A 1,153,433-nucleotide genomic window follows, 5' to 3' on the forward strand; every position below is an offset into this window, starting at 1 on the left:
CACTGGGTTAACACCCAAGCTACAATACATCCCGTAGTTGTCTATCTTCGGAAGGCGCAAAGCGACCCTGGAGAGGTTTCTGCGTGGTGTTTCGCTGTTGTTTCTGACTGCCTGGAGCATGATACAGTCGCAGTACACACATTTCAGAGTGCAGTGCTCGAGGTAGTAAAAGAATATCTGCCTGAAGTAAGAAAAATTCATTAATTCTCTGATGGAGCTTCATCACAATATAAGAACAAAAAGAACTTTTTGAATATTTGCTACCATGAACAGGACTTTAATCTATCGGCAGAATAGAATTTCTTCGCCACTTCACATGGCAAAAGTGCATGCGATGGTGTCGGCGGCACACTCAAACGTCTGAGCAAGAGCAAGCTTGCAGCGGCCATTTCACAGCCAGATTCAATCTCCAGAGGATCAGCTTGACTGGACGAAAACTAATATCAAGGGAATTACAGTAATGTGGGTACCTAATTGCAAAATACAAGGAAAAAGAACAGAGCTTGGTTTGAGATTCAGCACAGGAACCGGTGTTAAAGGAACGCGATTATTCCACCACTTCAAACCAGTGACGGTTTCAACTCTTCGGGTTGGTATCACCTCATACTCAAATACCGAAGAAGTTGAAGTAAAGAAGCAGGCATGAATACTATGGAGTCTTTCATTTGCCTGTAAAGGTTCATCTGTGAAGAGTTGAACATGAATGAACGAAAAAACGGAAGGCAACCGACAAGTTGAATCAGGCTCTAATCTCCAGCTGTGAGCGGCGGTGGCCCGGTCAACAGCCGTCTTCATTCTGGTGCGGAACAGCAGAGAAGAAGCGGCCATGTTGCCTCCCACTCTGCAGGAGGCAAAGTTAGCCATTAACTATTATTGCAAGACACCCACATCGATGCCGTGTTCGCCAACCTGACAGCCCCGAGCCACAAAAATGACAAGAGGTGAACTGACAAAAACAGGCCATTTGCGATGTGTTTAGACTGACGTCAAGCGACATAGCCGACACAGTCAACGTTCGCTCGGTAAAGAGCCGGAGTGCATATGTAAGCCCAAAACCTCTCTGGTGGCTCTTACGCATCGTGCAGTGAGGCCGAGCTCAAATTTTTTTTTTCGCTTCAAACAAAATTTACTCGAATGAAACTTTCTATATAACAAGCTAAGAGGCCGATGCGTATATTGACCTATCCGACATATTTTTATTTGGAGGGCCTTAATGCTGCAATGTGGCCTGAATCTCGCAAAAAAGTCATTTTTTCCAACTTCGGAGGTATTTTTCTCAAAAAAGATATTTCTTAATAATTAAGAATTATTTTTAACATATAACATAGCAAAAGGCAAAAAGTCAGAAAAATTATTGCAGCTGAAAAGTCAACGCGGTTTATGCAAGAAATGTCTGAAAACGCAACTTTTTTTGCTTTTTTACTGAGCCAAATAAATTCGGAAAATTCTAAAATTCATTCAATTATAACGTAATATGAAAGAAGGATGCCAGTACAATGTTCTAAAATAAGGTTTACTATTGTACCTACTTTCAGACTTGAATAAACAAATATTACCTCCAACCAACTTTTGCTTCTTCCCGGAAATTTCAAAGAGCGATCACATGATCACAAATTTTTTTTCGACGAAAATACTTTGACGAAACCTTATTCACACAAAAGTCATCTAGCCGAAATTTTTTCAGGAACTTCAGCGATGGTCACTTTTGGGGTCGGGACGTTTGGCATGGAATGACCCATATTAGAAAGCGGTTATTGGAGGCTTTGTGACCGAAAAGTAGGGAGACCACAAGGAATATAGGCGTGCAAAATCAATGTTCCAAATAGTGGTTCAGAAAGTTTGGTGCAAGCAATTCTTTGTCTGTATTTTTTTCTCAAAAAGTAAGGTAGCATGATAGATATTATAAGACCAGGAGTATGGTGGCGCAACCCACCTCCCCGTCTCAAAGTTGACGCTTATAGCGTCTATCTATCCAATCATCCATCGTGAAAAGGCGATTCCATAGTTGAAACTCGTTTGGTTTCTCTCGCGAGTTTAATAAATGCGAACTACAGATATTCAACATTGCCAAAAAAACATTTTTTATTGTCTCACATGAAATAGTTCATATTACTAATGCCACGTGCAAGCCCTTGTAAAAGTGTTTTTTGGTCGTTTGTAAGCCGGTCCATCCGTCTGGAAGGCTCAAGTCATGGTTTAAGTGATTCCCTTGAGAACCAGAATGCGGGTAGTTTGCTATTGATAACTGTGAACAGGCTGTCTGCACGTGTAGCTGTTGCGAAATATGCTGTGCTAAGCCGCACGTGGTTCTGTGAGCGTATTCTATTATTTCAGGTGGAGCTTACAAATTTGAGCGTACTGATATGAAACACTTATCAGGCTTGCAAAAGAAGTCAGCAAACCGTACATACATACATACATGCATACACACACACACAAACACACACACACACACAAACACACACATATATATATATATATATATATATATATATATATATATATATATATATATATATATATATATATATATATATTTATTTATTTATTTATTTAAAATACCTTACAGGCCCTATGGGGGCATTGTGTAAGGGAGGTTACAGAGTAAGCAGCCTTCTAAAGTGGTATAAAGTGGTATACAAAAGATACACCTCAATACAGGACTCACCAACATTACTATCTAGATTGAAACTTGAAACAGAAACAATTGAAGTAATGGAAGGCCACAAAGGTACACTTAAGGAAATAACTTGAGTAAAACTTAACGTAAGGCATTAATACTAGAAAGTCAAATACACAAAAAATGAACATATCAGGGAGCACAATTCTTGAAGTGATATTCACGGAAAAAGACGCAAAAAAACAATAATATATACAGGGCATACAAGTGAACACACGACACAGCATAACATAGCAATTCACAAGAGCGAGATAGCAATGCATCAAAAAAAAATTATCACAAGAAGTTCGAAGCAGATTGTCAAGTGTTAGAAACAAGATAAAGTCATTTGTAAGTGCTGTTATGAAAAATGCTCGTGTAGGAGATGACGAAATTTGTCTTGATCTGACTCGGAAGCAATGTGATCAGGCAGATTGTTCCACAAGCGAATGGCCGTAGGGAGTGCGGAAAAGTTAAAAGCATGTGTCGTACCGTACATGCGCGCAAAACTTAAGTGGTTATTTAATCGACGAGACGTGCTCGAGGCGGTCTGGATATGTAGTGTGGATTGTGTGGCATTATAAACATATTTGTGAAACAAGGATAACAAAGCGATATTACGGCGAAGAACTAAAGGCTGTATGGAATGATCGAGTTTCATTTGCGTTACGCTGGAGTGATGGCTATAATTACGTGAAATGAAACGGGCAGCTCGGTTCTGGACTGATTCAAGCATGTCGATTAAGTATGTAGGATGTGGGGACCAAATGGATGATGCATACTCGAGCTGTGGACGAACAAATGTCCGATAGGCCAATTCGCGGATATATATATATATATATATATATATATATATATGTGTGTATGTGTGTGTTTGGGGAAGGGGGAGGGGGCTTCTTGAGCGTTCGGCACGTAGGACCCGACGCCGCATATGCAGGAGAGGGACGACGAACCTTTTGGCAGCCGTATTTATTTTACATTTTCGGCTGGTGCACCAGCCTTCGCCCGAGTAGATTACTGGTTAAGGTTACTGTACTCTGACGAAGGCTGGTCCACCAGCCGAAAACGTTAATAAGGCTTTCAAAACGTTTGTCGTCTCTTTCCTGCATATATATATATATATATATATATATATATATATATATATATATATATATATATATATATATATATATATATATATATATATATATATATATGTATATATATAAGGAGAAAGGGAGCTGAAGAGACAAAAGCTGAATTGCTTTTCATGCCAGATGCTTTGTACCGTGAAATTCGATAAATATACGCAAGGGTTCTGGCATTTGCAATGCGTTGTACAGAAGTGAATTATGATATGTTTTTCATTGTATCATGCTTTAGAGAAGCTAGGACCTTGAGTTGGCGCCGGCTACTGTTTTTCGCATAGAAGTGCTCAACTAATGAAGTCCCCAGAAATGCAAATAAACCACTTAAATTTATTAATACTGAAAGATAGCACACTAACAAAAACACAAGCTACATAAGTGCAATAAAGCCACGCTAAAACTGAAAGCCACTCAGAAAGACAGCCACTCGGAAAGCAGCCACGTAAATAGACGAAGGTCAGGGCACATGGGAAAACACCAAGGTTCACAAGAATGCACATATCCGGGGCATTGAAGGGGCCAAAGTCGGACAAGACTAACTTCATAGCGTGACCGTTTCACATATACATACCCTACTCCATATATTCCGGGTATATTTCTCGCCTCTAGAAGTTTTTGGAATATCATTACCACTTGTGTTTTTCAACAGAAATGTTGGTGAGCTGGGATCTTTCCAGTGTCGAACGTTGTCTCTGCACGTCGTGTCGCATACATTTTAGAAGAAGATTTTGTGCATCCTGATCCCCGTGGCCACATGTGCATTGCGGACTATAAGCTCTTGCAATTTTATTGAGAAAGTACCTTGAAAACAGATACCAAGCCGCAGAGGGTGAGTCAGCGTTTCAAATGACCTGCTTGTAGTCAATGTGTACACAATGCTAAATTGAAGTAAGCAGTCAATGTAAAATGAGTCGCAAAATTTTGAATTCTTATCGAGCCATGTCGCTCTGCAACCACGGGTTCAGATCTATCTGAATCTATGCCACAATTAGACTTGTGCAGCTGCGTCGTCCACTGCAACATTCCCAGGGATATAGCAGTGGCCAGCTATCCATTGGAACATACTGTGCGATTCACTTCACTTGCTTTTATGAGTGCCTTTAGAGTCTCGTGAACTAAAGCCACGTTTTACGAAATGCTCATGTCACTATGAAGTTAACAAACAGTGGTCGGCTAGTTACGAAAGATGACCCATGGTATTTTTTTTTGCATTTAATTTATGCGTCGTGTCAAAAACAATAAAGGAGAATCACTGTTGCAATAGATGATGTCGTGTGAGGAGGCTTAAACGTCAGTTTTATGTTCCGTCTTGAATCGCACAGGCGGCAGTAGAAGAATCTGTTTGAACACAGCCATCGGCGTACGCTTAAATATAACCAGGGTGTCGAAGTATATGTGGTTGAACACTAGTTGTGTTGTTAGCGCAAAAGTCACTCATTTGGGAATATTTTCTTCAAATGAAAGTTCAGTTTTCGGGGTAATGGGTGGCCCCGTAAGGTAACAGATATACAAGTTCGAAAAGTGGCAATAGATTTTTGTGCACCTGCAAATACTGTAATGATGTAAGCCCCATCTATTTGAATAAGTGCAGTTGCAAGTGGGTGCCTTTTGTGCTGCACTTAAACGCGAATGCAGCGCAGACATGTTCCAACCGTCCTAATGACAGAACATGGCAGATTACGTGCCTCCGCAATTACTAAGGAGCTCGAGGTTCATCGAGGCGTAAACATTTCTTAAGTCTCTCAGCTATTTATTGTAGAAGTTGCTCTTCAGGTGAACAGACCATCCAATCCAGAATACTTGAAGAATATTGTATTTCTTGCTTTAGAAGAGCATAATGTGCTCTAACTTGCCTGATGTCCTACCCCTAGCCTGGTGAAGAACGTTAATTATCAAGTTTACTTGTTCTTTAAGAGAATAAATGTGAGGATTCAAAGAAAGTCATTTGTCTAGTGTAACACCAAGAAACATGTGTTGTTTTCCCTTCACCAAACATTGTCCCTCAAGGCACAGCTGAAAGTCTCTTAAATATCTCCTGGTAAAGGCTAGCATGACGTCTTACTGTAAGACAGTTCCATACCTCTTTCCTTTGCGAATCTGTCTAAAATGTTTAAACCTACATGCTATGTAGATTGAACAACTTTGGCACTTGAACCAGAGGCCCAAATACAGACATCATCCGCATGTAGAGGGTATTATAGTGTAGGAGGAATTATCCGCAGTAAATGCACCATCACACAAACAGCAAAATACTTAAGAGACTTCCAGCGACTCATTTCTAATAGGTCACGCAATCCATTGGCATCGCTGACAGTGTAGAAAACTAACTTAATGTCTAAAAATACCATTGTTGTGATATTTCCCATAGATCGTTCATGTTCAACTTGGGCAACGATATCCAAAATTGCGTCCATGGTGCAATGCCGCCTTCCAAATCCTGTAATGTAATCGGGAAGTACTTCTGTGTGCTAACACCCCCGATGCAGCCTAATGTCAATCATTTTCTCTATGATTTTGCATAAACAGCTCGTGAAACTCACAGGGGTCAAAGACTCACAGGGTGAAAAGACACGGGCTGTTTTCGAATGGACAAGCACACAATAATTTTTCTACAAACCATTAGGTCCAGAAATGCCAATCAACCACTAGATAACATATTTTCCAACGTAACGTACGCTATAAAATCTTAACCTGTAGCAGTCTTTGTTTTACAAGAAGTAAGGGCAGATGTTCACTCATAGAGAACTTGCCCCTGATTGTACAATGTGCGAATGGAAACACGGCAGAACATTTCGGTTTCCCAAGTTAACTGAGTATTCAAACTCAGCACAATTGATAGAAACGCTGGTTCTCGGTAAAGGTTCGCAAACTTTGCCAGTATTCAATAATTATGAAGTACCCGTGGCTATTGAGCGAGCACAAAATGCTAGTGCTAGAACAACAGGGCCACTTAAAGCGCGAAGTCTTCCCTAGTCGAGGAATTGGTTGTCACAGGAGACAAAATATCGCAGAAGTCACGCCATCTGTATTTCCCTAATTCTGCACTAGTCTAGGGATGACCAAGTGGATTCGCTGTGAATTTCTATGTGCTTTTATATTACCGCTTTGTTGATAAGCTCTTTCTGCTCTTCTTCTAACAACTCTCAAATCTTTATATTCTCCATAACTTCTGCGTGTACTCATCAGGAATGGCCACTTATTTCGTACACATTTTCATTGTTTCATGCATCACTAATGTGAGTTTCTTTACGTCATCTTCGTAATCCACTCAATTGGAGAAGTATTGGCAAATGAGCCGTCAGTTTGTTATATCCGCGTATCTTCTTTTCGTATAACTTTTCAATCGTGGTTAAATAAAATTTTGGAAGTGATCCCTTCCACGTGTTTTTGCGTGAGTTGTCTACCCAGTGTCGGCAACAAAATCATGAGAGCACAGCGTTACGTCCTTGTAAACGGCATAGCGTTATCCATACATAGCTGTCACAAATCCATCATCCAATACTCACAGATTGCGTCTTTTCCCGGCGAAATAAAGAATATTTCCGCGGGCATTTCAATAATCACTTCCCCAATGTTTCGTTGTGTACCTTAAACTCCCCATATCTGATACCATTTGAGCCCGGACAGACCGCCATTGGAATCTGAACCTGGCAACGTTTAACGTTAGAATGTTATCTAGTGAGGCGAGTCTAGCAGTGTTATTGGAGGAATTAGAGGGTAGTAAATGGGATATAATAGGGCTCAGTAAGGTTAGGAGGACAAAAGAATCATATACAGTGCTAAAAAGCGGGCACGTACTCTGCTACCGGGGCTTAGCGGAGAGACGAGAACCAGGAGTCGGATTCCTGATTAATAAGGAAATAGCTGGTAACATACAGGAATTCTATAGCATTAACGCGAGGGTGGCAGGTCTTGTTGTGAAACTTAATAAGAGGTACAAATTGAAGGTGGCACAAGTCTATGGCCCTACATGCAGTCATGATGACCAGGAAGTCGAAAGCTTTTATGAAGACGTGGAATCGGCGATGGGTAAAGTCAAAACAAGATACACTATACTGATGGGCGACTTCAATGCCAGGGTAGGCAAGAAGCAGGCTGGAGACGAGTCAGTGGGGGAATATGGCATAGGCTCTAGGAATAGCAGAGGAGAGTTATTAGTAGAGTCTGCAGAACAGAATAGTATGCGGATAATGAATACCTTTTTCCGCAAGCGGGTTAGTGAAAGTGGACGCGGAGGAGCCCGAATGGTGAGACTAGAAATGAAATCGACTTCATACTCTGCGCGAACCCTGGCATCATACAAGATGTAGACGTGCTCGGCAAGGTACGCTGCAGTGACCATAGGATGGTAAGAACTCGAATTTGCCTAGACTTAAGGAGGGAACGAAAGAAACTGGTACACAAGAAGACAATCAATGAGTTAGCGGTAAGAGGGAAACTAGAGGAATTCCGGATCAAGCTACAGAACAGGTATTCGGCTTTAACTCAGGAAGAGGACCTTAGTGTTGAAGCAATGAACGACAATCTCATGGGCATCATTAAGGAGTGCGCAATAGAAGTCGGTGGTAAGGCCGTTAGACAGGAAACCAGTAAGCTATCGCAGGAGACAAAAGATCTGATCAAGAAACGCCAATGTATGAAAGCCTGTAACCCTACAGTTAGAGCAGAACTGGCAGAACTTTCTAAGTTAATCAACAAGCGTAAGACAGCGGACATCAGGAACTATAATATGGATAGAATTGAACAGGCTCTCAGGAACGGAGGAAGCCTAAAAACAGTGAAGAAGAAACTAGGAATAGGCAAGAATCAGATGTGTGCGTTGAGAGACAAAGCCGGCAATATCGTTACTAATATGGATGAGATAGTTCAAGTGGCTGAGGAGTTCTACAGAGATTTATATAGTACCAGTGGCACCCACGACGATCGTGGAAGAGAGAATAGCCTAGAGGAATTCGAAATCCCGCAGGTAACGCCAGAAGAAGTAAAGAAAGCCTTAGGAGCTATGCAAAGGGGGAAGGTAGCTGGAGAGGATCAGGTAACAGCAGATTTGTTGAAGGATGGTGGTCAGCTTGTTCTAGAGAAACTGGCCACCCTGTATACGCAATGCCTCATAACCTCGAGCGTCCTGGAATCTTGGAAAAACGCTAACATAATCCTAATCCATAAGAAAGGGGACGCCAAAGACTTGAAAAATTATAGACCGATCAGCTTACTGTCCGTTGCCTACAAAGTATTTACTAAGGTAATCGCAAATAGAATCAGGAACACCTAAGACTTCTGTCAAGCAAAGGACCAGGCAGGATTCCGTAAAGGCTACTCAACAATAGACCATATTCACGCTATCACTCAGTGATAGAAAAATGTGCAGAATATAATCAACCCTTATATATAGCTTTCATTGATTACGAGAAAGCGTTTGATTCAGTCGAAACCTCAGCAGTCATGGAGGCATTACGGAATCAGGGTGTAGATGATCGAACCATATGTAAAAATACTGGAAGATATCTATAGCGGCTCGACAGCCACCGTAGTCCTCCACAAAGAAAGCAACAAAATCCCAATAAACAAAGGCGTCAGACAGGGAGATACGATCTCTCCAATGCTATTCACCGCATGTTTACAGGAGGTATTCAGAGACCTGGATTGGGAAGAATGGGGGATAAAGGTTGATGGAGAATACCTTAGCAACTTGCGATTCGCTGATGATATTGCCTTGCTTAGTAAATCAGGAGACCAATTGCAATGCATGCTCACTGACCTGGAGAGGCAAAGCAGAAGGGTGGGTCTGAAAATTAATCTGCAGGAAACTAAAGTAATGTTTAACAGTCTCGGAAGAGAATAGCAGTTTACGATAGGTAGCGAGGCACCTGAAGTGGGAAGGGAATACATCTACTTAGGGCAGGTAGTGACCACGGATCCGGATCATGAGACTGAAATAACCAGAAGAATAAGAATGGGCTGGGGTGCGTTTGGCAGGCATTCTCAAATCATGAACAGCAGGTTGCCACTATCCCTCAAAAGGAAAGTGTATAACAGCTGTGTGTTGCCAGTACTCACATATGGGGCAGAAACCTGGAGGCTTACGAAAAGGGTTCTGCTGAAATTGAGGACGACGCAACGAGCTATGGAAAGAATAATGATCGGTGTAACGTTAACGGATAAGAAAAGAGCAGATTGGGTGAGGCAACAAACGCGGGTAAATGACATCTTAGTTGAAATCAAGGAAAAGAAATGGGCATGGGCCGGACATGTAATGAGGAGGGAAGATAACCGATAGTCATTAAGGGTTACGGACTGGATTCCAAGGGAGGGGAAGCGTAGCAGGGGGCGGCAGAAGGTAGGTGGGCGGATGACATTAAGACGTTTGCAGGGACAACATGGCCACAATTAGTGCATGACCGGGGTAACTGGAGAAGTATGGGAGAGGCCTTTGCCCTGCAGTGGGCGTAACTAGGCTGATGATGATGATGAGCCCGTGATGCTAAATATATTTACCAAATTTTCAGTCGTAATAGGTATCGATGCTTGCACGTATATGTTTATGACTGTTACTTATATTTTATCACGATTTACTTTGCAGGCTACATGTTGAGGGAAACTTGAACAGCTTGAGTGGATAAGGGGAGAGGGCAAATCTTATTGAATTCTGCAAATCTTATTGAATTATATTGAATTAGAAAGACTAAAGTCATCACGTACTCTACTGTATGCACAGCACGGGAAAGCTGTATGGCGCAGCTAATTTGTAAAAATCCGCAGATTTTAATTGAAGGCTATTACCTTTCAACTAAAATATTACGACATTTTCGTAACGGCTATTCAAGATTCCCCATCGGTAGCGCAGACGCGGACCCCTGACCCATTAGTAGCTCCTCAGCAACAGTGCATTTACCTCTGAAAGCTTGCTCGACTGAGGTAGAGCTGTGACAAATGCTAAAACAGCAGCAAACAGCATGAGTAGAATCATCTGGCCAACCTCGAGGGGCGCGATGTCCTCCTGAAAAGCCGTTGTTCCAGCTGGTGTCTGCAGTGATTAATGAAGGGTGTTCTGACAGGATCGCTGAGGTTGTAGATCAGGTCACTGATATTGCGATGTGTGGCCTTTAGTGGTCGTAGCAGACTGCTGATTGCGCTGACTCTGGAACCCTTGCCGATTTTGTTGTTGCAGTACCGATGAATATGATGATTCTTTTGCTTCTTTTTGAGTTGCTGCTGTGAACTGGCGATTTTTTTATCGACTTTCTTCAAGAAGGTTCGGAAGACGCGTTTTGCGTCGTGCTTACGTCCGAAGAATTATGTCGGGCTTCCGTAGCATGGATGCGGCCTTTTTGTGTGGACAGCCTGAGAAGGAAGGAGGACGAAGACGAAGTGACTGCGAGCCAGGACGCTATTCTCCTAGACCAGCTATTTTCGCCTGATTTCTTTGTATATCATGTGGGAGCCGCCATGGGTTGTGGCATGGATGCAACTTGACGTCCCCGCGCTTCTGCTGGGGATGGTGACTTCAGTGGTGGCTGCGTCTAGGAAGCGGACTGGCCTCCAGAGTGACACCGACCGCGACAATACCAATGTCTACTCGCTCAGCAGTGTGGAATTCTCCAACGATGACTTTCAGCTTGTGAGGAGCCGCAAGACGAAACGAAGAAACACCAGGGCCTACCTGTGTTCAAGCACGTCGACTGTGGGACCAACTCCGAATACTTCAGTCAGTACGATTCCATTTGTACCAGAACTCGCTACCGACAACCTGAGGCGACTCAGCAGACAGTCTGTCTCGGTGCTTCTTGAAGCAGTGACGCCAAATCAAGTCGCAAACGTCAGAGTCCACAAACGAAAACACGTCTTAGCTATTGCTGTTGTACTTGAGACTGCACTGCGAACTTTGAGCAAACCTATGGAACTTGGTGGCATGGAGGTCGGCTCGTATATTCCTCTGGACAGTGACACCACTACTGGTGTCATCTATGACGTGGTCGTCTCTATCTCCAGCGCTGACATGCCTATTCAAGTGAAGTAAGCCTTTGATGGCTTCACCATAACTCAGGTGTCCCGATTTGGCAACTCCTGCTGTGTGAAGCTAATTTTCAAGGCCGAATCTCTTCCCTCACATCAAGGTAGGCCACTTTAGACACCACGCGCGACCATTTGTCCGAAGGCCACTCCAATGCCGCAATTGCATGAAGCTGGTACATGTGAGCGCTGTGTGCGGGAACACGAGAGTTTGCTCGCACTGCACAGAGTCCCACGCTGCAGACTCATGTGTAGCCACGGTTCTGAAATGTCCCAGTTGCATTGGGTCACATGATGCTACCTCAAAAGGCTGTCCGAAAATGAAGTAGGAAAGGGCGGTCTTGAAGCAACTGGCGAGAGACCACTCGTCTCATCGGGAAGCTGTTGCTGCCCTTAGAAAGCGACGCTCCCGACGCCGTCGGACTTCAAGGAACACAGATGCCTCCGTGAACAGCGCGCCACATCCGACAACTCCTCCTCATCTGCCCCCTAGGTCTGGCGGAGTAGAGTCTAAGCTCGTGCAGCACTACACCAACACTGAAGCTTGGCTCGCGCTACCAAAGCGACAGTCCCCGCCACAGCTGAAACCACAGCCGAAGAGACCGCCCGGGCCACAGCCGATGGCACAGCTGAAGCCACAGTTGAAGCCGCAGCCGATGCCGCGACCAGTGCCACTGCCGGTGCCACTGCCGGTGCCACAGCCAGTGCCACAGCCGGAGCCACAGTTCCATCAAAGCATACAGCGCACCGCGGTAGAGTCCACAGCACCGACTCCCGATAAATTGTCCGAAGAAGACCAGCAAGTGGTTGTGATGCTTCCATCCCTCATAAATACCTTTCGTGTACTTTTCAGCAAGTTGCATACTCCGTCAGCACGAATTGCAGTGTAAGTACAGGATGCTTTTAATCCAGTTCTTACAAGTCTCGATAAGCCCCACAGCTCACCCGCAGCCTCCTACTGGCACAACGACCACTAGCTCTCTGGTCATCCCAGATGTGATCAATGCAGATAACCAGCTATGGAACTGCACTCTGGTGTCACGGTGCTTCGCTGCGCACACAGTCATCACTTCCTTCCTCTTCTTTCTAGTCACCCTTTCCCTCACCACCAGTGTAGTGTGGCAAACTGGACGCTCGTCTGGTTGACCTCCCTGCCTTTCCTAGCTTTAATTTCTCTCTCTCTCTCTGAGAAGGAAGCCTTACGGTTAACTGTAAAATTTGCACATTTAGGCTGTCGCACTGACTTTCATTTGGTGCGGCAATGGTTCTGGAAGCACATTTAATATTGGCCCCATCTACAACAGTTTTTCGGCAGTTCTCCAAAGCTCTGACAGTTATAAAACATCAAGGCAGGAACAAGGTTTTTCTCACAGGGTGGTTGGTGAAGCCAATGTGGATTCTCTTAGATATTGGTTTGTCATCTGTGAAGTGAACCATTACATTGTACAAAGGATAGGATTCAACCAATTCCCCTACGTGGAGGCGCCCTACTATGACTCCAAAATCGTTTAAGAACTCAAGCCGCTGTCCTTCAGTGTGCTGAAAGGACGAGTTATAAGTATTTACGACATTTAGTGTGTATGAACCTGGTATGTAACGTTTAACTTTTAGTCTCCTGCTTCAGTAGTGAAAGCAGGTTTTTCCCAGCTGCCACTGAGGTAACACTCCCTGAAAAACTGCTATCAATGTTTAGTGAGGAACGCTTAAGTTTCCCTTTGCCGCCAAGACAATTGCTGAGGCAGAATAATTCGGATTCCCTTGTGAAAAACTGCGCGCCTCTTCTGTCGGCGGAAACACCGCCAGGATTCCTTCACTTTTCTTTTAGTAAGCCAGGAAAGTGAAAGGTGCTTTTCACTAAGCAGCTTCATAATCATAATCCGTAAAGAGTTCTTGTCCGAGGAACCACATAAATGGGATGTCTCCGCAAAGCAACACTTTTATGGACAGGTTCTCGGAAAGCATTGCTTCAGAAAGAACTCTTCACAATTGTCGAACGAAACAAATACTCGAAATCGGGCATTTATTATTATTATTATTATTATTATTATTATTATTATTATTATTATTATTATTATTATTATTATTATTATTATTATTATTATTATTATTATTATTATTATTATTATTATTATTATTATTATTGGCCAATTTCTATATTGGCAGTTATTGCTCAGGTCTTGGAAAAATTTCTTTTCCACAGTATGTCTTCTTTTCTTAACAACTTTTCTATCCTGACCGATCGACAGTTTGGCTCTGTTTCAGGGCGTGGTACTGTGGCACTGCTTGAGGAATTTTCAGATGAACGGTTCTCGGCATTCAATCAGAATATTTTCCCATATGCGCTGTTCTTAGATGCAGCGAAAGCATTTGACACCCTGAATCATCAAATCTTCTTAAGTAAACTGCATTTTTGGGGATTTCGTGGGCCTTTTTACAAAGTTCTCGAAAATTACTTGAACAACAGATTGCAGGTGGTCTCTACCGATGATAAGGGCGTTTTTAGTTCTAAGCTGTCAGTGAAAGCTGGAGTTCCTCAGCGGTCCATTTTATCGCCGTTGTTGTTTAATTCTCTTCATTAACGACTTCCCTTTGGCAATTTCGAAATGTTCAGTATTCCAGTATGCTGAAGACACTGTATTATTGGCGAAACACCGTTCTTATAGAACGTCCAATTAAATCTTGCAACAGACGTGTACAAGGCAATGCTTTGGTTCTATAATAATGTAATTGTTGTAAATGACAAAAAACACAACTTGTTTGTTTTCGCTCCCCACTCAAGACTACTGTTATTAAGATGCCTCTCTACTTACATGAGTCGGACTGTGTTTATTGTAAATGTGTGCCTATTCCATATACGTGGATTGTGCAAAATATCTCGGAATATATTTTTATAGTAATTTATTGTGGCAACATTCCTTATCAATTATTTGTTCCAAACTGAGCTCAGTAGCTTGGCTGTGTTTAGTATCAAAAGCATTGCACCCTTGTCTGTAAAAAAGATTATAGCACATTCAATAGGTTACAGTGTGTTGAGATAAGGCATTACAGGCTTTGGCTTCTGTTTGGATCGTTGGAGGTGCCGGGTAGACCGGACTATAAAAAACACTATCAAAAATCTTGCATACAATTCTCCAATAGTAACATCTGCAAATGTCTTCCTTGAACTTATGTATCGAATTTTCATTCATTACCTATAGGAACAGTTGACGTTAAACATTTCTGGAATTCCGCTTTCAAACAAAAAAAGTACCGCTGCAAGAGAACGTAGAAAAAATGTCCGTTATGTAGTTCCCCGTTCAGCCACAGGGTGTGCCGCGGCCAGACGCTGTGCTTATGTGCGTGACATATTTAACAAATTACCAGACAAAATTTTCAACGTGGCATCAAAATCCTGCTCAAACACTTCTTAAAGCACCTAAAGTAAAAGTAACATCTTGAACATTTTTGCATCGCAATATTTACCTCTGCAACTTTTGGTATAAATAGATAACCAAATGTTATGTTGTTCTTTTCAATTTTTTGCCATTTGTTTTATTTTTTTCTACATGTCTCATCAATTTATGTGTATTTTTTGCCTTGTCTATCATATTCATAGGCAAGGTTCTACAAGCCAACTGATGCTTAGACCGGCCTGCTTGTGTTGTTTTGCATATTTTGGGGCAGTCATATTGGGACTCGGTTTTCAAACTTGAGCATAAACCTGTGCGCATGCTCCGTTTGGGCTTGCGCTTCACTGTGCTTCGTTCCGTAACGAGATATGGTGAGGCATGGCGATGTGTGTACGTTCCGAATCTGTTTAACAATCTACCAGAGGTCATCTTCACAGCAACTTCGAAAATATCACTGAAAAAGATGATCCGTGCTCTGTAAGTTAAACATGTTCCATATTCACATTCGCTTTGCCTTCTTATCTCATGTAACATTTATGTGCAAATTGTTTCAAACATTCCAATTCTTGCATTTTGTGTTGTCTGTTTTGTTCGTTTTATGTAAGCTTCAACTCTAGGTAGTGCTGTAATAAATTTGCGCAGCCAAATGTAATGTCGCGCGGTTTACGTAACAGCATTATTTTTCTTTGATGTCTGATTGTTTTCCTATTTCAATGTATTGCCTTGCCAATTCTGCAGGGCCATGTCCCACAAGCCCTTGTAGGCTTAGACAGGCCTGATTATAACTCTGTATATGTGTTATGGCAATAAAGTTGTTATTATTATTATTATTATTATTATTATTATTATTATTATTATTATTATTATTATTATTATTATTATTATTATTATTATCATTATTATCATTATTATTATTATTATTATTATTATTATTATTATTATTATTATTATTATTATTATTATTATTATTATTATTATTATTGTTGTTGTTGTTGTTGTTGTTACTGTTATTGTTGTTATTGTTGTTATTGTTATTGTTGTTGTTATTGTTATTGTTGTTGTTATTGTTATTGTTGTTGTTGTTGTTGTTGTTGTTGTTGTTGTTGTTGTTGTTGTTGTTGTTGTTGTTGTTGTTGTTGTTGTTGTTGTTGTTGTTGTTGTTGTTGTTGTTGTTATACACAATCATGTGGCAGTTACAAATGCAGCCCGCATAAGCAACATTGAGTATATATTGGGTATTATAAGCGGTGTATCGAGATTACGGGCCCAGAACATTAGGGGATCGTTTACAGGTAGTGTCCATAGATTGCAGGCTAGTTTTATGCATCTAGTCATCCATCGAAGAAGTTAAGGACAATGTGTAGCGAGCGATGGAACTAAAACGGTTCAGAGTAAAGAAAGAGCAGGGGTAGCCAGTGTACTAGCTGAAATTATGAGCAGGAAATGGAGTTGGGCCGAGAAATGGAAGGTACGTAACGGATCCCACAGAAGGACAACTTAGTAGGGGATGGCAAAGAACAAGGTGGTGTTGCGAAATCCCGGAATTTTCAAGCATAAGATTGTGCCATCTGGCATAAAAGTGAGTAATTGTACATCATTGAGAGGGGCGTTCTTCCTGCAGTGGAAATAGATATATGCTAATACTACTTCTGCTACTACTCTCCCGCTACTTCTACTAACTACTACTACTACTAATACTACGATGACGATGACGGTTACATACATACGCGCTACATACATACATACATACATACATACATACATACATACATACATACATACATACATACATACATACATACATACATACATACATACATACATACATACACACACACATACATACATACATACATACATACATACATACATACATACATACATACATACATACATACATACATACATACATACATACATACATACATACATACATACATACATACATACATACATACATACATACATACATACATACATACATACATACATACATACATACATACATACATACATACATACATACATACATACATACATACATACATACATACATACATACATACATACATACATACATACATACATACATACATACATACATACATACATACATACATACATACATACATACATACATACATACATACATACATACATACATACATACATACATACATACATGCGTATGCTTACCTCACAATTCCCCGTTCAAGAAACATAAAAGCGCGCATTCTGAAAGGTGAGAAAGTTTCGTAAGATACCCGCATATTTGGTTTCCCCGAGCTCACGCTTCCAAAATTATTCACAACTGCTCGATGGATATTCACGCACGTGTGTTCTGCTATTTATTGTGTCGTGGTCATTCGCGCTGTATCTGCAGCTGTTCCCACGTGCGGAAAACACATACACACACGCACACGCACACGCGCGTGCGCACGCACACACACACACACGTATGCCACGTCCGCGCACAAACATCATGTCATGACTCAATAAGTATGGAATTCACAATCCCCGTCTAGGAAACATAAAACCACGCACTGTTATCGTGAAGCTGTTTTTATAAGACACCCGCGTATGCAATTTTTCCGAGCTCTCACTTCAAAGAACAAAGGCATGACTTCTCGATAGATATTCGCGCACGTGTGTTCTGGTTTTTATAGTTTCTTCGTCCTTTGTCGTTTATGCCAACTTGTGCACACGTGCGTAGCGTATAAGGGCTTGTTGGTAAGGTCGACGCTCTTCGCGTTCGTTATGCACACCAACTCAAAGAAAACAACTTTCGCAGTCTCTCCAGCAGAATCTTTTTTTTTGTGCTGACCGATGAACAACATACGTATGACCTCCAAACATGAAATAACAGCTGTCGGTGGTATGCGAAAATATTTCTATGGTTGACTGTGCCGGCAAAGAAAAAGTTATTGCGCGAGCATTCTTATATCCATCGAAGCCACTGATTCGCCCTGCATTTGGTATCACTGGCAATATTATTCCCAATGCTAATAAGGCTATGATACCTATCGTGGCTCCTTAAAGTGGGCAATATTGTAACGGAGATTGAAGACGGAGTCTAACAAAATAGGCGCTGCTCTTTAATGGCGGGCCAGAAGAAGAACGTGCAGCTCACGCGCTTCATCATCTTTCATGGCGCCGATCTTTGCTCGCGCCGTCCCGCGGTGCGGGAGCCCCACATCACTGTGTCAATTGCCCCCCATGCAAAAAGCGACATTCTCGGTCATGTGAAAAAGTTCTTTCAGTGGCAAGAAATGGACCTCCTCATGTACATCTCGGCGTTCACATCCGCGCATAGTTGGGTTTCATGCGCACTACATGAACAACTTCAGCGCGAGGACGACGACGGAGCGAACCGGGGTCAGAACTGCAGGGGACGACTTCATAGGTCACGTCACTGAGGCGTCGTGTAACCTTGTAGGGACCAAAATACCGGCGGAGCAACTTTTCCGAGAGTCCACGGCGACGGATGGGCGTCCAGACCCACACGAAGTCGCCAGTATTGTAATGGACGTCGCGTCGACCCTGGTTGTAGCGGAGGGTGTCGGTATGCTGTTGTCTCCGGATACGATGCCGAGCAAGCTGGCGTGCTTCTTCGGCTCTTTGTGCGAACTCTTCCGTGTGTTCGCTGGTCGGGCTATTATCAACCAGAGCTAGCATGGCGTCAAGTGTTGACGTGACGTGGCGCCCGTATACAACTTCGAACGGCGTAAACTGTGTAGTCTCCTGTACAGCAGCGTTATACGCGAAGGTTACATAGGGTAAGATCTCTTCCCACGTCTTGTGCTCTACATCGATGTACATGGAGAGCATATAAGCCAGAGTTCTGTTCAGACGTTCAGTTAACGCTTTGGTTTGAGGGTGATACACAGTGCTCTTGCGGTGAGAGCAATGCGTCAGCTGGAGAACGTCCTGCATAAATTCGGCTGTAAATGCTGCACCGCGGATGATGATGAGAACAGACGGTGCACCATGTCGTAGGACGATGTGGCGTACAAAGAAATTGGCCACTTCATACGAGTTTGCTTGCGGAATAGCTTCGGTTTCGGCGTACCGGGTTAAGTAGTCGGTAGCAACGACTACCCATTTGGTGCGCGAAGAGGTCACTGGGAATGGCCCAAGTAGATCCATTCCTATTGGTTGGAACGGTGCTTGAGGAGGGACCACAGGGTGGAGAAAGCCAGCAGGTTTAACTGGTGGTTTCTTGCGGCGCTGACAATCACGGCAGGTCTTTATGTACCGCTGCACAGAATAAAAAAGCTGGGGCCAGTATTACTTCTGGCGTAGCCTTGCTAATGTGCGAATCCCAGGTGTCCCGCGCATGGCTCATCATGGCAGGCTTGCAAAATGTCTTGGCGCAGCGCCAACGGCACGACAAGCAGGTACGCATTTGGACCGCTTCCGCAGTTTTTCCTGTAAAGGACGTTGTTGTGCAAAGAGTACGATGATAAGCCGCGCACGAGTGAGCGGGTATAAGACACCTTCAACTCCTTGAAGGTGCTCGATCAGCGGCAGCAGCTGAGGGTCAGCGCACTGGTGCTCAGCCATCTTTACGGCGTCGATAACGCCGACCAACGGTAAGTCATGGTCAGGATCTTAGGACGTCGTGGGGAGTGGTGCGCGTGACAAACAGTCAGCGTCACTGTGCTTCCTTCCAGATCGGACGACAACTGCAATGTCGTACTCTTTTAACATCAGGCTCCAACGGGCTAGTCTGCCTGGCGGATCCTTGAGGTTGGCGAGCCAGCACAGGGCGTGGTGATCGCTGACAGCCTAAAAGGGTCTACCGTACAAGTAAGGTCGGAATTTACTAATTGCCCACACAACCGCTAAGCATTGTTTTTCAGTGGTTGAGTAGTTTTTCTCAGCCTTGGTGAGACTGCGGCGTTCCACACCAGCTTGCCACTGCACAAGAACTGCAGCGAGACCCTTATTGCTGGCGTCAGTATGAATTTCAGTGTCAGCGTTTTCGTCGAAATAAGCAAGTATTGGGGCCGCTTGCAAGCGCTTGCGCAATTAATTGAACGACTGCTGCTGCTCGTCCGCCCAAATGAAAGGCGCATCGTCGCCTGTGAGCCTTGTCAGAGGTTTAGCAATTCTCGTGAATTCCTCGACGAAGCGCCTATAATATGCGCTCAAACCAAGGAAGCGTTGGACAGCCTTCTTGTCTGTGGGTGGCGAAAACTCGGCTACGGCAGCTAACTTGTCGGGATCTGGTCGGACGCCTTTAGGACCAACGGCATGGCCAAGAAACTTGAGCTCTTGGAACCCGAAGTAGAATTTTTCTGGCTTGATCGTGAGGCCGACAGCACGGATCGCCGCGAGGACACTCTCGAGTCGTGCGAGATGTTCGTCTAACGTGCTCGTGAACACGACGACGTCGTCCAAGTATACGAGGCAGGTTTGCCATTTGAGTTCAGCAAGCACGGTATCCATCATCCGCTGAAAGGTGGCAGATGCGGAACAGAGACCGAAGGGGAGAACTTTGAACTCATAAAGCCCGTCAGGTGTCACAAACGCTGTTTTTCACGGTCCTGTACATCAACTTCAATTTGCCAATACCCTGACTTAAGATCCAACGAATAAAAGAACGTGGCACGTTGTAGACGATCCAATGCGTCGTTGATGCGGGGCAATGGATAAACATCGCGCATGGAGACACGGTTCAACTTTCTATAATCTACACAGAAGCGTAGTGTGTTGTCTTTCTTTCTGACTAACACTACAGGGGAGGCCCACGGGCTTGTGGACGGCTGTATCAAATCGTCTTGGAGCATCTCTTTCACTTGATGCTTGATCGCTTCCCTTTCCACTGGCGACACTCTGTAAGGATGCTGACGAACAGGGCGTGCGGACACGTCCGTTATAATGCGGCGTTTTGTGATGGACGTGCGCGGTACTTTGGATGACGTTGAAAAACAGTCTGCCAATTCATTCACGAGACTCAGTAGACGGTCTTTATGATGATCTGGCAGAGCAGCGTTAACGTGAATCCGTTCTTTCAGGCTGGGTAACTTAGATTGTTGAGACGATGCGATTTCTAATGTGGCAGTTTCCGTAACATCAATGATTTCGCGAAGAAATGCGATTGTCGTTCCTCGCGGTACATGCGATATTCTTTGCTAAAATTTGTTAGCAAGACGACCGAACATTTGTTTCGCAGCTGAAGAAGCTCTCTGGCTATGCAGATGTGGCGCTCAAGAAGCAGGGGGATGTTTGCCTCAGCAATTCCTTCGGCGTCGTCCTCCATGTCGCATCGGACAATGGTAAGCACGCTGATCTTGGGTGTCAACATGACGTGATCGACAGCTACGCGAAGCGCGATGTAACGGTCGTTGTCATTGCTGTTTGCTATGGCTTGCGTAGTATCGACGCTGACTCTAGACTCTTGCAATTCGATGATGGCACCGTTCGCCTGAAGGAAATCCATGCCGAGTATAAGGTCCTTTGAACATTCAGGAAGAATGATGAAGTGGCCGATGTACGTGAAGGCTCGAATGTTGACTCGTGCCGTGCATCTGCCCATTGGAGTTATGAGGTGCCCTCCTGCAGTACGAATTTGAGTTCCGGTCCATTGCGTCGAAACTTTGTTCAGTGTACGCGCGAGATTCTGGCTCAAAACAGACGTGTTCCCACCCGTGTCGATTAACGCCGCGACTTCGTGGTCATGTATGGTAACTGGTACGTTGCAAGATACTGACATCCAACTACACTGTTTTGTCTGCGTCTCAATTGCATCATATCGCGGTCGTCGTAGTGGAGGATCTTCAGCGTTCGTAACGTCAGCGACATCACCTCCGCAGGTCGCTGGACTCAGTTTTCCCGGTAGGCAGGGCTGGGTGAGGGATGCCTTGTTGCACTCGGCGTGAAGACGGGGCTGGAAGACCTGTTTCGTGTGGGTGACGGTGACCGGGGGACACAGAATCGTGGGGCGAACGAGGTCCGGGCGTCCGCGAGCTGGGCTTCAATCTCCAGGGGGCGTTCAGCATTGCGCGGCCACGGCGCATTCAGTGAAAACCCACGCAGGCCAGCTCGGCGGTAAGGACACGCCCTGTAGAGGTGATCGGCTTCACCGCAATGGAAACACAAGGGCCTCCGGTCTGCAGTGCGCCACGTCACTTTTGCGGGGTGGTCGTGTTTCAGCCATGAATGGCGTGCGGTGAGGCCTGAAGTCGCGAGTTGCTTGTTCAACGGCGCGCACACCATGAAAGTCCGGGACGTCGCACACATCGTAAAAAGTCGGGCACAGTGAACTCCGCGCAGCTTCCGCATACGAAATGTGAGGCTGTGGCTGCCGTACCTCCTGCTGTGGCGTCTCACGTCGCTCTGGCACTTGGACTGCCTGCCTGATTTCCTCCCGGACGACCTCAGCCAGAGCGAGTCGCGGTACCGATACCGGAGGCACCTGAGGCTTTTGAAGCTCTTCCCGCACGACAAGCCTGATGAGCTCCCGCAAGGCGTCGGTATTGTCCAAGGGCACCGCGAGAGGGTCACGTGATAGGCTCGACACGTCGCGGTTGTACTGCCTTGTTCGCTGCTGCAGTACCTTCTCCATTGATATGGCTTCCGCGAGAAACTCTGCAACGGTCTTCGGTGGGTTGCGCATTAGGCCACCGAATAACTTCAAGTTCCTGAGCTTCTTTTCTTCCGGCATGGATGGATCCGCGTGTCGGAAAAGTCGGCACATATCTTCGAAAACATTGCGACGCTTTCGTTCGGCTGCTGCACTGTCGCCTGAATTGCAGATTCAGCTCGCTCCTGGCGATCGAGGCTGGCGTACGTGCTGATTATCTGCCGTCGGAATTCGTCCCATTTCGATAGGGCTACCTCACGGTTTTCAAACCAGGTCCGCGCATAGTCCTCGAGGGCAAAGTAGGCGTTGCGTAGCTTGCGCTCTGGAGTCCAGCCGTTGAATTCTGCGACACGCTCAAAGTGATCGAGTCAGTCCTCTACATCCTCGAAGGTGTCCCCGTGGAAGGACACGGGGAGTCGCGGCTGGTTGAGGACGACCTCGGTCGGCGCGGTCGAGGACGAAGATGGAACCGATGTATTCATCCTTCTGACTTGATTGGACAGAGGCTCGTGCTCAGGTGACAGTCCTTGAAGCCGACGGCATATCCGTACGTGAACTGGAGTCAGCTCGACCGGACTTCGTACTGGGCTTGTAGGCGGTGTTCGATCTGGGAGTGGTAGCATGTACCCAGCACCTCCACAAGAAAAATGTAACGGAGATTGAAGATGGCGTCTTACAAAATAGACGCTGCTCTTTAATAGCGAGCCAGAAGAAGAACGTGCAGCTCATGCGCTTCATCGTCTTTCATGGCGCCGACCTTTGCGCGCGCCGTCCCGCGGTGCGGGAGCCCCACATCACTGTGTCAATACTATAGAAGCATATCTGCTGAAAAGGTCAAGTCAACATCATGGCGTAGCTTTTCTAGGATCAACAATGGCGCTGGGACAGCCGTATGCATAATAGATCAAAAGCGCGTGGACGATAATAGAGTTGATAATTTGAATAAGTGAATTTTAATGGTAAAGTATTGTCTAGTAAGGTTGCCTGCTCATAAACTACAGCAGCAGAATGGTTTCCAAAGGAAAGGGAAGGACATAGATTGAAAACGGCGAAAAAATTAAATGAGCAAATTTTCCCAAGTAAAATTCGGTGAACGGGCGTAAACATGGACCAAAAACCCGGGAAAAGCCTTCATTCTGCAGTTTGATGAAATAGGTTGAAAACGTCAACGGTGGTTAAAATCACTAATAAGGGTCGACTGCAAATGTCTCGAGCAGTTGGTATCATTGCTTGTAAAACGGAAGAACACTATTTCAAATCATGCTCAGCATCACACAGATACTCATAGTTGGAATGCATGGAAAATCAAAGTTTCATTGGGAAAAAATTTTTTGCGAACTTCATGGGGCCCTGAATCTATCTATCTATCTATCTATCTATCTATCTATCTATCTATCTATCTATCTATCTATCTATCTATCTATCTATCTATCTATCTATCTATCTATCTATCTATCTATCTATCTATCTATCTATCTATCTATCTATCTGTCTATCTATCTGTCTGTCTGTCTGTCTGTCTGTCTGTCTGTCTGTCTGTCTGTCTGTCTGTCTGTCTGTCTGTCTGTCTGTCTGTCTGTCTGTCTGTCTGTCTGTCTGTCTGTCTGTCTGTCTGTCTGTCTGTCTGTCTATCTAGCTATCTGTCTAAGACCCGTCCGGATGCTGTCGTGCTAATTTCTTCAACTTGACACAGAAACCTTTCATACGGGTACTGCCATATCGGCTAAGCAATGGCGCCATCTATGTGCAGTCGGCATGCTTCCATGAGCGAGTGCTCCGTGTTCTTTTCCAGGTATACGCCATGTGCAGCGGGTGTAGAGGCGCCACTGAAAGCCACTTAGCGGCGCCCATTCGAACCGCAGGCGGGCCTCGTGCCGGAGACGCCTTCTTCCATTGCAAGCATGACTGAAGTGTGTGCGACCGCTTGTGCGCCACCCATATAGTTACTTCTGCGGCGTCAGTGTGCGCGAGAAAATCGCACTGTAGAATAGTGAACACGTGTCCGACTTTACGACTGTCTGTCTTTGCGTGTCCGACTGTCTGGGACGACATTATCTCCTCACGTGCAAGTATTTGCCGCGCATGAACACCAACAAGCTCACCTACCAATTGGAGTTCATCGCCAGTATGCCGCTTTCGTTATGACGCCCCGGCTGCTAACGGCTTCATTTGTAGGCCCGCGAACCGATCTTCTTTACGCAAACGCTGTTTTGTTTACGTACCGTGTTTTTGTTTTTTTATAGTAGGCTGAGGGATCGCCGTCGCGCCGGCAAATGGTTCATACAGGTGCGGCGACGTGAGAAGCCAGCGAAGGTAAAGCTTCCAAACTAGCACGATGAGCTAGAGAAAAATAGCAGATATAAGACTCCGGCGGTAATTAAGGGTTTATTGTTGTTATGCTTGCGTCTTACCATTGTCTGCACAGCATGGATTTCACACGTTCCCTTGTTAAGCAAGCACAGCGTGTCGATGATTTCACGGGAGCACGCGAGTGACATATCGCAAGACGCGCTGAAAATTTGCCTGCCTGGTCGGTCAAGAGCATATTCCTGTTATATTTTATGTTATTTTTTAGTGTCGCCACCTGTATTACTACCATCACCCTCACACCCAAATGCAGAATTAGAACGCACGTTGTATCGCCTATTGCAGTGCCCCGAGTGTGAATAGCCAATGCAGCGCTTTTTCATTAGTTATAAAAGAGTATGTTGACACAATAATAGCAGTTTGAAAGCAAATAAAAAGCATGGCAGTAAATAATTATTGTAAACCCCTGCTACATTGAAATCATATTGAAAGCAGAGACAACTACAGTGAACTAACATGAATATATATCATCCCATTTCATGCAAAAGAAGAAAAAGAGAACATGCACTCGCTACCACCACTAGCAAGAAAAAAAAAGGAATATGAAGGTTTCAGAACTGAACACAACGCATGACACAGCTGTGGTAATGTGAAGATGCATCAGTTGCAGACCTCAGGACTTCCAAGTTCAGGCGTTTCCCACTGCCGCGAAGTGATATTAAGAGGCATTCAAAACGAGGTTGAATGCCCCGTTAAAAGCCTTTTATCTTCACAGACGCCAGGCTGTGCAGTCAACGTGCAGATAGCTGAGGCGAGCGTACACCGAACGTTATACGACGCAGGGTGCATTTCAGTGCCATCGATAGGTAGAGCAATAGCCGGTACTGTGCAAAGCATAGGTGATTGTGTGACGTATTTTGGATGGCGCCGTCACCTGCTTATAAACTCGGAGCTCTTTGTTCAAAGTGTCTGAACACAATGAGCGCTTCACAGCTTCGCTCCGCATTCTCTGGCTTAGCTTTTCGCATCATTTCTTTTTTTTCTCTCATCAGTAACATCTCATCATAGCGTGTCATCAGTAACAATAACCTAATGTTTATCGTATCTTCTGGACTGTAGATGAGGCGACCGAGTTTTAACTATTGGCCGCGGTTGCTTAATGCCTATGGTGTTGGGCTGCTTAGCTCGAGGTCGCGGGATCAAATTCCGGCCACGGCAGCCACATTTCGATCGGGGCGAAATGGGAAAATACCCGTGTACGTAGATGTAGGTGCACGTTAAAGAAACCGAGGTAGTCAGAATTTCCGGAGTCGACCACTACGGCGTGCCTCACAATCAGATGGTGGTTTTGGCATGTAAAACTATAATCTATCAATCTCATCTAAGTTTAAGCGTGGAAGCACTCACTAAAGGCTCAGGAACATTGATCAAAACATAGAAAAATGCAGTCATCACTCTAAAACTGCGCTAAACAAAGCTCGATTGCTTATTTTCTAGTCGAACAGCGGAACCTGTGTGTGTGCTTGACGAATTTTCGCACGTATTGAAGCGCCCGCCTACGCAACAGTTGCTTCAAAACATCACTGAAGGTTGGCAGAAGCGTTAAATTACGACCAAAAACCAAACATGACAGCACGCGCACGGGCGCTGACAGGAACAGTGCTCGCCTGAGCCCATCTACGCTTTGCATCCTTGGCGAAAGGTGGCGTTGTCGGCGTTTTGCGCATGGCGTATAGGCTTGGAGGCTGTTTTCGGTGTTTGTTTTCACGCTCGTGTGATCTATTAGACGTAGTGCCTTCTACGTGGGCAACTGTTTTGTGAGACGTAGAAGTGGTTTAAGTTTGCATGGCCGGAGTTTCTGCTGCCGCCCATGCGGACGAATCGCCCAACGCGATGTGTGCGCGTGTGTTAATTTCAGCCTACAATTAGCCTCGGAGATCAGTTGCCATATTCTGTAGCGGTTCGCTTTGGAACCGGTTTGGTATGGCTGTTGCCATTGGTCGGTGCTTCGTTGTCGTCATCCCTAGTGGGCGGGACGACAAATTTTGTTAACGTCACACAGGTTGCCAATCATCTGGAAAGGAACCGGTTCCCTGCTACGAGAGGAACCGCGGAGAAGTGGTTCGCTCGAGGGTCGCGCGCGGTGGCGAGCATGATGTCGAGGGTTGCTAGGGCAACCGTGGCTGCCGGCTAGTCTCGCGCCAGCTGACGAGCCGGCACCTAGACGAGGCGAGACAGAGACGGCAATGGTGGCTCCTTTGGTTGTGCTGCTGGCGAGCGCCGAAAGATAACGACGCGACGAGATGCAATGACGCGACGGGTTCGGCATGGCCGAAGAAGAGTTTCGAAGGCATTTTAGGCTCTCCAAAGACATAGAGCGACGTCTTTGCGATGAGCTGGAAGAACATCTCGGGCCTCAAAGATTTCGTGGTGTTGACACTACGATGAAAGGGCTGTGTGCGCGGCGGTTTTTCGCTACCGGGAGCTTTCCAGTGCGTCGGGAATGAAGAAGTGATTGCACTGTCGCAGCCTTCGGTCACTTATCGTCAATACTTATCGTCACTTTGAACGTTTGCGTGTTATAACCGATGAATACAAACATAACATAAAAATTGCTAAGGCGTGCTACCTTGAAAAACTCGGCAGGGGAATGAAAACGAATGCCAAGGCATTCAGGCAATACATGAAAGGCTACTGAGCAGATCCAGCGCGCATCACCGAAATTGTTTTAATATTGAGAAGCTTTTAGATGACATTGAGAAAGCTACTTGTCTAAATAATTACTTTCGTTCGGTATATTTGCCAAAACACAGCTTTAGTCCTTCACCATGCAGAAGTTCCGTTCCGACTATGAAAACAGTACAGCTAAGTTTAGTGAATGGATTCAAAGCATTACTAAATAAAATTAGGGATAATAAGGCAAATTGACCGGACGGCATTTCTTTTCGAATTCTAAAGTAATGTGCTGAACCAATTTTCCTTTACCTCTATGAACTACACACCAGGTTTTTGTCTTCGGCTGCCCTCCCGGATGATTCAAAAATTTCACATGTCGTCCCCCTTCATAAAGACGGGTCAAAAAAAAGGAGTAAAGAACTATGGGCCTATTTCACTGACGTCCATACCACGTAAATTATTAGAACACAATTTATACAAAGAGATAATGACACATTTACTGACAAACAACATACTGGCTTCACAACAACATGGGTTCCTAAGGGCTTATCTTGCGCAACACAACTGATTCAATTTTATCATAACTTTGTATGTCATGTCCACACTGGCGGACAAATTGATTGCCTTTCCCTGGAATTTCAAAAGACATTTTATGCGGTTTCACACCATTTGCTTTTAGAAAAACGAGCGCCACTAAATATTGACCATACAGGTCTAGCTTGAATAGAACACTATCTGTCGTTCCACCGACAATGCGTAGTATTAAACCATAAGAAATTCAGTTTCATAGATATCACATCGGGTGTTCCACAGGGCTCAGTTTTGGGGACACTTTTATATTTAATATATATAAATGACATTTGTTCAGGAATTAGTTCTAGTATACGATCGTTTGCCGATGACTGAGTCTTGTATAGGAAAATTAGAAAAGAAGATGACATTGCCCTGCTACAAGGTGACTTATCCTGTGTTCTTGAATGGTGTTCAATATGAAAATGAACTTAAATACTAAAAGATGCGTTCATGTTACTTTTACACGTAAAAAAACAGACTAACTTCTGAGTATGTCATCAGCAATAACACAGTGAAGCAACACTTAAGGCCACCAGGATCCTAAGCATTATACAGCGAAATCGGAGACACGTGCCGCCCTGTTTGAAATGAGCGGCTTACCTAACAAATGTTAGACCAATGCTCAAATATGCATGTGGCGTGTGGGACCCTTGGCAAGAAACACTAGGTGATAAAGTTGAAGAAATCCAGAATGAAGCAGCAAGGTTTGTCTTATGCCGGTACTCGAGAACCGGTAGGAGAAATTCTTTCCTCTCACCAAAAAAAAAAAATTGAGACTGAAAATGCTCTATCAAATATTTCATGGTAAAACCGGCATAGGAAAGGAAATATATTTACACAGGCCGCATCATGTCTCTGCATGTACTGATCATCCACACAAGATTTCAGAATACCACACTAGAACAAATATTTATGGTAATTCATTTTTTTTCGTTCTATTAGCGAATGGAATCACCTATCAAGTCAGTAAGTGTACTGTGTCAATGAAGATGTGTTTTATCGGCATTGCAACCCCCTTGCTTAGAGCCTTCGGGCTAAGCGGGGTAGTAATCGAATAAGCAATAAATAATAAAGAACTATGAATGACATGGCGTGAACTGTCATAAGGGCGTTGCAGGGCTTTCCGTACGAGTCACGGCGGACGGAAACATGACAGGATGACAGCAGATCTTTGGGAATGTGAAGCGCTACGGAGCTGGCAGCATGGTTCAGGAGCCCTAAGTGTTCGGAATGAAGCTCGCAGCCTGATGATGTGGTCAGTAAGGTCAGCGTGCGGCAATGAAACGATTGGGGGAAGAAATCCCCCTGGAAGGCGTAGTGCTGCTCCAAAAACATTCTTGGCAGGCGTACAGTGCAGATCCTGCTTCAGTGTATCCTGAAGACTCAGCATAACCAGTGGTAATGATGGTGACCAGTGAGGGACGTCAGGTTGCCCTCTGATCGACGTCTTGATGGAGTGCTGAAAATGTTCAACAAGACCATTGGCGAATAGGGTGATATGCCGTAATGCGTATGCGAGAAGCGCCTAGGAGGGTCCGCAGGTTATTGAACAGTGCCGATTTAAACGGGCGTCCTTTATCAGTTGTCAGCATATGGTACGCCGTATCGCGAAACCGCGCCCGCGACGAACGCGTTTGCGATAGTTTCAGCACAATGTCGGGTAGAGGGAAAGCTTCTGGCCATCAAGTAAAGCGATCTATGCTTATTAGGATGTAGGCGTTCCTGTTTGATGCAGCCTTGGCTCTAAAATGTGAATGTGTACCTTGTGGAACTGTTCAGATGCTGGAGTAAATAAGCCGAACAGTGTCTTTTGTGTCGGTGAACCTTCCTTTGTTGGCATACCAGACAACCATGCGCCTATGCAAGGACTTCCTTGTTGATATCCAGCCAGACGGAACGTTGTGTCACTAGATGTTGCATGGCCCGGGTTCTAGCACGGGATATGTTATGAAGGGCATCGAAAATGGTTCGCCGGAAATTGAGTAGAATGACAGGATCTAGGGTGTACGTGGAGACATCACAAATAATAGGGAAGGCACAAGACGGAAAGTGGACATCACGCAGATGTAAGGTGCCAGGTTTTCCATGAAGTGCTATTATCTCTGTGTCGTCTTGTTGATGGGCAGCAAATGCGATGAACTCGATGCTAGCCGGCTTGTTGTCCGTAGTGATGGAAGAGGCACACTGCGAGAGCACGTCCGCTGCGGCATTGTCGTTTCCGTGCACGTGTCTTATGTCCATTGCGAATTCCGCGATGAAGGCGAGATGGCGTATTTGCCGTAGTGAAAATTTGGTAGAATTCAACCAGATGGCCCAGCTCAAATGTATGTTTTAATATGGAACTCTCAATCCTCTAGGAAGTGTCTGAAGTGACGTACAGCCATCTACATTCCGAGGAGTTCTCTCTGTAGAGAACTCCTCATAGCGGGTACTGTAGCGGGTCTCCGGGGATAAGAGCGTCCGAGAAAAACGGCGAGGGGCTACCAGACATTATCCGCGAACTGTTGAAGCACCGCTCCCACTGCAGCATAGGACGCATTGGTCATGAGGCAAAGTGGAGCTCCTGATCTCGCATGGACGAGAAGGGTTGCCTGAGACAGCTTGATCTGCATGGTACCAAAGCGGTTAGTGCTTGTGGGGACCAGGTGAGTTCAGTTGGTTCGTATTTGTTGCAATGGAACCAGTCCATTAGGGGCCGAAGAAAAGCACGCAGAAGCGGTTGTAGAAGTTCACTAGGCCAAGAAATTCGCGCAGTTTGCGGAGGGAAGATGGCTGAGGAAAATCTTGCATGGCATGGGACGAATGCGATCCTTGTCGACACTGACCGATGAAGTCCAGCTCGAGCTCGCCGAATTCGCACTTCGCCCTATCGATGCTAAGCCCATATTCAGTGAGGCAATGAAAGAGTTGGCCCAGATGTTGGATGTGGTGTTCTGTGCCCGGACTTAAGTCAGGCAAATCGTCCATGCACGCGAAACAGGAAGGCAATCCACTTGTCACTGTGTCGATGAATCGTTCAAAAGTTTGCGCAGCATTGCGAAGGACGAAAGCATGCGCACGTACTCGAAGAGTCCAAATGGCATGATGATTGCCGTCTTGGGAACATCCACTGGTTCCGAACAAATTTGATCGTAAGCCTTCACCCGGTTGATCTTGGAGAATAGCATTGCTCCCTGCAGTGGCGCAGAAAAATCTTCAATGTGTAGAAGTGGGTAATGGTCTGGCACAGTAGCATTGTTGAGCATGCGGTAGTCCGAGCACGGCCGCCAGTCTCCGCAGAAGCCTTAGGCACAATATCCAGTGGAGATGCGTATAGGGCTTGAGGAAGCCTGCACGATCGCGAGTTCAAGCATTCGTTAAAATTCGCTGCGTGCGATCTTGCGGCCATCAGGTGGTAAACGTCGTGCTTGAGCGTGAATCGGTGGAGTGGTTGTTTAGATATGGTCAGTGACGTCACGCTTGACCTGCAAATGGAAGTTGGCCGCTCGTAGAAAAGGTGGAAATTACTCAAGAAGTTTTGTGTAGACTGACTTCGGCAATCCGTTGTCGACCGTCGGAAGCTGCACTTGCGAGGCTATGCGGAGCACAGAAAGGTGTGTCGTAGCATCAACGAGGTGTTTGCGGTGCATGTCAACTAAAAGATTGCAGTGGCGCAGCAAATCAGCACTCAAGATGGGGTAGGCAAGATCAGCAATTAGAAAAATTTATCGGAATGTCCTGCGGAGGCCGATGTTAAAGGACAGTGCTTGTTTCCAATAGTTAAATCTGGAGGTCTTATTGGCAGCTTGTAGCCTCGACTGGACTTGCTGGTGCTTGCGAATCACAGCCGAGGATTGCAGGAGTCTTACCTCCGCACCAGTACCCACGAGAGAACGCTGGCCTGTGGTTGTGTCAATCACGAAGCGGCTGACTTTAGCACGAGCACTACCACTCGCCGCTTCTAGTGCTGCTGCGAGGAGTTTTCCTTAAAACAACAGGGTGCCGTGCACTTACACGCTGCGTTATCGAAGGTGTGATGGTACCAGCACTTGCCTTGTCTTGATGAGGATGGCGAGCGGCTGTGCGAGAAAAGGGGCCGCGCGTTGAAGAGCGCTGGCGTGGAGTAGATAGAGCGGCGATCGGGTCTGATAGCTTGCAGATTTGCTCGCGAAATTCATCACTCAGCCTTTGCAGGGAGGGTGAGCGTGGCACAGTGGATGCATGTGAAAACTCCACGAGTAAAACCATGGGCGTGATGCGTCCATGGCACCGTTCACAAGTTGGGCTAGCTGGGACACGGGCAAACTGTTAGCGGTCGCCCGAAGTACGCGGATAGAGGTGGAGAAACGTAGGAACAATCCTTGAAGTAAATCTTGATCGAAGGTGGTTGCCTTGTCTCCAAGGAGCTGTTCAAAACGACGCTGGAGCCCAAAGGTCTGCGATGTCCGAGCTCTTCTGTTTGGAGAAACTGCTGCATCTGTCGCTGTTCCGACAATGTCGTGCGCTTGACGAGTTCACTCGTGAGGATGTCGACAGGGTCTGTAGCCGGGCGTTGCAGGATCAAGTGTTGAGGCTCGGTGGACACCTCGGGTGGCAGGGAGGATACGAGATGGTTGAATTTTTGAGTCTGTGACGCTACTCGCGCGACGGCGAACTGGCTGTTTTTTACTTGAGCGATCCAGACTTGGTGGTCCGCTGACCAGTACTGGCGTAACCTCAACGAGAGAGTAGCCATGTCGCGCTGTGGTGCAGGGGTTGTTTGATCGCTCTCATTCGTGACGGTGGTTGCGAGCTGATGATAGCAAGCGTCGCGGTTGTCGTCAGCCATGTCCGCTCTCCGTGGTCACCAATCTTATCGCGTGAAAAATCAGTGATGACGATGATCCACAGTAAGCTGGAGAACATTTTTTACTGAGCAGAAGGTCCTAGCTGACGGTCATTCCTCGGTGGATAAATCTCCCGGCCTTCTCGCGCCGGACGCTCGTCATCTGAGCCACGTGCCCGCTTCGCTTCCTAGGCAATGGGCAGTCCATAGCCAGCCGCCGTTCTCATCATCTTCCTTGACCTCGATGCTGCTACACCTGCATGTACGGCGTGACATTATTATTCTGAAAAGAAGTTATGCCGGCCCGTGGACCAAGTTTTCTACTAACTTGTACCGGTGGCTATGTGCTCGTGTTCGTCCTGCCTTTAAGGTCGTCGCATCTTCGTTCGAGCTTCGTAATCCGAATCTCACCTGTGATTCGTGCGTGCTGCCTGCGCTCGAGCCAGGTGGCACGCATGAGAAGATCCAAGCACATTGGCAGCAGAACGCCCGGTGGTTGTTGCATCCGTTCAAAGCGCGATTAGAAAGGAAGTTTCTTACGAGTGTTGATTTCCGAACACCAGCTAGCAACGCACCACGTCCTCCTTCCTCTCTAAGCTCGGAGCGGACTTTCATTACCATTTTAGTCTTACCCGACTGCACAATCGGACATCGAGGCCTCTTCCTTGCTCAGGCATATAACGTCTGGTATAACAACGCTGCAGCGAATTCCACTATGGCATAGACAACAAGGCTTTGCCAAGGTGAGCAGTGGACCACGCCACTCGTTCTAATGGCTATAAAAGGACAGAGATTACAGGGTGTGTTACGGCTTGGCCGTTCAGTCGCCTGTTTGTGTGCCCCTAGTGATATCACGTGCTGCCATCCATGAGCATTTAGTTTCGGCGCTTACCTCTCTCACCCCTGCCCGTGACTCGCTCATATGAATTCCAAAGTTTGTAGAAATTATGCTCTCGTCATTACCATCGTCATTCTCCTCTTGGACCTGTCGTCACACACACGCATCTCGCGCTGATTCTACTTCACTGTACGTGCGTCACACACAAAAACAGTGGACATATCAAGCACATGGGTCAACTTGATACCGCTTGCGGAACCCCAAGCAATGCGGCATAACCATCTCCTTTGAAAATGCTTTGAATAACGTCGATTTTCACAGCAGGTTTGATCTACACATTTCTTTTTCTGCTCCTTCAAAACGCACTGTTAGGCCAATCAAGGCCGCAGAACAACTACCCTGGAATTTGGAGGTACCTCCGCCAGTGGCTACGACCTAATGTGGCGTACACAAACGCATTAAAAAAGTTCCTTCTACGGCCATGTGTAAATCGCAAACTCCTGTAGCTACGAGACTCCTCGGCGCCTCAAAATTAGTTTTCTGGCCCTCCCCATAAACCCAACGCCAAGCACTAGAATTCTTGCTTGATTAATTTGAATCGACTGGCTGTTCCTCAGAACCATGTGATGTTCGGACTTGACTGTGCACCATATAGAAATCCCGCAATGAAGTCGACATCAATCAATCGAGTGTTCGGGTAAGTTGGACTCAAAAGTGGAATCAAGATAGCAAGTTATGTTCGCTTATTTTCATTATTTCACTTTCTTCTGCTCTCGTCCTTTTGAGGCCTTTCCTCTCTCTCTTGCACAGTAGCATGTAGGCGAATACTTCTACGCCGGCAAACCTTCAAGCTGTGATAGTGTCTACTAAGCTCTCCAGGTTTTTGTAGAATAATACGTCGTTTGTTATAACAGTACAGGCTGCGAATAAGGATTTCAGGCGGCCTTCCGTGGCTGCAGCAAACTTCTCTTTCTCATATCCTCTGCTCCATAAACTTTTGTGGTTGGCTGTACACTTATGAGAAGCACTCTACTGCTGCCCCGAGCCCTTCATATCAATAGACGCTTCTGAAAGTTTCCTTGGCTTTAAGATTTCGCGTGTGCCCAAAACTTTTCGGGAATATATAATTGTTTAGAACTCCAGGCATCGAATTGAGTGTCATTATATTATCTGGTCATGCCTCATGGGGCTCTCCACCTAAGATACCGCAGGATCCTCGCAGCCTCGTATGTTTTGTTGCTGTGTAAGCTGTTCGACATGAAAGGAAGACGTAATAATGGGAACTTATAGCACCACCAAGAGACCCGCACACCAGTTTCACTACTTCGTTACCTGCAACTCTGATCCTAGACATCAAATCCTTTTCCATTCGCTTTCTTATTCGCTTCAACGAAAAATGAAGTTTCCAGAGTGGAAGTGCCTGTGAAAAAAAAGAATAATACGTGCGTTTTCGAACATATGAACAGCCATACAGGAAAGATGAAAGGACGGGAGCTATAGACCTTTTCATCGGGTCAGGGGAATAGTGCGCGCGGAAAGCCTTTCCTCCCCTCTGGCTTGGGCAATCCGGCGTGGTGCTGCTTGAACATATTGCTGCCTCGTGCTGCGGAACGATTTCGAGATATTTTAAATCGTACTTTGTGAAATTTACGCCATGTGCGTTCATATAATGTGGTCAGCGAACCCTTTCGGTGCATCGGTAACTATAGTAGGCGGAAATATGTCTTGGGGGCGCAAAAATGTGACGTGCTTCATCAGCCGCGGCGTACGTACATTATTAGTCGCTGTGTGTTTACGTGTTGTGAACTATTTTGCTTTTATCGGTTTTAATTCAACATATAAAACCGGTTTCTCTGTATTACCAGCATTAAATGATAAATCAGCTCACTGTCTGATCGCTTGGCGTAGGGAGTAAAACAAAGCATAAGAGCGCGTGCTCGTGCACGGCCAACCAAAGGCTACCACGAAACATCTAAGCGGCAGGCACTATCAAATGTTGGTGACGCACCGGCATCGTTCTCGCGCATTTCAAGTCTAGTAGGCGTGAAATTACTATATGTCTACGCTAGCCTTACTGCATGAGGTCGATGGCGCTGCTCAACACAGCAATCACTGCAGTTGGTGAACCAGCACGATACAAATGTAACCTTTGCGCTTCGGCATTCCTTTTTGGCCTGTATACAGTCATAATATATAAGAGGGGTCGCATAAAAAGAATTCGATGGCTATTTTTGAGGACAAACTTTCGTAATACGTGTGTGTGCGCAGCAGAGAACGGAACAAACACAACCAAAAAAATATTCGGTTATTATCGTCTTTCTCATAAAAGCAAGAGAAAACGGACTAACACCGCAATACGACCTCGCATAGTCACGCCGCACAACGTTTATAAATATATAACCACTGATGCCGCATGCTTCGACCATACACTGTAAAATAATTTACACCCCTAAGGGTTTTTTTCGGTGTCTATAACTAACCCCCTAGCACCCTTGAAAAAGCTGGGTTTTATAGGGAATTACACCCTTATGATGGTTATTTTATATTTCAATAACACCCTATCCCTTGAGGGTGTTTTGAACAACATATTACCCTTCGACCCATGGGGTGTGAGGGTGTGATCAGGAATATATTACCCCTTCACCTATCGGGTGTAATGAGCAATATAATAGCCCTTGAAGTACGGCATGTGGAAGCGGGTACATATGCACTTCATTGTTTGTTTCTAAGTCTACAGTTAGGCTAGCACACAGAAATGTTATGTATGGTGTGCATACAATAGGTAATGTGTTTACAAACGCACTGCATAGCAACTTTGAGAGAAAACACATTATCACTTGTGAGTGTTCTGCGTGAAATGGTCCCATTTATCACAGATACAGAGTGACTGCATGGAGGGTCATTTATTCTAGCCTCCTGTACAATATTTTGAGCTTGCACTATGCCTTGTGGGGACAAGTCTTGCGGCCGTTCTACATTGAAGAACAGTCTCATTCAAACCAAAGTTCCAGGACACAGGCGAGGATGATGATGCCTTTTTGTAGCTCCATTCCAATGTCCTAAGGCGAGCCATCATAGATGAAGCCATTTCTTCATTGATCACTGTAGCCATCTGCTTCTTTTCTCCCTGCAAAATGATTTGCTGCAATTTAATGTCAGGAAAAGTACACGAAACATGACTAGCAGCACTTCCCTGCATCATTCACTTTAATATTTCAAGATCACATGAAGAGCAGGTTAAAGAAAACAAGCACAGATAGTGCTTACTTCCAGGAAATCGTTATTTCGAAAGAATAAGGCATTTAATCTGCCACATCATGAATGTAGGAGAGACAGGCTACACAACTGTATGAGGCAATTCAGAAATTATTGCCTCCAAGCCCACTACTTTGCCAATATTACAGCAAACATTTTGAACTTTTTATCATTGATGCACTTATGCTTAAGCTATCGAATGTCACTTGCCTCGCCTTCCTATCTCTTCTCGTTCCAGAGTAATCGAGCAATTCATGGCATCCAGTGGTGACGTCCAGCTGAAACAACAGGCTGTAATTGAATTTCTGACTGTGGAAGGTTGTGCGCATATCAACATTCATGGCCATTTGACTGCAGTTTACAGGAATGCCTGTGTTGACGTCAGCACTGTGCAGAGGTGGGCAAGGACTGTGAAAGACCAAAATCCTACCACATCAAATCTCCCGGATCAGCACCGAAATGGATGGCCCACAATGGCTTCTGATGAGGGTCATGAACATCAGCAGATGAGTTGACTCGGTGCAATCGCAGGATCAAGCAACACCAGATTGCAACACTCGCCATTTCCATTGCCTCAGTGAACCACATCATTAAAGACCTGCGTTACAAGAAGAAATGCGCTTGTTGGGTGTCACGGTAACTGACGACTGACATGAAAAAGTCGAAGCATAGCCAACAAGTTCAATTCTTGTAACCCAAGAGGTTTTTAATTATGTGGTTCACTGAACCAATGGAAATAGCGAGTGTTGCTGCAATCTGGTGTTGCTTGATCTTACGATTGATCCGATTCAACTCGTCTGCCTGATGTTGATGATCCTCATAAGAAGCCATTGTGGGCTGTCCAGTTCGGTGCTGATCCTGGACATTTGATGCGGCTGGATTTTGATGTTTCTCAGTACTTGCCCACCTACGCACAGTGCTGATTTCAACACAGGCATCCCCGTAAACTGCTTTCAGATGGCAATGAATGTTGAAGGGCGCAGAACCATCCGCAGTGAGAAATTCAATTACAGCCCACTGTTTCAACCGGACATCACCACTCGATGCCATGCATTGCTCGATTACTTTGGAACGTGAAGAGGAAGGAAGATGGGGCAAGTGACATTCTATAGCTTAAACATCAGTGCATTAAAGATAAAGAGCCAAAATGTTTTCAGTACTACTGGTAAAGTAGTGGGTTGTGCATCAGTGCACAACCCACTTTTGTGCCTCAGTGCATAAAAGAACATTTTGTTAAAAAAGTAAGTGGAACAACAGTGCATTTTTCCTGCAAGTTTGATGGTGCATATCTCCAAACTGACGCCATTCTGGAAATCAATTCCAAGTAGATACACCTTGTAATCTCACTGGCTATGATTCGTAAATTACAATATGTGCCCCAGATATGTGGTGGCGCTGGCAAACACTCCCAGCGTTCTACTAGGAAGTATAAATACCCAAGAAAGTGATGGGGAAACGGCGCCCGCAGTAGCTCAATTGGTAAAGCATCTAACGCGTAATGCAAAGACGTGGGTTCGTTCCCCACCTGCAGCAAGCTGTTTTTTCATCCACTTTCATTTCCATTAATTTATCATTTCTTTATTGCATTTGTTAATCACAAGTAATTTACCCTAACTTGTCCTTGGTGTCAGTGTTTGCTGGCTTCTTAGGATATGATTAATAAACATCGGGTTTCTTGGTTAAGCCCCTTTCTTTTCGGTTATATTAGCTATAATGTAATTCATTCGAAAGATAATAAATTGTTTTAATTAGTTTAATATGTTTCGATTTCTTGTGCTAGATATATCTGCGTGTTTGAATATTCCTGCTCAAGGACTAGAATTATGCTATATGCAACAGGACTATATTTAAAAATTCCACGAGACTGAAAATCATCGCCCTGCATAAAAACAGTGTGAATTTAAAAACAAGCTTCAGTGAACCTTATTGAATCAGCAAATGGCCAGTGTAACTAGTCTGATCATCCTGGAAATCTTTTGTAGCTTATAAGCATAGTGAATTTCAATTCCACATTTAGGAGTGCAAATTTTTCTAGAAGTCAGCTTTTTCTTTTTAACAGCTAGCATCCCTGCCAGTTTGCTTAAACATAATGTTGCATGACTTCAACAGTACTGCACAATCACTTTTTTCTGCTCACAGTGTCTAGTGATGTGTCTTTAGCAGCTGAGATAATTAATGTTCATGCAGATAAACATCAGAAAACATTGCAATAACTGCCAAGGAAATGCAATCATGCGTTTTGTTTACAAAAGAGCATGTGCTCTACCTTCTGCCAGGTTTGTTTTCCGTGTCAGGCTAGAACGGAACTTGCACAAGAGGCACCTTTTGCATCCATGAAGATATTTTATGAGGTTATGGTGGTGTCGAAACATGACATCAACCATAACACTTTAAACTATTTTATGAAACAGGTATTTGTACAAAGATAGAAAAGGCACCAATTTTGAATTTATCACATTTGGTTTAGAGTACCATAGTATAAATGGCTCAACTAGTACAGGTGCGCAAACGGGCTAGTTGGTATTGGTCGATGACGTTAGACAATGTGAACTCGACAAAGGATGGAGAAAGAGGCGATAGCATTTGTTCCATTTCTCGCCACTTTTGACGTCCCTTGTACAAGTCTGCGCTGTCTGTCGAACATCATGGATCAACTAGTGCAGCCTGGAAAAAGTATGTCATGAAAGAAAACTTGACTTTCAACCTCGACAATTCTGCCTGTTAGGTATTATGGTTTCTTTAGAACTTACTTCTTTATACAAAGTCAGACCCATCAAGTAAAGCTTACTGAGAAAGAAATGAAGAACAACGTCAACACCTCTCAAGGCACATGCATCAAAGGAGTCAGAGCATCATACACATTACCTTTAGGTGCAAGAGTATTCTCTTTCTTAGGCAAACTGCATTTCTAGTTTCTTAAAGCCTATATATTTATTTGCCACAGCTATGGGAAAATCACAAGGTGGAAAAGATGTGTTGGTGCAATTTCAACTATTATGTACAACAGCAAAAGGTAAAGCACAGGAAGTCTCACTGCTCCTCTGTCTAAATGACATTCAGTTTCATTTGTCATGTCCACTCCTATCCTGATGGCAGCAGAAACAGTAAGACAGCAGCGTGGTTCAGAAAGTAGATGAAGGAGCTGATATCCTAGCTGACATAAAGAGTAAAAAAAGGGAGCTGGTCAGGCCATGTAGTGCAGACGTGAGACATCATTAACTAGTGCGAAAAAGACAACGGACGACAGCTAGAAGCACACAGGACAGAACTCTAGGCTTCAACTGAAATTTTGGCTACACAGAAACATAGGATTCAGGGGATGCGACCTCAACACATGGAAGCAACATTTATCTTTCCTTTTCCCTGCCTGACACAGGAGGTATTGCAGCCAATCGATGGGCAGGTTCATTTCGAGATACGAACACTCTTTTTTGGCGAGAGCAAGGGAGGGGTGCTTACACACTTATCACCCGCTTTTCGATGCAAAGTGCTTCGAATATTTTCTTGTCGACCTGCCTCTAGAGCCGCGTGGGCAGATGAGTGCTTTGAAACTGCTCAGTGCATGAGCACTTACAGCAATGATTGGCCAGATGGCCACCAGCCATGACAGATGCCCTATCTTTGTTCCCCCAAGCGGTCGTTTAAACACCGACCTGTTTGGCTTGAGGGCACATAGGGCAGCTTTGAGTGCCTTGGTGGCTGGTGGCCACATGGCCAATCATCGCCATACGTGCTCATGCACCGAGCAGTTTCAAAGCAATCTTGTGCTCAGGCAGCTCCAGAAGCAGGTACATAGGGAAATATACGAACCACTTTGCATCATAAAAGTGGGGAATAGGTGTGTAAGCACCTGTCTCTGGCTCTTACCAAGAATGTTGGTAAGTGAAATTAACCTGTTCATAAATTTGTTCCGATAGCTCCTGTGTTGTTTCTGTCCGTCGACATTCTGTGCATTCCATGTTTCTGTGTAGCAAAAATTTCAGTTGAAGTCTAGGCTTCTTTCTTATGTGCTTCTTGATGTTGTCTTTTTCACGCTAGTTATTGATGTCTCAAGTCTGCAATGAGCACCAACTAGCCCAAGTGCCTTCTTCAACCATGTAATGCATAGGGCAGATAACCGGTGGCACATTTGAGTTACAGAATGGATGCCAAGAGAAGAGAACGGTAGTCAAGGACGGTAGAGAAGTAGACTACGGTGAAGTCCAAAAATTTTGCAGGCTTCACTTCGAATCAGCTAGCGCAAGACAGGGGTAATTGGAGCTCACTGGGGGAGGTCATCATCCTCCGGTGAAAAAAATATGTAGGCCAATTGTGATGAAAAAAGTATACCTGTCGGGTCAGACGTCTTCACTGTCTTTTCAGCAATGTGTAGGCCCAAGACAGCCAGTCGGTTCCCATGCAATTGCTTCATGCTGACTGCAACTGCATGGGCACAAGAAAACAACCCACCATTAATACCATTCGAGATTGACGACTCAATAAAAGAACCTCTCAAAACTGCAAATACAATTAAGCATTTACCAGCTTAATAAATACATATATAAAGGCCAAGAATAGTTACAATAACCATACACTCTATAACTAGACATTAAAATAAGGTAGTGAAGCGTACAATAACCGTAGGACGCTAAGTGCAATTCATTTCAGAAATACTGTTGACAACTGACAGGACGCCTTAGGCAGGGTTCCGTCACACAACAAGAAAACAAATAGTAGTAATAATAAGCACGCCTGCGTGAAACCAAGAAACGAGTACAAGGACGAGAAAAAAATTGATTAGGCTCGGTGTGCTTATTTATACAAAAAGATAAATTTATAAACAAATAGCGCAACCACGCATTCATCCGCAACAGCACGACAGCTTCTATAACAAACGAGCATAGCTTAAAGCGATTGATAAGTACATAGCCGTGACGGTCGTGGTTCTTTTGTTTTGCATTAGTTCTAGTCATGAAACCACAAGCATTGCAAGCTACCTGCGCCATTACCTACCACGGGACCTCCGACAAAAAAAAAATAATAAATGATAACAATTGAGTGAAAGTACACAAGCGACATTTAATACGGTTGTCACACTGCACACTGTTGGCCGCGATCGATCCTGACTGGAATCGAATTTCTGGACGCGTTTGGCCTCGTTGCACAATCGGTGGACGGGAGCCAATCGCGGTCGAAAATTTCGATCCAGAACGCGCTCAATCGTGCTCGAAAGTGGCCGTGTGACACCGGTATAAGTCTGCGCCCATCTTTGGTAACAGAAGGAACCAATTAGTCAAACCAAAGTATTACTTTCCTGCCTGCGCCGAATACTGACGCGTAGCAGTACTTAATTCTCTACAACTCTAGTTGAGGACATGTGAACAATGAAACATTCATTTTTTTTTTCTGTTTCACATTCGGTGCCCATAGGCTACGCCTGGAGTACATATACTACACTCGCATCCAACACACCTTGCGCTGTCCTTTAAATAAATTATGCGAAAATTACTACGACAATGACGCACCATAAAAAAAGCGACGCTGAACGTGGCTACGTACGTACCTTTTATATGAGCAGTTCATGCGCCTTGCAAAAGGCCCTCGGTTTGAAGGCGGAGCGCTGTCACGATCTGTACTCTGGGCACGCCGTTTCGTTTACGTAGTGGATGGACCATGTTGACGATGCATTCCGCCGAAAAACAAAACGTCCACTTCATCACTGTTGAGGCCGAATTGAAGATGTTTTCTCCTTCGCCACGAATGACGGCCGTCGTAGGCGTAGTAAACACACTGTCACAAAGAAACACCGATGTCGTAGGCCGCTGGTGCCCTTCTTTCTCACGCATAATCGCGTCGCCTTCACTCCGGACGCTCACTTCGCGTCGATGAGCACAAAAGTACACGAAAACAACGAGGTGGTACAACCTAAACGCAGCAAAAACAATCTAATTACTCACAACTTCAAGAATGTCACGGAGAACACACACATGTGCTCCCGGCGGCCCGCCGCGAGACGCAGGAAATGACGTAGCGGCGATAGCGGCGACACCCGTCGGGGGAAGTTATTTCAATTTCGGTTTCGTTTTCAAGGCATAAAAACAAATATTTTTCTAAACTATGTGTGTGTATTACTTTCAAAGCTATTTATTTTACGCTACCTCTTAGCCATTTTCTGTGTTTACGGGTAGTTTCAATAGAAATTTATTTCCAGAAACATGAGCTGATATCAAATCAAATGGGACAAAGGTGGGCTGGTGACTGCGTGTAAGTGAATTTATTTGTCGATGCTTTCTTTTTTGTCTGTTTGCTTGGACGTTCATTTGTAAAGAGACGTGGCCCTTCCTGATTGTATAAGATACAGAGGTACTTGCGAGTCTGTCTTTTCTTTTATGCACAGAGAAACAGAGAGAGAAAAAAAGCTTTAATTGGCATTTTCAAGAAGTTCACAATGCTCATATTTCTGAACTGGAGTGCTCACTCAAATTTTAAATAGCTTGGATTAACGGCAGATATAAAAGTACTTGCATAATAGCTTTCTAAACGTATAGGCGACACCACAAAATTTCACATGTGCAGAATTACACGAAAACCTTAAGTTTCCAAGTACGAAAAGTCTTTCTTTGCCTGCTGTCGTGAAAGTGCAACCGAAGCGAATCCAGATCTCGGGGTTTTTTTTTCTTTGTTTTTATGAGCGGGTGAGCCAGTGGGGCCTATGACCGCTCAAAAGAAAGAACAAATATAACAACGATTCCCCTCTGGTGGACAGCACCGTGAGTTGTCGTTGTCATAATCTGATGTCGGTCTTTGTCTTACTGCAGTTGCTTATAATAGCAGTTTGACGGGTAATGAGGAAGATATATTCAAAATCGAGGTATTTTGTGCATGCGGTAGACAAGTCATTTTCGACCCAACTACGCTCGCCCTCAAACTACCACGAGCAGAGCAATTTAGTATTGTTCCCATTCAATAGCTGTGCCTATACCATCGCCGAACCCCTTTGCTCGGCGAGGGTGCAGCTGTGGTAAAGGCTATTGAATGACAACAATTTCCTGGCAAAGTGTGGGAACTGTGATGACATTTCGTCTGGGTGTTGGCTTTAAGCATTCTCTTGTCTCCCCTTAGTACCATACTGTCTCTCCTCTGCGCTGTTTCATGTGAGTACAAAAAAGTAAGTGCTGCACCTTCTGCACTACTTTTGCGGTGGGTGGGGGTGGGCAGAAGGGGGCTAACGCGTAATTAGTCTTCCAGAGGGCATTGTGTCGATGGCCAGGGTGTTTCAGTGGGCATTGTGACGGCCAAAGAGGTACAAAGAGTATTGTAGCGATGCCTACGAAGTTCTCGCTAAAAGGACTCGCACACGCCTTCCCCGCGTCCCTCTCATGTTCATTATGCACGCCCTCAAACCACCCACCGACGCGGCTGGCAAGCCAGTGACAGCTGCTGCAGCAGAATTTGAAAAAGTGAGGGAGGAGGCATAGAAAGCTTCGCTTTAAAATCTGGCAGAGCGCCCCTGTGCACGCTGTAACCTGCAATCCAGAGCTCTGGTGTTTTGACAAAATTCAATTTCATTCTGCAAAGTATTTCTTTCCCGTATTCAGTATGTGCACCTGTCCTACCCGTCTCGCGAGGGAAGACGGGCGAGTCTCGCGCAGGTCTACATATGCCAAGACATCGCGAACGTACTTGGCAGGTGGGCAGTAGCGCGCACACTTGAAAAATGCCTCACCACTGTTCCGTGAACAAAGATTGGTCTGCAAATGCCCCGCCAATTTCTGGAATCTCGTTATATCTACAATGATTGGCTTGATATCCTATTCATGCATGCAATAATACTGTCTCCAATTTGGGAGGGGAAATATTTCAGTAAATACTATTGTTAGTCGGTGTTGTAAATACTTTATGCATCGCAAGTTGTACGTTGGTTCTCTATACTTTCTTAGATTATTCTCCCTTTCTTTTTGAGCACTCCGTTCAGGCAGCTGTTTGTAAGCCAGTAGAACGTTCCTTTACTATACAACTACAAACTTAATAGTTTCTTTTTGTACAGCCAGCTTCGTAAATTGACGCAGACGCGAAGCCATGAGCGTTTTGCACGGCTCTTTCTGCAGATGCTGCTTGAGCAAAGCATTGTGGTGGGTGAGAAGGCTCAAGTTTGCCAACGAACCTACCTTGTTTATAAACTTGAGAGAAGCAGAACGAATTGGGGTTATTGATTCGGCGAAAGAAGGTCAGGTGGGGTCAAAGCTTCTCGAATCGGCGTATCTTTTGTCCGCGTATGGTTCGTCGCACCCTTTTCTGCCTGTTTTGTCATGCTTGAAAGAAACCTAGACGACCGCATTGCTTTAGAGCAATTGTGGCGCGTCCAGCTGCATGCTGTCACGTGGCCTATTCATTTTGCTAGATTCCTGGCGTCCCAAAAGCAAGAGCTGCACTAGTTCTGCCTTGCTGAAAACATTTTGAACATTTTTCTTTTGGTTAAGTATTCAATACTAAAAAAAGTAGGTGCGTGCTTTTGGATTCCGCGGAATTTGTGCGTGACGACATTTAGGAACTGTGTGCCACCTAGAACACTGTGACATAATAGATAGTTGTGCTTCAGCAACAGGTTTTTCCCAGGACATATTTAAAATGGCTTATCAAAACAGACAGTGAAACGGAGGGGGACTCTCTTCAGGAGTTTTGTCGGCTTTGAAAGCCCGACATGGGGGGGGGGGGGGAGGGCTTGGGGTAAGGCAGGGCCCATTTCTGGATCCGCCACTGGTTTTTAGTGCCGTGGGACACGCCGTCTCTTCGTACAATTGTATGTTTGTGAATGTGATAAAAACAAACAAAAACACCCTTGCACCCACCCCCAATATTCTTAGTCAGTGCACCCTTTCGGTGGGTAAAAGGGTGTTATGGCATCTAGAACTGCCCTATGCTTCGCAAAAAGTCATGATGATGGGATGTTTCTTGAATGAAAACACCCTTCAAGGGTGTTATGATTCGCAATTCTCACCATCAAGGGTGTAAATTATTTTACTGTGTACGGGGTATAGAACAAGCATATATGTAATCAAGCGCCTATCACTGCTTAGGACGCGCGCGCAGTTCCTAAACAGTACCTTTGCTGGAGAAGCTTAATTCAGACTGTAAGCTATGCTGCTATTGCTTGCCAAAACTACTTGCCAAAACTGCTTGCCAAAACTGGCTCTGCCAGCAATTCCAATATAAAAGAGACAGTCTCCTGAAGAATCTGCAAAACAGGTATCTTTCGCATGCGCGCCTGCAACACCTTATATTTCCCGAGGGATCAGTTATAGCCCGCAAAGAAACTTCACGTCTCGTCATCGAATTCTTAAGAGACTGGTTTGATGCACATATGGTGAAACTCTTCAGCGGTATTGTGCCAGACGCTCGGGCGGGGCAATCGTCGGCGTTGATCGCCAGGCTAAACCCGCCTGTTGCAACAATTCACCACCACCACCACCACCACCAAAACTATTTTATTCAGAGGCGGGAACCTCATTCATCGAACGAAGTAGTCACGCTATGTAACTGCAGCAAACAGTTTGAACGCTTGTCAAAGTATAACATCACAGCTCCTATCGTAGTAGAACGGTACCCACGCTGTTACGATCATGTCGCGTATGTTTCATGGCTCCTAAACCGTAGCTTAGAAATAGAGGATAATGCTGCAATCGCAGCTTAGAGATAGCGAATAATACTGGAATAAGGTCACATTAGTGAATAGAGCATTCAGAAATACGCAGTTGATCTCCGAGGCTGATTGTAGGTTCAAATAAGAGCGAGCACATCACGCTGCGTGCTCCGTCCACCTCAACGCCAACAGAAACTCCGGCCATGACGCCTTAAACCACACCATCACGTGTCACAGAGCCGTTTACCACGTAGAAGACACACGTTATACTAAACAGACTGTACGACCACGAAAACAAAGGCCAGAACCTACCGCCGAGCGTATACCTGCCATGCAAAACACCGCTTTCACCCACGCCAATATCGCACTGCTCATAGGCGGCGCCACTGCGTTCACAATATGGCGGTGCCTATGAAAAAACGTTGTATAGTCCCTTGATTCTCCCATAGTGTTTATCTGTGCTCTCTAGTCATTTATTGGTAGCGGTCTCAGTTAGCGCTTTTCCCCATACTATGTTCTCTCTCAGTGTGGGGTTTTCATCAATAGAAAGCATTATTTTATTGACCCATTATAACAAAAGTCCTAGACTCGCCCGAAAGGAGAAGCTCTGATTGCGATAGCAAATTAGTAGATAGTTATACGAAGTAAGGATAGTAGTTTTAACGGCGGTATATGCTTGTAGACATTCGCTTACTAACTAAATTAACAATAATATAGTGTGTATGCGCGACGGAACAAGGACGTAGAAGGAAACGGACACGCAGAAACATCAGTCTTTATGGGTTCTTTCTACATATTCGTTCAATCGCACAAACACGTGATCTCATGGATTCAAACCAACTAGCCCGCCAACGTGTTTTACCTACACACTAAGAAAAAAAAGAGTATCCCTTACTCTTTTCGAAGAGTCTGGACTCGTCACGTATATGACACACTTTGTGGGAGACACCCGAACTCTCTTTTGGCAGAGAGTCCCGAGACTATCTGTGCTCCATACAAGGTGTTTGCGTGATTCCACACACAATAGTCATGCATACTCTGTTGAAGTAGTCGCCTATACTCTCTCAAGAGGGTTACAAGACTAGTGCTGAGGGAGTCGGTTAACAATTCTAGATGAGTCAGACGACTCAAGATAAAGTGTCACATGAACGCTGCAAGAATGATTCCGGTAACTATTCTAGATGAGTCTGATGACTCCAGCAGTGTGTCAAGTTACCCTTAGTGCGTGGTGCCGGTCTCTTGCAAATAAAGTAAAGCAACTGATCCATGTAAGTCGTTTCACTCTTGGATGGCAGTATCGAGCCGCTTTTCAAAATGTGTCAACAACTCTTGCTGTAAGTATACACGACTACGGCTAGTTCTCAAGAAGACTACTGTGAAAAGACAACATAGGATAACAAAGAATCCACAGTAAACGTGCCAAAAAGCACATGGCAGGCTAGCAAGAAAAAGTTAATATTTCATCAATCTTTATTGTCTTCTGGAAAATTCAAATGTATCAGTCAGTACAGAATCACTATGAAAGCAAGACAGTTCTCATTACTATTAAACTGGAATCAATAGCCAACCAAGCAAAATGTAGCAAAAGCAAAATCCAATATACAGCCTACAGCTGCATATGCATGACACTGCAATGCCACTCAGAACCTTGATGAGACCCCAAAATATTATGTAACTCATGTAGAAGTTTAATTCACCACCGCACAAGTCTCTTATAATATGTCAAAAGATTTATAAGTTCAACCTATTTCCCTGTTCTAAACTTACGACTTAACATTCTAAGCAAGTAAGCTACACATAACAAATAAGAAAGGCTGCACTTATGTGCAAATGAGACCCATATAATGAAGTGCAATAAAAACAACATTCCAACTTAGATTACAATATCTATGCATTATACTATGCTTGTCAAAAACAACTGGTTGGCAATTGATAATCCAATCTAACAGTAAAAACAGCTGTCTTACCTTATGGTACTCTTGTTGGCACTTTTTCCCACACAATTTGTGCATGTTAGCGTGAGATGAAAATTGATCTGAAAAACACATCTGAAAACATCTGATCTGAAAAAGTTGTGCATCAATTTTATTGTCATACAACATGCAACAGTGTATAAAAACTTCATAACTGACAAAATTACAAAAATAAGTACAGCAACACTTATACTGATCATTTATTTATGTTAAGAAACATACTTTTGCAAGACTAAGTATAATAGCTGACACAGACAATTTCACAGGTAGAAATAACCGCTTTCCATAATGCAAACACATTGACAAAATAAGTAGCACAGGTAGCTGTATTTTGTTACAGCAAAGATGGCGCATGAATTATGAGGACAAGGAAGGAAGCAGAACACATAAACTATACCCAGCTACATGCACGCAGCTGTAACAATACACATAGTGCACAAAGATCCAGAAGAAACAAAGAGGAAGATGTGAGGAAGGCTTCTTTTACTCATCACAAGTCATCCTGTAAGAGCACATTATGCACTGGCTGTAATCTATCCTCAGCCCATACATGAATAAGTTACATTAGGTGCCACATTTACAAATCACTCATACAATGTTCTTCTGATTTCCCTTATTCCAATCTTTAACTAAGCAAGCCTGACTGAGTTACATAAAGCCTCCCTACGGCTTGGCACATATACAGAATGAAGTGTTTCTATAAACACTGGAGGTCACGGACGGATGATTGACACATACCTCTTTTAATTCTTTTGTCTTTGTCATTATGATTATCTATCACAGTAGTTTGTAGAGTGAAACACTTCCAGATAATACACTATGTGCAACCAAGTGTGAATACCTGTTCTCGATTTTATTTATTTCTACCTTTCTCTGGTGTCCCGCTAAGGTAACAATGGCGCAAAGGATTGTCTTCCCAATGTATGCGTTCCCATACAACATGAGCAGATGATAAGCCACATTAATGGGGCGTGAAATAAAACATCTGTGTTTAACTTTCCGCTGCCGCTCCAATCTTGAGTGATTTTTTTTTTTGCTTTCTGTACACTAGCACAGGTGCTACGTAGTCCCCTTGGTGCCCAAAGCAACTCTCACACCCGAGCAGGATGTCCATTATTTTTTTAATTCTAAGCAAAACTCTGGTTATGGGGGACAATTGCGAACTTATATTTTTGCTTTGTATCTTAATTATGTTGTTGACCTTTAACTTTAGCCACTTCACTACTTTTCTGCAGGTGCAGACAAGCCATTGCACCAGTGCTAGGTTTTGAAAACACCAGAGCAGGGTAGAAAGCAAGAACAGATATTTATAATTTGGGTGCCCACTCTGCATTGCATGGATATGTTTCAATGAACAATAAAACTACTTGGTAGATAAACATATGAAAGATAAGGAAATTAAGCTCGAAGCCTACCATATCACTAACTGGGAATTTCATGTGTAAATGAAATTTTGCGATTCCCAGTGATGAAGAAACAGTTTTGACAATATGTGCCAAGGTCACCAACTCACTCATGCTCACAAAGGAAACAAAATAAAAACAAGCAAGATTAAAAGAAGTTCGAACTTGCAACATAAAGTGAGACACCTCGCATGGCTGATTTATGTATTTACTGAGCATAAATTACATCTGGCGCATAATCTGCTTGTACAAGATGATAAACAACGAGTTCTGTAAGCCTTGTGGGACAATTCTGTGTGAAAGAGAAATTTATTTGATCATTACCTTTTGGGTATGTGTATCTCAGAACTGGGGCTAGTCTGAGTTCTTACAAAGTAGACGTCATTGAGTACTGTAATTCTAATGCCTGCCACTGCTATAAATTTCTGTTAGTCGCACTGTCATGAAGCAGTTATTTTCAATAATTAGTGGCAGTCACCGCTGAAACACTCAGTACAAAACACGAAATAAATATATGCAGTTGGAATGTAAATGTCGAACAAAGTTATAATCAAGTCTACATTTCACAGAACTGTCTTTTTTTCTGTTAGTGTGCCAATACCATTTCTACATTCACAAACGTTTTTGTATTGCTCTCCTGACAAATGCAGGAAAATGCAGTCTTTAACTGAAGCCCTTGGAAAGACAGCCCAGAGTCGCTTTGACAAGAGGACTTCCCTTAAACTTTTGTCGCTATGTTGTAGGTCACTGTAGCAAGGGGAACATTTTGCTGATTGAATTTTACTCGAAATATTTTTATTATTTGTACTAGTGGTTTGAAAAGAGAGCCAATTGTAGAGTTCTTCATGCAGATTTTATATATTCCATTAGTTTTTGTTTAGCTGCTTCTCGAGTTATGTCCTACACAACAGCAAAATACATAGTCATATTTGCAGGCACTTTCTTGTGTATTAAATTTTCACAAAAAGCAGTGTGCTGCAGCTAACTCAGCTCTTTGTAGACTGCAAAGTGCCAATGTCTATTCAAACAGCATGTAAAGTTACTAGAAGTATGCAAGATTAGTAGGCAGGCAGACAGGCCTGCCTACTAATCTTGCATACTTCTCATGCTATTGTGAAAAAAAATTAGAATATACTTCAAAAACTTTTTCTCACAATAGCATGACAATAACCTTATGCACTTATAATTGTCCTATACTAACGAAATTTGGCATACATACTATTCAAGATATGCAGAATGCTGATATCTAATTGAAATTGCAATCTGTAAAATTATTTAATGTGGCCTAATATTTTTTGCATAGTTCCAGTAATTGTACAAGCCGTTTCGATAGGTGTCATCACTTTGCAGTATATACCTAGCTAAATAAGATACAGCATGAAGCTATTTCTGAAAATTTTATACACAGGAAAGTGCCCACAAGACTATTTTGCCACTGTGTAGGGCCATAACTAAAGAACAGCAGCTACACAAAAATCAATGACAATTCAAATCTAATAAAACACTTTATGAATGACAGTATATTCAAATCTCTAGTACAAATATATAAAAAAGTTGTTTTGAGGAGTATTTCCCCTTAATAAGTAGGTGTAAGTGTTTTCTACCAAAGTGTTAGAAAATGCCTTCAGGCATACCATGGGGAGCTTTATAGATAGCACACGCACGCATCTGCCTAAAAAGCCCCACACCCTGCTTGCATTCATTAGTCATTTTTGTTTCTGTTGTATGTCACCATTTGCATCCCTTAACATTGAGTGCGCAAAACCAAAAACAACCTAATACCGTATTTACTCGCATAATGATCGCACTCGCGTAATGATTGCACCCCTAAATTCTGATGTCAAAATTCAATTTTTGTATTTCTCGTGTAAGATTGCACCCCAAACTTGCCGCAGCGATATGTCATGTGCCAAGTCTAGATAATAATGATCGCGCTTACCATCTGTCAACTGCTATGCGAACAACTCTTCAAGGCAAACCAAGCAGTCTGCACGCACCAAACATTCTTAAGCAGATGCCCCATTTCATTCCTTCCATCACTTTCCGCACTTATATAACAAAAAAAAGCTACAACCAAACTTGCCTTTATTATGTGTAGGCTTTGTAATGGTTGTGGTCAACAAAAACAACAAAAAAGGCATCTTTCGTTTCTTCTCGTCTGCACTTGTGGGCATGCAACAAATCGCGAGTGGCAATGATAGCAGCCACGTTTACAGCGATACGTTAGAAGTGTACCCTATTCATTCGCCGACGTTTGTAACGCAGCTAAGATATTCGCCCACCCTTAGCGGAAACGTGCCATATTAGGATAGTGGTCAAGACAAATGCCGCAGTTTACGCAGCATGCCCGCCATGTGTTCCTATGTCACAGGCAGCTAACGCGCCCATCTGTTTCTGTCCCCTCAAAGTGGACATGGCTATGTAATTGCCGCAAACGTGCCGATATTATTCATTACTGATACGGAAGAAACTGTTTGAATGCACGTAATGTGCTCACGAAAAGAAAAAAAAATCGTGTTCGGCGTGTTCGGCTTGCTCTGCCGGCCACCATTCTTGTTTTGGTCTCCCACACTATTACAGCGCCATTCTACAGCGGCAGCCGCCTGCTTGACCTGTTGTCATCCCGTAACAAATGCGGGACGGAAAAAAAATTCTTTTCGCCAGAAATTTCACCAGCGTATTGATCGCACCCCTGAATTTGCATCATTTTTTTTCTCAGAAAAGTGCAATAATTATGCGAGTAAATACGGTATTCCACGTTCCATTCGTCTCGTTTTTTTTATTCAATTCGATTTGAAATTTACCATTCGGTATTCACACAGCCCTACTTTATAGATAAGCTGCAGAGTGTAGTGACAGCCAATCATTTTAATGAGTGCTCAAGAGGGCTCATACAGAAGCAGCCACCTCTTTGTTGACCTGTTGTCATCCCGTAGCAAATGCCAGAGGATATATTTTTGTTCTTTTTGTGGGAAATTTACCCAGCGTAATGATCGCATCTCTGAATTTGAGTCAATTTTTTTACAATAAAGTGCGATTATTATGCGAGTAAATAGGGTAACACACTGAATTTTTAGCCTGTAAAGGGGTTGTATACAAATGGGGGCAGCCAACTCTAGTGTGACAATAAATAAATATTTGTTCTCACAATGAAACCAGTCATAAAATATATCCTACAAATTTGGAAATGAATGCCCAAAGAACCTTGCTGATTGTCACATTAATTTCCTAAACAAGATCTTTTGATGTTTATAATTCCTAGTTTAATTCACTTTCTCTAGTAAATGGGCTCTGACCTAGACTATTCAGTGTAGGAGACTAACCCAAACCTGGAAGCCAATATTTAAATCTGAAATAAAGTCATTCATCCCACGACCACGTCACTGCTATGTCATCAGAAGCGTGCATCCATGGACATATAGTCTGTAAAATAATTTTTACATGATCTGTACTGTTCCTCTTGCACTAATAAATTAGGAAATGCGTTTGCTATTTAAAGCACTGCTGTAAACCTTTGTGTTTGAGAAATGCAATACTCAAAAGTGTAACACAACCAATGTGTACATGAAACCTACGATGCCTTTGACATTCGTCAGTGTGACAAATAGGCACTGAGAAATGCCAAGGGCATCATAGCTTTCTTGTTTCAAACCTTGTATGCGAGTATATTACTGGTATCTTTGGAGTGAAGGGAAGTCACATTATTATCAGACTTATGAGGGGAACTCGTGTTTCTCTAGTTTAATATTTTCTTTTTTGTGCTCCTATATTCTTTACTTTTCCAAAAATAATGGGTGTTTGAAATAAGTACTCTATATTGCTCCTAAATTTTCCCTGCACCAGAGCCCACGTTGGGTTACATTTCTTGAACACTTTGCAGCGCTGTATATTATCAAAAGGAAGAAAAACATGCCGTAAGTTTGCATTGTAGCTTTCTGTATAACAAGAAGTATGAACCTATCAATTACATAGACAAGTACAAAAGAACTATGAAAAACTGTGCATAAAGGCAGACATACATTATAATAGCAGGAATCGATGGCGAGAATTCTAATAGAAAGGAACCATTAAAAACTAGACACTAAAGACACATAATAATTATAATAACACAAGTATTTGCTAAGGATTTGAAGAGACAAAAAGAATGTCTCTTCAAATCACTCCACCCCAACATTCATCCATGGTTCGATGAGTGACCACAGCTGATGATGCGGTTTGGATAGGTGGAAGCTGAGTGCAGCTGTGAAATAGGTGGAACATGTTGAGGGTCACCAAAGGTTGCACGCTGGTTGCACAGCAGGTTGCCTCGATCTCCGGACTCACTCGACATCATGCGTTGAGCCTGGTTATAAGTTGTTTGCAAGAGGCCTGGCCCAAGTGTGTGGCACGGCTTGGGTAAAATTACGAGGCAACCTGAAAAACACAGATCCATATCTATAAGCAACAAAATATTCTCCATCATAGGGCAAACCTGAAGTTTACCATCGGCACATAGCAGATAATGAAAACAGACACAGGTCACCAAACTTGAGGTATACAGATGTGCAAAAGTGTAAATGAATGTGAAGAGCTGCTTATAGGACGGAATGTTCCATTCCATCTTTTGTAGATCAATAATAGTATCCTAACATAAATTCAAGTGTACTGGGCCCCCCCTAAAAAAAATAATGGGGTTTTACGTGCCAAAACCACTTTCTGATTATGAGGCACGCCGTAGTGGAGGACACCGGAAAGTTCGACCCCCTGAGGTTCTTTAATGTGCACCTTAATCTAAATACACGGGTGTTTTTGCATTTCACCCCCCTCGAAATGCGGCGGCCGTGGCCGGGGTTCAATCCTGCGACCTCGTGCTCAGCAGCCCAACACCATCGCCACTGAGCAACCACGGCGGGTATGGCCCTCCCTATTTCTGTAAGTAGGCTATTTCATGCGAGCTGTCCCGACCTGGCACACGACCACTTGAAATTTCTTCTCGAAAAACTGGAGGCCCTTCAATATAGGACAAATGTTAATTTCAAGAAATACTTGTGTAACGCACAAAACTATGCATCATAAAAGGCATAGCCAAAAAATTGGTTCCTTCATTAAGGGGGCCAAATTTTTCAGGACATTAAAGAGAGGCCTTACACCAAAAATTGAACTGCTTATTAGCCACTGCTCAGTTTATTATGGGTCATTAAAAATGGACAAAATGGCCTATTAACTTTATTTTCATAGAACTCGCTTACAGCAAAAGCTGCAAATTTATGTAATCCACATATTTAGGACTTGTGCTGCATGCAAAAACTGGTTTCAGGAAGATAAATTATGCAGCAGTGCACAGAGATGAGGATGAACTAGCAAAAAAAGTCAGTTTTGGTGTAAGTTTATCGGCATAATTACTATTGAGGCAGTCCTAGTAAATTTATGCCCAATAACATGTATGAAAGTAAACTGTATTGCTTTTAAATTGCCAAAGCTTTATCAAAGCAGTTTTGTGTCAAGCAAGAAAAAAAATTGTACAAGTGGTCTCCTACTAGTTTCAAAATTTGCATCGCATTTCGTCTAATCCACATAGCCTCTTGGCGGCTAAGGCAAAATGGATGGACTTGAGCATTCCTACACCGACAGCAGGGAGTCTAAAGTGCTTCGAAGTTAATTCTTTCATTGCTGAGTGGCTACAAGCAACTTCACTCATAAATTTGCCACTTAATTACATGTATTTACCTCGATCTTTCTGTCAGCTTCCAGCCTGCTTGGCATCATCACGAAGGCTAGTGGACCTAGTGGACGTAGTCAGGACACGGTGGTGGCAGGACGCAGTGGCAGGAGCCGCCAAAGGCTTCGCACTCCCTAGTGAACATAGTGAGGACACGGTGGTCGTAGGATGCAGGGGCGGGAGCCACCAGAGTGTACCTGCAGCAAATTTGCACAAACGCTCTTAGTCCTACCATGTCACAGTTTACAAGAACAATTCAGCTGTCTGTGTAACATGGATACCAATACAAATAAATGTAAACAGTTAGGTCCTACAACACAACTAGAACATCGACAAAGAAGAAATGGTACTTATGTTTATGAAAATCCAAGCAATGAAAAAAAATGTGCATCCGATTTGTGCGTGGAAGCTCAATGGTAACCTGAGCACATACCATCAAGTGATTTGCTAGTCAACTGCAAGCCTCTTAAAATGTCATTGTATATTTGTTTACATGCACTATGTTAAGCTGCAATAAAACAAGTTCAATATCTCTGAATATAAGTAAATCACGAAGTAATTCAATTATTGAATTCCAGTGGTCATTAATGCAACAAAGTGCAAGCTCTGAATGAAGCTGGCCAAACTGGGTAGTGACAAATAACAATGTGGTTCTCTACATCTTGTTTTTCTGGCTTTCGCTGTAGCTATAAAATACACAAGAAATTTCACATTCCTGACATTTAACCCTGCAAATTTTTATTCCATAATGCATAATACTTCAGCAACAGCACTAATGCTGTCTTTCAATCGTAAATAGTGATAGAACAAGAAATTTTACTGGAGCCAATGTTTGGCAAGAAAACTTATCTCCTTCTCTTTGTCGAAACATTGGCTCCAGCGATGCTCCTTGTTCTACGGCTCTTATCATTTCAAGTCTCTGTCTTCCTGTGAACCTCTGTACTTTCAATGTTGTATCAATTAAATTGTAATAACGGAGAATTAGTAAATGTAGCTGATGAAGAATTTGTGCTTGTTGGTAGATAATGACAGAGTAACTGCGCAACATAGAGATACGAACAAAGGAGGGTTATGTGTGTCGTCTCCTACAGCCATGTTTCTCTCTTTTGGACGATTACTCTATCTAGATGTAAAAGTATTACCCTTTGCACAATAATGCTGAAATGAAAAAGGCCAGGAAAGTGGACACAAAAATTAAAACAAATAGCATCATATGCTAATGAGATATGCAAAAGTGCCTGCTACGATCTGTCTCACCCATAACGTGCTGGATAAGATGGCGTCTTCTTCTGGATGTTGCCATTTCTTGAATACCTAAAATAAACTACATTTCAACATTACAAAGATACAAAGAACAACAGCAGTAGCAGTGGAGATAATGCATTGTTTAATAAAAGAAAGTAAACTAATCACTGATGCACCGCAGACGAAATTTCCTTTATTAAATTAGTAGAAAAATACACCACACCTCATTTCATTCAATGATGTGAGCGTTTCTTGGTACAAGAAAAAAAGGTATTTCTGCATGAAAACCGTAAAATAATCATAGCATTCTACTTTTACAAAATACGCTACAGTGACAAAGCCAACTACGGCTGTATATACTTAAAATTGTTACAGTGAAAGCTCGTTAATTCGAACTTCAATAATTCGAATTTATGGATAATTCGAACTGTACGATTTGGTCCGGCCAAGCTCCACAAAAGTCTATGTATAAAAAAGTCCGTTAATTCGAACGCGAGAAGGTTCCCTCACGGATAATTCGAACTACGCTCACCTGGCACACGGCCAGAGAAAAGCGCCTACTGCCTACACACAAGGCTGTATTGCCTCCGAAACGGAGTGAACGGCGACAGAAGGCAAAATCGGGAAAAAATCTAACCGACGCGGTGTCAGCCAGAAGGCAGTGGCGGCTGCCGCCTCTCCGTTCTACGTAACCTCCAAGACTTCTTGCCCGTTGCGAATCTCGGAGGCTTTGCAAATCTTGTACAGCTGCTAATGTTGAACGGAGATGGCACGGCAAGCGCCAAAACACAGCGAATCAAGTACGTCGCAGCTGCGCTTGCAATCAAGAACCAACGAATCAGGGCCTTCGCCACCTTCACATGTTCAGCGTCTTTGTCTCGGCAGTCTTCATCGGTTGTGCACCTCTGTTTTCAGCTTAGGAGGTATCGGCCGTCGCGAATCATTGTGATAGTGTTAAGCCGCGGCTAACGTTCGTTTCGGTGGACATCGGTGGAGTGGCACAGTCGGACCCAGAGCTTCGACTTGAAGATGGCGTGCGCCAGCGGCACACGCCATCACTTTCTGACACGCCAAATTTCTGACATGCCTTACTGCTTCCAAATCGCATTGTACTGTTGCTCTCCTTCACTTTCGTTAGTTCGAACTTTCGTTAATTCGAACTGAAGCGGCTTCCCCTTGCGGTTCGAATTAACGAGCTTTTACTGTATATGCACCTTACAATAGCCAAGACAGGATAAACTTGGATTCATGTGCAGCTCACCGGGAGATACAACTTTGCAATCAACTCATTTCTGCTTGCCAAATATCTGCACTAACCTAAGACTACAAATAAAAAGATCCTCTTTTTCATAAAACACCGGACTCAAAATAGAAAATCCAATAGGAATAGCACAAATTCTCTACACAACACAGCCAGGTTTTGTGCGCCTAGTAGGATTTCCTATATAAAGGTTGCAGCAAATTCATGCTTTTAAATATTTACAACCGTGAAAATAAAGATGACATAAAAAATAATAGCATTATACATCGGCTTATACTGTAAGCCAATGTGTTTCCGACTTGACGCCAAATGCACGTTTAATTTGTTCTGTTTCAGCGCTTTTAAAGGGTTGTGTCTGTTCGCTCGTGCATGCAGCCGCCTTACTGCTACGAAAATATCTGTGGTGCCACATCGCCTGACACTGCCATACAGCGTGGTAGCGTTTTTATTATTCGCGGTAATATATCTAAAGCGCTAGTAAATCTTCAGAATAGACTACTGTTTTTTCGACAACCTGTCTTCGCCAGCGAAAGTCACACTGGTCACACTACACTTCCAAGTTACGCAGTACTTGGTATTCTACGGATTTTTCGATGCGACAGGCCACTCGTCATTGGAGTCGTTAAGAAAGGTTTTTATCTATGGCAGTACAGCTTTGCTATAATTCCATATGCTATCCTGAGGCTTCCGTCTGTCAGTAGTATTGTCGCATACATACGCCCACGCATGCCTAAGAAACGTCTGTGAACTGCCAAGAGAAACGTGGCGCAAAATGTAGCCGTGCCGGAAGGGCCGATTACGCGCCGTTTGTAAATTCGGAACAAAAGCTGATGTGCTTACCTGAGAGGTTAAGAGAATTATGGCACAGGTCACTCTCCGCTGGTAGTCTTTCGTATGCATCTGGTCGTCTCTGCGTTGCGATCTCCCATATCACAAGGAAAATGCAGTGCAAAACGCAACACTTCCGGCGAGCTGCGCTTGCTCGATGTCGGCAAAGACGAAATCGGCGACACGCCGCTGCTGGCGGCAGTCGTCCTCGTCGCAATCACACAGCACGGACAGAAGTTCCCACCGTAACTTGCCACAACGCCTGGTTGCAGTCGCCCCTAACGCAGCGCTTTCAGAACCACTCCATAGAATAAAGAACCACCACTCGACGACAACGTACTCGCGCGAGATGCAACACAACTGAAAAATGGCGTCATACTATTGACGGCTTCGGCTTTGGATCATTTGAATCCGCACAACTAGTTTCGGTTTTTTTTCCTTGCGTTGAAACAAAAACTGTTTTGCTCACTGATAATTTTACGTCACGTAAGTAGTGCTCTCGAATGAAACAGCCGTGAATTTAACGTGCGTCTTGAAATACCCGCTACGTTCAGTTCGCAGAAGCAAAATTTGCTCGTCCGAGTGCGGTTACGTTTGAAATATCTATCGTTGGGCTGTCGGAGCGTGCTCGAAGTGGGAAGACTCGGCGTAATTGTTCTTAATTTGCTTAGCTATAACGGTGCGGCTGCCCTTGATCTCTGTCGAGTGCAGTTTGCTCTGATGTAAGGTATAACTACAAAGCCGCCGACGTTACTGAATAATCTAGTGCACCTGAAGCTGCCAGAACTCCGGTATTTTCTCCACAATTTCTTGCGACTGCGTTCCGCTGTCACCGAATGCGAGCGTAGTGTTTGACGGAGATTTAGCAACACATTTTCCCGAAATGTCGTTCACTGTATCACGACGTGGAGAAGCAGCGTTGTTGGTCCTCAGTAAAATTTTCTGTTCATTGCGAATTTTACGATAGCAGTTATATGGGCACAACCGTTGAAATATATCTGTCGGTTTTACTGCGAGCTTACGTATAAAGTCAAGTGCGATAAGATCCCATCCCGCGCTGTTGACAAGTGGCTAAGGAGGTCACGTGATAAAGCGCGCGCAAGCCGGGAGAGGGAGGCGCTAGTTTAGCGCGCTTCTCCCCCTCTAGCCGTTGCTCTAGCCCGGTCTTGCGCCACCCTCGCTCTGTTTTGGAGATAATTTCCTATGGATGCAAAGCTGGGGGGGGGGGAAGGTAAGGGGGGGCTTAGAAAGCGCAAATTTTCGGAGACGCTTTGAAGGAAGAGGCAGCAGAAGCGTTCGGTCCGCTCTGCTCGCGCCCTTCATCACGCCAACGCTGTGACAGCGAGTGTTCGCCGTCATTGAGTGAGATCTGTTGATGTTTGCACGTGCGCGCGTGACCCAGTGCTTGCTAATTTCAGGAGTAAGCGAATGTTTACTGCAGTTTATTCAGCCGATGAAACTACGAACCTTGGTTCGTGCAATAGTTCGTGCAGTGGTTGATGCAGCATTGGGCTGAAACTGCTGTGTTATTGTTTTTTATATTTCTAGGGGGTTCCAAAGCAGTGTTGCGTACACTAATATTTGTTTCTGGTCGCGGAATGCAACGCACTGCGGTAGCCCAGTGGCTTTGGTGTTGCGCTGCTGAGCTCGAGGTGACGGGTCCAACCACAACCGCGGCAGGCACATTCCAACGGGGTCAGAATGCGAAAATACGCGTATACCGTGTATTCCGTACACGTTAAATAACCCGAGCTGCTGAAAATAAATCTGCAGCTTTCCATTACCGTGCGCCTCCTAACAAGATCTTGATTTTTGAACTTAAATTTTCAAAATTTAATTTTAAGCCGCGGAATTACACTTACAATCGACACTGTTGAGGGCGCCTACTGAACTTGTTATCTCGTTGCTGTGCTCTCTTTAGTAGCCAATACTTTTTTTTAGATTTACTTATGGTCAGACTCCAGTGTGGCAAATCCAGGTCTTCCTTAGCATAGGAAACCAGCTATCGCTTAAGCGTGCGAGGTATCAACAAACATGGTCAAGGAAAATCAATATATAGAGTTCGAAGTAATTGCAGAACATGACAAGGATGAAAGAATGATACACCGCATTACAACCAGGACAGGAACCTGAGGGCCTGCCTAAAACAGAAGAGTTTATCTGGTATTTCTTCTCCTTCATTAAAATCTTTCTCTCGCCAGACTCATCTCAAATATCAGAGGAATGGCGATCTTCCACGACGACTCTTCGCGTGCTATTGAGAGTCAAACGACCCATGCGCAAATGTTGACTCTTGTTTTCTGACTCTACTCGCGTAAAAGTGGGTCTTCGGAAGAAAAAAGAGAGTCAAGTTGCCGTGACTCACTTTTTACTCTCTTTTTTCTTAGAGTGTATATTAACAAGCAGGATGTCGGGCACGCGCAGGTAGCCATGAACACATCTCACTCGATGAGCGCAGAAGCTCGTTGTCAAAATGCTGGAGTAAGGAATCGTGGCAGCAGCAGCGATCGAACTGACCTTCCTGTATCTCTCGCTTCAGCGCGAACGAAACGTCGAAAGCACAGCGCATACGAAACTACTGGCACTACGCGTACTCTGCAAACATCGCATATCGCTTTCCTGATACGGTACCCGCACGGCCATGCCATAAGCAGCAGCCGCCGGCCGGAACAGAACATGTCCCTCCTTCGCCTCACCCCAGTGCCTCGCGTGCGACAGGACACGGCGCACTTCCGGCCCACCTTCCTCACTCGCACTCGTGATATTTAGCCCTTTTCGCTGGCTCACGCACGCAAGCTTTCACTCGCACACGCTGCATACGGCGGGCGGCGACGATTTCATCGCCCTTGGACTTTATACGGAACCTCACGGCAACGGCGACTGCAGAAATGGAAGAAACTGCCTAATTCAATGGCACTGACCGGGCCATAACATAAATTTTCAAACAGGTGTCCCAATAGAGAGAAGCGGGACAGGGACACCATGTCACAGTGAATATCAAATTCTTGAGGCGTAGGGCCCTGCGCCTAACGTCACCTGAAGTATCTCTCAAAGAGGACAAAAGTAGAGTGTATAATAACCCCTTTTTTACGATAGCGAGCTTGAAATTTACCTCCTCCAGTGCACAACATCTGCAGGCTTGGAGTGGCGCCTGTGACCGGCAAAAGATGCCCAGAGAGAGCGGGGCTATACTAATCCAGGTACAACCAAATTCGGAAACCCCACTAAGCTTCAACAAGACAATACCTCAACAGAACAGAAATTGGCCTCCCTGGTGCAGTATTCGGCCACTCATTCCCAAATGACACACTCAATTACCGAACGCCCCTCAGTTCCAAGCAGCTGCGGAGCACCTGGCCAAGGCGGTGGCCGACCTGTAACGCAGCAGAGGGTGCTAAGAATCTCTTGGTCCGGACAGGCCGCCAATGAAAACTGTCCCTTGCAAATTTAAATCCAAACCCTCTCCAGTGAGGCCAGCTTAGCAGGACTCTTTGAGGCACAATCAGACATTGTTTGGGGATATCACCGGCCTTAGTGAGTTTACAACTGGTGAGACTTACACATTGCTGAATAACGGACATGTCGTCTGCTATAGAGGTCTTCTTGGCAAGAAGCAATACAGGGCAGTATTCCTAATTCATAAGTAAATAGCGGGCAACATTGAGGAATTCTGCAGCATGAATGAGAGGGTAGCGGTAGTCGTAATCAAACTTAATATGATGTATAGATTAAAGGTAGTACAAGACTACACTCCAACATCCAGTCACGAAGATGAGGAAGTAGATCAGTTCTATGAAGATGTTGAAACAGTGATGATAAAAGTGCATACTCAGTATACTTTAGTAATGGGCAACTTCAATGCAAAAGTGGGAAAAAAGCAAGCTGGTGAACAAGCAATTGGCAACTACGGCGTCGATTCTAGGAACGCTAGAAGGAAGGTGCTGGTAGAATTTGCAGAAAGAATAAGCTTCGAATAATGAGCACCTTTTTCAGGAAGCGTAGCAACAAAAAGTGGACCTGGAAAAACCTTAATGGTGAAACAAGAAATGATATTGATTTCATAGTTTCCGTTGTTCCCAGCATAGTTCGGTATGTAGAAGTGAAAGGTAGCGTAAAAGGCATTGATCATAGGTTAGTGAGCGCTAGGATTCACGTCAATTTGAAGACAGAAAGAGTGAATTGGACAAGAAGAAACAGGTCAACGTAGAAGTAGTAAGGGCAAAAGCAAACGAATTCAGGCTTGTGCTTGCCAACAAATATGCAACCTTAGAACAGAGAGATGAAGATGACATAAAGATAAGGAATGAAACCGTAACTAGGCTGGCTACAGAGGCAGCAATTGAAGTGGTGGGCACGGCACCAAGGCAAGCAGTAGGCAAGCTCTCCCAAGCAACAACGGACCTAATAAAGAGATGACAAGAAGGAAAGTGTCCAACGCAAGAGATAAGATAGAATTTGAGCGACTGTCAAAACTGATCAATAATGCGGAAATAAGTGATATTAGAAATTCTAACGTGAGAAAGACTGAAGAAGCTGTAAGAAATGGACGGAGCCTGAAATTATTGGGAAAGAAACTTGGCACAGAAAAAACGAAGATGTATGCACTGAAAGATAAGCAGGGTAATATCATCAACAATCTCGAAGATGCAGTAAAAGAAGCGGAAGAATTCTATGCTGAACTGTGCAATACTCAGAGGAGTCAGGATACCTCCATTAGAAACAGTATACTGATAAGGATACAGAAACTCCCCCCATAACTAGCGATGAGGTGAGAAGGGCCTTGCAAGACATGAAATGAGGAAGAACGGCAGGAGGAGATGGAATAACAGCCGATTTAATCAAAGGTGGAGGAGACATAACGCTTGGAAAACTGTCGGCTCGTTATACGAGGTGTCTATCGACTGCAAGGGTCCCAGAAGACTGGAAAAATGCAAGCATTATACTAATCCTTAAAAAGGGAGACGTTAAAGAATTGACAAATTCTAGGCCCATTTGCTTACTCTCAGTACTATATATATTATTTACCAAAATAATCTCCAATAGAATAAAGGCAACACAGGACTTCAGTCAACGAAAAGAACAGACTGGCTTCAGGAAGGGATGATCTACAGTGGATCACATCCATGTCATTAATCAGGTTATCGAGAAATACGCATTGTACAATAAACTTCTCTATATGGGTATCATAGATTACGAAAAGGGAATTGACTCAGTAGAGATACCAGCAGTCATAGAAGCATTACGTTATCAAGGAGTACAGAACGCTTCCGTAAATAGCTTGGAAAATATCTACAGAGATTCTACAGCTGCCTTAATTCTACTCAAGAAAGGCAAGAAGATGCCTGTAAACAAAGGGGTCAGACATGGAGACACGATATCTCCAATGGTATTCACTGCGTGCTATTCAAGCTATTAAGCTGGGAAGGGTCGACGGCGAATATGTCAGCAACCTTCGGTTTTCCGATGACATTGTTCTATTCAGCAACAATGCAGACGAGCTAGAACAAATGATTCAGGACCTTAACAGAGAGAGCGTAAGAGTGGGGTTGATGGTTAGACAATGATAATGATTAATAGTCGGGCAAAGGAACAAGAGTTTAGGAGCGCTAGTCAGTGTCGACAGTTTCTGAAGGAGTGTACGTTTACCTAGATCAATTAATCACAGGGAACCCTGATCAGGAGAAGGACATTTTTAGAAGAAGGTCAACTTTCCGTTGACAAAGAAAAGCGCTGGGCAGATGCCACTGACGTCATTGTTTAAATAAGTTGAAAGGAAGCAACATCTCAGGGCATAGCCAGAAGACGACGTAGCGTAGCGAGCGCAGTATCACCATCAGGCGAGAGAACTGAAAAAATGTCTCGAACTGTAAAGGATTTCGTACTGAAACGGGTCTCAAATGAAAAGAGAGGTTTAAGTGAAGTTATCGAGGTAAACAACCACTGCACAAACTCAGTAAGCTCACCCGACCAGATGTGAAACGCATTGCTCATTTTTCCCTAGTGCACGATCCACATGCAGTTCAAGAGCATGCCCACTCGCACGAAAGGCCCGCAGAACTTGCGACCTTTAAGCAGAGTGCGGTCGCCCACGCGAAAACATTGTGAGCAGCCAGCAGCAACAGTAAGTAGTCTCGAATAGTTTACCGTTCCGTACTCCTCGCATAAGGACGTATTCGCTTTTTCGCGGGTTGTAGGATGTGTTTCTTAAAAGTCCGGTATCAAAGACAAGCTGCCAAACATTTGTGCTATATTGAATCGCGACACAGATCCCTTCACATAATTTCACAGGAACTACATGGATAATTAAAGTATGGCTGAAGCGGCTGACGAAAGGTCACGAAGCGTATGCTTCTTAGTGGCTCAGAAGCTATCTTGCAAAATTGTTTTCCGCTATAGGTTGCGGGCTCCAGTTGCGGGTAGTATTGAATTCTTTAGTAGTCTCTACTCTTCGCGAAAGGACGCATCAAGTCTACGATTGTTCGCGAGTTGAAGGATACGTGCATTAAACTACGATATAAAACACGGTGGCAAACATTTGTTTCATTCTGAATCAGGATACTGGTACCGTCCCCTCTGTTCACACCATCGAAATGGATAAATAAAATATTCCTCAAAGCCAATGACAAAAGGTCACGAAGCCCATGCTTCTAAATCGCTAAGAATCGATCGCGCAATTTTTTTAAACCTTTTCTCGCTACAAACCGGGACATCGCCTAGCAGATTCATTTAATAATTGACTTCCTGCACAGAAAAGGGGAATGCGTGGGCATTTGAAGGGAGGATATCTTCTTACCAAGCTACAATTGTGCAATAAATTAACCTGATATGCAAATAAGACAAGCTTGCAAAATGTAAGAAAATAAGTGCATTTCTTTTTGTTCTTCTTTTTTTGAAGCCCAAATCTTGTTGGCGTAGCAACAAATTAAACGTACGGTGACTCCGAGACGAAATCCGCTGCTTCGACGTGAGACATGGTGGGCATAAGTTTGCTGGGGTAGAGAGAAAAAGAATGGCGATGTCAACATTTTCTTGTTATCCTGAGATATTATTTTTGTTTTCTTTTCAATGGTCTTAGACTGTGTTCTTATTGGATTATCTTGTTTACTGCATAAGGCCCGCCTTCTTTGTACTCGCACTACACATATATTAAATAAGATCAATCAAAAGCAATAAGATCACATTCTACAAATTTCCCTACGATGAGACCTCGCTCTTTTTTTGTGGGAATTGCAGCCTTCGAAGTGTGGTGTTTACGTCGCATTTATTATTTCAGATAGCGAGCGGCATGTAGGCGTGGGTAATGAAACCTATTATGCGCCCTCTTTTCTTCATATTTTTTTTTATTGTGTGTGAGCAAAGACTTGGTTTGCACATAGAGCCCGCTTTCATGCCATCCATATTCTTCTCTCCTAGTCGTTACCAAAGGAAAGGAAGATGTCAGGATGTTTGGTTAGGTGAGTTTCCAGTATATCTTTCTTTTACTTTGTGCGAATGCTGGCTAACAAGTGTTTCCTAGAAAAAACATCGCAGGTATTGCCAAAGGAACTTCATCAGTTTTTCTCTCATACGCCACTGAACTAAGAGCACACGGACAGGAAAATAAAAGCACCGAAGACGGGTGCGTGGTACTGACAGCTTTTAAAGGACAACAGTACTTCACAGCTCTTCGGAACTGCGAATTTAATCGAACAGTCGGCAAAAATAGCTCAGTGAAGTGGGAACAAGGGTCCGGATCTGAGCTAGTTGATACGCCATCCTTTTCTTTAAGGCAGGTCAAGAGCACAAAGACAGGGACGGCGAAAAGAAGACAAACAATACAAACAAGTGCCTTTCTTGCCTTTTTTCTTTCGCCGTCAGTGTCTTTGTGGGCTTGACCTGCCCTAAAGAAAATGAGCTGTGAAAGCATGACTGAGTCAGTATTTGAAAGCGCAAGAACATGGCCAAGAGGTAGAAGGAAGAAGGTGTGTAAGTGAAGAGGCAGAGGGAGCAAAGCCAGCGAAACAAGAAGAAATGTTTCCAATTTCATTCGTACATTGTTTCGGATGAACGTGTGCCAAAACTGTGAAGCCGGAATGGACCAACAACAAGTTATAACATAACCAGAAAGCTCACCAACAATGCCTTACGCCTCTAGCATGTTTCGCGCTTTGTGACTCAGTTATGGTTACCTTCACTGTCTTTCTGTTTTACTCGTTCGCTAACAAAGTGATGTTATAGTGGATAGCGTTGCGGTGATGAAACATTTTTTTTTTAACTTACATTGAAGCCATTATCTGAGACAGACATTATCCGACAAATAAAGGCTCACGTTCTGGCCCGCACGGAGCTGCGACTACACGTATAATGCCATTTTCATTAGCCTAGCACCCACAAAGCTTACCTGCGAAATCTGTCACCATATTTACAAAGATGATTCGGCGCGAATGCGATTCGTATGGCATGTGGTCAATCATGAAAGCTGACAAATAACAGGCGTCCCTCCAGTAATAAGGTTTATTCAAGAGCCAGTTTTTCTGCTCGTAGAGAAGGAAAATGATCGCTCAAAGATCCCTCATTGCTTCTAAAGGCAAAACGAATGAATAACTTAAGCAGGAGATGTAAGCATGAAATTCTTCTTTTTGCATTGTTGTTTACTTTGATAACATAATCACCCCATTTTTATTGTCATATTTCCAGTACATGACAGTCACTAGAGAAATGGCACTTATTTATTAGGAAGGAACACTCAGTTGAACGGCATTCGGGTTTCAATGATTATGCTTAACTAAATTGTGTTCGCTTGGGGCTCTAGCAAATAGCGTCCATTGTGAGTGAAAAGCAGCTGAAAGAACTAATCACTCGATTTTGTTAACAGCTCAGTAATATTTCTAGCGTGCAGTATAGTGAATGTTGCTCACTTCGTTGACGTCAAAACAAGCACATCAGGTTGTTCTCGCCATCTGTCATTCCAGAAGACACTTGCTTTTTAAGTTGACAACGATTGATTAGTCTAAAAGAACAAAACCTGAGCACTGTTGAACGGAAAATTTGAGTAATACAGTTTATAATGATCAGTCCTCAATCATAGGCTCCATGTTATATGACTTCACGTGCTTCCAGCGATAGTGTTCTCTTATTTTTCGTTTCTTTTGTGTCAGGATGCATTACAAGATGTCAGTCTATATACGTTAGTTTTCATGTCTGATAGGTTCAGCCAACGCCACCTGTATAAAGCAGAGTTTCGAGGGTCCGGCTCTGACCGCATAAAAGATAAATTCCGCTGGTGTTCGAACCTACGCAGCCCACAAAAAGAAAAAGAAAAGTAGTTCACGGTGTTTATTGGCCTCTTTCTTGCAGTTTGTGGGCTCTATGTTTTCCTGCGTGAAATAACAGCTCCAAGTGTGATGGCCCGTTGATTCGGAGGTGTTCCAAGAGAACCTTCGAGGGTTGCTTTAACTTAAATAGCATCACGCATTGTACATTGTTAAATGCCAAATTAAATTATGAAGTGCTCTGTATAGAGATCGATTGAGCTTACGTGTGATTGCGGAAGTAAGCTCTATCAATGCCTCTGCAGGGTACTTGAAAATTTACCTACGCATTTAAAACGCGCAGTAAGTGTTGGCCAAAAGAAAACAGAGCAACAACTGCACCGTAGGCTATAACTTGAGAAATGAATTAAATAAGCAAAATAGTTACCATATCATTGTCGCGTGCGGAAATAAATGCCTTCCTACCCATTCTTCCATTTAGAAATTGTCTTCGTGCTTCTTTCGTAGACTCCTATGTCGTTAAGTGAAAATAGTTGTTGCACACTCGCTGCATTTAATTTGGGCTATCGCTCACACATTACTTCAGAAATTAGTAATGCACAAGTGGTACGATGAGAAAGCATGCGGAGATCGAGGATAGAGCAACGAGTAGATGCAGTTGTGTTAGGTTGGTCGCGCAATATGGTGTATGAGACGTGACGCATTGCAGTGTAACTTCTTGATTGTTTGCCGTTTTTATTGCGATAGACATTATATGGACACTGAAAACGTATTTCTGCCGTCGGTGTCGCCGTCGCCGTGAGATTCTGCATAAAATCTTCGGGCGATTACTACGTCACCTCGCGCCCTACGCTGTATGTGCGAGGGAAGCCGACGATTGCGGGTCAATCTCGCCCACGCGGGAAGTATGAATGCAAAGAGGAAGCGCGCCGGCCTTCTCTCGCGCGCGAGGAAGGTAACGTTGCGAGTCGCCGGGGTGACGGAGGGATGGAAGGGCACGGTATGTCTCTGGTTGCAACTGCGCATGTGGCGGCTGCTCACGGTCTTTAGGTCGTATCTTGAAAGTGATCTGTGTTAGGGTTAGAGTCTCGGCACGTCGGCGGCTCGTAGTTATTCTGCGTGCGGTGTGTCCTCGGCGCTGGCTTTGCGTTGAAGCGATACACATTGTGAACGTTACTTCGCTCGGTCCTGCTGCCGCGTTTCCTCGTGTCAGCGTTTTGACAGTGAGCGTGTACAGTCATCGAGTGTGCCGTGTTCATGTTTGCTGAGCACGCAGACACCATGCTTAATAATTTAGTTACAAAGCGAAAGTTCAGCAGTTGGCACGGCCTATAAAAGTACCATCCTTACTTCGTACTGCTGTATGCTAATTTGCTATTGCAATCCACACTTCAAGTGAGACTGCATCTTTTGTTTTCTCATTTCTATTTTCTGCCCCTTTTGTCATTCTTTCAGGTAGATGGACGTACTGTTGCTTTCGGGAAATAATTAGTTCGAGCTTTCTTTTATGTATATGCGTAGTAGCTATACAGGATGTTTTTAAGGCGATACAGGTCTAACACAAAAGGTCAACAGCGTACCGAACGTTCGTGATTGCATAGAAGTTGTTAGCCGAGGTGGCCATACTTTGCTGCCAATAAAGTAACTTTCGGAAGAATATCAAACAAAGATTGGTCATTCCTTTCGTTCATTAGAACCTGGGGGACAATACTACGTCGAGAGTGAAGCTCTCCGCACAGCATTGAACGAGCTGGACTCTAGACCATTTCCAGTAATGAAGATCCTTCGACCATGGCCGTACGCATTCATAGTAGAGGAAGTCACGAAAGCGCTGTTGAAATACCTCAAGTCGATAGGTCTTGGCAACCGTGTATAGACGCGGTACGAACCTACAAGTGTGCGCAAAACTGTGCCCACAATTTCTTCGATCCCCATACCCTTTCCCCAGCATAGGGTAGCAAAGCGGACACGTGTCAGCCTAACCTCCCTGCGTTTTCTGTCTTCTCTCTCTCTCTCTGGGACAATGTTTGTGCGTGAGATTTGGAGGCAGTAAACGTTATTGCAGCCCCATTTTGTCTTTTGAATCTTGAAACTCCCACCTAATCAGAGATATCCAACATCGAATTTCAATGTTTATAAAAGGCAATAGTGAGGCCGAGCGCGCCAGAAGCGCAGAAAAAGCAGTCTCGTTATCGTGGATAAGACGGAAACGACCCTTCGCACAGCTGTCTGCAGCCATTTCTTGAAAAAAGCACCTTGTGCTTCCGGGAGACCTTACAGCGAGAAACTGGTTACAAAACCGAGGCGTACTAAGCATAACAGCTTGACGCTTCTCAGTTAGCTGAAGTGCTTTGTTCTGAAGGGACAGAATAGACGGGGGGAGGGAGAAATGAATGTAAGAACGAGGGGCAAGCGTGACTTTAAAGTAGCGCCTATTTAATTTGTGTGGCACGCATTTGCGACGTCTGTTCTAATTCACTAGGATACAAATAAAAAAAAAGGAGCAGGAAAATATTGCGGAAGAACCCGTCTCCCGCTTACTGCCAATGGTAATGAGATTAGCATTCAAGCAATGTAACAAAACGCCGTTTTTCTGAAGTTACGTTTATTAACAAATCTATCAGTCATTCTGAGATTTCCATTGCTTCCGATATGTGCTCATATTCCAGTATCGCCCCACTTTGCTTGCTCCACTCATTTGCCAAGGTTGGCCTTGAGCATGATGGCATGGCGACGATTGCACGGCGTAGACGCTGTGACGATGATTGACTGACGAAGAAATGACGTCGATGGAACGAAAAAGATGATATGATGACGACGACACGACGACACTGATATGACGAAACTTGAATGATGACAATGGTATAACGACGACCGTGTCACAACAACATGAGGACAATAGGAGAAAGATTAGTTATCAGGGCGATAGCGTAACTACAGCCAGTGATGAAGGTGGAATAACGATGACGGCACGATGGCATGAAGACAGCGGTATGACGATGGATGCATGATAACATCCGTGTGACAAGGACGCAATGATGGTGATGAGAGTAAAATGGCGCCATAATTGCAATTTTATGACGACAGGAAGATCACCATACACTGACGAGGACCAGATGACGTAGATGTAGAGACGAAGGTAGTATAGCGACAACATGACAACCATGGGATGAAAGTACGTTATTGATCATGATGCTCAAACGACAGAGTGATGACGACGAATAACAACAGTGTACTACGATTACCGTGTGGACACAATGGCGTGATGACGACAGCATGGCGAGAGTCAGACGTCGAAGTTAGAATGATGATGATAACAAAGTTATGGTATCACGAAGATGGTAGGGCAACAAATGCACAATGATGACTGTGTTACGATGACAGCATGATAAAGGTATGAGGACAATGAGATGACAAGTGTATGATGACATATATGTGACGACGGGTATGTCATGCAGCCTTTATGATGAGAATGACACGAGGAGATTCGCATGACGAAGCTGGACAGACGAATATGCCACGACCACGACGACATAAACATGGTGGCCTGACAATGGCGGCATATTCTCAACTTAAGCAAGGTGCATAATTACGACAGAATGACGAGCATTGACCTCGACGGAATGACGGATGCCGTACGACGATCATGGCATGATGGCGATGCAATGACATCTGAGGCGATGAAGATGGTAAAACTACAGTAAGATGACGACGGAATGAGGATAACTGCCCCCTAGTGGACATGTACAGTCACGTGCAATATGACGTGCAACACCGGTGCCCGTGGTTGGAGGGGCTAAAAAGACTGTACGGCTGCGCAGACACAGGGTAAGTTCCATACCTAAACACAGCTCCAATTAGCGGTATTTACTGAACCGCTATTTCACCTATCAGAGCCACCGCGTGTCCCTGGAGCACCTTCGACCACGAACAAGGGTGATGCAAGTCATATTGCACGCGACTGTACATTTCGTCTTCTGCTAACGTGCTGGTTGGCTGCGGCGCCTCACTGCGGCCGACGCGAAGCCCAGCCTAACCCATCAGAACCTCAACAGCAGATGCTGGACAAGTCCATTAGGTGGACTGTTACTGAATACCTCCCTTGATTGCCCATTATATGACAACGTCGGCCTCTTCGTTTGCGTAGAAAGCTTGAAGACGACGGCATGACGAGAACCGAATAACAAAACTGCTATGACGACGCAATGACCACGACGGCATCACGACCACGAGCTTAGGCCTAGTGTGTCAACAGAAAGCTTAGGCATCGGAATCGTGTAGAAGGAGCTACGACGGCGTGATGGCTGTCAGATCACAAAGCAAGAATGACGACGTTGGAGCGACCACCGTGGCATTATGGCTACCAGCACATACCTTCTGGCCCAAGCTGGTTGAACACTTGGGCCACAGGGTTGACGTTTCCACAGACAGACAGACAGACAGACAGACAGACAGACAGACAGACAGACAGACAGACAGACAGACAGACAGACAGACAGACAGACAGACAGACAGACAGACAGACAGACAGACAGACAGACAGACAGACAGACAGACAGACAGACAGACAGACAGACAGACAGACAGACAGACAGACAGACAGACAGACAGACAGACAGACAGACAGACAGACAGACAGACAGACAGACAGACAGACAGACAGACAGACAGACAGACAGACAGACAGACAGACAGACAGACAGACAGACAGACAGACAGACAGACAGACAGACAGACAGACAGACAGACAGACAGACAGACAGACAGACAGACAGACAGACAGACAGACAGACAGACAGACAGACAGACAGACAGACAGACAGACAGACAGACAGACAGACAGACAGACAGACAGACAGACAGACAGACAGACAGACAGACAGACAGACAGACAGACAGACAGACAGACAGACAGACAGACAGACAGACAGACAGACAGACAGACAGACAGACAGACAGACAGACAGACAGACAGACAGACAGACAGACAGACAGACAGACAGACAGACAGACAGACAGACAGACAGACAGACAGACAGACAGACAGACAGACAGACAGACAGACAGACAGACAGACAGACAGACAGACAGACAGACAGACAGACAGACAGACAGACAGACAGACAGACAGACAGACAGACAGACAGACAGACAGACAGACAGACAGACAGACAGACAGACAGACAGACAGACAGACAGACAGACAGACAGACAGACAGACAGACAGACAGACAGACAGACAGACAGACAGACAGACAGACAGACAGACAGACAGACAGACAGACAGACAGACAGACAGACAGACAGACAGACAGACAGACAGACAGACAGACAGACAGACAGACAGACAGACAGACAGACAGACAGACAGACAGACAGACAGACAGACAGACAGACAGACAGACAGACAGACAGACAGACAGACAGACAGACAGACAGACAGACAGGCAGACAGACAGACAGACAGACAGACAGACAGACAGACAGACAGACAGACAGACAGACAGACAGACAGACAGACAGACAGACAGACAGACAGACAGACAGACAGACAGACAGACAGACAGACAGACAGACAGACAGACAGACAGACAGACAGACAGACAGACAGACAGACAGACAGACAGACAGACAGACAGACAGACAGACAGACAGACAGACAGACAGACAGACAGACAGACAGACAGACAGACAAGACAGACAGACAGACAGACAGACAGACAGACAGACAGACAGACAGACAGACAGACAGACAGACAGACAGACAGACAGACAGACAGACAGACAGGCAGACAGGCAGGCAGACATCATTATCATGAGTAGCCAATTTTAATGACACTGCAGGACGAAAGCTTCTTCCAGCGACCTCATATTACACCTGTCATGTGCTAGCTGATTTCCACATGGGCATGCAAGTTCCCTAATTTCCTTGGCCTATTGAAGTTTCAGCTGGTATCGACTGCGCTTCCCTTCTCATGGCACCCATTCGTTAACTATATAGGTCCACCGGTTATTTGCCCAACGCATGACCAAAGCCTGCCGTGCTATTTTTCTTCTTGTTATTGTCAACTGGAATATTGGCTAACTCCTGTTTTCGCTCTGATGCACAGCACTCTCTCCCAGTCTTTTAAAGTTGCCCGTAAAATTTTTCGTTCCGTTGCCCTTTCCGTGGTCCTTAACTTATTCTTTGGTACCTTGTCAACATTCAAATTTATTTCCGATATGTTAGCATCGGTGGAATGCAAGGTTTGTACAATTTTCTTTTCAACGACAGTGCTAAGCGCTCAGTCAGTATTTGGTAATTCCTGTCATGTGCACTCCAGTCCATTTTTATTCTTCTTTAAGTTTCCATTCTTATGACCAGGTCACCTGTGAATAAAAGACCTATAAAAATGCAGATCTTCACACACTCTAGAGGCTGACTGGAGATCAGGTATCCTTATTCCTTTGCCAGGTTATTATACATTATATTTGTCATCTGTGTATTTCAGCGGTACTTCTAATTCTTTTCGGTTAGGGTCCTGCATCATTTGTTGCAATTCATTCCCAGTGTTGCTGAACCGGAGAGCATCGGCAAATCCAAGGTTGCTGTGATATTCGCCGTTGATTCTCACTCATAGCCTTGCCTGTCAAATATCTTTAATTCTTCTTCTAAATAGACAGTGGATTTCGTTGGTGAGATTTTGTCTCCTTGCCTGGCCCCTTTCTTGATAGGTAATTTGTCACATTCCTTGGGGAGAACCAAGGTAGGTGTGGAATCTTTGTACATGTTTTCGAAGATGTTCACGTATGCCTTTTGCACTCCTTGATCGCGCAATGCCTTCATGACTGCTCATGTGTCTACGGAATGAAATGGCTTTTCATTATCTGTGAAAGCCATATAGATAGGTTGCTTGTACTGTCTCCATTGCCTGACTGATGGCATGGATGTGATCCATTGTAGAATATCCCTTTCTGAAGCCAGCCTGTTCTTTCGTTTGATTGAAGTGACGTGTCGCCCTGATTGTATAGGAAATTATCATGGTGAATATCTTATAAAATACTGAAAGCAATGTATTGGGCCTATAATTCTTCAGTCTTTTAACGTTTCCCGTCTTGTGCACTAGTAAAATGTTGGCGTTCTTCCAGCTTTCTGGCATACTTGAAATCGTGAGGCATTGCTTATAGAGAGCCGCAAGCTTTTGAAGCATAATATCTCCTCCATATTTGATTAAATCGACTCTTATTCCATCTTCTCCTGCCTCATTTTCCCTGGGCAACCCACATAAATGCAAATAAAGCGTTGGTATTGGCAACTCAAAAACCACACCTCTTTTCTCGCTTCTCGGCGCCTTTCCTTTCTCTTTTCTTCTTTTTTTTCCCTTTTTGTCCGTGGAGAAGTGGCGCCCTAAAGGTTATTTACCTTGCACCAAAGTATAGAGCGCACGTATGCAGGCTTCTACGTCTGGGCATGTGGGGCACCCAGCAAGGCAATCAATCTGTGGACACGTTCCCGGCAGTGAAAGACCGCCTGCGAGGCTCAAGTCAGCCACTGGGCTTTTCATGCATATCATTGCCTGACTTGCTGCACACCATACCAAGGTCGTGACTTCTGAAGTCCGCTTCTTTACTCGACATAATCTATGACTGCTTCAACCTGCTGCACCTTTCACTTGAACTTGCGCCCTCATTAAGTAGGTTATTTAATTTGAAAGTCTGCGTGCAAGGTTAGTGCTTCGATGCGGGTTCTTACACCTAGTGGATGGCTAGCGCCATCAAGCGCTCACATTTGTACCACAAGAAAATCAATTTGTGGCCTCCAAGACCAGCAATTGCACGTTTTGCTGATCACCAAGCGCTTCGTTCAGCTTGCGTATGGCTCCGACAGGCGGCGTCACTAGTAACTTATGAAATGAAGATTTAGTAAAGCAATGAAGGGGGATAGTTGGTGAACGTTTATGGTTATATTGCGCTTAGTTTTACAGTGACTTAGTATCGTCAGTGTAAAACTAAGCGCAATATAACCATGAATGAAATGACGACTTAGTCAAAATTCACCAGCACACGCTGCCAAAGAAAACCCTGTGCGCGAGCGTACAGTTTAGTCCGATACCATTAAGGCATAAATGTCGATATTTCACAGATCTTTGTAGAAAATTGTTTTTAGCAAACATGTCAATTACATGATTCCCTGTGCCATCGGGGGATTAGGAAATTGCCGGCGTGAATGCTTGGCTTATGAACCACGAAAGGAGTGTATCGTACGGCGAAATAATTTATTGTGTTAAAAAAAAATGTGCGGATTCTGCGCGCCGTGGGAATGGGTTCATGCAAAGATGTCATTTCTGTTCGCGAAGAAAACTATTCTTGCGGGTTTAGCGACCATTTCTAAGTATACAACACATGCTCACGTTAGACAAATTTTCACCAGTAACAACCTGGTTCAAGATGGACGTGTGGTTCTCGACCACATGCTTCGCACGCGTGGCAACGATGGAATGATCCCAACGGTGCGACGATGATGGCATCAAGACAATGGGATCAGGGAGGTGTAACGGCGACAACAGGAAGACAAGTTTGGAATCATTAGGACAGAGCGAAGACGATGAAACGTCGACAAAGGCGTGACTTCGACTGTGCGATGACAACGCAAGATGACTATGGCTTGACGTGATGACATTGTCAGAACACAGTCACGGCCACAGAACAATAACGTCAGAAGAATGACTAGGACATCCAAACCAAAGAATAATAACGATAGCAGAAAGGCAATATCAATTCTGACGACGGCATGACGAAGGCGTGGGGCCAATCCTACAAGAACAGCAGCTATCGTCCGAAACATGAAGGGAAAGGTAAAGGAAAGAAAGCTTGGGTTTAAAGTCATGTTCAAGCGTTCTGAGCGCGCGAAGTGGCCACTTATGCGTGCAGACCAGATTAGTGTCGTTTTACTTTGCAAAGGGTGACCACACTCTAAAAAACAGATGTGTAAAAACAAGGAAAACAAGGAATTCGTGATTTTAAGGCATAAAACTTGTTCCCTAGAGGAAACAGACTCATTTATATTTTTTGAAGTTACTTGTTTCTGTTTATGGTCAAACTGAGAATTTTTCCTGTGAATGAAATGAAATGTTTTCACCTCTTCACTATCCTCAGTAGGCTCGTATACAAGGAAAGACCGAGCTTTACCTTCTCCTTCCTCCCTTAAAGGAAACACTTCGTCCATTTTCGCAAGCACAAGAGTAAAACAATGATGCTCTAATTTCTCTCGCGCAAGATATAGGCGCCTGCTCGCGTGCAAAAAAACTAATTTCCGTAGCATAATGCTCATAGGCAAGCATAAACAATGTCGTTAAGGATGTCGTTGCGACTTGGGCAGAAAAGTCTATAAGATCAGTCTGGCGATTTCTTTTCCCCCTCGATTAAAAGCAGGGGAATGCGACCGGTTTTGGAACCACACAGAGGGACTCAGGTAAAAGTGGACTGCGAAGTGCGATGAGTGCACGGCCAGCACTAAAAAATATCGGGTCAATTATTCTTTTAGTTCTGTAGCGCTGCGCTATAGGTGAGCCTCATACATTCCCTATATCGACGATCTCGAGCGCGGCTCTGTAAGACACGAGATACCGAACAACGACGATACACCGCGCTTGCAAGGTGTCCTAAGGCACGTCCCTCGGTCCAGGCACGTCCGGACTGAAGAATGTCCGGGTAACCTCTAGTCCGCGCAGCCCGCTATGTAATTTTACGTCGAAGATATGGAAATGACCCACGTCCCTGCGCTAAAAGCGGAGTTAGAGATCTGGAAGGCAAAATGGCACACCATGAAAGTAGAAGAGCTCCCATGCTACGCGAAGGACGATATCTGTCAGAAACCTGCTGCTAAAAGTTCGGACACTCCTGAAGCTATTGGCAATGGTCGACACTCGAGGGAGTAAAACCCTATCATCGGAACTTCACTGCTGATGGGTGGTTTTATCAGGTATACCTAATGCCTATTCACTGGGTTCCAGCTGTCGTCAACCGATTATGTCCGTGTTTACAGAGAAGCTTCAGCGTATGGAAATGCGGTGTGAAGCAAATATTCCAACTGGGCACAGAACGACATCGACTAACATAAAATGGAACTGTAATGGAGGCAGTACCATTATTACTGTCATACTGTTGGAAACAAGTATAGGTAGGAGAGGACTTCACGTAGTAGAATCATCGTGCTATCTTCTGAATGAATAATTTTACGCCTTCTAGGTCTTCAAGATTAGATATTATCGCAGTGCTTAATGAAATAATATAGCCAGTAACTATGGTTGAACTTGAACCCTCATGTATGGCTGCTGTTTAGCCCTGTTTTGGAATTTTTCGCAAACATGTTAGACATTGCGAGTTTCACTGGTGCACTAAACCCGAAGCTTTCCCCCAGGAAGAAGGACCAAAACAGGAAATTATTTGATGCTACGTGATAAATTTACTCGCCTATATATAACCAGCTATACGCCGTTCCTGTCATAATATATAAAAGCTCACCCAACATGCAAGAAGGCGCAAGTGTGAAGCGTTTGTTAATGAGTGTAATTACGACCAGCAAATAGTGTCTAACGACAGGACGAAGAGAGGGACACAGACTATAGCAGTGGCAATCAAGTAAGTGTATTTATTTAATTCAGGCAGTATATATATATATATATATATATATATATATATATATATATATATATATATATATATATATATATATATATATATATATATATATATACACTCTACCGCAATCTCGAGGTACAAAGAACCGAACAAAAACAAATAAGGTTCAAAACGAACTAGAGATCGTCAATTGTCACTCCAGTGCAATGAATTCGGCTGCAAGCTGTCTTTTTGACCTGCTTGTCAAACTACCACGATGACTGCGCATGTCTTTTTTCTGAATCCTTTCACATCCATAATAGTGGCGATGTGTGTATAAGCGTCCCCGCCATTTCGCTCCTTCTGAAGGAGATAGCCTTCCTGTCTCATTTATTAAAATTTATTGCCCCTGCGGATGCTGAATTTCCGTTGTGTTTTTTTTTAATTTCTGCTTCGCTATAGTGGTGGAGTATATATATCTATGCTGATTGAAAGAATAAAGACACTCCAGCGATGTAGTTTGTGTTCCTTTCTTCGCCCTCTCGTTTAGCGCTGTTTTCTGCTCGTAATTATGAACCCACCAAGTATAATTAATAGCGCTCCACCATGAGGGGCACAGAACATTGTGCCACCTCGAACTTGAATCGGCTTGAATTACATGGGTGTTAGGTGCTTGCAAATAATTTTGATTTTAGATGAGCTGGTTCTTGTCGAGCGTGTAGTGTGTCCCAGGTCCGATTCACTCGCCGATTTCGGTAACAGGTGTAGCAGTTGGGAAAACAGCAGATAAGAAGGACCATGGAAGCCAGTACTGACCCGCCGTGGTTGCTTAGTTGCTATGGTGTTGGACTGATAAGCATGAGGTCGCGGATTCAAATCCCGGCCATGGCGGCCGGGACTTGATGAGTAAAAATATATGCCATAAGGTTTGTCCTTTTTTTCTCCTTTAAAGGTGTCATATGTATATATATAGTACAGGCTTGGGCGCTCTCCGAAAAAAAAAAAAGAACTTCGGCCGCATAGCTCAGCTTAAGCGCGAGAACGCCATCCTGCGCGATCTCCTAACTAAACTCTCACAGGAGGTTAGAAACCTCAAACAGTCCCAAACACCAGCCCCTACACCTATCGCACAGAACGTCCCTGCCCCTAGTCAGGAGGCCCCCTCGACTCCCGCCCCCAAGAAGAGAGCCCTGCAAGATGGAGCCACGGGCCAGGTCCGCTCTGAAGTTAAAGACATGCACATTTCACTTCAAACAACTATTAGCACTTTCCAACATGCACTGGACTCCATCCAGCAAGCCTTCATTGGTATTGTCCAACGCGTGACCAACCTGGAAATTCATATTCTCACGCATCCTAGCCATGCCGCCTCCATCTGCGACCCTTCCGGGACGCCGATGGCAACATCCACCATCTCCCATCATGGCTCACACTAACCAAGACGCCCTCATTTGGCAGTGGAACTGCCGAGGCTTTCACCATAAACAACCGGTACTCAATCAATACCTACGCCAACATACCCGCCGCCCGGATACTATCCTATTTCAAGAAACCAAGAACGCCCCGACCACGCTCCCCGGTTATCAAACCTTCCATACCACCCACCCTCTTCACCGGGTCTCCACCCTAGTACGGCGTCGTATTCCTGTTATTGAACATGATCTCAATAGTCCTCACATCGAACATCTATTCCTCGAATTAATTCCCAATCGTAAACGGAAAGAATGCATCTTCCTTCTGAACATTTACAATAGCCCCAAGGATAAAGGAAGGTGTCGCTTCCTCACCCTCTTTAAGAAGGCTCTTCACCTAGCTGGAACGCACCCCCTACTCATCGGCGGTGATTTCAACCTCGCCCATACAGGCTGGGGTACGTTCGCACGGAAGCTGCAGCTCGCAACTTCTGGCAAGATTACCATGACTTAGGCCTTACGCTCATCACGGATCCCTCCTTTCCTACACGCCTCGGTACTTCCACTACCCGGGACTCTACCCCCGACCTCACCTTCATCAAACATATCAACAATGCACACTGGACCAATACCCAGCAAGACCTGGGCAGCGACCATTATATCCTTGCTCTCTCTTTACCCCAACTCGCTGCCGCCCCTGCCCCCACTAAAGAATTCACCATTACCGACTGGGACGTTTTTCGAAAAATACGCATAGGTTCTACCTCAGAAGGAGGCATTACCGACATTAACACCTGGATGCAAGCGCTACGCACTGATGTTCAAACGGCCACTCGGGTGGTAACTACGGATGCCTCAGTTGAACGCATGGATAGCCGCCTCGCCCATCTTCTGGAGGCTAAAGCCTCTATCCTAGCTCGATGGAAGGGGCAGCGCCTAAACTGTCGCCTCAGAACTAAGATCTCCAAACTGAACGGAGCCAACGAGGAGCATTGTCAAACCCTCAGCCGGCAACAATGGACTGAGCTGTGTAACACGGTGGATAGACAACTTCATCGCCCTTCCTCGTGGAAACTCCTCAAACATCTGCTTGATAATACCACCACCCGCACCACCCAACAGGATCGGCTACAGAAGCTCCATTATACGGAGACCCTTAAGCAAGGTCCACAACAGGTGATTGACTACCTCTACACCAGATATATCTCCAGGGGACAGGTAAGTCCACACAGCAATTACATCGGTAGCCCCAACCCTACACTAGACGCCGATTTCAGCGTATCTGAAATACATGCCGCTCTACGCAAGCTTAACGGTCGTTCTGCTCCAGGGCCAGACGGGGTCACTAACAAAAGCCTTCGCAATCTCGATGACGAGTCCGTGTCCCATCTGACTGACTACATCAAAGATCGCTGGCGCAGTGGTGCCCTTCCAGCCGCCTGGAAGACTGCCAACGTTATTCTAATCCCAAAGCCTGGCAAACCATCTAGCCTCAATAACTTAAGGCCCATCTCCCTCACTTCATGCGTAGGCAAGGTGATGGAACACGCCTTCTTGGCGCGCATCAACAGTCACCTCGAGGACAACTCTCTCTATCCCCACACCATCATTGGATTTCGCTCTCACCTTTCTACTCAAGACGCTATGTTGCAGCTCAAACATCAAGTGCTAAACGATCGTTCCCGTAACATGAAAGCCATCCTCGGACTCGACCTCACTCAAGCCTCTGATAACATTTCCCATGCAGCTATCCTTGACCAGGTCTCCAACCTCCACCTGGGAGAGCGAGCCTACAATTACATCCGTGACTTTCTCTCCAATCGCACGGCTACCCTCTCGGCCGGGGATTTACGGTCAGACCAGCTTCCCCTTGGCAGCAAAGGCACCCCGCAAGGTTCAGTTATCTCTCCCATGCTCTTTAACTTAGTCATGATTGGCCTTGCCCAGCAACTACAGCAAGTCGACAATATCAACCATACCATCTACGCCGACGACATCACCATCTGGTCGTACCGAGGCAGTGATGGCCAAGTGGAATCAGCCCTCCAAACGGCGATTGACACGGTTGAAGCCTATCTCCAAGGGACCAGACTGCGCTGTTCGCCGGCTAAATCGGAGCTTCTGTTATACAAGCCCATTCAGCGGGGTCGCCCTCCCAAACACCAATCTGATCACCGACCCTGTGACGCCATCACCCTACGCCTTCAAGATGGCAGTCCTATCCCACACCTCCCTAGTATCCGGGTTCTCGGTCTCACCATCTCTACCAACGGCTGTAACGCCTTGGCTCTCAACAAGATCTGTGCCCAATCGCAAAACACCCTACGACTTCTTAAACGTATATCTAACGGACGAGGAGGACTCAAAGAAGAAAGCCTTCTCCGACTCGTCCAATCCTTTGTCATATGCCACATTACGTACGTTGCTGCGTACCTCAACTGGTACCGGGCTGAGCAAAACAAGCTCGACACCCTCATACGAGGGGTCTACAAGCAAGCACTTGGGCTCCCGCATTGCACCAGCACTGAACTCTTCAACCAACTGGGAGTTCACAACAACCTTTCCGAACTCATTGAAGCCCAACAACGCTCTCAGCTTGAACAGCTCACCCTTACTGAAACGGGGCGCTTTATTCTGTCCACGCTTGGCTTCACCTACCATCAGCAGCAGGGCCCCAAACAACCGATCCCGACCGACATCCGTAGCTGGATCTACATAGACCATATCGCTAGAAATATGCACCCTGAATATAACAGGGCCCGGCGCCAAGCTCGGGCCGCAGCTATCATAAAAGCCCTTGCCCACGTACCTGGCGTCACATGTGTTGATGCAGCCCAATACTCCCATGGCACACGATGTGTGGCCGTCGCCACGCGCGATGTAGCCCTACACCACGCCTGCAGCGTCACTACCCCCACTTCCGAGACGGCTGAAGAAGTGGCCATCGCCCTGGCCACTTTAGATCCCACCTGTCACACCATAGTGTGTGACTCTCGCTCAGCCGTTACTAACTTCAGCAAAGGCCGTATTTCTCCCCAAGCTCTTCGCATCCTCTTCCAGGCATCACACTCTAAAGACAGCATAATCTCCCAAACATGGATCCCGGCCCATGCGGGCCCTGTCCACCCACGCCTCCCCAATCTCAAGGAGGTCACCCACTCCATTGCGCGAGGTCTAGTCAACCCCGCCGGAGTCACTGGAGATGAGTTGGACACCAGGGACAGTCTGACAACTTATAACGATCTCGATAAGGCCTTTCACCTCAGTCGCCGAATCTTCCCCCGCCTCGCCCAAAGTTCAGCCGGGCGCTGGCTACCACCCTGCGCCTACTACAAACAAACGCGTACCCTTCACCCGCCCGCCTCCACCTTATATTTCCGGACGTCTACACTACCCCCAACTGCCGGTGCTGTGGAATTCACCCGGCTACGCTTCCGCATATGCTAAGAGAGTGCCCAGCACAGTACACCCAGACTAACACCACGACTCTCTCGTCGAGGTTGCATGAGGCTCTGCGGAGCTCCGCCCTCGACGACCAAACCTGGGCGACCCAGCACGCCCTCGAGGCGGCGGCGAGGCAAGCCCTCGACGTCCCTTCGTGAGAGGCTTAGGCCCGGCCATCATAAAGTGCTGGTTCTACAATAAAAGTTTATTCCTCCTCCTCCTCGGCCGCATGTTGCACTCTTGTAAAGCGTGAACGTGAGAGCCTGTTTCTCACTTGGTAACGCGTGGTCTCGCATCGTCGCGTTGCTGCTTTCACAGTTCGGCTTCGGCTCGTTTTCGACGCTTAGCTGCGGCTTCGCGCGCCCATATAGCTGGGTCATACTCGCGCCGACTACGTTTCTCTTCGGTTTCACGTTGCATCCTCTTAGCAGGGGATTGAAACGTATGATATTCTGTGTGTTGCATGGCTGATTTCAATTAATATATCCACTGTTCCCTTCACTTTGCTGAGTGCTTTTAGCCTCAGCCTTACGGGGACATGAGATAGAGTAGGTCACGTGTTTTTTTCTACCTACTCGACTAGATGCCGCGTTTCTGTACGTTGCCTCCCCGATTCGAATGAATGCAGGCACTGTACGCTTCACTTTGCCGAGTGCTTGTAGCCACTGGATTGTACCTGCGCTTGTAGCCTCTGGATTAACCATTGTATTTTTTCTTGCTTAGGCAGGTATGCATCATTGCTGAGAATAATAATTTTCGTACCGCTGGACTCTAGGACGCGTTTTTTTTTCAAGGCCATCGGGGGTATAGCCACTGAAGGCTTTCGCCTAAAGATTCTGCCTACGTGCCTGATCCCCAGTCAAAATTGCTGTGCGAAAAAAAATTATATATCTGGCCATACCGTAGCGAGGCATTTTAGATTAACGTAGAACATCTGGGGCTTTTTAACGTGCTCCCAGTGCATGGTACACGGGCACATTTGTGTGCAGATTTACCAGCCACGTAGGTATAGACAGATAGATCTCGCATGCGCGAGCGTCTTAGTTTCTGAATAAGACACAGTTGCAGCGAGGACGAATCACGCGGCTCAGAGCATGGCTGTACACTTTTTAAAGCGAGCAGCCTGCGCTACGCGCAGCAGGGACCACTATCGGTGTGCCGAAATTGAACACATTAGGTATCGGGAGCGAGAGGACGTCAGCTCCCGCCAACCCCTCCAGCAGCATTCCACCGAGAGGCCGGGAATCGATTAGTACTTTATGCATTTAAAATGTAGAAGAACTGTGGGAAGACGTGATCTATCGTCAATTGCAACATCTGCTACAGAGACTTGAACGGATGGAATCAGACTGCGCGCGAATTTCGTCTGCCCCAGCGTTACAAAGAGCGCACGATCTTTCGCGACCATTCATCTTGCACACCTTTCTGCAAGGCCAGCAGAACAAGTCCTAAGGCCAGCGCTAGATAGCCCAATGCCGGCAACCGGTTGCGGGCAATGACTTCCAGGATAACAGCTCCTACAGCAACAAGACAGCGTTAGCGCCACCGCTTGTACGAAGTGCAACGGGATGTTGAACGTCGATAACTACGCAAGTTAGCCCTACGCAACTGCGACTGCCACACTGTTAGTTCACGCCAGTGCGACTGCCACACTCGACAAACTACAATTTCCCTAGCAGCGAACGTAATCGGGGAATAATAGGCGGTAGCCAAGAGTTTGTTGTCCGCGCAGTCACACGTCCCATTGACGTGGTGAGTTTTCGGGGTTTTGTGACGTCACTTGACCGACAGGCGAAGTGCGCCCAGCGCTAAATTTGTTTTTACTTATAGCATAGGGCTGCTTGTAGAAATGGAATAGAAACAGTTTGGAATAGTTTTAAACTGTAGCGGCGCGTACTGGACTAGCTTTACTGTACGGGGTCCCTGTGTGTACACACCAGTGGAAAGAAAGAGAGCAGAACCGAGCGTCTATTATCTAAATGGAACTGTAATTTTTATGCACGTGTCCATGATTGCTTCGAAACCTGGCTGGACACTTAGAACCTCGTTGAGAACATCACAATAACTTTCAATGTGTGTCGAAGGGTTATCTGGGCATTTACTGCCGTAGGTGTGGTTTTGCACCTTGTTTTAATCATTACAACAAAATTTCAAAGCATAGAACCCAGACAATATGTGCAATTGTGGAGGCGGAAACCATGAGTTATCTTTATCACATCACTTTTTATGGTTGTCTCTAGACCTGTAATAAAATATCGTGCTATGCTTTGAGGTAATTGTGGGCATGTTTTTAAAAAATGGCAATTGATTTATCATATTACTCTCTCTCGTCTGCCATGTTTTTTTTTTTATAAGCGTACATAACAAGCTCTGAAAGGATCGATCCATAGCATGGAGAGCTGGGCTGGAAATTGCATTATAAGCTTCCAAATTACGTATTATAAACAAAGCGCACACATGCACAGACGACTGGTAATGATTTTGGTGCACAAAATTCACACAGGAAAGGCAAACTTTCTTGCAACTTGACCACTCAGCCGGGAATTTACATAAATAAATGTGGTCGTGTGGGGGCCACTTTAGGAGTCGAAGGAGGACAAATTTTCCAAAACCAAATTTTCTTTTTTTCTTTGTTTATTTGCTACGAGACGTTTTGCATCTTAGAGTACAGTCTTGACCCGTGAGCAACTTAATTGAATTTTGAGTTGGTGAGTTTGTTCCAGTGTGCATAATTACACTTGGAAAACCAGGACAAAAGGCAGCCATGCCAAACGGGACCGTCACACCTGGAACGACTGTTGCGCACAAGTGCTAGGAGATGTACAGAAATTTTATTCTAGCATATTTACAATAAACCTACACAAATAGAAAATGAAGAACAGAACAGACTGCATGCACGCATACACAATGTAAAAACTTACAGGCAATATATACAGAAAGTAGCCGTCTAAATCGTTGCATATATGTTGCATTAAATAAAACAAAGCTACTAAACGCGGCAGCTGAGTCAAGCAAGGAAGGTGGTTCTCCAGTAGATTTGATGGGTGAGAAATTAAGCGAGAAGTACTGAACCTATTTCCCGCTTCAGTATATTTATAGATTGATGATTAATTATAATTCTTGTATTTTTTTATTGGTTCTTAAGAAACTTTTCATCGGGTGATGCAGTGTTTGTGAGCCATACTTCGCCCTCACTTTGTTAGTGATATAAGCAACAGGCCCAAAGCCGTAGATCAGTGAACATAGTTCTGAGATATAATTAGTTGAATGGCAGGAGGCAGAATCACGAATAAGTAAATGACTTGCCTTAACTGCTAATCTTAGAATCTTTACTTTATGTATACACATACTACACAAAGTTATTCCCCATTCTTCTGTGCTGACCTGACATATAATATTACTGCACTGTTGGGCTACACTGGACTAGAAGGATACACTGTGTCTCCTTCTTGACCTATGCCCACTGTGCGTTATGGGCGGAATGGAAAGGCTGAAAAAGAAACGTGTACAGCTGCATTCAAGCTAATTCATTTTGCTAAACACGCAGCACCTATCACGCGGAATCCGTAATTCGCAAATATATCTCAGCATAGGCAAAACATTATTTGACAACTGAAAGAAACATTGACGCTACAATATCGGTGCATCGCTATCATTTGTAGGGAAGTATAAAAATGCTGTTGTGCAGTTCTGCCCAAGGGCCTCAAATTATCTATATGTTCCCGAAAAATATACCACTAGTCTCATTCACGAGTTACTAGCTTGTGCAGGAAATGGAATGTATTCTGTAGAATAAAAAGCCAAAAATTCATTTTTCAATTTCGCATTGCACGCGTATAAGCACTCAAGCACGCTCACGCAAGCACACATACACGAAGACAGTGAGAGAGAGAGAATAGTAGAAGTAGCAGGCTGCCATGGAGCTAACGTAGCCAAGCTCTTCTACTTCCTGCTAATTAGAACCTATCTATTTTAAACGCAAAGCACTCACACTGTACATCCCTGTTAGACCTCTACTTTGCTTATTATGTGACTATTTATGTGCAAAAAATTTGGATTTAATGAAAACTGAATTGCCGTTTTTCTCTTTTCGCGCCGCGGGCTGAAGTGCACTTACTAAACAAGAGATGGCTCCCGACTTCACAATGTGAAGGCATTAGTTTCCACGAAGCGAACAGAGAGGACGCTAGTGAAGCGCAGTGAGCAACGTTTACCCTGTAGAACCTGACGCTAGATGGGGCTAGTTCCCAAATTACTGTCTTATTCTAGCGCGCTTAGCCTTCAGAATTAAGAGGCAAGGAAACGCGATAGTTTGACATTAGCAGTGCGTACAAACCTTTAGTACCGAAGTGCCACAGGCGTTATTTTACGTCTAAAAACTCAGGAGAAAAGCGACACTAAGTCGACATCGGAAGAAAAAAAAAAGGCCAGAAAGGAAACTTGACTGCGTTGGTTTAAATGAGAGGGTAAATGTCAAGCAAACTAGCCTGCAGTGGAGTAAGCCAGAACGTAAGGGGGTATGCACTTGTGCGCTTCTGCAACTTGCTGCGCCTCCTGGCCTAGCTATATCTTATTACTGAAGCTCCTGAATAACTTTGTTATGTAATCACATTAGACTAACCATTCTTTTCGGTTATGCGGCTGTATTACCTGGTCCTTAAATTTGGGGGGGCGCAAAGATTTTGCCAATAATTCTAAACGGTGTTTACTCGTAAGGTTCAGACAGGACAGGATCCGATGAAAGCAAATTACTTCGTAAGCATACGAAGAATAAAAAGAATCTTATTGCAACAAGACAACCTACTCTTGATAGCAATTATAGATAACTACTTTTTCCAAAGCCACCAGTTCTTCTAACCTGACTAAAATTTGTGTATTTATGTTAGAAGTGGCTGCTCGAGTAGGAGGTAGCGAGAAAATGCCGTAAGAGAAGCACCGGCACATTTTCAGGTCAGTTTTGCCAGGTTTGAATCCTATTAGTGTTGCAAGCCGAGAGTCTGTTCAATGGACATCTTTAAAGAAGGCTTGGGATTGGTGGAATAAAAAAAACGGGACCTACAACTATAAATTTGGAATCGTGTAGGGCTGTTCTTGCACAATCCATAAAACGTAAATTACAGCGGGTACAATTAAAACAATTAGGAAAATATGAAAAAAAAATTCTTAAAGCTCGATAGTTGGCCGAAAAATTCGATAAAGAAAGAATAAAGTTTTACTCCTGCACCCGTGTCGGTACTTATGAAGTCACATAAAACGATTAGATGTACAGTCGCCTGCTCCTGTGGAATCACTCGGAAAACAGTGAGCATAGTTCAGTTGCGGCTTACAGTGAAGCGCTCCAGTATTTTCTACTTTACCTTCATCACTAGAACACATCCACAGTCTGTTCCTCCATAGGCAAATACCACACACCAGAACATGAAAACTGTACAACTTTAAGAGCTACTCGCCGTAAAGATGTGCGATGGTACCAATAAGGACAGCGGGGTAAGTGCTCTTGATGTCAACATCAAGACAGTGAAAACAATTATTACGAAACTGTTATAATAACTGATTTTAGATTTTCCGGAAGAGGGAGTGCCATCGAAATTAGCGCAATGACAAGCATACATAAATCCCTTAGTATAGCAAGTCTCTTCCGCAGAACCAGAGAAAAGGAGGACGCTTCTCCGAAAGGAAAATTATCATCATCCCAACAGTAGCAGGAAACTACGCGTGCTGTTCGTGTAGCTATTCTTCTTTAGCTTCGTGTTCTGTTGCAGTTGGAAATTATTTATTTGGACAAATCACTGGAGTGCAACGATAGTGCTGCGCACACCCTTTATTATAACAGCGCGAATTCATCAGATTACATCCTTATAATGGTGAGCGTGAATGTTCTGTGTCCAAAGGGGCATTACAAGGATGAAGTTTTTTTTTATTATTTATTTATTTATTTATGAATACTGCGATCTTGTACACAAGATCATAGCAGGTGGGAAACATTTTGTGAGATACAAAATTACAGACACAAAGAAAACAACATTGCACATAGAGATTCAACAAGAGAATACAGCGACAAGGTCAATTAACAGCAATCAATTCAAATGCTCTTGAAATGAATGTAATGATCTCTGTCTGACAACGTCATCCGTGAGGTTATTCCAATCAGTGATGGTCCTTCGAAAAAAAACAATAGCTTTGACAATAGCTGTGACAATAGTCTGTGACACTAGCTGAGAACAAGGACATTAGTTATGTCTATGAAAAGAAACGCAACAGTCGACACACGAGGGTGATGAAGGGTCCATTAAGCGATCGCGGTGTGTTTTCATTCAGAGCACGTAGAGCTAGTTCGCCTTCAAGATTGTTTGCGTTTTCGTAGCTTCAGAACAAGCCAAGCCACAAAACACTAAAAGAATTTTGCGAAGAAAGGAATTTCTTGGACAGGCACAATAAAATAGGGGTGCTTATGTTCAGTGACAAGCGCGATGAAACATGCACACAGGAGGTAAAAGGTTGTGCAGCTATGTCCTCGGAAGACAGAAGTGCAAGGAGAGAGAGAAAAAATGCCGACCACTTCCTGCGCTTGTAGTCTACCAATGTGACCATGCCACATTTAAGAGGAAGTTTGGTGTAGGGTCTGCTATCTAAATGCATGGGAATGGAGAAATTATTTCCTCTCACCCTATGGATCGAACTTAAGGATATTTGATACATTCGAAGCAAAAAGCTTATATATATTTAGTGTAGCAAGGGGAAGTTTGTATTTCAGCAGTCTATACTTTTGTAAGAAAAGTTGAAAACCACGAAATTTACAGAAACAGCAGAACCCATCGCACTGATGACTATCGACGGTGATGCATTTAGCATTGAATTATTATAGAGGCACAATGTATTGCCACTGTGGAAATCAATTATGTATGAGGCCTGTACTGCAGCATGAACTCTTTTGCGTGGCCCTAAGGACACTCGGCGCCCTCCAGCGGTGCCGCCGGGAAGCCTGTGTACGGCCTCCGAAATATATGGTGCACTGGTGCGTGGAAACACAAAGAAACGCGTCATGAGGCAACCGGGCTCCTCCCTTGCGAATATTTCTAGACAGACTGCGCCATTTAATGGCACTGCAGAGAACTCCGGGCGTGGCTTCCGAGACGCGAAGCTGGGCGCGCCGGTACGTGCGGACGCTGAGAATTGCTCCCCGAATTTTGACACACCCAGCTGCACGTATTGAGTGACCCAAGTTGGCGAGAGGTTCATTGCATAACGGCACACATTCAGTGGATTCATGGCGCAGCTCGTTAAGCCGTTGGCGGGAAGGAATTTCATTGAAAGGCGTCACATACACGGTGCACCTGTGGGAGAACCCGCCAAAGCGTCGGGTTGCTGCCCTTGAGGAACGCTTGAGACGTATGCTCAATTCCGCTCAGCATCAATCAATTGAAATGTGTTTTTTTGTCATTGTAGAGCGGCACATTCTAGTGGTACATACCCAGTTACCCTAGATGACGTTAGCGACGTTTATTGAATAGCGGCACACACCTACTGGCGCATACTCAGGGACCCAAATATGCATCAAAGAGGTTCATGGAGGGCCAAAACAGAGTGAGGGTAACATATCCAGTGCTCTAAGTCGGCGTCAAAGTGTTTCGTTGAACAGCGGTAACTATCCAGTCCCATGTCTAAAGCCTAGGCTACATGGCACCGAGTGTTCTTTCGGTAGCGCGAAAGACGGGTTCCCGCTGCGGTACACGCGTTATACATCACTTGTTTCGGCAGTGGCTCCAGAAGTGAAATCAAGAATACCACAATGTCTACCACGGCATCTCGAGGCCCTCTATCATCGGTTTTGATGGAGCGTTGCATACGGGAACAATCTTCTTTTCCACAATGGCCAGACCGCAAATCCATCTTGTGACAACTGTGGCGTGATAGAATTTCTAGAGCAGATCTTGCTCGCGTACCCAGCTTGCAGAGACGAGCAACATCAATATAAGATGGACATGGAAAAGCTCGATCAAGGCCTCTTGACATTGACACGGATGGTGGGTCCCTGGCCTTGTCCATAGAAACAGCGCAAGGTCCTGCATTTCTTGTTCTTATATATTGGGTCAATTGGTTTGCTGTCTAAATTATGTCTCACGCACGTCGTCTCATCCAGACTGTGATTTTCTTTTTTTCTTTTTCATTTACCGTCTACATGAGTCGCATCGGACACTTACCATACTACTGATAACATACCACGACTTGCGTTTTCCTTTTCTTTTTTTTTTCTGTCCACCTTCTTCTAGGGCCTTTCTTCTCCTTTGTCCCATTCCCTGCAGAGTAGCATGTAGACGAAAATACACTGGATAAAAACTTTGCATCTTCAATAAAGAGCGCTCTCTCACTCTCATTCTTTCGACGGTGGCAATACGATTTCGCTATGTTGATTCATTGCTCAGCACATTACCGTCGACATGCAGTTATCGGGAGATATGTTCTCCTTGAATTCGATTGGTTGCTTAAAAAAATATCCGTACCCATGCATTTAGACAGAAGCCGCCGAGCTCAAGCTTTCTCTTAAGTTTGGCACGGTCTGATTGGTGGACTCGAGGCAGTGAAGTACTGCGCTTACACTCCGCTTCCGTCCTTATTGCGGGGGCGGGATTGAGCCGCGATTGTCATCTCCCATCGCACGCTTTGGCTCGCACGTATACAGCGTAGCGCTCGCGGTGGCGGTGTTACCGCCCTTGGACTTTATATGGAACCTCACGGTGACGCCGACGATGACCGCAAAAATAGGCTTGGAATGTCCATATATTTGCTATCGCAATAAAAAAATGATCAAGCACGGAAATACATGGCTGTGCGCCGCAACTGCAATTTCTCGCTCCCCGTCACGAACGCGCGCGCGTCCAGTTTTGTAAAAAATCACTATTCGCACACCCATGGTCCTAATTTTCACCATCATGACAACGTCACGATCGCCTTAACATAACAGCAAACACTAAAAAACAACGTGACCGACGCAAGAAAGTCGCCATGAGGTAAGAGTGGGTTAAAAATAAACACCAAATCACATATAATGTAACTGACGTGTGAGCTCATAATTACGGTCGAATAAGACAAAAACGAAATAACTGCATACACATGAGCTCCTCAAGAGCTGAAATTTCGATTGTCTGTTGTTTTGGAGCACGCCGCCATGTCGCGTTTATGGCCGCGTGCCAGGAGTTTTCTTTGCTTCAAGAGCGGCCCCCAAGCTAGCGAACTGCAAGCCGTGAAGCGTGCAGTTATCCGCAAGCTGCACTCATGCATGTTGCAATGCAGGCTGCCGGTGGTCAGCCATCTTTATCACGTTTCATCAAAAGCCGCTGCAAGCATGATAGGGCACGCAATCGCAAGGAAAAAGACAATGTAAAGTGCAACATTGCTTTGTCGGCTGTGGCTGCTGTCATTCGCACATGAAAACTTTGACTTTCGCTTGAGGACTTTACGAGGCTGCTTCAGAACCCGACGCAGATTTTTCCTTAAATGCTTCAGCGAATTTAGTGTCGCATGGATGCGCATGGCGTAACTGGAGCATGCAAGTGTAAAAATATATGACACCTGTCAGTTAGGTGCGCCCCTTTTTAAAAGGCACTCCTCGAACAACAGTACGTGCCTTTGTGAACTAAGGCATGCGGGTTTCTTATGTATATACGAAACTGTATATATTTTTATATTATATAGGTAACCACAAGTTTAGACGGCACATTCATTAAGCGTTATACTGAAGTCTGCGATACATATATATTGAAAATAAAGAAAATCAGTTTTCGACTGAAGTGATCCACGCAAAGCAAACGATTTAGCAACGCCTTTGGGCGTTACTGATTCTTCACCTGGACCACGCTAGAGAAACGTCACGAAAGACTGCATCCCCTACAGCAGATGTGACAGGCTTCAAACCGGAGGTATTGTGTGCGTGAGCATATTAGGATCCCGAAACCAACATTTACCAGCAGCCACTGGTGCTAAAACCTTAGTGTTTGGCCGAGGCGACGTTTAAGACGTCTCGAGCGAGGCTAAAAATTATCTCATACAAGAACCGAAAGCAGAGATGATCGCATAAAATATTCACAGCGTCGAGAAGACAATGCGAATAATAGCATTGACACTTTCCATGGAAGATTACGGGCTTTATATAGTAAAAAAAAGCAGTGATCGAACACTAGATTTCATTAGCACTTGACCTGCAAATCAGCAGTGTATTCGGAACTTCAGTATGCGTACTGAACGCGCTGGGCATTAGCTATAGGTTTCATAAGTAGGCGCGATATTGTTTGACAATTTGCGTCATCTCTCCCTCGCGCAAGGTTTTGCAGGGCTGTGGATGTCTGTGTACACCCGCAGCATGGGAGTCGTTCGGCAACAACCAGCGCGTGGCATGAACTGGGACACCTTTTATTTTTTGCAACGTTTTAAAGAAATCAGAGTGCGACGGCAAATGGATGTCTACCAGGATGTGCTTCTCGTCAAAGTTGACTTGAAATAAATATCCCCATTACCTGGCTGATAGTGCGTTCCATGAACCAATGAGTCTGAATCAATAAGTCCGAATCAGACACTTCCTTCTTTGTTTGAATGCTTCATTTAGACAATACATTGTCTGGGATGTAGGGGCTAACGGCAGATACAACTGCCTGACAAAGGCCCCCCTGCCCACTAACTCTACCTAACTGCCTAACTAACTACCTAACTGCCCACTACCTAACTTGTGACCTCTCTCTTAAATATAAAATCTACGGACGCTATTCGTGCTGTGTGACGGCAGAACGAAAACAGCGTGTGCACTGCTTCATTGCGTCGCACAAGCGTACTAATCAGTTGGACTAGCCATCTACGATTACATAATTCAATATATCTTCAAGCTCCGCATGCAGCTGCACCACTTGCAACTGTTACGACGTTTCAATGTACGTTTGTCGTGCAAAAATACTTGTCATCGGGAAACAACGTTACTTCACTTGGAAAGCTACGGCTACCACTTCTTCTTGGTCATTTGGAACCCGCAAGGAAGCTTCACGTCTTGTTTTCGCATATTTGTAAGATACATTCTTTTGAGAGACGTATGGTACACACCCCAGTGAAATTGCAAAAGACGTCCAGGCGGAGCAATTGCTGACCGCAATGGCAACGCTAAACCCACGTGTTCATCCAGGTGTATTCTGTTATGGCTACCCACCTTATTATTTCTGACTGGCTGCTTTATTTTTTATTTATTTATTGCACTACCTTCGGAATAGCCAGATACGTTACAGAAACTGTGTTCACACGGACAAGAAGGCTTCACATAAAAAAAAAGAAGAAGAAGAAACCCGCAGTTTGAACCGGAGGCTGAGCTGTGAAAGCGACAGAAAGGTTCGGTAATGTGCTTGAGCTCCTCGCATGGTGTTCTAGCAATGCGCGGAGGCGACATGTCGTGACGCCGCACTCCAGACGAACTGCTGCGGCCCAGCGTAAACGGCGCTCTTGACTTATAACAGGCGTTTCACAGCGCTGGTGCTGTGAGAAACACTGACAGCGAAGTTACAGGTGTCGCACTTCGGTGGTACGTACACGATATTAGAACAACCGAAAGCCGTCGGTGTTCGTCAGCGCTCACTGAAAGGGATAGATAGTTTTAGTTTGATGTTTTCCGTCCGTTCCTCTGGCACAAGTGCATGCGCCGCGATGTGGTATAGGCAAACAACAGATCAGCAGGAACTGTAACGTTTGCGCGCATTGGTCATATCGGTAACGGAAGTCCGATCGCTGCACGAATTACACCAGAGCGCGATTGAGCAAAGTGCAGGGGCACGTCCCTTTGGCAGCCTCGCTTTCGCACTCGAATGCAGTGCGCGTCTCGGGAAACCTTCCGACTCTTCACGCATGCGCATCGGCACCATGTCAGCGTGACGGTGGCACGAACATGCTTCCAGCCGCCGTGTAATTGCTTTTTCCTTAAAGGTAAAACAATTGTGCCTCAATGTTGCTATGATAAATGAGAGAGGAGTAAAGGAGAAGGCAAGGCGGTTAAACAGAAGGCATGAGGTCGAGGGTACGCTGTAAAACCCTTTCCAACCAAATATTTGGAAATCTGTACAAAACGCCCTTAACACACTCTTAATTTGGCGGTCTTTAAATTGACAATAACACCTAAAAAATCAATCTGATGAAATTAGGACAGTTCAGAAAGCGAACCGACCGATTAGTTTGAGGTGAACAAAGCAGCGAGCTTTATTTCGACAGGGATGGCCGTTGCAGAGCGCCGTTGACGAAAAGAATGAGGCTAAAGTCGGCGGTTTCTTCACACCCAAACAGTACAATTATAGGGCATTGAATGTTGCACGAAGAGCTTTTATCGATGGTTATGCTTCATGGCGGTATAACCCTATACCTACGTTTTGCTTTGGCAACCCAGCAACAGTTATGGTGGTAATGCAAAATATTTGTGCATATAACTTTTGTCAGATACTGCTCAATGAACACTTACATTTCGCTCAGAGACCCACGAAAGCACACAAAGTAGCTATACCACGTAATTTTTGCATATCATATTGACCGCAAATAAAGACGGGGACAGAGGGAGAGAACACATAATCAGCATGGGCGGTACTAGTACAATGTGTTCTCTTCCTCTGTCCTCGTCTTTATTTGCGGTCAATATGATATGCAGTAAATACCAACTAGGCCAAAGTGAAGTTCTTCTGAAGCACGTAATTTTTGTAACGCCAAAAATTCCGGAAATGAAAGTAAAAAAGAAATCAGCGAAAGGAAAGGGCAGCAATTTAAAGAGATGCTACAATTACAAGTCAGGCCTGTCTTACTCTCTGCTCTGTCCTTTCACTGTTTTTTTTTCCTATTTCCGAATGCTCACGCTACAAAAAATTATGTCGTATAACAAACATAATCTCGCACAAGAAGTTATTCAGCAGACAACACGTTCCGCTACTGTCCTCCAGTTGGCGGGGCAATTGTTCAAAAGAACACAAGCGCACACCGTTCCAATTGGCGGCCTCGAATGCGTGCGTGTAATTTCCGATTAGACAGCTTTTAATACGTATAGCGAATTGGCCTCACATCAAACAGTGATGGGTTCGCTTTTGCGTAAAGTACTAATAACCTGTTTATGTAATAATAATTGGTGATTCTCAAGCAAAGATTGCGCGAAGATGTAAAATTTGGTCACTTGGTATAGTATTCTATTTGTTTGGTTGTAGATATTCTTTACGAAGACTTTATTCCTGGAGTGAGGATAAATAACTTACTTAGGCGTTTTCGAATAAAAATTTTATTGCAGCCTGAAAGGATGCAATTTCACAATGCCTTTTTTTAAAATCTGTGACATTGATTAGGCTCGATAAAGGCGTTTGTCCTTGCAAGACACCGACATCTCCAGGCGCGTGAGGGTGTGAGTTATAAGCACATAAGAACGACCATGTAACTGAACTGGTCTACAGCGGGCTACACCACCAGGGTTCGCAGAACAAAGGGGTGAAATCAAAAACACTGTTGAAATGTATAGTCATTCACTATAACGTAAGCGTTCTCAGTTTGTACAGGGATAGGCCTTTTCCAAGAGGCCCATACAGGCAGTGAAATCACCATAAATACACACTATACGATGCTAATGCTATAAAACGTTGTGCAGGGATTCTGGTTGCACAATGTCCTGACACGCCATCAATACGTTATAATCTGAACTGCAGATAATACGCATAACGCCATAAACGTCATCTTTTATTTTTTTACCAGAAGTATTGGTCGCCTTAATGTAAAACGTGTGAATAAACACAGGCACTGTTAGCTAAATTATTATCTACGAGCATTATTCCGGCCCATAAATGTTCCGAGCTAATAATTTATCTTCTTAAGCCATTACGACATTAGGCGCAAACAAATACTGCCTTATATGGCTTCTTCGGATTGAATATAAGGATCTTCGCCCAACAAGACAAGAAACATTCAGGCAAGTCTTTGCGTTTTCGCAAGCGCTGTCTCGTTTATTGGCGAATGTAACGAGAGTATAAACAAGACAGTGTGAATAATACAAGCAAAAATTCAAAGCTTTAAGAAAAATTCTATCACAAAGAAAAGCCTACGTGTTGAAGTACGGCATGAAACATAATCTGGCAAATTCAATTTACCGTCGATCTGGATAAATAGTGTTTTCCAGCCATGGGTGGATTTATTAAATATTCTTTCTTAGAAATCGAGAACTACGTGGTGATTTTCTTTTGTGGACTTTTTCATGTGTCTTCTTAAGTGCTCGTATTTATGATAGCTCTCATATTTGTCATAACCGGTTTATTCTGGTTAATTCCGAGAAGCAGAAAAAAGCATACGCGTACACTCCTCATGTCTTGGCGGGGTTTGTTTTCTTTTCCGTATTTTTTTGTCAGTTTCGCACGATGACGAGGCACCCTCTTCAATTTTTCGCGTTGGCTCAACAGTTTACTCAGTGTGAGCGCACTTATTACAATCCAACGGCAGGACTTGGCTTCTCATCGTAACTTCATTTAGTACGTGACCGTGGGTAGGCAGGCGATATTCTTGAAACTGGCAGCAGGAAAAAACACACACTTCGTCAGAACGGTCTCCTGTCTTAGCGTTTGTGACAGTGCCGTTTCCTGATAATAAACTTGCAACCACAACAGAAGAACGAAAAAAGAAGAAGCAATTATTATTCCGCCTCAAGGCAGATCTTTTGTCGTGGTAGAACACGGCCAAACAGGATTTGGATGCCTCTCGGAGTAGAACATACCGGTTTGTTGGGCCAATTTATCCTTCCTTACGCGGTATTTGTGTCATTTGATCTGTCTTTTATGTATTCCAGGTAGCTCCGCAGGCCAAACTCATGTAGAGAGTCAAAACTACGTGCATGATAAAGCAAAACTGTGCACCCGCAGAGCCTTTTTGCACCAACATAGATTTGCGATTCTGCTGTTTTTGTATACGCCCTGTCTCTGGTTAGCAGAAGGGAAAAGGGGTTGCTGGAACGAGCCACGCTTTGCGCTTAGCGGTGCGTCTGTCTAGATGAGCTTAGATAAGTTAGAACAGCAACTACGAGAAGCTTCCCAGATGTCTGCTTTTCCTGCTGAAATAGACATTGGTAAATTTTTCAACAGTATTGAGCTGCACTGATTGAAAATTTCGAGGAAGCGTAACATACTTCACGAATTATGAATGCGACCACGTTAGTACACCGCCTGATTTCCCCAACCACTGCGCCGGCTTAAGAGATGTTGTTGCCCATTGTGTAGTCACTTCAACTAAGCAGCTTTCACGGTGTCCTGTCCAAGGAAGACCTAAGCCTTTCCTTTAGGCATTCGAAAACTACCCCCTGAGGGCTCTATTCAGCGCCGTAATACAAGTCGCGACTCCTAGAATGAATGACAGCCAAAACACGGAGCCCAGTGTAAGCGCATTACGAAGGTGAAATAAGCTCCACAAAAAAAAAGCATCCCGTAGCACTTCGCTTCGCAACGTAAGAAATAACGATATTCGGCAGGACACTCCAGCTCTCATCCCCCACCCTGTGTCTCCTCCTTTCCTGGCCACCTCACAGGGCGGAGGGAGTTGCAGAGGCTACAGGTTGGCCCTTACGCCATCTGTCACCTGTACTTGGAACTTGCCATGCTTTCTACTTAGGGAAAAGTATTGTTTCCTTCCTGTGCCGGAAGCCGATACCTACCATTTATGGGGCCGTTGCCCAGGCTTATGCACACAACGTTACCTTTTCCTGTACTGCAAAATTGGCCTCCATTAAAGTAGGATCGCTATGTATGGCACACATGGTAAGACAAAACACTTCTAGAATTCATGCATAACACAGGTCCCGCAGTGCACAAATAGTACACACCAAACTTTATGTCTTAAGATAAGTTGTTATCAAAAAAGAAAAGAAAAGAAAACGATAAACTGTAGCATCAGGAGTGGTTTCTGATAAAAAAACAATGTACGTAGGCTAACAAGTGCTTTCTCTTCGAATGCGTTCCTTTCGAGTAGTGAAATTGAAAAGCAATGCGCAATAACTGCAATAACTGCAATAACTCATAAGGCTATGTTGGAAAAATATGTGCACATGCAGATGACAGAACCATGCTTGTTTTCTCACAGTGTCCTGAGCCAAGCACTACACCGAAATTCGTGGAACTACAGTGCTTACTTCATTTTTGCCATCTGTACGAGATGCACATTATGATACTTTTTATGTTTCATCTTCCTCGTGTCGATCACTGGCGTGTATATTCAGACAATACATTCGACAACTGGATCCATTGAACCTTCTAAGTGCAGACACACACATATATGGGAGAACAGTGTCGCGACAGCTCATATGGTGAGAGAATCGCACGCGTAATGGGAAGACAAGTGCTTTCATTCCTCCTGCGACCAGTTATTTTGTCCGCTTTCAGTTATTTTTATTTTCTACATTTCAAATAAATAACCAAGTTTGTCCCTAGGCTGTCCTGTGTGTGATTGTCTACTGGAGGTTATGGTGTGTGTGCATATATATATATATATATATATATATATATATATATATATATATGTAAGAGATAGAAACAAATGCGTTGCATATATAACAGCATGCACATGAGGGTAATAATAATGCTAAGCCAGGCCAATGAAAAATTAAGGGCTGTCAATAAAGCGATAGCTTTCTCTGGCTCTACCACACATTTGCGGTTTTTCAGTTTCTGGCTTCTTACTGCCAGCTTAAGACACTGGATATTACTAACGAAAATACGGAGAATGCGGGAGATGGAAATTCAAGACGATGATGAAAACGAGAACAAGGTAAAAGCAGGAGCCAACGTTTCGACAAGTGGACTTGTCTTGTTCAAGGCGACGTATGCTTTCCTCGCCACAGTATATATAGGGGGGGGGGGGGTTCTTCTAAAGGGGAAAGTGGTGTAAGGCGGGTGGGTGCCGCAGCGAGGGAAGGTGTGTTAGCGTGTCGAATTGAGAATAAAGGAATGCTGTCCACAAGGCCAAGGCCAGAGCAAACGGCGTCTGACACGCCGGCTGAAAAAAAAAGGAGGAAAGGAAAGGACAAAAAAGGATACGCCAAGAAACCGAACTAAGTGTTGCTGCCTGTAGCTTGAAGTTTAGCATAGCGAATAGAAGAAGACGAGTCCACTTGTCGAAACGTTGACTCCTACTTTCACCTTGTTTTGGTTTTGGTCATCGTCTTGGATATCACTAGGTGATATTAGGCAACGAAAGAAAGTACCAGCGAACACGCCCGCATAACCCTTGTATATTGACCAAGTATACCAAAATCTCTTATGCATAACAAAAAATTACCTTCCTTCATATGCAACACACAATGTCGGCTCACAGGCGCACCGCTATGCACACCGATATGTTAATAGGAGTGTGAATACTATGTAATGTATTCCTTGATTTAGGCACTCAGCTTGTGCCATTGTCTGTGCGCCCTTTCTTGGCGAAACCTCCAGAATGGGCATGTCCTATGGCAATTAATACACATAGTCATCATCATGATCATTATCATCACCAGCAGCAGCAGCAATTTGCAGGGCAAAGGCCTCTCCCATACTTCTCCATCTACCACGGTCATCTGCTAATTGTGGCCATGTTGTCCCTCCAAACTTCTTAGTCTCGTCCGCCCACCTAACTTTCTGCCGCCCCCTGCTACGCTTCCCTTCTTTTGAAATCCAGTCCGTAACTCTTAATGACCATCGGTTACCTTCCCTCCTCATTACATGTCCTGTCCATGTTCATTTGTTTTTCTTGATTTCAACTAAGATGTCGTTACCTCGCGTTTGTTCCCCCACCGAATCTGGTCTCTTCTTATCCCTTAACCTTACACCCACCATGCTTATTTCCATTGCTTGTTGCGTCATCCTCAATTTATGTAGAAACCTTTTCGTAAGCCTCCAGGTTTCTGCCTCGTTGGTGAGTACTTGTAAGACACAGCTGTTATACACTTTTCTCTTGAGGGATAATGAAAACCTGCTGTTCATGATTTGAGAATGCCTGCCAAATGCATCCCAGCCCATTCTTATTCTTCTGATTATTTCAGTCCCATGATCCGGATCAGCGGTCACTACTTGCCCTAAGTATGTGTATTCCCTTACCACTTCCAGTACCTCGCTACCTATCGTAAACTGCTGTTCTCTTCCGAGACTGTTAAACATTACTTTAGTTTTCTGCAGATAAATTTTTAGACCTACCTTTCTGCTTTGCCTCTCCAGGTCAGTGAGCATGCATTGCAATTGGTCCCCTGAATTACTAAGCAAGGCAATATCATCAGCGAATCGCAACTTACTAAGGTATTCTCCACTAACTCTTATCCCCAATTCTTACGAATGCAGGTCTTTGAATACTTCCTGTAAACACGCTCTGAATAGCATTGAAGAAATTGTATCTCCCTTCCTGACGCCTTACTTTGTTGAGATTTCGTTGCTTTCTTTATGGAGGACTACGCTGGCTGTGGATCCGCTATAGATATCTTTCAGTATTTTTACATACGGCTCGTCTACACCCTGATTCCGTAATGCCTCCATGACTGCTGAGGTTTCAACTGAATCAAACGCTTTCGCGTAACCAATGAAAGCTATATATAACTGTATATATACTCCGCACGTTTCTCCATAACCTGATTGATAGCGTGAATATGGTCTATTGTTGAGTAGCCTTTACGAAATCCTGCCTGGTTATTTGGTTGACAGAAGTCTTAGGTGTTCCTTATTCTATTTGCGATTACCTTAGTAAATACTTTGTAGGCAACGTACACTAAGGTGATCCGTCTATCATTTTTCAAGTCTTTGACGTCCCCTTTCTTATGGATTAAGATTATGTTGGCATTCTTCCAAGATTCCTGTGCGCTCGAGGTCATGAGGCATTGCGTATAAAGCGTGGCGAGTTTTTCTAGAACAGTCTGCCCACCATCCTTCAACAAATCTTTTGTTACCTGATCCTTCCCAGCTGTCTTCGCCCTTTTCATAGCTCCCAAGTCTTTCTTTACTTCTTCCGGCGTTACTCGTGGGATGTCAAATTCCTCTAGACTATTCTCTCTTCTATTATGGTCGTGGGTGCCACTGGTACTCTATAAACCTTTATAGGGCTCCTCAGCCACTTGAACTTTCTTATCCATATTAGTAATGATATGGCCGGCTTTCTCTCTTAAGGCATACATCTCATTCTTACCTATTCCTAGTTTCTTCTTCACTGCCTTTAGGCTTTCTCCTAAAAGTGTAAAATATTATACATAACTCATCAAACTCAACCAAAGAAGACCAGTCTTCGTAGAGCATCACATAGGCAGCATCAATAAGCAGTGCTTTGCTTCACAATGATCCAAGCACGCGCACCGGCCTGCGTGCAATACAAAGAGTTCCACTTTGAAGAGGAATCAGAGGGAAATTCAGCGAAAAAAAAAAAACAAGGCATGCAGATTTCATGAATTTCGTCTTGAAAAACAATAAGCATGTGCATACACAAATATTTAATGCGTGAGTCTGCTTTTGTGCAGACTCACGCGTGTCTCACACGCGTGAGAAACGCGCGTGAGACACGTGAGTCTCACGCGACTCACGCGTTTAATGCGTGTCTGCTTTTGTGCGTTTCCACATAATATGATATGCTGAGAGACGCTTACAATGGTATCAACCCAGCGTTGGTGCTACCGATTATTTGTTTTGTTTTTCTGCAAGCAGAATATTGTTAGTAAATATAGTTTTGAAGTTGATCGAAAAATAAGAAATTAAGCAAAAGCCAAAATGGGTTCTGAGTTGGAGGCGAATTAATGACCTTCGCTTCACGCTTATGGTGCTCTATCGACCAAGTTACGACAACCGCAGTCCCTTTCTTAACCTTCTTCATTGGGCATTAGTTTACACGGAAGCAGCAGCTAGCACTGATAGTTTTAACAAACGCAAATCAAAAAGCACCTACTGACATAGCCCTTTGTGAAGCTTTGCGGCGATAAATTTCATAAAGCTACACTTTCTTACTAAACTTTTTTTAACTGTGACGTAATAAGAGAACGCGTTTCGCTTCAAGCCTAAACCAACATCCATTGGTTCCGCTCACTGTCACTACGTGACAACCGATAACGCGGGATCGTAAATGCATGTACTGATTACTGTTTCTGTTGTTTACACAGGCAACGGAATAATAAATGCTACCTGAATGCCCGATGTGCAACAAATATACGCCTTCAGATGCATGGAATATTTAATAACGCCAATACCTCTCTAAAAGCGTTAGGCTTTTGCTTTCATTAACAATTTATTGTGAATGGTTTCTGCAGATTCCATTTTGTGTGGGTTTGTGCGTGTGTAGGGGCCATTATCTTCAGCAGGTTGTCTATAGTGGGCTACACTCAGCAAAAGTTGCTAAACATTTGATTACGACAGTGATAAGTACAAGAAAAGCATTTAACAAGAACCACATAGCAAATACTACTATCTATGTTCAGAGTCAGTCATCGCAAGTGACAAAAGGGTGGCAGGTTGGGCAAGTTGGTATGTCATTACTTTTTTGGGCTTGTAGCGCAGCTCGGAACGAGCAAAAATGGAATGTAATAGCACTCACCATGTTCTACGTTCCTTTTCATTACCCCATCCACTTTCCTTTTTTGCTCATTCTGAGCCGCGCTACAAGCCTAAGAAAGTCTTAGCAAGTGAGTCATCGCATTTCATTATCAATTGAAGCTCCAGCAAATGATTTCACCAACTGCTTGAACATGGTGCTGATGACAGCACTCCCCCTACATGCTTTTGTTATGTTCATTTGTGTTGTTTAATTTCGCAAAGGCCAAATAAGACCAAAAAGGGCGATGACTCGTGAAGAATATGTTATTTCGTGGTGTTTGCTATAAATAAGATAATGCGGCAGAATGACTCGCAGATTTGGTTTAGAGAAATCTATACCCAGGTAATACAAAAGAATTGCGCTGGAAAATGAAGAAAGATTGAAAAGAACGCCTTTTACAGAATAAAACCCTCCTTTTCTCGGTGCGCAAATGGAATCCAGCGATACGCTGACACGTACGCGATCATACAATTATATACGTGCGCAGAATATACGCTCATGGTTAGGCTTTCGCGAGAAAGGTTGCAATAATTAGTCCTTTATTGTTCCTTCAATTACTTTCATCGATGCGCGGCTTCCTAAGTGTAAGTATCTGTATCATAATGTTTATTATTCGCAATTTTCTAAGTATATGTCACCTAAAATAATCGCAATCCGACGCTTTTGTATTTCATACCGATCGCACCAAATGGAAGCGTGTCACTAATATCAAACAGCACGTTGACAAATCCCTTCATTTTGAAGTAGACACACATGCTATCCGTTGTCTGCGTCTGGGTCGGCTCGCCAGTCAAGCGCAAACGTCAATTTTTTTGTTAGCATTTTTTTTGGGGGGGGGGGGGGGTGTTGCGCGCTTTCACGGTAGACCACAAAACCACAGCGCCGAGATAGCAAGAGAGACCCTTCGTGTCGGCCGTAGAAAACTCCTCCCGCGCGCTCTGGCGGCGCACAGCGAGTCACGAGCTCCGGCGGCAACAACAACCGAAACACCGAGAGCTGCCACTTCCCACACTTAAGCACATTACGAAAGCGAAAGGTGCCGCAGCGAAAAACCGCAGACGCGGGAGCGCTTCTACGGTCGAGGCGCAGCGATCACAGCCTCGTGGGAAATTACCGCAAAACTCGCGCTACGGAACTGTAGCTTTCCTTAGTCTATCGTATTCCAAGTCCCACAACCATAGCGCGCTCGCTCGCTCCGCCGCTTCTGTTACCCTTGCACACGGCGCGCAGCGCTCTTACGGCTAAAGCGCACTAGTGGCGCACCAGCGCAGAGCTAACTCGTACTCTGCCCTGCTCGCAGCGAAGATGTATAGACCGGTCATCCTATGGAGAGAAGTGGGAGGGAAGGGCGGGCCGTACGGGCCCTGGCTGCCGCAGGGCGTGCTATGGCTCGCCTCATTTGCACCGAATGAGCCTTCCTCGGCTGAATACCGCTGCAGCCGCGGTTCCCAGTATGCCTCTAGCTGCGTTTGCCTTCTCGCAGAGCTTCGCCGCTCTGCCGTGAAGCTAACAGCCTTCCTGCATTGTCCCCTTCCTCTAGGCGGGCCGCTTTCGAACGCTTTCTCTCTGGCCTTTCGCCGTCAATAAGCTCTTGCCTGCTCCCCAACTCTCCCTTTTTTTCCAAGTCTCTGCTACCTTCGCTCGTTTGCCGTCAGATAAAAAGAAGAGAACGGGAGCACCATTTGTTTGCGTGTCCGCCGTCCTGAAAAGACCAACCGTTACGCGGAAACATTCCCAAGGAGATGTGTGAACCTGAGGCGGGTAGCGCGCCTTTCTTTGTTGTGTTTCTTTAATCAAGTAAGGGCAAATGAATTTAGTTCCCAAGAATGCTGATTTCTCTGAGCTTCCATCGAGGGCCCTTCTGAATGGTAGTAGTTTGGACGACTAGACACTGCTTCTTGGCTGTATACCAGCGCAGCAAACTGCGTAGAACAAACACAAGTTAGCGTGTGTGTTTGCGCCACCGTAAATTTCGCTCTGGTACAGAGGTTTTACGAAGTTTCGAAGGAAACCTAACATGTCTGGTACATCGGGGTGTCTTGCACAGAAAAACAATTTATACGGTTATACTTGACACTTGTGCTTCGCAGGTCGCGAAGAAAGATAGACGGCCGTCAGCTATTGAAAGTAACACCACTTAGCAGTACAGGCAATGTGCAGTTATGAGTTAATAACGTTCGGTGTGTTGTAAGGGTTCTTTTTGTCCCATCAGATTCCTTTCTTGTCATTCACCACTTACAAGAAGCCGATCCCTGAAATAACGTGTTTTGAGCGTCGGTCCGTCTACTGACGAAGCACAAAGAGGAATAGTATTGCAACAAAATCGTTACATTATTTCTGCTAATCTTTGAAGGGCAAGAACATCATGTATGAGGGACGATGCGGATGTCTATTTTAAGAACAAAAGCAAGTTTTCATTTGATATGCTCTGTACGGTGTTTGCCAATCCGGTAAAAAACACCACTTGATTATGTTTTACTTGTTTATCTTGAGGCCTGTTGCTATTTTTTGTATTTCCCTCAAGAGACGGTTTTCCGTAGCTCTTTCGTATTATCTCTAAGTTCTTCACGTCCTACATTGGTACATCGTCGCAGCTTGCTGTTAACACCCAATATTATAACCAGCTACTCCACCTCCTATACAGCATCATACTGCAGCATAAAAACTGCTGGAATGTGTTATTGCTCTGTTTGGCATTATATAAAGTCGTCTTTTGTAATCACTTACCTTTTTTTTGCTTCTACTCAGCAGTTGCATAGCCAGTCGGGGAGCACGCAGTTGACCGAGGACGTCGAGGGAGAGAGGTGGGTGAGCAAGCCAGGCTGCTTAGTAACACGCATAATTCGTTATGATTTGAGGGGGGGGGAGAGGAGGGGGAGGAGGGGCACGTGCACGGCGTGCCACCACCTGGCTACGCCACTGATACTCAGCGACATGTAAGGGCATAATCATTGCTGTGCCAAAAAGCATCATTGACGCCCTCCTATACTCACTTTTGGTTGACAAACTTTTTCCTCCTTTCTGACACAATGCGGCACTACCAGCTTTGCTCGGACAACTGACCTTCTCGCAAAACACGTCACCTAAGCTCGGACATTGCTTTTATACGCTTCCTTATATGTAGTTTTTCGTTCGCAAAAATAAAAAGTGCTTTTCACCCCCGCTGGTGGCCCAAACAAACTGAGCCGATGCCAGCAACATATACACGCACACAAAACGAAATTCGCACGGTGCAACCCATTCGAACATGTGAACAAGTATTCTCTGCCAAGTCGTCTTTCCGACCATGCATGCTTCTAACAACGCATCAGATTCGAAAACAATGGGATGGTTGTCAGCGAATCGTGCTACTTTGTTTTCCTTTCCTGACGACATCGAGATGACGCGCCAGGATAACCAATAAGTAAAAAGGATTCCACGCGAAAATGAAAGAAAGAGAGAGCAGAGAACGAAGTGCGGGAGCAACCAAGTTGCGATTGGGGCAATACTGCGCCGAACATCTTTGTTTTTCTTCGCAATCCTCATCGTTCCATACCGGCCCCCTCCTTCTCCACCTCTTCCCACCACCAGCCCAACGGCTGCAGCCGCCCTTTTCCACGTTTAGTCACCATAGATATTTTCTTGCGACGGAGACACTCTACGCAGTTACGGCTGAAGAAAGCCAGTGTGCCGAAGTGTACATCAACTCATCTTCGTCACACCAGGCGTGTAGAATGTTGGTGCAATGCTCGCTCGAGAGTATAGTCACCGAAAAGAAGAATGCACGACAAATATCCTTAGACGAGAATCTAGCCTTGCCTGCTGCCAGCACATGTCCTCGCGGCATTTGCTTCTGCATCCTGCCCTCGCTCGCAACACCCAAGTGTCTCCCGAAAGGGCGAGCATCCGTCCCAAGCCGTGGGGCACTCCTAAAGAGCAGTGGTGCACTCTTGTGTTTTAGGAAATCTCTGCTGCATTGGCTCGGCAATATTCGCAGCATTCGGAGTCCCATGTTGGCGTGTTTGTTTCGTTCGTAAAAAAAAAGGCGTACGAGAATAGAGTGCAAGGCGATCACAGCATACTGCGTGCGCGTGTAACGGCTGGTGAAAGGAGGCGGCGGGGTCGGTTCTTGAACAGCTCTTTCTGTATGAATTGCTTCTTGCCAACCATGCTTTTCTAATGCAAATGCCTCGAGTGAAATTCCTGCGAGGCCCATTTTTTGTGCTTCAGTGGAAGCACGAGATGCTGCAGTTTTTCCACTCGGGCGCGCGTTAGCTAACGGCACTGGAAACATTACTATTGTTGCGTTCATTCGCAATTTTATCTTATTTTGTTTAAGGAGACAAGCACGAACTCTTGGCCGAGTTGCCTTAAGCAGCATTGTGGACACTAAGACAAAGCTTTCAGCCGTAATAGCGTGGTGACGGGGAATGTGAGCAGCGCGAATGTTATGACCAGCATATCGTGCAGTCGAGTAGTGACGTACTTTCCAGCCTAAACGACAAGAAAGGGGGTTAACCGAGGGACCCGATTTCTATTAGTCATATCATAAGATATCAACGACGTTCGCGAAATGCGAAGGTTGTGGAATCGTTCGCAACCTGCGGCAAGTTGCTTTTTCATCCACTTTCATATCCAAGAATTTATTCTGCATTTCATTTATTAAGCACGAGTAATATCCCCTATGTTGTCATTGGTGTCAGTGCTCGTTGGCTTCTTATGACAGTACTTTCCAGTTTCTTATAAAACTACGCACATGATGCCTTTACCTTCCACGTTGGCTTCTCTTTCTCTGTTGAAGGACAGAAGAAAGCTGCACAGGTCATGTAGTGCTACAGCCGCGTGCAGATGCTTCTTTAAATACCTAAGCTTTTCTATGCGTACCCAACGAGACAGCCCGTTCCTCCGTCCATCAGGTAACACGATCACTGTCAAGATAGCACCCGTGGCAGCGAGCGAATTCCCCTCTGTGACGCTTCTCGCTTCAACGCGTACTAAGCGGCGAGATCACAGCGCGCACGAAGCTATCAGCACTTGGTGAACGCTGACCACATCGAAGATCGCTTTCAAGATAGGGCCCGTGCGGCAGTGCCAAACGCAGCCACCGCCGGAGTACGGTCGATCACGGTTGATAATGGTTAGCATCGAGAGGAGCCAGCGTGATTGACCCCGTCTATGTACGAGGTCTACCAAACATGACACTCTTAACTACGTCACGTGCTACAGCACGCATCGAACAGTGCTCATCTTCCATGAAGCAGCGGCATCACGCTAACGCACCATCATATAACATGAGTGAACGTTCGTACTACTTGCCTCTTCTTCGTCGTCTCATGCTAGTCTCAGATAACACTTCGGTGTTGCAACCACGCTTCTCCGTTTCCCGCTTCTTTAGCGGTGTTTACCGCAAATATACCAAACACAGCAGCATACGATAACGAAGCAGTATATGTGATTAGTTGCATGTGCTTACGCGTCATTTAGATAACTCCCACTGAAATTCTGTGTGTAATTTTTTTCTCATTTCTCAACTGTCTAGCAAATTAAAACTTGAATACTGCTATGATCACAGTCAAGAAAGCTATAGTAGATTACGTATAATAATCCCCATCCATGAGACAGTTCTGCTGTGTAAGAGATATTTCGACGGTTTGCAGTGGCCTGACGGCGCCGATGTGCGAATAAAAGGCTGAAATAGTCAGTTCGCCTATACCAAATATAAACAGGAAATAAAGTGCGGGGCCATAGAAATTCACACTGGAACCTACAGTTTCAGAGCCCGCATTCGAAAAACATGTTTCGTTGATGCCATCGGCGAGTGACCTTCGCCGGGTCCATCGTTTCATTACCACGCCTATCATGCGCTGCGAATGCTCGACCGAAGGATGACGAGGAAGCAAGCACGCCGAAACAAACAAAAAAGAAAGGTTTATGGGAGTACTGGCCCAAAATAGTATTGCCCCACCCTCTAGGCCACATCACTTAACTGACCGACTCCGAAAGTTTTATATGTCCTTGCCGATCATGAAACTCCTTGCAGTCGGTTGAAAAATCTAAAGGTTATCACAAGCAAATGCTTTGCTTTAAAATAAACTATATTCCCAGCTGCAGTGAAATTTCTTAGGCCAAAATACGTGTGCCTTAACTCGTAATTTTCTCGCAACTTCTCCGTGGCTTACTATTGAGTCTTAATTTAACTTAAAGTATGGGGTTTCACGTCCCAAAACCACTTTTTGATTATGAGGAACGCAGTAGTGGAGGACTCCGGAAATTTCGACTACCTGAGATTCTTTAACGTGCACCTAAATCTAAGTACACGGGTGTTTTCGCATTTCGGCCCCATCGAAATGCGGCCGCCGTGGCTGGGAAGTAATGATTCTAATGTGCATTGTGGAACTTGAAATACAGCGACATACTTAAGAATGTTTTCCACACCTAATGCCACGTAGCTGGACAGAACCAATGTAATGTTGTTTCCGCTTGCTTGGAGATACTCAAATTATTTTTTTTTCATTCCGCCTAATTAGGTAATACGTTTTAATTAATTAGTTACCTTGTCAAATATTATAGTTGGATGAAAATTGTCAATGAAGAAACTGTAGAGCGACACGAAAAATGCCCGGTACAGCTTTCTGTTGCTGAATACATGGTACATAAAAGGGTTTTTCTGAGCTCGAAAGGATCCCGCAAATACACACAAAATTATTGCGCGACTCGCCACTTGAGACACTTTGAGTGTACTCGTGGGCACCTTCCACGCTCTGAAAAATACTTTTATGTAACGTATTGAGCAATAGAAAGATCTATCGCGACCTTTGATGTTACTCTACAATATTATTATTGAAACTTTATTTTAAATTTATTATTTGAGAAACTGAATACTAATTTAAGACTAATAATGCAATTAGGCGCCATGCGAGATATAGTTCCAATATTTTCCAACCGATGGCAAATAACCTTAGCTATGTTCTGTCCACCTACGTGGCATTTGCATATTTTTAAACTCTGGCTAAACTTAGTTGGAACACCCTGTATAGTGTAATTCGCACAAGGACGAGGCCAAGGTCAGCTTTCAAAGAGCCCTGTTCACATGCAGCAGAGAAAAGCTGCGAGTATAATGCAATGAGACTGCTTTAGGTAAGGCCTATGCGACTGTATATTGACCCTGCTTCCTGCGATGCTAGGACAGGGCCTGCTCCCGGTTTTCTGATGGCCGAGGCGGCGCCTCGGCCGGAGGCTAATCTGCTATACAGGAGTCAATGAAGGGCCCATACTTGCAATGCAGCTATGCGAAAACCATAACGTTTTCATGGGACGTTCAAGCGCTCAGTTCCACATATTCTATACTGCCGCAGGTGACGCGTTTCCTTCGACATTACAGCAATCTTTATGTATGCATTTTTGCAAGCGCAAGTTGCCTGGCTTGGAATTTTATACAAAGTCCCGCAGGAGTTATTCTTTTACCTTCGGTGACATTGGAGTTTATTTCAGGATCAACTCTATTAGGCGCATTTGCAGATAACGCTCCGAGCTGCCTAAATTGTTTTCGTGGTACAAAACATTGATCTTGTTTTCTCGCAAAGTGACTACTGGAAGAATCGCAAGCGCGTTTTTGTCTATTCCGTAGATTCTTCAAAAAAAAAAAAGATTAGCTGCACATTTACTGGATGGACTTTGGCCTATAGCTTCGAAGATTTCGCAACATTATTATTCTTGGCTTGAGGTAGTGCCATGTGAAACTTCCTACTCCTACTTTATCAAAAGATGGCGAAAACTGTGATTCCTAAGAAGCTGGGAGCTGTTGTAGCGAAACCCAATGACCTGTGCTTTCTTGGTACCTGTGCTGTGCAGTTCTTGGTATGTAGACTCCATCGGAAAAATTACTAGTTATTGTGACTCATCTTTCTACCTTAAGCTCACAGCAGTTAAGCTTCAATTGGCTTAATAAACAGAAGCTTTTTATATAAGAAAATTAAAGTAAAGCAAATGCTTCTTATTGCGTCTAAGTTGTGAACGTTCTTTGTTATTTTAATTTCTTTTGTTTTGCGACAGTTCTATGCATCTGCCCAAACATTGTGAGCCGAAGTATTGGACATTTCTTAGGAAAGCCTTATTCTGTATTTTTTGCTTGTCAACACACCATTACCGCCCATTTCAGGGCTCCAGGTGCACCTGCGGAGCAACGATAAGCCATCACGTGCCTCTGAAACTGCAACACCAAAGTTTGAGTCTACCCGCCGTGGTTGCTTAGTGGTTATGGCGTTGGACTGCAAAGCACGACGTCGCAGGATCGAATGCCGGCCATGGGGGCCGCATTTCGATGGGGGCCAAATGCTAAAACGCCCGTGTACATAGATTTAGGTGCACGTTAAAGAACCCCAGCTGGCCGAAATTTCCGTCTTGCGTCAAAATTTCCATTTTGACCTGCGTCATAATGAGATCGTGGTTTTGGCACGTGAAACCTCGTTATTATTTTAAAGTGTGAGTCATCTCTAGCTTCTGCTCTACATGTGCAGGTTAAGGTTGAGTTCACTGGGGTGGTAGATAATGAAAAGAAGGTAAAAAAACTCTAATTCGTGGTTTTAAAATCACACTTCTAACTACTGTTCTTTTGAAGACCCCTGCAAGCTGACAGCTGCGTCACGCACGGAAAGGATTATCTAGCGTGTTGTTACTATGGCCATTATGTGATCGATAAGGCTTGTCCTCCCCCTCCCCCCAAATCCCCTCCCCCTTGCATAGGTGATAACGGTAACGTTACATGTCAACGTCCTTAGAAATCACCATAACTGAACGTCGACTTGCTACCGCATATTACCGCGAGTAAGAGAGCATTAAAGTAGAACGCTTGGTTTTATCCATTCTTAGAAAAGGTATACGTGTACCGTCTAGTCTTTCTCATGCATATATATATATATATATATATATATATATATATATATATATATATATATATATATATATATATATATATATATATATATATATATATATATATATACCTCTGCCACATGACCCTACCTTTTGCATCAGAATCTAGAGAGAGAAAGAGAGACAGAAACGATTGATTCAAGGGTGTATTAAGGCAGAAACACAATACAGAAACTCATAAACATACAAAAGTAGACACGAGTGGTAGGTTAAGCAAAGATAGTACAGTGCATACAAAGAAAACAAAGGAATGAATACTCCAGCACTGAATCTTTAAGTTGACCAGTATTGTTAGCAGCCAGACAAGGAACAGCATGCAAAGGTGAGGGAAGATGCAGAAAGGGAAGGCTACGTGTACGCGCATGGACGACGCCACGCACTTAAAGGAATTAGCACAGATTAATCGCCCTTAGCAACACTACAGGTGCCGTCACTGCCTTGTGTGTCGACGAATCAATGGGGACGGTGTTGACTGCAATGGAGCCCTCGTTGCGATTCGTTGTTCAGCCATGGCGTTTTGTAAGTGAGATCATGGACAGTAGCACTATAAATGATCGATGATCTACTATCAATGGCAGCAGCACGGGCAGCACTGGCAGCCATTCCAATTATTGGGTGCATGGGCGTACGGGTGCGCCATCTACCGGCAGCGCCCCCACTGACGTGACGTGAGAGATAATGCGCTGACGCCGCGGTGTAAGCTAAATGCTGACATATGTGCGCAGTTTACACAGGGGTTTATTGTTCGTAATAAAGAAGACAAATGCTCCGGGAGCGCAGGCAGTGGTCTCACTACGTTGCTTCAATGTTCTTGCATCGGTTAAAATTTCGAGGCTGATCTGCCCTTTTCGCAGCAATTACCTCTAGAATTGAAAGCCCTTCTACACGCTCAAACACGTTCTGCATTCCGGAAAAATAAAAAGACAACATTTCTGGTGAATGTGTTGTGTTCAGTGTGCAAAGCAGTGAAAAACATGGATCGCGTTTTGCCTAAGCGGAACGCTGTGCTATAGGAACTTGCGACTGTTGGCCACCATGTAGCTTGCAGTGACGACACCGTTAAGGCTGAGCTATAGCTACAAGGGTAAAGGACGAGACCGCAATACAGCATTCTAGTTAACGCCAGCCATGACTTTTCCGCAGATCCAATTCTCTACTGCGATGTTCTGGATACTGTGAGCAAAATTCTAAGGCGCTGAAGGACCAGCCCTAATTAAAGCCAGACACAAAGCGCCTAGCTCGGGACCCCGCTGGAACAGCTGGGCCACTGCGGCACGCGCGGGTCGAGGCTCGCGCTCAAAATAGACGCGCCATGGGTGCGAGCCCTCGGACACTCTCGCACGCATGCACTCTCGACGCCGAGGCGGCAAGTTGCTCGGTGCTTTTTTATTCCCGTTTGTCGCCCTCTCCCCGCTACCCCCTTAGTTGTCATTTAAAAGCCCCCTTCACCTCGCGCTTCCGGCGGCCCAAGCGTTGCCCCCTTTCTTTCACTCTCTCAAGCGCCTTCGAGAAAGAGACATCCGGCGTTTCTGTAGCGCCAGGTCCGAAAACGTAACGCTCCGTTCGAGCGGCGTCTGTGGACGAAATAGCAACAGACAGCCGCTGTCTTGCTTCACGATGCTTCCTCGTTGAGAAGGCCGAGAGCAGTGCCAGTTAGGCCTAGCGATAGCGAAAGGAGCTAGAACTCCGACCCCTGTAAACCAGTGTGGCGCCTGGCAAACGGGCATCCGGCTCGGGAGCATACGTAAGGCACCAGCGGTGCTTCGTAAATTGATCTTCCGTGACGTGGGCAAGGAAATACCTGGCGAAAAAATCGTGTCTTGCGAGTTACACAAATTCGAGCTTGGGGGGCCCAATTGCGCAAGGCCATCGTCATCTGTGATGCAGCCTAGGCAATCGAGACACAACGTGCGGTGACGGTAGTGGGAAACTTGAATGCTCTACCAGTCTGTCCTGTCTCCGTGTACAGATGAAGTGGTGGTGAACTGACGAGTGCGTAATATGGCGTGCTTACGTGGACGAGGTGCTGTGCTAGCGATCGCAGTGTTTGTGCTTTCGTGGGTCGCAGCTCTCGTCCATGGCCTCCCGGACGTCGTACGTATAGGTAAGACTTCGCCAACCTTTGCTCGTACTGCGGCATCCGAACTTCGTGCGATTCGCCTCGCGTGCTTGTCCTGTTACACGCTGCGTATACCAACTTAAGAATTCTGACGCTGTTACAAAAAAGGGGGGAAAAAGGATCAAAGTTGACATACGAAGGTTGATATATCCTGATGTTTTTATATCGACATATTGCGAGAGACCTGATAGCACTGGACGACGGGAATGTGCAGGTACACCACTTGTTCTGCTTTAAAAAAAAACAGTTATGCGAAGTTTTGGTAATTAGTCGATGTGGGGGTGCTTAAGGTGCTTCCTGCAAATAATCTCCGCCCCTTCAGGCAAAGCAACTGAGGGAGTATAATTGAGGTATCTGGAACAGCAAGTTCTACAAATTCTGTTTACTGTAAAAAAGGGGAAATAAAACACAAACATCTTATATACAGTGCACCATGGTATACCACCAGCTAGCCACGTTTATCTGTCCATATTGTGGTGCGGGCTGCGTACCTTCTTGCTTTTGCGTTCTGACTTTTCAGTTCACGCTTGGTTTGACTTGGTTATCTGAACAGTATCATAGAGCGCTTTAAGTCAAAATGAAGAAACAACCACAAAAAAAAGAAACGACAAATGACAGGTGCAACTAACTTGTTACACATAAGCAACCATTCATCATCAGCGAAAGGGGTCGGCCGCTTGTTATCTCGATATGACCATTACGTTTTGTGAATTTTAGTGTGCTCGTGTCACGTGCACCTATTTTTGCATGACTCTGTCGGAAACGCTACTGGAAGACCACGAGGAATGTTTATAGTTTGCCATCTGCGGTTTATTTACAGAGGCGCCCGCGGTGAAAGCGCCTGTGAGACTTCCATTACGCCGCTTTGTGGCTTTCGCTTATCTAAGAACGTTAAAAACTGCTAGCTGGACACGAGACGAAGAAAAGCGCATATAGAAACCCACACAGGTGCTTTTAAATGTTTTGATGGATTACCAACATGCCCCAAACTGCCGCTCTTGTTCGCTTACCTCTCAGTCCTCTCACCATATTCAATTATTGATTATTAAATTGGAATACTAATAATTGTTTTTCTATTAATGTTAATTTATTCCCTCTTCTTATATGCACCGATGCTCGAGACACACATCCAAGCAACAGTCAATAGGTAACAATACTGACCTAGCCATAGATGTCATGTATTGAGCATGCGAAAAGGTATGCAAGAAGACAGGAAAAAGACAATGAAATAATTCGGTATTTCAAGGAAATTTTCTCAGATTCCTTTCGAGCTTCGCTGACGTAGCTCACGAAAGAGGACCACTATTTGTATGCCAGTCAATGTGCGTATTTGCACATTTCATGTGCAACTACGGCGGAGCGATTATCGCGCAACCTTTATTACCGCTTCTACCGTGGCAGCTTGAAGTTAGGAATTGTAGTCGAGAATATGATATGGACATTGTGCTCGGGTATGGGACCCTTAAAAGTTTAATGCCATTAAATGTTGAACGTTCGCACCTTCAGCTTGGAGTAATATATTTCAGAGAGAGAGAGGGGGGTTTCCCGAGAAAGTTCCGAATCTAATTTTTTTTTTACTTTTCAAACGCCATCCACTCAGAAGGTTTATCTTGCCGACAGACATCAAAAGTGATGCACCATGTCATTGCTTATACACGTACTCCGATGCAAGGCATATAAGCTTCTAGCTAGGTAACTCCCCCGGCGCAGGTCTACCGGGCCTATCGCTGCTTTTAAGCTTTCTCCATCTTCTCATCTATAGCATCTTTTATGTGACGCTAGCCTTCTGTCCAAGGCGCCGTGCTAAAAAAAAATCTCCGAAACCAACAATATCTAAGGAACATCTTGCTCGTTGCCGATTGCGGTAATTGAAAGCTTACGCGTAGCATGCAAATCTGTATGAAGAATGAGAAGCGTCAATCACCTAAGAGGTGGAGGAATATTATTTAAGCAGAATTAAAATAAAATACAGGTGATGATATTCCACTAAACGTGCGCAATCAAGGACTGCCTTATGCTGTATAGAGGCACCTGTAGTGAGCGACTCACATCACAACTGCCTTCAGCGCCGGGGTGGTGCAGCCACAGCTATTGTCAGCTGGTATACGCCCCCCGGTAAATGGTAATTACGTCACGAGAGCCAGCTTATCTCCTGGTTCCCGGCAAGCCATGCTTCTAAGAACAAGAAAAACCGTTTAAGGCTCCTATTATACAGCGGTTTCGTTGAAGCGCGAGCGGGTGACGCCATCCCGCTCTCGTCATCGACTATGCGCTCAACGAGCGCGCTGTTTTCTCGGCAGACGCAAGAGACAACGAGAACGAGTAGTGTCTGCTGCTGCAGTCTGCGTCTTGCTTCAACAGCCGTGATTTTCAACCTCTTTCTTCTTGTAGTGACAATTTCTCTTTGTGTACGTGGTTGTTCACGTATTAATTAGGTGCCAGCAGCACAACCATGCTACTAATAAATAGAATTTGTCCCATTGCGTTCAAGTTACGAGAGCCAGCAAGCCACAGCTTGTCGTTATTTATTTTCTTTCGGCAGGACATTAACCGGCAGCAAAATGTGACACATTTATATTAGCAAATTTTGCACCAGCAGGAGATACAATGGCCAAAGAAATCTTACACAGCTGAGTACAACTCGTATATACAGTACGAACTGCACATTCTATAGGCTCATCAGCACATGAGAAAGCTTCTTACAATTTCTGAAAAGCAAAAGTCATCTTCTTTTGCTCTACCCGTGACAGTCGCACCAAGGCAACTCGTTTATCACAACATTTATTTGAGATTTGTTATGCAAAAAAGTATCAGTAAGCAAGACCGGTGAAAAGATATAAAGGCATCACATTTCGCATACTCAGACGAGGTTCTGTGGAGGTGGGATAGTTCGCGCTGGGGTGGTTGTATGGAGAAAAAGTGAAGGTCTAATAAGGTTATACACAACACAAATGCTGAAGAAATTTCAGCACTGTTTTGGCGAAACAGTGATCTAAATTCACGTAGGTCAGCTTTTATTATGCTTTGTAGCGGAATCTATGCTAAAATCTGGCACAGAAAGTGAACAGGCCACATTCTTATTTTAACTGCTACTATGTTGAAGTAACCGGTTTGGCATGCTCCTTTCTGAGCAGCTGCATGAAAATACTGATCAGTTTCTGGCAGCTAAATTATTTTGATCCATGATTTTCTTATTCACTTCTAAATAAGGCACTGAAAGAGTAGTTGGTTCAAACTTTCATTTACTCCCTGTCTTCCGTGCTGTTCCGAATGCTTATTAGAGGAAGACCAGCCCGCAAATTCTGTAAGCCACCGGTCAATTTTCTGTGAGTATGCGCTACTGTAGAAGAAATTTCGTTACACAGGGGGGAAGAAAACTTTGCGGGAACGCCGGAGTGCGTGACTCGCATATCACGGTCTTGAGCACCTTCCTACCAAATGCATGCCAGCGCAACTTGCTGCGAAGTTAAATCCGCTCGTCTTCAGCAAACTCTGCTCGGCTGCTTCGTTCCCATTTTACAACTGCTAACACAGCATATCTCACATGAATATCCGATAAAGAACAGACAAGCAGGCGGTTTTTTGGTGATGCATAAAAATCTTCGCTACGTATGTAGTAAAAAGTGCCCTGTGCCGCAGCAGACAACGCTGGCAAACCAGCGCTTGCAGGGCTTTTTACACCTGTGCAGTGCTCCCTCAACTGATTTCCGCAACTCGCGAAGCTCCACGAAACATGCAATGCCTAGCCAACAACAAGCAAGCACAGTGTCCTCTAACCTAGCAACCCCGTCTGCGCAGCACGCATTCAGATATCTTGAGTAGAGTTTTATCACCTTCTTATTCCTCCACAAAACAGACAGCAGTCGCCGAGATGTAGCGAAGCAAAATTTCCGTCACCGAGGTCGCTAGCACTCGCTTGACTCAGCAGTTGATGTCGATACGTATAGCTTCAATGAATTTATGCACCACAGGCAAATGTGCCACATACCGGAGACCTTTCCTTTCCTCTCGTAACCGTTTTGATTAGGTCAGCGGCTACTCACTACCTAACGGCTGCATGGAAAGCGCGCTTACCTTTCATTTTCTTAGAAGCGCAACAAAGTGTCTCTACTGTCTGCCGGTGTTGGCCCCACACAGAGCTGCGTGGGACACATTGTGGCCTTTCTTCTGTTTTCCTTACATTGTTGGACCACTGACCGATACGGAAACAAAGACTTGCAGCACACAGTATACGGCAAAGGCTTGCACGTCTACAGAGAGCATCAGGAGCAGACGAACAAAATGGCTGCCAAGCCGGCAGCCGCAATAGCGACGCCCGTAGACGCAACATATCATGCGGTGAAATACAAAAAAAAGTCCTGCAAAACCAGAAAATTAATTGTAAGAAATTCTTCTTACAATTAGTTCAATAGTACAACAAGTTCTTTAACACTTAATTACACGATTTTACTTTAATTATTTCTAGGTTCCGAAGGCCAAGCCCAAAATGCAAAACGCATTTGATTTCCCGTTGGCCGCCAGGAACATGGCGACGTTATTTGCCAGATGCCGAAACTGGCCCAGCTATCCAGACAGTGCAGCAGTTTTATGCACGCACGAAATTTGTACCGGTGTCGCCGCAGGTTGGAGAGTGGCGTTGTTTTTTATCTTACACTTAGCTTGAGATGAAAAATCTACAGATACTCACCGAGGTCGATTCAAATCGGTCGCGAAGCTTCGGGCGAAAAGCGGTTCAGTACAAATTGTCCACGACATCAGCAAGGGGGATTATGGGAGCAGCTATTGAAGCGCGACTATGTTTGGAGGGAACAAACATTGAGAAACAAAAAAGCGTTTTCTTTTTATTCAAGCCAGACACAGTTAGATTCATTCAACGAAAATAAAATTCATGGTGAATCTTATATATTCGTACCGAGTTAAGAAAATACAAGTTTATTGAATTTATTATTATTAATAAATACATCTCTTTCCAGAGCCCATCGTTACAGGGGGCGTTGACGCAACTATCACTCGCAATGCAATGCAGCTCTTGAAATGTGCAGAAAGGCGCGCTCGTAAACTTCACCTGTTGAAATACGCCCCTCTCACAGGTTGAGCTTTTTTGCTTGTCGAAGTTTGTCTGAATTTGCTGACGCGGGTAGCTTCATCGCTTCTTAACCTGTTCAGTCAGAAGTAGGAAGTTACGACCGCCAGATTATTTTGTGGTTGTTCTCGTGCGAATGCGCTGGCCGACGGGCTTGGCATCCGACGATAGGAACAGAACTCTACACCTAAAGCTTTCGTCGGCCTCCAAGGAAAGTATGTTCTGTGCAGGGATGCAAGTTCGACAACCCTACAGCTGGCCTTTTCCTGCATCGCTTTCCGCGCTGAAAGCTCGAAACGCCCATCAAGTCTAATAGCGGGGCATTCGAATATATAGCTTCAAAGGCAGGCGAACAAAACAAATTTCGCGCCTTCGAAAGCAAAATGACGTCACTTTTGCTTTTAACGAATATGGCGTCACATTATTTTTTCTTCTGCCGGAAGGGTTCCCACCACATACAGATGGCGTTAAGCCCCATGAACCGCCGATGAACCGCCATGTTTTGAACGTATGGGCTCCTATGGAAGCTTCGCTACTATGTATATTTACCTTGCACTCACGCTTCTCGCCTTCGAAAATTGCAGTGGGCATTCGCGCACGTGAGAATGTAACAGACCACTTTCATTTACCGCATCGCCGTAGTATAAGTTGCCTTGACGCACTGGGCTGGGCACTTATATGGTGGTCTTTACCAAACCAGTGAAACAAACAGCGGTGACTTACCGATGGGCAACGCATGCTCAGATGCACATCGCATTTATTTATTTTTATTTATTTAAGATACTTTCAGGGCCCGAAGGCATTACAGAAAGGAGTGGGTGAACATAACAAAACATTTGTGCAATATACAAAGACAGATTCAATGTGGCGTTTCATGAATGCTGGTTTTGAAGGTGTCGGTATCCAGGATGGCTGCAACGGTGGCGGGAAGGTGGTTCCAATCTTTGCTTGTGCTAGGGATGAATGCACTACTGCAAAGTTTAGTACGTGAAGACGGCACACCAACTTTGAAACTATGGTCAGAGCGAGATGATATGTATGACGGTTGGGTGATGAGCTGTTCTTTCAACAAAGGGTTGTGGTGGTATATTTTATGGAATAGCGAAAGGCGGAAGCATCTACGACGGAAAGAAAGTTCTGGCAAGTTAAGTGTTATCTTCATTGAGGTAACGCTAGCATGTCGGGAGTAGTTTGATAAGATGAAACGTGCTGCACGATTTTGAATGGCTTCTATGCTGTTTATGAGTGTAATGTTATCTCTAGAGCCAGCGTATTTTCCACCGTGTGGATGATACTGTTACCCAGCTAAGCGCCCCCGTCTTGTTGACATCAGCGACAGCCGTGCTGCCCAATACAAAGTGAAGTTTTCTACCCGAATAATAAACTGGGGCCATTTGAGCACGGCTTCTAGTTCGAAATTTCTATTTGCCATTGGCCGACCATCTTCGCTAATTTATCTGAGGCATCAGGATTGTCTGGAATGTTGTCGTACGAGAAATTTTAGTGTAAGAAGGTTTTATGAACACGGCCCCTGTTTATCAAGCGCAGTGTAAAGGTGAGCGCACGCGGCCAAGTGCCAAATGCAGCTACTGCGCCTTCAACTCTGTAACAGCGAGATTTTGGAGTTATACATCTTCACAAGCCGGTAAAGCTTGAAATCACCGTGGAGTTTGTATTAAGCAGTCCTGTAATGCACTGTGTCTTAAGGGAACCTAAGGGCTTCCCTATGTTGAAATTTACTGGAATATACAATCGGTCGTGTTTGAGGTACGGACATTCTGCATAACCTGGAAGTGTCGGAGGGTACACTGCACCCTCCTTGGTAAAAGAACCGCAGGTTGGATTTCGACCAACACTGGCTACAGCAGGCCCAAGGAATATTGTTGCGCAGTAAACACGGGCACTTGCAACCCACTGAACCGCCACAACTGCACCAATTGCACCGAACGTGCCGAAAACGGGTGGACCACCTTTTCTGGCACGTGCTAAATTTTGGAAGAAACTGTACTGCACCCTATTTTAGCCCAAGTGCGGCCCCGCCTCAATGATGACGGATGTTTAGTATCGCAGGAAATCTGTCTTGGCATTTGCTGTTTGTTTTGGTAAGTGCTTCATCGTGATTTCACGTGTGTATACACGCGAGGAGTGGTTCAAGCCGTCGTTCATCCGCACGTGTAGACCAACGGCTTCAAGTTTTCTAAACACATCTCAAAACCACAACCTAACTGAAATTCTCCACGAGGTGCCATTTTACTGCACCGGTGCGCCGATTTCCTGTTGCTCAGTGACCTAGCTCTAACGCAAACTGATTTGTATTCTGGCTAGTGAGCGCCTACCTTGTCCAGGCTTCGCCTTCCTTTCTTCGTAATTTGTTCCCAGCTTTACTATAGCCCTTGTATGAACGGTGTTCTTTAAGCAAGCACATTCAGGGACAATGAAAGCAAGGATTGTCACTGACTTCAGGCCTCATTTACTTGAATGTATTCTGGTTTCTTTCGTGTATGATAACAGCCTTGCAACGTCGTCGGACGCAATCTAGCCGGTGCCCATTGTTTGGAGCCAGAATGTCTCCCACCATACTCGTCTCAGCAACAATGAAAGATGACCGAGGCGAGAAAAAAAGAAGCGCGCCAAACGAAACCTGAGTAGCACGCACGCACAATAAGCGGCACTTGAGATAGCCTACATCATAGTTTCCGACCGCCTCCCTAAATGTACCCGGTTTACTGTGCTCTCCCTAGACATGCCGTACAGCCAACCACAGAACACGGAAGGCCTGTAAGTGCGGGTTCCAATGTCTACGTCTGAAGAGATTATCTGCCACGAAGTGTGACGGGCAGGTTGCACCACCTCATGGTTGCCACATTTTGGCCTCTCGTGAGCGATGGACAGACGTGGGTCGGAAATCGGAAGCATTACTTTGATTACCGCTGCGGTTCTGCCTCGCGTACATATCCTCTCGGACGGTTCCACAGCAGCTGACTCGTAGACTGAGAGCCTCCGTATCAACGTGAAATTGGATAGGCGAGCAATGCCCGTGCCAGTTTGGATTCATGCTCGCGACAACCTTGTAGTTTCCGCCTCCAAAAATTACCCACAACTGACGGCAATGAATTACTTCCTATTGGTTGCGCGAGCACAGAGAGAATTGAAAGGGACACTGTGAGCAGCAACGCATTTTATTTGACTTACACATTTTATTTGACTTACACATTGGCGACCGCCCCCCCCCCCCCCCCTCCATATGCACTGGCTTCCTGGAGCTCTTCGTAATTGTATTGCTATGGTGTTTCAGTGAGTGTATGTATGTGGACATTTAACAAGGGAGTAGCAATGCCAACGTCGTCGTACAATGTTTTACGGGTTTGTGGTGACAGCTGTTCTTACGATTGTGGCGCCAATCTTGCCATATTGTGACGCTTGTTTGAAATGGACAGCAAATATCCTTCGTATTTTGATTCCTTCGAAAAAAAAACTACAAAATAAACACTTGACATGCTTTATATTGGGCTTGTGGTGCAGGCACCAAGCCGTACACGAGTTTTTCACTGGCTTGGAGCGTCCCAAACATAGCAATAAACGTTAAAGACAATCCGAATTTTCGTTGAACTTTAAGCAGTCGTACTTAGGAACTCATCGAAAGAGTTCCACAAAAAAGAAACCAGAACAGTCGCTAGACATTTCACAAGATATTACAAGCTGCTCGCATTAGTCGGTGCTTGTGTGAGTGGATTTTGAATGTGGAATTAGGTATGGGACGTGTTGCTACAATGTTTGCCCCGCCGTCTTACACAGGACGAAAAAAAAAAAAACGAAGCAAGGAACACTTGTTCGACTTTAAGGTAGGACTTGGTAAATCCCACCGAAACTGACTAAGACCTTATTTCGAAGATTATCACGCGTGTCAACACTGGTACAATGGGCATGACTCCGAATCAAAGGAAGTTTTCAGCCAGTTGACACATTCTTCCCAGAGATAAAAAAAGAGCTTGGCAAGTGCACTCGCGTGATTTCACCACTTCTTTCTTTTTTCTCTCTCGTTTGACGTTGGGGGATACGTGCCACGCGAAGTTGTTCCTGCTAGAAAGGCGGTAAATCAGCAATTTTGCTTGAGGTCATTATTTAGGCGACATTTAAAAAAGTATCTTCGAAAAAAGCGCAAAAAAAGAATGGAATGCGGGTAATAATTTTCTACGTTACAACTGCTGCGCAACACCGCAGCACAAAGTGTTTTCGCTATGCCGTAGTATATATAATAATTAGCCTCTGACGAATGGGAAGGCGTTCCCTACGCATTCTATTTATCTGGCAGCACACTCTGATTTTTCTTCATTTTCAAAGAAAAGTCCATGAAGTAAGGATACTTACTACTGTGCACAAGGTAAAAACGTCTTCGCAGAGGTTACAGAAGTGTTTATTACTGGGTTAATTCTGACGGTTCATCAAAGGACGGCTTGGTAGGCTGCGGGATCTTCGGTACCCAGTTGCTGCTTGCGCTCGGCTACGCGGGCCTGTTCTTGTGCCCGGGTTGCAGCATCAGCCCGGCGTAGACGAGCTCGTTCCTGGTTCTGCTCGCAGCGTTGGTGATCAAAAGCTGCCTGCTCCTCAGGCAGCTTTCAGTGGTATGACAGTACGTGGCCAACTCTTTTCGGAGCCTGAGGGAAACTGCTGCGCGCACGCTCGGCTGTGACGGAGAGAAACGATGGCACTACGGGCGCAGCCAATCTCGCGCCTATCTTTCTCTTTATTTCGCGCATGCCCGTGGGGTTCCACCGGAGGAGTTTTCGGCGTACAAGGAACCGACGAACGGACGGCCGAAGCGGCTATTCATGTAGAGCTTCGCTGTAATAAGCATTCTCTATCAGTTCACAATTACACATTACACGTAAAACCAATACTTACAAAGTAAGAAGTAATGGGCGACAGCCAACACTGCATCTGGCATAATGTATGTGAAGCGAAGTGGTTAATTAAATCCTGCACGACTAATAGCGATGCATACAACTGTTTACTTTTATACTATGAAGCGTGCAATCTCACGCGATGTTTATGTTTGCCTAACACAACGCTCATATCTTCAATATCATGCAGACTTTATGTTTATGCAACACACTGCTCAGAAGTCCAGCCGAACAAGAAACACCAAATCAGGCGGATGCAGCGTTAGACGTGTACGTTGCGACGCCATGAAGACAAAGGCGGTGTATGACAGTTGTTGAGGGAAAAACGGGGATTACAGGTGTATGCACCCAAAAGTACGACACATATTTTGCTACATTTAGGCATTCTGTACTTTTTGTGCGGTGGTGGCACATACACATTCTGGAGGATTGGCCAGAAATGAAGACACACCCAGTGCCATTGTGAAAAAGGCACTGTATTCAGCCATACCTTCTATATCCAATAATATCATGTGGCATATGGGAAAGGCATTTTTTCATATTGCATCTTATATATTTCTGTAGGGTTTTTATACGGCAGTTAAGGGGCACGTGTATTTTTCAATATGGTGGCCACATATCGAATAAATAAACAAATAAATAAATAAATAAATAAATAAATAAATAAATAAATAAATCAAAAACATCTAAATCATAAAACCCATTGAGATTAATGCGCTTTCCATTAACAGGTGGGTCTGCCTTAGAGTTGACTGCGCGCCGACATTATTGGTACGTTTTATATAGACATTTTTGCTTGGTTTCGGAGAACATAGGTTTACTTGCAAGCACTATTTTTGTGGTCAGCCATACACAGGCTATGTAACCCCGTTCGTTAGTACTAGTAATCGGAGCGCACGTCATCTTCGTTATATATATCTACACACATATCCGCCGAGACATTGACCGCCCCAGCACGCAGCAGTCACGCCAAACTGGAGAAATTCGGCAAGCAAAGCTTCAGTTCAAAACACTTGTGCCATTTGGGCACGCCATATTTAAAATGCTTGTGCACGAAGGGCCTCTCTAGAACACGTAATCGTCCACTGTTTCCGCTCTGTTTTTCCCTGAAACACCTGAGGGTCAGCACTCACCGACTTGTAGTGAACGATTTTTAATCCTTCTGAACCTAGTTTGGGTCGCTATGTTCGCTGAAATAGCCTCTGGAAAACGAAGAAACTTACCCAGTCACAGCAAGGAGATCGAATCCAGACCGACTTATGCTGCACAGACAAATAAATACCACTCAAGGAATCTTCAGCACTGAATGTGTCTACGGAAAAGAAGTCCTTACAATGTTGTTCATGCCGGAGGATTCTACCGGCAGTTTACAAATCAGGATTAAGCAAGCTCTATAATTGACTAAAATTTTAAAAAAAATCACACTGAATGAAATTTAGGTTGTAAGACATAATTGCAGAAAGAACATCCTGGTCCTCTCCCCTGGGTCCTCTGCGCTAATTATGTCGTCTGGTTACCATGAAGATCGGATGTCTCATGTGTGAGGAAGATGGGACCACAGCCGGCGTCATCTAAGATATTTATATGGTTGTTCCGAACGTGGACCTCCTGATACTTACAAAGCCTCCTACGAAAGGTGTGGCCGCCGTCGCCATCAATCGCTGCTGGCACATGCGCTGTGTGAAGATCATGTTCAAAGGTGACCACACTGCCACTCATGTCAATGTCGACCACTTCCTATATGCGGTCGACCAGTTCATTCTGATATTAGTTCAATCCCAGAAGTATCTGACCATCACACATGGGATTGTCGCGTGTACGAGCTCAACAATGTATTATTATGGGCGGGATCGCGAAATGACGACACCTACGGTGCAGCCGTTATCAAGTACTTTAACTGCTATGGTTCTGACGCCACTTCTATATACTGTTCCAAATTCCAGACGAATTCACTGTCAGGAAAAAAAATACAATAAAAAATTACAACCATTCCACTCCAAGCAGATGGAATGACAGCGAAAGCTGACGACAGACAAAGCTCTCAAATGAAAAGCAAAGTGCTTTCGCTGCCATTCCATCTTCGCAGGTTGCAATGGTTGCCCGGACTCGCGATTGTCGTTTTCATTCAGCATCGCGGTAGCGTTCTTCGTCGGTGGTCGTTTCGCAGCGCGCCGTTTACATTTTCATTGCTGTTCCCTTCAGCGCTCCTCGTACGAACGTTGTTCGTCGGGAGCACGAACTATACGTGTCTGCCCCATCGATAACGCAGCTGTTTTTTAGCACCTCTACCTCTCCTGCTTATATACTGGGATAACCGTGACATCACGCTATTTTTCACGGCGAGCGTTCCAATCTGTTCCCCATTTTGACATCTGCGCCGCCGCACTGCATTCGTACGGGATCGCACTCAAAGCAAACAATGAAACCCATTGTTCCTGCCATGTTAACGCCAGAATTGAAGACATGCTAGCAGAGCCTTCCTAAGTTATTTTCGCGTTGTTTAATCAGCTACAACGTTGTCTGAGATATCAAAGCCACCAGATATTCATGTTAAACTAGATGTAGCACAAACACCGCATGAAACATGCGGAATTACTAGGATACCTGCATAGTACGAAAAAATTCTACACTGCCAGCTAACTGTGGAAGTGCACCACTGGAAGCAAAGTGGTCGCCCAAAGCTCCCTCCCGCTGCAAGTTCATCGCTGGCAGGCAATTCTTTGTCCTCAGCTTTGGAGAAACTGAACATCTCCTCTTGAACACAATTTACTTAACCACGAGCTGACTTTCGGAGGTGTCCTAGCCTCCGCGTGAGCAGCCAAGCAAAAACTAGCAGTTCCAGCAGCATCGGATTCTGTGAGCAATACGTGTTCGCGCAAAAGCCCACATCAGCCCACGCGCTGAGCCCGTGAAATATTGAGCGCATATGGAAGTCGGTGTCGAAGTGCTCAGCGGGGAAACACGAGCGCCGCTACCCTACGCCCGTGTCGACCGCGGGATTCAGCAGCAAAAGAGAGTGCGCAGCGAGGCTCATCTTTCATTTTTGCAGCCGCACGCGGAAGTAAGGCTACTTGACAGGTTTTAGATGCGGCACTTCTTTATGCGGTGAACTGGGTGGTCGACAAAGAGATCAATCACCACGTGGCCCAAAGTGGCCGCGGTGTAAGCAGCCCCTCCTGGCATGGATTTACTGCTAGACCCGATCTGTGCGCGAATGCGCTTTTTCACCGCAGTGAAGACGCTCGAGGGTAAGAGGGAGGCGAAAACGCTCCAGAGGTTCCATTTCGCCTCATGCAGTTGTGTTCTTTGTTCTTCTTTGAGACGTAGCATTCGTGCTAAAAGAAGCTGGGAAGTGTCATATTGGCTACGTTATTTCCCATAAATACGGCATGAGGCAGATGTAGTACCCTCGTACGTACTGGAAGAGTCAGTCGAGGAGGCAATCATGCATACTGCTGAATATCTGAAGACTTTCATCTGTGTCTGGATTACATCAAGTGGTAGGTATTAGATGAAGTTTAGAAATGCAAGTCCGTATCGTGCTGGAAATATGTCTGCTCTTCTTAACCCTCTAATTTGTTTTGAATGCATTGGCATTGTAAGTGTCGGAGAGGAAAATTTGTACTTTTGAATTGTGGGATTCTTGTCACGTGGTAGAGGTGGAAAAGGGAGGGGAGAGCATGGAAGAGTTATTTGTGCATTTGTATGTATGTATGTATGTATGTATGTATGTATGTATGTATGTATGTATGTATGTATGTATGTATGTATGTATGTATGTATGTATGTATGTATGTATGTATGTATGTATGTATGTATGTATGTATGTATGTATGTATGTATGTATGAATGTATGTATGTATGTATGTGTGTGTATGTATGTGTGTATGTATGTATGTGTATGTATGTATGTATGTATGTATGTATGTATGTATGTATGTATGTATGTATGTATGTATGTATGTATGTATGTATGTATGTATGTATGTATGTATGTATGTATGTATGTATGTATGTATGGCGCAACTAAGGGTCGTATATTCCGAACCACCATCAGCTGAATTTCGCTCCTAGAAGAGGCAGAACGTGTGCCAATTGTGCTCCTTAATAACACTTAGCAATGTCGTCAACGCGGTTTAAATCATGGATCCGGGACCTCAAAGAGCTACGACCTAATGCTAAGGTAATTTGCTCGCGTCTGTCGCGAATACTCTGGTAATTTCATTTACAAACATAATTTCGTTCGTTCCGCTGAACTGCAGTCAAACTTAATCTTCACGTGCTATGGGACATCTACGAAAATTTTACTGCGCAGTGACTTTCATCAACCATGCGCGCAAAGTACAGCTGCGTTTCCAGTAAGTTTGACGTCAGGGTAACTCTGAATACCCCAGTGACGCCTCAAGTATTCTCTACAAACATAAAGAGGCAACGGCTCAAAGTATACCGGCTAATTGCCGTCGCTATCAGACAGAGTTGAGCCCTTTGTCCGCAAACAAAGCGGGTGGGAGACGCATTTCTCAATGTGTCTCAGCTATGCCTAACACCAGATCACGAGCCACTTAGTGACACCGCAGAAGGAGGCTCTGAGGCCTTAGCCGTAATTCCGGAAGGAGCAAATTGATGGACGGTCGGCGCAGGAGTTGTCGCCGTCCGGATGCCGCACAGCGCGCACAAAGCTCCGCTACGTTTGTCTCGATCGCGACGCCCGAGCTCAGAGTCATTTGTTCCGCGTGGCGCCTCGCTTCCAAATTTCCGGAGCACCAACTTGATTATCGGCGCCCCGTTCGGCTCAGCTCGACTGCAAGCGCGGCAACCAGATCAAGCTTGCATTGACTCGACTCGGCTTGACTCGAAGGCACCATCACTCGCCCCTCCTGGTGTTGGTTCACTTTTGTCTTGTTCTTCTCTCGGGCAGCCTCCATCGCGTGCGCGTATTTTCGCAGCAGCGACCAACCACAGAGTGGCGCAGAAAGCAAGCACACGAAGTTTCACGCCAGAACTCGGCCCTCCCTGACACTGCCTTTGAGGTTTCCTGAGGTCGCTCTTTTTTCTTAGTTCATGTGTCTTTTCTTTTTTTGTCTTTTGCGAGTGTTCCTAGATTCGCACACGCGATACGTGCTCGCAGAAGGTTTCGTACAAACATGGTAGTACATGCGGCAGGAAGTGTGTATCATCTGGCGGAGCGTAGTAAGGGTCTGGGGCTTGATTTATGGCTACAGCGAAATGCGGCGCAGGCTCATTGTCTGAGGCGCTGAACAGCACTGAGGAACTTCCCTTCCCCCGTTGCCACTCACACTAAGCCTTGGCCCCGAACATTTCTATCGCCTGCTGGCTTGAAGCTTGATATAGCACTACTGTGCTGCTCTTGGCTTGTGTCAAGACTAGAAAACATCACTAAAGTTTGGCTTTCCCTCCATGTTCGATCGTAGAGTGCACCTTTTAGAGAAAGCGTAGCATGGAATGCGATAGTTGTCAGGCCGAGTTCGTGCACTGCATCCTTCATTGCATGGCTGCCCCCGCAGGTCAATAGTGGACGCACAGTGGTTTAATCATACCACGTTTGGTTCATGTCTCACCCACGGCTTGCATGTTTCGCTTCACGAATGTGTTCCACGGCGAACACCCAAATTGATTTAGTACCATGTTATAAATATATAGGAGTAACCTTGGCTTAAGATTTATCATGGAGTACCCACATTAATACCATAATTTCAGCATCAAATAAAATGCTCGGTTTTCTAAAGCGCCATCTCCGCCTTGCCCCCCCCCCCCCGCCCCCCTCGTATGTAAAACTGCTCGCGTATAAGTCACTCACCAAACCAAAATTAGTATATTCATCTGCTATCTAGAGCCCACACCAAGCGTATTTAATAAATACATTAGAAGCAGTTCAAAATCGCGCCGTTACATTCATTCACTCTTCATACCCGTATGATATCAGCATTTATTCTTTGATAGCTAAATCTGAATTACAGCCCCTTTCGTTGCGTCGCCGCATTGCCAGTCTCGCCCGTAATCATAAAATATTTAATTCTTCACTAACCAGCCATCTTATATAACAGCTGCAACACGCATATCTGACCGCACTAGTTATCCATTTCAGGTCGCCGACCCATCATCGCGTACTACTTTTTCCGCCTCGTTCTTTCATCGAGCAGTTACAGACCCGAGGGGCCTTCCCCGGTACATCGCCATCATCGCTCCAACATCTACTTTTCAAGAATATGTTAGTGATCATCTTAAACGTTACTTAATCTTCCTTACTTGTTCGTTATATAAATAAAAAACAACCCTTATGTAATGCCCCCCCCCCAAAAAAAAAAAAAACAGGTCCTTTAAAGTAATAAAACTTAACTGAACTGAAACCGATACGGGTTTCTTTCTGAGAAACCCGTATTGGTTTTTCTGTGTAGCTTCGTGTTACGATTCGGGTGCATACCAATTTTTCGATTCCATGTACTTTCCTCCACCTTGCGGGCTTCCGCAGAACTGATTTGCTGAATTTTCTCGGGTTTACAGTAGTTTATCAGTTTCTCTAGACAGTTCTATATTGCTTTAAAATGTACCATTTCATAATTGATCCTTTCTTGGTCATACTTAGTCCTTACTTCATTGTTTATATAGGTAGAATGTCGAAGCATATAAGGGAAAGTTGCAGATAGTTTCAGAGCTAGTGTCAGTACTATGGAGGATCAATGTTGGAATCATGTGGAATTTGTGGTGATGACTAGTACAAGCGTTCGTGAGTGTTAGAAGCATGATCCACGTGGTTTAATATTGTATCCAACAATTATGACAGCCGTGGGTATGAAAACTAATTTATTCTGTGCGAACCTGTGCCCGTCAACAAAAACCGACTGCACACTCGACAAAAACGCTCCTCAAGCTCCGCTTCTTCGAACGTCGTTCTCCTCTTTGTCGTCTCCTGTCGCGTGCCAGTCGTCCGACTCTCGCGCACGAGCCGCCGGTCTACGAACCTGATGTCTGATTTTCCCTTCATTAATTACTTCTCTCCACCTTGCGGGTTTCCGCAGAACTATTACGTCAAACTCTTGCCTTTGCTTCGAGTTGTTGACAAACTCGACTTCGCTCTGCCATCTGCTAGCCGCCTGGTTAGCTCAGATGGTAGAGAGGCTGCCCCGGAAAGGCGGTAGTCCCGGGTTCGAGTCCCGGACCCGGACAAATTTTTCTTCAACTGTGAGGCTCTTCTTTCCACGAACCCGTATGGGTTTCCTTTGAAGCAATTGCTAGGAACGACTGGATGTCTGATTTTGCCTTCATTAATATTCTTGGTTTGTAATGCGAAGTAACACACACGCAGGCAAGAAGTCTGTGTGTATGTCACTTCGCGCTACAAACCAAGAACGTGAGGGCATATTCATGCGCTTTGGAAATATTACCCGATGATGGTTTTCTCACGCATTCCACACGTATGATGAGCCAGGGGGAATAGCAATTGGCAAAGCATCGCTGGAGGACTAAAACGTATGAGCTTCAAAATAGCTTTAAAAAGTGCCCGACCATTTTCGTTCTGATTGTTATTTTGCGCGACTCCTAATATCTCTCGAAATGCTTTCATCCAGCTTTCCAAAAGTAAAGAAAACTGCAGCGTATGGCCAGGCCTAAGTGTCACCACACATGTTATTAGAAAGAATAATAAACTGCATGGGTCGGCACCTGTTGCATCGGGTTGAACTGTTTACAGTTATTGCTTGTTTTTGCGTTCTTTTACATGTTTGTATAGCACAACGAGTAGGACTTAATCTCTGATCAATTAGCTTAAAGAAATTGCTTTGTGCAGTAGCTGGTGGCAGTGATCAATAAGTTCAATCGAAAATCAATGCTTTGTGTAAGCACTCTCGTCGTCCGCCTTCGTTGCGAGTCGCACTGAAGCGTATGTATTTTTACACTTGTACATTTGCAAATTCAGAATTTGTATCAATGCTTTCAATATTCTCTGCAGGCTTGTCAAGGCTAAGCTCCTTCCTGTGGTTTCCTTTCATGGGGTTTCCTAAAGCAGCTGCATGCACCCTTTTACCCTTATGCCCACTCTCTTTATCTATTCTGTGAAAAGATAGAAGTCAAGATTATTATTATTATTATTATTATTATTATTATTATTATTATTATTATTATTATTATTATTATTATTATTATTATTATTATTATTATTATTATTATTATTATTATTATTATTGGGTTGATAAATAGCTTCATTGCTCAGCTGAAACGCAAAAGGTTTAACTCAAGCTCAATATGGACAAATTGAAGAGAATGCCTGATAAGTGGTACAAAAAGGCATTGATCTTGTTTTGTTTTGTTTATTTTTCACAGATATACAATAAGCAGCGGCTCATTATGTTAAAAATTGAGAATGAGATACGTTGCCTGCATCATGCACCTGCTTCCAGTACTAGACCAGCAGTAAACTGGACATGGGTGATTAAGGAGGATTACGCAGAAAAAGCTTCTGCGTCGTTCTCGAAAACAATAGCTACGTGCATGCAAAACTTCACCACTTACACTAGTGTGACAAAGTGGATTCGTCCACCCAGAAATCCATGGTTTACTAACTAAATGCTGAAGTCCATTAATAGAAAGAATAACCTGCATAAGAAATTGAAGTGCAAGCCCTTTAATCTTACCATAAGATGCCGCTTTCAGAAATATTCTGCAACGTTATCTTCTTTGTTAAAACGTGCTAAGCGCAATTATTAGCAGTACTTATTGTAAAAAACAGAAGCAACACGACCCGCTGCTGTAAAATTATTAAAGAGATGAACAAACATGAATGCTCAGAGGCCACAATAAAAAGAAAAGAAAGCGACAAAATTTATACTGATCCTCTTAGAATAACTAACGCATTCACTGAACATTTTTACGTATCTACGGATACGCAGAAGCGGGCGGGTCGTCTACCTGATATACCTCGGTGTAGTCATTCTTTTTATCTGCATTCGACGACTTCAGATGAAGTTCACCAAGTCTTCACATCATTGAAGACAACCTGCACTGGCTAAGACCATATTGATGCTTGTAAAGTAAAACTAATGTCGCTTGAAATATTGTCAGTATTGGCACTAATCATTAACAAGCTGTTCTCAGCAGGTATGTTTCCGAGCTGTCTTATTAAAGCTGGTAGAATCGTTCCTGCGTTCAAGAAAGTTGATCAGACTTCAGTTGCGAAATACAGGTGAATTTGTGTCTTTCCTTTCTTTTTTGGTAAAGTGATTGAAAAGCTACTCCACACTCGATTAGTGTGCTTCTTAAAGAAATTAAACCTTTTGTCTCCTTAGAAATTCGGATTTCGCCAAGGACATTCAGCCGAACTGGCACTTAATACCTTAACTGAAGAAATCAACCAAGCTATTGACAGATGTCTAATTGTGGGTTCTGTATTCGTCGATCTGACAAAGGCTTTCGACACGATAAACCATCGCATACTACTTGTTAAAGTCAAATCCTATGGAATATGTGGTCCTACACTAAACTTTATTAGAGACTACTTGAGTAACATGTCTTAAAGGGTTCACGTTAATGGCCATCACTAATCATCCAGGATGATTAACGCAGGGGTCCCACAGGGATCAATTTCAGCTAGGCCCACTTATATTTTTTATGTTTATTAATGACCTACCCACTATTATTGCTAGGACCAAGTGCATACTTTAAGCTGACGACACGACCATCTTTACATCCTCTAAACCAATTGCCAAACTCAAGTCTAACCTTAGCACACACCTAACCAATATTACTTTATGGTGCCAAAGTAATCACCTCTACATTAACCCCACTGAAACCACATTTCTTGTTTTCCACTCCCAGAGAAATTCAATCCACGTCCCGCCCTCTGTTCACATCGGTGATTACGTCATACAGGTTTCGAACGAAGCGCGCTTCCTCGGCATCACCTTAGACACTGAATTAAAATTTCATGGACACGCCAGACCACTTGTGAAAAAGATTGCATTTGGCACCCACATTATCGTAAAGACAAGAACTTATTTTCCACCTCACATTGTGCGATTTTTGTATTTTGCTTATATTCATAACCATGCATGTTTCGTATTCTGTTTCGTCATGGGCAAATACGGATTCCACACATATTGAACATCTGCGGCGACTTCAGAACCAAGCTATGAGACTAATGAGCTTCAGCCGATTTGATTTGTCCTGCAGGTCACGGTTTCCTAAACTTAATGTTCTCCTGCTACGACAATTCTCCCGTCAGACACTATCCATAATTGCATATAGGCTCATCATACACGACATCTTCCTTGAATGTATTGATACTGAACACATTACTAACAACCACAATACACGGCTTCGCCTGCGCAATAATCTTATTTTGCCTGTCGTAAGGATGAAATAAAGCAAGGTCACAACCTTCTTCTCTCGCGTAGCAATATGGAATGCATTCGCTTTCGAAATAAAATCATGACACAACGTTCATATGTTCTCCGCGCGCACCAAGAAATATTTCATTTAGGAATTAATCGAATCACCTTAATTTCTTGCTTAACTATACATATGTATGTCATTTTTCTGTATATTATTGTTTTCTACAAGTAATAAATATTACTGATAGCGAAATGACTTTTGTCACTCATGTCGGATTGATTATTCTTGCTGATATTCATTGGTATTCTACTTCTTCACATGCTTTCGATTATTGTTCCCATTTTTTAATGATTAGCATTACCATTAACCTATGTATCTAATTTTCTGTTACAGATAATTAACTTGCGTAATTATCATTTCAATTGATCACATGACCTTACTTCTTTGCTATGTTTGTATAATAACCCTATTTATGTAATCATAGGAGGTGCCCGGGGCAGTTTTTTTTTTTCAAAACTGTGGGACCTCCTGCTGCAATACTATTACCACGTAACTCCAGCATAACTGTTGCAACAGACTTCACTTGTTAGCTAAAACTACTGGGTGGTGTTAATGTTATCGCAGTCTGTACAGCAGATTATCACGTGAAAACAAGAAAAAAAAACGAGAATAATATATTCGCAGTGTCACCGTTCCACCATGCAGGCCTAATTACCCAAACACGTAAATAATACCCGACGCATCATTTATGTAGCGCCCGGTTCGCCAGCGTAGCTCCAGAGCCGCTTGCATGTAACTCAGCCTGCTAATTACACAGCTCTCCGTGTTTAGCTTAACGCTTCGCAGACTAAAATCCCAATCTGCTTTAATGCACTTCGCGCTGCATCTAACGCTATGCTTTTTCCTACGTGCATTAATTACGAACCAAAACGGATGAATAGAGCTCGGGGGAAAATATTCAGTGCGTCATGATCAATATGCCAGACTGATTACATTACAGTGGTTGTTCATTACGCTGCTAAGCTTAAGATTACGGCCTCATGGTACATATACTTTATAATCGTAGTACGCGACCAAACCTTTGAAAACATGAACCAGAAATTTAACCTGTTACGGGATGCGTTTACTTTTGCGCACTGCAACGCCCAGCACGCTGACTGAGTGATAATAAAGTTGTTTCACTCACTCACTCACTCACTCACTCACTCACTCACTCACTCACTCACTCACTCACTCACTCACTCACTCACTCACTCACTCACTCACTCACTCACTCACTCACTCACTCACTCACTCACTCACTCACTCACTCACTCACTCACTCACTCACTCACTCACTCACTCACTCACTCACTCACTCACTCACTCACTCACTCACTCACTCACTCACTCACTCACTCACTCACTCACTCACTCACTCACTCACTCACAAGTAAATTAACAATTTGTAGCTCTTACTCGGTGTTTCTTGTTCTCTTCTGTTTTGTGGAAGACGCAGCAAAATGCATCTCGCAGTTTCTCGTGTACTTCAGATACGTACTTGTATGTATTTTGCCGTCCGACGTTATGGCATCAAAATTCAATGGCACCAAAATTGCGGTTCCAACCCTCGACCTTTGGTGGAAGTCATACCCACGACCTTTGGTGTTAATTAAGGCAAAGTTAACTAATGCGCAGGTAATTAAGGTATAATTAATTAGGGTACTCGCACCCACGACGTTTGTTGGGAGTCAAGCCTTCGACCTTTGGAAGGAGTCGAACCCACTTTGACATATGTGCGAACTGGCGATATCTCCAAGTCGGATTCTAATGGACATCGCGAAGATCGAGAGTCGAACGCACGACTTTGGTGGGAGTTGAACTCACGACTTTTTGCCTTAATTAAGGTGAAGTTCATTAACACACGGTTAATTAAGACAGTTGAGGAATCGAACCCACCTTTTGTGGGAAGCGAATCCATGGCCTGTGGCGTTAATTAAGGCGAAGTTATGTAAGGCACAGTAAAATAAGGTACAGTTCAATAAGTCACTCGAAGCCACGACATTTTGTAGGAGAAAACAATTAAAAGGAAGTAACAACGCGTTAGAATGAAAATGTCAAGTACTGTATTGAATATCTCGTGAGTGGGAAGGCTTTCGCTTTCATCCTCTCTAGCATGCTCCAAAGTGACTGTCAACTTTCTATTTTATTATTCTCTAAATGCTGAAATCTATATTCGTGAAATGAAGAGTAGGAAATGATATTACGAACCAGAACATACAAGCGCAAAGTACAAACAGATAATCAGCGCTTAGTCTTGAGACGCTTCAATGAATGGCAAATGCGTAGTGGCATTAAGTTTATTATTCCCACCTACGTTGTGTCTCACCCGCCGTGGTTGCTCAGTGGCTATGGTGTTGGGCTGCTGAGCACGAGGCCGCGGGATCGTATCCCGGCCACGGCGGCCGCATTTCGATGGGGGCGAAATGCGAAAACACCCGTGTGCTTAGATTTAGGTGCACGTTAAAGAACCCCAGGTGGTCCAAATTTCCGGAGTCCTCCACTACGGCGTGCCTCATAATCAGAAAGTGGTTTTGGCACGTAAAACCTCAAATATTATTATTACGTTGTGTCTCCTACTCTGTTTTTTATACTCATGTTTGTATTAGCAAACCTAGCCAGCACTTGCTCGTCTTTTCTACGATGTGTACCTTTAATACTTCTTTCAAATCAATAATATTAATAATGATGTACTTGTTCGTTTAGCACGCGTATATCTTGCTGGCTTTCTTTAACTTTTCAATTATACGTGCACAAAAGAACAGCAAACATGGACGGGAAGCTCACGTGTTAATATAGGAAAGATCGGAGGAAGCCATAGAGCCACGAAATATATATCGCACTAAAAACATATTTATACTTAGGAGAAATGACTGACAGACAGAAACGAGACTATCTGAACGAATTGAAATAGAAGCGCTTCGTTGCGACTGTACAACAATTTCGGGATAAGTCTTTGCACTTGGCAAACGTGTCATACGTCCTCATTTTTTTTATTTTTACCTTTTGCGACTTGCCATTTTTACAATTTTCAGTATCACATAAGGAAACTTTAAGCACGATTATGCTGTTCCGTTAACGAGGTGACCACTTCCATCTAATATTCAATAAACCTTCATTTCAGCGTAGTCTGGATGCGGAGCAAACATGCGGCATTACAAAAACTGAGGTGTGGAATGCCAGAAAGACAAGTAAAATAAAATGATTTTCATTGCTTCATTGCCTGAAACTACGGTACAGCTCCATAAGACGTCTATGGACTATAGATGTCTATAGGCTTTTGTTGTACAATATTTCTCCGAATTGAATATACGCGAGAATGTGCGATAGCACTAAATACAATAGCAATTCAAGCTTGATATTTTCTCTCTCATATGCACGGCTGCTAAAAAAACAGTCAGATAAAGCCAGAAAAAGCATTCGTATTAAACCTTATTCGATTTTGCACTTCTCCTTAAATGATACTTCCTTTATGCACTTGGCATGACAAAGTAAAGCCAGAAGTATGCCTTCTTTCGAACAATTTTGCGATTTTCGCCTTCAAATCTCGCACAGATGTTTTTTCTCTTGGTTGGGCATGTACACGCGGTTATTCACGTCTCTTCGTGTCATTTTCAGGAGGCATATTCGAAAGCGACAACCACCAGGCGCAGCTGAGCTTCCGCCACGCCCTAGACAAGATCAACAAGGACATCACCATTTTGCCAAGGACCGAGCTTATGCCAGTCATACACGAGGTGAAGCCCAAGGACAGCTTCTCCGCTTCCAAAGCTAGTAAGCTTCACCACTGCATGTTTGACGGCAGACGACAACGGGCGGTTCCTTTATTTATTTTTTTTACCGCTGGAGCGCTTCAAAAAAGGTCACAGTTCGCCTAACGCCTTCGCCAAAAGGTAACAGTTCACCTAACGCGAGGAGCAAGATTGATTATTGAACCAGGCCTATGAAGGACAGCAATCCAGAAAAGACTACCGCAATAAGCTAGGTTACAGTTTAAATGACAGTAGCAGAAATAAAAACTCGGTATTGCAAAAGTGCCGTTGCCTGTCTGTGCGCAGGATGGCATGACGCAGCTTACTTTAGGGATCTGTTTTCTAAAAGAAATTACTATTGTACGCCTTAAAAAAACACTAGACTCGGAAGCCGTCACACTTATTTAATCGCGGTAATGATGCACGACGATGAGAAAACAAGCACAGGGCAAATAGAAGAGCAAGATGATTATTAAGGCAGTGCCTGCCAACTATTTTTTATTACTTGGGGACTCTCTCTTATTACTTGCACACCGCATATAGCTCTACTGATCGCTATTGCAACGCAACGCTTTCCACACGTCACCGAGACCATTGTGACCTCTACTAGTGGCCAGCTAAGAGAAAAGGCATCCTGTTCTCCTCAGTAATTACCGGCCCTCCATGGAATTATGAAGAATGCGCCTTTTTTGTTTGGTAATTGAGGCAGGAGTACGTCGACAAAATTAAACGTGCAGCCCCGTCGCATAGATATTCGCCCAGCAGTAAAGCGGGGAGGAATAGGAGAAGCGAGTGCATACTTTTTAGTTGGAACGCCCACGTCGTTTATGCTAAATGACACTTGAACCTGAATTTGGAGAATTTCTCGGTGTATCTGAGTCCGCAAAGTGACCGAATATAGAAGAAACGATCTATCATTCCCTTTATGTGCGGGCAGGCGCAAAAGGTAGGAAGGCACCATAAAGTAATAGGAATCCAATTTTTCTTGATTAAAAATAGTTTCAGATCCCACAGGAGACATTAATCGAAATTCCTTATTGTCCATGTAAGAAGACTTCAATGAGCGGGAGGGGACGGTCCACCTGTAAAGGAAAATCAGTAAATGACTCCTGTCTCCAATTATTTGGGACTGTTTTATCATGTCTCCTTTGTGCTCGAATGTTAACAATACAGTTCGTACCATGTTTCTTCCAGTTTGCACTTCTTTCAAGCAGAGGGTTTCTTCAATCGTGGGCCCCACGTCACCAGTTGTGACGTCGTTCGCCATGTCGGCGTGCACAAACTTGAATGTGCCGCACCTACAGACCACTTGGCACCCGACGTCCAATCGCAATCCCTACACCCTGAACTTGTTCCCAGACCCCGACCTTTTTGGCAAAGCGTTCCTGGACCTCATACTCAACAAGAAGTGGAAGACGTTCACAATACTATACGAGGACCAGCAGAGTGAGTCTTCCTCCACAAGTCTGAATGATTCTTGCGATTCTCATGATAGAGAACTTAATTAAAATATTACTTGTTTGATTAGGCAATAGCTCGTGTATTGCTCATGTATTACACATGTATAGATCATGTATGTGCCCTTCATGAAATCATTTCTGTGGTGATTGGCGAATGAATAATTGGCGAATGAATAAATAAGTAAATAAATAAATCGGCACTGGGGCTATATGAGAGACAACTTTGTGGAAGGGTACGGATTAATCTTGACCTCCTGGAGTTCTTTAACGTTCACATAAAAAAGACGCATTTTCATCCGACACGCGAAGCATCGATTGCGATAACAAATTAGTACACAGCTATACTTAGTAAGGACACTACTTTCATCGACCGTGTAGACTTGGAAAGAGTCCTTTACTAACTGAATTAACAAGCATGGTGTCAGCGAGCACAAGCAAACATGAACACATCACACTCGATGAGCGCGGACACTCGCTGTGAGACGTCGGACGCTGGTGTGAGCAAGCGCGGCAGCAGCAGCGAGCGAAATCATGTTCGTGCGGTCTATCGGCTTCAACGCAAGAGCGGCTAGAAGACATATTACAAAAAGGTATGAGCCGTCTGCGGAACGCTTTCAAGATGATGTGCGTGCGACCGTGCAATGTACGCACGTGCTGTCGGAGTCGAAGCCGCCCCCTCTCCCTTCCGCGCTGCTTAGCAACGTTCCTCCATATATGGCACGCGAGAGTGATCCGCGATCGCCAGTTCCCCTTCCGCCCGGTGGCGAAATGCGCAGTTGCTGCCGGAGCACAACGCCGTCTCTCTCCCTCCCTACCCTCCTCCAACGGCCTTTCGCGCGACCTGATGACAGCGGGTTCGCTCTCCGTTTGCAACGTCGCGCGCCAGACTGAACCGCGATCGTCGGCTTCCCTTGCGTGCTTTCACTCGCTCATATAGCGTATGACGGGCGACCACGGTGTTATCGCCCTGTGAATTTATGCGGAACGTCACGGCGACGGCGACGGCAAAAATGAGCCTGGAGTGTCCCTATAATTACTACCGCAATAAAACTGAAGCGGAAGACCGTTTCCCTAGTTTAAACACATGAAAATCAGGTCATTGTGGCCGGGAACCGAAGCCGTGACTTCCTTCTCAGACGCAGAATGCAGTTAGCACTATATATGCAGTACCCACTATACAATACTGTACTATACTGTACAGTACCCACTATACCCATGGAGCCAAAATGACAGAAGAGTCCACTATTCCACTTCACTATGACAGTAAAATATTTATCTCACGTGTCACCATCAGCGTACCGCTTTAAGCACTGGAAGCATTCGCGTGATAAAATACCCATTGACTCTGCTGCAAGAAAACCAATGACTTTATTATGAAATACAAGTCACAGATAGCTTTTGTTGACGAAATCTTGTGATATTACGAAAACACTACGGATAGTTCGTGCAGAACAACTTGCGAGTTCGAAACAAATAATATATTCTCGCTTTTTCGCCGTGGCTATCTCATGATGCATAGGCATATTTTAGGTAACCTATGGTGCATTTCCTTCTCTAGCAAAAGCTTCATACGTATATTTAATTTTTTTTTTCGTTTACGAAGTAACGCAAGTTTTCTCCCCGGTTGCCTGCCTTTTCCCATTGCATGAGTTTTCTGATGAACAGAGTACCACTCAGTGTTATTGCTCACTATTAAAGCTGTAAAGCTTGTTGCATGTTTCCTGTGGTGATAAAAACACCTAAATTTCTCAAATACGTGTTGTTTTTTTTTTCCACACACGCAAAAACACAGGCTTGATATTGCTAAAAGACGTGCTGAACAGCTCATTCGCCCAAGATCATATGGTTTCCCTGGTCCAACTGAATCCGAAATTGTCCTTCAAGAAGATTATGAAAGATATCGGCGTCACTAAACAGTACAACATCATCTTAGACATCAAGACATCGTCTCTACCAGCGCTTATACGAGAGGTAATATGCGCTAGTTACTAGTGGTTCTGTGCCGTCTGTTCAACTCGTTCTTTTCCCTTTGCCGCCTGAGCAACTACATATTTAGATTCCATTGTAGTAATGTAGTATATCTGAGGAACTACACAATAATTAGCCCAATATGTTTCTATACCTGGCTCTAATGGCTATAACCTGGCTACTATCTGATTGCAAACAGGCTATTACGTCACTACTACCTGTAGATTATTTATATACCTGGCCTTAATGACTCAATGTGTTGGTGACTGTGTCTGTCCTCGCGAAAAACAGCTGTCACTTTCACGCATGAAGCTCTGATGCTGCAGCGAATACAGCCAGCCCTTATCGCTCTTTGGAGATAAAGTGTCAGGGTGGCACTTGGTGCGACATTCAACAACTTTTTTTCCAACATACTACCTTAAGTTTCAGTGCGAGCTTTACTACTTTGGTTGTGTTTACGCGCAATTATGGCATGAGACAACGCCTGACTGATAATATGCATCAGCCCACAATTCTTGTTTTCTGCCAAGTTGGCTTCATCCCGAGGCTTTCCTGGTTTGGCTACCGTTTATCACTTAAGTTCCCTTTTACTGCGTTAGCATTTGGAGTATAAAAGTCTGAAGAAATGTATGTGAAGTGTACGAAGATAGTGATATAAATATATACACCTATCCCAGCTGTAGCACTTCCCTCCTCGAAGAGGCAAGATGTGAATCGAGTGATCTTTTGGACAACACTTTGTAATGTGCCGAGCGCGGTTTAAATCGTGGGTCCGTGACCTCAAAAAAAAATTACATGTCATTTTAACGCATTTTTTCGCATTTACCAATAAATAGCCGCACACTTCTTTCTCCTCTGAAGACTGCCTTGTTTTTTTTTCTTTCAGGCTCAAGACGTCAATATGATGACATACTACCATAACTACATCATCACTTCGTTGGTGAGTGGAGTGCGTGAGCGCTGGTCCGCGAGGCCCCAGTGTGGTGTATATGTGTTGTGTACATAGGCTGTTTAACCTAACCAGTCCCAAGCTTTAAAAAAATATGCACGAGAGTCACGAAAATGCCCCCAACTTGGTATTTTTAACTCTCCTCTCGAGCAACTGATAGTATACTTTACTGTGAGCTTAAGTTCTTATTGACAATAATCAACTCAACAACTTTTAAAAGCTTGAAATCGTGAAACCATCTCGGAGCTCAAGAAAAGTATGGTATGTGGAGCAATATGAGAAATTACTGAAAGCATATAAACCATATAATCTCAAACAGCTTGGCAGTGGCTATGCATAACGGTGAGCTGCACGATACAAGTAATAAGGTCACAGAATATAATGCTGCCCTAAGTTCATGACTAGACGACGTCGAAGACTACTCTAGTCGACATAAGTTGTTTTTAAGCAGTATACCAGAGGTAGCCACGGATACCGCTAATAAATTGGAAGAAAATATAATAAATCACTTAAGAATACAGCAACACTCCGCACATTGAGTGAAAGCATAGCCCGGGTGCCTCGGCTCGCGAAGTCCACTGCTGGAGAATGGCAGCCACTGATTCGTAATATCAAAATAGCGACGTTATCTTTGGTTTTTACTATTAAATCCGCTTACAGTATGCCCGACATTTTACCGTACACTGATATCCACACGAATAACATTACCTTTGACCCGCCTGGCATTGCTGAATTAATTGATTCATTTAAAAAACTCACCGTCCACCGGCATTGATGGCATCGATGTTAAGGTACTGAAAAACACTAATAATTGTCGTAGAATTATTCTTTCCCAAATTTTCCAGCAATCTCTTAATGCGGGTACTAACTCTTCTCCCAAATACTGTCGCCCTATTTCAATCACAAGCGTCTGCTGCAAATTAATAGAACAAGTCCGTTTCTATAGTGCAGCTAAATTTCAGCCGTCCAACTTTTTTCATCCTAACGAACACGCTTTCCGCGAAGGCCATTCCTGCGAGAGACAGCTCGCTTTTTTCTTGCACGACATTCACTCAACCCTTGATGGTAACATGCCTGTCCATGCATATGGCCTTGACTTCGAAAAGGCGTTCGATAAAGTACATCATGCTCGTTTACTACAACTCTGACAATTAAATTTACACCAATTAATTGTTATTTGGATTCAAGCGTTTTTAACGGACCGTCATCAGTTCGTCTACATTCATACATATTCGTCATCGTTCTGACAAGTCCTATCTAGCGTCCCCCAGGGCACGATCCTCGGGCCATTTCTGGTGTAGATACATATTAACAACTTGCCCCATCATATGTCATCGAAAATGCGCGTCTTCGCCGATTACTATTCTATGCAGTCCTATAACAGACTCATCCGATATATCTAACGTCTAGAACGATCTTTATCATACAGAAGAGTGCTGTAAAGTTTGGTTGATGTCGCTCCACGTTAACAAAACTGTACTAATTTCATTTCACCGTCGTCGCAACTTTTCAACTGCTGCATACACCATTAACAGCTACCTGCCCTATAAATCGCGGTGACTCGTTCAAATACCTGGGTGTTCACATCTCCCACGACCTAACTTGGACCAGTCATGTTAATCATGTTGCCAACTATGGAAACCTTGTCTTGCGCTACATCCGTCGCAATCTCTACCTAGCACCTTCCTCTGTAAAGCTCCTGGTATACAACACATTCGTCCGTCCCAAACTTGAGTTTGCAAGAGCAATATATGACCCTTTCGAATTAAACCTAACTGAAACACTCAAAGCAGTCCAGAAACAAGCTACTAGATTCATCTTTAGTGTTTATTCTTACAAGCCTAGCATCACAGCTCTAAAATCATAACTTGATCTACCCGCCTTGGCTCATCGCCGCAGAAATTCTCAGCTAAATTTTTACCAAAAGTCCTTTCACCGTTTGCCGCCTAAAAACGATTTCACCGTTTCTGTCCATCGCATGTCACGCAACACCCATACAAACATTGTCAATCCTGCACGTGCCCACACCACAACTCATCAATCACTTTTTGTTCGTACCGCGCATGGCTGGAATCACCTTCCCGGCCATATCGTTAATAACACCGACCTTGTTGAATTCAAATCCGCCGTTGAAAAAATCAGACCCATCGACATTAACCCACAGGATTATCGTGTGTACTGTTCTGCATCATTATTATTTTATTTATCATGCCTTGCATTGACTGACTTACTTCCATTCATTTGACCTGTTTCCACCAATTTTTAATGTAATTATGCTGTATCCCCTGTACCCACCCTTCATGTCCCTCACGGGACCCTTGAGGTGTAACAAAAGTAAAAATAAAAATAAATCCAAATGCAAAGAACATGTTTTGTTCATACATGCAATGCTCAAAGAAAAACAAGTCATAGTGAGGGATGAGCTCAACACAGCAACATATCACGCTAGAAAAGCTTCTCTCGAGCATGGTAAACAGCTCAACTACTAATAGGTGGTAGATGCCGCGGGTATAGCGGCAATGAAGTGTACGAAGTTCGACTGTCACGCAGTGTGACAGTTTCCAGTTGGACATCCACTCAGGCTTTGATATAAAGTCCTAATAATTCAGCAGCTACGGGAAACCGAGAGGGGTAGGGCTACTAAGCCTAAAATACCTGACATTCCCTTGCTGCTTGCGAATAACCGTAGTCTTCTGCCCTTCAAAGATGATCTGTGAAGCTTTATTAACGATCTTGACAATGACATCGCTGCCCCAACAGAAACATGGTAAACCAATAAGGTCTCAAGCCTTTAGTTGTTTCGCTGCAGTAAACAATTAACCAGATCCAACGCACAAGTTAGAATCTATGTGAAGAAAATCTTTGTGAACTGATTAACAAAATTTGATAAATTTGTCCATTTCCTTTATTTCCTTTTTTTGTCCATTTCCTTTCACGTAAAGGAAACTGACGCACTCATGTGCTCTCGTGAACCCGTGCTATGCAATGGAACAAATCGACATTGGTTTGTATTTCTTAAATTCTTATTTATTTAAATGTAACGAACACTTATCGGCCAAGAGCCCGTGGTGGGTAACCACCACAGCGCGGAAATTTTAATAATAATCAGCGCTGGCGATGCTATGGTGTGTACTGGCCACTTCATCACCATTTCATAACGTTCGGTTGATCACGTTCACGTCATTCATTGAAACAGCCCCTTGTAACGTTCTCATCTAGTTTGAGTGATCACTCCGTTTTGCATTGAAGTGATTAGCATTCTTTGTCTACTTCAAACGTTTTGAGCTTGCCTACGTGCCTGCTTCCTATCTATCTTGTTACGAAGAGGAATTACTCTGGAAAGTGCCATAGCGTTTCTCGGTTTCATCCATCCATTTGGATTTCAATTGAGATCAATTCATCCAGCCCAAGTTATCTACTAGCTTGGTAAACTAAATAATGTACTCATGCAGAACTCATCTTAACATGGCCGTCAATGGCAATGCAATTAGTATTCGAGCAATGTATGGGCACACCGTATTTCAGAGGTTACATTTAATTAACATCAGTTCTGGTCATTCTTAGACTTCCGTTCTTTCAGCTATATGCGGCAGACTTCGGTATCGGCAGACTTCGGTATCGCCCGACATTACTATGCCACTGGCTTGCCAAGGGCGCCCATAAGCACGACAGCATGACGACAACTGCCGCTGATGCCATGGAAGGTTCATCAAAAAAAAGCGCGAAAATGTGGCTTTCGTTCGCGTATTGACGTGCAGAATTTAGCTTTGGCGTCTGTTACAATGACCATCGTGCTGCCACTTTTGAGTTGCCTGTTTTGTCCCCAGTGGGCAACCAAGATGAGGACACCAAAAAAGAAGCATTGCCGCGATAAGAAAATGCATCACCAGGTTAGCGAACTCATATCAAATCAAAAATTGTTAGATCGCATATGGCAAGCAGGCGTATCTTACGATTCTGCCTTAGATACGAAGTGAAGAGTAACCGAAGGAACCGGGGAAGTTAGTGCTCTGACATTATTACCGTCATTCTATTGATGATACGTACGACACTCTGGTTCGCGTTGTCGACTGCTTCTAGGCATCCCCTAATTTTCTCCGAAGAGTGCCTCCTGGGAACCAGCTGCAGAGAATAATCAGGTGGACTTTATTGCTTTCTAATAGCGGTGAAATATGTGAGCAAGACTTTCTCTCGATGGCCTAACAAATGCGTATGGCGTTATGAGGCCGAACTGAAACATGATCTATTCTATTGTAGTTTTCTTGTTTGGCGATACTTTCATTAAATAATATACTTCTATATTGGATTGTAATACACTGAGTTTCCTAGGCATTACGGTTTTTACTTACCTGTACTACAACTTTATCTCATTTGTTTACGAAATATAACTTGACTTTTTTCCATGGATTGGCTCAAGCATGCGTAACTATGTGGTACACAAAGTAAGAAATGAAACTTGAAAGCGCGGAGTTGAAGCTGAGTTTACAAAAAGTAAAAGAAAATCATTGTCCAGTAGCACACAATAGTGTCATGTTAATACAATGGCTACAGGAATACAAGTTTTATGTAAAAAAAACATGACTCACATTGTTGTGTTATACGTGCAGCAAGGATTGAAGGGTGGCTGACACAAAACTACCGGTTCCTCCTGATATGGAATGCCTCGATGATTATGAATGTTCTCTCTCTAGACACAGCTACTGCGTTCATGAATCATGACTCGCACCCACATTGTCGACATTCTGCTCACAAGTGTAATGTCGACGTTCCCGAAGCAGATCACTCGCGCTCTTTTAAGATGAACTTAACACATCTCCAGCTTTCACCATCTGTCCCCTTTCTTACGTTTCGTCCCCTGTTCTAGCGCAGTCAGTAATAATTCATACACCCGTATGAAACGTATAGATATCAACCCTTACGAATGCATATCCTTCCCGTATATTATGACTGAGTCACAAAAAGGAATAACGGGTGTAATTCTGTGATGTCCGTGCTGTTGAGCACAAGTTGCATAGCTGAGTGCGCTGAAGTGAGCGTGTTGTGCTGCACTGCATGCCGCACACATCTCATTATAGCACTGTCAGCTACGCTGAAGATACATTCGAGCGCTTATAGTTCTGACGTTGACTGTTTTTGCTGTTCTTTTCGTGCAGGACCTGCACACGCTGGACCTCAGCGAATTCTCTGGCATTCAAGCCAACATTACCGCATTCCGTCTGGTTGATCCGCAGCGACCAGAAGTCATAAACGTTGTCCGAGACCTGAAGATCGGCAGGGCTCTTTGGCGATATGGAGCCAGTAACCATTCCGAGATTATTTCTGTCGATGTACGGGAAGTCACCCTTCGTACTAGATACAATGAATGCGTGTCTTTCAATTCTGTTACCTTCCATTGCAAACTGATGAACATTCTGATGAATAGGCTGTGAATGTTAATAGATACTAAAACCTTCTAGCTAATCTGCATTGAGGTGTGGTAGATTTATATTCGTTTTTTAAATTGACTACCGTGAGAATTGTAAATTTTAGAAAGCTGATATTTGCTTAGAAAAATGTCTGAACAACAGTAAGTACTTTCGTTTGAGCGTTAGAAGGGAACAATATAAACCTTCAGTCTTATAGGCATCGGTGCGTAAAAGGTAGCGATTTAGACTTTATAGCCTCTTTTTTGTACAATTAAGCCCAGTGCACCTTAATTCTCCGTCAACTGAACTTTCAGAAATACTTATCAAGATGTAGTTTTGCCAAGTATTTCCTCAGGTACGGCTTTCTCGAGAACGCTGCCCTGGCTGAAATACCTGCGACCCACAAATTACATTGTTTGTTCGCAGACAGACACAGCACTCATGTACGACGCAGTGACGCTACTCGCCACTGGACTTCACAACGCCGATCGCGTCATGCACAACCTGGACCTGCAGTCACTTAACTGCGAGCAACCCAAACCTTGGAAACACGGATCGTCCTTACTGGAGTCCATGAAAATGGTAAACACGCATGGACATGTTGATACGTATAGACTCACACATTAGCAGCATACTACCAGAACGAAAGCTTCGCTCTTAAAACGGAAGTTCCGTGCAAGTAAAATTGCAGCCCTGTGGTTAGGGAATGTGGAAATGTCACATCTTTTATAGAAATAAAACCTCCAACACATCTACGTACAGCAGCCTTTATGCACTATACGCATGCTAGTAGTTTATCCTGTGGTGCGGTGAACCCCTGGTTCCTAAATAAAGGAGTTTCGAAATAGCTTTCACCACTGATAGACGAGGGCAAAGGAAGACACGTATAGTGTCAAGTCAAGTCAAGTCAATTTATTTCAGCATTTCTTTTGTACAAACAGAAGAATGCTAGGACAAGCACAAAAAGCTGCTAAGCTGCAGCTTGACTGGGTGCTTGCCCCATCACTTGGCAGAAACAAGAGACAGTAAATACATTTGTGTGAAAAAAAAATATTTACAGATTTCAAATGGTCATGTAAAATCATGGGAAAAAAACACAAAGTACATCATATAAAATACTCAAAAATCTGTAGCGACTGCTCTGTTATAGTATGTCACTGAAAAATATATATTAAACAGTAGCGCACAGAACAGCAAAAAACAGAAAATGCTAAACACATGACGTAATATAATTAGAAACCTTTCTACAAGAAAATTGAACAGAAGTACAACATAAATATTCCAATTTGATGTAGTAGTAATCTAATCATACAGTCAACGAACGGTCTATATCTTTTAAGAGCACCAGCGATTTAGTAAAAAAGTTTTCCATTTTTTGCGGGTTAAGTTATCTATGTCAATATTGTCTTTTTCCAGGTCACCTAAAAGGGTAGCTATGCGCGATTTTAACCTGTTTGTGCCATGACATGTTCTTGAAAAGGGAGTCAGCCAAGTGCTTCGATTTCTGAGCGTATAGGGTATGTCGGATGGTTTTGTTAACGTGCATAAAGTAAGAAAGGCGGTTTCGTTTTGCTTAAGACTGTTTTTGTATTTTGATAGTAGAGTAAAGTCATACAATAGCTGAAATGGAAGTATGCCATATTTTAGAAACAGGTGTCCCAGAAATCCCGTGTTCGATCGACCCAAATTATTCCCAGAAACACAAGTGTTCAACGCTAACTTTCGAATTGAACTATTGCAAACATAGTGGAGGGAGGTGACTATATATATATGCATTGTTTCAAAGTCAGTGTAATGCGGCCACACGCGGTGTTTGTTCCTTTAATTGGTTGGATTTGCGCGAGACGTACACAAATATTATAAAGTTAGTGAGACGCCCCAAATAATTGCATGCAACTCTGTTTGAGGCAGTTACTTCAGCAACAAATTCTATTCTTCTTGTCCCTTATCAAACAGATAAATTCATCTGGGGCATTTGACTTAAGTGTGACCTCCCTAAGCGTAATGCGCTTAATGTTCTTAGTGTCAGGACACAACCTAAGAGAAGACAACGGCACACCGCGGACACAGCTGCTGGACACTTTGTACACATAGTAGTTCGTCTGCTAAATACGCACTTACAAATGAGTACGTATGATCATCATCATCATCAGCTTATTTTTGGATGAAGGCCTCTCCCTGCTATCTCCAAGTACCCCTGCGTTGTGCAAGCTGTTCCAAACTTGCGCCTGCAAATTTCCTAATTTCCTCACCCAGACCTAACTTTCTGCTATCATCAACTGCGTTTCCCTGCCCTTTGCACCCATTCCATAACTATAATTATTCACCGGTTATCTGCCTGCCCAGCTTCATTTTTTTTCTTAATGTCAACAAGAATACCGGCTACGCCGCTTGCTCGGTCATCCACACCATCCTTCCTGTCCCGTAACGTTACCCCTAACGCTTTTCACTCCGCCACTCTTTGTGGGTTCCCGAACTAACTTGATCTCTAGCTTCTTTGTTAACCTCATAGTTTCTGCTCCGGGAGAATGCAATGATTGTGCGCTTTCCGACGGCAGTGGTAAGCTACGAGCCAAGATTTGGTAATGACTGCCGTATGCACTCCAACCCAGTTTTATTCTTCTGTAAATTGCGTTCTCATGATCAGGGTCCCCTAACTAAACTAGCTCCTGTAAACATTTCAGAGGCTGACTGCAGATCCTGATTCTCGTGCCCTTCCCAGCCTCTTGAACATTATCTTTGTCTTCTGAACATTATTCTGCAACCCCGCCCTTACATTGTATCGGTTAAAGTGCTTGTTCATTTGTTATTCGTCCCCAGTGTTACTGAACAAGACAATATCATCTGGAAACCGAAGGTTGCCGAGAGATTCGCCATTGACCCTTACTCCTAAACCTTCCCAGTATAGTAGTTTGAATACTTCTAAGCATGCAGTGGACAAGATCGGCTGACTGACCACCCTGAAGAAGCGTTATTGGTGTTGAATACGCTCTTCGATTGCTAATAATGAACATCTGAATGCATGAATACATTTCAGTGAACGCGTTAGAAAAGCGCTCGGGAAGGGAAGCTTTAAGAGAGCTTAGTGTAATGCACTGATAGAATCTCATTTACTGTTATTGCGTATATCTTATGAAGAGAAAACTGCGTATGTAGCTATAACCTTAGGAGCGCAAAAGACAAGGGCAACACAAAACGGCAGCGCAAGCATGGACTTTTTTTTGAGGGTGTACTAGGTCATTACTCAAATGTACATTTTTTCTCGCATAAGCAAGTATTCTACGTCTTCAGTATAAAACAACTGTATTCGTTAAATAAACAGCGTGGACTCTTTTTAGCGGACGGTCAATCAATCTTAACAAGCAGCTTGACGTAAAATTTTGCAAGCATTCCCAATATTCAGGCAAAAGTTTCAAATACGAACTGAAGAAGCCATTTTGGTATCGCATCACCGCCAACAAAGAAGCTCGGATTTGTTAACCTTGTCGGCGTCTTTATTAATGACAGCATGTGAACGTCGCTGTGCTCATAAGTACTTGAACGCTAGTGCATGAATTAGCTAGTGGTTACTCAACTCAAGGAGGTCTCCAATGAATTCATTAGCTTTGATTAACGAATAGGTTCCCTGATCCGACTGCAGGTAAGACTACGCAGATTATACACGTGCACTAAAGAACAATTCCCCTGCTATGAGTCTCGAGTCTTGAAACATAACCCGTAGTTATCTGCATATGCTCTTCTGGAGATGATTAGATGAATATAGAACTGATATTACGGAAACTTATCAACACAACGATGCTTTCTCTAGTTTTATTAGCCCGTAGCGTCTGTTCTTTCGTCTAATACAGAAAATTTTATAAGAGATATTCGGCGAAATATAAGAGGCCAACGTTACATTTCGCAGAGCCATTGATAGCGGATTTACTAGTCAAGACCATTAATTTATAATAAAGGCGCTAATTACCAGCTACCCATTTTTTTCCTTCATAATATTGTACTTCGTGCACTGACTTCTTACGACTGCACTATGGTTATCAATTTTTGTTTTTTGAAACTGGGAGCAATTCCTTTCACATTTCTTTATTGTGCGGTTTAATGTCCTAAGACTGGCACAAGCGGTTTACGAAAAACGTCGTTGTTCGAATGCTCCACATTAACATTGGCTGCCTAGTTTTCTGCAAATTTTATACATGCCAATGTGCACGACCTTTATTATTATTATTATTTTTCCCAAACCCCCTCATAATGTGGAAACCATGGCCGGTAATCGGCGACTTGACCTCGCGCTGAGCGTATAAACACCACAGCCACTGATCCGCCACAGCGAGTAATAATTTTAGGGTGCGTCCAGATTATTGTACAACCGTCGAGCTCCGCCAAGAAAGCCATGGACTGCCACAGTTGCACGCAACATTTTCAGTACTGTCCAGGGCGCATACCCTACTCAGACTAAGTAGAGGCCATTTAGAGGCAATGGTAAATACAGGTAAAATTAATCACCACAAAGGGGGGTGGGGGGGCTACCCTTATCAAAGAACTGTACATATATAAGAAGAGGGAAACCATAAAAGGGCAGGAGGTCAGCTAATATAGAGTCCGGTGTGTTACCCCAAATGGGGGAAAGGGACAAGAAACTTAATACGCATACGAGTGGAGAAAAATTAAAAGCGAAGCTCAAATTAGTGCACAATATTCTAGGGTGGCATATATTACTACAACAGTCTATATCGCAGGGCCTTAGACAGTAGAAAGCAAACCAGCTCTCTTGCTGCTTTTAACGCATACATCCGTTGTCAACACTGTCCTAGAATCCGTTGGTCTTGCCGGCTGTACCGCGTCGGTAACTTAGTGTGCGGCACGTAGCACTGTAGATTAGGTTTCTACACAACCTTCGTGAAAGCGCTCCTGCCATCCTCCTCTATTGCAATGGTTTTTGTTTTTTGGTTGTTATTACGACAATTAAGCGGATGAAATAGCATTTACTTGGCGCGTTCCAGTTAAAAGCCAGGCTTAATGGACACATATTTGTGTCTTGTTTTCATGGATGAAAGCTTCATTGAATATAGACATCTAGATAATCATCGCTGAAACGTCCGTAGCCCTGAAGGCCGCATTGAAACAGAGCAATTTTAAGCCCTCTCTTCTTTGAACCCTCCCGTATTTTTAACAATATCGCGCGAGCACACTTTAACATGGGCGTGCGTTGTCCTGAAGGAAAGAACGTAGAAGACGACGCTTGCACTGGAGAGCGCTTTGCGCGCCTTTGTCTACATCTGCCAATCTCGGTGATAATCGCAGTTGCAAGGCCAAAAAAATGGCACTTGATCGACGCTTGCACGATACAGTTAAAAATGCAGGAGGATGTACATTAGCATGAGAATTTGGGAGATTGCGAGTCCCACGAAAAAAAGATCACAGCCTAAACATTCAACCCAGTGTATAGGGTGGTATAACGCCGATGTTCCCGTTTGACTATAATGATACAATGAATTTACCGATTATAGACTTCACGGCCACGTTAGAAAACTGAAAACTTCAGCTTTTGCAGTGCTCATCAAATTATCCCTCGCGATGGCACAGTATGCCGATTTAAAGCGAGATGTATTCGCAAATAATCCCAAGGCGTTCACTCCCTCTTCCGTTATTTTTTTTTTTTTTACTGCAGACGACTATCAAGGGATTGACAGGCGATGTACGCATAGAACCGCGGGGAATTCGTGAAGACTTCTACATGGACGTGATTGAGCTGAAGTCAAAAGGGATGATAAAGGTGAGTTGTGTTTTTCAGGTAGGGTTAATGCACTCAAGGACAGTGCATTACTCGCTCAAGAACATTGCATTTACGTCCTTATTCCTTTCACTTCGACGTCTACACAATTGATGGACGTAGATTGATCATTTCTACTGAGCAGCGCAGATTCAGTTTATTTTTTGAAGTCATTATAATAACAACTTCCGTCAAGTTAAAGAAATACTGCACATATTTTCCTCGCTTACTTTTCAGAGGATGAAACAAAACATAAATAAAGACGGCAATGGTATTGTTTGGGTGTGCATTTCAGAGCTTGATAGCGCAGCTGGTGCATTTTTCGCTGACAGTCAACTACAGAAATGGCGGAACCTTCCACTACGAGACATTGCAGCGGAATGCTGCGCATTAATTTTGTCCAAGTCAGTGCTCACCTAAAAAAAAAACTCGACAGACAGAAAGTTGTTGCATAGAACCGATATTTGAATGAGGATGCCAGTGGCCGGGATTTAAAACAGCAATAACTAAAATTTTATGCTTGTAACTGCCAAAACAACAATCTGATTAAGAAGCAGGCCGCAGTGGGGGACAGGGGAGGGGGTCTTCGGAATAGTGTTCACCAGCCGTAGTTCCTTAACGTGCGCCTAAATCTAAGTACGCGAGCGATTTTTTCGCCATAATCACGCATGCGGCAGCCGCGGCTGATTTCAAACCCATCAACTCGAGCCGTGCATGCGGAGCTCCATAACCACTGCGCTATCGTAGCAGATCAAACTGCCATCATCACGCTCATCAGCACAACGCCATTGCCACTCAACGACGCTGGTGAGGCGAACTACCTTGCGTTAAGACACAGATTACGCCGGAAAAGCACGGAATTCGTCAATAGTTGAGAAAATTCTGAATGATCTGGTTACCAGGCACGCCGTAGTAACGGATCACGGGTCGATACTGACTACTGGAGTTCTTTGTCGTGCATTCACTGTACACGCCTTTATAGTTGTATAGGTCCCCTCAGGTAATTATTGAAAGATGGGTGCACAAAGTCCACAGACGGCGTTACTACTTAATTCTTTTGTGTGTCATTTTATCAAAAGAATCTCTTGGGTCATCGTATCAAGATAACAAACCATGTGATCTTCTCTAAACATAGCAACTTTGTTTTGCTTTCGTTTGTAGTTAGATCCATTTGCTACAATAAAGGGCGACATTTTATCGCGTCACCATCGCCGCTTGTAAGCGCAACGCAAGAGAAGCACAATATTACAACAAACTTCTTAGAAAGCTTCCATCGCGATATTGTGCTTACGTTGCCCCTAGAGCAAGCCAGCCAAGCATGGTGCACTCGATGTTGCCAGCGCAAAAATGAATGATATTCAACTGTAGCTGCATCACTCATTGTAAAGTTTAGTGCATGCCGTACACTCCCGTTAAGACGATCTTGAACGAGCCGGAAAAAATTAATTCTTCTTATTAGAAGTTCGTCTTAGCAGAAGTAATTTAAAAATCTCGAAGTTTATTATTGCAGATGCTTCAAAAAATCTTACGACTCAAAACAACAAATGGAACATCATCCGAACGAAAATGCAGATGTAAAGTAGCGACATCTATTGATGTGCATTGTGCAAACCACTTCTTTGCGCACTCCTAAGCCTTTGAGTAATAGTTGCTCGTCAATGCTCTGCGAAGCTGTGTGCTGTCATGAAAGGTAAGATTGCAACTAGCGAGCTATGAACTTTTCAGCAGCATCATGTCATTGAAAATGAAAATTCGGAAAAGGATTCGGGGCATTATGATCTGCATCGTGCAAGAAGACCACTGGTTCTTATGGCTGCTGGCCCGAAATAGTGTCTTAATCGAATTACCGGTTCGCGGTGAGCGGATTTCATTCACACTGTTCCTATCAAAAATCAACCTAACGCTCACGTTGTGTTCGTCAAATCCGATAATTTCGCTAGGCAGAATTCGCCTGATTGATATTCCTCTCTTGTCAAACTTTATAGGGCTTAGCTCAACCTTTCGTCTCACTACACATTTTCACGCTATTAAAGATACCGTACACTGAAATAGGAAGTTAACCTGTACTGGTCCATCACACTTTCACGAAACGACAAAATAAAAAGGCACCATAGTGGCACTCTAAGGTGTAATGAATTTTGCAGCGTTTACTGGGAGCTGAACAAATATTTATCACTAAACGACGTTTACATACCCTTCCAGAGGTACCCAGAAATAAGCAATTCAAGTTTTGGAAACATTCCTTGTGCAGAAATTGAGCAAACGAGCGAAAATAGCGTCAGATCTATGACGCCTGTCAGGATTGGGGGCTCAATCCCATCGCCCGTGGTCCTTTCCCAAGATTGGAGTACGGCATGAATTCGAAGGTAGCTGCCCCATGCCGTCGTCCAACTTATTTACGCTGAGGACGTTGATGAAGTGAAGAACTGCTTCTCATCGAGAACGAGGAATATGGTTTTATTTACAGAAATTGAATCAGTCTAACATGACTGCTTGAGAGAAAGAGTGTCAGCCCAACATGACTGCACGAGAGAATTGTGTCCAGCATTCGCACAACAACAGTTTTTATGCACTCGGTCCGCCGGCTATACGAGGCGGCGACTGTTCGTTTACTCATCGCCAACTTGCCGCCGCTCCGCAGAACAGTTTACGTACACAAAGGTACACACATTCCGATGCCCGACGACGGCGTTGGAGGGGTGCCGTTCCGGGAAGTATCGGTGCCAATCGTGGGTAGCCCGTTGTCTTGCGTCTGGCCGAGGCATGGGAAGCACCAAAAAACGGCTTTCCCGCGGCAGCTTGTTCATGCGTATCAGATCAGGTCCGCGCTGGAGAACTCCGGCACCATTGTTCGTCCACCGAACTCGTTCCGTCACATTGGCGATGGGGCTGGTGGATGGAGGCGGTTTTGAGCACAAAGCCCGCTTCTTCGAACGCCTCCTAGCTGCAGCGACGGAGAGTGGGGGATGCGCGTCTTGTGCCCTAGTCGTAATTGGGTGCCAATTTTGCCTTGCAGCTCGCCATTCTTAACACGCCACAATGGCGTACCGTTGCCACAGCTTGCACGCTATAGTCGAAAATACAAGTTGAAACATCAATATCTCGGCTGATGACGAACATTCTGAGGGAAAAAAAACGAAACTAGAACTCTGAAAGTGCGCTTGTATATTGTATACTAATCTACCGTTTCTCTTCAGTGTCTCTTTACCATGTCGTACCATCGCGCTTTTGACCACAGCTAGAATAAGTTATTCCGTGATGAAATTAGGAACTTATGTTTGACAGAAAACAATAAAAATGTAGTGCGATATACGTGAGTATTCTTAAAGAAAGTACAATAAAGATTCATATATATATATATATATATATATATATATATATATATATATATATATATATATATATATGTGCGTAGTCCGTCGTAAGGTACACTCACTTCGCTTCGAAAAGACAGGAAGTGTGTCGAGTGAGCTTCTGAACAACCCGATGCGATATGGTGAGTGCGGCTTCAATCATAAATCCACAACCGCATAGAACTGCGATGTAATGTTATTGCGTTTCTCTCGTATTTACCATTAAACTTGCACTGCATATCTTTCATTTCAAGGTAGCCACATGGCATCCTGCTAAAGGCCTGGCATACTTCGGCAATTACACGCTACTGGCCGAAAAAGAATTCACGGACAAGCTCGAAGGCTTGACCCTGCGAGTCACCACGGTTGAGGTAAGCACGAAAGGTTTTAAGGCTTATGCTATTGCAAGCTACCATAAGCTAGCGGTTCCTCAGCCATGGCCGCTGCAATAAGTGGCAGTGATTGTTTTGCACAACATATCCACAGACTACTTGTAGCTAGCCTACTACAACACGCAGGTGGTCTTTGTCAATATACGAATTCACATAGAGTTATCGGCGGCGCCTCTGGTCTTGAATATGTGAGTGCATGAAGAAAAGATCCAGGACGACTTTTATTTCTTACAGTTATGCAATGCATCAACAATTGTAGTGGAGATAGGTGGCCTTCCCCTTGTGTGTTCCTGTTGTCTTCCGCCTGCTATTTAATATGCAATAGCGTTAATAAAGGTAGTAGCTGTACTTCGTTTGTAATGGGTGTTTAGTAACTGTAATAATAGTACTTTTTCAACTGAAGCCTTCCTTGCCTCTTCCTTCGACTTTCGCACTGCTGCTGCTGCTTCCTTCTGCTTGCTTGCCGCTTGTTTGTTGCTAGCTTGTTGCGGCCTGCTGCTGCTTGGTGCTGCTTGCTTGTTGCTTGCTGCTACTTGCCTGCCGCTTGCTTGTTGCTTGCTTGCTGCTACTTGCTGCTGCTTGCTGCTGCTTGCTGCTACTTGCTGCTACTTGCTGCTGCTTGCTTGCTGCTGCTTGCTGCTGCTTGCTTGCTGCTGCTTGCTTGCTGCTGCTTGCTGCTGGTTTCTGCGGCTGCTTGCTGCTGCTTGCTTGCTGCTTGCTTGTTGCGTGCTTGCCGCTTGCTTGTTGCTTGTTTGCTGCTGCTTGCTGCTGCTTGCCTGTTGCTTGGATGTTGCTTGCTTGCTGCTTGCTTGCTGCCGCTGCTGCTTGCTTGCTGCTGCTTTCTGCTTTCTTGATTGCTGCTTGCTTGCTTGCTGCTTGATTTCTGCTTGCTGCTGCTGATGTCTGGCAGAGGCCTTTGCACCGCATCAAATGTGCATAATGCTCTGTGGCGCTCCCTGACCATCGCCACATTTACCTCTTGACAGCTGTAACTATCCGCGAGCACCTGCAATAGCGCTGCGAAAATTGCACCGCCTACCTTTTTACTAAGATGCAAGTCCAGACGGCTGCTAGATGAAATGGTAGAGAAGAGGGAGGGGAGGAGGCCGAGAATGGGTAGATTTGACTGAGTCGCGAAACCAGTGAATAACAGCCCTGCCACTGTTTGCTCGCAGTTCCCATAAAAATGGGGGGAGGGGTTGCATAGGAAAAACCTGAGGCGGGAAGGTAAGGTAAAGCTTATATAGGTAGGTAAGTACTTATATAGGTAGGAAAGCTAGTGGCTGTGGGCAGATGGGATAACTTTAAGTTCAAGGCACGAAACTGTACTTCATTAAAGCTTCTTTCTGGCTGGGTTGGTGCATACTTGACTTAAAAATTGTAACAGCGCAAACACATGCATCCACAAAAGCATTGACTGCGGGCACGTTCGTTCATCGATGCGAAATGTCATTTTTTCCCGGTTGTATCACTCCCTTCCCCCTTTACTTCTGCCTTTCCCCTTATATAAGGTATCCGTCTTCTGTCAATAAAATGTAGTTGACATTCCGCGCTTGTATCTCGTCCTTGTTACTTTGTGGATACATGTGTTTGCGCTGTTATAATTTTTAAGTCAAGATACGGTGCGTTTCTGCTATTTCTAAAAAAATGGCTGTGGCTTAGGTAAGGTTAAGCCCAGGATGCGAAGCACACTAGCCTTTATTTTAGTTGTTGAACCACTGTTTAGCCTGGTGAACTGCTGTTGCTTGGCTATATTTGGTTCGGCTAGACGAAGAAACAACTCATGCATTACTTCTTCGCCTTCAAGAGTGGAACGCGACAGCGTTCCCGTCGACCCGCCAAGGGGTGTAAGACAATGGGCTACAGGGCAGCGACTACGCGTCCCGCATTGGACGCGGTGAGCGTCGAGCAAAGCAGCGTTCGGCGCGGCAACGAAATGTGCGCCTGAGCAAGAGACGCACGCCTTAGAAACAGCGCGTTTCTAAGGGAACACCGCATTCACTAGAGGCGCTTTTGTACCGCTTTGAAGCGTTGTACTCGTGGCTCAGTGGTAGCGTCTCCGTCCCACACTCCGGAGACCCTGGTTCGATTCCCACCCAGCCCGTCTTGCAAGAGTTGAGCCAAAGCCACTTCTCCTCTGTCGTGACGTCACGGTGTCATGTGATTTCATGGTCACCGCCGCGCCTGAGGAGCTGGGTTGAGCCCTCGTAATATGCTTCGCATAAAAAAAAACACTGCGCATTTTTGTCAACCGGAGAACTTACGCAAGGCGTGCAGAAGCGGATCCACATTAAATCACACTGTTAGGTCTTGCCGACACTACGGAAGCGGTCACACATCAAATGGTATTGGTCGAGATCACGGGTTTGATCCTGACCGTGGCAGCCACATTTTGACGGGGGCGAAATAAAAAAAAAAACGCTCGTGCACTTTGATTTAGGAACACGCCAACGAACACCATGGTGTCAAAATTTATCCGGAGTCCGTCAACACGGCATGCCTCGTAATCCGATCACCTACAGCCCCGGAATTCAATTAAAGTTTAACGCTTCTGCCATGATGCGATGTACCATGTGAGGCAATTGACATGCTCAACCCTCTGAGAGGTCACGATTTATGGCTCACTACAACGCCTCAATCAAACACCCCCACCTTTGTGTTCTGTGTACTATGCGGACAAACAACAGTGGTCCACGCAAGATGACGTTTAACGTGAACTCACCACTCTTGTGCTAGACTAACCACTGAAGAAATTAAACATTCGCCGTCCCCATCACCGCTAATCATCGTCAAAGCAAACAGTACGGAAAACTTCGCTTGCATCAATTCCTACAGTGCGTGGAATAAGCATATCTTTGTCGGAACGAAGACATATTGACTTCTTTATATACAATGTTAAGCATTGTGTCTCAAGAAGTTTCAAAAGGCACTATTGTGAATGTCCTTCTAGTGCCTCAAAAAAAAAGAGGAAAACAACAGCCAGGCAGGTAATCAACAACTTCATAAGAAACGTGGACTTTGCCACGCACCAGATTCTCGCGCGACTGCGGAACAGCTTTGCTTCTGCTTTCTCACGTTGGGCGGGTACATTTATGCTTGTTCAGTCGGAAAGTCGCAACACAAAGGCGGTTGCTTCCCAAAAGGCCCCCAGGGATGTCGTTAGTTTCTTTGCTACAAGTCTGTCGTCGCTTAATTCTCCTTTTTATCCCCCGCCACTCGGGAGATCGTTGCGCAAACTTCCATAGTTTATTTCTCTAAGGATTCAGTGCTCCTCAAAGCGAACACAAAAGCTGGCAATTGATGGCTGTCGCTGCCATTTTCCCCAGAGAAGGCGAATTACTTTCCAGAACGCTCCGCGATTTGCCAGTGCATCAGAGAAATACAGGTTCCTATACCAGACGATGGCGAAAGATTTGCGGAGAATAATGGCTGCTCAAGAACAACAGGAGCGCCAGTGCCCATAGAAATTACGCAAGACAGCTCCCTTTCGTCCGTTCCATCGTACCTCGCTTTTCCCACGTACACGGATAAAAAGCTGTATAGCCTTGAGTAGCAAGTCCTCTTATGCAGTTCTGCACGCTAGCGTATATACACGTATATACAGAAGGCTTGAACGGGCCCGTATCCAAGCGCTGCCGTCGGGGCGTTTCTGCTCCCCAGGAGCGCTAACACGTTCCTTTGTGCTAGAAGAAGAATTAGGATGCTGGGTGCTGCAGGAAATCTTTTTGCGCATTGCGGGATTGTTGTAGACACGTGCACGATTAGGTCGGGGCCAGTATCCACTGGGAGCGAGCTTGACGCGAGTGTATTCTTTTTTTGGTCTCCACAGAGCCGGCCGTACACAATGCTGCACCCTGAAGGAAGCAATATGACGGGGAACGACCGCTTCTACGGCTACTGCATCGACCTGATCAAGATGCTAGCAAGGGAGATAGGATTCAAGTACGAGTTCTACCTCACGGCGGATGGCGCCTATGGAAAGCCCCAGGCCAACAATGAGTGGAACGGAATGATCAGGGAACTACTAGACAGGGTATGCCAGTGTTAGCACGGAGCGAATGACCATATAAAAGCGAATGCCATAATCTAACAGTCAACTTAGCTTGACGTTGAGATCATCCGTCACGGGAGAGGGAAGGCGCTTCAAAGCCGCATGAGAGTGCCACTTTTTACGTGCGCTAGCCGTCGCTTGGAGTCCGCAATAAAAGGTTTCGTGTCGGAATGTTTCACAGCAGTTATCGTACAAGTTCACAAGGGATTCTTTTCTGCTTATTTGTCTTGTTAGCTTACGTTATTTTCCACTGATCCACATACTGCAGTAGGGGCAATAAAATCCCCCACTTGGCCACAAAGTAACAAGGCGGCCTCTTTATGTACTGTGCCATCATCGTGCTATAACTTCACAATCTTAATACATTGTTCATCTTTAGACCCCAGCGTCTGTTTACAATGAGCAGCAAAAGCATAAAGGTGGTCACTCGCTACTCCGTAAATTGTCCGCTCCTGCGAGAGAAAGAGATAGAGAAGAAAATGCAGGAAGGATAGCCCAAGTTATAACGCGTTTGGGTACCCTCTCTCGAAGGGAAGGAAGAAAGAAGTTGAAGAAGGGAGTCATTGTGAGAGCACTCACGGATAATTACTCCTTCACGTACATGTTCACCCATTGTTAATATTCACTTACCCGCACTTCTATAGTCCGGTTGTCTTCAAAACGCACGTTAGCACGGTGGTGGCCTTGCTTACACTGCAGGTCTGTGGCCAAGGTTCTAGCATCATAGCTGCCAACAACAGTGTGCCATATAACTGGCTAAGACTCATGCGCAGACCATGTCATTTGCGAAATGTCACTACGTTTATTGCCGCTCAACTGCATCCATAGCAACATTCAGTCTTGGTGCCAGCAAATTTCAGCTATAACATAGCTGCGACGTATACATGTACAGACTGGTAAACTTGGGTGACGGGAGTGGCAGTCCGATGAAGTGTGTATTCACGCACTAATGGATGTTCTACCTTCTGGAGTCGCCTGTGTTTCTGGGTGCCTGCCGCTGGCCTACGGCAAGTATCTCTGACAGCACGCTGCGCAAACCCACCGTGGTTGCTCAGTGGCTACGTTGTCGGGCTACTGAGCACGAGATCGCGGGATCGAATCACGGCCACGGCGGCCGCATTCGATGGAGGCGAAATGCGAAAGCGCCCGTGTACTTACATTTAGGTGCACCTTATAATCCCCCAGGTGGTCGAAATTTCCGGAGTCCTCCAATACGGTGTGCCTCATAATCAGAAAGTGGTTTTGACACGTAAAACTCCATAATTTATTTTTGGGGGGGCACGCTGTGCAAACGTCGGCTAGCATGATATTCTCTGGAAGGACACGTGATCTGCACCTTATCAAGGGCGCGACGCCATCCTGTGACTACATAACCAACCAGCGGCGTTCAACGCATTGCAGTCAGACTAAGTGTGGTCTCCAGCACTAACGCATGTTCTCCCTCATGGACTCGCCTGTTCGTCTTCTAGAGCAAGGAATTGTGGCTGTGGTCTGCCGGGTTACAGAATGTATGTTGGACCGCTGGCTGTGTAAGTGTCGGCTTGGACGACATTCTCTGGAAGGACACTTGATCTGACCCTTATCTAAAGCGCAATGCCAACCGATGACTACATAAGCAGCCATAGCTGATTGAGGCATCGCATTCCCGCCATATGTATGCTCCCTCACTAGCGCGTGTTCAACCTTCTAGGTAAGCGACCTGGCACTGGTGTTATCTTGTTATTTGATGCTATTCTCGCTTTGTATTTCATCAGGCTAGAACCTTTTCTTGTGTACTTTTTTTGGTGCACAGTCGAGCAATGCTTTCATTTTGTTATCATTTCACCTACATCTGTGGATGGCAGTTGTCTGATATGCTTAAAGCCCGTGAAGAAAGACAGCGACAGTTTGAATTTGGCTTTATGCAATTTCCTTTTGCATATCGTAAAATGCTCTGGTCCTTCAAAGCAGGCCTTGAAGACGCTAGATAATGTGCGAATTTTAGGTGGAAGCATGTCTCTGAACCTGAAAGCTATAGTGACGGTGACACAAGGCAACCAATAATGCTAAATATAATCAAGGTCATCGGCGCACATGATCACAACGCGTGTCACATTAGTTCACGTGAGGACAACCTTGAAGAACGTCATTCAGACACAATCTTTGAAGAACAGCTCCGTACTACAAAAAATTGAAAAACCATCCAAGGTAATTGAAGGCATAGAAGCGTCAATAAAATTGCTTTCATTGAAGCATGATGAAATGAAAACACCGCTGGACACATTCAGCACGGAGGTAACTGGCATAAGGAAGCGTCCAGATAAACTGGGCGAGTGCGTAGCCTTGAATGACAAAAAGTGAGCCGAGCTTAACGGTGAATAACCTTTAGCCTACTTGGCACAGAAATTACATTGTAATTCATGGTCTTAAGAAACCGCAAAACGAGAATCTTGCGGCCACAATGAAATCTCTCACCAGTAAGATCGACTTCCCGAAAGAGAGAGAATACACAGTACGAACAGTACATAGGCTTCCAGCTAGAGAAGAAAACATTCCAGTTATTATTCCTACTTTCAAGTCATAACTAGAAAGAGGTAAATGGTTTCAGAAGCGTTACGCAATCAGACAGGATCAAAATATACGTAAACGAGAATCTGATGCCCCAGACCAAGAAAGTTGTTACGGAGAACGAAAGAGCAGACAATGGACAAGAACTGCAAGTTCGTCTGAGTTAGAAACGGAGTGGTTTTGTAGGAAAGCAGCAAGGCTTCGCTGCTATGAGAATTTTTGAGAAAGTTTACATTGAAAGACCGGTAGAATGAACGAAGAGCTTCTTTAATGTACTGAGTCGAACAGTCGCAGGAATAGTTGAATTCTCGTGCTATATCTGTACCGGAACTTGTGCATGCGAATGTGAGAAGTGTTAGGAAGCATTAACTATTAAACAAACAAATAATAAGCAAACAAATATTAATGCAAACGCGCAAAGTGTCCTAAAGCTACCGGGTTTTAATTCCTTTTCGCATTGTCGCAAGCTAGCTAAGCACGATGGCATTTTTCCCATTTGTAAAGGGACAGAGGTTTACTGAGCAGATATCTTGTGTTTTTACAGCCACAGAGGTGGTTGCCCTTTGCGTATGAAATAAAAAAAAAACTTTAGTTATAGCCACAACACACAGACCCCTAACTCAGTCTTGCAGACATTCTTGTTAGAACTGTTAAAGTTAATAAATGAATTTTGCAACAGCAATGTCATTTTCGCTGGTGATTTCTATTTCCATATTTCCGAAATGAGAAACACAGGAGTTGCGGATTACTTCGACTTGATTGCTGCAAATGGTATCGAACATATAATTCTGTTTTACTTGTGAATATTACTCGTACCTGGTACTAGGATCTCAGTCATGCGTTGACCATACAGTCATCAGGTGCGGAGCATTTAAATCAGCAGCATCGGTGGTCCGCAAAATGTTGCGGATCATTATTTTATGTCTACGTGACAACCATGGAGAAAGCTAAAGATTAGAAATCGGGATACATAGCGTATCACTATAGATATTTCGCAACTGTCTTCTGAAAAATATAAACTATTGAATGTCTGTAAATCTAATCTTTCTAACCTTCCTCTGAAGGAACATGCTGACTAACAACTAACGAGATCACGGCAGTGTTACGACTGATGAAAAAATAATTATTTTTTTCTGTCGAGTTTAACAAGTGTATCGCAATATGATAAACTTGAGCGAACTAATGGGAAGGCCCAAAAGAAGTAATCTAGATGATCAGATATTATCGGCATTTGCATGTGAAAGTTCCTTGCCTCCAGCCAATTCAGTTAAAATGATTATTTTCATTATTTGAAGATATAAAACAGCTTTCTCGTGTTGGTCCGGTAACGTATCATGAAGAGCGCTTGCCAAATAATTATTCTAAACTAAAAAAAAACTATTTCTGCACATTTTCAAAGGCTGCTTAGAAACAGATAACTTACCCCGGGGATTAACAGTATCTAAAATTAGGATAATCTGTAAGTATGGGGAGGAGTGGTATCTAAAGGACTATCGTCCCATATCAATATTACCGTCTCTGAGTAATATAATGGAGAAGATCGTTTATAAACACATTATATTCTGTTGGGACATATTCTCGATTGTAACTGATAGTCGGTATGGCTTCCGGTGGTATTTTCAAACGGTTGACCTCCCAGAGCATTGCTGTGGCCTGATCTATAAGTATATAGATAAAAATCAGGTAGTACTTGGCCTATTCACAGATGTGAAAGAAGCTTTTGATATTGTTGGTCGTGTTATTGTACTACAAAGATGACCAAGTTTTGGGTTTAGGTGATTGTATCAGCAGTTTATTTTGTTCTCTTATTTTACTGGTCAACTCCAAATTGGGCAAATAAAAGACCACTTCAGTGGCTTCAAGCGCATTACGTGTGGTGTTCCGCAAGGTTCCGCATTATATCTACGTGAACTACTTGGTTGGTCTGAAGTTAAATGCAGGCTTTTTGATTACGTCGATGATACAGCATTACTTATATCTCATGAGTAGCACACTCAAGCTGTGACGTTATAACAGGCTGACGTCGAGGCACTTTTTGACTGGCTATCGGATCACAAAATACATGTAACTAAAGCAAAAAACACGCTAGTATGTTTTAGAAATCTCCACGACAGAGTTCAGTTCAGAGAATCTGCTGTACTTCATTACAGCTTATGTACAGCGTGTCAATGCTCACCGGTACACTTTTAACCCACCTTTAGATATTTGGGATAGTACTTCGATGAGGAAATGTCCTTGTATGATCACGTAGGACACGTAGCTAAGTATATTCGACTCCTTTCTGCGCAATCATATTTAATCAAGCACAACAGTTTTGTTCAGCTGCACAAAACTGCATTCAAAGCCATGGGCGAATCTATATTCTCGTACGTTACTATTTTGTGTGGTTCTTTCTCTCATTCATGAGGTCAGCAAATTGCTAAACCTTAACATAGGCTGTTGGTTAACATAATGTATGGTATAAACTGGGATGGATTACACACCATTTTTAAAATGATGGCGATACAAGATAATTCTTTTTGCTGTCTGTTTATATGAGTAGCGGTTATAAAAAATCTTTCTTTAAATTCAGCCATTTAATAAGCAAACGGCGGACTTTAAGAAGTGTGAACCGTTACGAACTTCCTAAATATATGCACATTATGGAAAGAGACGCCGGGTATTTGTCTCCTTGTATTTTAACCAGTTGCCGCGGAAATGTGCTTTGTGTCTGTAAAACAATTGAAATCCACTCTGAGAGGTTGGGGACCTATTAGTGTATATTACTTGCGCTCTACTACTACTCGGTTTTGTAACAACGCTTTATGAATGTTACTGGTTTGTGTGTTTATTTTGATTTTTTACATTTCCTTCAGACAATTTTGATTTTATTAATGTCTTATATTTAACCATGTGTTAGTTGAGCCACGTATGTGCAGGTATTGTTACTGTACTTCATTTTTTTCATTAATTTTTTGTACCTTTCTTCTCTCTCTTAACTTCTATATGCTGAGAAACCACTGCGGCGACTGCCATGCCCCGGCCAACAAGCTTACAAGTATTCATAGCCGCTTTCCGCGGGCACGAATACTATATTGCATTTGGTGGTATAAAGTGTGTATGTATGTATGTATGTATGTATGTATGTATGTATGTATGTATGTATGTATGTATGTATGTATGTATGTATGTATGTATGTATGTATGTATGTATGTATGTATGTATGTATGTATGTATGTATGTATGTATGTATGTATGTATGTATGTATGTATGTATGTATGTATGTATGTATGTATGTATGTATGTATGTAGCACATGCTGTTTCGTGAGGGACTATAGCACCATTCACTAATACAATACCAGGTGTAATTGACATATCAATGGTCTTTCAGCGAACACTTTCGAAAATTCCTAATTGTTTCCCGTGGCAGATGGCATCATTCTACTTTGTGAGCTGGTCTACTCGAAAGGCGGACATTACCTGTGCAAAAATTGAAATGCATAATCGACGAATTCAGAAAAACCCACTAATTAAGTTTAAGCTAATTGCCTTGAGGCTCATATTGCAATTTCCACATTCTAACCGTGGTGTACGCAAGGCGGATCCATAGGATGACACCACTTTCTAGATATAAGTTCCGAACTTTGTACCGAAAGGCATTGGCGTTCCAGTTAATTTCGTGCTTGCATGCACAAAACGACGTTTTGTTAAGAAAGTTCAATTTCCTTTGTATACAACTGTTGTGTTTTCGCTGAATAAAACGTAGTTGAAGGTAAGTAAATGTAGATGTTTTATGGTGAAGGGATACAGCCGAGCCAACCATAAGGCACCAGAAACAGGTTAATTGGCATTTGTGCATGCTCCAGCTCCTGTAAGCGACATTTCAGACATAGATACCTAAATATAGTTCCTAGCAATTTTAGGTGTTCACCTGAGATGGAAATTGCTAGATATAGGGCTACTGGGGGTAAATAAAACATTTTAAAAATGTCTTCTTTCATTTTCATTCTTCAGGCGGGTTACCGAAGTATATGTTGTAGTTCGTGGTTTTTCAGAGTTATGATGTGCACTCTCATTAGCTCACAAAGAGGAACTTCTGTGTAAATTTTGGAGTCTGCAGAGTATACCTATACTCTGCAGTGTTTTCATTTCTTAGCAGGTCTTCACTAAGTAAAACGTATTTTGTAATTAGTGCTCACCTCTGTGGTTCGCGTTAACAGTGACAGTATTTAACGCGCCATGCGCAGAAAGCGGATGCGGCCATCGTGGACCTGACCATTACGTATGAGCGCGAGTCCGTGGTCGACTTCACCATCCCTTTCATGAGCACGGGCATCAGCATCCTCTTCAGGAAGGCGGAGAAGAGCGAGCCATCGCTGTTCTCCTTCCTGCACCCGTTCTCCATCGACGTGTGGCTGTACATGCTGACCGCCTACCTGGGCGTCTCGCTGCTCATATTCATCATGGGCCGCTTCACGCCCTACGAGTGGGTGTCACCCCACCCGTGCGTGCCCGAGGAAGGCGACCTGCAGAACCAGTTCAACCTGCCGAACAGCTTCTGGTTCACGACTGGAGCTATCATGCAGCAGGGATCGGAGATCACGCCCATGTAAGGGCAACCGAGCAACATGGAAAGATCGCCGACTTGGAGCACAGCCGTGTTTATTATGAAGGAGGGCTAGCGCACTGAAGTACGAGTAACGGAAACATTGCAGACAGCGGCTCTTAAGTCGACAAAGCTTGCAGTGAGGTTTCGGAGCGGCAGAGCTGCCTACAACTACGTCTAAACTAATGTGGCAGTAGCGCGTCGAACTTTTTCGTGCCTAGCGCTAATTACGCTACGCGATGGCGTTTGCAGCCGGTGAATACCCCTTCGTTCGAAACTAGCTGGAAGCTTTTTCCAGCAATTCGCGTTGAGCCGGTGTGTGGGGCAGAGCACAACACTGTGGCTGCCGGCTCTCTTCCTAAACGAATTCGCCAGCGTTTCCATGCAACGCGCGGGATGACTTACGCCGTCTCGGACTAACCTCTCCCGTCGCATCAATACGAATAGAATTCCTAGCTCATTAGTCATTACTGCCGTTTACATGAACATGACGCGCTAGATACGCGGTGCGACATGTCACTACTCGCATTTATCTAAAAGCGCCCTAGAACGCTCGTGTCTTGTAGCCGCCAAGTTGCGCGCGTGGATCCACGGCCCACCTATTCCAACGAGAGATGCGGCTATCTTTCTACAGCATGCTTTGCATGGGAAACCCTAGCCCACACTGTTAAAAACTAGCGTCACTCTAATGGCCTTACTTTTATGAACTTCCACAAGCCGTCGGCTTGTCAAACCGGTACCGGTATATCATGCTGCCATCGCTGTGAACATGGGATAGAGAAGATGCTGACGAGGGAGCGAAAAAAAAAAACATTTTGCTCGGGACGTCCTTCGATAGGCTGCCTTCATGGGGTACGCATACACAAACCGTGGAACCGGTCTGCGAAGAACCAGGGATGAGATACCAGAGCCGCCGCATCGGCATCTTTTGCCGTGATCTTGGTAATATGCTAGGAAATAGTGTAGCAAAAATATTTCCTTCATTTTGACTCGTATATTTACAGCGAGTACCTAGACCACGACCCAATGAGACCTCGATACATGTTTTTGCTCTCTGTGAGCTCTTATGATGTGCAGCTATTTAGTAACGCCCCTTGAAAAGGTTTCACTTCACAAGTGTCTCCACCAAGGCCCTCCGGTGGCTTTATTATTTTAGTTTGGTACGTGAATGATCCCCAAATATTTTGTTATTATTAGGACCTGTAGTAATCGTTCTCAATTCACTCATCTTTTCGCAGCGCCACGTCAACTCGCATTGCCTCGAGCATGTGGTGGTTCTTCTCACTCATCATGATCTCGTCGTACACGGCCAACTTGGCTGCCTTCTTGACCGCGCAGCGCATGACAGCTCCAATTGAAAACGCCAACGACCTCGCCAAGCAGACGAAGATCTCTTACGGATGCCTCGACGGTGGATCGACATATCGCTTCTTCGAGGCGAGTGTATAGGGTGTGCGGATGAGGTTGCGTTTCTGTTTAATTGGCCGACTACCTTCTCCGACTTCGAACTAGCTATAACGATTGTCCTACACTGCTCTTACGAGTTGCTCAAGCTTAACAAAGTCGACAGTCCGACAAAACCTCGTCACGTAGGGATGAATCGTGAAGAAAGGAGAACAGAAGCCGACGAATATTAAGAAACTATTACCATCTTAACGCTTTTAAATAATGAAAGATGTTAAAAATTTATACCTCGAACTTGTGGTACCTTCGCAGGGCGTACGGTCAACCCATAATAAAGTTTTGAGCGATGCTCCCGTGAACTTGCTGAAACGTCCAGATTTTATTAATTTCTTCATCATACTTGGCACCTGTTTTCAGTAATAATTAATGCATTGAATTTCAACGTTTCAAAGAGACACTGCGCTATGAAATAAACCCTAATCCTCCAGTTACCGAGGAAACTTGAAAACTTAAGCAATTGGTTTGTCAACAGAGTATTCAAACGAGCTTATATATTTTTTTAAACGAGTACTTTGTGTTTCTACCCAATCTCGAAGCGGTCGCTCGGGACAGCAATCAATTCAGTAACCTAGTGCTATGCGGCAGACAGCCATGGTCTGTGAGCTACAATGGCGCGTACGTTTTTCTTCGCCCTGCTTCCTTTCTTTCTTTTTTTCTTTGTGGGCATGTTGCCATCATAGTCGCGTGTACTGATAAAGAGGTACTTTCTCGAAAGCTACGTGAACTATAGGGTGTCAGTTGTTATAACAAGAAAAATAAAAGGGAAACTAGCGAAAAACTACAAATTTCGAGATTCTGATATCTTGGTTATCTCTTCACAAAGCAAGGCCCGATTTCGGAATGCAAATCCTTGAAGGAACGGCCGCCAGCCAAGATTCAAAGTGAGCAACCTTTTGCAAAAAGCAGCTAGCGAACGTCGAGCATGCTATACCAATACTTCTCGATAGCGCAGCTCACTTCTTCTAGCGAAAGCATGACAGCTCGACGAAAAATACGAATTTATGAGAAAGAAACGGAAGGTCTAACACGCATGGTTGTGTTCTCATTCTACGGCAATCTGAGTTTGATGAAACCCACCTTCTTTACAATGACAAAGTTTTCATTAACGGAAGATTCATCAATCTGGCTCACGATTCGGCAATAAACTTGCATAGAATAAACAAGGGAAAGTGATGGCATAAGCACTTTGCATGCCACGTCCTAATTGGGTGTTGTAAAAAAAGAAACTGCCGAGTTAAAAAAGCATGTGCATAATATAAAAATTTTCTATCGTCTCACCTTGCTCCCATCTTGGTTCAGGTGCAATGCAGATATTTAAGCAATTCGCGCATCAGTTTTCTATATACGTACTTCAGACACCATCAGTCGGCTTTTTTGTGAGCCCGGTACGTTCACGTAGTTTGGAGTATATATCCCTTTATACAGGACGATCATTTTCAAGTTTTACGAAGTGTTGAAAAATAACCTGTTGCAGACAACATAATTCTAGTCCTTGAGTCGGATTATTCAGAGAGGCGGACATTACTAGTAGGAGAATCCGAAAAAACACATTCAACGAATTAACAGAAATTTACTAATTATCTTCTGAATTTATTACTTTACGGCATTTACTGCAACTTACGAAGTGTAGGTGGTGAGCTTGCAAGGTATATCCACTTGGAATAAATTTCCAGATTGACGCCAAATTGAGATTTATGCTCCATCACACTCGCCGTAAAAATAGACTGTCGTTCAGCTTACTTCTTTAGCAAAACGCTCTTTTATGCATTGAAGCAGAAAAGTAAATGCAACGCCATGTACCTCGTCCCACACCTTGGGCAATTATATCTAAAAATTTGTGTCATCCTGGAAAATTATTTCAAGTAGATACATCCTGCAAGCTTACCGGCTACAATTCGTAAATCGTAATATCTGTATAAAGTCAGTAGTTAAGCTCATTAGCGAACTTTTGTTAATTAGTTCAATAGGTGCTTCGATGTCTCGTGCTAGAATTGTCCAGCTCTTTGAGTAATCCAGCTCAATGACACGAAATATGCTATCTACCACAGGCAACCTTCAAAAATTCCGTAAAACTTAAGCATCATCGCCCTCTTATAATATAAACACATGAATTGACCACATCTTCTCTTAGCTTAAAAATTTCCAGCTCTTTTTTAATAATAAAATAATACCAAGAAAAATTAAACGCGGAAGCTTGGATTGAGGCCACTTGCCCATGAACAGCTTAACAACCATAAAGTATCATATCTCACTCTCAATCTCTTTGCATTTTGCTCCAGTGATTACTAAAGCATCAGCCATATAAGCGAGTCATAGTAAGTACGAATGGTGATAACTATTCAAACTCATTACACCAAGAGTTGGCAAACAAAGGAAGCCACCGCCTGGAGTTGAACATTTCTTCAGTGAGACTTGTCTTCCCCAGGGCTTGTTGAGACGTTGGTTCCATAACTAGGCTTCCTAATTTCTGCCTCTATTGATTATTTCAAGTATCCATATTACAGCAACCACCCTATTTTCTTTGAAGATCAGTAAATGCCATTCATAGAAAAGCAGACGATAGATCAAGAGCTTCACACTGGCACAAGTTAACCTGGCAATATTCTCTATCCCTGCATGCTTCTCACGTGAACCTCGTCTCACGTGGCGTAGAACTCGGACAATGCTCTGATCAAGCGGATGTGGACGACGATGAAAGCGACCAGGCCGTCCGCGTTCACCAAGAGCAACAAGAAGGGCGTGGAGAGGGTGAAGCGGGGTGACTACGCCTACCTCATGGAGGCCTCTTCCATCGAGTACGAGGTGGAACGTGACTGCAACCTAACGGCTATAGGAGGCCTGCTCGACAACAAGGGATACGGCATTGCCACACCACCCGGTATATACTGTGTTCAGTCTATGTCGCACTCTTTTTGTGATTAAAGATATAGAACAATAAGGTAACAGAGGTACTTTACAGCAACAGCAGAGGGCGACGAAGGCACTGTTACATGTTTCAATTAGGCACAACAAACTTGCAGGAACAGCTGTAGCTTGAAGTGGTGTGCATTGTTACGTACGTGATGACGTGACGGGATATTTGACTCGCTACATCTCTTTATCTATTCTCTTACCTTGCTACCTCCACATTCTGGTTAACCTCTCCCTTCATTTCTTTCTTCTTTCAGTACTTGCGTAACTTAATTCCACAGCATTGCCTGTCAAACATAAAACTAAGTACTTAAACATGTTCTGGGTTCACCGCAGCATCGCTCTGACTGCGCGTATGCGAGTCTTCCAGGCTGGCACGTGTATCAACGAATTAACATCAGATTGAGTTGCATAAAACCTCGCGCACCTTTTTTTTTGTACCTGACGGCGTATAAAAAAGTGCTTGTAGACAATGTCCTATTGTTTGCTCAGCATGCGCCCTTTGAGCTGAAGCCAGACAGACTGCTCCAAAGCTCTGCTATTTTAGAATAACGTGCAGTTGCGTTAGTGGTTCACGCGTTCAAGTTGAACAGAACAAGCGCCCACTTTTAACTTTATCGCTTGTCCTATACGGAACTGGGATCTGCATCTTCTCTAAGCGGTATGGCGAGATTTTAAAGCAGGTAAAGCGCAAATAAAACACGAACTGGGGAAAAATAGAGGACACGCAGAGCGCTTGATGGATGAGCGATGAACACCAAGAAGAGCCAAGGTGAACGCGTTTTCAACATGTAGCATTGCTACCGTGAATCGACGCCGCATTGCGCTGGGACCGTAGCTTTACAGAGTTCGCGAAATCTGGTGGGGCCAATATTTCAGTTGGTTCGCTCAGGTCTAGTGCCAGATTTCACCCAATTTACGAGAACAAACATGAAATGTTATTGAAAGGTAATTAGTTCCAGTTGACTTTGTTTTCCTAAAACCCAAGCCTAGCAAGTGCGTATACTTAATCTTGACTCCAGAAACCATTTGTCAGCGTAACCTGGGCAGGAATGGGGAGTTTGATGTGGAAGCTGACGACAAAGCCACTGCGAGCCAACAATGATAACAAGCATAAAAAAAGGAAAATGCTAAGGGTTATTTCGTCCGTTCGTTTTGCCTATTCACGCAGTCCCCGGCGAAAGATGGCTGCCACTTAAAGGTAAATTCATTTCTTATCCGCCGCGTGGAGTAGGTGATTACATAGATGACGATGCTGTGGCGTCAAGCGAGTCAGTTACGAAGCCTGAGAGAATGAAAAAGAGAGGTATTATGAGAGAATATGGCGCCAGTAAACTAAAGTGTAGCTCTATACGTCAAAGCATCTTCCTTTTTTTTCTAATTTGGTTATCGCCTTATCAAGCAAACATTGTGACCGGCACGAGACCAACTGATTTAACATTCGGGCGGACAAATTAAAAATAGGTTGCAATACAATATAATACCCCCCAGTGTGTTCTATGAATCGGCTCTTCCAGAGACTGTAAGAACGCATCGGGTCATATATAGCATAATTACGATCCGAATTGTGTGGTGTGTGTCGATGTAGGTTTAAAACTTGAGATGCAGTCAAGCTTGCAACGAAATTACCGTATTCGTGGTTGTGAAGCAAATGTCAGCAAATGAACTTCCACTGCATAGAGGCCGCGGTCTTAATACTATTGAAGATAACGAAACAACTTTAATATAACTCCGAAAGTCCTTATGGCAGCCTTTGTTAAACGATGAGGGAAATATTTCGTTAAAGCATGCGACGCCAGAAGGCGTCGGTTTGATAACGAGGCGTACCAGCTGATGTTCGCACATTATATAGCATATACATAAAACAGAGCACTTCTTTGTATCTTTATACTTCTGAGTGCGTAAGCACTAATTGGCTCATTGGGCGTTTTGCAGGTGTCCGGCGGTGTTGGTACATTTAATGGCATGAATGCTACCATTGGAGTATAGTTGGAATGAAATCGATGTAGAGTACAAAAAAGTCATAATGTATGGAAAGTGATTATGTAGACATTTGGAGGAAATTCGGAATGCATTTGTCCGCACGTGGATTGGAAACCATGGCACATCGAGGAAGTTTTGCAGTGCCAGCCAGAGGCGTTACCTTTATTACACACGAATAGGTGTTATCGGCGAGACGAAGGAGCGCCTAGTTCGCGTGGAGCGCTTAGCGGTTTGTGACGTCGAGTGAAAGGGCTCAGCACTTATATACGAAAGGATGCGCGCATTGGCTTGCCTCCATTGCATGTTGCCAAATGTATCCAGAAGCATCTACCTCGGCGGCACCTACATTAGAAAACAAAAGTGAATCATAATAGTTTCCCAATGTATACCCCTGTGTAGTCCCCCAAAGTATTCCCTTTAGTGTTTCCGCAGTAGACCTCAGAAGTTTTGTGGACTCCCTAACTTTTCACAGCGATCTCTACCATCTAAGAAAATTTTCGTGTCAACATGGTAAGCAAAAAAACTCCCTATATGTGGGCCGGTCCTCGAGATAATGCAATGCCTGGCCGATCAGCGGCAGAGGTGAAGCAGGCGTAAAGCACTCCCAATACGTGGGCCGATCACACACACAGTTTCACTGGCCATCCTTCATCACAGACTGGAAGGGCACTGAGATTTTTTATTTGTATACTAGACCCCATTTTATTAACGCAAAAAAAACATTATTCAATGAGTCCATTCGTGCAAGTCACCATGTTTTCGTTTAACTTGCTATTTAGAAAGCATTTTCATGTATCAGTGTTGTCCTGCAGTGAAGACTTGTAGGTAGCTAGGCAGTGGCGTATAAAAGTTCCGCGCCAATCTTTTTTGGGGGGGTTTGTGATTCATTTTGAGAAGCACACAAGGACTAAATCTGCATGTTCATTAGGCTTGCTGTTCAACTGTTTGTGCAGTCGTAGCGTTAATGATTCACTACTGCCCTAATAACGAATTTTAACGCGTGGAAGTCGGACATCAAAACCTTTGTCAAAATATCATCCAGAGATATTTCACGTATAAAAACGACACACACTATTACATTTATTGGATAGCGTTAGCCGCACATCATCGAGTATTGCAATCTTCCCTAGAGACCGCTTTTAGGCAAGAAATATTATGACAAAAACGCACAGATGAATATAAAACACCCCACCAACGATGTCACATCATGCCTGTGATCTATACGTCCGCTTTTATTGTGGCACATAAAACAACTTTTTAGCGCTCTTTGTTTGAGTTATCCATTCATATGTCTCTTGAACAATGTCGTTACTACACTGCTGCAGAGTATACATCATTTGATATATTTGAGTAAAAGCAATGTCGGTCCGGTAGTCTTTGGAAAAGAGATGTTAGCCCAGATGCTAATGCCAAGAACCCAAGGACAAACCCAGCACGTAAACGGAGTGTGCAATCGATGGCTGAACCACATTTTCGAGTATGAGCGGCAGCAGTGCGTAAAACATGGCATGCGCGAACGTCATTTGCGGTGGTCGTGCTATATGTTTTTGACCGCTTCCTCATCAGTGGCTCAGGCGAAGGAGCAGTTCTTCCAACGTCGACGTAAGGGAAAGCTGCTGAGTCTGCCGCAACTATTTATGAGTGGCATGCAAGCAGCTCTCGCCAAAACCGTTTGCTTGATAAACGCATGGCACCTGCCTACCGCCTGCCTGCACGGCGCCTGCCGATGTTTGTTTCGTTGGAAACGCGACTATTACCGTAGTGGCAATGCCGCTGTTTCCGTCAAGGGCACGAAAATAAATTGTTTCTCCGAGCGCATAAAGGTTCCCCTAGCGTCGACCGCTGGAACGAGCACTCCTTCGGCTGAGCCATTAATCTGGCAGGATTTAAAAGCATACAGAAAGACACCGCACAGATTTCCTGTGCGTATGCTACGTAGCTCGTACTGCTAGCACCGGGAGATGCAGATCGGCCAGCGCTCCCGTGCTCCGTTTACTTTCTGGGGCACCTGTACCTAATGGTGCGAGGTGGAGGAAACACGTAAAAAAAGACACTTTCTTGAGACCCCTATTTTGAAGGGACACTAAAGGTTACTATTAAGTCAACGTGGACTTTTGAAATACCATCACAGAAACCTCGAAACGCTTGTTTCGTGCCAAGGAGAGATTTATTTTCAGAGAAAATGCATTCTGAAGCGTTCGCGTACCTCTAGCGCAGTTCATATCGCCCACCCTCCGATCGAGGAGTACTGACATCATGGTCTCATAGTGATGTTGCGCCATCGGTGAGTAGAACGGCGTCCGCCGACGGCGCTACAACTTTTCTGCGCAAAACGCAAACGCGCGGCCAGAAACAGTGCCAAGACAGAGCCGACAGTAGTGCGAAAGCGGGAGTATGGTGGCTAGCGGAAGGAGAAACGAATTACGTCCCACTGCACACGGAGAGTCCGTTTTCGTTAAACTATAGGCTGCGGCGAGCTCGCGACGCGGTCGGCGTTGTCTGTGAGTATTTTCGCACTCGCAACAGGGCACAAAAAAGTGCGAATCGACGCAAAACTCGGCCTAGAAACGTGCTTCGCCACAGCCAAGCTGGCATGACCCAGATGTCGTTTCCCGCACCGCCACCAGGCGCCGCTACTATACCTCAAACTCCAGCGCCATACGCCCATAAGCTGGTACTTCATTCTATGACGCAAACTTCGACGCTCGTGGCAATGGACCCTGACACCGACAGAGTGGCTCGCGATGGTGGGCTCAACTTCAGCGATTTAAGCACCGACGAGCGCGACCTGCTGCTGAGGGCTCGCACTGCCGGCGTCGTTGCGTACTACGACGGCGGCCTCGACACCGGCTCTCTGGAGCGGGAAAGCAACGAGGGCTTCCCACGACATCACATGGACGTGGCATTCTCGCTGCTTGTTCCAAATGAAAGTTTCGCGAGCCAGCAGAACCCTCACAGCACGACGCGATAACGAAAGTACTGAAACTCCAAAGCGTGCGCGGCGCAGAGTCGAGCGCGCAGAGTCGAGCGAAAACGAAACCTTTCGAACACCCATATTACTGAAGGGCAACTTCAAAATGTTATTTTTTCTTAGAATTGAATAGACGTAGACAAGTAGCATTTTTTTCCATCTTATAATCGAATGAAATGATATATTTAATACGAGTAGTTGAGTATTAGTAACACAAATTATGAGGAGTCCTTTGGTCATCGGGCTAGTACCGGAATGTCGCTGGGGGGTCTCAAATCGTGTCATGCATTTACCTCAATTTCTCGGTTACTAAAGCTCTGTTCGCGATTAAATTGACGCCTTAGACGTTCTAGAACATTGCTCTACCACTTTAACTTGAGTTTCTGGTAACATTTAGTGTCCCTTTAAGAGCACAAGCTGAAGCGAAAAAAATAAAATATTTATACATTCCTTTCATAAAACGAATGGCAGCCTCTTTCTGTAATAACGAGATAGCATTTAAAATAATCGTGCGACAATCTCTGTTGCGTCTTCACGTTGTGAAGTCTTAAAATACGGTAAGGATATATCCCGCATTGAGCACAAATACAGCGGAGATAGGTGCCACGGCAAACTGAAGGAACGCTAAAGAGAAGCAGTAGCTCATTTCAGATCAGGGGTCTAACACGCTGCCCGTGGGTTGCATTTAGCACGCGGAACCCTCGGGTGCAGCCCGTGAAGCACCAATGAGTACTTTTGGGGCAAGTATATGAAGGATTCACTGGCAGCTTTCGCAACCAGTCCTTGCGCCACTTTACATAAGCCCTTGACAATAACAATGGTTCTTCCACATAACAACCACGAACAGCGAATACATAGTGCTAACAAATTTTGCTATTTCCTAGTAGATAGCAAAAACCTTCTATTTACTGAGGTTCTGTCTTCATAACGAAGCGCCTGCTACAAGTATCAGATGCCATTTGTGCCAGCATGAAGACAATATTTCAGAATTTGCGGTTGAGACCAGCGCGGATCTTTAAATAGGCGTCCACTCAACAAGTTGCGCCACGGTTTCTTCGCGTTTTTAGTCGCAGTGGGCGAGGCGTTTGGTGTGCCATTTTCATCGGAGGTGTTGACGAAAGTCGTGAAGAAGAGGTATAACCACTGCTGTCAAGATTTCTGAATGCCTGAAAAATTGATCGACTGGACAGAATCGCCATGGTAGAAGCTTCTGTACATCGCAAGGGGCCCCATCCCAAAAACGGTTTAGGCAAGAACGGGCTCGTCGGGTACCTACGGCTAAGCTTTGCTACATTCAACGCAATATTCGTTGCAGTCCATCGCATCTGTGCCAAGACACTGTGTTGCAAGCCGTGTCACAAGATAGCGTATTTATCACTGTATCCAGCAAAGTGAGCTTTAAACGCTCGAAAGCGGGAACCATCGTCAGTTTCTTTTGTATTTTTGTTAGAGACAGGCGGTACTCGACATAATGCGCATTGCGTACCACACCAAAGTGCGATGACTGAGTCGGTCGAAAGTGCTTTAACTATTTTTTTTAACTTGTTCAATGAAATCAACTAATTCATGAAAATCGAGGGACATGAAGACACCAAGCTTGGGAGTAGTGCAGTAGTGCCCTCGAATATCAATCCGACATCACAGGGCACCTGAAGAGCCTTAACAGTATGCTTTAAAGCAATCAACAATGTAATTATTGCATTTATCGAGGGCATCCCTGAATTCAAGGCAAAACTGCAGCATTGGCAGCGTATAGGTAAGGCAGGAAACGATCAGTGATTTTCCGATGATGAAGTCACTCGGAAGTTTATATGAGACTTCCGGGATGCCTAATCGTGCGATGCTCAACGATCTCTAAGAGAAATTTGAACACCGATTGCAGGACATGGCTGGCCACTTTAAGGATTTCATTCGCTCCCATTCAAGCTGCAGAAAGAAGTGGTTAGCTCTTTGACGAACGTGAACAAGCCGTCGCTACGCTCAAGGAATACTGACGCTTATCGGCGGTCCGTCATGGGGATCGCGGCAGCAAAGGATTTAGCGGCGGGCATTCCAGTCGTGGCCACAGCGAGGCGCTTGCAGGCATCCAGCGACCGTCTGTGAAGGTAGTGGTCAGAGAGTCGGTCTATGGGAATAAAGCTTTCTTCGTTTTCTTTTTAATGCGGAGCATTTTTTCCCTTACTATTGAAAATTTGAGACAGGTAGCTAGGAAGCTAGGTTCCTGCCTCGCCTCACCATTAAGAAAAAAAAATAATGTGTAATTTATGGTGAAATCGAAGCTCGGCCGTCGTTCATAGCAGCCTGGTGCTCGAACAATGCGGCCACAATTTTTTTTCTTTCGTCAATAAACAGCACAAGCAGAGAAAAAGATACATTTGGGGTAAAAGTCCCTAGTAACTGGCTTTGCACGATCCCGTCAATATTTACGCATGCTAAACTGAGCCTTGAAGTTGTAAAGGCAAAGCTCAGAAGACCAGGACTCAAGAAGAAGAACACAAATGACAGGGCCGGCGGCGGTCCTGTCGTTTGTGCTCTTCTTCTTGAATCCTGGTCTTCTGCGCCTTGCTTTTACTACTTCAAGCATGAACCAACTATCCCAAGCAACACTTTTTCTTAACTGAGCCGCAAATCTTGGGGGCCACAGTTTCACGCATATTTATTTATTTTCAAAGCCAGCCAGCACATTGAAACACTCGGCGAATACGCTCACTGCCACTTCCTCGGCTTCTTTCTTAGTGAAATCTGGCGCTCTGAGGCACTGTGTTACACTGCAGCACATGCGGGTCCGGCTTACTTACCTGAGTGCTTTCCTCGTAACACGCTAACGTACCAATTGTCTGGTGCTGTGCTGACTTTGTGATCACCTAAAATTAACCAGGTTTTAAGATTTCTTCGCCAGAGTGTCATACGTACGTACAAGTGCATAACAGGTAGTCACTTACGACGTCTCACTCCATGTTACATTCACTTACGCTCGTGCGCTGCCTGGGTAGAAACCAACATTTGCCATGTCGTACGCTCCTGCCGAGGGGACGGCGTATAAATCGCGCCATGCACCACCATACGATCGACTTGAATGTGGTCGTCGTTGTGCTGCTCTCGTCACTGACACGTAGCTCGCGTACCACACGAGTAACTACGCAAAACGCGTTGGTCCGCCTGGTATCGCTTTGCGGAACGACGAGCAATGCCAGGTTACCTGCAAAATGCTGCGCATAACATTGATTCTCGCTGTGCGGATGACGTGCACGTTTTTGTGCGTGTGTGTGCGTACAAATATATATATATATATATATATATATATATATATATATATATATATATATATATATATGTATAAAACAAGGATGCCACAGGGACAAGCAGGAATACGGGACGAGCGCTGCTGGTGAGCATATATATACTCACTGGGACGGTACTGCAACAGACACACTGAAGGAGGAAAAGCAGACATGTCGCTACTATGCCCTCTAATTCAAGCTCTTTCTTTAATAAAAGAACAGACGGCGTGCTAACGCAATCGTCACCGGCTCTGGCTATCTCAGCTGCTTCGATAATTTCCCTCGTAATCTTGTTCCTGTGGCAATCGACAACAGTTTGTTTTAAAAGAGGGAAGCATAGTGCCTTCGCGTCACATTTCCTACAAGGGGCAGCCAGATGCCCATCTATTGCGATGCTCTCCACTTTATTACTATGCTCCGCCACACGCACATTTAAACATCTGCCCCTCTAGCCCACGTAGTACTTCCCACACTAAAGTTGAATCTCATACACCACGTCATACACCATGTAACAAAATGAACTTTATGCGCGGTAGCGCAACCAGGCTTTCGTTTCCTCCTGGGACAGCTCAACACACTCAACCTCAAGAGTTTGTTAGGTGCTGTAATAACAACGTTTGTACCAGAACGTTGCCCAACCTTTTTTAGGTCATGGGAAACCTTATGAAAGAAGAGAATTACAGCCGCCTTTCGTTTGTCCCTTTTTTCTTTCCTCTCTCGTCATCCGCTCCCTGCTCATCGCTCATGCGTGAAGTTAGCTTCCTTCGACGATGCAGGCCTTCAGCAACCGAAATAATGATATATCTCGGATAGTTCGCTGCTTCCAGAGGAGCCACCTACTTACTAAGGCCTTCATCTAGCAAGTGAGCACATGACTCAGAGAGAGTGCATGACAAGAAAGAACGTACAATGATTTTTGAGTGCGCAGAACTGTACCTCAAGGGCTGCTTATTAGCTCTGGGCTCATATACCCAACACACGTATTCAGCTTTGAAATGGAAACGCAAGTCTAAAAACTTGATATTGCCCTGCGCAGGAAATTCAGTGGTGAACGTAAGTGGCTTATAATACTCATTGAATGAAGCAAGGATACTGTCAACAGCAGGGTTTGAACATTCAAAACAGCAATCTACATGAGAACTGGTGGCCGGATCAAGTAGTGATCTATCTAAAAATACCAAAAAATCATCTACATATCTAAATACCTTTACAACGCCCAAGTCGCCCAACCACCCCCCAAAGAGCTTTGTTACATTGAGCTAAAAACAGGTCACTTAATACGGACGCTATGCATGAGCATATGCAAACAACCTGCGGTTGCAGGTAAATGTTATTGTCAAATTCAACAAAAGCGGACCTCAAATAAAATGATAAAAGCTCTAAAACTTTGCCCGACTAACAACACAAGCGTTCGAAAAAAGGACAACGCCATGCTCATCTATTGCCGCCTCAACACTGGACAGCAAACCCTCATGTGGCAAAAAATAATACAAATCTTTTATGTCGAAAGCGAATGCAGTTTAACACTCGCCATCGGCTCCATTTAAAAAGTTGGTCACGGCTAAAGAATCTTTGGTAAGGGACGGACCCACCACATTCAGGAGTCTCAGGTTATTTTGCAGGAATTCTGCGACGCACTTCTGCCACGTCCCGGATTCAGAAGCAATGACACGAAAATGACAATCATCTTTATGGGTTTTGGCGGTGAAAAACATTTCTAGGCAGTCATCGTCAGCGCCATCAATTTTCTTAGCAACGTTTGCCAAATTAAGATCTTTACACATCTGCTTAGCTCGCAACATTTCCTTCTTTTGCGAAACGCGTCGAATAGGATTAAAGACAGCACGTACCACAGCACAGGATTTATCACAGAACCCAACCTGCGAAAGCACTGCGAAAGCACTGCGAAACCCCCTTTCTTGCCCGCAGGCAGGACACATAGCCTGCGTTCCCGAAGTGTAGCCGCCACTCGACTGATCCACTCACGCGTGCGCTCATGTCCGCCAGAGAGCGGAAAGAACAAAGAGAGAGGAAAAGGGAAAGCGACAAACGAGAGGTGGCTGTAATTCCCTACTTCCATAATGTTTCCCACAATCTAAAAAAGGTTGGGCAACGTTCTGGTGTAAACGTTGTTTTTACAGCACCTAACAAACTCTTGAGGTTGAGTGGGTTGAGCTGTCTCATGAGGAAACGAAAGCCTGGTTGCGCTACCGCGCACAAAGATTCGTTTGTTACATGCACTCGCAACGTGGTGTATAAGATTCCACTTTCGTGTGGGATGTACTATGTGGGCCAGACGGGCAGATGTTTAAACGTGCGTCTGGCGGAGCATAGTAATAAATTGGAGAGCATCGCAATAGATGAGCACCTTGCTGCTTATTGTAGAAAATGTGACACGAAGGCACCATGCTTCCCTATCTTAAAACAAACTGTTGTCTATGGCCACAGGAATAAGATTACGAGGTAAATTGTCGAAGAAGCTGAGATAGCCAGAGCAATTGACGATTGCGTTAGCACGCCATCTATTCTGTTATCAAAGAAAGAGCTTGAATTTATTGGCATAGAAGTCGCATGAGTGCTTTTCCTCCTTCCCTTCAGTGTGTCCGTTGCAGTGACATCCCAGTGAGTGTATATATGCTCGCCAGCTGCAATAACTCAATTGTTGAAAGTTAGCGCTCGTCCCGTGTTCCTGCTTGTCCCTGTGTCATTCTTGCGCTATGTATCCCAGTTTAGATGTATCCCACCAACACACCCAAACTTCTTCCCTGCTGAAGTTTCTCTTGTTAGGTCTCAAGGTGTTCGAAATGAGAACTGATCTTGAAAACGCCATGGAGCAGCCCATTATTCCTTCGTTGAAGCGGCACCAGAATAAACGAAGGTCATTTTACACGTTATTTCGATACAAACCAAGTCAATTCCATGACAGCAACGTAAAATTCAGTTCGCCGCGGGTGGCCAGGACTACCACTATAGTAAGTTCCCACTCTACTCACGTAAAGCACACACAGCCGATAACGCCTAATTTGCGAAACAGCGTGTGGACGCTACACGTAATGCGTCGCTTAGCGTTCTGCGCGTGCGCATTTTGAGCCCTCTAATACTCGAAAGCAGACGAACTGAATCTGTGCATTATTTGACGTCGTCTGACCACATCACACCCTGGTCGCAGGCTCTCCCGTGCGCTCGGTGCTCTCCTCGTACATAATCCGGCTGCAAGAGAGCGGAGAGCTGGAGATGCTCAAGCGTCGCTGGTGGCGCGTCGAGGGAAAGTACTCCTGCCCCATCGACGCGGCCGCTTCGGCCACCAACGAGATGGGCCTGTCGAACGTGGGCGGCGTCTTCCTGGCGCTGATTTTTGGCTGCGCGGGCGCCATTTGCATCGTGACACTCGAGTTCTTCTGGAAGATCAAGAAAGTGCCCTACGGAGAGAGGGTGAGCGCGGACGACCCGATTCGGCGTTGCGCGTGCAATGGGCGCAATGTGACGTGCGTTGATATACGTGTTGTCAGTATTATTAGGGTTATTATGACGGACCGAATAATTTTCGTGGATGAGCCAAGTGTTCAGCTCATTCTTTTTTTTTTCTGGGGGGGGGGGGGGGGGGGCATGCCGCCAGTCTCTGGCCGAGACCTGAGCAGGTGCGCAATACACTCCTCAGGTTCTGACAGCCATAGCATCATTGTTCACAGCAGCTCTGCACAGACAATAATTACCAAAACAGTGCTACAGTAATAAAAGGTGAAAAACAACAAATTAGTAAAACAAGTTTCAAAAAGCACATACAGGTTCAAATGGAAATCACGATTCGACTATAATGTCTACTGTTTAGAGCCGACAGAATGACCACATCACTAGTGTTTAAAACGCATCTAGTTGGGAACAAGAAATTGGAAATGAGTCAACGTTAGTGATGGATAAGTCCAGGCAGTTCTATTCTCGTGTTACAAGCGGGAAGGAAGAGTGTTTAAAGGTGTCACTGTGATACAAATACTCAGTTAGTGTGTACGCCTGCTGGTTGCTATGTGCGCGTTAGTGTGTCAGTGAAACATACTTCGATGAGTCGATCTTAAATGCGTTATGAAGTAGCTGATAGAGGAATTTCAGTCAGGCGGGCTTTGCCCTTGTCGATAGTGTTTCAAGCCCGGGGATTGCACCTAGTTCAGCTGGAGAGTCAATTTGTTTATACTTATTGTGAATGAACCTGACTGCTTTACACTGTATTCGTTCAAGTCGCGAAAGGTTAGTTATAGATAGAGGAAACCAAACTCTGTTAGCATATTCTAGTACAGGTCTAATGAACGTCTCTATTATGTTGAGTACAGGACTTATGTTGAGTGCTTGTAATAACCGTAATACCCTTTAAACTTTCTTTATTTATATTAAACCAGCGGATGATGTAGGCAATGAAGGCAATTCATTGGCAATTAAGGGAAAAGCACGCGGATGGAGCTCTTGCACCTGGGTTATTGTGCCAATGTTGCGGCAGAGTTTGACAGCTCCGTCGGTTTCTTGGAATGGATACATGGGGAAATAAGCGCAGGTTCCACGCGCGACGGTTTCACAAGTTCTCCAATGCGGAAGGGAAAAGAAGAAAAATGAGCAAAATTTAACTCTACGCTGTATTAAATTGCCTTATTTTCCTGTTGCTTAAATTGAGAGGGGTGAGAATACGGAATGTTTTTCAGGAGCTGTTTTACTTGCGCTTGCTTTGCTTTCGCAGTTTGCCCGTCATTGGCATAGGAAGTCGTACGAGAGTAGAGTATTTTTATAAGATTATGCGTTATTATTTTTCTTTTATATTTCTCCTTTAAAGCTGTGGTCTATCACTATTAGTTTTCTTGGAAAGCTATTTATAGATCTTAGATAAGTAAATTTGTGTACCTTTCTCGAAATAAGAATTTTGCAAGCCATACGTTACCATCTCCCCACTCTCGTTTCCTAGACCCATCCCACTCAACCTATGTTCCAAGCTCTAGAACCTGTGAGATAACACTATGTATAAATAGGTTAAAAGGAACCCAACAGAGCGAACAGAGAGGCAGAGGGAATATTTTAATTGTGTAGACCTGGAGAGGATAATTACAGTACTTTGCACATACGTTTTACTAAGTGAAACATTTTGCGAAACCGTTCCACTTATTCTGTGGAAACTAAGTAAACGGAGAATAAGTTTATGTACAGGCTTTGCATGTTACTTAAGGTGATATGGTCAGGAATGAGAGAAAGCGAATGAGAAAAAAAGTCCCTGTTTCGCCAGCAAGGTGAATAATCGATTGCGATAGCAAATTAGTAGGTATCTGTAGGAAGTAAGGAGAGTAATTTTATCGGCCGTGTAAACTTGGAACGATTCGCTGCTTACTGAATTAACAAGCATGGTGTCAGCGTATGCCCGTCTTTTTACTAGCTTCATATGACGTTCTTTTTTTATTCTCAAATTCTTCGCTGACGTTTTTACTCGTGTTTCGCCGTTCCCACTTAAGCAAAAAAGAACAAAAAATACAAGATAATGTTCAAAGTAATTTTGATAATCTCGTGTTCCGCTTGTGATTAAGAAGCGTTGTCCGTACACAACCTAATAATGTGGCATGCAATCACTATAGATCCAGAACATGTTAAGTGTAAATCAGAGACGCGTAGTTTAGTAATAATAATATTGCAACAAGATTTTAATAATGTGAGCAATAATTATGTCATATTTGACTCATTCAATTACAAAACCCTCATTTTCTTCGTTTCTACTTTCAGGAAGCTGTTTGGATAGAGCTTTGGAAGGAACTAAAGGTGGTCCTGTCCTGCAAGGGTTCCAAAGAGAATCCCCAGAAAACACCAGAAGATTCCTTGTCAAATAGCATAGGACTTAGCTCGTTGCATCACATCAACTACAGCACCACCAGCATAAATCCAGCCGCGAACGCTCTTCTGACCAAAGCGGCTCTGCGCGGCGACAATAAGAGCGTAGAAAAATTTTGAACATTTCCCTGAAACTTATAAAACTAGTGCCTTATACCCGACATTCCTGCATATAAAGGGCCGATTTGAATCTTGGAGCCTGCATAACTGGCGTTGAAATCGTAACCAGTACAAAATTCAGTTTCTACTAAAGGGTAAGCGATGCGGAAGACATCCTCTTATTTCCCCCCTTTGGTAAAAGAAAATTAGAGTTTCAGCAGGAAACAGTGCCTTCTGTCTTTGTTAGAAAAGTACTTATCCCCCAAAAAGAGTGTTTAAAGAAAGACGCGACCAACCAAGCATACACGAAATTTATCGGGTGCTTCATCCCTTGTGCAGAAGGTACAAAACATACTTTCTTCAAAACCAACTTTCCGGAGTCGGGAATCCATAACTGTGTTAAAACTGTGTGATATGGAGGGCAGTACCTGGAAGTGGTTCCGTCGATCACACACGCCTCACAGCCCCACTGACTCGCGCATTCGCGCAAACTATCCTTTCTTTTTTATTATCAGCTCAACGTCAACAGCCAGCCTGAAAGTGCCATGGGACCTGAGTGGAGACAGTGAAATGCACGCACCTGTGGCATTTGTGCTCGAATAAAAAAAAAAAATATATTGAGATGCTTTGGGTGCACGCTTACTCTGATTTGTGATACGTGGTGCAGAAAACTGTTTGCATTGAGCCATACACTGTTTTCGTTTCAAAATAAAAACAAACAGCAGGTTTGGCGCGAAACTTTTTTGCTCACAGAAGAGAGAGAAAGAGGAGAGGAGCAAATCATAATTTTCCATTTTCTTTGTTGGTGCTGAAACTAACTATACAGAAAGTTTTGGCGAGTCCGGTATTGTGTGAAGTGATTTTAGGAAAGGAAACGGAAGAGATGAGTGCTGCGCCGTAACTGTCTCTCACAGGAGGACACCTCAACAGCACTACACGGGGAAGGGGGAATGGGAAGAAAAAGATGAAGGAGAGAAAGGCGGACGAACCTGGTAAGAGGGGAAAAAAATGTGAGAGCGGGGCTCAGAGCCGCGCTCTCCTGGCACGCGCAATGGCGTTTGTGGATTTACGAGAAAGACAACGCTTAAATGCGAGCAGCCTGGCCAGTGGCGCCATGTCGTGGTGCGGATCTCAATCAGAGAATCTTCGAGCTAATATTGAAGTAAGCAAATGTATTCTAGTTCACTGATGGCGCAAATTTTCGGCAGCGGCAAAATCATGGACACGTTACCTTATTAAGTGTGTGCAGTTTTTTTCGCGAGTACACTATAGGCTAGCCAGAAAACGTATCTATAAGGCATTGTGGCTAGACGAAGCTTCACAAGATGTCACTACTAGCGTCAGGTAACCCGGAAATATGCGAACGTCATGGCGTATACCGGAATATCGGCACGCTCAAACCCTCCAGTCACTTGACGCTCCGTGGTGGTAGGAGGAATACGAAGGGGTGGGAAGAGGGGAAGGGGCCGGGGAGAGCACTAGTGGGTCGCTTTCTCCCGCCTCGCCCACCTTGAGAGCCTCCTCGGCAGCGCAGTGATTTATGACGGACGATGAAGGGGGCGTAGAGCTTCGTCTCAATTTCTGCTGCCTGGTCTTCTTTGAAGTCTGTGTACAGCACGGGACATGAGCGTTCTTGCAAAGTAGTATTCCCAACCGTAATCTCTGAAGATCTCATGTTATTCCAAATGTAAGAGGGAAGATGCACTGATGCACATTGTGAGCAAAAAGCAACCAAACAGCCCGAAATCGCACGCTAAGGCATGAAAGATTAATGCCAATTACCGTAAGCTTCCACGCCTTGAGATAAGGCAAAGTTAGCAGAGTGGCACATCTTAATCAGAGAGAAGGAAATCAATGGCAGGTCCAATTTGGCGGCGAAAAGATTGATGACGCCGTAGAGTACAGCCGAAACAAAAGCGCAACAAGCGGCAAACTAACCGGGAACTCCCTGTAAGCATACAAATGTGAATCGAAGGTAGCAGTGTGATCATAAATTTCGGTATGATACGTACGAAGATCGTGAGGATGGTTCAGTGCATTTCGTGTCCCAAAGCAATACAAGGGCTCTGAGAAAGAAGCAGGCACCAGAATAATTTCGAATATATTACAGAACCACACTGTACCTGGGACTAGCGTGCAACCACCCTACATATACTATGGTAGCCGCAATAATGGGGTGCCAAGGTATGAATAAATGATGATGAGAAAACTTCACGGTAAGTTATTGCGAAAGGTAGCAACACACGATGTAAGCATAATGGACGTGGCGAAATAGGCTTGATACATTGCAACAGAAAATGTTGCACAAGTGTCTACTTAGTTACGCATTTTGTTTTAAAGAACACAAAAATTTGAATGTTAGGAAAAGTATTCCTTAAGACTGCCATGCGTTGAGGGTTATCTATGCAACGCGAGTGAAGACACCGAACAAGAAATGCGGGTAAAGAATTGCGAGGAAAAGCAAAGACCTTCTTTATGAGAAAATATGAAGAGGCTCAGCCTTCAACACCAACTGACGGCGAATGTTCTGACACTTCAAGAGCGTGGATGAGTAAAAGAAAAACAAAGTCTTAGTATGCGGGGCGAACGCATGGCAAGTGACGTTATCTCGGGAGTCTCGGTGTGGTTTCCTTTCGTTATTCGGAGCGACGTCGTCCCCTTCGAAACACATTCTTACATTCCGTGACCGGTTCAAGGCGGCGCTAATGGTACGCCCGACATTTGAGATTAACGACGAAGATGAGTCGCTGCACGCGACAGTAACTACTCCGGAAAGAAGACACCAGCACTCCAGCAGAATACCAGGAGAGCATAAAACAAATCTTAAGCGCTAGCAGGAAGTTAACGAGCAAAAAAATACTTGAGTGAGTAGTGCTAAATTTGTTCAAGTACGAACCGCGAACCGAGCACTGCATGTGGGGCGCGGGTCCTCACTTCTTCGTGCGCTGCTGTAAAAATCGAGAAAGAAAAATTTCTGCATAGCGTGTGCCTGGAAACAAAATTATTCGCGGCGCTGTCATATAAGCACGTGAAATCGCTACAAGTTATGACGGCGTGTCTTCGTTCTGTAGACTGGCGTAGCAAGTGTAAACCCTAGTGCATGTAACCATTAAACAGACCTGTAATATTGCCAAGGAGGACACAATTGTGTCGAAACAAACACGAAAAGTGGAAATAACCATACGAGACGTATGCGACATCAAGCACAAGATTGCGAGAGCAAACCAGCAACATTTTACGCCAGTGTCGTTCCAGCCGTTCTTGAGAGTACTATGTACTTCTCACGTGACATAAAGGAGAATACGATGTCACTAAGAGTTTTGCTCAACTGCGTCTTATTAGGCCAAATATTTTCATCTACATCAGCATTTACGGTGCATAATCCAATAGAAACAATCGCACACGCACACTCACTGAACTGAATTTTCTTCGGAATAGCCGCAGGCTACCCGTTCCCGAAGGAATAAAAGATGGCTGTCGCCGATCGCTCAGGCACTAGCTACTCGCACTTGCCAAAATGCATGGGTTTATTTGCGTATAATAAAATTCTCTGCGTGTCCATGTAAGGTTTTCGAGCACTTTCGGCGCGTTTATGATCTCATTTCGCCAACTCTTCTTTGCTGAGGATCTGTTTTAGCGCCGTTCTTAAGTTTCCGTTGTATTGCGCCGTGATTTTCGAACAGCAACTCGAAGGTAAGTAAGGGAAAGCAAGCCAATCGCAGACGCCGCCGCCACCCTCTTCATCCGGTTATCGTTTTTTGGTGCAGTGGCTCGGCCCCATCGAATCCTACTCCATTCGAGCTTCCTCCTCGCCTCTTGTCAGCCAATTAGATAAGACAAGCCGCTCAATGTAGGCAACGTTATTCGTTTTTCAAGCAAACAAAAGTTACCTCCTATGAAGGAGTGGAGCGTTCGATTGGTCTGTTCAGACAACCCTGCGGGCAACCGCCTGATACTTGCGTCGGCACTTACGCAAATTTGACGTCAGGAGATTTGATTAAAAACATATTGGAATAGATTTACGTTACGGGGTCCTATAGTATTAGGCGGCGGGTACCGCCACTGGAACAAGAGCACCAATGCCGTTGTCTACAACAATATGCGGGTTTGTATATTGCGGTAAGGTTACATTTTAGAAAGCCATAAAGACGCCATATATTGATGAACGCCAAACCACATTGTTGGAAACGCACGATAAAACAATTAGATAATAGCAAGGAACCTGGTTCCTGCTTCTAACCACTCGAGGGCGGTAGAGGCAGAACAGCTGAAGCTGATCGTTCTCAAGGGCTCCTAATAACAGCTGCAATAATTAAAACATCAGTCACGTGCTCCTCCTCTGGGTTTACCCGGTCTTTTCATCTCATGCCATGACTCCAACAAGATTTTATGCGCGACGTAAAATTGGTGAAAGTCGTCGATTGGTCCATGCACGAGAATTGTCAATTCTGGTTCATCCGCTCACACGCCTTTGCCATGCAGTCGTACGCCCGCTTTAGCTTGTCGTTTTGCTTTGCATGTCGTGCGCAACTACGTGATGCCACCACGTGTAGTGCGTGTTGCATTGCGCGTGAGTGGTCAGTCAGTGGTCATGAGACGGGCCCTCTGGACAGCCATGGACTGGAGCTTGAGTTGCGTGCTAGATATAGCCTCGTCCCAGTCCCGTTCGCTGGTGAGGGACGTATCCCTTAACGCAGGACACTGCCAGAGCATATGAGGTAGAGTGCTAACCTCCCCAAAATCCGGGCACTGTGGGTCAATTTCTGGATAAATCCTGCTTGAGAAACCTCGCGAGGGATATGACCTCGCCTGAAGCATCCTAAGCGTGGTCGATTGTGATCTGCATAGATTTGGATGTGGAGGCGGGAAGCGCCTGCATTCCTCTTTATAATGGGAGACGATCTCGTGAAAGGTTAATAAGGGGTCGCTGTGGCCGAGCTCCTCCGGATCCAATGTAGCCCCATCGCCATCGCGGCGCGTTAATTCTCGCGCACGTCGGTGAGCAATTTCATTGGGGTTCGGGCGGTCCGGCAGCACGTTGTCGCCCATGTGACCTGGGAACCATATAATATAATGCACGGGGTCACAATTAGTTCTGGACATGCTTTTCAGAATCACCTCCACCTGTCTCGCAACCATTCCCGAAGCGAAAGCCCTGACGGCCGCGCGTGAGTCAGTGTAGATATACGGCCTTTTTGAATCCTGCATCACCAGCGCCACCGCCACCTGTTCTGCCACGTCGGCCGTCACAGCGCCTACCGAGGCCGCAGATAGGAGCTCGCCCTTTTCGCTCACCGCCGTGACCGTGAATTTACCGGAGCGCCCATATTGAGCTGCGTCCACGAAGGCTTCCATGCAGACCGTTTTCTTCAATATCGCCCTGGCACGAGCTGCTCGCCTGCCCGCATTATGTTCCGGGTGAACGTTTCTAGGGAAGGGACTGACGACGTAGGTCCCTCTGCAGTTCTCGTCCAGCTGAACCACCTCGCTGTGATTGCAACGTGGCTGCAAGCCCGCAGCCTCCAAGAGGCGCCTACCGGCGCTGGAGCCCGAAAGCCTCGTGATCTGCGCCGCTCGTTGCGCCTCTATGAGTTCGAGGGTCGTGTTATGAACGCCGAGCTGCATTAGCCTGTCCGTGCTCGCCGTGATCGGAATACCCAGTACCTTCTTGACGCTTTTCCGCATCAACGTGTCAAGCTTGTCCCTTTCAGTCTTTGTCCACTGCAGGGCCGAGACCACATAATTGATGTGGCTCATAAGAAAAGCGTGATTCACCCTAAGTAGGTTGTCCTCGCCTAGGCCCCGCCTTCTTATTGGAGACTCTCATAATTATTCTGAGAATATTCTCGATTTTGGCGGTCAGATGCGCAATGGTTTTGGCATTACAGCCCCTGGCATCGAGCAACAATCCTAGAACTCTAATCGAATTCACCCTGGGGATTTTCTGGCCGTCCCGCGTGTATACATCTATGGGGATTTGCTCGAGCGGCACGTGAATAGAAATATCGCAGTTTCACCCTGAGAGCGAAGCAATGAATGTGGTAGCAACGTGTTCGAATATTGGCGCTCTTTGGCTATCATTGGCCCTTGCGCCATAAAATCCCATATGTCTTAAGAGGAAGCTTAGGTAGGGTATTCCTATATAAATACATGTAAAGGAGAATTCGTTTTTGTCGGCAACCACTCGACCAAATTTGGCGAGCTTTGTTGTATTTGAAAGAAAACTTAAAGTATAGTGGCTGTTCGTATCAAATTTTTAAAATATGTCCTCTATTTTTTATTAAAAATTGGCAAAACTCGCAAATTTCCAGAGAAGGAAACTATCAAGTTCAACAATCTGGTAACTCAGCAATCACAAATAATATCACAATTATGTGAATTGTATTTAAGAGTCCATCTAAAGCGGACAAAATTGATATGTTACAGGTCAATGTAAAAAAAGTTTGTAATATGAATATAAAGCTTTTGTAGAACCCTTGCACACGACGTAACGAATTCACGTAAGATATGAATTGACAGATCAAATTTGTCCGCTTTGAATTATCTAATGGATGCCATTTACAGAACCGCGATATCTGTTTTGATGCAATGCAATTAATTTGTAAACTTTTTGGATCTACGTTTTTCAAAGTATCAAATTTTCGAAAATGTTTGTAACGAAATTCGGGCCCTATATGGAAATTTCGCTTCCAATTGTCACAAGAATTTACCTTTCTCTCTCAAACGCAGTAATTTTCATTAGGATCAGTCTATGGTTTATCTCAGAAAACGTTTTTGCATTTTACATGTATTTGAATAGGCCGCATCAGTGTTCGGCCCGAGCTAAAGCTTCCTCTTAAGACTGTCTGCATATGTGTGACGTGGGTTCGATTGCGCCCAACACCGGATAAATATTAAAGGGACATTTTGTCAATTAAGAGTGGCACATAGTAGGTGGGCCACACCCTGTCACCCAACTTGGTGTCACAGAGGTTCATTGAAGAGCATTACATAACCAGGCACACATATTCCCACAGGCGCCATGCAGATATTTTGTTGCAGCGGCGCTAGGTAGCGCAGCGTGGGCAGAGGGAAGCGCAAGAATGCAGCCCGGCGTCATAGATGCCTCATAAATGATGCGTTTCGACGGTTTCGTTATTGTGTTTCAATACGTTGCCTCCGTGCTAATGGCACTGATGTCCAAATTCCCCGTGAAGCGGGATCTGCAGGATCATCAGTCTCAGCATACTGGACGCACTTTCCAAGGTCTCACTGCCTGTCTACTTGTCAATCTAATACCTGTTTATTTGTGTCTCTAACCGTTCTCCTACCAAGTTGGGTCTCATGGTCTAATGGGTAGGTCATGATATAAAGGGTAGAACATCGAGCTATTGTGCTGAAGGGACAGCATGTGGCGCTGTGTATGCACCACTTTTCAAGGCAGATCTTCGACGGCAACTTTCATAACTTGATATGTGCCGCTGCTTATGCTCCCCTCTTCAAAAAGAAAAAAAGACCCTTCTAAATTTCTTCGAAGCTTGGCGAAATGGAACCCGTGCCACGCGCGGACTTCGTGGTGGCGCCATTGGATGGCACAGCAGGTGCACTGGGAAGGATGAGACAGCGGGGCGGGTTGGTAAGGTAGTAAAGGAGCTCAAGACCAAACTTAAGCACACGAAGGTAGTAGAGAATAAGCTAGGCAACGTAAAAATGTAGCTGAGTGCCGCCATTTCGTAAGGCGATGGTGAACGCTTCAATGCGAGCACGGCGAACGGGTCCGGCTCCGCAGCGAGAGCAGGTAGGGAAACCGATACAACCACGCCGGGAAGCAGTGGCGTACACGTCAACAATGGTCAAGAAGTGGCTACCACTGTCGTGCCGGCCGCGGCAGACAACAAAGCGAAGGGGGAGATGAAACAGGGGCATGGCTACCCAGGCGCAGCTTTCGGCGGAGGGCAGGAGGAAAAGCGTCGAGTTGTCTTTGGTGGGGATTTAAGCATGCGTATGGTAGAACTGGTGATAATAGGGAGGGTGCAAGTACGCGAGCGAGTCCAGATTAGTGCGCTTCCGGAGATGCCAATCAAGAAAGTGGTAGCGAAAGCCAAGCAACACATGTGAGACACAATAGAGGAGTGGCACCTAGTGGTGATAATGGGCGGAGTAATTGACTTACTGCAAGGACGTGGGACAGGGATCGCGAAGCAAATATAGCCAAAGGGGATGCCGATCTGCGGGATGTTTCAAAGGAAGTGCAGATCGTATTGTGCACAGTTCAGAGGTTAAAAGACAACTGAAAAGTATTCAACGGTAAGGGCAGTGCGTGTGGTACAGGGAAATTCGGACGCTAGCTAACGCAATTAATTTTACGATCTCTGACTTGAACCGAGAAGTAGAATGAGAATACCGCGAAGGCGCTTTCGTGCGTGACGGGATAAATTTGAGCGATAGTGTAGCAACACCGGTGGGATATGGATTCACGGCTTCGGCAGTAGCTCTTCTGGGTGGGCCCCAGGCAATCAGGAATAACGACTGAGCATTTGACGTAGCGACACACTAGCAAGGGACAGAATTAGAACACAAGGAGTTAAGCAAATAGGAACAAAAGATAAAAACAGAGATGGAAAAATTTGTTACGTAAACGTACAGGGTGGTAGCAAGCAGCAAAAAATGGCTCGAAATCAAAACCTAGTTGAATGACGAAGCTGTTAGCGTGTACGCCTTGACCGAAACGCATCTACAAGATTAGGAGTAGCCGCCTGTAATTATTGTAAATTTTGTAAGGGAGGGGTGCAACAGAATGATTGGGTCAACGAAAGGCGGAGGCCGAGGCATGCTAATTATGCGAGGTATAAAGTGGCAAAGGGTAAAATAAATATTTCAGAGGCATTTGGAGATTTGAAGGCAAAAAGACGGGGCTTAGGAGTAGGTTACCTCTGGACAGGTAGTGATAGTACATATAAATATACAGAACTGATTGACAGCATTAGATGCGGTATTAATGAGATCAAGAAATCAGTCCAGGCGATATCATGGGGAAATATGATTGTGCGAAGGAAAAATTTAAACAGTTATGCTGGTTACAACGGTTCTCTAGTAACGGATATGCACAATGAACAGAACCTTAAGCTAGTTAACAGGGAGAATAAGTGCATGGACAGGCCACGCGGCAATGCGGAAATAGGCAGTCATGTATCAATTACACCTTAGTCTCAGAAACAGTCAAAGAAAGACTAGGCCAAAAGATGATAGAACTCGATAATAATAAAGGCTTGACCTTGAAACTTGGGAGAGATAGTAACCCAAATTATGAACAAATAGTATCAGGATTTCTCATAATTGATGAAAGGCAAATAATAGAGATCGCAAAAAAGAAAGCAAAGAAAAAAAAACTGGAGGACGCTTAAGCTTCGCCTTCAAGAGTGGAACACGATAGCATTGTCGCACCCCGTTCGCACTGCCCATTCATTCGCTCGGCATGCTCTTAAGTCACAAAAAGACGAAACGTGCGCCTGAGCAAGTGGAACGAACCAAAGAACTCGGTGTCTCAGAGGGAGAAACGATCTATGCGAGCCAAATGTCGTGATCGGCACGAACAGCTGGGCCGCGACCCGCCATGAAGGCGTACGCGATCACGGGGTAGACGACTAGATGGGATCATCCTCTAGAAGCGGGCGAGTGGCGCGCCAGCTGTCGAGGCAGCGCCGCGCATTGCGAGGAGGGGTTCTTCTGTGTTTGCCGCAAGATAGCTCTGCGTGCGCGACAAGCGCAGAAGAAATGTAGCGGAAACGTACTTCGCTACGCGTTTAACTGCGACTTCTGTAATTTACATGCTCCTAATTACCGATACACACCGCAGCATAACTTTCTACGGCGCGTTTCTAAGGCAACACCGCATTCACTAGCGGCGCTTTTGTCCCACTTTGAAGCATCGAACTCATGGCTGAGTAGTAGCGTCTCCATCTCACACTGCGGAGACCCTGACTCGATTCCCACCCAGCCCATCTTGAAAGTAGTTTTTATTTATGAATTGCCTTCCGGGATTTTTCGCTCATGGCCAACGCCGCCGACACCGACGCCAATGACACTGGCTTTTCTGCGACACGAGCTCCTCAACGCTATCGCGCTAAAATGGAGGCGTTTCCAACAACAGTCTGTGAGTATAAGGAACTGGTAGACACTATGCAGCAGGAGATAAAGACAGACATGGCAAAAAATTGTTTGATTGGAAAGAGGAAACGGCATAAGTGGTCAAAGAAGGAAATAAAGCAAGCTATAGAAGAGCTTAAGCAGGCGCCTAAGGAGCATCGGGAAGCCCAAAGTTGGGATTACACGATGAAGAGGTGTTCCTTCGATCGAAAAAAAATACCGAGGAAAGTAAAAGGTGGCGAGTGAGCTCTTGCGCAGCGGCGACCTAGCGGTGGAGAATCCGCCACCTATGCGGGACGTACCGGTGCCGCCGGAAACCATCCGGTTTTATTGAATGGTTAGACATGTTCTCTGACCTGGTGCTTGACTTCTCGGGGGAGTTCACATCTCGAGAGAGGGCTAAATAGAGGTTTGCGAGTTGTCTCTGCGCGCCTCCTATTCAGTCACAGAAGGCCGTGTTGAAGAGCATCCAACGCGGCTGTGGGAGGCAAGCGCTGCCGCCGGCTACCCACCGGTAGAATATATACAAGCGCGCTCCCGACCTGGTGCTCGGCCGCGTTGGGACCTCAACGCTTGGAAAGGAGTGTTTCTGCGGAACCCGAAGGCGTCCCCACGCCAATAGGTGAATTTTCGGCACTACATGGGCAATGGCCGCCATGGGAGCGGCCCAAACATCACTTTACTTTTTGTGTGCTCAAGAGGCTTTCGACAAGAATTTAGGGCGCAAGCGTCTTTCCCAAGCGTTTCACTTATGAAGAAAGCCGAACGCCAGGTACACTCTTTCTCATTGGAACCAGTGGGTGCCCGGTGGTGGTGTGAATCGAACCCACAACCTCCCGCAGCCGAAGCGCGCGCACTACAACTAGGCCACGTCTTCGTTACAAAAGAAAGCGTGGTTGACACTCAGGCAGATACAACAAAGTAGCCGGAGAGATTGCGATTTCGCTTATAAATATGTATTGCAAAGTAGAAGAAAATGTCTCTAATAACATGACACAGGAGTTGACGAAATCCCAATAAAGCGAATCGAAAACCTTGGTCCAAAGTTCAAGCATGGTTGACTAATGCCATTGAGCAAGGGATTAAAACGATGAAAAGTCCGGTTGGATGACATGAAAGCACGATGAACCTTATCTACAAAGGATGCTAAGGATGCAAGGATGCTAAGGATAGGACGAGTTCGTACAAGTAAGCTAGAGTAACCGGTGGGAAACAATATAGCAATGCAAGCCTTAAAATTACAACTGTCGAAATGAATGGAGAAAGATAATGTACTGGGAGAACTATACAATAGGTTCAGAGGAACCAGACGCTTAGGGGATATGTTTGTACTAACTCAGTGCATAGATAATTCAGTAGCTCAGAATAGGCCTTTCTGGACAACATTTCTAGATATTAATTTAGCCAAGGACAACATAGACAGGGAATTGTTATGACATATTCTCAAACATGAAGGCACAGATGACGTTATCGTCGAGCCGCTGAAGGAGATACATAGAGACAACCGAGAAAAGATTGTATTGGCAGGCTGGAAATGTGATGACGTAGTGGAAATTCTCCAAGGACATAAATAAGGTTGTCATCAGTCTCCATTTATGTTCACGTTTTAGGTAGAGGACATAAAAACACGACTGAAAAACAGACATATGCTCTGATTTATCATACATGCGTAATGGATGAATGGTGCAACAGAAGGTCCCCAGACTGATGTGTGGGGATGAGCTACTAGCATACAATGCAAGAGATTTGCAGACACTTGCAAATATCTGTGGCAACGTGGTGTCAAATGAACAGCAAGTCATACTCGTTGCCGAGGAATATAAATACGTCGGCGTATACGTAAACGAAGGAAAGACGTACTCAAGCACTCATCAAGATAAGGTGAAAATAAAAGGGAAGCGGAATGCAGCAATACTTTAACGTAAGTCACTCTGGGGCGGCAATAAATTCGAGGTGGCGCGTGGAATCTGGAAAGGAGTCATGGCACCAGCGCTAACATTCGGAAATGCCATTACGTGCGTCAAATCGGATATCTTGTCGTGTTTGAAAGTTAACCAAAGATCGGTATGCCGGTTGGCTTCGGGAGCTCACAGAAAAATGACAAATGACGTCGTGCAGGATAAGATGGACTTCCCCTCATTTGAACCCAGGGAAGCACATAGCAATATTGTAACCCAGAGAAGCGCATAGCAGTATTGTGTTTGAAGAAAGACCCACGAACATGCATCGAAATAAGTGGGCGGCTAAAAGGCACAAGTGTCGGTATTCGAAAAGCGTGGACACAGAATGGAGGAAGAACGTTGTTGGGAATGTTGGCGACCAAGCAGAGGGTGATTCAGAGTATAAATAGATAATCATCAGTCATCAGAGAGAGAAAAAGACAGTCAACTGAATGCAAAGAATGCAAAGAAAAAAGACCACGGAGATTTCCGAGAATGAGAAGAAAGAAATTAGATGCAAAATCTATACAACAAGAAGGGAGGTGCCTTGCTATTTGAGGCTGCAGCGTGTTGCTGAAGGTCAAAAAGATATCGAGCAAATTCGCAATAAGAGGAGGCATGCCTATGCTGCCACAAGAATCTGGAGACTATTTAGCACATCCTAGGAGTCCTACCCAGTGGGACCCGTACATATTCCAGAAGCGCTAGGATTTAAGGCGGACGTAATCATCATCTGGTAAGCTGTTGAGATAAGCAACAAGCATTTAGAGTATTGGTGATTAAAAAAAAAACATGGAAGAGATTGGTATCACCCGATCCGCTACAGGCACAGGTAGCGATACGAGGAAGGTGGAGATATTTTGAACAGAAAAAAGTATTAAAGAAGTGCATACAAAACTCAATCAGGATAGCCGACTATTTGGCACCCTTGCCTCTCCCGTTTTTAAGTGGATGCCGATAAATCATCACCGACCATCATAATCGAAACGCGAGAGTGGAACCCGTCGGCACAGACGTTTCGGCATTGGCTATACGTTGTGTCGTTAGATTGCTTCATTGCAAATCGCGATAATGTCGACATTCACCCCGAGATAGGTTCTTGCGGAATATAAATGCATTCATTGGAAATTTCACGCACTACCACATCTTACCATTTTTCCCCAACTTAGGACCTCTGAGTTGTCAATCGTCGAATGGGTACAGCTTCGCGCACTCATGGAGAGCATAGATGGGTGTGTTCCAAATACAGTATATACAATGTTTCCTAAAATTAAGATGTGACCTATGTGCTTCCATTACGCGCGTGATTGTACATACGCGCGCCGCAGAGTTTGGCTGAGGATGGCATTATATAATAACAAAAATTTCGGTGCACAAGCAGAGAAAAGAGCCTAAAATAGAAAACAAAAATTAGAATCTTGAAACATGCTTTTTTGCTATTGGAGGCTGTCAATTTGCAGGAAATTTGGTCAGAATACAAGACTAGTTTCCACATAAGCAGTATGAAACTTCAGAATTCCCCTGCTGCGTAGATGGGGTGTAGGCCCGAGCTTCCTCGTTCTGACAAGTTTTCTTTTCTTTTTTTTTTACTTCAGTGTGACGATTGGATTTAAGTTCGGCTGTCTGTTTACCAGACATTTGTCTGATTCTTCTACGGTTTGCCTAAATGAAAATACACTTCCCATTCGCAAAGCTCCCATAGAAGTCCCAGGAAGCTTTGTAGACTTTACTGATCCGCAGAAATGCTATAAATGCGGCGTTCTCCAAAAGAGTGCATGAGTTTGACTGATCAAAATTCGAGCATCATGTGGTGCTGGCTCACAAAAACCTAATGGTAGCTTTCTTTACACTTACAGAGCTCACCATCTAGGCAAAACGTCCGTTTGTTACCTCTCAGTGCAGCAGAAATAGAAAAGTGAGGTCCCTACGTCACTGGAATCAATTTTCGCAGTCTTCCTTATAGAGAGACGCCTTGAAATTTTTACGTATAAAATTAGATTACTAAGTGCTGTTTCGCAAAGAAAATCTAAATGACAAAAACAAAAGGTAAACACGACTTTACGACTCGGATATCGCCTTAAGGGAGTGCGAAGTTAGGTACCCGAAAGGTCACCGAAGGTTACCCGTGTAAACCATAGGTACCTGTTCCTAAAGTAGATCTTGTTGCTCATATAGGAAGGGAATCAATAAAGTGTAAGGTGGATCTTTAAGTGCCTTCAACATTATCGCTAGTAACGACCACAGGCGTTATAATTTCCACTTGATAAATCAAGTAGGGGAGTTAAGACAGTAGGCCGGCGTGCCAAGGGGATCGGCCATTGCAACAAGGTTAGTTGATGCAAAGACTACCAGTGACCAGATGCTCTGTTTTATTTTTTAGTGCTTCCATAGCTTATACACACTCGTGACAGCGTAAGCTATTTAGCCACCGAATAATCATGCTTTTTGATGACTTACTTTCATCGCATTCATTTCGTTATTCAGAATGATAGAAAGTGTATAGCTGTAGCACATATTAAGTATTTTACATTCTTTAAAGGGTTTTGTCAAGTTTACGGAATGTGGATGCCACGTGAAAACTCCCTACTGGAACTTCAGATATGACGGCATAAAGTATTTCATGTCTAGTAGGCTTGAAAAGCGCCCATCCCTCGATTTGAAAATTATGCCTGGTACAAAACATTGTGAAAAACAATGAATCAAGTTAACCCACTACATATACTGACACACTGACATATAACAAAAACACCCAGCCGGTTAATGTATCACTTGCTTTACTAATGCGATTCGCGCATATTATTCAGACATGGAGCACAAATTCAATAAGTAGTGTTTACAGGCTTATGCGGCCCAATCTGTATAACATCACTTCCATCAATGCTTCTGTTGTTCATGCAGTATCGTGGAGTACAGCTTTCTGTACACAGTGCCATCAAAGAGTTAATCTATGAGAAAGTTAGTGTTGCCAGTAGAAAGGGCTTTATTATAAGCTAATGGAAAATTCATGTTTAAGAGCGGGAAATTACCCGGGGCGTTCGTATGTTAAATATTCAGTATCCATAACACTTTCGAAACAGCTTATATTGAATTTTTTATGATACAGATTTCGAGAAAAATTGTTCACGAACGTAATCAGACATGCTCGGTGTAAAAGAGCTTTCCATTACCGGAGTTCGAGCGATTGGGGAGATGACGAAACGATCACCCCCGGGATAGCTACTTGCCGAAGGCACTTACTATTTTTTTTTTTCAATGCAGGATCTATAGATTCCAAAGTTGAAAAAAAAAACATATCGCATGCGCTCTGGAAATCGGTTTAGGCGAAGCTTTCGATGCTGTTTGTAAGGAAAACTGCTGTAGCAGAGTAAGAAATGGTTACTGAGGCGTTATTTTGAAACGCGACATCCAGAACAGACATTCAAGCACAGATGGGTAGCAAGTCTCAACTGACCGTGGAACCCATTCTCTCATATTCGCAATGTGCATCGCTACTTAAATGCTTTCATACAACTACAACTGAATATTTATTTTCCACATAATTTTCTGCTGTATTGAGAAATTGATCTAGAAAACGAATTAAGAAGACAGAAAAAAAATATACCCGATAACGTAGAAAACACGTTGCAGACGTAGTTTTCTTCCGTTTTGTGTGCCCAATTGACAAATAATTATGGTTACGGAAGCATGCCAAAGTGAAGCTCTGCTAGATGAGCCCACCTACTGCGCAATGACTATTGGGGCTTCAGTGGCACGACGCTACGTAGGCACGTACGCACCATGACGTGGCCGTGAAGACAGCGCTAATACGGCGTTTCTACAAATTGTCTGATGCTATTGTCACGAGGAGGGAGCAAATTGCACATCGTCAAATCAATCGGTTAGAGATGCCGTCTGCTTGGGCCCGTATGGAGAGATTATTCATCGCGCACTCAAAATGAACTGACATATACGCATACCGCGAGAATTCTGACGGAACCGTGTTCAAGGAAATGATTGCGCTTTGTATCGCTTGGGTCCCTGAAAGGCCTTTCACGAAGAAGCGATACTGATCAGACGCATGAAGAATCTAATGCATCGGATGCGTCTTAACTCACTGTGACGTGTACGGCGCAGATAACATGCTAAGGAGGCAAGACAGACAGACAAAGAACTTTAATAGCAAGGTCCTGAGACGCTTTGCCCTAGGGCAGAGCTGCGGGCCGCTCCCACGTGGGGACTGGTAGGCCGAGCCTAACCGCCGCATCGTGGGCTCTCTGGACAGCCCAAGTTTGATGTGCATATTCTGAGCGCCGGATGGCAGAGCCCCATTCTTGTTCTGTGATGCGATTGGGTCCCTGTAACGAGGGGTATCGCCAGAGCATGTGTGCGAGATTGCTAACAGCCCCACAGTCGGGGCAAGTAGAGCTGAAAGCCTCTGGAGTGATCATGTGGAAAAGGGCCAGGTTCTGATAGCACTGCGTCTGAAGCATGCGTAAAGGCAAGATCGCGAGCGTAATATACGAAGTGACTATGGTGCAATAGCAGACACGGGGCAGAAAAGGGCGACAAGGACAAGCGCGAGTCGGTGTATACTTTAGCGATCAACTTGGTCTCATTAATAGCCTCTTCGTTTCAGGTTCAATACGCTGGCAGGAATATGAAAGCTGTGGTGATACGAGCCAAAAACAGACATTCAATTGAAGTGGGACACGCCTGCCGACTGCTGGCTCCACCACTCCCGCTTTCAAAACTGGATTCTTGGAGCGAGCTTTTCGAAACTGTCGCAAAAACCAAACCGGCTTTCATGGGCGCTTCTATGTGGCTGAACATAAGCTGACGACTCTCGAGCAATGTTGTGTCGAGCGTTAGCTCGAGTGCGTGCTCTTGAGTTACGCTTCCCACCTCTTGCACAGCCTTGCAAGACTTACGTTGATATATAGGGCTTGTTGGCGAAACGTTGGAGCTTCAAAGCGGCAAAGTGAGAGAAAGAAAGAGACGAGAATGAGGCAAATCCCCAGCGGGTCGATTTCTGTGTTCATTGGTTCATGTCGCAGACGCGCTGTTTTCTGCTGTATAACGACCTGCCATTAAACCATATTTTCACGCCTTAAATTATTTCTACCCGTCGTTAGTGTGAGCTGCACGATTCCACTAAAAGCCATCATACAGCGAGCCTCCGGGATAACTTCTGCAGAAAAGACCTTCGATGAAAGTGACCCACATGTTAACGCGCAGAATTCTCTACCTTTGTACTTGGCGATCAAACGCATCACTAAGTGCGGCCTTGACTACTTAGCAACAGGATGGCACACCTAAAACTGTCACATGGATACATTGGCCCAATTACTGCGCAATGGTTGATTGAAACAGCACTTACCTTTGGTTGCGTTCTGCTGCACCGCCAAGCTAGAGATGGTTAACTCAGCCTAAGGTAGGTAATAGATGCTCCAGACCAAGAAGCTCGGAAGACGCGTTTGCTTGGTCTAATCATTGCAGACGACACCAGTTCATGCGAAATACTAAACGTCTTCGGAAAATAGAGCACTGAAATGGCATATTCTCTTTGAAAGCGATGCTGCGCAGTAGTCATAGTGAAAGCTCTGCGGCTGTACACTGGAGGGTGAGCAAGAACGAAAACTTCGGAAGAACAGTCGGGCCGTTATTGCGTAAAGATTATTTGTACTGATTGTATTTTTATCTTGGCATTCACGGCCTATGACGGTCACGGTGATAATGCTCGCGTAGCGCTATTGCGACGGCGCAGAGATGGTCCTTCGCAATCACGCTAGGCATGCCTTGAGGACCGGCCACTTTCAGAGCAGACGATGCTGAATAATCGGCTATACCATTGCAACACCAGAAGGTGAAGAATGTGCTGCGGAAATTTATACGTGCAAGTTACGAGTCCCGCATCGCTTGAGCATGCGTGCGCGTTTCACTTTCTTTTCCATTAATGCACTTCCCTTGTCCCCTCTTCAGAAAATAGCCCCTCTTACTTCCAACAATGACTAAATCTCACTTTCATCTGCGTTATTTAGTCCAATCCTAAACATTTTCCCGTCTAAAGTATCAAACCGCACACTTGACCTCGGTTAATTTGCCTACTTTCCACGGCTGATTTAATTATCTCCCAAGGCGCAGCGCAGCTAGGACTGTAGCTGTAGAGCGAAAACGAAAACAACAGGAATATATTTTGTTGCATTCGATTGCGACCCTGGCATAGACTCGCAGAAACTGTCAACGCTCGTCTTGAGTAGAGCGCGGCGGTAGTTTGTAACTTTCTCAGTCAGACATTATACGAACCCCCCCCCCCCCTCCCCCCGAAAACTCTGATGGCGTCAACTGAAAGTCCAGCTACCTCTAAACAACAAAGAAAGACAAATAATTAAAGTGTTCACGCTCCCCTTGATGATGCGACCATATAGTGTTTGCCCCTTCTCTTACAATTCTTCAAATGGCGACAGGTGGTGCCACGACAGAGGGTCCCTTGAAGCCGTGGTAGCGGTGACGTGCTGCGGGATCGTGCGTTGCCACCGCTTGTACTTGCACATTTTTACCTTCGGAAAGTGACAGAATTATTTCAGCTGCCGTCGACACCGGATGGCCTCAGTACGTTATCTGTCTCACTGGGACTGCATGAATGGGCAAACGGGCAAGGAGGACGCGGCCTACTGCGGCATACAATCTAATTATCGGAGCGCAGCTCATTGCAAGCTTTTCTTCTTTTTTTTTCAGAGCCAAAAACCTTTCATGCGCGTTCTAAAGGTAGATGCAGGGGAAAGCTTCTTAGGTCTAGTATCCAGGATTATTATTCGAAAGGAAGCACATTTTGCCCATTCTCGATAGAAGTCAGTTCTTGGGCCCGGCTGACCTTCTTTGGTTTTTCCGAAACTACAATCAGCACGCAGTAGCCATCAGGCGCATAGGCGTTGACAACCACCCATAGGCTCGAGCCACGTCATCACTGAATCTTGTGTAGTGAACACCGCAGCGAACACCAAACCGATCGTGGGAATTGAACTAGGGCGCCCCAGCACAAGCGCTCCACGCACTACTCACTGTACTGCATCTGACTGACTGCGTTCGGAGCCACCAAACTTAAGATGCTCATCAGCCACTCACCATCGCGCTTTTATTTTATTTTATTTTTTTGCTGTACAGTTATGTTGGAACTAAATTACGTTCGGAGCTTGCACATAGTACCTCATCACATGCACAGGAATGTGGAGAACATCTCGACCAAAGTATAATTAAACACTGTACAGTGCGTCAAAGTGTCAGGTAGTATGTGTATTACCTGACAGGTAATATAAGTATAGCTACATGTTCCAGTAGCGTCTGCTTTATATATCGCTTGTGTTTATCTTTTCTTTTTCTTGGAAATTAAAAAAAAGGAATGGACCTGCTGGGATGCTTTACTATCTCGACGTCTTTCCAATAATACAACGGCGACACCATGGATTGTTTCCGGCACCAAAAAATACACGAGACATATTACAGCGTCGGAAACGCCTTTATTTTTCGTGAAAAGGACGTTGAGTAACCATACATGTTCTTGAGATACACTTACACTCCTCTGAAACAACTGTTCCACGTAAGACGCGTGCTTCAAGGCACAGTGCACAACCGTATCCGGAGTAGTACTACTCGTGAGCAGAAAAGGTGATTTCACGCTGTGCTTTTTTGTTACATCGAAGAAGGTGTGGAACAAACACGTTGCCATGGACAAAATGTAGACAGGAAACACGAAAGTGATACTCCCAAAACTCCTTCAGATCGGATGATGAATTCCACGGGCAGATCCTGAGCAAGATTCTTTGGCCCGCTGCGACGAGCCCGTTTTAACTGGTAGATCAGGGATTCTGCTCAGGACATCACATCAAATTCTGCAACATTCTCAAATTTACAAACTTCTCAGCTTTGATTGGCCCAGATGGCTGTTACGGCCTATCTGATTGGTTCAAAGAGTCGCCATTAAAGAAATTGACTATATGGCTGAATTTGACGACATTTGGAACAGCATCCCACGAAGCCAGTTCCCATGTTCCACAGCTTGTTCCGAATCAAGTCGCTCCGTGGCAAAGCACCCCGTCTTGTTCCCCCATCGGGAAAGGGGTTTAACCGCAACTGCAAGGGCCTGTAGCCAGTCACACCCGCCTTCTAAGGGTGACGAAAGGTGCACTATGACTTAAAGGAATGTGAATGCCAGCAGTGTTGGTACGAATCCATCGGTGAAAAACAGCGCGAAATAAACACAGACAGTGGAGCAACACAGGACAAGTTGGCAGTCGGCGCTTGTGCCGCGCTCTTCCCTTGTCCGTGCTTATTTCGCGCCGTTTTTCAACTGTGCAAGATGGGTTTTGTTTTGATGGCACATGATGGCTTTGCGGGCGGATGCGGTTTGTAGTTGCAAACATCGCCCTGCCGTACCAATATTCTGCTGTCACAAAGGTCGAACACACAAGAGACAATTCACGCCCTAAGCTGATTAGAACGGACCGAACGGAAGTGAGACCCCATTTCCGGAAGCCGTTGCGCGCGACAGCGTTTGCTTCGATCGTGTGCGGAGCAAGTTGCTTCCTGCAACTTGCTCCGTTCGTTGTCTCTCGTTAGTAATAAACGCCTCGTTGTCTCTCGGCGTTTTCCTCGGAAGGGCTTTTGGCCAACCTCGCCATCATGAAAACTGACGAATTCATGCTCTCCACGGTTATTTTGCTACGCGCGATGAAAGCTTTCATCGCAACACAGTATCCGCGCTGCAAAGACTGTCACGCGGTGGCTTTCTTTCGAGGTTTATCGTTTCTGGTTTTAGGTTCATACCAAGTCCTACTCTGTAACTGCCTTTAGATGAAATATTAAAGGCGAAACAGATAGTAGTACAAAATAAACCACGGAAAAATAACGTGACAGCAAGACAGAGGAGATGATGGCAGTAAACGCTGACAGCGTGTGTGAGCTATGACACGTGCACAGTAGTTACTCGCAATAATTAATTTCTTCCCATTAGTAAGCAGCTAGCACATATTGGATGTCATGCGCATGTAACACGCAAGTGAAGTCTTAAACCATTATCAAAAATCCACCGCATAAAATTTTGCATTTTGTCAGGCAAGTTAACTCAACGCGCACGTCGTCTGGCGACTGAGCAAGGGAAAGCAAACAGCGTGGCTCACTGCGAACTTTAAATCCAGATTTTACCCATGCGATCATACAATTCAATCCAGGTGTTACCATTGGCACAAATTGTGCGGATTCCCGTGCTTGGGCTCCACACAGGCAGGGACTGTTCAGAGCAGTCGTACAGATAAGCATGGGATCTTTATATTACTAGCATAGTGCTTTTTCGAAACATTGAGTGGTCCTGCGGTGGAGGGAAGTGACTCAGCACCGAATAAAATCTACACATGAAGGCTTGACGCGTGCAAGCAGCATTGGTGATGACATCGTTGAGTGATGTCCCAGACATCATGGTAGTCAGCAGCTGTGCCCTAGATTCGGACAAACTAGCGCAAATTAATCAGACAGAAAGTGATAAGTGTGCTATATCACAGTGCCTGAAGTAGCTCTTGCTTTCAAGTAATTGAAGCCGTTTGATGCCAATCAGCATTCACAAAACAAACGCACAAAGGGCGTTGTAGTAGCCCGTAGCCCGTAGTTGCTTTACTTAACTCTTCAAGCTAGCCACTGGTGTCACTCATTATTGCTCTTACAGGCTGTGGTTGTTGGCGTAGCAGAGTAAAAGCATGCCCTTGGCGCTGAACCTTGCTGCAATACTCCGGAAGCAAATATTTCTATCCCAAGGTATATTAAGCGTAGAGAAGCTTCCATTTTTTGCCGTAATCAATCGTTTTATTTTTTTCAGGGACGCTGATGCTATGCTAAAGAAAGACGTGGTGTCCAAAAGGTTTCATGTCCTGCGTTCTTTGTTATATCAAAGCAATAACTCACGCGAAACACTGATTTGTACATGCCCTCTTAATATTCTTCCTTTCAGGCTTGACATATAAATTGAATATTTATGCAAATATTTCCTACTTACCCAAATGGCACAGAGTTTAGCAAAAAATTGCCCAATATATAGAATGGCGTTGCATATATTAATTTGCTTTATTTTTTAAGTAGAGTATAAATGGTCGGTTATGTGTGCAGGTAATGTATGCACTGTTATATAGAACACAGTTCGACATGTTAGTTACTTCCAGACTGAAAATTACTTCACACACCTCTATTTGGAGCCATGCTTAGGTAACTGGGATGACGTCCCACTTATTTATACATGATTCTGGGCTGAGCTGTGCGACAATACTTCGACTACTGAATGCAACGATTTGGCACAATGTTACAGGAACATACAAATATGGGGTTTTACGTGCCAAAACCACGATCTGATTATGAGGCACGCCGTGGCGGGAACTGCAGAGTAAATTTTACCACTTGGGGTTCTTTGACGTGCACCTAAATCACGGGTGTTATTGCATTCCGCCACCATCGAAATGCGGCCGCCGTGGCCGCGATTGTATTTTGTGACCTCATGCTGACCAGCCAATAGGGGCCAATTAACTAGAATATAATTCAATATGTTGTCTGTTCTCAAAATATACGTAATTTCAAAGTAAAGCTTCTCAATATATTGAGTACCGCTTCATATATATATATATATATATATATATATATATAGTCATATAATGTGAAGCCAACAAACACTGACACCAAGTACAACATAGTGGAAATTGCATGTGCTTAATAAATGAAATAAAGTAATGATAAATTAATGGAAATTAAAGTGGACGAAAAAACAACTTGCCGCAGGTGGGAACCGAACCCACAACCTTCGCATGTCGCGTGCGATGCTCTACCAATTGAGCTACCGCGGCGGCGTTTCCCCATCCACTTTCTTGGGTATTTAAGTGTACTAGTAGAACCCTGGGAGTGTTAGCCAGCGCCCCCACGCACAGACCTTGGCGGCGGACGTGGAACGTCTTTTTTGCCGCAGGCGTCACGAGAACGTGATCTTTTCGGGTGAAGGCAACTGGTCAATAAAGCCACATATGCTACCTGAAGGCATCAATGTTGCCGGAGTCGAGACCCTCGTTATGTAATAAACGAGAAGAAAGGGGGTTAACCGAGGGACCCGATAATTATTAGTCATATAATGAGAAGCCAACAAACACTGACACCAAGTACAACATAGTGGAAATTGCATGTGCTTAATAAATGAAATAAAGTAATGATAAATTAATGGAAATTAAAGTGGATGAAAAAACAACTTGCCGCAGGTGGGAACCGTTTTGTTTTTTCATCCACTTTAGTTTCCATTAATTTATCATTACTTTATTTCATTTATTAAGCACATGCAATTTCCACTATGTTGTACTTGGTGTCAGTGTTTGTTGGCTTCTCATTATATGACTAATAATTATCGGGTCCCTCGGTTAACCCCCTTTCTTCTCGTTTATTACATAACGAGGGTATCGACTCCGGCAACATTGATGCCTTCAGGTAGCATATGTGGGTTTATTGACCAGTTGCCTTCACCCGAAAAGATCACGTTCTCGTGACGCCTGCGGCAAAAAAGACGTTCCACGTCCGCCGCCAAGGTCTGTGAGTGGGGGCGCTGGCTAACACTCCCAGGGTTCTACTAGTACACATAAATACCCAAGAAAGTGGATGGGGAAACGCCGCCGCGGTAGCTCAATTGGTAGAGCATCGCACGCGACATGCGAAGGTTGTGGGTTCGGTTCCCACCTGCGGCAAGTTGTTTTTTCATCCACTTTAATTTCCATTAATTTATCATTACTTTATTTCATTTATTAAGCACATGCGATTTCCACTATGTTGTACTTGGTGTCAGTGTTTGTTGGCTTCTCATTATATGACTAATAATTATCGGGTCCCTCGGTTAACCCCCTTTCTTCTCGTTTATTACATAACGAGAGTCTCGACTCCGGCAACATTGATGCCTTCAGGTAGCATATGTGGGTTGATTGACCAGTTGCCTTCACCCGAAAAGATCACGTTCTCGTGACGCCTGCGGCAAAAAAGACGTTCCACGTCCGCCGCCAAGGTCTGTGAGTGGGGGCGCTGGCTAACACTCCCAGGGTTCTACTAGTACACATAAATACCCAAGAAAGTGGATGGGGAAACGCCGCCGCGGTAGCTCAATTGGTAGAGCATCGCACGCGACATGCGAAGGTTGTGGGTTCGGTTCCCACCTGCGGCAAGTTGTTTTTTCATCCACTTTAGTTTCCATTAATTTATCATTACTTTATTTCATTTATTAAGCACATGCAATTTCCACTAAGTTGTACTTGGTGTCAGTGTTTGTTGGCTTCTCATTATATGACTAATAATTATCGGGTCCCTCGGTTAACCCCCTTTCTTCTCGTTTATATATATATATATATATATATATATATATATATATATACAATATTTTATATTCTATGCCGTATCAATTAGGTAAGTAGAAAATACTTGCTAATATGATTCACTTATAGCTCTAGTCTAGGTGGAACGAGAATATGAAGCAATGGAGAGAGTGCTGTCACTCTTGAATAGTGGTTTTTCTGGAAATGAACTAAAATAGATGACTTACCATTACGTGCCTAGAATGCATATTAAGCCTTCCTAGTGAACGTTGGTGTGGGCTTGTGCTTGTAGGTATTGCAGCTGCCAAAAATTTGATCGCCTTTATAACCACTCCACAGGTAACTATTGAAAAAAAAACGCTTTTTGTGCTATTTGGTCACACCTCGCCTTCGCGTCAATAAAAACTAAAGCATAATTATGAATGTAGTCACTGCGTGCACTCGACTCCCGAAGATTAACTGGCGATAACACATCCTCTGGGCCTACACCTCTTTTTTTCTATGGTTTTTTTTCATCGTGCCAACTTTCTCATCGCGCACTTGCTCAGAAACCAGCAGTTGTTTTCATCGTTTCTCAGCGTCCCTGACTGTGTGCCATAGAGCTGGTTTAGTTTTGGCCTTCAAGTGACTAAGACGTGTGCGTCTTTCCTCAATGGAAGCCAACGTTCTCGCGTGTAATGAACGAGACGTAAAAGTTCAATTTTTAAGGATAGCAAAAACAAGAATATTGAAATAATTCGTAGCAGATATGACGACGCAATACTACTAGACTCTGCGGGTTTCTCCTTGCATGCTACGACATTTGGGGAAAAGCATCTGTCACTGTAATCGCTTTCGTGTTGTACCACTAAACTTCTTTCCGAGCCAAATTCCCTGCCGACCGGAACCTTCCCGTCGAAGTCAATCTTCAGTTGACTAAATGAAGTACCAAGAACAAGCTTACAATATGTTTTGTACTAGCCTGCAAGATTTCGATTTACTTCTAAATTATAAAATCTAATCTAAGTACGTAGAAGGAACTCACAACTGATATTAACATCGAAAATTCGACTCAAGTTACTTGAATACTGTGTTCGATTTGCTGCCTTGTAGCGTTATAGTGAAACTTTATAGTACCATAAAGAAAATATCCTTTATACAGACTTGATGCAGAGGAGATTTAAGATTCATTACCACAATTATAAAATCTGTGTTGAAGATTCCTTGGCTGTTGCTATTTTTTCATTAAGTTCTACAAAAAACTTGGAATGAACTGTAACCAAGGTAAATTTTCTTTAAGAGAGACTGTACCTCAGAAAAACCAACCTTTGAATTTGGACGGCAGCATTAGGTTGATCACAAAGCGAGCTGCCCACTCTGGCCTTAGCGACGATGCGCTACTTTTCGGAATCCTCAATGTTTCGGCAAATGGTCGTAATATTCTACAATAACAAGTGCAGAGGCACCTCCTGTGTGGAATGTTTGGTGTGCCAAAGTTACTGTCCATTGTCAAAGGCGTACAGCAAGCGGAAAGTTCACTGTGCTCCGCATATAAAAATAACTACACTACAAGAGAGTTATGTGCAATGTCCCAGGCGGTGACGTTGGCAAAATAGTTAGTGCAAACAATAACCGCAAGAACCAATATGGAACACGTACTACACTCACGGAATAAAACGTGCTCATTTAGCATAAACTGTTGCGCACCATTTCGTTTCCACCATTTGCAGTTCGTGTGGCATTGGCGCAATTTTAACTCTTACCCCCAGTTGACATCACCTTCAGGGACAAGAATCGCAACTTCATCACATGACACACTCAAGCAGTAGCATAAACGACGCGTTCATTGAATCTTGCCTGCCGCGTTTCCTCCCGTAAGTATAGTAATTCGTGCTATTGCTCGTGGAGGTACGCACTTGCCCCGTACGAACACACGAAATATACAACTTGCTCGTTACAATATCTTCTCCAAAGACGAAGATATCCCTTTCAGTGCACTGTGGACTCACTGTTTGAAACCAACGATGTAAATCTCTCGCACCAGAAAGCACCACACCTTCGGCCGTCGGCGAATAAATAAAATGATCGCGATATACGCACACCAAACGGGAAACATGAGCACCAGTGTCACTTCGAGGCCACTCGGGCTGAATTCAAGTCGACTGAAAATAACGAGGCCCAAACGGACTCCCTCTACCATTCCCCTTTTCCAGTAGCACCCTTATCAAATGGCTCGCCCCGTGGCACAGATGCGGCGCAATTATACCCTAACAAATTCCACGCTGCATATCGTGCCTACCACGTCGTTTCTGCTATTTCAGACTAGTCAATTCATGGGTATCGATAAAAATATCATACTCACATGGCCACAAACTATTCCGGTGGGCCCCAATTATGTGGGAAATAAACTGGGGTCCATTACGCATGTTTAAATTGGCAACTTTCTTAAACCTATACCAGCTGTGTAAATGCGGTTTTTGCTTCAATTTGTAGCTCATATACGGCAAACAAACCATCCGTGCCACATCCTGTTGCCAAAATCGCATGAAGTACTCGATTATAGTAAAATGGGTCTTTCCGTTTGTTTTATGATACAATAGGCCTGCAGTAGAATCACCAGCGTTGAATGCTGAGTTGAAAAGTCTTATGATAGCATAATCTGCTAACGGAGGCCATATTTACAGATCCCTCATTCTGTCACACTTCACAATTTTGCATGCATCCACACATATCGATGTCATTTTTACATTAAGATTCAACGAAACAGAGCACATATTAATTCAACAACACTCGCGCACAGGTTTTGAAAAATGCCAGTCTGTTAAGCTGGTCTGCTGCTACGTGAGCGTTTCGCATTTGTACGATGTCATGGGGCAGCTTTCTTGATCATCTTGAAACTCCTTGGGAGGATCCAGGATGATGAGGCTTGATTCCTGTAAAGATAGGCTCGCTGGTATGCGTTGCCGTGCTTTCCTCCATCTGGGACCCTGTGAAAAAAAAAAGAAAAGCACAACGGCCACGCCAATGAGAAAAGATAACGAAGGAGTTGGTAACAAAAAATAACCGGGGAGAGTTGTGGTGATTAGAGGAACACTGTGCGGTAAATTATTGTAACAAGCAGTTTTTATATGTCCGAAAGCGTGCTACCATTTGCCAAATATCGGATTTTCCGAACAGTGGAGGGCAGGTGATGATGACGTTTATGATAATTCTTGGCCTCCCCTTTGAGCCGGCGCGGTGACACATAGTTGAGCTAGCGTGCTTGATTTAATCAGGCTTTATTATATATATCACTATCTAGCCTTCGGCCTATTCGATCTCAATCGTACTTTTGCTTATTTAAAGCCTATTTTACTGTATTGTATCGTTATTGACGTTTGCAATTATTCCGGCTCCAGCAATATTTTCCTTGGTTCTTTTCACCAATAATGTATTCGTCCCTTACTTATCTAGACTGTTGACGAGTTAACCCTTCCATATTCTTTGAATCCGAACGCTTCTGGGGGGTGGACGCAGCCTACGGGTCTTGCTGGGCGAAATCTTGCCATTCCGTTATAATGGGCCGAATCCTCTTTAGGCTGTTTTAGCTTTCCTTAAACCCCTTCCCCTGTGAAGGGTAGCATACCGTACGTGTGTCTGGTTGACCTCCCTACCTTTCCTTCCTTCCTTTTCATCCTCCTCCTTCTTCATTTAGCGGCCCACACATGCCTCATCCTGCTGCACACATTTGCTTTGGTACGCTTTTACCCTCAAGGAGCCCACTCGAGTCTCAAATAGTATGGCACTGCGCTTCGTGTTCATACACAGATTACCCCCCTCCCCCTGATTTCAATCAGTTGAAATGCTTTTCTAACTACAATGAATTAGAAATGTTTCTTTGGCGTTCTAGTCGAAGGAAAAGAAATTGCAACAGCACTCGTCTCACGATGACTGTCGACGGTAATGAAAATTAGAATCGCGAAAAGTAGTCACATACCACATCTATGAGTCACTTTTTTTACCACGTGTAGTGTTAACGCTGAGACTATCGCTGCTTCAGCTATAGGCCACACATTATGATGTGCCACTTTGTTATAGTATTCGTTTGCGCAGGTCGCCCTTAGGCATGGAGCCATGCTGACTACGGTATGACGCCAACGCGGTGGCGATGGAGACAAAGTCCTATAGTGACGGCGCGTGGAGAGAATGAGATCCCAATTCTTAAATTATGACAAAGGTATAAAGACAACATGAAGACAATGAGGTGACGACTGTATGACGACAATTGGATGTAGAAGCGGGAATAATGATGATCGCACGGTCAAGATGGCATGATGACGAAACTGTGACAGCGGATGCAGAATAGCGTCTGTTGGACAACAACGCAATGAAAACGATGGCATGCCAACGTGGCATGTTCGCGACTGAATGACTACAGCATGATTACGATAGCACGATGAACAAGAAATGACGTAGATGGAACGATGAAGGAGGTGTGACGACAATAGGATAACAATATTGAAGTGATTACCATAGTAGAATGACAACGTGACGCCTTAATCAAGAGAATGGTATGATCACGACTGTGTAACGGGGACTCTAGACGACGACGCCATGACTACCATGGCATGCCAAAGGAATGAGGGAAGTGGGATAAACACGAATCCGGGACGACGATGGCATAATGACTACTGTATCACAAAGTCTGTATGATGACGGCGATGTGACGACGACACATCGACGAGCGTCGGATGAGGAAGCTAGAGTGACGGCGACGACAAACAACCATGATGTCATCGCGACGATAGGAGGGCAAGAAAGGCTCGGTGATCTATGATAAAGATGGCGTGACGACAACGTGTTGCAAATAGACGGATGTCAAACCTAAAATGACGATAATGCAACGATCATGACAGGATCCTAACCATCCCAAAAACCTAGTGGCACAAGCTATAAGACTTGTTGGGCCACTTCGTCGCAGTAGGAGGTGTGAAGACGACAGCATCACGATAATTGCAGGATAACGACTGTTTTACAACGATGGTGTGATCCAGATAACGTGACTACGTTTCACTGACCATAATATAAGGACCTCGATGGCACCAAGACGACTGTATGACGAGGGCATGTAGACGACGCAATAGCGATGGCAGTATGAAGAGAGTCGGATAAGGAAGCTTGGGGGAATAACGACCACGACGCCATCACATCCACGCTCCGACAACGAATGCATGACGAATTCCTGACGATGGTGAAATGAGAGCCCGACAGCGATGGCATGGCGACAACGGTTTGCCGACGACGTGATGAGGAGAGTCAGATATCACAGTCACGGGATGACGATGCAACGACTGTGGCGGCATCCTGACAACAGTATGACACCGAATGCATGACAACGACTGCATGACAATGATGCAGTGAGAACGACGGCATAAGGACAATGACAAGAGCGGCATAGTCCCGATTGAATGACATCTTGATTACAATATAACGACGAAGATAGATTCACGTCGATGAAATGATGAAGGCGGTATGACGAAGACGGCCTGTTGAAAATGGGCTGACTTTACTAGAAGTGATAAGAGTGATAAAATGACAGTGTAACAAGGACGTAATGGCGATGACTGTGTGACGACGATGGCGTGGTGATGACATGGTGAGAGTGAGATGACAAAGGTGGAATGACGACGATGAAACAACCATGACAGCATCACGGCCCCGGACACATAACTAGTGACCCAAGAAATTAGACATCTTGGACCACTTTGTCGGGGTAGAAGGCGTGACGAAGGCAGAATGGTGAGACCGATCCCGAAGCTGGAATGAGGACGATTAACGAGCACGATGACATCACTGTAGCGGCGCGACAACGAATGTATGATGCATGTACGATGACAATGGCGTGACGACGACAGAATGACGAGATTAACATGAAGCTGAAACGACGACCATGGAGAGAGAGCATAGGCCAAGCAGGCCAACAGCAGGCCAATAGCAGGCCAATAGGCCAAGCAGGCAGACAACTTGGGCCACTCATTCGCCGTAAATGTCTGTCTATCTATCTATCTATCTATCTATCTATCTATCTATCTATCTATCTATCTATCTATCTATCTATCTATCTATCTATCTATCTATCTATCTATCTATCTATCTATCTATCTATCTATCTATCTATCTATCTATCTATCTATCTATCTATCTATCTATCTATCTATCTATCTATCTATCTATCTATCTATCTATCTATCTATCTATCTATCTATCTATCTATCTATCTATCTATCTATCTATCTATCTATCTATCTATCTATCTATCTATCTATCTATCTATGCAAAACTAGGCAGAAAGTGCTATTCAAATTAAAAAAAGACATACTGCAGGTTAATGACTAAGACGCTTCCGAGTCTTTACCCGAGTATATAAGCACATTATGGTTGGTCTAGTGCAATAGCTCTCGGTCCTCCATAGGTATACATAGGTAAACCAAAGTGACCACACACGGCAATGTCTCTGAATGATCGGTAATTTGTGATGCGCAATACGTTTACGAACGCGCCACAACTATGTAATCAGTCCCTTTTGTTTACACTTTGAGTTATAACTCTTTTCCGAGGAGCATAATCCAACGCATCCGGTAGTATTCTTGCGCTTCACATGCTTAGAACGATTCCGTCGTTATAACTTCTAAACCAATGAATCACTGCATACGACGGGATTGAGTGAATGAAAGGACATTATTGGAGGTCCGAATACGACATGAAGTCGTCGCGTACCCGGCTAGTCCCACGTCGAGACCAGCATGTCTAGTCCACGTGGTGATTCCGTAATGCGCCGTACATTCGGGAGCTCAAAGCAAAGCTACAACTATTGTAGGGCATTAGGTGTTTTTCCATAAAATCAATTGAATCACTGCAACCTAAAGAGTACGGAAAACTTAGCTTTGAACGCAAGCTGACGCATAAAGAGTGAGTTGTGTAGAAATGGAATCGTTTTATAAATGATGCTTAAATTTCGGTCATTTAGCCTACTATTCTGTCGTATGTGACATTGAGCATTTACGTGCATTTATCTCACTAAGAGAGAATAGGATAGGACGTATTTAACGTAGGGAATAGGGTCGGTGCAAGCTAACGCACAATATCCTGACGTACTTTGCACTGGGGGATGTAAATGGTGACGTGCAGCCTTGATTTCGGAAGATGATGATATAAAACGGTGATGCACAAAGATATAGGCCAGATTAGTGTTGTGCTATTTATCCAAAAAAGCCCCTAAAATTTTAGGGTTTAGATCGAAGGCGGATCTTTTAAAGCAATACCAAATTACAGCATGATGTTCTGAGAATATGGGGAGACGAGACGGCACGACGTTGAAATCCCGAGAACCGCTTTGCGCAGCATGGAACATTGCCCTAGCAGATGCCCGGCTTGGCACGACGCTAGCGGGATGATGTACGCCGGTGATGAACGCCGGCAATGAATGCCGGAAGGGACGTAATAAGCATCGCACCTTGATGGTGTACGACATGAGAACGAGGGAAAAGAGTCGACGTTTTTTAGTACTCAATCGAATCAGTACATCGATTTAGCTTGACATTTACTGTCTGCTCAGCTGAGACCAGTCTATACACCAGCATGGTGTGGTATGCACATAGCTGTTCAGGAATATGTGTGTGCGCAACACTCATACAATAGAGGAAGGAAGAACGCTGCCCTAGCTCCGGCCTGGCCAATTGAGTGGAGTGTGACTATGAATTCACTTGGCTTCGTCATTTCCTTCAGCCAAACCTACTGCGTTCCTCTAGAGTCCTTCTAACCCGTCACGCCTCGCACATGTGCTCGATATCAGGAAAGCACGACAACACAGACCACGGGGCGACTGCTCCCCGATCGTCCCTATAGTAACGACCTCACAAACATAATTCAAAATGAATGATCACCAAAGAAGCCACAAGGCTCCAAATCTTTGCTGAGAATGGCGATTCAAATAAAACTATCTTTAGCCTATTTTGTTGTAACACTAGAGCATTTCTGGTGAGTCCAGACTGCATATTGAGCAAAAGTTGGTAGTACAGTCATGAGTTCACCGGCTTTGCATAACTGAAGCGAACGCAGCGCTATCAAGAATTGAAGAACAACGCAACGCCTCCCACTGGCGATACCTGCTCTTTGTGTTCCGCCTCTTATGACCTCTAACGGCTTTCGTAATTACTAACCTGGTTTCTCCTCTTCGAGGAGCATCTAAATCTCCAGAGGCACTCGGCGACCACCACCACGAGGGAGACGAGGCAACCAATGCCCAGGACTAGCACGAGGCCCCGGATGCCCACGGGGTCTTTGCTGCCGCCGTTGCTCCCGCTTGCACTTCCCGCTACGGAACCGCTGTCGTCGACAGCGCGGTTGCAGCGCTGGACAGCGCTTTGGTCGGTGACTGTCATGGATGACCACCACCGCTGACGCAAGGCGCTCAAGGTGCCGTTCTCCTGGAGCTGCAGGATCTTGTTGGTGAACAGGTGCCTTAGCGGGGAACCTGTGGGCATGAAAACGCTGGAACTGTCATGAGGGGTTAGCATTCAGCGTGCACTGTAGTATACAGATCGTGATGAATTCATTGTATCATAAGGACGAATGAATAAACGAACGCGGGTGAAATACATCGGCAGACGGGAAGAATGTACGTTGCAGGCAGCGCATTATGCAGCGGAAGGGTGCGTGCATCTGTACGATTCTGCAGCCATACGTGAAAGCGCAGAAGGTGACAGAGGAAACAAGACAGAGAATAGATTTGATTTGTTAAGATACCCTTATTATATCTCCTGGGAGCGGCGCCGCAGAGGTGTGATCCATATACTATGGTGCAACTTTTAAAACTTGTGAAATGGAACGAACTGGAGGGGTTAAGATGTTGTCTTTCGGTCCCACTGACTTTCCCTCGCATTCGCTGTTGTCGATTTCCGCCTTCATCAAGAAATACTTCGAATAAAATTGCTGCGCAAGTACTTCTCTTGTGTACAAAGTTATTTCAGTGCGAGCAACAAGGCGGGTGTTAAGTGCCTTCGCAGTAACGTTTTAGCATGTCTTCTTTTATTGCAGTCTTGCGGAACCCCACCTTCCAACACCATTAAAGAAACCAAAAAGAGAAACAGAAAATTTGCTTACACTGATTAGGCATTCTTTCTGAATTCTGTTTTAGCGGATTTATTGGTAAAAGGTTAAATATTGTATGAAAAAAAGGATTCCAGGTTTATATTTTTAAATTTCGCACCCAAACTCAAATGCATGTATACGTCAGTTAGACATTGCAAAATTTAAAGTACCGTTTTTTTTTTTGCTTTTGGGTCCGGACTCATTAAATGTCCTCGAAACTTGATAAGGTCAGTATGTGGCTCCTTTACAATACAATGTAATTCACTTTTAGCAACAGAAATGAAGATGGCTCGAGCAGACGCCATTCAAATTATTTATGCTTAGTGTCGCAGTAAAATTATTTTGCAAATAAGATTCATACTCCGTAAAGTGTGACGTCATGTTTGTAATACCGCTCAACGAGCTCAAATCCGTAAACATCCCAACAAATTCGGGATAGTTGCAAGTATTCTCTACAGATGAAAATTAAAGAGAAGCGGAATGCAGCAATAATGAAACATAGAGCACGTTCGGGCCACAATAAGCATGAGGTGGTGCGTGGAATCTATGAATGAGCAATGCTTCCAGCGTTAACGCTCGCAAATGCGATTATATGCTTCAAATTGGATATTTTGTTGGGGTGGGAAGCTAACCAAACTTCGGTAAGCCGGTTGGCTTCGGGAGTCCACGGTAGAACGACAAATGAGGCAGTGCAGGATGGCATGGTTTTGGCCTTTCTTCAAGTCGCAGAAGCGCATAGTAAAATTAGTTTTGAAGGAAGACTAAGCAACATGGAAGAAAATTAATAGCTCCTAAACTGCACAAGTATTTGCACCTGAAAACTGTGCACACACAATGGAGAAAGAGATCAGGAAAGTTAGTAACTAGGTACATGGTAATTGCAAAGTGTAAACAGACAACCAGGAGCCATCAAAAACAATCTGAGAGGACCAGAGATGGAGAATTGAATGCAAAGAGTGGAAACGAAAATGACCAGGGAGAGTTAAAAGAACGGGGAGAAAGAAATTTGAAGGACAAAATCTGTAAAATAACACGAAGGGCAGTGCCTTCCTATTTGAGGCTTCAGCTTGTTGCCGAAGGACAGAAACATACCGGAGCAAATATTCGCAACAATATGACGAACGTGTATGCTGCAGAAAAAATTTGTAGACCACTCAGCACATCCTTATGGAATGGGAAGGGACTGAGCCAGTGAGACCCATATTTAACATATAACTACCAGAAGTGCTGGGATTTAAAGAGGACGAAGCATCGACCGGTAAGCAGCCGAAATAAACAAGAGACGTTTAGATTATTGGTGTAAAAAATGCATGGGCTGACACAGATAGGACCAGATCTATTACAGACATAGGTCGCGTTATAAGGTGGATAGAGAAGTTTTGAGGAAAAAGAAGATTAAAGAGATGTATGCGAAAATGTTAGAATGAAAAAACGTGTATAAGCAAACGAATAAATCAAGCAGGCTAGCTGACTATTTGTCATCGTCCCGTTTCAAAGGGGAGGCGAATAATGCATCATCGTCATTATTACGACCCGCACTTCGTTTACTTTTCGAAGGGAGATTACTTGCTCGCACGCTGCGAATGTTCACTTCAACAAATACCGCAGGACGCAGTCTAAGGATTGCCGCGCGTTTTACTTCGCTTGTTAACGCATGACAGCATCGCTTTGCGGCCGAAGGTAACTTTCGCTCGGCGAAAGGAGACAGCGTTGTCTGAAATTCGATCACATACTCCCATTGCATTCATCAGTACTAATGCGTTGATTTTTTCACGTTTGCCAATTGTTTAGACAACGGCGTGCATATTTAATATACGCTCTCTATATAATAGTAAACATAGAAATGAAACACACACACATGTACATATATATATATATATATATATATATATATATATATATATATAGTGGCAATCAGTAGGCCTCAAAAGACAAAAATCAACTGAAATGCGTTCAAGATATTCCGGTCCAGAGGCACAAGTACAATGTGCAAATCAAATGTGTGCCCTTCCGTTTTGTGAAGAGGGATAACTAGCAAAGCTGTATAGGGACGAATATATTCAAAACTATATTGATTTATATGGTTATTGCTATATTAAATGAAGAAAACACATACATGTAACTTCTTGGTTGTTGTCGTCTTTATTTTGTCTCATTCGTTACCACAGTGACGATAGCTTTGTGGTCGCTGTGGTACACCCCGATCGGTTTCTATGCTGTAGACATGTTCTTGCCAACGGTTAAATCTATACATGACCGGTGACGTTTGGTAGGCACACTGACGTCCATGTAGTACTCAATTCCAAACCATTTCAACGGGAAGGATGCAATCCAATTGCCATCGGGGCTCGCTAGGTCGACGTTAAGTACGACAATAGGCGGGTACACCATCGCGTTTTAATATACTTTTCGGCCCTCCAATGGGGGCGAAGGAGCGCCGCCATCACGCGTTATAAATATGGCCACGAAGGCCATGCGTCATAACATGGTTGATAACATGATGACATTCAGAGCGACCACCACGACAGATAACATCAAGCGGTAACAGCTGGACGACTACATATGTATTTTTTCCCCTTCTACACGGCTTTTGCCCACGGACACATTTCTCACCAGAAGCTAGGCATATGCAGCTTCGCTGTAGAACACGTCAAAGTTCTCCGAAGAATACTATTGTCACTGGTTACTTCGACAGCTACAAAATCACGTGGAAGAAGCGCGTATATGCATTTGCCCAGCCACTCCTACTTGGGTGGGTTGATACACACCATGTAATTTCAGAATGATGCATTCTGTACTGCATGGCGCAGAAGCCAATTACCAGCACGAAATCATGAAACGTACGGAGAATTACCAATTTCGTAATGTGCTAAATGACGTCCAATGTCAGCGACAAATCACGAATAGATAGGAGAATTCGCGGCAATAAAAGCGTTATGAGCATGCCTCCTCGTATTACTGCGCTTCATGAAGCAGTTAACTTGCAAATATCCCCTGCACGTGAAAGATGTGCCCTGGTTTGTTAGCAAATAGTCGACATGATTCAATCACGCACCTATGGTCCGAACACTCAAGTTAACAATATGTAACGAGGGCACCTCACAAAGGGGACTGCTTATATGAAAAGTAATTCGCAGGTTGCTTTCCCTAACATCCTTTCCAATAAACTTCCTCTCAAACAGACCTACCTATCTCTGTGTAGGTGCCGCCACCACCGTAAAGATGCATGACGTAATGACGAATGGCGAAGCAGCCACTTCGTAGACATGAGTAGTACCCGCAGCTGACGAACAAAAACTCGCCAATCAGGGTGAACAGTTACCTGATAAGGCAGCGCTTGAGCGAGGCCATGGGGCGGGGTTAAGGAAGGCAAGGTTGAGTAAAGAAAGGGACATTGACACGTGGTAATTCGCTGGTGCATGTGTGCATATTGCACTCTATTCCCTGTCCGGTATGTCCTAAGTTGCTGTTGTCATTGCTGATCTAACAAGAGAACTGATATCAGAAGACGCAGTTAATAATGTAACGCTCCTTGTAAAACAAAGAGGACATTCTTAGACATTAGTTCAGTTTCTTCCTCACTCATAGCGGCTGTATTGTTTACAATAAGAAATTCCTGCGGGGGCTACTACTGAGGAGAGGATGAATTCAGAACGCTTTTCGTAAGCAATTGCTTTTTTCCATTGGTTGATTGCCTTCTATAACAAAATTTCCAGCGTTAGGATTGGCTGAAATTTTCTTTTATGCGAACAGTTCTGGCGTAAGATGTTTTTGTGAACACGGTCCAAGCTGGGGCACCGGTTCTTTCACTTAGCCCCGCATTCACAACATACCGGAGCTTCCTGGTTTCGATATTGCTTACGATGATGATTTTTAGTTTTATTCTTAGGTTGCCATGGCAGACTGTTACTATTTTTGTTTGTTTGTTTTAATTATTTCTTTGCTTTTGTTCAAATGCTTACTTTTACGCCCCTTCTAACCACACCGCGATTCCCTCGTTATATTTCTCCAGCCATGGCTGGAGAAATATAACGTAAACGGCTGAATGCCCTCGAACGAAGTCACGTCGAATTCTGTCTTCCCCCATTGCTCGATGCATTCACCTCAGCCACCTTGAGCCTGCAGTTTCGCTCAGCGGTGCTGCTGGGGATGGAGGCCAGGCCTCCCAACCTCGGCCATCAGAGAATGGGACGCGCTGACCACAGTGCTATTGCCCAATTTGGGCACCTAATACCCTGCTTATAGTTTTCGCAAGACGTAAAGCAGCACACCCTTTAGCCTTGTGTCCCATAACATTCACGAAATAAGTAGAACCTGCGAGGAACAAGAATGGTATGTGTACACGCGACTCAGCTTCTGAGAGTGACACAATTTCGGCGTGTATTTCACTTGAAACACTAAATAAATAAATAAACAATAAATAAATAAATAGCACACGTGGTCACAGCCGGTGCTGACAAAAACTCGTTTTACTGTCGAAGTGGGCTGCCAGCAATAATATTTCGAAAAGAATACAAAAGTGAAGTTGCGTGACTGCTGCAAACCACACCCCGAGTGGCACGACATTAAAAAGATGGATGTCGGTGGTTCTAGTTGAGGTTAAACAGACGAAAACGAGAGCAGACGTTGCTTCCGGTATTTTGTCTCAGATAAACGAAGAAAGTCAGGCGAATCGAGAACGAAGCGAGGAAATGATAACCGGTGGCACTGCGCGCACCGGCACTATCGTTGGGAGCGAAGACGGCACCTACACCCAGCGAGGTGGCTGGGTGGCCATGGCGTTGCACTGCTGGTCCCGGTCATACCATACCCGGTCGCGTCGGCTGCGTTTTCATATGGGCGGAATGCAAAAATGCTCCTCGTGTACGGTACTTTGGGTGCACGTCTAAGTACTCCAGGTGGTCAAACGTAATGCGTAGTCCACGGACTACTGCGTATCTCAGAACATACTTTGCAGTCTCGAAACGTTAAACCCCACAATTTAAGCCAGCATACCCCGTAGCAACCCGAATATCTATCCATCTCCGCAAGCGGAAGTGCGGCGGAGAAAACGACGCGACGAAAACTATACGGTGGACAGAACAGCAGAGCAACTCGTAAATTTAAGCTGAGCTCAGATGTGTTAATGACACGGCCTGCCTAGGCTGCCACCGAGTTCCCAGACGCCAACAAGACACAGAACGCAAGCCACTATGACCTGGACAAAAGTACGCAGTTAAAGCATCATGAATATCTGAGAAATCCTAACTCCTGTAAGCGGAAGAACAGCATACTACGAGGGCTGCAAGCAATATTATAGGTGACACGACTGTGGCTTGCAGAGGTCGACAGAAGCTTACCGCATTTCAAGTAGCGATGGCATGGATTACAAGGAACAGACGTTATTCATGTCATTATCTTCTGACACTCCGGACCGATTATAGCTTCATGTCCGAAAGAAAAGCGCTATGCAAGAAAGAGACACGCTGCTGACTGGCTGGCTCCACGACATTGATTTAAGTTTGCAAGGCCTAAGTTGTGATGCAAATATTTCTTCAGTTGGGCAGCCTTCACTGGAAGCGGACGAGAATTATGTAGCTGGAGACTTATTCATTCTGCCCATATTTTCTTGGTCGTTGTTCAGCTTTTTTTTCATGTTTCGTAAAAAAAATTTTAATTATAGGGTTCTAGGTGTCAAAAACCACTCAGTAGTATGGCACTGTGAAATAATTTTCACCACGTGGGGCTCTTTAGGCTTCTACCGCCACCGCAATTCGCCTGCCGCAGCCGGGATCGAATCAGTGACCTGGTACTGAACAGCGCAATACCAAAGTCACTATTTTTTTTTGTCGTAAACTGTAAACCTAACTAAATGGAATTGATCTGTGTTTGGGGTCAAGTCAACGTAATATGTATTGTAGGCTTCTGGGCTTCGTACCTGAGATTAAGGCTTCCCTTTAAACTTATCTATTAATCCTCTCCTTGCTACACATTCAGCTTAGGGCTCAGCGCCGCATCTTCCGAGCCTCTGAACCTTGGTCAAGCTGCACGCTTTTGATTTATTGTGAAAAGTTCTTCAAATACTTTGTGAACGTTCTATAACCGCTCATGATGGACAATTTACATGCTCGAAGTAGCATAAGGGTCGTCTCAAAAGGCTGGGGTGCACATGAAGGGCACCAGTAGAAAATTATTTTGTCAATTTCTATTTCTATACCGTTTCTTGTTCAGATACACATAATACAAACTTGCTGTTTCAATAACAGAAGTTGGCACGTAGAATTGCGCAAGAAGCATTGCTGCGGTGAATAGTTACGAGTTCTTACATGTAAGGCGAGAAGGGTCTTATGCAAAATCATTCAAAATACTCTGGAATGCGGAACACATAGCGAGAAGGCGAGCAGCTATAAAGTTTATTGCAGTAAAAATCCATAACTGTTATCTTTTCGTCAGCTGCTTTCCTCGTGACAATATTTTCATTCTGAACGAAAGAACAAAACAACGTGGGCGTGCTACGATCCCCAGAAACATGGGCCTCAAACTCAGAAACATCAGTTAGTCCGAACGATCGCATTTGGGAATGCGTCCATTGCTTAAAAACGTGTCGTTTAAACGTCTGCGGGCAAAATAATGGTCACGTGTCAGGTATTAGATTCGCTGTAGTTTTTTGCGAGCACACTATGGAACTATACTCACCGTTATGGTTTCTCGCACACAAGAACGTCTGCTGCGTGCACTGCCAATATTCCCCGTTGTGCTCCTGAAGAAAGCTCACAGAAAAAGCTGGCATTTCCTGCGCTGTACTCAAAAGCTTCGAGAAAATACGAACGAACCTTAGGAATAAAACTGGAGGAGGGGAAAGGAAGCAGGTAATAGTTTGTTACTGGATCTTTGTCAAGAAGAAAGTTACGCAAGAACCGTATACACCCACGTAAACTATCCACAGGCGTAGCCTAAAGCTTTCCAATGTTTTGTACACCACTGTCTGGAGCAGTCAGTCACGTATGAAATTCAGGTCTCGTTGAATTTTACCGACAGTGGACATCCTAGAAACGATTTCGTGCGAGAAAAAGAAGATGAGGATGTGGTACTGCTATGTGAAAAAACCCCTTCTTTGTATAAGACCGGATGCGGCCCTGTGTAAACTGCCATTTCGCAGTCCCTGGTTTTCCAGTATTTACGCTCGTTTCATCTCGAGCAGCTTGCCACCATTTCACCTATCTAGGCGGTATTTTAGAGCGGCGGAATAACATGCAAAAAGGATGGGAATAACGACCGCTTATTTTTAGAGCCGCTTCCCGTACACGCGCGCAATGGGTATCCGCGAGGCAACATTTATGGCCGCTATTCGCCGCACGTCATGGAAGCCTGCGCCGACTGCTTTCGACGCCTCCGGGAATATCCGGCGTCGCTCGCGGGATCCCATGCAAAGGCATTATTACGCAATAGCCAGATGCACTGGGTGCACTCTTCGGGAAACTCTATTTGACGGAGCCATAGAACGAGTCGGGCCGATGACCCCGAGACGAGTTGGAAGCTTGAGTGCGCTGTAGGCGGTCAGCTCACGCTTCTCCTCCTTCCTTTTTTATTGAGACGTATTGTTTCGTAATCGTGAGAGAGAGCGATAAAGAAAGCAAGAAACTAACAAAAAAGAGCAGAATCTGTTATGGCGGCTCAACTTTTAGTGTCTTTGGTCATACTCGCATTTCAATGCAAGCCGAACAAAAACCTGCCCTTTCTCCCACGCATTTATGCGCGCTAGATAATGCCGGCTGATCGAAGAATACAGAGCCTTCTCACGTGCGCACGTTGGCGAGTTCGACGTCAGCTGCTCGCGGTGTCTATTGTTCAAACGGTGTCATTTCTGCCCTATAGCACATGATCTCTCGCACGACAGTGGGACAGTATAAACACGAGACAAGGTGAAGTTTCCATTCGTGATATTATATCGCCGATAGCTCCGCTCGCGGGCAGTTTAAAACTTTAAGGGTCGCTTCCTGTCGCGTCGGGACGACCACGTATTCGCGTTGCAGCGCGTGCCACTGGTGCTTTGTTTTCATGATCGCAGGCATGGCCAGTTCAGTTCAAAAGCCTGGTACGCAGTACCGCTGCACCATTCAGTGACACAACATCCTCAATAATACGACCCAATCGCAACCTCCCGGTAAATTCGGCATATTTCAGGGAAACCTGCCGGCGAGGCAAGCGCCTAGCTTCAGCGAAGCTGTTAAGCGGAGTTGCGCAGCGGTGTCCGCGCTTTATTTTTTCTTTAATGCCAGTTTTTCGTGGACAGGAAACGCACAATACCTGTGCATACTAAGATACCGTGCGGCGGCAGTGAAGCGCAGTGTGCGGTGGCGCGGACAGCATTCAAATGTCGACCAAAAAGCAGCCATCAAGGCACCCTGCGTTGGAATCACAAATTTGCTTTGATACCTGATCGTAAACAGCTCAACAATAAAAGCTAACTTGTGCGTGCACTTCGCCAATAGACAACAGCTTCTCTGTTCAGTTGATCTTAGCCAATAATCCACCATTTCTTGTTCGTCGCATCGCGCTTCACGGGCTCCACGATGGAGGTCAGCTAGGAGAAGCCATAGTTGACAAACACGTTTGCGGCCATTGCGCCTGGGCCTTTGGCTAAAATAAGTTTTAACATAATTGTATATATTGTGAGAGTTGGATTACGCATGAGTGTGTGTTTTGGTCGGTATATGTGGGAATAAGTTAATGTTGCCATGTGGACTCTGTCGTTTCTGCGAAAACGTGCAGTATATACAATGCTCGGGACTTTTTATGCTATTGGCCTTGTTTTATTGTGCCGGTCACTCCGATTCAGTGTTCGTATTTTCTTTTGTTGAAATAAACGCTTTCTGGACGTACAACTATGTGCGTATTTAATTCTGTTTAATATAACTTATTTACTTCCATAGAATGATACAAAATATAATATCCTGGGCGAGCCGGTATGGAAGGTGAAGACAGCTGTTTGTTTTACCTGCAAGTATTAGCGCGTACTGTTTTCCAAATTATGGTTCTATTGTGCCGTTGTTCTATATCCAATAAACTTCCCTTAGTAGTACCTGGTCTTAGACATCTGAGAACGTTCGCACCATATTAGTTCTTTCACTTACGATTTTAAAGGAAAATGCTTTCTCACCAAGTGTGACATTTCTTGCGCACAAGGAATGATAAATATTTCTGTTCAATCCATACTTAACTAGTGCGGGCTCCCGACAATGCATTTCGTGCTTGTAAGATTCTTTTTTTTTCAGTCTTCCCCGCATCATGCAACGCTGACAAAAGTTCTGAACAGGTAATAAGTTATCATGATTAAGGCGCCAAAGCAATTACCTGGTTATGCTAGAAGCCGTAGTTGGCGAAGGAGGGCCATATTTTTATTTTATTTATTTATTTATTTATTTATTTATTTATACATACTGCAGCCTCGGTGAGGCTATTGCAGGAGTGGGTAGAAAAAAAAGGAAAGCAAGAAAACGAGATACAGGCCCAAAAATAAATATGAATATCAAGTATATGTAATTGCTTTCAAAAATTCTTGCATAGGTAAAGAGCGGATGCTTCCAGGCAGTGCATTCCAGAGTTCAATGGCCAGTGGAAAAAAGCTGTGCTTGAACATCTCCGTTCGGCAAAAGAAAGGGATAAGGTTGAGATTATGAGAACTCCTAGTGATAGAAGGTGGACTAAAGTTCAAATAATTATTTAGTGTATCAAGGCGCTCAGAATGAATAAGCGTGTGTAAAAATTTCATGCATTCTAAGCGGCGGCGAGATGAAAGAACTGTAAGACCTGTAGCTGTATAATGCGAAGAAGGGGAAAAATCTCGGCTATAGTTGCGAAAAATGAAGCGCACAGATTTCTTTTGGACTGATTCTATCTTTTTAATATCGGATTTCTTATGAGGATTCCATATGATGCAGCCATAATCAAGAATAGGTCGGATAAGTGTTTTATACGTCATCAGTTTGGTATCCTTTGGAGCCTTACGCAGTGAACGATGGAGGTAACCGAGACGTCTAAAAGCTTTGTTACATGTGATGTCAATGTGTTTCGACCATGACATGTCATGGGAGAAATGAAGACCAAGGTATTTAAATTTGGTTACTCTTTTTAAATCTTGACCATGGAAAGTGTACGTGAAAAGTGATGGAGATGGGCGTCTGGAGAAGGACATGGAAACAGTTTTAGAGAAATTAATGTTCATTTGCCATTCCTTGCACCACCTACAAAATTTTGCAAAGGAGTCATTAAGTAAATCATGATCCATTGGTGTGTTAATACTATGATAGAGGACGCAATCATCAGCGTAAAGACGAATACTAACGGACACGCAATGCGGCAAGTCATTAATATATAATAAGAAAAGAAGCGGGCCTAAAACGGAACCTTGTGGGACGCCGGATGAAACACTAACAGGAGAGGAAATAGAGCCGTTAAATTGCACAGACTGAGAACGGTGGGTTAGGAAGCTATGTATCCAACCAACCAGAGAAGGGTTATTTAGAATGGAGTTAAGCTTGTAGAGGAGTTTTGGGTGTGGGACGGTGTCGAAAGCTTTGGATAAGTCAACAAAAATGCCGTCAATCTGTCCGCCTAAATCTAATGACTGACAAATATCGTGCGTGAATTCGATCAGTTGGGTAGTGGTGCTATATCCGCGACGGAAACCATGTTGGTAATTGGATAGGATATTATGGCTTTCAAGAAATTCCGTGATGTGTTTGAAAATTATATGTTCGAGTAGCTTGCATGAGTGGGCAGTTAATGAAATGGGTCTGTAGTTCTGCAGAAGTTGAGCGTTACCGGATTTGTATATCGGAATGACCGTAGCAAGCTTCCAGGATTGGGGAACAGTGGAGGTTGATAATGATTTACGGAAGATAACGGAGAGGTATCTGCTTGTCCAAAGGGAGTAGCGAACGAGGAAAGAATTGGGTATGTCATCTGGGCCGCAGCTCTTTTTAGTATCTAAATGGAGGATCATGTTCAGAACACCTGAGCTAGATACGACGATGTCTTCAATAGGAGGGTATGAGTCACAGCTAAAAGGTGGAAGTGAAGAGTTAACCTGTGTGAACACGGAATGAAAATACGTAATGAGTTGGGAAAAAATTATGAGTTGCGAAAATATGAGTTGGGAAAAAATTTCTACCACCAGGGTTTGCTGAATTAAGACACACACAGAGCGTGATCTCGAAGCGGCACGATATGGAGCCAGATGTAGCGTGTAGTCCGGATTTATTGTGGCTAGCTAGCTGAGATAAATGCACTTGTGCGCCCAGAGGCTGGCTATACCAGACCACCATAATAACCCTTCAAGCTGGCGAGGGTAATGTTAGTCGAACTCCGGCGGCAAGCAGCCTCGGAAGATAGGTTGTTGGTACCAAAGACTCTGCCATTGCCCTCGCCTGGTTAAGCGCTCTAGTTTGGGCTATTAACTGTTGACGTTCAAGCTTGTATTGAGACCCTATGTTCTTTGTCAATCATTTCCACAGCACTCAGTTCATCATCATCATCATCATCATCATCAGCCTGGTTGCGCCCACTGCAGGGCAAAGGCCTCTCCCATGCTTCTCCAACAACCCCGGTCATGTACTAATTGTGGCCATGCCGTGCCTGCAAACTTCTTAATCTCATCCGCCAACCTAACTTTCTGCCGCCCCCTGCTACGCTTCCCTTCCCTTGGGATCCAGTCCGTAACCCTTAATGACCATCGGTTATCTTCCCTCCTCATTGCATGTCCTGCCCATGCCCATTTCTTTTTCTTGATTTCAACTAAGATGTCATTAACTCGCGTTTGTTCCCTCACCCAATCTGCTCTTTTCTTATACCTTAACGTTACACCCATCATTCTTCTTTCCATAGCTCGTTGTGTCGTCCTCAATTTGAGTAGAACCCTTTTCGTAAGCCTCCAGGTTTCGGCCCCGTGGGTGAGTACTGGTAAGACACAGCTATTATATACTTTTCTCTTGAGGGATAATGGCAACCTGCTGTTCATGATTTGGGAATGCCTGCCAAACGCACCCCAGCCCATTCTTATTCTTCTGATTATTTCCGTCTCATGATCCGGATCCGACGTCACTACCTGCCCTAAGTAGATGTATTCCCTTACGACTTCAGTGCCTCGCTGCCTATTATAAATTGCTGTTCTCTCCCGAGACTCTTAAGCATTACTTTAGTTTTCTGCAGATTAATTTTTAGACCCACTCTTCTGCTTTGCCTCTCCAGGTCAGTGAGCATGCATTGCAATTGGTCCCCTGAGTTACTAAGCAAGGCAATATCATCAGCGAATCGCAAGTTACTAAGGTATTCTCCATTAACTTTTATCCCCACTTCTTCCCAATCCAGGTCTCTGAATACCTCCCTGTAAACATGCTGTGAATAGCATTGGAGATATCGTATCTCCCTGCCTGACGCCTTTCTTTATTGGGATTTGTTGCTTGCTTTATGGAGGACTACGGTGGCTATGGAGCCGCTACAGATATCTTCCAGTATTTTTACGTATGGCTCATCTACACCCTGATTCCTTAATGCCTCCATGACTGCTGAGGTTTCGACTGAATCAAACGCTTTCTCGTAATCAATGAAAGCTATATATAAGGGTTGGTTATATTCTGCACATTTCTCTATCACTTGATTGATAGTGTGAATATGGTCTATTGTTGAGTAGCCTTTACGGAATCTTGCCTGGTCCTTTGGTTGACAGAAGCCTAAGGTGTTCCTGATTCTATTTGCAATTACCTTAGTAAATACTTTGTAGGCAACGACAGTAAGCTGATCGGTCTATAATTTTTCAAGTCTTTGGCGTCCCCTTTCTTATGGATTAGGATTATGTTAGCGTTCTCCCATGATTCCGGTAGGCTCGAGGTCATGAGGCATTGCGTATACAGGGTGGCCAGTTTCTCTAGAACAATCTGTCCACCATCCATCAACAAATCTGCTGTTACTTGATCCTCCCCAGCTGCCTTCCCCCTTTGCATATCTCCTAAGGCTTTCTTTACTTCTTCGGCGTTACCTTCGGTATTTCGAATTCCTCTAGACTATTTTCTCTTCCATTATCGTCGTGGGTGCCACTGGTACTGTATAACATCTCTATAGAACTCCTCAGCCACTTGAACTATCTCATCCATATTCGTAATGGTATTGCCGGCTTTGTCTCTTAACGCATGCATCTGATTCTTGCCAATTCCTAGTTTCTTCTTCACTGTTTTTAGGCTTCCTCCATTCCTGAGAGCATGTTCAATTCTATCCATACTATACTTCCTTATGTCAGCTGTCTTACGCTTGTTGATTAACTTCGAAAGTTCTGCCAGTTCTATTCTAGCTGTAGGGTTAGATGCTTTCATACATTGGCGTTTCTTGATCAGATCTTTCGTCTCCTGCGATAGTTTGCTGGTATCCTACCTAACGGAGTTACCACCGACTTCCATTGCACACTCCTTAATGATGCCCACAAGATTGTCGTTCATTGCTTCAACACTAAAGTCCTCTTCCTGAGTTAAAGCTGAATACCTGTTCTGTAGCTTGATCTGGAGTTCCTCTATTTTCCCTCTTACCGCTAACTCATTAATCGGCTTCTTATGTACCAGTTTCTTCCGTTCCCTCCTCAGGTCTAGGCTAATTCGAGTTCTTACCATCCTGTGGTCACTGCAGCGCACCTTGCCGAGTTAGACACTGAGTTAGCACTGAGTTAAACGTGACCAAATCATGCACAGGATTGGTGGTTGTCCTGTGCAGAAGTTCTTGCCTGGCCTTCTGTAGCATCGTTAAGATGTTTCCCAATGTCAGCAACACTACGCCCTTTCTTATTTGCGTTGAGACTGCAAAGTTTAGTAGTTGTATATAGCACTTTTCTTCGTTTTTTTCCCCGTGGTTCAAAGACGTAGCACGTAGTTTTGGTTCTACACCATTACATACTCTCTTCGATATCTCTCGTTCGTTGGTATTCTTTCCGAGTTGGTGCAGCTCTTTTAGTCTCTCGGAAACAATTCAGTATCTTCCAGTGCCAAGCGAAAAATAACTAACGTTGATGCATGGTCGTAAGAAAGGGTATAGTCGCATGGAAACATCATGATCGAAAAAGTTCCCCAAAATCCACAGTCTAAACCTCATTTACGAAGAGAGCCTATTTGGCGAAGAAGGCTCATCCCTCACTCCTTCGCTGTTACTTGCTTTCTATGCTAGCAGAATCCCGTGGAACTAGTGGGTAAAGGCAAGTAAAGCCTAGATACTTTGTTGTTCCCCTCATACCTTGCACGGACATCCCCTTTGCGTAGAGAAAGACAAAGCCCCACCTAAATTGATTTCTCGCTCAAACTCGACCACTCGTTTCTCCGAAACATTGTTCATGTACTAATTCTTGCAATTGTGTACACTCACGTAGAGACATTTTGATTGCTGAAGAACGCTGTTTTGCCCCTGCTGTCAAAAAGACATGCTCGAAGGTACTCGTATCTCGAGGGCCAACTATGTCGGAAAAGGCGATGCAAGCGTAGAGGTGAAGACGAAAAAATCGCCACATAAGCTACGACCACCCGTCACTTGTTTATTTGTTTGCAAGGCATGTAGTGTGACTTCAGGCTGCTCAGAAGTTCTGTGCGCGTAACGTCCACACAGTCGGAGTCAAAAGTTTACAGAACCGCGGCACCTCAGTAAAAGCCGAGTACAGTTGAAAGCCTCTACAATTAACGAAGGCATCTACAACGAAAGATTCCGTATGTCCGAGACGAATTTGTATCTTTCGTATGTATTGGGAATGCATGTACACCGACAACAACTACAATGAATTCGCCTTTACAATGAAAGAATTTAGGTGGCCTCGTCGACGGAGTTGTCGATTTAAATTGCAGGCACGTCGCTCTGGCGCCAGTTTTCTCATCAGTTTCCACTGCAGCGCGCTACGCATAAGGACCGCCTGTCGATACCACCACGAAGACCACGTGGGAAGCGTCTGGGCTTTAATGTCTTTATGGTAGAGCCCCCTTCCCACCACCCCCTTTTCTTCCTCAACGACACATACGCGCATATGCACCTGGTGATCTCCCTGGAACTGATGAATGACATTGGCGGAATCATCAAAAATAGGAAGGATGTGCGAAGGCTGGCGAAGGCTACAGGAATAAATTGCCTGGAGGAAAACAAAACAAAACAATTGACAAAGACAGGCAATAGTGGTATTCAACGTTTGGCAGCTGTACCTCTCGTTTCTCCTAGATTTTGCCGAGAAGCTAGCCGTGAATCTCTATGCTAATTACATTGACTGCAGTCGTACAGTTCTTTCGGAGGAAGTGTACAGGACAGGAAATTTGCGTCTGTTTATCCCTGAATTCAGTCTTAAATAAATGTTTACTTTCGCTGAACGTGCTTAACTTGAAAGAAAGTGCATGTGGGCATGTTGGTAATCTATGATCGAAGGTAGGCCGCACACAGAAGAAATACCACTGAAGAAGGGAGTCCGGAAGAAGCGTTGTTTAGACGATTCTGTTGCAAACAGTATAATATGCCACTTTTACAACGAATTGACCTATACAAAGAAGGAGTTTCATGGTCGCGAGCGCTTCGTTATAAAGGCGTCTGACTAGGTATATTTCATTACTCTCGGGAGGCAAGTCTCCCATTCGGGTTTCCAGCCTGCCAAGATTACCCTATACAGTACAGTGGTGGTATGGTAGGTTCTGCCTGAAAACGCTCACGAACGCTCCCGAAGTTCAACCTTCCCTAAGATAACGAGCTCAGCAAAATTTCGGCAACAATTTCACAGTCGCGCCCAAAAGTAGAAAACAATAGAGAGCAAAGAAAAAAAGAAAAAAGAACGCTGAAGAAAGCTTCTTTCTTTTTTTTTTTTTCTTGTGCATTCTAGAGCTGCTGCGAAAACTCGGCTCGTAGAATGCACGTAAGGAAAGTTCGACCAATGCAATGGGCGTCCTACTTCTAGGCTGCACAGCGCTGACACAAGAGAACTTTTCTAAGTTTTTGCTGGTGCAGCTGTGATTTCACAAATTGAGACTAGTACCTCACACCATCAACGTGATGGCGCCACCTTCATAAGATATGTATGTAATATGTTGTGGCTCTAGCCTTAATGTTGAACATTTGCTTACGTCAGAAACACTGTTCCGTGATGTGGAATAAAAACAATAAAGAAGAAGGGGACAAAAAAGAAACAGTATCTGTGGCAACACAGATATTCCTACAATAATTATTACAAGGTACTGTGGTGCTAGCGCTTATGGGAGCGGCAAGCAGGGCCGTTCAGCCAGCATCGGAAAGATGGTTAGCACAAGTATTTTCCAAAACTTCGTCCTTCTGGCTTTAAACATTTTGATTATGTTCAGCAATGTACTGCGTTATAAAAAAAAATGAGTAAACAATGAAAACATCATGCAGCCAGATTCAAATAGAGGACCTCTAGGAAATGGTCGACATTGAAACTATTGAAAGAATATTGAAACAATAATTCCTTTGTGGCTGCTGAACCACAGCCCCAAAGTTCCCTCAATTGATTATTAGTAATTATTGCAGAAAACTATGCCTGCTGTCAGTACCATAGATATTGTGTCCAAGCTAACTTTAGCCAAGGTTTAAACATATGCCCACGCACTGTAGGACCGCACCGTGTTGTCAGTTTTTGTATGGACCAACTACAACACTTTTGTATTCTGCCTAATTGCATAAATACTTAAGACTAATAAACGAAGTTCTAAAGTGTAACCGTAAGCGCAAAACTTAAGAGAAAGTTGTGTAATGTTTTAAAAGACATCTATTTCAGCGGCTTGTAACATCCCACTTGCAAAGTAATCGTTTTTCCTTGGAAATGGGGTATTAAACGATTCCGCGAAATATGAAAAATGGCACGTGACATGTTTGACGCGTTTGCACGCCGCGAATGAACGGACAACACGTTTAGCCTGGTGCGCTGTCACTAAAACTTAGCTTTCAGTGCCGCGGTGCGGACGCTAGCTCCGCAGCTTACGCAAGTGATGTGCTACACTCGCGGTAGTGCAGGATAGTGATTAGCACACAAGACAGCACGCCAGACTAATTGCGCGGTTACTTCATACGCGGCGCGTTTCAGAGCACGGCCAGAACGGCGCGCAAGCAATCATGTCACGTTATTCTTATTGTATTTTGCAGGCTTTATTTCGAACACATAATAAATGATGGCAGGACACGTGGGAATTTAAAAGCTATTGAACTTGATTTTTTCAATGAGGTTGTGCAACTTTCTCACTAGCATATTTAGACTAAATTGAATGTCTGCGAAGTTGACAAATTCATCTCGACTAACCGTGCAATTAAACAGATTAGAAAAACTGTGTGGCTGGTTCCATACACTAGGAAACAACACGCATTCGGTGGCGTGTTTAGACAGTTTGTGGGGGCACTTTTAAACGCTGGCTAAAGTTAGCTAAGTTCTGGCATTCGTTCCTAGCTATACAATACGCCTCAGCTACTATCTCGCCAAGCCACGACAGTAGGTACATTTTCCGTTTGCATGGTGCCGCCATGTTGTATTAAGCGTAGTTAGGATGTTGGCGCCTCGAAGAGGCACCCACTACATTTCTGGTATTTTATTTAATTAATTCTATAAAGAGAATTCTTTAAAAAATACAAACATAGGAATATTGGAAACATTTGAGAACATAGTGGAAGGCTACTATGGAAGGCTGAGGAAAACAAAATGAGGAAGACAAAGGAGGCACACAAAGTAGACAGGCATAGCACTGACTTTCAATAAAAATGAATTTTTCGCCGGTGTGCAGCTAGCCTAAAAGTAAACACTAGGCAAAAAATAAAAAAAAGAACAAGAAGATTACACATGCGCACAGAACCTGCCCGTACCGCTATAGCACCCTGGCATTCGAATCAAGGTAGGTCAACTCTTTTTCACACAAGGCTATCGAGGAACAAGAGACACAGTTATTTCCGCTCGTGCAATTAACACAGCCTCAATAATTTTGCATTTGTCGACGACAGGTTTCCACCAACAGTCACAACAGCGCACGCCTAGAAGACCTTGACTAGTGTTGTTAATATTGTTGCGGTGTTCCCTAAGCCGATCGTTAATGCATCGGCCGGGTTTGCCCTGTGTAGACTTCACCACATCAGATAGATATCTCGCATACGACGCACTGGGCACGGTGTGTGCAGCGCTGTCTGTGATTAGTTTCATACTGGGCCTTCTGTTGGAAGACAGCGCAAGTTTGCTTGCTCAGTGACACCAGTTTTCAAAGTGCTTGTTCAAACCAACAAGCGCAACTAGTTACTCTCCTCAACTTCAAGAACAAGTTCTTGCAATCAGTTCGCAAGTTTTGAAACAGCTAGTGCGCCAGAACTCAAGTTCAGAGCTCTCAGTCGCAAAAATAGAGAGCACTGCAGAGAATGCAGAGAACACAAAGCATCAAGGACTCTGTAATTAATTTTGGAGGAGCCCGTGATAACGAGTGGACGTTGCCCGAGTGCATGCCATCGCAGCATACATTGCTGCTGGTGCACTGAGGGCACACATTGGGCCACTGAGTGGGCTTCCCTCAGGCTATCTTGCTTGTCTTCCAGCGATGAGGATGAATTCAACGTTCTCCCAAATGCAAAACGTCAGGCGCATGCTCACCACCAGAATGAGCACCTGCTACCGGAATGTCAATATTCAAATTCAATCTCTTTATTTGTGCCTTGTACAATGTGGTAACTGCACCAGCATCGGGTACTATTAACCGATATTAAGAAAGCGTGTTGTCGCTGCAAGATTTAAAGCGAGCAACTTCACATTATCTTAGTGCGTAGAAATTTATGGATAGTGTGTAGAAAAATTTGATGTGAAGCCAGACAACCGTTTTTCCAATCCAGGTCGACAATGCGCCGTTTAGACCCATTGTGGGCGCGGTTGATTGCTACCACTGCAGCACAATGACAACCAACCTGTTGTCCGCAATAACAATAGGAGCACCGGAGTAAAGCATTCTACGAGCCCGTCCGCTTTCGCCGTTGGCCACATGCCATATGTAGAAAGGAAGCGCTAAACCTAGGCCAGAAATGCCTAAGCCTAGACTAAATGGGGGATAGCAAGCAGTATGAGGTGCCCTGGTTAACAGCCGACTAGTGAGTGTGGAAGGGGACTAAAAGTGGACTCAGAACAAGAGCATAAATTACACATGCACGCGCAGCCGACACCCTCCTATTGCCTATGACGGCATTAACACATTCGTTATGCCTCATCGGGCTTCACGCAAACCAGTTAGGTGGAAACTTCCTGTACGAGAACTGCGTCGTAGGATGTGCGTAGCGTTAATGGTGGTTCACGGTGTGCGGAATGCATATATGTTCTGTAATATAAATATGTGTATCATCCTACTCGTACTACTCAGCCTTACATAAGTAACCAACGCATACTACATCAGCATACACTCTCTCCCCCCACGTATACACACACATCATTACCACGTATACAACATTCCGCAGCACGCCGACCGCCATACAATGATGCGCATATCTTGGAGAGTTCTCGTTCTGGGATGTTCCCCTTAATTTAATTTTTCCTACATGCACAGGACCCAGAAACATGCTCAGATTTTTCGGAGAAGCTCAACATGTGTGCATATGCATCCAACATCCTAGCAACATCTATAGAAATCACGTAGTGTACACCTTACGCGACCGCAAAGTATGGTTACAGAACTTGCTGCACTCTGTGCTGCACTTGAATTTTTGGCAACGTGCAACCGCGTATACCGGTGTAGTCTCGGTTTTCCGAGACAGAGAGCAAACCGACATGACCCATCTCTTAGCGCAGCATTTTTAACGGCGAAGCTGTATATATGGCGAGGTTCTTGAAAAAATGGCGTGCGTCTATCGAGCCGTGTAGGTCCAGAATTTCTCCCAATTTATGGGTCGATCGCGAAGATAGGGCAATGCTGGGCCGACCCGCGGAGTAGGTTGAGTTCGCCATTTAGAGGAAGCGTTAGCTCGGGTGCACCTATATAAATACATGGAAAAAGAGAATTCGTTTTTTCTCGGCAACCACTGCACCAAGATTGACGAGGTTTGTTGCAGTTAACAGAAAAAAGGTAAAATCTAGTGTCTGTTGGTTTCGAATGTTTTGATATAGGCCGTCAATTTTTTTCATTGAAAATTGGCAAACAATCATCTAAGAATTCTCGAAAAACAAAACTATGAAGTTTACAACTTTGTAACTCAGCAACGAAAAAATGTTAATACAATTCTGCGAATTGCATCTCATAGTAGATCTAAAGTGTACAAAACTGATATGTCACACAAGAATCTAAAAAAATACAATCATATGGAAATGCAGCTTTCGCTGAACACTTGTAAACAGCGTAACAAGATCACATAACCTGTAAAATGACATATCGAATTTGTCCGCTTTGCGTGATCTAATGGATGCCGTTTACAGAACCGCGATATACGTTCTTGATGCAGAGCTATGAATTTGTAAAATTAGTGCTTCCATATTTTTTCAAACTGCGAAATATTTGAAATGATTTCTAACGAAATTCAGGCCCTAAATCAACATTCCGTTTGCAACAGTCACTAGAATTTAACTTTCTCTTTTAATACAACAAATTTCAGTAAAATCAATTCAGGGGGTATCTCAGAGAAACATTTTGGTGTTTTACATGTATATGAATAGGCCACGTTGGAGTTTGGCCCGAGCTTTTTTTAAGAAACTTTTTAAGAAACATAAACGACTTTTTAAGAAACAAAAAAAATTTTCGCAACGCGGCCGCTTTAAAAAGTTTTTACCAGAACCACCCCATGCAGTGCATCACCGTTGCAGTAATTTACCGGAATATGCTTAATCCTTCGAAAATTAAAAGTCGTTGTGTTTTGGCACGCTTGTCATCCATGTCACAAACACCAATGCAAGCTGTGCATTCAAATGATGATTACTGTGGCTAAGAATATCGCGAGTGCTTTGAGCTCAAAAATTCTGGGTAATTTGACCTGTGACGTGGAGAACATAATGCGTGAGGCATTCCTTCGCGAGTTACCCAACCCTGTCACGCGAGAAGTGTAGTGTCTTGTGTCCATCCAAAAATGCCTAATTTGCAAAGTTATCTCAATAAATAGTTGTGGTAGTGTAAGTATAGATGGTTGGTTACCTTTAAGTGATAAGGAAGAATTCAAAGCTAAAAAATATATATAAGAAGAGGATACATATAGAGATACTTAGAGATCCTTAGAATATGCATGGGGAAGCTTACTGTATGAATGGGCCAACTGAAATTTGGGTATGGGCCAGCTTAAATTAGGGGGTGGGGGCAACGTGAAATTCGAACGTGGGCCAACATGGAATTTCGGAATGGGTCCATATAAATTTGGGGGTGGGCCAAAGTAAAATCTGGATGTGGGCCAACTTGAAATTTAGGGCTGGCCAACTTACATTTGGGGATAGGCAAACTTCAAATATAGGGCTTGGACAACTTAATGTGAGGGTGGGCCAAATTGGAAGTTGAGAGTGGGCGGACCTAAATTTAGCGGCGGGTCAAGTTGAGATTTGAGTGTGGGCCGTCCTGACATTTCAGGGTGGCCCAATGTCCAATTGAATGATGCTGAGCGTCCTTCGAGCTATGAATACCTCGCGGACCGGCGAGCAGGTTTTTATTGGGCCTTACCAAAGCGCAGTCAGAACGCAGGCGAGAGTTTGCGTAGATAAGGAACGCGCGCATAAAACAGGCTTGCGAGAGCGACAGCAAGTGTGACATGGCTTCGCGGCGACGTACTCACCCCTCACGCAACACCTCACGGGCCACTGCGGCCAGCTGGTGTTCCCTTTGGACCACTCTGCACCATCGAGGCGCGTTCGTGCCCGGCGTTTTGCATGTGACTTAAGCAAAAGCCAGGTAAAAACTTGACAGTATGTTACCATAGTACAACGTGTTGTTGATTTTGCATGTTTATTAACACTACCCCATTGTATGGATTATGCATGCACCCTAGCTATGCTACTAAAAAATTGTTAATGTTTTTTTCCTGTATGTTTTCGTGCTTCTCCATACAACCTGCCAGTGACCCGGTTTATCGGCGATGTGATATTAATGGTTCATGCGCACATTTTAGAGTGTTTGTCAGGTCTTCCAATGATGCGATATTAATAATGCTCAGGGCTGCTGCGTACACGCCCGCCAGCGTGCAGCAGCGCGCGTAACTAATACTATATACCCACGTACCCTGTTCACCCTGACAAAGCTGGCCCAGGCTGACACGGCCGTACACGAGACTTCTCGTACGTGTCTACTTTTCTACACTATATATATATATATATATATATATATATATATATATATATATATATATATATATATATATATATATCTATATATATATCTATATATATATATATATATATATATATATATATATATATATATCTATATATATATATATATATATATATATATATATATATATACGCGTAACTGGCACTTATATTTAGAAATTGGCAAGTCCTACTTCGCGGGTTAGGACCACGGTAAAGTTTACCGTCGCTGGAGCAAGTCAGACTATATTTTTTTTATTTGGCGTGATTCCATAACTACTTATGACTCAATAATCAACTATTCCAACATTACACTCAGAGCAAGAGTGTACGTGAACTAATTTTAGAGCACCTGAAAAGTTTCCGAACCAGTAGCTTTTTGCTCCTCGATACAAACTATATAAAACTTTTGTCCAAGCCTGACAGACAGCCAGAAAAACACAAAGAAGTGCCATACGACTACCTGCGTGACATCATTAATAGGAAATTAATTATTAAGCGAAACACCGAAAGTATTCTGGCTTTCTGAGTAACGGCAAGCAACGGTGCCTTAGTTCTGTCAAGCTACGTGAGACTTGCATACTTTAATACTTTGCCACATGTAACGTGGGACATGCTATAGACATTCCTGCGTATACATACATCGGCGCCCGCCAAGGTTACTTTCAAGGTCACGTAAATGGTCAGAAACACACAAACTGGAAAGTGGTGGCTGGAACCAAAAGAAAGCTGTCGCATTAAAGGTGTACACACACCCAGACATATTTACGAGTGCACGCGCACGGGTTTTACCAGCACACACGTCATTTGCAGTCTCAGTTCCCGCAGAAACTCTGTAAGCGCCTAGTAGGGCGCAAGTCACAACCAGGACGCCGCCATGGTCCAACAATATTCTGCAGCTCAAGTCACTCGTCTTAGGCAGCGCTTCTCGAGGCAAACATCGACATTTAAAGCCTCTCCAAATGCCAGTTAAGTGGTGTAAGTTTACGGCAACACTGCAGGTGGAATACGGCACGCCTACATCACGATAACTCGAATCACGCTCACACGAGACACTATACAGAAATAAAAAATTTATTTGTACCGAAAGTTACACCGCTAATCAATGGACGTACGCCTAATGGAAAGCAAATTGGCACGTCTGCTCCTTTTCAGTCTAGACGAACGGTCACTACACACGGATACGCTATAACGAAGCTTTGTAGCAGCCCTGTTATTTTTATTAGCTGCACGTGCCGCGATTGGCCGCCATCACATGCGCGTAACGGTGGCTGCTCTCACCCTGAGGCATGGCGAAGCCAAATCCTCCGGTCTCAAGGTGACCCGGCAGTTGCGCGAGGCTGCAGTCATGAGAGACCAGGTACTCGATGGTCTGCGAGTCCATGAGCACTGCCAGGCCCTCGTCGCGTACCTTGACTACAGCGGTAGACAGCGAGTCGAAAAAAGCGTGCGGCCCGGACATTTCCATCGTTGACCAGAGCCTCTGCAAGTGTGGGTCAGTAGACTCCTGCGAAAAACGAAGAAAGGAAATACCAGCATCTAATTTTCCCGTAACGTTATTCAGCCTCAAGACTACTGATTAATCGCGCGTGCATAATGAGGAAAAAGCGGGCTCTACATTGTTTGTTTCTTTGATTAGGAGGCTCGATAAGCATCGTCACCGCTGGCCAACATTACGTCGTCTCTGCGTCCTCCTGATTTGCCTGTATCTTTTCAGCACACAATGTAAGTGACTGCCTCATGCGGCGAGCTCCATTTGCACAACATTTGCATTTTATGTCCTCGAGATCCCCTACGGAATGAACCAGCTTCGACCGTGCATCGAAGCAACGGCAAACGCATGTTCAGAAGGAAGTTTTTTTTTTTTTTCTTGTAAAGAGGGGGGGGGGCAAAATAAGGGACAAGCAAATGACAAATACGCGCACTGAACGCTGACTGCCAACTCCGCGTTCGAAATCAGTGCTATTGGACGCGGTTCCCTCCGAAAGATGTTGCTTCGCAAACTAGCTCGGCTTCGCACCTTACTGAAGTTCTTTGGTTCGGTCTGCATTGCGAGTCTTTAGCAAATCAACATGAAGCATTCACATAAAGAATATTATCTCACAATATTCTTACTACCGCGAAATCTGGTGCTATGGTATCTGTTTTATTGACACACATGGCTGGTAAGCCAGCATATCGGTGATTCTGGTGGTAGATTGATTCGTCCCAAATTTTTCCGCCTATCTTGGAACGACCGGCTTGTTTCACCCTTGAAGATTCATGAAAAGTGCTCAACAGGTAAGTCCATGCTCTTCAGCGGTTAGCCATATTTAACCTCTCCCAAAACGGAAGCACTCAAATGCCTTCAAAGCATAAAAAGAGCACTTTACGGCAGAATCGAAAAGTTGCAGTTTACCCTATAATTCGAAGCAAGAAGGCGACAGCGGACGCAACTTGAACTCTTTCATGTGGTATCTCTTGGAGTAAACATCGGCCTATACGAGTGAAATATGTTATCTACACAAAAAGAAAAAAAGTAGAGATGCTGGGCGTTCCTTCTCCAATATAAATGTTTACTTTATGAGCGCTGCGTAAACAAGGGAAGTCTTATCACGGAGTTTCCATGAGGAAGGTTTCTACAGAGAGAGAGAGAGACAGAAAGAAACGTTTATTATCCGAAACAGTGTCCCGAGTGAGGCCCGGTGTCACCCTTAGGTGGGAAAATGTGTACAAATTTCATTTTTTTTTCTTCAACTCTGCTCCTTTGTTTTCTTGTTTTAGAATGTTCACAAACCGCCTGCAATCACCACTAAAGACGCTCGCGAAGAACTTGCAGCAAACGCACGCAGTCTCATTATCCCAAACGACACCATAATGCTCGACACTACAACCTCCCTTACCCAGCCTTCGGCTTGCCTTTACTCACTTAGGCTGCTCCCTTTGGAGGAGAGGAAGCTATGTGAAATTCTGTCCCAGAAAGCCGAATTTATCTTGAAGAAGCTAAGTCGCCTTGCCGAAGCATTGCGCCCGGTCTGAGTCCTCCCTTGTTAGTTCACTTTTCATCAATTCAAGTCTCTGCTGTCCTGTGAACTCAGTGCGAGTTTCCCTAAGCCCCCATCCATGCATGCATAAATTTACGGGTACCGCAGAACATGGGATGCAAGGCTGACTCTCAGTTTTATTATTTTTTTAGTTTAAGTAATAACAAAAAAGGACTACCCGGTACCGTCTTTTGTTTATACATTAATAATTAGGAGCTAGAGCGAATCGTTTGCAAAGTTAGAATAAGCAGACTTACTCTTTAAAAAAAAGAAACTTATGAGACAAGCGTTTCAAAAGAGTGAACCACAAATAAAAGTGTGAAACAAATACCAATCTCTTGACTTGCTTCAGTCTCCTGGCCGGCATGTACCTGCCTTAACGAATTTCGTTGGTCGAACAAGGTGCACGTATTGGCCTGTACCACTTGAATTTAGTTGATTTAGTGTTGATTTTAGGTGACATCGTCTTTCGGCCTTTAAATTATAATCTTACCACCCACAACGCCCCACAGCTCACTGAGTACAGAATTAATGATGACTGTAATACGGCCTTCTTGGGAGTGCGGCTTTCGTTTTACCAGTGCACAGTGATAATGTCCTCTGTTTTTCACTTTCCCGAGTTAGAAAATCTGCAATTCTAAACAGCAACCGTGTTGAGCGGCCGCCATTTTTAAAAACCTGCCGCGACCCCCTTGCAAATTCATTGACGTTGCTTAGTTAGCGGAACCAAGCTCGTTCACCCGGTTATCGTTTCTTGCATGAGCAAAAGTTACTAATTCCGCTTTGAAGATTAATTTCGTCAACACAGATGTAATGAAACATAGAAAAAAACAATCAAACAAAGAATGTATAAAATGGCAGGGTGATATTTATATATTTCCGTTCGTATACGTTTCAAGGTAGCTCTGGCTAATTATTATTACATTGCATGCACCTCAGTTAGCTGCCGGCTAGAACCAACGTTGGGTATGACACATGTCGATCCTGAAGTTAGCAGCTAAAGCTGAAGATATAGTATAAAAATGAATGATGAAACAGCAAATCGCGATACCATGAATAACTGAACAGTTTTTGCCGTTTCTTTCTTTCTTCACCCACAAATTGCGAATAAATTAATTTTATTTGGAAGTTAGTCTTTGCAACACCTATGCACGACCTAATTATTTGAACTCCGAGATTCTAGGTTTCAAAACCACGATCTCTTCTTGAGGTACGCCGCATTCGGGGACTGCTGAATAGTTTTGACCATCTGGTGTACTTTAACGTGCACCTAAACCTAAGTACAAGAACTTCCTGAATTTGATTTCAATCGAAATGCAGCCGTCACGGCCTCACTATTACTCTTTGCGGGGTTATTTCAAATATTCAATGTCTCGTTTTAACGTTCGGTTTTGAAAGAAAGAGAACAGCGAAATATCTTAAAGATAAACTGATCAAGAACAGTAGAGTAAACCGCAGTAATAATGTGAAAACGACTTATTTTACAGGGATTATCTGGAGGTCTATGGAAACTGCATTAGGGAATTATGCTTCTGCAATAATAAAGAGGTCCCTGCTACTGCGAGCGCTGGCATTGTAAGCTAGTAAATACAGAATACTGAACTGCAGGTTGCTGACCGAGATCTGAAATTCTCGCACGAGCCCGTGGTGATGTAAATTTTGGCAGCGGGATACCCAGTTCTAGTTGTTTGTTTATCGGTAAACAAGGAACACATCTTGTTCTGAAAGAACTAGAGGATCCAACAGCCGAGCTTAAACACCTTCTTATACCCCCAAACCAACGCAAATAGGAAAAAAAAATGCGTGACATTGCAGTCATGTACAGGCGCCGATGTTTCATGAAAGTATGGCTCCGGTAACTCCGGCAATAACTTCTTTTTCTTTCCGCCAATGAAAAAAAGAAGTGTTTTCAAATCAAGGCATAAATTATGGCATTTAATGCAGCAAGTAGTAAGGGCTATAATAGATGCCACAGTGGCGGAGTCCGGATCAATTCTAACCACCTGAGATTGCAGCTAAATCTTATTACAGGAGCGTCTCTGCTCTTTACACCTCATTAAAATGCGACCGCTACAGCCGGGATCAAAGCCGCGGGCTAAATCTATAACCCCTATATACTATGCCGGCTTAGAAGTCAGAAGGCGAAAACGGCAAGCTGCTTCGTAAACAGTGTGCGTGCACCAGCTAGCTCACTAATTTTGCTTAACGGTCATTCATGACAGGACATTATGATTGCCTGTCAAATTTGCATCACCCATGACAGACAAACACTTCGCCTGTTAACGTACCTTTAGGAGTCCTCTCGTCACGCTTTTGGAGACGCACCCGTAGTTGATCTTGGACTGCTTGGCGAGGTCTCCTATGCTCTGTATGAGAGGCGCCTGCAAGTGCTGGGCGATTAACTGCGACGCAAGGCTGGCAGTGTAGGACGAGATGAGGACCAGTGCGAAGAGCCACCAGACGACAGCCATTATTCGTGTTGCGAGCGCCCTGGAATGTTAAAAATAATTACGTTGCTCACAAAGTACGCAAACAATTCTATCTTTTGTCGATTGGACATATCACATAAGCGAAAAATATATAAAGTCATTCAGCGGCAGCATCCTCTTTTCTGTTCGTATGCTCGTTCGTGTTTGTATTCAGCCATAAAAAAAAGGTTGGTTTTGCAACAAACCAATGAAAGAACTGCCGCGTAAGCGGAGATAAAAAAATATTGACTAAAGCGTGTGCGTGTGTGTGTGTGTGTGTGCGTGCGTGCGTGCGTGTATGTGTGTGTGTGCGTGCGTGCGTGCGTGTGTGTGCGTGTGTGCGTGTGTGTGTGTGTGTGTGTGCGTGCGTGCGTGTGTGTGTGTGCGTGCGTGCGTGCGTGCGTGTGTGTGTGTGTGTGCGTGCGTGCGTGTGTGTGTGCGTGCGTGCGTGCGTGCGTGTGTGTGTGTGTGTGTGTGTGTGTGTGTGTGTGTGTGTGTGTGTGTGTGTGTGCTTGCGCGCACTTCGAGTAATTATCTTCTATTCTCTTGGGAACAGGGCCATCTCTGGATATTCACACGCACACGAAAAAAAAATCAACTTTGTTCGGCATATTAATGCGCCTTTAACGACGCCTTTGTCGTCATTAGCCAAAATGCGTCGAATCAGTTTTTTTGCTTTCCTTACGTCTATTCATGCGTAATCGGTCTGCACACATAATATCAGATTGGGCCATTTCGCGGTTTTGCTGACGTTGCGCGAAAGACAGGCGCCGTCGACCAATCGTCGAAGGCTCGTTCCACTATTGCACTATGGAAGTTTGCAGTAGTTTCACGCTATGGCGCCCATGCTTTGTGATCCTAGCTCTAGATACCGACAGCGTGCAAGTAAAAACATTGAGAAAAAAAAACGCTTTGTAACCAAATCTGCGACACTTATTATCTGCTGTGGTCAATAAAGTATTTGTAGCCTTTCAAGGGAGCATCTTGTTTAGCATTGTGCGCAGTCTCTTGGGAAATCACACTTTGTCATGATATTCCTACTCAATTACTCTAATGTTCGTACTTTATTGTGTATTTCAATATAGAATTATTCTTGATTATTTCTGTGTAATCTTCAACTACAAGATGCTTGATTAATTCTAAAATGTTGACTTGTATCTTCCAACTGATCTTACCTTCGTTGCTAAGCGTATATTCTACATCTTTATACATGTTATAACAGGAGGTCCCCCTGACAGATTTTACTTTGGCACCTCCTTCTGTGTGACATTTCCTTCGTAATTGTAATAACCTCTATTAGCAAGAAATATATTAATTAATTTATTGTTTAATTATTATTCAATTAATTAATTAATTAATTAATTAATTGAACTATGACTCCTGGGAAACGGACCTTGTGCAGATTCCCTGAGGTTTCGTTTAGTGAGTGTGCACTGTATTTGTCTACAAGAGCCAATGCCTCCTCTCCACAAACCGAAGATGTCATGCAAGGTTTTTCTTTATGTGGTTAATAAAAAGATCCTACAGGAGTACTACTTCATCGGTCAGTTGGTAAAACATAGCACTAAGAGGACAGTTATTTTCCTTGCTGAATTAGGAATGTAGCTGGTATACGAGGAACTGTGTGTATATATGTGCATACATGTAGTAAGAGTAAGTAGGCATGCATCTGTGTTATATAATGTGCTCTGTGGATGTTGCCTAGGGTATAATTTGTCGACCGCCCGGTGGTGTATATATAGCGTGATCATTTTTAATATTCATGCCACTAAAAAAGAACGCCTAGTATCGATGCCATAAATCTAGTCCTTGAGCTGGATTGTTCAGAGAAGCGGGCATTGATTACACGAGAAATACGTAACACACGTTCAACTAATTAACAAACAATCCATAAATAACCTTCGGATTAATTACATTACGGAGTATACTGCAACTTACGGATTGTAGCCGGTGAGTTCATCAGGCTTATCCATTTGGGATAAATTTCTAGAATGAAGTCAGTTTGGAGATATGCGTCATCAAACTCGCCGTAAATTATGCACTATAGGCCCACTTACTTTTTAACGAAACGCTCTTTTACACACTAAGGCTCAAAATTAACTACAATGTCCATGGAAGACAGGAGAAATGCAGGAGATGGAAATTCCAAACGATGAGCAAAACGAGACCAAGGTTAAAGCAGTAGCCAATGTTTCGTCAAGTGGACGTCTCCTTTTCAAGGCGACATATGCTCTCCTCGGCACAGCATATATATGTACGGTTGTTTCAAAAAAGGGAAGATGGGGGTAAGGTGACACCAGAATTTGAGAGGTAGCCAGCTGTTTGTAACAAAATATTCTAACGCCATCCCAAACATAAACAACATCCTACGAAAAATACCACCCAATGTTATCAAGTAACGACCGTCTGGGAAAAGCATTCCCCGATGTACCAAGGGCTACCTTTCGCGGCAACAGAAACCTTAAAGACACGTTAGTGCATGCAAATGTTAGCCCACATTCACGAGAATTGTGCCCCCGTAATAAATGCATGTTATCGCCCCAGGTGCAAAGCGAGCAAGCACCTTTAGAGTCACAATAAAATTTCAAAAATAACACCGCAAATAGCTATACACACGGAGTGAAAAGTAGCTTTACTTGCACTACTACCAATGTAATTTATTTGCTTGAGTGCTATTTGTCTAAGAAACAATATGTCGGTGAAACGGGACAATCAGTGAACGTCGGGTTAAACGGACATAGCACGGACACAGTTAAAAGGCTTCCTAAAGCCGTCGCCGAGCATTTCAACCAACCAGTTCATAATTTTGTTCAAAGGGAGCTTTTATTTTAGGACCTATTCCTTACAATAAATTTCTAACTAAAAGCGATAGCACACGGTTATGTTGCATTAGCTTGCATAGTTCTTTATTTGTATTTATTTATTTATTTATTTATTTATTTATTTATTTATTTATTTATTTATTTATTTATTTATTTTTGTTATTGGGTTGTTGGTGGCGCTGCGGTCGCCGTGGTGTGCGGGCATGCTCGTATCGGCTTCGCCGTATTCAATGTCCTGCAGCAGTTTTTGGGTACCAATCAACGAACTTATGTCATCGCCGTATCTACCTAGTCACCGTGGCCACGTGGATCCACCTTTTAGAGGTGGGCGCCCTCTTTTCATCATATTTGGAGGACGTTTCTTCCAGATGATGTATGGGGTTTTTATGGCACAAGGGCCAAGTATGGCCAAGGAGCGCCATGTCGGTGGTAATGAGTTTGCAGTGTAATTATGATTACTATGAGGTTGGTGTGACTTGGCTGTAAAGGGGCCTTAAAAATATACGCTTAAAGTGCGTAAAATCTATATAATAAAATTACGGCGATGACGTATGACTTGTACTATGAACATTTAGATGCATTTAAAAAGAATGATACGATAGGTAAAATAGAGCAGACTATAAGAAATACTAGAGCACTACTGCCTCCTTAGAGCCCTTGAAAAACAAGGGCCTGACTTTTCTGCCAGCGTCGAGCGGTTACCGACCTAAGCCTGGGTGCTCGCACCTACTACCCAGTGCAGGCGTTCGCAACAGCAGCGGAGACGCACGGCGCGTTCCTCCATTTCGCCGTCGTGCAGATGCGTGTGCCATGTATATGCCAGTTCCGGAGACGGAGAGGATGTCTCTCCTGAGGAACTTCAATGTCCTGCTTGGACCACGGCTGTGAATCAACGGAAAGTCAGAACAGTGAACGGTGGCACGGGCGCGGCGCCGAGCCCAAAGTCCGGCGTGGCGACGCTGTCGGAGCCTCGTCGGTCACTCACGAAGATGAAGAAGCAAGTCAAAGCTGCATCAAGATCGCCACAACTGCCGAAAGATCATCTCTGGCTGATTGTCCGCCCACGCAATGGCCTCGACATGAGGTGTGTTAGCCAAGTCAAGTTCGCCTTCGTCCTGACCAGGGCGGTGGGTCTGGGTGAGGAAGGCATCGTTGAGGACGTAGTTTGTCCTAACGTCATGCAGAACATTGCGGTGGTGAGCACCCCAGCGGTGAAAAAGGCCAGAGCGTATGCCAGGATATCCAGTATTGTCATGGGCAGTGTGCAGTACGAAGTCAACGCATATATGGCTGCACCAGAAGACACGTGAAAGGGAGTCGTACTAAGGGTAAACCTCGACATCGGTCCAGTGAGACTTCAGGCACTTGCTGTTGATGGCAGGAACCCAACAGCTCTTCAAGCAAGGTGAATCAACAACTCGACAATGGTGGTGATTCTTTTCGACGTCCTCAAGGTTCGAAATCATGTTATTTGCCGCGCGTCCATGTTTCGCTGCACACTATTCAGTAGGCAGACACATGTTTGCTACGCTTTCGGTAAGGTAGGAGATTGCGCTGATGTATGCCCTACGCCAGATGACGTCATGTGCAGGAAATGAGGCAAGCAGTCCCCATCAGAGGAGCAGGATTACGAGCCGACATGCAAGCTGTGCGGCGGCGCACACGTCACAGCAGACAGGAACTGCAAGCAGCGCTTCCAGGTCCCGTATGCGGGGCGTCACAGGAGAAAGAAGAGGCAAAAGCAAGACTCTAATGCGGCATTTCAACGAGGCCACGACGAGGAAGAAGATTTCCCACCACTGCACACGGTCAAGCCAGGGGGTACCAGCGTGAGCCAGTGCGGACGCTCCCGATCCAGGGGCTGCTAATCGCGATGCAGGGGGAGATCAGTCTCCATAGCAAGATCCTGTGGCTCGCATCGCAACGTAAGGGGTTGACCAAGGAACGTGGGCAACCAAGGTCAAACAAATGGCACAGTTACAGGTAAAGGCGGGTGCCGCTTCAGAGCATGTTAGCTTTAAGCTAGTTAGTCGAATTCAAAAGGGGAACGCTACTCTTAGAGGCATCGTTGAACAGTCCAGGACTGAGATAGCAGAAATGAAGGGGGATAAGGTAGCGAAGGTTATTCCTCCACCGCGGCCGAACAGGCTCGCAGAGAATTTAGGGCCGTCGCCAACAGCTGCGGTTCCAATGGATAGCCATTCTGAGCTTAGGCCGGAAAAGATAAATGCAACAACTGGGCAAATCGGGAACGACGAGCTCGATTTTCGGGTGCAAATCACGGATTCCTTGGCAGAGATTAAGGAAGGCAAATGGCGGAGGCGGTGGCCTCTCTTAACGCAAGGACTTCCAAGCTTGAGGCAGAGGTAGGCAAACTGTGAGCCTAGAAGGCTGTCAAGCCGCTGGTTGAAAATACGGCTGCTTTCTCAAGGGAGCCCCATGGTAGTACACAGGCTCAATTAGCCGATACCTCCAATGATAGCTGCGAGTAACGGTGCATTGAACTTCTTCTTCATCTTCTTCTGCTTCTTCATCATCATCATCATCATCATCATCATCATCATCATCATCATCATCATCATCGGCCTGGTTACGCCCACTGCAGGGCAAAGGCCTCTCCCATACTTCTCCAACAACCCTGGTCATGTACTAATTGTGGCCATGTCGTCCCTGCAAACTTCTTAATCTCATCCGCCCACCTAACTTTCTGCCACCCCTTCCTACGCTTCCCTGCCCTTGGAATCCAGTCCGTAACCCTTAATGACCATCGGTTATCTTCCCTTCTCAGTACATGTGCTGCCCATGCCCATTTCTTTTTCTTGATTTAAACTAAGATGTCATTAACTCGCGTTTGTTCCCTCACCCAATCTGCTCTTTTCTTATCCCTTAACGTTAGACCCATCATTCTTCTTTCCATAGCTCATTGCGCCATCCTCAAATTAAGTAGAACCCTTTTCGTAAGCCTCCAGGTATTATACACTTTTCTCTTGAGGGATAATGGTAACCTGCTGTTCGTGATCTGAGAATGCCTGCCAAATGCACCCCAGCCCATTCTTCTACTTCTGATTATTTCCGTCTCACGATCCGGATCCGCCGTCACTACCTGCCCTAAGTAGGTGTATTCCCTTACCACTTCCAGTGCCTCGCTGCCTATTGTAAATTGCTATTCTCTTCTGAGACTGTTAATTATTCCTTTAGTGTTCTGCAGATTAATTTTTAGACCAACTCTTCTGCTTTTCCCCTCCAGGTCAGTGAGCATGCATTGCAATTGGTCCCCTGGGTTACTAAGCAAGGCAATATCATCAGCGAATCGCAAGTTACTATGGTATTCTCCATTACCTTTTATCCCCAATTCTTCCCAATCCAGGTCTCTGAATACCTCCAGTAAACACGCTGTGAATAGCATTGGAGAGATCATATCTCCCTGCCTGACGCATTTCTTTATTGGTATTTTGTTGCTTTCTTTATGGAGGACTATGGTGGCTGTGGAGCCGCTATAGATACCTTTCAGTATTTTTACATATGGCTCGTCTACACCCTGACTCCGTAATGCCTCCATGACTGCTGAGGTTTCGACAGATTCAAACGCTTTCTCGTAATCAATGAAAGCTATATATAAGGGCTGGTTATATTCCGCACATTTCTCTATCACCTGAATGATAGTGTGAATATGGTCTATTGTTGAGTAGCCTTTACGGAATCCTACCTTGTCCTTTGCTTGACAGAATTGTAAGGTGTTCCTGGTTCTATTTGTGATTACCTTAGCAAATAGTTTGTAGGTAACTGACAGTAAGCTGATCGGTCTATAATTTTTCAAGTCTTTGGCGTCCCCTTTCTTATGGATTAGGATTATCTTAGAACAATCTGCCCACAATCCTTCAACAAATCTGCTGTTGCCTGATCTTTCCCAGCTGCCTTCCCCCTTTGCATAGCTCCCAAAGTTTTCTTTACTTTCTTGAACTTCACGATCTCGCAATGGAGCTGTTGGGGCTTCTGTCACAAGAAAAGGGCAGCGCTTCAGCAGTTTCTCAGATCGAGAGATTCGAGACCGCCGATTATCTTATTACGAGATGTATTGGTGGATAGCGTTTCTTTGTCAGGCTATTTAGTATAGAAAGGGGCAGAGGGTAGGGGGGTGAAGTATGGGCAAGGTCGGCAACGCTCGGCCAGCAGCATGCATTTGCACCGTCATGACATAAGAGCCGCATGCCCAGATCCCTGCACCAGGCATAACGCCCTGTCATGGGTCCTCTCACTGCAGACCATCTTGTTCATCCATTACACGCTTGAGAGCAGCACTATAAGATTTCGCAAGCGCCCCATCACGTTGTGCGTTTTCATATTTTGATGGCTTCCTTTGGCACGCGGACAAAAGGGCCATGTAAGCTATATCGTGTTGGAAACAATTTATAGAGAGGTTTCTCAAGGTGCTCTACAGCTTTGCGTATCACACTTGAGGTCTGCAACCAATACTTAGAGTTTATTAATTAAACATAACTTATCTCTTAGTTAGGGCGGAAATAAGGATTAGTCTGAATAACTCTATGCCAGTGCCAACATTACGCATTCACTTCAAGAAGCGTCCGGGGTGCCTTTTATTTTGAAAACGTAAGGCGCAAGTTATGTTGGACAACCTGTGTGCTCCTATATATATATATATATATATATATATATATATATATATATATATATATATATATATATATATATATATATATATATATATATATATATATATTGACACGTGCACTGGTTTATCCTTCTCGGGTGAGCATTTTTCTCCGGGTAATAATTGTTAAACATCGGAAGTGTCTCCAACGTTACCGATGGGTCTATCCGTTGTCACCGGACTTTGCGTCATCAGAGTGTATGCGCATGCACCAGCGATTACCTTCGCGGGAACCTTCGCTGGCTCATGTATAAAAGTCCATGCACTTGACCCCGCAGATCATATTTCAACGATGGCTCACTGTGTTGGCCATATCGTTGTACTTTGAGTGTAGCCTGTTTTTGTACGTACACCTTTGCCAAATAAAGAGTTAGTTTCGTGGCTAACAGTTTTACTAGTGAGTTCTTCACCGCCACTATATATATACATAAATATATATATATATATATCATTAAAGAAACCTAGGAAATAATACACAGGAAAGCAGTCCGGTTTATTTAGACGAATTTCTCACGAACTGACGCGTCGGCAACAGTTCCGAATCGACTTCCTTTCACTGCTTCCTAACCACAAACTTGCAATGGATCCATCACTGTATTTATCGCCCTTACTAACCAGACCCACAAGGCACCACCAGCCTAACTCTTCAACACCTTATTTTGCTAGAACTGACACTTATAAGTATTCCCATTTTCCAAATACGGTCTTCTATTGGAACGAATTATTCCAGACACCTTGTTAGTCTCTCCTACCACACCGAAGTATCACTGCTGTACCATTTCACATCTGTTATCGTAGCAATATTATTGCACTAATCCAGAAACATATTTTGTTGCTGTTTTGCACTCAGTCGTATTATGTCTTATTACACTAATCTTGAAACAGATTCTATTCTTGATATATTCTCTTTTATAATCTATGTTATTTCTTCAAACAGTTTGTATTGTTGTTTTTTGTATTATGACTGTTTTTTTTAAAGCTACCCACCTGCTTGGACCCAAGGTTATGCAGTATGTAATAAATAAATATGATACCCTACCCTCCTGTAAGTTCTGTGCCAAATGAAGCAACGCATATTTTATTATTGACGTGATAAAAGATGCAGACAGGTTCACCAATGCCCTACCGGCTACTCCTTGTCCTATGAAGATTTACTGCTTTTTCACGTATGGTTCTCTACACTGTGATGCTCTTGTACGCGTAAGAGGCCTTGAGGCCACCTGGTCATGTGCAATGTATTGCATAACATGTAGCAAATCCAGTCCACTATGCAACGCGGTATTCCCTCTTGCTGCAATCGTGTGCGGAAACGGGATGTAAGAATAGCATGTGCTCCATTTGAACCTGGTGAATGAGATTGAGCCTCCACCGAATGACTACAAGTCCGCAAATTATAGTGCACGGTACTTGCAGTGGCAAACATTGTGTTACCCGAAAAAATCTCGCGATTCATAAAAGAACATGGGCGCATATCCATAACATTCTTTTGCGCGACTTATCACAGTATTACTGCAAATTTAGTACGGTTCATATTTGACTTTATTGTAGCCACGGGTATTTCCTTAATGAAATCGCTACTGCATGGACACATATGCACACCGACGCAAAAGAAATATTCATTTCAAGCCACTGCAGCCATGTAAGAAATGCACCACTCTTAAGAAGAAGACTGCGAGTCGGCCTAGTTGGAAGAGATTCATCTTAAATCTTATTGTGCGCAAACAAACAGGGACGAATAATAGAAGAAACACAAGGAGGAGCGCTCGTCCTTGTGTTTCTTCCATTCTTCGTCCCTGTTTGTTTGCGCACAATAAGTTTTAAGATGACTCTTAAGAACGTTCGACATAAGCCTAGACCAATATAAAGCAGCAAGAAACACTGATACTTGTTCCAGGTTTAGCAACGTTCCCGCTCCGACGGCCAAGATATTTGTTGCGTTGCGTACAAAAGAAAACATTCTTGCGCTCTCCTTCGGTAATATGAGTCTTGTGGCGGATTATACTCGACAATATTGCAACAAACATCTACAGAGAAAATGTGGTAAAACTGGCGGCGTCGCACAACAATGTGGCGCGAGCACAAAGCTCCCGGTAATGAACGTAGCCCTACCACCAATCCCCTTGTGGGTTCGCTCTTTTCTTTTTCTTTGATAATGAGAAGGAGATTACTCTGAGAAACGCTGACTAGACCAATCACTACTTTTGGAACAACTAATCTTCTTTTGACCAGTGTTACCTACTTTCCACCCTCACTGTCATCTCCATTACACATACATTTATATATATATATATATATATATATATATATATATATATATATATATATATATATATATATATATATATATATATATATATATATATATATATGCAGCCGATAATGTATGCACAGCAACATTGGAAATAAAAGTGACGAAACGACAAATTCTTACCGAAAGAACCCGAAGCCACAACCTTCGCATTAAGCGTGCGATGCGATACCAATCATGCTACAGCAACGACCATTGTTAGATATGGAGCTGTTTCCTGCGATTACTTCGAGTTCCCCAGACCACATCGGATTGCAGCACAGCTAATTGAGGAATGCAGAAGCAGGAAAGCGCATTCCAGAGGACGCACGTGCAAACAAGTTTGCGGCCCCCAGGTCGGGTGCCGCCGGGATTAGCAGGTGGGCCTCCGACAATGGAGCATGAGCAGCCCCCTCCTTCTCCAGCCTAGAAGTGGATTGCCAGTCTGCGAGGCAAGACCGCAGAGAGCCGCCAGGTGCGACACCGCGACACGGGCGCCTACCATTGGCTGAAAGTGGCGTCATCGGAGCGGACTCTCCCATTGGTCAAACATGACGTGACTTGCAGTGCTCGGAGGGTTTATAAGAAGCCTTCCAGAGAGACCTGAGGATTCTGGGACATGCCCTGATTCCCTGATTCGCCTCTCTCGAACTTCTTGCCGCGGGCCGCAGCGTCCGAGTTGCTGCTGGCCCGTAAGGACAGTACTAATGTTACTTGTCGCTCACCTTCCTGTACATAATATGTAAATAAAATACTCCCAAGTTTGGGTTTTCATCCCGAAGTCCGTCCCTCAAACCCTACATCTGGTTGGCAGCGGTAGGATCGCCTCCGAATGCATCAGCTGGTGGCAGCGCTACAGAGAAACCTTCGTCGAGAGAGATCCTAAGGAACCGGGAAGAGCGAAGAAGAGAGAGCCTTCGTCGAAAGAGGTCCGAAGAGACTGGGAGTATCGAAGAAGGAGCGAGCCTTCGACCCAGGGAGTCCGGAAGGAACCGGGAACAGCGGACAAATGAACCGGATGGCAGGGTGCTGCAACCGTAAGTGAGCGCGTGGTTTTTTTCCTTATGATTCGCCAGACTCAAAGGTTGTGTGTTCAATTTTGATAGTTCTGGGAATCGGGAGTTTGATGCATTGTGTGTTTGCACAAATTAATTAAGGAAAACAGTTTTAACCACCTGTCGGGGCAGCTGCCATGGATCTTAGAAGGTTGACGAGGTTAGACTTGTTGTTGGTGTGTGACGATTTGGGAGTTGAGGCGGACGAACGGATGAAAACGCCAGCTATCATAAAGGCGATTAATGATAGTGGCAATGATGACAAAAGCATTGAGCTTGCTTGGGAAGTGATACAGGAGCCACGGGAGCGTGTGCGTCGTGTACGTTTGCGAGAGCGTCGTGAGCTTAGGAGTGAGCGTCAGCGTGAAGAACGCGAGAATGAACGGAAGCATGAGCTTCAGGAACTTACTCATAGGTGTGAGCGTCACGGACGTGAGAATGAACGCGAACGTGAGCGAGAGGAAAAGTATGAGAGAGAGAAGGCAGCACTGATCAAAGAGATACAGCATTGTGATCAGTTATTGGCACAGAGACAACGGCTGTCTGAGAATTCTGTAGATAGTACAGAGCGAAAGAATGAGGAAGTGTCTAGCGGACTTTCGCCAGAAGCCGACGAGAAGAGTAGTGCCTGTGAGATGGGCTGCCGATTCATAAGTGAAGGGAAAAGGCTAGCTGCTAACGATGCCTTAGTGGCAACAGAGGCCGTTAAAGGCCGTAGTGAGAGCGACGAGGTGCTGTGCCAACAGATGACTGTGGAGACAGCTAGGCCAGCTGCGAACAAATTGGCACAGTTACCGAGCGTGTGCGTCGCTGGTAAGGTTAGCGAGGTTGCTAGCGAAGAAAAGGGTACTTCTGACCCGACAGAAGCGAGCACTCATGTAGAGCCAGATCTGCGTGCAGAAGTGAAGTGCGAGCTGGACGATGCAGTTGAGAATAGTTCTCGGGGTGGCGAGCTCCGTAGCTCACGAGAGAACAACTGCATTGTTCAGGGATCGGTGCGGCTCTCCGCCAGTCTAGATAGCCTAGATAGGGATGATTCCGTTATTAATCATTCGGACTGTGCGCGTGAGACAGCGATCGATACCGACGGGCTGTGTGCCGATGCACAGCGTGAGCTGGGCAATGTAGTAGAGGGCAGTTCGCAAGAGTGCGAGTTGTCTAACTCGAGTAAAGCCTGCTGCATTGTTCCAGAGTCGGTTGAGCTGTCCGCCAGTCGAGGCAGAGAGAGTGTTGATTTAAGTGAGAATCACTCAGACTGTGCGGGTAAGAGACCGATCCGGGCCGACGAAATGTGTACCGGCCAGCACGAGGCACGAGAGGGCGACATGAAAGCGAGTGCAAAGAGAAAGCGCCGTAAAAAGAAGCGCGGTAAAGACCGAAAGTCGGTAACTTATGTAGCGCCGCCAAAAATGGCGAGAAACCCAAATGGGCAGGGCGCGAGGAAAAAGATGCGGTCGTCTCGGACGATGTTGACGCATCGAAAACGTTCAAGCCACCGGTCAAAGGGGGACTGCGAAGAATGTTCTGCACGGACGCGGACAAAGGGCACGAGGCAGTTAAGCTGCTCGTCGTTCCGTAGTTCTTTTCACAGCTCAGCGTGCAGTTCGAAGAAACGCAAGGTGGCAGGACGAGACCAGGTGGGGAGTAGCGACGCGGTCAATCGAGTTTATGAAGAAAGCGGGGCGCGAGGACGCAAATTGGCAGGAGACCGTAACGTTTTGGGGGAGCTGATCGTTAGTCAGCCCTTTTGTTGTCTCTCGGCAGCCAGAGTAGCTTTGAAACTTCGCCCACCTCGGGTCAGGCTGAAAGTATGAGTCAGTCGTAAGCAATCGGGAACGGGAAGCCAAGAGAGCTTCCGTAGAAGGAAAACGTGTTATTTGGTTTTATTTTTGAGCATCGGAAAATTTCGCGATTTGAGACTAGAGTTTCTTTCAATGTGTAAGGTTTGAGCTTTGTTTGTTTTGGTTTGAGAAAGCTCCGAGATTTGAAAGACGCGTTTGTGTAAACATGTAGTCTCGCGAGATGCTCATTAATAAGTAGATAGGCTTTTTTTTTGTGTATGTGTGAGTAACCTGAAGGTCAAGGTTATCGTCGAAAGGCCTATGGTAAAGCGCGTGTGTTATTTAACCTTCTTTCTTTTTAAGTATTTTTGAATTTTGTAAGGTTAAGCGCGTAGATTGTCAGTGAGTGCATGATTTGCACGGAGAAGCGTTCTTAGTTCCATTAGCGCGTGTCCTGTGTGGACAGAAGGAAGCAGACTTCATGACTGGGTTGCTAGTGTGTGTGGAGGGCAGCCGTATTCTGACTTCTCTGATAAGTACGCGTGGAACGAGTTATTAAAAGACGCATTATTTTAAGAGTTCTGCGGAGTGTGTAAGTCCCGCAAGTTTAATTGTTCGTTTATGTCACGTGTCCTGTAGGACTTTCAGGGAAAAAACGTGAGTAAGCGTAAATGAAAAGTTTGCCTACAACGCAAGTACGCGTTCTGTTTAGTGACCACAAGGCTAGTGCGCTTGTGATTACGTACTTGTGAGGTTGACCAGATTGTTCAGTGGCACCATTACGTGCGATATGTACGCCACTGCGATAGATCGGAAACATGCTGTTCGTGTGGTTAGCCACTTAAGTTATGTTCGGCTGTTTTCATTTGTTGTTTGCATCGTCAACAACGCTTTTGTTTTGCAACAACAATAGTACTCTGGTCTTGTGGGCAATCGAGGAGAAATGAATAGCTGTTTGGAAGGGTGGTTGGAACTGTTTTGTCGAAATTGGGGAACTAAAAGATCAGGGTTGATTTTGACTCAGTAATAGCCTGGCGAGTCAGGGGTGAAGAGCCTGCGCTTACACGTGGGGCAGCGCTGTGTTGTTTGGTTTGTTTGACGTTTGTTCTCCAGGGCCTAGGATCCCGAAGTTCGTCAAACGAGCTTGACCCCAGTACCCTGCAGCTTCTTTCGGCGTTCCTCATGGCCAGCGAATTGAGTTCACCGGCCATTCAGAACAACCGGGGCGAGGACGAGCTGTTAGATATGGAGCTGTTTCCTGCGATTACTTCGAGTTCCCCAGACCACATCGGATTGCAGCACAGCTAATTGAGGAATGCAGAAGCAGGAAAGCGCATTCCAGAGGACGCACGTGCAAACAAGTTTGCGGCCCCCAGGTCGGGTGCCGCCGGGATTAGCAGGTGGGCCTCCGACAATGGAGCATGAGCAGCCCCCTCCTTCTCCAGCCTAGAAGTGGATTGCCAGTCTGCGAGGCAAGACCGCAGAGAGCCGCCAGGTGCGACACCGCGACACGGGCGCCTACCATTGGCTGAAAGTGGCGTCATCGGAGCGGACTCTCCCATTGGTCAAACATGACGTGACTTGCAGTGCTCGGAGGGTTTATAAGAAGCCTTCCAGAGAGACCTGAGGATTCTGGGACACGCCCTGATTCCCTGATTCGCCTCTCTCGAACTTCTTGCCGCGGGCCGCAGCGTCCGAGTTGCTGCTGGCCCGTAAGGACAGTACTAATGTTACTTGTCGCTCACCTCCCTGTACATAATATGTAAATAAAATACTCCCAAGTTTGGGTTTTCATCCCGACGTCCCGTCCTCCAACCCCTACACCATCAGTGCGTCCACTACATTCGGTATTTATGTGTATTATATTTTGTCCTGGGAGTGTTAGCTAACGCCACACAGCAATGACGGGTGGATGTGGAACAATTTTGTTTGTCCGATGGCGTCACGTCACACGGGAGCTTGGGAGAGCAGTCACGTGTTTAATAAAACCCCGTATACTACCTGTTCGCTTCAATGGCGACTGATTCGAGACCGCAACTATGAATGAACGAGGAGAGTGAAACAGGGGGGCTACATATTTTTTAATCATGACTGTACAAAGCCAGCACGCAATGAAGCCAAAGAAAGCATAGGGCTAATTAGCTGAGGAATTGTGCAATTGACAGTGGTTTTCTGCTCTATGCCACCATCAGTGGCAGTTCTCACTTAGAAGAGGCAGGGCGTTTGTCGAGTGAGCTCCTCCGTGAGATCGCGCAAGCATTTCGCTTTCTAGACGTTCGTTGGCAATCGCGTGATTGGGCGATCATTCGTCAGCGGTCATTTGCGATCATTTGTGCTCACAGCGAAGCGTGAGCGCAAATGGAAGACCGCCTACTCATTGACGTAGAAGGCAAAGCAAACATTTAAAAAACGAGATGCTTGCGCGATAACGCGCTAGGGGCGAGATCATGCAAGCATCTTGCCCGGCAGTCGCGTCAGTGTCGTACCCTCATGCACAAGACGCGCAAGATCACGCAAGCATTTTGGCGATCTCTCCCGGGGGGGTGAGAACGCCCCTCCGCGCCAGGATCTTCGATCTCAAAGAGGTGCGACCGTAATGCCTAAAATACTTTTCTCGTATTTAACACTAAATCACCAGTGATTCTTCTTTTTTTCAGGCTCATGGGTTTAGAGAACCATCTCTTTCTTTCACTCACCTTATAGTTCGCTTCGCTCCCTTCTCCTGTGTGTGCGTAGCCAATCGGACGCCTTTCCCCGTTACCCTCCCTACCTTCCTGTCTTGGTATTCTACCCGTATTATCCCTTGTCCATGAATCTTCCGTCTCAAAGCCCTGTTTGACGGTGAAGCAGCCACTTGCCTGGGAAACACCTCGGTGCCCTGTTGGAGCAGCGAGCCGAGGATGAACCAGAGGCTGTCGAAGAGCGTGAAGCGGTTTCGCAGGGTCTGCGCCCGTCGGGTAGCTTTTGTGTAACCGGCGCAGGACGAGTAGCGTCGCGCAGCGGCCACCGACCTCGAAGAGCTGGCAGGCACCCACTCGGCCGCGCTGAGCCTCGACACGAAAGCCAACGCCAGCGACGAGGCCAGCGCTGCCGTGGCCGCGCAGAGCCAAAGCTCGCCAGTCCAGGGCCGAAGGAACTCGGGCCGATCGCGGAATTCACGGTCAATGTTGCGGTACAGAACGCCGAGGTCATTCTGCAAAGAATGCCGGAATAATGCAAGCAGTTAATGGTGCGGTCATAATCTGCACGACCGGGAACACAGTAGGCCGAGCCACTTGATACACGTGGGGCACCCTGAGGAGCAGATGGTACGCACTCGTAGTTTGTACGCTTAGCTTATCAACTGGCAGTAGACGCGCGAGCGCCACTGGGGAGGGCATTCGCTGAAACTCCTTAACGTATAAACCCAAAGAATGCCCTAATCGCTCACCAGAATGTTTCGCCCGTAAAGAGCAGCCGAGTGGTGTTCGCGCTAAAAAATATTGCACGTGTAAGCGAGAAAGACGTTGCGTCGAAGAAAGAGGCGCTGTTTCTGCACTCTCAAGCAAAAGTCTGAGAGTGCAGCTGGCGATATTAACGAAAATGCCTCACATTCATGGTTCAAGAAGGCACGTCCTTCAGACAGAAAGGTTAGTGGGCACTTGAGCAACACCTCTTAGCAACTGATTGACTGTTATTTCGGATAAAGTATCTGTAGTGACTACTCAGACACTGAAAATAACGTTTGGATTACTGGTTACATGAGAACGTTCTCATGTTACATGAGAAAATGGAAGCAGTGGAACCACCAGCAGTCACACTAAATGCGATATACCATACAAGAGTGCAATACTAACCTGCAGAAAGGGTGTGGTGAAATCGATGTACTCTAGGCGTTCTCGAGTTATAGTGATGTCGCCAATAGCCAGGTCGGCCTCCTAGAGACAACAAACGAATAAACACACAAAAGTTATGAAGATGTTCTGCTTATACCATTTACGTATACGGAAATTGCATTATCCCTTACATAGTTCTATTTAAACCATTTACCCTCATGTGCTACATTTTGTTAACTAATCATGGGCCAAGCTCATCGCATATATCGAAATAAGCAGACCAATGCTTTATCGCCAGATAAACTGTCACAATTAAACTCTTTCTGAAATACTCTAGTCTAAAATACGGTTGTTTTATCCGGATTCAAATATATAAATATGACATTTACTTCAAAAATGGTGTTCGCAATTCTTCGCGCTACATTAACATTATTCCTTCACAGAAACTTAGTGTTCTCTCCATTTTATTTCCTCCACGAGGTTTTAACCTTTGATCACATTTGCGACCTCTATTGTGACCTATTTCGTAAACACCTAAATACCAACGCACAAAAAGCAGAACTGTAGATTTTCACGCAAGGAAACAGACAGGCAATAATAGCCAGAAGCTGAGCTCATTGGCTAATCATGTCACCCCCGTCGATTATCATTCCATAGAACTAGCAAGTATACTTTTTCGTTTATTATTCAGAGGGACCTACAGCGAAACATTTTCATGGAAGTTAATGATATCAGCCTGCTAAATGCCGGGCTTGATACACCGGGTTAGGCGTTTGAAATGGGAAGAGGAGGTGAACAATACAGCAGAAGGCAAATGCAAAAAAAAGAAAGCAAAAGAACAAGGAATAAAAAAAATGTGGCCGAAACCACCGAAGCTGATTATCACAATCAGTAATAGTTTTCTTGTGTAACCTGCTGAATATCCACATTACATAAGTAAGCCACGATGCCTTGCAGGAACATCAGCAGATACACCAAGCGTCTATATTGCTGCCAACAACAGCTCTAAGCGACGCCCCGAAACAGTATATCTCGTTGTAATCACAGCACATCAGTAACATCGTAGCAGCACCCACTATTGACAATATCCTGGCGGCAATGGCCATTCATCAAGCGGCCGCGCTCGACGCGGAAACCTCTGTTGCGGGACATCCACCCGATCGATTCATTTTCCTGTCTCATTTCCCTTTATTGTCTGTGTCGATTTATTGTTCGTTTTCCCGTTATTAATTCTCTCCGCCTTGTGAGTTTCCACAGAACTAATACGTCAAACTCTTGCCTTTGCTTCGAGTTGTTGACAAATTCGACTTCGCCCTCGTATCTACTAGCCGCCTGGTTAGTTCAGATGGTAAAGCGGCTGCCCCGGAAAGGCGGTGGTCCCGGTTTCGAGTCCAGGAGCAGGACGAATTTCTCTTGAACTATGAGGCTTTTCTTGCGAGGAACCCGTATGGGTCTCCTTTGTAGCAATTACTACGATTGGGTGGATGTCTCATTTTCCCTTTATTAATTTACAGGGTCTTGCAATCTCCCAGCTGTGTTTGCAAATGTTTGGTTAGCAGCTACGCGTACCACTGGCCAGTGTGTGATTTACAGCGCAGATCGATATTACGAAACGGGAGCAGCCATCCGTAGGAGTGCTCGAAGTTTCCGCGACACAACACGTGTATTACAGCGAAGCAGAGCCTCACGATTTTTGCTGCAAAGCAATTTCACGGCGAGAAATGTGTAAAAGAAAGACATATGCGAGTATCTTACTCTATTCTCGCTATTCGTCTGGGATAGTGCAGCGCCTGGATTGAGACCCAAGTCCCCAGTTTGCAATTCAAATAGCATCACTGCATCTTCCTGTAGCGAACGCAAGCGGCAGGAGGAAGCAGCTGGCGCACAGGCCTTGCAATCTACGCGAGATGCATATAGATTTGCTTCCGCTTCCGCAGAAGCGCGCGAACCGGGTTAAAAAAGATAATATGAAAAGCTGCATGGACCTCCACACATGGGAAAATTTTCTACTTACATGTAGCAGGTGACAGTGCGAACAATGATGAATATATAAGCCTTTACCAAGAAGTGACGCACTGAATTTGAGAGAAAAAAAAACGTATTACAATAAAATTCAAGCTTACTATGATTGACGCAGGGTACCGGTATGCTTGGCAGAGATTTTAGCATTAACAACGGTTCAACACTTTTGAGAGAAGGAGACAGAGAAAGAGAGAGACAAAAAATATTCGACACACATTGGCTGGTAAGAGATTAGCAGGCGATCGAGCCCCTCGCTCCACTATCTTGCTGGTAATTCGCATTTTGGGTGATTCAGTGTATGTGGTCATGCAGAGATGATAATTCTGTGATTTTGACCTAAGTCAGCTGCCATAGGCAAGCATAAGTTGGATGAGCTGGATTTTGAAGGCGACGGGTGGCTACAGAGAGCCAGAGATTCAACTGTTGTATATGTTGTGTTAGCATGCCCCTTGTAGTGTTAGCACTATGATGGGGGTGTCCCTCGCCGTCCTGCAAGTTAAGATGTCTCTGATTGTTGTTACTAAAGGATTGCCCTTGCCTCATGTGTGCGAGTCACCATCTGGTTAGTTCACGTGGTGATATATATGAAAAGTATTGTGCCCAGCCGAAGTGGTCCGAGGATTGGATCACATGATCGGAGCCAACAAGCTACATCACAACATGTTGCAGTGGTTGCCTGGTCACGGTGGTATAAATCCAATGTGCATGCCGGCTGCTTTGCGGAAGCCACACAGTGCAATATTTGACGGGGTCGATTGAAACAACCGACTTCGAGGGAAAACACTGCGACTCTGAAGTCTATTAATATTGCATGGCGCTCACAAAGTTCTGCGTCATGGGATACAAAGCTTCAGTAAAAACTGCTTTACAAACTTGGATCCGCTTGCGAGGTAAAAATGCTACGAGGCCTCAATAGCAAAGACCAAGCATGCCTTTACCACATCAGGCCAAATGTGCGTTAGAGCAGCTACTTACAATGCAAACTTTAGTTATCAAACTCACAGATGCATTCAGTGTGCAGTGTTCCTGAAGGCTTACGTGACTGCAATTGTTATTATCCACATTGGCAAGCTTTTAAAGCGAATTTCATGGCGTTTGTTGGCCATCATGGGTCCTTGCGCCATAAACTTCCATACATCATCGTCATCATCATCGTCATTAGCAATATTGGAAGGCTTTGCTGCATTTGTACCACACAGCTCAAACTTGAAACTGAAATGCATTCGTAAATCGGGGAGATCGAAACGATGCTTGCGCATAGTGCGCAATAAAATTTCACCGAATACTTTTTTATATACTGCATGCCTCAATCATGTTTTATGAACACTTTAAGCGCGCGCGCACTTTTGTGGTTGTATGTGCCCTCTGTGTGTTTATGTGATCACTGTACATATCTATGACGTTTATCAGAAAACACGTCAAGTTGCATGCCAGACTATGAGTCACAGAAGTACCTCCAGCATTTTAATTCAAACATAACATCTCTCAGTGATGAGTTCCTATTATTATTACGTCTCTCTTTTCCTCTTTATACCAGAGAGAAGTTAATGCGCAGAAAAAGGCGCTCGCCTCAGGTTCCAGTCAAGAAGCAACAAGAGCTATTCAACTTCAACTTCCTCAGAAACGTGTATGTGTTTCCTTTGCAGGTTCGTGTTCCGTGGGAATGGATTTCAATTTTTCCTTTCCCAGCACTGAATACACATTGAGAATATCTGCAGAGCAAATTTGCTAAAGAAGTTACAAGCTCCACTTGCATCAGAGCCCTCCTTCTAAACCCTTACACGAGTTACCTGCACTGAGTGACGCTTTTGATTCCTCAGTCACGTTTCAGCCTTTCATTTCAGAGAATAATGCTAGACAAAATCAAAATTTAGTGATAATAAATGAGAGAGTGCTATAGGTTAAGTGGCGAAATAATAAATTAACCATAAAAGCCCCCACGCTCTCTGAAAAGTTACGACACAATAGATTTTTCCCTTGCATGTTGCTTTCCCTCGACAATGAGTGTCGATACGTCGCATCTAATCCTAAGGGGACATATTTAATATATTGCCGAGCGCCGTGCAAGGGAGAAGTCTCGCTATGCCAGCGTCGAAACTGCGCCTTTAACTTCCCTCTCGGCAGTTGCTTCGAGAGGGCGTGGAGTTTCGTCCCCCAGATTGCCCAGCGCACAAGAGCGCCTCTATATACACACAAGCTGAACCGGCTTACGTGACCGCTTCCCAACAAAACAGAGCTGTCGCTCCATGATGAAGTGCGCGGGCACTGAAGGGAAGCCATGTGACACCACCCACTTCACCTCCTTCCGTGGGGACAACAAAGTGCCGTCGACTCGCTGCAGCCGAGACAAACAAAGCGCCTGGTGTGGGTGGCGCTGTTCTTCCAAGCAGCAGGTACGCACAGACAAGAGCGTTTCCCGAGTCGAGAAAATTTCCTCCCAAACGCTTCCCGTCTTTCCTCCAGGGAACTTAGCGTGGGAGCGAGACGCGGAATCACGGCTTCGCGCGTGGAAATTTTGGAATGCGAGAGCTTCGCCCCACACCTGCGCAGCCTCCTTTCGCGTGGCCTACGCATCTGGATGTAGGTGGGAGTGAGTCCACCTATAAGATTGTATAGTCTCTAGAACTAAGCTTCACACAGGTATGCATTTTTTTTCTCAGCTGTTGGGGGCCTGGTAATTTTTCCAGCGCGAAGCGGCGGCTCCCACTGTAGAGTCTCGCTTTGAAGAAAGCTTTCTCGAGAAACGACGCAAATGCGCTGGGAAACCCTTGCGCTAATGTAGTACATTGTTCGGCGTGACTAATCCACGTGCTTAGGGCTGTCTCGGTACGATTTGCGCAGCCTATGATGCTGGCGTGAAAAACTACCCATGAGAACCTCATTGTCCCGCGGGACGAAGTGTGTAGCGAGTACAATAGGCTTTTGAGATCACAGGGTACTGTTTTTTTCTTTTTTGCATGGAGAACTGAGTTTGCCTATAGGAACCGGAGTGCCCGAAACTTTTTCTAAAGCACCCGGGACAATTCATTTGTTTAAACTGCTATGACTAGCTGTTACACGACTCACGCCTAGGAACCCGCGCTGGTAATCAAACCACGCTTCTGTCGGAACCCATACGTTGAATAGCGTAAATATACCAGCAGAAAAATATCTATGCGGCAAGTGCGTAGGATTGAAAGCTGTCTCACACGCGTTTTACGCCAGAGAAAGCAGCTAGCTCACCTTACCTTTGCCAGAGCATTGTTCTTTTTTCTGTCTTTCTTATAAGAGATAAATTACTCGACTGAATGACAGGCAGCTCAACGGGAGTGCCAGTTTTACCCAGGAACCAAGGCCGTACTTGATACGTTCACTAACATCAAAAGAGAAGTGTGTCTTTTCAAAAAGCTCGGCACATCCCAGGGCTTTACGCGTTCTTTCACACGACGTGTAGCATATAACTCCATGCAATTAAACTGGGTAGCAAGCTATACGCCATCTGCCTGCGCTGCGTAGGATAACTGGGAAGGTGTGGGTGCGTTCCCTTCGCGCAAGCGGACGCGGCTAGTTTCTGCAAGACGTGATGTAGCTCTTCAGACATCTTTCATTGGACATACAGAGGTGATGTGCGCCTGCAGAAGATGAACCACCAAGGAAAAGCCAAAGAGCATGTCAAAGTGAAGTTCGCGCCACCAGATTGATGCCGAGGGCAACTGTGCCGTAACGGCTAAAAGTTTATTGCGTCAGACACTGCACGTTTCGTGCCACTTTTTCTAATAAACTTTTGTGCTTTCCCGATTTGGCTTGTGCTCGCTCTTTTAAAAGTTGAGCTATGACAGCCGAGACATTACCTTTGTGGCAGTTTTCTATTGCCACAAGATCAAACGAAACAATGTTGTGCTGAGCCAAGTGATCGGTCACAGGACCTTAAGGTATTTTCGGGGGCAAATGGGCGAATTCGTACTCTTGCATCTCGAAAGCTGCAGCGGGAAAGAACGACAAACGAGACAGGAAACGAATGCCCTCTCATATTTTCCATCTTGTGCGTCGTTTTTTTTTTCCTTTTCTTTCGCTATTGCTTTTTTTCTTTGTTTCTCTGTTCCAGCATCCCAATTTTGCACATTACTTGTTGATCAATGCCGAGGCAACATTTTTCCTCAATTGGTAGGTAGGTAAGGTTAAATGAGGTTCAAGTGGATAGGTTGGAAGCAGTACGCCCCCGGCTACTTCATTTCACTTGTACGCAAAAAATAACTTTGGTTTACGCTAAAAGCAGCCAATAACAATAAAGAATAGGTGCACAGATGCTCACACTTAGAATAGTTAAAAAAAACATGAGATAAAAGGTGAGTCCTGCAGAAAATCGTCTGTAGTATTTCGCCGGCATGTTCTTATTTACAAAACAGCATTTTACTGCCCCTAAGGTTGCTCTTTGAAGGCGTCTAACTAGCCGCGTTACGAGTGTTATCCCGAAGCACAGTGGATTATTGCCCAGAGCACTAAGTTTAAAGCGCATCTGTTGCCTTTGCTGGACGTATATTGGGCAGTCCAGGAGCACATACGCCACGTCCTCGTCCGACAGTACACAGGAACACGGCGCCGAGCTTCCCCGATGAATTTCTGAAAGAAATTGTCGTGTGTATGCCACACCAAGATGAAAGCGGTGAAGCAACCTTTCCACACTTCGCGGTATCTTCCATGCATAGTGAACGTCAGCGCATGGTCTGCGGCTCACAAAATTGATCTTTTGAACTCTTTATTGAAACCTGGCGGAAACCGCTGCTTACTGAAGGAGAGACAGTCCAATGTTAAATGACTGTGTTTCTGGTGCCCCACATGAAGCACTATCTGAAGTGAGTGCCCGACCCTGTTGGACATTTAATGCACCAAATCACAGCAATACAAAACACTTGTTTAGGGCTAGTAAGCAGTATTTTTCGCTATCTACATATCTTCCTAATTTTTTTGTCGAAAGTGCGTTCGGGGACGACTGGGTAGGAATTAATGACGCTGACCTACTGGTGTCTCAGACTTCTATAGAAGACATATAAAAGAAGGCCTATATATATGATCGTTGGTTTTATGGATGCAACAGCATTTGTTAGAAAAAAAAAATTGGTTTGTTCGATTCAACTGTATTGTCATTTCGCAGGACCAAAAAAAAAAAAATGTTCCCGCTGCTATTAGAAAACTAGCGTGCCTGTAAGAAATGTGACATCAGAGTTCGTGAAGTGTTTGAAATTCTATCGCACTTCATAGTGGGTGCATTTACCCAGTTTTTAATACGTATAGGATGGCTCAAAAGTGGCCGTTAGAAAAGAACTATCAGTGAAGTGTTGATACTACTTCCTGAAGCCTCTTACGGGATTCCTATTAAAGGAATGTTTTTAAATGTGTAACTTGCCAAAGTTTACGCATATGTGGGTTTTACTCTGGATTCAAGCTCACCCTACCTAGCAATGAGATGTCTTCATGTCGACGAGATGCGTTTGAGTCAGGACTGCCAGCCTTCGATTGCGGCTGCCAATCCAAGAAATAACAATAATTTCTCGCATAATGCTTCCTATTTAGAGTGAAAGAAAAAGCCTAGGACAACGTTCATCGCTTTTGTTAGCTGCAACGATTAACGAGGAATGGTGCTGAATGCGGTACAGGGCTAGAGCCATCGCTTTAATGGACATCGCTGTGGTTGTTGAGGCAAACCTTTTGCGTCGAGTTTGGTTGGGAGCGCTATATTCTGCGAAATATTCTGCGTCACCCAAAGCAAACCTTAAACTCTCTTGGCATTACAGACACGCGCAGTGGTGATGACGCCATTTCTCTGGGGACGCAGAACGTTCGTGACCCCTTTCATAGAATTGCTACTTTTGCCAAAAACTAAAGGGTGCCCACAGCGCCTTCTATGTCGCGCTCCAAAAAGCTTTGCCAGCCGCCTCGCCTCGTGTGCTGGGGCTTTCACATGGGTCGACAAAGCAGCAAAAATAAACAGAAGTTTTCTAAACAACCAACAAGTTGTGGAGGGCTCAGCCTGCCAGGTGACCCTTCGGTTAGGAGGGCCATTGCTGCGAGAACTGTTTCATGACGCCGAGTACAGTCGACCTGGCTTGTTGATGCACGGGTGCACAACTTCCGGATCGGCATTTACATAAGAAAGGTATCGGGGAGCGCAAGCCGAACGCCATGCGGCATGCTTTATGCACAGCGACAGCCGAGCTGAAAGAACCAGTTGATGCGGGCGCGGCAGAAGAGAACTTGGGAAAGGTTTCGCCCGCGCGAATCGATGAAATGCTGGTCGGTCACAGCATTACCGACGAATTAAAAAAAAAGAAGAAAACATGCTGGAGAAATAGGTGGAACCAATCACGTAAGAATCGTGTACTACAATAGGTACCAAAATTTTATTGGTTGCGATGGTGGGGCACACTACCTACCCGACAGCGATTGCTGTAGTGGGGAGTAATTCCTAACGATCATGGTTCCCACAGCTGTTGGCAAAGCGGAAACAACTCGTCACGCGGTGTTTTATAGCGTGTAGCGAGGAAAGGCGTGTGGCCCGTCGTGAAGCGCTCATTCGGCGTCCGCGTATGTTCCGCGGTCGATGCGAATGGAATCGCTTCGCGCAAGTTGTCTTTATATACTGTCACCATGTTCGTGTTGTGGGGTTGGCACTGCTTAGCTTAAGACCAAAGAAAATCGGAGTGAGCCTCCTACACGGCACTACGGGAATACCGTTCAATTAAGGTGTGTTATCATACGGAACAAATTGCAGCGGACGGGAAAGGTGCCTTCCTCAGAACGCGGGGTACCATCTTTTTTCGATGAAAAGCCAGATGTACTTTCCAGTGTCGCCATTTTAAAATCACACCTCTTAAGGCTGGAAGCGAAGAAACTGATGGATTAAATCGAAGAAGTAAAGTCAGAAAATTAAGGCAGCATCACGTGTGTCCACTGTGCGCTTGAGTAAAGGCAGTAGATTTGACAACTTTTTTTTTTCTATTTTGCATGGGTGTCTATATTTTGCATGGGTGCCTGTGTTTTTTTACGCTTTCTTCTGCTGATTGATCCCCATATCTGATTCTCAATGACAGTGTGCGGAATGACAGAACAATTGTTTGTTTTACATGTAAGTATTAGCGGACACGGTTTTGCAAGTTGCGGTCACATGTGCACGAATTGTTATGAGTGCATCAATAAACTTACTGTGTAGTTCTTAATATGTTATCGCATCCTGGTCATACTGCGCATCCATCGTCCCTATCCAAGTTCGTATAGTCATTTGTCGGAATAATATTTTTCTAAACACATGCTCAAGGAGCGCTCGATCCGACCTAGACGTCTGCGGATTCCCAAACAGGCATATATATACCAAGTGCCACACGGTATGTACTCTCAAGTACATAAACCCACACTGGGTTTATGCCCATACATGTATACATACAGGAATTTTTCACCTAAATTCATCAACGTCTTATAAAGTTCAGGTGTGTCTTGCGAGAATGCAATCAACTTAGTACTGTTGACTGTTCTCTTCAGCAACTCAGAGTATTTTGTACTATGCAGTTAGTTAATGAGCAATAATAAAAAAAAACTAACTTTTGAAGTATTATTTTAAACGTGAAATAAACAAAGGGGAAGTTTAGAGCCATCCCCCTTGGTACACTAACGCTAATACAGTTGAAATTATACAAATGATTCCTGTCCCTGACAATAGCCGCTGTAGTTTTATTTTCCCGCAATGCAAAATGCTCTAGATTTGAAGAAAGTAGCATGTGACTAAGCACTTGCTCTTAGCGATATTTGTGCCCTCAAACATGATACCAACCAACGATCAATACTGGACGTAGAGCGGAGGCATGAATAGGCCGCAAGCAAATATGATAGGCGATGACCTCACTCGCCATCTCCAATACACTGCCATCCACCGCCAAATCATTCCCTCCCTTTACGGTGTCTGTCAACAGCAAAAAAACTTGCAGAGCTTGATGATTTGCCAAGCATTATTACCGCACCTCCCACGGCTCCATTTGGTCTATTGCTCTAACAGACAAATTATGTCGGTAAAACTGCAAGCCATGACCATTGTATTCGATCATTCTCCGTTGCTCAACTTCTCTTCATGCCTTTGGCTTGCATGCAGCATCGATAATTCGTTCATGGCACGTTTAGGGCATTAATGTCACTGCGCGTAAGCTACTAGTCAGGTGGTACTTGTTCGAATTCTTTTACTTGTTCGCTTTCTTTTGCAACTCGCAAAAATGAAACCCACAACAGCTATCATCACGGCAAGAAAGTATTTCCGAATAGGGGCTCTACAACTTCTTCATCCCAGATATTGCAGTGAAATAAATACGTGAAAACTTGTTTAAATCAGCATTGTTAATAATTACCTAAGCTCAAAGCAAAAACTAGCGTGATATATATATATATATATATATATATATATATATATATATATATATATATATATATATATATATATAAGAGCATTAACCATTATCTGAAGAACACTTATACCATTCGTAACTACCGTTCACTACGAAGCCAAGCATGCGTCGCATTACATGGATGTCAACCAACATTGAATCTGCTTAATTAAAACAAATCATTCTTGACACAGAGCAGCGTTGGTAGCGTCACCGTCAAACTAAGCGGATTGTCCCAGAAATCAGGTACTTCCTTGTTATGTGCATTTTAGTTCTCCACTGCGCATGCACTGCTCTCTCACTTGATTACCTCTAAACTCCATGGATACTACAGGTCTACTGGTGTTTGCACCACCTATCTTTTTCTTTTCTTTTGTGTTCTGTCTTTTTATTGAAGTGAATATTAGGGGAGGTTGGCGCCTTTATGCTGGCACCGGCTACTCCTTATCACTCGGCAAAGGAAACAAATTTGCGTAGAAAGGGAGAATGGCGACACGAAATATTTATTTATTTATTTGGTCATACTGTTAACCCTCCAGTGAGGGTCGTTACAGGGAGGGAAGAAGAACATATACATTTCATAAACACTTCAATGAGCAATCATGAATCAGAATTCAAAATTTGTACACCATTTCTCAAAAACATATCGACACCCATCTCAAATTGTTGCACATTCATACTCTCCAAATATGGCACTCAGTAGAACACTGGATGAATAAAAAATATACAGTCCAACAGTACATCAGTCGCAAAGTTCTGTGCATTAGTTCAGACCACGTACGCATATATAAAGTCAGATATCTTGTACAGCCTAAACGCACAACACATGTAATGCACTCCAAGTACAGTGCATTACATGTACTACAGAATTATACATATAGCGTAAAAGTTGCGATCACCACATAAACCAATTATGAACCACGGACAACGTTTGTGTTAGTCATTTAACGTATTCAGGTCATCTGATACCTAATGTTTTCCCAAAATGCATGTGTCCTCTAAAAACTTTTTCAGAGCAAGAAGCGCTCTTTTTTGGAGGGCGCTGTTGGCCATGGGCCAAGTATCTTTTTTAGAGTGAATGGTCTTCTGTCTAACATCAACAAATTTGCTTGCAGTATCCTTCTTTGTGAATCGTATTTCGTGTACTCGAGAAGAAGATGATTCACATCTTCGTCTGGATGCTGTATCTTGGCCTCACCTTAGCCATCACAAGTTACACAACGATGGGTAAAAGCATTGCGCCTAGAGACATTTCGGCAAGGCGTTATGGCCTCCACAGCGGCGGCATGCAGGCTTTGAGCTAAAAGTAAAGTAATATTTGCTACGCAGGAATGGCTCGACTGCATTAGAAAAGGTGTCGAGGGCTTGCTGCAAGAAAAAAAAAGAAAAACAGAAAACGACACCAGTCTTGTGCTAGCCTACAGAATCAGAACCCATTATCCAGAGAAACTCCATTTCGAGCAGCCGCAATAAAAATTTCAGTGGCTTTCAACCTTTCTTTTCGAGAAATACAGAATTGATACTATTGCTGGTCTTCCCAATAAAGTCTGGAAGCTGTGTCGCGTTTTATGCGCCACTTCTGAACGAGCCAAAAGCGAGAGTTTAGTAATCCCAATTTTCCGCGTTATCAACACACGCAATTGAAATGTTGGAGTGGCTACCAAGTCAATGTGGATGACAAGCAATGAACTTGCCAACCAATCCGCCCGTTTAGTCCATATAGAAGACCACTGCCTACTGATCCCGCCATCCAGGACAGATTCTCCAAGGCTACCTCGCATTGTTGACGCTTGAAGTGCGCGGCTTTGTATAGTGCCGTGGCTGGACCATGCCGGAGGCTTGTGGCGAGCTTCTGTAGCGTATTGCCTGGGGACAAGGCGTTGATCATTCCACAAACGAATGTAGCCGGGCAGTTCCCTTTTCACACGGTTTACATCCAAGAAAGGTTACCAGCAATCTTCACCAGGGCAATCCCAGGGTGAACTCAGACCATACTGAAAAGGCCAGGGGACTTGGCGGACCACTGTAATCTGCTTCACGGAGATCTCGGCAGGGAATGACGTCCTTGTGAGAGAGTTCAAAACCGTGCTGTTAGGACCGGGGATAGGTTGCGCGCCCCTGTCATGCAGCCTACTGGAGGTCACAGTACGGAAGTCGGAATATCTCGCAAGTCAGTCATGGGAAAGTCCGACGACCATTATAGTCCAGAGGTGCCTGAATGATGCGGATGGTGGTGCGTCCGTGTAATCCAGCTTGGGTGGAGACGCGGCCTCTCCATCTAAGCTCTCCCCGCCTCCTAGGGATGCGTCACTGGCCACGTGCGGGTGGAGTCGGATGCTCGCACGGCTAAGCGGGGGAGCTCATGCTGCAGCCTGGGATCGGAGGGCTGCGGTTGCAGAGAGGGGGGAAAATGCCCAAAGAGAAGGTTCCGCATTTGTGTGTATGGAAAACATTTCATACACACCTGATTATACGCGTTGGATTCAACCTTCAGCCTTCGACTTCCACCAAGACTTCCGCGAAGAGGCGTAACCAAAATTTGCCTGCAGTTTAGCCCTAGCATTCCCAACATTTTCTCAAAACATAAGTTTCATGAAGTTTTACGTTTTTTTTATTTCCTTTTATTTTTCAGACATATTTCCTTTTATTTTTCAGCCATATACCGTTTTTGAGCCTTTCCAACTTCGCTTTAAAAAGTTTCTTTATAAATTTGTTTGCAGTGCCCTGTATAAAGAAGGACAACGAACCATGAACGTTCTATCTTTCCGTGTCACAACGCAATATACCCGGACATAAAGAATAGTTTACGTTGCAATAACAGAATTAAACCCCGCATAGGCTTGGCAAAGTTCGAAGAGACTTTTTGCGACGCTATTGTTCCTCTACGCCGTGTTTCCGTACATCTTGATTCTTCGTCATTCTTAATTTCGAGCATCACCAGCGGGCTCGTTTGAAGCGCTGACCAGCGTGTGTTCATGGGGTGATTTGCAAAAGAGAAGATAAAGAGGCACCAAGACCGTGATCGCAGATCCTTGTTCAGAGCGTGCCTTCATTTTCACTGCGCGCGGTTGGCTTAGGCAGTGCGACTTCACGCCGCTAAAGAAGTCGTCGCGACCTACTCCAATCACGCGCGGCAAACTGAACGCGCGGTTGGAACGATCTCCGATCGCGCTGCAGGTCTCCCGTAAGTGTCCGCGTCTCACACGAGTCGTATATAGGGCCCTATAACGTAAAATTATTCCAATATGTTTTTATTCCAATCTACTGACGTCGAATTTGCGTAACCACTGGCGCAAGCATCGGGTGGTCACCCGCAGGTTTGGCTGAACAGACCAATCAAACGCTCTCCTCCTTCATAGGAAGTCACTTTTCTTTGCTTGAAAAATGAATAATATTGCCTACACTCAACAGCTTGTCTTAGCTAATTCGCTGAAAAGAGGCGAGCAGCACGATCAAGGGGAGAGGGATTCGATGGGGTCGAGCCAGTGCGCTGAAAATCGATCGCCGAATGAAGGGGGTGGTGACGGCGTCTGCGATTGGTCTGCTTCGCTTTATTTAGCTTGCGGCGACCCGTCGAAAATCGCGGCGGCATGCAACGGAAGGTTATGTTTGCCACTAAAACGGATCCTCAGCAAAGAACAGCTCGCCGAACGAAGGCGTAAACGTGCCGAAAGTGCTTGAAAACGTTATACAGCCGCGCAAAAAATTCTATTATAGGCAAATAAACCCATGCTCTCCGGCAGGTGCCAGTATCGAGTGCCTGAGCGATCGGCGGCCGCCATAATTTATTCCTTTCGGAACGGGGATGCCAGCGGCTATTCAAAAGAAAACTCAGTTTTGTTTGGCACATTAATGCACCTTTAACGCGTACCCGCCACTGTGACGGGGTGAGTTTTTGCGGTATTGTGAGGTCACGTGACAGGCAGGTGAATTGGGTGCAGCCCGAAAACTTTAGACGAATAGCCGAGGGATAATGGCGAAAAGGCATTGAATCAGAAATAACTATTTTTATTTTGTTTTGTCCAATCATGCATAATCAGTGTGTGCACGTCATATCATATGGGGAGCTACCGGGCTTTCGTGACGTCGCGTGACAGACAGGTAAAGTAAGGGCGGTCAAAAATAGTTTTTGACCAATCACGGAGAGCTGATTGCAGAATTGGAACAGTTTTACGTTATGGTGTCCACGCTGTGCGAGGCTTAATGTGCGGTGAAATGAGAGAGATGCAAGGCAATTAATAAAGGGTTCTTTTATTCAAATTGCTAGAGGGAAATTCGTCGCTACTATCTGAGCATCTATCTGAGCATCTATCTGAGCATCTACTATCTACTATCTGAGTGAGGGAAGGATGGGTACAGTACACTCACTTGCCCAAACTTCGCGCCTTTGTTTTCCATCAATAATCCCGTTATTTATTTAATTTACGTGAAGTTTGATTTACGGGAATAATTAGGCTCAATTGATGTATTAACCTAATGTTCCTCTACTGCCCTGGAACATTACAAACAAATAATATATTTCTTTGAAACATCAGCTATAGTGATCCTTGGTGAGCGTCACTTTCAACTGGCGGCCGTATCTAGCGGCATGCATGGCGGCAAGTTTCCAGAATAGAAGTGAGGTGTGCAGACAGGACACAAGACTAGAGAAGTGGACAACACGAACGCCGACTATGAACTGAAGGGAGCACTGAGGCGAAAAAAGAAAGACGACACAAAACTCATCTGCGCATGCTCAGGAATGGTAACACCACGTGTCAATCGGGTACACGTGCCGGTCTACGTGAGAGAACTCTTAAGGCACTTAATCTCTTCCTTATGTAAAGTAATCGAAGGCTGACTCACGCACACACTTCCACCATTATAGATATGCCATGCCTCTACCATAAGACGCGTATCTTCGTTCTTATGCCTGTACAATATCGCGCATTCATCTAACTCTGGCATGCAGTTACAATCTCGGCAATGTAGCGAAAGATTAGAAGGCGACCTACCGGTTAACGACCTTTTATGTTCCATTAGCCTCTTACGTAGTTACGTAGAGCTGGCTACAGCTAAGAGGAATTTTATAAACCACACCCCTACGACAGTCAGTAAAACTGTTGTTCTTATTGTGCTTCAGTGGACAAATATCTGTTCGTTTTTTGCCTTCTACCCGCTCCTTTCTATTCTGTATGGCAGCGCATATCTTACCTAGCTTATTGGGAGCAGTGAAAGCAACATTAACATCATATCTACTAGCAACTTTTTTAAGCCTGTGCGACATTGAATGAATATACGGAATAGCCACTACTCTTTTTTTGCTGTTACTGCTTTCTGTAATCTCGTCCATCCCTCTCGAAACCGACTTCTTTAGGCGCTCAGCCACAGTGGCCACCGCTACACTAGGATAACCTGCTTCTAATAGGCGCCGGACCTGCGCATTGAAACTGGCGGTCATTTTGTGCATGCAGGATCTGGTGAGGGAAGCCTTAAGGCACGACATGGCAATTCCGTTTTTTACTAATTTAGAATGCTTGGATTGAAAGTTTAGCAACGGCTTCGAAGATCTTGGGGAGTACTGCGAACAAACATGATTTTGTTCGAAGATCAAGGAAATGTCAAGAAACTGAATTACGCGTCGCTGAGGAAATTCCTTGGCAAACTTTAAGTCTCCCCCATAAAGTTTAAATTGCTCACTTACTGAGGCAGCAGCGGAATCGAATTCTTCCTTATTGCAGAAAATTAGGTAATCATGAACGTAACGGAATATCTTGATAACGCTATCACCCAAGGCTTTCTCTAAGCAGCGAATTTAAGGCTGGTGTCAAAAAGGAGCGTGCGACATCTCTGTGGAACAGCGAATTGAAAACAATAACGCCGTGATTGTCATTAACGTTTCATTTACCATCCGCGACTTGTGCTTCTCTTGCGCAGTACACGACCTGCCCAACTCTATTTCATCTTGCAAAGATTGACTATAATATCACCCACTTGAGTTTACTTTCCCGTTCCCACCACTTTAATCCTGTCTTTTAACTTTACGCCTAACATTTCGCTTTCCATCGCTCGTTGTGCGGCTCATAATCTCCTCTCAATCTTCTTTGTTGAGAGGAAGCTTTAGCTCGGGTCCGACTTCGATGCCGCTTATTTAAATATATGTTAACGCAAAAATATGTTTCTTAGATAATTGTTAGATATTTTGAAAATAAATTTGGTGCATTTGAGAAAAAGCGTTATATTCTATTGAATCTTGGAAGCGGAATATCAATTTAGGACCCACATATTTTGACATAAATTGCCGTAATTTGGTAGGGTTGAGAGAAACAAAAGCATGAAGCTTACATATATATAACTCTGCATCAACAACAGATATCGCAGTTCTCTAAACTACAATAGTTAAAACATCAAAAGGGGACAATTCTGATACATATTTGCAGCTTACGTATGTATGTTAGAGTGTTTACAAGGGTTTTGAAATATTCCTACAAACATATTAGCGATACTATTCACAGGAGAGTATAATATATCAATTTCGTGTACTTCAGATGTACTATTAAGTGCTTGCTTGGGGGGTTACAGAGTTGCAAACATGACAGTTTTGTTTTCTGCAAATTTCGGGCCTCCATTTAACTTGCATTTGGCAGGGGACATAACGGGGGCTAACAAATATAAACAAGACTGCACTTCTAGGCAGTAACGTTTGGCCATAGCAGGAACATCTTATCGCACGCTGAAAACATCCCATGCACAAGGTGGCCTAAATCTTGTACGTACCGGAATGAGCAGAAATACTACAGATGAGAAGGAAGTTCTCGAAATGTAGCATACGAGAAGGAGGACGAGGTGTGTTTTGGTCCGCCATCATAATTGTGACCCCGCTTGCTGTCTTGGTGCGACTAGTTTAGCCAAACCTCTTGTTCGGACATGTCCCCATAACAACGTAAAACAATTTCTTTTTAGTGAAGTTTGAGGAATTAAGCTACTGACTCAATGAATTGACAGAAAAAGAGCTTCTATTCAGCGCTCGCCTATTGTATAGGCGAGTTCGTTGGCGTTCAACCGATCAATATAAGAAATCTCACGGCGTCTATTGATTACCGTTGGGGCGTCGGATCGTCCGACAAATGATGTTAAAAAAGGAGGTTGTTTTCCGGAGCAGGGTTGGTATTTTCGTCTCGAGCACTTCACTCCTAGGGACCCGAAACGCCAACACAATACAAACGAAGGTTGCCCGGGTTAGACCGAAGAAAGCGGTCGACATACTGAAATCGTGAAACCGCGCCAAGGTCTATTAAAGCAGCATTCTTCGTGCTTTCACCTTCAACTTACTCATAATTGACGTACACATGCGGTTTGGTCATGTGGGCCAGTCTCTTTCCAGAGTTTTAGCCGTAGGGTGTAGCTCGCTTGACGCCCAACGATATTTGGCATTGCTGGAGTATTACTGGTATATTGCAGCGATTGTTACTATGTTAGTTACTTTAGTGGACAGGGGTAAATACCATCAACTCCATTATTTCTGGTGGTGCCAAAGCATACTTTGTCATGGTTCCCAGAATGGCCTACTCAGTTCATCCTCAGTCTAGCTGTACGCCCATAAAGTCCGGATATGCCCTCCTAGAGGCATTGCATGCAGATGCACGCGAACAGAAGAGAGCAATCATAACGCAATGATCAACTAGAAGTAGGAAAAATAGATTAAACGAATCCACTTGTGCGACAAAGAGTCAGTCGCTGCGCCACGAATTCGAGCAGAGAGCGATGGAAAGGCTTTGTTTAATTACACAGTGAAACGCTACCTGTGAAAACCTAACTTCTGTTGATTGCCACCTTTGTGATATGCCTTAAGCTATAGAGCGCTGCTTCATTAGCTGTAAAAAGTCGATATTGCGTTAGAATGTGCTGTAATAACTTTCAATGTAGACTTTGCATTGAATCAGCATCTTTGATTCCATCGCATGAAGATGCCGTGCCATTTCGCATGTTTTAGCTAATTGGACTAAAATAATGTATGGAAGGCGCGCATGTTGGATCGAAATCCTGGGCCCATTGTTTCTTGTAAATTTCAGACTGCTCAAATGATTGGTCACTTGTAGGACATGTGTAACCTACCATAATTTAAACCGGATTTTTAACACATCTTGAACAGCTGCCTGTCGTTGCCACTCTTTTAAGTACACAAATGCTTGTACTTTTGTTTTTATGTACACATAGTGTATATATAGTGCTTTGTAGGTTTTGCTGAGACCATTGCTGTGCACTGTGTTGGATAGTACTCGTACAGTTACTGCATGCAACATTACACTTAACAAAATAAGTGCCATGTAAGAAAAAAAAAAGAAAAAAAGGCGAAGAGTAGGGGTGCTACAATTGAGAAACCCGTGTGACGCGGATGCGATTCCATCCAGCACCGGAAACATTTAAAGGATGTTTCTTTTCATTGGCAGACGCCGTGAACAAGGTTTGGCCCTCATTTTCTGCCTGGGCTACCTTCGGCATCGGCTCAAAGTGAAGGCAGCGTAAAATGTATTACGTATACCTATGTGGTCACACACGTGCGGAAATATGCGATCCGAAGCGGCAGTCGAAAATTCCATATTACCAGCCAGTTCCCTGAATGGTACAAAAAATCTTGCACGGGCCTTGATACAATCCTTTAATAGGTGTGAACCAAACCTTCGCACTAGTTTATTCTGAATAAGAAAAACCGTGCGACAGGTGGCCCCACCTAGCGACTTCGCCAGTGCCAGCGAATAAATTTGCAAGTTTACCGCTCAAGCAATACGCGCTTCCAAAAATTTAATAATAGCTATCATTAAAAACAACAAAAATAGGAAGGTCCGGTTGCGCCGCCTCACGTGCAAGCGCCCCCCCCCCTCCTGCCCTAACCTTCTCCCGGAGACTTGCGCGAGACGGAAGGCGGCGCGCTTCGCCCCTCTTTCCGCCGTTGAGTGCTCTAGATCGAGCCGCGTTCGCCGGCTCACGCTCACACGCTTACACTCGCACATGTAGCATAAGGCACGCGATGACGCTTTTATCGCCTGCGCACATTATACGGCACCTCACGGCAACAGCGACGCCGACGGCAGAAATACGCCTGGAGTGCCGATATAAGTGCTATTCCAGCAAAAATTATTGCACCTGGAGTGTGTACAGAAGAACTTCAGTTTGGCCTAGTTGGTATTTACTGCAAATCATATGGACCGCAAAAAAGACGGGGACATAGGAAGTAGACGGGGACATAGGAGTTCTTCCTATGTCCCCGTCTTTTTTGCGGTCAATATGATTTGGAGTGTGTACGTCGTTCAAAATGAACAAAGTATAATGAGAGCTTGCAACTATTAGTGCAGTAATAATAAAGACTTTGATGGAAGATCAAATGGGCGAACGCGTCAGGAGTCTTGATGACAGCGATTTCGATTCCACAGCTACTTTTTTTTTTTGCGGCCTGCGCAATCCCCAGAATGAAAAACTTAAAAAGGCCTAGAAAAGCTTTCAAGCATTCGGGCTTTTAGTGAGGCACCCGCTTGCTCGAAGAAAAACAAAACGTTTTGACGTCTGGATAATCAGATACGATTTTTTGTGAGGTTCTGGCACGTCAAGCTTCCATGCGATGGTTTTTCTCTGTCTGTGTGTATGTGTGTGAGGCGACTTACAGATACTCGGGCATGATCGATTTCAAATTAGGCTCTCTGTCGTGAAGGAAAAGTGGCAGCCTTTCCAAACAAAATGATCCGGAGAGGCATGTTCGAGAACACACACTGTCGGAGGAAAGTTCACTCTTAGGATATTATGGGGGATTGCCGAAGGAGATAAGGCTCACACCTGCCACCTCAGTCAATGGATACACAGCAGAAAGGTTTACGCTGATCCCCATAGCTTCGCGTTTTGTCGCGGAAGTTACTGCCGGAAGCGAGTTAATGTCCCCTTACAACGGCTATTGCTTGAGCGCTAAGTAAAAGCACGTCCTGCTGGCGAAAACAAGTAGTGTGCGCAGACGATAAGCGCGCAGTCGCTGGCTCCACAGTTGGTAAAAGTTACTTTGTTTAACGTGAGTGAGTCATATGGCTTCAACGAATAACTGAAACAGTTACATTAGTTACAAAACAACAAATGCGGTCTATGAGAAGTATACACTTTGCGACAGGCGTACAGCGTGGTGGTAGCTCACTGCCGGTGGAGATGACCCGCTTAACGCGACACCACGGATTTTATTCTTGGCTGTGGAGGCCGTATATCTTTGAGCTCGAATGCAAGAATGCTCATGGACAGTATTTAGCGCAATGCTTTGTTTGCCTGAACATTCAAGATTTGGCGTCGCTGGTGCTCAGTGCTCCGGATCATCTCTGCATATACTCGTCAATGAAAAGACGTTTAATAGATCTCAAAGAATATGTCAAAACAACAGGTTATATTATTATTATTATTATTATTGATAAACTACCAATCTATAGGCACATTTGTTTTCTCTGTAGCAAGTCTAGGATTCTTGAGGTACAGCTCTTCACAACATATTGTCATTTACTTTGAAGAACTCAGATTCTCTGGCCCCTCCACTATGACAAATCTGGTAAGTTTCATAACGCAAGTCTCCAAGCCAGTAGTTTTGAAGGGGGGCAAGTTGACACTATTTACAGTAACCTCAGCAAAACTTTTGATGTATGCAGTCACTCGCTGCTTCGTGTCAAGCTTACACACTTTGGCATTAATTTCGCACTTGTCAACTTCTTGCACCTTTATCTACGTGATAGATCATATTATGTTAATGTTAATGGTTCGTTGTCCTCTTTGTACACGATAACTAGCAGCGTTCCTGAAGGATTAGTATTGCGACTACACCTTTCAAAAACATTTATTAATAACGTTCTTCGCGCCAATTTATAATTCTTCTATGTTTCTTTGTACATCAACATCCTTAAAGGAATGCATGCTATTGACGTATGTAGCATTCTGCAGTGTGACCTTTTTTCTCTTTCTAAACAGCGCAAAGATAATAACGTCACCTTGAATGCTGCTAAGACCAAAGTTAAAAATTTCTCTCGCAAAACAACAATAATTTCTTTTTCTTACTCTGTGAATTCGGTACCATTCTGTACGCTCTGGGAGGCCAATGATCTCCGTGAGATCTCCAATGATCTCTTTGATAAACATTCTAATTTTCTGTTCGTACTAAATACGTTGTAATGCAGGGTGTGCGCTCTGTTGGCGCTGCTTGCAGACTATCAAGAAATTCGATTCTCCTAAACATTTTAACTTATTCAACCTGCTCACGAACAACCTTGAAGTATGATTGTGGATGCACATAGAAAAAAAATGTAAAAGAACAGAAGGTAGGAACGCAAATCTAAAGCAATAGTTATGGGATAAAATAGCTGACACAAAACAAAAACAACAAACAACTACGCAGCAACCGTACAGCAAAGCAAACGATCACCGCCGGGAGCACAGACACACAAGGAGAGAGAAACTTCGCGAAAACAGGACAGAAGCGCAGTTAGAAAGAAGGCTCAAGTTAAAAAAGCAGAGTTCGGAACAGAGAAAGAAACAGAGAGAAAGAAAGAACAGAAAGAAGACAACACGCCTTGAACATGGTAAACTGACAGTTATACAGACTTTTCATTCTGTGACGTAGCAGGCGTATGCAAAAAGAAGCAAGAACGTGCAAGAGCCTATGTTGTCTGGCGATCACCTGCGGAACCCGCAGTGAAACATTCGCTGCCTAGATCCGACCATATAATTTTATTAAATATTTTCTAGGAACGTGAGGGAAGTTTATGATAATTATTCAAACTTGAAAAATTGTTGATGCCTAAGCCCCCAAAACATTGTTTCTTTATACCCACGAACTTTTTCTGTACACGCTTTATTAGTAAGCTATTTGAGTTGCTCGTGCCATCACAAGCCACAGAGACGTATACAAGTAATGAGAACCATGTGGATGTGAACAATTTGATGAAGGAAAGTAGGATACGGAAATGTCTTGCAAGCCTGCAGGCGTAACCGAGCCTGCTCAGGCCTCGCGATTCAGACAATGAGGCTAGATCGGACTGCAGAGCGCAACAGTCCTGAATATTGTGTATCACCTTAAATATTTTGATGTCATCCTTTGCGTGCGTGCGTGTGTGTGTATGTGTGTGTATGTGTGTGTGTGTGTGTGTGCGTGTGTGTGTCTGCGTGTGTCTGCGTGTGTGTGTGTGTATGCGTGTGTGTGTGTGTGTGTGTGTGTGTGTGTGTGTGTGTGTGTGTGTGTGTGTGTGTGTGTGTCACCGTCTACACAGTGCAAAATTAAAATCAAATCCTGGCCTCGGAGACTGCATTTCGGTGGAGCCAAAATGTGGAAAAAAAAAACGCCCGTGTCCTGTGCATTGTGTGCACGTTAAACATCCTGTGGTGGTCAAAACTAATTCAGTGTCCACCACAACGGCGTGCCTCATAATAATATCGTGGTTTTGCCACGTAAAACCCCTTAATTAATTCAGTTAACACTTGTGCGAGACAATGTGGCAGCACCTAAATCTACACGATGTAAACAAACAAAAGTTCTTGACTGGAGAGTTCAGTGACTTAGTTTCTCAGGTTTGTCGAACTATTCTGTTTGGTGGACTGTCTTCTGCCTATAGCGCTATGTTTACACTACCATTGAAATCAGTTTACAGGCTCGCAAATCACAAGAGAAATAATGGTTCTGATGCACAATGCAGTTCTCGGGTGTGATACTCGTTCTAAGCTTCCAACACATCGAGGTCTTCGCTGAAATTAACTGGAACTGAGCGCACGAATGAAAAGCTACGAGAACACGGTTCAAGTGTAACGTTTATAGATGTTTGCGTTACAGTGCATAGCAACTGGCGGCGCACTTTTGGTCGCCCCGCCACCGTATCCGCGTCGCAGAGATCGGTTGTCTTTGAACGGAGAATAAGGCGCTAGCTTCAATACAAAGCAAATATTTTCGTGAAATTTGCTACTTCGCCTACAGCTTAGTAACCAACACTGCCTCTGTCAACTGTGAATTAAAAGAATATATAAGCAGGAAATGGAAATTTGATCCCTTAGCAATGGAGCAAATATAAAATATGCTTATTTCACAGATAGGACAAGGTTAACTCTCAGTTCAAGCTCAGTGTGACACTAGTTTAAAGTAATTTCAAGTTCTTCGATCGTCCCTAAGGTGCCGAATAATTTTTTCACTTTGTGCATTATCTATAAAAAAACTATCACGGTTGCTGCGAAACACTGTAATCCCACCAGCTCGTATAAAAACAACTACGAGATTACAAAAGGGAAAGGCTAAGGGTAACGTAACCTGTGGTATTCACCTTTGGAATCACCATTAAAAGGGCTTTGCTCCTTTTAGGTTTGGTTCTTACGGCTGTATTTGCGGCACTGACAATGAGCAGGCAAGCGTTTTAGTTTTTCAGTCCCTGATACGATAGTGAAAATTACCTAATCTGAAGCCGCGAATTGTCTGCGAAAAGCCAGTTAGCTTCCGCAACAGCAATTCCGACTCACTGTCCATTAAATTGCTGTTTCCGAGAGAAGATCATCTGAGGAAATACATGGGCTAAAAAGCACTTAGAGAAAACGGAAAGCACGGGCTCAATGATGGCGCCGCTAAAAGCAAACAAAATCCATTTCCCAAGCAGCCTATTGCTACCCAAGTGAAACTCCTCGTTTTAAGACGTTCCAGGTTGCTTCGAATCAAGCCTAGAAGTTGTTCAGCGTGCATTGAGAGAACAATGAAATGACTAAAGCTACAGTGGACTTCCTAGGGAGAATCGCGAACTTAAATATCGCTCTCCCATTTAGCTCTCTCGCCATTTCAAAGCTTTGCTCTCCATTTGTGCCTTCCACATTAAAAAAAAAATATGCTCAAGCATCGTGGAGACCCTCAATAGAACAAAGCCGCCGAGCATTACCACATCCTAACAGCGGTGCGAAGCTTCATTTTTGTGTTATATTCGTCATGGCTGTGTTTCAGCAAGTGAAAAAAAAATGAATTACAGCAAGTATAAGAGGTACTAAAAATTTGCTAAAAAAGAATCTCGAGTTCCGAGCCTTTCTTGTCGACTACCGCAGCGTTGTAAGAAATAAATGAAAGAGCGGAGGCTGGCCCAAATTCAATTAGAGCTTCAAACCGCTTAAGGCGATCATCGATCAGTGGGCGTGCCGAGGCCGAGTAATTCATCTTTTCTCGAAAGAGTACGTGACGCCAGACTCCTGTTCGGAGTGCTCCATTACACATAAGCCCGAAGAAGCTAAGTGACGGAAAGCTTTAAGTGGTTGCTCGGAAACAAAATATTTGAAAAAAAAAGAATCAACCAGCGCCGTCCAGTTTAACGGCCACTTAAAAGGAGACATGAGAGGATCGCAAGATAACTTGTAGCTGCAGCGCTGATCCATAATATAACGCGGTTGCGAAACGACGACGAAGCACAAGTAGACTGTGTCGTGTCAACTTCGCTAGAGAAAAGTGCCGTTTAGACCAATGGCGGCATCACTCAGACAAAACGCTTTTGAAGTAGCAAAGCCTTCAGCATGCAGCTGCGGCGATTTCGACGAGCGAGAAATAGTTGCCCATGCCCACGGCGATCGCCTAACATTATGGGTGTGTCTCTCTACGCACAGACGACCTATAATGTTTGACGTACACGAGGACGAGAGAGGAGAAATGAAAGGCAGAAGACAAGAAAGTGAGTGAGTGAGTGAGTGAGTGAGTGAGTGAGTGAGTGAGTGAGTGAGTGAGTGAGTGAGTGAGTGAGTGAGTGAGTGAGTGAGTGAGTGAGTGAGTGAGTGAGTGAGTGAGTGAGTGAGTGAGTGAGTGAGTGAGTGAGTGAGTGAGTGAGTGAGTGAGTGAGTGAGTGAGTGAGTGAGTGAGTGAGTGAGTGAGTGAGTGAGTGAGTGAGTGAGTGAGTGAGTGAGTGAGTGAGTGAGTGAGTGAGTGAGTGAGTGAGTGAGTGAGTGAGTGAGTGAGTGAGTGAGTGAGTGAGTGAGTGAGTGAGTGAGTGAGTGAGTTTTGTTCTGTCCAGAGAAGACGCAGGGGAGACCCCGCGCCACCCGGCTATTCGCACTTAGGGACCGCCAAGCCGAGCTTGACGGCCCGATCGCGGGCACTCTGTGGAGCCATATTTTGGTCGTTAAGTTCGGGGCTGCCTAAGAGGGCAGCCCACCTATCCTCGCTGAAGGAAGAGTTGATGGCTTCACACTCCTACAACACATGATCCAATGTTGCCGTTAGTCCGCAGGCTGGGACAGCCCGCACTGGGATACCTTTCATGCTATATTGCATCAAGAACCGCAAGGTTAGGATACGCACGGACTTGTAAAAGTCGAAGGGTCACCGCAGGCGCCCTGCACAAGGCAGAGTGCCGGAGGGGGAATACCCGTCTTGACAGATAGGAGCGTGTGGTGATCTCATTGAACGTGAGCAAGCGTTCCTCGCGGCGCCGAGGGACGGAGGAGGAGCGGTCAGTGAGTCCTCACACGGCCTCGCGCACGCCCTCGTTAGGGTTAGAAGGAGAGCTCTCAGTCGACCTCAAGTGAGGGGGATACCAAGTGAGAGAATGGGGAGAAATAGTTTTGGCGCTTTGGAGAATGCGGAAAGCATGTGGGGAGACCATCCCGATTTGGTGGGCCTTAATGGCTTTCTTGGAAACGCTATATATTGCCTCTTTGCAAACCAGAAATCTTCCGAGCGAACCTATGTTGAGGAAACTAGAAACGCGATATAGAAAGATGAGAGAGAGAAAGAGAGAGAGAGAGAGAAAGTGACAGCATGTGGAGAAGATGAGTAACGCATGAACAACAGCATGACGTTTTGCATGTGCACATAGATGTGGATGGTATACTGAGGAAGGCTACAAGGTTCTGCTCGCTGCCACCGTTGAAGTTATTTTAGCAATATGTTGGACAGCACAAATTGGTCTGTTTTCTACATAAGCATCCATATTTTCCAGGCACATTGTCACCTTTTCAAGAACAATATAGCTCAAATAAGCAGGTAACGTGCACGCTGCTATACGGCAATTTGTCGTGTACGCTCGTTGAGCTCCTTCACGGCTGACAAGTGCGTTTCCTCTACTAAATTTTCAATAAATGCAAACGTAGCAGTTGGTGACTTAACACACACTATATATATATATATATATATATATATATATATATATATATATATATATATATATGCGCACACACACGCCGCGCCCAAGGGCGCCTAGCCACTGCTCGCGCCACTCCTGGCTCGTCCGTCGCCGTCTTCTTCCAGAGATGGCTGCGATGCCGCTGGTACTGGCGGCACTCCCATAATGTACATATTGTGAGCGCAGCGTGTGTATTTCGTCTCCCTCATCTTTGCAAACTCATCATCACCACTCGGGACCGTCACAGCGGGTGGCTGGCTCACTGAAATAATCTTTGTCATATAAGCTCATAACATTTGCCTCATTTGCCTCATAAGTGGTGGAGGTTGCTCTAGGTACCTCAGTCCTCTCTCTCGATATTTCTCTTGAGTACAACTCTGGCGCCCCGCTCGGGTCGCCGCTTGTATCAACTGCCCTCGGCTGTGTCGCAAGTGGAGTAGCCCAACACGGCAGCTTCCACTATGCCTACTTCCTGTGCTGACACTTCCTTGGGCGGTCACTAGCACTCAGAAGAATCCACAGATGTTCGCTGGTCTCCACGGGGGCGATGTTGACAAACGATTGGAAAATTACGACCGTTCGAGTGGCATTTAACCATTCAGACGATTCCGCGAATCTGAGTCCTGTAGCTGCCTATCGAAAAAACGTCGCGAAGACTTGGTTTTTTTAACCATAAACATGACTTAGTAAATTGGACCTCTTTCAAACAGTAGCTCCGGCAAATTTTGACCATCCCCAATGTCCGCTCAGAGGTTGCGAAAAAGAAGCTTGCCGAGCGTGTTTAGCACATCGGTGAGTCGTACACTTCGTACACAGATGTCCTCGCCGTTTTCCCCCGCGTCAACGGCTCTACCACGGAGAATGACCCCAAGCTCCATTTACTCAATGGCATTGGGATGATTGCGTTTAATTACCTTGTTGTGAAGAACCCCACTACAGTAGCCGACATTATCGCTACGTGTTAGCGCACCGGTGAGCTTCATTCGATCCAACTGCTGCCTGACGTATATTATCACAAGGTAACCAATACCAACTAGCCACGTGCACTGATCCGTACCATCATTGGCGAAAAACTGCAAGCGCAAGCTTCATTATTTGGTGCCAACATCCATGAAACATCTCCTGGATGCAGCCTAAGTAACACAGTGAGGGAATAACTAGCTGCATTGGCGTGCGCGCCAGATTCAAGCCCCTACCAATGCTCACTTACGCTCAGGTTTCTGCTGTAGCATCACCTTTTCCGCAGTCTCCGCCACCCGCGCCTGAACCGCATGGTTCTCGCACTTCCCTCTCAGCAAGAGCACCAGCTCAGCCTCACAACAGCGCGGGACACCCACCCTCACCGGCCTGATATTACTACGGCATCCGTGGCCACATTTCAAGGTTTTGCCGACGCCGTCAACCGGACGAACGACGTGGCTAGGATGCTATGGAGAGAGATGTGCTTTCCGCCCCAGGACTCCAACAGCGCCGCTGTTACCAACTTTACGCACGATGCTCCCCCTCCCTGGACAACGTTGGCACAACCGGAAGTTTCTGTTACGTGGGCCTTCGTTTTTCTTTAACGCTGTTTCTTTGTATAGCGACGCTCTTCCTGTAGTATTCGTGCGGCCACGTCGTCTCCTGGCCATCGCTCCGAAAACTAGATAGGGCCGCTTGAGGAGGCAAAGCCGCATCATTCGGATGCCGCCCAAACCCTCCCAAACACCTGTGTAATATACTGTCGGTGCATGTTGAAAGTGTGAAGATTAATCCTTGGTCGATACGGATGTGTTGCTTTTAGTTATTAGCGCCGATTTGTGTTCCCATTTGCGAAAAGTGAATACGCCCTACACTGGTCCAGCCTGTGGGAATGCCGTTCTTATTCAGTCCTCCGAAGTTTGCCCAGTACATGTTTTTATTGAAGGCGTACGTGACCACATTCAGTGTATCGTGTAGTCTACCTGTACTCCCGAGCTCATTTTAGGATGGGACTTCCTCTCACCTGCGTTAGCTTTGATCTCCTGCCGTCAACGAATACTTCAAATGAGAGGCACTGAGTGTTCATGTGAATTCGACACACACTGCGTGCGTTTCGTTAGAGCTGCTGATTGTTTAATTCCGCCTGACCATGAGGATATTCTAAACATCGACTTCGGTTACTATGGTTACTGGTGATGCGGTACATGTATCATTCGGTCGTCCCATCTCTAGCGTGCTTGCCATCGGTCCTATAGCCTGGTGAAGTTACACGACTAAAGTGCGCTATTAACGGCTTTGACCACACTGTTTCGCCGATTGTCCTGCTCCAAGGCAACACTATGACTTGCTTTGCGGACCCCGAACCTGTAGAAACCATAGTGAAAATTAGGTCGCGGTAATCTGTCTACGAAACCACTTTTAAGTGCACGCAGCAATTCATTGAGAGTCTTTGGACAGCTTGCTCGGCTTTACCTTTCCTCGTCTGTTGCCATGTCGTGCAGAATCAAAGGTACTGTCGAAGATTCTGATAGGGTGGATTTGACAATTCGAAGAAGTCTCCTCCTCTCGAAAAAAGTAATCCAAGAGTCAGCACGAGCATTGTTCTTAACATCTAATGCCCAGATTATGTTGAAATGACTCTTTCGTGTTCTGCAGTCTCTCTCTTTCTTTATCTCTCTCTCTCCATATAGACATATATATATATATTGCGTTTGATGTAATGGCTCTCTTGCGTTACTCAGGAGGAAACGAGAAGACGGTTTCTTTGAAAAAGTCAACGAGCCTCGGAAATGCCATCATCTCTCTGCGCGGAGATGCTGCGCCGAAAGAATATTCCTAACGACGTAACAAACGATCCATAATTGCCATTGCGCGGCTTTCTGGTGCATTTATCTTTGTTATCACACGTCTTGTGTTTACGCGAATTCTCCCGTTTGTTCTCTATTTCGTTTCTTTAAAACGACTATACCTAACGCTAGAAGGCCGTTTTCTGCAGCCTGTACCTCGAACGTTGCGGGAACCGATGCGTTTCATTTTACTGCAGTAACCGTTGTGCGGCACGCTCGAGCCACGCTGTCTCGTCGTCGGCATTCTGACGCTCCACTGAAGGCGCATGTGCAGCTAGCGCGGAGGGCTAGGGAGTCTTAATGGAAGGACACGCATTGCACTTAGCTGTAAAAACGAGGAAGTGAAGTGGGCACACACTGCGCTCAGTCGGCTCGGTGGCTGAGCCGGCACAGCGTTGTGCCTTCGGCTGCTGCGGCACGACCGCTGTGCACACGATAGTCGATGAAATCGAAGAATTAGAAACAAGCTCCAGCCACAAAAAGAACAGAAAAAAAACACACATTGCACGTTCGCTTCCCCTCTGAAAGTGAGCTGAGCCAGCTGGAGCCCGCCTACAGCTTAGTGACCTAGTTCTACTGGTGTAAATGCTGGGCTTATTGGAAATAAAAAAAAAGGGTTATCCCAATGTAAAATATTTTATTTGGCTGAGTCGTGGTATAAGGATTAACCCGTAATATCTGCCACAGACGTTCATGTTTGTTTTTTTTTCGGAAACTGGCGATATAAAGACAGATGTCTACGAGGAGAAAATTCACGCAGCAATTCCTCTGGGAGTTGTCTAAGTGCGCGGAAGCATAGCGTCATTTGCTCATCTCTACGCAACCAGGTGCCATTGTCAATGTTACGAAACTTCATCCTACCAGAAAAAGCGTTATGAGCCCTATCGGTCTCCATCAACCTTATCGAACATGGTACTACCATTACTCACAAACTCGTTTCACATTCTGTTTTTGCTCCCTACAAATTGGGCAACATTTCGAATCAGTACATTTTGACTGCGTCTCGTATTCTCTTTAATAATAGCACACAGCCTGAAAACATTACTTGAAACATTGACGACGTTCTCAGCGGTGCATCATGTTAAAAAAACACTTCATTTTCAAACTTTTCGAATAGGTATGGCATCCTCAGTGTTTTACCAAATAGAACACGATAAATAACAAAATAAAAAACTTGTTCAATGCACCATAAAATATGAACATCTGAAATGCGGCAACAAGATGCAGGTGGTGGTGGTGGTGGTGGTGGTGGTGGTGATGTTGAAGCAGGCGGGGTTAGCCTGGCATACATAGGCGGCAATTGTTCCGCCTGATCCTCCTTCGAGTTGAGATCAGTGGTGTGCACCAGGCAGAAATTAAATGCTTAAAGCGAGTAGCGAAAAAACTTGTTAAGCATCTATAAATATGTGTAGCCCCAAACATGATGCTATCAAATTGCTTTCCAACAAATGAATTTAGATATGCCTGTTGTATTTATGTGTGAAGAGTAATAATTTGTTTCTGCGTCTCTATTATGGCTACAGGATGTCACTTTGTGATCGGTTGCCCCTTCATCTCCTTCCGCTAGTGCCGGGTCGTAGACTGGACTTGCGGCTGTTAACCCCTCCTGTTTTTTTTTGTGTGGTTTATCTCGCTCCCTATGTGATGGTTTCATTTTATCTTTATTACTAGTGTTTTCGAACATCTACATTATTGTCTGACATAACTGGGAAGAATGTGTTCAGTGAATGGGCATCGTATTTGCACTGGCACCTACCTGAACTATATATATATATATATATATATATATATATATATATATATATATATATATATATATATATATATATATATATATATATATATATATATATATATATTTGTCATATCATAAGAAGCCAACAAACACTGACACCAAGGACAACATAGGGGAAATTACTTGTGCTTAATAAATGAAATAAAGAAACGATAAACTAATCGAAATTAAAGTGGATGAAAACACAACTTGCCGCAGGTGGGAACCGAACCCACAACCTTCGCATTTCGCGTGCGATGCTCTACCAATTGAGCTACCGCGGCGCCGTTTTCCCATCCACTTTCTTGGGTATTTATGCGCCCTAGTAGAACCCTGGGAGTGTTAGCCAGTGCCACCACTCACAGACCTTGGCGGCGGACGTGGGACGTCTTTTTTTGCCGCAGGCGTCACGAGACCGTGATCTTTTTTTTTTTTTTAGGGTGAATGCAACTGGTCAATAAACCCACATATGCTACCTGAAGGCATCAATGTTGCCGGATTCAAGACCCTCGTTATGTAATAACGAGAAGAAAGGGGGTTAACCGAGGGGCCCGATTTTTATTTGTCATATCATAAGAAGCCAACAAACACTAACACCAAGGACAACATAGGGGAAAATACTTGTGCTTGCGCAAGGTCTGTGAATGGTGGCACTGGCTAACACTCCCAGGGTTCTACTAGTACACATAAATACCCAAGAAAGTGGATGGGAAAACGGCGCCGCGGTAGCTCAATTGGTAGAGCATCGCACGCGAAATGCGAAGGTTGTGGGTTCGGTTCCCACCTGCGGCAAGTTGTTTTTTCATCCACTTAATTTCCATAAGTTTATCGTTTCTTTATTTCATTTATTAAGCACAAGTAATTTCCCCTATGTTGTCCTTGGTGTCAGTGTTTGTTGGCTTCTTATGATATGACAAATATATATATATATATATATATATATATATATATATATATATATATATATATATATATATATATATATATATATATATATATATATGTATATATATATCTATAGTTCAGGTAGGTGCCAGTGCAAATACGATGCCCATTCACTGAACACATTGTTCCCAGTGATGTCAGACAATAATGTAGATGTTCGAAAACACTAGTAATAAAGATAAAATGAAACCATCACATAGGGAGCGAGATAAACCACACAAAAAAAACAGGAGCACAAGCACAAGTAATTTCCCCTATGTTGTCCTTGGTGTCAGTGTTTGTTGGCTTCTTATGATATGACAAATAAAAATCGGGCCCCTCGGTCAGCCCCCTTTCTTCTCGTTTATATATATATATATATATATATATATATATATATATATATATATATATATATATAAACGAGAAGAAAGGGGGTTGACCGAGGGACCCGCTTTTTATTAGTCATACCATAAGAAGCCAACAAATATTGACGCCAAGGAAAACATAGGAGAAATTCCTTATGTTTAATAAATGAGATAAAGAAACCGCGAAATAATGAAAATTAAAGTGGATGAAAAAACAACGTGCCGCAGGTGGGAACCGAACCCACAACCAGGGTTCTACTAGGACACATAAATACCCAAGAAAGCGGATGGGGAAATGGCGCCGCGGTTGGTCAATTGGTAGAGCGTCGCACGCGAACTGCGAAGGTTGCGGGTTCGGTTCCCATCTGGCTTTTTTTACCTCATTTATTGAGGATAAGTAATTTCCCCTATGTTTTCCTTGGTGGCAGTGTTTGTTGGCTTCTTATGATATATGACTTTTTGTCACATTCCTGTGGAACGCTTTGAAAGCTGTTTCACAGGGGAATTTTGGGGCTTCTGTTACGCTGCTCTGAGGGACAGCTTTTTAATGTAGATAACGTTGAGTTTTGTTTAACTGTATTTCCCACCCCACACAGCCCTTTTATTTGCCACCTCTCACGTGGCATAGCTCACCCTTTCGAAGACCTCCCGCACCAGTCCACTCCACCGGCCCTCGCGCGCCGACAGCGTCCCGTAGTCGGAGCCATCTGCCGACGCGCGTATCTCGTACTCGAGCCCAAGCGCCGAGGCCACCATGTCCAGCAGCTGGACGGCGAAGCCCGTGTAGCGGACTCGCGCAGGCGGTGTCGATGACCCGTTGACCGATGGCGGCATCCTCCCTCCGCCGACGCGGTGAGCTATCACGTACGGTGGGTGCTGGCCGGCGGCGCGGAAGTAATGGCAGTAGGGGAGGGGGGGGGGGGGGGTAGTGCCAGAGAATCGAACGGCGAGGAAAGAAGCGGGCCAGAGATGAGGTTCCCCGGCAAAAATAAAAGAAAAGGGTAGAAGGAGCAGGGACGAGAATATCCATGGCCAAGAGGGAATTGAGGGATCCGCCAGGATGGCGCAAAATGCATGAGGGAAGAAAAGGAGAATAGAGTAGACGGGGAAGAAAAGGCAACAGAAGCCAAACAAACGGAAGTTGGTGGCCAGAAACGAGGAAGTGAGGAGGTGCAAGAGGAAAGACAGACGCCTCGTGTAAGTAAAGTACTCTGCGTTGTCGGAAAGGGTGGCCGATTTTTGTTCGGTTCTCTTTTAGATGGAACGTTCGAAAGTAGGTTTAAATCCTTATTCACGGTTGATTTTCATTTTTTCTTCTCGTGATGAAGCTGCTTTCAAAGCGAGTGTGGCCAGTAGCAGCATCTGCTTACTGCTTTAAATATTTCCCCAGACTCGCTTCCCAAGCGTTATCGCTCCCCTTCTGAGCTAGCTCTCAACCTTTCTGAACCGTCATTTAAAACACTTCGCTTCTTTACGAACTGCAAGCTTTTTACCCTAGCAGCAACACTCATGAAATACCTCGTGGTGCCGCTACCCTGTATGTTCCGACAAAAGTGTCTTGGAATGTTCTCGCAATGGTTCAGTCTATACTCCAGTACACTACAGTACATTGAGTACACACTTGGTGGTGGTGGGTACTTATCGAGTTCTCTGGTTTTGTTTGCTTGAGGAAGTTATCTAATCAGCTTTCCTTCTGATTTTTTTACTTCAACCAAACATGTGAATGGTTAAGCGTGCTTTTGTTTCTGAAAATTAAGCCAAATGCCGCGCACTTTTATGCGGGGTTTACTTTACTTAGCGGAAACAAATGTATAGAAGCCGGCACAGGCACCTGTATATAACACAACATATGAATAAACACAATGGAAGCAGTGCATATTTCAGTTGCAGGCGAAACAGTCAACAACTGCTCTGCATGCATTCACCCTTACGACAGGTCGCCAGACGTATTGGAGAGAACTTTCTAGTTTTGTGGGCTATAGCTGTGAAGCAACGACCCTTACAAAACAAAAAAAAACAATTCGAAAATATTTTTTTACAAACCAAATGCAGGTCCTGACATACGAGAATCAGATGTCGACTATGGTACTTGCCAATAGAAAACCTAATACATCATTGTTCTTGTTGAACAATCCTCAATGCCCGAGGGTATAAACCGTCCCTAGAGGGCTGCTGCCTGCATTATTTTTTTTTACAGGAAATACTGCTTCCATGTCTTTCGTAATGATGCAAGGCCACTTCAGCTTGACTTGAAGTCCCAAAATAATGCAAGACATTTGTATGCGGGGACGTTCTTTCAACTGACTTGACCAAGCTTTTCACAGAAATGACGCAAGAGTGACAGTTTTACTCGAACTTTTGTGAAGCCTATATAACAAGCGTTCTTTTAGTAACGTACCTATTGTTGTTTCTTTATATTTTTTTGCTGTCAGTCGATTATACTTCTCTCAGCCATTGTGGTCCAAAAGTTATCTCTTCTGCCGTTACCACTCACCATGCGGAAGAACAAAACTATAACGACAGCGCATCCATCGCGCATTGTAAGCACTTACGCCATTTCTGCTGCATCCCATCTTCCCACATTGCCCAAACTTTACGCAGGCATTGCTTTCTCTCTCTTGGGCTATTCCAAGCAGACAAGAAGGTCACGTCTGTCCCACTTCAGCCCCGTGGCGCGATTTCCGTGTTCACTTACACTTCTTTTTTTCTTTAAACAAAGCACCTGTGAGCCACACTACTCGCGCCTCCCGAGGCTGTCGTCTTGCGTCTACTCGGGCATATATTCAAACGCAGGTGTTTATCGTGTTTAGTTCCTCCTGGCTACTCTTAGACCAGGAGCGTGCCACAGCCTTCTTTCCATCGTGTCAAATTCTCTTTCGTCCACTAGAAATCTTGTTGCCTACATTGTTTTGAGGCACTTTGCTTAAAGGCACCTTCCGCTGGCAGGTGTTACCTGTCAACTGCCTTTTCTCTGTAGTGCTGCGTGGCCCCGCCTCTCTCTCTCTCTCTCTCTTTCTTTGAACAACTTATTTTTAACCATTTTCGCGGCACGTGGGAGAAAAAAAAAAAAGCTAATCCCGGGCGTGCACGTGCAGTGGCCACGGTTCACTCTGTTGGCGTGGGCGGGGGGCCAGTAGTGATCGTCTTACGTCGGGACACCTACGACGATGGTTGTGACGCGGAGGAGTTGCCGGTGTCTCAGGTCGGCCCGCTCTCTGGACTCGCCGACTCCTTTGAGCCCTTCCGTTCCCGCTGTGCCCGAGGCACGGGTTGACGCCTGACGTGATGGCGGCCGCGCCGGGAGGTGCAGGGGCGGCGACAATGTGGATCCCGGTGGCGCCACAGCTGTCAGGCCTACGTCCCTCGTCCATGCTCCCACCTGTCGCCACGGGCACAGCCGCAGAGAAAGAGAGACGAACAAATAAAAATAAACAACAACAAGGTAGTGAAACACGCGAATGCGTTACCGGTGGACTAGCTATACACGCTGCTTCGTAGAGTGAGGCCAAAGTGAACGTGCGCCCCGTCGGTGTGCCGTCAGTGTCAGATGTTTAAAATGTCCTTGCTTGAGTGGCTCTGGCTTTCAGTGGACAGTTTATTGTGTGTCATGTAGCTGAGGCACCGTTCCAGTTATATAGAAAGTAAGTAGGCCTCTACTTGTATGCAGTGCACTGTCTCTTGGCCGAAGGTAGGACAGAAATAGTGACTGCATAGCAATGAAGCAGTAGCCGGTAAAAACAAAGTGACCTTTTTAACATTTGGAACAACCTGTAACTGATGCATAAGAGCAGCAAACACCTTAGGCGCCTATTGTAGATTTACGAGCTTTTGTTACTATTTGTTTCTATCATAATGTCTGATTCTATGGAGCACCTCCATTATACAACATAAAGACACAACAAGGGCACATCAATGCGCTGAATAACACGTAAAGTGCGCGAAAAGCAAATAAAAGAAAGAGCAAAACAGATACAAAGCCTTGTCACGAAAGTAACGCATACAGCCTCCTGTGAATTGCCAATTGCCGCTAGCATCTTTCTCGCATTCCTCGTTATGTCCGTTGCCTGCTGTAAAAGCAAGCTTCGAGCCACTACAGTTTCACACAGTAAATCATTATGAAAAGGTGCGCGAACACAAGTCGCACATACAAGGTGGTGTGCGTGGCATACACGTGGTGCGTGGTGTGCACATACAAGGTGGAATGCGTAGAGCGGACCGACCCAATTTCGAAACAAACGATAGAAGCAAGGCAGGAAAAATGAGTAATTGTAGCACACCAAAAACGAAAACAAAAAAAGGAAGCAACATTGCTAGAGATTTTAAATCACCATGGCAACCACTATATTATGCACGACGCACAATTTCATATTGATAACTTGCCTACGTTTCGTGCCTTTATGTAGTTGAGGTGATGGCTTTTATTTCATGCTTTTTATTTCATGTTTGATGCTCCACTTCAGTGGTGTATTCGGTGCGTTTCTCGTGTGGACAAAACATATGCGTGTCAAGCAGGCCGATGTCTTAACACTAGGCTGAAAGAGCATTTCAATTCCACAAAAGGAATTGCACACACACATACGGCAATGCACGTAAGAGACTGCACCTCCCAAGGTAAATGCGCACCCAAGTTTGACAATACTAGTCCTTTATAGGCACAACGATCTAACAACAAGATAAGTTGTAGAGGCTCACGAGATAAAGAAACAAAGGGCATGGTTTGTCAGTCATGCTTATAAGCGCTTTATGACACTGAAATATCTTTTCTAGATATATACGACCTAACATATGGATATTTTTGCGAGCTAACATCCATAAATAGTGATTTATGTTTTCTGTATTTTCTCTCGTTTGTTTGCTTATCTTTCTTTTTTATGCCATTTGATGACGCATGATGACATAGGACATGTCGGGTTTGTATAATATATAACCTTGCGAATAAAATTTCAGTTGCAAGTAGTGCGGTGTATTGTCTTTTCTTGTTCTTTAGCTTGTGTCCCAGTAGTTCCTGCTCTGAATTTAGCCAGGCTTTATTAGCATCACGATAAACTGCGATAGCGATGGTTTAAGCATCCCAGAGGCGATAAGTGGGAAGAAAGCTTGACGATAACAATTATGAAAGCGACAAAAACGTCAAAGGCGCAGCATTATCAGTGTGTCACTTGCACGTCTCTTTCAGGCCTAGCAATAATTCCGTCGTTATGCTGGCAGAAACATTTATTGTGAGAGATCAGCTTTTCCCCAGTACCAACGTTGCGCTTTTCGTACGGTTTTGCAGAGCATTGATCACGTATTATTAATATGCATCTGATAAGCTGGACGACGTCACGCCGAATATTTACTGTGCGATTATCATGCTGTTTTGCTGGGGTGCTATGCAGGATGCGTCGAGTTTGGCGAAACTCGGGATCTTCACGAGCTCTGGCGACACCCCAAGATGAAAGCACGAATGGTACCGAGACACAGTTTATCTTTCGACAAGCCTCCAGTTTCATTGGTTTATCAAGATTCACTCCGGCTGGCTGTCATTCCTTGGGCGTTGCCTTCTGGGCGGTCGACAAACTGGGGCTCACGTGATCATACCGTCGGTGCATGGTCGTGCCTTCTTTCACTTGTTTGTCGTTCCACCGAGTGCAATACATGCAGAAGCAAGTTGTAAAACAAATGCATTTTGTACAGTATTATTAGTTACTTTAACGTGGTTTAGAAGCATTTTGAAGCCTACGAAATGTGCACTGAATGCGTCTTAGACTAATTTGTAATTTAGTACGCTTCGCATTATACCACGAGGGAACGCTGTAGTGGCGTCATCACATCCATTCAACGGGCAAGCATGGCGGCTAAGCATCAGAGAGGCCCAGTGTAAACAAACCCGTACAACGAGCTTGCAGTGCACGACGTAGTGATCAGGCTCGACGATGGCCACTATTTCTTGGATAGTTCTGTTCCTCCGTGGGCAATCTTCCCGTGCACCCGGTAAGACTGCCAATAGCTTCGGCGATTTTACAGATCGCAACGCGCACCTACTGTTCATGGCGAAGTGCTGAAGAAACAACTTGTCCGGTGCTGCTTCTGCGAGTGCGCTGAGTTCCTCCACTCTGCGTGACTGCGAGCGTCACGAACATTACATAGTGTGGGCAAAAGGCAGACATCCTATATAGCGACGATGCGACAAGGAGGTGGTACCGACGATGGATCTCGCTACCAACACAGTGAAGGAGACATCGACAAACTGCAGGTAAGTATATTTCTACTGTTTCATATTTAGCATAATAAGAGTGCACGGATTAAGTCACTTTCGTAGTAACGAACTGAATATCTAGCAGTTTAAAGAAGGCAGTGAGAACCAATGAGTGTTCGTGCTTTTACATGCAAGTGGGCCCGCGAAAATATGGAAAAGATGAAGGTAACCTTCACTAACTTGGTGAGATAACAGAAATTCATGAGTGACATTAAGCCAGCAAAATTTATGGAAGAGTATCTTTATCCAAGTGAAATATCAATAGCAAGTACTGATATAAAGCAGGAAACTTATACAAAAATTTCATGGGTTGAACAGCACATGGAAGGCATTACCGAATCGTGATCGCCACGTGACCGATATCCTTGAAAAAAGTCTAGAATCATTGCATTCCACCGGTTATGCAATATGGGACATAAACCTGGAGGTTAACAAAGAAACTTGAGATGTCAAGGACTGTGCAGAAAGCGAAGTAACAAAAATTGTTGGAGATAGCATTAAGGCAGGAAGACAGTGGCATAGTAAACCATGGCAACTGATATGCTAGTTGAGATTAAGAAAAAAGAAAGGAATCGGCAGGCAGGCCATGCACGTATTCGATCACTTGTTGCCAATTCATATCAGGTGATTACATAAGCATGACAGAATGGATGTCAAGGAGAGAGAACTACAGCCGAGGATGGTAGAAAATTGCGCAATGGGACAAAAATATGATGTTTGTAGGCATAGGATGCAATCAGCTCGTATAAGACGGGATTGTAGGGTGAGGCATTTGTTTTGCAGCGAACAAAAATAGGTTTGTGTTGCTGACAGTAGAGACTCGTGAAGGTGCGGTGCCACCTCAGCTGCTGGCACACTAATCAACATGACAATTCTCTCTGAAAAAGAAAACCCCAGTTATGAAAAATAAAGCAATGTTGTCCCAACGCATTGTTTTATTATGCATACTACACTAGAGGCTTCCACAGTTAAGGGCACTTAGTACTAATAGTGCAACGAGCATTTTTCTTTGTAAATAATGGTTTGTATGCGGCTGATTCATTCCAATACACGTTTTTGCAGCAAAACATTCTGCTGCTGGAGGCACTCAACTGCCTGGTGGCAGTAGGCGAGCGCCAGGCACGTGCTCTTGAGAGTGTGGCAGAGGTCCAGAGGGCTGCTTTGCAACAGTAGTATCGGTGCCCTCACTGCTCTCCTGTTGAGCCCACAGAAGGCACCTTATAAAGGAGCTTTCAGTTTAATATTTTGTTTATTATTAAAGAACATGAATAAAATTATTGCAGTAAACATTCTGCTGTGCATATTAGGAGACTTGTAACATGCACTTGGTGTCCCTTCAAAATAGGCAGAAACGTAAGACAACCTGTGCCACTCTTGGACCATGTAAATAAAAGATAGACCAATGCAGCATACACGTCATCGTGTTGTTTGTTCTTTCTATGTGCAAGAATACAGTGCATGTTGATTAGCCACAAGATGAACGGTGTGTGTAATTCACAGTGAAGACAGGAAACAGCAGGAGCTTAATAATGCTATCACCTATAGACTGTGCATATGACTGCAACACTCCCTGATTCAAATGTGCCATTACATGCATGTTCGATACCACATATTCTTTAAAATTGTCCTATAATTGCATGTACCATATTTCACACATCTTAAGCACTTGCATAGCACACTTCTGATGTATCCATTTCATAGGCCAAGTAATTGTACACTTTGTCCTTTTGTGTTGTATGAAAAGCAGCAGCCTTTACAGTCGTATAAAACTTCAGAAGACGGGAGAGGCCCCACCCAGATGACCAAAGCGCAGCAGCCGATTGCTTACACGTCTAAAGAAATAGTCCCTCTCCAACGAGCAGGTATAAGTCTGTCCGGCGGCACGATGTCAGTCTAGAGTGCGTGCCCATTGGTGCAGGCTTGTGTTCACCTGCCTTAAAGTGCAGATTCCGCAGCCTCCTAAAGTTGTATCTGACTATAAAAACACGTAATGCCTTGCACCAGTTGCATAGACTTCTGCAACTTGATAGCACACAATGATCAGGAGCAGAAATCTATAAAGGCATCCAAGCAAAGCTGGCTGGCCACACTTCCATTATGAGGGGCTGGAAAAGGTCTCGCCAAATATTCCCATGACATCCTTGAAAAAGAGGTGGTGTTTGGCACTTCTTTAGAATCAAAAACAGATTACACTGAATGCTGTGTAGCACGTCAAAACAAACCGAGCTTGGTTATTTGCACAGCATGTAATGGGAGGTTGTGCTTCACATAGGAAACAAACTGCTCTGTCGAGTATAATTTTGAGGCCGGTATGGCACCTATTATGTCAACAGTGCCTATATACGAATTACACTTTTCACAGGCCATTGATTTCACCATTATTTTTGTATGATGGTTCTTTCAATCAGTGCTTGTATTACATGAGCAGGTGGATTTGAAAGCAAAGCTTTGTTTGCAAACCTTCCGACTTCCATAATTGTGTGGCAAGGCACTGGCATGTTGTCGAATAGCTCACACTTCCTCGGTCCTGCACCAAAGAAGCCCAATGCTCTAATTGAAGTTGGATCGCACAACAATTCAACGGCACACAAAGAAGTGTAACACACACAGCAAAGCATTCTGTTGTGTGTATTTCTCTTTGTGTCCCGTCAAATTGTTGTGCAATTAAACTTCAAGCTTCGATACCAATACACCGTCTTCAACCTCACCAATGCTCTAGTTATTAGGCCACAATGGTGCACATCTTTGAAATTTCGCAACACAAATTAGCTCTCCAAAAAATCACAAATGTTAAATTTTGCAGCACAGCTGTATGTATGCACGTGCCATATTCTTTACCACTAAACTCACAGGAATCAAAGAGGCAAGCATTAACCAGCCTTGCTGCTGCCGTTACCATTATCATCATGACACCAATGGAAAGACTGCCACGTTTCAGTAAAGGGAGTGCTGGAGGGAAAGGTGTGACAGCAAGGGCGTACAATAAAAATAACGGTTACGAGACATGTTCAATGCCAATATATGCTGCATGTCGCTCAGCCTACTTCGGCATTGCGGCAAGCGTTTACTCGTTTTGGCATAGACACGTTTTGTGTAATCATTGCTCTAAAGCTGTACAAATGGTCTATTTGCTCTGCAATTTTTATTTTTTATCACGGTGGGTTAAAGACCCACTTTTCATTGGCATCTGCACCACATTTCTCCCGATACGTAATTTTGCCTTGGTGGTTCATGACATCTTCACGTAGAGAGAGTTCTGCAGAGTATCTGATGTGCATTGTTCTACTGCTTAAGAATTAGAGCCCCATTATGAGACGAAAATATACAATTTATCCATCCAGAATAACGCCGCCCCCCCCCCCCCCAAAAAAAAAAGAAGATGCACTGAACCTCTGGCACATGCATCGACAGTGAACAGAGCAAACAATCTGAAGTATTTGCTTCATGCAAGCCAACACACTAAGATCCTCAATGCATTTTCATTTCACCACAAATGCATAGGCACAACCGGCTTGGCGCAACATCCACATCTCGCGATGCAACAAATTGTGCAATGCCTCGCTGTTTCATAATGCGGCCGATAGATTACGCATGACCAAAATTCAGCATTGTGCATACTTGGTAACTTCACCAATGAAGAACCCCAAGTTCTTTATGAGATTAGGATTCATAGGTTACTACACGCAATTTGTGATATCCATTTATCTATTTATACTTAAATAACCGCTTTCCCAAGAAAGTGAGCCATTTGGAAGGCACCCTGACAGACAATTAGAACAATCGGCAAAAAGTGATGAACCAGCAAAAAGTCTGTTAATCACAGTAACGCTGACATTGAAGGCGCCTTAATTCCTACGTACGTTCCGTCGACACACCCAACTACGTTTGTAATGTTCCCATGAAGTAGGAAGCATTCTTTTATATATGCCCGCTCCGCCGCAGTATTCTGGAAAGCTAGCCACAGCTTACGCACTGCCGCATCGATAAGCGCGTCAGACACATCTCTGACACAGTTGCTAACAGTAGTTTGATGGCGTCCAATGTAACGCTCGGCGCCGACGCTTCCCTGAAAACTCCCAGTCCCGTAGAAACGGAGGGCACAGATGACTTGCTCTACGACGGTGAGCGAATGAAGCCCGCCACGTTGTCTGCGCAGACGAGAGTCTTCGCCTAGCTCGTCACACAGCCAGCACACTGATGTCTTCGACAGGCGAAAATGACGCTGATACTCCCCGTCGGTCATGCAGGTGAACGGGTCCGGACGGTCATACTGACGCTTGCTGCCGCTGGATGCAATGAAACAGGCTGATGCTGCCGCCGCCATGTTCCCGAGTTGAACTCGGAAGGGGTTTCGCGATGTACGAGTTTAGCACGAGTTCGCCTGTCAATCAAAACCAGAGGTCACGCCCCGCGCGAGGCATGTAACTATTGCGCGCGCACCCACTACAGTTGGGCCACGCCCAACTTATATTCCGGCAACAGCGACGCGGTGTCGAGCTGAAAGGCATCAACAATCTTGACCGCCGACACAAAACACGCACAACGCAATGTCATCGGTGATGTACTGAGCACCACTATCAAAAACAAAGCGTTGACTGTCGCTGGCTCATGCATACATCTTCTCGGGCTGAGATGGCCGCACAACACGGTTTCATTGCCTGCATTGTGGCGCGTAGCGCACAGTAAATAATTATCGGCACGACACTGTAGCTGCTTGCAAGGCGTCGATGCGTCGAGGGCGACGACGATGCTGAGGAGTGCGTATTACAGCAGTCGTTTGAGATGGCTGCTCTGTCATCGGTGATGAAACGGAGCCACAGCGTCGTAAACACGATCAGCGTCCGAGAATCTCTCGCTCTTCTAGACCCAGTGCCATGGCATTTCTTCATCACAAGCACTGCGCACTCAACAGTTCCAACACCTCTCTCCGTTCGAAATCTGATTTCACAACTGCACACAAGAGCCCTCACCTGCCAAAATGCGAGTGCTGCGGTGTCGTTACGATATCCATGTGCGATCGCTGCTGGCTCCAGCAGAGGTAATCCGCAAGCACCTTCGACTGCACAACACATATACTGCGCACATGCGCTCAGAGGCGCCTTCACTGGGCAAGCGATGACAAGCGATGATTTGTGTCGCTGGGGCAGCACGCACTTTTCGCAATGTATCGCAGAGGCTTCGCGCACAAAGATAAACAGGTACATTTTCACTGAACTGCGTCACTACGCACTCTAAAATAACATACCGCCATTTGGCAGCGACAGCTGTTGTGTCGTTTTTAGTTGGTAAAGCGGGGGCCTTAATTGCCTAGTGAAGCGCCTGAGATGAACAGCCGTACCGCGGCGCTGCGTTTCTATTCCCCTAATAGAGAAAGAGTGGCCATGACCCTTCATGGATCAAGACCGACTTTATTGCGAATAGCACTGCAGCGCCCCTAGGCGACTTATCACCGTATGAACGCCCTCGTGCGTGCGACCCGCTTCAATGTACCGCTTCTAAGCTTTCGCCTCCCTGTCGCCACTCGCGGCAAGAAGCGCAAAATTTAATAATTTGCTCGATCTCCGTTTGTCATGGAAGCGTTGAAAACGAAAAACAGATACCTAAAGAAATAAAAATTTTTGTTATTTTATTTGTTGTATTTTAACGTATTCGTTTGAGTGAAAGTGTAGGTGCAAGAATGCGCCGCATGTACCCTGTCCGCATTCGATGCAGAATAGAAAGACAGTGCGCGAAAGATGAGGCACGCCCTTGACGCGCCCGGGAAAGGCGTGGCAAGCGGCTCACGGCAAGTGTGCAGACAGACAGCGGGGCAGTCACGGTATCGCTAAGTTGCGATAATCCGTTGATAACAATACGCGGCGCTGGCGCGTTTCGTTGTGCAGCCTTCTGCGCTTGAAACGTGGAAGCAGCGTGCCGCGCAGGGTGCGCTCATGTTGTCATACGCGGCTTTTTGTCTACATAATTTTTTGCCTGCACCTTCGGCGCGTTCCGCGCTATCTCTGTTCACTGACTGCCGTCGAGCAAACTAGGGTAAAACTCGGGTGAACGAGAAACTCGGCGCATCCTGCATAGCACCCCTGGTCTGGCCACAACATCCGCAATGGCTAGGTTTAAATGCGGCAGCAGGGAAGAGCTTGCAACTGGATTTCCTTTGTTCACTCATCGACTGCCCTTTCCATAACGTCATCCACAGCATCATGCCACCTTAGGCGCCAACGCTTCATCATCAAGCCACTTTCCCATCTACAGCTTCATTCTCGCCGCTTTCCGAAGGAAAACAAAGTTTCACCGGAACTCATGGCACGCATGCCTTTGCGGTTCTGTAGAGTTGCAGGACGGATGCGCTAACCACTGAGCTAAAGGGTAGCATTTAGGCTTGCCTATTTGTGTGGGACCCCTCATGCGTCACGTACACTCTGAGACAAGTGGCGTTTGTGCAATTGTTTCAGAGGCAACAATTGTCAACACGGTAGCAGATGAACACAACACTGCCACATCGCAACGAAGCGTCTGAGAGCGAGAGAGAGATCTAGAGAGAGAGAGAGGGGGAGGGAGGAAAGACACAGAGAAGTGGTGAGGGGCAAAGTCCCGACATAAACCAGGAACCCGGAAGGCAGCCACGCATTCGGAAATAGGCGTTTGAATTGAACATCGTTACATCCGTATCTTACGAAAATGGTGAAAGCGCAGTACTTCTGTAAGTGCCTGACCACGTCGCATTATATGGCAAGGGGGACACCGATGGACTCGTCAGAAAATCACACTGCACAAAGAAAATAATCCTTTGATCACGTTGTCTAGGTTGAATTTTTGAATTTATTTTAACACGTATATCTTCGCGCAGCTCAATGGAGCAGCAGTGGTCTGACAGTGAAGATGCAGTGATGCGATTGTTTCTACGTGAAACTGACCAACACGTAGCAAGACATCTCCCCCCGCCCACCCAGACAATAATCCGTTGATTTTGACTGAGCATGGCATATGATAAAAGCTTTCCGTACAGGATACACCGCTGCAACTTCTGCGGAGTGTTGATCTAGATATTCAATACAGAACGTAATATTATCACATCCTTCCTGAGTGATCAAAATACTCGGCAGAGATAACATTTGCGAATAAACTGGGAACTAAAGATGAGTGAATAAGCTACTTGACTAGAGCGCCTTTTATTATACACAAAATATTTAAACATCGAGGAATGAAGCAAATGCCACAAGACGCTAACATTTTCTTAAAAACTTCATTTTTAGTGGGCATAAGCTTAGGTGTAGTATTTGTGACTGATGTTTGTTGTAAGCAGTCGTGTTTTTTGGCGTTGTCTACTGTGAACTGCTCTCAAATTGGATTCGTGTTTGGACCTTATATTTATGCTATTTCGTGGAGGACTTCTTTAGCAAAGGGCAATGGCTGCAAAGTGTACTACGCCTTTGTGGGGCGACATACAACTGTCAGGTGTAGATATAACGATCTGTCGCGGAAGCTTTATATTTATTATAATACTGTTTGTTGTCAATTCTTGAATTACACCGTTTTTAGTGGAACATTGAGAATTTGGCTAGTCAAGGTATTTTCTACCTCATCTGGCCCAGCGGAACTCATTTATAACAGTAGTGAACAGAACAAAATTTGCAAACGGTAGAATTTCGATCACAGTAGCGGCAAAAGTTGCTTGTTTGCTTGCTGTTAGAGGTAATTGTCATAAAAGAATCAACATAGCTCCTTCAACAGGCGAGAGAACGGATTCTAGGTGCTACGGTAGTGGTTTGTAATCGAAAACGTAAGCGAGAAACTATTTCGGCCACGTACAAAAAGTTATGTGTAATGTGTAAGCACGTCTTCAGCAGTTTTGTGGGTTCGTCGCTTCTTTAAGCTATGTCGCTAGCAGTGCGCATAACTGTAACTCTGACTTGCGGCAAGAATACGAAATAAAAGGAAGCTCGGAATTCCTACTCAAAAGATCACAAATCACGCCGCCCTGTTTTCATCGCTTTTTCAATTTATCCTTCTTTGAAGTCATGATAAAGAAAGAGAGAGAGAGAGAAAAGGAAGCAGCTTTGTAGACCAAGGCTGATCGCAGGCGACACCCTTAAGAGAGCTTGACTTCGTCACCATCAGAACCCATTTAAGGAAGCCGCTGCGGCAGACAGGGATAAATGGCTTGCCATTGACGTCTGAAAAACCAATTGTTCTTGCAACTGCATGCGTCAATTTATCGCGGCTCACCCCTGAGCAGAAGTTTGTCCAGTAAGGTTACGCGAACCTCGTGGGTTAGTGACTTCTGACATTAACGTTAGCGTGACATTAATCTTTTTTTCACAATATTAATGGTCAAACCAAGGCATCTCGTTCACTTTTCCTTTGCGAGTGCAATGTTAAGGGAGACAGCCTGGACATCGGAACGGGGTTTTTTTTTTCGCTTGCTGTAAAAGGATTGGCACGTCAGAGCCGCTAAATCAATACCGGTATTCGAGACAGCCGAGCTTACACAAGTGGAAGATGGCCATGCGATTAATTATTATCGTGGTTGCAGTTTTCATCTGTCCCACTTTTTCTCTGGTAACTGGCCACACTCAAAGACTACTGCAGCGACACCTGTCTCTGCCGCAAATAAAACATAGTTTCTGTCTGACACCAGCGCCATAGTAAAACCACACTTTCATCGATTGCTCAGTGGTGTGACAAAGCGGGAGCATCGATCTAACTGAAGTAAGAGTTATTCTTGGCTACTGGTTGCGTTTGTCGTGTTTGCGGGAGCATCAGATAAGACATTCGATAAAGTTTTTTTTTCTATAGCACTCCTTCGTAACCAAGCAAGAAATATGAACTAACATTGGTGATGTACCTACAACAATAATTAGAAAAATAAAAGTTTGCCGCTATTGCTGAAGTAATCTGCAAACTATAGTCAATGAAAGTGCGCTACGGTATTCAAGTGCGTCAACGCAACAGGTTGTGGTTTCGCGAGCGAAATATTTCAGTTAAGGGTAGCCTGCAAGAAAAAGTCATAGCCCGTAACGGAATCGAATTCCGAAGAAGTTATTTTCTATTATATAAGTGGCGGCTGTGCTAGGGCATAGTTCGGGGTGCTTGTACCTTCCCCATTCCGACAATTTATATTTTGTTCTTTACGCAATAAAGAGAGCGGCCACCATACCACACAAAATAATAAACAAACGATGAGCAGTGGTATGACTGCTCTTATCAAGCAAATGTGAAGCTCACTCAAGAGTTTTTATCCTTTTATGAAGAATCCCCCTCCCTCCCTCCCTGTGTACGTTATAATGTTACGTAACCCTCCCCAAGTTATTATAACGCCATATATAGCTTCAAGTAGAGCGTTCTGTAGAGCTGTCAAACTCAACTTTAAGAGGCTAATTCGTATACGCCTATATACAATACCAGCAATCACGAAGGCTCATTATGGTTCACCTTAGGTTAAGGGAAATATTAAAGTTATATTCAAATATTCAATCTTGTGTAGCGGCGTATTTCACAGCAACGAGTACTTGAGTAGCCCATTGCTATAAATGGCCAAGAGGCCCTTTTCCCAGTCTCCCTAGTTGAGCCGCTTATGACAGAATGTGACAAACAGCTCAAAGACGGGCATCAGACGGGTCATGTGGTGAGAAGACTTCCTGAGCGCCGAACCTAAACTCGTTGCAGCTTGCAGCTTTGTACTAATTTTGAGTGGCGCAGCTGCAAGAAATGTATTTATTTATTTATTTATTTATTTATTTATTTATTTATTTATTTATTTATTTATTTATTTATTTACTTATTTACTTATTTATTTATTTATTTATTTATTTATTCATTCATTCATTCATTCATTCATTTATTTATTATACATAGCTTCAAGTCCTAGTAGGCACAAGAGATAGGAGTGGGGAAAATCTACAATTTGCAGTACGGGACAAGAATGGAAAATCAAACTGTAAGGCAATGTGCACGGCGATCTTGAAGTTAGTGGTGCGAAAAATTGAGACTGTGGTGGCGGGAAGGCGGTTCCATTCACTGACGGCTCTTGGCATAAGGGAAGAATGGTACAAATTAGTTCGACAAGATGGCACTAATTTTGTGTTGACGTTCGATGCGAGACGAGATGTAATAAAGTGTGGTGAAAAGATTTTTCTTAAAATAGAAGGGTTAAAGTAATATATTCTATGAAAAAGAGAGAAACGAGAGTACTTGCGACATAAGGAGAGGTCTGGCAGATCTAGTTTTCTTTTCGTGGGCATGACGCTATAATGGTGTGACTAATTTGAGAGAATAAAACGGGTGGCCCGGTTCTGATGCTTTCAAAGGAAATGGCGAGATTAGCGTGAGCGGTGTCCCATATGGTACATGCATATTTTAATTTTTGACGAACGAGTGTTTTGTGCAGAGTAAGCTTTAGAGAGATGGGTGCTGGGGCAAAGTTTCGTGTCAAATAGCCTAACGTTCGGCTTGCATTGTTAGTGACATATTCAACATGCATATTCCATGAAAGGCTGCTAGTGATTTACAGACCAAGATACTTATGCGAGTCAACAACCGACAGGGCAGTGCCATTAATGGAATATGGTAATATATCCCAAGAAGAAGAGCTAGAAGAGACGCGAATACTTTTGTGTTCAGTTGTATTAAGCTGCATTAGCCATTTGTTGAATCAGTTGGATACACCATCCAGGTCGTCCTGAAGCTTACCGGGATCACTAAGGTTAGTTATTTTGCTATAGATGACACGATCGTCTGCGAACAGCCTAATGGTTGAATTATAGATACAGTCGGGAAGGTCATTAATGTAGATGAGAAAAAACAAGGGACCGAGTACCGATCCTCGTTAACAGGACGTTACAGAACAAGGTCTGGACGGAAATTCGTTAGCGGTTACATATTGGGTCCTGTTAAAGACGAAATCCTTTAGCCATGAAAATACCTTCGGGTCAATATTAGGAAGGCAAAGTTTAAAGATCACTAAATTGCGAGAAACAGAATCAAAAGCTCGGGAGAAGTCCAGAAATACGCAGTCGCTGTCAATTTCTTGATCCGCGTTATTTAGGTGAATCATGCGTAAAAGAAACGAGCTGCGTTTCACAGGAAAATAATTTCCTGAAGTCATGCTGTGCGTTGCTAAAAAAAGAGTTGGTCTCGAGAAAATTAATAAGATGTGAATAATTTATATTCTCCAGCATTTTATTTGATATGCAGGTTAAAGAAATCAGTTGGTAATTATTAGAGGAATGGATGTCACATGATTTATGGAGAGGAACCACCATTACCACCTTCGAGTCTTTGGGCAGGGCAGAGAGCCGTAAAGACTGGTAAAATATCTCCGACAAAATGATAGATGAAACCAAATCAATGCGTTTTGGCATAATTGAGTTTATGGAGTAAGGGCCACAGTACGAAGACATTTTTAGATTGTTGATAATTTTGCCAACGCCCACCCAGTCAAAATAGAAGATGGAATCCATAGGCGAAAAACTTGCGTGAGATAAAAGTGGCACAGCAGTTGCAAGCGACTACTGAAAGAATGAGAAGGTGTGACAGAGAGAGAGAGGGAAAGCAAGGGCAGGAAAGGCCGGGAGGTCAACGAGAAGAGCATCGGGTTTGCTACCCTACACAGGGGGTGGGGGAAAGGGGAATGAAAAGAAGAAAAAGGAAGAGAGTGAGCACTGAGTGCGTGTGGGCGTGCGTGCGTGTGTGCGTGTGTGTCATTCAAGATATCACATTACTCGTGAGGCAAAACCGGCACCTCAGGCTGAATTAACTGCAGGACATTCTTTTTGGTACCTGTTACAACAAAACAAAGCTTTCGTGGGTTAGAAACCAGAAACGATGGAACAGTATTGCTGAGAAAAGTTTCTTTGCCATTAGCTAATGCAGTTCGGCTTTTAGAAAGTCTTGTCACCATGTTGCCAACTTCTGTATTTCGCAACAGCTGAGCCGGCTAGGGAAGGCCAGTTTTTCTTAATCCCCTATTAGCTCCCGTTTGTTAAGGGCTTGCAAAGAAGATAAAGAAAATCGATCTCGTTCAGCAGCAGAATCAAAACGAAAAATAGAAATTACCCGTTATTCCTTATGCGCACCGGATGGGGCATTGACTGAACAAAATGCCAACAAATATCAGGTAGGAGTTGTCTTTTCCGCGAGAAATCGGTTAAGTATGGTGCGTAATCTGATCAGCAAACGTCGGCAGGTGTCGACAATTTCGTTACAGATCGAGCACGCATGGCAGATCACCCCGTGTTCAGTGAGGGTTGGTATACACCTTACTCCTATCGTGTGACGAGGTGTGCTACACTGACCGACTGGGCGCTGCTGAATGCTCGGCTTAGAGAGCGGCACGCTGCTGTCAGGAATTTCCAAGCACTCAATCTGCCCGCACGTTGCAGGCGCTGCCAAAGAGACCCACTGTTTCCCCAAACCACAGGGCTCTTCCAAAATGAAGAGAAACTAACTAACTGAAAGTCGAGGCACATGCACATAGATTCCGCCTCGTGTGTTACTCAAACATCTGTGCCACCGTATCAAAAATAAACAGAATTTTTCAATGGCCCGATTGCATAGTCCAGTACGTATGACGCGGACAAAGCGTTTATTAGGATTTGTCAAGCAATGAACCATCGGTTTTATCCCAGCGCTCAACTCGTCGTTCCATGGCTCTCGTCTTTGTCGCGCTGCACATAAACGTAAAAATGTTTACCCACCAATCGGCCCAACTTGCTTTGTTAGTAATGCAGCCTAAAGCAGGAGACACATGGTACGATTCGGCGTCCGATCCGACGTGCGGCGCCGCATGCTCCGGCGTGCCGCATACGATGATTCGGGACACACGGTGCGTGCACCCGAAAGATTGAGCGGCGCGTAAGCTTCGCCCAGATCCAGCCCTCCAGCTTGACTTCAGAGCCACGTCGAGAAACGCAATATAAACAACTCTGCACAACACCGCATCGCTTTACGCGAACACTGCCAATAACGTTATGCCCCTGCGAGTGACAGAACACTTCACGACGGCGCGTCGTCCACTGACGACTCTGCTAACAGCCAGCGATAGGGCCGGTAGGCCTAGCTAGGCAGACGCCGCGGCCGACGGCGCTTACGATCCAACCCGAGCTCGTCGAAGAGCGCTTATGTTTGCCAAAACAATTAACACTGTACACTTAGGTCGGCCGTAATTAAATACAATTGGTTTACTCGATGCAGTCGTTGCGAAGGGCAAACATGCAAGCGAAGCGAGCAGCCTCGCTCAGACGGTCGGTGTGTGCTGTCTGCCCGCGAAATGCCCTCGCGTCGCGGCTCCTGATCTCGCCAGTAGCTTAGTCCTAGTATACTAGGCGTTGCTTTGAATAACAGGCACACGTTCGAGATAATTTTACTGAACTGGTAACTATCTCGCGTCGGAAACAACCTGCAGCAGGCAAGGAAAAAAAAACACTGCGAGAAACCGGCCAGCCAGCGCCGCCTCCGTGGAGGGAACGTCACATGCCAGCCGCGCTGTCATTGGCTGCGGCAAGACGACGGTGCGGTTGTTGGACGCGTCGCACGATGAAAATCTGCCCGGTTTGTCGCACGCCGGACGTCCGATCCGGCGCTTCGGCACGGCAAAACACCTCGATTCCGGCTGCCGTTCCGGCGCGTCGGACGCCGGATCGGACACCGAATCGGACCGTGTGTCTCCCGCTTAAGACTATATGGACAACGCAGCTAGGAAGCGATGTGACGCATCGCTGGCGTTTTACCCCGTTCAGAGCGCATGTTAGGAACCTTGCTTCGTTTTGTTAGTTGCCTAGCCTTCAGAATTCGCACTGAAGAATTTTGTGTGGGGTCATTAATTTTTTGCCTTGTTTACCTTCTGGCTGCCTCGTTGTGTGCTTTTGTTTTACACTAAATTACTCACGCGTAATGATACGCATTATTTCTTGTTTTTTTTTGTAGACACACTAAAGGGAAATAACAAGTATATCTATGAAAATCAGACATCCACCTATTCGTAGCAATTGCTACAAAGGAAATCCAGAACTAGTTCCGCAGAACTATTACGTCAAACTCTTGCCTTTGCTTCGAGTTGTTGACAAACTCGACTTCGCTCTGCCATCTGCTAGCCGCCTGGTTAGCTCAGATGGTAGAGTGGCTGCCCCGGAAAGGCGGTGGTCCCGGGTTCGATTCCCGGACCAGGACGAATTTTTCTTCAACTATGAGGCTCTTCTTTCGAGGAACCCGTATGGGTTTCCTTTGTAGCAATTGCTACGAATGGGTGGATGTCTGATTTTCCCTTTATTCATTACTTCTCTCCATCTTGCGGGTTTCCGCAGAACTACTACGTCAAGTATATCTATGTTCAAAGATTAGGCTTCTGTAATATGGAATTCGCCATCTGCAATGGTAGCAGAACTTTTGTGAGTCAAAAGATGACGAAAATATGAACTGGGAATGGCGCCACCTGCGGTAAACTATGGCACCCCTCTTATTACATCAGCACTTGCTGATTCTCAAACATTGGCGCAGAGGGAGGTCATGCAGAGATTACGCGAACTCGTCTGTTATGGCGCAGTTGGTACAAACTGAGTCGCAGCAGCGACACCTTGGGCGGTACTTTTCTACGATTAATGAAATTATGGGGTGTTACGGCGTTATGGGGTGATCATGAGGCTCGCCGTAGTGGTAGACTCCGGATTCATTTTGACCACCTGCAGTTTTTTAACGTGTGCCATAATCTTAGTACACGGGTATTTCTGCATTTCGCCCCCATCGAAACAAGGCCGCCGAGGTTGGGATTGGATCGCGCGACCTCGTGCTTAGTAGCACAACACCGTAGCCACTAAGCAACCACTGCGTGCCAATTCTCTGCGACAGAAATATATATAGACACAGAGAAAACTATGATATATTCCTAGAGAAATATTACCTCGAGTTAGCTAGACATAACATTTTCCATGAGTGTACCTTTTACGTGTAGCTTTTTTTGTTTACCTCCTGTGGTTCGGCGTAGGTGTCGCTGCTCTTTCATTCGTCTCTTATTCCGAGCAACACCCCAACAGCTGGGCCGCCGACAGGAAATAGAGCGGCAGTTGCAAACGCTGACGTCACGTGATATAGTGATGCAATTATTATGCGCTTAAGGTCGAGATTGGACACATGATAACAGGTGACAACGAAAATATAAACGGTGGAAGTTATATGGGAGGTTGAAGGAATGTTTGCTGCTTAAAACGGAGGATGAAAATCTGCTGCGAATTATTTACCGCAGTTAAGAAAAATTCTTAATTTGCGACAGAAAAAAGAAATGTTGCGTGTTCGCCTTTAGTACGATGCAGTTACAGCGATGCTGCATTACTTGTAGTAAGATTGCCGTGAGACTCGCACGTTCTCGCACACTGTCCGCAAGTGTGGTACTCGAGCGTGATCGAAGACGGTTATCCTGTGCGAAAATTCGCTGCGTTACCGGAATGCAAAGACGCGCGCTTTTCAATCTTAAGGGCAGAAGAAAAATGTCCCGAACCTAGAATGCACCGAGGTTTCTTGTTCGTAAAGCATAAGAAAGAAGTCGGCCCCCTTCCTGCAAGCCGAGTTCTTGCGGGGAAATGCAAATGATGGACTCTGCAGCGCACCTGTCAGAGAACAGAGGTCAGCGCGCTCCTCGCGTATCTTTACGATTTATCGGGGCTTTTTCTCCTTAGCCTTTCGTTTTCTTCTTGGAATCGTTTTTCTTTCCCGCAATACAAACAGAGTGCTAGAATAAGGTGTTCTTCTCTTTCTTTCTTTCTTTAAATCTAAGCTACAGCCTATTTGCCCAAACGCCCAGAAATAACAAGAAGAGGCTTCAGCCATGACGGACTCTACATTTTTGTCCTCCCTTCGGACTCCCGACGTCGACGCTGGGCCAGCGAAAAGCGGAGATGTTCCCTCATCCCGCCATCCGGTGCATCAGCGATTTTTCTCCGCTACCGCGCACCACGCTCGGTAGGCCTCGCAAACGATGAGCGCGCCCCCGCTCGCCGCGTGCGGGGTGCTGGAGTGTGCCTTAAGCTTCCGTGCTCCCGTCCGTGCTTCTGCTCTTTTCGCGCTTAGCCGCGTGCATCAGTCCCGACTTCCCCATCTGCCTCCCCCCCAGCCCCTTCGTCTTCGTTGTATCTCCCGCTTCCAACTTTCACCCTTTTATCTTAAAGGAATATCTGTCAGCGCGCATCTTCAAACCGGACGTAAGCGTAGTGCAATGTAGAATTTTTTTTTTACTTTGCGTTTCCTGATTACTGCGCAGGAGAGCCTTTTTCTTGACTTGCGTAAACAGAAGTCAAGTCAGCCTGCTTTGCATTCAGCGAGAAAACGATTTATTAGCTCACGCTGAAGTTTATTTCTAAAGGCTGCAGGCGGGCGGCTACAGCCAAGTCAAATAAAGAGAAGGCAGGATAAATCAAAGCAACCTAAAATATTTCATAGCTGTAGGGCAAGTAAAGCTGGAGCGAGTTTTCAAAGATGGCATAAACAAAATCAAACGCCGCATAGTCACGAAGCTTTACAGAAGAAGTAACGTTACTTGAATTAGGTTACTAACGTTACTAGAACTAGAATTGCAAGGCTGCAGATGGCACAGTCCTATAGCACGTTTCAGACAGGGTCAGCAATGCTTTTGTTACGATTGTTTCGCTACGCACTGAGTAGACTATCAAAGCAATTAGAAAATAGTGTAGCCACTGTAAAGAAAATTGAGCCAGCAAGGATGAAATATGCCTGGTTTTCTCGGTGCATTATAATACTTGTCATTCTTTGAGAACTTCATGCGTTTTGGAGGGGAGGGGGTACCTCCCTACTCATCTTTCTATCTTGCTGGGTCTCTAACCGTTTTAGCCCCCACTTCGGTCGCTGAATAGTCCATCGTCTAATGGTCACAGCATCGAAGTGCCTTGCTGAGGGAAGAGGATTCCCGACCGAAGTCGGAATAACTTAGATCACTGCGTATGTGCCCCTAGGAATGTGCCTCTTTTCTATGACAAAAAAATTCTTTGAAAAATCTCCGGTGCTGGGTGGAATTGAACCCCGACTTGCACAAAGTGTCCCAGCTAACGTTACCTAGAGTTTAAAAATATGCGAATGCCACGTAGGTGGACCGAACCAGGGCAATCTTGTTTGCCGTCGCTTGGAGATACTCAGGGCTATATTTTGCATCCCGCCTAATTAATGATATATCTTAATTATTTAATCAACATCTGAAATAATATAGTTGAACGAAATGTGTCAGTGAGAAAATTGTAGAGCAACATGAAAAACTCCCGACACAGCTTTATGTTTCTCAATACTGGCTACATAAAAGAATTTTGCCGAGCTCGCGAAAGAAGCACGCAAATTCACGCAAAACTGCCTCGTGACTGGCCACTCGAGACAGTTTGTGCGTATTCGCGGGCTTCCTCCACATTCGGAAAACGCTTTTACGTCGCACGTATTGAGCAACAAAAAGCTGTATCGGAAGACATTCATGTTGCTCTGCAAGTTTCTCGTTGACACTTTTCATCTAATTATAACGTTTGAGAAGTTGATTAATGAATGAAGACTAATTATCTAATTAGGCGGAATGAAAAACATAATTTAAGTGCCTCCGAGCGACGGCAAACAACATTACTTTGGCTCTCTCCTGCTACGTAGCATCCGCATAACTTAAAACTCTGGCTAAAGTTAGCTGGGACACCCTGTATATTAAGACAATCTCCTCTGCATATGTGTTCAAACCAGGAGCACACACAGATTTTCTGGCCACGCCACCAGATGGCGCACCTTGTTCAATGGACAGCACGAGAGAGAAACCCAGCTGCATACACGTTTCATATATGATGAGTTTCCGTGGTGGCGGTAAGCAGTTTCTCTGGATTTATTCAATGTTAATAACATTACCACCAACATTCATCGTGAGATTTGTTCTGCCGGTTTCATTTTCATTATTCTCAGGGAAATATATTTTGGCAGATGTTTACAGAGGAAGAATTAAAATACGTTTTATTTTCAGCGAGATAAGAACATTTATTTATTTATTTATTTATTTACCTAAACACTTTCAGGGCCACTATAGGCATTACTGAGAGGAGTAGAAATGGCCGTCTTGAATAAAAGTTAGTCGGGATTGCTGGCCATGGAGGAGGGAGGTCGTTAAAGTCGGAGGCAGTCTTCGATATGAAGGAATTTGCCCACTGGCTTGTGCGGCAGCTGGGCACGTGAACTTTCGGACTGTGATTAATGCGGGCTGAAATCTATGAAGAGGCAGCGACAAGCTCACGTTTTTGCTCTGTAATATCATAGATGGTTTCATGAAACAGGCATGATCGAGGACCTTTCCGTCTAATTGCTAAGTCAATTCGTGAAAATGCTTGATTGCTGACACTCTCGCGTTACGGGCATGGTTGCGCAAAACAAAACGGGAATATCGATTTTGAATTGATTTAAGGAAATAAGATGGGATAGAACAGAGATCTCAAATACATGAGCCGTAATAGTCAAAGTCATGCACGGTTTTTGTTTTTTTGCTTTGCTTTGTCAGAGGAAGGAGAGGGTCAGGGGGTTGTCTTTTACCGAAAGGAATGCATCGAAAGCGGGAGATACGAGGTATGCTTCTGTGAAAAAGAATGACAGTAACTTTCTTCTGCGGGCTATGTGTAAAATAGGGGTAATTTGAATAAATATTGAAGTAATTTGATTTTCTGGTAATGTAACTGTAAGTTCAGCTTGATTCGGTCAGTCAAATTTCCTTACCTACATTAATTTATACACGTGTCTTGGAGCTTGATTCAACAGCATGAACTAAGGAATTATCTAAGAAAATGCGGCAACGAATCATCTTGAACTTTGTTGCCTGAGTGGGAAACATTCTGTCAGGAGCACTTATCAGGGCACGTTTTCGAAGAGTATATGCACTTCCTATGGTTTGTCGTCACTGCTCATGAGACAAGTTTTTCGGTAGGACCCTGAATTTAAGAGCCAGAGCAGTTAACATATGCCTCCGACTTTGACAAGACCGAAGAAATCAAACCAGTCCAAGTCAATAGGGAACGACAAGCTGATCATGTTTTTCAATGCGGACTCAGTGCGCACGATACGTCCCCAATGAGTTCTTGCCACAAGGACCGACAACCATCGACAAAATCTACAAAAAGATCCTACGCCGTTTGAATCGATTAGTGTGCGAGAAGAGGCCAGAGTTGTGGCAGTTCAAATCTTTACTGTTAGATCAGGACAAGATGGCAATTCACGACGCCGTCAGTATTAGGCAGACCCTAGCCAGAAGAAACTCTGCCATCCTGTAGACACCGCCCTGCTCCCTTGATATTGCCTCCCGTAACCTTTATTGGCATAGCAATTACATGGACACTCCAGGCGAATTTCTGGCGCCGGCATAGCCGTTAGGTTTCGTATAAAGTCCGATGGCAATAAAATCGTCTACTCGCGCCGTATAATGTATGTGCGAGTAACAGCGTGTGTGGGTGAGCTGCCGATCGCGGTTGAATCTAGCGAACGCAAGGGAGGTACGTGGGGAGGAAGCGCACCGTCTTCCGTCACGGGCAAGGCTCTGAGGGAAGGTTCTACTCTGCGAGGGGGAGAGCGGCCGAAGTAGAAAGCGCCCCCCCTCCCCCTCCTCCCCCCATATTCTTGTGCGCGACGGAAGAGGGTGCGCTGTATCTTAAAAGCCGTGTGCGACGGGTAGCGAGGTGCCATGTTCTGTGCCTTTGCGATAGTTTGCGATGATGTGAGAGGCTACACGAAAGTCAATTCGCTCGCTGCTGCTACTGCCGCGCTTCCTCATACCATCGTTCTGAAAGCAAGTTGAACACTTCACACATCACTGAACACACTGAACACACCTAGTGAGATGTGTTCATCTTTGCTTGTGCGCGTGTAACCATGGTTGTTAATTTAGTCAGTCGGCCAATGTTTACAAGTTTACATGGCCGCTAAACCTATGCTGTTTTTACTTCGTATAGCTGTCTACTAATTTGCTATTGCAATCAGTGTTTCGTCTTTCGGCGAAATTTACACTTTTCAGAAAGCGACTTTCAAAGGGTCCTCATTTGAAGGCGCGGAAACAATCAAGATTGCCGTAATGACGGAGCTGCGGAATATTCCAGTAAAATTGCATAGAGGAACGGGGGAGTACATTGAAGGAGGCGCCTTGTAGCTTGGCATATATTAAAAGTGTTATTGACATCTCTGCCGTAACTTTACTCACAGCCCCCTTACGTAGTCACAATTTATCGCTAATACACATTCTCTAGCTTGGTCTAACGAGCACACCCTTAATTCAGAAAGGTTTCGGCAATTTCATAAGTGCATGCTTTTCTATCTTTATCTTTCACTAATTGAAACGAGCCCGTGGAAATGGGTGACCAAGAGTAAGTGTTATGAAAGAGAAATGTGAATTAAACATGAAAGGCAAAATGAAAATAAAAAATCTCGAAGGAATGAAACTTCAGATAAATGAAGCACACCCAGTTATGCTCTGTACAATTTACGGCAATCAAGACAAGAACTACCAATCACCGCTCACATTACCAGAGCCTCTGCACGATCACTACAGGAAAATAAAACAGAAAAGAAAGAATCATCCTCATGGCAGAAAATTCGGCACATGACCGCATATAGTATGTGAAAATCATTAACAGTACATGCGACCGTTCTTATTGTCACAATATTACGTGCGATTCAACAAACCCCGAAGAAAATAACACAAACATAACCACCTATTTTAAATATTGCTCTATTAGTTGAGTACAGCCTCTTTTAGAAAATTTAGCAAATTACGAAATAGCGAAAAGTGCTGAAAGTTCCTAGGACCGGAGTCATACTATATTGATCTATTATGACCTAGGTCTTCATTATGAAGCATTTTAAATGAGAGGGCTACAATAAAATAGTCTGAAGCACAAAATGTGGTGGTACGACACATGTATTCGTACAGATTAGCTTATCTAACAACATTGTTAGAAAACTATAAAAGAATATAAAGCAGACGGGCTAGCAAGAAAATAAAACACAAATACAGCAATACTGAAATGAATGATAAGCATAGATGTCCAGCAAGTATTGTTGCTTCACGTTGCGTGATCACTCTCAATGGCGGCGTGTCAGCTCCCTCTTAACCTGTCCACTCGAGTCCTCTCTCACCCTGCCGGAAACTACCCAAAAGTATTCTGTGTAAACAGACATCGTTAACTTGCGGGTTTGCGGTTCTTATTACGAAATATCCAAAACATCTACAACGTTTGTTCTCGGGGATAAACTTCCTCTCCGTACGCTGCAGCGTTAGTTTCCCTATATAGCATATTTTTTGTTGTTGACTTACGAGTGCGTATAGATGCCCATAAACAATCTCGAGGACTGGAACAAACATGGTTACGCCCAGATGGTGAGGTTCGCACGCGAGGAAAATTGAGTTGCTCTTTCAGAGCGCTCAAAATTAAGGTAGAGCGTTTGTTTCGGTAACTCGATTCCGAAATACCTGAGCTCGCTCTCACGTGAACACACGAGTGAACACGAGAAGTTTCTCTCTTGAAAGCGCTTAAACAAGGCTTGTAACCGTTCTCAACAAGCTCAGCAGCGTATTCAAGGTGTTTACATCACTTGTAACTTTTTTTTTTAGTTCTTCAAACATATTTTTTTACAACCACCCGTGGAAGATACCGTCCTTCCTTTTTTTCAGCTGCATTTATGGAAGAGGCGAATGTTACTTGTGCGACAAATCGAAGTGCCCAGATAGCAAATCGAATCTTTCGGTAATTATCTTTCTTTAATTATTCCCGTTAGGACGCATCTTACGATCATGAAACTGTCGCCCGAAAACGTTGATATCTTGTCGAATTGTTGTGCGACAAATTGCAGTGACCAGGTAGCAAATAAAGCGTTTCGGTAAATACCTTTTTTTAATTTTTCCCTTAGGATGCATCTTACGATGATGAAACTGTCACGCGAAAGCGGTGAAATGATTTTTGGGTAGAAAAATTGTGTATCTAACACCATACTCGAGATGTCCCTCAATAGAAGATGTAAGTGCATGAGCGTTAAGTATGCGCCAAGAAGTTTACGATCATGACTGAAGCTCCAATGCATTTTTTAGCATATTTTAGTGACCCAGACATATCTAAAGTGAAATTTGTTAAAGAGGAAGCTTTAGCTCGGGTCCAACTCCACCACGGCTTATTCAAATACATGTAAAATGCAGAAACACTTTTGTGAAATAACCACTGGACAAAATTTAATGAAATTTGAAGTGAACGGTAAATTCTAGTGACTGTTGAAAGCAGAATTTCTAGTTACGGACTGAATTGTGTTAAAAGAATGTTCAAATATCCGAAAGTTTGAAAAAAATAGAAGCAAGAAGGTTACAAATTAATATCTCTGCATCAAGAGCAGATATCGCGCTTCCGTTAACGGCATCCATTAGATCATTCAAAGCGGACAATTAAATATGTAAATTTATACTTTACGTGAATATGTTACGTTGTGTACAAGCATTCTGCAAAAGCTACATTTCCAAATTGCTAAATATTTTGATATTCATGTGTAACAAGTCAATTTTGTCCGGTTTAGATGTTCCATTAGTTGCATTTCACCAAAGTGTGATATCATTTTTAATTGCTGAGTTACAGAGCTGAAAATTTCATAGTTTCGTTTTCTGAAAATTTCCTATTTTTGCCAATTCTTAATAAACAATTATGATATAAATCAAGAATTCGAAACTAGCACTCACTAGATTTAGGTTTTTTCTTTTGAATGCAACAAACCTCGTCAGATTCGGTGCAGTGGTTGCCGAGAAAAACGAAGTATTCTTTTACATGTATTTAGACAGGAGCACCCGAGCTAAAGCTTACTCTTAAGATTTCTGCCAAGCATACATTACTTTAGTACTGTGCTTCATTTTAAAACTTGGAACGTGTGCCCGGAGGAAACAAATGAAAAGTCAATGAGTGAATAGTTTTAAATGGCTATAGGGAGATTGCGAGTTTGCGCACAACTGACGTCCGCCTCAAGTAACCCACCTGAGTAGGTAGAATTGCGCTACATGCTTCATGTTATATAAAAATATTGTCCTAACATAAATAAAAATAAAAAAAGGAACTCGATATGTTTGGCACTCCGAAACCTATAGCTAAAAAATTCTGTAAGGTGAGTAAGACTACTTTCGGTCAGTTGAAAAACGCTGGAGAAGAATTTCATGTCCTCCGTTTGCAACAGAACTACAGAAGTTACCTTGAAACCATATGACACAGGTAACTTGGGAAAGCTGTCCGCCCTGGAAACTTTCTGCAACAGTTATAACCTTTGAAGCAACGATATGTTGAAAATTAGAGAGTAACGGACAATTACAACGATTACCTGTTAAGAACATTATGCAGGAAGGCAGTAGAATGAGGGGTCATAATTCCGCCCCGAAATTATATCTAGAGCTAATTATTCATCGCAGACTTTGGTCAACCAGAAACTCTAAACGCGGGGAGGCCCAAAGCTAGATCAGGAAATGTGATAGTTTATTGCCGCCGTGTTGTAAAAGGCCTGCACGCATATACTTTAGATCAGTTGGGCCAGCAGCGTTAAAAAAACTGTTTGAGATAGTCTCAAAATAACGAGCACTATTGAAAATGCTTACGCAATATAGAGGAAGTTTCTTTTCTGCACCAAATTTTTTGAAATAGCCCGTAGCTGATGGATGAAGTTGAGAGTATGACGGGAGCCCGTCTGGTCGGGATGATGCATACTTAAAAGGAAGAGGTCTGGACATTGACCAAAAATGGTTTCAAAGAGTTATTTACCTTTAGGCTCCCCCACGGGAGCCTTGTTCATAATGAAAAAAAAGAAAACTTTTTCATTGTGAACAAGGCTCCCGTGGGGGAGCCGAAACGTAGATAACTCTTTTAAACCATTTTTTCTCGGTGTCCAGACCTCTTCCTTTTAAGTATAACCGTAGCTGATGGCATTTATACTCACGCATACTTAGTTTTGGGGAAATGCACTTTGTCCTAGCGTTTCTTTTTTCTTTCTTTTTTTCTCGTTTTAGGTCTTTTTTTTTTCACGCATATTTGTTTACACCAGATCAATCATGCATCCAGACTTATATTGTTTGCCTTCGTTATCTATATGACAATTTTATATTATGCCTATTTCTGTCCGTGAGCAGCTGCGTCCTGCAAATTGGCTGCGCGTATTTTAACACGCCGCGCATTCGACTGTACGCCTTGTCGGGGGCATCTCAGGATGCTTGAATAAACTGATTTGATTGATTGATTTGATAATTCAGACCTTTCATGAGGCACGCAGTATTTCTAGGAGAAATCAAGAGGCTTGATTGAACATTTCTTATGACTGCTCGAAGTAACTTTTCATTAATTACTTTGCGGCACATATTTCAATCTATGAATTGTGGCTAGTGAGCACGCAAGACCTATCCACTTGGAACGAATTCTGAGGTTTAGACAATTTTCGAGATTAGAGCCATTCATACTTGCAGTAACGATGCACAGTTGTTCCGCTTACAGCTCTTTGAGATAACGCTGTTTCAAGCACCGAATAAAAAAAAAAGTAATTGAAAGGCGACTGGAATGTCGGACCCCCCCCCCCCCCCCCGTTTTAATATTACTTTCTTGAAACAGGTGTAGATAATCATGACACTTTGTTCCACGAGGATATGCCTTGCGAACTTACCATCAACATCTCGCTAACTTAAGAAGGTACTGTGATTTAATCAGCTATAAAGTTAATTAGTATAATTGCGTTAATTCAATATTTTGATGTCGCGTAGAAGTAACGGTTGCCGCATCGAATAATTTAGCTCAATAGTTAGAATTATGCTATCTGCCTTAAACAATTTTTACAAATTCGGTGCAGGAAAATTTTTCACAATCCGTGGTAGAGTGTAATGCGGCGGGTATACTCCACGCAACAAAGCGACAGCTAGAAGTTTCACTCGCACGCAAAACCGACGAAAATGTCATATTTTGCGGGATCGGGTCACGTTCCGCGAAGCGTACCTTTCACAGAGGTGTGTGGAGCTACATGGCAGGAATAAATTCGCGACAACATAAAACCTTTGAATGCCTTTAACGCACCCAGAAAGCCTATTTTAGTGTGGGCCAACCAATGTAAATAGCAAGACTAAAGACTTGTGAGCTATCTCGGGCGTGATTAAGTCATAGACTATGGAATAATTGCTATGGAGTAAGTGGGACAAAGCCAGAATGGTGTCCTCCACTAACAGTATACCGCACAGGAAGCATAGGCTGTCACTTCGTGCATCACTAACGGCCAGGTATACGCTTCCTGCAAAGTAAGACACCTTACAACAGTCGTGTCTTCCACGCATAAAATGTGCATCCCCAATTTTCTTTCTTCTGTTTGACTACCACAGGTCATTATGAAATACTAATTTATACGCAAATCTAAGCAATAATAACTTGCTCTCTCTTATCGATAAGGCGTACATAGCGCGGCCACGAAATGGTAATTAGAGGCTGAAATCTTCACATACATATTTCTTATTATTATTAATCATGTTCAATAGTATGCTGGTGCCCGTTAGACAGCCCCATCTTCATGTATTTCACAAAAGTACTGAAAACACGTTTCAAATAAAGATATAAAGATACTATGTTGACAACAATGATTATTTTTATGCTTTTGATTGTTTAGAGGAGCCAATTCGTTATCAGCAACATGCACTGTGAATGTGGAGAACATACGCATTTTCACTGGCAGCATTTCTTTTTACTTGTTGAAATCTGTGTTATGGAGATATATTCCCGCTATTTAGCTTAGAGGGGGGGGGGGTGCAAGACCTCTCCTTCGGTTTATTTATGGTATCCGGCAAAGGTGAAGGTTCCGTAGGTTCAATACAAGTCCATGAGATGAGGAGCGCTACGTTGAGACCTGCAGTGGCTTCGAAAGTTTTGACAGAGCCTGTATCTCGCGACGCAGTGCGCGCACCGCATGCTGAATGCGCATGGTGATTACAGCAACGCGTGGGTTGGCAGAGGTGTGGAAAATGTGGCAGAAGGAAAGCGAACTGACGCAAGAACAAGCAGCGCTATCGTCTGTCGCACATAAAGTTTCACCTTATAGGAAATAAGTTGCGCCTGAGTGCGTCAACGTGCGAACGTTGTATGCGCCATTATGTACGGTGTGAGGACACCCCGTGACTAGATCCCGATATCCTTCCTTCTCATCTGTTATCACATGAGTAAGTGCTGGCGATATCAGTCTTTACCAGGCCAGCCTGTCTTGTATGTGTGGGTTTCTGAGTGTTTGTACGTGCTCTTTACGTTTCTTTTTCCTCCGTAATCAGTCTACCACAAATTCTAATACATAGAAGGCTTGATTCACCTGTATTCTTATTAGAACCTTTGTGTTCCAGTTGTAATCAACGTTACCGGCCAATCATGAATGTTCATTGTCTATAGGTTCTATGTTGCTTTAAAATAAAAAAAAAATAGCAGTTTCGCCCGAAAGGAAAACCGTCGACTGCGACAGCAATTAGTGGACAGCTAGCTATAAAAAGGGCAGTATATTTTTTATCCGTCGTATACCCTTGTAAACATTGGAATACTAGCTAAATTAACAAGCGTGGTGTGACGCGCGCACAAGCGAGCATGAACATATCTCACTCGATGATCACGGAAACTCGCTGTCAAAACGCTGGAGTGAGGAAGCGCGGCAGCAGCATCAGCGAGCTAACTGACCTACGTGCTGCGTCTCGCTTCAACGCTACTAAGCTACGAAAGCACAGTGCGTCGCCGATTATGTCTGCTTCGCAGATGTCTTTTACTATACATCGGCCCGGGCGGGCTGGCTCGCGTGCCAGCTCGGGCCTTCCGGGAGTGGAATGCGCCCCCCCCCCTCCCTACCCTCCCCACAGATTCTTGCGCGAGACGGAAGGCGGGGCGCTTGCTCACCGCTTTTCTTCCTTGCGCGCGCGAGATTGAACCGCGATCACCGGCATCACCCTCGCTCGCTTTCACTCGCAAGTGAAGCGCACGGCACAAGGATACGATGTTATCGCCCTCAGACTTTATACGGAACCTCACGTCGACGCCGGCGGTGGCGGAAGAAATGCGCCTGGCGTGCCCATATAATTGCTATCCCCATAAAACGAGACCAATGTGGCACACTACGGCACTAATGCATAGTGCTTGATTGACAACTTTTTCAGCATAACGCAACGCACTATACACAGTGCACATGTCGCAAATATTAATAATTTCCAAGCCAGGAGAAGCGAAATGAAAAATGAAATCTTGCGACACCTATTAATGCACGTGCTACCGATAATTCAGCAATCGAAAATTGCTGCGATGACTTTTAATAACAACAATGGGCATAGATTGACGAAGCAAGCACTCAGCATAAGCTAAAGCACACATGTTTGTCCACCAGTGAATGCGAAACTTTAATGTTTGGGTGTGTCCATCGATTACCTAATTGAATGCACAGCTAGGGCCCTATAACGTAAAACTATTCCAATATGTTTTTATTCCAATCTCCTGACTTCAACTTTGCGTAACCGCCGACGCAAGCATCGGGCGGTCACCCGCAGGGTTGTCTGAACAGACCAATCAAACACTATCCTCGTTCATAGAAGGTCACTTTTGTTTGCTTCAAAAACGAATAACATTGCCTACACTGAGCGGCTTGTCTCATCTAATTGTCTCACAAGAGGCCAGGAGCACGCTCAAGAGGAAAGGAACTGAATGGGGCCGAGCCACAGCACTGAAAGTCGATAAACAGAAGAAGAGGGTGGTACCGGCATCTGCGATGGGTCCGTTTTCCCTTACTTAGCTTGCGGTGGCTCGTCGACAATCGCGGCGGCATGCAACGGAAGCTTAAGAATGCGCTAAAACGGATGCTCAGCAAGGAAGAGTTGGCAGAATGAGGTCGTTAACATGCCAAAAGTGCTCGAAAACGTTACACGGCCACTCAAAAAGTTTTATTACATGCAAATAAACCCTTGCTCTCCGACAGGTGCGAGTAACCAGTGACTGAGCGATCAGCGGCAGCCATCTTTTATTCCTTTCGGAATGGGGCAGCCTGCGGCTATTCAGAAGAAAATTCAGTTTTGTTCGGCATATTATTGCAACTTTATCGCGTACACGTCACTTTGACGCAGTGAGCTTTTGCGGTTTTCTAACGTCGCGTGCGAGGCAGGTGCAGTGGGCGCATTCCGAAAATTTTTGACCAATAGCCGAGGGATAATGGCGAAGAGACGTCGAATCAGAAATAACTATTTGTCCTTCGTTGGGTCAAATCATGCATAATCTGCGTGTACACGTTATATCAGATGGGGAGCTATCGCAGTTTTCGTGACGTGGCTTGACAGACAGGTGAAATGGGGGTGGCCCAAAAAAGTTTTTGACAAATCGCGGAGGGCTGATTGCAGAATTGGAATAGAAAAGTTTGGAATAGTTTTACGTTATAGCGCCCCTATATTGTGCACAAACGATCGCTGACAAAAAAAAGTGGCTTCGAGTCGAAATATAAGAAACATCATGATGAGCCGCTGAAACTTTAGTTGATGTACGAGTATAACTCAACACCATAACACCGAATTACAATAGCAATAACAAGAAACTTTGGATGTATGTGTGAATATAATGCAGCTCTTTCTCGAACGCTTCCGTGTTCGCAAGTGGCCAGGTGAAAGCTCTTTGTCCATTATTTGTTTTTTTTCAGTTCGCCGATCCTCTCGAGATACCCTAATGAACACTCAGCTCATTATGCACCTTGATTTTCCGCCACAATGAGCAGCTCGATTAACAGAACTGCAGTCTCTAATTGCGGAATAGTAAGCAGGGCAAAGGCTCGCGCACAATAAAGCACTTCTCGATGTGCTCCGAGCGCAGTCGATCGACCCAGCTTCTGGATAAAACAGTTAATTCGCGCGGAACATGTGCCTGCAAGACTTGATTCCAGACTATTGCAGGAGCGAGAGGAGTGGGTAGCGAAGACTACTGCTAGTTATTTGGAGTCGTAGGAAATGAAATTCCGAGAAAAAGAGGGTGCAAGTTCTTCGCATCGCATCTATTAACAGGTAACGGGAAGTCGAATGGACCCGGATTGCAATCAATGTTTCGAAAAACATAGAAAACAACAAAAAAAACAGACGAACGTACCTCTAGTAAGATTTATTGATAATTTCCCCCGTAATTACTCTGTTCACAAGTGGCGTTGAATTCAGTGACAAATTGGAGAATTGTTGGCACACTTTCATATATGTTCCGCTTAGATAAACCAATATGGAACGAGATTAGTATGTTCCACTTTCATATTGGAAATTACGTGGAACGAAATTAGCAGCGTTGAGCAGAAGCGGGGGCAAAAAGGCTCCGCCGATAGAAAAGCCGGCAGTCAAAAAAATACCTTCGACACAGTTCCCACTAAGTAAGTGGAGCATTTTTTTGCCAATTTCTTTCCCTTACAGCGACATTTCTTGTGCAAACGCAGTTGCACACATAAATCATGGTAGAAAGTCTTACCATCTACAGCTTTCATCGTTATTTCACAGGGTGAAATGCTATTAATTCAAGCCAACTACTACTTCGAACAGCCCGTAAGAAATGCAACGACGAAGCAGAGCTTCACCTCCCCATATTATAGTTTTCTTTTCAGGCGAAGAAACCAGTGCCGGAAATTGCGAAATTTTAATTGGCGGTAAAGGTCGGTTGTGAGCACATCGCTTTGTCCCATCGGTTGACGTAACTCGATACGTGAGGGGGCGCCGACAATCGGAGAATGGATGGAACCGTGGCGCGACGAGCCGGGATCGATTCTGGCTTATTCAATATGACTTCTTGTTGGGGAAGTCCGTTGATACTTGAGGAAGCCATTGTAGAGCAACTAAGACAAATAAAAAAAAAAGATTAGCGGCCAAATTGGTAAAGCTTTTTAGTCCCTAAGAGAGCCTTGCCACTGGCCGTCCACCATAATTAAGAATATATCCAGCTTCAGGATAGGTTGGAATTTGCTCTTACGAACAATGCTAGCTTATGCACTTTATTATGACTAGGGATCAGAAGACATTGCGCAGCGGGTGTGCCGATTGTAGTAGCCGCGGTGTTTTATCTGCTAATATGTCTTCCTTCACTGTTACCTGGTCTCCGGCAGGAATTTCCAGAACACTTTTGCCGACCTGGGGCGCTATGCAGGATGCGCCGAGTTTGGCGAAACTCGGGATCTTCACGAGCTCTGGCGACACCCCAAAATGAAAGCACGAATGGTACCGAGACACAGTTTATCTTTCGACAAGCCTCCAGTTTCATTGGTTTATCTAGATTCACTCTGGCTGGCTATCATTTCTTGGGCGTTGCCTTCTGGGCGGTCGACAAACTGGGGCTCACGTGATCATACCGTCGGTGCATGGTCGTGCCTTCTTTCACTTGTTTGTCGTTCCACCGAGTGCATTACATGCAGAAGCAAGTTGTAAAACAAATGCATTTAGTACAATATTATTAGTTACTTTAACATGGTTTAGAAGCATTTTGAAGCTTACGAGATGTGCACTGAATGCGTCTTAGACTAATTTGTAATTTAGTACGCTTCGCATTATACCACGAGGGAGCGCTGTAGTGGCGTCATCACATCCATTCACCGGGCAAGCATGGCGGCTAAGCATCAGGGAGGCCCAGTGTAAACAAACCCGTACAACGAGCTTGCAGTGCGCGACGTAGTGATCAGGCTCGACGAAGGCCACTATTTCTTGGATAGTTCTGTTCCTCCGTGGGCAATCTTCCCGTGCACCCGGTAAGACTGCCAATAGCTTCGGCGATTTTACAGATCGCAACGCGCACCTACTGTTCACGGCGAAGTGCTGAAGAAACAACTTGTCCGGTGCTGCTTCTGCGAGTGCGCCGAGTTCCTCCACTCTGCGTGACTGCGAGCGTCACGAACATTACATTGTGTGGGCAAAAGGTAGACATCCTATATAGCTACGAAGCGACGAGGTGGTACCGACGATGGATCTCGCTACCAACACAGTGAAGGAGACTTCGACAAACTGCAGATAAGTATATTTCTACTGTTTCATATTTAGCATAATAAGAGTGCACGGATTAAGTCACTTTCGTAGTAACGAACTGAATGTCCAGCAGTTTAAAGAAGGCAGTGAGAACCAATGAGTGTTCGTGCTTTTACGTGCAAGTGGGCCCGCGAAAATATGGAGTAGATGAAGGTAACCTCCACTAACTTGGTAAGGCAACAGAAATTCATGAGTGACATTAAGCTAGAAAATTTATGGAAGAGTATCTTTATCCAAGTGAAATATCAATAGCAAGTACTGATATAAAGCAGGAAACTTATACAAAAATTTCATGGGTTGAACAGCACATGGAAGGCATTACCGAATCGTGATCGCCACGTTACCGATATCCTTGAAAAAAGTCTAGAATCATTGCATTCCACCGGTTATGCAATATGGGACATAAACCTGGAGGTTAACAAAGAAACTTGAGATGTCAAGGACTGTGTAGAAAGCGAAGTAACAAAAATTGTTGCAGATAGCATTAAGGCAGGAAGACAGTGGCGTAGTAAACCGTGGCAACTGATATGCTAGTTGAGATTAAAAAAGAAAGGAATCGGCAGGCAGGCCATGCACGTATTCGATCACTTGTTGCCAATTCATATCAGGTGATTACATAAGCATTACAGAATGAATGTCAAGGAGAGAGAACTACAGCCAAGGATGGTAGAAAATTGCGTAATGGGACAAGAATATGATGTTTGTAGGCATAGGATGCAATCAGCTCGTATAAGACGGGATTGTAGGGTGAGGCATTTGTTTTGCAGCGAACAAAAATAGGTTTGTGGTGCTGACAGTAGAGACTCGTGAAGGTGCAGGGCCACCTCAGCTGCTGGCACACTAATCAACATGACAATTGGCTCTGAAAAAGAAAACCCCAGTTTTGAAAAATAAAGCAATGTTGTCCCAACGCATTGTTTTACTATGCATACTACACTAGAGGCTTCCACATTTAAGGGCACTTGGTACTAATAGTGCAACGAGCATTTTTCTTTGTAAATAATGGTTTGTACGTGGCTGATTCATTCCAATACACTTTTTTGCAGCAAAACATTCTGCTGCTGAAGCCATTCAACCGCCTGGTGGCAGTAGGCGAGCGCCAGGCACGTGCTCTTGAGAGTGTGGCAAAGGTCCAGAGGGCTGCTCCGCAACAGTAGTATCGGTGCCCTCACTGCTCTCCTGTCGAGCCCACAGAAGGCACCTTATAAAGGAGCTTTCAGTTTAATATTTTGTTTATTATTCAGGAACATGAATAAAATTATTGCAGTAAACATTGTGCTGTGCATATTAGGAGACTTATAACATGCACTTTGTGTCCCTTCAAAATAGGCAAAAACGTAAGACAACCTGTGCCACTCTTGGACCATGTAAATAAAAAATACACTAATGCAGCATACACGTCATCATGCTGTTTGTTCTTTCTATGTGCAAGAATACAGTGCGTGTTCATTAGCCACAAGATGAACGGTGTGTGTAATTCACAATGAAGAAAGGAAACAGCAGGAGCTTAATAATGCTATCACCTATAGACTGTGCATATGACTGCAACACTCCCCAATTCAAATGTGCCATGCATTTACAAATTACATGCATGTTCGATACCACATATTCTTTAACATTGTCTTATAATTGCATGTACCATATTTCACACACCTTAAGCCCTTGCATAGCACACTTCTGATGTATCCATTTCATAGGCCAAATAATTGTACACTTTGTCCTTTTGTGTTGTATGAAAAGCAGCATCCTTTACAGTCGGATAAAACTTCAGAAGACAGGAGAGGCCCCACCCAGATGACCAAAGCGCAGCAGCCGATTGCCTACACGTCTAAAGAAATAGTCCCTCTCCAACGAGCAATATTAGTCTGTCTGGCGGCACGATATCAGTCTCGAGTGCGTGCCCATTGGTGCAGGCTTGTGTTCACCTGCCTTAAAGTGCAGATTCCGCAGCCTCCTAAAGTTGTATCCGACTATAGAAACACGTAATGCCTTGCACCAGTTGCATAGGCTTCTGCAATTTGATAGCACACAATGATCAGGAGCAGAAATCTATAAAGGCATCCAAGCAAAGCTGGCTGGCCACACTTCCATTATGAGGGGCTGAAAAAGGTCTCGCCAAATATTCCCATGACATCCTTGAAAAAGAGGTGGTGTTTGGCACTTCTTTAGAATCAAAAACAGATTACACTGAATGTTGTGTAGCACGTCAAAACAAACTGAGCTTGGTTATTTGCACAGCATGTAATGGGAGGTCGAGCTTCACATAGGAAACAAACTGCTCTGTCCAGTACAATTTTGAGGCCGGTATGGCACCTATTATGGCACCGGTATGGCACCTATTATGTCAACAGTATCTATATACAAATTACACTTTTCACAGGCCATTTATTTCACCATTATTTTTGTGTGATGGTTCTTTCAATCAGCGCTTGTATTACATGAGCAGGTGGATTTGAAAGCAAAGCTTTGTTTGCAAACCTTCCGACTTCCATAAGTGTGTGGCAAGGCACTGGCATGTTGTCGAATAGCTCACACTTCCTCGGTCCTGCACCAAAGAAGCCCAATGCTCTATTTTAAGTTGGATCGCACAACAATTCAACGGCACACAAAGGAGTGTAACACACACAGCAAAGCATTCTGCTGTGTGTATTTCTCTTTGTGCCCCGTCGAATTGTTGTGCAATTAAACTTCAAGCTTCTATACCAATACACCGTCTTCAACCTCACCAATGCTCTAGTTATTAGGCCACAATGGTGCACATCTTTGAAATTTCCCAACACAAATTAGTTCTCCAAAAAATCACAAATGTTAAATTTTGCAGCACAGCTGTATGTATGAACGTGCCATATTCTTTACCACTAAACTCACAGGAATCAAAGAGGCAAGCATTAACGAGCCTTGCTGCCGCCGTTACCATTATCATCATGACACCAATGGAAAGACAGTGCCACGTTTCAGTAAAGGGAGTGCTGGAGGGAAAGGTGTGACAGCGAGGGCTTACAATAAAAATAACAGTTACGAGACATGTTCAATGCCAACATATGCTGCATGTCGCTCAGCCTACTTTGGCAATGCGGCAAGTGTTTACTCGTTTGGGCATATCACGTTTTGTGTAGTTATTGCTCTAAAGCTGTACAAATGGTCTATTTGCTCTGCAAGTTTTATTTTTATCATGGTAGGTTAAAGACCCACTTTTCATTGGCATCTGCACCACATTTCTCCCGATATGTAATAATGCCTTGGTGGTTCATGACATCTTCACGTACAGAGAGTTCTGCAGAGTATCGGATGTGCATTGTTCTAATGCTTAAGAATTAGAGCCCCATTATGAGACGAAAATATACAATTTATTCATCCAAAATAACGCCGCCCCCCCCCCCCAAAAAAAAAGAAGATGCACTGAACCTCTGGCACATGCATCGACAGTGAACAGAGCAAACAATCTGAAGTATTTTCTTCATGCAAGCCAACACACTAAGATTCTCAATGCATTTTCATTTCGCCACAAATGCATAGGCACAACCGGCTTGGCGCAACATCCACATCTCGCGCTGCAACAAATTGTGCAATGCCTCGCTGTTTCATAGTGCGGCCGATAGATTACGCATGACCAAAATTCAGCATTGTGCATACTTAGTAACTTCACCAATGAAGAACCCCAAGTTCTTTATGAGATTAGGATTCATAGGTTACTTCACACAATTAGTGATATCCATTTATCTATTTATACTTAACCCCTTTCCCAAGAAAGTGAGCCATTTGGAAGGCACCCTGACAGATAAATAGAACATTCGACAAAAAGTGATCAACCAGCGAAAAAGTCTGTTAATCACAGTAACGCTGACATTGAAGGCGCCTTAATTCCTACGTACGTTCCTTCGACACAGCCGACTACGTTCGTAATGTTCCCACGAAGTGGGAAGCATTCTTTTATATATGCCCGCTCCGCCGCAGTATTCTGGAAAGCTAGCCACCGCTTACGCACTGCCGCATCGATAAGCGCGTCAGACACATCTCTGACACAGTGGCTAACAGTAGTTTGATGGCGTCCGATGTAACGCTCGGCGCCGACGCTTCCCTGAAAACTCCCAGTCCCGTAGAAACGGAGGGCACAGATGACTTGCTCTAAGACGGTGAGCGAATGAAGCCCGCCACGCTGTCACCGCAGACGAGAGTCTTCGCCTCGCTCGTCACACAGCCAGCACACTGATGTCTTCGACAGGCGAAAATGACGCTGAAACTCCCCGCCGGTCATGCAGGTGAACGGGTCCGGACGGTCATACTGACGCTTGCTGCCGCTGGATGCAATGCCGCTGCCGCTGCTGCTGCCGCCGCCATGTTCCCGAGTTGAACTCGGAAGGGGTTTCGCGATGTACGAGTTTAGCACGAGTTCGCCTGTCAATCAAAACCAGAGGTCACGCCCCGCGCGAGGCATGTAACTATTGCGCGCGTACCCACTACAGTTGGGCCACGCCCAACTTATCTGCCGGCAACAGCGACGCGGTGTCGAGCTGAGAGGCATCAACAATCTTGACCGCCGACATAAAACACGCACAACGCACTGTCATCGGTGATGTACTGAGCACCACTATCGAAAACAAAGCGTTGACTGTCGCTGGCACACATCTTCTCGGGCTGAGATGGCCGCACAACACGGTTTCATTGCCTGCATTGCGGCGCGTAGCGCACAGTAAATAATTATCGGCACGTCACTGTAGGTGCTTGCAAGGCGTCGAGGGGGACGACGATGCTGAGGAGGGCTTATTGCAGCAGTCGTTTCAGATAGCTGCTCTGTCATCGGTGATGAAACGGAGCCACAACGTCGTAAACACGATCAGCGTCCGAGAATCGCTCGCTCTTCTAGGCCCAGTGCAATGACATTTCTTCATCACAAGCACTGCGCACTCAACAGTTCCAACACATCTCTCCGTTCGAAATCTGATTTCATAACTGCACACAAGAGTCCTCACCTGCCAAAATGCGAGTGCTGCGGTGTCGTTACGATATCCATCTGCGATCGCTGCTGGCTCCAGCAGAGGTAATCCGCAAGCACCTTCGACTGCACAACACACTCATATACTGCGTACGTGCGCTCAGAGGCGCCTTCACTGGGCAAGCGATGACAAGCGATGAATTCTGTCGCTGGGGAAGCACGCACGTTTCGCAATGTATCGCAAAGGCTTCGCGCACAAAGATAAACTGGTACATTTTCAGTGAACTGCGACACTACGCACTCTAAAATAACATACCGCCATTTTACAGCGACAGCTGTTGTGTCGTTTTTAGTTGGTAAAGCGGGGGCCTTAATAGCCTAGTGAAGCGCCTGCGATGAACAGCCGTACCGCGGCGCTGCGTTTCTATTCCCCTAATAGAGAAAGAGTGGCCATGACCCTCCATGGATCATGACCGACTTTATTGAGAATAGCACTGCAGCGCCCCTAGGCGACTTATCACCGTATGAACGCCCTCGTGCGTGCGACCCGTTTCAATGTACCGCTTCTAAGCTTTCGCCTCCCTGTCGCCACTCACGGCAAGATGTGCAAAATTTAATAATTTGCTCGATCTCCGTTTATCATCACAAATTTCTAGCATTGAAAACGAAAAACAGATACCTAAAGAAATAAAAATGTGCGTTATTTTATTTGTCGCATTTTAACGTATTCGTTTGAGTGAAAGTGTAGGTGCAAGAATGCGCCGCATGTACCCCGTTCGCATTCGATGGAGGATAGATAGATAGCGCCCGAAAGATGAGGCACGCCCTTGACGCGCCCGGGAAAGGCGTGGCAAACGGCTCACAGCAAGTGTGCTGACAGACAGCGGGGCAGTCACGGTATCGCTAAGTTGCGATAATCCGTTGATAACAATACGCGGCGCTGGCGCGTTTCGTTGTGCAGCCTTCTGCGCTTGAAACGTGGAAGCAGCGTGCCGCGCAGGGTGCGCTCATGTTGTCATACGCGACTTTCTGTCTACATATTTTTTGCCTGCACCTTCGGCCCGTTGCGCACTATCTCCGTTCACTGACTGCCGTCGAGCAAACTCGGGCAAAACTCGGGTGAACGAGAAACTCGGGGCATCCTGCATAGCACCCCTGGGTCCGAAGATTACTAGCAAGACTTCCTGGAATGTGCCTTAAGGGAGCCGCAACTTCGAATATATGCGTCGGATGCCCATCATTTCTCCAGTGCGGCTGCCCCGCACGCAATCATTTCTCTCCACAGGTAAAAAAACTGTTTGGACGAGCTAGTAGAAACGTACCGCTGTTCAGCAGTTCTGAGACGAAATGAAGATATTTTCTGGATATTTCGTGTATGTGGGGACATGTTTTTGGGAAATGGCGGTGACTCGTCGGCTGCTGCCGACAGCCACTCTGGCAATAGAATGAAGCCAATTCGTGATTGTGCAATCACTCTTACAGTATTGTTTGCTGGTGACATCCTGTGTGGGCCACACGACACACAGGGTTTTTATAGTAGACAATACGTATTTTTACAGCGAACCTGTTAAGGGCTAGTTACTCGAGCATCGTGTCCATGTGTAGACACAAAAATATCATCTTCAGGATTGGCACCAGCCTCATCTTCCCGAGCTGGCTTCATGGCGCCCGTCGGCGGTATGCCGCTAAAACGCGATCGTGCCACTGCTCCCGCGTTCGTCGACCTCAATAATTAATTCATTCATTCATTAAGAAACACAACGATGTAACTAATTTTACAGCGAATTACAGCGAAGCTGTTAAGGGCTGGTTCCCCCACGATGGCGTCCGTGTGGAAGACACAACTCACCATACGCGGGCCAATTCTGAAGTTTGTGCCATGCCGTACCAACCCGACGCGGAGGTGACGCAAACGTTCAGCACTCGCCACACGTGGACCGACCCCGAATATTGTGCAATACCGGGCCGACCCGCGGCGGAGCTGAAGCAGGCGTTAAGCACTTCTCATATGGGAGCTGATCCCGAAGACAGAGCAAGGCCGGGCCGATGCGCGGCGGAGGTGCAGTTCGCCATTAAGGGACCCACGTACACAGCTTCGCTGGTCAACCTTCTTCAAAGGTGGAAGGGCCCTGAGTTTTTTATTACGAAGAATCCCGGCAGAAACAACCTTGGGTGGTATCTTGTCTTACTCATTACGACAGGAGGCGCACCGCAGGTTTAATTAGCGAACGTGTCGCACTGCCACTAGGGTCCTTGACCTTGTATAAGCCTGTCACAGTGCTGCAGCATACAATGAGGGACCCGCTGCGAATTTCTTGTACGAAGGCGTCCCGCAACTACTTTCTTCATCACTAGCTACACTCTATATCAGTAGGCCCTTTTAGCGCCGTGTAAGCTTCAGGACTGTTTAGCCAATAAGAAGGCGGTAAGCCCCTCAAAATGTGTTCATCCGCGCCGCGTCATCCACCCAGCGTCTGTCCGCCATCCTGTCCACTCACGCTCCCCTGTTTGTGGATTGGCGCAACCGATCTTTTGGCGTAATATTTAACCGTAGGCTGCGTTTACATGCATGCTACAGCGGGTCTTCGCTTCATATGCACGCTCTTTCAGCATTTATTTGTTGCATTTTTATCCAGTAGTAAGAGCGAACGCTAGCCCATCGTAGTTCCTTAGTGGCTATGGTGTTGGCCTGCTAAGCACGAGGTCGCGGGATCCAGTCCCAGCCACGGCGGCCGCATTTCGATGTGGGTGAAAACACCCGTGTACTTAGATTTAGGTGCCTCATAATCAGATTGTGGTTTTAGCACGTGAAACCCCATAGTTAAATTTTTTTTAGTGATATTTAACTGCCAGATATTTACTCACCCGCTCCGTATAGTCTGCTCCGCGTCTACTTGACGTGCGCTCACAACCGTCATCACGTGCCATACTAGAGTGGAACATACCCGCGGACAGCATTCTGTGGCTATGGAGGGGAAGCTACGGGATGCGTGGCTGCTGCACATGTGTTACCACGCCAGGTAGTCCGGCAGCATTTTACAATGCTTTTCATTGCTCGAACAAGCGCCGAATCGACGCAGCTTCCACGTGTGATGGTATCGCGTTTGCCCAGACGCGAAAAGGAAAAGCAGCAAAACGAATAAACGTTTGAAGTCAGTGGTGTGTTCTGTCTTTTTTTAACTGTTGCTAATAAGGTGTTTATGTTTTGTGTTCCCAAGCCGAAACTAACGTCTAATAAAACGCGGGACTCCTTTCAGTAGTGCTCTCACTTGTGCGCGCTCTGCCTCCGTAGCTTTTTCTTCATAGCCATAGAAGGTTGCCCGCGGGTATAGTAAATTGGTGTTGTGCCATTCCGCACTGTGAAGGCATCACCAGTGGTGATGCTGTGGCGTCGTGTGCCTACTAGAAATCAAGCCACGCTTACGGCTTGGCGCCAACTCTGCAATACTAACAGCGTCAAAACAAACGGCCGTACTCCTTGATAACGCCAAAAAATACCCAATGCTTTGCCCTCAGTGAGCGATGAGACAAAGAGATTATAAAAAAATTATAAAGAATAACGTTTGTCCGCGCTTATCCATTCTAGAAGCCTGTTGCTCAGGTCCCCGCAGTCGCTGCTTCGCTCGCATATATGGCCTGAATGACATGTGGTCTGAGTGACAGACTTTCAATACCGTCCTACACCACATTAAATTATATTCAAGATTTCATTTTACACCTGCGCCCTGAGACCGAGTGTAATCTTTCTGCGTTCTATTTTCAGTTGTTATTTCATCTTTTCATAAATAGGTTATGAACTTAGTCATGCTGTAAATTATTAGGTGCTCACATACCTAAAGAATAGCAGGATTGATTAGTACTTGTGGTGGCTGCAGGCTGATACTGAATAAAAAGAAATGACGACCATTCCACTCTGTGAAAATGGAATGGCAGCGAAAGCTGACGAGTGTCAAAGCTCTCAAAAGAAAAGCAAAGTGTTTTCACTGACATTCCATCTTCACCGAGTGGAATGGTTGCCCGGGCTCGCGATTGTCGTTTTCATTCAGCATCACATGTATGTTGTGCGTCGGTGGTCGTTTCGTGCTTGCGCCGTTCACATTCTCGTTGCTGTTCTCTCCGGCGCTCCTCGTACGCATGTTGCTCTTCAAGTGTACGAACTATACGTGTCCGCCCCATCGATAACGCAGCTGTTTTTAGTGCAGATCCCTCTCCTGCCTATAAACAGCGATAACCTTGGCGTCATGCTATTTGTCACGGTGATCCTTCTAATCGTTTACGCATTTTGACATGTACGCCGCGCGTACTGCACCCGTACGTGATCAAACACAAAGCTAACAATGAAACCCTTCGTGCGTGGGTTTGTTAGAAATTAGAAAGGCCGGACGCCGAAAAAAACTATGAAGGGTGAGTAAGACACAGCCTTCGCTGTAAAAAAAAAGAAGAAGAAAACGCCAAATACAAGGGTGCTTCCTGTCATGAACAAATACGGACTGGTTAGAAGGAAGGCGTAGCGCTCCCATGAATCAGTAGCATTATGGATGCGAGCATAGCATAAAACCTTCTGAGTTATTTCGGTTTTCGGAAAGTGAAATATCGCCAAGTCCGCTTATGCACATGATTTTGAAAAGTTTTGAATGAAAATGGGTCTTTGAGGTTAGCGAGCTGTCACTGGGGCTAACAGAGATGCCGCAGTTGAACTCAGCGGAATAATGTTGGCCAGCTGGGTTTCTTCACGTGTACCTTAGTCTAAATACGCGAGTTTTTCTTGCATACACCTCCATAAGAATTCCGCCTCTGCAGGCGATAATCGAATCAACGCCCTAGCCTTCAGCAAGAGTTCGACGTAGACACTGACCAACCGCGGGAGATCGTCACATGGCTCGGCAGCACATTGCCACGCGCGATGCTGCCTCGGTATTTGGATGATGTCGGTCCATGAACGTACAGTCGCGAACAGAATAAAATGGACCACGGGATCTCCGAAAACGTTCAATTCCCGAGCAGCCTGTAGCAGTAACCAGTAAAACTGCCCACGACAACGTTCTTAGCATATTCTAGTCGAGGTCCAAAATGCAAATACCAGATTGCGTTGTGAGGTTGCGGAGATATTCAGCTTTTTCTTAGATTTCATGGTCCATAATATTCTGTCCGCGACTGTACATTATGGCGTCATAAAACCCGCTGTAAAGATTGAGCATATATTTTGCTCAGTACCTATGTTAAGGGGTTTCCTCTACTTGCTTCCTGTATATCTTACTTTTTTTTATTTCATTCATGTGGCGCCCAGGGCCATATGGCTTTATAGAGCGCAGTGGATGTGCAAAAGACTTCATGATGAATATACATATATGGCATCAGTCTATTTATTAATCAACATTTCTCCCATTTGTACAAAGTAAGCTAAGGCTTCGGGCAATGGCTTATTGCTAGAGATCACCAGAATTTCTGCAGGAAAGCGGCTGCAAACGAGCATTGTGCGTGATACAAAAAGACTGAAAAAGAAAACTATTATTTCATAGTTCACTTCCTTCTTTCTACGAATGATCGACGCTGTGTGATATGCATGACCATTCGGTAATTTGTACATTAAAAAGAGTCGTATGATGGTACAACTTATAAAATAGACATAGTCGAGCCACTTACGGTGGCGTGCTAAAGAAGGAAGGGATATCTTAGCTATCATGGAAGTTATACCAACGGTTCCGTTATAGTTGGAGTGGATATAACGAGCTGAATTTCACTGCACTAGCTTCAGTGAAGTAATCGAGTTTTGAAAACTGACGCACGCCCCACTGGTGACACAGTTGCACAAGTTACGCCGATCAACCACCGCCGGGGTCACAAAGTGCTGAAGCGAATTCCAGTATAAAGCGAACTAGTGTTCTGCAGAGCATTAACTTGAGAAGACGTGGCTTTGGAAAAGTTACGCCGTAGGTAGCCGTGCATCCGGTTAGGTTGTTAATAGTATGTTTTGTATGCAGTGTAGAAGTTAGCTTAGAAGTAATCTGAATGTCTAGGTATTTCTACTGATTCAGAGCAACAAAAATTTTGCCGTTCAGCTAGGTATTATTTAAATGGGGTTATTACTGGTTATAGACACTCGGCAATATTTAATTTCATTGGCTAGATGTAGCACCCTTCAGACACCGCATTTATATAAGTTTGAATGGCAATAAAGTCTGTCGTGCTTTTAATACTCCCAAATATGGCACAATCATCAGCGAACAAGTGGGTGTGAGAAGTGAACGAGGAGGAAATGACATTGAATTAACTCAGGAATACAAATGACCTGATAATTGTTCCTTGTGGTACCCCTCAAATATCCTTGATAAGTGGCGAGCTATAGCCATTAGGGGTTAAACATTTTAACCTATCGGTAAGAAAAAGAAGTCCGAGGAAAACTAAGCACTTCAGAGTTGTGAATGCGCAAGCAATAACGTCCAACTGAACGCCGCTGAGCAGTCCTTCTAGTTAAGAACTCCTCACAGACAAACAAGCGCGTTGAGATGCTTCGCACGGTTGGTTTGGCCGTATCGAGGAACAGTCAGAACGCAGTCGAGAAGTTGCTCGGTCAAGGAATGCGCGGATAACACAGGCTTCCGAGAGCGAAATCGAGGGTGACGTGGCGTCGCGGTGATGCCCTCTCCTCTCACCCAATACTTGGCGCGTCAACGTGACAGCACCCGTTCCTTCTCGCCCGCTTTGCTCCGGCTAGGCGCGCTCGCGACGTGGCGTTGCAGTCAATGGGCTATTACCCGCTGTTTCGCTGCTACAGGCGACAGACGCCGGTTTTGCCGCTCATTGGGCCCTTGGACGCTTTCCTATAAAACGTTACGTTCCAGAAGGATACTGTCTATATTTGTTAGAGCATACAGAAGTTGTATGTGGCATACTTTGTCCGACGCCTTGCTAAAGTATGAAAAGAGTAAGTCAGCACAAGATAGCCAGTCTGTAATGCAGATGGTGAGTATGAAAGACCAGTTGCCCTTCACATGAGGATGCCTTTACAAAGCCTTGTTACGCAGGTGCGAAGGAGTTTGCTTCATGAAAAAAAGACGAGGTTTGTAAGCGTGACGTTTGTAAAAACTGGAAGACAGAACACAGCCTAAATTAATGATATAACGTTATGATGATATTTGTTATGATCCGTGGGTATGAACAAAATAATTTCTCGGCAGCTTTAATAATGTCCACTTCTAGTTTCTGTGAGTCCTTCCTATTTGTTTTACAATCATAGATTCTATCAATAAGAAATGACTAGTGCATAATTGATAAGTGGTAGCTATACTTTATAAATGCATATTTGCTCACTGCCCTAAGGGGATGAGCACTTGAAGCACGTCTACCTTAATGTTCGTGCTCAACCAATCGATACTTCATTAGCGAGTTTCTGTACACGCCATATGAATGAGCGCATGAAGCCGTAATAATTGATAAGAACTGGGCGCTGGTAAACAAGATATAATAGCCTTTCAGCGGGCGCATTGCTGCTCTGCCCGGAAGCAGCTCTCTAAAAGTACAGCGTCAGCGATGTAGCATTCAGCGCGTGCGAGTCAGTCCGCCGTCTGCAAACACGATAACTGTGGTGGAGTTGTGTCCACTGTCACTTGTTTCCCTAAGAAAAGTATTTGCATATGCCGGAGGCATAGCGCAGGGTGACTTCCTGGTAGTATTCAATTTCCTGCTAAGACAACTTCCACTTTTCGGTACTGCCCTGCCTGGCAAAACACTTAGGCATTTCTCTTATTTTTTTTATTGCTTCCTTTCGCTACGCGGACGCCATCCACATGTTAGCCCAGTCATTTTTTTTGTCCATTAAACAGGTGTGGGCTGAAATTTTCGGGATCTGCATTTTTCTTGAGTCAGTGTGACGAACTAATTGTAAGTTAGGGCGCGTACGAAACGATTTTATTCTGCACGACGTCCACAATATTCTTATGTTACCAGGAGGCTAAGAATTAATTGCGTCCATAGGTTTTTGCGTGCTCTGTCACGATCATGGACATCATCATAATATTGAACATTATGTGCGAGAGTGTACCACCACAGAAATAATTATTTGCTAAAGCAAGCACTGCTGGTGATGGAAACACTGTCACGCTCAATACGAAGCGCAGTCCGCCAAGGAGCGGCCAGGAGTGAGCGAGCGCTGACATGCGTGCGTGTGGTCTCACCTTAAGTATCGCTTGGTTCGAGGATATATATTTATATATATATATATATATATATATATATATATATATATATACATATATATATATATATATATATACATATATATATATATATATATATATATATATATATATATATATATATATATATATATATATATATATATATATATATATATATATATATATTTATTGTTCAAATCCAATGTCAATTAGCGAGACCTGACGGCTGCGACACCGATAAGCAGCGTGGCCAGAGTTTAATTCCTACGCTGGTAGCCATGGCCGAGTCAGTGGAGACAATTGTTGGCTTCTTCGGGAAAAACGTAATTCTCATGGAAATTCGAAAGCAGATTTCAGCTTACTGCGGCCTTTCCATTAAACTACATCAATACATGTACGCAGTAACTGTAGAAATAAGCGCACCGATCGAAGCACCCTTCTGAATGACGTCAGCTTTTGGCCGATAGCAGCCGCGTACGGCAATCTGCTGTATTGCGAAACGAAGCGTCCACAAAAAAAGTGAGGAGCAAGCGTCTGTTGAATAGAGAGCGTTTGAGAAAAAGGTGACTTCGCGCTCCGCTTGCGAACTCCAGGGTCCGCGCACAACTGCAAAATTTGACTAAGATGTTCACAGCCGTGTATGCTATCCGCCGACAGCTTTTTTTTTTTTTTTTTCGCCAAGCCCGAGTGGTGGTTCAGGACCCCTTTAAAACGATTTTCCTTTGCCGGAGTGTTGTATAACAAACAAGCCTTCATTTTTTCTGGTTAACCTCTATGCCATTCCACTATTTCTCTCTCTCTTCCGTATAACGCATACCTGCATGACCAACAGTCGCTAGACAAAGCTTTACGGTTTTTTCAGGGTGTTTATATTGATTCCAAGTCATACGACATGCAATGAGAGTAATAGAAGCTAAAATGTTCTCACTTGAGGATTGCTGCCGTTGCTTTTGTTACTAGCCCAGCAATTTCGACCTTAGGATATAAGTTAGCTAAATTTCATTTAATGCGTTCTTGAGGTACTAGTATTTATATGGGGATTTGAATTAATATTATTCCGGTAAGATATCAGGTCCGAGAAAGTAAAAAGCTTTGGAAGCGAATGGCCCTAAGCATCTCTCTGTCTCTATTTGCTCTGTGCTGCTTCTGGGCGGACGTTGCATCTGAGAAGCGACTAATCAGCACAATATCTATGCAGGAAATCCCCGTAACGCGTTACCATTGACGTCAGTGCCTGGCTGAGACGTTCATGGAAATGCCGCTTGTGCTACAGGGTGGCATTTTGAGTCCACTCCAAGGGAAAATATAGAGCACACTTAAGTTACATTGTACTGTGTTACGGGCATTGCTTCATCGAGGTGCAATGCCCTTAACATCGCAGCCGGCGTTCCTAACCGTGCCAGCATTGTGACACGCCTGACACCTGCCAGGACGCCGTTCTTGCTGGGGAAGCAGCGGTTGTCTCAATTGCTGCGTCACACCACGTCACCTCCGCCTGTTGTGAGAACATGGTCCGAGAAGCCTGAGCGCAACGCTAAAAACACTGCTATCGCCTTCTGGCGAAACTGTCAACTACTTTTCCGTATTGGTGAGGCGACAAAGTCGTACGTGAACACGTGAATCCTCTACAGATTGCTTCTAAGATTTATCCGACGACCAGAAACCATTCTTCTTCTTAAGCAGGTGCTTCAAGGAATACCATTATAAGCAGCGGGTATTCTAATTCTTACTAAAGCGCATCGTAGGCTTTGGTTTGTGTAAAAGCGGAGGTGCTGATGCGAATTAAGGACAGCGCAACCAACGACGAATTGAACGCAAATCGTTGGGCACTTCCGAAATTGTGTCGAAGCGACACGCGTATTATACTTGTATTCGTCCAGCAAATTAGGCGTTTTGCTGTCAGACTAAACAATACAATAATGCTCGACAATTTCTAACGAGACTCGTTGTGGGACGTAGTGTTTCGTTGCTTCTCCATGAAACACAAGAAACAAAGTGTAAATTCATTCTGTCCTGACATGTCAACCTAACTGCAAACTTCTCTTTCCCTTCAAGCAAAGCGACCAGTTAACGTATATATAGAGTGGCGTTTACAAGAACGACAAACCAGCCGCAAATTAAGTAAGTTGTCAGAGTTAGGGGGAAAAAAATAAAATGAGAGGTGCGTACGCAGCTCACAGGCAGCAGTTTATCTTATGTCCTGTGCTCCATCAGCTTCAAAGGTTCTGTCTGACTGTTCGCACGCATCCTGGACGCACGAACAACACTAACTTGACAAAAACGGACGTTTGCCTAACTCGGAAACTTAGTCGTGAATCACAGTGCGTGCCACAGAAGTGACAGCTGCTTCCTATTTTTACACCCCTGCCAATGCCGGACGAGCACTATGTGGTTACATGTGGTAAAAAGTAAGGGGCTTTTTATAATATCAAAAGGATTCGGTTTGTTTGTTCTCCCTTGTTTTTTCGAGATAGTCAGATAGTTAGACTCGCAATGCGTGAGCCCCCGTCCAGCTAATGTAAAGATAACCAAACGTGCAGCGTCATGTCTCAGTCTGTTACATGTGGCGTTAATATCACCACGGCTTGGAGGAAAACAGAACAAATAATAAAGCAGAAAACCCGTTTGACATCGCAAATTTTACGGCGCGGACATCTTACTCTGCTTGTCGCGGGATAGTTTGGTCGCCCTCTTGGATCGCACACGACTCCTTTCTTAGGACAAGCTTTCGCCATACAAACACTTTGAAAGCCAGCAGCAGGCTCTTGTAGCCCTCCGAACGACAGCTTGGTTGAGCAGGAGCCAGCCGCTTCTTTGACACGGTGACATTTGCCTCGCATTTAATTTTCGCTCGTGCCGCCTTCCACTTTGTGCCTCGTCGGCATCATCAGCCCGACAGATGTTATCGAATATATATAACTTGTCGAGACTTGCTGCACGCAATGACAGCTCTGTCTCGGTGTAGCTGTTAATGCGAAACATTCCTTGCTTCGTTCTTCACACTTTGCGGTAGGTAGTTATCGAATCACTTTCAAAAGGTAAAATGTTCCAGCCTGCCATGCTTGATCTAATCAGGGGCGCCCTAGCGTAAAGCTATTACAAACTTTTCTATTCCAATTCTGCAATCAGCCCTCCGCGATTGGTCAAGACTTTCTTTGGAACACCCCCCACTACGCTTGTCTGTCACGCAACGTCACGAAAACCGCGATAGCTTGCTGTATGATATCACGTGAACACACTCATTATGCGTGATTGGACCGAACGAAAGAAAAATAGTTGTTGCTGGTTCGACGCTTTTCGCCATTAGCCGTCTGCTGTTAATCAAAAGCTCAAAGCTTATAAAGGCATAGGTCTGTTGACCTCACTCGCCAATGAGCTTTGTGCGTAAAGTTCCTGGAGGTTGAAGCACGTTCTATGTAGCTGCCATCACTTATTCTGAGAAAGACAATCTCTCAAGACCGAACTGCACTGGCCGCATGACCCAGTCTTCGAGCTTCGACAAGTCCTCGATCCGTGTGGAAGGAACAACCGCGCTTTGCACGCTACGAAAGCACTGCTAATATTTCTAGTTTACAAACCTCGCTGAAAACTTGAACGAAACTTTATGAATAGCTTTATTGTTAGTGCGTGCATGTTTGTGGTCGAGTGTATGTGCCTTTGTGCGTTTAAGTGATCATTGAGTATACAATAACTATCATCCAACACTTGCAGTGCATCATGCCCGGATAGATAGTTGGCATGACTGCCAGGCTAGCATCTCAAGTTCTCAAGGTTTATTGTTAAAAAAGCAGACGGACGGAAAGAGCGACAACTCATAACTACTTTTATTACGTGGAAAGATGTGCACATATGCAAAACTGGGATGCACAGATCTCAAGAGAGCAAACAAAACATGAATGTACGCAATCCAACTCATTTCCCCGCCGTCTGGAGATTAAAAAAAAGCAAAAAAACTGAATCTGACTCTTGTAAAATGAACAGAACGAAACACTGACACATTTATTAAACCTCTTGTTGAGATAATATGCATTCATAAGCTGCCGTGTGATCGTATCAAACCTTCTCACGAATTGAAGTTGGGTGTGAGTTGGTGTTCTTTGGGTTCATCTCTTGTTTATTTTCGTTCACCTTTTGGACAAATAGCAGATACCGAAAGCCCCAACTATAGCCCAACATCGTACTCTGTTAAGCTCTCCAGCTTTCTATTTCATTTTATTTATTTATTTGAGGCCACTGCCAATCTAGTCAGAGATTACAGCAGGGAAGGTACAGGAAATGACTGTTGTTACACAGCGTGAGACATGCATACCATTATGCATTCCTATTTGAACAGTAAATTTGAAAGAGTGGTTTTGGTTGCACCAGCTACAAAAAAAAAAAGACAAACTTTGCATTCGTGAAAATGACATAGGCTCAATACTCAGTAAATTTACTGTTTGTACGACGACATTGAGGCTACTTATGAAGCAAGCAATTCATTCTGAATCATACTAATAAACCTTCTTAATGATGACTCGTTAGTCACACTGCGTTCCAATTGGTTCCGTTTTTAATTGCTACAGAAAAAGAAAGGGTATCTGAAGCCATTAGTATTGAAAGAGTATTCGGCTAAAATATGAGAGTGCGTATGACAGAATTTTCTTCCATTTGAGTAAGATATAATTCATGAGCTGTCAGTTTTCATTATGTTGTGTAGAAGGTGGAACACCAATTTTCGTCGTGTTAATTTGCTTTGGTTCTGCAGTGTTAGGATGCCAGGGTTATTAATTGTGTTGTTGAGTCGGTAAGTCAATAGTTATTGAAAATAAATTTTATTGCTTTTCATTGTACCGGCTCTATTTTGCTCATCTGTTGCAGTATAAAGGCGACCTGGCAGGGCTAGCATATTCTGGTACAGATCGCACAAGTGTTGTATAAGCTATTAGTTTGTTATTTGGCGATGAAAATTTAACATACCGTCTGAGTACAAACAGTGTCTTCAGGGCTTTGCTTCTGGTGTGACCAATGTGAGTCTTCCTTCTGAGATCGCTATAAATTGATATTTCCAAATATTTGAGATTGTTTACCTTAGTGTAGATCATGAAAGGCAAATAACGAATGCAATCTCGATTCGGACGACGTCCTCTGAGATCGCAGAGCAGGCTACAATAGCGATGGCCTTATTGGATGACAGGAGGACATCTATCTACAGTGACTCGATATCAGCTGTTAGGGCATTTGCCAAAGGAACCATATCCGAGCTGGCCCTACGTATACTAGGAAGCAAGGAGATCAAGCCACACACATTGATCTGGTTTTCAGCCCACATGGGACAGATCGAGAGTGCCCCACCCAACCTCTATGAGTCGGCACACGGAGCTGCGCGAGGGATCATAAACCGCGTAGCTACCGGGCAGCGTGACGCTGGGGGTACTGACAATCGGGACTCTCCTTCCTCGTACACCGAAATTAATAGGCATTTTTACTTGGCTCGGATAATCTACCCCCTCCCACACTGCAAACTCAATAGACCTCAGGCTTTGACACGAAGGCTTCTACAGATGGGGGCAGACCCAAACCCCATATTTCTTCACAAGATATACCCTGAAATTCAGACAACAAATGCATGTGCACTATGCAATGACTTAGCGAACTTACCTCAAATGCTCTGGCGATGTACCGCGTTATGCGGCGATGAAAGCAACACTTCTTCACGCTGGGATGCGGTCCTACAAAGCCCCAACCTTGAAGAACAGTTATGGGCTGTCCAACGGGCCCGCGACGTGGCGGAGAGACTCGGCATCTCTGTCCCGACGTGGGAGCGGCCCGCTGCGCGCTAGTGCGCACCTTAAAAGACCCTAATAAAGTTTTTCATCCATCCATTTACCTTTTTTTTATGGCGATAAAAACTTGCCTTTAAGGCATAATTCTTGATGCGTATATGTGTATTATATGTGTGCTGTGAGGCCTGTGTTGTGTATGAATTGAAGCAGTGTTTTGTGGAATCTGTTGTCATGTATCCAGCGGTCATAGCTGGTTGTCACACTGTAACGGAGGCCGGCTTGCAGTTGGAGACGCGAGCGTTCCAATTTTAAACCAGTACATGTCCATATTAGGGGTATGTATCTGCTTCCATCACAGGAACGGAGCAGTATGGACACGTAGCACCCAGTGGCAAATGCGACCAGTTCCACCTTGAGATAACAGCCGGTGTAAGGGCCACCCCGGCCCGAAGCCTCCTAAGCACATCTTCCTCTGCCCTTGGTCAGCGGACAGTTGCCAGTAGTGTAAGAATAGTTGGACCAGTACTTATTGCGGGCTATTGTCAGGGAAAAACATTTACCAACATTTAGATACATATTGCCCAGTTTTTACAGCACCTGAGTACAGCTTCTAGCGCGCTATAAAGAATTGGTGATCTGCAAGAATATAACTTTTCCTGGTAAATAATGCGGAGATCAGAAAAGAGCCGGATTTTTTACATTAGTGGAAAGAGGCAAGTAATTAATAAATATTGTGAATACGGTTGGGGCTAGAACGCTACCGTGAGGTACGCCTGATGTGACTGATGTTATTCTACAGGCAGCGTCACGTATTTGTGCATACTGTGAGTGGTTACTGATGTAGTATTTAGTCCATGCAGTGAAATATGGGACTATCTCCAAATGTTATCACTAATTTATTTATTAGTTTTTTATGTGAAACACAGTCGAATGGTTTAAAAATCTAAAACAATCAGATCAATTTGTCTGAGCTTGTCAATGGCCTGAACTGCAGCATGTATTAATTCTAAAGGTCGAGCAATTGTTCAAAGGCCTTTACGAAAACCATGCTCTGCAGGAGACAGCATATGTTTCTTTCCGATCTATAGTTATTTTTTTAATATTGCGTGTTCTAGTTATTTACACACAGAGCTAGCGAGTGATATTGGACTGCAATATGAGACCATGGTTTTGCTGCCTGATTTCGAGTTCATTTATAGTCCTCGTCTCTCTTTCTCTCTATTGACCTTTTACGCATTGAAAATATAGGCGTCCTTGCAGACTGATTTCTCCTTTCCCGAATGGAATACCCGCTTTTGTTCACTCCAAGGTGACTCGATGAGAGAGGACCAACTAGTACCAAATTACAACTGCTATTACCTGAGAGCTCCGCATTGAGATTCGCGCGGGCAACAAATAGCTACAGGACCAATGACACGTTGCATGATATCGCTAGTCATGCCGCAAAAGAGCCGAGCCTTGGTCATCGATTCCCTGCGGCTGAGATCAGAAGAAAGAGAGAGAATGAGCAAAGCGCGCGTCCCGGAAAGAGCGGGCATATAGCTTCTTGTTTGATGCGCGCATAGCGTACCAGTGGTTCTGCCCTTTTTTCGCTGCTTCACGCCCCATTAAGTAAACTTCGGAGCACGCGTTCGGCCTAATTGAATCGCAGCTAACGCGAGCGCACTCACACAATGGCACTCGAACTGTTCGCGCGTCGTGAAGTGCCACAAGATCAACAAGGAAAGCAGCGACGCACGCGAAGCAGCGAGGAGGAGAAGGCTGAACGGTGAGAAACGATGGTTTCGGATTGAATATCGGGTCGCAGGCAACGCTCGGCAGATGCGGGTAGTTCAACGAGGCACGGGTTCACAAAACGCCGCCTTGGTATAGCGCTGTTTGCGATTGGTTATAGCCGCTTCACGCGAACGTCTCGTTATCACACTACGATGTCCGTAGTTAGAGTGCGGGGCGTATGCAGGAGCCTTGAGGCCGCATTGCGCGATACCCAGAACCGACGTGCCACTCCGCTGCAAAATAGTAAGGGACAAATTGAACCGGGATGGGAAGGTAAGTGCGGGATTAGTTCCTCACCAAAATAATCGCCCGGCAGTCTTTTTCTGTGAGTGAAAAAGCTTGATTTCTGTTTTGCACAGCATGGTTGCCATGTAGGTGAACGTGCCTGACAAGGTTGTCTGTGCGTTAGTCCTGAACTGCAACGAGCTCTAGACCTTCAGCGTTCGGATAGATCCTACGTCGGTGTGTTGTTAGGTCGAAGCGCTGTTGTACTGAAGGCTACATGAGGTGCAGGTGAAGTGTATAAAGTGAGTCATTGCATAGATGAGAAATCAAGCTGAGAGGTCGGGGTGGTTGAGAAGAAACTACGCCCAGAGTTGCGATACTGGAGAAAGAATAGCAGATTAAACTCTAGAGATATTTAAAACAACTTAGGAAGCTCTGCAGCTATGTAGTAGTTGCAGATTTCTCGTACATGGTGACGGTGTTGAGTTGTGTAGAATACAGGAAAATGCCTATTTCTAGACGACGTAAAAAATAGTATAAATTGTAAGCTTGCGAGTACTGACCTAGTACTCCTTCTAAATGAGGTGAAAGCCAAAAACTGTGAGACTCAAAAGCATTTGCTCAAGACGGGAGAGATGCGAGGCAATATATGTAGGAACGATCACAATATCGTCCAAGAAGCGCCGGAAATGTGAAACCCGCAAGACTACTTAGAAAATTGTCCGGCATTCACCCGGAAAAAGGTTGACATATTGCTAAGACCAAAGGCACTACCTTAAGTGCACATTTTATCATGAGTCCCTTGTGTTAGTAGTCAATAAAGCTCTTTTCCCTTGATCAGCCGTAACCACCAACCACAATCAGCACACAAAGCGCAGATCTAGCGCACAGAGCAACGCCCTTTGAAGGTAGTCGAGCTTGTCGTCCCTTCGCAGTAGCTTATAGACTTCCTTGCACGTAAAAGCAAGGCCTCCACCACAGCGCAACAAACATTACCGTTAAAAAGTGGTGCCACACCAAACGTCACCGGAGATTTAGGAGGAAGAGAAATCTGCGCAGATTGTTAATGAGGGTTCCCATTTACTGAGCGACAGCGCATCAGTTCACAAAGAAGCACACAAACTGGTTAGGTTCAGACCACTCTTAAAAACGTTTGCTCCCTTTGGGGCTTTTCTTGTCCCAAAACGATAATCATCATCTGCCTTGCTTGCGTTTCCTTTTCTGAAAATCTTGTGTTCGCTACACTCCTGTCGACAATGCTCACGCTGACACCACGCATGCTGTTCGTGATCTGGACGTATATTCCGGGCTCACAGCTTTAAAGGGAATAAACGCGGGCAGGGTAGAAGACCTACATTGTTGTGAGACAAGATAAGCCTCACAGGGAGCAATATTTTTTAAGAGTGTAGTGAGCCCAATATAGGCGGGCCACCTAGTGATAAGGTGGCGCTATGCGTAGTGTCTGTGGTGGCGCCGGAATTGTTGCAGTATTTACCACTTCATATTCAGCTTCTTCTTCCTCCTCTTCTTCTTCTTTTTACTATTATGATTATTGTTGCTGCTGTTGTTGTTGATTGTAGTACTCGATCATGTAAGACTGTAACCGAGACGGCAGTGTTTTGCTAGTCCAAAACAGATGTGATCAACCTCCTATCAGATAGTATGTTCAATATTTCCCCCCCTAATCCCGTTTTTTTTTTTCTTAAACAACTGGAAAAAGAACGACGAAAAGCATCGCACATAGATTAAAAAAAATTACTAACAAAGACTCCCACATTCCTTACTTCTTGCCTAATGCTTAAAAGAATATTTAAAAAGAACAAAAACGAAAATACGGCAGATGCCGGAAATACTCATTTAGGGAAATACTGCCGAGGAAGCTTCCAGCCATGGAGTTGTAATAGCATTGCATATCAGAGAAATTGCTTGAAGTTTCCGACTACGTAATTCCTTTCCTTCTATATGTAACGGGTATGGCGAAGACAAAAGTCACGCACCTTATAATCTACTTCTGGGAGGAAGGAATGGTATTTAAGGAAAGAAAGAAAGTATGAAAGAAAGAAAGATAATTTTTATGCTTCAATAGAACAAACAGCAATGTCTTGCATTTCACCGCCGTGTAACGAGTCCCATCAAGTTTAACTGTCTCTAGGGGCCAAGAGACTTTCGTTGTGCGCCAGAACAAAGGAAAGTGGGTGGAAACCACCGAGAGAGCAGTGAAAACTCCAGCATTGTGCATGGAGGACACCGTTGGAGGGAAAAATAGCAAACAAACATAAGGATGTAGCAAAAAAAATTAATTAAATAATAGAATGTTATTCCCAAAAAGCTGGCAAATCATCTTCACGAAAAGTCACACGGCGATCCGTAGCTGCAGAAAAACATACATACAGGAAGAATGTGAGCCATTAAAATGTTCCAGCTACGACGAGATTAGGAGGTTTGTGAATCGCTGTTGGCCACAAAGACCAAAGGCAGAATGAGAGTTCATTCACGCATGACGCAGTAAGCGATAGGAAGACGTCTGCAATGTGCCAAGGAACGGTTCGCGAGTTTCATCTGACAGTCCTTAAGCCTCGTCGGAACGTCTCACTGGAGCACTTGCCCCGTCTCCCACTTCATCCTTTCTTCACGACCGCTTGCCTTTGCGGAGCTACGCGCCTTCGACGCCAATTTATTCCGCTCCAATTTCACTGGCGGCCAAGCGCTGCCTCTGAAAGCGATCCTTTAATATCGCCTCCTTTCCTTCCTTTCCCGATTTGTCGTTACTTGAATCTCTGACGCCATTCTAGCGTAACGGCACAGTTATGCCACTCCTATAGCCGTCATAGCTGCGTCGCTGACCATTTAGTTATTTTTATGTTTTGTCTGCGAATAGCCAGGGCTTCCCGAAAGCGTGTACAGATGGCCTCACAGGCAGAGGCGCAAATCAGTTGTTGCGTGGTGGAGAGGGGCGCCACCTTGCTGCATCCGTCTTTTCACAACTGGCGCAGGAATCGGGAGACGGGCGAACTGAGTGCTTCGTGTGCTTTGTGCGTAGCGGGCACAAGCAAAACTTAATGGCACATTGAGGAAAAATGTGAGGTCGAGCTAAATTTATAGACTATGTTTTCGCAGTAACATAATCAGGACGGGATTCGCAGCGAGGACGGGATGTACGCGAGAAAATTACGAAAATGAAAAGTTGTAGCAGTGTCACTTATTTGGACTACGGTTCTCCTCGAGCGACATCAGTACGGGCTGCTTGACAGAGAGCGGCTGAGGGTGAGGTCACGTGGGGATTAGGTCAACTCGTCTGAGTTGGCGCGGTGGACTCAAATACACGAGCCGCAGCGGGACCTTCGATGGTAATTGCCTACGCTACAGAATCGTATATCGGCAGACAAACTACGATGAGAGGCGTCTAAATAAATAGCCTATCCATTTTTCGAGGCTCATTGTTCGACGCAGGAAGACCTGTCAACCATACACCGGCAGACCCACAAGATACACACGTCGCAGTCGCATAAATCATGAGCTGCAAAACCAAGCCCACTTCGCATTACGTAAATTTCAGCTGCAGTTGTGTGTGCCTAGTTTTTTCGCTTTGATAAAAATTTATCTATACTGAGGATTCCGCCAGAATTTACTTTCCACCCGTGTGAGTTGTAGTTACATGCCTTGTACATTCCAAATAAGCTTGCGGCCGCCATGGTGGATGGGAAACGGGACCCTGGTCCCATCGTTCCCGCTTTTTATTTCATCTCCTGCAGCTATTTGCGATAATAGTAACAAAATATAACAAACAAATACAGGCACGCGCACAAAGCAGGAGCAATGACACCTTTCAGCACTAGCCGCTGCTTAATTCAGTGCGAGCGCGCAAGCATGAAGAGGCTATGAAACTTTTGACGTGAAAGTGCGTGTGACAACATTATTCCACTGAGAAACTGTCGAAGGTTCCAAAACAAACTACAAACAGTGTTAAAGATTCTCGCAGTCGAATTTTCTTATGTAACAAATGTCAGGCGCATCGTGAACTATCTGGCACCGAAGGGTAGCTGAGGTTATCACACTCTCATTCGCTTAGATCAATATGAAGCCAAGCGCCAACGAAACCAAGAAAAGCATAGACGAGAACTTCCATATTTCAAACTGAAAAGTAGACTGATTAAGACGTGCGGTGTACTGTCAGTGGGAGCCGAACGCCCGATCTCCCCATGTCGCGTGCGATGGTCTGCCGATTAAACGAAATTCTGAGGTTTGACGTCCTTAAACATCGCATTAGATTTAGACGGACGCCTTATAGGAGGGCTCCCGGTTATAAGCATGACACCCTCTGCTTCTTTAACGTGCGCTCCAAACGCGGAACACGGCCTTGCAGAAGAGCGCTTTAAAAGCACTAAAGACTTTCTTTGAAGACAGCGGCATCGCTGGACGCTAATAGTGCTTTCATTGTTCTGTTCATTTCAATGTGACTCTATATATCCATCTGTTTGGGAATTATGTTATGTTGACTGCTTTGTTGAGACTTTATGTGCTAATATATTTACACGATATATATACCACCCGCTGACTAGACAATGTGTTATTAGGCAACAGTATTGTTTGTACTTTTGAGATTTTCGACTACATAAATGTGGAGACATTTGCCATGTATATTGTATGTACCCGCTGACCCGCTGACTAGAAAATGTGTTATTAGGCGACAGTATCGTTTCTACTTTTGAGACTTTCGACTACATAGGTGTGGAGACATTTGCCATTGTGTTCCTGTGGAAACGTTGCTTTATAAGTCCTGGTGCTTGTGTGAAATGATTATTTGATATGTAACCATGAACCCTGAATGATGTATGACGGAACCACCCAAGAGATAAGGAGTAGCCGGCACCTTAAATTGCGCGCCAACATCTCCTTATATCATATCAATAAAAAAAAAAACACGGCTGATCTGACATTCAGCAGCCATCGGCTGGAAAATCGAACCCGCTAGCTCTATGTTATGCAGCAGTACTCGAATCCCACTGAGTCACGGTTGCCGGAATGTTTTACCAATTGAGCTACAGTGGACGCTTCCCACTATTCCGTTTTTTTTTATATTTGTGTGCTAAACCTGGAGCAGGGGGATGCTAGCCAACGGTAGAGTGGCACTGGTTAACACCATAATTAACGCCTTATGTATATTGCTACAGAACAGTATTTGAGATGACGAAGAGGCGAGCAGTGTGAAAACACAGCTCGCCTCTATCATCGCAGTCGGCAACTTGTACCATTGCGGACTTAAAGAAAATGATTGCGCCCGACATGCCGTCCGAGCACGCTCGTGAGCTCTACCAGGTTCTCTTTTCCTGCCACGATATTTTTTACTTTTACAATCGTCCTTTGGCCCAAACTACAGCTGGTAAACATCGCATTATTACCAACGATGCCCCTCCTATTCATCGCCGCCCGCATCGAGTGTCACCGGCTGAGCGTCAAGTTATTCACGCAGTAGTTCGCAAAATGCTTGTCAAGAACATTATTGAACCGTCATGTAGTTCATGGACGTCACCTGTTGTACTGGTAAAAAAAAGGATGGCTGATGGCGTTTTTGCGTGAATTATCGGCACCTTAACAGGGTTACCAAAAAGGACGTGTAACCCCTACATCGGATTAATGACGCCCTTGACTCCCGCCACAGTGCTCGCTGTTTCTGCTCTATTGACCTCGCTCCGGCTACTGGCAGATTGCCGTGGACGATCTCAACGAGAAGACTGCTTTTGTAACACCCGACGGTCTTTATCAATTCAAAGTGATGCCGTTCGGTCTATATAGCGCTCCTGCCACTTTTGAACGCACGATAGACTCACTTCTTCACGGTTTCAAATGGTCCACATTCCAGTGATACTTAGACGACGTTATAGTATTCTCCCCAACGTTCGCTACGCACCTCGAGCGCCTCTCAGCAATCCTGGACGTTTTTTCGTCGAGCCGGTCTGCAACTCAACACATCGAAGTGCCAAGTCGGCCGTTGCCAGATTACCGTCCTTGGGTATCTCGTTGACGCGAACGGAGTGCAACCGGACCCAGGCAAGATCCATGCTGTTACGCACTTCCCTTCTCCGAAGTGTGTCAAGGATCTGCGCAGCTTCATCGGCCTTTGTTCGTACTTCCGCCGTTTCGTGAAACATTATGCGGCCTTAGCACGACCACAAACCGAGCTTTTGAAGACGCCCCTTCTCGGTTGGGCGATAACGAGGCCTCTGCATTCTCGCATCTAATCGACCTTCTCACAACGCCTCCCGTTCTGGCCCATTTCAATCCTTCTGCGCTTACCGAAGTCCGTACTGATGCCAGCGGTCACGGAATCCGCGCAGTGCTGGCACAACGCCAGCGCGGCAACGACGGTGTTATCACTTATGCCAGCAGGCTCCTCTCACCCTCGGAGTGCAACTATTCCATCACTGAGCGTGAGTGTCTGGCCCTAGTTTAGGCAGTTGCGAAGTTCCGCCCATTGCGCCTTCTTGCGAAGTTCCGCCCATACTTATATGGCCGACCCTTTTCCGTTATCACAGACCATCATGCGCTTTGCTGGTTATGCTCACTGAAAGATCCTACAGGAAGGCTTGGTCGCTGGGCCTTACGCCTCCAAGAATATTCGTATACTGTCACCTATAAATCTGGCTGACTACACAAGGACGCTGACTGCCTGTCTCGCTACCCGGTAGATGAGCCGGACAACGCCGACAGTAGTACCGCCAACAGGCATTTTCTTTGTGTCTGCCTTCGCTAACATCGCCGATGAGCAGTACCCAGACCTATCGCTGCGAGCACTCATCGAGCGTCTGCGCTTTACACCTACCGACACATCCGTGCGCCGATATGTCCTCCAAGGCGGCATACTGTACCGAAGGAACTTCCTTCCTAACGGATCTGATCTGCTTGTCGCGCCAAAATATCTACGGCAGACTGTGCTCTTTGAGATGCCTGACGCATCCACTGCAGGACATCTTGGGGTAACCCGCACATACGACCGCGTCCGCCGCCGCTTCTATTGGCCTGGTCTAGCTCGCTCCGTCCTACGCTATGGTGCTGCCTGCGGTCCCTACCAGCGTCGGCAAACACCTCAGGTGCTACCTGCCGGTCATCTCCAGCCGTTCACCATCCCTGTGGAAGAATTATTTCGTGTTGTATTAGACCTCCTCGGTCCGTTGCCCACGTCATCCTCTGAGAACAAATGGGTAGCCGTCACAACTGATTACGCCACCCGATACGCTATAACGCGGGCTCTCCCTACCAGTTGCGCCACTGACGTTGCGGACTTTCTCTTGCGTGACATTATCTTGCTTCATGGTGCCCCGCGACAGCTGCTTACTGACCATGGTCGTAACTTCCTCTCGAAAGTTATCGCCGACATTGCGTGTTCCTGCTCTACTCAACACAAGCTGACTACCTCATACCATCCTCAATCTAATGGCCTGACAGAGCGGTTAAACCGTACTTTTACCGATATGCTGTCCAAGTACGTTCTCAAGGACCACCACGATTGGGATATTGCCCTTCCTTACGTCACATTTGCGTGTAATTCTTCCCGGCACGACACCTCCGGATTTTCTCCATTATATCTACTGCACGGTCGCGAACCGACCTTGCCCCTCGACACGGCACTTCCTCCTGCTGCGATCTCAACAAGCGAGTATGCGCGCGACGCCATCGCCCTCGCCGACCATGCACGCCAGCTTGCCCGTGCTCGGCTGACGACCTCGCAAACCACTCAGCAGCGTCAGTACAACGCCCGCCACCGTGACTTACAGTTTTCGCCTGCTGCGCTCGTCCTCCTGTGGTCCCCTTATCGTTACGTCGGACTTTCAGAAAAGCTCCTTTCGCGATACACAGGGCCCTACCGCGTGCTGCGCCTGGTGAGGCCTGTGACGTACGAAATTGCTCCTGTGAGTTCAACGTCGTCCTCTGCTCTGGCATTTAGTGATGTCGTGCACGTCAGTAGGCTCAAGGCCTGCTACACTGCTTCCGAATCAGTCCTTTAGTCGCTCCGGGTGGGCGATTTCGCCGCCAGGGGTAGTGCAGCAGAACAGTATTTGGAGTGACGAAGAGGCGAGCAGTGTGAAGACGACGACGACGACGACGATTGGAGGCTAGCGTGGGCTGTGGCCTTTTAGCCGTGTGCTGCGTATTTCCTTGTAATTGTACTTGCATATAGCTTTTCGTCTGCGTCTTCCTACGTAACAATATTAATAATAACTCGCAGTTTAATTGGTCTGAAAGGTAAAGCATCGATTGCGATAGCAAAGAAGTGGACAGCTATTTAAAGTAGGAATAATAATTTTATCACCCGTATGAACTTGTAAACATAGACATACTAACTAAATTAACAAGCACGGTGTCACGCACGCACATGCAAAAATCAACACATCCCACTCGAAGAGTGCGGAAACTTGTCAAAACGGTGAAGTGAGGAAGCACGGTGGTAGCAGCGAGCGAATGGACTGTCGTGCGCCGTCTCGCACCAACGCGAACTAAGCTGTGAAACCACAGCACATGTTGAACTCTGTGCCCGTGACGGATGGCTTTCAAGAGACAGCGGGCCGGGCGGGCGTGCGCGTCCACCGGGGTCGTCATGGAGTAGTAAGCGCACCCCCCCCCCCCCTCAGCATCCCTTCCCCTTCCAGAGTCTTGCATACGACGGAGGACGGCATGCTTCCTCCCCGCTTTCAACCGTTCCGTGCGCGAGATTGAGTAGCGAGGAGGGAACGGAGGAAACTGGTACATCAGAAGCCGATCAATGAGTCTGCAGTAAGAGGGAAAATAGAAGAACTCCGGATCAAGCTACAGAACAGGTTCTCGGCTTTAACTCAGGAAGAGGACCTTAGTGTTGAAGATATGAGCGACAATCTCATGGGCATCATTAAGGAGTGTGTAATAACAGTCGGCGGTAACTTCGTTAGACAGGATATATATTTGCCTTTAGTGTCTCTTTATATGGGAGACGATCGCACCACATCCGCACGACACCTGTGGTGTTCTGCCTATTGTGCCATCGTGGCGGTGGTATTCCCGTGAAACTTGATTATTGCGATAGCAATGGATGCTCCAGATTCATTTCTGCCGTCGCTATCGCCGTCAGCGTGAGGTTCCGTATAAAATCCAACGGCGATAAAATGGCCGCCGCTCGCCGCAGGTTGTATGTGCGAGGGAAAGCAATCAAGGGTGAGCCGGCCATTTCGACTCAAAGGTCGTTCGTCTCCTGCGATAGCTTGCCGGTATTAGGTCAAGCTAAAGTAATAGATTAGTGCTCGGGAATTTCTAAGGCGTCAATATTATCGCGAACATCGCCTTAATAATCAAGAAATTGAGGTAACTGCAGGACGTGATCAGATACTCCCCAGGGACATTCAAGTACTTGCCCGACGACGAAAGCAGTCCTTAGTTAAATTCTGTCACTAGTACTCAGCCATTCGTTGTACAAAACATCCTTGTATTGTATTACAAGGCGAAATAATATGCAACTTGTCCAGTTATATTTAATTTTTAGAAAAAAATAACTGATTGTAATTACCCTTGACAACGACGCTGGTGGTCGAAAGGTTTCGTTTTCTCTCGACTCCACGCCGCCCATGCTTTCGCGTTTCAGTAGTGTCGTTATCTGGCATTGCTGCGGTTGTCTTGCTGGCTCAAGAAACTCGCACAAACTGCGAGTAGCAGAGCATTCAACTTCCGTGTGATGTCCCGCGCGGGATGCCCGAATGGTCTACGCCACTTCACCAAGAAGCAGCGGCAGCGGCGAATCCGCTGCTCTGTCTTGGCTCGGTACCGCCGTCTGTCGGGCGCCGTTTTGCTCACCGACGGCAGCAAATGGAGGTGATAGCGTATACAACGTCACCACTCGCCCAGTTCGGTGGGGGAGATTTGAATTTCAAAAAGGTATTCGGACCCTTGAGGTGCATTCGGTGAACTAAGTCACTTGGCACGAAACAATCGTTGCGAGGTTTCTGAAATGGCATTTAAATTGTCCAAGTCGACTTAGTGTTTGCCTTTAGGGTCCCTTTAATAAAGGAAAATTTAAAAGAAAACTTTATAGCACAGTTAATTTACTGTGCGCTTTTATTGGCTGCATTGTCTGCGTGCACCATATGGTGGCATTAAAGAACAAAAACAAGAAAAGACAAACAATCAAACCATCCCCCTCTATCCCTCTCATTCCTCCCGCTCTTTGCATTCTGTAGATGTACTGGTTACAAAAAGAGAACGTAAGAACAGCTAATTGTATAATTCCGGAAGCCACGAACAAAAAAAGAAAAATGTTATGGACGTTCCCGATACTACCTAGTGCGAAATTTAAGCGTATCTCTAGGCGTGTTTTCATTTCGCGATATATTGGCTGGCGCGGACAATCCGTCTCGTGTGGCACTTTGCAAATGAAGCGAAGTGCGGCGCCACTGCCTCACTAATCTGATTGTCGCGAGAGCCAGCGAACCCGCCGTGGTTGCTCAGTGGCTATGGTGTTAGGCTGCTGAGCACAAGGTCGCGGGATGGAATCCCGGCCACGGCGGCTGCATTTCGATGGGGGCGGAATGCGAAAACACCCGTGTACTTAGATCTAAGTGCATGTTAAAGAACCTCAGGTGGTCGAAATTTCCGGAGTCCTCCACTATGGAGTGCCTCATAACCAGAAAGTGATTTTGGCACGTGACACCCAATAATTTAAAAAATAAGAAAGAGCCAGCTCGTGGATGATGCGGGTGAGCGATTCACAGCCACCGCCGCCGACAGACCTCCCAGACGATGTACGCTTTAGTACAATTTCGCAGCCATCGTCGTCGCACAATGCTTTTCTTCTCCTGCTTTCTCTATACCCTGCTCCGCTTTCCGCTTTATTGCTCAGCCGTATCCTCCTCTCCGCTTTCCTCTCCGCGTCTTTCATCCCCCCCCTACGCTCCGCGTTTCGCTTTCATGTTTGGCTGTGCTCGTTCACGCTGTTACGCCGACGCTCGCCGCAAGAACGGGTGCCTGAAAGCTGCCCTTTAGATGAGATGACTTCCTGAAAGAACCGCATGAAGACGCGATCGGCGATGCCGTCCGTGTACACTGCCGTTTGGCTGTTGATCCTGCTGATGCATTTTGACAGTGCATTCGTTTTTTTTATGTTTCTCTTTGGTTTCCTCCCTCTGATTTTAAAGCCTGCGTATCGTTTAATGCAACAGGCATTGCTCTTTTGTTTGAAAGTTACGATTCTCACCGCGGCTTGCGTCCGTTTCCACAGCCAGCTTTCTTCCAGTACATGCCAACTCTTGTTTACAACACTTCCGCTGTAATCCAAATTTTCTCATATAAGGAGAAAATAAGGGTGACAAATCACAGGTCTCACTCGTAAATAAAAGCACGAAGAAATAAGCGACAGTTTGTCCAAAACAGATATAGCGGGCCAACAACACGCTATTACACGACAACTGGGAGGGAGCATAGGTAGCACAAGTTGTTGATGCCACAAGTACGGCGCATGGAATTACACGAATGCAGAAATTTCCCTTCTTGACGTCTTTTCCTGTCCTGCTACCGAAAAGCATCGCCACTGATAGTGGTTTGGAGATAGTTCATTCGATAGTGCTGTGCTTGTCACAACTTTATTCAGTTCTCTCTACATGCTTAGTATTCGAAAGCGTGTATACGTTGGGCTAACGAGTCTACACGGGAGTGCGTCGTAGTCCTGCAGCTAAGTTTCCTAAAAGGCAACCATTCAGCGCAAGCACTTGTGCCCGGAGAAAGTTTCCCTTCTCATTTCGGGGTAATTCTTCCATGTAAGAAAGGACAAACATAATGCAACGAAAACAGTTACTACACGCATTCGAGATCGCATTTACTCGGAGCTCGGCGACATTCGGCGATTATCATGGTGGACAAGAAATGCGGGAACAGCGGCATTGTTTACCAGATGTTCTCGCCTGTATGGGTGCCGGTCGTTTTTCGTGCCGTTCCCCTGAAAGGAGGAAGAATAGAAGCGAACAAGGACCCCGCGCCGCCATGTATAACTCCCGGAGCCTCGGCTCAAGCCGTTCTCTCCAGCAGTCCTCTCTCTCTCTCTCTCATCTGTATGCCATACCTGTTCCCATTCCTGACTCTACAGCCTTCTCAAACCCGTTCTCAGAACATTTCCTTGTGCAGCAATGAACGCGGAGTTCCTCATCTTCTCCATTGCCGGCTGTAACCCTTTGGAGCTTAAACAATGGTCGCAGACAAAGAGAGGGTCGACTTTGTTCTCTCATTCCCCTTCATTCTGAGAGTCCGCCGCAGGACTCCTGAAAAGCGGTGCGCTATGAAATCCAGAGCAGGGTCCGTTCATTGTTTCCTTCCCGCATGAGCACTTGTAGGGAGCGCTGCTGAGAAACAAGAAGGGCGCCCTGTAACGTTGCAGGCTCAATACAAAACACACTGTGATGAACCTGTTACGTCGAACGTGAAATGAGAATGTAGTTCACTGGCTTTATTCGTTTCAGAAAGAAAGCGGAATTGTTTACCACGTATTCCGCTGTCACCATCCTTCACTCATATGCCCACTTAACGTTGATTAGAAACCAGCGACACAGTGTACTGCTGCCAGGTTTTCTACGGACTAAAGCGAATAAATAGCCAAATCAGTAAAGCAAGGAAGTATATAAATGAGGAACTGTTCGTAGCGTGCATTGATATTGTTAACTTGGACACACACACGCACACACGCACACACACACACACACACACACACATATATATATATATATATATATATATATATATATATATATATATATATTATTGATGCACCTTGAGCTAACTACGTGAAGATGCGGACATTCTATGCGCGAGAAATTGAAATGGAGACACTAGAATTATTGCAATTTTATTTATTTAAGTAACCTAAGGGCAGGTTAGCGCATTACATAAGGGGAGGGGGGACAAAACGGGTAAAGCATAACTGCAATGTGTACAATGCAATTATTATAGGAAGAAATTAGGAACGATAAAGAAATTATCTAAACTTCAAACAGAAACAACAAAACAGAAAAAAAGAACGAAGGAGAGAGAAACAGAGCTTATCAAATATTTAGTAGCGTGAAAAACGCATGAAAACTTAAAATGCGATGAAAACAACCAGCACGCATCAGAAAACGAGTTTAAATATAGAATTGAATGATGTTTTAGGCAAACTACCCACTGGAATACATATCAAGTGAAACTGAATGAATGTTAGACAATGCCAAGCAAATTAAAGCACTGTTTAAGTATATAATCAAGCATATGTGGGTTCATACAGGTCGATACGGTCTAAAAAGGTTAGCAGTGCTGCATGAAATGGCGATGATTCGATAAGCGAGACAATGTTTGAAGGTAGCGAGTTCCATTCGGCAATAGATAAAACTAGAGGCGAATTTTAGTAAGAGTTAGTCCTGGCAAATATAGGTATTACTTTATGAACATGGTCTGCGCGCATCGAGATATTATCGACTACAGGCTATTTTTAAAAATTGCTTATGATATTCGCACAAATACATAGTATATCTACTTATACAAAAATAGCATGAATTATACAAAATTAGTGTGAGTTACCTCGATGCAAATAATTACATGCCCAGGCATGCTTCACTTTCAAAAGATGGTAGGTATGCTTTTAAAAATAAATGCACCAATTACCTTCTGAATTATAACCATAATGGCAGATATCTAATGATAAGTTGAAAGGAATCATCGAAAGATTAAGAAAAATAAAATGACCGGATAGGTGGAAATGACAACCGTCTATTCGTTATTTCAATTTACCCCATCACGCCCGATAGACCGCTAAGCACTGTTCACGCACCAAACCTTCTGCGACGAAATAGGGTACGGCAGCTAGCTTGGCGAGTCGGTACGTCTTCATAACCATTACACACCGCGCGCACTAAAAACACGCACGAAGAATAGACAAACACGAGCGCTGACTCACGGCTAAATGTTACGAAATAGGGTAATGTAAAATGAAGCTTCAGTGAGGCGTCGGCCTACGAGCAGATGCTGATGGACGCTTCACGCAATTCCCGATTTAACGCGCAGTCGTTTCAGCAGGATGGGCGAAGCGGGCCGAATTATCGCGTGGTATGGCGTAGCTTTAGTTCACGTCAGCATCAATACTGACGCTACCAACGGCGCTTTCACATTGAAAGATGAGTGTCTCGCCGATCCCCCCCCCCTCCCCCCGCTTTTCACTACCGTGTGTGAGGTAACTCAGTGATGCCCATGTGACGTGCGCATAGCACGCCAGTTCAGAATGTGGGCGGAGGTCATAAATTGTGCGATGCGGTGGTCGGCTGGCAGAGTAAGACAGACTTGCCCCTTGCCTCCACAGTACACTGCGCCATATAGGGGGTTCATCTTTGTGCCGAGATTACCGCCTCTGAAGGTCAAAATAACGTCTAATGTTCTGATGAGAATCTCGGAGTTCAAATGGCGCATTAGAAGTGCCAAATAAAATGGAGTTCACTTTGAATGCGATTGTCTTCATGGCCCCAAATTGCAAACGTACATATTCACGACATTCGGAAACATAATCAAAAAAAGTTTAATTATATACAAACTGACCATACACGTTCAAAAATAAACCACCTGTATTCAAGCAGCATCTGTGCAGCTAACATTACTCGTTCATTACAACTACCTCATAGTTTAACCTTGAGGATAAACTTGAGCTTATCTTTATATATGCAAAATATCCACACACAATAAAAAAGTAAGCCCGTAATTTTAAAGCTACATGGCGTTGCTTCATATTCCGCTGTCTCAATCACGCAATTACTTGTTTTCCTTTGTCAAAAACAGTATATATTTTCTTTTATTTCTCTTTCCTTTTTTTTCTGAGGGGCGGGGAAAGCCATGATTGAAGGAGCCTGTTTCATTACCTGTCAAAGGAGTACGCGCCCACGCGCACTCTCTATTATATACATTTGTAAAGGGCATTGTTCGCTGATACGCAAGAGCTCTGGCCAGTGTGGTGCTCTTTTTCTGCGTCTTTAAATATCGTCGAGAACGGAGTTGCGCCATTAGGCGGCTGCCAAGATAGCCCATTGTCCCAAACTTCTTGCTGAGCCACTCAAGGGTTTGTTTCTACGTTTGAAAAGAGAGATCCCCGAGGCATTAAAAAACTCCATTAAGAGAAAAAGGTGAGAGCAATGAAAAGTACTTTAAACTCTCTTGTTGCTGCTTCTTTCTTTTGTTGTTGCTCCATAAGATCTATTTCGAGTGTTTTCAAGGGCCTGCTTAGATGATGTTACGTGGGCGGAGTTAAGTGACTTTAAAAATAAGGAAAATTAAAAAAAAAAATACCTGTGGCGAGATGACAAGAGAAAAACAAAAAAGCAAAAATAAATGCGTAGAATAGACAACGCGATGAACTGAAGTTTCGTGGGGTCGTTTACCGTATATAAATTCTTGTACACTTTCCGTGTGAATGGCGCATGGTTCTGCGATTGAGCAGAAGCTACAGATGAAGCAATTGAGCCAAATAACGTCTAGTATAGAAGCATTCATAACCGGTCTCAATGTACTTATTGTTTCATTGCTTGTCATCACACTAAATAGACAGAGTCATATCATAAGAAGCCAACAAACACTGACACCAAGGACAATATAGGGGAAATTACTTGTGCTTAATAAATGAAATAAGGAAACATTAAATTAATGGAAATTGAAGTGAATGAAAAAGAAACTTGCCGCAGATGGGAACCGAACTCACAACCTATGCATTTCGTGTGCGATGTTCTACCAATTGAGCTACCGCAGCGCTGTTTGCCCATCCACTTTCTTGGGTATTTATGTGTACTAGTAGAACCCTGGGAGTGTTAGCCAGCGCCCCACACCTGGTTCGGTTCCCACCTGCCGCAAGTTGTTTTTTCATGCATTTCAATTTTCATTAATTTATCGTTTCTTTATTTCATTTATTAAGTGCAAGTAATTTCCCCTATGTTGTCCTTGGTGTCAGTGTTTGTTGGCTTCTTATGATATGACTAATAAAAATCGGGCCCCTCGGTTAACCCCCTTTCTCCTCGTTTAAATAGACAGAGTGAAATATAAAAATAACACCTTCCGAGTCGCTCCTTTAAGTACAGTACTTTCAACATGAACTTTAACACCAAAGCACCCAGGATAAAGTTTACATAAAACCTCGAAATAACAAGACAATTCAGTGCTGAATGTTAATCTTATCCATACCTTTAGTATAAGCATAGTTATTTCTGAGAGAGAGAAAGAGAGAGAACAAGGAACGGTAAGGCAGGAAGGTCAACCAGACGGGTGCCAGGTTTGCCACCCTACAGTTGGGTAAGCAGAAGGGGTATGAAAAAAAGGAAAAGTGGGCGAGAGTGAGAACTGAGTGCAGGTGCGTTGATGCACCGGGACAACATAAGCGCTCTCTTAAACCGGTGCATTTCAAGTAGTGTACTAGTGCACGAATCACTTTTAGTGCCAGTGACGGGTGTAGCCACGGTTCGAGTATCTTTGACTTCAGAGAGCCGCCTCGAGTCCAGTTGGTTTAAGGTTGTCCTGAGAAAGAGGCGTTGTACGTCGTAGCGAGAACAGGTACACAGTAGGTGCTCGATGGCTTCCTTGCAACTAGAGAAGTCACACTTCGAGCTCTCGGGCATTCCTTTACGGTAGGAGTAAGCGTTCGCGAATGCCACTCCAAGCCATAAGCGGCAAAGCGAGGTTGTTACGCCGCAGCAGAGGCTGGATATCTGCTGCAGCTTATGAAATCAGCAGTTGAAGGCACTTGAACTTTATAAAGCTTGCGACTTCTTGAGTGCAAGTAGGCGAAGTTCCCTGGCAGTGTCCGTCCGTGACAAAGATGTTGGATTCTTTTGGGTGCCTTCGTGGGCAGATCGGGCAGTCCTGACAGCAGAGTCGTTGTCGACGATGCTACACAGAGCAGGAATCCACTGAAAGATCAAATTGTGCCCTGCTTCCAGAGCACGGTGGCGCACTTCCCTAATGTCGAATATCATCTGCTCGTAAGTTCAATGATGTAAGGCAGACATGATACTGTGAAGAGCTGCCTTAGAGTACAAATATTACCCATTTCTGTGCTGGCTCTTCGATGACATAGGTCATAGCCGCATGGAGGGCTGCAAATTTTGCCGACGTAAGTGTAGTCACGTGTGACAATTTGAATTTAACTTTAACCTACTTAGCTGGGACGATGAATGCGGCAGTTGAGCTGGTAGTTGAGGTCGAAGCGTCGGTGGATATATGTATGTGGTCATGATATGTCTGGTGCAGTAATAGGAGCATCAGTCGCTTCAGAGCCAGCAACGGATACTGGCCTTGTTTGTAATTACGGGAATCGCAAAAAGCACTTCAGACTGTCGCAGGCACCACAGGGGCGATGAAGGCTTCATTGTTGGTGTATGACGGGACTTACACTTGATGAGCGCTAATCACTCAAGTAAAGAGTGAACTGCGTGGCCGAGTAACATCAACAATGACCTCGTTATTTGCTGTCTTGACAAGAATCGCCAAGTTCGTATGAAGTATCGCCACGTCTACGTGGTAGGTAACGCTGGTGACTAGATGAGATCCCAGAGGAATGCAGCGGGTGCAACTTAACGCCATCCAGATCTGTTACGCAGCCTTTTTCACTAACCTAACATAACCTAAGCTTAACCTCAACATAAGCTAACCACACCTAATGCGGACGAAACGAAAAGCCAATAATCCTCATGGCGTGACATAAGGCAATCGCGTTCAACCGTGATTGCTAAGGCGCTGTGCGTTCATTTCACTCAAGCGGGACCGCTCAAAAATGCTCCCTAAAAGTCCGGGAGAACAGGCCCCGGCCTATACTACGGCCGCTATCGCTCCCCCGGGAAAATCAATGACATGATATGACAAGAACTTTATTTGAGTCCTGAGGGGCTGACACCTCGGGGAGCCAAACCGAAGGCTCCCAAAGATCAAGTCGGTGGCTCCGCCCACGATGGAACCGGGAGATCAAGTGCCGCGGTAGTGTCGTGGGCCCTCTGGACAGCCTGGAGTTGAATGTGGAGATTACTGCTCTTGAGAGATTCCTGCCATTGTTATTTCGTGATGGGTGGAGAGGCGTTAAGGGCTGGGCACAGCCAGAGCATGTGGTCAAACGAGCATGAGTCATGACCACATTTGGGGCACGACTGTGAGTGTTCACAGATCTATCCTGTTAAGAGACCGACGAGTGGGATATGAACGGGTTGGCAGAAGTCTTAGTGTGATAGCCTGAGGTTTGTTTAATTTGGGGTGAGGGGGTGGAAATGGTCTCCTGCCTAGTCGATAATGGGAAACGATTTCGTGGAATGTACTTAATGGATCTTTGTGGATGTTGACCTCGTTCCAAGCCTGGCTACCGGTGACAGCGCGGTGCGTGAAATCGCGTGCTCTCCGGTGGGCCTGCTCGTTAGGATTACATCCAAGCGGGTTAATTGAGTTATCTAGATGGGCTGGGAACTATGAGATTTGGTATCCTCCTTCGGTACTCTCCCTAGTCCTTTGAAGTGCTTTGATCACAATACTGTACGCCTGTTCAGATATGAGGGCGGACGAGAAGGATCTAACCGCTGTGCGCGAGTCCGAGAAGACGATAGCGGGAACTTTTGAGCTGTGGAAAGCCAGAGCGATTGCTGCTCCCTCCGCCACATGGGCAAACTTAGTATAAACGGAGGCTGCATTGACCAGGTTGCCCCCCGCGTCTACCACCGAGACAGCGAACTTATCCCCACTGTCATATCTGTCACCATCGACAAAGAGGGCATCTAGCTTCTGCTGATTGATCTTTTTAAGGATGGATTTGGCTCTCGCGAATCTTGTTCCCTGGTTATGCACTGGGTGGATGTTTCGCGGGACGGGGTCAACCATGATGCGAGCTCTGGTTTCCCGGGTCAAGCTAACTTTGGTCGCCGGTTCATGTCTCGGTTGGATTCCTGCTTCTTCTAAAATCTTAATCCCTGGCTTAGTGGATGAAAGTATCATTATCTGAGCCGCTCTGTGAGCTTCTATTAGCTCATCAATGGTGTTACGGAGTCCTAGCTCCAGCAGCTTCTCAGTGCTTGTGGACTGCGGAAGGCCGAGCACGCGCTTGAGGCCGGTTCTGATTAGGGAGTCGAGGTTGGCCTTATCCGCTTTACCCGAATTAAGGTACGGTGCGATGTAGATGACATGACTCAGGAAGAATGCCTGATAAGCTCTGAGCAAATTATCCTCTTTAAGACCGCCTCTTCGATTTGACACGCGGGCTACAAGTCAATGATGCTTTTTTTTTAAGGTGGAGTGCCGCAAGGCACGACAAAGTTATAATCCGGCATGACTGACTCAGCACCAGCGCTACACTCCTGAGAAAGTCTATCCGACGCACCTTCACACACAGCGATCGCTAAATTTGGCCTCAGTGCCCGCTGCTTCACCTGTTTCACCATGCCGCCAGCCAGCGTCCGATCGTAAACAAACTCGTCACCACTCCGCATTGCCGGAACGGCTAGAAACAAACGCATGCAATACGCGCAAAGAAACTTTTTCACCATAGTGCCTAGGCAGAGCCACATATTCCAGGAGCGAAGACCCCCAGATTCCGCTCTTACTTGCGCCTGCGCAGAAGCGTTGAGTACCGTGAGAAACGCCACGACCCGCTGTACCTACGAGCAATTGTAAGTGTCTCACAGGGTCACCCATCCCGCCACAGCAATGCCTTGAAGTGATATTGCCTAACGTCACCAATAATTGGATAAGTCTACATTCCTAAAAAAGATTCACTGGTAGTCGGGACACCCTTCTTGCTGAATGTGCGGTGCCTACGAAGAAAACGTCAGGTTGTTCACACCAGCACGTGGAGATGCAAGACGCTGGGGTGCGCCAAGTAAATGCTTCCGCTCTGTAAGAAGTCTAGGACATTCCAACATGTAGTGTTACTGTCATAATTGTAAAACATTAGGTGGTGTTCATCGCCTCAAGCTTTATAAGACACACGGAACGGAGATGCGCCGAGCCTGACCTTGCGTGACCACACCGAAGTACACTCGTTGATCCCGTATATGGAGGCGAGACAAGCCGCAGGGAGCCCACTGGTTCGCTCAGCCGCTATGTCACACTGGGCTAGTGAGGCGGTGACCACAAATAGTGGAAATCAGTGGCCCCTACTTGTTTTATATTACGTGGGAATCTCTAGGAGCATCTTTTGCTGGTCCGAGTTGTAAGGCGTTTCGAACAAGTCCATCAGCCACCTTATTTTCCACTACACCTGCGTGCAACAGATCCCGTTACAACTTTATTGTAAATCCTACACTGCGCACTCGTTTGAACACGTGTAAAAAACTTTGGCAGTTACTGTTGATTGTATTGCGTTTTTATGAAGAGCATTCAACTTTTACTTTTTCTATCGGCCTAACGTTTTTCCATATGTCGGTAGCAAACATGGCTGCATCTGGTTAACTCCCCCTTTTGTCTACACACCCTTTCTCTCTCGCTCCTTTTTCTATACATTTACTATATGACAGTGTATCAAAGCACGACGCCCTGTTCGCTGGCTATATTCGTGGTTTGCATTAGTGTGGAAAGTTGGGCGAGTTTGTGTTCATGCATTACAGAACAGCGTGCAAAGACGGGAGGTCAATTACTCCCAGGGGACCCTAATCATGAGAAGGAACCTTTCAGAAAAAAAATGGGTTGGAGCGCATACGGCAGGCATTACCACATCCTGACTGGAAGCTTACCATTATTATTAAATAGAAAAGAGCAAAATCAGTACATTCTGCCAGGGCAGACATATGGCGCAAAAACTTGGAGACTGACAAAGAAGCTCAACGACAAGTTAAGGGCCACGCAGAGAGCGATGGAACGAAAAATGTTTGGCGTAACGTTGAGAGACAGGAAGGGAGTGGTGTGGATTAGTGAGCAAACGGGAATAGCAGACATTCTAATTTACATTAGGACAAAAAAATGGAGTTGGGCGGGCCATGTAACGCGTAGGATAGATAACCGGTGGACCATTAGAGTTGCAGAATGGGTGCCAACAGAAGGGAAGCACTGTCGAGGACGGCCAGAAAACTAGGTGGGGTGATGAAATTAGGAAATTCACAGGCGCAAGTTGGCATCGATTGACGCAGGACTGTGGTGGACATAAAATAGGCTGATGATGAAGATAATGAAGGAAACCAAAATATAGCGTTGACGATCAAGTGAATTTTTATTCAATAAAGGAGGTCATACGTTGTCCGACAGCCCCCAACTTGTTCGCGATAAATGAAGGCGCAAAGCTTCAGTAAAAGTAGTTCTAAAAAACAACACAGTAGCTTCGAGGCTATGACACATCTAGAGATCCGTTATGCCGATACGTCCATTATGTCGTCGTCGTCATTGTCAACTTGTCGTTACCAAGTCGTCGTCGGGTCGCCTCTTTGTCCTCATCTTCACCGTCACTATAGACGAAGAAGAACGGATCGTTGACCATCAATACCACCATGCACCAAATTCACGTCTTTGCAGCCACGTGCGGTTAGGACCTCGAAGCTTAACTAGTTTACTATCCCGTAGGTTTGACGCTTTGTGCAACATACTGTGCACGAAACAGATTCCAAAAGGCATTGTGCACCACGCGTACGCTACATGCATTTCGGAGGACAAAACAGGCAATAACGAAAGAAGGCAAAGTGACGTACGTCATTAAAGAAGCTTTGTTCGTTTATGATATTGCCATCCGGTTCGTGAACTATTTCCCATAGCGGGTTAGGGGCACAGTGCCAAACCGAATCTTTTGCAGCGAAAGCTGTAAATGACTAGCCTTCCGTAGTTTTTTTTTTCAGCGTTTGTCGACATAAAAAATCAACATATAGGCCGATACCGGTGATAGAACAGAAAGGGTCCAAGCTCAATGACGCAGACCCGTGTGTGCTCGGGAAGCTGTAACGCGCCGTTGAATTTCATACATGGGCCGATCACGAAGATAGTGCAATATCGGGCCGACCAGCAGTGGAGGTAAAGCAGGCATTAAGCGCTCCCCATACGCGGGTGAATCCCGAATATATAGTGTAACGCCGGGTGGACCCACGGCGGAGATGAAGCAGCCCTTACGCGCTCCCCTTACGCGGGCCGATCCCGAAGGTCCTGCAATGCCGGGCCGACCAGCAGTGGAGGTAAAGCAGGCATTAAGCGCTCCCCATACGCGGGTGAATCCCGAATATATAGTGTAACGCCGGGTGGACCCACGGCGGAGATGAAGCAGCCCTTACGCGCTCCCCTTACGTGGGCCGATCCCGAAGGTCCTGCAATGCTGGGGCGACCGGCGGCGGTGGTGGTGCAGGCGTTAAGCATTCCCCATAAGTGGACCCGTCCCGAAGGTAGCGCGATGCCGGGCCGACCCGCGGTGGAGGTGAAGCAAGCATTAAGCACTCCCCATACGTGGGCCGGTCCTGAAGGTAGTCCAATGCCGGGCCGATCCGTTTCGTTTGGGAGCTTTGACTATCTTGATCTTTTGCTGCAATTCCACCGTCACAAAGTGCAATGGTTGGAAATTTTCCATTCAAATTTTTGTACCGGTTGAGCGAAAATGGTTCAGTTCTGGTTCAACTCCGGATCAAAAAAATAACGGCATAATTTGTTTCCGACCATTTCAAGTTAATCTGAATAATCGAAAAATACGTGCACGAAAAAAAGCATGAATTAATTTTCTAATAAAGCTCGGCGCGGCTGCACGGAAAAATTACTCGCGTTCTTGTTCTTACCGGACATAGTTAATAGTTACAAAGAGTTACGCAGTTCCAACAACAATGCTGGAATATGTGTGTATAGGAATCTATGCGAGATTGAAAGAGAGAAGCAAAAAAAAAGTACTGCGAGGAGTGATCTGAAGACGGGCATTGGAATGTTACAAGTCTGATTGGCCCAATCTCAACCTGGAATAAGGCGGCGTTATCTAAAGATTGGCAGAGAGACCTGGTGGCACGTTTCACTTATATTGTTACGCGAAGGACAAATCCGTAAGACGAGCAACTATTTACAGGTTATATTTACAACAGCGGTTCCAGCACTGACCGGTTAGATTCACCACGCGAGCCCAGTTTGTTCTTCCTCCTATTTTCTCCAGTGATGGCGACCACGGGCCTCGTTAAAACAAGCAAGTACCACACGCGTGTAGCATAATCCTCCGGCGGTAGAAGCGACGTCCTGGAGCGTCTAAATGTCATAACTGGGAGGGTGATACTGCTTCAGTCGAGTAACGTGCATGATATCACTGGGCTGGGAAGCAGATGGGGCGTCAGGGACGATATCGTAGGTGACGGGAGTCACGGCACGAAGCACTCGGCATGGGCCTGTGTACCGACACAGTAGTTTCTCGGACAGGCGAACGTTACGCGACGGAGAACACAGAAGCACCAAAGAAGCCAGCGGGAAGTGCACGTCTCGGTGGCGCTGGTCACTGTCTTGGGATTTCTGAAGGCGGTCACAGCCAATTTCCCTTGCGTGCGCACAGCGCGCGATGGCGTCAAGTGCATATTCACTGGTCGGTGATGCGAGAACCGAGAAGGTTGTATGGAGGAGCAGCGCTGGTTCTCGGCCGAACAGATGGAAAAATGGGGAATAACCGGCTGTGTCGTGGCGCGAGGAATTATAAGCAAATGTGACAAACAGTAGAGCGAAGTCCCAGTCAGTGTGGTCTGAAGAGACATATTTCGCGAGCATGTCTGTGAGAGTGCGATTGAGACGCTCCGCGAGGCCATTTGTTTGCGGATGCTAAGACGTGGATATATTGTGCCTCGTGGTAGAGGACTCCAAGATATCCGCGATAACATTTGATAGGAATGTTCGGCCATGGTCTGTGAGGAGTTGTCGTGGAGCTCCATGCAATAAAATCATGTTGCGCAGAAGGAAATCGGCGACGTCTGTTCCGCATCTTGTAGGAAGCGCTCTGGTGATGGAGTAGCGGGTGGCGTAATCTGTGGCCACAGCGATCCACCTGTTCCCAGAGGTAGAAAGAGGAAAAGGGCCAAGTAAGTTCAAAACAACCCGATAGAATGGTTCCGCGGGAATGTCGAATGGTTTAAGGTATCCAGCAGGAAGCGTTGATGGTGTCTTGCGTCGCTGGCATTTCTCACGCGCAGCTACATGTAGTCGAACGAAGCAGTATGCCCTGGCCAAAAGAAGCGTCGGCGGATCCGATCGTAGGTATACGTGACACACCCAGGTGACCGGCAGTGGAGAGGTCGTGAAGTTCGTGGAGAACAGCTGAGCGAAGGTGTTTAGGGATCACAAGGAGTAATGCAGGGCCGTTGGGGTGAAAGTTGTGGCGGTAGAGTACGCCATCTTGAAGTTTGAATAAGCGAAGGGAACTGTCGGCAAGTGACGATTTTAGGTGGCCAATCATGATACGCAAGGACGAGTCACCGCACTGCTCGTCGGCGGCATGGAGCAGTGAAAAAACAGTGAGAACACAGGCGTCGGTGTAAGTGTCAGACGTAGAGGTCGCGTCTTCGAAGCAATCTGCGTCCTAGTGTTGGCGTCCTCACTTATAAGTCACTGTGTAGGGATATTCTTGTAGTAGGAGGGTCCAACGACCGAGCCGGTCAGTAGGATCCTTGAGCGACGAAGCCAACAGAGCGCATGATGGTCTGTGATTACTGAGAAGGGCTTGCCGTATTAATATCGCCTGAACTTTGAAACAGCCCAGACGAGAGCAAGACATTCGCGTTCGATAATGGAATAGTTGCGCTCTGCTGTTGTCAGGAGCGGGCTAGAGTAGGCTAAAACGCGGTCGTGTCCATGCTGGCGTTGCGATAAGACTGCGCCGATCCCATAACCACTGGCATTGGTTCGGACTCTCTGTAGGTGCGGATTGGTCAAAGTGGGTCTAGACCGGTGGATTGGTGAGAATCCTTCCTTATAAGGCGTGAAAATGCGGCAGCCTGAGGGGAACCCAATGTAAACAGCACGTCTTTCTTCAGAAGTTCAGTGAGTGGTCGCGCAATTGCTGCGAAATTTTTCACGAACCGTCGGACATAAGAACAGAGCGCCACAAAACTCTGGACGTCTGGACTGAGGTACAGGAAAAGCCGTTACCGCTCGGGCCTTCTTCGGGTCGGGTGGTACTCCGGAAGCATCGACGAGATGGCCTATCACTGTAATCTGTCGGCGCCCGAAGTGGCACTTCGATGAGTTTAATTGGATCCCAGCCTTGCGAAAGACGTCAAAGAAAGCTGCGACGCGCGCAAGCTGTCTCTCAAATGTAGGACAGAATACAAGGACGTCGTCGAGCTAACTAAGGCAAGTTGACCATTTGAAACCTTGAAACAGAGAGTCGATCATCCGTTCGAACGTGGCGAGGGTATTGCACAAACCGAAGGACATAACCTTCCATCGGTAGATGCCATATGGAGTGACGAAAGCGGTCCTTTTTTTGGTCTTGCTCATCGACTGAGTTCTGCCAATAACCAGATCGAAAGTCGATGTAAGAAAAGTATGTGGCGCCGTGAAGACAATCAAGAGCGTCGTCGATTCGTGGTAAAGGGTAAACATCGTTTTTAGTAATTCGGTTTAGTTGATGGTAGTCAACGTAGAAACGCCACGTGCCATATATTTTTTGTGTGAGCATGACCGGCGACGCCCAAAGTCTCGAAGAGGGCTGAACAATGCCTCTGGCGAGCATCTTGTTAACTTCTTGCTGTATAACCTGCCGCTCTGCCGTGGACACGCGATACGGCCGGTGATGAGTAGGAACAGTATCACCAAATTTTATCCGATACTTAACAAGGGACGTCCGACCAAGTGGTCGATTGTCAGGGCCAAATATGTCGCGGTAGGAAAGCAAAAGGCGATTTAGGGCGGCTGCTTGATCAGGTTCAAGGTCCGGAGCGACCATGGGACGCAGGGGCATAGCCAAGGGGGGGTGGGGGTGGGGGGCGCTTATGGGGCTTCAGCCCCCCCCCCCCCCCCGAAATGTTTTCGCGCTGTCCATGCACCGCCGACCAAAGCAACCGCCGGCGCAGAAAATCATTCTGGATTTTGTCTAGAACGTATTTTTCATGCTCGAAAAGCCATCTCACCGCAAAAATTGCGAACTCGGGCTGGATTTCGCGGCAACGCCCATGCACCGGGAGTCACATAACGCAAGCAGCCCCATTCGAGCACCAAATTTCAGAGCCGTTTTGATGGCGAACGGGCTCGCCGCGGCATCTCGCGGAGGCTGCGGAATTTACACTCTATCATGGAATCTATGGAGCGCGTGGATGTCAATTCCGAAACTTTATGGGTATAAAGTTCTCATTAACTTTTGATCTGAAATTTGCATTGACATTTCCAAACGTGTGCTTTAGATTTTCAATTGCGTAACTTTGTAAGTTTAATGTTCCCATAAAGATTTGACGCCAAAGGTGCATTAACTTTTCCAAAGTCGCACATCGGGCCATACAACGAGACTAGCCAAATCAACGCACTATCAGACAAGTTGACAAAGGCCGAGCTGCAATGTGACCCCCCCCCCCCGAACGAAATTTCTGACTACGTCACTGTTGGGACGTAATGGGCCGTCGAGATAAAAGGCATCCTGCGGGTAATCCGGAGGATCTGGAGAGGCATCAGCTGCAGAAGCAATGACTTGGTCGTCTGTCACTGACCGGAGCGTGGCCACCGGCCTTCAGGTAACACTTGCTTCGTCAAGCTAAAATTGACAATGGCGAGACACATCCCATTAGCGGCAAGGGTTACGACGGAGTATGGCACAGAGATGTTGCGCGCCAGGAGGACATCTCAAATAGTTGCGATGACATAGTCATCATCATCCACGGTTGCCGTTGAGTCCATCGATGAAGGTTAGGGCTTTTGGAGGTAAGCGAACAAACGCTGTAGTGCAGAGGGTGTTCGGTTGTTCGGGGCGAATGTCTGAAAGAAGAGGAAGTTCTAGGCACAGCGTACCGGTGGCACAGTCGATGAGGGCAGAATGCGTCGGCAGAAAGTCGAGCCCGAAGATAAGGTCCTGAGGGCAGCAGATCAGCACGGTGAACAGGACTGGAACTTGGCAGCCAGAAATTCCTAAGCGAGCAGTGCACATACCCTGGATGGCAACAGTGGCGCCATTGGCGACGCGTACGGCTCTAGTGATGGCAGGCGTAACAACTTTCTTGAGGCGGCGACATAGGTTAGTGCTCATTATGGACACTTTGGCTTCAGTATCAATTAATACCGTCAACGGAAAACCATCTACGCCTACTTCAATTAGGTTGGTGTTGGTGAGGAGCGTCAACGGAGAATTTGGACAGGAAGAATGTGATGCAGCACTACCTGTAAGAGCTGCATGGCATAGTTTTCCGTGCTTCGGTTTGGCGAGGAAAAGCGGCGAGGATGGGGCGATGGGGAGCGACGGCGTTGAGGCGACGGCAATCGCACGCAGCAGCGGCTGTCAGGGGCACCACGAGCGTACAGACGGCGAGGCGAATAACGGCGAGCGTCGGCGTATGGGCGAGGAGCAGGGAATGAGTTCCAGTACGGCGGCATCGAGGTGGTGCGGCAGTGGCGGGATACATGATCAACGCGGTGGCATCGGAAGCAGATCGGTTTGTCATCTTGGGTTCGCCATTGAGAAGGATTGCGTGATCTGGGAGCGAAATACTGGTCATTACAGGTTGTGAATATGGGGATGGGTGCCGAATCAGGTCGCGAGACAAATCAGGCGGTAGGAATGCCAAGGTTCGCAATTTCTTGCCGCACAATCGCTTGAGTAACGAAAATAGTGGTGGCCGCTTGGTCAAAGGTGCAGTCATGGGGTCGTGCATCAAGGGGGGCCGGACTCACCGCTTCAATCTCACAGTGAACGATACGGGTGACGTTTTCTTGAAATGGTCGTGTGGCGGTAAGAGTGGAGCAAAAGGATGTGGCCGGGGTGTTTGGGAGCTGGGAAAACTGTGGGTCGACGCGGCGGCTTTTGGCTACATCGAAGCGGCGGCATTCTTTGACGATGGCGTCGACGGTAGAAACGTCGTTACAGGCGAGCAAATGGAAGGCGTCCGCGAGGCCTTTAGGATATGGCCCACCTTGTAAACCTCGGTCATGTGATCGTCGACTTTCCGGCAAAGCGCGAGCACTTCCTGTATGTAGGAGACATACGATTCGGTCGACGACTGGACACGGGTGGCAAGCTCTTTTCGCGCAGCCTGTTGGCGATCTGACGAGTTGCCAAATAGGTGGCGAAGCCGCTCTTTGACAATTTTCCAGCTGAAGAGCTCGTCCTGATGGGTGCGAAACCAGACACGTGGTGTCCCATCCAGATAAAGTATCACATTGGCAAGCATGATGGCAGGGTTCCAGTGGTGGCTTTGGCTAACACACTCATACATGCTGAGCCAGTCGTCGACGTCAACATCGTTTTCGGTGGAGAATGTCCCAGGATCCCGAAAACTAGGAACCGTAACGTACGTTGTGGTAGGCGCCGCAGTTGTAGGTGGCGATGGGGGGGCTCCATGGGAAGCCATGGCTGAGAAGACGACGGTGTGGCCGCTTCGGAGCTCCGTAGCGTGGACGGGGAACGTTCCACTTCCACCACAATGTTCCGCGAAGGCCGAGTCAGTAAGACGAGGGACTATTTATGGGTTATATTTGCAACAGTGGTTGCTGCGCTGACCAGTTAGATTCACAGCGCGAGCCCAGTTTCTCCGTCCTCTTCTTATCTCGAGTGATGGCGCCCACGAGCCTCGTTCAAACAAGCAAATACAACGCGCGTGTAGCAATATTCTGCCCGGCGAAGGGCCTGGTAGCCCTTTTTTTGCTAAGCTGCTGGGTGTTATTTGGCATAACTAAAGTGGGTTTGGGAATACGGGCTCAGGACATGGATTCACAGAAAGCTCTTGTGCTATAATAGATGTAATTTCAGCCAATCCTTATGCTGGAGATATTTTTAGCGAAGACGGCCAGTCGATGGAAAAGAGCTCCGATGAATGAAACTCGTGAACCTAGCCCTCAGACACGACTTGGCAGGAACATGAACGAATTGTCAAAGCATGCTTAAGGAGAGTACGGACGGGCATGGCTCTGACAGCTGTGAGGCTGATACTCTTTTCCAGAGGCAAGGTTGATCCTCATAGCGGACCCGATACATCTACATTTCTCGGTTTGAAGCACCGCATCGAAAAGCCTTCCGACGTCTTCCACCTCCTATATCAAGTGCACAGCCTTTGCCCAGCCCCAATGCAATAAGTCGTCTACGAACAGCTCTTCGCCCTGCATGTAATCAGCAATGAAAAAGCTCAATCAACGAAAGGAGATTCTTGTCTTGCGTGCCACCCTTGTGCGAGACGCTTTTTTTTTCTGTGCAAATTTTAACTAGCCCTCTGCCATTTCCCATTCGCTCTACCATTGCCTCACCCAGATTGCAGGTGAGGCCGTCTTATTATAAATAAAACACTTGAGGAAACCGAAGGGAGTAGGGGAAAAAAGCGTCGATTTTAATATCATGTTCCGGAAGCGTATATCAGCATCATTATTGCAATTTTAGTGAGCCTATTTCTACTTTCGCGATTGAAAGCCACCCCTCAGGGAGCGTTTCTTTTTTCAGCGGTAGTATATCGGTCTCCGAGTGACGGAAAACTACTTGACGGCGACAAATTTAAAACGTTTATGAGTGTATTACTAGCATGTCCGCCTCCCGGCACGATATGTTGAAACTCGTAGTGCTGGTGCTAGTACTTCTGAAATCAGGAGAAGATAGTGTATATTTACAAATAAGGTAGCATAATTGAGCTATAAGTGCCGGCAATGTATGATCGAAGAGTTCCAGGAAAGGTGGCCAGTCTGAACCAAAAACCATTTAATTTTCTTTTCGGTTTCACTCAGGAGCGAAGAAAATCGTAACTTTCCGTTTCAGTTCCACTTCGAACAAAAATAAAGTTTCTTTTTTCCAGCCTTCAGCTTTGCGTTCAGTTTCGGTTTAGTGCCCTGGTTTATGCAACTATATAAGGAATCACAATCATATTTAAGCTCCTGAGGAAATTGCGTGTCCGCAGTGAAGCATGCTTTTGCTGCAGAGCAGGAAAAATCGTTGAAGTCAGATTAGGTTTTCTACTGTAGTAACCATACGGAAAGAATTGCTCTTGCCTGCTACGTTTCCCTCTGCAGCAAGTTTGGCCCCTTTTCCTTTTCTCCAGAGTTGTATGCATATCAGCTAGTTGTTCGAGCACTGCGATATAATTCAGTTCTTGCAGGAAATTAGTGCCCAAATGTGAAACAGAAACGTCAGCCCTCTTATACTTGTTCAGTGTTCTTGTGAAAACGCTAAGCATTAGTTCTCGGTTAAGGAACTAGGCTTCCTCAGTGAGTGAGGTGAGGCCGAGAAACGCCCATTTTTTATTTGGTTAGCATTCCTTGTCTCGTTCAGGCACATTTAATGCATAAGCATTCTTTGGCGATTACCCCTGCAAAATCAATATATCACGCTAAATGTGCGATGTCTTGCATCTGCACAAAATGCGAAAATTGCGAAGTTAAGACATTCAGGCGTTGTAATAGTGTAAATCTAAAGGATTGGTAGGTTTATAAAAAGCAAGGAACAATTTCAACCAAAAATATAAAGTGTCAGTTTCGCCTGAAAGGCAAAGCGTCGATTGCCACAGCAAATTAGAAGACACATATACGAAGTAAGGATAGTAGTTCTATCGGCCGTATAAACATAGAAACATTCGCTAACTAACTGCGTTAGCAAGCATGGTGTCAGCGCGCACAGGCGTACATGAACACATCACACCAATGACTACGGGAACTCGCAGTCAAAACGCTGTCGTGAGTAAGCGCTGCAACAGCAGTGAGTGAAATGAACCTTTAGTTTATTTTATTAATTTGGTACAATACCGCGGAGAACAGTCAAAGAAGCAGGGGGTGCAAAAAAAAAAGAACAACACCCGTGTTAACAAACCGCAGAGTATTAGGTAGTAATGGTGAAGTTGATGGTAATGAATTCCACCATGTAATTGTACGCGGAAAGAATAAATATTTATATAAGTTAGTCCTTGCAAATGTAGGTTTGATGTGACAGCTGCGTTTATGACTTGAGGCTCGATCAGTGTGTTCGTACCAAGTAGTTGTAAGGTTTTATTCTCAGTTAACTAAAATAAAAAGAGGCGCTAAGAAATTGAAAGGTGCCGTTTTTCTCCTTTGAGCAAGTGGTTAAAGTTCGGCCAATTGTACCATCGCCGAAGGTGAGTCGAGATGCTTGATACGTTTGTAAACGCAGAGTACGACTAATTTTTGAATTTTTTCAAGTTTTTCTGCCTTTACCTGAGTAAACTGGTCCCAACAGCACTGTCCAGTTTTCTTATGGCTAATTGCCATTTCGCATTTAGCACACCGTTCTGCCAATTTACATAAAGTGTTATTCAAGGTGATTTGGTCAGATGACGATTCATCATAATCATCATTCAGGATACAGTCATCTGCGAATAACTTCAAAGATACAGACAAGTCCGTCGCGTCCACAATATCATAAATATCAAAAATAAACAGTAGTAGTCCCAAAACAAACACCTGCGGAACGCATGAGAATACATCAAAAACCGCGAACAGGATCCGTCAATGCAAACGTACTGATTACGGTTGTATAGATACGCTTTAGGCCACATGATAATATGTGAGGGCAAATCAATTTCATTCAATTTTAATATTAACTTTGAATGCATAACCATACCAAATGCATCCGAGAAGTTTAGTAGTATAATATCAATCTGGCCACTTTGATCAAGGACCTTGGAAATCTCATGAACTGTTGTGGTTAGTTGAGTTACAGTGGAGCATCCATGCCGCAAACCATGTTGTGCATAAGTTGGTATGTATCTTGTTGCGATAAAAAGTGATTAATGTATTTTGCTAATATATGCTAAAGCATTTTACCGGAATAAAAAGTTAGGGATATGGGACGATAATGATCTATCTGAAATGGGGATCGTTTCTCAACAACAGGAACAACCCTTGCTCTATGCCACTCATCAGGAAGCCTGGCTGTATCGATAGACTTCTGGAAAATTATTGCTAAAAGGCGCCGTCTGTCGCTTCATTTTGTGCTGCCTATCGCTTCAACGGAAACAGCAGCGCTAAAACAGCGCAAACAAAGGTAGGAGCCATCTGCAAGTTGCGTTGAAGATGCGGCGCGCGCGACCGCACGCCGCCGCGCATAGAACGCATTTGCTAGCGCAGTCGAAGCACCCCCCTCCCCCCTCTCGCCCCTGCTGTGCCTCCCCACTTTCCTCCGTTTCGCGCGCGCAACATTGAACCGCCGTCGCCAGTTCCCCTTGCGTCCGGTCGCGAAATACGCAGTCGCTGCCGGATCCACTGTCAAAATAGCGGCTGTCATGCATTTGTTGTCACAGCGTCATCTTCATGTCATCATTGTCGTTCTGTCGCCGCCATTCCAACTTATTCGCTGCGTCGTCGTCATTGCACAATTGTCGTACAGTCGTGGCCACGCCATCGCATTCGCACGCTAGTCGGTATCGCACTGCCATCGTGCCGTCGTCATCGGGTTGTCGTTATACCAGCGTCATTATTCGAGAATCGTTCTCCCATTGTCCTCAGGCCGTCGTCTCCATGTCGCATTCCTCGTTTTTCGACGTCATTCCATCTTCGTCATTTAATCGTCGTCACTGCGTCATTGTCATATGCAGTCCTCATCGTTCCGTCAGTGTCGTAGCCGACGCTAGCGAGCGAGTGTTTTAGCGAAGTGGGCCTATCACGGAGCCAGTGCATGTCGCCACTAGCCGAAGCAATGGAAATCCCTTAATGATCACAAATGATTCTAAATAAAGGTGTCTTTAGCACTATAGCGCGTGCCGCTACACATCTGGAATTCTCACCCGCCGTGGTTGCTCAGTGGCTATGGTGTTAGGCTGCTGAGCACGTGGTCGCGGGATCGAATCCCGGCCAGGGCGCCCGCATTTCGATGGGGGCGTTATGCGAATCCACCTGTGTACTTAGATTTAGGTGCACGTTAAAGAACCCCAGGTGGTAGAAATTTCCGGAGTCCTCCACTACGGCGTGTGCCTCTTAATCAGAAAGTGGTTTTGGCACGTAAAACCCCATAATTTAATCTGGAATTCTAATTGAACTAACGTCGACAGTCATCATGAAATAGCTGCTGCGCAAGTTTCTTTTTTTTTCCCCCGTCGATATCGTCAGTTGGTTTGTTGATGATACTGCCGTACAATAGCAGGTTCAGGAAAAGTGCGCACAAGTGTTGGGCTCTGGATTTCTAGAGCGCTGCCACGCTTCGTTATTGCAGTTTCTTGCTTCGCAGTATATTTCCACTGTGCTCTTTCACCAAAACGAATACGGCCATCAAGCCACGATGGGTCTTGCTTCATTGAGAGTTGCCCATTGGGCAATACACAGATTGCCCCCGGAGACCACTTTCACTGAGGACCCTGGTATCGGGACATTGCGCAAAGAGGGTACGTTGCAAAAGAAGACAGTCGCCTGCTATGAAGGCACACGTTGATCAAGTTTTGCAGAACATTACGATAAAGAACCTCTGTTACGCGTATACCTAGCTGTCATAACGATAAAAAAAATACCACAATCGAGAAGGACTCGGTAGTGAGTATGAAAAAGCCATTGATTTTAGAAAGTGAGAAAGCCATATCTCTCTATGTTACACGTGGAGGACAGCACTTTTTTTTTCTTTGCTCATTTAGGCCAATTTGTATAAACGGGCTATAAAAACCGACTCCCAAGAAGATTTGTTGACAGGGCAGTTTTTTACTACAATGGCTAACATACGAACATCACAAAACAATGGTACGCAGAGGTCTCACGTACGTGAGCTGTCACGTCCAAGGTAGTATTAGCTGTGCCCGACCTCGCCAGCGAGCGCAAAGTGAAACGGCGAGTCCTACTCTAAGTAATTGTTCGCGGAGGAAATGAAAAAAATATAATTGTAGCAAGTAAATCCTGTGTCGACAACGCGATCTCTGACCCAATAGATTAGTTTTATGCAGTACACGCGAAACATTTCTATGTGCTATATAGCTGTTGCGAAATTTCCATACCGCGAACACCATGGTCAGACTTCAGGATTACTGAAAGCGGCTCAGTTCTGCAGTCTGCACAGCGAGTTCTGCTTGCATTGAATAAACGGCTTGACAATAGAGACCCGAGGCGCCAATTTTGAACTGAGCTTGCTTATTCTATTAGGGGGTTTGTCTCCGTGTCCTAAGAAAACGAAATTGAGAATAATAGGTTAAGTTAAAAAAATCATATCGCACATGCGCTTGCCTTACTTGGCCTAGAAAACAGTAAAAATGAATTAAATTTGGGAGTTCTAGGTGTTAAAATTACGATATGATTACGAGGAATGCCGTAGTGGACAACTAAGGCTTAATTTTTACCACCTGGGGTTTTCGAACGTGCACCTAAATCTCAGTAAACCAGTGTTTTTGCATTTCGCACGGTTCGTAGTTGTCAACAGACGCCTTCCTTGTCCCCATGTGTATTTGGTATTGCCAATGAGGTGACGCCAAAAGGTCTCAGAAATTAAGCGAGTCAGAGGATCAGCTGGACCATCTGCTACGCGTCCCTGACGCCTGAAGTGTAGAAGTGGATATATGGGTAGCGGGCCGACATTTGCAACGCTATACAAAAACTGTATAAGGAAACGTTGATAGCTGGCAATGATTGCCCACGAATCGGAAGTAACTTGCATGCACAATATCAAACGCGTCGAGGTTTTATTCGTCTGTAATATCACCTTTTGTACATATTTCGAACATTTAGGTCAGCATACTTCGTGACAACAAATGCTGCTCATTAAGGTGTCTCTCTTCCTTTCTTCTACTCTACCATGCGGAAAAATTTCTGTGGCATTGAAAGGAAAGCTACTGCAAGAAAGCACGTGCACCTGTGTTGCCGAAACAATAGTCCTAGGTTTACATCCACAGTAGTTTAGGCAGGGCATACCAACTTATTTACAATCGGAGAATAAGGCTAAGTGTTAAACTGAGCATATTTTTATGCTGTATTTTCTTTAGCATTCGGGCAAAAGCAAAACCATCGCACGTAGAATTTACCTACGCCGATTCATCATCTTTCTTGAGAAAGTGAAACACCGCGGGAATACTTGGCGCAGTGACACATGTAGGGAAGTCTCACCTCTGGAGCTTTCCCTTCATTGCCACAAAAAGTTGTTCCTCGTTATACCTTGTTTCGCTCCCCAAGCGTAAGGCATCAACAGGGATCCGTACTCACAAAAATGTCTTACGCTACAATTATTCTTAAGAGAATTCCAGCCAATCCTGATGCTGGACGTATTATTAGCGAAGGTAGCAAGCGAATGACTCACACTTTCGAACGAAAAGCTCAGTCGATTCGGCTAGAGTTGCTTTTCTGTTTAAGATCTTCCTGCTTTTTCTTTTCTCCTTTTCTCTCTCCGCTACAAATTTTTTGTTGTTGTTGCAGTTGAGCGTGAAAGAAGGAACCCTTTTCCCTACTGCCCTCTGCAGCAACAACAATACAGAGCCCTTTGGTGCCCTTTTCACTTCTTGCTCTGTAGTTATAGAAACAGAGAAGCCTGCTTTACTGAGCGGGTGACAAGGCTATATTTTCTCGCGGCACTGCAAGGGGACATTGGTTAGAATAGCCCCTTATCAAGTTTTCCGGAAGCTCGTACTCCGCTTTTTCTCAAAGCTGAACGTTCCTTTTCAAGATTTTAAAATGACGACTCGAAAAGCCAGACGTGACATTATTGTGAAAGAAAAAGTACACCATACGATAATCCCAAGGCAATACTCATCGAAAGTGACCATTCAAATTTGTTACTGCTGTATTCTTAAGTGCTGAGCCCTCAAACGAGAGTAATCAGCCCACGAGGGGCTGTGAGTATACGTGTGTTTTCTTTTTCTCCAATAAGAGAGAGAAAGGACACACAGAAAGGAAAGGAGGTTCACCGGAGGTGGTTCCCGTTGGCTACTCAAGCTACGATGGCGCTTGCACACTTCTGCGGATGAGTTTAAGGCTCCAAACTCACTCTGCTTTCACCTAAATTAGCCATAATGAGGTTGAACTTACGACGGGGGACTCGCAGGATGCTTGGAGCCCTGAAAATGGGGATTACAGAAATTGAGAGTCTAAATATTGCAAGGGAGCTTAAACTTCTTCCCCGAGATATACACTGCCGCAGAAGTAGTTCTCTTGGCGTCCACTATACCTGGCGTGGTGTTCCCAGCCCTGTAACTACTGTTATATACCGTAAACTGTATTTTCAATTATTTTTTCACTTAGCAATAAACTGGTACGTTTATTATGCGTATAAGTAAAACCATTGCACTGACCTTCTCGAAGCCATTTGACTGAAGCTTGACGACGTCAAGCGCGAAGTCCTTTCGTCTACCTAGGTCGCTTAAGTGTACGTCTCCCGTAAGACCCTTGAACTGAACCTGAAAAGCAAGAAAAACAAAACATGCAGTCTTGGCATGTCTCAAAGAAATGAATGATGATTTGGCCATTCATCAAGTACACCAAAAGATACCAGAGCGCTTTTCTTTTTTTCTTTTCGGACACAGACTGCCAAGGAACTATTTGCTTCGAAGCCTGTGAACCACATATATGTAGACCGAAAGTGGGCTTGCTATTTAATTTTGCACAGAGACATGCTTTATACACATGCACGCGGATTCTGTTAAACATGTCCATGCATTATAAGGTATGCAAAAACAAGGTAGCTTTCTTTGGAACTTCTGTGTGAAGATGGATAGTAACATGTATAGTATTCGTACAGTGAGTCCACGAGAAAGACAGTAAGTACAAAGAAAGTTCGAAGACGATATCTATTGTCTCCGTCTTTGAACTCGTTTTCATGAACTTAGCTCTCCCGTCATTAGTATTTCCAAGTTGCTTTTAGCCATGCTTCCCGAGCAAGTCTGCAACAACAAGAATGAGGAATACGAGCATGTCGCACGCCGTCAGTCAGCACACTTATACACGAACCCTGGAAAAACGAGCAGTCCTGCTTGTGAGGTTGAGATCTGCCTTTGAGGTTGGGATTTGCCTGTCATGTTCGTGCAAACGCTAGCAGTTTGTGCTAAGTGAGCGTTTAGGCTGGGAAAGTCCAAGGCGTAGGTGGGCGCCGCCGAACCCATTTCAAGCAAACACGTAAGCACGGACAGCACGAGTGAGTGGTTCGCAGCACCCGCAACGACTAACCAGACCCGCTGTTGCATCGCTGGTCAGGGCGCAGGATTTCGCAACGATCTCGACTTGTCGGACACTTCATACGTATATTCCTCTGCCATTTTTCCTAACTGTTTTTCTTTCTAGCTCTCTTTTTTTGTTCATGTACTCCCTAGTCGCCGCAATTTATTTTTGGTAATTGATATAGCCAGCTTTCCGATGGTACCTTTCCCCCACTTGCCAGTCGTTTAACAAACAACAACGTCACTTTCGAAATTCTGTAAAAGCTATGGAGTCGAGCTGCCTGAGCCTAACTTCTTACTCGACCTGACGAGTTCATGTAAACGCCACCACTGGCCGATGATCACGCTGTTTGAGTACATACAGTGCTTGCGGCTGACCAGCGTCAGCATGGGAAGCATTTTTTTTTTTCATTATGACTAAGGACTGTTCCTTGTGAAGAGCCTGCTTGGTTGATTCGCTCCAGTCTGAAGAAACACTGTACTAGGCAAGGATAAAAAAAGGCTTATTTAAGTAGGATTTTTTTCCAGAGCTAGAAGCTTTTTATTACCCGCAACAAAAATAAACTATTTCATGCATCAAGGGCTATTACAGTATACTTTACGCCTTCCTTAAATAGAGCCTGATCACGTGCCCGTACGAGCCATGAGAAAAAATAGCACGCACCATCTTCATGTAGCTGACCAAGGCGCGGCCATGAGGCCAGGGTCCCTGGGCGTCCGGGTCCCAGCAGGAGAGCCGATGCGTTTCGATGCTCTGGGACCGGTCCAGATCGTGGAAAGAGCGTGCCAGCAGCGACAGGGCGTCGTATATCAGCGCGTTCTCAGTCTGCAAAAGCAAGATTGATCCACGAGCAACCGCGTCTTTTGTACTTTCAACTAGCCAGCTCCGCCATGTTAAAATTATTCAGTGTCACACGTAAAGGATCTTAGGAGGGCGATGACCAATTATTGCGCGTTTTGATTGAATTTCTGCTGAGAGAAACACAAGACAAAGCGAGGTGGTAAGCATCTTCTTCGCTATAGAATATATAGTTTGAATAATTGGTTATTGATCAGACGGACAGAACAACAAATGACGGCGTTTGTGTCGCACTTTGCGTTTTTCTTGCACCGGTTTACTCTACAGCTACTGTTTCAAATCATGAAGAGCGGCTGTTGTCTTGCGGGTCTCCCTTAATTGCATCTAACATTTTCTTCTTATGAAATACTTGACTATTAGGATAAATATTTTAACAATTAATCGCTTTGAAATGATTTGATATGTGGTGGTCTACGACAGCTTGGATAAATATGACTGGCTCCAGAGCCGGTCTAGCTGAATAAATGCCTGAGTTGCTTACAGGTCGCTTGAGTTTGCGAGTAGCATCTTGCGCATGGAAAAACAGAGCGCCCATTGACCGAAAAATATGTGAGGGAGATCAAGGCATTTCAACTAATTCAATGCACCGCTTACGTGCAATACAAGTTAAGGTAGCTATTTGTGCAATTTTGTGAACTGTTCAAGCTTATCGAAGCCACGATCGTCCCCTTTACCTAAGGCATAGTGGCCTGTCCATTCAATGTGGACACATTGAAAGGTACACGGATGGCCAGATGAAGAGTGCATGCTAAATTTAATATTTTCGTCGGGTGGTAGGAATATTGCAATAAGTGACGATAAAGCGTTCAATTCTGGTATGACAACAATCTATTAACGACCACGAACGCAAGCAGTTTACGCCAGCGCGATATTTACGCTGAATTATCATTTGAACAAAATTCGACGGATCATAATTAAGACCCCGGATATGTAAATATTATTCAAGTTGACACGTGCATGCACCTTATCCTTGCTAGTGCTGACAACTCCTTTTGTTTGGGGCAAGTATTGTTCCACACTCCTGTAAAGACTTATTGGAGAGTTCTCGTACATCCCACGAATACGCCAACTACAGCTTAGCAAGATAGGTTTGATGACTACCAATGTAATTTGACTTTATCACTTTTGCAGAACGGCGGAACGTAAACAAGAACCACAACAGTATTGGTGACGTGTGAAAACGTTGTTTTGAATGCATAATGTGCTGCGACCTTCTTCTGCCGCTTTTTGGTGGGGAAAAATATAGTACGCGAAAGTTTGCGTCGCCGTTATCAGCGGAATGTGTGCAGCCACCGGGTGTAATGAAAGGCCTTCAAGGGCTGGTACAGCTCGGCATTGCACCATAGGAACAACATCGCAGCGGCTCGTGGCTACGTGCCTTCACTGCAGCTCAAATAGTATCGACAAGATCGTCCAAACAAGCTAAACATCCCCTTATCCGAGAAAAAGAAAAGTGACTTGCGAAGAAAACTGCGCGCGTTATTTCCTCACCATCAGAAAGCACCGCTTGCTTGTGCGATGAAAAAGCGAGGATAAGGCGTTAGAGGATCAGCGCGACGACACTGACTTCCGCTTTGTTCCTGCGAAATCGCGTTTCAAAAACAATCGCTGCCGCAGGGTTCGCTCGGAGTTGTGCGGAACTGAGACGCGGATAAGCAATAAAAAGCAGCAAGCGCGAGCGCAACAACGCGAAATGAGGCATGCCACCACCATGCATGGCGCGCGCACCTTCAGGGTGGCGCGCTCGACGCGTCGTCCGAAGAGCAGCTCCCCGAAATTCCAGTCCCGGATCACATCGTGCACGGCCGGTTGGTCCGGGTCCAGGAGGCGAAATCCATACACGCCAGCTGTCGCGGTTGCCGCAGACCCGGAAGCCGGAGAAGAAGAGGGCGGGGTCGGCTGGGCTTCCGCTCCCCCGGTGTCTGCAGGCCGGTCGGCCCGTGGCCGCCACCAGGACAGCGTGTGGAGATCCTTGCCGGAGAACGAAAGAGAAAGCGCAGCTGAGAGCAACAGTACGACGCCCGTCTCTCGGCTGTCATTGCTGCTGTTGGATCCGGATGTAAAGGAGGCGGTAGGTTCGCAAAAGTTTTACAAGCGTTTAGAGCGTTCGAACATTGTACTGTTATATTGTTACATTGCCGTTGACCCGGAAGGGCAAGCTCAAGCGAAAAGTCCTAAAGTGTCCGTGGGGGATATCGCTTCCATGCTAGTGAGATAGGAGAGAGCAGTAGTTCACGCTCGAAGAGAGAATGAATGCCTTGGCGAATAACCCGAAAACAAAATTCGGAGAAACACGTTAAACTTCCACCGCTTCTTCATACTGGAGGAAAGCAGTTGCGACACAAAATAGCACTCTTTTAACCTACAGTTCTGTTTTACATCTACTGAACGCACTGAAAACCATCAATTATATGCATCGACCCTGAACATAAGACTGAACTATCTTGAACACACGAGACTGTGGTCTGTCTCTCTCATCTTTGTGCTCCCCCTTCCCCAGTCCCCAGCGTAATGTAGCTAACCGGATTTTCCGTTCTGGTTTCTGTCTTTCTTTCTCTCTCTCTCTCTCACCAGCTATTGAGCTGTCGTTCAACCTGGAAACGATCTTGAATTCTGTAATAGGTGGTCCTCAGACAGGCCTTTGGGAAAGGGAAAATGGGCATCCGCCCAAACGTATAGGCATGTGCTACAGAAGAAACCCATACGGGTTCCTCGAAAGAAACGCTTCGCAGTCGTAGAAAAATTTGTCATGGTCCGGGACTCGAACCCGGGACCACCGTCTTTCTGGGGCAGCCGCTCTGCCATCTGAGCTAACAAGACGGCTAGCAGATGTCAGGCGAAGTCGAATTTATCAACAACTCAAAAGCGAAGGCAAGAGTTTGACGTAATAGTTGGGCTGAAGCCCGCAAAGTGGAGAGAAGCAATTAATAAAGGGAAAATGGGACACCTACCCCAATGTAGGTAAGTGCTACAAAGGGATCCCATAAGGCCTCCTTTGCAACTGTTAATTTAACCGTTTAACCGTTTATGCTGTTTCGAAGGATCAGGTGCAGAATAAGATATAGAATAGGAAAGTTGTGCAATGGGGGGGGGGGGGAGGGAGGTAGAGACTTACTCCGACAACAACCCCCATCCTAATATTCAACATTACCAGCGCATAACGACAGTGTGCTTGTTTCGGTGTCTCAAACAGACGGTGTTATATCGCGCTTTCACGAACGAATATACGTACAGTCGTTTACTTCATTACGGTAGTGATATCACAGAATAAATGCTAAACAACCATTGAAGAAATTCCAAGACACCCAAGTGTTCATGTTGGATATCGTCACCCGATTACAAGGCCGAAATTACTGAAGACGACCGCTACAAGGGAATCGCTGCAGACATTACAGAAAATATGACAACGGTGGCGAAATTAAAACGTGGCTCTCCGGGCAGTCTGGCGGCAACCCACAAGTTTCTTCTCTGGACTGTCGCATATTGACTTAAAGGTTCGCCTGCGTGCAACGTTTACAGATGCCCAAGCCGACGCACGTCATTGCAGCTGGGCATGTCACTGACCTACCTTCTACACTTCGATACCTGCGCTTTTGACCTAACCACTAAGTAATAACTTCTTGAGTATTTAAATTTAATTTAAATACTGAAGAAAATACTCAATTTAAATTTAAATTTAAATACTTGAATATTTAAATTTAATTTCCCCTATGTTGTCCTTGGTGTCAGTGTTTCTTGGCTTCTCATGATATGACTATATACATACATACACACACACATACATACATACATACATATATATATATATATATATATATATATATATATATATATATATATATATATATATATATATATATATATATACACACAATTATTATGCGCGCCGTATGTTAGCGCCATGAAGCCCTCTTACACAATCCCTATAAAGTGACAACTAAGTATTGCAGGTATGTGCACCTCTGTTATGCGTGCTAAACAGAATTAATTCCTACATAAAACCTGAAGGTACAATTTAGGCTCATACGCATATTTAACGCGGGCCAACCTCTTAATAAAACCAGGCTTTATATTGAATGAATTCGTTGTGTTATTTGCTTTTTCGACAACAGCGACTCGCGGCAACGAAGAGCTGCCAAGGAGGCACTTTTGCGGCTATCCTTGCTTCACTTGTACTCGTTGCTCTTCCTGGCGTGCTCGACGTACATTCCACAGAATTTATACCGCTCTTGTAGGCACGTATAGACACAAAAAAAATGTGCCCCTATTCGGTAAAAAAAAATCTGAAGAAAGAAAAAGAAAACTTGAAAGCATAAATCTGAGCAAAGCCACTCCTGCGCGCCCCGACTGTCGTTTTGCACTCTTGTGCCACCCTCGCTTAGGATCGAACGGCTTGCAGACTCTTCGTGCCGATTTGCAACGTTGATGGTGTAAGCGTATTAAGGGATTTTCTTTTACGCTTCGATGGCGTGCGCGCGCGTCTTCGTTCTTCGGTGCGCCAGTGAACGCGTGCGCGACGGGTAAATTTGGGCTCATCACTATGCTCGTTCAAATCGGCTCACCTATGGGCTCATGAATACTGCTCGCTCATTAACAGCAGCAGTTCCATGCTCTCGGGTATGCGCATAGCGATCATTCCTATACTGCGCAGTTCACGCTCAGTAAGCAAAACATTTCGGGAACCAACAAGTGGCTGGTATTTCGCTTACCTAATTAAGGTTGGTTATTCCGGCCGCGACGCACTGTACTAAAGGAAAACATACAGCCACTATGTGCGGACTAGTCGGTCTTGATTATCTGTACGTAAGTACGCTAGCATAATACAGAACTCCCTCTTAGAGAAAAAAAATCTAATGGTAATCGTTTCTTATGTTTTTCGGCACTCAAAAAACGAGCCAGCTCTCATTCATTTTCGTCAAAGATACGCGAATATGACATCCCGGAAAAGCTTAAATGACATTAGCGCAAGGGCTATTCACTGTGCTTTAGTTTGGGAGATTGCCCCAATTGCGCCAAGAAATACTGGTTGATGTTATGGCTCGAGAAGCACTGTGGCCACGCTTCGTTAAAAGTTTTAAGTGCGCTGTTCCTTCGCCAAATTTTCGTAAAATAAAGAAAGCTGGCCAAAGAAACTCACGCATAAATGACTTTAACGTGCAACAAAAGCCGTACCAGCAATGAAGATATACTGCTGGTGCTGCCGCTCGTGTTAGCCACCAATTTCGCAGGGCCTTTCACCACCAAGTAACTCAAATGCAAACCATAATGAACACAATCAAGACGAGCAGAGCAAGCCGCTAAGTTAACTTTCACTGATCACTGATATAGTGATCAATAGCGCCGTTATATATATATGTATATATATATATATATATATATATATATATATATATATATATATATATATATATATATATACAATGCAAACGTACTCAGAAATGATTTCATGCTAGTGAAGTTCACAAGAACTGATGAAATAACTACCGGTTCGCAATAAAAGTTCACAATCTTGAATACGATTTCATCACTGTCAGCACTAAAAAACAACACGGGTATCACGAGAATCCTTCATACACCATACTATAAGAAAGTACGATGAACAATGAATGTACAATGTCACACACCTGAGGTCTATGTTGTCAAAAGTTTCGCAAAGGTCGATGTACATGTCTGAATTGAGGTTCGTAAGGCTCTCAAAGGGTCCGACATCTTCGAAGCTGTTTTCAATGTCTAACAATTTTGCACAATTCTCGTTCCATCAAGAAGCTCTACAAATGCGCGTACTACCCGTATTTGGGATGTTTCTGTTCGCCACGCACCTAAGTGTTTCTCCAGTGAGAGCGGTTTTCTTTCAAGAATTTAAAAGTTTCTTGACATCTTTTGGCGAAAGGTTGAGTATTTGTTACATTTTAGGAGAAGCTGCTCCAAATCTTCGTTGTATTCTTCAAAGCAGCCGATTGGGCTTCCAACACATTAATGGTGGCGCCATAGGTTTCTTCTGAGCTGCGTGATAGGTCAAGTAGGGCTGGAGCGGAGTGTGCAATCTTATGCCTGATAGATGCGAACGAGTAGACGTACTGATAGGTCTTCCCATCGGGCGCCTACGAATCGAGGGAGGACGTAAATAAGAGCTGCCTCGTCTGTTAGGCTCTTCCTCTGTTTTGTTCCTCTAGTTCATCGGTGACGTGACCACTCGATTAAGGTAGCTAAGAAAAACGCAGATTCACAGAGTGTGTATGTGCGTGCTTGCGGAAAAGATAGAGGACAGCCACACCGGAAGTAAGCGCTTCTTGCATACCCGATTCCTTCAGTTTCGATAAGCGATATCGCAGACATATACGTTCATAAGAAATGATGACCAGGCCTCTGATAGTAGGTCTCTGATAGTTGATAGTAGGCCTCTGATAGCTGTAATACAGTCTAAACCTCGACAATTGTCGAGGTTTAGGCTATATTACAACTTGAGCAAATTTTCGGTGATGAGTCAATCTGTCCACAGAGCTCTGCATTCATTGGGCAGCTGTAATTTCCGTTTTAACTACTGAAACCTCCTACTCCGTCCCATCACCTCCTTTCAGCGACGCCAAAGAATCGAGGGGTGCCGAGACTTAGTTCATCAGGGCACGGCCGCTGTATGGAGCACCCCTGATCTCATGTGCATGAGCAAAATAGTTGGCAATAAAATGAAAGAAAATATATTCAAAGCCATCCTACGCTGGGAAGGCGGTGATCATTTAAGATAAAAGAGCCATAACACAATGAATTTCGTTTTCTCACGATTTTCATCGTTGTCTTTCTAAATTACATACTCAATGCTTTTCTTTATTTTTAACGTTCTTTTGCTTGCTTTCTTATATTTCTTATTTGGTCGCCAAGGCGACTATCGCTTTTCGATCACTACGATATACGGCGAGTGGCTCCGTGGTGACACTGGAAAGGTTATTGGCCAATGTGAGGTCTATACACGACCGATGACGCGTCGTGGGCACGCTGGTGTTTGTGTAACATTGAACGTCGAAGCTTTCCAAAGAAATGCCACGACCCATCCTCCATGTGGTCGAGACAGGTCTATGTCAAAATCAGCCACTATTACGATGGGAATCGGTAGTGGTGATCGGTAGTGGTGATCCAAACGAGTCGGTAGTGGTGATCCACCCAAAGATGCATACGCTTAAAAATTAAATTAAATTATGGGGTTTTACGTGCCAAAACCACTTTCTGATTATGAGGCACGCCGTAGTGGAGGACTCCGGAAATTTAGACCCCCTGGGGTTCTTTAACGTGCACCTAAATCTAAGTACACGGGTGTTTTCGCATTTCGCCCCCATCGAAATGCGGCCGCCGTGGCCGGGATTCGATCCCGCGACCTCGTGCTCAGCAGCCTAACACCATAGCCACTGAGCAACCACGGCGGGTATGCATACGCTTGGCGTTTGCGGCACGATCATCATCCTAATTACGTGCCGCCCGCCGTCACCGGGCCCATTGCCGCTTCTGTTCACGACGGTGTTCTTCGTAGGCGCGCTGTTCTTCCACAGTCCTCACCGCACGCGGCCTACCCAGTGTACGGTTGGAAGGGAACTGACATAAGGTTACGTGTTTTGCCTACAGAGCCCGGGACATCAAACTGCAATCCATAATAAAGTATGTCTACTCTGGTTTTACTTTTTTTTATCACGAGATTTTTTAAATCCCGATACGTGTTGAGACTTCTCGCAATTAAACGCATTTGGGGCATACGCGGCGATACGTTTTTGATTTATGCTTTAGCTCTTTAACGCTGCGGGACGGTCGCCATGTTTTTTTATTGCCTACGCACACCAACCACCAGAACCCAGCGTATAACAGCTCCGCTGCACGAAGACGGCGTCCATGTTGTCACTTCTCGTTCGTTTGTTACGCTTTTATGAATGCAATAAAACTCGCCCAGCCCTGTATTCTTGTGAGCCGTACGGAGGCTGAGCAAACGGCGTCGGCGTTTATTGCGCAAATGCGTGGCTCTAACGTGCAGAGCAATGCGGTCAGCGAAGCTTTAAATGTTGTTCAACGCCGCGGAAATCGTGTGGAAGCCACGATATGGCACGCGCGGACGCACGTCCACGCGTGCCCGAGTATGTGCAATGCGACCTCATGGCGCGCAGCAAAGGAAGTGCACGAAGAAGTCGACGTAATGGGCCTACTGACGCTGCGCGCAGTTTCCAGGACGCTCTTAATTGTTTCGTGTGATTGCGCCCTGTTTTATTTCGAGGCGCGGACCTCTGCAATGGCGCACGCTGAAAACAAAGGGAGTGCTATAGCAATTCCTTTTGTAAAGCTAACTCTGTATGCCCCTTACATACCTGCGTGTAAGAAACTTATATAGACACTCATGGCTTCTCTCTGATGATTTCGATGGTTCAGTGTACGTTTAAGATGTCTGCCCTAAACGTACGCCTACAGCATGCCACTCAAGAAGACAGCGGTTACGTTAAATAACCTCGGGCCACAGTCCAAGGATTCTACTTTCCATAAGGGAAAGGTTATTGAGTTAGTCTTGCGGTACAGAGAGCGCTGTTTTTCTAGCAGTGTGCCGAGGACGTTCTAAAGTAAGTTACGCAATCGTCTCTTTGCAATCACAAGCTTTACGTTTGGGTCTCCTTTCTCCTATCTATACCGATCAGGAAAAAATTGTATGCATTCGCAAATGCTACTTCTAAATATATAGGCGACACACAGCACTTACGTCACTTCGTTGTAAGCCGTGCGGAATGCTCAACTTGGGCTTTCCTTTTCTTATTTTTTTGTAATTTTGCGTTAGTAGAAAGCATCCGGACTGCATGAAAGACTAAAATTGCCATGATTGTGCCTTTATCGAGTTAGTGCTGCAACATTCTCCCTTTCTTTAATATCTTGTTTTCTTTCAACTTCTCTCAAAGAGACAAAAGTGACGCATAACTTGAAATGCACAGAAAAGCACGAGCACACACAGTGATAGGAGCAACCAGGATAACAAGTCGAGGCCGGTGTCCCATAAGGATGCCTTCCTTTCGCGTGATGCGCTGCAGGTGGAACCGCAAGGAAATTCATGTACATGGCGCAATTGAAGGAACCTACTCGAACACTTTATTGTAGGTTTACGAGTATGATATTCACTGAAGTCGCAGAACGCGCGACGACGCATGATAGATTGCTCTAGTCATCGCACTAATTGCATAAAATGCTTAGTGATGATAGCGCTACTAGCTGTTTCGAGAACAAGCAATACGTGCAGGCGACGCGCAGCGAATAACACATAAACTCGATATGCCAGGCGTTGGAAGGACACTCACAATTCTACGACTCGGTCTGTGTACTCACTCCGCATCAACCGCGTGATCGCACTGAGAGATGCGCACGAGGGCAAGTGTGCGATCACTACGCGTTACAGATATATAGAAAGGTTATACCAGTAGCGTTAAATCGGGGCATGCTTGAACGTTAAAAACGGTCGTTTATAAAGAAACAAAGAAAATAATATAACTACAGAGTGAGTTAATTTCATTTCTATGTCATTTATAATGCACGCTCGGGCGCATTACAAATTTTCGACGTCGACCAGCTTGACTGCCGCAGGCGTGAACCAACCACAAACACCGGCCGGAAAGGAAAGATAAACACATACGTAAACAGATGTCCCAGTTGGTTCAACGTCCACGAAGAGGCCACGTTAATGATTCCCTTTACCAAAACTAATGCATATTTGGCTTCTTGATAACGCTTCCGGCGATCAAAGATGACAAAAATGACCTACAGTTTGCCGCGAAGCAACGCGCGCGATAGGAATGCGGAAACCATCCCAAGCGTCGAGCGCATGTGGTAATGAGAGGGCACGGCTCGTGTGGTTTTGACTAGGCAGTTATCAAATTAACCGGGTCGAAAAAATAGCCACTACACTTTTATTGAATTACCCAAAATGTTTATCCATAGATCACGTTCTCTGCCTGTTTACAGATGCCATGACTCCGCGTTAGGCGCCTTAACCCTGTTAGGTATGTGGCTGTGAAATAAATTAGACAAATGCTTACTATTCGTTTTTTTCTAGAACAACTGGTATCCAGAAAGACACTGATTGCGGGATATTACGAATTAAAAGTTCGAAAACTGAAGCTTGCTATGCGTAATTTGTAAATCATGCAGCACGTGTACTTAATCATTTTTGTGTATTCTTTCATTTTGAAGATAAGAGATTAGAGAGAGTCTCTTTAGCGACCGCAAATTAACGTATGGCTACGCCAAAATATAGTCAATGCGTTTGGTGTAGCAGAACTTCGATTTCGCGAAACGCGCCGTGATATATAGCCAGAAATGACTAGAGGCAGCTCATGCGTGTATAACACAATATTTCGGGCTTGGTTGCCTATGTCTTGTTTGTTTATTGGTATCCACAAAGGCAACTGTGAAACCACTGATAACTAACAGTCACGCGCATAACCAGTAATAGTTATGAGCTCATTAGAAGCACAGTGCTTTCGCAAGTGTTGGACAGGACGTGGCGCTAAAACTTCGAGTGGTTGTGCATTACTGTATTATGTGCATTACTGGACGCTGAGGAAGGATAAAGCCCAAGCCTTGTTTACTCGGGGGAAGTAGGTTGAACCAGCCCCCAAAACTTCCCGCATGGATGTCAGAAGCAAATGTTATGCCTGACGTCTGCGCTATGCGAGAATGTGTACGAAAAGACTGCGTGCATTAACCGATTCGCCGCATGGTTAAGCTCTCTGCATTCGGGCGACGCAAAACTTGTTGAGTTTGCTGCGCGACACAGGAGCCTTTCTCGCAACGTGAAGTAGTTAGACCCGTATAGATAACGAATTCTTTGAAGTCAGTTTAGTTTAGTGAGCTCTTGCTCCTCATTAAATATTCCACGATTCGGCACATACCATTGAGGCTAGGATGTACTGGTGGTACGGAGTGGCCATGGATTCTTTCACAGCCTGTAAAAAAAGAAAAAAAGAAACCGAAAAGAAACACGTATCAGACATAACTAGACCGGCATTACTAAGCACACGGCTTACCATAAAACATGTTATTGAAGTATGCAGTTCGTCAACACAGACGATATGCTAGAAATATACTTTTTTGTGTTTAAAGCTGCTGAAGGATTTCTTTCGTGTTTTTTTTTTACTCACTGGTTCGCCTAGCATATCTTACCTTACCAGTCACTACATCCGGTTTTTTTTTTTCAATTTTCGCAGTGATGAGTTCGAGGAGCTCCAACGCACTCGTGGAGAAATGTTGAAATGTGCGCTATTTGTTCAAGGGAGCTAACGTTACAGTTATCGCTGCTTACAACGTCAACACAAAGGCAAGATGCCCCCTAGTTGATCATTGTTGGAGTCGGGGCGGCTCGCCATTGTTTGACAAGACAGATCTTGCTCTCGCGCAGAATCGCAGAAGTCGTAGAAGCTTACCATATCTTCAAGAACTCGATTTGATTGCGTTAGTTTCTCGTCTAATGCATTGTCTGCCAAGCAGCTATACATTTTGTTAGGAGGCACACGGTCAGAAATATGCCGCTCACTCCCGCGTCTGTTTCTTTGTGTGGATTTTTGAGCATGCGGGAGGAATGCTTCGAACAATTTATTTGTGTCGCTTTATTAAAGTGTTTACGTTGCGAGTGACGACGTCGCCTGTCTCATTCCCTTGTGTGTTTCTCTTTGGCTCCCGCTTGAAATATACTGGGTGACACAAGTGTTTAATACTACATTTTTGCAATCCCTGGGAAATTATGTAGCGATAAGAGCTGTAGCAAGCATGCTGCCGACTACAACGATATATTCGCTGCTGACGGCGAAGGTCAAAATTACTGCTGTCAATATAAAGTTCTTTTTTATCATTAACAAGATTGTTAAAAGTGCGCCCGTGGCACATAGCACGTTTATATTGCTTGAGCTGGATTAATCTAATAGGTTTCTAACTACTGATTAGCAAACAATATAAGATGTACACTCATTTTATTAGGTACCTAGCACAAACACTGAGCAGCAATGGTTATAGCAAGCTCAGAACGCAAGGGCGACGTTTCTACATCACAACTTACCTGCGTCCTGACCCCATCCCTCCCAACTAAACGAAGGAAGAATTCCCCCACTCCCACAGAGACTTTGAGAGAGATGGTCGATCCATGTCCGTGTCCGCAGTGAGAAAGTTGCCGCGCGCCTTCTTCCGTTCTACTGCTGCAACTACTGTTCAGGTACGCCGAGATTGCAGGCGCAAGAATACAAACGATGCGAGTGCTAGGGAAGCTTGCAGCATCAATGCGAAAACGACGCCAGGGCGAACAGAGACGCCCAAGGGAGGCACGCCGGAAAGCGCGGTCAGTACGGTGCGAGCACTCAGATTGCAGCGGGCGAACAAGCGTGCCCGTACAGTTCTTGCGGGGCACGGCGGAGATACCAGAACATTGTCAGTGTGCGCCGCAGAACACGTGCGCGCCAAGAGATGACAAGCCCGTGACGGCACCATATAAGGAGAAACATTAGAAATTTGGCAGTAATGCTCACAAGCGACACGGGAACGACTGAGCGACGATGGTTGGTAAGTGTACGATTGTATGTTCCATTTAAAGAGCGACTGCTGCTTCATTATTGGCCTGTCACGGTCTGTCCTTGTCTTAAGAATCAGAACAACGCCGAGTAAAAGAGGGATATTGTTCACAACAGTGGATGGTACCATAAGAATAAAAAGGGTAACAGCAATATCACTAAAAACCTATACTCTAAGCATACAAACGTAAGTGACATGGTCTTAAAGCGAGAAGAAAAGGGGTTAACCGAGGGGCCCGATTTTTATTAGTCATATCGTGAGAAGCCAACAAACACTGATACCAAGGACAACATAGGGGAAATTACTTAGGTAATTTCCGCTATGTTGTCCTTGGTGTCAGTGTTTGTTGGCTTCTCATGATATGGTCTTAAAACTTCATTTCGGGGAATTATCTCTGTACTATCGGAAGCCTCCACATGGAAAGGCTTTGACGAAGTCGAGAAATTTTTATGATGCGGCGAGGTTCCTTGGTGAGGGTAAATGTTGAAAAACAGATCATTGAACCTGAAACAGTTTCTCGCTCTTAAGGTCACACCGTTCGGTAACAGTCCACGGGTGATAACCTCTTGCAATACCTACTTATGGGGCGAAACCCACCAAGGGAGAAGAAACAAAAGTTAAGCGGAAGCTTCAGTCAGAAAATTCCTACCTGAATTTATGGCGACGAATAAATTGTCTTTCTCAGCAACCACTGCACACAAGTGTATGAGGTTCGGTGCATTAAAGAAATGGTTTAGTGCAGAAGCAAACGTTTTTATTTAGGCAGTAATTTTTTTCCCATTATAATTGGTGAATCGAAAAAAAAAAACGCAAGTATGAAGTTTTCCACTCTATAAGTCACTAATAAATAATGATGCTACAATACTTTAAACTCCACCGGTTACATCTAAAGTGGAATGTAGTATACACCAATGTGAAACATACCACTAATTATGAATATTGAAACAAGTTCACCTAAGCTGTATATTTGTATTGTGAGTACTTTATAGGTGCTCCTCATAATTTTTATGTGCATAGAAGCATCGTCATCGTCATTATCCCATATCTATTTCTTGGCGGGTGCTTCTTGTGACATGGCCAAATAAGTGTTCGCTTGGTTTAGTCGTGAGTGGAAACAGATGGGAACGTCGCATATTGACTGTGAAGATGTCGCATGGTGGTTGAGAGCCCGTAAACCTGGATCACCGGGAGTATGCGTAACGTCGCGTGGGAGTCGTACACGAATGCTGTTAAGCTCGTCAAGCCGTCGACATGTAGCAGTGATGTTGTTAAACGAAGTGAGATATTGAACAACGTCAGTGTTAACGCCAATGGGCCTGATTCCCTTAAAAATGTGGCAAACTCATTCTACCTCCATCATGTTTCTATGGTGCTGAGATAATACAATTCTGCATTACCATCAGACCCGCATGCGTTGTAAACAATTTAACCCTCTGTCGCATACTATCCACTACAGTGGACAAATTTCGAGGATTTTCCGAGCACGGTGACTGCTTCGAAGAAGTTCTTGTGCACAGTGTCAACTTCAATGGACAACAGAAGTTTCCTATATCTGCCCTACAAGATGCCGCCAAAGATAGCTTTTACTCAACTCTGCAACAAAGATAGCTTCCTGTTGTCCCCGCGAGTAAATCACGCGCACCGCACACTTTTAATTATATCTCTCGTGGCATTGTAGTTTGGTACATATCATTTCCTGTACGAGGTACAAGAATCTTTCGGAGGCAATACCTGTAAATATAGTGGCACAGTGAATCCAAGTTCTTTATGCCGAACACATTTTCCATATTGTCCACTTCATGCATGGCAAGAAAAACAAAACGTGGGTAGGAGGAGCGCGATGCAGTCCTGGCTCCTTGCATTTTCAGTTGTGTCGTTTATGTTACTTGCCTCATTTTCGTGTAGTAACACTTTATGCATTATATGCACTTTATGCACTAACCAAACAAGTTCTAATGTACCTTCACCATAAGAGAACTTCACCATAAGAAGAACTTGTTGATTTTTCCACCCCATTTCACTTATTTGCCATGTGATTACGAGTTTACAGGTCTTGAAACACGCTGTCGCAATGATGTTTTCCGCTAACCATTTTCCTCCTTACTTCAACGCACTGGAATAAGCTTCTTCTTCCATTGTCGTTTGCGCGGTTACACAATGCATTCCAATTTTGAATGAGCTAAATTTTTGCATTTGTTTTCCTTTTGGCAGCAAATGTCCTCCTGCAATAATGCCCTTCTGGCGCTACAAGTACTTAAATAAATAAAATAAATTAAGCAACTTACCCTGTCTGAAATTTATGCATACTGTGCACGTGCATACCGATGGATCTGTAGTACCATATACTTCAACTGCAGCCTTCGTGATCTCATATATGATCATCGCTTGGCCGTTTAAACTAGACCACAGGGAAAGATGAACAGCCGCAGAACTTGTTATGCGGGAGACACTTCGATTTCTCTCCGAGTGGCCCCCCTCACGCATGGACGATATTCTGCGATTCGAAGCCAGCTCTTAAAACCGTTGACTGGGTCCTAACACAAGGCCCGTATTATTGAATAGCTCTAGAAATTAGAAAGCATCTCGATCGTGCTAATAAAAATGGCCACAATATCACCTTTCAGTGGATACCTGCACACTGTGGCGTCATGGGGAATGAAGAGGCAGAGGCTGAAGCGAGCACTGCTTTCTTTAAATAATGCTTCTGAAGTAAGCATTACGTTCTCACGAACGTATACAAACGCCCTACGTCGTCGCGTGGTACGCAACTATACGTTGGAGAACTGGAACCATACTGCAGCCAGGTTGGTGACAAAAGATAGCGCATAAATGGGACCCAGAAATGAAAGTCAGTAAGCCTCACAAGCTCAGAAGAAGCGAAACAAGCATGGTGCACCGGCTTCGCCTTGGTGTCACGTTCACCAAGCCTTATATACTTCTGATAGGTTGCAGTGATACTAGCCCAAATTGCGAATACTGTCAGACGCCTGAAACTCTTGATCACATATTTTGCGTTTCTTCCGCGTACGCGCTAGAACGACAGCAACTGGTCTCTTCCGTTGCAAATGTCAATAAGAAACCGCATACCATGGCGTTTATTTATTTCTCTCTTTTTTTGGTCCTTGACCTAATGGAAACGTTGCAGCTTTGATTACAAGTGCATTATTACTCACAGCGCGACTTCAAAACACAGACTAAGAAGAGAGACGAAACGCGGGTGCTAACTCCCACGCTCGGCTTTCCAGTCACCTGACTTCCTAGTCAAGTGGGTCCCCCCTGCCTCCAAAACAATTTCTTGGCAACGCCACTGCAAGGTATACTTACGCATTACCGACCAAAGTGACAGCTTTTTTTTCGTGTTCCATAAAGCGTAAGCCCCATCAAAGCGATCTTGCGCACGACGGCAACAAGCAACGCGATAGAGATGACTGTCGCGTCCGCTTGTCGCCTGCAAGTCCAACCCAAGTGTACGCGAGCGATGACTGAGCGACGTCTGTTCGGTGTTGCAGGTATGCAGGCAGCAAATATGTGCCGAAACTGGCGTCACGCATGTTTTAATAATTTAGGTTAATTTGTTTTGCTGTACAGAACGGCATAACGTATTTTCGAATGTCTTGCACTAGGTTTTCGTATCTTTGCGCGGGAATCAGAATTCTAGATTTGCGAAACCGTGCGATCTCGCGACGAGAACGAGCGAAAGGATGAAGGGGAGGAGCTACATTGCTACAACAGTAAACGAGGTAAGGCATTTCAACATAAAGAGAGCTATAGAAATGCACTTCACATATCAAAGGAAACGTGCTTTATATGTGTTTACATAGAAAAACGTTGCAATGACAACCTAAGAAGGTGAATGATATGGTGAATTGGCACGTTTACCATACAACAATATACATTGCAAGTGTGTAATCGATGATTCTCGGTTATGGCGACTAATGAACGAATTCAAAATGTCAACGTCCCCTGTGGCGCCAAGGGTGCAATGCGAACTTTAAGCGTCAATTTTGGTTTTGGAGGCCATCTGCCACAGGGTACCACTGGGTACCAAAGGGTGCCGCGACGAGCCCTCTACCCATCGAAATGCTCGGAAAAACACGTTTTGATTGGTCTGTGCAGGTTACGTAGCTTCAGCCACGTAGATATGACACATGAGCGAGCCACAGCTCGCGCTTCGACCCACACTGAAAGTCTCGCGACGTCTGCGCACGCTGACCCTATGCGCAGAAGCGTGTGAGGTCAACAGTTAATTTTTTAGGCCTCTTCCGCGTCACTTGCCAAGGCAACCACCGTTATTTTAGTAATGCCTGAGTATTTATAAAGACGTGCGAAAGACTTGTAACCGTTGTCGGATGGCTCCTGTGAAATAATCGTGGTTGCGCAGGGTATTGTGTAACAATCTACTCTCCCGTGCTTTTAGAGATAAAAACAAAAACGCGTTCAGAAACCTCGCAGCTGTTACCAATGTACACCAAGGTGTACATTACAGCCTGCGCTTAGGAAAAAAGTGTGAGCGGCAGACACGGCTTACGTGCAATCTGTCGGTGGCCCCCTGCCCCTTGTCAAAACGCGTTGAAAGAAGTATTCACAGATAGCAGTTCCGAACGGCATTTTTCGTGTTCTAACCACCATCAGGAACGTTCCGGTGCACTAAACGCGGGACTGAGAATCCCACAAAGAACTGTTTACGCACCGAATGGCTCTAATCGCGGCTGCTGTCGGAATACCTCCGAGCATACCAACAGCCGAAATGCGACAAAATTGAAGTATAAGCAAAACCTAATTCATGTTCTGATGACGTGCTACTGTCTTCTCGGAAGTCCGTCTTGGCTGTGAGTTTCAGACGTTTAGCAAAAAGCAGGTCACGACTCACGAACTTCACTGCGTAGATAATGCAGGCAAACAGCGGATGCCGGAGAACGGATGTGCTCGACGCACCGGATGCGCGCAGACGTGATGCCTGCGGAACCTGCACGTCTTTTTGTGACCACATGCATCGCGCTTATTTTGCTAATTTGTTGTACTGTGCTTAGCTATAAGGCGGTACAATAAAGGCTCGACTCCAGTTAGACGTGGCACATCCTAGGCGAGTGCCTGCAGATGAAGCAGAGGACGGAGCGCGGCTACCGTCAAGTTTCCCACAATGCCAACCGGGAAAAGCATGCGAACGCGTGCAGCTTTCTAAAGTCTATAAATAAATACGTTATAAAGTGACTGCGTGCTTAGGATGGTAAGGGCGCTAGAACTAATCAATATCGGGTTTAGTCTCTCATACAAACAGGCGGGCACGATAGTAGAGCAGCAGCTTCCAGGTTCTTTTTATGTGGACGACATTGAGTTGTGTGCAAACAGGCAAAGTGACACGCAACGTATGGCTAATATCTCTGAAGAGGAAGGTGAGAATTTGGGACTGGAATTTAGCGTTATAAAATCAGTTTTTATGGTATTCAACAAAAATGGTGAAGAGGCAGACACAGGGCTGCAGACAGGAATAATATCTGTGGACAAAAGAGAGAGACTTTAGGTCTGAAATTTAGCGTTACAAATCAGGTGTAAAGGTATTAAATGAAAACAGCGAATAGCCTGTATCCGAGGAGTCGCGGAAAACAGATGAACAAGTGATAGCACTTATTAGGCCTTTAATGAATGCCATTCGCGTGCTGCTAAGCAACATGCACACACCGTCTGCCAGAAGTGCGCTTCAAGTACTGGACGCTCTGAGTCCGGTGCTTGCAACCCTTGAGTAGATCATGGCTCCACAGCCACGGTCTTTTAGGGAAGAGGTCCGACAAGCAGCTATTTATCAGTGGAATGCACGCGGACTCAGAGCGCGCCTTTCGGATTTCCGTCGCTTCGTGTTCGCCAATATGTTTCCCATTATCGTCATTTGCGAGCCGAACTTATTGAACAAAATCAGGCTTTCTGGATATGAATCATTTATGTCGTCAGCTGTTTATGAAAACAGTAAGGTTTTGGTGTTCATTCGCCGTGACCTCACCTACACTCATCAGCCTGTACCACCTAATGACAGTAATCAATATATATGCCTAAACGTAAGGAAAAAGAATCTGGCCTTCACTTTTGTAGGCGCCTACCTATCTCCGTCAAGTCGATTTGATTACAAAAGACTACGAGACATCCTTTCCTCAACTTCCAGTCCCTGGGTCATCACTGGAGATTTCAACGCCCATCATACCCTCTGGGGAAGTCCGATCATCAACGCAAGAGGCAGAGCTCTGCTATCTTTCGCCTCCAGTAATGAGCTTTGGCTGCTGAATGATGGAAGTCCTACGTTCTTACGTGGCTCCACGTACAGCAGCTGTCTTGACTTGGCTTTCGTCTCACGAAGCCTAGTCAGACATGCAGGGTGGTTTGCGGACATAGAGACGCACGGAAGCGACCATATCCCCACGTACATCAAGATCAGAGGATTGACCGCTTCCAAAATACGGGATACGATCCAAAGAGTGGACTGGCCTAAATTTCACTCTATTATGGAAGAACACTGCGACGCCAATCCATCTTTCGACTTGGAAGAGGCAATCAAGAGCGTGGTGCAAGACACTATGCGTACTCTAACATGCTCCTCGAAACTTAATGATTATGATGTGGAACTAGAACGACTTCGAGCAATCCGACGACGTGCTGAATGAAGATACCGACGTACGAAAACAATGGACGATCTACGGACCGCCAGGCGCACGCAAAAAAAGATACAGCGCCGGTTAGACAAGCTCGAATCGCAACGTTGGGCTGCCTTCTGTGAGTCGCTAGATCCACGCAAGCCTTTATCGCAACTATGGAGAACGGTGCGCGGACTGCGGACACTTCCCGTACAGCGATTCCCATTCAAGGCACTTGCCCTCTCTCAAAAGAGATCGGAGATTGACGTGGCAGAGGGTTTCTGCGCCAGATTATCCGGCCAACTCACAGCTACCAACATTCCATCGCCTTCGAGCAGCTGTCCGCCACCACGTGATCACCGGTTGGATCTACCATTCTCGATCCACGAACTTAAGGCAGCATTAGCTTTGTGTAGCCGCACATCAGCGCCAGGACCTGACGGAATTTCCTACCGAGCTTTGTGTCACCTGGGGGAGCGAGCGAGAGGGGTTCTTCTTGAGGTGTACAATGAATCTTGGAGAAATGGCACGCTACCAACAACCTGGAAGACAAGTCGCCTTGTTCCACTGCTGAAGCCTGGCAAGTCGCCGTTGGAGCTCTCCTCATATCGCCCGATCGCTTTGGCGAGCTGTGTGGGCAAAGTAATGGAGAGGATGATCCTAGGACGCCTGGAGTGGTACTTGGAGTACCACAACACCTACTCAGATGCCATGGCGGGCTTCCGACGCGATCGATCATCGATCGATAACGTCGTCGACCTGGTCACCTACATTCAACATGAGAAACGCCGTAAGCGTCTCTGCGCATCCTTATTCCTCGACGTTAAAGGGGCGTATGACAACGTTACGCATGAAGCCATCCTCTCTGCTCTCGCAGAGGTAGGAGTGGGTGGTCGGATGTTTCAATGGATACGGAGCTATCTATCCATGCGATCCTTCTTTGTAAGCACCGACGAAGGCCATACTTCTCTACATTATAGCTACCGCGGCGTCCCCCAGGGCGGTGTACTTAGCCCCGTGTTATTTAATCTAACACTAATTGCTCTCCTTGAGCACGTGCCAACCACAGTCAGGCTATCAATGTACGCGGATGACATCTGCATATGGACATCTGCAGTAACACGCCTACAGCTGCGAGCGAGAATTCAGAAAGCCGCGACACAAACTGCTGTCTACCTCCGTAATCGAGGCCTCGAAATTTCCTCCGAGAAATGCGCACTGGTGCCATTTACGCGCAAACCCATGGCAAACTACAGTGTAACGATAAATGGCCAAGTAATACGACGGGTCCGATCGTACAAGTTTCTAGGTGTCATAATCGACAGGGACTTGTCATTGAGCCCACACATATCTTACGTGAAAAAACGGTTGACAGGCATATGCCACCTGTTCAAATTTTTCGCTGGCAAGACCTGGGGAATGTCGCCTAGTGCCATGTTACAACTGTACAGGGTGCTTTTTCTGGGATTTCTGCGATACAGCTTGCCAGCAATAAACAACACAGGCAAAACGAATCTACGCACTATACAAAGTCTTCAGGGTCAAGTGCTCCGGATCTGTCTAGGCCTGCCTCAGAGTGCTTCAACAGTGGCTACGATAGCAATCGCTAGAGACCACCTTGTCAAGACCCACATTGAAATTGAAGTACTCAGGACCCATATAAGGCATCTAGCCAGGACTCCTCTTCACCATTTAGCCTCTCTACCAGCGGACAGGCCACACACATCTTTCAGCCAAACGATAACTGCATATGATGAATCATTGCCAGCTTGTTTCACTCCGGCTGCGAGACCTTCGATCCCTCCATGGTGCCTCGCTCAGCCGAAAATCAACCTCGCAATACCTGGTATCTCGAAAAAAGCTGATCTGTCATCACCAGCCCTTAGACAGCTCACGCTACTATATTTGTACGAGAACTACCGTGACTCTACGCATATTTACACTGATGGATCTGTCCTTCCAAGCAGCTCCGCGGCGGCAATCGTCATACCAGCGAAAGCTACAACAATCAAATTTAAGACGACCCACGCGACAACATCGACAGCAGCAGAGCTCGCAGCGCTCTTTACTGCTCTTCATCACATTGGTGATGAACCGCCACACAAATGGACAATATTCTGTGACTCGAAGGCGGCACTGCAGTCTCTACTGTCACCTTTACGACGCGGACCGCACGAACAACTAATATTCCATATTACAGAGACATTACACCATATAAGTGATGCAGGCCACGACATAACCTTTCAGTGGCTTCCAAGTCACTGCGGGATTGTCGGCAATGAACGGGCGGATCACGCTGCCCGCTCAGCCCATACTGAGGAGCGCCACGTCCCCATTCCTCTTTCTAGAACTGACGCTGCACGGAAGCTCCGCCTACTTGCGCGGCAGTGCACCGCGTCGCAATGGAATGAGCCACATTTAAGAAATCCGCGACTGCACTCACTTGATCCAACATTAAGTCTTCGAGCGCCATCACAGCTTCGCCGTAGAGACGCCACGCTTTTATATCGACTTTGGTTGGGCGTTGCCTTTACTAAAGCCTATGCCTTCCGCATAGGGATGACCGACACCCCAACCTGTGACCACTGCGGCCATGAAGAATCAATTGGCCATATTTTGTGCACCTGCCCGCAGTACAGTCCACAGAGGGCATGCCTCAGCCAGGAACTAGACCAACTGGACGACCAACCGCTATCCGAAAAAAGAATTCTGCAACATCGAAAGGACCTACCGTCACAGAAGAAGGCCGTGCAAGCGCTTTTGCGCTTCTTGCGATCTACCGGCCTGTGTGAACGACTTTAACTGGAACGCCTTTTGTGTGTGTGTCTCCATGTGTGCGCGTTCGTTTTTTTTTTGTTTTTTTTTGTTTTTGCGTTTCCCTCTCTGTCATCTTTCTAACCCCTATCCCCCATCCCCAGTGTAGGGTAGCAAACCGGAGACTCATATCTGGTTAACCTCCCTGCCTTTCCTCTTCATTCTCTCTCTACCAGCGAATAGCCAGTGGCAATACAGGGCCAGCAAATACGCCGTGTAAAAGAATATAAATACCTTGGTTTACAGATAAATGAAGGTAATCGAGGAAAAAAACAATAATAGCAAATGGGAACAGAAATGAGGCCATAATGGAACACAGAGCGCTACGGGACACCAGGTGCGAGGCGCTCCGGGGTACGTGGAAAGTTTTATAGTTTCCAGGAGTTACATTTGCGAATCCGATTGTTTGCTTGAAGACAGTGGTATAATCAAGCCTCGATGGCAAACAAAGGTCAGTGGGACGCCTCATGTTTAGCGCTCGCGTGAAGACTACGAATGAAGCTGTGCAGGCTGATATGGGCTGGACAAAATTTGTAGTGAGGGAAGTTCAGAGTAAAATTGATTATGAAGAATGACTGAGGAATAAGGAAGAAAGTAAGTGGGCTAGGTGAGTGTTCAGATATTTGTACAGAACAAAACATTGCTTCATATTGAGGGAAATTAACTAAGAAGCTTACCAGCAAGTATGCGACAGGTTTAGTAAGCATCATGGCAACAAAGAACGTGAAAAGCAGTCAGAGAAAATGAGAAAATATCCTGGGTGGTAGGAATGGAAAAGAAACCTGCTATGAGTAGCTACCTGAGATGTAAAAAATGAAATGATGAAAGAAACAAGTTATGATAATTCAAAGGAAAGCTCTTTACTTTTCGAAGCGAGGTCAGGATGCCTTAAAGCACGCACTTATGAAGCGAAATACAACAAAGCAGAAGTGTGTGTTTGCTGAAATAAAGCTAGGGAATCAATTGAGCGTGTTTTATTGAAATGCGAAGATATCTATCCAGTAGTCAGTTTAGGCTCCTCTGGCATCCTTGAACCCGTCTGGTTCAGGGGTACCAAAGGAAAAATAAATATGTCTGCAAGATAGGTCACTAAATGGCTATTTGAGCTTTGGTGGCAGAAAAGTAATAATAATAATAATAATTGGGGTTTTACGTGCCAAAACCACTTTCTGATTATGAGGCACGCCGTAGTGGAGGACTCCGGAAATTTTGACCACCTGGGGTTCTTTAACGTGCACCTAAATCTAAGCACACGGGTGTTTTCGCATTTCGCCCCCATCGAAATGCGGCCGCCGTGGCCGGGATTCGATCCCGCGACCTCGTGCTCAGCAGCCCAACACCATAGCCACTGAGCAACCACGGCGGGTGCAGAAAAGTAGGGAGACCGCAAACAACAGAGGCGTACAAAAACGGAGATCGCAAGATCCGTTCAGAAATTTTGATGCTGTCAATTCTCTGTTTATTCAGACCCGAGGTAATGTTGCTTGCCTTCGCTTGGAGCAAGTCAGAATACTTTTTCTACTTCGCCGAATTACATATTTGGTTATTATTATTTAGTTTATTACATAACCTGAAAATCTGCTAGGTAAAGTAAACGCTGTGGCTGGCACGATAGGATTTTCAAGGCTTTCGAGCGCAGACGTCGATGCAATTCACCGGCTACCTGCAAAGCACGATAGGAATAATAGATACACCAGGCAAGCTGTCATAGATAGGTGGCTCGAGAAAAGGAATAAACTGAGGGACGAAAAAAGCAACATTGCCATTATGGTAAATATGACTAGTCATAACCGACATCTGTTGCGACTGACGAAGGACTGCGCAAAGCAAAATGCATATCAGTATGTCTAGCACCGGAATTCAAAGAACTTCATGCATAAAACAGATGGCCAGTCGGCAATCGTAGGGCGCAATATCTGTGACCTTCCGTTATAGCATATTTCAATGTGTCCAACGAATGGGTGTAAAATGTGTTGTTGGAGTTTGAAATGGCTACTGAAAATTACCTTCTTCCAAAGGATGTAAACGCAGTTGCAACGAACCAGCACAAAAATTCACTAAAATGCCTTCATTTAAACGTTCGCTCACTTTAGAACAAGGAAGCAGAACTGGATTGTTTTAAATCTAGTTTTTCTTTTTTGTTCGACGCTGTCATGTTGACTGAAACTTGGTGTAAAGACGACCAGGATAATTTTCGGTTTTCATGTTATCAATCGTTCTGCCTAAATCGGAAAAATCGTCGTGGTGGTGAAGTCATGCTATAGATGAAGCCGAATATAAAGTGTGAATTGCTTCCTTCTTTTTCTGTGCTATGTGATGATTTTGAAATATTGTCAGTTCGTGTAAATAAGCATGTGTTTTCTGTTTGCTACCGGCCCCCACATAGAAATGTGTCAAGCTTTTTCTTTATTTTAAGGGCAGTTTCACGATTTTGTTTCTGCAAATGGTTACTCTGTCACGTCAGCCGGCGACTTTTATATAGATATGTTAGCAAACACTAACGAACAAAGAAACATTAAATGCTTATTACATCAAATGGTTGCGATAATACAATCACACTGCCGACCCGAATTACGAAAGACAATAAAACACTGCTAGACCTTTTTGTGACAAATTTTGATAATACAGACATCACAGCAGGAGCTATATCATGTGGTGTTAGCGACCATTTTCCAATGTTCATTATGGTAAAGAAGCAGAATGTAGAAGGATGCAAAAGCCGACCACCCATTTTTTTTTTTTCAATCACTTACTCCGTCAAATTTAGACAGCTTCAGGACTGAACTACTGAAGTCAGATTTTACATGGGTAATGGCGATAAAAAATGCCGATGAAGGGTATGAAAAATTTGTGAACCAGTTCCTGCAGATTTACAAGCGACATTTTCCAATAAAATCTTTTGAGCTAGGTAAAAAAATCCGCAAACCTTGGATAACTCCAGAACTGCGCCAAAAATCAAAGAGAAAAATATGCTTTACCATCAGTTTATTCAAACAAAAGATCCTGATACCTTAAAGCAATTTAAGGCGTGCCGAAATAAATTAAACAAGGGGGTTAAAAAAAGCAGATCTAGTTACATTTACTCTGAATTCCAGAGTTGCCTAACGAAAAGTGACCTCGCATGGATAAAGTTGAACACTGTTTTTAAACGCACGAAACTTTCACCTAGAATCGAGAAGTTGTCAATAAATGACTGTGAAGTATCTGGCTGCGCCCTTGCAGATTCCATTAATGAGTATTTACTTCATTATTCTGATCATGGTATACTTGAAGATTTTAACAATTTTATGCCCATTAGAAATAATAGTTCAAAAATTATGGTGGGATGATCACTGCTAGTACCGGAGTCAACACTGTTCCGGTAGGTGACAGAAATGCTCTATCTGACAAACGTCAGATAATGATATCTATGCTCGATCTTACTAGATAGGGATCGTATGATCGAAAGCAGAGCATGACTGACCGCCACCGAAAGTATGTAAAAACATGACGGGGTTCATCGTGCAAACCACGATCTGATAACGAGGCACGCCGTAGTGGGGGCTATGGAAATTTGGACCAACTGGGGTTCTTTAACGTGCACCTGAATCTAAGTACGCGGGGGTTTTCACATTTAGTCACCATCGAAATGCGGCCACCGTGGCCAGGATTCGACCCCGCGACCTCGTGCTTAACAACTCAACGCGACAGCCACTAAGCAACCGCAGCGTATACGATAGTATGCACCCTCGAATTTAAGAGGGGAAACGATTTGATAAAGCTCAATCCCACAAGCATTTGCAACAAGGATCTGTTTCGAAATCCCACGGTACATGATGAGAATTAAAATCGCCTACTGGTATGACCTTCTTCGTACTGGAAGTAATAGAGGTATCGATATAACAGCTATCCTGCACTCTAGCGGGGAAGTACGTGTTAATTATAGAAAATGGCGTGCTTCTAGGAAGTGTTATATCCAATACTAACATTTTACATTCAAGTGACATTATCTGATGTGTTATCGTAGACTTATGGCCGTTATTTGCTGATGCAGAGGAAGCTAAGCCACTGCCGCGGGAAAGGCGTCGATCGAAAACGCTGGAAAGGTTTTAGATAGAAAGTGCAATATGAATGTCTAGAGAATATTTGGAAGCTAGGTATAATAAACATACTGCGACAGAAGGTATAGAACGACAGTTTGACTGACTTACCGTTAAACTTCCATGGTGAAGAAATTCGAGCAGCAGAGACCGCTTGGTCTAAAACACTCTCTTTTAAGAAATCATTCTTAGCAAGAGTCCCTCTCGCATACTTCTTAGCCTGGAGTTTTGTGAGAGCGCTAAACATTTCGTCTATCGGTGACCGTGTGCGCATAGGAGATGGAGGTCATTGCTCCATCTTGATTTCCCATCCCATGTGTGTCGGAGAGGCAAATGTGGCCAAGTTCTCAGAAGTTGATGGCTTTGGTAAAGCGCTGTTACGTGATAGCGGCGCTGTCGACACTTCACCAGGTTGAATCCACGAGAATAGGCACGTGATTATCAATTTTGGCATTTTTAGTAATTTCAAACCACTGAGCTATTTGTGAGGACATAACCTAAAAACAAGGAAGTCGGTGAGATTCACCACAATGCGTTCCAACGCTTTTCACGACTTCTTTTCTGCAGAACCTGCAACAGCCTGGGAGATTGAGTTTTCGGTACCCAATGTGTGACGGGCCGTTATACTAGCATACCCTTCAGACCTGCTCTGAATTTCCTCAATGGCCTGGCGAGGGGAGCATTGACGTCTATAAATTATTTCAAGGATTTGCAGGACAGTTAGGCTCGGCTGCAGGATGAGTACCGCTGCAAAGGCAGCAGGGCTGATTAGGGAAAGAACAACCATTTTAACTATAACCTTCTCCACAAATCTGGCACTGCGTGTTTGATCTGCAACTATTTATGGAGTGCCCAAACCGCCAGTATTTCAGGCACTGAAGGGCAAGGGGTGACAGAGGTTCAATTTGGTATATCAGTGAACGTGGCTTGATTTCCGATGGGCGGCTCATTCCAGTAATGTAGTAATGACTGTTTCTCTGAGTATGCGCATAATATCACCGACATAGCTGCAACGTCACAGAGAAATCACGCGTGCCGCTGAAAAGATTTCCAGAATTTCTGAGGGACCCAGACTTTGCTCGACACTGCGGACGTGGCTGAGGTGCATGCAAGGTGAGGAGGAATGAAACTGCTCACTGGATGTTAGGGAAAACAGTACCCTTGAGTAAATCTTGCACACAAACCTCGTCTGGCGAACAGCAGACAATGCCCCCTCGGCCAAATTTTTGAACCTCGTTGATATGGTGAAAATTGGCCGAGGCCATAAGGAGTTCGGTTTTAATCGCGTTGCGATTCTTCGTGCGAATCACTTTGTTATCATTCTGCACTAAAGCCACATGCGCTGATGATCACACAGCGTCAGAAAAGCTCCACCGGCAAATCTGGGGGAGCAAAGGAAGTCGACCAGGTGTATGCCTCCGGGCCTGGCGATGACACAGACACTGTAGGCAAGTAAGAAATTACTCGAACAAGTTACAGGTTCTGTCACAAAATCTCAAAATCAATTAGGTAAGAAAACAAGAAGCAGAAGCAAAACCGTCAGCTAATTCACATTCACTAATTCAATTCACGTCACTCACATTAATTACTGCTTAGCGAGCTGGGGTTGCACATACAAAACTCATCTGTCACCAGTGTTTACACTTCACAAAAGCGCTCTTCGCATTATAGCACCCAACAGTATGCACATTAAGAGTGAATATTTATTTAAAACCCTCAACATCCTCAATATTTACGATGTGACAACATTCAACATCGCCTCCGTCATGCATCAAATAGTTAATGAAAAACTGACGTTGACAACAGTCTCGCTCCATCCCTCACTTCGCAATGTTGGAAACGCATCTCGCTGTCGTTTTTTATTGCCTAAGGTAAATACTAATTACGGTCGCTCTACACTACAGTTTACACGCACCTCAGTTTGGAATAAGCTTGTTAGTAACCTAACCAGTCTAAGAACATTGCATACATTTCTTAAAAAATTAAAACATTCACTTATTAACAATGCGTAACACTGCGCATGCTTGCACATGTCCTCACTTTTCTTTCTCTTTGTTTTCCTGTGCAAATGTTTTCGATGACGTAAAAAAGAAAATTGTTAGAAAAATGTATCTCATTTGTGAAATGTCCCTTACTACTGCATTTTCTTGTTTTACTTATTCAGCTATATCACTTTTATGTGATTTTACAGTAGAAAAATACTGCTGTCATAGAAGTGTTTTTTTCCTAATAACAATCGGTAGGGACCTTTTACCAAATTAGTTGTGTCCCAAAAGTGTGTACTTTGCAATTGTATACGTTCATTACGTTAAATAAACGTTCATAGTAATTGACCAGAACCAGCATGGAACGCAGCTAGTCAGCTTGTAGCTGCAACGAAAGGTTGGACAACTAGAAGCAAGAGTTACATTCCTTTTTCTTATTTGACTTCTGAGTACTCGTATTCCTCGTTCTCCCCTTGCATCCACAGATCTTCCCTCTCGGCCGAGTTACCTATGGTGCTGGTGAGAGTGGCGTGGCCCTTGAGTTTTACCTTGATCAATATATAAGGTCGGTACCAGGTCAAGCTGCATTTTGCGGCTTTTGTTTGCCGTCATCCCACCAATTCTCACGGACGTATTAAATGTTCCTTTCATTTGATTGATCGCATATTTAATAATGGGTCGTGTTTAAATTACATCTGACTGTTTCTTAGTGCAACGTCTTGATGTCGCTATACTGAGAACTGAGCATTCATCAAATTGAAAAGCTATGCGTGACCAAGTGACATGGATAACAAGGAAAATTTGGCACCACTATGAGTCGCGGAACGTTCTAAGTTGTCGTACTCATCTACCATACCTCGAAAAGACGACAACTGCGTACTATTTTTGTAACCGAGGAACACAGTCGAAATTGTAAAAAATAAATAAATAAACAACTGCAGTCTTAAGCACCAGCTCCGAAAGGCTCTGACAAAGACGTCAGTAGTCTGTGCAATGCTAAAGCTTAGACCTGCGTTGGTAGAAGTTTGCGGGCAGTTTTTCCACCTGGACATTATTGTAGCAGGCGGAACCAAGCCATGCAACCACGGGCTTCTGAAATGTTCCCGTAGTATAAGAGTGAAGTGCATGAAGCAGGGCTCGTCGCAACTGGCAGGTCGCGTAAGCGCCCAAGTTTTGAGGTTAGCTCGCTTTACACTGGTGATTATCATTACAACGGGCATAAGAAAACAAGCTGTAAACAAACAAAAATGCAGCAGATTCAACAAGTTGGCGTCATTGTACAGTGGAGATTTGTGCGCATGCATAATGAATAGAACCACGAGTACACCCACGCGCAGCACGCACGCACGCATACCTAAACACACAAACAAACAAGCGCGGGTGCACACAAATTATACCTAGTCCTTTGTTAAGCGGAGTTGATGACTACTAGCGAATAGGACAGATGCCATGAACGCATATTGGTTTCAGAGGCAGCATAGGCATACGTACGTAACGCAATTAGAATCCATTCTATCCGCAAAAAGCATTTACTTCATCATTACCGTGCAGCCTTGGATGCGCGGAGGCAAGTTTTTCGGATTTTATTGAATGAGTAAGCATTTCTATGACTACCCAACGAGGAAACCCATCTGTCGGTCCGTCAGGCAAGACGATCGTTTTGAAGATAGGGCCCGCATCAACGAGCGAATTAACCTGCGTGCTGCCTCTCGCTTCAACAAAAACGACGCAGAGAGAACAGAACACACACGAAGTTCTCAGCACTCGGCGCTCTCTGTCCCCATCGCAAATCGCTTGTAAGATAGGCACCGCGCGTCTCTTTTCAACAAGTACTAACCGATGAGAAGAGAGCGCACGTAAAGCTGTCAGCACTCGTCGCACTCTATTCCGGTCGTAAGTCACTTTAAAATTGGACCCATATGGCCATGCCATACGCAGCCGCCGCGGGAGTAGGGTTGATCACGGTTGATAATGGTTCGACGAGGACGTATAAGGCGCTAAAGAGCGATAACGGCTTATAATGATCGGAACGTCATCAGCGCACATAGAGCCTGCACCTGCACTAATTTGCTTGCGTCATGAATTCACCTTGCGCCGTCGTCCGCAGCAGTTCGTGTCGCCGCAGCCCTGTAGCTTAAACTGGTCGGATCAAGTTTTAAAACGTTGGCAATTGCACCGGGCTGCGTTGACATGAGCAAGTGGCCCAATGCTTACCCGTACTAAGAAAGCGCCCAGAGGAGTTTCTACGCGAAAGTTTTTTAATTCCCCGCACGGCCATCGCCGCAGCAGCAGCGGATGCGCGGAGGCGAGCGCCATCTGGTGGTGGTACAAAGTACCTAGCGGCGCGCGTGCGCCGCTGTGATTCCTTGGCTTATTCGGCATGAGAACCACAAGGCCGCAGCCACGGTTATGAAACCCGGCTGGGTTCGCAGCAAAGAATAGCTTCGCTTTTAAAACGGGGAATGTTAGCGAGAAATAGTGCCACTTGTAAAACGTCAGGCAGCTCGTGCATGGTGGGGGAGGGGGGTGAAGAAAAAGGGCGGCCGGAGAGAAGTGGCATAAATCTGTGCTCTAGCGGATATAAAATGGCGATTAGCGCGATGAAGGTTACGAGGCGGAAGCGCTGCGGGGCAGCATTGGTGCGTACCAGGTGCAATTAGGATGAAGACGCGAGCACCGAGGGGAGACACGCGACGCTAGCAAGCGCTAGGCACAAGACAATTAATGGGTTAGCGGTAGAACTCACGGAGCAGCGCTATACGGGAGCCATTAGAACAAACAGCGCCTGCACCACACTCGTGAGGCGCAACCTCGGCCACTCGCTATCTAGCGCCCAAGTATGAGGCGCCAAGAAGCCTCCACATCCTCTAACAGAAACAATTACTTGAGTGGCGCGCGAAAAGCGGCCGCGATCGTAGCCCGACGGAGCGTAGTGGCTCTTTGAGATGCGAAGGCGCCTCGTTGGCGGCCTAATTGTTCAAACGCGAGCCCTACGCGCGCGCCGCCGAGTAATTACCCAAATGGGCGCCGCCGGTTTCGCAATCGATGGTGAAGCCGCGGGTACACGGCAACGGCCAAGATCTCGCCCCCTCGTCCCTACGTAAAGGCAGCCGTGGCTTGCAGTCTCTCGCGGGCCTCGCGCGGCTTCACACTCTACACGTGCGAGAATACAATGGAAAACATAGGAGCAAAGCGCCCCCTTAGCGATGTTCGCCCGCCAATGGGGCGAATATCGTCGTTCATTTGCTGCCAGCATGGATAAATGTGAGCTAGCGATTACGCCATACTTCGGCAGTACTGAGGGACAGTTTCGTACCGACGCTCACTCGTGCCACGAATAAGTTGTCGACGATGTCTTCATCGCGAATCAGTGAGCCATTCCTTATGAATCTTTACTGCGCTTCTGCGTGTAGCTACGTACGCGTGCATGCAGGTTGCGTATTTAGACATGTATGTACATACGCATAATGTGGTACGCATTCTGATATGGAGACAGGCATATACAATATCATGAGAAAGGCTGTGAGGTTGGCCAACATCTAATCAGCGACCCTACAGCTGAAGAAGGGGGGTAAAGAGAAACGGAGCAATGTAAAATAAACTGGGAGACGCAAACTAAATACACTAAGCGAAGCGGCAAAGGGTCATGTTTGTTTAAGTACATTTCTTGAGTGCTGGAAGTTTATTCAAGCAGATATGTCGAACTGGTTTAAATAAGTTGCTGGAGTGTAGCGAGTCCAGTCACAGAAAAAATGCAGAAGTAGCTTATAGGGGCCCTGCACCACGTTTTATCGAAGTGGAGAAATGCATTTGAAGTTTAAATGGGCAAATTGAGAAATACATTGCCGCCAAACCGAAATCAAGAAAGGGGCTGACATATGGAACAGCACACTGTGGTATAAAGTGTGTAAACAGGGATAAGGTGCCTCAGAAATTTGGCCTGCCTTTCTGAGGCCCCTTATCCCTGTTTACAAACTTTTTGCCGCCAAACGTACTTCAATGTGTTCAGCAGAAGCGGAGTTAATGGGAATCAAACACCCTTTCACATTGTGAACATTATCTCTATGCGGACGTCACTACGATTCTGACTGCTGACACCGACATCAACAGCCTAACTTCTAAGCTTAATACTGACCTGGCAAATATTATTTGCTGGTGGCGTCGTAACTATTCAGCAATTAATTCCAGTAAAACGGCCTTCATGCTGTTTCACCCCCTTCAAAAGAAGGTTACAAGATTCCAAGTATAACTATCGATAATTAACCCGTCAAAGCTTCTAATCATTGCCTATTTTGGGTAGTTGTGCTTGATACTAATTTAATGTAAACTTTATTTATTTAGTTATTTCAGCATACTGCATATCTAATGACCCGAACAGGAGGGGTATAGAACATAACAATCACAATGAAAAGAAAGAAAAATACAACACACAGCGTAATTAGGCGAGAACAAGCCAACAAAAATGTTTATAATAACTGTACGACATCAGACAACATAGCCAAGCAAATGATCTTGCAATAACTTGCTGAAATTACCAGATTGAAAAATCGATTTAACAAGCGAATTTGAATCTGAGGTAGTCTGAGGGAAAAACTGTGCTTGAATGAATTTGTTCGGACGTTCCTTAGGGTGTCACGCTCGTCTGGAAGTTTAGGAATGAATATAGATAGGTATTGGAATATTTACTTCTTGTGAGATGCTCTTGCGAAGTAATAAAATTTGATTTATCTTGCGGCGTGGTGAAAGAAAAGGAATATTATTTTTAATCACTGGTTTTGTTGGAGAATCAAATCTGCTGTATTTGTGGAACATTACCCATATTTCACATCTAAAGCAAAAAAGTTGAATATGGCAGCCGGATTCTTATAAACGGGCGCCCATACTTTGGACTATAAACCATGCTTTCTCTGTGTCATGCGTTCATTCACAGTCATTTCACCCACTGCATTGCATAATGGGGTAGCACATACAGCTCTCATCTTGCACCAGGCCGTCCGCATTACTTTCCAGTCACCCCAATGTAGTACATCATCTCTATTGCAAGAGCATCGCATTGTAACAATTTATAAGCTATTTAAATTAAATATGACAATCCTTGTTGACAATTCGCTTCACTCAAACATTTCCGCAATAAATTTTAACAGTGAACAATTTGCTTATCTCAATAAAACTAGATTTGCATCCGCTAAGAACTTGTCCTTGCCTAAAATTAGAACTAATTACGGTAAATTCAGCGTTCACAGTGAATTCCTTCTGGAACCGTATTCCAACTGCCATAAAGCTGTATTTTGGCATAGGTAGTTTTAAAAAGCATTTATTCTCATATTTACTCAGCTTGTGTCTGCTCTCATGTAAGTTAGACTGCTTTGTTTGCTTTACTTACGTGTCAAACAATATATCTCTATAGCGTTTCACTATATCTCAATTAACTGTCTTTCTTGTATTCGCACTTGTTAGAACTCTACCTATTTGCTAGACTTTACTTAACCTAGGGCGCTATAACGTAAAACTATTCCAAACTTTTCTATTCCAATTCTGCTATCAGCCCTCTAAGATTCGTCAAAAACTTTTTTCGACCACGCCCACTTCCCCTTTCTGTCACGCGACGTCACGAGAACTGCGATACCTCCCCATCTTATATGATGTGTACACACTGATTATGTATGATATGACAGAAAAAAGAAAAACAGTTATTTCTGATTCGACCCCTTTTGGCCATTAGCCCTCGGCTATTGGTAAAAAGTTTTCGGGCTCCACCCACTTCACCTGCCTGTCACGCGACGTCACAAAACCGCACAAACTCACCGCGTCAAAGTGACGTGTACGCGATAAAGATGCATTAATATGCCGAACAAAACTGAATTTTCTTCTGAATAGCCACAGGCTGCCCCGTTCCGAAAGGAATAAAAGATGGCTGCCGCCGATCGCTGAGACGCTGGCTATACTCGCGCCTGCGGAGAGTATGGGAGTATTTGCGTATAACAATACTTCTTGCGTGGCCGTGTAACGTTTTCGAGCCCTTTTGGCACGTTTACCACCTCATTCTGCCAACTCTCCTTTGCTGAGGGTCAGTTTTAGCGTCATTCTTAAGCTTCCGTTGCATGCCACCGTGATTTTCGACCAGCAACCACAAGCTAAGTAAGGGAAAGCCGACCAATTGCAGACGCCGGCACTACCCTCTTCATCCGGTTATCGATTTTCAGTGCACTGGCTCTGCCCCAGTGAATCCCTCTAGACTTGAGCGTTCTCCTCGCCTCTTGTCAGCCAATTAGATATGACAAGCCGCTGAGGGTAGGCAATGTTATTCATTTTTCAAGCAAACAAAAGTGACTTCCTATGAACGACGAGAGCGTTTGATTGGTCTGTTCAGACAATCCTGCGGGTGACCGCCCGGTGCTTGCGTCGGTGGTTACGCAAATTTGACGTCAGGAGATTGGAGTAGAAACATATTGGAACAGTTTTACGTTATAGGGCCCCTTATTTGTTTTTATTTAGTACAAAATGCATTTCTGAACACCGTTATACAGTGTTTTCTTGCATTATTACATGTTAATAATCCTACGTACATCTTTGTTTCATTTGCTTTACCCTAATTTAGTTTGCCTTTTTCAATTAGAACAGGAGGTCCCTTTACAGCCTTGAGCTTTGGGAGGTCCTTCTGTAAATCTTGGTGCTATGTTTTTATGTCCTCGAGCTATTTTCTTGAGGAAACGAATAAAATTCTTCTTTTTCTTCTTCTTCGCGGTTCTTGCGCTCCTTCTTGCACTGCAAAGCCTACGCGGAGAGGGGCGTGCCTAAAACGCTTTGGCTACTGAACGTCACCGCGGCGCGCACTCGAAAATTTGATTTCGAATGTTCACGCAGACGCCACTACTTCCGCCATTGGCGTCTACGACGCACCAAACGTAAACCAAACGTGGTTGTCCTCAGCGAGCCGTAGTGCGCTTAACCAGCGGACTCGTGGCGGCACCCCGCGGCGGCCGCGGTATCTACGCTACGTAGCAGACGACATCTACATGCAACTGTCGCGCGCATGCAGAGCGTTTGCTTTGTGCTCGCGATCATACGCTTCTCTGTGGTTGTGCTACGTGGTGCGGACCGGCTTTGAAGAGCTCTCAGTCCCTCAATGTTAAGCGAAGTCTGCCAAGGCGTCTAACCAGGAGCTGCCGGGTGTGAGCGCACGCTGGCAGGCGTGGGTGTATTCTGACGCATGGTTTGGCGTGGTTCGTGGCTAGTTCTGTGTTCGAAAACTAGTCAAAACTGGCGAGACCCGGCGGCTATACGACACCGATAAACAGAGTTGTCAAAGTTTACCGCCTACAGGGGCTGCGGCCGCCGAGCGTGAGCAGGCGATAGTCGGCTTCTTCTGGAAGTACGCAATTATTATTCAGATTAGTAACCACATTTTCACTCACTTCACCCTGTCTATTAAACTGCGTAATAAATAGACATAGTAACAGCAGGAAGAAGCGAACCGATCCAAACAATATTTTTTGTTGATGTTAGCTATTTGCCAATAGCAGCTGCCTATGGGAATCTGCTATATTGCGAAGCAAAGAGTCCATATAAGAGTGAGGAGCAGGTGTCTGTTGAAAAGATTGTTTCAGAGAAAGGTCATTTCGCGCTCCGCTTGCGAGCTCGACGTGCCGTGTGCGACTGCATAACTTAGCTGAGATGTTCAGAGCAGCGTGTGCTACCTGCTGACTGCGTTCTTTTTTTTTTTCGCTAAGCCCGAGGGGCAGGAAGTTTAGACACGCCTTCATTGCCTTTTGCTTCAACGACCGCATAGGCCGCCATGTCAGGATCAGCTGTTCGGAAAGCGGCCTATCACCCAAATTCGCAAGAACAGTTGTGAGTGAGCCCCTGTGTAAGATGTAATGAGGACAATAGTTAATAAAGAGTTCGATGGTCTCCTCGTTGTCGCAGTCGTCATAGGCAGCGCTGTGAGCCATGCCGGCAAATATTTTATGAAAGCTATGCCAAGGCGTCGTCCGTAAACAACAGTTTTCATGGCTAGGGATAGTCTAGGTGTCGCACAGGGTAGTCGGGGAGGAAAGTCCAGGAGACGCGAAATTACCTGCTGAAAACGTGGCGTGTTCCGCATGTGGCATCTCGTGCGAAAATACGAAGTTCTGTTGCTCCATGTATCCATCAGGAGCGGCATGGGTTCCCGCACGCAATCTTCATGAACAAGTAGCTTCAAAGTCATAGTGGCCTCCTAGTTCTCCGGGGTAATAATGAAGGCATTGAATTGAAAGTTCTGTTTTGTCATGTGCTTCGGGCACTACAGGGCAGGCAGCCAACACTCTACTGCTATCTACTAATCGCTGAAGGCGCTACTTTTCAAAGAGGATTCCTGCCCAGTCACACGGAAAACACTGCAATATGCAAGAAGGACCGCAGACGTCAACGTTGGCTGGTGAAACGTGCACTTTGCTTCTTTTCTTTTTCAGAATACATCAAATATTGCGCAGATTTACTCACTGCGGTCAAATCACCAGTATAAATGTGATGATGGTGTGTGTATGTCACAGTGGGAACACGAGGAGCTAGTTGAGATATGGCGATGAGAAACCTTCTTGCGCCTTGATCCCTGGTACTGAAAATCAAACTAAACGCTCGGCGAATAGACCGTTTAATGCGAAACGGCTGCGTTCCTTCACATCAAATGATGGCCAATATCAGTATGACCGGATAGTAGAACCGAGCAGTCATGAGCAATGGCCATGTATATAGTGACACGTATACTTATCTTTATCGGCCGACCACGGTTGGCCTCCTAACAAATGTTTTCGCACAGCGCGGGACGGGCCTGCATGTATCCGAACCTTCTGGAAAGCTATCGATGCTTCTATGCGCGGTCTGTTGCCGCCGAACCTTGTGTTATCTGATTTCATCGCTTGACGCGAATGGTGTAGAACATTGTAGAAGGCATGCGGGTCCCAACGATTAGTCTGGAACATTCGACGACTGCTCTATAAAAGCCGATGCGCTTGACCCGCTGATCAGATTTTCGACGGTCGCCGAGCGTGTTCGCCGCTTTCGTTGTGCTATAAGTGTAGCCTGTTTTGTGGGCACAGGTTCGCCCAATAAAAGCTAGTTTTGTATCCCACCGTACTGCTTCTTTCTTCACCGTCACTACCACGTGACAATAGTGATGTTACTGTATATGGCAGGAAATATTGAGTTTCATCTAATGGAAGCAGAAATTTCCGTGCGAGACCTTCACGGAGAGTGCGTCTACGTAGTCGTCGACATACAGTTAACTGCATCATTGCAGTCTTCCGCAGAAGCGGCATAACTTCAAGGCAGCCAACTCTTATGCACGTGAAAATATAGTTTCGGCTGTTGGCGTGGAGTGTAGGAATCTAGGAGAAGCTCTGAACGTTTGGGTTTGAGTATTTCCGATTGGGCATGCTAGTTCTGCAGTTATTGGGCAGTGCAAGCAAGCCGTATCGAAGGTGCTAGAGCATTAGGGGCCAGAACAATTTTGGTCTTGCTTATACTGACGCAAGCGACGTTTTTCGTTGAAGAACTTCAATGGGAATGAAATGGCCGTGAAGCGCATTTTTCGACAGGCCACATCAGAACCCCAGTAAAGGTCTCACTCAATGATATCTAAGGATCACTTATCACATATATTGAAATATATTACCTATCACGTCACCACCATCCGCGTAAACATGACGAGTGCACATGGTCCAGTATGGTAGAAAATCGAGCCACTGTTCTCTAAGTATGTCTAGACAGGAAAGGCCACGTTTTCAAGCCGTGCGCATGCCTCATCACACGTCCCAGCTTACGCTGAGAGCCAATTTCAGCAGCGTACATTGAGAATCTGACAGCATGTGTATTGCATTCTGCAGGGACAATGCGTAGGAAGTTAAAGTGTGTGGGACCGCAGACACCCACTTTGGGAGCACAGCAATTCGTACAGGGTGCCACGGTTGTGATGTCCTTGATGTCTACAAAAAAGCCCTTCCACGTAAGGAACTGAGAATCAGTGATAACTTCGACCACCAAGATACACACATTCAAGAGTACCAAGTAGAGGGCTGTTGCTACATTGAGTGGCCAATTTTTATGCGCAGATAGGTTCCGGTAATTCAAGATGCGCAAGCTTTGCGGTTATTTTGACTTGATACTCTTAGTGCTTAAAGTCAATATATTGACATGAAACGGAGCAAAGCACCTGACAAATTAATTAAATTATGGGTGGCTAAGTTCCAAACCCACGATCTGATCATGAGGCATGCCATACTGGGGGACTGCGGAAATTTGGACCACTTGGGGTCCTTTAACGTGCACCTAACTGCGACCGCCGAGGTCGGGATTGGATCCCGCGACCTCGTGCGTAGTAGCCCAACGCCATAGCCGCTAAGCAACCACGTCAGGCATACCTGACAACAGCCAGTCCTTAACCCGGATAATTCCAACAAACGGTAACCGATGAGAATCGAATGAGTAGCAGATTCGGCATTTTCAATCCATGGAGCCTCCTTCGCTTAAAAACCAGAAATGGAAGTATAGATTAGTTTGCTTAATGTTTCGCATATGGTTATTACTGAGAGTAAGCATACAATATTAAGTGGCTGCACTGCCTGTAAAGCGTGGTTGCACACAAACCAGAACGATGTGGCTTTTGGTGCTGCCATGGGCTGGTAATTTCATGCGCATGTGGACGTCTCTGCGAACCTTCCCAGTGAACAGAGCCGCTCTGAAATCTTTATTAGCTCGGTGCTCATGGGCTGAAACATTATTGTAATTATGACGTAATTTACTCATGCCTGTCTTTATATTTTGCGCTGGACCTGTAACACTTGAAAGCTGATAAATAAGGCAGGCTTACTGGCGCTACGCTGCTGCTACTCGTTGCCGTGTAGCGTACCGTTTTCCAAACCACATAGTGTCGTTCATGTCTGTAGCCTTACTAGATAGCAGATAAAATAATCAGAAATGCGTCTGAATCTTCGACGGGCTGTATCTTACGTAACTACAAATTTGCGCCAAGTAGGAGGGAAAAAAACTGTTTATTGCAAAAACTTTCCCCCTAAAGTCTCTCCTGCGTTACACTCCATTCCAACAGCAAAACATTTAATATAACCGCGATGGTTTTACTTTTATGGCCGCCTGCTAACTTGTTTTATGCAAGGTCCCGTACTACTGAAGTTGAGAAGAAGAAGACCTGGCTTGCGTCAAGTTACCAGGACCTCAAAAAAGTATTGTTACCTCGCTATGCCATCTCGTGGAGCCTTAGCGGTTCTGCTTAGAAGGCTGAAAGAAAAACGGCCACCCGTCGATGATCAAAAGTGGAATTTCAAGGGGGTTACATAAAAAAAGTGAGTTGAGTAAGTGGTAAATGATACTGTGGTTTGGCAACAAAGCATCGTTTCTTTCTAAGGCCACCATTACTGAGCATGAAGCATGGCGACGCCCGGTGAACATTCCCGTTTCCAGGATATGAACGAGAAGCAAAAAGGCAGTATAGCCGTTAGAGAGAGAGAGAGAGATAATGGGCATATTTTATGGAACCGTTGCTTGGTGAAAAAGTTTGGCTGTGCGCCCACATAATTTTCGATGCTTAAGCCTGCAGATTTCATAATGCAGCTTGGTAATGTTCATCGCCAGTGTGTGTCTGCCGCCAGAACGGCCCGGTGCTTTTCTCTTTCCGTCTTTTCTTTTTTTTCTGCGCTGGTCGGCGCATGAAGTATCGATACAGTGAACTCAGTCCATAAGCTTACTCCATGGCTCGGTTTTTGGTGCCACGCAGGAAATATGACACTAGCGCTATTACACTGAAGCTTTTTCTGACCGTTGCTTCGTGCTGGGTGTTGCTGTCTTGCCGAGTATATTTGTGGATATATACACAAAAGTTAATTGAAGGTACCCACGAAATGTCTCGTGTAAACCTTGTAAACTTGCCACTCAAGTGCGGCTCTGTCCTTCATAACAAAATATGACTTCGTACATAACACCTGCACATAGAGGTTGTTTATAACGAGCAAGAGGACCAACTAGAAGCTGTTATCCTCTAGTTGGTCGGGATTTTGCGGTCTGTGCTCACCCATAAGCGGCAGTTGGAAAACGGGTTTGTGTTTGAGTTTCCGCATACCAGGATTATGTTTTCTCGTAAGTTCGAATTACAATCCGACGCCATCACATCTGCAGGTTCTGTGTCAGTCGTATTTTACAAATAATCTAATGCATTTTACTTTGAGAAATTCAATTACTTCAATAAACCATTCGCGCTAGGCGGAGGGCCTACTAGGGCGAGGGTGTATACTGTACTTCCCCGCGCGCGCCTGAGCACGTGATGAACGTGTACACAAAATGTATCCATCCTTGGCGCGTGGCCGCTGTGCCCGTTGCATCTGTGGCACAGCGTGTGCTGTGGCCGTAATAGACACTATGGCAAACACTGGATGGATGGATGGATGGATGGATGGATGGATGGATGGATGGATGGATGGATGGATGGATGGATGGATGGATGGATGGATGGATGGATGGATGGATGGATGGATGGATGGATGGATGGATGGATGGATGGATGGATGGATGGATGGATGGACGGACGGACGGACGGACGGACGGACGGACGGATGAACGGACGGTTGGACGGACGGACGGACGGACGGACGGACGGACGGACGGACGGACGGACGGACGGATGGACGGACGGTGGATGGATGGATGGATGGATGGATGGATGGATGGATAGATGGATGGATAGATAGATGGATGGATGGATGCATGCATGCATGCATGCTATTGGTAGCGCCTTGGGAACGGGGTGGCGGGCTGCGTCACCATGATCTTGTCACCATGATCTTGCCTAGTGTCCTAACTATATTAAATACCACGCAGAATTATCATCACCACACTTTCTGAACCCCTATTCTAAACTGTTTTTGTACGTCTCCGTTGTTTATCGTTTCTCTACTTTTCTTCCAGCAATCTCCCAATCGACTCCTACTAATCTCTATTAACATGATTGTTTTCCCCCTGTCTCGCTGAACCCAAGGGCTTCTAGGAGGCCAGATGAGCCTAAATCGACCGCGTTGCAGATATATTCACATTCTAATAAAACATGCTCCATCGTTGCTGTAGTTTTCTGCAGCAGTACACGATTTTTTCTTCCTTGTACCTAAGTGCGTGTCCTAAGAGATCCTGATTTCGCTTCGAAAACTAAAGAGCATATAATAAATTGTTTCTTTCCTGATTTCGTTTTTCTCTTCTTGAGTAGTTATAAAATTCCACTGCCGCCCCCCACGAGGTTGTCTCAGCCTCTCTGTCTCTCCGCTTGACGTCCTTTGTGGCCATGTTGCTCACCATATCGGTCGCATAATTGCTGGTAAGCTTCCTAGTTTTCATCCAACACTGTGAACCAATATTTAAAAAGAATTATGGGGCTTTACTTGCCAAAACCACTTTCTGATTATGAGGCACGCCGTAGTGGGGGACTTCGGAAATTTCGACCACCTGGGGATCTTTAACGTACACCTAAATCTATGTACACGGGTGTTTTCGCCTTTCGTCCCCATCGAAATGCATCGATGTTTTTCCTGTACAGATATCTGATCACTCTACCAGCCCATGTACTTCCTTCCATATTCGTCAGTCATTGGTCGTGAACAAGTTTACCCAGAGCTTCCCTCACATCAAAATTTGTCCAGCCCATATCAACCTGCACAGCTTAATTTGTAGCCTTCCCGCGAGTGCTCAGTGCGAAGCGTCCCACTGACTTTTGGTTGCCACAGGGTTCTGGTTGCACGCCTGATCAAGCAAACAACCGCATTTCCAAATGTAAGTCCTGGGACTATTACACCTTTCCACATACCCCGGAACACCTCGCATCTACTGTATCCCCATAGCGCTCTGTGTTTCATCATGCCCGTATTTCTCTTCCAATTGGCCATTATTGTTTATTTTTCTTTGTTTACATATATTTATTTCCTTCCTTTATCCTTACACCAACGTACTTGTATTCTTTTACAATATATATATGTTCAAGTGTTTCTGGCACCTCACAGCATTCACAGTTTGGGCTAGTACCCACCTACGCGCAAGAACGACAGCAACTTGCCTCTTCCATAGCAAAGATCCATGAGAGACCGCTATCGGACGAGTTTCTTTTAGATCCTAGGCCTAATGCAAACAGCGCAGCCCTGGTAAAAAGAGCCGCTATAGATTTTCTCCAAGCCACTGGGCTGTACATACGGCTTTAGAGAGGCCACAACTCTGTGAAATTGTATATACGCATCTCTTCCTTATACCATCATCATTCATCAGCCCTTTCCCTCCCCGTCCCTCTTCCTCAGTGTAGAATAGCAGGCGAGAGCAAGTTATAGCTCAGGCCGACCTCTCTGCCTTTCTGTAAATAAATTTCTCTCTCTCTCTTTACCCGATATATTTCTTGGCCCTGCATGAACACTCTCTGTTCACTATTTTCATTGAACACCATAAGACGTGATTTTTAACGCTAAATATCAACCGCCAAATATTTCCTTCCTGTTGACAGATATTAGCCCGACGTGCTATATCACTTTGCCTGTTTGCATGCTACACAATGTCGTGCGCATAAAACGAACCTGGAAGCTACTGCTCTACTATCGTGTCCACCTGTTTTTGTAAGAGATTAAATCCGATATTGCTTCACATGAGCGCCGTTTTAATCCTTCCTGCGTAGATCATAAACAACAGCGGGGATAGAGGGCACCCCTGCCTTAGTCACCTGTTCATATCAACTTTCTTATCGCTCCTCATCCTTTCCCATTCAACGCAAGCTGTAATTTCTAAATATATATCTCTCAAAATCTGTATACAGTCGCTGCCTATGCCATCCTCTTCCAGAATATCCCGCAATATGGGGCTGTGTACGTTGTTATATGCTCCGATAATGTCTAGAAAAGCCAGATATAGCCGTCTCCTTCTTTCTCTGGATATTTCAGTATACTGAGTATGGACAAATAAGTGATCAGCCAGACGCCTACTGATTCTGAACCTATTTTGAAACTCTCACAGTATGCTATTATTCTCTGCCCATGACTGCAGATTTAATCGCCTCCATCGCTAACCTATATATTACCGATGCAATTGCCAACAGTCTATATGAGTGAATTCCATCTTTTCTTTCCTTAGCTTTATAAATTAAAATATTTCAACTTTGCCGCCAAATATCTGGTATTCGTCTACCTTTTAAGCTTTCTTCTATTGCTTTCAGCAGAGCTCCCCTACCTTTTGGTCCTAGTTCATTAATCAGCCTAACGGGAACATCGTCTAGTACTGTGGCTGTGCGCTTCCGAATTTTCTACTCAGCTTTCTTCCGGTTGAATGTTGTCAGCGCCAGCTTCTTTTCCATCTGGTTCTCTTTCATCTCCTTTTTTTCCCTCATATCCAGCCTCAGCCTCGTAATTGCCATGGAAAGATTCAGCTGTTACTTTTTAGGGTGTAATTTAGTGCTACGTACCTATCTAGTTTGTTTACATCTTCAGCTACTATATATGGTTGTATTAAAGCGAAGCAGTATATGGCTAGGGCTCTGTATGTTTTTGTATGTGTCAACGAAAACGATCATCATCAATTGCCTGTACCCTCATAAGCACGCAAAAAACGCAATGGCCCATAGCCTCGTAAGGAAGGGGCTACAAGCACTCACCAAAGTGATGCGAAGACTGCTTACTTTCTTTCTGATCACGCATACAACATCGGGAACAGCATGTCGCAAACTGTCTTCATCGACTATCATACCCCAGAAAGCAATAAAAAAAGTTAAATAGCTCATAGCCCCGTAGGGTTCATGGCTAGAAAATGTATGTTCGTACATTTGTCCTCTTGACACTCAAGACAATGGCAGCGACTGTGCAGATGGATGTCTGTGCCATACACAGAAAAGACGGAATTGTGATATCCACTATGCATATATATATATATATATATATATATATATATATATATATATATATATATATATATATATATATATATATATATATATATATATGTATATATATATATGTTCATGACCACGCATTTTTTCTTGGGTTAACCGTGATGACGCCACCCCTGTGATTATGTTTTCAGACTTGCATGTGGAGATTTCAAAACCGGACAAGAAATGGTTAACTCCGTTTGTGCTAGAAAAGTTTGGTTTGCAGTGCCGCAACCAATCCAAGTCACTCAACTACTGAACAACAGTGGCATATAAATTTAACTTTGACCAAGATTCTATCTAGGATGTGATCGGCCCAGTCAGTGTATATCACAGTAATCACAAAGCCGACGTCCCTGCCATTACCAAATGAAGAAGATAAATTTGTTTACGCTTATCTAACCTAGTGTGATGTGCTACAGCTTCGCTGGTCGTCCACCCTGACAAAGTAGAGTGGCTTCTCACTTTTTTTCTTCCATACTTCCTGCTAAATAAGTTTATGTCGTTACAAAAGATTCTAGCTGTGGCCTTGTTTTTCTCTCGTATACTTGACAACGAACGTTCACTTTCACTATTTATCTTCGCTTGAACCAGTATTTGGACCATTGATTTTTTTCTGCCCGTTTATTTCCAATTTGTTTGCTACTTCATCCTGCGGCAACTGCTATTTTTTTTGCTTGTGTGTGCTCTCGTGATGCTTCCTGTCATTCGGCGAACGTTTCTGGTGCCTTCCTGTTACACGACTTTTCGGTTTCTTTTTTCCTTTCCAACGAGTATGTCACTTCTATTTCCCTATTTCTGTCCTAATTACACTGAGAAGCTCACTATATTCCGCCTCTTTGCTTGGCCATTTACCAAGTTCTTGCTCGACTCTAGTAACTATATTTGTTATTTGTTGAGGCTTCACATATGGACTGAGCATTCTTCGCTCCTTGCTCTCTTTCCCAACTAAATATGCCATTTTCAAAATGATGCGTTTATGGTCACTCCCAAGGAGAGAGACTGGTGGCAGCGAGTCCTACACAGTGGAGGTCTTTTCGATCAAGTACAGGCCGTCCAGAAGGCCCATGATACGGCGGTAAGGTTAAACCTTACTGTCCCGACGTGGGAGCCGCCAGCGTCAACCTAAGGGTTGATCTTCAGGACAATAAATAAAGTTCATCATACCATACCATGGTCACTCTCTATGCTGCTGTACCCTTCCTCGTCAATGACTGTCACCTTAAACTTATCATAAATTTCTTTTGTCGCCTGACAGTAATTGATGGCAGATTGCTGGTTTCGCACTTACCACGTGACCTTCCCCGTCACACTTAAGCCCTGTATTTATGATAACGAGGTTATATTGCTCGCAAAGATCTTGCATAGATTTGTTTTTGTTGCCGGTATAACCATGTAGATCATGTACGTGAGTATTCGTGGCACCTAATAGCATAACTTCAGCGTTATTCCCAAAGCCCCTAATAACAGCACTTAGGCCTTCCACTAACTCTTGATTCTGCTCTCCGTAATTATTTCCGGCCCACAAATACGTTACGCCCAGCCAAGATTTCTTTGCACTCATTGTGCATGATAATCAAAGATGCTCTTGACATTTTGAAGTTACTCTATTGCATTTGGCTCCCTGATCGATGAGCATTCCATCTTGCCCTCAGTTTCTTTCCGATGTAGTTTTGTTGAACCCTTCCCAAACATAATTCTCAATCACTGGCTGCTCTTCCGAGTCTCCAAGGGGTGTTTCTGTAACCACATAAACCCATAATTGTTCGGTATTTAATTATAACGGAATCTCTACCCACTTTCACTTTCCTCTGCCACCCTTCATGCTTACGTTGCTTATTGTATGACGAGCTCTCTTTCTTGCTTTTATCCTATATTTTGTTTATTGCCCACTGACAAAAACCCCTAGCTCCACCTAACGGCCGCAGCCGCTTAGACAGACCTCAAACTGCAGCTGGAAGTAGAGCTTTGTCTTTCAGTCTCCGCGTAACATAATGTTTCCTCGTATATGCGTATTTTGTGCAAGTCGCTCTTTATGTACTTCCGTGGCGCAATTTCCCTTTCAACATTTACATATTTCATTAGCGCACTCGCACTTGGCGGACGGCCTAGAAGAATAAGAATGTATGCTACCCTTCCGCAGGAGCATGTGCGCGAGTGACGTAAATCGCTTGTGGTCGTGGCCCTTTTGCAACGTTTTCTAACGGTACTTAGGTTGCTGGAGCTTGTCTAACGTCGGCAACGGCTTTGTTCTACATCCCCTTTGACAGAGTGGAATGGTGGCGGATTTTCATTTTTTTCTAGACGAAATATTTTTTTTATGAAGACTGTAAGAGCTGAGATGGGGCATGAAATAAGGGGTAGCTGGCCCATGCCATCATCCGACTCATCCACACTAAGGACGTTGTTGAAGGGAGGGACTTATTCTCATCGAGAACGAAAAATGCGGGATTTATTTACAATATCTACATGAAGGGCGGAGAACGTTACATTTCATCAGTCTAGCATGACTGAAAAAGAAAGCACACCAAACAGCCGGAAATGGCAGCTTAAAACCCTTTGTCTCCCTAGATCCCTAGGTGAGGTAAAACTGCCGTTCAACCTTTGTCCAATGGGAGCGTCCAAAGTAATCGTAGTTAGCCGCCTTTCAGAGGGAGTGTTCACGCACTCACTTCCGCACTTTGGTTTCACTGAACACACCGAGATGAGACGGTTCTCGTAGACCGGGGTTGATACGCTTTACGCAAGCAGGCGCCTCTTTATCTCGGAGCTGACCCCGCAGCTAGCCGACACGCCTGTCTACTGACTGTGACGACTTCTGATGCCCGTGAGAAAGGACTGCAAAGCAACCTGTTCCAGGAGTTCTTTTGCTCCAAGAAAACCGTGAACGTGTCAGCCAATCAACTGACAATACTCTGTCCGCCAAACGTGGCTAGACGTTCCGGCGCCGTTGGGCTGTCGAGGAGGCGCATTTGTATTTACAAAGCCAGTCGTCGACGCGAACCGCGAAGTGTTCGAAGATCGTTTTTCCGAAGATCGCTGCTCCCGCAGCTCGATCGAAACAACTGCAGCGGGCGGTGAAAGGTTTGCAGTTCAGTACCCCTGCAGGCCGATCCTAACAACACTTAATCAGCACATCCAACGTGACGCTTCTGCGAACGACTCCCAAGGCGAGGCAGACATTCTCTCCGGCTAATACTATGAGCTTCCGAACGCTATTTATTAAAAAATTAAATAAATAATTTTTGTTTTAGCGCCTTGGGGGCAGTTGTCCAAACGGCACACTTATTGCACTGATATTAATGGCAGTGACATTTTCATGCCCACCCATCTTTTAAACGTCTTAGAAAATCGCAATCAATTCGAGATCAAATTCCAAAGCTCAGCAAGGCAATATCGAGACTGAGCGCCTCCCGCTGCGTGTCAGACGGCAACGCCCTGCAAAGAAGTGTGGTGCGAATTGTGAATGATAGCAGGCCGCGGCAAATCACCACCCCAAACACAGCCGCAAACCCTTTCCAGGCACGTATCAGTAGCGGCCAATACGTTTGGTTCCAAACTTCTTCGCCCTTGTAATCGCGGAGTGTTCGGGTATGACGTCCTAGCGGGGCTGCTTTTCCTGCAGCCCCGGGGCGTTCGGTTTTGATGTTGCTTAGATCTACCACTGAAAATTTAATGATAAATATCTCGAATTAGATGCGATTTTCTAGGTTTTGAAGAAGTGAGGGTGCATTAAAACCTGACTGCCTTCAGCTTCTCCATTTAGGCAAATTTAGAGAGCTAAGGTACTAATAAAAAGTTAATTAGAAATGCTTGGCGATTAGTCTTCTCAAGCTCAAGTTATTAGCGGCAAAGTATGTTCGTCTCGCCCAGAACTCGTCAGCAAAAACAGCCCGTTCGCTCTGCGTATGGGCTTATAGCCATTTTATATAAAAAATTCTATATTGTAAAAGAATGAAGTGCTAGAAAAATTCCGGGAACTGTCTGATCCGTAAGCATTCTTTCGCTCGGCTGCTACTTCGCTTTTACTTACTTATTTAGCTAGCTTACGCATGTCTACCCCTCACCGACAACCATATACTGTTACACTCTTATAACAACAAAATTTTTGCAGATATATCTCATCAACTGAGCCGAAACGCCTTGACAACCGGTTTTTGTTTTTTGCCACACCACATCGTCCTTTTTTTTAATTTTTAATTTTTATTTTTTTGTTACGAATTTGAGGCGGCGACGGCGACGTCACTTGCTTTTCTTTTTCATTTTTCTAATGCTACAGATCATCTCCTACTACGCCACTTTAACAATTACGTGTGTTAATTTGGCCAATTATGCATTCATTTTGCAGATACGAAGCGTCACTTTAATGGTGTATTCGCCGAAGTATGCTCACGAACCCTGTATATATGTAGTGTCTGCTCAAAGGCAAGTCTAAAGCGCACCGATCTGTTGCTAGAGTGGTGAATAATATAGAACGAATTATTTGATTCACTTTATTTTCTTTGATTTAGCCGCTCAGTATGCGAGAGAGGGCTCTTAGTCAATCTTCCATTATGGGCATGTCCCACTACACTATTCCTCCATAAAACATAATTTATACGTCGTCTCACGAATCAATCAATCAATCAGTCAATTTCATTATTCTTAGACATTATTACGATTACAAAGGAAATGTATTACAGAAGGAGATACCAAAGTACTAAGTGTGAGGGGAACGGCCCGTTATAACGTGTACAAAAATGTAGAATATACGATTAGCAACGAAGGTAAGAACAGTGGCAAAATACAGATCAACATATTAGCAGGAATTAATCAAACATCTGGTGGTTGAAGATTGCATAGAAGTGAGCAAGAATAATTCTATATTGTAATACACATGAAAGTACAAACATTACAGTGATTGAATATGAGTATAATTATTATATAACATCAACAGTGCGCAATCGAAGAATTCAACAAAATAATTTATGAACATCTCTAAAGCACGCCGATCTCTTAATAGAATGGCTAATTATAATTAACGAATGGTTTATTTTGCTTACTTCAACGAATGGCTATTAACGAACCTCCTTTTGTTTTATTTAGCCACTTAGGATGTGCCACTGGAGGTGTGATACGTGATAAGTGTTGCGTGATACGTGTCGCGCTTTGAATGCACCGGTGATGACAAAAATGGTGCGCGTCACCGTTAGTTGTAAAGCATTTATTCACCCGCCTAACTCTGGCTTCGCTCCGCGTAGATTCCAACATATGAGTTGGATTTCAATGAACCTTTATGATCGGGATGTGAAACAACCTTTATCGCAATATATTTTGCCGCAAGCTCGTTCATCCTGCAACCGTAAGACGACTGTTGCTCTATCTGACGACCTCGTCGTGCATAAAACTCGTAGGGCTGCTTATCCTCCAATGTGAAGTATCTTTATACTTCACATTGGACTCTTCAGCCCCCGCCATTCCGCCACGTTTTTTTTCTTGCTTTTATTTCTTTCTTTTTAGCAGAAAGACTGTGTATGCTCTTCCAAGTGTTAGGGCGTGCTACAGCGCTCCAACATAAATAGCGCCCATTCTGTTGCCGTTACGCTAACCTTCTGTCTGTCTATAATGCCAGAGAGTAAGATAGAAAAAGCTCTTTAAGTAAGCTGCAGAAATTTCTGGCGGCGTTTGCATAACCGCAGGCTTGCTACTCCGCAAGAAAAAGGAGACGAGGGATTGTGTGGTACTAGAAAAATAGAGGGCAGAAGAAATAATGAAAAAGAAACAAAGACAGAAGTTGTACTAATGCGGTTATGGCAATGCGTGTAAAGCATTTTCGAGAGTTTGTCTAGCATGCGACCGTCCCGATGTCCCGTAACGAACGCGTTTAAAGCCTGGCGCTACTGGCGCTAGAGTGCCGCAGATGTTTGCGGAGTTTGCGAAGCATTCAATTACGCGTGGATTGGAGCGCGAGACACGCTGGCATAGTTCCAAGCACGAATGATTAAATCGGGAAGGATTTCCGCATCCCGCCATTCCGACACGCCATTTAAATTTGCGCGCGTGACCAGTTCTGCGGAGTTGTGGCAAGAAAATAAATGCACACATTGGAGTTACCGTTATTTCAACACTTCGCACCCTCGACGTAGCTACATTTCTTTTCGGTGCGATGAGTATTTCTGCAGGTCATCGCTCTGCAATAGTCACGTGTGACAGGACGTTCGGCGCGCAGCATTCCTTGAGCAACGCCAAAATCATGACGTTTCCTTGCTTGTAATGAGTGCAGCCCGCAAATCGCCTGTCCGTACGCTTTGATACTGTGGTTAAAATTTTTTAATGAGAAAAGAAACGGAGCGAAGCGTGTGACTGCAATAAATTAATAATTAGCTATTCTGTAGATATGCGGACTCCTTCAACAAGGCACAACGCGTCCTTGTGCTTGCGACGTCTACGGCAATAAAATTCTATAGCTGTGGCACAGGTTTTGGCAGTGCAATCGTAATTAATGAAGAAAGCCGTTAATGAATAAGTATCTTTTTGCCTAACTCTAAAGTAACCACAAATGAACAAATGAACTGGTATCAGAGAAATTTCGGTGCTCCTTAGGCGCTATTAAGATGCTGGTCGTAATTAGTGCAGAAAGTATGGATAGGCAAATACTCGTAGTTTCGAATAGAAATCTGACGTGATACAGCAAATGCTAGTATTCGTATTTCAAGCTTATTTATTCGGTATTATCGAATACGATAATTAACGAAACATTTCATGAAAACCGTCTGGTAAAGTCGGGCCACTGGTATCCATTTGCTAAAACAAAGCATCTCAAGTTATCAGAAGTAAAACAACAACAATTTCCAAAGCAATGGCAGAAAAAAAAAATGTATAGGAAGCTGCTTGCGATGCACCCGTTTACATGTCTACAGCACAGGAGTCCTGCAGAAGCTTTTTCTTCTATTTTTCCTCAACTTCCACTCTTTTCTTCAAAAACGATTTATTTTGCAGTTTTCTAAAGCAAGTCATACTGCAGTCATTAACTTTTTTGGAATTAGTCATCTCGCGTTTAAAACTGATCCTAATTGTCCATGATCGTTAACTGTCGTTTTTAACTAGTGAGTAAAAGCCTGGTATGTAATCATGCGTAAATAAATTTTCCTGTTGTAAATATATGCACCTGTGTTTGACTATTCTATATAGGAATCAATATTTGATATACTTGATATTTGTATTCGGCTCATATTTCGAAAAAGTTGATATTCGACAACCTCTAATAGAAAGCCACAAAATATATGGTGCAAAGCACAGCAACCGTGCGGTGTTCAGTTAAGGTTAGGGTTAAGAAGTCTCACTGGGAAGTAAATTTTACTTGCAAGACGTTTCCAGGCCTTTCCCATAGTCCGGTCTTTTGGTTACCTCAAACTCCAGGGTTATTCATGTTCTGGTCTTCTTATAATGTACAACGCTAGAAGTAAAAGTAATCTTGCTTAAAAGAGTGCAAGCTATAATTCTGCTTCACCGCCGTTTAGTTGTCTTTCTAATTTTTGCAAGCGATCGACGGTCTTTTTTTCGTATTACATTTTAAAAATTTTAATATCAATTGATTAAGGTGACTGTCCGTCCTGCTCTAAAGTAGTTAGGTTTATGAATTCATTTTTTTTCTCTCACAACTAAACTTTGTGCGTGACCTGAATGTTCAGTTCAAGTTATCCGCATAACGCATAGGGAAATATTTGTTATTGTAAAGGCTCCAGGTTATGCGAAAACCAGAAGATGATAATATGATATGAGGTAAGTTAGGACTTTTGCTCCCGGAACTCTTTTTCTTTAGAATTTATCAGTTTAATGAATCTCTCCAAATTAGCGGAAAGAAATGCTTCGCAGATCGGTAAGATCCTATGCAAAGCAGCTGACGCAGATTTTGAGGCATTTCCGGGTCCGTCAGCAATTATGTACACACCATTGCCTGCGGCAGCCAACCTATGAGTTAGGAAGGCCGTAACAAATGAATAGAAAATTGGGCATTATTCGCTTACAGTTGAAAATACGCTAGTCAGCAGCGTATTATATATCACAGCATAATGATCGCTGAAGTAAGCATGAAATATGAATTCTTCCGGGCTCTATTTCTGCTCTTTATTACACTTCTAGATTTGTTCGATGACTCCTTTTGCGACGTCATTATCGTGGCGATAGAATCGTCTGCGCTGATTGTTCTTATTTTTGAAAGGAGCTTTGATACGAAGTTCACAACGCTAACTGCAATTTTTCTCGATGACGGCAGTATACTTTTGTCTGCATATAGTGCTCTGCGTATGTGTGTTTTGCCCTGGTGCGATTCTTTTCTCCCCTTTTCATCAAGCCGATGGGCCTAGTACTTGTATTAGGAGGAAATTGCCAGCCCGCTTCTCTTTCTCTGTTTACATATATTTACATTAATAATAATCAATCAATTCATCCATAAATCGAACAATCAAATCTTTATATTGTGCTGAGAAACAGAAACAATGCACGGAAAAGACAAATGTGGTAGACGAAGCAATGTGAGATAGAGAAACAGAAATAGGAAAGCAGAAAATCAGGAGGGGGCGCAACGGGGAGTTAATAAAACAATGTGGTTATCTACGTCTATGCAAAACACAGGAAATGAACTCTGAAATGTGTCAATACATGCATATAGAATACATGCATGTTTTTCGCCTAAGAGCGATGCGACAGTGTATAGTGCAACAACGCCGCGCGAGAAGCCGGAATGCTGCGTGGTATATTTTTGTGGCACGGAAAATTTCATATGATCAACAAGCTTTTACCAATATATGATGTAACGGATCACCTTATAGATGAAAAGAGGTGTGATTTATTACGCCTTTATTTTAAAGGTTTCAATAAAACTAACGTTGGGGCTAGTTGGTGCGTCGTGTGTTGAAGGTGAAAAATTCAGCGCTTGTCTCGTCTCCGCTTTGAGGGTTGTCCTGTGCGCTTGCGCAGGAAATTACAGGTTAGAGTTAAGGTATATTTGGGAGTACTGGACTACGGCCGCGAGAACGGCAAAAGTGGTGCTTGAAGAGAGGCAACAGGTTCTTCTGGGAGCGTTCATCGAGATCATAATTACAGGCATACTCTAGTAGGGTAAGGCAGACTGCAGAATATAATTTGAGAAAGGCAACTTGGGAGTGGAAGTGATGCAATATAAGAGTAATCATTATCAATCAATCAATCAGTTGCTATTACCGCTCACACGAACCCGATGGCATAATAGCAGTTATAATAATTGCTGCTACAACTATTAGTACCATTATTAGTAATGCAAGCAAATACAGATACCACAAAATTAAAAAATAAACCGGAGTAGATATTCTATTTTACCATGTAGAACACGTCTATTCATTTGAAAAAAAAAACGAAGAAAAAAACGGAAAGAGAAAACAAATAACAGAAGAAAAAAAGAAATGTACGTGCCATCGATGTGCAGTGGGCACGTTAGACGAGTACGACTACCCCAACTGACGTTAAACGACGAAACACAAGTAACACCATCACATGCGACGTACGCCGCGTGTGCACGCACGTGTTGCGGAAGTGCAGTATACATCCTCCTCCTTCTAGGCATGCGCAGGACGCAAGTGTCTTATTTTACTGAATCGATGTTTAAAAATACATTGCGTCAAAAAATGTGTATAGTACGACTTCAGCACAAGATTGACAAATGACAGCTTCAGTTTTCTATTCGAATATACAGGAAAATAAAGATCTGTTAGGGGAAACAGGAAGACAAAGCCCCTTCTTTAGCTGCCACTTCAGGTCTCTCCTAATGGCCATGGCCACTAGGTGGCGGTGCCGTTAGCACAACACATGACCTGGCGAAGGTTGGCAGGCAAAAGCGAGGACGGTGATGCGGCTGAGGACAGAAGCGAAAGTCGACGAGCGACCGCAGCAATGACTAACCATGTCCATGTCAGTCCATGCCAGGCGCGGTGGCCGTGCTCGCGAGGGTGTCGTCGAACAGAGTTGAGTGCCGCTTGAGAAGACGCTATATATAGAGCTCGTCCGAATTCTGGCAAAGCTCGACGACCTGAGAAATAGTGCCAGGTTTTTTTTTTTTTTGACAGCAGCATATGAAAGGTATCGCCGGAAATGCCCTTCATGATGTGTCGTACCTTGTCCGCCTCCGCCATTGTCAGGTTGACTCGCTGGCAGAGTTCGGCGATGTTCTCTATTTAGTTGGTGAATGTTTCACGAGTTTGTTGGGATCGGCTTCGTAGGCATTGTTCAGGGCGAAGCTTACGCACGCCAGGGCAGCCAAACACTACCGCGACGCTGGTGTTCAAGGTAGCCCACGTGCGGAGATTAGCTTCGTGGTTTTTAAACGACAGCTGGGCGTGGTTTACAACATTGCAACGTTGAGTTTTAGGGCATCGTCCCATTTGTGGATGGTGCTCGCTTTTTCCTAAGATTTAAGCCGATATTGAACATCTTTTTCATCGGTGCCGCTGAAAAATATCACTATCACGCTGGAGCTTGGCACCGGCACACACCAATGCCGGTGAAACCAGTGAGGATGCCTGGCTGGTGTCCTCAGGCATGACGGATGGCAGAGTTTGGTTCCGAGGAAAAGGAAACTCGCAGTACCACAACCAAAATCGAATACGAACAAATGACAGGACAGGAGACCAGAAGATTCTACTTCGGATATACAAGGTACCATAACTCTGTTACGGGGAAACTCAAACACGAACCCCTTTTCCAGGTGCCATGTTTTGGGTGAGCGCGCCACGCAAAAATCGCGGCCAACAAGAGGCTACCAGCTTCACTGTAAGTAACGAATTGAAGGCAAACCACAACACATCCCACAGCCACATGCAGAGCACGGGAATTACAGGTGAGGGCCTAGTCCCATGGTTCCCAAGAATTAAAGCGCAGCTTGGTGAGTCTCACATCGAGTGGAAACACGACTTTTTGAAAACGAGAAATCGTTAAGCGAAGCACGAACAAAATCAGGTTAAATAATTAATCTTGCACAGCAGTGCATTGTAACTATTGAATGCTGAAATTTCCAGCAGCAACTTTTCGCTATTTTTGCTATAGTGCCCACAAGAAAGGCACAAAGGGCTGGGCTCACGTATTTGTCGTTGAAGGCAGTGTGTGACCTTTTCCCACCTATTGCGTTACTTGAGCAGGCCTAAAGATGGCTGTAGGGTAAGTTTCCTTGGCAACACGGTCATCCATGTGTGGTTGCTGAGTGTGGTGGCGTATAAGCAGCCAATCATCATCGAATTTACATAAATGTTCATCAGTAAAGTCCAAACTGTGCGCTAACGCCGCCAGAGCATCAGCTGCCTCGTTTCATGTGGTAGCGATGTGTGATAATACCCACTGAAACATACCTGTTCCTAATTCATATGTGATTTCATGTTACATCTAAAGTTTATTACTTTAAAGAGGTCAGGCAACATTGACCCTAGAAAAGCGGCTGAGGACTCCACAGGAGTTGCTTAATCTAAGAACAGCCTTTGACGTTATCGGATTTTCGGTAGTGTACGTGAGTGCCATATTCCTAATGGAACTGCGTATGTTGAAGCCACTGAGTAATCACATCGAATAGAATGATGTGCCCTCGGCACTGCACGATAAAGCGCAGCAGTTGTACTTACTTGGTGAACAGAGGTGTCTCTGTAAAATTTAGTGAAATTTCAATATGCGTCTTTTATAAGGGTGGCTGTCAATTGGCATGGACCTGCAGGGCATTCTTTAGAAACCATGAAACACCTAAATGGACGAGCCGCAGAGGACAGCTGTAATCTCACTCAAGAGCAGCGTCTTCTGCGACATTCACAACCTCAAACAAGGCAGACCGCATCTTTCAGATGCATGACTCCGCTCTGCTCAGTACTCTCTCAAAAATAGTTTTGCCAACGTGGGCCGGACAGAGGCGACTTATGTGCTGTAGTATGAATGTTGCCGACCCTAGCGGGCAATTCATGCCGTACGTTAGCCAATAGGTGTGGCTGGTTTGTAAGATGTAGTGTTGAGATATAATGTGGCAGTGTTTCCGGAGACATGTAGTTACTGTATAACAGACTAAGCAGATATGAGATATTCTGGCTTTCGGTAAATGCGTTCTTTTTTTTCTTCTTTTGCCTTTCCCATTGCGGTTTTTAAAGAGCCAATTTGCGCATCTTCAACTGGATACTGAAGCAGGCGAAAATTGTGTCCACCGAGTGTAGCGATCACATAGCGGTGGTAAAGGAAGCGTACATTTTTGCCGGCATTTGTACACAAAAATGAGGAAGGCGATAAGTAGGATGCACACAGCAGGCGAAATGGCTTTGGACAACCACATGAGTCAGACATGTTTTCCTGGCACACCGTCTCTACAAGGTCGTCGCAATGTGAAATCAGCTATAATTAGTTTTATTGCAATAGTTCTTCTTAAAGTTATTGCGGTAAACACCGTTAAATGCTCACTCGATAAATGCTCTTTTCTCAGTGGCTTGGGGGTCCAGAAGGAATGAGAAAGCAGTCCTGGGTTTATTTGCTGTTTCTGCAAAGAGGGCCTTAGCATGCAGCCATGCTTTATGTACGCCTTCTCCGTAAAAGCGGCGAAGAAACGCAGGATGGCTAGCGCGGTCCTCTGGAACCAGTAGTGGCTGTTCATATCGCAAAGCCGTATTGTACTTCTTGAAGAAAACTGGCCTGTACGAATGCGTGTGGACTGTTACTGAACCTTCCTGAACAATTTTGTACATTCTAGCTATTTATCATTTTTGTCACCTCTCCTCTTTTCTTATCGCTGTTTCCCCTTTCTTATCTATCCTGCCCGCTTTCTACTCTCCCTAAGTGTAGCATAGCCAACTATGCACGTCCTTAGCAGACTTCCCCACATTTCTCTCTCTGTTTCTACGAAGACGCTGCACATCAACTGATGGTCGTTTGTGGTTGGCCTCCTCTTTTCTGTTATGCACGCAGGCTTGCAAATACTCCTGTACTACCATGTGCAAGACAGTTCACTGGCTGGAAAAAAAAGTTGAAATTAATAAACTGTGGAATTTCACGTGCCACAACCACGATATGATTATGAGCAACGCCGCAGGGGTAGGGGGGGTGGAGGAGTGGAGGGTGCTCCAGCTGATTTTGAACCACCTGGGATTCTTGAACGTGCACGTATGCACGATACACGAGCCTTTTGCTTCACCCGTCTAAAAATGTGGCCTCCATGACCGCAGCAGATAATTTCGTGCACCGATGGAAGGGCGTTGCAATGCAAAGATTGGACATAGGCATGACATACTGTGCACTGCCGTGAGCTCCTCTGACAAGCAGAAATACAAGTTATAGTTTGTGCACGAAAGATACCTCGAGTGCTACCACCGTCTATACCATAGAACCTCCCTAACCTAACAGTATAAAATGTGAAAAAAAAAATAAGAAACCTCTTTATCAACGTAAGGTTATAAAAAAAGCGATGGATAGTGACTGAGAACTGATGGCGATAATAATGAATTGAAATATTACACGTGGTAACGTTTGTAGTTTCATTGGAAATGTAAATTGTAAACTAAATACGCCGAGTTTCATGCGCCCGACGACAAACATGAACAGAGTTCACTCTACGACTGGGACCACTCGCAGTCAGTGGTCTGATAACAGTGGTCTGATAAGGAGCAACGCATGCCGGAGGCGCGCGTGCTTCCACGCTTCCGCTTTCTTCGTAACTTCACTGATCCACTGCTACAAAACTGAGTAGAACACGTGACCTCCAACACTCGGCCGAGCGGGGTAGACGGATTTCTGCGGACAACGACGCACCCGAGACGGCGCGGCGACCGCGAGGAAGCCAAAGCGCTCCAAGAGTGCGTGTACTTGTTGTCGCAATAAGAAGAGAGGCTGGAGGGGAGGCTAAATAGAATGCCTCCTGCGTTATAGTGAGATAGAGAGAAGAAGTAGCAGTTCGAATTGATCAGGGGGGGCGAGGGAAAGAGATAAGGAAAAGGCAGGGAGGTTAACCAGAATAACGTCCGGTTTGCTACCGTACACTGGGGGAATGGGAAAGGGGAAAACAAAGATAACAGGGATAGATAGGAGGGAAGGAAAGAAGGAAATTGCGGTGAGTTCGCTGACGTGTGTGGCCTTACAGAAATTGCATTAACAGTCGCAGATGGTCGCACAAGCCCGTCGTCCTTAAGTAGCACAAAAGTGCCTTCACCGCTTTATGGCCCGACGGGCGATGGGGGCGGTGTTCCAACAGCACCTGCACAGAAAGCGGCCGATTGTCCAGTTTTTGAAAAGCTTTGGCAAGTTCTTGTCTCTCAGGGGTGTATCGTGGACAGTGGCACAGCAGGTGGTCGGTGTTTTCTTCGGTGCCACAGACCTCGCATGCTGCGCTGTCAGTCATTCATATAATGTAGAGTCTGCCTTTGTGAAGGCAACTCCTAACCAAAGGCGACAGAGAAGCGTAGCTTCACGTCGAGGAAGTCCGAGTGGAGGTCGGAGTTGCAGGGAGGGGTTTATTCGATGCAGTCGTGTAAGTCGCAAGTTTGGCGAGTTCCACTCGGTCAGTGTGAGACTGCGTGCCAGGTGTCGAAGCTGCATTGCGGCGTCTGTCCTCGAAAGTGGAATTGGAACGCTGTGCTCTTCATGATGTGCTGTGCGAGCAGCGTTATCGGCGCAATCATTGCCACTGATTCCACAATGGCCAGGTGCCCATTGAAAAATGACCTCGTGACCTTTTTGTTGGACATGATGGTAAAGTTTCGCGATTTCATATGTCAATTCGCTCTTGTCTCTCCTCAGCTCACCCGCACTTACCTTTCGCCTTTTCGAATTGATCAGGTTTATTACAGTGATATCGTAGAGTGACTCCATGCACTTGTTCCCTTGACTTTTGAGTTCGTGCACTCGGGTAGTGCCAGCCGTTAAGTTCATAAAGAGGGTGACGTCTCCTATAGCATTAGCGAATGACGGCGTACTCATGTCATGGCGTAACACAGCCCGACGGAAATTGAATGCCTACTAACAAGAAAAATTTCCGACATGCGAGTATTTGAGCAGTGGTCACGGTACGTCGTACTACAGGTTCTAGTGTCTCGGCACCACAGGGTGCTTTCCCTGAACTAAGTTAAGACAGACCATTTTATAACTGCGCGAACAAATGACCACAGAATGAGAGCACAGAAAGACGAGGATTGCGCCTGTCCTTGTGTGCTCTCTCTCTGTGGTCGTTTGTAGGCGAAGTTGTAAAAAGGTTTGCTAATATGCACCAATTCACCCAACAAGAAGTCCTAAGTTAATTCAGCTAGACACAGAGAGAGAAGCAACATTTATTAGGTCCTTCATGGGGTCAAAGGCGGCCAGAAGGGCGGGAGACAGCTTCTGTCACTCCCTCCCCTAGACGGCGACTAAGTTCAATCAACGTTGTGTACGGTAATGTGACCGCGGTCACATTACCGACAACGTGACTAAGGTCACAGTATTTTTGAGTCGGAAAGTTGTATTAGTGTAGTTCTTGTAGTGTACCGGCCTGATTGAACCATTGCAGTCCTGATTTGCTTCTTACTGTGGGCGTGCAGCGTTGCTTTTCCCTCTTTTTTTCTCCTTTTATTAGCAGTTTAACTTAACACCAGTGTAGTCTAACAAAACGAACACTCGTCTCGTTTCGTTGACCACGAAGTCTCTCCTATCTTCGCTTTCTCTTTGTCTCTCTCTGTGTCTATCTGAGTTTATTTATTTAATTATTTACCAAGACTCCCAGCCCTGAACATACAAAAATCAGTTCTGCTGAAGCCCACCAGACTATAGCGTGAAGCTACAAAGAAAACGCAATCGAGTTTCTCAGAAAAAAAGCTTCGCAGTTGAAGAAATATTAGTTCTGGCTTGGGAAGGGTTTCCTTTGAAGCTTCATCCTATATAGCCGTCTGCAATACAATTTTTGCTTTCAGTGTCAGCTCTGCGCAGCTAGAGTTTTCACAGGAATGGATAACAATGCATTTATACTACAATGACATCAGCGCCAAGGATTATAACAGCAAAGAATTTGTGGAATATCTACATTAACAAGTATGTGTACCAGAAAGAATAAAGACAGCGAAACATAACAAAGCAATAGAAGTAGCACAGTGAGACCCAGAACAGTGAAAAAAGAATTTTTGAGAGAAGCAGCAGTACATAGCTAGAATATATTCGGAAGTCTGCACCCATCCTGTCTGCCTGTCTCTTGTTCACATGTCCATGTTTTTTCGCACTTCCCTGTCTATACTTAATAAATGACTGATGGCGAAACGCCAAGGTTCAATTATAGCATCGAGATCACACATACCGTTCAATCCAAACTTCTTTTTACACCATGATTATTTAAGGAACCGCATGGAACTTTCAGGGAAAACAGAAATTGAAAGGGCTACCAGTCACAGCTTCGCAGATTCCAATAGCTCTTGTGCTCCGCACGAAGTTTGTAAAGAAGGCGCCACTGGCCCTTTATTCATCCCCGAGCTCCGGTTCGAATCTTGTCTTGTTCAAAGTTCAGCCCTTAGAAGTGTCCTCGGCTGTGCCCGACCAACAGGCCATATTGCTCAGAATTGCACGCAAACAAGCAAAACAAGGTACAACGAACGTCTCCACAGACACGAACCAAATTTGATTAAGGTGCACTGAGTTCGCAAGAGCTGGCTTTCGGAATAATGGGAGAATATCAGTGAAGTAACTCCCTTGGTTTTTTTTTTCAGTTTCTAGAATAAGCGGCAAGTTTCTAGCAAAGAGACATCGATCGCGTTCTATCAGAAGAAAGCGGGTCGTCCTTAGAATGAAAGAACAACCCCCCCCCCCCCCCCCCCCTTCCCTCTTGGTTCTTTTACACCGCACGCGAAAGTCCCAGGATTTCATTTCAGCTTTGTGCGCGCACGGCCAATTTCACCAATACATTACTCGGATTGAAATTCGGCCACCGGCATACGGCAGTGGTAAATCAGTGTTTGTGTCTTGATCACGGTATTTAATGACGCTCTGCAATATGATTGAGTATTGACGTTGCACTATAGGTGTAAATGTTACTAACTGGAGATGTCATTCAGCTCCGAGTTGTCTTGCCATGAGAGAGCCTAATACATTATTCGAATTCTTACAAGCGAACACTGTAGCTGCGAAAAACGCACGTGCTATTGCTACCGGCTTACGACGCGTTTCCAGCTAACACCGCTTGCTGCGTGTCGGTGTGCTGTCTTTAGAGGCTATAAAGCTACTGCAGCACGTCTATGTATGATAACTGTGGCGCATTTCTTTTATGTGTCTGCGCGTTCATACATATTTAAAGTAATAATAGTCAGATAGGTGGTGCTGGTCCCACCTTGCACAAAGACGTGGTATCATTGCAACAGCAAGTCACTCCTATAGTCAAACAATATAAGTACCTCGCTATATGCATAAATGAAAGAAACTCCAGCTCAAGCACGCACCAAGATAATCTCAGGATGAAGAGCAAACGCAACGTAGCAATAATCAAAGAGGTCACTTTGGGAGTACAATATATATAAGGGGGTTCGATGAATCTGAAAAGGAGTAATGGCGCCAGCACTAACATTCGCCAATGTCATTGTGTGCTGAAAACTGGATATCTTGTTGGGCTTGGAAGTTGATCAAAGATCGCTTGCCCGGTCGGCTCTGGGAGCCCACGCTAAAGCCACAAATGAGGTAGTGCAGAGTGAAACGGGTTGGACCTCTTTTGAAATGAGTTGTGTAGAGTGAGATTAGTTTGGCAGAAAAAGTTAAAAACATGTATATAAATAAATGGGTGGCTAAGGTGCTCAAATATTTAGCTCAAAAGCGTGGACAGGTACTGAAGGAAGCGTTCAGGAAAGTTGGTAACCAAGTAGAAGTTAATTGAAAGCGTAAATAGTCAGCTAGAGGAGTCATCAAAAATAAAGTGTGAGGAACGTAACAATTTGTATGCAAATAATGGATGCAAGAAAATAAAGGCCACGAAGACTTACAAGAATGGCAAGAAAAAAAAATAGAAAGGAAAAGCAGTGCCATACTTGCTACTTGATGCTCGAGATTGTGGCCTAAGGACGAAAACGTGCCGAAGGAAATGTTCAGAACGGCATGAGGCATTTGTCTGCTGTAACCAAAATGTGGAGACAGGTAAGCATATCCCGTCGTAATGCGAAGGTACTGGCCAAGCAATACCAGTAGGTAATGTCAACCTTAAAGAAGCGCTGGCATTTCCCGATGGAAGCATTGAGCGGTGAATGGCCGAGATAAACAGGCAAATCTGAGGATATTGGTGAAAAAAAGAGATTGATAAGACACAAGAGATTGATAAGACCAGATGTGTTAAAAGCATTGGTAACTGCACAAATAGTCATTGAATTGTTAAGGAATGGCGAAAATTTTAAGGCGATGCAAACAGAATGATAGAACGATAAACATGTACAGCACACATTGATTAGCTCAAGGAGCTCAGGTGACTATAGGCCATACTACACGTATTTGTGCCGGCGTGTGAAATATCGCACCCACACGCCTTCCATTTACGGCGCCTCGCGAGGAATGATGGTTTATAAACCTACAAGACTCACGCCCTAATACGCCCATTTGATTCACTATGTTCGCCTTGCTAGACATTGCTTCGTATTTTTGTTTACCAGCTATCTGCTTCGCGCTTCGACGTGTACTATCTGTCCGGGCGCATGCAAAGGCGAGCGGACGCTAGCTTCTGTAAAACCCTAAGCAACTACTCTTTTTCCTCTTCGAACTGCAAGCAGAACGAGACCTGAAGTGCTCCTCATTATCGATTTCCCAACCTAAGCCGCAAGGTGTGTAGACTTCAGTCCTACACTCTTCTGCACCCTTTGGGTCGTATCTGCACACATCCTTTGGATCGTATTTTCCTACACAACAATAATTGTCACCTGTCTTGTCTGCAATTCCTTTCCTTAACGCTGTGAGCCCGCTACTTCCAAGTCACGAACGGCATGCGCGTCATCATCATGACAGAGCGTTCTGGACAGTAAAGTAGCGGTCGCAGCGTTTTCTAGAAAGGAAATGCAAGCAAGGCAGATGACGATAATTGCTGCGTGGCAAATATACACCCCAAAGGGTGTACATTTGCCTAAGAGTGCAGGGCATGCCCCCTCGTAGATAGCACAATGCGGTAAAACCCATACTGGTTTCGCAAGTTCAGCGTCACTTTTCCCAGCTCTCAGGTGTATGACAAATGCTTCAGGCGTTTGCAGTTCCTCCGCGTTTTGTATTCCACCTTCACAGATTAGATTATTCACCCTTCCTTCAGCTTTCAGCCGATTATTATTTAGGCCTCGCACCGCCATACGGGTGCCTCCCGGTTGAGTCTGTTCTCAAGAAGGGCCAGTTAATCACAGACACAAAATTAGGTTTCTTTTGTAGACACGTCTTTTCTTTTTTTGTATGTGATTGACTCACGTTGGAGAATACAAAAAGGTTTGGCAGCTATGGCAAACATGCATTCCGAGAATCCACTGCATTGCGTCGTGACACGGCCGGCCAGTGTACAGAGGCAAAAATAACTTCACGTTCTTTTATTAGCTGCGAAAGCGTCAACCTCTTTTCAGATATTCAACTGCGAATTCTAGTGAACTCTAAAGAAAGACGTCAGTCCTGTGTTGCTCTAGAATTTTTCCATCGACAGTTTTCTAGTCACATTATTTGAGAAGTTGATTAATTAGGACTAATTTTCCAATTAGGCTCAGTGCAAGAAGTTATCTGAGTATCTCCAAGCGACGCCGAATAACATTACCTTGATACTGTTCGGCTGCGTGCACGGCATTTATATATCTTTACATCTTCGTGCATGACAGTTAGGAATAGTTGTATATAATATACAAGGAGTCCAACTATGTTGTATCGCGTCCTTAAAAGAAATGTGGGCGATTATACACAAAAATAACCAAGCGCATATTGTTCACAGTCGGCTACAGTAGCTGCCAGTAATTCCTTTGTTGATGCCACTTAATTTAATATGTAATTGCTATTAGCTATATTTTAATTACTGCTATGAATTCCGTGATCTCAATGGAGAATTAGACGGAAAATGAAGGAACTTAAATCGTGCATGTTCTGAGACAGGTACCCTTTGGACGTTTATTTTTTCGGGCTGATGAAAAAAAACCAGCTAAAATTGAAACAAAATATCACGTGACTCACCGTTTCTCCGAATCGAAAAGTAATGCCTTCCAACAAGCTTCATAGCAGTTACTGGCACAACTGGCATTTTATCTGACGCACCCAAACGACGACAACGTGGTGCGGCAAAGTCACCCACTAGCTCCTGTGAAGCGTGTTTGAGGGCGTTGGCTTTATTGTGATAGCAAATATATGGACACTCAAGGCACATTTTGCCGTCGGCGTCGCCTTGATGTTCCCTATAAAGTCCAAGGGTGGTAACGTCGTCGCCGCACGCCGGATGCTGTATGTGTGAGTACAAGAGTGAGCTGACAATGGTGGCTCAATACTGCGCCCGAAAGGGAGGAAAGCGTGGAGGAAGCACGCCGTCTTCTGTTGCGCGCAAGGCACCGGAGGAAACGGAGAGAGTGGGGGGGGAGGGGGGAGTTGTACTTCGGAGGTGGCTGCGTGTGACGCCACCGCGCCGGCCCTATCTTGAAACCGATCTGCGATGGGGACAGAGTGCACCGAGTGCTGACATCTTCGTGTGCGCAGTGTTCTCGCCGCTTAGCTCGAGTTAAAGCGAAAGGCAGCACGATGTTCAATTCACTCGCTACTGCTGCCGCGCTTCCTCACTCCAGCGTTCTGACAGCTAGTGTTCGTGGTCGTCGAGTGCGATATGTTCATCTCTGCTTGTGTGCGCGTGACACCATGCTCGTTAATTTAGATAGTGAGTGAATGTTTACACGTTGACACTACTGATAAAACTACTATCCTTACTTCGTGGCGCTGCTTACTAATTTGTTATCCCAATCGATGCTTCGTCTATCACGCGAAAGTGCAAATTTTTTTTTTATGGGTCATGTAGAGTTCCATCCAGCGGTCGAACTCGTACATTCAGCAGACTTCGTGGCGCTTTGTGCGTCTATGCAAAGCTTCACCACGGTATCCCTCCCTCATATTTTCTCCTTCATTACGATTTATGAAGTTACATACGCCCGTCATCCACACTGTGCAAAATGAAGGTATGTACCTACGTTTTGTTAACCGCCCATGCATCACGTGTTCGTTGTATTTTAACGAAAGAATGCGCATAGCGTTAAGATCATGCGTCATATGTAACGTCATTCAGTAAAACAGACGGCTGTGCTAGTTGACTCATCCTCATAGTCACATACTGAGCCCGTAAACAGGACCAAACGAGCAAGGTGACTGGACAGTTCCTCGACTCACATCTATAGATGTGCTGAGTACGAGTTGTGCGAAATGCGCCTGTGATGGTGAGTAGGCGTTCGCGTTGAGTGCATTTGAGTTGGGGAGTGAACTCAGAAGTCGGAAAGGTTGGCCCCCAAATTGGTGGTGCACATAACATAAAAAGTGGTATTAACTACAGAAATGCAGGGTAAGGTATTCCCAAAAACAATGTGTAAACGCAAGCAAATAATTTCCACTTTTGTCTGGACGTAGTTTAGCTGTTCAGTAAAAGTTATGAGCTCGAACAAAAAAACGAAGTCTAGGATTTTTATCTTATGCTGGCATCTTATGACGACATGATTTATTGCAAATTCGGGTAGAAGGGTTGGCGTGGCTATCATACACGTATAGGCAGCATGACTGTCCTGTGCCGATAGAGACTTTTCCAGAGCGTGCCCAGCCGCAGAAGCGAGCAGTTGGTCCCGAAAATGAGACTTATAGAACTGCAAAACAGTAGCTGTGGGACAGCCATCTGGAAATGGAAGTGGTGGAAGATGTTGCGCGGTGTGCGGTGTCCGAATGAGATTTGGAATGGCGGCCTCATATTTCTTTTCCCCTCTATTAACGATGTGCAAAGCTGCTTGGAGGGTGATGTTTTAACATATTCACTGCGCATTTTAAAGTAGCAGCAGCGTTGTAGCATTCGAACGACAAACGTCGAAACGACAATTTTGGCGTCAACCAGGCGTTGTCCCTTCCTGGTAGCAGAATGACTGGTCGTAAATGAGTTTTTCGCAAGCTCCGGAAAATAATGTAGAGTAATAATGAAAAACTGTAGTCGTTCCTTTGAATGAAGGGGAATTTGTTCATTCAATTAGAAGCAATTAGAATTAGAGAGTGATTCAATACTTATTTTATGTTCCAAGTTTTTATACGTTTTTGTTCACGCTTGTTTTGATAGAAAAGGAAGATTTTATTGGCTATAGTTTTGGAATCGCTAACCGTTGGAGCGGGCCAGAGCAAGAGATGCTAATGGTACAATCAATCCAGCTGTGAGTGCGATATCACTGGTATATGAATTGGCATGAAAGGTCATTTATTTACTTACTAATTTATCTTTACTATTCATGTAACTACTTAATTGTTCATTTATTATTTCGTTCATTTATTCATTTTTTCATTCATTTCAGAATACTACAGACCGGATTGGCCCAGGCAGGTTGGAATAATGAGACAAAAGAATACGAAATGCGGGTGCCACAAAAATAGCATAAATGAACAGACATAAACAGAAAACAACTATCCACATTAACAAATGAACAGGGTTAGGTATCTGCAAGAAGCAGACTAATGTAACATCATATGATCAAGTGCCTTGCAAAAATCAGTGACCTCAAGAGTAGCTTTAGGAAGGGCGATCCAGTCGGCAATTCTTCGTGGGAAAAAATACTACTTAAATGCATTTTTTTCTTGCAAAACATTCGATGAGTACAATGGGATCAGTGGCGGGTGCGAATTGCCATAAGTATGGGCCCAATATGATTCTTCCCGATGCGACACTCAGCTCGCTATACCGCGAATTGACGCCAGAGACATCGTTGACCCTCGTCTGTGCAGCTGTCGGCATGCTCGTAGATATTCCGCAAGAACACCCAGGGCTGTAGCCGTGGTCGAACCAGTTCGAAGCGGTTCCTCGGAAAATTTCCATTTTGGGTTCGGTTCTAACACGGCGAAAAATACATAAGTTTTGTTTCCGTTACAGTTCCCCTCAGAATAACGCTTCAGGTCTAGTTTGCGGCTCAGTTCCGCTTTGAATCGGCATCCTGGTGAAAATACCATCATGAAAAAATAGATAGAAACCATTTTGCCCAAAGAGTATTCTATATAATGCTACTTAATTCTCTCGTATTATAATACGTCACAAGTAACAAGGTAATCAGTTACGCTTCAGCTAAACCTTTCCCTGTGGAGGGTGCATATCTTTGACACTGTGAAGAGACTTGTTAAGAGCGTCGAAGATAGGAACCCGCTATACGGAAATACACATTTGATTCAATACCTTTTTTAGTTTAATAGAATGATTTTAACTAATTTCGCCATTAGAGGTTGCCACGCAAGCGTCGTCTATTAACAGTACATTAGTCAAGAGACGCAGGTTAGGCTCTGTCAGATAAACCCTTGCAGATGGCAGAAGTTAAGACCTTGCGTCTTTAGTGTAGAGTCTACCAGACGCAGACATTCGGTGTTATTGACCGTAGTGACAAAGATATACTACGAATGCATGTGCACATAGGCCAAACAACTTGCATGCTTCCCGGTACTAAAAGGTAAATTGGATTGCTATTCACTTATAGAACGCAAACACATTGAGACCATCACCAGCGGTTCGCTCAGGGCGCTTTACCCGCGGTCTTCATGGCGCTGAGGCACGCATTAACCCAGCAACCCTGCCGGAGAGGTGACTGATGATGCCGAAAGCGCTGGCTGCGAGGCTTCGAAGAGAAAACGACGGCCGAAAATAGTGTCACGGCGCCTCTGATCACCGTTGGCTGCGGGACCTCTCGGCCTCGATACTGGCCTACAGGCGAACAACAAACTCAGCACCTAATCATTGATCGATCGCTGCGCACGCCGCGCTTCGCTGTCAACGTCACCCAGTGCGATCACGTGCCACCAGTGCCTGTTCAACCTAACTCGGGTCTTGTCTCTTTCAATTCCCGCCGACGTGCGCCGGTCATCGCGATTTAAACAAGAGTGATTTAAGGCGAACGTGGGCAGCGACGAATGGCCTGGCGGACGTCGTTACGAGTTGCCTGTCGCCCGCGTCTCCGAAGAGTTTTGCAGCTATCGATACTCGATACTCGCGGAGACGCCGCCTTTCCGCTGTTCTGCTCCGGCTGAGCCGCTCTCACGCGCCCGCACAAAGGGAAGCGCGCAAAGTTAAAGAAAATCCGCCTCCTAAATGCAGCCAGAACGTCCCTGATGATATATATCTCTTGAAGTATAGATCCTTCCTTGCAAAAGAACAAAACCAAGAAACAAAACGCACTCACACAAGAAAGAAGTAAACAAGGAAGACAGCGATAAACCTTGTACGCCGTAAAAACGCGGTTGGTGTTGCCTATACGAGCTGACACATTTGGAGGCTCGACTGAAGGCTCGCTAGAAGCGGCAGCTGAGGCGTCCGAGCAGCGAGAACCCGAAGATACTGTTGCCGCGCTTGAGAAAAAGAGAGAAAAAAAATGTTGAATCGATCGAGTGACAGCTGTCCCCGAACGCGTGACGTTTGTAACGGCGCGTTGTCGAAAAATCTATCCTGAAACCGACATGGTACACGACACGCTGCGCCGAGCTCTCTCTAGCAAAGAGCTTACCACAACTTTTTCTGCTATATAGTTGCGGTTAGACTCTCGCGGTTACCCTTATGCCGCGACGCATTTGAAGTTTTCTTAGAATTCGCAGCTGAGCTCCGCAAATAATCTAACGAACCCGTCAATCCTCGCACGACGAACTACACATGCTTGTGTAGTGCTGAAACCCAATAACAACATTCTGTTGTATTGCTTATCTCATTGTGAGGAAAACAACAAACATTGCATGAGATTGATAGCCATTAATGGAGCCTATTTCAGCGTCCTCATACTAATATTCTGGAGCCGTCACGCGAAGTAAATAATCGCATAGACGTTTTCCTGACTACATATTCGAGGGCCGTAGAATAAACTGCGCCAGTCTGTTGCCTTACATTGGCAAAACTGAAGTGTATAGTGCCGGCGGCAACGTCGAACATTATCTTCTGGTTATTTCTTCGGGCTTGTTGAAGCGTGGGCCCGGATGAACACTGCTATTTGTAATTACCCGCCCAAGCATAAGCCTGCGACAACAGGCAATGTCAAAAGAAATGAAAACATATTTTTTGCTCGTCTGAAGGGATTAAAATTAGTTACAAAGCACTATAGCCTATCGGATAAGTCGGTAGTGGTCGTCTTTTGAGAATTCTTTTTTTTTTCATTCGTGATTCAAGCCAACGACCACATCTCAGGGCAAACAACAGGCGATCGACCAATATGGTCTAAATTTTCTTGAACTTATGTCAGTTTTGTATTCCCATCCTCATGCAAGGCAGGACAGACTATACAAGGCATGCCTTGTGGGCGACGTCAGCTGCGCACGCTGGAACAAAGAAAGATTTTTAGGCAGTTAGATATATCTCATGTAATAGTACCAGCCATTATTAAGGGCGTAGGCTCCCTGCATGTCGTCTGGCCGGACAATGTGACAAATACAGATAGAAGAACTTTACAGTGACGTTGCATGAAAGGCGAATCGAGAAGTTGCGTATGGGGTTAGCGTGTTTCCTTTCGCTATACCAGGGATTTCTCTCTAGGCATGTGCGGCATTCCACTTGCAAGCCTGCATAGAAATGTTCTTTGCTGTCACTAGCAGTTAGAAAGTTATAAATGTAACGTTTTCAATACGAGATTACCATATCCAAGAATAGCTGGGAAGGGCCTCCCTTTGAACTGTAGCTCTCGACAACAAGTTCTGCTTGAGAATCGCACCTTGATCATCTGCCATAGTTGAGTGGCTGCTAGCACTTCAATGCGGTTTCGAAAACGCTCTCCGTAACAATAGATCATGATCCTAGCCTGTAAGTCTTATTCGCAGAGATGTTACAAAGACAGCAATGGCGCAAGCTGTCATAAGTTGATGCGCAGCGAATTCAACAAACCAAACAATGGCCCAGCATTACTGCAACAATGGCTACCTCTTTCATGGTAGCGAATGAAGGCAGCGCTATTAATAATGATAAGCGACACTGTAAACAAATAACAAAAATACTATGCATGTACAAACAGAAAAAAAACTGTTACATATATGGAGCAAGCAATAATATGCAGCGAAGAGTCTATGAGGAGGACTGCAACATAGCAAAAATGAACACGGAAATTCAATATCCTTCGGGACTTTCGCATTTCTCTATAGTGTCGTGGATATAATTTAAGAAGCCCGCTCGGCCGAATTGCACAATATAAGTACATTTCTAAATCTAATACATGGTGCCCTCTCTTCTGTGCTACATAGACTAATGACGTCAAAATTCAGCTTTCCGTGCACGTCTTCAGTTATTACTCCTGACTTCAAGCGCTGTTTAATCAATCCCTCTTAATGAGGCAAGCGAGGAAAAAGTATTTGCTTCTTGCTAGTTCGTGTAAGCTATCTATGCAATTTTTGTCTACAGTTGATCTGAATCTACTTGCACAAGTATTTACAGAAAATAAAAGGAATATAAAGCTAATCTACCAAACAAAACCTGCCATAGTTGCGGCTGCAACATTATTCTGTTCTTAAAGGCCACGTAGTTCTTAACAATGTCCATACCATTACTTCACGCAGGCTACCGGAGCGAATGCGAGAGGCAAAATATTTTTCTGCAAGAGCAATTGCGCAATGCATTGCAATACTGGGGCCATCTGGCACCCACTGCTCACGACGAATAGCCGTAAGCAGGCAATCTAAATGCATCCCTGAAGAGATATCCACAAGCGCGAGACCACAGCTCATCGCAAGCTGGGGACGTGAAATTGAGCCGCGCAAGGTCTAGACAGGCCGGGTTATCATTGCTGTTGCGAGCCTCGCAACAGTGGGCAGAAGGGCGGAGAGAGAGTAGACACGTAGGAAGGGGAGAGCGCGGTAGTCGAATATGAATTCACGCGCCGGTGTCCTTGCGAGGGCGTGAGAGAACCTCCGTAGCAGCGTAGAGGGTAACTAATGATACACATTTGACTGGTCGCGTTTGAGTGCCCTATGGGGTGGTTTACATTCGGCTGGTCGAAATCGACACCTCGACACGAATTCACGTGGTTGCTTCACATCTCTGTGGCACAGCTCACAGCACTCGGAAGGGCTAGTCACCTCCGATCTGGGAGCGCGACGAAGATGTGACAGAATTCCGATCACGCGTGACTCCTCGCATTGCTCCCGGATCAGATGAACGTTCCTGCTGCGCATGTTTTCTTTGGTGGCTTCAATGACGAGAGGCCTCTTTCTCGGTGCAAACCATGTCATGGTGGCGTAGGAACCAGTGGAATGTACCATGATGCGTGATTTCTTCCTTCGGTCACACACACGATCCCTCCATTTCATTCTCCGACTAAATCGCGAACGATTGGTATCTTTCTGACTCATTTATGGCTTCATTCGTTCCATAGACTTCATTCGTCCATCGCTCCAAGTTTCTCTAACAACGTCGGTTATTGCTTCTTTGTGGAACGTCCCTTTTTTGTTTACATTTCATTTTTCCCTACCCCAGTTCCGAATAGCCAGCTGGGCTCGGCCTTGTTAACCTTTTGTCGCTTCTCTCTCTCTCTCTCTCTGCTTTTTCCCACTACAGGACTTGTGTGCCCTCTTTCTCAGATGGGCATCACCCACACTTCGCAAGAGGCCATAGTTGCTTTGCGCTCACGTTTGCGCCGAACGAGCTTGAGGATCAAGCACAGCGCCCGGTTCGTAATCGAGAGTACCGTGCTCGACTTTGGCCGATGCCAGCGGCATAGAAGTTTCATCGGTGTTCCTTTCCTTCATTGCGTTGGGACGCGGGGTCATTTGGTGACACTTCTTGTTAAAAGCTAGAAATTTGCGGCACCACCCCAGAGATTGGCATGCAGGGGCGCTTTAAGAGGCTTTTGGTCAAAAACACGTTAATAGAACTGAGACTATTGTGCTCTAAGATGAGTTATCTCTTGACCTGATTGAACGTGTGCACGGGTTAATCTCCTGCGGTCATTTGTCAGGTATTATGCAAAGCCAAGTATACAACGTTATCTCGTGGTAAAATGTTGGACTTCTCACATCTTTAGTCCGGATACAAGTAGCCGTAACGCCTCCACACGAAGTCCTATTCATTAATAATAAAAGTATACAAACCTTCAATATTGTCTAACATACTGCAATAATGTCAGAGTACATGGCTTCATCGCGAATACTTCTTTTGACAAAACGAATACTTAATACCCCCCCCCCCACAAGTAATCATTAAAAAGAACTAGTGCGTGTGCTCGCATTTTTTAAACATGGCAATTTTTTTACAGCATACTGCAGGTCCTAAATGGGTCCTGGAAGGAGGGGCAAAATAAATATCGAGAACAATGACACAACAAAAAGCACAGTAAATTACATTGCAGTAAATAGAATATGTAAATAATGAGATATAGCAGGAACAGGCACAATAAATCTGCAACTGTCAATAAGCAATCTTGTCAAAGCCACCGGTACTGGTTGGTGGATCAGTCCGTACTAAATTCCATTAAGTTATTGTGTGTGGAAAGAAAGAGTATTTGAAGACATTGACTCTAGCGCTGTACGGTGTTTGGGATTCCGCGTGATGATGTCTCGTTAGGGGTGTTGTGGTGGACTTAATAAATGTGTTAGGACTCGCGAAGGGTTTATTTTTGATTAATAAAGGTAACTTCAATCTTTGAATTTTTCTTCATATTTCCAGTCTCTGTATGTTATGTTGCGCCATGAGGGTGGTGGGGGAGTCAGTAGATCGGCATTAAATATAAATGGAACAGATTTTTCGCTAAATAATTTCAAACTTCTCGATGTTATGTTTTGTGTAAGTGTCCCAGACGGTGCATGCATACTCGAGTCTAGGTATGATGATTGAGCTGTAGGCTAGGAGCTTTGCGCTAGTAGGGGCAGCTTTTAATTTGTGCTTGAGGAGGCAAAGTGTCTTAAAAGCTGACGTGCATATGTTTGATATACGTTTATTCAAGCTAAGATTATGTATTATAGCAACACTTAGGTTGGTGTATTCATTAACTTCCTCGAGCGGGTGAGATGGAAGGCTACATGGAAATGACAGGCTACTCTTTTTATTGGTAACTTTCATAAAGACTGTTTTGTCATTGTGAAGCTTCATATCCCATCGACTGCACCATGAATGAGTGTTCTGAAGGTTAGAATTAAGAATGACTTAATATTCAGAAGACCTGATTTCATTAAACAATACACCATCGACGGCAAAAAGCTTAATCTGCACTGTTTAATTAATCATATCGATACTGTCATTATTGCACATCAAAAAAGAGTGATGGTCCCAGTACACTTCCCTGCAGTACTCCAGAAGTGACTGGAAGGTAGCTACAAGCTCACCCACCGAATCGATATGGGCTACTTACAAATTAGTATTCGATACTTACATAACTGCATTAAACTTTGCTAAGCATTAATTTCTCTACCACTATTCCTTCAATGCTAACAAATAACATTAAAAATTTTTGGAGAACTATCATTCCCTCATCTAGCATCTAGTGACCACATCGCCTTGGACGACCCTTCGGGTTCCCGTCTTTCACGTGAGCAGTGTGCTACTCTCTTAAACGATACCTTCGTCAAAAACTTTTCCACCAAGTATAAAAGTGTTCTGTCTGCCACACGTGAATGTGACTATATGCAAATGCCTCCAGTTATTGTTGAAACATGTGATGTCCTAAAATTAATCAATTGTCTCGATATTAACTGTTCTCCCGGCTCTAGCACGATTACCACAAAATTCTTAAAAAGTACTAATGCTGCTGGTTCACTTATTCTTACAAAGCTTTTTCAGCAGTCCCTATAGATACGTCCACACTACCTAAAGATTGGATGATCGGGAAGGTGATTCTCCTACATAAGTCGGGTAACAAAATTTCACCAAATACCTACTGTCCCAGTTCATTGACTAGCACGTACTGTAACCTACTTGAATATATAATTTTTCTAACCTTGTTAAGTTCCTCGAGGGTAATTATTTTTCACCCCAGCTCATCACGGCTTTCGCAACACTTTTGCATGTGAAACACAACGGGCTTCATTAACTCACGAGCTACATCAAATTTAGGATCGTTCTTCGTTTGCCGACTCTACCCGCCGTGGTTGCTCAGTGGCTATGGTGTTAGGCTGCTGAGCACGAGGTCGCGGAATTGAATCCCGGCCATGGCGGCCGCATTTTGATGGTGGCGAAATGCGAAAACACCCGTGTACTTAGATTTAGGTGCACGTAAAAGAACCCCAGGTGGTCAAAATTTCCGCAGTCCTCCACTACGGCGTGCCTCATAATCAGAAAGGGATTTTGGCTCGTAAAACCCCATAATTTAATTTTTTTTTGCCGACTGTATTTTCTTAGACTTCACTTGGATTTACAATGTTTGCCACATACTTCTCTTTTACAGATCAGGTAAACTAAATCTACATCCTAACCTTCTCACCTGGATTACGCTCTTTCTAACAAACCACACTCAGTTTGTTACACTTATTGGTTTTAATTCTTCTTTCAGCGATGTACATTCTCGGGTACACCAAGGTTCAGTCCTGGGCCTTCTCTTTTTTCTCATTTATATTAACCACCTTCCTGCTACACTGTCTTCTAAAGGACACTTGTTAGCTGATGATTTGTGTTATTTTTCGCGAAATAACCAACGAAACCGACGTTAACAGGTTGCAACTCGACCTTGGCGCAATATTTAACTGGTGTAACTCGTGGTTAAGCGAACTAAATATTGAAAAATGCGGAGTACTACATGTATGCCATGTTTTCCGCCAAGATGCCCCTTACCACTTAAACAGCGCTTCTTCAGAAACTGTTAACTCTTACAAGTACTTAGGTGTTAATATAACTACAAACCGATCATCGTCGATTCCCACCGAATACGTTATTAACAAAGCTAACCTCATGTTAGACTACAGGCTTCGTAACTTTGCAAGCTCACCTTCTAACCTAACACGCCTACTATATAAAACTGTAATACGACCTAAATTAGAATACGCTACTTCTTTATGAGATTCTGGCCAAGGTAACCTGAAAACGGCTTTAGAAATTGTCCAAGATGACTCAGTCCGATTTATCTTTTCTAATTATAACAGAACTGCGAGCATTTACTTCGTGAAACATAATCTTAGTCTTCCTTTGCTGTCTGTTCGACGTAGAATTGCCCGTCTAGCACTCTTTCATAGGATTTATCAGCATTTTACACTGCACACGTAATTATTTACACGACCCTATTATGTATCACAACGTGTTGATCACTGTCATAAAATTGCGACCTATCTATGCCACGCAAATTACTTTTTCCCAGTCCCTCTTCCGTCGCACATGTATAGACTGGTACCACCTTCCCGCTGATATTGTAAATGCTACTGAGAACAGCCTTTTTCGTTAAACTTTAGCTAACATTGTATAGTCAGGAACTTCTTTTTTGTGACACAGCATCTAACATTGTATAGAAAGAAACCTCGTATTCTAGCATTGTGTTTAATTCATATTATTCTCTGCGTTTGTTTACTTTCTATGTTCCACATTTTCTTTTGTACCACTTCCCTCTATAATGACTCTGACCCTGAAGGTATGATAAATAAAAAATAAATTCAGAGGTCTGTGGTACAGCTCCGAGGCGCTACTTTCTGCTCAAATTGATAGTGCCATGCCAATGGATTTAAGGTAACCACCGGGAGAACACAATAACGACAAAAGCAACGCAAGTAACAGTTCTAGTCAATGTTTTCGATTCAACGGCTCACTGATGGGCAACGGAACGTTGAATGCTTTCGTAGCTCACAGCTCTGCATCATGTGGGGTTACGCGGTTGAGGATTCAAGCCACCGACTCAAACAAGTGCGCACGGCGTGTTTCGAATAAATCAGTCGAAGTGCTTCGTGCGCTCCGCTAAAGTGTGTCTGACTCATTAGTTCCGATGAAAACCGTCCTTGCCAATTTTCCGAAGATGGCTTCATTTGCATCGAACAAGGAAGGAATCAGTGCCATCTCAGCGGACATGGTTCCTGTTTCTTTGCTCTATGTACCACTGTACGGACAATGAAGTAAAGAGCAGGATGCAAGCAGGAAACTTGAGACGACTTCCAATCTTGATAATGACTCGAGGGACCGAGTGAATGAAAGAGAGAACGAGATAGCGTTTCAACAAAACCTGCTGGGATTTCACCTTGACAGCGGCTTCCAACAGTCGCCAACTCATAATGCGTAAATTCGCATGAAATTCTCTCATGCGCCATTGGAAGGCATTTTACATGAGAAGCTCGCCAGGGAAAAAATTAAAGGCAGCCGGATCTTCCAAGGGATCGATATGACATAAAATGGAACTGATTCAGCGGCAGGCCATTGAGAACGTCGGAAATGCTATGGTGAAACTACTACCTTTGTCATTATTGCCAGCGTAGACGGGCGATGGCATTATGTTTGGGCAGCTGTAAGCTAGGGCGCTATAACGTAAAACTATTCCAAACTTTTCTATTCCAATTCTGTACTAAGCCCTCTGCGATTGGCCAAAAACTTTTTTGGACGACCCCCACTTCGTCTGTCTGTCACGCGACGTCACGAAAACCGCGATACCTCCCCATCTGATATGACGTGTGCCCACTGATTGTACCTGAATTGTCCCAAAAAAGAAAAATTGTTATTTCTGATTCGACGCCTTTTCGCCATTCGCGCCCAGCTATTGGTCAAAAGCTTTCGGGCTGCACCCACTTCACTTGCCAGTCACCCGACGTCACAAAACCGCAACAACTCACCGCGTCAAAGTGACGTGTACGCATTAATGATGCGTTAATATGCCGAACAAAACTGAATTTTCTTCTGAATAGCCGCAGGTTACCCCGTTCCATAAGGAATAAAAGATGGCTACCGCCGATCGTTCAGGCGCTGGCTACTCGCACCTGCCGGAGAGCATGGGTTTATTTGCGTATAATAAAGCTTCTTCCACGGCAGTGTAGTGTTTTTGAGCACTTTCGGCACGTTTACAACCTTATTCTGCCAACTCTTCTTTGCTGAAGATCCGTTTTAGCGTCGTTCTTAAGCTTCCGTTGCATGCCGCCACGATTTTCAACCCGCCACCGCAAGCTAAGTAAGGGAAGCGGACCAATCGCAGACGCTGGCACCAGCTTCTTCATCGGGTTATCGACTTTCAGGGCAGTGGCTCGGCCCTATGAAATCCCTCTCCACTTCAGCCGCTCCTCGCCTCTTGTCAGCCAATTAGATAAGACAAGCCGCTCAGTGTAGGCAGTGCTATTCGTTTTTCAAGTGCATAAAGGTGACCTCCTATGAACGAGGAAAGCGTTTGGTTGGCCGCTTCAGACAACCCTGTGGGTGATCGCCCGGTGCTTGCGTCGGTGGTTACGCAAATTTGACGTCAGGAGATTGGAATAAAAACATATTGGAATAGTTCTAAGTTACAGGGCCCCTAGTTTCTTTGGTTTAAACTTTATCACAGCCACAACATTCGCAATGAAACGAAGATATTACTTACACAGAATGTTCGCTGGCATAGAAGCGAACAACCATGTTGTCTTCAGCGACATCACATTGCCTTACATGGCGGACACTATTAATGACAGAGTGGCGTAAATGCTAGGAAACGATGGCAACTACGCCACCACATCTGTTTCATGTAACCGTGCGTGAAATTCGCTGAGTTGGAGATCCATGTGATATCTGCAAAAACTTAAAGTACACACTAGCGAAAAGAAGAGCAAAAAATAAATGGTGCTTTTATGTCCCGTTAGTTGTGCGTGTTCCTGTTATTGTGTCCTGCTGAGAGCATTCGCAAATTAATTACGTCCTATGTAGATTTTACAAGTGAACGGAACGGAAAATTTGTATTTTCGGCCTGTTTACAGAGCAGTTTGAAATGACGACCTCCGCAATACAGTTTATCCAATACCTAAATCTCCACATGAAGTATTTTTGTCACATTGCTGATACGCCAAAGTCATGTTTTTTTGCATTATTATTACGTGTTACTTTAGGAGTGCACCATAGTGTACATTGTAAGTTTTAAACACCTATGAAAAACATAAATTTCGTCATTGTGTCTTAGGCTGAATTAAAAGATGGAGCGTGAACCAAGAGTCGGCGCCAAGGAAGAGAAGGTGGACGTAGTGGTGGTTTAAATGATTCTTTCAATAAATGTTCATTGTCTTCTTTGTTTCGTATTTTTGCGTCTCTTTTTCCCGTCTATTCACTGATTTCTAATCTTATTCGTATCGTATTTTCGCGTAATTACGTGCACCTTGTCATCGTTACCTTCGATAGTCAGCTGATCTTTATTTGTTTGATCAAGAGGCAAGGAGTGCCAATTCCAAAAATAGTGCCATCTATGGTGCAATGCGCTTAATTTTCAGCTATACTGGGGATAATTGCGCCTGTGCAGTCAACTTTACCTACTTTGCGACTAATTCTAGCCTCTTTTCTCATTGAGACATTCGTTCAGGTACTATTTGGCGAATAGCTAAGAAGTTCTAAAGACAAGAAATAGTCGTTTTCTTTTGCTTTTGTTTTGCAAGGAATTGCGAGATACCAAGATCCCAGATACGCGAAACCCATGTGAAGTAGACAAAGGAGGCGCTGTGCTAGAACCTTCTAAGAGCGTATGAATTGTCATCTGTTCATGCATTGCCTATAAGTAGTGGGCTAGGGACAATCGAGGATTATATAGCTGACCATTGCCTCGGCAGCGCGAAGGTGCTGGGGAGGACACAAGCTCAATTAAGTATAGGAAGTGCTCAGTGTGTGCAGTCCGAAGGCGCAGACAATGGAAAAGGGTGTCGATGTGACGCAGTAGCCGAATGCACCGTTAGTACTCATGATCTGAGACAACTGCATGCAAGACTGAGTTCCCTCAGAAAGTTGAAGAAACCTTCTTCCCGCTCCATGATTCGAGCCCTTGACCAACGCCTTTCCTGGGCGCTCGCTCTGCCCCCCAAGCAAAAACCAGGAGGCTAGGAGAACGCAGAGCTAAAGCGACTTAGTCGATAGCTCCAGGCACGGGCACGCTGAATGCAACAGATCAGTTCTGCGGAAGCGCGCAAGATGAAGGAATGTACATGAAAGGAAAAGTTGGAATCTACCTGAATTGAAAACAAAAAGCTACAAAGGAAACCCATAGGGGTTTTCAGAAAGGAAGTCTTGCAGTTAAAGAAAAGAAATCGCAGACCAGGGCGCATGGTAACATGACCTAACCTGAGTATATCTTCCAAGATTCTACTATTTTCTGCTTTTAGTGCATCCAGCGCTTTTCATCCAGAACGTAGTTCAGCGCAATTATGCTTGAAGCCCCACACTACACTCTCCACCCGGTTTCACAACGTTCACAATCCGATCAGACCCGAAGACGATTGCACCATGCTACGAAAACAAAAGAAAGGCGTGCGCAGCTTCTCTTTCCATTGAATCCTGTTTCCTGAACAGTCTTTCTGCTAGATCGCTCATAAAGCCTTCTCAGAAAAAAAGGTTTTCTAGGATCCATTGCAATGAAACTTTAATAAGAGTCATTATTAGCTCTAGGAAGGCTTATGGGAAAACATTGTCACTGCCATAAGATTACAGTGCTTTTGTTTATAATTCTGTGAAGCAGTGTCGATTCACTTCTGCGCTGTTTCATTTCACATAAGAACTTCGGATACCGTTCCTTAAGTGCGTGGGTCCCCATTTATTTTTTTGCGTTCTTTAAGCTGCGCTATAACATCTGCGGGAGTGTATTGTACAGGCTTTCACGTTTAGTCTTGGTTGCCTCCCCGAAAATTTGGCCTTGTACGTTAAAGGTCACTTTGTACTGCAGAAGCCCCTCACTTAGTTTGAACTATTCCCATAAAGTGCGTTTTTCTGGTAGATGTTTTTAAAGCGTCACTCTACGTTTTCCAATATCATCGTGATTTTGTAGAGTTTGTATCCTAAAGAGATTTGGGTTTTCTTTTCTATTGGCTTAGGTGACATAAGCGTTGCTTCTGCAAATCGACGTATGACGCTCGGGATGACGACACCGGATGTCCTGACTTCGCGTTGCGTTATGCGCAATACTCCGCGCGTCGCTTTATGCGCGAAACGTAATAGTGTGCAGCCTTCAGCGTAGCTCATTTCATCGCCTTTATTAAGCCTCTGTATATCCAGTGGTGCGGAGACCATAGTTATTGAGAAACAGTCTTGCAATGTTAAAATTTTGTTGAATAACTAAACCTCATTAACTGATTTTTGTATCCGGCAGCGTAGCAATGACCGCGAAGATTGCGCACGAAGTACTCTGAATCTGTGCCCGTATTCACAAGAAGTTATTATGCTAGAATTGTTCGTAGGAAGAAATTTCAACCGGTCATGACACTCGACAAATCATAATGAAGGCAGCTGGCCAATGCTAACGAGGAATTACGAATGAAGGTATTTGTTAATTCAGCCCCTGAGTTGTACACAATTTAATGTCATATTAGGAGGTACCGTAAAGTACGGAACTACTATAAAATATGCCATGTCGACGGAGTCCAGACGGAAGGCAGCCCATCATGCACAATTGCTCTGGTTGTAGCTAAAGTGGCCCCGTAGTCAAGATAGAGGCCAGTCTTTAGTTAAATGTTTTCGAGATGAACTCATTGAAGCTGGAACTCTGCTCAGTGGGCCGCAGCGAGCATCGCGAATCTGTTTGAACCATTCATCGATGAGGTTGAGATTGCTAAAGGATACCTGACTTGGTGTATGTCGGTCCGCACACATCAAGTTTTGGAATGACACCATACATCACCACAGTTGAACATGCTTGGTTAGTGCTCACGGACGAGTTTTCAAAATGATTCAAACCGGCCATCCTTGTTCAAGCGAAAGATGCCACCTGCTAACACTCGCAGATTATTAATGTCAGAATTCGTTAATTGTCAAGACCCGCGTAATAGGCTTGAATGGTATGTACATAGCCTCTCTTACGCCAGCTTGCGTCACTTAATTGCATTCGCCAGTGGGCACGTTCCGCTATTCAATAAAAGATGATAACATGTAAAATTTATCCGGTGTTGGGCGGACTCTAAACTGCCTGACACTGATTCCTCAAGCACAGCACTCAAATTTTGTAGCGAGCAGCGCTCCAAATGCCCTGGGTATGTGCAACTCGTGAATGAACATCTCTGATGCCAGCTTGGGTAACTGTGTGCGTGTTGTTCGGTATGTGCCGCAATTCCATGATACCGTGTAACAAAGGTTCCCTGCGAATCATCACGCGGTACTAACGCACGGGGAACCTGCGCGACATGGTGTCGACGCTTTACACGGTTTCCAAAAAAATTTCCAGCCTTCCTACCCAGCGGCACACCACGCATCTCGATGCCAAGCCTGGACAACTTCATGGCGCAACGCGTGCAAAGGGAAGTGCGAGAGATCACGGTTGCGTTACACGCCTCACACGCGACGCATTTCTCGGCGTTCGCGCGCACCACCACGCCACGCATCTTGGATGCCACGCATGGCATTTCGGGGCGGCGCCACTCGTTGACGCAGCGTGTCCAGGGGCAAGAGCGAGAGAGGAGCCTGGGTGCAGTACGCGCCTCATGCATGACGCATTTCGGCGGCAGCAATGCACTTCGTCGCTACAATGCTGTAACGCTAATCGCATTACCGTCCACATTCATTGTAAGATGGCTTATCCCGCAATATTTTTTAATGCGGCAGTAGCACATGCAAAGTTTTTACACTTTATAGCCTGCTTGCTGTGTGCACGCCTGCTATCAATCAGAGTAAAGTAGGCGGCAGCCCTTTTGCTAGGGCGATAGGCTATGGCAAGCAAGGTCTTCTATTCTACGCGATGTGTGCTTCGCACTGAACAGCGAGCAAACTGAAAAGAAACAAAGCCAGAAAGAGGTATCAGAGGAAACACCTTTCACCCAAAGTGAAGAATGCTATACCAAGTCATATGGCCATTATGGAAGTTATCGTGGCTTCAAGTGAAAGTTATTGGAGGCGGAAGCCCCTATTACCACGTTGGATCGCCTCAGACACCCGTAGTATCCCTATTGCACCTTTATCGCGTTTCGGCCATGCTACAGTGCCATCTCATTACGGGGACGGGGCAAGGGCACGTTATTAAATGCCTAAGCATTTCCATACTGGCCCAACGAGAAATTTGTCCGTCACGTAACAGAACGAATGGCTCACACCACCTTAAGCTATGACTCATACCCTCTAAGCAAGCAAAAAATGCAATGGCTGATACCCACATAAGGCAGACGCCACAAGCGCTCTGTAAAGGGAAGAGAACCATGCATACATTCCTTGACATCACCCATACAACAAACATACATAACAGCGCAGGTTTCAATAAAGAACAAGCTTAAAACAAGCATCCGAACCCACAATAAAGCGTTGCATACCCCCCTCATCAAATGTAGTAGCGGCTGTGCAACAGCTTCGCTAAAGTGACCTTCATTCACCTTGATTAGCACCAATGTTGCAGGGTTCGAGTGCCCTAGGTAACTCTACTTTAATTATTTGTGATCAATTAACTTCATCTTATTAAACACCAATGCTCGTGGGTTCGAGTGCCGTAATGAGCTTTATGCTCATTAAAGCTGCCTTATCCTGTTCGCTGAAACGACCGATGAGGGTTGATAAGGGCTAATATTGGATGAATCAAGTTCCATAACATTAATAATGAAACCGGGCTGGGTGGAGATGAGCAAGTGACACAATCCTTACGGATACTTAGACAACTACCAGATGAGTTACGCGATGTTTTTACGTAACAGAATACTAGACTAGGTAATATGCAATGCTGTGCAACAGCGCAGCGCTGTGACATCGCTGCAGACACTTGCCGCACAGATGCATACAATGTCTGAGATATCGAAGTGAGCGTTGGCGGTGTAACTGGAGATACTGCCGCAAAGCGGTGCTGACACAAAAGAAGCACGATAACCAGGCGGCACCAAGCAACGTTTGATCATCCAATCAACGTCTTCCCAGTTCACTGTGTCTACTCAGACGGTGTGTTTGAGGAGCAGCTTCCCAAGCTTGTCAAGAGCTCAGCGTCAGTTTTTATTGAGGTGGCCATACGCAAATACACTTTTTTATAAGCTAAGAGTAACGGTCTACTTGATATATTCCGCTAAAATCATGATGAACATTGCCAGAAGTCAGTTCTCGAGAATTAGGAGAAACAACATGACCCAAAGTTCGAAGCAGTGCGGGCTGGTAGATGGTCAGTGTAACGAAACAACTCTCAGCCTTTGCATAATTAGACACTTATTCGGTGAGGAAATGCTAGAATATTAATAATTTACGAAGCTAAGAATAGCACTTGACTGTATGGAAGCACGGACAGACATGTTTCAATGTTCCAGAACATATAGTCTACAGCCTACGCAATCCCCAGGCAACATGCTGATTTCAGAAAGTGCAATATTTTGTCGGTACGATTTGTAAAACGTTCCTTGACTTTTACTTTGGTGACATATATCCTCAGTCCAAGATTACTGGAGGGCACATCGATCCTTTAGATCTCTTTGACACTGTGCTGTAAGTGTGCGGGTGAACCACGCCTTGATCCCATACGCAACATTAAGAAACTTTCAGTGATGTTCAACGTGCAATGATTAGTTTCATTTAGGTTATGGTATTGTACACAATGCCAAGATTCAGAATCGTTTCTCAGGCACCATTGTGTACCGCAAACTTCCCAGATTGTTACTGCAATGCGCAAGGGTTTAACAGGATGGTCTTACCTACCTTCTGGGCTTGAGCAGTATAAGGACGCTGTCAACCAGCGACATCATTACTTTCGGCCACAAGCTCGAGAGACATAGCAAAGCAGAATCTTTACTAGAATAAGCAGTGTCAACACAAACGCTTCTCGGCATTATCTGATGACATCGCTATAAGAAGACAGCCTCGTGACTAAAGTATTCGCTAGAGCTCGATTGCCATGCATCTTTATTTTCGACAGCAACGTAATTTGATTGTGCCGAAGCAGAGAACAGCAAGCATGCGTAAGCTATTATTTTATCGTCAGAATCAGAGCTGCTGTCGGAATGGTGCAGTTATCACTGGCACTTTACGGCATCGTGTAGGGGTATTTCCTGCACAATACCAACACTTATTTTGTCTGTCTTTTTTTTTTAGGCTTGAGGACGAGACAAATATTGAAGCGTCAGCATCCGCAAATGAGTTTCAAATCACAATGGATGACAATGGTGCAGGAAACTCAGGGTAATTGTAAAGAATTCGACTGGAAAATCCTGGTCGTAGTAGGAAAGAAACGAGATGAACCACAGAGCATAATAATAGCGCCGTCATCCCACTTCCGAGATTCTAAACAAGAGCTGACTGGGGAAGGAACATTATTGTGTTTTTTGTTATTTACCGCACCCAGTTAACGTCTACATTACCTTTTTTTTCGTTCTCCCTCCTCCACCATTTTTTCTGCTGACCACTGGTCTGGTGCGTTGGCTATATATAGGGGAAAAAACTCTGAAGCAGAACTGTAGGCCAGAGTGGTAGGTCGCTATCGAATGGCTTCAAAAAATGCAGCAAAATTTCGCTACGCCTTCACAATCTCAATGTTGGCCATTAAAATTGAGCACAAAACTACGAAAAAAGAACCGACGGCAGGAAAAAACGATTGTTTCGGCGTCGTTCTTTTAATTATTTTTTTTCTCAAAGAGAACGCGCTACAGCGCTCTTTACAGCTCAAGATGACAGACGGCAGCAGCAGATGGAAAAGCAAGAGAAGCTGTGTATGACACTTAGAACTTATCTTTAGAAGTTTCGAACGCTTCTGCAAGAATCCGTAGATCAAGTTGATGAGAAGACTTTATTTTTTGCTTAGTGAAGAAAAAGATGCCCGAGCGTGCCTAGTAGAATTAAGATCAGGTTCGTTCTCTTGCGATAGCAATTATACGGCCCCTGATGCCGAACTCGCCGCGTCACCTGTCGGATGTATGTTTGCGAGCTCCTGTCTGTGTATAAAGATAGGCAAGGGGATTCGAGTGGCTCGATTCTTCCTCTTGGTCACAGGCACACGAATTACCGCACATTGCAGAAGTAGTGAGTAAGGTCCCCGCCTACGTCAGATTTTTAGTCTGCTGTAATTTTTCTTCAGCTAATTGCTTCGACATATCAGGTAAACAAAACGATTAGCTTTCCATATGCTTTGTCTCTTCATTATCTGTTACAGTAAAAGCTCGTTAATTCGAACCGCAAGGGGAAGCCGCTTCAGTTCGAATTAACGAAAGTTCGAACTAACGAAAGTGAAGGAGAGCAACAGTACACTGCTATTTGGAAGCAGTAGGGAATGTCAGAAATTTGGCGTGTCAGAAAGTGGTGGCGTGTGCCGCGGGCTCACGCCACTTTCAAGTCGAAGCTCTGGGTCCGACTGTGCCACACCACCGATGTCCACCGAAACGAACGTTAGCCGAGGCTTAACACCATCACAATGAATCGCGACGGCCGATACCTCCTAAGCTGAGAACAGAGGTACACAACCGATGAAGACTGCCGAGACAAAGACGCCGAACATGTGAAGGTGGCGAAGGCCCTGATTCGTTGGTTCTTGATTGCAAGCGCAGCTGCGACGCACTTGATTCGCTGTGTTTTGGCGCTTGCCGTGCCATCTCCGCACAACATTAGCAGCTGTACCAGATTTGCAAAGCCTCCGAGATTCGCAACGGGAAAGAAGTCTCGGAGGTTACGTAGAACGGAGAGGCGGCAGCCGCCGCTGCCTTCTGGCTGACCCCGCGTCGGTTACATCTTTTTCCGATTTTGCCTTCTCTCGCCGTTCTCTCCGTTTAGGAGGCAATACAGCCTTGTGTGTAGGCAGTAGGCGCGTTTCTCTGGCCGTGTGCCACGCGAGCGTAGTTCGAATTATCCGTGAGGGAACCTTCTCGCGTTCGAATTAACGGACTTTTTTATACATAGACTTCTGTGGAGCTTGGCCGGACCAAATCGTACAGTTCGAATTATCCATAAATTCGAATTATTGAAGTTCGAATTAACGAGCTTTCACTGTACTTCGTATGATAGATAGATAGATAGATAGATAGATAGATAGATAGATAGATAGATAGATAGATAGATAGATAGATAGATAGATAGATAGATAGATAGATAGATAGATAGATAGATAGATAGATAGATAGATAGATAGATAGATAGATAGATAGATAGATAGATAGATAGATAGATAGATAGATAGATAGATAGATAGATAGATAGATAGATAGATAGATAGATAAAAATTAAATTATGGGGTTTTACATGCCAAAACCACTTTCTGATTATGAGGCACGCCGTAGTGGGAGACTCAGGAAATTTCGACCACCTGGGGTTCTTTAACGTGCACCTAAATCTAAGTACACGGGTGTTTTCGCATTTCGACCCCATCGAAATGCGGCCGCCGTGGCCGGGATTCGTTCCCGCGACCTCGTGCTCAGCAGCCTAACACCATAGCCACTGAGCAACCACGGCGGGTGATATAGATAGATAGATAGATAGATAGATAGATAGATAGATAGATAGATAGATAGATAGATAGATAGATAGATAGATAGATAGATAGATAGATAGATAGATAGATAGATAGATAGATAGATAGATAGATAGATAGATAGATAGATAGATAGATAGATAGATAGATAGATAGATAGATAGATAGATAGATAGATAGATAGATAGATAGATAGATAGACGGACGGACGGACAGACAGACTGACAGACAGACAGACAGACAAACCGACAGACAGACAGACAGACAGACAGACAGACAGACAGACAGACAGACAGACAGACAGACAGACAGACAGACGCATGCTACTACAGCCACCTGCAGCCCACTGCGGGCGCGAGAGAATGAGAAAAAATGGAGGATGCTTATGCTTCGCCTTCAAGAGTGGAACGTGATAGCGTTATCGCACCCTGTTCGCACCGCCCACTCATTCGCTCAGCATGCTCTTGAGTCACACAAAGACGAAACGGGTGCCTGACCAAGCGGAACGAACCAAAGAACTCGGTGTCTCGGAAGGAGAAACGATCTACGCAAGCCAAGCGTCGTGATCGGCAAGGATAGCCGGGCCGTGACGTGCCATGAAGGCGGACACAATCATGGGGCTGACGTCTCGATGGGATCGTTCTCTATCTCACTTGGGAGCACCACGCAGATGCATGACTCCTTGCCAGCAGCACGACACACATCGCAGGGGACGCTTTCCCACCAGACGCGCTACGGCACAGCAATCACGTCAGAAGCGTCCCGCATCGGACGCTGCACCTAGGAATCGCGCTGTGAGCGGAAAGAGGAGCCGCGTCGCCTAAACACGAGGGTTCGAGTGATGCACGCTGGAAGTCAAAGGGGGAGAGAGCGAGAAAACTTATTAAACGCAAGGGTATTGGGGCATCTTCGGACCGGTCCCCGCAACGCCCCCTTGCGCTCAAACGAGGCGAAGAGAAGAAGCGGACGAGTGGCGCGCCACCTGGAGAGTGGCGCGCCACCTGTCAGGCAGCGCTGTACAATGCGAGGAGGGGGTCTTCTGTGTTTGCCGCCAGATGGCTCTCCGTGTGTGCTAATCGCAGAAGAAATGTAGCGGAAACGTACTTCGCTACTCGTTTCTGCGATTTCTGTAATTTACATGCTCATAATTACCAATATACAGAGGAGTATAACTTTCTAAGGAAACATTTCATTCACTAGAGGCTGCTTTTGTTCCGCTTTGAACCATCGAACTCATGGCGTCTCAAACTCCGGACACCTCGGTTCGATTCCCACCCAGCCCATCGTGCAAGTTGTTTTTATTTATAAATTGCCTTCCAGGATTTTTCGCTCACGGCCAACGCCACCGACGAGCTCCTTAACGCTATCGCGTTAATAAAACAAAGATATCGACCACGTAATAGGACTCTCTCTCTCCCCTTTTCCCGCCACCAGAGGGAGCTTCAGCTCAGGTGATCCTATCTTAATACACGTTAAAGGAGATTTACTTTTTCTCGGCAACCACTGCACCAAATTGAACGAGGTTTCTTGCATTGAAAATACGAACTTAAAAGCTAGTAACTACTTTTATCAAATTTTTTATTTATGTTGTGAATATATTATTAAATAATGGCGAAAATTGAAAATTATCAGAATACGATACTGTCAAATTTACAACTCTGTAACTCATCAACGAAAAATGATAATGCAATTCTGTGAAATTAATCTAATACTACATCCAAAGCGGACAAAATTGATGTGTTACACATGAATCTCAAAAAATAAATAACATGAAAATACAGCTTTTGCAGAACTCTTGTAAACAACCTAACAAATTCACGTAAGATGTAGAATGACATAGAATTTGTCCGCTTTCAATGATCTAATGGATGCCGTTCACAAAACCACGATATCTGTTCTTGATGTAGAGCTATGAATTTTTAAACCTCGTGCTTCAATTTTTTTCATACTTCCGAATTTTCAAAAATTCTTTTAACAAAACTCAGGCCCAAATCAAAATTCCGCTTCAACAGTCACAAGAATTTAACTTTCTCTCTCAAATGCATCAAATTTCAATAAAATCAGTCCAGGGGTTATTTCAGAAAAACGTTTTTTACGTTTTACATGCATTTGAATAGGCCGCGTCGATATTGGGCCCGAGCTAAAGCTCGGGCCGTTTCGGCACGTTTACCACCTCATTCTGCCAACTCTTCTTTGCTGAGGGTCAGTTTTAGCATCATTCTTAAGCTTCCGTTGCATGCCGCCATGATTTTCGACCAGCCACCACGAGCTAAGTAAGGGAAAGCCGGCCAATCGCAGACGCCGGCACCACCCTCTTCATCCGGTTATCGATTTTCAGTGCACTGGCTCTGCCCCAGTGAATCCCTCTCAACTGGAGCGTTCTCCGTGCCCCTTGTCAGCCAATTAAATACGACAAGCCGCTCAGTGTAGGCAATGTTATTCTTTGTTCAAGCAAAAAAAAAAGTGACCTCCTATGAATGAGGAGAGCGTTTGATTGGTCTGTTCAGACAACCCTGCGGGTGCCCGCCCGCTGCTTGCGTCGGTGGTTACGCAAATTTGACGTCAGGAGATTGGAATAGAAGCACATTGGAATAGTTTTACGTTATGGGGCCCCTGGTTACTGCAATATTAGATATTTATATCTGTTTGAGCCCAGCGCCACCAGGTGGCTGCACCACGCAGGACGCTCACGTATACGCTTCCGCCTGCGTTTTACCGGAATACCGGACAAGCTAAACTTCTCTAATACAGCGTTCTGTATGGTGGAATGTTCGCTAGCGAAAAGATGGCGCTTGACGTCAAATGAAGAAATGCTAGCAGTCATCGAATGAACTACGATCCTGTGTCTTCCGGCAGGTGGCGCCACGTCCTTGTTCAATTTTAGGTGAATGTTTAGAGCAATCTGTACTGACCATTAATATACGATCCTCGTTTCATTCATAATAGCCTGCCATTGCTGTCAATGCTTTGTCTTTCGGGAGATAGCGTGAGCTTTGTATACGCGTCATTAATTCATTCGCTTATTATCTAACACCCTGGCTTGGCGCCAACTGCGTCCTTCCGCCGTACACAGAATCCCAAGCATGGTGGTCCCCAATACTTATTGTTACCATGTCTGCCTTTCCTCCGATGGAAACTCAGCGCCAATGTTTCTGCAGACGCAGATAGGAATGCTTTACCGTCTTAAACTGCATACCTTCGACGAAATAAGAGACAATCGCATCTCTCTGTAACGTCATCGACTTTGGTTCAGACGGAGAAAGCATGCAGTGCTGTAAACGTTGAGCCAAAGTTCATGGTGATGTGAAAAACTGTTAGTTAGCTTACTCAGAGTTCAATAGTACAAAAGCAGGGCTCTCCTCGGTGTACTGAAACGTACTGCGACTCCGGACGCTAACATGAAAGCCTTAGCCTTCTTACATGGACATTCCATCTTCAGGAAGCGGGTGTCATGCCTTTTGTTTAAGCATCGTGCTGACATTTTAATCCGTGAGTGCTTTAACATTACTTGCATCATTTGCTAAACATACCATCGTGTAATCCTATTTTTGCAGGCCACCAATCTCTCGATGAAGTAAAACTGCTCAGTGGGTGTGCAGTAGACTTGCGCGAATGTAGAAACTGTACAGATGCTTTACGCGTCCATTTCTCATTCTAGCCTCGTTGATTTCTTTCTTGGTAGAGTTTACCGATACACAACTCATTCAAAGGCAGCACTACATTGAACGTCGTAGAATGCTTAGCTATCCGTCCACACGTTAAAACCAGACACTCAGGTGGAGCTGGCTCCGGCGTGCTATTGAGGGACATTTTCTGCATGGCCGCTAGTTAATTCTGGAATATCCAATGTATTATATTACTCTGATGTTGATAGCTCAACATGTTATTTGTGCGCAGAAAAGCCCATAATATAGTCTTTTGTGATACACTGGAAGGAGGTTTCAGTAGTGGGTACTCTAGCAAACTAAAGATAAATCACCTTTATAGTATTTTTTTACCTATGATATATCGCATACTACGTATTGCACATTACATATTATTGTCTATGTGGTGGCCTTTTGCACAGAACTTCACCGGGTAACCCTCAAGAAAATTACGGCTATGCCGGTCTGTGGTATATACCTAATGGTGTATCCTATTCTTACCCGTGATAATGATGAAACACTAAGACCATTCTCAGTTCTGTGTTAACGCTTGTTATATGAACGCAGCCTTTCTGAAGCAGTCTTACTTACTGGCATCTGCCCAAAGCCGCTGCTTAGTACTGCATTGAGTACTTTGCAATGTCGGGATGTCGCACTGAGGACACAACTCTTTGATGTTAACCAAAAAAGGTCGAGAAACAATGAGAAGAATTAAGGAGGCTTACAGACTGGCCCAAGGGTCCCGAGAGGAAGAATTCACCGTGGTCTTGTGTGCTTTTGCTGTGCTATTCGCAATATAGCGTGACATCTCTTAGCCCACCGCTCAATGGAGACGTGGTTTCCATTTGCTTTTACGTGAAACAAGCCGGCGTGACCGGATTCATGTAAGGAATAAATTTTCCGCGGGACACCAAGACATTGGTTCGTTGTCTTCGATCGTGAAATGCAAACACGACTAGCTTTCTGCTCGGAATACGCTATGCAACTCCTCATGGGAGTTGTTGTGGCCACATGATCGAAAGTGCCTAGACTGCATGAGTACAGCTGGAAGAACAAGAACGTCAGCAGCAAGTCGTAAGCACACTAGGTGAACTAGCTATAACTTGAAACAAAATATTCGCCCAAGAGATCGACATATCTCTTGGCGAAAGTCAGTACCGTACATGCTTAGATATGTAACTGGTATGGGAACTAGACTACGCAACTGAATAAGAATCGGCGCTGTGCTTTTACTCAACTTTGTGTCGCAGACCATGTATAAAGGTTTGTTCCTTTGGTTGTGTTCTGGCATGAAATTTTGAAATTATATACAACACGCACACAATTCTTGGGTTGCGCAGGCTGGGCCACTGTTACACTAATATTCTGAAGAGCATGCGGCATATATTTACGTCGATTCTTTCGATTTTTAAAAAAAATAAATTCTGTTCATATAGTTCGATCGATCTCTGGTTCAATATAATTCATTCGGCAGAGCTCGCCTTCCCCCAAAAGAAAGAAAAGAAAAGATTATGCAAAAACAACGCACACCTCTTGTTATATATGAAGCAATGTTTCCTCCAAGCGGTTTATCAAATGCTACAAATTTATCCATTTTATTTCTGCGTCTTTGGCATGAAGGAAGGCGGCACGCGCGCAAGTGTTCTCGTGCAGTCATGTTACGCAGTTTGACACACGCGGCTTCCATCTCAAATAGCTAGTTTAGGCGTTGGCACTGCACAAGTGTACGGCGGTTGGGGCCTAATGATTAGAGCATCGGACTGACGTGCTCGGGGACTGAGCTTCGATCCCAACATGAGGCAGTATTTCTTTTTTAAATGCGACCTATTCGGCAAGACAGCAATAGCACCCAGCAGCAACCGTCAGGAAAGACCGGGAGGTTTCGGTGCGAAAGCTTCGCGTTGTTCAGGGTGTCCCACATAACTTGAGCTAAGAACTTTACCATGAAAGGCTCGTCGGAAGCGAATTGAACCGAACGCATACTATTCGCAATAGCCTAAAGTAACTGAGACTTTCTTGTTTCCCCATAACTGAATAATTAAGTAAGCTTAATTACCCAACTCTTCAGTAATTTGCTTAGGATCGCAGGTATGATACGCAGTACTGTAAAGCACCTTCAGAAACCACCGACCGAGTTGTTTCATTTACGATACGTCGCACGTAGTCCTTTTTTCCCGGGTTGCAAAGAAAGGCCGCGAAATATGAAAAAAAAAACGTGATGGAGCGTTTGCGCAGTGGTATTGTGCTGCACTCAAGCGTGCGTTCGGCGAACAAGGTCGGCTGCGTCGTGACTGGCGACGAGGAACTGACAGGGCGTCCTTTATCTCACCGGCAGCGCTCGGCCAGCAGCATCCACTTTTGCCGTCATCCGACGGGAGCCAACCTTTTTCACCGAATGCAAGCTTCAGGGCAGCACAATACCACTGCGCAAGCACTCCGTCACGTGGCTGTTTTCATATTTCGCGGGCTTTCTTTGCAACGCGGGAAAAAAGGACTATGTGAGACGTATCGTAAAGGAAACAGCTTGGTTGGTGGTTTCAGAAGGTGCTCTACAAATATGCGTATCATACCTGGGGTCCTCAGCAAATTATTAATGAGCTGGGTAAATAAGCTTAATTAGTTAGTGAGGTATGTGGAAAAAATAATGTGGGAGTTACTATAGGCTATTGCGAATATTATGCGTTCTGTTCAATACGCTTCCGACGCGTCTTTATAATTTTAAATTCTTGGCTCAAGTTATGTGGAACGCCCTGCATAGTCTAATAGACTTTCACGTCAGAGCGAGCCTGTAGAGTAGTTCATGGTAGCTTTAAGAAGGTAATAAATCCTTGTACCTACCAAGTATAACTAGCTGTAACATTCTTTCAGCACTATGTGCTATGCGTACTCGATCCAGCTATACACCCACTTATAGTCCTTACTTCACGTGTTAGCAGTTCACACATAAAATGGACCAACCAACCCTGAAAAAATGCTGTTGTGACAATTAAACAGAAGCCTCCCTACAGCTTCTTCCTTAGTGTAAATTGTATGTCTGCGCTGCTGAAAGGTTCGTAAGAGAATATTCCAGCCAACTTGGATGTCACATATGCGTTTCCAAATGCGGCTGACCAATAGGAAACGGAACTTACAAATGGAACACTTTGTAAATTCTTAGCTAAGTTTATAGGCAGCACACGCGAGATACAACTGGAAGATGTTTACTTCTCTAATAGAAACCGTTTTATTGTAAAATTCAGCGCCTATAAAATAAACGAGCATTAAAACTAAGCGATCAATGATGGCATGTAAAAATAGTTATATCGACAGCGTTGAATGTGTACAAAAAGAAGCGGCACGCCCACACGAAAGTGGGCGTGGCTTCATGCAGGGAAGGTTGAAATTCGCAGCGCGTCCTGGACGGCAGCACTCCATGCGTTCCATATGTTTACACGGTAACTTAGGTATCCGTATTGGTTTTGTTTATTCTTTTTTCTTGGGGGGGGGGGGGGAGGGTGTGTGTGTGATGTGAGTGCAACTCTATTCCGTTCCCCTTCGTGTGCCTCTTCCTGTACGCTGCATCCCTCTTCCACGGCTAATACCAAAAGGCCTATATAGAGCACTACCCGCCATACGTTTCATGCATTACGTGACTAGAGAATCGTTCAGCTTACACAGCTCGCCCTAAAACCTGCTCTTTGTAAGATGCAAAAAAGGCATGCTGCAAGTAGCCAGGCGTATTTTCCGCATTCTACTTGGCATATGAATAAGGTTCGCTTCGCATTACAAGCGTTCTGCAGATACCACTGAAATGCTCATAATTTGATTTGGCCTTGTGGCTCGCGTCAATGCATGTGAGAACCGTATTTTTGTTCTTCTTTTGGTCGCTTGCTCTATATGCAGGCAACTTTTGTCTAGGAGTGTCCAGGAAGATCGGCATTAAGAGCGGCCACAGATAATTTGTGCCGGCAGAATCGTGACAAGTCGCATTTGACAAAAATATATCCGCTTACACCAAATCTCCATAACATATCGAGCACCACACCGTGCAGCTAAAAAACAGCCAAAGAGATGCTCGACCGCCGTGTCACAAAGGTTGAAAAAATCAGATAAATTCTGCAGTACATTTTTCTTAGACGACCATCACCCGTCGGGGTTGCTTAGGGGTTATGGTGTCAGGCTGCTAAGTTGGAGGTCGCGGCATCGAATTCCGACCACGGCGGCCGCATTTAGGTTTACGTTAGATTTATATTTAGGTGCACCTTAAAAAAACCCTGGTGGTCCAAATTTTCGGAGTTCCACATTAAGGCGTGCCTCATAATGATATCGTGGTTTTGAGACGTAAAACTCTATAATTGAGTTTATTCTACACCACAACCTGATTATGAGACACACCGAAGTGGAAAACTGCGGATTGGACTAGACTAGCTGAGATTCTTCAACATGCACGCAGTTCAAGGCTCACAGTCGTTTACTGCACGCGCATTGTTAACCAACCAATGTGAGTGTTGCTAAAGAAACAGAAACAGATCTTTTGATATGAAGGAATAAATCATGTGTAACTACAGTTACTTGCCTAGATAGAGTCATGTGTCATTGAGAAAAACGCTGAAAGGTACAACTCTTCCTCAGTGTCCTGCAGGGAACAACATGGTCGGAAATCAAGCCCGAAATCAGCTGGCTGTGGCGTGTTGGTTAAGGCAAAATTGCGACTGTAATTTGGGCCTTTGCAGTTTAATGTCTTTTCTGTCGCGTGACATGTAATGTGGCGCTTAAGTATTTCACCTCTTAAAGTGTATGGCAAACGTGCTGTTCGCCCTGTTATAGTCTTGCCAGGATATATACTTTTTTTAGTGAGAAAGCGCTACTAGTTTAAAACCTGGATTTCGCCTCGGTCTGTGTGAAGCCGTTTCATACGCGCGTTTCTTCACTCGCGTTCTGCGTGCATAGACTTTTATTCTTTTGACAAATACGTCCGCGTGCGTACGTGTGAAATATGAAAAGTGAATCGGGACCGTCATCGGAGATTTCTAAAGAAATATGTCGCGCCAAAGGCAGCGAACAACAAAGAGCTCGGCGACAGAGGCAGTGAGAGTCGACCGACGAAGATCTGGATAAGCGATTGCGACTACAGCGACAAGTAAGACTATTCATGACATTGAAACGTGCCAACGAAACTGCCGAAAACAGACAGGAGCGACTTCAGAACGACAGATTGCACAAGCACGCCGAGCGCCCAGAATAAATAGATGAATAGCGACAAGCCCGACTAGCTACGTACGGTGGATATCAGCATCGGCTGCGACGGCCATCTTCAAGCGGGACTTCATCGACAACCCGTTCGGCTTTGCCTGTGCTGTGTGTGACAGACTGTAGTACAAGTAGGCCTTCACCTGCGTCACGGCCCCCATGCACAGAACCTTGGCATTGCCCTTTCCCGACGTTGAAGAATTATTTTTGTTTAAGGTGTGTAGAACGTGTAAGTCATCGCTCGCCCAAGCAAAACTGCCTTTGCACTATGCGATCAATGGGTACAAATATCCGCACAAGCCTACCTACAGATCTCCGATTAAATGTATGGCGGAGCACTGGATTTTCCCTCACATTCCCTTCATGCAAGGGCGAAAGCTGCTCAACAACACTGGCCAGTACGGCACAAAATCCCGAGCCGGTCTTTGTGCAAGTCTCCAGCCCTCCTCTTCTCCTCTCCCTGTGTCCACCGAGTAAATCTGTGTGCATTATGCAACCCAATGTGCATGGCTATGCGTCTCATGTGTGCTACAATGCCACAGTTTAACATCGACATGGCAACTGCAAAGGATTTAATTAACAACCGCTCAAAGAACGGCCTAGTCATGCCTAACTTGGTACAAGAAAATGGCTTACTTGTTCCAAAAATATATGCTTTCGCTATCTATTCTGCGGCTGGCTTAGCCAAACTATCTGTAATTTTTTCATGGGTGCCGCCTTACTGCGTAGGCGGTTGTGCCATCTGTGAGCCATCCGCAGGCTGGCTTCGGCGAACGCTCCGTGGTGTATGCCAGCTATACGCTCGGCGGCCATTGCTAATGGTTGTTTTCACGCTCACACAATATATTTAGTGTGACGTGCCGTTCTCTACACCTTGAAAAAGGTTCTAGCGGACGTACTCACTGAACTGATTTATGTCAGCGCCGTGTTTGTCTCCTCCTCTTTCTGGTCCTGTCATCTGGCGCTGTTTGAATTTTATTGTTACCACTGCACTCTCCTTGCCGCGAAGAATGCCTTCGTGAATTTGCACTATCTTGCCGCGGCCCCGGAATGGAGCTCGCGCCAGCAGCTCATCCCTCACGACCACAGGGCCGTACTTCCTCCATTCGGCGATGGCGGGCATCGGCAAAGGAAACAAGTCGCGGGGCATCTCCTTCAACAGCCGCATGTCTACGCTTTTGCTCACGCAGTAGGTAAGCCAACTCACTTACCACCTGGAGGGGCGGACGTTCATACGGCCGTGGTGGTCCGTGATTGCGGAGTAACTTCCTTCGCCTCCCTGCGCGTGCAGCGCAGTGGTACCATGTAACTGTGACAACAGTTTTCGGCACCTGTTGCACCGTGGTAGACAACCAAGCGTGCATTCTGAGTTTTTCTATATAATGTGACCACTTCGCCTTCGCAGGTTGGTTTGTCTGGGTTAAACCCCAAGTCCTTCCGAGCGCCCCAGCACACCTATAAAGCCACCAGAACTGGCCTGACTCTTGGTCACGGTAGAAGCACAGCGCTTGAAGCCGGAGCGAGCCGAAGCGTTCGCACGAACTCTTGTTCCGCTGCGCAGTCACAGCATTCTGTGCTCAGACAGCGTAATTTGCCCGTCACACTGTGTCCGCAGCCGAGGGTCTTGGCCTAATATTTCACACAGCCAGCGCACTAACGTTTTCGAAAGGCGAAAATGACACTGAAACCTACGTCGGTCATGTAAGTGAACGGTTCCAGACAATCATATTGATGCGTGCTACCGCTGGATCCGATGACAAAGGCTTCTGCTGCCGCCGCCATTTTCTGGAGTTCAAATCGCCGGGGGGGGGGGGGGAGGGGGCGATATACGAATTTGGAACGAGATCTCCTGTCATTCACAACCACGGGTAATGCCCCACACGGGGCTTGTAACTCTAGTGCGCGCCCCCACCACGGGTTACGCCCAACCTATTTTTCGGTAACCACGTTGCGGTGCTAAGCTGAGAGGCATCAACAATCTTGACCGCCGAAATAAAACTCGCATAACGCACTGTCGTCGGTCATGTACTGACCACCACTACCAAAAACAACGCATCGACTGTTGCTGCCTTATGCATAAATCTTCTCGGGCAGTGACAGCCCAACAACACGGTTTTATTGCCAGCAATGTGGTGATGTAGCGCGCAGCAAATAATTATCGGCACGTCACTATAGGGGCTTGCAAGGCGTCGATGCGCCGTGGTGGACGAAGATGCTGAGGAGTGTGTAAATGTTTCCCAATGAGAACGTATCGCAGCTGTCGTTTGAGATGGCTGCTCCGTTACCAGTGATGTATTGGTGCCACAGTGTCGCAAACACGGTCAGCATCGATAATCGCTCGCTTTTCATGGCGTTTCTTCATCACAAGCACTGCGCGCTAAACAGTTGCAACACCTTCCTCCACTCGAAGTCCCATTTCAAAACTGCACATAAGTGCCCTCACTTGCCAAAATACGATTGCTGCGGTGTCGTTGCGATATCCATCTGCGATCGCTGTTAGCTTCAGGAGAGGCAATCGTCAAGCATCTTGGAGTGCAAAACACGCTCAAATATTGCGTACGTACATGCACAAAGGCACCTTCACGGGGCAATAAGCGATGACAAGCGATGAATTGTGTCGCTGGGCAGCACGCGCTTCTTCGCAAAGCATCGTGGAGGCTTCGCCCACACAGGTAATCTTTTACAATTTCGCTGTGCTGCGTTACTACGGACCCCAGAATACCATACCGCCGTTTCGCAACGACAGCCGTCGCTCCCGCCTCTAAGGCTCGAGTGTCGTTTTTCGTTGGTAAAGTGGCGGTCTCAAGAGCCCCACCGAAGCGCTTGCGGTGAATAGCCATGCCGCGGCGCTGCGTCGCCATTCCCCTAATGGACAGAGAACGGTCAGGTCATTCTCATGAATGAATTTATCGAGAATAGCACTGCAGCACCCACCCCTGGCGACCGTATGAACTCCCTCGTGGGTGCGACCCTCTAGAGTGTATCTGCTTGTAAGCTCTTGTCTCACTGTCACCACTCGCGGCCAAAAGTGCAAAATGTAATAACTCACTCGATATCCATTTGTCACCAGAAAATATGTAGCATTCAAAACGAAAAACAGATACTTCAAGAACATGCTTGCTATTTTATTTGTTGCATTTTAAAGTATTTGATTGGGGGCAAGTGTTGGTACAAGAAAGCACCGCTAGTGCCCTGTGCGCATTCGACGGAGAATAGAACGATAATGCATGCCTGTAAGAGGAGGCGCGCCTTCGACGCGCCCGAGAAAGGCATGGCAAGCGGCTCGCGGCGAGTGTGCAGACAGACAGAGGGTCAGTCACCGCATTACTAAATTGAATTAATACGTTGATAACAATACGCGGCGCTGGCGCGTTTCGTTGTGCAGCCTTCTGTGCTTGAAACGCGGAAGCAGGATGCGTGCATGTTGGCATAAGCGGCTTTTTCTCGACATTTTTTTTTTGCCTGCTGTTTTTGGCCGTTTCATGATATCTTTGTTCCCTGAGTGCCATCGAGCGAACTCGGGTAAAACTCGTGCGAAAGCGAAACTCGGCGCATCCTGCATAGCACCCCAGCACTTGCCTTTAACCCATCGGTATGCTGTATTTGCGCGAGGTCGCACACACCCTTGAGCTATCTGTACTCGCGGGCAACTTTGTGCCGCAGTGAAGGGAAAGCTATGGGCACGTGGTCGCTTCACATGTGTTATGGCACCAAGTAGTCCGCCTGCGTTTGACAGTGCTTTTGGTTCCTCGGAACAGACGTTGAATCGACGCAGTCTCCACGTGCGATAGTTTCGCGTTTGCCCGGACGCGGAAGGCAAAAGCCGCAAAATGAGTAAACCTTTACATTCAGCGGCGTGCTTTACCTTATTGAACTGTTGCTAATAAGGTGTTTTATGTTTTCTCTTCCCCAGCTTAAACTAACGTGGATGATAACACGGCACTCTTTTCAGAAGCGCTGCCACTTGTGCGCGCTTTGCTTCCCTAACTTTCCCTTCATTGCCACAGAATGTTTCCACGTGTATAGCAAACGTTGAGAGAACTTTTTGCCTGTGAGTTGCACTGAATAAACGCGTGGCGAGTAGAAAATCAGTCCTGAAATTTTCTTTACCCACCGCCAATTTATCCAGTGTCTTGTTTACCGATTTCCTTTAGTTTATTTTTTTCGCTCCGAAATGCACAGTAGCTGGTGTGATTTTGACGTATATGGCCGAACTCACACCAAGGAAATCTTCCTTTTGGCGTCATCAGAGATAGGCAAGCTTTCTGCAAATTACTCAGAGCTAGGTAGATTGGTCATCCCATGGGACTAATGTTTTTCTCACTTTTTTCATGAATGTGTCGATCTCCGCAGTGCTGAGCTCGAGAAGAACGCGTAGTTCCCGCTTGCGCCTGAGGTCTTGGAGCACGTTGTCGTAGCTCCCTTGGTCCGCACACTGGACGAGGCGCACCTTCGCCGGTGGCCTCTGACCGTACTTGAGCACTTCTCTGAGTCGGAAGAAGCCTGTGAACAGAGCGACAAGACGTACCATACAGAGAATGAGATAACGAGTGATATTGTCAAAAATAGTACTGACAGAACGAGCCGTGCAAAAGTATAGAGTTCTATGCTGTGCAGTTGAACCCATTATTGTAATCCAGTACATTATCCAGTACAGTATAAACTGAACACACAAGCTTCTTGAGAGGCAATAATAGAGGCATTTGTTTAGGAAAACAGGAAGAAAACATGCTCCATGATTGGGTTCCGTTGTTAACTATAGGATAAGACACTACTGGACATCAGCGACAGTGCAAGTGACTGTAGACGGTGTTTCATTGTTAGCTGGTCAGGTATGCCTTCATAATCCTGCCATATAATAGGCCGTAGGAATGATGATCGCAAAGGAACAGAAATAACGACAGACAATATTATACCAATCAATCGCAGTGGCTAACGCGTACCCGTTGCGGTGACTCTGAAGCATATAATCAAACTAATAACATAGATACACAAAGGGTAATGTTGTGGTACTCTCAATGAACAGGCGCATTTTCGTTCTTTTCGCTATAATGAATAAATAATTCACTATCATCATCAGCCTATTTTTATATTCCCTGCAGTACGAAGAACTCTTCTGGCGACCACCAATTACCCGTGTCTTGCGCTAGCTGATCACATCTTGAGCCTGACATAATTTTGTGACGTACTCGACTGCGCTTCCCTTCCCTCGGCATCAATTTTGTAGCTCTAATGATTTGCCATGGCATGCCCAGCTGCAATTCTTTTTTTATGTGAACTAGGATGTCTGCCATCGCCATTTGCTCTCTCGTCCACACCGCTGAATTCCTGTTTCTTCACGTTGTGCCTAACATTTCCTTTCCATCTCTTCTTTTCGTAGTACAGATCTTGTTCTGGAGCTTCTTTTTCAACCTCCAAGCTTCTATCTCATATGCTCATTGCATGTGAGATAGAATTGCATCGGTAGAATGCAATGATTTGAAACTCTTCTTTGTGGCGACCGTGGTAAGCTCACAGTCAAGACTTCGCAATTCCTTCCGTATACACTACAACCCATTTTTATTTTTCTGTAAATTTCCTTGTCATGATCACGGACCCTTGAGAGTAATTTACCTACATAAATGTACTACTGCACTGACTTTAGAGGTTGGCTGACGATTGTGAATTATAGTTCCTTTGTCAGAGTATTAGTCATTCTCTTTTGCATATTAATCTTAAACCCTGCTCTTGGCCTTTCTTGGTTGAGGTCCTTAATCATTTCTTGCAATTCGTCCTCAGCATTGCCTAGGCAGACAATGCCATCTGCCAAACGAAGATTGTTGAGATGCTCGCCGTTGATCCTCACTCCCAAGCCTTGCCAGTCTAATAGCATGAATACTTCTTCTAAGCATGCAGTGAACAGCACTGAAGACATTGTCTTCTTGCCTGACGCTTTTCTTGGTAGGTAACTTCCTGCTTTTCTTGTGTAGAACCAAGGTACCTGCAGAATATTTGTAGATATTACCCAAGATATTCACGCATGCCTCCTGTATTCCTTCATTACGCAATGCCTCCATGACTGCTGGTATTTCTACTGAATGAAGTGCCATGCCTTTCATAGTCTATTAAAACCATACACGGAGGTTGATTTTCCTCCGCATATTTCCAAATTACCTGATTGATAACAACGATGTATTGCATCCCCTTTCCGAAGCCAGCTTTTTATCTTGGTTGATTGAAGCCAAGCGTTGCCCTAAGGTTATAAGAAAGTATCTTGGTGACTATATTAAACAATGCTGAAAGTAAGGTAATGAGCCTATAATGTTTCAATTTTTTTTTAACCGGTCTCTTGTAATAAATTAGTATTCTTCCTGCTCTCCAGTACACTGTAAAATGCAGTGATGAATGGTGTACACAAGGCCGCAGGTTTTTCAAGCATAATAACTTCTCCATATTTTATTAAATATTCTCCTATTTCATCTCTTACTGCTTTTCCGGGGTCATGACTTGTAAAGACCAACTAACTTCATCACTAGTTATAGAAGGAGCCTCTGTATTCCTTTCATCCCAACTTCCAATGACGGTTGCGTGGCTGTTCTGGGTAATGTACAGGTCGGTGTAGAATTCCTCTGCTGCTTTTACTGTATGATTGAAATCGCTGATGACATTACCCTGCTTATCTTTCACTGCATACAGGTTGCCCTGTTCTATGCAAAGGCTTCTTCTTACTGATTCCACGTTGCGGCCATTCCTTACAGCTTCTTCAATTTTTGTGACGTTATAATCTGGAATAACGCTAACTTCCTTCTCATTTATCAGCTTTGAGAGCTCAGCGAATTTTATTTCCATGAAAGACACTCCCATGCTTTGCTTCATTACTTCATTATAAGGTCTTTCGTTACCTGTGGGAGCTTACCTACTAGTTGCCGTGATGCCTTACCTCTCACTTTAATTGCTTCTTCTGAAACGAGCCTAGTTATGGTTTAATTCTATACCTCTGTGTTATCTTCATCTTTCTGTTCTAAAGCTGCATATTTGTTTGTGAACACTAGCCAGAATTCTCTGCTTTTCCCCTTACTGTGTCTTGGTTGGTCTGTTTCTTCTTGACTAATTTTGCTCTTTCTCTCTTCCTATTGCGAACAATCCTACGTATCACTAACCTTATTGTCCTCTTTAACCTTAATCCACTTTATAGAGGATTATTTGAACGGCTGTTTGTTCCGGTATAACAATACCGGAACATAAACGCATCCACATGAACCCTGAGTGTAGGGCAAACCTTCCAGCTTAACTACTTAACCCACACTCTTAGTTCAGCTGAAAAGAGCTGCGACCCACTTTTAATTACATGCGGATAATGCACTACCATCATAGAATCTTTGCCTCCATGTAGTGGCTGTATTTTAGCTCAACGGCGCTTTACTTGCACAGGAAGCGACCTGCTACTGTCTGAGGATAAATTCAAAGCCCTACAGTGTTCCGGAGTGTCCACATCGTAATCAATATCGGCGGATTTTTGCGCACAAGCAGATGATGCACGCACATGAGGCGATAAATACAGTCACGATACCATGTGTATTCGCAGTTTCTCGACCATCATAGGTGTCAGGGAGATAGACAGAGAAAGCTCTGTCGAAACACAGATAATTCTGACGGCATGTGTAGAGTCGCCCATAGGGGTAGAAAATACAGTGCGAGGTGGCAGCTCTATTCAAAGAATGGAAAATTGCTCTCTACGCTGTAGTTCGTAGAGGCAAATGGGAGATAGAGAATAAGACAATGATATGTTAAAGAGGAGAGACCTCCATGGAAAAAGTGTGAACACTTCTTGTGCAAAACGCGATTTCACATGTTCATTTTAAGACACAAGAGCCCCACCCTGCGATAGCACCGACTGAGTGACTTCAGTATTCCAGGGAAGGCAGTAGTCAGAGAAAATGGCGGAGGCTGGTTGGCTATGGCTTCACTCAGTGTTATCGAGGTAACGCCGGCAGTCTCTCCACCAGGGTGTACCAGCAGTCACTTGCTTCGATTTTATAACTGCTGTCTTCAAGGTGCTTAGCTACCTCATTTCCCACATTATCTACCCCATTTCCCGTTCCCCCAGATAGCCCCTAATTTTCCCCAGATTATCCCTGCGCCAAGTCGTATACAACGTGAATGGAGTGTGCCGTTGAAACTTACTAGACTGGTTCCGGTAGACGATCGTGAAGGAGGTCCAGTCCAACGCAAGCACCAAGTCGAGCAGTGCCCTGCCCACTTGTTCGGGGTCCGGGTGGAAGGACAGCGTGAACGGGTGGCCACCGTCAGCGCCTCCTTCGCAACGGCGCACCCGCAGGAAGGGCACTTGAAAGCGCGCGCACGCTGAGCGTACCACAGCGGCCGCGTTCGAAGACTGCAGGCTTAGCACGGCGCGCGTACCCTTCTCTACCAGGCGGCACACTGCAGAAGTGAGAACAGGAAACAGCAGAGAGGACGTGGTGAAGCTTTCAGGAAACATTTTCTTTTTCTGCTGGTGCACAAGGGTTGGTACCAACCGTCGGTACATCCCACACTTCCATACACTAATTCTGAAAAAAAAAAATGTTGACAGCTTCTTCAGCATACTCTAAAGAGGATGATGGCGGCAGCCTGCGCGCTCACGAGACATTAATTTAATTACGTGACGTCGTCATTCCAATGTGTTGTTACTTCAGATTACAAATCTTTTCAACCACCAAAGGTCGTGGGTTCGACTCCCACCAGCGGTCGTGGGTCCTACCATCAATGGTGGCAACATCAATTTCGGTGCCATTGAATTATGGTCCCACGAAAGGTCGACGGTTCCGCTCCCATCAAAGGTAGTGGGTTCGAGTGCCTTAATTAACCCTATTTTAATCAACTGTTACTTAAACAACATTGAGGGTCGTGCGTTCGACTTCCATCGAAGGTTGTGGGTTCAACCATCAATGGTGGCACCACCAATTTTGGTGCCATTGAAGTGTGGTCCCAGCAAAGGTCTAGGGCTCAGCTCTCCCCGAAAACCGAGAGCTTGACTCGCACCAGTGGTCGTGCGTTCGGGTCTCGCCAGTAGTCATCGGTGGCACTATGAGGTTTGGTTCCATTGAATTTTGTGCCATAACGCCGTATGGTGAATTTTTTTATAGCGCCGGTCAATTTATTTTTGACCTTTGAGGCACTTAAGCCTTTCGTCTTTTAGAAAAAGCGATGTCGCGCAAAGCTGTAAAAAAAAAAAACCTCCAGGATAAGCGTGCTTCAATGAAGTGATTGCAATACGATAGGAATATGAGGCTCTGTTATTCAATGATTACCTGTTACCATCTGCATGACAACTCCTATGTCATGGTCATCTGTGGGTTATTGAGGCATTAAGATTTACTGCTGCTGTCTATGGGCAGCGGTCGACCTGTTGTTCTACATAGAGGTCTCCAACGTCATGTGTGGTCAGCCGAAATAATTGAGCATAAACGCTGCCTTTTGTTCATTGCTGTTAAAGGGACACTAAAGTCAAATATTAAGTCCAGATAAAGTGATAGAGGAATGGTATAGAATCTCCAAGGTGTCAATATCATCGCGAATAGAACCTTAATTATAGAGAAAATGAGGTAGATGCCGCACGTGATTAGAGACTCCCCCGGAACATGCAAGTAGTTTCCGATGACGACAGCACTCCTCAGTTAAATTCTGTCACTAGTACTCAACAACGTGTTGCAAGAAACACTGTATTGTATTATAATATGAAATAAAACTCTATTTGTCCAGTCCTATTTTATTTTATGAAAAAAGAACTCATTGAAGTTACCCGCGACAACGATCCGGCCAGTCGAAAGGTTTCGTTCTCGCTCGAACAAACTTCAAGCAGCAAAGAATTAAGCCACCCACGCTTTCACGCGGGCGGCGCGGAGTTGAGCGACACTCGCACAAGCTTCAAGCAGCAAAGAATTAAACTCCCATGGAATGTCGCGGGATGCCCGAACGGTCTAACTAACTAACGAAGTTAAGAGTCTAACCACTCTAACTTCGCTCTGTACCGCTGTCTGTAGGGCGCCGTTTTACTCACCGACGGCCGCAAAAAGTTGTGATGGCGCATGCGACGTTACCACTCCTCCGGTTGGGTGGCGGAAGATTTGAATTTAGAAAAAGCTATTCGGACCCTTCAGATGCAGATTTCTCGTAAACTAAGCCTTTTGTTGGCATGAAATAAGCGTTGCGAGGTTTCTGGAATGGCATTTAAGCAGTGCACGTCGACTTAGTATGTGCCTTTAGTGTCCCTTTAAATATTACTCATGTGCACCACAGTTACATCAATAAAACGCACCGTGCAGCTATCCCAATAAAAGCTCACTGGAAATTTACAATATCTCTAGAAATGTGATCACGCACGCCTGCGAACACCTATGTGAACCACAGCTATCGGTTAATTAAATCTCTAACAATATATCGCAGAACATTGCGTAATTTAGCGCGCTGAGCTCGCATCTGTGTAATTCGCCACCGCCCTCCTCCAGTCACGTGACTCAACATTCCACTATTTCGCGGCTCCTCATTTATCGCTCCGTCGGTCACAGTGCCATCAGATTCTCCATTTAGGACACACCACAAAGTCGAATGCTACATTTTGTACCGAGTAATGCTATCATTTAAAAAAAAGTCTTTGCTAAGACAATTACGTGCACAGATAACAAGATCCGCTCACCTACGCTCTTGATTAAACGCCTCTGGAATTGGTTTGTGTTATAAACCTGGTACATTGATGGCGGTGAGTCTTCGGTTATAGGACACGGTTGTATCTAAAATTATTTCTTAGTTATTTGGGACAAGCAATGTATTTCCTTTGCCGAGTTTAGTGTTGTAACGTGGCTGCACTTTAACCCAGTTACAGTAATGATCAAGAAATGTCAGCGAGCTTAGAGAGGCTAATGTACCGAATTGTTTGAGTCAGCTTTCCTTGCAATTAACGAGTAATGAAATTATTCAAATACTGATGCTGATTCCTTATTACTGCTGAATCAACACATCCGACGAGCATATGCTCCGTGAAAAATGGTCGAATTGTAACCTCAGTGTGGATGACAATCTACATTGTAGACCACCACACAGAATGAATAAGCTTCGGCCACTCAAATTCGTGGCCAACGGTTTGCTTCCATGTCACAGGATTTGCGAAACTTCGCGCGCCTGCTTTCGGTTTATATTTTTTGCTCATGCTTACTTTATGTTTTTTATTTGTTTTACTGCCAAGTTATACACAGTAAGCTCATGCACCTACGAACCACCTTTTCCTTTTATTTGCGGCAGCTTTGTTCCATGCCTCATAAACAGAAAAATTCTTCCGCACCAACTTCTCCCCCACCTCGTTATACAGAAAGTAAATTGTTGCACTGGCTCGGTGCGCTGCCAAGCGTTACAGCCTGCTTCGTTTGCACGAGAAGCACGTTCGGAAGAAGAGATAAAATAACGGCGGCATGGATTGATCGCCCCATATTTTGCGCGTGGAATACTTGTTCGTTGGCATACTGCCTACGACGGTGCAGATGATTTGCATACGTGGGCACCAGCTCGCGAGGCGCGATATCACTAGCGCCTGCCCATATGCCGCTTCTACGAGCTAGCCTATATACTCGGTGCACTCGGCATCGCGGCCTTTACCGCTCTACCTCGGGCTATTCACGCGCTATCAGCGACAGCTTGGGCAATGAATAATGAGCTTGAGTGACCAGGTCACGGGTGGAGCGATCATTGCTGCATCATATGGTGCGCAGGCAGTTTGCCAGAAAAACAAAACGTAGTCCTGGTGCTGCCTATGTGATGCAAGTGGCCGTGACGCTGTAGGGAGCCAAAAGTCTTTAACAAAATGGCGAGCCATAACAGCGCCCTGCAAACGAAGACGTATGCGTAGACGACTGCGAACACTACGTAACGTCTTTCTGCCTTCGTCTTCTTATTCGGTATGATGTTACTATAAGCCATGTATCGAGAACATCTGGTCCAGTTCTCTTACTGAAAATCTAGAAAGAAGAGCGCCTTAGAAGTCGCGGGGCGCGGTGTAACTTCTGTGTATCTTAAACAAAATTACTTCTAGTACGATACTCGTTTTCACAGGCTGTCGGAGAAATGTGACCGACAATGACTTCCGTTCATCAAAAAATGATTTAGAGTAGCATGTTGCCCAATCCTGCTAACTTTCCGGTCACCTATATATTTAATGGGATAAGCATTTTTCTGGAAACTTCGTCCGCTTTTCAGCATGCCCCTGTCTGCTCCTAACTTCTTTCACGCCATCTTGGGCCGCTCGGTATGCAACACTGGGATTGTGCACGAACATGCAGCTTGGGTCATTGGGTATGTGCATTTAGGCAAGTGGCATTAGGCATGCGAAGATTTTTTGTCCAATCCTCCAGAACGGGTATGCGTCACTGGGTAGACAAGTAGAACAAGTGACATGAAGTGTAGACGTTGGCAACAGGAAATTGAAGTCAGCTACGCGGAAGCGAAAAAGACGGCATCAAAAGCGGCCGAGTGTGGAGAAAGGAGCGAATGAGAATGGGACCACAGCGTGTGTCGAGTGAGGAGCCACTGAACTAGAGAAAAGTGAAGAAAACGTCGGTAACAGAGAATTGTAGAAATCAGAAGTGAAGTTTACTTCAAGGCGGCGTCACTTGTTCTTGCGCATGTTCTGGATTACAAGTTCTCTTCTCACGGTAATAGTGCATTTTTCGTATTGTAGAGGAGTAATCTACATCAAATAGTCAGAAGAATAAGAATGGGCTGGGGTGCGTATGGCAGGGATTCTCAGATCATCAACAGCAGGCTGCCATTATCCCTCAAGAGAAAAGTGTATAACAATTGTGTCTTACCAGTACTCACGTACGTGGCAGAAACCTGGAGGCTTACGAAAAGGATTCTACTTAAATTGAGGACTACGCAATGAGCTATGGAAAGAAAAATGATGGGTGTAACGTTAAGGGATAAGAAAAGAGCAGATTGGGTGAGGGAACCAACCCGACTAAATGACATCATAGCTGAAATCAAGAAAAAGAAATGGGCATGGGCAGGACATTTAACGAGCAGGGAAGATAACCGATGGTCATTAAGGGTTACGGACTGGATTCCAAGGGAAAAGGGCAGCGTAGCAGGGGGCGGCAGAAAGTTAGGTGGGCGGATGAGATTAAGAAGTTTGTAGGGACAACATGGCCACAATTAGTACATGACAGGGGTTGTTGGAGAAGTATGGGAGAGGCCTTTGTCCTGCAGTGGGCGTAACCAGGCTGATGATGATGATGAATCTACATACGCAGGCTAACATATTATTTCTCTACTTAGTGCCATTTCATCGCGTTCTACACTCTTGTTTTCAGTGGCGAGTACTGGCAACAACTGATTGATGAAATTTATTTTTATGTTTTTGCTATGCTCCTGGCGTTCGCGTACTTCGATGCACAGTATCTCACTGTTTACATCCGTGATTGTGTAGTTCCTGTGCAGTGCTCAATCATTAATACCTGTGGAGCCAGGTAGCATGTTTCGAAGTTGTCACTTTATTTTATCATCATGTAGCAACCTTTGTTTCTGTTAGGTTTGACATCCGTGTCGTTCTCGTTAACCTGTACGGTTGTATATTATCCCAATTCCTACTATGTCCTGTAATAAAGGCTATAGCAGCATGCATATATAAAACAAATATAAAGTAAGTAGAAGAAGGGCCGATGAATCCTAAAGAGAAATAATGGTACGTCGTGGTGTATAGAGCTCGCTCGCATGCTCTACATGGCGGGTATCTCTACGTGGGCTTCAAGATCCTCTCTGGGCTCGCCGTCAGCTCCAAAAATGGTAACATAATGACCATAATGAGAGCACTAAGTATTCAATATAATAAATCCCTTCATCTTCAACGACCACTGCGTCATTACCGCTACAGGTATGACCAGTTCGCGCACTCGTCACAACTGCGGCTGCCGTGTCACTCCAGAAAATCAGCACGACTCCTGAGAACCGCTCTTCTAACTGAACAACAATACTTCGCACTACGACGCGCTCAGCTGGGATCACGGTTGCAGTAATTTTTTTTCTGTGTGTTTAAGTAGAATCTGGCATCTGTAGGTGACACCAGATACTCGTCTTTTCTGGCAGAATAATTGTACTGAAAACGATTACCTTTTGTTTTCGCATCTCGTCACGGCTCTGCGAAAAACGTGTGGTAGCCACGGCTACTTGCCAAATGCTTGTGCTGTGTTTCCCCCATTTTTATCGCTGGCCATCTCCTGTTTTGTTAAATGCACCATCTTTTCTTCTACGGTGCTTATGTACTGCTAAAGTATATGCATTCCCATTCCTTCCTGTGTGGTTGCCGGCCCACGAAGTATTTGAATTGAAAATAAATAAGCATACAAATTAACATATCGATAAATACTGGTGATAATAGTATATGCTTTTGGGGACGAGTGTAAAGGGGGTGTTGTTAGCCTTCAAATAGGCGTGAATTGGCTTTAAAAAACGCGCAGTCAATAAGTGTAAAAGTAGGTGTTACACAGATTTTACGCCCTTGCAGGCGTAAGCAACCCCACATGTTGCACAATGACAACATAGAGACAGAAAGAGGACATCGCCGGTCTTGCGCTTGTCCGTCATGTTTGTCCAGAGCGCGTGCTCCCTAAAACGGCAAGACGCCTTTGTTGCCCACCGGTGTCCTGGACAATGTCAGGTATTCATGCAACCGTGGCCCAGTGCGTAGGATGCGCGGCTCGGATGTGGGATGTGCGTGTTTCGATCCCTAGTGCCGCGCGCCGACCGGCTCATACGACAGGTACAAGCCGCAAACCGGCCAGGCATCCGACTTTCCAAGGATGCGTTGCATGGGAGAGGGTCACATATACAGTTGATGCCTTTTGTGCAAGAACTATGACCGACAAAGTACCTCTCAAATACTGATATCACCGCACCTTGAAAATAAGTCCGTGCCACTAACTCCAGTGTATAATACGCGACCACTCCGAACATGCCTGAAAACCAAAGAGACGGGAAAAAAAATATGTTGAAGTTTGCCGCAGTCTGAAGAAACGACCCATACCCATACCCATATGTGGCAACTTTTCGTCATACGGTGATACTGGGCGCCTCAGCTTGCACAAAGGAGCCAGCCTTCACAACTCTGAAGCGACACCGCGTCTCTAGAATTTGTTTTATTCGAGAGAAACAAACTACAATATCACAGGAGAATTTGTGCCATTCGAGTTGCCGACCTTTCGAATTTCGAACACGTTACACATGAATAAGCATCGTTTTTCCTCCATTGCGGTCTCAAAATTACACGTTCGTCCTAACGTACAGTGCCTTCCACCGCTGTCTAGAGCACGCGGAGGGCCGGCTTCGCTCTGCGAGACGACAGCCGCATGGTTACTGGGTCCCAGATAGCGTGCCCAGGAGCATGCGCGGCCTAATAAACATGCAAGCTTGCGCTTGTTGCATTCAACAGGAGGTTATGTTCGTAAGTGCCCTTGTTACCTCGAATAGTCCGTGAGCGCGCTTCATTTATTACGAAAGCACCGGCGCGCATTATCAGCAGCCCATACGCTTCATTCTCTGACGTTTGCCGTGCCACAAGCGCCTTCAGCTCGAGCGCCGATTAGGGTAAGCAAAGGCGCTTTTCAACGTTGCACTCGTCAAAAGCAGTTCTGCGCGTCTTTTAGGCCACGCATGCTCCTGGGCACACTATCTCGGACCCAGAAACTACCGCCAGGTGTTCTTGTCGAGCAAAGCCGGCTACTCGCGCGCTCTACACAGCAGAGACGGCGCTGTGCGCTTCTACGGCTACTTGTGTATCCAATCAAAAAAGTTTTCAATAGCCAGCATAGTGCTTCTACTTATTTGGTTGTTTGCTTGCTTATTTATTTATTCATATTCTTTATTGACGCTTTAACTACATCGTCAGAAGGCTGCGTGGCGAGAGGGGCGGGGGGGGGAAGCAGCATAGAACACAATGTAGCAAAAATAACGAACGTTTTTATGCGAAATACAAAAGGGAAATGAAATATAAAAGATACACAAATCATAGACCATGATAGCGTATATAAAAATGCAGAAATTACGTTTCAAACAATAAATGCACACAAAGAAAGATAAGTTTAGCTGTGTCCATATTGTTCTAGGCAATTTAGCGAAGAAACGACCATCATAATTTATGGTAACAACGTCGCCTGGACGACTGATGGATTGCCGTAATTTTCTTAAGAATAGAGAATTGCCAAAAGTGCATTTTGTACTGGCGTTACAATGGCTGTTTTGTTCACTATCTTCACTAGGGGAGGCGAAGCTCAGTAATAAGTATAAGGAAACTTCCGAACTACCTCGCTTGCCCCTTCATGCTACTCCAGCTGATTCAGTCAGCGAGAACGCCCGCTCGAGAAACCACGAAACGCAGCAAGTTGTCTTCGCAAGCCCACTTTGCGCTAGGTTACTGTAGTTAGTTTGCATAACTGGCAGCGCCGTTCATACACGCATGCATACTTCAGCTACCACTGAAGCTTTTTCAAATACTCCTTATAAAGAGGTTTGAAGTCGATGGTGAGGGCATTAAAAAAACAAAGCAGTTCACTCTTGCCTAACACTGGGAAGCCTATGCCCATACTCATCCATCACGCTCAAACCAAGTGACATCTAGAGCCAGAACATGCACTTTGACCTTAGAACACGTCTGTAGGCCACCACACGCGCCCCTTAAATTGCTAGGCATGCTTTTATCAATGCTTATATTAAATGCATGAAACGGTTTCTGTGAACGCCAAGAATCGCGTGTTTATGCATACGTTGCCCTCCTGATCTGTGTTCTTTTTTTTTTTCCTACAGTCAGGCGCGTACGGGAGCTATAAAATGAGCACTGGAACTAGCTGGTGTCTCTGCAACATCGACCTTTGCTTAGAAGCACACCTAAATGTTTTATCAAATTCTGCATTACCTTTGAGTTTACCCTTTCACCGGAAGAATGAACAGAGTTAATCGAGTATCCCGACAGAGTCGCAAGCAGCATTGCCCCAAGATAGAGTTTATGTTCCGTCGATGCTCACGTGAAGGTACAGGAGAATTGGGTTTACAGCACCACTTCGATCAACTATAGGCTTATCCACTCTATACTATGGCTACCGAAAACCCGTTGTTCTATTTTTTATAATATCTTACCATTCAACGTTATTATTCATTCCTGATATTACTGCTGCATTACTTCAAAAGATTTCCTTCGAGCTTTAGAATACCGGCCTTCCCGCTCATCGATATATTTTGTTTCCTTGTAGCTGACAAAAAATATCCATGAAATCATAACAGGTTGTTATAAGGTATTTTGTTATTAAAGAGCTATGTGGAGTTATTCGGCTATGCTGCTATCAAAAGCGTGATATGTTGACATTGTGTTTTATTTTCCTAACTCCACGGTCCTCATTGCCCATTTACCCACGCTTGTCTAACCTAAATGTGAAAGGCAAGCGGTTGCTGCTTACGTTGGTGGCGGGTAAAGTAGGCAGGATCAAGAAAGAGAAGTAAGTTGAGTCTAAAACGTAATCCGATTACCGCTTCTAAAAGCAATGTTTACCTTTCGATGGATATTCTATAGGCTCTACTGCTTCGTTAGTAACAACCTTGGGCTCGCAGCGGAGAGAGAGGTGCGCACAATAAGCCAGGTGATCAAGAGATTGTTTCCCTAAAGGATTGAGATCCCAGTCACCTTGAAAAGGATGGCTCGCTGCGCACAAGGACTTGCCTCATTCTGAACTACTTGTTTTTGTTCCCTCGTCTCCTTACTTTTTAACCTGGAGTGAAGCACATCGTGCCTTCCATGTTGATTTTGCTTCCCTTGCCAGAGATTACCACGTGATGGACCGATGTTTACGAGCGTCGCTATCACCATGAACATAAATACGTCAGCTGCAGGACGAAGGCCTGTGCGAGCGTTCGACAGCTATTGTATGCATGAATGAAGGTAACAACTAGGAGGAAACGTTACGTTATAAAAGTTTAAGCCAGAAACAGTATGCTCAACACGCGATAATGTCGCGGTTTCACTGCCTTCTCTACAGCGGCGCTCAGCGCGCACTCTTCTGAAAAAAAGAAAGGGGGGGGGGGGAAACCCAACAGTTTAGACAGCAACGTGTAGCGTCCGGCTCGCATAGTGCGACGAAAAGGCTAAATCTATGCGTTGTGATAAACTACCAAAGTCACACTAGCATACAGGAAAAGAAAATAATGGGCACATAGCTATTGGCGAAGCCTCCGAAGAAAAACGCATCCACTACAATTTACAGGGAAAATTGGCGCGAGTACGCCGAGCGCGGGTCACGTGTTGGGTTGACTTTTGTGGGAGAAAAAGACAGGAGATTCCTTCATGGAGAGTTGGCTAGGGAAGGCTAATAAAGGCGTTACGCAAAGCTCGCTCCTAGATTGCGCCCTTCCCCGTTTATTCTGTCTCCCAATATTCTTGTCCGGATAAGTGCGTCGTGGTTCCGGTGCCATTTTGTCTTCGATCAGTTCCTTCGGAGTCGACATGGCCAGCTTGGCAAGACAGCTGTTACCTGCTCGCTCTTTGAAAAATACATGCCACTGGAGTTTGCCTGCTTTCCATATTTCAGACATGTTAGAAGGGCAAGCCGCATTTCTTCTATGAATGCACACTGCTTGGTTCCTGAAAGGGAGACTGATGAAAAATATTACGTCAATATATATAGATAGATTATTTGTCTGGAAGTGTGTCCTCTACTTCCGTTGAGCCAGTACACCATTTTGTTGCGTGGGATATTGTCGCCAAAAGCATACCGCTGCTGCTTCCGAATTTGAACGGCCCGCGCGAGAACGGACGAGCAGAAGCAATCAACACGTCCATCGCCGCACGGCTCTACGTGAATCGGCCAATGGTGACGTCACATTTGAGGTACCACAGTGCTTAACGGGTGGCGTCACCCCCATTTCCTATTTTCTTCACCTTCGTGCACACGAAGGTTACTTGGAATGACGAATTCGGCACAAAAGGAGCCGAATGTTTCAATCTAGCTCAACCTAATATACATTTTTTTAAAATCTCCCTTTAACGAAACAACCAGTGTTAGCAAGCTCACATCATTAATGTCGCCATTGTCAGCTATATATAATGCTTTTTGTCCACCTACTCATAAATTATATAAAAAATTTCATTAAATGTTCTGAATACGGCACTGTGATGAAGCACGGGCCACCGGCCGCAACGTTAGTAAAATAAGTTTAGTTGTCAAACCTACGAATATTTCTTTCATTGTTCTATATATAAATGAAATGTATATAATAAATGAAATGTATATATATATATATATATATATATATATATATATATATATATATATATATATATATATATATATACCAAGGACAACATACGGGAAATTACTTGTACTTAATAAATGAAACAAAGAAACGAAAAATAATGGAAATTAAAGTGGATGGAAAAGCAACTTGCCACAGGTGGGAACCGATGCTCTGCCAATTGAGAAATCGCAGCGCCGTCTTCCCATCCACTTTCCTGGGTATTTACGTTTCACTACTAGCTAGAACTAGCTCTGTGTGCTCTGTTAGGTAGCGCCACCACTCACAAACATTGGCGGCGGATTTGGAACACCCTTTCTGGATGGCCCACATCCGCCGCTAAGGATTTAGAGTATGTGGTCACGTGCAAGCAAGACATTGCGACGTTTTGACTTTCACTCCGGCTCACTGGGTTGCCTCGCATGCTGCTGCTCGTTGTGAGGGCCAGTGTAGTAGCACAGCTGAAGAGCCAGCGAGATCGTGCGATTGCCTAAAGGTCGCAATCTCCTGCTCCCACATCAACAGATACTGCGTCATCACGTCACAACACAATACAAAAGAAACTGAAACTGGCTGTAGAAAAGCTATCACACTAATGCTAAATGCAATCACGCTGAGTAATTTAGGGCGCTGTCAGACTGCGCGGTACTTTTGTGGCATTTAAAGGTAAAAAAATAAATTGCGAAGTTTTACGTGCCAAAACCACGATATGATTATGAGGCGCGCCTTAGAAGGAGGCTCCGGATAATGTCTAATCACCTGGTATTCTGCAAGGTGCACCCATTGCACGGCAGGTGTATTTCCAATTCGCCCGTATTGAAATGCGGCCGTCGCGGACAGGATTTGGGCCCGAGAATATGGTCTTAGCAGCAAAAGACGAAAACCACTACGCCACCACGGCGGGTCAAAGATACCGGGCTTCCGTCGAAATAAAAAGCGAATACTCGAAACTATCGTTACGGTGCCCCTTTGAGGGCTTACAAAAGGTGAGCGCGCGCTACGCACGTACATTGAGAGAGAGAGAGAGAGAGAGGGAATGAACTTCATACAAAACAGCACGCGAGCGAAGCGAGTTTTGGTAGCTCCTCCGCTTTGGTCCACTCAATCCAGGGGTCTAGTGGCCTTAGCTATCTTTCTCCCTGGTTGACCAGTTCGAGCTGGTCCGCCGAGTCGGAATTGGACAGCGCTGCCCCCCATTACCGGGTGGCGGAAGCAGCAACATTAAAGTACGCGGAAGACTGGAGCGAGTGTGAAGACGGCACGGCAGCGAAAAACGGGACGCGCTCAATTTTTTTTTCTCGACGCAGGTTGCGCACCGAGGCCTTCCACGAAACGAAGCGCGAATCCACGGGAATCTAAACGCACGCTGCAGGATTCGCGCAAGAAACAGTTGCAGTCTGCAAGGGGGTGGGGCGCCCAAGTAAAACGTTTCGTCGAGCAGCTCGCACGTGAACTCACCGTCGTAATCGCCTGCGAAATTGAATTGAAGAAGCTTTTGCTCCAATCCGCTGGAAGATTGACGGATTTTTGCCAGCTTCCGTTCGGAAACACGGTGATGGCTGGTGCCGAAAAAGCTCGTTGGTTCTATCTTTCGGCTGCGTCTATTCGCTGTCTTTAAGATGCCTGCCTCTTTTCCCGTACCATATTTGAGCAGTTTACGGCGCATGTTATGTGCAAAAGTTTATTGTGCGTTTCTGTCATGGCTTCGAACCACGGCTTTTTTCAGTAGTACCTTACCAGTATACCTCCTGGATACTGGTAAGGTATCCTTTTTCTTTATCTCTACTTTGTTAGCACTTTACCACCCCTCACCTGTTTCCCCAGCGTAGGGTAGCAAACCGAATCTTCCCCTCTGGTTAACCTCCCTGGCGTTCCCCTTTCCTCTGTCTCTCTCTCTACCAGTATCACGCACCAAAATCGATATGCCGTTACCCTTAGTGTTTGTACTACGACATTTCATCCAAAGATTCTCCCGATGATTCCTTGCGTTATGCGCTAATAATAATAATAATAATAATAATAATAATAATAATAATAATAATAATAATAATAATAATAATAATAATAATAATAATAATAATAATAATAATAATAATAATAATAATAATAATAATAATAATAATAATATTTTATGTGCACTGCCGCACGAAGGCCTCTCCCTGCGATCTCCAATTCTAATCGTATAGTCACCAGCAAGCGTTATTTTACAGCTAAGGGGCTCATCATTAACTAACAATAATTAATCACATGTGTTATTGCTTCGTTTGTTACTAATTAATCGCATTGGAAGTTTGGAAATAAATATTCTGCCGGCCTCTCGACAACGCTACAGACTGATGCATGACTCTCCGGTTGAAGGAAGAGCAGCGTACGCTGTTCCTTCGTCACGCAGAGTGACGCATGTGTAGGCCAACTATGCCTCCACATGACTCGAACACCCACAGAAACACCGAGGCCTTTTGCTTCGCGGAAGGATCTGGTGCGTAACGTGAATCGGGCAAAATACTCAACCCGTCCCTCTTGTTGCAGCGCCGTCCCTGCACTGGCTCCAGTCTCACGCCTACATTATTGCTGTTTCTTCCACCACTTGGCAATGCTGTCCTGCTGCAACTGGGCGGACCAGCTTGAATTGGTCAACCGAATGAGAAGGGACCCTTGGTCATCAGGAGACTACCCATTGCACACCAGAGGAGCTGCCTAAGCTTGATAGACTGATTGAGAGTGACCAAGTCAAAACGAACAAAAGTAATCTTCAAATATCCAGTCTTGCATTGCAGAGAGTTCAGGGGGAAGTGGGGGAGGGGGGGAGGGCTTTTCCTGGAATAATCAAGCGTTCTGTGCAGATCTGCTGGTCGGCTGACAAGAGAAATTATTGAAGCTCTACAGGCTGACACACTGGTGGAAACTTCTCGTTATGGTATCAAAGAACAATGTGTGTAGGCCACAGTTATCTCAATTTGGGCATGAACAAGCCGTAGTTGCAGTCATTAACGGTTACGGACTGGATTCAAAGGGAAGGGGAGCGTAGCAGGGGTGGCAGAAAGTTAGGTGGACAGATGAGGTTAAGAAGTTTGCAGGGACGACATGCCCACAATTAGTTCATGACCGGGGATGTTGGAGAAACATGGGAGAGGCCTTTGCCCTGCAGTTGGCGTAACCATGATGATGATGATGATGATGATGATGATGATGTCATAGTTGTTGATTTCCCCTTTACTTTGCACGCTTGTCTTGATTTGCATCCTAATTTGGCGGTTTCTCTTTTCCCTTACGCCGGTATTTATCTAGCACAATCGAGAAATCATCTTTCAGTTGTTTGTGCGCTTTGTGACCGTCTTCACGTCTTCCTACATGTTTTTCGTGCTCTCTGCATCGATTCATCCTGAAATGAACAAATAACTAGCTCAGAGGCCAGCCATTGCGCTTCCTGGTAATCATTAACGCATAGTTTTCGCCATTCTAAATGTGCACCCCAAAGAGAACAAAAGTGCATGTATGACTATTGCCAGCGTGCTGTACGCTTCAGTATATAGCAGCTGGGGCGCTAAACGTGGTGCGTTACCCCCAATTTCATTGTGGGCGCTATACAAAGCGAGCGTGCGACGTTCTGGTTTTATTCAGTTCACAGTTCTACCGTAAATAGCGGGCACGCCGGCACCGTCACGAACTTTAACTTCCTTCCCGTAACGCACGCGTTTCGTTATCGGCGCCGACAGGCCTAGCAAAGCATCCGGTTAGTAATTCTTTGCTCTGTAGCGCAGTACAACGTAAAAGTGACAAAATGCCGCACTCCGCGTGCGGTTTTTTTGCTGTAGGTTAGCAGTCGCGATCTCCCACACTCCTTCCGTCCTCGTCGTATTGTTCCCTGCATGCTCCGAACTCGCTTCCCTTTTTCTTTCTTTCTTTTTTTTTGCATTATTGTTTTCTATAGGGGACCGGAGGCCACAGTCAGCGGCAGGCCAGGCGCGAAACCGTCGCCTAGATTTACGAGCAACTCGGTCTTCGCGCGCAAACGCGCTCGGCTCGTTTGAGCGTTCTGCTCGGCGCACAGAAAAGAAAAAAAGAGCCACAGGGACGGGGCGGGCGGTGTTGCGGAAAAGCGGGCGCAACTAAATCTCGCCATTTGTCTGCACAAAGAGTCGTAAGCCGAGTGCTGCACAAGCCTTCCCCGGTGAAACTTTCTTTTTCTGATTTTTATTATGCATCTGTTGTTTTCTTTTACGGTGGTTACACATTGCCACGGCAACGGGAGGGAAATGTGTACCACTAACGAAATGACAACAGAGCAGACGATTCAAAAAGGGACAAGATGTTACGAAATGCGTCAGAGCAAACACGCTTTCACTCGGAAACGTGACCGTCAGTCTTACAGGCATGTTTAGTTTTTTTTTTTATCAACATCTGTTTCCTTATTCATCCTGTGAAAGTAACTATTGTATCACAATTGTGGCGTTTTGCTTCTGATTCGCTCAGGCAATTTGGATCGCTACTCGCACCGGCCGCGTTTCTAATGTAACGTTCTAAGGAAAAGGCTGCGATACTACGAGGCTCAATAAGCGAGGTGTGTTGGGTGGTATTCTAAATTGAAGTTCCTTAAACTTATTCTTAACGATGGCTGCCTCTACACAGCACGACAATATCTGCGGCACGGCCCAGTAACAAGCGATGCCTGCGTTTCTATGGTTGCTGGAAGTTGCCTATTAAACGCTTTCATTCGGTTGTACGTATAAAAAGGAAATTATCGCATAAACTGAAGTTGAAGAAACCCGTCTTTTATTTTAGTGTGAAGCGTTCCTTGGCTTATCCCAAGCCATTTGCCGCATATGTTATTGATAGGTAGATTCCTTTCTCTTTCTCGCATAGTTTCGATCCTCTTCAAAGGAATAAAAAATTTGCTCAGTCCACCTTTTATTAATGGAGAAAATAGAAGGGTCTGATGGTTGGATCGACCTTTGGCCGCTAGGCACAATAGCCAAGCACAACAGATTCAGCCAATGTTAATTTTATTCTTTCTTGCCTGAAGCAGCATATATAGCAAAACAGAACTGTATGTTTACTAGTAATAATAAAACTTAAGTACTTAATGCTTGAACAGAAAAACAGAACCATGTCAATATAAAAAAAATATTTATTTCACCGGAAGTTGTCAGTCTTGCCTCGGCTGGCACCATGTAAAAGCTTATGTAATCTTGTAAAAGCTTTGACACATTCTAACTAGGCTGGCGTACGTTTCAGCCTATTTTAGGCTTGACCAACATCGCTTATGCTTTCTCAAAGCTTTTTTTCACCGAGAAGGCATCGATGTCTGCATGTAAAAATGATATATGCTTTCCCATATATGCTCTGCAGGGCCAGAAGCATAATATTATTTCATATTTCAATATTTATTATTATATCTTTTCTTATTATCAATGCTTATCTTGCCATTACCAGCGGGCTCGATTTGTGTCAGCGTGGTGCCCCTATTCAATGCATGCCTGTATTTGTTTTCCGGGCCCCAGGTGTCCTTAAGCTACAAGTTTGTGGCTTCGTGCCTGAGGTCCATTTCCTAATTGACTGGGACGAATAAATAATTCATCCATTCATTCATGACGAAACTACTGGCTTTTGCAATACTGCCTTTCATACAAACATGCCCTCCAACGTACTCTCAATAAAAAACTTCCGTTGGAGCCTTGACGAATTCATTTATAGCACACGTGAGCTGGCTCTTTGTGGCATCAGGCACCTGCGAAACGTCACACAGCATGAGCAAGAGCGCGCGCACTCGTGCTAATTTCTATTTGGCCAGTGACTTCAGAACGAGACGACCGACTTATAGTTAAGCTTACCACTGACTGTCTTTCGTGTGCTCGGCGCTGCATATCAACAAGTTGCCGTTTCTTCCAATCTTGCCTCATAGCTGCTAGTGCTTCGAGCAGCTACCTTAGTCGGCAGAGCCTTCAGGATTAGTCCAAGTCGTATCGAAACAGCTTATAACATTTATTCATTGGAGCACGAAGAAAATTAGTCGTCACGTCATCCCCGCATACTGACATTCTAAAACTGGTACAGCACAACATAGAAAGAAAGAAACAAGCCAAGCCAGACAGATAAAGGAACCGAGCGCTGACCAACAGACCAACTCGCCCAATCCTCAACCCTAGTGAACCCCATACTGACGTCGTCGTAGTCTCCTTGCTGCTGCTATGAGGCAAACGTTCGCGTAGCGCATGCAGAATTTTTTTACATGCACATGAACGTTGATCCATTTGTCAACGTTTTTCGGAGCCCCCAACCATATTAGGTAGCTAGCTGCCTGCAGTATGATCGATTAGCCCAGTGCTGTGGGACCTGCATGGTTTGTTAATTATTAATTGAAACTTTCTGAAAAGTATCACTGAAGCTGCTGCCTGTCGGAGCAAATTGATCGGGTTTTCTCCCGGTGTAGTTTCCGGATATAGCGTACTGTCACTTGATCGACGAGTTCACCTCTCACGCAGTTCCATGAATCGCTAAGACAGCCAAGGCTGCTCCGGCATGCCGCGAAAGTTAGGGGACACGGGTGTGTGCGACAGGCCTCAGTGAAGGTGTGCGATAAATTGTCGCCGCTGACTAAGTGCACCACACACACACACACACACACACACACACACACACACACACACACACACACACACACACACACACACACATGGAGGCTGCAGGTGCGTGCGCACACGCGGAGCATCGAAAAAGTGACGCGCGTTGCTGCGTGTGTACGGCAGATGAAGATCTAGTGCGAGCGCCTACGCCGTGCAGACGCACAGCCGAAGGCGTGTGAATCGCGACATAGGGCGATACATTATGCAGTACGTTGGGAACGGACGCTTCTGTCGAAGTCGGGCGTGTAGCGCTAATTAGAATACACTGCCCCTGGCAGACGGGGCATTGAATGCCAGACTACCCGTGCCAAAAAGCGGCGTTGCTTCCTGTCTTTAAACGGTGCGCCTGCGTGCGTGTCGCAAAGAGACAGCGCTCGGCTGCAGAATATGCGATTCCGAGAACCCGCTTCAATTATACTGGCGCAGACACTTCCTTTGTCTCTGTGTATTCGTACGGGTCTAATCAATAGTGGGCCGGCAGACAGATACTGGAAAATTGATGAGATGTAGACCAAGCTCTAGCAGTTCCCGCTGAGCGATTTATTACTGAGAAAGGAGCCTATATATAGGGTAAGTTGTAGCGGCAAGCATTTCGGTGCGCACCTAATTTAGGCGAATGTTTCACGGCGCGAAATCTTCCTTAGGATAGCAATATTTTCCAGGTGACTACGTATACCAAAAAGGCTCATAGTGCCCAGAGACAGAAATGCTGAAGTCTGAGAACAGGAAAGACTTACCAAACGTTGGTATTTTCAGTTCTACTGACTGTTCAGTGATGATTAGAGACTTGTTCTTTTGTAGTCAGAAAGAAAAGACCGACATTATTTCTGTAGTCAGCGGTTTCATTGATGCAATTCGCTTACTGTGACAATCTCTGTCACCTATGAAACTGGAAAACTGTCATCCACTAGACAGTATAGCACGAAGCTACAAAAGAAATCCAATGTAGCTTCCCCAAAAAGAACATTCGTCCTGGTCCGGGGAGCGAGCCTGTCACCAGCGCATCCCAGAACATGTTGTTCTACTGCATTAGCTAAACAGGATGCTAGCAGATCACGTAAGCGAGACAGAATTATTGGAGAACTTAAAGTACAGAAGCACTAAATATGGCAGATAACTAAATGCGATAACCAGAGCTCTCTCATATTACTTGCCTAACAGTCAAACAGTAAATATTAAATATTTAACAGTGCAACAGCAGCAGTACATGGATTTTATAGGAAAATGCACTGGTGTGAACTTTTCTGAATAAGAATCGGACATATTTATTCAAAGTTGGTTAGATAACCGAATTCCTTTTAACGTGAATAGCGTAGTATAATATATTCTCACTGCATTTGGCTGCCACTTTTCTTCGCCACACACTCCCATCTACATATGTCACACTCTACAAAAATTATTTCTATGAATAATAAAATCTAGCGCACATATCCTCCATAACGAGCGACGCTGTGAGACAGCGCATCGCCATGGTTTCCATTTTTTTCTTTTTCATATCCAGCTTTCAGTCCATCAAGGCCTTCCTCTGTTTGTTAAACAGTAAAGCTTTGGACTGCAGCCTATAATTAGACCTGCGCTGTCATTGCCTTGCCTCTTCATTTTGTCGCCAACGTCGCTGGTATTGTTTCCCTTTCTTTCCCGTCTTCCACTTCCCGAGCGCAAAGTAGCTGGCTGAAGGCCACAGCTTGACCTTTGTTATCAAAGTTATCAATGGGAATCTGTATCTATCTCCGAGGACACTTTTGCGAGGGAGTAGTCTAGCGTATATGCTCAATTCAATCCTTCTCTCTTGACACCGTTAACACATGCAAGGGTTTTGCACGAATAACGGCCAGCCAACAAGCATTCACGCACGGTTATCTTTAGTTATAAATATTACGTATTGGCGACATATTTTGCTGCAACATTTACGACTGTTATTGCGACATGGAAGAAAATCTCTAAAGGAAAATGCTAACCCCTTTGACTGCAGGAGCAATTGCGTGTGTTCGTGTGAGTGCGCATGCGTACAGGAAGTACGTCTGAGTGTGTCTGCATGGGCGTGTTTGTATATGCGTGTCTGTGTATGTGTGCGCATGAGCACCTGCGTGTACGTATGTGTGTGTCTATGCGTGCGTGTGCGCGTTTGTCTGCGCGTCTACGCGTGTGCGTCTGTGTGTGTGCGTTTGTAGATGGGTGTGACCGTGTGTGCTTCAATATTGAGCAAATTGTTTATTTTTCAGCAAACCTTGGTTACACAGGTTATGCCCTTCAGTGGAAAAGAAAGTAGAAATAGACTCCCCTGTCCCGGCTTTTTTATTATCTACACAGATTTTTCACTTGGAAGTTAAGATGTTTCTCCTTATAGCCAGGGGGCATTCCAATTCAGCGAATTCATTGCGAGGCTACAATATACCATTTGGGTAATTTGTATCTCTTTTTATGGCTTAAGCACCTGTAATAGCCTTTCTCTTTCTTTCTAGTCTTTCTTAAGCCGCTATATCTTTTCTCCAAGCCACTGAGCGTGTCATCAGGTAATCATCAACGTAACTAAATATCTTGATAACGCTATCACCTAAGGCTTTCTCGAAGAAGCTGTCAAGCTTACTCAGGTTTTCTGCAATACGGAAGAATTCAGTTCCGCTGCTACCTCAGTAAGTGAGTAATTTAAATTTATGGAGGGATGGATGGATGGATGAAAAACTTTATTAGGGTCCTTTAGGGCGCGCACTAGCGCGCAGCGGGCCGCTCCCACGTCGGGACAGAGAGGCCGAGTCTCTCCGCCGCGTCGCGGGCCCGTTGGACAGCCCATAACTGTTCTTCGAGGTTGGGGCTGTGTAGGACCGCATCCCAACGTGAAGAAGTGTTGTTTTTATCACTGTGTAACGCGGGACATCGCCAGAGCATGTGAGGTAAACTCGCTAAATCATTGCAAAGTGCACATGCATTTGTTGTTTGAATTTCGGGGTACACCTTGTGAAGAAGTAGGGGGTTTGGGTAAACCCCCGTCTGTAGAAGCCTGAGTGTCAAAGCTTGAGGTCTATTGAGTTTGCAATGTGGGAGGGGGTAGATCCTCCGAGCCAAATAAAAGTGCTTAGTAATTTCGGTGTAGGATGAAGGAGAGTCCCGATTGTCAGTACCCCCAGCGTCAGGCTGCCCGGTAGCTACGCGGTTGATGATCCCTCGCGCAGCTCCGTGTGCCGACTCGTTGAGGTTGGGCGGGGCACCCTCGATCTGTCCCATGTGGGCTGGAAACCAGATCAATGTGTGTGGATTGATCTCCTTGCTTCCTAGTATCCTTAAGGCCAGCTCGGATATGGTACCTTTGGCAAATGCCCTAACAGCTCATATGGAGTCACTGTAGATTGATGTCCTCTTGTCGTCCAATAAGGCCATCGCTATTGCAGCCTGCTCTGCGATCTCAGAGGACGTCGTCCGAATCGAGATTGCGTTTGTTATTTGCCTTTCATGATCTACGCTAACTACAGCGAAGGCCTGTCCGTCGGCGTAGCGCGCTGCGTCTACGAAACTGTTCTCCGAAGCCCGTTCACGAGCCTTTTCCAGGAGAGCCTTCGCGCGCGCCCGACGTCTTCCCACGTTGTACTCTGGATGGACGTTTCGTGGGATCGGGGCGACAATGATGCGGTCCCGCTGCTCTCGAGGGATGCTACAGAACTTTGTTTTGATTACTGTGGGGGGAACGCCCGGCTCCTGTAACATGTGTCTTCCAGCTTGTGTGGTAGATAACCTGACGAACTGGGCCCTCTCCTGTGCTTCCGCTATTTCCTCTAGCGTGTTATGCATGCCAAGTTGAAGTAAGCGTTCCGTGTGAGTGTATATGGGGAGGCCGAGAGCTCTCTTGATTGCCTTCCTGATTAATGCGTTGAGCTTATCCCGCTCCGATCTTTGCCAGTTGTGCATAGCCGCGACGTAAGTGAAATGACACATTACGAACGCATGTACCAATCTCACGAGGTTATCTTCTCCGAGGCCTTGCTGCCGGTTGGCCACTCTTCTGATTAGTCTGATGGCATTGTCCGTCTTCTTAGTGAGTCGCAGCACTGTCTGGTTGTTTGAACCATTCGACTCTACCATCATGCCGAGAATCCGGATAGCATCCACCCTCGGAATATATCCTCCGTCGTTTGTGCGCAGTTTTATGTCGCATTCGGCGAGTGGTTTCCACCCCTTTGGTTTCGGGCCTCTGCGCTTGGGTCGACAAAGTAGCAGTTCCGACTTGTGCGGTGAGCACCGAAGGCCCGTGGACTCAAGGTATCTCTCGGTAGCATCAATCGCCTCTTGCAGGGCCGTCTCTACCTGTCCGTCACTACCTCCCATACACCAGATGGTAACGTCATCTGCGTATATGGTATGACTGATACCATCGATAGCAGAGAGTGTCCTGGATAGTCCAATCATGACGAGGTTAAAGAGGGTTGGGGATATGACTGCCCCTTGTGGCGTCCTTTTAGACCCCAGCTTGACCATGTCTGAAGTCAGGTCCCCGATCTTAAGTGTGGCTTCTCTATTTGACAGGAAAGATCTCGTGTAGGAATGAAAGTGCTTCCCCAGGTTAAGACTCGAGATTGTGTTCAAAACGAACGAGTGAAGAACGTTATCGAAGGCCTTTTCCAGATCTAGACCTAGTATGGCTCTCGTGTCCCGCGTATTACAGTCAATAATGTGATGCTTGATGAGCTTCACCGCGTCCTGCGTCGAGAGTCCGACCTTGAAGCCGATCATGTTGTGTGGGTAAATGTCGTGGTCCTCCAGGTAGCGTGAAAGCCTGTTTAGGATTGCGTGCTCAGCAACCTTCCCCACGCACGATGTGAGCGAACTTGGGCGGAGGTTATCGAGGCTGGGCGGCTTGCCTGGCTTGGGAATGAGAATGGTGTTGGCCGATTTCCACATTTCCGGGACTTTACCGCTCCTCCATGTTTGGTTAATGATGTCCGTTAGGTATTCGATGGACTTCTCGTCCAGGTTCCGTAAAGCTTTGTTTGTGATCTTGTCCGGACCCGGAGCCGATCTGCCGTTGAGGGCATGGAGCGCCTGCCTGATCTCCTCAATCCCAAAATCTGCGTCGAGCTCAGGGTTGTCGGAGCCTTCGTAGTCAGGGCAAGGTGGTGTAGGGCCCGATGCGACTGACAGGTACTTCTTCACTAGTTGGGATAAAATTTCATTGCTCGAATATTCTCGCTTTGCTATGTGTAGGGTGCGCGCCAGTGTGTTGCGTTGGTTGGTTTTAGTGTTTGTCTCGTCGAGGAGATGCTTTAGGAGGTTCCAGGTGCCCCCGTTGCGCAGCTGCCCGTCGATCGAGTTACACACCTCATCCCATTGTTGTTTAGAGAGGGCTCTGCAGTGTTCCTCTATAGTTCTGTTGACTTCCGATATCTTTTTTCTTAGCCTGCGGTTGAGCCGTTGTCCTTTCCACCTGGCGAGGAGCGACTGCTTGGCCTCCAACAGGTGAGCCAGACGGCTGTCCATCTTTTCCACTGGAAGATCGGTACAAACCTCTTTGGTGGTAGCTTTGATGTCCTTCCTAACGTGTACAACCCATTGTTCGAGGCTAGGCTTCTCCACACTCTCCGTTCGCTCTTCCCTAATTTTGCGAAATTTCTCCCAGTCTTTGTACTGGAACACACGCTGTCTCTTCTGCTCGACTTGGAGGTGCGTGGCCAAGATATAATGGTCGCTACCAAAGTCTACCCCGAGGTTCGTCCACTTGACGGCTGCATTGCTCCTGACAAAGGTGAGATCTGGTGTCGTGTCACGGCTCGACGATGTTCCGCATCTGGTGGGGAACGCTGGGTCCGTGACTAGCATCAAGTTTAGGTTTATAGCCTCACGCCAGAGTTCCTCCCCCTTGTTAGTGTTATATGGGTAGCCCCAGGTGTGGTACGGTGCGTTGAAATCACCAGCTATGATCAAAGGGGAGTCGCGCGCTAGTTGCGTGGCCTTGGTGATTAGGGCTTTGAAGCGTTGTCTTGGAGCTTTGGGACTACTGTAGACATTCAGGATGAATATACTTTCGCGGTTAGTTGGGCTAGGAATTATCTCTATCATCATGTATTCGACTTTACTTGCGGTCATGTTAAGGTCGTGAGTGATGTGGGTCAGCTTGTTGCTAATCAGTACGGCGATCCCCCGTCCTTCTTCGTGTTTTGCTACGGGCTTGTAGCCAGACAGCGTGACGTTAGATGTTAATGTTTCTTGTAAAACGATAACATTTGGCTTCTCTGCGTGTGAGCGAATATATTGTTGCAGGGGAGCCCTCTTGGGAAGGAAACCCCTGCAATTCCATTGCCACATTCTGAATGAGCTAGTTTGAGTGGCCATCGTATTGCTCTTGAGGTGCTGTGCTAACCTTTGGAGGGCCGATCGCCCCCGAGCTGTTACTAGTCGATGCTGTTGCTGGGAGTGTAGGAGCTTTAGGTACCAGCACAGGTGTTACAACGTTTTCTAGGAAGGATTCAATTTTGCTGATCCGCTGATTAGTGCGCTCCTCCATGGACGCCATGTTGCTGTGGAAGAGCGAGAACTTTTCATTTATCTGCTTTATGCTGTCACTTAGAGCGGAGAGCAACTCGCGAATCTCCGATTTGGCCCTGCCTGGTGCTCTTTCGTGCTCGTTAGCGATTGCCCTCTTCTTAGCGGGCCTCTCTGTATCGATCACCTCAACCATGGGGACTTCCATTGGCTGAGGAGCTGCCGGTTGCTTATCCGTAGCGCTCTTCTCAACCATGGGGACTTCCATTGGCTGGGGAGTGGCTGGCTGCTTGTCAGCCATGACGGGTTGACTGCGCTTCTTAATTTCGGCAATTTCTGTCATCAGTCGAGCTATCGTGCTCTTCATCATCTCGTTTTCACGCTCAAGTTGCGCTAGTCTGTTGTTACCTCTATCATGCTCTGGCGGTGAGCCCCGCGTTACCTTTCCCGGCGTTCCTCGAACTCGGTCGGCCCAAGTTGGGTAGCACTCGGGTCGGCGATCCCTGGAGCAGGACCTCGAGCAGGACCTGAACCGGACTTGACTGCCTCGGCGCCGGGATCCGGAGCGACCCCTGGAGCGTGATCTGGTCCTGGTTCTGGAACAAGAGCGCCCTCTGGATCGAGAGCGACTCCGTGGGTTCTCTCTGGAGCCAGAGCGTCCCCTGGATCGGGAGCGCCCCCTAGGCTCTTGCGGTGGAAGTTGCTCGAAGTGATTTTTGATGTCGCTGCTATGTGGTGTTGATGAAGCCCCACTTGTTGAAGCTTCCACCGTCGCACTCTCCCATCGCCTCCTTCTGACAATATACGGGATCCGGAATCGCTCCTTGCACGTTTTGTCCGCCGTAGGGTATGGGCCCCCGCACAACCCACACTTTGGCGTGCACTGGTGTTGATCGTCTGGGTTGACTGCCCCACATCCTCTGCAGGTGGACTCTTCGGGAGTCGGGCAAACGTCGGCACGATGGCCGAGTTTGCCGCACGCGAAGCAAATATCAACTTGCTTGCGATAAAGAAAGCATTTCACAAGGACTGGGCCATAGCGTACGAAGTTCGGAACCTTGAGTCCGTCGAAAGCAATGATGACTGTGCCTGTGTTCTTAATTCTCTTGACCGCCAAGGCCAGCGGGTTTCTCTCGTTGATGATGTTACGTTCCAGGTCCGATGGACTGTCGTTGAGGTCGATGTGTCTGATTATCCCTTTACACGTGGTGTGGGGGGCGGCCTCGTATGCACTGACTTCAAACATTCTTCCAGCCACATGAATTGCCCTGATTCTTGTGTATTTTGAAGCGTTGTCTCGGTTGGGCGTGCTGGCCACCAGAATGTTTTGTAGTATGTTTTGTAAATGATGTTCGAGCTTATTTGCGTAGGGGTAAGACCCGCCGCATCCACGATCGCCTTGCCGATCACGGTCGGTCCTGTCTTGGCAATATTCAGCCCTCCGCGGGGCCGTATGATAATTTTGGCATGTTCCTTGGGCATGGGAGGCATCCGTGACGCCCTGATGATTTTGCTTTTGAGCTTATCTCCATTTTCCTGAGTTCTGAATGACGCGCCAGCGTTACGCCTATTCCCCCATATGCCGCCGCTAGGCCGGTTGGCAGAGTCCGCCTTGGCGGACATACGCTTCGAAACTGCCGACTGCCATCCAAATTCTGCTGAAAATTCTTCAGGAGGAAGATCCTCCCCGTCAACCGTCATTTGCATAGTTACTGAGATCTCAGAATTCTTGCTCCAGCTACACTTGGTGACGCCAATGGGCGCTACGCCGGGCTAGGCTTGTCGTCAGGGCCAGAAAGGCGGTGACGTAGGCCGAGCACAAAAACGTTCATAAAATGGAAGAGGCCACCCACCGGAGAAAGTCCGATATCGATGTGATCCTCTTCCCCTTAGACGTGCGTTGGTCACCACATGATGGTGATTGGAGGCGAAAATCTTGTCAAAATCAGGCAAGAGAGCAGGAGCCGAGATGGAACTCTAGCGCTTGCGACCGTCGTCTTCTTCTTCTGTCATTTATGGAGGGGGATAAAAGGAATTTCCTCAGCGACGCGTAATTGAGTTTCTTAACATTTCTTTGGCCTTCGAACAAGTTCACGTTTGTTGGCAGTACTCCTCAAGATCTTCGAAGCCGTTGCTAAACTTTCAATCCAAGCATTCCAAAGTAGTAAAAAACGCAATTGCCATGTTGTGCCTTAAGTCTTCTCTCACCAGATCCTGCATGCACAAAATAAGCGCCAGTTTTAATGCGCGGGTCGGGCGCCTGTTAGAAGCACGTTATCCTAGTGTAGCAGTGGCCACTGTGGCTGAGCGCCTAAAGAAGTCGGTTTCGAGGGGGGCGGACATGATTACAGAAAGCAGTAATAGCAAAAAAAGAGTAGTGGCTATTCAGTATATTCATTCAGTATCGCGCAGGCTTAAAGAAGTTGCAAGTAGATGTGATGTTAATGTAGCTTTCACTGCTCCCAATAAGCTAGGTAAGATATGCGCTGCCGTACAGAGAAAAAAGGAGCAGGTAAAAGGCAAAAAAAGAACAGATATTCGTCCAGTGAAGCACAATAAGAACAACAGTTTTACTGGCTGTCGACTGGGTGTGGTTTATAAGATTCCCCTTAGCTGTGGAGAGTTCTACGTAGGGCAAACGGGACGGTGTATAAGTCAGAGGCTAATGAAACATAAAAGGTCATTAGCCGGTGGATCGCTTTCTAATCTTTCCCTCCATTACCAAGATTGTTACTGCGCGCCATAGTTAGATGAATGCGCGATATTGTACAGGCATAAGAATGAAGATGCGCGTCTTATGGTAGAGGCATGGCATATCTATAATGGTGGAAGTGCGTGCGTGAGTCAGCCTTCGATTACTTTGCATAAGGAAGAGATTAAGTGCCTTAACAGTTATCTCTCACGTATATCGGCACATGTACCCGGCTTACACGTGGTGACGCCATTCTTGAGCTTGCGCAGATGAGGTTTGTGTCTTTTTTCTTTTTTCGCATCCGTGCTCCCTTCAGATGTTAGTCGGCGTTCAGGTTGTCCACTTCTCTAGTCTTGTGTGCTGTCTGCGCGCTTCACCTCTTTTTTTCATAATGAATCCTTACCAACTAGCTCAGCTTTCTGTCGTTCTAAGAGGACAATCCCCTGTGAGGTAATGACTGTGATCATAATTTATCGCCTTACATCCTAAGTATTTATTATATTTTGGGGAGAAGATAGAGCAGCCTCACTTAGATATATATCATAAAATAATCTGCTGCCCTTACTAAATTTAAGGCGGCCATCGGTGTTTCGATATCATCATAACCAGGCGGTTTTATGTCCTCTGAAGGACGAGGCCTTCTCCCTGCGGTCTCCAATTACCCCTGTCGTGCGCCAACGATTTCCAATTTGCGCCTGCGGGTTTACTAATTTCATCACCCCACCCAGTTTTCTGCCGTCCTCGACTGCGCTTCCCTTCTCTTGGCAACCATTCTGTACCTATAATGGTCCACCGGTTAAATATCCTGTGTTTTACCCTACACTTATCTATCCATGGTTTGCCAAGCTCCCTTTTTTTTCTCTTAATGTCAGTTAGAATATCGGATATTTCCGTTTGCTCTCTGATCCACACTGTTTTATCCTGTCTCTTAATATTGCATCCAACATTCTTCGTTCTATCACTCTTTGCGCGTTCCTTCACTGTGCTCTCTGCGCCACCTGTTAGCACCAGTACAATGTATTCATTGTACATCTTTCTTTTCAATGATAGAGGTAAGCTTCCAGCTGTAATCTGTGGATGTCTGCAGTATGCACATAAACCTCTGTATATTCTGCTATAAATTTCCTTCTGATGATCAGGCTCCCTTATTTGTAATTGACCTTGGTAAACGTGCGCCGTCACGGATTCTAGAGGTTCACTGGCGACCCTGAAATATTGTTCCCTTGCCAGACTATTAAGAATTACGTTTGTCTTCTGCATACTAATCTTCAACCCCACTGTTACACTTTCTCTGTTAGGGTCATAAATTATTTGTTGCAATTTGCCCCATTGTAGCTGGAGAGAACATTGTCATCTGCAAATCAAAGGTTGCTGAGATATTCGCTGTTAATCCTCACTACTATGCCTTTTCATAACCTATGAAACCCGTATAGAGAGGTTGATTGTAGTCCGCAGATTTCTCTACTACGTGAGGTGACGACATGGAGGTGAACAATTGTAGAGTACCCCTTCATGAAGCTAGCCTGTTCTCTTGGTTGGCTGAAGTCAAGTGTTGCCCTTATTCTATTAGAAATTATTGTGGTGAAGATCTTATACAATACTGGAAGTAAGCTAATGAGTCTATAGTTTTTCAATTCTTTATTGTCTCCCTTTTTGTGGATTAGTGGAATGGTGATATTCTTCCAGTTCTCTAGATCCCTCGAAGTCATGAGACATTTCGTACAAAGAGCTGCAAGGTTTTCAAGCATGATATCTTATTTCTCTTTGACTAAATTGACTTTTATTCCATCTTCACCAGCCGATTTCCCCAGTTCATGTCTTGCAAGGCCCTTGTAACATCATCGCTAGTTATAGAAGAGGCCTCTGTACTCTGCTCATGACCACTTCGAATGGAGGTAGCGTGGGCGATATGAGTACTGTATAGGTATAGGAGTATAGAATTAACCTTCTGTTTTTACTACATCGTCAAAATTGTTGAAGATAATTACCCTGCTTATATTTCAGTGAATGAATCTTGGCTTCTCCTATGCCAAGTTTTGTTCTGACTGTTCTCATGCTGCATCCATTTTTCGCTGCTCCCTCACTTTTTCTCACGTTATAATTTCGAATATCCCTTACTTTTTGCTTGTTCATCAGTGTTGACAGTTCCACGAATTCTATCTGATCTTTTGAGTTGGACACTTTCATTCTTTGTCGTTTCTTTATTAGGTCCTTTGTTACGTGGCACAGCATACCTACTCATTGCCGTGGTGCCTCATTTCCCACTTCAATTTCTGCTTTTAAATCCAACCTGGTTACAGCTTCATTCATTGCCTCTATGTCATCTTCGTCTCTCTGTTCTAACGCTGCAAGTACCAACCTGCATTAGCCTGTTTTTACCCTTACTGCACCTAGGTTGGCCTGCTGCTTCTTGATTAATTTTACTCTTTGTGTCTTGATACTGATGTAAATCATAGACCTCACTAACCTATGATCACTGCACTTTATTCCACCTAGCACTTGTACATCGTGCACTATGGTAGGATCGGCTGGAAGTACGAAATATATTTAATTTCAGGTTTCTTCATTACGGCTTTTCCAGGTTCACTATCTGTTGCTATGCTTCCTGAAGTAGGTATTCATCACTCGGACCTTATTCTTTTCCGCGAAATCTACCAACATCTCTCCTTTAATGTTCCTTGCCAATTGCTTGTTCACCATCCTGCTCTTTTTTCACTCTTACATTTAAGTCGCGCATGACTAGAGTATGCTGAGTTTTCGCTTTTCTCATCGCTAATTCTACATATTTATAAAACTGTTCATTTTTTTTATCACCGCGAGTGGAAGTTTGAGTGTAGACTTTTAGCTTATTTAGCTTTATACATCTACTGTTAATGTCTCAATAATGCTGTAGAATTCGTCAAAGTTGCCCACTATGCCCTTATAGATGAGGAATCCTACCCCGCATTGCTTCTTATCTGGGAGTCCTCTATAAAAGAGGACGTGGTCGTTATACAGCACTGTATGGGCCTCACCAGTCCTAACCTCAGTAAGGCCTATAATATTCCACATAGTGCCTGCCATGTCATCAAAGAGCCCTGCAAGCTAGCTTCACTCGAGAGGGTTCGTGTGTTGAAGGTTTCCAGGTTTAGTTTCCAGTGGCGGCCTGTCCGGATCTAGATATTCTTAGCACCCTCTGCTGCGTTGCAGGGCTGACCGCCCCGTTGGTCAGGGGCGCCGCAGCTGCTGGAAGCTAACGGCCATGGGTTCATTGAAGTAGTCATGAGAGAGGCAGTGGCCGAATACTGCACCAGGAAGTCCAATTCCTGTTCTGGGGGGGGGGAGGGGGGGAGGGTGTCTTTTGTTAAAACTTAGTGGCGTTCCTAATTTGGTTGCGCCTAGACTTGTACAGCTTCACTTCCTCTCGACATTTCATGCCGGTATCAGGCGCCACTAGAAGCCTGGAGATGTAGTGTACTGGAGGTGGATTCTTGGTTACGAACTTCAGATTAGATGGTCATAAAAAACAACGAGGATTTGAACTTTTGACTATAGCAATCGAGCATCTGAGATAGTTCCGCTGGTTGACCCTACATGCGGCGAGGCCACCTCAAGATGCAGGCGTCCAGCCCAGAGCAACGTACACCTAACCCCAATTTCCCATGATAGAGGACGGTACTGTTCACTTGGCTCGGAAGTGAGCGCTATTCCCCTGCCTCTGGCCGCGTTGGTCAGCGCGGGAGAAGAGAGAATAAAAAAAATGCTAAAGAAATTTATAAATTGTTCGGATAGCAGCGACTGACTGATGCCGCTGACGCCGATAGTGAGTCAACCTCAGCTGTGGAGTTGGTTTCAGGGACAACGCCACCGATGCCGACACAAACAATATGATACCCTCGCTTCCGCAGCGCTAAGAACCAGGTCTAGCCGTGGGAAGGTGGTCACGTATTCGTCGACGTGCCGGGGCCTACGTGAAATAACCGGCGCGTCGGCAACTGAAGAGCACCCTATCCGCCACACAAGAACAGGGGGGGGGGGACCCTTTCCTCCTCTTTCTGCATGGCGGCGACGGTGTTCTATGCAGTCACGTTATCTTGACTCTCTAGCGGCGTCAGCGGCATCCAGCGGTATCAGTCGGTCGCTGCTAGCGCTGGGGGGATGAAAGGGGGGCGGAGTTGGTTACGAGGCCGACGACAACGCCGACGACGACGCGAAACCCAGGAACGGACGCCAAAGAGCTGCGCTCTAAAATAATTTAGAAGCATAAAGTCTGTAGACCTCTCTAATGAGAGGCTTCTTCTGTCTTCGGGTAAAGAAAACTACATGTGTCTAGCCGCAGTGATGTACGAACTTGCAGGCAGCATAGATATCACCGGAGCATTCAAAGAAACTCGTGCTAGAGAACCCGCTATTTCGATGAGGTGGCTGTCTCGATGACCTGGTGCCCATACGAAATGAACTGAACTTAAGTTAGGTGGAGCTGATGCATAAAACGTGTACCAACCTGTCATGTTTGTAGACGCGTTAAGAACCCTGCATACACAAAGCTAAGTTGCGACGATAAGAACTCTTGTAGCATAGACGAGTAACTTTCGCAAAGCAAAAACTATTGCCAGGAGTTCACGCTGATATATGTGTGCATATTCTGGCCGGCAAAGTGAAAAAGACCACTCAAGGAATGATGAGTAGATTCCGACGCCTGCCTTCTCTTCACACGACGAAGCATGAGCCTCGACCGCATTTATTGATAAATGGGCCAAATTGTCTTGCAAAACGGCATTCAAATATGTTAAGGACAGCAACTTGGCGTTATAGTGAAAAGGACTGTAAGCTCAATTTTGTGTGACAACGTGGACTTCTAACTTGTGGGGTATGCAACCGTGGCCACGAGTCCTCAAAACAAAATTCTGGTTCACAAATAAATGCATTCTGTACACGTCATGGAGGAGATTCGTAAGTACCTAAGCAGGTTCGGACCGTAAGCATGTGGAATCTCGTGTGAAGAGAAGGTAAGCACGTTTCGCAGTATAAACAATTATTAGCAACGAATTAAGGAAGAGGTAAACATAGTCGAGTAGCTTCTTTCTCTAAAAAACAAGAGGTCGAAAAGCATCTCCCTCTAAAAAAAAAGTGGTCGTATATTTCGCGCTTCTGGAAAAAGAAGAACGCTACCAATTCTAGAATCGGTTGAACACACATACCGTAAATCATGATTAGCGTGTAACTTCGCATACCAGAAAGCCGGCTACTGATTCTACGTAGTATACGTGCGGGTCGTCTACCTTTAATTTTAATACTCTATGTGACAACACTGATTAAATTTACATTCGTATGTGACACTCAGTTACTCGAACGACCCTACCTAGTAAATGGTTCTCTGATGATATACTAACAATAATATTATCAGTCCAGAAAACGGAAAGACAAGGACTGCACTTTTGTTTACGTTTAGTGACAGATGAAGATCGTGCAGCCACATCTCTCGAGTACAAAAGTGTGCTTGCAAAGAGCGGTAAAGGGAATTGTTGTTTTTTGCTGCCGCGAAAAATGCGATGTCGTTTGCATAGACATACAGATGCACATCCTGGCGCCGCGGGACTGAACTCATCAACAGGTTAAGTAGTACAGGAAACAGAACTGCCCCCTCGGGCACCCCTCTTGTCTCCTTGAACTTTGTTAACGAAAAGCCGTTTTCTCTGTTTCTTGCATGAGAAAATCCACGCCGTTATGCATCTAGGAAAATTTTGGCACTGTAATAACTATGCCGAGCAAGTTGAATACGACTTTACCAAGTCTACATACGCACACGAAATGTAGAGACCAGGCGCGAAGCTTATTTGACTTGGGCTCAGTAAGGAATTTTGAAATATATGATCCATCATGTGGTTATATAAAGCTCTTTCAATAAGTTTTCCCATATTCGACGTAAGATACGTAAGTTTAATATTCTCGAGACTGCAGGCAGCGCCTTGCTTTTTTTTAATTAGCGCGATTATGTTTACTGTCTGCCATTCTGGAAGAATCCAAGCATATTTTAGAGAATATTTCGCCTTGTTCAGAAAGTCCACAGGAGATACTTCAAACATTTTCAGCACAGAATCTGAAATGCGATCACGACCTGGGGCTGAGGAAGGTAAAGATCTAACGACATTTGAACGCTCTGACATTCTGACTTCTGCAAGATCATCTGCGATGGGAGGCCTTAAAGGTCTATCCGTAAAAGTGATGTTAAGCGGTGTTCTAAACCCTTTCTGATGAACTATAAAGAAGAAGACACCGCACGTAGTGAAATAATTATAGACGTTATATTAGCTGGTGTCGCTGTGAACTTTCTATACCGAATGAACCTTAACAGGAATGTTTTTTTACTGAGCTTAGAGAGGAAGTCAAGATGTTTTTCATCACACTCATCTTTGGTACTGTATACTGTTCTCTTGAATGTAGGAGCTCCGAACTTATAATCAATCCAATCACTCGCACATTGTCTGTAAAGCAATTTTTTCCGAAACGCTTTTCATCGTCCATATCCCCGCGTGTACTCCGAATTCCACCTACGAGGTGGAGTACCTTTATCCATGTTAACCTGGGCGTATAACATGTGCATGAGACATTTTAAGGGGGCATTTTAATACAGACCAAGGACTCATTGTTTTGATGTCATTCGGCACCACTATCTCAGAGTTCAGGACTGTTTGCAAGACACTCTGAAATTTTTCGTAATTGACAAAAGTGCGCGGCGGAAATTCAAAATAAATAAGAGGGCATGAAACATCACGATTATTGGGTAGATGGTCACTATTCGAGGTAGAGTCGACAATACATCAGGAAGTAACGGAAATCCCCGAACTGGCAAGTGTCAGATCCAATGCTGATTTAAAGATAACTTTAATAAAATTCACCACTTTCGTGTTTAAGCAACAGAAACTTCTATTATATATCCAGTCCGGCAATCCTTTGCACATTAATTCATTTTGAAACACCAAGACACACGATGCCAATTAAAGTCTCCGGCTATCGCAGTTTTCTTCCTACAAGATTTCACGACGCTATCATGGTAACGAATGTCCTGAACAACAGTGGAAAAGTGCACATTAACTAAAGAAAATAACGAAGAACCAGGAATGGTTCTTCGTTATTGCTAGTATCTCGCGCTCCACAGACATATAGTCGCGGGATATTTTCCCCTGTGCCACATTTTACTTGTAATCGAGACAAGTCCACCACCTATCGATTTACGTTCCAATCGAAAGAAACAATAATTTGTTACACGAAAATCTTGGCCTCTTGAGTGCCAAGTCTCTTGCAAAAGAATAATGTCGGGAGAAGACAGCGAACAAAGATATATTAAATCTGCAGCTGCAGAAGTAATGGCAAGGCAGGTGCAATCTAATACCTTGAAAAACCCTATGATGAATTAATGCCTACTTTAGAAATCGCTTGGTGTAAAATACTCTCTATTAAAGATCTCTCTTCGAAAGACTCTATTTAACGTACTTTTTGGTTTTTGATTGAGAGACATAGCTGGAAGCGTTTTGTTTTTGAATGCGAGACAGAGATCGATGAATTAGCATAGGGGATCTTATGTGTTTAAGCCTTGGAAGATCCAGTTCTATATCTTGGTTGTTTTATAACATTGATCCAGAGAAGCATCCGTCGTTAGTCTTCTGAATTGAAGCTGATGACCTCGTATATTCAGAATTTTCTACAATAACGGGCCAAGAAAAGATTGATAAGTTGCTCATCGCTCGATGCAAGAGGATGAGTAGGAATCTACGAGCTAGCATTGTAAATCGCGTTGACTCTAGGTCCCTTATGCATCATCATCATCATAATCATCATCATCATCATCAACAACAACAACAACGTAATCATCGTAATCAGCATCTTCATCAACAACCTGGTTACACCCACTGCAGGGCAAAGGCCTCTTCCATACGTCTCCAACTACCCCGTTCATCTACTAAGTGTGGCCATGTTGTCCCTGCAAACTTCTTAATCTCATCCGCCCACCTAACTTTTTGCCGCCCCTGCTACGCTTCCCTTCCCTTGGAATCCAGTCCGTAACCCTTAATGACCATCGGTTATCGTCCCTCTTTGTTACATGTCCTGCCCATGCCCATTTCTTTTTTTTATTATTTCAACTAAGATGTCATTAACTCGCCTTTGTTTCCTCACCCAATCTGCTCTTTTCTTATCCCTTAACGTTAAACCCATAATTCTTCTTTCCGTCGTCCTAAATTTAGGTAGAGCCATTTTCGTAAGCTTCCAGGTTTCTGCCCCGTACCTGAGTACTGGCAAGACACAGCTGTTATACACTTTTCTCTTGAGGGATGATGGCAACCTGCTATTCATGATCTGAGAATGCCTGCAGAACGCACCCCAGGCCATTCTTATTCTTCTAATTATTTCCGTCTCATCATCCGGATCAGCGGTCACCACCTGCCCTAAGTATATGTATTCCCTTACGACTTGCAGTGCCTCGCTACCTATCGTAAACTGCTGTTCTCTTCCAAGACTGTTACATTACTTTATTTTCTTGCAGGTTAATTTTTAGGCCTTCTGTTTTGCCTCTCCCGGTCAGTGAGGATGCATTGCATTTGGTCCCCTGAGTAACTAAGCAAGGCAATATCATCAGCGAATCGCAAGTTACTAAGGTACTCTCCATTAACTCTTATCCCAATTCTTCACAATCCAGGTCTCTGAATACTTCGTCTAAACACGCTGTGAATAGCATTGGAGGGATTGTATCTCCCTGCCTGACGCCTTCCTTTATTGGGATTTTGTTGCTTTCTTTATGGAGGACTACGGTGGCTGTGAAGCCGCTATAGATATCTTTCAGTATCTTTACATACGGCTAGACTACACCCTGATTCCGTAATGCCTCCATGAATGGTGAGGTTTCGACTGAATCAAACGCTTTCTCGTAATCAAAAAAAAAATATGGGGTTTTTACTTGCCATAACCACTTTCTGATTATGAGGCACGCCGTAGTGGAGGACTCCGGAACGTGCACCTAAATCTAAGCACACGGGTGTTTTCGCATTTCGCCCCCATCGAAATGCGGCCGCCGTGGCCGGGATTCGATCCCGCGACCTCGTGCTCAGCAGCTCAACACCATAGCCACTGAGCAACCACGGCGGGTTTTCTCGTTTTTTTTTTCTTTATTGCGGCGGGTTTTCTCGTAATCAAGGACCGTAATCAAGGAAAGCTCTATAAGAGCTGCTTATATTCCGCACATTTTTCTATTTCCTGATTGATAGCGTGAATATGGTCTATTTTTGAGTAGCCTTTACGGAATCCTGCCTGGTCTTTTGGTTGACAGATGTCTAAGGTGTTCCTGATTCTATCTGCGACTACATTAGTAAATACTTTGTAGGTAACGGACAGTAAGCTGATCGCTCATTTTCAAGGCTTTGGCGCCCCTTTCCTATGGATTAGGATTATGTTAGCGTTCTTCCAAGATTCCGGCACGCTCGAGGTCATGAGGCATAGTGTATACAGGGTGGCCAGTTTTCTAGAACAATCTGCCCACCATCCTTCCACAAATCTGCTCTTTCCTGGTCCTCCCCAGCTGCGTTCCCCCTTTGCATAGATCTCAAGGCTTTCTTTACTTCTTCCGGCGTTACTTGTGGAATTTCTAATTCCTCTAGACTATTCTCGCTTTCATTATCGTCGTGGATGCCACTGGTACTGTATATATCTCTATAGAATTCATTAGCCACTTCAACCATCTCATCCATATTAGTAATGATATTGCCGGCTTCGTCTCTTAACGCATACATCTTATCGTTGCCTATACCTAGTTTCTTCTTCACTGTTTTTAGGCTTCCTCCAATCCTGAGAGCAAGTTCAATTCTATCCACAGTATACTTCCTTATGTCAGCTGCCTTGCGCTTGTTCATTAACTTGGGAAGTTGTGCCAGTGCTGTTCTATTTGTAGGGTTCGAGGCTTTCATGCATTGGCATTTCTTCATCAAATCTTTCGTCTCGTGCGATAGCTTACAGGTTTCCTGTCTAACGGAGTTGTCACCGACTTCTATTGCACACTCCTGAATGATGCCCATAAAATTGTCGTTCATTGCTTCAACACCAATGCCCTCTTCCTGAGTTAAAGCCGAATACCTGTTCAGTAGCTTCATCCGGAATTCCTCTATTTTCTATCTTACCGCCAACTCATTGATCGGCTTCTTATGTACCAGTTTCTTCTGTTCATTCCTCAAGTCTAGGCTAATTCTAGCTCTGTCCATCATATGGTCACTGTAGCGCGCCTTGCCGAGCACGCCTACATCTTGTATGATGCCAGGGTTAGCGCAGAGTATAAGGTCTATTTCATTTCCAGTCTCGCCATTCGGGCTCCTAACATACACTTTCGGCTATCTCGCTTGCGGAAGAAGGTATTCATTATTCACATATTATTCTGTTCTGCAAGATCTACTATAACTCTCCCGTGCTATTCCTAGAGCCTAAGCCATATTCTCCAACTGACTTGTCTCCAGCCTGCTTTTTGCCTACCTGGCACTGAAGTTTTGCCTACCCTGGCACTGAAGTTTGACGGCGATTCCATGTCGTCATAGAAGCTTTTGACTTCCTGTTCATCATGACTGGTTGTAGGAGCCTGCGACCTTCCTTGGTACCTCTTACCAAGTTTCACCACAAACCTGCCAGCCTCTCGTTAATGCTATAGAGTTCCTGTATGTTACCAGCTATATCCTTATTAATCAGGAATCCGACTCCTAGTTCTCGTCTCTCCGCTAAGCCCCGGTAGCACAGAACGTTCGTGCTTTGTAGCATTGTAGATGCTGATTTTGTCCTCGTAACTTCGCTGAGCCCTATCCCATTTACTGCCCTTTAATTTATCCATTAGCACTGCTAGATTTGTATCACTAGATGACGTTCTAACGTTAAGCGTTGCTAGGTTCAGAGTCCAATGGCTGCCTGTTCGGACCCAGGTATCCTTAGCACCCTCTGCTGCGTCACAGGTCTGACCGCCGCCGTGGTCAGTTGCTTCGCAGCCACTGGGGACTGAGGGGCCGGGGTAGTATTGTTGTATTCACATAGGAGGTTGTGGCCAAGTACTGCACCAGAGTGGCCAATCCTGCTATTACCGGTTCATTACCTGCATTACCTGCATTACCGGTTCTGCTCCCCGAGACCAGGTCGCACTCCGGGCCTGTTTATGCAATTTTATGAACACGCGGATCCTTTTTTTTAATACGGTAGAAAATTGCGTGGCACCGGCATTCGAACCCCGGGCCTCTTGCACGCGAGGCGGACACTCTACCTCTACGCCACCGCTGCACCTGACCCTTATGCAGTATACTTTGACTTGGAGCAACGGTATTAGGATACCGCTACAAGAGCGTTTCCCGTTTCCCGATCCATCTATAGTTATGTCTGTGGTTCCCATTTGTCCGTGTTTATTTATTTCTCCTTCAATACATTATCAATAAAGAAAAGCCAAGGACACAAATTCACAATAATAATATTGTTAATAAAGAATTACCTTCCTCATTCTCTACGTCTACCGCTTACTTTAGGTGCACTGAATATTAAGTTCATGTTACTATTCACGTATTGTCAAGAATTGTCGGATGATCCCACCGCTGGCATACAGTTGTATGAGCTGTCGGACGATCTCGCCGCTGCCATCAGTTGAAGGGGTTGAAAATCGTAGAGAGGAACTTGGGAGGAACTAGGCGTACAGGGTTTATGTATAGTATTTACATGTTAAACAAGAGATACATCGACAGTCTAGCGTGGCTCCCAAATGGAGCACGCAAGACGAGCATCCAGCACACAGCTTAGGAGTACACAGCCCACGAGCATGATGACAAGCACGCAGCTCACGAGCACACTACTTCTCGAGTACGAGCGCACCTTAGTAGCCGTCAAACAGCCGGTTATAAACACTCCTTTCTCCCTAGATCCCTAGGTGAGGGAAAAACGGCAGTTCACCGCCGATTGGCTGCGTCAAACGTCAACGCAGTCCACCCGCAGGTTGTCCATTATCTTGAGCCTTGAAAGGCGGGTTGGTTCCCCGAGCTGACCCTCACGGCGTGGCCGCCGGTTGTCCATTGTCTTGCGTGCTATAGTCACCACAAATGTCAGCAGACTGTGACGAATCCTAGGGCCCCCGTACCGCAAAGCACCCTTTTGTTAGGGAAGCTATTCTTGCTGCAGAGAGACCATGAAGACCCGGCAAATCAACCAACAATACACGGGGCGCCAAACGTGGCCCACCCTGCTGCCGTCACCGATTCTCCAAACGAGGCGCACGGTGGATTAACACCGCCGTAGTCTGCAGTTCTCCAAAGGAAGTTCATGGTCAGTTAGCGCTGTTGTTCTCGCTGGTTCTCCGAAGGGCGCCACCACCGCAGGTCGATCGAAGCACGTGCAGTGGACTGAAATAGCTTTGCAGAGCAGTACCCCTGCAGGCAGACCCTAACAGTATATAGAAGGCTGACTACCATACAAGAAATATTTTTTATCGGTTTCTTCCTCTTCGATTATTCATTTAGTTTCCTTAGCTGATGATTTTTTTATCATATTACCACCCGGTTTGCCACCTACCCTCAAGTGGTTTATGCCGTTAGACGAGGCATCATCGTGAATTACCACCCAGTTTATGGCCTAAAGTGGGTTTGTGCCATTACGCGAGGAAATAACTCCGTCATCACACAGTGGCCATACGTAAGTGGATGTACCAAAGCATTTATTAAACTGCTTGTTTTCCTCGCAGTTAATCATTGAAAGCTTTCTACAGCACATCGTGAAGCCAGACGATCGTTTGCACACTCCCTTTAACTCTCAGAGCCTCGGCAAGCAAGCTCGGCTTGCGACGCCCATCGGCATGGACACGACCGGCAGCAACCACGCCACCGGCCAGCGCCGTGCCCGAGAGATCAGCACGCGCCCGTCGCAGCACCGCTGTGCCGCCACTGGAAAGAGAATCGCCGTGGACAAGCAGCAGCAGCGTCGGCCTGTCAATCTCGGGCCCACCACGGTAGGCCCGGCCGCAGACATGGCCTAGGCATCGGCAGCGCCGCCCGCCCGTCGGCCAGGCCGCCATGGAAGAGAACGTCTTGCAGCAGCGGCCCCGGCCCGTGGTGATCGTGACGCGCAAGGGGATGTACGCCATCACGGCCATGATCGCCGTCATCGGGGTGGTCTGCGTCACGGCGCTCAGCTACAGCTTCACCGACACCGGCAAGGTGAAGATCTCGTTTCGGCCCATCGAGGAGTTCGGCTTCAAGCTCAAGCGCGGCCGGCCGCGCCGCGTGGGTTTCACGGTGCCCGCCACGCCCCGCGCCAACCGGCGAAGCTACGGCGGCGCGCCGACGGCGCACGTCGCGGCGCCCGCAGCCCCGGCCGCGGCGTCGGCGGGCGCGCCTTCGGAGGCCGAAGAGCTGTGCGGCAACAACACGGTCGTCGGCATCGACGCCGACAAGGCGGTCATCCACGGCAACACGTTGGTCGGCTCGGTGCTGAACGGCAGCCTCATCGAGATCATCAACGGCACGGTGTTCGTCAACGGGGTGCAGCTGAACTGCAGCTGGTTTCTGGTGAACGTGACGGTCGAGTTTCCCTCCACCGATGGCAACTACAGCGCCATGACTGCCGCGACTCTGCCGAATGCTTTGATAACTAAGGGGTCGGCGAGAAACGTGAGCTCACGGCGTGCCGCTTCGTTGGGGAAGGGGCAGAAACGCCGCGCCGGGGTCGCTGTTGTCGCAGCTACGGCAAAGACGGAGTCCCGAGCTAGTGGCGCCGTGCATGCCGCAGTTACAGCGAAGCTTATGCCGCTCGGCCCCGCGAACGTTTCTTTTGCTGCGCGTGGAGCGAAAGTAATGAAACTCGAAGACGCACTTCACGTTGCCTTGGCAGCCTCGAAGGCGAATGGGACGGTGCTGAAAACGACCCAGATGCACACAGACACTGCCTATCGGACGTCGAGAAAAACATCGTCGGCGCATTAAAATCTAGACTGCGTTTACACACACTGACATTCGCGTGTGCGATTTCTTTGCGTAACCACTTGGCCCAATGGGCATATTTGCTCTCCTTTCAGGGCACATGCGAGCAGGTGCTTTTGTCTGATTAAACTTTTCCTACACAAATGTCGCGCATTTCGTCAGATAACAATTGAAGGCCATCTGAATAAGGCTCGATAGTTGCGCTGTTGATTCCGAGTTAGCGGGTTCAATTTTCTTTTTTCGGGCGCACTCCGACAGATGGCAGGATGCAGCAGCACTCGTATACCAAGCCTTTGGGTGCACGTTAAATAGAACCAGGAGGTCAACATTAATCGTGCCTCCCGGCTACGGTGCCCCTACTAATCCACCATGCAGTTGTAAAACGTTATACGCCTTGACGTAATTTATGCATTTATGTTGGCGCCATGAAAATATAAAGTATACTTTAGTACAGGAGGCTTCAAATCAGCGAGTTTTTTTTGTGTGTGATAGGCAAAGATGCATATAGACGTCAAGCAAATTTGATCTCATTGGTGATTTCCACTGTAACTTTCCTATGCATGTCTCATATTTGGGTATAGTAATACAACCTCCGCAAAAAGAAAAAAAAACGGAAGAAATAGAAAAAGAAGGGAAAGAGAAAAGAACGGAAAGAATCGAACATTCGATTCTCAGTGCAAGCGAACACGATAATTAGTCTTACATGCCCTTTCTAGCTCGCCACAGCCTTAGCGGCTTTAAGCAACATTAAGAAAGCATGCGCAGGGTAATTAACGTAAATGTATTAAATGACTAGACCTCGTACCGCGAACTTTGCTTAGACATGCAACATAGCTCACATTGCACTATCCACATCGTAGCAATTAGCTGTTGTAAATTTTCTAGCAGGTGGCATGGTTCTTTAGCTAGATTAAAGTAGCTCGCCTTTTTTGTGGTTTTGCGTTGTACATGAGTAGTTTCTTTTCCCGGCTTAAGGTTGCTCCTGATAGAGAAAAAGCTTAGTTTTTTTTTTCATACAGGATCGAAGATTTGCGCCGATGAATTATTTTGGTATTTATAATACCGAGAGGGTTTACTGAACGGCATCGCGTCATGTCTGGTATTTTCAAAGAAAGATCGACAGGTAATAAGGTCGCTCGGCAATGTCAGGGAAAAATAACTAGACGTAAGTGAAGAGGAGGGCGTGGAAGTAACGTGGCTTATTTTGGATGGTGTTAAAGCCCAGCTATGCCATGACAAAAATAATTACATTATGGGGTTTCACGTGCCATAACCACTTTTCAATTATGAGGCACGCCGTAGTGGAAGACTCCAGAAGTTTGGACCACCTGGGGTTCTTTAACGTGCACTGATATCTAAGTACACAGGTGTTTTCGCATTTCGCCCCAGTCGAAATGCGGCCGCCGGGGCCGGGATTCGATCCCGTGACCTCGTGCTTATCTGCCCAACACCATAGCCACTAAGCAAACAGGACGGGAGTACGCTATGACCATGTCATGACAACGACAATGATGGTCTATGAGGGAATGACTTTGGCTCGACAACACCACTCACAGCAAAAGGGCGCGACGACGTCATATATAAGAGGGCTAGCGCACTCCACAAGGGCCTTTGCATTCGGCAGAAAGAGGTCGCATCGGGTGCTTCGTTCACAGTTTCTCTATTTAGCGCTGGACCTTGTCCACGATAATGTGGTGGGAGATGCGAAAGTGCGATAGCATTTACGATCGTGACAATGGCTCGCTAAGTGGTTTCGTTTGCGTTAGTCCACGCGAGCGCGCTATTGGTGAGCGCGATGCTCCGCAACCGCTCGCTTACTTGTGTACCGTCGCCGCGGGACTTCCGAGTAGCGGGAACTAGGGCTCCTCGTTTGGCCGCAACTTTAACCCTATGCGCCCAGATGGCTTCCACACTTTGGCAAGACCGTGTTCTAATATGTAATGTAGTACTTAATATTCTCGCACGGCGTAGTCTTTTTTTTTATTGCGATGAAGGCTTGCTCTTAAGGCATAATTCTTGGAGCGTATATGTGTATTATATGTGTGCTGTGAGGCCTGTGTTGTGTATGAATTGAAGCAGTGTTTTGTGAAATCTGTTGTCATGTATCCAGCGGTCATAGCTGGTTGTCACACTGTAGCAGAGGCCGGCTTGCAGTAGGAGACGCGAGCGTTCCGATTGTAAACCCGTACATGCCAATATTAGGTGGTATACATCTGATTCCACCACAGGAACGGAGCAGTATGTACACGTAGCACCCAGTGGTAAATGCGACCAGTTCCACCTTGAGACAACAGCCGGTGTAAGGGCCACCCCGGCCCGAAGCCTCCTAAGCACAACTTCCTCCGCCCTAGCAAGGTGAAGGGAGAGGGAGCAGACACACGGTGGGATAAGAGCGCGTGTGTCCTGCCGGAGAACATTTTTACGGGCTCGCAGCGAGTTACGGGGTTGGGGTGGGAGGGGAATAGGTGGAGTATCAGGATTAGGAGGGCAGTGTGCCTGCTGGTCAGCAGCAATGTTGTGAGCGTTCGCTGAATGTCCTTGAATCCAGTGTACCTTGACGCAAGTAGCTGTCTTACTATTCATAGTGTGTATTCTCTCGCAGATTTCCATCGCCTTATCAACCTTCTTGAGTTCCTGAATAGCCGCTAAAGAATCCGTTAAGATATCTAGTTGATTGATGGTAGGCAGCTTCCCCGAGAAGTACTGAAATGGCGTTGACGTTAAGTAGTTGTCCCATCTTCTCACGCTGTTTCCTCGCCATGATAAGTCGCCAACTGGGATACTTGTGTACGTTTCCGCGCTCTTATCGCGTCAGACTACGTAGATAATTGCGGAGTGCCACAATCATTCGCGTGTGATGCGAATAACCTTTCCCCGTGACGCGCGCCCGTCTTCTTTCAGCATGACAGCAGGGACAGCTGAAGCTGAAGAAGTGACGCCACCTTCACGGTCACCTTCACAAAAGCATTTGTCACAAACGCCTGAAAAGATATTGCAAATGCTGGCTCATTGCTAATGCGTACTGAAGAAACTTATTTCACAACACCATAACCTAACCAAAAAAAAAATAAAAGCACGGAGGAAAAAATGCAGAAATGACTTACACATATCGCATTTAAGGGCTCCACTGTACACATCGAACGCCAGAAATGACGAAGCTGAAAAGCCCAAAGTAATTTCGACCTAGTGGGGCACATAATGTTTTCTGAATTCAGCCGCCATTAGAATACGCGAGGTAAACGTCTGCACATGAAATCTGCTACTTCTTTGTGTGAGGAGCATCCCATTTACCTAAGCCACTAAACGCAGGTCACAATGTTCCTCGGTACATGACAAAACCAGATACTCTGCAGGACTCTCTCTTATGCCGCACAAAACAAAGTAGTATTAGGGCGCTGCATGCTTACTGATACATTGCACCAACATGAGATGCTTCGAGACCCAAGCGGTTGGGTACGTATGAGACGCAGCACCTCCATGGGAGATAAAAAGGCACGATGGTGCGAAGCAAATAGGTGTGTCTTTTGGTGGTAGAGAGGGTTGGAGTATGGCACCATATGGTACCCCAAAGTAGGCATGAGGTCGCAGTTAGCTGTCACTTAATGTCTTAGTTGCTGAAGGTTGCTTTGATCATTCGTCTGATGGAGAGCTTTCTTTATTCGATATTCTTCTTGGTGTTTCCCCGTGTTTCACTAACGCCACGATCACATTGCACAGTATACAGCTCACGCCGGCGGAAGTCTTCGCATTTTGCATTGCAATGTGCAAAAAGAAAGGGGCAAAAAACAGAAACAAGCTAACTAAAGGTGCCCGAAGAGATAAAATAAATATTACAGCTGTGCGAAGGGCAGCACACTGCTATGTGTTCGATGTGCTGCCGCAGAAACGAGGTCTTTACGCGACTGCCCAGCGTCGGTGCGATCTAACGAGCTGCAAACATTGGACGTCTCTGATATATATATATATATATATATATATATATATATATATATATATATATATATATATATATATATATATATATATATATATATATATATATATACGATGCGCGCGCCTGTGTACGCAGACGGGGTTCGGCTGCAGGGCATCGAACGTCGCGTCAAGACGTACGTACAATGCGCGCACGTCACATCTGTTTGGTGTTTGCCCCAGATTAGGGCGATTCTCCGCATCTGGGTTTCATTTTTGTTTTATGTTTTTTTTTGACCTTTGTCCCCTTCTCGTCTCTCCATCATATGCGAGCAACCGCACATGTGCGTTGGCCACCCGCCAACCCCCCCACCCTCCCCCTCCGCTAGGCAGGGCTTGTCGCTTGCATCGGACGCACTTAGGTTGGCATTTCGGGGGGGGGGGGGTGGCGTAAGCCGGGGCCATAAACGAGTTTCGCTTCAGGGAATAATCTCGCACGCAGTCGGTCCGCTAATCCGGTAGTGCGCGGACGCGCTAACCCTGAGGTCAACGCTATGGATGCGGAGTTGTACTTCGGGATTTCGCGGCTTTAACAGACGAGATTCTGAGCCCACTTCCCCCTATGTTATTTCCGTTATCAAGAGCGGTTTACCGCTGGGATAGTCGGCACTCCGAGAAATAGCGCGGAAGGCGGGACGCTTAATTTTTTCCCTACGAAGTTTAGAAACCTTATAACTGAGGGCTAATATGTGCAAGACCGAGCAAGCGTTTGAGCACGTGAGAGTGAGTCAACGAGGGAACAAGATCGTATCACTACTCTGCACAACGTTCTTTGGTCCTGTCTTTCTTTACACTTTTTTCTGAATTATCGTGTACAACCTGACTTTCATTTTAATTAAAACACATATATCTAAAAAAATACCTGTGAGAGGTGGCCCAGCAATGCTTCTTTTTGTAAAATACTATAAGAAGATGAACATTAGCTGTTGACAAATCGTAAATTTAGGTGAGGTATTTACCAATGTCTTCCTACTAACATCCTTTCTTCAGGGAACATTTGAAAGGCAGACGTGACACAGGGTGATAACTTTATTATATGCGCTTAGTTTCAACCTCGGTACCATCGCCGTATTTTGTAGCATGTTTCAGGAATATTTTCAAAATTTAGCTTGTGTTCATCTAAGCACTGAGCCGACCAGGCTTACCTACAATGCCTCCCTTCTACGCCACCCGGTCTGCACCGACGCGAAGAATCTCTTGTGTGTCAGTTGCGAAAGTTGCCTACACGAAAGCTCATTCAGAATTAATTGACATGGTTGACAGTCCTCAGTGCGATGTCTGTGGCTGCGAAGAGAACAGTGACCGCATATTGTGCTACTGTCTTCAACTGCACATGCAAAGGCAATCAATGTCCAATAGATGATCATCCACTGAGCCTGGAGACGCTACTAGAATACCGTCCCCACCGATCATCGACTCAGAAGCTGGTGAACGCACTGTTAGAAAACGAGGGACTTGCCCCAGCAGCACTGACTACGTGGTGCTTTCGGGCCATCCGCACACAATCACGTCATTCCTTTCTTTCTGTCTCTTCTTTATATTCCCCGTCTACCTTTCCCCAATATAGGTTAGCCAATAGACAATTTTTTGGGCCTTTTTTTTATTCTTTTCTCTTTCTCTCTCCTCACCACCTGACTTCAATTTAGACCGACGAGAGAGTTGGGCTTGTTTCATTGAATTCATGGTGCTCAACTTAAAAACAATGTATAAATAAAAAACAGAATTCTCTTGTCAGCAAAATAGAATCACCGGCACATCTAGGCAAAATCGAGGTCTCCTAAGAACCGGAAATTACGCAGGGCGAAATTGTCGCAGTTTCACCCAGTACGCCTGAAAAATTTGCGGTGAATGGATGCCTGAGGAATGGCATCCGAGGGGGCATGTGCAGTTCTTTTAAGTGTTGCATTTTACCGCTAGAGATAGCGGTGGAACTCTTTTTGAGATACACCGTTGAGACTGCACTTCGCTTTGTGCAGATAAGTTGGCTGCGAATTTCGTGCGCAAATCCAGTACCAACTGCTGATGCAATGGCGAGCAAATGTCTTCTTTTCTATAGTGCACGTAACTTATCTGTGAGCCAGTAACCTAATATCTCGCGTAATCTGTCGCTCGCTCCGTAACACAGTTTCTCGATGCAGATAACGCACCGACTAACGTCGTTTTTAGTCCACTCGTACAGAAACTAACTCGTTGACACATCACTCAGCCACGAACTTTCTGGTCGGCTTAACAACTAATAAGCCTCCCTAGTCACTCGTCTACTCGGCATCACACTCAATGCACAACTTGCTCAATCAACCATTAATGCCGCCCTCTGACAATTTATGTCTTGCACCTACCTACAGGCGCACTCAGTAACCTATACACGTTCAGATCGCCGGTGTAAGAAGTGTTCGCGGAAGAAAATGCGTACGAAAGCAAGCGGTGTGTTTGGATCGTGCACACGTGCTCATTTGTGGTGTAATTGTCCTCTGGGCTCAGTTATCGAGGCCAGCGGATGTTTCTGTAATGTACCAGCAGAGTGTTCGTCTAGTTGAAGAAGGGTAACGAGGAACTCGGTGGGTGGGTATATATATGATAATGATGTGCGGTGTTTTATAGCGCAAGGGCCAGGTATGGCCAAAGAGCGCCATCACAAAGGTATATATTGTCAGGATTGGGGGCTCAATCCCATCACTCGTGATCCGTTGTGAAGATTGGAGTCGGGCATGAATTAGAAGGTAGGCCCATGCCGTCGTCCAACTTATCCACGCTGAGGACGTTGATGAAGGGAAGGACTGCTTCTCATCGAGAACGAGGAATATGGGTTTATTTACAGTATTTATATCAGTCTAACATGACTGTTTGAGAAAGTACATCAAACATGACTGCTTGAGAGAGAGTGACCTGAGCAGCCGCACAACAGCGGTTTGTCCCTGCAAACTTCTTAATCTCATCCGTCCACCTAACTTTCTGTCGCTCCTTGCTACGCTTCCCTTCCCTTGGAATCCATTCCGTAACCCTTAATGACCATTGGTTATCTTCCCTCCTCATTACATGTCCTGCCCATGACCATTTCTTTTTCTTGATTTCAACTAAAACGTCATTAACTCGCGTTTTTTCCTTCACCCAATCTGCTTTATTTCTTATCGCTTGACGTTACACCCATCACTCTTCTTTCCATAGCTCGTTGCGTCGTCCTCAATTCAAGTAGAAACCTTTTCGTAAGCCTCGGTTTCTGCCCTCTACGTTAGCACTGGTAAGACACAGCTGCTATACACTTTTGTATTGAGGGATAATGGCAACCTGCTGTTCATAATCTGAGAATCCCTGCCAAACGCACCCCAGCCCACTCTTATTCTTCTGATTATTTCAGCCTCGTGATTCGCATCCGCGGGTACTACCTGCCCTAAGTAGATGTATTTCCTTACCACTTCCAGTGCCTCGCTACTTATCGTAAGCTGCTGTTGTTTTCGGAGACAGTTAAACATTACTTTAGTTTTCCGCAGATTATTTGTAGACCCACCCTTCTGCTGTGCCTCTCCAAGTCAGTGAGCATGCATTGAAATTGGTCCCCTGAGTTACTAAGCAAGGCAATGTCATCAGCGGATCGCAAGTGACTAAGGCATTCTCCATTAACTCTTATCCCCGATTCTTCTCAGTACAGGTCTCTGAATATTTCCTCTTAGCATGCTGTGAATAGCATTGGAGAGATCCTATCTCCCTGCATGGTGCCATTGTTTATTGGGATTTTGTTGCTTTCTTTATGGGGAACTACGGTGGCTGTGGAGCCGCTATACATATTTTTCAGTATTTTTACATACGGCTCGCTCTACACCCTGATTCCGTAATGCCTTCATGACTGCTGAAGTTCCGACAGAATCAAACGCTTTCTCGTAATCAATAAATGCTATATATAGGAGTTGGTTATTTTCCGCACATTTCTCTATCACCTGATTGATAGTGCGAATATGGTCTATTGTTGAGTAGCCTTTACAGATTCCTGCCCGGTACTTCGGTTGACAGAAGCCTAAGGTGTTCCTGATTCTATTTGCGATTACCTTATTAAATACTTTGTAGGCAACGGGCAGTAAGCTGATCGGTCTCTAATTTTTCGTCTTTGGCGCCCCCTTACTTATGGATTAGGATTATGTTAGCGTTCTTCGAAGATTGCGGTACGCTTGAGATCATGAGGCATTGCGTATACAGGGTGGCCAGTTTTCTGGAACAGTATGCCCACGATCTTTCAGCAACTCTGCTGTTACCTGATCCTGCCCAGCTGCCTTTTCCCTTTGCATAGCACCCAAGGCTTTCTTTACTTGCTCCGGCGTTACTTGTGGGATTTCAAAATCCTCTAGACTAGTCTCTCTTCCATTATCGTCGTCGGTGCCACTGGCACTGTATTAATCTCTATAGAACTCCTCAGCCACTTGAACTATCTCATCCATATCAGTAATAATATTACCGGCTTTGTCTCTTGACGCATACATCTGATTATTGCCTATTCTTAGTTTCTTCTTCACTGCCTTTAGGGTTCCTCCGTCCCTGAGAGCATGCTCAATTTTATCCATATTTTACTTCCTATGTCAGCTGTCTTACGCTTGTTGATTAACTTGGAAAGTTCTGCCAGTTCTATTCTAGTCGTAGGGTTAGAGGCTTTCATACATTGGCGTGTCTTGAACAGATCTTTCGTCTCCTGCGATGGCTTATTGGTATCCTGTCTAACGGAGAGACAACCAGCTTCTATTGTACACTACTTAATAATGCCCATAATATTGTCGTTCGTTGTTTCAACACTAAAATCCTCTTCCTGAGTTAATGCCGTATACCTGTTTTGTAGCTTGAACTGGAATTCCTCTATTTTCCCTCTTACCGCTAACTCATTGATCGGCTTCTTATGCACATGTTTCTTCCGTTCTGTCCTCATGTCTTGGCTAATTCTAGTTCCTACCATTCTATGGTCACTGCAGCGCACCTTCCCGAGCACGTCCACATCTTGTATGGTGCCAGGGTTAGCGCAGAGTATAAAGTCTATTTCATTTCTAGTGTCGTGATTCGGGCCCCTCCACGTCCACTTTCAGCTATCGTGCTTGCGGAAGAAGGTATTCATTATGCGTATATTGTTGTGTTCATATAGGAGGTAGTTTCAGTTAGTAAGTTTCACAACAAGCCCTGCCACCCTCTCGTTAATGCTATACAATTTTTGTATGTTACCAGCTATATCTTTTTTAATCAGGAATCCGACTCCTAGTTCTCGTCTCACCGCTAAGCCCCGGTAGCACAGGACGTGCCCGCTTTTTAGCACTGCATATGCTTCTTTTGCCCTCCTAACTTTACTGAGCCCTATTATATGCCATTTGCTGCCTTCCAATTCCTCCAATAGCACTGCTAGACTCGCCTCACTATAGATAACGTTCCAGCCATAAACGCTGCCAGATTCATATTTCAATGACGGCCTGTTCGGACCCAGGTATTCTAAGCACCCTCTGTTGCGTCACAGGTCAGACCGCCACCGTGGTCAGTTGCTTCGCAGCCGCTGGGGACTGAGGGCCGGGGCTTGATTGTTGTATTCGTATAGGAGGTTGCGGCCAAGTACTGCACCAGGGTGGCCTATCCTTCTCTGGTTAGGGCGTGCGTAACCAGTTCCGGTCACTGGGATCAGGCTGCACTCCAGGCCTGTTTATGTAATTTTATCAACATTCGTATTTTTTTTAATCCGGTGGAAAATTGCGCGGCACCTCTACGCCACCGCTGCACCCTACAAGTGAATAATGAAAAGAAATTGGCTTTCTTGTGTATCACGTGTTCTGTGCGCGATATTTACGTTAATTTTCAGTAAATATAATGCAAGAAGTTCTGGAAGCATAATTCAGCAGAATGTGTTAATTTGCCATGGTCTAGTTCTAAGCAAAATTATCTCGTTGGTTAAGGGTTCTCCAGGGGAAATGAAATAATGGTAAAGACGGGGCGGAACAGCTCGGCACCGATCTCGGCAGTTTCGCACATTCACTCTAATAGTATTGCCTTTGCGATTTGCTTTGTATTGCGATTTTATAGTGGCAAACGTTGTCTAGTTGGGCACATACCTAGTTAAACGTACCTAATACACATGATGAGTGGCCGAAGCTGGTGTATTATCGGCAGCACAGCCATTGCCAGCACCCGCACGACGGTGGGAAGAGCCAAAGAAAGCATTGCTCTATCCACATCGTAAAGGTAGAAAAAAACGTAAATTGAGTCGACTACTGCTTCAGAAGTCTGCCAGCAGTCACAATGTTCTGTAGCCTTCGAAGCAACTAAGAAAGAGAGGGAAAACATGTACGATTAAACACAAAGACAATTTTTTTGGCTCTCAGATTTAATATGCCACTGGTAGACTGCCTTCTAAATACTGACACCATTACATGTGAGCTGCGCATAAGCACCGTTCTCGCTTGCCATTCTCACTGATTTACATACAGTTGTATTATGAAATTTATTTGCATAGCTTATTAGCCGTTGCCATGGTAATAAAATGAAACATCAGGCAGATACGACCCGCATTTCTGCTCGTCAGACAAATAATAGACAGTTTACGACAAAACTTCCCGCTTGTAGTTTAAATACTTTCCATTCAACACAGTCAGAGTTCTTGTCAAAAGATTCGTCGAGTGGCCACAGCTGTTTCCAAACTCTGCTACAGGGCCCATGTGGCAAGTTTGGGGCATTGAATTCGCGACAGCGACCAGCGCTGCCCAATTTTCGACTTTCGTGCACAAAAGTTTCAAAAGGGCGGCTACACACCAAGTGTGGATTGGGCTTAATGACATGCGCCACTGCTCCGATATTTCTCACGACGCTGCACCCAGCGACTGTTGGCGATACACAGTGCGTATTCAATACGAAAAGATGGCATGTGTGCTGAGTTTATTTATAGCTTAGAGCGGTGGTTCGAGATCATTCCCGATTCCGCGAATAAGCCGCGGAACCAAATGAGCGTCCCTTTTATCTACCTACACTACTCAGCCCTTTCACAATGATGCCAGTCTCAGTCGGCACCCTGTTCCTTTACAAAAACCGACTTTGAAGCTAAGGAAAGAAAGATATGAAGAGGAAGGGTTGACATACTTGAAGTCCAGTCTTAAAAGTTATATGTATAGCTTTGAGCCTTTAGAAGGAGATGGTTCTGAAGCCCTTTTTCGTTTCCTTCATAAAAACTTGTTTCAAAGGATCTTGAAGGGGTAGTACTTTGAAGTATGTTGGAATGCTTAGTAAGTCCTGGCGAAGAAAAAAAAATTGCTTTCCGGAACTTTCCTTGCGCCTTAATAAGTTTGACTAAGTTAAAAGCGTTCTCTGTTCCGGACACGCAAAGAAAAGACAATACTTGGTCGAGACAGCGGCGAATGTGTAAAGCGAATTCTCTGAGTGCCGGTGTGCGTCTTGTTTCCTGCATTAAGAAGTCGGCGGCATGAAATATTGAAAAATGAAACAAATAACTAGCCATGTGCCTGAGCGGGCGCTTAACTTACCTAACAGGTTTGTGATGTTCTGTGGGTGGCAGTGCATATTACGACATACTCTTGTGCACGCCTGCGCATGGTTTACTACACTCATTGAACAATCGACTCGAGTATAGTCGGTGCTTATGACGTGCGCTGTTTATGCCTCTCGCAAAGAGTAGCAGTTTCCGCTTATTTTTTTCTTATTATTGTTTGGCGTCGCTGAGATGTTTCTCAAGCCAAGACGCTTATGACGCGGTGCCGCTGTTCCCGCTGACGCAGTGGAAAGGTATACAGTACAGCTTACGCGGCACATATGGCCGCGTTGAGTCCGTGGCACATCAACACGCATTCTCAGCATGGTGCGCCCCTCTCTGGTCAGCCAAGCGGCCCCCATGCGCTATTTGGCGGACCAGTCAAACCATCCTATTTTTCAACATTCTAGGATAGATGCAACTTTGAACTTACAACTACGTATTCAGTGATTCTATGTATACAGATCTGGGCGACCGGATTTCTCCTCACCTTTGCAGCGCGGGTATGCTGCGAACTATTTATAATATTCTTACGTGATACTTGCTCAAAAAGTGCCTTTCTACCAGATTTCCCAAAATTTATTGATTAGAAATGACCAGCGTCTTCGCTTCCGACCACTAGGGCAGTGGAATGTGCAGGAAAGCGTTGCATTCATATAGACGCGGCGCATGACTAGTCCCCGTAGAAGGGTATCTTCACCTTACCCTCTTCATTGAAATCCACAAACGTAACGTATTAAGACTAATATTGCCTTTGCTATCAAGGTCCGCGCACTTTATATTTCAGGTTTGTATAGTATGGGTATCCGCGTGTGCCTGGCCGGCATACGCGGATACACAGACTATAGCGGTGGCACTTCGGTAACAAACTTTCAGGTAGCACTCATACTTTGGTATTAGATTTTCAGTGATTTTGAGCGTTCACCTGATATATTCAACATTGTTCGGAAAATAAAGTACCCGGATTGTCATGCGAATGAAGGATAAAAACGTGAGCGATTCTAAAGATTTATAACTCTTGCGCGTTCTTATAAGCCTATTTCTAGACATTAGGCAGATTGCAAGTGATTACAACTGAATTCTTCTTCACATCGCCATATTTGTCCTCCAGCCATGCTACTACAATGTCATCGAAGAAAGTCGTCCATCAAGGGGCAACCTCATACGGCTGCTGTTACCCCCGTGTCCACCCTTCAAATAAAGTAAATTAAGGTTCTTCGTTCCCGAAGTTCTGCTGGCTTTTTCTTGAGCGAGATCGAGGCAAGCCTACCATATATTGTGCAAAAATGTTATATAGGCAAGGAGCATACAATGAAGCACGATACAAAATCTCCCTGGTGTTAGGCAGTGTAGAGCAACTGCAACGGATATAGTCTAAAGTTACAGCATGCGAAGCTTCCTCACCTCGTTGACGAAGGAAAGAAAGCCACGTTTAGCGTGATAGCTCATGTTAATATACAACTCAAAGTATGCTCATGTAACCTGCAAAACTGACATCATTTCTTCTGTTCTTTATTGGTCTCTTCTGGCATCACTCTTCATAATTGACATATGACATCAGCCACGCGATAGGCCAGGTTTATCATTGCATCAATGTGACATCCCTGTAGCGCAGTGCTGCAAGTGAGGGGAATCCCGTAAGGTACGTGCATTCAATCGTTACAACACGGGGCACAACGTACACGTACAATGACTGCGAACGAGACGCGTCCCGTAATTGATGGAAGGACAAAAACCTTATTTGAATACAATGGCTGGTGGTCCTAATATGTACACGCATTTGCTCGGTGATCTACACGCATATTCCGCCGACCAGGCTCATTACCGCCAATATGCCCTCCTCCTTTGCGCTTCCATTGCTCATTCTCTCAGCTTCCTATGTCAAGCGGAACCTACGCAGTCCGAGCTCCAACTTCTGGTTCCGAGCGGAAAGGACGTCACTGCCGTCTGCTACTGCTGCATAGAGGCACGAGCATATAACAAGCAAAAGATAATGAAACCGGAAATCATGGCAGTGGACCTACCAGAAGCGGAAACCTCGGCAGCGGAAATTGCGGTAGCAGGATTGGTGTGAATGACGATTCAGAGAACAGCAGCGCATATCAAAGGCTGGCGCTACTTAGCAAAAGCGCTGTTGGCGCGTGGATGAACGAAAAGGGAAATAAAAAAAAGGGGGGGGGGCGCTAGCGCTAAGCCTTACATATAATATTATGGTTACGGTAATCCGCGTAACTAAGATGTACAAGCTCATCAGTTATACGAAAATACGCTTCAAATGGATTTCAAGCTGAGTTAATCTATAACTACTGAGCTTAAATGTTCTGTTCAGGCCCATAAGTTATGGCGGAAACTGACGCCGATGCACTCTATCTGATTGGAATATGCCCAGCTTCGAACATACGCCACTACATTTCCTGGACCCTAACTTACCATATTTGCACGTAAATAACGCGACCACGAATATTAAGCGAGAGTGCACTTTCGCTCACTCAGAAAAAGAAAAAAAAACATATATGACGATTATAACGCGAAGTGGTGTCCCAATGAAACAGGAAACAACGCAGAAAAGCACATGCCAGGCACGGATTTATTTATTCATACTACGAACTGCCATCATATAATAGAGTAACACGACGACTGCATGGATAATTTACTCATTCTCACTGCGGACGTCTTTGTCCTTGTCAGTAAGAATGGTGTCGTTGTCTGAGCCACGAAAGTTATTGGACAGGCAGCATTTCAGTAATGCCAGTGACAAAATTGAACACGTAAACCCTTTTACACACTGTACAGTGATCCACAAAGCGAATTTGAAGACCACTTTCTTCGCGATTTCATAACAGCTGTGACGTAATTTCGATAGCGCCCCCCCCCCCCCCACCGCCTCCCCGCGCCCAGCATCGGATAAATTGTAAAGGTTTCTTTTTTTGTCATAGTGCAGCAGCACACACTGGCTCGTGCCCAAGTGACCTTAGTAGGCATCTCAAAGATGTTCGATGAAAACCAGCACAGAGTTATTGACACATAGCCACACAGTGCTGCAAATAGGCGTCAAAGGTTTTCATTGAAGAACGGTACATATCAAGTACCACACCTGCAATTACCCATGTCAGCGGAAAACAAGTTTGTTGAGGAGTGGCGCATATGTACATATTTCCACATACTCAGTGACAAAAGTGGTTCCGATAGCGAGTATCAAAATTTGTTCCCTCAGCAGAGCAGCCCGCTGCTGTAACCATTCGAATATAGGCTACACAGGAACGTAGGTTAGGGGCAAAATGTTTAGATACAAACATACATAGATACGTAGATAGATAGCTAGCCCCAAGAAAGTCCTTGAAGTACCCTGTAAATGCTAACGCGTCATAAAGTAAAGTTATATTCCTACAATTACGGTAATATTTTGATCACAGTCACAACTGCTCCGAAGAGACGCGACCTCTTTATTTATTTTATTTATTTATTTAACAATACTGTAGGCCTTTGCACAGGCCCAAACAGGAAGTGCATTGTACAATATACACACACGAGCATGGGAAAAACAGGAAAAAAGAAAAACAAAAAATATATAAAGCAAAAAAAATGGCATACAACAGCCCTGGTATACAACGCAAGACACCCTTTTTTTTGTTTCACATGAATCAGGGAAAAGGTACTCAAAACAATTGCAATATTTGTCGTATAATATTCTTGTAGTTATTGTGGATCTATATAACACCACCACTCAGCACATTGCAATATTTACATTTGAAATGCAATCACACGTGCACTAGTGTCTAGTCAATCAACCAACGCATTACCTTTAAACTATGCGCTCAACTACTTTCATGAACAGCCAAAATAAGACTCCAATTTTGCGACAAAGCCATCCACAGAAACTGAGTCTACAATTTCCTTTGGTAACGAATTCCAGATTTCAATTGCCCATGGGAAATATGAATAGCTGAACGTGTCGCACTGTGTCGGATATTGCCTGATGTGTTTATTATGACAGGTTCTATTGGAGTGTCGGTGTGGTGGCTGCACGTAATCTCGCTTATCTATATTAATTTTGTCATTACATAGCATAAAAAGAAATTTCATGGCAGCCACACGACGCCGACAAACAAGGGTAGGCAGTGCTGCCTGGCTTCTAAGAGCACTTACGCTTTCGTGTCGAGAATACTTATGGTAAATAAATCGCAACGCTTTATTTTGAATGCATTCTAATTTCTGTGAGAGTCCTTTCTGGTGCGGGTTCCACACTATGCTACCATACTCAAGAATTGGCCTTAATAAAGTTCTATATGCTGTTAGTTTCACGTAGGATGGTGCTGCAGTTAATTTTCTTCGCAAGAAACCGAGTTTATTCAGAGTGCAGTTCAGTAAAGCCTTCCAGATATAAATGGTCAACCCCACTGCGGTTACAAGCTAATCTAATAGCCACATTCTATGACACTATGAACAATATTTTTTACAAAAATGCTCACTTCTGAGATGAACGAGTTCGACAACCGAACTATTTTGGAAAAGATAACTGCACCACAGCTGTGAAAGGGAAAATTGTCATAGACCCACATATAGCCTGACGCTACAAAGAAAGTCCGTATGGGTTTCTTAGAATGAAAGCTTCGTAGTTGAAGAAAAATTGATCGTGTTCCAGGGTTCTAACACGGAGCCGCGCATCTCGGTTGAAATCATTTTGCCATTAGAGCTATCGGGAGGATAGCAGACCACATAGCCAAGCCGAAATTACGAACAACTAGAAGCGCAGGTACACCGAAACATTGGAACTTGTTTCTAGGATTCCGTTATAGCTTCATGTTACATTCGACTGGATTAAAATTTTCCGGAACCCTTTGTAATGAACCTTCCTTTACCTTCCTTGCTTCCGCAGAACTAATTTTCGAACGCATACGGTGCTCGGTGTCCCGTCGGAAGACCATGAAAGTTTTATTCTGCTTTTTGCAATTCACCGCCTCTGTGAACGCCTAAAAAAGGTATTTCATGAGTAACTGAAGAACCATCTGCATATCATGGGATCATCCTGTTCAAAAAGGCGACGACAAAGGTCGGCGAATAACTAAAAAGGGCGGATCAATATCAACGGAAGAAGAGAAAACCAAAGAAGGCACATAAAGTGCCAGGGAGGAGGGGGAAAGAATATAGAAGAGGCGAAGACATGTTTTCGGACGAGAACAACAAGACGTATGAGCTAGCAGTGCTGGCATGGGCATGGACTGGCGCATCCGCATCGCCAGCTGTCCTCTGGCGACGTGATCGGGAAGCATCAGGGGCTGGAGAGTTGGTCGGGGAACACTGCAGCTCCTGACCTCCGTCTATGGTGCTGTGGCAGTGCTCCGCGGCCTCAGTCTAGCCCCATGCAACCCTCCCCTGCCACGAAGGCAACTTCCCGGTTAGGTCAGTGACTGGGCGCACTACAGACTACGTCCTGTTCCACGTGAGTAACGTGTCCAATGGCGCTATTGCGAAAACCAGCCCCGTCAAGAGACAGCGATGGACGCCGACGTCTGCGCCAAGTCGGAGCTACAACGGCCGCGTCTTGCGCCACATCGGACAGGCTCTCGCCACGTGGTGACGGTGAAAGTGTTTTGGTTTTTTAGCCTTTTGTGAACTGAGAGACTATAGTTTAAGTGTTGCATGTGTAACTTAATTTGGGGTTTATCACCTGCTTATAGAGGTATTCCTTGTAGTATTCCTTTGTATTTCTTTGTAAATATTTTGGTTATAAATATTTTCGCTATAAATATCCGGTCACTGTCCCCTCTTTAGATAAGTTCGCTTATTTGACAGTGCAACGAATTCTCAGAGTCAAAAGGACAGGACAAGGAACTCTAGAGCACAGGATGGGTGGTCGATACCAGCTAATATAAGTTGGTGCAAAGCTTCTGTACTCGTGCTCCATGTTCCGTCTATGTATCGTAAACTTCGTAATCAGACGTGTGGGTTCCCAGTCATTGTAATATGTGAGCCTAACGTGTCAAAAGAAGTCAGACTATCGGGATATGAAGCTGTTTACGTCAGCAACGACAGGTGCATGCAGCAACGTCGTCATTTTTATTCGGCAAGAACTGACCTATGTTCGCCAGCCGATTCCACTGCACGATGACAATATGTTAGCGTAACAATTAAAAGGGGCAAGCTCATGTTTACACTTGTAGGCGTTTATATATCACCGTCAAGTAATTTTGGTTCCAGAAGATTAACGAACATCTTGTCGGTGTATCCCGCTCCATATATCATCATCGGAGATGTTAATGCACACAATATGGCATGGGAAGCACAAAGACAAATGCAACAGGGCAAAGAGTAGCAAACTTCGCCTGCAACCATGGCCTTTCACTCGTGAATGACGGCAGCCCAACATCTATACGAGTCGTGAAATCTGGCAGCTGTCTTGACCTAACTTTCGTCTCCAGATCTTTCACAAGATGCGTTAAATGGTTTTTGGATATCGAGACACACAGGAGTGATCACATTCCCACGTACCTTATCATCAAAGGGATATCCAGGGCGTTCTCACGGAACACCATTCCGTTAATTGACTGGACAAAGTTTACTTCTGCCATGGAAGATGCTTGTCGAGAGAGATTGTCCTCCGGATTAGAGGAAACAATCATGTCTGCAATGCAAGACGCCACACGCATGGTCACGGTTTCGACGAAGCACAGCGATGTGGATTTAGAGATGGAGTGGCGTCGTGCACTCCGTCGTCATGCGGAGCGGTGATACCGGCGTACAAAATCCATCGATGACCTTAGGACAACCAGACGACTACAAAAGAAAATTCAACGTCGCATGGCTAGATTGGCATCTCGACGTGGGATAATGTTTTGCCAGTCACTAGAGCCCCGAAAGCCACTTTCCCACATCTGGAGAACCATACGTGGTCTGCGTTCCCTCCCTGAGCAACGTTTCCCATTCAAAGCGCGACTGAATGCTGATGTTGCAGAATACTTTTCTGCAAGGATTGCTGGCCAAGCAAGCGGTCCAGGCTCTCCAGCCCCCAGTGACACCACTGTTTCGCGTGAGCGCCGTATGAATCTTCCTTTAACAATAGAGCAACTTCAAGCGGCTCTTGCTCTATGCAGGCGTTCTTCGCCCCTAGGACGACATGTAATATCCTACCGCGGCTTGAACAACCTGAGTGAACGTGCATGTAGAAAACTGTTAGATCTCTGCAACCTATCCTGGCAAGATGGCATGGTTCCCGAAGAATGGGAGACAAGCCGCTTGATCCCTCTCCTGAAGCAAGACAAGTCCCCACCTTAACTCACCTCATACCGCCCAACAGCACTGGCCAGCTGTGTGGGAAAGATAATCCTTGGCCGCTTAGAGTAGAACCTGGAACACTACAACATCTTTCCAAATCACACGGCTGATTTTCGTCGAGATCACTAATCAGCAAGGTGTCGTCGATCTCGCTACATATGATCAGCATCAAAAGTCATGCAAAGGATTATCTCCAGCTTTGTCCTTGGATGTCAAAGGCGCATATGATAACGTATAACACGAGGCTATACTCGATGCTCTTGAAATGGTTGGCCTAGGTGGTCGAGTTTTTTAATGGATTTCTCATTACGTTTTCATGAGATCGCTCTTTGTGCGTACCGGCGATGGTCAAACCGCATGACACTACACCTACCGAAGTGTTTCTCAACGTGGTGTACCTATCCTATTCAATCTTACACTCATTGGTCTCGTTGAACATTAGCCAGCAGCAATCAAGGTATCGATGTACGCAGACGACATATGTATATGGACCTCAGGTTTGACACGTCCTCAGATACGTGCAAGATTTCAAAAAACAGCTACTCTGAAGGCTTTATACCTACAAAACCAAGGTCTTGAAATTTCGTCAGACAAATGTGCCCTGATCGCATTCATTCGCAAACCAATGACGTCCTACGTGATCTCAATAAATGACCAGCTAATTTCTTACGAGAAGACTCACAGATTTCATGAGATAATCATTGATAGAGATCTCTCAGGGCACCCGCACGTGACCTACTTGAAACGGCGTCTGACAGTAATCTCTCAGATTTTCAAATTTCTGAGTGGAAAGACTTGGGGGATGTCAGTGCATGCAATGTTGGAATTGTACAGGGCTCCTTTTCTGGGCTTCTTGAGATACAGTTTGCCCGTACTGACTAGGACTTGCCAGACAAATGTTTGTGCCCTACAGGCTATTCAAGCTCGGGGCTCTCAGCGTTTGTGTTGTGTTGCTTAAATGCATATCGACAGTGGCGACTATTGCAATCGCCCGGGGCCAACCCTTACAAACACGCATTGCGATGGAAGTGTTGAGAGAGCACATTAGGCGCTTTGCCCGTGCCCGTTGCGATCATTTGGCAACACTACCATCAGCAAGGCCGCAGGCATGATCTTGTACTATGATTTCGAACTGTTGCACCAACCTTCCATCAGGCTTCACGCCTGCAAGTAAGCCATCGATTCCTTCATGATGTTTGGCTCGTCCTGCAGTGCACCTCACGATGCCAGGAATCAGGAAAACATCCGAGCTGTCATCACCTTCTCTTAAACAACTAACTCTGTTCCTTTTGCGCGAGAGGTACGTGGACCACATACCTATTTATACTGATGGATCGGCAACTGTCTAGTGTTCCTCTGGAGCCGTGGTTTTCCCAGCGAAAGCCACCACCATCAGTTTCAAGACCTGTCACCCAACAACACAGATGGCTGCGGAACTTGCAGCTCCTTGCGCTGCACTTCGTCTCGTCAGCTACCAACAACCTTGAAGTTGGTCAACATTCAGTGACTCGAAGGCAGCATCGTAGTCTTTGCTATCATCCCTGCGGCGTGGACCGCACGAACAACTGGTATTCGAGATTAGCGAACTAATCCATACCTTGACTGAGAAAGGACACCACGTGACACGTGACTTCCAAGTCACTGCGGCGTCATAGGGAGCGAACACGCCGATAACGCCACTCGGTCGGCTCTTCAAGGTGACGAAGGGGAGCCGATACCGTCATCAAGGATAGATGCATGCCGCTAGAAAACTTCGAATGCTCGCCCGTGATACCACGCTCTGCTTGCGGAATCCAGGAAGCTTTCGAAACAACCGGCTGCACAACCTAGATTCCTCTCCATGCCTTTGCATTCCAGCTGGAGTCTGCCGTCGCGAAGCTACCCTGCTTTGTCGAATATGGGTAGGGGTGGCCTTCACTAAGTATTTTGCATTCCGAAGCGGATGGGCCGACGACGCCTCATGTAATGACTGAGGTAGCGAGGAGACTCTTCAACACCTTCTCTGTGACTGTCCACTCGACAATTTACAGAGACGATCGCTCGCAATCGCGATGGCGCGCTTTAACCAAAGACTTCTAACACAGGAACTTATTTTAGAATGCCGACGTCATAAGCCATCGCGGCGGAGGGCGATGAGGGCACTGTTTCAGTTTTTAGGGGAACAGAATTGGACATGCTGCTGTAGCCTGAACAGATGTTTATAGTGCTGCAAGTGCTACTGTGCTGTGCGGTGACGGTATGCAGTGACAATGACCGACTGTGATTGTATGCTTATGCTCATTTCTTTCTTTATCTCTATGCTTTGCTATCACTTTATCTGCCCCTACCCTCTCTCCCCAGCGTAGGGTAGCAAACCGGATCTTCCTATCTGATTAACCTCCCTGCCTTTCCCGCTTTTTTTGTCTCTCTCTCTCTCTAAGCGGGTACGTTCAAGTCTGAGCGGATAGATGCCCGAGTTTGTGTTGGCGGAAACAGAAAAATCTGCCAAGCTCCTCGACCCTACATTCAATGCACTGAAGAATATCGTACTTATGAAGGTGTCATTTAGCATTTTCCTTTAAAGCATCTGATCCGTCCACAGTCCACACTGATTACTCTGATCAAAATACCTTGTTAAATATTACGACTCAAATTCATAGCGCCACAGGAAACAATTTAGGTTCTATGTCAGGCCGGGAACGCAGCCAGGAACTTCGAGACAACACAGAAACACGTGCGTTTTAGCGAAGTAAAGAAAGTTAAGCTACATAAATTGCTTTGTCGGTTTCTTTGTCTAAACTCCAGTTGTCGCCGGGACCTATACATACGAGGTGAAACACACACAAGTACATCCCCTTTGGTCATTTTTCGAGACACTCAGGACACCACTTCTGTGCAAAACGATGGCACCTTGTCCAATTTAGACTAAAAAGCAAACTGCCAAGCCGTAACTTCTCACGAAATAATATGCAGCTTTCCATCCGCGTTTCCACATAACTCCGCCATTAGCTCTTCAAAATGTTTGTTCAGCAAAAAGTTCACAAAATCTTACTGCGTCGCCGGCAGTATGCGACAAAATTTAGGACTTTAAATGGTTTATGTGACGTCGAACATCCTACTCGTTCTAGGTTCATTTACGTCAATTCAAGCTTTTCTTGTGAGATGAACTGGTCGGTGACGCTGCTTGTGTCGCAAAAGGCATCCAGCGACATCTGTCTATCTGTCTCATTCTTTGTTGTGTGCACCACCACAAAGGTTGCCTCTACAGGCATATTTTCTATCTTCTCTTCAATTTTTTTTAAATATAAGCTCTTGTACACCGAACTGTCTTGAGTAGCGTTATTTTTACATGCTTGTACACCTGTGTCAAAATGTGTTAAACGAAGATTATCGCGTTGGTGCTCCTGTTGGGATAGTGCTTGTTTTTCTTTTACTCAGGAACCTCCAGTTTTCAGGCGCATTATTTTTTGCCAGGTAGGTGGTCTTCTTACTGCACTACACCTGAGGAACCGCATCTTCAGAATAGTAATGCGGGAAGCCAGTGTGTTTTGTAGAAGTTTCCTACGATGACGATGAACTAAAATGCAGTCGCGCATAGCCACCAAAGAGGTCAAGAAAGATATGAACCTGGAAACATTTAAAAGTGCATTCGAGGTGTTAATTTTGAAAAAAAATGATAATGATAATAAATCTAACAAAAACAATAAGAATAAACTGTATTCATGAGGGGAAACACAGGTTGGGTTCACATAGACCTTTCTTTGAATGAGCAATATTATACTCTGGCCGGTAATTATAGGATGAATTAGCCAAAATAAAAAAAATGTTAACGGTTAAAAACATTACCAATGCCTAAAAATTCATTTCTTTATTGTGTCTTCCTTTTTCTATGCTTCAATGAAAATTACCTTGGGTTGCGGCGTCTGCTTGATCCCACTGCAGAAGCAAACACCGAAAGCAGACTGCAGAGCTTTTGCTTAAGACGTCTCTTTTTTGAGCGGAAATAAAATGATTTTTGCTGAATTGAAACCAATTTTTCATGAAAAAAAAGGTAGCTACCTAATGCTATAGCTGTAGAAAAAATCGTATGAAAATGGTTATGCGTAAGTGTGGTTCGTAAAACTGACTCATGCGCATTCCAATGTGTATTTTATTCTACGAAACGAAACAAAACGAAAGTAAACAAAAATTTTCTGTCTTCCCCTTGCATTATCTGGGCTTTCGGTCCCCGTGCTTGCTGTATTTTATTCGTATTAACATGTGATTTGGAGCTAGAAATGAGATTACAATTACGAATTGCATATAACGAGAGAAGTAAAGAGTCACCAGGGCAACCACGGGGTAGTAATTGGGAACCAGCCTCTTTCGTCGCTGCTAGGTTATCAAAAGCAGCAAAACAAAAAGAGAAAGATTGTGCAAAAGGGACCCAAGCCTAGTGGCAGATCCCTCAAAGAGAAAGAGCTATACGACAAAAACAAATTCGGCAGAGAAACGTAAGGCTACTCAAATGTGAGAATGCGAAAGCGTTATACCATTTGTAGGCCTCGGAACGCCAAGAACGCACTTATTTTATTTATTTATTTATTTATTTATAGATACTGCGATCTGAAATCAGATAATAGCAGGGTGGGTATACATAGAAATGCACAAGCATGTAAACACATACAAAACCATCACATATGCAGGCTTTTCAGGACATTGGTGAAGAATACATACAAGAAATAAACATACAACAGATAACGCACACGAATTCATAACATTTGCAAGCATTCTTCAAACATTGATAAGGAATTCTGGGTAACAATATGAGAATTAAGATTATTCCAGTCTGTTATTGTGCTAGGAAAAAAAGAATATTTCAAACAGTTATTCCGTGCGTTGATGGGGGTTATCGACAAAGCATGCCTTTGTCTCGTGTTATAACCTGATGAGTATGTAAAGAACTTGGAAGTGTTAACCTTATAATGGCCGTTTACAAGTTGAAAGAGGGACTTTAATCGACAGATACGGTTGCGCACAGTCACCGGGGGTAATCCACTGCGCCTTACGAGCTCACCAACAGACGCGCGGCCGTATGAATTAAAAACAAACCTAACTACCTTATGCTGTACACGTTCCAGTTTTTTAATATTGGTTAAAGTGAATGGCTCCCAAAAAATTACGGCATATTCCAACAACGGACGAATGTAGGAATTGTACGCGAGTAAACGAACACCAGACGTAGATGATTTCAGTGAGCGCCTCAAGGAAAACTGTTTACGCAAAGAATTCGCAACAGTGTCTATGTGCTTCGTCCAGGAAAGCTCATTGGTTATCCATAGGCCCAAATATTTGTACTCTCTTACCTCTGATAGAGATACGTTGTCAACATTATATGCAAATTGAACAGGTTTTTTTCTTATGTGTGATTCTCATAAAAACAGTTTTTCCAAAATTAATACACATTTGCCATTGTTCGCACCAAGCAGTGACCTTTGCCAGGTGATTATTTAGACGCACCTGATCCTCAACAGAAGATATCTTTTCATACAAAATACAGTCATCTGCGTAAAGTGTACGCAGTCATCTGCGTACACTCATGATGTATCGCCGCCTCCTCCCTGTTGGTTGCGATGTCAGGTGCTCAGTGACGAACGCACTAGGCCATAATTTTAGGCAGCCAGACCCGTTGAGCCACCGTGGCGTCGGGGAAGCGCGCTCGGTGCGCACTCCGGTCGGATGGGTTCGACTCCCACCCAGAATTAACTTTCTTTTCAAAGCAATCTAATTAGCAAGACGCTCTTGAGGGCTAGTTGGTTCCATAGTTGAAGGAACGTCGAAAGTGCGCGGGGAAAACGAGGACACGCGGAAGAAACGCATTGTGCTGTTGTTGTGTGCTCCTTCCGCTTGCTCTCGTTTTCTTTTTTTTTCGCAGTTTCAACCTTCCTCAATTCATTTACTTTCTTTAGAAGAAGCTCCCTGAAACATTTTGTCAATCCGAGCATTTTTGACCTGTTCTTACTGTCCCCGCCGTACGCAATTTTTTTTTTGTTCCATCTTTTGATTATGCTGACTACAATGGATTTTTCGCTCAATGAGCCATATAATGTTTTCGCAATAAAGCACTTGTTGATTAAAAGTACAGGCGATGGTGCAGGGACAATAAGTAATTGTGTAGACACAGAAGCTCAAATATTGGGTTGTTATTCGCCTTTGCGCTTGCTCTGGCTCTTTGAATTGACCATGGACATCAGTGTGAACAAAGAACTTTGGCCAGGTTACCAAGAATGCATGCCTCAGCCATGTCGGCATTCTTTGAGTTCGCCCCCTTTGAGAGAAATGACTCCACCAGAACCAAGAAAGGGAACTAGAATGCGCACTACCTTTGCAAGACCTTTTCCTTTGTTGCGAAGTGCAGCGCAGGAAATGGAGCGGGAAAGAAGCCCGATAGGGCATGGAAACGAATCACTCTGCAAAAGCAGCATAGTCTACCCCACCATTCTTTCATTGTTAGTTTTGACGGCCTCTAGGCTCAATCTCACTTGATAAGTGGCGCTTGGGCTTAGCAATCGCCTGCAACACTTCTACAAGTTAGGTCTGCCTGTAGCGAGAAACACCGTAGCGAGAAACTTTCTTGCTTAAAGGTAGGCCTAAGTATAAAGCATCACAATTTAACCTTTACTTTTTTCTGCGCCGGCCTATCAGCAGCTGTCCTGAAATGCTGATTGTTGTGTGTGTGCTTACATATCGTCACATTCACTTGGTAATTCTGACTTAGGGTGTAGTAAGTAGGAACATCGTTTAGTGCGAAACCAAAATGTACAGCATCGTGAAGTAGACTGAAACTTTTTTATCGGAGCTCAGTACATAGGAGTGTGCTAGTTAGCTGCTTAGCAGTTGTGAAAAAGAAATAGGGCGATATGGATGTCGAAGGTGTTTGTGTGCTCAGCAACGTTTGTTTAGGTGCTTAGGTGCGAGAGCCATGAAAATGATAAAACGTCGTGCATGAGCTGGTGGCTAACTGGCTAATAAAAAAATTGATAACCGATAAATCGATATCGATAACCGATAACCGATAAATCGATTTCTTAGCCTGATGTGATTCGACGCGGAAATATATCAGTGGGAGCAGTTACCTTCTATTTAGAGATATAAAAGAAAACGATGCATATTTTATGCTCTCTTTCTCCGTACATTAAAAGCAATGTCACTTCAATAGGTGTTGATTCGCTTCAATTGCGTAGTACCTAAATCATTTTTTGTCAATCACTATCTGAAGCTACTCAGCGCTGTGCCTAACGTTGTCGCATACCACTACTAAGCCGACGACTCTGATCTTTCCATATCGTTTTCAACGCTTTGAGAGCGCGTAGTCAAAGAAAACTGTTTCCCAATCTGCAGTCAGAGAAGCGAAACTATGGGTGCGAAGAGCGGGTATCAAGGAGGCCACAGCAATCACTTCTTTACCAACAAAATGCCGTAAAATAATTTCATGTTGATTTCACCTGTCCAAATTTATTGAATACGCTCACGTTGAAGGGAGCCAGTGTTCAGAGGTTTATTCAGAGGCCAAGTTGAAATCTGAGGGAGGGCCAACTGAAATTTGGGGGTGGAAGAACTTAAGGGTGGTGAACACTAAATTTGAGGGTGGCTTTAATTAAGTTAGGGGGTGGCCTGACTTAAACGTGAGGCTGGAGCAACGTGAACTTTGAACGTTAGCCAATTGAAATTTGCTGGTGGGCCAATTTGTGTTTGAAGGTAGCTCAACTTAAATTGGGGGGATGGGCCAAATGGAAATCTGGTGGTGAGTCAAGTAAAATATGGGAGAGGGCAACTTGAAATTTGGTGGTGGGCCAAATAAAATTTGCGGATGGGGCAACTTGAAATCTGGGTGTAGGCTTACCTAAATCTTGTCGAAGGTCAGCTTACGCTAGGGGGTTGCCCTACTTAAATTTGGCGGTGGGCGAACTTGAAATTTGGGAGTGGGCCAATTCATGATTTTGGGCTGGCCCAATGTCCCATTGAACATTGCTGAGCGTCTTTCGAGTTCTGGACACCTCACGGGAAAGCGAACGCGTTGAGAGGTTTGGTGCGTTTTCATTTGACTTTACCAAGGCGAAGTCTTACCCCGGGCGAGAGCTTGCGTGGTGGAGGAACGCGCGCATAACACAGACTTGCGAGAACGACAGCGAGGCTGATATGGCATCGCAGTGATGCACTCTCTCCTAGCTCAACGCCTCACGCGCTACTGTGGCAGCTGGTTTTACCTTTCGACCGCTCTTTTCCGTCGAGGCATGCTCGTTCCTGGCATTCCGGCTGAATTCGTACGATTGCATAGAAGAGGCGAAATGCGGCGAGAAGATCTAAAGCCTAAGCATTCTTTGCCATCGGAAAGGCAGTGGGTGGATGCGCATAAGCTAGGAAAAGCAAGCAAGCAAAACTAAGCAAAAACTTAGTCACAGCCGAGGCGAACAATGCTTACGCATTATTAGACAGTTCTCGGAATTTCTGTAGTTTCTTTTGCCGATATGTAGCCAAGCTCTGCCATACAAAAATGTCAACTACACAATTTCCTTTTACGCCATAACAAAGCATTTACAGCAACATTTCACGCGTTTAGTAAACGTTTCGGACACATTTTGTACCGAAGAGTATAAAATAAAGAAGAAAACAGGTAAAGTAACATTAAGCTCTAAATGTATGAGAGGCGGCCATACACGCATTTAACCGTAGCGACTTCTGACCGTAATCTTTCTGGATTTTTTTAATTGACAAGTGAGCGAACACAGAATTTGAAATTTCGAGGAGTAGCACTTGTCTGTACCAGTTCAATTATAGCAGTGTGCGCATTGCACAAATTCATAATTTGATCGTCTATTGTTTGTTTTCCATAATTGTTTCGTGCTCTTACTACAAGTATGTGTCTTTTACGCAAATCTTGAGCAGTGTTTCTGCTTAGTACCTGACAAGATTAGGCACTGCAGTCTCTCGGTAATTCACAATAAATGCACATCGACAATTTAATCTTATAAATAATACAGAAATCTCTAATTTCATGCTTTGACGCAAAGGTCGACATGTCTCATGTAATATGGCGCATCAAAAAAAGCGACATGGACGTAAGAGAAGAAGACACATGAAGCGCAAATTGATTACCAACTTGCCCGGAGGGCTGCTCTCATTAAGTCGACATGTCAGTTCGATCTCCGGAGTTCAGTCATCTAATTGATTTTTTTGTAACGGAGATAGTTTATCCTTATCACTTTTATTACCCATTCCTTACATCAAGACACAATAAATGAAATGAGAATTAATGGCAGAAAAACACAATTCTTTCATTAGCCTAGTTGGCAAGAAATGATGTAAACGGTTAAGCTCGCCACGTGACTTTGCGACCTTGATTTTAGCGTTGTTTACTTAGCGTGACCAGCTTAAATTAGGCTGAAACGTGATGCCTAACAAAGCTATGATAATCAACAACGTCCAGTAATGAGTCACAGTAATTAAGTTTTACTGCATATTCTATTGTTTTATTCTTAGAAGAAAACAGCATAAACATTGGCCTTTCTGCATCAATGTTTAGTTTGTTAGACCATACAACCCGGTAGGCCGTACGACGAAAGTCGATGACATATTCCAATAATGCTTCGCATTGAAATGTTCATTTGCATGCACACTGCAACTACTTTGAGGCTATGTTGCACGAGACAAAAAATGCGTACAGCACATAGCGCTCTCTTTACGATGTCTGGAAAAAGCCGCAGTCTAGGCGCATAGAATAAAAAGTGCGCCGGACTCTTCACTGTTCTAGACCCATCTTTTGGCTGTCGGGCATAAAGCAGACAAGTTAACAGCTTGTGTAAGGCGTTCTTATCAGATTCAGCACAAACACAGGATGATTGAGTGTGACGTATTTGATTTTTGAAGTGGTTCGTGAAGGTCACAGCTAGCCGAAGTCGATAAAACATCTTCCATGTCTCTCGGTAAGCTCACATGAAGTCTAAGTTTTAGTCCAGAGTTTACTACTGTTAGGCCTTCTCGGTGCCTGTTCGAAAGTCGTTGTTATCCATTCCATCAACACGTCCTTAAGCGTCTTCTGGCTTAAGAATTTCTCACATGTCACCCTATTCATGGATCCATTTTTTTATTTTATCGGTTGTTCTCAGATAATCCAAAGTGGCTGAGCATTAACTGAGACACAATGTGATGCCCCAACACCTAGGCTCCACAGCTATTAAATGGCGGAAACCACATTTTACTATATAGCGTGCTGGCGTGGATTCCCTAGCACAGACATTGAATCTGGGCTGACACCCCAGACTTTAGGCGTGTCACTTACGGCAATGTACGTTGTTGCTTCCAGCATTGCGCATAGCTTTGCTGTAGCAGACGAAGTCGAGCAAGGGTGCTAAAGTCGACACTGGCCACCTGAGGCAGTAATGAAAATGACACTGAACTGTCCCGAATAGCCAATCCTTCTGTGTACATCTGTTTTCTCACTAAATACTTCGCGCGAAGTTGAAGCAAGCAAGCCGGACAGCAACTAAGAAAGAAAATTCGCATATGTGTTTATATTTTCTATATTTTCCTACACTTGGGACTACGGGGGAACTCATAGCGGTTGCCATTCCATATAAAGTTCACATGCGGAAATGCTTCCTTGTTATCGAGATAACTTAGTATGAAAATGAGGCTTGCTTTTTATCGGTAGCTTACTCTAGCCTGCTAATGTCTACTCCGGCAGAGAAAAAAGAACCTAGCAGTGTGCTGACGGACGGTGATGATAGAAGGTAAGCGCCATGGTCAAAGCTGGTTGTGTATTGTGGTAATCATTCAAAACGTTTAAGAACGCCATTCAAAATGAACACCCAAGAGGCAGAGTGTTCCCTGCCTTCTCTCAGACACCTCATCTATTTGAAACACCATTGGAAATGTGTCAAAAACAAGTTTGTATCGGGGCTTCTCGTGAGGGAATAGCAGAGGTGCCAGGACAGAGATGTATAGTTCCTTAAAAGCTGCGGCAAGCGGCTTCAGTAGACGACGACCACTCGCACATTGTTCACTAGATATTTGCGGCCTGTCATCTGTGGTCTATGAGCAGAGCTTCGAAAAAAAAAAAAGACATGATTGTACTTATGATATGCCATAGGTACAATGGGGGGAGAGGATATATGCATATCATATCTCGCGTCAATACAAGGACGCTGGAAACCGGGCTACGATACAACGGATCTGATCCTGCTGCTGTCATTGGTGTTGCCAATGTTGTAGTTATTACTCTTATTACAAGTGCCACTTCTCCCTCCAACATACTCCACTGAAAGCCAATAATACTTGTTAACAACTGATTGTCATGTTTTGTCACCACGTTCAGTTACGCAGCCAATTTGTAGCCGCCATGTTACAGGATAGATCTCTGGCAAGATCCGGAGCGTTGACCTTTCATATCTCTGGGCATTTGTCAATTTTTCGCCAAAGGAAAATATGGAAAAGTGACGCTACTGTTCTGGGCGTCTAGGTCGGCGACGGCGCCTTCGTAGCAGGAAGTGTCAATCGATGGCGGTGGCATATGATCGACCGAAGTGCCTTCTTGAAGCGAGGGTTCGCCGATTCCACCGGTGAGCTCAAGTGAGCGGCGCCGATCGGATTATAGGTCTTTGTGCGGTGCAGTCTGCACCACATTGGTGGGTCGTTCGGCCTGCATAAAGGGTCTGGCCTGGCCGTGATGGATTGCCACGCTAAGAATCCGTGGCATTGTCTATATGCTGGTCGACTCTCGATCGTCTTCAATCCGCGATACTGCAGCCCTGCCGATGACGAGCGGTAACAATAATTTTCTGGAACACACGTTCTTTTTTTATGACATATTACGTAGCATTTTTTTGTCTCGTATGGTTCTCTTCAGTTGCGCACTTCACATGCGACACCTTATTCTTTGGCAGCGATCCTTCGTATCACGCCAGCGCTCCTTTGTCAACTTTCGCAAGGCAGTCAAAGACACCTCGTATATTTGTCTTTAGCGCAGCGTGAAAGATTCCTCGCTGTGCTGGCCAGCTCAGCTTTTATTATTTAGTCAGTTTGCACCAAAAAGAAAAAGTCACCTGAATGAGCCGCAACCTGCGACGACAATTTCAAGAGTGAAAAGAAGTTCAGAGTTTGCTTTTCTGCAACACTACATTAAGTTATGCAAGTTTTTCGCGCAGATTTCGTAGCAGGAAGGGAAACTTATAGTCAACGGGTGATCCCAGGAAAGGGACAACGCTGAATGACTGCTTAAGCTTTGGTTATGGTTTGTACACACAATTATGTTATTACGGGGAGATGTCAGAAAAGCTTTACAATATTAACTTCATCATATGCCGAGATATAGGCAGAGAAACAGAGTCGAGGATTACCCCGAGGTATTAGTAAACGTTCTCTGCAATCATCTGTGGCATAATTTATAACCAGCAGAAAGCCGGTGTTCGAGCACCTGATACCATCTCCCATGAAAGCTTAGCCTCGGGCAAATGTACAAATGCATGAGGCCACTGCTATAACCAGCCTGTTTTAATAGTGGTAGTGTTAGTACTAAATGCGTGGAGTTTTAATACGAACAGTGGGTTAAATTTCAGTCGCACACGCAGTATGCTTGAGCTATACGTATCCTCCCCAACAACACATTTAAGAAAAAAGAGCTACTAAGTTTAGGCAGAGATGAGTAGTTTAAAATGGCGACGGTGAAAGAAGTATGGTTGTAAAAATGCAGATGCCATGTAGATTGATTAGGCAAACTGATGAATTACGTATTGCGATAACGTTCTAACTGTAGAGGGCAGTCTTTCAGAGCACTTTGAGACACAGCTTGCCCGTACAGGCCAACACTGAAGGGCAAACCTTCAAGCACTATAGGCTTTTAAAATTCCAGCTCTCAGAGTTTGTCCCAGTTTGCCGAGAGTTGTGCAAACGGCGGCAACTATCGCAGTCGCTCCGTGCCACACGATAGAAACATTCATTGCCGAAAACGTACAGAGAGCGCACAATGGGCAGCTTTTCCTATTCCGTCCCACCATCTTCATTAGTATGCTATTCTAATCGCGTCACGAAATACGCGATGCCGGAAGTAATCACCCTGTGGACTCTGTGAATATTTCTGTTTCCGTATGCTCTCTTTCCGTTAAATCTGCTAAAAACAAAAGATCAATAAACCAACGTGCTCTTTTTTGCTTGGAACTAATTCGTTTTCAGATAAGTTAGATAATCAGAAACACATTGTGTCACAACTGCCTACGCACAGCACTCGCTGCTACCCAAGTAGCACCGGTAGCGACAGACGAACTGGCATAGAGTTGCTGAAGCCGTCAGAGCACCTGTAGCTAACCGGCGTCGTGGAAAAAACTACCAATTCTTTACACAGAAGCTTCACCTGTTCGTTACTACTTGAGCATCACAAGGAGAAACTCCACCAGGATCGACGAAGACCGCTCTGCTACTAAACAAAACCGGCATCGAAGGTTCAGAGGTACATGACAGTTTTCTCTACAATGAGGGTGCAGGCCAGCCGGATTCTTAGTCACGAAAAAGCTCAACCAACGAATACTGGACGTTGTCGCTGATTTAAGTGCAGAAGCGCATGCCTAATTGCCAACTAGTGCAAGCCCAAGGTTAACTATCAGAACTAATATCAAGGTTAATCATCAGAGAACTAAAAAAAACAGGCACAGTGATACGGACTCTATGGTACGTGATCAAATTGTTTGTGGAACAAACAACAGCCAAGTCTGGGAAAGACTGCTGCACGACAAAAAGCTGATATTCGCGAAATCGGAACAAATATGCAAGGCAGTTGAGCTGTCTGCCACCCGAAGCGACCTCTTAGATCGAGAACGTAAGTCGATCCAATTATGTTCAAGGCGTTGAGCCTCGAACTTCAAGTGGCCCAGGACGACGCCAGAATGCAAGAAAGACGCATCAATTCCGCAAAAATGGACTCAAGTTATGTCGACAAGCCATAGAAAGGGTTAAAATTCTGTAGGTGCTGTCGAACAAACGCAGCATGGAACTGCCCAGTATTTGGACGAACCTTTTGACGATGTGGAGACAGAAAAAGTTTTGCTGTGTGCAACAGCAACAAGCAAGTCGCGTAAATGAAAAGCAGTTACGAAGACTCCGACATCATAAACATTGCGGTCAGTGGGGTTATGCACCAAGGCGAGTTGGATGGTGCAAGTACAAGTAGCGGACAGGGTGTTTGAACTCAAGGCAGATACGGGCGCTGAAGCGAATTTGCTACCATATCGCATGTATCAGCTCCTGCAACAAAGTATGCAACTCAAGGCTAGCAGCTCCGTATTGTGTTAGTACCACTGAAAGATGACCAAGCACCTAGTACTTATGACAACCAAGGCCACCATATGGGACAGATCAGCTGACATGGACTTTTTGGTGTAAAAATGGGACACCCGGCCATTGTAGGGCTCTAAGCCAGTGAGAAAATGAGGCCTTTCAGATGACCCATCAACGGTTTAATGGTGATCAACAGCGTGCAAGTGATGAAATTCCCTCAAGTTTTTGGCTGTGTGGGGTATATCCTACGTCTGTAAAAGGTGGCGCTATAGGAAGGCGCCGTCCCCGTTGTTCAGAGCATATGAACATTTGCCTCTCGCCTTGCAAGATCCACTCCTACGAGAACTCAACGGAATGCTCAATGCAGGCATCCTCACGAGGGCAGTGGAACCGACCTACTTGGTGAATCCCCAAGTGATTGTAATAAAAAAAATGGTGAAATGAGAGTTTGCATGGGCCCCAGGAAAATCAATGAACGCTTGAAGCGCGAACATCACGAACTGCCTTGAATAGAATTCATCGAAGCAAAAATCACGGGAGCAAAATGTTTTCCTTTCTAGATGCTAATTCGGGCTTCCACAGGATACCAATCGATGACCAAATTTCAAGAATATGCACACATACGGCACCGTTCAGAATGTATCGGTTTCTGAGACTGCCGTTCGGGATCGCGTCTGCCTCGGAAGTTTTACAAAAGGCAATGAGTCAAATTTTTGACACGGTACCGGAAGTGCGTGTTTATGTAGATGATATTCTGATTTAGGCTCCCATAAAAAAAGAAGAGGATGAGAGCTGTCCTGGAAGCAGCACGAAATGCTGGTCTTATTTTGAACGAGGCAAAGTACGATATAGGGGTAACCAAGATTTTTTTTTTTTGGGTTCACGCAATCTGGCAAGAGCATACAGCCAAGTCCCGCCACGGTGAGCTTGCTGCTTGACAAGCCAACACCTACCTACAAGGTACCAATGTAGGGAATGCTACAGTTGTTAAATACAGGGCTAGTATAAATTATTCATTCGTTTTTAAAAGGGTATACATCCAAAGGATTAGACATTATTAGAGTCGTCGGACGATCTCGCCGCTTCCACCATTTGTTAGAGTTGTCGTATGATCAACGAGCTGTAGGCCGATCTCACCGCTGCCATACAGCTGTCATATTTGGCAGTCGTAGCTGTAGGGATGAACTTGGGAGGAACTAGGTGAACACGATTTATTTACATTATTTACATCTTAGACAAGAAATACATCGACAGTCTAGCGTGACTCCCATATGGAGCCCGCAAGACTAACATACAGCAAACAGCTTACGAGCACGCAGCTCACGAGTACATTTCTAGCATGACAACGAGCACACAACGAGCATGCACTAGCAGCCCACAATGGCTGCTTATAAGCACTTGGTCCCCCCCTTGATTTCAAGCGGGCGAAAACGTTCGTCCAGTCATCGTTCGACGTCACCGTTCGACTTCACCGAAGATGACCCGCCCTTTTGGAAGTGGAGGAGGGCTCACATACACGTGCCGCACACACACACTGGTGTAAAGGTCCGGAGCCGACGTCAGAGGGGCTTCGTAGAACTCAGCTCCGTCCCGGGTGGCACGCCGGTAACACATTGTCTGTTGTCTCGAAAAAGCTCATAGGGAGGTTCCGCCAACTACCTCTCCTCGAGAACTCCCCTGAGCTGACCCCGCGCCATGTGGCTGCCGGTTATGCGCAGTTCTCTGAAGTGCGCCCCGTCTGGTTGGATTGCAACACGTACAGCGGGCTGAAATAGCTGGCACGTTGCCACCCCGTCCGGCCATTCCTAACCACATACACACACAAAAGATTTCTAAAAAGAACCACAAACTTACCATGTTCATACACCGTCTATACATGTTCAAAATGTGTCCCTTTGGTGACACAACACACATCCAGGCAATAATCGAGCTCATTCCATACATTTTGTAGCATAGTCCTCTGAATTGTCGGCATTGCAGCACTGATGTCTTCTTTAAGCTCTACTAAGAATTGCGGTAGTGCGGGTACGTAAACTACGTTATCGCACCCCACTACCGCGCTCCTTAGTCGAGGTCGAAGAACGCGTCAGTGCTGCAGTGTAAACAACTGACAGGACTATGCTACAAGTATTATTGTCTGGATGTGCGCCGTGTCACCAAAGGGGCACATATTGAACATTTGCAGAGGGCGTGTAAACTTGGTGAGTTTGTGGTTCTTTTCAGAAATATTTCATGTATGTACGTGTAATACTTTTCAACATGTAGCCTTCTAAAAACGAGTGAATAATTTATGCTTGCCCTGTACTGAACAACTATAGCATTCGCTGCATTTCTACCTTGTAGGTAAGAGTTGGCATGTCAAGCACGCAGATCACCGTGGCGCGACTTGACTGTATGCCCTCTTGCGAGATTGCGTGAACCTAATAGAAAATACGTGTGTCCGTGTAATACTTCTGAAAACATAGCCTTTTCACAACGAACGAATCATGTATGCTATCCCTGAACTTACGAAACTTTTCGCCAGCGCTGGCTCAAAAAAAAAAAAAGAAAACGCAACCAATGCGTCAGCTCATATAGAAGGACACGATGTTGGAGTGGAGTGAACATCGTGGTAAGGAATGTAATTAACTGTGCAACAGCCGCAACATGCCGCCTCTGTTGGCATTTACGACAACAGAAGAGATACCAAAATCCCCTCGGACGCTTCCCGTAATGTCATAGGGTCAGCTCGTCAACGGGGAATCATTACGGGGAATCAGAAAAGCCTGTTACTTACGCTTCACGGGTAATGACACGGATCCAGAAAGGATACTTGCAGAATGTAAAAGCGATGGCGTTAGCTAGCACTTCTTCATTCGCCTGTTGAAGTACAAGTCAAACTACAGTTTATTCAAAGTAAATAGCTGCTCCCTGCGGACATACTGTCATGGACCCCAGTCAGGAGATCTCACAAGGATAAAGATAACCAGGACGTGGAATCCATGCCATAAAGGTCGGTGCATCACCCGTCATGGTAGCGAATCAAGCGCCGTGCTCGGAAGAAAGGAACAATGACATTTATTTGAAGTGCGGCATCAAATTCCTAAGGAACAACACGCGAATAGACGGATGCCTTCTAAAGAAAACTGCAGATGTTAACCTTTTCGGATTGGACTACTCAATTAAAGTTCTAGCTGCATTCATTAAGAGAGCTCCTTCAAGCTTGACGACTGCGCACGCCGATACCGGACTTCAACGAAAGAACAAGCAGGGTTGTGAAAAAGCATCTCCAGACTCTCACAACGAAGACAAATACCCACCGTCGCTGCATAGTGGCTTTGATGTCACGCGGTCCCAAGATCGAATCTCGGCCACGGCGGCCGCATTTCGATGAAAACGAAATACAGTAACACGCGTGCACTTAGACTTAGGTGCACTTAAAAAAACCATATGTGGTCGAAATTAATCCGCAGCCCACACTATGGCACGCCTCATATACAGATCTTACTTTTGTCGCATAAGAGCGCGTAATTTAATTTTAATTACCAAAGACGCATCTTCCACCTTTAAAAAAGACAAGTGGACAAGACAAGGGCACACATGGATATTGAAGGTGAAAGTAGTCAACAGGATAAAGCCTAGGACTTCTGAGATTACGACAGAAGGGGGCAACTTGTATGACTCGGCGGCCAACATTTTCTTGCAGGGAAATAACCGTTCAACAATTGTGAGGGAGAATCGGCGGATGATGGATTTGATGACGAAGCGCATCTCCAATGCCTAGCACCAACAGGCAGCATGGCCCCGTCACTGCACTTACTCAGCAGGTCTACCTGCAACCGAAGACCTCTAAAGCGCCTATCCTACGGCAAGAGCTTCGTTCGAGGCTTATGACTAACATCCCCGCAGAAGGTAAAGCTGTTACCCGCATGTTAGCGAACGTTTCTGGTTTTCAATCTGCTATAGAAAGAGGTCCCACATTACATCATTGACGGCTGCAGAACTTGCAGCTATCTGTGCTTCTCTGGAGTTTATTGCTCACAAATTATCACGTTTATGTTCCATCTTTTGGGACTCGCAGGCAGCTCTCCAGTGTCTGCTGTCCCCTTTCAATCACGCACCTAAAATTCAATTAGTCGCAGACATCCCACTACTGCACCATCACGCAAAGGACAAGAGGCACAACATCATACACGAGTGGATATCGGGCTACTGCGGAATTTTGGCAAATCACAGTGCGCTTGACGTTGCCCGATCGGCCCACGATGGTGCCCATATTATACCAATACCACTGTCAAGAACAGGTGCCGCCACAAATCTTTGCTACTTCGCACGCGAGCTTACGCAGATTCTGTGGACCGCCAGTGAATTCAGGAACGCGCGTCTCCGCAGATTGGATCCTCGTCTGCAACTCCGTCTTCCGCCAAGGTTGCCACGAGTGGAAGCAACACTTTCGTGCCTCTTGTGGCTCGGTGTGGCATTCACGAGCGCCTATTCCTTCCGCATTGGAATGGCTGGCAGCCCTACTTGCGAAACCTGCGGCTGCGAGGAGACGATCGAGCACCTCCTCTTTGATTGTCCCCGTTACAATGTGTCAAGAAAAGTGCTCGTGACTTCGCTCGAAAAGCTGGGCAATCGCCCCTTCACAGAAGAAAAAGTTCCGGGTTATCGATTACGCTTATAGGGAAAGTAGACATTTGTTCCCGCTATGTCACCTGTATAGTAGATAAGTCTACCTGCAGCATCGACACGACACTCTTTGGAGTGGGCTTGAGGCATTTCTTGCGGCTTCTGCAGTTATGCCGTGTCAGCATGGTCTGCCGAGTGAGCCAGTCCCTGCTACACGATTATATTTCATTTTATTGTATCGAGTATTCGCTCTTGTACATAATCATGCTCTTAACTACAAATTTGGTAATCTTTGGATCGACGTGAATATTCACATCTAAGCTAGCCACTATACACGGAGAAGTGTCACATCGATACATGCTTCAAAGCAGCCATTGATGCAACGTCTACCGCAATTCGGTAGTTGTAATACCTGGAACGCAATTTCTTTATAGACTACAAATCTCAGGAAATAATTTTAACGCACTAGGGAAATGCAGGTGTCTGACGCAAACAAAAGCGTCAGATATGTAACGCGCACATAATTGTTCTGTGTATTTTTTTCTTTCGAGTGTCTCTACTGAACACACGCCTAACTTCGGTGAGCGATTTCTGTATATTGAATTTTTGTATGGCGTTGTTGCCACTGTCCGAATTATCATTATAAAAAATTCCTTCTGACCTAAACTAGCCTGGCGTTATAGGTCAGCCCAGGGTTTAGGCACTCACTGTTTCAAAGAAAACAAGTCGAATCCAGTGCATTCTTGTCTAGTCTAGTTTAGTTTACTCCAGTCCGTCGGTCAGCAGTCAGTAAATTAATAAATAAATAAATCTGTTGTTTTGATTTTCGAGGTAACATCATCTGTCACAAAATCACCAAATCCGATCAAATCTTGTATAAGGAGTAAGCATTGGTATAACGCGTCGGTCATCATGTCACAAGTGGTAGATGACACGGAAGGAACAAAATCGATTGTAACAAAACTTTAAATACCAACGACCCTGATATTTGATGCACTGGTTCCCTATGGAGAGTTACCATTTCTTCATTGCTCCGTTTCCCGCACCCTGAAACTTTCTCGGCGTTCTCACACCAAGCGGACACGACGGCGATCAGCCCCAGGCCACACGTTCGCATCGGGCGAGACCGAAGACCCCTGTTTACCCGCGTGTCCGCGTTCCTCGTTACCTCCTTTCTTCTTCGCTGGCTCCACGCACGACAACCCTCGTTTCGCGATGCCGCAACTATGCTCGCACAAAAAGTTGTCCGCATATTGCTGACCCAAGAGGGAAATGGAGCGCATGTTCTCGAGCGCAGCGCCAAGGCCGGGAGTGGAACCGTCAGCTTCTGGAACTTTTATTGGCCAATCGGGCGTCGGCTTTGGGTCGCAGTGGCGTTGTCTTTCCCTTCGCTGTCAAGGCCCCAAGCGCGAACAAACTGTGTAGAGTGCACCAGCTGGCGTCTGCCTGGCTACTGCCAAAGACCAGAGAGTGCCGAAAGCAATGGTCCAAGCTGAAGAGGAAACGAATAGTGAAAGAGAATGCGTGAGCCTTGCGGCGGCACCCGAGCGCTATCGTATAGCCTGTCGTGTTGGCTTGAAGGGAGCAAACCGTCCGGACAGAGGAATTTAATTGAGGCGCGATCGGTTGGATGGGAAAGTGTCGCGTTGGTTGTTTTGTAAAAAAAAAAAAAAAAGAATTAGCTTTCTTTTTTTTCTTTTCTTTTTGATGTTTGCGTGCATTGGTGCAAAAGTTGTGGTAGTTGTAGCATCTGGACCTTTGTTAGCGGTTGATTATCTTTTTTAATGAAAAAAAAACTTTGGTGCTTCCAATACTGTATTCGTTTAAGTTTTTTTTTTTTTTGCGGTGAGCACGAGAAAGAGATTTTGTTGCTTTATTGCGCCATTTTCATTAAAGGCCTTATTTATTTGTAAACGTTCGGCGTCCCTTTATCCCTAGTACAGCGATCGTCCAGTCACAAATAAAAATGTACGCAACAATGCTTCGAAGGCTGGTTATTATGAACACAGCCTGTTCAATCATCAAGCAACTGGAAATTCAGAACAGAAGAACAACGTTCGGCGCGATGGTTCAATCGCACTTGGTCCTTCTGTCTCATTCCACCATACTCGCTCTTATTTGATAATGTTCCGCAAATGTTTCTGGCATGTGAATATATGCGATATTTGTTATTGCGACTGCAGGTGCAGCTGAATGGGCATCGCACGCGTAATTCCGAGGATGTGGGTTCGGCTCGCACCGGCAGAAAGCTTTTTTTTTTCTTGTCGACTGTTTTGGTCTCCGAAAGGTAAACGTTTTGACTGAATCGCGAGTCTGATTTTACCAATTAGGATTTGGAGCAACATCAACGAAAAAGTGAATCGATTAAACCACGGAGACACCTCCGCTACTTCCTTGTAGAGGATAATGACGGATGGTGGCAGGATGCAGCTTTTAAACATCCTTCATAGTGGGGGCAGGAGGAGGGGCAAATAGACAGCTTCACTGGGAATAGTAACATTTCCTAGAGTGACGGAGAAAACGACGGCAGCCAAAGAGAAGCCTGTGTATACCAGGTTGTGGCGGAGTAAGCACCGGAAGCAAGATAATATTATTGTGCCACGTCTTTTCTCCTCCTTTTGTCGCGGTGAGCAGACAAAAGGAGGAGAAAGGACACATGCCTAGCCTTCTCTTCGAACGGAGTCTCTTAGTCTTGTTTGGTGTGCGGTCATGGCTCTAGCAATAGCCTTTTGGAGCACAGCTCTTAGCCACCCGTTCCTCCGGTGAGCGTCGGCGTCGTCCTTAGGAGTCCTCGTAACCGAGCGAACAAGCACACCGAAGGGATTAAAGAGCGAACGCGGAGCGCGGATGAAAGGCGGCAATAGCAAAGAGAGCGCGAGGAGGCAAGCGGAGGAGAAGGGGGCAGTGGTACCATGACGAGAAGGAGGACATATGCATAGCCTTCCCTTCGAACGGATTATGTTGTTAGTCTTGTTCGGTATGCGGTCATGGCTCTAGTAATAGCCTTTTGGAACACAGCTCTTAGCCACCCGTTCCACCGGTGAGCGTCGGCGTCGTCCTTAGGAGTCCTCGTAACCGAGCGAACAAGCACAGCGAAGGGATTAAAGAGCGAACGCGGAGCGCGGATGAAAGACGGCAATCGCAAAGAGAGCGCGAGGAGGCAAGCGGAGGAGAAGGGGGCAGTGGTACCATGACGAGAAGGAGGACATATGCATAGCCTTCCCTTCGAACGGATTATGTTGTTAGTCTTGTTCGGTATGCGGTCATGGCTCTAGTAATAGCCTTTTGGAACACAGCTCTTAGCCACCCGTTCCACCGGTGAGCGTCGGCGTCGTCCTTCTGAGTCCTCGTAACCGAGCGAACGAGCATAGCGAAGGGATTAAAGAGCGAACGCGGAGCGCGGATGAAAGACGGCAATAGCAAAGAGAGCGCGAGGAGGCAAGCGGAGGAGAAGGGGGCAGTGGTACCATGACGAGAAGGAGGACATATGCATAGCCTTCCCTTCGAACGGATTATGTTGTTAGTCTTGTTCGGTATGCGGTCATGGCTCTAGTAATAGCCTTTTGGAACACAGCTCTTAGCCACCCGTTCCACCGGTGAGCGTCGGCGTCGTCCTTAGGAGTCCTCGTAAGGGAGCGAATGAGCACAGCGAACGGATTAAAGAGCGAACGCGGAGTGCGGCTGAAAGGCGGCAATAGCAAAGAGAGCGCAAGGAGAAAAGCAGAGGAGAAGGGTGCAGCGGTACCATGAGGCGGAAAGCGGAGGAGGAGGGTGCCGCGGAGCTATGAGGCAGAAAGCGTATAGTACCACGCAAGAAGCCTTTCCCGCGACTATGGCTACGAGATTGCGCCAGAGTAGCGCACGTCGTCTGTTCACCGATGACGCCACCGATACTGCATATGGAAACAAAGTTGTGCATGAGCCGAGTTCCGTCTGCGGCGACTGCATTGAATCGCGCCCACGCGTTACCCACGCGCTGCCTCTCGCGAACTCCCGATTAGCGAGGTAGTTGCGCCAGACTTAGCCTCGTTTGCAACATGCCGCTCGAGACAGATTGCCCGCGCCTGGCGATATATTGCAAAATGAAAGAACACGTACAGCTGCGCGCAAATTTCGCATCAGGGAATATCGTAATCGTCGGTGAATTTTGGGGGCGTTTTTCACTGTTTCTGACACCTCGGTTTCACAGAACGCAATTTTGTGGTTGGCATCTTCCGAATGTTCAGCGATGGCACTGCGTGCTCGGTTAAAGGCTCTGAGATAGTTCCTGTGTTGCCTAATTTTTATATTTAAATATTTCGTTTTCCCAACATAAGCCACAGGCCAGTCCGAACACTTGATTTCGTTATTCTTTACTTTCATCTAAGAGAACAATTAAATTTCGCAATTGATTTCCAGGGCTTCATTGTCTGATGGCGTAACATATAGCTGACTACAGAGAAAAAATCCACCTTTTGGTTCCCTTTATTCCTTCGGCTCATACAATCAGACACCGTGAAAATGTGAATAGGCCCCACAGTACAGTGTACATAGGTGAGCGTGGGTCGCCATGCACAATTACCGCAATAACACCAAATAAATAACAACAAGGTCGGAATGCATATCTCTCAATGTAAATATACTGTCCGACAATAGCCTTTCCTAATGCATGTCTGACATGACCAAAAATTTTTCCCTGCGCGAGAAATGAACTGGAAATGCTGCGAATTTTACGGAAGATTAGAAAATAATTATTAAAAGGAAAATGAGACATCCACCCAATCGTAGAAATGCTACAAAGAAAACCCCATACGCGTTCCTCGAAAGAGAAGCTTCACAGTTGAAGAAAAATTTGTCCTGGTACGGGACTAGAACCCGGGACCACCGCCTCTCCGGGGCAGTCACTCGACCATTTGAGCTAACCAGGCGGCTAGCAGATGGTAGAGCGAAGTCGAACTCATCAACAATTCTGAAGCAAAGGCAAGAGTTTGATGTAATAGTTCTGCAGAAACCCTCTAGGTGGAGGGAAGCAATTAATAAAGGGAAACTGAGTCATCCACACAGTTGTAGCATCATAAGTACCGGACCAGGACGAATTTTTCTTCCATAGCGAAGGTTTTCTTTCAAGGAAACCATAGGGATTTCCTCTGTAGCAAGTGCTGCAATTGGGTGGATGTCGAATTTTTCCTTTAATAATTACTTCCCTCCACCTTGCGGGTTTCCGCACAACTATTACGTCAAGATTAGTAAATGTAGTGTGGCGTGGAACTGATGAAATAGCAGGTTGCCACTAACACTCACGCAGGACATCCGCCGTGCGCCTTCGATTTCCGATGTCCCCGGAGAACTGCGGACGGCTTCCTTGGAACACAACGGAGCCCACTGATATTCATCACCTTCTGAAACCAGGCAGCACCAAAGGTAACACAGAAGCGGTCACCCGCACTGCCTCGGCGATCCTCATTTCCTACTATAAGGACTTACCATTGAATCTAGGTTGCCCGGACCACTTCTCATACGTGCCGTCATCTATACGCATGCGCAGTAGAGCGCAACTGATCCCTTGGAACTCAGGGCCGGTATTTTGTAGTGATGCCTTTTCCGATTCTATGCTTTTTCATGCTTTTCGCGCTTGGCCAGTGGTCAGAACGACGGTCTGCCCACATTATCAACGGGATCAGACGGCCGTGTGTAATGGATGGTAAGAATAGCATAGCATAACGCATAAGGCATCGCTACAAAATAGTGGCCCAGCAGTTGCAAGATGCGGCGCAAGAAAAGCGCGCCCTCTGGCTCTGAATCGCTGGAAGGACCAGTCGGCTTGAGTGCCGGTATTGCGAGCAGGCCCTTTGACTGTGACTGCGAAAGCCGCTGGCACATGCCGGTCTCACGATGTAATAAGAATAGCTTGACAACGCCCGAAGGTAACAATCAAACGTCTTTTATTTTAGGTAAGACGAGACAGCGTTTCCAGACTGCATGGCAAGCGTAGCGTATACTATGAATTCCGCGTTTTTCCTATCATTCGACGGGAAACCTGCTGCGTTATCCGTCCTTGCGCACTGGAGCAGTAACTGCGTGTAAATATATTACACCGGTGCGAGAACCACAGCACTGCTGAGAAAGTGCAGTGCCGACACTGTTAATCACACTGTTGTGCTAAGCTGCTACAGTACACGGACCAGAAATACTCCCTGCCAGTCGAAGTACTTGCGCTCTAACACAACACAAAAGAAAGGAAAGGAACAGAAATAGGCAGTCGTGAAATTTAAACATGGTAACATTTTCATGTACGCACATACTCGCATTTAAGGCAGCCTTTATTGCTACGCGATGTATAGTGTAACATCGATGCATGCATCAAAGCCGGCATCGCTGCAACGTCTACTACGATTCTGGGATATTAAAACGGCCAGCGCAATTACGTTTGCAATAAAATTTTCAAATGTTATTTTTAACGCCCTCTAAAATTTTTTTTCTGAATGATTAAAACGTTTCTTACAAAAAGAAAAACCTTCTTTTTCTGCTTGGAATGCGCATGACCATTTTCAATAAACTTACCTAATATATATTTTCTCTTCGCGCTATCTTGCGTATATGACACCAATGACTTCTTTATGCACTACAAAACACGTTAATTTCTGCCTGCAAGATGCGAGTATCAGCATATCAGTAGCGTTTACCTCTTAAAAAACGCGTTTGCCTTAACATTTGTTCACGCCTTAAGTAAGTGGGGCGTGCCCTAGTCTCCTTGAGTTGAAAGAACTTCACAAAGACCGAAGTCGTAATTTCACACCATGAAATGTGCTGACTGGCAGTGTACAGTCCCGGTACTTTGCAGATTACTTGTAGATTATTATTACTTTACCATTTCTGTGGCTTTACCTTCTCACGCTACCCTCTGCAATCTTATTCACTGCTGAACATGGGGAATGAATTCACTGAGCACTCATATCAGACTCCCTCTTTAAGTATCTCAAAGGAGCACAAGTACTGGCGGTCTTGAAACCTGTTGAACCTCCCTAAAACCCCATTCTGTTTCTTTTCACCCCACTAACCGCCGCGGCTGCTTAGTGGCAATGGTGTTGGGTTGGTAAGCAGAAGGTCATGTGATCGAATCCAGGCCATGGCGGTCGCATGTCAATGTGGACTAAATGCGAAAACACCCCCGTACTTAGATTTATGTACACGTTACAGAACCCCAGCTGGTCCAAATTTCTGGGGTTCCGCACTGCGGCGTGCCTCATAAACAGATCGTGATTTTAGCACGTAAAACAACATAATTTATGTTTTCCTTCCGTCCCCAAATAGTGCCTAACAAATATACAGGTCATAATCGGATAATGTTCGCAAAACGGTTCCATGGCCAATTCCCTAATATGATGTGGCTCTCACCAAAAAAATATATAATCAAATTAATTTTAAAAAATTAGCATTACGTTATCAATGTGACAACGCGTGACCTTTTCCAGAGTCCTCATCGACGCCTCCTACAATATATTCCAACTGCACTTACATAAAAGAAGGATAAGACCCGCGCCAAACTCGCGAACGGGATAAGACCAGCAGATATGCTCTTCATACAATATATTTCACGTCATTTCCAAAGCTGAGAGATAAACTTGTGCGGGTTATAACGATATATTTATTATCAGAGCTGGCTTAGCTCTTGTTTATAGGAACAAATGATTGAAAAGTTAGACCAGAGACAAGCCCAGCTACCTCAATAATAATTTCATGTTGTATCATGCGTACGAGAGACATCGTAGAATCAACTTTCATTACGTCTTTTTTAAACTTTGACAGCCGTGTAGGGGTTCACGTGCCGCCACAATTAACACCTTCTTGCACAGGAAAGGTAAACTGCTGCATGGCAGAAAAAGTTCCCTGAAGAGCTCGAGTCTCCCGACTCCACAGATTTATCGGCGGATACACGCATAGCACGCGCACAAAAGGCGAAATAGAAGAGACTTCAACAATCAAGAACGACTGGGTGGCGAAAAAATAAGGAACCGAAGTCTTGTACGAAGTTAATGAGCGAGCTTTGTTCCTGGTCAAAGGTATGGGAATGCGGAACCAAACTTTAATTAGGAATGCCAGCTTCCATTTTGCGTGAGACGAGTGAGGGAGAACGAGAAGAAAAGACCCGGCTGGAAGCAAAAGGCCTGCGGTGTTCCACTGTGCACCGGGAAGCTAGATCCCAGTGGCACCCCAGGGGCAAAAAATGCCCGAGACTTATTCAATTACGCCCTGTGCCCGTCTGTTGCAAGTAAGCCGCTATTCGAGGGCCTCCTCGGAAAGCGACCCCTTCTTCAAGCCGACTCCTTGCAGCGCTGTCCCCTGAGCTTCCTTAGCTGAGCAGACAGTTTGTCCTTTAATAGGGTCGAAACGATAAATCCCGGCGCTTCGGGGTTAAGAAGAAGTAGAAATGTTTATCCGCTGTTTCGGTGAAGTGGAATGGAAACAAGATTACGGAGAAAAACTTGGGGCATGGAAGATGTCGGGGTAGTTGAGTAAATCTACATCGCAACTGAAGCGGCCGTCTGTGCTAGGGGAGCACTTCAATTTCACAGGTCTTTCCTATTATAGTTGTCGCGCTCATGAACGGTTTTCACTAATGAAGAAGGCGATGAGCACTTTCGTGGACCATAACAATTCCATGGAGGAAACAGCAGGGACGCAATTCACAAAGTGGCGCTGTTCGTACGCAATTTCTTAGCCAAGAATTTCTTATGCTGAGGCAAGGGTGCTACCGAAATCACATAACATTTAGGTTACGGCGTCGTATGAAAGCGAGGAGGCAGCAAATCTCGGATTAAGCGAGAGTAAATGGAAGAGGTGTGTTCAACTGACAGCATGATCGCGCTTCCCGCATATGCAGTTGAGGCTATATTCTTACGGCAAATCACTGCACGCCCCTATTCCACAGCTTCCATTTCCGGGTGTCTGCTCAAGCGCCGACAAGCGCAACAGCACTCGCACGTACACCGCACCACCGCCAAACGAAGTGCAGTAGAAGTGTCGCGCATTCTTCTCTCATTTCTGCGGGAAACAGGACTGATAGACACATGGTGAACTATTTGGCAGAGAAAGAGACGCTCAGTCGGAGCAATTGGCCGACAAGTATGCAAGGCTAACTGCGCCTGCATACACCTCCACCACCACAACGGTTTTACAAAGCGACAAAAAGTCTTTATTTTACTATTGATCACTGAAATGAGAAGCTCCATAATATATTGTTCGTATGGTCTCCAAGCACGGGGCCCAGCACCCATACCTTTGCCGTTTTGGTATGGGATCGCGTTGCACATGGTTGCAGGTGCGGTTCTATTACCACGCATAAGCTCAATATCAGCTCCCTCGGCAGCGGGTACCGTATAAGGCGCTGGCCGACGATGTCGTCGACCGCCAGTCGATGACGAAATGCGTCCTCCTTTTGGATAAGATCCCTGTCGAGTGCACGGATATCTATGAAAGCCGCCCTAAAAAAACAAACGCATAAAGAAGCCACGGCTACCGACACACTAAATTTATGACTGAAATCTTCGCTACGTAACATCCACACCTGCAAGTTTCGCTCACCCTATCACACGTTGACATTGTATCAGCGATCATCGCTTCTTCTTGTCTTCTCGTCAGATAGAGCACGATGAAGCCACGAAACAGATCAACAGTTTGTTTTTGGAGTTTCAAGCAGCCGCATTCCTACAAAGGCGAAATGCACCAAGGCGTTTACACATCAATTTCAGAGACAGATAATAAATCGTAGGTTGGTGACGTCAGGGCCTAGAGTTCCTAAGTACGCTGTCTGTCAAAGCACAAGCGGCACCTGATAGAAGTAAGGTCTAATCAGTCAACATTCCCACGCTTCTGAACCCAGCGTTGCCATAAATTTACCAACCTCATAAAAACACACGCTTAAGTGAACGTCAGAACACTGCACAGCACCGTACACGAAGCATATAGCGATTAACATTCTTTCTTGTGTCGGATAAAATCGTTTCAATTGGTCGATCTTGCGACACTCACGCACTTCGTTCAGCATTAACTGCAAAGATAGTACGATGACAAGGGCGAGGGGGGCAGGGGGTATCCAAGCGGCATCCGATGCCGTTGTGTAAACACGCGAATGCGGCCTAGCAGTAGGAAGTGAACTGCGGCTCAAGAGCAACAGTCTCTTAAAATTGCGAATGAATATTAGATGCAAAACGTCAAGAGCGTACTTCTATGTTCAATGCAGGCTGAAGGCTTGCCCCAGAAATCGCTAATTACCCCTGATTTGCGCTAGCTGAATCCAAGGTATGCCTGCAAGTTTTCTGATTTCATTACCCCCTCCCCCTAATTTTCTCCCGTCGTCGATAGCGCTTCCTTTCCCCGAGCACACACTCTGTATTCCTAATGGACTGAATAGCAATGAATATCGAGCAGAGGAAGAGACAGTAAAATTCAGACACACACGAACAGTACGAGCGCTGGTACTGTTCGTGTGTGTCTGAATTTTACTGTGTCGTCCTATGCGTGATATTCATTGCTATTTAAATCATACACCAACAAGCCCAAAAAGCTACGTTTCTGATGGACCACCGATTATGTGCCCTATGAATTACTGACCTGTCCAGCTACCATGTTTTTTTTTTTAATTACCGGTATCCCCGTTCGCTCTCCGACCCGCACCGCTCTCTTCCGCTCTCTTAGCGTTAGGCCTGACATTTTTTGTTTCATTGCATATTTGAGCCATGCTTAACTTATTCTCAAGCTTCATTGTTGATCTCCAAGTTTTTGCCCCGTATGATAGGAGTTGAAGAATGGAACGGTTGTACACTTTTCTTTTCAACGACTGAGTGAGCTACTAGTCACTATTTCGCGATGCTGCAGCTGTAAGAACTACGGCGCTAATTAATTCCTCTGCAATTTTTTGGTCTTGTGATCAGAAAGGGAGAGGAATATAGGAAGGCAGGGGTGTTAACCAATCAAGAGTCTTGTTGACTACCCTACGCTGAGGGAAGGGAGAATGGGAAGACATAGAAGGGACAGACAAGGTGTTGAGACTTTTAATGACAGTACTTGAGTTAAAGCCGCTCGCGCAGACCAGACGTTCTGAGAAAGCACAAAAGTGCCTTCACTGCCTTCTGAGTGGATGATCGGTGCGGACGGTGCTCTACCACTGTCTGTTCAGAGTTACCTGTGAGTAATTGACCTAGATGACCTTACTCCTGCATATGCTCCAGAGGCTGACTGCCGATCATGAATTCATGTTCGACTGAAAGGTTTTGTCTTCTACATATTGTTCTGCATATTAATCGTCAACCTACCCTTATACTTTCTCGATTAATATTCTCAACCAGCTGCTACAATGTGCCCCCAGCGTTGCGGAACATCAGAATGTCATCGGCAAGATGGATGTATTGAAATATTCGCCGTTAATCACCACCGTCAGTCCTTCCCAGTCTAATAGCTTGAATAATCCTTCTAAGCATGCAGTTAATATAATTGGAGATATTGTGTCTCCGTACCTGAGCACTTTGCCGATAAGTATATTTTGCGATTTATCTTGCGGGTAATTGACACATGTGAAGCTGGCACTATGATTGAGTTAGGCTCGACGCCCTGGAAGTTGCGGATACATGCGCTGTGGCTAAACGTGAATACGTAAGTTGCGCATATATGAAATAATTATTCAGTTACCTTCCTGATGCTGCAAGCACCACGGCCTTGATATGAAGTTCATTCAGTCCTTCAGTACAATCCGTATCATATGCATTTGCGCCGCTAATTACACACAAATGTCGTAGCTTTGTCTAGACCCACTCAATTAAATGATCGAACTGCGCGGCACCGGAAGACATGAATGCTAACCTTGCTGATACGACGCCTCTTGGTGACCACTCGCAGCGTCGTACAAGATTTACGTTGTTCGTTTCACTATACCATGGCCACTGTGACCGGCTTTTTCATGGCCTCGATCATGTTGACCTAGCTGACTACTGCGCAGGACGCACGAAGAAAATTCGCCCGATGGAGGAAAAATTCCTATGCTAAATTCACTAAGGCCTATGGAGGGTTTCTTGAGCGAGTGGAGGAAACTGTAGAAAGAATATCGAATGAAGCGACTGAAAGACGTGAATGACGTCATTACGCCCAGGAGTGATATAAGTCTGGGGTTTAGAATAAGCATCTGCAACCAATCTGCATTTGCTGTCGCGTTTCTTTGTCATCTGGTCTTCCCATGGCCTGTTGCGTGTTACTGGCTTTGTACATGCAAAACGAAAACTTAGTGGCGCCTTTATCGGCGTTATGTGGCGGGCTTTTTTGACAATAACGAAGTGTCTCCAATTATGCGGTTGTGTGTGTATGTGTGCGTGCATGTACGCGTGCGCGTGCGCGTGTGTATGCGTGTGTGTTTGTGTGTTTGTGTGTGTGTGTGTGTGTGTGTGTGTGCGTGTGCGTGTGCGTGTGCGTCTGCGTCTGCGTCTGCGTGTGCGTGTGCGTGTGTGTGTGTGTGTGTGTGTGTGTGTGTGTGTGTGTGTGTGTGTGTGTGTGTGTGTGTGTGTGTGTGTGTGTGTGCGTGTGTGTGTGTTTGTGTTCATGTACGCGGCAGGCATCACAAGCTTGCTGTTCTTGCGAAGAAGGTTAGCTTTGTGAATACGCTTTTTTGTAAGATTTTTATAACTCCAAAATTTGTTCGCAAGTTTGCTTAGTAAATTCCGTCCAGATTTTAAGTCCGTTCGGCAAGCGATGTATTGGTTGCATTTATAATTCGGTTGACTTCTTTCTAATACGGACAGTTAGACTCTGTCTACAGCAAAAAGTGGTCAATTATTGGGGATGTTTGACATATGAAACACGTAGTATTTCGATATTTAACCACTTTTCAACACTTCCTTGCGCCGGATATGAAAGATGTCCCTACTCTGTGAGCTTTATTATAAGTAGATGGAATCCTCGTATTCGCAGTTGATAACCTAATGCCTGTCTTTATTCGTGCCTGAGTGACGCTATAACACGATTAATTTTCAATGACCTATTCTGCGTGAAAAAGTACTGACTAAAAGATGCTCAGAATCACTTTCTACCAGAAAGATAACTGCTTAGATGCTATGCATACAAGGGTTACAGCAATAGAGACTTCTTTAACTTATTTACCCTCTCGTCATCACTACAATACTTGATCAGCGGGTGGGCGAAAACAAAGAGTTTCGGAATACCCAATGAATTTTCGGTTTCTATGATGTGTACGAAAGGTAGTTTGTGCCTTATACCAGCATGCCGATGCAAACAACGAACTACTGTGTCTCGGTGGAGGAGAGGGCCATCACTCAGTGGCGTAGACAGCAATTTTTTTTTGGGGGGGGGGGTGAGGGGGGGGAGGGGCACCCATTTGACTGCGAATTGGGAGGGACTGTAACTGAGTAGAGGGACTGGGAAGGCTGCATACAAACACAGAAATTTCTAGGGCTGTGCCGCCCCCTCTCTCCACCACTGCCACAACGTACAATGATGTGCGTGCATTATTTGAACGCTCTCTAGTTCCTCATCTGTTTACGTGCTCATCACAGTCTACATCACGGCCGCTTGTGTGTGTTTGTGACTTTGTTTACAAGCGTGCTTTTGTGCAACTTGCATTTGAATGTTATATTGATATGCTCATGCATGTATAGGACTGTGTGTTGCGGATTTCCGACCCTATGACGTGGTTTCTTTTCATTTTCTCACATATATATTTTATATTGCTGTTTCCACTATGCGAAAAAGAGGAGCTGTCACCATTATAAAGTGACTATGCCTTTTCCTTTTATTTTCATTTCAATAAAAAAAAAAGAGATACGGCTGTGTGCTATCCTATCTCCTTGAAGAAGAAGGCAAGTCCACTTGTCAAAACGTTGGCTCCTGCTTTCACCTTGTTCTCGTTTTGCTCATCATCCTATCCCCTCGTGGTTTCTCAGGAGTTGTCGACTGTCGTGTGCTTAGCGCAGTTCATTTGCCTTCGGGTGGCCACCCTTAACGGCTTAGCAATGCCAAGAGAGCCTCGTCAGAGCTGCTTGTTACTTAACCTCAGTATTGCCTAACGTAATGTATGCGAGAAATTTTCCATTGCGGATGGCATAATCTAAATTTAGGGTCAGTGATATGCGTGCTTAGTGGAACTAGACCCGTCGAAGCATAACCGGATTAGTGGGCAGAATCGTAATTATCGCCGGCTCTCAGTGAGCTTAATAGACGGTCAGGTTTATGTCAAGGCAGCTCGTTTAATTAAATGCGTAGGCAGTCCTCGCAGAGAATCTCACAATCGTTACCGGTGGCCTGTCACTGCCATTGTATTATTATTTGTGCAATATTCAATATGCTCATTATTCTGAATAGGACATGTACTTATTCATTCTAGATCATGCAAACGAAACAGTTCCTAAAAGCTTAGAACCAAGCCGCAAACATGAACCGAGTGGCTGTAGCCGGAACATTATGAATATTTTATTGCCTGTGACAGCAACGCAAGTGAGCTCGATTGAAACGCAACAAAATGGCTACATCTTTAATGATTATGACATTGTAATGGGTTAGAATTCTTCGGGAACGTGACGCACTTTTAGGGGGCTATCTATGTTTATTAGTCTATTTACGTTTGCACGTTCGTATCTAACCGCTTTCCCTCCTCGTATCTAACCGCTTTCCCTCCTACCTGGCTCACTGAGTGCCTTTCACACCATCTCTTTAAGGAGCTCCGCCAATAACGAACTCTGTATGAGAAGCTCTTGAATGACCCTCTCGTCAACTTGGGTCACAACGTATGTGCCACCGATAGTGCGGCAAGGGACGGAACGATCCTCCGGGTGCGCATAGAATTACAGTATAGGCTCTCTTATCTGCGAACTCTACGTTCGCATGCAACGGTGCGCCACACTTCTCGTCAAGAAGGCAAGCACAAGCATTTTGGCAGTGCCACTGAGTGTTGCAGAGTGTACAGAAAGGTGCGCCAGAGAGAAGCCCGGTTGCCGCATGACGCGTTTCGCAGCATTCGCACGCACCAGCGCGCCACGCATTTAGGAGGCCACGTGCAGGCTTTGTGACCGCAGTGCTGGATCACGCCACCGAGTGTTCGTAGAGAAGCGCGAAAGAGCCGTCCCGCTGCAGCACACGCTGCATACGTAACTCGTTTTCACGGTGGCAACACATTGTGTCGCTATTTTTATTCAATGCTAGTGCATTACCGTCGACAGTATTCATGTGAAGTATTCTGCCACAATTTTTCTTTAACGTGAGCTGTTCTAGCATTCTAGCTGTCCGTGAACCTTGCGCGGGGCAACGCCGACCGTGACGTATATGCAATGCAATCACGATGAGGTTTTAAACACGCAGGTTCGAACGAAATATTAGAGACATCTCTAACAGTAAGTGGTCGGACGACTGTACGTGTGCTGTTTTTATTGTCGCCAGATTGGAAAACGTAGAAGTCACATCTTCTAAAATTGTAAATTGAAACCAGGGTGTAAGCAGTAATCAATGTAACCAGGAATTGTTCCAAACTCTCCCTGCAAGTAAGGTTGAGCGCAGAAAAAGCTTACAAAAGGCACTCTCTGAGCGCTAAATTACAACTGAACGACATGTTCTGTATTGTAAAAGGTGGCGTACCGGAATTCGAGAAATGTTACGCAAATTTCGTGTGACGTGTTTTTGCAGGAAGCATATGTTTGAAAATATTTCGTCAGGCTAATTTGACGGCATAGTTCGTGCATACACGCCCGTCAGAAATTCTGTTAGGCGACAGCGAGGAATTTCAGAATTTAACTTACGAAGGAATCACAATAACCGCTTTTAATGTGCCACCATATATCAACATATTACAGCGAAATTGTAAGCCGCTAGTTGGTCGGAATCTTTAGCGGCATGATCCTCATGGACAAAAAAAAAAAGGAAACCTTCAGGAAGTGAAGCGAAAAGCGTACACAGTCTTTGGTATCGCGCACACAACCTTACAACACAGCAATCGTTTCATTAGGAAAAAGCACAAAACAAGCGTACAAACCACATAATTGATGATACGGCACTCCTGCTAACAATTTCAAGCCCGTAGCGCTCGCCGCATACGTTGCTCGGGAAAGATTACTGTTTCGCAAGCTGCCGTGGAGACGGCAGCTTCCGACGTGGGGAGTAAGGTCACAAGTCTTTCGTATATAAAAGAACCAGCCAAGCTGTTTCTGTTTGTTGCTGTTTCAGCACGGCTGTCAGTAATCAACGCATAGTTAGGACTCCCAAGGAGCAGGGTGAATACAAGGAGAGGCAAGGAGAAAAGAAACGGCAATGTGACTAGAGGGGCCGTGCTGCCAAAATGGACGAACTTCGTTCCCAAGAGGTGTTGCATAGCCCCCTCAGCAGTTGTAGTGGTGCTTTTCAGCAGCTTCCCTGGATATACGCTATCGCAGGGCCGGAATGGCGAGCGAATTGTTTACTCCCGACACCTCTACAACAATTTCCCGCTTCACCAATTATTATTGTACGCGTTAACAAAACGACGTTTTGAAATAACTGTACATTGCTCCATATCTTACTATGATGAGACGAAGAAGGTTCATACCAAGCTGTTGCACGGCACACTGTAATAAAGCACCTTAAAGGTTCAATAAAGGCCGACAGTAGCAGTACTGAAGCGTCATAAGAATGTTCCGTAGGAAGCACAGTGACGCTTTAAACTACAACAGAGTTGCTGCAAAGAAAAGACGGAAATGTGGGACATAATATAGGTCCCATGTTCCAGTGTGTATAACAAAAAGACTCGACTAGTTGTATTGTCTAATTCACAATAGGTAAATGGTGTACTGTAGAACACCAATAAATAAGTACAGAAATGGCTGTGCAGGAAATACAGTAATTTTTGTTTGTCGTTCTGCCTATGAAATCTTCCTTTCTCTGCAAACTTAACCGTGCTCTACAAGTAGTAGATGGCTTCTGGCCACAGCAGAATCTGCGTCTATGGGTTTGCTTACACTCACCAATGCGCTGTAGAGCTCCTCTCTGGCAATTACCAACCTTGTCAAAGAGATAAACTTCACATATGAATCAAGTGACAACGAAGCAAGTAGGCAAAGAAAAAGAAACGTCAGCTATCCTGAAACTCTTTGAGATGATTTGAGCTTCTTAACAGGTAACGTAGGGTCGCTGCGGTCTAGCTCGATATGTCTGCGGTGCTTTTTGAGGCAGCGGTTTGAGTTTGTCCTCAATATTGTGCGCCCGTAGTTCCCCAAGGGCGACACCTTACGAAATCCAGGAACAAAGTTGAGAATAATAATGTTACTTTTGGGCAGGCGCAAAACGGAAGTAAACATGAAAGGCTGGAGCCGGCGAGCTCCATTCGACCAAAATTTCAACAGGAAGGAAGCGAGCCCAACGGTAGAGTACGCGCGGACAGGAAGAGCCGATTAGACGGTTCCGGAACATTCCTCTCCGGAAGGTCAGCCGAAGCACCACAAAATGAGCAACAAAATTTGTTTGGGTGTCGCTTTACTATTTCCTTGTGTCAAAAGGCTTTCCTTCTTTTACTGGGCTCCTCGACACCGCAGTTTCAATGGCTCTGGAAAAATAAACTCGGGGGCTTTTTGGTCAGATCTAAAAGGGCTATGGGTATACGCTGCTTTCCGCAAGACCTCACAGGAAGCCATTTCAGTAGGTGTCATACGCTTCTATGACGCAGCGCTTGCCTCATGTTCTGTTTACAAAATGGCAGCTATGGTTAGCAATTTATTACACGCTCGCGAGAGGAAGTGTTTACTTAGCACCCATTGGCTTTAGTTCATGACCACCTACTTATTTTTCTGCCTGGCTTCGCCTTTCAGAGAAGCAGGCGGCTGTGCTCCTTTCAATGGTATAGTTGTCAGGATGTTCGCGGCATTTCTTTGATTCGTGCCGACAGGCATCTCTTCCTGTAAACTCGACCTTCCGGCCCCCGCAGTTATGTCGTGGCACCAGTCCTCATGAAAACTGAAGAATAAAAATGAAGGCGACCAATTTATTGCATGCTATTTATTCCTGGCTTCCGCTCAGCCCTCTGCCTTCCTCAATGTCGTATACGTATCGTCATTGTTCTTCCTATCTTTTTTTGCTTCTGGCTCTTTTCTGTCATGCGGGAAGTTAGAATGAACGCTTTTTATTGCTTCACAAAACAAATAGATGATTGAATAAAAGGGGCAGATTGGAAGCGCCAAATATTCCCCTGAATAGTTCCGACGTCATAGGTAAAGGAACTTGCAGCGCCTTCGAACCGGCACAGGCTTGGGAGAAGCATGAATGTTCACGACAGGGATTTCTGCGCAATCGTGTCATCTGTCCGCGCTTCCAGCTTACGCGGCAGATATCTAGCACTCCGGCACTAGTTTACTTTCGCGCAATGCTACCAAATTACTCATAGCTCAGGGAAGAAAACAAAGTAAATAACTAAGTTACCAATAGAAAGCACATTGACGGTGTATTGCGTGAAAAGACGAAGGAAACGTCACGCACCTGTCTTGAAGGCGTGAAAAGCGTCGCCGGGTGGTAGCCTTTGCGTCAAAAGTCGGAGTCTTGAGGCGGGCAGGATGGCGTTGTTGTTGTTAATGCGGTCGATGGCGTAGCGTAGAGCCAATTCCTGCTCCTTGTCCTCGTGGTCGTCTTCCAACAGCGCCCCTGCGAGACAGTGCAATGAAGCGAGCGTAAGGGGAAAAGAAACTTACCTGACAGGCATTCACATTATTCACAGTACACTACACCGTATTTTCGCGATTCTAAGCACCCCCCGATTCTAAGCACCCCTCCTCTATTCCCGCGAAAAAAAATTGGGAAAAAAGTTTGCATGCGAATCTAAGCACCCCCCTATTTGTTAGGAAGAGCACGTAGCCAAGGCCCCCAAGCGCGCTTGCTCACTCTGTCATCGAGCCGGAGCCGTCGGAGTCCCGAGGTGGCCCAGCGTCCGCGGCGCGATCTCGCCGCGCAGCCGGACTGTACGGCTGTACGGCGAAAGCTGCAGAAAGCGTACCCATCAACCATCCCAAGTATATTCGAACGCTTAGAAGCTGATCAAAGTGTACGTTGTGGTCAAATCATTTAAGAAGTGCTCAATCACAAACCACTTCGACGAAACGGAAGACGACCTACTGTGGGATACCGAGAGCGGCGGTTCAAGCTGTGCGACGAACTCGAGTGACAGTGATTGTAACTGAGCATCCGACACAAGCGGTGCGTTCACTGTCTGCACCGATTTTCTTTTAAATGTTTACAATATGAAATGTTATTTCTCACACTCATCTCGTCACGATGTCACAGCGAAAAGAAGGAGGGGGGGGGGTCATTCTAGATTTTCTCGAATCTAAGCACCCCCCCCCCTCACTTTGGGAATCGCGATCGGGAAAAAAAGGGGGTGCTTAGAATCGAGTAAATACGGTAGTGTCACTTCTTTGAAGCAAATATAATGTCTGCCAGCACTGATGTCTCGCCGCATCATATCATGTCTTTGCTTGCTGCACTCTTTTTTTTTACAATCCACGCTCAAGGCACCACCTTCTCAAACCACCATTACGAACTTCCTCTCGCATAAGTCACAGCTTTGCCATAGCACGTTTACCCAGCCGCTCATCTGCCATGACCACTTCCTTCTTTCCTGATGCAATCCTTTATTGGAATGCGCTCCCTGACAACTTCGTTACCTGTACTGACCGCAAAAAATTTCGTGAATACCTAACAAATCACTTTGAATAACTTTCTGTTCCCAGTGTACATCGTTCGTGAACCCATCATAAACCAATCGGAAAAGTCTACCCTTGTCAACCCTTGCACCTAGTCTTTTTCTTTTGTTTCTTTTATTGCGCATGTATTGCCGCGTTACTTCCTCCAATTCGAATTTTTTCTCGTACAGGTCATACAAAATCAGCAATATGTTTTTTTTTCTTTTTTTCTTTGTATTGCAAGAAACCACTCTTACACGTGTTTGTATCGCCCCCCCCCCCCTTGTGTAATGCCTCCGGGCCTTCAAGGTGATAATAAATGAAATGAAATGAAATTTGACGACTGGGTGAAAGGCAAGAAGTTAACAATAGGCAAAATGAAATGCCACGCGACTGGCCGGTAGAGGAACATTGTGTGAATTCGCGGGCTTCTTTCACGCTCGGAAAACACTTTTATGTAGCACTTATTGAGCAAGAAAAAACTGTATCGGGGAGTTTCTCATGTCGCTCTACAAGTTTCTATTTGGCACTTTCAATCTAAACAAATTAAGTGAGAATTCGATTAATTAAGACAAATAATGTAATCATGGGGGAATGCAAGATATAAGATGAGTATATTCAAGCGATGGCAAACATCATTACCTTGGGATTACCCAGCTAAGTAGCATTACCCAGCTAAGTAGCATTTGCATATGTTTAAAGTTTGTCTTAAAATAAATGAAACATCCTGTATGCTTCTTTGCTATTCGAGTTATCGCCCACGGTTTCCTATATCGCCTCTGATGAAGGCTATAGGGTGGGACGTCATCAAACGTCGTATAGCGATTGTGGTAAGGGTGAGATTTACTAGAAAACAGCCCATATTGTAAAAACATTATTGCTTCAGGTTTACATGCCGTCTATAGATTGACTATAAACAAAAGTCGTTAATCTCGGCCTAAGCCGTGTACGCTGTAACCAAGCGCAGATACCGTCAGATAATACGGAACTACGTTAGATACAAGCCGATGGGGTTGTATACAGCCGAGATTGCTTTAAAGCCTATTTATAGACTTAAGTATGCACATAGTGTATACCTCCGCATTTGCTGACCACATGCTATGACCTACGTAGTCGCTCTCGACAATCCCAAGACAGCCTTCACAGTTCTCATGGCATGACTTTTGCGGCAGTAGAATAAAGAAAACAAAACACAGATGCAATCGTGATAATATATGTTATGAACGCCAACATAAGTTACAAGCGGATTTCAAACAGGCATCAAGCTAACAGCAAAGACTCATAAAGTTTGTAGCTGACAACGCAAACTTTCTGGCTGTGCGATGAATCGATGTCGCGCATGTGGTGTGCGCGTTGTTTATCGTCCGATTCTCAGATACTTTCCACGTTGCCCTCATATCTCGGCGGCATCACTAACAACAGGTGGTTTTTGTTAGACTGACATCCTGCACTCTAAACTCATCAAAGTTTCTCATTCACCTAAAATATATGCGATATCCTATCAACCCATACAGTCCTTAGCAGGCAGTGTGCCTGTGCGGCATACCGCCGTTTCCCTACCCGGCGGTGGCGAAGCGGCTCTGATTGGTTGAGGGCGTGAGTACGCGCCTATGCAGCTGGAATCCTTACTAATGACTCACGCTCCGGCGCCAGCGCAACGGTCAACTCTTCAAACCGCCCTTTCCCGCATCTTTTCCGCTCTAGGAGCAACTGGATCTTTTGCGTGACCACGAAAGCGCCACTAAAGCTTCTGAGCCAATACAAGATTCGCTTGTAAAATGAAAAGGAAAAGGCGCTCGGACTTCTCGGAGTGCGCACACCCTCAGCGCCCTAAACACCTGCGCATGGGCAATGACAACAACGCTGGTGCGCCGCCTGTTAGCGTCAATTTGAGTTCTCAACGACTGCGCCAGGCACGTCAACTCTTGTTGCAGTGGTGTGCGCTGTCGGCCTGAACCTTGGTGTCTGTGTGTTCGTGTCTTCTTTGTGCCATAACACGTCAACATCACTGAACGGCAAATTTTAGCAAAGGTATTTTTCTTAAAAAGCTCATGGTTAGGTGAGCGCACTTCCTAGTGTCTATTAGTCGTTTGCTTGAAGCGAAAACGCGCTCTTGTTCTCGCTTCTACTATACGGAATGTTTTACGGCAAACCACTGCGCATGCTTGTTGATTTTAGCTTCATAGTTGATGTGCGTAAAAAAGAAAATACATCAGATTTTACCTTGGTACTGTGCAGCCACTAAGTGGATTGTGGGTGTGAAGCAACAAGTGTGGGTAGTTCTCGTTTTGTGGCGCTCGATCGGGCCGCCATGAACGCTACGCCGCATGTATAGTGAAATTCTCGTGACACGCTTTACGTACATACCTCGAAATTTCGATAGCGTGAACAATTTTTAAGACGAGAAGTATAGTTGAACAAATGCTAGCGTACTTGGATGAAAGGACGTGTTTGCGGGGCATTCATCAGCAGTGTGTGCGCTGCCGTTTTCGTAGAGGAAAAGTAACTCTATTTATGAGGCTCCTGGCAACCAATCTAAAAATATGCAACCGCAAAAACTTTCGGAGTATGAAACTTGCGATAAGCTCAGTCATTAGCAGCTTCGCAACATAGCCGAAAATACTTGTGTAACAATAAATTAGACGCTCGGGGAAGCACTTTTACACGTTTCAAAGGCATTGGGTTCGACGATAATTGGAAAAGTTTTTTTCTGGCTTCTTTTATGAATGGTTTAACAGCAGGAATTATTTTCTTGGCTATTTGAAAGGTGTTAAGCGGCTTTAGATCATTCGTCGTTATGCACTTTACGTGCTGTTATTCACTGTTTATAAGCTGTTTGTATAAGCAGCTGCTGACACAGATTTGCATTTTGACAATCGTGTATGGTACGAAGGCCTTGCCGTGCATAATAAGTGTTCGCGTTTTCATTATTGTTGCATTTAGTGCCGTCGTCTCGGACAGGCTACATACTGTGTGCGCTGTACAAAAAAGAGCCAGATTATCTAGTTGGAGATATTCTCTCAGAGATAACGTACAAATTATCACAATAATTTAGCGGACATTGCACTTGTGCTACCCTTATCAATACAGCTAGGAGGTCGTAACATACTTTAGCTGATAAGTAGGCTTATTAACACACTCAATTCATATGCCTTCTACTGAAAGTGTGGCAAATAATGCATTGATCTCGGAGTAAAAGAAAAAAAGGCATTGCAGACTGTTCTAAGCGCAAATAAGTTGAAAGTTTTTACGTGATTGTACAAAACTGCAGTCACTATTTTTGGCATGTTCATTCGGGACGGGCATTGCTTTAACACACGAAAATGAGCCAAGTGCAGTTGGGTATACTTGTTTCAGCAATTATTATTATAGGAATGGCTTGGGATTCTTGCATTTGTTTCTTATTTTGATAAGTTCACTTTGTGTCATATGAACCTGTCCTAAATGAAACGTACCATTGACGGAACCAGCCACCATTATAGTTGTCTAACTGCTCATCGTACTGTAGCAGGATGAAATATTACAATGGCACTGATTCGTATTCGCATGATGTCTTTGGTCAGAAATAAACCAAGTTAACCAGAGACATAAGTGATGCGATCAAATTATATACCTTATATAAAGCTACTAATTAACTGTAAAAATAACAAATTGAATAGTTTTCTCTCACATGGTTGCATTTGCTTTACGTGTGTGTCTTTCTGCGTCTTTGTCTTGCATGCTGTGCTCGTGTTGCCATGCCTTACGAACCTGCCCAAGACCCCTTAACCCTTAATAAACAACTTATTAAATTCAGTTCAATCTAATACTGCCTGTCAAGTGACTGACTTGTTATTCGGTTTATCTGAAATTATGGACTGCCAGTAACTTGGCAAGCATTAAAGCACAGTATTTTGTCATTGCACTTAAACAGCGGGTGTCATAGACTGGCAGAGAATTTTCATGAAAACAGCCAGGGAAGACTTGGGAAAAGATCAGGGAATTTGAAAATATGAACATAGGTATGCGTTCTTGTTCTATGCCTTACAACATTTCCAGAGAATCCCTCTAGTAAACACATTTTGAAACGTTTCACCTCACAGAAAATTGTGACAAGTAGGTACCATTTATTGAAAAAAAGAATGAAAGTGAAGCATACTGTCATGGCATTTCTTACTCATTTTTTTCTTTTTGCGTTAACTAAATGTCCTGAACCTAGAAACCCTAGAAAAGGTACTCATGTTCGAGAGCACCTTAAATAATTTGCTGTGACAGCATTAATTCGGACTACAACTTAATTTCTGTTTCCCAGGAGGTTCATATGTGTCGTGCCATGACACAGAAAGTGGTGGTGTGGTACTTGTGGTGTTCATGGGGTATACCTAACCTGCAGCTGTGTCAGTATGCCCAAGAGGCTTCATTATCTATAAGAACCTAAGAAGTGACCATATGAATACAATAACTCCATCTGTCTTCTGTTGAAGTTTTGGTCAATGATGTCTTCATTTAAGAAAATGAGAAAGGTATTAAAATGTGTATGAAGGAAAATAAATTACAATCTTTGGCATGATACTGTCAATAGTCAAGTCACTTATTTGAGCATATAATTCCGCGCGGGCATATTTACTTAACCAAAAATATACAGACGGTCAAACTGGGTAAGCTTGTTTCAGCAATTGATGAAGAGATCATTTGGAATAAGTAAAATAATGTGTCATACATGAATTTGTCATCAAAGGAGCATACTGTTGCTGCAGTACCAGCAGCAATCGTGACTGTTTAATTGTTCGTCATGTAATTAAAAAGAAACATAGTATGATAGTACTGATTTGTATTTACAAGTAGCCATAAGTCATAGTTAAAGCGCATTAAGTATAGACGTAAATGGTTTGAGCAAATATATTAAGCTGTCTAATGAACATACAAAGAATACGCAAGTGTTATTCTTGCCTCACGTTGCTGCGTCTCCTTATTTGCATTATACACTTGCAGCACCTTTGGAACAAATGTCCCAAAGGTCAAGGCCAGCCTGGCAACCTTGCTTGCCAAGGGGAAGTATTCTGTGTAGTCTCTTTCGATCATAGCGTAATACCTGCATTTTAATGAAGCAGTGTATTATATCACGCAATCAAATAAGTTAATTCAATAGCGGTGCACCTGCTTACTTTTTCGCACAGCATGATTCAGCACTAGTCGAATTGTTTCAATTTTTTTTGTACTGTTTATGCAACATATAAGTGTGCAGCTTGTTCAGGAGCACTATTAATCTATTTACGTTAATGCATAAGTGCCCATCAGAAGCAAGAAGTGTGCATGTATAATATAGATCCGAAATTTCTTTGCCGCCATATGTAAACAAATAACTAAACTAAGCTGTAGGTAGCAGATAGCGAGCACATTTTATTTAAGCCGACGCATTGCATGCAACTGTAATATTTCTTGAATGTGGATGTGCACAAATACCCATGCAGCCTTACATAAAATTCACGGCTACTTGTATTTCCAATTTTGTCAACTGCTCGCATCCGCATGCATGATTTTCTATGTACAGCTCCCTACGCATGTTCTCATATGCATGCTGGATGCAATAATTTTTCATAGAGATTTCCAATAGACTACTTATTAACAACCCCCAGCAGCGAGTATTTATTTATAATCATAATACGATCTCCTGCCGGAACACAGTTGGCCAATTCTGGTCTATATATCTAGTATGCAGGGTATTCCAGCTATTTCTGCCAAGCTGGTCAATAAAAATAAAATTTAAAAAAACCTCGCTGAAAGATATACTGTTATCCAAAGACGACGCGTCAGACCTCTGAGACCCCAATACCACAGGTCTTAAAATCACATCTTATTGCGCCATCTTCATTTAAAGAGTATTCTTCGCTAAGCAGCTCCGCTAAATTTATGTTAGCTCGGACACCCTGTATCGACAATACTCGACAAAAATTGCACGACTAAAGCCTACAGGATCTTTTAGCTAACTTGGGCCAAGTAATAAACAAAGAAACATAGGTGCGACACGTGCCTTATTTGCACATTATTCTTATGAGCCATATGAATCACGTCATGGTATTTTTCTCCGATCCTACGAGCTGGCTTCTTAACAAAGATTGCTTATTTACCTATTTAAATAGAAACACTAGCGAAAAATCCTCTGTACAAATGTTGTAGCCACTGTTTAGAAACATCGGAATACATCATCTATGATAAGATAACTGTCCTGTTAAATTTGTTTTCCAGCATTACTTCAAGTGCGCGAAATTTCAAAAATACCACGTCACTGTCGGCTAACGTATTGCGATTTTAGTACTCTGAAATGTAAGTTGAATGAATTAGCAAAGGCTGCTTCGCCCACAGAGATCAGTTGAACAGGCTCTCGGTGAGTGCGATAGACGTTGAGTGAGAGAAGGGACGCACCATTCTAGGAAAAATTCTTCAAGGGAACAGTGACCAATAGGTATTTGCCTATGGACATTTCATAGACTTCAGTCTACAAAAGTAGACCTATATAAGCCTATACACTTTTGTCTATAGACCTCCTGCAGAAATTCGTCTACAGAAAAGAATTTTATTTATTCTGTAGACAGTCTCTAGTCAGTCAATAGACTCGGGCATTTCGTGGACTAGTCAACAAAAAGTTTGAGGCTATAAGCCAATTGACTGTCTATAGACTAGTGTAAAGAAATATTTATAGAAAGTATGTTGACCTAATATACACATGTTTATAGACCTTACGTAGACTTCCTACAGAACGTTTTGTAACGGAGGGATCCACAGGGCAGTCAGGGATGTTACGACCATAGCCTATGCATTGTTGCCTGCAAAAGGCCACAAAAGCCCTTCTGCGCTGCTTTAAGGACACTGGATTGTATGAACGCTTGTGGCAGTGTAGATTCCTCTGCAACTGAATGCGAATGAGAGACTATTATTTTTCTTTTCTCTCCTTATTCCTTTCCCTTTTCCATATCCCTAAGTGTAGAGTAGCAAAGCGGGCACGTCTTTGGTTAACATTCCTACCCATCCCTCTTTGTTTCTCTCTCTCTCTCTCTCTCTCTCTAGTAATCAGCTCATTAGCAAAATACGTCAAAACTGGGCTTCCCATGGTAAGCCGTTATAGTGTTAGGCATTAGTTGCATAACAAAAGAAAAAAAAAACAGAAAAGAAGACGCGAGATAAGGTGCTGTCGAAATACACGCGCCTGCATTATTAGAAGATAGCTATACTGTAAGTGTAGTAAACTGTAAGTAAGAGGTTGCTTTCAGCCTATTGTGTTAGAAATCTAGAAACCGGAGTGCAAAACTAATCACTTGAGGACCGCATTCAACGAAAGCACACGCGTCGAGGAAATTTCAATGGCGCCCCTTTGTATACTGTTGTATAGCGGAAAGCCCACGCAACTGCTAAAAAAGTGTGAAAATCATCATCATCATCATCATCAGCAGCAGCAGCAGCAGCCTGGTTACGCCCACTGCAGGGCAAAGGCCTCTCCCATACTTCTCCAACAACCCCGGTCATGTACTAATTGTGGCCATGCCGTGCCTGCAAACTTCTTAATCTCATCCGCGCACCTAACTTTCTGCCGCCCCCTGCTACGCTTCCCTTCCCTTGGGACCCAGTCCGTAACCTTAATGACCATCGGTTATCTTCTCTCCTCATTACATGTCCTGCCCATGCCCATTTCTTTTTCTTGATTTCAACTAAGATGTCATTAACTCGCGTTTGTTCCCTCACCAAATCTGCTCTTTTCTTATCCCATAACGTTACACCTATCATTCTTCTTTCCATAGCTCGTTGCGTCGTCCTCAACTTGAGTAGAACCCTTTTCGTAAGCCTCCAGGTTTCTGCCCCGTAGGTGAGTACTGGTAAGACACAGCTATTATATGCTTTTCTCTTGAGGGATAATGGCAACCTGCTGTTCATGATGTGAGAATGCCTGCCAAATGCACCCCAGCCCATTGTTATTCTTCTGATTATTTCCGTGTCATGATCCGGATCCACCGTCAATACCTGCCCTAAATAGATGAATTCCCCTACGACTTCCAGTGCCTCACTGCCTATTGTAAATTGCTGTTATCTTCCGCGACTGTTAAACATTACTTTAGTTTTCTGCAGATTAATTTTTAGACCCACTCTTCTGCTATGCCTTTCCATGTCAGTGAGCATGCATTGCAATTGTTGATAAAAAAAAAGACCCGACCCCCCTCCTCCATATAACACCCAGATAATAAAAATATTTTTGATCACTTTGTCTATTGATTTTTTCTAAGTGGTTCGGCCGAGAAGTTTCCAGCGGGCTGTCGTTTTACTTCTTGCGATGAGCTCATGTTATCGATCTCAGTTTTTGCAAAGCGCTCACTCGCCACTCAGGAGCCTGCAAGACTGAACAAGAGCAATAAATCCGGTTTGGCGCAAATAATTCGATTACCGAGGGGAAAAAAGTGCGCTCATCACGACACGTGTACATCAATGCGTGAGCGGTCACCACGTGTGGAGGGAGATTCTGTCCTGCTGATGCGGTCGGAAATCCGCTGTTGTAGCCTTTCAATTTTTTAATGCGATTCGCGTTGTCAGGGTGCCTCTCATCCTTTTCGCGAGCTATTATTCTGTCTTTGTATTTATCTGTCTCCAGCCCTTTTCCCGCAGACCTGGGTCTCTGGGTAGTTCATGGGCGAATCGGTAGCGCGTCGGGAGCTGCTTTCCCTCAGGAAAGCAGCCTTTCTGTTTTTTTGTTTTTTCATGTTGCTGTACAGTTTTTTCTTCTTGACACTTTCCATCCAACTATAATTTTACATAAGTTATTTAATCAAATAAGACAACCTATGCAATTAGGCGAAGTGCAAAAAGTAATCTGAGTGTCTACAAGCGATGGCAAACAAGATTAGCTTGGGTCTTCCCAGCTATACGTTGCATGTGCATATTTTTAAATCTTGGTGCATCACAGTTGGGAAACCTTATACAGTAATATGAGAACAAATTTGCACAGCAGGAAATTAAAGAACAGCTAAAACAATGAAAGAAGCCATTTCGCTGAGCGCGAAGCCTTCTAGCGGTATTCCATATATATCCACTGGAAATTACCGCTATGACTCTGAGCACCAGCCGTGCTGAGGGCGTTGCAATTCCCAGAGGCACCCAGTGGCGCCCTCCTTGTAATGGTTGCGAGAAAATTCTGTGGAGAGCAACAAACGCCATTATCAGCTTGATGGGTATCGCGTAACATGTGTGCTGCTTGTGTAAACGAGGTGGTTTTTGTTATGTCGGGGCCTTGCGTACTCACTGTGCCAATGGAGATCCCCCAGCTGCGAGGTCGTATAACTAAGACTTGCTGTTGGGCTAGATATATTAAGGAGAGGGCAGGAAAAGTATGTTTCATCATGATCGTGTTTTCTCTTATATATTTATTCGATATTCTATATACATATATATATTGAGCCTTGTACTCCATAACAGAAAGCTATTTCGGGCACACTTTAACGGCTTTAGTGTTCCGATGGCCCAATACTGCTGACGTTCGCAAGATTAAGATCTGCGTCGGTACTTCCAAATACTCAACGAAACGAAAGTAAGTGACTAAAATAGCTTCTGTTTTGCGCAAGGCGGCTTTGCGATAATGGCTATACCTGCAGCTATTCACTCTTTTAGATGCGTCGTAAGTAGTTATGCGTCTTATTGAGAGCTTTAAGCTCATTCCAGCAGCGTCTTTCATTATGCTTCGACACTATGCTCCGTGTTCATCTTTGTTTTCTCGTTTACATGTTCCACGCAATGAAAATAGTTCATGGAGAGTCTCGACGCCTGTAATGCTTTCAAATTTTCCAAATACAGATTGCCACGTCTACAACTGAAATTATTGTGAAAGAAGAGACGAATAAAAGGAAAGGCATGGAGGTCAACCAGATTGATATATCCAGTCTAAGCAGTCTCAGCTCCCGTTCACACCTACATAATGCAAATCATTCACGGTGTGGTCACAATCAAAACCATAGTAATGTCTTATTGAGTTACTTAGTATAATGCCTAGATGAAGATGCGCAAGGACGTCCTAGAGCAGAAGGCTTTAAGGGGACCTTCGGTCGCACATAAAAGAGCTAACATTAATGAGTGAATAGTTCGTATGAATCATACAAGTGTTCGGCAGCAAATTATTTGTGCTGTTACGATGTGTTTCGAACTGATGCGCAGTGCAGCGCATGGTGGTGCTGCTATTGTTGTTTCGCCTAGTACCGCAAGTTCGCATCACATAGGTTGCTGAAGAGCGGCCCATACCAATTGGACCCTGCGGCAAATACCCTGGCCTGTAGCACATACCCAATTGCAGATACCCAAGTTGTCATGGAAGAGATAAATTGAATAGAGGCACGTGGTACGCTATACGCCATGGCACACACCTACTGGTGCATACAGAGTGGCATATATCTTCGGGAACTGACCACATTTTAGACTGTTCTACCAATGGAGAAACTTCTCAAGCGCTGCATTCACATTACGTAGGAAGAGCGCACCGAGACTCATCAAGTCAGCCAACTAGAGCCGCTCACACTCACATTCACCGGACGTGCAGTATTGCGCTACTTCTGCTGTACTGAAAGCTACGTTGCTGAACAGATCCGAACGCAAGAATCCCACCTGCACTCTGGGAGCATATCAGCGTTGCATGTATTCCGCGCCGTATGCATCCGACTTACCGTACGGAGCATCGGCAAAGCAGACTCCGCGCAGTCAGCAAGAAGTAGGCGAGAGACCCTTATACGAGATCCATGTTGCAAATAAAGAAGTTCAGCCGAGCAGGAGCGGCTGCCACGGGAGCTGCTGGCTCAGTTGCTGCCATGATGACGAACGAGTCAGACAACCAAGTGCGAGTCTAATCAACGTCGATTGTTTGCCACATTTCAAGTGGTGCCGAAACCCGTCCTGTCATCTGGCCATCGAGTTCCGGCAACAGAGAAACTCCGCACCAAGCGCAGCTTCGTCCGGAGGGCTATCACCAATACCATCGCTACTACAAACACACTAGGCCACCTCTACGCGCGTGCTATACCAGCTCCTCGAGCTCGTTTTAGTGAAGCAGGTGAAGCTTATTGAGTTGGACTGAAGAACACAGGATACGCTCATGGATGCAGACCTGGCGGCAGACCTGACCACAGCTTTCGAATGCGAACAAAAGGTCAGCTTTACCAGGGGAAGCGTGCGCCTCGCCACCGAGGCGCGTCCACCAATCAACCCCGTCTCCGCCAACTCCACCGCGAGCCCTACAGCGCAACTTGCCTCGACTCCGCACCCAGCTGCCCCTTCCGCCTCACCCTGAGTGTCGCCAGCGGCGTCGTTCTACTTTGCCCTGCCAAAGCTACACATCCCGATGTTTTCAGGGGAACGACGCGGCTGGCAAGATTTTTGGGAAACAGTACTAGGCAAGAATTCAGGGCAATGACTCGCTATACTATCGATATATTTAAATATCTGGAGACGTACCTGTCCAGGTCAGCTAAAATGGCAATTCAGGGTATCCGCATCGCCGAGGCAAACTACGATGTCGCTATCAAGGCGCTTTCTGAGTGGTTTGGCCGTCGTGACATGGTGGTCGATGACCATCTTGACCATCTACTCGCATTAGCACCTAATCCTAGTTCAGCAGATCTCGACAAGCTTGGAAATCTGTCTGATGAGATCAATTCCGCACAAGCGCATTAGAGGGTTTTTGCGTTTCAGCAGACGAGGAAGCTGCTGTTCTGCGACACGTCATCAAGAAAGCCTCACCATTTGACCTTGGTATCTTACACTGTCAGCGTCTGAAGGAGGCCTCCTCGTCGAACCACATTGACGTGACAGCGGTAAAAGAAGACAAGTCTTAGCAAGTGAAACATCTCGTGACCTTCCTACAAATTCAAGTCGATCTCAATTCGGTCTCAACCAAACCAGCTCATTTGCAAGCCAGCGGCATCACCAGTGTGAATCGCTATCTGGAATGCAGTTCAGCTTGTCAGAAATGCTTTGAAATAAAAAAAATCAAATGGTTAACTTGCAGTAGAAGGCACAATGCAGTTTTTTGAAGGACAGGTAATAGCTTTATGTGTTCAGCCGCTTTTTTGATGCCTGTTTTACGTGCAGAAAATGATGGTGCCTCAGTGACCACACATCGTCTCGAAGTATGTCACTATGTATCCCGTATACTGATTTCTGTGATTTCATTCTGCTTGGGCTGTTTCATATAGAAATGCTCACCAATTCGCCCAACTGCACACTTTGACATAACAGCCTTCAATGTATCCAGTACATGTATTGCATTTCTGAGTCGGTGTATATTGCGCTAGTCGTTTAGAAGTACATGAATAACGTCGAGTACTTTCCGGAGTACGGCTAGAACTTGAACATATCTGTAACTGTTATCTCATAAGCAGGACTTCTGCTTGTCAGAGTAAGGAGCTTGTTTGTTTTGTTCCGCCCTAGTGCAAAAACTGAAAAGGCTCGTGTCTTGGAAGGTGCCCTCATACAATGGTATGCTGCCAATACAGATCTTAGGACGTCTGCTTCCACAAAGCCATTCGTACCAAAGTTGTTGTGATCACGTCGCAAAGACCCGCTAGCAGGCTAACATTTTTCCTGTCCACGTTGGTGGGCCAAAATGTGGGCAGCTCCCGCAGCTATGCAATGCCAGGCCGACAGGCGGCGAATGTGAAGCAGGCTTCAAGAGCTCAGCAAAGTAAAGGGAAAAGTGCCTGCATTCATTGGAATCACGCATACAACATAAAGACCGGAATTTGTGTCAATAAAGAACAAGCACAGAACAAGCATTCAAACCCCCTAATTGATGATTACGCGCTCCTAATAACAATGCGAAGGACGTAGCACTCCGCGCATGAGTTTTCCGGTAAAGAGTACTGTCGCACAAGCTGCCGCGGTGACGGAAGCTTGCAACGTGGAGAGTATCTAGCATTTCGAGCGTGTTCTAGTGAGTATCGAGCGTGTATCTAGCATTTCGTATATAAAAGAACTAGTCCGGCAACTAGTTTCAGTGTTCTTACAAGAGCACTATGGGTAGGCAACGCACAGTTAGGGCTCCCAGGAGCAGCGTGAATACGAGCAGCGGCAAAGTGCATAAGAAACAGCAATACAACCAGCGGCGACGTGCTGTCAAAATTACCTTTACTCCCTATCCTATAATTACTCTAAATTACCATTACTACGTTGACTCCAATGTAATAAAGCACTGCATACACTCCTCAGCAGTTGTTGCGGTGGTTTTCAACAGCTTCACTGGACATCCACTATTGCGCATGGCCGGGATGACGAGTCAATATTTTTTTAGGCTGCAATAGTCACATCTAGGATAGGATCGTAATGAACTTTATTTGTCCGACGGTTACTGCTGTTGGTACCCGGGGCTAGGCTGCCAGGGGCATCTACTTTAATTTTTCAAATAAAGATGCCACGCGAAAGTATAATACGCCACCCATACAGGCCTTTTCCAACACACTTTCCCAGCTTTTTCTGCTGTCTTCAATGGAGCTGAGCCCCTCAGCACAGAAAATAGACAAAGCCGTTCAGTGAAGCTTAGGTATCAGGCGCACCTGCCTTCTTACATGTGCTGCTCACGAACAAAAATTTCGTGCGCGTATGCATTATCTTCTGCCGTTAACGTCCCTATTGGGAGAGACGCATTTATTCATGTGTCTGTGCCTGTTTTGTATGTATTTGCGTGTGTGTGTGTGTATTTGCGTGTCTAATCAGATTAGGCACCGATGAACTCTTTGTGGCTGCAAGGACAAGAGGTACGCTGATTTTTGGCAATAGCAACGATAGGCTTCTTGCAATTACAAACCAAGAAAACATCAAGAACTGCGCCAAAGAATATGTGTACCGGTTTCGCACGCAGCGTTGTTTTGCTCTGTGCTAGTTTTCTGCGAATATGCCCACATTGTATGCAACTATTTTTCCCTCATTTTCAAAATTCAGTCATCAAAGTACAGATAGTGATATTGCGCTTTGGTTATCAGTATACTATTGCTGTCAAAAATCACAGCTAACTTTTGCAGTGAATATTTTACCATTGCAGAGATAACCTCTGACGTTTACTAGCGTGGCGTAATTTTTTTTTATGAGCAGCACAAAGTGAGAAATGTATCTAAGGCGAAAATAGAAAAAAGAAAGGTATGGACGAAGTTTTCTCTCTTTTTCCATTAGTATTCGGAAGAGAACGCCTGCGAAGTCGGAGATTGCGTTGGTTCATGTGACTGCACAAGAAAGGCCGAAGGGACTACTTTGCTGTGAGCCACGCCAAAGCATTGCAGCGTGTCGAAATTTTTCGTCGAAGGTGTTGGCGAAATGAGGCATTCTGACCACCTAGTTTCGCCCTGCCGAGCAAAATCGCTGCTATTTGGCTGCTGTCCAAGTAGCTCTGTGTGGAGGTGATTCATTCCTTCGGTGGTTGCCGGGCCGAAGAAAGCATGCGTCACGTTTCCTCCTACAGTTTTTATTTGGCGTTTTCTCTTGCAAGACTCATTAGGTTCGAAACGCAAGACCCGAGACATTTCATGCAGCGTTCACATGCACTTACACCTACGTGCATAAACACTCGAAAGCTGCACAATACTCTCATGGCTCAACTTTTCTTTACAGCAGAAAGCAATAGAGCAACTAATACAAAATGTGGATATAGACGAGAAATCCAGCCTTACAGAAACAATGAGAGCGCGTTGCTTTGCAGAACCTAACTTTGAAATAGTAAGTTTTATTCGCTGTATATGTTAAGCAGCAAACGCAAAGATAGCCAGACAAATATATATTATGAAAAAAAGACGCGGAGGTGAAATAGAGGGGAGACAATAGCAAAAAAGTTTTACGACATATGGTGGCACTTCCTTTAACGTACCAGTTCAGCGTTCTGCAGTGTGCATTCTCGAAGCGACTCATAAAAAGCAGTGAAGCATCCTAGCAAAGATTAAAAATAACAGTTTCATTTAAAATGAAACAAAATCAACCCGCAGACATGTACAAACGTGTTTGAGACAAATCTAAATTTCCATGTTCAAAAACAGAACAGGTGCGAAACAAGATACGTCGAGACCTCGATGATGAGCGACGCCTAATGTGCTGATTAACGTACACAGCGACCGGCAGTGTATGGCTTGTGGTTTTGTGGGAGGTAGCATGAAGAGGTAGCCGTTGTTGCCACGCTTTATTTGGCCGGCCAGCCATGGTGCAGCAGAATCTCAGGAGCGGCCGACACCGCGGCCGCTCCAGTCGGGCGCGCAAGGGTGTTCTTGCCTCGCGCTACCTGCACGCGAGCCCATCTTCTTCGTCTGCTTTGGAGGCCATAATCGTGCCGCCACAGGGCCCCCCTCCTAGTGCTACGCACAATGGAAATAAAGTCAAATCGTAATGTCCAGGTAAAGTGTTCAGACGGTGTTCTCGTTTGTAGTGTCAGGTTCATGCAATCTCAGAGAAGTGCAGCAAGGCAGCACCAGCAGCGTATGTTGTGAGCGAGGCGCAGCTACAATGATACCATAGTGCGAAATCGGAACTTGCCGCAGCTTCTCAAAGATGCCCGGGCATATAGAAGTCGGAGTTCCAAAAGTAGATCGTCTGGTAGCTCGGGACATGCGTGAAGATAGCCCAAGTGTTGGACAGTCCTGTTGATGATGTAGGAGTGATTTTCGAGCGTAAGAAACCAGATGGCAGAGAGAGAGAGAGAGAATAAACATTTTTATTAGGTAAATGCAGCTTTGGAGAGGCGTCCTCATTCCAGAATGCCTTCAGCTCTGGCCGCCTCCTGGGCCCTCGCAATCAGCAGCTGCTGATCCTCGAGGTCAGAGCTGGCCAAGACTCTCTCCCAAAGCTCGTTGGTGGGGCAAGGGTTCGGAGGATTTAGTGGTGCCGCTCTGCAACCCCCCATTATGTGCCTGAGGGCCCCGGGCTCTGCGCAGAAGCGGCATTGCGGCGAGAATTGTGTAGGGGCTATGAGGTGATTTCTGGTTAGGGGGGGAGGGGGGGGGAGTGTGTTAACCTACAGAGCTCGGAGGAGTCACTCCTCCTCTCTAGGTAGTGACTTGTGTGGGGGTGCGTATGTTCTGCGGGTCAGCTTGTAGTGTTGTGTGATGTCTTGGTACGAGACTAGAGGGTGCATGCGCTCGGGGTTAGATTCCTCGGCATCGGCTCAGTGGGTGAAATCTCGCGCCACGTGGTTGGCAACCTCGTTGCCTGGAATGCCGTGATGAGCTGGCGCCAAGATGATCATGACTGATCTCGTTGCCGGCTTTTGATTGATGATCTTCAGAGAAGTGGCATGAATTCTGCCGCCAGCAAAGTTGCGGCACGACTGTTGGGAGTCGGTCACTATGACTTCAACCTCTGTTTGGGAGAGTGCAAGGGCTATGGCCGCTTCCTTGGCTTGGAGGGGATTGTTTCGGGTGAGCGAAATGCTGCTCCGATATTCTTTGCTGACGACTGCGGTGGCTGTTATGGCTGCGCGTCTGGGGTAAGACCCCGCATCCGCGTAGGCCATAGAGGGTAAGGTCTCGTATTGCTTGTGTATGGCCAGGCCTAGGACCTCCTTTCGCTGTACGTGGTGCACTAGGTGCATGTGCGAGGTAGAGGACGTACAGTGATGTCGCTCCGCATGGCATGGGGTAAGCTCGCAGTCTGAGGCGGCGGATGGCTGAGAGGGGCAGAGAGCCCGAGGCGGAAGAGGCTAGACCAGATGGCAGAGCTGCTCGTGCAAAACTTTGGTGCGCTATGCATCCGTGGAAGATTCGAGCACAGAACATCGGCAGGCTCGGCTGCTTCTGCTTGTGGTGAAATCTCGAATGCCGATAGCGTCAGGGTAGCGGTGGTCGCTGAATGCATCGCGAATCTTGTGCTTGTGGCGTCGCCGTGTCTGCGACTGTGAAATTAGCACCTAGTGGAGCAGGTGGGAGAGCCTCTGTATTGGTGATGAGTGAGGTGCCCCCTTACAGAAAATGGACAGCTCGCGGGAACGTCTAAGTACGGAGAGCCACGGGCCATGGAAGACCCGACAGCGCTTACGTTTGGCTCAGTCAATTCTTTGGAAACACTCGTCGCGCACCTGCCTTCGAACTGGGTAGGAGGCTCACGAACCTAGTAGAGGTCTGAGGCAGGGGCCTGCGCGTGTTGACGATCAACACGGGTGGGCGCAAGCGATGTGGGGCGAGAAGACCCAGAACAACGCGACGGTTCAAATGGCGATAGCGGTTGCTAGTTAGCGCTGGAGGTGGCAAAGTGAGCAAGCACGGCTGCCCAGAAGTCCTCGTAGAAGTCGGGGCATGAGGATGGCAACCGCATCCTGGAACGCAGCCGGAGCCTGCAACCTTGTTGAGAAGGAAGCGTTTGTCCAGATGGATGAACCAAATGTGCAGCATGTCAAAGTAGAATTTCCGGACGCCTTACAACCACGGGACGTCTGGCAGACTGCGTGAGGCCACGTCACTCGCCTTAGCAGAGTCGGTGTGCTGACGCTGGCATGGCTGGGCTTGGTCGTCCGGGTCACGAGTTTGTGGGAGGCGGCGTGAAGTGGTAACCGTCGTAGCCACGGTTATTTAGGCTGGCCTGCCGTGGTGCAGCGGCATTTTGGGAGCGGCCTACACCCCTTCCGCTCAGGTCGAGTGCGCTAGCTGCACGTGAGCCCATCTTTACCTGCTTTGGTGGTGATAGTGGCGGCGCTACAATTTGCCTGCGTTAAACAATTCATCGCTTTCCCAACAAACCCTTATATGAAAGAACCGCGCCGCGCTACAGAAGGTTGAACACGCAAGTAAAATATGTTGACACCATCTAATACACGGAGGCTACGAAAAATGACACGCCAATTTGAGTGATAATAGAGCCTCTCCTGTATCGACGTTAGCTTCAGCTGAATGTGCTCCTACGTTCTGGTACACCGCTTCCCCGTCAGAACCGAAGCTAGACACACGTGCCTGAATATGAAAGGTGCACTTGGTGACGTGGACTTGCAGGATATGATACCGAAATCTGCTGGCATGCCAAGAAATAGCGCGGGTTGAGGACAGATGACTTAGCTCGAAGTTTTAGTGTCTATCTGACTGCCAACTATGACATCTGGATGTCTGGTTAGATGCTTGAAGCGCGCGAACCTTACTACTGTACCATCCAGAGAAGTGTGCGCGCACTGCTCTCGCACTTTCCATCGAGAATATGCAGGAGTCTTGACATCAGACACAACAGTAAGGTTTGACAGCTCATTCTGCCGGTTACCCCACTGTGGTTTTTACACTATAACAGTCCTCGCGCACTTCAGTTTTGACTCACATTGACGGCCTTAATTTTTGCCAACAATGCAGTTTAGTCTCAATACAGAGGAACTGGAGAAAAGGTCATATTACGGCACAAGCCCTTATCGCCTAGTTTTTTACTATGTCATTCATATAACCATAATAATAGAAGAATGAGCATACATACTGATGCATCTACAATGAAGTCTACATCAGGTTTTGTAGTCCAATGCTTCGTAGTAGGGCAAACTTGCCGTCTGTCACACATGACGTCCTGAACGTCCGCAAACATTTGTGAAATCCTTGTTTCTCCACATTTCTTTCTAGCCAACACCAAACCTGCAGCATAGCTCCTTTTAAGTAATACAAAAAATCAGCATTAAGGTGTTCGCAGAGCTATGCTTTCTTTATTCTAACACGGTGTTGATATCTAAGACCGTAGACAAAATAGCTGAGGCGTAGTTGTGAGGACAATCGGCCAAATTACGATGGACAACTGAGCGTCCTAATGCCACTGGAAACAACTGAAGAAGCTAAACTTGCCTCTGACATTTAGGTTTGTCCTTTGTTATTTTACGCTGTATATAAAGGTGCATGTAAAGGCGAAGGAAAGATGGTTCTGCAAGTCTTGAAATCAGTTCTCACGTTTTCATGGCTCTTCAGTGAGCTGTCTTTTATGTAGACCGAATTCACACTTACGTTTCCCTGTGCATAATTATGATAGCCGCTACATAAGCTCTGTGCTAGAAGTGACATATAGAGGGAATTTAGCTCTGCGTACACATCTCGCAGATTTGCCTTGTTGCAAATATGGGCGCTTGTGGCAAAATGGGCAACCTCGCAGAATGTGTTGTTCCTGACATGATTCACATAAACGTGCCTTAAGAACAGTACTCAACCAACGTTATAGTTGCTTTGCACCATGAAATTAAGCATCAGTGCAACATGAGGAAAAGTGCGAAATCACTAGCATTCATGAGAAATCTGGACATAATTTCGAATTATTGATGTATAGCGTCCCAGTAATATACAGCTTTTTTGAAAAATATTAGTTATTGTTTATATACCAGTGATGCGTCATGATGATGAGTCGTCTTTACGTAACCCTGTTTTTACAGTCGTTATGTCAGAATAAGAGAAATAGCTTACAGTTTCTGTGTGTTTTTTTTTTCAACTTATTGTGACTGCTCCGCCGTTTGGCTGCGAACTGAAAGTGCATAAGAACTGTAATTTAACCAATCATCCTCCCTCATTCGTTTAAAAATTTCGCGCTATGGATAGACCAGTCACATACCCGCTGCATACATCTCTAATTTACAATCAATAAATGAATCAATCCACCAATTAATGATGTGTAATCCCCGCAGTGCAATCGGTGCAGGAGCACGCAAAACCATTGTAATGAGTCAGCAAAGGTCGACACCCAGCTGAAATGTTTTCAGCGAATGGTTCGCCTTTTCGTATCGTGCTGTTAATTTCGTGTCTAACATGCACGCTAGACTTATTTCTGGCAAGCAGCTTTCATTAAGAAACAGCCAATCGCCTCCTCCAGCAGGCAGCCGGTAAATGCGCAAGATATCTTCGCACCGTTAAAGCTTAGAAATGTTTTCGTTATCCTAGCTGACAGCTGCACGAGGCTAGGACGACGACCCATGCGCATCGATCCCCGAAGGAAAGACTAGCTTCATTTGCAGTCACAAGTTGCAACCCTCACAGGGCATGTTTGAGCCAATATGAAAACGTTACCGTAATACAATAAAGGGACCGCGTATTTGGCAACCACTTTGACTGATGAGGCCGGTCTCAGGACAAGCGTGCGTGAGCTGTGTGTAGCACAGCAACAAAAGGCGGATTGTTCGCGAAGTGTGAAACCCAAGCTCGCCATGTTTTCGCTATCGAAAACGTATCGCTTCCATGAAGTCACTTTGGAAAAAATGAAGCAGACAAAGAAACATGTTTTGCTTCAGCGTGTCCGTGCAATTTGCGCGTCCCCGCATGGTGCAAACGATGCGTGGGTCAGATATTGACATGGTTTAACGCGGGAGACTCGTAGGTAAAAATTGGACGTACAATTCTATTAGAGTGCATCAGGCCTGCTAAGAAAAATGTGCCCTGTCGTGCTATAAGCATGAAACAACCTCAAACTAATATTTCTACTTGCGAAAAAGGAGTACTAAGAGAGGTAAGAGTGCGGAAATAGTGCTCGTTCGATTTAAGGAAGAATGTAAAAGAGCGAAATAACAAGGGAGAACAAGAATATACATAGAGTTCAGCAGTGCAGAATGCAATAATAATAATAAAATATCAAGTTTTCTGACTTAATGGACAATTCTTTTACAAGCAGTGCTATTCCGTCAAGTGTTATTTTTGTTGACATTTATATTGCAATCGGCTTATGACTTTCTCTTACTTCTGGTCCATTGGCGCGCTAACGGGAATGTAAAGTGATAGTTGCCGAGATGGTGATAAATGTTTTTAAACCTGCAACTGTTGCTTTTCTACAATAAAACATGATTTATGAAAATGATTGGCAATTTGTAGCTGCTAGTAATCCTTCGAGAGAAATTACGGTGGTATATGTTTTAATTCTGAATCCGCTCTAAAATGTGTACGACTTGCTTCTTCCTTGAATCACTCTTGTAAGCAACAAGAGAACATTTTTGCTTAGATTATAAGGCTATTGTAATGGCCATAACTGTTAGGCGAAAGTGATGCACATTTATTTCTGTTTTTATTTGTTACGTCGTATTCACCATTAGTGCTGATGTGGCTGTGTACAGTATACGATACAATAAATATAATTGATGTTCATCTGTCTTTTTGTTATTGTGAAAATCATTAGGGTCCTTAAGTTTCTCGCTATGTATCGCAAACGATTCTTCAATGGACATCAGCATAAGAAAAGGGAGGGGGGGGGGAGAGACAAAGAGAAGGAAAGACAGGGAGGTTAGCCAGCGTAAGCACCATTTGGCTACCCTATGCTGGGGAAAGGGGTGAAGGGAATAAAAGGGGAAAGAAGAAGAAGAGGAAAAAAAGAAAGAATCAGAGATGTATGACTATATCAGATATCTGACTGCAAACAGTGTCTGTGCGATGAACCGTTACGTTACAACAAATCCAAACAGGCAGAAGGCTTTGCACTCTATAAAGAGAACTATCTACATTTCAACACAGGAAGCAATCATCTGAATGTTCCACGTGAAGACATTGATACGAGATTGCAAGTGCGTCTTTTTATTTCTTTATTGGCGTGCAGCCTGAAGCATTTCTGCATTTTCTGCTGGGCACTTTTTTGCCTCTCCCATGTAAAGTGACAGTCGAAATCTGCGTTTGAAGCGACATATAAAGAAATACCCCTGCAGTGTAGACGTCCTGTCTCTTCTTTCTAGAAGACCTTTACGCCACTATCGTCATAGGCGAAATTTTAACACCCTAGCATAAGTACGAAGCGTAAGGGCAGAAATGCATTCCTTGAAGAGGTGTCCTTTTTTTCTCAATGCGTATGCTTCCATTCTCAACCTTTTCTTTTTTTCATTTCGGATCATTCAAAGCGACGGCCAACCAAAGCACAGCCTAATCAAGCACAGCATAATCAAGCACAGTCTAATGCGCACTTCAATCTCACTCTTTACTGCCTGCACTTCAATAACTTGCACTGACGTAATACAGTGCAGGCGTGTCCGGGTGCGAAATATTTGGTTGCATTCAATAACAGATGAGCCACAATTGGTTGGTTGTCCATAGTTTTCAGAGGGCATGGAACTTACTCCAGACAGCCGCCTAACGTGTCTTGTCCAGAATGGTTGCTTGCTGGGCTAGGCGGTTCATTGCAGCTTATGCAATAACGAGCAAAATATGGGAAGGGACAACGATCGAGACACAATCAATAGAGAATTGTCCTGTCCGCTCGTCCGCTTGTTATCTTCACGGCAAGCAGGCTCTTGAACAGGTACTGTGTTTCTTTCAAACTTATGACTAAGATATGAGCATCGTATTTATTGGAGCGTCAGAAAGCGTGACATCTTTCTTCGTGTAGTGTTTTCGCATTCATATGTTATTATACCGTACTCTGATTTTTCAAAGAAACTCGAACACCACGACAACGAACACCTGTACACAAAATGACCTGTAAGATCGAAGCACTGATTATGTCCCGGCCAGATTCCTAGCAATCTGACGTATCGTGAGCGCCTCTACAACAAAACACCGCTGCAATGAATTTGCCTGTACAACGAAGGAAATCAGATCGTTGGGAAGCAACAGAGCAGCCTCACTGGAGGCAGATCTGTTGCTTCGCCATGATTTCAAACGCCCTGGGGTCGCAACAACTCTCCGCAGACATCCGCGGTGCTAGCCGCGCCCTCGACGATGTCAGTAGTAGTCCTGCTGCAGTGCTACAGGAACTGCTCGACTCGTAGTACGCTGCTTCTTGTAATGTATCAGTGGGTGCGATGGCTGACGAATTGCGTAGAAGTTTAGCGATGACATGATAATGTAATAGTAACTGCCGGCCAACTATGTCACAGAAGTTATTTAACGGCGGAAAGGACGCCGTTGTTGACGAAGGAAGCAATGATAATGACTCAGTAAACGAAAAAAGTGTTTTTTATGTCTAGAGAGCCAATAGCGACATTCGAATTTCTACGCATTCTTTGCGTAGCTCCCGAGTTTAGCCGCGCAGCATGCTGTAAACGTCAATGAAATAAGGTCGGCTACAGACCCACTTTCTTCCAGGTGAAGTGTGCACACACGCACACCCAAAAATTCGCGGATTATTTCGCCATCACATGGTGAAACATTTCATTATTCTGTAAGAGTGCGTCTACGCAACTTACACCTTGCAGGTTGACTGGATTTTGTGCTTGTGGTTTGATTGGTTTCGCCTGCACATGCACTGCTATTTTCTGATGTTCCGCTAAATATGCGTGTGCTTGTTCGTGTAGAATTGGCCTCGTGCTTACTATTGTTTTTTTTTATAGCCTTCCGTTTAGAAGCAATTTAACAACGATTTATTCCATCCAATCCTAACTGAAATCAAAGGTGTAATCATCGTAGGCGCTGCATTCAAGGCTAGAAAGAAGACACTCAATTCAACCAGTGGAATGTCTGTTTTGCATGCACTCATCTAGCTTTGAGTGCTCGGCCCTGCTCAGCAATGATGCTTGATATGGAGATTTCTCTACGACCAGAAATGGTGAAAGCAGTTTATTATCAAAGAAGCATATTAAGCCCGCACTTTCACAAGGCACTCGCCAGTCCTCGGAACTGTTTCCACCGAGAACATTTTTATGTTTCAATTTAAGCCTACAGGATGCTCGTGCGTACATGACCAGAAACACAAGTACCACCTACGCATGGCGGGTGGCAAATGCTTCACAACCTCGAACAAATTTGGGTTTATTTGACCCAAATTGGTGTTAAGTTTCCCAATGACCGCAGGCAGCCGATAAATAAAGCACATTGCAAAACAGTCAGCTCAGTTCAATGTTTCTTAGGAAACAGTGGCATAAGTGGTTAATATTACCTCCGCAGTACTACGGGTTATTCTGTGCGGTTATTTCGTGCATGTGAATGAAATATAAACCCGCATGCCTCCTAGGTCAAAGGACATTTTTTCAGCTATACCTTCTCGCGGAGGACATATATCCTTGCTACTTTATTTATCACCTTCTTTTCATTTCTTTTTTTATTGCGATAACAATTATATGGACACTCCAGGAGAATTTTCGCTGTCGTCGTTGCCGTGAAGCTCGTCATGTACTTATGTAGGCGCGTGCTATATGTCATGCCACCCTACATGACATGCGACATATGCGGGTTATAATGTTACGGATATCCTATCACTAAAGTTGCTCATTACAGGTCTCACATTCACGAAAAAGTTATTAGAATCTTGAGAATGGCAGCCCACAAACAAACGTCGCGAGAAATAGCACTGATATCGCATGTCTTTCATACAAATTATTCTCAGACTATTGCATCTTTATATTGCAGAACAAAATTAGAGCTCAAGCCTGAAAGTAATGTATTTCATTGGCATGAGCTCCTATAAGGTAGCGTAGAGGCGCCTGTGCGATTTTATTACAGGACCTACACGGTAAGACAACGCTAGTAAGGGTGCAAGAAACACTGGTGACCACGCAAATATCGCATCCTCGTTAGTGGTACACGCGTTCAATTAAAGGAACGCCCGAGAGGTTCAAGCTCAACGCCAAACTTTGCTATAGAAGTCAGTGATTTGTCCTTTGGGCAAAATTGTCACTTTTTTTAGTTTATTCACAAATTCAACGTTCCATACGCAATTATTAACATCCAATTTTGTTTCAATGCACATTGTCTAAGGTACCATATTTTATTTGGTGCCTGCTACGCCTTTCCCATTTAAATTCAGAAATCGAAGGCTACATGTCTAGAAAATCACCTAAAAGCACACTAACGGACTAAAACGTAAATTGAACTAAAATAAATTGATATGAGTCTAACGCGGTTAAATTCAAGCCACATAAATAGGTGAAACACACTCAGTCTTTAATTTTTTTTCTTGGGAAGTACAGTTGTCACTGACAGCATAACGGCAACAAAGACTCAGATATTCATCTTCATTCCTGCCTTTGAAATTGCCTTTGAAATAAGACATATCTTCGATCAATCAATTCCCTTCTCGACAGGTAACCCGAGAAAAAGAAAGAAAGATTAACAGAAACACGCCGACAATAACTCTTTCCCGAACCCGCCCAGTTATCTGTTCTAATGAACTTTTTGACGGCGCTTCCAATATTTCTCCGCGGTGGACGATGGTTCCTCGAGTCGCTGGTGCTCATTTTCATACGCTGCTCGCGCTTCTGCGCAGTACTGAAGACGATGCGCATTACTGAAAAACAGAAGCGAAAGTAAGATAGAAACAAAAAAAGAAGGCGGATGGTTGGAAATCTCTCCAGGTATCTCCATGAAAACGATCGACCTTAATTTTTTTTCTGGCGTTCCTCGTGTACAAAGGCAAGTCAAAGAGCTTCCCTGACTCGCACATTTCGCGCTCATTTAAGCTATCTTCTCTCTCGCTACCATTTCTTTTTTTTTTGTAGTGAGGGGTCTAAAAAAAGAAATAAAAAACGCGCGGAAACTTGCTCTCGTTAGCCAGACTGAAGCAAGCCGCGGCGGCTGAGGCAGCTCCGAGCCCAGTATCTGGCAGGCGCTGGTGTTACGCGCCTCAACACGTGGGCGGCAGCGCGAGAAGCGCGTAATTGAAGATACGAAGGCGAGCGCTGACAATGATTTACGGCCCCAGTGACGAGCGCAGGCTGTTGTTTCTGGCAATGCTAACCTTTCTTTCTCTCTCGTTCAGTCTGCAACGATGAACGCCAACCACGGAATGGCGCGTAGATCGCTTGCCTAATAACCCGTTACCAAGTCTGGCGGCCCGAGCGTTCTTTTACGCCGGGACACGGAAGGTATAAAAATCCCGTTGCACAAGGATCATTTCAGTCTGAGGTAATCGTTTCTCTGCCGCTGGTAGTTTTCAACGCCGGGTCGTCTCTTTCTTTTTATTTGTTTGAGGAGTACGAGCTGCGATAACATGACATTAAGGCCACGAAAATTGGAAAGCTCGCTCAGCAAAGTCTCGTTTCATTGAAAAAAAAAAACAACTAATGCGCCAAAAGATCATATTCAGTAAACTAGTTTCTATCTGCATTTGCTGTGCGAAGCTTCGCCTTTACCCAATATGCTCCTCTTCGTGCGCTATTGTGCTGTGTATTTTCGTTTGGTTCGTGTTTGACTGTAAGCATTTAACGGGAAAATTTGATCTTCGGAAACTCAGAGACTGTATAGCCGAGAGAGCATCGTGAATACAACGTTGGAGCCAGACAACAGCACACGCGATTCAACTTTCCCTAACACCTCTGACATTTTGCACCCGCAGACTTTAAAAAAAATTAATACCAGTATTCGGAATACCACCGCACTAGCAACAATGAAGATTACTTTTTTCAAATTTTGGGCACCTTGCTAACCACCCGCCGCAATGGATTAGTGGCTATCCGTTGCCCTGCTAAACCCGAGGTCATGAGTTGGATTCCTGGCTCCGGCTGCTGCATTCGATGCATGTGGAATGCAAAAAAAAAATAAAACAAAAAGAAAAACCTTTATCGCGCCTATAGGGTGCACGTGAAGGAATCTCAGGTAGTCAAAATTAATATGGAGTACCTCATTAACACATAACTCGTAGCCCACTGTGCAGTTGCGGGATGTTAAGACACCAAAGCACATCTTAAATTTGGTAACTCATTACAAATATTGATAGAACTTTGAAGATTTCAGGGGTGAAGAACTTTGAGGGGTGACGGGAGTGATGGGGGCGAAAAAGTTCTCAGGTAATCCGGGTGTAGTATCAGCAGTTGCAGAAGAAACGGCATTGGCCCTGATGCCATTGTTGGAAAGAAAGAAATTTAGCTTCTGCTGTGCTCTCTTTCTCTCTCTCTGTTCTTCATCTTGAATGCATGCTTGAGCTTCGTACAAATTGTTAGTGGAGGTAAGCAAGTTACCTGTTGTGGGCTTTGGCTTGCGTCTATTAGTTGAGGAATCGCAATTGCCGCGGTAAGGAACATGCATGTCGTCTGCACATGCAGCACATCAGGGTTATGCTCAGCGTTTTTCCTCTAAATTTCATAACTTCTTCGAGGGGAAAGACGGCATAAAGTCAGGAAGCCTACAGCGAGCACTCCAATGTCATGACTGGCAGCTTACCATTACCTTTCAAGAAAAAATGTGGTCAATCATTGAATTCTAACATATGACGCCGAAACTTGGAGGGTCAAAATTGACTTTGAGAAGCGTTGAAGCATGGGCCAGTTGGTAAACGTGTCGATGGCGTCCAGAGCGCAGGCACATCAACGACAAAAGACAGACATGGTCAATGAGCGCTTCTTCACTCTATCTATTCTTTATTTCTTTACTACGCGTGCGTTGTCAACGGCATCAAAATGGAGCTTGAGAAGACGATATGTGGACCGGGCTACGATGGATGAAATGAAAAATGGTTGGCGTAACCTTAAGAGATAAGGAAGAGAGAGAAAAAACTTCATTATGTCCTTGATGGTGTTCAGGGGTGGCGGGGGCGGGAGACTAACCCCCAATTCCCTGCTTCCTGAGACGGCGGCCAGTCCTTGTTTTTTTGTGGCGTCTTCGGCCATCCGGACGACCCAGAACTGCTCCTCTGGGTCCAAGCTGAGCAGCTAAGTCTCCCACTGCTCGGCCACAGTTATGATGCGTTTGTTAGTGCGGTAGGCATTGGTGGGTGAGGCTTTGGGGCATTGCCAGATAATGTGATCGAGGTAAGCGCGAGCCTTGCACGCTTTGCAGAGTGCGGAGTATGCACCGGGGTAAATGCGGTTGTAAAGCACGGGGTTCGGCATAGTTCGCGTCTGTAGGAGTCGCCAAGTGGTGGATTGATATTTATTCCGTGTTTTGTGTGCTGGGGGGTAGCCTAACCACTCTGTGCCGTAGTGGAGGAGAATTTCTCTGAACGTGACCATTCGGTCCACGCGTGACCGCAATACAGAACGGAGGGCTGGTCGGGATCGGAAGACGCAGGAGAAGGATGATGCGCCCGGTGTGCGAAAGTTCGGGCGGCATCGTGGGCGGCTTGGTTTCCAGCCAGAACCGAGTGACCAGGGGCCCAGATGATCTGGATGCGGCGTCGCCTTGAGACAGGAGTGCTAGAGAGTATCATCTGCACTTGGGGTGCTATCAGTCCTCTCGTGTAGTTGCGAATTGCCATTTTTGAATCGCTGATGATAAAATGCGCATTGGTAGCCGCCTAGGCCAAAGCGATGGCTGTTTCTTCTTCTCGTTTGCATTGCGTGGTGAATATTGATGTGGGCGCGGCGAAGCGGTACTGCGAGCCCGCGACTGCGACGACCACTATGACGTTTTGGTTGGAGTATTACGCTGTGTCCACGTAGGCTACGTGAGTGGCTTGGTCGTAGCGCTTTTGTAGTTGTTCAGCTCTTTCTGCACGTCGCTCCGGATTGTCTTCAGGGTGAATATTGCGAGGTATAGGCGGGATAACTAGGTGAGTGCGAATGCTTGGAGGAATAGGTACTATTGGTCCGAATAGGGTGGTGTAGGTTATGCCTAGGGTGCCTAGAAAGTGCTTGCCCGTGGTGGAATTGGTGAGTCGTCCGTGTTAGCTAATACGCTGCGCTTCAATAAGCTCGTCTATGGTGTTGTGAATGTTGATCGCGTACAGTTTCTCGTTAGAGGTGGAGATGGGAAGATGTAGGGCTTGTTTATAGGCCATTTTGATCATGGTATTTAGTTTGAGCTTGTCAGTTGCATTGAGGCTAAGGTACAGGGTGACATAGGTGATCCTGCTCTGGGTGTAGATGGTTATCAGGCACATAAGGTTGGCTTCTTTCATGCCGTGATGCCGACTTGCGCTGCGTGCAATGAGGCGAGTTGTTTGGTGTACATAAGTAACTAATTGCTTGAGTATCTACGTGTTTATGGCGTTTTGTTGGATGCGTAAGCCAAGGATACGGATGCTAGGTACAATAGGTATGCACTGCTGGTGCACGTGGAGTTCTATATCGGGAAGGTGATGGTCTGGACATCGACCTTCCCAATTAGGCTTGTACATAAGGAGCTGTGATTTCTGTGGGGAGCAGGTCAGGCCGCGTGGTTCTACGTATGCAACGACCTAGTTAATGGCTTGCTGCAGCATGTCTTGGATGTCCCCATCACTGCCCCCGGTGACCCACAGGGTGACATCGCCTGCGCAGAGGCTGTGCTTGACGTTGGGGATGCTAGCTAATGCAGGCGATAGTCCGAGCAAGGTCACGTTAAACAGAAAAGGGGACAGAACCGATCCTTATGGCATGCCTTTGCTGCCGAATTGCATAATTGGCGACTGCAACCCTCCGATGGTAATGGTGGCCGTGCGACCTGTATGAAAATTATCCGCGTAGTTATATGTTCGATGTCCAACCTGGAGTTGTGCCAGTTGGTTAAGTATGGCCTCATGCGTGACGTGATCGAAGGCCTTGGTTAGGTCTAGCCCCAAGATGGCTCTGGTGTCCAGCCTGGAGCTTTTATCGCCATCGATAATGTGGTGCTTGAGCTTAATGATGATATCTTGAGTAGAAAGTTTCGGGCGGAAGCCAACCGTGGTATTGGGGAAAAGGTCGTTGTCGTTCATATGTCTGTGTAAGCGTATGAGGATGACGTGTTCGAGGACCTTTCCGACACATGAAGTAAGGGAGATAGGGCGGAGGTTTTCAAGTAGGAGACGCTTCCCTGGTTTGGGAATCATAATATTTTGGCTTCTTTCCATTCTGAGGGGAGGTTTCCAGTTTCCCAGTATGCGTTAAAATATGCTATGAGGGCTAGTATCGAATCTTCATCTAGGTTGCGAAGCATTTTATTAGTAATGCCATCAGCAACCGGGGCCAAGTTAGGGCGGAGTGCCACGATGGCTTCATGCCCTTCTGCTGCTTGTATGGGTGCGTCCAGGTGGTCCTTAGCAGTGCCTCTGTATGCTGAAGCGGGTGTAGTAGGTTGAGTTCCTGCCTATCGGTTTATCAACTCTTTAAGCACTTGTGCGTCCGTGCCCGGATGGGTGTGAATAATTTTTTGCCAGTTGTGCTGTTGTGTGCTCTTGCTGTTGGCCGGAACGACGAGGCAACGGAGGATATTCCACGTTTTGGCGAGGTTCGGTTGCCGCTGCATGATGTCGCATGTGCTATGCCAATTTTGACGAGTAAGTTGTGCATAGTCTTTAATGTGAAGGGTGAGAGTGCTAATATGTTTCCTGAGCGGTTGAGCTTGTCGTGTTTGTATCTGCGTTGCAGACTGGCGAGGGATTCCCAATATGCAGTAACTTGCTATATGCCTCTTGCAGATTGGCTTCCTCAGGCATCAATTTAGTGGCTTCACTCACGTCTTGCAGCAAGGATGCGAGCCAATCTTCGAAAGGTGGTTTGGTACCGGAGAAAGAGGCAAGGGCTCTGGCCTGCCGAAAAGCGTCCCATTTCGTTATGCGGAGTTGACGGCCCTTAGGCTTTCGCGGGCCCGCTCAAATTGTTCTTTGGATTAATTAGTGGTCACTGCCCAAGTTGTCTTGTGTGTTGATCCAGTCTGCTTGTGGAATTCGTTTTGCCATTGTCAAGTCCGGAGTAGTGTCTCTGCTAACGTTGTTTCCGATACGAGTGGGACAAGTTGGATCCGTGACAAGAGTAAGACCTAGATTCCGCCCGTCAAGCCACAGTTAACTTCCCTATCGGCGGTCCACTGTGTATCCCCATGCCACCACAGGGGCGTTTAGGTCCCCTACGATGAGCAGGGGTGCTCCCCTGGCTACTCGATCTGCTTTGGTGAAAAGTCATAGAAACCTATGTTGTTGTTTGGGGCTGCTGTACACATTGAGGATGAAGAGGCTCTGTTGCGTGCGCCTTGCAGACAGGATGATCTCCAGGAAAATATGGGCTGCTGTATCAATGCCCGTGTGATGCTGCATAACCGGAATGTTTCGCTTAACTAGTGTGGGGACTTGGATCCTGCAGTTATCATCGCAAACTGCGGTGTATGCCGCGTATCCCGACAGCTTAGCCGGTTCTCCACTTTCTTGTAATGCGATAGCATCGGGGGAAGTATGTGGTGCGAAAGAGATTATATATTGCTATAAGTGTGCTCGTTTTCGCCGAAAGCCCCGGCAGTCCCACTGCCAAATGGAGTAGGTAACACGTTCGGGATTACTCGCAGCCATCTTTGTCGGGACGCGAGTACGGCTTCTTTAGGGAACCTGCTCTGGGACGGAGTACGGTGTTTTTCAAATTCTGTGAAACGCAAACGACGACGATGACCCTGGCGGAGTGCACGCGCCTCGTATGGGCTCCATATATTTCAAACTCTTGTGGCCAAACAAGCACTGCTGGACCACAACTAACCTAGGAACCGGTTTCCGTAAGTGTTCAGCTACAGATCAAGACCAGTCCCGACGCCAGGGACCCAGGACAAGGGTTTCTACGATCACAAGGTTGCTAACCCTAACAAGATCTGCAGCTGCTCCGTCTGGCCGAGAAACAGGTGCGCCGCAGCTACAAAGTGCGCGGTGTCGCTGTCGCCATCCCGGCTCCCGAGGACTTCGCCCAACGACTCGCATCCCCGTGAGATCGAGTAAGCGTAGCCCCTTCCGTCATTATGGAGGTAGCAGAGGTTGAAGGCATGGAAATAGCCCCCGAAGAAGGTACCGTTGAAGCAGGGTGGCTTGTCAGCCACCGTAAGCAACGATAGACTACGCAGGCACTATCCCTACTCATGCACGGATCCCTCCGTGCAACAGCAAGCGCGCGCACCGAGAGTACCCAGCAGTCCACAGTACGCCCACGCGCAGCACGGCAACCACGACTTCCGAAGAACGATATCAAGATCGTCATTCGCCGAAGAGACGGTTTTAACGTGTCCAAACTAGGAGACGCCCAGATACGTGACTCAATACTACAGATCACGGGCAATACAGCCAAAGAAACAGAGGGTTTTACCGCTCATGCATGGATAATAACGCCATTGTAGTTAGCACGGCAATCATGTCTAACCCCAAAAAGTACTGCCGCATTCGCAGTCTCCCCATCGGAGAAGTCCGCTACGCTGCCACAACATATGCCACACCGTCGGAGAGCACAGCCAAAGTAGTTATACATAACATCCCTTCATATGACCCGGAAGAAGACATTACCAACAGTCTCGTTTACAAGAAGAACCCTATGATAATGCAGACCCGACGCACGGGCAATACTAGTTCAGTGCTCATTGTATTCGACGAAAAGCAAGTACCGTACCATGTCTGCTACCGCGGAGCAGAATACAAATGCTATCTATATAAGAAGCGCATCGAGGTCGGCGACATCTGTGGAAACGTCGGCCACAGGGCCGATGTATGCCCCACTCCGATCCAGAAGAAATGCCAGAGCTGTGACACAGTAAATCCGCCGGCTGATGATCCTTGCCACCATTGCTGAGCGCTCTGCGGCAAAGACCACCCGACTGGTGATAAGTCCTGCCATCGCCGCTTCCAGACACTACACCTCCTATTCCAACCACTATGGGAACGCCTACGACTGGAACAGCAAGGAGCGGACAAGGAGACGGGACCATCGACTTCTGCAAATTGAGACTGCGCTGTGCCAACACCGAAGTCGACGCCACAACTGCAGGCTCCCGAACGCAGCAACTCACAAGGACGCATCTGTCTCGTGGTCGCAGCCACTCCCAAGGTCGCCGTCAGTCACAACGACACAGTCACTCCTGGAGTGGACCAGATTCAACACCGACGCAGCAGCAAGGAAAGACAAGCCTTAGAACGACCACAGTTAAAGTGCAAGATGCACCCCCCAAGGTAAGCTGGGCCAGCATAGTCTCCCACACAGGTCACACCACACAACCTATAGCAACCCCAGCGAACACAGTTCATGACGCTACCATGCACAGCTTCATGCAGGAGCTCCGATCCTTACGTGCTGAGGTACAAGACCTCAAGATAGAAAAGCTAAGCTCAAATCACAACTTGCAGACACACCACCCAAACGCTTACGATCAAATGCAGACATCCTTCCTGTCCCTGCAATAGATTGCCCGCAAACCTCCGAAAAACAAACCCCGCACAAACGCAAAGCCATCGAACCAATCTCAAAAGCGGCAACACCAGCATGTACTTCAGAAGGAAATGTCAACTGTGAGGCCCTCACTCTGGTGCAACAGCGGATAGAATGCAACCTGAACGAAGCTTTATACTGTAAGCTTGCCACATTGCTCGACGCCTCTATTGCGAAGGCCCTCGAACGCGCAATGGGCACCCTCCTTACTGCGAAACTCGAAACGCTACTACTGCCCAGAATTGAGCAAGCCTTTGCGCCAAGAGAACAGCCACAGGAAAAAAAAATGGACGACACGTGCAAAGTGCTTCAAGACATGGTCGCGACTCTGGCTCAAAATCACAACACCCGTTTAAGAGATAAGAAGAACAGTGGTGTGGGCAAGAGGCCAATAAGGGTAGCTGATGTTCTGGTTCACATTGAGAGGAACACATGGAGCTTGGCAGCCCGCGTAATAAATGCGTAGGGCGGACAGCCGATGGTATGCTAGAGTTAAACGATGGTAGCCAACAGAAGGGAAGCGTAGTCGAGGCTGGCAGATATTTGAAGAATGTAATTAAATTGGGTAATTTGCAAGCATAACAAGGTGTCAGCTGACGCATCATCATCATCATCAGCAGCAGCAGCAGCAGCAGCAGCAGACTGGCTAAGCCCACAGCAGGGCAAAGGCCTCTCCCATATTTCTCCAACTACCTCGGTTATGTGCTAATTATGGCCATGTTGTCTCTGCAAACTTCTTAATCTCATCCGCCCACCTAGCTTTCTGCCGCCGCCCTGCTACGCTCCCCTTCCCTTGGAATCCAGTCCATAGCCCTTAATGACCATCGGTTATCCTCCCTCCTCATTACATGCCCTGCCCAGGCCCCTTTCTTTTTCTTGATTTCACCTAAGATGTCATGAACTCGCGTTTGTTCCCTCACCCGATCTGCTCTCTTCTTAACCCCCCGCCCTTAATTTTACACCCATCATTCTTCTGTCCATAGCTCGTTGTGTCGTCCTCAAATTAAGTATAACCCTTTTCGTAAGCCTTCAGGTGTCTGCCCCGTACGTGAGTACTGGTAAGACACAGCTGTTATATACTTTTCTCTTGAGGGATAATGGCAACCTGCTGTTCATGATCTGAGAATGTCTGCCACACGACCCCCAGCCCATTGTTATTCTGATTATTTCAGTCCCATGATCCCGGATCCGCGTTCACTATCTTGCACTAAGTAGATGCATTCCCTTACCACTTCCAGTGCGTCGCTAACACTCGTAAAGTGCTCTTCTCTTCCTAGACTGCTAAACATTACTTTAGTTTTCTGCAGATTAATTTTGCCTGTCCAAGTCAGTGAGCATGCATTGCAATTGGTCCCCTGAGTTACTAAGCAAGGCAAAATCATCAGCGAATCACAAGTTTTTAAAGTATTCTCCCTTAACTCGTATGCCCAATTCTTCCCAATCCAGGTCTCTGAATACCTTCTGTAAACACGCTGGGTATAGCAATAGCGAGTTCGTATCTCCCAGCATGACGCGCTTCTTAATTGGGATTTTGTTGCTTTCTTTATGGAGGACTGCGGTGGCTGTGGAGCTGCTACATATATCTTTCAGTATTTTTGCATACAGCTTGTCTACACCCTGATTCCGTAATGACTGCATGACTGCTGAGGTTTCGACAGAATCAAACGCTTTCTCGCAATCAATTGAAGCTACATATAAGGGTTGGTTATATTCAACACATTTCTCTATCACCTTATTGATAGTGTAAATATGGTCTATTGTTGAGTAGCCTTTACGGAATCCTGCCTGGTCCTTTGGTTGATAAAAGTCTAAGATGTTCCTGATTCTACTTGTGATTACCTTAGTAAATACTTTATAGGCAACGGACAGTAAGCTTATCGGTCTATAATTTTGCATGTCATTGGCGTTCCCTTCCTTATGGATTAAGATAATGTTGGCGTTCTTACAAGATTCCGGTTCCCTTGATGACATGAGGCATTGCGTAGACACGGTGGCCAGTTTTTCTAGAACAGTCTGCCCACCACCCTTCATCAAATCTGCTGTTACCTGATCCTCCCCAGCTGCCTTCCCCCTTTGCATAGCTCCCAAGGCTTTCTTCACTTCTTCTGGCATTATTTGTAGGATGTAGAATTCCTCTGGACTATTCCTTCTTCTATTATCGTCGTGGGTGCCACTGGTACTGTATAAATCTCTATAGATATCCTCAGCCACTTGAACTATCTTATCTATATTAGTAATGATATGGCTCACTTCGTCTCTTAACGCAAACATCTGATTCTTGCCTATTCCTAGTTTATTCTTCACTGCTTTCGGGCTTGCTCCGCACTTCAGAGCATGCTCATTTCTACCCATATTATACTTCCTTATGTCACCTATATTACGCTTGTTGAATAACTTGGATAGTTTTGCCAAATCTATTCTTGCTGTAGGGTTAGAGGCTTTTGTACATTGGCGTTTCTTAATGAGATCTTTCGTCTCCTCCGATAGCTTACTGGCATCGTGTCTAACGAAGGTACCACCAACTTCTATTGCACACTCCTTATGATACTCATAAGACTGTCGTTCATTGCTTCAACACTAAGGTCCTCTTCCTGGGTTAAAGCCGTATACCTGTTCTGTAGCTTGATCCGGAATTCGTCGATTTTCCCTGTTACCACTTACCCATTGATCGGCTTCTTATATACCAGTTTCTTCCGCCCCATCCTCAAGTCTAGGCTAATTGGAAATCGTACCACCCTATGGTCACTGCAGGGCACCTTGCCGAGCACGCCCAAATCTTGTATGATGTCAGGGTTAGCTCAAGGGTATGATGTCTATTTCATTTCTAGTCTCGCCATTCGTGCTCCTCCACGTCCAGTTTCGGTTATCCCGCTTGCGGAAGAAGGCATTCATTATCCTCGAAAAATTCGGTTCTGAACTCTACTAATAAATCTCCCCTGCTACTCCTAGAACCTATGCCATATTCTCCCACTGACTTGTCTCCAGCCTGCTTCTTGCCTACCCTGGCATTGAAGTTGCCCATCAGTATAGTATATTTTGTTTTGACTTTGCCCATCGCCGATTCCACGTCTTCATAGGAATATAGAAGCTGATGCAAGACAGGGATAATAAGAAGACTCTGGGCGAAGCCTTCCCCTGTAACGGGCATGAAACTAGCCGTTAATGATGCTGAGGCCACTGAGAGGTATATTGACGACGAGTTTTATTATCCCATAGGGTGGTGCGGAGGACCGATAACTGGATAACGGTCACTGGTGAACCAACGTGCATGAGCTGCTTCAGTGCTGGTGTAGTAGTCAAGAGGTGCCGTTTATATTGCGTTTTCCTAATGACACGCTTTGGAAACCCTGTTGTCCTCCGAGCGAAAGTGATTCGCATCTAGCAAGGAGGCATAGAGACCAAGTTTCGGAGCACAGGATTAAAAGCAGATTAACAGTATTTGTTTTCGTAGTTCACACAATTTCAAAAGAAATTTCCTGTCACATTAGCAGAAATATGACAACTGAGATAGGTCACTCATAGAGGTGGACATTACTTTCGCATGAAATGAAAAAGCAAAATTGTGTAATTCAAAGACATTCAATAATGAATATACCAACTGCCTACTTTAATTAGCGTACATATTGCGTTTAACGAATTGAAGCTAGTGATTTCACAAGGCCCATTCTCATGAAATGAGTTTTGAAACTAGCAGTTGTACTGAGATAGGCCCTGTCAAACTTTAGGTAAAAGTGCACTATTGCTCCATTTACTTTTTTAAACAAGACAATTTATTGCCCTGACGCTCAAATATAACGGTAGCAGCAATACATTTCGTAGCACAATTTGGAAATGCATACCTAAAGACTCGTGCTATTCCGATAATTTGTTGGGAGCAGGCGTAACTTATGAACTCACCGTCTTCAATTCGGAAAACTTCAATCGGGCACTAACGTAATTTGTTTAAATGTTAATCAGTAAACATTTGTTCAATTATGCATTCTCATTTCGCGGGTAGATAATAGCCGCCATCTAGAGTAATCCAAATCGAGTTGTACTAAATGTCACGGCCAATGCTTCAAAATTCTGCTAACAGGAAGCTTTAGCTCGTGTACTCCTATATAAATACATGTAAAAGGAGAATTCGTTTTTCTCGGTAACCATAGAACCAAATTCGACGACGTTTGTTGCATTTAAGAAAATTCACATCTAGTGACTGCTTGTTTCGAATGTTTGATTTAGATCGTCAATTTTTCATTAAGAATTGGCGAGAATCACTAACTTTTAGAAAACGAAATTATCAAGTCTCGAATATTTGAATATTCCTTTAAAAAATTTAGGCCCTAAAAAGGAATTCTGCTTATTATAGTCACTATAATTTACCTTTCTCTCTCAAATGCAACGCATGTCATTAGGATGGGTTCAGGGGTTATATTACAAAGGCGTTTCTGCGTTTAGATGTATTTGAATAGGCCGTGTTGGAGTTGGGACAGAGCTAAAGCTTTCTCTTAAAGGTTAAGAGAGGACGCCTTATACACTAAAATGCGAGGGCTACTTTCGTACGGGCGAAGTTGGAGTGAAAGAACCTGCATTTCTTTAACAGTTTGCACTAGGAAGCCCTTATTATAGGGAAACATAAAAAAAATAATTACAGAGCGCCTTCTTATTTAATTTTTTTTTACGTTGTGGGTGACGTAACTAAAGGAATACCCGCTGCGGTAGCCGAGTGGCTTAAGTGTCGAGCTGCTCATATGAGTGCTTGTGGGTGCAATTACGGCCACGGCGGTGGCATTTGACGTGTTAGAAATGCGAAAATGCTTGTGCGCTTACATTTAAGTGCATGTTCAGAAGCCCTAAGGGGTCCTGAATCCGCCATTTACGGGCGCCTTATAATTTGCCCTGGTGTCGGTTGAAAAATCCATAACAAATAATTAATTAATAAGTTCTTAATATATACTAGCGTTGTAAACGAGGGAGCATAAAATAATGCGCGTGAATATATGCTCCTAGCTCGCAAATAAAATATCAGAGAAGTGACACTATTGTTTCCTTGGTCCTATGTCGACAACGAATTGACCGTATAAAAAAAATAAAGACTAGTTGTGTGGAAAGCAAACCCGTCGTCAAATTCCACAATTTGTAATTTCTTTCTTATTTGAAAACCAAAGAAAATGTTGGTCTCTTAGTAGTCTGAATGCGCTGGATTGAGAAACTTAAAGAAAAATAGGTGCTATTTATTCACTCGACATTTACCAAGTGATAGTGCGCAAAGCCATAGAATGTACGCTGGAAGTTATACGTCAAGCTGATTTTAATTGCAGAAATAATCAGATAAATGTAATTGAACTTCGACGAAAACATAACTTTCCGCAAGTGAGGACCGAACCCACCTCGTACGAATTACGCGTGCCCCCTTCACCAATTGACCTATCACGTCAGCACCCCTCTCGCCCTCTTTGTTGGGTATTTGTGTACGTTGTTAACCCTGGGAGTCTTAGGTAGAGCTCTTCATGGCTAAGGTGGCGAAGCGCCCTTTGAACCGCAGGTGTGGTTAAAAGCACGTAACGTGAATAGCTGCAAAGTGGCGCTGCGGTAGCCTAATTATTATGGCCCCATCCGCATAATGTGGGGACGTGGGTTCGATTGCCTCCTATGACAATATGATTCTCATGTAGTTTATTTCCTGTACCTGGTTATTCTACATATCAAATGAAAAGAATGATTAGCTTCCCTATGATTTCACTTTTTTTCTTGTACTGTCGCTTGGTCTGCCTGTGACCAATATCAAATTGAGCCACTCCGATCCCCTATTATGCCTAATGCTTGCCATATATGTATTTTTCAGTATAGTCACATTGCCTCGATCACTGACGCTGTTTATTGTCGTTTTACCATCTTTACTGTGGGCCATGTATGTAACCCTGATGGAGTTTATTGGCCCGTAACGTATGCGTGCGTGCGTGCATGTATGTATGTATGTATGTATGTATGTATGTATGTATGTATGTATGTATGTATGTATGTATGTATGTATGTATGTATGTATGTATGTATGTATGTATGTATGTATGTATGTATGTGTGTATGCATGTATGTATGTATGTATGTATGTATGTATGTATGTATGTATGTATGTATGTATGTATGTATGTATGTATGTATGTATGTATGTATGTATGTATGTATGTATGTATGTATGTATGTATGTATGTATGTATGTATGTATTCTCGCTCTCTAGGCGTTAATGATTATTAAACCGTCACTTGTCCCTTTATAATCACCACTTCGCTGCCATCTGCCACCTTCCACTCCACCTTTATCATACAGAACAAAACTAAGCAGCATCCGCGTCGAATGCTAGGTCGTGCTTCTGGTGAACTTTAGGGACTTCGCGATTATTGATGAAGCAGTGCAGAGAAACTGCTAAGCTGAAAACAAAACATAGAAAAAAAGTGGGAAGTCGCTGATAATTGATACTCTGGGCGTAAGGTCACGCTTTTTCTTTTCATGATATCGCAGAAAATTTTGATTAACTTGTGTAAGAATTTAGAAAGTAGGTGGAATCAAGGGTTCGGGGGGGGGGGGAGGGGGATGTTACGGCGATGTTGGCACGAAGTGTATTGACGATAAGGATAACTCTACTTCTAGAAAAAAAAGACACACTTGGCTATATGAAATCTGTCATGCACAGTGAACAGAAAAATGCGGCCAGCTGCAAAACTACAGCCGATGAGAAATTTATACAGATCCAAATAACATCTTTAGATATACGCCAGGGGAAGCGTTAGTAGTCATGAGGTGTGCCTTAAGTCATGTACAACTGATGGCGATACGCGCAATTTTGTGTTTTTCATTTAATTCTTAGCAGCACGCGAGCACAGAGATTGTTTATGTTTATACGCTGAAATAGTCACAACAATAGTTCCATCAAATTTTCATGCTTATTCACTACACCACTCGCAAGCTATGCCGAAACAGCGATAATTCACGCGGACGAAGGCAATGTATGATGTTTGTCAAGGTAGTATGGCGATGACAGATATATGTATACACAGAAGTACAGCACACATTTAACTCATTTATGGATTGCGTACATGCGGTGTGACACTGACGCATACTCATTCTCAAAAATTGCTCATAAATGGGCACGCATCGATTGGGACCCATTGTGCACACACCCACTGGGACTAAATAAAAAAAAATCATGTAAGTAAACAACAAAGTTCCATTGAGTATAAGGCTCTATTCTATTACGGGAGTAGTGTTTTAGAAATCTCAATGTGTCGACATTATATATTGAGGTTTTAAACAGGAATTTGTATATATTTCTGCTAATGTGTACTTTTTCCATCAAATAGAGAAATCCCGCCAAAAACTAACAAAAAATGAAAAATAGCGTGTGGCAGCGCACCCATGCTGACGTAATACCAGCGGCTTCCAACAGCCTCTGTTGGAAAGCAAGCTGCTTATCTGAGGCTCGCCGTTCAGGACAGCGCATTTCCTCGACCATGTTAAGCAACAATTGCCCGGAGCTGTTCGCGGGTTCTGGAAACAACACGCTCGCTGCTATTGCCATCATTCAGCCCAGCAGCCAACGAACGGCTTGCTTTGCCGCTGTGGCTCTCTTATGGCACTTCTAAGCCGCGCGACGGTGAAAAATCGCCTGAATTTTCCATACAATTCCTATGACTATAAGAAGAAACCCTTCGCTGTACACGAGGCAAGTTGTAACATAGGGTACGCGAATCTTTCTGTATATCACTATATAGCTCACATGTATAGGGCATGCGGAACTAACTTTCGCACGCCGCACGCTTTCCGCACCCATGCTGTCACTTATCCGATGGTTCGTTGCATAATAGTCCAACACAGTCTACTGGCCATGCTGCCGTATACTTGTGGCCTATGGAGAAATTTTTGGTCGTGTTACGTATCTGTGTGCTCGTGTGTGTTGTCGCACGTGGCCGTGAAAAGAAAGAATATTTCGAGAGACTACTCGCCTAAGTAAGGGTTGATTCAAGCAAAGTGACAAAGAAACCATCAGCCGTCCATGAGTGTGTTCAATGTAGGGAGGAAGCTTGGAGCTCGTTTTCTGCAGATTTCCGCGCTCGAATTTTTTTTGTTTCTTATTTTCATGCGCTCCCGGCTTCCACAGATGCTATCAGAATCGTAACGAAACGAGCACAACGGTCCTGGTCAACGGACGGCACCATTTGGAATCCAGTTGTGGTGTAAGTCAAGGCAAGAATGAAAACATCATTAGGTCCTCTCTTTTGTCTTCTTTTCTTTACAAACCAAGACGTATAATAAATGGAGAAAAGAAAACACAGACACAAAGACACACATATTAACGACCGTAGCGCCATCGGTAGGGGTTGTGTCTTCGTCGCCAGCAAGAAAGGGAGGCCGCGTTCAAACACTGTTTTATCGCTTAATAAGATGCGAAAATATAAAGAAACGCGATAAAAGCATGACCTCGCCTTCTTTGCAAAATTCGGCTTCTTACAAAGCGTGTTCTAAGCGTCATCTTTTGCTAGCGTTTTCGTACTTAAATTTGTTCCTACCATCGGCGCCAGGGTTCCGAGTCATGTCGTTAGCCTTTCGGCGCATTCATCTTCAGCACAGCGCGAACTGACAAGGCCCTCACCGAAGTTTTCGCATTTAATTCTCCGCCGGAAGTTCGACGCGTCTTGGGAGCCATGAGCGGAAGGATCATTACGTGATCATCCGTTCACTACACCAGCAAACTCTCCCAGCAAGCGCCGCTGGTTTCTTATGTACAGTTTTTCCGTCATTTAAGAAGAAGACGTTCGTTGAAAGCTGCTCACCGTCAGCTAGCCGGCGCTTGAGAGCTTTCTGGATGCAGCGCGACCAGCACCGTAGACCAGCAGCTTAGAAAAACGCGTGCCGGAGCATCATTAGCGATAATTATTTCTGCTAGTCCAAGTTAAGTGCGGTGAATATCGCCAGTTGTCCGGGTTATATTATAAGCTGCTGCATTGGCACGTGTACCGCTTTTTTTCATTAACAGATATGCGGCGGTTGTGAGGTTATAGTTAGTGTTTTTCATTCGGGACAGCAGCCTATAGTAATCGCATTAGGCGCTGTGTCGGCGTCTTGCACAAGGGAGTTCCTCTACGCCCCTCCCTCCCGTCCCCCCCTCCCCCCCTCCCGCTAAAGAAAGAATGTAAAGCACACGCATTAACCTGTCTCTCGCTGCGTCATTCACTTGAAACATTTAGTTTTTTTCACTTACCTTAAAAGCTGCCACAAATATTAACGAGTGATTCTCGCACATGAGTTTTTTTTAATTTCCTGTAAGGAATAAGCTAAGGTCGATTTATGTAAATTATCAAGCGTCAGTCTGCATCGTTAGAAAACTCATCAAGCTGCTGAATTAATTATCATCAAACAAGAACCAACAAGCAAAAAATAAAAATAAAACAAAAGAAACACGAAGTTCTCAGAGCGGTTCTTCTTTTTGACTGCATAATTTTAGCATGAAAGAGCGACAGGTTTGCGATTGTTCAGGACGTATCAGGTGTTTAGGGCACCATATTTTCGCGTGATTCGCCGCAGAAAAGCTGACGTTCATCACGCCATGTTGAAAACAAGAAAAGCCACAACACTGTTCTGTTTTCTTTCTCAGCTCATCTCCCCTCGACCCCCTCGCAGTATGTTAGTTTCTGGCTTTTTGTGGTCTAATTGGGATACTAACTATCACTAGTTTCCACTAGAAATGCATTCCATAAACAAATAAGAATTTTCGATGGCCGGTTTCGAATTCTGGATTCCAGTACAAAAGCTCGAAATTATAAAAGAAGAAAAGACGCTCTGATGTTTAGACGATAAATGCATGCAGGAAAAGGGCAGAATAAACTCGTACAAGCCTGTGCTCGAGGCGCTTCGTGCACCAGGAATGTCGTGCAGCAACAATTTACTTATAAAAAGTGAGAACGCGAATCATGTTGATTATAAAGCATAAGTTATGGAGTGCGTTGGTTCCTGAAATCCTCTGCTTATATGTCGTCGCACTGTGACGCTGCGGCGCGTTTATACAAGGTAAAGCACGCCATGTCCTGTGCATTAACATGTTTCAACGGTTAATAAAGCTACCAATTTCTCTGCAATAAGCACCATGGTGGTTGACGGACGTGTACGTCACTGAAATCTGCAGCATTTTTTTTTTTTTTTTTGTGGCAATGTGGTAGCTATTGCTTACAAAAGTGACAGGAAAAGGGAAATATACAACACACGCATTACCGGTTTCTTGTTGCTCCCTCATTCTGTTATATCTTTTTGTTTTTATCACATGCCTCAGTGAATGCTAAAATGTTAACGGGATATTCTCGCTCATGAGTGACCAATCACCAATCGCAATCGCAAAATCAAGCCAAAATTGATTCTGCCATATTCTTTTAAGGCGAAAGCCTTAAGTGGCTCACGGGTCGAAAAATCTGTTGTGCGGCGTAATCTAAACGTTCACCTTCTGGCGTTATCGCACCAAATTCAACGGCACCAAAATTCATAGTGCCACTCAGGACAATCGGTGGAACTCGAACACACGATCTTTGGTGGGAGTCGAACGCACGACCTTTTGTGGGGACAAAATTCAATGGCACCAAAAGTGACGTTGCCGCCATTCAAGGTCGAAGCAAGGACCATTAGTGGGAGTCTAACCTATGGCCTTTGTTGTTAATTAAGGCGAATGATGCACAGTTATTTATCCTAATTAAGGCACTCCAAAGGACGACCTTTGCTGTGAGTGGAACCCTCGATAATTGGTGGGACCAAAATGCAATTGCACCGGAATTGATGTTGCCACGATTTAAGGTCGAAGCCGGGACCATTAGTGGGAGTCTAACCCACCATCTTTGTTGTTAATTAAAGCAAATAAGGTATAGTTATTTGTCTTCATTAAGGCACTCCAAAGGACGACCTTGGCTGGCAGTGGAACGCTCGAACATTGGAGGGACGAAAATTCAATGGCAGAAAAATTGATGTTGCCAAAACTGATGGTCGAACTCACGACCATTGATGGGAGTCCACCCCATGACCTTTGGTCTTAGTTAGGTCAAAGTTAATGAAGACTAAGGTAATTAGGATACAGTTCATTAGGGATCTCCAAGCCACGACCTTTGTTGGGGAAACAAGTAACAGGAATGAACAACGCGTTCGACTGAGAATATCTAGTAATTTAATGAATGTCGCGTGAGCGCGCAGGCATTAGCCTTCATCCTCTTGAGCGCATGCTAAAGTGACTGAACTTTTCTTTCGTTGTGATCTTTGCGAGAAATTGCAAATACCTTAGAAGCGAGACACATACTACATATGGGAGATCACGAAACAAGCTCACGATCGTGGCGCTATTTTACGCACTCCTGAATTTCGCAAGCTTTGTAAATTTGGTGATAATAGCTGCAAACAAGGGAGAGGAAAAAAATAAATGAAAGGCACTGAACAAGGAGGGCAACCAGGACTGAAACCCCTTCGCTACACTGCGCTGTAGAAAGAGGAGAGAAATATGAAAAGACGAAGCGAAGGTCAAGAGTCGATATTTATCGAAATCTCCTAAGTAATAAAATATTGATAGCAATACGTATTTATAAATCAAGAGGCATTTTCGTGCACTTCCCTCAAAGAAAGTGTCCCAAGAGGTCTTATAGATGGGCCACTTCCATTTTATAAGTTAAGTAATGACTCGTGTCTCACTTTGGATTCTCCGAAATAATTATAGACGTGAAATGCGCTACGAATTACTTCGCTGGTTCCTCTATTTCGGGCGCTGAAAGGAATGTAAACACATATTTAAATCATCTTTGTTGCTGGCTTACGACTAACAAGAGATAGCGCGAGCAAAAGTGAATGCAAGTTGTTAACACATGTGAATGTGCCGAGGAATTTCAGCTGGCACGTTCCTTCTGCTGCATTAGAGAAGCGTAGAGGTCCAGAAGTTCCTAGGGGTGTGTTTCCAAAAATCGGCGGCACGTACGGCTGCAAGACAAAAATAAATGTCAAAAGGCCGCGATGTTGGCAGCGCAAAATTGGATTGCTTATTTATTTCTCCGTTTGTTTGTTCATTCTCTTGTTCCTTCTTTCATTACTTTGTTCCTTCGCTCAATTGTTTGCTTTATTTTTTTTATCCGTACTCTTAACTGCTTTCTTTCACGCAACCTACGATGTCAGCAGCCTCGTTTCTTATGCTCGGTCTGTGAGCATGACTACCTTACAGAAAAGAAAGCTTTACAAAATGGTTGGAAGGCGTACTGTGTGAGAACAAACAGCTAAGATTTAACATGGCACTTTTTAGCCCAAACACTCCAAAAAAGAAAAAAGAAAATAGTGAAGTGCAAAAGGAAAGGAAAGACGAGCGCGATGGCGGACGTTCTCTCCTTTCACCTGTCACTGCTTTTTATTTCGAGTTTTCACGCAAGAAAGTATAATGTTAAGTAAGCACCAACCCGCCCCAGAAGAAGTAAATCTGAAATACAGTAAAAGAATTTCAAGAAATTTTACCTAAGCATATGCTTCTATTAAGCAGCTGCCCATCCAGCATTTGAGTTTCCTTCGGTGGGAGAGAAAGGAGAGAGAGAGAAATGATAAGAAAAAGACAGAAGGGTTAACCATGACTGAGTCCGGTTACCTCTCCTGCACGGGAGAAAGGAGAAAAAAGGAAATGCTTGATATAGAAGGGGGTACGAAAGACTAACGAGATTTTTTTTTTTCAGAAGCAGAAGGGTAGTTAACGCCAACGTGCGTGGTTAGGAGCGAATGCTACACTGTCGTCCCCCTCATTTCTAGTGAACTTTTCGTGTGATGTTTTGTCTGCTCAATGCATTGCTTTGTTTTGAACCTCTTGAACCGTCTGCGTCACGTTTGCGACCACAGACGTCAAAGAAAAAAAAACTTGCGTGCATCAAGTTTCTTTTTCCACTGCGAACGTTTTTTTAATATCAGATGCCTTCTTTATGTTATATTTTTAGCGAAAGGTCAGACAGTCAGCCAGATCGTTTGTTTTTTTTTACACTAAACTGCTGAAGCGGTTGTGCGATACAGTTCGAACAAAGTGCCACATTCTGTGGACAACAACACGATGACAACGCTACATATCCCACCCTCTACACTTCCTGTGTCTCGCCCCCTTGCAATTTTCTATCTCAAAGATAACCTGAAACTAAAATGACAGTTTCCAAGACCGAAAAAGCAGCTTAAAGGTAAACGTTTTCAAGACGTGTAACAAATAATCAAGGACATGACAGAAGCAACGAAGTTCATCAGTTTCCAAGGGTACTTCTTGTGTAGTCGTAGCGTCCCTGTTTTTACCGATCTTCGTTCTCAGGTAGCTCAACAGTTGTGAACAATTATTAAAGCGGTGTGACTAGTGCACCACGTACCTTAGAGAGTAGTTTGAAGGTGGTGCTTGTTTTGGAATGTTCGAGGAAAAATGTGCATTAAAAAAGAAACAATTTTCGTTACTTTTGCTTCTCCCTCGTAGATCAATCTTCCCACTCCGTAAATTCCCTTTTACTTTCCTTGAGAACTTAGTGGGCCACACGACTCACGCAAATTCTCAAACGAACTATTCGCCATGTAAGACCGTATACAGGGTGTCCCAGCTAACTTTAGCCATAGCTTAAATATATGCGAATGCCACACAGATGGGCAGAACTAAGATAATGTTGTTTATCACCGCTTGAGGACACTCAGAGAATTATTTTCGTTCCGTCTAATTGGATAATTAATAGTAATTACTTAATCACCTTCTCGAATAATATAATTAGATGAAGAGTGTCAATGAGAAACTTGCAGAGCAACATGAAAAACTCCCGATACAGCGTTCTGTTGCTCAATACGTGCTACATAAAAGTTTTTTCCGAGCGTGAAACAAGCCGGCGAATACATGCAAAGTGCCCCTAGCGGCTTGTCGCGCAGCAATATTGCGGCTATGTTTAAGAAGTTGATTAAATAATTAGGACTAATTATCTAATTAGGTGGAATGAAAAAAATATTCGGCGTATCTCCAAGCGACGGCAAACAACATTACCTTGGTTCTGTGCATTTACGTGGCATTCGCATGTTTTCAAACTCTGGCTAAAGTTAGCTGGGACACCCTGCATAATAAAACGTAATACAACGCAGGATGACAGAAAAAAGGGGATGAGTACAAGGCTCATTTATCTAGTACTTGTCTTCTTTTTTTATGCGCTTCCATTGCCAGGCGGAATAACTTACAAAGAAATTAAATGTAAGCATGAAGGCGCGTTTTATAATGACTGAACAAAAGCAACCTAAAGAAGGTGTTGTCGATGACCCATCTTTCGTAGTGCTCCGGATGGTCCGTTCGCAACTTCACACCTCCGAGTACTCTTTCGTGAACTGTATTTGTACGAACCACAAAAGTTAACTAGAGTGTGTTGCATTGCGAGTTGGTTAAAGTCTAGGGACTACATATTTGCGCGACAGGGAAACAAAGACTTATTAGGAGAGAATAGGAAAGAGCGGAGCACTGCTGCTCGCTGTGTTCTTTCCTACTCTCCCGTAATTGTCTCCTTGTTTCCACGTCGCGCTAGTATGTGCGCCCTAGACCAAATAGCGAGGCACCGCAGCAGTCAATGACCTTTTGGGAAACAGGCTACGTGCGATGGCCACGTAGTGATTTGAAACGTTCTGCAACGGAATAAATTGAAGCGCGCATCTTAAGCCCGATAGTTACGGCATCCCCGCAAAGAGGTGACATCCTGCCTCACCCATAGGCAGCGATCTTTGTTATCGTCCTAAAAAAGCACAATGTGAAAATACACAGAATGACAATCCTGAAGAAATGAGTGCTGGTAAGAACAAAAGCACTAGTTTCTTTGTTTGATATAGGCTCATACTTCCTGTGCAAATTCTTCATGCGTTTGTAACACAAACTCATTTTTATAGTAATCAGCACACGGTAATGCAGTGACTCAGAGTAGCTATGACCTCCGGTAAAGATATAAAGTTCAGGCTGTATTCTTAATCAACGAGAGTTCGCAACAGCAAACAAAACAAGTTCTGAAAAAAGAAAGACAACTTTAACATGGTTCGACAGCATAGGAAATATGCTTTTTACATTATTTATATACCTCACTGGAGCGACATCTTAGGGGCCCAAAATTTATTCGGAGTCACACAATTGCGGAATACATAATAATGAAATTGTAATTCTACCATGACATGCCGTTGTTGCTTACTGGCTGTGGTGTTGGGCTGCTAAGCACGAGGTCGTGGGATTGAATCCCGGCCACGGCGGCCGCCTTTAGATGGGGGCGAAATGCGAAAACACCCGTGTACTTAGATTTACCTACACGTTATAGAACCCCAGGTGGTCCAAATTTCCCGAGTCCCCACTACGGCGTGCCTCATAATCAGATAGTGGTTTTGGCACGTAAAACCCCATAACTTAATTTTTAAGTTCTGCCACGTATAAACCAAGAATTCAATTTTTGTTCACAAATTTTGTTGGGAAATGAAAGAAGTCAAGGATGTTTTTTTTTTCTTACAATGCCTGCGGTACCAGGGTTCATCATATTGGAGATCGAATGCCTGTGAGATTCCTGCAGCTTTACAACCGACTCTTCTTTTGTGTGCAAACATTATTCTGGTTGAATATACCTTCACTGTTGTCTGAGTTATCTATTGTGTTACTTCGCAAAATCGTTCACCAGACGCAAACACACTTCTCACGTGAGCGGAAGCTGTGAAAACATACTGGACGTGCAGATAAAGCTACCGTGCCCCGCAAAAAGTTCCCCTCTAAAATTATCGGAGGGAACTCAGGCACCAGGATTTTTCTGATTCCATGTGGATGATGGCAATATCGTGGATTCGTCCGAGCTTCAGCCTTCTGGTTTCAGACGTTTCTCGTGGTGTTTGTTTTTACTACAATTTATCTGCCCTTACTGGCCCCAATTTCGAAGCAATTCTGTTTTTTTTTCGACGATAAGGGCAATAAGACTCTCTGCACATATATAATCACTGGGAATTGTTGTTTTTATTTATTACGGGATAATTTTATTGAAACTCATCAAACTTGAAAATCAGTAAACAATTCTAAGCCTGTTAGGACGAACTTTAGGCAAGCCCACGTGCTAAGCATCATTCGCACTGTGACTGAACCACCTAGCTTGCAGCTCTATAGACACAACGTTCAGTCTACGGGAGTTTCCTCTAGTACATGCATCTAGTAATTATGTAGTACCAGTAATTCAGCAGTTCCATTTAGAAATATTTGTAGTGAACTTGATGGCACACGGTATATATGGTCTCATGTCGTATGAGAGTTTCACAAGGTCTGGAAATCTTATCGCGCCTGCCATCAGCATCAAATTTCCCGTCCACGTGCGGGAACAAATTTTCAACCTCCCCTTTCTTTTTTTTTCCTTTCCTAGACGCGATGTATCTGAAGAGATTTCTGCTGATATTGTTGCCACCACATGACTGTCTTTATTTCTAGAACAAGCGATAAACCATTACGAGCGAATAACTTGTTTGTTTGTTTTTTTTTGACCGTTTTTGTTGCGCTCCAGCCGTGTTGCAATATTACCAAAAACGAGTCCTCATAGAAAACAATCTGTATGCCTAATGAAACCATATTTTACTGGACCGTCACAGTGAACGCAAAGGCAACGAAACCCGTATGTTAAACTAATAAAATAATGTGGGGTTTATACTGTCTCAAAATAGGCACCTTTGGTAAGGAGAAACGACGTAGTGGGAGGCTCAGAATTAATTTTCATCAGCTGGTGTCCTTTAACGTGCACACAGAGTACGGAACGCGAGCACGTTTGCGTTTCGCCTCCATCGGAACGCGGCTACCGCGAATGGAATCGAACCCGTGATCTCGTGCTCAGGAGAGAAGCGCCATGGGCACTGGTCTAACCCACCGCGTTAAAATACAATGGTTAGTTTTCCATATCCTCGCATCATCTTTTTCTACATCATCCAGGGTTACACAACCGTGTGACATTATTACAGCCAATACAACTTCCAGTAATCGGGACACCGCTAAAGGTCGATGCCGATTGTTACTACTATCAATCCTCGACGAATAAACTTCGGAAGCAATAGACTGTGCTCCAAATAATGCGGTCTTTGTGATTGTAATATGCGGACACAAACTCTCATACCCCGCTTTGCAACTGAAATTGTAGCAATAATTAGGATATGCTCCGGGAGTGTTCCTTGGATTCTCGTAACTTTGGTCATAGTAGTTCCACAAGTTTCTTGCGCAACAATCTGAAGACATCATTTATCGCCAGCAAAAAAAGTAGAAGAGAGAGAGGAGAGCAGACACAGAAATCACAATTAAGTTAATAAGATAAACCATGGGGAATTTGCCGAACTGCGGTAAAGAGAGGGCAAAAAAGAAACGATAGTTTATGCACACGAATTCTTTTCCTGCGAGGCACTCCGACTACTGCTCCACACCAGTTTATTTAATTGGTTTTTACTTTTTTTTTTCTTCCTCACGTACACCCCAAACACAGGCATGTTTACACGACCTTTCTTGGTGCTCCCATGTTCTTCTTTATGGATCACGCTGGTTTTGTTTTTCGTCCATCTGGAGAATCGCCAGACGCCCTAAGGCTCCCGGAAATTGTCCTTCCTAATTCAATGAGAACTTATTTCCTTCACTGGTTGCTGGCGTTACACTAACCACAGGCAGACAGACATAACAGCAGATCACAACAAACGCAGAAAACCGAGAGGGCGCCCTATAAACATCGAAAAACACGCGGCTGTCCCCGTGAGGGACACCAGGACGTGACCGCTGGTGTAGGCCACGACAGGAAGAAAAGGGGCAGGTTCTTCACGGTGCGTTCTCGCACCCTTGTTCTGCCTCAGGGCGGTGTACTCCAGGAATGCGCTAGGCTCGTTGGTATTCCCCGTCGCTCTGTTCTGGAGATTCGACACGGGCACCATCTGACGGGCGGGCGGGCCGAGCGTCCGCTCCCGCATAAACCGTGAATAAGCGAGTCCCGCCAGTGGCGCGGTCAATCTTTGTCGTCGAGCAAGAATGGGACGCTCGGAGCAGCGCCGTTTCGGGATCTCATGCTTTGTTCCCGGGCGGTGCCTTATCTCAAGCGCCGTAAGGCTGCTCGACTTTCTGTGTTCGGGAAGCGAATGATGTGGGCGGTCTCTGAATTCCAGCTGCGAATATTTGAAACGCTAAAGTAGAGGCGAGTTACTGCGCAAGCACTCACGGGATTATTGAAGGCAGGAGAGACGGCGAAACTTCTTGACGTCTGCCGCCTCGCGTCTATCTCCGTTCCAGACACTGGGGACACATCTTGCGCAGTCGCAGCTCGCGGAATCAGAGGTAGTCATTGCGAAAAACTAAATACAATCCGTGAACTTCGGGAATACGTGTTGGACTCGCAAATTGTAGGCTTTACTCCAGAGTCACGGGGCAAGGGCAGCAGGAGTGATTTTGCCAGACGAATAAAGGCAACGCGAAATATGCCCGTAATTCAAATGGCGTCTCATGAAAGCCCAGTCGTACGAAATACGCTGTCTCCCTGACAGCCCTGTCAAGGCAAACGCGGAGTTATGAGATTGCACTACTGCGACACAGATATGCTTTATAACAACGCCGTCCTGACCTCCGCTGTTTGTTTGATATTTCGTGATGACCTTTTAGGTTGCACAAGACGCATTAAAATGCCTAAAGGGAGGTCCGTGTTTGTTGTTATTACTGCTTGCGCGCAGTACAGTCCACAGAGGGAATGCCTTCGTCACGAACTTGACCATCCGGACGGCCAACCGCTATCGGAAAAAAGAATTTTACACCGTCTAAAGGACCTAACGTCAGAGAAGAAGACCGTGCAAGCACTATTGCACTTTTTGCCATCTACCGGCTTTTGTGAACGTCTTTAACTGGAACGTCTTTTGTGTGGGTGTGTCTCCGTGTGTGCGTGTTCGTTTTTTTTTGTATTTTAATGCTTTCCTCTCGGGCCTCTTTCTAACCCCTATCTCCAAGCGCCAGTTTAGGGTAACAAAATGAAGGCTGATATCTGGTTAACCTCCCTGCCTTTCCTCTTCATCTCTCTCTCTCTACTACATGCAAGATTTCCCAGAAAAATGTCTTAAACCTACTCACTAGGAGTTCATGCGGAAGCAAACTTTAATGATAAATCGCTTCGCACCTATAGAGCCGATGAGAAGATCTGCGCTAAATTGATATGGTTGTTTTTCTGTTGCCATTTACTAAGATTAGACGGTTGTGTTATTGAAAAGTGTAAATAAAATTTTTATTCTACAGCAGAGTAGCATTGCAATATGCCATCTTTTTTAGATGGTAGTAGATGATCGTTCTTTAAGTGGCGAAGTCGTCTCCTTCTAACAGAATATGACTGCAAGAAAGTACAAGTGCGCATGCATTCAAGCAACTTAACAGACTCCAATTATTCTGTAACTTTTGCCAGGAGGCTTTAAATACGACTTGCTCATGTCGGCAATAATTGTAGGACACGCAAGAATTTGCGTCTCGTTAGTTGCAAATACCATCGACTATCCTGTAGAACAGCTGTCGTTATAGAAAAAAAAAGATTTTTATTAGAATGCAACTTTGTAGATGTAAAACGGGCTCATAGCTAACGGCAGAATTATTTATCAACTTCGCACGCACAATGAAGCTTGATGCCGAAATTTTCTATGAAATCTAACCCACAAATAGAAAAACGATGCATCGAGAATATTTAACGAAATATAAAGACCATTGCATAGCATCAGCATGCGAGTAGTCAATTGTGTGGTTTAATTAAAGATGACACAAAAATTGACCAGGCGCTGTTGTGCCTGCTAAACGCCTTATAAGGAGTTGAAAGATTACTAGAAATCTGTCGCCTTGAGCGGAAGGAAAAATCTTCAAAGTTCAAACTTCGCCGTCGCAAAGTTCAATCTCTCTGCAAGGTGACGCAATCCTATTCCACGGAAAAGTTTGACCAGCTTAACTTGACCCTGAGGAAATATTATACAAATTCTCAGGTGACTGCTACGATGACACTTCCCCTGACGTGTGCCGATAGCTTTCTCCTTAAAGATTTTCATTCGTTCCACAAACGACGTGATATTCCCACGGCCAGCGAGCAAAACCGCGAGCCACAGCCGGCGTGGTTCAAGTTTTAGACAACGCAAATTTAAGTACTACGCTGAATTTAAGTACTACGCCCATTTCATCACTTTCTAATCAGTGGAGAAAGCCATGGACCTGCATCAAACGATGCTCTTGCGGCTTCAAGTTGAGAATGCCTTGGCTTGTAAGTTAGATTTGCAACAAACAGAAAGAGAAATGAAGGCACAGCAAGAACGAGCTTCTGAAAGTGAATAAAAGGGCAAACAGTCGGATGAAAAGATTAACACTAAGAAGTTTGACAGTTTGCAATGAGTGCCATTGAAGAAGGCGCATCCAACCAAAGATCACATCTACCTCGTTGTAACCAATAAGCCGGCATACGATTGTTTGTTATGCTAAATTTTAACCGTAATAATCAGTGCCCTTTTTCTACAAATTTCTGATGTTCTACACTTATTATGCCATACCACGCTTTAATGTTTCTCCCCAAAACCAGCCTTTGCGCAGCACAATGTTATGCCATTGGAAGCGTTTATCAGAAAGTTGACGAGAAATGACGAGAAGTTATTGAATAAGAAAGGGCAGACTAAACAAATGCATAATACAGATATAAGGCAAATAATACTGAAGGAATGCCGAAAATATTCTGCGATAGATTCGGGCAGCTGGAAGGGGGTTACGGTATTTTCGTGCTCTGATATCTACAACAGGACTTCCGCGCTCGTATTTCGCAAGATCAAAAGCTATTTAGGATTCGAAGGTGAGAACTGTAGCCAGTCCACAAGAAATAAGCGGGGACATAGCAAAAAATAAAGAAGGAAATGCCAGGCTTCCTATACACGCATTCAATGCTTTCCGGCCCGGCCTTTCGTTCTTCATTCATTGTTGCCAAGCTTTTGTACGGTTGCCAGTGACGGTAAGGTGAGTAGTTGGGTCAAGCTTTTGACACATCTTTCCCCATAATCACAGGCCGTTGGAAGAGTTCAGTGCGGAGAAGACCAAGCCACCTGGGAGCAACGGAAGCTCATGCAGAGGCAAATCAGGTCAAATACTGACGTCAACGTCCAATGGAAAGCTAATTCGCTTTGGAAGCAAGTTTCTTTCTCCAATGCAATTTTTGCTATACTGCTGTCAATGTGGATAAAATGCATATCCACGTGTAATATTCGTAGTTGAAAACAGACAATGACACCATAACATTAACGTTTGTTTAGAATCTCATTCGTGAAAACACGATGCTTGTGTGTGAGAAGAACTAATTTCCGAAAAGGCGGTGTTGCGGTGTGAGAATGTTTCCCGTATATCAAGCTATCTCTATGATTACTTTTGAACAACTCCCGGTAAGCACCAAAAAGAAAGAATTCACGTTCCCTTCAGAATCAATTCTCCAGAATGCTTTCTATGGAGAATACTTGTTTACTGGAAGGTTGCTTTGATATGTTCTTCTGTTCAGTGCCATAAAATTGTCGCACCAAAGCTCCTTGCCTGTTTTATAGAAAAAATGGCATTCACTAGAGTGGTTGTTATTGTTTTATAATTTGCCAATAGTAATTTGCCAATTTTGCCAGTTTGCCGATAATTTGCCAATTTCAATCGAACTCAATATTTCTCAAAATTTAAGTAGGTATGGACGCTCACCTATAGGTAAAATATAGAAGGAAATAAAAACAATCAAAACATAAGGTCAAAACTTAACGTTAGATAGCACGCAAGCTAAATTAAAAATTTCAGAATCGCGTCTGCGCTCAGCATGCGGATCTTCAGCGTAGTGTTGGTGGCAAAGAAGTGCACGTAGAACACCGTAACATTTGTATAGGTGCAATTCATAGGTGCTTAACGGCAGCTTTTTTTTTTCTATGCAGCTGTATAATCAATGCTTGATGCGGCTGGCTATTTTGCTTCTACTGTGTTTAATTGTACCGTGAGCCTAAATTGGCGGCGCCTAATACTTTGCAGAATGTTCTTGGAAAATGTTACAAATACGCATTAGTCCTTCATTTACATTCAACCTCACCGCGTTTCAGTTCCATCGCTTCGCTATAGTGAAACAAAGCTAAAAATGCATAAAGGTTCACTTTAACTAAGTAAGTTGTCCCACCAGGCGCAAACAAACAATACGTCACTTACTCGCATTTTGTCTTGGCTAAAACATTCAACTGAAAGAACGGAGAAGCTACGTCGACGTTAACAAATAAGCATGTCCAATCTTACTGACACATCGTGTGAAGACATTGCCACGGCATTACACACACACACACGCACACACACACACACACACACACACACACACACACACACACACACACACACACACACACACACACACACACATATATATATATATATATATATATATATATATATATATATATATATATATATATATATATATATATATATATATATATATATATATAAAGTGCGTCCTAACTATCATGCCAAAGGCGTAAAATGTAAATAAATGCCACGCAGCTGGACAGAACCAAGGGGTGATGTTCGCTGTCGCTTGGAGGTACTCCGATTTTCTCTTTTTTTTGCGTTCCGCCTAACTACACGTTTACTTTCAATTAATTATTCCACTTCTGATATATTATATTTAGGTGAAAAGTATCAATGCGCAAATTGTAGAGCAACGTGAAAAGTCCCCGATAAAGCTTTCTGTTATATACGTGCTAGATAAGTGTTTTTTTTTTTCTCATGTGGAACAAACCCGCGGATACACTAAAAATATCAGCGCGACTGTCCGCTTGTGGCGAAAAAGCAAAACCATTTGTCTACGCATTAACACAGATGGACACCAGCCACCACAAGACTTCACTTTTTTCGCTCAGCTTGAGGCTAGCCGATTTCCCGGCGCCCATCCCGTCAGAGACGCGCGAGGCTTAATTTGGTCGGTGCTAGACCACTGGCCATACAACCCAGTGTGCAAACGGCTCGATTCAAAATTTCCCAACACAAGTTCATGCGTCCATTGAAGCTGTTCCTATTTTACTGGTGACACAGATGAAGCAGTGAGTTTAGTCCACGAGCCGACTCGCCATTAAGCCAACCCAGTGTCAGTTTTGCTCTTTCTTTCTTCTAATATTCCGTTCTCTTGGTGGCGTGTTTCACGTCGAATATGCGAATAGTAGGCCCTCCTGACGATGAGGAAGCTGAACGCAAGAATAGTTGCCTTTACATATGTGAATGAGTCCTCTTTTATTTTTATTTTATTATTTATGTATTTATTTATTTGCTCACTAGGACACTTCTCTAACACATATGGCACATGCTCTTGACAGAAAATGTGTTCTTTGGCACGGCAACAAAACAGGAACAAAATAACCACCCGATAGACTAGATATTTTCGATCAGAATCTACCATTCTATTTCTACGCGAGCCGGAGTTTCATCTCCACATAACCACCAGGCAGCAGTTCTTCCATTGTTACAACGCTAAAAGCTTTCGTTACTCTATCCCTGCCCGTGCTGTCCGCTGCAATGACACATCGGGCTAGGTACAGAAGCGCTTCCCGAAGCGCCAGCTGCGAGACAGCTGTTCCCATCTTCGACGTTCCTTTTCCTTTCCTTTCGGTACGGATGTAACATTAGGACACCCGTGCAATGTGCCTTCCGATCTACCCTGTAACGATCTTTCGCCAGGAACAGACGCTCATGCGGACACATGCATGCAATATATAGGTCCAGACTCCTTGCCCGCATAGGCATACGGACACAAGCGAAGCAGTCTGCAGCACTCATCCCGTGACCTAAGTGCGACAGAGAGTTTGTGTTCTTCACTTGCTACGTAACTGGTGCATCTACATCAAGATACAGGGAGATTACGCACTGCTGATGGTGATCACGTCGCTTTCTTTCTGTTTTGCTCTTTTCTTATAGGGCCCTTTTCTTATAGGGCCCTGCGCCAGCTTTAGCGCCTCCCTAGTATCCCCTCTCCACTTTCTTCGATGGGCACTCTTTCACGAACTTCGACGCTCGCAACCCCCTACACGTCTATGGTTTCAGACATCCGCGACATCCCTCCTTGTTCTATCTTTTGGCCCTCGCACTTGGTGCGGAGCGCACTCTAGATGAAGGGTCACACTTGAAAGCGATCCCCCTCAACCCTTACTCCCGCGCCCACACGCTCCCCACCGTAGACAGTCGCTCGCTCGCCGTTCTATTCGACCGACCGAGCTTGTGCCCTTCTTCCTTTTTTATGCGTGCGCTTCATATGCCGAACGCTTGGCGGCCCGCCGTACGTAGTGGTGTGTGCCTAATGTCGAGGCGCAGTTAGCAGGAAAGAGAAAAAGCACGTTTCACTCGTCTCGCTTTCCTTATTCTATTCTCCTCCCTCGTCTGACGAGATGGCGCTTCAGCGTCCTATGCAGCACCCGCACTCTCTCGGTCCCACTTTAACCCGCGCATTTCTACATGAGAGTGCTATTTGAGAAAGCCTGTTGGTACCAGCAAGTGTCGTGGCTCTTCCCCTCAGCGTCGCGTACTTCTTCTCTCCATTTCTCTGGAACCGTCGTCTCGTCCGCAGTCCCCCGTCGACGATGCCGGCGCTGCTTTCACCGATTGCTAGTGCCCCATCGTGTTGTAGTGACGCCCTGAGCCTTTCCTCTCTGGCCACCCCGAGAGCATCGCAATGCGGAAATAATTTGGCCTTTCACGTCCTCTTTGTTTACCTTTGCCGACTTCCGCGATTTCCGCTGTTGTTCCCAGAAGTCTTGCTCGCGTTGCCGCTAACTCTGCGCTCATGTTGCGCTGTCATTCATTAATGTACCTTGCGATTATGAGTTTGATAAACAAAAAGAAAAGAAATACAACGCAGCATTGTGCCCGATCAGCCTTGCTGTATAGTTGTCGAGGCTCATCTGTATGCCCGACGGTCCCGTCACGTTGGTCTGATCTACTTCATAAGCTACACTTTGACAACACTATTTCATTGAAGGCCATGTGGCGCATGGCCATCCCATGCTATGGGATTTCTTCTCGTTGACACACTCGCAGCTCCTCGAAAAAAGGTAACTACTTTCGGTATCAACAAAAATATGAACAAGCTTCAAGTACGAATGCCCTACTTTGGTGCTAGTCACGTCATTACGTACTCTGCCCTATCCACTTATCTCATACAACCTTACACTCGCTACGATAAGTACCACGGAAGGAAACAAATCACGATTTTCCTTTGGTATGGTGCGAACTTTACTAATGACGCCTCAATGGATCACAACACCTGGCCTTTTAGAGGTAATCTACAGGACAGCATTTTTATTTGTTGCCTTCAGCGAGCAGCTTGAAGAACAACAGCGATACTTTATGGAGTCGAAGTCGCAATTCTTTACATCCTTTTGGCGCCACGAGATTGTTGTATTTATAAACTCAGCATAATTATTGCTAGATGTACACAGCACGAAAAGGACATGAAATCCACTGTGACTGGAAACGTTGGTTACCTTCACTAGTTCGCCAGAGCGTGCAGCTGGCCACTCTTATTCTTCAGTGGCTACCGTAGCACTGTAGCTTAGCGAGTACTGCATAATCGATAAAGCTGCCCGCGCATGGTAGCTCACTATAGGAAACACAGAAACTCGTATTTCAAAATACCGATGTATTATTCGGAAATTACCAGCTCCGGCGAAAGATAAGTGCCTTTGCATTATTCGTTTAATCGGCATCCCTTCCTAATTTTGGTGCATGTTATCCTGCAATCGGCACTTACTCTTCAACTTGCACGAGAACGATGGAGAACTGCATAGGATGCACAGTTTATCTAGGTAAAACAAGCTTTCGTTGGACTCGAATTGGCGCAGTTATTTTCTACCTGCTAACGCCGAAGCGTCCTAGGCCCAAGGCGTTGTACGTGTAGGTGCATTTAGCGTGTAATGCTTTGCACTGTGAACCGCAGTAATTCATTACGAAATATGCCGGTTGTAATCCTTCGTTCGCTCTTTCCTGAAAGCTCTTGGATAGTGCCCCCAATTTGCTTGAAGCATATTGTTCTTCGACTATAAAAACAAATTAAATTAAATTGTTGGTTTTACGTGCCCAAGACGACGATCAAATTATGAGGCACGCCCTGGTGGGGGACTACATATCTGCGCTACTTCACTGCACACAACCTAGACAATGTAGATGATTCGTCCCAGATGTGGTTTCCGCGTGCTTCTAAAACCCTTAAACAGAAGCTTGCAGTGCTGCCGTGCAACTTGAATTGATGCATGTTATTCGTAGCGTTAAAGCTTGGAACCAAAGCACCACGAACGAGTGCCATTGGACTATTTCCTGTATAGGTCATAAGTCATTTACGAATTAAAAACCACACTCCGCCCACCGATGCTGTACAGCCTAATACAGCCTAAATGACTCACTATGGAAATCTGTAACTGGGAGTCGCACGAACTAACCGGTGAACTATCAATCAACCTGCGAGGTTACCAGTTGGGAAGTTCCACATGGACCTAACAGGCGGAGTGGTTCAGCCGGCTGTCCTATTATTTGTTGAGTTTAACAGTTACACCACTGAAATAGTTTCGCTTATGGTATAATGTGCGTTTGTGCGAAAAGTATTTATCAACTCAAAGTTGCACGGGTGCTGCTCGATGTCGTAGTTAAGGGTTATGTGGCAATTGAGACAAGATAGCCTGATTTAATAAGCGCCAAATGTTCCTCATCCTCCTGAGCTCCTAGTCCTCTGGCTGACTGGCGTAAAGAGAAATGCAAAAACTAGCGCTTGAAGCGAATCTGCCGAAAAACAATGTGATAACAGCTCAGCAAAGCCTTATATACTCAGAAATTGATTGTCCATTTGAAAATACGTATTTCAGTGCACTTTCGGGCGATCAAGATTTCTCGTAACCGGAATTTAAAATAATAATAATAATAAGTAGATCAGCAAAAAGCCTAAAGTCATCTTCCTCTCTTCTTTTATTTTTTTGTTTTATTTTCGCTCCCTACTCGCCCAGGCCAAGAACGCCGTCCTGAGCTCGAAGGCTGAAAGTAAAGCAGAAACATTAGGGCTTCGTTATCAAAGAATACCCGGTGGTCTCATGTTTTGACGATTGCAATGCCGTGACCCCGAGCTACCGATGTCAGCAACTGATTTCAAAATTGAGGTGTGCGCCTGGTGTCTCGCTTTTTCCAAGAAAGCAACGTAGCTCCCTGAAGCCTATTACGAGAAGTTGCTGGAAACTGTTTCGTGAGAGGCAGGTCCTATAGTCATAGAAAAAAAAAAATATAGAGCAAACTTGTTCTTGGATAAAGCTAAATATAAGAAACTCGCTCTAAAACAGGCCAGTTTCTTATTTCACCACTTCAAAACGGCAGTTTTCGAAGGTGCAGCACCAGTGGTTAAGCCTTAACTCATTTGTTTTCTTTTTTTTTTTCGCCAATGTTTCTTTGCTGGTACATCGGCGATCACTCTGTAAGGTCTGTGCCCTCGAAGGTAAAGTAGAAATTCTCCTCAGACCTAATCAAGTCTTTACAGGGTCAAACGAGAGAATTGCCTTGGACAATTTCGTTCTTGGTCGTGTGTGTCTGACAGAATTCAATCTCCTGGGCAATAGGAACAAGCTAAGGATGTCGTATCATTGATTCTGTTTTTTGTTTTCTCGGCTCTCATAGGCATTGACTGATTGAACATGATCACAGCAACTGCGACCACCCCTCCGTTTCAGTATTTGTAGGCTATGGGGAACGTCCCCACCTAAGCAAAACGGGCAAGATAATAATTTAGTTTGATATAAAATATAAACAAAATAACATGTTTTCTTGCACAGTTACTGTATTTTGCCACAAATTTACCACGAGCGTACTTTTCGAAATGTCTTGCTCCAGAAAGCACTTCCCGTTATATTCGGGTTTGTGACACGAATATAAATTGCAGGTATATATATATATATATATATATATATATATATATATATATTAAAAAGCTATATTTTTTTACATCAAATATACAGGGTGTCCCAGCTAACCTTAGTCAGAGTTTAAAAATTAAGGGAATGCCAGGTGGCTGGACAGAGCCAAAGCAATGTTGTTTGCCGTCGCTTGGAGATATTCAAATTATTTTTTTCATTTCTCCTAGTAAGATATGTTAGTCTTAATAAGATATTAGTCTTAATCAATCTACTTCTCAAATAGAATAATTAGATGAAAGTACCAATGAGAAAATTGTACAGCAACGTAAAAGACTCCCGATACAGCTTTCTGTTGCTCAATATGTGCTATATAAACGTGTTTCTCCGAGCGCGAACGAATCCCGCAAATGTATGCAAAATTTCCGCGTGACTGGACACTCGCGGCACTTTGCGTGTATTCACAGGGTACTTTCACGCTTTGAAATGCACTTTATGTGGCACGTATTGGGCAACAGAAAGCCGCATCGCGAGTATTTCAAGTCATTTTACAATTTTTTCATTCACAATTTTGAACAACAAACGGGGAGAAGCGGCAGGAGAAGATGGAATAACAGACGATTTACTCAAAGATGGAGGAGACATAATGCTTAGAAAACTGGCGGCTCTCCATACGAAGCGTCTATCGACTGCAAGAGTGCCAGAAAACTGGAAGAATGCAAACATTGTACTAATCCAAAAAAGGGAGATGTTAAATAATTGAAAAATTATAGCCCCATTATAGCTTACTTCCAGTATTATATAAAATATTCACCAAGATAATCTCCAATAGAATAAAGGCAACACTAGACTTTAGTCAACCAAGTAAACAGTCAGGTTTCAGGAACGGATACTCTGCAATGGATCACATCCATGTCATCAATCAGGTAATCGAGAAAGCCGCAGAGTACAAACAGCCTCTATATATGGCTTTCATTCATTACGAAAAGGCATTTGATTCAGTAGAGATATCAGCAGTCAAAGAGCCATTACGTAACTAAAGAGTACAGATCATTTACGTAAATATCCTGGAAAATATCTACAGAGATTGAACGGTTGCCTTAATTCTCCACAAGAAAAGTAGGAAGATACATATAAAGAAAGGGGTCAGTCAAGGAGACACAATCTCTCCAATGCACTGCACTGCGTGCTTGGAGAAATATTCAAGATATTAAACTGGGAAGGCTTAGGAGTAAGGATCGACGGTGAATACCTCAGCAACCTTCGGCTTGCCGATGATATTGTTCAATTCAGCAACACTGCACACGAGTTACAACAAATGATTGAGGACATTAACAGGGAGAGTGTAAGATTGAGGTTGAAGATTAATATGCGGAAGACAAAGATAATGATAAATAACCGGGCAAGGGAACAAGAGTTCAAGATCGCAAGTCAGCCTCTAGAGTCTGTGAAGGAGTACGTTTACCTTGGTCAACTAATCACAGGGAACCCTGATCATGAGAAGGAAATTCAAAAAAGAATAACAATTTCTGGATCGCATACGGCCAGACATCGTGAGCTCCTGACGGGGAGCATACCGTTATCATTGTAAAGGAACGTATACAACCGGTGCATTTTACTGGCGCTGACATATGGGACAGAGACTTGGAGACCGACAAGGAAGGTTTAGAACAACTTAAGGACCGCGCAAGAGCGATGGAATGAAGAATTCCAGGCATAACTTTAAGAGACAGAAAGGGAGCGGTTTGGATCAGAGAGCAAACGGGTATCGACGATGTTCTAATAGATATTAGGAGAAAAAAATGCTGCTGGGCAGGTCATGTAATGCGCAGGTTAGATAACCGTTGGACCATTAGGGTTACAGAATGGGTACCAAGAGAAGGGAAACGCAGTCGAGGACGGCAGAATAGGTGGTGCGATGAAATAAGGAAATTCGCGGGGGCTAGTTGGAATCGGTTGAAGCAAGACAGGGGTAATTGGAGATCGCAGGGAGAGGCCTTCGTCCTGCAGTGGACCTAAAATAGGCTGATGATAATAAGGCTGATCTAATTATTTTACTTGAGAGCTTGAATGAATAATTAACACTAATTATGTATGTAGGCAGGATAGAAAAAATATTTTGAGTATCTCCAAGCGACGATAAACAACAGTACCTTGGTTCTTTCAAGCTACGTGGCATTCACATATATTTTTTTTTAAATTCTGGCTAAAGTTAGCTGGGACACCCTGTATATTTGATGTATAAAAATAAAAGAAAGAAAGATGCTGGTATGTCGCATTATGACGTGGCATGCAGAGAACAGGGTAAGCAGGGGTACCAGGCTAAAATATTGTCACGTGGTGGTGACGTTGAAGAACACCGTAGGAATACTGTGACTGACAAAACTAGCTTTTATTGTGCGAACCTGTGCCCACAAAGACAGGCTACACTTATAGCACAACGATAGTGGCGAACACGGTCGGCGATCGTCGAACATATGACCAGCGGGTCCAGCGCGTCGGCTTTTATACAGCAGTCATCGAATGTTCCAGACTAATCGTTGGGACCCGCGTGCCTTCCACAAAATTCTAGACCATTCGCGTCACGCGATGAAATCAGATAACACAAGGTTCGGCGACAACAGACAGCAGATAAAAGCATCGATTACTTTCCAGAAACTTCGGATACATGCAGGCGCGTCGCGCTCTGCGATAAGATTGGTTAGGCGGCGAAACGTGGTCACCCGATAAATATAAGTACACGTGTCAATATACACATATGTATGTATATATACGCGTTTTATTTGTGTCACGAACCTGAATGTAATGTGAAATGCTTTCTGGAGAAAGAAATTTCAAAAAGTACGTTCAATGTAATAGTGAAAAATACGGTAATTGTAAAACAAAACATTTGTTATCCAATTTTGTTACCATGTTAACAGATCGCGAGTCTTAAGTTAATAGATATGGGTAATTAGAGATCGCTGACAGAAGCCGCCCTGTAGAGGACACAAAATATGGACAGATGGTGAGGATGAATCAAATTTTCAGTGTCGTGGTGAATTGCGTGGCTGTACGAACCATTCGCCCCCACTGCAGGTGCTCTTGTTATGCCGGCGTTGTGACATCGAGCGCTCGTGGTCATCCAGGGGGATTGTCGCAGGTTTACATGGACCATGCATTACACGGTGCATATTATTTGTTTATTATTATCTTACAGAGACGCGTGAAAGTACGCTGCGCACAAAAAATTCGCTGTTAAGCGTGTGGGGAGTCAGCGCACAGAAGTCGATTGCTTCTCGGATCGATATTTTAAAATAGCAGTCGAATTGGGGGTGCGGCTCTCACGCAGATATATGGGTGAAAATCTTCCTTCGTGTAATTTACCTATGCTTCGCTATCAGGAACTCTGCTTCGCCTTTCCGGCAAAACTGCAACCTTTTTTTTTTTACGGTGAGTCCGAGTATAAGAACTGCTGCGCATGACTGCTATTGATTCTTATTTCGAGTGATCTTCACCTCATTTCGGTTACTGTGTGAATTGGATATATATATGACCTCTGCATGCAAGTGGTGATGTTTATATCTATCCCTGAGATAAACGTACTTAGCCATCGACGTTCTCAGGGCGCATATTCAGCTCGTTGGCCGACTGCTTCCTCACCACCTTGCTTCTTTACCTGCAGAGGGGCCACACACAACTGTCATTCCTATATTTGCAACCAATGTCACCTCATCGCCATCGAATTACATGTCTTCAGCAAGACCATCTTAACATTTGTGGTTCCGGCACAAACCTAAAATACACCTCACCATTCCAGGAATCGCGAAGAAAGCTAAGATGCCGTTGTTTGCGCTGAAGCAGGCCACTTCAGGACTTTCACATGAGGTGCGTAGTGGCCGCGTGCATGCTTTCGTCGATTGCGGAGTCCCAGCTTCAAGTTCCGCTGCTGTGGTGGTGATTCCAGCCAGATCCGTCAAAATAAAGCTAAAACATCACATGCATCATCAACGACAGCTGCTGAACTGGTAGCCCTGCGTTCGGCTCTTCATTTCATTCAGGAGGAACCACCCCAAGCATGGTCAATGTTCGGTGATTTCGAGGCAGCTCTATAGAGTGCTCTCAGAACTGCGCCATGGATCCCATGACCATCTCGTCGCAGAGATCAGAGAAGTCCACCATCACATAATTGACAAAGGACACGATATATCAGTGGTTGCCTAGTAATTGCTGTCACGTGGCAACCACTGATATATCGTGTCCACATGTGGCATACATGGCAGTGATCGAGCAGACGCAGTTACCTGATCTGCCCATGATGGTGTCAATTGCGTTGCCCTTCCTCTTTCGAGAGCCGACGCAGGAAAAAAAACATTCCGCGCTTGCGCCTGACCTAACATTAGCACAATGGAATTCATCCGAATTCACAAGTGCGTGCCTTCATACCCTGAAGCCTAATTTGTAGCTCCGTATTCCACCCGAGTTTCACGACCTAACTGCATCCTTCTAGTCCATCTACGGCTTGGAGTAGCACTTTCAAATCGTACTCTTTTCTCATCGAAATGACGAACATCCCACTTTGTGACTTCTGCAGGTACAACGAAACAATCGCGCACCTTCTTGATGAATGCCCTCGTTTCAACCCACGAAGAGCAGCCCTCTTAGCCACCTTAGACCAACTGGACAAGCTTCTGATAAGGGAAAACAACATCTTTGGAAATTGGCCTAAGCAAACATCCGTGCAAGCCGCTATGAAGGCACTGCTACGTTATTTAAAGGACACCGGACTTTGTGATGAATTGTGGTTGTACGCTGTGTGACGTAGGATGTGACGATGACACTATGTAACACTAGGAATGCCTTCGAAGATTGCATGAAGTGTCGACAGAAACAGCTCTGTATTGTATGTATCTGCGTGTGTTTCTTTCTCGTTTTTTTTTTCATTCTTTATCTCTCTCACCTATCGCACACCTTTGCCCCTCAACCGGTACAGGGTAGCCAATTGGAAATGTCTGGTTAACCTCCTGTCTTCCCTTGGCCATTCACCCTCTCTCTCTCTATGTCAATTCCAACCCTAATAAACATGTTAGCGTTGCTTAGTGTAAAGAGAAGCAACACTGACACGAATTATTCCCGTGCATTTCACAAGCCGCTGATAAAAGAATTAGTGGAAGGGGTCACTAAAGTCTAGATTTTTGTCAAGGTCAAAAAAGCACGCAAAGGAATTTGAAGCGAGGTGAACGTACATTAACATATTCATCCTCTAGGCGTAAGATATCCATGCCATTAGAAATAATTGTTACCTGTCTACCTGCTTCTGTTTAAACAATGTAATAAACTTTTCGCTGTGTGTAGACTGAAATATATTGTCTGTGCATGGTGGTCACATTGGAAATTTAAAGAAAAGGTACTTATGCATGTTCAAGTGAAGGAGGAGGACATAAAGAGAGAAGGCAGGGGATGTTAACCAGAAATGCGTCTGATTGCCTACCGGGTACGTGGCGCACGCTGAATACGATCTTCCTCTGGAGTATAACAAACGATCCATCCCAAATATGCAGTGGTCGGAATGACTCTACAGATGAGGAAGTACAGTACATAACACAGTTTACTAGAAATGTCCGGCCACACCGTACGTACTCATTGAAGCACTGCAGCCCATGTGGATCTCACGAACTGCACAGCCGTTGTAGCACTCAAAGCTCCAAAACGCAAGTTCTGAAAGCGCAATAAAATAAAAGTAGGCGACAGTGTTGTGCGCGCTGCATGGTTTCTGCAGAGTGCGACAGGTATTTTTTCCATAGCTACCCTCGTTTTGCTCAGCGTCCTATTTTAGCGAATGATCAGAATAGAAGCACGGCCGAGGAATTCAGCTTTGAAGTAAAACGGTCAATGTAGGTAGGTGAGGGAAACCTACGCTGGCCCGCCAGTTTTCCGATGATGTTGCCGCTTTGCCTCAAATTACAGCAGGGGACACGTACACTACAAGGAATTGCATATTGATGTCTTTAACTCCAGTTCTCTCTGGAGTCCCTTTCCTCTGCCACTTCTGCCTACCCGCCACAGTAGCCTACTGGCTATGGAATAGCACGGCTGAACTCATAATAGCGGGCTCGATCCAGGCCGCAGCGGCTGCGCTTTGATAGTGGCGAAATACAAAACAAACTATCATGTATTTGGATTTAGGTGCATAGTACAGATACCCAGGCGGAGGAAAGGAATCCCTAGTTTCCAACGACGGCGTTCCTCATAATCAGATAGTGGTTTTCGTGTGCAAAAACAAAAAGAAAAGCAGCATGGAGTTTGTTTACCACTTCTGCCTCTCTATGGAGCCCGGTATAAGTTTTCTTTATTTTCATCAAAACGTCGTTTACCACTATGTTCTATCAGCGTCAAATGAAACTTGAACACCGGAGCGCCTGGTCCAGGCATAAGTAAAGATATAGTGCGCGCCATCCAGTCATCACCATAGATAGGCGCGCACATCCGGTTTGGCCGGAATGCGCGATCCCTCTCTAGTGAGATAATTTCGCTTCTGTTCTGGTTCCTACATTTGAAAAGGAGAAAATAAAAAATAAAGATGAAGGTAAAATATTGCTGTTTACGGCGAGTCTTGTCGCACAGATCGCCCAAGCGACAAGTGCTGCCGGCGCGAACAGCGGTGCGCTTGGTGCAGTTTGCACCGTCATCGCAAGGTAGAATCGCCCGCGCGGCGCGGGCGAACCTACCTAAGACTCGCCGTAAACAGCAATATTTTAGCTTCATTTTTATTTTGTTTATTTTCTCCTTTTCAAATGCAAGAACCAGGACAGAAGCTAAATTATCTCACTAGAGAGGGATCGCGCATTCTGGCCAAACCAGTGCGCGCCGGTCAATGGTGATGACTGGACGGCGCGCACTATATCTTCACATATGCTTGGGCCACGTGCTCCGCTGTTCAAGTTTCATTTGACGCTGATAGTACATAGAGTCTTGTTCTGATTTCGTGTCGATTATTAACTGTGACTGAATAGGAGATTTGACATGTAAAGAGCAAACACTATGACACTGCCACTCGACAACACAGCTTTAAATGAAAAGATGTATATATAAAACGGAATAACAAAACTATTTAACAATGAATGAATCAGGACTTCACTACTAACAAGAAGACTAGGTAAAAACAAAACAAAAAGACACCATGTATACATGCTGCACGCATTCTAGAAACACGCCGGAGTAGCCGAAATATTAGCTTATGCGTCTCACATCAACGGGCTTAAACTGTCACGAAAACTTCACTTCTTGCTGCTATTTTTTCCACATATTAGCAGGCTTTGCGGTTCGCGTCTCGTTAAGAATGTTCTAGGATGCAAGGCACGCACTCTTAAGTCAATGTTTTTTAAATTTTTTGCGAAATAAAAGTGGTTGCTTTGCGCCCAGCATTTCAGATTCGTCTTTTGACATGTCTATACAGGCTGACTTTACCGAAATTTCTTTTACGTCTGCCGCGTATAAGGTGGCTGCCTGTTACGAATCGAGCTAGGATTGATGGCACATCCACGATGAGCGTGAAATGCTGCGTCTAATATACAATGTGTATTTTTTTGTTTATTCCAAGGAAAAAAACATTCTCCGTAAAGATTCGTTTGCACACCATCCGTATCTTGCGAGGAAAAAGAAAAAAAAAAGAAATGGTGTTCGTAAATAAATGCAGTATCTACAACGCGTTCCCAAATTAACAGTCTCCGCAGCGATAACTACCCCCTCCCCGCCTCAGCAAAGAAAAAAAATTAATGTACTGGTAATAAAGTGCTTTAGAGAGAGGATGAAATAACAAAGAAACCGCAGCAGTGTGAAAGAGTACAAGTTGAACGACCCTGCTACAACCCTAGGCGTGTCGTATAAAGAAGAAGGTTAGTGGGAATCGCTGGAAACTTGGGTGATTCTGGAAGACAATGACGTAGTTCTCGGTACTTCTACCATGAACGAAAGTCCTGCGGAGTTCTCTGCACGCATTCGCAGCTGGATGAACGCTGGACCCAATCGTGTCCAGTGCGCATCCAGTTGACTTCCGCAGTTGTGTCTTGTAATCCTCTCTCTCCCTCTCTCTCTAACATATGCTCTCGCCCGCCGTGTTAGTCCAGCGGCTATGATGATGCGCTGCCGAGCTCGAAGGCGTTGGTCTGACCACAGCCGCGGTGGCGGGATCACGATCAAAAACTGCCCATGTATACGGTGCACTGCATCCAGAGTCCTTCACTACAGCGTGTTCCATAATGATATCATGGTATTGGCGCGTACGGTCCTGGAACTTTTTTTTAATCACTAATGCTGAATCAACATATGCACGAACAAGCTGTACTTGTCTGCGTCAATTTCGGTACAAAAGCCCAGAGACATATTTTTTCTTTTGTTGCCGCCAACTGCAATTTTTTCCCACATTATTCTTCAACAGTGACTCGCCGCAACGTTGTGTTTCAGATAAAGCCGCAGATAATGAAAAAGCATATTCACCGACGATTAGGATACTGTGTAATGCGACCGTTGAGCGCAGCTCTATACGCGTTTTCATTTCGCGATATAGTGGCTGGCGTAGACAAGCCTGTCTCATGCGGCACATTGCAAAATGGAGTGAAGTTTGGCGCGACTGCCTCGCCAATCGGGAGATCGTGAGAGGCAGCGCGTTGTTGACGCGTAGACGCGATTCACAGCAGCCGTCGCAGACACACCTCCGCTCATGCAGTGCGTTGTTTCCATATATGGTATCGGTGGACGCACTCGCTGCACGCTGTCCGTGAACAGACGACAGCGCGCTACTCTGGCACCATCTCGCAGCGGTCGTCGCCGCAGAACCAGTCTTGCGCGATGCGACGCTTTCCTTCTCACGCCTTTCGCCGTACTCTGCCAACACCACCTAGATAACACGAGGCCTGTTCATTCCGATCCATGATGTCTCGCTAACAGGCTCAAGTTTCCATTGACAAGGCTGGCGTGATGAAAGCGGTGACGTCAAAATCACTGTTGCCTAGTCGGCAGCGTCCCCATTAGATTCTATAGCAGTCGGGCCAGGTAGCATGACATCATGGATCGGAGTGAAAAGGCCTTGTGCTATCTAGGTGGTGTTGACTCTGCTCCTTCGCTTTCCGCCTCATGGTTCCACTGTATCCTCCTCCTCCGCTTTCCTTCTCGCGCTCCTGTCGCTATCACATTCTTTCGTCTCTCGCTGCGCTCCGCGTTGGCTCTATCATCCTTCGCTGTGGTCGTTCACTCGGTTACGCCGAGCGACGCCGACACTATACGCACGAACGAGCGCCCGAGAGCTGCCCTCTAAAATCGAGCGAAAACGTGCTCATTGAACGCACAACCAAAATAGATGAAACAAACCAAGCGCTTTTTCCAAACAATAGTGACGAGAAGCAACTACAAGGAGCATCTCATATCATTTTGCGCAACAAATTGTCAACGGCACGTTGTAACCAAGCGCACGCGAGGTTCATCGCTAAACTTCACTAAATCATGTGCCACTAAGCATTCAGCTCGAAACAGCGTTCCGTGATGTCTCTGTGCCAATAGCACAATGCTATCGACATTTGCGCTTGCCTTTTGAGATCCTTGCACGCTTATCGCATCATCTAAAAGCACACGGGACGTGACTGTTAAAACGCTACCAGCTCGGTTTGGCACGCACACACACAAAAAGAAACTGAAAATCGACAGCAAGAAACATTAGATGCGTAACAACAACACCGGCTTGTTTTTCCTTGCTGTCTAGTAAATTATGTGCCAGAGACAAAATAAGCCTCTGCAGGGCCCGCTATCCAAATCACCAAATATAACTTGAAATGAATAAGGCATGTTCGCTTGTAATAATAACCCGCTAACTAAGTCAGCTGCCGGCGCTGGTACGTTAACTCCGCTATTTGGTCACCGTATGGCAAAAAGAAAGGCAGTATGTTGCCTTACTCGAAAGCAATAGAAGAGTACTTGTTTTAGTGAACTGTGGAAACTATTTTTGCAAAACAGGCATTCCCCGTTCCACATAATGCATAATAGAAAAAAAATCTTCAATGAGTTTGTGGCTCTGCATTCTTTCTCCCTCCAGCATTTAATTTTTTTTTTCTTTTCAGAGCGGCCCAACGGATGAGCTGTTCTTTTCGCTCAAATGCACTTTGTTGAATCGGGGAGATCTATTTCGCTGCCATAGACTAGGTAGCATGCGCTGACGTCGTTTTGTTTGCACGAATGAAAGAGCTGCGAATACGATTGCTGATGGCTAATCTGAAGTTGTGCGTCGTCAACATGAACTCCACGAGGCGACTGATTTTGTTCACGCCAGTGGTTGCAACTCGCCAAGCTTCGCTGTCGACACGTTTCGAAAGGGCGATTCAATTCTTGCGCTTCATTTAGCGGGCGCCCGTGTCGCTTCTCATTGCGTACCACACTCCCTTTTACCGGCTTGCATAATTCCATCAAACCTCTGCGTGGGAGTGTTTACGTAGGTTTGTGCGTTTGTCAGCAGTTTACGTGGTGCCGTTATGTTCTGCTCTCTATGCTTGCTCGTTCGCGTGACGGAGCACTTGCAGCAGGCCCGTTCGTTTTTTGTGCATTCACGGGTTCGCGTGGGAAGTGCATGCGAGTCCATGCACCATGTGTGCGGGAGTGCTTGTATGTTTGTAAGAGTGCGTGAAGGCGTGCTTTCGCGTTAATGTGTGACTGCCTAGGTCTCGGGAGGACGCTCATTAAAGCTCGAGCCATGATCAGATTTTGCCGCTGTGAGACGTCGCGCCTCGTCGGGTCGTCCTGAGCTTTTCTCGGTTCAGTCCTATCTGTTGAATACGCCTGCGTATATTTGCGGAGTGGAGTGAAAGAGCTCGACACTGTCGTGCTGCAGTCTCTGCAGTGTTTCGCAATATTTATTTTCGTATTGCGCAAGCGAGTATATCACGGTAGAAACTATGCAGTTGTGCAGAGGGGGTAATGTGAGACGAGAGGGCTCGTAGCGCAAGGTGAGATCGTGGTACATGAGGAGTGCGTCGCGCGTATCCATGCCAGGTGGGGGCGGGCTTGCTCGGACAGCCGAATCGCGAGCGGTGGAATTGGGCGCCTCGTTGTCAGGATGGGTCTTGCGAGCCAGCACCTAAATGACTTGGATGAGGCAAAAGGGGACCCAAGATACCGATGGCCGGGGTGCCCCCCCCCCCCCCCCCCCCACCATCCAAACACGTAGTTGTAGACCGCAGGTTTGGAGTCACTGAAAATGTATTCTGCGGAGGTTTACGTGAGCTTCTGGTAATCGAGAAGTTAATTCTGATTTTTTTAAGAAACTGAATTGCCAAAGATAGTCTGAACGAGACGAAGTGAAAAGTCCTCCCGGATGAACCTTTGCGGCATCAATTTCTGACAGAACACACGGTGATAGTGCAATAGCGGTACGTGCCTGTTAAAATCTAGTGTTTTTAGTTGCACGGAAGATATATCTGTCGGTCTATTTGGGCCCAACCATGCTGTGATTCGTGGTAACGTTGGCGTATCTCCACACCACGGGCAGCCGTCAGTGTACCGCGTGGGGGGAATACAGCTAAGTGTGAGTAGGTTTGGGTACGCGTGTGTTTGAAGTAACTCCTCGCCTGTTGACTGTTTAACTTTGCGTGCGGGCGTCGATATTGCATTCACTCCTCTGTGCCGTGTTCGAGTGTGTCGCGCGGCGTTGAAGGGGACTCGCCACTCGGTTGGTTCACAGCTCGGATGCTTAGTACGTGGGCTAGCCGGTCCGCCCATGTGTTACCGCCCATGCCCTCGTGTGCGGAAAACGAAGTGAGTGGATGGAATCAAGTAACTTGATTCCCTAGAATTATGAGTATTAGACGCGGTGCCGCCCTGGAGGCACATTCTCAGTGAGCCCGCTTTACAAACTGGGCTGTCAGGCAGTCCGACTTCCAATGGGCTGTCTGTCTTTGATATGTTGTCTCATATAAAGAAAACATGGCGGTTTTACTCGCGAAACGAAGCGTTGAAAGCAATAGCGAGGTTTAGCGTTGCACTTGCTCTCCTTCGTTTGGGGCCTTTACTCGGAGATTCAGCCACAGGAATATTTGCTTATGGAGCACAGGCAAATGCACTGTTGTATTTCTAGATTTTTCGTTTGATGTGAAAGCACCAAATGGCTCATTGAGCCTAAAGGCTGGTGTCAGTCGAATGGACAAGCGAAAAACGTCATCTAAATCCCCTTTGGCTGCGACACAGTGTCACGGCAGTGCCTCGACGGAGCAGAGCGGATAAGAGGAAACACCTGCTGCATCATTAGCGCGCCAGGTGTTTGCGTGAGGGCAGAGGTTATAGCCGCGACTGCAAGTCACGCTCGCTCTCGGCGGCCTGTGTTACCCGCGCATTCCTTGTCCGCGCTAATTCTCGCATGCGTTCACACTGCGCCTCGGCAAGGCCAAGTCAAAATGCGCGAAGCGTCCCAACGCGCTCGCTTGCCCGCCATAGTCCATAACTCGAAGGACCACTCCGCGGTGTTCCATTGGACATTATTCCTTTCGCACTCACAGCTCGTCATATGTGCTTAGGTGGTCTCGAAATTTCAAGCATAAAATGGTTTTAGGTCCTGTTGTTGGCAACCTTCAAGTGACCTGTGCTTAGAAAAGTTTACTTCGAGAAGAGACGAGACGAACACTGTGTCACAATCACGGCACAATTCAACCAGCACGATAACGTATTAAAAAATGAAGCATTGTGTATACGGCAAGTTTTCAAAGTAGTGTCCGAGTCCTCACTCACCGACATATAATCACATAGACCCACGGAGCGGCACAGTTACACACAACCTAAATGCCACGCGTATAAATGATGTTCGATATATACAGTTGTACACGACGGTTATTATACAATGATGATGTGACAGAGACAATTTACACAATTTTGAAGTGATGTTCAGGAGATGTGTATATAAAGAAATGATCATGTAAACGAGAGCACGCAAATACAGACATTATGGGCACCTACATCTATGTGCATTAAATGAATACTTCTGATGGCCTGGCTACAAGAACCAGGCTGGTCGAAAATCAAGCCATAGGCGCCCATCAGCCACCGAGAGGAAACGGCACAACCACTGTCGAAGGAACTCTTCTTCTCCAAGGAAGAACAACTCCTCTGAAAGAAATGATCGTAGCTTGAAGTAGAGCCTCCCCAGAAGTAGAAACAGAGCACGGTGACGCTGCCCCGCGGCAAGTGCCTCGCACCGGTTGCGCCATAGACAATAGGCCCCCGCAGCTATTAAAAGTCACGCAACGTGGCCACGTTAGCAGCGACCAGATGTAATAAAGCGGTTAACTCCAAGGCCACGGAAACCTGTATGCACGGCCCTCCAGAATTTCCTGGCAACGACATATTGCAGCAGCACACGTTTATTGGATTCTTGAAGGGGTCAATCTGGACACAGTGAAGACGGGACTACGCCCCACCACTCTGGCCTATCACGAGTTGGTAGCACGTGCGACCCTAGACGCAAACATGAAGTCGCATAGGTGGCCAGGAATAAATGACGCAGTTATCGCAGCCCACGACACATTATTGCAACGTGCAAGGTGCGCTGGGGGAACTAGAGGAAGCAGCAAGGCCAACATAGTATCTACAACATGGTTTTTCAGAACGTCTACATCAGGACATACCTGTTGTATGTGGAGATAAAATGCCATGGCCGTACAGTAAAGTGCATGTTCGTTTAACACTTCTGGGCCGCGATTTAAGTGCACGCCCAGTAACATGTAACGAATCTCTTTGCCAAGGAAATAGAAGGCGAGTTCACGCGCAGGACACTGATCATGCTGTAACAGGCGGAGCAGAAATCGCAAAGAAAGCAGCTGGCAGGCGGCAGACCCGGATGGGAACGCGAACCCACAACGAGAGCGTGTTTGCCCAACTGCCACGCGACAGACCAGTTCTGTACTGCCCGACCAGAATGAGGAACCAAGGAGGTACTGCAAGGAGCTAGTAACCCGTAATGGTTGCTGTACAACGTGACAAACGTACCAGACTCGGCCGCAAAATACAGTCCGCGCTAAGTACCTTCTCTCTAATTGGGGTAAATCACACCCTTGAACATCTTGAATATTTCACCTTACATCTTCAAGAATAGAGAGCCACAAAGAGTCTGATCTGCCATCATAGGTGTAATGAAGGCCTAAAATATGATTAGAATAGCTTCTTTGAAAACAGAAAAGAGGACTTAGACGTGTCTGTGGTGAACAAATAAACAACTAACGTCATTTTGAAAAATTTAGGGCAGTACCTGAAATATTCCGTACTCAGCGAAACTTCGAAGGCTGCGGGATAAGCTATCTTCATTCCTCAGATATGATGTGATGTCATCGACAAAGGCTGTCCCCTTCACAACACTACTACCACGCAGTGGGTGACCGCATACGTAAGGGTCTCTCACTACTGAGCGCAGAAATGGCTCGAAGCTGAGCACAAAGAGTACTGGGGATAGAGGGCACCTTTGACGAACACCACGACTAACGAGAAATGCTACACTTTCACGACCATCAAGGAACGATGTATTTCGCACATTTGAATAGGCAGTCGTAATAAGTTTAATAAAATTTGACGAAAAGCCGAACGAGATTAGTACGCTAAACATGCAGCTATGTTCGAGGCCATCGAATGCTTTTTTTTAATCTACTCAAACTAAGAGACCCCGTGCTGACCTGGTCAGCGAGTATGTCATTATGTCACGCGTAACGAACGAGAGACTTTGTATCTCTCTGCCAGGGACTGAGCATGCCTGATGTCGTCCTATTAAGGAACGCATCAGGCTTCCCAAGTAAGGTGACATCATCTGTGAAGGTGAAGGTTTCATAGTCGACGCTGAGAAGCGTGATTGGCCTCCATTTCTCTGGACGAAGTGAGCATGGATCGATCTTAAGTATCAGCACAATACGGCCGTCGCGAAAACTAGATGGTAAGTCAAAGTTCTCAAAGCAGCGGCTGATAACAGATAGGGAAGTGGCATCAGTATCTTCCCAGAGCGTTAGATAAAACTCAATGGGTAACCCGTCGGGCCCTGGGGCCGAGCCACGCTTCATGGAAGATAATGCTGCTTTCCCCCTCATCAGCTGATGGTCATGTACAAAGAAGGTCAGCTACCTCAGGTGGAACTTGAGGTAGCTGTAGCTAGATGGAGCAGCAGTCTATTTAATCCAAGATGGAGGAGACATAAACCTTGAAAAACAGGCGCACGCCATTATACGATCTCTCTATAGACTTTTGGGGTCGCAGAGAACTGGAAGAATGCCAACGTTATAGTAATCCACGAAAAGGCAGACGTTAAAGCATGGGAAAAATTGTGGGCCCATTAGCTTACTTCCGTTACTTCATAAAATATTCCCCAAAATGATTTCGAACTGAATAACGGCAGCACTGGACATCACTCGATGAAGTGAACAGGCTGGCTTCAGGAAAGGATACCCTACAATGGATCACATACGTGTCGTTATTCAGATAATCAAGAAATCCGCAAAGTACAATCAGCCTCTCTGTACGGATTTCATAAATTACGAAAAGACATTTTATTCAGTAGAGATACCAGAAATCAGAGAGGCATTACGTAATCAAGGAGTACAGGACGCTTACGTAAATACCTTGAAAAGTATCTACACAAATTCCACAGCTACCTAATTTCTCCACAATAAATCTAGGAAGATACCTAAAAGGAAAGGGGACCGACCAAGAAACATAATCTGTCCAATGCTAGTCACTGCGTGCTTGGAAGAACTATTAATTTATTAAACTGGGACGGCTTAAGAGTGAGGAGCAACGGCGAATATCTCAGGAACCTTCGGTTTGCAGATGACAGTGTCCTGTTCAGCTACATTGGGGACCAGTTACAACAATTGATTGAAGACTTTAACAGAGAGAGTGTAAAAGTAGGTTTGAAGATTTCTATGCAGAGGACAAACATAATGATCAAAAGTCTGAAAAGGAAACAAGAGTTCTGGATCGCCGCTCCGCTTCTAAAGAGAGAGACAAAACGGGAGGAAAGATAGGGAGGCTAGCCAATATAAGTACCGGCTGGCAACCCTGTGACTCAGTTTCATGTTTGTGAAGCAGTACGTTTGCCTAGGTCAATTACTCATAGGGGACCTAGATCATAAGAAAATTTACAAAACAATAAAATAGGTTGGAGCGCATAAGTAAACTTTGGTCACATCCTGACTTGAAGCTTACATTATCATGGAAAAGAAAGGTTTGCATTCAGTGCATTTTACTGGTGCTAACATATGGGGCAGGAACTTGGATACTGACAAAGAAGCACGAGAACAAGTTAGGGACCGCGCACAGAGCGAATGAACGAAGAATGTTAGGCATGACGTTGAGAGACCGAAAGAGTGGTGTGGATCAGAGAGCAAACGGGCATAACCGATATTCTAAATGACATTAAGCGAAAAAATGAAGCTTTGCTGCAGGTCATGTAATCCGTAGGTTAGATGAGCGTTGGACCATTAAGGTTACACGATGAGTGCCAGAAGAATGTTAGCGCAGACGAGGACGGCAGAAGTCTAGGTGGGGTAATGAAACAGGCCGGTGATTCGATCCCGCGACCTCGTGCTCAGCAGCCCATTGTGATGAGAGAGAGAGAGAGAGATTCCGTGGAACATCATGGTGACGGCGTCGCCAAGAGGGGAAATTTGCTTCGGGTGTCCGTACGACTGCTATCACAGCAAAAACGGTTTGCGTGCGCAGTTCTTCAAGCGGTTGCATGACTCCCTATACAAAATTCTTCGAGGCTGTATCTAAGGTAACCAACTCTTACAGGGCAAATACATTACCGCTTTTGAAGTGTTCGTTGGTGTTTAGATTTACTAACAACGTCTGCAGTTTGTTGCTTTATTATTAGATTTCTTGGTTAGGTCAACTACATTCCAAATGAGAATACGAGAAGTTCTTACGATTCGGTGCCTCGAATAAGTGCGAGGCGCTCATCGTAATATTGGTCGCTAATGTGGCGGTGAAGCCAAGCGAAGGGACAAGAATGAGCGACAGCTCCGGAAAACTTAGTCACTGATTACGTGGCACGAGATATGTGAAAATGGGTATATGCCCCTCTTCAAATACAAAAAAAAGGTCATTTAAAATTTATCACGGTATAGGCTAAATCGAATAGCCGTCATATATATCTAGATGGCATTGTCTGAAGATATATTTCCCACATGCGCCACAGGTGGGCTTTGCGGCGGCGCCACTGAATGGCGCTGCGTGTACAAGGAGAAAGGCGACACAGAATCCTGCGCTTGCATACAAGCTCCATGCGTGATGCAATTACATTGGCAATATAGTGTTTCGGTAAAGAGAAGACTTAAACTGAGCGCGAAATAACTAATGTGCATCAACCACTGTCGTTGAAAAGAAAAGTGTGCAATGATTGCATTCTACCGGTGCGAACGTGTGAAGCAGAAATTTGGAGGTTAAAAAACATGCTCGAGAGCAAGTAAAGGACCGCGCAAATGCCGATAGAACAGAAGATGTTACGCGCAACGTTACGAGATATGAAGAGAGCGGTGTGGATAAGAGAGCAAACTGGTATAGCCGAAGTTCTATTGGACATTAAGCGAAAAAGGAAATGAGCTGGGCAGGGCTTGTGATGCGTAGGATGGATAACCGGTAGACCCTTACAATTACAGAATGGGCGCCAAGAGAAGGGAATTGCTGTCGAAGACAGCAGAAACCATAGCGGGTTATTAAATTAGGAAGTTTGCAGGCGCAAGCTGTAATCAGCAAGCGCAAGACAGGGGTAATTGGAGATGGCAGAGAGAATCCTTTGTCCTGCAGTGGACATATAAAAAATATAGGCTGACGATGCTGACATAAATAAAGCAGCTAATAAGGGAGTCAACTGTCTGTCTTTGGCACTGCATGGAAAAAGAGTTGTCCTTTCTTTCTTGCGCTCTTGTTGCGGCTGTGCGCGTGATCAGCGTTTGTCGACTGCCAGCGCTACCAGACTGTGCCCAGTGCCTCTTAATAAATCGCCTTATTACATTTGGTGGAAGGTGCTCCACTCCCCGACCTCGCCCTGGAACTTCGCAGCCGAACTTTAACATCTGCTCGAGCCGCTACTATGACCGACGCTCCCAACAATCCACTCGGCGCATCTGCCGCTCCTGTCATGTGCGGCGCCATGCAACGGCAGCGGGACCCTCCTGTTTTTAGCGGATCAGGTGAGACTGACGTAGAAGACTGGCTCTCTACCTACGAGCGCGTCAGTGAACACAACAAGTGGGATGACCCGACGAAGCTCCGTAGCGTCATCTTCTATCTTGCTGACGTTGCGAACCTCTGGTTCCACAATCACGAACGGGAACTGCAAACCTGGTCCGCTTTCAAAACTGCCTTCGCGGAAGTCTTCGGTCGCCCAGCCTTGCGAAAACTCCGTGCAGAACAACGCCTCCGCCAGCGCGCTCAACAGCCCGGCGAGACTTATACAAGTTACATAGAGGATGTCGTCGATATTTGCGCCCGCGTCGATTCCACCATGACTGAAGAGGACAAGGTGAAGCACATCCTCAAGGGCATCGAGGACGACGCATTTCAAATGCTCCTGGCGCGGAACCCTACTTCTGTGGCAGCTGTCGTCACTCTTTGCCAGAGCTTCGATGAGCTGCGTCGCCAAAGGGTCCTTGCGCGCAGCGCTCTCGCACCTGGCGACTCTCTCTCGGGCCTCACGCTTCGCTCGAACACCACGCCAGCAGCATCGCTCTCTCTTGAGATTAAGGATTTCATTCGTGAGGAGGTGGCACGCCAATTGTCCATGCTGCCTCTCAATAATGGACCTCCCCAGCCTGACACATCTCTGGCTGCTCCCATTAGGCGGGCCATTCGCGAGAAACTTGCTGGGTCTTTACCTTTCGCCCACCCCTGCCCTCCCGTGGCTGCACCTCTGACCTATGCCGAAGTCGCCGCGCGACCTGCGCCGCCGACGTTCTCGTTTCCGGCGCCAATGCGACTTCAAGCTGCACCTCCTCCCGCGTCGCCTCCCGTTCCATCTCGACGCCCAGTTCAGACCCCTTGGCGCACACGCGACAACCGACCCATATGCTTCGCTTGCGGTGTCGCCGGTCACGTTGCGCGCTTCTGCCATCGTCGCATGCCACCTGGTAACGCTACTATCGCACCGCCTGGATATGCCTATTCCCATGACACCACCGGGCATGCGGCTCTTCCCGACCACGAGTTTTCGCCGCCTCCTCGACGCCCTGTCGGCACCCATCGTTCGCCATCACCACGTCGTCGCTCACTTTCCCCCTTACGTCACCGCCAGTCACCTAGCGAGGGAAACTAGTTGCTGCAGTTCCGCAGGCACGAACTGCAAGCTTCGCGACTTCTACAAGGCCTGCACAGTCGCCACGCAATTTATTGGACGTTTTGGTCGAAGGAACCGCCGCAATTGCGCTTATTGATACTGGGGCTGCAGTTTCTGTTATCGACGCAAAGCTTTGTCGCAGCCTCCATAAGGTCACAACGCCGTTGTCTGGTATGCTTCTAAGCACCGCGACTGCGCAGCATATAGTCCCGCTCGCTCAATGTACTGCCAGGGTGGTCATCGACGGCATTGTCTATGTTGTTGAATTTCTCGTGTTGTCATCATGTTCACATGACATTATCCTCGGCTGGGACTTCTTGTCTCATCATCGTGCCATCATCGACTGTGCCCGGGCCGAAGTAGCGCTTTTCCCGCTTGCCGATGCCCCACTGCCTGACCCTTCTGAACAGAAAGCCTCCAAGCTCACTATTGTGTCCGATACGGACATACCACCCGACATGTGTGCGCTTGTGCCCGTCTCTTGCTCTACCGCGCCAGACGCTACAGTGCTTTTTACACCGTCGCCGATTTTTCTCCGTCGCAAGGCCCTACCTCTCCCATTTGCCGTCCTCACCACTGCGTCTGGATTATCCTCAATACTTGTGTGTAACCCGTCTCACTACCATGTGACGTTACTGCGCGGCGAATCACTCGGTCGTGTTCAGCCCCTTGACCCGCTTCACATTCTCGATGTTACCGACGACACGGCCTGTTATGAACTCGACGCCCTCACTTCTCCCGTGCCATGCGCATCATCATCATCATCGTTGTCGTCATCGTCGTCAGACGTTCTTGAATCTGTCGTAGACGCCGATCTGCCGCCTCCATATCGCCAGCAAGTCTTCGCGCTTCTTCAGAATTTTCGCTCGTCGTTTGACTGTGACCAACTATCTCTGGGACGTACGGCAACCGTCACTCACAGCGTACACACTGGTTCCCATCCTCCTTTACGCCAACGACCATACCGCGTATCGGCAGCCGAGCGCAAGATCATTAACGAGCAGGTCGACGACATGCTGCACCGTGGCGTCATTCGCCCTTCCCACAGTCCTTGGGTGTCTCCTGTAGTATTAGTACGCAAGAAGGACGGGTCAATACGCTTCTGTGTGGATTACCGTCGACTCAATAAGATCACTCGTAAAGATGTCTATCCGCTGCCTCGGATTGATGACGCCCTCGACTCCTTGCAAGGCGCGGAGTACTTCTCATCTTTGGATCTTCGCTCCGGCTATTGGCAAGTGCCCATGGCAGATGATGACTGTGAGAAGACAGCTTTCATCACGCCCGATGGCTTGTACGAATTTACCGTAATGCCATTCGGGCTCTGCAACGCGCCCGCTACTTTCGAGCGCATGATGGACACCATCCTTCGCAACTTCAAGTGGAAAACATGTCTGTGCTACCTTGATGACATCGTGGTGTTTTCGCCAGATTTCCCGACGCACCTCGTTCGCTTGCGTGAGATACTAACCTGCCTCACCTCTGCTGGTCTCCAACTTAACATCAAAAAGTGCCGTTTTGCTGCTCGCAAGTTGACAATATTGGGTCACGTTGTATCGAAGGACGGCGTGCTTCCTGACCCAGCCAAGCTTCGCGCGGTCGCAGAGTTTCCGACGCCCACTAGTCTTAAGGCACTCCGCAGCTTTATAGGGCTCTGCTCTTACTTTCGGCGTTTTGTGCGCAATTTCGCGACTATCATCGCACCACTGACCAACTTGCTTACCGCTACTAACGGCATCTCCGCGTGGTCAACTTCCTGTGACGAAGCCTTCCAGCAACTACGTCGCCTACTTACTTCGCCACCGATTCTTCGACACTACGATCCCACAGCGCCTACAGAGGTACATACGGACGCCAGCGGTATCGGACTTGGTGCAATCCTCGCACAACGGAAAGACGGCTATGACGAGTACGTCGTCGCGTATGCGAGCCGCACCTTAAAGAAGGCAGAAGCAAACTACTCAGTAACAGAAAAGGAGTGCTTGGCCATTATTTGGGCGCTCGTCAAATTTCGTCCATACCTATATGGTCGTCCTTTTGACATTGTCACCGACCACCATTCACTTTGCTGGCTGTCCTCGTTGAAGGATCCGTCAGGTCGCCTAGGGCGATGGGCACTCCGCTTACAAGAATATGATATCCGCGTTGTCTACCGATCGGGCAGAAAGCACTCTGACGCCGATGCGTTTTCTCGATCGCCGCTACCTTGTGATGTGGCTTCATTGTCTCCGCTCTTCGCATCCATGTCAGCCTTCAACGTCGCTTATATGCCGGACGAGCAGCGTAAGGATCCCCTGCTTTCAACTATGCTGAATTTCCTCCACGACCCATCCGCCACACCCTCTTCTCGAACACTTCGTCGCCAAGCCGCTCACTTTACTGTCCGCGACAACGTTCTTTACCGCAGAAATTATTTGCCTGATGGTCGCAAATGGCTCCTGGTGATACCACGACACATGCGTTCTGACATATGCGCTTATTTTCATGCTGCTCCTCATAATGGTCACGCCGGTGTTCTGAAAACGTATACTCGCCTAAGGCAGCGTTTCTACTGGCACGGCATGTATCACTTCGTGCGCCAGTACGTACGCGCTTGCACGGCGTGCCAACGGCGGAAAATTCCACAGCGCCCACCTGGTGAGCTACAGCCGCTGCCCTGCCCGGCTCGTCCCTTCGATCGCGTCGGCATAGACCTGTACGGGCCACTTCCCTGCAGTTCCTCGGGTAACCGATGGATAATTGTAGGTGTCGACCACTTGACGCGCTACGCCGAGACTGCCGCACTCCCGGCAGCCTCTGCGCGCGAAGTTGCGTTCTTCATCTTGCGGAACTTCGTTCTTCGACATGGCGCACCACGCGAACTGCTCAGCGACAGGGGCCGTGTCTTCTTGTCCGAAGTCATCCAAGCCCTTCTCGCTGCATGCAGCATCGTTCACCGCAAGTCTACAGCCTACCACCCGCAAACGAACGGCTTGACAGAGAGGTTCAACCGCACACTCGGTGACATGTTGACTATGTACGTCGCCTCGGATCACAGTAACTGGGACACTGTTTTGCCGTTCGTCACGTATGCCTATAATACGGCCACACAAGCTACCACTGGCTTTTCGCCTTTTTTTCTGCTGTATGGACGAGAGCCCTCGTGTACTATGGACACAATGCTCCCATACCGACCCGACGCTTCCGAATGCACGCCTGTGTCTGAAGCAGCCAAATACGCCGAGGACTGTAGGCAGCTCGCGCGAGCCCTTACGACCGCTGCTCAAGGTTGTCAAAAGCTGCGGCATGACAGTGACGCGCTTACACCAGTTTTCCCGACTGGTTCCCTTGTTTGGTTGTGGGTCCCGCCTCACAGCCCTGGCCTTTCGACCAAACTCCTCGCACGCTATGATGGCCCCTACCGCGTCATAGACCGTACCTCCGCTGTCACCTATGTTGTAGAAACTGTGACACCTTCACCCGACCACAGGCATCGCGGGCGTGACACGGTTCATGTCAACCGACTTAAGCCGTACTATGACCCCCTCATCCTACCTACGCCGTAAGTCGCCAGGATGGCTCCTCTTCTCTCCCGGGGGCAAATGTGGTGAAGAGGAAGACGAAGAAGGCGCTCTTGTTGCGGCTGTGCGCGTGATCAGCGTTTGTCGACTGCCAGCGCTACCAGACTGTGCCCAGTGCCTCTTAATAAATCGCCTTATTACACGAGGTATATTTAGACAAGCTAAGTGGTTGAATCATGCTATGTATTGGCTGATCACGTGTGCCTGGCGTACCTGGTGAGCAGTGTCTAACAAATAGCCGATCATTTGAAATTAACACTATAGTTCTCGCTTCGGCGTCCGTCGTGTCAAGTATCTTCTATTTGTCCTCGTTCTTGTTGCTATTATGAACGCTGTTACGTTCCCAGGGGTGTTCGGTTGTTTGTTTCGGTTAGACCTTCGAAAAGTCGCGCATGGAAAAAGAAGGTTCTTAGCTACACTCTATTGGCAAGAGCCTATGTTTATTCCTCGGAAACATCTAACATATTTTTCAATTCCATGGTGAATATTCCTCGCGTTGTAAGGACGGCGCTACTTTCGGCAAGTGCTACGGCATGTATGCGCGCTATTTTGAGTGAAACATATTGCAAAAACATATTCCCACTTTGGTGTCATTGATATATCTTCAATTGCACGTCGCCCCATGAAGAGAGCAACGGAGAATGAAGTAAAAGAGGTTAGACAAGGGGAAGCTTAATGCGACCTGTTGCCCGTTCTTCGGCGAGGATGCCGAATGCCGGTAGACCAGTCGAGAGAAAGGCTGCAGCAAGTATCGTTTTGGTCCTGCGTGTACGACGCGAAGATCCCGAGTGCCATCGGATGCAGGAGTCGACAAGCGCAACAGAACAGGAATTGACAGCAGCGGTCGCGGCAGTAGCGGTTTGCCTCTAGGCCCTCATTCTCTTTTCTTATCGGCTATAAAAGAAACCGGCGCTCCATCCGAAGCAACGACAAAAAGAAAGGACGGCGCGCCCGAATGTTAGTGGCCCAGCTTCCAAGCCTTTTCTCCCTCGTTTCCTTCCTTTTTTTTTCTGTAACCTTTTTTGTTCGCTTTTCTCTTTTGCGCTGCTCGGTCGCCCCTGCCTTATTACTGCGTTGTCGTCGACACTAAGACAGCAATGGAGGCGTCCTCAGTGCATCTAAGGGACGGGGCGCCTTTTCTACACCAATTCAGCTACTTCCGGCGTTGTCGGAGTTTTACTGGCGAATCACCGGGTTTCAGTGACAGAATAGCGCCCATCACAAAGGAACACTGCATTGGAGAAACGTAAGAAAATGTATATAAACAACACCAGTAGACAGCCAGTCATGCGGAGAGCCCCTTCCATCTTTATGGACGCAACCGCGAAGCGCATTGCTTGCGCAGCGTCGATCTCATCGGTCGTTCTCCGAGCGTCGGCGATGGGTTCAGAAAATGTACACCCAATGCTCGCAATATATGGGCAAACACGGATGACCGACATTCTTCGATAGTACTACACGTGGCGCGGTCTGTGCAGCGTGGGATTTATATGTATATTTGCGGCGTGGTGAACGCGGTGCAGTCTTCGTGGCAAAGATTCACCGAACACAGCATATATAGGCCCACGCATGGCGCCAAATATCAAGCAAGGACAGTCTGCCGGCATCTCGATGTTAGTGGCACTCCGCAACTCCCGTCTCTGTCATCGAGGCAACAGCCTCAAACCCTTTTTAAGGGAAAGACCACGCTTACGGCAATGCCGGCGAGGGTGAGGGGCACGTCCGGTATATATATACGGAGGAATGCGATTTTCCGCCAAATCGGGTTTCCCGCTGAGGCGAGGAGCCACCTCCACGGAGCCTCTACTAAGGTTTCCTAGCGTCTTTTGCATTATTTCTTGCCACGCATCGTTTCGTAGATGGCGTCACGGTTTTCGTTCTTTCTTGCTTGAGATCGTAAAAATGGCACCTCAGAATGGAGGCCACCATTTGCTTTGTTTTCTTGGTAATTATTTGCCCAAGTAGATCGTTGACGCAAGCGAGTCAGTCACTCAGCCCAGGTTACTGAGCGGCTGAGCCAGGCTAGGAGTGTGGCTCTTGCGTTATATACTAAAGGCAATCTTATTTCATTCTTCTGCCGACTTCTGTGTGTCGTTTCTGTGACGACCACGTACGAAAAGCCGGAGTTCTGCGGCAATGTGCCAAGAGCGGCTGAACCAGGCCGATACCAGACTACTTGTTGGAATGAAGAGGGGGCGGGGGGAGGCATCAAATAGGAGGAGGCATGAACAAAAAGAATAAAACAACATTCAGTTCTTGTAGGAGCAAAATAATAATAGTACCATGAACGAACGCTGCAAATCGTCGATTTTCGCCACCTTTGTTAGCGCACGAAAAAGCAGTGCGTCAAAGTACGCAGAACCTGAAACTAGTCCTAAGTAAAGACGACAATCAAAAGGAGGAGTCACTCGACATACGTTTGGTGGCTGTTTAGTCGTAAAAAAAAAATGCTTCCATTAAATTAGACGGAAAAAGTCAAAGGAAAGAATGGCGATCAAAGGAGAATTACCGATAAAAAGGGTGAATCACATAGGTCCGTACAAAAGCTCGTTTTTCTTGAAATAGCCTTCCTTCCTTAAGGAAATAGCTTGATGATATTCGTTACAGACTCCGCGGAACTTGTAAGAAGTATCCTTAGGAGTTCTTACTGCGAGAATTTTGCGGTAAAAACGCGAAAGGAAGGCCTTCGACTGAAAGTCACGCCACTGCGAGGAGCAGTGAGTATAATAATAAAGCCTTGTGCCATATAAAAGCACACTCCACTGTAGAATGGTAGTGAAATGGACAAGCTGGAAAGATCCATCATAAGCAGCATGAAAACGAACGTGGGTGACAAAGCACACAAGACGAGCGCTGCCCAGACACAAGACGAGTGGGGTCCTGCACTTGTTCTGTGTCCGTCCTGAGTCTTAAGTTCTCGTCCGTTCGAAGAATAATACAAGGAAACACTCTTGTCAATTGATGAACCTCACTCGCCGCCTCCAAAAGCTTACGATAAAATTTTGAAAAAGGAAATCTCGGTAATAAATTTGTGCACAGTAAGAGAGCGCTTCCGGTCAGTCTCACGGATGAAGTTCTAGAAGTCAGGGAAAAAGCAGCATTTCAGAGAGAATTAAAGCAGCATAATACTCTCGTACTTGCACTAAAGTTCAGATCACCTGGAAGCTGAGCAAGGTGGTAGGGATACGGGGTACTAAAGGGTCGGTGTGGAAACAGGAACACAAGTAGAACCGGAATTTAAAACAAATGTCGCTAGACAAATCACTGAAAGCCAAAGAAAAAAAGAGGTTGGTAGTCCCTAAGTTAGCTTCTCTGCTACAGAGGCATAAGAAAGTAGGAAGCCACTGCGGAGTCAACATTATGTTCATGACTGACGAAAATTAAGATTAAGGTAGGTGGTATTAAGCACCCAAAACCACGATACGCTTATCAGGCGCTCCATAATGGGGGACCACGAAATAATTTTGACTTAATGGGCTTCTTAACATGCACCTTATTCGTCACGAGCGTTTTTGCATTTCGTCCCCGTTGCAATGCGGCCGGCGAGGGCTCGATCGAGCCCGTGACCTTGATCTCAGTGGTCCAGTGCCTCACGACGAGCATTGACAATAAGAAAAGCTATGTGCCGCCATGCACAACAAAAAATTAAATGAAATTATGGTGTTTTACGTGCCAAAACCACTTTCTCATTATGAGGCACGCCGTAGTGGGGGACTCCGGAAATTCGGACTACCTGGGGTTCTTTAACGTGCACCTATATCTAAGTACACGGGTGTTTTCGCATTTCGCCCCCATCGAAATGCGACCGCCGTGGCCGGGATTCGATCCCGCGACCTCATGCTTAGCAGCCCAACACCATAGCCACTAAGCAACCACGGCGGGTATGCACAACAAGAAAGAGCAGCTGAACGGCAAGGAAATGTAAAAATAAAAATAAGAGAAAACCTGCTAGGTGTTCCGTAAGGTACAGTCGACCAAAAAAGTTTACGGACCGAGAGATCTGACGAAAAGCTGAATATCTCCTCACCCTGAAAACGCAGCTTGTTATTCCCATTTCCAGTCTTTAGCGGTAGGTGCGAACAACATTGTGATGCACGGTTTTACTGGCTGATTTTAAAGGCTGCTCGTATATTTAGCATTTTCTCAGATCCCGTGGTCCGTAAACTTTTTTGGTCGACTGTACGCTGTCAAGGTCGGGGAAGGCTGTATGACTATTGCTGCCCTGGCACACGCTATGCCCAAGCTTAAAGTGACACTAACGCGAAACAATAAGCCAGTTTGCACTAATGAAGCATTGTTTGAGAACCCTGCAGGCAGTCGTTTAAAAAAAAATAGTTTGATTATTAGATGAGAAAATGAAGGTCCAAGTATAAGTATTGGAATTTCGCGCCAGAACCCCAGCGCCGGTACGTCAGCGTGACGTCAGGGATTCCAAAGTATGTTTTCGCATTTGGGCCGCGTTGACTGAATAAAGGTTCGAGAAACTTGTCATGCTTAATATTTGGTTCCTTTAGAACACGATGTAGTCCATCTGTACCACTATATATAATTAGTAGGCCCTAGAAGATGCCATCAAAATCCAAGACGTCACAGCCCGCCGGTGCGGGAGCTTAAGCAGGCGTCGCCACCCGTATTTCGTTCTTGCGCTTTTCCTGGGTTACCAAACGGCTTATCGTTGTAAGATTGGTGTTTCTGGTGTTGTTGAACGGCAATTTACTGATGAAGAAGAAATCATTTTTCACTTTAGTGTCCCTTTAAATCAACGCACGCTCGCTCTTCAGCTGAGACATGGATAGGGTGAAGGCGAAACGCCTACTTTTTTTTTTCGTTGTCTCTGTTTAGCAAGGTGAATCACGACCATATGCTAGCGACCGGACCATTTTGTCGCCGCGCTATCTCGTTTGTCCGCATCGGGCGCATACATATTAATGACTCGCGCGGAGATTCGATCATGGACCAAACGTTTCAGGACTTGCGCAGACACACACACATGCACACACACACAAACACACACACACACACACACACACACACACACACACACACACACACACACACACACACACACACACACACACACACACACACACACACTAAGACTATCTCTTTCAGTGACGACGTAAGCCTTTCTCACGGATGGTCTGGCTGAGGTATTGTGTTTGAGGAGCACTTAAGCTCGCGAAGAAGCATCCGGCCGGCCTAATGAATCAGTCTACGGGAACGAGTCGCCCTGCACCAGCTCAGTGATGCGCGGCTTATGCAGGGCACTCGATGGACCGTAGCGTTAGTCCAGCGACATCAGCCACTGCACCTCGAGCGGGCATTATTATGCGGCTAAGGAACTATGCTGCCGGATTATGTTTTGTCGGTTCGATGAATGGATGAGAACGAAATATGCATTGAGGTCCCGCAGACGAGTAAGTTCAGTTCGTTGTCACTGAGTGCCCACGAGACGCTAATAGTTATTCCTATCGTTTACGGAGATGCCAAAGTGAATTATCGAAAGTCGCAAAATGAGCCGCGCTTCATGTCATGCAGTGCTCGTCACTAAGATCGACCTTATATACTGTTCATGGGTGGTTGTAGAAAGTGAGAATAGGCGCCAGTGTTGGCTTTGTTGAAAACTGCCTTGACTTATACGGAAACACTCGCGATTACTTATGCGTCTAAGTTGCAGAAAATTGTCTTATTTAGACATCAATAAATTTCCTCTGGGTGTGACGACAAGTGGTGTCGAGCATGGCAATGAGCCCTTCACGTAAATAAACTGTGGATCATTTCTTTTTCTCGGAAATGTTACTACGTAGAACACACTAAAGATATCAAGATATGCCACGAAGTTTCCTGGTGCACTGACACATTTTGCATCAGAGTCCGACTTCTTCATAATATTGTCCCTACCCTACATCCCCCCTTTCACATTAAAGTTAAATGGTCTGCTGTGGTAGTTAAGTTAAGTATCACACATGAATTGCAAAGCGGCAAGTGAAAAATGGAGGAAACACGAAGTACATCAACTGTTGCCCAAAATCAGAAATTTCATTTGGCATCACTGCGTGAATAGTCAATAAGGATGGTCGCACAAGAGTCTCTGTGTTCTTCAGTGATTGGCTACAACGCTACACCGCACGTTGGCAGTGGCAAAAAAAAAAGAAAAAGAATCCCTGCCCATGGTTTCGCTTCGCTCACCCTGCCTGCCTTAAACGGACGAAAAATCGAGGGAGTTGTAAGTGCTTTATATTTACGGGCAGTGCGAATGACGAGAAAGAATTCATACTCCAGGAAAGGTCTGCCCAGAGTTAGAAAGAAAAGAAAACTGCTTCAGCACACGTCAAGTGCTACTCCTTTCTTTGGTCTCGTCGTTCGGCCAGCCCGTAAGCATGCCTGCATTATAGTGAACTTATATACAGGAGCTTGACAAATGATAACTATACGTATCTATGGATAAGAAAGTAAAATACCGCAAGCTGTAAGGACTTGTTATCCTATAACAGCTTGAATACCTTACAGACTTCAACAAAACTTCCAGATTTCTAGAAAAGGGACACGATTATCGGTATTTCTTGTGTTATAGGATTTGCACTAAAGCGTGCTGTTGTTGGCGAAGACGAACTCAGAGGCCCCGAAATTTCGTCACATGCAATATATCCCATTGAGTCGGACTTTCCCGAACCTGTGAAACAGTTGATGAGATTGTACTTCGCCCGAGTTGAATGCTACTCGCTACGGAATTTCTATTTAAAGACTCACGGTAACTAGAATTCAAATCTCTATCAAACGGCCCATTCTCGGGAGAAATAACCATCCTAGCTGGCCGCGAAGGACCCGGCCACAACTTCCACGCGCGCGATCACTCTGATCGATTTCAGACCTATCACGGCAGCCGGACGATAATGACGTCCTACGGAGGCAGCACATTCGTGCTACCAGCTTGCAGCTGTGGCACAGGAAGAAGGATCTCTGTTAGATTGGGTGGCTCTGAGTATATACCTTGCCAATAAACACTAATAAACATTCTCACACACAATAATAAACACACAATAAACGCACTCGCGCAGCCATGGAGACACAGATTAACAATGAGTGTTGTGGCTGAACCCTCAACGTCGGCAGTGGAGAACGTTGAAAAAATAATGCGAACAATCGCCGCAAGAGGCATTACAGAAGATCTCTTTCTGGAGTGACGGGGTGGCCACAATGAGACTAGTGCGCGAATCTCCCGAAGAGGGAAGTGGCCGCGCGGATCTTCCCTGTAAATGACCGCGCTGATAGTCAGATACAGCACCGACGGAATTGCTCCTTAATGCGAAGAATCATGCGTGAAAAACCGACCGGGAGTTGAGAAAGGCAAACGGTGAGTTCGCACAACACAGAAATGGAATAGCAAGACGAAGCAGGAATTAGTGTGTGTGTGTGCGTGCGTGCGTGTGTGTGTGTGTGTGCGCGCATGTGTGTGCATGTGTGTGTGTGTGTGTGTGTGTGTGTGCGTGTGTGTGTGTGCGTGCGTGTGTGTGTGGGGGTGCATGTGTGTGTGTGTGTGCGTGTGCGTGTGTGTGTGTGTTTGTGCGTGCGTGCGTGTGTGTGTGTGTTTGTGCGTGCGTGCGTGCGTGTGTGTGTGTGCGTGTGTGTGTGTGTGTGTGTGTGTGTGTGTGTGTGCGCGCGCGCTAAAGCGCCGCGCGCGCATGCGTGGCGCTTTAGTTTTATTTATTATAACAGTCACGAGTAACATGACGTGCAACATACGTGTAACCTACGTGTAACCTAACACGACGTGTAAACCTACGTTGGTGTGTTGTATGAATGCACCTAATTAAGGTGGCTACATCGGTGCTTAGTACGAATGCAGTTATTTAAGGGTAGCCAATATCGCAGCAGTCAGAGGAGGAATACGCGTAGCTGCTAGGTTTCCCGAGAGAAAACCATTTGCGCTGAGTGGGCAGACGACACTAAACGCGCATCTCGCCCAGCTTTGGCTGCTATATGAACGATGCGCTGTACTCCTTCACCAATGAAAATAATGCCAATAAAGATTGCACAGACACGACGCGCCACAGTGGTACAATCGGTATAGCGTCGCCGCCCTTATCTCGAGGAGAATGAAAAAAAAGAGAAAAGTGGCATGGGCTTTTTTGTTTTGCAAGAGAACCAATAAAAGAAACGGCATGATAACCACTAATCAGTATTGAAGCGGTATGAGCCTTGGAATAGAAGATGAAGAAGCGCAGGAGTCTGGGTTCAGGAGAAGAGAAGAAGGAAGTGAGAATAAAATGTAGACAAGATGGACGCCAGTTCCACAGCAATGCTTTACGTTTACTGTGTCCTTTAAGTAGGAACGCTACATTATTTTGGCGCAGCCGACAGCGAACTCCAACATGTGGGTGAGATTTTTCCTTGAGGAGACCTCCGCGGACAAGATCATCTTTTCGAGATACCAAGCTGAAGATGAACCAGCGGTGGAACTACCTCGCGAACTCAACTCGGCAGAACTCATGAACCTGGTTTTAGAGAAGGCTTCCATGGACCCTGATGAACTACGTCGGAAGGGTGCTGTGAACGTGAACTTGCCTCTGGTGATCTTCGACGAATTAGTTCTTCAACCGATGCGTCGACAGGACTCTGGATCACAGTCATCGACGGAAGAGGTGAGCCTCGTTTTGAAAGCACTTCGGCTACAACAAGAACAGATTTCGCAACAAAACCAGCTGGTGACATCGCTTATAAGCTCTTTAAACGCTGAGAAGTCAGTGACTAAATTTGTAGAACCCGATGCATTCGACGGCATGTCATCAAGTCCAGAAGGTTGGCTTGAATTCTATGACTATGCTGCTGGGAAGAACAACTGGCACTCTAATGAGGACAAGATTACTAACATGCGTAGTTACTTAAGCGGTGTTGCACGGAAGTGGTATGATTTGCACATTATTGAAGAGGCTGGCAACTCTTGGAATCAATGGAAAGAAAAATTCTTGACGACATTCCGAAGCAACCCAGTGCAAAGGTCGGACGCCGCGCTTAATTTCAAATTCAAGCAAGGCTCCCTCGTCGAGTATTTCTTTGACAAATGACGCCTTTTAAAGCTGGCCGAGCCTCTGCTTCCTCCGTCTGCCGTAGTAGCACTAATAATGCACGGACTGCACGCGCAAGTCCTGAAGCAAGTGCAAATACGGTCACCTAAAACTATGGACGGGCTCCTGGAGTGCCTTCACGACATATCATTTACTTCAGAAGAAAATATAAACGCTAGCTCAAGCGGTCGCTTCACACGGTCCGGCGCGGATTGGTCAAGCCGTAATCAGCGAGAACCGCGCCGCCTTGCAGGCGGCACAGAGAACTTGGGTTGGCGCGCTCCCAGAGGTCGGGTGCATAACGTCGACAGCGACCCCGTTCCCCTCCTTTCGGACGCTGAAGAGGCTCCGACGACAACAAAACTGATAAACAAGGGTGATCAGTCCGACCCGATGACCACAACTGAGACTGTTTATTTAACTTGCTCTAGCCTACTTCACATCCCTGTCAAAGTGGGAAACAGACATATGATGGCTTTGGTTGACAGCGGTGCCTCTGTGTCTATAATTAATGCCAAGCTGGTAGATGCAAGTCACCTGCATAGTGGAAGAGTACTACGGGTGCAAGGCTACGACGGAAAAGTGACAATGCATAATCAATGGGCCTCAGTAAACATCGAGTTCCAAGGTCATCAAATAGAGAGTGAAGTACTGGTGATTGAGGGGGTGACGTATGACTTTCTGCTAACCAGACCAGATATAAAGAAACTAAAAATCAACGTATACTGGGACGATGCGGTTTTAGTGGAAGGACTACCAAGGCAAGAGACACAGCCGGACAGAAAGGATAACCTGCGAGTTGTCAATTGCGCGGAGGATATTGCAACGACCTATCCTGAACTAGTATGCATAGGAAGCTATCCACCGGCGATGACGTCACACAAGGTGCCTTTCGAACTCACCGACAAGACCGTCATCCGAAAATCACCTTACAACATGTCAAGAGAGCGCAAGATATGGTTGAAGAAGGAATTGCAGGAGATGCTAGACGCCAATATAATCCGGCCTTCGGTGTCACCCTTCGCCTCTCCCATAACTATTGCACCGAAAGAAGATGGAACTTTCAGACTGTGCACAGATTACAGGGTTCTCAACCGACAGACAGAACTTATACCATTACCCATGCCGAAGATAGACACGATTATAGATGAGACAGGTGGTTGCCGATGTTTTTCACGTATTGACTTCTGCAAAGGTTTCTGGCAGATCCCGCTAACCGAAGAAACAAAAATGTACACTGCTTTTATCACGCCCTTCGACCTGTACGAGTATAACCGGCTTCCTTTCGGCTGGAAAAACTCACCAGCATGGTTCCAGAAGATTATGAACGAAGTCCTGAAGCCTTTCCTAGGTGTCTTTTGTAACGTGTACATAGACGATATTATCGTCTTCTCCAAAACAGAGACGGAGCATCAGGCACACCTGTCCCAGGTATTAAATGCCTTGAGCTTGGCACACCTCAAGGTTAATTTTAAGAAAAGTGCGTTCTTTCAAAGAAAAGTGGTGTTTCTTGGAAGAGTCTTTGATGGGACTACCAAAAGTACGAAACAAGAGTCCGTCGAGAGGATATCCCAACTGGTAAAACCATATGACGTACACTCATTGCGTGTATTTTTGGGATTAGCAGGACATTTCAGGCCCTTCATAAAAGACTTTGCCATCAAAACAAGATGCCTCACGCGCCTAACACAGAAAGAAGTTCCATTTGAGTGGAATGAGGAATGTGAGAGAGTCTACCGTGATCTGGTGCACAGAATATCTGCTGACCCTATTCTACGCATACCAGATTTCACTTTACCCTTTGAACTGAATACCGACGCCTCACACTATGGGACAGGTGCAGTCTTGTACCAGAAATGTCCAGAAGCATCCGGCCGAGAAAAGCGACACGTAGTAGGTTACTACAGCTACACCCTCAAGCCACCTGAAGTCAACTACACCACTACTGAAAAGGAAGCTCTCGCAGTCCTCAAAGCAATTCAGTACTTCCGTACGTACCTAGAAGGTGCGAAGTTTACTTTGTTCACCGATCACCAAGCCCTCACTCATCTCTTGAATATGACCCAACCTAAGGGACGTATCGCCAGATGGGTGAACTATTTGCAGCAGTTCGATTTCACCATCTCCCACAGACCTGGACTCCTTTTGACTGATGCAGATGCATTGTCTAGACTGATGATACAGGCCAACAACGAACAATCGGCAGAAATCAATGAAATTAAATTGTGGGAAGGCACTGAACAATTGATTTTTAGGGAAGGTCGCTATCAAGTCCCGCCAACGCTGGTTTCCAGGGTGCTTTATTTGTACCACGATAGCCCAGAATCTGGAGGACACGACGGATTTTGGCGCACCTACAACAAGCTAGTCAAGAGATTTACGTGGCCTCACATGAAAGACGACGTCAATCGATACGTTCGTTCATGCCACATTTGTCAAATCAACAAAGTGAAATATAAGCAGCCTACGGACGCCATGATAATACCTTGCCACTCAAACGTGCCTTTTGAAGTTATACACCTGGATTTCGCCGAGCTAAATAAGAAACGAGAAGGAGTCCGAAAAACGCAAGCTTTTCTTCTGGCCATAGATGAATGCACCAGGATGGTCGCGGCACGGGCAGGAAAAGAAGATGCGAATAGTGTCATCGCCCTTCTCGAACGGGATATGTTTAGGACAACCAAGACAATTGTATGTGACAACGGTCCAGCGTTCAAGAGCGAAAAGCTAGCAAGATGGGCTCGAGACCATAATATATCAATCCAGTTCTGTGCGCCATACCATCCCGCAGCGAATGGGCTTGCAGAGCGTGCTATACGAGATGTTAAACAATACATCAGGATGTACGATAGTTTCCCTGGTGGTTGGAAATGCTCTTTAGAAGCAGCTGTAAGACATCAGAATCGCTCCTACACCAACGGCTTGGGATGCAGCCCGCAATTCGCTTCTTCAGGAGAAACCCCTATTCTTCAGGCGGACCGTGAACTTGGGCTGTTAGAAAATCTTCAGATCGTCGAGGAAAGGAAACAGAAATCGCAGGAGGAGAGGTACCGTAAACGAATGAAAAAAAATTTTGACAAGAGACATTGCTCAGATATTCCAGACATTCAAGTCACCGACCTCATTCTAGTTAGGAAAGGAGTAAGAGAATCCAATGCCAAATTTTATGGTCCTTACTCTGTGACAAAGACGGCCACTCAGAAAGGAATATTGAAGACTGTGTGGCACATTGGCGAACGTGGCTCAGTTGAATGTGCTTCGATTGGAAACGTTTTCAAGTATTACCCCAGGAGGGGTTAGCAAAAGAAACCTGGAAGGGTGAAGCGGTATGAGCCTTGGAATAGAAGATGAAGAAGCGCAGGAGTCTGGGTTCAGGAGAAGAGAAGAAGGAAGTGAGAATAAAATGTAGACAAGATGGACGCCAGTTCCACAGCAATGCTTTACGTTTACTGTGTCCTTTAAGTAGGAACGCTACAAGTATGGTTTCGGTTGGGTTCTATTCAGCGGCGTGGACCCAACAAAGTACAGCACCGTAAATACTGATTGCAAGCACGTCTTCCCGTGGCGTCATTACCTGTAGCCTATCTTGAGAGTTCCCGAAAGAGCGTCCTCATGTTGCGTAATAGGAATAAAATAGGAAGCGGCTTAGGAAGCGAAATAGGAAGCGGCTTTCGGCAGCCATCGAAAGGAGGCCATGTCAGCGATATGAAAAACGATAATCGTATAAATATTTTAATACAGATTCAGTCGGTGTTGCCATGGAAGCAATTTTTTGAGCGACATTCCCCAGCGACGTTCGGCGTATTGGAATGTGCCGGCTAGGAACAAGGTGAGAAAAATGAGTCTGCAGTGCTAGTTAAGCCACTGATTAACCTGTGGGTTAACTGGTAGAAATAAAAATGAACAAGCAATTTTCTGGAATGTATCGTCAATCGACGCAAACAGCAGTGACAGCTTCACTTACATCAATTTTTTTAGTCAGTAATCCATCATGTTTGTTTATCATGTCACGCTTTGCCAACTCCGCGTTGGACTTCTGCATGGGGTTTGCGCAGCTGTGGCGGTGAAACATGACAGCGTAGCCCAACAATGTAGCCTGCGTAGGAGCCCGGAATCAGCCACATGACAAGGGCGATCACTTAAAACAGCTAGAAAACAGAGCAACTGTACTTCCGATGAAGGATGTCAGACCTGGCTTACACAGCTTTATTTGACGTATCTGTTACTGAGACTGGCATACATCCGCTCAGCTTTCGAGGCAGTAATCTGTCATATTTGTTTCTCACGTCAAGTTTACAAGCTCTATGTTGGAAGTCAGCTAGGAGTTTTATGGCTGCAGCGGTGAAACCTGAAATCATGGTCCAGCAACGCAGCCTGTGTGGGAGCCTCAAGTGGCCATATTACCAGGGTGTTGGTGATGACTCTTCCCTGTGTACAGCCAGCGAACAGACCCTTAGTAGTTAAGATGAAGGGTGTGCACTCGCTTACACAGCTTCGCTGTCTCTGATGTATTACTTTCTCAGAATAGCATATATCTACGAAGTTTTATTTTTCCTCCTATGCAAAGTAATCTGATATCAGCCTTAGGATATTTTTCACCTCTCCTTCCGGAAGGCATTGATAACCTATACACGACGTGGAAGAAAGGAGTATCCTGTTAAAGAAATATGGTCCCAAGGTTATGTTCCCAAGGTTCCCAAAGGTTAAGGTTACGGCAAGAAGTAATCTGAGTCCAGGTATATAAATTATTTATAGCCTGTGACAAATTCCTATATTGGAAGGACCGCACTCCACATATACAATTTCTCGCACCGCGCAGAATGTTTAATGGTACCTGAGCACTAGGTAGCATAGCAGTCTCGAAAAAGCTAAGGCAAGCGAAGTGACGATGTATTTGTTTATGAAATATTGGATAACATGAGTCTGGGGACGCTCTCTTCTTGCGCAAACCGCGAAGCAGGGCGTATAGCGTTTAGATTTGTTCAGGATATGTCCACAAATATGTGAGGAAATTCAAGAAAACTCGTGTGCTCCGACTCCTGTGCATCTTAAGAAACCTAGGTGGTCAAAATTAACTCGAAGTTTCCCAATACGGCTCACCTCAGAATGAGGTCCTGGTTCTGGCTCGTCAAACCCCAGAGTCAGATCGCATTTTCTTTAGGTATATACATATATCAGTATCCGCTAAAGCCAAATTTTCACTGCTTACTCACCATCTTACGGTGTTTGTTTTCCTTCCTCTAACTGCTCTCGGTGAAAAAAAAAGAGAAATTGATTGTTCTCTGCTATTTTAATTATTTAAATTATGGGGTTTTACGTGCCAAGACCACTTTCTGATTATGAGGCACGCCGTAGTAGAAGACTGCGGACATTTCGACGACCTGGGGTTCTTTAACGTGCACCTAAATCTAAGTACACGGGAGTTTTCGCCCCTATCGAGATGCGGCCGCCGTGGCCGGGATTCGATCCCGCGATCTTGTGCTCAGCAGCCTAACACCATAGCCACCGAGCAACCACGGCGGGTCTCTGCTATTTTCCCTTTTTCGCCTTCTCTTTTCTTGTCTGTACCTTCGCTCCCTTAAGCCACTCGCCGTCGAACCACTAACGACCACCGTCTAGCACTTTTTCTTCGCTTATAATGGGAGCCGAGATTACCGCAAAAGTAATCCACTTCTTCGTTTCCTCGCTTTTCGCATGGCAGGCCCGAGCAAGGAGTCTTAGTTTGAAAGTCCGCGTGGTTCAGAGCGCGTTCTGCAGGGATATCTTCCGTACTTTTGTAACAGCCACTGCAACAAGCTTTGCGCACCTCACTGTAGCTTCAATGTCATTAATACGTCTACAAACCCACTGCTACGATTCCTCAAGGTGACCTGACTGAGCGACCGCCTGTAATTGGCCACTGAGGAGGAGAATGACTTGGGTAAGAAGGAATTAAAGGCAGGCGCACAGACAATTTTCACTAAGTTGGCAAACGTATCAGTGGACTTTATCTCATTCTCTTAATCGTTTCCTTCCCTTTTCTCTTTCCGAAATACAGGGTAGCCAACAATGCCCAGTCCTGGTTAGCCTCCCTGCCTTTAATTTAACCTTCTTTTTTTCTTGCAGCTGTTCTGTCTTTATTTATTCCACCCATTTTGTCCCTAGGTATATACAGAAGCCTACATAAACTCTACCACGGATACACGTTGTTTCATTGTCGGGCTTCTTGGCTAAAGATATGAATAAGAAGCGACTGGTCCGTGTGTGATGTTCTCTCTCTCTCTTTTTTTTTTACTGGGCGAATGACGTATATGAAAAGTGCAGGTGTGGTTCTCTGAACGCATCGTTGCCGTTGTCATTGTCTCTGTCGCAGGAATCGTCGTTGTTGTCGTTAACCGCATGGCCAATGCATATCGGATCCAAATGAGAACGCAAGCATTAAAACTGCGATTTACAAGGGCTTTTAAGGAGGAGAATATAATGCAACAATGAGGCGGTTTACACGCGCTGGTGGCGAATTATGATTCTAAATCATCGCAGCAAATGGGGTCGGAGATAAAGAAAAAAATGCTAAGGCCAAGCGAAGTGATGAAGCAGTCGTTCGAGTAAAGTGACACTAAAGGAGAACATCGTGAAACGGGAATCGCAGGCCAAAGGGCAGCGATGCTACCCTTTCTTCTCGGGACTCCGGTTCAATGTTCATTGATTTGAGCATTTTGCTTTGAAACGCGCCGGTTCCCCAAAGCAGGCGATTTCAAGAACGGACACTTGCTGGGTGGTCACTTCACCTAGAGAAACGGCTGTAACGGAAAGACCGAGAAAATGGCGAACAACGAAAAGATCGAAACAAAGAAACAGACAAAGAAAGAAAGAAAGAAAGAGAAAAGAAAGAGACAGATGGCGACAGTCACCTTTAAGCCCCTCGTCCAAGCCCATCAGCCACCTTCATTTTTTTGTGCAAAACCGTTCATCAGACACAGCAGCAGCACAATCATCCAAAAACTACAAAAGTAAGGGCCTACGAAAACCTGGCAGCGACAAAAATAAAAAGGGAAACCATGTTTACTCGTGTAAGATTCGCACGCCTTACTTTTGAAGTAAAGAATTCGAGAAAACAAATTCAGCCAAGCTGCCTGCTATGATGCGTGCATCAGCATGATGACTACCTGTATGTTTGAGAGTGTTCTAGTAAAGTAGTAAGCTTCGGCGACGAGTGAAGAGACGGGAGGGGTGGCAGGGGCCACTCAAGCTCACGTAATGTAGCTGGTTCCTCACTATCCTCGCCACTAACGTGCAATTTTGGCATGTACCTGTGTCATGCATAAACTTCAAACGTCATCAGTGGTAACGTTGAACGATGAAGCGGAACTAGATCGGCGGTGCTGAACCTTGACTAATTGTGGGTGTGGTGCGTACTTAGCGTTCGCCTTATTTTCTACATCATTTCTGACGTCCTCCGCAGTCTTAGTGGGCGGCCATATGCTTGACTCGCGTGGGAGCCGCATGCTGCCAGGATTCGCGAAAAAAAAAATAGTGCAGGTCTTACAAGCGTAAATACGGTAAGCCTGCAGTAGATGAACACAAGGAGTCCGCGAAGCGAGTCGCCGGGGTGGCAAAGGAATGGCTGCTCTGAATGAGCTAGGAGTACGCAATCAGTGCCCCGCGCTCAGCATCGTGTCGTTCATGGAGGCACTGAGTACGCTCGAGGCCATACCCGCGCATTGACTGTGCTCTGTTAGGCGAAAGGAAGTCCTACCGGTGGAGATGCCGTTGGAGGAGGCTTTCGCTACTGAACTCACCAGCGCGGCAGGTAGGGAGTGGCCCTAGACGTCCAGTGGAAGGGCCCTTGGGTATCTGGGGCCTCAATGTCTCATTAAGTTCACAAGGAGCAATGACGGGTTCCACCGAAGAACTGGCCGCCCTCGTGTTACGCTAGTTTATGCCTACGAGGAACCTTGTTAGTGCCGAACACTCAATCCGTCACGACACAAAGTGATTCGAATAGGAGAGGCACAAGAGCCGAGGAGCTCGCCTCCTCACGCGTGCTTCGATGCGCCAGCGCTATTGACGTCATGTGCCCAAGTGGCGAAACAATGCAAATCAGGCACTTGCAGATGTGAGCGCATCAGTGCCATTTTAGTGATTTTTAACGACGTAGAACGGGGAGAACAGGATGAGGCATTGGGCAGTATGCTTTTCTTTTCGAGTAAAAACGCACCGTTAAACTTACGTGAACATTTCTCAGGAATCCCGACGGAAGATAGTAAGTAGAAGGGACAAGAAATAACATGGCGATTTCGATAAGCGGTAACATAAAAAGATAAAGTAAAACTCATGGGTTGCCCAGCGATACCAAATCAAGTGATTTGATGATTCTCTATCGCGATCCGCATAACTCCTTGTACTTCATTATTCTGTTCAGTTATAAATTGGTGGAGAGATTTAACTAGAAAGCAGCTCATCCACTCTAATTACCTCTGTCTAATGACATCTGTCTAAACTAACTAAATTCATTATTTATTTGTCATCTGCAAGTTAATATATGACCTTATGAGTTGCTGCCATGGTCCACTGCTGCTGCTAGTTTGGGGCATCACATCCATCGTTGATAGCCGCAATACTTATCCGCCACAGCTATGGCTATACGGAGTGATCAGTTCCAGGTTTAACGACTTTTTAAAAATCGGCTTTCGCAGATAATGTAGTTCTAGTCCATGAGCTGGATTATTCAGAAAGGCGGTCATCACTTGAATGAGAAATCGAAACGCGAATTCAACTAATTACAGAAATGTAATAATTAACTTCTTAATAATTACCTTATGGCACATATCGCAATTTACGAATTGTAGCCAGTGCGTTTGCAAGACAGAATCACATGGAACGAATTTCCAGAATGACAGTTTGGAAATTGCACCATTAAACTCACCGTAAAAGAATCCTGTTCCCTTTTTTTTTTTACAAAACCATCTTTAATACATTGAAAAACGAAATCAGCTGAAACGTCCCCGCATTTCGTCACACACTTTAGGAAATTACATGTCGAAAGTACTGTCAACTGCTACAATTCGTAAATTGAAATATTCCCCGTAAACTGCTTAATTTAGTAGTTAATCGAAGGATTTTTAATTATTAGTTGAATATGTGTTTTGATTTCTCGTGTTGGCTCTTTGAGTAAGCCATATCACTGAGAATTATGCCACCTGCCACAGGCGTTTTCTTTAAATTCCATAAAACTTAAAAATGATCACTGTGTACTACAATTTGTTGTGGAGCTGTCACCCTCGAGGCCATAATATACTGATCATACCTATTATTAGATACCCAGACACACATGCCTACGTAAATTGCAGGTATTGGCGTATCATTCCCTATATCACCACAGAAATTCCAAAAAATTTCTCTCAGTGCCGTGAGCTATACAGTTCAACTATGCTCGTTTTGTGCCTATAGTTATCAAATCAAGATAGTAACATTTTTTATGTTGGTCTAGGTGGTCGCAAATACATTCAGCAGCTGCTCCCATTGCTGCCATTGGCCCAGTGGCTACATGGCGTTGAAAAATTACAGCACGTCATGCTGGCATCAATGGGTCACAGACTTACGAGAACATTCGGATGACAGTTCGCTGCTTTGTCGAAGGCTTAAAGAACCGAGGCAGCTCTCCTGAGGGCTTGCTAATTATTGAACCTTCCTTAGGGCGAATAAATTTGCATATTTGGGCGCATGGATATAAATTCCAAGTGGGCTTGTACACTATTATGACGTGAGCATGTGGGATGTACTGCGCACTTTTTGAGGTTTTTGTGCGTTTTATAATGAGAGAACAAACAATACCGGGAACGAATGAACCTCGACTGTGTGTGAGAGAGCTGCTGCTCGACTCGACGCAGAAGGTACACTTCTTTCTTTAGTCAAAGAAATAAAGATATGGCCACAAGGCAAAACGAAAGCCGTATCTAAAAATACTTAAATAAATACTGTCCCGGGGTGCAGAAATTATATTATATTGGTTGAGTGAAGTTGACCATTGCTCTGGTTATATTAGAAAATATCTTGGAGAATGTTTTATACAATACTGAAAGCAAGCTAATGAGCCTATAATGACACCATTCTTTAACGTCTTCCTTCTTATGGATTAGTATAAGGTAGAGATTCTTCCAGATATCTGGTACACTTGAAGTCATGAGGCACTGTGAATAAAGGGCCGCAAGATTTCAACACATGATATCACTCTTCATTATATGATTAAATCGACTGCTCTTTCATCTTCTCCTGCCTCTTTTCCCCGTTTCACGTTCCGCAAGGCCCTTCAAACTTCATCACGAGTTATAGAAGCAGTCTCTGTAGACTGTTATTACTACTTAGAATGAACGTAGCGTGGCTGCTTATGGTACTGTACATGTCAGCGAAGAATTCTTCCGCTGCTTTCGCTATATATTCGAAATTACCCTCTTTATCCTTCAGCGCATGCATCTTGCCTTGTGGTATGCCTAGTTTTCTTCTCACTGATTTTATTCTGCGGCCACCTTTTACCGCTTCCTCAATCTTTCCCAAATTATAATTTCGAATCTCCCTTACGTTCCTCTATTTGGTCAGTTTCGACAGTTTAGCGAATTACACCTGATCTCTTTAGTTGGACACTTTCATGATTGGTTGTTTCGTTATTTGAGCATTTCTTACTTAGGAGAGCGTACCTAGTGGTTGCCTGGGTACCTTACCTCCCAATTCAATTGCTCCTACTGAAATCAGCCTAGTTGTGGTTTAATTCATTACCTTTAGGTTAACTTCATCTCCCTCTTCTAAAGCTGCATGTTTACGAGCGAGCACCAGATTGACATCGTCTGCTTTCACCCTTACTGCGTCTAGGTTGACTTATTTCTTCTTGACCAATTTTATTCCTTCTCTCTTCAGAGTGACAGAAATCATAGACCTCCCTAACTTATGGGTACTTAACAATTCTACATACTGCACTATACTTAGATCGACAGGGAGTATCAATCTACTTCATTTCTAGTTTCTCCATTTGGTGTACTTCAGGTCGACCTCCTGTTACTGCGCTTCCTTAAAAAGGCATCCATAATTTGGAGCTTATTTTTATCCGCGAATTCTACCAGCATCTCTCCTCTAGTGTTCCTACAGTCGATGCTGTAGTCGCCAGTTGCTGGTTCCCCAGCCTGCTTTTCCCTAACATTCTCTTGAAGTCATGACTATAGTATATTGAGTTTTCACCTTCATCGTTGCTAGTTATAGCGCTTCACAAAACTGCTTCATTTAAGCATCATCGTAACTGGAGTTTTGATCGTAGGCTTGCACTATACCTTTATTCTGTACCTCCTATTCAGCTTTGTTACGACGACTGCCGCCGTCTAATTAATGATGCAGAATTCACCAAGATTTTCCGCTATGTCTATACGGATTATAAATTCTACCCCGCGTTCTTTCTTATATGGAAGACCTTTGTAGCAGAGGACATGGCCATCAGTCAGGACTCTATAAGCCTCACCAGTTCTTGTAGCTTCACTAAGGACAATAATATCCAAAGCAGTGGCTGACAGTTCCTCAATGAGCCCTGTTAAGCTAGCTTGACTCGAGACGGTTCGCGTGCCAAACGTTGCCACGTTCAGTTTTCAGTGGCGGCCTGTGTGGATCCAGATATTCTTAGCAGCCTCTGCCGCGTCGCCGCTCCGTTCGCAGCCTTGGTCAGATGCTCTGCAGCCACTGCAGAATCAGGGCCATAGTTTAATTGCAGAAGTCATGAGGAAAGGGGCTTCCGAGTACTGCACCAGGGAGTCTAATTCCTGTTCTGGTGAGGGGGTGTCTTTTGTTGAAGATCAGTGGGCCTTCGTAAATTGGTTGCACCTGCACTTGTGTATCCATGGTGGCTCTCGGCAATTTTGTTGGTGGTGTCAGACGCTCCTTTGAGCATGAAAATGTAGAGCACTGGAGTAGGATTCGAGCTTTACCACCTTCAAATTAGAAGTCCGGGGTTCTACCTCTGCTACACGCCAACGCTTTCTTATTTTGTACATACAGAACATCAAATGTCCGCTGCCTTTTGATCTTTGCCTTAGAAAGCATCAGAATGTATGAAACCCAGCATATAACAGTTTCCCATTGGGGTGGAGAGGTTCTCAATCAGCAAAGAAGACATTTATTTACGGAATTGTTTGCCAGGGTGAATGTTTAGAGCTCTCAAAGAAAAGAACCTGTTCACAAGAAACATGAACGTCTGGTTATTTGAAGTACACTACAGGAGAAAGACCCATCTCACCAAACTGCAACTACACTTACCCCAGTAGTCATGAATGCATCTTACCTTAATGCTCACGCTTGACTTGATTTTTATGATGCCTGGCTTAAACGTTGCCAAGGCGCTCATTGCGTTCAATCCGGTGCGTTCACGCCAGAGGTAATTTAAATTATGCCAAGTAAGGGCTTTAAGTTAAGATGAATTTATGAAAACGAGACTGGCTTGCTTCACCTGACTCAATTTCTGGCTTCAAATATCATTTCATCGCCCCACGTAGCTCTCTCCTGTCCTTAGTAACATTCTCCTTCCCTCGGTATATATTCTGTTAGTCCAAGGTATCAGCGGTTATGTATATAGTTTACGTCCTGCCCAGCGCCATTTCTTTTTCTTAATCTAAACTAGTCTATTGGGTATCCCTGTTCGCTCTCTAATCCAACACTGTATTCCTGTCTCTCAAAGTCACAACTATCATTTTTGTTTCACCGCTCATTGTACAATCCTTAGCTTCTCATGATTCTCTTGTTATCTTTGTTATCTTTGTTGTATTCTCTTGTTATTCTCTTGTTATCATTTGTTATCTGTTAGCTCCCTAGTTTAGCGCCGGTAGAATACAATGATTGTGCAGTTTTCTTGCCAAGGGCAATGGTAGTCGCTGTTTGTGACATGGGGCTATGAAAATGAACATAAACCCATAAAATTGTTTGTTACAATGCATGACATCTCCGTGACAGCTAGCATTGAGGATAATAAAAGTCGTACTTGTGCAACCGCAAACCATGCTTGCGAGTAATGAAAATGCATGCACGCACATACACGACCGCATAGGCGTGCTTTCCACCATATAAGCGGACCTTCTCTTGCTTACTTCTAAATGCATTCAAGTGTTTTTTTAATTATTTGATAGCAGGGATGATTAATTGAGCATTAACGTCACAAAGCAACATGACAAATGTAAGAGATGATTTAGTTAACGGTGCCAGCGTGATTATGAGCACATGGATTTCTTCCAGTGGCATCTTCATTTATTTTCGCTTACAGACTAGGACACTACATTTCTTTTACATATACTCCTATCTCCCTAATGTGAGACAGGGTAGGCTTGGCACAATGAGTACATAAATATAATCATGGCATGCAGACTGCACACAAAATACATTGTCTGAAAATGTAACGAAAAAATGAAAGAAATAATTATGCAGTGCTAACAAATAACCTGAATATTTAATTCCTGGGCAAGTGAGAGGAGCATACATTGTGAATAATTCGTAACACAAAATAAAAATAAAATGTCAGATGCGAGTAACAACAGTGAAAAGAAAACCACAAAGACAGATGCTGTTCAAACCTAGTCATTGCAACAACCATGGTGGTATGAGGAGCGTTCATTAAAAATAAAAAATTAAGGACACAATAAGGTATGTCACGTGAAAGTCCTTAAAACGGTAATTATCACAGCAGAAAATTGAAATACGAGGTAAAAGGGTAGGCTTGTTAGAGTTCTGGTATTAGATTTGTTTAGTTTCAATTGATTGGTTTCGAATGTACAGCGTGTCGTTCGAAAACGTGAAAAGGGACGTCTCAGAGTAAAGCACAGTGATTGGTCCTGTTGTGATGCTAAATATCAAAACCTAATTAGAACAGCAGCTGAACATAGTGGTTACGTACAGAAGTATAGATAACAAACGCTAGAAGTAAATTTTGAATTAGGAAAAGTATAGGCAGCAAAACAGAAAAAGCAAATATGTGAGAGGATCAGAACACAAAATTTAGTGATATGCATATTGCGGTACTCAACAGAGTGCGGTCCTCAGATTTCGCCGCTCATATTTATTCCTGTTAAGAAACCTCCTCGAAGCTTCCAAGGGTAGCCTCACCGAGACAGGTGATTTAGGCTGTGGCTAACAGGTGGATGACACCGCTCAATAAATTAGAAGGCTTGAACCTGGCAATCAGATACCGTTAAAAACGGGTGCAAAGTGTGTTCTTCAAAATTTCATGTCAGGGTGTTCAACCTCGGCTAATATGCCACGAAACATGTCTACAGAGCCCAAAACCGCTGACCAGCTGTCACGTTCGCGGGTGCACTTGTTTGTGGGTAATATAGCCCACTCAACACTCAACCACTGCTGCGCAGGCACTCTGTGTTCTGAATACCCTCAGCTGTGTAATTCCGTTTCTAGGTGCCAAGCGAAATGCATAATTGTAGCCTATGCCTTCTAAATCATACCAAAACAGTCTCGGAAGCAAATCGATCCACGCCGGGGTCTCCACCATATCTTTCAAACTGGTTTCAAATTTGTCTTGAACAGCCTAATCTTCAGAAGCCACAGATCTTTCAGATTGCAAAGTGCAAGATCGTTTACAAGACAACAGCGACGTCCCTCTAAGAACCTTCATAGCAAGTAACCGGTCTGCATGTTGACGCTTGAAATCTGGCATTGGAGGTTCATTCTGACTAGGTCGACATAAGGCTTGCATGTTTTTCTTCGCAGCCATCACTCTAAGCAGACTAAAGTGCCTGACATTTCTATTTCCTTGCTTAGCTATAGATTTTGCTCATTGGAGCTGTATGTCTTGAAGCGGTATGAGCCTTGGAATAGAAGATGAAGAAGCGCAGGAGTCTGGGTTCAGGAGAAGAGAAGAAGGAAGTGAGAATAAAATGTAGACAAGATGGACGCCAGTTCCACACCAAGGCTTTACGTTTACTGTGTCCTTTAAGTAGGAACGCTACATTATTTTGGCGCAGCCGACAGCGAACTCCAACATGTGGGTGAGATTTTTCCTTGAGGAGACCTCCGCGGACAAGATCATCTTTTCGAGATGCCAAGCTGAAGATGAACCAGCGGTGGAACTACCTCGCGAACTCAACACGGCAGAACTCATGAACCTGGTTTTAGAGAAGGCTTCCATGGACCCTGATGAACTACGTCGGAAGGGTGCTGTGAACGTGAACTTGCCTGTGGTGATCTTAGACGAATTAGTTCTTCAACCGATGCGTCGGAAGGACTCTGGATCACAGTCGTCGACGGAAGAGGTGAGCCTCGTTTTGAAAGCACTTCGGCTACAACAAGAACAGATTTCGCAACAAAACCAGCTGGTGACATCGCTTATAAGCTCTTTAAACGCTGAGAAGCCAGTGACTAAATTTGTAGAACCTGATGCATTCGACGGCATGTCATCAAGTCCAGAAGGTTGGCTTGAATTCTATGAATATGCCGCTGGAAAGAACAACTGGCACTCTAATGAGGATAAGATTACTAACATGCGTAGTTACTTAAGCGGTGTTGCACGGAAGTGGTATGATTTGCACATTATTGAAGAGGCTGGCAACTCTTGGAATCAGTGGAAAGAAAAATTCTTGACGACATTCCGAAGCAACCCAGTGCAAAGGTGGGACGCCGCGCTTAATTTCAAATTCAAGCATGGCTCCCTCGTAGAGTATTTCTTTGACAAATGCCGCCTTTTAAAGCTGGCCGAGCCTATGCTTCCTCCGTCTGCCGTAGTAGCCCTAATAATGCACGGACTGCACGCGCAAGTCCTGAAGCAAGTGCAACTACGGTCACCTAAAACTATGGACGGGCTCCTGGAGTGCCTTCACGACATATCATTTACTTCAGAAGAAAATATAAACGCTAGCTCAAGCGGTCACTTCACACGGTCCGGCACGGATTGGTCAAGCCGTAATCAGCGAGAACCGCGCCGCCTTGCAGGCGGCACAGAGAGCTTGGGTTGGCGCGCTCCCAGAGGTCGGGTGCATAACATCGACAGCGACCCTGTTCCCCTACTTTCGGACGCTGAAGAGGCTCCGACGACAAAAAAACTGATAAACAAGGGTGATCAGTCCGACCCGATGACCACAACTGAGACTGTTTATTTAACTTGCTCTAGCCTACTTCACATCCCTGTGAAAGTGGGAAACAGACACATGATGGCTTTGGTTGACAGCGGTGCTTCTGTGTCTATAATAAATGCCAAGCTGGTAGATGCAAGTCACCTGCATAGTGGAAGAGTACTACGGGTGCAAGGCTACGATGGAAAAGTGACAATGCATAATCAGTGGGCCTCAGTAAACATCGAGTTCCAAGGTCATGAAATAGCGAGTGAAGTACTGGTGATTGAGGGGGTGACGTATGACTTTCTGCTATCCAGACCAGATATAAAGAAACTAAAAATCAACGTATACTGGGACGATGCGGTTTTAGTGGAAGGACTATCAAGGCAAGAGACACAGCCGGATAGAAAGGATAACCTGCGAGTTGTCAATTGCGCGGAGGATATTGCAACGACCTATCCTGAACTAGTATGCATAGGAAGCTATCCACCGGCGATGACGTCACACAAGGTGCCTTTCGAACTCACCGACAAGACCGTCATCCGAAAATCACCTTACAACATGTCAAGAGAGCGCAAGATATGGTTGAAGAAGGAATTGCAGGAGATGCTAGACGCCAATATAATCCGGCCTTCGGTGTCACCCTTCGCCTCTCCCATAACTATTGCGCCGAAAGAAGATGGAACTTTCAGACTGTGCACAGATTACAGGGTTCTCAACCGACAGACAGAACTTATACCATTTCCCATGCCGAAGATAGACACGATTATAGATGAGACAGGTGGTTGCCGATGTTTTTCACGTATTGACTTGTGCAAAGGTTTCTGGCAGATCCCGCTAACCGAAGAAACAAAAATGTACACTGCTTTTATCACGCCCTTCGACCTGTACGAGTATAACCGGCTTCCTTTCGGCTGGAAAAACTCACCAGCATGGTTCCAGAAGATTATGAACGAAGTCCTGAAGCCTTTCCTAGGTGTCTTTTGTAACGTGTACATAGACGATATTATCGTCTTCTCCAAAACAGAGACGGAGCATCAGGCACACCTGTCCCAGGTATTAAATGCCTTAAGCTTGGCACACCTCAAGGTTAATTTTAAGAAAAGTGCGTTCTTTCAAAGAAAAGTGGTGTTTCTTGGAAGAGTCTTTGATGGGACTACCAAAAGCACGAAACAAGAGTCCGTCGAGAGGATATCCCAACTGGTAAAACCATATGACGTACACTCATTGCGTGTATTTTTGGGATTAGCAGGACATTTCAGGCCCTTCATAAAAGACTTTGCCATCAAAACAAGATGCCTCACGCGCCTAACACAGAAAGAAGTTCCATTTGAGTGGAATGAGGAATGTGAGAGAGTCTACCGTGATCTGGTGCACAGAATATCTGCTGACCCTATTCTACGCATACCAGATTTCACTTTACCCTTTGAACTGAATACCGACGCCTCACACTATGGGACAGGTGCAGTCTTGTACCAGAAATGTCCAGAAGCATCCGGCCGAGAAAAGCGACACGTAGTAGGTTACTACAGCTACACCCTCAAGCCACCTGAAGTCAACTACACCACTACTGAAAAGGAAGCTCTTGCAGTCCTCAAAGCAATTCAGTACTTCCGTACGTACCTAGAAGGTGCGAAGTTTACTTTGTTCACCGATCACCAAGCCCTCACTCATCTCTTGAATATGACCCAACCTAAGGGACGTATCGCCAGATGGGTGAACTATTTGCAGCAGTTCGATTTCACCATCTCCCACAGACCTGGACCCCTTTTGACTGATGCAGATGCATTGTCTAGACTGATGATACAGGCCAACAACGAACAATCGGCAGAAATCAATGAAATTAAATTGTGGGAAGGCACTGAACAATTGATTTTTAGGGAAGGTCGCTATCAAGTCCCGCCAACGCTGGTTTCCAGGGTGCTTTATTTGTACCACGATAGCCCAGAATCTGGAGGACACGACGGATTTTGGCGCACCTACAACAAGCTAGTCAAGAGATTTACGTGGCCTCACATGAAAGACGACGTCAATCGATACGTTCGTTCATGCCACATTTGTCAAATCAACAAAGTGAAATATAAGCAGCCTACGGACGCCATGATAATACCTTGCCACTCAAACGTGCCTTTTGAAGTTATACACCTGGATTTCGCCGAGCTAAATAAGAAACGAGAAGGAGTCCGAAAAACGCAAGCTTTTCTTCTGGCCATAGATGAATGCACCAGGATGGTCGCGGCACGGGCAGGAAAAGAAGATGCGAATAGTGTCATCGCCCTTCTCGAACGGGATATGTTTAGGACAACCAAGACAATTGTATGTGACAACGGTCCAGCGTTCAAGAGCGAAAAGCTAGCAAGATGGGCTCGAGACCATAATATATCAATCCAGTTCTGTGCGCCATACCATCCCGCAGCGAATGGGCTTGCAGAGCGTGCTATACGAGATGTTAAACAATACATCAGGATGTACGATAGTTTCCCTGGTGGTTGGAAATGCTCTTTAGAAGCAGCTGTAAGACATCACAATCGCTCCTACACCAGCGGCTTGGGATGCAGCCCGCAATTCGCTTCTTCAGGAGAAACCCCTATTCTTCAGGCGGACCGTGAACTTGGGCTGTTAGAAAATCTCCAGATCGTCGAGGAAAGGAAACAGAAATCGCAGGAGGAGAGGTACCGTAAACGAATGAAAAAAAATTTTGACAAGAGACATTGCTCAGACATTCCAGACATTCAAGTCACCGACCTCATTCTAGTTAGGAAAGGAGTAAGAGAATCCAATGCCAAATTTTATGGTCCTTACTCTGTGACAAAGGCGGCCACTCAGAAAAGAATATTGAAGACTGTGTGGTACATTGGCGAACGTGGCTCAGTTGAATGTGCTTCGATTGGAAACGTTTTCAAGTATTACCCCAGCAGGGGTTAGCAAAAGAAACCTGGAAGGGTGAAGCGGTATGAGCCTTGGAATAGAAGATGAAGAAGCGCAGGAGTCTGGGTTCAGGAGAAGAGAAGAAGGAAGTGAGAATAAAATGTAGACAAGATGGACGCCAGTTCCACACCAAGGCTTTACGTTTACTGTGTCCTTTAAGTAGGAACGCTACATGTCTATAGGGCCATGTGCCAGTTTAGGCTATCAGTCTTGTGTCTGCTTTCATCTAGCGCTTGCACGAGCCACAATATATTGCGAATTCTCGGCCTGAATGCTTTAAAGAATGAAAATGACCATAAGCATTTCCATGCAGCACTGTTTGTGATTTTCTCTCTTTATATGATCCGCTATTCAAGCATACGCAAGGGAAACTAGAGGTAAGCTTCCGCCCATATAGTGAAATACGTACTTTTTATTCGAGGTCACTTCTGTCTGAGAGAAACACTGTCTTCGTTATTAGCAGCCTTCTCCAAAAGACAGGTTATCTACTTTCTTTTGTTACGCGTCGTCACTAAACATAACTAAGGCATGAACGCTTTCAACAGCTCGCCATTCAGGCATCTCGCGAGGGAAGGAGAAATGAGAAAAAGTATTTAAGAGTACGTAAAAATTTTTCAACGCTGTGCGTGTTTTGTTTTCTTTCTCTCAGCATAACCTGGACAATGGAATCTCTTTTCCCGCCGAATGCCTCTTGCATTGTTCGGGAGTGGAGTTAAATTTGATGCCATTGGAGGCGCTGAGTTTTTTCGAGCGAGATTCCGCGATATGTCATAGTGATGCCTTTTACGCATCAGCAGCTGCGAGGCAAAATAAATACCATGAGTTGAACGTTTGCGCCAACCTTAAAAAGCTGCGTCGTTGTTCTCCGTACGTATGGAACACGTTTCGGAGCATTTCAATCGCGAAAGACTGCACGGAATGCCTGGAAGTGAGGGAGGAACTGTTTCCTACGCTCCGAACAATTTTTACTGAACCATGTTCGCGCTCTTCAAAGCGTGCGGCATGTGTGCTGCGGTGCGTTCTGTCGGACACAAGACAACAAGATTTTCAAAGACTGTTCAACTCGAGACCTAAGACGGTATAACCTGCAAGGGAATACGACAGCAGCAAAGACCCACTGAAGTAGACTACATACTACCGAAAAACACACCGGGAAACGCGCGTGTTTTGTTTGTATAAAACCTATTTTAGACATTTGCACTGCAAACGCGCATCGTAGCACAGGCGTAAGGCCGTTAGAAAAGCTTAATGTTTATTCAATCTAGTTCAAATTTTGACAGGAAGCTTGTTGTATATGATTTCTGAGAACATCTCCGGAGAACACAGCTAGAAGATTGCAGAAACATTGTGCCTAGAGTAGGCAGACTGGGGCCCTCTGCCCGTGACTGGGGCCTGCCAGCCAGTCAGTTGTGGTCTCGAATTTGTGCGCAACATCCATGTATTATTAGATGATCAATAGAGTTTTTTTCGCAAACATTTTTTTACATCATTAACCATGTATACCGTTTCTTCATGCATATAGCCTATATACCAGGTAGACCCGCAAAATAATCCATCACGCCATCTTGACTTCCCAGAACGGTATTATTAGATGACATGGTAATGTCGAGTATTCAAGGACCACCGCTGCTACTGCCCTACGCTTCTAATACTATGTATCGGAGGCAGGTTTTTCATGGTTATGAATAGACCATTGCTATTTTTTTACGAAAACTATTATGCCAATGAACCTGCAAATCTCCATAATAAATACTGCAATAAATAAGAAGCAGCATACATTTGTGTTCGCATTGAGCCAAAACTTTCTTTGTGGAATAAGCAGGCCCTTTGTTTACAAGCATTTACGTTTATACGGCGCATATAGGGAGCAGCAAGCTAGGCACAGCGGAAACTGAGAAGCGATACGGCGTTTTCATGTCACTGCGAATTCTTCAGTGACTGTGCTGTTCCTGATTTAGCCTGCTTCAAAAAGTTGTTGCAATAAACTTGCTCGAGGAAACTATAGCCCTCTGTCTTGCCCCTTGCATTAGCAGCCATAAAAGGGCGGCGCAAGTACCACCACAATCTCTTTCTTGAATACATTTTCATTTCTTAAGATTTTCGTCCCATCCTTAGTCAACATTAAAACATTTTCACGAATACGAAATAGCCCAGAGGTAATATTCTGTCCGCTTTTGGGTGATATCGATTTGTTGGGTGGGTACAAATGAAGTTTCCTTGTTTTCTGACTTTTTGAAGCAAGTAAAGACCATGAGACAATGGGCAGGGAAAGTTCCTGAAGTAAACTTCCATGGATATCACTGTCGAATTCTCTTTTCAGCTGGTTCTGTGTGCTCCAGGTGGTCACATTTAATACACAGTTTTCAGCTATGCATCGTCGTATCGCATCTGTAGTTGGACTTTGCTCTCGTGTGCAATAATTTTTTATTAGCTGTAAAGGTAAGCATGTTGCCCATGGATGGGACAGAACAACACCTTTACTGGTGTAAAAATGGTTAAATTGTAGCAAGGTGTCCAATATTTTCTGGATTCTCCCGTTTACAGAAAACTGCAGATATGGACTTACACGATACAGCGCTGATGTATTTGTTTGCTCGTTGAACCGCAAATCTCCAGACAGCGTTTTCAGCACCATACACAGGACGTTTTTGGTGTCATATTGGATTGTTTTCAGACCAATAATCACGTTCAATGAGTGACCAGCCGCCATCAGTCTTGTCAGCTACCTCCTTTCCAGTAATTATCTTGTCGCTAAGGATGCCCTGATATAAAATCCGATGGCCAAACAATGAAGCGATAGTCGATGTACTTGCAACGGCATACGATGTTGAGAAAAAGTCAACATAAAAAGAATATTTATTGTTTTACTAAAAAATGAAAAGAATGTTGAGTCAATGCTGGTTTTCAATTCGAACATACTGAAGAATGTTAACCAAATGTGTCGTCACCAACCTGCCATGCAGCCTGGAGTATCCCAAACTCTTCTGCAGAAGTAGATGATGGCTTGTGGGATAAACGGTAATTATACTTTTATCGTGTGCCAAGACATTAAATAATGTCATGAATCTGCTAGATATTGCACATTTCATTCAGTAAACACAAATGTGCCACTATATTTCAGTCGATGCTTTTCTAAGAAGTCAGATATTCCTCTTCTCGTGAATACGTTGCATTTTTTTATCAATCGCCGAAATAGTCAGAGCCACAGATGATATGGTCAGCCTCCAAAGTGTAAATTGAGTCCCGGCGTGATGATCGACGTTGCTGGTAAACAACAGGCTGATGAACAAGGTGTGCTGCATTCGTGTGCAAATTCCGCTCATTCTTTTTTCTTATTTCCCGACGTTGTGTTCAGAAAACGAAACAATCAAGTTCACAACTCTGTAAGTCAACAATGAAAAATGATATCCAAGTTATGCAAATTGCATCTGATCTCAAATCTAAAGCTGACAAAACTGAGATTTACACATGTATCTCAAAAAAAATTGTTAATATGGAAATACAGCTTTGGAGAACCCTTGTACACAAAGTAACGAATTCAAATAAGGCATAAATTAACTTATTTAATTTTTCCACTTTGAATTATCTAACGGATGCTGTTTACAGAACCATGACATCAGTTCTTGATACAAAACAATTAATTTGTTAACTTCATGCTTCAATTTCTTCTTGAACTTTTGATTTTTTAAAAATTCCTTTCAGAAAATTCAGGCCCTAAATAGAAATTCCGCTTCCAGCAGACACTAGAATTTACATTTTTTCTATGAAATGCAACACATTTCATTAAAATCGGTACAGGGATTATATCAGAACAGCGTTTCTGCGTTTTACAAGTATTTCTATAGGCCGCGTCGGAGTTGGGCCCAAGCTGAAGCTTCCTGTTTATGGGTATGGGTAATCACCTACAAATAGCGATATAAAATTTGTGTAAAGCCTGCCTAATTCTTTTCCCGACAGTCTTAAAACAAGTAACCGGAATATGTAATCAAACAAGAAACAGCTATATATATACATATATATATATATATATACATATATATATATATATATATATATATATATATATATATATATATATATATATATATATGTAGAGAGAGAGAGAGAGCATTAGGGAGAAAACAGGCAGCATCATGCTCAATGGGTCATTACAGAGGGAAAATTCGACGCTCCAAGCTCAAAGTTTGGGCGTGCGGCCAAGTGCGCAGATTCGTATTATAATTTTCCTTTCGCTCGAAAAGCGCCTGGTTCACGTTTTCGTGAGCGTAAGAGGCAGCCGAGCGCATTCGAGTAGTAAATGCCGCCCGGGAATCCAGAAACAATAACACGGAGGCACTCGCCACTCTCCTTCTCTTCCCCTTTAATCTGCTATTCTCCCCGAGGACATAAATTTCCGTCAAGATGGCGTTCTTCCGATGTGAGGCCGTAAACTCGGTCGGTGTCGACGCCTCCCTTATGCGGCCAGTCAACATCGGCCCCTGAAGACGTTATCGCGGTTCTGTGCGTGTTATTTTCTTTCAATTTTTTTTAAATTTCTTTACGAGCCTTTGAACTGTATACGTATCTATATTTTCTTGTACAGTGTATATCCCCGGGCGCGATTATAGCGCTGGGAGGTCGCTGAGGACCAGGCGGGTAGTCGAGTGCTGGTGAAGATAAAGGATGCACTGAAGCACCCACTGCGAGCGCGCTGATGTATCCCAAAATCGATTCTCTGACAGCAACCCTTACCGCACTGCCTGGGGCCAGCGACCGCTGTGCCACCTAGGGCGAAACACAGACATGTAGAAAAGGACGAAAGGGAAACTTTTGAGAAAGACATTTGGTGGAACAAAGTTTTTTTTTGTTTTTTTTTTCCAACCATAGAGCGCACAGCTCTTACGTTTCAACTTTGCCTGCGCGCTCCTGCTCGAAGCACCAAAATTGGCGTCTCAGGCCGAACAGAATCAGAAAGAGCATGTAACTGGGAGAAAGAAAGAAAGAAAGAAAGAAAGAAAGAAAGAAAGAAAGAAAGAAAGAAAGAAAGAAAGAAAGAAAGAAAGAAAGAAAGAAAGAAAGAAAGAAAGAAAGAAAGAAAGAAAGAAAGAAAGAAAGAAAGAAAGAAAGAAAGAAAGAGACAGTGAGTAGAAAGGCAGGTAGGCTAGCAATGGTTAGCCATACTGAGATAAGAAACAAGAAAGTGGTAGGGTGAGCACACCCGCAATTCAACCACAGGTTAATGTAGTAAATGTAAAATGTGGACACCTCCGTAGACCCCTGCGGCCGACTTTGGCCACAGGAAGGAAGATCTTTGGTAGAATTTTCCGTAATATAGTTCATTGGCGTAGACCCCATGTCTTTTACTTTCGAGAACGATATGTGCTCTAAGCAGCTCAGGTTATAAGAAATGATTAAAAGAGGTGGTGCTGTTACTCTGAAATATATCACAATAGTCGCGGATTTAAACAACAAACATGAAATATGTTTTTGTTACTTCAATCTTCAACTTCCAGTCTACTCTCTTGGAGGGGAAATAGCTCTCAGAAACTGGTTAACCTCCACGCAGTTCTTTTCTTTCTCTCACGGGTCAGCGCATTCACTTTGACAAGAGTTCGATACAGTAAAGTTTAGAGTACACTCGATACAATATTTGTTTTCTATTTCAAAATGTCCCGCAATATTGTGCTACTTTTTCTGCTCTTAGCAGCTATGTTCAGGTGGTGCGTTTATAGTGTCCCTCATCCCAGCTTTTACCTTGCTGTCTCGCGCCTTACGCAGCCGGTACGTTTAAGAAAAGATCTCAGTGGCGCTTCTGCACTTCATGGTAAGCAAACGGTTTTGTTCAAGAGCAGCGATAAAATTCTAAAGAGAAAAAAAAAATTACCGACGATTACGTTACTTCCTAATGCGAAATTTGAGCGCAGCAAATAAGCTGTTTCACCTTTTCGATAGATTGAGGCAAAGAAATCGAGCAACACATGTATGCGCTATCACAGAATTTTTTTTTTATTTTTCACACGTATTCCTTTAACAAAGACTCCATTAACAGTTCTTGACAGTCATGAAGGAAGCTTTGTGGTCGGAGAAATAGACTGATATATGTTCGACTTGGTACACCAATGCTTGATTCTCAAAGACGAGATCTATACAAGTGCCTCGCGAGGTTGTCACAGCCGTGGGACGCGTTACGAGCGAGAGGAACGGGATGTTCTCCCGCATAAGTGTTAGGAAATTGCTGTTTGTCTTTATGTCAACATTAAAGTCCCCCACTACTAACATCGGTGTGGATCGATGGACGGTTAATGCGAGTTGCAGGAAGTGCACGACGTCTTTCGTGAGTGCGGTAGCGGACTCACGAAAGCGGTATCAGTCGGTCGCTGCTAGCGCTGGGGGGATGAAAGGGGGGCGGAGCTGGTTACGAAGCCGACGACAACGCGAAACCCATGAACGGACGCCAAAGAGCCATTTGTGTAGCCAGCCCTCCTCCACAGTCTCTCCTCCTCCCTTCCATCATCCTCCCTCGCCCGGAGAGCCGACAGCGCGCATGCGCGGCGGCGGAGCAGCGGCGCATGCGCGGCGGCGGAGCGCGGCGGCGGAGGCGAGCTGGTTACGAGGCCGACGAGAACGCCGACAACGCCGACGCCGACGACGACGACGACGCCGACGACGACGCGAAACCCAGGAACGGACGCCAAAGAGCTGCGCTCTAAAAAACACGAAGTAGAAATGACGGTATACTTCCGACCATATGTGTCGAGGACAATGGTGCCGCACATTTTTTTTTTTCGTCTTTCCAACATAGATATGACAGAAGAAGTCAAGCGGTAAAAGCTACGTGCCCGATATCGACGAATGAAATGTATTGGATCAATGCCATGTCTCGGAAGAGTGCCAGAAGAACCGTTAATGACTTGCTCATGCACTAGTCTCAATACTTTTGCTCGTGAGGGGCCGTTTGAAATTGAGTTGTAAAATATCCCGAAAACATTTGAGAAGTGGTGATTAAAACAAAAATAAAGTCCGACAGATGAGATATATGCTTTTTTCCTGGTCGCTTTGTGCAACTGCGGACCTGTGCAACATCATCTATAATTTCATGAAGTACAATGCATGTAGGATGTTTTTATAGTGTTGCCGAAATGCTGAAATATTTCTCGCAGCATGCAGCAGGAAGCGGCTGCTTGAGCTGGACTAGACTACATTAAGGGGCAGACATTATGTCCACGAGAAATCAGCCTTGTGGAAACCGACTGGTTGACGAAATTTCGCGCAATAACTTTTCAAATCTGTCGTGGTGGTTAGCTAGAAGGATGAAAAATTACGCAACGAGAATCCCGTGAAAGGCGTTCCCCTTTGAATTACATGATGATTTCACTGACAACCATGCCTTGTAAACTGATGAAGCCGACCTTCTACAAACGTCTTCGAAACTTCCAAGAAACAACTTTTCTTTTCACTACTCCACTAAATGCTTTCGCAGTGTTCGTTTTCATGTCAGACACAGTTGCTTTTCTTTCTTCACTCATTCTTAGCAGGCGATGCTTGACAAAAAAAATCTGATTGACTATGTTTTCATAGATGTTTTCAAAGCATTCAGCTAAGTAATCCATAACTTACTAATGCTTTAGTTTTCATTTTCGAAATAAGATAAAATATTTATAACCTGTTGAAATGTTTATCTTATAACCGTCGTGAACAAGTTCCTCTTAACGGATACGACTAGCCTTTACCACGGTGCAAATAAGCGTGCCGCAATGTATTATACTCGGTTAACGATTTTTTTTAAGAATCACAATAACGATTCGTATATTTCTATTCCTTCGCCAATACATTTATGTGCTGTTGACTGTGAAAATTATTGTTAGATCGTTAATAATGATGAAATATTCGACCTTCAACGTGACTTAAACAGCAGTTCTGCGAGTATGTATATATATATATATATATATATATATATATATATATATATATATATATATATATATATATATATATATATATATATATATATATATATAGCGTTTTTGGTTGCCCCGCATTTAACTTGAGTTTGATAAGACCCATTCCCCTCTATAACGCCGCAGCATATTAGAGTACGTGTACTAATAATGATAATTATGTATTGAATTATGCACTTTACGACGCACATCGCAATTAACGAATTGCAGCCGATGAGTTGGAGATCTGTATTCCCAAAATGGGCAACAAAATACGTTTCGGTGGCCTTTTGAGGTATTTCGGTAATATAAAGGTAACAGAAACAGCGGTGTATTTTTACCACAAGTCTTGTGGCGCTTATCTCGAAGCTGTTGCTAGTTTACAAATTGGTTCGACGTGAATACGCCTTGAGAATTTACTGACTTCATTTCGTGAATTTCACGTATGTGCCACAAAATGATTAGTCATGAAAGTGATTAGGAAGATTCCTAATAAGCAAGTTCTGTATTTTGACTCCTCTCCAAGTATCGTCTATTTCTTAGACGATTAATGCAGCTCATTATGTAAAATTGTGCAGAATGGCCCGAGGCGGTTTTTTTAAAAAACTATCTTAACGTTTAAAAACCTGCACCCGGTATAGCTGGAATATACGGCATAACCGCTGCGTTCTCTATCCCTGCGCCTGCTAAGCATGACGCTGTATCTGGGAACGAAGTAAGAACGCACGCACGTAATGAGAGAACAGCTGGGAACGTCGAGCTGCACACAGGACACCTCGGAGCTGGTTTCACTCTCGGTTCAACACGTGCAAGTTGCAGGGACCGCGATAATCAGAAATCCTGGAAACGTGCCTCGGGAGTACTACACAAATTGCCACTGCCTCCGGCGAAGTGCTGTTTGCGCAACGGTGACGAGGTGGGTTCTTCTAATTACGAAGTTTTATCTAGCGAGTCATTAGTCGAGCGCGGTAATTTAGATCAACTTCTGCTGCCAGCTTGCGCGTCCACCTTACTGACGTTGCGCAGAACATCGCGGTCTTCAAAGTAAGCTTGACAAGCAGCGCCCCGCTCTCCCTTCTTTTGTTTTTTTTTTCTTTCCGCCATGCCAAGAAGCCGGTCAGAACTAATCGCACGGCACTGACCTTTCATCTTCATCGTGGATGAAATTCTCTCTCTCTCTCTCAAGACTACGTGTGAAATTTCCTAATGCGACCGGTATGGCGACATATGCAAGTTTACGGTGGTTTATTTCCTACACGTTCTACATGCGCAAGAGCGCAAGAGCGCAGTGCCTTCGTGTGTGGGAAGGCGTATTTCGTTGGCAGTGCTAATGGGCAGAGCATCTACCATAGAGACTACTGTTTTTTTTTTTACATCTTCTGTACGGAATAACTGCGCAGCTTTTGGAGTTTGAATAGATTGTGCCGGCGAGTAGATTTTTCAATGATAGGGGCGTCCTCGTTTCTCGTAGTCATGTGCAGCTCCCTTGCGCAAACATGAAGTAAGGCACTCTCATTTCGGTTGTTGCACCACTCGCAAAGGCGGAGACAAAGCGAAGAAGTGCACTTGGCATGCGCTGACTCTCACAACTATCGTAGTTTATTGGAAATCATTCTTGTACATATATGCCTTCAGCAACATTAGCAGAACAACGCGTAAACGGTGACAACCACGACAGGGCAGTCATCCATTCATGTTCGATGTTATGAACGCCGCATCTTCCTGTTCTTCGGCTGATATATATATATATATATATATATATATATATAATCATTCAGAAAAAGAAAGATAGCTGTGGGTCAGCGCATGTCCAGTGGACTTTTCTTAGTCACCGTCTTCCTGAGCATTGCAAGCACCGAAAGATGAATGCGCACAACATTTGCGCAATCTTGAAGCTCTCTAACTTGCACGTGGCATCTTCGATCAAATGAATGCGTTACTTAACTTACTAGACTCTGTGCGTTAATGACTATGCGCCTGCATGTTTTTCATACTTTTTGTCTTTCTTTTGCAACCTATCGCTTTGGATTACGAAATAAATGACAGAACTTACGCCAGAGAAATGAGAAATACCGTGACCACAGGTATGATCACTCAGCAAGTACGAAACACTGCTTTTCTCCGTACCAGCTACTCCTACAACAGCTGATGTGGTGGTAGTGGCGCCTCCAGAGATGATGTTAGCATGGTGGTTAGTGCCGGCCGTCGCTCGGTCAATGCGTCGATGCCCAGAACACGAAATGAGTGAGCACTCGTGTATGAGCAAACACTTACGTATAACATGCAATAAAGTTTAACACGTACTTTCTGACGAATCCCAGTCTTTCCGGGTACATTTAAATTGATGCTATTATGAACAAGGAAGCCCTCTTGTCTGCAAATTATGAAATAATATCCTTGCCAGGGAATGGAAACACCACCAGCACTCTCGGCCCACCTCTTTGCAGACCATGCAGAGGCGAGAACTAGCGCGGCCAATCCTGTATGGTCAAGATACGCTGAAGGCTGATATGGTCCGGAGATTATTAAACAGCGTGGTTTTATTATGGCTGAGTCCTCTAATTAGACAATGATAGAGTAGCAGGATACCGGGAATCTGGAATAAGATGCGATCTGCCTCCCTAGAAAGCTTGTAAGCTTGTAAGCGACGTCTTCTTACGTCGCTTACCAAGGTATCTACAGGAATCCAGCGTTAGTTTTTTCCCTCCGCGCTCCACAAATACACCAGCAACTGTGCACTATACTCGGTGAAAAAAAAAAGAACAAACGACATAGTTGCCGGATCGCCGAGTTAGACTCTAAATATTAATTTTTGCGAAGAATGAAAGACCCACAGTTTGCGCAATGACGGAAGTCTTCGCAATCTTTGATGGGTCAGGCTTGTCCAGACGCTAGAACCACGTTGCTCGAATGAAAAGAATCTAGCATATAGCTGAGCACCAGCCCTCAACTCATTAATTTATTTGACGGTGGATTGGCCGATTGTTCCGGTGAGCTGAATTCAAGTGTTCTAACGCTAACCACTGGGCCTCTGCGTTTGTTGGACAGCGGTGCCTTACTGCGGGGCCCCAAAAGGCTGAAGTGACAAATGAAGTCTACGAAGAATCAGAGGGGCTTAAGAACAGTTCATGTAGCATGAAAACAGATCCCAGCGGTAGCTTATACCATACTCGGCGCTGGAACTGACTAACCAGCTGTGATTGCATCCTGCCGAATGGAGGCCCCTTTAGCCTTTCCCCTGCTACGCAGGCCGAACACGGACACTACGCAAGCCGTTTTTATCATATGCCACTTTCCATGTCATAGACACGCACTGCATGATTGCATTCGGGATACCTCCAACGGGATGCACATGCTCACGGATAACCAAAAGAATTCGTGCCTAAATTAATGCTTCTTCGCTTATTAGGCATCTGTTACGCAGCGGCAATCCGACATGTCTCAACGCTGCTTTCAATGCTTTCACGAGCGAAAAAAAAAGTAAAATAATTTCTTTGCGAACTCCTTGCTTTGTCGCTGTTTTTTTCTGAGAAGAAAAAACACTGCCTTCTGCCTTCCTAACTGTGGAAACCAAAATGATTTGCAAGAATTCTGAAGATTCAAAGTATGCCTATCGGGCAAGAATTAAGCCCCATTCATTTCAGAGCATTTTCTTGCTCATTAGCTGAAACTCCTCCGACAACTCCGTAACGGCTCCTTAGGGGGATAAACAACTATTTATTCTTGAGCTCAAAGATAACAAAGAAATACCGGAGGGAGCGCTCCGGAAGAGATTGCTATGAGCCGTGCTTCCTTCTGGTTTTGTTTTCTGTTTGCGTCATGTTCCCAAAGGGAAACATTACTTGGAGAAAATAGAGGCATCTACTTTCGCCTTAGATACAGCCCCGCCAGGATTAGAACAACGCAGGCTTACAGCTAATGAATAGGAGTCCTGAAAGGAAGGAAAATCTAAACATTCAGGCTCGAGTGGTACAGACATACAGGAGCAGCACAACAAATGGTCGACTAGAATAAAAAAATGGGAAGCATTGAACTTTATTAAATGAATTGCAGGTAATAGGAATACTGAAAATGTGCACTATAGACTAATAGAACAGATACGCTGTCACGTGAGCGAAGGCGTTGCTGCAGTCACTACTTTCGATTGAACAAACACGCACGCACGCACGCACGCACACATACACACACACACACACATACACACACACACACAATATAAAAGAAAAGAACGAAATGGTGTCTAAAGACTTGCAATAAACCGAACCCGAAAAGAAAGACGCGCACTTGTACGTTACGGGATTTAGCGGCCTCGATGGATATAGACCTGACATCAGCAAGTGCATGGTCTTGTTAAGGAGGATTATCAGGCCAAAAGAAGATTCGCGATGAGCATAGTGACACGACTACGATGTACACTCATCATGGTAATCACTACAGCACCACAGCCCCAACAACAGCCTGTTGGGCGCACGCTAACTAACGTGAATATTCTCCCTACAAAACAAGAGCTGGGAAGCGGCTTCAGCACAGAGAGAGAGAGAAACAACTTTATTGAGCCGAGCTCGACATCTTCTTAGACGCCGCCGATGGAAGTGGTTCCCTCTTCACGGGACCCATATGCTTCCCTAGCCGCCTGGCCCCTGGAGATCAGGACGAGCTGGTCTTCCAGGGCGGTGCTGGTTAGCAAGGTCTCCCATCGCTCGGTAAGGGTGGATGAGGCATGGGGTAGGGTAGTGGGGCAGTTAAGAGGTGGGGGGATCGCCTTGATGAAATTGCATACTCCAATGACGTGTTGGAGCGTGCCTAAATGAGTTTTGCAGAAGGTACAATCCTTCTCGTACCTTTCCGGGTACACCTTGTTTTGAAGGTAAGGGTGCGGGAAGGATCCTGCCTGTATTTGCCTGTAGATCACTTGCTGTTCTCTGCTAAGCGATTTGTGAGGATCGGGGTAACGGCGCCTCTCCGTCTTATAATGGTTCGTAATGTCTCTGTAAGTAAATATGGACTGTGGCTCATCTTCCTCAACCCGGTGTTCCATCTCTCGGGCGAACTGGTGGGCAAGTTCGTTGCCCTCCAGCCCAGAGTGAGCCGGTGTCCATATTAACTCAACTTTCCTTTCAGGTACGTCGCGTTTACTTTGGAGAATATCTAGTGCCGCAAGAGACACCCACCCCTTCCAGCACAGACGCAACGTGATTAAAAGCTTAGAGAGGCTGCGCGTGCCTATCTGCTGTGTCACAATCGTAAAATAGAGAGAAAGGAAGATTCAGAAAACAGAAGAGGGAAATAAAAAATATAGATTTGTTGAGAGGTTGGGTTGCTATGAAAAGGAAATGAGAGGTCGAATGAAATATGTTAGAACTGAAGAAACGTAGGGTAGTTTGTTGGTATTCACGCTTCGCAAGCGTGTTGTGGCAAATGCAAGCAATTACCTTCTCGTTGTTGGGCCACTGATGGCATAAATAGCCGCCCCTTCCTCTCCTTAATTTCGCTGCACCCTCAGCATCTCCCTTGAACAAGCCCAGCAATTGTGCGAACAAAAACAGGATTATAACTTCTAATGGCTTGTATTTCACCGATTGTACTTGAGCTAATCAAGTTTTGCCACATCTATCACATTTAACCATGCTGCCTACGTCTACTTCATATTCTTTCTCTTTATTAAAGCACCTATATCTGTATTGTACAGTTATATATGTATTTAACTAGTCCTGCTCCATCTATTCACGGCTTTGTTTCCCAACAATACTCTAAATTTGCCTTGTTTATCTTGGCCGCTGCCCAGATCACGCTCCCATCAGGTTTCAACTCCAGCGCTTCTGGAAGGTAAGCGTTCCTTACGGGTCTTGCTGGGTGGGTATCTTGGCATTCCATTGCAATTCACTGAGTCCTCTCCGGAAATTTGCCGCAACAGACAGGCGCTTCATCCTGTTTCAAATATATTGTCCTGTATGTTTTCTCCTCAGCCAGCCAGCTCGGGCATCAAATAGCAATGCATTGCATTGTGAGTTATCGTGTTAATTTTCTCTGCTGAGTCTTTGCTTACTCTCCTTGTAAATCTCGACGGAATTTTTTTGTTTCCATACTGTGACCTAATTTACCATTTCTGTTTCTTTGACCTATTTTTTCGATGACTCTCCGTGGTTTATTTTCACTTGCAATTCCCCTGTGCCTGTATTACCAACTTTCATTAACTCTTCCGGAATTCCGCGTCCACGCTTTTGAGGTCTATATATATATATATATATATATATATATATATATATATATATATTTGTGCGCGTTGGCTATCCATTTAATTTAGAGCGCAGCTGTTAGGCGCCCGTTCCGATCACACTCTCTCTCTCTACTAGAGCTGGTTCCGATGCCGCTTCATCGTGGCAACGTTCTCATACTCTGCGAAGGCGCTGACGGCACTGGCCCATATCTAGGTCTCAAAGTCTTTGCCTCACATATCGCGAAATGAAAACATGTATAGAGCTGCGCTCAAATTTCGCAATAAAGGGTCGTCGAAGTCATCGGACATTTTTGCAAACCTTCCTCAATCTTGTTTCAAACCAAATTTTTCTCTGCGCTTCTCCGGCTTACAAGAGGCCCGACTGTTATGACCGGATGGCGGCGTCATTGAAAGGCTTGAAAGTAGAGCGTTCCAGCGAAAGGGAATGGAACATCATGGCGACGGCGACGCCGACGGCAGAAATGCGCTTGGAGGGTGCATGTAATTGCTATGGCAATAAAATATGCTCACTTGTCGTTTCCCGAGGAAAACTATTTGTCTGTTCGCATGAACTTCACGAGAGCTTCCCCGCTAACGCTTCCTCTTCAAATGGCATTCTGAGGCATATTTTGTGCTCACTTCACATAGCAAGTCAGTCCCAACACACATACAAACACACGCACGCATATATTACACACAGCAAGCGCGCATGTGTTTGTGTGGTTGTATGCGTGTACTGGCTTACTGCAAAGAAAAAGAATCAATACGTATGCCGCCACGATATGGAATGTTGGAACCGTCAGCAGAAAACTGAGACACGGAGAGCGGCATATTTTGTAAGCACAGTAACAATCTGAAAACACTGTGTTAAGTTCACATTGAAAGAAAATAGGCAAGGAAAAAGCTAAGGAATAACGTATTCTGGTGCTCTTCATCACGTGGAATGCCGGAACAATAAAGCGGGCGCAAATTTATACAAGTATTTCTCATTTCTGCCAATGACCCACTTTCCTGGGCTGCTCCAATTTTCTACGAAAAGTGGACGAACAAATTGATTGTCGCCGATTTGGTCTCTTTGAGTCGTATACTGGCGCAAAATAGAGAAGGCGAGAGGGAGAGAGAGAGAGGCGAATTCTCAGAATTTGCCTTCGTGGAATATTTCGGAGTTTTCCTTCCTTGGCTGAACGCTTCGCGAAATAAAGGAAAAGAAAGATGTCGTACGCTTGAAAAAGAAGGAAACTGGTAGAAAAGTGATTTGAAGCGCCAGCCTGAAATTTATGAGACGACTACCGGAAGCTCTTCAGATATGAATAAACGCATAAAACTGAGGGAGGCCGACTATTCCCGGCTCTACGCCTGCGAACGCACTTTTTTTCGCTTCAGTACATTAGAAATCCAATCAAAATGCAGTTTATTTTAAGGTTGTGTTTTCATTTTCTGATTTCATAAAGTTGCATGAAAAAAAGAAAAACATGCATTTAGACAGGGCGTTTTAGCCTTGTATATAAAAAAAAACAGCAGCGACGATAAGCGTCCACAACTTCTGTCTCGCAACAAGGTGGGATGGTGCTGCGTAAAATTCAAGTATTTTGTAACCGACCCGCCATGTCACCTGTACATATTAGTATCAGGTCCACTCGGACATTTCATATTTATTTTTATTCTCCCACTCTCCTCTGGAATCTTTTAATCCCGGTCCCCATCCCTATACAGACTAGCATGCCAGCGGTTATATACGCGCCGGCAAAATTCTCTGTTTTGCTAATAAAGAGCCCTCTCTCTCTCTCTCTCTCTCTCTCTCTCTCTCTCTCTCTCTCTCTCTCTCTCTCTCTCTCTCTCTATCTATCTAGCTATCTATCTATCTCCCCCCCCTGATATTCTAAAAAGTCAGTGCAAAATTCGCACTCAAAAGGAAACTGTTTTGATTGATTGATTGATTGATTGATTGATTGGTTGGTTGATTGATTGATTGATTGATTGATTGATTGATTGATTGATTGATTGATTGATTGATTGATTGATTGATTGATTGATTGATTGATTGATTGATTTTAACGTCCGAACAAAAACATTGGGTATGGCGAGAGGCTGTAGTTGACGGTTAGTGTAGAGGGCGAAGGTTGACCGTGGGTGAGACGAGAAAAAGACATGCGCTGTATGTGTCTATGAAAGGCTCCTGATTAATCTCGGCCATCTAGGATTCTTTAACGTGCACCTAAGTTAACGACAACAAGCATTTTCGCATTTCGTCCCTATCTAAATGTCTTCATGTCAGCGTGAATCGAGCACGATATATCTTGTGGTTAGGTGCAGAATGTCATAGTCGCAGCGCCAACATGGTAGGTAATAAATCATAATAATGATAAAAATGAGAACAAAAAGCAGCCGATTTGGAGCTTTATTAGGCGACTATCTTTTCAGGCCCTGGATCAGCAGCGAACAACTCAACAAGAAATTACCCGTAAAAAAAGATAAAACTAGCGCAAGAAATTGTTTAAGCACAATTAAGGTTAGGCGTTAACCGACCGTTTGCGTCGGCAGAAAAAACGAGACAGCAATGCGAGGGACGCACCGTATAGGACAAATTAATTTACCAGCAAGTTATCGTTCCGACAAAGAAAACGTAGTGTTTCCGTTCTCGGTAATTTGGGAGAGTGCTTGTAGAAGCAAAAGAAGGGGATCACCATGAATATCGCAGAAAAAAAAAAGAAGTGCGAACAGGTAACATTATAAGCGACTTCACCACAGCTTGCTTTAGTGAAAGGAGGCTGTCTTCAATCCGCTGTAGGAAACGCAATTTTCGCATGCCTCCACGGTTCCAGTATCTCCTGCCATGGTCGCTCCTCATGCTGCTATGTGGTAGTCCACGTCGTGGTACCGCAGTTGCTCACGTACCTGAAGCTGAGCCGACTGCCAACAGTCACGGCGTTGCAGTAACGCAATAGTATGGCGTTCTGGCTGTATTACAAGGGTGAAGTATTGTGCAGAGTTTCCCAGAGGAAATCGCCAGTTGTCATCGTGGACGACGAGCATGACGGCAGCCTCTACAACTCTGCAGCGGTGACAGCGTGATGACCAGGAAAATTATGACGATGGCACGACGATGGCACCACGAGGGCGACATGCCACGTTTGCTTTGTGCACGACAAGGTTCGAGTGCTAGCTCGCACTCATAAGCTCCAGTTTCGCCGTGCTGCTTTGTGGGGACCGGCGTGGTCCTGTGCCAGCTTGACCGATGGATATTGGCCTCATCGAACTTGCACATTCTTAAGCGCTATCAATAGGTCATCAGTACAAAGTGAAGTCGGCCAAGGCGTCTAGCTAGGAGTGGCCAGGAGTGAACGCGCGCTGGCAAGCGCACGTGTGGCCTGACCCAATGTTTGGCGAGGATCGAGGCTAGTCGCGTTCAAAACTAGCTGATTTAGCGAGACCGGACAGCTACGACGCCAATAACCAGGAAGGCCGCAGCAGAGCATGAGCAGGCGAAAATCGTCTTCTTCCGTAAGTACGTAATTTTTATCGAAATTCAAAAGCACATTTTTTCTTACTTCAGCATGTTTATAAACTGCGTCAGTAAATATACAGAGTGACAGTAAAAAAGTAGCTCATCGATTCAAAGACCCTTCTTGACTGATGTCAGCTGTTGATCAATAGCAGCTGCGTATGGGAATCTGCTATATGACGAAATAAAGCAGTCCGGAAAGAGTGAGGAATAGGCGTCTGCTGAAAAGACAGTGTTTGAGAAAAAGGTGATTTCGCGCTCCGCTTGCGATCTCAACGCGTGGCGCACGACTACAAAATTTGGCAGAGACGTTCCCAGCAGCGTATGCTGTGCGCGGAATATTTTCTTACCAAGGACGATGGCGCTTTCAGGACTTCTTTGACTAATGTCATTCGGTAGCGCTGTCCTGAGTTGCCGTTATCTAGACAGTGCTTCTTGTTGCACCAGAACGCGAGGTCCTACACTGCTGCATGAATCAAGGAATACCCAGCCGTACGCCATCTTTGTGTTCCACAACATCGCCCATATTCACACGACCTCCCTCCATGTATTTTCTCACTTGTTCCCCTGCGTAAGCTTGCCGCTGTAGGGCAAGTGTTATAAAGGTATGGCAGAAATTCGAACAGCGGTGACCATTTGTGCTGAAGAGCATGCCGCATGCAACTTCCTCTGCCTAATTTCAAGACCTGCAGAAATGGTGGTAGCTGTGTATAGACAGTCGAGGGGACTGCTTTCATAATACCGACAGTGTTTAGTTGGTAAGTTGAATAAATAGTTTTTTACTATTCTTTTTTTTACTTCTTGACAAAGGTTGTAGTCTATATTATGCGTCTTATTTTGACATACATACATACATACATACATACATACATACATACATACATACATACATACATACATACATACATACATACATACATACATACATACATACATACATACATACATACATACATACATACATACATACATACATACATACATACATACATACATACATACATACATACATACATACGTCGAATTTACGTCGCCGAACTGAACCGAAATGACACCAGCAGCTCACTGTTTACTTAGAGACTGATCTGGCTTGTATATATTTGATTAGTTGTTAGGCGTAGGAAACGGTCACATAATGTGTGGTGCTCGCTACTCTTTCCACCTAACCAAACGATACATAGAAGATAAAGACGGTAAAGACAATAAAGATAATAAATACGGAACCGTCATAAAATGTAGCAAAATAATACGGAAATTCGTGAGGTGAAAACTAAAGTGCCGAGCTTTGCCGCCTCTAAATATTGGCTTTGGTCTGTCATCTTATAATTGTGAGATCGAACTCAGTTTTTCATGGCCTGACGTTAAATCCGACGCCTGACCAGAATCCCGTCCATAGAATTATCCGGTGAGCGCACGCTGAAAGCGAAATTCCGAAAGGAATCGACGAAAATCGATGAACTCAGTTTTGAGCACATTTAGGCAATATACATGTTATCAAATGCGCTGATATTTGGAGCAGTTTTGTTGGGCGTGGTATGTATACGGATGGCTCCGCGGAAGCTAATATAGGTGAAGCATGAGTGTGTGCTAATTATGGGGCACGCGTATCTAGAATGTGGTAATGGTCTGTCTACTACTACACCAATTGATGTTACTAGCATATTTTAGTCATGAGAGACATCAATCTTACAATTAGATTCACACTCCATTCCTAAATCACGCAGTTCATTGGGTGAATTTTGCACATTCACAGAGCATATTCACATATTATTGACAATACTTATTCACAGAGCAGGCTGATGGTAGACTCAAACATGGAGGTAGCTGGAACCTCCTCAAGCACTTGCTCAACGAGAATGAAACAAGGACACGCAAGAGAACAGCTACAGCTAAGTTGGTTCATTAGGAGAGCTAGGATAAAACACAGAGGGAAATCATGGATAGACTCGCAGCCAAATATTTCTAAACGAAGGAGACGAGAGCCCCGAATATACGGGAGGCATATGTGAAGAACTTGACCGGGACTTCACTGAGAGTGAAGTGAGGGCGGCTCTTCACAGTTTTAATGGTAGGTTGGCGGCCGGCCTTCACGAAATAACTAAGAAGATATTAAGAAATCTTGATGATGAAACAATTTCTTATCTAGCTGAACATTTCAATGAATGCTGAAGAAAAGGGGTATACTCAGATGAATGGAAGATGGCCAATACTATCCTCATACCAAAGCCAGGCAAACAACTCACTCTCCACAACCTGGGTCCTACTTCCTTAACGTCATGTCTAGGCAAAGCTTTGGAACATGTCATACTAAATCGGCTCACGAAATAAGTTGAGCAGAACGACATCCTCCCACACAACTTGATCGGCTTTCGTCCCGGGCTGTCAAGTCAGGATGCTATGCTACTGATCAAACACCAGCTTATACAGCCCAGCCCAGCGCATACGACAGTTCTTTTGGGATTGGATGTGGAAAAAGCTTGTGATCGTATAAAGCATAAGACAATACTAGATGTTCTCTCGGAGATGGGGTTAGGGTAAGAAACTTTTTAACATGATTAGCGACTTTCTTAGAAAAAGAACTGCACAACTCATGCTGGGAGAGCTTATATCATAAGCTAAGAATTTGGGAAATAGGTGCACTCCACAAGGGACTGTGCTCTTACCCATACTATTCAATTTAGCAATGTTCAAGGCTGCAAGAAATCGGGAGAAAATTGAGGGTACACATGATGTGGTATATGCTGACGACATAACAATATGGAGCGCCTAGGGTATTGTAGGACAGACAGAGAGACCAGATTACAGGAAAGTTTATATGTTGTAGAGAACGCACTGAGAGACATGGGACTGACTTACTCAGCAGCCAAATCAGAATTATTGGTCATTAAACATCGCAGAAAAGGTCGTAAACCAAGAGGTTACATTCCGGAAGATGAGCCAACAGTGTGCTTATACACTCATGAAGGATCCGTAATCAGGCTAGTTGAAAAAATTAATGTTCTTGGGCATCACATAGAAGGAATCAATGCTAACTATAGAACAATACAACATAACTCGAATATAACAGATGAATTCATCGGGTTACTAAGGAGAATTACCAATAGACACAGAGGATTAAGAGAAAACAGCGCTTTGAGGCTAATACACGCCTTTGCTCTCTGTCACTTCACTCATGTGGCTGGATTATTGAAATGAAAGCTGGCAGAACTTAACAACCTAATGTGATGCTCAAGAAGCTTGTTGAAGCAGCCCTAGGGATACCCAGTGACAGTCACAACCTAACCATGACAGTCACAACCGAGCCATTCACCATCGAGCCAGGCAATCTAGAGATCATTTAATAACTTACAATGACATTACGAAACAATACCATTTAGGACGCAGGCAATTCCCATTGCCACAATCAAAACTGAACGGGGCTCAAGCAGACTTACTGCGCCTATTACAAACAGGTACATATCCCATGCAGTGCCACATTAATAAAATATATCCAGAAAGGGAGATTACGATTTACTGCAACGATTGTAATGGCATCATTGGAATCAGACATATGCTGGCGGGGTGTCCCTCGACTCTCTCCAACCTCGTTGAAGAATGGACACAGGGGGAAAAAGGATATAAAGCCCATTGTTTCAAGACCAACTAAGGGCCGTCCAGAGGGCGCATGATGTCGCTGAAGGGCTTTGCCTGACAGTGCCAACGTTGGAGTCTTGGCTTAAAAAGTGCAGCCTCCAGAGCTCATTTAATTAAACGTTTTCACACACACACACATACACACACAGCATAGGACTGATTACACCTCAATTCATGAAGGTGCATATCACTAATAGGCGAGGGCGATAAAATGTCATACTTAACTGCACTCGACTGTTTAAAGAAATACATTTTTTTACAGGCTTAATCACATTAAAGAACAGTTTCTCGCCTTTAGATGGCACCGCAAACTTCTCGCCACGCAGCTAACAAAATTGTTTTATAAAAAGCATCGAAAAACAGTAAACCCGCCGAGAGCGTACGATCACAAGTAAACTTAGGAAGATTAGTCTCCGAAGTGATTAATATACGTATACAGTAACTCCGATAAACGTGAACAAACATTCACAAGGCCCACACGTTTAAAAAAAATTGAGGTAGTGAGAATATCCCGAAAACACGCTCAAAGCTTCCCACTTGAGGCTTCGAGTGGACCTCTTCGATGAAACTCAAAAGTGTATCTTTCACAAAAGCGCATGGTGTGCCATAGGATGCTTACGCGCAGCGCACATATATTAAAGCTCGTGTGCGCTTGTGTTTCTGTACGTGTGCGGGTGCGACTGGATTCGAGCGTGAAAAAGGTGCGTACCAGCGAAGCCTCGTGCGCAAATTCACTAATCTTCGGTAACTATACCACGCCGGCCACGCGCGGGGACCTCATAAGCTACTCTCCTTTAATCTGGATAAGAGCACACGGGTAACAACCATGGAACTATGATTTTAATTACTTACAGACGTACAGGCATACAATGAAGGGGAAAATGATTATTACTTTATTTCGAGGTGTTGAAACAATACAGAAAAGGAGCAAGATATAGTAAAGGACAACGCAACTTGCAGCAGGTAGAAGCTGAACCCATGCCTTTTGTATTCCGCGTGTGGTAGTTTCGCAGTACGCTAGCACGGTGCTGTCTTCGGTCCACTTTCTGGCGTATACTTGTATAAGCACTAGGTCTATTAGCCGTCCAAGACAGGTTAGCTAGCACCACTCAACACCATGCCTGAGATGTGGTAGACCCTTTCACCTTGTCACGGATGGTTAACCATAGGAGCAAATAATAATCTACGCATTAGGCAAAAAAAAAATGAAGAAAAAGCGGGCTCTGTCTACCAGGCACGAAACGTGGCAACAAACTCAGGCGGGAAGAACCACTGAACGCTTCGTTTCAAAGAGGTGTGCCGTCAATCACCCACATCTGTTTGCAGGGAAGTTTAGAGTTTCCTAGAAATATACGATGCGGGCACCGGTTCTAAGAGATGTTTACTCTTGGGTTTTCACAAACGAATCCTTTTAACAACTGCTCTCACGAACTCCTTTGAAAGCAACCATTGCAGCACAGGCCGATGCAGTGCAATAACAACGTTCGCCCTGTTGCCAAGTGATCAGTTTTTTTTCCTTTGATCAGCGGTAAACTGACTAGTTCGCTGCCGGAGAAGAAAGTTCCCCGAGGTTGTTGTTCGCGCGAAGCTTACTTTAATTCCACAGTCTTAGAGACGGCTCGTTTATTTCTGTGAATTTTGGAAACGGCCCCTTCGGCTAACTGTCCAACTTCACCGCAATGCACCAGCGTAAATCAATGATCAGAATTAAAAAAAAAAAAAACTCTACCAATTGAGAAGGCAGCCCAACTTTTGCCAACTTTCAGGTAACAACCTTGAGAGCGTACGCCGTTCTAATAAAATCCTCATTTACGGCACTTACAACGGCAAACAAGGGCTGCAAGAATTAGGCAAACTTTGTTCTTTCTCTTGACTATCTAATCTCTCAAAAATTTCAACGTCGATGGTGCCGAGCTCAAGTACGCTATTGCGCCCCACTCGGTGTGATACTCACCCATCTCCTTGATGAAAGCCTGAATTTCGAATCCTTAATGTCGAGGGGATGATAATCTCAGGCTTTACATAGGACATAACCTACCCAGGAATTAAAATAATTGCCCCTTCGGCCATCACTCAAACTTCACTGCAATCTGCGAACTTAACTCGATGGACAGAATTTAACAAAAAAACAAGTATTTTGAAAGACCCCAAGAATTTCTGTATCTTTCAGGTAGCAACGTCGAGAGGGTACGCCCTTCTAATGTTATGCGTATTTACGGCATTTAGTCGTAAGTTCCTTGGTGGGTTATAGCAGTGTTTTTATCTTGCGTGCCTTCACAGCTAACTGTAATCATAAATTTTTGTATAGGCGCATGACTCTAAATTTAGCCATTCAGGCCATTTCAGGCCGTTCAGGCGTTACTTTGATTTTTAAAATATGTAGATCAGGGCTTTAGGCTTCGAGTAGACTTCCCTGTTATATGTTTTGTATATTCCTTCCATCGTCATCGTCACCCATCATATTCCTCGGGCTTTCCTTCTTCCCTTTCTCCAAGCACAAAGTAGCTGGAACAGTGTAGCTGGGACAATGTAGCTGGGACGCATGTGAGCTTGAGCCCTCTGCATTTTGCATCGGTAAACTTGCTTTCCTCCTGTGCCTCTTTGTCAGAATTAAAACAGTGCCATAACGTAGCAAGAGAGATGTGAATAACCGCAATATAATAAGCGTGTTATTAGGCGATATGAGTCGTTTGTAGGTAAGCATGTATATTAAGAGATATTGATCAAGTTAACCTGGTGCATAGCGGTGAAGTTTCAGACATGGCCAAGGAGGCAATGTCCTAAATTCCCGCTTAAGAGGAAGCTTTAACTCGTGCCCAACTCCGATGCAGCCTATTCAAATACAAGTTAAACGCAAAAACGCTTTTCTGAGATAACCGTTGGACCGATTTTAATGAAATTTATTGCATCTGAGAGAGGAAGTTAAATTATAGTGTCTGCTGCAAGCGGAATTTCGATTTAGGGGTTGAATGTCTTTCTTAAATTAATTTTATATAATTCGCAAGTTGTAAAAATACAGACCTACGAAGTTTACTAATTAATCACTTTGTAGCAACGACAGATATCTTGGTTCTGTAAACAGAATCCATTAGAACATACAAAGCGGGCAAACGCAATATGTGAATTTACAGTTTACATAAACTTATTTGTTAGGTTGCGTACAAGGATTCTGCAAAAACTGTACTTCCATATTACTTAATTTCTTTAGATTCATGTGCAACATACGAATTTCGTCCGCTTTAGATGAACTATCGTGTTTAATTAACAAAATTGTGATATTTTTTCTTGCTGAGTTACAGAGTTCTAACCTAATAATTTAGTTTTCTGAAGAATTTTATTATTTTTGCCAATTTTTAATAAAAAAATGACGACCTCAATTAAAAATTTGAAACCAACAGTCACAAGATTTTAAGCTTTTCGTTTAATGCAACAAACCTCGTCAAATGTTGATGGAGTGGTTGCCGAGAAAAAACACTTCTTTTACATGAATTTAGATAGGAGCACGCGCGCTAAGGCTTCCTCGTAAGTTAGTTCATGGATGTTGTCTCCGATAACTATAAAAAAATTAAAGATTTCTACTTGATCCAATTGAACAACGACACGTCCAATTATTGCAGATAGTGATGGTTGGTACCGTTCCTGAGGTCGACGCTGTTGGCGTTCAGGTATTTGAGAGCATACATATTAAAGAAAAAGAACAAAGTTTGCGTTATGGTTGAAAGGTTTGTGTTACCAAATGTAAAAAAAAAAAAACGTTCTGACTGGCATCGTCACCGCGACATTGTTTGATTTAGTGCACTTTCAGTCGTAACTGTTACCACCCTCAGGAGCTGTGAAGTGCTCAATCGTACTGTTGCCTAACATGCGAAGGCAAGGTGTCCTAAAGAAGGAAAATATTTCAGCATAGAATGTTTGAGTATGGCATACATCTATATATATATATATTCCCAAGACCAAAGAAGGTAAAATATTATGAAAGAAATTGCTACAATTCCAGGCGTGCATGAGTGCCACTCCTACGTTAAGAATGCCTTATGAAAAAAAAAGAAGAAAGGGAAAATAGATACAGATAGAGGCGGAAAAGAAAGACAAGACAGACTGGTCGCGCACGTGTTTCTTTTTTTATGCGAAGCATATTACGAGGGCTCAACCCAGCTCCTCAGGCGCGGCGGTGACCATGAAATCACGTGACACCGTGACGTCACGACAGAGGAGAAGTGGCTTTGGCTCAACTCTTGCAAGACGGGCTGGGTGGGAATCGAACCAGGGTCTCCGGGACGGAGACGCTACCACTGAGCCACGAGTACAACGCTTCAAAGCGGTACAAAAGCGCCTCTAGTGAATGCGGTGTTGCCTTAGAAACGCGCTGTTTCTAAGGCGTGCGTCTCTTGCTCAGGCGCACATTTCGTTGCCGCGCCGAACGCTGCTTTGCTCGACGCTCACCGCGTCCAATGCGGGGCGCGTAGTCGCTGCCCTGTAGCCCATTGTCTTACACCCCTTGGCGGGTCGACGGGAACGCTGTCGCGTTCCACTCTTGAAGGCGAAGAAGTAATGCATGAGTTGTTTCTTCGTCTAGCCGAACCAAATATAGCCAAGCAACAGCAGTTCACCAGGCTAAACAGTGGTTCAACAACTAAAATAAAGGCTAGTATGCTTCGCATCCTGGGCTTAACCTTACCTAAGCCACAGCCATTTTTTGGCTTTCTGCACCAAATGAGAGTCGTTCCCAATGTACATGTGCGACCTAAATTATCAGGTCACTTATCGACATTGTGCATCGGTACGATGCCGGCTGAGGAGCTGGCTAAGAGGACGGGCAGAACGGCAGAGGCGCGGAGCGCCGCAAAAGAGGAAAAAGAAGCCTTGCGTCAGCGGCGACAAACAAAAACTGAGTTTATTCAGTAAAAAGAAAAGGCACCACGGCGGGGAACAATGTTGGGCGCGCAGTGGCGCTAGCGATCACAAGCAGAACTGAGGATATCACACCCCTCCGCTGACCGGATCCATACAGGCCTTGTAGTCCGGGACCGTCGTCCTATGTCTTTACGACGCACCTCTTAATGAACCCGATATTCGAAGGAGAGGTGTTTGGCCGTGGCTTTCGGTGTGGTGTGCGACAATCGGAGCACTTATGGTACAACTGCATTGGCGCGTCCTCACCTCCGTATTGGGACCCTCTCTTCCCTTAAGGATATAGGACCTCCAGTGATCAACGACATCAGGCGCTAGGGCAAAACCCGATTGACGGTGGCGGAGAACCTGTTCAGCTCTTGCTAATGCCGATGGTAGCGGATAACCATTGAAGGGCACTAGTGCACGGATAGTGTCTTGCGTTTTCAGCAAGTCACAGCATTTCTTGGCGCGGGTAGGAAGTCTGTGTTTGCTTCAAAAATCTTTCTCTTACGCTCGCGGGCGGCAAGCGGTCAGGGCAGGATGGAGTGGCAACGCGAATGGCACTGATTTCACGCGCCCGCCACCTCGTCTCCTCTCTCATTTCCTTCGACGTCCACGTGCCCCGGTTTCCACCGAATTTGTACCCGGACACGTCAATAATCTGCGCCAGTTAGTTCGTATGTGGCACATGGTTTCTTGATTCGACGAACCGAACTGTTTATACGGTGTCGGTCTTTACATGCATGAATTGCGGCTGGTGAGCCAATATATAACATGCATATATAATTCCCAGGGTATAAGGCGAATACCTCTATTTGGCTCTCTCGTCCAATTTTTGTGCTGGTCGGAACGGCACCGTCGATACGGCTCTCACGCAAGTGAGTTTCGGGGCGCGTCCATCAAAGAAGGCCAAACATTATTTTCTGTTTGAGATGCAGGTGCTGTATCGCGAGTGCTGTATTGCAGGTGCTGCAGGGCTGTAGATTTACCCGTGGCAGCTGCAGGAGACGGCTACGATGGCAGGAGAGGAAGATGGCAGAAGTTTTTAACACCGGCGCTCCCACATCTGGAGAAACCACACTTATGACGAATCGTCTAGTACGTATAGCCACCTGTACCATCCCTACAAATGTGCTGGTTAACGGCCCGGTTCACTACACAACTACACAACAAACTAAAAATAGAATGTTCTTTTAATCACACGCTATAGTTTACCTAGTGAAGCATAATCGTTCAATTTCTTGCTTCGTAAGAAATCATCGATACATCTTTGCCCCACAATATAACAGCTTGACGACTGCGGATGATACGTCTCACAACGGCGATGGGCATTTTTTGGGTGCTTCCCACGAGTCCAACACTTGACCTATGCCTCATAGACAGAGATAGAGCTCTGTGCCGACTATTTAGGGATCAACAAAACTCCCTTCGAAGTGACAGCCACCATGGCATTTTGCGACAGTGAAAACGACACTCAAGGGCAGGCTTCTCGCATCACTGCACGCTGATCGTCGCGAAAAGCCCAATTATGGATGCAAAGGGCCAACGTCGACGACTTTTGCAGCAGCAGCGTAAACTTCGGATGCCCAGTTGAATGAATGAATGTTTATTTTGAAAGAAATAAAATACAAAGAATCTCTGTCAAAGAGGCTGACAAAAAGGCACGAACGCCTGACTAAGTGTCAATCCCCTTTCCCGACCCGTTCCCAGTGCACAAAACACTCTAGCACACAGAGCAAGCATGGTACACAATGTGGATACATACACAAAAAAATGAAAAGTACATGAAATACGTAACACAAATACTGAATTTGATTTGTGTACAAAAGAATAAACAGTCATACTTGAAGCGACAGCCAATACATGTTCACTTTTTTTTGTGTTTAGGGACGGTGATTCATTTATTATAGTGAGTAAGCCAGGGTGATGATGCAGAAAATCGGCAACTACGAACGCCTGCTTTTGCATGCCGTAATTGGAATGCCTGCTTTTGCCTCGTGGTTGGGTCGTACGCGGAGGCGATGACGCAACACCGGAGGCGTAGTCAGGTGGAATGGTGCGACATCATGGGTGGGATTTTACGAGCAGTTCGACTATTATGATCGGCCGAGACACGTTTATAAATTCCGCCGTCTCGTCACCTAGGGAAAGCGACCCTTTAAAAGCGCGGTCCTTGGTGGGGTGGAGTGTGCGCTGTAATGTTCCAGCTCATCATAGATGTGTGTGCTCAGACATCTTGCGTTACCAGACACGTAAGGTTCTCCGCCGTGGAGTATGCTCCCATGTTCATGGAGCCAGTTGGGAGTTGTGCAAATATGCAAAATAAACCCATTAGTTTTCTTCAACCTCCCGACTTCATCTCCTCACCATTAAACAGCTCTCGTCGATATAGACGGGCGACGGCGTGGGGCCGCTTAGTAGGCTCAGTGCGACACCCCACTATAGCGCAGGCCAGCTATCATGTTTTAGGCACCACGGCGGAGTATGCATGTGGCGCTCTGTATGGGGCCTGAGTCTGAACCCCAAACGCAGGGCCGGATCGCCACAGCGGAGGACATAAACCGAAGAGCAGACAAGGACGAATGCTGGCTTTCAACTGGAGAGCTTTGTTACCAACGAGAAATGTATGTCTGTTCCAGAATATTAGAAATGAAAGAGAAATAAGCGAGGAATGCCGCAAATATCGAATACCAATGAAACCAGGAGTTGCTATCGCCTATACGCCCTGCCGTTCCGCATTCCCTCCCAAAACGAGTTCCTTTTGAATACGTGGTTGGCGTCCATAAGGCGCCGTACAAAGTGCTGCTGTTCTATTTTCAATCACACAGAACCAAGCAGTAGATGTATACGCATATGAAATATATATATATATATATATATATATATATATATATATATATATATATATATATATATATATATATACATATATAGATCACCTGAGGATGATAGCATAATTCTTGTCCTCGAGCTGGATTATTCGAAGTGGCGGACACTACTATAGCAGGAGAAATCGAAACACCTATTGATCGAATTATCCATAATTCATTAACTTTATTCTTCATTAATTGCATTGCGGGACATTCTTCAATGTAGGAATCGTAGCCAGTGAGCTTGCAAGACGTATTCACTTGAAGTGAGTTTCTTGGATGACACCAGTTTCGACATATCACTTCCAAAAGTGTGGAATGAAATACATGGACGTCCCAGTTAGCTTCGTGCTTCAATGCATGAAAGAGGGTTTTAATGTAAAAGTAAGTGGAACAAGAGCGCCTTCTTACAGTAAGTTTGGTGGCGCATATCTTCAAACTGGCGTCATTCTGGGATTCAGTCAAAGTGGATAGGCAATTCGCTAATCGCAATATGTGCCGGAAAGTAATTATAATTAGTGAGATAATTAGTAGACGTTTGCTGGCTAGTGGAACATTTGTGCCGATTTCTCGAGCAAGTTATGTCCGCCTCTCCGAATAATCGACATCAAAGACTAGAATTATGTGCAACAGGGTATTCGTAAAGATTCAATAAAACTTTAAAATGATCACCCTGTATAAATAGTGATCGCCCGGTATGGCGATGTAAGCCATATCAGCATGCAAATACTTCGCAATACATATGGTTTCTTCACTATGATGGAAAAGCCACATAGAAATTATTTGTTCCGATGCTCCACGAATGCTGGGCCATTAATGTCGTAATTTGGGCACTGCATCATCAGAGGTTAAAAAACTGGCATACGTTACGTTCGTCCGTCCAACACTAGAATATGCGTCGCCCATTAGGCATGTCTCAATAGCATATCTAACTCCACATTTGGAATGAATTCGGAACCAATCCACTTGCTTCATCACCTCAAATCACTCGTCTTGCGTCAGTGTTCCGTTCCTCAAGCAATCACTTGGTTTGTCATCACTGGCTTCCCGCGTTGTCCTATCTCGCGCTTGTCTGCTCCACTCTTTCTCCTATCACCCGAAATCACGCCACGTGCTACTGAAACCACAAGCTGGAGCGACCTCTCGACAAAGTCAAAACAAGGCAATAGCGCTTGTACAGGGCCATACGGAATCTATGAACTCATTCTTTTTTCCTAATAGAATTTGTGTTGCGGGATTACGTCCCAAAACACATAGTGGCATACACTAAATGCAAATAATTTCGCGAAAAAACTAAGAATCCACTACCCAGCCTCAGACGACTCCTGTTGCCTACACTAAAATACTTACCTGCTTTAATTTTAGAGCGCAGCTCTTTGGCGTCCGTTACTGGGTATCTCGTCGTCGGCGGCGTCGTCGTCGGCCTCGTAACCAGCTCCGCCCCCCTTTCATCCCCCCAGCGCTAGCAGCGACCGACTGATACCGCTGGATGCCGCTGACGCCGCTAGAGAGTCAAGATAACCTGACTGCATAGAACACCGTCGCCGCCATGCAGAAAGAGGAGGAAAGGGTCCCCCCCCCCCCTGTTCTTGTGTGGCGGATAGGGTGCTCTTCAGTTGCCGACGCGCCGGTTATTTCACGTAGGCCCCGGCACGTCGACGAATACGTGACCACCTTCCCACGGCTAGACCTGGTTCTTAGCGCTGCGGAAGCGAGGGTATCATATTGTTTGTGTCGGCATCGGCGGCGGTGTCCCTGAAACCAACTCCGCAGCTGGGGTTGACTCACTATCGGCGTCAGCGGCATCAGTCAGTCGCTGCTATCTCTTCCCTCCTCCCTTTATCGTGTTGTCCGCTTGCTGCGCGCGCTTCTGCCCCCATCGTTTGCCGCTGGGTGTGCACGCCGCCCCCTCCCCCCTCTTCCTGCGAGTCTCCGGTTGTCAAAGCGCCGGCTCGAACTTAATTCCTTTCTTCGCTCCTCCTCCAATGCAACCCCTGTGCGGTGGCAATCAGAGAGCTAGATCGGTGGCGGCGGATCTGTATATGTGCACCGCCCGAGCCGAAATTGCCGCTGCCGTTCGCCCTGTGCGGTGGCAATCAGAGAGCCAGATCGGTGGTGGCGGATCTGTATATGTGCACCGCCCGAGCCGAAATTGCCGCTGCCATTCACCGCTGCGAAATTATCTGCCAGTTCTTTCTGAGCCATGAGCGAGACGACCGATGGAAGTCCTCCGTCTGCTGCTGCTGCTGCTGCTGCTGCTAAATGAGCTGCCAGAGCAGAGGCCCAGCGCCGTCGCCGTCAGAATCCAGAGGTGCGTGCCGCCGAAGCAGAAGCTTACCGTCGCGCCGTCGAGATGATCCAGGAGTACGCGTCGCCGAAGCAGAGGCTAAGCGCCGCCGCCGAGAAGACCCTGCCGTTCGCGCCGCCGAAGCGGAGGCTCATCGCCGCCGTCGAGAGCAACCAGCAGTAAGCGAGGCTGAAGCAGAAGCTCATCGCCGCCGCCGAGAAGACCCTGCAGTTCGCGCCGCCGAAGCGGAGGCTCATCGACGCCGTCGAGAGCAACCAGCAGTAAGCGAGGCTGAAGCAGAAGCTCATCGCCGCCGCCGAGAAGACCCTGCCGTTCGCACCGCCGAAGCGGAGGCTCATCGCCGCCGTCGAGAGCAACCAGCAGTAAGCGAGGCTGAAGCAGAAGCTCATCGCCGCCGCCGAGAAGACCCTACAGTTCGCGCCGCCGAAGCGGAGGCTCATCGCCGCCGTCGAGAGCAACCAGCAGTAAGCGAGGCTGAAGCAGAAGCTCATCGCCGCCGCCGAGAAGACCCTGCCGTTCGCACCGCCGAAGCGGAGGCTCATCGCCGCCGTCGAGAGCAACCAGCAGTAAGCGAGGCTGAAGCAGAAGCTCATCGCCGTCGCAGAGAAGACTCTACCGTTCGCGCGGCCGAGGCCGAGGCCAAACGCAAACAAAGGCTCGCATTTGCTGCGCTCAAATTTCGCATTAGGAAGTAACGTAATCGTCGGTAATTTTTTTCTCCTGTTTACCAATAATATTTTCAATGCATTCTCAACTGTATATTTTAGTTCACTGAATGTATTTCTGGTGTATGTGTGGCATTTTTATTCAGATGCTTGAAGCGCACATGTGGTTGTGTCCCCACTGATGTCATGCCCTGCGGTCCTTAAGGAGAAATAAAGGACATATATATATATATATATATATATATATATATATATATATATATATATATATATATATATATATATATATATATATATATATATATATATATATATATATATATTGCCCGAAGGATCAGACACGCAACGCAAAGATTTTTGTTTCAGTTTAGAAACGAAACTTTTCGTCCCGGTTTGACGTTACCCTGTTTGACGGTACAATATGCAACTTTTTAGTTTCAAATCTTCATGAAGATTTCACTGATTTCATGCCAAAACTCATCGCCACACCTTTAGTCACATAAAAATCAAATTCCAAAACAGCGTTACGTGCAGAATATTAAAGCGCACTTCCTTTAGTCTGCATAGAAACCTTCCTTTTTCTGTCAGAGCACTCGCACAAAAGTGATTATGTAAGAACGCTTCTCCAGCTCAGGCCTAGGAAGATAAATACGTAGAGAGCTATTGATCAATCAAATTACCATACTAAAGCCTCTCAAACAGGGGATTCGCCCCTATATAGCGTGAGCCAGCGATAAATTTTCCGAGGTAGGAATGAACACGCCTAGGCTGCGGATGTACCTTCAGGGTGCCTTTTACATTTGTTCTTTTGTCACGTTTCTTTTCAGTTGCCCGTTCTCAGCTTAGTTTTCCTGGACGAGTGATTTAAGCGTCCGCTGTTTCCAGCCGGAAGTAATAGCGCCTAGATCATGGTCTTTGCGAAAGAGCAGGATGCTTGGAAACCGCAACTTGCTGTAAGAAATGGAAGACTGCAGCGCCGTCATTTCGCTGGCAGCTACTGAAAGCAGTGTTGAATAATCGAACTTCACATAAAATTCATGAAAGAGGTTTCTGCGTTTCACTTTGTTTTAGCAGTACAGCTACTCAGCAATAATTTTTGTTTCATAGACTTGTTGTTGAGTGCTTTTTCAGTGCTATTTAGCAAAATAATGCCTCATTTGAAATTGTACTTTTCAAGGTGTTATTTCAATAGAAGTGCCCTCGACAGCGGAATCTTTGACATAAGTAACTAGAGAGTGCAGAAGGGCTTTCACTTTAGTCAAAATATGCGCAAGTTGAAATTTAATATTAGATATTCATTTTCATCAATGGTGCTATGACATACACCTATATGACAAGAACTAGTAAATCCATTCACATTCGAAAATGTGTCTTGAGAGTAATAGCATAGAGACACAGACAGGTGCTTCTTTAGAAAAAACAGATTTGTGCCGGTGCGTATGAAACCACTGGCATGCTACTGTGTATAGGGATGGGGAGTGGGATTAAAAGAATCCAGAGGAGAGTGATAAAAAAAAAGAGAATGAAAACAAATATCAAATGCGCAAGTGCACCTGATACTAATATTTACAGGTGAGATGGCGCGTAAGCTCAGGCTTTCCTGTGTGAAATGGTTTAAAGCTTCCCGATTAGACCGATTTCTGCCAGTTATTTGAACAGTAAATACAAAACCCGCCGCTGCCTTGAAGGGCCGGGCATTGTTCCTAAGATTATGTGTGATGTTAACGTGTCGCCGTAAATCATGTCCATTTGTCGCGCAAAAACTTGCCCCTCGTCGCGGCACGCGAGGCCTTCAAGTAATGTGTACTCTACTGCCTGCCGTAGGACAGCACGACGCGAACTGACAGACATGCACCTGCTTCTGCAGAAGTATTTTCAGATGCAGTAAGTGATTCAGCAATCAGGCCATTTCAGCATTTTTTTCTTCTGTGCTTAGAAGAAGATTATTTCATCAAGAGACAATATGAACACTGGGTCACAATCACGGCAGAACTACACCAGGACGATAACATACACAAAGCACGAAGCATTGTATAGGTGGCGCGTTTCGAAAGAAGCGGCCAAGTCCACACTCGCTAACATATAACTACATAGACCCGTGGAAACGCACAGTTACACATAAAATAATTGTTACATTACACAAAATGATGTTCAATATGCACAGTGTACACAATGATTATGTGCAATGATGTAGTAACTTTACACAGTTTTGTAGTGATGCTATGAGATGTTTATATATAGAGATGATCATGCATACGAGAGCAAACAGAAATCACGGGCTCCCACATACATGTCTATTCAGTGAGGACGTTCTTGTGGTGTGGCTACAAGAACCACGCTGGTCGAAAATTAAGCCACGCGCGTCCATCAACCACTGACAGGAAACGGCATGACCACTGTTGAAGGAATTCCTTTTCACCAAGAAAGACGAAGTCCTCTGACAGAAACGACAGTTGCTCAAAGTAGAGCCTTTCCATACGTTTCTTTTTTTTTTGCTTCTTTGGTTTCTTTCCGAACCCTCCTTGGATTTCCTGACCGGGTCTGCAAGGAGCATGGGCGCTGCACTGCAATATTTACTGCTTGTATAGGTGTCTAAACGGCTAGCCTTGTTTCTTACCGTTGCACTCAGAGATAAAACAAAGGATACCAAAATATTATCACAGCAAATTATACGCAATCAGTAGCACAATTCCTTTGATAAAGCGAACATTGTCAACCTTTCTATGCCTACTTTCCTAACCAATGCACCACAGTCACTTGAATTATATAATGGGGCCAACGCAAACAGCCTCTTTGAGACCATTGCCGTGTGCTGCTGCTGCTGATGAGTATCTCCATACTATGGCACATACCCACAACTCTCGATTGGAAATGAAGCGGGTGGTACATTTGAAAAAAAAAAACATCAGAAGAAATGAAGAAATACGAGATAATTTAAGAGTTGTTACATCGTGCAGCATGATTTCGCGAAAGCACAAGCGCGCCTGGCAGTTTTCTTTACGGCACAGACGCAATAATGAAATGGGCCAATGTGTACCAATTCGGCAACCGTTTCGCGACAACTTCTATCCACATAAATTCCAAATAGCGCATTAGATCCGCAAGAATTTTTGTTGTTGTTGTTGTTGTTACGGAAGTGTCCAAGCTCGAATCAGATCCTTCTTGTACGTGGAGTCGGCATTAAACGTCTAAATGCCCAGGAACAGGAAAAGGCAAGAAATCGAACTCAAGTAACATGCTAGCATTTGCGCAAAGAGCACTAATAGCCTATGGACGATTAGTTAGCCTAATTCGAAATTGGGTGGCCTTCTGTACCGCATGTGATTAAGTGCTCCTCGAGTTGCGACTGTCCCTTCTGAGTATCTTACACGACGAGCATATCCCTTTCACTCAGAGTTCACATATTTGTACTCGGGACTCGTTTACTTTTTCAGATTGTGTAAACATGAAGGCAAAGAAAACAATAAAGAAGTGTGAAGTGCGTGGTGGCATGTTTTGAGTCAACAACAACAGCTACCACTTGAATCTTCTGCTTGTCAAACTTGGCTTCATCGAACTTTACGGCTCCATAAAAACTGCTAAACACAAAATCTTTACTAATGCACTACCACGACTGAAGGCAGGCCGGTCGTGCAGTGTTGGATCAGCACTGGTGAAGGGGTACGAGTATGTTTAATGTGATTACCTAGCTTTGGAAACTTCCCGTCCCTCTTTTAGGGGACTATCTTTCGGCCTGTCTGTCTTGCTGGGTCTCTGAGCCAACTTCTGTCAGTGGTCTAATGGTCTTATGGTTGAGTGTCGAGCTGCTAAGCTGAGGGAGCTCAGTTCGAAACCAGCTTTGGACTGTCTAGCGTAACTGAGTATCCGCCTCGGTTATGTCCCTTTTAAAGAAACCGCTTTGAAGCGTTTGTGCCACTGCGTATCGTCGCTCTTCAACGCAAAAAAACAACAGAATCAAAAATTTATGCGACGCTACATGAAGTGAAAGCCGCATATTAATCTTGCCTGCATATTCAACACATTCCCATACGCTCCACGCGTGGACTTCACAGCGACACCACTAGGTGGCGCAGGCTGCTCACTGGAAATCTCGACAGAGGAACCACGTTGGACCCACGCCTCAAATATACATAACGCATCTCTGCGGAGGCTGTACGGTGTTTCGCTCCATTGTTTCAATGCTAATCACGTTAACGTCAATATTATTAGTGAGATGGGTGCCCCCAGAATTTTTGCGCTTCCTGGTGATACCTGCAGATAATAATAAGACGCTTACAACATCCCTGCGCCATTAATTCAGGTTCTTTTTTCCTTCACAGTGAAACGCAACGCGATATACTTTGCAATAAATTTTGTTTTATTCGTTTTTTAATTAGGAGTATTTACTAGAAAATTACAAATGGTGAACTGCTTGTTTGGAAGCTCTTTCCCAGTGGAGCCAGCACTGATCTTGCGTAAAACTGCGTAATTTAGACATATGCAGCGACACTCCAGCATTATTTGTGATAGAGCGAATTAAAGGGATATGATATGCCACTGCATCACAAAAGCATCTGGCTACATCCAGCAAATCACATAAAAAAAAGAAAACTATGCAAATGCAATGCAATCTTGGAATCTTCTTGACACAACGCTTGTTTGAGCAATCAAGGTAGCGGCAGCAGTAGCACATACGAACACGATCCCAGCCTCGATGCGTGTATCTGTAAGCTGTCTGGGTCACGAAGACGAAGGCAATGTATGATGCCAGTCGCTGGAAGAATGCAGATGGGAGATCTAGGCGCAGCGATTTACGGCACGTATATAAATGCATCGGAATACATTTACGTGCGTCAAAGGAAGCAAATACACTCTGCATGACCGGCCAAAAACAGACACACACCCAGGGGCGCATACCCAAAGACCCAAGCTGCCCACTCGACGAGAGAGCCGCCAGGTCGCACTAAGCGGCACAAGTTGTCTGCACGTAACCTCAACTATATATCCGACAAGAAAACTAGGGCGAAGGCCGAACCCCGGGAAAGAAGCAGTTAAAGCGCCGCTATGAAAGACATGGAGAGCAGTTCGTATCCCACGGAGGACGGACACTGATAGCTCGTTACTTTTGTGCTTAGGCAACGCGAGCGCCGTCAATCACACCCGCGACCAGCATTGTGTCCTTCGGCTTACGCCGATGGCTCGCTGAGGCCTCACCTATGCTTAGCAGCAAGTCGGAGCGCGGACAGTAAATTAACTGCGTTGGGTAAAGCATGCGTGGGCATTTTAATTCATAAACAGGTGATTTCGTGTGGGAGGTTGCAGCAACTAACGCGTATGATGCGAGCAAAGGTGTACCGCCCAGCAACGATGGTGACTCTACTGCCGGCGCTACTTGTACCTGCGCTGTATATAAACCAATACTTGTTACAGTGAGAACCTAGTAAAGGACACATTTAAGAGAACGTTTGCGGCGTGCTACAAAATATTTCCGATTCCATGATGCGATACAGGGCATTTACAACACAGTCAAGAGTGAAATATTGTTACTAATAGCATTAATATTTGTAATCAACCAATCAGCCAATCAGAAAACCAACGAAATGCTTACTGCAGTGTCCGAGAACCGCTACGGGGCCCGCATACTGGTACACTAAAGAATAAATGTTCACGGAAGACTAATGTGGTAGACAAAACAATGCGAGATTTACCGGGTGTCATGCGTAATTTCAGCCAAACTTTGAAAATATGCAAATGCCACTTAGATCAACAAAACCAAGGTAATGTTGTTTGCCGTCGCCTGGAGATGTTCAGATTATTTTTCTCATTCCCCCTAATTAGAGAATAAGTATTACTTATTCGGTCAACTTCTCAATTATCATAATTAAATGAAAAGTGTTAAGGATATTCTTGTACAGCCGCATCAATAACTCCCGATACAGGTTTCTGTTGCTTAATTACGTGCTACATAAAACGCTTTTTCCAAGCAGCAAAGAGGCCGCGAATACACGAAAAATTATGCGCGTGACTGGCCACTCGAGGCATTTTGCGTGTATTCGGGGGCTTCCCTAATGCTTGGAAAAACAGTTTTACGTAGCACGTAAATAAGGAAAAGTAACCTGTATCGAATTTTTTCCATGCTGCTCTACCACTTTTTCATTGACGCTTTCCATCTGATTATAATATTTGCGAGGTTGAACAATTAATTAGGACCAATTATGTAATTAGCCGGAACGCGAAAAATAATCTGATTATCTCCAAGCGATGGCAAACAAGATTACCTCGGTTCTGTCCAGCTACTTGGCATTTGCGTGTTTTTAAAGTTTGGCTCAAGTTATAGAATGTTTCACGTAACTTGAGCCATACTGTGTGAGATACAATTTCAGAAAGGCAACAGGGTGGTGGAGGTCATGCGATATACGACAAACAATACCAAAAGCATCAAGGGCACGTTGTTTTGCTTATTCGGCGTTTGAAGAGAAGCTTAGCGTTTGGTCCAAGTACACACCAAGATCTTTCATTTCTTCGACCCTGAGCAATGGAGCACTCCGAATGGTGTATGAAAATTGCGCATCCTGTGTTTTCTGCATGTAGCCTAATACCATACTATTGGAAGCGTTAAAATGTAGCGTATTGTCACTGTAGCAATTTCAAAGAGAATAAATGTCTTTCTGGAGGTCAACGCGGTGGCGAACACTGTTGGCAGTGCTAAATAGTTTGCAGTGGTTATCATATACAAGCAATGAAGAGTGTTGAATTGCTTCTGACATTTGTGTGCATTAGGAAGAAAAGAGGGGCAAGAACGGATACTTGAGGAGCTCTACTAGTAACCTCATACCTAACAGCTCGGTTCACTATAATTATTAAAGCACAATCTCATTCTAAGACAGCTAGAAACCTGGGCAGTGATGGAAAAGGGTATTCATATTTGCATGAGGTTCTTAATGAGGAGCTTATGGGAAACTACATTAACTGCTTTACTTTGTGGGTCACACTGGAAGCATCGGTCATAAATTTTCCCAAGTTTCTTGCTGTGCAACGGCCTGGTGCGAGCCCGTGTTGGTCATCTATTGAAATGTCCTTAGCCATAACAGAAAGCAGGGAATGCAATACAGATTCAAACACTTGTGACACAGCGTAGATCATGGAGATACGACGGTAGTTAGTACGTGCACGTTTAGCACCTAAGCGCTACGAAACGTACCAGACTTTACAACGGTTTTGCGAACCGGGAAAAGTGTGCTTCCATACATCTTAAGCAGTGCGGCAGGGATATCATCAGCAACACAATAAAGGGGAAGTTTGAGGTACTTCATGCACTTGAAAACAAGATATTTGTTGACTGATAGCGTAGACACCATAGCAGACTTATAAGGAAGGTTACTTGAGGTAGAAGCATCTTTTACAGTGAATACATAAAATAAGTTTTTTACAACGACGTCAGCAGTGGTCGAGACATCATCATTTCTATTAGCAAGACATGCGCTTTAAGCGCTTTTTTTAGAAGACTGAGAGAGCATGAAGTTCCAGAAATATTTTGAACCACCTGTCATGTTGCCTTCAACACGTTGAATGTGGTCGTAGTGATCATTGTTATAATAAAATTTGCAAAGACAATGATAGCGCCCAAATTCACGTTTCCACTTACCTAGGCCTATTTGCCCCGCTTTACTGCTTGCACGATTTTTCCGTTTTGTTGCAGTTTTTAGTTCTTTAGAAAACCGATGAAGGAACTTTCATTTTTTTTGCGTTTTTGAAGGTATGTATATGCCCATGCCCTCTTCAATGAATTTCACAAACAAATTAGCCTGTTCATCAACATCAGCAGTTCCATCTACGAACTACCAGTCAGCGTTTTAAAGATAATGGTACAAGCCAACGCAGCCTCCAACGGAAACTTTGAAGATGCACTTCGTGTTGTGGTTGGCACGAATGCTGCGTTTCTGTGCTTCCAGAGCTAAAGAAACAATGAAAGAAGGGGGCAATTCGGCTGGCGCGGCCTTATAAACGTTGCTACGCATGACGGAAACACCATCACTATTCGCAAAAAAGAGGTATAGAACGTTGCCACAGCAGTTCTCAGTGAAGCTAAGCTATTGGATGCAATTAAAGAAAGATAAAGTCAAGCATGAAGTTGCATTCTTTAGAAAGGTAAAAGGAATTCTCGCATACATTATAATTACTTCTAAATGTAATCCCGTGTACATCAAACATTCCAGTAATCAACATTTCCTTATTATTATGCGCAATCATAACGGTTTCAACAGACACCAGGATAAAACCAAATTCAACAGGAGCTAGGTCAAGTGTTACATAGAATGCACCAACAGCCCTTCACTACCTAAACAGCACATGTTTATCCGAACAGCCTTATGATAACACTCAAGGACCCGCGATGGACACATGTTATCGCGCTATCAACAATAATGAGGACTCCTTCCACTTAAGGATGAACAATACCGATCGCTACGAAAGACGTTATAAAGTGGAGCAAAATACAATGTAGATGCTGTTTAAGGTAAAAGCAAAAGCCAGGTTTCTCTTCAGGCTATCAGAGAATGAACAGACCAAATAATCAAAAGACTCGTTCACTTTAGTGCGTAGACCTTAGACAGTTATGGAGCAGATGCACGTGTCAGCTGCCTCACGGGTACGCCATCCTCATTTTGTCTCGCCTTTCACAGCCTCCTCTTCATACTATTTGCACAAGATCGTGCCGTCCTGGAGCCTACTACGAAACGCGGCTTAAACAAGCAACAAGACCTTGGCAACACAATTATCTGAGACTGTTGAAAACGCCGTCGGAGACTTCGACGTGGAACGATGCATACGTATCGTGCTTTGTCCTTAGCCGCTTGACGGACAACGCCGTCGAGGCCACCGCAGCCAGTTTCACAGCGAGTTGCAAACTTGTTGTCCATGGTGAAGGATTTCGATACAAGAAGTGCTTTCGGTATTACGTGACATTTGCTAGCCAAAAAAAGAAGAGACCTCACATCAACCGACGCACATCGTCTTTACTCGCTTATTTGCTTGTTCACTGAGGTCCGCAGCAGCAGCAGTCAGCGACTTACAAGAAGCTGGCTGACGGTGAAGAACGTGCTCATCTGACGCGGACTTAGATGTCCTCGGTGCCTCCGTTATGCACACCGCCTATAAAAGTACTTTACGCCACGAAGCCGCACCTATGAAAGCTTCAGGCTGGCGAGCAGAGGCGAGTTGGTCACGTAGAGAGCGCAACTCCGCTCGGAGAGCGGCAACGGTCTCGGTGCGGCGTAGTCGTTGTCATCGTCCATGTCCTCACGTAGCGCGGCGCCCTGGTCACTCCATCACGTCGAAATTCATCCAGCGCGTCGAGGAGAAGCCAATGAAGTCAGGCGAATTCGCCGTCATCGAGGTCGCCACGTACGGAAGCGATCCCAGCCGTGCATGATGCGGAAGCGACCGTGATGGTTGCAGCCCCGCTAAGCCTTGCCGTGTGTACGTCATCATTCACACAAGAATTGCACACAAACGGGAATTCACCAGACTCCGGCGCCCGCAGCTCCTCGTCGGGGCAATCTGATTGCCCGACGCACTAATTTACACACCCGTGCGCACTAATTTCACACACATTTCAGCTCAAGTACTGTTGCTTCTAGATGGCAGGTCGCAAGCACCGAACGGAGCAGTCCTCGCTGGGCGCCATCTTGCAGCAGATAATTTTGCGAGTGAGGTTGCAATAACTGAGGCGTAAGATGCGGGTAAGGGTGCACTGTTAACCCGCAGTGGTGCTTCTACTGCCGGCGCTATTTTTACCTGCTCTGTATGTGAACCCGTAATTGCGGCTACGGGAATCTAACAAAGTAAAAAGGGAACGTATGCGCCGCGTTACAGAAAGTATGCGGCACGTTACAATGCAATTAGAAGCAAGAAATTGCGAATAATAATAATAATAATACAATTGTAGGATATCCTAATCTTTGACTTGTCTCGTAGGTGCACTAGCACCTCGACGTTGGTGTTCGTCCGAATAATTTTAAGCGAACGCAAAGCACGAACCGAACCAGGAGGCAAAAGTTTTTCAATAATTATCTGGTTAAATGTCATGCCATCTTCTTCTCTGTGACGTCATTACTTCAGCTTTTTACTTCCGGCTTTCCAGAAATATTGCCAAAGACGTGCTCACATGGCAGGTATATAAAGTTTACGGTTCACTGCTTTGGTGTGAGGTAATTACCGATTTCTAATTAATTATAGTTATTCCAGGCACTTCAGTAACTCAACATGTAACTAAGCTTATGCTCCGATATCATATGTATAATGATATGCATGAATTATGCACTGCACTATTCTTGTTTTATTTTTTCAAATCTTTTTAATGTCATCCCGGGTTGTCTCAGCGATTTCTAATTAATCATAATTATTCCATAGACTTCAGTAACCTAACTTGTAACTAAATTTATGCTTTGATATATCTGTAATAGAACCCATGAATTTTGTGCTGTACTATTTTTTCTATTAGTTCGTAATTTTTTTTTCCTGGTCGTCTCAGGAGGTGAACCGGAAGTGCTGCGCAAGAAGCAACAGTGTCACTCGATGCTAGTGCCATTAATATTGATAATAATATTATTACTACTATTGCATGTAGGACAACGATAAAGGCCGAAATATAACCCAGATATTTTTATTGACGCTGCCCGTGCTTTAACTGGGAACCGGAAGTATGGCATTACTCGACGAAAGATGTGCACTGTTCGCGAATGTATGCAGTCTAAAAATAAAGAATATACAGCTAACAAAAGTAGAGTTCAACAAGGAAGGGGCTCACTGTAACCGTAATAGGGCACTATAGCAGGATAAATTGGCGTGGGCGAAGCTAAGACGATTTAACAGCGGCTGACATCGAAGAGAAAAAAAAAAAAACAGCAGCACCTTACGGGGGAGCGCGTCTTCCCTTTTCTCCCCCCGAATAACAAACATAGCAAAACGTGATGGAACAGCAAGCCGCATGATACACTAATGCACCCGGAAGGCCTTGTCTTGCTTCGATGTCAGCCACTGCTGATTCTCCTTTTTCTTATTTATCGTCTGAAAACATCTGAGGGAGAGAAAGGAAAAGTAAGAAGCATATGTGCAATTGCCATTGGAAGGGGTACAAGCAAGCCGACTTTTTCAGAAAAGAGGGGATACAGATGCCCGAGGTTTTCACGCTCGAAGACAAAGAGCAAAAATCAAGTTAGTACAAATATTCCCGAAAATGAAAACCACACGGGCATCCAAGCTGCCTGCCTACACTTGTCATTACTTCACCGCTTCGGTGCTTTCGCCGCTTTCTTGATCATGTTTGTCCTACAAAGCCTGTACCAACGTCAAACTTCCTCAGTTTTTCCTCTGGTAACATTTTTTCCCCATTACGCTTCCGCGCGCATCCCACAGGCGGCGACATACTCTCAAGTTACGAAGAAGTCGTAAATTGGCAACGAGCAACATACAAGATGGTGCCTGTGCGCAATTGACACAGCCGCGTAGTGTCTTGGGCAAGAGGAGCTACGTGTGTAAGGCAATATATGTCCCGTGGTATGGAATGCCACTTGTTTTCTCCAATTCAATATATATTATTAGCACCAAATTGAGGAAATTTTGCTTTCTCGATTGCGGTTTTACCTAAAATAATTATTTCAATCAGCCGTTATTCTGCAGGTAACTGGCACTACAAAGAGTTTGTTCTCTATTCCCAACTTAAATAAACACACTAGGGAGTTTCGAATTTTTCTTGCAGTCTTCTGATTTAACCATTTTTTGGCAGTAGCTGTGCGAAGTAAAAATGCCAAATAATCGTTTGTAGATGTATCGCCAGAAGCAAGGGAGAGGTTTGCTTTTTTTTGCACGGTTACATCGTCAGTTGCAGTGAGATATTCTTTCGGTAGAATAAGAAGCCAAGCACACTTTATATGAAACCGAAAGTTCAGACAGCACTATTCTGTTGGCTTAATCCCTATACATGTTGCGAAAGCCAAGAAACATAGTTGGCAAGGTATGGGACAAAATTAACCATTTTAGGACTTACCACTCCTTTAAGAAAGCAGCAACATGCCATGATTTACATGAAGCGCTACGAGAGCGCTTCTGTTTTTTTTTTTTAGATCCAGATGCTTTTATGAGACTTATGAGATAACTTGAAAGCGTTGCTTCTTTGTACACAGGTGTAGGTGCTGTTTGTGTGTTTATGCGATTACTCTGCATATTCCGTTTTTCAGCCGACACCTGGACACGATCAAACTAACAGCACGAATAGAACTAACCGTCGTGTCAGTTAAAATGTCAGACCTGTGCCTAGAATAGGCTGACCATTAGCCTGGCTACAATCTTCAGTTTCTCAACATAGTCATCACTGCTCTTTTTCTCAGTAGAAAAAGTTTCTCTTTCTATAGTCACAGTAGAATCTAATGCAAGGGGCTAAAAGCCCGTATGCTAGAACTTATCACTCACCGATGTAGATTGTCTCCGGCAGCGCTGTGGCAAAGTTGTGTACCAGCAGGACACAACACGAAACACAACACAGGCGTCGCACGAACGAAGCTGTCGCAGGCATGACTGATAGAGCGACCGCCGAGCGGAAGGTCGAGGAACTCTTCAACTCAATGAGGTGCAGGCCCTGCGGTGCCGTCCATCTTCGCCGCATATGATGATAAATGCGTCCTCCCGGTCAGGGCCTATTTTAAAGAGCGAGAGTAGTAAGATGCGGAATATCTTCGAGGCAACATAATCAAACCACTTACGCCGAACAGATATCTGAACATCAATCAATCACAAGTTTTCTGAATAGAGCTAACTGCAAGAGAACTTGAACAAGGCTACACGAAATGGCGTAGATTAAATGCGGAAAGAAATTGAAATGTGTAACCGAATACTTAAAGAAATATTACCATTAAACGTGTATCTCATCAAATTATAGCGCATATATCACAACACACTAATTGGAATCATTGAGTTTAAAAGGTTTATTCAATTAGAAATATTAATTCTGAGAGCGACTGTGAGACTGGTAAAGGTTTCAAGATGCGCGTTCATAGACTGTGCTACAAAGTCAACTGGATTTGAGATAAATTCTCCCAGAACTTTGGAAGATGTTGCATAAAAAAAATCGGACATCTTATCGCAAGCTCGACGGAACTTATCATAAATCTGCCGGTAGTTTCGAAATTCGCACCCAATTGTCCTGCACCGAGAACTAAGTTGCTCCATTTCCTAGTGTAATTACGTAATTAATTAGGAGTTCCTTCAATTAGCTCATTTTGTATTGAAATAGTTTGTGCAAATAAAGTGGCTTAATGAGTGGCAGCGCCTATCGCAGACGATCCGATCAATTTTCGGTTAAGATGTAAGATGTTGACAAGTTCTGTTATATATATATATATATATATATATATATATATATATATATATATATATATATATATATGCAGAAATTAAGAGTTTTAAATTTCGAAACGAGAATGGAAGACGAGTTCAAATGGAAAAGTTTTTTTTGTCGCTCTATAATACGTGGTACAGTGCACTATTAGCATAATTACAATCCACGAACAAAAATGTCTAAGAACTGTTTCTACGTCACAATAGCGCATCAATACCTGCAAAAAGAAAGATGCTGCACATGCAAGGTGAGTATCAATAGAGCAGCGATATAAGCTGTAACAAAATAGCAGTGTTTGTTGACGTGCACTGTTACGGGAGAATACAATCACTCACTGTATGGAAATTCGATAGGGCGAACAAATATTAACAGGAAATTGATCAGATCGTCAGCGGCAGGCACTGCATAGCGCTCATTAAGCCGATTTATTTGCACAAAATATTTCACTACAGAATGGACTAATTGAAGGAATACCTAATTAACGTTTTAATTAATCTAAGAAATGGAGCCACTAAGTTCTCAGCGCAGGACAACTGGGTGCGAATTTGGAAACTGTCGGCAGATTTATGATAATTTCCGTCGAGTTTGCGACAAGACGTTGTTTTCCAATTTCTTTGATACAAAATCATCCCAAGTGACGAGAAAATTTATGTCAACTCTAGTTAACTTTCTAGCACTGTCTGTGAAGGCGCATCTTGAAACGAGTACCAGTCTCACAGTCGCTCTCAGAATTAATATTTCTAACTAGATAAGCCTTGCGAACTCAATTATTCGAATTCGTGAGTTGTTATAATGCGCTCTAACCTGTGTTTAGGGCTGTTTACGTGTGGGAATGCGAAAGGAAACGAGCGCGCAAAACACAAAAATGTTTTTTTGTGCGCTCGCTTGCCTGCTAGGAGTTGATAGCTCGAAGGAGAGCTCAGCGGCGTTCAATGGGACAATAATGCTTTTCATTTCATACACTCCTGTATATACTCATGACGTGGCACCACCTCCTACCTATACCGGCGGCGCCATCACGTGTCCAATGACGCGCGCACTAGGCCCCACCTTTCGACGTGACGTGTGCAGTGACGCAAGCACTAGGCACAACTTTCGTTAACCAGAACTGTGGAGCCGCTGTGGCCTCGGGGATGCGTGCGCGCCTCACAACTAGGAGGCCCGCATTCGATTTCCGCCCGGGCCAAAATTTACCAAACTTCCTTTTAAAATCCATTGATGCACTTTGTTAACAGGAACCTCCCTGAGAAATCTGACACAAATTGGAGAATTTTTGAAGTGTTTTACCTCTTTGCGCCGTCGACCAGTTTTGGTACTATCCCTCGGTGGCCTTGCCGACGATGCTGGATTTTCGCGTAATGGGCGCGTAATTCTTTCGCATTAAGAAAAAAACGATTTCCAGCTTCATTCCAACTGCGCAAGCCGGCAGCCAAATGTAAATGTAAGGGGTGTCTCGGCTGCCCTTACCTGAATTTTCAAACTTGCGCCATGCATTTTCGCAGAAGAGAAAACGTGTGGATAATCCTCAAGCAAAGCAATGAACAATAATGCATAAAGCATTAAACATATGCGCATTCATTTGTGCTCCGAGAGCACTTTACAACTCATTCGGGTTTCGGAGCTGATACGCTGTAATTAGGTTATGATCATTCAGCCGGCGCGCACGGGAAAATATTGGCGCCTAAGAATTCCCAACCGCGTGAAAATGAATCATGTTTGTGTACGTCGTAATATCCTTAATTGCTCAGCCGAGTGCGAGTGAGCTGATATACAACTGCAGAGTATCTGGCAGCGTGGAAACTAGCGGTTCCCTAAGAGAACAATACCACTTAAGACTCAGATGTTTGCGCTCCCTAAGAGAGAGTTTGCATTTATTGCTACCGGAGACGCAATTAGAACAATAAAAAGCAAGAAAATCTCGACAAAGCCAGGCAGCCCTTACGAAACTTTCACTTGTAGCCGGGATGACTGCACACAACTTATACCACATAATTTTTATACCACAAGTTCTTCGTGAACTTTTTTTGCCTTTTTAAATTATGGGGTTTAACGTGCCAAAACCACTTTCTGATTATGAGGCACGCCGTAGTGGAGGATTCCGGAAATTTGGACCACCTGGTGTTCTTTAAGGTGCACCTAAATCTAAGTACACGGGTGTTTTTGCATTTCGCCCCCATCGAAATGCGGCCGCCGCGGCCGGGATTCAATCCCGCGACCTCGTGCTCAGCAGCCCAACACCACAGTTTTTTTTCCTTTTTTTTCCTTTTTAATGATGAAGTTAAGAATGATGTTACAATCTATACGCAAATCAAATTTTACAGCTATGCTAGAAAAAAGCGAGTACAGTAAATTTTTACACTTCAAATTCCGTTGTACACACCCAAAATAATACCCGAGGAATACGCTGCTTACATTGAATCAATGAATGGCACAAGCAAGAAAAAATAAATGGGGGTAAGATCTTGACGTAAATATTCCTGCTGTGCGTATAATTAGTGTATACCGCTTTCATAAATGCTTAAGCTGTGTTTTTGCTGTCCATAATGAAACAATTTACAAATATAGAAACAAAAATTTCACGTGACAAATGCCCTTCACGTTAAGTCGTGAAAACTTTTAAAGTCGTATTTTTACCAGACAGAAATTTAGTGTGATTACCGTTCTTTGGAAACAAAGCCGAGACAATTGGGCCCCTTTATTTCAGTGCGCCTTAATCAGCGTCTGGAGGTCAGGAGCCGTGCAAGCCATTAATATTTAGCATTATTTTACTGGTGCATTTTTTGTAATTTTAGCTTTCCGAGAATGACAGTCGTAGTTTCTTTTATTTTTTTTTCTCATGCCAATATTTACGCAGATTATGCTCTAAATCGCTCTGAGGACGGAACGCCTAAACTTCCAGCCATGTAACATCGTAGCGTAATAAAATGTTAGTAGCACAAAAAGAAAACTTGGAAGAAGCCGTAGGAAGTGGAAAAAATAGTTTTTTTTATACGAACTGAAGCTTGTGCAAACGTAAGTTAAATATTTACATCTAGGAATAAAATGCGTCACCAAAACTCATCTGGAGCATCTTCGATAGTAAGCGTAGAAATCCTCTGACCTGTTCAGTGACTCAATCTTCCCTCGTTTCTTGCCGGCGACAGCATTCTTTTTTTTTTTTCTCTTGAAGCCGCGAGCACGGTACAGTATCGCCAGTGAGTTTCAGAAGCACAAGTGGTGAATACGCGCCGTTTATCCGTTGAAACACTAATTAGAGCACCGGCAAAAGTAGCAACACCTCTGAGAACTGTCGAAAGGCGCCCGTCACCGCAAGCACGTAATCCCCGCGAATTTCAAGCGGTGCACGACGGTCTGCAGCACAAACGACGCACGACGGTCTTCAGCGCGTGGAGATTTGCTGGGTCATCTAGCACAAAGCACGGGAACGATCACGCACACAGAATAGTGACGCACGAACAACAACGGCAGCTGAACAGGAAACTTGTTGGTACCGAAGTTAGAAAGCAAATACAGAGAGGGAATTGAAAAAAAAAGTGCTGTCAATTTTTTTTTTTTTTTGTAAGAGAAGTGATAAGTTTACACGTCAAGTTCACCAAACCAAAAGTTTCGCGGCCACGCGTCAGGTCCTCTCACCGGCACCCGGATAACACCGACCGCACCGAACGAGCTCAGCGGCTGCTCTGGAGCGTTGGGCGCTCGAGAAGTTTTCTCTCCCCAGGCGCACTCCCAACTGCCCCTCACTCCCTATGTGCCATTCCCTTCTCCCCCCTAACGCTACCCTTCCCGCCCGCGCTTGGCGAGAGGGAAGCAAGTATCGTCGGCCGGTTTTAGCGTGTCTGCCGGCGGCTGCCGTTTCTTTCTCCGAGCTGCCGCGGCACCTGGTGGTGGGGGATCCTGGTGAGCTGGACTCGGAACGTTGCGCGCGTTATTTAAATTCGCACGCTCTAGGAGCTTTATTCATATGTTCGTTTGTTAGAAAGGATCAAGATTAAGGAGTTCAGAAAAAGCCGCGAACTGTCAAACCATCGAACACGATCACTCGTTGAACGTTTTCCGCAAATTAAGATGATGAGCTGCAAACAAAACTGTACCGCTTGTTTTTAAGAGCTGGTAATAGGTTTTAATATTAAGAAACAACACCGGCTAATGCTCTTAGATCTTCCTTAATCACATGTTTTCTACTACTGTTGCCTACGGCAACACACCAGAGAAAAATTCTTGCCGAGTTTCGGTATTGAGTGCGAATTTTCTTGCTAAATGTCTTCGGCCAACACTCATCGACAGGCTGCGTGCGTCATTTGTTGGTTCAGAGGAGGAGCACAGCTTTAGTATGGAAGCTTGGTATGCGGCTCGCTCTCTTTTCAAAAAATGATGGCCAGAGGACAAAGGCTGATGGAAGATCTCCGGATGCACTGGTGTCACGCATATGACACCATCATCATCATAATAATAATCATCATCATCATCATCATCATCATCATCATCATCATCATCAGCCTGGTTATGCCCACTGCAGGGCAAAGGCCTCTGCCATACTTCTCCAACGTATGTGAGGCATGTGACGTAGAGCAAATAAAATCTGCACCGATGGGTCACACCTGATCAGAGCTGCCTGTATAAATTTGAAATGAAGCCGTAGGTGGCTTGGGGTGAACCCCACTTCCAGTTTTGTGCCTTGGGATTCCCCCCTATTCCTGAAAAAAGTTTATGCAACATGTTCTTGTTTTCGTTTATTAGGCTCAGTGTCCATGTTTAATTTACTAAAAAATACGCATTTGTTTCGCAATATCTTTATGATCCGTAATTAGAGGGTTAATAAGGGTGCATTCGGATATTGCGCGCAATCTGGCACGTAACATTCCTGCTCCCGCCGTCGACTGCGAGCGTTAATCTCCTTTAGAAATGCTGCAATGTGGGAGGTTCCATGAATCCTTGATCTTGCGCTTCCTTCTTCTCGGCAAGTCTTTCCTTTTGTTTTTGTTCTCGAGTTTTTCTTTATATATGGCGTGTCACTTTGCCTTTCTGGATCTATTTGAAGGATACATTACGCGTTAATCAAGTGCCGACGCGCACGCTGTCCGCATTAGCATTGCATGACGTCTGCTGCATGCATTCAGTCGAAGTGGCACGGCGGTGGCTTCCCCGCACATAATACGTCTTGTTGAATGGAGTATCCATCTTCGACGTACAACGTATTTCCGCCCAGAATGGGATATTTGCTTGCGCCATATATTATAAAGCTGAATAGATGGCATTGCGGCTATACAGCGTACGGTCGCCTGCGACACTTTCACTAACGCTCATACTTCACCCGGAATCGTGTACAGGCTAATCCTGACAAGAGTCTTGTCATGCTCGTGGAGTACCTGCCGTATAAACATTTTTCTAGAGAAAGACGTTTGCGTATAATTAGAATTTATAAAATGATGGTATCAATTTGTGGAAATATTCAAAGCTTTCAGCTTGTTTATTTATTTAACGTAAGAAAGCAGAACCATTTGGGTCGTTGCGCAACCATGTGTCTAACGTAGTGTGAGTTTCTTTATTATAAAATGCTTGAAGATGCGCGGGAAGCCAAATATTGATAAATACTGGGATTCTTGGCGGGAACTAAGCTGTGCAGAGGGGAGAGGGGGCTTGAAAAATAGCTTCTGATAACTATGTTATCCTTCGTTGTAATGAGAGTTATGTCTCTTGTGTACGCACTACACGTGCAGTGCAGTGCGTGTCCGAAGATGATAAACCGCGGGATCTGCGAAAATCTTGACTATCGGAAAAGTATTTCGGAGTAGCCAGTCAATCCATTGAAATTGTGTAACGCTGCATTGCTCGCATATGTTACAGCACAGGCAGAAAATACGAATTCTAGGCTGCGTATACAAGCTGCGGAAATATTCAGCCTTTGTTTTTCTGATCCTGAAATCAACAAACTTTTGACGGCGTCATTACGTTAGAAGACGACTCAGCACACCATGACGAAGGCAAAGAGCCAAACTATGAATTAACTAAAAAAAATCTGCATGCATGCTTGAACGATATTCCATGTTTTTTGTGGTTGACAATGCTGCCTTCTTGCAGCCTATCGTTCCGCTCATTTTAGCGAAAGTGACGACGAGTTCACACAATCTCCATTATACGTAAGGCGTAATGTGGTTCTTTAACTGCCAAATAAGCTGTTCTGCCTTAGTCGTACATATCAAATAATTGCAAGTTTCTGTGTCGTATAGCGCTTAGCTTCGCCACATGCGGCTACAGAGGCACCACCCTTACTCAGAACGTGCTGCGACAATAAACTCACTCTGCTCGAATTCCCACGCAGGCAGAAATAAATGCATTGAGGAAAGAAATTACGGCATAAACTCCACGGCAGTTGTCTAAGTATGCGTAAGCATTGTGCCACTTGCTCATCTCCATGCCGTCCGTTGTCATTATCAATGTTGTTAAGCTTTATCCGACCAGTACAAACCTTTATCAACATTTATCAGTCGTTATCAGCCTTATGAGACTAGGTCTGGCCCTTGTCAACCCTTATCGGGCTCGACCTGACCCTTATAAAACATTATCGGTCACTGCCAATTGTCCTTATCAGCTTTATCAAACATGATCCGACTCTTATACACTCATATCGCAACTTATCAACTATATCGGACTTAATCCGATACTTACCAACCCATGTCAGTCTTTATGAACCTTATCAGAATTGTTCCGACCATTATAAGCCCTTATCGCTCTTTCGCAGCTTATCTATTCACGTCGAGCCATTATCAACCGTGATGAGACCCATATAACACCTTATCCCTCCTCATACTTATCACCTCATTGACTGCTTTTCTGTTTGTGCTGCGCGACGCTAAGCGCATGAGCCCTCAGAGATCGGTGGCATTCTGGTCGGTGAACGAATGCCCAACGGAAGGTCTCACGGAGGCGCATCACGCTACCCCGAAAACGCATTGGGATATGGCATTAAATTTTCTCAAAATCAACATTTTCCTAATGTGTACACTGCCCCAACTCGGGCCTGCATGTGAACATAGAGATACCTTACATTGCACCATCGCCAAATCTTTCAAGAAAGCCTTCACAGAAAGCGTGTTCCTTTGCCATTTGTTTTGTACCGACTGTTTAACACATTCAAATTATTCAGATATATTCACATTCTGCAAGCGTGGGTGTTTAATAGAGAGCCTCAGTTCTGGCACTCTACTGTCACTACTTTTCGTGCCCGTCACTGGCACGAAAAGCTAATCGTGCATTACTGCAATACTTGAGGTACACCGGTTTAAGAGACCGTTTATAGTGTCCCTGTGCATAGTGTCCCGCCCACACGTACTCAGTGCTCACTCTCTCCCTTTCCCCTTTTTCTATTCCCCTTACCCCCACCCCCAGTGTAGGGTAGCAAACCGGATACTCTTCTGGTTGACCTCCCTGCCTTTGCTGTCCCTGCTTTCTCTCTCTCTCTCTCTCTCTCTCTCTCTCGGGCTAGACTAGGCTTCTAAGCGTGAGGTTGTAGGTTCGACACTCACCTCCGCCAGAGCTCTTACTTTCAAGTTCGTTCTGATTTTATACATTAATTTCTTTAGAGCGATTCGTCTTACGTGAAGAATGGAGGGGCTTCCTCGTTGGATAAGCATTGAAATGCTTACGTATTTAAATATTTACGTGTTAAAGCCTAAAGCTCTTTAGTCCCGACATCACAGCCTACATACAGCCTTAAAGTTGCCGCTTCTTCTGGTTCAAGCAAGGATGATGTGGCAAAATCTAAAGGGTGAGATTAGACTCACAGGTGCGCATTAGCGAATTAGTAGCAAATAACGAGAAACAAGGATGAACCAAACGGAACCTTTGTCATGCTTTTACTTATCTATATATAGTTATGAACGATCATTTCATAATTGGTATAGGCTTTCGCACAACACCATGGTACTCTCTGCAACAGAGTGCGGTGGTGGTATAAGCAGGAAGCGTCCAAAATGGCCGACCTAGCTATAGAAGGCTACTGCTTTAAAAGACCCACAGTTTGCTACTTTTCTTCATGATGGCCTAGATAGAATATTCGCATAGAGCGCTTTAAAAGGATTATGTTTACGAGGGTTAGAATTTGGGAATGTTGGCTGAACATTACGGTTACACCAATAGAGCCAGGATGAAAAAATTGTTAGCGAAAGAGTGCAGTACTAATCTGCATGATAGTATTTATTCAGCAAAAAATAGCACATTCATATGCGCACAGAAATGCTCGCTCTGAAGATTTGGTCATAAAGAGCGCTAAGTTTGTTCATTTTCTGGTACTTTGCCTGCTTTACTATATTCGTATATTGGTGACATCTGTGGTCAGCCACAATGTCCAATTTATTATCTGCTTTATATCCACAGAATGACAGAATAACTACTTCTTTAGGGACACGCAAACCTCGGCGATAAAACATTGCTTTGTTTGGACTTCATTTGAGAGATCTTCTAGCCTTAGTTCTTGGAGTCCGATACTCTATACGATGCAGTTTTTTGTACAAAGGTATGTTTGTGTGGGAATTCCCACTCTTCCGCGATATAAGTGCCACGACGCCGTGAGGTGATCACGTGCCCATGACAGCAAACATACGCAATAGGCAAAGTAAAAAAAAATAGTAAACTTCGATTCTGTGTTTGCAGCGACGTATTCAGCCATCACCAGTGGTACGAGATGTATTCATGAGGTAAGTCAGCTAAAAAGTAGGAGATAGAGTAGCAGTCTTTCTCTTTCTCGCCCTCTCCACTTGAAAGGACACCGTTAACTTCTAGCATGAGCCGGTATCTTTTACCGGAACAAAACTTAATTGAGACGTTATTTATTACTTTGTGTAGGCGTCAAACCAAAATATGTTTGATCGGTTTTCGGTTAGCAGGGAAATTGCGCAATTCGAAACAACTGACGTCCGTCAACGTCAGATGTAGTGCGTATCTCTGACAGTGATACTGCTAGCCATAGGTGATCGAGCGCTCCACAAATCTAGGCCTGCCGTCAGGTTCACTAGCAGATCAGCATCGAAGCAAAGGCCAGGCCTTTTGCGCTGAAGAATTTATCATTTCGTTTTCTCCGGATAGAACGCTTTGATCGTAATAATAATAATAATAATAATAATAATAATAATAATAATAATAATAATAATAATAATAATAATAATAATAATAATAATAATAATAATAATAATAATAATAATAATAATAATCAGCATCCTGGTTACGCCCACTGCGGGGCAAAGGCCTCTCCCAAACTTCTCCAACTACCCCGGTCATGTACTAATTGTGGCCATGTTGTCCCTGAAAACCTCTTAATCTCATCCGTCCACCTAACTTTCCGCCATCCCCTGCTACGCTCCCCTTCCCTTGCAATGCAGTCCGTAACCCTAATGACCATCGGTTATCTTCCCTCCTCATTACATGTCCTGCCCATGCCCATGTCTTTTCTTTGATTTCAACTAAGATGTCATTACCTCACGTTTGTTCCCTCACCCAATCAGCTCTTTTCTTATCCCTTAACGTTTTATCTTGCCTTGCCGTGACTCATAACACTGAACATGATCTTAGATTTGAGAATTCACTTATTGATAAAAATATATAGTACAATTTTTATTGTTATTTTGCTTCGAAAATTTCATCACGCGAGACAAAACCCTTATGACACGTTATGGATAATTTTTTGGTTCCGGAGCAGTACCGGAACTGAAAGTTTTTCAATGGATCAGAACTAAAAGCATTATAAAAAAAAATTCCGACACCTTGATTGAAGATGGAGAATTTTATGCTATCACATATTTGAGGAACCTACCGTTAGTCTTTGTTGAAGAGATCAAGGAACAGGCAGAATAACGGATCAGTATCGAATTTCTTGTGAAATTTAGCAACCATGGTGTATACATTTATCAATTTTGCAAAATTCTTAAATTATCTACTGACCCGTTTTCAAGTGGGTCCGGCGTTTTTGAGAAGACTGTGAAGACCGCAAGGATGACGCAAGATCGGGATGCCCCTCCAGCACGTGCAAAGATGAAAATATTGTTCGTGTGCGTTTTATTGCGCTCAGTGACTTGCGAATGGCTGTTATAGTGATAGCAGAAGCTCTTTGCTTAGGAAGGTCATCCCTTAACTAGATGCTGACTGAAAATTCACAAAATAAAAACAAAGAAAGCTCTTGCCGATCCATCGCGGATGTTGGAATTTGTGCGAAGCGAACCGTAAGTAAAGCGGCTAATTGATTGCTTGACGGCTAACAGTGACGCGTAGAATTTGGTGATGACAGGTGTATGCACAGAAAAGTAGGATATGTATCAAGAAACATTTAGGTATTCTGAACATGTTTTACCACAGTGGGACATACGCATTCTGAAGGATGGGCTAAGAACGGCTACACCACCAGGGACCATACCGAATGGTTAAATCAAACAGAGTAAAGGAAAGGGAAAAATGATGCATATTTAACCATTCTTTGAACATATCAGCGTGTTTTATAGATAGTCGTGACCCCAAATTATATCTTAGTATTTTATGAACGAATTCTACATAATGCGACAGGCCAGTTTTGGAGGACTGGGCAAGAGCCGACTGGTACGTACTGAAAGTCTCAATCAAAGAAAAGAAAGCAAATAAACGAATCTGGGAAATATAATTCGCCATTTTATTGCATATTGGTGTGCTTTACGGACGCTGTGAGCTGACATTTTGCCTGCACATTTTACATAGGCACTTTTGCTTCTTACGCCGAACACACGTAAACATACGGAGTCGGCACAGACGGTTAATGTGAGCAGCTAAGTGTTTGCCTACATATAACCTGTATATATATATATATATGCTGGCTGGGTGTTGCTGTCTTGCTGCATGTATGTATATATATATATATATATATATATATATATATATATATATATATATATATATATATATATATATATATATATATATATATATATATATACATACATACATGCAGCAAGACAAAGTCTGGGAGGGTTATTACAGAAACCTTCGCTCTACAACATTTGCGCCAAGATGGTGTCGAAAGTGTTTACTCTTGTGCGAAAGTTGTAATGACAAGAATGGGTCATTGGTTAGGTCACACCACAGTGATTACTTTTTGCAAAGGGTTGTCGCCAGTGACGAAACTTTGTCTAACAAAGAGCAGATCGAGCTGAAGTTGCAGAGCAAGGAGCAGAGAAGAAAAAATAAGCCAACGTCAAAGAAAGTGCGGAAGGACAAACGAAAACATCATGCTAATGAAATATTTTGACTACCGCGGTACTGTGCACAACGGATTTATGCCTGAAGGTGAAACTATCAATATAGACTGTTCCGCGGAGGTCAGGAATTGTTTGAAATATAGCGTCAGTCGCATGCGACAAAAATTGCTGAAAAAGGGACGCGGGGATGCCCCTGCTTACACAGCATTGATATTTCGCGACTTTTTGGCGCACAACTCAATTGCTTTGTGTGAACAACCTTTCCATTCTCGCACATTTAGCCCCCATCAAACTTTTTGTATAATCTATTATATAATGCAATAATAAGATACAATTGAGGATACGAATTAATGGAGAATACCTTACTAACTTGCGATTCGCAGATGATATTGCCTTGCTTAGTAACTCAGAGGACCAATTGCAATGCATGCTCACTGACCTGGAAAGGCAAAGCAGAAGGATGGGTCTAAAAATTAATCTGCAGAAAACTAAAGTAATGTTTAACAGTCTTGGAAGAGAACAACAGTTTACGATAGGTAGCGACGCACTGGAAGTGGTAAGAGAAAACATCTACTTAGGGCAATTAGTGACCGCGGAAATAATCAGAAGAATAAGAATGGACTAGGGTGCATTTGGCAGACATTCTCAGATCATGAACAGCAGGTTGCCATTATCCTTCAAAACAAAAACGTATAACAGCTGTGTCTTACCAGTATTCACGTACGGGCCAAAAACCTGGAGGCTTACGAAAAGGGCTCTACTTAAATTGAGGACGACGCAACGAGCTGTGGAAAGAAGAATGATGGGTGGAACGTTAATGGATAAGAAAAGAGCAGATTGGGTGAGGGAACAAACGCGAGTTAAAGAGATCTGAGTTGAAATCAAGAAAAAGAAATGCGCATGGGCAGGACATGTAATGAGGAGGGAAGATAAGCGATGGTCATTGAGGGTTACGGACTGCATTCCAAGGGAAGGGAAGCGCAGCAGGGGGCGGCAGAAAGTTAGATGGGTGGATGAGATTAAGAAGTTTTCAGGGACAACACGGCCACAATTAGGACATGACCGGGGTAGTTGGAGAAGGATGGGAGAGGCCTTTGCCCTCTAGTGTGTGTAACCAGGCTGATGATGATGATGACGCTAAATAATAATAATAATAATAATAATAATAATAATAATAATAATAATAATAATAATAATAATAATAATAATAATAATAATAATATGATGATGATGATGATGATGATGATGATGATGAACCTTTTTCTGGTTCATCAATTGAGAGCTGTTGCTCCCAGGGCGCTATTTCGCGGATCTGGTGACAGTTCGAAAAACAAAATGCATCACTCCTGAAGCTCTAAACAAAACAGGACTTCATGAAGTGCTTCCAGCAATCGAAGAATATATGGAGTCTATCCTGTCTATTTGGAAGTATTTTGAGGCTGATCATATGGATGTATCTGAAAGATTGTGAATTGAATTTTTTTAAACGTACTGCACAAGACGTACTGCACAAAACGTACTGCACAAAAAGTTGTCTTACTAGATGGTGTAACAATTGGTAAATAGTAGGGACAGCTGGGAACCTGCCTACCAAAGGACACCTAGTGTTTGCTATTGGCTCGACAAGTGAAGCCGGGAAGACTTCACTCAGTTCAATGAAATGTTGGCAGTACAGCGATATTGATAATGCTCCACTGATCACAACCATCAGGCGCTACAGCGGTGAGCTCTCATCTATAATGTTATTAAGAAAACAGGACATTTTGATCAAGAGAACGGTGGAAAAGTCGGCCGGAAGTGCTCCTCTCCTCACCTCAAAGAGATGAGTGCAAAAGAAAGAGACAGAGAAAATGAAGGGTGGATAGAATTTAATTTTGATCATTTGGATAACCGGCCCCTTGGTCGTGTTTTTTCATACTTGCTCATGATTTAAAAAACATCAGGTGATGAAGCAATGGCACAATGCGGGGTAATTAGTCAAAATTAGCGAACGAGAGCATGTAAACCAGGCTAAAAAGCGTTAGCCATGTTGTTTAAAGCACAAGTAAATCCCTCCTAATTGGTTCCAAGAAGATGACATAGCATACAACTGAACCGCTGCGACACATACTTTCGACTTATGTTGAAACCGCAGCAGGCTCCTTGCCATAGTTTGCCAAGCGTCTCCTATGATGCCAGTGGTAAAGGTTACGCTGAGCGGCATGGTTTGGTGGGAGTGCGAAGTCGTTTCTATTGTACAACATGGACCTTTTGTGACTAACTTAACCACGGGACTAACACCGCAAAAGTGTTAGTCCCGCGTTCACTTTTGGCGCCCCGTGCGTTTCGTTACGTTGGAGAGAGGGTTCAAAAAACGACCGATCCAATTTTGTGCGGCGACGTACACCTTTGAGCGAAAGTGTATAAGGACCAGGCATTGCGCAATAAAACTCATTTTGTCCTCCGTCCGTGAGTGCAACCCGAAATTAAAGACTGCAGTCCAAACTTGGTCCCACAAACTTACTGGTGCACTCGTCAGTTTCCGTTTATGCGTGTTAATTACGAATAAATCCTGTTTCTTTACGACATCGACGACATAGACACCCTTTTTCCAGCCAGTTTCGGTTTCAAAGAACCCGCCAAGGGGAACTAATTGTTACTCAAGTATTATTGCGCAACGAGACAGACACGGACGTAAGAGAAGAAGACACAGCAAGCGCAAACTTTCAACGAAATTTATTGTACCACCGAATCAGTTTATATATGGGAAGCAGTATAGACTGCGCATGAGCTTACGTGAAGAAAACGAATTGCGCATTCGTGTAACGTAGCTATGAGTCGTGTGATGCCACCTCCAAGAAACTCAGTTCTTTTTCTGTGAGAACCAATGAAGGCAAACTAACACACGTATCACCCAATTTTGCAATTATCTGCGCTTCAGTTACTTCACGGTCGAGCTGCGTCCTGCCACAGGACACAATCGTGCATTCGTCCTCGATAGGTTTGCAGCCATGATCGCGACAATGAATTTTTTACGTTTTTGCGGTGTTCGCGGAGCCGATCAATGAGGCAACGCCCAGGTTGCCCGATAAGTTGCTTCCCACATGTAAGCGGGAGGTTGAAAACCACCCGGTGAACACACTCGACGAACTTTTTTGCCGTGATGCTTAGTGCACTTATCGGACGGGATGGCATTTGGATTCGTCAACTTGCAAAGCTTGCCAAGCTTGTTGGGAGCAGAAAAGACAACTCATACATTTGCACTCTGGGCCACTTTCTTTAAGTTATGGGATATCCCGTGCATGTACGGTACAACACTTACTTTAGGGCATTTGCCGGGAAGGGCATCCGCAATTGACTTCTGCGTTCTGGATAGCGCTTCACTTAAAATGCGTTCTGCGACAGAAACTTGCACCACCTTATGATATCCAGCCAAGGAGAAACGTCTAGGTTGCTTTTCAAAAACTTACGCCCACTACATGGCAGCAAGACTTGCTAAGGACATTCTTGAAGCGCAAACTCATAATGGCCAGCTTAACAAGCTTAGAATGTGCAGACGTATGTGGCAGAAGTGGCTTGTTGGCTCGCGGCTCATACGCCTCAACTTCGGCTACGACAACCAATTACCATGAGTGCAAATTTCCCGCAGGCCGCCTAATTTACCTGCATGCTTCTAATTTTGCCACTTATCACCACCATCACCACTCACATTGCGTGCACTGGTTCTTGAAGAAGCTATGAAGTTTCATTATTTCGATATGTGCGCGCTTGCTATTAAGCGTCGGCGTTTATGTTTAGGGTTTCGAATGCTCGAAGTCACCAGTCATCTCGAAATAGCCTCAGCTACTGTAACACTCAACTATAAAAATAAAATTATTTTTTTGCATATGATTCAGACTAGGTGTCTTTTCCCATTTCTTGTTAGGTGACTTTATTACTGCTTTCACAACTCTGTGCGTATACTTCCCTGCATTTTTCTAATTCTTGGAATATAACAAATTCTGCAATATCAATACAATGTTCACGCTGGTACAACCAGTAACGTAAGCGATCAGTATATCGACGAATTTGGCGAACAATTTCGCCCTCATTTGAACCAATCAAATCTATTATGAGTCGGTGCAGCATTGACTGCTTTCTGACATTAAATAACCACTGTATGCTGACACGTTGTCCTGACGTGATGTTTCGAAGTTCTCCGGAACAAGAAACAAACAGCAACTATAGACTACGCGTGCTGTTTTTCACAAGCAGTAGATCGTCAACTCATTGAGTTGGAGGGTGTTTTCAAAGGTTTCATTAATCGCAATGTACAAGCGAAAGTCAGCATGTTTCTGCAGTGAAAACTGTAGGGTTATTATAGACGCTTAATACCCCAGTCAAAAAGCATTTGACCAAGTACATTATAATGTACTTGGTCATACTGTGTCCGCGAATACACGCAAAGTGCCTCGAGCGACCAGTCGCACGTCCATGTAAGGTGTACTTGTAAGATGTAAGGTGTACACCTGCAAAAATACCTTTATGTAGCAAGTATTTAGCGACAGAAAGCTATATCAGGAGTTTTCCTGTTGCTCTACAATTTACTAATTGACCCTTTTCATATAAAAATTAAATTATGCGGTTTTATGGGCCAAAACCATTTTCTGATTATGAGGCACGCCGTAGTGGAGGACTCCGGAAAATTTTGACCACCTGGGGTTCTTTAACGTGCACCTAAACCTAAGTACACGGGTGTTTTCGCATTTCGCCCCCTTCGAAATGCGGCCGCCATGGCCGGGATTCGATCCCGCGACCTCGTGCTCAGCAGCCCAACACCATAGCCACTGAGCAACCACGGCGGGTTCTTTTCATATAGTTATAATACTTTAGAAACTGATAAATTCATTAGGAATAATTATGTAATTAGGCAGAGTGCGAAAAATAATTGCGCATCTCCACGCGACGGCAAACAATATTACCTTGAGTCTGTCCAGCTACAACGCATTTGCATACATTTTACACTTTGTGCATGATAGTTGGGACCACCCTGTCTATAGATTCCAAAACCTTTTCAAGCGCCTCGTCTACAAGTAGGCCGCAGCACAGAAACCGAAATCTTCCTAACGTCAACAAATGTACGATAGTGCACATTAGCTGTTGACAAAATTGATGTGCCTACGTTTTATCATCGTAGAAACATTACATCTCATGGTGTAATAAAATAAAGACACCAAGAATGTGTGTGCGCTATTCCTGTGGCATAATTTTCTCCTTAGGCGCTTTATGTAATCTCAAATCCTTGAAGTGCACCCTTCCGAATTGCGTAGCGGAGGCATCTTTGCAGATGAGTCTGAATTCCTCTAACTGGAACGCGGCTGAAGCTGACTGCTTCGGCTTTCTTTTTTGTCTGCATTCCTTGCACGACTCTTACAACGATCAGTGTAAGTCTTTGAAGCTGGCCTACGCCCATACTTGCTAATAGTGTTAAAACGTAGTTAGCTCCTGCATCTAATCGAAACAGTCTTTACGCAATCGTGAAGGGTGGAAGTCCCGGGCTTGACAATGGCCACGTTTGAACACGGCTATTGCATCGTTTGTGTCTCGTTTCAGGTATTGATTTTGTCATCTTACTTTTTATCGAGATTGTAGTCGTATTCAAGATCCTACAAATGCAGATTTTTTATTGCATTATTGCAGCCGTGCAAGTCTCAGCCCAATGTCAATGACGACACTCAGTGCAATATATCTCGCCGTGGCAGCCTGCGATCGAAGACGTCAGCGCTTCGTCACTAGCCAGGTTAACCTGCGCTTGACCCGTGCGATGGTTTCTGCGGAGACACACGTCTCATTGTATTTCACTGGGTCGATGCCGCTTCTCTTGATTGCACATGGCACGTGCCGCCGTGGTCATTAGCGAAAAGCTTAGCGACTCTCCAGATGATGGGAAAAACGAAGCCCCCAACGACACCTCGGCTTTGCTATCTCATTCTCCATGGTCCGACTCCCGCTCTTCGTCCCCCAATCATCCGTGCTTACACCCCGCTCTCCTCCCCACCCCCTGTTTTCTATTTCTTTGTTTGTCGTTTCCAACGCGGCTAATCTCCCGCGCTTTCCTTCTCCGGGTCACTGATTTGTTTCTGCGTCTCTCTTCGACAGAAATGTCCAAGGAACATGCAACGGGGTGCCGAGATGCGTTTACTGATACGGGATGGCTTTTTCTCTTAGGCTCGTTATCAGCGGGCGACCAGCAGGGCTAAAGTAGACTTCAGACCTGACGAGGCAGAAGTTAGCTACGTAACGCGTGGAAGAAAAGGACCCGATATGTGAGATTGAGCGCAGGATATAGTGCAGATAATACAGACACAAGAAGTCAGGTTGAAGAAATAAAGTAGAAATAAAAACTACGCCGCTCTTTAGACTACCCCACAACGACTTGTCCTAGCAAAGTCGGTGCATGACATTCAGTTATGCTCGACGCTAGGCAACTATTTACAAAAGTGCGAAACTATGATCAATGCTTTGCCAACACAGAAAAGGTGCACAAAATGGAGACACTGCGGATTGTTGCCCGCATTGTTTGTCCCTAATAGTAGTATTTGGCTTTGACCTATTATTGTTATTATTATTATTATTATTATTAGTAGTAGTAATAGTAGTAGTAGTAGTAGTAGTAGTAGTAGTAGTAGTAGTAGTAGTAGTAGTAGTAGTAGTAGTAGTAGTATCTAAGCGTTATGCGAATTTCGTATGAGCAGCTTGAGTCCTGTTAGAGTAGTACGTGTAATAAAGAGCGTAATTTATGTTCACTCTTCTTTTCAAATGAACTGAACGAATTAAAGTGTATAAAACGCCGTCCATTCCGTCCCATGCAAATAACTACAATAAATGACAGGGTACCACGTGAGGTCTTGAAGCACATTAGCAAGCCCAGCAATCGGTTTCTTTCGATGGGGGCGAAATGCGAAAATACCCGTGTACTTAGAATTCGGTGCACGTTATAAAAACACCCCAGGGGGTCGCAATTTACGAAGTCCTCCACTACGATGTGCGTCATAATCATAAAGTGGTTTTGGCACGTTAAACCCCATAATTTTTAATCGCTTTCTTTAAAACGTATGCGCCAGTCACGCAGTCAGCGCAACACTGGGCCGCACGGGAAGCGCTCAGTCGAACGTGCCAACACCGAACGTATCGATATTGGTCATCAGACCTATCAATGCAACGTTTCAAATGGATGCTACATAACTATATTATCTAGCTCGAGAAATCATTAATCACGATATTTTAGGAACCATGCAGACAGGATGGTACAAAAAAGGGACACGCGTATTCTAAGCTGAAGAACAGAATACAGTTTTGAAAGCAGCAGGAACCGATTCCCTGGTATTCGGAGACTAGTCTGAGAGCACGCTTGGCCGTGTCTTCTCGCTTGTAATGTTTTTCGCTGATCATCAAGGTACGTAAATCTTCCAGACGGTGCTAGTCGCCGTGGGCGCAGTTTATTTACGCTCACACAAGAGAGCGGTGCTTCGTTCATCGGCTCCTGCCCCGTCGAAGAAGCAGGGACCCTGCGCTATTATCGTCAGTTCGGTCCCCTCAAGTACACCGGACGCCGTCCAGTCTCTCATGCTAATGTCTCCAGCTCTCAGATAGTAATTGGCTACGAAGCTGTTACACCGCCCACTATGACTTTTCTCAATTTCCGCGGCTGTTCGGCTTCACCATATATTTTTTCCTCTCTTTCTCGTCGTGTTTTGATGAGACGATTAGCCGTGGGAGATAACAGCCAAGCATGTACGGAGCGACGTGCGCGTGCAAGTAAGTGCATCACGATAATAGCTTGCGGACTTACCTCGGCATTAAAGCATGAGACTTGGGACGTGAAAGTGTCTGAAACAGGCACATTTTATATTCACGTCGGCGAACGTAGGTTTGGAATTAGTCGATTTATGGAGTAAGGTACAGCTGCTCAAAGCTATTGGTCGCGACATCTTGCAGAGTGGCCGCCTGGTGGGCCCTTGCGGGACCACCGATGGTGTGTATGGCGTCGGGCGCCATCTGCTACGCCCTTCGTGTTTACATGTGCGCGTGCGACGCGCATATATCTTTAACGACCACTTCGGTGGTTCTAGCAAGGCCGTAAATGTTCCATGTTCTGGTTTTTTTTTTTTTTGGGGGGGGGGGCGATGTTCAGAGGCATTAATCTTGCGCTGACGTGTGTGCGCCGTAGATAGCTTCAGTGACTGTTCATGTCGAGCGCGGGATCTGTGACCATCGCAGCCTGCTGCCGGCACAACCTTACCAGCTTTATCTTCGGTATGCGCCTCGAGTAAACCACAGAAAGCATTGTCTGTTGTCGTAAAGAAATCAAGAAGTTGTTTGATAAGCGGATGCCCTGTTTTGGAGATTTTTCGCACTGTATTCAACGTCATGCAATTCCTGTGATACTACGCAACATAAACGGGTTGTGGCGAATATCACACGGTAAAGAAAGTGACAACTCGTTAGCAAGCACTCATTATTGCGTCATATATATTAGAATAGCCACGTCATGATAACTACATTACTCTCGCTTAGTGGTTAGGCTGCCTAAAGCGTTTTTTTTTTCATATATGGTTCTTATGCCACGACGGTGAGTTTAGTTTACCTCGCAAGTAAATCGTGGGCATTTGTGCTTTGCTTGACCAGCTACTACAAAAGCAAAGTTTAAGTAGGTTGTTAATGGGGCTCATGTACGACGGCATTCTCTAAACAGAGGATGTCATAATACTGAGTTGAAAGGTCGTTACTATAATTTCCTTTCGCCCTTCAGTGTGGAGTTGCCCGCTCTACGGAAACCAGCTGCCACTATTAGTCAAAGTAAAATAACCTAATAATTTTTGTATCTAAATAACTACAACATTGAGAGACACTCTGCGAAGGCGGCTTTGTGCCTAAAGTGCGTGTTTTGACGCGTAAGCATTCTTTGGCGGGTTCCACAGCCCTGTAACGCGAAATGTTTCATGCATTTTATCTGTACCAAAATAAGTAATTTGCAAAGTTAAGACATTTAATCGTAATTATAGTGCAAATATAGGTGATTAGTAGCTTTTAAGCGATAATGAAAAAATTAAGGTGGTAGGCCACACACACACACACATGCACACACACGCACGCACACGCACGCACACGCACACGCACGCACGCACACACACGCAGGCACACGCACACGCACACGCACGCACACGCACGCACACACACACACACACACGCACGCACACGCACGCACACGCGCACACACATGCACACACACACACACACACACACACACACACACACACACACACACACACACACAAACACACACACACACACACAAACACATATATATAATGTCACAGGTCTGCGCGGCACACGCAGCACTGTCACAGCTTAAGCTGGAGCAGCGGTACATGGGAGATCCATTTTCGGCACTGCGAACTACAGGTCTTCGCGGCGAAGTATCTTCGCGTTGTTTTCACGAGAAGGATCTGAACTGTCCGCCCGGCGTCGACGGCGAGCTGTGGCATATGTCCTGCTCTTTGCACAGCTGGCTGCTGAGCCCGATGTTGCCTGGCTGCAGCCGCGCGCGTATCTCTACGAATCGCTTCTTCAGGTTCATCCCTTGAGAGAAGGCGCCATAACGTGTACACCGAAGAGCAAACACACGTATCCAGACTGCGTGGCGCACAGTCGCATCCCTTGACCCGTGGCACGATACGTTGCTTTTGATAATGGTGGTGATAATGATGGCATCCCCTTTAAAACGCGATGGTGACAAATCATGACCTATAGCCTGATACATCGAGGCTCAGCTACATGCAGCATGCAACTGCTATATATACTTTGTGATATCTATATACACTTTGCGCTACACTTAATGGAATATAACTGAACTACACCGGAGTGTTTTTACGTATCAACCCTAGCGGCACGTATGTCAAATGGCGCATTACGATGGTAATGATGATGATCGTTATTTATTTCCATTCTCTTTGAAACGGGACGGCGAAAACAGTCACCCAGCCTGCTTGAGGTTATCAGGTATATCATACAGGTTTTTCACTACGTCGTTATTTATGCATCTACATAATCTTCTTTTCCTTTCTGAAGGCTTGTTTATCTACGTTGCAGCTCTAGATATGTTGTTGCTACATGGCGTGCCACCTGGTGTAATAATATACAACAGCAATGCAAAGGACGCACGTATAAACGCTACGCGGCGCGAATGCATATTAGAAGACAAGTGGCATGATACGATGCTAATCATGATCATGATTTATTGGCGTCCGCTTTGAAACGTGGCGGTGGCATAGTCACCTAGCCAGGTTAATTTAATCAGGCACACAATGTATATCTCTTCTAGCATTCTTGTATAAATCTCCTTAAACTTCTTTTGCTTCCTCAGACCTTCCTTAACTGCCTTGCGCCGCTACATGTGCATCTGCTACATGGCATTCTACCTGGGATAATAATATGCAAGTACAAGGCAAAATGTGCACGTGCCGACGCTGCGCGACACGCATGTCGTAGCACCTCTCTCCTCGCACGCTAGGGCGTGTTTCTCGAGCATTTTGCTGCTGCATGACAGCAAGCGGTGGTGTGGCTTCCAACCGCGCCATCGCTTGCAGTCATGCAGCAAAGGCTGTGGTCGAGACGGAAGATAAAGCCGCTTTGAACGACCATTCTCAGAAAATTATTTCTGTGTCTGCCACGTAAATCTATTTTTTAAATAACATGAACGTCATACTTCATCCCGATTTAATATTCAGTTTAGTTTTCTCTGTCTCCCCTTCCCTGTAACATTTAACCATTAACCGCCGGCTTCTTGGCCAATCCCTCGTTAACGCCACAAGTGAGAAACAAGCAAGCATGCAATGTGCTCTGCTGGAAACAGTGCATCGGCCCTAGCTAGGCCGAGGACCTCTTGCAACGTCTACCCTTACCGGTGAATACAGAATCGTCCTTCCTCGCATGCCATCGGAAACACCGTTATCAACTGCGTGTACCTACCCACGGACTTCGCTGGAAGGCCGTACCACGCCTCGGGTTTTCGGGATGGCCTGCTGTCGGTGCTTGATACCAAGGACATTCTCGGAGCAGACCAGTATCAGTTGAACCATTTGTGGCTCGTCACGTGTGCCAGCAGCCTTTCCAAGCAGAAGCTCGTCATGAAGGTGGGCTCGTAGTCAAAGCACTGAAGTGCCTTGTCTTCGATCAAGAAACCCGGAACATAAAAATGAAGCTTCTTTGGGTACGTGCTCACCTAGAACAGAAACGTGTTGCTTAGGCATTGAAAACGTATGGCACGATGCAGTCCATAACCAGAAAAATGTGGCGTTGTGAAGGCGTGGAGAGTTGGTAGATGATGAATCGCGATGTACAGTTCGCGCTCAAAGAAGGCGACTCAGCCAGTTATCTTTTTCACCAGCCTAATCAATGCCTAATTTCTATACGCGGACGACCTCCCTTGTGTTTTCGGTGCAGCAGGGTAGGGCACATAAGATGACGGTGTAAAACACCAGGATGCGCGAAGCGCCACCTTCACTGTCATAACACAGAGGCCTACGTTGGCACGTATGCTAAAAGGATTAGTGGTAGTCGACCATTGGAAGATGACACCATCGTTAATCCCCTCATGAATATAGTAAGTGAGGTCGTACGTGCTCCTGGCGAAACGCCTGCTGAAGACCACCGGGCTGATAAAGTGCAAGTATCGCCAGCTGCGGACACTGCTACAGCGATGACTATTGAAGAACATAGAGTGACCAATTGTGGAGAGGAGCTTTGTGCAACGTGGGCCGAATCACCACATTTTCGGCACCAGCTTCATCCTGCCGAGGATACTGAAATGACTGAGGCATCCAAGAAGCTTCCAGCGCAGGCGGATGAGTTAAACTGCTCTGGGAAAGAGCCCATGGTCATCGCGGCGAAGGTGAAGAAACCCTCTCATGGAGGCCCTGTGAGTAAAGATGCCGCTGCAGTTCAAGTAGTTTCTGCAGCTGCGACTGCTCAAAGGTGTTGGACAAGCAAAACAAAGCTAGCGGCCTACCTGTAGACGCGGCGTCTCAGTAGTGAAGAAAATAGTAAGCAGCGGCAGGGCCAGTTGCTGAACTTGTTGTGCAGCCATGGGCTAGATGTTACTGCACTTCAGAAAAGAAAAATTGAATGCGATGACGACACAGCGGCTGTTGTAGCTTCATTTCTTTCGGGGTGTGTAGTATGTGTCAGTAACGCGATTACATTTCTTCCCAGTGTTTCAAACATCTTAACAAATTGTTTTGGGGTTCTGTGGTTACAATTTATTTGGAGCAATCTTTTTCACCCAGAGGATACAAGCCTGTACCCGTTCTGCCTCAATTCTTCAAAACAAATAACGCGCGCATAAAAAAAAAGGCGCAGTGAAACACATCGCGCCAACGGACCCTACTGAAAAAAGCCCCGCATTTCCCATAACTCCTGTATCCAATACCATATGATATATAGGAAAAACGTGTTTAAAAACTGTATTGATCCCATATGTTTCATATCGGATTGTTGGATATGGGAGTTATGGGGAATACGGATTTTTTCAATAGGCGAAAGTCTGTAAACCTAACTCCTTGAGGTCTTGTTGTTTAATAAATGCAAACAAATAGCAAGGTAGGCTGCATTACAGCCGGTTATCTTGGGACACAGTTAAGAAACTACAAATATACTACATAAAAATAAAAATAAACTAAATCTGCATGTTAGTCAAGTAGTCCCTAAAGAAAACGCTATTTATGCAGAGTTACCAAGAATCTACAAATAAAATCAAATGCTTGGTGTCTACAAAAAAAAACGTCGTTGGACTAAAACAAAAGCCTAAAATTGCTTAGTTGAGCATGGTCGCGCATGGACCAAGTATTTTGGCTACAGAAACACCACGCCTGGGTCAAGGGAGGGCAAAGTGTCTTTGAGCTACGAGTTAACACTGCTCTGGAAATGCATGCTCATAACTAAATAGAATAGCAGTAGAGTATTTAGGTACTTTAGTACCTTTATCATTCGTTTTTATCCCAGTTTTCTTTCTCTCTAGTTTACTCACGATTAGGCTGTTTATCACATGTTTACAAGCCTCTTGAGAAAATACTTTTTTTATTATTTCAAACTTCCATATCCTTCTTATAGTGAGAGTGGAAAATTTGATTTGTCCGTCTGTGTGGGTAGTACTTCACCTGACATGAATGCGTGATTCAAGCACACTCTCTGTCTGCTATCCTACAAATAGTAGCAAAAGGAAAGGCAGCGAGGTAAACCGGACGAGCGTCTCATTTCTAGCCAACAACTGGGTTAAAAGAAAGGGGGAATAGACAAAGGAAAAGACTAAGTGTTTTTACACAACAGGATACACAACAGCAACCAGTAAGTGGCAAAAAAAAAGATTGTGTGTGCTTACATGCCTAAACCACGGTAATATTATGAGAAACAAGTCTTCTAATTGTGACGAGAAAATAAGGCAAATGAATAAAATGTAAATGAGTGAAATTAAAGCGAAGCTAAGCAAACAAGCTATGGCAAAAGTGAGTACCACTAACTCTCTAAGTATGCGATACCTTACTCAGGCGTCTCAGCAGCTACGCGCGCGTGCGTCAAGGGTGCCTTGCACACTGTCGTGTATCAAACTGACGTTTCTAGCCCTCATATCGCTTACAAACTTCCGACTCCGTGCACACTATGACACGTTTTCGTACGCTCAACACACATCCAGTTTTTTTGTTACATGCCTCCAAAGTGGGTGATGTTTGCCAATATATATTGCATTGAAATTGTGTGTGTGTGCGAGTGCGTGTGTATGTATGTGTGCGTGTGTCTGTGTGTTATCGTAGAAATTTCTTTTTTCTTATTTTCTTATTTGTCATACTTCTAAATCTCCGTAAGTGGAGGACAACATCACCTGGTGGAGTTACAGGGCAACGAGCTTTGCGTTACACCATCACACACTCGTCATGTTTGCACTTTAAAAACTGGCGCCCGCAAGTTTCGTGGGGCCATGCACACTGCTGCGACAGCGCAGTTAAGAGCGCCTATAACTTCCGTATACTCGATCATGCTAGCGTTTCCGCCGCTTTATTTTTTTTCACCGTTTTCATCTGCATTGATTCGTTTCATGCCGTTTTGTTACAGCTGTCATTTTGGGAAAAGGAGGAAAATTACAAAATAGCCCTATTTAAAGAAAATTTGTTCTAACGATACCACATCAAGTGCGATAGCGACAACGAAGTGAGAGGTGAGGTTAATCTTACGATGAAATTGTTGCGTTATAAAGCTTATGCAGAAACCGTTGGCGTTGATTGCTAATGTAAGCGAATAGCCCGCACGAACGAACGAAAGAACAAACGAGTGAGCGATGCCGCAGTGCCCCCCCTCCCCCCCCCCCCCCACACACACACAGCCTCTCCGCCTCATTGCCACCCATCCATACAACTTTCCTCGTCTTCCCTCACACAAATCCGGCCACCGTGGTGCCTCCGACCTATCACGAAAACGGCTAAAAGAGCAATTCATTTCCAAAAGCAAACAAGAAGGGATTAACAGCTGTCACAGAAACAAGAATGCATGAAGAAGTCTTATGGGGTGCAAACTGAAGGTGAGACAAGCACAAAGCTATGCTTGAAGCACATGTTTTTTTTTTCTGTGCTTCTTATTTTTGTGGGAAACTGCGAAGCAGCAAGCGTGATTTGAATTCACTCTTTTGGCGGACTTCAATTACAGTCTCCCAGGAACGAGTACTTGCGACCAAACCCCGCTCCGGAATTATACGAGATCGAGAGTGTGGACTGGAATCGACAATGAGCTTTCAGGAAGTAAAGTTGAAAGTCAGGAAGATGCCGAGTTAATTTTTTCCCTGTTTGCGTGAATAGCGGCTCTTTAAACTGATTCCCTCCTTTTAGCAGTAGCACTTTGATAGGTGACAAACCATTCTGGCCTACATAGATCCACCGTATCGCATTAAAGGTTGAGAGAAGTGGTTCTTGAGGGGAAGGAGAAAAGGCTGGCGCTATTTTCTGCAACCCATGCGGGAGCATGGCTCAGCGCCATCAAAGGTTCGTAACATGAGCACATTGTCAGATGGAGGAGCAGTTTCAGTAAAGGCAGCGGCTCTGTAAAGAAGAAAAAAACTTTGCTCTACTGTTTAAGGAATGGTCAGTTTCACGCATACCTAACTCTTTCCTCGCGGTATAGAAAAAAAAAAAAGCGGATGTAGTCTGCAAGATTCGATGCCAACGCCCAGCATCCGTTCTTTGTTTACTATTTCGGCGCTATATCAGCCAACTGTGCTTTCCGCATGGGCCCCGCTTCATTTGCCGTTTTGTACTACAGAGAAGCAGCAGTGAGGTGACCATAGAACACTCCAATGACGAGGCTGGTCCATGACAATAGGTATCGAAAGTGACGTTTGCAGGGACCAATGAAGAACACGACATGACGCCGCTCTCACTGGTTGCCATATCAGAGCTGGATTGGTTGCCTACTTAAGTGGCCGTCGTACTAAGCGAGGGTACTCCTTCTGTCGCAGATGAGTCTAGGAAGATTGGTATTATGTAATCGCGGACTAGGTCCATGGAAATCACTTTATAGTCTGTCACTGGACATATTTTATATACCCCTTCGCTGTATGATCTTTGCCAATATAAAGTTTGTTTACGTTATATAATGAACTGCCGTGATCTTTTCCAAGAATATGCAATCGCAGTTTTGCAAAGAAAGTACTGGAATTTAATTCATTTGTTTGATTGGGTCTTAATTCTCTTAATTCTTAATTCTTTTTAAACCGAACTGTGCTTCAGGGCCGCTGGCAACGAGCTCCGGCTTACTTGGAGTCAAAAACGCCCCGAACCACTTTTTTTCGAAGTGTAGACAGGCATACGAAGTGAAAATAGGATATTTTATAAATATTTTGACGCAAAATGTAGTTCGATATGTTCAGTAGAAACGGAGTTATTGGCAATCAAACACGGCATCCGCGGCGCGCCCGCTCCTTTAATGCCTTGCACTGCGAAGGCTACGGCGCAGTAGGGCATGCGACAAGGTTCTGCATTCTAAATAACAAAAAGCTTAAATTATGTTCTTTTTGTGCCAGAACCACAATGTGATTATTAGGCATGCCTATATATTGAGGTATTGGGAAATAATTTGGACCACCTGGAATTTTTAACGCGCACCTAGATCTAAGTACACGGGTTGTTTTCGCATTTCACCCCCATCGAAATGCGGCCACCGTGGCAGGGATTCGATTCCGCGACCTCGTGCATAGCAGACCAACACCATAGCCAATAATCAACCGTGGCAAGTGGCTTCTATATACGCCGTGGCGCACAGTTCAATTTTCATTTTCGATGTTGACGCAGATGCCACGACTTCCGCCTTTGGTGCCTACGACGCGCTAAACATAAGCCAAACGCGGTTGTCCTTAGCGAGCCGCAGTGCGCTCAGCCAATGGACGCGGTATCTATGCAATGTAGCCGACCGTAGCTTGATGTCAGCTATCGACCAATAGCAGCCATCTAAGGGAATGAGTAAATAGTGCGTCTAGAAGAGACTGAGGACAAGGCCTTCTGTTGAAAAAAGAGCGCTTGAGAGAAAGGTGACTTCGAAATCCGCTTGCAAGCTCCACTCACCGCGTAGGATAGCAAAACTTGGTTGAGATTTTCATAGCACCGTATTCCACCCGCGGATTACGTTATTTCACCAAGCCCTAGGGGTGGAACAGGGACCCATTAAGAAATTTGATGACGGGCAAATAGTGTCGGGCTTACGAAGAGAATTCAAGTGAGATATTATTTCTTCTTCCAAAAAAATGGGGGAACACAAAGCTTGGAACTAACTTGAAAATTACGTTCACGGACTCTACCAGTAGGTTTTTCAGGAAAGTTAGATACGGACCATTAACTAGCATCGGTCGAGTTCTGCAAACGCTAACACTTACCATCGCATGCCAATTATACTGCGCCGCTACGCGTCAACCTTGAAATCGGACCCGTCAGACAGGTTCACTATCCCGCACTCGGGTGCTTTGCGTGGAGCTTTTGTCTCCCTCCTGCGTGACGCTTCCCGAAAGTTGTACTGGGAGCCGGCACGGTTTCAGGTGTTCACCTTAATCCTGGGAAATGCTGCTTGCAGCAATTGAATGTCGTTAAAGACAACACGTCCCCAACAGCTGAGGTCCTTCTTGGAGAGGAGGCAACACCGAACAGAGGCAGCCATCGTAGAATAGAGCCCATGGCCGAACCTGACGTCACTTGCGCAGGCCTTACGATTGTTGAACATGATGACACCTGTCGGGCTCGATGATTGGATGAACATGACACCGGAACGTTCTCAACAATTGGCTGGAAATGACGTGACCCTGGTGGACTGAAGGGGTTATAAGCCAGAGAACCATCGGGAAGAGAAAGATGTTCTTTTTGCCGTGGGCCGCAGCATCCGATTTGTTGCCGGCTATAACGATGACTTTTCATATTGTTATTTTTTGTTCTATTCTTTTACAAATAGTATATAAAGCTTCATTTCCCCAAGTCCCCCTCAACGTAGACCAACTCTTGCACTTAACGGCAAGATCAAATAACTGGTGGCAGCGATAGGGATGAACCTTCCATCAGAGTCTGGAAAAACAGGAAAGAGCAAAGAAGAATCAGCCTTCGACCCAGGGAGTCCTGAGAAATTGGGAACAGAGGAAAAATGAACACGATGGGCTTATAGCTGCATCTGTGGGTGAGCGAGTGTTATTTTTTCCTTTTGATTCCCCAGATTTCAAATTTGGTGTGTTTATTTTTATTGTTCCCGGAATCGGAAATTTGTGGCATATTTTATCTTTACGCACATTTTTTCAGGAAACAGTTTTAGCCACCAGTCAGGGCAGCTGCCATGGATCTTAAACGCTGACGAGGTCAGTCTTGCGGATGTTGTGCAACAATTCGGGAGATGAGGTGAACGAAACAATGACATGGTCATCTATCCAAAAGACAAGAAAAATATAGTGGCGATGATGATGAGGCAATTCATAGTGCTTGGGAATCGGTACAGGAAATGCAGAAGCGCGAGCGAGAACACGAAGAACGTGTGCGACAACGGCAAAGGCACGAAGAAATAATTACAGCGTTGAAGAAAGAGGCTAAATATTTGCAGCCGTTCAATGCACAATGACAACGGCTGCCTGAAAAATTTGTAAGTAGTTCGCAGCGAAAGTGGGAGGAAGTGGCTAGCAGATTTTCATCGAAAGCCGAATAGAGAAGTGGTACTTGTGAGGTTAGGAGCACGTTTAAAGATGAACTGAAAGTGTTAGCTGCTAACGATGCCTCATTGGCAAGAGACGCCGTTGAAGGAGGCAGTGAGAGCGACGAGGTGCTGTGCAAACAGAGCCCTGCAGAGACAGCTAGGTCAGCCGTGAATGAATTGGCACAGTCACCGCATGCGTGAGTCGCACGTACTGTTAACGAGGTTGTTAAGGAAGCTCAGAGTGTCGCTAATCCAAAATACACGAGTGCCCATCGAGTTAGGGCTGCGTGCCAAAGCGCAGTGCGAAGTGGACGAGACAGTTTACGGCAGTTCGCGAGAGTGCGGGCTGCGTAGCTCAAAGGCAGGCAACTGCATTGTTCAGGGATCGGTGAAGCTGTCCGTCAGTGTAGGTAGCCGAAACAGCGATGATTTAGATAATTATTCAGACTGTGTAGGTGAGGCAGCGATCGAAATCAACGAGATGTGTGCGGATGTACCGCTTGAGCTAGACAATGCAGTATAGGGCAGTTCGCCTGAATATGAATTGCATAGCTCAAGTAAATACTGCTTTGTTCCAGAGTCCGTTACGCTGTCCGCCGGTAGAAGCAAAGAGAGAGAGAGAGAGAGAGATATGATTTACGTACAAATCACTCAGACACGTGCCAGTGAGACAGCAATCCGGGTAGAGGTGTGTAACGGCCAGCACGTGACGCGACAAATGGCACGAAACTGAGCAAAAGAAAGAAGCACCGGAGAAAGCAACGTTGTAAAGATCGAAATGCCGAAGGGTGTGGGACGCAGCTCTAGGAAAGTGAGGAGCGTCAAACGACATGAGCAGGGTGCAAATAAAAGCAAGGTGCGATCACCATTGAGAACGTTTCCCATTAAATCGCGTCCAGGTCGCTGATAACATGAGTCAGAAAAGCGTGCTCTGCGCGAACGCGGACAAAAGGGCAATGGTCAATTATGGTCCCAGTCGTTCTGTCGTTCTTATCATGGCGCAACATGTAGTGCGAAGGAGTGCAAGGTAGAAGGACGAGACCAGTTGGCTGGAGGATGCGACGTGGTCAGGCGAGGTCATTATAAAAGCATGTTGTCAGGATGCAAATTAGCAAGGGACTGTGACATCTCGAAACAGCGTATGTAATGTCAGGTCATTTGTTGTTCCTGGTTCGATATAACAGCTTTCAAACAGCGACCGCCTTAAGTTAGGCTCAAAAATATTTTTTGTGAGATCATCGGAGCGACCGACATAAAGACGGTTGCCGAAAAAACAACAGTGTTGTTTTATTTGTTTATTTTGGGGGGATTTAAAAGTTTTCAAGATTTGAGACGAATTTTTACCATTGCCAACTTATGAGCTTTGTTAACGTTTTCATTTGAGAAGCCTCAAGATTTAAAAAAAAAAATGTGTTTAGAGTTAAGCTTTAGTTTTGCGAAGTAATCGTTAATGACTAGTTGCGCTTTATTTTTTCTTTTGAATGACTTGAAACATCAAACTCTATTTGTTAAAAGGCTACGGCAACGGGCGTGTTTATTAGTTAACCTTCATTACGAATGTTTTCTGATTTTTCATTTAGGTTAGGTGCGTTGAGCTTTCGATGAGTGGATAATTTGCACTGAAAAAGGTTGGTAGTTTCAATAGTGCCTGTCCTGTGCGGACGCAATGAAACACACGCTTGTGACTGCATGCTTCAGTCATATGCACTGATGACAGCAATTTTATAAGTTATCAATTAAAGAAATACAGGCAAATACTAAGTCAAGCTAAAGTAAGAAATTAGTGCTCGAGAATCTCTCAGGAGTTAATATTATAGCGACCGGAGCCTTAATAATCGAGAAATCGAGGTAAATGCAGGACATGATTAGAGACTCCCCCGTGACATAGAAGCACTTGCGCGATGGCGAAAGCATTCCTCAGTTAAATTCTGTCACCACTACTCAACTACTCATTGCAAAAAAACATCCTCATATTGTGTTTTAAGGTTAAATAAAATGCTACTTCTCCAGTTCTATTCCATGTTTAGAAAAAACAACTCATTGAAATTACCGTTTACAATGACGCGGTCGGTCGAAAGGTATCGTTTTCGCTCGACTCTGCGCCGCCCACGCTTTCGCGTTTCAGTGCTTCCCTGATCGCGTAGTGCTGCGCTGGTTTTGCTGGCTTGGAAAACTCGCGCAAACCGCAAGTAGCAGAGAATTCAACTTCCATGTGGTGCCGCGGGGAGACCGAATGGTTTACACTACTTGACCAAAAAGCAGCTGCAGTGGCGAATCCACCCCTCTGTCTTGGCTCGGTCTCGCTGTCGGTCGGGCGCCGTTTTACTCACCGACGGCCGCAAAGGGCGGTGATGGCGTATGCAACGTCACTACTACTGGGGGAGTAGTGGCGTTGCATTCGGAAGAAGATTTTGAATTTGGCAGAAGATTTCAATTTCGAAAAAAGGTATTCGAACCCTTCAGATACAATTTTCTCGTAAACTAAGTCTTTCCTTCGCACGAAACAAGCGTTGCGATGTTTCTGGAATGGTATTTAAACAGTGCACGTCGACTTAGTTTTGCCTTTAGTGTCCCTTTAAGCCTAGGTCGGAGTATTTAGAAGCAGACGCGTTTTTTTAGGGTTCTTGCGAATGTGTAAGATATGCAAGTTTAATTTTGTTGTTCATTAAGGATGTGTCCTGCATGGACAAAGGGAAGAAGCGTGAGTAAGCGTTAGGAAACATCTTCGTGAGACCGGAAGTATGCGTTGTGAATAATGAGCGCAACGGCGCCATTTTGACTATGCATCCGTAGTGTTGACGAGGCTGTTCAGTGATACCGGTATAGATGCGATAAGTAGTCCACTGTGATAAAGTATGAATTGGCGTTTCGTCAAGACAGGCTACACAAGTGATGTCATAGCATTGGTTTTTATAGCGTTTGACTTAGATCTGCGTATTACTTTCCGTCCTTTGAATAACGAGTTATGTAGCATTATTATGGGCTGGAATTCATCCTCGAAGCATGAAGGCTTCGCTTGTGTATGGTTATAATGTTTTCTTGTTTTCATTAATTTTACTGCTTTCTCACGGTTCTTTGGCTATGCCAATATCACTTTGGCCTTGTCGGCATTCGGCAGATATGGAAAGTTGTTTAGAAAGGTGGCTGGATCTGCATCATGAACATAAAAAAAAGAAACACAGGTTTGATTTTGATATGGTAATAGCCTGGCTAGTCAGGCGTCAAGGGGCTGAGCTTGCACGTGGGGCAGCGCTCTTTTTTTTTGTTTGTTTGACGTACGTTCTCCAGGGCACGAGATCCAGGAATTCATCTCACGAAGCTCGTCACCAGTGTACGACAGGCTTCAGAGGCGATCTTCGCGGTCACAGAATTCAGTTCGCCCGCCATTCCGAACTTCCGGGGCTAGGAGGAGCCCTTGGATATGGAACCTTAACTAGCATCGGTCGAGTTCTCCGAGCGCAACCACTCGCGGCCTCGTTCCAATTATGGAGCACAGGTGCTATCGAACCCCTGAGAGAGGACGGCTATTCCGCACTCGTGTGACACCTCGAACAGACCAGCGGTGACACCAAGCCGCTACAAGTTTGACTGCTACGGAGTTGATGGGTGGCACTTAGTCGCCGACTGCGACGCCAAGCAACAGTTGTGAAAGTGCGTTGTACGCCACTTTGTTACGCTCGCTACTGGGCCATACCAGGATCTACGACTTGCAAATGGAGCCGTCTTGTGCCGGACACCGGCAGACCATGAGCCAAATCGAAGCCTTGCAGACAAGAGCAACGTCGCCGCGAACCAACGAGCTCGCCGCAGGCGACGAGTATTTAAGCCGGGGTAGTGTGACAACATTCGACTGTTTGAGGAGGAGGAACGAAAATTAGCGGCGCGTTCATCCTACGGAGTTGATTGGCGATGGTAATGCAATTACCTTCTTTCTCGCGACAGGTATGTAATTATAGCGATCATGCGTGATGACTTCTTCTGATGGTGAAACCAGAGAGAGAGAGAGTCATATGATATATTGAACTGCGGTATAGTATTTATTTTTATGTGATTTACCTATCTTCTATATAGATTATTAATGCAATAATGTACATTTGAATATATAAAGGTTATACGTATATTCTACGAATCCATACAGTTTAGGAGGAAGGTCCGCCAGTTCGACAACGCCGGAGAGCCGATTCGGCACCCTGCTTCTTCCGTTCTTCGATTTCCTTGGTAGTAAGGATCTTCTTCGATCGAAGCATGGCAGACAGCACGATGTGATGGCGGTTGTGATCATGGAGCCTTCATTTTCCTCTTCCAGCTCGCGCTGCTGCTTGCGAACGGAGTTTTCTCCTCGTCGAGCTTCCGCTACTAGAGAGAGAGAGAGAGAAACTGGATGGGAAAGGCAGGGAGGTTAACTGGGTGAGATTCTGGTGCGCTACCCTACACTGGGGGAAGGGTAAGGGGCAATGAAAAATGGAAAGAACAGCAAAGAGAAAAAGCAATCTAAGGGGGAAGAAAAGCGTAGGGAAGGTCGTGAACATCCGCGAGAATTAGTGTCTCCAATCGACACTCGAACGTAACATTTTCAAGAGTGCCTTCAATGTCTGCAGGTGTGACGACTGTACTACTTGCGCAAATGACCAACTTGGTGAATATAGACTAGTACAGCGCGCCAAAGCCGCACTGCCACTCTCATTGTTAAACGTCTCGGCGGTAAGCACTTTCTTCGGGCGAGGCCTGTCGGATGACAACGTGTGATACCTTGCTTGTTCCCTATTTCGTAGCGCTTCCCGACTACACGGGACTACAGAAGCCTGTGGTTAAACGGAATGGCGGGAGAGAAAACTTAATGGAGAAAGTAAGGGTAAGGTAGAAATTTTCGACAATTAGGAAACAGACTTATATCCTTGTCTGCGTGCAAGTGAACTTACTGGTAGTGCACTTTGGGACCTTCACTGACACACTAGGCTACGCGGTGCTAAACGGGAAAACAGAGCGCATTCACAGTAAAAAACAATAAAATAAAATCGCGACAGCCTAGGAGCGCGTTTTTTGAAGATGCATGATAAAAAGAAAAAAAAACTTCTAAAGGGTTAGTTTTACGTTGTATTATAGATAAAAACAACCTAATGTATACCTTCTCACCAAAAAACAAAAATATTTTTATTATAAGAGTGATGCAAGTCAGTGCCGGCCAATACGAATATCTAGCCAATCCAGAACAACATGGTGGCATGCGATGAGACTGCATTTTATCCTGCTTAAAGACAATATAAGTGAGCTCTGTTCCGATTATTTTGTTAAAAGCTTTTCAAGAACTAAAATGAACTTATGTGCCCTTTCTTATGTGCTACGTTTTGTACCGATAGGTAGCGAAGCACTGGAAGTGGTAAGGGAATACATCTACTTAGGGCAGGTAGTGACCACGGATCCGGATCATGAGACTGAAATAACCAGAAGAAAAAGAATGGGCTGGGGTGCATTTGGCAGGCATTCTCAAATCATGAACAGCAGGTTGCCACTATCCCTCAAAAGGAAAGTGTATAACAGCTGTGTGTTACCAGTACTCACATATGGGGCAGAAACCTGGAGGCTTACGAAAAGGGTTCTGCTGAAATTGAGGACGACGCAACGAGCCATGGAAAGAAGAATGATGGGTGTAACGTTAAGGGATAAGAAAAGAGCAGATTGGGTGAGGCAACAAACACGGGTAAACGGCATTTTAGTTGAAGTCAAGGAAAAGAAACGGGCATGGGCCGGACATGTAATTAGGAGGGAAGATAACCGATGGTCACTAAGGGTTACGGACTGGATTCCAAGGGAAGGGAAGCGTAGCAGGGGGCGGCAGAAAGTTAGGTGGGCGGATGACATTAAGACGTTTGCAGGGACAACATGGCCACAATTAGTACATGACCAGGGTAGTTGGAGAAGTATGGGAGAGGCCTTTGCCCTGCAGTGGGCGTAACTAGGCTGACGATGATGATGATGATGATGATGATGATGATGATGATGATGATGATGATGATGACGTTTTGTACCATTCAGACCGCTGGCGGCGAGGCTACGAACTCGGCCAGCAAAGTGCGTTCCGTGAACGCACTCCGACCGGAGTGCACTCTTCGCCACGTACACTCCACTTGCGACGTTCAGATTTAGCAAAGTGCACTTAAACCGAGTGACAATCTCCGTAAGTGCACTTAACTTGCCCGCTCGGCAGGGGTACCACTTGGCACAGACTATGCAAGCTCGCGATGCTGCTTGCGGACAGAATCTTATTCTGTCTCGTCAACCTCTCGCAGCCGCTTGCGGCAATGGCCAGTTGGCAGCGGTATCGCGGTTGGTTTTGAATCCTGTTTACTCATTACCGCAGACCGATGCCCTAACCATTCGCCCATGAAGGTAGATCCGCATGCAGGCGGAGGTAGGCAGGCTGTTAGCCCCCGGAAAGTATATGATGTACTGCAAGAATGCCAATAGCATAAAAAAATAGAGGTAAAGATGGGGACGTGGACTAGTGTAGATACCGGCTGGCTAAATGTTTGATGTTTAACGTCCATATTAAAAAAAGAAAACGATGGTGGTTGCTTTCTCCGGGCACAGATACCGTCATCATTCAGGATACGATTCAAATAAAGGAAGAAGATTGGGCTACCCATGGCGTCGGTCACGGTTATTTGCAAGAACAACAACAGCACTTGGTTCCGTGAAAACTGGGACTGCGACAGAGACTTGGATTCAGAACGAGACTGCTATCCTATGAACCAACGCCGTTGCACGAATCGTCCGGAGGTTCGTGAGGTGGGAGCACTCTCCGTTTACTTCACTCTTGTTTGATCTTGCCGTTCAAGAGAACGACCCAACTTTCGCAAGGCTGGGATGTGTACATAAAAATAAGCGATGCACATCTCGTCAGCCCAGCTCCCAGATCAGTCAATGGCCATGTCTTCCCATCAACCACATTTTTCCTTCGGGGACAACTTATAGTCTCGCAAGGCCAGCACGACCAACTTAAGTGGCCACGCCCATCCTGTAGGCCTATAGCACTGGAAGCGACCTGAACATAGAATGTGGGCGTATCTCGCCGCATCAAAGACGACAACTTCGAGGCCGTGACAACAGATCTCATCCCTAAGCAAAATCCCTCAAAGCCACCGGCTGCGCACCTGCCGATCTGCGGCACCTTCGTCGCGATAGCCACTCCGAAGTTCGTGAGGCCGGGACGCGGACGTTTCCCAATGCGAGTCAGCCTGACGTCCTCACCCCTGGAGAACCGAGTGCCGTGTCATCAGCATTATGGAAGCATGAACGGCGAAGACCAGCGGCAGTGGCAAGAAATGTTTATGTAGCACCCGTAGCAATGACCTCGCAAGTGCTCACAATATAGAACAGCTTCACAAGCAGGATATAGAGCGGCTATCAGTTACGCGGTATGCCATGCACTAGTAAATGGAAGAGATCATGCAGAAAAGCGATGAATCTTCTTTTGGATACATGACAAGCGTTGGTAAACTGAAGAACATTTGATTACTTCTCGAATGGAAGAGGCAGAACGTGAAAAGGGTATAGGGATGAAATAGAGAGCAACGTCTACACATACGATCTCTTCGAGATTAAATTCTGACAGAAGACGGCCGCGTTCCAAATCGGCTTTGAATATCTAAACAGGAGCCCAAATAACAAAGCTGAAGCCAGAGGAAGCAGTATGCTTTCGCAAATTAAAATGGGGCTGTTAAAAGAGCCGACTTCAACGTACGCAGCCCGAAATAATGCTACGTTATTCGAGCAAGATCAATGGGAGAAGAGCGATTTGGGGAAGTTTGAAACAAAAGTCATTTCTCGTTGGACATAAAACTCAAACTGCAGTTGCATTGGCGGAGCAATGTTCTTCGCGGAGCTAACTATTCTTTCTAAATGTTTCTCGATGATTGCGTGTCATAAAGAAGAACAGAACGAAAACGAAGGCAGCAAATCAGAGGCTTCTGAAAGAAGTGTGCAAGGCTAAAGCAAGAGGTTTTTCTGCAGCCGCCAATGAAGAAACATTAAAATTATTTCCAATTTATAGTGGTGACTTCGACAAGATAAATTTTCCTAGGAAAGTTGAACTTCAGTTGCTCCGAGTTAGCTTAATATCAACGTCGCGCTCAAGGCGTTTAACAGATTGTCGCAAAGGAGCAAAGGAATCCGGAGCCCACAAGGCAAAAGAAGTTGCACAGACGAGTTAAAAGAACACACGAAGTGAGTGCGTGCCAAAGAACACCTTGTAATTTAAAGATGAACCATAAAAAAAGCTTAAAAATGAGGCAAGACCACACCAGACGTTTCAGTGCTGCGCCATTTCTCAGAAAATGAATGAGCCACAAGCAAACAGAAAAGAATACAGGTATCGCGGTCATACTGGGAGAAAGGCTGTAATTCAAGACAGCCGTTTGCACTGGAAAGACATTTGTAAGAGAAAGGCCCCCTTCTTGTGGAAGTCCAGATAGTACAATCCCCTGCTTACTGGATGCTCTGGTATACACACGGAACGCGACTGCCAAAGTGCACCGGAAAATTCTATCAACGACTTTGTGAAAAATATTAAAGAATTCGTGCTACAATTAAGGAAACCTGAGTGACGGGGGAAGATCGGCTCAATGTGCGCATCACGGTCGATTTGCCAGCAGATGGTGAATAACACAAGTTCGTCCCGTTTAGCAACTAATTTTGCAAAACAGACCTGGAACTTCAACTTAATCAGCGAGCGCACATTTCAGTTCTCAGAGTGAGAAAGACAGATGAACGCCGACGGCACCAAGAAAACGGCTGGAAAATGACACTCTAGCGATATCCGTGCTGTGGCCGACTACCTGATGCTCCACGCCCACAACTCGACTGCAGCTAGCTGAGAAAGCTTACAAGCGCAAACACGGCACAAGTCTGACTTCAGCACAATCGCCTTGGTGTGGGTGGGAGTATGTTCTAAACACAAGGCAACGCACCGCCTACAGATGCGATCGCCATTAAAATTAGGGGTTCCATTAATAAAAATAGAGATCGGAGCAGCAACGGCGTCAGTCTCAGTAAGGTACGCTCCACTGCGTGGAATTAAGGGACAAAATGTGTAGAGTAGAGGAGAAGTTTTGCACAATATGAGACAGAGTATCTTTTTATAGCGTTCAAGGAAAACACCGAAGATTTAACTAGAATAGCGCGTACGGCGAACGGTTCTCCTTTGATTATTGTTAGTGAAGTCCGGCCTACTGAGAGTTAATTAAGTTGTAAATTTTTCTTTCGTTGAGTATGTAGACAACAGACGTTGCAAAGAAAATTGTGCCCCGCGATTCAATATGCAAGACAATCGTTGCTTCACATTTCAGCAGGCTATTTCACTCTGAGAATGAGAACTATGTGAATTAAGAATGGGAAAATAGAGCGAAAGACATGAACAAATGAAAACGTAAGACACACTAAGGCGCTGTGCGTGTCTTGCGTGTGACATCGGCGCATGGCTCTCGCGCTGGAATATTATGCATCCCTAATTTCAATAGGACTGTCTCGAACTTCCATTATTCGACATGAAATATTAATCCCCGCCAATACGACTACCTTCAACTTCCGTATTATTCGATAAGAAATAATAATCCCCGCCAATACGAATACCTTAAGCTAGTCGCCATAACTAAAGATTGGTGCTTATACGTCTTGTCCTGCGCTAATGAAAACAAGCGTAATATGCCGGCATCAAAGAAGAGTATGTATCTTCCCCAGCTTCAAAATAATTCAGGCTCACTCAATTGTGTCTCCCACCGAAGGCACGTTAGGGTACCAAAAGAAAGTATAGCTTCTCTTTCATGAGACCAAACACAAATGTGTAGTTTTTTTCTTCTAAAATTTGTTTAAGTGCGCAATCTCGCAACGTTTCTTTGTATGCGCACCTCTGTTATTTTTGAATAAAGCTTTCACATCTGCGTCTTGTCTTTTTTGCAGATAGTCTGGTTTGATGGTCTCTCTCAGACATCAAAGATGTGGGCATACGTCTTTGTCCTCGCATTCGAACAGGCCTGTAGCTTATTGACGCTTGAAGCTGCAGACCTGCTGTATTTTTTCCTCAACGTTTCCAATTAGCGAGACGAACTGACTGCCGCAATATCGGATACGAGCCGTAAACTGCGAGTGCGCTTTTTCATAATATTCGGTTTCACTGCCCAAGATGGCCGAGTGAGGAGAATTGTTGGCAAGGATAGCGCCACCAGCTCACATGCTTTTGCGTTACTTAAGCTTCTAGATATGGCTGGTGAAATTGACTGGACTCAGTCACTGATTCTAAGCGTGATGTGATAGAGAACCGCAAGTGCTAGTATCGATAGTAGCTCTCTCTCTCTCTTTCTCTTCCTTCTTTTCATGCCTTAAACCCCTTGCCCAGCAACCAGGCATGCATCTGATGGACCTCCCTTCCTTTATGCAAAAAAGAGGTGAGGCGTGCAGACAGGACACAAGAGTAGAGAAGTGGACAACACGAACGCCGACTATCAACTGAAGGAAGCACTGAGGCGAAAAAAAAAGAAGACCCAAAACTCATCTGCGCAAGCTCAGGAACGGTATCACCAGGTGTCAGTCCGGTACATGTGCTGGTCTGCGTGAGAGATAACTGTTAAGGTACTTAATCTTTTCCTTGTGTAAGGTAATCGAAGGCTGACTCAAGCATGCACATCCACCATTATAGATATACCATGCCTCTACCATAAGACGCGTATCTTCATTCTTATGCCTGTACAATATCGCGCATTCATCTAACTCTGGCGTGCAATTACAATCTTGGCAATGCAGGGAAAGATTAGAAGGTGGTCCACCGGTTAACGACCTTTTCTGTTCCATTAGCCTCTGATTGATACAGCATCCCGTTTGCCCTACGTAGAACTGGCCACAGCTAAGGGGAATTTTATAAACCACACCCATACGACAGTCAGTAAAACTGTTGTTCTTATTGTGCTTCACTGGACAAATATCTGTTATTTTCTTGCCTTTTACCTGCTCCTTTTTCCTCTGTACGGCAGCGCATATCTTACCTAGCTTAGTGGGAGCAGTGAAAGCAACATTAACATAATATCAACTTGCAACTTCTTTAAGCCTGCGCGACGCTGAATGAATGTACGGAATAGCCACTACTCTTTTTTTTCCCTTAATTCTTTCTGTAGTCACGTCCGTTTACCTCGAAACCGACTTCTTTAGGCGCTCAGCCACAGTGGTCACCGCTACGCTAGGATAACTTGCTTTTAATAGGTGCCGGACCTGCGCATTAAAACTGACGCTCATTTTGTGCATGCAGGATCTGGTGAGAGAAAACTTAAGGCATGACGTGGCCATTCCGTTTTTTACTACTTTAGAATGCTTGGATTTAAGGTTCAGCAACGGCTTCGAATATCTTGGGGAATACTGCCAACAAACGTGATTTTGTTCGAAGACCAAGGAAATGTCAAGAAACTGAATTATGCGTCGCCGAGGAAATTTCTTGGTAAACTTTAATCCCCCTCCATAAAGTTTACATTGCTCACTTACTGAGGTAGCAGGGGAATCGAATTTTTCCCTATTGCAGAAAATTAGGTAATCATGAACGTACCGAAATATCTTGATAACGCTATCACCTAAGGCTTTCTCTAAGCAGCTGTCAACCTTACTCAGGAAATTATTGCTAAGAATAGGGGCAACCTTTGAGCCAATACAAATGCCTAATTTCTGCAGAACGATGCCATCTTTCCGCCCAATCAGCGTCGACTTCAAGTACATTGAAAGAATTTCTAGAAAAGCTCCCGTGGAAAGACTGCATCTGTCAATAAAATCTGACTCTTGCACTTGTTCTGTAATCGACTCATTTGCGTGATTTAGCAACCCATTATGCGGCAAGGAATAATACAGGTCTTCGATACTCATACTAAGAACTGTACAATCACCAGGATTTTCCTCTCTCAAATGCTGAACTAGTGCCTGAGAATTACGCAAGCAAAGGGGTCTGAGAAAACTAGTGAAGCTAAGCAGTTCTGTAGGTAACTAGTGACACATACCTGCCACGTCCCTTTCTCTCACACTATAGCACAAAAAGGAATTTCTTGGTTATGGGTCTTCGCCGAGAAAAACAGTTCTAAGGTGAGGGCTCTTGCTTTCTTGACATTAGAGACAACCCTATCAAGATTATGTCTTGACAGGAGGTCAACCGCGCGTTGATTAATTGCCGAAGGTTTTAGTTTTACTGGCCGTAAATTCTTTTCTACGGCTGAAACCGCTTTTTCTGAAAACATGTCATCTGGCATAATTACTAAATAACCTTCCTTGTCCGATTTTACTGGTCTAAGTTTATGCTCCACACGGTAATTAACTAACGGTCGGACAGGGTCAGACGTCTTAGAATGAAAATTTGACTGCTTAATGCTGGCAATGCAATCCGAAATTCCGCGCGAGCATTCTTCTTCCGGGACGAACCTGGTTATGCAGCTCTGTATGCTTAAAACGTCAACGGGTTTTATGTTAGGCTTAAAACAGTGCTTAGGATCTAAAGCAAGGGTTTTTCTATGGGTATCACTTACGATGGCGTCTCCAATAACCAGTACGTTATCTGACGGTGAATTATTAAAAAGGTGTTTCATCTTACTTTGTTGAAGCTCCGTAAGTTTCATCCTCCATAAGATGATATTTATACGCATTCCATGGGACCTTTATACGCATTCCATGGGACCTTTTAATGTTTAAGCAAGAATAAGCTAACAAGACGTTATTACATACAATTTCCAACACAATGGAGATGAACATTTTGGCAGGAATCACATTCCACGTGCACTTGTCACTCGTGAATTCTCGCTGCATGAATAGATGGGTTTGAAGCTGGAAATCAAGAGCTGCACAAGTACATTTGCAACAGACAGAGTACGTTCACGCTCACTCCACACAGCCGTACTTCCTCTCTTTAAAGCCCCAAATGTACAATATGCGAAGCTACACCAGAGAGATATTGTAAATCAGAGTGCAATCCAGGTTGCACAAACGAGTAGCACGTGTGCTTGCAACCTCGCATGCATGCAGCACTTCTGAGATGCAGGCTACTCCCAATAGCGAATGTCAGAAAAAAATAATACATTTTTACTTAATTGGCAGCGGTATACCAAGAGCGGCATACACGACAACTAGACCGACCTGCAGACTCGCCGGGAGTGCAGAAACGTCAGCGACGGGCAGCGAATAACCACCTCACTCGTGCAATTTACGGAAAATCCACCATCGGCTGGCGTGCTGCTCGCCGGGAAGTTTGCAGTTGGTTTGTATCTTAATTTCCGTTAAGGCGTTATAATGTGGCAATCGGCATATGCTTCTGCAAATTAAGCTCAAAGATTTATGGTCACTCTTTGTAACGCTTAACGACTGTTCAATTTCATTGTATTGCCTGTTGATAGCTCGTGGTGAACAACACACGAGATAGGTAGTATAAGACGTCACTTGTCGTACCATCCGCCCTGCCCAGCCCTGCCCTACCTGACCGAAGCCCATGTTCACCAGAGCAAATACCAGAGAGGATAGGCTGGTAGGATGAATTTATTTACTTCGATAATTAACTTTTCTAACGAGCGATGTGCCTGCTGACCACATAAGTACACAATTCGGAGCTTGAGCAAGGCGGAGCATCTACATTAGGTGCCAAATACTGCCGCAGTGACAGAGAGAGAGAGAAGTGGTTCTTGTGGGGAAAGGAGGAAAGGCTAGCACTATCTTCTGCAACCAATGCGGGAGCACGGCTCAGCGCCAGCAGGGTACGGGAGATGGGAGTAAAGGTGAGAGAGGGCAGGAGGGAGAAAGGTAGAGGGTCGTCCTAGCAGCATCAGAGCAGCCCGGCCGGGAAGGCCCAGTGGATTCGACCGGAGGAGTGGGCTGGTGATAGACCGTAGCAGTACAATATACAGGACTGATTTTGTCACTGAACAACGCGGATGGTAATCATGGATGTTCGAAGAGAACGTAGGTTGTAAGAGCGCTTCTGACTGATGCGTGAAATAATCTTTTTCATTATAACTGGCTCGAAAGTTATTTCATTATAACCGTGAAAGTTATTTTTCGTGCTAGGCGTGTATAGCACATCTGCACGTGAATAAAGCAACCACAAATATAATGCGAAGGTGTACTTCTGGACTATGAGGCAAAGAAGGAAGGAAGGAAGAAGTGGAGAAGGAAGGCAGGGAGGTTAACCAATTTAGCTGAACCGGTTTGCTACCCTACACATGGGAGCGGGATGGGGGGGTGAAATATGGGAAGAAGAGACAGGGAGCACATAACACGGCCCACACATCATTGGTTAGAGTCTGTCACTCTTGCGCGGTACGTGACATCACTGTCACAGCCGCTTGTCCAAGCCCGTCTCCTTCATAAACTATAGTCCCTTCGTCGCCTTTCAGCTGCAATGTCTTCTGTCGGCGATATGTGAAAATGTTTGCAACTGACACTGGTCTATTGTCCAGATGCGCTAGAATGGATGCCCTGGACTGTCTGTGAACATTATGTTCAGGACAGTCGCACCGAATGTGTTCCAGCGTCTCCTCGCAAAGACAGGCATTGCAGCGAGCGTTGTCGGCCATTCCAATGCGAAACGAGTAAGATTTCGTGAAGGCCACCCCTAGCCATAAGCGATAAAGCAGGCTGGCCTCACTTCGGCGGAGTACAGTTGGCATATAGAGATGCATCAAGGAGGGCAGGTCGTGTTGACGATTGCTCCGGTTGGTCTGGCTGCTTGGTGTGCACCATAGAGAGAGCGTGATCTCCCGTGCAAGCACTGGAAGTCTGCTGGCTGCGTCGGACCGCGAAAGTGGTATGGCCTCTTCCTGTGCGTCTTCAAGAGCTGTCCGAGCGGCTTTATCGGCGTCTTCTTTTCCTATGACACCGCAATGACTTGACAGCCACTGAAACGTCACGTGATGTCCTCTCTCATGTGATGTATGGAGTAGGCATCTAATATCGAGCACGAGCTGTTCGAATGACCCGCGACGCAGAGCTGATAGCACAGATTGTAGGGCTGCCTATGAGTCACTGAAAATTGACCATTGTCGAGGTGGTTCCCGATTGACGAAACAAAGTGCAGCGCGAAGAGCCGCTAGTTCCGCAGATGTCGATGTCGTTGCAGGGTGTCTACCAAGTTGACATTTCCAAATTCCCTGAGTTTTCCAGGTTTTCCCTGAGCACCTTTGCGAAATTCCCTGAATGAGCCAGAACTTTGTTTTATGTCAAGGCAGGCTGACACCACGTTGCCCGATGCTGTCACTCTCTAGTAAGCATGCTGAAACAAAAAAATGACTTAATGCAGTTTGAGTAGTAAGGAGTAATATCTATTTTATTTAAAAAAAAAACAGGAGTAAGGTGTTAGTAAAATGCACAGCGAAAGAAATGGTAAAGCCCATTCCAAATTGAGTCGAACATATTCAATTACGAATGAAAAGGAGATGCGTACATAAGTAAATATTTTTTAATATCAGCTATTTCTATCAACTGATAGCAAGCTCATCTTTATGAGGTCATGACCTTTGTCACAACTAAGGTTCTCTCTCAGCAGCTGGGAAGTCAACCTCAACTGTCCTGATATACTCTCCGCCCGTACACAACATCTCAGTGTTGGGTTTCACTGCCTAAACAATTTATTTTGGTTTGGATGAGGGACACCTCTGTCTCAGCGTCAGCCAACACTTAGTTTTTTCAGCTCAAGCTCCTTCAAAAAGGCGGCGGCACCCTTCCTTTCCCGTTAATTCCTCAGTGCATCGGTCCTTTCTGTTCTCATCCTCCTTCTACCACGCTTTCACCTCATGAATCATCTGAAGCATCCTCTTGGTCAGTTGTACAGTCAACATTTGATTTTTCGGACTTCTGAGGGGCCGCAAAAAAAAACGAAAAAAAAACGGGCAGTCTGAAAAAAATTAATGCACGTCTTTAACTGCCTTTAAAGGCTAAAATTACCACAGGCACGTCTGAAAAAGCTCTGAAGGCCTGCCAGTACGCTTATTAGGTATATCAGGGCTTTTACTGTGACAGGAGACGGGGTGCACGCATGTGTAATTAAGGATTACATACTGTGTCCCGTGACAATTCCCCCTTCCCACGGTTGTTATGCTTCACCGCCTAACATTACTGTACTGAGGCGAAGCTACCTTTCAAAGACTGGCATTACGCAACCCGCTGTGCTCTGCGAGCTTCAAAGCCAATCGCGAGGATTACAAAGGCGGAGTCGGTGCCATTGGTGATAGCGGCGAATTCATTCAATGAAAAACACGGCACCGCACGGCAAAAAGCTTAATAGCGAACATAGAAGCAGCTAGGCCTAACGTTGCCGCGGTGGTGGTTACGGCTGCCAGCGGATCTGCCTGCGAGAGTGCCGGTTCGAGGCGGCGAGATAATCAAAATAGCGGCGGTGGCGGCTTTGATTAATGCCATTTCAGACTGCAGTCAGGGCAATATACATTGACTATATGGAGTACGTGGTGGTGCCGCAAAACCGTGCAAATTATCGGGCATGTCCGAAAAATCGGGCGTCTAGAAAATCGGTCGTGAACTACTCTGGCAATACATCGTGCCGATGACACGGCGTCAATGACGATTCGTTGCGATTCCTCTGTTACTGGAGCCAGCATTAACACGACTTTCGTTCCCTTTCAATAAAGTTACAGCTAATTTTCCCTGACAGAAGCACAAATTCCCTGAGTTTTCCCTGAGTTTTTCCAGACTGTTCAAATTCCCTGAGAATTCCCGGTTTTCCCGGTTTTCCCGGTTGGTAGACACCCTGCGTTGGGTGGTCAGTCCTAAAGCTGATGGTAATACCTCTTGCAGGGACGACCATAGCACCGGAAGAACACTGGATGTGTGTGGAACCATCAGTATAAATATGTGCACTGTCTGCGTACCTCTCGTGCAGAAGAAGCAGAGACAGTTGTTTCAGCACAGGCGACAACAGCTCAGACTTTTTCCCGATTCCTGGTATGCTGAGATGGAATGTGGGGCTGACAAGGCACCAAGGGGGTATCGATGGTTTAGATGCAGCGGTGAAACCCGAGGGAAGTTTGCCGTTGTACCTGACGATAGTTTTAGAGAATGGTGCTTGGTGCCTGTCTGAAGGTAGTGTTGCAAGGTGGTGATAGGGGGCATGTGCATAATGTCTGATATGTGTTCTCAGGGCTTCCACCGTGATGTGAGTTTGCATTGGATGGTCCCGAGCAATCGCAATAGTTGCCTCAGTTGACGTGCATCTGGGTAAACCAAGACAAACTCTGCGTTTTGAGCTTGTGCTGCCTGCAGAACACGAATATTTGTCTTGCAGGTATTGTTCAATACAGGTAGACTGTATCTTTAAAAAACCGAAAAAGAGAGCTCTGTAGAGTCTCAGCATTGCGCCTACTGACATCCCCCGCGTCTTTCCTGTCAAGTATTTAAACAACTGGGAGGTTGCTGTCAGGCGCCGTTTCATGTAGGCCACGTGCGGGCTCCAACAGAGGTCTCGGTCGATAATTACGCGAAGAAATCTGTGGGTTCTGACATAAGAAACGGTCCGCCCATTGATTGAGATGACATAAGGCATCATTGGTTTGCGAGTAAATGCCACTGGGGCGCATTTTTCTGGTGATATGCTCAGACCTTGTTCACACAAGTAGCTCGCTGTCAAGTAGCCGCTCTCAAAGCCATGCACTTATATGAGGATGTGTGACTGCCGAAGTCCAGACACAGATGTCATCAGCGTATATTGAAATTTTGGTGGTAGTTGGAAAAGTGTTCAGCAAGCCCAATAGGAGCGAGGTTGATTAGCGTCGGGCTGAGAGCACCGCCTTGAGGAACGCCCCTGCTGGTATAGCGTCGCGTCGTTGGGCCATCGTCAGTTAACAAAGAATGATCTTGCAGATAGCTAACTTGCAAGACACAAAAATACTCGACCACCTAGGCCAACCTTCACAAGAGCGTCGAGAATGGCCTCATGTAATAGGTTATCGTATGCCCCTTTCACATCTAAGAATAAAGCTGCAGGTAAACGTTTACGGGACCTTTCGTGCTGGACATATGAAACGAGATCAACTACATTGTCGATGGAAGAGCGGTCATGTCAGAAACCAGCCATGGAATTCGGATAAATCTTGTAGTGTTCAAGGTACCATTCCAGGCGGCCAAGCATCATCCGTGCCATTATCATTCCTACACAGCTGGCCAATGTCATTGGGCGGTAAGAGATGAGCTCTAGCGGGGATTTGCCCTGCTTCAAGATTAGCACCAGGCGGCTCACTTTCCATTCGTCAGGAACATTTCCCTCCTGCCATGAGGTGTTGTAGAGACTCAATAATGCTATCCGTGCCGATTCTCCGAGATAGCACAAGGCACGGTATGATAGACCACCTGGACCCGGAGATGATGAGCGCCTGCAGAGAGCTAGTGCCACCTCGAGCTCCTCCATTGTAAAAGGAAGGTCCATGCGGCAATCACGGGAATGGGGGATGTCATCTCGGGCTGGAGGATCTGGACATGTCGCTTGGTCTGCCATCCACGCACAAAAGTCTTCTGCGACATCGATGTCTTGCCGCCCTTGAAAAAGCGCGAGCGCTTTGAATGGAAAACGCTGTTCCGGAAGGCAACACAGACCTTGGACCGTTTTCCAAATGTGAGACATTGGCTTGCGAGGGTCGAGTGTCTAGCTAAACGTTGCCCAACGTTCCAACGCTAATCTATCCATTCGGCGCTGACTCTTCTTTTGCATCCTCCTGGCTGCCCTAAGGTCATGGATTGATTTTGTAAGCCGATATCCACGCTCCGCCAGGCGGCGAAGCATGCGAGTCGCGTTTTACATCGTATTTTTAATTGTTTGTTCTAACCCAGGGGGTAGGCCCTCGCGGCTAGCATCTTCCATATCAGATTTGAAGTTTGCCCATTGAATCGTCCGAATGGTATTCCGTGGGCCAGATCTAGCCGACAAGCCTTTGATGTTCAAATAGGTGGGAATGTCATTACTCCCATGTGTCTCAATATCTGGAAACCCCTTCACACATGTGGCGAGAGAGTTGGAGACGAACGCCAGGTCGAGGCAACTGCCGTTTGTCACGCCTCGAAGAAAGGTGGGGCTACCATCGTTCCAGAGAGTAAGGCCATAGTTGTAGGCGATGCTTGCTAATCTTCGTCCTCTTGCATTTGTCTTTGTAGTTCCCCATGCTGGATGGTGTGCATTGAAATCTCCTATGATAACCCATGGGGCAGGACAAACACTCAAGATATCCGCTAATCCTTTAGCATTGAAATTGCTGGAAAGCGATATATACACGCCTATGAGAGTAAACAAGAGTTTGTTCTTTTTAACTGTGATGCATGTATGCTGATTGTCGTCGTGGGGCGCAATTGGTTGCAAAGTATAGGTGAGTTCACGACGAACAAAAAAGATGATTTTGCTGCATGAACCATTTATTGAGGACATGATACATTCGCACCCTGACAGTCTGATTGGTTTCGACAAGTTCGGCTCACAAATGACGATGAGTGGAAACACATTGGCGTACGCATACTGACGGAAATCCGAAATTCGTGATTTTAGCCCTCTGGCGTTCCACTGGATGACGGACGCTCCCTTGACTTCTTTTCGGAAGGATGGGGTATGGGTAGCCATCTTTCTAGTTGAGGGATTTAAGCACTGGGCTGAAAGCATCCAGCACTTTAAGTGCGCTTCGAGCAGGCGGTGTCCCCATGTCAACTAAAATCGTTCGGATGGCCTCCATGAGGGAACGTAGCACCGATATTACTTGACGATTTGTTTTAGGTGAATCATCCATGCCCGGAGAAAGCGCTGGTGGGGCCCTGACCTTCTAAGGTTCCTTATCAAGGGAGCGGCTCGGTAGCGTAGGCCATTCCTCTCAAGAAAGAGTCTTATCTGATTCCCTCGTGGAAGTGGTGGGCCCTTTCGTGGCGCGACTAAGTGGTACCGTAGTGGAGCGGATACTATCGCTTCGCGCATGCGCCTTCTTTGAAGACGTATGGCGGTGCCGACGTCGACGCCGACGCCGGACTACTTCGGCTTCCTCCCTGTGGGCCGAATTGTCTCTGGCTATTTGCTTCAGAACCGCGCGCTCGCTCTTGATGCGAGGACAGTCTTTCGACGAGGCTGCGTGAGGGCCGCTACAGCTGGCGCACTTCAGAACTGTGGCACCGCAGGTCTCTTCTGCATGAGGTTCAGCGCAACGGGGACACAGTAGGGAGTTGGGACACACGCCCTTGACGTGTCCTAGCCTGAAGCGCTGATGGCATCGAAGCGGCTTCTGGATGAATGGTCGAGCCGGTTGTCGAAAATGCCCGAGTTTAACGTGGGATGGTATACAATCCCCCTTGAAAATTACTTTTACGCAGCGCGTACTCCGAAAACGGCACACTTGCGTAATGACCGTGCTCTCGTTTGCCGGCTTGCTGAGGCTAGGTAAATCCTCATTGGAAATGGCAATGTCAATGACGTAAATTACACCGGCTATCGATGTTTCGTCGATCGGGATGAAGGGGTGCATTTTGATTCCGCATATATATACACTGTAAAAAATTGCGTTTTTTTTACGGCATATATGCCGTAAAATATGGCAAATCTATACCGTAAATTAGAAAGCAGCGCCACCACTGTTAAAAAGCTTCGAGAGCCTGGAGAGGGACGAAGAGAGAGGAGCTTAGAGAGAAGAAGGACGAGCTGCGCGGTTGCTCATTGGCGCGCCGGCCGTTCGCGGCGCGCGACACGCGCATGCGCTAAGGCATTAGCGCGCGCTGTATAAGGGAAGACGCACGCTACAGCAACATCGGCCGTCCCGGCGCCGCGGCTTTGGAGCTAAGTGGAAATCGTACAAGTGCACACAAAAAAGAACGGTTGGTCGCCTTGTAAGTGCAGGTAGGCCTAGTCATTATGCACGGCTCAATGGTGTTTTGCGAAGCGTATGCGATCTTGTTTGAGTGTTGAGCTGCGGTTGAGCTTGCCAAGTCTGCGGTGTCGCCTGCGGAACGCTTCCGCACCACTCTTCGGCTTCGCCATGTTTGCTTTCTCCCGCTTTTGATTTAAACGGGTTTGGCACATTCATTGCCTTGCGCACGTGGTAGTGCTGTTGCGATTTGTTCGCTATCCAGTCTGAGTACTACACGTGATGCAGTGCTCTTCGTCACTTTTGTATGTTTTCGTGAGCCTGCTGCCGCCTTTGTTTGTTGTGAGCGTTGTGGCCTTGTTCGCAGATCGCGGCGCGGCGGCGGAAGCGGGGGTTGCAGCGCCATTGGGGAAGTCGAGGTGGTTCACGTTGCGGCTTCCTCAACTATGTCTCTCTTCTCCGCCCGTCACCGCAGGAACTCTGGACGTTCTCTCTTTGGTGTGCTCGCATGCCACGGACTGTGTGCGACGCATTTGCAGCCATGTCTCATTGTAAGACAGGTTGATTTGATTTGAGGACACACCGCTTTCTCCCTGCATAATCGCAGCAGGTACGTGCATTCAACGTATATTTGGCATTTCGTTGACGATAAATGGTGCCAAAAAGCTTCAATTTTTATTGGATAAACAAGTTGTAATGTAGCAGCCGTATAGCCCAGAGTGTTTTGATGATTTACCTTAAGGAATTACATGAGGCACTTGCAGTTATGGGCTGTCAAATTACACCGCCATGCTACAGAAATCAGGCAGTAGTGATGATTGCACCGTTGTACAGGCCTCTTTTATTTACGGAACGGCAGACCAATAAAATTTGGTGTTCACAGTCTAGTTATTGAGAAAAGAAGTCAATATAATGCGAAATGAACGTTAAGAAGGTGTAATAAACTAAAATATGTAACTTTAGTTCTCTGTTTTACACCAAGTACAGTGATCGGAGAATTAGGGCTTTGTTATTGTTTTAGACTGGCGCATTTTTGAAAATATCTAACACAAGCACCTAGTTCGAAATATTTGGCTGGAAATGTTGGTGCCAAGTACATCAGCACTGCATATGGTTCTACAACTGAGACCTCCATATACAAGGGTCTACAAGCCAATATGCAATGTTGGTATACTCGAAGACGATATTTCAGGGCAAGTGTTTTAAACCGCATGTTCTCTCTCTTGAATTTTACGAATATTGACTTGCAATAAACATTAACTGGAACGATTTCCATAATTTCCACATAAGCCGTGAAACCTGTGATGAAAAATATAATTAATGACTTCCTGTGAATATCCTATGCTGCCAGTATGTTAGTGTCTCATTATGTTAACGACAGAGCTTACTACTCAACAGCGAAAATTAATATTTAGTACTCGGTTTTCTCAGGACAGTTCAGCAACAAAATGCAGCCAATATGTGTTATTATTCCCTTTAAACTGTGATCTTCGTGTGCACCATGTAGGGAAGTATGAGCATGCTATATAGTTAATTTGACTGAAAACAAGTGAAAGAGCATACACTTGATCACTGAGCCTGTTGCTTTTGCAATATGCAAAATTTTTGTTCCTGAATTGCAGTTTTAACGTTCTTCCACATATTTTATATAGCAGTTGCATGGCTTACGCAGTCTGCCAACTACATGGACATATACTTAATATTCAGTTCATTTTCTGGTTGATTTTTGTCATTCAGTATGCTGCCAGAGAGCTAGTATCTCCATTTTTTATGTGCCAGCAGTCTTCACAAGTAACTGTATAGCAATGGCTTGTAAACCGCTAACTGTATGCAAATGAGTCATAGTCAAGTATTAAAAAAATCGGGTCAAATTTGTCGCAAATTTATGTATTTGAATGGGTATGCACATGGTACACGCTCTTTTTGTTCGAGGATGCCTATAGTTTCACTTCTCTTTATTTAAATACTCTTGATAACTTTGCCCAAAATAGTTTTCAAAAGCCATTTATATTTTCTTTCCTGCAACACTATCTTGTGGTTGAAAGAAAGCTAAAGACCTGCTGGTTTAGGAACAAGTGGCACACAACACTCAGTGAAAATTAGAAAGTGCCCTAGAACGTAACTTTTGGAATGCATATACTTTGCATACGACTGGTAAAGAACAGTTGATGCAGCAGTCAGCCCTATGTAAAAGTGACAAGTACTCTTTTCATTTTCTTTAGGTGATGACATCTGGATGCCTGAAGAGTACCTATTGCTTGTTGATGGCCATGTTGTGGCAGCAGCAAAGATGTTCAAGCAAGCATTCTGCATGCTGTTTGCACCTTACTTCTGCTTCCACATTTGTTATGCAGAGAAGGCATCATGCACACTTGAATTCACACAAAGGTATATTTTACTTTCTGTTTATGCTTGTATTTGTTTTGCATCATGCGCATTAATAGCATATATTATACTGGTCTTAAAAGAACGAAACTGTATACAAGCACCTTTAACAGTGCTGTGGATATTGTAAATTCAGTGCCCTAGCTTGATAATAGAAATTGACGGTAGCTGGCAGCAGGAACCAGCAGACATAGCTTCTGTGTAATCAAAAATAACACTGGACGATTTGAAGCTTAGTCCACTTTTTTCAGCTTCATAGTACACGTCTGTAAAGCTGAAAAATGCTGAGGCCTAAGTTTCAAATTACATAAAAGTAATGCGTTCCGGTTCCTGCTGCGAGCTACCATCAATTATTGGGGTTAATTGGAAGGTCAAGTTGCTCCCATATTTATAGCAGCGAGATTTATATTCAGTTTGCAAGCCCCCAAGGTAATAAACATGTCTAAAATATCCATAGGTAAAATGTGTTCACATTAAAGAATAAAAGCACTGTAGAGATTTGTTGCATCTAAAAGCAAAACCCATCTGTGGCTTTTTTTCTATGATGAAAGTCAGTCAGACCTCCCACGTGCACCTTACACCAGATGCACCTGTATCATAGAAGTCAAAAGTCACATCTCCTGGGTGTTAGGTGGAGAAACGGTGCACGAAAATCGGGGACAAGATGAGAAGTACACAGCAGGCTTTGTCGGTTACTAGATATTTTTTTGCGCTGTTTCCTATTCAACTTTCTCATAAAACAACTTGTCCAACTTTGAATCCTTTCGTAGGCTGGTGTTCCTTAAAACAAAAAAATTGTATTATTTGTATGTCATGCTTGAAATCAGCGTGAGCTGTGGCATTAAAAATATTCCAGATTACCCGAATCATTTATTTAATGCCGTTATATAAAGGCTTTATTGCAATTATGCCTCCCTTGTCTTTAATGGGGGGGGAGCGGCATTTAGGGCATTTTCGGCATAAACCCAGACCGTGGAAGGAAGGGCAAAAGGAAATCTGGCGGTCAGCAAGAAAGTTCTTGCCTTGGTGCAGCGCATTACTGAGTGTGAATGGAATGTCTAGGTAAGTCTGCCCCATATACCTGCCTACTCTGTTTTGTGCTAACTTTGAAAATATGTTATAAGTCATTCTACCTTTTATAAAATGCAAACCACTCTTTTCAAGAGCACTCACATTGTGTGTAAGCACCTCTTTATAGCATTTGGAAGCCCACTGAGTCATTCTTTTTACTTTGCTCCACAGCATGAACTAGTTGACCACACGCAGGGATACTTTTTCGTCTGCCAAGCAGCCCAGAACCTTGCAACGCGAACTACAGAAATGGTTCCCTTTCACCAAGTCATATACACAAGAAATTATTTTAAAGCTACGTGAAGTGCAATAAAGTGTTTTGAAATATTTGTTGTTCATTATAAAACATCACTGGATGTTTTCCAGTGTAAAGTTTTCATTCTATATCAGTGGTGTTTCAAAAAGTGAGCTGGCCATTACAATAAGTTAAGCTCCTCGCTTACTTTATTTGTATTTGTTCCGTTGACAGCGCTGATATTTTGTAGCGATGCCATTTCTGATTCTGTACTTCGGCCTTTCCTTGCTTGGCCAGTGGTCAGAGCGACGATGTGCCCTCATTATCAATAGGATCAGACAGCCATTTGTGGTGGATTATAAGAATTGCAAAGTATAAGGCATCGCTACAAAATAGTGGCCAGGAGTATAGTGCCCCTAATTACCTGCAAATTACTGGCAGCTGTCTCAGTATATTGCATATTTTTTCTGATGTGGTATTTGCACTGCATTGGTGCTTAGTTGCGTTGCAGCCTATTTCAGCTTCAGTCAGTAAGTGCGATATATCTTGTTGCAGGAAGGGGAGAGTTCCGCATCCCGACTACCCTGACTAGAACATTCAGATTCGGAACAGTCAGACCGCGTGAAACAAGCGTTTAAAAGTACAGTACGCAAATATATTGTTTTTAAGGGGCAGTATGTTCAATATTGAAATTAAAGATGCAGTTGTACAGCGTCTAGCTTCATTTTCGCCGGCGGAATTGATGCCGTAACGGTGGTATTTAATAGCAAAGTAAAACAACTGACGAGTGATTTTCAGGAGGAACTGTAATATTTACTGACGGTACCCGTAAAAAAATTACGGGTCTGCGTTATTTTTACGGGAAACGTGTGAATTTCACAAGCAAGGCCCGTGACTAAAAATAACTGAGATCCGTAATTTTTACGGGAACAAGTTGGCAGCCAAAACTGACGGTCGAATTCCCGTAAAAACAACGGACGATTTTTTACAGTGTAGCTCCATGATTTCTTGAAGTTTTCCAAGCGCACTCACGTTGTACACGTCTATGGCGAGTATTTTCTTCCGTGGATTTATTCTGATGTCCTTAATTTGATCCGGCACCGCATATTCCAGAAAAATGGATAGGGCTTGCCTGTTCAGCAACCGTAGGTTGCTTGACGGTTCTTTCGGCATAAAAATGATGATGTTTGGCCAGCGCGCAGGCCTTGACTTCATAGTAGTAGTGCTCGCAGGAGTTGACGGCGCTGTGTTGGCGATCTTTCTCTTCGCCCTCTTACTCCGGACGGGTATGAAGCTGTCGTCGGATGAGTCATATTCTGACATAGAGTGCAGCTCAGTGTCCTCGGTATCGCTGGGGGAGCCAACTCGCTTCCTTGCGGTTGACGGCCGTGATGACTTCTGGCCAGGAGGGCCTCTGGCATGCTCCGCGTCCATAGCCGCAAGACGGGGAGGTGAGGCACCCCGAAAGGCGACGATTTCACCAAAAATTCAGAGAGCACGAAAAAAAGTGTTCTGTCAAGAAGACGACACTTCGTCGTCTTCCATGAGGCAAAGAAAAAAAAAGAAATTCAATACGCTTATAACGCCAGCTTATGCCACAGAGAATAGGAATCTACGCTTGAAAGCGGATGCCCGCAGGGTTTCATTCGTCGTTGCTGCGAACTACCGTCGCGAAATGCGTTAAAAGGAAGAGAGCTGAGGCCTCTGTCACTGTCAATGAGAATACCATTGTGATCCGTTAAACCCAACAAGGTTTTGCATAACCGTCATTCGGAAGGGCCCGCTATACGGCAAAACCTTTCATGGATAGCGTGGTGGTGCGACGCGCGACCCCATAAAGACCGCTCGCTTGCCCCATCTGGACAATAGCGCCGATCATTTTGCTAAGAGTTGCGATAAATATGTCTTAACCACATCGATGCGCCAATAACACCGTTCAAAATTATGAGAAAAAATGCACAGCGGCAGCTGCCAGCTCGCCACCCTTGCACAAGGCAAAGTGCTAACAGGCACAAAAAGAACGGTGAGTTGTCGAATACAAAATAGAAAACAAAAAAAAAACAAAAACAAACTGTTATATTCGTGTTGTGAACCCCAATATAACGCCAGGCGCGTTCCGACATCAGACATTTCTAGAGTGACTTCGTATTATAAACGTAGCGATTTGCTACTTGAGCACAATAAACATAACAATTCGCAGGAATTCCAAAGTACGGCGTTAAAACGTGTTAAAAGTTGGTAGGCTGACTGTGTCTTAATTCGATCAGAACTACTGCTCGCGTAGAAGGGGCTCACTTTCCACTAAATTGCATCACTAAAGCAAATTTTGCACCATACATGATACAAGCATACACCGGAAAGCGTGACAAATAACCAGTTAGCCACCATTTAATAAGAGCGAACCATGAAAGATGTTCTTACCTGTATATTCCTATCATCCATAAGTGGCCGATGAGGGGCCGCATAATGGGCACTATTCATATAAAAATGCTGTTCCTGACGTGCAGGCCTCAATGGATTTTCTCTCGCAAACTCGGCACAGTCGCACTCTGTATGCATGCACCATCTGCGTTGTACTCCAAGAATGTCTCTAGAAGTGAACATGACGATGTACACCAACTCGCACAATTAGACTGAAGGCCTTAGCTGTGCTGCAATGAAGGAACGTCATGACAGTTCACCGGGGAATGCACACCAGTAATGGCCGAAAGCAGTCTTCAAAACACCACAGTCTTCATCAGCCTCCTCAAGAAAAGTTTCACGTTCTCCGCAGGATGGTGAGAAGGCGCTAAGAGTTGTTCTCCCTCGCCCACGTTGCATGAACATCACGTGATATATCACGTTTCCCCAATTCGGATTTTTATATGCGTGATTTACAGTTCCCGCGGTGAGCGGTCCGCGGGATGTTAAGCATGTGATTCGCATGTCTCACGCGCATGCGGGTCGCTCACGCTCGCACCAGACAGTACCATGGCAGGCAGTTGTGTCCTCACGCTTACATGAAGGAATGGCGCGCTTATTTTCGGTCACGTGGTGCTTCAAACGTCATCCACGCCTCATTTACATGCGCAAAACGCCTAAACTTACTGTTTAGCGTAAGATTAAGCGTGACACATTTTTAGAGTATAGGGGCGACCTGAAAGACGAAAAACAAAAGACGCTGTCACGGAAGGCAGCTTAACCATCTTGTTGGTATAGACTTCTCATCCAGTACTAATTAGTAGGCACTAATTGATATCGTTAGCATTCATTTGAGGCGACTGCTTCCGCCGCGCTATCATGAGGCCAATATCAAAACATAAGTGGTGTGCTAAAATTCAAAAATTCGAACTGGAACCAAGCAGTCATTCATTTCAATTCGTATTTGATTCGAGAGCTCGCTATTGGAAATTGTCAAATGTTCACTTCTGTTTGAATTTAAGGGATATCAATAGTTATAGGAGTCTCGAGGGTGCCACTGACGCAAGGGCGGACTGTTGCGAATTGTGTTCTCTACGTGAGCCGCGTTCGTTGCGCAGAGGCTCTAGTTGTCGAGTGAACCCGTGAAGCTGGCAACTTCTGCTGCATAATTCGCAATGACGCAGTAAGAATAGCAGCGTTTGTGCGACTGCGACAAGTGGGCGTCAAACCGCGTTTCTATAGCGCATCAAGTTCAGTCACCTAAACGGCGACAATGCGCTGGGAAAGACAATAGAGAGTTTTAGAATTGGGGGCGCAAGGCTCTGGGGCCCCAAGCCGCGTTGCGTCGGTTGCTGTTGGGTCTAGGTGAGCAGCAGAGTTTGAGGATTGGGTCGAACGCAGACAGCGTTGGGTTGAGCGCACGGGGCGCCGCAGTGTGGAAAATAGAAAGGTGCTTGAAAGAAAAAAAAAATGAACCTCTTTTCTTACACGTGAAAACAAACAGAATGCATTTTTGAGCAAAAAGAACAAACAATAAAATGTAAGAAACTGTGTTAGTACCGGTTAGCATTGCGAATTAAGTGTGCGATTTTAAGCCAAGCAAAGCCAATCGAAGCAAAGTACTCTTAGTTGGTGTTTTCTTGTGACGCGCTGCGAAAAAACTGCGAGTTCACCCATGTGAAATGACGAAAATCAGTCGAAGTAAATAACGTATGCTCTGCGACCATCTGCTGTACGCCATCGCTGTCACCCACGAGGGCGGCCCAAGACGGCTTGGGGGCCCACGCTAGTTTTCGATTCTTGGGTCTTGGGTTAACGCGAACGCAAGAACGCAAGACTGGCTTGGGTTCTGCGCATGCGCACTTGTGGCGCGCAATTTTCTTGGGTCCCCAAGCCGCTTGGGCCCCCAATTCTAAAACTCTCTAATCGCGTTTATTCAACAAAAGTTTGGGACAGGGTCGTGTCACGTGGCGCCTCTAAGCGCTCGGGTAACGTATTGAGGGAGAGTGACAGCAGCCGTCCGCTCTGCTCCACTCAACGGACGAAAGCATACAGCCGGAAGCAGGTTCCCGGCTTGTTGAGCATGAGAAAAATATGCGCGAGGCTGGTAACTTCTGCTGAAAAATTCGTAGCGACGCATTATGGCCAGAATACATAGTGCGAACTTTCACGACGAAGTTCAGGTGGCAGAAAATCTGCCGCGGCGCGACGCCGTATCTTCGTCGGGCTGCGCTACATGGAGCGAAGACACGGCGGCCGCCGCCGGCGAGTCGCTGCGTTGTAATCAGGATGGCTAGACCAGGCAAATGCGCTGTAGTGAAACACATGACACAAAAAAGAACTTTAACGACAACTATTATCGCTTTTGAATTGCAGAACACTCTGAAAACGCGTAAAATTTTGTTTAGAAAGGATTTCTAGTGTTTTTTTTATGTGTTTGAGACATTCATGTACCGATGTAGTTTAAAGAAAGCGGCGATGCTATGCGTTGTGGCAACACTGGGCGGGAAGCCTAGTCGGAAGTCGGGGCGGATTGTGAGGCCTGATTGATTCGCTTTGGGGCGCCGCTCGTTTGCCGCTTCCGGTATCGTCGACGCCCGACGAACTTTTCTGCACCAGCTAGATCGGCGGCGAACGACGCTTTCTCCGCCGCCGCGCGTCGCGCGTACGCCGCCGGGCGTCGAACGCCGACTATTCGTCACATATTCGCTCCATGTATTCTGGCCTTTAAGAATACCAGCGTTTGTGCGACTGCGACAAGTGGGCGTCGCACCACGTTTCTATAGCGCATTGAGTTCACTCACCTAAACGGCGACAATGTGCTGGGAAGGACAATCGCTTTTATCCAACAAAAGTTTGGGACAGGGTCGTGTCACGTGGCGCGTCTAAGCGCTGGGGTAACGTATTGAGCGTGAGTGACAGCAGCAGTCCGCTCTGCTCCACTCAACGGTAGAAAGCATACAGCCGGAAGCAGGTTTCCAGCTTGCTGAGCATGAAAAAAATATGCGCCCCATGTAAACGTGGTCGCATGTGAACGCGGCTGATGTCTTTCGTTAGCCAGCCCGTACTGTAAATGCTTGTCTCAAGTTTACAAAAGGCAAATAATTATTTTGCGAATGTCGACACGTTTGCGTGCCTTTGAACCAATGCGCAGACCTTCGCGGTACTACACCTTCCTTCTTCAGCTAACGCAAGACTTACGTGCGCGTTGCAATCGGCTTTCCCTTCGTTTCGCTATTTCGCAATGCCAATGCCAAGGTAGGCAAGAAGCAGGCTGGAGACAAGGCAGTGGGGTAATAGGGCATAGGCACTAGGAATAGCAGGAGAGAGTTATTAGTAGAGTTTGCGGAACAGAATAATATGCGGATAATGAATACCTTATTTCGCAAGCGGGATAGCCGAAAGCGGACGTGGAGGAGCCCGAACGGCGAGACTAGAAATGAAATAGACTTCATACTCTGCGCTAACCCTGGCATCATACAAGATGTGGACGTGCTCAGCAAGGTGCCCTGTAGGGACCATAGGATGGTAAGAATTCGAATTAGCCTACAATTGATGAGGGTACGGAAGAAACTGGTACATAAGAAGCCGATAAAGGAGCTAGTGGTAAGAGGGAAAATAGAGGAATTCCAGATGAAGCTACAGAACAGGTATTCGGCTTTAACTGAGGAAGAGGACCTTAGTGTTGAAGAAATGAATGACAATCTTGTTGGCATCATTAAGGAGTGTGAAATAGAAGTCTGTAGTATCTCCGTTAGACGCGATACCAGTAAGCTATCGCAAGAGACGAAAGATCTGATCAAGAAGCGCCAATGTATGAAAGCCTCTAACCCCACAGCTAGAAAAGAACTGGCAGGACTTTCGAAGTTAATCAGCAAGCGTAAGACAGTTGACATAAAGAAGTATAATATGGATAGAATCGAACATGCTCTCGCTATTGTCAGTGTCGTATTAAAAGTAAGGGCTTTCACGCGCCTAAACCACGATCTGTTTACGAGGCACGCCTATTGAGGTACTCCGAAATAACTTGGACCACCTGGGGTTCTTTAACGCGCATCTAAATGTAAGGACCATACACTGGTGTTTCCGCATTGCGCCACCATTGAAATGCGGCCACCATGGCCAGATTTCATCCCGCAACCTCGTGCTCAGTAGTCCAACACTATGCCACACGGTGGTGATGATGCGCATGGTAACTGAATTTAGTTGTTTGTCATTTACAAGCTGGTCAGTTGACCCCATGTCCAGGTACGAATAAAAGTATCACCATCATCACCATTATCATCAGCCTAGTTGTGCCCATTGCAGGGCAGAGGCCTCTCCCATACTTCTCCAACTACCCCGGTCATGTACTAATTGTGCCCATGTTGTCCCTGCAAACGTCTTAACGTCATCCGCCTACCTAACTTTCTGCCGCCCCCTGCTACGCTTCCCTTCCCTTGGAATCCAGTCCGTAACCCTTAATGACCATGCGCGATCTTCCCTCCTCATTACATGTCCAGTCCATGCCCACTTCTTTATCTTCATTTCAACTAAGATCTCGTTTACCCGCGTTTGTTCCCTCACCCAATCTGCTCTTTTCTTATCCCTTAACGTTACACCCATCATTCTTCTTTCCATAGCTCGTTGCGTCGTCCTCAATTTCAGCAGAACCCTTTTCGTAAGCCTCCAGGTTTCTGCCCCATACGTGAGTACTGGTAAGACACATCTGTTATACACTTTCCTCTTGAGGGGTAGTGGCTACCTGCTGTTCATGATTTGAAAATGCCTGCCAAATGCACCCCAGCCCATTCTTATACTTCTGGTTATTTCAATCTCATGATCCGGATCTGTGGTCACTACACCTGCCCTAAGTAGATGTATTCCCTTACTACTTCCAGTGCCTCGCTACTTATCGTAAACTGCTGTTCCCTTCCGAAACTGTTAAACATTAATTTAGTTTTCTGCACATTAATTTTCAGACCCACCCTTCTCCTTTGCCTCTCCGGGTCAGTGAGCATGCATTGCAATTGGTCTCCTGAGTTACTAAGCAACGCAATATCATCAGCGGATCGCAAGTTGCATAGATATTCTCCATCAATTTTTATCCCCAATTCATCCCACTCCAGGTCTCTGAATACCTCCTGTAAACATGCTGTGAATAGCATTGGAGAGATCGTATCTCCCTGTCTGACGCTTTTCTTTATTGGCATTTTGTTGCTTTGTTTATGGAGGACTACGGTGGCTGTGGAGCCGCTATAGATATCTTCCAGTATTTTTATATATGGCTCATCTACACCGCGATTCCGTAATTCCTCCATGACTGCTGAGGTTTTGACTTAATCAAATGCTTTTTCGTAATCAATGAAAGCTATATATAAGGGTTGGTTATATTCCGCACATTTCTATATCGCCTGAATGATAGTGTGAATATGGTCTATTGTTGAGTAGCCGTTACGGAATCCTGCCTGGTCCTTTGGTTGACAGCAGTCTAAGGTGTTCCTGATTCTATTTGCCATTATCTCAGTAAATACTTTGTAGGCAACGGACAGTAAGCTGATTTTTGCCTTTGGCATCCCCTTTGTTATGAATTAGGATTATGTTAGCGTTCTTATAAGATTCCGGTACGTTCGAGGTCATGAGGCATTGTGTATATAGCGTGGCCAGTCTTTCTAGGACAATTTTCCCACGATCCTTCAACAAATCTGCTGTTACCCGATTCTCCCCAGCTTCCTTCCCCCTTTGCATAGCTCCCAAGGCTTTATTTACTTCTTCCGGCGCTACCTGTGCGATTTCAAGTTCCTCTAGACGTGGGTGTTACTGTCGTGGGTGTTAATGGTACTGTATAAATCTCTATAGAACTCCTCAGCCACCCTAACTATCTCATCCATATTAGTAACGATATTGCCGGCTTTGTCTCTTAACGCATACATCTGATTCTTGCCTATTCCTAATTTCTTCTTCACTGCTTTTAGGTTTCCTCCGTTCCTGTGAGTATGTTCAATTCTATCCATAATATAGTTATATTATATTATTGACCTTGCAAACGATGTCCCAAAGAAAAGTGGAAGGGGAAGATGGAATAACAGCCGATTTATTCAAAGGAGGAGGAGTTATGCTTCAAAAGAATGGGACCCTCTATACGCCATGCCTCAGGACTTCAGGTATAGCAGAGAGCAGGTGGAATGCCAACATTACACTAATACATAAGAAGGGAGACTTTAACGGAGTGAATAATGAGATGTCCATTAGCTTGCTTTCAGCGGTGTTTAAAATATTCAGCAATATAATTTTCAGTTGAATCAGGGCACCATTTCACTTCAACGAACCAAGAGGAAGAAATCTTCAGGAAGGAATATTCTACTGCGGATCACACAGATGTCATCAGTCAGGTAAATGAGAAATCTGTGGATTACTGTCCACCACCCTATATGGCTTTAATAGATTATGAAAAGTCATATGATTCAGTTGAGATACCAGCAGTCATAAAGGCACTGCTTTGTCAAGGAGTGCGGGACCATACATAATATCGTTGGTAATATCTGCAAATATTCCACAGCTACCTTGACTGTCCACAAGAAAAGTAGAAAAGTAGCTATCAAGAAACGGATCAGGCAAGGATACAATCTGTCCACTGCTATTCATGGCATTGTTAGAAGTATTCTGGCTATTATAGAATAGGAAGGTTTAGGAGTGGTCATAATAGTTACAGAATAGGTGCCAAGGGAAGGGAAGCGCAGACAAAGATGGCAGAAAATTAGGTGGGGTGAATAAATTAGCAAATTTGCAGGTGCAAGTTAGAATGAGCTAGCGCTAGACAGAGGTAATTGGAGATCGGTGGGAGAGGCCTGTAGTGTACATCAAAATAGGCTGATGATTATATCCGGTATTTGCAATACGTTAGATACGGGCTAATTAGTGAGTCTTATTTCTCTCATTATCTGATTTTTGCACTATCTTTAGCGTCTTTTCGAATTTCACTGCCTGAGGGATTGGCCCCACCTTTCTTCGGAGACCAATTTAGCGAGTTCTTGCGCGTGTCCTTGCTCTGATGTGGCTCTTACGATGAAAATAATTGATTCCCATTTAAAAAAGATGTGCACAGATTAGTGCGTGCACACTATAAACGAGCTGACGGTTGCGCTGCTTTCAGTAAACAAAGCAACGCCACATAAAAGACGTCTGCTTCTAGTTGAATGCCGCAGAATAATGTGTTCCCTGGTTAAAGTTTTGAGCCAAATGAACCGCACCGAAGCACACATTCGTTAAATGCTCATTAGGTTGAGCTAGCTTATGGATCTTCATGAGATGTCTCCTGGGAAGCCGTGTCTCTCTTAACAGGCTCGTTACCAAACTTTCACAACATCGTCCAGACTCGTGGTTTAACAACCGCTATAGGGTTCAGCGAATCGCTTTCGCAATGTACAGCTCGAGGCTTAACAGACCAGAAATTGTTCCGTCTGTGCTTTCGTGGCGCATTGTTAAAATGGGCATCGATCGTATACACAGGCCTAAAAGGAGCCGCAAAATCTCGGCAGGAGTGCAGATCTATTTCTAGACTTCAGATGGCGAAGGTTTCTAAGTGCATAAAACGCACCATGTGTTAGATAAGTACAGCCTAATGGAGGAATTTATGTTTTCAAGGATTAAGTGGGAAATAAAGCTGAATGTTGTTGCGTACTGAGAAAGAAGACTAGTTATGAAGAGGATATCAAGGGTAAGGATGAAGTGAAACTGGGGCGACGGTGTGAGGCTCATGTGTGAAACAGATTTTTTATTGTTATTTTGACGCGGTGTGATCACGCCGCAGCATTCTGTTGGCAAGCCGTGGGATCCCAAGAATAGAGAGATTGAAGGAAGAAATACTGAGGGCGAAGTAGAAAAGAGACTGGAAGAATTTTACCGCTGGCAAAAGACTAGGTTAGCAAATGCTTCACGATCCCACGGAAAATTTCAAATTACAGCACACTGCTGTTGAGGTCAATGTCAAATCGGAGGACCGAGAACAGGTCGTTATTGAGAGCTAAGGGAGATGCAGAGCAAAGGCTAGGTCTCATTACAGTGTGAAAGAACGCCAAGCACGTGCTCCCTACGGTTCTTGCAACTTCGGACGAGAACTTTGGTATCGAAGCTCCCACTGCACAGGCGTCAACGGCTGCAAAAACAAGGCTAGGACAGGAGATGAAAGAGATAGAAATTAGCCGAGCACGTCTACTACAGCATCAATTGATCGAGACCGCGGAATCCTTCAGACAACAGCTCCCTCTTCAAGTCATTCATTCGCAACTACCTGCCCGGCCACAGGCAGCTACCATAAACGAGTCGATAACCATGGCCGACAACTAGTACGTCGCAAGTGGAGCTGGCGGGCCAGAATCGTAGACTGGTGGCACAATAGTGGCCGTGCACCTGCGATAATGACAGGCGCGTCACGCAGCAGCCCGTGTTGGAAAATATCCTTACGTACTGTAGGCACGTGGTCGATAAGCCATCGCCAGAGGCACGGTGCAGTGGCCATTTGCTACCAGACCCAAACATGGAGTACATGTTTATCCAAGTGTCACCCCGCTCTCAGTGGGTGAAAGCGCATGAAAGCCCAAAAGGGGGAATGCAGATAGCCCTAAGACGAACCACTAAGATGATCGAGATCCGCAGAGGGCGCAAGCAAAAGGAGAAATGGGCGTCAAAGATGACCTTCGCGCATTCAAAAGCCATGAGCAGTGGACTTACGAAAAAATTCGCCGACACTGACGGCAGAAATGCACCCTGAGTGTCCATATAACCGCTGTCGCATTAAAAGACATGCGCTATGAAGATATATTTCTATTATGTGGGTTGGCCGTAAAATAAGGTTCCCAATAATTTTTCACAATGAAAAACACGTTTATTGGCATTGAAGAATACATTTTTGGAAAGCTTAGATTTTCTCCTATTTTGCTACATATTCGCAGTTGAAATCAATGAATTCTTGCATGTGGTGTACCACCTTCTGTATGCCTGAATCGTAGAACTCTCCCACCGCGCCGTGAAGTTCACTCTCAGAACAGTTTACACCCTTTGGCGTGCCCCTTCTGCCACACAACGATAATCGTCATCTGCCGTGATGCGTTTGCTTTCTTTAACACTGCGAGCCCGGAACTTTCCAGTCACAAATGACACGCGCGTTATCAGAAGGGGCACTCCAAAGGGTGTAAACTGTTCTATGCTGATAAAGCACGTGCCGTTCGTTACTGGAAATTTCCAGGCTCGCAGCGGTAAAGAAAGGAAACGCATCAAGGCAGATGACGATTATCGTTGTGTGGCAGAAGTGGCACGCCAAAGGGTGTAAAGTGTTCTTAGAGTACAGCTTAAAACCTCTTCTTTCAGCTCCTCTCTGGTTCTGAAATGCGTCCCACCTAATTGCTCCTTCAATTAAGGGAAGAGATGGTAGTCGCTTGGGACTATGTAGGGGCTGTGGGGCGGATGTATTACAGTATCCCATCCAAATTTATTGATGAGATCATTTGTTATACGGGCGCTGTGCGGATGAGCGTTGTCCTTAAGGAAACGTACTGCCTTCGTGAGCAGGCCTCTCCTCTTGTTGTGAATCTCGCGGCGAACGTCTCAAAGTAGCGGTCCGCATTGACTGTTGTAACGGCGGGCATGAATTCGCGCAATCACCTTTTCCTGTCCCAAAAGACGTTCGCTATTACTTTCCCGGCAGACAGTGTTTGTTTGAACTCACGCGACTCCGGCGGCTGTGGATATTTCCACTGAATATTTTGTTTTTTTGGTTTCCGGTGTCGTGTGGTGGACCGAGCTCTAGCCCTTATTGACAAGAAAACATTGACAGTCCAAGAATCCCCCCCCCCCCCCCCTCATCGGTTTCGTAGCCCTGAGGAAATTCGCGGGCCGCTTTAACACGTCGCCGGCTGTGGTCTTCCGTAAGCGTTCTCGGGACGTTGCACATACCCTGGCATACCCTAAATGGTCTGCCAAAATTTTTGACAATGCAGGTCTTTTTGACCTCCAGGTTTGTTTTGCGGAGCTCCGGAACCGCCACACTTAGATATTTCAGGATTGTTTCTTCCCCTTTCGCATTCACTTCGTAGGAAACCCATGGCCGCCCAGAACGCTGTTCGTCATGGACGTCTGCACGTCCATTTTTAAATTCTCTGCAACATTTGCACGCATGTTGTACGCTCATGCACTTTTGTTCGTATACTTCACAAAGTTGGGAATGAATGATTAACGGCGTAGTGTTTTTTGCACACAAAAAACGAATCACAGAGCGTATGTCCCACCTGGCGGGAGAAGCGATTGGGAGCTCAAACTCTAACGGCTGCCAAGCCAAGACTGGCCGTTGTAGGCAGCTCGCCGGTGCGAGGACTGGGAGAGGGGGAACCAAGCTACACGCCAGTGTCGCCGGAGCCCGCGTAACAGCGTTCCTCGCGATCGCAGCTCCGAGGGGACCTTATTTTACGGAGAATCCTGGTACTTTCGCTCGGGCTGCTGCCCATCTGAAAAATCCTAAGTAATAAATGCAGTAAAAGACATAAGACCTGGCTTCCTTGTGGCTTCCCGCAAAATAAGAAAAAGGGAAAAGCGCTGTTTCTCGCATAGGTTAACATGCACACTGGCCGCCATGACGGCGCTGCATAAAACGCGCAAGTGCGGTCTGGCAAAAAGACCGGCGCCTCTAAGAAGCAACGATATCTTGCACGCGCTTTAAGCAAGCCAATGAAGGAACCAAGCATTTCGGATGCGACACGCCAATGGAAAAGCAAAGGATAATAGCCGCGATGCTCTAACAACCAAACTGCAAGGGTGTAACATTGCTTCTGTGAACGTATTCATAGACTCGTGTGCCCGTCGAATGTCGCGACCCTTGCCCTAGCCTTATATTGGTTAAAAGAAATGGAATAACGCATAGCAGACACATGTAATAGTGGAAAGCTGGATCCCTCCACGTGAAAGCTACGTAGCTGATGGCTCATGACGACGTGTCAACGACCGCGTCGCCACCTTTTATACGTATACGACTGCTTATATTCTGTAATAGGGAAGTCATTTTTTATGGCTATCCTAAGAAAAGGAAACGACTCTATGCCATCTATGGCACTGCCTTCCTCCTTTTGGCGTGCCATGACACATTTCCTCAAATGTGTATAGCGAACTCGTATTGCGATAAGATTTCAGCAATGGCGACGCACACGGAAGACGTGATCGCCATAATTCTGGTGCACTGAAAGCAGCAGTTTTGAAAGATAACACAATCATGACATTTGTCTTGGTAAATGTACGATTTCGTCACAATAAAAGGTACAATGCCTAATGCAATATAAGTAATGTATAATTCTATACTTTACTGACTGACTGACTGATCTCTAAAGGCAGGCGATATGGGAAAGTGGCTTAGTGTGGGGAAAGATAGTCGGGATCAGTTTCAGCCATCACGTGGTTTTTTGATGTGCACACAAAATGCACAATATCAGCGCTTTTGAATTCTACCTATCAATATATGGCCGAGGAGGAAGCAACTCACACAGACGGCCAGCAGTGTTACATGCACTGAACCCAAGAATGCTAGAATGGAACAGAAAACACATCCTTCTTTCCCCTCCCACCTACCAAGTCTAGCACCACCTAGACAAATTAACACATATGCATGTACAATATACCCATGTAACCACATACCCGTTACTATCAGTGTATTGTTCAGGTAGTCAAACTTTTTTGCGCGGCAATAGGAGTTTTTCATTTGAGATAGCAAACGCAAGTAAATATTGAATGCACGCGACAAATATTCAAACTGCCACATTATTGTTAATCGAGTGCAGATCTCCAACCGAGAGATCCAACTTGCTCGCAACGATCCCGCTGCCCCTTGAAGAAACGGAATAATTAAGCGAAACGCCAGAAAACAGAGGACCCAATAAACCGGGAGACGCAGAATGACAGCTTTTGTGGTATGCCAGTAAACCTGCGACAGCCCTGCCCATTGACGCGAAAGAAGGCTATTAACGGAAATGACACATTGTAAATTGCTCCGCAGCGGCCAATAAAAGCAGGAAAAGCGTGGCAGAAAGCAAGTTTATCGTGTTTACGGCTTCGCAGTAAGGCGAATGACTGCTTTTAGTATGCACGCAGCTTTTCTGTCGTCTTTTTATTTTCCCGAAGTTTGTTTTCCGCTATCTTTGGAAGCCCCGTGCCAAACAAGCACATTGAATGCGTCATCGCAGAGTTACTATAACCGTACAGCGAGCCGCGTTGCTCTGTTTGAGCAATAGGCACCTTGCTCCTCTGAGAGGGTGATAGCGAAGTGCGTGCGACTTCATGGCAGAACCCACGCTCCGCTCGAAGTGCGCCTCCTCTTTTTTCTTTATGCTTTGCTTATTTTTCTCTCTGGAGCGCTACGCTTCAGACCGAAACTTGACGATGCGACGCTGTTTCTCTCGGCTTCCTACCACTCCGCGTGTCATCTCCTTTCACTGAAATGGAAAGTTACTATGAACTACAGCTCACCGCGAACTGAAACTCCAGCCTCATCTCCAGCCGAGTGGGTGCCTGCTGCATGTTTTGACAGCACTCGGCACTCCGCGTAAACAAAGTAACCTCGTGGTTTCATGTATGCAATGCGTCACGGTGCTTGAAATAGCGAAAAGTGAGAGAGGAAAATCAGTGGTGCGCGCGCGTGCCTGCGTGGAGTACGTTGTACCATGAAAGCAGGTGTATTGAGCGACGTGAGCTCAAAATGAAGGTTTCAACAGAAGAGCACCCTTGCGGGATTTTTCTTGCCTTTGAGGCCCAACTGCAATAATCTGAGGGGGCAAAAGCGAGAAAAGAACAAGAGAAAAGGTGGGGAGGGATAGCAACACAAAACGCGTCTTGTTATCGACCTTATGCTAGGAGAGTGGGGAAGAAGAATAGAGAGAGCGAGAATAAGGCGTTGAAAGCGTTCACGTGTGCAGACAGCTCCACGCAGTCAGAGGAATTCGCACAAACCAGTCATTTCCTGAACGCACTAAAGTGTCTTGACTGCCTTATGATTGGCGGAGACGGAGTTCCACTAGGCTGTGTACCTGTCAGTGGACCAGATCCTCGGAGCGGCAATGCATTGAGCATCGATTGTCTTTGTATGACAAATCGAGGACACTGGCCCAGTAAGCGGCCTGTGTTTTGCAATACTGAGCGCTACTATTTTAAGTTCATGGCGAACATATATTCCTGAGGTATGCTGACGGTGGGACGTAGTGTTGAGAAAATGATTTTATAACTATCAAAAGCAAATAGCTAAAACGCTTGAAAGTTTTTGTGATCCGCGAAAGACCTATCGTATCAGATAAATTAGACAAATATGCGCAATACTCCAATATTTCAGCTTGCTCGTGACCGCTCTCGAAAAACTGGACAATCGCTCCTTTACAGAGGAAAAAGCTCTAGTACACTGGTCCAGACGGGATTCGGCACTCAAGGCCTTAAGGGCTTTGCTTAAGTTTCTAAGGACATGCGAATTGTGCGACCGCCTTTGAATGTTGTAGCACGTAGTTTCGCGTTCCTGTTTGAATTTTCTGGTTTCCATTTTTTTCCGTCTTCTTCTTCTTTCTCCTTTTATTCCCTTTATGCCTTTCCCCAGCACAAGGTAGCCAGCCGGTACTTACACTGGCTAACCTCCCTGTCTTCCCTCCCCTTGTCTCCTCCTCCTCCTTGCTGGATAAAGCAGGAAGTTTAGGTATAATATACGCGCATAGCGTTTCCCCACTGCAACGTAAGGTTTATAAATTTTTTTTAATGAAGTTAACGTGCCTCATACTGGTACGAGGAGCCACTATATAAGGAGACGCATTTAGTTGGGCACTCGTGATTAGTTATGAACATCTGGGATCCTTTAGTGTGCATGTAACTATATATAGGCGGGCGTTTTGTGGTGTTAAGATGGCGAGTCTTACGAATCCGGCTTGGTGTTTATAACCGCCGTATTCATAAATGCATCTTAGCTTGAAGCCCACGCTTGACTTGATATAAACGACGCCTGTCTGAACGACAGGCGTCGGGGGGGGGGGGATATAGGGGTTGGAAAGACGGCAAAGAGAGAGAAAAAAAAGAGAACAGAAACAGGCAACAGAAAAGGCATTCCAGTTAAAAGCATTTTCACAGGCTGGTCAATCTCAAGAAGCACAGCAGCGCTTGAATGGCCTTCTAATACGGTGTTAAGTCCCGTCTATGATTTACAATTCCATCTGCCGACACGAGGCTTGTTGTCCGACTGGTGTTTAACGCGGCGGAAAGCGATTGTCTCCACCCGCTGTATTGCGGCTACTGCAAAAAAAAAAAAGGCAAATTGTTTACTCGTCGTCGCAATCGCCACATGCTGCGGTACCGGCCATCCCAATGCGGAACACGTAGGCATTGGTAAACGTGACGCCAAGCCATAACTTACACAAAACACTCGCGTCTCTTCGCAGAAGTATTGGTGAAAGTCGAAGGATGAAGATTGAATAGGTCCACGGTAGCGCGATTCAAAGACAGGACAAAAGAAGACACATCGCGACACAAAAGAAGAAACATCGCGGTACCGTACACCTATTCAAAATGCGTTACCTACAAGCCCACATTGCAACGCTGGTAAATATTGGATCTAGGGGGTATAAATGGGCATGCATAAAATCTGGTTCATTCCACTCTCATGTGCAGCGTTCGTGTGCAAGTAGGTGGAGCATCCTTGCAGCATCAGTCCTAGACAGCGGAATCGATAGATGGTGGTCTTCTACTTGAGTTAAATGAGCAGCTTGATCGGCATGCTCATTCTCGATAATAACATAGTATCTTGGTAGACAATGAAAAATGATTTCATGTACGTTATCAGTCACGCGGTGTATGGCTTCTGTAATTGCAAACATCGAAAATCCCTTGTATGAAGCACCGTAGGTTTTTGGGCTTCTGGGCGCACGATGTGAATAGCAACGAATAGCGCGCAGAGGACGCGACACACACGAACAGTACGAAGGTTACCAATCTCACCCCGAAAAAAAGAAGCGATGATACCATTCTGCAGGGTGTCCCAACTATCGTGCACCAAGATTTAGAAATATGCAAATGCCACGTATCTAGACAGAACCAAGGTAACGTCGTTGGTCGTCACTTGGAGATGTTCGGATCAGCTTTCTTGCATTACTCCTAATCACATAATTCTTCTTAATTAATAAATCAACGCCTCAAATATTTATATTACATAAAAAAGTGTCAATGGGAAAATTGCAGAGCAACGTCAAAAACTCCCGATACAGTTTTGCGTTGCTCAATGCAAGTTCCATAAAAGCTTTTTTTTTTCCGTAGCGTCAAAGAAGCCCGCTAATACACGCAAAATTGCATAGTGATTGGCCGCTCTGGCTGCTCGAGCAGACCTCGGAACGGCGCTTTTGCCCCAAAAGATTTATGTTACAGAATTGTATGTGCCAGCAGCGCGGGGACGGAAGACGACGAGTTAGACTCTACTACGAGAGTCGGGTTCGCAGCCCTCGTTGCTGGGTTTATTTAAACACCGGGCCAGGTCAACACTGTCACAATATGGTAAAAAAATACCTGGGACTTTAGGGACAAACGTGGCAATCGAATAATGAGGCACTCCATAGCGGGGCACACCCGGAATAATTCTCACTGCTTGGTGTTCTTCAAAGCGCGCCCAATGCAGGGTACACGAGCCTGTTTGCATTTTACCCGCATCGCACTGCGGCAGCCGCGGCCGAGGTCGAACTCTTGACCTCAATAATACTCATAAGCAAGAGGTTAAAGACACTCAGCTACTACACCAGGCCAGGTCACGCGATCACAGGTGACCAGATAGACCCCCGATCATCTTAAAACTAAAATTGAAAGAAAGAAAAAACCGTAATAGAGCTTTGCAGAACGTTGCACGCCGATTAACGTCGACATGTCAAGGCACTCTTAGACGAATGCTTCGCAACCAAATCACACGGCCACTTTCTTTCTAAAGCTCAACTGATCAGATGGGCGAAAGCAGCAGGTATTTGAACGTACTTTAGTAAATTCTTTTCTTGTGTTTCTCTTTTTTTCTGTGTAGGAAGTGAAGGCATGACGCAAGGATGGCACTGGCCTATCGCAGTCTAATGTGTATAGAGCACCTTACTTAGTTTTCCATTCTTCGCGCTGCTTTAAACTCTGAATTCAGCGCTGTTTTCATTGCTCAGGTGACGTCGTGGTTCCGCAAGCAAAGATAAACAAAAGCTCACTGGAACGGATCGTGATCCGAGTTAGCAGGCTCAGGTAACGAACGAGTGAGGCCATCTAGAAAGCTTTAGTGTTTTGAGAAAGATCGATACTTAGGCGCTGTTTACGTCCAATGCCCAAGGTTTGCGACAACTGGATCTAGCGAAACACCACGCACGAAGTTCTTCAGAAAAGTACGAAAAACACAACACGCCTTCTTCCGCATCTGAAGTAAAAGAATTTCGCGTTCAAGCAATGTATATAGAAAAGTGCATAAAAGAGAGAGAGAGAGAGAGAGAGAAGAGAGACGACAACAAATCAGGCATGATGGGGGAACCCTTCCCCAGCTCGCCCTGCTGACATCGCAAAATATATTACGTATTCAAATCATTGTTTACCCGTTTCCCCTTGAGTGTCCCTATAGCAACAAACAGGAAGAAAGTGGGCCAAATCCACCCGCGCGTTTCTCTGTTCCAGTTCAGAAAATTCAGGGATTAGGTGAAAGTTGGAAGAAGGTAGACGCGAACAAGAACGCCTTCAACATTTAAAGAGTAAATAAGGACCAGTATTCCATTGAGATGTTACGATTCTTAAGAAGATCGAGGCAAGACCAGACACAAGTCCCCAACGAAGGAACAAAGAGCAAAATCAACACAACAAACACTCGAAGGCTCTGGTCTATCGCACTGATAAGGGGAACACTGTTTCGAATCTTCTCCGCTTCCTGATGCGTTCTTTCATTCATCCGATCAAAGCAAGTGCATAAATAGGAAAGCTTAACGCTACGCGAACGCGCGTGATCGGCGGCTTTTTTCCAGCGCACAGCGCGATAGTTCGGTGCGTCAACGTTTTATGGCATTTACGTCAGCCCTGCGAGTTTACAACGCAAGAAGTAAAGAACCTCGCTGGTACTTATCTCAATGCGCGTAAACATGGCAACGTTTTATTGCGATTGAAAGCCGAAAGAAATAACTGAGATAAGCGTCCGGCGCTTCTGTGATATTCTGATATTGCGCCTCAATCCGCTTAAAAGTGGGTCGTAAAAGCGAAGTACTTGAATACTGCGAGCCCCACAGAACTGAGGCTGTCACGATCGCTTTGTGAAGGCAAGTGTGTCTGTGAAGTTCGACTAAAGCATGTTGTTCCATCACGCTTTGCTTTCTTTTTCTTTTGAGCTGACAAGGCAACCTTTAAGAGAAAAAAAAACGCCAGTATTGAGTCAAACAAGTTCCTTGGAACATTGGCATAAGCTACTTAAATTTGTAGAGAACACAAAGAACGAACATGCGTCCATGACATCTCTATGTTTTCCTCATCACTGGAAGCAAACTATTATATATATTTTAGACGGGCAAGCTGTCACAGAATATATATTTGAGGTGCCTGAAGGTAAACCATGCTGTAGGAAAGTGCTCGGGCAGGACAGCCGTTATCTTTTACAGCCACCCTCTGCCTTTCTGGGGCCAGCACGATAGCAGGATGGCGGTCAACTTTCACGCCAGCGCTGGCAACACTAGAGACAAAACACGTACGGCAAATCGGCTTATAAGTATAGCCACCCATAATACTGCTAGAGATGGGCTTGTTAACCACTCCCTTTTCTCCGAAAATTCGGCAATGAAGCAAGCCACGCTGGCTCAATAGCTTCATACGCGTTCAAGCACACCGTTCCTCAAGTAACGCGAATAGCTCTCTAGAACCGCTCGCATATTCACTCAGCGCTGTGTCCGCCTTTTCGCGTTGCATAATTACGCGCTGTAGTTCCATGTATTCGTTATGAACAAGCTCAGCGTACAACCCTTTTATTCGCTTACATTGTAAATTGTTGTCGATGGCTTCTGAAGTTGTCTGTTTCATTTACAACGTGAGGTGAAAGAAATTGTGTGGTCCAACGTCACCAAGCTGACGCAGTGGTCTATAAGAGAGGTCCTGGAGAAGGGCTCTAGAGAACACATTTAATCTCAATAGACGTTGTGGAAAGCGGAAAAGTTGATCACCCAGGCTTAAATAAGCACGCATTTGTGCAGATACAGCCTGAGCTCGAAACATGAGGGTAGCTTCTTCTCGAGTAAGTCCTCTGACCAGGTGGTGGGTGGTGGTGGTGGTGGTGGTGATGTTGAAGCAGGCGGGGTTAGCCTGGCATACATAGCCGGCAATTGTTCCGCCTGATCCTCCTTCGAGTTGAGATCAGTGGTGTGTCACCAGGTGTCGATGAGCCCCGTGTCTCGCAGGAATGCTATCAGCAGTCGTTGCGCTCTCTTCCTGAATGCCGCGGGCCCTCCAGGGAAAACAACGTCTTCAAAGGTCCTGTGCGTGAGACCGCTTTTTTGTGGGTTGTCCACCATCACTTTTCTTTCTGTGTCAAACTGAGGGCATAGCCAAATGAAATGTTCGATGTCGCCAATGTCACCACAGAGAACACAGAGTGGGGAAGCGCGAAGCCCAGTCTTGAATAACCAAGCTGGGGTGTACGCGGAGTCGGTCCTGATGCGGTATAAAAGCGTCGCTTGTTCACGTGTAAATCCATGAGTTACACAGGATTCGTGTGGATTCTTGAACATCTCTCTAAAGTGAAGGCGGATTGCACCCTTAGGGTTTCGAAAAGCTTTTGGAGCTTTCACTTTTGGGACACATGTCAGCGCTAGGCGTGCAAGGGCGCCAGCTTCCTCGTTTCCATCAATTCCTACGTGTAATGGAATCCACTGAAACCTTATGTTAAATCCTCTGCTCGTTAGGTCGTCGATCAGTGCCAGAGAATGCCTTGTAAACTTCTCTAGAGGTAGGCCCCGATGTAATCTCTGTAATGCTGACTGGGAATCCGTCAGCACCACGACATCTCGTGCAGAAAAGGCCTGTAGTTTCCGCAAAGCCGCGGTGATTGCGGCGCTTTCTACTGTTGTAGAGGAAACTACGCGATCCAGACGGCCAGACCATGACACATCAAGGGATGGTATGCAGAATGCCGCTGCACAGCTATCTGTTTGTGCGCACACCGAACCGTCTGTGTACACTTGTAGATGGCTTTGAAACACCTCGCAGGCTAGTAGGAGATAGATTGGTAGGGAGTGAGGATGAGTAATAATTTGCAGCCTCTTCAAGGGCTTTCCTGAGGAACGAACGCTCTGAAAACCACACATGACACAAGACATGAGCTGCATGACAGCTTGGCATGTGCGTGTATTCAAATTATCATCATCACTATCTTTATCAGCCTATTCTTGTGTCCACTGCAGGGCGAAGGCCTCTCCCACTGATAGCCAATTACCCTGTCTTGCGTTAGCTGATTTCAGCTTGCACCTGCAAAATACCTAGTTTTATCTCCCCACCTAGTTTTCTACCATGGTCGACTTCAGTTCCCTTTCGTTCAGACCCATTCTCTAAGATGAATGGTTCACCGCTTATCTACCCTACGCATTGCATGGCCTGCCAAGCTTAACTTTTTTCTCTCGTAATGTCAACTAGAATATTGACAATCCGATTTACCTCTCTAATCCACACCACTCTATTACTGTCTCTTAACGTTACGCCTAACATTTATCCGTTCCATCCCTCTCAGCGCTCTCCTTAGCTTGTTCTCGGGCTTCTTTGTTAACCTTTGGGTCTCTGTCCCATATGTTAGCATAGGTAGAACACAATAACTGTACACCTTTATTTGCAACGACAGTGGTAAGCTCCCACCCGGGATTTGGTAAAGCCAGCCTTATGCAGTCCAGCCCGTTTTTATTCTGTAAGTTTGCTTCTCGTGATAAGGGTCCTCTGTGTAAGGGTGTGTAAGTAACGTAGATGATGATGATGTGTAGTGTTTTGTGGCGCAAGGGCCAGGCTTGGCCAAAGAGCGCCATGACAAGTGGTGATGTTGACGATGTATTGTGGAAGATGTGACTTGGCTGTAAAGTGGCCTAAAAATAGTCACTGTAGAGTGCGTAAACACTACTTGCTATAAAATTATGGCGATGACAGATGACGAATACTATAAACGCACAGGCTCTGGAGGCTGACTGGCGATCGTGAATTTTCGGTTCTTTTGCTAGGTTATTGTATACAACCTTTATCTTCTGCATATTAATACTCAGCCCTACTCTTGCATTTTCTCGGTGTTTTTATGTATGTTTACATGTGTGTACATGCACTTGCGCGTGCACGTGCTTTTCCTGTGCGTGTTTCAGGTACTATTAAACCCATCTCTCTTTGATGTCCGCAATCTAGGTAACAAGCTACTCAACAGATACCATTAGACATAATGAATCATGAGATATGCCAAAATTACCATAACCTAGGTTGGCTGAAACACTTCAATTTGCAAAACGCTTCTCTACCGTGCAGGAGGCTCCCGTCACCTATCGTTAAAGTCGCTTTGTTTTCCTAAATGAAAAGTGCTTAATATGGAAATAGCCACTTAAACCATCCATTTAAATCAGCAATCAGGGAAAGTGTCCAAAATTAAATTATTGAGGTTTTGCATGCTGAAGCTGCAATATGGGTAGTTATGGGCACAAAAGAACCGGCTGGCGCTGGTTTAATTTTGCGAGCTGTGGTTTCGTATCATACACGTGAAGCATGGACCAAGAGCTCATTCCATTCTCATAGGAATACACGCAGCGCGACCGGAAATGAATCCCCAGCCTTGTGCTCAGTAATAGAAGGCCACAGCCACTGAGCCAACTTCTTCGAGCCACTTCTGTAGCTCGAGGAAATTTCAAACAGAGTGAAGTAAATTACGATGAACAATTTTGTAGCAGTTGCTGTACCTAAAATTATCCCGAGGCACCATTTAAAAAGCCAAAATTCGTTTTTGTCAACTCTCGACAAGGATGATAAGGAAACATGCATCAATAAACACATAAAACGGCCTGGTTTTGCCCAAACAAACTACACTATAGGTATATGGCTTTTGCAAAACCAATGACAAAATGATTGCCAAAACTTAATTTTCGAGAGCTTTAATATTCTGCTAGCGTTATTGCAAGCATGCACCTGGGCCTGAACAGGGGTGCGACATCAACGTTGCGCCGTACCCTAGATCTGCTCGGCTCGGCACTTTCTCCAAACCACATTATTTGTTTTTGCGCCAGCTGTACATATATAGTTTGCAACGTGATTGTGCAATAAATATGCATGAGCAGCTGTAATATAAAGCCAAGACATCAAGAGAAGCGTGCGTAAAAGGCATTTTGGACAGGTGCTTACAATGTATCCTGGTTAAATTATGTGCCATTAGAGAACCCGCTAAAAAAAATTGCTCCTCAGCACGCTGCGTGGTAATCATTCGCAATTTTTCTTTTTGATACGGTGCCTGAACAAGAAAACAAAGAGCTCATAAATCTTGTTGTTGAGTGTGGAAATTTCATTCTTGAGTATGAAAGTTCGCACGAATTGTGATTACTACTATACTTTGACCTTAGCCGATAGTGCCGAGCATAGAGCGACATGCAAAATTTACTTCAGGGCACTCCGGTGCTAGTGCCTTTACGGAAGGTGCGAGTAGGGCTGTTCAGCCAGTAAGGCAATGATGATTACAGCATATGGATTCGGCTAAACTTTAATACTTTAGCTTCAAACGCCTTTATGACTTAGCAGCTTGATAACTTTTCACAAAATTATATCCTTCTAAATGCAACAATCTGATATATTTATACGCTTGTGGGCCGGAAACTTGTACTGTTTCCATTGCCTAGAAATGTATGAGTGCTTAAAAAGTTATAAAGAGAAAGTGTAGTGAATAGCGTTCAAAGACCGCTTGAAGCTAAAGGGACAAGAATACGCGATAAGTATGTCACTAACCGTATATATATCCTGTATACCCTGTGATAGATCAACGATCGCATCGCTACATTTCGCTCTGGCAATTTTTGTAGGAAATGCTGCAGGATTGAGGTCAGAGTCGTCGATGCGCCGCATACAATGTTTTCAGCGCCACTGAAGCACTAGTACATTTCCGCGTTTCTGTTGCCGCCGAGTCCCTTTTGACATTCCTTTTGTCAGACAGGAACCTCAGGAACGCACCAAGCGATCATTTGCCATTATTTGTCTCCTTCTTTTTTTCACAATTGAAGTAAACCGAGAATGAAACACAATGAGAAAATTGTAGCACAACATGAAAAACACCCGATACAGCTTTCTGCTGCTCAATCCGTGGTACATGAAAAAGCTTTTCCAAGCATGAGAGACACTCGCTAATACACTCAACGTGACTCGAGTGGCCAGTCGCGCCGCAATTTTTTCGTGTATTCGCAGTCGTCTTTAATGCGTGGGAAAAGAACACTTATATAGCGGATAATGACCAACATAAAGCTGTATCGGCAGTTTTTCATGTCGCTATGCAATGTTCCCATTGACACCGTTCATGTAATTATATTATTTGATACGTTTATTCATTAATCCAGACTAATTATGTACTTTTGGCGGGAGGCAAAAAATAATCTGAGTGCCTCCAAGCGGCAGGAAAGAACATAACCTTGGTTCTGTCTAGCTACGTGGCATTTTCATATCTTTAATGTTTGGCTCAGATTACGTGGGACACCCTATACGCTGCACGGGCTAAGTATGTACCAAGGGCTCTTGTGCAGCTCGCCTGTTGTACGATTATATCAGTTTAACTACATAATGTGTTACAGCGCCGTAGTATTCAGTGCCATTCAAAAAATAAATTGGTCTCATCTTCAGCGGGAAACTGGAAGAGAAATATGACTGCACGTTAAGGGGGGAAAAGGGGGACACTCCTCTGGAGTGGCGCACCATAAACGGGAAGGCTTCAAAGTTTCGCAGGCTTTCGTTCGCTAAAAATGATAAATTTATAAAAACCACATCTCCTGGGTTACCATTCTAAATATTCTTCTTTCGGGAATGAATTTCATAAACTACCATCTCCATGAGTATAGGGCTAACACAAGCTTAGATTCGAATTGCGTTTTCGTCCACGACCTTGGACACTGTTGTCTGGCTTTTCTCTCAAAACAAATGGCCGTCATCCTTCAAACTGAGCTCCTGTTCCATAAAGTGTGCACTTTTGCCATTTGCCTGGAAACGGTTAACCACACAGAGAACATGCGACAAATGCATCTTCATTTGCGAAGTGAGTAAAGACTACTTTTTCCCAATCTAATATTTACGTATCCTGCGAATTTTGTGTCTACTTTTTATAAAACCGATCTTCAAGGCCTTCTCTTGATTAGGTTTGGAGTATGCAAAATGTTATTTCCCAACAACAACTACGTCATTGAGACTTAATAACAGAGCGGATATTTTGAAAGCACTTTTCCCTCCCTTAATACTAAAGCGTTTCAAACGAAACATCATAAACTATGGCAGAAAAACGGAATCAAGGGCTACATACCGGCACGCATGATATAATGCACGCACAGAAACCTAGGAAAGTATCTTTCGTTTTGAAAGATATTCGGTTGTCACAACCATAAACTTAATATTTTGGCATTCCTGGGAAAACAGACAAATCATGTTGTAGCACCCTTAGTGAGGGACATTCATGTTCTTATATTTCATCCTCTCTCTCCTTCTTTCATCTTTAATTCACGAGACCCCGTTTCACCGGAACAGGGCAGTCAGCCAGCGTAAACTGGCCAATCGCCCCTTCTTCGTTTCTGCGTGGATCATTTTAGCCCATAGCGTAAATCCCCCGTAGGATTCCTAAGGCATTTCCCAGAGAACTGTTTTGCTACTGCACATGTCTTTGATTGTCCTCAAGTATACCGGGCAGCGACTGTTGCAGTGGCTTAGCGCAACGGCATGTAGTCGCTAAGCCACAGCGGCAGGTAAGAACGATGTATAGCTGACGCCTTAACGCTTGTTATTTGAAAATACAGTGCGGGAGATTTCCGTAAATGCACAAAACGTGCTTATTACTAAGCATTCTGTAACAGTATCGCGACTTGCAGCTTCTATCTTCGAGGGCTGTGTTAATTTTTAGCTCTGCAGTTTGAGAACTCGATGCATTTCGACATTCAGTGCTTTGAAGTGAGATGGGTTCTACGTGCACAATAATGCACGGATTGACTTTCAAAATTTTGACAAGGACTGCACCTTACGTTCCAGCTGCTTCCCAAACGAAATTAGCGTGCAGCGATGAGGAATAGCAAACTATGAGAGCTTGCAAATAGGGACACCAAGCATAAAGATACATTTAAAAAGTATTTAGTCGAGCTAACTCAATAGACTATTATTCTAGAGACATTTTATTGTTTCCTGTGCACCACTATATCACTTTATTGCGCGGAAAATTGCCCCCGAAGATCTCGCGGCTGCTCCAAGCTTGAACCGCCCACGCGAAAACGGGAGTTCATAAAATCTCCATGCATGTGACTCCCTTCTTTGCCTCTCTCTGTGAACTGGCGTCACGTGAGAAGTACCATAGGTCCACACAAGTGGCGGAACTTAAGTTTTTCCATTTCTTTATCATTTCCTGGCTTACACAAGCTCTTCTCTCGCTAATAATGACGAGTGCCCTATTATTAAGGCCTTGTGTTTCAATTTAGCATGACCTAATATACGCTTTTAGTGTTCCTTTAAGTGCCAATTTAAACTGAATTGTGGGGTATTACGCGCCAGAAACATGATATTGTGAGCACTCTTAGTGTACCTCATGGCTTTTATAAGTATATAACCATCATCATCCCAGATCTTCTTCTGTGTGGGTGCTATCTGTGGTCTCTCCCAATAAAAGCGTCTGGTCTGGTTCCGTGTGTTCAAGTGCACGAGGGAGCCTGGTTCCCAGTGCCCTACCAGCTTTCCAGCTCTTTCTGGAGCTGCGCCTATGCCGCCGGGTACGGCTGCCAACAAGCGAAATGTTGGACCCAGCGGCTCTGCCTATATTAACCCAACAGCTTCAGCAACCCCAAACGCGCCAGTTTGGACTGCCAATAGTCGTAAGCGTGTTGCCCAGGTTATCGCAAGACACCGAGGCGCCGACGTTGAGTACTGAACAGACAACTACAACCAAGTCAGCGGCTATAACAAGTGGGATCACCATCAAAAGTTAGTGAATGTCACATTTTACTTCACTCACGTCGCGAACCCATAGTTCCCCAAGCACGAACAAGAAATCGCCGATTGGCTCGCATTTATGCAGGTCCGACAAATCCTCATCGCTAATGCAGGCCGGTCTGATGCCGCCGAAAACAAGATCGCCGACCTCGGCCGGCACGAAGGCAGGTATACTTCGCACATTGAAGGCGTCGAGGCGCTTTGCCGACTCGTCAGTAGCGGCTTGATGGAAGCAGAACGCACTTGGCGCATTCTGAAGGGATTCGACCCCATTGAATTTAACGCCTTGGTGGCTCAAAATACCACCTTGGTTACTGACATCACCACTGCATGCAGCACCCTGATAAGCTTCACTCCCTTCGAGTACCGCGACCTTACGACGTTGCACATCTTCCCGGTGTAGCTGACCTACGTGATCTACGCTCTCATCATCATCATCATCATCATCATCATCATCATCATCATCATCATCATCATCATCAGCCTAGTTACGCCCACTGCAGGGCAAAGGCCTCTCCCATACTTCTCCAACTACCCCGGTCATGTACTAATTGTGGCCATGTTGTCCCTGCAAACGTCTTAATGTCATCCGCCCACCTAACTTTCTGCCGCACCCTGCTACGCTTCCCTTCCCTTGGAATCCAGTCCGCAACCCTTAATGACCATCGGTTATCTTCCCTCCTCATTACATTTCCGGCCCATGCCCATTTCTCTTTCTTGATTTCAACTAAGATGTCATTTACCCGCGTTTGTTGCCTCACCCAATCTGCTCTTTTCTTATCCCTTAACGTTACACCCGATCATTCTTCTTTCCATAGCTCGTTGCGTCGTCCTCAATTTCAGCAGAACCCTTTTCGTAAGCCTCCAGGTTTCTGCCCCATATGTGAGTAGTGGTAACACACAGCTGTTATACACTTTCCTTTTGAGGGATAGTGGCAACCTGCTGTTCATGATCTGAGAATGCCTGCCAAACGCGCCCGAGCCCATTCTTATTCTTCTGGTTATCTCAGTCTCATGATCCGGATCCGTGGTCACTACCTGCCCTAAGTAGATGTATTCCCTTACCACTTCCAGTGCCTCGCTACCTATCGTAAACTGCTGTTCTCTTCCGAGACTGTTAAACATTACTTTAGTGAGAAGCTTCACAGAGAAGGTGCGGCGTCCCCGTCTGCTGCCTCTTCCCAGAACGCATCTTCTAGGCTCAGTCAGATCGTCAGTCATATGTACCACGACCACTCTGTCCACGACACCGCCGAGTTCCCATGTACGTTGGCGTAGCCTCACAGCCACGTCTGGTGGTGCCGTCGCCTGTCGCGGCCTTCAACCGAGCGGCTCTGATGGGACGGTGATTACGCGGCTCACCGTAGTGGGGGACTCGGGAGTAATTATGACCACCTGGGTAGTTTTCCTTTTTTTACGTGTGCTCAATGCACGATACGCGGGCGTCTTTTCCTTTTTTTTGCCTTTCGTTTCCATGCCATGGCCAGCATTTCATTCCGCGCCATCGCGCTGCACAGCCCGACTGTGCCACAGTCACTATGCCAGTATGGCGGGTAAACGATAATTCATATCAAGCAGTGACACAGCTCGAACTCGAAGTGATACGGAAGAATTCACAGAAGGCACGTATGTTTCGAAGACCGGGCATATATATATATATATATATATATATATATATATATATATATATATATATATATATATATATATATATATATATATATATATATATATATATATATATATATATATATATATATATATATATATATATGCCCACTTTTGCAGCCCTTGAGCCGCAATTAGCACTTGGGACAGCAAGTTGCCCTTTCCTCTTTCGTATGCTCGTGGTTGCGTCATCGGCATGGTGGGGATGGCGCGCGCCCGAGCCTGGAGGGACCGTGGCTCTTCGCTTCTGCGGCGGTCATCACCATAGTTGATTCATTTTGTTTTGGTTTCATTTTGGTCTTCTTTGTTTTTGTTTGTTTGACAAAAAAAAAGATTGTGCCTGTGTCAGAATCGTTTATTTTTTTTTTATATATATGCAGGGATCCATAACTAGCCTATGGCTAAGGATCCAGACGTTGTCGCATATCTGTCTTGTATATTTATCTGAATGAAGATTAGAATAATTATTGTTAGCAGTAGTAGTATCTTTTAGCTCCTCTTCCGAGTGCTAGCTGTACGAAACTTCACTGATAGACTATGCACATCCAACATATATACGTGTCACATGAGTAGCTGTTAAGTGAATAGAGCTCGTCTGCTGCCGGACTGATGGGCAGCAGGAGTCATCTTTAGGAAGTACTAAGCGCTGGTCGCATCTAGAGCCTGTGTCGTCGAAATGTTCCTCCGCAACAAAAACTGCTTTCGCGGAAAGCACAATGAGACGTCAGCACGCACCGAAGTGGCGCTCTTTCCATCTACACGCGAAGCGTCGCAAGAACTTAAAAGTTCCTTGTAAAGAAGCAATGAAATGGAAAGAGCGACTGTGCGTCGGAATATGGTCACGAAATTGCTGAGTACGAACAAGTTCACTCTGCAGCCAGGCCGTGTGCAAGAAAACGTTTTCCGCTGGACGGGAGAGAATCATTGGATGCCCGTTCCTGGGCAAAATTGGTTGCCCCTTCAATGGAATTGAGGCCCTTTCGTGTCCCGGCTACGCACAGGGTTGTTGAATCCGGTGGCTTAGGATGCAATTTTCCAAGTCCGCTGGCTTTACGCGTTTATTGCGTTCTTTTTGGAAGCACCGAAGCGAAGTAGGAATGTCAGAATACGAGTTTCAGAAAAACCTCGCTAGCGAAATTGCCAATGCGTCAAAAACAGAGGAAGAAAAAGAAGGAAACAGGTACGAAAACTAAACCGGTGCCGTCATTCCACTACTTCGCCGCTCTTCAGAAATAGAACTTTCACCGAAAGAAACAGGCGATGGTGGCAGAGCTCACAAGCTTTACCCATTTCAAGGAATGCCGCTTTTTGTCGACGGAAAAAGAGTTCAAGAAGTCTCTTGTATGAAGCATTTCTTGCGTCCCGCGTTTTCGTCTGACACACTTAACAAGCTATACTATGTATCACGCATTGATTGACCTAATCATTGTTAAACTGCGATTCATTGGCCTTACTACGACTTACAATAATACTGTAATGTTGGCTTGCAAGTTGCTCAAAGAAATAAACTGTTCTCGCCTATGATAGACACTTGCGCGCCTAATTTTGTTCCCGTAAGAGCTGGGTTCTTTGATGATATGTGGTGTTTAATGGCGCAAGGGCCAGGTTTGACCAAAGAGCGCCAGCTGGGTTCTTTATAGCACTGAATACCTTTAGGAGGGTTTTCTGTCAGTTCGCTTTGGCTCTACTGTCCCTTTTGCAATTTACTTAAGCAAGCACGTTAGCTGATGCGTAAGCCTCGATAGACGATACTTAAATTTGTTTTCTTTTCAGCGGGATTCAATTCTCCAGCGCAGTCCGCAAAGTCTAGCGCAGATAATGATACAAATGATACAACGCGCACTATTTCATATATTCCACGTTTTCAAGTGATTTTACGAAAATTAAAAAAAATGGATACCAACATTGTGCGTCAACATAACGGCAGTGATGTGAGCAAGCGCACAGTCATCGTCGGCTTCAGGTGGAGAGGGCATAACAGAAACACATGTCTCGTCTTGCGGCGGCAAGCGGACGTGCGCGGCAGAACAGAGCCGACTCTTAACTTGTCCGGCTTGGGTCGATCGCACTTGGTAGCTCAAGCTCCACAGTACCAGCGGAACAATCGATGAGGGCGGAGTGAGCGGATAAAAAGGCAAGTTAGAGGACGACGTCATTGGAACAGCGGACGAGGACGGTGTACAAAGCAGAAGTTTGGCGGCCGGCAACACTGACACGTGCGGTGCATATGGCAGTTGCGGCAGACGTGCCACCAACGGCCACACGCACAGCACGTGATGGGGCAGGGGTTATAACTTTCTTCAACTGCCGATGGAGGTGAGAGCTCACAACATAAATACGCGCGAGGATGCCGATCAAAGCTGTAACAGGTATGCCATCAACTTCAAAGTCGATCAGGTTCTGGTTGGTAGCTAGCGCAAACAGACAAATTTGAGGGCAGGTCGTAATGGCAACGTCACCTCCAGCAGGTGCAGTCCTCAGTTTCTTAAAGGAACACGCCGAAAGTAGGACGTCGGGAAGGTGAACGAGAAGATCGGCGTCGAGGCGAGGGCGTGCGGCTTCACCGGGCGGCGGTCGTATCATCGTGGCAGATGTTTCTAGTTTGGGTTAATTTGATACCTGCTGCTGGCCTCGGGGTGGCAAGCGAAAGATTGTGGAGCTTGTTCGAGAAGGCGCGGGCCAAGGACTTCTGCAATACCGTGAACTGTGTCCGACACGTCCACATTGCAAGCAAGTTCGCATGTCATCAGTCGTCATTCACGCATTCCGATTGCAATAACTGGGAGTCGAACAATGGCCTTCGAGTGGGTTGAAGGTGGCTGACGGATAAATGTCAGGATGATTCACAGAACAAATGGTTTGAATGCCCACGTTTGCGAGTTCTTGACGAACAAGGGATTGTATGAGCGATATGGTCGGTTGGAGATCACTCGAGTGAAATGTCGAACGATTCGAGCGATATATTCTCTGATGTTGAAGGCAGAGTCGCTGTGCGAACGTCCTCGCACTTGGATGCCGCTGCCGTGTTCGGAAGGCAGGTGGAGTTGTGGTTGATGCGTCGGATTTTAGCATCCTCGAATCGTCAGCATTCAGCTATAATCTCGTTGACTGTCGAAGAGTCTTTAAACACGGTGAGGTTAAACGCACCGTCCGCGATTCCTTTAAGTGCGTGGGCGACCTTATCGGCCTCTGCGTGACAACTTTAGGAATCCACTGGTGGTCAAAATCAATCTGGTGTATACGGCGTGCATCATAATAAAATCGCGGAATATATATATATATATATATATATATATATATATATATATATATATATATAGTCATGTCATAAGAAGCCAGCAAACGCGTTTGTTGGCTTCTTGCCATATGGCTAGTAAAAATCAGACCCCTCGGTTAACCCGCTTTCTTCTCATTCATATGTACATACATGTATATATATATATATATATATATATATATATATATATATATATATATATATATATATATATATATATATATATATATACCTGCACACTTTAAATGTGCCACGGCTTCTATCTTAGATTTATTTTTCGTATCTGGCGATCAGCTCCGTCGTGAACCAGAAGTACAGGTCATGGACGTAACATCTGATCACAAGATGGTATGCTTAAATCTACGTCTCAACGCCATCACGAAATCCAAGAAAGAAAAACGTGCGCTTCCGAACTTGGCACGAGCCGACTACACCGGGAATCTCGAGGAGCTGGATCGCTCCTTTTCCGATTTTACTTCCCTTTATGAGTGCGACGCATGCTCCGTCGACAATATGTGCTTATTCTTCAAAAACTCTATTCTAAAAAGTGTAAGTGAATATGTGCCAAGTAATTTCAAAATTGTGCACAGCACTAATCACTGGATCACTAAAGCAATTGTGCGCCTAAAACGGAAAACGAAAAAGAAATAAGAAAGGAGGTCCAGCAACGCCCTTCGGCGGCTCACTGTTCTAAAGCTTACTAGCATGCGCCAACAGCTTAACGCATGTATACAAAGCGCAAAACATAATTGCCACAATACAACAATGAAAAACTCTCTTCTCATCAACTGTTATGTTCTGGCGACATTTTGCCTCTAGGAAAGACCCCATCACCACTATGTGCATTGGTGATTTGACTGTCGCCGAGAAATCTCAAATAGCAAATTCTTTCAATTAATTTTTCTGCTGCGTATGTATAGATGACGATGGTAGAAAACCGCACTTTAGAGTCGATAACACAAACCTACCTATTAATAGCATATGTATATCATAAGAAGGTGTTCTATCGCTAATACACTAAACACTCGCAAGGAATTCATGGTATACCAAATACCTTCCTGTTCAGGTATGCAGAATGGTGCTCTAAGTACCTCACCCTTACTATAAGAAAATCTTTGTCAGATAGATAGCGCCGAGTGCAATGCCTGCGGTGTCGAGGAAACCATAGAACACCTACTGTGCTACTGCCCATCTTTTGAAAATGAAAGGCAAGACGTCTGCACAGCTCTAAATCAGCTAGATGGAAAGCCGTTAATCTTGAACAAAATCTTGGGACCATGGCCTCGCATATCGCAGCTACAAAAGGCCACAAAAGCGCAGCTGTGATATTTGAAAGCGACCAGATTGAGCCAGCGTCTGTGATCCGGAGTGAGAGACGGACTGATATCTCCAGTGGACCTTCTCTTCTTCTAATCTTTCCGTCCCCCTTTCCCTTTCCCCAGTGTAGGGTAGCTAACCGGGCTCCGTCCTGGTTAACTTCCCTACCTTTCATTTATCATTTTATCTCTCTCTTTTGTCAGAAGCAGCACTTCCAGATGATTGGGAACACGCGACAATCACACCTATGCCAAATGCAGAAAACAAATTACTTCTTACGTCTTACCGACCCATTTCTCTCTTCTGCACCAGCGGAAAAATTATGGAACTTATCACCTTTAAACACATATCTACTATTCTTAAAAATCACAATTTAATAGATTCTCGGCAACACAGTTTCCGCACGGGTGTACCTACGGTCCCACAGCTTCTTGAGGCAGTATACATGACTTTGCCGCAGCTATAGACAAACAGAGCCAAATAGATATTATCTTTCTATATCTCGAAAAAGCATTCGACTGTGGTTTCCACTAGAAATTATTACTGAAATTGCAACCAATACTTCGAAATTAAATATTACTTTCCTGGATAGGGCGTATCTTTCTTTCAGGTGCCAATGTGTGTCAATTGAAGGCGTATGTTCTAGCTCCGGGTCGGTGCAGTCGGACGTTCCGCAGGGTTCTGTCCTTGGGCCTCTTTTCTTTTTAATATAATTAATAATATTGGGGCCGAAGTGCCCACTGAAATCAAACTCTTTTCAGATAACTGCATAATTTATCAAGAAATTAAACATCCAGACGATCAGCCTCCACAAAATTTATCGCTAGCTGACATAAAAAATTCGTGCAGCTCGTTGGAAATAACAATATAAAAAACAATAGCAAAGAGAATAACATCCAAAAGGACAGCCCTGACTTTTCCATATTGTAATAATGGCCACGGCTATCATCCGATAAAATTAATGAATACTTAGGCGTAATTCTAACCAGCGATCTTAGATGGAATCAGCATGTGCGTTACATTGAAAAAAAAAAGCTATGCTACAACTCTGTTGTTTAACGCTTCTATCTTACAAGACTTTCATCAGGCCTGCACATGAACATGATTCGGTTGCATGGAATCCGTATACTAAGAATAACATTAGAAAACTCGAAAATATAAAAAACAGCAAGATTCCTATATATTTCATACAGTTGGCGCACTTCAGCAACCGCTCTCGTACAAAAAGTGAATTAGATCCTTTACAGTTGAGATGCTTTCACGAACGACTCAAGTATATGTATCTTCTTTACCATATCAAACTGGGAATATAAACAATAGCCTATATATCGAACTTGTTATTCGGCAGATTACGCGCGGAAATCATTCCCAAAACACTGAAAGAATATACTTGTAAAACTAATGCTCTTAAGAATACTTTTTTTCCTAGGGCTGTCAGCCAGTGGAACGCGCTTCCTGCTGATACTGCGGAATGCCTAATTGTCGAGAGTCTTATATCAAAATTCAGACACCGTCTTTAATCGGCTCGTGTGTGGCGTCGAGCGTTTTTAATCCCTGTGGTTTATTATGTCTGCTTTTATTCCCAGTGTTCTACATACTTCTTCTATACATGTTTCTTTTGTATTTGTTGATCGGAAAGCGGATTGGCCGATCTTCGAGTGTTTAAATCAAATTTAACCGCCGTTAGTAATCTGTTCTCGTGTTGTGGTCCTATAGTGCTCATTATTTTGGTGTGTTTAGTGTCATATACATGTGCTCGTTTATTTTATTTTATTTTAATTTTCTTCACATTTACTGTACGAACAGTGTGCCGAAGTGCAAGTCACTTGACCCATATTTTTCGGCACAGGCCAGCTCCTCGAGTGTGCTGATCATGCCTGATTTTCTTATTTTCATGGGTTGCTAGACTGATTCGCTTTTTCATTCTATTATGTGTTGCTTGCTTGATTACCGTATTGTTAACTTTGTTCTTCTTCCCGTTATGCATTTTTACTCCCTTGCTATGTACTTACCACTCCTGCCTAAGGCCTCCAGTGAAGGCTGGCAGTAATTTCGAACTAAATCAAGAATAGAAATGAAAAAATAATATATATATATATATATATATATATATATATATATATATATATATATATATATATATATATAGAGAGAGAGAGAGAGAGAGAGAGAGAGAGAGAGAGAGAGAGCGTTTCTTTTTTTGCTGCAATCGACACAAAAATGAGCTTAAGTGGAGGTCGTTTTGGTTCGCTGCCCCGAATTGAGGCCAGCGTGCGGGTATCGTATGTGGAAAGAAAGAGGAAGGAGCACGCATAAAGCGAACCACGTTCGCTGGTAAGCCTCAGCAACGTGAACAGCTCAAATGCCAAATCCAGAAACAAAGGAGAGCGATAGCATTCTTGTTTCTTGTTTGTTTTATATCTTTTGAACGCTGTGAATTCAGGAACATGCCTGCTGTCTGTTGTGAAAAGTAAACGCTACTCTTTAAAGCGTGCATTAGAACGAGTGCGCAGCAACGTGGACAAAATATAAGCACTCAGTTTAGTAATGTGGTTTGGTGGGCTTCTCGTGCATGGTGACACCATAGGGTTTTAATACATACCACAAGTCTCCTCTACGCATGCGGAGGAAACCACGAACAATAACACGGATTGCAGTCAAAGGCCAACACACACACAAAAAAATAACCTAGCCTCACCTCCTCCAGACAAGGGCCACAAGACAAGGTTGCTATTGACTTGGTCACTACAGTTTTTTCCTTTTTTGTTTCGCATTCAACAAACGTCATCAAATTTGGCGCTAGGCTGCATAAAACAAAATATTTTTCCGTTCCCAAGCATTCATATAGGAGCTTCTGCGCTAAAGGCCCTTCATAACGGCACTACGTGCATAAGGGAAAGATAAGTCAAGCCACACATAGTAGAAACCATCTTACGTAGCCAGATAGCAGGCCGTTAACCAAATATATAAAAAAGGAAAGAAAACAGAAAAAGGAATGCTTGATACAACTGCTCTGTCACAGCACAGTGCCTATACCGGGTTTTTCAGACCATTAAAAAAAAAATTGGAGGACGCTTAAGCTTCGCCTTCAAGAGTGGGACGCGACAGCGTTCCCGTCGACCCGCCAAGGGGTCGACAATGCGCTACGGCACAGCGATCACTTACGATGCGCCCCGCATCGGACTTAGCGCCCACCTATCACGCGGTGAGCGTCGAGCAACGCAGCGTTCGGCGTGGCAACGAAACGTGCGCCTGAGCGAACGGAACGAACCAAAGAACTCGGTGTCTCGGAGGGGAAACGACCTGCGCCAGCCAAACGTCGTGATCGGCACGGGCAGAGATAGATAGTTATCTAAACCGGGAGCACGGCGAAGCGTCGTCAGGGGAGAGGGAGTCCCGCGACGCGCCTGGCAGCGGTCCCAATGCGCGCGCGGCGCGCCTCCTGTCGGGGCAGCGCCGTACATTGAGAGGAGGGGGGTCTTCTGTGTTTGCCGCAAGATGGCTCTGCGTGTGCGGAAAGCGCAGAAGAAATGCAGCGGAAACGCACTTCGCAACTCGTGTAATTGTGACTTCTGTACGTTACATGTTCATAATTACCGATATACACCGCAGTATAACTTTCCACGGCTCGTTTCGAAGGCAACACCGCATTCACTAGAGGCGCGTTTGCACCGCTTGGAAGCATCGAACTCGTGGCTGAGTGGTAGCGTCTCCGTCTCACACTCCGGAGACCCTGGTTCGATTCCCACCGGGCCAATCTTGGAAGTTGCTTTTTATTTATGAAGCGCCTGCCGTGATTTATCGCTCACGGTCAACGCCGCAAACGCCGACACCGACGCCGACACCCGACGCCGACGACACCGGCTTTTCTGCGACACGTTAAAAAGTTTAAAGATTGCCTGCGGCACATATAACAATTCTAGTCCATGAGCTGGTCTGCTCGAGATGGACTTTACCGGCACAAATGGTTGACATGCATAATATAATAATTAGGCTCTTTAACTACCTTATGGAACATATTAGCATTTGGCAGCAAGTGTTGCGGCAGCGAGCAAGCAAGAAATTTTTCCCCCATACTTCCTACAGGTTGCAATTCACGTCTGCTGTTATCGACGGTCTGGTACACTCAAGCGGCATCAACTGGGGTGACGTCATCTGCCGGTTCACGTCACTACTCACACAAGCTGTGATTTACTCTCGTGTGAAGTCAAGCGACATCTACCGGAGTGACCTCAGCTACCGGATCGCCTACAAAAAGCAGTTTCCGTGCGTTAGCTGTCACTAGGCAGCAATGGTTGCGGCAGTGGGCAGGCAACTAATGTTGTCCCGATACTTCGTACAGGTTCGTCTCCTATGAATTTGTGCATTTCCTAATCCGTCTTTACCCCTGCCCTGTTGCCACAGTTGTTTTGGAAGAAGGAAATAAACTTTATCAAAAATATTGGTCCGGCAGTTTCGGTTGTGGTGACTTTAGGTGGCGACTCGAAGCCCTTGGACTCGGGCGGCATCTTCGGCTTTGCCGGAGGGCCCAGAGCTGGTTTTCCAGCTCCGAAATTTTGAGAGCTACCTCTCAGCGGCGGCGACGCCGACGGCGAAGGTCCCCGGCGGCTCCCGCATCCGCCGCAGCGTCGGGAAGGAGCGAGCTCGAGGCTTCCTGCACTCTGGTGACAGCCGCGGTTAGGGACGCGTCACGAACGGCGGTGGTTTCAGTACCGTTGATGCCGGCACATTCCCAGAGCTTGTGTCGCAGCGTCACTCTGTGTCCGTGCGCTTTACAGGCATCAGTCGGGTATAATCCTCGGTAACAGTGGTGAAAGACGGCCGTGCTAGGATAGGCGTGTATTTGAAGTAGGCGTAAATTTACGGCCTCGTTCCTCTTTCATTTATCGTGTGTTGGCGGGATGGTTTTTTTTTAGGATGCCGTCATGTGTGAGCTAGCGGAAGAAATAGCAACACTGCGTGCCGAAATGGAATAAAGCAACAGACTTAGCATGTTCAACGAACTGTATCAATTTGTGATGAAAGTCCAGAACGAGACCATCTTAAAGGGAAACAGGTTGTTGAAGAACGATAATGCAAAGCTGTCTCAACGTCTCATGTCTCTCTAGCAGACATCATCACCATCATCATCATCCTGTTTTAAGTCCACTACAGGACGAACGCCTCTACCTGCGATCTCCAGTTACCCCCGTCCTGCTCCAACCGATTCCAAACAGCGCCCGCGAATTTCCTAATTTCTTCGCTCCACCTTTTCTTCAGCCGTCCTCGACTGCGTTTCCCTTTTCTTGGTACCCATTCTGTAACCTTAATGGTACAACGGTCATCTAACTGGCGCATTACATGACCTGCCCAGCTCCATTTTTTGTCTTGATGTCAATTACAATATCATCTACACCCATTTTCTCTCTGATCCAAACGCTCTGTTCCTGTCGTTTAACGTTACGACTTGCAATCTTCATTCCATCGCTCGTTGCGCGGTCTTTAACGTGTTCTGAAGCTTCTTTGTCAGTCTCCAAATCTCTGCTCCGTATATCAGCGCTGGTAAAATGCACTGATTGTACACCTTCCTTTTCAATGATAATGGTAAGCTTCTAGTAAGGAGCTGACAATGTCTGCCGTATGCGATCCAACCCATTTTTATTCTTCTATGAATTTCCTTCTTATGATCGGGGTTCCCTGAGATTAACTGACCTGTGTAAACGTACTCCTTCACAGACTCAGAGGCTTACTGGCGATTTTGACCTCTTGTTCCCTTGCCCGGCTTTTCATCCTTATCTTTGTCTTCTTCATATTAATCTTCAACCCCGCTCTCACACTCTCTCTGTTAAGGTCCTGAATCATTTGTTGTCATTCGTCTGCATTGTTGCTGAATAGAACAATGTCATCGGCAAACCGAAGGTTGCTGAGATATTCGCCATTGATCCTTACTCATAAGCCTTCCAAGTTTAATAGCTTGAACGCTTCTTCCAAGCACGCAGTGGGGAGAGTGTGTCTCCCTGTCTGACCATTTTCTTTATAGGTATCTTCCTGCTTTTCTAGTGCAGAGTTATGATATTTGTGGAAAACTGCAGATATTTTCCAAGGTGTTTACGTGCGCAGTCTGTACTTCTTGATTACGTAATGCCTCGATGACTGCTAGTATCTCAACTGAATCAAATGCATTTTCAAAATCTATGAAAGCCATATCGAGAGGCTTGTTGTACTCTGCGGATTTCTTGATAACCTAATTGATGACACGGATGTGATCCATTGGGGAGTATCCCTTCCAGAAGTCAGCCTGTTCCCTTGGTTGACTAAAGTCCAGTGTTACCCTCATTCTATTGGAGACTATTTTGGTAAATATTTTATATAATACAAGGAGTAAGCTAATGGACTTTTAATTTTTCAATTCTTGAACGTCTGCCTTTTTGTGCACCAGTATAATGTTTGCATTTTTCTAGTTTTCTGGGACCATTGCAGTCGATAGACTCCTTATATAAAGAGTCGCCAGTTTTAGAAGCATTATGTCTCCTCCATCTCTGATTAAACCGACTGTTATTCCATCTCCTCCTGTCGCTCTTCCTCGTTTCATAAATATCAATGAGGCTCTTGTGACCTCATGGCTTGTTATAGGATGAGTTTCTGTATCTTGTTCATTACTATTTCTAACTGAGGTATCCTGACTCCTCTGGGTGTTGTAGAGGTCAGTGTAGAACTCTTCCGCAGCTTTTGCTATATTTTCGAGATTGCTGATGATATTACCCTGCTTACCTTTCAGTACATACATCTTGTTTTGTCCTATGCGAAATTTCATTCTCATTGATTTCAGGCTGCGTCCCTTTTTTACGGCTTCTTCAGTGTTTCTCACGCTATAGTTTCGAATATCACTTACTTTCACCTTTTTGATCACTTTTGACAGTTCCGCCAATTCTGTCTTACCTCTAGAGTTGGACACTTTCATTCTTTGCCGTTTCTTTATTAGGGCCTTTGTATACTTCGGAGAGCTTGCCTACTGATTCCCTTGTTGCCTTGCCTCCCAGTTCTATTGCTGCTCTGTAGGCAGCATAGTTACGGTTTTATTGGTTACCTCTATGACATCTTCAACTCTCTGTTCTAAGGCTGCATATTTGTTTGCGAGTGCCAGCCTGAATTCATCTGGTTTTACCCTTACTGCCTCTACGTTGACCTGTTTCTTCTTGGCTAATTTTACTCTCGAACATATTCTCGCCTGCATAATGTTAAAATGAAAGAGGAAAGCTGCCTGGCTGTAATATCAACCATATGTGAAAAGATTGACTGTTCTGTCATCTCCTTCGACAATGAAATTGGTCATCGTGTTCCCGAAAAAAAAAACAGAAACATTATCGCGCGTTTCTGTTATAGATCGAAACGAGCGGAATTCATTAGCAAAACTAAAGAGACTAAGCTCACAACATCAGGCATTGGATTTTTGCGAAACATTGACGACCCATTTTTCGTGAAGGATAACGTCACGCCAGAGTACAAGCGACTTTTCGCGGAAGCTCTCGAATTGAAAAAGAACGAAGGATGGTGATTCCTGTCGACTGAAAACTGCTCGATCAAAGCCAGAAAGACTGAGATTAGCCACGTTTATTGCATGTCGGGCATAAACGATTAGGCCATCTTTGCATAATCAGTGTGCCTGTACTTCTTTTTTCCCGTGTTACATCTGCACCATCAATAGAGACACGTCTTCTTGTGATCAGACGAAAGCGTTGCTAAATGACCATTCACCATTTTCGTTCATTAAATACACTATTCTAAGCCTCCTGAAGTACCATGATAAGCTTTTAAGCTTTCCTTCTATACTTAACCATACTTTTTCTTCATTATGCCTCTATGAAACGTGGCTTACACTGGTAGATGACGATCTGTTTGGTCTGCCAGGATATATCAGTGAATATAGTTACCGTAGCGTTCTGCAATGCGGTATATCTGCCATATTGGGAATTCGTCCATTGTGTACACTCGTCCTTATGATCTTTCGTTCCGCAATTTATTGTGGAGCCTGTCTGGTTCGAGTTCGACAGAAATGCCCTGTCACTCAATAACTGGAATACAACCCTGTCATCCATTTATCGTTCGCCATCTTCATCTATTAGGACTTTTGTTCACAGCTACAAGAAATACTAAGTGTCTTGACCAATGAAAATAAAATCAGCATCATTTGTGGTGACGCTAACATAAACATACCTAATCCCAACTGTCAGCAATGCTCTGAGTGCATTAACTGTTTATTTAGCTATGGTTTCTCTTCCATAATAGATGTTCAAACAAGGTGCGACACTTATGGCTCTTGTACTTTGATAGATCATATATTATCATCGGCATCTTTTGATTATACCACTGGAGTAATACATTATTCCATTACTGACCCCTATCCTCTGGTCTTCTTTCTGGATCTCAGATAATGTGCGCAGTATCGCCAGTGTATACCAACAGTTCTTTCAATGAAACCTTATTTATACAGATGATACAAGGCACTTGTTGGAGCAACATATGTCATGAAAACTGTCCCGAGAAGGTATATTCGATATTTCTATCGAGAATATCAAACTATGCTAATTACTCCACAACTCAGGTGTACGTTAAGCATAGGTTCTCGTGTCCTATAAATCCGTGAATTACAAATACGGTGCTGCACTGTATAATAAAAAAAAGAATAATTTTCACAAAAAGGTGAAATGGCAGCCTTTTAACACCGCTTTGCGAGATACGCTTAGGAATTGTAGCAATATTCTTTCTGATAGCTTGAAACGTGCAAAACGGGGCTATTGTGAAAGACGGATCATTCAGAACACAACGAATATCAGGCGTTATTTTGAGATGAATAAATTATTTCGTAATATTACAGAGCCAGACTAGGGCATGAAAAAGAATTTTACAACAATGTGGAATGCACTAATGAGTCTGAAATATAAAACGCTTTTAGTGATGATTTTGCTGCTTGCCGCAATACGCTATCGCCTTGTGTTCTACGCCATATCCCACGTATCCCTCAGTAATTTTTTCTTCGTGTGGTTTCTTCAGAAAAAGTTTTAAAAGCTAGTTCTTCTCTGAAATTTACTGGACCTCGCCTAGATTCTATCCAACCTTCTAGAATAAAACTGGTCACGGCAGTTTCTTTGCGGATATGGTGAACAAATGTTTTAGAGCAGGTATATTTTCTGATTTGATGAAGTGTGGTCCAAGAAGGATTCTCGTGACAACATTAATATCTACCTCCCAGTTTGCATTTTGCCATCTTTAGCAAGGATTGGATTGGATAAACTTTAAATAAGCGAAGCAGGTATACTAAACATGCTTTTACAACTGAACACTAAAGAATTTTGTGGCCCAGACAACATTCCAAACACATTTTCAAAAAGGTAAGCAGAATGGACATCAAAGTACTTGCACGTTCTGTTCACAAGGTCATTGTGCGAGGAACAAGTGCCGAGTGACTGGAGGACAGCCAGAGTGAAGCCACTACATAAAACAAGAAAAAAGCACTGCATTCAAAACTACAATCCAAAAGTTTACATACCTACGGTATGTAAACTTTTGGAACACATAATCAATAATCATATCTTTGAATCCTTGGAAAACAACAATATACTAACAAAGCATCAACACGGATTCAGAAATGGCTACCCTACAATTACCCGTTACCCTAACTTCTGACCCATAGCCGTGGCCTAATGGCGAAAAGGCGTCGAATCAGAAATAACTATTTTTCTTTTTTCTCTCAAATCATGCATAATCAGTATGTACACGCCATATCAGATGGGGAGCTATCATGGTTTTCGTGACGTCGTGTGACAAACAGACGAAGGGGGGGGGGGGGGGAGGTCCAAAAAACCTTTTGACCAATCGCGGAGGGCTGATTACAGAATTGGAATAGAAAATTTTGGAATAATTTTACGTTATAGCGTCCCTGGTGGGATGCCTTGCAAATGTTGATTAATTTCGAGAAAACTGTTTTTATGTCCATTTCACATAAGAAGCATAAACTAACGTTTCCGTGTGGTATTAATAATATAACTATTTCCGAAATAACACATTATAAGTACTTCGGACTCTGGATCAAAATTGAACTCACTTGGGCTACGCACCTTGAATATATGGTAGCTAATTCTAACCACAAGCTTCTTTTTTAGGAGGGTTTTCAAACTTCCTACTCCAACTGTACGCCTACAGCCTTATAAAGCTGTAATTCTGTCGATGCTAGACTAGGCATGTGTAATTTGGGACCCTTTTACTAAAACTGGCACTAAAAAGATAGAAATGCGGCGAAGGAAAGCAGCTCGTTTCATTTATAACAGCTTCGGACGCACTTCAGTGACAGGCCTCTTAACAAGATCAAAATCGCAACCATTAGCGCAAAGAAACCATGTATCAGGACTAAAATTCCTTTTCAACTTATCAACGGTCAGTATACGACAGATCTCACGGTAATAATTACTTTTTCATCTGGTAATGCTACTAGGCAACGACATAGCCGAACAATAACCCCATTAAGTACGCATAATAATTGTTTTAAGCATTCCTTCTTTCCACAAACAGTGGTTGAATGGAATCATCTAACAAATGACCAAGTTTTAAGATCATCACTATCGGTGTTTGTTTAAACTATTCAGTAAAAATTTGTTATCTTGCTGTGCCACTGTTGTGTTCAAGCTTTCTTTACCTGATTTGTATTGTGTTCGTTGCTATAGGCTATAGTGTTCTTTACATATGTATTTTTTCCTACCCTGCCAAAATCCCCAGCGCGGATTGTAGTATTGATAAATTAAATAAATAAATAAAAATAAAAACAAAGGTCCTGCAGGACGCACGTCACGGCGTCTTCACGACGCAGCGTGCACGCAGGGGCCGACAGGGAGTACCTGGCGGCCGCTGCGCGAGCCTGCTAGATCACCCATTGCTGGTCTTGTAGCAGCGGGCTTCTTAGGGTCTTCTCCCACTTGTCCGAAGTAGAGTCGGGCGGAGCGTTTCTGCACCTCCCAGAGCACGTGTGCGAGGGTCGTCGTGACCCCGCACGAGGGGCACGCATCGTAGGGGTGGACGTCCGGGTAGATGATGTGTTAAAGTGGCGGGGTTGGGATAGGTATGTGTTTGTAAGAAGCGTAGCGTTAGCGCCTGCGGGCTCCTTAGTTTGGGGTGCGGGGGCGGAAGGAGACGTCGTCCCAAGTACAAGTATTTAGTGATTTCCTTGTACGTTACCGAGGCGTCGTCCCTGTTCGCCTCCAACTTATCGAGACGCGGTTGCAAGTGGGTGATGGCGCGGTCGGTAAGCGCGCGCGCAGCGTCGTGGGCTGTCTCCTTGAGGTTGGCCGGGGCACCCGGGATCTGACTCAGGTAGGCGGCAAACCAAATAACAGTGTGGTGTTTGAGGGTGCTTGGATCAGCGCTGCGGAGGACGCGTAACGCCTGGTCGGAGACGACTCCTCTCTCGAACGCTTTGATAGGCAGTCTCGAGTAACTGAATATTGTCTTTCGCTTGTCGTCGAGCATTGCCAGAGCTATGGGTACTTGCTCCGCCAGTTCGGGGTCGCGTGTGAGTACCGTGGCGGCTTTTAGGGTCCGCTGCGAGGACAAGACCACTACCGCGGCGAAGGCTCCATTGGATCGGTAGGCTGCGGCATCTACGAAAGCGACGTCGTCCGCTTTTTTGTTTATGCGTTGGAGGAAAGCGGTCGGCCGGGCTAGGCGCATGCTTCGATTGTGTTCCGGATGTACGTTTCGCGGAATGGGTGCGATCGTGATCAGGTCGCGGAGCTCGCGGGGAGCCGGCGTAAACTCCAGTGGATCCTGGGTGTTCAGTGGGAAGTAGCCGAGCTCGTGCAAGATGTGACGGCCCGTCTTGTTCATCCTTAGTCGTATCATCGGCGCTCTCTCCTGAGCCTCCGCGATCTCTTCGAGCGTATTGTGCACTCCGAGCTCGAGGCGTCGGTACGTCGGCGTGGTGAACGGGAGCCTGAGGGTCCACTTTACTACCTTTCGGACGAGTGTACTGAGCTTGTCACACTCCGGTTGCTTACACTTGTGCATTGCTGCAACGTAGGTAAAGTGACATAGGACTAACGCGTGTACGAGACGTAGCAGGTTGTCATCTTTGAGGCCGTTGTGACGGTTGGCCACTCCGCGTGCGAGTCGTATCGCGTTGTCCGTCTTTGTCGTCAGCTTGTGGACCGTTTGGATGTCTGATCCACCCTCCTCGATTACTAATCCCAGTACTCGGATGGAGTTGGCCCTAGGAATTGGGCGACCGTCTCTGGTGCGGGCAATGATGTTGCGCTCGGTCGGGGGTTTCCACCCCTTAGGCCTTTTGCCTTGTCGTTTAAGACAGTACAACAACAGCTCCGATTTCGTGGAAGAGCACTTGAGGCCCGTGTGGTCGAGGTCGGACGCGGCGGTTTCGATTGCCTCCTGCAGAGCGGATTTGATAAAGCCGTCCGACCCCGCGGAGCACCAGATGGTGATGTCGTCCGCGTATACCGTATGGTTGAGGCCTTGTATCTTCGAGAGGCGTTCGGATAGCCCGATCATTACCAGGTTGAACAGCGTCGGCGAGAGGACGGAGCTTTGGGGGGTTCCAGGCTGTCCGAGCTCGACTTCTTCCGACGTGAGGTCTCCGGCACGAAGAACGGCCTTGCGATGGGTTAGGAAAGAGCGGACGAACTCGTAGAACCAGCGCCCGAGCCCTAGGTGCGCGATCGCCTTAAGTATTGCCAAGTGCTCTATGCTGTCGAACGCTTTCTCCAGCTCGAGGCCGACTATGGCGCGGCTGCCCCAAGTGGCGTTAAGTACTATGGCGCGGCTGCCCCAAGGCGTTAAGTACTCCTCATACGTGGGCCGATGCCGAAGACATAGCGAAGCCGGGCGGACCCACGGCGGAGGTTCAGTTCGCCATTAATATGCCCAGATTTTAGAGCTTCGCTGGTCATCTTTCTTCACAGAGTGGAAGGGCACTCATTTCTTTTTTAACCCAGGATGCAAAACAGTGCGAAAGTCATGGCTTCTGGGGAAAGGCTCGCCGCAAAAGCGATCGAGTAAGCGGGCAGGCAATGAACATGACATCATGCAATATAATCATGTCACGCCATGCTCTTTAGAGAGTTTTCGAAAAGGAGCCGCAACAGCGAAAAAAAAGCGTCAGTGCCACTGCGCTTGCGCGAGGAGCAAATAGGGTTTTGCGCTCGCATCGTCGACGCTATTTCCCAGAAATAGTGCAGCGACCCAAGCACGACGTAAAAGTTTTCCGTGAACGAACGGGGCCGCACCCTTCGAAGTGCCGGCTCTCGCGATGTACCACATTCAACCTCGTTGGCTAACTCGCAATTCCCGTAGACTGTGGCGCCTAGCCGTGGTGCAGGAGAGCAACGACACGAGGAGTCTGAGCAGACGTCAACGCGGTATGGCCACGTTTCCACGTGGCTATCCTGGGCTGTGCCAACACCTGCCGTGAAGGTACAGGCTTTTGTTTATCTCTTTCGCCGATAAGGTGGTCCAGAACAACAATGCTAAGCACATGTACTGCGTTTACCAGTGCCTAAATCAAATTTCTCCCAACGAGATGTCTTCTTTCCGGCAAAATGTGCTAAGAAACAATGGGCTGTGAGGCTATGGATAAAGCAGAGTCGGGACCCAACAAATGAAGAGGATAATGTGCAATTACAGAAAGTGACAGGGACCACTTCATTCAAGAAAAAGGAAAGCACTAACTGGACAGAGAATATAAAAAGACACTAGCGCGTATGGGCTATGTCTACACTTGCTTTAGTTTGTTTTTTTCTTTTATTTATTTTTTTTTCAGCGCACCGGTTGTAGGATATCACAATTCGAGCTTGCGATAGTACATCTAAAACGAGCACATTTCGTAAATTATACATGGCTGTCAAAAAAACACACTGGATGTGAATAGAACTTTTGCTATATATCCCTATAAACGATGTAAAAAGTCACTTAAAATATAAGATGACGCACCAAATTTGTCCGATTGGGATGGTCTAACACATGCACTTTACAAATCTGTGATGTACTTGGTGCAGAGCTACGGATTTGTAAACTTCGCGACCCTATTTTTTGAAACTTCTCAATATTTGAAAACTCATATGAAAAACCTTAAACTCTAAATTAAAATTCCGGTTTCAACCTTCAATACAAGCTAACTTTCTCACTCAAATGCAAGAAATATGATTAAAATTGGCCTAGCAGTTATCTCTGCAATGCGTTCCTGCGTTTTACGTGTATTTTAATAGTCGGCATCGGAGTTCGGCTTGAGCTTTGTCTACGCGCTGAAACTGCGCTGAATTTTTGCAGTTTCGCAACGGCGTGTGACAATCAAACGAAGTGGGCGCAGCCCGAAAAATTCTGAACAATAGCCGAAGAGTATTGGCACAAAAAGAAACTCTGGTGTCTATAACAGTTGTTGTTATTTTGTTTTTTTTAATCATGCATAATCCGCAGGTGCACGTCATTTCAGATGGGGAGCTTTCGCGGTTTTGGTGACACCTCGTTACACACAAGGGAACTGTGGGGTGAGAGAGGGGGAGCATTTTCGATAAATCGTGGAGTGCTGATTGCATAAATGGAATAGAAGCATCTTAGCGCGACAGCGTCAAGGGTCCCACGTTGCAGTAAATCCGGCGTTGGCGTCCCGCATTTAGCATAGCCTGTCTTTCCGTGAAAAATCACCCCGAACGACGCATACCCAACCAACCTTCTGTCAACAAAGTTGCTTGTACTTTGTCTTTCATTCTTTGCAGCGTTATACCTGAAAATTCGAGAATGACAGCCCACAAGCTAATGTCATAAAATATAGAGCACTTACAGCACATACAATTTTTTTATCTTCTGAGAATGAAATATTCAAATTTCGTAACAATAACGGGAGATCGTCTCACGCAAGAGGCGGCGTTTCTACCAGAAAGCTTGCCTTCGTGCATAGCGTTCGCCGCCAGCGTTTCCCGGTGAGCATTATGGTTACATAAGCAGCACTTAGCGGGAAGCGTGAAATGCACTGAGGGATCTCTGAATGCTATCGGGTTCTACCCTCAAAGGCTAAGCTTACGCGTCCTCACCTTAGCCTCTAATGGCACTTCCGTCAACATAGGAAATATAGTCAGTGTGTTCAGAAGAGAAGCGTGAGAATTATGCGGCCATTGAATAAAACTATGTCTTAAGAGGAAGCTTTAGCTTGGGCCCAGCTCCGACGTGGCCTATTGAAATATATGTAAACGCAGAAACATTTTTCTGAGATAAACCCTCGACCAATCTTCATAAAATTTCTTGCATTTGAGAGGGAAAGGTAAACTCTAGTGTCTGTTGGAAGCGGAATTTCTATTGGGGGCTTGAATATTGTTAAGAGAATTATGAAAAATTTGGAAGTTAGAAAAAATAGAAGCACGAAATTTACAATTTATTAGCTTAGCATCAAGAAAAGATATCGCGGTTCTCAAAACGGCACCCTTTAAATAATTCAAAGCGGACCAATGAAATTTGCCAATTTATACCTCACGTGAATTCGTTACGTTGTGCACATTGGCTCTACTAAAGTTTCATTTCCATATTACTAAATTTTTTTAAAATTTATGTGTAACATAATAATTTTGTCCGCCTTAGATGTGCTATTAGATGCAATTCACATAATTGTGATTTTATTTTTCATTGCTGAGTTAGAGAGTTGTAAACTTCATAGTTTCATATATTACAAATTTGCTATATTTGCCTACTCTTAATCAAAAATTGACGACCTAAATGGGAAATTCGAAACAAACAGCCACAAGATTTTAACCTTTTCTTTTAAGTGCAACAAACGTCGTCAAATTCGGTGCACTGGTTGCCGAGAAAAACGTATTATCCTTTTACAGATATTTAGTTAGGAGCACCGGAGCTAAACCTTCCTCTTAAGCACAAGTCTAAAGTAGTTAAGCCGCTAGAAAAACATCATGTGAACTTGCGCACAACACAGCTACTTCAAATTACAGCAGCAACGATCATCTGTGAACGCCATTTGCGTTTTGTATCGACTGGTCCTGCTGTTCCTGCTTCAATAGACGAGTGTATAAATCACAAAAAAAAAGCCATGGTTCGGCTTGTACAGAAGACAGCCAACCACGGCACAATGATTAATTCGCCGAGTCCAGGCAAAATCCCTCTTTTTACTTTGAAGTTTTGTGAAATATGTGTTATACCTTCCTGATACCTGAAGGCAGCTCCGGCACAAAATAATTTTTCAATTGATTCCTTATTACGTAGTGTTATGTTACGACCATCAGGAAACCCATTTTATGTTTAAATACCACGGTTAGATTCTGAGCTCTACATGTCTATTTAAGTGCAGAAATTACCTACCTCGTCATGTGTCTTTCTTTTTTTGCCTAGATGCGCAGACCAAGGCGTAAGATTCCGTGTTAGGTTGGCATGTTTATGCTACACCCTGAATTTTCATGTCATCTCCGAAAAGTGCAAACGCACTCCAATGGTGTTTTCATTCGAATAGCAATATTCTCAACCTGTGCTTTCACCACTTTGGGGTTATGGGTCTGATCTCTTTGGGCCCCTTCCAAAGCAAATAATGCGCATCAGCTGCACAGGCAGGAGGAAGCCCACTCGGACACTGCTTGTGGTACTCGGATGGTAGTAGACCTTTGGTACAAGTAACGGCAGGTGTAACGCACCCCTCTCTATAGACTCTATAGAGAAACCTTACATACGAGAAGAACGCCTGGGGAGACCACGCGGGCGCATTACGGCACGGACGTCGCGGCGGAGGAGGCGTTTTTTCGACGATGAGAGAGGAGAGGGGGATAAGAAGGAAAGGAAATATTATCGATGCGAATATTTATCGTACTTTTCAACGTCCCTTTCTCGCGAATTAATGTCCGCGCCTGCCTGAGGGATTAGGGCTTCGAAACACTCCTGGTTCGTCCTACTTGTCGTGCGTAAAACACGATACAAAGAAATTTGTCTCCTACCCGCCGGCCTAAGTCGAAGCCGTCCTTTAATAAAGAGGTCTCTGTTCTGTCTCGTTAGGCAACCTTATTAGTAACGCTCGGAAAGCCTGGCGGTAATTATTTCGAGAAGCGTTACACAGGACTGCTCTCTTAAATTGAGCTAAGTGTTCAATTTCTCTTAATTCTGTGTTTTACTCTTCATTTTCTGACACTCTCACACTTGGCAAATGTATTAGTTTATCTGGAGAGAGAGAGAAAAGGAGCAACAGGTACAAGTTAGGGCAAGTATAAGTGCAGTATGCGTATATTATTAGATGTTGAGATGGTAGCCCGTGGGCGTGTTATTAAGCACGGCATTAAAGAAATAGAAACAACGAATCGTTGCTGTACGCAGATTGAACCCAGTGTTTTGTTCTGTTATACCTAAGCTGCTGTTGCTGTGGAGAGACGGAGATAGGGAGTACCTCGACAACTCCATTTGTCTGTGTGCTACTGTATAACATAAATGAACTTGTTATAGAACTTATAAAGCAGGAAACATGCTAATTGTCGAGTAAATCAATAGCAATAAAATGACTACCTCCATTAAAAGATAACGCCGCAACAGACAGTCGATTGACCATAGTCCATGCCTCTGGCGTGATAACGTATACAATTTTTAGACCGTTTATATTGGTTCATGAGTCCCCTACGTACTAAATGGATGACAGGTTTAAACTCGTACAGTTTAGTTCAAGTTACGACCACAGTACAGAGTATAATAGGGCCACTTTACGCATATCTGCGCAGGACTGCACAGCAGCACTGCTCCTTTACTGAACTTTTGCTGGCAGCATCGTGTGCCGACTATTTCCCGTGAAGTGTGCAGGTGTCCATAATATGATTTCACAGCACCGCAATAACGCACCGTCAAATGTACTGTAATTTTCCGCAAAATAGAAAGGCGTCTGTATTTTAATTCAACGGCATCGCAACCACACGCCGTCAGATTTACAGGAATTAGACGTAAAAAATACATCAGTCTGTGAATTCATTCAGTGGCAGCGCCATAACAGGTCCTCATATTTACATCAATTGGCAGCAAAAAATACTGGCTCCGGTAATTTCACTGCACGGTGCCATCACATTTATAGCAACTTTAGGACCGCTGTAAATTTCTTTATTATGCGAAGCATAACGAGGGCTCAACCAAGCTCCTCAGCCACGGCGGTGTCGCCTTCAATACCACGTGACACCGTGACGTCACGACAACTCGCGCCGTCACTCGCGGCGTCGCCTTCAAGGCTGACCAAGTGACACCGTGACGTCACGACAGAGTAGAAACGGGGCTCCAACTCGGGGCGTCGCTCAACTCTCGCAAGATTGGCTGGGTGGGAATCGAACCAGGGTCTCCGGAATGTGAGACGGAGACGCTACCACTGAGCCACGAGTACGATGCTTCAAAACGGTACAAAAGCGCCTCTAGTGAATGCGGTGTTTGCGTCGTGCGTGTGTCGGGCGTCGTGCGTCGCTTGCTCAGGCGCACATTTCGTTGCCGCGCCGAACGCTGCGTTGCTCGACGCTCACCGCGTCCAATGCGGGGCGCGTAGTCGCTGGCGGGTCGCCGGGAACGCTGTCGCGTTCCACTCTTGAAGGCGAAGCAGAGTAACGCATGAGTTGTTTCTTCGTCTAGCCGAACCAAATATAGCCAAGCAACAGCAGTTCACCAGGCTAAACAGTGGTTCAACAACTAAAATAAAGGCTAGTATGCTTCGCATCCTGGGCTTAACCTTAGCTAAGCCCACGGAGTAAGACATATAGGAGGTGAAACTCCCGTCAGCGCGAGCGAGCGCGGGCGACCAGATAAAGTCACAATTGTTGCATGCGCCGACGCTACCCTATGCAGTGGCGGCACCGTGCGGCGCGTCGTAGAAGCCGCAGCGGAAAAAAAAAAGCAGCGCCCGGCAGGCGGCTCGGCGGCTTCGGCAGCTCCGGCGCTCACTCCGACGGCGCCCGCTCAAAGCAGACGACAACCAGAAGCTGCGTATAATCTTATAGCTGTCATGGAGAACGCGTTTTATTTTTTACTGTGCTCAAATGGCTGAAGCGTAGCAGCAGTTGCTCTTCGGGCTACAAGTGGTAAAGAAGCGCGCGAGAGTGCCCTCAGTAGAAGTCAGGCGCGCGCGGCCGAACGGGAGCAACACGCTCGACCGGTTGCCCTGGCAACCGAAACAGCTGTAATTTCTTCCCATGCCGCCAGGTGCCGCCAGCATGAAAATATATCCGCGGGCTTGTGACCTTTTCTGGTCGCCGCAAGCAGCGGAGTTTCCACTCCTAAAGATTTCTTGCTCCGTGGCTAAGCCACAGCCATTTTTTTTGCTTTTCGATGAAAAACTAACCTGCTACATTTATTATTCACAATTGCGATTCTTCCGTTTGCTCAAAAAGTTTCATTTATTACATTTGATGTAGAGTATATTCTCGAACTACCAAACAACAGTTATCTACAATTTACTTGCTTAACATTTCAACTGAAGGAAGAAAACTTCAGAAGACCCTTAAAACGGTGGTTGTAAATAAAACCAAATAAGGACTGATATCAGCTTGAAAGTCAATTAGGTTTTTTTAGAAGTACCTTAGAAGTCACAATAGCTCAATAGTAAGCGAATCAGTCTAAAAAGCTAAACAAGTCAAATAAGTAGAAAAAATAATGAAGTGTAATCGCCTAGAGCGAGACTACGGCACGCCAGCAAACACCGATACTTTATTGGCAATCTGCGTTCCACGATACATTTAGAACGATGTCTAATGTGTAACAATAGAGCAAAACGAAGTAGCACGAACATGCCTCATTGCTCTGGATTAGCAGTAATCTTACATAATTAGTGCCCTACAATGTACACAAGAAGAAAGTTAGAGCAAGTGTGGTAGGTACGCCATGGGCACAAATTGCAGTGAAAGCATTAACAAGCATCTTGTTCCCGAATACTCACGACAGACGTCATGTGCATCAGTAGAAATGCCGCCGACTTAAACTACTGTCTTAAATAGGTGAGAAGTTGGAATCTAACAAGTTTATTGCACAACACAGTTCTGGTACTGTTGAAGAAAGTCAGGCATTTGAGGCTAAAATTTGAATAATGGTGAAGTCAGTGCTCGAGGTTGGCAAGATGCTTGAGCTTTGGGGCAGAGAATGAACACCGAGTATCAGCTGTGATGCATGAAAAAAATTGGCCAGCGCACTCCCTTAGCATACGCTTCCGCATATGCTATGGGAGTGCCCAGCACAGTACGCACAGACTAACACCACGACTCTCTCGTCGAGGTTGCATGAGGCTCTGCGGAGCTCCGCCCTCGACGACCATACCTGGGCGACCCAGCACGCCCGCGAGGCGGCGGCGAGGCAAGCCCTCGACGTCCCTTCGTGGGAGGCGTAGGCCCGGCCATCATAAAGTGCTCGTTCTACAATAAAAGTTTATTCCTCCTACTCCTGCTGCACTCTCACTGAGTCATTGTTCAATTTTGTTCCGACAGTAGAAGAAGTATGTTTGATGCAGAAAAAAAATCATACCAGAATGTCCCAATAGACTTCTATGATCCGATGCTAAAGATTTTGGAAACCCGGTGGTTCTTGTACTATATTTTGTGCCAGGAGTGCGTTTGAGCACAAGGAGTGCCCTGTAATAACTTAAACCCAACTGAAAAAAAAACGAAGAATTCAGCCGCATTTCTTAAATTTGTGAAATAGGCTGCAATATTGTAAAATTCTAGTTATTTCGTACCATTCCTGGTAAAAGAGAGCAATCTGCATCAAGGGCACCGCGCTTCATTGATCAAAACAGACAGCTGATGGTATGAACAATGAACTGACCTCTTTGTTGATGAGCACTCTTACGCTGAAGCGTTTGTTAAGCAACAATGAGGGATTTAATTTACTTCCCGTTGATATAGTTAAGTTGAAGTTTCTGATAAAACGAAGAAAACTACAAGTACGCTTGAAGTGCAGAAATTTTCAGTGCCATAGGCGTTTGCCCCTATTTTCCCCACAAACGCGATCATACATATTAACGCTAAACAACCGCATTCGTGAACTTCGCTCCTGTAAATTCGAAAAACATAACCACCCGCATTGATTTCTTAGCAGCCTTGGTGTTGCGATGCTAAGCAGGAGGATGCGGGATCAGTATCGTAAAATTATTATAGACGCTAATATTTCATCGCGTCAGAACAATTTAAACACACTGCATATCTGGACTACAAAATGGCACATGCAGCTTGACGTCAAGAAATGTAAATCGATGCGAACATCCCGTACTAATGAACTTGTCCTGCCTATTTACTTCATAACATTCCTTTAGAAACTGTAAGAAACTACAAATATCTGGGCGTCCATATAACCTATAGCTTATCCTGGATGTACCATATCGACTTTCCTGATGAACCTAATCGCAGACTTCGATATCTTCGCAGAAACTTCTCGCTCGCACCATCATCACTAAAGCATTTGTTATACATGACATATGTCCATCCACGGTTGGAATGTGCCTCAGTATGGGACATTCACATTACAGTGCAGATTGAAGCATACAAATACAGTGCAAAAAAATTTTAGTGCGATAGCATTTTGTGTATAATTTGATTATGTGTGAGAAGGCTTTTATACATTGCTTAAAATGAAGTGCATAATAATCAATCTCTTGCTCATCGATGTTTAGCAGCCTTGCTATTTGATAGTTCATATCCTGACGTCCGTAGTTAGTACGCGTAAATGGTATTTTTCTGATTGGATTACGTAATGGGTATCGAGGAGAATTGGGTATGCTGACAACATGGAGTCTGTGTTTTTTATATGTAAGAGTAAACTATAACAAAAAACTTGATTTGCTCGGATCCGTAAATGTTTACCAAAGAGATTGTGTGTGGGTAAGTCACGCGGCCTACCATGGTAGTTTTCAAAAATTCGGACTACTTGTGTTTGCAAGCTTAATAACTTCTCATAGTTTTTTGCTCTTGTTGGTCTATAAATCAAGACACCATAAGTTAGCTTCGAGCAAAAAAAAACGGCATAGTATATTGCTTTCTTTAGCCATAATGGTATTAGATCTCCTATTTTATACATACAGCCTACTACTTTGCTAAGATCATTGCTAAGCTTATTGACTTGATTGTCCCAGGAGAAGTTCTTTTGAAACCATACCCCCAAGAACATTTGCGTTGTTATTGTTCTAGCCTCTTTGCTTGAAATAGAACAGTTATATTAACAGGCGATGACTTATTTATCGGTTTAAATATTTGATATTTAGTGCCTTTCTGCATATACTTTTTACCTCCTTTATGTAGCCTCTCCCCTCTATAGTGTATAGATACTTTGAGGATTCTGTAAATAAAAAAACAAATAAATAAATAAGCAAATAAATAAATAAATAAATAAATAAATACCGGCCACTGCGGCGGCGTTTCGATCGGGGTGAAACTAAAAAACAAACACACACTTGTACTTGGCTTATGTGCACGTTAGGTAATCCCAGGTGATGAAAATGAAACCGGAGTCCCCCACTACGGCGTATCTCTTAATCACATTATGGTTTCGGCACATAAAACTCCACAATTATTTTTTTTCTAATATGAAACGCCCATGCATTATAAGCTACAACTCCGCGAGAGAAGAAAGAAATGAAAAATATTTTTTTACAATTACTTTCTTTAGCGAACTAACGAGCTACACCACAAATGCCGGTAAGCAGGAAAGTTCACGTAATATTCCCTCGCGTGATATGAACGTGAGATACAAGAAATCATGGATGCAGGCTGCGAGATACGCACAGTGGTACAAAAAGCGCATAAACGGCGGCGAACACATGTTGACGGACTTTAAGGGAACAAACACTTAATGTATTTTTTTTTCTCTGTTCGGCACAAACAATCACAGCACAATTCCACAACAGTACACTGATGGAACAGCCATTTCCCTTTATGGCACAGGTCTTGACGCTGGCAAGAAACCGATTTGAGGCAGCCGGAAGTACTTTAGGCGTAGGGCCCAACGCACGTGTGCTTACCATATACTACGCAAATTTTAACAGATACAGTCCATATGTTGGGGAAACAGGTTTGCGAGAGGCTTACCCTTCAGGCGCGGTCAGGTAAGGAGGCGATGCTCCTCCACACCGCGACGCACAAAAGGCGCTACGGCCGGCTTCATTGATATGGTGCAGAGAAGGCACCACGGACAGATTGTCAACAAATGCGTGTTTTTTAAAACCCAAGATGCAACACAGTGCAAGTCAGGGCTTGAGGGTAAAGGATCACCGCAAGACCGATCGAGTACGCGTGCATGCGCTCAACATGACATCGTGCAATATAATCATGTTTTGCCATGCAGATTGGAGAGTTTTCGAATAGGGGTATCAACATAAAAAAGAAGCGTCAGCGCCACTGCGCATGCGCGAGACGCAAGCCGGGTTTTGAGCTTGCGTCGGCGACGCTATGTTACGGGAATAGCTGAGCGTCCCAAGCTCGACGGAAAAGTTTTGCGTCAGCAAACATGGCCACACCCAAACAAGTGCCGGCTCTCGCGATGTACCACTATCGACCTCATTCGCTAGTTCGCAATGCCCATAGACTGTCGCGCCGCGACGTGGTGGACGACAGCAGCGACACAAGGAGGATGAGCAAACGTTAACGCGGTATGGCCACCTTGTCACGTGGCTAGTCTGAACTGTGCCAACCTGTGTCGTGCAGGCACATGCTCTTGTTTACCTCTTTCGCCCATACGATGCATGGTCAAGAACAACAATACTAAGCAGACGCGCTGCGTTTACCAGCGCATGAACCGAATTTCCCACGACGAGATGTCGTCTTCTTTCCGACAAATTCTACCGAGAAACAATGGGTGGTGAGGCTATGGATAGACAGGGTCGTGTTAAACGGATGAAGAGGATTATGTGCAATTACACAAAGTGGCAGCGGGCACCCCCTTTAAAAAGAATAAACAAGCGCAACTGAACATAAAAAAGATAATCGCGCGTATGGGCTATGTGAACACTTCCTATAGATTATTCTCTCTTTATTTTCTTTTATTTTCAGCGCACCTGTGGTAGAATTTTCAGCTGTCATACTAGGCAAATAAAATTTTTGTGCTAGTCTCATTGCCCTTTTATGTGTTACGATAGGATCAACGCGTTCAAGCTGACGCGGCATAAGAAACGCTGCACAAATTAGGCAGAAGAAGTTCTTTTTCCTAGTATCCTTGCAAGAAGTCTAAGAAATATGTTAAAAACACGCATCAATATGTCTTCTAATAGTCCAGTATATTTATTAATATTATTCACACCGCACCTGCATTGCAATACATTTGACCAGAAGGAAATGTGCAAAAATGAACTGTGCGAGATATTGATAGTCCGGATATTTAAGATTACTAAGAAATAATTTCCTTACCTGCGCATATAATGTTAATAAAGTCGAGCACATTTAGGTATTTAAAGAACGGGTTCATGCTTATAAAATGCCACAAATGGCTGGGAGATAAATTAAAGCACATTACAGGTGAAAGGGGAGGCTTGTTACCCCCCCCCCTTTTTGTGTTGGAGTAATAAAGCATCAGGTAGGGCATGCACTGGGGCAATTCCGCCCCACTCCTTAAGCTTCTCCCGTGGCTCTGTTATGTACGCAAGTGGAACAATCTATATAACGCCATATAAAATGCTTTAGCATGGGTTCAATCTATACTTATTCAACTTTAATTACCCATATAATCGCAGTTCCGCTTCCATGTGGCTCAATATGCCATGCATGAAAGTGGCATGGTGCCTCAAAGTTGTAACAGCGTGCAATACAAAACGTTTCCATGCCCTCCACTTCGCTCACGATCCTCTTCCGGAGAGCCATCTTGTTCTACCACGCGAGCCACCTATAGGTCACGGTCATCGCGAATAACATTCTTAACTATGCACTAAGTATGGTTCTGATCGCAGTGGCTTTTTCGCAGAGCCCCGATATCACCTATGGACATTAAAAAAATTTATTAATACTATAATGTGGTATCGTCCCTCGGCAAACTCCGCGCTACCACGTGGGCGCGTTCAATGAACACAGAAATAAAGCGCCAGCAAGACAGTACAGTGGCACTACATTGTACGTCCGTCAGAGAAAATTGGCAGTGGCTTAGCTCGGCTACGCCAGGATATACGTAGCGAAAGCTAAGGCATAACATGGTTAGCCTTCGTTAATCTTGATTGCAAGTCCAGGTTAGTCTGGTTGTCTAGCTGTGTTGCAGCGTTTAGCCCGTCGTTCGGCGCGCTGTTCGTCTGTTTCCTGGGTGATTCATTTCCTCTTCATCTCGTTCCGATGTTGTCGATTCCGGGCCTCCTCCTGCTTATCAATATTGTCGCCGTCCATACTTCTGCCTCAACTGCGGTTGCAGCGCACGCGAGCTCTCCTTTTTAATCCTCTCACATGTTATCAGGCATGCGACGCAGCTGGCGAAGCCAGCGGAGGCGAACGCAACGACGAGGAACGCGGGGTGACGAGGAACGTGGTGTGACGTCATGTGCCTCCTCGGAGCACGGCCGCGGCGAAATCGCAAGTTCACGGCCGGGAAAGCTTTCGCTTTAAAAATGCACAAATGACGAATCCATGGAGAGCAGGAAAGGCTAGGAGGGAGCATCGCGCAACGCGCTTGAAGCCCAACATGGTGGCCCAACACGTGACCGCGCGCCAAAGTACGCGTTTGGTTTTGGTGTTCCCGCTCTGCCGGCAGAGCCATGGCAGGGCAGCCACAGAAACGCGGACCGCATAAAATCTAATGGTATGGCTACTGGGAACCAAACGTCTCAGCAAATTTTGATTCTTGCTCCGTGATCTCGAGGCAAGCGGTCACGTGTTGAGCCACCGCTGGGCAAATGTACGGGCTTCACGGAGCATTTGCTTGCCAAGGCTGGCTGCGTGACATAAAGGTCTCTCCTGACTTTTGCCTTCCTCCATGGGCGAACCGGACGACTCCAACGGGCCCGTGAACGGGCTTCTGCTTCATTTTATAGTAATGAGATATAGCGTGCTGTTCGTTTTTATTTTAGTTTTGCTAGCTGCGAAGCATCGACGGAAGGAGCGTTTCGTTCTTGCACATCCTTTGGCGCAGGCTCGTTGCAATTACACGCTCAAATGCCGCTTTAGAGCAGAATGGCGCAAAGGGCCTCTCTCTGCGCAGTTTGGCGCAATTGGCGCAGCTGTTCTACCACTGCACAGCATGGCAGTCAGACAACGCCTCTGTCACCGAGAATGGTGTCCCCGAAGCACGCACGACCAACGCCCTGTTCGGTGAGCTCTTATGTGCTACTACAAATTCAGAGCATTTCTTTTACTTCCCTAGTGCCAAGCTGTTTTTAAATAACGGCAACTCTCGGAACTATAAAACTCAACGTGTGCCTAACTAACTATTGGTGGCGAACTCCACCACTGAAAAAGCTGGCGCCACAATCGGCGTGACGTGGCATGAGGAATCACGTGGACACAGCGGCCGTGTCGGTTGCTTCCGAAGCGCCGAAGCGAGCTGAAAATGAAACTTTAAAGTACCTCCTGCGCAGCGGCTCTGATTAAGTGGTTAGACTTTCCCGCCTTGGGTGCCTGTTTGACAACATTTGAAATCACTATACTAGATAGTGGCTGCCTTTGGAGGCGTGCAGTATGGTAGGCTACTGCTCGGTGCCGCAGTGCCGGACGTACGCAACGCAGCCCGGTGTCGGCCTTATTCACACGTAGCCGCACGACAAGAGGCTGCGTGAAGCCTGGCCCGCAAACAGCCATCGGCTACAACGCGGGTATGCAGCAAGCACATAGCGAGGAAGATTTCTGCTATGGCGTCGGGCCTACTATGTTCGGTGAGTAAAAGAAAACGCGCACACGAGACGCTCGCCCGCGCTCGCAGTCCGGCTAACGCCGCGACGGTTTGTTCTACGATCTTGTTGATGCTAGATAGTGGCAAGTTCAGTGGAATGGAAAGGGAGCGGTAAGAAGCATAACAAAGAAAGTCATGGTACGTGGTCATATGTTATGAATTCACGCACTGGATTACGAAAGAGAAGCAGCGGAAAATCGCCCGCTGAGAATATCAATAAACATATGTACAGTGCCACGCAACATGCGAAATAGCATTGGAATGTCCAAGAATTTCGAAAAAGAAGTGATTGAATCGTCGCTACGGCACATCACAGTCGCCGTAGGGGTCGAAGTCTCTATAAAGAAATTATTTTTTAACAGCTCTGATAGCGTCCACGTAGGAACGGCTGCTTCTGTACTGTCAAATGTTCATATTCTGCGGCCAAAAAGCTCACGGCACGGCGTGACAATACGCTCGCAGTGTAGGCGAAAGATTGTGCGCGGTCATGCATGCAGATGCGCACTCGGTCACCGCGAATCCCTACGATCGCTGCATAGAGGCTTCATTCTGTTATGCGCCATTTCCTTATACAGACAACCCTCTATAAAAACGTATTTCACATAGTTCTCGCTTAGCGATTACCTACCTTTCACGCAGGAAGCCGTTTCGGGAGATTCCATCGAGCCGGCCGCGCGCAATGGCTATCACTGTATGTACTCGGTAAATAGTTTACCCAAGATTATTATTTCGACAGTGAGAAAGTTAGCTTGTTTTGAGAGTATTTACAAAAATGTCGATGAAGGCTGCCACGTGGTGTTTTTATTGAGCGCCGTAAGCCAAACCTCCACCGCGTGATCCCTCATTCTACGAAACGGAGCCGCTTCCAACAGATGGCGACTCCGCAAGCCGTCGCCCCCAATAGCTGCTCGGAAGACGTAGAAGTCACGTACAATCCTAAGTCCAGGTCCTCCCCCTGTCCCTGTAAAAACTTTGCAGGCGCTTGCTTTTCTGCTCACGCGCTCCAATCCTAAGAATTTGCAGAGTGTGCAAGGTAAACATACCTGGTAGCTAAGCTTCCATAGAAGCCCATACGTTCAAAACATGGCGGTTAATCAGCGGTTCATGGGGCTTAGCACCATCTCTAATATGAGGAAACACTTCCGGCGGAATAAAAAAAAAAACAATGTAACGCCATATTAAAAACAGAAGTGATGTCATTTTGTTCTCAAAGGTGCGCGATGTTTTTCAAGTGGTTTGCCATTAGAGCTGTATATTTAAATGGCCCGCCATTCGACTTGATGGGCGTTTCGAGCTTCCAGCGGTGAATGCGACGCACAAACAGGTCAGCCGTACGGGTATCGAAACCGCACCCCCGAGCAGAACATACTTTCTTTGGAGGCCGACAGAAGCTTTAGGTGCAGAGTGCTGGTTCCCTCGTCGAACGTCAAGCCTGTTGGCCTGCGCAGTCGCACGAAATCAACTAAAGTAAGTCATTATCTGGCCACTGTAACTGACTGAACAGGTTGAGAACGGATGAAGCTACCCGCGTTGTCAAATTCAGACAAACGTCGACAAGCAAAAGAGCACTACTTGTTAATGGGGTGTGTTCACCTTGTGTATTGTAGCAGGTGAACTTTGCGAACGCGCCTTTCTGAACACTTCAAGAGCTACATTTCTTTGCAAGCGATAGCGGAGTCAACGCCCCTTCTTACGATGGGCGCTGAAAAAAAGGTATTAATTGATAATGAGACAATGAAATAGATTCGCATTTTCTTTACTCTTCGCACATATATAAAATTCATAAGAAATTTTATTTTCGTTGAATGAACCTAACTGTGTGTTGCTTTAATTAAGAAACCCTTTTTTCTCTCCCAATGTTTATTCCCTCCAAACATAGCAGCGCTTCTATCGCTGCTCCCACAAGTGCATCCTTGCTGATGTCGGTGACAAATTGTTCTGAACCGCTTTTCGATCGAAGCTTCGCGACCTATTTGGATCTACCTTGGAGTGTGGCTAAAACCGGAAACTAACCCTTTCCGTCAAGGACGCGGTAACGAAACGAGTGAAGGCCAACTTTACCACTCTTCTCTCGTGAAAGCTCGCCTACCCTACGCGGGAAAGGGGCAATGCTACGTCAGAAAGCATGCAATGTTTGGAGTTCCTTCAATAAAAAAAGGCTACTACTGCACAAGAAGCAGCACTTGAGGAGTAATTGCATAAATAATAATTCGAGGTGCAGTCCGGTACGTTTCTATTTTTTCTAAAAAGAGTAAACATCGTCACAAAGATTCTTCGGGAGAAATGATGTATGGCGAGAACACGCAAGGCCGCGTTGTAGCACCACAGCGTCAAGATGACACTGCGCAAGCAGCCGCACAGCAAATCAACGCTATATAACGTACCTGACATGACATCAAAACTATAGCGTTGCTCGTGATCATGGGCTCGATCCCTATCGCGGCGGCTTCCTTTCGACGGGGGCGAAATGCAAGAACAGTCATGCATTTAGATCAGGGTGCTCGTTACAGAACGGCAAGTGGTCTAACATAATCCCACTACAGCCTGCCTGATAATCATATTGCGATTTTGGCAGGCAAAGCAACAAATTTTAGTTAAAAATAGGCATATCTTCCAGGATTAGATCCGCCTTGTGAGGTAATGACGATGCTCAGTTTCAAGCAGGCTATGGACAATGGTCCACAACAACACCTGAAGCAAACACGTCTCGCGGTCTTTTCCGTGTAGTACATGGGAAAATGGAAGTGCTGCACACGCAGGGCACATCGCCTCACCCCTGTCGTATTGGACAAGGGCTCAATAACCTTTACACTCGTCATCAACATCAGCACCAATTACGGCCAATTCACGCAAACAGTATAAACAGAAAGCTTCGCTTACGCTGGTCCCCACAGTGCGTGTGATCGGCACGATTTTTTGTTGTTGTTGACAATGTTTTATTTACGGCGTCTTTTGGGCATCCAAGAAGAATATGGCAGACGTTTACTATTTCATGACAACTGAAGCGCTCAGGATATGCAGAGTGACGTATCCTCTGCAGAAAACTATCCGAATATGCGGCTTCCGCTCGAAGCCTGTGTGTTCACGTCTCTTTGTGTCGCTAGAGATCTGCTGCTATGCTGGATCCCTTGTATAGGTCAAGTTCTCATTACAATGAATGTTTCACCGTTTTACGCAGAGGTTTCAGCGTGATTTGTTTTGATCGCCCATTTAAAGGGAGGTAGAGACGTTTCATTCAACAATTTACGGTGGGATTATGTGCTGCCTGCCGTTGGAAATGGCTAACGAGGCCGAGCGTTCTAGTTCAGGAGGGCGTCGCAGAGATCGAGGCAACTTAACGGGCATCCTTTCCGCGATGGACATCGATACCATTTTTCCTTGAGCTTTGCCTCCTTCATGAAAGCGGTTATGATGCGATTTATGTGGTGCCCTTTACACGCACTTTAAACCTGAGAAATTATGAAGTGTCATACTTGAGTTAAGCTTTACATAGGAAAGGGTCACTGCCGACAGGGAGGCCTTCTAAGAGCCGTTTTCAGATTGCGATTGAACCTCCGCGACACACTTTGACCTATTTGTCAGCGCAAGTTCTTTTCAGGTAATTGACATTTAGAACAACAGCCTTTCCTGACCATGCAAGACCAAGACCATAATGCTTTAACAGTCACTGGGATCTCTATTTATCCCGAGATATTTATCCAGAATTTTCACGTATGTACTCAGCGTTGCTTCTCACTGAGACACGCTGTCTCGTCTGGTGTATATAGGGCCTCTTTAGTTTCATCCCATAAATGTTAGTGGAATTTTAGGAGTTATATCAAACACCATAAAGCACCGCTCCTCCACCTTGGCTGCTCTTGCATCACTCATCATCATAATCATCAGCCTGGCTACGCCCACTGCAGGGCAAACGTCTCTCCCATACTTCTCCAACTACGGCGGTCATGTGCTAATTGTGGCCATGTTGTCCCTGCAAACTTCTTAATCTCATCCGCCCACGTAACTTTCTGCCACCCCCTGCGACGCTTCCCTTCTCTTGGAATCTATTCCGTAACCTTTAATGACCATCAGTTATCTTCCCTCATTACATGCCCTGCTCGTGCCCCCATTTCTTCTTCTTGCTTTCAAGTAAGATGCCATTACCCCGCGTTTGTTCCCTCACCCAATCTGCTCATTTATTATCCTCCCCCCCCCCCCTTTTTAACGTTACACCCATCACTTTTTTTCCCATTAGCTCGTTGCGTCGTCCTCAATTTAAGTTGAACCCTTTTCGTAAGCCTCCAGGTTTCTGCACCGTAGGATAATACTGGTAAGACACAGCTGTTATACACTTTTATTTTGACGGATACTGGCAACCTGCTGTTCATGATCTGAAAACGCCTGCCAAACGCACCCCAGCCCATTCTTATTGTTCTGATTATTTCAGTCTCATGATCCGGATCCGCGGTCACTACATAAGTAGATGTATTCGCTTACCACTTCCAGTGCCTCGCTACCTATCGTCAACTGCTGTTCTCTTTCAAAACTGTTAAACATTACTTCAGTTTTCTGCAGATTATTTTAGGTCCACCATTCTGCTTTGCCTGTCCAGGTCAGTGAGCATGCATTGCAATTGTTCCCCTGAGTTAATAAGCTAGGCAATATCATCAGCGACTCGCAAGTTACTAAGCTATTCTCCACCAACTCTTATCCCCAATCCTTCCCAATCCAGGTCTCTTAATACCTCCTGTAAGCAGCTGTGAATAGCATTGGAGAGATTGCATTATCCTGCCGTACGCCCTTCTTTATTGGGATTTTGTTGCTTTCTTTATGGAGGCCTACGGTGGCTGGGAGCCGCGATAGATATCTTTCAGTATTTTTACATTCGGCTGGTCTACGCCCTGATTCCGTAACGCCTGCGTGACTGCTGACGTTTCGTCTGAATCAAACGCTTTCTCGTAATCATCACTAAAACCCACTGATGGAAAAGTATACAGTTAACACTGCAATCTCCACTCAGTATTATCCAATAGTTTCACATGGGAAGGACGCAAGCTTCCTGCGATGCCAAGGCACGAAAGGCATGTAACCTCAATTCGAAGACTCATCGGAGGTGGCATCTTTGCTTCGTACTCCGACGAACATGCCCGCATGGACAGGGATTATTCCCACACATGCCGTCGCTAGCCTCTCCTCCTTTCGTGTCGCAAACTTGGCTTCTTTCGTGCTTAACAACACCAAACTTTTGTTTTCGCCCACCTTTATTTTGTTTATGGCGTACACAGAAACACTCGGGAGCGTGGTCAAATGTTTTCAGGCGCTCCTTCTCAAGAATCAGAGAGAAATACAGAAGACGGCACCATCTGAAAGCTTACAGAATGGAACGGAGTCATGCCACCAGCAAGAGATGTGCTCGACCATTATCGTTATGTCCGCTGTCCTTGACCGCACACCAAGATGAGCCTACGGTCAAAATAAAAAATAAAATAAAATAAAAAAGAACTGAAATGATGGAAGAGAACTTGGTTTAAGATAAGGCAACTTTTTGGACAGCTGGCACCGAGCAAGGCGTCCTTAGGAGGCGCAAGTAGATCAGTTGTAATGTGCCCTTGTACCCGGCCTTTGCCGTCGTTAGCCTAAGCGCTGTTTTCAATGTTGTTTTTGCCTTGCGTAATGTGCTTTTCTTCGGGGCGCATGGGGAACAGCCAACGTGGTCGTTTTTGAAATAATCTTATTGCTTTGCGTCTGGCTCTCTGGTCCTAGAATGAAGCGAATCCTCGTGTGGCATTTGATTTTGCAATCGCAATGCTGTAGCCATCAGGGGTAAAAAGAGAAGGCAGTATAGAGATGCCCGACTTGCGAGGTGGAACAAAAAAAAAGCGTGGCACAGCGCTCTTCACTACACGGAGGAAAGGGGCGAAGTCGGTAGCATTAGCATGCTTACTTATAACATTCGACGAAAATGTATACGTAAAAGTGTAATTTACAACAGCCATTGCGGAGTGTAGCAACATGAAAAAAAATTGTTTTGGGCCCCATTTGTGCGCAAGAATAAAAACAAAACTACAGTGGTGGACTTTTTTCTTTATGAATTATATTTGGTACAGATGATTAAAAGGATAACTAAGACTAACCATCGAATCAGTCATTCTTTAACTGTCCTAAGCCATGAACGGTGCTGAAGAGTTTGTTTGGCTATTTTATTTGGCCTAGCAGCATCAATTGACTGTACGCAAAAACGATCTTTTAAGGTTTGGTGCAATCTTTGAGAATGTAGACAGAAGGAGCTACAGCAATGGCGTTGTTGTAAGATTGCCGGAAACCTGCTGACAGATACATCCTGTCCCGCAATACACCCGCAACTTCCCTCCTCTCCACCCTCTCCCCCCCCTCTCCCCACGGTTTTCTAGAAAAGAAAAAAGGAAGATGGAAAGACTGCCTGTTAAGTAAAGTAACTTGTTTCTTACAATTCACTTGCGGCATTGCGGCTTGTGCTCAGGCCTCATACTATCTTTATGTTTTAGAACGTAGCTAGCAACGAAAGCCGGAGGATAGAGAGTAATGAAGGCATTTAAGCATTACAAAACTGAAGCAAGAGCTTCGCTGATAGTAGCATAGTAGTGCATTGATCTGCATCCTGATTTCGTTCATTCAATGTACAGCAGTGAAACAGGAATTTCTTCGAAAACGTATCTACCCTCTTATACATGCATAACGTTTCATTCGCAAATATCATTTATGTGAAGTTAGACAATATTATTCCGTGGCACATAGGTCAGTCATGTTTTGTTAGGCCGTGTTACTCTGCTACATGTATGCTTAAATATTCAATCTTTCTCCTGTACATTTAAGACTTCAGTAATTTACCAGCGGAGATGGTGGACTGCAAAAATATTCGCTTGTTTGACAAGCAGTCACTGATTTATATTTGTGGGCAGCGGTGAAAGCCAGAAATGGCTCCAAATAACTTGGATCCCTTAATTGCGGCGTCCTTGTGACTTATATTGTAGCTCACTGACTTAAGAGTGAAGTAGCCTGACGTCAAACTTACATTACTCATGCTCCTTCACTCTGCCTTTCCTTTCTTCTTTGGTATGTGTGCGCAGTGAACACCGTCAATATGAACCGTTACCGACTCGGCCATGCTTCCACCATTGCCTTTCGTAAGGGATTGCCAGCAAGCGAAAGGAAAACGAAAAAAATAAGTCAGAAGAGGAGACACCTAAAAAGGAACAGAAAACGATGATGTTCCTTTTTCTGTGTCTTGTATTCTGATCTTTCGTGTTTCCCTTCCGTTTACTGGTACACCCTGAAGAAATACAATATAAGAACTCACTAAACAAGCCACTATTAATAGCAGTTGCGAAATATACGGATCTTCAGACGGGTATTCTTCGAAAAACATAGTTCAGTAATTTCTTTTCGGCAAGAAATCAATCCAGTGACGCAAAACTGCTGTCTGTAGGTCGAATCGCGCCGTATAAAAATATGTTCAAGCTGTTGCTGTTCTCTTCCCAAGTTTTTGCACTGACATATATTAATGAATGTTTCTAAGAAGATGGTGGTACTGACTAAAAAGCTGCTGGCTGTTCTCTCCGACTCGCGATCAAACTACAAACTCTATATGAAGAACAAAGTCATATACAGTTCCCACGAATAGTTCGTAAGTCGTGACAAGTGAGCTACAAGTTTACAACCCTATTGCACAGCCTAGGAACCAGGCGAAGTGCAGTTTGTGTGAAAACACAAAGAGACATAAAATGGCCGAAGAACACAGGCGGCCTCTATAACAAACCATACGAAGCACTCTATGAACATGCAATGAACTGACTGCATAACCTACAAGAATAAATCCCTCGAAGGAATCAAGGCACCTGTGCAACCACAAGTGTCGCAAACGACGATGCACATGTCTTAATAAATGCGAATAAAAGTCATAAAAACGAACAAAGTGTTATTAGCTATATTACTATCCCTAATATGTCTTCGAAATTGTCGTTTCTTTAACAAACCCTATTGCAAAACAATGTGCCCCGTGCCCCACTGTCATACCCGACAATGGGCCCAGTGTCATGCGCCGGGTGCTGGAGCGCTGGGCTGGCGCGGCATATTGGAAGGTGCTTGGTGCGAAAGTCAGTTCTACAGCGGTAAAAACGAGCGGTAATATGGCGCCTCTCTCTCTCTCTCTCTCTCTCTCTCTCTCTCTCTCTCTCTATATATATATATATATATATATATATATATATATATATATATATATATATATATATATATATATATATATATATATATATATATATATTCTTTTATTTCACTGACCAACGATCACCTATAAAACGGTTACGTGCAAAGTAACTTACAGCGAGTCACTTTTAACGTGGTAGCGTTAAGGGTTGCCCCGTGTGGTTGCCCCGTGTTGCAGAAAATACGGCCTCGACGTCTGACGTCCGGCGTCGGACGTTGTTTTGGCACACATTATTTCTAACCACCTATACCCAGGCTTTCCATGTGGCGCAAGGAAGTTGCTGAACTAATTAAATTTTTCAAGCTAAAATACGTAGAAATATCCCAAAGTAAAACACACACGCAACCTACAGACATGATAGCGTCGGATTGTAATTTGAATATACGAGAAAACATAATTGTGTTACACGAGAACCCAAACAACCCCTTTTGAGGCGTTTATACCATACATAGACCGGCGAGAGCGTCCGCCATTTGCGCGCGTCGGTGCGCGAATACTTTGGAGCCTACGGAGCGGCGCTTGCGGCTCCTTGCAACATCTCCAGATGGCGCTCGCCTCCACCACATAGCGACCCAAGAGGTCGCGTTTCTACCAAAAATTCCGCCTTCCTGCATAGCGTTCGCCGCCAGCGTTCCCCCGTATAGCATTAGGGTTACATACGCTGCAGTTGGCGGGAAGCATGAAAAGCAGTCAGGGATCTTTGAATGCTCTCGCTTTCCACTCCTAAAGGTGAACCTTAAGCGTGCTTCAATTATTTTCTTCAGTCATACTTTTTTTTTTCCACAGAGCAGTTCTTAGGCTCCCAATCCTGCGTTTAGCGTACGGTATTTTGACATATACCCTCATAGGACCTGCTGTATGTGTTATAGAGCGCATCATGTGATGTTTTCCAGACAGATGGACAGATGTCACGTTCAAGTAGCTCTGGAATATTGTTACGTAGGATGACGCAGACGAAAGGCTATGTACAAATATATTTACAACGAAAATACGCTGCGCTAGGCCAAGAGGCAACAGCCCGCGCTAGCATCTAATCGTCGTCGTCGTCTTCACACTGCTGGCCTTTCGTGATCGCACATATTGTGCCGTAGCACTACCCCCGGCTGCAAAAGCGCCGTCCCGGAGCGACTAAAGATCGGACTTGGAAGCAGTGTAGTAGGCCTTGAGCCTACTGACGTGTACGACATCACGAGATGCCACAGGAGAGGACGAGGTTGAGCCCACAGGAGCAATTTCGTAAGTCACAGGCGTCACCTGGCGCAGCACGCGGTAGGGCCCTGTGTATCGCGAAAGAAGTTTCTCTGAAAGTCCGACGTGACGAGAGGGCGACCACAGGAGCACGAGCGCGCCAGGCGAAAACTGTACGTCACGATGGCGGGCGTTGTACTGACACTGCTGAGTGGTCTGTGAGGCCGTAAGTCGAGCACGGGCAAGCTGGCGTGCATGGTCGGCGAGGGCGATGGCGTCGCGCGCATACTCGCTTGTTGAGACCGCAGCAGGAGGAAGTGCCGTGTCAAGGGGCAAGGTAGGTTCGCGACCGTACAGGAGATAAAAGGGAGAAAATCCGGCGGTGTCGTGCCGGGAAGAATTGTACGCAAATGTTACGTAAGGAAGGGCAATGTCCCAGTCGCGGTGGTCCTTGGAAACGTACTTTGACAGCATATCGGTAAGAGTACGGTTTAACCGCTCTGTCAGGCCATTGGTTTGAGGATGGTATGAGGTAGTCAGCTTGTGTTGAGTGGAGCAGGAACGTACAATGTCGGCGATAACTTTCGAGAGGAAGTTACGACCACGGTCAGTGAGCAGCTGTCGCGGGGCGCCATGAAGTAAGATAATGTCACGCAAGAGAAAGTCCGCGACGTCAGTGGCGCAACTGGTAGGGAGAGCCCGCGTGATAGCGTATCGGGTGGCATAATCAGTTGCGACGGCTACCCATTTGTTCCCAGAGGATGACGTGGGAAAGGGACCGAGGAGGTCTAATCCAACACGAAAGAACGGTTCCACAGGGACAGTGATCGGCTGCAGATGACCGGCAGGTAGCACCTGAGGTGTTTTCCGACGCTGGCAGGTATCACAGGCAGCAACATAGTGTCGGACGGAGCGAGCGAGACCAGGCCAATAGAAGCGGCGGCGGACGCGGTCGTACGTGCGGGTTACGCCGAGATGTCCTGCAGTAGGTGCGTCATGCATCTCAAAGAGCAAAGTCTGTCGTAGATGTTTTGGCACGACGAGAAGAAGATCAGATCCGTCAGGGAGGAAGTTCCTTCGGTACAGAATGCCGCCCTGGAGGACATATCGGCGAACGGATGCGTCGGTAGGTGTAGAGCGCAGACGCTCGATGAGTACTCGCAGCGATAGGTCTCGGTACTGCTCATCGGCGATGTTAGCGAAGGCAGACACAGAGAAAATGCCGTCGGCGGTACTACTGTCGGCGTCGTCAGGCTCGTCTACCGGGTAGCGAGACAGGCAGTCAGCGTCCTTGTGTAGTCGGCCAGATTTGTAGGTGACAGAGAACGAATATTCTTGGAGGCGTAAGGCCCAGCGACCAAGTCTTCCTGAAGGGTCTTTCAATGAGCATAACCAACAAAGCGCGTGATGGTCTGTGATAACGGAAAAGGGTCGGCCATATAAGTATGGGCGGAACTTCGCAACCGCCCAAACTAGGGCCAGACACTCACGCTCAGTGATGGAATAGTTGCGCTCCGCGGGTGAGAGGAGCCTGCTGGCGTAAGCGATAACACGGTCGTTGCCGCGCTGGCGTTGTGCCAGTACTGCGCCAATTCCGTGACCGCTGGCATCAGTACGAACTTCGGTAGGCGCAGAAGGATCGAAATGGGCCAGAACGGGAGGCGTTGTGAGAACGTCGATTAGATGCGAGAATGCAGAGGCCTCGTTATCACCCCACTGGAAAGGGGCGTCTTTTTTCAAAAGCTCGGTTAGTGGTCGTGCTATTGCCGCGAAATTTTTCACGAAACGGCGGAAGTAGGAACAAAGGCCGATGAAGCTGCGCACATCCTTGACACTCTTCGGAACAGGAAAGTGCGTAACAGCATGGATCTTGCCTGGGTCCGGTTGCACTCCGTTCGCGTCAACGAGATGTTCAAGGACGGTAATCTGGCGACGGCTGAATTGGCACTTCGATGCGTTGAGTTGCAGACCGGCGCGACGAAAAACGTCCAGGACTGCCGAGAGGCGCTCGAGGTGCGTAGCGAACGTTGGGGAGAATACTATGACGTCGTCCAAGTAGCACAGGCATGTGGACCATTTGAAACCGTGAAGAAGGGAGTCCATGATGCGTTCGAAAGTGGCAGGAGGGTTACATAGACCAAACGGCATCACTTTGAATTGATAAAGACCGTCCGGAGTTACAAAAGCAGTCTTCTCGCGGTCGAGATCGTCCACAGCAATCTGCCAGTAGCCGGAGCGGAGGTCAATAGAAGAGAAGTAGCGAGCACCATGGAGGCAGTCAAGGGCGTCATCGATCCGAGGTAGGGGATACACGTCCTTTTTGGTAACCCTGTTAACGTGCCGATAATCCACGCAAAAGCGTCATGAGCCATCCTTCTTTTTTACCAGTACAACCGGTGACGCCCATGGACTACATGACGGTTCTATGATGTTATTGGCAAGCATTTTGCGAACTTCAGCGTGAATAACTTGACGCTCAACCGGTGACACTCGATACGGGCGGCGATGAATAGGAGGGGCATCGCCGGTATTAATGCGATGTTTAACAGTTGTAGTTTGGGCCAAAGGACGATCGTTAAAGTCAAAAATATCGTTGTAGGAAAACAGAACGCGGTAGAGCTCACGAGCGTGCTCGGACGGCATGTCGGGCGCAATCATTTTCTGTAAGTCGGCGATGGTGCAAGTTGTCGACTGAGATGGTAGAGGAGGATCGGCTGAATTGCTGTCTACCTCAATAGATGCTATTGAGTGATCTTCGAATGAGCAAAGCTGGGCCAGAGACATCCCGCGTGGCAGCACTTGTGTCGTCAAGCCAAAATTGACCACTGGCAAGCAGACGCAATTAGCCGTAATAGATAAAACGGTATGAGGTACCGTGATCCCGTGTGTAAGGAGGACGTCTTGTATAGGAGCAGCGATATAGTGACCGTCGGGCACTGGTGGGGATGACACTAGGTCAACGTAAGTCAGTGCCGTAGGTGGCAAGCGAACAAAGTCGACGGAACTGAGGCGACTGGGGTGTGGTTCAGCGGGATCCAGAACAGGCAGGTCAAGGCGGAGAGTACTGGCGGAACAATCAATGAGAGACGAATGTGCGGAGAGGAAGTCTAAGCCGAGGATGATGTCGTGGGGACAGTGGGCGATGACTGTGAATAGCACGACTGTTGAGCGATCGGCGAAGGAGACGCGGGCGGCACACATACCAATTACGGGGGCTGTTCCGCCATCGGCGACACGGACAACAGGCGTCGTGGCGGGCGTGATTATTTTTTTCAGGCGAGTACGAAAGTCCGCGCTCATTACCGACAAATGCGCCCCAGTGTCTATAAGAGCAGATACAGGAACACCGTCGACTTGCACGTCAAGAAGGTTCAGATGGGTGGGCAACGTCAGTGGAGGATTTGGCGGCGGAGGGAGCAATGCAGCGTCACCTCGAGGCGCTGCATCATTCAGTTTTCCGGCTGGGAGCGGCGTCCGAAGGGAGTCGGCGAAAAGGAGCGACGGGGCTGGGGAGAGCGAGATTGTCGTCGTTGGGGCGAAGGCGAACGAGAATAGGGGCGGTTCGGCGCAGGAGAGTCAGTGGCGGCATTATCGGAGCGTGCGGCATAAGGACGAGAAGGGCCGCCCGAGGGGCGAGAATAGGCAGTATAAGCAGACCGGGTCGGGGAAGTCCAGCGACTTCGACAGTGCCGAGAAATGTGCCCGATGCGACGGCAGTGAAAACAAATGGGCTTGTCGTCAGCAGTGCGCCATTCAGCTGGGTTGCGGAAACGTGGTGGGTAAGACGATGCGGGACGGGGCGGAATTGAAGAAGCCGGATGGGTATCAGGGTGATGGGCCGAGCAGATGGTGTGAAGGCCCATGTTTTCGAACTCCTGGCGGACAACTGCCTGGATCAGGGAAACCGTGACTGCCGGTGCGTTGGTGGGGCTGGAGTCGAAGGCAGCCGGATAGGCGGCCTCAATCTCACGCCCAACGATCTTGGTAATATCGCCGGTGTTGTTGGGACGAGGAGCGTCGGCACAGGAAGAAGTCGCTGGGGTGTTGGGCAAACGGGCAAACTGCTGATCGATACGTCTGCTTTTAGCGAGTTCCAGGCGGCGGCACTCTTTGATAACAGCATCCACCGTCGCGACGTTGTTGAATACGAGCAAGTTGAAGGCGTCATCGTCATCGTCATACCTTGTCTGACTCAGGCATGTGTGCATCAACTTTGCGGCACAGAGCCAGAACGTCCTGAATGTACGTGACATAGGGCTCTGTTGACGTCTGCACACGGCCGGAAAGCGCCTTCTGCGCGGCAAGTTTTTGACCGTAGGGGTTGCCGAACAAGTCTCGGAGCTTTTGCTTGAACGAATCCCAACTCGTGAGCTCATCTTCGTGCGTGCGATACCAAACTCGAGGTGTGCCACCGAGGTAAAAGACTACGTTGGCGAGCATGATAGTAGGGTCCCACCGGTTATTGCGGCTGACGTGTTCGTACAGGCTGATCCAGTCGTCGCCGTCTTCCCCATCGTGGCCCGAGAATACGCCAGGATCACGGGTAGCGGGGAGAGTGATGTAGGTCGTCGAAGTGGCAGGAGGGGTCGGAGCCGGCGGAGTCGGGTTGTCGTCGCCGGGAGCCATGAAGGAAGGCTCGACGTACCGTCCACTGCGAAGCTCCGTGACGAGGTACAGGGAACGTCCACCTCCACCAGATATGTTACGTAGGATGACGCAGACGAAAGGCTATGTACAAATATATTTACAACGAAAATACGCTGCGCTAGGCCAAGAGGCAACAGCCCGCGCTAGCATCTAATCGTCGTCGTCGTCTTCACACTGCTGGCCTTTCGTGATCGCACATATTGTGCCGTAGCAATATTTATGCTTCAAAACAGTGCTGTTATTGGGCACGTACCACTGCACAATGTTATTAGTAACCGCACTATCAAACAGCTTTGTAAATGTGTGCTTGCGATGCGAAGTTCTGCACTTTGACCGTTTTATTGGCGGGTGCCGCCGTTTTGCGATCACTGCACTGTTCATTGTCGGGTACCATTCTGGTATGGGGGGATCGTGCTGGAGAGTGCACGGCGAACATGCTGTTGACGACGAGGGGCAAGTTATCGCGCTTTCACGAGAGGTGTCAACAAGTTGTTTGAATTGGGAAAGTTCATAGCGCCTCGTCACTAAGCTTTTAGCTTTCATGTAGGCGCAATATCGAAAGGAGACTGGCCTAAAAGTGCTCCCGGAGCTCGGCCCACGATCAAAATAGGACGGTAGTCAAGTCTGAATGTAGTCGATACGTAACGTATATATGTCACGTGTTATTGTTGTATCTTTGATTGTTGTATTCATATAGGAGGTTGTGGCCAAGTACTGCACCAGGGCGGCCAATCCTGCTCTGGTGAGGGAGTGCCTTACCGGTTCTGGTCACCAGGGTCAGGCCGCACTCCGGGCCTGTTTATGCAATTTTATCAACACGCACATTTTTTTTTATCTGGTGAAAAATAGCGCGGGACCGGGATTCGAACCCCGGTCCTCGTGAACAGGAGGCGGATGCTCTACCTCTACGCCACCACTGCACTCTTAGCGCTCTTAGCACTGCAGTCTTACCGCTGTTAGCGGTTGAAGGGAAAATAGAGGAATTCCGAATCAAGCTACAGAACAGGTATGTATGTCAATGTATAAAAACCTCTAACCCTACAGCTAGAATAGAACTGGAAGAATGTTCCAAGGTAATCAACAAGCGTAAGACAGCTGACATAAGTAAGTATAATATGGAAAGAATTGAACATGCTCTCAGGAACAGAGGAAGCCTAAAAGCAGTGACGAAGAAACTAGGAATAGGCAAGAATCAGCCGTGACAAAGCTGGCAATATCATCACTAATATGGATGAGATAGTTCAAGAGACTGAGGAGTTCTATAGAGATTTATACAGTACCAGTAGCACCCACGACGATAATGTGAGAGAGAATAGTCTAGACGAATTTGAAATCCCATAAGTAACGCCGGAAGAAGTAAAGAAAGGCTTAGGAGCTATGTAAATGGGGAAGGCAGCTTTTGAGGATCAGGTAACAGCAGATTTATTGAAGGATGGTGGGCAGATTGTTCTAGAAAAACTGACCACCCTGTATACGCAATGCCTCATGACTTCGAGCGTACCGGAATCTTGGAAGAACGCTAACATAATCCGAAACCATAAGAAAGGGGACGTCAAAGACTTGAAAAATTATAGACTGATCAGCTTACTGTGCGTTGCCTGCAAATTATTTACTAAGGTAATTGCAAATAGAATCAGGAACACCTTAGAATTCTGTCAACCAAAGGACCAGGCAGGATTCCGTAAAGGCTACTCAACAATAGACCATATTCATACTATCAATCAGGTGATAGAGAAGTGTGCAGAATATAACCAACCGTTATATATAGCTTTCATGGATTACGAGAAAGCGTTTGATTCTGTCGAATCCTCAGCAGTCATGGAGGCATTACTGAATCAGAGTGTAGACGAGCCGTACATAAAAATACTGAAATATATCTATACCGGCTCCACAGTCACCGTAGTCCTCCATAAACAAAGCAACAAAATCGCAATAAAGAATGGCGTCAGGCAGGGAGATACGATTTCTCCAATGCTATTCGCAGCGTGTTTACAGGAGGTATTCAGAGACCTGGATTGGAAAGAATTGGGGATAAGAGTTAATGAAGGAGACCTTAGTAACTTGCGATTCACTGGTGTTATTGCCTTGCTTAGTAACTGAGGAGACCAATTGCAATGCATGCTCACTGACCTGGAGAGGCAAAGCAAAAGGGTGGGTCTAAAAATTAATCTGCATAAAACTAATGTTTAACAGTCTCGGAAGAGGACAGCAGTTTACCATAGGTAGCGAGGCACTGGAAGTGGTAAGGGAATACATCTACTTAGGACAGGTAGTGACCGCGGATCCGGATCATGAGACTCAAATAATTAGACGAATAAGAATGGGCTGTGATGCGATTGGCAGGCATTCTCAGATTATGAACAGCAGGTTGCCATTATCCCTCAAGAGAAAAGTGTATAACAGCTGTGTCTTACCAGTACTCACATACGGTGCAGAAACCTGGATGTTTCCGAAAGGGTTCTACTTAAATTTAGGAGTGCGCAACGAGCTATGGAAAGAAGTATGATGTGTGTAACGTTAAGGGATAAGAAAGGAGCCGATTGGGTGAGGGAACAAACGCGAGGTAATGACATCTTAGTTGAAATCAAGAAAAAGGAATGGGCATGGGCAGGACATGTAATGAGGAGGGAATATAACCGATGGTCATTAGGGGTTGCGGAGTGGATTGCAAGGGAAGGGAAGCGTAGCAGGGGGCGTCAGAAAGTTAGGTCGGCGGATGAGGTTAAGAAATTTGCAGGGACAACATAGCCACAATTAGTACATGACAGGGGTAGTAGGAGGAGTATGGGAGAGGCCTTTGCCCTGCAGGGGGCGTAACAAAGATGATCATTATTATTATTATTATGATCGTTGTATGTCTAGCCTCGAACTCTATTAAGGTATCTATCACTCAGGCGACAACAATCAGAGGTGTCTCCATGTGTCATGCGGTGTGCAGCGCGAGCGTACCTCCCAATCCAGGTAACTGCTAAGCTACGAGCAAACACGTTTTGCTAGCTTTCGTGCTCCTAAAATTATCGTGTTATGATTTTCTAAGAATTGTTAATCTGGCACCTGGGCATCAGGCTTTATAAAATAAAGAGGTGTAAAATTACTCAACTAAGAGTGCTGTTACCATTATTAAAATGAACTGTGATAGTGGCCGCGAATATGCCACAATCAACCAGTCGCATGCGATACGTTAGAAGATTATGCGTACGTTTAGGTATCGAATGGCACCTGTGCGTGCAAGGGCAACTCGGGTACTCGAGAGGGTCGGAACAGCAACTGGAACTTTATTTTCTGCAGTAACACAGCGTGCAATGAGCGGTGTCCACATCTTATCGGCGAGATTCGGACGCACGGGAGAGCCCATGTGAACTAAGGCCGGCTGGCACGCGGTGGGCACAGCTTTGGTTACATAATGATAAAGAACACACCTTCATTTCATTGGCTCGTACTACTTTCAAAATACGCTCTCGTTCAACTTTCTCCAAAACGTTGGTTGCCAAGCATGATAGTCTTAGAAGACGTTTGAACAGAATATGTCTAATCTGCGTGCACGAAGAAATAGTTAACAGCGTGCATTCGCAATGGTTGACCGACTCGTATACGCAGCTTTCTTTCGTATCCCTGTTCGATTATGGGTGTCGAGTTTCGAGTTCATCGCCAAACGCTCACTGGAAACAAAACCTTAAGAACACACACGCGATGACCCCAAGCGCTTTCTGTTTATGCCGGCAATACAAAGCGGACTTCTCTGCTATCCCGGAGACAGTGTCCGCGAAGTTGCCGCGGTTGAATATGCACTTCACGCTTGCTTCCCAAAGTTATTTTTGAAACCGAATACTGCAGCGTTGTAGCACATCGACCTTGAGCCAACTGACATCGCAGAAATCCCAGACAGAATACGTTAGCATAGGACTAATTCGCAAATTAGACATCTGCCTTTCCAAGCTGCCGCTGGTAGAAAACAGAATCCGCACATACCAGTGCTATTAGAAGAGCGGGGCGGCGCGCTGTTTCGAGGCCACGTTGCTCTTCGCCCATAAAACGGTCTGTAAAGAGAGACAAGGTGGGAGTGCCAACAGTTATTAGAACAGCGTCCTCCTTTCCACTTTGTTTCCGACAGCAGCGGCCACGTATCCCCCATAGAGGAGTTCGAGGCTATCTGACACGCGCTCCTATGTTCCCGACCATATTGCTCATGATAGTACACCCATGCAATTCTTTATTATTATTGCACCATAGCTTCCCGTACACGTTTTCCGACCACGCGAGCGCCGACCGCATGGCGTGTCAGCGGCGTTGCGTAGGGCACTCGATTCCAAAGCGAACAGCGATTAGAATATATTCGAACTGCAAATCGTGCCGCGCATATCTTTGGCCGATACCACCGTCCCTCGCTGCTACAAGGCCGCCGTGACGCCACCTTGTTGATGCGCGTCGCTGGGCGGAGTGGTGCAAACGAAAGATTTCGCGTCGCATTGTTTTCAACTAAAACGGCAGTCCACGAGCGCTCATTAATAAGGCTCATTCGATAGGTGCTCCAATGCCATACGAAAAAATCGCTGTTCTAGGTGACGCCATATAGATGCTCCATGTCACCACAGGCGCACTGTGAAATTGAACCAGGACAAAACTTCATGTTCAATATGACAATTATAGTGCTGTATAACCGATTCTCGCCACGGAATGATAGTACGAGGAATGAAAACGAGCACGGAGACGCGCGGAAGACACGCACAGGCGCTGTCCGCACTTCCGCGCTTTTGTTCACCGCGTCGCAATGGACGAACAAGGTGAATTCGAAACACTCACTCATTTTGATGTGGCTGAGACGGAGGTGGTTATGTTCATCTTCGGGGCGACAAGAAGCCCACAAGAAGCGAGTAACAAGAAAGAACATACGAAAGATGTCACAGCGAGGCAAACGAAGAGCCAAAAAACGCAGGAAACTACCACCCAGACAGAACGCACGAACTACAGGAATGCCCCAATTACATTGTTGCCAGCTCGGACAAAGTGGCGTAGCCCGAAGCTAGAGAAATTGTAGACCAAATGCAGCCAAACACAAAAATTAGGGGAAAAAATTGTAGCTAAATATAGCCATCTTTGTTTTCAGTTTTATCTGTATATACATTTTCACATTCGACTACGCCAGTCCGTATCCGCACAACCCGTAGTAATAAAATGTTTGTGACGCCGTGGCGGATGCATCATATTAACGACAGCGACATTATGCTTGCACACAGAGCACTGTTTGATTGGCCCCGGAAACTCAAGTTCGAGCGATTCCTTGCACAGGGTGAACGTATCTAAAAAAATATCGAATGTAAGCACGAGCAAAGAAGTTCGAGGAAGCTTCGCCTTTAAGAGTGGTATGCGATAGCATTCAAAGACCCCTGACTGTTTCTGACACCTCCCGGCAACTGCAACTTATGTAACCATAATGTTTACCTGCAAATGCTGGCGGCAAACGCTTTCCACGAAGGCGAGCTTTCTGGTTCTTTTTCTTCTTTCCTCCGCACGGCGGGCGCTGCCGCTGCCGCGGATGTTAGCTCCATCTGGATGGTGCTGCAAGGAACCGAGCGGGGCGTGCCGCTCTCATTAAGACAGGTCTTAAACGGAAGCTGGAAAAGGGGTTTGTGTTTGACTTTCCGCGTAACAGAAACATGTTCTTTTGTACATTCAAATTGCAATCCGACGCTATCATGTCTGTACCTTGTAAGTCGTACTTTATGAGTTTCCTGATGCATTTTACTTTGAGTGCAGTAACGCCTGTGCGCCAGGCGGAGGACCTGCGTTGTTGGGGATCATTTTTCTCATACGGACAACGTCGGCGATACCATGCGCCGAAACCGTATATACGTAAAGCTGTCGCGTTAAGATTTCTGTCTCGGGTAAAGAAAAATGGCAGTAAAGCCTACCGTGAGAAACATCCAGTGGGTCGAAAGTTTTGCACGGCGCGATACTTCACCCAAAAGCCATGGTCACGAACACAGCAGAGCGTGTCATCTACCCGTGCTTCTCTTCTTTCGCGCCGACGCAACGATCACCTGACCCTATTGCTCTCATTTTCTGAGCACAGTCATATTAGTACAGTGTACTGTGAGACTCCCTCTACTCCCTGAATCATCCCGATACCTGGTGATCGGGTGTCCGATGACTGAAACCGAAGAGACGAAGATGAGAGTGAAGCGTGCCCACAAGTCGTTCAGCTCATTGCTTTGATCAATATCGAAAAAACGTGTTTTCAGTTACTGTGCAATTAAAGTATCAGTGGCCCGAGAATAATCTTTAAAAGAGCGTGAGTGGCTGACTTTTTTTTATTACGAGAGCCATTCCTGGAGAGAAGTAGTGTAACAAAAACAAGTGATGATCTGAAAGGCCCTCTTCAATAAATACTTTATGCACAGGATAATCATGCTTTATCTATACCAAGTCGAATATATAGGATAAACAGCTTTGCACACGAGTGGGTTCGCCGACAATTTGAATGAGATCATGCGTGAGCATGATTTGAAACACGTTATCGGCGCTACTCTTAGATTTATTACATCTTCGGCAACGATCCCAGTTCATGCCTGGCAGATTAAGATATCCAACCAAAAGAAAAAACCTGTATGTTTTTCAATTGGCACATATGGATCTGTAGTTGAATTAGGTATTCATGCGAAGCGTCCGGTGGCCTATAGCATGCAAAAAGTATAAAATAATGACCCCAACAAAGATACTTTCATGCAAACACATTCGAGATCTGGGACGTCGTGAATGAGAACACACTCAATAGAATCTTTCAAGAGAACTGCTAAGCCGCCGCCCCTTGTAGCCCTCTCCTTGCGAACAACTTTATAACGAGGGCGAAATACCAAGTCATTGCTTATGTCATTTTGTAACCAAGTTTCATTGAGGACTGTAATTTTGTTTCAAAAAAGACACACCTAAACAGAGTTAAGAAAAACGCAATTGAATGGCTTCAGCAATTTGGTCTTGAGCGCCTCGCGTCGGGAGTAAAGCAATCTAAGAGACGGCACCTTGACATATTTTTTAGTGCTAAGACACATAAGCAGGAAGTTCATTTTCAAGCCATTATTTCTGAAAAAGGAATGTGGCAGTACATTGACTCAACCTTTCTTGCATAATGTGCTAACTTCAGTTTGTCTTGAAGACCCCTTCCTGATAAGACATTCTGAAGAAATTGTAGTCTTTCTAACCAAAAATAATCCATGTAAATGCTCGGCCATCTGTGGAGATGTACAAGACCTTTTTATCCGCTTTCGAAAACGGAAATAACGTGTAGTGTTAAGGAAGCGGTAACGCTCTACAATGATGAGCTCCGGTTTGCTCAGGACTGTGGCATGCCTTTGCAATCTTTTTCAGAGACTTTGTTGTTTTGCCTACAGAATACTTTTGTCAAATGGGGTAGTTCTATGCATGTACGAAAATAAAGAGTTTGTATTGGTTCAAAAGTTGCGCCAGTTTTGAGTGATATTCATCTATGTCACGTCAATAAAAAACTACAAAACAATCTTAAGAAATTGGCTGTGCATACCTTTCGATACGTAGATGACTACCTGGTGTTTTGTTCATGCGATAACTACATCAAGAAAGGTACGGATATTATCAAGGTTTTTCGAAAATATGGTGGGGGTCTTGATTTCACGCTTGAGCTTGTCCAGAACAACACATTACATATTTTAGATCTGTGCTTAAGGTTCCAAGAGGAGCATGTCTGTTGGTACAATTCGGCCAGGGTGACGAAACCAGTGCTTTAATTTTGTTCTTGCCATTCCAAACTTGGTAAACAGGGGATAGCATACTCAGCTCTTAGGTCTGCCACGCAGTATACAACAAAGTTTTTCCCAACAGGCAGATATGCTCGAGAAGGCTTCTTATCCTCTTCATTTCTGATCAGTAACCTTCGAGAAGTTTTCGAAATGGGCAAAAAGTGCTGTGAAAGAACAAGAAAAATCGAAAAAGGAAAAAAAAAAGGTTTGCTGTGGTGCCCTATGTACATAGGTTGTGACATGGTTTGCGGAACGTGACCAATAAATATGACGTCAGTACAGTTTTCTCGGTCCCTCTCAAATTGTCTATGAATTCTCTATGAATTCTCTCTATGAAACCGCATTGTTTCAATTGCGGTTGTAAACCTTTGTTTAAGGAGGCATTGGAATAAGTGAGGCATTTCACATTAAAAGATAAAGAGAGACATGCGTTAGCCACGCATCAATGTCTTTGTTACGTAGATTGCGAATTTCAATATCTTCTCAGCACGTGTGTTAATCTCAATTAGTGCCTTTTGTTGTTTGGTTTTTTGCATTCCCTACCTGTTCATATGCTTAATTGATAGTCCGTACGACTTGTCATGTTCATATCCTGCAGTATTTGCAATCACTTATATATATGTTGATAATTTCCAATAAAAATTTCGTTGAGAGTTAACGTTTGTCCTGTCTGCTTCTAATCTCTGTGTGTCACTTCACGCTACAATCCAAGAGTATCGTACCGTACACACAAACTCGCCAAACTTTCAATTCATGCCGGTAATGCAGGGCATCATTCATGGCATGAGAGACCCTTCGCATTGTTAATTCCAAGTAATATTTGTGAAAAAGAAACCATGATGACAACCTCAATGTTAGCGTGTGTTTATGAACGCATACCAGGTATAAAAACGTGACATTATTGGCTATATGCATTGAACCTATTCAACGGAACATATTGTGAAATGGCGTTTATTTTCAGCCTCTTGTCAGATTTATTATCTTTTTTTTTATTAGTAGCACCTCTTTCTTTCCAAGCGTCTAAAGGAGTTGAAAAAGAATCCTTACTGCGGTGATGGAGTAGGACGCAGCCACATTCTCAGAAAAGCGTTTTCAATGACATACGGAAGCGAGACAGGATGAATAGCCGGCGCCGACCGGCAGCCTTGCTCGGAAAACCTGGGTAAAATTGCGGCGCACTCCCGCAGATTACTTCTTGCCATACTTTGTTTGAAGACACGTGCAACCGGAGAAAGCTGTCGAAACAATGGCCGCAAAAGCCTTCCTGAGAGGCGAATTCCACGTCACACGTTGACGAAGATAGATTGGACCACTGCGGACATTTGTCTCGCATTACCCGGCAAGGCCATGGCGTCGACTGCTCAGTGAGACGGGTAGGGGGTGGGGGTGAGGGGACGTGAGAGTGTAAAGCTATTACGTTGCATACGTCTTTCACTGAGTTGGCCGACCACAAGCGCATCGGGACAGGAAGTGAAGTTGGCACTCGAAAGAAGCACTCAGCGCAACTACTGTCGCCTTGAACCACGTTTTGCTTGTTGCGCGTATTCGCAAATGCGGAAGAGAGGCATGTTGAAAATTACACTACAGTCGCGCAAGAAAAGCCACCTCAATGGCTGAACTGGAGCTAACAACGCGATCGACGTAAACTCGAGGAAAATCGCAAATGCAAGCTCTAGTTCGGGTCGAATGGGAAGTTGTTGCGCACCGCCGGCATCTTCCTTCCTGAGAGCTTGCGTTTTTTTTTTTTTGGTTGCTGGCTGCTGACGACCGCTATAGTAGGTCACTATTGCACTCATTTACAGGCTAAATTGCTCATTGAAAGATTCTCGCTGGTAATATAGATAATGCGAAGGCAGCAAATGGAGTAGCGGCGCAAAAAGGAATGAAGTTGCTTGGATCATGGTATGAGTTCAGTTGTAAAGCAACAATCTCATTTGCATGAAGAGACGCGTCGTAATGAAGGAGTTCTGGCTGAATTTCCACCTCTATTTCACAGCCAGAGACGACGATTCGCTGCTCGGAGCGGATACGTGATCCGAGACATCGAATAACAAAACAGTGGTCTTGGTCAAGTAAAAAAAGGAAAAAGAAAAGCTTACGCTGCAGCAGTCACGTGGATGCCTGTGTGCGTCTTTCCAAAAAACTGACCTTCGTCAGTTTTACCGCGGCTTATTGATTTGCTCGGCTAAAAGATTCCCAGAAGACACCGATTCTGGCGTGAGGCTTAAAGCTTATTGCTGCGATACGTTAGGCTGGAGAGCGTTCGACTGCTTTTATGAAAATTCTGTGATTAAAGAAGTACTTGCAAGAAATAATCAACAAACTCACCCATTCCTTCTTTCGTGTGTAATTACACCTATGAAGCTCGCTTACTACTGTACAGGAGCGCTGGCTCATTGACGCGTCGACAAGAGTGACAAGACTCGCGGATCTACAGCTACGGCAATTAGAATCCCGCACAAACTACCACCATCAGTGGAAAAGGGGTGACCATGTGTTAATTGCATCAAAACCCCGCAGACCGGCCATTTTAATTGTACTAAGAAGGCGAATGAAATTGAATGGGTATGACATTTTTGCTAACAGATGCCCATATGCAAAATGAAAGCGTGGAATACAAAAAGCAAAAATTAAACATAAACTAATTAGCACCATTCTTCGTGAACGTATTGTTCGAGATGAGAATGAACGAAATGGAGTGAAAATTACAAAGCCCTCCTGAAGGCACCAGTCATTGATGCCGTAACTTATGCTACCGATAGTATTATGGTGATGGTGTGGTGTAAGAATGCAGTAACTCAAGTTACCGCATTCTAATATCATCTGACAATAATAGGCTAAATAAACTCATTTTCTCGTAAAGAGATACCGCATAAATTTTGTTGTTATTATGTGAGTGCGAGCGTGCGTGCGTTTGTGCATGTGCCTATGAGTGCGAGTTTAATTTCCTGAATATTTTTATGACTTGTTCTTGCGTGTGTTATGCGTACCTATAACGTCTTTTTTCTGCTTTTCTACATGATCCAACGACTCGTATCGATCAGATTTTGTAATTGCGTTAGCTTCTTTGATTCTCTCGCGAAGTTTTTCGGATAGCTGCCTATGTTTTTTAGTCAAACTCCTCCGCTTAACCAGTTTATATATATACATAATGAACGATAACAAAGGGGCTTAACCGAGGAGCCCAATTTTTATTAGTCATATCATAAGAAGCCAACGAACAATGACACCAAGGATGACATAGAGTAAGCTGTTCGTACTTACTAACTGTATTAAAGAAATGATAAAACAATGGCAATGAAAGTAGATGAAAAAACAGCTTGCCACATGTGGGGAACGATCCCACTTCTTCGCATTACGCGTGCAAGCATCGAGCTTCGCTTGTTTTTAGTTACCCCTTATTTAGATTGTGCCCCTCAGAAAAGTATGCGGGTCGATATTGCATCATCTGAGAACACAACAATATTCATCTAGGTGCCCTTGACGTGCGCTTGCCACGTGGCAACTGAATGTGTTCTTCATCGTGCCAAAACAAAAATAAGAATAAAGGACAAAACAGATGGAATAAGCCACCATACATGAAAAGTTCGTTTCGTGTATGGCCGTCCTAGCTAGAAAACATTCTGTAGAAGACAAGGCCAAAATGTAAAGAAGTTACGTCAAAAAGCTTAATCAGACGCCAAGAGTTGGTCATATAATTGGTCAGCTAATTAGGGCGCTCAAGTAGACATGCAGCGACCAGCTACAATATTGCACAAGGGGAGTGAAAGCAACATCTAATCAAGTATAATACGTTCTTCGCTTATTAGCACCATCTCAGGCATCAAGGGTGTCTAGTATAGAATAAATGTGCAATCACAGTGTAGTTTCGAAGCGATCACAGCTGCGAAATATGACCCTAGCTCTGTCGGCACCAGCTCTCCTCATTGTCGGTATCCTCCTGGTAACTGCCCTGCCGAAAATGTGGACCATTTAGGCTAGTTAATTGCGTCATTAGACCGGCGTCCTCGTTTGCAGTTATTACGCGAACTGTGGGGAAGGCAGTAAACGAGTGGTTCCACTCAACACCCGTTCAGCGCTAATTGAGGCGTGTCCATGAAGTAGCACCTGGTGCGGTAATACCGTGATATGACTTGCAAGTTATAGCGATAAAGGCGTGAGCATCATTAAAACACTCCCATTCCATAGAAAAAGAAAAAAAACATAATTAGGTCAGCCTTATGTCTATTCCGGTAAAATGGCGCACCAAGCCAATGTATACACTTATGGCAAACCGTTCTTCTTCTGGCGCGTCGCTGGTCTTCGACATGAACGAGTAGTCGCGTACGGCTTAAGAGATGAGGAAAAGGAGTTAGAAACGATGGAGCAGATCAAGTGAAGTGACGTACAAATAAAACCTCTGTGCTCTTACCTGTAATTGGTGGTTCCACACACTACAAAAATACGAAGTACTAGGGAACGTATTAGTTCCTGTACGCTTTCATCTCGGTAACGCGGCCAGTCACAGAAAGAGACAAGGACTACAAAATTTATGATGTAAACTCCAGAATCAGAGAAACTATAACACCGATGCGGTTGTTGCGGCAAGAGGGCTTTGATGCAAAAAATAAGGATTCCGGGGTTTCACGTCTCGATACTACACAGTGGGTAATGAGGGACACCGCAATAGACGAATTATAATTTACCCGACTCCGAGGTGCTCTTTGAGGTGCACATGAACCAAAGTGCCCGAGCGTTTCGGCATTTCACCCCCGTAGAAACGCGGTCGTCATTACCCACCATACATCCACCGAACCACCAGGATGGTTATGGTCGGATTCGTTAAGGATATTTATCGCGAAGGTTTGCTCTAACAAACCGCTACACGTGGCGAAACAGTTATGCAAACTTTGTATCTTTGCTAACTGCTTTAGTAACGTGTTGTGCAAATATACCAAAATATCACCCCTTCGTAGAACCATATGTGAAGACCATTCGCCATTCTCGGCGTCACAATATGCTACTGACACATAAGAACACGAGGATGAAGGCGCGCGTGAAAAGGGAGCAGTCGTCATAATTGTGACAAAACAATCAAGAAACCTTTTACACCAAGATGGATGCTTTCTTGAACACATTGCAATTTCACCAGCAAGAGAATTTCCTCGGACGATCGCCTACTGTTTGCACGCTTGAAACAAGCCTAATGCAAACGAATCATCCGAGAACCACGTAGTGCTTTCTTTATTTATTTTGTAGAAAAGGACTGGAACGTATAGCTTGTCGTCTTCTTCAGCGCTTTTGATCGTGAATGTCACTCGTGCTGAGTGTCCGTGCCCTGCTCTTGTAGCGGCGCGGCGAGGGAGCTGCGCACCACCCCCGCAGCCATATACAACTCCGTGGGGCGTCCCGCGGGCCTCCCGTAAGCGGACCTTCACGAGTGTTGGACACCGGGCACGCGGACACATGATCCGACTCACTGTGCCGAACGTCGTGCGCGAGCTCCCTTTTCTGATTGGTTTGTTTACTGCTTTCCTTTCACTCTAGGTCCGCGCACCGCACTTCTCTATGCTCCTTTTCCCTCTTTTCTCCTCTCTCTACTAGAGCCCTCGCCACTTCCGGCGCACTGCGCGCGCCCGCTCAATTCTCTCTTTTGACAGAATAAACTAGACCTTGTTACCGAAAAGACGTGTGTCCGTCTCGTTTACCACGGCTCTACACTCTAACGTTCGGCCCCAAATGCCGGCGACTAATAAACGCCTTTACAGTTTTAATGTTTCTTTCTTTGTTTTTAGCTGTGTAACTTAAGGTAATGGTGCAGCCGAGGCAATCTCTACATTTACCTTTTAAGAGCAACCTATTTATAAGAGAACAGCTTAAAAACGAATCTCGCAAGCCGTTCGTGGAAGTGAAAAGGGACTTAAGTTATGTCCTTTGGACTCCACTCACGTGTTGTGAGAATAGCCACGGCTCATCGGTTTAATTTGGACCACTTGGATACCTTCAGCGCGCGCTTATATCCACTTACACAGGCGTTTTGGCAATTCGTTCCAATAGGCATGCATGCGGTAGCTGCTGTCGAAAATTGAATGCCCTAGTGATCAGCAGGTGCAATTTGTTTGTGGAACATGCTGTGCATGCGAAAAGGAGAAAACTGTTTCCTTTTTGTGCCAGAGTTCATGAGCGTTTATGGACCTGTCGTCTCGTTTTCTGTATATTGTGCGTCTGTGTATGCAGAACATATAGTGTAATGTGGCTTAAATGTGACCTCCTGTGGGAAGTTTACTCTACATGTATGCAAGGTGACCTTACGCTTACACACGTGTTCCTCGTTTTTAGTGCCTTTATGTCACCTGAATTCAAGCATGACTTTCTGGTTCCTATGCCTGTTTTGTTCACAGCCAGCTCTTTTCGGCCATTTCAGTATCTATTCGTTCCATGTAAAAAGGAGGAGCCAGTGTAAGTTGGAGGTGCATAGTTGTGCTAAATATCAAGTAATAGAAAAAAAAAGATAGGATGAATACACAAAAGCGCACAAATTGCCGCTCCCAAAAGTAGTAAAAAAACTCAAATGATTTCGTTATATTCTATAAAGAGAGCACACCAGAGATAACTACTCAGGAAGTAGGATATAAGGAGAAGAAAAAAAATTGGCAGTTCGTCCGACGGGCACTGCGCTGAAAGCGATAAGATGGTTTAGTGTTGCACGCGAGCACCTCAGACGGTGTTGTAAGAATACATAGGGGTGGCATGTTAGCAGCGACCCCGCAGACGACCTCACTTCTGCTGCTGAGCAGAAACATCACCCTAGCGTCTACAGGGCGTCTCGCAACGCTGACCTGATGAGCGTCGCCATCATAGCGTCGCAGGCGTCGCAACTCAATCGTGCACAAGAGGAGACAGAAGGAAACCCGTAAGTGATATACTCTCACGTTTGATGCTCACCCAATGAAAAAGCGAATGAGCTTCATCTCAATACGGAAAACAATATTCCACATATCCAGCGGGCAGATTGAAACTAATGCAAAACCATGTTTTCGTAAAGCTGTGGACGAAAGGCTACTAAAGCTATCTGTTTTGGGATCGCAATTTGCAGCGTACCTATTACGCGCCTGCCTGGCTATAGGCGGAAAGACCCACTGCCAACCTCACCCCCCCCCCCCCCGATCCGTGCGACCTTGATTCAAACCACATGCATCATTGACCCACTTTACTCGAAGAGAAAGCTACCGAGCTAGCACGACAAGCTCTGCGTATGAACGCATTGAAAGCATTGCTTTAATAAGTAAATTACATGCTTGAAGGAGTATATCTATTGCAGCAAGGACATTTAGGTGCCGCTGCTTGATTCATAGGGTAATTCCATAGAAAGCAGAGCCAATCACCAGCACATCTGTACACTCTTAGCACAGTAACCTTTCACTTAACATACAGTTGCAAGTGACCTATAGCATAAACGTTCCTCGGCTGCTAAAAGACCTTGATCTTTGTGCGTTCCTTTCTAATTTATGTCGTGGCTACAGGTTACATGTGTCGAAGCGGCTATTTTAAAGGTTACTGCAACATCAAATGCCTTGGAAGCTTTAAAGTGTAACCTATAAAAAGTTGCAAATTTTGGCTCAGGGGACCTATTGTATTCATTCGAAGTTTACTGGTTATTGTGTCATACTGCGATTCTGCCATGGTGTTTTCAGCCGGGACTAACTTGTAGATATATGATCTGCGGCTGGGGGCTTAGGCAGGTTGTTCTAAAATAAGGTTTTGTTGGCAGCAGTTGGGTTCTTTTGTTTGGCAATGCAAAAAAAAAATTAAATCTCGCAGGTACGCATGCTCAAGTCAGACAGCAACAATTACTTGCTCAGATATCTATAATGCACACTACTGCAAATTGCATACGTGCCATCATAATCTAAATGGAAGCCACAGGAACAATGGAGATACATCAGAGAATATTGTGACGAACGATGTTGTGCCCTATAGGATAGTGCAGATAGCCATTGAGCTAACAGGTTGTCCTAGCTATGAGGAACATTTAAAAAATACGCATAATTTAATTGGAGTAACTCCAAGCACATGTTGTTCCGATTCACTTGTAATATCGCCATTAGTATTTTGTTCCCTGACATGGAATTATTTAATTAAAATTGATTGGCTTCCTTGTTTTTTTTAATCGCTATTACATCAGCTGTTAACTTGCATTTAACCATAGGGAACATCAAAAGGAGATACACGTCGCGGTTAACTTTCTCTGGCGATGTGAGAAAGCCCGCGAATCAACCTCTTCCTTTTGCAAACAGCCTGATGCCACGGACCAAGCGCAAAGCCATGTGTGAGAGGTGTGCAAAGAGCTTGCGGGCAATACATTTATCCCGGTACCATGGCATCTGCTTCGATTAATTTTTCTCAGTACGTGAGTTTGCTGCCAGAAGCCCTCATTTTCTTTTGATAGACGGCCACAGATATGTTTACCTCGTCAACAAGTCTGGGCCGTACACCAAGGGAGCAATTAAAATGTACCGCTCGCTTAACCTGTACAGATTTGCCATAGAGGTACTTGTGGGAACATTTGACTGAGCTCACTGAGCACTGAGGGTGCACACGACTGGCCTATAGGATCGAGACCGAGAAGCTCGAGATCTGCGATCCGGATGAAGAAGCTCAATCACGATTGAACGGATCTGTACTGAGTAAAATTGCGACGTGAAATGCCCCTGTAGCCGCACTCTAACCGGATGTGCAGCGACCCGCGATCGATAGCGCTCGTGTGTCGGGAGAATCAATCGATGCGGCAAAAGGTTTAAATGCTTGTTCGGCGACAGCAGTAAACCGCTTTTCGCGTAGTTCGCACTAATCGGGTACAACACGCCAGGTATAGAGCTGTTTACGTGTCATGTGCTGTTTTAATCTCGTAAACACGAACATGGCCGCATTTGTCCTGACGGTTGCTTCCTGTGCTCGTGCTCCAAATTATTATCATCCAGCATGAAATTAACAGCACACTGCCAAAACAGCAGCCGCTTCATTCTAGTTTTGAAAAAGAAAGCGCTGGTGAACTACCCAGATTCTGTCGGCCTCTGACGCCTGACATTTGTTGAGGCGTATGGCCAGCACCTACGTTTCTCACATATCTTAAGTAACGAATCTCCCCGCAAAATCACGTGACCAAGTCGTCTTCACGCAAAACGGAAGAGGTCCATAGTAAAATCAGGGTCATTCAATGCATTATTTCTGAATAGTATTGAAGGACCCTGGCAAAAGGTATCTTTTGACTACGCACTTGACCGCAAGGGAGTAGCGAAAAGTGTAAATGCAAGCATTTCATCTCCGGCTCGTGGCTGAGAGTAGTATTTTTCAGTCATGTTGGTACATAACAATCCCTCAGAGCTTTAGGCGCGTCTTGGAAATGACACGCACATTATTATGGTCATCGCTCTGCCCAGTAAAAGATAAACAGATGGGTTTTGCACCGAGATTCTGATCATGGCGCTGTCTCATTCATGCGGGCGTAAAATCGAAATATTTTTTTATTCATATTTTGCAGGATTTCTCTCTTCTCAAGAAGTATACACAAATAAGCAGCTCATTTGCACCTTGCTAAAGCATCTCATTATGACGTCCCTTACGAGTCTCTGCAACGCCTCCATTGACATTTCGGAAATTCGAGCAGCAATAAAGAAACTGTAGCTAATTAGATTTAACAGCCTCATTTAAAGCTAGAAACAAGAATGTACTGATGGTTTCTGAACCGGACATTGATAAATATGCAGCAGATCTTAATCGCGTAGAAAGATTCGTTTTTGTTTAAAGCAGTGTGCACGACATCTGGGACACCTTGCATTTTCGAATTCAATATATGCTGTCCTACGTGTGAACTATTCGGCAAACGCATACGCAGTGACAGCCAGCACAAACACCCACGATCAGCGAAGTCCGGGAGGGTTCGCAAGCTTCGCTTTAATAACAAGAGCAGGTGAATGGAGCCGTGCGTGGTGCCCTTCTATAAGAACAGCAGGAAATTGTTCACGAAAATAAAATGGCTCGCTGCAAAATAAAGCCTGCCATCCACAGGCTCTCGGCATTAAACTGCGCCAGCGGAGAAAGACGGAAGTACTTTTGTCTGCAAGGACTAACGAAGCCCTGAACCAGCTCACCCAGGCTTTCACATTACTAAGCTCAGCGTGTTCAGAAAAGCAACCATATAGAGTACACGCACTGGAACAATCTGGAGCATTTGATGTTTTGCGTTGGTTCTGTCATTTCAATGCAGCCGAGAGCAAATGCTTTAATTGAGTTGAGTTCCGCCACGCAAGCTCATTTTGTTGAGGGGCAGCTGGCTGTGCGCTTTTCCCATTGAGAGCGTGGGAACAGCAAACACTCCGTTCTGTTCCCGTTGGGGCTATCTGCCTCGCTGTAGCTGGGCTCGAAAGGTGACTAGCAATTATAAAACTGAGAGAGAAAGAGAGAGAGCTGAATTAAAGCATTTGCTCTCGGCTGCATTGGAATGACAGAACCAAAGCAAAACAACAACTGCTCCAAATTGTTCCAGTGCGTGTACTTTATCTGGTTACTTTGCTGATAGCTCGAGGGCAACCCTAACCGAAATTACCGATAGATGGAGATGGGTTCGTGCGGGCCAATAGATTATTTTACCGGTGTTAGCCTTTTGCCTAGCTGTGGATTTATTTTGCGTGATCCCTATGTTTTACTCTTTTTCCCTTTACTAACGCTCGGTTTTCAAAAAAAACAAAGAAAAGAAAGAACAAGACTTTTGGGAGCAAAAAACGCGCCCACCTTGTATTTTGCGTCCCTCCTTTATTGTCGTGTCGGCTAAATTGCTTATTAAGCCTGTATGTTCCGTCCAAGCGCTTGCTTCTTGTTAATGGCATGGTAGCTTTTGACCTCGTCATTGACAATGCCTGCCTCCTTATTTCTTTGTTCCCCTTGACGCTAATAACGATCAGCTTCTAAGTTTTTTGTGAAGGCCCTATAGATAAAACGTAACATTCGTTTACTCAATGAAAGCAGTAGCGCGTTAGCCACATTACCATATAATCTATGTTTTAAGTCACGTGGCATTTCAAGACTTGACCGAATAATTAATGAACTTAAGAACGAATGCATTTTACAACTACCCGATGAATACGGTAGTTATAATCAGGTTGGCCAAACAAAGTAGCATTGCGCTTGCACAGTATCTGTCAGGCAGATTGGTGGTTAGGGAGACCAGCTGGAAAAGTTCAATGCTGGTGGGCCGCATCATTAGGGCGACTTTCTGTGAGAAAAATGATGGTGCAGTAAATTTTAAAAGCAACACACACACACACACACACACACACACACAAACACACACACACACACACACACACACACACACTTTGAGTCGAGATAAGCATTGAAAGTGTGTGTAGTGTGTGGAAAAAATTACAAGCTGAATAAGAATTATTTCAGTGATTGGGAAACTCACAAAAGTACATAAAATAATGACGACATTCGAAAGCATGAATGAGGCAAGATGGAACGGAACATAACTCATCATACAGAAGAATAAGAACATAAAAGACACTAATGCTTGTTTATAGCCACGTAACAAATGAGGCCATTTATTAGCTAAAAGGAGGTTCATTCAAAGTAATCATGCTGAAAAGTATGCAGTGCATTTCCTGTAATTAGGTTGTGTTTTGTATCATGAGTAAAACGATGTTGTTATGGACAGCGAATCCAGTAGAATTTGTGTTATCGAGAGAGGGCTTGCAGAAAGTGTTCACAAGAATAAATTTTTTAAGTGCTCCTAACAAGGTTACCGAAATATTTGACGAGGTTGATAAGTGGCTGCAGCCATTGTTGATGAATGGGCACAGAAGAATTACTGTGCGATTTAATGTGTCAGATAGCGATACTCCCACTTTATGACGCAGTAAATACTGTCAGTTTGAAAAAATGCATGGTAGCGTGTAAACAAAGCTGACGTATTTAAACATGATCAGGCCTTGAGGAATATTCTGTTGCCAGGGGCTAACCCTCATTTGCAACTAGTATTGTGTTTTAAGTTGTTTATGTCCGAGTGCAATGTGCCCTCCCCAGAATGAGCACTCAGAAGCAACAAAAAGATACGGAAAGAGAAAAGAAGAAGGCAGGGAGGTTAATGATACGATGGCTAAAATGACCTGAGAGATTAGCTAGCGGAGACTTTTGAGTAGAATCAAATCACATATTTACTGGGAATGCATCAGTGCTCTCTATTCAACCCGCACAAGCATCCTACGCTTCTTTAACTCCGACTAGGAGGCCTGGTCATCTCCATTGCAAGGGACACGCCCTATACTATGGTCACTGGTGATGGTCTATAGGTACATCTCAATGGGTCCATGCAAATGGACTCGACACCAAGGCCCAGAACACAGCTGGACACCGATACAGACGACTCTAGGAGGGGTTAATAAAGAAATTGCTTGCTCACTCATTCGAATCTTTTAGGCGTATGATTCGTGTGGGCGATGTCGAAGAGCGTTTAAAGTCATGCAATTTTCCAGTGGCCGTCTGAACACAAAAAAAAATTGTTGTTAGCAAGGTGGTTGACACCATGCACGCACACAATGTGAGTCGTTATCGTGGATTGACAGATATTAAGCCACCAGTTAACCCGTTCCTTTACCTCGTGCAGATGGCTGCACTTGAATCACCCTTAGCTGTCAAAGATGGCCAAAGGTAATCGGTGTTACCGCTCGTTTCATACAGCGCGGCGACTATTTCGGAACAACTTACAGTGACTCGAAACACCTCACCGTGGTCTGACGTGGCCACAGCCGCGCAGTGTTTGAGTGTCACTGCCATATGGCGATGGGCAGCACCGGAGGCTTTCATTGCGGAAAGTAATCCTCAGCTGACGCAACTATCGCTGTCAACGATGTAGTCATAACTTGCGCAGTATTTCAGACGCCAGCAACGCGTCGAGGTTTCCAATGGGCATAGTCAAACGGCAGACACGAAACCACCCACTGACCATTTCTTTTACCTGGTGCACGTTCGTGACGCTCCATCCTATCATTGCAAGGAATGGAACAATGTACTTCTGCTGCACTTCCCATGTCCCACTATTCTCTGTTTAATTATATGTGACTGTTTCAAAGTACCCAAGCTATTATTGACGTGAGCTGACGTAGAAAATCCTGACCCGGATTATCTAAAGAAGAATATGGCAAACCAATAACTGCACACGGCGACTCCCGCCATGACGTGCCCAGGATAATGCTTGATGACGTTAAAAAGAGCCAAGAATCACTGGAAAAAACTGTATCAAAATTAACACAAGGCTTTCTGCTGTCGAAGAACCCGTAGATAACTGGGACCAATGTTGCAATACCCGTCTGCGGCAAATTCTATATGACGCAATCCGAGACGAGAGTGCCAAGCTGAGAAGCCCGCCAGATAAATTTGAAGGTCGCTCTCCAAGGGCAATCTGGCCTTCTACGGCCTAACTGACTCGGCAAGCGAATACTGATTTTAAGTAGGGCAAAACTGTAGTGCTTTTTTATCAAACTCTTTGGGCGCCGAAATTTTCCCTGACACTATACCGCAAGCATATAAGCATGTAGCATGCATGTTTAAAAAAAAAAATATCGCCCATAAGAGTAAAATTCTCCCATTTAAAAAAAAAACGAGGCTAGTCTTTCAAAGAAAGCGAAACTCAAAGGTAGGGAAATCACTGTCGGAGAAGATTTTTGTAAGGCCACCCGCCACTCAAAGAAGCAGATCATCGATTATGGAAATGCAAGCGTTCAGCAGTTCGGTTGGAAAAACCTGTAGGTTGTTCATATAAAAAATATTTTATCTACTGCGCTCAAACCGACAGCATTTGCGATGTTGCTCAAGTAATAGATCCTTCCATCACCCAAGCAAGTGTTCACAGATTAGTTCCGGAAAGTCGCAAAATATATAGCAAGCCTGGGTAAAGAGGAGTCATGCGGCTACTGATAACATATCGTTTGTCTTGACTAATATTAGGTGTGTGGTCAACAAGCGCGCTGGCTTATCTTCCATCGTTGATAAATGTGCTTTCAGAAGTTGTCGTACTGACGGAAACCTCGCTCCTAGCAATGGCGACAGCGAAAGTCTTCACTTTGTCAGTAATTTTAAATGCAAGGACAGAATGGCCGGTGGTACGTATATTCATCGCTTTATCAACGAAATATTTATTCCCAGGTTATTGCTATCATTTTCCCGTTATGGGTGTTATGTGCATGCATCTGCGTTGGCTACACACAAAGATCTGGTTATTTGTCGATGTTACAGCTCTCCTTAGTCTTATATGTATTGGGATGCTCTGCACGACACCCTGAACAATGTTTTCGTTAGGTACCAAAATTCTGCTGGTTTAGTTCTGGGAGATCTGAATTTCCCTAATGTATCATGAAATGTCACTAATTTCACTGTTTCTTCCTATGCGTCTGACAGCACAGACTTCGCTACCCTTTGTTATGACTTCAATTTTGCTCGGTTAGTAAAACAATCTACGCGACTGACTTCCTTTTCATCTAATGTGTTAAATTTGATTCTCACAACTAGGCCAGATGCATTTTATACTTCAAATAGCTTGTGCGGGTGGAGCGACCATTTCATCCTTCATTTCTCTATAACTTCCCATTCCAATGAGGACTACCGCACAGCAAATATACATGGGTCTACGTGAATGCAGATCATACCGCCGTTAACGCTGAGCTACACTCATTCTGTGAGCCTTACATAAGTTACTTTTTACATCGCTGTGTAGAAGCGAACGGGGCTCTGTTTAAAATCAAAATACTATCGCCTATCGAAAAAATTATGGCACAACTCTTCTCACGTTGACTGTCAACGGTAATGCAAGTATCAAATGAGCAATATAGCGACAGACCATATTGGACGTCCCGATTATTTAACACGTGTAGTGGTAATTCTGAGATTTTAGTTGCTTCCACTGTATGCCACATACTCAGACATCGTCCCACTCTGCAATGACACCTGCTTTTCAAGGTCGCTTATGAGCATGTTGGCATGACGAAGACTGCCTGCCGCCAACACAGTGATGATGTAATCAAGGAAAACTGATATTCAAGGGACAACTGAGCCGCTATAACGACGACGGCACGATGGCAATGAGATGTCCATGTTAACTTATGAGGAAGTTATAACGACGACAACCTGACGAAGACGACATGAGGACAATAACAAGGCGAATACTGCACGACGGCGATGACGTGACGACGACGGTATAAAGGAAACTCGATGAAGAAGATGGAATGACAATGGTGGCACAACCGCGACGCCATCGCGACGACAGGATTACAACGGATGCACGATAACGTATGTTTGACGACGACACAATGACTACGACAATGGGATGTAGTTTTAAATTATGGCAATGGTGTGAGGACGACAGCATGACGACAAGGACATGATCACAACGAGATGGCAACGATTGCGTGACGACGACGCTATTACGACACCCACATGCAGCAAGGGTGACGACGATGAAACGACCACGACTACATGACGACGGCGATGCGACATCGGATGCATGCTAGTGTCTGTCTGATGATGCGATTACGACGATTACGTGACAACGGCGGCGTAATCACAGTTGACTGACAACATCATCATTATGATAGAATGACATACAAGAAGCGACGTCGATGGATCGACAAAGGCGGTACGGTGACTGCGGTGACAGGACGACAGTGGGATGATAATATTGAAGTGATCGCGTAGATGAAACGAACACGTGACAATGATGGCCTGACGGCAACGTTACGAGGGCTGTTTGATGATGATGGGTCACGATGACGGCACGAGGAGAACCGGATGTGAGAGTTGGAATGACGAGGATGGAACGACAGCGATGGCGACTCTATGACGCAAAGGCATAGGGACAACGTATGATTACAATGGACTGACGGTGACTGTCATAAAACCTGTATGGCGAAGATGGCGTGATGTTGACGGAACCATAAGCGTTGAATGACAAAGATGAAGTGAGGACGATGGCACAACCACAACTAACGACAAAGGTCTCACAACGGATACGCGATCGCGACTGTCTGACGATGACGGTATGAAAAGAGCGGCATAATTACGTTTGAATGACGACAGTATGATTAAAATACAGTAGCTAAGAAAGATTTACATTGATTGAATGACGGAGGCAGAATGATGGTAATGGGATGGCATTACTGAAGTGATGACAGTGATAGAACGACCGCGTGACCACGACGGCATGACGACAACTGTGTGACGACGATGGCATGATGACGACGGCATGAGGAGAGTCGGGTGAGAAAGCTGGATAACTTGGATAACTTGAATAACTTGGATAAGCTATTCAAGTTGGAATAACTTGGAAGCTGGATAACTTGAAAGCTATTAGATAACTTGTGCCACTTGATTGGAATAGTAAGCGTGACGATGACAGCATGGCGAGAGCGTGATCAGGAAGCTGGAATGACAACAATTAATTGAACGACGACGACGGCAAAACGATGGACGTGTGGCAACAAATGCATGACGACTGTCTGACGACGATGACGGCATAACGAGACTCGGATGACAAAGCTGGAACGAGGACGATGCAACGACCACGATGGTATCGTGGCCACGAGCCCATACCTAGTGAACCAAGCTATTAGAAAACTTGGGTCACTGGGCCAAGGTAGAACGTGTCACGACCATGGTATGACAACATTGAGACTCCGAAGCTAGAATGACGATAATGGAAGGACCATGACGGCATCACGACCAGGGGCACATACCTATTAGCCCTAGCAGATAGGACCACTGGGTTGGCGTTGGAGGCAAGATAGATAGATAGATAGATAGATAGATAGATAGATAGATAGATAGATAGATAGATAGATAGATAGATAGATAGATAGATAGATAGATAGATAGATAGATAGATAGATAGATAGATAGATAGATAGATAGATAGATAGATAGATAGATAGATAATAATAATAATATTTGGGGTTTTACGTGCCAAAACCACTTTCTGATTATGAGGCACGCCGTAGTGGAGGACTCCGGAAATTTTGACCACCTGGGGTTCTTTAACGTGCACCTAAATCTAAGCACACGGGTGTTTTCGCATTTCGCCCCCATCGAAATGCGGCCGCCGTGGCCGGGATTCGATCCCGCGACCTCGTGCTCAGCAGCCCAACACCATAGCCACTGAGCAACCACGGCGGGTAGATAGATAGATAGATAGATAGATAGATAGATAGATAGATAGATAGATAGATAGATAGATAGATAGATAGATAGATAGATAGATAGATAGATAGATAGATAGATAGATAGATAGATAGATAGATAGATAGATAGATAGATAGATAGATAGATAGATAGATAGATAGATAGATAGATAGATAGATAGATAGATAGATAGATAGATAGATAGATAGATAGATAGATAGATAGATAGATAGATAGATAGATTCAATATGGATGAAGTATGGAAAGAAAGCCATTCGTAAGAAAATTTGTGTCTTGCGTAAAATTTTTCTGCGTACTGTCCTCCCTCGCTTGCACCATTCCTCAGTCGCTTGCGCAACGGAAGCATATCAGCAGTGCGTTATCGTGCGATTAAGCGGAACGGGCAGTTTATCGCAACTACGTCTCTGAATACAAGCGTGAGCTTGAATCGGTTAAGGGTAGGTTTTTCTCTATCACAGTTCCTTTTATGCTTCAACAGAAGCAGAGGGAGATCTGAAATATTCAAACGTGTACTTATTTATCCTTTTCTCGAAGACTTTATTTCACCTGCTAGCAATTGAAAGTTATCGCTCATTGCAAGGCACACCTGCATGATTTGAAACTTATTCGAATGTTATCGTTGATCCTTTTTGTAGCGCATGTTCTCTCCTGACCTTTTAGTATCACATTGCACGCGCGGCATGAATTCTGCAGTAGTTTCTGGAAGGCACGTGGGCACCAGCGATTACCCTGGAACCTCCGACGAGTCATGTATGAAAGCCGACATGCTTGACTCCCAGAAATATTTTCAACGATTGCCGACTGTGTTCACCGCTGTCGTTGTGCTTCAATGTTGTTTTTTTTTTGCGCGCAGTTTATAAAGAGGTATTTTTCTGATTTACACTTCACGCTAGTCCTTCCTCCACCGCCACTACAGCGTCACCATATGCTCGCCCAGTCCCTAAAGCAATATCAGGTCAAATTTTGAAATGCAGTGCAACTTATTCTCACATTATCTTGCCTAACGTTTTGAATAGTCTACCCGCCGTGGTTGCTCAGTGGCTATGGTGATGGGCTGCTGAGCACGAGGTCGCGGGATCGAATCCCGGCCACGGCGGCCGCATTTCGATGGGGGCTAAATGCGAAAACACCCGTGTACTTAGATTTAGGTGCACGTTAAAAAACCCCAGGTAGTCAAAATTTCCGGAGTCCTCCACTACGGCGTGCCTCATAATCAGAAAGGGGTTTTGGCACGTAAAACCTCATAATTTAATTTTTTTGAATAGTCTATACAGTATGGTGCTCTGCCGAGCGATTGGAAGGTGGGGAAGATGGTGCCTGTTCCTAAACGAGGCGACGATGCCTCTCCCATAAACTACTGAATCATTACACTGACCAGTATTCTCTGCAAGATGTTTGGACATGTCATCTATTCCCGTCAGGCAGAATGTCCCTAATCAAATAATTTCTTTCGTAAACACGAGCATGCTTTCAGAAATCATTTTTGCGCGAAACACAACTACTCTCGTTCACTAATGACTTGCTTTCCATCCATGGGACTTTTTTCATAGACGGCATCTCTTTAGGTACTCAAGTACTCAAAGTACTCAAGGTACTCAAAGTTAAGCAAATTCAGCATTAAGCCCAACATACACATGAAACTAGACTTATTACTTTCTCTGAAATATTTCCCAGTATGTCTGCGTTAACAACTCTTGCCCTGCAAGCTAATGTACACAGCATGCCTCCGTCCTCGTACCCCTATTATTTCCCATTTATGTTATCGATCTCCGTTATATTGTTTATTTTACCATTCGTCTGATCACCGATGATTGTCATTCATCGCGAGGTAACCCTGAAAATTATTTCTTACTGCAGGCATGACTTGATAATGTCATCCTGGTGCAATCTTTGGTTAATGAAATTAAACGTTAGGGAATGTAAAATGATGACCCATATTGAGTTAAAACACTGTTACACCGTTTCCTTACAAAAATTAACAATATCATATTATCTCCATTCACTTCCTATAACAAGCCTTCGCATAGCAAACAATTTGTCATGGCAGGTACGTTCTCATGCATTTTTTCATGCATTTTCGCATTTTTTCTCATGCTCCTGTTTCCCTTACGCTAAGAGTATATAAATAATTCGTACAATTCATAATGGAGTATGCCTCATTATTGCATATGTACGCGAAAGTATTCAGTATCGCCCTGCACACACTGAATAATTTCAGCTGTGTAATCGTTTCTGCCGCGGAAGTTCAACTCCGCCTGTCAGAATTGTCAGTTAAAAAGGCGAATCACCTCCCTATGTTCTTTCCATAAGGTATATTTCACAAGCCCTTAGCTGAAACAAGACCTGTTCATCCCGGCTTCGTTCACCTCATCGCGCGTGGACCACCAGTTGAATATGCACGTACCGAACTGCCGTACGAACCTTTATTATAGTTCATTCGTGCCTACGAGAGCCGTCGAATAGAACCATCTTTCGGACACCATTGTCAACAATCCTGACCACGAAACTTCCCAAGCCGCTATATCTAGTTTTGTATAACGGAACTCACTCACTCTTCTTTTCTACGCCAATAAGCACGGGGGGTATTTTGAATAAATAAATAAATAAATAAATAAATAAATAAATAAATAAATAAATAAATAAATAAATAAATAAATAAATAAATAAATAAATAAATGCTAAATTGCGCTCATGGAATATATATATGTTTTACCCTTGGGCAACCAAGGTAGCTTAACAAGAGGCATCTTAAAGAGTGTGGCAAAGCACGAAATTCATTTGCCAGGAAATATTGTTGTTGCACAACATTTCCGCTCTTCAGCCGTGGCAGGAATTCCCGATGTCCCAATTGCCCGGCACTTAGGTGTCTCTCGTACTTTTCATCGTACGACAAAGGTTTTTCCTGGTAAGGCTTATATCGATCCGTCCGACACTTTGTTGCGTGTTGCTAGCTCTGCGAACCAAACGTCGCAAAAAGCCTGCATTGCGCCCCATCTGATCGCCTTCCGCCCGTTGCTGTCCCTACGAAGCTATTTGCCGCTTTCCACGAGATCTCCCGGTAGCTTTTTCCACGTTGACTTCTAGTACTGATGGTGTGCCGTTACCACAGATTACGTCCCGCGGTACGCAAATCACACTGGCTATCCCCACCAGCTGTGTCATCGACGTCGCAGACTTTCTTCTCCACGACGTACTTCTACGTCACGACGTCCCTCGCGAGCTCATCGCATATCGCAGCTGATGCCTTCTTTCGAAATTTGAGGACGAACTTCTACACTTGTGGTCGACTCGCCCCAAATTTATGACAGCGTATCATCCCCAGTGAATGGACGTAGAGACATGGCTTCCCCATACGTCTATCACGAACACCTACACTGGTACACCACATCACCTTATATTACGTTAGCATGTGTTTCTTCACAATATGAGACTGCCAGCTACCCTGCAATTTACTCTTTGTTTGGCCGGGATTCGCTCATCTCACTCAACGAATTGTTCCCTTCTGAGGCGGCTTCGAGTTAGGCTACTTACACATGCCTTGCCCACGCTGACATTTCCTGAACAATTGCCTCCAGTTGCTCAAAGGGCCAGTCATGAGCGCGGACATTTCGAACTACACTTAAGATTTCGATCCCTCGTCTTGCACCGGACACTATTTCGTTGTGCGGAACTCTCTGAGAAGCTCCTCTCGCACTATCGCGTCCCATGCCGCTCATTGAGTCAAACTGCCGACGTGACACATGAGATGTCGTCTCTAGCTCTCGTATCGTCATCTGCTGAATCAGTGGCTGAAATTGTTCAAGCTTCACGTTTCAAAGTGCACTACAAAACTGCTCGCCCTTCACCCTAAGGTGCAACGGCATAGTGCTTTTGCCGCTGGGTCTAGCATGACGGGCATTTTATGTATAGGCGAAGATGACGACAGCGTTTTGACTGCCAGGCTGCGCTTGTTCTGACCTTAGCCTTGGCTACAGCGGTGTGTAATATTACTACTGTTTTTAAACATAATCTCCCTGTAACAATGTGATAAGACAAGTGTACTTGGTGCTACATGATAGTGCTTTTGCCGCTGGGGGTTGTGAGACGGGTATTTTATGTAACGGCGAAGACGATGACCTTGATACTTGGGCAAAGCTGTGAAATGTCTTGTGGAGTAGAATCAACTGAGTGATAGAAACCAGCGGATGGAATTAATAAATATGCTAGCGTCCTCGCGAAGGAAGGAATTGCGAGTTTAGAGTCAGCAAAATTGTGCACTTAGCCGCATTTGGCCTTGTAGTGCGATGGCCTCTCAGATGCAAAAATTACTTTGAAGAATAAGCATGGTAGACACTCAAGAGTTTTGCGGTCACATGTTCTCAAATTTTTTATCCAAGAACGGATACGAACAATATACTTCAATCGCTCCAAACACTCATGCTGTGATAAATTAAGAAACAAACAAACGCGTTTTCCTTGCGGGAGGCAAAGACTAAAGGCTAAAATGCCTGACGAGGTCTTTGCCGCCTGATCAATAGTACAGTCTGCTACAGTTAACACCATATAAAAAACATTTCATCAGGTACGTAGCGTATCCTCTTTGTTTTCTTCTGATCGCATGCGTGTTTTTATACACGTGCATTCAACACGCTCTACATAAATTATACATCGAAAAACATACACTGGAATGGAATTAAGACAATATTGTGGAATTATTAGAATTTCTCGCAAAATATTCAACTAGAAATATACAAACATAATTTAGCAATATATGTGGGTCGGCTGTAAGGTTAGTAGCGAGAATGAATGATTGATAATGGCGTTTGAGTTGTTTGGTCTCTATTGTTTGGTACTATATTATATACTATATATTGTTTGGTACTATATTATATTCAATGGCCTGCTTGCCATAGTTTGCGCATATGTTTGAGTTTTCCAGCTAGAACTTCTGAAGCCTCATTTTGTGAATACAGAGCTGGGGACGGCATCCTGTAATTTGTGTTTATGTCGGTAATGCATCAGATTTACATTATATACTTTTTAGCTGATATGATTTCATGTTTAAGAAAAAATGGTATTGTGGCTAGGTGTTGGCATGACCCTTATATCTTTCTAAGATACAAAGCACGAGCTTTTGCGAGATTAATAACCTATCAGAAATGGTTTTAGTTGTTCCCCACACCAGCATTCGGTATAGTAGTTTAGAGTAGAATACTGTGTAGTATAGTGATTTAGTTAACTATGCAGGGAGAAGAAAAGCGATCTCACTGAGACATCCTACAGTAGTATTCAGGGAAGATCTCTGAAAAGATTTGCTTTATGTATATTTTCTCGCACACGTTACCAGTCAGCTCGTTTGATTAATTGCCTAAAGTTGTGATTTGTCATTATTCTATATTGCGAGAGGGTTCGACGTTTATCTTTGAGGAACATGCTTTGTGTGCAAATATAAATAGGTGGATGGTCACTAAGCCCTGAGCCCAATATGCCGACATTGTAGTAGCATTTGTTTAGGCTTGTTATATTGACGTTGGTAGATGTGGAACTATTGTGAGTAATACGGGTAGGCTTTAGACTAGCATTTTCCAATCTAAAGGATGCTATAAGGTTTTTCAAGTCAAGCGCACATAAATCTTCAATCATCATATTAATGTTTACGTCGCCTACGATGGAATATGTTTCTTATATCATTAAAACAATAATGTTAAAATTGGTGAACAATTAAAACTTGTTCCGAATGGCTTAGTAGGCGGTGCTTGTATCCAATTGGAGGTCTGTATACTACAGCAAGCAGAAACAAATTCGTTTCTATTGCTAGGCATTCTATGCCATCATTACACGTAGAAAGATTATCAAGTATTTGAAAGGTATATTGTTGTTTCAGGTATATAGCTAACCCTCCTCCTCTACCGGCGCGATGCATTCGTGCTGCAGAATAACTGATGAACTCGGGGGACATGTCAGTATTACACAACCATGTTTCTATAGGCAGTATTGCATCAAGGTCTGCGTGAAGAGCACTCAAAAATAGATAAAGCTCTTTCTTCTTATTCTTATTACTCATTATATATTGATGTAGTATCCTTAAACCAGATCTAAAACAAGCATCAATACTCATCTGCGCTCTTTATTCGACTGATCAGAAAAACTAAATGAATTGTTTTCCTCTCGTTTTTCTCGCTTTTTTTCACTTGACGAGATCTACGTCAACAGTGCCTGTTATCCGGATTACTTCAGGTGTTGCATGTTTGAGTGCAGAAATTTTTCCTCAAGTCGTCCACGCATAGTTCCATTTTGCCGATTTTTTTTTCTTCTGCTATGGTTGCTCCAAGAAGTTGCTTATTCTGTCGTGTCAGGCGTTCGTTAACGTAGATGGAACATTCCGTGTCTGTGTGACCAAAGTCAGTCGAAGCCATCTTCTGTTTATTTGCTTTCGCGAGCCGCAAATTACGTTTTGCCTGTGAAATGAAGTGGGCCACAATGTCTCGCTCATTTTTTTTTGTGCCGTGGATACCGTACGGTAGATTTCTATATCAGTATCAAAGATTGGCTGACCTACGAGCTCATCTATCTTTTTATAGCGCAGCTCTTTGGCACCCGGTCCCGCGTTTCGCGTTGCCGTCGGCCTCGTTGTTGTGCTTCGCCGTAACCAGCTCTCGGGGTCAGTGCACTGCTGTAGCTACGTGCGCTCCTGGCGCCGTCTCTCGCGCACGGTTCGATCCTTGCTCTCCCCTTGTCCTCCAAAGCCGGATCACGTGTTCTCGTATATCCTCTTGCCCCCCACCTCCACGCACGGCCATTGCGATGACTCTTGCCGCTACCGTCCACTCCACCCTCGCCGTCCCTTCTGTCACTGTCGCTGCACTGCCGCGGTGCCGGCGGCGGGCGCTCCTTGCCGACTTGCGCATGATGCACCGCTCTCCACTCGTACGTCTCCGCGTTGCGTGGCTATACGGCTCTCAGCCGTGTCTCTCGCTTCCCTGTTTGCGGGGCACGTTTCTCAGTGGCATTTGTCTCCTCTGGCAGTACTTGCGCCTGGCTATCCTTCTTATGCCTCCACTCTTGCTCTGTACTTAGCACTCTTGCTTGCACTCTTGTAAAGGGAGCACTCTTGCTCCCTTTACTTAGCGCAGTGCCGTTGCGGTGACTCGAAAGACAGTTATAGCGTTTAGCCCCCTTACGCCTACTTCCTACCTCAACTTTGTGCGCCCACATTGAGGCCTGTCTGCGAGTGTATGAGTGTGTGACCTCTACTCTATACTCCTGTTCTCCACCCGTTTCTTCATACCACCTCAGAAGATGTGATGTGATAACTTTATTTGGAATCCGGCGATTGGGAGGCCCGGACCTGGGGCCGCCTGGATGGCCACTGGGAGCTCCTGTTCCCATGCGGTTGCCTTGGCTGGCTGGGCGGCCCAAAGTTGGTCTTGGAGGTCTGAGCTGAGCAGCACGGCCGACCACCGCGTCCGTAGATTTTCTGGGGAGACTGCCATTTTATTTTGGTATATTTCACATCCCCACCACATGTGTAGAAGGGTGGCTTTAACAGACTTGCATAGCTTGCACATGAATAAAGGGAAAAATCAGACATCCACCCGTTCTTAGCAATCGCTACAAAAGAAACCCATACGGGTTCCTCGAAAGGAAAGCCTCATAGTTGAAGAAAAATTCGTCCTAGTCCGGGTCCGGGAATTTTTCTTCAACTATGAGGCTTTTCTTTCGAGGAACCCGTATGGGTTTCCTTTGTAACAATTGCTACGAACGGGTGGATGTCTGATTTTCCCTTTATTCATTACTTCTCTCCACCTTGCGGGTTTCCGCAGAACTACTACGTCAAAAGCTTGCACATATCGCTCTCGTATATATCGGGGTAGAAAGTTTTTAGTTGCACGGGACTCATATAAGTTTCTGTTTGTAGTCACCTCTAAGTAACGGACTCAGCTCTGTTCAGTTTAGTGCGAGGCGGTGGTAATACTCGCCTCCGATTTTGATAGAATTTGGTAATATCGCTAAATCTTGTTAATCTGTTTTTCTCTCCAGATTTCCTCCTCCGCGCTCTCCTGACCAATGTAAGTCACTCTTTGCTCAGCTCGGCGAGTAAGACCTCGAGCTTCGTGGTGTGCTACCTCGTTGAAGTTGACTGCAGGAATATCTGCGGGAATGCCTCAGAAGAAAGGTTAGACAATGATTGCTAATCTCTCCCCCCCCCCCCCTCTCCGCAGCAGTAACCCACTATTAGCCCCGACAACGAACTACAGGGGCGCTGCGAGCGCCGCTCGCGTGACGTGAGGGCAAGGACTCGCGCCTGTCGTCTGCTACAGTTCGGGTGTTGTCCAGGCGCTTTCTGCGTTGTTTTCGTTTGCTCGCCCTCCTTCTCTCTGCTTGTATACTTATGGTGGTCGTCTCAAATATATTTTTACGACGTCTTCCTTTGCGAACATTTATTCAAAGAGCTAATTTCTTAGACAACAATGCAGCTCTCAAAACCAACGCTACAGTGCCAGCCGAAGGAGTGCAAAAGAGCCCACTGCGGGTTTTTCATGCGCGGATGGACAATCGTAAAAAACATAGCATACAGCAATCCAGCTATGATACCATACCTTTCGTGGTGCAACAAGTATGTCACAAACGCTGGCTCTTTATACGACTACTACAACAGTTACGTTGATTTTAATCCGTTAAATAGGTTTGTTCACGACGAGTAGTTCATGGTATAATATCGAATTTTAGCATTTCTTCTCAGAAACGTTCGACAGTAACACGGAGCTTAACTAATACTGGAGTTTACATTCTACAAGCACCACTTGCTTCTTTAACTGCTTGTCAATATTACGCGGTTCTTCCCGTGTTTATATTAAGCGGCAGAAATTTGAAGTAAAGTTAATGAAGGCTTACAGCTATTTACAGAATACAAAGAGGAATGTACCAATATATATTTCTTTTTCCGTGATACACGGTCAACTCACTTCAGAAATTTACTGGTGCTTGTTACTTGAGGAGCATACATGACGAATCTGTTTGGCGAACTGACACAGGCTGCTCGGCCCAATTTTTTTAGTGAAGTAAGCCTGTTGGACCGTATGGCTGCAGCCAGAAAGAAGTCGAAGCTTCAATCATTAGTAGTATGGGACACTTTGAAGATGTCGAAATTCCCCCCGGTGGAGGGTCAGAAATCAAGTGAAAGTATATTCAAGGCTTGTGGTGCTTTCTTTATGAATATTCGCGATTGAATTGGAGCAAACTTTGTTTAGCCTGCAGTTGGGCAAGGTTCTCTTTTATGTACCGACGAAACGAATAGTTATCCGTTTGTATAATTAAAGAACGCTGGATCGAGGCATGGTGAGACAGAAGGTGCTTGAATTTTCCTTTTCTAGACAATCTAAGCTGCGCTGTAGTAGCTCGAGAATACTTTAGCGATTGCAGTTGGCGCTGTAAAAAAATGCTTTATGGTTTCAATTTGAAGTTGTAGTGAACTGATTGGTTTCGCGAACATAGCGTGCCTCGCCATACCGACAGTCGATTGCTCCCATAACGTGATCAGGGGTGTGCCATATTGTCGATAAAGGCTACTGAGGGCCACTATGAAACATTTCATCACTTTCAATTGATTGGCTCTCGCTCTTAACAACGAAACTTTTCTCTCAGGTGATTGCTACCTTGGTTTTTGTGAATTAACTATGTAAATACTCTGCATGACATGCCGTCATGTTAGCAGCCATGAGCACTTCCTTTTTAGGAGGCCTGTTTCAGAGGAGGATGAAAGTAGCAGCAAACATTTTCATAAGAAATGCGCGCCTACTTTTTACGCTATAATGAATGCCCACATTTGAATAGAACAGCACACCAGAGTATTAAGAATTATGATGACAGCTTCGCTGGACAGTGCCTTTCTAACATCGGATAACATGCTGATGCCAATTACCAAGATTTGTCTTCCATGTAAAATGTAATGTCGCTCATAGCTAAATACTAAAGGAATGTTAAATGTTTAGCGAGGCATCATACGCAACTTCGCGTGTTGAATTTGCAGACATTCTTCTTACGCAAAATTTACGGATAGACACGGCGCATATGCACATTGCAAAACCAGTGGGCCCCTTTAACGCTACATAGCTTGCGATATCCAAGCCGCAAAATTTCTCGACTCACGCGCTTTTGAAGAAGAAACCGTGGTTAAGGCATGACAGCTGAAAGAAGCCGACGTATCCTTCAATACGTACAGCTCGAGCCACCTATTCCCCAAGCACACACCAAGAGAACGAGCCCGCGCGGCAGGCGAGCGAGCCGGAGCGAGTGGCGTCCTGGCCGTGACGTCACTCGTGGGAGAACGCCACTCCTAATTCTCGCCCCTAATAACACGGCATGATGGCGCATCGCTGGAGCGCCGGCTCTCTAGCGGCGGATCGCGGTGTGTGCTTCCCAATCCGAAACGCAGAACCACCTCCATTCGGCATTGCGTGTTCTGTACGCGGTTTCCTGTTGTTGAAGTAAGACACCAGCTATGCTCAAAGATTGCATTTCCAGGGAACGTAATCGTCGGCCATTTTTTTTTTTTACCACAACAGTTGGGTCAAGCTCCTCTGGTGCACCTCTTATCTCAAAATTGCTATCCCATTGGTTGCTAAAGTTCTTCGATTTTCTTTTCAAGCCATTCATTTTCGCTCTTCCAGTTTTCATTCTGCGAAACTACTATTTTCGTTTCAGTTCTAATTGCTTTGATATCGGTTGATATTTTCTTCACGTCTTCGCATCTTTCGCTGCAGAATTGTAAGCTTTTTTTCATCGATCTCTCTGAGCACGTATATTTTGCTAAAAATTAGACATTAGTGTCGATATACCTTTCTTGTCGCCCTTACTCATGATAAGAGGCTTTAGTCAACAAATTGAACAATAAAATCAGTTGTCCGGCAACAGTGCAAGAAAGCATGGAAAGTAACACAGGAATGCTTCTTGCTTACCTGCAAGGGACTGCAGATGTACTTTTATTCTACCAACGGCTTCGTGCACTACTGCCAGAATTATGAAGGGTTGGTTCAATGATGTAGGAGAACTGCTTTAAAAACGACGACGAACATACGCACACAGCAGCTATAAAAACTAATCAACTGGCGCTTTTACTGCAGTAACAATCTTCAAAGCGAGATACTTTCACTACGTAAATGAATTACTGATAGTGATATCGGATGGTATTTCAATGAAATATTTTCAACACACCAACGCAACCCTGCCTCATCAATTATGTGAAAATCGTCAATGTAAAGGAAGTTTCATGAAAGGAAAGCAAATTTTATGCACCTCAGAGTTTCGCAAAGCAACAACAACAAAAAACGATGTGGTTTCTCAGAGAAAGCTGGAAAGCTGCAAAGTTGAAGAAAATATATGCAGATTGCACACGCCGTGGGAATCGATGTAAACGAAGCTTTGTCTGCTGTTTGCGTTCATTGGCGTTATTTGGCGATGATGTTGACGGCTTAAAACAGTCTTGACGTGGTGTGAAATGCTACCTTCTGCTCCACTGGTGCTTGTTGTTCTTGCTCCACTCGACCCTTTACGCGAGCCTCTGTCTCCTCGACACTTAGTGCACGCTTCAGCGCCATTCTGGGTTGTAGCGTTGTAACTCACAAAACTGCCCTCTGTCTTGCTGCTCCTTTTCTCAAATTATCCCCACCTGTTCCCCCTACGGTCATTGCTGTTGCGGGTGAGCACGGAGACAAGCGCGGCAAGTCGTGCACTGCTTTTGCTTGGGGGGGGGGGGGGGGAGGGTCATGCCTAATTGTGGCGTCCGGAGGGCATTGTGCCCATGGGACGCGGCCTAAATGTTGACACGAGCTTCTCCAGTCGTCTTTCATATCTTAACGCGTTAAGGGCCCTGTGCCCTAGAAAACCCGGTGTCGGCAACGGGCCTCGCTTGGCGAATAATCATTCTGAAGGACAACCACGCAGGCCCTCCACGGGGCTCACGCCTTCTCTCCCATTATTTACAAAGTTATTCCGTGGAATTTTACGAATGAGACCTCATAAACAAATGCAATGAAACAAAACACCGACAGCGCTTGCATTATAAGTTTTTGTTACATGGCCACGTATCAACCATGTCCTGACGCGGCCGGAATTAGTGGCCTGCATCTCAACCACGTCCCGACGTGGCCGGCGTTAGCAGCGTTCAATACCGCAGCAGCCGCAAGAAACTCGAAGAGGCCAACAAAGCTTCGCTTTCAAAATTCATCCTGGCTCTGTGAGCAGCATTATTCAGATACGGCATATTATGGTTGGCAATCACCTGCAGTGATGTTGTCCACACTGTGCACTCTAAACACGGTGACGTTTAAAAGAAGGGCGAATTCTCACACTTACATGAAATATAAGTAAAATTTTAGGTGATGTGCTGTTTATTAGTGAAGTAACGGAACGTAGCCGGCGGGTAGTGGCAGATCAAAGAGCCCTTTATTGCTTGGTGTCGTTAGTTTTATAACGAAACAGAAAAGGTCACATGACTGGACATGATAGCAAGAGTGCGACACGTGTAATCCGTCTTGCTCATGCTATACATCAGCACGCGGGCTTGATAACGCTAGATCACGCGTGCTCGATAACACTACATCCCTTCCCCCTAAGCTGGAGTAAGTCAGACGGTCTGGGGGCTTCCGTAGGCGAGTCTAACGACGGCTGTTGGTCTTCGGCTGGAGAGCCGACAACCCGTGCGTCCGAACCTTCATGAGCTGCGGCCCGCTCGGCGCTACACTGAGCTTCGTCGCCGGTGTGGACTTCGCTCGGCTTGCTAGGTGACGACCCTGTGCCGAGCCGTGGCCGGAGTTGGTCTACGTGGCGCCGCAGCGGTCCCTCCGGTGTTTCCAATGTAACCATGCGTGCTCCCGTCGTGGACACTACTGTCGCCGGCATCCACTTCCGAGCAGACTGAAACTGGCGTGACCATACTTGCCTGCCAGGTTGATACCGTGTTGGTGTTGTTGCTGCTCCTAGAACAGGTTCACCGGAACAATCATTTTCTGCCACCTTTTTGTCTGTCAGTGAAGCTGTCAGCCTGGTTCGGGGACGGAAGCCCAACAGCAGTTCGGCGGGCGATTTTCCCCCTTCCAATGGTGTCGTTCTATAACGAAATAAAAACTTGATTAGTCGCTCCTGCAATGTACCTGCCAGATTCTTCCGAAGCCCTTCCTTTACTGTCCGTACAGCCCGTTCCGCCAAACCACTTGACTGAGGATGGTATGGGGCTGTTCTGATGTGTTTCACTTGGCTTTCCTTCAAGAAACAGGACAGAGTGGCACTTGAAAACTGTGGTCCGTTATCAGACACTAAGCAGTAGGGCAGGCCAAAACGTGCGAAAATACCTTGAAGTACTTGAATGGTCGTTTCCGCTGTGGCGGTCTTCAAAGGTATGGCCTCAATCCACTTCGTCTCGGCACCCACCAACACAAAAACTTGGAAGCCACTGATGGGGCCCGCGAAGTCCATATGCAACCTGTACCATGGTTTGTTGCTCGCGGGCCATGGAGACGGAACTTCCGCAGCCGGCATGGGCCAACATTGTATACACTGAGGGCAGCTTTTAACCAACACTTCGATGTCCCTATCTAGTCCAGGATACCAAAAAAGCGCTCGCGCTGTGCGCTTCATGGCACTGATACCGGGGTGACTTTCGTGCAGTTCCTTTAGCATGCATCGTCGCGCCGCGTCTGGCAGCACTACTCGATGGCCCCAGTAAAGCAGATCGTGACAGGCCGTGAGCTCGTTACGGCGAGAAAAGTACGGCATCAGGTGTTGCTGTGCTACCGATAACTGCTGCGGCCAGCCATGTGTGATCCACCCCCTGATCTGATGCAGCGTATCGTCCGATCGGCTCAGTTCCGCTAAGTGCTGAGCGGAAAGGGTCATGGAATTTAGGCTCCGCGTATAAAGCACGTATTCCATGGGTTCTTGCCCTCCTCGGTCACCTAAGCACGGCAGTGGAAGGCGACTGAGAGCGTCTGCGTTAGCATTTAGCTGTCCTTGGCGGTACTCGAGGTCATAATGGTAAGCCGACAGTAGCAATGCCCATCGTTGAATTCTCGCTGCTGCCATTTGCGGTATCGGCCTCTCCGGGTGAAACAGTCCTGTCAATGGTTTGTGATCCGTCACCAGAGTAAAATGGTTCGCCAACAGGTAATCTCTAAACTTAGTAACGCCGAACACCAAAGCCAATGCTTCTTTCTCCAATTGCGAGTAATTCCGCTCAGCAGGTGTCAGTGCCCTCGAACGGAACGATATGGGATAGTCTATATTCCCAATTCGGTGTGACAGCACCGCGCCAACTCCAACTGGCGAGGCATCGCATTCAAGCCGCAACGGCTTTTCGGGGTCGTAGTGCACGAGTAGTTCCGCTGCCACCATAGCTCGCTTGGCTGCCTGGAAGGCTTTCTCGTGTTCGGCTTTCCATTGCCATCGAACTCCTTTAGCCAGCAGCCTATAGAGTGGGACTAACGTGGTTGCAAGGTTAGGTAAAAACTTGGCGTAATAAGTGAGCAATACCAAAAAGGATTTTAGCTGGCTCACCGTCTCCGGCCTTGGTGCATCGGTTATGGCTTCCATATTCTCAGGAGGGTGCAGGCCAGTTGCGTCGATCTTGTGGCCCAGAAACGAAACTTGCTTCTCGCGGAACCTGCATTTGTCACGGTTCAACTTGAGTCCATTGTCGCGCAGCCGCTCGAAGACTTGCCGGAGAGTTGAGTTGTCGTTCTGCTTTTCGGCTATAATGATGTCATCCAAGTACACCTTGACGCGCGGCAGGCCTTGCAGAACGGACTCGAGGCGGCGCTGGAACAAAGCCGGAGTCGATGCAATTCCGAACGCGAGGCGGTTGTATGCAAACAAACCTTTGTGTGTGTTCAACACGGCCATTTCTCGTGCCTCGTCGTCCAGTGGAAGTTGATTATACGCATGCCGCAAATCCAAAGTGGTGAACAACTCCGCCCCGTACAAAGATGCGAAGATGTCCTCAATTTTCGGTAATGGGTATAGTGTTCCAGATGTGTCGCCTGATTAACGGTTAGCTTGAAGTCGCCGCACAGTCTAATATCACCGTTTCGCTTCACTACGGGCTCTACGGGCGTAGCCCACTCGGAAACTCTCACTGGTGAAAGCACTCCCTCCTGTACTTGGCGGTCAATTTCGGCAGACACCTTTTCCCGAAGCGCGTACGACACTGGTCGAGCCTTGAGAAAGCGTGGTACAGCGGCCTCCTTTTTGTGTAGTTTCACGGGCGGCCCCTTGCAACACCCCAACTTCTCCTCGAAAATTTCTGGAAATTTAGCCAAAAGTTTCGCTGTCGCTGCGTCGCAGTGAACCACATATACGCTCTGCGGCGCGCATTCTTCCAGTAGCGGTATGCCAGCACTCCGAAAGGCTTGGATGGTGTTCCGGCCGCACAACAGAGGCCCGTCGCAATCCACTACCACCAGCGAGCTGTCTACTTGCGTGTTATCGCATTCGACTTTCATGGCCACTCGGCCAAGGACCGGTAGAGGCCCCAGGAAGCATGTCAGCCGCAGTGAAGTTTTCTCCAGTGTCGGCCACCATCTGCGATGGTTTTCGAATACCGTCCTTGGAATTACGCTGATAGTGGATCCTGTATCCACCAACATGCGCAGTTTTCGGCCTTCCCAGATGAAATCCCTTTCGAATGGCCGTGCGGACTCGTTACTACTGTAGCTGTGAGTCACCAAAGCGTAGAGCATTTCTTCTCCGCTTTCGTCACTGCCGTCTAGCTCTTTCACAGCGTACGTGCCTGAGGGGTTAGCGCGACCACTAGAGCACATCCTTGCCAGGTGTCCCTTCCTGCCGCACTTGTAGCACGTCGCTTTCTTGTGTCTGCACACTTCCGAAACATGAATCGAGCCACATCTCGGGCATTGCGTAGCCTCGGTCATGGATCCATGTCCACGTCCGGACTTCTGCGGATTTATCCTGTGCTTCTGTATGAAGTTCGCAGCACCGTTGTCGTTGAACCTCCTCTCCTGCATAGCCCGGACATTTGTTTCTGCGGTTTCCGCTGCTAGAGCGAAAGCTTCGGCCTCCGCCAAGGTCAACTTCTTCTGAGACAACATGTGTCGTCGAGCTTGTTCATCACGGATTCCGCAGACAATCCGATCCCTCAACATGCGATCCAAAAACTTGTCGAAACTGCAATCTTTTGCAAGACGTCTCAGGTCGGTTATGTAGTCCCGTACCTTTTCGCTTTCCGCTTGGTTACGCATGAAAAAAGCATAGCTTGCTGCTATCTCGTTGACTTGGGGATCGAAGTGGTTGTCCAGGTGCTGTACGACGGCCTCATAGCTCAGGTGATTCACCGATTCTGACTGGCACTGGCCTTGAAGTACGCGAACCACGTTGTCACTTAGTGCCGACACAAGAAGCGCACGCTGTTTCTCGGGATCTGTGATGCTGTGGCCCTCAAAAAAGGCTTCCAAACGGACCCGGTAAGTGTTCCAGCTACTGGTGGCGTCGTCGAACTCAGGTGGCCTGGACGTCATCGTGCAGCCGGTCCTATCCCATCCTCGTCGCCACTGAAGTAACGGAACGTAGCCGGCGGGTAGTGGCAGATCAAAGAGCCCTTTATTGCTTGGTGTCGTTAGTTTTATAACGAAACAGAAAAGGTCACATGACTGGACATGATAGCAAGAGTGCGACACGTGTAATCCGTCTTGCTCATGCTATACATCAGCACGCGGGCTTGATAACGCTACATCACGCGTGCTCGATAACACTACAATTAGAAGTGCACGTTTCTTTAATTACTGGCAATTTACAAGTAACATTTCAGTTTCGCCCATGTTACCTTTTGTATACGCGTGCACCATGCCTGAGGTTAAGGATATTAAATTTGAGTGTTACGTCTACACGTGTAGTCTCTCACGAGCTTCCTTTATAGAATTTGAGCTGTTGAGTATTCCAGATGTATTTATTAGCCATTAGCTAGAAACTACCACCAGTTGGATATCATGCCTAAGAAAGGTGCCCTGAATGCACTGATATCGCACATTGTAGTGTGCCACAGCGGCCAAGTGTTTGTGAATGACTCACACAGTAAACACTAATTTAAACAACACTTTGGGAACCCGCACAGTACCAATTTGATGTTATAGAATCAGCACCGCTGCCAAGGGCTACAAACTTTCAGTGGCTTGGATTCCGAAATTGAATTTTGTACACCAGATATATGTATATACTATGCAATATTTACAGTTTATAAAAGTGCTAGCTATAGTTATTTTAGGTTCACGATGACTGCGGCGTATATGCTTGTGGAACGAAGTACATGTCGCTATTATAGACCTTTAAATATTTGCATAGCCTTCAGTGAACATCCAGTGCAGTAGCGTACATGAAGAAAAAGCACAATTTCCATTCGAATTGTTGAAGATGAATTTGTTATAGCACAAGTGATGTACAGTTTATATGTAGTTCCTGTGTTAGCGAATTTGCTGCTAATACACCACACAGAAAACTCGACGTAGTGTGTAAAATAAGGCATTCATAAAGCCTTAAGGCAGCTGTTGGAAAGAATGTGCGTTCACTACGCAAAAAAATAACACCTCGGAAATTTCCTGTCGATTGAGCTGAGAGTATACACAGTATTGGTCAGTAGATATACAGTTTTCGTGGAATAATATTAGCTTCTGTGCCTACCCCCTCTCTCTTTATATTAATGCAGGTATTCACCCAGAAGCTGCGCTTTGAGTCGTACGTGTCTTGTTACTGAAACGACCGCCAGGCTACGGGATGTCCCATCTGCGAGCTATTTCTTAAAGATCGGTCCAAGGAGACAGGGAAAGAGAAAGCAAGCAGAAGAAAGGCCGTCATGGTTTGCTATTCTACAAATGCAATAAGGAAAACAAGGAATGAGAACAGGGAATAAGAACAGAGTAAGTGAACACTGTCTGCATTCAGGAGGAAGCACAGGAAGACTATAAACCATCACTGGGGGGGGGGGGGTGCACTTCAAGAACTGCACTAGGGTGCGAACGGATCATATCACCAGCGACGGATGTGGCTATGGTCGCACTATCTTTAAAGCAAACCTTTCTTTGCCTACTTCCCTAGGTTTGGCAGGGCTGCTGGTTTGGCTGCTGAGTGCAGTTGGGGTGGTCGATGTCCCGGGAAATTTATTTGTGTTTGTGGATACAAAGTATATATGAAGTTGCCCACGAAGTGGTTCATAAAAACCATATTTGCTGACTCTGCTCGTCCAGTTCTGTTCTACGTAAACAAAGCAAAAACTTCCCACACTAAACCTCCACATCTAATGACCGCTCACAGGCACACAAAGCACAACAATTTGCTAATTGAAGGACAAATTATATCTGACGCCTTCATTAGTTAATAGTACTTTGTCTGACTTGCCACCGCAATATTTGCCACTTCTTTTTCGCCACTTCTACAGTGCGAGCATGTCACGCTACAAATGATTCCTACATAAAACATCAAGATGTAATCTCGACTCACGGACATCTCTAAGACACATCGATCGGTTATAAATATGTATAATTATATATCACGACTTTTTATTAACATTACATTCTTTGATTTAGCCATTTCGTATGCGCTACTACTGGTGGTGTGGCCGTTCTTGACCTATCACCCAGAAGTGGCATGTCCTACTGTGAAACAACGGGTAGTGAATTCATCAATGTTACTTGATACGTTTCGTACTTTTCTCTGCATACACCTGTCGTCACCAATTCTAGGTGTCGCCTTTAGTTGTAAACAATTTATTTAGCCGTTTCAGTAAACTTCGCTTCGCATGGATTCCAGCATGTGCGTTGGAAGTTAGATAGAGAAGATTTTAAGGAAATGAAAATTATGGAGATGTCTAAGTATTATTGTAATGAAAAACATGTATGGCATAATCGAATAATTCAAACACGCTAGGTGACTGCTTGTCATAGTCCCGTTTCAGAGGGAACGCCATCAAATCATCATCATTATCAGCATCGTATCATGTTATTTGACCCGCTATGTGACATGCGAGCCATGTAGAGTTGATAAGCACAAACTTCGCATTGCAGTTTCGTTATATTCCACCAGCTGTATTCCCGACATGCAGCAGCGGCATGTACCAGTTGAATGATGCCTGTAGATGGACCTGGTTAGCTCAAGCAGCCTAGGTGAGTATTTGTCCCCACCCCGATTTGAAGGGGATCCCAATAAACAGGTCGTTATTATCATCATCGACGTGCCACGGGCCAAGAGACGAGGCATCGGCACCACGTAGTTCCGAACACCTTTCGTATTCTTCCCTACACATTCTGTCGCCTCCTCGCAAGGTACGAACCACTGCTGCGGAAGGCAATGGTAGAACTATGCTAGTGGCTTCAACCTCACAACATCGGGCCCAGCATACCACTGTGAAGGGAGTAGGACAATACGCAGCACAAGCCGCAGCTCGCCGTCGACGTCGGGCGGGAAGTTCTGATCGTTCTCTTGAAAACGACGCGAACAGACTTCGCCGCGAAGTCTCTGTAGTGCATGGTGACGAAAACGGAGGTCTTATCGAGCCGGTCCTCCAGCTTACGGTGTGACTATGCTGCGTGTGCCGCGCAGGCCTGCGACTTTTAAATATATGTCAGCGCTTATGCTTTTCACAGACAGCGTGGAAGGCGAGGAGGTTACGGCTGAGGATCGCGACATATCGGAGGCGAAGAGTTAGGTCTTCACGCGTTACCTTTGCTTCCGGCTTGTTAACGGTTTTGGTCTGTGTGCAGCATCGATCATTCGTGCTTATCCGTGGTGCTCAAAGAATGTGCGCAAGTACCTATTCTGGCGGTACTTTTTTCAAATCTCACACACTATCCTTACAGCCAGGAAGAATTAAAGCCAAAGCAGTTATCATCATGGAAAGAAATCATTTCGATATCTCTCAATAGGTTTTGTACAACTTCTTGATTGATGTTGTTTCTTGTGAAGGAATAGTTTAGTAGTTGGCTAGTTTAACGAACAAATCCTTTGTTCGTACCAGTCAATTAGGAAATGTACCCCACGCAAAAAGGCTTCAGAAATTTGACTTAAGGTTGTCTGGTGCACAGAAAACAAATACAAGCATTTTTTATATAGAAGTACAGCAGGTAGACACAATGTCATCAGGCAATGGCGAAATAGTATTTTGAAGGCACACAAGAAGTAATATGAAATATTGTAGAATATAAGGTCTACAGCAAAGTATACCGCAAGAAAACTGCAAACAAATTACGCATTATAAAATAGCTTTATTTTAAGCTTTTATTAAAATATAGCATAAAATAAGCGGGAGACAGATCGTAAGCATCATAGAAGGCATCATACTTGTTTACCGCCGTAAAGCAACCAATATTGTAGACTGCGTACACTGTAGTTTCCTCATACTCGTGGAAATAACGATTGCTTGTTTGCCTCGTAGAAGTGCATTGATGTATACGTTTTATTTTATAGAGCGCCTTAAGATGTTCAGCGACACTTGGCAGAGAAAATCTGAGGACATATCATAATCTGTATTGAAAATGACTGTCCAAACAAAGAATATTGTATTGAAGAAATAGCTTATATGTATGAATTATCGTAGTCATTGATCTACAGTCAAAGTAAAAGATACCCTGAATTGCTCAAGAAAACAGTGATGAATACTAATACATGCATATTGCGTGTTTCTCGCGGACAACGTACGTGGGCACCCCAACGAAGACGACGAACGCTCTCTGGCTCTCGAGCTGTCAGCTGAACTGCCTAGCACTGCACCTATCCTTTGTAAATATACTTTGCAAATACTCTCCAGTTCTTAATCCTTCGTTCGGGTAACAATAGTAAGTTAGTTTCATTCTGTAAAACAGGCAGGAATTTTCTATCTTGGCACGAGTTAACTAAAACACCTGGTAGCTCAGACTGCTTCCAATGCTTCAAATATGAAGTTTCTTTTCATCACCTGCTTTAAGCAAGTGTGTTGCAGCGCCACTTAAAGGCACGGAACCACTGTGAAACAAAATACAGTCGGCACCTCGAAAAACACAAAAAAAAATGCGCTAACGTATAACGACGTCATGTGTGGTCAAATACGTAGCCGTTCGTTGAGACCATTGCTCAAAACTGTACTCACCCAACTTCGCTTGGAATTTCTTGTTCCAACAATACCTTCCCAACGCGCTCCTTGCAATTCTCCTGGCTCACTTTCCCGAAGAAAAGTTACCCGTTTGCCCCTCTTCATCACGTAGTGTTTACATATGAAACGCATCTGCCTTTATTTTTCACGCTGTCCACGTTTAATGCGTCAGAATATCACAAAACTGCGCTACCGCTGGGCAACGTGCGCTAAAATTTATGGTTAAGATTTATGGAAGCTGTTTTCTATGGGGTTTTTCTGAAGAAACTTCATTTCAAAGAAACTGCATTCCTAAAGGCGCCGCATGTTAAATTAAATGCTGCCTCCTCCTCTCAGCACCGTGCTGTAAGGTTAACGTCCGTGAAATCTAAACTAATTCCACTGAAAAACGGTGCGCACCCCACAAGCAGTAGCATTGCCATTTTTCTTCAGTCAGTGCATAGTGCAGTGTTCGTTTCCAGTCTTCTTTTCTGCTCGTAACTCACCCAGAAACAGAACTCGCATATTCAAAGAACGGGAGAGCGCCTTTCATATGCTAAGGGCTTCGTCACTGACTCCTCAGCTTGAGACACGCCATGCTGAGGCTTAGCGGTTATGGCTTTATTGTGCTCAGTAAAAGGTCGCTGTTTCGATTCCCTGCAGCAGCGGCCGCTTTTCGGATGGATCGTAATTGGCCTCTCGAGGCACTTTGCGTGTATTTGTGGGCTTCTTTCACTCTCGGAAAAACACTTTTATATAGCACGTGTTGAGGAGCAACAGATAGCTGTGCCGGGAGATTTTCACTTTGCTGTACCATTTTTTCATTGACTGTTTTGATCTAATTAATATAGTTGAGAAGTTTATTAGTTATTTCAGACTAAATATGTAATTAGGGGTAATGCAAAATATAATTTGAGTATCACTAAGTGACGGCAAACAACATTACCTTGGTTCTCTCAAGCTGCGTGGCGTTTGTATATTTCAAACCCTGGTGCATGATAGTTGGAACACCCTGTATAACAAGTTCAGTGCCTGAAACAGATTGTGTGTATACGCTCCACCTGTGAGTAAAAAACACTTGTCTTCTTGGATGATAAGGCCACCTTCCTCCGTGAAACACGGTCGCGCCCGTACTTCGCGGCCGTCTCCGCTGGAAACCTTCCCTGTCGCCGCCATACACAGGGTCGACGGAAAATTGGCGCACAGGAAAGGCCGTAGAATGTAAAGCTATTCCAATATGTTTTTATTCCAATCTCCTGACGTCAAATTTGCGTAACCGGCTACGCGAGCATCGGGCGGTCACTTGCAGGGTTTTTTGAACAAACCAATCATATGATCCCCTCGTTCATAGGAGGTCACTTTTGTTTGCTTGAAAACCGAATAACATTGCCCACACTAAGTGGCTTGTCTTATCTAAGTGGCTCACAAGAGGCGAGGAGCGTGCTCAAGGGGTAAGGCATACGATGGGGTCGAGCCACTACACTGAATATCGATAACCGGACGAAGAAGGTGGTGCCGGCGTCTGCTATTGTTCCGCTTTCTCTTACTTAGCTTGCGGTGGCTCATCGACAATTGTGGCGGCATGCAACGGAAGCTTAAGAATGACGCTAAAACGGGTCCTCAGCAAAGAAGAGATGGCACAACGAGGTCGCAAACGTGCCAAAAGTTCTCGAAAATGTCACTTTGACGCGGTAAGTTCTTGCGGTTTTATGACGTCGCGTGAGAGGCTGGTGAAGTGGCCGCAGCCCGAAAACTTTTGGCCAATTGCCGAGGGCTAATGGCAAAAAAGGCGTCGCATCAGAAATAGCAATTTTTTTTGGGTCAAATTATGCATAATCAGTGTGTACACGTCATATCAGATGGGGAAGATATTGCGGTTTGCGTGACGTCGTGTAACAGACAGGTGAAGTGGGGGTGGTCCAAAATAGTTTTTGACCAATCGCGGTGGGCTGATTGCAGAATTGGAACAAAAAAGCTTGGAACAGTTTTACGTTATAGTGCCCCAAGACACGAACGAACAGCCGCGAAAGACACAGGACAGGCGCTAACTCACATCTATTTTATTTGCAGTGAGGCCGGCAAATATATGCGAAAAGGATTACATACGCAGTGCATACCAACAATGAAAAAAACGTAGTGACAAGGCAACCAAATCCTTAAAACTACAACACACGTTCAAGAAACTCGATGTCTGCCCTGTTGAGCTTCACAGACGCATCGCTCACACATTTATCTGCCCTTTTCCTGATATAGCAGGCTTCCGATAATTCACGTGCAGTCCTATCACGACCTTTGCCTAGGATTCTTATGTCACTCAGTCAGCATTTAACACGCTGTGCAGTTGGCGCAATAATCAGCCAAATTTGGCCCACCTCCCCTAATAGCCCTCAAATGATCCCCTTCCCTGTCATAAATGCAGAGCCCAGCCTGGCCTATGTAAGCCATCGCACAGGTCAACGGGATCTCGCACACGACCCCCGTACAGCAGTTAACAAATGGCTTGGCATGCTTGTTCCTGCATTCGCTCGGATTTTGATAATTAGAACGTTAATTACTGTAATTTCGCTTATTACGCACGTAAGTGTGGCAATTGCTCTGTTTCTAAAGGCTGCCATCCGTACACTTGAAGGTAAACATAACCTTACCGTGATCTATATTTCCCTAATTTCAAACATTTGGTGCGGCTAAAGAAAACACCTTGTTTGTATAGGAGCATGCAGCACCTACAGTCGCAGACAAAATAGTGCCGCTCTTCTGCAACCCTCGCCTGTGGGTTAGTTGTCTGCTACCTACACGCAGCGAAACTCCGGTGTAAAAAGTAGTTTCCCTGCTACACTTCTGCTATAAAAAAAATGTTGTAGTTTTGGTACACAGACTTCACTTTTTGGGCACCGGTAAAAAATAAAAATGGAACTTTCTACCCAATCTACCCTCGTGTAGCCAGGGTATATATACGTATACAAATAAGCCATGTGTTTAACGTCCCCTAGAAGCACGCCTGGTATCACAAATACGCCGTAGCGGTTCTGCAGAATTCTTTTGCCAAGTGGCGATTGACTAATGCATACCCATACTCTTAAAGAATATACTGAGAATATTGTAACCGGCGCAGATGAGAATTTTACCGGAATTTTACTAAATTTAGCAAATACTTCATTATTTGGTAAACTTAGCAAGTGCTGTCTCTACAAAGCAAGACTTAATAAATGTTGCCTTTGTCTAGCCCATGATTTAATATGCTGTGTAGTGGGGGTCTTAGTGCGACATTCCTATGGACGGCTGTTTGTTTCATTCAGTTGGATTGCTTATCACGTATTTGTTACCTATAATGGGTCACATGTCCGCAGGATGTGCGCTATAAAACCTTTTTTTTTCAGAACTTTGTTCATATAATCCAACAGAGGGCTCACAGGTAAAACCTAGGCTCCCAAAACAAAGGCTACATGAAGACAGAAATTCGCCTTAAAAAACGTGCTCCGAAGTATCCGGGTCAATGAATTGCGCACGTTTTGTTCGCTTTCACGACTTCTTCGCTTTTGTGCAATGCATTCGCCCGACGCATTATTTTCCTGGCAAGCAAGATCAATAAATAACCATCAAATGATGGGGCTAAAAAGTGAATGAACTGTGTAGCATTGCCATTGTCCTTATTTCATTTCCATTTAGCTGGGTAAGAGATTCGACTACCTGCGCCATTACTCTGGAGTTACTCAGATGTTAGTGAATATCGTGATACGCAGTTACTAGCTTTTTGCAAGTAACTAGCGCTTTTTTAACTAATGACTCGTTACTGGCACTTATTCGTACGTCTTCTTTAAGAGAGCAAAGCATGCCCATGAGTGTTTTCGCACTTGGAAGGCATATGAATGTGGCCGACACCGTCGAGGGTATAAGGCACACCCATGTACACGGCTTCAGAACGCCACGGTCCGTGAGGCACTGAGGCAATTGGGCGAAAAGTCAATGAAAATAATAAATAAAGCGCACAGGGAAATGAATGGCGTGGCCAATTGGTCGGTCACTGTGTTGAAATTTCCGTGAATTTCCCTATGTCCGGTTACCTGGTCTACGCGTAAGTTTTTAATACTTATCCTTACTTTTGTTCCAGACGCATTGCAGTCATATAAGTTCACTTCTCTAAAATTTCAGTTTCTTTTTTTTTACAATCTTTTCAATGACAGATACTTTCTGAACGATCCTACAATATATATTACAGCGGGGTGCTCCTACATATCGTTATACGTTGAACATGTCCGTATAGTGATCCGAGAAAAATATACGACTTCCCACAAGTTCCCTATGTAGTGTGGTTTAGCACTATTGCGAACCAATGTTGTTCCAACACGATACAGACCTATTTGTTGTGTAAAGGTTAAAGATGTCGATGATGATGTCACTCCTGTATATAGGACGTGAAGGCGGAAGCCTGCATTATGTTTGGTAATTCGCCGTCTCGCATCGTCGTATTGCTACTTTCGCAGTTCGGCTTCTTCGACTCGCTTTCGACGCTTAACTGCAGCTTCGCGCGCTCGTATAGCGAGGTAAGACTCACGCCAACGACGTTTCGCTTCGACTTCATGGTGGATCCTCTCATCAGGGGGTTGAAACGTGTGCGGTTCGTTGTGTGTTGTATGGGTGATTGCAATGATTGTATGCACTGCTCGCTTCACTTTGCAGAGGGCTTGCAGCCTTGTAGGGGATGAGCCATTGCATTTTTTGCTTGCTTGCGGAGGTATAAGCCATTGCTTACGGTGGTACGAGCCATTGAGAAAGTCACGTGTTGTTTTGCACCACTCGTCTAGGCGCCGCATTTCTGTACGTTGTATGCATGATTCCAATTAATGTATGCTCCGTACGCCCTTTATTGAGAGCTTGTAGCCTCTACACTACGAGAGGCATGAACCATTACATTTCTTGCTTGCTTACAGCGGTATGAGCCATTGCTGACAGCGGTAGTTTTTGTACCATAAGACCGGACGACGCGCTTGTTTCAAGGCTATTGGGGGTATGAGCAACTTAAGGCTTCCGCCTTAATATTCTAGTCTGTGGCGATTTAAGATAAAAAGTATGCTCTGTCAGTGTTTAGTTCCACTACATTTGTTTCGTGGCGGTCATTCATAAGTTTGGGAGAAATAACTTGGTCAAGAATGTATAAGAAATGTATAAGAAACTTTAGTGAGAGAATGATGTGGCAATATAATCCACATATACTGCATGTTATATAGCAAAGCGCGGCATATACATATACATAAATATATACGGAACTTTGAGCCTCCGTACAACTCTGCCGATGCCGCCACCAAGACCGGTTTTTGGCTGACATGGGACCCTTAACGCTATCGCAATAATGTGTAAGCTTAACTTGCCTGATGAAAATAAGTATCATGCAAGTCACGATTAATGTATATAAGGCAATATTCAACTCCATACAAGCTTTATGGAGGCATCTTCAATGTCTCGCGTGCCGTAAGTGGGAGAAAATTGCATAAAGAAGCATATTAGGAACCACAGTTCTGCAAAGACTTGCCAAACATCACATAGTTTCATAGGAAGTTGCTAATGCAAATATAAGCGCTTGAAAATAAGTGTAGGTGTTATGATGATGTGCCGAGAGAACTAATTTTTAAAGAGCCTGTATTTACATAATGTGGCAAGAATAATATTGGAAATTACAAGGGGAACTTCGAATTGTTTGGGTCATTCAGCGCCTAATTGAAAAGCGCTTTCTGCCTGTTCTGAAGCATTATTTGAAACACTTACAAACCTTCCCTGCTTCCTTGAATAAATCAAAGATGACACCAATGTCATACTTGGAAAGTGTTGAGGCCATTTTATGGGCGAACTGCACTGAAAATCTGGAGTTTGCAGGTGTAGAAAGTGTGTATTTCGGAAATGCTTATTGATCATCAGTTTTCTCCCTATGTTCATGCGTTATAAGACGCGTAGTTGGTTTACTACGTCTTGTTTGGGGACTAAACGAGGGAGTGTGATCATACATGGCAAAAACAGGAAGCTTAGAGGTCCTTTATCATTTGTAATATCATCAGGCTGTTTGAGACATTCTACAAAGGATGCTGAAAACACATGATTTTGAATCAGAATACCATTAGATATTTATTGTACCCCATTAGGATTACGTGATACTATATGTTTTCTGATTCGATTACTTCGTTTATGGAAGACGAACATGTTGGACTGCAATGCTGAATCAATCTTTTCTTTAAAATTTTACCTAACTCAAATAATTTTTATTTGAAGGACAGGTATGACCTAACAGAGTTTCAACTGGACTGTTCCCAGCTCTTGATCAGTGACCTGGCTTTGCGAGTCTATGAGGTGCGAAAACGCTTGTAGTTTTCATTTTTGCAAGCTGAACACGTAGTTATTTCTGGATTCTTTTGAGACCATCGATGTGTCATGCGTTGGCTAGTTCTTTTGAGGCTTACCGTGTTACGATCGATACACTTACCACAAATGATATAAAACTGAAACAGCCTTCGACTGCCACTATGTGGGTGCGGAGTTTGAATCCTCGCGGAGTTTGGATCCAACTTGCTTGATTTACTTTCTACCTGCCTTACCAGGTCTCCTTTGATAAAACAAATATCCGCTGCTTCGTTACTGTAAAATTATTTACTATTACAGCCTAATATACATCTTGAAACTCTCCTTCATATCTTTATTAAAACAAATTATTGGTTTGAAGCATCGTCAATAAAATTTAGCGCCATGAATGAGTGAAGTTTAATTTAGCAAGCAGACAGCCATCTGCCTAGTAGATGACTACACAAAGGCTGGGGCAGAAATTGAGAAACTTTCCGAGTATCTAGGAACATTTATGAACACTTTCCTTAATATCATTATACTGAAAAAGAAGCCAATTCGTTTTTTAATGAGAAAGTGCTATATGCCCCATGAAGCGACATATCCGGCGTCCGGCATTTTCATCCGATGATACCAAAGACCACGTGACCAAGTGATGACGTCATGTTTCGGGCGCTGTACCTGCTACGGTTCGCACTGTGAAATACTACAGTGAACAGCCACGGCGTCGAATGGACGCCGTATCCCACACCCAAAAAACCAACCTGGCCCACCCCTAAAATTTAATTCAGGTAAATTAAAGTGGATTAAGGAATATTAAGGTTGGCACAAATTAAACGAAGATGAATTGAGGTGGAGGTTTAATTTAACGTAATAGTTCTGTGGAAACCCGCAAGGTGGAGAATAGTAGTTAGGAAAGGGCAAATGAGACATCCGCCTAATCGTAGCAATTGCTACAAAAGAAACAGATACGGGTTCCTCGAAAGAAAATTCTCGCAGTCGAAGGAAAATTCGCGCTGGTCTGAGACTCAAAACCGGGACCACTGCCCTTCCTGGGCAGCCGCTGTACCATCTGAGCTAACCAGGCGGCTAGAAAATGACAGGGTGAAGTCCAACCTATCAACTATTCGATGCAAAGGCAAACGTTTGACGTAATAGTTCTTCGGAAACCGACCAGTTGGAGGGAAGTAATTAGTAAAGGAAAAATGATACATTATCCCAGTCGTAGCAATTCCAACAAAGGAAACCAACACGAGTTCCTCGAAAGAAATGCCTCGGAGTTGAAGAAACATTCATCCTGGTCCTGTACTTTATCCCAGGACAACCGCCTTTCCGGAGCAGCCGCTTTACAATTTGAGCTAACCAGGCGGCTAACCGACCAAATGGCGGAGTCATACCTATCAACAACTCGAGTTGCTTCGAGTTTGCTTCGAGTTGGTGATCGGTTCGACTTCGCCCTACCATCTGTTAGCCGCGTGGTTAGTTCAAATGGAAGAGCAACGGCACTGGAAAGGCGGTGGTCCCGGGTTCGATTCCCTGATCGGGACGAATTTTTCTTCAACTGCGAGGCATTTCTTTCAAGGAACGCGTATGGGTTTCCTTTGTGGCAAATGCTACGATTTGGTGCATGTCTCAGTTTCCCTTTACTATAGGTTTATTTACGGTGGTAACTTAGACATATCCTCATGGCAGTATACTGGTTTGGGCTAGTTGGTTACAATTCATGATCAATGCTATTTGCGCGCCACTTGGAGCGAGGACTGGGGAGCGACGTACACGTGAGCATAAGCATGTGTCGTCTTCCCCCCAGTCCACGTTCCAGGGGATGAACAAATAACACTGATCATGAGGTCCTCATGCTTTCGTATTAAAATCACGTAAGCATATTTAAGTAACCGACAAGCTTTTCTTAGTACTGCCCCGTGTTATTTCTGAATGTAAGATAGATTATAGGGAGAGCGGAAGGGGTACATATATTTTTTGTGCGGCCACGGCATTAACTGAGATCAGTCTACAAGGCTATGGGCTTGCTCTGATGCGCCGGGTGCAGTGTAACTACCGAAGCATTCCGCACCGAATTGGCAGTCTCTCTCTTCATGTTAGAGAAATCTCTCAGCTGACACGCATCTTCGTTGTCGATGAAGACACGGAAAATGCTTGGTGTGTATGCTGATCTACATGTCGGTGAAGTGGCTTGGAAGAGATCCTGCCATGTATAGTTAGACCAGGTATTCTCGCCCACAGTGAGTGAGATCGTTACCAGGGCTGTTCTTGCCCATGAAGTTTTCCCGCCCCAATTTGACGAATCCTGGGTTCCGCGGCAAGTGAGGTAAGTCTAGGCTGCCTCTCTGAGCGAAAAGCAATGCACACACACCGTGTCATCTGGCATCAAAAAATTACAAAAATTCAGGGTATAATGTGTCGTGTGGATGTTTTGCACAAAAAGAAAACCTACACAAGTATTACGTGATTTAATTCAATGCGTTTCAATTGTTGGGCAAATTTAGGTCTTTTATTTCTTGCCCGCTTTTATTGCCCATGCAACAAAACGAGACTGAAAATATTTTTTTCACTAATAATTCTCTTCTTTTTCCTAGCCCTTACAACCCTATCATAAGATAGTCTTCCCTTGCTGCAGGAGAAAAATCTCTTTTTTGCCTCAATATCAAGAACGAGTTGGCATCACTCCTTGATGATCCGGGTCCTTTGGGAACTGGCACCATTTTACTCCCGCATCCCCGATGTCTCAAACATATCAAACGCCTCACTTCAGGCAATGAAGAGCAGTAGCTTTCCCTTACGTCCATCTCCTTGCTTTATATGTTGCCTTATAAATATCCCTTACTAAACCTCCCTAGAGGAGGGAAAATTGCCAATAAACGTGAAAGCAACCAGAATGCTTATTCGTTCCATTCAGCAGAACGATCAAACAAATTAAAGTGGTAACTCTAGTTCCCATGTTTAGGAGTTCTTTGCAGAGGTCCGGACGAAACAATATGAAGCACCACTCAGTGAACGCGATCCCGACAGCACCGGCCAAGAGGACCTGGGCCGAGAAAGAGCATGAGCACCTGCTGCGAGGACTATGAAGATAGAACGGCGTTTAGTTGGGGCAAGATGTTCTTTGTGTATAGTACCGGGGAGAAGCCGAGCACAGTGTGCTTGCGCAGGCAGATTTGCTCAGTGCGTGAAGAAAGAAAGCAAGAAAGAGAAACAGTGCTTTGTGTTTGGTAACAGGCTTCGGTGCACCGCTCAGTGCAGACGCTCTCGCGGAAGCAATTTGCCCCGGCGACGCAGCACTTTCGTGTCGCAGACAAAACTAGTACTAACAGCTATGGTACCCCAAGGAAATGCCAAGAACCAGGAAGAGATTTACGCCGTCGGGACGGGGACGACGCGTGACAGAAGCCATCGGTTCGCAGATTACAGCGACCGGGACGACACGAGAAAAGCAGGAAGGAGGAGAAACACGGGCGGCGTTCTAGGAGGCAGCAAAACAATCGTTTTACTGCTCAGCTTCTCCGCAGCTGCAGCGTATGAGCAAATCTCTCCAGGTTTCGCTTGCAGGCCCTGCCGGTACATCTCCTGCGCAGAGACGCAAGTACACGTGTCCTGACACTTTTGTGCGCAATTATCAAAAGCCGAGGAGCGGGAATTAATTTTCCCGACTCTTCTGGGACGTTTCCTTCAACTCACCTCGGCGCTGCCGGGCACATCAAAGGGAAACATTAGAACGTTAAGAGAGCTTAGCTTTAGCCTCTCATACGAGTTTTCTGTTTGGTGATGGCCGCGGTAAGAACACTTAGTGCTAACCAAATGCGGTTAAAATTGAAGGCTTTTGAAGAATCAAAATCGTTAGGCGCTAAAGCTTCCCGAGAAAAAAAAACTTGTTTAAGCAAGGACATTCCACCGTCAAATCAAGGTATTTTTTGAAAGTATAAAGCGGAGGAAAGACCGCGAAATGGGCCAGATAGCTGCAGACTGTGTCGTTATGCACGCTACGCACGCGCAGCTTCTCTGAAAAATAGACAAGAAGATACTTATGGAACGCAACACTTATCATACAGAGTGCAAAGTTACAACGGTGTGCTTCAGAAAGTTTAGTGAAGCCCCTATGCGCACGGCAGTTAGAAAAATGGACTAGCCTACCCGGCCCGGCGAAAATGGATGTCCAGCGAAGCTTTTCCAAACCACGGCTGCAACTGCTGATGGAAGAACGCAATGCATTATTGCTTTAGAGTAGTGGTACTAATAGTAAATTTGGCATTAGGCCGCCGCTCGTCGTATTGCTGTTTCTTTTCCCTCTGCCACCCCTCATGTTCAGGCTGCTCCTCGGGACTCCTAACTATCTGTTGCCGATCCAAACCATTGCCTAACCATAGCGCGAGCTTCTGACGACGCGGCAGCTCGCACGGCATTGTAAACGTATGCAGGGAGCGCTACCTTGCTTTGCATTGTTATCGGGAGCGGATTATCAATAATGTGGCTTGAATGCTTGTTTTGTGCTCGTTCTTTAATGGATCGAGTGATGTCTGTATGTTGTACGCGTGATAAAAAAGTATGCATGCACTTATCGCTGCCGTCACTGAAGCTTTTTTTCTTTCTTGAGGACGCGAAAAATCCCGACAAACTAAAGGCTAACAGCTTCGCTTTAAGGACCCGCCGTGGATGCTTAGTTGCTATGGTGTTGGGCTGCTAAACTAGAGGTCGCGGGATCGAATCCCGGCCACGGCAGCAGCATTTCGTTGGGAGTGAAATGCTAAAACGCCCGTGTATTTAGATTTAGGTGCCCGTTAGAGAACACCAGGTGGTCCAAATTTCCGGAGGCCCCACTACGGCGTGCCTCATAACCAGCAAGTGGTTTTGGCACGTGAAACCTCATAATCTTGCTTTTCTTTTTAAGGTTAGTAATAACAGAATAATGGAGCCTTAACAATAAATGCGTCGATATCTGATAGCCCATGAGTAAAGTAAACTGATCATGATACCTTTGGAAAGTATGACTATCTACTAGCTTCATTCTTCGCATCAATTGAATTTCGTTATAGGCGAGTGCGATTCAAGGTGCGCTTCGTTGTTACACGCGAGATGCTCATTTGCAAAGCTGTTTATTTCACTTCATTGTTCAACATCTTGTTCCTAAGTACGCGCGTTTAACTCCCCGTCAAACTTTCCATAATAAGCTGTGGTTATCTAACGCCGTTTTTAATAAGCTTCCGAACGTGCCTCGCCTATTGATCGTGGTTGGGGACGTGGCTTCTTCCGGCGGGGCTACATGATTAATCGCCGAAAGAACAATCGGCAGCCGGTCGCCGGCCCTATCTGGCACTATGCCATATAACAGCCGTGGAAACACATTTCAGTGTTGAAAGCAAGGCATTCATCCCGCAGGGAAATTGCAAAGACACCAACAGCTGTATACTTTCAAGCAATCGCTCTAATAGTGAGCCACCACAATTGACAAAGCAGGAGGAGCGTTCAAAAACGTTGGAACCATGCGGCGATTCCCCGTTATCGGGCAAATCAACAAGAAAAGCTCGTAAGAAGATGAAAGGCTGGCGCTTTCATTCTCTGTTCTTTGAGGCTGTTCACCCCTTTTACAAATGCCGATCCTCTGAGACGTTGGGCCCAACTTCATAATCGCAATAACTTGGCATTGGTGGCACCGATTTCTACTCGTCTTCTTTGTCGTGGCACCGTCAATTTTTCACAGAACTTGCGGGCGCAGAGTAAATAGGATATTAAGAAAAACGGCGGCGGGCGCACTGCAATGTGTCGCGAAGTCGTCGCCGTTTCAGTGCCGCCTTCATATTGTTCAATACCGCTTTAGTTGAGCCTTCAGACTGTTTTACAAAGTGTCAAGATACCTCATAGCTTTGTTTCGTGCTTGTGCAGACAACAAAGAGAAAATAGGCGAGCTATATCTCATGTTCCTTTTTTTGTTGTTGTTGCTTTCTTGCCTGCCAAGAACGTCTTCTGCTGTTATGATGCATTTAGAAAAATATTTATTTGAGGGTGCCATATGCCGCTTATACGTACGTTACCAGCTTGTCTACTTCAAGTATAACACGCACAAGCTTCGTTATACGGAATAGAGAAAAGTTTCACAGCGTACGCCACAAAACGTCAGAATCTGCTGCAAGCACATTTCAGGAGGTAAAACTATTGTATACATATCGCCAGGCTACTCGTTTTGAACAGTGCAACATTGTCAGGCCGCAGTCACCGTAAACAATAATAGCCATTCTGTGCCGGTCATGTAAAAACCCTAACCACTTTTGAAAACTTTACTGCGCGCTCGATGTGCTTCTCTTTTAATGTGCGGCTTTCAACAACTTCGTACAAGAACTCTCGACATGTGGACGACAAGAAGCTCTTAGCTACAGTTTCAGAGGAAATGTAAATGCTTTCTGAGCTTGTGACACTTTGTCGAAGCAACCCGAGCAGCGAATACGGCGCTTGTACTTGAAGCAGGGCTAGACATGTATACCAAGTGTCCAAACTTTCCGCCTATCAATTAAACCAGGATCTGTGCGTTTTTCTCTGTTTTTTATTTGGCTAGCACTTTGAAGTAGCGCCGTGTCATGTTCCGGACTTTCTGAAGTTCTTCAGGGCTGCCACTACTTCATTTTTTTTTCCTGCCGAATAACCTGAGGGTGTGCGGCTCACTTGCGATATATTTGTTCTTCGTTCGCACAAAGGCATGTAACATGGTTCTGTACTTCTGAATAGCTTGTAGCACATACGTAATATTATTAGCCACCCCCCTACATTATGGACAGCTTCTCAACACGAAGCACCTGGTAGCCGCTAGGGCCACTTAATCTTTCTCCCTCCTTTTCTCCTCCCTCAATGCAGGGTATCATCATCATTTACGGTCCCTTAAGGACCCCTTTGAGGGAATTACATAAGGGGAAACACTATGGTCATTATTGTACAATGGTTCCCTTATTTGTACAACGGGAAACAAAAGTTAGTATACATGCTAGTAGACGATTGGCAAGAAAAAATAAAACTAAACAAAGTAAAGTATGAACCGGCAGTAGAAAGGGCAACACAACAGGTAGTATAACAGCACTAAAGAGTTAGACGCTAGAGCAACAGCGTAGTAGTGGTAGGTTAAGGGTTTTAAAAACATGACAAAAGGCGCCTAAATTTATCTGGATCACTTTCATTTACTATACTGTTGGGTAGCACGTTCCACAATTCAATAGCACTAGGTAAAAAAGACTTGTTGAATGCATTAGAGGAACCATGAAGACGTTGCAGATGCAGGTTATTAAAAAGATGCTTCGAAGAGCGGTTGGGTCTTTCATCAAAGCTTTCGCACCGATCCTGCCATTTTGTGCGTCAACCTTATCGCCGTCTCAGCTTGCCAGTGGCGCCGGTCCTGTCGCTTGTGTTCTTCTCCCTAAGTCCTGGTCTTTTGCGCCTTGCCTTTACTACTTCAAGCATGAACCAACTAGCCCAAGCAAGAGTTTTACTTGAGCATATTTCTTCTACATTGGGCCCTTTCTTTCATCAAAGCTTTCGCACCCATCCTGCCATTTTGTGCGTCAACCTTATCGCCGTCTCAGCTTGCCAGTGGCGCCGGTCCTGTCGCTTGTGTTCTTCTCCCTAAGTCCTGGTCTTTTGCGCCTTGCCTTTACTACTTCAAGCATGAACCAACTAGCCCAAGCAAGAGTTTTACTTGAGCATATTTCTTCTACATTGGGCCCTTTCTTTCATCAAAGCTTTCGCACCGATCCTGCCATTTTGTGCGTCAACCTTATCGCCGTCTCAGCTTGCCAGTGGCACCGGTCCTGTCGCTTGTGTTCTTCTCCCTAAGTTCTGGTCATTTGCGCCTTGCCTTTACTACTTCTATCGATGACAGTGTGTTGTGAACGGTTTGTGAGAAAACATTCAATCCAGGTCTGCTCGGGCTCAGCCTTGTTAACCTCCGTGGCTTTCGTTTGTCGTTTTCGTCTCTCTCTCTCTGATTCGAAGAACCAGTTGCCTCGCATGCCACAGGGTTTTCTTCGATAGTTGCTAAAGGTCACGCTGGCACTGCAATCGTTCAGCCATGGTGGGAATGATGGTTAGCAGATGAAATTGTCTTGTGTTCATGCTTGTAGCTTCAGCGGTTCTTGTGGCTTTGCTCACTATGCTTTATCTGCCTTGATTGTCCTGAATTTCAAAGCAATGTACACTTCTCTCTTAAATGTGGAAGGCAATAAGACTGGGAACATGCATATTTGCTGCTAATTGGGTGGCTCCGCTTGCCCATGCGTGTGTGGCATATTGGTTCCAATATTGGGTGTCTGTGCTAGAGGTCTTATGTTCTAATGCAGGCGTTGGACAAATCTAGGAACATTTATTTAACTATTTATACCGCAGTACTTTCTCAAAAACAATCAGTTTGCAACATCACAAAGCCGTGTAAAGGTAGAAGGATGAAGTTTAGGTAAATAAATACATGCACGGGAGTGTGGGCAGCTGAAGCACCACTCCCGTGCTGGCTGAACCACTCGTCTTGAAGCTCCAGTAGGCACTAGAGCCACAGTTTCCTCTAGCACTTTATTTGAACCCTACAACACGTGCTATGTCATGACATGGTGTCACTCCCTTGTGTTGTTTAACACCATCCGAAAAGCTTCAGCGCCACGCTGGACCTTGCTCTATCGCTTTCAATGCTTCGCTCTTCGCTCAAAAATGACAAATTTTTGGCCACCTTTTTTGGGTAGCTGGTATGGGAGGCTTCTTTGCAAACCTCGCGTGAATATTTGGCGCTGTGGTACCATTTCCTAATATAGTACGTTCAGGTAAGTGCCGCGGCTAGTTTCTTCAGTGTTGGGTACTTCCGCCTCCAATTTAACAGTATCTTGCCTCCCCCACATTTAATTCTACCTTCTTTCTTGTCATAATTTATTTCATCGCTTTGCGCCTTCATTCTATTTCTGTCACTTGAGGCATTCTGTTTGAACTAATCTGAGCTCTCGTTGAAGTGTCTCGAGTTACCCTTTTCATTTCTTCAAAAGCGCAATTACAAACTCCTTTGACAAGCTTGCAGATCTTAGGTCAGCTTCTATGATGTTGTTGGAGGCATCAAATTTGCACGATTCTGCACTTACATCATGCGTTACTCCAGGAAGCCTTGAGCACATTTCCTGCTAAACTGTTCTCGCTTTCTTGATGCTCTACCGATTCAACAATATGCCCGTTTTAGCTTCTCCTAAGTCATTCTTGTTTTTCATCATGATAGAAATTTCGCTATTCACACAATTAGAGTGGTTATAACACCGAAACTAATAAATTCAACAAAATGTGCTTATCAGAGCAGTCCGGAGACCGTACCGAAAGACTGGAGCATAGAGATAAGAAAAGCGGTATATTCACCTATGACAAGGGCAGCGTTAGCAAGCCTACCAGCGCGGCTGCCAACCCTGCTAAGGCCACTGACCCTGGGGCCACTGGCCCTGCTAGCAGTGGCCCTGCTAAGGCCACTGGTCGGCATCCGGCTGTCCCTGATGTTTCCTGGATATATTTACCGCACATGGACCTATGGTAAGAGAAGAAAGAACTAAACTTGTGGTTAGTGATTTTGAAGGCACGTGACTGTTTGGTGCAGCAATTATTGCTAGGCCTATAACATTCAGCAGCTGACAGCTTGTCAGACTATCGATTGAACCTTGCCATTGGCCCTTGATTTGCCATGGGCCCTGAGAGAAAAAGTCGTTAGGTGATCGGCAACTCGCCGGCATCGGACGTATGGGGTCTCAGTTTTCACATCAACAGCGCAAGCCGCCGCAATATTATGACATCGTCATGTATGCAGTCCCATTCATTTGCATATATTACGCGCAAAAGGGAAGGCTTTCAGCAGTTAGTATATAACCGTGCATAATAATGACGCGAAGAACATTTCTATTATTGCTAGCGAAATCTGAAACATTTTGAAGCAGTTTCTAAACGCGCAATTATGTTTTTATGTTGTTGCTACATTAAATTATCATTACTATTGTCCCGATTGCAATTGTACATACAATTGAGGCACACGTCTGCTTCCGGCGACAGCGTTGTCGTGCTGTCCCACCTATCAATTACGCGTGCTCGGCCCCCGGATGTATGTTTAAAAGGCTTCCAGAGAAGCGCAGAATTCATTTGGCTCCTAACGCGACAAAGCCAAGCGGGCGCAACGTCACGCTCCAATGAATCGGCACTGCCGTAGCCATGGCAGGCACCGTTCTGGCTTCCCCTGCTGGCTGGAGCGCTGGGCGCGCACACACGTGAGTGTTCCTGCTGAGCGTCCATAACCACAACGGTGGGGTCGCACGCCGGTCGCGGTGGAACGGACAGTAAAGCCTCACGTGATAATTGATGTAATCCTTTCTTTGGACGCTTACAAGCGCATCCGCGGCCCTCAGGTCCCACCTCGCCTGCCGATCGAGGTGCAATTAGTGCAGCGCAGCTAGCACGCTCCTCCTCAGGCAAGCGTTCTGAGACGCGTTAGGCGCGACACCAGAGATTGTTATTGCTTTCAATGCTTCGCCTGCGGACTAAACTGAATCTTTTAGTATTATTTATGTGAAATCATTATAGGCCCCATTACGCGAAAATCTATCACTGGATTCGGCGTGACCGAAAGATGGTACCAAAAATGGCCGATGGCGCAAAGTGCAAAATCGCAGAACAAGATGCTCGCATTGACGTAAAATTTCTCAGGGCGGTTCCTGTAAACGAAGTAAATTATTAGCATTAAAGAGAAAATTTGGCAAATTTATGTCTGGGTGGGAATTAAGCCCGAGTATCCGTGGTTCGAGAGAAGCACGCTGACGCGACGCCAGAGCGAGTTCACAGTTCTTCAATAAATATGTGCCTATTGCGTGCGTAACTGCACAAGTGACGGCGTAGCCAATGGGGAGGAGGTGGTTCCACGTCATGATTGTATAAAATGAGTGTGCAAAGTAAAAGAATCCTGGCCCTCCTGTAATCGAGAGAAGACTTAAGCGCGAAATGCTTACATGTTATCGCCGACAGGTTGGAGATGATACTAGCCACAATCTTAAAATGGGTGTAGTTCATGTTCGCAACGGCACACCTCACCTCACCACACCACACCGCACCACGCCATATTGTGCACTGGTTCATGATGACGCAACGGTTTCCTGTCACATACAGAACCTTATTGCAAGTCTCGTCTCACCCAAACAGCCATTCGCGGCGCGCAGGCCGCTGCCGGCTTGGATGCTGACGGACGCTGCGGGTGCTGCCGACACGCCGCACGCGCCGCGGAACTCACGGACCGCTGGCGTTGAAAAGAGAACTCAGCGCCAAATGGTGACAATCAAGCGCATAGCCCAATCAAGCTGGACCCAACGTCTCAGGGAAACGGACGATTGTCAAAGGGGAGAACTGCCTGAAAGAACAGAGAATGAAGGCGCCAGCCTTTCATCTCCTCACGAGCTTTTCTTGTCGAGCCTTGTATCTGCCTTTTGAACGCCTCTATCGGAAGTGACAAATATAACTTCACCCTACAAGGAGTTACAGATATTATAAACAAACATTAGGAAGAACTCTAAAGCGATATTTTTTGTAACGTGTTACAGAAGTAACTAGCTTATGTAATGCGGTCTTCTATGGTTTCCCGGATAATCTCGCTTTGTTCTTCTAACTTGGGCGGATGCTCTCGCTTCAGTGCCCGAATAACGGATCTGGCTTTTGGCGCAAGGTCACTCGAAGGTAGCCGACAACGGGAGCTAAAAGAATTTCGTGCTCAAAATCAGTATTGTCCACTTAAACGGTGATGAGCAGTCCTTCGAGCTATGAACTCCTCGCGGGCAAGCGAACACGTTGAGACACTCCCTGCCTTTTGATTTGGCGCCGCCTTTTTATGCGTTGCTTATTGCAATCACTCCGTTCAGCCCTTGGGCGCGGCCGGGCAGCCACCATTGAGAATATCAGCTATTGTTCATTGCTGCGCGTCTCATATGTGGGTCTATTCTCTTTTAAGTTTGCTATGTTTGTTACTAAGTTGCTTCTATTTTTATGCGTTGCATATTGCAATCACCCAGTTCAGCCCTTGGGCGCGGCCGGGCGCAACCCTTGGGCGAGGCCCGGGCGCGCTCGGCCGGGCGCGGCCGAGCGCAACCACGTGACGTGACGTCACGATAGCCGGAGGAAAAGCGGGGCCCCAACTGGCGCAATATCCAACGCATTCTTGGCTTAACCAAGCTAAGCCTGGCCATTTTTTGAATGCCAGCCATATGCAGTGGGTCCATCCAAAGCTTTCGTACAACCGTTCACCACCCTCTCCTACCGTCCTTTCCTCATTTCCCCCGTCGGCTAGCGTTCGCGCCTGCTTTACGGTCGTGGCGGAGAGTACCATCTCGGTGGCGTCTCATGAAGGAAGTCAGATGAAGACTGACAGACGCGTGATAACCTGACGGATGCAGAAACGGAGCGTCTGCCGTTCCTCCAGCGAAACGCTAGCGGCGCACTCTCAGACGCACGCGTGACGCAAGCAGTCGAACCATCTTGGCAGCCTCGCATCGCAGCAACTTACTGAACTGAGGCGCACCAACGGCTTTCATTGGGGAGCGAGCGATTACGCTGGCATTGAAAGATGTGGCTTTGCCAAGGCGAAGTTACAACGCAGGCGAGAGCTTGCGCGGACAAAGAACATGCAAAAAAAAAACATTTCACCGAAGACAATACTACACTTTCGCATTACCACACCTGAGTGTCACTGCCTAACTTTTGCGATAGCAATTATATCGACAGTCCGAGCGAGTTTTAACGCGCTAGCGTTAAGAAGTCCGTGTCACACTAAACGCGGTGTCGGCGTCGGACGTCGCTCCGGCGAAAAGATTTTCGAACCACCCATACCCAGGCCCTCCGTGTGACACAAGGAATGTAGTGAAATAACTGAATTTCTCAAGCTAAAATACGTGGAAAAACCGTAAACTATCATTACACATAACCTCTCACAAGATACACAAGATAGCTCTCGGATTGTAATTTGACTGTACGAGAAAGCATAATTTTGTTATGCGAAGACTCAAATAAATCCCCTTTCCAGCGTTTCCACCATTCACAAACAAGCCGCGGCGTCCGCCATTTGCGCGTGCCGGCGAGCGGGTTTTTCGGGGTCCTTGGAGCGGCGCACCCGGTTCCTTGCATACCTCCTGCTGGCGCTCGACTCCATTGCATCGCACCCCACGCAAGAGGCCACGTTTCTACCAGAAAGCCCGCCTTCGTACGTAGCGTTCGCGGCCAGCGTTTCCTGGTAAACATTACGGTTATATACGCTCCACTTGCCCGGAAGCGTGAAGAGCAGTCCGGGTTCTTTGAATGATATCGCGTTCCACTTTCAAAGGCGAAGCCCAAGCGTCCTCCAGATTTTTGGCGTAGCCATGGCTGTTGGCTTCCGCCTGAGTTTCCGTACATAATTACGTATATGTATGCTATATGCCACGCCATGCTATACGGCATGCGCTATATGCAGCTTAAATTCCGTCACTAAGCTTCTGATACATGGTCTTACATTCTTGACAAAATTACACCTCATATGTTGAAGAATTGCAGCCCATGAAAGAATGGCATGAAACAATACAATGACAGCGCATTTATTTTATTTTAAATACTGTAAGTCTTAAATATTAAAAGTTCGAAACAGCAACAGTGCTGAAACCTGAAAATAAGGGAATTTCGTTGGCGCGGCTGTACACCACCTCCAAGATAAGCCCAGGAAAGACGCTTGAAACATATCAGGTACATAAAGTGGACGTAAAGTCGTTCAACATAAATGAAATGGTCCGATGGCGGTATTCGAACAGAAGACCCTTAGAAAACAAGTTGTTTATACTGAGCTTACGTTTATTTCAATTGACACTGACACTACAGCTACGAGTGTTACACATTGTGCGATATTCTAATGTGTCGCTATCGCATTCATCGCTTCGCCTTTATGGGGAAGCTGAGATGTTTATTCCGATTATCCATGTAAACATACAAGGTGATCATTTTCAGCGTTTATAAAGTTTTTAAATATCACGTGTTTCAGATGAGAAAATTCTTGTCCTTGATTTGGATTATTCGAAGAGGCCAACATTCATATACCGAGCTATCGAAAAAAAAACTTTAAAGTAATTCACAATTCACAAGAAATCCCAAATTACCTTCTTCATTATTACTTTACGGCACATATTGCAAATTATAAATTCTAGCCGGCGAGCTTGCAAGACGTGTCCCCTTGTTTACTATAAATGCTACTAACAAAAGATTAGCTTGGACGCACAGAAAGCAGTATGAAAGGCTGGATGCACTCTCAAGAAAGCGACGTCACATATGCAAGAGGCCGCGTCTGCGTCACCACGTGACGTCAACCTAGACAACGAGTATAATGTTAACATAGGGGCATGCGCAGCGTCAAAGAGTGCCCGCGAAGGAAAGTTTTAGTGAATTCGGCTCAGATGTGGCTGCCAAACGTGTTACTATGGAGAACCTATGGCGTAGGTGTGCGAAATTGCTTTCTCTGTCTCTCTGCAGTATATATATATATATATATATATATATATATATATATATATATATATATATATATATATATATATATATATATATATATATATATAAACTGCGGGATGAAAAATGACCGGACCATCTTCTGGGGTGTGCTTTCGTAGACCGACGTCTCACATGGCTTTCACTAACCCTTTGCATATATCTTGTCAAACTTGTTATTTTCTTTTATTTTGGCACGCACTTCGATCTACTTCTTTACTTTAGGGCTTTTTTTATGAGGCTTGACACATCAGCTATATGAATATATATATATATATATATATATATATTCGACGTGAAATATGCTTCGACACTTCAAAAAACGGAAAGGAAAACTGATACGAGAGAGATTTCAAAAATGTGAGCCCGAGCAAGAGCCCCTATATATATCGCCTATAGCACACATTTTGTCACATTATTATTTCGGGTTCGGAAATAAACTGAGAGCTTATTCGCTGGTTTGCAATACCTGAGATGCCTTTTTGCGTTGCTGAATAGCAAGAAAACTAATTTCTTCTCAAGAAAAGCTCGTGGGCATACTGCACATGTCACCAAACACAAGAAAAATGAAACACTAAACTTGTAAAGCTACACCACAAACCAACCTGCCCGAAATGGTTTCACATTTGTGGCATATTTTTATGCGTATCTGTCAACGAGGTAATGAGCTGAGGTTTGGAACAGACCGGTTGCTTTAACTGACTGCTTCCTAAATCTTCATTTTCGTGCTTACTAGTCAGCGTTCAGGGATGGTATAGGATGTCACGTTTCTGGGCGTTACATAACTCCCGCTAAAATTCACATGGTTAAAAATGAAATGAACTAGAGTGAGAAAAGGAACGCTCTATACACACGTTACCGAAACTGGGACCAAGGAAACATTTCAATAACGTAGAAAGAAAACAAAAAGTGCCCTGTGTTCTCGAAAGGTACCAGGATAACAGTTGCTGGAGAAAGTCAACATATAATTACCGGGTGTGTAGGTGAAGGCCATAAATAACATCAGGCAGCTTTTGGACATCATTGAGCGCCTAACGTACATGCGCTGAACGCAAGTCCTTTGCAGAACACTCTGGTGCCAACCCGTTGAAGACTTTGTTTTACAGTACGGGGACTTCCAGCGTAATGAAAACATCAAAATAAAATACGCGATCTGATACTACATGCTAAACCCGTGTATCTAAACATGTCCAAACAAATACACTAATATTAATTATTTCGTTTGTATGCCAACACGTCCCGTCATGCCTAAGGTCGCCATAATCGCCGAACGACTCACAAAAAAGTTTTTAACTAGTCTTTCGGGCCAGTTCAGAGGACGTGAAAGTTAATTTCAATGTTCTTTTGCTGATCAGTGACAGCGAGAGCGGAGCCTTCACGATAACATACGCTGAAGCTGGAGTGACAGGTGTCGCCATGTTTGACAACGTTATCTCTTACCGAACGGCAATTATACGCACGTAAAAACGCCATAACACGTTTGTTAACACATCCTACGTAAACCACAGAAACACAATAACATACGTAGCATGCGCGATGAGGGCAATGGTGTTTTTTAACACTAGGGTGCTCTCGGCCAGGCTTTAGCAAACTATGTCCCATGTACGTACATCCCGCACCAATCATCACACAAATCCGCGAGATGGTGATACTTTGTCGCTTTGTGCCTACCTAATGGCTAGAAAAGGAGGCGTAGAACGCTTAGAGAAGCTTGCCTTATCCAAGGAACTGTGGTCTTGATGAGTCATGTTTGTTACAATGAGGATCGATGAATGAATCCGTAGCAAACAAAGCTGGTAGTCTCGGCACCTATAACGGTAGTAAAGATGGTAGTGTTTGAAAGTGTCTTGCGGTCTCAGTCAGCATATACGGATGACAGCCGTCATGACGCTTAGTCGAAGATGATCCCTTGTAGCGATCATGACCTTGGGGTGCCTTGCGGCTGGCATTGTTTTCTCGCATCTTCTCAATTGAGTATTAGTAAGCACGTGTGCCATAGGCGCGCGCGCACAATGCCGCCGGTGTTATAACGACGCTGTTTGGCACTCACCGTGGCATCGGACGCCTGGTATCCTCCGGGGTGCTGTTTAGGCTGCACAGCAGCCCAGGCCTCGTGTGCTTGCTGTCACTGTCATTGGTTCGCTCTTACAGCGAAACTGTAATTAATCAATGTCGGTGCACATCTATGGACTTGTATTTGTGAACATACAATAAAGTTCCAATCGCCCTGAAAGACAGATGAACCGTCTTTTTTTACGTAACTAATGCATTTACGCTTGCTTGCAAACGCTCTTCTTATACTTTCTATTTATAAATGAGGTGCTGGCTACAGGAATCACTAGACCATCATGCAGTCCTTGAGCCGCACTAGTCATCTTTGTTCCCAAGAATAGCGGTATTTTGTGGTTTTGCAAAGCGTTCAACAAGCATACTATACCACATTCGTACTCACAGCCTTGCATCGACGGTGCAATTTATACTAAATTCCAGATTATTTTCATCGTTAAACCTGTGGTCTGGATATCGCGCAAGCAATGTCGCTTATCGAAGAACAATTTAAAGCCGTGTTCCTTGCACTGTCAGGGCTGAGCGAGTTGGACTGTTTGCAATTCGGACTATACAAAAAGCTCCGAGCAATTTCCAGCGCGCTACCTTTTGTACCTGGATGATATCGTATTAGTGTGCAGAACAGAAGAAGTTCGGGGAAGGTCCTACAACACTGTTCGCCGACTAAACCATGAGAAATGCCTGTTTAGACTATCTCATATCTGGGTTACACCATCTCTAACAAAGGTGTCCAGCCTTCCTCAGAAAGTACAGCAGCCGTTACGAACTTCTCCTCTCCGACGTGCAATAAACAGCCGCTGTCATTCTTGGGCATCACATTTTACCTGCGAAACTTCACATCGATAAGCTGCTCCCATTACAGACCCACTCCCGGAAGGAGCGCAATTTAAGTGGGGCTGATTGCGGGAATGTGGGCGTTCCAGTCTCTCAAACATCACGTAATCGAGTGCCCTGTACTGAGCCACTTCCATGAAGAGTTGACCACTGAGGCGCACACAGATGCGAACCACGCTGAGTACATGATCCAAATGGTGTTGAGCCTGTTTGAGCATGCCGTCCTATACGCCTCGTGCACCGCCTATAGAGGCGCCACTGAAAGCCACCTAGCGGACGCTTCCAACAGTACACACGGGAGCAGTAGCAGACGACAACCCTTTGCAGCAAGGATGGCTGAAGTTCGCGGCTGCGATTTCTCCTTTGTTCGGGTGCCAGGCTGCTTCTTCTGCGGTGACAGCTGTAAGGAAGATGCTGACCTCTGTGCCAGCGGCTATGAACATGACGCTACCGGTGTTTGGGACAACATGGTCCACATACGTGCAAGGTGTGTCCCGCAGACAAACGCCATGAACCCTATTTACATGGCGTGGAGCTCATGTTCACTAGCCGATAAATTTTGTTGAGTGATGCGATCTCCCGATGGTTTTTTTTATTCTACCCTTGCCGCAATGCTGCTTCTGTACCTGAATAATAAGCACCCGTCGTTAGTGCAGACTTATATTAAACAAATCCGCACGGTGCAATCTCTGCATGTGCCGTTGTGATTTTTCTGCCGATGAATACACCTGACATCGCTGAATAAGTGCAGTCGAAGTCGCCTCAAGAAGAGTAATTGTCAATTCATTGATGAAAACGCGTACACTAGCCAACGAAGCCGCCAAATACACGGGTTAATAGAAGCGCGTGTTAGTGATGCACCGCCGATGCAGCCGACACAGCGGAGGCCGAAGAAATTGCCGTGGCGCTGGCGGCAGTAGAAGGATATAGAACAGGCAGGCCTCTAAACATCTTAACAGACTCGAAGGAAGCGTGCAGAAATTACACGAGGGGCAGGATTAGCAAAGCCGCCCTCAGAATTCTTGGCGGAGCCAACTTCGCCGAGAGGAACGTTACGCACAAGTTAATTTGGATTCCGGCCCACGCAGGCATAAAGGGTAACGAAAGGGCAGACAGCCTAGCTCGAGAGACCACGTTCCGAGCAGAGCAGTCGCACGCCCCAGAGTATCACCCACACGCTTGTGAGGGAGGATACACAGAAATCTTAAACTTATACAGAGGGACGAGAGCCAAATATCCCCCACCGCACAAAGCTCTGACGCAGGAGGAAGCAACGAGTTGGCGCAGATTGCAGACAAACTACTTCGCAAATTTATACATTCTAAAGAAAATGTACCCAACACAATACAGAGACACCTGCCCATGGTGCGGGGCCACACCCACACTATACCATGTCACATGGGAATGTAAACACAATAAGTCATTCCACCAACACAATAACCCGAGTGCGGAGCAATGGGAGAGTCGGCTTACCAGCAGTGAGCTCACGGCCCAAAGGGCCTTAGTGCAGCACGCTAGTGAGGTAGCTATGCTCAGTGGAGCCCTGGAATAGGGGCCCACCCTTGCTGGAAGAGGCTCCAAGTCGCCGGCGCCCAAAACGACCGAGACCTCGAGAGGCTAAATCCTTGAAGGAACCAAAATAAAGTTTCTCTCTCTCTCTCTCTCTCCCGCTGCAGTTCGTGGAATTTTAAATTCCCGAAGGGAGCTGCTTGGAAACGTACAAAGCTAAAGACTGACTAACTTTTCAGTACTTTTTTATATTACTAGAGAGAGGTGCCACATGATATATTTAAAGGCAGGGCAACGCCAGTCAAAGTAGATGAGCGCTGGCGGCAAAGCCCGGTTTAGTCGTCTGCAGCGTAAGTATAAGAAAGAATTCAGTTGGGTACAAAACTCACATGACTACGTTGTGAAATAACCAAATCACTCGGCGTGTTAAGTTTGCTCAGGCAGCATTGAGGTGTGATGACTTCCCAAACGGGACGCGAACTTTTCAGCGAGAAATGGAACAAAAATACCATATGCAGCAGCTATAAGCAATTCTCGCCCTGAACTACCTATTTTCTAAACACATTTCCAAAAATGGAAACAATGTCTAAGGTGCCCTCGGGCGAAAACAATAAGGCTGTTAGAGAAGCACTTCCTTGGTATCATGCCGATAAGACACAGCGTGATTTATACCCTTTACAAACAAGGCAGGGTGAAAACTTCGCAGCTCAAAAGAATCGACAAGTGTTATGCATGGAGCAACTAGCAACAGTTAAACATGTGCAAAGCCACGCATAAAATGGATGTAAAAACATGAAGTGCACGACAGCTGGTGCGAGGATTTACCGCGCCACATGAAACCAACAATTGCAGTTCTTGCAAACTTCATTAGCTTTAACATACAACGCAATGCGCTCGTGCAGTCGTGCTGCCTAGCTAGCGCAACGCGGTAAAGAAGCGGAAAACAATATAAGTGGCAAACAGCATTCCGAACTTTAGCGAAATGCCTTTAAACCTCATGCTGCAGTGCAGACGAACTTCGTTGCTCACGCGTCTATGATCGAGTGGAAAAAACCACCGACGAGACAACGGAAAGGATGAGAACAAGAAATTTCCCTTCGAAGCGACGATCCAATTTTGCTACCATTGCTCCCGCTGATGAGGCGTTGCCGGGAATGATTAGAACCGTATCCCCGGCACGTTTTCACCAGTATTTCAGCCCCCCACCCTGCAAAAATTCTTCTTCGACATTCCCTGAAGCATTGGCCACCCCACACGGGCGAATGGTGTTGCCTATCTTGCTCTGAAAACGTGAATAAGACAGAGAAGCACGATCAACGATGCAACAAACTACGGCGCGTGCCAGGTTCCTCTCCCGCGTGTTCTGCGCAAGGCCACCACCGGTGGCGCGTCCATCGGCATGCACGGCGCCTATATGGCAGCCGAAAACAGTCAGATGCTGAACGTCACTAGCAATCCAACGAGCTGAAATGCCTAGCTGGTGTTTGGAGCATTAATGACAAACTTAGGCACTATCAGTCATGGTGGCCACTTTAAGGTTTCAAAAGAATAAGGCAATCCAAAAATGTTCTCAAGCAATGTGAAACTCAAGCATAACATCGCGCGCTGCCCAATATGGCTGCTTGATTATAACTCCCATAAACACTAGGTCGGACACCACGCTGGAGCATTGAATTAGGTGGCCGACGCATTTAGTGAAATCTGAGTGAGGGCGACTCGTACCAAATGAAGGGAGCCTGCATGTCACAGCAGGATGCCAGCGAGGCGCAATGCCAAGGCACTGATGTAGGGGCTATAGCTAGCTTTATTTGCAGATGCGCAAATCGGCAGCACATTTGTGAAGCGCGACGCAACTCTATATTGTCGTCCCTGGAACAGGTAAGATTAAGAACACATTTTAGTAAGCCCTGCTTCGTTGCGTCCTAAAATCCATCTTGCCATCCAAGACACACCTGAAGGCGGATACGTAGGCCAGCGAGCCGCGCTGAAAAAAGTGCCGGAACGTTTTTAGTGGCCAAAAATTTGTAAGAGCGTTCGTTTTTACGTCGCTGGTTTGCCGGTCACACAAGCGGTTTCCTGGATGCCAGCCTCACCTACTCGCAGTGATTCCACATGTTTCTAATAGATCTTTCACCTATTTGTAACCGACCGTGTTGGCCCTCTACCAACGACAGCCGCTGGCAGCAACATGGCTGTGGCATGGCAACATCACGGCAACGACAGCGCTCAACATCGTGACTGCTGTTGACCATTTATCCACAATTTAGGATGCGCCGCGATGCCTTCTCTGGCAACCAGTTACTCGACAATGTCTAACTGAAGCATGGCCTTCCGAAGAAAACAATACCTTAGCTCGGCGCGCCCTCCGCCAAGCAAGAGTTGAGCACCACTATGCTTCAGCGCACCATAAGCCTACATACAGTCTTGACCGAGATAATTATTCAGACAATTCAAGCATGCTTTGCCCCCAGCTGCAGAAATTGTGAGCCGACAGAAGTAGACTTGGACGAACACCTCCAGGCAGCTGCATGCGCACTGACTAATTTGCTACAGAGCTCAACTAGGACATCGCCGTACGAAATAGTCTATAGCTGACTGCGCCAACTAAATCCGGTAAATTTTGGCACCTCCATTAGATTATGATGACCCGTTGGGCGACAGACGGCATGCCGCAATATTAGAAAACAGGTTTGCAAGCGTGCTTCGGAAGCACACGAAGTTCAAAAGCATCACTACGACCACGGACTGGGTCCAACACCGCAGTACCCGATAGGAGATGAGGCATGAGCTTAACGAGGTAGTCTGTCGTCATTCAAGAAAACTAAAGGACAAATTTCACGTTTCCTTCGAGATAACTGGAACACCTTGGAGAGGACGCTTGACGAGCTCGTACTTTAAATCAACAGAAAAGCTTGGACAAGAGAAGAAATACTAATATCGCCGTGCACGTGTAGGCTCTGAAAAAAAAAGAAGAATTTACCTACAAAACTGACTTTGTATGCTGAGCTAAAAATACTGAATGGGACGGAGTGTAATGAAGTCGAAGCGCAAACTCGGTAAGACAGACAATGGGAAAGAGCAACAAGGAAGGCAATAGAACAGGAAACGCCTTGAAAGGTCTGGCATTCGCTGTCTTTCTTTCAGAACAGTGTTTTTTTTTTTGTGAACAGCACAATGTTTAATTTCGAGCCGGCATGTCAGTGTCGAAGGACGTCATGAAACTGGGGATACGCGGTATTTAACGCGATAACTAACCACAGTCGTCTAATTAGTATTTAATGTGTTAGACATGAATCGCTCATTGCAGAGGGCAAATTAGGGGAGCCATCCGAAGATGCCAAATCAGTGTTTAGATCTGGAAAATCGCGATCACCTTGCAGTTGTAGTGCTACGAAGGGGGGTTCTCTGGTTGCATAATATGCAAACTGGGAAGCTAAGCAGCGCATGCAACGACACTTTCGTTCTAGCGTCACTGGTTGACGTCACTCAGCGCCGGAAAGCCAGCGCGCGGGGGCCAGCATCGACATAACTTGGCGGAAGTGATTAGATGGAAGATTTCTTATTGACAGTGCTTCTAAACGGCATTACATCGAACCTACTTCGTACCTACTTCTAACCTAGCCTATCCTAACCTATTTGCTTGCTGCTAGCTGTGCCTCTAACTGTGCCTCTAACCTACTCCTCACCTAACTGACAGGACTTATAGCGGGTGTCAAGTTCACTCGTGCGTTTTCGGAGCGTTCTGGGTCGTTGCGAGTCGATTCATTCATCGTATATACATGAACTTCGTTTTCATCCCGCTTTCAGTACTCCATAGTATGGCAATAACCTTAGACAATCGGGAACGCTTCAACATCCTCAAAATCTTACAATAATATTGCTGTGCTACCCAAGAGTAAAGTACAACATCTGACCATTTTGTATTTATTATCGACACCTCAGCAGGACAAGGAAGAAATACGTTTATCCTTTGCCCCGTACAGACGACGCACTCGACTGTCTTCACGGCGCGCAATATTTCTCGTCTATCAATTTATCTGATATTATAATATTAGAGCCATGTTTTTCGGTCTTTTCAGTGCACCGGCCACATTCGAGCACATGATGGTTTCGCTTCTTCGTGGCTTCAAATGTTCAACCTGCTTGTGCTACCTCGACGATTTCATCGTTTTTTCACCAACATTTCACAGATATCTTCAGCACCTCTCTGCGATTGTCGAGGTATTCTGATATGCCGGCCTGCAGCCCAAGTCTTAAAAATGCCGATTCGGACGCCGCGAAATAACACTACTTGCCCATCTCGTCAACGCGGCTTGGCTCCAGACCAACGCTGACAAAGTTCGTGCGGCGAAGGATTTTTGTTGTACACTGTTGGGCTAAAGAAGCACGAAGCTTCATTGGTTTCTTGCTCCTATGTCCACTGTTTTATCCAGAATTTCGCCGTCATGCAGAATCCACTTACTCAGCTCCTCAAAAAGAAAGGGGGTTGCTTTTACATGGAGCTCACCACAAGCTACTGCCTTTTCGACCCTTATCGACACCCTCATGATTTCTTCTATTTTAGCGCATTTACTTCTGACTGCACAGGCAGAAGCTCGCACAGATGCCAGCAGGCATGCAATCGGTGATGTCCTCTCCCAGGGTCAGTGCGGACATGACCGCGTTATTGCGCACTCTAAACGCCTCTTGGAGAAAAAGAATTTGTTGAAGCAGTTAGGATATTTGACTTTCTCCATTTCACATTTCGTTCATGTATCTCCTGCGTACGTGCATGCCTAACGGCCGCCTACATATCGCTAGCTAAGCGTGACGTGACATTGTACACGCTGCTGTCAGACAAAGGCCGTTTTCATGAAATCTAGTTTCCTATCCCAGCAAAGCGAAACTCTCACGAGAAACATGGCTCCTAATGGCCGTATCGTGTCGTCGCAACACACGACAGCACCGGCGACGCGGTGATTGCCGCTGTACTGCCTTTGAAGCCGATGCCGTCGCGGAATCAAGGAAAGAAGAACAGGAAACCTACCAAAAGGTACATGTTTTGTTTCCGCCACTGGTGCCAGTTCTTTCTATTGCGATCACTAGGTGGAAATTAAAAACATATTTATTACGCGTGTCGAAGTATAAAAGAACACAACAAAATGTCACTACTGCATCTGCGCCGGCCCTATAAAAATAACATATACTTCAAGTGCGTCCCAACATAAAGTATATTGAATACACGTGAAGCTCAACAGAAACAAAACTATATCTGGATAATGACTTTGCAAGGGTAAACTCAAAAATTTTCCCCGTTACAATGAATGCATTCATGGTATGTCTCCCACTTCTATAGATATACTGCTCAACCTACCCATCATGTGCGTTATTGTAGCACATCTCATATAACGGTAAGAAAGTGATCCGAGCCCTTCGTGCCCGGCGGCTAGACACTACAGCGATGCGCTTCAGCACTCGCTGTTAGAATGCCTAACTTTAAACACTTAGGTCGCGGGATCGAATCCCGGCCACGGCGGCCGAATTCAGATGGGGGCGAAATGTCAAAACACCCGTAGGCTTATATTTAAGGGCACGTTAAAGAACCCCAGTTGGTCGAAATTTTCGGAGTCTCCCACTACGACATGCCTCGTAATCAGAAAGTGGTTTTGGCATGTAAAACCCTATGATTTTAACTTTGAGCACTTGTCGCTGCATGCTGTACGGCTAGCTTTAGGAAGTCAAACTTGCCCAAACCGCGCGTGAAGATATCTTGTTTTTGGAAAGCCATGCTTCAGCTCAATATGAGGCTCACAAAGCTGCGCTTGAATTATTCTCAACCACCGAACTAGACTGTCACCTGTAATGCTCGTACAGTGTCTGTGATAACAAATGTTTCGTTGTGCCTCCCTCTTTTGTTTCTCTCCTTTTCAATCGGGTGAGCATGTTGTCCATATTAAGTGACAATTGCTAGCCCACTTCTCTTTTATCTGTGTGTCGATATCTGTTTGTATGATAATTATAACAATAATTCTTCGCGCCAAGACCTCTCCCTAAATAGCCCAATACGTTTTCACTAGGAGAAATCAAAAGCATGAAATTTCATCTACTATTCTGCTCATTAGCAGTTGGAACCATATTCGTCATCATCACATTGTCCTATGCCAGCGAATTTCTTAACTTCATCACACCAGCTAATTCTTTTACAGTCGTAAGCTGCGTTTTTCTTCTTTTGCCGACCATCATGTAACTCTAACAAACCACCAGTTATCCCCTCTATGCATTCCGTGGCCTGCACATCAATGTTTTAACAGTGAAGCTGTATATGGCTAAGCTCCCTTGCATTTTTGTTCTCCGTGAACAAAGACTATCGTCATAAATGGCTCGTATCGCTGTAAGCATTTATGCTCCCGTAAGAAAGTAAGAAATTCAGTGGCTCATAGCCCGCTAAGGCAGAGGCTACAAGCACTTAGCAGAGTGAAACGACCAGTGCTTAAATTCTTTCTAATCACGCATACAGCATACAGAACAGCATGTGGAAAACCAGCATCATCAAGGGCTCATACCATCGTGAGCAATGGCTCATACCCCTGTAATCAAGTGAAAAATGCAATCATGTAGTCACGCAGTATCCATATGGCTTCTGACTTCGTATGAATTAGATAGGATGACACTACCCGTGGTGTCGTGGTGATGGACAGTATAGCGGCAGTCACTTACGGAAGTGTTCTGAATATGGCCTCAGTTCCTTTTCATAATATTCAAACCAGCATTATCAGAGTCCTAATAATTTAGCATAGAAGGACCCTGGTAATATTTTACTTTAATTATGCGTGTTGGTTGATTGTCACAAGCCAGGCATCTGCAACTGCATATTTTTTATTATTTTTATAACGGTTTCTTTGTAGTCGACCAATGCTTACTGTATTTACTGTGCCTGTACATTTCGCCAAGTGCTCGAAACTGGGCCAACTATATATATGCCCGTTCGCCATTTTGGCAACGCTGTCGTTGTCACGCCACCATTTTGTATCATCTCTATCGCCAGGATAATTACAAATCCTCACCAATCAACGAAGATAAGCAATACTTTTCCACCACTGGCTATAAAAATCGGATTCGACCAGTACGGTAATCTTCAGTTTGGAGCCGGAAGCCCTAAACACTCAACTATACCTAGCAAGGTTCAAGTTTTAAAATTCGGCCGGGTTCTTTGGGCCGCGTAATATCTGAGTATGCATGGTGGCGTCTCCGCATGTGCAGTCACGCTTTCAATATGAATTCCAACGCGGTGCCCGTGGGCGAAGTGTTTTCAAAACTGGACGGTGGCGCCGGCATATGCAAGACCGGAGAATTAAACACCGTCCTCCTTTACTGGTGCTCAACTATTTATGAAACCATTTTTTCGTACGTTCGCAACACCGTGCAGACTTGGAGCCCTTTGAACCGCGGCGCAGCTAATATTGAACCTGACTGTACTTCTGAGGGCGCGTCGGGCAATGCTCCAATGGACGGTGGTGTTGCTGTGCGCGCCGCAAAAAAGTTGTTTTCGAGAAGATAGCGTTCCTCAGTATGTCCCAGCGAAGCTTCTAACTAGCTAAAATTAGCGAGACCTGACGGCTACGACGCCAACTGGCAGGGTGGCCCAAGTTTAATTCCTACGCGTGAGCAGTGGAAAGTCGGCTTCTTCCGGAAGTTCATAATTATTATCGAAATTAAAAAAATAACCGGTTACCGCTTACTTCAGCCTATTTGTAAGACTGCGTCAGTAAACATACAGAGTGACAGTAGGAAGGAGCGCATTGATTCAAAAACTCTTCTTGGCTGATGTTAACTAATGGAGAACAGCAACCGCGTATGCGGATCTGCTATATGGCGATATACAGCATCGAGAAAAAGTGAGGAGCAGGCTTTTGTCTAAAAGAGAGTTAGAGAGAAAGGCGATTTCGCGCTCCACTTGCGAGCTCCATGCGCCGCGCACAACTGCGAAATTTGAGTTAGATGTTCACAGCAGCGTAGGCTATACGCGGACTGTGTTTCTTCTTCGCCAAGCGTGAGGGGTGGTTCTGGACCACCTTAAGCATACCTATTTCTTTCTCGCATCTTTTTTGCATCTACTGTGCTGACTTTTCGTGCACCTCTTGTACTCGAAACTCGTCCAGCGAATGGTCGTAGATCTTATTCCACGGTTCCTTCAATATCTGAAATGGATGTTATTGCTTGATTTATTCAACAACATATTTAATGTTTTATTTTTTATCGTCTAAAATTAGTTTCTTTACTGATGATCTGTAATGAGCGACATATTCATCTCTTGGCTGAGTCACTCACCCATTTCTTGGTAAATAATTTTTCTCGACCCATTAGTTAATTGAAAACAAGGTACATGGCAGTATCATAAAAAGAAATATGTCCTGCAGAGCAACTGTTGTGGCGGAGTTTCCAATATGTTACGAAAAATACTGAAATTTGCGAAACACATAAAAGTACGGTAGTTGTGAAACTAAACTATGAAAGTAGGAGAAAGAAACGGAAAGCAAGAAACACAACTGAAGTAACGATTATGGTGATTTTCAGACAATGAAATTTTCTTGCATGAATATTTCGCATGCAGCAAGAAATTCACACAAGAAAAAGCCGTCAGAAGCAGAAGGAAGTTGGAAAGTTAAATTCACTATAATGAGCTCGACAAATATTTCTGTCTGATCTTCAGTGGCTGTCTTTGACAAGCAGATATTTTCATTAAGGATCGTAATGAAGGCTCCGAACCCAGCTGGTAATTTGCAAGAGTGCTCACATTAATTGACTGAACGAGGCTTCGAGCGCTAATTCTTAATGGTCTGCAAGTACGGCAGCTTGTCTTTGGCTTGACACGTGTAGCGCGAATCGCATTCAAAAGCAGAGTACATCGACGCCGGCGTTTTTGATCTTTGCTTCACCGATAATCTGGTTCGCATTGCTCCTGTATCGTTTCCGACTTTCTTAAGGAACACAGGCTACTAGAAGTCTGGTACTGAAGTTTATTCCTGTCACGGGCAACTTATACTGAAGTAGTAATGGATTGAAAACACAGCCTTAAGCTGTTTTGTTTTCTCATTTCACATAAATCATCTTGAGGAGCCGCGCCTTTTCGAGTTAATTTTAGCGAATGTGGTATGCAAATCGAGCACGTTGCGGCTGCAGCCGGTGGATTAACCGAGCACTCTATTTGCATAGCGCGACCAGCTTTCTGTAGCAGCGGTAAAGTGAGAGAAGTGGTGTTGCCGATTTCTTTATGGCGCAAAGAGCACTCGGTTGCGCGGTTCATGTTAAACGTGGAAGTGGCAGTTCCACGGAAAACCAAGCAAAGGAGCATAAAGCAGAGACAGTTTAATAAAGCTGAAGAAATTCGAGTCAAGGCACTAAAGGCGAACCTAAACAAGAAAATTTTGCAAGCAATATGAAGGATTGACGGGATCAACAAAAGGTCAAACAAAGAATGTTGCGGTACCGAACATTTTTTCAAGAGGTGTCAAGGCAGCATGTGCTTCCCTTTGTAGTGCTTCTGTACGTTAGCTGACGCCTCCATACCCTTAATGGGGAAGGAAGAGGAGCAGAATAAGGTGGCCCCTAGAGTAGGCTTAGGGAAGTGTAAAAAAAATGTAGGGGGGAGGGTACCTAGTCATATAGGTTAGTTGTGTCATATGTTTATTTTTTGTGCAACATATGTTCTAAATTAATTGCTTAAGTTCACTGCCAAGCGCATTGCAGAAAAGAAGTAGTCCGTCAGTACTGGGGGCCTCAATATTGACGACAGACTACCTAAGAGACGGTTTCTTCAACTTTCAGCAACCAAGCTACAAAAAGGCCTGGGACACCCCGTACCCCTCACATAAACGTACAGCACGGACAAGTACAGTACAGGGCAAGGATTGCGAGAGACGGCATGCACAGCGCTGTCTTCTAACAATATTTTATTGCGTTCCCATATCGTGTGTATATATACAAGAGGGGGCATGCGCAGGAAATAAAAGGCAGCCACAAGGGGTGTCCTAACAGCAAGTCACTGTACTAAGAGCATGATCACTTGAAAAAAGCCAACATTACGATTTTTATCTGTTTAGATACGTGACTTCACTAGGGGTCATCGCGATAGAGGCGGCACTAACGCACATACTGCCAAGTTTTCTGATTAAATCAGCTTCCGCAATTTCCCGGGTAAGATGTCAGCTGCCTCGCTAAAGCTTCATTATCTTCAAAGAAGGGCACGCAGCCGCAGTACCGACAGTGGATGTCCAAGTGGCCTTGTACAGCGCTGTGTAAGTTGTTACAGGGCTCTCTTAAACGATCGTTTAAGCACCTGCCCGTCTGTCCAACATATTTACTGCCGCAAGACCGGGGAATTCGGTAGACTACATTCGTTGTGCACGTCACGAAACCTTTACTGTGCCCGACAGAGCAACAACTCTGATGTGATTTAGGCGCGTTTACACGCTTACGGAGCCTTGCCAACTTTTCCAGGGCTGAGAAGACGACGGTGATTCCAGCACGCTGGCCAATTTTCTTTACCCTATGGGCGACATCGTGCACCTACAGTAGCACTGCAAACCTGTGTCTTTCAGCCAGCTGGTTCCTTGACTGAGCGGGCACATCACGTTTTGTGCGCCTCAGAAGCTGTTCCGCTATGGCTGCAGTTAAGGCCAAAGGGTAGCCAGCTCAAGAAAGGTGATCAACCAGTGCAGCAATACTATGTTGCATCTCGTGTGGGCAAGATTTATTGAGGCTGTTAACGAGACATATCTTTGTAATACCTCGTTTAACGAGCTTTGAGTGTGCGGAGTTAAAGGGCAAGAGTGGCTTCTTACTTCTCGGGTCGAAGCACCAGCACAAATGTTTGTTAGCAAGGCACAGCCTGAGATCTAGAAAGCGCAAGGAATCATCAATGGGGACCTCATGCGTAAGTTCTAGATGCTCCTGCTCGTTCTTAAAGATCTCCAAGACTTCAGAGATAGCAGGCTCAAAAGCGTGATCAGTGCAATCAATAAATATGAGGCAGTCTTCCACAAACCTGCACACTTATACAACAGGGGACGCGGCTAGGTGACCATGAATATTGCGATCATGAGGGGCTAAATAAATATCACTTAGTACCAGCGCCAGGCATGAACAAACACCGCTCTTTTGTATGTAACAATATTATTTAAACAGCGCTAGACGACACGACCAGAAAGAGGAGGAGGCAAACATGGTGTTGAACTTGCAACTCAAAGGAACTTTGTACAACTGAACTTTGTATGTAATTTTGTTCATTCCATGAGGTGTAAGTTGATTTCAAGTAGAAGGTCAGCAATTCAAGAAAGCCGCTTACAGAAACACCTGCAGCATTCTGAAAGCCAAATGATCAAAAGTCATGAATGCATTCTTCAACAACCAGAAGCAACTTGTCATGTGGAAGTTAATAGTACAGATTTTCAACGCAGATCCTCAACGCTCCGTATATGTAGCACGTGGTCAAGGTTGCTAAGCCCTTCTTAACTTCGGCGGCGCATCCAATTAGCCAGGTACTCGGGAGCCAGAACCACAATACCGCGTACACCGGTCCCCTTCAAGACTGGTCTGTGTGGACTTGTGTGACCGTCGGTGGATTGCCAACTCCGTGCACACAATACTGACTTCCTTGAATCCACACCTCGCTCCCCTAGCGCCTGACGCGGTGCGTCACCCGACACCGCGCGGTCCTTGTGACCCCTCCTGACACAGAAATGGTTGCCCCGCTGACATGGGGGGGGGGGGGGGGAGGAGTGAACAGCCTCTCTATTCACGAAGCACGTGGGCGATTCGCGACACTTAAGAACACGAACAACCAGAGCGACCTTACAGTCGCCTTGTTCGGCTAGTCACGCTGACCGAAATTGCGAGCACGGGGCCGTGAATGCGGTGACATGGCCGAAGAATTGTCTTATGTGCAAGTATATACAGATACTGGTTACACAGAAATGGAAAATTCCTTCATTTCCCCGGCTGCATGCTCGATTTCACATGCGATAAGAACTGCCTTGTTGAATGAAAGTGAAGACCCTTCCATCAGAATTTCGCGAATACGATTCGAGGACACACCGGCAACAAACTGGTCCCGTAAAGATCCTTCTAGTAAATAAGCAGATCACTGAGAGATCTGCAAGTGCGTTTGCGAACTTTTGAAGGGACTCTCCTGGGGAGTGAAACCGGTGTTGAAATTGGTGATGTTCGACGACCGTGTTGCAGATGGTATCGAAGTGCCTGCACACTGTCGTAACCACGGAGTCGTACACATCCGGCGTAGCAGCGGTCCTTTTTTCATCCTGTCTTCACTGCGGCATGCAAAACAGAGAGGGTGTTGAACATACGCTGATCTTCGGGTCCCAGGGACTGCAGTAGAAGAGCTTTGCGTCGCCTAGGGGAAAACTCGGAAGCACCGGATGCCAGCAGGTAGACCTCGAACGTGTCTTGACATCGCGGCCTTGGCTGCACTGGGCGCCCCAGTGTCGGAAGGAACGGATCCGGTAGAGCGATGCCGGCGAAAGCCATTGGGTAAGCACGGCTGATGATCCATTAGAATTACATACGAACTGGCGCTTCTACATCCTCGCTGCAATTGTAGTGGGGAGTGATGTGACCAGCACACTGACTGCATGTTGAATACTTCTGATGTACTAAAGTGCCAAACAGACGACACAAGAAGAGCCACAGACGAGCGCTCCTCCGTCTCTATTCATGTGTCGTCTGTTTGGCGCTTTAGTACACCAGAAACATGCACCAACTAGCCCAGCAAAAGTACTGTTGAATACTGACGAAGTTTTATAAATGTTCCACCAATGTATACAAGCTCAGGGGCACAGTATTGCCCACTTAAACACTAACACCGAAATCAGGTGAAATATGTACATGATAGAACAGTACTCCAACCAAATAAGTTTCACTGAAGAGAGGCGCTATTTGTTTACCAAATTTCATTGAAACAGCATGAGCTGTCTGGTGCTACAATACTGGATCCACAAGGGACAGTGCCGAGAAGAGAATAGGTTCGCTTTAACACACTAGGTATGCCCCAGAAGTTGGTGCCGCATGTTAAGTTTTACTTTCACAGACTTTCATATAGGCTAATGTAGTCGCCTTTGAAATACTCCTCATTAGACAATGGTTCCACCTCTTCTTCTAGTTATGGAACCGTCTTTAGAAATTATATTATGCTAAGTGCTTGTGCAGCGATCTCGTTTCCCTTTGAATTGTCGTAACATCCCCTAAATGCAGCTGCGGCGTGCCATATAGCGTTGGCCGAGCAAAATAACCAGAAACTCCAGGAGGACAAATCCAGCAAGATGGGAGTGTGTTCCAGCAGAGTGATGGATCTGCGTGCCAAAACTTACGCACCATAACTACAGGCTACGCATGTACATGATTGTGCACCACATCATCGTGGTACACAATCCAGTGCCCCTCTTTCCACAATTTTGGTAGCACTTGGCACCCAACAACTTTCAAGTGCTTCAGGGCCTCCATATGCCTACCTGTATTGAGAATTTCACTTTCAGGTACAAACTAGTGCTGCAGAATTTCATGGTATTAAAAAATCCCGATCAACATGGCTTTGATTGTCGCTATATTTTGCCGCGTAATTTTCGGTCTAGGATCAACTTTCTATTTCTACTCCTTGCTCTTGAACTTCAGCTTTATGTTCGAATCGCAAAGCCAAGTTTCCTCGCCGGTGATGACCTTTTGGAAGAATTTATCGCTGTCGTCTGAAGTTTTCCAATAAATGCTGCAATTTCTTTTGTCCAAGCGTTTGACGGCGCAATCCTTTTTCATTTCCAGATACTCAATCGAAATCTGTTGAACCAATGATCTTCTGAAGCCAAACGCTTCTGACGCCATTCTAACAATCTTTCGGCAGTCACTAAGTACAAGGAAACGCAGACGATTGATGTTTTCATTTTAGCATTAGGTCGAGGGGCGTCCTGATGTTGATTCTTCGTTGGGGTCTTCGCCACCTTCCTGCAAACGCTCGATCGGCTTGAACTCAGTTCTTACCTCATCTTTCTGTACGCTTTTTGCAACACTTGACGACTCTCTGCGCCATGTTCTTGCCCAAGTTCAAAGGAAACCTTATATTGATAATTTATTTCGTCTGGTCGTCTATCCATTTCGACACAGAACCAAAATGGGTTGCACAAGAAGTGCAAGCATAAAATTCTGCCTTGTCATGCAGAAGTGCTGCTCCTACTCGGTCATTACGAGTGAAGAGAGTGGAAGAGCGGCGCCGCTGAACTCACTTCTACTTTTTTGCTGATTCATGTAGAAACTTTCGGGACAGCCCTCGTTTACTTCTGATCTTAATCCGTAACACTTAGACTAAGTGGGACATTTTCGCAAGTATGTGTTCGTTTTAGCACGTGCTACGATTATGGGAAACGAAACGGAGATATTCTGGTTGCGTAGAGAAACTTACGTGCAACGAGAATACGAGTGATATATAGTCACAGTTAAAGTAAACTCCTGCAAAAAAATTAAAAAGAAAAGCCGCTGCCCAAGGACATTTCTTACGCACAGATTCCTCTTACTGGAACATTTCGTAACAATATTGCAAATGTATTCATTATAGTAGATGGTATTCATGTGAAACGAGACTAAGGGCAAAACTACAAAAAGCTTGCCGGCGCGAAAGCTCGCGCCCGTACGCCTACGCATGCGTAGAGGGTGCGGAACAAATCATACGCGTCGATGCGCGGCGCGAGCAGAGATATCTTCTCCAGAAACGTTCAGCGTTCAGGCTGCTTCGCAAAAATGCGAAACGATGTCTGCGAAGGCGAAAACAGTGAGCCAATTTCGCGTGGGCTGCCGCTCCATTTATAGCTTCAAACCGCCAGTCCTGGCGAGGCGCGGCACAAGCAAGGCAAGACCACGTGAGCGTTCGTGTAATTTGGCCTTAAGTTCTGCATACTTATAGAAGCTTATGTGGAGCCATAATAAGAGTGATATGAAGTAACAGTGAAAAGAAGCTCGAGCAAACAAAATTTCGAAGCTCGAGGACATTTCTTTCACAAAGATTCCACTTACTAGAACATTTTTTTGCAAATGTGTTTCACATTCAAGTAGCGGAACCTACGTGGAACAAGATTAGGAGTTCAGAACCAGCAAGAACCCGATCGCAGTACATTAGTTATAAGTTTGAATATTCCTTTTTTTTCAAACTTAGCAGCATATGCGAACGCTGAGCGTCTTGAAAGCTTATGATTTTAGTTTATTAGTAATATTTTATTGCTATAGTAATTTATCGAACACTCCAGGGAAAGTTTTGCCTTCGCTGTCGGCGTGATGGTTTAGATATAGCAGTCAGAATAGGGCGTCGAACAATTCGTACCTGCCAGACCAATATCCCTTCTACGCGGCAGCAGTCGCTTTGCGTGCTGCGTAGGTCGAATATGTGGCACCCGCTTATAGTTTGAACACCGTTCAGAGAGTCGCTTCTTTTGTGTTCAATAAAACCCAATCACCCCTGCCTTCTAAGTGGTATTGGACAAAAATGTATGGATTATTCCAAGTTAAAACTACAAATACACTTTCGGGAATGCTGTAGAGTAAGATTCTTGAAGGTTAGAATTCTATGTGAAAATGAAAGCAATAACTTATGGCAGAAAGAATCAATAACCATTACTCAAAGAGCGAGAGAGAGAGAAATAAACTTCCTTTTTTGCATGTGAATAAGCAGCGCTGAGAAAGAGACCCCTCCTCGCCCTCTCAAGTGGACGGCTTGCCTGGAAGTCATGGGCTTTCGCTGCCACCCTGGCCCAGTCCCCCATCTTTCGCTGGTCATGCAGCCCTGGACAACATAGCATGGCGTTGCACATTTCTTCCTTGTACTTTTCTGTTTTCTCATTTTCGGGTGTTTTTTTCATTTGTCATCTTCGGTTTTTACGTGGTCCCGAGCGTTGCAAGCACTGCAATACCATGTGACACAGGGCGCCCGCGACTAAGCAACACTTGCAGAGGTACGGAAATGGCTTCGGAGATATTCAATGCAATACGATATCGTAAACATAGGATTTCATTTCCTGTCATCTTAAAATACTTGTGTCTCCTCTGTTTACGTTTTGCCGTTACCTTCTTTTTAACTTATTCTAGGATTTCTGTTTCCGAGCCTCCATGATTATGAATCAACCGCGCGCGGCTCTGTCTTGATTTAGTCATCCTATAGTTCTGGTTATAAGGTATTTCATGACATTCCATGTTTTCCTAGTACTCAAGGTACCTTGAAATTGGTAGCACGTTTGGTTCTAGTTTTGACAGCCAAGATTTTCACCGTATTCTTCTGCTTCCTTTGTGAGGAGGACGATGTGCCGATTCAGCTTCACATTTTGCTTTGCTCGTCTTCCATCCTTGGCTAACTCTTTTCCGTGCCTTCCGCAAGTGTTAGAAGCGCGGAGCTACGGCTGGGATATCCACAGTAGGCTATAATTTTTTGGTGGGCCTTTCGACTCTTTGCATGGCTGATCCTGGGCAATTCTCGATGTTGTCAATCTTTTCTGCACTGCCCACTTTGCGTAAAACAGCCCAATCCATGAGTTTTGCCTATCCTGTTCGGATTGGCGTTTTGCGATGAAGCCATTTCAGTTGTACTTCCTGACGGTCAATTCCCAAGGGCTCATCGAGCCTGGCGCACTCATCCTTCGTCTCTCTTTCTCGCAACGAATGGTCGGGGCTTCTGTCTATCGAGAAACTGGCCAATTCTTAATGTAATCTGGGAATCATTCCAACGGGTCAATTGCGGCTGCTGTACGGTGTCGCGGACGTTGGTACCTTTCTTGGTTGTTTGATGATACCCCCTAGCCGTGTGTCGAGCACTGATATTGCCCATTACCAAGAGCGTGTGGCCTTTCGGTATTTTCTTCGCTTCACTTGCGAGTGCGCCGAATACTCAAAGACTGTCTTTAGGCGGACTATAGATGAGCATGTTGAGGCTTTGTTCAGTTTTCCTCCTGGGTACAAATGCCCAAAGAGTGCACTCCGTGCGAGTGAAACTCAGCTGGTGTTGCTCTGCGACCTGCGTTTTTTGTGCTAGTATGGTGTGCGTCCTGTGGCTGTGGAGCTTCCGTAGCCTTGTATTTTTAACGTCTTGTCGTGAGTTTCTTGTAATGTCAATATTTTCGAATTTTCTTGTTTGGCTAATTGCTGCAGATTTATGATTTTGGGCCTGATGGATCTGCAATTCTATTGTCAAATTTGAACATTTGTTGAAGGGATGTTTCTTTGCTTGTGTCATCCTGATAGTTTCATCTGCATTTACCATTATCTTTGTGGGTATTTTGGCATTTTCCAGTTACTTTCGTTGCTGAGACGTTCTTCAAAAACGGTCTTGGTAACCAGGTTACGGTTGAGGTCAGCAGTAGAGTTTTTCCAGCGTTAATTCATGCTGAGACGCAGTAGACTGGAGCTGTGTCATTTGTTGCTGGATAGGTTGCACTGCAATCTGTATCCCGGAGTCCATCACGTCCTCCAGTCTGGCTTCTAGTTTCTGTGACATTCCGGCCTCTAGCTTGTCTAGCATCCTTTCTTCCAATTTATTTGTTAGCTTTACTTTGGTTCAAGACTCCGTTTCCTCGATTATTTTGCCGAGGGCTTGCTGTGTTTTACAGTGCTGCATTAGCGCAAAGTTTACTTGTCTGAGGTTCTCGATTTCTCTTCTCATCTTGTCCTTTTCCTCCGAATCTTCTGATGGACGTCAGCTGCTTGCCATATCGGCATAACTTACATGCTTATTTGAACTGGATCGCGATGTGTACCAGGATCGTTCTCGTCATCTCTATTGGTTCGATCTTGCCTTGGACTTGCCCCGCGGTCTGGAAGGGTCATGCTTAAGCTGATAGTAGTTCTGCTACAAGAGTATGCTGGAGAAGTCCGAGTCAGAGTCGAAGGCACCTGATTGTGGTTGTTCATGCTGTTTTTGAGCTTTTTGCTGCCTCATATGGAGAGCTCGCGGAGGCGGCATGAGTTTCTTCTCGCATTCTTTGCTTGGAGTTCGTGGGTAAGTTGGTAGATCTAGCACACAGGGTCCCAGTCGTGCTTCGGTGCTCGGTTAGTTTGGCCGCATCTGTTGCAGAAGCTTTCCTTGGGGTGTGGACATACACCTTGTCGGTGGCTCAAAACCCCACAGTTTGCAGTGCTATATGATATTGCGATACGGCCTGCAGCGAGGCTGAGCGCCCTGAACTCCCACATAGAAAGGTGTTCTTTGTTCGCCAGTGTAGATAACGGCCGACGTGGATGTACCTAGCATTTGCGTCCCAAGAGCCTTTATCCGTCCATGTATAGTTTATAGAGTCAGTCATTACTAGTCACCACTAGTCATCAGTGGGATCAGTCCGTGGATCACGCCCATGGAGGCGTCGGTCCGTAGTTTGATGTGAAGGGTAACATTGAAGACGACTATTCCTAGTTACCTGCATTGCATCTCGTGGTGTCTTTCGCTTGCGAGTACGTAGTCGGGAGTTCTTGCGATGATGAGGTCTTCCCGCTGCACTTGCACCATTACTTTCTCATTAAATTCTTGCGGATGAATGTTGCTAGATCTCGTAAGCGTTTGCGTAACTACCACGTTTGACCGCTTGTATAGTTGCACACCCGACTTGGGGCCCAAGATTACTTTATGTTTGCCTCGGGGCAGTTGCGATAGCTTGAACTGCAGCTCCTTGTCTTTCAGAGGCTGCGTGTGCGGAAGTGTGGGTAGTGTCCAAGGCTCAGGTTCCCTGTTCTCCTCTCCGTTAGCGTCAGTAGTGGCGGCGGTTGTTGCAGCGGCCTCTCTTAACGACTTGTTTCATTTTACCATCTTGCACCACGCACTATGTATGTCAATAGTTCTCCCACTATTAACGTGAAAGGTACAATCCATCTGTGTTCCATACTTATCTACCCCAGATGTAGGAGACGAAGGCGATGCTGTGTTCAAACACATGTTACCGGGTGGTTTCTCAGCCACGTGGCACTAGGTACGAGTACGACGCTCAGGCTCGGACGCGACGCGCGAGATTAGTGGCCATGGGGCACGGGACTTGACACTTCTAAATGGGCCTATCTCATCGGCCACCGCTTTGCAACTTTCGCGTTAAGTAATTCCCTGACAAATGTACTCACGGATTTGAGCATGGTCTCTGTCGATCTTGCTCCCGAGCTGCGTTACATGGTATAGATCGCGGAAGGCTTCGATGCGAAAATCCGCGGCAAGTTCACTTTGAAATACGAGCACATGTACAGTATATCAGCTCCGGTTGGCCGAAGATGATAAAAAAGAAGCAGAAACATACAAATTCAACAGGGCATTGTGTTGGACTCCATAAGAAATTACGGGAGAGCTGAGCAAACATCCCTGTGACTGAATGCTTGAGAGTCTCCAAACGAAAAAATGGCTGTGGCTTAGGTAAGGTTAAGCCCAGGATGCGAAGCATACTAGCCTTTATTTTAGTTGTTGAACCACTGTTTAGCCTGGTGAACTGCTGTTGCTTGGCTATATTTGGTTCGGCTAGACGAAGAAACAACTCATGCATTACTGCTTCGCCTTCAAGAGTGGAACGCGACAGCGTTCCCGTCGACCCGCGAAGGGGTGTAAGACAATGGGCTACAGGGCAGCGACTACGCGCCCCGCATTGGACGCGGTGAGCGTCGAGCAAAGCAGCGTTCGGCGCGGTAACGAAATGTGCGCCTGAGCAAGAGACGCACGCCTAAGAAACAGCTCGTTTCTAAGGCAACACCGCATTCACTAGAGGCGCTTTTGTACCGCTTTGAAGCATCGTACTCGTGGCTCAGTGGTAGCGTCTCCGTCCCACACTCCGGAGACCCTGGTTCGATTCCCACCCAGCCCGTCTTGCAAGAGTTGAGCCAAAGCCACTCCTACTCTGTCGTGACGTCACGGTGTCACGTGGTTTCAAGGCGACACCGCCGCGCCTGAGGAGCTGGGTTGAGCTCTCGTAATATGCTTCGCATAAAACCGCAACGCAAACCTTTCTATCGCTGCCAATTCATCGCCCTTCAGGCGAAGGTGCCCATTTTTTTCAACCATGCTTCCACTTTCGCATGCAGTGCCTAATTTAAAAACTTGCATACAATCAAATACGTTTGGCTATAGGAAATATGGAGCAACTCGCACACTCGACACATACGTGATGGACGTGTGTAGTGCACGCGCATGAAGATAAGGCCAAGTAACTACCGGAAAAATTCAACCAGGCATGTTGAAGGAGCTGATTCAAAAAGAAGCCTGTGAACGATGAAGGCAAGCGAATTGCACGAGGCTGACAGCACCCACTCCCCAACTGGAACTACGGACAAATAACCACATGTTCAGCCATGTCAGAGTGACATGAACTGAAGTTCTTAATAACCTCTATAAAGGTCGCGCTGGTATGATTTCTTGCGTAGTCGCTGACGAGCGGTGTGAAACAATTTTTCAGTTTTCATCTTAAAATGAAGAAAACCACGAGTACGTAACGTAGGCAATTTATTTGGTTTCTTTTTCATTTGCTTGGGGCACTGTAGCAGGTCTTCAGCAGCCTTTACTAGCCAGGATACAACTCTTTCTCGCCTAGGTATCCATGTAATCTTGCTCTCGCTTCTTATGTCCTTGCAAATATATTTTTCCACTGATCTAATATGGTGCTTCTGCTCCCTTCGCCGATACCAGTACACTCAACGGCAACGATTGACAATTTCTTCTCATATTGCTCTATTTAGTTGTATAATGGATTGTCGAAACGTCTAGCTTGAACCTCTTATTCATATGAGTTTTCATGGTCGTTCTGTTTGTATATTCATTAATTATGCTCACACTGGCATACTTCAGTGCAGATGATAGCGTGAGTGACAAACAGATTATACCGAGTAGCAGTAGCGTTATGATGCGCTGCATCGTGATGAAACTGAGAACCTCACAAGACCCATAAAGTAATCAGAGCGTACTGTAACCATGAGAAATGGTGGAAAGGGCTGTAACAAACACACGACTCCTAGGCCATAAGAACAATAGTATGTCGGATGCTATATATCGTTTCGTCTGTTTGTTGCAGCTCTTTCCAAAATTTTGCGTGGTTACAGTATGCTCTGATTCCTTTGCGGGTCTCTTATGCATATGTATATATATATATATATATATATCACCGCAAATCTTCAAATCCTTTCGGCAGATGTGGAACATCCTTTCTGCTGGTTTGCGGGTGGTGGCACTGGATAACACTCCCAGGGTTAACTCCAGTACTAAGGCATAAATACCCCAGAAAGTGCTTGAGAAAAACTGCTCCGTGGTAGGTCAATTGTTAGAGCATCCCACATGTCACGCGAAGACTTGGGATTGTTCCCCACCTGGGGCAAGTTGTTTTTCAAGCACTCTTATTTCCATTAATTTACCATTTATTTTATTCAATTGGTAAGTACAAGTAAATTCCCCTGTGTTGTCCTTGGTGTATTTGTTTGCTGGTTTTGTACGATATTGTTAGATAGATAGATAGATAGATAGATAGATAGATAGATAGATAGATAGATAGATAGATAGATAGATAGATAGATAGATAGATAGATAGATAGATAGATAGATAGATAGATAGATAGATAGATAGATAGATAGATAGATAGATAGATAGATAGATAGATAGATAGATAGATAGATAGATAGATAGATAGATAGATAGATAGATAGATAGATAGATAGATAGATAGATAGATAGATAGATAGATAGATAGATAGATAGATAGATAGATAGATAGATAGATCAATCGATCGATCGATCGATCGATCAGTTGCAAAACCAAGGCAGGAGGCATAGTGACAGGTTATTATACGGTCATCACACGTCGCAATTTTAATTGCCATCAAGCCAGATCCGGATCGAATTTCTCTGTCGGGATTGGCTTCTTTGCTCAATCTCCGGAGGTGAGCCAACCACGGTCGAAAATTTTGATTCAGGTCGGGCTGGTTAGTGACCATGAAACCATTATTGGTTTCATGGTCATTGAAAAGAAACAATAAATATCGAACTTAAGAGTGGCTATGCACCCATGCAACATCACACAAAATAAACAAGGAAGTCCGGAAATAAGCGCTGAAGGTTAAGTGAATGACTTCAGTTTGGATTCCAAGCGGCGCTTTCGTCGTCGTGATGTAGCCGTACGTCCTCGCCCCTATATACGGGACTCTGATAATACGGAAGCAATTATATGGGTTGTCCAGGGTAATTTTCGCCCTCAACGTTGGCGTGATTTTGCGCATAAAGTCTAAGAGCGATAAGAATGGGCGGCCAGTGCGCCGTATGCAGGCAGGCCAGTGTGAACGAAAAACAATGGCGGCTTCATGCGAACCGTCTTCGCGCGTGCGCATGCTCGCGCCTAATCTTACAGGTCACGTGATCGAGTGCGCGCAATGGAACGAGAGCACGCGTCTCTTCCTCTTTACATGGCGTGGCTATGCCTGGCTGTAAGTCTACGATGGCTGCCAGGATGAAAGGCGGGCCGTGATGGCTGGTAGCGTCATGCACGTTTTGTTGCCAAGCTCCCACTGTTGGAGGTCGTGTAATGTGAGTTTCGGTGGCGCTGCACGGTTGAAATGGCGAAGCGAGCTGCAGCACGCCGCCGGTGTTCCTCGTTGCGGCCGCGTTGTGACAACAAGTGCTCGCGGGCACCGAGTAAGAGCTATTCATGTTTGCTTCTGGGCGAGTGATGCCATGCTGGTCTAACCAGAAAGCGATAGTGTAGTGCATTTGATACGCTGTATAAAATGCGGATCTTAAACTGCTGCCATTAGTGCGCCGTTTGGGCGAAAATGGGGTTTTCTCGCCTGAACAGTCGCCGATGCGTCTACAGTTATTGTGTAGGGTAGATTTATTTTTTTTCTGCATTTGGAGGTTGTAAAATGCCAGTGATAGTTGCCTGCCATCCCAACAGCTCGGTGTGTATTTTCTGCTTTCCTTTTTCATTCTTTCTTTTCTTTGCCGGGGGGGGGGGGGGGAGAGGGCAACTCTTTGCACAAGAGGCGCAGCACTATTTTAAACACTTTATTTTTTTCAGGGGCCGCACTGTAATCTCAGAGAATTTCTAAGCACCTTTCCCAATTAAAGCACCCTAGTACGTCATTATAAGCAGCGGCACCACGCCTTCCTTCTCTGGTCACTGAGCCAATAAGAAAAAAAAAAGAAACAAACGTTAAGAGTTCGAAGCTTTTCTCCCTCATAGCCTAGAAAAGCACTCTATCACATAAGGGAGCAACAACGGTTTGTCTTTCACTGTCTAATTTGATAATCACATTTTTTGAAGTCTTACTTACTTTAAATTGCCGAATAAATAAATTTACAAGCGTCTGTACACTGCTGCAGCAGACCATTAAGACTCATTAAAATTGATAAGCAAAACACGGAAAAAAAACTATGTTCTATAAATTGAGTTCGTTCTTAGAGCAGGTGAATTTTTTTAATCATATTGATTGTCGTATGACGAGCTGGAGCTGGCCCTATTGGCTGGAGCTGGCCCCGTTGAATAAATAATGGAACTTTTGTGACACGCGTCTACTGTATTCCAAGTTTCTGAATGCGGCCACAATTTCTATAGCGAAAGAGCTTTGTCTGCGGTCAGATATCGCACGCGCGACGCAAGGACTGTTGTACCTGCGCAAATGAAAGCGAGCACGAGCTTTTTATTGTGGTAAATATAGTCGCGTGCGATGTCGAGATTTAAAAAAAAAACAAGAATGCAGTAAATGTGTCATGCGAGGATGTTTTCGGGCGTGGTGCAGATGAGACTTGATGAGAGTAGCAGTTTTTCTCTCCTGCCTTTGTTTTTACTTGAAGCCGTCAACAACGCCGCGGTAATGCACTTGCAATCTTTCTCTTTTTTTCATATGAATTGCGTTGCTTTTTTTATTCTTTCGTACATGTTTCTTGGGCGCAATGTGTGGCAACAAAACACAATGCAGGGCTTGTATCTCGAATATGAGGTGTGAGTAGCTCGTTATTTCGCGTAATGCCATCTGCAAACTACCTTATCGTTAGAAGGAAGATAGCATTGCGATTCCGTCAATGTTTTCACGGGCACAAATAACGGTAATACAAACGCTGTTCAGCGGTTTAAAAAACTTAACAAGAAATAATTCAGAAAGGAAGCGAGTGCATTTTATTTTATTTCATTTCATTCCACTTATCTACTCTCAGGGTCGTACAGGCGTCACAAAGGTAAGTAGATATAAAACAGCATAAACTAGACCAACAAAGCAGCACATGGTCACAGACCGCAGATTTGAACGCGCCATGATCAGCGATGCTTTCAACGGAGGCAGAAAGGCGATTCCAGTCTTGACTTGTTTTAGAAATGAAGGCTTCGAAGGACACGTTGCTCTTACACCACGGCACCCCAACATTCGAATCAAATCGTCCTTATTTGACACCAAAACTTACAGATGTCCAGCGTACATGCTCAAAGCTCGAAAGCTCGGCCTATGGAGCCTGTACCACATAATGTACAGATACTGATTACATACCAATAAGGATGTATAGATTAATACAGTGTATAGCATAAAAATGCATGTGTCACGAAACAGTCATTCAGCAAAAGTACATAGCATAGAAATGCCTGAGAAAACAGCAGTAGGAAGCACTCAGCAACGTCATCAACAAAAATCTGATTATAAAAACCAATCGAAAAGCGCAAAAACCTTGAGAAAGGGGAAAAGATTACGAAATTGTGGTAAAGACGTTATGAGGCAAATTGTACCCCAGAAGGTAAGTGCAAACGATCGAGAAAGATTTAGATTCATGCAATCCCCTCTTCCCTATTTTTATTCGCGTGCAGGCAAAAATTACGGAGTCTTATCGGCTAGTATTTAATTCTGTGGGAAGGATGTAAGTGAACATTTGATGGACGTAATTTGTGCGAGCACGAGGAGTGAACCAGACTGCAGTGTGTCTCATGTTATGAACTGAAAAAATTTTCTTGTTAGGTTAGAGAGCTGCTTCAAGTGGTAGTGTTATCTGTTTAGGGTCCCAGTGTGCGTTCCAGTACCATTCCATTATAGACCGCGTGCAGTGGGGTTACGTTCAATGGTTGAAAAGGGGGACATGTGCTCGGGTCGCGCAACGTATTAGCGATAGTGCAGGCCGCTTTTTTTTTGCATTATGAACATCTGTTGAGAACATTGATCATCAAAAGATGACCACACAGATCATCATTTCACCAACATGAATGATCAGTGTGCTGCATTTTCATTTGATGATCAGCGTGAGCTGACAAGTGGTTGGGAGGTGAAGAAACACTCTCAAATGTTTACCATTGTAATGTACTTTATGGAATAGGCATAGGCAGAAAATACGGTGTCTAGTAAGCAGTAGCCGTATATCAAGTTCTCGTTTCATGCGTGAAGCACTCGCTAGGCTAAAGTAAACAGGAAGGATGAGTTTAGCAGAGCAGTTTTGGACAGATTCTAAAAATTGTGTTAACAGCGCGTTTATATGACAGCGCTGATGGGTGTTGCTGGTTGATGCAACGAGCAGTAAACGAGGGAGAGAGGGACCGATAATATCGTCCTATCTCGTTTTAATGAGTAGATAGATGGATGTTGAGAACATGCCCTTTGAAGCGTGGCAGTGGCTTTCGCCAGCAAGCTCTTTCTTCAAGCGAAGCTTGTAATGCCACACTCGTGTCGGCGTCTGTGTTGACGTACGAAAAAACTCAAACCGCGCGAAAATAAAAATTGCTGGCCCTCTCTCCAGTGAGCCCGAATGGGAAGAAGCCCTCAAAAGCCCGGACCTCAAACTCGAACTCAAGGGCGTCAAGATGGCCCAAGATCTGGCGGAGCGTCACCCCGTTCCCGTCCCGACTTGGGCGTCGCCTACGGTTTCGGCCCAAGGAGCTCCCCGCGTGCGATATCCAAGGGCTTAAATCTCCTCAGGACCTCAATAATGTTCTTGACTGACTTGTCGGGTTGCGAGACCACCATGTTGACCGACTCAGACACTGTCGGTTCATAATACGCGCCCTTTAAAGCGGGGTTTTACACGCATGAAGAAGTAGATGCAGCGCAAGGCGCGAGCCAATCACAGGTGTTCCCTCCCTCAGGAGGATGGAAAGGGTGTGATCACGCGTGCGTCGCTCGCCTCGGCGCCCGCTGTTTCCCACCAGTTCAGGCCCTGCAGTCAGATGGGTAGCCCGCATTGGTTTCGTTCTGCTGAAGAGCAGGCTGCGTTGAACGAACGGCCACAGTAGCGGGCCACGCGTCCTGCATTCGGCCGAAGAACAGGCAGTGCTTGATGAACGCCGCAGGGAACTCGCTCGAGAAAGGGCTCCCTCGGCTTTACGCCATGAGGGAGCGTGAAGCCGAGGCGCTACGACAACAAAGAGCCGCTGACCTCGAACAGTGCTTGCACCACTCTTCACAGTAGCGGAAGGGCACGCAATTTTTATGTCGTCGAAGATATTACCGGTATTATTATTTTTACATTTGGTACATGATAAAGGCAAATCAACAAGCTATACGACCCATTATTTCAAACCTCGTTTTTGTACTCCATTGTTCGCGGTCTCACTACTTTTCTTGCCACCAAACTTCTAGCAACCTTTTACTAATCTCTGTTGTTGTTCCCCTGCTACCTCTGAAGCTCATGGCTTTGAGGAGGCCTACGGAGCGTAAACAGATAACCATGTAGATGCTTTCTCATTCTAAGAAAACATATTCGATTGTTTCCCTAGCTTCACCGCAGCACGCATATTCTTCTTTCTTTATGTGGAAGTGCCTTCCGATGACAACATTACGAACGGTAAACAGGAACTGCCATCGCTCCTTGTTTGCCACTGTAGTTAAGCGCCCTCGATATATGTTTTCAATGTTCTGAAAATTCATGTTTCCGAGGCACTCCTGGCCTATAGTGGTCCCTCGAGGGTTACGTAGAAGCGTCCCGTTCAGGAACACTATTCACAGCCTTGTTGTTTTCGCGTTCAGAACGCAGAAGTACATTTTATCCATATAAATGGTAACTCTCGATTCATCGAGCTTACCCTGTTTTATCGTCCTCTTTAAGGCGACCTCAATATGGGATTCGGCTTTTGCAACTGCTGAACAACAGGGACGCTAAAATGTACATCCCATGCAGTTACTCTGTTTGCAGTGCGTGCGGAGTTTCAAGCCGCCAATTCAAACTTCTCAGAGTCTTCGCTGCTCTTTGCTGTAACTCATTATCAAAGCGAAGCACTGATTGCTCTAAGATGTAGGCCTAAATGCTCTTCTGCTAGAGGCATCACTAGGATACGGTGCTATTGAATTCGGATGGTGAACGTACCACAAACAAAGCTGGTACGTTTATCATACATTTCTCACGAACTAAAACATTTCTGAGCAAGCTCTTTAAAGAGAGCATTTACCAACTTTAATGGATAGAACACGTAAATGGCAGGCAGCTCAAAAAGCGAAGCGGTGCCCGTCTGTTTGATGTTATTTTTGTTGTGAATTGTTTTAATAAGCTCACATTTTCGTCACCGGATCGACCATCCGACTCTTTGTTCTTCTTGCTGTTAGCTTTCTTTTCTTCATTGCTGCCTTGTTCTTTCATTTAAAGCACGCATTCATCTTATCCTAAAAGGAAAAGTGTGAACATCTAAATAATATGTTAAAAAGAAAACTTTACAATATCTTGATGTTTTCCTCGCAGGAAATTTCCAGAACCTTTTTCACCAGGTTTCTGTAATATCAAAATATGAAGCTTCCGTATTGCGACTTTCGTGGCTGAAAGGTAATGATCAGAAGTTTTTGCAGAGTCTACGCTCAGCTTCGACACACTAGTGCTTGGTTTTTACTTTGAGCGTTTTATTTCTTGGGTAAGAGTAACGTTACAATTTCAGTCGTAAACAACAGTTACAGAGCCATGTGGTGCTGGCGCAGCGTAGTATTCCAGAACGGCTGACTTTTCTTGCGATACGAGTCTCTCGTGTTTCGCAAAACCAAGAGCAAGAAGCAACATGACATATCAGGTACTAGACGCTGAGCTGCAAGAAAGATGATATTATTTTCCTCTGAGCCTGCAATTACGCGACGTCGACGAAATATCTGCGTTGGTGAGCACTGAATAGAACCTATTTTCGTGAGTTTCTAATATGAATACCGTTTTAATGCTGTTGTGCCTACGCAAATTTGTATTCGTGCGTGCCAAGTCGTGGCGGCTGCAGCTAGGGTCTTCGGAAAGCCGAGACGCAAGATTGGGTCTGAACATGTTTTCCTACATTGTGTACAGCTTGCTTGCTTCTTGCTGCTAGCCCTGTTCAAGAAGAAGATTTCGTTGCCAAATCTAAACGGATACATCGAGAATGCGCTATACATACGTTTCTCCTTCTGTGCCACCAACATCTGCACATCTGCTTCAAAAGTTGCAGTAAAGTAGAAAGATGGGGGACTTTGAAAGGACGCGTACTTCTTAATCAGCGCGATAGCAACGGAAGACACCGAGTTAGAAGGACACAGGACGAGCGCTGTCTAACAACCGAAATTTATCGAACAAAACTCTTGAAAAATAAAACACGAATAAACCAACTACCCGTGTGCGCAGGAAATCTAAGACACGTGAAGCTGAGCAAGTGCGTTTCACAATCTAGCAAAACAACAGATGGCTCAGATGCACAACCATAACACAATCTTTGTATATGAAAGGCTTCGGCAAGTTTGCGAGCCCTTCTGTCTTTCTGCTTGATGAAGATGTCAGGTTTGTCGAAAACAGGTTTGCATCGCAAGATCTGCAATGCGCTGAAAGATGAGAGGCCGGCTTTCCTTTTTTTGGTATTCTTATGCTAGCGCAGGTGTCCATTAGTGGAGTTGCCCATCTGCCCCATGAAGGCGTTTCCGCGAGGAAGGGGAATTTGATAAGCTATACAGACGGCGCGGGAAACGAAGGGTTTGCGATGATTCACAGAGCAACCAGCAGCAGTTGCTCCACCTGCCTTCCTCGCAATCGCTGCAAAAGCCTTAGATACTTTACGGTTAGCCAAAAAAGCAACATCCGTGTCGAAACCTGTTGCAATCTTTTTAAAACGACTGGACAGTCTATGAACATATGGCAAGACCGCAAATTAACTACTCTTCTTAATGCCCATGTCGTGAGTTTCAACAGAGTGAGATTTACACTTCTTGATGAGTATCTCAGACCCCGACACAGGTACATGCGCAGGGTACCCTGCGTTTTTTTTTTTGTTTTTTTTCCTTTGGTTAGTCCAGTGTCCTTCTAGCTCAGTGTCTTCCGTTGCTTTCGCACTGATTAATAAGCAAGCTGTTTCAACAGACCCGATGAACTGACATCCGGTCTCTCTCGTTTTTTTCCTCGTATCTTCTCTATAGAGGCGACCCTTTTTAGCGCCTCAAAACTTTACTTCTCGCTACGGTAAGCTCGTCTATTATGAACGCTGGCGTTCCGAGTGTGTCTGTGTGAAAACTTTCATTGTCTAAGGAGTGACGCTGGAGCTCCGGTACCACACGTAGGCGTCCGGAGAGCCCCATTTCACCCTGAGGGGCAGGGGTTAGCAGGCGAAGCGGTTTGCCGCTTCGGCTGCCAGACGGACAATGTTGGCCTGTGCTGCCGGGTCTTCGCTATGAAGCGCGGTCTCCCGTGCTTCTTCGTCCTTGAACAAATTATATCCCGGGGAGTAGCTGCACTCCCATGAGATATGTCTTAGAGTTCCTATTTTATCGCAGAATCTGCAGAATTAGTCCTCCCGAAGTTATGTTCCGGTTCCGGTTAAAGTTAGCCTCCGGTTGCATTCTTATTAGCTTTGTTGCCAAGTGTTTGGCGATGTGCTGGCGTCTTTACTTATCGTGTTGTAGGTGCATGTTCTTAGGTATCGGTGCGACCGTGAGGGCTTTCCTGATTTTGGACTCAATGTGGAACGTGTGGCATTTGGTTCCTCTGTTCCCTTGTAGTCCTACCCAGTTTATAATCTGCTGTCCTGTCTCGGTTAGACTCAGGCGTTCGAGTTGTGCCATTCTCGTCGCTTCCCCTAACTCTTCCCATGTGTTCTGCACCCCCATTATCCCTAGTGCCTCAGTTGAGGTCTAGATTGACAGTCCCAGTGCACGTTTCGTGCATTTCATTATTATTACGTCTAACTTGTTTCTTTCAGCTCTTTTGATGTTAAGGAATAGGGTTGACTAGCTGATCCGACTCAAGATGAAGGCCTGCGCCAGCCTTAACTTGTTCTTCTCCTTTAGCCCTCTGCCTCTGGCCGAGAGTCTTCTAATGATGCTTACAACTTGGTTTGCGTGCCCGTCTAGCTTAGCTAGTCGTCTGGTCGTTTCCTGTTTTGTTACATGAGCATGCCCAGAATTCGTATCTCATCTACTAGCGCAATTTCTTTCCCGTCTAAGTCTATCGAGATTCTTGGAGGAGATTGGTGTTCCGAAGGCGCGAGCTGAGAGAGTCACTTTGTGCAACAGATCGTTACGCAAAGTCACCGACGTTACCACACAAAATTGAACCAGTCATTCAATTATTACGCTCCACGCAACGACCCTTTGCTGTCATATAAGTCGTGAGGCTTTTATGTCACGGCCCGTTGTTCTGTTGTGTCATGACAATTACCGGGCCGATGATCTCGCCATAGTTGGTATAGTGTCGTGACACAGCAGAGAGGCTGGTACTGTCGGTTGTACGACGACGACAGCGACGAAATGGCAAGAGGCACGTTAGAGCCTTGTGTCCGTCGAGGCTGCTTGTGTATTTTATTTTGCAACCTTGTAAACTATCCCAAATACACGCTGTCTCCATAACAATATTTGCAGTAACACAATGAATCTTTCTTTATTGATGTGTATTTTCTAAAGCACATGCAATTGTAAAGCAACTGCAGCAAATCTGGGCACCACACATCTCGCAGAATAAATTAAAGGTAGGGCGCTATACCGCAAAACTATTCCAATCTTTTCTATTCCAATTCTGCAATTAGTCGACCGCGATTGGTCAACAACATTTTTCGACCACACCCACTTCACCTGTCGGTCACGCGACGTCACGAAAACCGCGATAACTCCCCATCTGATATGACGTGTACACGCTGATTATTCATAACTTTACCGAACTAAGCAAGGATAGCTATTTCTGATTCGACGCCTTTTTTCCATTAGCCCTCGGCTATTGGTCAAACGTTTTCGGGCTGCACCCACTTCACGTGCCTCTCACGCGACGTCACCCGCAAAATCTTACCGCGTCAACGTGACGCGTACGCGTTAAAGATGCATTAGTAGGCCCAACAAAACTGCATTTTCTTCTGAATAGCCTCAGGCTGCCCGTTCGGAAAGGAATGAAAGATTTATTTATTTATTTATTTATTTATTTATTTATTTATTTATTTATTTATTTATTTATTTAGTTAGTTAGTTAGTTAGTTAGTTAGTTATTTATTTATTTGTTTATTTATTTATTTATTTATTATACCTCAAAGGTGCCTGGACAGGACATTACATGAGGGGTGGGCACATTGAAAAAACGGCGTGTCAAGTTAGGTTATGTGACTTGAACGATGGTCTTCGATGGCAGCTTTCAAAGAAGAAATGTCAGTGATGAGAGCGATGTCAGAAGGAAGGGTATTCCATTCACGGGCTGTGTATTGAAAAAAAAAGAACGTTGATACGTAGTGGAATGGGCGCGAGGTAGATACACAGCATTAGGATGTGTGTGGCGGGAAAAACGATTGGCTGGAATGATGACCTGGTTGCCTGTGGGCTGTAAATGAAAGAACCTAAAAAATAAGAGAAGACGAACGCTTTTGCGGCGGGAGTTGAACGAGGGACGAAACAACCCGGATTTTAAGGCTGAAACACTTGTGTTATAGGAGTAGTCCGAAAGAATGAATCTGGCCGCTTTGTTCTGAACCGATTCAATGGGATTAATCATATTAACCCGATGGTTGTCATAAATAGCACAAGCATATTCTAGTTTAGTTCGAATTAAGGTTTTATATGCTAGTAGTTTGCCTGAAGGAGGTGCTGATTACAAGTTACGGCATAGATAACCTAGTAATCGGTTGCAGGAATTAGTTAACCGATTTATATGATGGTTCCAAGATAGGTTACTAGAAATATGCACTCCTAGGTATTTAAATGTTCCACACTGTGTTAAAATGCAGTTGTTAAGGGTGTAGGACGGTACCACATAATCACGACGTCGGTGAAAGCACACGTGAGAACACTTACTGATATTGAGGGACATGTACCATTTGCTGCACCATGCCTGGATTTGGAGGAGGTCTTCCTGAAGAGCGGAGCAGTCTAAAGCATTTGTTATTTGTCGGTATAAAACGCAATCGTCCGCGAAAAGGCGTATGTTGTATGATAAGTTAAGTGGAAGGTCATTAACATACATGAGAAAAAGGAGAGTCCCAAGGACAGAGCCTTGGGGCACACCGGATAGAACGGGAGATAGGATTGAGGAGATAGAGTTAGCGGAAACAAGCTGAAGGCGCTCGGTCAGAAATTCACGGATCCAATTAAAGATGTCAGGGTGAAGACTAAGGTGCGAGAGTTTATGCAGGATAAGAATATGTGACACTATATCGAAGGCTTTTTCGAAGTCCAGAAAGAGAGCGTCAGTGGGGATGTGGCGATCGAGATGAGAATGCAAATCGTGTAGGAACAGAGCAAGTTGTGTGTCGCAAGAATGAGCTTTACGAAATCCGTGTTGGTTAGGATGAAAGAAATTGACAGATGAAAGGAAAGTGGCAATGTGGGAATGTATAACATGCTCCATCAGTTTCGAGCAAGCACTGGTGATTGAAATTGGATGGTAGTTTCTAGAATTGATCCCGTTGTGAGGGACTGTTGAAATGTTGTTTCCGTTAGAAAAAGACTGCTAATGTGCTTAGTGATTTTTAAAACCTTGGAGTTAATGCCATCAGTACCACACGAGGACGAATTTTTCAAGGAATCTATGATTTTAGTAATTCGGTTCGCATTAAAAGCAATGTTTGCCATAAAAGGATAAGTCAAATGTGGTAATGTGGGAAAAATTTCAGGGTAGTCATTAGTAAAAGCAGAACAGAATGCAGTGTTTAAAGCTTCAGCGACCTCGGTTTCGGAGTCTGGGTAGCCAGAACTGTCAAGTAGAAAAACAGCGTTGGACGACTGGGGATTAATACATTGCGAGAAACGCTTTGGGTTATCGCTCAACATAGGGGGCAGCGTGGCTAAAAAAAAAATTGTTTGGCCTTTGCGACCTGCGTGTCATAATGTTTGACTGCAAGGTAGTATTTTTGCCACTTAAGTTAGGATTGAGATGAGTTTGCAGAACGGAAGAGACGTTTCTTCTTGCTGTTGAGTCGTTTTAGTGTGTTGTTAAACCATGGGGATTGTTTCCGTTCAATAATTGTTATGGCAGGAACGTATAATTTAATCAGATGCAAGAATTCAGATTTCAACAGTAACCAGTTAGACTCAAGTGAACGAAGATAGAAGTCAGCTGTGAATCTATCATAAAAGGTTGTTAAATCTCGGATCATTCTGTCATAATCGCCTCTGTCATAAAGCGTGAGTGTTTTTTTTCATTTTTGTTTGATTAGATATATGGCATGAAAAAAAAGCGTGCAGTTTCTTATGGTCGCTGAGGCCATTCAGGTACGAGATAGGGGAAATGTTTATCAGGGTGTGAAGTTATTACCAAATCCAATATATTAGAGGAATGGTCTGTAGTGCGAGTGGGATAACTGACAACTCGTGTTAATCTAAATGTGAGACACGTGTTCGTGAACTCGCTAGCCACGTTATTTTTTGATACTGAGGAAGCTAGATTAGACCAATCGATAGATGGGAAGTTAAAATTGCCTAATAGTAGCACAGGCGTGTTAGGATATGAGGTAGTTATCTTGCATAAGGCGTCATCTAAAAGCGGCAAAAATTAAGAGTCAGTAGAAGGAAGGCGATAGCAAATGCCCAGAAGGATTCACGAGAAAGATGCAGTACAATAAAGCCAAAGCAGTTCTAGAGATGAGGATATGGTAACCGGGATGCAACCTAGGTTATGACTCGTGGCGATAAGGACACCACCACTGCGAGCATCACGGCTCAATCTTTGCGAAAGATGTCGAAGTCGGGAAGGAGGGGCAGGATCTCAGAATCTAGAACAGACGAATTAAGCCATGTTTCTGTTAGGCAGACAACATTACTTGAAGATGAGCTGATGAGGCCGCATAAAGAATCACGCTTTGGAATGATACTGCGGATATTAGTGAACAAAAAGGCAATATAAGAAGGACTAGGGGGTGTGGAATAAGGCTTCGACTTAGGTAATTGCTACGTTTTGCGTTCAACTACCTTGTCGGCTTGCTGGTCGAAAATGTAGGTATTGTTACCGGAAACCAGTTTGTCGTAACGTAACATAAACGGGATATTGTTAGTCTTTCCGAATTCAATGAGGCGCTTACGAGCTAGGCGAACTGCGGGGCAAAAATCTTCGGAAATGCCGAAAGTTGTTGCTCTGAATTTCTTAGCTAGTGAAAGGATGTGGTCTTTATCTTTGAAGTGTGCAAATTTAAGAATTACTGGTCTGGACCTACTATGGTGATAGGTTCCGAGCCTATGAGCGCGTTCTATTTCACGTGGTTGAATAGGAGACTGGAGGTGCTGGATGCAGTGATCAATGATTAGTTTTTCGGACTCTCGCCAGGTTTCATTCGGATAGTATTTTAGCCCATAAAAAACTAGGTTACAAGGACGAGATCTGTTGTCGGCAGCGTCAGCGCGGGCAGTCAAAACAGCCACATTGGCCATGCAAGCAGCAGCTGTTGAACGTAATGTGTTAACGTCAGCCTTGGTAGCCGCGAGTGCTGTGCACTAAGTTTCGATTTTGGCCAACCTAGAGTTAAATTCAAGAAGTCGTTTTTCGTGGTCTGACAAGGTTACGTCAATTGATTTAGGTTGGTCTAGAATAGCTGACTGCCCCGATTGAAGCTGTAGTAAAGTGGTGAGTAGTTCAGAGTTTAGCGCCTCAGCAGCATGAAGGGGGCTGGGGATCGATTCAACATCACCAGACAATATTAACAAGTGAAACAGAATACAAGAACAGTCATAAACAGAGGTGCAAATTGAATGTGGACTTGGCAGCACGAGCAACGTTCTAGAACTAGTTCGCTTAGCAAAAAGGGAGTAACCATTAGTTACCTGCATGGCAAAAAGGAGTGGTCGGTAAGCATGAACCATCGTTGACGTGCCGCCAAGCCCACTGAAAGCGGGGTGGCGCTGGGGAGGCAATATATGTTGTCTGGACGGAAATGATGACGTAGTAGCAGAAGCGGAACAGGAGCCTGCATCGAGATACCGCGGCGGAAGGAAGGTCACCAACGGCAGATGACAGGGCTTGATTGATACATCTGCGCACACGACAGGCGCAGTGGCGTGAACCAGAGAAGGCCGTCGCACGAAGCACGGGATGGTCCCAGGAGCGTACATGAAGTCACCGCTGTTCGGTAGCAAGGCAATGGAATCAGCAGGGCTTCCGAGCGCAAAATTCAGAAGGCCATTGGATGCCAGGCCAAGGAACAGATGGCTGCCGCTGATAGCTCCGGTCCTGGCTAATCGCCCCTGCCGGAGAGCATGGGTTAATTTGCGCGTATAACGTTTTACATTTGCCGTGTAACGTTTTCGAGAACTTTCGGCATGTTTACGACATAGTTCTGACAACTCTTCTTTGCTGAGAATACGTTTTAGCGCATTCTTAAGCTTCCGTGACATGCCGCCGCGATTGTCGACGAGCCACCGCAAACTAAGTAAGAGAAATCGGACGAATCGGAGACGCCGGCACCACCCTCTTCATCCGGTTATCGCTATTCAGTCCAGTGGCTCGGCCGCATGAAATCCCTCTCCACTTGAGCATGCTCCTCGCCTCTTGTGAGCCAACTAAATAAGACAAGCCGCTCAGTGCAGGCAATGTTATACGTTCTTCAAGGAACAAAAGTGACCTCCTATGAACGAGGGCAGCACTTGATTGGTTCGTTTAGACAACCCTGCGGGTGACCGCCTGATGCTTGCGTCGGCGGTTACGCAAATTTGACGTCATGAGATTGGAATAAAGACATATTGGAATAGCTTTACGTTATATGGCCCCTAATATATGTTCGGTCAATATTTCATCCCAGGGAAGCACAGGGTGTATGCCTACGTTATGATGGCTTGCTGTTGTCTAAATGCGTGAAAATGACGACTAAAAAAATGCACAAATCGTGTCCACTCAAGTAAGGAACAACAGCGGAGTTTGTAATAACGAACGTCTTTGCCCATAGACGAAAAAAAGCCAACAGAAGAGAGAGGGGGATATAAGGAAGGCTGGCATGTTCACCCGATAAGAGTTCGGTTGTCTACCCTACGCTGGGGGAAGGGAGAAAGGGTAGAGAGAGAAGGGAGCGAGAGAGAGAGAGAGAGAAAGGGCAGAAAAAATCAATATTAGGCTCCCCAGCATTTTGAACGTTAAGGGGTCTTAGAAAAGGGGTTGCATCTCTCACTTGCAGCGCCACTGCAGCTGGAAAGCGAGGCAACGATTAATAGATAAATAACATGAGAGCAACAAAATGCCTCCGGCCTATGTACTTAGGTTTTCAATTAGCATTTTGAGTGCATATGCACTCAACGGAGAACCGACGAGTTCTCTAATCGACAACCGATCTCAAAGGTAGGGGTGGCGTATCGTTTACTCTCTGTCATTTATGTGACATAACGGAAAGCGAGAGTCGGCATTACCCCTTGTTCCTTAGGAATCAAACAAACTCATTAAAAGTCATAAATCAGGGGCCCTATAACGTAAAACTATTCCAATATGTTTCTATTCCAATTTCCTGACGTCAACTTTGCGTAACCACCGACGCAAGCACCGGGCGGTCACCCATAGGGTTTTCTGAACAGACCAATCAAACGCTCTCCTCGTTCATAGGAGGTCCCTTTTGTTTGCTTGAAAAACAAATAACATTGCCTACACTGAGCGGCTTGTTGTATCTAATTGGCTGACAAGAGGCGAGGAGAACGCTCAAGTGGAGAGGGATTCACTAGGGCAGAGCCAGTGCACTGAAAACCGATAACCGGATGAAGAGGGTGGTGCCGGTGTCTGCGATTGGTCGGCTTTCCCTTACTTAGCTAGTGGTGGCTGGTCGAAAATCGCGGCGGCATGCAACGGAAGCTTAAGAATGACGCTAAAATTTACCCTAAGCAAAGAAGAGTTGGCAGAATGAGGTAGTAAACGTGTCGAAAGTGCTTAAAAACGTTACACGGTCACGCAAGAAGTTTTATTATACGCAAATACACCCATGCTCTCCGGCAGGTGCGAGTAGCCAGCGTCTCAGCGATCGGCGGCAGCTATCTTTTATTCCTTTCGGAACGGGGCAGCCTGCGGCTATTCCGAAAAAAATTCAGTTTTGTTCGGCATATTAATGCATCTTTATCGCGTACACGTCACTTTGACGCGGTGAGTTCGCGCGGTTTTGTGACGTCGCGTGACAGGCAGGTGAAGTGGGTGCAGCCCGAAAACTTTTTACCAATAGCCGAGGGCTAATGGCGAAAAGGGGTCGAATCAGAAATAACTGTTTTTCTTTTTTCTGTCAAATCATGCATAATCAGTGTGCATGCATCATATCAGATGGGGAGGTATTGCGGTTTTTGTAACGTCGCGTGACAGACAGGTGAAATGGGGGGTGGTCGAAAAAAGTTTTTGACCAATCGCGGAGGGCTGATAGCAGAATTGGAATAGAAAAGTTTGGAATAGTTTTACGTTATAGCGCCCCAGGTGAGATACAGCACTACGTGAGAGCGGTCGCTTCGGTAGAGGCCGTCATGTTCCTCGACTCAGACATTCTGGGGGTACTGTGGGGCGGCGTGCACTACCAAAAATTTATCCGACGATTATGATACTCCCTAATGCGAAATTTGAGCGCAGCTCTATACGTGTTTCCATTTCGCGATATTTTGAAGCAAAGAATTTGAGAGAGACATGTAGCAGAGTCGGTAATGGTCGAAAATCTGATCTGCGGATCAAGCGAGCCGGCGTTTATACATGACTCGTCAAAGGTTCCAGTGTGATCGCTGGTGCCGCATGGCTTCCAGAAAGTACTATACAATTCGCATAGCGCATACAATCAGATTAAGAAACAATCTCGCACAATAACAACCAAAACAAGCGCGAACGAGACCGACCCAACAGAACCAAACAGGCGCGGGCGAGAGCTGTGGCGCGAGCAGACGATAGTACGAAACGAGCGGATCGGCTGAGACCAGACACGAGTGCGCATCGAACCGTAAGGAGGGTCCGCATGACACCAGCATCGCGCGCGCACGTCACTGAAGGGGCCGCTCTCATTGGTCTCCGCCATTCGCGGCTCGCGTCCTTCGTCTCCCACTCCAGCGAAGGGGGGCGGAGCTGGTTACGAGGCCGACAACGCCGACGACGACGCGAAACCCAGGAACGGACGCCAAAGAGCTGCGCTCTAAAATAAATAAATAAGAGAATAGTGCGCTCGGCGCATACCACAAACCCCACTTCCGTTTCGAGCATACGCAATGGCGACGACGCTGTGCCTTGTTGCGACGCCTGTTTCTCGAACCTCGACCGACGTTTCTATTGCGCAGCGCGGCGTTGTCGGCGGGCTGCAGGCGTCCGGTAGATCATGGCGACCAGGCGAGGATGAGATGATTTCTAGCGCGAAACTTGCACTGTTTATTCAATTATTGGTGAAGGATAAGAAGAAGAGAATGAATGAATGGAAAAAGTACATTGTGGGGCCCCTTAAATACCCCCCCCCCCCCTTACAATCGCAGGCGACTTCTTGCTCAAGTCAACGTCACGTGACAGGCACTAAGTCTGGTTGCGGATGGGCTGCTGATCCCGGTCCCGAGTGACATTCGCACGTGCTTCCCTCCGCTGGCGGCGACATGCGAGTCCGGGATCGTAGGAGGCTGATTTTTTCTTCTAGGCGACGTTGGTTCGCGGAAAGCACTCTCCCCTATAGTTGGACAGTTCGTGGAAAGGGTTCTCCCCTTGGTAGCACACACAAAGGGCCCTGTCATCACTACGGGGCACCTGCCAGACCGGCATCCACACGAGTCAAGGATAGCAAACTAGGAATCTATCCTCCGTTTCAGTTGAGCAGGGTCTTTCGAGCATTCTTTTTGCCCGGGGTGTTACACGCCAACCGTAACAGCTTTTGGAGCCCCAGCGCGTTTGTGGCACATGTCGTAAATCCGAAAAGATAACCTCATTACGTACAGGGAAACGTAGATCATTACAATGCCGAAAGAAGAATCGGTCCGCCTTTGCATAGGTCTCTCTCTCTGGAGGACGCTCGCATTTGATGGCGCCTCCAGGGAAACAATTGTACATCACCATATTGGATCTACTTAACTCAGACAAGGGACTATAACGACGCCCTCTGCAAAATTTGTAAGGAGAAAGGTACGCTAGACCATGTAATATGGGAGTGTGGTGGCTCCCCAGGGGCCAAGGCAAAGATCGACAGTAGAGAAACCTGGGAGGCCTTGCTCCAGAGTGAGGCTTAAGACGACCAACGTCGAGCAATCCGCCTGGCCGTTGAGGCGGTGAAGACTCACCATTCTCAACGCGCGGGGGCTGCTTCGTCCGCGCCCCCTCCCTACCTGCGTGTAGGGTGAGAGGCCGGCACCCCATCTCGGTGGTATAATAATGTTTTCAATCAATCAATCAATCAATCAATCAATCAATCAATCAATTGGACCATACGTGACTATGAGCAAATACCTCAATGGTCCAATGACAGTAGCACATTGGATCGTGTGAGGCAAGAGCCAGAGCTAAGAAGCCAGATATACATGGCGAAAAAGAAAAGGCCATGACGATTGATTTCTGCGGAAAGAGGAAATGACTTTGGTCATGGAAGAGCTTAGTAGGTGCTACAAAGGGAGATCTCGATGATAGCAAAAGAATAAAGTGGGTCGTCCAAATAGCGAGGTCTATAAAACATAGAACATGCCGTAACGCAAAGTAGAAATTGAAGGCATAGATGAAAGAAGAAATAAAAAGATCAGAATTATAGTCGCAACAGGGGTCTATCAGCAATGTCAAATAAATAGAGTCCCGGTGTCTTCAAAGCTATACGGGGCGCAAGTCAGGATTGAGAGGCTCATCATCGGGAGCAACCGTGCGATAGAGAAAGCGCTCTCGTAGGGTGATGCCCATAGGCGCTTTTTTTTTCCTCCGTCTGAACACAGTGGCACTGTGGACACACCCGTTTCAGAGAGTAGAAAGGAACATGTATGGCTGTTCTCGGAAACAAATAAAAAAAGAAAGACGAGAAGATATTTACGTTACAAGACTGGAAACAGACTCACATAGGGCCACGACAGGAGACACTTGCCCGCTGGCCGTATAACGCACACTCAATTAAGAAGGCGCCACAGGAGAAAAAAAAACAGCTCCAGAAAAATGGGACCAAATGGAGCTGACATTACAAGGTGTCTGCAACCAACACAAGCATTTAATTAAATATGCGCTCAAAGATAAAAAACAAGAGGGCAAAAAAAGGGTAGGAAAACAAACGAAAAACACTTCACGCACCTGCCGAAAAAACTCAAAGCAACAGCCTATCTTCATTGAGTTACTGATACAGTAGGAAGATGTAGAAATATCTCATTCATGTTGCTTACCTTAAGTAAAAATCGAATTTAATTTCGCGCGCATGAGTTCTTTTGTACTTTTTGTGCGTTCTTTTGCACGCCCAGCAGATTGCATACTCTATTTTCGGTTCAAGATTTCTAAAAAAGCCTAATTTGTTCAATCAAAGTGCCAGCTGATACACAACGTCCTGTTGCAATGCATAGCGAAAGCATCGCCCATCTCACCATCGTCCAGGGATCGCGATACCTTCGCAAAATACGCGACTATGCAAAGGAACATCACGTCGCTATCGCGTTTGTCATAAGAATTCAGCGACAAATTACTGCCCATTTTAAAATTCGCGTTCATGGAATGTTTATAACGGCGGTTGCATTCACCCAACGACCTAGTAGTGTATTTCCATAATATGCCGTACGCTGTTGAAAATTCGTACTCGGATTCTTCCTTGCTAGGAACGAAGGACCTGACACGTCGTTTGTCACGAATCAAATAGTGGGAGCAACTGGCGTGGGCATTTTTGTAGAGGGGACAAAGCTTGTTGGATGCGGTACAGATCACCCGTGAAGGTGCATGTTCGGCGGCGTCCTTCACTAAGTCCGACAGGCTGTGTGCCTAAAAGAGCACCGCGCCTTTCGACCAATTGACTATTTGGCAAATCAGTTCTGCGTAATTCCGCAAGGTGGACGAAGGTCTATGAAAGGAAAATTGACGTGCGCCCGTATGTAGCCCGAAGCTACCAAAGAAACTGAGACAGGTTTCTGATGAAGAAAGCCTCGTAGTTGAAAAATTCGTCCTGCAGTTTGAGTCTGAGTCTGATTATGATCAGGATGATTTTTTCTTTAACAACGACCTTAATTTCTGAGAACCATTGTGCGGGTTTCCTTTGTATACAGCTTCGTGCTACATACGCGTGGACGTCAATTTTCCTTTTGTTATCGACTCCTTGCCGAGCATCATTCTTTCGTATCCGAAATTCAAGTGCGCTATGTTCTGCAAAGTCTAACGAAACGAACTCATGATACCCAGTGAATGTTCATTGTTGAAATTGCTTTGCGAAACTCCGTGTGTCTTCTCTACCCTCCCCATCGCTCCAAGTAACCCTTCTTTCTTTTTTGATACTCTTCCCCTTCCCTCTGAGCCAAGCATATCAAACTAATGAATGTTACTCCAGGCTAACCTCTCCGCGTTTCCTCCTTAAATTATTCTCGCTCTTTCGCTGCCTCCTGAGGGCAGCAGCAAACCCGAATGTTGCTTATGACACAGAGTCTCTCAGCGCTTTTCTCAAGCTTCGAATGATTAAGGGTGAATAGAAGAGGACACTTGTTTGAGCACGTGACGTACCAGCGAGTTGCGGCATGAAAAGAAGCCCAGATCGAGAAATCGGGGTTGACAATCCGTGGGCGGCTCCCTGGTAAAAAGACAGGCAGGCCATGCTGGTGCGAAACTCACTGGAAGTTCTGCTAGACCTTGTTGCCGGTTTTATCCGGCATAGCACTTTTCAGGATATATAAGTCATCATGGTACGGAAGTATATTGACGATTCCATCCTATAGTGTCCATGCGTAGGTTAGAAGGCGTAAAGCCATTTTGTGCAACAAAGTGCCGGGAGACTAACACTGATGATATACATCATCACTGATGATGTCATGTCGTAGTGACATAGAAGAAAGGAAAAAACTATGAATGGCGAAACTAACTTTTATTGGGGGAGCATGTGCCCTCAAAAGCAAGTTGCACTCAAAGCACAACAATAGCGGCGAACGCAGTCGGCGATCGTCGAGAATTTGAGCAGCCGGTCAAGTGCGTCGCCTTTTTATACATCAGTCGTCGATTGTTCCAGAGTAATCGCTGGGACTTTCGTGCCTTCCACAAAGTTCTTGGCCATTCGCGTCGCGTATGCATGAAATCAGATTACACAAGGTTCGGAGAGAGACAGCGCATGGAAGCATCGATAACATTCGCGAAACTTCCGATGCATGCAGGCACGTCCTGCGCTGTGCGATAACATTTGTTGGGCGATGAAACGTGGTCAGCCGATAAAGATGAACAAGTACACATGCCAATATGCAGACACTCGGGAGCTACTTGCGCATCGTTTAACATCTCTTAGCGAATCGGAAGCATACGTTTAAAATTTAAAATGCTCTCGGGATTCTTTGTGTTTTTGTGTCTTCACTTTGAGTTTGTGGAGCTAGCGTACGTACGTGTCCACGCATTTTCATGTACTCATGTTAGTGTTATCTAATGCTTGCGTGTTGCGAGTCGCGCCTATTTGTGTTTGGCTTCTTCTCCTGCTTAGTACCTTCAAGCTTCCCTGCCAAGGGCAAGTTGTCCAGACTGCATTCGAGAACAAGCAGCCCAGTGAATGGCCGAAGCACATTATGAAAAGCCTCAGAGCTAATACAATTTCTTATAGGAAAGCGTTGCTTCTTTATTATTTAGATTTTAACTTAACGCATATCACAAGCCTGCGCGGTGTGAAGAATCCTTTGCATGTGTAAAAAATCAGCAGTAAGTTAGAGGAACGGGTCTCCCAGCACTCAGCGCCAAAGGTAGGGAATAACAAAACATACGTGCCATACATGGAGGGCCAATAAAGTTTCAGCATACCATACCCTACCATAAACGTAGGGCAATGAGAGAAGAAATTGTTTCTGTTATGTTCCAAGAGAAAATTGCTTAGTCATGAAACAAGAAAGAAATACAGGAAGCTGGAGTGCGGGTGAAGATCTTGTAAGATAGTCATTGTGAAAAAGGAAGCAATCAAAGAGGCGCTTCGTGCAGTTTTATTTTGTTTCTTTTTTTCGTATCGTATTCACTTTATCTCTGGAAAGATAGAGCTGATGAACCAACGTCGCCTACCATATGTTTTTGGTTTTGTGAGCTCTACGCCACTGAGACCCAGAGAAAACAGCGGCATAATGAGATGACGGCAGCGAAGCAAGTCACGCCTGAAGTAGTAGTAGTAGTAGTAGTAGTATGTTTATTTGGCCATATTATATACAATACAATATGCCCTCGAGGTGAGGCTAAAGGAGGTAGACCAAGCATACCTCCTGACAAGGCCTAAACCCCGATCACACATCATGGAAACGGGGGCCGAATGGACACAGAGGAAAAAAAAAACAATGAGCAAACATGATCACAATAGAAAATAGTTAATGATAGACAATAATAAATATCCATTAACAATAAACAAAACATTTCATAATATGCACAATCAAAAAAGAAAACGAAGTATACAGAATTAGCTGAAATTTAACCGGGGGGGAAAAGAGTCGTCAGTTTTTTCTTAAATACAGACACACTATAACTTTCTAAAAAAAAAAAAAAAACCGCCTCGCCTCGCCGAGTTTGCTGAGAGCTCACGTTCGTTCCAAACGCTCCTTCCCATTGACGGCGCAAGGATGCGTTGAAGAAAAAAAAGAAAACTGGCGGATTGTTCAGGCGTGTTTTTTTTTCCTTTTTTTAGATAATGGAGACGAACACCGAACCGTTGGAAATTTCTGTTCCAGCTTCCTTTCGGTTACTTCACCGAAAGCAGTTGCCGATATCGGGAATGAGCAGCTGGCGCGCATGAACAGCGAGCTCATGAGCTGTAGCTATCGGTTCTTTGAGAATATTTCCCGGGTAGCTCAAAGCGAGCACATCGCAGACAGAAAATAACGTGCGTCCGCACCTAGGCCTAATATAATGGCTTTTCTGCTTCATGGAGCAGCGAAGTGAGAGGCTTAGTTGAGAACGGTCGCTTTATTGTTTGGCGCAACTTGGAATAGGGATAATTAAGCGTAACAGAACTATGTTACCATTGGTGCAGCACCCGTAGCGCACGCGGACAGAAGAGGGGATGCTGTCACAATAATCACCACGCATGCTTCCAAAAATAGTTAAGGAATGCGAAGGAGGCTACATCAAAAATAAGATAGTACAAAAAACAAAAAAGTGGGAAGGCTATTCAGTTTTCCTGTGCGAATTATGAGCGAGAAAGGGGGGGGGGGGAGTTCAGTGCACTCTAACACGTCACTCCTCACGTGACGGGAGCAGGGGCAAAGTTTGAAATTTTTTTTCCTTGATCTTCAGGATTGGAACACATTTTTACACTGCACTATTTTCGAGGTAGGTTCATATTTTGATATGTCCTTATGTGTTAATTACTTTAAGTAAACGCTGGTGTCTTACATGTCAAAACTACCATCTCATTATGAGGCACGCGTTGTGAGGAAGTAAACGTCCATGGCGTAATAGGTACACTATCAGGTTTGTGTGCTAGATGTCCTGTGTTTGAGCCCAGCCATCGGAGAAATTTATTGTTTTGTTTATTGAAAACGAAAATATGAGGATCTCGCGAACTGGGGGAATCGGTGTAAGCGAAGCATTCTATGCTGTTAGCTTTCATTGACGATAACTAGCGGTGATATGGACGGTGAATGTGTAATTTCTTCAGCGTTTAGTTCAATACGAGAGTAGTGAGTTGATGTTAAACGTCACCTTGCATGCACCACTGCTGTGCGTCTGCGTAGTACACAGAACACACAGGCAGACGTGTTTGTTCGAGGCACTGTTGTGCGTTACTACTAATAATTTTGGATTGGAGAGTGTTGAGCATTATCATGACACATGATATGACACATCGCACCATGTCAGCAGTGTTTACCTTTAATTGAGTTATGGGGTTGTACGTGCCAAAATCACGATCCGATTATGAATCACGCAATAGTGGCGGACTCTGGATTAAGTTTGACACCCTGATTTTTTTTAACGTACATCTAAGTCTAAGTGCACTAGGGTTTTTGTATTTCACTCCCGTGGAAATTCGGCTGCCCCTGTCGGGATCTTACTGGCGAACTCAAGCAATGCCATAGCCATCAAGCTACCGCGGCAAGCACAAAATTGATTTCACGAGCTACCACTTCCTACACACTGTGGTGCTTTATGCGTATTTGCGTCTGCACGCCCTGCGTCAGTTGTCCGCTTGACAAATTTGCATGGCGTTTATTTTTCAGAAATAGTAGAATCGTATCGTACCGTACCTACAGTTTGCTCGCAACCGCTGTTTCCTTGCTTTCTCAAGTCATATTTTCTCTTTCCCGCCATCTCCTTCTGTATGGCATCTGCGAGAGTGGCAAGGCCGTTCCGTGATTGTTCTGAAAGCTGTTGCTTGCCTCCTCAAGTCATATTTTCCCTTTCTTACTCTCTCCCTCTCTATAACATCTGCGAGAGGGGCAAAGCTATTCCGTGATTGCGTCGGTTCTGCCCATTCCCAGCCTAATACATAAAACTATGCACGTCGCACCAATTCCCAGAAACATGCGCCCGAGCTTCCTCGTCGGACGGCGACATGGCCGAGCGCAGGCGCTCGCGAGTAAGTACGAGAGCCACCCCAATGTTTTGTACGTAGATGCGGCCAGCACCGCAAGAAGCACCGCATTTGTCATCAGCCTAGTTGATAAATACAGGACGAAATAAGTGCATCGTTGGTTTCCAGAGCCAGCGCTGCAGAGGCAGAGGAACTAGCGTTCGCGTTAGCCATAACGACGATACCGCAGTGTGAGTGCATCATAGTTCTGACGGACTCTCAAACGGCATGAAAAAAATTTTCCAGGATCGCATATTGCATTCTTGTTGGAGTACACCAGCTCCCTCCATACATGCAAATCGTGTGGACTCCGGGGCATGGGTCCTTACGAGGCAATAAGCATGCACAGGCATACGCCCGAGCGCATGCATACCGGGAGCCGCGAGAGGGTCACGCCGAGCAGTCCCACACGGAGCGTATACCATTAACCTACACGCACATCCTACAAAACTATCGTATTTCACCAAGAGCACTACCGCCGCCCCATAATGCTCTGACGCGGGAGGAAGCCGTAATATGGCGAAAACTCCAAACAAATGCATCACCCTGCTCTGTATTCCTATAAATGCCCACACTGCGATTAATGCGCAACGCTTTACCACATGGTAGGGGCTTGCGCAAGCACATCACAGCTCGCACTTATAACACACCCCAACACAAAGCAATGGGAGGCAGTGCTGTCCAGCTCCGACTCGACAGACCAGCTCAACCGGTCAACCGAGTGAGAAGGGCAGCTAAGTCCGCTGGACTCCTGGACTGAGGGGACCACCCACTGCACAGCGGAAGAGCTACCTATACGCTTGCGGGCTCTCTTCTACAAAGTTTACTCTCTCTCTCACTCCGTCTCTCTCGCAATTTTCTTAACTCATCTTGCACGTACTTTGGAGCAACATTAATTGTTGCAAGCGGCGCAGTTATTGACGAGGTTGGATGCTGTATTCGAAACACCCGTCGGATATCAGTTGAATGTCACCTCCAGAACTGCCGACAATACTTTTAAACAGTGCCGCTATTTTCCCCATGTGCGAGAATGGACGCAGAATCGGTCGATTATAACGTGCTTAACCAGACGCTCGATGTGACGTAGAGCTATGTGGTCTGCTTGTAGCATCAGGGGTAACAGACATGCTTCAGTGAGTAATCCAATGGGTAGTGATGTAATCCAAGCATGAGACGGAGGTCAACGGGATGGTGTCGTTCTAGCTGGGCCATCAAACTAGGCGCCACACTGAAGCTTGGCAACGCATTCATGAAGCCAGGGAGTACAGACGAGTTACACACCGGTAGTACTGTCGTTTGGTACCAGACGGTACTTTTAGCTGTCAAGGCGACCACGGATTTTATGAGGTAATATGATTGACATTTGAGCAATGTAGTGATAGAGCGTATTTCTGAAATCAGGTTTGTTTAGCATATCTAGTACTCATTATGAGACTTCCATTGTATCCGCTATATGCCGATACTCCGATATCCGATATCGATAATCGATAACGATAAACGATACTCCGATATCGTTTCACTTTGTTATGGCACTCGCTCGCCCAGGTCATCCAATAAAACAACGGCATGGCGACTGTATGGTACCGACACAGTGGCGACGATGCAATCATGAAATATTGACGCCCATGGAAAGACAAAGGCAGTAGGGCAATGACAGCTAGATGACAACAGGGTGATGATTCCTAAATGATGGCGATCGTGCAATGACGATAGAGGGACGACAGCGGTGACATGAGGAGAATAAGATTGCAAGTGTTTAACGACGATGACCTGATAATGCGGTATGACGAAAACCGCATGGAGAAACTGGGATGAGACGATGGCATCATCCCGGTGGCATAACGAGAGTGGCATTAAAAGAGATGTATAATAGTGGCTGTTTCTTAAGGTGAAAGCCTTACGTGGCTTGTTTTACGATCACCTTGAAAAAAACGCGGTGTCTAGTCGAGTGGTACAAAGAAAACCATGCCATCTTCTTCGAGGGAACGGCTGGTATAGAGGGGAAGGAGTGGCGCGCCCAGACAGAAAAATAGGTGTTGCGTCGCTGACGTGGCGCGGTGGTGGCGGCTGTTATGGCGACAGTTGACTGTGAAGTGAGAGAGACAGCGATGGAGGATGGTCATCCAGGACCTATCAGATTGCGCAGTAGGCCTCAGCGGAACTACGCTACGGTCAAGGATGCTCTCCAAGCCAGAAACGAGGTGCGACGTGCGATGAGGCGGGAGCAAGGCGTTCGACAGCGAGTGCTGTTTTCCCCTGCTGAATGGATGCAACGTAATTGTGTTCGGCTTGTGTTACACATTTGTGACACTTAGTAGCGACAAGCATGCTGCAGCTTTAGGCAGTGCATGAAGTCCTCGCTTGTGTCGTTGAGGAGATCGACCTAGAGCACCACACCTGCACTTCAAACTCCGTCTCGTTATCTCTTGCAAGAACCCTGACCCCTCCGATCATCTAACTTAATGCATTACCAAGTGTAACACAGGCTTTCGCCTTCACGTGTTACAGGACTGTAACATGATGCCGAACTTTTAGATGACAATAGGGATGACACGCGTATACGACGATCGAATAACCACAGCGTAATTGCGGTAGAATCGCGTAGGATGGCGTGGATGGACCAGATGAAGGTGCTATGAGGACGACGGCATCAAGACAATAGGATGACGTTATTGAAGTGATTACAATGGTAAAACGACATCGCGACGCATGTGCCCAATATTACGACGACTGTGTGACGGTAATCGAGTGACGACGACTTGACGACAGTAAGAAGGCGAAATTAGAAGAACGACGACCGAACGACTGCGACGGCATTACGACAAAAGCATGACGACGATGTGATGCCGACGAAAGCATGACAGCGGTATGAGGGCAATGTACGGCGACGATAGTATGACTACGATGGCATGATGATGACTATCACAAAGCCTGTATGACGGCAACTGTTTCACGAAGGCGGTATTACGATAGTTCTATGTCGAAGCAGGGGTGACGACGATGGCCTGACAGTGACAAAGCAATGACGAAGATAGCATGACCACATAAGGGCAGTAGACTGATGACGCGGGTATGACGACGATGGCCACAAGATGACGGCATCATGATGACTCTCTGGCAAAGAGAGCATCACATCAGCGCTGTGACAATGACGGCATGACGAGAATCGGACGATGAAGCTGGAGTGATGACGACGGCATCGCGACGGCGATATATATGACAACCAATTCCTAACGACTGCATGACCTCGATTGCGTGAGGACTATGACATGACGAGAGTTGGATAATGAAGCTGGAATGACGGCGAAGCAATGACCACGATGGCATCACAACCAGGACCACATATATACCTAGTGTCCTAAAGTATTACACAAGTTGGGACACTGGGTCGACGTAAAATAGGTGATAACAACGTCATGAGGAGAGTCGCATGACGAAGCTGGTGTTTTAACGATGGATACAACACGAAGATATCTGACCAACGGCGTGACATCGAAGGCATCATGAGTGCCTGACGAGGATGGCTGGATGGCGACAACATGATGAAAGCGTTTTTAATTCTGGTGAAATGTGTGTCGCCGAACAATCCGCCATGTTGCGTGCCTCAGAGATAGAATATCTGGATACGTATCATTTAGTGACCAGTACTGTCATGGCACTTATTTTACCTTGAAAAACTTGTTCTTCTACTGTTTCTTCAGAATGTATATACTTGCTTAAGTTCAATAAATATTATTTGATAGTTAGCGATGTAGTAATCTTCCGTACCTTTGTATCGAGTCTATGTTTATTGCGATACTCGCCTCAAGAATGGAATATCAACCCACCCAGCAAACCATCCTCCTGAACCACTACATATACAATACAGAAGAAATATTATATATATATATATATGTTGAGAGATAGAGAGAGGACCACATATACAACCAGGACCACATATATACCTAGTGTCCTAAGGTATTACGCAACTTGGGACACTGGGTCGACGTAAAATAGGTGATAACAACGTCATGAGGAGAGTCGCATGCCGAAGCTGGTGTGGTAACAATGGATAGAACACGAAGATATCTGACCGACGGCGTGACATCGAAGGCATCATGAGTGCCTGACGAGGATGGCTGGATGGCAACAACATGATGAAAGCGTTTTTAATTCTGGTGAAATGTGTGTCGCCAAACCAAACCATCACCATGTTATGTGCCTCAGAGATAGAATATCTGAATACGTATAATTTAGTGACCAGTGCTGTCATGGCTCTTGTTCTGCCTTGAAAAATTTGTTCCTCTACTGTTTGTTCTGAGTGTATATTTTTCCTTGACTTCAATAAACCTTATTTGATAGTTAGCGATATGGTAATCTTGCTTACCTTTGTATCGAGTCTTATTTATTGTGGTACTAGCCTCAAGATTGGAATATCAACTCGCCCAGCGAACCGTCCTCCTGAAACACTACATATACAATACAGAAGGGATTATATATATATATTTAACTATTATACCTCAAAGGTCCCTGAACAGGCCATTACTTGAGGGGTGGGCACATTGAAAAAACGGTGTGTCATGTTAGGTTATGTGACTTGAACGACGGTCTTCGATGGCAGCTTTGAAACGAGAAATGTCAGTGATGAGGGTGATGTCAGAAGGAAGGGTATTCCATTCACGGGCTGTGTATTGAAAAAAAGAACGTTGATACGTAGTGGAATGGGCACGAGGTAGATACACAGCATTAGGATGTGTGTGGCGGGAAAAACGATGGGCTGGAATGATGACCTGGTTACCTGTGGGCTGTGAATGAAAGAACCTAAAAAATAAAAGAAGACCACTTTTGAGGCGGGAGGTGAGCGAGGGCAGACACAACCTGGATTTTAAGGCTGAAACACTTGTGTTATAGGAGTAGTCAGAAAGACTGACTCTGGCCGCTCGGTTATCAACCCATTCAATGGTATTAATCATATTAACCTGATGGTTGTCATAAATAGCGCAAGCATACTCTAGTTTAGTTCGGATTAAGGGTGTACATGCTGGTAGTTTCACTGAGGGAGATGCTGATGACAAGTTACGGCGTAGATAACATAGTAATCGGTTGCAGGAATTAGTGAACTGATTTATCTGGTGAGTGTGATGGATGATGGGGATATATATAGGTGTGTGTGTGTGTGTGTGTGCGTGCGTGCGTGTGCGTGTGCGTGCGTGTGTGTGTGTGTGTGTGTGTGTGTGTGTGTGTGTGTGTGTGTGTGTGTGTGTGTGTGTGTGTGTGTGTGTGTGTGTGTGTGTGTGTGTGTGTGTGTGTGTGTGTGTGTGTGTGTGTGTGTGTGTGTGTGTGTGTGTGTGTGTGTGTGTGTGTAAAGTTGCCGAACACTACCCATCTGACAGAGCATGGCATTATCATCGTCAATTACAATAGCCAAAATGTTTCCCTTAACATGTTGATGCCAAACACTCGTGTAAGTCTACTCAACGACTTCTTTGAGGCTATTCTTAAAAGCGTACTGTTATTCTTCAGGCGCGCGGGTGTCTTTATTGCTGCATTTAAAATACATCACTTGTCAACACAATCATTCGAAGTTAATCCACAACAGAAAACTGGTTTCATGAGGATGAAAAAAAAATATTCGGAACGAAACAGCTATACATACTGCTGGTGTACGTACATGTAGCGATAAAAGCGGAATGAATATTGCTTCTCCGTGCCAAGGCAACCTCGCCTGCTTCAAGATAACGCGTCAAGGAAAGTGTGCATTATGCGTCAGCTTCAGCTGTTTGCGCCATTAATATGTATTGCACCATCCACAGACTGCCCATCAAGTGATCGCGCAATAAATATTTATAAAGAAGGAAGCTGCACCCACGGCTCACTATGTATCTCTGCTGCATAGCATCTGCTCGTGTCCTCATATACACATGAGGCTTGCGAAAACAAGACATGCATATCAGCAACATAGGAGTATAAGGCTGCATATGTATCTTAGAAATTAGAGCAAGAACGCTCGGTGTGAATGCACCGGTATATATATTCTGCGGCAGTCCTGAACACCCTGTGCATTGTGTGCACATTTGGCACAGTTAAACATTAAAGGCGGCGCGGTGCATGACCCCTTTTCTGAATTTACTCATCTTAAGTCACCCTTAATGTGTTTCCAGCATGAACGAAAAAACTCAATATGTTATTGTGTGAAAGGATGGTTACTTAAATTGCCTACACACTACATATTGTTTGGTCAGGCAGTAAACAATTGAGACAGCGCTAGACAGCTCGAATATCAATCGTCGTAAGACACTGAATGTTGCATCATCACGGAAAAAAAGAGTGGAGATGACTCAGATATTCGTGGTACCAACGAAACACTATCATAATAACTTTCATAAGCTATTAGGTGCTCATACATTATGCTGCTTTTGAATACGCCTTGCTTTACTTAAAATTTGTTCGGTTATTTTAAAGGACCATTGGTGACGATTTACTTGATCTGTCATACTGTACACGTGTCCCCGTTTATTTATTATTGTTATAAATAATAGCATCACCTGAATGCCAATGAGTGAGGCAGCTCTGTAATTTAAGAGCATGCTAATAATAACTACAATTTCACTGATCATTCACAGTCGGTCCACTAGTCTTGAGCAAATACACAGGAATAACTTGCCTGCGAAGACGTTCTTCGCGGCGATGTTCAAACACATGACTGATCGATTGGTATCCAAGCTTTCCAAACACTTTGTCATGGCAGTTCCTTTAATATTACGGAATAGTATCAATAATCATCGCCGACCTACTGTACATTGTGTCCCCTGCCGGACGAAGGGTGCTTCGAGTGATCTCCCATTACCGCTAGCATGCGATTGCTGCCACAGTTCTATGCCGGAATTTTTCCTCATTTCATCATGCCACCAAATTCTGAGCCATCCGTGAGTGCGCTGCCCTTCCCTTTGTGCACATTCTCTGATACGAAATGTTTACTGGAATAGTAAGAGCATGTTATATAGTTCGATGTGCATACGGCAAACCAGTATAAATATTCTGCCCCTACTTTGTGGGAGACAACTGGCTGGCGTTGCGACCATACTAAACAGATTTAGTACAGCGCTTCAGGGGTTCACGCAGTCACCTGCCATATGGCAATGGCCACGCTACACGCATGACCCTCTATTATAATCTTTGCAATGAGTTCTGCATGGTGAACGAATGGCCAACGAAAAATGATATGGCGCCGTCTGGTACATCAAATAAAGCATTCTTAGCGCAATGACCACACTTTTTTTGTTATTATCTTGTTATTAAGAAACCTGATGAAGGGTTTCCTTAATTAAGAGAAGAAAGAGATAGAAAGAACATGGCACGCAGCGAGTGAATGACATGAGTGACGTCATTTCATCAAGGACTAATGTTAGTCAGGGGTTTACTCCAGCCAATCATAAAACAAGGATGGCGCTCGTCTGCTGTCGCTTTTCTTTGTCGCCTGACCTTCCCATGACCTGTTCCCTGTTACTGGCTTTAGGCATGGAAAACAAAAACGCTGCCCGCACTGTTACTGAAAGCGAAGTTTCTCCACTGAGACGCGTCAGTGTGGTTAGATATATATACATGTGTGTGTTTGTGTGTGTGTGGGTGTTTGTAAATATTGAATGAGAACAAAGTGGGTTAACCGAGGGCCCCGACACTTATTATTCATAGCGTAAGAAGCCCACAAACAAAGACAATAAGGATAACACAGGATAAACTACTGGTACTTACTAATTAAATTAAATAAATAGTAAATTATCGAAAATGAAAGCGGATGAACAAACAACTTGCCAGAAGTGGGAAACAATCCCACGTCTTCGCATTACGCGTGCGATGTTCTACCAATTGAACTACTGCGGCGCCATTCCCCCATCCACTTTCGGGGGTACTTACGCCTCACTACCAGAAATAACCCTGGGAGTGTTAGCCAGTGCCACCATTCATAAACCTTGGCGGCGGATGGGGAACATCCCTTCTGCCGCAGGCGTCACGAGTACGTGATTTTTTTGGGTGAAGGAAACTGGTGAATAAACCCACACGTAGTAAATGAAGGCATCAATGTTGCCGGATTCAAGACCCTCGCTCTGTAACAGAATATTTATACTATATACCATCCCGTAGCAAATGCGGGTTATATTGCCACACCATTCTTTCTCTGAAGTTACTCATACGAGGTTTTGCATTCTTGACAGAAATATCCCTCACGATTTCGGGGACCGCTGCCCACATACAATTGTCATAAAAAAAGAACACCGACCTCCATAATGACACAGTTTCAAACAAAATTTCTGCAGCCCTTTTGCGTTTGTGCTTATTTACTGTGTAAGTCGAAATGCGGGCTGGAGGTGCTCTAGAGCCCGTCCAGGTGTTCAGCTATTTGAACGCTCAAGAGTGCATGAATATCCGTTCAAACACGAGCACCATGAGGCCTCTTAGTGTTTCAAAAGGTAAATGAGCCTGGCACGTGTTACAGAACTGTGTCATATGGGGCAGGCATCAAGGCCATGCCCTCAATAAAGACATTTTTATTACTACTGCTACTACTGGAGGCATTACGAAAATTCATTGCCATCGATGCAAAACCTAAACAAATGGGAACTTGCTTTCCAGTCAGATTTTATCGCCGCCACAAAAGCGTGGTAGCCGCTTTCCTAGTTATCTGTCACAGAAAATAAAAAAGAATTTTATACTCCCAAATTTGATCGGAAAGCTACTAATAAAAGAAAATTGTTATGTTACAAAAATTATAATCGACCTACAAAAGGCACAAGCTTTCGAAAGATACTGCAAAATAACCTTTCCCACTACGTCATTCAAAGCAAAATATGATTTCAAGCAGTTCCACTACCCGAAACCAACAGGAACAAAACAAAAAAGGAAGCGCTAGTGTAGTCCCGATTACGCTGTCTGAAAAGTGGTCCTCCGAAGACAAAATATACCATCCTGAATGTCAGGCAACAATTTTGGTAAGGCTTTGTTAGATAACGTAAATGATTGAGCACTTGCATTATTGGCCATTCAGGTGTATGTATTTTTCTCTATTGCTCGGGGAGCGTCTTATAGAGGATTTATAGGTGGTCTGCTCCATTATAAAAATATCGCCCATTTATTTCGCTGTCTCTAAAGATTGGTTCGTAGTTACCTTCCGGGTGCCCGTGCAATATATTTGCCAGTGAGTCTAAACCCTTTATTGGTGATTGTTCCCTGCAGGAAACATACCGCAATTTCTCTTTGCTTTCTTTGCTTCGGTATTGAGTACGACGTTTCTTGCCGACTTTCTTTGGCACACACTGAATGACAGGCATCAAACTTCATTCGTTCGTTTATAGTCGGAAAAGAGGTTAGGAAGAATAGGGTTCGCATGCGACTCGCTTTTCTTTTTTTCTTGGGGGCATGGTCTGAGACAGATCGATGCAAGGTTGACTGCTGCAGTGGTGCTACGCACGTTATGTAAAGCAAAGGAAACGTATACGTGTGGTTTCCATATCACAAAAGCGGTCGAAGCAAATTCCACATGATGCATTGGGGCTTCAGGCGAAGCCCACTTCTAGTTCTCTGCCGGAAGGAAGGAAAAAGTGGAGAAGGAAAGGCAGGGAGGGTAACGAGTTTAGCTTAACCGGTTTGCTACCCTCCACATGGGAATGGGATGGGGGGATGAAAGAAGGGGAGGAGAGGGAGAGAGCACGCGTGCACATAATACAGCACACACATCGTTAGTTACAGTCCGTCATTCTTGCGTGGTACGTGACATCACTGTCACAGCCGCTTGTCCAAGCCCGTCTCTTTCTTAAACCGAAGTAGTCCCTTCGTCGCCTTCAGCTGCGATGTCTTCTGTCGGCGATATTTGAAAATAGTTGCAACTGACAATGGTCTATTGTCAAGGTGCGCTAGAACGGACGCCAGAGACTGTCTTTGAACATTATATTCAGGACAGCCGCACAGAATGTGTTCTAGTGTCTCCTCGCAAAGACAGGCATTGCAGAGCGCTTTGTCGGTCATTCCAATGCGAAATGAGCAAAATTTCGTGAAGGCCACCCCTAGCCATACACTCTAAAAATTTTAACACCCTTAAGGGTGTAAATGGCTTGTCCCATGTGTGACACCTTTTTGGGTGTATTGCTACACCCCAAGCAAAGGGTGCACATTAACACCCCACAAAAGAAGGGGTGTTATTATGACGTCACCTCACCTATGGGTGTAACACAGACAACCACCCTTTCAATATGGGTGTAGCATGTGACAACACCCTTCCAAAAGGGTGTTATCCCTGCAAGTATTTTAGCGTTCACTACAGCCATGTAGTTAATGGGCAGACTAGCTGTTGTGAATGCTGCCTAGCCTTAGCTATGGTACTACCTTGTTCAGTATGAGCCAGAATCTGTGAGGCGTCGTCATATTGCGCTTCTGGTCCGTCATGTGGTAGCATAACGTGCGGCCCTTTCAGGAAAACAATTTAAGGTTTCGCCATTGCAGCAAGGCACACACGCCATGCTTTCGTAATCTTCCTCTGCAGTGATAGTACACTGCCGGCATAATGCAGAGCGCAATAACAATGCGCGCTGCACTAAGGACACAGGATCTCCCGCACCTTGGTGCACCAGTACTTATAACTCCGTGGAAACAGCACACAACCAAAAGCATAGTTACATGCATTTCAGAAAGGATTAAAAACCACCTTTTCTTGGTCAAAAATTTTCGCAACACCAGCTCGACCAGGAGGGAAAGACACCACAGCTCGCTGCTGTAGCTCATATTGAATGCAATAGAGCGCAAGCAATGCATGTATTGGCGACGGTAACAAGTGCAGTACTACAGAAGCATACGTTTGCCTGTCAAGCAGTTTTTTGCCGTTTTAAGCACATATTTTATACCTCTATTCATCAAAGTTGTCATTTATCTCCACGGGATGCTTCTACTAGTACCTTCACATATATGACTTAAAGGTAGCACTGAAAGCCCAAGAACAAAGTGCTTCCACGTCGAATAATCTTTCAGCATTTACGAACAAAACAGCATGTGTAGCTGTGCATGCTGTTCAATATGTAAGCATGCACTATTTTCTGAAATATACGTATGCTCCATTTACTGACAGTGACCTGCTTATACCCAATAACTTAGTGTATTTTTCACCATGTGCTTGCATTGAATATTCTACAGGCATTGTAAGTTAAGCTACCAGAATAACAATCAGCTAGTCTAAGGTTGCCTAATTGAACAAAATCATTGTAAAATTTGTGACGAAATGTCAGAAGTATTTATTTCATTCAAGAGAAATGGTTACATAATAATGTTTGCACATTTTAAAAGTAAAAAGGAAGATGAGTAAAACCATACCAATACAAAGACATAAGCACCGAATAATGGCACAGGCTTGCTCAATAAAATTTTAAGCAGAACAGTTTTTTTAAATAACCTCACTACGAACTATCACGAGTTTTCATTTGAAAAGCACTGCATCTTATTATAAAGCACAAAAATAACCGATCACATAAGTAAGAACAAGTCTGAGTGTGTCTTTAACACAAGGATAAAAAGTTGGGCAAGTTGGGACAGTAACCTGATCTTGGATTGTAGCGCGAAGTGACACGGACACAGACTAGAAGCAGACAGGATGAGCGCTAACTCTCAACTAAATTTTTATTGAAACGAAGAATATATGTATATATATATATATATATATATATATATATATATATATATATATATATATATATATGTGTGTGTGTGTGTGTGTGTGTGACTGCAAAAAACCGCAGCACATGTAAATGAATATTGAATACATAGTAGTAACATGAAGACGACAAACAAAAGCTATCAGCCATCAACTGCGTGGCAAATCTGAGTGCAAGCTATTCTCTTATCAAGTATACCTGTAGGCATTGCGACCAATGTGCTCCCAAGATGTATGAGGCATTAGTCATTGCAGAGTTGTAAGGACATGACAATCCTAGGATGATTATGTTCTTGAGGCTTTTTTCCCCACTTTCCATCTTTTGAAACATGTATGCTTTAGTCTTGAAAACAAAAATGCTACAACTGGCGTGTGATAAGTTTTGCATCCTATTTTCTAGCAGCTCACTGAAAAGAGCCACGATGACAAGTTTAAATGCTGTTACCTCATCAGACATTCAAATTTCTTAAACACAAACAAAACCAGATAGGCATTAGAGTGAGCATCACTTAAATACATTACACTGGTTTAAAGTTATTGCACCACTTTGGGCCAGGTAAAAACGTTAGAAACATCAAAAATGTTAAGATTCTACGGCCAACCATGAAAACTAAATAAAAAAAATCATTAAGCTGTCTTAAACGGGTACAGGAGCTTTACAACTGGCCATCTTGGTGATGGACACGCAGATAGATGAGCAGCCATTCCACTGAGACGAGAATGTTGAGGGCTTCGCATGGAAGTCTGTGAGACACTGCAGAGTAGTTCTTGGTCCACATGAAGGAGGTTGCTTGCATACACGTCTGGGCCACCATACTGAATGCAGTGTTACCGGAACCTTTTCCCCCTGCATTGTGGTAAAAAAGCATGGTTAAGTTTATACGATATTTAATATGCAAAAAGAGGTGAGGCATGCAGACAGGACACGAGAGTAGAGAAGTGAACACGAACGGGAAAAACATGAAAATTTTCATTAAATTGTTTTATTAGATAAAATTTTTATACTGTGTGTCATTCATTATGAGGGTTCATAACCGCAACACATTTATTATATAAGCAGGTAGAATTATCAGCTTGGTCACTTTGTACAAGCTCGTTTGAGGCAAGAAATCGAGTTTCACAAACACAACCTCAACATTCTTGATTGAAAAATGAACACCTTAGATGACATGCAGTCCTGTGAGTGGGAATTGCACAGTTCAAGATAAACAAATTAGAACTCACAGACCGATCCTGAAAAAGGAATAAGCACCTGCTACTGCAAAAAGCGAATTAATTGGTAGGTTTTAGTAGCACAAGGGCATCTTTGGCCAATGAGCGCCAAGTCTCTATTGCAAAAGATAAAGTTAGTGCATCTTTACAAAGCAAATATATAAAGATGACTAATGCCTCTCTGCACTAGTTGCTTTGCTCTAGCGTGAAGTCGTTTTAATGCATGCACACGTACATACACATGCTACACCCAAGTGTAACAGCTGCAGAATCAAAATTGGGCAGCAACAAAGTCGCAACCTTTAACCATTGATCACAAGCTGTACTAGTGACTGGAGGTAGTACCAATATCGCCAATGACTAGTTGCACTCTTTCTGCCCGACGTTATGCTGCTCTTGTTGTCAAAGATGAGTTACAGTCGGCATTGAGGGAAAGCTGCCCTCAAGAGCAGCTCTTATTTTTGTGTTATTTCTAACCAGAGACCAATGAAGTAATATATTTTTAGAAAGAGAATGACACCGAAAATTGAGTACGTAAAACATTTGGTACATTTTCCGGAATTAACTTGGGGGTTAACAGCTAAAGCGGCAATCCAGACACTAGAACATGTTTTGACATGTTTGCTACCAGTGAATGCTGGAAAATATGTTGGCATTCTGTAGTTTTGTCCAACAATGCAAAAGGGATTCTTAATAACTGAGGAAATAAATGGAAAAGTATCATGAAGTATATTTCGTGAATGTAATGCAGAATCACTCAACTTCTGTTGCTATATAATCTCCACTTGATTAACCTGCACTTTCTGAACTAGTTCAGGAGGTACCGTTTTTCACTACTCATTCCACCAGTTCAACGTGGTAGCAACTTTTTTTTTTTTATTGCGATGAAGGCTTGCCCTTAAGGCATAATTGTTGGAGCGTATATGTGTATTATATGTGTGCTGTGAGGCCTGTGTTGTGTATGAATTGAAGCAGTGTTTTGTGAAATCTGTTATGTATCCAGCGGTCATAGCTGGTTGTCAAACTGTAGCGGAGGCCGGCTTGCAGTAGGTGACGCGAGCGTTCCGATTGCAAACCCGTACATGTCCATATTAGGTGGTATGCATCTGATTCCACCACAGGAACGGAGCAGTATGGACACGTAGCACTCAGTGGTAAATGCGACCAGTTCCACCTTGAGACAACAGCCGGTGTAAGGGCCACCCCGGCCCGAAGCCTCCTAAGCACCACTTCCTCCGCCCTAGTAAGGTGAAGGGGGAGGGAGCAGACACACGGTGGGATAAGAGCGCGTGTGTCCTGCCGGAGAACATTTTTACGGGCTCGCAGCGAGTTACGGGGTTGGGGTGGGAGGGGAATAGGTGGAGGATCAGGATTAGGAGGGCAGTGTGCCTGCTGGTCAGCAGCAATGTTGTGAGGGTTCGCTGAATGGCCTTGAATCCAGTGTACCTTGACGCAAGTAGCTGTCTTACTATTCATAGTGTGTATTCTCTCGCAGATTTCCATCGCCTTATCGACCTTCTTGAGTTCCTGAATAGCCGCTAAAGAATCCGTGAAGATGTCTAGTTGCTTGATGGTAGGCAGCTTAGATGTCGCATCTTGCATAGCGTCGTGGATGGCTTGAAGTTCTATTACTAGAGCGCTGGCTTCCGCAGATAAATAGCGCTGGTGGCCACTGATGAAATTATGCGTTGTACTCAGGAATGATGTCCTTCCGCCGTCTGGGAGAATGGCAGCATCCGTATAGACTTTGCAGGTGTTAACGCATGATGCAGCGACGATGTTGTGTTCGTCAATAGTACCTGTTGTATCGCTGCGTCGTAACTTCGTTGGCTTATTAGTTGTGATGCTGGTGAATTCCCAGGGAGGCATTGGACAGGGCTGATTGTCAATCCGAGAGCCGCGGTGAAAATGAGCATGCAGCGCAGCGACAGCCGGAATAAGTTGCTTTTTTATTTCACGTGCTTTTTCACGTTGCGAAATTAGCTCTGCAATTGTGTTGAGCTGGGCATGTTCCTGTAGGGCTGGTAACGGAGTGATGCGGGGCAGTGCTGTGATTGTGCGCATAGCATCGCGATTAATCGTCTCCAACTGTGCTAGCTGTGCCAACGTCAGCCGTTGAAATTGTGCTTGATATAAAATTCGTGGCTGCAAGACTGCACGCACCAACCGTCGAGCTACGTCAGTACGAGCTCCAGCTGCTTTTGCTGCAATGCGACGAATAAGGTGAAGTGTTTTTGCCGAACTCTGTCTGGTTTTACGGAGCCAGTGTGCACCACTGCCGGATTGGTGAATATCGAGACCCAGTATGCGGACCTCAGAAGCCTCAGGGATTGTCACTGCGCCGAGTCTAAATGTAAAGGGGTGCTGCGTGATTCTTGTGCGTCCTTTCTTGTTGGCCACCACAACATAGCTTGATTTTTGGGCGGAAATGTCCAATCCTGCTTTCCGAGCGTAGTTGTTCAGCACATCAAGGGCTTCTTGAAGCTGTTGAGTTTGTCTAGATATATCTTTATGCACGGACCACAAAGTGACATCATCTGCATAGATTAAGAACCTCACATCTGGAATCCGATGTAGTTGCCAGGCTAGAGGTATTAGAGCAACGTTGAAGAGAAGAGGAGCCAGAACCGAACCTTGGTAGCAACTGCACGTTGTGATTTCTTTTACTTAGTGCAGGCTATGTGCATGGCGAGTTCACAGCATTCCCTGCACTCGGCCGAAAGGCAGTGCATGTTTACGCAGCAGGTGTGGTGCCGCTTCTGCACGAGCGAGGCGCAGAAATCAGAGTTTCATACAATAATTACTAGAGGGAACTCTGACGTTAGTGTCCACAGGAGATCAAACAAGAACGGCTGTACCAGCATAGAAATTATGGGAAGTACATGGATTTGCCTAAACTTCGTCTGTTTGGCTTCAAACGGCTTTGTGACTTTGTATTCTAGTCATTTTCAACAATATACTGTGTAATAAATAAATAAACATTAAAATCGTCCGATGATAGGATTCAAACACAGGAACTCTAGAACAGAAGTCTGATATTGAAACCATTAAGCGACGGAGGCATGTAACGACAAGCGAGTGCAACGCCCTGATGAATTTATCGCGGGCATACTAGTGCCTTGAGACGCTTGGTGCCCTTCGATTTGGCTACCTGGACAAGCTCAATCGTTGCAATTAATAGCAATTGTGCGTGTTGGCGCCGTCTTCAGCACTTCGAAGAGTATAGACTGCGCTGAAATTTACGACAATAAGATTTATATAGCGTATAATATACGAAGCCACAAGAACGTCTGAATTCACAAGCACGAATATCAGACAAATCCATGTGCTTCCCATCATTCCCATGGTGGTACGACTGCAGCGCCGGAGTTCCCTCTAGTAATTACTGTAAGAAACTCTATGGCAGAAATAACCGAAGTGCCTCGCATTTTGTTCTGGAGTAATAAACTAAGTTTTGCTGGTCCCATAAATCTTACTGGTCATTAATTCCAAGTTTTAGTACAGTCACATGTCTAGTAGGCAATTGTATTTTGCATAAACATTGCAAAGCCAACTGTGATGAAAGTTCACTCTGGTAAATTGTTTATGATCGAGTAGCATAGACTACTGAAGCAATCTCTGGAAGGCAAGTGAAGTAATTTTCTTATTAGCAGCCTTTAAACAGTATTCGAGCATATGACACATGCACGTCAGATATGCAGATAATATTTCCTTGACTAAGCAAGAAGCGATGCTTCATGTTCCACGAGGCTACTTCTATCAAAGCAGTATTGGTGCTCTCTAAAAACAATGCCAATGCAGATGATCCAAATATTTTTCAGGGGCAACAGCTATGCCTGAAATCATGCTAGATTAGTTTTTTTAAACACATGCTCAGACCATGTTAGAAGTGCTTCTTAAAATCCTCCTATTTATTAGACTAGTCATATATCTGTACACAAAGGCTACTAATTAGGTCCCATGCTATATCATCTTAACAAAAACTTCACTTAGTAATACACATGCTGTGATAAGATTTGAGAACACATTGAGATGCTGAACAAGGTGAATTCATTATTTTTAAAATGAAGCTCCTGTTCTTCCAAACGAGAAGAACGGATACTGAGGGTCAAAATTTTTCTGAATCACAGCTGGAAGATGCCAGGGAAGGCACGTGGAAACTTATTTGTAATTTTCTATTTAAATGTAGAAATGATAAAAGGAAATGAAAATGGTAAAAAAAACAGGCATGGGGGGAGAACGAACCTACAGCCTTTGCATTAGGCATGCGATGCACTAACCACTGTGCCACTGAGGCAGCATTCAACCGTTCACAATGGCCCCTCAGATTGTCGACGCTCGAACACGGCCGTAGTACCACAGTGGTTAGTATATCACATGCGTAATGTGAAGGTTATGGGTCCGTTCCCCACCAAGAGGTGGATATGTTTTGATCCACTTTCACTTACCTAGAATTCATCATTTCTATACTTCATATAAAAAACTTAAAACATGTTCCTCTATGCTTTCCTTGGCCTCATTATCTGCTGGCTTCTTCCAGTTCTGTTACTTCCAATACTTATACATATTCTAATCTGGTAAGTAAACAGTTCTGTATGATGCTGGAATGCAATATGAAACATTATTGCAGGGCCGTGTTATGTAGAATGCCTTACATTGCCCAGGCAAGGTGTATTTAGGTCAATCTGAAAAAAAAAAAACAATTCCCACTCTAGGCAGAAATGCTGTGTACTGCTGTGTGCAACAGGGTTTAACGAAAACAACTTGTGCAGAAATAAAGCCACCAAACAACGAGGAAATATGTAAACTAGATGAAAATTTGTGCAGTTGCATGTTAAAAATTTAGCACAGCAACAGATGTATACATAATGTTGGAAGCGCGAGGATGGTTTATTTTGGACACACGGGGCAATATACTTGAAAGATGCATATGAGCTTACATGTGGAGAAATATTGTTTATGTAGCAGTTAAACTACGAACAGGCCTAGAACACACTGATGCAAGGTGTCGAGCATGTAAATCTTATCATGCCCTTAAGTGAAAGAAACATGGCTGTTTCTCATGATTTGCTACATATGGCTGGCTCACACAACTTAGCCACTTCTATGTATGCCTTGTAATTAACAGGTGGTCTGTATGACATGTGCAAGCTTTAAATATGTACAAGTGCCACGTAGCTGGACAGCACCAAGGCAATGTCGTTTGCCATCGTTTTGAGGAACTGAAACCAATTCTTACATATATTCTAATTAGTTAATTAGATAGTAATGATTACTTAACTGCTCAAATATTATACTCAAAGCAAAAGTGTCAGTGCGAAAATTGTAGAGCATCCTGAAAAATTCCCAATCCAGCTTTCTACTGCTCAATAGGTGCAACAAATTTTTCTTTCAAGCTAGAAAGAAGCCAGTGAACACATGCAAGAAGTGCCGTGCAACTAACTGCTCGTGCACCTGAACACCATTTGGCTCCTCCTTCCATGCTTGAAAAAAACTTTTTGAAAAGAATATTTTAGAAATTGATTAATTATTATTGACTATGTTTTAGGCAAAATGCATGAAATAGTGTGACTGCCACCGCCATTTTCGGCGACATGAATTGACTCCATTTTTATGTCCAAATCCAGCTATACATGGTGCGTGTTTTGAGCTGGTTCTGTAATTTAGGCTGGTTTTGACTAATTGAAGCTTCGCACTTTAATAATGGAGTCAGGTTAAAAAGAAATTGGTACATAAACGGCCACTGACAGTACTACATACTCCTTTAACTTAGTGCAAAGTGCTTGTGAGCCAAGAAGTTGGTAGTTCTAAGCAGTATTTCTCATTTTGACCTGGTGTAATAGCCCACTTACTATGATGCCATGCTGCTCAGTCATGCTGGTCCCAGCTTCAATCTAGGCCATGGCAGCTGCCCTCCAATGAGGGTAAAATGCAATACCGCTTATGCACTTAGATTCAGGTGTACATTAAAGAAGCCAGGTTACCAAAACTTTAGGTTTTAGGATGTAAAAGCCCATAATTTAATTTTAAAATCTAAAAGTGCTTTATTAGGAGCAGGGGCATCATTTTGAGTTTTTACTGCACTGCCATGGCACCAAGAAGCTCCAAGTAAATAAAAACAATTTCTTAGACAATGTACATATCTTGCAAACATTTACAAACACTTCTCTGCATGCACCTCCGTTGCTGTTATATTTAGATCCGTATGCCAAGGCGGGCTATGATGTTAGAACATGTTTCAAATTTTTTTTACCGCTTTAAAGTTGTTGGTTATTTTGCATCTCACTGTGTGTCGAACGCACATTTCAGTGCATCAATTTCTTCAGAAAGTGCACTCCTCTTTATTTATTTGCGCATGCAAAAAGGGTTCAGAACTGCTTTCTGAAGGTCTGTATAACAAGCAAAAAACAATTCTATGTAGGCTGCACAAAGAGAAAGGATTGGTTTGTAAATATGTTATTTAGTTCTTAAAAAAAGAGGCAGCTGTCAGTATTCTGTTCCAAAGTAAAAATTGCCCCTACCTGGCTCTGCTTCATTTTCCAATGTTGATGGTCCATTCGGGGGCACTCAACTGATAGGCTGCACTTTGGCGATGTCGGGTGTGCTGTCGCCAGGCCCAAGGTCGATCGACATCCTCACCAAAAGTAGAGTCCAAACGCTATAAAAGAAATATCTCATCATTTTGCTATCAGTTTTGTCATCTTGCGTGTTTCACACACGGCCGTCAGTGAAATATTTCGTCACTTGGATACTGAAAGAAATTCAAGCATTTTCTGGCAGCCAAGCTGATGATGATGATGTGTGGTGTTTTATGGCGCAAGGGCCAGGTTTGGCCAAAGAGCGCCATGACAAGTGGTAATGTTGACGATGTATTATGGAAGATGTGACTTGGCTGTAAACTGGCCTAAAAATTGTCGATGTGAAGTGCGTAAAATCTACGTGCTATAACATCATGGCGATGACTAATGACAAATACTATTAACATTAAAATCCATCGTGGAAGAATGATGCAAAATAGAAAATATGTAGGATGGTAAAATTACTTGGAGCACTGCTGCCTCGCGGGAGCCCTTGAAACACAAGGGCCTAGAGGCATGTGCTATACGAAAGAGCTATCACAGCGGCATCCTCTGAAGAGAAGGTGGCAGCCAAGCTGAATACACAGTAAATGGAGAACATTAAAGAGCAGATGCAGTTGTCACATTAGATTGATCAAGTACAGCAGAAATGGAAAATAAATCAGTGATACTGTGTCTGTTGGCTTTGAATGCAAGAAACGTAAAAACAGGGCCTTGCGGCCACGCCACTTTGAATTTCCCGCGTTTGCTACACCTCACAAGTTTGGCATCGTCCGGTACTCGGGGATAGTAACCGCTTAAAATCAAGATGAACGAGCGTCAGCATAAATGAACAGGTTACTTAACCGGGCAATATAGGCGCATAAAACAACTCACGTAGCGAAGCTACTGTCAATTACCCGATGACGGATCTGGGGGCGGTGCAGTTTGGGCGAACAATTCAAAAAGGAATGCGAGTTTCACTTGTTTCACGCCTACTAAGCTAACACAGAATTAGAGTTTCTTACTAAACTATACTGGATATTTACGCTCCGAATAAAACGCTGGAAATTTTGTTACCTCACATTGCATACGTATGAGTGAGGAAATTGCTTTTATTATGTTCTACCCAGACGGCACGCAGCAGCTACCACTCTCATGCAACAAAAGCATGAAAGTGGTACTCGTGACACCGAAAACAAACATATACAGCGCCAACGGTACGCCCCTTAGAGTTGGAACTAAGCACGATCAGGCCATTTAGTTTTCTAGCTTTCATACCGCCATAAACACGACCAAACATAGAGCGAAAAAACTCTGCTCTCGAAAATTATTACCGCTTCTATTTATACACCTATCGCTGCCACAAGCAAACGTCAATGAGCTAGCTATCCACAAGCCGCAGATTAGACTGACAGCAACATATTACGGTAACGTAAAACAATTTCCACGCTGACTTAGCAGCCGCGGTGTGCTCTAAGCGCCAAAGTTCTCGTTTGCCGCTCGAAATTCACACCATGATCACGGGCACTGCATCTTTCACATGAAATATTGCACGCTTTGCTCCGCAGCTCAATAGGAGGGCGAAACGCATTTGCACGTACCTGAAATCCGCATGCCGGAAACCCGTCGACGCTTCCGAGAACGGGGCGCACAGCCATACACCCGTACAGCGGCTTGACTTGGAAGTGAGGCACTTCTATCAAACATTTCACATGCGACATGTTTCACACCGATTGCGCGAGCACCAGAAAATGACGCAGGCCGCATTGCGACGCCGAGCAGACGTGCAGCCACCGATGAGCTGTGTGCGCGGATTGCAGAGAACAGAACCATACAAAACGTCAGGCGCGAGAAGATGGCGGCTCTCGTTGCGGCGGAGACGACGCGGACGAAGCAATGACGCGCGAATGAATGTTGCCAACAGTTGGTTCCGCGTTATGCCGGCGGTGGTGGCCTTAGTGGCGTGTGTTGCGGCTGTCTAATTTTTTTTCTTTTCCCCAAACAGTATAGCTAAGGTCAGTTCTTTGTTTGAATTTTTAGTTGTGTCGTTTGGCATTATCTTTGTCTTTTTATGCCATTAAGCGGCCAATTATGGCCTCTCAGGTTCGTGCGCGCCAGCTTCGCGCGCAAATCTCACAGGCCATAAGACAACTCGTTAGAAAATGCCGTTATTGTCGTTGTTAACGCTTCATCATCCTTTCTTCAACTGAGATAGAAAGGTAGTGTCCCTTTTCCTGGGGTTGGGAGGGGGCGATCAAGATGGCATCGCTCAGCGGGGGGTGGGGGAGTAGGTTGGTGTTCGTTCTTATCGCAAAATTCGCGAACCCTGCGATTTTTTTTTATAACGTAAGCATTTCTATACTTCCCCAACAAGAAAAACCATCCGACCGTCAGTCCGTACCGCACGATATCTTTCAATATAGAACCCGCAGCAGCGAGTGAATTCACCTTCGTGCTAGCTCTCGCTTCAAGGCTTCAACGCGACCGAAGCGGCGAGAACACTGCGCTCACGAAGCTTTCAGCTTATGCCGCACTATGCGCTTTTCGCAGATCACTTTCAAGATAGGTGTGCGCGCGTCTGTTTTCAAAGCGAAGTAAACGGTGAGAACACAGCGCGTGAAGTTTTCAGCAGTGGGCACACTCTGTCCACAATGCAGTTCGCTTTCAAGATACGGTTCGCGCGGCCGTGCCACAAGCAGCCGCCGCCGGAGAACGGTTGATAATGGTTCGTCGCGGATGAGGAGGGCTAAAGAGCGATAACGGCTCAAAACGAACGGAACGTCACCAGCGCGCCTGGCCCCGCCACCTGCAGTACTTTGCTTGCGCTGCCGACCAGAGCAGCCCGTGTCGCCGCAGCGCTGGCGCTTATACTTGTCGGATCAAGTCTCATAACATTGATAACGACATGGGCTGCGTGTAGATGAGGAAGAGTCACAATGCTTACGCACACTTAGACAAATCCGAGAGGAGTTCATGGGTGATTTTTTTTACCGGAAATGTACAGTCAGCGGTGGGACCCAGAGTTGACAATGCCTGTAAGAGGGGTGCCAAGCTTTTTTTCTTTTGTGAGAGTCTTGCCCGGCTCCCAAAGATCTGCTCAAGCTAAGACTTTCTGATGGCTGTATGTGTTTTTTTTTATTGTAGCATGCCCTCGAACCGCCACGAATCCTACAGTGTAATGGCATTAATGCAGTATTCACGTCCAAAGGGAAATGCAGCCGTTAATTGGGCTGCCTAAGGTTTGCGGCCCGGCGGCAGCTGCCCTCCCGTCCCCCGTTTCCGTTGACAAGTTAGGGGGAGGGGTCTAGAGCAATCTTACACCCCCCTCCCCACAGTGGCGTAACCAGAAAATTTTTGCGTGTGAATTGGGGGGGTCCCAATTGACCGTGGAGGGGGAAGGAGCGGGGCCATTGCCATAGCAGCAAAAATTTTACTTTTATTGAGCGTTACAAGTGCCCGGTGTGCCCCACTTGGCTACGCCGCTACTAGCGCCCCCCCCCCCCGCAATCGACGGAAATCGAGCTATCAGAACGTGCATGACACGCATGCATGACATAACATGAAAGACATGCCGCGAAGCTAGCATGGATGTCTTCACATCATTATCATCATCAGCTTATTTTGACGTCCATCGCAGGACGAAAGCTTCTCCAGCGATCTCCAATACCCCTGTCTTGTGCTAACTGGTTCCACGTGTTTTCAAGTTTCCCGATTCCATCACGTCCACATTATTCTCTGCCGTCCTCGACTGTGCTTTCTTTCCCTTAGCACCCATTTTGCAACTCCAATACACCAGCAGTTCTCTCCCTTACGCATTGCAATGTCTGCCCAGCACGACTTCTTCCTCATAATGTCAACCAGTATATCAGCTATTCCCGTTCGCTCTCTAATCCACATCGCTGTCTTCCAGTCTATTATCATCATGCCTAATAATTTTCATTCCATCGTTCGTTGCGCGGTCCTCACCGTCTTCCCAAGCTTCTTTGGTAACTTCCAAGTTTCGGCCCCATACGTTAGTAACGGTAGAAAGCAATGGTTAGCAGTAAGCTCCCTGGTCATGATTTAGTAATGCCTGCCGTAAGCTCTCCAGCTAATGTTTTATTTTTGTTAATTTCCTTGATCAGAGGCCCCTGCGAGTAATTAAGCTCAATAAACTTATTTCTACGCACGTTCTAGAGGCTGACTGCCGACCATGACATTCGTTCTCTCGCCACGCTGCGGAACATTACTTTTCTCTTCTGCATACTAACTCTCAGTCAGACTTACACTTTCTTCGACATGTTTCTCAAACGTTTGTTGCAAATAGTCTGCAGTGTTGCTGAGTATGCCAATGTCATCTACGAACCGTAAGTTGGTGAGCTATTTACCGTTAGCCCTCACTCCTAACCATTCCCAGTCTAACTGGTTGCACACCTTTAAGTATTCAGTGATAGCATTGTAAATATTTTGCTATTGATCATATGAAGCCTTTTGCAGATATCTGGCTATGCAAAGTCTGCGCGTTAGTGTCATCCGTTCAATATCAACATTCGTGGGAAACTTCATTTTTGACCACTGTTCGGAGCCAGTGCGCTGCTGCCTAGGTGCCCCGATCTAATCATTCCAGCTAACTGATTCAAGCGCAGGTAGCGCGCGTTTCATGTACAGCCAATATCAACGCCTTAACTGGCAATGTTCATTCATCATATACTGTAAGCTTCTTCACTTACTCCCTTATAATTAGGGTGTAAATTAGAAAGACTGGGGTGTTCCAAGGGTGTTTTCTTGTTGAACACCCTTTTTCGTTAAAAAAGGGTGTTTCAAGGGTGTTTACAAGGGTGAAAAGATGAATACACCCGCATTACACCCATAAGGGTGTGAAAATTTTTAGAGTGTAAGCGATAAAGCAGAGTGGCTTCACTTCGGCAGAGTCCAGTTGGCATACGGAGGTGCATCAAAGAGGGCAGGTCGTATTGCCGATTGCTCCGGTTGGTCTGGCTGCTTGGTGTGCACCAGAGAGAGAGCGTGATCTCCCTTGCAAGCACTCGAAGTCTGCTGGCTGCGTCGGACCGTGAACGTGGTATGGCTTCTTCCTGTGTGTCTTGAAGAGCTGCCCGAGTGGCTTTATTGGGCGTTTCTGCCTGACCCTTGCTGCTACAAAAGCTGCCGCAACCTTTTTTACTTTCATGGATTATTCTTATTCTCGATGCGTTGTGCACAGTTAGAAAGAAAACAAACATTTGTGTGGTATTGATATGAGACGCCCTTAAGGCCGAAGGTATCTGATACCGCAGTGCCTATATTACGAATTATAGCCTACAGCTTCTTGCTTTTCTCTTCTTTTTTTTGCTCCCTTGATGTAGATTTTTGATTACAAGCCGCTGCACGATAAGGCAGTATTTAAATCCTAGAAAACAATCTTTGTTCTTATAGCAGACCAAACTAGAAAAATACGGTTGATGTTTGCGCAGTCTCTCTATGGTTAACACTAAAGTAAAGGACAGGGATAGAAAGAGACGGCCTACGTAATTTGCAGAACTACAAAATAAATCTTTGCAGAAAATTTGTTCCACAAATCAATAACACGAAAACTTACAACGAAAAGTACATCTCGTATCCTTCCCTGGGGACAGCTTAGCTGTAGCACTCAAACCACTTGTTCATCAAAATTCACAGTTTTGCCCAAAGGCAGAAGCATGTTTGCATGGTGCTGAAGACTCCTTTCTTGTGGCGCAGTCTTTATAATGTGCGTCAAATGGACACAAAAAAAATCTTGTTCCGGAATGGTTGCCAACGCAGTGCAAGCAAGCAAATTACAAAATAAATCAATCAGTTCCTCTTCCCTTATATTAACTGTTAGTAGACGCTGGATCATTGCTTCGATGATCATAGTCTGTCACTCTCAGTGAGTCCAGTACAGTACTCTATGGGTGCACACAGTGAGCTGGTCAGACGTTAGTTGAGATTGTGCGCATAGAGTAAAAATAACAAATTATGAGCTTTACGTTGGCCGGCTGCAGAAGTGCGCTGCGAGAGCAGAGCACCTCGTGAGGATAGCGTAGCGGTACGAAGGACATTAATTTTGTGCTAACGGTATTTCCAGTAGTCACGTAATGAAGGCATGCACCTAATGCCTGCGGATGGTCTGTTTGTGCGGCGTACTCGTAGCGGAAACCGCCCCAGCACAGAAACTCCGAAGGTTTATTCGCTGGGATATCCGAGTCGTCCGTATACTTATATTGTGTCGCCGCAGTCCACATGCCAAGAATTGTGCGCCTGGCGGCGGAGTTCAAGGAGTGAGTGAGTGAGTGAGTGAGTGAGTGAGTGAGTGAGTGAGTGAGTGAGTGAGTGAGTGAGTGAGTGAGTGAGTGAGTGAGTGAGTGAGTGAGTGAGTGAGTGAGTGAGTGAGTGAGTGAGTGAGTGAGTGAGTGAGTGAGTGAGTGAGTGAGTGAGTGAGTGAGTGAGTGAGTGAGTGAGTGAGTGAGTGAGTGAGTGAGTGAGTGAGTGAGTGAGTGAGTGAGTGAGTGAGTGAGTGAGTGAGTGAGTGAGTGAGGCAACTTTGTTATGAATGCCTGCGGAACGTTAGCCTTCCCCTGTTAGGGAGGCGTCACCATGACGTGGCCATGAAGTCTTCCCGTGTGGCGCCTCTACACCGGCCGTGGCCGCACCACTCCCTTTGGTCGACTGCGCCTGCCCCGCTTTTGGGCTGGCAGCCTCACTCCGTTTCCGCTAGGTCGTTGCCTTTCGAAGGCCGTCGAGATCTGCTGGAAGGCCTGCGATCGGACATCTTGATGGTAACACCTCGTTGCGGCCTCGAGCCACAACTGTTCAGGGTTCAAGTTCAAGGCCACTCTATTAACTGTTGCCCATCGCACTGAGTACGTCGAGAAACTTTGCCGCTTAGGGAGGGCGCATAAAGATGCGTGATTGCCCTCACGGATTTAGTAGTTACTGGTTCATTGCACCATCGTTGCAGCATGCTATACGATGGCAGAAGCCCAGCAAGAGCCCAGCAAGGGAGTCCAGCAAGGAAGCCCAGCAAGGGGTATGTGGTCAAGGCGTTCTTCGAAAAAGTAATTTGACTTGCACGTATTTTTACCTCTATTTTTGCTCGCGGTAAATTATTTTAGGCATGCATTTGTTACCAGGCATTAAAGTGCAAAGAAAGCACAGAGACGCTTATTCAAGTGTCGAGCACCATGTCCAGGGCTGACAAAGCTACGTAGACGTACAACATTACGGACGTAAATCTTATATGACAAATACACCGCATACCCAAGAGCTTTGTATAATCATGCCAGAACGCATAAATAATATATGCGTCTACTGAAGCTAATGGATATGTGACTTATGTTTCGCATGATAACTTTTCTTAAGAGTCGAATTCTGAATCACCTTGCAAGGCTTCGATTCTCCGAAACGCAATAAATAGAGTTGCTAAACGGCATAGTCTAAATTTTTGGGGCAAATTTGTGACAGAAAACTACGTTTGTACCGCAAAAGGGAAAGCTAGATGGCATTTTTCGTCGCAAGTGAAAAGCAGCCACTTGATCGATTCTTTCTACTCTGGAAGCTCCCCTGTCTTGATAAAAAACTCCTGCGGAATGCTCTGGCGCTTCTACGAGGCCATTGGGCTGGCACGAGATAGTTTTCCACCCATAATACAAACTTTTAACGCGGTCCTCAGTATTATTCTTTTTGTGTGCTGTCACTCGTATAATGATCTCTGTCGGGGCTTATGTATACATTAATGAACGAATCGAAAACTTCAGTTAACAAGCCCCCGAGGCTGAAAAAATATCGGCCTTTATTCAGATGATTAACGTCCTGCGATGCTTCTCTCATCTGAATGCGAACTTGGAAGACGACACAAAAAGGAGCTCTCATTATCCTTGCACCAGCACTCAATCCATATATTTTTAGTTCATCAAAGATCCAGTCAACCACAAAATTTTACGGAGCACTAAATCTGCGAAAAGCTCTATATCTGCGCAGCCTCACCACGCAGCCTACCATTCGCCTTTACAGCATCTACCAGTATACTTGAACAAAATTGTGATAATGGCTTTTACCTAGTACTGTGACAGGCTGCTAGGAAATAGAACGTCCTTTGAGATTCCGTAGTACGTGAGCGTTTGTGGTTGACTGTACATTCCAGCTTCTCTGCAGATGATTCATCGCTGTGTAATTTATTTCCAGGGAAAGCGTCGGTAAGGAGTAATCAATAAATGTGTGCTTCATTAGGCGTTCGGCCCAACACGATATCAACTGCTAGGAATGGTAACTAACACTTCGGAAAGAGGCCTTAGCAAAACCCATGACGTCACTTCTTAATTAAGCAAGATCCTGCTGCAATCTTTCTCAAAATGTAAGGAAGTTCTAGAGGTATTTTTATCTCGGCAGAACACCATACTCCTTCCCTCTTTCCCCAACGAAATAAAGGGACAGAGTAAAGATATCTGCTCAAAACGTACCGTAGAAAGCCGCATTGTCCTTCTTGTGCCCTACAGGATGTCGTTGATTTTCTTATGACAGCGTCCTGATTACCGACCATCCTGTACCTTTATCGAGGTCATGACTTTTGTATGGTTCCTAAGTGCTTGTACAGTCTACTCAGAAAGCTCTTTATCATTTCACGTACCATCTATCTTCTTCCGGCGCAGGACGAATTTCCGCAGTGGAAGTATACTTTAAATAAGACATCCCAAAGTAGTTTTCAAACAGTTTTCATATATTCACTATTTTCAGTTCTGCATAGGCAGCACGTCTTTATTCGTTAAAGATAACTCTAAACGTTAAACAAAACTGACTATAATGGAGGGAACTGATCCTGTTCCTCCTATCATGGAGTAACAGTACCTAAGCATTCATTCTCGGAACAGCGCGATAAGACGGGACGCGAAGAAGGAAAACAGCACGAAACTGGGTATCGCGCTCCATCCATAGTCTCCTCATTTAAATATTAACTCAGTACATTTCGTGAACAGCTATAGGCAGCGCAACGGGCTCGCGAATTGACCGAAAGGTTTGACCTTTCGGTCCCAACGTGGTAGCGGCCCGCTTTGGGCTAGGAAGCTAGCGCGACCTAAAGGACCACAGTAAAGTTTTTTTTTTCCATTCATCCATATAGTAAGCGGCGTCTTGTTTTCTTTTTTTTTCTGTTTCTCCTCGCCTCCATTTGCACGGTTTCGAGAAGGAACGGACATCGATACGCCCAGCTGTAAGTGCGGATGCCTTGAAATACTCTAGAAGTGGTTTGTCTCCACCCTTGGGCACAGGTATTCGCAGCTATGGATTGTACATCAGCTATATACGCACAGGCCTCGCATTGTTCTCGGTTCTGTATGCAAACGAGCCAGTCGTTATGTTGCAGCCGCATGCAATCTCGAGCAATGCGAGATTTCTCGAAACGCCCTCAGCTGCTCTATCAGTTGGAAGTTGGAAGCAAGCACGCGCGGCAGTAATAAAGATATCCTGTCGTTGCGACTTTCTTTTGACAGGTATCCAAGGCAATTCGAAAGGTTATTTGGTCCAACTTGCTTCTTCACATTTTTATTCATTTGTTTTGTTCTTGATGTGTAAACAAATATCCACTCATGGCATCTCTGTAACTTTCCAGACGTGTCACTCCGTATTATTATTATTATTATTATTATTTTATGTTCCAGATATATTCAATGCACTTCCTTCTGAACTTTCTTCCTGTAAGTGTGTACGCGACATTCGCAAAACTTTAACCTCTTCTAGCCTGAATTTAGCATACTGCATAAAAAAATTATTTTTGCTGTGGCTTTTTATGTTCTGGTTATGAGGAAGTTACACAGCAACTTTTATGCGTGTCGGGGTTTTAGGAAGAAAGTTACAGCCATGTCGCGAAAACGCGACAACAGGTCGTAATGGATCAAAAAATGTTTATTTTCAAACACACTTGAGAGCTCATTTCTTTGAGTTTAGCACATTTGTATCTCAGTTCTTATGAAAAGAAATGAAACAATTTGAACTTTTTTTTATACACAGATGAACTTTGCACTTTGTGCAGAAGGAAACAGGTTGGCCTTTGCAGCCAGGCATCTTGCATCGTTGTCGTTGCTGCGACACTTCAGGCCAGTGGCCAACATTGTCTTGACGGACTTCAGCATTAGGTGTTGGAGCTGCTGGTCCTCTTCTTTTCTTCTTCTCAAGCTCTCCTTCCACGGAAAGAGACGGCCGGCCCCTCTTCTTCATCACGTCCTTGTTTTGATTGCACAGGCAGCTGGCTAGAGAAGCCTTGAACGCTAGAAGATCCAGTTGATGTTTCTTTGGGATTCCTAGAGCATCACAATCCCTCCGGTAGAGCAGCCAGCTGCTCACAACAGCCATGTCCACAAAATGAAAAAAAAATCGCAGGTAGAATTTCTTCGACTTCAGAAAAATTCTGTAGTACGCCATGAGCCCATCGAGAAGGTCGACTCCACCCATAAAAGTGTTGTAAGCCTTCACAATGGCTGGCTGCTCAACTTCACATCTTTCTTTCTTTTTGCGGTCATACCGCTGGCAGCTTCCTAGAGGCTGGGCACTCCCGAATGTGCTAGCAATATTCACTCCCCGGCTGTCGTACCACTTCACTACTCGGACTTCGACCCCTTCAATAGTAGCCTGCCTCTCCACGTGGCTTCCTCTACCGTTCTTCTTCATTTCTGCATCGCTGGGCAGTCGGCATCCAGAAATTCTGTTTGCGCGTGCAGTTCCCATTGCTGGAATACCACGCTGATGTAAATTTACCAGCAGTTTTATGCATGTGAACCAGTTGTCAAAAAAGAGCAAGTAGCTCTTGTTCTCTGGGATGGAGCGCGAAAGCTCGAGCACAACATTAGAGCTTGCTCCAAGGTCAGGTAATCCAGGAACAGGGCGGATGTCCCCTGTGTATATAGAGAAGTCAGAGACAAGTCCGTGGGTGTCGCAAAGTACAAAAATCTTGTAGCCCCACTTGTGAGGCTTGCTAGGGACGTACTGCTTGAGTGAGGAGCGGCCTTTGAACGGCACAATTTGCTCGTCGACCACCAGCATCTGTGACTTTGGAAGGATTTGAAATTTGAGCAGCAGATTGTCAATGAGTGGTCGAATTTTGAAGAGCCTGTCTTTGCCAGCATTTGCTTGTAGGAGATTGTTGTCGTTGAAATGAAGGCTGTTCTTTATCGCTTGCCACCTGTCACGTGACATAACTTCTGCCACTTTTTCTACTCGCATCTCGCGGTTCCAGTACATGCGCGATCGCGGAAGCCTGTATATGGACATATACATTGTGGCCCCAAGAAACTGCTCCAGTTCAGCGCGTGTTAGGCACAATGCTTTGTTGGCATTCTTCTGCACTGCATAGAGATTGGACTGGTCTGTAATCTCCTCAAGAAGCTTGTCGTCAAAAAAATACCGGAAGTACGCAATGGGAGCTTTCGGCTCATCTGGAGGGTCTGGAAGACCGTCTTCCCATTGAGGGTGGCATGTCCGCGGATGGTTCACTTGCTTCCAGAGGAAACTTCTTGCGCTTGACGTTGACGGCTCTTCCGTTTCACCTTCTTCATCTGCAAACAAAAAAAGAAAAAGAAATCACTGCGAGGTCGCAAACCACATTTGAGAAGCCACAAAAACCTTGGCTTGAAAAAATTGGCTGGGGCTTAGCTAAGGGCCTGGATATCTCGAAGCGAAAAGCTGCGGTGATCCGCGATAAACACACGCGCTTGCGGCGAACGTCAAACGATGACGCATAGCGCGCGGCAGCGTGCGCCTGTTCTATGGGCAAGCGCGCCTTATATACCCCTCCTTTCAAATGCGCACGGCTGCGGCGAAAGGTCAAACGGTGGCGCGGAGAAGCGACGGCGCACATGGGCAGTAGCCTGCGCAGTGCGTGACGTCACTCGTGCTCCGACAAACGCGGTGTTGACTATCGTAGTGAAGCTTTTGGCTTCAAAAGAAAACGACGCGCCACTGCAATACAACACGAAAGAACGCTGACGGCGTTTCACATTGCAGCCGAATGCAACTCGCCCAACAAACAAAAAATTGCGCACCTGTGTCGCTCCCAGACTGCCCAGATTGATCTGATGGGGCAGCATGTACTGTGTCAGGGCTGTATTCCGAATCGCTGTCGCTGAGGCAGCTATCTTCGCTTTCTTCAACGGGTGGAACCCTGATCCCGTAGAACCTTCTGGTGTCCATCACGAACAAAAAGCACCGAATAACTGCAAAAAACAAAAATTACTAGTTTTTTGACCACATGCCGAGGAAGACGAAGTTGTGCACAAATCGGGACGCTACAGCCTGTTGATGCGAAAGCGCGACAAAGCGACACACGCTTGAAAAAACAACTAATCTTCAAAAACAAATTATTTACGTGATCTGCGTGCATTATTCAACCAAGTGCCTATCATGCAAAATTTTTTTATATTCAAAAAACTTACATACCTTGAATGGAGACGGATGTCAATGGATGGATAGTGAGAAATGTTCTTCGTCGGCATCAACTGGAGAAATGGCAGCCGTCAGCTCTTTACTGAATCGACGATAGATGGCGCTGCCTTTTCCACGTGTTGCCAGACATCTGTGGATTCCCTCTGAGCGCAGGGGTAGCGGCTACAGATGTTTTAACGTGATAGCGTTAAGGAGCTCGTGTCGCAGAAAAGCCGGTGTCGTCGGCGTCGGTGTCGGCGTCGGTGTCGGCGTTTGCGGCGTTGACCGTGAGCGATAAATCACGGCAGGCGCTTCATAAATAAAAAGCAACTTCTAAGATTGACCCGGTGGGAATCGAACCAGGGTCTCCGGAGTGTGAGACGGAGACGCTACCACTCAGCCACGAGTTCGATGCTTCCAAGCGGTGCAAACGCGCCTCTAGTGAATGCGGTGTTGCCTTCGAAACGAGCCGTGGAAAGTTATACTGCGGTGTATATCGGTAATTATGAACATGTAACGTACAGAAGTCACAATTACACGAGTTGCGAAGTGCGTTTCCGCTGCATTTCTTCTGCGCTTTCCGCACACGCAGAGCCATCTTGCGGCAAACACAGAAGACCCCCTCCTCTCAATGTACGGCGCTGCCACGACAGGAGGCGCGCCGCGCGCGCATTCGGACCGCTGCCAGGCGCGTCGCGGGACTCCCTCTCCCCTGACGACGCTTCGCCGTGCTCCCGGTCCTTTCTTTAGATTACTATCTATCTCTCTGCCCGTGCCGATCGCGACGTTTGGCTGGCGTAGATTGTTTCCCCTCCGAGACACCGAGTTCTTTGGTTCGGTCCGTTCGCTCAGGCGCACGTTTCGTTGCCGCGCCGAACGCTGCGTTGCTCGACGCTCACCGCGTGATAGGTGGGCGCCAAGTCCGATGCGGGGCGCATCGTAAGTGATCGCTGTGCCGTAGCGCATTGTCTTATACCCCTTGGCGGGTCGACGGGAACGCTGTCGCGTCCCACTCTTGAAGGCGAAGCTTAAGCGTCCTCCAATTTTTCTTCTGGTGGTGCGGCTTAAAACCGGTATGATGCGAAATCGCGACAACAGGTCATAAGAGGTTAAGGGCTTTGTAGACAGAATGATTATAGGCGTCGTATTTTTATTTCTCCTGTCATTGTTGAAACATGTTTTCGCTCTGGTCGTTTCTTCGCTTCTCTTTTTCTTTGTTGTTGTTTTTTCGTGATTCTCTTCTTTTTTTTTTGCCTTGTACTTTATCACTCGCTACCTTAGTTTTCAATGTCTTTTTGTTTTGTTTTTCTTGCAAAAGAAAGAAAACTCAGTTTCTGGATGAGTCTTGCTATTGACTGCCGGGTTTCGCGTGACAAGCCACTGTGATGGCTTAGGCGAACCCGATATCTGTACTTACACTTGCAGATTTGATAATAAATTATTATTATTATTATTATTATTATTATTATTATTATTATTATTATTATTATTATTATTATTATTATTATTATTATTATTATTATTATTATTATTATTATTATTATTATTATTATTATTATTATTATCATCATCATCATCATCATCATCATCATCATTGCACTTCAATGAAGGACATGCACTCTCTGGATTTTTTCTCAGTTATAAAAAAAAATCCAGTTCTCCTGCATCTCGCCGTAAGTTGTAGACAACAGTCAGTCTTCCTCAGCTCGAATAAGTGTCGGTCGTCTGGAATGGCACTACTACACCCAGCAATTACATGATAGAAGGGGTCCATAAAACGTTTCGAAACATATATCGTCATCGCTTTGCGTACTATACCGACACTAGGCCTCGTTCTGGTCTTTTGGACTATTGTCATCACCCTTACTTCGTGGCTGACGTAATTTCGCTGACATGCTATTTCTTTTCAAGCTCCTTTCACGATATCCTCGCTTGTCTTGAATTCCTCGGTTGCATTACGTTTTGTATTCCGCAAAAGAAAACGAGGGAAAATAGGCACTTTCCATGTTCCTGTGTGTTATTACCAACACTCAACCGAGCACAGAATACTGACTCTTTATAACGCTTACGTTCATGACCTTCATGTTTCGTATCTCACCGTCATTACTTTTTTCCGAACTTTGCGTTGTTGTTTTATAGCTTCATACATTGCTAAATTGCTTTTCTCCTCGATTTCTTTGTACTTAACTTACGTTTAGTTCTATTTATTTCATAGATGTTCTTCTTATTAATCGTGTTTGTTATCCAGTATTCTGCCTTGTTTTCAGTTTTCGTTTATATTTCTTGTGTTTCGCTATTTCTCTTTTTAATTATATCCTCCTGTAGTTTAAACATTCAAACATCGTTTTCTGACCTCGTCAAGCAACAGCATTTCTTTTTCAAGTGTGAATAATTACGCTACACTTCCATCACTTAGCTGCAGACGCTGGTGCACCACTTCTTTTTGTACAATATCATCTATGAAATTATTGCATTGACGGGTCCATTAGCTTGTTTCATTACGAGTTTAGCAAAATACTACCAGGGAACATAGACGCTTCCACAATCCTGCCTCTTTCAGCAGGCACTCGCCTCTCCATAAAACGAAAATTTTATCCAGCTAGCTGTCATTTTCTCTATCGTGATATCTTTCAAAACGCGTTATTTTCTTTATGTTCTGAGCTTCGAACTTGCTTTTTGGCTTTCTTTCTGCGTGCACTCCTCTCCTATCTTCTCGTGGTTTCTATTTCCTTGCCCATAAATGTACTCTGCCTCTCAATTTTCTATTAGTGCTTGAATGTTGCTCATTATGCTGCGGTTTATACAGTATTTCTTCTCTTCTAGTAATGTAATTTATGGATCCGGTCAGTTTTGTTGTAGCTGTTTAACATTTCTACCTTTTTGTTTCTCGTGCACAAGCACTCACATACCGTCGCTGCTGTGCATCCTAAATAAAGAACTGATTGATTCATTCTTAACAAATTATTATTATTAAGTTACTGTTATTACTCACACTAATAACTGATTGATTGATTGATTGATTGATTGATTGATTGATTGATTGATTGATTGATTGATTGATTGATTGATTGATTGATTGATTGATTGATTGATTGATTGATTGATTGATTGATTGATTGATTGATTGATTGATTGATTGATTGATTGATTGATTGATTTGGTGAACTGGTCATAAAAGGAAAAAATCTGCCATCCACCTGACAGCAGCACGAAGCTACAAATTATACCCATGCAAGGTTTTTTGAGAAAGAAAGCTTCGAAGTTGAAGAATAATTTTCGGTGAAACGCATGTGGGTCTTCGTGCTAGAGTCGGGTGGATTAATATATTTTTTCCCTTTCATAACTTTTTGTCCGCCTTTCGGACTTCACCGGAACTGATTTTCCATATTTAGTATCGCAGCCCTTCGAGTTGCCAATGAATTCGGCCTCCCTCTCCGATCGGCTAGCCTCCAGTTAGCTCAAATGGTAGAACAACCGCCATGGCAAGGCGCTGGTCCTGGGCTCGTATGCCAGGCGAGCACAAATATTTCTTCAGCTGCCAAGCTTTCTTTCTGACAAACCCGCGTTGCTTCCCTTCGTAACTCTATGCAACAGTCACGTAAATGACAAGTTTTCCCTTTCATATTATTCTATCTGTACGTACGAGGCATTAGCACAATTGGAGATGCCTGCTGCTTATTTCGCACAGATTTATATACCTTATTTTTGTACTGACACCATTCTTCTGTCCATAAGGTACAGTTTTCTGGAAAGAGTATCAGTGCATAGGAACCAAAAGTCCTTTGTATGTTCTTCTTATACTGAGCAATATCGAGCCCCACCTTCCGTTCCCGGAAATGGAGTTCGTCACGTGGAAGTTCCTTACTGAAGAATAAAGGAAAAAGATTTGGGGATCACAGATCAGTGATAACGTGCACGCTAACTTTTCTGCCACCTAACATTAGTGATGGCTTCTCAAAAGGGCTTCCAATGTTCTGATGAAACGTAAACAAAATAATACTCGGTCATATAATCGTGCAATCACCGGGAAGATTGGGGCAAAAAAGGTGGCTTCAATATAGCGTGCTTTTCATTCAAGCCAGAATCACTTATAAGCAGCTGTAGTAGCGAGAGCATTTCCATCCCTGAGCAACTCTGAAATGCGTAGAAAACCGTGACACCGCGCACGGCCAAAATGGTTACGAATGCCGCGCCTACGCCATGCGACCTATCACCTGAAGCACATTCCATGAAAAATCATGTCCCTTATCGGGCAACCACGCAAAGCCAGGGCACTGATGTGGCGATATGGTCGCTTAGCTCGAGAATGTTATTTTGCTAGCTCTGCGCAATCGTTGAATTCACCTATACGTGCACAATCTTCAGCAGCATCCCTCGTAGGTTCTCTTTCAGCTTACCTATAAAGAACCAACGCGGACACCTTTCGGCGGCATGCACAGCCCCAATGGATATGAATGACTGAGTCACACTATGTCTTCATCTTGGAAGAGAGATGGAGAATTCTGTGTTCGTTCTCTCGTCTCTTGCGCCGGAAGACCTGCATTTTGATCTGCACTTATGACAGCGGAAATATGTGGCACCTCGTAAACGACGACATACGTCCCAGCACGAGGGTGAAATAAAAATAATATCAACACATAGAGTGCAGGAAGGAATCTGGGAATATAAATCATGATTACTTCCTGCCCACGGAAAAGCCGCGGCCGTACCATGAGAAACGCACGTGGGCGGCATTTCCACGCTTTTCACTGGTGTCACTGCTGTCTCGAGAAGCACAACAATAAAATATTTCATCTGCTTCGCTCCTTCCACTATGAGCACAAAAATGGCTTGAAAGAAACTGAAAACAACTGCGTCGTAAACTATGCCCGAAAATGAAAAAGAAAATTGAAAAAAAAACCTACATCTCAAGCAGAAATAATGTGTCCGCGGAAATAGACCGATCGTAAACGTCAGGCGAATCAGTGAATAGAGTCTGCGGACGGATGAATGAAATCAGTGGAGGCATCCTGCACAATGTGACGAGAAAAGGCGACGTCTTCGCAGATTTCGCGAGGCTGATGTTCATGATATCGTCTTTAAGAGGCACGAGAAATGGCCTAATGCATCTATGGATTAATGTCCATCGTACCAACAACGAGGTGAATCTTGCTCATTTTGATTGCAACTGTCTGTCTCAGTGTCTTACTGAAGCGTTTTAGCATACTGCGACGATGAGGCCAGATTGGTTATGTGGGTATATGCACCGGCTGACGGAAACATCACACCGCCGATCGCTTTTGCGGATCGCGATTTGCGGTACGCTACGACGCTCATCTGTCACGTGTCGCACTACGAGCAGCGTCTGTTCGATCGGGAAAATGTAGGTGTATCCTTCTCTTCGTTTTTTGTTACGTCTGAATCTTATGCCCTTCGACAAAGAGAAAACGGCTACATTTGTCGAAGGTTATGCCCCAATATTTCCCCGAGATCTCGCGAAGGTTACCGCGAGATGCTTGATAGGCCTCGATTAACAAAACCGCATTAGGAAGCAACATTGAAAAGACTGTAGGGGAAAGTTTTCGAACGAAACGAAAGAAGAAAGAAATATTAAATGGGGTGTTTATTCCCACTCGCAAAGTTTGCGCTTGTTGCACATGAACATCTCGAATATATTTTGCATCGAAAAATGTGATAGATAGTAAGACAATTGGCGTAACGTGCGCGCACGCACTGTCATAATAGCGGCACCCTCAAGCCGAATAGTATTCAGTAGAAAGCTTAGGTTCATCGTGCAACAGCCGTGCGAGGGCCAAAATGAAAACGTTTTATTTTTGTTTCATAGTCACAGTCTACCTAAGAACAGCTACGACCACTGTTCGCTCCAATAGTGAGTACGAGTTCCTTCCAATTAGCCGTAAACTTAACCGGCGAACTCATGCCCAGTCATACTACGACGCAGCTACTGAGTAAACGAGGCGCGTATTTGTAGTTGCATCTTACCTGCGTCACACCATGTTCGCACTGCTCGACTACAGCTGTGCGTGTTACACACCTCGAATGCTTCCTAGTCTGTATATAAACAACCAGTGCTCAATAAACCGGCCTCTTTTTCCGTGGGCCAGCTGGCTTTTGACGTCGATATCTGGTGTAAAAGGTGAGGTCCGAACCCACGGCACCATACATTGACATGAACTAGAGACTTGGCTTCTGCCTTGCAGCCTGAAAGGTGCTGAATCTGTAGTACTGCTAAAGAAAAGCTGGATACCCCATTCGACAACACTGATTTCTGTAGTTTTTAGACTGACTGTACAGTTTTATAGCAGCTTAGTTGCAATCTGCACCTACGTAATAATTTCTTTATAATAATTTTCATATTTTGGTGGCTGCTAGACTGATTGCCAGGAATTGAGCAAGGGCGAGTATTGCAATGTTTTCGGGTACTTGTCCTCCAAGACCCGCGGACCAAGTAAATGCGTGAAACAGAGCACTCACAAATATACTGAAAACTAACACAGGCGACCCAGCTAAACATTTTCCAGAATTTGGCGATGCATAACAGACGACCTAACTCTGACGAACAATGGAATAGCTATTGCAGCATGGCTAGTTTAGTTTAAAATAAAGAGCCATCGTCCTTACGATCAGTCCGTTTTATGCTCACCACGCTAAGAAGGCCTCTCCGAGCAATCTTTACTTACTGCACTACTTCTCCAGCCAACCACATCCTATTGGTCAAAATTTTATAATCTAACGTGAAAGAAACCTCTGCAGTCTTCGAATGTGCTTGTTTTTCTCTTGGCGACTAATTTGTTGCTCTAACAGGGCACGTTCACATCGTCTACGCATTACAAGGCCTGCCACATTGCACTTTCTAATGCACATTACAATATCAATGTCATAATCCATGCACCTCTTACTGTTTCTTTTTTTTAAAATCTTAACGAGACCAACAACCGACCATAACGTGTCTTGAAGTTCTGGGGAAAGTGAAAATACCGTGATTTAGAGTCGTTGAATGAAACATGGTGTTCGTGTTTTACCAAGAAAGTCTAATTTTAAACTCTCAGAGAAAGTCACGATAAACGGCTTGTCTCGACGCTTTGGAGGTGAAAACGCGATGCTAAGGCTGAATTAGTGCCAAGTGGCCATAGATTACTATACATACGTAAGCTGTGGCCAATATGTTAGAAATCGCATTTAATTCTCTCTCTCTCTCTCTCTCTCTCTCTCTATGTATATATATATAGCACGTGTGCTTCATACTAAGCTCATTACGATGCAAGGAAAGTTCAAGCTAGCAAGCAGTGCTTCGCATGCGGCGAAGCTTGGCACGTCTGAACCACGGCGTTCCTCATCGCATGACGGCGCACATTGTGCTGATTTGCACGCTAGTTCGTATGCATATATAAGCTACGAACGCGCATTCAAGTTAAGATTTTGCATTCCAGCTCAGTCAGGTTTGCCGAAACGACAGGCTTCCGAACATCAACACGATGAACTGCTCACAATGTGAAAACGTAGAGTTCGCTCTAGGAAAAGCCTCGTTTCGCTTTTTATAACTTAGCTTACCTGAAGAAACAAGCTTTCGCTTGCATATATAAACAGTGCAGTTGGTGAAGTGCAGCTGGTGCAGTACAGCAAACTGCGCGAGAACGTAGATATTAGAGCAAAAATTATTGAGCTGTCCAGGAAGCATGAACCGCATGAACATCAGGTTGATACACAAGCGATTAATTTCTTGTGATAAGGGCAGCCTTTGTTCTCTGCTTCTTACCCATGCCGGCGAACAATTGCTATTGAAATCACCTCTGACTGTACTTCTAATATATGAATGCATAAACACGATCACTACATCAGATAAAAAATTCAAACAAAAATTGCCACGATGCTCTCTGCATCATTTCAGCAGTATTTGACATTCTGACCGATAAACTTTCTGTTCACTAAAAAAAAAACTACAAACAAAGAAGAACGTGTCATAACCTAGCCATAACCTAGCCATTCGCCGGCTATTCGTGCTTGTCTCTGAAGGAGTGCCTGAAGCAGTACCTCAGGAAGACACTAAAAAAAGTGGCGATGTAGCGGTAATACAAGAGACATGCGCTAACACTAGGCTGCACCTCTTTGAGGTTCCTGCTTCACGATGATGTAAACTGCGTTCCCCAGATTGCAAAGTTTTGTTTAGGGACTAGCTCAGCACGCATCATCCATTTATATATATATATATATATATATATATAATTATATATATATATAATTATATATATATATATATATATATATATATATATATATATATATATATATATATATATATATATATATATATATAGTCGTTCATTACGTACCCTGCTTCCTACTTTTCCAATCCACTTTTTTACTATTTTCACACCCCTATTGTGTTAAAACAATAAAAGCTTAAAGTACCCAATCGTATGACTCTATCACACCGACACCACCACCATAACGATAACGGTGGTATTTATGTACACTGCAGTAGAGGCGGCATTCACATCGGCGATTGACTCGGCTCCGCGACTAGTGACCGCGGAGCTGCTCACAGTGACCAATATTCACAGCGGTGAGTGCGACACCGAAAAGTCCAGCGATTGCTGTCGTTCTCGTGTGCTGGCAGAATCACGGCCACTTGAAACAACAATCAACGAACTCCAAAGTCCGGCTCCTGCACCCCTTATTGATTCGGCAATTTCGTGACTCCAGTTGTGGATTTGAAGAGTCGGTCAGTGAGCGACTTTATGGAATTAGTCACTTTTCGAGAAAAAAAAAAGAGGCCACGGGAGACATTTGCTTCGCGACCAACTTACCCGTGCGAACCCCGTCAGTCGCTGGTGTGAATGCCGCCGAAGGCCTCTTCTTGTGATATTTAATTAGGCCTCTCCTACTAAAATTGTCCCCATTTTGTTCTCGCGAATTTAGCTGATTTTATCGGACAACCAAATTCTCCGCCATCCTCGACTGCGCTTACCTTCTCTTCGCATTCTTTCTCTAACAGTAAAAGGTTGGCGCTTACCTGCGGAAGCATTGCCTGCCCGCAAAACTGCATTTCTTCCTCTCAATGTGTTTTAGAATATGGATTGCCCCTGTTTGCTTTCTAACACACATCACTTTGTTCCTGCTCCTTAATGGTTTGCTCAACACTTCTTGTTGCATCGATTTGTGCGTAGTCCTTAACTTCTCACACTTCTTCGTTAACCATCAAGTTCCTGCCTCTACCATGAAGTTCAGTAATTGTGTGCGTTACGGCGACACCTTTTGTTGAAGCTTCCCATCTGCATTGATCAAGTTGCTGCAGTCTGCCGCCATAGAATCTTTTCAGCGATATTTTCACCTGGTCGTCATTCCTTACAAGCCATCGCACGAATGGCTAAGGAAGAAAATGCAACTCGCATTCTTAGAACTGCTTGTCTTTCGGAGGCATCCGGTTCGCGCAATAAAATGGTACCTTTCCATTTTCAGAAACGCATTCGCAACATGTTCGCTCTCGGAGTTTCAGTTCGCACCCGGAGCGGCGGAATAGCTGCTTTACTCAGCACGCACGCATTCGTGACCTGCAGCAATTTTTCGTTATCCGTGACGCCGAGCAGAGCACCTAACCAAAAGTAGCAGCAAGACAAAAAAAACAAACTGAAGAGTTAGAGAAAGCAGCAGCAGGGAGGCGTGGTCACAAACTTTCATACTTTTCTCAGGAGAACACATCGGACAGTGCCTTGCTTTTTGAAACGCGGGCTGATTGCCTAAGGATAAAAAAAAAGCATTCCAGAGCAAATATTCGCAACTGGAGGAGGCATCTGTGTACCGCAGCGAAACTGCGGAGACCACTCAGCACTTCGTAATAGAATGTGAGGGCATTCACCCAGCGAGACTCGTAGGAAACGTCCACATTTGGAAAACGCTGGGCTTTAAAGCGGATGAAAGCATTAACAGGTCAACTGTCGAGGTAAGCCAGAGACCTTTGGAGCATTGGTGAAAAAAAAAAGCAGGCAGCAAATGGAAAGGACCGGGTCTCTTAGACGCATATATATCGGAAATTACAAGGCAGGTCAACAAGATTTAAGTAAAGAAAAGAGATCAAGATGACAACAAAATGCTAGACTAATAAATATCTTTAGACTGCTTTATTATCTCAGAAAGCCTACGTGACTGTTCGTTGCCACACTGTTCAGAAGGCGATGCCAGTAAATTATCAATATCTTCATGATGGGTGTCTAGGAGTGTGCACCTAGTGCAGCACACCTCTTGTGCACACCAAAGAAGTTAGCACTTGTGCTGCGTTCTCCGTCCTTCGCATTCCTCCTCGGTGCTAACTGCAATGAAAAGTATAGGAATCTGGTCCACTAAATCAGTTCAATTGCGTTTATTCGATTTATTTGTCAGAAACACGAACACCCATGGCAGATTCATGTTGTGGAGAGGAAAGCAAGAAAGAAAGCGGCTGTAAGACGCAGCTTCACCGGCCCTGTCTTCTTCGCAAATTTGGTGGAATACAGGGCGTACAAATGAAAAGGTGGGTAAACGTCTATAATGGAGTAGATTTCAAGATAGTCACACAAAGGCTGAGTGAAGGTCGCAGCTCTTAACAGCTGCAAGACAAATAGAGGCCAAATCAATAATATATATATATATATATATATATATATATATATATATATATATATATATATATATATATATATATATATATATACAAACGAGAACAAAGGGGGTTAACCGAGGGGCCCGATTTTTATTAGCCATATCATACGAAGCCTGTGCTTCGTATTGCTTGTGCTTAATAATTGAAATAAAGAAACGATAAATTAAAGGAAATGAAAGTGGACGCAAGAACAACTTGCCGCAGGTAGGGAACGATCCCACAATCAACCATCCCATGCGAAGGTAGTTGGATCGTTTCCCACCTGCGGCAACATTTTTTCTCATCCACTTTTATTTTCATTAATTTATCGTTTCTTTACTTCATTTATTAGGCACAAGTAATTTCCCCTATGTTTCCCTTGGTGTCAGTGTTTGTTGGCTTCTTATGATACGACTGGATATATATATATATCTTTCGTCAAAGGCTGTAGTATTTAGCCAAGAGTGAGGTACTAGGCCTCTCTTCGTGGCGTTGACATTAGCTGCTGCCAAAGGAATTCGCAACCGCTATTTGCTTGCACTAAACTGTCGCTCGAGAGTACACGCTCTAAGGAACGCTAATACATTGAAACCAGTTGCTTTGATGTCGTGTCTATTTAAATGAACTGCCATCAGGAACCGCTAAAGCACAGTAACTCTGTCATCGGTACGGACATGGTTTCAATACGAGTCGAATATTTGTTCATATTAGTGTTTGAAGTTGGTGCACAGACGACTTCAATTCATTATCCAGCGTAAACTTAATTTAGTATACAAATGAATAAACAGACGGAGCTTTCGCACTCATGAGTCGTTCTCGGAATTGGCCCAAGCTCTTCAAATAATAAACAACTCGCTTGCCTGCTGGCTAGTGTGAGTGGCTGTCGCTCCTAAAGTCACGACCGTAATTACAACCGTTAATCTTAGGAGATTGTTGGAGTCACCCCCATAGCAGATGCTGTCTGCTTTTGAAGCAACAGCTTTGTCTGTCACAGTTTTCATGTTTCTACGATTCTGCATCCCTCTTCTGATACGGTGAGCTCTCCAGGATTTTCGTGCGTGTGCATGCGAGTGTGTATGTGTGTGTGCGCGCGTGTGTGTGTGTGTGTGCGTGCGTGCGTGCGCGCGCGCGCGCGTGTGTGTGTGTGTGTGTGTGTGTGTGTGTGTGTGTGTGTTTGTGTGTCAGGCAATGGGTTTGCCTTAATGCTAATTAACCCCCCTGCTCGTAATGAATAGGTTTGCCAGGTGCTGCTTTGTATTGTGACAGTGCAGTGAGAGGTCACAGACAGCAACACAGATAGCAGGCCCAAGGCGAATGTACATGACACCGATGACGCGGCGATAGCTGCGTGGCCACAGCCTGATACCTCTAGCGTCACTGACAAGAAATGAATGCAGCATAGGAAGAACTTGGCTTTCACTGCAAGTTATTCATCACCCAAAAAATTATATTGTAAAGCTTGATGATAACGCTTCGACAGTTTTCAGGACAGCTGTAGATAGCAGCGTGCACGGCTATCCCTGATAAACGCTTCGGGTTCTCTTATTCAATGTACTGTGCCCAAGTAGACCGCATCCTTCTTTCGTTATTTATTTTCTCCTTCTCTAAAATCGTCCTACCACTCTCATTAATTTCTGTTTTATTTATTTTTTGCTTTTTTGATCAAAGTGCCGTCACTACCACTGCAAAGCTATACTGAGAATGCTTTTCGGCAATTTCCCGTTGAAGAATGGCTTGCATGCCCGATGAAACAACTTTCCGCAGCTCTGTGGTGTAACTCGAAGATTAATGGGGACCGCCCTACACAAAGTTGATTTTTCACGACGCTTGCGCAAGCGCACTAGGAGCGAGAAGCAACTGCACTCCGCTCGCTAAAAGTGCCCACTCCATATTGCCCTCAAGCACGCCGCCGGCGCTATATACACGAAATTCGGTTCTCGAAACGCAAAGCCCAGTATTCAAACTGAACCGGCGGAAAAGTTTACGAGAGGTAATTGCCGCAAAAGAGAAACAGAAAACAAACACAAATAGGCCAAGTTTAAGGCGTTGTGAAGTGTACTCGCGTTGATTTCATACAAATGACCCTAAAGCTAGAGTTGCAGAGTGAAAACTCGGAGCGCCTGATGGCCTCGCAAGCAAGTTACCGGGGCTATATTGCGACAGAGTCAGCGATGATGGGAGATTGACACGGACGGGTAAAAGCAAAAAAAAAAAGAAAAAGAAATATGGAGAGAACATTCTTGCGGGACATCATCGGCAACAATGTAAAATAAAGTTGTGAACTGCACTAAGGAGATGAAAAAATGACAGTGTTTCTACCTTTAACCTTCGTGTTGTAACCACTCCTGCATGGCCCCGACGAGGGCGGGCAGTATGGTGAAATAAATAAATAAATAAATAAATAAATAAATAATAGTAGAGTATGCCTTATAAGTGCTAATATTTCAAATACGATCATGTTGAAATGTATCAAATAAGTCTGATATGCGGTCTGACAGCAGAAAAAAAGGGAAGAGGAAGCATGGGGAAGAAAGACAAACAACTCAGCCAAACGAACGTCCGGTTTGCTATTCTACATTGGGGGTAAGAAAAATGGAAAATAGAAAGAGGGCAAGAGTGGGCAATGCGTGTACGAAAGTTCTACGCAAAGCAGGAGTACAATCGGACACTGAGGCCGCACGTCTTCTAAAACTGCTGTAGCGCGCGAGTAGGTTTCAGCGACAGCTACGAATGTGGCCATGGTCTAAGAGTCTTTATTTCAGAAAAGGTTTATAGTGCAGTCGGCTTAGCGCTGTCCCTAAAGAGATGCAGTGGGCATCGCATTTAGGGAAAGTCCCAACAGCTGTCTGGCAGTTTCTCTCGGACCGGAAGAAATTTTTGCGAAACCGCAAAGCTTTGTCTCTGAGAAGCCCGTAGGAGCTTTCTTTGTAATTTCGTGCTACAATCGGGTGGATGACAATTTTTCTTTTCCTGATGACCATAAAGCTAGCACCTGAACACAAAAGTAATAGGTGGGATGTTAGGTGACAAGAAAACTACCGCATTTATGACATCAGGCGTAGGTCGGAAGACGACGAAGTGCCTTCTTGGTAGAACGCGCTTCCGATGGGCTGTGCGAATTTTGGCCTTTTTCGGCAGTCTTTCGATCTTGTTTTCCTAGGCTTTGTGCTCAATCGACGACGGAACTCCAGAGGACCACGAGGATACCGCTTTCTCCGCAAGTGGGACCTTATTTCCTCCATTTTTGGACTTTGTGTGTTCAACGCAGCACGTAGCTGAGGCGCTGAGGCTACCGCGGCCGATCGGGCCCGCGGCGTCCCCACCGGAGGATCGTTTGCCGCTCGTGGTCGCGCGGAAGTTGTGAATCATGGCTACTATGGAAGGAGCGACTACACCCGAGGAATCTTCGGTTCCAGGACAATGGTACGCTAGCGAAGGAGGAAGGTACGTGCCGCTAGAGAAGAGCGGGCAGAAAAGTGCGAAACAGCGAGCCCGGCAGAGGCAAGCAGGCAGGAAAATGGCGGCCAAGTCGATCGAGCGTCAGCATACGCGCATTCCAGACGGCGCCGAGAAAATTGTTCTCCGACCACGTGGCGGCTTAGTTAAGCTTACAAAATATGGAACAGCATATCTGACTGACGTCATCAAAATGTCGGCGGGGATTAACCCACGCGAAGAGAAGGAAGATATAATAACTCCAAATATGAAGCAGCACTCCGTTCTCGTCATCACTACGAGTGCGGAGAGGAAGCTGAAGTACGCGAGCGTGAAACACCTCATGTTCGACGGAGAACAAGTGGAGACGTTCGCCTACGTGGCCACCCCCGAGCACTGCGGAAAGGGAGTCATCCACGGGGTTCCACTCGGTTACTCCATCGAAGAAATTCTGTACCGCCTAGACCGCAAGGATAACCCCGAGATTCGAGGCGTCCGCAGGCTGGGAAAAGATTCACAGTCGATCTTTATCCTCTTCAAGGAGAAAGAAGTGCCAAGGTGGATTTACCTCAACGGGGCACCGCACAGATGCCAGCTGTACCGCAAAAAATACGAAGTGTGTGTCGCCTGTGGCCGACTCGGACATCGCGCTGACGTGTGCCCAGACCCGACGAACGTCAAGTGCCGGGGCTGCGGCCTCGAGAACCCGTCAAGTGACCACAGGTGTGAGCTGAAATGCCAGCTGTGCGGCAAAGGCCACGCCCTAGGAGATCCCAAGTGCCGAGAACTCTTCCGCACTCCCTACGAAGTTAAGAAGCGACAGTGGGAGAAGATGGGACAAGCAACGACGACTGGTGGGGGACATCAGAGTCGACAACGCGAACCCAAAGAGGGAAAAGACTTCAAGTTCCGCGAGGACTCTTTCCCAAAACTGGAAGCAAATCAGAGCAGACCATCGCCGCCGCCCAAAGGACGCTCCGGTTCCCGTGCCAGGAGCCAGTCCAGGGGGCGCTCGAGCTCAAGGGACCCTGCCAACCCATGGAGACGAGGTAGGAGCAAGGAGCGTAAGGGTGTGAATTTCGCGGGCAAGGTCTCCCAGGAAAATAATCAGAGGGATAAACGGGACGAGGAAATTGAGAAATTAAAGAAAATGGTCGAAAAATTAACGGGGATAGTCGATTCGCAACGGTCCGAAATCCAAAACTTAAAGAAATCACAGAGGCAGGCAACCCCTCCTCCGCAACAACCCATTAGACAGATGACCCCCCCAGCGGCACGTCAACAGCCGCAAGGAGAGGATAAGATGGTCACAGAGGCGTCCCTCCCCCCACCAACGAAACGCAAAATTCAAGACGCCGACCCTATTCAGGCTATAGAAAAAAGGGTCGAAAATTTGGTAAGATTAGAGGCCAAGATGAATGAATTTATGAACCATATCAACATCCAAATTCAAACTGTCCTCGGGGCAGTTCAGAAACAGTCCGAGGAATGCCAAAGGCTAAGGAATGAGATGGTCGCCATGAACGGGTGGCAACAGAATATGGAGCAGATCGTCACGCAACTGCAAAATGGCCAGGCGCGCAAATGAAAATCAAATCTGGCAGTGGAACTGTCGCGGCTTCCGGCGCAAGCGGTCGATCCTGCAACAGTACCTTCCGCTATTAGATGAGACTCCTTTGGCGATTGCCCTCCAGGAAACTGGAGGACCCGCAAAACTGTCAGGTTATCAATCATTTCATAGTGGCAGGGGGGAGAAATCCTCGGTCACAACACTCGTGAAAAGAAATATCGCGGCCATTGAACACGATTTAGAGTCGAGAGAGATCGAGAACGTGTTTGTCGAAATTCTAACCGGAAAACAGAAGGACCCTAGTTTATTCCTTCTAAATTTGTACAGCTCACCCAGGCAAAGGAAGGTGAGGTTCAGGGCTCTGCTTCGCAAGGCCCTCAAAATTTCAAGCAACCAGCCACTGTTGATAGTGGGGGACTTTAATGCACATCACCAGGAATGGGGGTACCCGCACCAAAGCCCGAAAGGCAGACAGCTGTGGGAAGATACGCATGACATAGGGCTCACTCTGCACACGGACCCTGAGAGTCCAACGAGGGTGGGCAATAGCGTTAGTAAGGATACATCTCCAGATCTAACATTCTCGAAAAACATTAAAGATCTAGAATGGCATAATTCGGATCAAAATTTTGGCAGCGACCACTACATAATTGTTTCCATACTGAAAGTGGGCCTTCAAACGCGCAGGGCTCGCGCGCCGGCCGTCGTTGAATGGGATAACTTTAGAGATATCAGGAGAGCGCAGGAACTGGGGCCCATCAGAAACATCGAGGAATGGACGACGGCGCTCAAATCGGACGTTAGAAGGACGACAAAAACGCTCGAAGGGGATAACGCCCCGGAGATAGCGGACAGCCGTCTTCTGCATATGTGGGAAGCTAAGCAAAGCATGGAACGTCGTCTCAAAAATCAGAAATGGAACCGCAACCTCAGAAGAAGGATTGCTAGGCACAATAAGGAAATCGAAGTATATACTTTTACATTATGCGAACAAAATTGGGTCAACAAGTGTGACGAAATGGAGGGGAGCATGCACCTCTCCAAGACGTGGAACATCCTCCGGCATTTGTTGGACCCTGCAAGCTCGAAAACTCAATCCGGTATAAGATTGGCAAAAGCTAGGCACGCGTTCGTAGGGAACGATGATTATTTCATGAAGAAATTAATTGAGACGTTCGTGGGGGAAACATCGCGAACTCCACTACCCGACTATGGTGGAGCGCCTAACGAGGCGTTGGACGCCCCCATCACAGAAGCGGAAGTGCGAGCTGAGATTGTAAGACTCAGAACGAAGTCGGCTCCAGGCCCTGACGGGGTAACGAACAAAATGCTCAGAAACTTAGACGATGATTCCATTAGCTATCTAACGAAGTACATGCAGGAATGTTGGGAAAAAGGCGAGCTCCCACAACAGTGGAAGACGGCAAGCATTACTTTAATACCAAAACCCGGGAAGCCTCCGCAATTGGAAAACTTACGGCCAATTTCCTTAACTTCATGCGTGGGGAAATTGATGGAGCACGTCGTCCAGACCAGACTGATGGGCTTCATGGAGCTGGGCGATCTGTGGCCACATGAGATGGTCGGGTTCCGACCTCAATTGTGTACGCAGGACGTCATGCTCCAAATCAAACATGATATAATAGACTCAAGGTCTAAAGATGCAAAAGCAATTCTGGGACTGGACCTCACGAAGGCTTTTGACAACGTAAAGCATGAGGCGGTCCTGGAAGGGCTGAACAAGATTAATGTAGGTACCAGGACATATCGATACATCAGGGACTTCCTGACGGGAAGAACTGCTTGCATGAGGTTCCAAACGCTGGAATCCCCCACAATTGAGCTAGGGAGTAAGGGTACGCCCCAAGGATCAGTGCTGTCTCCCCTACTCTTCAACGTGGCTATGCGAGAACTCCCCGAGCAATTGGCAAAGCTCGAGGGATTAAAATTTAGTATATATGCGGATGATATCACCCTCTGGGTCAACCGGGGAAGTGATTCAGCCGTAGAACGCCTGCTCCAGGCCGCCACCGACATCATAGTCGATTACGCGGCCGAGAGAGGCCTAGCATGCTCGCCGCAGAAATCAGAATTGTTTATATACAATCCGAAACACTTAAGGTGCAAGGCACCGTCGGAGATCAAAATTAAGGTGGCGGGTAAAGAGGTACCAATAGTAGAGCAAATTAGAATCTTGGGCCTGATTCTCCAGTCACACGGCTACAATGGCGAGACCCTCAAGAGGCTGCAGAATCACGCATTACAGACCCTGAGCCTAATTAGGCGGGTGGCCAGCAAAGGTCGAGGGCTAAAGGAAAAAAATTTATTTAAGCTAATACAGGCGTACATATTCAGCCGGGTGAGCTATGCAACGCCATATCTCGATTTGAAAGTGGTGGAAAGAGAAAAGATTGATTCTCTAATGAGAAAATGCGTAAAACGAGCGCTGGGACTGCCCATGTGTACATCAACAGAGAGACTGATGGCTCTAGGAGTGCACAACACATGGGCAGAACTGGCGGAAGCGGTGCGAACCTCTCAAATTGAGAGACTTAGCACCACGAAGACAGGAAGAGCCATATTGGCCAAAGTTGGAATAAACCCGGACAGAGGCCCCACCCAAAAGGTGGAAGTAGATAGGGAAATTAGAAAAAATCTGATTATCCCCCCTCTGCCAAAAAACATGCACCCGGAACATAACAAAGACAGGAGGCATAAACGAGCCGAAGCATTAAAAATTAGATTCGGTAATATCTCGGAGCATGAGGTGGCCTATGTAGACGCGGCGGGAGGTAGCGGCAGTTTTACGGTGGCAACGGCCGTCAGCGGCCGGGGTATTCCCGTGACTGCTGTCACTCTTCGCGGGCGCAACATAGAAGTTGCCGAGGAAATTGCGATCGCATTAGCTTGCGCTGGAACGGACGCGAAATTTGTGATCAGTGACAGCAAAACTGCCATACAAAATTTTAGCAAGGGAAGGATCTCGCCCTTAGCGGCAAGAATCCTAGGCCAGAGAAAGCTAGATAGAAAAATTCAAATAATTTGGACTCCGGCGCATGAAGCCGTCCCCGGCAACAAGGCGGCCCACGAGCTGGCTCGAGATCTCCACCGCCGAGCCGCTACGGGGCCCCTCGATGACCAAGGGAGCGGAGAGCGCATGCTAAAATATGGTGAGATCACGCAGCATTATAGATTGGCTCGTAGACTGGTATCCCCGCCAGACCCAAAATTAAACAACAGACAAGCAGTCGCGTGGAGACGACTACAAACTTATACATATCCGCACCCGGTTATGGCGAACCACATGTTCCCCGAGGCCAGGAGCGATAAATGTAATCTTTGTGGGGCAAGAGGGACCCTCGACCACATAATATGGGAATGTCCGTACTCTCCCGGGGGAACGCACAAAATAGATAGTAGAGACACCTGGGAGACCCTGCTGCGCAGCTCGGACCCTGAGCTCCAGCTCCGGCTCGTCCAACTGGCCGAAGAGGCTGCTGGGACCCAAGACCTCCCAGCCTGCATCTGAGGCGGCGGCACTCGCCCCCTGACCTGTGCGTCAGGGGGTGGGTAGATCACCTTTTTCCGTTGGACATTAAAGTTTATTCTATCTATCTATCTATCAGGCGTAGGTCGGTAATATTCTAGTCTAGAGTTGTGGTACATTCGACTGACCCCTACTGCGCTACGACACGGTTTCCAGCGATGTGGAAGCCTCTCAACGTTGTAGTCATAGAAACGGTGCCCGAGGCGTATACGTTTAGCTGATCCCAACGCCATCGTATAGGAGCCGCGCGATCGAAATTCTGTCGGATCCCGGTGAGTCTCGGTCGTGCTCCTAGCCCGAAGGCATGAGTGCCTCATAACGCACTGAAGTGGAGCGCGGCTTTCCGAATGTAACAGGCGAATGTGTGCCGAGAGCTTGATCTTAACAAGCCGAATGGAGCCCACACCGCAAGGGCGCTGTATAGCGCCCTAATGCCGCCAGTGGAATGCACCACAAATATGCAAAATTAGGAATATCGTTTAACGCTTAGAGCGGGTAAAGGGTAACGGGTCGTCTGAAATGAAAGGAATGAACGCAAATGAAATGGAGAGTTTATGGCATTTGGATTACAGAGAGTTCTGAGATAGAAATAACTGCAAGCATATGATGTGGAACGCGCAGCCTGCAAGGATGGAGTGTGATGAACTTACCACGCCTCTAATTAAATTTTCTGTTCAATGAGATTCTCTTACACTAACATGGATTCGCAATATTCTATGTAATCTTCAGCAATTCACAGCATTTAGCAATTTTTCCTCTCCTGTTTCACACGTTACTTCAGCTGTAAGACAAGGCGGCGTTCTTGGGCTGTTACTTTTTCTACATACAGTAATGACTTACGGAATGACATTTCCTCACGCGTGAGCATTTCTGCGGACCACTGCGTTCAATATCATTCTATTAGGTGGGATTATGATCATACAATCCTTCAAAAAGACCTAAAACGTAATGCTCTTTGCTGTAACACTTGGCTGAAGAAGTTTACCGTTTTTAAATGTAAAGTTATCCCTTTTAGCCGCAAGCATAATTCTACGCTTTCTATCACATAAATAACATCACTATTTTGCATGAGTCTCAATATCAATATCTGGTTGTTAACCGAACTTCGACTCTTTCATTGTCAACGCAATTTGCATTCATCGAGATCATTAGGATACATACGACGCAAGTTACATAATTATACTTAAGATATTTGTAAACTAGCTTACCTAATATTTTTTCGCCCTCAGCTTGAACACGCTGCAACCGTCTGGTCTCTCCATCAGAAATATTTGATCGAAAAACTATAATCTGTTAAGAATAGGGCTGCGAGTTTTATTTCACGTTGTCATGACTCTAACAAATGCGTAACGCAAATTAAACGCAACCTCTCACTACAGCCTCTACACGATCGTGGTAATGTAGCCCTGCTATCATTATTTCATAAATACGTCTGTAATACAACGCCATCAGTTCCACCTCCTGAAAATCCTCATTACTGGTCAAAATGGTTGTACAATTAGTTACATTTTATGTGCATCTGCGGAAAGGCTTATTCATTTAACTACTCCGCTCTTCCAAAAACGGAATGGCCTTCCTAACGCCGTAGCTTATGAGAGTGACCAAAAAAATTTCCGGCTTCTTCTAACAACACATTTGTCAAGATCTACATAACCTAACGTATTATTTTGTCATTGCCTTTGCCGTCAATAATGTGCAAACATGCGTTAAGACAGTTTGGCTATAGCCTAATTACTTCCCGCTCGCTCTGTAATTCTATTGATTATATTTGACTTTGTGAAATTTTTATTATTCAATGACCTGTCACATTTAAAAGCATTCGGTTTGTTCATTGTGCATATTGTAACACCACATTACTGTAGGCTAGCGCACTTCATAACCTGTATTTTTTGTATATGTATTCACATACGCATTTTAATTATTGTATGTTACAATCTTTGATTGTACTCTCCCCCCTTTCACAATGCCTCTACGGGACCGTAAGGTAACATTAAATAAATAAACAATGTGATTATGGTAACTGAGACTCGGTACAAGCGGGATAGTGACGTACTTGACCTGCCTGGATATCAGCCTTTCTTTTTGGATAGGCCTTCCCGTCGCTGCACCGGCACAATGCAGATAACATCAAATGAGTAGTCTTGCACATTGATACCTGAGTTCTCTACTATCATGCCAGATTATCAAGCTTTAGGCTTTCAGAAAAAAAAAAACTACGTTTTTGTGTTTGTGTTTTATCCACCTGATTGAAAGTTCGATAAGTTTAGTTCATCGTTTGTTACGACCTTCAGTCTTGTTTGCTTAAACGACATGAATCACATCGAAATCACATGAAACGCTGGAGGTGATTTCAATGTTAATCTCTTACAAAGCACATCGCAATCCCAAGAGCTGCAACTACTCATCAGTTCTTTTCACTGTAGGAATGTTATCACAGCACCTACGCGCGTAAATCATAGATATGAAACGCTACAGCATCTATTTATCACAAAGAACTCAGAAAACACCAACAAATCGGGAGTGATAGTGACAGACATGAGTGACAATTTGCCGCTAAACATGTTCTTCGAGTTTTAAAAACATTATGGGGTTTTACGTGTAAAAACCACTTTCTCATTATGAGGCACGCTGTAGTGGGGGACTCCGAAAAGTTGGACCATCTGGGGTTTTTTAACACGCACCTAAATCAATGTACACGGGTGTTTTCGCATTTTGCCCCCATCTAATCCCGCCGTGGCCGGGATCGAATCACGGCCATGGTGGGATTCGATCCCGTGAATTCGTTTTAGCAGCCCAACACCATAGCCACTAAGAAACCACGGTGGGTGTCCTGTAAGTTTAATTGACTTCAAAACCGTCCGTTGGTCTCAGCAATTTGTTTTCCAAGATATTAAATGAAAACACTAAACGCGTTTCAGCAATAAATTAACAATATTGACGGGAGCTCTGTGCTTCTATGTCAGGACGCTGACAAAGCCTATGATGCAGGCATGTACGCCTTTGTGGAAGCATATGACAAGTCCTCTAAATATAAAAGAATAACGAACTCAACCGGAATACGCAAACCATGGCCCAAGAGCGATCCCTGAGGAGGATCTCTGAGAGGGATTCAATATAGCATAAGTGTGTCAAAACGAGAAATACTGGAGCAATGCTACAAAACTGGGGGAAATGCTAAGAATCCCTATTACGAGAACCTCTTTCAAGAGTTTAGTCGAAACAGTGTTTTATGGCGCGAAATTGATGAGCTTTCGCATTCCGATGTCCTCAATAGCGTTGACATTCAACTGGTCGTTGAGGATGAAACGCTAAGAAGCGAAGAATGAGCAAATGTATTTTTTTATTATTTCACTAGTCTAGAAGAAAAGCACCCAGCACACAGCAGCAAACAATTCTTTCGACATGCGCAAGACACATAAAGTTTTTCTTAAACCTACAGATCAACATTATGTTTGCATGACATTCATGCCTTTTAAAAAATTCTAAAGCGCGTGATATGAATGGGCTTAAAGAAAGACCCATTAAGATCCTGGTTGATGTCTTACTAATAGAACTTACTCATATTTTTAACCTACGGGCTCAAGAATCAGGGACTGACGTAAGGAATTTTCGGGGACTACTCCAAAGCATTTGATAGGCTAAATCACAAATTTTACTTACTAAACTAGAGCGTTACGGGCTTCGGGGCATTTCTTGAAGCATTTAGAATCTTCTCATAACCATACAAAACTAGTTTCAATTTTATGAGCAGACTCACGTCTCCGATAAGTTACATGGGTCGTTCGCGAGGGAATTATATTAGAACTAGTATCGTTTAATATTGAGCATTAACGATAATGCCAACATTTATAATGACGCTAACTTCATAATTTATGCGGACGACAACAGCCTTTCCTTTTTTTTTCAGTGTCATAATATCAATGATCTCTCGTTTATTTAGCAAATGGCACAATGAAATCATCGGCCGAATGGAGCAAGGTCACTTCTCTCAAATTAAATACAAGAAAAACATAAGCTGTCATCTTTGCACCACCACAAAAGCATCTGAGTGAAAATATATTTTTCAGGTTGGCTCTGAAGTAAGTGAACTTGTCCCTAACGTCAAAGCTTTGGGTTTTATATTTAATCAAAAATTACTGTGGAGTGAACCTGTCCAACTTATTGCATACCGTTTAGCGGAGGCTCGCGGCGTAATCTGTAGACTGCGTGAGACGATGTGATCTAAAGTTAAACTGATCGTGTATAATGCACTATTGTATGCTCATTTAACGTATTGCCAACTTGTGTAGGGTGGCACGTCGAAGAGCAATATCCGTTATTTCTACTACAAAAAAGGGCTATCCATCATGTCGCAAACGTGTGACTTGAAACACATACTTCCGAATTATTTTCGAAGTTTAATATAATTTTTCTACCAAATTCATATGAAGCTAACCTTTCGCATAAATGCCAGGGGTATTTTAAGTATAACAATAAAGTGTTCACGGCATTTTGCAGCCGAACAAGAATAACAGATATATCATACAACATTAAGGAGAGAAAGATATGGCTGCTACCACTCCATTGCACCAATTATGCATCAAATCGTTTACCCATCGCGTCCCATCCTTGTCAAATATACTACATGAGAACGGTGTCAACACAAGTGCTATTACTAGGAAAACAATACGAGGTTACCTAATGCAATCTGAGCAAATAATTTTCATAACGTTTGTATAGCTATTAGGAATCGCTACATGCTTCCTTCGGTTAAGTAGTTTTGTTTTTCAATAACATACGAGAATGCTAGTGTTTTTATGCAAGTATATACATCTGCACTTTTGCAAGAACTAGTTTTTGCTACCATGTGTAACATTTTTCCACAGAGGATGTCAGACGTTTCTAGACAATTTTATTTGCTGTCTGTGTTTTCGTATTAGTAGAATGTTGATATGCCTATTCAACCTTTAGGAAACGGAAGTAATTGTGATGATGTGTGGTGTTTTATGGTGCCAGGGCGAGTTAGGGCCACAGAGTGCCATAAAAATAATTACGTATGTCTGTTGTAAACGGTGTATTCATACATGCCATTTGTACTGACTAAACACACTGATTGTACCTTTCACCCTACACATTCTACCTTATACACTTTACACACTAAAGAGTCCCCACGTTATTTTGTCTTCGTTGTCATGAACAGGGGAAACAATCTTATCAAGCTGCAAACAAGCAGCATTTAGTTTTTGTCGCAGTGCTAATTTTTGTAAATGAATGAGTGCGAAATAAAGATTGATTGAGATTGAAGAAATCGACTGACAGAAGAAAGGAGCCTTGATAGACAACGTGGAGGGGCCTTTGTCTTTCAAGTGGTCCTGTATGTTCTCAGTAGTGTGAGTATTGTTGTGCGAGAAGAGCAATACATGTTCAAGGGGTCGGTCCACTAGATCTTGCATTATAATATAAGTATTGTGATACCGCAAAGCATTTAGAGGCAATGCAATATATAGGTAGTGTAAAATAGGGAATGGGATCTGGGAAGCACTGCAGGAGAAAAAGGGTCAGCGAGGAATGTTGTCGACTGAGCAGAGAACGCAGATAAATGGCACAACGCGACGTCACACATTAAAGATGACCGGCTAATTGGACGGCTGATGCTTTCTACTTTATACAGAACTTCCCCCCCTCCCCCAACGCGCACAAACATGCGCTCGCAGCCTACCAGCTCGCCCCAACACGTACGCACGCACGCCTGAAAACATACTCGTAAATACACACATATACGCATACGCACACTTGCTTTGACGGTGTGCACATTGTAGCTCGTGACAGTATCTGAACAATTAAAATGAAGTCAAATGGTGATTCAGTGAAATTCGTGGCTACTCTGCCTTTGGTTCCACGCCTATTCGATCATTAGAGCGTGACCTAGAAGCGATGAAAGAAGCCCTAATGATGCTGGAGCAAGTGCAGTGCACCAACTATCCATTCCAACACCCTCTTCTCCTCCAATGAGTGCTTTTTACTATGCTGGGTGAATTTATCACTGTCATAACTTCTACTTTCTCTTGCCTAAGTTTCGCTCCGAACAATAAAATACACGACGAAAGTAAAAGACCGGTAGAGGCAACGGAAGCTAACGGAGCCTGCTTAGCGGAAGTGTTAGATGAAAAATGTTCGAAGCAGACACTTTCTGGTCAGGGTCTGCGCTCCAAGAGGAAAACGCAGCGTGGGTTGCATTAACAGCCCTTCTCGCCAGCAGCATAACCGTTTCTTTATATGTGCTGCTGACCGGTTTTCGAGCTGTGCGCCAGCTCACTTGGTTCTGAACATATTTTGAAAGATTTCCTTTCCTTGGAGTTCTTGTCTTGTAGCTTTCCGGCCATCGAAATTTTCCCACTACCAGTGTACTGATAGATATCAAAGTTGTTCTTCCAGTTATCCTTACTGGTTTAATATCCGACATATTTTTCGTCAACGTGCAGCACGGTTGGCTTCTTAAATATATTTTCTTCACATAACTGAGCACAAACAAATCTTCCATGTTAAGGCAGCTGCAAGGCAAGTGAGGAGCACTTGCCGGAATTTTTCGCAACACATACAACATATGTAGTATTAAGATAAAAGCATGCAAGTCACCGTTGACGACAGAAAGGCAAAAGTGAGCATCCTTTTAAACGTAGTTTTAGAGGTTATTCCTACGTTTCTGTTTAAAAATGAAAGGAAGCTTAAAACAAGCACAGAACATTTATGCTAGTATTCACAATATAAACTGTACCAAAAGCACTAGGGTTTTCATCGCAATTATACAGCACCATGCTGACTTCCTCTAACCCACTACATGCATTACATCAAGCAAATCAGCGAATGCCCTAAGAGGAAGATTGGGCTCGGCGCAAGCACCGGTTTTCCTATTCAACTATACAGGGTCCATTATGAAAGTAATGCGCATGATTTATTGTGACGCAACTATCCATGGCAGCGTGGTAAAACCGCTCGGAAAATAGGGTTGCACACCTTACACATGTCCATAACTGCGTTACATGGGATAGTGACCGAGGATCTGCAAATGCCTAAAGTTTGAACGAAGCTTGTGCCGAAAGTGTTGACGCAAGATGAGAAAGAACTTCGAGTTTTGCTATGTCAAGAATTGTTGGATTTGATTTAAAATGAGCCGGACTTTCTTAACTATGTCGTAAGCGGAGACAAATCCTCGATGTTCGAGTACGACCCAAAATCGAAAAGGCGGAGCAGCGAGTGGCACACAACATCATCCCTCCACCACAACAAAGAGCGAATGAGCACATCTTCCATCAAAACAATGTTCATTGTCTTCTTTGACGCCTGAGGAATCGTATATTTTGAGTTTGTACTGCAGGGAGAAACTGTCAACTCAGCCTTTTACCTGGAGGTGCTCAAGAGATTGAAACGCCGGGTCGAAGCTCCACCATGCCAATGCCTCCAGTAACACGTCCTTCATCGTTACCAACTTCCTGGCCCGGGGCAACACGCTGGTGGTCCCCCATACCCCATATAGTACCGATTTGGCTCCGTGCGACTTGTTTTTGTTTCCCTGACTGAAGAGAGGGCTGAAATGAAAGCATTGGGAGACCGTGGGAAACATGTAAAAGCATGTTACGGTGTTTCTGAGAGACATTTCGGTCGAGGACATTTAGGGTGCCTTCCAGGCGTGGCAGACAACTCTCCGCAAGTGTATTGATGCAGGGGGACAGGTTTGTGAAGAACATTAACCATTTGTACAGGTCCTGTCAACAAATATATTTTTCCCAGAAAATGCGCATTACTTTCATAATGGGCCCTGTATAAAAAAACAGAAACACTCTCTCACAACGCAAACGCAGGATGAATCTTAATTAAATTTGCTGCAATTGGATGTGAACGCTCTTTCATGTCTGCAAATACATATGCACAAGCTACTCACTAAATTTGAAAGACACATCACCATCATAAGTAGCCTATTTTGTGTCCACTACTTGAAAACGCCTCCTGTGTGCCTTGTTGTTCTAGGAATAGTGAAGAAAGCTAGGCTGACAAGCAGATCAGAATGGAACTTTTGCATTGTTCATACGCTAACCAATTCCATGTTTACACGGATGGTGCCGTCTCGGAAAGTTCTATGGCCGCCATCGTTATACCATCTCAATCGGTCGTCATCAAGTGTAAGCCTTCACAATTAACGACATCTACGGGTTCCGAACTGGCTGCTCTTCACGCTGCTGTCGAATACATCGAAAAAGAACTGCCAAACCAATCGGCAATATTTTGTGATTCGAAAGCAGCCCTCCAGAGCTTGCGAGGTTAAAGACGGGGCAATTATGAACAGCTGGTGATTAAAATCAACGAAACTTGCCATTGCACTTCTGAACGAGGACGTGATATCATCTCTCAGTGGCTGCCGGACATTGTGGCATCATTGGTAATCACCTCGCCAATGACGCTGCCCGACGTGCCCAGGATCGCGCACCGACAATCCTTATACCTTTATCGAGAGTAGACGCTGCAAGAGAGCTTCGCCATCTCGCTCGTACCATCACATTAAGTTACTGGCATTCACCACAGAACTCTAAGTATCATTTATACAGCCTAGACCCATCGCTAAAACCTAAATTACCGGGAAACCTTTCATGACGTGACGCAACACTGCTGTGTCGGCTGTGGGTAGCCGTAGCATTCCCCAACTCCTACAGCTATCGTATTTGAATGGCGGAATTTCATTTCATTTCATTTTATTACCTTAAAGACCCCTTGCGGGGTATTACATAAGGGGTGGGTGGTACAAAAATACAGGAGGTAGCCCACTATCTTATTTTGAAGACATAATACTCGTTACTTCATCCATGAAGGCAGATGAGGTGGTGATGGCAGCGACGTGCCATCAACAATCACCAATGTGCAATCAATCAATGTGCAATCAATCAATCAATCAATAAATGTAAATCACCGCTAAGTGCAAGCTTGAAGAGACCATCAGTCAATCTATATTCCACTGTTCTCGCTTTGATAACCAACGTACGACTCCCCAGTGTGCCTTGAATAAGCTGGATGACAGGCCATTTACAGAAGAAAAGTTCTTGGGAGCCTGGCCTCACAGTTCATTAGCGCAGAAAGCAGTTCGAGCACTTCTTCACTACCTGAAGGCAACAGACTTAAGTGCCAGACCATAGACATCCTACACCTAACTTCGTGCATGTGAAAGTGCGGTATAGACTCATGTCTTATCTCTCTCCCTTCACTCCCCATTCCCCTCCCCACGTGTAGGGTAGCAAACTGGATTCAGTCTGGGTAACCTCCCTGCCTTTCCTTCTCCCCCCCCCTCTCTCTCTCCATGCAACTTCCAATTACCTGTTCTGCGCCAACAGACTCCGACTAGCGCCAGCGAATTTCCTAATTTCCTTACCCCATCTAGTCTTCTCCCGTCCTCGACTGCGCTTCCCTTCTTTTGGCACCCATTCGGCAACCTTAATGGTCCAACGGTTATCTAACCTAGGATTACATGACGGGTCCAGCTCCATTTTTTTCTCTTAATGTGAATTACGATATCAGCTATCCCCGTTTGCTTTCTCATCCATATGTGTATTATATGCGCTATAGGCGTGCTCTGTTTGACTAGATCGCGCAGATCTGTCGGTATATAAGCAGGTGGTTCTTCAAGAATAAAACAGGTTGTTAGAAAGCGCTCGTCCTTGTGTTTCTTCTACTCTTCGTCCCTGTTTGTCGCGCACAATAAGTTTTAAGATGAATTTGTTCCAACTAGGCCCACTCGCAGTCTTGCTTTAACTCCTTCATTGCAAACGCGATATCGACGTGACCCGTTCCCTTCATAGGAACATCTATGCTTACCTTTTGAAAGTATTTCATTCGGTAGCTCTGAAACGTGGGCTGCACCGGCGCATGTTCGACAGTCACATTTTGTTTGCACTCTTTCTTGGCCACTAAAGTTTATCGGCAGTGCACGCTCGAGACCATTGTGCCAAGCTTTTCAGTCAGCACGAAGAAGAATAAAACGGTGCACCGTAACCATTGCTTGATCATCCACATCTTTTCTTTTTTTCATTTTGTTCATTTATGGGAGTTCCGCTGACAGTTTCTAACTTTGGGGCTCCCTGTGCACTATTAATCTTGTATACATTTCTTTGGAAAACTGGCATCGTTGATGAATAAACTTGAACTTGAAAATGAATGCACTATCAATGAATAAGGAGAAAACATGTTCACGATGACGAAACAGACAGTCAGCGGATGCGATGTCTGAGCACAATGATGCAGCGAAAATCCTGGATCAACTGCGTGTGCCTCGTGCATTTTTCCTCCGCTTCCACCTAATGTATCTGGCAGGGTCTGCTTTTCATACGGTGGTCGACGATGGCACTTCACAGAAACTTGAGATGTTGCCTCGACGACACCGAAGAGCACCATAGGGCACGCAATTTTGTACGTTCTAAAAACGGAGGGCAGTGATACCAAGTTAAGTCGCATTCTATAATCCGGACAGGCAAGGCGTTGCACTTTCAAACGCTACTATGACGTCCTTACTCCGCAGAAAGTCCGTAGATACCATGACAGCCATTCAAGCGCGCCACGACATCTGCAGGATTTGAGGACATCATGGTTGCGTGCGTGCGTGCGTGCGTGCGTGCGTGCGTGCGTGCGTGCGTGCGTGCGTGCGTGCGTGCGTGCGTGCGTTCCCAACACACCCGTCCACAGGAGTTTTCCTGTTGGTAAGGAGTATCTGTGCCGAAATGATATGTAGACGTATTTTCCGTACTTTCCTTCAAGCCGCTTAATATTGCGCGCAGAAGCGCGAACAAGTTCCAGGAGATTCGAAAAATGTTTACTCGTTAACAGTGGTGCTGGTAGTTTGCCCAAGATAGCCACAAAATAATGTCAACTTTACCTGCTGCATCGTAGGCTAAAGACTGTCCTCTGCTGGTCTCGCCCAGCCAAATATCCATTCACCGAAATACAGAAAAGTATAAAGTGGACGGGTTGACTAATGGAATAGCACAAGTACTCAACGAACTATTCGCGCCAAACAAAAAATAAACATCGAAATATATTCGGGATTCTCGTTGTACCGAAGATATCGAGAAACTTCAGCTTACCAGCGCAGCATGCGAGCTGCCTCATCTTGCAGTAAAGCTGGTCTTGAGCAGAACTCTCCTCTAGCTTTGGGCAAAACTCGTGTTTCTATTATTCTCACAACTTTGCCAGCGGCTTTTGAAGGTATGGTATGGAATGGTATGGTATGGTATAGTATGGTATGGTATGGTATGGTATGGTATGGTATGGTATGGTATGGTATGGTATGGTATGGTATGGTAAAACTTTATTGAGGTTCTGCAGATCGTGAGTCATTACGAAGCGAGCCGCTCCCACGTGGGAACCGGAAGGCCGAGCCTCTCGGCCGCATCTTGGGCCTGCTGGACAGCCCAGAGTTGGTCAGCCAGATGAGGGCTGCGGAGAACCGCCTCCCATCTGGCCGAGCTGTTATCGATGATAGAGCGTGATCGGGAACACCAGCAGAGCGCGTATTGTTAGGTGGCTATTTCTCCACAATAGCGGCAAGTACAATCGGTGTGAGTATTCGGATAGATTGTATGTATGGATTGGGACACATATTCGTTTGTAGTAGACGGAGCGTTAGTGCTTGAGCTCCGCATGCATTGAGGCAGTGGTTTGCAAAACTTATTATTGCCAGCCAACGGGTATTACTCGTCAGATTACAATCTAACCGTCCGGTTTATTAGTCCTACGCTTGGCAGCTCTTGGAATATTCACTCCTGTAGCCTTCAATTTCGGAAAGAGCGACAGCAGCTGGTGAATGCCCATTGTCGACGCTGGGGAACTTCAGATTTTTTTTTTTTTTGCAGTTTTCTAGAGAAGCAGAGCGAGCAGATTCTTATGCGGATCCCATTTATTTAGCCGAATAATGTCCATGGGCTAGGGGGAAGGCACTTGATATCCGTTTTCTCACATGAATTCACCAAAGGCTTTCGCAGATTATCACATTTAATTTATCCTTCTTATGCAGTAACCGTTTCCATACTTCCACGCGAGAGGCGATGCATGTTGGAAAAACAGTGCTGCATTTGAGGGGCATCACAAGAGAGGGGGAAACGTCTTTTATCGTAAAAAGATCAGGAAATCCAAGAAGATGCTCCTACGACAGTGTTCTTTCGAATTGCCGGCAAGAAACAAGTTCTCACTTCCGGGTGAAGAGAGGGAAAGAGAAAACGTCGCTCCATCGGATGGAGAGAAAGCTGCCGATGCCAGAGCCAACTGCAAAATATGGTACGCACTTCAATGACAGCCCCGCTCTTTCCCGGCTTCACCGTGCGTGTCGGTGTAAAATTTGACGCGTACGGAAGCCATTTGCTAGGTCCTGTTCACCCTTTTCCTTTCCGTTTTCCAACTGCTTTGACAATGGCAGGGCGAAACACGAATGTCCCATATAGTCTTTAGCGTCACTCCTAAAACTTCTACTATGCCTAGAAACAAACAACTAAATGAAAATATAAATAGATAAATTGCGCAGAGAAAAACGACTCAATCTGCGCGCCACCTCTTTCCAGACTTGCTGCTCATGGGAAATGTCGTTCTCCCTGAGGGCCATTTATCCATTTTTTTTTTTTGCCTTTACGAAAACCTTTTAGAAAACAGCGCGGCTAAGTCCCCTATTTCTTAGGCATTGAGTATAAGGCTGCGAGCTTGACGTCGGTGCGTAGTAAACGTTTTGCGCTTTCCCGTCGGTACAGCTTTTTTGAACCTTGCAATCATATAGAACTGAGCGCTTCCACGCTTTCTGTAACATAATCTTCAGTGACTTCAGCTTACTTTAGACTTAGGTAGCGCAGGCCGTCGATGGTTCCTTCCATGTCCCTTCGGTGAATAGTGCGCTTCATACTTCGCCTCCATATTTTGGGGTGCGGACGCAGGAAATGTTTCGACAGTTTCGTAGATTCATGGGGATCGAGCCATTAATTCTATTTGCCCCACTCTCTATGTTTTTTGTTAGAAATACTGGATTATTTTTGGTCGTACAAGCAACGTAGTTGCGCAGCATAAATTTTTGGCAGTGCTTGTAACATAATAAATATCATCCTGGAGGAAAATTTAAGAAATAGGAAAAAGTAAACAACGTTATACGTCCGAAATAGCTAAAATTGTGAGATAAGACCAAGTGTCGATCATGTTGAGGGAGAAATACGGCGACGAATGCTTTATAACAGAAGACGATCGGGTTGAAGTTTACACATGGAGAGAGAAAAATATATAGAGAGAAAAAAACAAGAGTAAAAATAAACGAAGAAATAACCAGGCGCACGGCCGGTTTGCTACGATACATTAGGGAAAGTGGATAAATGACCTAAAAAAATATAACGACGTGGTGAGAAATAGCACTTGTTGCGGGAAGACCCGAAAGGTGCACGCAGCCTGTGAGATGGTCGCGGAGACCCACCTGTTCACTAAGGGTACTGTGGCAATGATCTCTTTACTCTCTTTACAAGCCATTGCAGTCTTTATGCTATATGAAGGTACGCAGCAGTGCCAACGCATCGCCACGTCTGGTTCCCGAGCACTGACGACCCAGGCGAAGTTCACACGTCGTCGGCCACTGTCTAGCTTGAGCGGTTTGAGAGCTGCCGTCCGCTTTCACAGAGAACAAGTATGTATCGTTTTGACGAAAAAAATACGTATGGGACAGCAGTGACATCTCTGCTCGCATGTGATTACAAGTGACTTCATTCGAGCAAACGAGTACTCACGTCTGTTTCTGGCTGCTTGTAACTTTCTTTTAGGGGTCTTTTCGCGGTGGGTGGGCCGGGGTATTTTGATGGCCATCTCGGTGCAACCAAACACAAATGTGAGGCAACGATGTCAGCCTTGGCAACGTAAGTCTTATCGCAGAAAATGCGGTAATTGCAGTATAAGAAGCCGCATGTAAACATCCACACGGTCAGAACAGGCGTTATATTTGTGTATTTGCGTGGTTACTGTGCAGCTATTATATTTTTCTGTGGTTCTGGACGCGACCAGGATCATTGCACCCTGCTTAATTTTTTATGAAAACTTGACTTGGTTTTGCCTATGAGAAACTTTGCGAGGGACTACATTTTTTTTCACAAATTTTGTTTTCGTAATTTTTACATTCTTTTGTACTCAATGCGGCCTGCGTGTTTTTTATTTCTTTCACTGTTCCCGCGTATATGTTCTGTTAATTGAGCAGTCAATGCTTTGCTTTATTTTCATCTTTGAGGAATGTCATCTTGCTGTTTTTTTCTTGATTAGTTCCCTTCTTTTTAAACTTCCTTTTGTCTCCTCTCCTTCCGAAAGAGTAGGCAAATTTACGCCCCTCTCGGTGGCAGTTGAAAGTCTGCTCCTTCCAAATTTCTGTCTGTGCATTGTATGTCTGTTATCATATCAAATAATACTAATCATCATGATATTTTTCACCCAACAGCTGTAATAGCATGCCAGGTGGTCCGCCAGGCAAGCATCTCCAGCTTCTCACTGAAGTCACTTTCTCTCTTTCTTTCAAGAAAGAGATTCAGTCCTATGAGCAGCAGTGGTCGTAAACCTTTGTAAATTTTGCACAACTTTCACAAAGAAAACAACATGGAAAGAACAAAGGAAAGAACAAAGGAAACAACAAAGCAAAGAAAAAGAGTGTTTGCTTTATCCTCAGTTTCAAGTTAATAGCAGTAGCAATTCAGCACTACGAATAATGCTATTTGCATGTTTGAATGGTATTCGAGGACTAAAATATGGAATAAAAAAACTTTACTTCACAGCTGCATAGCATTCTCCGCGATGCCGAATAAAATCGTTGTACAGCCTTTGAAAAACAACTTGCGCAAGCTATAGGGTTTCTCAGTTTCCTCAATCACCCCGGAGGCCAATAAACGTTTTCTGCACCATTGTGCAAGTTCTAAGCCAAGCGTGGCTGCACCAATGTCCTTAAGCATTCAAATCTTGACGACGTCTAAGCCGTAAACTGCGCGCGCATTTCAAAGGCAATAACCGGTGCTCCCCAGCATGCAGAAAAAAAATTAAAACAGAAACTTGCTTGAAGAGAGACGAATCTTGTACACGCTGTCACAAGACTGCACAACACAGTATCGTGAAATGGTTGGTTGAGTAGTTTACTTGTGTGGGGAAAATTGAAATGTTTGAAATTCGAAAACGCGAAGGGGATAATAAAAAAGTACGTTTATATGATGCGAGTTAACAGCACATCCATTCCTGTCCCTTCGGTCAATGGCCCCACATTTAAAGGTGGAACGACATTCAGGCGGGCACATATCCCCTTGAAAGGTTGTTTTTTCAAGTTTCATACTCGCATATAAGCCGCCCATTCGGAGTGCCTAAACTTTTCTTCGTTAACTAAATAATTAAACTGAATCCCACACGCATCTTTGACAAGGATACATGGCAGCGGCTTTCCGCAGGAAAGTTGTGATGCACACAAGCAGACTTAAACACATTCAGCAGCGCAATATTCCAGGTGCCCCAACTATCATGCGCCAATACTTAAAAATATGCAAATGCCACGTAGTTAGACTGAGCCAATGTAATGTTTGCCGTCGCTTGGAGATACTGAGATTAATTTTTGCATACCGCCTAATTGCATAATTAATTAATCAAGTTCTCAGTTATTGTATATAGATTGTAAGTGTTAATTAGAAAATTGTAGAGGAACATGAAAAACTCCTGGTACAGCTTTCCATTGCTCAATACGTGCTACATAAAAGTAAGTATTTTTCCGAGCGTGAAAGCAGCCCACGAATACAGTGAAAACTGCCGCGCGACTGGCCGCTGGAGACACATTGCGTGTACTCGCGGGCATCTTTCACGCTCAGAAAAATACTTTTACGTAAGACGTGAGGAGCAACATAAAGCTGTGTAGGGAGTTTTCAATGTTGCTCTACTATTCTCTCATTGACACTTTTTTTAAATTATTATGTAACAGACGTACAGGGGCCTTCACTCTTTTGTTTAGTACACCGAGTTGTAAATAAGTGATCGTGGACGAGGTCTGTTCAATGTCGTCTACTCCATTTTCTATTTGTATTGACATTCAGCACCAATACACTTGCAGGTGCAGTACCCTACAAAGCCAATGTGCACCATATCAAGTAATTTCACATGATTGCATGGCACAATTATGCGGTGGTGTTTGTGTGCTTGTGTGTGCGCGCGCACGGGTGTGCATACGCGCGTGCCTGTTATAAAAACAGGACACGGCTGCGCCTTATTCTCCCATGGCACATGCGCAGAAGCTAAATGTGATGTGAGAAACAATTAAGTCAGCCGTTATGTGAACGTCTATTCACTTGTGCAGTTTACACGTATAACGCGGTGCAGTGGCCCTAAAAGCAGCTCTTTCAGGCCTTTTACTCATAACGCCCCAAAATCTCCTAGTCATCTTAGTTGCCACGTTTACTCCCTTCACGCCGCCGCCAGCTTTTACAGCGAAGCTGTTAGCTTCTAGTTGGTTGGGATTTCTCGTGCCCGTGAGAAAAAAAATTAACCAAAAAAAGTGCATATCTGCTTTGAAATAAGGCATACAATGTATACAGCTCAGTGTAAATTTCAAAAAAGAGAAGTACAAAACAAGCGTCAAAGCCGCATGATGGATAATAAGCTGCCTGTGAACAATACGAGGCAGGTTGCTTCTCCCTGCGTGTGTTTCCCGGTAAATATTATGGTTGCATCTGCGGCTCCGGTGGGAAACGGGTCACAGCAGCATGCGAATCAGTGAGTGACACACCACCAAACTTCATATATAAAAGGGAGACCTGCCTAGCAACTGCTTCAAGGCATTGAAAGACTGCTATGGGCAGACCACGCAAAGTTAAAACTCTCGAAAAGCATCGTGAATAGGATGAGTGTCGAAGAGTGCGAAAGCGTAATGCTCAACAACAGTGTCATGTTAATAATTGCAGAACGGTACAACATTTCATATGCCCATTGAAGGCATTTCAGTGTTTTTCTAATAGCCTCGCTGTCTATCCGCTTTCGCAGGGTCGGGATGGCAAGTCAATTTTTTTTTGCTTCTAATTAACAGCGATCAGGGCAACGTCTCATTTTATTTACTTCATTGTTGAGAGTGCGCGGACACGAAAGCATGACACGAGTAATCAACACAGACACACAGGTCAGGGCAATCTACAAGACAATCACGCTTTGTCCTTCATGCCTGTGCTTGTATCTACATTGTGCTTTCGTGCCTACTCGCAGAATCGCCATGACGCTTGAAGCTTCTTTTATTTTCAACAGGTTATAGGAGGCAGAAAAAGAAGTGGCAATCGCAGCTCGAAATCACCCTGCCCTGAGCCATCTGTAGCCCCATGTATTTTTCTGGTAGAGTACTGTTCATAAACGCCCTTAATTTATTAAAAAATTTTTTGTTCTTCTCCGCCCGAATTCACGACGAAGTGGAAATATCAGCGCATGTGCTTATGTTGTTACACTTCTTTAAACGCGTTTGACGCATGATGCGAGGCCAATATTTTGTAACGCTCCACCTAAATGTTATATTCCACTTTTCTTCTCAGACATTGTACCATTTAGCCTAGCCCAGAGATACGAATGCCCGATGGGGTCCGAGTCATGTAGATATGACAGGCGAAAGAAATATATAAAAAGTAGTGTTAAAAAATGCGGCCCCGGTACTAAAGTATTAGGACATATAACGTACGGCAAGCACAGAAGTATGAAGATAGAAAATTGCGCAGATCTCACACACCGGGGGAATCGCTGTACGAAAAGCTTTCAAGACAGCAAGGCGAAATGGCGCATTCACAAGACCCGGTGCAGATTGCAGTGACGAACGCGTCCTTCAGCCACCATGATGAGCCTCGCAGAGAGAGCGCGAGGATTACCGAGTATTAAGGTTGTGTTGACTCACAAGACACGACGTGCTTGACTCTGTTGAAGCGCACCACAATACGACGAGAGACGCTCAGCTTTCCGTCGGTGAACGCGTCCCCTAATTTCTATCTTCATCCGAATGTCGGGCCCGGGGCCTTGTCCTTTCTTTATCAGTCAAAAGGGCGTTCATTGTTTACAAAGGCGGTACATATTGGGTTGAAAACATAGAAGCAGGTTCCATATAGCTAAAGGCTGCAAAAGGACCTTCTATTTTGAGATTTAGGAAGAGGAGTGACTAAGCAACAGTGATTATACACTAGCAACGACTAGTAAGCACAACTATTAAACATGGATAACATACAACGAAACAAGAAAATGATAGTATGAAGGTCATCAACTCAAGCTTCTATTAGAAACAGGATCAGTTTTCTATTTAATTTAACAAAGGATGCAATTTGTTCTAGATCGTTACACAGGTTATTCCAGAACGCTACAGCTGCTTATTGGGCCATATCTTTTCCATAGTTACTGAGTACTTATGATAGCAAAATGTTGTCATTCAAACCAAACCTGGTGTTATTAGAATTGTAATGGCATACATTGTCAAATACGTTAATTCGAATGACATTCTTTATAGTTTTGAATAGCGTGATGATGCAGTGATACTTAACCATAAGCGAGAACGGAAGGATTTTATATTCATGAAGGCGGGAAAGGACTGGAGGTGATCAGCGTTCTTTCAACATTCTTTCTTGCGCAGGTGTCACGACTACGTGATCTTTTTGGGTGAAGGCAAATGGTCAATGAACTTACGCATGCAAGGCATCAATTTTGCCGGATTGGCAGCGCATGTGGACCATCCACCGCCAAGGATTGTGAGTGGTGGCGCTGACTAACACTCCAAAGGTTTCTAGTAGGAAACATAACTACCCAAGCAAGCGGATGGCAAACGGGCGCCACGGTAGCTCAATTGGTAGAGCATCGCACGCGAAATGCGAAGACGTGGGATCGTTCCCGATCTGCGGCAAGTTGTTTTTTCATCCACTTTCATTTCCAATAATTTATCGTTTATTTCATTCATTTATCCCGGTGCAAGTAAATTTTCCTATGTTGTACTTGGTGTCAATGTCTGTTGGCTTCTTATGGTACGCTTAATAAAAATCCGGCTCCTTGGTTAACCTCCTTTCTTCTCGTTCAATAAATAATGAGGGTCTTGAATCCGGCCACATTGATGCCTTCAGGTGGCATGCGTGGGTATCTCAGCATGCGTGGGTATTGACCAGTCGCCTTCACACAAAAAGATCACGCACTCCTGACGCCTGCAGCAGGACGGATGTTCCACATTCGCCGCCAAGGTTTGTGACTGGTGGCGCTGGCTAACACTCCCAGGGTTGTAGTAGGAAACATAAACACCCACGAAAGCGGATGGGAAAACGACGCCGGAGTAGCTCAGAGCATCGCACCCGTAATGCGAAGACGTGGGATCGTTCCCCCACCTGCGGCAAGTTATCATTTTCGTCCACTTTCATTGCCATTAATTTATCATTTAAAATTAAAATTAAATTATGGGGTTTTACGTGCCAAAACCACTTCCTGATTATGAGGCACGCCGTAGTGGAGGACTCCGGAAATTTCGACCACCTGGGGTTCTTTAACGTGCACCTAAATCTAAGTACACGAGTGTTTTCGCATTTCGCCCCCACCGAAATGCGGCCGCCGTGGCCGGGATTCGATCCCGCGACCTCGTGCTCAGCAGCCTAACACCATAGCCACTGAGCAACCGCGGCGGGTCGAATAATTTATCATTTCTTTAATTCAATTAGTAAGTACAAGTGATTTCCCCTGTGTTGCCCTTGGTGTAATTGTTTGTTGGCTTCTTATGATATACTTTTACATCTGCTGGATGAATATTTTCAAGCCCCCCACTGGTTAGTTTAACCTGTGCGATGCTGGCAGCGATTTCTTCAGAACATGTAAAAAAGAACAAAAAGATTTTGCACTATAATTATATGACCCAAGTAATGTGTTGATCTAGTTCATGGGATTACCAGTAAAAACGCATCAAATGCATTCGCAACGTCATACGGACACGTAAAAGGCTGGCCCTCTGATTGAAAATCATGCACTTATTGTACTGCTATCCGTGTTCTTGTTGAAGAAAGGGTTTAGTATTCTCCATTGCTCCTTTTTGGTATTAGTGGCGTTATGGATCTTGTCGCCATAGTACTGTCCTTCCGCTTCTATCGAAACTTTATTGAGAGTGTTACAATATATAGAGAGGTTAGTCGTAAGTTTAGCATTGAATGGGCGTTATTTTTTTACTTCTTTATATATCTTCCTTTTTCCGCATGCAGCTTCAGAGAGCGATAATCAGCCAAGTATAGTGCTGGGTGAGGTATACTTTTTTTTACAATTTATAGTTGTAGATGACGCTCGTAGGCAGTCTTTTATGACAGTCATAAATTTAGTATAAGCCATGCTAGAGTAAGTTAAGTAACAAATGACCAATCAATTTTGCTGATGCAATCAAGAAAATGTCATCTATGAGTTAGTTACTTGTGAAAAGTTAGGTTTTGTCTGATTGGGCTGCACGGAAGTCGAAAGAAAACACGGTAGTCGTCAGCAGCGGCAAGCATTCTTAATGTCTACAAGAAAGTTTATTGCCCCAAATTGTTCCAATAGAGCTCTTCCCTCCCCCAACTGCGACGCCAATTGGCTAACAGAGTAACGCAGGGCTTCTCGTAAGTTTAGTATGTTGCCACCGTCGAAAAAGGCGCTAGCACCAAACGTCTCGCTTAACCAATCATCACCCTTCATTCATTTCACAATTTGTAGTTGAAGAAATGCCGGCGACATATTGTGCGTGTTGGCAACATTTTCAGTCCATTATAAGTAAATCAATGATTCGAACCCCCCCCTCCCGCCTTTCTATACCACTGGCCTCCTCCAAGAACGAAAAAGGGATTTCTTGCATCGTGTTCGCTGTGAAAGTATGTCCATTACATTGTAAATTATAGCTATAAGTAGGCTCAGCAGCTACACTGTTGAATCTGCCATGGTGTTGCTTCAGCACTGCAACAACCAGCCGTCGCGGTAACGGCCATGTTTTTATCATTTGAACGCAACAGCGTTAAAGAGCACGTCTCGCAAGAGATCTGTTGTCGGCGTCGGACAACCTTTCACCGAAACGATTTTCCAACCAGACATACTCAGGCCCCCCATCTGACACAAGGAATTTGCTGAACTAATTGAATTTATCAAGCTAAAGTACGTGTAACAACGTAAACTATGACTTTCACGCAAACTACACACATAATAGCTCTCGGATTGTAACTTGACTATACGAGAAAACATAATTCTGTTTTGCGAAAACTCAAAGAAACACCCTTTTCCAGCGTTTCTACTATTCACAGACCGGCCGCGACGTTCACCACATGCGCGCGGCGGCGCGCAGGTGTCTTGGGAGCCAATGGATCGGCGCCCGGTTCCTTGAGATACCGCCAGCTGGCACTCCCCTCTGCCGCATCGCGGCCTACGCAAGAGGTCGCGTTTCTACCACAAAGCTTGCCTTTGTGCATAGCGTTCGCGGCCAGCGTTTCCCGGTAAACATACACTTACATACGTTCCAGTTGCCAGGAAGCGCGAGAAGCAGTTTGGGATCTTTTAATGCTATCGCATTCGACTTTTATAGGTGAAGCTTAAGCGTCCTCTAAGTTTTTTCGACAGGCCATCGGCATCATTCCGATGGCTTGATGTTTCTGTCGCCGTGTACAGGAAGAGCAAGAGAGAGTCACGAATACGACACAAGAAAAAACTAATAAATAGCTCCTGATAATAAGGCGATTCCTTTGGCTGCCATGTGCAGTACTTCATCGTGTACGCTTTATGAAATGAAGGCTTGCCACAACTTTGACGGGAAAATGCTTGGAAATAGAGCTGCCAATGTATTTCCCGTCATATACAGTAGCATTTATTACAGTGTGGCTATTGCTCCTTCAACGGAGTATAACGTTCGATTCCTGAATGCAGCAGCCGCATCAGAACGAGACAGAAATGCAAAAAACAAAACAAAACAAAAAAGAAACTATTGCGCGCGCCCAATGCATTGAAAGAGCACATCGTGGACAAAGCTAAAGTGGAATCACCATCAGGGGCTTCCCTGATGCAGCTTCGAGATCTGGATTGCTCACACGCGTTCATCAATTTCACTTTGCTATAATTTGTCACTCTTTCGTGAGGACTCATTTGCCGATAGAAAAATTTGACAGCACCGAAGAGAGCTTCCTAAAAATAAAGCTATTATTTCTTATTATTATTGCTATTCTTTCTTCAGCTCAAATTCCTGCAAGCGCGTCACTGAAAGAAAAAAACATCATTGTCATGCTTACTTGAACGACGTACCAGACCGCGTTTGCAGGCGCATGTGCTAATGATGTAAAGAAATCGCAGTTCCAACTTGGTTACGCATCACTCCGGGAGGAATGGAGTGGTCGCACTCGTTTTCCCTCACAGCACCGAAGCCAGTTCTAGCAAAAAAAGTAGGCAAAGCGCGAGAAACAAAATGATATCAGCTGTGTAGACGAGAGTGGTTGTACTACCGCACGAATTTGCAGAGAGTTGGAAAGTTTGAAAGTGAAACATTCGTCTACGGACACGTTATGTCAACCTGACCGCTGCTCCAGAAATATGAAAGTAATGAATCATTAGGGAAATCAGTGGCGAAGCATATTCCTTTAGTGGCAGTAACACAATCTCTTCACACCGTGAAGTCTTCAAGACTTGTTGTTTTTTACGGCTGAGAGATAGAAACACAAAATTACCGGAGATATAAAGGCGCCCTATCAGCGGCGCGCTTGCGCCAGAGCCTTATGCTTCATTCCGTACTTACTGTCAAGCTTGCATTCTTTGAAAGTGCAAAGCAAGTTTCACCTAGCTATCCAGCCAAAAAATCTTCCAGATGACTGTAAAGTAAAGTTCGTCAACGTACTGAGGCACGCGCTGCGTCTGAATGCAATCCGGGATGTCGTCATATACTCAAAGCCTGCTCACGTCCTAGTGCACCATTAGTGATCGAGCGTCTTCGCGTGGCTCTAGCACTTAGCTTAAGCCCTTCTGAAAATAAACAGTCAGTCAGAAGTTTCAGGGGAGAACCAAAGAAAACAACGCTTTGTCAAGAACAGCCGAGTGCCTTCGAAAAACCGTCCACAGGTTGCTAATTATACTGTCGTTAAGAATCCGACTTCGTGTGGCAAGCAGCTTTATAGCACCTTTGGATACGGATTGCAGACTTCTGTTTTTATCCTGTTCATCCTTCGCTGATCATTATTTCAGGCAACTTTTTAAAAACAAAGCTCCCTTTGGTCATCTGTGTTGATCCGCGTTATTCACCGTTTTAGCTTTGTGTATTAGTCACTGCTGCTAGCAAATCCTTGTTTGTATGCACTGACAAATAATAACTGAAAGACTTCGTAAATTTTTTTCTTCTCATAATTTGGACTTTCATGGTTGCTTATATTTATTTTTAAAACGCCTAGTCATATAAAAACAATAGAAAGTAAACAGAAAAGGCCCACTCAATCAGCCACGGAGTATGACTGTATTGCATGCGACCGCTCTACTGAGTGTAACATAAACAGCCTTGAACGAATCTCAATGCCGGCTCTCTAGCTTTCCAACAAATTTTCGACCTTCGACTCTCTAATTGAGTTAGTGAGACGTAATTAGATTCCGTTGCTTGAATCGTAAAAGACAAAATTATGGCTGGGATATGGCTGGGATATACTTCCTGACTACTCAATAACAAGCTAGCACTCTCGACCCTTCAAAGCATATAAATCCACCCACTGCGGGATCAACTCATCACCATCGTCAAAATGCTTTAGGCCTCGATATTGCCTGATCTATCAACTTTATTTGTCCGTTTCTTTCTACGTCCTCATTCAGTCGCGCTTACACATTCTAGAGCTTTCAAATACTCTTCTTCTCCTCGCTCCATTCTAGACTGGAATTGCTTGGCTTCGTGTGGGAAATTTTTTTGTGCTCACATGTTTTGTATATCATTTGGTTTTATTTATTTTTGCCATCCCTGCATGGCCCTCGTGTCCACTGTACGTATGAAATAAATATATATAAATAAATATATAAATAAATAAACAAGTAAATAAATAAATAAATAAATATTATAACACTTAATGACCTATTATTCGTTTCCCGGCAAGGGAGGACCTAGTTGCTCAGAAAAATATGAACTAAACACAGCTAGTGTCTTGAAAAAGAAAGCGCTCTCGAGATCCACAGGAAGAATCCCATTAACACGTCGAAAGCATGTATGGCTCCTCCTCTGCAACTGCGAATTCTCAGATTGTTCTCTGCAGGGCGTTAGTGCTATGGGTGAATGTTCAAGTGGCCACCTAGCAAGCGCACGTCAGACATTCAGCGCATATCTACGATATTGCGAAGTAGGAAGGCTGAGTAAATCCTGCCCAGAAACCTAACTACAAGGACATATACAGCCGTGGCTTGTCGATCGCGTCTCAGTTTATTAGCATAAATACTGTCGTTATACGTGTAACTATATCAAGTTACTAATGCATGCGCATTACATTGTTCTGTGTTCGCAAAATTATTTACTTGTCACAGAGAAAGAGCGCCGCAAAATTATTTACTTGTCACAGAGAAAGAGCGCCGAAATTGGACGAAAATATGTTTTGTTCTTTTTTTGTGTTTTATTGCGTTGGTCAGTATCAGAAGCCTCTCTACTGAACAAATAATTGGTCTGATTAAAACAAAGCGACGAGCGTATCTTCTTTGTGCAGGGAACAAACAACAAGCCCAACTTGAACGCTCCTCTTCAGTGATGTTCGTCGTTTTGTAATTTTTGTTTTCTTTGTTTCCTTTTTGGTTTGCGATTCGGTGCAGTTATGGTTTTATTTATCTTCAATAATGTTGTTTGCGCAAGGCAAGTCGCTATGCGTCATTCTTCTGTTTACGATGCCAATTCTTTGCATCAAGGGAAAGACCACCGTCGCATATTCACAAGAACTCTTAATCTGGGATTGTTCGAAAGAGAAAATTCCAGCCAATCACCATGCTGGGCATATGATTACTGAAGGCAGCCCGCCAATGGTAAATAGCACTTACGAACGAAATGATTTGTGAATTCAACCATTCAATCCCCGCCTGTAATAACAACGGTCGTTCGGAACAGCATCAGCTCCCAATACCATGTCACCGATCCACATATTTTTATGGAAGACGAGTCCCTATGAATACACTATTAGTTATTAATCTTCATTGCCTCCTCAGCCTTCATCTTTCTAATACGACGAAGGACGCCTGTTCTTCTCTATTCTACCACATCATTCCGTCTCTTTCTCAAAAGTTTTATTTTGTATTTTGTTTGGTTTTCTCTCTAAATATCAAACAATTCTGTTAAAGTGAACATGGCTCCCTTAGCCGTTTTCGTGGCCTGCAGTTCAACTCTCATAGCCAGTGCAAATGCACTGACACAAAGAACGTGTGCTATTGCGCAACAGAGCTGCAGGGCGTGTTCATCGCCAGACACCAGCTCTTACAGCTCTTTGAGTAGCACATGCTGCTACGTGAGACCTTTGGGGAATGCGGCGGTTTAGATGCTGCGGTGGAACGCCTGGGAAGCACAATCCTCCTCCTCTCCCGGCACTTTCTCCTTTTGGGGGGCTGCGGAAGAGAAAGATGGCAGTCGCCTTCCACGCAATTTGAAAGTAACGACATTCTCCTCCCCGCGGCACTATCCTCCTCGATTATCCTCACGTGCCGGCTGCGCACGGCACGCTTTTTGTACTTGGATCCCGCGGACGAGCCACAGCTTTCGACAGAGGCTCATGATTTTGGGCCAGTTGCAAGCCCTAGTAGTGAAGAAAATTTTGAAAAATGGTGATGACAGCATCAAGAATGCTGAATGTAACGTTTATGAGGTTTGTTTCTTCTGAAAGCCGTGTAAATGGAGCATAATGACGTTAAAGCAGCTTTAGGGCGAGTTCTGTACTCTAGACATTTTTTTTTTTCTAGCAAGAGGATAAGGTGCCTTTAGGCATCTGATCTAGTATTGCTTATGGCACATCCCTCTGCGTTTGTTTTTCTTTTTTCCTTACCTTCTTGCTTGTGTGCCCATACAGGCCGCAGCTCTTATATTCAGCGTGCATTATAATAATTCATTAGTCACGAGTGCATCTCTGTCCTTGCGTTTTCTCTACTCAATGTTAAATTAACTTTGCGTTGTGCTTTCCAAACTGAATACGGCGGGGGCGCGATTTCAATGTGAGCAAGCGCATGCGATCACGTGAACACCCCCTGCACTTTACCTGTGTCCATGAGCAAACGAAAGAATAATAGTCACTCACTCATGCATGTGTGCACCCCAGTTCAAAGTAAATTCAAGAACTAAAAAAAAAACGAAATGTGGACCAGCTAGCGCTCATCGCCCGCAATACCACGGGTGTACTTGCCAATAGTTTTCTCAAAGTTTGCATTTATTGTACCTAAGTGATGGACGCACGAATCGAAGATAAAATGAAAGTTGCTTTACAAGTCGCTATTTCGGTTTTCAATAAAACAGGCAACGAACCCTACCAGTCACGAGAAGTGCGATCGAGAGAATTGTTCACAGTGGAAAGCAGAGCCTATAGTGCTGCATTTGCGACTGAATAACAGTTGATAACGTACGAGGTTATGGAGTCCCCGCAAGATATTCAGAATACTCAGGACAACCCCATTTTGATCGAACGTACAAAGTTTCATAGCAAAAATAATGATGAGCATGCAGAAAGGTTTAAAAAGATACAGTATGGAGGGATGCTTTGGTACGAGTTGTAAGAAAGGCGCCTTACCTCGCAAGCAACACTGTTCTCTTTCGAAACAAAGTTATTTCGGCCAATGTTTTCCAGCCACTGCTTCTTGCGCAAGCAATCACGCTTTCGTGGTAGTACCGTAAAAGCTGCATAACCATCCTCAGGGTTATTGCTGCAGTTATATGCGCTACAGCACGGCATAGCGCATATAACACCGCAGGAAACACAGCATGCAACGTTCGCTGCACCGAGCCAGCCGAGCTAAGGAGAAAAATATATGGCAGATAGACCAATCGTCGTGCAGAAAAGCGGGCCTAACACCAGTTCCCCCAAAGGGGACGCGAAAGGGGTGAGGAGGAAGCGAGGAGGTCGGGTCGGCGGCGGCGGAGTTCAATGAGTGGCGGTGCATTAAAATTATCAAGGGACTTTCCGGCCGACGCACGCGCTCATTGGAGAAAGCATGCGCATGAAGGGTCGGCCTCATATTGCTCGCTCCCTATACCAGCGGTACCGATGTTTAGCTTAACGCATCTACATTAAGGAATAGCTTTCTTTGGATTTTTGGTACTAGCGTAATTTTCGTGCTTTCGATCTCTCTAACCACCTGCGCCGGTTTAGCGATGGCACACGTCGAAAGACAACTTACGAAGAAGCTATGCTACCTCTTTAAAAAAAATCCACAAGACATTTAAAAGAGTTTACGTGTGGGAATGCGAAAGCATAATAGTATAGCTTTGGTGAAATGTCTTTTCTTTTTCGGCACGTTGCTTGACCGCGCGAACTGGGGCTTGCGTTTTAACGCGAAAGCGTTAGGATCTCCGTGTCGCAAAAAAAAAGACGGTGAAAAATCATTCCGAAGCACGCATACCGAACCAAGCAGGCGCGCCACGTGGCGCACAAGCGTTACGGGACTAATGAAACTTGACAAAGTGAAATGCGTAAGAAAATTCATAGTACGACTTCGCGCACCCATTCACATGATAGTGTCGGATTGTAATTTGAATATAGGAGAAAACTAAATTCTGCTACGTGCAAACTCAAACACAACGCAGCTTTCCAGCGTTTCTACCATGTATAGAACGGCGCGCCCGGCTCAGTTCCTACCAACAACACCGTCCAGATGGCGCTCGCCTCTACGCATCCATGGCCCACGCAAGAGGCCACGTTGTTACCGGCAAGCTCGTGTTCATGCACAGCGTTAGCCGCCAGCGTTTTCCGGTTAACAGTACGGTTACATACGCTGCCCTTGCCGAGAAGCGTGAGTGCTATGAGTGCGTGAGAAGCGTGAGTGAGTGAATGAATGCTATCGCGTTCCCCTCTTAAAGGTGAAGCTAAAGTGGCCTCCAAATTTTAACTGCGCCTCGGTAAGGCCAAATGAAAACGAGCGAGCCGTGTGAACACGCTCGCCTGCCCGCGTGGAGTTCGTAACTCGAAGGACCACTCAGCAGCATTCTATTGAACATTACTGTTTTTTTCATGATACACACTCATTTTATACGCTCATGACATGGCGCGACCTCCTACCTAGAGACTGCGCCGTCACGTGCCCAAAGACAACGCACTTGGTCACAAGTTTAGTCAAGCGGAACCGTGGAGCCACCTTGGCCTCGGGGAAGCGTACCCTTCTCGCAACGCGGAGGCCCGGGTGCGATTCCACCCAGACCAAAAGTTAGCCAATTTTCTTTCCAAAGGCATTAATCTGCTTTATTTTCAGGTAAACCCCTAAGGAATTTGACCTCAATTTTAGTATTTTTAAAACGGTTTTACTCTTCGCCATCGGCCATTCTTGGTACCATAATTCTGTTGCGCCGCCGACTACAATGCCGGATTTTCGCGTGATGAGTCATACATAATGTTATCGCAATAATAACACCAAATAATAGTCCCGACTCTTTCAACTTTGTATTGCAAGGTGGAATAGTTAAGGAGCAATTCTTACGTTGAAGTGCCCGAGCGGTTTCTTGGTGCAGTTCAAGGGAAACGCCCATATCTGAGAAGCTCAAACTAGTGGCACTTGTTCACCACAACACTCCCGCCTACGGGAACGTGCAGTGGTACATTACGAGAAAAATGGGAAGACAAACATCGACGCTTAGGATACAAAACTTCGGTTAACTTATGACTGTGTGCTCATTAAAAATAAGCCATGCAGCGAAATAAGTTGTCCACATAAATGTCATATCTAAGGTTCAAGTTAGGCAAGCAAAATCACACAGCCCTTTATAATATTTTGGTATATATATATATATATATATATATATATATATATATATATATATATATATATATATATATATATATATATATATATATATATATATATATATATATATATATATATATATATTTCCAAGTCGATGTTACGTATTCTGCACTTCCTTATGGAATCCTCCCAAAAAGAAACCAAAAAAAAGGACTCCCTCTATACCCCCGAAATAAGAACTATCAAGCACTAGGCTTGGTCTGGTCTTAAATGTTTTGCGTCTTCGGAGCAATTTATTACGTGTTATCTATGGGTCATTTCTCTATGCTCTTCAGCTACTAGCCGACGTCTTGGCCTCGTCTGATCAAAAGAAGGTCAGAATCGTCGGCGCATTGAGAGAAGCGTTTTCTTTCCTGGAACTTTCTGATATATGATTTCCGACGTCCTCAAGTAGGGTTCCGAAGCTTTTACGCGTCAACGCGGTCATTGACACGTTCTGCATGGAGCCACTCGTGGCGTCACTTGTACACTTTGCGGTGAACATTTACATTATCTGTGCTCCCATCTTTGTCCTGACTCTGTCTGGGTTTCAACAGCTCCTGTATAATTTATAGACCCAACAGAGAGATATGCGGGGGATAAATAAAACAAGAAAAGGCAGGCAGTTTAACCAGATAGACGATTGGTTGGCTACCCTGCATGGTTGGAAAGGGATGAGGGCTTGAAAGAAAGAAGGAATAGGCAAAATGCAAAGTTCACGTGTGCAGTTGTAGACACAGCGTGACTATAAGCGTCTTCTCAGGCCCACTGATTTAAACCAATGAGTCTCTAACGTAGATAGTAGCTCAAATGGCGAAATTTCTCTTGTCGTATAACGTAGCTGCATACCTGCTGCCCTTAGGCTTCACGCGATTGTATCAATGTATATTCGCGCTGTATGTATTAACATTCTTGCATCGCAGTGTGGAGCTGTTACGTTGAACGTTGGTGCACACACAAAAAAAGGACAAAATGAACAAAATGGCTGAGTTCTCTCAGCGCTGTTGTACCTGTAACAAAAAACTATCCGCTAATCGATAGTAGGTGTAAGCATGAAATGGCCGCCGGCAGAGCTAATTGGTTGGAGATGATACTAGCCGCAATCTTAAAAAGAATGTAGTCCATGCTCGCAATGGCACACCCCACTCCATCTCACCACACCACGCCATACTGTGTGTGCACTGATCCATCTATATGCGATAGTTTCCTGTCGCAGAACCTGATTGCTAGTATCGTTTCGGTCAAGCGGCCGTTGGCGGCACCGGACGCTACCGGCTTTGACGCTACCGGGCGCTGCCAGGCGTCGGATGCGCCGCGGACCTCACGGACCGCTGGCGTTGAAAAGAGCCCAAGGTACTGTGTGCCAGCGCCAAAACATGGCAATAAAATTTATAGTGCCCTGTATCTACATTTTGAACGTCACTATTGGTGAGAGAGGGATAGCGACAGAGGGATATGAGGATGGCAGGGATGTTAGCCCGTGAAGAGTCTGGTTGCCTACCCTACGCTGGGGGAAACGAGGAGGAGAAAAGAGAGAAGGGAGAGAGAGAGGGTATAGAGACGTGCGCGGACGTACTTGATTCAAAGCCGCTCGTGCCAACCAGGGGCCATATAACGTAAAACTATTCCAATATGTTTCTATTCCAATCTCCTGACGTCAAATTTGCGTAACCACCAACGCAAGCACCGGGCGGTCACCCGCAAGGTTGTCTGAATAGACCTATCACACGCTCTCCTCCTTCATAGGAGGTCACTTTTGTTTGCTTGAAAAACGAATAACATTGCCTTCACTGAGCGGCTTGTCGTATCTAATTGGCAGACAAGAGGCGAGGAGAACGCTCAAGTGGAGAGGAATTCGATGGGGACGAGCCACTGCGCTGAAAGTCGATAACCGGATGAAGAGGGTGGTAACGGAGTCTGCGATTGGTCGGCTTTCCCTTACTTAGCTTGCGGTGGCTGGTCGAAAATCACGGTGGCATGCAACGGAAGCTCAAGAATGACGCTAAAACGGACCCTCAGCAAAGAAGAGTTGGCAGAATGAGGGGGTAAACGTGCCGAAAGTGCTCGAAAACGTTACACGGCCACGCAAGAAGTTTTATTATTCGCAAATACGCCCATGCTCTCCGGCAGGTGTGAGTAGCCAGCGTCTGAGCGATCGGCGGCAGCCATCTTCTATTCCTTTCGGAACGGGGCAGCCTGCGGCTATTCCGACGAAAATTCAGTTTTGTTCGGCATATTAATACATCTTTATCGCGTACACGTCACTTTGACGCGGTGAGTTCTTGCGGTTTTGTGACGTCGCGTGACAGGCAGGTGAAGTGGGTGAAGCCCGAAAACTTTTTACCAATAGCCGAGGGCTAATGGCGAAAAGGGGTCGAATCAGAAATAACTGTTTTTCTTTTTTCTGTGAAATCACGCATAAGCAGTGTGTAAACATCATATCAGATGGGGAGGTATCGCGGTTTTCGTGACGTCATGTGACAGACAGGTGAAGTGGGGGTGGTCGAAAAAAGTTTTTTACCAATCGTGGAGGGCTGATAGCAGAATTGGAATAGAAAAGTTTGGAATAGTTTTACGTTATAGCGCCCCAGATCACGCTTTTAGCTCCCGCTGCCGGTGACCTTCAAGTGACCTTGAGCCAAAATCTAAAGCCGTTACCCTGGCACTCAAAAGAGAACATCAGCGCAAGTTGCGAGAACAAAACCAGATCATCAGCAAGCTTTACATGGCTTTATCCGACAATTGTTGCCTGCCAACGCTGGCTAGGAAACTTCACAACGTCCTTCACTCCAGCATATATGCTGGGGAGTCGCACAGTATGTGTTCCAGGGCTTCCGGAACCTGCCAGTGTTCACAACCAGGGTTGATCGACTGGCCGATGAGGTGCGCGGAGACAGCTTGAATGAAGCTGTGAAGAAACATTTGAAAGAACTCTGAAGCAATATTTTTCCTAACTTCTTCGGGAAGTAACTAGCGTATGTAATGCGGTATTGACTGGTTGCCCGGATGATGTAGTTCCGTTATCGGAAGTTGCGGGGATGTTCTCGTTTGAGTTCCCGGGTAATAGCTCTGAATTTTGGGTCAAGGTCACTTGAAGGTCATCGGCGACGGGAGCTAAAAGTTTTTCACGGTTAAAAAATGTCACTTGCTTTGCGCATCGCACACTACAGACGCTTCAAATTGTGAGCAAGCCCCGGTTTGGTAACGGGCGGTGACAATGCTGTAACCTAAAATACAAACACCGCCCTGTCCCCCTCTCTCTCTCAGCTTTTATTCCCATTTCTATCTCCTCTTACCTTGTTTCCCAGTGCAGGGTAACAAACTGGATATCATTCCGGTTAAACCCCCCTCCCCTGACCGCCTTTCGCATTTACTTTATATATATATATATATATATATATATCGGCATAAGCAAATAAAATTCGTTGGGGTACTTTTAAATGGCGTAATGCCTAAAATAAGTGCAAAAGACGAGAAACGCAACCATTATGGTTAATATAATTCTCATGTTGTTACATTGCACGATACTTATCTGTTTGAACTTAGTGCGCACCACACTTTTCTTATGCCCAAATGTAGAACTTTGCTAAGCTATTCACCAACACCTCCTGCCAAATATAAACGTTTCACACCACCCATCGGTCATCACTCTGGGGCCGTTTAACGTAAAACTGTTCGAATATGTGTTTATCCCAATCTCCTGACATCAAATTTGCGTAACTGACGACGCAAGCATCGGGCGGTCACCCGCAGGGTTGACTGAACAAACCAATCAAATGCTCCCCTGGTTCATAGGAGGTCCTATTTGTTTGCTTCAAAAACGAACAACATTGTCTGCACTGAGGGGCTTGTCTTATCTAATTGGCTCACAAGATGCGAGGAGCATGCTGAAGTGGAGAGGGATTCGATGGGGCCGAGCCACTTGACTGAATATTGATAACCGGATGAAGAGGGTGGTGCCGGCGTCTGCGATTGGTCCGCTTTCTCTTACTTAGCTGCGTTGGCTCGTCGACAATCGCGGTGGCATTCAACGGAAGCTTAAGAACTATGCTTAAACGGATCCTGAACAATGAAGAGTTGGCAGAACGAGGTCGTAAACGTGCCGAAAGTTCCCAAAAATGTTACTCGGCCCCGCAAAAAGTGTTATTACACGCAAATAAACCCATGCTCTCCGGCCGGGGCGAGTAGCCAGTGCCTGAGCGATCGGCGGCAGCCATCTTTTATTCCTTTTGGAACGCGGCAGCCTGCGGCTATTCCGAACAAAATTCAGTTTTGTTCGTCATATCAATGCATCTTTAACGCGTAGACGTCACTTTGACGCGGTAAGTTATTGCGGCTTTGTGACGTCGCGTCAAAGGCAGGCGAATGGGTGCAGCCCGAAAACTTTTCACCGTTAGCCCAGGGCTAATGGCAAAAGGCGTCGAATCATAAATAGCTATTTTTGTTTTGTTCGATCAAATTATGCATAATCAGTGTGTACACGTCATATCGGATGGGGAGTTATCGCGGTTTTCATGACGTCGCGTGACAGACAGGTGAAGTGGGGGTGGTCCAAAAAAGTTTTTGACCAATCGCGGAGGGGTGATTGCAGATTCGGAATAGAAAAGTTTGGAATGGTTTCACGCTATAGCGCCCTAGTGTGTTCGTGTGTAGCGACTGCTTTTCTGTTGCTAACTGAATACTCTTTACCTGAACAAAACAAGGTGAAGAAGCGCTAGAAATTGTATAAACCCACAACTTTGTCTTCCATGTCTTATTTTTCAGTTGGCTTTGTCTTTTAGATGCTTTAAAGGGCCGTATAAACAGGGTGCAGTTGTTGCAATGAATGGAAATGCCAATTGCAATTTCTCGGCGATGTGCCACCCATCATAACAAATCAGTGCCCGCTGTGTATCTTTATGCTGTTTCGCATATGACCATATTGTATTGATACAATACCGGGTGTTTGTTTTTCATTCAGGCGCTTACAAAGCGAATACATGAAAGTTGAATTTCGCTTTCCAGCCAGCACTCTTTCCAGCAATGAAGAAGCTCTATGGAGAAAAAAAAGAGTTCAAAATCGCTCTGCACTCACGGTGACCTTCTTACATTCGCATACCTAAGTAGCCTTCACAGCCTTGTTTGTTTTTTGCCGAGCACTTTCGAAAGCAAAATCAGTGTAAATGGGTGGTTCCAAATTTCCAGACTACCCTTTTCGCACCCCTAATTTTGTTTGCTAAGCAAAGAGCACGAAAGGAAAAGCTCAGAAATATATGAAAATTGCAGGTTAAAGCATCGTGTATTTTGTCCAACGTTCTTTCTAGATTCTAGCCAAAACATTCGAAGGTTGAAAGTGACATTCAAATGACATGGTAATGAGCATCGGCTACTTAAAACGGGGACGAAAACTCTTTTTCTGAAGGCAATCTAGCGCACCCTCGTGCCCGACTAGTGCATTTAGGAACTGCATGTTACTTCTTCCATGCCACTTTAAAGTTTCGATCGATACGGTGGCATGCCTGCTAAATTTACATACCGTGAGGACAGCAGCCGTTCAGCAACTAGTTCTCGCTAAATTTGCGCAAAGCAATACAATGCCATCTTGTTTTTCCAGTTTGTCCTGCAGATCTATGTAGGCTGGGTACATGCTCTTCAACTATACTAAAAGAAAGTACAATACTCTATACGCCAACATTGGAAGCGACAGGATTTCAGTGAAGGTAGCGACCATGGCCAACCTTCGAATCCAGATAAAAAAAAAATAAAGTACAGCTTTAAATAACTTGGCTTGCTTCAAGTGCTATTTGTACTTAATTTGTCAAATACCATTGGTGTTAGCATGTCAATGAAAATTTCACAATTGCAATTGCTACCGGCCAAGCTTGCCCTACAAGACACATTTCGTCTTAAGGTATCGCTTAATGTAATAGGTGGTTTTAACAACCAAGATTCTGTTAGGGGGGTCAAATCGCGTAAGTCACGAGGTGATATTGGACTGCACTAAATGCAAAACAACTGCTACTGATTGGAAGAACGCATAACTATAGCAGACATGGATCGAAGTGATACTCGTCTTTTATTGTGATTAGAATTGTTCACCTACTTTTGTTGCTTTGAGCCAGCCAGCCGGTCGGTCGGTCGGTCGGTCGGTCGGTCGGTCGGTCGGTCGGTCGGTCGGTCGGTCGGTCGGTCGGTCGGTCGGTCGGTCGATCGGTCGGTCGGTCGGTCGGTCGGTCGGTCGGCCGGCCGGTCGGTCAGCCGGTCGGTCGGTTGGTTGGTCGGTCGGTCGGTTGGTCGGTCGGTCGGTCGGTCAGTCGTTTGGTTGGTTGGTCGGTCGGCCGGCTGGCTGGCTGGCTGGCTGGGAGGCTGAAAGCAACAAATGTAGGTGAACAATTCTAATCACAACAAAACATGAATATCACTACCACCCTTGTCTGCTATATTTATGCGTTTTTCCAATCAGAGGCAGTTGTTTTTAATTTAGTGCAGTCCACTGGAGTCACTGGAGCCACTGAGTTACTGTAACACCGACCGACCGGTCGGTCGGTTCGTCGGTCGATCTGCTAGACGGTACACAAGCTATCACGCCAACAAGCGGTCATAACGCGTTTCAACATGATTTATGGGTACAGCATTGCATGACCAAGCGAGACAGATTATTTAATGGTGCTGCTTGACGGTATACCCTCAAAAATATTAACTGGTTAGCTATGAACACGCAATTATGCTTTTCTGCAGTGTTGTCCCCATAAATCCCCTGTGCTGCCTACAAATCACTCATACACACATGCACCTGCAACGCGTCCGTCGAATTGAGCACGGAAATGGCGGACGCCGTAGTAGACACCGCGGTTTTTTCCACCCTGTGCGGAGCGGCCGGCGAGGAGAAAAGCAAGGGACACTACAAGGTGTTGCTTCAGGAGGGAGGGCATCCCCGTGACGTCCTGTCACCCTTGCGCTCCCTCTTGGAAACCTGTGTTATCAGCGCGTTCCTTGTCCACACAAGGACTCGCTTTCGTTCTAACTGCGCCTCGTCAAGGCCCAATGAAATTGTGTCAAGCGTCTCAATGCACTCGCTTGCGCCCGAGCAGTTCATAACTCGAAGGACCGCTCAGTGGCGTTCAAATAGACATTAACTGGCCCACCTAAAAATTTCAACTTCACCCACACCCAAATTTCAACATTTCTCACCCTGAAATTTAATTTGACACAACCCGAAATTTCAGTTGTGCAAGCCCCAAATGTCAAGTTTACGCGTCACCAGATTTGAAGTTAGGCCACTCCCATACTTATCCAATTGATTCGATTTTTAATCTTTCGTGTGTGCACACGCTTGACTTTCAGGTTGGGATGATGCACCCACTGAAAGGGAAGAAAATTCCGCATCTATAGTGCGGCAAGGGCAATTACGAAAAGAAGACATATCGCCATGTCGAAGAAACATAGCGAAGAGGTGACTAGCGCGCGCCATTAAGGAGACAGTTTTTGTTGAGGCCGCCCCCCATTCCGCGTTTTTACCGGCATATGTAGAACATCCTTTCTGCCGCAGGCGTCACGTGTACGTGAATATTTTTGGGTGAAGGCAACTGGTCAATAAATCTACGCATGCTACGTGAAAGCATCTAAGGTGCCGTATTCGAGACACTCGCTATTTAATGAACGACACAAAATGAAACCGAGGGGCTTGACTTTTATTAGTGATGCCATAAGAAGCCAACAAACAATGACACCAAGGACAACATAGGGCGAATTATCTGAAGTTCCTTATTCAACTAAACATATAAATAAATGGGAATTAAAGGGTAAAAAATCCAGTTAAGCAACAGAAACAGATACTGGGACAGTACCCCGAGAATCTTGCGCATGCACGAGTGTTTTACTTCATAGCTACCATGTGTGAAAATGAATTGCGGCTTTTTGCTCACGTCTAGACATTACAAGCAGCAGATTCAGCTTACTTCATCACTAGTGACGCCTTGTGCAAAAGGCATGAAGCAGGAACAATGAAAAGAATAAATACACAAATTCTTCGTAATGGACAGTGCCTTGATAAGAATAATTTAAAATAAATTATGCGTGTTTACGTGCCAAAACCCAGATCGGATAATCAGGCACGCCGTAGTGGGCAACTCCGGAAATTTGGACCATCTGGGGTTCTTCAACGTGCCCTTAAATCTAAGTACATGGGTGTTTTCGCATTTCTCCCACATGGAAATGCGGCCGCCGTGGCCGGGATAGAATCCCGCGACCTCGTGCATGGCAGCCAAACAGCATAGCCACTAAGCAATCACGGTAGGTTTTATAAGAATAACATTGAGCACAATATTGTAAACGTTATCGTTTTAGCTTGCTATACTAAAGAGAAGCAGAGCAAAGAGGAACACGGAAATAGACAATGAATAAACGAAGGAGTGTTTTTGGTGCGCCGCCTGCAGTGCATGCGATACCGTATGTAACCCGTACCAAGACCAAAAATGCTAGACTTGCCAGAGTCAAGCCACTGGCCAGAAATTCTCCAAATCAGATTGCTCGTATACTACGCCAAATTACTGATAGTAATTTTACCTCACATAGCCTATAGAATGGGATCTTGCTATAGTAATAATGCGCTAGAGCTATCGTTCGCACGCCTTCGCAATTTGGTCGAAATTGCAACTTTTCTTTCTATTTAGGGGACTAGATTATCTTATTTTTTGCCCATTCACCGCCTTAGTAAACCAAAATGCGTTTACGTATACGCACGTGGCTCCTGTACGATAGTTCAAAGAGGCACGGAGCTTACAAGAAAATTGATTATCGAAGTCATCAGCAGTCGAGCGACAAATGTCGCTGCAATGACCGCTTCATATGACCTGCTTCTCTAAAGAAGGCAATTATTCGTCTTGGAACGACGGCTCCTGCTATATTCATTGTCCAACCACCGTTCATCCATCATCATGAGTGACTTGTGGGTTCATTTGTCACAGCGCGGCGCCCTCTAGATACAAGGGGCGTGTATTCCCTCCAAAATATCTCCAATTAAACATAAGGCAATGCTGATGAATACCCATAGCAACCAGTATATAGTTTACCCAGGAAAAGTGAATACCACATCGCAGTAGGGCGCTTCAGCCACGTGTGGTTGTTTTGCACTAAATCAGGCTCGCGTCCCAATGTACCGCCCCCGCTCTCTACTCGAGGACAGATCGTGTTTGCCAGAAGCGGATTCTTGCAAGAGCTCTTCGCATTCGTGAGGAAAGGTTCGCTGGGGCTTCCTTGAGCGCACGCTTCGTTGCAGCTCCAGGCACTTAACGGATGGAAACCTTCGCTATCTTGGAACAGGCTTTGCGCACACTGGCGTCTAGGCTACGAGCTTTAGCCCGGACGGGCTCATTCGCGATTCAAGTCAGCTTCTCGGCGTTCGAAAGGCTCACGACGCCCGTCTGACTACCTCGCCTGCGAGGCGTCGTAATTTACGTCTTGAGAAAAGATTGAACCAAGATCAAGTAGCAATCCCAGGGGACCTTTATAAATGTCAGAGAGAATAAAATAAAGTAAGCAAAATAAATTCTGCGTTCTAGGTATTCTTGACACCATATAGCCCCTATCATTTGTTCATGCAAACATCCAATTCCGAATTTCGATATCGCTCAATTTTGCCTTTCTTTTTTTTCTACAATATATCGGAAGATGTTTCTCAAAGAAGGATGTCTTGGTTCATCGTGCACATCTGAGGTTGCTATGCTCATAAACGCTTCGTTTTATACCATACTTTATTCGCCTATATATACAGTTCCCCCAGCCCCGTTGGGGGGGGGGGGGGGTAAAGGTGAAAGAGGCTTGAGTACGTACGTTCATCACTATATATATATATATATATATATATATATATATATATATAGTGACATATATATATATTGAGTGCGTACGCTTGTCACATGTATATATATATATATATATATATATATATATATATATATATATATATATATATATATGTATATATATGAATAAAGGGAAAATCTGAAATCCACCAGTTCGTCGCACTTGCTACAAAGGAAACCCATACGGGTTCCTCGAAAGAAAAGCCTCATAGTTGAAGAAAAATTCGTCCTGGTCCGGGACTCGAACCCGGGACCACCGCCTTTCCGGGGCAGCCGCTCTACCATCTGAGCTCTCCACCTCCATCTTCTCTCCACCTTGCGGGGTTTCCGCAGAACTACTACGTCAAACTCTTGCCTTTGCTTCGTGTTGTCAACAAATTAGACTTCGCCCTGCCATCTGCTAGCCGCCTGGTTAGCTCAGATGGTAGAGCGGCTGGCCCGGAAAGACGGTGGTCCCGGGTTCGAGTTCCGGACCAGGACGAATTTTTCTTCAACTACGAGGCTTTTCTTTTGAGGAACCCGTATGGGTTTCCTTTGTAGCAATTGCTACGAACGGGTGGATTTCAGATTTTCCCTTTTTTCATATATATATACATACATATATATATATATATATATATATATGTATTATTCCGGTAAAGTATCTTGTTAGTAAAAACTGTTGTACCAGTCACTGGAGGCAGTGTAGTGAAAGACATGATTTAGTTTTCGATGGCAGAGAATTCCAAAACGAAATTGCAGAAAAGAAGGCTGTCATTTTACTGTAGCTACTGTTGATTTTAGGAATTCATAGATTATTATTTTTAGAAAACCGCATGTTTTTTGTATCGAAAAGTTCCGTTGGGGGAAGTAACTCAGTGGGAATGTCACTGTTTCTACTTCCACAGAATATAAGACCTAGTTTACATTGAAATGAGCAGGTTAAGGGTAAAATTTCAAGAGTGCAAAAAATGGGTGCTGCTGATGTGGTGTATGAACTATGGGTAATAATCTTGACCACCCGGTTTTGAAAGTGAGTGAGGCATACCAAGTGTGCGGGGTATGTGTTGCCCCACAATGAAATGCAGTAAGTAAGGTGACTGCCAATGAAAGCGTAGTAAAGTGATTTTAGAATATGTTGCTGAAAACAATGTCTTGCTTGAATAAGCAACCTGATGCCAAGAGCAGTCTTCTTAGTGACATAGTTTATGCGATTGTTATACTTAAGTTGGTCTAATGTAACATCCAGAAAAGTAATAAATTTAGTTAGAAAATATCCTAGGATATATATATATATATATATATATATATATATATATATACAGAGAGAGAGAGAGAGAGAAGGGGTTGGATGGTTGGTTCCCCCCCCCCCCCTCCGCTCATAAACCTTTTGGTACGCCACTGCCAGCTTCCTGTACGCAGCTGTACATATTTGAGTGCCCGACATCGTCCAGCATATTTAGGTACCGTTTCAAGTGTTGGTTTGCGCAACAATATTCCGAATATTCACAGGCATTTAAAACGCTGTTTTAGATAACAGTAGTTATTTCACTGAAACGCACTTCCACATACTCATTGTCTATTTAAGAAGTTGGAGGCTAAAATATATGCAACGGGGCTTCATATGATTTGTCAATTTACGGGGAACGTCCCTTCATATATATAGGCAAGTGAACATATTAGCTTAAGTACATAGGATGGTAATAAGCCTGCATTTATTTAGCCCCAGCCGCAGTTCTTCCCAAACTATTAAATACAATTGTACGCTCAGTATGTAGAGTGGCAAGTACTATAACACTGGGAAGACACATTTATATCGTTTATATTTATGTATAATCAATAATATTACCACACTACGAACAAGCATCACGTAAATCCAAAGTTCGTCTCTTGGTGCCTCTTTCAATGTTTCCTTCCCAGCCGGTCCTCCGTACTTCCGCACTCCGTTTGCCTGGCCGAGCTACTGATGAAAATAAAAGAAAATAAGAAAATAAGGAAATAAAAGGTTTAACATAAGTGCTTTTATTATTGGGGCAAAAACACTAAACCAAAAAGGATTAAAAGATTTGCTCTCACAATGACATCGCGGTTCTCTCGTTTGGCCACTGAAAAGGGCTTACCCGAGGCAACAATACACACTACCACAAGAGTAACGTTAGTCAGCGGAAAAGGGCGGATGAGGGCATGACCTACAAGCGTTCTAATGGATTCCCGCCGGCTCCAGCTGCCAAATGATTGCTCTGGTATGAAACAAAAATTTTTGTTTCTTCTCGGCTGTTCACCGCTTTATACTGCATCTTGTGTTTGGTCTCTTCAGTCAAGGACAGGCGGGATAAACATAACGACCTTTCGCTACTATTGGGAGTGTAACATCTCTTCTTCGCATCCAAGGAATTACGCAATTTTTTTTTTTGCTATTTCTGCGACAAAACGCTGGAAAACACTGGCGTTTTCTCTGAGGCGCTTGCGACTCCTCTATAAAGAACTGGAAAAGAGCTAACAAAAACGCATTGGTCTTCGTGAACGTCCCGGTTTCTATAAATACCGGCGAACGTTAATGGTAATGAATGTGCGCAAAAAAAAAGAAAGACATATGGCGAAGCCAGCAACTTAGATAGAATGACGGGCTAGAAACGTACATCAAACTTTTGGTTGCTCGTGTGTAGCTGCCACAGCGGCACGATGAGTGAATGACGTTGCGACATCCGCGCACGGCGATGGTCTATGCACTCCTTGCTGCTGGATCCCACCGTAGTAACGAAGTAAAAGAAGGCTGCGCTCTAAATTTCAAGCTTTGTTAAGGCAAGATGACAACGCCACAAAAGTGCATTTGGTGTTTTGGGAAACATGGGAATCGGGCTAAATGTTGTAGGCTTTGTATATGCTTTTAACCTTTACTTTCGCAACACAGGCATAATGCTAAATTTTAGCTAAGCTTGCAAAGACTATCTTGCGAGAACTGAGGAACGTTGTAGAAAAAAAAACGTAAACCCTATGAAACACTGGTACAGTGAAGCACCAAGTTGCTCAGAAGCGATTTTAATATATGGGGTTTTACGTGCCAAAACCACTTTCTGATTATGAGGCACGCCGTAGTGGGGGACTCCGGAAATTTTGACCACCTGGGGTTCTTTAACGTACACCTAAATCTAAGTACACGGGTGTTTTCGCATTTCGCCCCCATCGAAATGCGGCCGCCGTGGCCGGGATTCGATCCCGCGACCTCGTGCTCGGCAGCCTAACACCATAGCCAGCTCAGATGCGATTATGATACCGCAAGCAATATCGAAGTGCAGTGAACTGGCAGGCCGCAGCAGAAAAATGCCGATTTCCCGTATATCCTACACCTAACTACTGCCTTCTCTAGGAGGCCATATACTGCAACGTAGTCAATAACGATCATTGCTTGCCGATTGAAATAGAGGAGCTCATTACGTCTTAACATCAATCGCCATTGACGACTGCGCTATCGTCAACGGCTTGAGTGAACGAAACATCCAGTCGCGCCTCTCTCCGACCTTGGGTAAACCCGTGCAATGAACATAGTCTGAAGCAAGATGGTCAGCGGGAGAGAATAAGGGATCAAACGGATTTCGCAAATAATCCTCAGTTCCCAAAGTGGGAAGGGGCAAGAGGCATTAAGGGCTTCGATGGTTAGGCCGTTTCTCTCGTCCACTCAGCCACAACTTTCTCATTCCGCGTGTCTTCTCCCTAAGCCTTTTGCTAATGATCATCATGAACTGTGGTACGTGTGTTACGTGGGGAGGCGGTATCAGCCGAATGAGATGGGAAAGGAAAGTGGCTCTCATTACGGGGAATCGGCGCGACAAGAACGAGACATGAAAGGCGAACAGGGCAGGCGCTGACTACCACCAATAGCGTTTGTTTTTTTGAACACAAATATATACGAATGACAGGAAAGAGAGAGAGAGGGAGGGAGCGGGGTGAAACATGTGCATGCGTGCTACCCCATCGAGAACAGCGAATTGCTCAACTGCAGAGACAGCTCATCTCTTGGTCGGTTAATGCAACTGAGGGTGAACTAACACACGCGAGCCCTATATGGAGTGCATGCAAAGCGCCTCATAGGTTTTCCGATCTCAGGTATTGCGGCAGCTGCGGGCGATACCTGTCTGGTGGAAGTGAGGGCTGCCTCGGCAGCCGTACCGACAAGCTCAAGTTCATAACCTTTTAAGGCGGCTCTCAGCAGAGGACATTCGCAGATGTGCCAGGTGTATCAGCTGAGCGTCCGCATTGTGGCACTCGCCGCAGGGATGGCAAATTTACTACAATCAGATAATGAGCCACGAAGGTAATGGCGTGCAAATTACTCTTTGCATCTCTAGAAATTGGAACTTCTTGAAAAAACACCCGTCTCGCAGAGGCTAAACAATGTGTGTATTTCATCTTAATAGCAGGGGCCAAACTGGCAAACGTTTCTGTATGTAAGTGCTCTTCGCCAATGGCCATCCAGGTTCACTAATACTAGTCCTACATCAAGAGTGGGTGGCCTCTGCTGAATGGAAGAGTTTTAGCGTAAGAACTTACTTTATTTTGCAGAGGGCCAGACTCACACATCTTTTCATTCACAGTCCAATTGTAGACCATCTTCAATGATCTTATTAGCGCAGGCACCCGGCGAATGGCAAACAGGACTTATGGCTATATCTCTGAACTGCGAACCACAGTTCCGAGTTCGGAAACTGGCCTGTCATGTTGATTCGCGTACTATGCTTTACTCAGAAACACTAGGGCGTGACGCAAACCATTACATTGAATTAGGTATACCACGGATCGAAACAAGTATGAATTTTTGAGCTCAGAATTGTAAGCACTTTGTTGCGGCAGTTTCACTTGAGTGAACCAATAGTACAGGCGGTATAAAATCACCTCCCAGTATTTGTAGGGTTCCATAGCGATACTCGCACATGGTTCAGCACGTTCCGGAACGTTGAGCAAGTTCCACAGTTTCCAGAACGAGGAAACTTAATGCTTGCATCAAATCCAATATGTGTGTGCTCCCTTGCGAGAAGTGGAGAGCGTCTTATGAACACAGCGAATAATGCTGTTTGGTTAAACCACAAAGAACAGCATCGGTTAAAACAAATGTTTGAAATATTACTGGGAAAGTGAAGGAATAAGGGCACGTAAAGATGGCTTGTGAAAGTTTTCTGGCTATACTTATGTCGTTTTCTTTAGTGTTGAAGTGGAACTCGACTACTTTCGAAGTTTTTTTTATGAATATCCACGGATGTTTCTCAACGGCGTCTTAGAATCTCTAAACTTACCCGAGGATTTGGCGGCTTGAAAGTGCTGTTGTCAGTAATTTAGTTAGAGAAATCAAAGAGTCACTTCAGACTACGCAAATCCTCCCTTCCTTACCGCTGTTAAATGTTCGGCACTTCAAGGTGCCATTCAAAGGACGAAACACAGATCAATCCATAGCTGTGTTACTTGGGCGCCATGTAAAGTGCGTCTGGTATCTGGATGCCCGTATAGCAGATTTTATCATCATCACAAAGCAACAAACACGCTGAGAACATCAGCGTATCAACTATTTTTCTTCATCGAGCACTATGAATCCCAACGCACATTCTAAAAGCAATGTGCAACCATTCCGAATGTTACTTATGTGAACAAGGTATACTTAGCTTGCGTCACCAGGAAACAATTTACAGAATATGCCTCTCCAAGAAGAAAGTAGCTTATAAATATGGAATTCAGCGACCCTCATACCTCTTTCTGCCGTTTCCCCCTTTCTACCACACTCCTTCTCTTGTGCGCCCAAGTCAAGACAAATCAATTTCAGCATTTCTTTTGTGCTCACCTGACGGAGTGGTCATGGACTGACCACTCCGTTAGCTGCGCACTCCGTCAGGTTACTCGCACGTGATGTACATGTTGGAACTTTCGCACAAATAGATTAAAACTCATAAGGCTGGCACCATTTTATTCCGACTTATCCCCTCTTTTTCCTTCGCGGCCCTCGCCAACGTTTTCGCTCAGTTGCTTCCTTGCTCAATTAATATTTTTTTTTTATTTGTTTCTTTCACGGTTGTCATTTCCCCGCATAAAACACTGACTACGCTGGTAAGGCGCACGGGCCTTCTATTTGTTTTTGCTTACCGCCAGACCTTGCTGCTGCGAGGGTCGACGTAACCACAGGTAAGACAGAAAAAAAGTCATTGTTTTTAAACTGTTCATTAGAAACACGACGTCCTGTGCCTGCGCGATATCTAAATAATTTTTGCGTCCCGACAATGCGTGGCGCCCTTAGCGAGGCAGAGTTTTTGTATCTTTTTTCATAAAGGTTCACGAGATTTTTTTTTTATTTGGCAACGCGCGCCTGTTGTCATAATAAATAGGAGTCAGTATTTACTGCCGCACCTAAATAATATTTAGCTCTTTGTGCTCATTGACATTAATTGAGTGCTTATTAACATTGCACATTCATGAGTGTGTATTCATCGCTATTTATTGCATAACATGCATTTCCATTGCTGCGGCAGCTTTCCGTTCGAATATCTGTTACTAATAAATATTGGCCTTATGCAATTTTCTGCTAGGTGTATCAAAACTGATGGTTCCTCAAAGTGCTTTATAAAGCGTGATTGATTCCTGTGGCAAAAAGAGAACATCATTATGTTTATTCAAATTTGCCTCTCCCATTTGCTAACCGTGCATTTTTGAGAACGCTTGCTGATTCCTGATTGCAGTGCTCAACAGTGGCAACTGCAACACATGTGGCGTAGAAGCAAACAAAGAATTACGGCAGAGTCGATCTCACGATGACTATCCATGGTTAGGCGCGTAGCATACACGCCATTCTGAGACTCCGCTCACATCATTCTGAGACTTCCGTTGCATCGGCTGAGTGATGTACACCGTTACCGGTATTGGTGCACTTTGCTATTACACTCGATTACCAAGGTGGCCATGAGCAATACGGTATGACGACGACGCAGACACAACAATGAAATGAAGCCGAAGGAATGACGTCGACAAAAGGACAAACGTGGCATGACTACGATGACATGAGGACAAATGAAGTGAGAATTCTGAAGTGTTGGCAATGGTATAACGATGACAAAGTGACAATACCGTGAGGATAAAGCGATGATGGTGAGGGCATGCCGACGATGGCATGACTCTGACGGCATGACCAATGAAGCAATAATCTCGTTTGAATGCCGACACTATGGATATGATATAATGACAAAGAAAACACGCCATCTAGGTAGCGTTGAATACGGTATGTTGGCAACGGTATGACGTTTTTAAAGTGATGACGATTGTGAAACGACAGCACCCCCACGCTGCATGACGGCATTGGTATGGCGAGGACTGTGTGACGACAATGGCACGAGGAGAGTCTGATGGCGAAGCTAGAATAGCAAAGATAAAACGATCCCGACGACACGAAGACGATGGTATGAGAATTTTTTTCAATTTCAATTTAGTTACTTTCAGACAGATAAAAACAAAAATTGTTGACAAGAGCAGCTGGGCCCTTAGCAATTTGCTAGCTCGGGCCCGCGTATTAAGTGCAGCGAGGCGCCGGTAACAAACCTGAACAAAATGTGACAACTTTTACGTTCATAAAAGAGAGATTACGTTAAACAATAGCGCATTGACGACGACAGCATGACAAGGATATAAAAAATTGGAGGACGCTTAAGCTTCGCCTTCAAGAGTGGGACGCGACAGCGTTCCCGTCGACCCGCCAAGGGGTATAAGACAATGCGCTACGGCACAGCGATCACTTACGATGCGCCCCGCATCGGACTTAGCGCCCACCTATCACGCGGTGAGCGTCGAGCAACGCAGCGTTCGGCACGGCAACGAAACGTGCGCCTGAGCGAACGGAACGAACCAAAGAACTCGGTGTCTCGGAGGGGAAACGATCTACGCCAGCCAAACGTCGTGATCGGCACGGGCAGAGAGATAGATAGTAATCTAAACCGGGAGCACGGCGAAGCGTCGTCAGGGGAGAGGGAGTCCCGCGACACGCCTGGCAGCGGTCCCAATGTGCGCGCGGCGCGCCTCCTGTCGGGGCAGCGCCGTACATTGAGAGGAGGGGGTCTTCTGTGTTTGCCGCACGATGGCTCTGCGTGTGCGGAAAGCGCAGAAGAAATGCAGCGGAAATGCACTTCGCAACTCGTGTAATTGTGACTTCTGTACGTTACATGTTCATAATTACCGATATACACCGCAGTATAACTTTCCACGGCTCGTTTCGAAGGCAACACCGCATTCACTAGAGGCGCGTTTGCACCGCTTGGAAGTATCGAACTCGTGGCTGAGTGGTAGCGTCTCCGCCTCACACTCCGGAGGCCCTGGTTCGATTCCCACCGGGCCAATCTTGGAACTTGCTTTTTATTTATGAAGCGCGTGCCGTGATTTATCGCTCACGGTCAACGCCGCAAACGCCGACGCCGGCACCGACGCCGACACCCGACGCCGACACCGACGCCGACGAAACCGGCTTTTCTGCGACACGAGCTCCTTAACGCTGTCGCGTTAAAAACGGCTACATGCAGCATCGACTTTCCCCGGTATCGGCCCACTTTGCTGCAACACTCGCTTGCCAAGGTCACCCATGAGCATGACGGCGTTACTCGACGCAATGACGACGACGGAATGATGACGATAGGATGACAAAAAAAGAATGGCATCGCTGGAACCGAAGACGCTATAAGTATGACGGCATGGTGACACTAAGATTGCCATTCTGAAGTGATCACGTTGATATAATGAAGACGATGTGAAGACGACGCTATGCGAACAACGGGGTGCCAACGAGTTTATGACGACGACCGTATGGTGATGACTGTATCGTGAAAACTGTATGGATTGATTATGTAGAAACCATCGAATATTATTGCCAGTGTAAGCGAATAGCAAGAGCGAACGAAATTGCAAGTGAAGGAACGAACGGATGAACAAAGGAACGAGCGAACAGGGAGACAGCCTCCCTCCCCCCTCTCCCATCCCGGCATTCCCGCCCATCTCCGCGTCTCCGTTGCCCCATAGCACGCGCCTTTATGCCCGGTGCCTTCCTTCGTCCTCCCGAAGTTCCTTAGTGGCAGCTGTCGAGAGCGGACAAGTACACTTCTGGCTCTTCCTGGTACTTTGGCGTCAACGCTGTCAGCGTCCGACGGAACGGTCACCTGCGTCAGACAATCCGTCAGGAATTCCCGTCCGCCGCATCATCCGCAATGGTAGCTCTGCGAGAAGTACGACAAACGAGCTAGCGAGCAACCGCCTCCCGTCCTGCTCCTTCCGGCGCCTCCGCGTACCTCTCTACCTTGTACCGGCGAACAAACGAGCGAGCGAGCCAAACGCGCCCCTTCTCGCAATTCTTCCAAAGCTACATTGCTTCTTCCTCCTTCTCCTCGCCACTCGGTTGCGCATTTGTCTGCTCGTTGGGCACTTACCGCCTCCTTGTGTTGTAAACCACGGATTGACGTTTAACGCATTGCGCCTCGCATCTCACTTTAAATGAACTGGTTCTCCTTGCATGCACTTTTCGTGTGCTACTATGCGCTTCCGACAGTGCAGTTTGCAGACGAGTGTCGCACCACCTGTCGCAGCAGGAGCGCAGCTCCGGCCGAGACGGGAAACAGGCACGCCTTCTGAGAATGCAGTCCGCGGCTTGAAACCGGTTGGCGCGCGGAATGGCATATTCCTTTAATGCGATAACAGAATCAATCTTTTTAAAACACCTGAGCCCACGCTTACGCTTTCCATTCTGCGTCGTGGGCCTTGTTAAATCGATAGTCCTCAAATCGCCAGCGGCCGCGTTTTCGTGGCTCCCACGCCGACTTCTTTTACGGCAACTCTGGGCATTCCCATGGTTCGGTTGCCTGCCCGCGTTGGCTTGGTTAAGATGTCCTCACCCCCATGTTAACAGGAGAAAACTGTTTGATAAATCGAGGTTAACGTAAAGTACAATATGTCTTTTTTGAGAACGCGCCGCACTAGATTTCCCGCGCCGAGGGTTCATTGCATTTTTTCATGCTCTTGCGCTGTTTGCCAGGGCTGGCGCTTACTACTCCCGCCTCCGGCAAACGTACACACCTATAGGAGGAGCGGCTCCTATGGGGCGGTAGTGTTTGACTAATATGTATTATTAAGTGTGACTTGCAATTCGAGAAGAATTAATTCACTCATACTTTGAAATTTTCCTCATTCCGTGAACAACTTCCGATAGGGTGCAATGCAGAATAACAGTGAACCAGCATTTCATTATGAGCAGAGAGGCGACCTGTATTACGAAAATGCTGTTCTAAAATGTCATTTTTGGTTTCGGTTTCATCAAAACGTGGCACGAAATGCATTGAATTTTTTTAGAAGCATCATTATTTTTGCTCATTAGCTCAACAAGCGATCAAACAATACGAGCTAAAGTGTGCGAAAATTGAGGAGAGTGTCGAAGAAGTGTTGCTGCTGTGCCATGAAAGAGATAGTTAGTCGAATGCAGAGGCAAGTCATTCTCGCAGACTCTAATCAACTGCTGTGTAAATCATTTAGTTTGTGATGACGACCGGATGATCACTTGACGTGCGTTTCCGCGGCTGCGAATGTCACTACCCTAGCGCAGACAAGCTGGCGGCTTTCACACCGTGAACGTGTTCAGTGGCGCACAACATCTCCCATAGGTTCAAGCAAATAATTTTGCCCTTATCGTAAAGTCACAAAGTAAAATAAGCTCCATTTTGGTTGCTCTAAGGAAGAACCCACATGCATGTTTTGATGGCACCACAACACGGGCACGCCGATTCATCCGTGCCAGCGTTGACACAACCTGCCTCGCGAACCGCTGATTGTTCGTGCTCCGACGCGCCGTCGGGGCAGTGTCAGGAGCTTATCTCGCGTCGTTATTGGCGCTCTACTACATTGTAGCTTTCCCGATTTTTCACTGTGTGAGCATTAGGAAGGTCAAGGTGGGAAAATGTATATGTGTGCGAATGGTGGGAGGCCGCTCACGTGGTGCGTGTGCACGTGTGCGTATGTGCGTGTGTATGTATATACGTGTGTGCGCGTTTGTATGTATGTGTGCGCGCGCGCGCGTGTGTGTGTGTATGTATGTATGTGTGCGCGCGCGCGTGTGTGTGTGCGTGTGTGCGTGTGTGCGTGTGCGCGCGCGCGCGTGTGCGCGCGCGCGCGTGTGCGTGTGTGCGTGCGTGCGTGCGTGCGTCTGTGCGTCTGTGTGTGTGCGTGTGCGTGTGTGTGTGTGTGTGTGTGCGTGTGCGTGTGCGTGTGTGTGTGTGTGTGTGTGTGTGTGTGTGTGTGTGTGTGTGTGTGTGTGTGTGTGTGTGTGTGTGTGTGTGTGTGTGTGTGTGTGATACTGCAAGGAGTACTATTCAGCATCTCCTTGAGTACGCGTTGACCCAGTGTGGAAGCGATGCAACAGGGAGGCTTCTGGCGTGCCTCGTCGCGTCTTCATCCAGGACTGGTGAGGCGGTGACCATAGAGACTGAAAATGGCTAGCAATGGCGTGTTTTAAACGATCTCATAGGAATTCAGGAGCCTTCTTTGTTGGTGTTATATCTAACGCATCTCGGGGAAGTATGTCAAAAGCATTATTTCCCCCCTACGCCCATATGCGAGGGAGACATTAAAGCTTTCGTCAAATTATCGAAATGGTGTATAGACTGTTATGACAGGCACCCTCACCGCAGCCAGTTCCCTAATCTATACATTTCAAATACATGTGTATAAAGGGACGTTAGCACTTCCTAAAAAAGTGTGGATAAGAGAACACTTGTATGCAGCTACCCTACTACTTCGGATTCCCTATACGGACCTGAATGGGGTTAACATACATAAATGTGCTAATTGTAATTCGCTAAAGACCCTGTGCGCGAGAACCTATTTAAGCTTCCTGTTTGCTGCAGTTATCGCTGTGACAGTGTGGCGCGGACTTTTCTACTAAAAGCGGGACAGGTAAACGCGTTTTGTGATTACAACGGAGAAATATAAAAAAGAATGGGCCATTCGTAAGTTTTCGTGAAGGATGCTTTCATAACTCCACTTGACTTGAGCTTTCGTCCTCTTATCTCTTATTCGTCTTTTTTTTGTGCCAAAACCCCGGAATAAACCATCGAATCAATACTTAAGTCAATCCTAGGTTATCATGCAGCGCAGCAGCTTCACGGTTATCAAAGTTTCAAGTGAAAATATTATAGGCAGGTGTATCGCAAATATTGTGAGCGCTCGTGCTCGTAAATGTTTTCTTTCTTTCGGGTATCCGCTAACGTCCACCCCATTCACTCAATATCACTGGCACTCATACTGACGCATTACAAGTCAGTGCTCTCACTAGCGAGTATGCTGACCATTGAGTGGTTTACAGTACATACTTACGAATGTTCTAAGCTGACCGTTTCGTCACAAGCCACCGCGTAAACAATTCAAAAGTGATAGTACATCCTTTCTACGAGCAACTACAAAGCCCAGAAATATCTGTGCTCCATACCGAGGTGCCTGGCAAAAACAAATATTCTCAAACTGGGCACATCCCGAGGCATAATATTGTAACGACATAAGACGTTAGACTTAGTTTTAACTAACAATCCTGATATATTTTCCGGCATAACTCATAAAAAAGGCATCAATGACCATGATGTTATCACTGTATGCATAAAGTTTTGCGTTAGCAAAAGTACAATTATATAAAAAAGTAAGGTGTAATGGTATACCATAAAATCTTATTTTGAAGCCAATTTCGACGCAATTAACAATGAATTAACAGATTTTTAAGATCGATTTCTGCTTGTTTCATTCGCCTTGCATTCAACAGAATTGTATCGTTTAAAGTCACTTTCAATCATCTTATCGACAAGTCCATTTCCTGCAGAAGCAGTTCTTGGTTTAAGAACAAACTTCGGCGGCCTAATACCAAAAATAATAGACTGTACAGGCAAGCAAAACTGATTGGTCCCGTGAGTGCACATGTTAAATACAAAACGTGTGAAAATGTTTACATGTCACTGCTAAAATCTACTCGCCATAACTTTTTTTTTCTCACAGCTTACCATCCATGCTAAAAAATATTACTCCTCTGTTCTGGCATGCGGTGAACCCTAGAATACCTGTTGATATCAGCCTTACTTATCTTAGTGGTATTCCTATGCCCGACTGAGACAGCGCTCAACTTTCTAATAGTCCATTTCTAACAATTTTCACTCATGAAAACGTTAACTCATTACCTTCATTAAGGACATGAGTAAGAATCACTGCGTACAAGGTAGTCATCAGTCAGCCTGGTATTTTATCTTTGCTAACCAATATTAAAACGTAATCTAGTGCCGATCATTTGGGCTTCAATTACAAAATTTTAATTACTATCCAATCTTCAAACGTAATCTAGTGCCGATAATCTAGTCCTCAATAAAGAATTGTAAATATAACGCACAGTATTTGTTCCATGTTAACCACCCTTATTTTCCCAGTACTTGCCATGGTTGCTCAGAGCTGGGCTGCTTAGCACGAGGTCGCGGGATCGGATCCCGGCCATGGTGGCAGCATTTAGATGGCGGCGAAATGTGAAAACACCCGTGTGCTTTTATTTAGGTACACGTTAAAGTACCACAGGTAGTCTAAATTTCCCCTGTCCATCACTACGGCGTGCCTCATAATAAAATGGTGGTTTTGGCACGTAAAATCTCATAATGTAACGTTTTAAATATTGTTTTCCCTGTCGCTGTTAACTGGCTGCATTCCTAACGACCGGCGTACAGCTGAACTAATACCCAATTTCAAATCAGGTGATCGTGCGTCTCCGCCTAATCATCGTCCCATCTCCTTAACCAGCACTGTTCGTAAATTACTCGAACATGTCATCCACAATCAAGTATTAGCTTCCTTGAATACTATAGCATTATTCTCAAGCATCAGCACAGTTTTCGCAAGGGCCACTCATGCGACACCCCACTTGACGGATTTATTAACGACATACACGTGCTTATAGACACTGGGTTTCAATATGACGGGATATTTTTAGATTTTTTAAAGAATTTGATCACGTTCCACACCATAAGTTGTTACTTAAACTTTTACAACTTAGCATTCACCCTAATACAATTTCATAGATCACCGATTTTCTCTCATCTATAATACCGTTTACATCAGTTAATAATTCCGACTCATCTTATGATGATGTGATATCTGGGGTTCCACAAGGTAGCCTTACTCTTTCTAACCTATATTAATGATGTACCCAGTTTAGTGACGTCAAAAATCAGACTATTCACAGATGCCTGTGTACTTTATCGATGTATAAGCAGTAACCCTGATAGCCCCTTAATACAAGCTGAGCTATATGCGATATGTGCATGGTGTTCTAATAGGTTAATAGACTATTTTCGAAACTAAACTCGTGTCTTTCCCAATAAGCCACGAATTCCAACGACCTACTCCCTTGAGAACAAGGATGTAGAACTCACCACAACTTACAAGTACCCTGGTATAAATTTTCGATCAAACTTGTCATGGAATAATCATATTAACGTTACCCTTGCCTCCACTAACCGTACACTCTGACTTCTTAAAAGTAACTTAAATGAAGCCCCATTGCACGTTAAGAAACTAGCGCACATCACATTCATCCGTCCCAAACTAGGATACGCGCCTGCCATTTGGGACCCAGAACAAACTTAAATCATCAGTGACATCGAAGCCTTGCAATACCGCACGGCGCGATTGATTTTTACTCATTATACACGTCATACCAGCGTAACCTCCTGAACGGCTAACGCTGAGTTGGAGAACTTATGACTTCGCCGTAAAATTTCCCGCCTATCACTTTTTCATAAGCTTTATTACCATTCTTTTCTTCATGATTATTTCTTTCAGTCACCACCAGTTATCTTTCCACGTCGTGACCATTCATGTAAACTCAAACGCATTAACTGCCGGTCATTCCATTATGCGTAGTAATTTTTACCGTTTACAATAACTGAATGGAACGCCTTGCCATCAGACGTCACCACGGAGCTAGACTTAAGTTTCAAGATCTTATTCGCTTAGGACTTGCCACCTATTATTATTATTATTATTATTATTATTATTATTATTATTATTATTATTATTATTATTATTATTATTATTATTATTAAAACCGCCAGGGGGGCCGTGGAGTACAGACGTGTCTCAGATGGGCTCGAGCTTCTCCTGCTTCTCACCCCGGAGCAAGGCCAGTGACGAACTCAAGCTTTGCACCAGTGCAACTGCCGATGCGAGAAAAATCGGTGGACACTAGCCATATTCGGGTGAGTGCACCTTATCTCAAGATATCATGCGTTATTCCCGACGAGTGCCCACCCGCCCGGTTCAGCCTAACGCCAGAACCAGGTCCCGCAATCTAATCGGCAGAAACACCCTCGCGCCGCGCACCGCGTGAGCACGAGCACAGGAGCGCTCGCCCACGCCCAGGCGAAGAGCCCCTACGATGAGCCGAGATGCAGCTGCTGCAAGCGAGATGACAAAGAACCAGAAAGAAGATGAAGCAAATGCAATTCAAACAGGCCGGACAGAAGAAAACACCAGGAAAGACGCCTGGAACTATGACGCAGAAAGCGGCCGAACAACCAAAGCGGAAAGCACCTGGATCACAAGAAACAAGAAAGCCAAGGAGGACACCTCAAATTCAAAGACGCGGGCAAAAAACCAACTGATGAGGAAACGTCCAATACAGCACCTTCACAGCAACAACACAGACCCAGGATGCCACCCCTGCCACTTGACGACATTAAGATTGTCTACCGCCCGCAAGGAAGTGTGGTCCTCGCCAAATAGAATACCGTCGCAGTCATGAACGCCATCGGTAAAGCGAGTGGATTATCGCAGCAGGACATCAATGACAAAGTACGCGTACAAGATCTTGGATCGTAGAGGGAAGGTACACGGACACAGACTTCGCACTACAATCCAAGATCATGTTACCTTACGAAGTCGCCCAACTTTCTATCCTTTTGCATTAGGCGTACAAGTACAGAGAACCGAAAATTTAATCATCGCAAGCACGGCCGACAAGGAAGACGCCAGGATGCTGGTCAGCGTCAACAGAATACAGCTCGAACGCACTTGCTGCAACGTTAAAGGCAACATACGAACCCCGGGCGATGTCTCCCGAGGCGTCATCAATAGCCTTATACCAGGAAAAAGCACCGCAGAACTTATGGCAGGAATCCGAGCACCGGCACGATACACCATTCTTTAGCCCGAATGATGGGTCAATCGACCGCTGCAGTCGTATTCTTCGAAGGACCGCACGATCCCTACTACATTATCTTCCAGAAGCGTAGACTTCCGCTGCAGACCATATCACAAGTCAGTGCAGAACGGCCGCACCTCTGGCAACACGGGACACCGCCAAGACGTCTGTCCGAAACCGATCCCAAATTTTTGCCACAAATGCGGCAAGACAGGACAACCACAAGACCATGACTGCAAACTGACCTCCAAGGTCTGCGAAGAAGCGCGCAAAACTGCAAGTACAGTGTGCAAAAAGAGACTGAAGCCAAGCCCTCCACCCTACAATATACGGCAACAGCGCCTTAACAGACTACAAGAAGGAGACAATCGCTGGAGCTCCAACAGTGAAGAGTTCCTGGAGCTGGGCACCTCGGCCACCAGCTCGAGCAGTGTCTGTGCGAGCAGCTCCCCCAGACGCAGCAGCTCCAAGCCAGTACTGCGAAGTGCTTCGCGCTCACGTTCCCGCTCAGTCAAGCGCGTGAGCTACGTCGACACGGTAAGCGGCTCGAGCAACTCGGGTAGTACGAGCAGCTTGGATGCATCGGCCGAAGCCGCAGTCACATGGATCCTATGAAACAAACAGCAGAACCAGCAGAGTAAACTGCAGAATAAGCACAGCCAATTGCAAAGCTAGCAAAACCTCATGGACAAGCTACTCCGCAGTCAACAGAACCCGCCAGATATCACCGACAAACTGCTTCAAAAATGCAAAAAAGAACAAGAACTCGCAGACAAGCTGCATCAAAAATGACAGGAGCTCGAAAACATAAACAGACAGTCGGGAATGACGTTGACCAAGGCTGACATTGAAGTCATAGTATATGCAAGGTGCCTGATATTTCAAGAAGCCTTTATGAAGAACATTCACCTCATAATTGAAAAAAATTGTCCAATCAGCAGTCGAAAAAGCAGCTGCTAGCTTCGAAAAGACCACCACGTTAAACGCCAAAATCAATGGGATCAAGCCACAGATCATCAATTTTATCGCACATGTAAAGAACAACTACATTACCAAAGTAAAGCTCGACAATTCGCGCCCCACGACTCGGAAGAAGGCACGGGCGCACAGCCACAGCGACTCTCGCTCGGTCTCGCCCACTCGCGATCGCCGACACGAATTCGGTTCCATCGACGATGGCGACCCCTAACCACAAGGCAAAGAACCAGCATTCAACTATACGGATATGGCAATGGAACTGTCGATCATACCGCCCTCGACACGCCAACCTACAAGAATTCGTCAAGCTGAATCAATCCGACGTCACAGCACGCCGCACCAACAGGCAGCACACACGCAGCACGTCCAACAACACGCAGCACGTCCGACTGCATGAATACGCCGCATATTCACAAAGCCGATGAACTGACATACTGGTGAAGAAAACTCTCACAGCCAAAAAACACAACGTAGAGAACACCCAGACAGAACACACCTTAATCGAGGTTTTACCGGAACGAAAGACGCAGAAAAGCCTATCCGTTGCCAGCGTGTACAGCCCGCCTCGCGACCCGCTACCGGATTTCGATCACTTTGTACAAGAAATCAGGAAATCCACGAATGGACACCAAATCATCATAGTGGGAGACTTCAACGCTTCGCCCACTGCATGGGACTACCATACCACCACAAGTAAAGGCGCTAGAGTGCACGATGCCGCCCAGCAATACAGACTCACCCTCTGGAATGATCCTCTCCAGACCACGAGAATTAGAAACAGTGCCTCCAGAGACTCAAACCCCGATCTTACCTTTACTGCGGACGTCCCATGGGCAAAGTGGCGCCAACTCCAGGAAACCTCAGGGAGCGAACACCATATCCTCCAATTAGATGGAGCACACACCCGTAGACAGTCCAAGACCAGAATTGCACGTATAACTAAATGGAAATCTTATAGGGACAAGCTAGATTCCGGAGCAAGCACAACTGATATTGACAAGTGGCTCAAAAATGTATTAGACATTGCAGGCAGCGGATTCTGCACAGTGAAGTCCTGAGTGACGAAGTCACGGCTGTCCAGAGGGCCCGTGTGACGGCAGAGGGGCTCGGCCTCTCTGTACCGACGTGTGAGCGGCCCGCATCAGTCACAGACTGATCCCTCAGGACTTAAATAATGTTCTTCATAGCATACCATACTGCCGAACGTCATACCAAGTTCATTTGCTCGATGCCGATAGACCCGCGGTCGACGCGCACCTCCTACATCTCTGGGAGGCCAGAAGTGGCCTCCTGAAGAGATGGAAGCGACAAAAGCTTAACAGAAAGCTAAAGACACGCATCGGTCTCCTTACCAAGCAGGCTCAAGACTATGCGGACTACCTTGTCGAGCAAAACTGGCACGCTTTCTGTGACAAGCTACACAGGACTACGCACCCTCCTGGCCGCTCAACCCACCAAAACGAAACAGAAGCAACATTTCCAGTCTTATCCACAACCACACCGGATTAGAACAACACCTCCTGCGAGAAACACAAAAGAAACTATGCGGAGACGCACCCTCTCCCTCGTCAACTCGCACCAAAGAATACTCTGATAAACCAAATCCAGGACTCGACGGACCCTTTCGCAGGCCGAAATCCCCGTAGCCCTATCCAAGCAGACTAGAAATACTAGCCCTGGTAAGGACCGGATCGTTAACAAACACCTACGTGACCTACCGCAGCAGGCCACCGACGATCTCCGTTACTACAACAAGTGCTGGAAGAAAGGAAAACTGCCTGCTGTATGGAAGCACTCGGACATCACCAAGATCCCCAAGCCCAACAAGCCCCTCAGCTTGGAGAACCTACGCCCGATCTCCCTCACCTCTTGAGCGGGAAAGTTTTTCGAACATAGGGTGCATGACCGCACTACCCAGTACCCAGAAGACACCAGCCACCTACCAGAGACCATGTTCGGCTTCAGGCAGCACCTCTAAACGCAGGACGTACTCTTACAACTAAATGAAGCCCTTCTAGATCACCTAAACAATCGAACCAAGTACTCCATATTGACAGTAGACGTCAAGGGAGCATTTCATAACGTTAGCCACGACGCGATCCTCAACAATCTAGAAGGCACAGGCTGCGGCACTAGGACCTACGCATACGTCAGAAACTTTGTGATGGACCGCACGGCAACAGTTGGAATCTGCAACATCCGCAGTGAAAGCTTCCTACTTCCAAACAGAGGCACCCTGCATGGGTCGGTCATTTCACCGCTACTCCTTAACGCAGCTATGATCAAGCCACCCCTACTCCTCGAGACCATACCAGATCTGTGTCACGCGATGTGTGCTGATGACATCACTTTCTGTACAAGAGCTACGAACGCTGGAAGGCAAGAAAGTGGCTTACAAGAACCCGTAGACACCTTCGAAAGCTATCTTCGAAACTGCGGCCTCCGCTGCGCCCCAGAGCAGTCTGAGCACCTCGTCTTGAAAGCAAGAACGAGAGGCCGCCCGCCCAACTACGAAGAGCCCGACCCCAGCATCACACTCAACGGGAAAACAATCCCGAAAGTCGACACTATGCGAATACTTGGACTCCACATCCACAAAGACGCATCGGGAGCTGCCAGCCTACCGAGACTAGAACGCACCCTTTCGCAACTCACGCACCTCGTCAAGAGGATCTCAAGCCAAAGAAGTGGGCTCAAGGAGAAAGACACGCTAGGAATATTACAAGCACTGCTCCCCAGCCGCATTACATACGGCACGCCGTACCTGGCTTCGAAGAACACTGAAGTAGAAAAGCTCAAAATCTCAAAATCATGATAAGGAAGACAATCAAAGTCACCCTAGGACTCCCCGCCATGGCCTCTACTTCACGCCTCCTTAATATGGGCGTCCACAACAAGTGGCAAGAGCACGCAGAAGCGCACAAGAATAGTCAATTGGAACGACTCAAGCTTACGCCCACAGGGAGATCAGTACTCCGACACCTGAACTTCCGCGAGACGTACGTCGCAGACATGGGCAGGAAAGAGCGAGTACCACCGGACGTTCGAGAGTGCATTTGCATCGCACGTGTCCCGAGCAGCATGCGTACCATATACCACAAGAGTAGAAAACAGGCTAGACCCAACGCCATCAAACGAAGTTTCAAGCATGACCCGAATGCCCGCTACACCGACGCGGCAAAGTATTCAAATCGAAAGGCGTACGCTCTCATTGTCGTAGACTCCCGAGGCTCCGAACTAGCGTCGGCAACCATCAAGGCACGTAACCCGGAAACGGCTGCAGAAGCGGCAATCGCTCTCGCCACCACCACATGCACAGATGCAGCGGTTATATTCACCGGCTCTTAGGCCGCCTGTAGAAACTTCTTGAGGGGCCGCATCTCGGCCGATCCACTCAAGATACTAAAAAGACGAAGCACTCCCCTCCTGGACACCTGCGTAACGTGGGTACCCGGACGCGAGGGACTGGAGGGGAACGAAGCGGCCCACGCTGCTGCCCGCGAGCATGTGAGCCGGGCTCCCCTTTCCACACGTGCTCTCCTACCTGCGACAGATCAGGCGGAGGCTGTACCCACCAACTTTTCGGCAATATTGCATCATTCCAGGCTCGAGCGTCGAGTGTACCCTCCACCGCACCCTAAACTTGGCATAGAAGAAAGCCTGATCCTTAGACGCCTGCACAGTAATACGTACACTCACGGAACGATAATGCATCGGCTCTACCCGATGCTCCACGGCGATCTCTGCTCACTCTGCAATGTACCCGACACTTTGGCACACTACACTAGTTCCTGAAATGCTAGTGGCAGGAAGGCAGTGAAATGCAACCAGGAACGGACGCTAAACGAGCACAAAAAGCAAACCACCTATTTGAAACGTTGGAGGCCAAGCTAGCTAACCCTCGTGGACCTGGAAGACCAATGACAACTTATCGCCAGGGCCAAGAGGGCAGTCGAAGCCAGAGGGTTCCAGGACTAAGGAGCCTTCCCCCCTTAGGGTGATACCGGGCCTCGGTCGGGACACTGTTCGTATAATAAACGTTTCTTTCTCTTCTATATTATTATTATTATTATTATTATTGAACTTTACGCTGCTTCTATTCTTTTGCTTTTTGTTTCTTTCTCTTGAGCTGTCTGTTTATACTTCATTGCAGTTATCTTATGGTCTCCTAATATATAGTAAAGTTTTTCCACAATATCTGTGCTTTATCTTGTACATTACATATGTTTTAACTCTATAATTTTGCGCATTTTTTTATTAGTCCGGTGTACAAGTATAATCTGTGACCAATGCCTATTCCTCTCCCCTCCCCCCCGTCATACCTTCGTAATGAGCGCCTTTGGAGGTACGTATAATAAATAAGTAAAAATGAATAATGTCCTCGATATCGATCATAGCCGCCGAAACAACTCACTGCTACGCCACACTGGTATCATATACTGACACTGTAAATAGAGGCCGAGAAGTCAGTTTGAGGTAATCAGTAAAACCAGCCTCACATGATTAGTCATGCCGTGGCTCACAGGAACGTGGCCAAAAGTGTCTATACCGCTCGCGCTGACCCCACAGAACGCCTTTCGTTTTGTAGGCTGTTGCTGTTGCCGGACCGTTGTACAAGTTTTGCCCTGCTACAAATGCACTCAAATTTCAGCAGCTTACTGTGGAACACGTGTGGTTCTACAGGCAACTCGAGCCGAGAGAGAGAGAGAAGGCATTTTACTGGACCATCGAGGTTGTTGCTCTTAAGGTCGAGGGGGGGGGGGGGGGTGTCCTCATTTCAGGACTCCACTGGCCATGGCTGCTCGACGCACTTGCTGGACGAGAGTTTCTTGTCCCACCAGGGTATCGCCGGTCAGCTGTACCTCCCACCGCTCAAATGACGTGCTGGGCGTCTTTAAGTGTCGAGGTTTGCCTCCGCACCCCCACGAGATGTGAAAGAGTGTAGGGCGTGTTTCGCCGCACCAGGGGCAGATGCCGCGATATGTATGTGGCAACATTTTACTGTATCTGTGTAGGTTTGGAAATGTGTTGGTCTGAATACGTCTGAGAGCTACTGCCTCGTCAGTGCTGCGCTTTCTGTGAGGGGGAGGATAAATTCTGCGCTTGAGTCGCTGGATGTCGAGTCTGTCGCAGTTGGATGACAGGGCTACGAAGGCAAAGGATGGGGATTTAATAGGCGACCGGTCTTGCCCCGCTCAGTTGAATATCGCTCGAGCTAGAGCGTTTGCACTTTCGTTCCCCTGCAGACCCACGTGGCCCGGCGTCCACGTGATTTTATGGGATTCTTACAGCCTCGGGGCTAAAATCTGAGCCGCCAGCAGCGGTGTTCGTCCGTTGGTGAACTTACGGCAGGCCTGTTGCGAGTCGGTAACGACATGAAGTTCCCTGCCTACCCTGTCTTGTTGCTTTATTACCAGCTTCACGGCTATGGTCTCAGCCGCAGCTGGGGTCTCTGCTCTGACGGGGACCGCGAGGGTCAAGGAGTTGTCTCTCCCATCCACGGCCGCTACCATGAAGAGGGCCCCTACAAGGCACGCCGCCACGTCCACGTACATGTACGTTACGTACCGGTCACCCGTACGGAACACAGGACGAGCGCTGCGGCAGAGTACGAAAACCTTCCTGCACCTTTCTTTATATGGACCTCAAGTTTCGAGCCGAGAAATTTGAGGTCCTTCTAAAGGAAGGTGCAGGAAGGTTTTTGCACTCTGCCACAGCGCTCGTCCTGTGTCCTTCCTTCTCGTGTTGCCGTTCTTTTCCAGACTCATTAAAAAAAATTTATCCATTCCAACTTGGACACCTTTACACCTTCTTACTCATTACTCGAAGTTAGCATTTGATATTTGTCAGAAGCACCCGGTTCAACGAGCTTCCTGCTGTCATGATTGTAGAGAGGTTAGGCTACGCAAGAACATACGCATTATTCTAGCAAATGATATATGCTAAGCCGGTGTTGACAACGAAGTTATAATCGGCAGAACATGTAACCGCCTAGATGCACATTGCTCTCTAAACCAGAGTGAGACAATTTACGTATCTGCACATCCAAAACATGTTTTTTTTTTGCTCCATATCTGTCTAGCAGTTATCGTTATCATCCCCATCCGCCTTTTAAATAAGCCGCGCGCTCCGAAGCGTGCGTCTCGTGCGTCGTACTGCGAGCTGCGCGATTAGAAGGAAATCATCATCATCAGCCTGGTCACCCCACTGCAGGGCAAAGGCCTCTCCCATATTTCTCCAACAACCCCGGTCATGTACTAATTGTGGCCATGCCGTCCCTGCAAGCTTCTTAATCTCATCCGCCCACCTAACTTTCTGCCGCCCCCTGCTACGCTTCCCTTCCCTTGGGATCCACTCCATAACCCTTAATGACCATCGGTTGTCTTACCTCCTCATTACATGTCCTGCCCATGCCCAATTCTTTTTCTTGATTTCAACTAAGATGTCATTAACTCGCGTTTGTTCCCTCACCCAATCTGCTCTTTTCTTATCCCTTAACGTTACACCTATCATTCTTCTTTCCATAGCTCGTTGCGCCGTCCTCAATTTGAGTAGAACCCTTTTCGTAAGCCTCCAGGTTTCTGCCCCGTAGGTGAGTACTGGTAAGACACAGCTATTATACACTTTTCTCTTGAGGGATAATGGCAACCTGCTGTTCATGATCTGAGAATGCCTGCCAAACGCACCCCAGCCCATTCTTATTCTTCTGATTATTTCCGTCTCATGATCCGGATCCGCAGTCACTACCTGCCCTAAGTAGATGTATTCCCTTACGACTTCTAGTGCCTCACTGCCTATTGTAAATTGCTGTTCTCTTCCGAGACTGTTAACCATTACTTTAGTTTTCTGCAGATTAATTTTTAGACCCACTCTTCTGCTTTGCCTCTCGAGGTCAGTGAGCATGCATTGCAGTTGGTCCCCTGAGTTACTAAGCAAGGCAATATCATCAGCGAATCGCAAGTTACTAAGGTATTCTCCATTAACTTTTATCCCAATTTCTTCCCAATCCAGGTCTCTGAATACCTCCTGTAAACACGCTGTGAATAGCATTGGAGAGATGGTATCTCCCTGCCTGACGCCTTTCTTTATAGGGATTTTGTTGCTTTCTTTATGGAGGACTACGTTGGCTGTGGAGCCGCTATAGATATCTTTCAGTATTTTTACATACGGCTCGTCTACACCCTGATTCCGTAATGCCTGCATGACTGCTGAGGTTTCGACAGAATCAAATGCTTTCTCGTAATCAATGAAAGCTATATATAAGGGTTGGTTATATTCCGCACATTTCTCTACAACCTGATTTATAGTGTGAATATGGTCTATTGTTGAGTAGCCTTTACGGAATCCTGCCTGGGCCTTTGGTTGACAGAAGTCTAAGGTGTTCCTGATTCTATTTGCGATTACCTTAGTAACTACTTTGTAGGCAACAGACAGCAAGCTTATCGGTCTATAATTTTTCAAGTCTTTAGCGTCCCCTTTCTTATGGATTAGGATTATGTTAGCGTTTTTCCAAGATTCCGGTACGCTCGACGTTATGAGGCATTGCGTATACAGGGTGGCCAGTTTCTCTAGAACAATCTGCCCACCATCCTTCAACAAATCTGCTGTTACCAGATCCTCCCCAGCTGCCTTCCCCCTTTGCATATCTCCCAATGCTTTCTCTACTTCTTCCGGCGTTACCTGTGGGATTTCGAATTCGTCTAGACTATTTTCTCTTCCATTATCGTCATGGGTGCCACTGGTACTGTATAAATCTCTATAGAACTCCTCAGCCACTTGAACTATCTCATCCATATTAGTAATGATATTGCCGGCTTTGTCTCTTAACGCATACATCTGATTCTTGCCAATTCCCAGTTTCTCCTTCACTGTTTTTAGGCTTCCTCCGTTCCTGAGAGCATGTTCAATTCTATCCATATTATACTTCCTTATGTCAGCTGTCTTACGCTTGTTGATTAACTCCGAAAGTTCTGCCAGTTCTATTCTAGCTGTAGGGTTAGAGGCTTTCATACATTGGCGTTTCTTGATCAGATCTTTCATCTCCTGCGATAGTTTACTGGTATCCTGCCTAACGGAGTTACCACCGACTTCCATTGCACACTCCTTAATGATGCCCACAAGATTGTCGTTCATTGCTTCAACACTAAGGTCCTCTTCTTGAGTTAAAGCCGAATACCTGTTCTGTAGCTTGATCTGGAATTCCTCTATTTTCCCTCTTACCGCTAACTCATTGATTGGCTTCTTATGTACCTGTTTCTTCCGTTCCCGTTTAGAAGGAAATGGAAGGGGAAAAAAGAGAGCCTTCGGTTCCTGCTATCCGTCTGAACGGTGCTCACGTCTTTCGCTCGTTGATTTAAGCACTGTTGTAGTGTACGTAACCTCGGTACCTATATATGCATCCCTCGAGTGAAGCTAAGTGCGGGCTGGTCGGTGTAGTATGAAGCTAAACGTTAGAGGGAAGAATACAAGCCCTGGACATTGGAGTGATCTGTCGTAGTCTCTCGTTTATCGCTGGTCTCGTTTTACTAGCGCTATTTTAGTTTTTATGAATCTACGCATATATATATATATATATATATATATATATATATATATATATATATATATATATACATGGCAGATTACACGATGCCAAGAACGTTACTGAGGCCCCTTTGTTTCCTTTTCTCGAGTATATATATATATATATATATATATATATATATATATATATATATATATATATATATATATATATATATATATATATATATATATATATATATATATGTATATATATATAGAGAGAGAGAGCTAGTCTACGTTGTAAACTGCTTATTGTACATATGACATCTGGTGATTTCACGCATACTATGATGTTGCCTTAATGATTTCCTCCCGTTTACGCAGGTCCATAGAACAGGTCAAAGGAATTAAGCGTTAATTATTTCTGAGTTCAGTGAGTTCGTTTGATGGAAGGGGCGGTAGGTGAATGTAGATATTGTTTCATTATTTTCCCTGCTTTTCTGCTTGTAGTTCAACAGTCTGTGCGCGCAGAACCACCAAAGAAAAGCAAAGGTGTACTGCTTCATTATCAGTTTCCGAAATACGTACAGAAGACGGGTGACATAAACATCCTAGGCTCGAATATTCTCTTCATGCAGTGTGACTGCATTTGTATATAGACAGAAATCCTTATCTTAAACACGGGGAAATGGTGCACAATGTAGGTACGTGATTTCTTAGTTGACTGCCGCTGGCAATTAGTACAGGCTGGTGGCACGGGACAATTAAGCACGCGTACTTTTGACTGCGAAAGCTGGTCTGGCGCGCATAACAGCGCCGTACAGCTTCGGCGGATTCTTTTGTACTTGGCAGGGACAGAAGCTCCCACCGATATGGTCCGACGATCTCCATTGTTTAGCAGCTCAACTCGGCAGAAATGGTTAAGGCACCACTGTTTACAGCGGGCTCATTTGCGCATTAGCGCTGCGCGGCCACTATTGTCGGTCGCAGTGCGTGACCGGGCTCCCAGGATGACGTCCAAACAGAAGTAAGGCAGCGAACTTCTTTCGGTATGTTTCGCAGCGATGCACGTATGGATTTTTCTAGAAGCGGATAATTAATGACCTCCGTCTCTTGTTCCCACGAACGGCGGAGTGTGCAGGAAAGAATAAAGCTTGCGAAATGACTCAGCGCAGACTCATCAAGCGTTTCTTGAAGTTTCCGCGCACTGCGCGACTTACCAAACGTGATAAACGAGAGAGTCGGGGTTCTTTCCTCATTTTAGTCGCGCTCCCTAAATGACTCTGCGCTTACAATGAACGATCGCAACTAAATGTGCTAGATAGAATTGACCAACAGAACAAGACTTTTACCGCCAACAGTAGTAGGGAGCAGAATTGCAGCTTCCAAGTTTTGACAAACGTTTGGTTGCGCAAACAATTATCAGCTTGCGTGAACCGGGTAAATGGTGAAGTATAGCTCTTTCGTATGCTCCTACATATGTAGTCGGAAAAAGAAGTGCTTGAAGCTGGATATTCGCTTTTAGTGCACTTAAATGCAATACTTTGTTTCAGCACAGAGAGCATCGTTGCTACAGTGTTCATTGGCGCTGATAACGGTCACAATTATGCTGTTCGCTCAAGATCTTCACTTGGCCTAACGCAGGCTGCGACAGACTGGCAATAATTGCTGCCAAATAAGGTACAGGTCTTGGCGAATGTGTGTGTTGTGTTGTGTTGTGTTTTATGGCACATAGGCAACTAAGGCCATCATGCGCCAAGCTCGAGGTATAGAATTTTCCGTGTAATTTTATACAAATATAACTAATCGTCGGTGCTGTTGTGTGCTTAAATAGTTAGAGTTACCTCATGATGGAGTAAGAAAAAGTAGGAACAATTGGTACTGATAAAAACTTTTAAAGGAGGTCGGGTAACCTCAGCGGCCATCCTTGGCAGAGCAAGGATCTCGAGGCTCCTAACTAATCAAATAAAGTCCTCAGCCTTTTTCTCAGGAATGAGAAATGGCTGTGGTGTATGAGGTGAAGTACTGCGTCATGATTTACATACTTTTAAGAAAACCAGGTTCTGTTAAAAATCTAAAAACGCTAGACATATCCACAATTGCATTTTCACTCAAGAGCAGTGCTGGGTGAAAAGGCATGCATTGGTTATAAAATGGGGAAAAACACTTTTTCCGTAGCTTTTCCAGATTACAACATGAAATTAAAATGTGATTGATTGTAAGTTCACCTCCGCAAGTGCAGATTGGTTTGTCTTCTTTCTTCTGCAGAAAGTTGTGTGTAATGTGTGTGTGACCTATACGGAGACGGCAGATAATGACTTCCTTGAAACGCTTCTGGTGCACGCATGACTTCCATTCACCTAGAACTGGTTTTATTACTTGTAGCTTGTTATTTAGTTCGCTGTTCCAAGTGGACTGCCATTTTTTCCTTGCATTACTATGCAGTAAGTTCATGCAATCTCTATAGGGCATATTTACATTCTTAATTTGCTTGCCGTAAGCTTGAGCTGCGCACAAATCCGCTCTTTCATTGCCTTTTATGCCGACATGACTTGGTACCCAGCAGAGCCTGATGTTTTGGCCTTGAGCTGTGGCTGCTGTAATGCTGTGTATGAGGTCTCCAAGCAGAGGAGCCATTGCATTTCTAGAATGAAAGGACGTGAGTACACTCAGTGAGTCTGTGTAAATAACACTGTTGGCGAGTCTCTCATTTACTATTTTTTCTATGGCTACACAGATGGCATAACTTTCCGCAGTGAAGATGGAAGCACACTGTGGAAGTCTTACTATTTTATTCCAATTCCCCTGTACAGCTGCGCTTCCTACATAAGCATCTGTTTTTGAACCGTCTGTGTAAAAAGCTGCAAAATTACTGTACTTTTCTTCAAGTGTGAGGAATTCTTGTATTATATGTTGTTGCGGAACTTGTTTTTTACGGAAGTGTGTTAGAGTGAAATCACAGATTTCAGGAAAATTGTACCATGGCGGCAGTGGACCTCGCCTTTGGGCAATGTTTGGCAATATGTCCAGCATGTCGAGGTTTTGGCATATCTCTTCGAAACGTAGGAGGAGTGGCCTAATAGCTTGCGGTTTGTTGTTAAACAGTGTTCTTGATGGGCACTTTGTGGCTATGGGGTAACATAGATGTTTAGGAAGCGAACGGATTTTTAGAATGTACGAGCATGTGAGCATGGCTCTTCTATCTGTAAGTGATGGCTCATTGGTTTCTACATGGAGACTGCTTATGGGTGATGTTCTGTATGCACCGGTGGAGAGACGCAAACCTGTATTATGTACTGGATCTAGCCGTTTCAGGTACGATGGTCTTGCTGACCCATACACTATACATCGATAATCCAGGGTAGAGCGTACTACAGAGCGGTAAATTTGTAAGAGACAAGTCCTATCGGCTCCCCAGTGTTTTCTTGACAGCACTTTCAGTATGTTCAGGGACTGAGAAGCTTTCTTTTTCAAAGCATTTATGTGAGGCAGGAAGGTGAGCTTCCTGTCAAATGTTACACCTAGAAATTTATGTTCATTTTTTACGGGTAGATTTATTTCGTTCAGGTGTAGGGTGGGATCTATTTGTATGCCTCGTCTGAGTGAGAAAAGAATGGCCACCGATTTCTGTGGGAAAAAACGGAAACCATTTCTGTCTGCCCATGTTGCTAGTTTGTTTATTGTTAGCTGTATTTGTCGTTCGCATGTTGATATGTTCGAGGATGTGCAAGCTATCTGGAGATCATCTACATAGAGAGAATACATAACGGATCTTGGAATTATTTTCCTGATAGAATTCATTTTTACAATGAAGAGTGTTGTGCTCAAAATACATCCCTGAGGTACTCCATTTGCCTGAATAAAATTCCTTGAAAGGGTTGAGCCAAGGCGGACACGAAATGTACGGTTAGACAAGAAGTCCTTCAGGCAGTTCAACATCCTGCCGCGGATGCCTAGTTCAGCCAGGTCCTGAATGATCCCAAACCTCCACGTTGTATCATATGCCCTCTCTAAATCGAAGAAGACAGACAGACAGTGTTGCTTGTGTATAAAAGCTTCACGAACAGTGTTTTCAAGACGGACAAGGTGGTCGGTGGTGGAGCAAGCCTTCTTAAAACCGCATTGATGGACATCTAGGAGCTCCCGGTCTTCTAACACAAATGTTAATCTGATATTCAATAGACTTTCAAAAGACTTTGCTAGACAGCTAGTAAGAGCTATGGGCCTATAGCTGCTAGGAAGGGTGAATGGTTTTCCGGGTTTTAATAAAGGAACAATAATGGCCATCTTCCAGGCTTCGGGAAGTTTCCCCGATACCCAAACTTTGTTAAAAAAAATTAAAAGTGCTTCCACAGCCGGTTCAGAGAGATGAGCTAACATATAATAATGAATTTCGTCTGGGCCAGGTGAAGTTTGCTTACCAGCGGACAGCACTCTATTTATTTCCTGAACTGTAAGTAAGTTATTATAGGGTTCATTTGTACCGCCAGTTATCGGCAGTCTTTGTCTTTCAGCTGTGTTTTTGTATTTCAGGAATGATTCTGAATAGTGAGATGAACTGGAGACCGCAGAAAAATATTCACCCAGAATATCTGCCTGTTCTTCTATATTTTTCTGTGTACCAGGGTCAGAGAGAAATGGAACCGTGAATGGGGAGTAGCTGCCATTTATCTTTTTTACCATCTCCCACATTTGTTTTGGCGTAATTGTGCTATTTATTGAGGACACGTAACCTTGCCATGAAGTTTTTTCTGCATTACGGCGGATATACCGGGCTTTTGCTCTGAACTTTTTGAACTTAATGAAATTTTCCTGCGTTGGGTACCTACGAAAAATTCCCCAGGCTTTGTTTTGTCTCCTTTTTGCGTCTCGGCATTCTTGTGTGTACCAAATTTTGTGATTCTCTTTTACTGCTCCTGAAGACTGAGGAATTGCTAGGCGTGCAGCGGTTAAAATACAGTTGGTGATAGCTTCATTCAGTTCGTCTATGTTTAAATCATCTGAAACTATTTTATCTAAGCTGGCCCTTTCTTTAAAAAGTGCCCAGTCGGCTAAATGTAACTTCCACCGTCGTGGTTTTGTTGGGATGACTTGTGGTGGAGAGGTTAGGCTGATTAATACAGGCAGGTGATCGCTGCCGTATGGGTTCTCGATGACATCCCATTTAAAATCGCTAAAAACAGAGGGTGAACTAAAAGACAAATCTATGCAACTCATTTTTCCCGTGCTCGGAGAGAAGTATGTACTTTTGCCGGTGTTTAGGAGGCAAACATTATTACTTAAAATAAAATCTTCTAATATACGGCCTCTCGCATCAGTGTGTGCACTTCCCCAAAAACCGGAGTGGGCGTTGAAATCACCAACAAGCAGGTACGGCTCTGGTAGTTGTTCTAAAAGGGTTTCTAAATCATTAAGTGTTACTGTTAGGTGTGGCTCAAGATATATATTGCATATTGTGATCGTCTTAAAATGGATGACAATGACGGCAACAGCTTCGTATTTGGCTTTAAGTTTGATTTCTTGGGTTGCAATACCAGTCCTAATTACAGTAGCAACACCTCCAGACAGTCTGCTTGCGTGTTCTCGGTCAGACCGAAAGACATTGCACTTGTTTAAAATGTTTTTTTGTTTGGGACCTATGTTGGTCTCCTGTAAGCATAAAGCCACTGGGGACAGTGTGTTTAACAGTTCTTTTATGTCACTGTAGTTATTTATTAGTCCTCGGCAGTTCCACTGTATAAGGAACGACATGTTTGATGAATGTAGTTAAAATTAGGATGCTGGTTTTCGGGGTGCCAATACTGGGGTTCTTTCTTTTTTTTCCGCTCCAGGGAGCTGTGCTTCTGCTGCAGCAGAGGCGAGTTTTGTGTTATGTCCATTGCCTCACTAGAGGCTCTGGACTTCCGCGGTGAACCCGCGGGTGTACGGTTTGTAGGCCTCTCTCGACTGGGGGAAGCCTTGCGGGTGGCCGACTGAGAGGCCGGCGCGTCTTTGTTCAGAGGTGCCAGAGCAGCCTTCGCTGCGTCTGTCGGGGGCGGGAGTGGCCCTGCCTCAGGCTTTGCCTGGGAGGTGGCCGAGGCCTGGTGTGGTGTGCCGCCCCTGTGCACCACATCGGCGAAATTTGTTTTTGCTCTGAATTGAAATGTTGAGGGGAGTCGTTTTCGTGCCTCTTGATACGTTATGTTTTCCTTGGTCTTGATCGTTATGATTTCTTTCTCTTTCTTCCAGGTCGGACATGATCTCGAGTACGCGGGGTGGTCCCCTTCACAGTTCGCACACAGTGGTGCCGCGGTACAGTTCACAGATTCATGAGCATTTGATGAACATTTGGCACATGTTTGGCGGCCACGACAGCTCTGAGAGCCATGGCCGAATCTTTGACATTTGAAACATCGTCTCGGATTGGGAATGTATGGTCTTATAGTTATTCTAAGATAGCCTACTTCTATGGATTCGGGGAGTTGGCTGGAGGCAAAGGTCAGGACTATGTGTTTTGTAGGTATTTCCTTGTCATCCTTTCGGATTTTGATACGATGGACTTCGGTGACATTCTGGTCTTTCAGACCCTCCAACATCCCTTCTTCAGAAAGGTTCAGGAAATCGTGCTCAGATATTACTCCTTTGACTGTGTTTAGTGAGCGGTGTGTAGTTACAGTAACCCGGACGTCTGCAAAGGACACTAGGGTTGGGAGTTTCGAGTATTGTGCTTTGTCTCGAATTTGGAGGAGTAGGTCGCCACTGGCTAGCTTCGTCACCTTGTAGCCAAGGCCCAGGGCGTGAGTCAGAGATTTTGATACTATGAAAGGCGACATTTGTCGAGCTGGTTGATCTGGATCATCACTATGTATGACATGATACCTGGGGAAATGTTCGGTTGTTTTTTGGAAGCATTGGGAAGTTATGTCTTCGGTCCGCACTCTTTTTGGGGTGTGGTCATTTACTGAAAGAGGTGGAGCCATAAAGTGCGTTTAATGTTCGGTCATGATGCCAGCCGCCCACCATGGAGCCCAACAAGGGGACGGGACAGGAACTCGCAAGTAAGTCCAGCCCACGCCACCTGTACACCTCAACTATAACCAAATATGACACAACTCAGGGTAGTTGGTCAAACAAGGTTAACCCTCGCCGCCTATGAAAAGTGAAAAAAACTGAGAAGAGAGGAGGACACAGGAAAGTTGTAAGAAAGAAGATAGGAAAGTGAAAGGTGGAGGGGAGGATAGGAAAAGACGACTGCCGATTTCGCCCGGGTGGGTCAGTCCGGGGGGGCCGTTTATGTGAAGCAGAGGCCAAAGGGGTGTGTTGCCTCCGCCGGGGGGCCTTAAAGGTCCAAACACCCAGTATCGGCTCAACCCCCAGGATCCCCTTTTCCCCAGACACGGCTAAGCCGCGCACGGCTACACGCGGGAGGGTCCAACCCTCGTGTGCTCGGGTACGTGGTGTCGCAACACACCAAACGCCTGCTTGCGCAGACGCCCCTGCGGGGAGGTCTTGGCGAATATATAGTCATGCTTTCTTATAGGGGGTCTACCGTTAATATATTATTTGAAATGTCATGACTAACAATCGCAAGGCGCACAGCGGCACGGACTATCCGTTTAAAGGGATTCATAAAATGCAAGAAACAGATAAACTTCAATACAATCGCGAGCATGCCAGTAATTTGCAAGGAGCAGTGTTTCCTGGAATTCGGTTTCGGAGCAATAGTGTATGAAACCTTAGATTTTTATAGCACATCGAATATAAATTTGGCGCTGTATCCTCTTCAAGTTTGTTTGCTTTTGGCGACAAATTTTCTGCAAAATAAGGTGAACAATTAGGATAATTCAAAATAGATTGTTTTAGGTGGGTGTGGGCCTAATAGTCATCAAGCGGCACTTGTCGGTTCAAGTATATATACAGTAGAATCAGGGGCTAAACATGACGGGCCTAATTCCTAAAGCTTGCAATCTGGAAAGGCTGTTTAAAACGTGTGTACTTGTTTATGTTTCTCTGACGACCGCTTTTCACTGGCTAACAAATGTAAACGCTATCGCTCGGCGCAAGACGCAGCTGCATGTATCGGAAGTTTTTTGCATGTCATCTATGGCTGTATCTGTTGTCTGTGGCCACCGGACTCTGTGTAATCTGATTGTACGCACGACGCTAGTTGTGTAGTAGTTTCTGGAAGGCACGCGGGCAACAGCGATTACGCTGGAAGCTTCGTCGAGTCACGTATAAGAGCCGACGCGCTTGATGCGCAGGCCTGATTTTTGACGATCGCGAAATATGTCCGCTGCTATCGTTGCGCTTTGAATGTCACTTGCTTTGGACACTCGCCGATATGTTATCCATGCATGTCGACATCGAACACAAGGCATGGGATGCAGTCTCCGCAGAAAGATAAATAGACGTTTCAATATGTCCGGCATCATAATTGCCTGAAATTGGCTCTTACAATGAATCCTGGGGTAAGATGTTTTTTTTATGAATATATGAATACGCTCCCAGTTTGTTCTTTGAGAAACATGGCAATTAATGGAGCAGAAACATGCCATCCGTCTCCCAATCCGTCCATCAACTTTTACGTGTCTGCCATCAGTCTACCTATTGGAAATTTCACTTGCCTGTTTCCATTTGATTTCGTGTAATAGTAGTCAATTCATATACAAAAAGAACGTCAAAACCCAGCCTGTTCTACCGCCTTATTGAGACAGTATGAGCAGTTGATAAGGGTGTAATCCCAAATAAAACAGGACCAGATACATGGAGAGGTGCAACATGGAAAGGCGTGCTTCCTGTCGTCATATTTTTTTCCCGCTTAATATCGCACTAAAGTATTGAACAACAAGCCGAAACTGCCACCCTTCTAAGTATAAGCACGTCTCCGTTCCAAATATATCCCTATACAGTCACAACTACGTGATCGCCATCAAACCAGGCTTGCACTTCAAGGGCGCTATAACATAAAGCTATTCCAAATTGCTTTTATTCCATTTACTACATTGTCCGTCCACGATTGGTAAAAGATTTTCACACCCCCACCCCTTCCCGACATCGCATGTCTGTCGCGCAGCGTCGGCAAAAACATTAAAACTCATTTTATGAAAATGGCGTCTACATACTGATTATGCATGGTTGGTTCGAAAAAAGAAAACTATATTGTTACGGCGATGTTGCATGTACAGAAAGACTGTATTTACAACACATATACAAGATGAGTCAGAGTAGTGAAGATGGCTGACCACGATCTCGCGATCTTTTTCCTCCTCTCTCTACTTTCATCCTTCCGTCACAGGACCCTCGGGTGGTGAAGCGCCGTTTCGGCACATGGTAGGTGAAGAATTGAGAGCGAAGTATGGGTTATACACAAGACTGTATACGCACACAAGACTGAGCCACCATCGTGGCCCACCCATGCCATCCCCACCTACGCTTTCACTCGCACATACAGTATGCGGCACGCGGTCCCGATGTTATCGCCCTTGGACTTTATACGGAACATGAGGGCGGCGGCAGGATTACATCGGTTGTGTCCGTATAATTGCCATTGCAATAATATAATAAGAGTATCCGGCAAGTGAAGCGTCTTGTGGCCCATTGCTTTCCTTTCCGCAAAAGAAGTAAGAAAATTGAATTTTTCCCCATGCGACAATTCGCTGTGCTCGAACAATGCCTTTTTTTTCTTTTGTGGGGTGGCGGCACCGAAATGAAAAAAAAAATGCAAAGGAAAGTATCCCCACAATCGAGTGCCTACTTTGGGCCCCTAATGTGGCGACCGAAGGAATATGGAAGAAAACGTGAGACGTTTGGTCCACCGAGAACCATACGCATACTGCTTGGTATCCTACACCGGCGAGACAAGACTTTCTGGAGATGTCGCTCTCAAGCGAACGCGGTACAATCCGTCGAGTTCCTACAGTGACGGCGGCGAGCGACCATTGTTCCTTTTTCTCGTCTGCTAGCAAGAAAGAGACTAAAACTCTTCCAGGCAAAAATCCACTCTGCCAGAGAAAACCGAACGCGCACCGAACTGCGCCGCGCGATGGTCGGGGCAACACGAGAAAAACGCATGCACTCTGGCTGGCTCTGGCATCCCGCGGGTAGGGTAGCGAGAACAAAAAAAAATTGAAGAGGTTCAATGTGTCCTCGGGAATAAAAGTCAAAGTAGAAAAAAAATAAATAAGAACGTGACTACCTTTGCTGGCTTTAGTGTCTTGACATGGATGCTTTCGAGTAGGTGAAAAAAATTTTGATATTTTTTTGTGTGAGATGGCGGACACAAATAACCTACCACAACGCTTCGTCTCATCGGACCTCGCTGCGTGCTTTGTCAATTTGTCGTGATGATTTGGTTGCCTTGTTGTTTGTTCCGATGTAGGACTTTAGAAAAGTCTATACACCTTTGGTGTCAAATTTGTATAACAGCATTAAACCAACAAACTTCCGCAATGCAAAATCGAAAGCACAACTTTGGAAATGCCGATGCACTTTTCAGATCAAAAGTTTATGAGAACTTTATACCTATAGGGTTTCGGTATTGACATCCATGCGCTTTGTAGATTCCGCAGCCTCCACGAGATGCCACGGCGAGCCCGTTCGCCATCAAGACGTCCTTGAAACTTGGTGCTCGGATGGGGCTTCTTGCGTTATGTAACTCCCGGTGCATGGACGCTGTCGCGAAATCACGCCCGAGTTCGCAATGCTCGCGGTGAAATGTTTTTTCGAGTGTGAAAAATACATTATAGACAAAATCCAGAATGAGTTCCAGCGCAGGGGGTTCCAGTTCCAGCGCCGCGGGGTGGGGGGGGGAGGGGGGGCTGAAGCCCTCCTGGCTACGCCTCTGGCTGTACAGGACGTTATCAAATGAGCTGCTGTCTTTGAATATGGCACACAAAAATAGTTTCTTGCACAATTTGTCTACGTTACCAGCCCCATGCTTAGCAACTCATCTGAAAACCTCTGTCATATAAGTGCATGTGTTTGCGGGCCAAAAATGTGGCGCATATTTCTCTTCGATCGAAGTGTCAATATGTTGTGAGTTTGCACGCGTTTGTTCTGTGTTTAACTTACCGTTGTATATTTTCGAGAAGGTGGAGCCATTTGAAATAAACGATATTTCTACACTGTAACACTGATGAAACTTTAGAGAATATACTTATGTTTTATTAAAAGGTGTGTGGTAAAGTTCATGGGAATCATTGTAATCTGATTTTATGTGTTTGCCAGTATGTTTCTCAAGTTATTATTCAGTTTGTCTTGTGACTGATCAATGAAAATTTTGACCTTTCAAAGAGAAAATATTTAATTTGAGTAGCTCGGCGACTACATATTACATCCAATTCACCAAGCGTAAGTGCAGGAGCTGCTTATGAAGGAATCAAATGTTCCCCACATGCGAGTATTCTAGATCCCTTCCAATGTGACCATGGCTCTATGCCGTGCTTTCACACTATTGGGAAGAGTACAAGCAATCTGTTCTGAAGGAGTAAAAGCGCTTTGTTCGGGGGAGCAGAAACACTCGGCTTGGAGGAGTACAAGTACTTGGTCCGGGAATATACTATTACCCTTGTGGGGAGAGCATGGCACCCTGTGGAAGAGTACAAGCTCTCCCTTGTGGTTGAGTAACAAAACTCTATCGGGAGCAGTTATTCACTCGCTCTCAAAAAGGGTCGTTCACACTTGCAAAGTGAGTGAAATATAGGACAAGCAGATACTCCCTCGAAGAGAGTGTTCGAAACTCTGTTTGTTTTTTTAATGTAGCAGGATCAGAGGGATCCACGGGGTCATGACGAGAGAAGCAGTCAGCGTCCTTGCGGAGGCATCCAGTCTTTTATTTGACAACAGATGAGCCGCAAAGCTCAGCGCCCAAGCCGTCCTCTCCGGTCCCGGAGGGAAGACAGCCAGCAGAGGGGGTGGTGGGCTGTAACGACTGAAAACCTGCGGCCGTACAAATATGGCCGGAACTTAGCAACAGCCCAACCTAAAGCCAAGCATTCCCGCTCTGTGATGGAGTAATTTCTCTCAGCAGGTGACAGCAGGCGGCTGACGTAAGCTATTACGCACTCGGTACCATTCTGTTGTTGGGCGAGAACAGCGCCGATGCCATGGCCGCTTGCATCAGTGTGGACATCGGTCGGTGCAGATGGATGAGAGCGGTGAACGAATGAGCTTGCTCCGCGCCCTACGAGAGTGGCGCGTTCTTTGGAAGATCGGTCGAAAGCCGAGCAACGTCAGCGAAGTTTTTGATGAAATGGCGAAAGTAAGAACACAGGCTGACGAAGCAGCGCACGTCAAAAGCAGAGCGCGGCACAGGAAAACTGCGTACGGTGCGAACTTTTTCCGGATCTGGTTAGACACCGTATGCGTCAACGAGGTACCCCTACACGGTAATCTGACGGCGCCCGAACTGACATTTTATGGAGTTCAGTTGGAGGCCGGCTTTTCGGAAGACCGCAAGAATGGCAGCGAGTCGTGTAAGGTGGCTACCGAACGTGGCATAAAAAACAAATACGCTCTCAAGGTAACAAAGACAGGTGTCCATTTGTAGCCTCGGAGAAGAGAGTCCATCTTACGTTCAAATGTCGCAGGAGCATTATGTAGGCCAAAGGGCATGACTTTGGCCCATTTCATCAACTGAAATCTGCCAGTAGCCGGATCGAAGATCGATGGACAAAAAGTATTTAGCTCCGTGCAAGCAGTCTAAGGTGTCATCGATGCGTGGTAGTGGGTAGACGTCTTTTCGCGTGATCTTGTTTAAGTGACGATAATCGACGCAAGAACGCCAGGTACCATCTTTCTTTCTCACAAGGACGACAGGCGAAGACCAGGGGCTGGCTGATGGCTCGATGACCCCTTTGCAGAGCATGCTGTCCACTTCTCATTGAATCACTCGACGTTCAGCATGTGATACATGATAGGGACGCCGACGAATATGATTCGTGTAACCAGTGTTTACACCGCGGTGAATAACAGATGTTTGGCCTAAATGCCTGTCGCTGAAATCAAAGATGTCCCTGTTGGATTCAAGCATGAGACATATGTCCGTGGCCTTACGCAAGGTGAGGTCAGGCGCAATCATTTTCGCGAAGTCATCCGTGATGGAAACAGAGCTGTGAGCTGCAAGTGGTCCGAATCAACCACTCTCGGCATTCAGACTCTCAATGTCAAATTCGGAACCACTAGAAATGCTTGCCAAGAACATGCCGGCCGGCATCACTTGAGGGCAGAGGCTGAGATTCAGAAGCGGTAGAACGATGTCGTTGTTAGTAACCGTGACCAACGTATGCGGAACAGCAACGTTCCGGTTCAAAAGCACGTCGATGATGGGGCGAAGCACATATTCACCGTCAGGAACCTGTGGCTGGGCAGTCAAAGTGACGTAAGTAATTGCCTCGGGTATTAGACGCACACTGTGAAGCGAGCACAAGTGCGGTGAAGTGGTTCTCAGAGCATCGACGAGTTGAGGCAGTTCTAATTGAAGAACGCCGATCGCGTAGTCAGTGAGAGAAGAATGAGTGGATAAAAAGTACAATCCAAGGATAACGTCGTGAGGGCAGTTGTCGATCACAGCAAAGACAACAGAAGTAGGGCGGCCGGCTGTACTCAAACGCGCAGTACACATTCCAAGAACAACCAGCACGCCTTCGTCGGCCACACGAAGCACTTGGGCAGCTGCTGGAGTGAGGACCTTCTTTAAACGTCTACGTAGGCTAGCACTCATCACAGATGCATGGGCTCCAGTGTCGACGAGTGCATGGACAGGTACGTTGTCTATTTTAAGGTCAATTACACTTCTCCTTGTAGGCACAGACAGAGGATTTGCTGCAGTAGTAGGCAATGCAGCACCACCTCCGAGGGATGCATTTCTTAGTTTTCCGAAAGGGTGCGGCCAAAAGCCACTGGGAACAAAAGGCAACGTGGCTGCGGTCAACGGGAAGATGGGCGACGTGTTTGCGGTGAACGAGACTGGTGTCCGCGCGGCGATGGTGAGCTACTGTACCACGTGTTCCTAGCTGATTTGTCGGCGCTGTTAGGCTCGGCGGTGGACGAAACATTGCGGGCACTTCCATCAAAACGACTCAGGTTGGTCGGCGTGCGAGGTGTTGAGGGCCACGAGTTGCGACAGCATCTGGCGACATGGCCAATGCGGCGACCGGTGAAACATATCGGCTGGTCGTACGCGCCGGGGTGGAGCGATAATAGTGGAAGAGCATTCATTAGCTCTGGAATTGGCGATGGCACACACAGAATGAAAAGCAATGTTTACATGTTCCTGGCGAAGGATGGCTTTTACGAGGGGAACTGAGAAAGTGGTAGCATCAGGGCTACGCGAACAGAAAGTTGCTGGCGCCATCGCATCCAGTTGTCGCCGAACGATTTGCACGACGTCCTCTGATGGCAACGCATGCTCCTGCGCAGGTTGAACTTCGCACGTTGACGATGCGGCAGTATTGGGAATCGGGCGAAAGGTTGCAAGACGCGTCGGCTTTTGTCCTGCGCAAATTGTCGGCGCTCTTTAATAATAGCATCAACTGTAGAGCAGCTTTTGCACATGAGCAGATTAAAGGCATTATCACCAATACCATTAAGCATGTGCCTGACCGTCTCAGTTTCTGTCATGTCGTGATAGGCTTTACGACAAAGTGCCAGCACGTCCTGGGTGTAGGAGATAATTGACTCCGTGGGATATTGGGCACGGGAGGCCAGTTCCTGTTTTGCGGCTACTTTACGGCCGGCTGCTTTGCCAAACAACTCTGTCAACTTCTATTTGCATTGGTCCCAGCTGGTTAGCTCCCCTTCGTGGTTTTCGTACAACACCTTTGCCGTCCCTCTTAGGTAAAACAACAGGTTAGCTAGCATAAGCGTAGGGTCCCATCTATTGATTCCACTCACGCGTTCGTACACAGCCACCCACTTTTCGACGCCGGCGCCATCGGTCCCACAGAAAGTCCCGGGATGGTCGGGTCACCCAACCACAACCGAAGGTGACTTGCGATGTAACTGGCGACGGTGCCGTTGGAGGCGGCAACGACCTTGATCACGCGTCCACTGCGGAGCTCCGTTTGCAGCCGTGGTACGCCGCACCTCCCACGGGATGTGGGGTATACATGTATATATATATATATATATATATATATATATATATATATATATATATATATATATATATATATATATATATATATATATACAAGATGAGTCGGGAATAGTTAAGATGGCTGACCAGCAACAACACGCAGCAGCCAGCCTCTCGCGATCTTGTTCTCGCTCTCTTCTTTCATCCTTCCGTAACAATATATTTCCCACTCTATGCAATTATTGGCGTTAGCCGACCTCTACTGGTCTAAATTTTTCAGGCCGTGCCTACTTCACCTGTATGTTACACGTCAAAATACCACAAGAGCTCTCCATGTCATTTTGACGTGTATTGTCTGGACATGTATTATTATGCCGAATAAAACTGAGTTTCTTTTTGTAGTAGCCAGAGACTGCCCCGTTCCAAAAGGAATAGGCGATGAGTGGCTGTCAATGGCTCCGGCTCTGGCTAGTCGGAGTGCCTGGTGAGAACACTTTTTTTGCTTAATTTAAAAGTTAAGTTAGAAACAATGCATCCTTCAACATGTAGACTATATCCTGAGGTAAATGCCACGTTATCACTTAGCCTGTGACAGTGTGCAAAGAAGTTAGGCTAAGTCGTGTATGCTCTCATTCTATTCTTTCGTAGGTTTCCTCCGTGATTGCAGCGAATACAATTCTCGTCGATCGAAAGCACATTTTAGAGCGCAGCTCTTAGGCGCCCGTTCCAGGGTTTAACGTCGCCGTTACTCGGCGTAACTGCGTGGACGCACTCGTTCAACTGCTCGTGCGTTCGTCATCGTCGTCCACTCATCATGCCAGTGTCTGTGGTATTTGTTTCCTTGTGTCCTCGTCTTTCTCGCGCTGTTTCACCTCAGTTCCCATACCGCCCCTTGTTTTGAGAAGGCGCTGACGACACTAGCCCACTGCCAGTCCGTGCGGTGATTTAGGTCTCAGATCGTTTGCCTCAATATATCGCGAAGTGAAAACGCGTATAGAGCTGCCCTCAAATTTCCCATTAGAGAGTATCGTAGTCGTCGTACTTTATTTTCGTTTAGTTTTTATTCATCCTACCTTTCACACACCTATCTGGAGCAATGAGTAAGGGGTTAACGTAACATGATAACAGAGTAAATGTTCACGCAAACAGACTTAGATCAATAATTATGTGTGAACCAACATTGCACTAATGACGAAAAATGCACACTAGAAACATGATACACTTTCAACAGTTCTTGAAAACAACAGAGATGACGTTAAATATGAAAAAGAAGAATACACAAGCAGGAAAAAGAAAACTGCAACACTATGCATTAACAAGAAGCAGAATGTTCATATAACTGTTCTCCAAACAGATCGCTACCTATAATAATTACAATCGTATCAAGAAGGTCAATCCAAAAAGAGATTTCCAAATGCGAAGAAGATGAGTTAAAAGAGAATTTCTTTCTTTTTCCAAGATACGCTGGGGACTCAAATGATTACGAAGTCTTTGTGTCACGCGCTGCTGTCGTTCGAGAGGAAGAGGTGTAGGTGATGGGCCATAGGCGCATTTATGCAAGAACCATACTACGGCAGCGGATCGACCAGCTTCCATGGGCTGAAACGGAATGGTTAGCGTTGTGTAGGTGACGCTTGAACTTCGATCGTACTTACACAAAATACACCGTGTGGCCCTGTTTTTAAGGGACTTTATTCTATCGACTAGATAGTTTTGATGCAAGGGCCAGACTGATGATGCAAATTCAAGTTTAGGGAGAACAAACCTGAGACATGCGAGTCTGCGGATATCAATGGGATAGTTGCGCAAGTTACGACGGACTTAACCACGTATCTGAGAGCCTTTCGCACAGATGGCGGTGATATGTGTTGAACATGACAGGTTGGATTCGAGGTGCACACCTAGGTACCTGTGCGAAGAAACCCATGATATTACTGCGTTATTATTAGAATAAGAGAAGTCGGAGTTAGAGTGTTCCCTGCTGGAAGACACCAGTGTATATTTCTCGAAATTGAGGGTTATTTCTAAGTTGTCGCAAGAATTATAGGAAAAAGATAATTTCCCTAAGTAAATAGATAATCAAGAGAATCTATTCAGCGGTACACAACAAAATCGTCCATGAAGAGCCTAATTTTGGATCATTAACGTAACATTACGGTAAGTAAACTGCCGGCGAATCGACAGAGACCTATGCAACCGCGACATAATTGAATTCCGAGGTCAAATTGTGCCAAAACCACAATTTCATTAAAAGGCGCGCCATAGTAGAGGACTCAGGGATAATTTTGGCCACCACAGAATCTTTAACGTGCCCCCAATGCACGGGACATGGACGTTATTGCATTTCGTCCCCACCAAAATATGGCCCCCGCTGCCGGGACTTCATCCCAAGACCTCGTGCTTTACAGCCCAACACAATAGCCGCCAAGCCACCGCGGCGGGTCACGATATAATTGAGGATTCAAGAGAAAGTGATAGCAGTTTTCTAATAAAACGATAATGAGCTACGCGATCAAGCGCTTTCGAAGAATCAAGCAGCAGGCAGCCATTTCTTTCTTTTTTTTTCCTAATGTCCTTATTGCATTTCAAATCAGCCGTAAATTCAAAACAGCTGAGTTACTTCTCAAGGGTGGGTCTTTCTGAAGCCATGCTGACTAATTAAAAAGAAATTGTATGTTTCAAGGCGGGCGTGCACGTGAGAAACTATGATGTACTCAAGAATCTTGCAACTAGTACACGTAAAAAAAAGATCGGACGGTATTGTCCAGGAATGGTTCGTTTACCAGCTTTAAACTCGGGAATCACCCTTGCCGTTTTCCAATCCACAGTCAACGAACTAGCTGAAAACGATTGATGAAATATCAGACAAAGTTTTACTGGGCGAAGGCAGTGTGTTTTCTTTTAGGACTTTGAAATTCAGATCATCAATACCGGTAGACGTAAATGATTTTAGGTTTCGTATAGGTATTGCAACTTCCTCAAGAGTAACTTGATCGATTGCATAGGACAATATTCATGGTCGGAAGTGATAGGCACGCTAGAATGACCTTGAGTGAAAACGGATGTAGTTTGTGGTCCTTAGATATATAAGAGTAAAATATCAGTCCAATTGTTTCGGGATTAGAAATAAGTACCCAGTCAAGAAGTTGACACCACAGTTTGGGTGACTAACTCTCTGCGACAAACTGAAATCTAATGCAAAGTTGACGAAATTTAATGACTTTGGACGAGAGGAAGGCAACAGAGGCCAATCATTGCCAAAAATGATGAAGTCTCTGCAAAGGTATACATTTTCGTAGGACACATCTGCAAAACTTTATAATTGCTATTTCGCATATCTTCCATCAATGAAGGGTTAAGAGGAAGCTTTAGCTCGGGTGCTCCTGTCTAAATACATGTAAAAGGAAAATTCGTTTTTCTCGGCAACCACTGACCGAATTTGACGAGGTTTGTTGCGTGTAAAAGACAGACTTAAAATCTAGTGACTTTTTATTTGGAATTTTCGATTTAGGTCTTCATCTTTTTATTAAAAATGGCAAAACTAAAAAATTTTCAAAAAACTAAACTGTAAAGTTTACAACTTTGTAACTCAGTAACAAAAACTGATGACACAATTCTTTAATTTGCATGTAGTAGTGCATCTAAAGCGGACAATTTAATATGTTATTCATGAATCTAAAAACATTTAGTAATATGGAAATGCAGCTTTTGAAGAACCCTTGTAAACAATGTAACAAATTCACGTAAGATATAAAATGACACAACGAATTTGTCTGCTTTCAACGATCTAATGGTTGCCATTTACAAAAACGCAATATCTTTTCTTGAGGCAGAGCTATTAATTTCAAGACTTCGTGCTTCTATTTATTTCAAACTTTCGAAATTTTGAACATCCTTGTAACAATATTCAGTCCTAAATCGAAATTCCTCTTCCAGCAGTCACTAGAACATATCTTGCGCTCTCAAATGCATCAAATTTCATTACAATTGGTCCAGGGGTTATCTCGAAAAATCGTTTTTGCGTTTTACATGTATTTGAATAGGCCGCGTCAGAGTTGGGCCCGAGATAAAGCTTCCTCTTAAAAAAGAGGTCGGTAGCCATTGTCAATTACCAGTCCTGCAGAAAACGCAGACACTGAGCCAAAACAATCTCAAGATCAGAGTTCATGTGAACTATGAAAGAAGGAAGAAATTTTTTATTGCAAGTAAGACCCCACGACCTTTCTCTACCGTGTGATCTTGTCGATATATATGCAGGCATTCTTGGCACCAGCAATTTTATTATCATTCATGTTTGAGTGCAAATACATTTCTATGACAAGTACGTCCGAGTCGTTATCATTCAGAAACGAGCAGACTTCATCGCGTTTAACCGAGGTTCTTATATATCTGAATGACTGCGACAGCGAACGTATCACGTTTAGTTTTTGAGACCGTTCAAAGCCGAGCGTCTGTGTACACTCGCCTAGATATTGGGTAGCCGAAACCAAAGAGCTAGTTGATGGGTGATACAGTTGTGAGCAAATATAATGGACATCTGCGAGCGTGTGCCGAAAAGCATGCCAGCGCCACCTGGTGCAACGCTGGAGTGTGTCACCCTTCTGGCTGATTCTTCTTACTGGCAGTACGCAAACTGACGGAGCCTTCTTGCTTGACGCGTTGAAAGCGCAACATCATTTCGTACAGAAAACGCTGATCCTTTTTATTTGGGCACTCAGGTGAAAATTTTCCGCTTGTCTTAAAAAAAGGAAAGTTTACCTATTACAGTTGTTCGGACTGAAACGATCGAGCTGTAGCACAAGTTCAAACCGAGGTGCTTTTATTGCAGGACTAAGCTGCTGAGAACACATACTTATAATTTTTAGTTTGGATGCTGTGCACTCCTTCTCGAAATTATCGTCAACGCCAAAGAAAGGAAGGTTAGAATTGTGTACAGCATATTTCACGTTCACGTCATTCGCTCTAATTGGACAGACAAACTAGGCACGCTAATAGACGAAAAGGTTCACATATACTGCCCCGCAAGGCAAACTCGAGAGTCGTTACTTTATCACTTAAGTGCTTCATTTCCTTCCCCGTCGCTTCTTGCCTGTCCTTGAGGCCTTTCAGTTACCGCCAAAGTGTCACCCGACCATCTCCAATCCTGATGATAGCTTCCATAGCGGAATCAAATGAACGTGAAATGTCAATATCTGAACAAGGATAACTTTCAATATCGCCTGCGACTCAGAGCTGCTAAGTCGATGAGACGGGAATGCACCCGCGTCGGTAAACGTAATTGTTTCACAGCAACACAAAGCTACACCGGGCAAAACAACACTGTTTTGCAACGATTGTCAGACTTCGCACAATAGTCACCTTCCATCCAAATAACCGGCCAAAGCAGAGTAGGTATGAGCGCCACCCTGGCGGCGGTGTCGTGCTTGGAGAAGAAAGCCGTCAGTAAGTGTTTATATCTTGCGCCACCTGCGCCGATATCTTCAGAGATAGCATCCGAGAAACCATGTCGCTAAATGATCCGGTGAAAAGAAGTCACACGTGGCGGCACTAAGGGATCAGAAGCGAGGACTGTTTGCCTATCGCCCGAGCAGTACAACAGCAACTTAGGATCTCAGAAACCGAATCCAAATAGTGCAACCTGCAAAACTACAGTATCGGTAAGCGCAACATCCTGGCCGCGATCTGTCAGCGTCTTCGTGCCGCGGACTCGTCTAGGCTACCGGGATAGCCCAGACGTCATAAGGGGGTGGAGACTTCCTATAGCTCCCTTGGCACACTCGGTCGCATGCCGATACGCGGCGGCAGCGCCGCTTCCACCACTGGCGGTTGCCGCATATCCTATCGGAAAGAATTCACAAACAATGTCTGCATGACGTCACTGATGAGGTCAGAAAGTATAGGGAGAGGACGCGCCGCGGGGAGGACGAGGCCTGCCGAGAAGCCCTCGTCACCCTCGTTTCCCACTTCACATGCAAGCGGCCTGTGTTCGTACTCTCTTGCAGGTCTGCTCGGCCGCGCGGTGACATTGGCCAAATCGCGGAGCAGAACCCGTCGAAGTGTGCAGTGTTTACTAAGTGCTTCTTTTGCGGCCGCCTTTTCAATGGAATCTTCTATTCAATTTTTTAAAGCACTGGGACAGCACCCTTACGCACCGGTGCAAAGCAATTATAATGAAAAATATTTATATAGGAAACTGTCGGTACCTACCAATATTTGCAGCTAACACATTATATTTCGTTATTTCATGAAAATACTCGCTTTGAAATTCCTAACTTGTGGCCAAGTTTAGGGCTGCCGTTAAACTAGTCCACAGATATAGTGGTGAGTAGTATGAAGAAAATAACTCCCTGGCACCATCAATCGGTAATTTTTTTCGTGTGTTGAGAAATCGATCAACTAAGGATGGCCGAATTCTCAGTCAACTAAAATGCAAGTAAAAGTTGCCCGTTTTTGTTTTTATTAACACATTCCGCACTGTAAAAAGACTGACTTCCACGCAGTGCGAAAGTGTCAATCTGCAGAATCAATTTTCATTCACAACTGAAATTTGTTCATAATGAGCGAACACAGATTCCAGAAGATCCGAACAAATCTGAAAATTAACCCCCACGGACTGATCACACGGAACTTGACTATCCCGTATGTTATAACGGCGACACATTTCGCGGCTTACAGAAAGTAGGTAGAGTGCAATACACGTATTTCATTGACGATATAAGTAAGGACCCAGAGAAAATTAAACTGGACACATGCAAGATGTATGAACATGAACATGAACAAGGTGTAGCCTATAATTGTTCTCAATATTTGAACTACATGCAGAATGAGGAAGCATATTTTTATAGAGCTTACAAGCGCACATGATCTTCGTGTCATAATACATTGCGTTATATTCATACATACAGGAAAGCACGGCAATGATTAGGACACTATTTTGACGCAACATCAACGCAAGAAACCAACCATTCATAAAAAAAAAAGCATAATAGCACTCTTCAGTGCAACGGGGATTACCAGTTCGTATTTAATTAGCATTAAATAGTATATACTTGTAATACTGAATACATTTCCTAGCGAAACAAATAACAGTGCACCTCGTCTATAACACAGGTGCCGAAAAACTTGCACATACCGAAACTGAGCCTACAGCTTAAACCTTTTTCAGTACGACATCTTAGTAGAGGTGCATCAGAACGCAGCAAGAAATTACATGCGTGCATCCTTTTGCCGTCATTGCTCTTGAAATTTGATAAAACATCATGGCTGAGTCTTTTTTTTTTTTACTTTAGCCTTGGCTGTATGTGTCGACAATGCATGCACAAAGTGTATAGCTCAGAAAACACGCACTCAAGAGCAATTCAGTACAAATATTTCACCGACAGCAGGTGAACTGCCGTCATGACGATTGGGCCGAGTGACACTGCTCCTATGTCAGTCCACTCAGGCTTGCGGAGAACTGGCTTACTCGCGTAAAATGAATATCTGCTCAGAAAATGAAGTGAAATATTTGCGCTTACCTTCTCTCATTAGGAAACGTGAAAAACTTCGCACAACTGGAATTACCGGTGTTAGAACACCACAGAGCCGCGCAACACATGTGATGCCCCGATTTAGCCATCTTGGTCTAATGCTTTGTTGACCAGGTTTCCTGCGTCTTCCGTTCCTTGCGCGCCTAAGCATGCGTCTCTGCCTTATCTTTCCCATCTTGATACTTGGGACGACAACCTAAGCAGATGACCAAGCGCGATCCGACTTGTGATATCGCTGAGCGAGTGGCAAGGGTGAGTGGCGTTAAACTCGACGGACGCATGAGGATAACCCCTTGCCATGCTTTGCTCGATTTAAAATTCGCAAGAGAAATTAAAAAAAAACTAGTTACGATATCCGGGAACCTCTTAGAGCGCTCATGTTCCTTGACACCGAAACTACCACCCGCCTCCCAAGGTATGACGTCATCGCGCTGCGCTATAGGTAAATGTTAAGGAAACACGGCTCGTAGAGTTCTGTTGCCGGTCGCCGTTATTGTCGATGGTCGATCCACCACAACCTAATCGAGGGGATGCGGCCCGATAGCGCACGGTGGCAACGCTCTCTTCACTTCCGCCTTTCCTGTGGAACGCCGGCTTGGCGTCAAGCCGTTCGCACCAATCGGATACTAAGGCGCAACGCTCCTCTCCACGTTATCTGATTCGGCTCCTCTGGCTCGGTCCCATTGAAATCCTTGCCCACTCTACCCTTCCCTCTCCTCTCTTCAGCGCGTGAGATAAGGAAAAGCCGTCAGTACAGTCAAAGCCAAACAATTGGTGTGTACATCATAGCGAAAGAAATTCATAAAGAGGGGACAGAGCGAAAGCTGGCAACAGAAAACACGTCACGCCTAACATTCTTCTCATCTGTTATCTGATGCGAGCACCGAAAAAAAAAAGTCAGATGAACCTGCGCAGAGCGTTTTATTACTTTTATTCTTTCTCGGTAAAACTAAAATATTCTGCGTATAAAAGAAGTTACAGTTTGCGACGTATTTGCGTCACCTAGCGACAAGACAATGACACGTCAGACGCACCATATGCATGCGTCATGCGCCAAACACGCCACCGAAGCGAGCGAGCCCGGCTGCGCATGTGAGCGCCCGCCTGTTCGACGACCCGTCTGTCTTTGGTGGATGTAGCCTGGTTTCTTGGGCTCCCGACGTATTCTGCGTTCCTTCTGCACTTCGACTTGGCATCGCTACGATATTCGACGACGGCAAGGTGAGCAATTTTTCTTGAGGGTCGTCTGCACAGTATTTAAAGCAATTTAGATTTACACAGCATGGCAGCGAACGTAGTGACGCAGTTAGCAAAAAACAAAAACAAAAACAGCTCGGCTGTTGCAGCCTGTTAGTTTGGCGTTTACGGAAACTCTCTGTGACAAGTTTGTAGCGCTTTCTCAGACCCTCCACGTTACTATAACTAATTTCGGTACTTTTTGGAGTACTTTTGAAGCACGATGACCGCACCCAGCGTTTTGGCGCAGTTGGCGAAAAATAGCTCGGCCGTGGTATGGTGACGCTGTTTCGCGTGTACTGAAGCTTACTGGACAAGTTTCTTGCGATATTTATGCCCCCCCCCCCCCCCCCCCCTCCCTCAACAGCATATTCCTTCTTTCGGTATTCAGACTTGCCGAAAACGCGACAAGCTATTGCCAATAGTGATAACACGAAAGTGTGCGCGCGTGTGTGTGCGCGCGCGTGTTTCTGTGTGTGTGTGTTCTTGTGGTTCTCCTAGATTGTTTTCCTTTTTTATTTATTTTTGCGCATGAGGCGGGCCCTATGACGACGAGCCCATTCACGAGTGAACTCTCGCTGGCGCTCGCGGTAGGCAGCTTCTTCCTCAGGAGTACGCACTACTCGTGGTCTCCCCGCAGTTGTAGTTATAGGATGCAATGCGTGCAACCACTAATCCAAAGCTCCGTATATTGAGCACAAGGCCATCCACTGGAGATGCGGGCGCTGCAATCGTTTTGAAGATTGGTTGGATTGGTATGACGATTGACGCGGCGGCCGCTGGCATTTCTTGCCGGCGCAAGAAGTGCTGGCAGCCACGCGCTCCTGGTATGGCGTTTCAATCGCTGGGCACTGTTCGTTTGCCGCAAACCGTATAAGATTCGGTTATAAGATAGCATTCTCACAGGAGGAAAGGAGTTGCAGTGACACCTTTCCCCCTGTTGAGCTTTTCTTTTCCTCTCCCGCTTAGTCACGTGACCCTATTCAGCGAAGTCCGACAACGACGGCATAGGGTCCGCATAAACAGCATCACTGTAATATTGAAATGCACAATAGAATTGTTAACAAAATCACTAGTTAGCTTTTTGACTAATTACCTTCTGGCTAAAATTGCAATTTAGAAATTCTAGCCGAGGAATTCGCAAGGTGGATCCACTTGGAACGAATTCTCAGGATGATACCAGTTTCTAGATATTAACTGCCGAACTTTGCGGAGAAATGCATTGGCATTGCGGTTACTTTGGTGCTTCAATGCACAAAACGACGTTTTGTCCAGAAAGTAAGTGGAACCACGGTGCGTTATTACCGCAAGTTTGACGGCGCTTTTCGCGTGAATGGTGTCATCCGCACAATTCTTTTCAAGTGGATGTGCCTTGTAATCTCACCCGCTAGAATTTGTATTTTGCAATATGGGCCATAAGGTAATTAGTTAAGAATTTAAGTAATGGTTTTTGTTAATTAGTCGATTGTGCCTTTAAAATTTTTGTGCAAGTAATGTCCGCTTTTTCGAGTAGGCCAGCTCAGGAACTAAAATTGGACTCTCTGCCACAAGTAACCTTTAAAAATGTTTTAGTGTTCTCGCTGAAATACCCTATATACGTAACGTTCTACAAGAAACAAATTCCGTGTTCACAAAATACCGTTACGCTAGAATTGCTCGTAAGAGCAAATTATTGCCTATCCTGATGCATGTCGTGGGAAAGCGCACATGCGAACAAAAACCACTGCGAATTAGGCCCGAATCATTAAGGAGACGAATTCACATTGGCCTTTTCTTTTTTTTTCGTTCGTAAATGCCCTATGCCACTGATCGGTCGACTTCCATAAAGCTAAATACTGGCACGTTGTACTGACGGTGAAGAGAAACGCAGTTACACAACTGCGAGTCGAAAATTCTGCTCCTTACAGAGTGAACTTATGCCCACAAAAACAACTGACACTACAGGAACAGTAATAGCGGCGAGCAATTACTGTTCGAAAAAATTGATGCACGGATCAAGCGCGTCGGCCATTTATGTTCGACTCGTCGCAGATTCTGGCACAATCACTGGCCCTCGCGTGCCTTCTAGAATTTACGCCACTAGTCCCGTCGCGCGTGCAATCGGATTACGTGCAATGCTTTTCTTTTTTTTTTGCTTCGCTGCAGAATCGGCGATAACATTCGAGAATGTTTCGATAGAGCATACGGCGTCTTGCGCTGAGTCATGACATTGTAACAATTATTCGCGGGATGAAAATGTTCACTGCTAAAATTTGAATAAGTACGCGAATTAACATAAACAATACAATTGCCTTGCACTTACTCTTAAGAACAATTCTAGCATAAGAACTTTTTTTCTTTGTGTACCTCAGGGTTCAGGAGCCGAATTCACAATGCCTATCGTTCATGTACGTGCTCTAGCGCTGAGACAGTAGCCTTCGCTAGCTATACGTCCAACATAATAATTGGTTGAATTTTTTTACAAGCAATAAAAGCTAAAAACGTTTTTCAAATACAGGCCGTTAATTTCTTGTTAGTCGCTAAAGTTAGCAATATCGATTTTTTCTAGCGACTTTTACAAGGTAGCTTCTTCCGCAGATGTGCATATTTACGACAGCGTTCAATTTTACCTGAAGCAGTGCTCTGAAACTACCTCCAGTGCTCTGAAACTACGTCAGTGGTGCGCTGACAGGAGTCGGCGGAGAGGCAGACGGCACCGCAATGATAGCGGCATGGCGACAGGAGTTGGCTGGCAGACAGATGGCAACGCCTCGGTGACCTGCTCTTGTATCACCTTTCGGATGTCCGAAGACATACAGTGCGTAGGGGCGCTTGCATGGCAAGGGAGAACCCAAGCTGTCGAGTAACTTCCTCACGCACTATCTCCTTGATATGTGCGAGGATCGCTGTGAGGTCGCCGTCGATGGTCAACGCGGCGAGGGAATCGTCTGCTGACGTCTCCCGCCGAGTTAAGACGCATTGCTTACGTAGTTCGTCGAAGCTCTGGCACAGGCTCACAAGTTCAGACACGGTACGTGGGTCCTTAGCCACCAACATATGAAAGGCGTCGTCGCATATACCTTTCATGATATGCATCATACCGTTTTGCTCAATTATGGAAGGATTCACGCGCTTGCACAAGTCAATGACGTCTTCGATATAGCTCGTGACGTTCTCACCCTGCTGCCGCGCTCGGCCGCATTGACGCTGTTCAGCACGAAGCTTGCGGACTGCGGGGCGACCAAACACTTGCGCGAAGCTCGTCTTGAAAGTAGTCCAAGCGGCGAAGTTAGACTCATGGTTGCAAAACCAGAGTTTTGCGACGTCCTTCAGGTATACAACAGGACGTTCCGCAGTTTCGTATAGCATCGTCCCACTTGTGCGCGCTCCCCATTTCAAACGTCGACCGCTAAGCTTCTACGTCATTGTCATCGGTGTCGCTTAGGAATTCAGGGGCGCTATTCTGGAAATTCCGCCATTTTTTTTCGATGCATGACGTAGGTGCGACGCAAACAAAATAGCGCTGGTGGCCCCGTTTTGCTTACGTAACGTGACGCCAACTTGACGTTTCGCCTAAGAAACTGAAACAAAGGCACTGAATGTAGCGTTATGGGTAAAGCAAAACAGTTTTCCTCCGCAGTAAAAATAAAGCAGCTATCTCAAAGCGTATGATTATTAACTCTTAAAACGGTTGCACCCTTTGAGGTGTATATTTGTCCCACAACTATAATCGTCATCTGCCTTGCTTGCGTTTCCTTTCTTGAAAACTCGGTGCTCGCTACTTTCCTGTCGAGAATGCTGCGTCACACTGATAACGCGCGTGCCGTTCGTGACTGGGAAGTACCGGGCTCGCAGCGTTAAAGGAAGGAAACGCGGGTAAGACAGATGACGATTATTGTTGTGGGACAAGATACGCCCCAAAGGGTGTACATTTTTCTAAGAGTGTTCCGTCGAAAACGCTTCTCGCTTCCGTCGTCTGCTGCGTACAAGCCGTCGCCTGCTTCAACAGCTAGGATGCGTGTCCCCGGAAAATGGAATGAGTCATCGCATGTTGGTGCCAACGCGCTTGTTTTCTTGCTTGAGACAACATACGCGACACACCAGTGGTGATGCGCGCACGTTCTAGGCCACGTTATCGCTATCTCGTGAAACGGAAGTGACTCAGCCCGAATCGGCTGGATGAGAAACGGCCGAATATCACTGATAGCGTTGCGGGCGCCAGAGATATCCACTAGCACGACGAAAGCGCCGGCGTTGCCATGTCTTGTTCATTTCGCCGGTTACTCGCACCGCGGGAGGAAACTTCAAGGCGCCGCCTTGCGTACATTCCTTTTTATAAATTAGAAAGAGGCCGTTGTCGTAACTTTTGATTGTGCGAAAAGGCATTAATCTTGATTACAATACAAATGCAGCAGTGAAAAGTGGACAACATTGCCGAGAGCTTGCTATGTTCAACCAATATTATTTCGTACAAACGCGTTCTTTTAAAAAATGATGGCCCCAAACACAAATGCCAACGCCACCCGAGAGCGATGCAAATACTATGAGCACGCGTTACGAACAAAAGATTTTCGTGGTGCCCAACGACGGGGAAAATGTGGCGATACGCATTCCTCTCGGCTGCCATTGCATATGGCTGCTCATTAGCATAATTCGCGCGGCTCGTCGCAGCAAAAATTATGGCGGAAAATCTCAGCAATGGCGGCCCAGCGCAACGTCACGCATCGTCAAAATGACGTTTACGAAACAGCCCTTCCCGTGACGCTCCTCCCGAGATATTGCTTCAGCCAATCAGCAAGCTGGCATGGCGCATATCTTGGACCACCACCACACTTTCGCGCAATTGCACATCCATTGCACTGGTTGTGCATGCTTTCGCTCACATTCTTTTTGAAGCGCTAACATCTCAATATAGCTGCCACGGACCAGAACATGTATTAGTCAATAAAATTTTCAGCTCCACGTCACGTTTAGTCATCTTGATGAAAACGCAAAATTGCATTTCGCAATACTTCCGCTTCCCGGCACAAATTTCAAAACACGTGACCTCTCGACAGCCAATCAGAGAGTAAACATGGCGGATAATGGCGGCCATGCAGCCGCCATGCGTGTCCAGAATAGCACCCCAGGATTGCGCCGGCGCAGCACGCTCGGCACGATGACGGACGGAGATAGGGCCACACATTGCTGTTTGGCGGCATCAAGCATTGTCGGAGCGGCGGTGGTCAACGTCCGGCTTCGAGCTCCAGGTTTGAAAAGGCTACCAAGCACATGCACCACTTTGATAAGGAGACTTACTGACGGCAAACGACAGACGAAAACCAACACAGTCCCAAGGGGACAACAGTCTCGGCCCCAACAGCTCGTGACCCATTATGCAAGAAAAGGTGAAGCGCGCAGACAGGAAACAAGCGAAGTGGACAACACGAACACCACTTCTCTTGCGTCCTCAGTGCACGCCTCACCTTTTCTTCCATAATAAATCCTTACCAACTAGCTCAGATTTCTGTCGTTCTAAGCTCGTGATCTGCGCGCGCGTCCTACATCGATGATAGCGCCCCTTGTTGCGGTTGACGTCTTGCACGCCGTGCAAAAAGGATTCACGCCCACCATGCCCCGTCGAAACGAAGTGTGACTTCCTAATTCGCCATGGTTGTCTCAAGTGTATGCCGGTCTGGCGGAAGCCCCGCAGTGTTTACAGGCTCCTTTTGTGTGTGTGCGACTTTAGAGGGACCCTTTCTTCGAACTGTCAAGCTCTACAGGAGAACTTCCGCGAACCACCAACGCGCAAAAAAGGATAAGCGTCTACAATTCCCGCACCTGACGCTTGGTATATACGGAGGCGAGACGCTCTTTCCTTGCTACAGGCTTGGTATACCCGGAGGCGGGATGCTCTTTCCTTGCTGAAGGCTTGGTATAACCGCAGGCGGGACGCACATTCCTTGCTGCAGGCTTGGTATATACGGAGGCGGGATGCTTTTTCCTTGCTGCAGGATCGGTATAACCGGAGGCAGGACGCTATTTTTTTGTTGCAGGTATGGTATTCACAGAGGCCGGACGCCCATCCGCAAAACAGATTCTGTGCCTGTCACGTGACGTCAACGGGAGCAAGATCCCTCCCATAATTTTAGAGCGCCTATTTAAGGGGCTCCGAAATGTACTTTTGATCACTTCATTCTCTTCATATCATCTTTCACCAACCTTTGAATAAACCGTGCAAGTTTCACACTAGAAATTGTCTTGTCCTTGCCTTGTCGCCATGGTCTACCGGATGCCTGCCGCCCGCCGACAACGCCACGCTACCCAATAGTAGCGTCGGTCACGCTTCGATAAACAGGCGTCGCTGTAACTCGGAAGTAGTAGGGTACTCTACCCTGGAGTACGCAACATCGCTACTCACGTCTCCGCTTCGTGGGACCTTTAATTTTTGCGGGGGCATTTTGTCTATGGCGCAATTGGCACCAAGAAGTTGCCAAGGGACATCGATGCCACCTTCTGCTTCCACTTCTTGAGAGGCTCTAGTCTGAGCTACAGTCGTTTCTGTCATATATAAGTTGTTCTTCCTTAAGGGAAGAGAAGCTCCTTCGACAGTGGTCATGCCGTTTCCTGTCGGTGGCTAATGGACGTGTATGGCTTAATTTTCGACCAGCCTTGTTCTTGCTGTCAGGCCATCAAAAGAATTCATTCAATATGCATAGCATTATGCAATAGCATAGCAACAGCAATGGCATAGCAATATGCATAGCGTTCCTGCGTGTGTGCGGGCTCTCATATAAATCATCATTTTTCTATATACACAGCTCAAAGCATCACTACAAAATTATGTAAAGTGCCTCCATTACCTCATTGAACGTAACCATTTTGTACATTGACAACTAGTTTATGTGTAGTCGTGCGTTTCCGTGGGTCTATTTGGTTATATAATAGTGAGCATGGACTCGGCCACTTCTTTGAAAACATGCCGTGTACAGAACGCTTCGTACTTATACAGGTTATATAGGTTTGTACTTTGTATAGGTTATCGTCCCGGTGGAATTGTGCCGTCATTGGGACTCAATGTGTTCCTACTGTCTTTTGTTGAGATAAGCTTTCCCTAAACAGCACGCCGACAAGTGATTTTCTGCGACACGGGGCACTTATCGCTATCGCGTTTAAAGGCGGTTTGAACTGCTACCACTTGTTCAGCAGCGCAACAATGCAGCCAGATTGAGCAATCGTGGTGGGTACAACGCGAATAACGGAAACATAATCACATGTCAAGGCCATAGCACGAGTTACGTGGTTTATAATTAGCTGGTGGGAACTTCGATCTCCCTTTTCAACTGCTTGTAAAAAGCCCAAATGTTTTTTTTTTTTTTTTACAGCGTCACTAGACTGCTTTTAAGTAAATTTGAGGAATTTGAGAGACACAGTTCTAGTGGCTCTAGACTGCCAAGTTTTATTTAGACCATCCATTTTCTTAAATAGATTTTAGAAAATTGGCTATTGAAGGAAAAGTTAGAAGTCTGAAGTTTGCGAGCACCTAACTGTTCACCAAAAAAAGATATCGCACTTTTGTAAAATGCGTCTGTTAGAGCATCTGAAGCGGACAAATGTGGTGCATAACTCTATAGCTTATGTGACACATTTACAATGTATACGAAGGTTTCTCAAATGTTCTTCTAACAAATTAGGGTGATATTCTAGAGCAATGCACACTGAATCAATTTTGCCCGCTTAATGTTTCCTAATCGGTGTAGTTCACAAAAATGCGATATCTGTTTTAATCCCCCTGTCAAAGACTTGTAAACGCGATACTTCAGGCTTTTTTTTTTTTTGCAATGTTAAAAAAAATTTGTACAAATATGACTGTTTCTGAAATGGTGCCAATGTCAGAATGATACCTATACAAATTCGCCCAACTGTCATTTCTTAACAGATGAATAATAAAACATAAGAAAATGCATCGAGAAGTAGCACTGAAATTTTTTCGCCTATAATACATCTACAAAAATCATCATTCCCTCTAAAAAAATATATGCAAAAAGGCTTTGATATATTGGTTATGTTTCAGCTCTATGAGTCACCAAATCTCACATAATTGTAGGTCTTAAAGCTGCTTAAAGAAAGGCAAAGCACTGTTGCTAAAGCGCTCCAAATTCGGTGCCGTCGCTTGAGCGGATGCATGTGATGATAATGAGAAATATGTACTATGAATAATAACAGTATTACGCTTGTTGCTTAAACAAAATCGGTTCGAAGGAAGACAATTTCAGGTTGTAAAAGTGAATGCCATGTTATGATATGTCCATTTGTTCTATTCGACACTTAACTTATAGTTAGCTTCAATAATGTACAAAAAAGAAACAAAGCCAATTAAACTGTAAAAATGCCACAATAAATCAGGCTTCGAGAAATCCACGCTTTCTACTACGCTTGACTTTGACAGTAGACTGGTAAATCTTACGCAGTCTCGAAGGAGATGATTGCTTTTATACCGCTTTTGAGTGGTAACAAGGGCCATGAAGTTGCGTTCTCCCTTGTTATGTTGCTTTGCTTTAGAAAAGAAAGGCAAATCCAGCCAATGGCAGCAACTCTTGAAAGTCAGCAGTGCGAGGATAATTCGGCTCCTCGGGTGCCCAGCAACACAGAGCGTACGCCTTCACCAAGACGCTGCTTGATGCACAATAAAAAGCGCTGGGGAGCGTGCAACAATAAAGTCTTAGAAATAACAAAACAAATGCGAAAAAGTAAAAGTAGCGAGCATTTGTTCGAAGAGCGCAAGATGACGAAAGTAGACATTACACTCGGTTTACTTTTTTTTTAGTTTGTTGATGCTTCACAGTGTCTGCCGTTCTGCTTCAGGGCAGTGAACAGCCCCGTGCGGCGAATGTTCTCACTCTCTAGGCGGTCGCAACGCCGCTCCTGACAACAGCAGTAAAGCCATATATCTGACGTTCCTAGAAAAGCCACAGCGCGGTTAGCCCAAGTTCAGCGATGTAATTTCGCTCTCCTTGCGAGTCCTCGTCTTCGTCTGCCCGAAACCACTGTAATGTCTTCGTACCCTTTTCTTTTATAGTTTGCTGGCGTTTGCAGTCTTTTTCTTTTTCTCTGCGCTTGACGAACTACTTGAATCTTGTAACGTCGCGGCTTCACGGCACGATCAATCGGTAAGATCAACAACTTGTATACTACCAAGTTCTGATGGCGGGCAAACTGTCATGGGAACGGCTGCTTCTGGGAAATGCACATAAGCCGCACTCTTTCCTTTGAGCCCCCCTCCCCCCCCCATCACCACATACACACATACATATTTGCTTTTAGGAATAGACCGCAACACATGCTTTTTATGCGAAAGCATCAAATGGGCCATTGAGCAAAAAAAAGCACCCCTTCTGTAGCACAGAAACGGCACCTAAATTCGCCTTGGCTGCGATGCCACGTGACGAGCGCGCCTCTGCAGATCAGAGCGGGCGAAACGGTGTTCTCTGAGGGGAGAGGGCATCACCGCGAGGCCATGTCACTAGAGCACCTCGACTTTAGTGTACTAGCCTCGACGGAGCTCCGTTGCACTTGGGCTGCACTTCAAAAACACGACCTTGCTGACGATGTCTTCTTGTACCGTCGGCCCTCACCTAAACGAGTAATTAAACGAGTACTTCACATAGTTATTTAAGGCGCGGTAACACGGGGTCGATGCGAGAGCGACGAGAGACTGGCGCCAACGATTCGCCGACTGTGTCGCTGAGGCCAATTTATCATAATGGGCCGACAATGACGCAACCGACGGGCGCGAGATTTAGTGCGATGAACTTTCTTGTCGATGGCACCGACAAAATCAGCATGCCGACCATGAACGCTCAACCGAACCTCATGTGACAGCCGCAGCGCCTTCGCTTGTATTTATAATTATACGCGGCCAAATGATTCGAAACATGCCTTCGAAGCTGAAGTACACACGATTCAGTCCTCTAAAGGCATGCACATGAAGTTTGAGTCAATGTTTGTCTTGTTTAGCGAAGGTTCGGTTACGTCTAGCCCGGTCGAGTTCACGCACCCTCTATCGGTGGACCTCTTAAAGATAAGAAGTTGGGACGAAGAAAACTGCTCTTGTAGTTCAATTGGGACCCTATAGCGATTTGATATCCACTACTCTTCACTTCGCACGGTGCGTACAATAAGCGGCAGACGGCAGCACAGCACTGTGTCAAACTCTGTACGTCACCCTTCCCGAAGGCTGCCGGTCGCATTCACTACCGTAGATGGGCAAGTCTGTACGTGTTTTTATGCTAACATATTTTTTATTTACAGGGAAGCTCTGTTTACCACTGGGTCATACGAGAAACTGGAGACAGTGCATTCGATACGGGAGCATAAATTCGCTCAGTTTTTCCAATGGTGCGCCTCAACTCACGCAATGATCATGATTACTAGGGACTACTTGCTTCCATCATATATAACGATTGACAGCCTTAGAGAACAGATTCGACATCTGTTTCGCGTATCCAGTCACTATATTGCTGCTTTACGAGCAGAAACACCTCAACGCACATTTTCCAAACTTGCTGCGACACATTAAGGCTACCTATACCGACGGGTATTACGCCAGCAGCAAGACCTCTGTTACCCGTGTGGTTCCTACGACCGCCGCAAGTACGCCTCACGATTCCGCGAATTACGAATAAGACTCATCATTCAACAGAGGCTCTATGTCAGTTCACAATGTCATTACTGAACTAGGCATATTCAAAAAGAGCAAACATTTACACCGATGGATCTGTCTCAGCGACTATCTCCAGAGGCGCTCCCGGCTTTACTAGTTACAATTATTTTCAACGTGTCCCATATAACGACCTCGACGGCAACAGATCTTGCCGCTCTACGTGCCGTTGTTAATTACATGGTGCAAACCAACCCTCCAAAATGGCTAGCTTTTGTGACTCCAGGGCAGGCCTTCATAGTCTGCAGTCAGCCTTACGACGCAAGACCCATGAACAACTGGTGTTTGAGACTAGAGACGTTCTCCATAAAGTCTTCATAAACGGACATGACATAATCTTCCAATGGCTTCAGGGGCACTGTGGCATCGTCGGAAATGGCCTTGCTGATGCTAGCGCCCGCTCAGCCCATACGAAACGCTAACACTTCCTATACCCTTATTAAGAACATGCTTCGAGGGGTCTTCGTTTACTTGCTTAAACCAAGACTGAAACTTTTTGGAGTACTCTGATTTTCTCCAACTGCCGTCTTCACGAGCTGGATTCTAAATTGAAGCTGCATATTCAGTCGAACTTCCTCCGGCATGATGCAACTTTACTGTGCCGCCTTTCGTTAGGGGCGGCTTTTACGAAATCCTAGTTATTCCTTATTGGAATGTCCGACACACCGATCTGCCCCTCGGGCAACTGTGAAGAGACGATCAAGCTCGTGTTGCGTTTTTGTAATCTCTGTGACAACGAACGCAACGTTCTTCGGAGGGTGCTAAACCGATTAGACAGACAATTTTCAGAGACTAAGATTTTCGGAGGATTGCCCCACATGCCGCAGGCTTACAAAGCGACGCGCGCACTGCTACATTTCATGAAAGCGACTGACCTCATTGACCGATTATAGGCGTGAAGTTATGGACATCCGCACGTATTCACACCGATAGTACCTTCTTCCCTGCCTCTCCTTTCCTTTCTTTCCTTAAACCCCTTCCTCTGTGTAGGGTAGCAAATCGGACGTGCGTCTGGTTGACCTCCCCCTCTTTCCTACCTTCCTTTTCCTCCTTCTCCTCCTCCTCCTCCGCGTTTTCGCGAGTGACCTACGTGACCTTTAGGTCAGCGTTTATGCCGAGCACAGTTTTCTCTAATAATACTTTATGGCACTCGCAAACTCTAAGTACAGTGAAGGTAAAGAAAAGCGAGAACAGTACAGTGAAAGCTCGTTAATTCGAACTTCAATAATTCGAATTTATGGATAATTCGAACTGTACGATTTGGTCCGGCCAAGCTCCACAGAAGTCTTTGTATAAAGAAGTCCGTTAATTCGAACGCGAGATGGTTCCCTCACGGATAATTCGAACTACGCCAGCCTGGCACACGGCCAGAGAAACGCACCTACTGCCTACACACAAGGCTGTATTGCCTCCGAAACGGAGAGAACGGCGAGAGAAGGCAAAATCGGACAAAAATCTAACCGACGCGGGGTCAGCCAGAAGGCAGCGGCGGCTGCCGCCTCTCCGTTCTACGTAACCTCGGAGACTTCTTGCCCGTTGCGAATCTCGGAGGCTTTGCAAATCTTGTACAGCTGCTAATGTTGTGCGGAGATGGCACGGCAAGCTCCAAAACACAGCGAATCAAGTACGTCGCAGCTGCGCTTGCAATCAAGAACCAACGAATCAGGGCCTTCGCCACCTTCACATGTTCAGCGTGTTTGTCTCGGCAGTCTTCGTCGGTTGTGCACCTCTTTTTTCAGCTTAGGAGGTATCGGCCGTCGCGATTCATTGTGATGGTGTTAAGCCTCGGTTAACGTTCGTTTCGGTGGACATCGGTGGTGTGGCAGCGTCGGACCCAGAGCTTCGACTTTCGGACCCAGAGCCATCACTTTCTAACACGCCAAATTTCTGACACGCCCTACTGCTTCGAAATCGCAGTGTACTGCTGCTCTCCTTCACTTTCGTTAGTTCGAACTTTCGTTAATTCGAACTGAAGCGGCTTCCCCTTGCGGTTCGAATTAACGAGCTTTTACTGTAATAACAGCCCGTAATATATGTGTCTGGAACACACTTGCCGTTCTTTAAGTCGTTTGGTTGCTCATATTGACTAGTCTCGGTATGGACCAACATTATTCAAATGCGCAAATATGTATGTTTTGCTACGATTTGACATTCTTGAATATCAGTGATGAGCCGTTTCGACAATGTCAGAAGCTGCGATCGTAGATGGCGCTGTAAACAAATACAGTGCTTTGGCAAATCCAAAGTGCAAGCCGGTGCTCGAAGACTTCTTGAATATGCGAAATGTCTAATGGATGTGCAAACGGAATGCAAAAAGCGAGGTGCAGGAGCAGACGTCAGCGACAACAAACTCCAAGGCAGGCATGTAGGCAGACGGAACTCGGTTTGCCCTCATCAGGGTGCATAGCTAACACAACAGCGCATTCAGGCCTGCTCGCCAAGTAGTGGGTGAGTGCTACATGAGTTCCCGGCACACTTCCAAAATGTTTCCAGCGGCTGGCGACAGAGGGCAGCACAAGAACATGAAAAATGCGGATTCTAGGCTGTGCGGGCGACGTCCCGTTCAAAGCGGTATGTCAAACCCCTCGCGTTCCATTCTTCGGAACTCCAGGTGGTCAAAATATTCCACGGTCGCCCACTGCGGCGCGCCTCATCACCATGTCGTGCGGTCGTCTCTCTCTTATATATATATATATATATATATATATATATATATATATATATATATATATATATATATATATATATATATATATATATATATAGGATGTCCAACTGATCTCGGTACCTATTCTGTGCTGGCCACTTCGGCCCATGGAATAACGACTGTGGCCTCCCGTCAACCTCTTGCGCTTTTGTATCGAACATATATATGGTGTCCCAGCTGACGTTAGCCAAGCAGCTAAAAGAAGAAAAAAGAAAAGAAGAAAAAAAGCATGACGCAGGACACCATTATGAGACATACGGCGTTTGGGCGTCTAACTTCTACGAGCGAATACCGTAGGCCGTATAAGCGTATACTGCACAGTGTTCCTTTTTCTTCCTTTCTTTTAACAGCTTCGCTAACGTTAGCTGGGCCACCGAGTAGAACTGTGCCCATGCGAGAATTTTTGATAAGGACTACACTGGAGATGTCGGCAGTAATCGATGCAGCAGCGGCGGTATCGCGAAGGCAGACGATGTACATTTGTCTTTTACCGGTCCCTTCACAAGAATCCACAGCGGGCAGCGCAACATCGCTCATAAAAATGCATGAACAAGTGGTCGGCGACAGGAATGTCTCGCTTCGGTGCGCACGACGTATTCGCCGAAGTGGCGCTTGAAACGGCTGCGTCACGAAATTTATGCAAAATCTGCTTTCCTTATTTGCTCATTGGTCTCGCACCGAGGTCCAGGCAGTCCTCGGTGCTTTTTGGTTCGAATGCTACAAGCCCAACGTTTTGGAGGGCATTTCTTTATCGGTGTGAAGAATGGTGTATATCGCCACGTGCGCCACATCTTGTTTTCAACCCAATTGTTCTATACTATTGATTTCCATACATTCTCAAATATTAGCACATTTCTCGTAGTCCACGCTCAAACTTTGCGCAGGCTATAGCCAAGCAATGGAGTGCAGTTGGACCGTTCCACTGATTCTCATGCGCAGCAG

General features: G+C 45.2%; 2 protein-coding genes, 4 long non-coding RNA genes, 2 other non-coding genes and 1 pseudogene across 18 annotated transcripts; 3 read left to right on the forward strand and 6 right to left on the reverse strand.

Moving 5' to 3' along the window:
- Nucleotides 1-56,059: 56,059 nt before the first annotated feature.
- LOC135910422 (uncharacterized) lies at nucleotides 56,060-59,284 on the reverse strand. The gene is made up of 3 exons (XR_010567063.2): nucleotides 59,269-59,284; nucleotides 57,180-57,236; nucleotides 56,060-56,119 (listed from the first exon to the last, which is right to left on the reverse strand). It is a non-coding gene; the product is annotated as an uncharacterized lncRNA (long non-coding RNA).
- Nucleotides 59,285-114,904: 55,620 nt separating this feature from the next.
- Nucleotides 114,905-189,325, forward strand: LOC135905788 (glutamate receptor ionotropic, kainate 2-like). Of its 3 annotated transcripts, XM_065436833.2 has the most exons (15): nucleotides 114,908-115,532; nucleotides 139,533-139,688; nucleotides 140,861-141,112; nucleotides 142,919-143,097; nucleotides 143,981-144,034; nucleotides 149,197-149,370; nucleotides 149,875-150,030; nucleotides 155,114-155,218; nucleotides 158,823-158,939; nucleotides 162,790-162,993; nucleotides 169,788-170,149; nucleotides 171,385-171,583; nucleotides 174,263-174,488; nucleotides 185,925-186,187; nucleotides 188,501-189,325. In XM_065436833.2, the coding sequence occupies exons 1-15, from the start codon at nucleotides 115,430-115,432 to the stop codon at nucleotides 188,723-188,725; spliced, it is 2,775 nt and encodes a 924-aa protein (XP_065292905.2). In that variant the 5' UTR covers nucleotides 114,908-115,429; the 3' UTR covers nucleotides 188,726-189,325. The 3 variants fall into 3 exon arrangements, with proteins under 3 accessions (XP_070394605.1, XP_065292905.2, XP_065292906.2); XM_070538504.1 differs by lacking the exon at nucleotides 162,790-162,993 and having other exon boundaries at nucleotides 114,905-115,532; XM_065436834.2 differs by lacking the exon at nucleotides 114,908-115,532 and having other exon boundaries at nucleotides 139,541-139,651.
- Nucleotides 189,326-214,338: 25,013 nt separating this feature from the next.
- Nucleotides 214,339-887,463, reverse strand: LOC135905780 (glutamate receptor ionotropic, kainate 3-like). Of its 4 annotated transcripts, none has more exons than XM_070539668.1 (19): nucleotides 887,308-887,463; nucleotides 886,477-886,544; nucleotides 776,036-776,288; nucleotides 752,909-753,132; nucleotides 595,533-595,694; nucleotides 498,570-498,827; nucleotides 494,731-494,909; nucleotides 405,861-405,914; nucleotides 396,691-396,933; nucleotides 394,768-394,929; nucleotides 393,243-393,347; nucleotides 301,999-302,214; nucleotides 299,469-299,711; nucleotides 266,442-266,522; nucleotides 265,464-265,798; nucleotides 249,812-250,013; nucleotides 245,782-246,007; nucleotides 221,294-221,607; nucleotides 214,339-216,082 (listed from the first exon to the last, which is right to left on the reverse strand). In XM_070539668.1, exons 4-19 carry the CDS (start codon nucleotides 753,099-753,101, stop codon nucleotides 215,933-215,935), a joined length of 3,123 nt encoding a protein of 1,040 aa, XP_070395769.1. In that variant the 5' UTR covers nucleotides 753,102-753,132; nucleotides 776,036-776,288; nucleotides 886,477-886,544; nucleotides 887,308-887,463; the 3' UTR covers nucleotides 214,339-215,932. The 4 variants fall into 4 exon arrangements, with proteins under 4 accessions (XP_070395769.1, XP_070395770.1, XP_070395768.1 ...); XM_070539669.1 differs by lacking the exon at nucleotides 776,036-776,288 and adding an exon at nucleotides 851,028-851,102; XM_070539667.1 differs by lacking the exon at nucleotides 776,036-776,288.
- On the reverse strand, nucleotides 297,755-297,827 carry TRNAS-CGA (transfer RNA serine (anticodon CGA)). The gene has a single exon. It is a non-coding gene; the product is annotated as a tRNA-Ser (tRNA).
- On the forward strand, nucleotides 298,263-298,335 carry TRNAS-CGA (transfer RNA serine (anticodon CGA)). Its single transcript has one exon. It is a non-coding gene; the product is annotated as a tRNA-Ser (tRNA).
- On the forward strand, nucleotides 804,054-807,882 carry LOC139060514 (uncharacterized). 6 transcript variants are annotated; one of them, XR_011514887.1, is made up of 5 exons: nucleotides 804,054-804,131; nucleotides 804,467-804,709; nucleotides 806,322-806,487; nucleotides 807,432-807,546; nucleotides 807,727-807,882. It is a non-coding gene; the product is annotated as an uncharacterized lncRNA (long non-coding RNA). The 6 variants fall into 6 exon arrangements; XR_011514889.1 differs by having other exon boundaries at nucleotides 804,105-804,131; nucleotides 804,575-804,709; XR_011514886.1 differs by lacking the exon at nucleotides 804,054-804,131 and adding an exon at nucleotides 804,289-804,404.
- A 124,074-nt stretch (nucleotides 887,464-1,011,537) lies between the features above and the next one.
- On the reverse strand, nucleotides 1,011,538-1,021,057 carry LOC139060515 (uncharacterized). Its single transcript, XR_011514891.1, has 3 exons — nucleotides 1,020,855-1,021,057; nucleotides 1,019,215-1,019,351; nucleotides 1,011,538-1,012,328 (listed from the first exon to the last, which is right to left on the reverse strand). It is a non-coding gene; the product is annotated as an uncharacterized lncRNA (long non-coding RNA).
- Nucleotides 1,021,058-1,029,126: 8,069 nt separating this feature from the next.
- LOC139060516 (piggyBac transposable element-derived protein 3-like) lies at nucleotides 1,029,127-1,031,777 on the reverse strand (annotated as a pseudogene).
- A 44,371-nt stretch (nucleotides 1,031,778-1,076,148) lies between these two features.
- LOC139060517 (uncharacterized) lies at nucleotides 1,076,149-1,138,145 on the reverse strand. The gene is made up of 3 exons (XR_011514892.1): nucleotides 1,137,859-1,138,145; nucleotides 1,085,846-1,086,108; nucleotides 1,076,149-1,076,391 (listed from the first exon to the last, which is right to left on the reverse strand). It is a non-coding gene; the product is annotated as an uncharacterized lncRNA (long non-coding RNA).
- Nucleotides 1,138,146-1,153,433: the final 15,288 nt, after the last annotated feature.

Source organism: Dermacentor albipictus, chromosome 5 (genome assembly GCF_038994185.2).
Source record: "Dermacentor albipictus isolate Rhodes 1998 colony chromosome 5, USDA_Dalb.pri_finalv2, whole genome shotgun sequence".
In the NCBI taxonomy this organism is placed as follows: Eukaryota; Metazoa; Arthropoda; class Arachnida; order Ixodida; family Ixodidae; genus Dermacentor; species Dermacentor albipictus.

What these genes read in the sequence shown, in the direction of transcription:
- LOC135905788 (XM_065436833.2), top strand. Translation starts at nt 115,430, where the DNA reads ATGGCGTGCTTACGTGGACGAGGTGCTGTGCTAGCGATCGCAGTGTTT. An exon ending in TGCGAGTCACCACGGTTGAG is followed by an intron (nt 158,940 to 162,789) that starts GTAAGCACGAAA and finishes TGGTCTCCACAG; the next exon opens with AGCCGGCCGTACACAATGCT. An exon ending in AAGTGCCCTACGGAGAGAGG is followed by an intron (nt 186,188 to 188,500) that starts GTGAGCGCGGAC and finishes TTCTACTTTCAG; the next exon opens with GAAGCTGTTTGGATAGAGCT.
- LOC135905780 (XM_070539667.1), bottom strand. Translation starts at nt 753,101, where the DNA reads ATGCGGCGAAGATGGACGGCACCGCAGGGCCTGCACCTCATTGAGTTG. An exon ending in AGTACATCCTAGCCTCAATG is followed by an intron (nt 396,934 to 405,860) that starts GTATGTGCCGAA and finishes TTCTCCGGCAAG; the next exon opens with GATCTCCACACGCTGTCCTG. An exon ending in TGACGAGAGGACTCCTAAAG is followed by an intron (nt 246,008 to 249,811) that starts GTACGTTAACAG and finishes CGTTTTTCGCAG; the next exon opens with GAGTCTACTGACCCACACTT.